The 1153433-nt window shown below is 40.0% G+C and overlaps 4 protein-coding genes, 4 long non-coding RNA genes, 1 other non-coding gene and 8 pseudogenes across 28 annotated transcripts, besides 35 other annotated features; 11 read left to right on the top strand and 6 right to left on the bottom strand.

The window, feature by feature from the left end:
- Positions 19797-20355: an enhancer, noted in NCBI's record as "NANOG hESC enhancer chrX:24428490-24429048 (GRCh37/hg19 assembly coordinates)". NCBI's record gives its function as "activates a minimal SCP1, AML or CMV promoter by ChIP-STARR-seq in naive H9 embryonic stem cells {active_cell/tissue: H9 hESC(naive)}" and the evidence as "EXISTENCE:reporter gene assay evidence [ECO:0000049][PMID:30033119]".
- On the bottom strand, positions 38928-39373 carry RPS26P58 (ribosomal protein S26 pseudogene 58; annotated as a pseudogene).
- Positions 74451-74770: a silencer, noted in NCBI's record as "silent region_20719". NCBI's record gives its function as "represses an Ori minimal core promoter by ATAC-STARR-seq in GM12878 lymphoblastoid cells {active_cell/tissue: GM12878}" and the evidence as "EXISTENCE:reporter gene assay evidence [ECO:0000049][PMID:35858748]".
- On the top strand, positions 74710-159890 carry PDK3 (pyruvate dehydrogenase kinase 3). 2 transcript variants are annotated; one of them, NM_001142386.3, is made up of 12 exons: positions 74710-74985; positions 104166-104307; positions 108253-108324; positions 112751-112935; positions 114633-114722; positions 128357-128434; positions 135622-135698; positions 136998-137099; positions 137500-137610; positions 141081-141194; positions 143353-143492; positions 148558-159890. In NM_001142386.3, exons 1-12 carry the CDS (start codon positions 74880-74882, stop codon positions 148586-148588), a joined length of 1248 nt encoding a protein of 415 aa, NP_001135858.1. In that variant the 5' UTR covers positions 74710-74879; the 3' UTR covers positions 148589-159890. The 2 variants fall into 2 exon arrangements, with proteins under 2 accessions (NP_001135858.1, NP_005382.1); NM_005391.5 differs by lacking the exon at positions 148558-159890 and having other exon boundaries at positions 143353-143846.
- Positions 100658-101621: an enhancer, noted in NCBI's record as "OCT4-NANOG-H3K27ac-H3K4me1 hESC enhancer chrX:24509351-24510314 (GRCh37/hg19 assembly coordinates)". NCBI's record gives its function as "activates a minimal SCP1, AML or CMV promoter by ChIP-STARR-seq in primed H9 embryonic stem cells {active_cell/tissue: H9 hESC(primed)}" and the evidence as "EXISTENCE:reporter gene assay evidence [ECO:0000049][PMID:30033119]".
- Positions 122765-122884: an enhancer, noted in NCBI's record as "active region_29505". NCBI's record gives its function as "activates an Ori minimal core promoter by ATAC-STARR-seq in GM12878 lymphoblastoid cells {active_cell/tissue: GM12878}" and the evidence as "EXISTENCE:reporter gene assay evidence [ECO:0000049][PMID:35858748]".
- SNRPEP9 (SNRPE pseudogene 9) lies at positions 122831-123106 on the top strand (annotated as a pseudogene).
- Positions 137368-137975: an enhancer, noted in NCBI's record as "H3K27ac hESC enhancer chrX:24546061-24546668 (GRCh37/hg19 assembly coordinates)". NCBI's record gives its function as "activates a minimal SCP1, AML or CMV promoter by ChIP-STARR-seq in naive H9 embryonic stem cells {active_cell/tissue: H9 hESC(naive)}" and the evidence as "EXISTENCE:reporter gene assay evidence [ECO:0000049][PMID:30033119]".
- Positions 137976-138582: an enhancer, noted in NCBI's record as "NANOG-H3K27ac hESC enhancer chrX:24546669-24547275 (GRCh37/hg19 assembly coordinates)". NCBI's record gives its function as "activates a minimal SCP1, AML or CMV promoter by ChIP-STARR-seq in naive and primed H9 embryonic stem cells {active_cell/tissue: H9 hESC(naive and primed)}" and the evidence as "EXISTENCE:reporter gene assay evidence [ECO:0000049][PMID:30033119]".
- Positions 167511-282311, bottom strand: PCYT1B (phosphate cytidylyltransferase 1B, choline). Of its 4 annotated transcripts, none has more exons than NM_001163265.2 (9): positions 256413-256771; positions 228409-228508; positions 217169-217285; positions 199447-199598; positions 196665-196743; positions 188740-188882; positions 184554-184742; positions 171867-171929; positions 167511-171541 (listed from the first exon to the last, which is right to left on the bottom strand). In NM_001163265.2, exons 1-9 carry the CDS (start codon positions 256527-256529, stop codon positions 171509-171511), a joined length of 993 nt encoding a protein of 330 aa, NP_001156737.1. In that variant the 5' UTR covers positions 256530-256771; the 3' UTR covers positions 167511-171508. The 4 variants fall into 4 exon arrangements, with proteins under 4 accessions (NP_001156737.1, XP_016885466.1, NP_001156736.1 ...); XM_017029977.2 differs by adding an exon at positions 249766-249885 and having other exon boundaries at positions 167511-171929; NM_001163264.2 differs by lacking the exon at positions 256413-256771 and adding an exon at positions 281994-282311 and having other exon boundaries at positions 167511-171929.
- Positions 170683-170842: a silencer, noted in NCBI's record as "silent region_20720". NCBI's record gives its function as "represses an Ori minimal core promoter by ATAC-STARR-seq in GM12878 lymphoblastoid cells {active_cell/tissue: GM12878}" and the evidence as "EXISTENCE:reporter gene assay evidence [ECO:0000049][PMID:35858748]".
- Positions 241681-242025, top strand: H2BP7 (H2B histone pseudogene 7; annotated as a pseudogene).
- Positions 256967-257016: an enhancer, noted in NCBI's record as "active region_29506". NCBI's record gives its function as "activates an Ori minimal core promoter by ATAC-STARR-seq in GM12878 lymphoblastoid cells {active_cell/tissue: GM12878}" and the evidence as "EXISTENCE:reporter gene assay evidence [ECO:0000049][PMID:35858748]".
- PCYT1B-AS1 (PCYT1B antisense RNA 1) lies at positions 259497-267661 on the top strand. The gene is made up of 2 exons (NR_046638.1): positions 259497-259573; positions 267464-267661. It is a non-coding gene; the product is annotated as a PCYT1B antisense RNA 1 (long non-coding RNA).
- LOC124905262 (uncharacterized) lies at positions 272241-277906 on the top strand. The gene is made up of 2 exons (XR_007068416.1): positions 272241-272309; positions 277562-277906. It is a non-coding gene; the product is annotated as an uncharacterized LOC124905262 (long non-coding RNA).
- LOC100288233 (ribosomal protein L23 pseudogene) lies at positions 291360-292058 on the top strand (annotated as a pseudogene).
- Positions 301311-301811: an enhancer, noted in NCBI's record as "H3K27ac hESC enhancer chrX:24710004-24710504 (GRCh37/hg19 assembly coordinates)". NCBI's record gives its function as "activates a minimal SCP1, AML or CMV promoter by ChIP-STARR-seq in naive H9 embryonic stem cells {active_cell/tissue: H9 hESC(naive)}" and the evidence as "EXISTENCE:reporter gene assay evidence [ECO:0000049][PMID:30033119]".
- Positions 303164-303323: a silencer, noted in NCBI's record as "silent region_20721". NCBI's record gives its function as "represses an Ori minimal core promoter by ATAC-STARR-seq in GM12878 lymphoblastoid cells {active_cell/tissue: GM12878}" and the evidence as "EXISTENCE:reporter gene assay evidence [ECO:0000049][PMID:35858748]".
- POLA1 (DNA polymerase alpha 1, catalytic subunit) lies at positions 303342-606410 on the top strand. 16 transcript variants are annotated; one of them, NM_001440806.1, is made up of 38 exons: positions 303342-303428; positions 308849-308973; positions 312675-312771; positions 313813-313893; positions 323978-324093; positions 324565-324627; positions 325786-325878; positions 326308-326395; positions 326714-326915; positions 327004-327182; positions 332579-332691; positions 333759-333875; positions 335405-335479; positions 336357-336495; positions 337206-337360; positions 341794-341878; positions 343179-343240; positions 344823-344912; positions 347049-347165; positions 348799-348974; positions 350799-350928; positions 351426-351545; positions 352654-352753; positions 354842-354966; positions 357735-357884; positions 358294-358416; positions 419322-419354; positions 420132-420224; positions 422082-422287; positions 424403-424535; positions 430876-431007; positions 435851-436025; positions 451076-451254; positions 452970-453101; positions 497430-497546; positions 539877-539973; positions 543505-543567; positions 605229-606410. In NM_001440806.1, exons 1-38 carry the CDS (start codon positions 303386-303388, stop codon positions 605372-605374), a joined length of 4470 nt encoding a protein of 1489 aa, NP_001427735.1. In that variant the 5' UTR covers positions 303342-303385; the 3' UTR covers positions 605375-606410. The 16 variants fall into 16 exon arrangements, 14 of the variants coding, with proteins under 14 accessions (NP_001427735.1, NP_001317289.1, NP_058633.2 ...); NM_001330360.2 differs by lacking the exon at positions 543505-543567; NM_016937.4 differs by lacking the exon at positions 543505-543567 and having other exon boundaries at positions 303342-303410.
- Positions 303514-303603: an enhancer, noted in NCBI's record as "active region_29507". NCBI's record gives its function as "activates an Ori minimal core promoter by ATAC-STARR-seq in GM12878 lymphoblastoid cells {active_cell/tissue: GM12878}" and the evidence as "EXISTENCE:reporter gene assay evidence [ECO:0000049][PMID:35858748]".
- SCARNA23 (small Cajal body-specific RNA 23) lies at positions 353865-353994 on the top strand. The gene has a single exon (NR_003007.1).
- Positions 374580-375080: an enhancer, noted in NCBI's record as "H3K27ac hESC enhancer chrX:24783273-24783773 (GRCh37/hg19 assembly coordinates)". NCBI's record gives its function as "activates a minimal SCP1, AML or CMV promoter by ChIP-STARR-seq in naive H9 embryonic stem cells {active_cell/tissue: H9 hESC(naive)}" and the evidence as "EXISTENCE:reporter gene assay evidence [ECO:0000049][PMID:30033119]".
- EEF1B2P3 (eukaryotic translation elongation factor 1 beta 2 pseudogene 3) lies at positions 397771-398534 on the bottom strand (annotated as a pseudogene).
- Positions 485642-487391: an enhancer, noted in NCBI's record as "VISTA enhancer hs118". NCBI's record gives its function as "enhancer in: midbrain (mesencephalon)[3/8]" and the evidence as "EXISTENCE:transgenic organism evidence [ECO:0001131][PMID:17130149]".
- Positions 506689-509579: an enhancer, noted in NCBI's record as "VISTA enhancer hs119". NCBI's record gives its function as "enhancer in: forebrain[5/6]" and the evidence as "EXISTENCE:transgenic organism evidence [ECO:0001131][PMID:17130149]".
- Positions 595549-599782, top strand: LOC124905263 (uncharacterized). The gene is made up of 2 exons (XR_007068417.1): positions 595549-596784; positions 597052-599782. It is a non-coding gene; the product is annotated as an uncharacterized LOC124905263 (long non-coding RNA).
- Positions 599186-600888: an enhancer, noted in NCBI's record as "VISTA enhancer hs121". NCBI's record gives its function as "enhancer in: forebrain[6/6]" and the evidence as "EXISTENCE:transgenic organism evidence [ECO:0001131][PMID:17130149]".
- Positions 608374-610063: an enhancer, noted in NCBI's record as "VISTA enhancer hs122". NCBI's record gives its function as "enhancer in: forebrain[6/6]" and the evidence as "EXISTENCE:transgenic organism evidence [ECO:0001131][PMID:17130149]".
- Positions 608479-608979: an enhancer, noted in NCBI's record as "OCT4-NANOG-H3K4me1 hESC enhancer chrX:25017172-25017672 (GRCh37/hg19 assembly coordinates)". NCBI's record gives its function as "activates a minimal SCP1, AML or CMV promoter by ChIP-STARR-seq in primed H9 embryonic stem cells {active_cell/tissue: H9 hESC(primed)}" and the evidence as "EXISTENCE:reporter gene assay evidence [ECO:0000049][PMID:30033119]".
- Positions 608980-609480: an enhancer, noted in NCBI's record as "OCT4-NANOG-H3K4me1 hESC enhancer chrX:25017673-25018173 (GRCh37/hg19 assembly coordinates)". NCBI's record gives its function as "activates a minimal SCP1, AML or CMV promoter by ChIP-STARR-seq in naive and primed H9 embryonic stem cells {active_cell/tissue: H9 hESC(naive and primed)}" and the evidence as "EXISTENCE:reporter gene assay evidence [ECO:0000049][PMID:30033119]".
- Positions 610178-611839: an enhancer, noted in NCBI's record as "VISTA enhancer hs145". NCBI's record gives its function as "enhancer in: midbrain (mesencephalon)[4/9] | forebrain[8/9] | eye[4/9]" and the evidence as "EXISTENCE:transgenic organism evidence [ECO:0001131][PMID:17130149]".
- Positions 612324-612858: an enhancer, noted in NCBI's record as "H3K4me1 hESC enhancer chrX:25021017-25021551 (GRCh37/hg19 assembly coordinates)". NCBI's record gives its function as "activates a minimal SCP1, AML or CMV promoter by ChIP-STARR-seq in naive H9 embryonic stem cells {active_cell/tissue: H9 hESC(naive)}" and the evidence as "EXISTENCE:reporter gene assay evidence [ECO:0000049][PMID:30033119]".
- ARX (aristaless related homeobox) lies at positions 613118-625389 on the bottom strand. The gene is made up of 5 exons (NM_139058.3): positions 624966-625389; positions 622346-623222; positions 619684-619729; positions 616535-616863; positions 613118-614334 (listed from the first exon to the last, which is right to left on the bottom strand). Exons 1-5 carry the CDS (start codon positions 625159-625161, stop codon positions 614094-614096), a joined length of 1689 nt encoding a protein of 562 aa, NP_620689.1. The 5' UTR covers positions 625162-625389; the 3' UTR covers positions 613118-614093.
- Positions 613487-614061: an enhancer, noted in NCBI's record as "H3K27ac-H3K4me1 hESC enhancer chrX:25022180-25022754 (GRCh37/hg19 assembly coordinates)". NCBI's record gives its function as "activates a minimal SCP1, AML or CMV promoter by ChIP-STARR-seq in naive and primed H9 embryonic stem cells {active_cell/tissue: H9 hESC(naive and primed)}" and the evidence as "EXISTENCE:reporter gene assay evidence [ECO:0000049][PMID:30033119]".
- Positions 614062-614635: an enhancer, noted in NCBI's record as "H3K27ac-H3K4me1 hESC enhancer chrX:25022755-25023328 (GRCh37/hg19 assembly coordinates)". NCBI's record gives its function as "activates a minimal SCP1, AML or CMV promoter by ChIP-STARR-seq in primed H9 embryonic stem cells {active_cell/tissue: H9 hESC(primed)}" and the evidence as "EXISTENCE:reporter gene assay evidence [ECO:0000049][PMID:30033119]".
- Positions 622954-622989: a repeat instability region, noted in NCBI's record as "repeat instability region; expansion of polyalanine repeat tract 2 can result in various intellectual disability disorders with variable clinical presentation". NCBI's record gives the evidence for it as "EXISTENCE:nucleotide sequencing assay evidence [ECO:0000219][PMID:12874418, PMID:11889467, PMID:11971879]".
- Positions 622954-623121: a biological region, named in NCBI's record as "aristaless related homeobox polyalanine expansion region".
- Positions 623074-623121: a repeat instability region, noted in NCBI's record as "repeat instability region; expansion of polyalanine repeat tract 1 can result in various intellectual disability disorders with variable clinical presentation". NCBI's record gives the evidence for it as "EXISTENCE:nucleotide sequencing assay evidence [ECO:0000219][PMID:17664401, PMID:11889467]".
- Positions 623078-623121: a tandem repeat.
- Positions 630016-630594: an enhancer, noted in NCBI's record as "H3K4me1 hESC enhancer chrX:25038709-25039287 (GRCh37/hg19 assembly coordinates)". NCBI's record gives its function as "activates a minimal SCP1, AML or CMV promoter by ChIP-STARR-seq in naive H9 embryonic stem cells {active_cell/tissue: H9 hESC(naive)}" and the evidence as "EXISTENCE:reporter gene assay evidence [ECO:0000049][PMID:30033119]".
- PAFAH1B2P1 (PAFAH1B2 pseudogene 1) lies at positions 638837-639400 on the top strand (annotated as a pseudogene).
- Positions 659355-659942: an enhancer, noted in NCBI's record as "OCT4-NANOG hESC enhancer chrX:25068048-25068635 (GRCh37/hg19 assembly coordinates)". NCBI's record gives its function as "activates a minimal SCP1, AML or CMV promoter by ChIP-STARR-seq in primed H9 embryonic stem cells {active_cell/tissue: H9 hESC(primed)}" and the evidence as "EXISTENCE:reporter gene assay evidence [ECO:0000049][PMID:30033119]".
- RN7SL91P (RNA, 7SL, cytoplasmic 91, pseudogene) lies at positions 670073-670363 on the bottom strand (annotated as a pseudogene).
- Positions 740038-740539: an enhancer, noted in NCBI's record as "NANOG hESC enhancer chrX:25148731-25149232 (GRCh37/hg19 assembly coordinates)". NCBI's record gives its function as "activates a minimal SCP1, AML or CMV promoter by ChIP-STARR-seq in naive H9 embryonic stem cells {active_cell/tissue: H9 hESC(naive)}" and the evidence as "EXISTENCE:reporter gene assay evidence [ECO:0000049][PMID:30033119]".
- Positions 803447-804653, bottom strand: METTL1P1 (METTL1 pseudogene 1; annotated as a pseudogene).
- Positions 924479-924979: an enhancer, noted in NCBI's record as "H3K4me1 hESC enhancer chrX:25333172-25333672 (GRCh37/hg19 assembly coordinates)". NCBI's record gives its function as "activates a minimal SCP1, AML or CMV promoter by ChIP-STARR-seq in primed H9 embryonic stem cells {active_cell/tissue: H9 hESC(primed)}" and the evidence as "EXISTENCE:reporter gene assay evidence [ECO:0000049][PMID:30033119]".
- Positions 924980-925480: an enhancer, noted in NCBI's record as "H3K4me1 hESC enhancer chrX:25333673-25334173 (GRCh37/hg19 assembly coordinates)". NCBI's record gives its function as "activates a minimal SCP1, AML or CMV promoter by ChIP-STARR-seq in primed H9 embryonic stem cells {active_cell/tissue: H9 hESC(primed)}" and the evidence as "EXISTENCE:reporter gene assay evidence [ECO:0000049][PMID:30033119]".
- Positions 927520-928021: an enhancer, noted in NCBI's record as "H3K4me1 hESC enhancer chrX:25336213-25336714 (GRCh37/hg19 assembly coordinates)". NCBI's record gives its function as "activates a minimal SCP1, AML or CMV promoter by ChIP-STARR-seq in naive H9 embryonic stem cells {active_cell/tissue: H9 hESC(naive)}" and the evidence as "EXISTENCE:reporter gene assay evidence [ECO:0000049][PMID:30033119]".
- Positions 928022-928521: an enhancer, noted in NCBI's record as "H3K4me1 hESC enhancer chrX:25336715-25337214 (GRCh37/hg19 assembly coordinates)". NCBI's record gives its function as "activates a minimal SCP1, AML or CMV promoter by ChIP-STARR-seq in naive H9 embryonic stem cells {active_cell/tissue: H9 hESC(naive)}" and the evidence as "EXISTENCE:reporter gene assay evidence [ECO:0000049][PMID:30033119]".
- Positions 975209-975744: an enhancer, noted in NCBI's record as "NANOG hESC enhancer chrX:25383902-25384437 (GRCh37/hg19 assembly coordinates)". NCBI's record gives its function as "activates a minimal SCP1, AML or CMV promoter by ChIP-STARR-seq in naive H9 embryonic stem cells {active_cell/tissue: H9 hESC(naive)}" and the evidence as "EXISTENCE:reporter gene assay evidence [ECO:0000049][PMID:30033119]".
- Positions 991531-993641: an enhancer, noted in NCBI's record as "VISTA enhancer hs123". NCBI's record gives its function as "enhancer in: forebrain[4/4]" and the evidence as "EXISTENCE:transgenic organism evidence [ECO:0001131][PMID:17130149]".
- On the top strand, positions 1079552-1087200 carry LOC107985652 (uncharacterized). The gene is made up of 3 exons (XR_001755982.2): positions 1079552-1079980; positions 1081379-1081460; positions 1087164-1087200. It is a non-coding gene; the product is annotated as an uncharacterized LOC107985652 (long non-coding RNA).
- The last annotated feature ends 66233 nt before the right edge of the window (positions 1087201-1153433 follow it).

Consider the following 1153433-nt stretch of genomic DNA (forward strand, 5'->3'; position numbering starts at 1 on the left):
AATGTCAAAGTTATGTCAAATGCCATAATATCAAAGTTATGCCAAACAGATAAATACAATGCATCTCCAAGAAGGGAGAAATCCACCTTGGCCCCAGACATCAGAACCAGACTGCCTGGATTGATTGCTGGCTCTGCCACTTACTGGTTGTGTGACCTTGGGCAAGTCACTTGCTATCTATATGCTCAGTTTCCTCATGATAAAATGAAATGATAAATGTGCCAATATTATAGGGTTGCCATGAGCATTAAATGACATATGTGAGAGTGCTTAGAACAGTGCCTGGAATACATAAGTGCTAATTAAATATTAGCTGTCATTGAAGGGGGAGAGGAAACGGTAGAGTAGGAAAAAGGGCATTAGCTTTCATAACCTACATCCATCCAGGCACCTTCTTTAAATATAACTTAAACTCCTTGTGATCAATTTGATACTGAGTAGAACTGTTATTTATGGTGTAATTAGCTACTCTCAAGTTCACTTATGTAGCAAAAGTCAGGAAAAAGTAAGGAAAATAGGTTCTTAGGTAAATGTCCCCAGAAGTAGACCTTCAGATGAGGATTCACAAGCAAGTGATTTATTAAGGACATGCTCCCAGGGGAGGCAGGGAGGGAATGGAGGACAGGACAGAGAAGGGGAGGGAGCTAAGCAAATAGATTATCTTTTTTTTAAAATTTTTATTATTATTATTATACTTTAAGTTTTAGGGTACATGTGCACAATGTGCAGGTTAGTTACATATGTATACATGTGCCATGCTGGTGTGCTGCACCCATTAACTCGTCATTTAGCATTAGGTTTTTTTTTTTTTTTAATTACAAATAGATGATCTTAAGTGAAGTCACTGCCCCAGCCCGATCCCACAGGGGAGCTCTTGGGGGTAAGTTACACCCCTTTAGTGTACCACAAATCCAAACAAGGCAGCTGGACTTTGAGATGCTCACACCTGCTGGTCATTGGCTAAATTCCACCCCAGGGAACCTAAACCTCCAGGCACCATGAGCAAAGCAGTGTCAAAAGTCCACGCGGGCAGGAAAAACATACAGAATTTCAGGGAAGGCCACTCAGAAACAGGAAAAGGGTGGCGCCATTTGAATGAAGCAGCTGCTATCGTCCACTGAATATTATGGGTTTTGCTGAACAAGGCTGGGCAAAGAACTTACTGGGGCAAATTGGTGCTGCTAATTGGTGACCACCCAAACTTCCAAACAGTGGATCTCAAACTTCAGGCTGTGTAAGATCCCCTGGAAGTCGTTTAAAATGTAGATTCCTGGGCTTCATCTCCAGAAATTGTAATTCAGTGGGTGGGACTCAGGAAACTTCATTTTCAACATGCTCCCTGGGTAATTTGGATGTGGGGATCCTTGGACCATGCCCTGAGAATCACTGCCTTAGGGGACTGGCAGGAAGGTGTTGAGGTTGAGTGGTCAGGCTGGCTCACAGGCAGGGTTCCCAGTAGTGCTTAATGTTATCAGCAGTGCGCTGGTGAACAGACATGGAAAAGTGTGGAAACCGCTTCATGACTACCTTCCTGGGGAGGCACAAAACAAGACGGCTTGTCCCAAGTAGGGTGCAGAAAAACAATTTCCCTGGAGTGGCCATTGTGTGAGCCCTGAGGGAAAGGGGAGCAAGGGATGTAATTTAAAGAACTACAATCAGGGAGTGTCTTCAGCTAATTCCCCTAGAAAGCCTGAGACTAGGATCTGAGTTCAAGTAGTTTACTTGGAAGAGATCCCAGGAAGCACCAGTATGGAAGTGAGAATTGGAGGGACAGGGCAGAGAAGGCAGGTAGTCAGTACAGGATATGTTACCAGGCTGGGCGCGGTGGCTCACGCCTGTAATCCCAGCACTTTGGGAGGCCGAGGCGGGTGGATCACGAGGTCAGGAGTTTGAGACCAGCCTGACCAACATGGTGAAACCCTGTCTCTACTAAAAAATACAAAATTTAGCCGGCCATGGTGGCGTGTGCCTGTAGTACCAGCTACTCAGAAGGCTGAGGCAGGAGAATTGCTTGAACCCCGGGAGGCGGAGGTTGCAGTGAGCCGAGATCGCACCACTGCACTCCAGCCTGGATGACAGAACGAGACTCCATCTCAAAAAAAAAAAAAAAAAAGAAAAAAAAAAAGGATATCTTACCGGTGTCAGCAGCAGACCACTGTTGGCAACTGGGGTTTGATCCTGCTGGGCACATCTGAGAGACCATGCAAACACATGCTTGAGTTGTCCCACTTGGGGTGAGAAGCTGGGGCATTTTGCCATTGCCGCTTCCTGAAACTTCTGGCATACCCTGGGTATTTGGTGAGCACCCCCCTGCAGCTGGAAAAAGCCCCAGGCAGAGTTGCAGATGCTTGCAATAGAAAGCTATCAGCATGTACAAGGCTGGTGAGTGCTGAGCGGATACTGGCAGGACTCCTATAGCGTCTGCCAGAGGGAGTGGAAATTGTTCATTTCACAAACAAGGACGATTTCTCACACGAAATTGCCTGCTGCCTACAGGGCTTATGTTAGGTGGATCTGCTTGTCTGCAGTGGTCCTCTGTCCCTTAGCTGCATGTTCTGATGCCTTCAGTCTGGCCAGATTTCTGGGAAAATCCCAGCCAAAGGATTGTAAGAGGTCCAGGTCCTCTAGTTCATGAGGTTCTGAAGATGTGTGCTGCTGGTGGCCCAGGAATTAGCTTCTACCCACCCTGGCCTTGCACATTTTCTGTTCACTGCATTGCTAGCTATTGGAGCCACATCTGATCTCCAAAAATCCATGCCTGCCACCATTGCACCAGGCCAAGCCCAAGAGGAGAACTGTAAGACAGTCAGCATTTGTAGAGTTCCTTCTTGAACTGTCCTTCCTATCCATTTCTTTCTAGTTTCATCACCAGCCTTGATCATTTGTCACTGTCCCTTTTGTTTAACTGTCATTACCTCACAGTGCTGATGAAGCCATGAGGAGAACTGATATACCAGTGCTAATGATCATCAATGAGGTGATGGTGGAGGTGACAGGAAACAGGAGAAAATGACAAGGACAATTTGACATAGCCAAGAAAGGGATCCCCAGGCATGTCCACAGAGTTTGGGAAAGAACACGTCAAAAAATTTACCAAAAAAATATGGTCATGAGCTCATGGCTGGAGAGTCCAAAAACCAGAGATGAGCAAGAGAAAATGATTGCTGAAGAATTGTTCATAATATATAACCACAGAGGAAGCTGGAGAGGAGAGGAATGGGGTGGATCTAAAGAAGCCGTCGAGGCTTCAGCTCTTCAATAGCTTTGATTTTGAAGGGATATGTATAGAAACAGAAACCAGACATCAGTAAAGAATCAACACAAATCATGTCAAAAGTTTATCAGATTGGAAATCAAAAGATAGAATGGCCCAGATTTTCAGAAAGTCTAATGTCAGCAATACAAAAATCATTTGTGCTACATTTAGACCAGAAATAAAATAAGGAGAAAATAGGTCTGCTTGGGGTGAGTGAAGTGATACAAGCAAAAGACCACGAGAAAGAACCGTACAATTCCTAGTTTGTTTCCCCCTTTTTCTTATTGTTTATTAAAGAGAATGCTCTTTAAACTGGAAATGGTGAAAGACTCTTGGTTAAAGAAGAGAGAGAGGCAGAAATAGAAAAGAGTGTGAGTGTTTTGAACAAGTTCAAATAAGGCAATCTGTAGGTGGAAGGGGCTGTCATTGGGGGTAGTGCATTCAGTTTTGTATGTCAAGTTTTCAAAGAATCACTGTCTCTTATAAAAAGGGGACAGGGTACCTGGGAAATGAGGTCTCTGAAAGTCATGGCAAGTGAAAGCTGTAAGTGCTAGGTAGGTATAGTCTGGCAAGGGGGAGACATGGAGGAAGGACATCAAGCTAACACAAAAGATGCAAAGGGATGACATTTGGAAAAGGTCTGGACCAGGCTGTGGTAGGGTAGAGAGTAGAACTAAGCCCAGTGGGTTGACATTCCATTGACAGTCCAACGCAGTATGAAACTTCTGAATGCTTAGAAGCAATTAGCATTAAACAACTGCCTCAAGGTAGTGGTGTCTCTACAACAGTAAAGTTTAACCTGAGAGTAACTGAATCTGTCAAGGCTGTTGTAGACAGAATTTTTGTAGAGGATATGAGGCTAGGATCTCAAGCATTCTTTCTTTCTTTTTTTTTGAGACAGAGTCTCACTCTGTCGCCCAGGCTGGAGTGCAGTGGCACGATCTTGGCTCACTGCAACCTCTGCCTCCCGGGTTCAAGTAATTCTGCCTCAGCTGCCCGAGTAGCTGGGATTACAGGTGCCTACCACCATGCCCGGCTAATTTTTGTATTTTTAGTAGAGATGGGGTTTCCCCATGGTCAGGGGGTTTCCCCCCTGACCATGTTGCCCAGGCTGGTCTCGAACTCCTGGCCTTAAGTGATCTGCCCACCTTGGCCTTCCAAAGTGCTGGGATTATGGGCATGAGCCACCACGCCTGGCCCCAAGCATTAGTTCTTAATCTTCTTTAGGCCACGGACTCTTTTGATAATCTGATAAAAATGATAGATTCTCTATGTATTAAAATGCCGGTATGTGCCAACACTACTCTTTATGTTCAATTTCAAGGAGTTCATTTTTCCTAAAGCAGGACTATGGTCCCCAGCTTAAGCCCACCTCTAAAGGGATTCTTCTATCTCTAAAATGCAGCGATTCTAAGTCCTTTCTATAGAAGTTGTATTTTCATGAATCTTTCCTCAGTGACCCTTTGTAAACCTTTTTTTTTTTTTTTTTTTTTTTGAGACAGAGTTTCACTCTTGTTGCCCAGGCAGGAGTGCAATGGCGCGATCTCGGCTCACCGCAACCTCTGCCTCCCAGGTTCAAGCAATTCTCCTGCCTCAGCCTCCCGAGTAGCTGGGATTACAGGCATGCGCCACCACGCCCGGCTAATTTTGTATTTTTAGTAGGGACGGGGGTTTCTCCATGTTGGTCAGGCTGGTCTCGAATTCCTGACTGCAGGTGATCTGCCCACCTCGGCCTCCCGAAATGCTGGGATTACAAGTGTGAGCCACTGTGCCCGGCCTGTAAACATTTTTATGGCTTGATACAAAAAAAGGGGGGTGCTGAGTGTGCTATTTTATGAAACTAGCTGAATGTTCAGGCCGACCAAACATTCTGTCTCCTGATGTATGACTTCCACATTATGGCAGCACTTAAAAATTTTAAACCATCTCTCAGCACCTGTGTGTTTGACACCCACCACACACTATCTAATGCCAAGTCGCAAAGGTTCAACTTTGTAAATCGAAGGACTGATTCAACTTTGTAAATCAAAGGACTGATTCACAGTTATTTGCCTCTTGTTTCCAGCTGTGGTCTGCATCAGGTCGAAGAAATGTTGTAATACACAGAAGCACCACAAGATGACACCCTTGGGAAAGTCTTGCTTTGCAGGTTGGTTTCCCAGCTCTGACGTCTATTCTAAACATAGCCTTACAAAATGCTTGTGGAAGAGGGAAGAGAATCTATTACTGGGGAGGAAAAACACCAATGACAAAACAACCCTGGCACTTTCCTGAGTTTTGGGATACAGAGTCAAGTCTTGATTACTTTCTTCTGCTTCTTAATTATCAGTTTTTGCAGGCAGACACATAGATTTATGTAACACATAAGCATATCTTTCATACACATCTATTTTCTGCCGATGCTGATGCTCTATGTGATTTAGAAGCTGTTCATAACTTGGGAGAAGAGCCTTTCTTCTTTTGTATTGTAAGCTTTCACATCCACTTTTTTTATTGCCTCTGTCCCCTACTTCACTGTCAGTAAGAATATTGGGTTTGCATGGAAACATCATAAAATGCCTTTATGGAAAGAGGAAAGTGTGGTTAGACCAGCTTTTTCTGCCATGAATATCAGGCCAACTGGAGAGAAGATCAAAGCGAAAGGTGAGGGCAGAGTGGGCTAGGATGGAAAGCGGGATTACTCACTGAAATTGACATGTCTGTTCAATCCTTTTGCTCCCTCCAAATTTTTCTTAAAAAAGCAATTAAAAAAACCCCATGTTCATGCTACATTAAGCCTCATGTTTCCATTTCTCATTTTACTGCTTGAGTGGCACTTGCTATCACTTGGTAAGCTTACTTAAGAGAGGGAACAATGTCGATTAGAATACAGTTGTCTGTGTTGAGTAAGAGCCCTCCGTTGGTTTGTGGTCTTTGGCAGGCAGCTAGTAAAAATAATAAGCTCTGAACAGATGCCATGTTTCTTTGGCGAATGGTTTTGGCCAGTCTTCTTTTCATTTTTGTACCTGCAAGTGGAAAATTACTGCTTTAATGAGCTATGTTACCCAGTGGTAAAAATGTTTGAAATTACCCAATGGAGGAAAGCAGTCTTTTGAAAGATTTGTGAGAAGAGGTAATACAAAACCCCAACAAATTCCACTGGGAAATTCTTTTCTTACATTTTATTTCAAGGATAGTTCTGCTAGAAACCTGTATTTCTGAGCAAAGAGCTGTGAAACTGAATTCCAAACTAGTTACAACTGTGGGGAACAAGGCACATAGTCATTTAGAGAGCATCTTTCCTGGCCTGGCTCTGTGCTGGGCATTACTGGCAATGCAGGGATTAAAACGACACTGTTTCTCTCCTCTGGGAGCTTCCAACCTAATGGGAAAGACAAACATACAGAGACCCCATGTTATGCCTGGAATTATAGTTGAGTGCCAAGAGCAAAATAAAATAAAAGTACAGCTCTGCTTGGCTGGGTCTGGCTGCAGCAACTCAAAATCTACTAATATGCAGACGTTCGCAAAGTCAAATTATCTTTTGTCCTTGAAATCTAAGTAGCTGGCTGGATGTGGGTTATTTTTTTTCCTTCTTTTTAATACTTTTCTGTTCTTTGTTGTATTTCTAAAATAAGCATGTTTAGTTTGTTGTTGTTTTTTTTTTTTTTTTGCCCTCTTCATAAAAGCAAGTTGAGTCTGAAAAGGAAAATGTACACTTTTTTTGGGTAATAGTCATAATAATGTTACAAAAGCAAACATTTCCTTAGTGGTTACTATGGTGCCAGGTACTGTTCTAAGTGCTTTTATATATCAACTCATTTTAGTCCTCACAACCACCCTATGAGAGAGGTGCTATTATTACACCCATTTTATAGAGGAACATATGGAGGAAAGGTAACTTGCCCAAGGTTACGCAAGGAGTTAAGTGGCTGAGCAGGCTGGCTCCAGAGTCCAAGCTGCCTAATTTACATTCGGAAGGAAGAGTTTTTTCGCCTAAATTAATTTCCCATGTAACTGATGCTTGTCATCTGTCTCGGGATTGGGCTGGGAGAGAAATGATTTTTGAGAGCAGGATTGGGCTGGCGGGGAGATGCTGGGATTGGAAAGTTAGACCCAAATATGGTTCAGGCACTCAGAGAAGCCTCCAAGTGTTGACCAAAGAGTTTCCAGCTGGTTGGCCTAGACTGGCCTAAAGGGCTTGGGGAAATAGAGTCCTTCTCTAGAAAAGCAGCTGACCCAGTAAGGGAGCATGGAGAAGTGGTTGTAGCAGTGGGAAGGCGGGCAGAGGATCCTGGAGAAAGAGATTGGGGGTTAGGGGTGAGGTTAGGGTTAGGAGTTAGGGTTAGGGTTGGGGATTAAGGTTAGGCATTGGAGTTACATGTTAGGGTTGGGTTTGGGGGGTTAGGGTTAGGTAGTAGGGATTGGAGTTATGTGATAGAATGTGGGGTTAGTGTTGTGGTGGAGTTTGGTGTTTGGGTTAGGGTTAAGGGTTTGAGCAACCATTAGGGCTAGGATTTAGGGTGATTTTTAGGAGTTTAGATTAGGGTTAGCATTAGGATTTCAAGTTTGGTCTAGGGCTAGAGGATAGGGATTAGGGTTAGGAGTTATGATTAGTGTTTGGGTCAGGGCAGGCAGTCAACATACAGCTCTTTTGAGAGGCTGAAAGTGCTGGTCACTTGGCTAGGGTTTGGCAAAAGATATTAGAATCTGGGAGAGTGATTTTCAAGAGTAAAGCAAGAGTCAAGCCTACAAGGAGCTCTGAGTTACAGCCCAAATGAGATTCCCTGAACAGAAAGACAACAGGACCAAAGAAGACTCCGTATAACAGGAGCTGGGCTTGGGTTTGGGGGAGGAGCTATGACCAGGCAGTGCCAGGGCGTAAAGGAAAAGTTCAGGAATCATAACTGGGACACAGCCACAGTCAGGTGACCTGCTACTATAGACATCTTGCAGGATGGGCCCTGGGAACTGAGGGCAGAGTTGAGCTGCAGGGTGAGGTCTAGTGTATGTTTATGTAATTTAATTTTTAATAATGACTGTGTTTAACAACTGGCTTGCAAAATTCCTGATGATTTAACAATCAGCTCTTGCAAGTTGGTGCAAGTCTGTTATAGCATACCGCTGGTCTGAACCCCATAGCCAATCCTTTCTATGACTACCACAGCTGTGTCTACATCATTGAGGCTTCTAGTTACACATGAATACCCAGGAGGGAATTGGTTTATCAGGTGTTACCCACTGAAAAGGGAAACTTTAGAAGCATCCCAGTCACAACATTTGAATTATGGGCTTTGTAGAAACAGCTGTCCTACTGTTTAGTTAAAAAAAAAAAAGCGAAAGAAATTCCCTTGGTATTGGTATGCATGTAGATGCATGGTCCTTTTGGCTGTGTGAGGATGATGCTGTGGAAGAAGTGTTGCATCTCATCATGGTGAAAGATGTGTGCTGAAACCCCCTTCAAGGTGCCTACACACACACACACACACACACACACACACACCATTAGATACTTATTGTCAGTTGCTGCTTATGCCTGTATTCCTTATGTATCAGTCAGCTACTGCCACAATTATGATGTATAATAAACTACCCCAAAACACATTCATTATGTTAAAACAACAATCATTTATTCTTGCTCATGCATCTGTGGATTGGCTTATCTAGGCTAGCCCTGACTGGGCTTGGTTCTAAGGAGCAGGCTGGGCCTAGGTATACTCTAAGTGCCTCTCATCCTCTTTGCACTAGTAGGATATGTAGGCCATGCTCTGCTCACAAAAATGGCACAGACATAAGTGAACAAGCCCAACTGCGAAGCACATTTTAAGCCTCTGCTAACATCCCACTGGCCAAAGGATGTCACATGGCCAAGCCCAGTATCATCAATGAGATGGGGAAGTACACTTTGCTTCTAGTGAGAGGAATTATAAAGCCACAAGACAGAGGGTATGATGTGGGGAAGGGCAAAGAATTGAGGACAACAATGCAATCTGCTATGCCACATGTTTACCAGACTGAATCACACAGGAATCAGCTTATGACCCTGAACTCGTGGTTTAAACTTCCGAACGAGTTCTGGACTATATAGGCAAAGAATGGAGAGAATTGCTACTCTAATGTATAGTACCACGGGAGACACAGCTTCTCTGATCTAGTATTTGGAGCAAACTTTTCCCAGCTCTTTTAGGCTGTACCATACCTGGGAATATGTTCCTCACTTCTCCATCATTGCTCAGCTATTCACTTGTCTGGCCATTTTTTTCTGCCCATTTTCTCTGCCATGCTTAGACACACACCTGTCATCCATCTTTCTCCATCCATTATGGCTGACACCACCTCCATCCCAAAGGATGAAGAGAAAAAGCTGGAACTTCTAGGTACTGCAGTGTCGTGGTATAGTGGGCACATACAGGTTAAGCAGGCAGCCTGATGCAGGTTTGAAATTCCTACTTTTCACTAACAAGCCATGTGAATTTGGGGAGGCTCTGACATTCAGTTCCCCCACTGACAAAGTGGAGATAATTGCACATATTTCTTTTTTTCTTTCTTTCTTTCTTTCTTTTTTTGAGATAGAGTCTCGCCCTGTCACCCAGGCTGGAGTGCAATGGCACGATCTTGGCTCACTGCAACTTCCGCCTCCCGGGTTCAAGCTATTCTCCTGTCTCAGCCTCCTGAGTAGCTGGGATTACAGGTGTGCACCTCCTCACCCAGCTAATTTTTGTATTTTTAGTGGAGACGGGGTTTCACCATGTTGGCTAGGCTGCTCTCGAACTCCTGACCTCGTGATCCACCCGCCTCGGCCTCCCAAAGTGCTGGGATTACAGGTGTGAGCCCCTGTGTCCGGCCCAATTGCATGTATTTCATAAGATGTTGTGTGGTTGAAATAATAAAGGTAATAAACGTTGTTCACAATTAGCATGATGCCTAGCACACAGAAGGGAACTGATACATGTTTTTGGTTGGAAGACAATATCACCAAATATAAGCCTATCTTGGATGGAATTTAGAATCTAGATTGTAACTTTAAAACCTAAAATAGACTGTAAGCTATTTTCTTGGGAAAATTCCCACCGTCTTCCAGGAAGGTATAAGTTATCAACCAGTGTTGAGATGACCTTCATAGAGAAGTAAGCTCAGCACTTAGGAAAAAGAAAAAAAAGATGACCTTGAACTGCCCTGTGGAAAACTCAGAACTGGTTCCTCTGCACCTGGAGGCCATCCAAGGGTTATTCTATTCCTAACCTGGTTCTCAGACTTTGCATCATTTCTCCTGCCCATAGCTGGTTTTGTGATTCTGCCCAAAACACACACACACACACACACACACACACACACACACACACACATATACACACCCCTCTTCTGCAGATGGCTACATCTCAAGGCCCAGGCAAGGAATTATGGGTGTGATGGCCTTAAAACTTAACGTGAATCCTCATTGACAAACCCAGAACAAACCCACCTTCCGCTGCCTTTAGGGGTAATTGTGTCTTATTAAAATATATTGACAGTTGATCTGAACCCAAGGGAATGTGCCTGTTCGAAATAACCTTTGTCTCTCTACCTCACAAACAATTCAACTCAATGAACACTTATAGGAAGTCATCAAAGACAGAATTAAAGATCCAAAGAGAAACATAGGGGTGAGAAAGATTGGAGTATTAAAAGAAGGTCATTGGGCTTTTCAGAGTTGAATCCACTGGCTGGTGGTAAAAAGCTGTAGTGAAGAATATTCTCCAAGTCCTTCCACCTTGACATTTCTAACTGAACCTACCTCCATCCCACTCATCCATTTAAAAAATATAGAAGGGTTGTAATTTGGTACCTGGTAAGTTTTTCTTCTTCTATTCCTCCTTCAGCAAATTTATGATATACAGAGTTTGAAGGTTGCTGGCAGGGGGATGGGAAAATTTGTATCAGAAGGCCAAGGGCCTTCTGGAAGGAAAGGCACTGTCAGCACCAAGCCTTCTCACTGAGATCCAGTGATGAAATCTGTTGATGTGGACCTGGACCACAGAGAACAAACACAGGGGTTAGGAAATGGCACCAAGGACCCTGCAATGCAGTTGCTATGGGGGCGGGGGAGATTGGAGCAGTGGACTGGCTGCAGATTTGAATCAGAACTGGTAATCCTAGGTCTGGAGTGTAGGGCACCCATGAACTTGTCCCAGTGCAGTCCTCCTGGGGACAGGCTTAGCCTGGTAAAGTGGCCATGTAGATGGGTCCAAAGAATCCCAGCCGCTGGATTTGTTATTTCTCACATCACATGGCTTCTTAGTCTACATCCCTTCTTTTTTTTCTTTCTCTTTCTTTTTTTTTTTTTGAGATGGAGTCTTGCTCTGTCACCCAGGCTGGAGTGCAGTGACGCCATCTTGGCTCACTGCAACCTCTGCCTCCCAGGTTCAGACGATTCTCGTGCCTCAGCCTCCCAAGTAGCTGGGATTACAGGCATCTGCCACCAAGCCTGGCTAATTTCTTGTATTTTTAATAGAGACGGGGTTTCACCATGTTGGCCAGGTTGGTCTCAAACTCCTGGCCTCAGGTGATCCACCTGCCTCGGCCTCCCAAAGTGCTGGGATTACAGGCATGAGCCACCACACCCGGCTACATCCCTTCTTTGGCAGCTATAGGTGGGGACAAGTGGTCCCATCAGCTGCAATGTTCCCCTGGCCTGGTGGTCTGCAGCCAGCTGGTGATGACTGTGGTGTTATCCAATGTCAAGAGGGTGCTATGAGTTCTGATTCTCACGAAGAGAAGTGGGAATTTTCAGGCTAGGATGCTAAAATTCCCAAGGGGCTCTCAGCACGTAAGAGGACATCGAGGGAGGGAATAAATGGATTTCTACTAGTCTGGGCAGGTAAGGGCCTAAGCATTGCATTCTGGACAATACTGGGGAGCAGCCTTCACTTGAACTGGAAATCAAGGTCTGACATCCCAGTTGCACAGTAATATGGGACAAGAAAAGAAATCAATTGAAAACGTTGATATGCTCTCAAATGCTAATGGAGTGCATGCTTATGGCAGAGGTCTCTGGATTTGACATGTACCTTCATGTTATATTTTTTGAAGTACAGAGATTTTTTGTTTTTTTTTTTCTTATTGTGGTAAGAAACACATAACACAAAACTTGCCGTCTTAACTTTTTTTAAATTCTTTTTTTAATTTTATGTTAAGTTCTGGGATACATGTGCACGATGTGCAGGTTTGTTACATAGATAAACGTATGCCAAGGTGATTTGCTGCCACCTATCAACCCATCACCTAGGTATTAAGCCCAGCATACATTAGCTATTTTACCTGATGCTCTCCCTCCCCCTGCCCCCTCCCCATAGGCCCCAGTGTGTGATGTTCCCCTTCCTGTGTCCATGTATTCTCATTATTCAGCTCCCACTTATAAGTGAGAACATGCGCTGTTTGGTTTTCTGTTCCTGCATTTGTTTGCTGAGGATAACGGTTTCCAGCTCCATCCATGTCCCTGACAAGGACATGATCTTGTTCCTTTTTATGGCTGCTTAGTATTCCATGGTGTATATGTACCACATTTTCTTTGTCCAGTCTATCATTGATGGGCATTTAGTTTGAGTCCATGTCTTTGCTATTGTGAATAGTGCTGCAATGAACATACATGTGCACGTATCTTTATAATAGAATGATTTATATTCCTTTGGCTATATACCCAGTAATGGAATTGCTGGGTCAGATGGTATTTCTGGTTCTAGGTCTTTGAGGAATTGCCACACTCTTCCACAATGGTTGAACTAATTTATATTCTCACCAACAGTGTAAAAGTGTTCCTATTTCTCCACAGCCTTGCCAGAATCTGTTGTTTCTTGACTTTTTAATAAGTGTCATTCTAACTGGCATGAGATACCGTCTTAATTTTTAAGTGTACAGTTTAGCAGTGTTGAGTATATTCACATTGTTGTGAAACAGATCTCTAGAACTTTCTAATCTTGCAAAACTGAAACTCCATACAAATTAGACAATTCTCCTCTCCCATTTCCTCCCAGTCCCTGGCAACCATCATTCTACTTTGTTTCTGTGAATTTGACTACTTGTAGCTACTCCACGTAAATAAAATCATACAGTATTTGTCTTTTTGTGATGGACTTATTTCACTATCTTCAAGGCTCATCTATGTTGTACCGTGTGACAGGATATCCTTCCTTTTTAAGGCAGAATAATATCCATTGTATGCAGATACTATATTCATCCATCGATGGACATTTAGGCTGTTTCCACCTCTTGGCTATTGTGAAAAGTGTTTCTTTGAACAAAGATGTGCAAACATCTCTTTGAGACCATGCTTTCTATTCTTCTGGGTATATACCTAGAAGTGGGATTGGTGGGTCATATGGTAGTTCTATTTTTAGGTTTTTGAGGAGCTGCCATACTGTTTGCCATAGTGGTCACACCATTTTGCAATCCTATCAACAGCGCACAAGGACTCCTATTTCTCCGTATTCTCACCAACACTTATTTTCTCTTTTTGTTTTTTAATAGTGGCCACTCTAATGGGTAAGAGGTGATATCTCATTGTGGTTTTGATTTGCATTTCTCTGATGATTCATGACATTGAGCATCTTTTCATATAGCTTGTTGGCCGTTTGTATATGATCTTTGGAGAAATGTCTATTCGAGTCTTTTGTGCACTTTTTAGTCAGGTTATTTGATTTTTTCTTGTTGTTGAGTTGTAGTTCTGTATGTGTTCTGGATATTAACCCTTATTAGATATATGATTTGAAAGTACTTTCTCTCATTTCATGGATTGATTTTTCATTCCTTTTATTATTTCCCTTGATGTGCAGAAGTTATGTTTGATGTAGTCCCATTTGCCTATTTTTCTTTTGTTGCCTGTGCTTTTAGTGTCATATCCAAGAAATCCTTGCCAAATTCAGTGTCATGGAGATTTCCCCCTGTTTTCTTGTAGGAATTTTCGTTTTTGGTGTTAAATTTGGGTCTTTAATCCATTTTTAGTTAATTTTTGTATGGTGTAACATAAATGTCCAACTTCATTCTTCTGTATGTGGATATTCAGTTTTTCCAACCCTATTTGTTAAGAGACTGCCCTCTCCTAATTGAGGGGTTTGGCACTCTTGCCAAAGATCATTTGACCATATATGCATGCATTTATTGCTGGGCTCTCTATTCTATTCTATTGGTCTATAGGTCTGTCTTTATGTTAGTACCACACTGTTTTGATTACTGTAGCTTTGTAATGTTCTGAAATTAGGAAGCGTGAGTCATCCATATTTGTTCTTTTTCAAAATTGTTTTGGCTATTCAGAGTTCCTTGAGCTTCCATATGAATTTTAGGGTTTTTTTTTCTATTTCTGCAAAAAAAATTACCATTGGGATTTTGATTTTGATAGGGATTGCATTGAATCTGTAGATCACCGTGGGTAGTATTGGCATCTTAACAATATTAAGTTTTCCAATACATGAACATGGGATGTCTTTCCATTTATTCGTGTCTTCTTTAATTTCTTTCATCAATGTTTTGTAGTTTTCAGTGTATAAGTCTTTCCTTGGTTGCGTTTATTCCCAAATATTTTATCGTTTTGGTGTTATTGTAAATAGAATTGTTTTTTAAATTTCCCTTTCAGATTGTTCATTGTTAGTATGAGAAACACAACCAATTTTTGTGAGTTGATTTTGTATCCTGCAAATTTGCTGAATTCATTATTTCTAATAGGTTTTTTGTGTAGAATCATTGGAGTTTTAGAGTACAGATTTTTTTTAAAGGCAATCTTTTTTTTTTGAGACAGAGTCTCGCTCTGTCACCAGGCTGGAGTGCAGTGGTGCGATCTTGGCTCGCTGCAACCTCTGCCTCTCAGGTTCAAGCGATTCTCCTGCCTCAGCCTCCCGAGTAGCTGGGACCACAGGCATGCGCCACCATGCCCACCTAATTTTTGTATTTTTAGTAGAGACGGGGTTTCACTGTGTTGGCCAGGATGGTCTCGATCTCCTGACCTCGTGATCCACCCGCCTTGGCCTCCCAAAGTGCTGGGATTACAGGTTTGAGCCACCGCGCCCAGCCTTTAAAGGCTATCTTAATGTAAGAATAAAATATTAATGTATGACTGGAATTAGGAGTCTCTAGACAGTTCTTGTGAAGGGAAGTTGAAACTTCACTAGAGAGAAAGCTTTTTCCAAATTCCAGTAACCCTGAAATTCATGGCACCATCTATTTTCCCCTTTCAGATAAAAAAAAAGAGTGGATTAATTGTATAACAGTTACCATTGTCCATTATATAATGGAGGGAAGTGGGCTGACTTTGTTAGTTAAGTCTGTTATACTCATGCATGTGACATTTTTGTTTTCAATGACATTTCTATTCCCTTACCCTTCTAGGGAGATTTCTGATAACCATAAATAGTTTTCACCATGCCAGTGCAGGATATAAAACACTGCCTCAGGGCTTCTGGAGATTTCTGATTACAGTAAGTGGATCATACATGGTGTTTCAGTGTCATAATTACAAGAGTAAGAGATGGTGGTACTAGTTAAAGGAAAGGGTACAACTTTGAGGATCCTCTTATAGGTCAGTGCCAGGCATTTGCTAATGAGGCTCTTAGACTGTGGAAGAAACATCCAAAATATCATTGCAAAGTAGGAATTTCTGTTTCAACAGATTCCTTGCCTATGAACATTCTTCAGCTTGGTGATTGCTGACATTAGTGGAGGTAAATGCCCATGTAGAAGAACCAAAAGCATTCTAATTTTCTACAATTTGAAAGAGGTACTTTTACTTTGGAAAAAAATTCTGAGATACTGATTCCCAATCATTTGGGAATTGTGGCAACATTACTGGGTTAATTTTATTTTATTTTTTGAGAAAGGATCTTGCTCTGTCACTCAGGCTGGAGTGCAGTGGCACAATCATCGCTCACTGCAGCCTCAAACTCCTGAGCTCAAGCAATCCTCCCACCTCAGCCTCCTCAGTAGCTGGAACTACAGGTGCACACCCCCATGACTGGCTACTTTTTCAAACTTTTTTTAGAGATGGGGTCTCACTATGTTGGCCAGGCTGGTCTGCAACTCCTGACTTCAAGTGATCCTCCTACCTCGATTCCTAAGTAGTTGGGATTACAGGCATGAGCCACCGCACCTGGCTTGGGTTAATCTTAAACATATGCTCTTCTGAATCCAGCTGAGTTCTTAGTTGCCAACATTAGAATCCACTTTCACTAGTTTAAGGAGTTTATTAAAAATACTAGGTAGCTTTCAGAGCCTCAGGGAGGGCCAGAGAGCCAGGCTTGGAAGCTACACAGCCAGACACAGCACAGTTAGAGAAATAGGCAAAGCTCCTAACTACTTCATGTTCAGGTCCAGAGGAACTTCCATGCTTCAGTACTTATGGCTCTAGATACACTACCCAGCTCTGAGTCCCTGGCACTCTGTGCCATTTATCAACTTTATTTATTTATTTATTTATTTTTTTGAGATGGAGTCTCACTCTGTCGCCCAGGCTGGAGTGTAGTGGAGCAATCTGGGCTCACTGCAATCTCCGTGTTCCGTCCGGGTTCAAGCAATTCTCCTGCCTCAGCCTCCCGAGTAGATGGGACTACAGGCATACGCCGTTGCGCCCAGCTGATTTTTGTATTTTTAGTAGAGATGGGTTTTCACCATGTTGGCCAGGCTGGTCTTAACCTCCTGACCTCAAGTGATCCACCCACCTGGGCCTCCCAAAGTCCTGGGATTACAGGCGTGAGCCACTGCACCCAGCTTACCATTTATCAACATTAAAAAAATAAATTTGTACTTGAAACTTTACAATAGTTTTTGATACATAATGAGCTAAGAAATGTCCTTACTAATTGAGTCCATTTGAATCAGGGCTTTCTGTTACTTGCAGCCAAAATTATCCTAACTGGCAGGCATTCTGGCTCCTATCAGTCGCCCTGGCAGGAGCCAGAGTTGAACCCCACCCTAAAACCTCCCTCATGGAAGTTTTGTAGGCAGAGAGGGGTGACAAGTAGCCCCCTGAAGGGACTGTGCCTGAAAGCTGATGAGATTCATCTTATAGGTTAGTGCCAGGCATCCCTAACTGATTTGAGTTTGGAGCTGGTTTTGACCACCCCCACACAGAGGCTGCCCTGATGGGCTACTCTCTGAGGGAAATAGACTCAAGACTGGAACCCAAACTGCCCAAGGAAAGAGCAAAGGATTACAAATCACCTTGAGCCGATCCAAAGGCAAATTAGGAGGATCCCTTCCAGAGAGGACACAGCTACACAGCCTGTTCATTTTCTCTCTATTTCTTCATGTAGTCACAGAAACAATCACTTACATAATTTAAAACATAAGTACCACGTTCATCTGTTCATCTTACTATGGAAACATGAAATCTAACACCACTTCCCACCTTGGAAAGAGAAAAAGAATTGGACTCCAAACTTCAGACTTCCAAATCAGATATCTGTGCCCTATAGTGTGTCCGTGGAAATCGACTTTGGGTTAAGAGTAGTCTGGTTATCCATCCGTGGTGTTTGCGGAGGTTTCACAAATGCATACACATCCCTTATCAAGGACTTGCTGGCCAGTCAAATAGTAGACCTTTGTGGGTGAGTCCCTGGTACCTGGCAACAAACTACTCCAATAAGTGATGACATTTTCTGCTGACATTTGACCAAACAGCCCTTATTTCCACTGGGATCAGAGATGACTGCCTTTCGTTTGCTTCCCCAAAGTACAGAGAATGAATTATATTTGAGTGGCGGTCATTGAGGTACACTGCCTAGATATCACTCCAAGAAAGGACTTCTCATTCAGCTGTAAAGAGCGCAGTTAGCTGTTAGCCCCTTCAGCCAGCAACTGGGTGTGGTGCGTGGTGCTGGTGGGGGCCACTAGGGCATGGATATTTCTGCCCAACACAAAACTCCTCTCATGGGTTGGCCAAGACTTTGCCAGAGCTACATGGTGCTCCAAAGCTTTCCGTGCCCAATTATGCTTTCCATGCTTTGCATGCACGTTCATTTTGCAAATGTCAGAGCTGCATCATGGTCTGAAGATTTTTCCTGCCCAGTCTGGCTTCTTTCCCTTTTATTTTTCACTCTCCCCGCTCCCCAAATCAATCTCTCACACTCCTAACTCTGACTCATCCTTGGCTTTCTCAAGATCCTCACTGACATAATTAATATTATCCATTTTCTGCTCATTTCCAGAAAAAAAATGAAATTGTTTTTTCCCTTTCCCTCACATCATGATAGAAAACTAATTTTTTTTTTTTTTTTTTTTTTTGAGATGAAGTTTTACTGTGTTGCCCAGGCTGGAGTGCAATGGTGCGATCTTGGCTCACTGCAACATCTGCCTCCCAGGTTCAAGCGATTCTCCTGCCTCAGCCTCCCGAGTAGCTGGGATTACAGGAGCCCGCCACCACGCTCGGCTGATTTTGTATTTTTAGTAGAGATTGGGTTTCACCATATTGGCCAGGATGGTCTCAAACTCCTGACCTGAAGAGATCTGCCCGCCTTGGCCTGCCAAAGTGCTGAGATTACAGGTGTGAGTCACCGCACCCGGCCAGAAAACTAATTTTTTTTTTATTCCTTAAAGCCTCACTATTCCTTTGTGTTACTTCTTTTCTCTGTATCTCAAGTTCTATAAAGTGGTGCCCAAATGCCCGCCTTGGGTTTTGTTATGAAGTATTATGTGATACTGCTTTGACAAGGTCGAACACCAAAAATGAGTTGTTGCTTAGGAAGCAGGTGTGTTCAGTCAGTTAAGATGGCCCAGCTGGGCCATTATCCACCCTTAGAGTCACAGAATTTTACAGAGAGATCTGAGCATCTTTCTTCGTGGTTTTTATTAGGTTAGTGCAAAAGTCACTGCGGTTTTTGCCATTATGGCACTTTCTTTGGGTCTCAGAGCCCATAATGAAAGCCACTGACCCTCTTCAGTCAAGCTTCAGTACAGTCAGCTTCAGAGCATCATCCATGGACCCTAGATGAGCACTCTGCATTTTGAAGAAGAGAAACAGAGACATAAAAAGATGAGATGACCTGGCCGGGCGTGGTGGCTCATGCCTGTAATCCCAGCACTTTGGGAGGCCAAGGCAGGCAGATCACCTGAGGTAGGGAGTTCAAGACCAGCCTGACCAGCATGGAGAAACCCTGTCTCTACTAAAAATACAAAATTAGCCGGGTGTTGTGGCACATGCCTATAATCCCAGCTACTCGGGAGGCTGAGGCAGGAGAATCGCTTTAACCCGGGAGGCAGAGGTTGCGGTTAGCCGAGATCACGCCATTGCACTCCAGCCTGGACAACAAGAGCGAAACTCCATCTCAAAAAAAAAAAAAAAACAAAAAACAAGAGATGACTTGTGCGAGGTCTTCCCTGTATAAAGGGGTGGGATGGGGAGGCAGTGAGTCTGCTCCAGTCTGTCCAGCAGGGTTAAATTTAAATGACCTTGCACAACTCTGGGACTTTGGGCACAACCTTTCTGGCTTCAGTAGCCTCACCTCTAAAATCTCTGAGGATTTGAGCTTGACCCTAATAATGTTAAACTACACTTTTCTGAGTGATAAGTGCTTCATGTGCATGATCTCACAACCACAGTATGAAGCAGATACTTTCATTAGTTTTATTTTATTGATGAGGAAACTGAGCCTAATGGAGTTCAGAAACTTGCCGAAGCAGGTAAAAATCAGAGCTTCCATTTGAGAGGAGCACTAGGTAATTCCAGGGCACTTGCTCTTAAACCCTGCCTCTCCATCTTTACAGAAAATTCCAGCTTTAATACTTTATCATTCTGTGATTCAACCTTGATACTTTAGTGGGAATTGAGTGCCTGTTTGTTCCTGTAAGACCTATAATTGCCCACTGAACTGCACTCTTTCTGGTGTTGGCCCAGTGTGGTGTAATGACACTTGTCTCCATTTAACAGGGAAGAGTGTGAAGATTAACGAGGTGATGATTGGTGTTTTAAATCTGTTTAACAAAAGCTTGGTCTTGTGGGCTTCCATATGGGAAAAGAACGATTTTTAATAGGAGTGAGAAACTGATGGGCACCCAATAGCAAGAAGCATTTTGTTTTTAGATGTCAGTCTCCTAAACCAAGAGCTATCATTTTGTTTAATGATTTCCAACCTGAATAAGTAGTATAACAAGTGAGCCTCAAAATCAGTCAACCAAAAGGCAAACATTTTTGTAACCAGGAGAGAGAGGAGCTTTACAGCCTTTAAGCAATATAATCGAAGAGCACTCCCTGCTATTTTACCAACTGCCAGCATAAAATATGTGGGTTTTAATCATTATATGCGACAGTTCAAACAGCCGGCCGATCAATCTAGTTTATTCCCAGGAAAAAAAAAATAAGCTTAGAACCATGTGGTGTGTTTATTTTATTTATATGTTTCCAAATCAACTGCAAGGAATTAAGAATTCAAACACCATAAACATCGCAGTCAAGTAACACCCTCTCCTAAAAATGATGTGCTGAGCCCACTGGAAGATACAAACAGGGCCCGTGGAAAAGAAGTCAAGTGCAGGGGTTTGGCCTCCAGCAGTTCTCATGCACAGAGGAGCCAACAACACAATCCTTGAGCTAGACCCTGGTCTATTAACACCAACCCCATTCCTCCCTGGAGCATCCATTGCTTAGACGTTTTGACACTCCCTATTCCCCCATCTCCATCGGGTCTCTCCTGCTTTCTCTTTCAGGGCACCTTGAACTTTCCCACAGAACATAAATAAAATGCACGCTACCCAGCTAGATTTTGGTGTTAGAAATCTGTGCTGCAGGAGTCTGCATGGCTTTTTGAAATGATCTGAGAAAGTTCCAAACATGTTCCCAGTGGCACTTCTTATCAACACTGCACTTTATGGCATCAGGAAAGCCTTTAGCATGACTGGGAAGTTTGTAAAGTTTGTCTTCCCAAGACCATAGGTATAGGATGTCATGGCAAAAAAAAGTGGGATTTTCAGTCAGACAGGTCTCAGCTCAAATCCTAGTCCCATTATTTATTATTTATTTACTGGCCATGTGGTTTTAGGCTATCGCAGTGGCCATGAAAGTGGGCCACTCAGACCCCCTGCTTTGGAAGCATAGTTGATGGCCCAGCTCTTGCCTCTCCAGACCCTGACCATCCAGATCATTGCATTTGAACCCAGGCCATGCTCCCCGGCCAATGACTAAGCACAGTCACTTGCACAGGCTATTTCTGGGAGATGTGGGATTCTTCCAACAGGCCACTTTGGCTCAAGACCTGGCTGAGACTTTCCTAGGGCTGGCTGCGACCCCAGACACTTCCTTCAGTTCTGCTTCCTTCCTTCTCTCCTCCACAGGGGTCAGACTGGCATCTGACATCAGATGGCATCACCATCTGAAAATCCCCCTTCTTCATTCCCCTGCTCTTTCTCCTTGAGCTTCACAGACATTTCTCCCACCAACATCTCTCACATATCTAATCCTGTCTTGGCCTCTGCTTCCCAGAGGACCTGATGAATTAACACAGCTACTCACCTAGCCTTTCTATGACTCAGTTTCCTAACCTGTTAAACAGAGAGACTATAACCTACCTTGTCTTGTGATTATGTGACCTAAATACAGATGGAGGAGGGTGGCAGCATCATTCCATATACTACCTGCTAGTTGAGATTATTTTGTTATTCTTTGGATCAAAAAGAAATACAACAGAAGCTATTATCTTTTCTTACCCTGCTCCAGTGAGACACCTTGACCCCCTCCTTGAGTTATGCACCCCCTACTTTGAAGGCCACTAGTTTGCTTGCATTCAGTCCCCATTTCTCCACTTATCCTTCAAGAGCCTCTCTGCCCTGCACCCACCTCCCTGTACCTGCCCAATCTCTCCAAGGCACTCTGCTGCAGTCAGCCCAGCCTCTTACCTCCCCTAGCCCCTTGTTCCTGGTCCTAATGTGTGCCCTCCTGCCTCCTGTCATCCACGTTTTGTTCGTGCTTCCTTCCCCAAGGGCCTTCTCCAAGCCTTTTCAGCCTAGAATGATCTCACTCTGCTCTAAATGCCTGGAACACATCTAACCCTCACCACGCTTAAGAAAACAAAAACAAAGAAACCTCACCACCTACTTATTTGTCTCTACAGCTGAGCTGTAGAAGCTGCCCACAGGCCAAAGCTACTTGAGTGCAGAGAAGACAGAGAGCTAATTGGAGTTGACATGGTTTTTATTAGGTGGCACCAGGTTCTACATCCCAAGACCAGCCCATGGGCTTGAGGAGCCTCCTGGACTCTTAGCACAGACACTGCTCTTTGACTCTCTCAGCATCTGTCTTCTCCTGGTGACTGGCTGGGGAGTGAAAACCTTAATTGGTCTATTGCACAGAGGCAGTAAGGAAGGAAGCCATGGGGAATCACTCTAACTTCTAGCTGAGAGGACAAAACTGTGCCACGCTTAGGGTGAGTTAGCCCACATTTTGCATGTATTGCAGTTTCTGTTCTGACTTCCCAGGCTGAGTCAACACATTCATAATAACACACTTTTTTTTAAAAGAAGTCCAATTAATTTTTAAAAATTAGACCTCCCAAAGTATGAAATTAACCCACTTTTTAACAGCTTTATTAAGATATACTTCACACATCACATAACTTACCTATTTAAAGTGTACAGTGGTTTTTACACTTGATCTTAGCCAAAAGGCCGAGAAGCAATGTACAGTGGTTTTTAGTATATTCACAGAGTTATCAGCCTAACCCTGTGATGGTCAGTTTGAGGTGTCAACATGGGCTACAGTCCCCAGTTATTCAACTAAACACTAATCCCAGTGCTTCTATAATGGTATTTTGTAGATGTGATTAAAGTCCATAATCAGTTGACTTTTAGTTAATGGAGATTATTTGGGTAATCTGGGAAGGCCTGACTCAATCAGGTGAAAGGTCTTAAAAGCAGAGCTGAGGTTTCCTAGAAGAACTTCTGCCTGCAGACTGCAGCTTCAGCTCTTGCTAGAGAATTCCTCCCTGCCCTTTCTGACAGCCTGCCCCATGAATTTCAAACTTGCCTCACCATCCTCCACAACTGTAGAAGACCACTCCTTGCAACAAATCTCTTTATATTTCCTATTGGTTATATTTCTCTGCTTGAACCCTGACCGATACAAACTCACTTTAAAAATACTGTAAAAACAAAGCTCCATTTTCTATAGAAGTCTGTTTTTCTTTCTTAGTATCTCTTGCAATCTTCTCTCCCTTTTCGCTATGTGTTCTTAGAGGCATTTGTACTTCCCTTCTTCTTCCAGAGACAAGTCCTGGATTCCATCTTGATTATAGATAGGTGCAATAAAAAAATTTCACCACCACCAGAACAATTTGTTGGGAGTTTATTTGTAATTTTTCCTATTGTAATTTTTACTAGAATGTAAATAACACAAGAGTTAGGATCTTAGTTTTTTCTGCTTACTGAGATATATCCAGGGCCCAGAACTATGCTTGACATATAATAGATATTTGCTACAGTTTGAATGTCTGTCCCCTCCCAAACTCATGTTAAAATTTAATTACCATTATGACAGTGTTAAAAAGTGGGGCCTTCAAGAGGTGATTAGGCCATGAGGGCTCTGCTCTCATTAGTGGATTAATGCCATTATCTTGAAAGTGGGTTTGTTATTGTGGGAGTGGGTTCCTCATAAAAGGATAAGTTCAACCCCCTTTTCTCTCCCTCTCACCTTCTGCCGTGGGATGACACAGCAAGAAGGCCATTGCAACATGCTATTTCCTTGATCTTGGACTTTCCAGCCTCCAGAACTGTGAGAAATACATTTCTTTTCATTATAAATTACCCAGTCTATGGTATTCTGTTATAGCAGCACAAAACAGATTAAGACAGAATATTGGTACCAGAGAAGTGAGGTGTTGCTATAACAAGTACCTGAAATTGTGAAAGCAGCTTTGAAACTAGGTAATGGGTAGAGGTTGAAAGAATCTGGAGGAGCCTGGTGTGGTGGCACGCATCTGTGGCCCCTGCTACTTGGGAGGTTGAGCGGGGAGGATCGCTTGAGCACAGGGGTTCAAGGCTACGATGCACAATAATCGCACCTGTGAATAGCCACTGCACTCCTGCCTAGGTAGCATAGTAAGACCCCACTAATAAATTTAAATAAATAGATAAATAAAAAGAATTTGGAGGAGCAGGCTAGAAAATGCCTGTATTGCTATGAATGGAATGTTAAGGGCAATTCTAATGAGGGCTTAGAAGAAGACAAGAGCTGTAGGGAAAGTCTGAAATTTCTTTTCTTTCTTTTCTTGGTTTTTTTAAAGCTTCAGAATTATGCTCCAAATATGAAATTTCTTAAGAGATTACTTAAATGGTTGTGATTAAAATGTTAGTGGAAATATGGATGTAAGGCCATTCTGATGAGGTCTCAGATGGTAAGAAGGAACAAGATATTGGAAACTAGAGTAAAGGTCATCCTTGTTATAAAGTGCCAAATAACTTGGAAAAATTGTGTCAACACCTAAGGGCCTTATGGAAGGCAGAATTTAAGAAGAATGAGCTAAGGTCTCTGGCAGAAGAAATTTCTAAGCAAAATATTGAAGGAACTGCACGTCTTCTTTTAACTGCATTTAGTACAATGAGAGAAGAGGGAAATAATTTAAAGATGGAATTTATAATTAAAAGGAAAGCAGAACATAAAGATTGGGAAGATTAGCAGCCTGGACATATAAAGAACAAAGAGTGTGCAAGAGTACAGCCAAGAAACCCTCTGATGAAGGGATTAGCATGGATCCAAGGAAGCTAGGTGCTATTCATCAAGACATAGGTGAAAACCTGAATCCATTTTGGAGATTTTTGGGGCGGCCCCTCCCAACACAGGCCCAGGGCTCTAAGAGGGCAGAGTGGTCCCTGCATTCCAGTGTAGTGCTACTTAGCCATCCCAGCTGTGGCTCAAGTGGCCCCAGGTTCAGCTCATGCTGCCACTCCAGAAGGAGCAAGCAATAAGCCTTAGTGGCATTCACATGGTGCTAATTCTGAGGTGCGCAGAGTTTGAGAACCATGGAGGCATGGCTGCCTCCATCTATATTTCAAAGGATGTATCAGACAGCCTGGGGGCCCAGCCAGAGACTTGTCATAGGGGCAGAGCCATGGCAGGGAACCCCCTCTAGGACAATGCCTAGTGGAGCTGCAGGGTCAGAGCCACCCCAGAGTTCTGACTAGACCTAGTGAAACCCCTGAGATCCCGGAACTGTGGAGCCACCAACATGCAACACCAACCATCCAGAAAGAACGGCAGGCATGAGACTCCAACCCATGAGAGCTGCTGCTTGGGAGGAGCCCAGCAAAGCCATACGGGCAAAGCTGCCTGAGGCCTTGGTGGCCCAACCCCAATCCCAGTGTGTCTAGAAGGCAGCAGATGGAGTCAAAGATTATTCTGGAGTCTTAAGATTTAATGGGCCAGGTGCAGTGGCTCATGCCTGTAATCCCAACATTTTGGGAGAGATTGAGGCGGGAGGATTGCTTGAGGCCAGGAGTTCCAGACCAGCCTGGGCAACATAGCAAGACTCCACCTATACAAAATAAAAAGATTAGCCAGGCGAGGTGGTACATGCCTGGTAGTCCTAGCTACTTGAGAGGCTAAGGTGGGAGGATTGCTTGAGCCTAAGAGGTCAAGCTGCAGTGAGCTATGATTGCACCACTGCCCTTCAGCCTAGGTGACAGAGCAAGACTGACTTTTTTTTTTTTTGAGACGGAGTTTCACTCTTGTCGCCAGGCTAGAGTGCAATGGCGTGATCTCGGCTCACTGCAACCTCCACCTCCTGGGTTCAAGCGATTCTCCTGCCTCAGCCTCCCGAGTAGCTGGGATTACAGGTGCCCGCCACCACGCCTGGCTAATTTTTGTATTTTTAGTAGAGATGGGGTTTCACCACGTTGGCCAAGCTGGTCTCAAACTCTTGACCTCAGGTGATCCGCCTGTCTCGGCCTCCCAAAGTGCTGGGATTACAGGAGTGAGCCACCGAAGACTGACTCTTAAAGAAATGATTTAATGTTGTTCATCCTGTTGGCTTTTGAACTTTTGGCCTGTTACCCCTTTCTTCTTGCCTATTTCTCTCTTTTGGAATGAGAATGTCTATCCTATGCCTGTATCACCATAGTACTTTGGAAGTAGATAACTTGTTTTGATTTCATAGGCTCAGAGCTGAAGGGAAATTTGCCTCAGGATGCATTGTGCCTTGAATCGGTTTGAATGTTTGTCTCCTCTCAAACTCATGTTGAACTTTACTTGCTATTGTAACAGTATTAAGAAGTGAGACTAAGAGGTGATTAGGCCATGACAGCTCCATCCTCATGAATGGATTAATGCTATTATCTGGGGAGTAGGTTTGTTATTTGAGGAGTGAGTTCCTCATAAAAGGACAAGTTTGGCTCCCTTTCCTCTCTTTTGCCCTCTTGTCTTCTGCTATGGGATGATGCAGCAAAAAGTCCCTCACCAGATGCCGGATCCTCAACCTTGGCCTTCCCAGACTCAAGACTGTGAGAAATAAATTTCTGTTTATTATAAATCACCCAGTCTATGGTATTTTACTATAGAAGCAAAAAATGGACTAAGACAATATTAAATATTTTTTGAATGAATGGATACCCACAGTAGCATTGTAAACTGAAAGGAGAGAGTCTCCTTTTACTTCCCCCATAAAAGCCTAACAGTGCTAGGAGCACAGAAGGTGCTTGTGGTAGATCATAGAAAACGGCCACAAATTCTTCCCTTGTCACAGGAGCTGGGGTCTACTTCTCCATCACTTAAATTTGAGCTTGGCTATGTGAATTGCTTTGGTCAATAGGACATGAGCAAATGTGATACCAGAAGAAGCTTGAAAAATGCTTGGGTATTGGAGCTTGGGCTTGGAACTTGAAGACCACCAAGTAAACAAGCCTGAGGTAGCCTAAACTGGAGGGTTAAAAGCTACATGGGGAAGAACCAAGGCATCCCATCCAACAACCATCTGCCAAACATCAGACAGGTGTGTGAGGCCATTCTAGATCATCCAACCACCTGCCAACTTGCAAGCTGAATAGAGACACATCAGCCAGCACAGACCAGAAGAACTGCCTAACCAACCCACTGAATCATTAGCAAAAGAAAATGTTTCTGGTTTCAAGCCACTCAATTGAGGTCATCTGTTGTAAAATGACAGCTAATTGATACAGTGCTCAATGAATTCCCAAGTTCAGATAAAGAAAAATATGTCATTTCAGTTCTCAATTGTTGATTTTGTGTGTCTGCTATATGCTAGACTCTGTGCTTGGCACCAAAAACATGGCAATTAAAAGATGTGGTTCCACAAGCCTCCTTAGACATGATACAAAAAGCATAAGCAACAAAGAAAAAAATATATAAATTGGATTTTATCAAAATTAAAAACTTTTGTGCTTCAAAGGACACCATCAAGAAAGTAAATGACAACTCACAGAATGGGAGAAAATATTTACAAATCGTATAAGGAACTTGTATCCAGAATATATAAAGAACTCTTATAACTCAATAATAAGATATAAATAACCCAATTAAAAAATGGGCAAAAGGTCTGAATAGACGTTTCTCCAAAGAAGATATACAAATGACCAATAAGCACGTGAAAAGCTGCTCAACATCCTTAGTTATCAGGAAGTACAAATCAAAACAGCAAGAGGGCTATAATATTGCTTGAGTTATAATATTGTATACTGGAAATATGCTGAGAGTAGATTTTAGGTACTTTTAACACACACTAACTATAACTATGAGAGATGATGGATATGTTAATTTACCTGACTGTAGAAATCATTTCACTATATATGTGTGTATCAAAACATCATGTTGTACACCTTAAATGTGGACAGTAAAAATGACACATGAATAAAAAAGAGAAAAAAGGAAAATTATTCTAAAAAATACCCATAATGGGATAACACTTTATACCTACTAGGATGACTATGATAAAAAAGACAGACAATAACAAGTATTGGTGAGGATGCAGAGTAATTGGAATCCTTACACACTGCTGAGGGGACTGTAAAATGGTGTGGCTGATTTGGAAAACAGTCTGGCGGTTCTTCAAAGGGTTAAACATAATTACTGTGTAACCTAGCAATTCCACTCCTAGGTATGAATCCAAGAGAAATGAAAACATATATCCACACAAATCTTTGCACATGAATGCTCATACTAGCATTATTTTTAATAACCCCAAAGTGGAAACAATCCAAATGTTTATCAACTAATGAATGGATAAGCAAAATGTGGTATATCCATACAATGGGATATTATTTGGCAATAAAAAGGAATGAAGTATTGAGACATGCTACAACATGGACGACCTCAAAAACATGCTAAGTGAAAGACACCACACACATAAAAACTGTACATTGTATGATTCCCTTTATATGAAATGTTCAGAATAGGCAACTGTAAAGAGACAAAAAGTAGATTACTGGTCACCAGGGGCTGGGACGGTAGGTGGGTATGGGGAGCAACTGCTAATGGGCACGGGGTTTCTCCTTGGAACGATGAGACTGTTCTAAAATTGGATTGTGGTGATAGTCGCACAACTGTGAATATACTAAAAATTGAATTTAAATGGGTGAACTGTATGGTATGTGAATTATATCTCAATAAAACTGGTTTTTATGAAGTTCAGCAACTTAGCCAAGGGCAAATGATTATTAGTAAATAGCTGGGGTAGGACTTGAATCCAGGTCCCATCTGCACACTTTCTGTCTGTTGGACTTTATATCTCAAATATGCCTAATACGTTTCTTTATTTCAAAAAATAGTGTACATAGAAAAATGCATAGTAATATGTAATACACATATAACGATATTCCATCTTTTTTTTTTTTAACCAACAGAGTCTTGCTCTATCACCTAGACTGGAGTGCAATGGTATGATCATAGCTCAATGCAGCCTTGAACTCATGGGCTCAAGCAATCCTCCTGCCTCAGCCTTCAGAGTAGTTGGGACTATAGGTGTGGGCCACCATGCCCAACTAATTTTTAATTTTTTTGTAAAGATGGGTCTTATTATGTTGCCCACTCCTGGGGCTTCAAGCAGTCCTCCCATCTTGGCCTTCCAAAGTACTGGGATTACAGGTGTGAGCCACCATGCCTAGTCTGGTTTTTTAACTTTAAAATAGATGGTGAGCCATTTTCCATGTCATGACCTAATCTTTTAAATGTAAATTTTTTAACTTTAATTTTAGGTTCAGGGAAACATGTGCAGGTTTGTTATATAGGTAAATTGCGTGTCATGGTGGTTTGGTGTACAGATTACTCATCACTCAGGTAATAAGCATAGTACCTGATAGGTAGTTTTTCGATCCCCACCCTCCTCTCACTCTCCACTCTCAAGTAGGCCTCAATGTCTGTTGTTCCCTTCTTTGTGTCCATATGGACTCAATGTTTAACTCTCACTTATGTGTGAACATGGGGTTTTTGGTTTTCTGTTCTTGTGTTAGTTTGCTTAGGATGGTGGCCTCCAGTTTCATCCATGTTGCTGCAAAGGACATGATCTTGTTCTTTTTTATGGCTACATCATATTCCATAGTGTATATGTACCACATTTTCTTTATCCAGTCTACCATTGATGGGCATTTAGGTTGATTCCATGTCTTTGCTGTTGTGAACAGTGCTGCGATGAACATATGTGTGCATGTGTCTTTATGGCAGAATTCTTTATATTCCTTTGGGTATATACCCAGTATTGAGATTGCTGGGTCAGATGGTAATTCTACTTTAAGTTCTTTGAGAAATTGCCAAACTGCTTTCCACCGTGGCTGAACTAATTTACATTCCAATCAGGAGTGTATAAGTATTCCCTTTTCTCTGCAACCTCACCAACATCTGTTATTTTTTGACTTTTTAATAATAGCCATTCTGACTGGTATGAGATGGTATCTCATTGTGGTTTTGATTTGCATTTCTCTAATGATTGGTGATGTTGAGCATTTTTTCCTATGCTTATTGGCTGCATGCATGTCTTCTTTTGAAAGTGTCTGTTCATGTCCCTTGCCTACTTTTTAATGAGGTTGTTTGTTTTTTTTTCTTATAAATTTGTTTAAGTTCCTTGTAGATGCTGGATATTAGACCTTTGTCAGATGCATAGTTTACAATATTTTCTCCCATTCTGTACGTTGTCTGTTTACTCTGTTGATAGTTTCTTTTGCTGTGCAGAAGCTCTTTAGTTTAATTAGGTCCCATGTGTCAATTTTTGTTTTTGGTGCAATTGCTTTTGGCATGTTTGTCATGAAACTTTTGCCAGGGCCTGTGTCCAGAACGGTATTTCTTAGGTTTTCTTTAAGTGTTTCTATAGTTTTAGGTTTTACATTTAAGTGTTTAATCCATCTTGAGTTGATTTTTGTATACGTTGAAAGGTAAGTGTATCAGTCCATTTTCAAACTGCTGATAAAGACATACCTGAGACTGGGCAATTTACAAAAGAAAGAGGTTTAATTGGACTTACAAGGAGAAGCAAGTCACGTCTTACATGGATGGCAGCAGGCAAAAAGAGAGAGCATGTGCAGGGAGACTTCCGTTTTTCAAAACCATCAGATCTTGTGAGACTTACTCACTATCACGAGAACAGCATGGGAAAGACCTGCCCCCGTGATTCAATTACCTCCCACTGGGTCCCTCCTACAACATGTGGGAATTCAAGATGAGATTTGGGTGGGGACACAGCCAAACCATATCAGTAGGGATCCAGTTTCAATCTTCTGCATATGGCTAGCCAGTTATTCTAGCACAATTTATTGAATAGGGAATTCTTTCCCCATTGCTTGTTTTTGTTGATTTTGTGGAAGATCAGATGGTTGTAGGTGTGCAGCATTATTTCTGCACTCTCTATTTTGTTCCATTGGTCTATGTGTCTGAACAGTACCATGCTTTGTTTACTGTAGCCTTGCAGTATAGCTTGAAGTCAGGTAATGGGATGCCTATAGCTTTGTTCTTTTTGCTTAGGATTGCCTTGACTGTTAGGGCTCTTTTTTGGTTTCATATGAATTTTTTTTTTTTTTGAGACGGAGTCTCGCTCTGTCGCCCAGGCTGGAGTGCAGTGGCACAATCTCGGCTTGCTACAAGCTACACCTTCCGGGTTAATGCCATTCTCCTGCCTCAGCCTCCTGAGTAGCTGGGACTACAGGTGCCCGCCACCATGCCTGGCTAATTTTTTGTATTTTTTAGTAGAGAGGGGGTTTCACCATGTTAGCCAGAATGGTCTCAATCTCCTGACATCGTGATCCACCCACCTTGCCCTCCCAAAGTGCTGGGATTACAGGCATGAGCCACCGCGCATGGCCTCATATGAATTTAAAAACATTTTTTTTTCAAATTCTGTGAAGAATGTCATTGGTAGTTTGACAGTAATAGCATTGAATCTGTAAATTACTTTGGCTGGTATGGTCATTTTAACAATATTGATTATTTCTATCCATGAGCATGGAATGTTTTCTTATTTGTTTGAGTCATCTCTGATCTCATTCAGCAGTGTTTTGTAGTTCTCCTTGTAGAGATCTTTTACCTCCCTAGTTAGCTGTACTCCTAGGTATTTTATTCTTTTTGTGGCTATTGTGAATGAGATTGCATTCTTGATTTGGCTCTCAGCTTGGATGCTGTTGGTACATAGAAATGCTACTGATTTTTGTACATTGATTTTGTATCCTGAAACTTTGCCGAAGTTGTTTATCAGATCAAGGAGCTTGTGGGGAGAGACTACGGGTTTTCTAGGTATAGAATCATGTCATCTTCAAACAGGGATAATTTGACTTCCTCTCTTCCTATTTAGATGCCTTTTATTTCTTTCTCTTGCCCGATTGCTCTGGCCAGGACTTCTAATACTATGTTGAATAGGAATGGTGAGAGAGGGCATCCTTGTCTTGTGCCAGTTTTCAAGGGGAATGTTTCCAGCTTTTGCCCATTTAGTATGATGTTGGCTATGGGTTTGTCATAGGTGGCTCTTACTATTTTGAGGTATGTTTATTGAGAGTTTTTAACATGAAGCAGTGTTGAATTTTATCTAAAGCCTTTTCTGCATCTATGAGATGATCATGTAGTTTTTGTTTTTAGTGCTGCTTACATGGTGAATCACATTTATACAGTGTAGAATTGTAATAGCTACATAGTATTCCATTGTATGGCAGAACCTTAATTTATTTAACCAAGTGCTTTTTATTTGGATGGTTTCTTTTTTTTTTTTTTTTTTGAGACGGAATCTGGCTCTGTCGCCCAGGCTGGAGTGCAGTGGCGCAATCTCAGCTCACTGCAAGCTCCGCCTCCCGGGTTCACGCCATTCTCCTGCCTCAGCCCCCCGAGTAGCTGGGACTACAGGCGCCTGCCACCACACCTGGCTATTTTTTTGTGTTTTTAGTAGAGATGGGGTTTCACCATGTTAGCCAGGATGGTCTTGATCTCCCGAACTCGTGATTCGCCCGCCTCGGCCTCCCAAAGTGCTGGGATTACAGGCGTGAGCCACTGCGCCCGGCTGGATGGTTTCTAACATGGGGCTATCAATCCCACTCCTATAAACAAGCTTGTGGGTAAATTTTTGACAGCATCTATGACCTTTTTTCAATGATCAATGTAGGGTTTATCTTCCTTTTTAACTTTTTACTAATGCAGAACATGTATAGATAAAAGTGCACATATCATAAGTGTACAGGTAGACACATTTTCACAAACTGAGCCCACCTGTGTAACCAGCACTCAGCTGAAGAAACAACATGACCAGAACTTCAGAAGAAGCCCCCTTTGTACACCCTGCCCACCGGGTCTTTTTTCTTTTTCAATTGAATATCATTGTATCAATTGCTATTGTTGGAATATCATTTCAACTGGTTATCAATTTAATACATCAAATTGGCAAACCCAACATACCACTTTGTAGCAGGGCCAGTAAGGACATCACAGAGTGCCACTGCATGTGCACTGGTGTCTATCTACTCTCTGTGCCTTGACCCTCCTACTTTCAGCTCTCTGGTATCTGGTAACCTTAACTCTCACCTGAGCGTCAACTCTACCTTTTGTGTAGCTTCAATAGCTGAGTGGGCAGCAGGCAGGTTGGGAAAGAGGCATGCTGGGAAGTTTCTTATCATTAATATAGCTTCCCTGGTCAGTCTGATTGGCCTGACCAGGCATGTGTTGCCCTTTCCCCAGCCCCACACACCTACCTGCCTAAGCAGTTGTGAGCAAGGGCCAGGTATTCTAAACTAATAGATTTCAAACTTGGCTATATGTTGGAATCGCTGGGGACCTTGAAATGTAATGATGCCTGGGGCCCACCCCCAGAGATTCTGATTTAATTGGACTGGAGTATGGCTTGGACATGGAGATTAAAAAAAAACAAAACACCCAAGTGATTCCAATCTGCAGCCAAGGCTGAGAACCACTGCTCTCAACTCTTTGGCATTTGTGGGTGTGCTGCTCTGTGTCAACATTAGCTGAGGATTAACTGCCACGTCTCATTGACTCCATAATATTTTTGTAACTTGCACCAACATTTTTTTTTGTTTCACTTTCTTTAGAGGGTTTGTGCAACACTGTTTTGACAACATCCCACTCTCTTCATAGATTGAACTGACAGTCTCTAAGATGGCTGTAGATATACTGGGTCCTTTAACCAGAACAGGAATTAAGATGTTTTAAAACAATAGTGAGTTACAAAAGTCACTCCTTAAGCATATTTGATGAGCTTTCTACCTCTACTACAGATGATGTGCTTTGATGAAATAGTGTGCTTGCTGAAAGAAATGATGGTTTCAGATGTGTAAATTGCACAAGAGAGGTTTACAAGGCCATCACGCCTGACCCATCTGAATTGTTTCCTGCAGAGGACACAAGCCTTTGGAAGGACACTTCATGGGCAGGGAGGACCTTCCTAAACAGGAGCCCAGACAGCATACTTGAAAGGTGATTAAAGAAAATTTCTTTTGTAAGTTACCTTCAAGAAGGAAAAGGAACTGCCTGGCTTATGAGGCCAAATAAATGGGCTAATCAGAAATCAGACACTTAAAGCACAAAAGGAAAAGAAAGGAGATTAAGCAAGGCAAGAAGAGATGAGTCTGGGGTAAATTGGCACTTCCGCAGTGTACGAGGAGTGTGGCTGACACCCAGTAGAGGGAATGACCAGCTAGGTCACCTGGTAAGGCTGTTGGTGAGTTTCAGTCGAGCCTCCAAGGTGCTGAGGCACATGAAACACGGGCAAGTGTCATCCGTGTTAGACAGACAGGGTAATAAACAACGAAGGCAAAGGCACAGATTTGGAAACACCTTCTGAGTCTCGCAAAGTTGTCAAACTATTTCCAATTTCACTCTACTAAGTGTTCACATGAGAATGCTGATGTGTGGGCTGGAGTTCCCAGCAACGTCATCTTTTCCTGAGGCATGCTCAGTGGATCCCGGCCAGGAGGTCTGCTCCACAGAGCTTGGAGCGGATGATACACTTCCCCACGTGATTGCAAAGCAGTGGTGGCTTCTGTCTTATATTTATACAACCAACAGGAATAACCTATTTTAGAGAAAACAGGCAAAGAAGGGAGCTGAGGGTAGTAATTTTGTAGCCTACTCTGTAATTTAGTCTGGTACTCTTTGCCGAAAGAGAAAATAGTTCCTCTGTTAACAGACAGTGGAGGATGAGAGAAGGAAGGATCAAACAATTTGGGCCCCGGTCCTAGAATTTCCAACGTGGTGGGAAGGGAGGGAAAATGTTGACTTCCCCCCTCCCATTTTAATATCATAGAAAACCAATGGTTATTCATGGAGATGACAGGCACACAGATTGAGATATAGATTAGATGGATGGAGAGAGAGAGAGAGTGAAGTGGAGAGGAGAGAGAGAGATAGAGAAAGAAAGAGAGAGAGATTGAGAGAGAGATGGTGGCAGGGTGAGCAGCGCAATAATAGGATGAGAGGAGACAAGACTATCCATCAAGAGCATAGACTCTGAAGCCAGACTGCTGCCTAGGATTGAGTTGCAGCCACCACTGACTAGCAGGTGACCTTGGGCAGGTTATGGAACCTCTCTATGTCCCAGTGTTCCCATCTATAAAATGAGTTAGTAAGAGTACATACTTTGTGGGGCCTGGCAAAGAGTAAGCTGGAAAAAGTTAGCTTTTATTTTATTCTTATTAGTATAACTTCCCAGGATATTACAAGAAAACAGATGAGAATTCTCTATCCCAGCCTGAGGTAGTCAGAGAGAATCACCCCTCAGGCCAGGGGAGGTGGTGGCCTGAAACGAGTCTTACCTGATGAATGGGAATTAGCAAGTGAGGAGGGAGATGACATTTACATTCTAGGCAGAGGAGAGGGGTTTGTGGGTGAGAAACAGAGTGCTTGTAAAGAAGTAAAGAAGGCTTTCAAGTGATTTGGCGGGAGAGAAAGGGAGAGAGAGAGAGATAATTTTTTGAATCCCAATTATTTCCATGTTTCAAAAATAAACACATATGGAAATCATGATGTTTTTTTCAGTCCACAGAAAATGAAATACAAGGAGATTCAAGAACATCTTGTCTCCCCAGGGATCTATAGACCACAGTTTGGAAATCACTGTTAGTGTGTGCTGTATCTTAGACCCAGGCCCTGCTTCCCTTCAACAGCACCATTTAGGAGAGTCACTGAAGGTTTTCAAACAGAGGAACCATGATGGAAATGACTCTTCCACATCTATTTCGATCTCTTTCCAGTGTGCCTTTATGTATAGTACAGAAATAGAAAAACTACATTTCCCAGACTCCCTTGCAGCTGTGTAATTTAAGTTACACCAATCAGATGTGGTCATGTTAGACAAATGTTAGAACTCATTTAAGTGGGGGAAAGAGGCATGGTAGGTGGTTTCTATTTTGCAGATACAGGTTGCAACAGGTCTGGGATGATTCTGAAGCCAAGGATTCCAGCAGTGGTTTCCTGATCCCCAGATTACACCTGAGGGCAGCCATCCTGGAGACATCTGCTGAGAGGGCAACTTCCTGATTTGCCCACACAACTCCTTCCCAAGGATGGTGGCTTGCCGGCAGCAAACCCAGTTAACACATGTCTGATGTCTGCAGTATTCTGGACCCAGATCCTGTTAACAGCACTATCCAGTTCAGGGGCCAGCCTCACTGTCTGCCTCATTTTCCACTGCCTGTGGCCCTCCATTAGAGTCCTGTAATCCCAGCTACTCAGGAGGCCGAGGCACTTGAGCCCGGAAGGCAGAGGTTTCAGTGAGCCGAGACCGTGCCACTGCACTTCAGCCTGGGTGACAGAGAGAGACTCCATCTCAGAGAAAAAAAAAAAGTGAACTGTAGCCCTGGACTTGAGGTGGGTGGCCTATGACAGGCCAGGGGTGGAAGGAGTTTCCTCTAGTCCTGGACAGAGTCCCCATGCGCAATGTGTGGGCTGTGCCCTGTACACAGGCACCTGGCAGAGGGAATGAGTGGGAGCTGAAATCCAGCCCATGTTCCCCTTGCCAAGCTGTGGGTCCCAGCACGGGGCTGCATGCTCCTGGAGGACGGGTTGCCTTTAAAAATCCACATTAAGGAGTCGTAGGTGCAGCCCTAGTTCCAGGTGATCAAACAGAGAGGAGAGGCCCCAGCGCTGCCCGTTCCAATGCCTTTTGATACCCAGAAGGGTGTGCTGTCCCCCACCCTCAAGCCACCAAAGGATGCAGATGTGTGCAGAGCTGTTGTCCCAGCCCTTTCACAGCTCTGCAGTTTGATCTTTTATTACAAAACCGCATGGAAGGGGCAAGGTGGCATTGGATTTGTTATTGCTTCCTCTGCTAAGTGTTTTAATGCCATGAACTGCATGTTACAAACTCTGCAATCATTCTTTGGACTTGGAAAATTGCTTAGGACAAAATAGTTCATCTCAAGAGAGGATGTGGGGAGAGGAGAGGAGGAGGAAAAGAGGAGGAGACAAAGTCCTCTTGGAACACAAACCACCAGTTTCCCTTCAAGAGTGACTAACTGCATTTGATCTTTGTTCCTTGCCCAGGGAACATGTTCAACAAGTATAAAACTAGATCATTTTTTGTTTATAGAAATGCTTTGAAGGCTCCAGGCCCTTCTGCTGTAATAGCAGCCTAGGCCATGTTTTCTACTGTCCTGAACCACATCCACTGAGAACAGATAACAGGTCAAACCAGAAGAAGCTGCTCGAGCACTGAGGCCTTCCTTCTGCTGTTAACCAGGCACAGCCTCCAGGAAGGGGGGCACAGAGAAGAAGCCTGTGTTGGCAACAGCCTGGGCACAGGCCTGTGCATATTGGGGCAAGAAAAATGAGCATGCATACAAGAGAGTATGGCAGATAGAAAGTTAGCTTTAAGGAATTTTGACCATAAATGTAAATCACCAAAACCACTTAAAGAAAAGTGTCAAAGCAAAGTAAAACACCATGCTGAAGTTTGTTTCTTCCATCTGTAGCAGATGCTTTGGTACCCCACTCATAATCCTCAGTATCTACCATTTTTATGCATATGGGCCCAACTTCTTTTTTTTTTGAGATGGAGTCTCACTCTGTCACCCAGTCTGGAGTGCAGTGGTGTGATCTTGGCTCACCGCAACCTCCACCTCCTGGGTTCAAGCAATTCTCCTGCCTCAGCCTCCCGAGTAGCTGGGATTACAGGCGCCTGACACCATGCCCAGCTAATTTTTGTGTTTTCAGTAGAGCTGGGGTTTCACCATGTTGGCCAGGCTGGTCTCAAACTCCTGACCTCAGGTGATCCCCCCGCCTTGGCCTCCCAAAGTGCTGGGATTACAGGCGTGAGCCACCGTGCCCAGCCATGGGTCCAACTTCTAACAGTCAGCAACTACTACTCTTTGCCCTAAGACTGTCTCTGAACACCAGAGCAACTCTCAAACAGTGCTCTTGCTTTTCAGGTGGGGTTCTACCTTGTCACCCAGAGTATCAGCAGGATTAAGTTCCAGTTGCCCACAATGGTAATTCACTTGATGACACACCATTAATGGCTTCTTCCTTCCCTTCTTTGTTTCACTTCCCCACTGCCGTACTGGTGTTTCCTGAAATTTCCTTCCAAGTAAACTACGGGTACTCCTTGACTTATGGAGGGGTTACATCCTGATAAACCTATTGCAAGTTGAAAATACTGTAAGTCGAAAGCACATTGAATACACCTAACCTCCCAAACATCATAACTTAGCCTAGTCTACCTTAAACATGCTCAGAACGCTTACATTAGCCCACAGTTGGGCAGAATCATCATGAAGCCTATTTTATAATAGTGTTGAATAATCCATGTAATTTATTGAATACTGTACAAAAAGTGAAAAACAGAATGGTTTTGCACCATCTTAAAGCTGAGAAATCCAGAGTTGAACCATCTTAAGTCAAGGACTTATGTAGATGATCTTGCACTGGAATCCTTATGTCAGCACCTATCTTTAGGAGAACGTGATAGAGTTTGGATGTGTGTCCCCACCCAAATCTTGTGTTGAAATGTAATCCCCAATGTTGGAGGTGGGGCCTGGTGGGAGGTGTTTGGGTCATGGTTGTAGATCCCTCATGGCTTGGTGCTGTCTTCACCAGAGTGAATGAGTTCTCACCAGATCTGGTCATTTAAAAGTGGGTGACACCTCCCCCCACCTTCCCCCCCACCTTGCCACCTTTCTCACCATGTGACATGCCTGCTACCCCTTTGCCTTCTGCCATGATTGTGAGCTTCCTGAGGCTGCACCAGAAGCCAAGCATATACCAGCACCATGCTTCCTATATGGCCTGCAGAACTGTGAGCCAATTAAACCTCTTTTTTTTTTTTTTTTAAGTACAATTTCCATTTTATTTTTCTCCAGAGAATAGCCTGTCTTCAGTCTTTAAGAACTCAGCTCCTTACATGGGCTTTGGTGGGGGACGTGGGGCAGCACCCGCAGGTCTAAATCGGGGTGGGGGTGTTCGGTCCTTGCGGGCTTCACGAGATCGATTCCTGACTACTTTGCTGTGAATTGCACAACTCACACAGTAATGTAGCTTCACATACAGCTTGGGAAGCACATAGGCATCGAAGACGCTCGCTTCAGAAATGTCCCTGATTGCTGCGGCCTCCACTATGTTTCGAATGACGAATTTCTTAATGGCCTTGTCCTTGGGCACGCATCGGGCACATTTAGTGCAGCGAATAGGCTGCACGTGGCCGCGGCCCTTTTTGGCACGACCATTGTTCCTTCTTTTCTTTGTCATCTTGGAGGCACAGACCGGAGAGAGCAAACCTCTTTTCTTTATAGCAGGTATTTCTTTATAGCAATGCAAGAACAGCCTAACACAGAACTCAAACTAAAACATCCTCCAACCTTCATCCATTTTATTAAAATTTGCCTTTTCCCTTATATGACAGGTATAATTTTCCTCTAAACTGTTCACTTTAAAAGTCGACACAAAGTTGGGGTAGCTCCTCCATCCAAACAATGAGTTTGATATAAGGCATATCTAAGTTTTAAAAAATCCTTGTGATTCTAAGGAACTTTTCCAATTCTTTGGTAGATTGGAATTTATTGTGTTAGATATTTGTCCTGTTATCTGAATGATAACTGGGTCTCAGCATTGTATTATCTGTTACGTTATATGAGTAGGGCCATATTTTAAATATTTTAGGGGAATTTAGAACTCAAACTAATTCTCTTGCGACCCCTTTTATAAAGCAAGCCTACATTTATGAATTCTTTTTTTTTCCTTCAAATGAACTATATCCACCTTGATATTTCATTGTTAAGTCTTAAATTTGAGTTGAGCACTGTGGCTTGTGTCTGTAACCCCAGCTATTCAGGAGGCTGGGGCAGGAGGATCGCTTGAGGCCAGAAGTTCAAGACCAGCCTAAGGAACATAGTGAGACCACATCTCTAAAAAAAAAATAGTAATAAAATCTAAGTGTAATTTTGTATCTGTGAACCAACCTCTTCATAGCCCTACTCCCCTCTCTTCCTAGCCTCTAATAACCATAGTTCTGCTCTCTATTTCTATGAACTCAACTTAAACATTTTTAAAATTGTTTTTCATGTTAGAGATGGGGTCTCGCTGTGTTGCCTGGGAGGGAGCGCAGTGTTTATTCACAAGCGTGATCATAGTGTACTGTAGCCTCAAACTCCGGGGTTCAGATGGTCTTCCTGCCTCAGTCTCCTGAGTAGCTGGGATTACAGGCAGGTACCACCACACCAGGCTCAGATTTTTAAGCTTCAGTATATGAGTGAGAACATGCAGTATTTATCTTTCTGTTTCTGACATTTCATTTAACCTAATTTCTTCCAGGCTCATCCATTGCTACAATGACAGGGTTTCATTCTTTTTTTACAGCTGAATAATATTCTATTATGTATATATGACAAATTTTCTTTAGGCATTCATTCACTGCTGAGCATTTAGGTTGTTCCCACACCTTGACTATTGTGAATAGTGCCGCAGTGAACCTGGGGGTGCAGATAGCTCTTTGATATACTTATTTCCTTTCCTTTGAATACTCTTAAAATGCTATTTCTCATTTGCCACTTAGCCTATTGCCAAGGACCTAATACAAAACCATCTGAAATACAATATTGATGGTATACAGCCTACAGGAAATCATTTTTGTTCCCAAACGTCAGGACTACCGTAATATTTCTTTTTCTGTCATTAATTTGTTGAGGAATGCTGGATAAATCACTCTGACTCTGCAGTCTTCAGTTTTTCCAGGGTATTGAACAATAAATTAATATTTGAAATTGTATAAAGCAAAGAAGGAATAGGACTATATCCATTTCTTAGAAGCAAAATGTTGGGGCTTATTTCAGTATAAAAGTAATATACACATAGAGAAAAGTAGAAAAATTCAGAAAAGCAAAAGAAAGAGCAGAAAAGCACCTATATTTCTATTGCATAAAAAACTTAGCATTACATTTTAGTTAATTTTCTTCCAATCTTCATGATGTGTACAGGTTTTGCGTTTTCATTATCATCATGACATAAAAAGGTTCTATGTTATTATCTCTTGTAGGATGTCATCATCTTAATAGAAGTATGAAATGCCAATGAGTAGATGTGCCATAGTTTACCTATTGAGTTTCCTATGTTCAGACACTTTCCCCTATTGGGTGCTATTATAAGTCATACTCAGCACAATTTAGTTTGTGTTATAGGATGTTTCCCCATTGTTATTTCCCAACAATTGTTAATCCTCATTCATGATGGACAGATCCCACACTCCATAGATAATGGGTTTCTATTACTGTCTTCCACACATATTGTAGTACTGGGTGCTTGCTCTGTGCCAGGCACCTTGCTAGGGCCAAAGATGAATAAGACGCAGCACCTATCTGTAAGGAGCTTGCAATCTGGAAAGGGAACACAGATCTGTAATCCACAAACAACAACAACCCAGTAAGAGAGCTCTACACAGGGTATTATGAAAGCACAGAGGAGCAAGTCTCTGACTCTAGCTAAGGAAGGGTTTTAGAAGCATAGGAGTAAGAATTTTCCAGACAGATGGCACAGATAAAAGAAATAAGAAAATAAATCAGGATAATGTGACAGCAGTGGGAGGAAGGTGACCACAGTAGACAGGGTGGCTAGGGAAGGCCCCTCTGGAGAGGTGACATTTGAACTAAGACCTGAATGACAAAAAGTTTCCAGCCATTTAAGGACCTAGTGCAAAAATGTTTATGGCAGAGGAACAGCAAGCACCAAGGAGACTTGAGTAATCTTGGCTCGTTCAAGAAAGACCATGGTGAGAATGACATAAGTGAAAGGGCCAGTAGTAGAGCTGACCTCAGGGAATGGGAGAAGAAGGTAAAGTGGGCCGAATGAAAGGATTGCAGGACAGGTTTGAGAGCTCAGCTGATGTTAAAGCACATCAATCAGGAATGGCACCAATTTATAATGTATAAGCTTCCCTGACTTTTTCAACTGCTTAGTAGTCGTAGGAATAGAGAAGCCAAATAGTTGGATTGATATATGGCTGGATATATCAAGTGTACCAAAGCAGAACAAGCGTAAACAAAAAGACAATGGGGCAAATAAGTGGAACATACTGGGGTGGAGAGTGTAGTGTTGTATACTCTAAGTTCTAGGCTGAATAAGAAAAGAGTAGAAGGTATTGCAGCACTATTCACAATAGCAAAGACTTGGGCCAAACCCAAATGCCCACCAATGATAGACTAGATAAAGAAAATGTGGCACATATACACCATGGAATACTATGCAGCCATAAAAAAGAATGAGCTCATGTCCTTTGCAGGGACATGGATGAAGCTGGAAGCCATCATTCTCAGCAAACTAACACAGGAACAGAAAACCAAACACTGCATATTCTCACTCATAAGTGGCAGTTAAACAATGAGAACATGTTGTTGCAGGATTGTTAAGGAATCAGAGAGACTGATGGGGTTCAGGAGGATATTTATTATTTAGGTGCACCAGCCCAGTCGGATTAACATCCAAAGGACTGAGCCCTGAACAAAGAGTTAAGTTACGTTTTAAGCATTTTGTGGGGCAGGGGGAGATCTGTGCAGGGGGAAGCATATTACAGAAGTGAGAAACAAAGACAGTTATTCAATTAATTGAGATATTCATTACATCATTTCTTACTTTTCAAGGAAAAACATGTTTTGCGACTTGAGTTTATCTGTCTAGTGACCTTGCAGCTGCACAGCTAGAGAAACAGGGTCTTCACAATGCCTAGGAAAGGAGGAGAGATAAGGCTCACTAGCCACAGAAAAACAGGCAGTTAATTTTTAAAGGACTCCAGCTCTTTCTCTTTCTCAGGGGGAATTGGGTTTTCTTACATATACTGAGTTTCTGCTTACACGTTCTTTAATTTATTTTAATTCCTGTTCCAACATGGACACAGAGAGGGGAGCTTCACACACCGGGGCCTGTCAGGGGGTTGGGGGCAAAGGGAGGGAGAGCATTAGGAGAAATACCTAATGCATGTGGGGCTTAAAACCTAGATGACGGGTTGATGGGTGCAGCAAACCACCATGGCACATGTATACCTATGTAACAAACCTGCACGTTCTGCGCATATATCCCGGAACTTAAAGTAAAAGAAAAAAGAAAAGAAAAGAGTAGAAGGTGAAAAGATTGGGAAGAGGTGGGTGTGACAAACAGGCAGAAAACTGAGGACTGTGGGATTGGAGGCCTTAGAGCAGATGTCATAGAAATAAGGTAGAGGGAAAGCTATAAGGACAAAGGGTCGGACCCTGAAAGTAGAATACTGGGGTTTAAAACAGCAGAGTTCCAACAGCTTTGGGTGATGTCAAGGTCCATGGCTAAGGTGAAATTGAGGTGATGGTTAAAGAGGAAATCAGAGGCTGGGCGCGGTGGCTCACGCCTGTAATCCCAACACTTTGGGAGGCCGAGGAGGGTGGATCTCCTGAGGTCAGGAGTTTAGGATCAGCTGGCCAACATGGTGAAACCCCGTCTCTACTAAAAATACAAAAATTAGCCGGGTGTGGTGGTGGGTGCCTGTAATCCCAGGTACTCGGGAGGCTGAGGCAGTAGAATCGCTTGAACCTGGGAGACAGAGGTTGCAATGAGCCGAGATAGCGCCACTGCACTTCAGCCTGGGCAATAGAGTGAGATTCTGTCTCAAAAAAAAAAGAAAGAAATCAGGGACGGGTGGTGGAAGATAGGGTGTTAAGACTTCATCAAATTAAAACCTTTTGTGCTTCAAAGGACAACATCAACAAAGCAAAAAGACAACTCACAGAATGAGAGAAAATATTTGCAAATTATTTATCTGATAAGGGATGTGTATCCAGAATATATAAACAACCCTTACAACTCAATAATAAAAAGATAAACAACCCAATTAAAAATGGGCAAAGAATCTGCATAGACATTTCTTAACAGGAGATGAACAAAGGGACAATACACGCATGAAAAGATGCTCAGCATGCTAGCCATCAAGGAAACGCAAATAAAAGCCACAGTGAGATACAACTTCACACCCACTAGAATGGCTATAATCAAAAGATAGATAAACAATTGTTGGTGAGGATGTGGGGAAATTGGAACCCTCCTTCCCCGGTGAGGGGAATGTAAAATGGCATAGCTGCTTTGGAAAATAGTTTGGCAGTTCCTCAAGATGTTAAACAGAGGTACTATATGACCCAGGAATTCACTCCTAGCAATATACTCAAGAAAAATGAAAGCATATGTTAACACAAAAAGTTGGACACAGATGTTCATAGAAACATTACTTAATAGTCAAAAGAAGCAACAACCCAAATGTCCATCAACTGGTGAATGAATAAGCAAAATACGGTATACCCATACACTGCTAGAACATGAATGTCTCTTGAAAACATCATGCTAAGTGAATTGAGAGTCACAAAAGTCTACATATTATATATGATTCTATTTCTATGAAATGTCCAGAATATGCAAATCTATAGAGTCAGAAATCAGATTAGTGGTTGTTGAAAGTAGATTAGGAATTGGGGGTAATGGGGAGTGGCCAGCATTTTCTTAATGAAATAGGATGCAATAGAATAGAGTAGAAAAAAAAATCTTGACATCTCAGCTTAGGTGCCATTTCCTCAGGAAGTCTTCCCTAACTAGGTCAAATTCCCCTGTTGGTACCTCTCCTTTGTAGCACTAAGCACAGTTGAAATTTTGAGTTTATTTGCATGACAGTTGGATGAATGTTAGGATCCCAGAATGTGAATATAAATCCATTGCACCTCCAGCACCTAGCATAGTGCTGGACACATAGCAAGTGATTTGTAAATATCTGTTGAAGGAAGCTGGTAAGTCAGGGGCCAAAGTTCTAGATAAAAAGAACAAAGTAACCTAGAGGGAAAGGAATAAAATGAGGGCTCTAAAAATAAAGGTCTCTAAGACAGTGTTTTTCAGACGGGGGGCCACAAAACATTAGTGAGTTGTGAAAGTGATTTACTAAATTGTGTTCTGCTTTTTTTTTTTTTTTGACAGAGTCTCGCTCTGTTGCCCAGGCTGGAGTGCAGTGGCACGATCTTGGCTCACTGCAATCTTTGTCTCCTGGGTTCAAACCATTCTCCTGCCTCACCCTCCCGAGTAGCTGGGATTACAGGTGTGTGGCCTGGCTAATTTTTATATTTTTGGTAGAGATGGAGTTTCACCATGTTGGCCAGGCTGGTCTCGAACTCCTGACCTCAAGTGATCCGCCCACTTCAGCCTCCCAAAGTGCTGAGATTACAGTCATGAGCCACGGCGCCCGGCATTTAAAAAAAAAAAAAAAAAAAAGAAAGGGTCTCTCTGTTGCCCAGGCTGGAGTGCAGTGGTGCGATCATAGCTCACTGCAGCCTTGAACTCCTCCTGGGCTCAAGGGATCCTCCTACCTCATCCTTATCCTACCTTATCCTCCTGAGTAGCCAAGACCACAGGCATGTGCCACCACACCTGGCTAATTTTTTTTTTTTTTTTTGTAGAGACGGGGTCTCTCTATGTTGCTCAGCCTGATTCTGAACTCTTGGCCTCAAGCGATCCTCCCACCTCTGCTTCCCAAAGCCCTGGGATTCCAGGGGTGAGCCACCACACCCAGCACTGGCTTGCCTTTTTAAAAGAAGTAGAATGGAATCGAGTAGAAAATATCAGTGTTTTGCACATAGCAAGAGAAAAATTTTCATGATTTTTGTTTAAATTATATACATATACATGTATATGTGTATTATGCCTTGATTTTACTGTGGGTTTCAATAAAAAAATTGAGACACTCCTGTACCATATCGAACATTTATGACTGTACTGTAATTCTTTTCTGAAGCATTGATCATTCTAATGGATTGAGAATGACAGACTGTGAATATAAGACTTTTGATAGTTTGTACCAGCATAGCATTTCTTTTTCTTTTTTTCTTTCTTTTCTTTTCTTTTTTTTTTTTTTTTTGGAGACACTCACCCAGGCTGTCACCCAGACTGGAGTGCAGTGGTGTGATCTTGGCTCACTGCAACCTCCGCCTCCCGGGTTCAAGCAATTCTTCTGCCTCAGCCCCCCGAGTAGCTGGGATTACAGGAATGCGCCACCACGCCCAGCTAATTTTTGTATTTTTAGTGGAGACAGGGTTTCGCCACGTTGTCCAGGCTGGTCTTGAACATTTGAGCTCTGGTGATCCGCCGACCTTGGCCTCCCAAAGTGCTGGGATTACAGGCGTGAGCCACCGCTCCTGGCCAGAATAGCATTTCTAAGAAGTCATTTAAGTACAAATGAAACATTAATTTAACTTCTTGGGCGTAAATTAAACATTAATTGAATTTCTTAAGTACAAATAAAGGTTAATTTCATTTCTTAAGAACAAATTAAACAATGCTTGCCGTCTCTATTAAAATACTTTTTAGCTTTTAAAATGTATCAACAATTATGATTATTTCTAATCATTTATGATTAAGAAGCCCGGGAAGCCAATGTTTAGTTGTGTGGCAAAATACATGCCTTTAATTTAATTTCTTTTACTGTGAGTTACTTCAAAACAGTTTAATTCTAAGATTTCTTCCAGTGTGTGCAGCACATCATATGTGTTTAACAATTCTTTTATTTGGCAAGTATGTGTGGTGGGAAACACAGGGGCTCTGGAGCCAGTAAGGTCTACAAGGAATCCTGACTCGATAGCCTAGCAGCTGTCTGACATTTGGCAAATTTGTATATTGAGGTCTTGGCTTACTTGTCTAGAAAGTGGAGAAAATAATATCAGGTGGAACCTTATGAAATTGCCATGTGTAGAGTCAAAAGTGGTCAAATATCAGCAATTTCATATGGTTGAACCTAATAATTACTTTATAGGTTGGTTGTGAGGGATCAAACAAGATAATATTTGTTTAACATCTGGCATAATGCTTATTAAATGTTACTGTCCCCTTTGACAAAGGTGAAAAATATTCGTGTCAATGTTTAATTTTCTCTTTTAAACTGGCAGCATATACATTGGTCCATTGCACATTACTTCCTTTATATCTTGCCTTGTTCCAGAAAGGATCTAAGGAGACTCTTTTGCGCATAATTGGTGCTAAGTAAATATCTGAATACTGGTGAGTTAATGCTATTTAGTTTTGGCTCCTTGTTTATTTATGAGCCATAATGTGCTAAACTTACTAGAATGTGATCAAACACTGGAGAGTCCAATTTGGACTCATCTTTTCCAAAAGAGTTTGTAACAATGTCTTCTTTTATGCTTCTAAAACAAATTATTCTTTCCTACAAGCCAGCCTATGCAGTGGTACCTGGTAAATATTTAACACTAGGCTTTCTGGAAGGGGGCTGAGTAGGAGGTGGAGTTGATTTGTACCGTTTGTCAATTTCTGGGGTATGAATACCTCTCATTACTGCTGATTTCAGGCTACCAACTTGACTTTGCCAAATGCAAAGTCGGGAGGGTATGTGTGCAATCAGCTCTTTTGGGCTAGTACCAGCCGGCTTCAGGACTCCTCTGGCCCCAAGATACATGAAACCCCCATCTGAGAACAGTGCTCTATAGACTGGAACTGAGAGCGTAGGTAGGGTAGTTGATTTGCATTTGTGTTGCTAATCAAGAAGTTTTAAGAACAATTATGGAACATTTTTGAAAAACACAGCTAAACAATACCTGGAAAATTAAGCAAAAACAATAATTACAGTGTTTATTGCTATCTTAGTTCTGTACGACATTTTCTTCTCCTTAAATTGCTTTTCTTGATGAGACAATCTGCAGGGCTTTGCTCTTCTTTTTTTTTCCTTTGGCGGCCTATTATTTTAATAACTAAAATACTAAGTAAGTATTTCCAGGAAAAAAAGTACTATGTAATTTTAGTTATTGACCCCATGTGCTTACTGACTCAGATATTGAGAAACTTCTTTTTGGTGGGACTGTAGACTCAAAGATGGATTTTTTTTTTAAATCCAAAGGAATGTGAATCAAAAATAGGGGAATTTCTGAGGATATGGATCGTTTTATAACTTATGTGTTTTGAGATTTTAAAAAATGATTCAAGGCCGGGTGCAGTGGTTCACAACTATAATCCCAGCACTTTGGGAGGCTGAGGTGGGAGGATCTCTTGAGCCCAGGGGTTCGAGACCAACCTGGGCAACATGGTGAAAGCCCGTCTCTATAAAACATACAAAAAATTAACCGGGCATGGCATGCCTGCAGTCCCAGCTACCTGGGAGGCTGATGTAGGAGGATCACCTGAACCCTGGAGGTTGAGGCTGCAGTGAGCCGTGATCTCACCACTGCACTCCAGCCTGGGTGACACAGTGAGATCCTGTCTCAAACAAACAAACAAAAAATCTGCAAATGATTTTTTTTTAAACTCTAAATCAGAGATTCTAAATGGGATGCAGTATTGTCTGGGGTGGAGGACATTTTAGAAATTGGTGGCATTTTTTTTTTTGGTTTTCACAATGATTGGGGGAGCCTATTGACATTTAAAGGGTGGGGGAGAGTGAGTCTAGTATTGGAAATAGTCCCATGTTCCAAATGACCTTCACATTTCCTGCTGAACCTTCATGTAGGTGAAAATAAGCACCTAATTTTCCAACAAGTTGAATACTATACCAGTTGAAGGATGCTTGCATTTAGTTTTGACTAGAACTTTCCAGTGTTCCATGGTTTCACCATGTTGGAAAGTCACAGCAACATGGGCAGAAGCGCTTTTGTGATTTGAGTTGCCACTAAAGCACACTTGTGTCAGTCCGCATCACGAGCTGTCACTCACAGATTAGTGTGAGCATCTGACTACTTTTTAATGTCTTCTAGTGTTGCCATGCCTGAGGGTTTACATTTTAAGGTGTATGTTATTTCATTATACATTACTTTGCTTTTACTTCTCCTTTCTACTAGGACGTTATGTTGGTCTTTTATAATTACGTGTAAGAGTATGTGGTATCACTTATGAATTTCATCTCAGGTTAGTACAGGGGGGCTACTATATATGGGCTTTAAAATGGATCATTAGGGCCGGGCGCAGCGGCTCACGCCTGTAATCCCAACACTTTGGGAGGCCCAGGCAGGTGGATCATCTGAGGTCAGGAATTTGAGACCAGCCTGGCCAAGGTGACGAAACCCCATCTCTACTAAAAGTACAAAAAAATTAGCCAGGCATGGTGGTGTGTGCCTGTAATCCCAGCTACTCAGGAGACTGAGGCAGGAGAATTGCTTGAACCCGGGAGGCAGAGGTTGCAGTGAGCCGAGATCACGCCACTACACTGCAGCCTGGGCGACTTGTCTCAAAAAAAAAAAAAAAAAAAAAAGGATCATTAGGTGTGAGACCACTGTTTCAAATAACTAATCCTTAAGTATAGTATGACATTACCTTTTCTGTTTCCAAGGCACCCAACATCTCTGCCCACCATCTGACATCAGAGCGGTGTTTTCATATTCCCTTGGCTTCAAGACTGTAAAAAGATTGTTCAACTCTGCCCTAGTCCCTACCATTTGTGGTCTAAAGTAACAATTTTATCTATTTTCGTGGTCATGATGCGTACAGCTTCATCATTTGTTCTTCAGAACATTTGGTGCCCTCTTGGAAAATCACATAATCAAAAAGTCCAGTGCATTGAATATTTAAGGCGGTTTTTAAATTAAGTGAACCTAAATTTCCTTAAGTTTAGAATTTTCCCCTGAGGAATTTGGAAGTAAGCATTAACAAACACATCGATTTAGTCTTATGCCGTACACATTGGCAATAAACACCCTGGTAAGAAAATAAGCAGTTAGTGTTATGTGCACAATAGCAAAAAATAAATATATACTTTGGGCTGGATTAAAATATGAACCTAGAGATCATGTTGTCAACGCAGTGAAAGAGAAAAAAATGCATCGCCAGTTAATAAACCTGTGATAAATATGCAGGGCTGAACTTTGGCTGGATTGCAAAGTAGCTTGTATTTGTTTTCAGCACTTCCATCTTCCTTCTTGGGTGCCCTGTTCTACCCCCAGGACTCCCCATAATCACAAGCCTAGGGCCTTCACTCAACACAGAATTAGCAAACATTTTAAAGCTACTTCTGTATGCCAGGCATCGTGATAGGCGCTATCGAATTCTTTCTGATCTGAAGGCGTCTTCCTGTCAGAAGGAAAGGGGTCTGATAAACTTTTTTCTCCCTCTGTAACTCTCGAATCTTTTGAAAGTATTTGGTTGGCGCAAAAGTAATTGCACCAACCAAATTACTTTCAAATACTTTTGCGCCAACCTAATAGATGGGGTATTTTAGAGACCAGGATAGCGGTTATCTTGGACAAGAGGGAGTTGCTGGAAAGGGCATGAGGGCTTCTGGGGTGCTGGTAATGTTGTGTTTCTTGTTTTTCTGTGGTATAAAAACACATGATATAAAATTTACCATCCTAACCATTTTTAAGTGGACAATTCAGTAGCGTTAAGTATATTCACAATGTTGTGAAGCAGATCTCCAGAATTTTTTATCTTCAAAAACTGAAACTTTACACCCATTAGACAACAACTCCCCTTTGCCCCCTCCTCCAACTCCTGGCAACCACCCTTCTAATTTCTGTCTCTATGAATTTGACTACTCTAGGTACCTCACATAAGTGGAATCACACACTATTTTCATCTGTTTGTGCCTGGCCTCTTTCACTTAGCCTAAACAAGTTTCCTCCATGTAGTAGCATGTGACAAGATTTCCTTTCTAATGTTGCATTTCTTTCTTTTTTTTTTTCTTGAGATGGAGTCTCGCTCTGTCGCCCAGGCTGGAGTGCAGTGGCGCGATCTTGGCTCACTGCAACCTCTGCCTCCCGGGGTTCAAGCAATTCTCCTGCCTCAGCCTCCTGAGTAGGTGAGATTACAGGTGTGCACCACCACGCCCAGCTAATTTTTGTAGTTTTAGTAGAGACGGGGTTTCACCATGTTGCCCAGGCTGATCTTGAACTCCTGACCTCAAGTGATCCATCCACCTCGGTCTCCCAAAGTGCTGAGATTACAGGCGTGAGCTACCATGCCTGGCCTCTAGTGTTGTATTTCTCGATCTGGGTGCTGGCTACCCAGGATGTCTACTTTGGGAAAATTCATCCAGCTGTGCATATTTTAATTGGACACATTTCTGTATGCATGTTATACTTTTAAAAGTGTTTACTTAAAGTAGATGGAGATAAAATTTTTAAATCACTTCTAGTAAGGTATTTGATATAGTTTGGATGTTGTCCCCTCCAAAGCTCATGTTGAAATATAATCCCTAGTATTGGAGGTGGGGCCTGGTGGGAGGTGATTGGATCATGGGGGCAGTTCCCTCACGGCTTGGTGCGGTAATCACAATAGTAAGTTCTTGAGAGATCTGGTCATTTAAAAGTGTATGACACCTCCCCCAACTCTCCCTCTTGCTCTAGCTCTCACCGTGGGACTTGCCTGCTCCGCTTTGCCTTCCTCCACGAGTAAAAGCTCCCTGAGGCCTCCCCAGAAGCCAAGCAGATGCTAGCACCATGCTTGTACACCTGCAGAACCGTGAGCTCTCTTTTCTTTATAGAATACCCAGTCTCAGGTATTTCTTTATAGCAACACCAGAACGGCCTAACGCAGTATTAGTAACTTACCATGTTAATGTTTTCCAGTGGCGTTTTGGAAGTACCAGTTAGAGAAGGCAGTGCTTAACATGCAGCATTTGCTGAGGGAAGAACTTCAAAAGACATGGTCTCAGACAGGCCCTCCTCAAATCTCACCCGAGCTGTGGCTCTGAGCCCCTCTCTACAGAAGTCTGGTGCTGCTCATCACAATCCCAAATCGCAAAAAAATTATACCCTCAAATAAAAGCAGAAGGTGAAGAAAAAACTGTCCTTAAAGAGGAGAACGAAATTGAGAAGAGAGCCTATTAAAATAAAATTTTAGGAGAAAGAACTGTATTAGTATGTTTTCACACTGCTACTAAAAACATGCCAGAGACTGGGAAATTTATAAAGAAAAATATGTTTAATGGACTCCCAGTTCCACATGGCTGGGGAGGCCTCACAATCATGGCAGAAGGTGAAAGGCATGTCTCACATGGCGGCAGGCAAGAGAGATAACTTGTGCAGGGAAACTCCCCCTTATAAAACCATCAGATCTTGGGAGACTTATTCACTATCATGAGAACAGCATGGGAAAGACCCGCCCCCAAGATTCAATTACCTTCCACTGGGTCCCTCCCACAACACGTGGGAATTGTGGGAGCTACAATTCAAGATGAGATTTGGGTGGGGACATGGTCAAACCATATCAAGAACAAAACAAAGTTAAAAGAAGGGAATCATGTGGGGTTGCCAGATCTAGCAAAAAACAAAAAGCAAAACCATCAATCAATCCAGGATACCTAGTGAAATTTGAATTTTACACAATCAACAAATAATTTTTTTAGTATAAGTATGTTCCATATAGTACATGAGGCATACTTGTAGTAAAAAATTTTGTTGTTTGTCTGAAATTCAAATTTCACTGGATGTCCTGCATTTCATCTGGTAACCCTAGATACAAGGGAAGGAAGAGGAGGATGAAATCATAGGCAATATCAAAAGTGTCCTTTCAATACAGAGAACCACCCCAAAGCAAGATTCTTTCAAAAGTACATAGCCTTGAATAACAGTCCCTGCCTTAAAGGAGGGAAAGAGCTTTCCATGAGGAATCAGTTGTATTTTGCAACTGACAAAAAAGTTAGGAGACTTTTCCTTGAATGTCTTGGTAGGGGCCCAGAGTTTAAACCAAATCCTGTCAGATTAACTGTTCCCTAGAGAGCTGGGTGGCAGAAGCTGCCTAGGATAATGGTGTGTGGGGTGTAGGAAGGAAGGACAAAGGACTTCCGAAAGGCCTTGGAATGACTTACCTTGTTGTCAGTTTTCATCCGAAGAAATCCTTGATGTGTATAAATAAGGGTTGCCATTAAAAGAACCACATCAGTACTGGTGGGGAAAACAAATTACTAAAAACTCCGCCCTTCCCATTCATCAAAGCAAAAGTGTCCAAGATTCACTGAAGGTGAACGAGGGCAGTTGCCCTGGCAGAGTCAGGCTTGCCATACAATTTCTGATTCCCTTTTGATGCCCTGCAGTTAATTCTGAGTCAGTAGAAGGCATACTTAGACCAGATCAATGAAAAGTCTGATGCTCGTGACTTAAAGCAATTTTAATTGCAAGTATATAATGAGGAGTAAATAATTAACAAGATGGTTCCAAATTGATGTTTTGCAAGGCCTAGTTTAATGGTTTATTTTAAAATCAGAAGCATAGTTGCATATAGTTAAAGGCAAATGTCCTTTGAACAGTTTGCTCCTAGAAACAGGTAAACTAGATATCCTATGATCTTTTTACACCTTTAATTGTTTAGCAAGCTTTTCTTTCAAAGAGGGTTTCAAGTAAACTTTGGCCTAGCTCAGGTTGAATTATAATGAAATCTTAAAACACTGAAGACTAAATTTATTATATGGAAGCTGTATCTATAACTGTTATCAGCCAGATATGTAGACTCGTGGTTGATATTTTTTTATGGCCTTATGAAACTGTCAACAGCCCTGACCTGTATGTCCCTGGGCGATTCACTCAACTGTCTAGGCTGCTGCTTCCTCATCTACAAAACAAAAAGATAGACCAGCTGATCGCTGAGTTCCCTCCACGCTCTGAAACATCATGACTAGATTACACTATAGGGATGTCCATCTCTTAGGGTCAGAGGACTCAGAGCAACCTACCCAGAGCTTTCCTTAGAAGTGATGTTTTCCTTTTAATACATAAAAGTATGAAGAATGTGGAAAAATGGGCCGGGCATGGTGGCTCATGCCTGTAATCTCAGCACTTTGGGAGGCTGAGGCGGTGGATCACCTGAGGTCAGGAGTTCAAGACCAGCCTGGCCAACGTGGTGAAACCCCGTCTCTACTAAAAATACAAAAATTAGCCAGATCTGGTAGTGCACACCTGTAGTCCCAGCTACTCGGGAGGCTAAGGAAGGAGAAAAATGTTTTCAATTCCTTCTTGCCTCCTTGGAAATCTTTCATGGGTCAAATAATCAGGACTTAGGAAAAAAATAGAATGCTCACAAAGCAATAATCCCTAGATGGGAGCAAGGGTTAAATAATTGAGAGTTGGTTACTGCAAGGAAAGTAGATGCCATGAGAGAAAAACACATTTGTCTTTGCTTCCACAAATATCTAGATCATGCCTGTTGGGAACAAGATTCGTTCCCAGTTAGTACATTTAGTGCTGCCAGAAGTAGCATTTTGTGTTTGATTTCTGTAACTATCAGAAAAGCATGAGATCACAGCTGTAACGCAAGATGAGGCCATTCCTAGGGCTTGGTGTTTCTACCCACCCCAACTCTGAGGTGGATGCGCAGTGGTCCATAGGTAGCATTTTGAGGATCAGGGTACCACAGTCTTAAGAGTATTGATGCCAACTAAATCAGGTATTTAAAACGCAAATTTTTGTATCATGAAACCCTTTTTGCCAAATTAGGTGGTGTGCATTTTCTGAACATTGTCCTATAAATTATAAACGCATCTAAAAATGTTCAACCACAGCTTCTTGCAAAAATTCTTCCACCTGAGACAACTTGTGACCATCCTCTCAGCCAGCTTCTTGAGAAAGTGACAGTTTGGATAGCGGACTTGGAGTTGGGAGAGTAGACAAGGAGGTCACTTCAGCTGCTTGGCTGAACCTCACTCCCTTCCTGTGGCTCTGCCTTCCTCATCAATGGGACAGGAATCTGGAAGAATATTCCAAGCATATTGAGGACTATGTGTATATGAACACTACGGAGTATATGTACACACTTGAAGGAAGACTAATGAAAACAAATTTACAAGAGAATCTAGGAGCAAGTTATAATAGTGATCAGTACTGTTATGTATATGAGTGTGTCTGATGTGTGATATTTTGTAGGTAAGTTCAGAACTTGTTCCCACAAACTTTGCAAATATCTTCTGGGGCATGGGAGGCTGGGGCACAGGAGGCTGAATAATGTCTCCTCCTCCTCCGTCTTTGTCTGTTTTCTGCTGCTATGGCAAAATATCTGAGACTGGGTAATTTATAAAGGACAGAAATTGATTTTTCACAGTTCTGGAGCTAAGAAGTTGAAGATCAAGGTGCCAGAATCTGGTGTCTTGTGAGGACCTCCTTGCTGTGCCCACACATAGTGAAAAGTACAAGGACAAAAAAAAAAAAAAAAAAAAAAAAGACTAAGCCTTTGTCCTCACACGGCAGAAGAGCAGAAGAGAGCAAACCCACTCCGGAAAGCCCTTTTTATAATGACATTAATCCATTCATGAGGACGGAGCCCTCATAATCTAAATACCTCCCAAAAGGCCACACCTCCCAATGCTGTAGCATTGTGGATTAAGTTTCCAACATATGGGTTTTGGGGGACACATTCACACCATAGCACCCTACCCCCCAAAGATGTCTACCTCCTGTCTACCTCCTATCCCTGGAAGCTGTGAATGTGTTACCTTAACATGACAAAAGGGATATTGCAAATATGATTAAATTAAAGATCTTGAGATACGGAGACTAACCTGGATTATCTGGATGGGTCCAATGTAATCACGAAGGTTCTTATAAGAGGGAGACAGGAGGGTAAGAGTGAGATAAGGAGAGTCAGAGAAGGAGATGAGACAATGGAAACAGAGGTTGGAGGGATACAGGGCCAGGAGCCAAGGAACACAGGCAACCTCAAAAAACCAGAAAGGCAAAGAAGTCAGTTCTCACCTAGAGCTTCCAGAAGGAATTCAGCCCTGCCTACTCCTTGATTTTAGGACTTCTGACCTTTAGAACTGTAAGATAATAAATTTGTGTTGCTTTAAGCCACTAAGTTTGTGGTAATTTGATACAGCAGCAATTGAAAACTAACATAGGAAGACTCCACAGGATGTTTTCAATTCAACAAGGGTGGCTTGGTGACAGCATTGGGAGTAATGACTGGGGGCACTGTTCAGAGAGCCAGCGATCAGCTGGACACTATGCTAGGAACTGAGACCTCAGTGGTGGACAAACTGGCATGGGCTCTGCCAATATGGAACTTACAGCTGTGAGAGGAACACTGGCAGCAAACCAAAACTTGCTATTAATCAACTTCAAGTGTGCAGTGTGTTATGGAGGAGTACCGCCTGCCTGGTGTGATGGGAGTGATTAAAAGGAGACTGAGTCCATTGGGAGGATCAGGAAAGGTTTTCCTGAGGACGTGGTGTTTAAGGCAGACTCTAAGGATGGGTAGGCGTTAGCTATTTCAGGTCAATGGGAGTGGAAAGAGCATTTTAGACAGAAGGAAGAGCATAGCCAAAAGCTGTAGGCAGGCAAAACACTGAATTTTAAAGAATTAAAATATATCCAGTATTGCCGAAGCAGACAAAATAAGAGCTAGAGTTGTACAAGAGGAGATGGAGAGATGCTAGGGTCTAGACCAGGCAGGGATAGGCCATTGAAGGAGAGTGGCCTGACTATATGTACATTTTTAAAGATCATGTAAGCTGCAGTGGATGAAAGAATAGGGTGGGAGGCAAGAGAAAATGTAGGGAGGCCAGTTATAAGAACATTGCCATAGCCTGATGAAAAGTAACCGTAGCCCTGGCCAGGATAGTGGTAGTTGGGATGGAAGAAAGCAGAGGATTCAAGAGATATAGAGGACACAGAATGCAAAGACTTGTTGCCTGAGGGGATGTAAGAGGTGATAGAGAGGGAGGTGTTAAGAGTGATTCCCAGGTTCTTATCTTAAGCAAACTGATCAATGAAGCCACCATTTTCTAAGGAAGAGAGCAATGCTGGAAGATAAGGATTTTGGCAAGAACAGAAGAGTACCATTTTGGACATGTATAGTTTGAGGAGATCACTAAGACACTCAAGAGGAAATGGCTAGTAGGCATTTGGATATGTAGGGGCAGGAGATTTAAATTTGGGAGTCAGGATTGAGATGGTAAGTGAAGCCACAGGGATAATGGAAATTGCCTAGAAGAGAGGGGCAAGTAAGAAAAGGGTAAGGACAGAGCTCTAAGAAACTCTAAGATAAAGCAGAGAAGCAGAAGTCACGAAGAGAGACCCAGCAGTGTCCAGAGAGCAGGAGGAAAACAAGGAGAGCATGGAGTCACTGAATTCAAAGAAAGAGAGTTTTCCAACAAGGAGGGAGTGACCACAAGATCAAGAAAAACAGGACTAAAAAGTATCCCTTGGTCATGAAGATCATTAATGACCTTAGCATGAATTTGGTATGGTGGGGGAGTAGGGAGCAGAACCAGGAATTGTCACCTCCTCGGAGTGTTTCTGGCAGGAAAAGCTGCATGGTGGTGAGAAATCCAATGCTGTTGGGGATGGGGCCGAAATATGATTGCACTTCGAATCACCGCTAGAAAAGTTCCCCTTCCCCCACCAATAGCACACACATGTACTTTGCCCTCCCAGAAAGACAAATGTAGGTGGTGGAAAGGACTCCAGACTCCTGGGTTTTAACCACATGTATTAGTCTTTAGGCTGCCACTCACCTACTGGGTAACTTATAAACAACAGAAGTTCACGTCTTCTAGTTCTAGAGGCTGGGAATTCCAAGGTCAAGGCACCAGCAGATTCAGTATCTGGTGAGGGCCTGCTTTCTCAAAGATGGTGCCTTCTCACTGAATCCTCACATGGTGGAAGGGGCAAGCTAGCTCTCTGGGGCCTCTTTTATAAGGGCATCGACCCCATTCATGATGACCTAATCACCTCCCAAAGGCCCCTCCTCCTAACACCTTCACCTTCGGGATTAGGGTTTTTGCATATAAATTTTGAGGGGCACAAGCATTCAGATCATAGCACCACACTTCCACGGATGCTTTGGCCAGAATCATTCTATCAGTTGTTCTTGTTAGCTCGAGTCCTTGCTTGCTGCCATCTCTCTCGGTTATTCTGCATCTTGAACCATGAACTCACTTTCTCCTTCACTTTCTTCCTTTCACTCTCCTAATGTTGGAGAGATTTTATGTCTCCAGGGAGTCTGAGTTAATCAAAATCTCATTGCAACTGCTTCTCATCCAATGAGTATGCAGCGGTTCTTCACTGGGAACATGGCCAGTCCTGTGAGAAGACAAAGGACAATAGGATCTTAGTTAGGCAGGTGAGGCATGAATAAGTATAAGGGAAGGTTACAGGTGAGTCTTCTACCTAGGAGAAGCCAGAAAGGCTATTGGAAAAGCCAACAGTTGCCCCAGATTGAAGGTTTAAATAAGCGGAAGAGAAAATGTATCTTTACTTTTTTATTGACTACTGAAATTCAGCTTATACCCAATTCAGATGGAGTTCCTTGACCGTGACTATGAGGTATATATGAGTCCAGCCTTCTCCACTCTATGAGACAACATAGCATAAGAATGAGATATTTCTTGAGTTATACTGCCAAATAAAACTTATCCAAGACCAAAGTGACTTTCTCACTGAAACCAGGGCAACAACAGGAATGCTGAGAAGAAAAAAAAAATGCAGTGAAAGAACGAAGCCATTTTGAGGGAAAGGAATACAAGAAAAAAAGGGTTATACAAGGAATTATACTAGGAAAAACAGAATACTGCTCTGACTCATGCAGTAAACTTGCTTTGTAAGCTGGTGAAAAAATAATTGATGTAATTAGAGAGGAATATCAGAGTTCTGAACTTGGTTTTGAATAATGCTTTGAACACAAACATAGCTTTTATGCGTAAATTTGGAGGTAGTTCTTTTCCCCCTCTCTTCATTATTTCCTTTGTCCTTCAGCTTTGGAAATTACTCCCTATAGTAAAATAAATGATTTCCTCTTATTTTCCTGTGAAAGTACTTGTCCTAACCCTTCTCTCAGGATCTATTGAATAAATTAGTACTTGAGGAACAATAGCTTTGGGTGACTACATTGGCATCAATAAATAATTTAGTATTGTAGTCAGAGCTCTTCTCATAGATTCATGGTCTCCTTTTTAGAGATCAGCTGAAGTCAAGCCCTCTCACTTTACATCTGAGGAACAGGGTGTTGAAAGATAAAGCAATTTTCCCAAACCCATAGAGCTAGTTAGTGGCAGATCTAGGCCTGGAACTTCAAGGTCAGGTGTCTGCCTACATTATGCTGCCATGCTCAAATGTATGGAAACAGCAGCAGCCCCCATAATTGAAAGCTGGTGGACCCCAGGAGGGTAATGTTTTCAGTCCTTACAACAAACCTATAAAGGAGGCTTCATTATTCTAATATCCCACTTTTCGGATGAGAAAACCAAAGCTCAGAGAGGTTAGATAACTCACCTAAGATCACACAGTCAGTAAATAGCAGAACTGCCTAATCTTGTGAGATGACCAAGTAGGGTGTACCAGTATCTAGGACTGACAGAAGACAGGTGATGCCCTGCCTAGTAGCGGGAGGAATGCCCAAAGGCCCACCCAACCAAAATGATCGACCCGATTTCTTTGCTATGGTGGTGAAAGATTGCACTTCAATTCACTGCTAGAAAAGACCAAAATATTGAGGGAATGGGACACTGAAGAGTTATGGAAAGGGAAACAGAAGAAAAGAGAACTCTTCAGGTACAGTAGGATGATACTGGTCAGATGGAGGCAGCGTGAAGGTAAGTGGTCTCTGGAGAAAGAAGTGCTAAAACAAAAGCAGACACTGCCCAGCTCAGAATTGTCTATAGAATGAGCCTGGATCTTTGAGACCCTAATTGGGCTTTGGTGTTTATGGAAGTGGATAGCATGCGTTTATAGAACATGATCAGTATACTCTGACTGTACTATTAGGGAAAGGGGTCCATAGTTCCATAAAATTGAATTAATAATAATCCTGGGCTCAGGATACATAGGTACATGCTTGGCCCTGTTTTTAAATGAATACATGCATACATAAATATGTGCAGCCATGATCCCAACACCCAGTCCAAGAGTTAGCGCATTTGATGAAGCTGTCTGACAATAACAAGTTTGGAGGAAGAGGATATGGATTAACAAAAGCTCTTATTTACCCGTGGAAGTGGGAGTTGGTTTAATCAGTTTGCATTCCCTTAATAGAGTTAGACAGTCTCATACCTTTTGATCTGAAACCATTCCACTTCTAGGTCTACAAACTTGTCCCCAAATAATGTTCACAGCAGCACTGTTTGCTGTTTATAGTAGCAAAAAATAGATAGATATATAGACAAGAAAGGAAGGAAGGAGGAAAGGAAAGAAGAAGGAAGAAAGAAAGGAAGGGAGGGAGGGAGGGAGGAAGGGAAAGGGGGAGGGGAGAGGAGGGGAAGAAGCAACCCAATGGAAAAAGAAACTAGAAACAACCTAAATGTCTCGATGGCTACAAATGTAACAGAAAATGAATCTTTGCAATCTAATACTTAGGGCAAAAGCTGGTTCCAGAAGTCTTCTTATAGCACAGTATTCTTCTTAGGAAATTTTAAACCACTGAAATGAAATCATATAAGCATACATACATATGTGTATGATAAAATTATTTTTTGTAAAAGCCAGAGAATGACCAAATTTAGGGCAGTGCCCTCAGCAGGCCAGAGGTGCTAGGGAATTGCTTTCCCTCCCCAGGAGCAACCCTCAGCCACTGACCAATGGGAATTGGTGTATGAATATCCCAGGTCCCTTGCCTCTCGGGTGAAATAAGTCTGAGATATGTGTCTATGCTGTCTCCATGAGATCCCAGTGGAATGAAGCTCAAGCTACCAATCATAACTTGCATGATTACATGCAAGCCTTGACTGGCTGGCTCCCCTACTCCCCTGGAGGTACTTTCTGGCATAATCTCTCAAATAAGCAACTTGCACATGGTCTGCTTTGGGGGAAAAAAACCAAACTAATCTTAGATCTCAGATCATAATGGTGATACTGTCAGCTTGACACACGGAACTTCATAAATATTAATGGAAGAGCCAGTTTAAAGCCTTTAACATAGATGCTCACCTAGGTTCTTTCACCGATAATTCAGTATTATATGTCATCCAGATGTTAGCTGGGGTCCCTCATGCCCTGAGGGACCGAGGTGAAAGTGTCCCATCCTGCCCTCGTTCATTCATCTGCCTTTCCCCCACCCTACCCTCAAATCAACAGTGTGTTCTCTTAGACACCTCTGCTACCTGGCTGTTTGTTTCACATAGCTCCTGGGCTCTTCTTAGAGCACCCTCCCCACTCTTTTTCCTCCAGTCTTTACTTCTCCCCTCTCCCTTCCAGGATCATGCCAGGCTCCAAATTCTTCTTTCCACAACTCCAATCCCAAACTTATATATCCAAATCCATCAAGATACTCTTTGAGAAAAAGAAATTATAGGACTAGGCTGGGCATGGTAGCTGATGCCTGTAATCCCAGCATTTTGGGAGGCCGAGGCAGGCAGGTTGCTTGAGCACAGGAGTTTGAGACCAGCCTGGGCAACATGTTGAAACCCCATGTCTACAAAAAATACAAAAATTAGCCAGACATGGTGGCACACATCTGTAGTCTCAGCTACTTGGGAGGCTGAGGTGGGTAGATGGCTTGAGCTCGGGAGTTTGAGGCTGCAGCGAGCCATGGTTGCACCACTGCACTCCAGCCTGGGCGAAACAGCGAGACCCTATCTCAAAAAAAAAAAAAAAAAATTACAGGACTAGCTAGCAAAGTTTTCTTCCTGCTACATCTAAAACTATAGACAAATACAGGAATCTTTCTTTCTTGAATGGGAAAAGTCTAGATCTTCAACAGTACCCACTCAAAAACTCTAAGTTATGGTTATATAAAAAGGCTACATCACTCATCACCAGTCATGTGTTTGTTAACTTGGCCTCAAGGACTAAGGAAGTGTAGTTTTATTTTTTCAGTGAAGCTTATCTGTGTGAAGCAATTTCATTTTTCGAGAACACATCTCCTCCCATTCTTTTTTGTCATCACTTCCTCTGCTTGTATAGATCTTCAAATCATGGCCGAGAAAAAAGCCTTGGTGTTTTAGTCCATTTAGTGTTGCTATTAAGGAATACCTGAGGCTGGGTGATTTATGAAGAAAACAGGTTTATTTGGCTCTGCAGGCTGTACAAGAAGCATGGTGCCAGCATCTGCTCCTGGTGAGAGCCTCAGGCTGCTTCCACTTATGTCAGAGGGGGAAGGGGAGCCAGGGTATGCAGAAATCACATGGCGAGAGAGGAAGCAATAGAGAGGGGAGGGAGATGCCAGAGTCTTTTTCACAACGAGCTCTGGCAGGAATTAATAAAGTGAGAACTCACCCACCCTCCCACACCCCCGAACCAGGGAGGACATTAATCTAATCATGAGGGATCCACCCTGATATGGTTTGGCTCTATGTCCCCACCCAAATCTTATCTTGTAGCTCCCATAATTCCCATGTGTTGTGGGAGGGACCTGGTGGGAGATAATTGAATCATGAGGGTGGGTCTTTCCTGTGCTGTTCTCGTGATGGTGAATAAGTCTCAAGAGATCTGATGGTTTTAAAAACGGGAGTTTCCCTGCACAGCTCTCTCTGCCTGCCACCAACCATGTAAGACGTGACTTGCTCCTCCTTGCCTTCTGCCATGATTGCGAGGCCACCCCAGCCATGTGGAACTGTAAGTCCATTAAACCCCTTTCTTTTGTAAATTTCCCAGTCTCAGGTATATCTTTATTAGCAGCATGAAAATGGACTAATACACACCCCTATAACCCAAACATGTCCCACCAGATCCCATCTCCAACACTGTGTATCAAATTTCAACATGAGATTTGGAGGGGACAAACATTCAAACTATAGCACTTGCCAACTGAATAACGCCCTGAACAAGAATCCAGTATTGAATTTATTGGCTCTACCACACTTCAGTGGCTGACCTTAGGCAGCTTACTTAACTTTTTAGGCCTCAGTTTTCTTCATCTGTAAATGATATGAGGATTAAAAGAGGTAACCGCACCTAACACAGCCCTGGCACAAAGAAGTCCAGAAGCTAATGCTAGTTACCTTCCCAAATAAATAGAAGTATAAAGGGCACTCTGCAATATACCTAGCACAGCACTGTCCAGTAGAAATCTAATATGAGCCACAAATGTGAGCCACTGAGGTAATTTTACATTTTCTAGAAGGCACACTTTTAAAAGGGTAAAAAGAAATCAATAAATAGATAAAATCAATTTTAACAATATGTTATATTTAATCAATATACCCAAAAGGTTATTGTATTAGTCCATTCTCACACTGCTGATAAAGACCCGAGACTGGGTAATTTATAAAGAAAAAGAAGTTTAATGGACTCACAGTTCCACATGGCTGGGGCAGCCTCACAATCATGGCAGAAGGTGAAAGGCACATCTTACATGGCAGCAGACAAAGAGAAAAATGAGTCAAGTGAAAGGGGAAATCCCTTATAATCAGATCTCATGAGACTTATTTATTACCACAAGAACAGTATGGGAGAAACCGCCTCCATGATTCAATTGTCTCCCATGGGGTCCCTCCCACAACATGTGGGAATTAAGGGAGCTACATTTTTTTTTTTTTTTTTTTTGAGACGGAGTCTCACTCTGTCACCCAGGCTGGAGTGCGATGCCGTGATCTCGGCTCACTGCAATCTCTGCCTCTTAGGTTCAAGCGATTCTCCTGCCTCAGCCTCCTGAGTAGCTGGGATTACAGGCACGCACCACTACACCTGGCTAATTTTTTTTTGTATTTTTAATAGAGACAGGGTTTCATGTTGGTCAGGCTTGTCTCGAATTCCTGACCTCGTAATTCACCCGCCTTGGCCTCCCAAAGTACTGGGATTATAGGCGTGAGCCACTGCGCCCGGCTGGGAGCTACAATTTAAGATAAGATTTGGATGGGGACACAGCCAAACCATATCAGTTATCATTTCAACATGTAATCATTATAAAAATTAGTAATGTAGCCAGACACAATGGCTCATGCCTGTAATCCCAGCTACTTGGGAGGCTGATGCTGGAGAATAGCTTGAGTCCAGGAATTTGAGGCAGGCCTGGGTAACATAGCAAGACCCTCATCTCTAAAAAATTATTGATGAGATAGTTTACATCCTTTTTCATACCAAGTCTGAAATCTGGTGTGAATTTTATACATATGACATGTCTCAATTTGGACCAGCCACATTTCAACGCCATGTAGCTAGTGGTACTCTGTTGGGCAGAGCAATTCTAGCTCTTCTCATGAGGATGAATCTCTACAGATTTGAAATCTGGCCTATTCTATTCTATGGCACACTTCAAATTGTGGGAAGCATTTGGCCCCAGTTCTGTTCCTTTAATATCACTAATACTATAGTCATTTTATGCATCAGATGATACAAGGTACAAATTATTCTTGAATAGGAATCCCTAAATTCCTTGTGAAGAATGGCTGTTTTTCTCTTTCTTTCTTTCTTTTTTTTTTTTGAGACGAAGTCTTGCTCTGTTGCCCAGGCTGGAGTGCTGTGGCATGATCTCGGCTCACTGCAACCTCCACCTCCTGGGTTCAAGCGATTCTCCTGGCTCAGCCTCCCGAGTACCTGGGATTACAGGCACGCAACACCGCCTGGCTAGTTTTTGTATTTTTAGTAGAAATGAGGTTTCACCATGTTGGCCAGGCTGGCCTAGCTTCAAGTGATCCTCTCGCCTCGACCTCCCAAAGTGCTGGGATTACAGGCATGAGCCACCGCGCCTGGCCTGTTTTTCTTTTTCTCAAAACTTTAATACCTCCAGAAAAATGAGATCAAGTGGAGGGGCCAAGGTGAAAACAGCTGGGGCTGACAATAAGACCCTGGTGGCCTAGGGAAGAGGTCCTCCTGGTAGCTACACAACCCTCCCTGATGGAAATCACAGCAATTTGGAGGCTGGTGGTGGTTGTGATGGTTGGGGGTGGGGGTAAGGGCTGTACTTTGGCAAACAGCTTGGATGAAAGAAGGCTTTACTAAATGCTGATGGAAGAAATGCCAAGTTTTCTAGATAATAGGTGGCACCTCAGATGTCAGAGTCCTCTGCAAATAATGGTTCATGCTCTGTTAATTATGGGACTAAGTAAATATTCATAGAAACAGATAAGATCATGTTTTGGATAAAAACAGAAGAGCAGTGGATTCTGACAAGTCTCTGTATAACTAACCTTCATCTTTTGGGTTGAAGGAGAACTGAATAAAGTCATTCATGTTACCTATCCTTGGTTCAGATTTTTAGAACACATTGCCACCCAGGGATTCTAAGGATTTTCTCAATGTCAAATCAAACCATGATATCACTCAAGGCATTCATTAGTGGTGGTTGTTTTGTTGGCATTTTGCTGTATTTCCTTCTGTACCTTTCGATAAAAAAGGTTTAGGTGATCTCTTCCTAGCTAAGCTCAGTTTATTTATGTATTTATTTATTTATTTAGAGACAGGGTCTCACTCTGTCACCCAGACTGGGGTGCAGTGGCGTGATCTTGTCTCACTGTAGCCTCGATCTCCTGAGCTCAATCCATCCTCCTACCTCAGCTTCCCAAGTAGCTGGGACTGTAGGTGTAAGTCGCCAGGCCTGGCTGATTTTTTTGTTTTTGTTTTTTGTAGGGATGGGGTTTTGTCACGTTGCCTAGGCTGGTCACGAACTCCTGGGCTCAAGTGATCCGCTCGCCTCCGCCTTCCAAAGTGCTGGGATTACAGGCATGAGCCACTGAGCCCTGCCTGAAGCTCAGATTTAATACATAATTTAGTATCTTCCTTTTTCCCTCTTATTATAATGTTTGTATTTTCCGTGTTCTCATATAGACTTCATACAAAGAACCTTTAAAGACAGTATAATGGTTCATTGTATGTGTGCCATGATTTATTTAACCATCCTCTGTTATTGTTTCCCTTCTGGGTATTATAGGATCTGATTTTGTTCATAACCCCTGGGCACAAGAAACATTATCTTTCTTTATTTTAAAAAATCAAATTAAATCTGGGTTTGCGTTCCCACGTGCAGAGCTGGCAAGATGCCCAACAGCAGCCATTACTGGGGGGCTTGTCCCCATGTGTATATACAGGATACCTGAAGTATGCTTGGCATGAAAGTTAGGATACTTTTTTAGTTTTTATTTTGAGATGGGGTCTTGCTCTGTCGCTTAGGCTGGAGTACAGTGGCGAGATCACAGCTCACTGCAGCCTCAACCTCTCCAGCTCAGATGATCCTCCCCACTCGGCCTCCTCAGTAGTAGGTGGGTGCCACCATGCCCAGCTAATTTTTGTATTTTTAGTAGAGATGGGGTTTTGCCATGTTGCCCAGGCTGGTCTCGAACTCCTGGGCTCAAGCAATCCACTTGCCTTGGCCTCCCAAAGTGTTGGGATTACAGGCGTGAGCCACTGCTCCCAGCCCTGTGACAGTTTTGACTCTAGTAATATCAATCTGCTTAAGGTGGCCTAAACCATAAAAATGTACTGGCCCATGTAACTGGAAGTTCAGAGAAGGTTTCAGGTTGGATTGATTTAGTGCCCTGACAACGTTATTGAGGACCCAGTTTCTTCCCATTTCTGCTCTGCTTTCTGCAAAGTCAGCTTCACTCTGGCCACAAAATGGTTGTCTACTGCACTCCAGGTACTACATGCTTCCTTGATTGCACCCAGAGATGGGAATGAGGTAGGAAGAGAGAAGAAGAAAAGTGAGAGGTTGAGAGAGATGCTTCTAGAAGCTTCCTGAGAATAGCAGCAAGTTTCTTTCACAGAAGCTCCCAGGAAATGTCTCCTCCTATATCATTGGCCTAAATTGGGTCAAGTATCTATCCTTGAACCAGGAGCCATGGCCAGCAATCAGAATTAAGCTCATTAGTTTGTAGATTGACCCATATATATCATGACTACAGCTGAGGTGGGCTATTTTCTTCCCAAGGCACAAATGAACTGCCTGGGGGAGTGAACAAAAGTGGGAGTAGTTACCAATAGAAGAAGGAATGGATTTTATAGAGGTAACCAAAATATCTCCTATATTTTCCAACTTCTGTTTTCAGTCGTAGAAACCAAAGCACCCCATTGCACATAAGCAGCTAATGATATCGTCAAGGCATAGCAGCCCAAAACCCGGAGCCAAAGACTCCACTGTCTTTTAGGCTGGGGAAGATAAGCGACTCCTTTCTTCTGCACCTCCAAGAGCAGCAAAATCAAAACATAGATTTAATTTCTCAATAAATTATCCTGTCACATCATCCCTGTACTTAAAATCTTTTCTGGCCAGGCGTGGTGGCTCATGCCTGTAATCCCAGCACTTTAGGAGGCCGAGGCGGATGGATCACCTGAGATCAGGAGTTCAAGACCAGCCTGGCCAACATGGTGAAACCCCATCTCTACTAAAAATACAAAAAAAAAAAGAAAAAGAAAAAAAGAAAAAAATTAGCCAGGCACAGTGGCATGCGCCTGTAATCCCAGCTATTTGGGAGGCTGAGGCAGGAGAATCGCTTGAACCTGGGAGGTGGAGGTTGCAGTGAACCGAGATCGCACCACTGCACTCCAGCCTGGGCGACAGAGCGAGACTCCATCTCAAACAAACAAACAAACAAACAAACAAAAAATTCTTTTCTGACCTCTTTTGGAGGAATATAAAGGCTGAAACCCCTTAATTAGAAACAAAAGGACCAGGATAAACAGGGCTTCAAGAGGATTTGTGCCATCTAAAAGAGTTTGCTGAAAAAAGCCTACCCCATAAGTACATACAGCTATTATACATCCATAAGAATTAAAAAATTCAAAAATCTAGAATCTAGACACGGGAGAAAAGAGCTACTCCTTCAAGTCATACACATATTTGATTAAAGATGTACATTTAGTAAAGCTTTATTAAGTAACCCTTGATCCACCAGTTCACTTATTTTCACCATCTCACTTCCCACTCTTAAAATCGAAAGGTGCCTGGCAAATCTTGGAATCAACCAAGACATCCTTCAGTAGGTGAATTAATAATAAACTGTGATAAAACCAACATGGTGAAATATTATTTAGCCCTAAAAAGAAATGAACTATCAAGCCATGAAAAGACACTGAGAAACTTTAAATGCATATGGTGACGTGAAAGAAGCCAGTCTGAAAAAGCCACATCCTGCAGGATTCCAACTATATGACATTCTGGAAAAGGCAAAATTAGAGACAGTGAAAAGATCAGTGGTTTCCAGGGGTCAGAAGAAAGGGAGGGTTGAATAGGCAGAACAGAGAGGAGTTTTAGGACAGCGAAACTATTCTGTTTGATACTATAGTGGTGGATACTTGTCATTATACATTTGTCCAAACCCACAAAATGTACAACAGTAAGAGTGAATCCTAATGTAAACTATGGACTTTGGATGATAATGATGTGTTAATATGGGTCCCTTGATTGTAATAAATGTACCAGTCTGGTAGGGGATGTTGATGGTGGAAGAGGATGTGTGTCTCAGGGGGATATGTGGGAATTCCCTGTGTTTTCCATTGAATTTTGCTGCGAACCTAAAAATTCTTTAAAAATAAAGTCTATTTTGTTTTAAAAAGGCAGGCTGGTATTATGAAAGAACATCGAATTGAGAGCCAGGAGACCTGGATTCAAACCCAGACTGCCATTTACAAGTTGTATAAACTTAAATTATTTTAACCTTTCTGTGTCTTAGCTCACTCACCTGTAAAATGAGGATAATATTCATCCATCATACTCACTGTGAAGAGACAACATAAGTGCTTTCACATAGCACACAATAGGTGCTCAAAAAAACATTAACTGAGAAGAGAGAAGGAGGAAGAAAATACAAGGAGAGCAGGATATTATACCCCTGTCAAATGGTGACAGAGGTATTTTGTAACAAGATCCACTAGTTAGGGAGATAGATCTTTTTTTCTCATCTATTCCACTCTACTTTGGATTTTGGCTGCATCATATTATGATTTAATAAAGTGTCCATTATTATTTAAATTACTCAGAAAACTACCTTTGCCTAGTTCTAGTGTTCTATAGCAGCTTTTAGAAGGAGTGCGATTTGGGATAGGTTTGGTTGTTATTTTTGTTGATTTTTATGTATTTAATACATGTTTGTTGTGAACCTGAACAGTGACTGTTAGTTATGCTGGGCACTGGGGATGCAGCAGTGAGTACACCAGACTTGGTCCCAGCCCTGCCAAGGCTTAAGTCTAGTGTAGAAGACAGGCATTGATCAAACTATAACAAAGCGTTTGGAGAGTTACAGTGGGAAGTAGAGCGAATCGAGAAAACATATGGCAAGGAGAAGGAATTGACTTTATGGTCAGGGAAGGCCTCCCTTTATGTTTAAGTGATGATTACACTGAGATCTGAGGCATTAGCTGGAAGGAATAGAGAGTTAGGTTAGAGTAGGTTAGGGGAGGACACTGATTTTCACACTGAGGTGCATCAGAATTACCCTCAGGTGGCCGGGCGCGGTGCCTCATGCCTGTAATCCTAGCATTTTGGGAGGTGGAGGTGGGCAGATTGCCCGAGCTCAGGAGTTCGAGACCAGCCTGGGCAACATGGCGAAACCCTGTGTCTACTAAAAATACAAAAAATTAGCTAGGCGTGGTGGTGCACACCTGTAATCCCAGCTACTCAGGAGGCTGAGGCACGAGAATTGCTTGAACCTGGGAGGCAGAGGTTGCAATGAGCTGAGATCATGCCACTGCACTCCAGCCTGGGTGACAGAGTGAGTCTGTCTCAAAAAAAAAAAAAAAAAGAATTACCTGGAGGGCTTGCATATTAGTTAACTATTGCTGTGTAACGAATTATCCAGAAACTTAGCAGCTGGAAACCACAAACACTTATTACAACAAACTGAGGATTTCTCGGGGTGAGGAGTCCGGGAGCTGCTTAGTTGAGTGGTTCTGACTCAGGGTCTCTCTCAAGGTTACAATGAGGTGTCTCTCAAGGTTACAATGAGGTGTCAATCAAGGTGTTGGCTAGAGCTTTGTCATCTCAAGGCTCCACAAGGGGAGTATCATAGGAGAGAGAGAGAGAGACAGAGACTGAGAGAGAGAGAGGTGGGGGGAGGGAGAGAGGTAGGGAGGCAGGGAGCATTAGTATAGTACATTTGCTATAATTCAGGAACCAATATTGATACATTATTATTAAACAAATTTGGGCCAAAGTCTATACTTTATTCAGAATTTCTTAGTTTTACCTAATATCCCTTTGTCCATTTGTTTTAGAATATTTTATTCCTTTTAGCTAGAATGATTGCCTATATTGACTTTATTTTTTAAATTCCTTTTTTTTTTTTTTGAGACAGAGTCTCACTCTGTCGCCCAGGCTGGAGTGCAATAGCGCGAACTTGGCTCATTGCAACCTCCGCCTCCAGGGTTCAAGCGATTCTTCTGCCTCAGCCTCCCAAGTACCTGGGATTACAGGCACCCACCATCACGCCTGGCTAATTTTTTTATTTTTAGTACAGACGGGGTTTCACCATGTTGGCCAGGCTGGTCTTGAACTCCTGACCTCAGGTGATCCGCCTGCCTCAGCGTCCCAAAGTGTTGGGATTACAGGCATGAGCCACCGCGCCCGGCCTATTTTTTAAATTTCTAGTTATATTTTTAAATGAGAAATAATAATTGTACATATTCATGAGGTTATACAGTGATCAGATCAGGGTAATTAGCATATTCATCATCTCAAACATTTACCATTTCCTTGTGTTGGGAACTTCAATATTCTCCTTCTAACTATTTGAAACTATATAATACATTGTTTTTAACTATAGTCACCCTACAGTGCTATAGAACACTAGAACTTATTCCTCTTGTATAGCTATAATTTTGTATCCTTTAACAAATCTCTCCCTATCCTAATATCCTTTAAAAATTTTTTAATTGACACATAATAATTGTACTTATTTATGGGGTATATAGTGACATTTTGATACATACAATGTAGAGTGGTCAAATCAGGATGATTAGCATATCCATCACCTCAAACATTTGTCATTACTAATATCCTTTTTTTCTGTTCCAGAATCCCAACCAGGATAGTACATTATATTTAGTTGTAATATCTCCTTAGGCTCTTCTTGGCTAAGTGACAGTTTCTCAGGCTTTCCTTGTTTTGAATGCCCTTGATAGTTTTGAGGAGTACTGGTCAGGCATTTTGTAGGACCCCAGTCTCTGAAGTGAGATCTCATCACTTCTGGCCACACTCTTCTTTGTTAGAAGCATGAGCTAAGTCTAACCCACATTCAAGTGGAAAGGAATTAAGCTCCATCTCTTGAGGAATATCAAAGAATTTGTGGCCATATCTTTAAGACCTTTATTGCTTGCTAAAACGCAGATCTGCTTCAGTAGGGCTGCAGTGGGGCCCAAGAGTTTGCATTTCTTTTCTTTTTCTTTTTCTTTTTTTAAGACGGAGTTTCGCTCTTGTTGCCCAGCCTGGAGTGCAATGGTGCAATCTCGGCTCACTGTAACCTCCACCTCCCAGGTTCAAGCAATTCTCCTGCCTCAGCCTCCCGAGTAGCTGGGATTACAGGCATGTGTCACTATGCCCTGCTAATTTTGTATTTTTAGTAGAGATGGGGTTTCTCCATTTTGGTCAGGCTGGTCTCCAACTCCCGACCTCAGGTGATCCACCCGCCTCAGCCTCCCAAAGTGCTGGGATTACAGGCAAGAGCTACCGCACCTGGCCTAATCTTTTTTTTTTTTGAGACAGAGTCTTGCTCTGTGGCCCAGGCTGGAGTGCAATGGCGCAATCTCAGCTCACTGCAACCCCCGCCTCCCAGGTTCAAGTGATTCTCCTGCCTCAGCCTCCCGAGTAGCTGGAATTACAGGTGTGCGCCACTACGCCCAGCTAATTTTTGTATTTTTAGTAGAGATGCGGTTTCACCATGTTAGCCAGGCTGGTCTCGATCTCCTGACCTCGTGATCCACCCACCTCAGACTCCCAAAGTGCTGGGATTACACGCGTGAGCCACCGCGCCCGGCCTCTTTTTTTTTTTTTTTTTTTTTTTTGAGACTGGGTCTCACTTTGTCACCCAGGCTGGTGTGCTGTGGTGCAATCTTGGCTCACTGCAGCCTCCACTTCCTGAGCTCAAGCTATCCGCCCATCTCAGCCCCCCAAGTAACTGGGACTATAGGAGCGCACCACCTTGCCCTGCTAATATTTTTGTATTTTTAGTAGAGACGGAGTTTTGCCATGTTGCCCAGGCTGGTCTCCAACTCCTGAGCTCAAGCAACCTGCCCGACTCTGCCTCCCAAAGTGCTAGGATTAGACGCCCCAGGAGTTTGCATTTCTAACAAGTTCTCAGGTGATGCTGCTGCCGCAGGTCCAGGGATTTCACTTTTGAAAGCCACTGGGAGTGGGGTCTGCACTAGACCTTGGTGTGTACAAGGAGTTGAAAAAAGTTCATCAAGATCTATTTATCAACACACTGGTGTCACTTCTGGCCTCTGCAAGTTATCATGAAAGTATTAGGTAAAAATATATGCATTGCTGTACACAGGAGGTACAGTACCTTGTATTTATATTACATGTGGTTTATTTCATTTGACTGTCACAAATGCCAGGGAGATAAATCAGGTATCTTAATCTGACATAAAAATAAGCGTGACGCAGACAGGCTAGGTGACCTTAGCCTTGTCTAAGCACATTTTACATTATATAGGGCTCTTTCATATTGTTCCCAACTTCTAGGACTTTGTCACCTTTTGGAAAAGCAGAAATAAAATTAGGCACATGAAAGTTTAAATAATCAAATCAACAGAATGGATTTTAAGTAGCATTTTGTGCAGTGGAAAAGGAAGAAGTGAAACAAGCGATTTGCAAGCTCAGAAAGATCAGCGCTTTGTTGCTTAGGCTGAGAAAATCTCCCTCTCCACAAACATCCAGCTTCTTCCTGCTCACTGACAACTGCCACCAATTATCGCTCCACTTCCAGGTAGCACCTGAAAGTCACTTTAGGAACCACAGGCCACTGGTCTTCTCTTTGTCTGCCCATGCACACCAACTGGATTACTTAGCTCTTCTGGTAAAGCTCCTGGTTAAATAAGTTGTTAGTATGTCTTTTTTAATGCTTTGATTTAATTTGAATGGAAAAGACATGGTAGTCTACATACTTCTACCAAGATGAAGATGACCAAGATGTTCTTGAAAATCCAAAAGTCTAGAAGACCACTGGATGTCTTTTTTTTTGAGATGGAGTCTTGCTCTGTCGCCCAGGCTGGAGTGCAGTGGCACGATCTCGGCTCACTGCAAGCTCCGCCTCCCAGGTTCATGCCATTCTCCTGCCCCAGCCTCCTGAGTAGCTGGGGCTACAGGGGCCCGCCACCACGCCCGGCTAATTTTTCGTACTTTTAGTAGAGCTGGGGTTTCACCACGTTAGCCAGGATGGTCTCGGTTTCCTGACCTCGTGATCCGCCCGCCTCGGCCTCCCAAAGTGCTGGGATTACAGGCGTGAGCCACCGCACCTGGCCGAGGTCTTTTACTGTGTATGTTACTTTTCTTTACATTCAGAGTAGAGATGCAACTATTTTATTAAGCAAAGAATTGGCTGCATAAACGTCCACTGAAGGCACAAAAGCTAAATAGCTACCCACCAATAATCTCATTCAGTGAGAAAACTAGTCCAATCAGAGACCCAAGGAGTGGCTTCCAGTCACATTTGTACCTTTCCTTAAAGAACATTCTTCCTGTCCTTTTAGTTACATATGTTTATGTTTACATATTGCCAAAAAAAAAAAAAAAGCCAAGGTTTGGTGGAAATGGCTAAAGTAAGCTGTACTTTATTCACTCATAATAGGAAATAACAATTTCATATACTGAGCCCTGAGTTCAAGTTCACTTTTTTTTTTTTTTGAGAGGGGGGTCTGGGTATGTTGCCTAGGCAGATCTTGAACTTTTGGGCTCACGTGATCCTCCCACCTCCGCCTGCAGGGTCGTTGGGACTATAGGTGCATGTCACCATGCCAGGCTCTCAAGTTCACTTGAGATAAAGAATACCCAACACTGTGTAAGCATAGACTCCTGTCCAAAAGTGGTGGTGAAGCGTGAAGGGGGCTGTCCTATGGTGGTGGTGTAGAGAAGGGGTATGAAAGAAAGTGCCAGTGACCTTACATTTGATCCTTTCCAATGGTAGTAGTGGGGTGGGGGGGTATGAAACAGAGTCAGTGACCTTGCAATTATCCTGTCCACTGGCATTGGGGAGGTAGGGGGTGTTATTGACCCTTGACCTCACAATGGATCCCGTCCAACGGTGGTGGTGGGGGGACATGAAATGCAATCAGTCACTTAATCTTGTGCGGGAAGGAGGGGAAAGGAACCACGAAAAAGAGAATCAGCGAACTAACAATCCAGTCCAAAGGTGTTCCAAAGGTGTTCTCTTGGGAGTCAGGCAGGGAGGTGGGGGTGGGGCTGGGCCACGAAACAGAGTCAGTCTAGTTAGGCTGTAAAATCTAAGTGTCAGGATGCAGCGAACGGCAAGTCCTCCTCCCGGAAAAGGCGCCTGCGGTTGAGAAGGGTCTTGAGCAGCGCGGAGGATCGGATTCCGGGCTCCTGGCCTCTTCCCGGTCCGCGGGCACCTCGGCTACCTTTCGGCAGCGGAGAACCCAGCCAGAGGCGGAGCTGAAAGCGGCTGCACTTGCTGGGCTGGGCTGAGTCCCATGAGCCAGGGAGGGGGGTCTCTGGCGCCGCGCCCGGACAAAACACAAACGTCACAGAGGCAGCGGCGGCCAATCAGTGGAGGGCGCGCGCGGCCGCGTGCCCCTCGCGCTCCTCGCCTCCCCTCGCGCGCCGCGTACGTGCAGCAACCGACTCCGCCCAGCGAGGCGGAGCCTAGGGAAGCCGCGGGCGGCCCGCCGCTGTCCTGGAGCTGCTGCTGCTGCTGCGGCGGCTGCACCGGCGGCGCCGAGGCCGAGATCGAGGCCGGGGTGCGCGCTTCGCAAACGTGCCCTATCCGTGCGGCTTGGCTGCGCCAGCCCTTGCGGCCACCCGGGCGTCTAGGCGGGTCTGTGCGCCGCCCGGGCGAGGATGCGGCTGTTCCGGTGGCTGCTGAAGCAGCCGGTGCCCAAGCAGATCGAGCGCTACTCGCGCTTTTCGCCGTCGCCGCTCTCCATCAAACAATTCCTGGACTTCGGTGAGTACGGGGCCAAGGGTCCCCATGGGCCCGGGGCCGCCGCCATTCGGGCTGCCACCCCGGATCTCCGCAGCTTCGGGGTAAAGTCTGTGGGAACCGCAGGCGGGGCTAGGGAATATCCGGGGGGCTCTCCTGGGGCTCGGATTTCGGGGCGCGGAGGGGCAGGGCCTGGCCCCCTCGCACCCAGCCTGGGACTTACCCGGAGACACAGAAACGGCGTCTCATTGCAGGACCCTCATCGCAGGCGAGACTCCCCAAACCTGCGGTCGTTAGCTTCAAATCTGCTTGACACAAACCTCACAGCCCTTAAAACTTCAGAACGAGATGTGGGTGGCTTTTTAATGTTTTTATTTTTAGAATTTTTTTTTTTTGGTTGGGTAAGAACTGTTTAGAAATACCTTGAGGTTGAATAAATTATGCAATGGCATTTTGTTCCTTTTCTGCTCTAAGGTGTTGCTGTGTGGCTGGAGTGGCAGGACTCGAACTGTTGTCTTCATCAGGTTATGTTAAATCAGTTAGAGGCCTGGCCTGCAGACGCCTTAGATGCTTGGGAAGAGCGGACGTCTGGGATCCTAGCATCAGAGCAGGGTCTAATACAACTCTGGCTTTAGTGCCAGCACCTTTCGTTTCTCTTCTCCATTGGTGTCCCACCCACATTCTCCCTGTCCGGTGGGCTGGTGGGCGGCTTTCACGGATTGAGGTGGGACCAAAGAAGATTCGGGTTCCCAGCCTGCCTCAGGCCTAGCTGAGATGGGAATAGATTCCACCACCTTCTGTTAACTGAATCATGTTTCCCCAGAAAACGAAGGAGCTGGTTGTGAAACACCTAAAAGTAAAACGCATGCATTGAGGTATCAGAATGGAACTCAGCATCCCTGGAGGAAAATCAAATCCAGCAGCAAAGATGTTCTAAGCTCTCCAGGGGAAATCGTAGGGTGTCTGTTCATTTAATGAATTTTATGTAAATGTCAAGGGTGTCAGTGATAGTGTCAGTTGGGCATAAAAACTAAAGTGCAGAGTAGGTAGAACATTTGAGGAAGACCTGATATGCAAAAAGTGATGTCCATACTTTTTTTTTTTTAAAAGCTAGGATAGGAAGAGAGGAATAGGTTAAAGTTGAGACCAAATTAAAATTTTAGAAGCCAATTTGCCAGAGAATGATGATGAAAGTCAAAGTTCAATGACACGTTGATTTCTGCATCTTCAAACTTCACTCCCAAAAGCTATTGGTAGTTTTACTTACTATCTCGAGAATTGTAGAGGTTTGAGGCAGTTTCTGACTTTAGAGTTTAGAAAATGTTGCTATTGCTATAAATATAGGCAAGTTTTCCATCTTTATGGTTTAGGGAAGATTCTGAAGGTATCAGCCTTTCATTAGTGTAAACTGAAACAGGATAATTCACAATAAAAGGAACAAAAGGAATCCAGAAACTCCCAGTTCTTTCCACCCTCAAAGTTTAAGTGATAGCTCCAATAGCCAGCCAAAATTTTGGTTAGTTGATTTCCATAGCAGCTAGTGTCTACCCGTGTTAATAGGTATTTTGGTAAGGATGTTATGTGAGTAGGAAAACCACAGTGGAGGATAGTGTTATCATGGAAAACCTGTGAGGCCAGTATCTGGAAACAAATGTTCTAATTCTGGCTCTGCCACTAGCTCAGAATGTGGCCTTGACTAAGTGACCAAACCTCACTTGGGGTTCATTTTCCTCATTAATAAAATGAGTAGATTGTATCAGGCGATCTTTAAAAGCACAGCTCACCACTATACGATTGTGATTTCAAAGGAAGAGGCATGAACTTTCTAAAAGAAAACTACCAAATCTTTTGATAGATATTTCCTATAAAAGTCTTCTGACCTATTTTGGGAGGGGTGGAGGGATTCACTAAGGTCATGAGAGAAGCATAATAATTTAAGGTTTTCCTTATAAGGAAGCGCACAGAAGTGCTAGATATAGTTGTAGTGGAATTTGCTAGAAGTGACAAGGCTAGTTTGTAACACCCAGAGATGAATCAGGTGCTAATCAGCCTATCTTTAATGACAGGACAACTAAAAGACGGGAGTTGTTGCAAAAAGGCCATCTCTACTTCTACTTTTCTCTTAGTTCTGTCTCTTGATAGCAGTTCTATTTTGGCAATTGATGTGGGAGTTGGAGAATTCAGAATGGGTGTGGGATATTTTTAAGGTGAGGAGAGAGGAGGAGTGAAGAGGCTTCATGCCCCTGTATGATTAGAGAAAACTGCAGGAGAGGGCCAACTCAGGCACTTAAAGCACCAGGTAGTGGGCAGTGGATAAGTGAATGAAGCCAACGAGTTGAGGACCGTGATAAATTCCTGGTATATAGCTAGCTCCAAAGGGGCAGCTGATTGGCACCAATTCAGTATATTTCAAGAGAACTTTGGCATAAACAAAATAGATGGATGGATCAAGTTGGCCCACAGGCTGCTAGTTTATGAACTTGATGCCTTTCTCCATGGGTACTTTACAAATGGGACGTACATTTTGACTAGAGTAACTAGACAGGGACCAGAGAAAGGAGATACACAGGATATACACAATTTGTTACAACCTTGATAAATAGGCTTTCTTATGTGGATGTACTGCACATCAGTAAATAAGGAGATTATTTGCTATGTTCAAAAGTGGAGGCTAAAACTTGTTGTTACTTCAGAAGCTGTGCTTTTATTTTAAAGCAGGGGTTCCTGAGCCTCAGCACTCTTGCCATTTCAGGCCAGGTAATTTTGGTAGGAGCTGTCTTGTGCACTGTGGGAAGTTGAGCTACATCCCTGGCCTCTACCCACTAGATGCCATGAGCACCTCCCACTCCAAGTCGTGACAACCAAACATGTCTCCAGTCATTGCCAAATGTCCCCTGGGGGAGCAAAATGTCCCCTGGACTTCTGTTGAATCACTGTTTGGAAGTGTTTACTTGAGTGGTTTTCAGGCCAGGGCCTCATACTCTGAATTTTTGTTGTAAATGGTCTGGGGGTGCTGGGGGTGGAGAGCAGAGCACTGGTATTTTTAGGAGATCCCCCTGTCATTCTAAAGCATATCCAGGGTTAAGCACCATTAATCAGATGATCTTCTGTCTGATCTGCTGGCCCCCTTTCATCTATGTGCAGTATTTTTCTCTATGCTTTTTAAAATAATGAAAGTTTCTTGAACTCCATCTTGACTTGAAATATAGCCTGCCACACAGTTAGCAAATATAGCAAGAATAACAAGTGTTCTAAATGGATTTTTAATTTATTATGGCAATAGTACATTCCAAAGGGTGGCATTTTTTAAAATGAGATTTTTCTTTTGGGCCTAAGATTACAGTCACATGGTTCCAAATTCAGAGGGTTCAAAAGGACACAGAAAAGCCTGCTTCCCACTTGTGCCCACTGGCCTCCCCTTTTTTCGCATAAATGGCAGTTTATAGCTTTGTCTGTTCCTTGTTTTTTGAGCTTAATACCTTAGAGACAGATTTTTGTATATCTGTACCTGCAGAACTTTGTTTTTCTTTTTTATGGCTTCTGAGAATTTGGTTATATGAATGTACCAGAATTTATTAGCAACTTTCCCTATTGATGGCTACAATTAATAGGTTGTTTCTAGACTTTGCTGTGGCAACCTGCCCTCCAGTGAATTATTATATGCATTGTCATTTCATGCATGTCCGCGTGTATCTGTAGGACAGATTCCTAAACGTGAGATTGCTACATCAGCAGGTATGTGCATTTGTAATTTTGGCGAACATTGTCAAATTGCTTTCCATAAAGGTTGTTTGTTTTCCCCCTCGCTAGAAGTTTCTGAGAGTACCTGTTTTCCTATGCCTTCACCACATTGTTGTCAAACTTTTGATAGGTAAAAAAAAAATGATATATCTAGATAGAATTTTTTTCTCCTTGAGTAAAGATGTCTTTATTTTAGTTTTTTATTGTGGAAATTAAAAAAAAAAACTTAGGTGGGTGCCTGTAATTCCAGTGCTTTGAGAGGCCAAGACAGAGGATGGCTTGAGACCAGGAGTTTGAGGCCAGCCCTGGGCAACATAGTGAGATCCTGTCTCTAAAAAAAATAATAATAATAAATAAATAAGATTAGCCAGGAGTGGTGGTATCGCACACCTGGGGTCTTAGCTACTCAGGAGGCTGAGACAGGAGGATGGCTTGAGCCCAGATTGAAGCTGCAGTGAGCTGTGTTTCTGCCACTGCACTCCAGCCTGGGGGATGTACATGTATAGGTAAATACATATATAAATTTTATTGTGTATAATTAAGGTATACAACATGATGTTATGGGATACATATAGTTAAAAGGTTACTACAGTGAAATTAACATATCTATCATCTCACATAGTTACCCTTTTTTATTTTTGTGGCAAGGTCAGCTAAAATCTACTCATTTAGCATGAATCCCATATACAGTACAATTTTATTATCTATTATATATTCTTCATGTTGTGCATTAGATCTCTAGACCTTAAACATTTACAGAAGTAGAGAGAATAGAATGATGAACTCCTGGGTTTGTTTTATTGATATCCATTTGCTATTTGTCTGTAGATGTTGTATGTGTGGTCTGTTAGATTTTCTGATCAAAGTCATGCTTGTTTCAAAAAGATAAATTTTTGTTTTCAAAAAGATAAATTTTTTTCTTTTCCTATGCTAAGACTAATTTATCTTTTGAATTATCTGGTTCTTAAAGATTTGGTAGAACTTCATATGAAAGTGTTTAAGCCTGTATGTTTTGGGGAGTTTTGCTCTCTGATAGCTTTCTCTATTCTGTGTTATTGATCTCTGTAGATTTTCTGTCTCTTCTAGAGTCCATTTTGATATATTTTTCTTGAAAATTATCCTACTTGGCTAGGCGCGGTGGCTCATGCCTGTAATCCCAGCACTTTGGGAGGCCAAGGCAGGTGGATCACATGGGGTTGGGAGTTTGAGACCAGCCTGGCCAACATGGTGAAACCTCGTCTCTACTAAAAATACAAACATTAGCTGGGCATAGTGGTGGGTGCCTGTAATCCCAGCTACTGGGGAGGCTGAGGTAGGAGAATTGCTTGAACCCAGGAGGCGGAGGTTGCAGTGAGCCAAGATCATGCCCTTGTACTCCAGCCTGGGTGACAAGAGTGAAACGGCATCTCAAAAAAAAAAAAAAAAAAAAAAAGAAGAAAAGAAAAAAAGAAAATTATCCTACTCATTGAGGTTTTTAAGTCAGTTTGGATAGCTGAGATAGTTGTCACTGAACAGTCTTAATTTTCCCTGTGACATTTGTCCCCCCCCTTCTTCTTGAGTAGGTTAGTTGATGATTTATTGGGTTGGATTTATTAGTTTTATGACTTTTGTTATCTAGTTTATTGTCTGATTTGACTTTAATAATTCCTTCTGGTCTCAGGTTTATTTTGTTCTTTTAAAAATTAGGTGCTTTCTGTTCTCACTCATAAGTGGGAGTTGAACAATGAGAACACATGGACACGGCAAGGGGAACATCACACACCAGGGCCTGTCGGGAGGTGGGGGGGCTAGGGGAGAGATAGCATTAGGAGAAATACCTAATGTAGATGACAAGTTGATGGGTGCAGCAAACCACCATGGCACGTGTATACCTATGTAACAAACCTGCACGTTCTGCACATGTACCCCAGAACTTAAAGTATAATAAAAAAAATTAAATGCTTTCTTCTTTGTCTTGTTTATTTCAATGTTTAAGGTTAGTTATTCCTCTGAGCACTGCTTTAGCAGCTGATGTGTGTATTTGGTCTTTTTTCTCTTAGCTCTTCTGTGTCTTCAGGTTTTTATTTTCCTATGAATGAAGAGTTGTTTGGAGGAGTTAAAAATTTCCAGTGAAGGTGCATTCTGCATTTTAATTTTATTTATGTCTAGTTTTGTTGCACTGTGATTACAGAATGTTGTCTGAATTATTCTCTAATTTATTGATGTTAACTTTGAAGCTCATTATATGGTTGTTTTCTGTGAATGTTCCTTGGGCAGCGAAAAGAAGGTTATACTCTCTTCTCAGGTTGCAGAGTGTGATATGTCAGCTCTGCAATATTATGTTATTTAGGTTTTGTGTAACTTTACTTTTTTTATCCACCTGATTTGTCATGGATCAAACACAAGAGAAGTTAAAGTCTCCTAATAATGATTCTCTTTCTCCGTATAGCTCCTATTGTTTTTGCTTTATGACTATCAGTGTTATGTTTGATGCTTATTAACTCACATCCTCATTGTGAGATATACCCATTAGCATTAGAGTGCTGCCCTTTTACTAGTTGAAGGCTTTTTGGCCTGGATTCGTCCTTATTTGACATTGAGATCTAGTTCCCTATTTTCTTGTTTACATTTCCTGGGATAGCATTGCCATCCTTTTATTTTCAGTTTTTCTGAATTACTTCGCTCTAAATATGTCTCTAAATGTAGTGTAAAGTTGGGTTTTGCTTTGTGAATCAGTCTTTTTCATGTGGTAAGTTTAACCTATTTATACTTACTGGTATGATAGATCTGTCATCTGTAATGATAAGCATTTGTAATTTTCTGTTGCTTTCTGTTTTTAATACCTCAGTTTTCCTATGTTATATATTTGCTTTGTTTTGCCATATTTATTTTAATAAATAACTAGGCTTGAATTTTTGGTTCTAGTGGTTATCTTTATAGTTATTACTTTATTTCTATAGACCTTTGTCCCATATGGGTCACCACTTGTCAGCCAGGAGACCTTTGAGCACTTGAAATGTGGCTAGTGTGGCCGAAAAACTGAATTGACTTAATTTAAATTTAAAATGGATACTTGATGCAGTTAATTTTTACATCTGTGTAGAATAACTTGGATATGGAATCCACTTTATCACCTGTAAATTTTAGGAAATCTCTTTATAGGTCAATTATTTCTGATAGAAATTTAGCCTCTGAATTGAGATGTGCTTTCAGTATAAAATACACACTGGATTTCAAAGACTTAATATAAAAATAGTAAAATATCAGTACATCTTATATTGATTGCATGTTGAAATGGTAATATTTTAGATATGTTGGGTTAAATGGAATATTATCAAAAACTTTATTTCTTTTTTATGTTAATGTGGCTACTAGGAAATTTTAAATTATATATATGGCTTACATATTTCTTTCTTTCTTTTTTTTTTTTTTTTTTTTTTTTTTGTGAGACGGAGTTTTTGCTCATGTTGCCCAGGCTGGAGTGCAATGGTGCGATCTGGGCTCACCGCAACCTCCGCCTCCCAGGTTCAAGTGATTCTCCTGCCTCAGCCTCCCAAGTAGCTGGGATTACAGGCATGCGCCTACATGCCCAGCTAATTTTGTATTTTTAGTAGAGATGGGGTTTCTCCATGTTGGTCAGGCTGGTCTTGAACTCTCGACCTCAGGTGATCTGCCCACCTCAGCCTCCCAAAGTGCTAGGATTACAGGCATGAGCCACAGCCCCTGGCCTGGCTCACATATTTATATTGGACAGTGTGGCTTCAGATAATATATGTTAATTCCTTATTGGGAGCAATGAAAACATCACATTTTAATGTTCAGAATAAACATTTATTGGCTGGGTGCAGTGGCTCACGCCTGTAATCCCAGCACTTTGGGAGGCCGAGGTGGGTGGATCACGAGGTCAAGAGATTGAGACCATCCTGGCCAACGTGGTGAAACCCCGTCTCTACTAAAAATACAAAAATTAGCCAGGCATGGTGGTGGGCGCCTATAGTCCCAGGTACTCGGGAGGCTGAGGCAGGAGAATTACTTGAACCTGGGAGGTGGAGGTTGCAGTGGGCCAAGATTGCGCCACTGCACTCCAGCCTGGCTAGAGTGAGACTCCGTCTCAAAAAACAAAACAAACAAACAAACAAAAACAAAAAAACCAACCACACATTTGTTGAATTTATTTATTTATTTATTTACTTATTTGAGACAGAGTCTCACTCTGTCACCTAGGCCAGAGTGCAACGGCTTGGTCTTGGCTCACTGCAACCTCTGCCTCCCGGGTTCAGGTGATTCTCCTGCCTCAGCCTCCCGAGTAGCTGGGATTACAGGTGTCTGCCACCACGCCTGGCTTATTTTTGTATTTTTAGTAGAGACGGGGTTTTGCCCTATTGCCCAGGCTGGTCTCGAACTCCTGACCTTAGGTGATCTACCCGCCTCTGCCTCCCAAAGTGCTGGGATTACAGGCATGAGTCACCGTGCCTGGCCTGAATTTATTTCCTGAAATATAACTTTCACATGTCTTGTTCCATATTTTTTTCTATAAACCTCTCTGGATTTTTGGATCAATGTATTGTTTTTGACTGGCAGTTAATGTTATGGTGGCTCCTTGTTATATTTGCACAAATTTGAGTTCTCTTTCCCTTAAGCAGTTGTGATAAATTAAAAATTCTCTTAATTATATAAGAAAAGGAGAACTTGGACTATTATGGCATAAAGATAGAACCTTCTGAATGTTGAATGAGTTGGTAGGAAATGATTCACATTTTCTTTTGGACTTGCTTTTCATCTTTCAGTCTCGCCCTGTCGGCTTCTGGTTCCCATATTAACCACTTTTCTCCCCTCCCTGCAGACTGACGTCCCATTTGTTTGATTTTCCAGTTACTTTTGCACAGCCACACTTGCATTAAAGAGATTTTGCTCCTGCCTCCTTTTCTTAGATTTTATCCTCAATTGTCTCTTTCCAAAGGGCAGGCGCTCACCTCTTTTTTGTAACCTCTTACAGCTTCCTCAGCTCAGCTTGCTCTGCACAGAGCAGGTGCTCCATAAATGGCAATTACTGATGGCATGCCTGACTCCATATCGAGGTTATTAAACATTATGCCACTTTCATTTAGTCAGTTATATAAGTTTATTTTATTTATTTATTTATTTATTTATTTATTTATTTATTTATTTATTTTGAGACGGAGTCTCACTCTGTCGCCCAGGCTAGAGTGCAGTGGCACCATCTCGGCTCACTGCAACCTCCGCCTCCCAGGTTCAAGCAGTTCTCGTGCCTCAGCCTCCCGAGTACCTGGGACTACAGGCATGCGCCACCACGCCCGGCTAATTTTTGTATTTTTAGCAGAGACGGGGTTTCACCGTCTTGGCCAGGCTGGTCTCGAACTCCTGACTTCAGGTGATCCACCCGCCTCTGCCTCCCAAAGTGTTGGGATTACAGACGTGAGCCACTGTGCCCAGCCAAGTTTAAACTTCCATAGTGTCCCCATGTGTAAATATAGCATCTCTCAAAACCACCAGAAAGCAGATTGCTGATAGCCCTGCCGTCTTTTCACAAAACTAAATATTTTGATTTCTGTCATAATCACACCGGCTCTGTGAACCTCAGAGCCTTTAGCTCTTAGAAGGTAGCGGCCAGTTTCCGCATTCTTACTATTCTTAAAGTTTAAGGGCCCAGCCATCTTCTTTTCCTTTAGAACATATTTTAAGATACTTTGGAGATACTTTGGTTCCAAATGACTCCCTTTCGCAAAGTCTTGGCTTTTTAAGTCATTTTGCTCCTTGAAGCCTGATCACCACTGGGGACAACAGTGATTGCGTTCTTGGAGAAAATGGAAAGGTTTTTAAAAAAATTATGTTAGGAAAAGGGAAAAACAATCTCATTCTGCTTCCGAGTGTGTTTATTTTGTACCTTTACATATGTAAATGACAGATTTTTTTTTTTTTTCCCTGTAAGCAGTAGTTTTTCTGCTACAAGGTGTCACCAAGAATTAGACCAACCTGTTTGGAGAAAGGGATCAACTATTCAGAATTAAAGGGGAAGAGAAAAATTTAGTTGAGGGTAAAGATATCTAACTTGGCTTATTGCATCTTGACCAGTTTTTAAATTTAAAGAAAGAATTGGTCCAGGCACTGTGGCTAATGCCTGTAATCCCAGCATTTTGAGAGGCTGAGGCAGGAGGATCGCTTGAGTCCAGGAGTTTGAGACCAGCTCGGGCAACACAGTGAGACCCCTGTCTCTACAAAAAAATAAAAAAATTATCCAGGCATAGTGGTGCACCCCTGTGGTCCCGGCTACATGGGAAGCTGAGATGGGAGGATCGCTTGAGCCTGGGAAGTTGAGGCTGCAGTGAGCTGGGATCGCGTCACTGCACTCCAGCCTGGACAATAGAGCAAGACCATGTCTCAAAAAAAGAAGGAGGGAGGGAAGTAGAAAGGGAAGGAAAGAAGGGAGGAAAGGTAGAAGACGGAAGGAGGAAAGGAAGGAAAGAAGGGAGGAAGTGAGGGCTTTTTGGGCCTTTAAGATCTGATAAGGCTGCATTTTAACATGGCGTGGTTTATCTGGCTCTGGGGCAGCTCTCAGGCACCAAAGTCATGGCTTTGGCCTCACTGTCTTTGTAGCACTTATGTTTTGTGTGCTTTTGAAAGTGGAGACAGCTGCAGTTACTGATCTATTGATGGTTGGGTGGTTTCCTCCCATTAAGCTTTTGGAAAATTGATCAGACTGTTGGCAAGGTTTGGGAAACCTTGGTTTTGTTACTGGATGGAATCTGAAAATATCACTGCTTTTTCTTTTCCTGTATATGTATAGGCATTCCATTATTTTACTTCCATGGTAATCTGATTTTAGAGTTGGGCAAATCCTTTTATTTTAGGAATACCCTGGTCTAAGAATGTCAACCTATAGCCTGAGGGCTGGCCACCTGTTTTTTTTTTTCTAATTAATAGACTGTTTTTTAAAAAGAGTACAGTTCGTCCTCCATATCTGTGGGTTCCACATCCATGGATTCAATCAACCTCAGATAGAAAATATTCAGAAAAAAAATTCCACAAATTTCCAAAAAGCAAAATTTGAATTTGCCTCACCTTGAACACTATGTTGAATCCATGTAAATGAAATGATGTGTAGGCCTTGTAACTAGTCTAGAGATAATTTAAAGTATATGGAAGGATGTGCATAGGTCATATGCAAATACTCTAGGCCATTTTATGTAAGAGACTCGAGTATCCATGGATTTTGATATCCAAGGGTGTCCAGGAACCAATCCCCCACAGATACTGAGAGGCAGTTTTAGGTTTACAGCAAAATTGAGCGGAAGTACAGAGTGCCCACAGAACCCCTCCCCACCCCCAAACACAGTCTCTGCCGCCATCAGTATCCTGCACCAGTGTGGGACATTTGTTATAATTGATGAACCAGCATTGACCCATCATTATCACCTAAAGTCCATAGTTTACATTAGGGCTCATTCTTTGTGTTGCACACTGCGGGTTTTGACAACTCCTGTTTTTGTAAATAAAGTTTTACTGGAACACAGCCATGCTCATTCATCACATATTGTTTGTGGCTTTTGTCCATCCACAACAGCAGAAATTGAGTATTGACAGAGACTATATGGCCCACAAAGCCAAAAATGTTTACTATCTGGTCCCGTACAGAAAGTTTCTTGTTCCCTGTTCTAAGACAAATCAGTTCCCTCTTTAAAGAACTGAGCAGTGATTGGTCTTAATTTCCATTTAAGTGGTAAAGCTCTGTTTCTCCTGTATGCTAGTAACAATAAACTTTGACTATCTGGAGTGTGACTTTTGGGGTAGTGAAGGCTTTTCCAGGTAATCGGGTGGTTTACCTATAGGATATCTGCCTCAGAGTGGAATTACCATATGAAAGCTGTTGACAGTTTATAGGTTTAATTTATCCAGGGCTGTCAGCAAAGTTTATCTGTATCAGTTTCTCCGTAGCCCTGCCAAAATGAGGTTTTATGATTTTAATCGCATCATAGGTAACATAGGAATGAAAAGTGCTTTTTCCTCTGCTTGGGTTTTTTGTCTGCTTTTTGTTCTGTGTAAAGTGCCATTGGCCATTTTGTAACCAGAATCTGAAGTTTTTATCATTTGCATAAATTCCTGTGTATATTTGGCATAGTAAGCTCTTGTGCTGTGTAAATATCGTTTCCTTTGGCAAAGTAATTATCAAAGTATAAAACTGAAGACATTTGGAAAGAATTGCTATATTACCTGTAATATGGGTAATTCATCTGTTTTTTTGTGATAGCCCTTCCTGCTTTTGCCCATATATTTACATGTGTTAACACTGTATGTTGGTTTCCTTTTTATCTAGTGCACAGTCTGAGTTTTCATATGCTCAGTGTTACCTATATCATTTACGGTGCTTTTATCATGGTCAGATTTGTCACCTATAGCAGAGTTTGTAAGTAGTTATTAAATCTCTCTGGAATCTATTGCCATTTTCTGATGAGCCTTTGTAGCTAACTCATTTTTACCCTGTTCTGCTGTCAAGTTGCCCAACAATTATTAAGACCTCAAGTTTTTCTCTTGAAACTTGGCTGTTTCTCTTTTATCTTGGCCGTTTCTCTTTGATCATATGCTAAGCTCTCAGAGTAGTTTGTATTTGTGGATTCTAGTCAACATGGCAACTTTTCTGATTTTAACTAAATATCACATTTTAACTTTGTAATTTATGTTGAAATTTGGTGAGGGCAGTTCCTTATTTATTACTTTACATTTTAAATAATTCTTGCTTTTCTTGTGTACTAATTCTTCTTGATAAATTAGTCATTGTGCACCTTGAATAGCATATCATCAAAAGTGTGCTAAGGGAACTGTGGATGGGTTACGTGGTGTTTTAGGGTTTACATCTTTGCCATGTACTTGGCATTGAAACTGGCATTGAGGCCGGGCATGGTGGCTCATGCCTGTAATCTCAGCACTTTGGGAGGACAAGGTGGGTGAATCACTTGAGGTCAGGAGTTCGAGACCAGCCTGGCCAACATGGTGAAACCCCATATCTACTAAAAAAAAATACAATACAATACAAAAAATCAGCTGGGAGTGGTGGCTCATATCTGTAGTCCCAGCTACTCAGGAGGCTGAGGCAGGAGAATCGTTTGAACCTGGGAGGTGGAGGTTGCAGTGAGCCGAGATCGTGCCACTGCACTCCAGCCTGGGTGATAGAATGAGACTCTGTCACAAACAAACAAACAAAGGAAAAACTAGCACTGAAGTATCTTCAGTTAGCCTATTTCGCTTTTATGGCAGGAAGGCTAGTTTACGCTATACTTGCCTTCGTGGGAGAGCTGGGTTTGATTGTGACCCATGGTGGATGTCCTTCATATCCCTCAAGGAGAACCCCATTCCTGGTCATTGCCTCATCTTAACTCTGAGATTAAACCTTTTGCCATAATGAATGGCAGAAAAATTGTAGTAAACTATTACATTTGCACAGGTCAGCATTTATATTCGCTCTAATTGAATACTTAGGGTTCTAACTCAGTGGTATGTTATTTCCCTAAGGGTCACCTAAACAGTTGTGATTTTATTTTCATTCTTGGACTTGATCTATGATTCTCCTTAACCATTTGAGTTGTACCAGTGTTGCTTTCTCTCTTACCAGGGCATGGAGGTCAGTATATAATAGTCTCACTGTTGGGAAGAAATTATCATCTCTCTAACATTTTCCCATACCATGAAGTTAAATATTTTGCCATGTGTTGCTGGCCAGAAAACAGTAGGGCCTTTTGAAATTTGTAACTTACATATATTTTCCCACAATTGTTACATTTTCATAGACCAGAGAACACTCAGGCTTCTATCTGAACCTTTTCTTGGATCTGTCCTAGTAGGGTATAATGTTTCCTTAAGCTTGCTAGCAGATATTTCTTAATACCAGCCTGTGGATTTTGTATAACTTTGGTTAATTTCTCCTCCTGATTCTGCTGTTAAATAGAAAGCAAAGTGGTTATTGCTGTATTACTGTTCCTGCATTGGTCATGTGATGTGCTCATGTGAGCACTTTATTTGTAATAGACTCTTCTGGGAGGAAGCTGCTTGTCTCAGGGAGTCTCCTGTTCTCTAGAAATTGCCCTTCATGGCCAGGGTACTGCTTCTTTTGTTAGAGCTCCTTACATATTCTCTACCGTGTTATCTCTGGCCTACATACTCCTATTCCTGTTTCTTTGACCTGAGCTTGACTTCAGTGAAGCTATTGGAGAAGGAAATTAAAATGGACTCTTGGCTGGGCACAGTGACTCACACCTATAATCCCAACACTTTGGGAGGCCGAGGCAGGCAGATCACCTGAGATCAGCAGTTTGAGACCAGTCTGGCAAACATGGTGAAACCCCATCTCTAATAAAATACAAAAAAAAATTAGCCAGGCGGTGGCACGTGCCTGTAATCCCAGCAACTTAGGAGGCTGAGGCAGGAGAATCGCTTGAACCAGGGAGGCAGAGGTTGCAGTGAACCGAGGTCGCGCCACTGCACTCCAGCTTGGGCGATGGAGTGAGACTCCGTCTCAAAAAAAACAAACAAAAAAAAAAGGACTTTATATGGCACCTGAAAAAGATTCAATAGATTCGACTAGCACTTACTGAGTACTTACCAACTAAAACAGGATATCATCTAATTCTCACAACAGCCATGCCCATTTTACCAATTAGGAAACTGAAGTTCTGAGCGGGTAAGAAGATGACTCACACGTATAATAGGTAGTAGAGCCACATGTCTGCCCGCCTGATCGTCTTACCACCTCTTTATAGCAGAGAAAGTAGGTGAGGGATTGGGCGCAGTGTGTGAGCAAAACAAACTGGAGGAAAGGACCATCGAGTGCATTGTCACCGCCTCCCAAGCATTACCACATCCTGAAGCACAGCCGTTTCCTTCTCGAGTTTGTTTAGTTTTTATCTTCCCCATTTAAGATCATCTGAAAGTGAAAGGGAAAAAAAGAGCTGACACTGAAAAGTCTCTTACAGAGTACAAAGATGTTTGTGATCAGTTTCCCAAGAGGCTGAAATAAAACTCAAAGGTGAAAATAAAGACAACAGTACATGGGTAAATAAAAAATTGGGGATGCTTAATAGCCATTGTCTGGGCTTGAGGAGTTCTTTGATTTGTTTACCCTCATTGAATTTTCTATGATTAGATGCTAGTCCATGGTTCTCAGTCCTGGCTGCTCATGAGAATTGTCTGGGGAGCGCCTGAAATGAGTGACACCTGCTCCCTACATAAACCAATTAAATCAATTGCTGCGGGTAGGAGTCTAGGTGCTGGTGCTTTTGGGTTACCCAGGCGATTGTGTAATAATATTCTTCCAGAGTTAAAACCACAGTGTTAGAGCTGGTGAAATTTTTGCCCAAGAGCTATGAACCACTTTAGGGGATAGAGTCTGTGAGTGAGATGCCAAAGGTTAACACCGAAGTCATTCTGGAGTCCATCAGCATTAGTTGAAAGTTCTGGATTTGGAATGAAATGGAAACTAAGAAGCATTGGGAAATTGCCAAGGCATATTCATTGCCTTTGAGGAGCTCATAGATAAATGAGAAGCTGGGACAAATACATAAATTTACGTATGCTAGTCAGAAGGATGAATCATATAATTTTGTGGTATCTTTTTGCTGCTGTCCCTACCTCGCCCTTAAAGGTTTTTGAAATAAGGGTGGTTTCTGGGAACAGGTAAGGTGTTAACCCAATTGTCCTTTATCCAAAATGTTGTTGGAGGCTTTCTGGATGGAGATCACAAAGAGAAGAACAAAATGTAAATGTGCATACTCTTTTTCTTTTTCTTTTTTTTTTTTTTGACAAAGTCTTGCTCTGTCGCCCAGGCTGGAGTGGAGTGGCGCGATCTTGGCTCACTGCAAGCTCCGCCTTCCGGGTTCACGCCATTCTCCTGCCTCAGCCTCCCCAGTAGCTGGGACTGCAGGCGCCCGCCACTGCACGCGGCTAATTTTTTGTATTTTTAGTAGAGACAGGGTTTCACCGTGGTCTCGATCTCCTGACCTCGTGATCTGCCCGCCTCGGCCTCCCAAAGTGCTGGGATTACAGGCGTGAGCCACCGCGCCTGGCCCCTTTTTCTTGACTTCCACCTTTTTTCCTTGGCTGTTTACTCCTAGCACTGCTCTCCAGAGTTTTCTTAGAATTTATATTAGTAGGCAAGGTTAGTGTATGATAAATAACTGTATAGAGAGACAAACAAAAATCTTATCCTCTTAGACTAATTCAGTGGGAACTTGAGCTTAGAGACTGATGTGGTTTGGCTCTGTGTCTCCACCCAAATCTCATGTTGAGTTATGATTTTCAGTGTTGGTGGTGGGGCCTGGTGGGAGGTGATTGGATCATGGGGGCAGATTTCCCCCTTGCTGTTCTCATGATAGCGAGTGAGTTCTCATGAGATCTGGTTGTTTAAAAGTGTGTAGCACTTCTCCCTTTGCTCTCTCTCTCTCCTGCCACCATGTGAAGATGTGCTTGCTTCCCCTTCGCCTCTGCCATGATTGTAAGTTTCCTGAGGCCTCCCTATCCATGTGGACTGTGAGTCAATTAAACCTCTTTCCTTCATAAGTTACTCAGTCTCAGGTAGTTCTTTCTAGCCACATGAGAACAAACTAATACAGAGATCATCTGTAATCTTCCCAATTTTACACATGAGAAAGTAGAAGCCCCAAGTAAGGAAGAGACTATGCCAGTCATCAGCTAGTTTTTGGTATAACATCTTGGCCACCTCTTCCAAAGGGAACCAGAAATTATTCTTTTTATGAGGCCAAGGGAACTTACATTTGTGTGCCACTCTCTGCTAAACACAATAGTGGTTAGCTGTAATTCTCACAGCGTCCACATTAAGTGTTTCCATTTCTTGGATGAAGAGTCTAAAGCTTAGATAGTTTAAGTCTCTTACCTAAGCAAAGTTAGGGGCAAAGCCATGGTTAAAATTCAGGTAGAGTGAGGTTTGTTTGTTTGTTTATTTTTTGGAGACAGAGTGTTCCTCTGTCGTCCAGGCTGGAGTGCGTGGTGTGATCTTGGCTCACTGCAACCTCCACCTCCAGGTTCAAGTGATTCTCCTGCCTTAGCCTCCCAAGTATCTGGGATAACAGGCACCCATCACCACGCCTGGCTAATTTTTTGTATTTTTAGTAGAAATGGGGTTTCACCATGTTGTCCAAGCTGGTCTCGAACTCCTGACCTCAAGTAATCTGCCCGCCTTGGCCTCTCAAAGTGCTGGGATTACAAGCAAGATTGAGCTTTTAAACCTACGCTCTTTTCAGTTTAACATAGTATACCATTGTCCCCAGTGCAATTCTTTATAGCAAATATAGTCTCTATTAGCAATGCTGAGGTTTTGTCTAAATTTATTCTGTTACACAATCAGGAAATGGTATAATCTAATGCTTATCTAGTTTTATTATTTCAGAACTATCAGATTGATACCTACTCCACTTACTTACAATGAAATAATTCTACTTCTGAAAACCACTACTTGTTAGTCTGCATTATCATCTCTGGGAATATGAGAAGCAGTATATACAGACTTGTACTCCAGTCTTAATTTCTGATGCCTACCAGCAGTGTGAGCCTGGGCAAATCACTTAATCCCACTACACTTCAGTGTCCTTATCTACAAAATAGAAATGCTAGTGGCTAATCATAGGATGGTTGCATTGATGAGATTGAGAACGTATGGCATAGTGCATAACACATGGTAGGTGCTTGGTAGATGTTGGTTATGAATTTACTATGAGAAGTTAGTGACACAGCATTTCCTTGATGAAGTCAGCTTTCTGCTAAGAATAAAAGCTGGGTAGGGAGCTCTTAACCTTGAATGTTAATTATCTTCAAGTTTATTGGCTGAAGGTCTCAGCTGTACAAAACTGATCATTTTCCAAGAAACATAGCACTTTCAGCTCTTTTGTGCTTTGAGAGTGACTTGCTTTGGATTCCCTTTGATCACTGTGATGGCTAACTAAATGATTTGCCTCAGTTAACCTCAAATATGAGTACAGTGTGACCATTAGCTATTCCTGCTTCCATGACAACAGGGCATCCTGTAACTCACCAATTTACCGTTAGGACTAGATTCTAAACTCCCTTCTGGAATTAGGTTGATATGGATGCATGGCGGCTTTGGCTGCATAGTGCTTGTTACTCACATGCTCTAGCTCGTCACAGCTTTATTTGTGACATCTGTTCTGAACACATCATGTCTCTTCCACTCTCTGGCCTGACACACCATATTGACTGTTACTGCCACTGTATTGTCTTCCTACCTGCCTTTTGGCTCTTCTCATGATTTTAAGGATTGAATACCCTTAAACAAATATATAGAATGAAGTTGGCCTGTAAGAGGGATTTACCGTTACCTGCAAATGTTATCTTGAACCTCTGAATTTTATTTGCTATGTTAAGTTTGTAACTAAACTTACTGGGTGTTTTAATTTTCAGTTGCGATCCGAGGTTTTTTTGTGTGTGTGTATGTGACACAGGCTCTCACTCTGTCACCTAGGCTGGAGTGCAGTGGCGCAATCTTGGCTCTCTGCAGCCTTGACCTCCTGGGCTCAAGCGATCCTTGCACCTCTCAGCCTCCGAGTACCTGGGACTACAGGTGCACACTGCCACATCCGGCTAATTTGTATATTTTTTGTAGAGACGGGGTTTCACCATATGGCCCAGGCTGGTCTCGAACTCCTGAGCTCAAGTGATCCTCCCGCCCCGGCCTACCACTGGGATTACAGGTGTGAGCCACCGCACCCAGCCAGGAAATTTTTTGTTGTTGTTGAGGCAAAGTCTCACTGTGTCGCCCAGGCTGGAGTGCAGTGGCACGATCTCGGCTCACTGCAACCTCCACCTCCCAGGTTCAAGCGATTTTCATGCCTCAGCCTCCCAAGTAGCTGGGACTACAGGCACGTGCCACCATAGCTGGCTAATTTGTTTGTATTTTTAGTAGAGATGGGGTTTCGCCATGTTGCCCAGGCTGATCTCGAACATCTGAGCTCAAGTGATCCTCCCACCTTGGCTTCCCACTGGGATTACAGGTGTGAGCCACCATGCCCAGCCAGGAAATATTTATTGAATACCTACAATGTACCAGGTATTGTACTAATGGACTCTTCAATCTTTTGAGGAATCATGATACAGGACATAGAACTCATAGAACTCAGTGACTGAGGCAGTGGCAGAGGGCATTGCCCAAGCACAGGGCACAACTTCTGGGCCCACAGAGAAATCCATTCACAGCTTGCTTTGGCTTTGTTATACAGAGCAGCAGTTTTCTCACTAGTCTGTGCAGATATATGTTTCAAAAGAGCAAACAAACAGGATTTCTAAAGAGAGGGGATCAAGGGACTACTACCTTAATTAAGAACTCTATCCCAATCACCTTCGTACCCCCTTTTCCTATCAGAAGAACAAAAATCATTACATGAAGGGTACCACGGGTGTCAGACCCCATTAGGAAGCTCTGCATATAGTAGCATATTTTGTATGAGATTTTTGTATTTTTTTAAAGAATAGAATAGTTCTAGTTATAGGAAGATTTTTATGAGTTACTTTGCCGTATTTGCTTTATTTTTCCCTCTCCATCCATCCCTATTCCTCTCTCTCTCTCTCTCTCTCACATACACATGCTTTATGCTTTTTTGCTGAACCATTTGAGAATAAATTGCAGACATCATGCCTCTTTACCCCTAGATACTTAAGTATGTATGTCCTCAGCTTAAGGGTATTCTCCTAATAACCATGATACAGTTATTACCCTTGGGGAATTTATCATTGATATAAAAATAAAATGGAACATCTAAATTTCCCTTAATGGGGCCAGGCGCTATGGCTCACACCTGTAATCCCAGCACTTTGAGAGGCTCAGGCTGGTGGATCACCTGAGGTCAGCAGTTCGAGACCAGCCTGGCCAACATGGTGAAACCCTGTGTCTACTAAAAATACAAAAATTAGCCAGGCGCGGTGGTGCACATCTGTAATCCCAGCTACTCGGGAGGCTGAAATAGGAGAATCTCTTGAACCTGGGAGGCGGAGGTTGCAGTGAGCTGGGATCGTGCCTCTGCACTCCAGCCTGGGCGACAGAGCAAGACTCCATCTCAAAAAAGTAAAACAAAAAAATAAATAAATAAATTTCTTGTAATGGCTGCCAGTTCCTATATTGGACAGTTCTCAGGTCTAGAACACTCTCAGAAGGCACTGTAGCAGAGGAGGGTGCTGAGCATAGTGCAGCAGAGCCCGGGGTGGGGGGATAGGGGACTCCTACCTCAGCAACGCAGCAGACCAGTAGCGGGCAGGAGTGGCAGGAAGGCTGGCTGGGTGCCAACAGGAGAATGAACTAAAAGTCTGCAGACAGAAGGGCCACCCTCTGTTCTGACCTCTAGAACATTAACAGCAGGCAGTTATCCCTATCGGCAAGGTAAAGGACAAAAGGGGGTTCTTCTCTAAAGACACTGATGGAACTATTTCAGGAGAATCAGGGAAGCTGGTGTGGTATTAGCGCCCACTGAAAAGCCCCAGTGTAATCAGGAATTCAGGGAGCTCTCTCCGCCAAGAGCCCCACAGGGCTCCCAGTCTTTAGCCTGCTTCCTTCCCAAACCTGACTGAACAACCAAAGATCACCACACGTCTGAGGGAAGCCTACAGCGAGAAAGAGACTAACAAAGACAGAAAAATGGACATTAACCCCCAAAAGAGACAAAATCTGACTGGCCATAAAAGAGTGCTTTAAAATATAATTTAGCAATAAATCATCTACAACCCCCCATTAACATCCCAGAGAAGATCGCATTTTCCAAAGATGGCCATGAGGATACTTTTCTACAGTGTGACCTTGGCACCCCTCTGTCAGGAGCAGGAGTCGAAATTTCCTTCTGGAGTCTGGGCAGGCCCTGGCTACTTAGCCTAATTGATTGTGGCAGACTAGGCCAGCTGTGTGACTTCTGAGCCTGGGTCATAAAAGGCCATGCGGCTGCTGTCTTTTCACTGAAGTGGTGGAAGGATCCAACTAGCCCGAAGCTGCCGTGATGTGAGGGAGCCCAGGAAGAGGCCACCCCAAGCTGCTCAGATGGGCAGTCCTAGTTGTGCAGTTGTCTGTCCCAAGCATCAGACTTAGGAGTGAAGGGGCCCTCGGATGTTTCCAGACCCAAGATCTAGTCACCCTGCAGCCTTCGGGTTTTCCCAGCTGAAGCCCAGATAAGCCATCCCTTCTGCGTGCTGTCTAAATTCCTGACTCACAGCATCTGTGAGTATCATAATATGGACTTTGGACTGAAAGAAGTCGTGTAATATCTAGATGTTTTGGGGCACTGAATTTGATAGGGAATAAAGTGTGCGTGAAATCCCCAGTATTTGGCTCTTTGTCTCTGAAGTTCTGACTCACTCTTTTTGTTTTTGTTTTTTTGAAATGGGGTGTCACTCTGTCACCTGGGCTGGAGTGCAGTGGCACAATCACAGCTCACTGCAGCCTCGACCTCCTGGCTCAAGCGATCCTCCTGCCTCAGTCTCCTAAGTAGCTGGAACTATAGTCACGCACCACCATGCCCAGATGATTTTTTATTTTTTTGTGGAGACTGGGTCTCCCTATGTTGCCTGGGCTGGTCTTGAACTCTTGGACTCAAGCAGTCCTCTTGCCTCAGCCTCCCAAAGTGCTGGGATTACAGGCATAATTGGCTCACTGTTATTAATAACCAAAACATGGTCTGGCCTAGAGTGGAGGCAGCCCCAAGTTTGGCAGATTCCAAATCTGCAGCCTATTTTGATCCTTCTTAAATTCAGAAATAAATGTTCTTGAACAAAGGAAAACTCTTAAGCTCTTAAGGCAGTGAGAAACTGCTCATGAAACAAAACAAACATTTTAAAAGTAGAAACTAAGTTTTTAAAAAAGTGATTCTTTGAAGGACATTCACAACCATTTGGTAGGTCTCCATTCACATGTCAGATTGTTTCTTCTGAAGGACTATTCAATTAATCATTGTTTAACCCTAGTAAATCAAAAAATTAATGACTTATTCTAAAATTCAGTGTTTTCAACAGATTGAAATCTTATAACTACAACTAGAGAAAAGAAGTTGAAGAGCTCACCTGCACACATGGACATAAACATGGGGACAACAGACACTGTAAACTACTAGACGGAGGGGGAAGTGGGCGCGGGTTGAAAAACTACCTATTGGGTACTGTGCACACTGCCTAGGTGCAACATACACATGGAACAAACCTGCGCATGTACCCCCTGTATCTGAAATAAAAGTTGAAAATTTTTTTTAAAAAGCTTAAAATAATATGTTCTCAGTTATATTTTACCAATTTAAACATGGCTAATGGGAAAAGTACATTGCCAACTCAGACATTTAGTTGGTGATATTAATCGAAAGCATTTAGTTGATGATATTAATAAAAATTATCAGAATGAGCTGGATCATTCTGTTGGGGTTTTTTGGTGCCTTGCGGGTAATTTTTCCATGTATTGCTCTTTATCTCATTATTGCCACTCCCAAACCACCCCCCAACCCCCACCAACTGCTAAAGCTGAACAATGGACAAAGAAAGCCTTCAAGTAATCCAGACAGAGGAGACTCTACATTTTAGGAGGCATGGTCTCTGTTGATTGAAGACAGTACAAAATATGTCCTCAGCCTCTGCTTTAATTAAAAGGTACTTACTATCAATCACTTGAACCTAGGAGGCGGAGGTGGCAGTGAGCCAAGATTGTGCCATTGCACTCCAGCCTGGGCAACAAGAGCAAAACTCCATCTCAAAAAAAAAAAAAAAAAAAAAAAAAAGACACTTATTATCAGGTGACTTGATTAATTGAAGAAATAATTATTTTTTCTGCCGCCTGTAAATTAGTCGAAAAGAGGATTAAAACGAAGCCAGGGTTATCAGCCACTATGTAAACCAGGTATAAAGAAATATGTCTGTGAGCTCCTGCTCTCAGGTGGCTAGCTAAACGCTCTTGGCTACCTCCTGGTCCCACCATAGGGAAGGCTCCCTGCATTACATTGAAAGTCATTTATATTTCTGTGTCTATTCACCCTAGGTCTTGGTGAATGTGAAGCTATATGGAACCTTTCTAGACAAAGCAAATCATACCTTTTGCAAATATAGTAATTGTCTCCAGCTTCCCAATAAAAGGACAAAGTATAAAAAACAAACAGAGGCCAGGCGCAGTGGCTCACGCCTGTAATCCTAGAACTTTGGGAAGCTGAGGCAGGCGGATCATCTGAGGTCAGGAGTTCGAGACCAACCTGGCCAACATGGTGAAACCCCGTCTCTACTAAAAATACAAAAATTAGCCGGGTGTGGTGGTGCATGCCTGTAATCCCAGCTACTCAGGAGGCTGAGGCAGGAGAATCGCTTGAACTCAGGAGGTGGAGGTTGCCGCCACTTGGTGAGCCAAGATTGCGCCACTGCACTCCAGCCTGGGCAACAGAGAGAGACTCTGTCTCAAAAACAAACAAACAAACCAGAAACAAAGGAGAATGAAAGGATCGTCAAACTTAGGAGAAAAACAGAAGAAATGCACATGAGTGTATTTGAGTCTAATGACCTGTTTGCATCCACTAAGTCAGAGTTTTCCAAGCCCCCTCACCTGCTCCCTTTGTCATCTTTGAACTGATACCAGGGAAAAACTTAATTGGTAAATTTGAATAAGATGAAGTATATTGAGAAATGCAGAATAAAAATAGAAAGTCAAAATTAAGGAATGTAGAGAAGCCAAGTAAGTAGGGAAAAAATGAAGTCAAATAATTGGAAAGCAGAACTGGAAAATACACAATATACCAGAAGACTTATCAAAACAGAACCCTCTGGCGAGGACATTCATTTAAAACCAAAATGTTTTTCTTGGTAAGTTTATTATTTAAAAAAAAATGGTTGTTAGAACCTTTTCATTTAAACTGAGTATCCGGCATTAATACATAGGAAAGATACTTTCAATGTACGTGAAGAAAGCACAGAAAGGTTATAAAAATCAGGCATTTCATACTTATTTTTAGGCTAACTAATTAACTAAAAAAGACTTATCCTCCTATTTAAGCTGATATATAATTAAGGTGTCTGAGTACAAAGAATTTGTCCCTAAACCTAATGTAGAATGTAAGAGACAAAACCTGAAATTTTCCAACTACTCTTTTTAAAAAATACGAACTTCTGGACTGAGTGTGGTGGCTCATGCCTGTCATCCCAGCACTTTGGGAGGCTGAGGCGGGCAGGTCACTTAAGGTCAGGAGTTGGAGACCAGCTAGTCCAACATGGTGAAACCTCATCTCTACTAAAAATACAAAAATTAGCTGGGCGTGGTGATGGGCACCTGTAATCCCAGCTACTCAGGAGGCTGAGGCAGGAGAATCGTTTGAACCCAGGAGGCGTAGGTTGCAGTGAGCCGAGATCACACCACTGCACTTCAGCCTGGGCAACAGAGTGGGACTCTGTCTCAAAAAAAAAAAAAAAAAAGAAAAAAAAAGAAATCAACAACAAACAAAGAAAAAAACAAACTTCTGAAAGCATTATCTATTATTTGAAAAAATCATTGAGAAGCTACCATAGGCGAGGCACTATAATATGTGCTATGGGGGATAGAGAGACAGATAAAAGTTTCTTTCCACATGAGTTTTATAACAGGCTGATAATCCAAGGAAGCTTGAAGAAAATGCTTCCTGAAATTTGGTTCTCTTAGACCATGCCTAGTAGTTGAGTTTTAACTATTGCAGAATCATCAGATGAGCCCAGGGAATGGGTTCTCAGGGCTGACCAAGCAGTAACTGACAGTTCGATTGTGTATCCCATGGCCTCAGACTATTCTGTTTGAGCATCATCAGCGTCATTAGTGATTGCTATTTAATTAGCCCCTCTTCTAAGTTTTAAGAATATGTGACTGTTAAATATTGTGGTTTATTAAGTTTTTATTTATAGAGATGGGGGTCTTGCCACATTGCCCAGGCTGGTCTCGAACTCCTGGCCTCACATGATCTTCCCATCTCAGCCTCCCAAGTAGCTAGGATTACGGGCGTGAGCCACTGCCTCTGGTTTAAATGTTAAGCACATGTTAACCCTCACCAAATCTCTGTGAAGTAGATACTGCTCTTTTTTTATAGGTGGTTACAATGAAGTTTAGAAGTGTAAAGAAACTTACCCCTGCTCATGAAGCTTGTGAATGCTCTAGTCAAGATTCAAACCCTGACCTTTGTCATCGAACTTCAGCACCTGACCTTTGTCATCAACGCCCCGCAGGACCATAAGCTTTTCTCTGAATCCTGAACTCAAAAAACTCTGAAAATTGAATTTCTTTTTCATATATTTGCTGCCACAACTCATTTTGTGGCAAAACCAGACCTGAACTGACTTGATTCCATAGTCCTTATCCTACTTACTGGAAATGTTCACGTATTTCACTGCAGCTATGTTGTGGCTCTCTAATACTCTGTATTGTACAATGTATGGTATAGACTCCTTTTTACCTTCCTAAAATTGAAAAACCTTTAAATTCTGAAACCATCTAGATCTGCAACTTCTAGAGAAGAGATGAGAAGCTGACTATGGCCACCTCACACCTGCCAGCCAGCTCTCACTGCTCACAACATGCTCGTATCCTGTGACTCCTAACAGGCTGCCAACTTGGAAATTTAAACATGTATACTTTCATTACCCTCAAAAACTCATAATTGTGAAAAAATTATTAGTTCATACTGATACTACCAGTTTCAGTTTAACACCAGAATTCTTCTACTTCTTCCCTATTCCAGAACTTCCTTTTTCCTCTTAAAGAAAAAAAAAAACTGGCTAGACATGGTTGGTGGCTCACACCTGTAATCCCAACAGTTTGGGAGGCCGAGGTGGGCGGATCACCTGAGGTCAGGAGTTCAAGACCAGCCTGGCCAACATGGTGAAACCCTATCTCTTTGTAAAAATACAAAAATTAGCCGGGCATGGTGGCGGATGCCTTTAATCCCAGCTACTCCAGAGGCTGAGGCAGGGAGAATTGCTTGAACTCGGGAGGTGGAGGTTGGGTGACAGAGCGAGACCCTGTCTCAAAAAAAAAAAAAAAGAAAAAAGAAAAAAAAATTATCTGATACTTGTTAAAGATGGTAGGGAAGGCTTTATTCAAGAGGGACCACTACAGTGGGAGTTTTGCAATAGTGGGGAGAGATCAGGTTGAACTCCTAATGCAACAAGGACAAGTGGAAATTTATAGCCAAGGAGCAGAGTGTGGGTCAATGGGTGGAAAGTTACTAAGAGGAAAAATCCAGGTTGGAGGGGATTCTTGTTGAAGGCAGGCCAGCATGATAAGATATCGAGGGTAGGGGGATCAGACACCAAGGGTAGGGGATTTTCACTAAAATGACTCAGCAGGATTTTTGCTGAGACTGGACTAAGCAGGTCAAGATAGAACCCAAAGTCGAGGCCTAGTCAGAAAGAGGACTCAGAGCCGGGCACGGTGGCTCATGCCTGTAATCCCAGCACTTTGGGAGGCTGAGACGGGAGGATCGCTTGAGCCCAGGAGTTCGAGACCAGCCTGGGCAACATGGCGAAACCCCCTCTTTACTAAAAATACAAAAATTAGCCAGCTGTCCCACCTACCTGGGAGGCTGAGGTGGCAGGATCACTTGAGCCCAGGAGGTTGAGGTGGTAGTAAACCGTGATTGTACCACTGCACTGCAGCCTGGGTGACAGAGTGAGACCCTGTCTCCAAAAGCAAACAAACCCAGAAGAACCGGTTTCAAGTTTGGTCAAAGGAGAGAGTCTTTGTCATCCCACAGTGAGAACATCAATGTTTCTTTTGTGATTTAAAGATAATTTCCTTTCTGTTTAGCCAGGATGCAAAGTATTTTTCCTGGCATGTGAAAAGCTAGACTTTTATTTTAACTTAGATAATAGGGAATTCATTTTATAATGAGATTCACTGTGATAAATATCAGCAATTTTATTGCATTTAAAATTAAAATTATATTCATCCAGAACCTTTTAGGAATAATATACAGATGCTCCTTGACTTACAGTGGGGTTACATCCTGATGAATCCATCATAAGTCGAAAATATTGTAACTCAAAAATGCACTTGGCCAGGCACAGTGGCTCATGCCTGTAATGCCAGCACTTTGGGAGGCCAAGGTGGGTGGATCACTTGAGGTCAGGAGTTCGAGACCAGCCTGGCCAACATGATGAAACCCTATCTCTACTGAAAACACAAAAATTAGCCAAGCATTGTGACGGGCGCCTGTAATCCCAGCTACTCGGGAGGCTGAGGCACGAGAGCCGCTTGAACCTGGGGGGTGGAGGTTGCAGTAAGCGGAGATCATGCCACTGCACTCCAGCCTGGGTGACAGTGAGATTCTGTCTCAAAACAAAAAAGCCCTTAATAATTAGATAAACCCATCATAAAGTGAGAAGATTAAACAATCAAAAAATCATAAGTTGAACTGTTTTAAGTTGGGGACTGTCTCTATATTATTTGAAGCAAAATGACCAGAGCTGGCTGGGCGCGGTGGCTCATGCCTGTAATCCCAGCACTTTGGGAGGCCGAGGCGGGTGGATCACGAGTCAGGAGATGGAGACCATCCTGGCTAACACAGTGAAACCCCGTCTCTACTAAAAATACGAAAAATTAGCCAGGCGTGGTGGTGGGTGCCTGTAGTCCCAGCTACTTGGGAGGCCGAGGCAGGAGAATCACTTGAACCCAGGAGGCGGAGGTTGCAGTGAGTCGAGATCATGCCATTGCACTCCAGCCTGGGCGACAGAGCAACACTCCGTCAAAAAAAAAAAAAAAATGACCAGAGTCATTTTAAATGTTAATTGCCTAAGGCCAAATGAATGTGTATAGAATAGATGTTGGAAGGTCATTGTGGGGGCATTACACCCCTTCTCCTCTTACTTGAAGTGGGTATTTGGGGATTGAGGTACTTATCACAGTGAAAGTATGAAGGAGAAAAGTGAATCATCATTTAGTTAAAAGATTTACCAAAGGCCTTCAATATACTCACTTAGGATGAGGGAAATGAGGGATGGATTATTTCAGACTTTCATCTTTTATTGTAACTTTTTTGAGAATGGAGAAGGGGGTCAGGGATGAGTGGGGAAGAAAGGTTCTGCAGATTACTTTCTAGATTAGGTTCTTTTTTTCAAGTTTTATTTGGTAGGGAGAGCAAATGAATAAACCAGAATATGACTGGAAGTGTTAGAAAATTGGATTCACTTCTGAATCTCTGACTTGCTGCCTTCATGACGTACAGAAGAATAAGGAGAGTTTGGAAGAGAAAATTGTTAAATGGCTCTGCTCGTCTCTCTCTGGGCCTGGCCATGATGTTGCCCATTTCTGTGCAGCCTCCAGGGAATATGGAGCAGCAAAGAGGCCTAGGCAGGGCGAGGGAGATGGGATGGACCCCTCAATACCACGGAGACCGGAAGGACCAGTGTTTGTCCAACACTTGCTCCGTGTCAGCCTCCATGCACAGTATCACATTTAGTCCTTACACAAACTAGTTTTATCCCCATTTTACAGATTAAGGCAGCTGAGACTCAGAAGTGAAGAAGCTTACCAAAGGTTTCACAACCTGCAAATGGAGGAGTTGGGGCTGGAGAACATTTCTGTCTCCAAAGCTCATGCCTTTTCTATCAGGCCCTCCACTCCCAGCCACCATGGAGTTTCCAGCAGGGCTGGGGGTTGCAGGCCAGGCTGATGCTAGAACTCTTCCTGCCACATGACAGCAGGGGAAAGAGCTCAGGTTTCCTCTTTTAAGTGGCCAGGTATGTTTCCTCTCATGGCGTCTTGTTTATGTAAATTTTATGCACAGCTAGCTCAGGGAAGCCTCCAGAAGGCACTGACCTCCTTCCTTATGGTCAACCCACATCTTACCCTCTCCGATGTGGCATGGTAGATCACTCTGCCTCTGAGTATACCCAGGAGATAGTTTCTCTGGCATGTTTCTCTGGCACATGCCAACCCTGTGTCTCAGTCAGAGCCCCTCCTCTGGAAGCACAGGGTCTCTGGGGTCTGTGGCTACTTCCCAGAGGGGCAGAGCTATGGTCCCTGAAGAAACACACTGGAGGAAAATCTTAGGAAACAGTTGGCACACACAGTAGGTAAATAATTGTGAAATGAATGGATCCGTTGCCTCCTGGAAAGCCCTATGAATGGGAGTGGATTTACACGTTCTGTTACCTTTGTACTTGGCAGTTTTCCCATGGTGTTTATTTGAAAACAAGTTCAGATTATATCCCAGGTCACTTTTGTATTGCCGCTGGTAACACTAGGAACGTTTTTGTGTTAAGAAAAAAAAACTGCTTTCAAAGTTGCCTCTTGTAATGAATGTTCTTTTTCTCTGCTAATTAACTTATTTTCTTGAACTTGCTATTTCAAAGGATAAAAATTCAACTAGAGACTGCAGGATTATTTAATTTTCTCTTTCCAACCAGTAGTAACCGTGCTACCGTGGGAGCACTTTATTTCTCCATCTGTTAGACTATAAAATCATGGAACATTTTTCATGTCTTAATAGGGAGAGATAATGCATGTGAGAAAACTTCATATATGTTTCTACGAAAGGAACTTCCTGTGCGGCTGGCTAACACAATGAGAGAAGTTAATCTTCTGCCGGATAATTTACTTAACCGCCCTTCAGTGGGATTGGTTCAGAGTTGGTAAGTAAACAATGTGGCTTAAAATGGATCTTCCCACAATGCTGTGAACATTTGGCAGCGAGACCATTCTCTGTAAAAGTGCACATACTGCCCGTCTAGGTAGGAATGAGTCATTTGGGATAGCTGGGTTTTCCATGCAATTAAAAGTTGTTTTGTTTTTTTTCTTTTAGAGCTGTTTGTTTTAAAGTTGTTTTAGTGAAAATGCTTGTTAAGTTATACTAGACACTTTCCTGAGTTTTTCTTGTGTGTGGTGGGATTGCAGTTCTTCTGACAGGATATTTGCTGCTTTTATCAAGTCTTAACCTTACTCCTTTCGTTTTCCTTGTAAAGACATTCCTTGAAGTCAGTACTTCTTGTAGAACAAATTAAGTCATTTAAAGGGGAACCTCAGATTGGAAAAATATCAGTTCCCTCCTTTGCTTCATTTGCTCCATGAAAAGTAGGAAAAATTTTGACAGAGTATAACATAAACTTAAATCAGTTATAGCTCTGATGCTTAAAGCATATGTCATTTAACTGAAGAAGTTGAATTTGTGACACAAAGTCCTGGGCCACCCGTGCTTTTGACTGAGTGGCTAGACATTGAGTTTCCATGCCCCTTTTCTCAGATTTGATAATTTGCTAGAACGGCTCACAGAACTCAGGAAGATACTTCACCTATGTTTATAGGTTTATTAGAAAGGGTACAATTCAGGAACAGCCACATGGGAGAGATGCATAGGGCAAGGTATGGGGGGACACATGGAGCTTCCATGCCCACTCTGGGCACACCACCCTCCCAGTACCCCCATATGTTCACCAACCTGGAGACTCTCTGATGGTCGTTCAAGGGTTTTGATAGAGCTCAATCTCCAGCCCTCTCCCCTCCCCAGAGGTTGAGGGTAGAGCTGAAAGTTGCAGTCCTCGAATCACTTGGCCTTTCTGGTGACCAGCCCCATCCTGAGGCTATCTAGAGGTCCCGTCCTAAGTCACCACATTAGCATAAACTCAGGTGTGGTCAAAGGCGGCTCCTTATGGATAGCAGAAGACAATCCTATCATTCAGGTAGTTCCAAGGGTTTTGGGAGCTCTGTCCAGGAAGCAGGGACAAAGACCAAATGTACTTAAATGTGTTATATTATTCCGGCAAAGTATAGGCTTGAACAAATTGCTATGTCAACTCTATTGTTTGGTTTTTGTCTTTTAACTGTTCCTTTTCCGTATCCATTCCAAACAAATGCATGCCATTTCTTCCTTCTTGTTTCTTAAACATTCTATTTTGAAATACTTTCCTACTTAACAGAAGGGTTGTAAAACTGGTAGAAAGAATTCCAGTATACCTTCACGTAGATTCACTAATTGTTAACATTGTTAACATTTGGCAACGTTCTACCATTGTCATTCAGATTCTCTCTCTCTGTCTCACTCTCTGCATACACACACACACACACACACACACGTGCGTGCACACATATATATAATCTATGTCTATATATGGTACACACACCCATATATGGTACACATACACGATGTCTACATCATGCCCCTTTGCCCTAAATACTTTAGCATGTATTTCATTGGAACAGGTCTCAGAAAACCACAATGTGATCATCAAATTTGGGAAATTTAACATTGATACAGTAATGTCTTCTAATATGTAGAACTTGTTCTCACTTTACTACTAATTGTCCTGATACTACCCCCATCTTTTTTTTTTTTTTTTTTTTTTTGCAGTTTCTCCTCCTGATTTAGGAATCCACTTCAGGATCATGCATTGTGTTTCACTGCCATTTTTTCCTTTTAAAAGCGAATCTTATGCATAATGGGCTGTGACCCCCACCACCATCCCCTTGGTCACAGTGTGTCCTCCTTGCTCTCTTGACTGTCAGGCTGGGAACCTCAAAATAATCTTTTTTTTTTTTTTTTTTTTTTTTTTTTGAGACAGAGTCTCTCTCTGTTGCCGAGGCTGGAGTGCAGTGGCGGGATCTCAGCTCACTGCAAGCTCCGCCTCCTGGGTTCATGCCATTCTCCTGTCTCAACCTCCCAAGTAGCTGGGACTACAGGCGCCCGCCACCATGCCCTGCTAATTTTTGTATTTTTAGTAAAGACGGGGTTTCACTGTGTTAGCCAGGTTGGTCTCGATCTCCTGACCTTGTGATCCGCCTGCCTCGGCCTCTCAAAGTGCTGGGATTACAGGTGTGAGCCACCGCACCTGGCCCAGAATAATCTTTGGCTCCCTGCTATTTATGACTTTCTCCAACTGTCCCCTTTGGAAAGGACGGGATGCCTACCTAGCTTGCTTGCATGTGGCAGGGCGGAGGGCATCACTGGGGCTGGCTGGCTTTGACCTCTTGGCGTTTTGACCCAATGATTTTAACAATATCTAATCCATAGCCTTATATGCCCAGAGACTTTTATTTATTTATTTTATTTATTTTTTTGAGATGGAGTCTTGCTCAGTCGCCCAGGCTGGAATGCAGTGGCACAACCTCGGCTCACTGCAACTTCTGCCTCCTGGGTTCAAGCGATTCTCCTGCCTCAGCCTCCCGAGTAGCTAGGACTACAGGCATGTGCCACCACGCCCAGCTAATTTTTTGTATTTTTAGTAGAGACGGGGTTTCGCCATGTTGGCCAGGCTGGTCTTGAACTCCTGGCCTCAAGTAATCCACTCGCCTCAGCCTCCCGAAGTGCTGGGATTACAGGCGTGAGCTAACACGCCCAGCCCCCAGAGACTTTTAAAAAGTATGTCCATCAATGAACATTCATTAGTATCAAATGCATTGTCCAAAGTTCACATGAAGCTGATGAATCAAGTGGCATTCTCATTGGAGTATTTATATGTGTAACAGTCATTTTTAGTTACTAGAGTGTCCTCATCCTCTATCCAAAGGTGTAGATAATAGGATTAGTGGCAATTAAAGCTTAGAAATAATTAGAATAAAGGGATAATTCTTTCAGGACATGTTAAAACCCCAAATAGAGATCACATATCTCTAATTGGAATATCTGAATCCCCACCAGATCCAACAGATCCTGGCTGGATATAGCTGCTGCACTAATGGGCCTCTCTGGATCTCATTTTTCTGTGTTCTCCAGATTTTAATGTTGGACAGACTGTTTCTTATACTGGCCCTGATTGAGATATGGAGCTATTCTTAATCCAGAAGCTGTTTCTGAGGGTTTAATTGGCCTTCTTTCTCCCCCATTAAGTACTGATGAAATTAATTTAACTCAGAAGGACCCTTCTTCACTTCTAGTTTCTAAGTTCTTGGCAGGCACTTCAGTGTCACACATGTGTTTCTTAAAATGTATAAGTACATTTTTGGTAATCAAACTGTAGACTTGGTATATAAGTTAGGATATGTCTGTTTGTAAGTAGAAAAAATGCAACCGAACCTGGCTCATGTCACTAGAAGGTCCAGCCGTAGGGTGAGCTTTTGGTGTTGGTTTGATTCAGAGATTCATGAAGCTATCGAGGCCCTGCTTTCGATGGTGCTGGCTTCATTTTCAGACTGGATTCCCCCCTGGTGGCAGAATAGCTGCAGCAGTTCCAGGCTTCCAATCCACACAGCACTGCACAAAAGCAGAGCAGGTTGATTTCTCTGCCAAAGTCCTCTAGCGAGTCTTTTCTGTCATTTTACTGGCCTGAATTGAGACAGTATGTCCATTCCTGAGCCATTCCCTGTGTTCAGGGGAATGCACACAGTGATAGGCTTAGACCTAAACTATTGGGCTAATGAATAATTAGTGACAAGAGAAATAGAATTGCCCAGAGAAAAATGGGACCACCCAGGATCTTTGGAGGCACTGGCTTCCCTGATGCACTTAAGCCACATGGGGGATGCGGATGGGATGGAGACCTGAGTGAAATTTTGGAGTGTTCTTAGGAAGAGGGAGAGGAGGGGTGGATGCTGGGCAGGCAACTAACATAGTAACTCTTCTTTTTCTTTTTTTTTTTTCCTTTTAGGTATATGCAGAGTTTTCTTGAACTTTTAGAATATGAAAATAAGAGCCCTGAGGATCCACAGGTCTTGGATAAGTAAGTATGGTACCACTTAGCTGAAAGTAAAAATATCTAGGTAAGAAAGATTTTGGTAAATGTAATTCAAGTCATTAAGACTCAAGGAGTATGAATGTGGACAAAAGCGTTCATTTTCTTAATGAGTAGTGACTCAACATTGAGTTTTTTTTTTTTAATTCGAGCTAAGAATGTAACACAATACAAAAGTAATAATGACACTTTCAGTTTTGCTTTTATGATCTAATACTTAATACCTTTACCCAAGGTGAACTGGGCAGTCACTATAAACACTGCAGTAAATGTTCCATCTAGTGGTAGTTTTAAGAATGCAGTGGCCTTTTTATATACATGAATTTATCTACTCAATCCTTTACAATTAAAAAAAAAATTTCAATAGGATATTACATTTGAGCTCAAAAACTGTAGTGGTTTTATTTTGGAGAGGCATAAAAGTATGTTTTTTTATATAGCAACCTGAATTCTATTGCTCCCTTTATGCACAGACTGGCAAATTATCATGCTGATGAGATTCATTTTTATTTATCCCAGGAACACTAACTCTAGCTGTGAGTATGTTTTCCCCTCCAAGAGAAATTAAATATCCCTTTCACATTAATTTCTTCCTGTTTCATGTATATGTAAGTGGATGCATATGGTAGGCCTGTTGTGCTGAGAAATTTCTAAGTATAAACTAGTCCACATAGTTATGAGACTGAACACCTGACTTAATAGATGTTCCATAAGAAGAACTAGGGAAACACCATGTTATACAAGCAACCTTAGGAGGTATTTAACCCAGTCCTCTCAATCCACAGATAAGGAAACTGAGTTCAGAGATGTGAAGTGACTTGCCCAAGATTGTGACCGTTCATAGCAAAGCTGGACCTATAAGCTATGTTTACGTCTGAGCCATGAGTAGCTAGTTCTAGTCTAGTTGTAAACTAAAATTCAAAGGAAAAACAAAAGCCCTCACCTATTTTATACTTTGTTGGGTGTTTGTCTGATGGATCTGTGAAGTGTGGAAGGCAGGGAAGCATTGGGTTAGAGCCCCAGATGTAGCGTTTTCCTTGATATAAGCCACTGCTGTCATTTAAGCGATTATTAAATGAATTCAATCCAGGAGCTTTGTTTTCTCAAAAGTCATTAGCTGGTAACCGTTTGGCAGAAATCCTAAAACCTAGGGCTGACCACTGTAGCTCCAAATTTTAGAACAAATTTGTAGAAGTATAGTTGGTCCTTTGTACTGGCAGTTTCCACATCCTTGGATTCAACCAGCCACAGATTGAAAAGATATTCAGGAAAAAAAAAAGCAATAAAAAATAACAATGCAACAATAAGAAATAATACAAAATTTTAAAATACAGTCTATCAACTGTTTACATAGCATTTACATTGTATCAGGTATTATAACTAGTCTAGAGATGATTTAAAGTATCCGAGAGGATGTGAGTAGGCTGTATGCACTATTTTAGATAAGGGACTTGAGCATCTGAGGATTTGGGTATCTGCGGGGATCCTGGAACCAGTCCCCTGCGGATACTGAGAGACGACTATACACGATGTTAAATTTCTGCTGTGTTTTTCCCGGAGTCCCGTCTCAGTTTCTGGAACAGGTTATCCGATGTGATTTATGGCCACGAGCCTGCTTTGCAAACTGTCAGTGCTGAATCCAGTGTGTGCTTGACGATAGCAATAATAGCTGAGCTCTCACTCCGTGAGTTTTGTAGCTTGCCTAGGTTCATGTGGTTAGTTATGATAGTTGGCATTTGAGAAGGCTGATGTTCTTGGTGAAGGAAGGAGTGAAAGGTGAGCGAGTATCATGGTAGCAGCCTTTTCTGTTTACCAAGAGGTTGTATGGGATCACCAGCAGGGAAATCATTTTAGTAAAGCAAAAGTAGCTTAGAGGACAAGCTTGTTGATCATTTATGATAGAGTTTAGAAGAGCCCGGAAGATTGGAGGAGAATTCTGAGCATTGAGCCATTGAGGTAAGTCTCCCCACTTCAGATAAGTTGAGGCACTTCTCTACTATAATGAATCGTTTCACTTTAGTAATATTTAACTTACAAATACATTGCAACGAGTATTACATAAAGGACAAATTGTCTATTATAAAATTTTTTGTGAATGACGATGGCCTAATTTCAGAGTTTTACATCTTTATTGTCATTGTACGTATGTATTTGTTACAGAAATATTTCGTCAAATATTTCATCAAATATTTCAGAAAAATAAGACTATTGAGATAAGTAAAAAGAAAGTCACCCCAAATTTCTACTACCAGGGGACAACCACTATTACTATTTTCCTTTCTTCCGTGCTTTTCCCTAGGCATGCATATATTTATATGCGTAAAATATTTTTACAAACATAACAAGTGTCAACATTATAGATCTACACCATTATTAATAGTTTCATAATATTCATGTTAATAGTCCATCTTCAGATAGTTCATGCAATTTGATCTTCTATCACTGGATTTTAGACTGGTTTGTAGTTTTCATGCTACTATAAACAATGCTTTAAAGAACAGCTTTTAAATACATCTGTTGGCCGGGCATGGTGGCCGACGCCTGTAATCCCAGCACTTTGGGAGGCCAAGGCGGGCGGATCACCTGAGGCCAGGAGTTCGAGACCAGCCTGGGCAACATGGTGAAACCCTGTCTCTACTAAAAATATGAAAATTAGCCAGGCGTGGTGGTGGGCACCTGTAATCCCAGGTACTTTGGGAGGCTGCAGGAGAATTGCCTAAACGCGGGAGGCAGAGGTTGCAGTGAGTCAAGATTGTGCCACTGCACTCTAGCCTGGGCAACAGAGCAAGACTCTGTCTCATAAATAAATAAACAAACAAACAAACAGCTGTTCACCTTTTCCAGTTATTTTCCTAGGATCAATTCCTCCAAGTGGAATTATTTTCTTTGGGCTTTTGCTGTATGTTGCTGATTGTCCTGAGAAGTGCCTCAGTTAAGCCCCAAACTCTAGCTGATGCTGATACGTGGAGAATAATAAGTATCACATTGTTTTGATTTGCTTTTCTTATTTGTAAGGGTGACGTTATTGGCATTTGTGCTTCTTCTTTGGTAAATTTTGCATTGATAGCAGATCCTTTGCCTAGTTTTCTGATGGGGTGCTAGTTTTTTCCTTTTTTTAAGTTTTTTGTTTTTTTTCTACTTCATTTATTAATGTGTGTCCCTATAGGATTGCTAAAATTCTACATAGTCATATCATTTGTTTCTTCACATTATTTGTTTCTACCTTTGATATTAAGCTTAGAACAGCCCTCCTTATCCCAAGATTATGTACTTATTCACCTGATTTTTCTGTTATCATTTCTGTGATTTCACCCTTTTACATTTTTAATCCAGTATTTGGTTTTAAGTCTTGAAATTAGGATGTGACTGAAATTGTTAGCCCGCTGTTCCAGTTAACTTGATTATTAGTTTGATTGTTTACCTACTGATTTGCAATGTCACTTTCTCAATATGCTCGATTTTTATATATACATACTCACTCATGGGCCTGGTCCTAAACTTTTTATTTAGTTCCATTGACTGACTTGTCTTATACCATTCTTAATGTATTTTCCCATATGCATATTTACAATAAGATGCCAGATACTTGAATAGTTTAATTTCCTGTGTTCTGTCTGCATTTCATCACTGTATTTTACTGCTGCGAGATATTTATTTCCAAATTTTACTCTTAAACTGTATGAGACACTTTAGGAGGCTGAGGTGGGCGGATCACGAGGTCAGGAGTTCAAGACCAGCCTGGCCAATATGGTGAAATCCTGTCTCTACTAAAAATACAAAAATTAGCCAGGCGTGGTGGCGTACACCTGTAGTCTCAGCTACTCGGGAGGCTGAGGCAGAAGAATTGCTTGAACCCGCGAGGTGGAGGTTGCAGTGAGCCGAGATCACACCACTGCACTCCAGCCTGGGTGACAGAGTGAGACTCCGTCAAAAGAACAAACAAACAAAACCCAAAAAACAGTGTGACATTATTTCTTTATTCATGGAAGCTATTGCTTTGAGATTGCTTTAATCAGTCCTTGGAGATTTTGTGGGGATTGTCCTCATGTTCTCAGAAGAAGTACTGATATGTTCTGCAATTCTTTATTCAACTTTTATAGAACCTGTGTTATATGCAATCACTTATCCAAAAAGTCTGGATTCCTAAAAGGGTATTTGAGCATTTTTTTTCTGTACTAGAACCTTTTACTTTTTGCACTTCTGAAAGAAGGGTTTCTGTAGAAAAAAAGTTTCAAGCAAAAACTTGGCTCATACTTTAGTTTCTTGTGGGTGGTTCCTTGTTCTATGTAGTAAGAATAATGTCTCTACTTATAAAAATACCAGCAGACAACTAGTCTGGGGACAGAGCTGGGAAGTCTGTGCATCAGCCCATGAGATATTAAGACTGACCACGTTTTGTTTCCCTCTCACACAGCTTTCTACAAGTTCTGATTAAAGTCAGAAATAGACACAATGATGTGGTTCCTACAATGGCACAAGGAGTGATTGAATACAAGGAGAAGTTTGGGTTTGATCCTTTCATTAGCACTAACATCCAATATTTTCTGGATCGGTTTTATACCAACCGCATCTCTTTCCGCATGCTTATTAATCAGCACAGTAAGTTGGAGTTTGTTGGTCCAGTTTTGAAAAGGTAACCATAGTGATTTCTCCCAAATGTTTTCCTGTTGTTAATTTACTGACCTGCATTTTTGGTTGTAGAAATTTCATTTCTAGTTCGGTTTTTCCTAAGTGAATCCTAGCCATTACAAAGCTATTAATTTGTATTCTTGGTTAAAAGAAATGTTTGAAAGGCTTTTATGAGGCTCACATTAGAGACAGGACCACTGCCTACCTTTTAAGTCTCTGCTGATACAGTCTTGATGGGGATGAGGGACCGCCTTTAATGGCAGCCGGCCTTCATCTCTGAATACTTTTATGTATCTCAGATTGTATTATTTTCTTTATCCAGGATATTATGTGTTTTCCTTTTTAGTTTTAAAAACATTGACACTGGAAATATTGAATTGGATGTTGGTGATAGGAGCCATCAGTTCTTTATTTCACAGTGATCAGTGAAGTCAGATTAAGCCAGACTGTCAGTCCATAATCCCGTATTGAGAGTTTTAGTCTGCTCTTGAGGGTACTAAGCAGATATGAAAAAAACAACTAAAATTCCCTCCACACAAAAAACTTTTTGGCTCATCTTCAGCACTGTCTCTTTGGCTGATTTTATAATCCTTGAGGAAAAGCATCCACATGTCTAGAGCATAATTCACCCTGTTTGCTGCATCACAAAGTGGACAAACCATCTTTATTTTAGTAATTTGATTTATTTGGATAACTGAATGTTATAGAACTATTAAATGTGGCCTTATATTAAATGTATATCTTCAAAATGGAAATGTATGACAATTTACAGGAATAAAAGAGCCTAAATACTGTTCAACTAAACTACTTAGATAACTCCAGTTGCTTTCTGATCTAAATACACATGTACACATATATACGTGCATGTTTTTAGATCATTAGTTAGGCCTACACATCTCTGTTTTTCTTCCCCTTAATCAGTTCGAACTTTATTAATTAGCCTAATGCCTGTATTTATCATTTTTCATAGTTTAAAATATCCCCTATTTTATTTAGGCATCCTTCTTTTGTTAGTCGCAATTTTTGCTTGATTTAAAAATAAGAACACCTATAAATATTTGGATGCAGATTGCTTTTTTCTTTGGGGCTTCTTTTGGCTTTTATTCAGAAACAAAATTTTGCAAATCTTGTATATTGTGAAATTATCTGAGTGTATTTTTAAAAATACTTGAACAAGTATTGTTTGTGTACACAACATTGAAACATAATCTCCATGGGGGAGGCATCTGAAATGCTGCCAGCGAAGACACTTTGCAAGCTTGTCCAAATGGTATAGACCACATGTTCTAAATATTTAATGAAAGTTGGAGTTTGTGTCTGGAGTAGTACTAAGAAGGTGGGTATACTTGACTAAGGATGAAAGTAAGTTTCTTCATCCATGTCACATTGGGAGAGGAAGAACGGATTGGGCACCTGGCACGTGTCACTGCTTTAGAACCTGCTGACTGCAACTGACAGACCTTAAACCACATCCTCCTCCTTCATTGACCAATAAGAGTTGTTCACCCATCAATTGTGTGTATTCCATTGCTCTAAGTTGCTGTGGATGCTAAAATGATTTTTACACATAAGATATCCTTTCTAAACATAAGCCCCTATATTTCCCTGTGTGACCATCCCAGCCTGCTGTGTTTTAATCCCCTCCCTTTCCTTTTGTGTTCGTCTAGCACTTCTGTTTGGGGGTGACACTAATCCTGTTCATCCTAAACACATAGGAAGTATCGATCCCACCTGTAACGTGGCGGATGTGGTGAAAGGTAAGGAGACCGTTGTAATGGTATCGATCGTAGTTCAAATTGGATTGTGGTTTATTGGAGGCAGCTTGGCTATAGGGTTATTTTGCAGTGCAGTCTGCTGATTCATCAGGTCACTCTGGGCCCAAGCCACTGGATCCAGATGAAATGTTCTTTCTAGGCAGTTCAGGTAGGCAGTTCTTTCTAGGCAGTTCAGCATAATTGGTAAGGCTCAAAATGTGAGTTTCTACTTTATTGATTAGAGTTTCATTTGTAGTTCTGTCTCAAACAGTAAACATTTAAGTAAGATTCTGATTGCCACTGTTATCTGAAAATTTCAGAGAATCCAAATTCTTATCATAAAATTAGGTTGAATTCACGTGTCTATAAAATTTAAACATATTTCTGTTGTTCACATCTGGCTTTAGAATTTATGTGGCATGTAAGCTTCATGGGTTCATTGGACTTTAAGCTAGACATTGTTCCAGTATCCTCCGGGAAGAACCAAGCCCTATATCCGTAAGTCCCTGGTACCCAGGCACTTTGAATTTGAACAGCAGTTTCCTCATTATTTATTCATTTAAGATCAATGCTATCTCCAAGAAACCTTCCTGGTTGTGAGCGATCCACCAGGTACCTCTTCAGTTTTCTTCATTGTTACGGTTACTTTGTGCAACCTCAGATCCCCAAATTGTCCCTTTCTGCAGATTGTATCTCCTGTGTTGGCCTTTATCTCCCTTCTTTAAACGCTCACCTCCCAAGTTTCATGGCTGCAATTCTCTCTGATCTTCATCAAGGATCTTCATTGCTCTTCAGCAGCCATAGCAAAGGAAAACCTCTGTAATTTGTTTACCCTGGGCATTCCTAAACCCAGGGAGGAGGACCAGACCTGTTGGTTTTAGCTTAGCCTAGGATTGTCTGGCTGCCCTGGCCTCTGTTGAGTCACAACAGATTTACTCACATTATTTCAGTTGTAAGGTGAATCAGCCCAGCCTCAGCTCTAGGAATCCTATTGGTTGCTCTCTCACAAGATAACTTTGTGGTTGATCAGAACCTCCAAAGGCCTCCGGGGGCAAGGAGGAAAGGGTCAGTCTTATCATAGCTTACATGTTCATTAGGCCTTAGCTCAGTGCCTTTTATGAAACAGAAAACTTGGTTCAGACAGTTGATTACCCCTTTGAGAAAAAGGCACAATTTAGAAAGCAAAAGTGCATTGTGATATATGGTATGTGTGCATTTTCTCTTGAACTGTAACCAATTTGAGGTCAGGGTTTGTGTCTTATATTTGTTTTATAACTTGCATAGAACCAACTGTAGTGCTTGTGTAGGTGATTAATAAATATTCCTTGGTTTGATACATTTTAAATCTTTTGAGAATATACTTTTAAAAACAGCTTTATTGAGATACAATCTCATATGATAAACTTCAACCATTTAAAATGCTCAATTCAGTGTTTTTTAGTGTATTCACAGAGTTGTGCAACCATCACCACAATCCAGTTGTAGAACATTTTGTTTTTTTCTTTCTTTTTTTTTTTTTTTTTTTTTTTTTTTGAGACAGAGTCTCGCTCTGTCGCCCAGGCTGGAGTGCAGTGGTACGATCTCAGCTCACCGCAAGCTCTGTCCTTCGAGTTCAAGTGATTCTCCTGCCTCAGCCTCCTGAGTAGCTGGGACTACAGGCGCATGCCACCACGCCCAGCTAATTTTTGTATTTTTAATAGAGACGGGGTTTCACCATGTTGGCCAGGATGGTCTCGAACTCCTGACCTTGTGATCCACCTGCCTTGGCCTCCCAAAGTGCTGGGATTACAGGCGTGAGCTACCACACCTGGCCTGTAGAACATTTTCATCACTCCAGAAAGAAACCCTGGACCTGTTAGCAGTCACTCCCTTCTACCCTTCTCTTTAGCCCTAGACAACCACTAATCTACTTTCTGACTCTGTATAGATTTTCCTATTATAGACATTTCATATAAACAAAACAATACAATATGTGGTCTTTGGTAACTGGCTTCTTTCACTCAGCATAACATTTTCAAGGGTCATTGATGTCATAGCATCTTTCAGTACTTTATTCCTTTTTATGGCTGAAAAATATTCCATTGTATGAATATAACACATTTTATTTTTCTCTTCATGTTAGTTGGGTGATCTCAGACTTGATTAAGTAACCTCTTTGGGGCTCAGATTCTTCATCTGTAAAATGATGCTCTTGGTAATTCACCTATATTGTAGAGTTAAATGAGTTCATATTTGTAGAACCCCTAAAGCAATGCTAGTACACAGTAAAGGCTGTAGACAGGTTTACTAGCAGCAGACAGTCCTTGGGTGTCAGACATGTCATTTGGCTTCCCATGTACGCCATTGATTATATAATAGGTTGGTGCCTTTATTTTGTTTCTGGCATAAATTATAAAATATTTTTTAAAGTCATTTCAGGCTTTTATAAGACAATTGGAAATTTGAACACTGGATATTTGACATTAAAAATATGTTAACTTTTTAGGTGTGATATTGGTATCTGGTCTTGTTTTTATAAAGGAGTGCTAGCTTTGAGAGAGGTATTTAAAAATATTTACACATGATATGAAATGATGTGAGATTTGCTTCAAAATTATACACAGGGAGGGGAGTGAAAAGGACTGGGCATTTGTTGAAAATTCTTGAGGCTGTTGATGGGCACATGGGCTCATTATACTATGCTCTGTACTTGGGTATGTGTTTGGAATTCTTCACGGTAAATGTATGAGTCTGTTCTCATGTTGCTATAAAGAACTACCTGAAACTGGGTAATTTATGAAGAAAAGAGGTTTGATTGACTCACAGTTCTGCAGGCTGTACAAGAGGCATGGCTTGGGAGTCCTCAGGAAACTTACAATCATGGCAGAAGGGTGAAGGGGAAGTAAGCACGTCTTCACTTGATGGCAGGAGAGAGACAGCGAAGGGGAATGTGCTACAGACTTTTAAACAACCAGATCTCGTGGGAACTCACTATCATGAGAACAGCAAGGGGAAAATCTGCCCCCATGATCCAATCACCTCCCACAAGGCCCCACCGCCAACACTCAGGATCACTATTCAACATGAGATTTGGGTGAGGGTGCAGAGCCAAACCGTATCAATGAAGTTTTAAAAACACTTGTTTTCATCATCTTATTGTTTCTGCACAAATAAAGTCTTTCACTAATTTTTAGGGAGCTTTTAACCAAGAACCAGTACAACTAGATAAGTAGCAGGGAGTTTTATGAAACTGTTACCACTTCTATAGAACAGAGCGATTAAGTGGTGCTAAAGTGAGTCAGAGGTGTCAGAGTGTGAGGAGGAATCGACTGTGATTTGACTCTTAATGTGAACAGAATCGATCGTTTTATGGCACTTACTGTCTGTGTTACTCTTCTCTCATATTTAGTACATATTACCTGGCCTTGTCATTATTTGTACTTTCTTTTTTTTTTGGAGATGGAGTCTCGCTCTGTCGTCCAGGCTGGAGTGCAATGGCGTGATCTCGGCTCACTGCAACCTCTGCCTCCTGGGTTCAAGCAATTCTCCTGCCTCAGCCTCCCAAATAGCTGGGATTACAGGCACCCACCATCATGCCCGGCTAATTTTTGTATTTTTGTAGAGATGAGGCCATTTGACCAGATGTTGGCCATGCTGGTCTTGAACTCCTGACCTCAGGTGATCCGCCCGCCTTGGCCTCCCAAAGTGCTGGGATTACAGGCATGAGCCACCATCCCCAGCCTATTTGTCTCTCTCTATCTAGGGTGTCAATTTCTAAAGGTCTGGAATTATTCTTATACGCTTTTGCATCACTCCTCTTAGGGTCAGAAGTTTTGTACCAAAAAGTAGCTGAAGGTTATATGAAGAATAGTTCAATACATAATTGAAAGAAAAAACCCTGGAAGTTTATGCCAATGTCTACCTCATAGCTTCCTCTTTGCTTTGTCCCTTTTAGACACAGTTTTGACCCTGAGCCACAGTCCCCTCCTTTTTCTTCCCTCTTCTTGTACTCACAGCTTTATCTTTAGTCTTTCTCCTGCGCTTATTAACTATATTATACCCATTATTGCACTGTGAACAAAGTTTACTGCTTCCCTTACTTAATCATTCCTGCCACTCACTTAGCATAATTAAAGCTTGGAGTTCCTGGTGAAGCCCTATACAATAACAGTCACTTCTTGTGCCCTTTTGTGACTCAAAATCCCTCTTCCCCCAACACACACATACACATACACATGCACACACACACGCATGGACATGTACACACATACAAATCCCACCTCCACACTCATGGGGTAAGCAGGAAGGACTGGCATGCTCCCCATTCCCCACGCCTCTCTCAAACCATGGTTTTTCATCTCTCAACAGCATCCTCCCTTAAGGAAAAAAACAGTGGAGGTGGTTTCAGATTCCGAAAGTGTATAACCCTCTAAAGCAGCAGCCACATAATCAACTTTCTGACATCCTTCATTCCCTTCATAAACGATGCATACCGATACCCACAGCACACTAAATACTCTTGGCTTATGTGTGTTTTCTGGAATGCTTTTGTACTTCTGCTTCCACCTGGTGAGGTGCATGCTTACTAAGGGTCACTTATTTGTACCCAAGCCCTTGGTGTAAGTTATACTGACTGTTGTGACTATATAATTTATTTAAATGTTATGTAAACTGAAGAAATATGCATACAAGAAAGAGACTTATTTCTGTTAAAACCAAGTTGAATGCTTTGGAAGGACTCTTAAAAATGTTATGAAATTACTGTGAGTAAGAAAACGATTAGATTACAGGGCAGCACGGAGTAAAAATCTTACCTGGAATTTATACCCAGGTTGCTTCACAAGTATCTTTAAGTTTATTATACTTTAAAGAAATAGGAATTGGAATTCATAGATGTAAGTGATATTGTTCATCCAAGAAAGACGAACTGGAACCCCAAACTGATCCACATTCAAAGGAAAGGCCTTATATGAATATACTGACAGATAAATAAATTGTATGTTCAAATGTGCATTTTAAGTTAATGTTTACGATAGTAATCACATTTTACGGTTTCCCACTTTACCCAACATTTTTGTTAATCATCCAACTCCTTTTCCCAGTTGGGATAGTTAAGAAGACTAATGCCATTTTCCCAAAATAATAAAAGTGCTCATCGAAGAAAGTTTAGAAAATATGGGAAAAGAGAGAAGAGAATAAAAATTACCTGTTTTCATAATTTAGTGAGAACGTTGTTTTATACATTTGAACTCATATCAGATTTATAGATAGGTGTGTAGCTGCAAATATTGTGTCTAATCTTTGTCTCCGTGAAATCCATAGTATTTTTGAATTTCTCTATCTCCAGCACTAATGCCCATCACACACACCCTTCCTGGCTGAATTTGATACCCCATGGTAGAAGCCTCTATCCTGCTGTCTGCGTCAGTATTTTGGAGTTCTTCCTGTGTCTAATCTGTGATACTCATTATCTGTATATTTAAATGGTCTTTCCAGCCAAGTGTGCATAACCTTTATTCTGCAGTGGGGGATTGGCCTTACATCAGTTACTTTTTCTACCCTGGCAAATGGGCTAGGCAACCTAGAAGGAAACCTGCAGGCCTCTCTTTTCCTTGTAGACCAAAGCAGATGTCTCCAGTCGACTGTCTGCTTCATTTCCTATGGACCCTCCTCTTAATTTTTTGAGCATCAAATGCTTATGCAGAAGCTCTTTCTACCTCCAAGTAAGACTGAGAGAGAATAAAGAAGGCACAGAGCGCCAAAGGTTGAAAGGCCTGAAATTTCTTCTGTGTCTTCTAGCTAAAAGGCACTGGAGTCTCCATCCCCAAATGCCCCAGGAGCAACCATCAGAAGGTCTCAAGAGGCCCAGGCCTCACCAGCTCTTCTTACCAATCCCTGCCAAGTGTTGCCAAGGAAGGGAAGAAATGGATGTCAGCCTCTTTTGACTCTTAGTGAAGTCTTACTGTTGCCTTCCTCTTTTTAGAGTAGTTGGTATTTTCACCCTGGCTTTGTACCTTCTTCCACTATCCTCTGAGATTTCTTAGTTAATCTTCTAACTCAGAATCTCTATAGCTAATCTTTTATTTCCTTCCTTTTGTTTTAAGCAGTTGGATGTTACGAGAGTAAGGGCTCCAGGTTTTAATGACAGCCCTACTAATGATTTTCTTAGCTGTGAGAATCCTACATGGTTTAAGCATAGTCAGATGTCCAGCCCAAATGACCCTGTGTGGGCGTCTGTGTGTGAGCCTCTTTGTGTGCACACATGTGTGTTTTATAGGTTTAATAAGTGTTGGCTAGGTGCAGTGACACACACCTGTAATCCCAACACTTTGGGAGGCCAAGGCGGGTGGATCACCTGAGGTCAGGAGTTCGAGACCAGCCTGGCCAACATGGTGAAACCCCATCTCTACTAAAAATACAAAAGTTAGACGGGCATGGTGGCAGGCACCTGTAATCCCAGCTACTCAGGAGGCTGAGGCAGGAGAATCGCTTGAACCCAGGAGACGGAGGTTGCAGTGAGCTGAGATTGCGCCATTACACTCCAGCCTGGGCAACAAGAGTGAAGCTCCATCTCAAAAAAAAAAAAAAAACCACACAAACAACAACAACAAAACAAGTGTTAAGCCCACTCCCATCCTTAGATCTCTTGAGACAGATTACAGAAAACTCCCATGTAGAAGAGTAGAGACAATATTTTTATTTTTGACTAGACAGTTGTATCAACATATAAAAGTGGGGTGCATCTTGTGTAGCATTAATTGAATGTGCAGAACACTGAAACATGCCTCCTTGCTGCTTATTTAGCACCTTAGTATCTACCTTTACACATCTACAAATTATAGACCCCAGGTAGTGAATGCTAGAATTAGTGTTGTAAAGCAGGTCCTATTATCCTTTGGGAGGTGCCTTCCACTGTGACCCTTTTCCCTCCTTTCTTTGTAAGAAGCTAGGAAATAAAATGGAAAATCCTGCTGTAAGATCATTTTGAAAGTATAAACTTAAATACTTGGTGTAAAAATCGATTCTCACAGCGATGCTAAGTTGCCTGTGTTGTTCTTACATGCTATTACTGCTTAATATAATAGCACACAAGTGGTATCCTCAGAGCGCGTGGCATTATTCTGGTTCAGAAATAATGTCTTGTGCTCTCACTTTGGGCTCTTCAGGTTACAAGTAACAGAGACCCACTCACGCTAGCTCAAGAAAGATTTATCAAAAGAACCTGGTAGGTCCCATGATAATCCAAGGACAGGAAGCACTTTATAGTTGGAGCTATAGAAATTGGAATTATCAGCCTGGCCAACATGGTGAAACCCCATCTCTGCTAAAAATGCAAAAATCAGCCAGGTGTGATGGCGTGTGCCTGTGATCCCAGCAACTCGGGAGGCTGAGACAGGAGAATCGCTTCAACATGGGAGGCAGAGGCTGCAGTGAGCTGAGATTGCACCACTGCACTCCAGCCTTGGTGACAGAGTGAGACTCCATCAGAAAAAAAAAAGAAATTGGAATTAGGAAACAGAAAACAAGGTTGTTTTCTGTGTGTCTTTGCAGCTGGAGTTGCCAAGTCATGGCCTTTCCGCCTTTCTCTGTGCCTGCTCCTTTACCTGTTTTTGTCTGTGTACTGGACGACTCAGTGGCAGCTTGTTGGGCACTCTAGTCCTTCACAGATCATGATAATTTTCAGTGTACCATTTTGGCTTCTGCCCTGCCTGATCACCCCAACTGTCTTGATCCTAAATTCTCAAAAGATGCATTTAATTAACTCAGCTTATCTTTTTTTGCCCACGATCTTGATTCTGAATTCCCAAAAGATGAATTTAATTAACTCAGCTTATCTTTTTTTTTCTTTCCCCCTACGATCACAAGTTTTAGGATTCTGATCAATCTGGAGATTGGATATTCTGCTCCCACTCCCACTTGCCCAGTCTGCTGTGGTTTGGAGCGTGAGGTGTGGGGGCCTACTCCTTTAAAAAATCTCCATTGGATCCCACTTGGGATGGGTTTGGGGTAGGAAGGATGATGATAGACATGCCTTATTAGAATTGCTTTGAGACTTGAAAGGGTTCCTAAAAGGCAGCATATCAATTCCAGAAGGTGGGGTGCGGGCCAGTGTTGTCTCTGTGGGTTCTACCATGGTGCACTGTGGCCAGGGCCAAAAAGTGCAGAAGGTGAATATAGCCCATCAACCTTACCTTCATCTTCAGATACTTGCAAAATAGATCTCGGATTCAGGTATGGCTCTATGAGCAAGTGAATATGCTGATAGAGGGCCGTGTCATTGGTTTTGACGAGTCTGTGAACCTCATATCAGATGATGCAGAAGCGATTCATTGTGAAACAAAGCCAAGAAAACCCCTGGGCCAGATCGTGCTAAAGGAGATCATATTCTGCCACAAAATGTCTCTAACCAGAAATGATCAAGGAAGTGAGACACTATTGAGAACTTGTTTTTTTAGGTGTCATTTGTTGGGAGTATAGTTCTAAAATGCCTGTTCAGATTGTTTCCATTATCTGTATATATTATTACCAGATGACAGTAAATGCTGTGGGATTGTTTTTATTAAAAAATAAAATAAAAACAATTAAAAACAGCCCATCAGCACTTTTCTAATGTTTTCTGGTCATTTACATTTACCTTTTTGTGACACTGGCTTCTTAAACTTCAGCTTTATGATTTTCTGTATTCTGTTAGACTCAAAGTTAGGGACCTTGGCACCTTCCTTTTAATTTTTTCAGCACTCACTCAAATTCATCCTAGTCCAGCCTCTCATATTTTTTGTCTCAAATGATTGCATGCATTCAAGATAGAGGCTAATATTTGATAGCAGAGTTCTGTGGTGAATTTTGAATAGGAAAATCTGATGAAACAACCTCCATTATCTGTTCAATTTTCCTGTGTGCTATTTCTTAAAACGGATTCATGGCTAGTTTGGTTCTGTTGGGCTGATTGCTGTGTGAACCTTCACCCTGTTCTCAGCCTTTTAAAATTTTAGTCTAATGCATTTACAGTTTAGATATTTTAACCTGGGGAAGTATGTATGAGCCACACCTGCAGTTTTGTTAATTACTTTATAATCAGTACCTTAAAACCCTTGAAAACAGATTCCTAAAAGAAGGCATGTCACTTATATTCAGTGGCAATAATAATTCTCTAATATTTTCTTCTAAAGATTGATGGTAAATATTGGCCCCAGTATGCACATAAAAGTAATTTGGCAGTTATCTTTTTTGAAATTTTGATTTCTAATTTAAAAAATAGAAAAGTTTGATTAGAAAGCTTATTATAAGTAGAATTTGCATTTTACTCTAAATGTAAATTACAAGCCATGAGTTGAATTTTGGTTTTGATGGCGATTTTTTAAAGCTTTTTCATTTTTATGTTAAATTATTTTACTTAAACAGAAATGTCCTGTTTGAGTATATAAGTGCTGTTACCCCAGAACCTCATAATCATTCATATCCTGGGAGAGATGAGTGGCAGAATTAGCGTGACTCAGACTTGATTTTCCAGGGAAGTGGCCTAGCTTCTCTTCCGAATTACCTGCTAAGTTTTAAGAATGTGGACTCTCAGGCCTCAACATAGAGCTACTGCCTCGGAATTTCCAGGGGTTCCTTTCATAATCTGTACTCTTTCTTTTAAATTTGGTAACGAATCCCACACACAGCTAGATTGGGGAATGAGTCTAGGCCTCTAGTTCCCAGTCTCACCAAAAGGAACACCTCCCGTCAGTGTAATTTACTGCATGTTGAGAACTTAATCATGGGTCAGAGGATCGTTCCATTTAACAAATGCTAAGTGTGTATTGTGTCCAAGGCATTGCAACATGCATTGTGTCCAAGGAATTTACAAAGATGCATAGTATATATGTAATACCATTAATGCCCTCAAAATACTTTTGGCTAGCTGGTGTATGTGAGTCTACATTGTGATGACTTGAGTTCTTCAAGGATCATCATGCAATTCTTAATTATAACGTTGATACACTGTAAGTTGTAGTGATGCTTTAAAAATTCTTATTCGCACGTGGTTTTAGGAGCTGTACTGGGTCTTTGTGTTTCGAGTTGGCTGCTTCTGTCTAGGCTTGGTCTTTCACATGTTAAATTTGTGTAGCACATTTTCTTAACAACGCTGTCATAATCATGCTACTGGGCAAGCGAATTCCATGAGGAATTAGCACATTTAGTGGGTTTAGGTTATTTTTGTTTTGTAGTGAATGGAAGAGCACTGTTTAAACATCTTTATTACATACCTGGAGGAGTTGTTTTGTGAAGATGTGTTGGCTTTGTGTATCGATAATGAATGATCGTTTTTAGGTTTCAGTGCTTGTGATCTTGGAAGTTTGTGTTCAGCTTTGTGCTTTCACGTCACTAGGTGGAGATGTAGCATTGTTTGGCGGCATAGGCTAAGCAAGAGGAGTGAGTCTTGATTTCTCTTCTTTTGACAAAAGTACTTTACAGATATTTGATAAGGTTTATTATAGCCTAGGAAAACACTTGTAAATTTAGTACAATTCAAAATTTTTAACTTTTTTTTCAGGATTGAAGTTCAATCCTACTTAAGTGTCTATTTTCATACTGATCAACTCTTTTAAACATTTTTTTTCTCCTCTTACTGCTGTTTCCTTTTTGCTGTCCCTCATTATTTCACCTTGTCTGAGTTATTTTAATGTCTCTATCTTTGGTTCTTTATAGAGATTTAATTCTAAAAGTTTAGTAAAGGAATCAGAATTCTTACTCTGAGGTCAAATAATAGATAATTAATTTGGTAGCAATATGAAGTCAATGAACTAAAATTTATAGTCTGAACATACCCTAATCTTATCTTTGTATTATTTTAGGTTAATAATGTCAATTTTTAACATTAACATTCTGTAGGGCTTACTTTTCCCCCTTTGCTTCCTTCCTTCTTTCTCTCACCTCTTGAATATTAAACAAGCACAGTATTTACTTTGCACGGTATTGATGTGGGGAATATAAAGGAAATAAGAGCCTGTCTTCAAAGAGCTGATAATCCTGTTGAGAACATTCCAAATGCGCCCACGAAGCAGCAGTTTTCTACTCCTAGGTATATACCCAAGATAAATGAAGGCATATGTTCACACAAACATTTGGACATAAAGGTTCATAGCAGCACTATTCATAATAGCCAAAAAGTGGAAACAACCCAGATGTCTACCAGCTGATGAACGGATAAAGAAAATATGGTATACTTGTACAATGGAATGTGATATAGCAATAAAAAGAAATGAGATCCTGATACATGCTGTGATGTAGATGATGCTTGAAAACATGCTGGTGAAAGAAGCCAGTCACAGAAGACCGCATATTATTCCGTTTATGTAAAAAGTCCAGAATAGCAAATCTATAGAGATAAAGTAGATCCATGGTTGCCTAGGGCTGGGTGGAGGGGAGTAACTGCTAATGGGTTCGGAACTTCTTTTTGTAGTGATGAATATGTAAACTTGATTATAGTGATTAATGCACAGCTCTGACTATATACTAAAAACCACTGAGTTGTATGTACTTTTTTTTTTTTTTTGAGATGGAGTCTTGCTCTTTTGCCCAGGCTGGAGTGCAGTGGTGTGATCTCAGCTCACTGCAACCTCTGCCTCCTGGGTCCAAGCGATTCTCCTGCCTCAACCTCCCAAGTAGCTGGGACTACAGGCACCCGCCACCATGCCTGGCTAATTTTTGTATTTTTAGTAGAGAAGGGGTGTCACCATGTTGGCTAGGCTGGTCTTGAACTCCTGACCTCAAGTGATCCCCCTGCCTCGGCCTCCCAAAGTGCTGGGATTACAGGTGTGAGCCACTGTGCCCAGCTGTGTGTACACTTTACTTTCAATGAGTGAATTGTATGGCATAAGAATTATCTCCAATAAAGATTTTTAAAAAGTAAATTACCAAAAGGTTTAAAATTTATCAAACTAAGGTTGTTTTTTGTTTGTTTGTTTTTGTTTTTGTTTTTTGAGATGGAGTCTCACTCTGTCCCCCAGGCTGGAGTGCAGTGGCACGATCTCGGCTCACTGCAACCTCCACCTCCTGGGTTCAAGCAATTCTCCTGCCTCAGCCTCCCAACTAGCTGGGATTACAGACGCTCACCACCATGCCTGGCTAATTTTTGTATTTTTAGTAGAGATGGAGTTTCACCATGTTGGCCTGGCTGGTCTTGAACTCCTGGCCTCAAGTGATCAGCCCACCTCGGCCTCCCAAAGTCCTGGGTTTACAGGCGTGAGCCACTGCACCCGGCTCAAGGACTGTTTGTTGACCATCTACACAGGCACTATACGAAGTTCTATGCAAGTTATGAAACAAGTGTTAAGACACAAACGCTGACTTCAGATTGTTTACAGTTCGAGAGAAAAGGCATATATGCAATGTCCAATGTCTTGTAATGCACCTTTGCTTTCTGAATCTGCTCCCCATCTTTGAATCTCCTGAATTCTGTCTTCCGGCTGTTTCTGTAATGGCTCTTATCTTCTTACCATATGTCTTTTATTTTATCCTTTAAAAAGCGGACTGTTGCTCCTCAGACTTTGATAAATATCAGCCCCAGCCTGTTACCTTTAACTAACTCAAAGGACCTTTTAAAGTGATAGTGGCATCTCCAGTAACTTAAATTGTGTGGCTCATGGAAATCTATTCATTCAGCAAATACTTACTGAGGTTTCACTTACAAATAACTCTGGCAAATCACAAGACTGTTGGCATTATTATTTTTAAGATCATGACAAATATTCTTTTGCTACAATTTAGTCAGGTTGCATGGTGCTTAGAACGTATAGTCTTGAGTTCCTAAATTTTCATGAAAAATATATTTTGGTAATAGTATAAGTTAAACAAGTACGTGTTTGGTATAGAGCTAGCTGAATTGCCAGTATTCTAGTATGTTGACATTGTTATGGTCATTAAAACTTTGAGAAAAGAAAGCCAGGCACGGTGGCTCATGCCTGTAATCCCAGCACTTTTGGGAGGCCAAAGAGGGTGGATCACCTGAGGTCAGGAGTTCGAGACCAGCCTGGCCAACATAATGAAACCTCATCTCTACTAAAAATACAAAAATTAGCTGGGCGTGGTGGCACACACCTGTAATCCCAGCTACTCGGGAGGCTGAGGCAGGAGAATCGCTTGAACCTGGGAGGCGGAGGTTGCAGTGAGCCGAGATGACACCACTGCACTCCAGCCTGGGTGACAGAGTGAGACTCTGTCTCAAAAAACAAACAAACGAACAAACAAACAGAAAATCCTTTAAGAAAAGAGAGATTGGCTGGGCATGGTGGCATATGCCTGTAAGGCCAGCTACTTGGAAGGCTGAGGCGGGAGGACTGCTTGAGCCCAGGAGTTCGAGGCTGCAATGAGCTATGATCACACCACTGTACTCTAGCCTAGGCGATAGAGTGAGACGCTGTCTTGGAAAAAATAGAAAAGAGAAATTTTGCATTAGTCATGGTAATTCTATTAAAGCCACAAAAGGGTATTTTGTAAAAGGTTGTAGTTGATTAATTCTACATCCATCCGTTTAGACAGTTTATCTTATGTACCTATAGATATATACATGCACATGTGCACACACACACACACACACACACACACACACACACACACACACGCTTGTGCCTATGTTATTAGTACAGCAGCTAAACTTTTTCCTTTTCTTGCAGATGCATATGAAACAGCCAAGATGCTGTGTGAACAGTATTACCTGGTAGCTCCAGAGCTGGAAGTTGAAGAATTCAATGGTAAAAGAAAACTAATTTTAACCTTACATTCAAAAAAGCTGACTAAGAAGCTGTTTATACCTAAGCCATATTTCAGTGAGCTCCAAAAATTATACTGATTTTTCATTTTCTTATATCTTTTTAAAACTTTCTACGCTTTTGGTCAACCAGATATATTATTGTAAGGAGTTTTTGTACAGGAATGTGTAATGTGTTAGACCCCAGAATTCTTGGAACAGAAATAATCAAGGTAGAGTATGTAGAAAGGTATAAATAGGCCCTTCTCAAAGTAACAAATGCAAGCAGTCGATCAACATATGGAAAAGTGTTTAACTTCACTAATCAAGGAAGTGCAAACAAAAACACAGACAAATGCCTTTTTTTTTTTTTTTTTTTTTGAGAAGGAGTCTCGTTCTGTTGCCCGGGTTGGAGTACAGTGGTGTGATCCCAGCTCACTGCAGCCTCTGCCTTCCAGGTTCAAGTGATTCTCCTGTCTCAGCCTCCTGAGTAGCTGGGATTACAGGTGCCCCCCACCATGCCCAGCTAATTTTTGTATTTTTAGTAGAGACGAGGTTTCACCATGTTGGCCAGGCTGGTTTCGAACTCATGACCTCAGGTGATCCACCCGCCTCAGCCTCCCAAAGTGCTGGGATTACAGGCGTGAGCCACCGTGCCCAGCCAAAAATGCCATTTTTGTCTTTCAAAATGACAGTGATTAAAACATTTTAATGCTTTGAATTTGTGCCCATAAAAATACTTTCTCACCAGCACATACATTTCTTGTATAAGCTAAAAGTGGTATTCCCTTTCTAAAAAATGCCAGCAATGTTCTTTCTATTTGGCCCAGTAAATAAGTTAATAATGGTCATATTCTTTGGTCCAGTAAATTAAACTTCAGAACACTTATTATAAGAAAATAGAGGCTGGACACAGTGGTTCACACCTGTAATCCCAATACTTTGGGAGGCCAAAGTGGGTGGATCTCTTGAGTCCAGGAGTTTAAGACCAACCCGAGTGACATGGCGAAACCCCATCTCTACAAAAAATACAAAAATTAGCCAGGCGTGGTGGCACTTGCTTGTATTCTCAGCTACTTGGGAGACTGAGGCAGGAGAATCACTTGAACCCGGGAGGCGGAGGTTGCAGTGAGCCGAGATAGTGCCACTGCACTCCACCCTGGGCAATAGTTTGAAACCCCATCTCAAAAAACAAACAAAAATCTATGAAAATAGAGATGCACAGATTTATGTACAAGATTGATGATCACAGTAGTTTTCTTATAAAGTTAGAAAACAACCCAAATTTTCCACAATAGAGCATTGTTTAACTGAATTGTGGTACACCCATTAGATAGAATACTATGCAGCCCTTTGAAATAATGCTTTAAACGAATAACGTATGGGAAAAATTGAGATTTTTAAAAAAATACAGGCTACAAAAGTTTATAGTAGTGGAGTTCATTGGAAAATATTTTGAAGGATTTATACTACCAAAATACAAATAGCAGCTCTCTGGGTAATGGGGTTACAGATGATTTTTACGTTCATCATATGATTACATATTTATTTGCACATTCCTTTTTTTATTTGCAAATTATGGAAGAGACATGCTTATCACAAAAATACAGATACAGAAATGTGACTGAAAAGGGAAATCCCCCACAACTTTCTCAGTCCCATATAGAGCTTTGGTTTTTGCATAAAGCATGTATAGCTTTAACCCTATTTATAACGTGGTTTTCACTTCACCTTGAAGACCTTTGCAAGTATTAATCTCATTTAGAGATTATCCATAGTGTAACTTACCATAATTTATTTAACTGTTTTCCTATGGGTATACATTTAGGATTTCCTGTTTTCCTATATTCCATATAATGAGCTATGAAAGAGTGTGAGAGGTGGGGAGGGTGGAAAAATTTGTGAACGTATGGAAGTATTTCTGCAGGTTGGATTCCTAGATGTGGAATGACTGAGCAGGGTGTGAGCATTTACAGTTAAAGATAAACCAGGCCAGGCATGGTGGCTCACACCTGTAATCCCAGCACTTTGGGAGGCTGAGGCAGGAGAATCTCTTGAGCCCAGGAGTTCGAGACCAGCCTGGGCAAGGTAGCAAAACCTTGTCTCTACACAAAATAGAAAAATTAGCTGGACATAGTGGCATGTGCCTGTAATCTCAGCTACTCAGGAGGCTGAAGTGGGAGGATCGCTTGAGCCCAGGAGGTAGAGGCTGCAGTGAGCCGAGATCACATGACTGCACTCCAGCCTGGGTGACAGAGCAAGACTCTGTCTCAAAAAAAAAAAAAAAAAAAAAGATAAACCAAATTCCCCCTCAGGAGTACACTAAAAATGTATTTCTCTTATAATGAGATAAAACTGTGAAAGGAGTTCAGGCTGCTGTTGAAGGACATGGCCCCTCCATTTGACTAGAAGGCATGGAGTCAAAGCTGCTTTCAAGGTCTCTTGGGTTCTCTGAGAAGAGTCATGTCCCCATTGAATAAATATACTACCAGGACCGAGTGGGCTTGTCTGGAGTGTTCCTGATGAGAACCATCTTAATATTCTTTCTCTCTCTTCCTATGGACTAGGCAGGAGCTGATCTCACATCTGCAGGTAGTAACAAATTGCTCTTTTGCGTGAGTGGCAGCCTCCCTCATTCTAAAGGCCAAAGCAGCAGGCCTGTTCTTGCTGATTCCCAAGTGCCAGCCATGTCAGCACATTCTGTCCCCGCTGAGGCTGTCATGCTGGGCAGCTCACCCACCAGGAGAGGAGCTTTCCGACTCTTTTTGGCATTGTCTCACGAATTACAGAAGCCCCCTTTCGATCATGTTTTGAAGCCCCTTGTCCTATCACTAAGATAAATGAATGCTGGTGTTTCTAGGTAGCTTCTAGCTTTATGTTGCTTTGGGTAGTGTAGTGATTATTTTTATGTATAAGTTCTTAATGCTAGAGCTCTCTTGTGAGCATGATTAAGGAATGTGCTTTCGCCTTAACAAGTTCTATGTTGGAGATGCAGGTTGGAGGTTGATCCTGAACACCTTAAGTGGATGCTTTTTTATTCTGGAAGGAGAACTGTCTGGAAATAAAATTCCTTATATCTAATGGTATTTCTTAAATGCTGTTTCAACTAATGGCATTTGGAGCAATGACTGTACAAAATAGAGACTTCATTATTTCTGAAGTCTTGAGCATGACAAACCTAGGCCATTTTTAAATTGACTTTTAAAAATGTACCCTTAGATGGAAAATTCATATTCTACTTATTTTATAAGTCAGCAAACATCTATTAAGCATCTGCTACTTAACAGCCAGCCTCGAGACCCAGAACTAGGAAAGAGTCATGGACAAAAGCATTTGACATGGTTTTAAAAGGAAGGAAAGAAATCTAAACTGTAATGTTCCCAAAGAAAAGTGCAGGTAATTGAGCAAGCCTTTAGATGGCTCCTAGAGAATGTTGTTTAAACTGAAAAAATAAAAATAAAAAAACCCACTATATAAAAGGTGTTTGCCTTTTCTTGAGATTTGGGGTGAAAAGGTTGAATTCATAAGGCTGTTTATATAACTAATCATGCCATTTGGTACAAGATAAACTGAGCACCCAGCTTGTTCCTCGAGCCCCATTAAAATGACAATAAAGGAGCCAGGCGCAATGGCTCACACCTGTAATCCCAGCACTTTGGGAGGCCGAGGTGGGCGGATCACTTGAGGTCAGGAGTTCGAGACCAGCCTGGCCAACATGGTGAAACCCTGTGTCTACTAAAAATACAAAAATTAGCTGGGCATGATGGCATGTTTCTTTAGTCCCAGCTACTAGGGAGGCTGAGGCAAGATAATTGCTTGAACCTGGGAGGCGGAGGTTGCAGTGAGCTGAAATTGCGCCACTGCACTCCAGCCTGGGCGACAGAGCAAGACTCCATCTCAAAAAAAAAAAAGAGGGGAAAAAAAGAAATAAAAATAAAATGACGATAAAGGAATCCAAAGAAAAGCAGCAAAGGAAAGCAGAGGAGCTCATTAGTGGACCAGTGCCTTAGTCCATTTAGGCTGCTATAACAAAAATACCAGAGACCAAGTGGCTTCAGCAACCATTTCTCATGGTTCTGGAGGCTGGGACATCCAAGATCATGGTTCCTGGAGATTTGGTGTCTAGTGAGGACCCACCTTCTGATTCATAGCTGGCTTCTCACTGTTTCCTTCCATGGGGGAAGGAGCGAGGGAGCTCTCTGGAGTTTCTTTAAACGGGCATTAATCCCATCCATAAGGGCTCTGCCCTCATAACCTAATCACCTCTCACAGGCCCCATCTCCTAATACCATCACATCAAGGGTTACATTTCAACATAGGAATTTGGGGGAGACACACACAAACATTCCGTCCATAAGAGGCATGAATCCCAACTTTTGAAAGAGGGTCACTAGATGGAAGTATGCTGATTGGTGGGACAGAGCAGAAGCAGCCACAGGGGAGGAGGCTGCAGCAGAGGTGGCAACTGGTTTGCCGAAGATTGTCCTGGAGGGACTCTGGGGGCAGGGCCAGGTGGTGCAATGGACTGGAATGGGAAGGGAAGGCAGAGGGTAGGGTTAACTGAAAGCTGGTCTAAGAAAGAGCATGGAGGGATGACGGGAGGCAGCTGTACTCTGGCCGGGTTCAGCCTGCCAACAGGCAACTAAGTATTTTGTTCGAGAACAACCTAGGAAGAATTAGGGCTTTTCATGTGAGTGTTGTTACCCTGCAGCAAAGCCCTGTTCGTTTAAGCATTTGGGGGCCTCTCTGCTCAGAGGCCCATTTACTACCTGCTCATCCTCAAGCCAAGTTGAAAAGTCTTGACCAGTCCAGAGAGCTCTAAGTCAGGCTTCCCACTTAATGGAGAGCCCCAGGGGGATATGAACGCCAGCTCCCTCATACAGTGAATCCGGTTCTTCATTCTCAAACAAGAATATTGCAACCAAGATGGATCAGACCTTCAGCAAAAGCCAGCAGCAAGAACCAAACCTAACTGGCATTAAACTTATCAGCTCTACTGTTACTGCCAGAAACCCCCCTTTTGAAATTCTGAGAGAAAATCATTTCAAACCTAGAATTCTCTATCTAGCCAAACCTTTAATCAAATAGATCAGAGGTGTAAAGATTGACAGATGTGTCTCCCATGCATCCCTTTCTGAGGTAGGTTACCTGACTGCCTTGATGTTATGTATAATATGCATCTAAGAAAGGGGAAAACATTCTAGAACTTCAATCAAAAACAACTTTAGGATGATGGCTATGCAGCATGTTTGCAAAGCAATTGATTCTAATTTGAAAAATCTTGAAGAATGGACTGGATACCATGCAGTAGGTATGGAAGCTGGAAGTAGGTATGGAAGCTGGAAGTAGGTATGGAAACTGGAAGTAGGTATGGAAGCTTCCAGTAAGCTGGAAGATCTTAGCGAAATGGCATGGACCAACTATGAAGCAACCCAAAAAGGGTAGCATGATGTTGACCAGTTGGAGGAGTATAAAGAAACTCCATTTCATGTTAAGGCTGGGAACATTCTCCTCCAAGGGACACATGAATCATTGTTATTGCATTAATAGGGAAGAAAATGTCTAGGTACACTGTTGTGGTTGTTCTACAGTGATCAATATTTACATAGTTATAATGTCACCAACACTTGATTTTCTACTTTCTTGAAAGAACCTATAGGCAATTTACAGCATCCCTAATTTGGGTTACAGAACAGAATGTAAATATTACCAACCCAAAGACTACAGCAGAAGTAGTAAAGAGTGGCTGCCTCTGGGTTCAGACTGAAGGATAAGATAGGAAAGGGGGAAGGACTTTTGTTTTTCTTCTTTTGTTAAATTTTTAAGCCGTTTACATATATTACTAAGTGATTTTAAAAACAACTGCTCAGGCCAGGCACGGTGGCTCACGCCTGCAATCCCAGCACTTTGGGAGGCCGAGGTGGGCAAACACCTGAGGTCGGGAGTTCGAGACCAGCCTGTCCAACATGGCAAAACCCCGTCTCTACTAAAAATACAAAAATTAGCCAGGAGTGGCGGCGCACACCTGTAATCCCAGACACTCAGGAGGCCGAGGCAGGAGAATCGCTTGAACCCGGGAGGTGGAGGTTGCAGTGAGCCGAGATGGCGCCACTGCACTCCAGCCTGGGCAACAGAGTGAGACTCTGTCTCAAAAAATAAATAAATAAAAATAAAAATAATTGCTCTTTGAAGAGTTCGGGATTTAGACTCAAAAGCTCTTTGTTCAGGTGTCTGGTTTCGGTGCCACTTCTGGGACCACGGGCAAGTCACACAGGCTTCCCAAAGCCTGTTTCCAGACCTCTAAACACCACCACCCCTCTAGGAGCCAGGAAGTGTTGTCAGGAGGAGTCAATTGAATAATGTATGTGAAAGCTCTGTGTAGACTGCTAAGAATCAAGCAAATGTGAACTCTAATTTGTATTACTGTTAATTACTTTATTAGAGGAAGTAGCTGGTTGAAATTACAGCATTCTACCTGAGAGAGTTCATGTAGTTTCAATCTCTTAAGTGATTTTGGGTCATGAGGAGGAGGAAGGACTGTATTTTTGAGCATCTGCTCTGTACCGCACACTGTTCTTATTGCTTCACCTGGGTTTTGGTGTTTCTCAGATTGTCTTCAGATGACCCATGGTGCAAGGGGAAAAGATCATAGGTCTCTAGGGGTTTATGTGCTAGCTGCTTGAGAAAAAGTTATGTGAACCTTACATTCTATGCTATAAGATGCCTTGTTTGTCATAATTTAACAAAACTGAACACTGCCATTTAGTCCAGTTCACCAGCCCTTTTTTTTCCTGTTGCTCCACATTCTCCCGTGGAATTCCCCCTGGGGTCAGTGGCAGAAGGTAGCCCCCAATTTGAAAAACACCAAGTGATATCTGACTGGCCTTCTGTAATACTCAGGATGTTATGGCATAGGTGATAATATTCCAATTCTGCTCAACAAAGTTTCAAAGAGATTGAGTGATTTATCCAAGGTCACATAGCTGGTAAGTGAAGGAACTGGGTGTCACCCCAGGTTTGTTTGATTCTAAAGCATATGCTTTTGCTCAGCCCTGCCTTTAGAGGTGGAAACTCAAATTAGCCTTTTATAGAGCTCTGTTTTACACACTTGGAAAATAGAATGCAAACATCATTCTTGAATTTCTCCTACTTTGGGTCCTTATTGATTGATGGTTTTGTCTCTGTTTTCAGCCAAAGCGCCAGACAAACCTATTCAGGTGGTTTATGTGCCCTCACATCTGTTTCATATGCTATTTGAGTTGTTCAAGGTAAGTGGAATTTTAAAAACGTGGAAAGAAGTCTTCATTTTAAATTACTTTGATTCAGGGCATAATGGATTCATTAGATTAGCATAAGAAAAAGGTTTTGCATAACCATTTTAAAAATTCTATTTCTGATATCCTGTGGGTTTTATAATTTGTACACTGTGAGATGAGAAATTGCTGTGTACACTATAGTTTTTGTGAATATTAGTACATATTGATTTTGAAGCTTAATTGCACTTTAGTGATTTTATGTAAAATCCATACTGTTTTTTCTTTAGTTATGAGATTAGAGATGCTTTTTAGTTTCCAAACCTGGCAAAGGCTTTACTGGTGATAGCCAGATCAAAATAAAAACATGTTTATACATATTTATGCTTCTGAAAATTAACCACACTGGTACATTAGTGGTTGTTCCAGTCCTGAGAGATCCTGCAACTCTTTTATAAAATATTTGAATCAATTCAGAAGATCCAAGAGAGGCAGAGGAGAAAGATGTAGATGAGCTGGACCAAAAGAACCACCCCTCCCCCCCACCAAATTCTTTAGAGTCTGCAACTTAAGCTGTTGCTTTTGTTAATCAGTAGCTAATGACATTTACAGTAGCAGTATTACAGGCACAAGGCATTTGAGCTAAAATTTCATTTCTTCCAATGCGTGAAACACTAAATTGAACACCTGAAAAATCAGTTATGCTGATTTGCTTCCAAAAATTAGAATGTTACTGATGTAACGCTTTAAGGTTGAAATGGGCATTCAATTGTGAACTTTCTCTTCAGCAGCTGTGGCTTTTTCAGAATTTCTTTTTAACCAATATTTCTTCTACTTTTTTCAGCCAAATGATTAATTTTTGTGGGAAGCATGCATCCTTTCAGTTTTTCTGCCTTCTTTAGAGAAAAGGTGCTCTATAAATGCAGACTGATAAATAGGATTTAAAGTGCACAAATCAGCCTCTGCATAGCCTCATTACATGCGATAAAAACATTCCTCTGGGTTGAGTTGAATAATTTAAATACCGTAAAGCGAAAAAAAAAAAAAAAGAGGAAGAAGAAGAAGGAAAGAAAAATAAATATTTAGCATGTTGGATGAGGCTAAAACTAGGTGAAAAACAAAGTGTCAGGAAATTTTTCCTTGATTTGAGCACGTTTAGCTAAGCTCTTTAGAGGGAAAAATGCCATAAAAATCCAACTAATATTTGCCCCAAAAAAGGGTTGTTGGGTATAAGTCATCTTGCGCTTCTTTCTCTTTAAAAATTGTGGTTTGTGATTCGGCAGTATGATTAATAAAAAGATCTTATTATTTTAGAACTCAATGAGAGCGACAGTTGAACTCTATGAAGACAGAAAAGAGGGCTACCCTGCTGTTAAAACCCTCGTTACTTTGGGTAAAGAAGACTTATCCATTAAGGTAACTGTTTTATGTGCATGTATACTTTAATTATCAGTTGTGATTTAATAGTATCTAGACATTGAAAAATCAGAGGGAAGGAAATTGACATTTATTGAGTGTCCTGTTTGTAAGTTCTATGCTAGATCCTTGGCTTAAGTTACCTTATTTAAACTTCATTAGAACCTTGTTATTCAGGGAGTTGAACAAGACCTCAACACCAAGCCTGTTGGATCCCACTGTACCATTCGGCCTCCTTTGTTTTACACTGTTCACAAAGGAACCGTATGTCACTGGGGGATTCAAAGTCCTTGTACATTGTGGAGTAATCTGCTATGTACTTTATTTAATGAACCCATTGCCTCCTACTAAGTATAGATCAACTTCTTTGTTTTGATTGTTAACATTTTGAACATTGCAGATCAGTGACCTAGGTGGTGGTGTCCCACTTCGAAAAATAGATCGTCTTTTTAACTACATGTATTCTACTGCTCCTAGACCCAGCCTGGAGCCTACCAGAGCTGCCCCTTTGGTAAGCATCTGAAAGTGCTGCTGAAGGAAAGATCATAAACACAGGAAGGGGCTCAGAGGGAGCTGCCTCTCTCCCCAGGTTGTCACATTAGTGTAGTTGATTTAGAAGGTTGCGTGTATTATGGTTTGGAGGAGGGAGAATTTTTTGCCTTGGCTACTTGCTTTGTGAATCCTTTGGACTTCAATTTCCTCTCTGATTTGTGTCTAAGAAACACTCCTAGCTGAGTGCCTCATTCCCATATACAGAGAAAAAGTACCTCATTGTGGTAAGACTGCTACTGTAGCACCATTTTCCACTTTGTGCTACCCTTGGAAGGGGTGGAAGTTGCCAGTGGGTGAGCAAAGGGACAGTACTGAATGCATAGCTGCCGCTTGGTCCTGCGCACTCTGGCGTGCGTACCACAGAGGCGCGAATCACCTAGTGCCTTGGAATCTCCACTGTCAAATTTGTTTATATAATTAAAATGTTAAATTATGAAAACATTAAATTTTTATGTTAAATAACATTAGCATGAAACATATAGGTGGTGTATGCATTTTCAGAGCCCTTTCTGTCTCACTCTGGAAATAACCTTCAGCCCTGTTAAGGCAGTGAGAAAAGCCACTGGTTACCATGGTAGCATTTAGATCCTGGTAGGGCCACACTTGCTTCCCCTGCTGAGTGTTTCTAATTGACAAACAACAATTGAACCCTTTGTCATTAAACACAGCAACATATCTATCAGTCTGCAAAATGGTTCAGGGTATAAATTAAGTTTCATTTTAAAGTCGTACCTGACTGATAAGCACATAAGATTATATTTTATTTGTATGAATAAAATCAAACACTTTGCATCATTTATTTGAGACAGAGTTTGTTAACTCAGCATGTTGGAAACAGGAAATCATTTATATAGGAGTCGAGAAAATTCATGAAAGATCACATTTGAGAGGCGTTGCCTTGACTAGGCTCTGGCATGCACTTAAATACACATCAAAAGGAAAAAAGGCACCACAAACAAATCTAGCACCTTCCCCAGTTGTTTAAAAGAAATATAGATTGTCTCTTCCAGGTCTTAAAATAGCATCTTGAGGATAGCTGTTATATCATAGGTTTTTTTTCTTATTGAAACTGAGGGCTTGTAAGAGACTTTTAACAGTTAACGCATGCGCACTCCCATTGTATAGATGAGGAAATGAGGAAATGACCTTGTCCAAAGTCATTGAACTAATTAACTGCAGAGCTGGTGCTGGCCATGTCTGTGTTCTTTCCAGTGTACTACGTGGCCGAAGAAATGCTTCTGCTAGTGGCTCTCCCAGTTAGGAAACTGGCCTGTAATCCTAGCACTTTGGGAGGCCAAGGCGGGTGGATCACTTAAGGTCAGGAGTTCGAGACCAGCCTGGCCAACATGGTGAAACCCTGTCTCTACTAAAAATACACGAAAATAGTCGGGAGCAGTGGCGCATGCTTGTAATCCCAGCTATTCAGGAGGCTGAGGCACAAGAATGGCTTGAACCTGGGAGGTGGAGATTGCAGTGAGCCTATATCATGCCACTGCACTCCAGCCTGGGCGACAGAGCGAGGCTCTGCCTCAAAAAAAAAAAAAAAAAGAAAAGAAAAAGAAACTGTCCTCAGCTTTAAAGTGGGCACATGGATATGTACTACTAGAAAACATAATTTCCTCATTGAGCAACTTACACTTTTACACCTTTTACACCTCTGTGCCTTTACATGTGCATTTCTGTTTGAGAATATCCACCCAGCGAACTCCTGCTGATCCTTTGACACTCTGGGAAACCTTTCCTGAACCTCAGCAAATCCGAGGTCCAGACCCCTCCTCTGCATTCTTTGGGAGTCTGGGCTTACACTCACATCTGCATTGGCCTCGGAGTTCTCGGCTCTTCTGTGTTGGACATGAGGGCAGGCTCTGGGCCTTGCTTGAACATAGAAGGCAGATTTGCTCACATCTCTTCCTAGAGTGAGCTAGTTTCTTTGCTGTGGTTACCTGAGTCACTACTATAAATATCTCATCTTCACTACTGGCCATATTCAGCAAGTCCCAAAGCCCTTAAATAATGGGGTACGTTCTTTTACCCCCTGCCCTTTCAGTTAAACCCTACCCTGAGGGAAGGTATCAAGGAGAGATGTTAGAAAATGGCAGAAATCTGTGTAACTTCATAAAATTGCTGCTCCTAGTAGCCATAGTACCAGCCTCAATTTATTTAGTTTTACTGTGTTAGGCACTGTGCCAAGATTTTATACTTGTTATATTATTTAATCCTTATAGCAGCTCTGAGGTCAGTTTTTTATCATATGTTCAGATGAAAACATGGTCTCAAAGAGGTTGAGTAAACTGCTCAGAGTCGCACAGAAAGTGGATTTCAACTGGGTCTGTCTGAGTCTAAGGCCCATGTGACTCTGTGCACATGGTCCCCTGCCCTCCTTCCTTAACCTTGTTCATAGATTTAACCAGAAGTGAGGAAGCTTGGTGTTACATCTCCTTCCCCACCCTGCCCCACTACCACCACAAATGGTATTACATTTAGTTTTGATTCTTACTGTTCTTGTCCATAGAACACCTGTTATTGACAGTCAGGATTCCTTGACATAGAGATATAGGAGGGTACTGAAAATTTTTTTAATCTCTAAAAATACCTGAACTACAATATACCAAAATATTCTCACATTCCCGGAACCTTAGTAGTTGCCTCTCAGAAAATTGTTTTCCTTTCCATGTTCTCGTCTTGTTACTGGTAGATTTGTACTCAGCACTGCGCTATTGATTTTCACTTGCAAAAGCAAGGAAATCTGATCATGGGACTTTGAAATGATGTGGTTTAGTTTTGTCATCAGGTCACATTCCACTTGATTTGGAATGTGCTTTTGTGTGTGTGTGTGTGTGTGTGTGTGTGTGTGTGGAGATGGAGTCTTGCTCTGTCGCCCAGGCTGGAGTGCAGTGGCGCCATCTCAGCTCACTGCAACCTCCACCTCCTGGGTTCAGGCGATTCTCCTGCCTCAGCCTCCTGAGTAGCTGGGACTACAGTCTCCCACCACCTCGCCCAGCTAATTTTTGTAGTAGAGATGGGGTTTCGCCATGTTGGCCAGGCTGATCATGAATTCCTGACCTCAAGTGATCCACCTGCCTCAGCCTCCCAAAGTGCTGGGATTACAGGCGTGAGCCACTGTGCCCGGCCTTGGAATGTGCTTTTAAAAAAATGATAAAATTTTGCTTTAAAATGCTAAAAAAGCATTAGTCAAAAATTAGAATATTTCTATTATTATCCAAACATATAAGACATGTTTTTGCAGGGTGAAAATAAAGGGGTTGTTTGCCATAGAAGAGGATATACATCATTGTAAAGGTTGAGTCAGTAATTTATTTGATTTAAATCTGAATCAAGAATTTATTTTAACCTTCTCTGAATGGTCATCATATAAAATGTGTTAGCATTTGTGCCTGTCTCACTGTATTAATTTTCTTTTCTCAATAGGCTGGATTTGGTTATGGTTTGCCAATTTCCCGTCTGTATGCTAGATATTTTCAAGGAGATCTGAAACTGTATTCCATGGAAGGAGTGGGTACTGATGCTGTCATTTATTTGAAGGTACTGCGTTTTATTTGTTAGTATGAGGCATCTTTGCTTTTTAAAGCTGTAAGTTCTAATCGCTGATTGAGAACAGCACTGTATCATCTCTTAGATTCATCTCAGATTTACTTCATTTTCCCATGAAAACCATGTTATGCCTCACGCTTGATTCTATGCTCAGATAAAGCAAAATATGAAACGTGGAGGTATAGAAATTAAAATACTGATTTTGGCCGGGCGTGGTGGCACATGCCTGTAATCTCAGGACTTTGGGAGGCTGAGGTGGGTGGATCACCTGAGGTCAGGAGTTCGAGACCAGCCTGGCCAACATGGTGAAACCCCATGTCTACTAAAAGTACAAAAAATTAGCTGATGTGGTGGTGCACGCCTGTAGTCCCAGCTACTCAGGAGGCTGAGGCAGGAGAGTCATTTGAACCCGGGAGGCAGAGGTTGCAGTGAGCCAAGATGGTGCCACTGCACTCCAGCCTGGGCGACAGAATGAGACTCCATCTCAAAAGAGAAAAAAAAAAATTAAAATACTGATTTTTAAAACCATAATTTTAAATTGTGACTTAAAAAACTACATGCCTATTGAAAGGTCTGATCTAAAAGAAGGCAGATTTTCATAAACTGAAGTATTTTGGTCTTTTGTTTTAAAAACTCACTGGCTTTCCCAAAGCTACAAGAATTCAGTAATCATAATATGGTTATGTAAAAGATTCATTTAATAACAAACTTCTCTGTAACACAGTTTTTCTTATTCATTGGTGATCATTGGGCTTTTATTTCTAAACTCTAGAATATTTGTAACATTTTTTTGAATAGGTAATATAGGCACATAATAAAAATTTAAAAGCTACAAAAGGAAAAATGAAGTCTCTCCTCCCACTGGCCCTAAACCGCCAGTTCTGTTCAGCGAAGATCACCACCGGTCTCAGCGTCTTATGGATCCTCCTAGAGTTGATTCTACATTTATAAATATGGGAAAAATAGAATTTTTCCCACATAAATGAAATTTCAGCACCTTCTTATTTTTTTTACTTTGCAATCTGTCTTAGAGATCTTTCCAGATCCATTTATGTAGAACTGGCTCATTCTTTTAAACAGTGGCATAACATGCCACTGTGGGTCAAGCATCCCTAACCCAAGAATCTGCAATCCAAAATGGTTGAAAATCTGGAACTTTTTGAGCGCCAACGTGATGCTTGCTCAAAGGTCAAGCTTAAAGGAAATGCTTATTGGAGCACCCCAGATTTCAGATTTTCAGATTAGGGATGCTTAACAGGTAAGCACAATGCAAATATTCCAAAATCGGAAAAAATCAGAACTACTTCTGGTCCCAAGCATTTCTTTCTTTCTTTTCTTTTTTTTTGTTTCTTTCTTTTTCTTTTTTTTTTTTTTTGAGATAGAGTCTCACTCTGTCACCCAGGCTGGAGTGCAGTACTGCCATCTCGGCTCACTGCAACCTCTGCCTCCTGGGTTCAAGCCATGCTCCTGCCTCAGCCTCCTGAGTAGCTGGGATTACAGGTGTGAGCCACCACACCCGGCTAATTTTTTGTATTTTTAGTAGAGACAGGGTTTCACCATGTTGGCCAGGCTGGTCTCGAACTCCTGACCTCAGGTGATCCACCTGCCTCAGCCTCCCAAAGTGCTGGGATTACAGGTGTGAGCCACTGTGCCCGGCCTGTTCCCAGGCATTTCAAAGGGATACTCAACCTATGTATGTGATACCAGAATTTAACCAGTTACTGGGAGTATTTATCTTAGATGCCCATGCATCTAAGTAATGCGATATTTAATATACTTGATGGTGTGTGTTTATAAACCTGGGATGCATGAGACTGTATCTCTTCCTGGGCCCTTTGTGAGACCAGTCACCAGGTATAGTCAAAACAGTTGAGCATCTCAAAGCAGTATGAGCTGAATTAAAATATGTTTTGTTCTGGTCATGTGTATTTCAGTTCTGATTTTGAATGAGCAAATGTTTTCATTCCTTTAAAAAAGCTTTAATGTTTTCCTGGCCAGTCTAAGTAAACTACTAAGGTGTAATTTTAATATCATTTTGAAAATATGTATTAAGGTTTCTGATGTTTTAAATAATAAAATTTGGGTTACTATTTCACTTGAGAAAAATGACACTGTCGACCTTTGGTGTATATTTTTGTTTCTCCAATAGGCTCTTTCAAGTGAGTCATTTGAGAGACTTCCAGTTTTTAATAAGTCCGCATGGCGCCATTACAAGACCACGCCTGAAGCCGATGATTGGAGCAATCCCAGCAGTGAACCCAGGGATGCTTCAAAATACAAAGCAAAACAGTAATATACCACCTTGATTTCCATTACAAAGTATCTGATTTGTCTGAATAAAGGTGTCCCACTCACTGTTCCAGGAATTCTTGCAGTGTAGAGGTATTCACAACAGCAAGCAGGGATTTGGCCTGCCATCAATTTTATTTAAAAAGCAATTAAGTTTGCAGTTTGTCCTCATAAACGTTGTAGGTTGAAACTGAAAAATAAGTTAAAATGATCAATCAAGATAAAAGGTGATCTATCCATCCAATGGAATATTATTTGGCCTTAAAAAGGAAGGACATTCTGATATGTGCTGCAACATGGGTGAATCTTGAAGTCATTATGCTAAGTGAAATAAACCAGACATAAAAGGACAAATACTATGATTCCACTTATGTGAAGTACCTAGAGTAGTCAAATGCAGAGACACAAAGTGGAAGGGAGGTTGCCAGGGGCTAGCGACGAAGATGGAATGGGGAGGCATTGTTTCATGGGTACAAAGTTTCAGGTGGAAAGATGAAAAACTTCTGGAGATGGATGGTGGTGATGCTTGCACAACAGCGTGAATGTACTCAATGCCACTGAACTGTACATGTAGCAATGGTTAAGATGGTAAGTTCTGGGCTGGGTGTGGTGGCTCACGCCTGTAATCCCAACACTTTGGGAGGCTGAGGCTGGATGATCTCTTGAAGCCAGGAGTTCAAGACCAGCCTAGGCAACATAGTGAGACCTCTGTCTCAGCAAAAAATTTAAAAAGGTAAAATTAGCCGTGTGTGGTGGTGTGGGTCTGTAGTCCTAGCTACTCAGGAAGCTGAGGCGGGAGGATCACTTGAGCCCAGGACTTCCAGGCTGTAGTGAGCTATGATTCGCACCACTGCACACCAGCCTGGGGGACAGAATAAGACCGTGTCTCAAATAAGAAAAAGGTGGTAAGTTCTATGTTATGTATAGCTTATCACAATAAAAAATGTTAACATTATAAAGGAAAAGTTATCAATCACAGAACAAGTTTCACTGTTTTATGGTAATAAGGAAAATAATCTGTAGTTTTCTTCTGACTATGTACCCTTAAGCTTCAACTCTACTAGCAACAGTGGGGTTCTGCTTCATTTAACTTAAAATAATCCTGTATTAACAAAAAAGCAGTATATGTGCATTATAAAAAATAAGAAAACATTGGCTGGGCGCAGTGGCTCACGCCAGTAACCCCAGCACTTTGAGAGGCCGAGGTGGGTGGATCACTTGAAGTCAGGAGTTGGAGACCAGCCAGGCCAATATGGTGAAACTCTGTCTCTACTAAAAATACAAAAATTAGCCGGGTGTGGTGGCACACGCCTGTAATTCCAGCTACTTGAGAGGCTGAAGCAGGAGAATTGCTTGAACCCAGGAGACAGAGGTTGCAGTGAGCCAAGATAGTACCACTGCACTCCAGCCTGGGCGATAGAGCTAGACTCCATCTCAAAAAAAAAAAAAAAAAAGAAGAAGAAGAAGAAGAAGAAAGAAAACATAAGTAAGCCAAAAAAGAAGGAGAAACCTCTGTGTTCCCAAAACCCAGAGATTGCCACTGCTATAGCTTCGTGTATATTCTTCCAGATATTTTGCCATTTGTGTATATATGTATTTTTTTTGCAAATGAGATTACACTATTCATACTATTTTACAACCTGCTTTTGTTTCATTTAACCATCCCATCTTTCCATGTCAATGATCATTCACTGCAACCTCTGCCTCCTGGCTTCAAGTGATTCTCATTCCTCAGCCACCTGAGTAGCTGGGATTACAGGCGTGGGCCACCATGCCTGGCTAATTTTTATATTTTTAGTAGAGACAGGGTTTTGCCATGTTGTCCATGCTGGTCAAAAAAAAAAAAAAGAAAGAAAAGAAGGAAGGAAAGGAAGGAAAAGAAGGAAGGAAAGGAAGGAAAAGAAGGAAAGGAAGAAAGGAAGGAAGGAAAGGGAGGGGGAAGGGGAAGGGAGGGGAGGGGAGGGAAGGGAAGGAAAGGAAAGGAAAGAGCTAATGGAGCATTTTTTGCTAGAATATCCATAAACACTGTTGCAGAATTACACTGAGACCCATGACATCTCATTGACCCACCATTAGTGATGTTATGATTGAGCATAGTTTAGGTGATGGCTGTCTGATCCCTCTGAGTTATAGTTATTTTTCCCTTTTTCACTAGAAAATAATCTGTGTGGTGTTATTTTGGCACTATGCAAATGTATACTTACCCATCAGCTGTTCACCTAATGGTTTTTACCCCAATTGATCATTTCGGCCTGTGTTAAAATTAACACAGTAATTTTATTTGGGTTTATAAAAGAATGTTTTTTTTTTAAATCATTCCTTTGTCAATTATTCTCCTATAAAGTAAAGCTCTTCCTCATCAAATAAGGCCATTTAGGTATTTTGAAGTACAGTTCCTCTGGTAACTGTTTAACTCCTTCCTTTTAAATTTAAAGGGACAATTAAATTCCCTTCAAGTTACCAATTTTCCAGGTAAGAAATATGTTAAAAGCCACCTTAAATGGTTAACAAATGAGTTTATGGCTTTGTCTTTTTTAGTGTTATAGTAGATTTTGTTACTTTGATATGTTTTAATTGGCACTTATTTTATTGAAGCATAACATATAGTAATAGTAAAGTGCACACATCTTAAGTTTACAGCTTTTTTTTTTACATCTATATTTCCTCTACCCACAAAGACTCCTTTCTAGTCAAACAGTTGTCCCTCCCTCCTCCACCATATAATTGCTTTTCTAACTCTATCACCATAGGTTCTCTTCTTGAATTTACAAGGAACACATAGTCTATACTCTTTTTGTGTCTGGCTTTATGTGAGATTCATCCATGTTATTGCATGTAACAGTCATTTTCCTTTTTGATGCTTGAATTGACATACCTTTGGCCAATGAGAGCTATTTCCAGCTGGATCCTTAGTGTTCTATTGCCAAAACTCATTAATCTTTGAAAGCTTTTCTTGCCCAAGATGATATCCTAGATTCATCTTATACCTTCTGTGCCTGTGTCCTAGAATCAACTGTTTCCCTCAAGGAGTCTTGTTTCTTTTCTTTTCTTTTTTTTTTTTTTTTTTGAGACAGAGTCTCACTCTGTCACCCAGGTTGGAGTGCAGTGGCGCAATCTCAGCTCACTGCAGCTCTACCTCCTGGGTTCAAGCGATTCTCATGTCTCAGCCTCCCAAGTAGCTGGGACTACAGGCATGAGCCACCACGCCTGGCTATTTTTTTTTTTTTTTTTTTTTTGTATTTTTAGTAGAGTTGGGGTTTCGCCATGTTGGCCAGGCTGGTCTCGAACTCCTGACCTCAGGTGATCTGCCTGCCTTGGCCTCCCAAAGTGCTGGGATTACAGGCATAAGCCACTGCACCCAGCCCTGTTTCTTTTTAATCAGTATTAGAGATGCTAATCTGATAATTGGGGATGCTTGTTATACCTTTTTTAGGCCCTTTTCCTTGACAGACAGAGCTATAAAATATAGCTATATTTAAAATATATTTTAAATCATAAGTTCATATTGATATTTTATTCTATTTTAACATTGTAATGTTTCTCCCCAATATATTTTAATTGTATATATTTCTTATTATCCTGAAAACCTTGATTTTTAACATCTTTAACACAATGCAACAGAAAGATATTTGTACACAAATACAGTTTATATAGCTTTGCAGTATTGTACCATTTAGTAGCGTTGGTCTTCTCTGACAAGTGTTATAAATGATATCCATATGGATGTTTATTTTTTTCTATGGAAGTGTCATGGTGGACTGCTACGCAATATTGCTGGACTGGCCACTCATCTCAAATGATGAAGTTTAGAGAAGTTTGGTTTGTGGAAACAAACATACTTACTCTCACCATTCCCAGCCAAGTTTAAGCTAAATCAGCTTGAAATACCTGGATCATATCAATTTCTGTTGATTCCATTTTCAGTCTGTATGTAAGTCAAATAGAATGTTGAGCATCGATGTGACCAGTTGATTCAAACTGCTCAAACTATTGCTCTGATATGTGGAGTAATTTGAGTAGTGCAGAAGCCATCTTTAGAAAAAGGTTTGGTTGTAAAAAGGTGGCTTTAATTGAATATTATTTTAAAGGCAATTTTTAAACTAAGGTTTAAACTAAGGTTTAAATTTTAAACTGAAGGTTGTATGCTGATTATTAGTCTTAACTTCTAATATATTATTAGGTGAACAAATTTAAGCAGAAAGCAGTTCTTAAAATTTTAAAATGCTTAGCCTGACAGTTAAAATTGTTAAACTATACAAATAATCGGTAGAGATTTGGGGAAAGACTTTAGTAAGTATGGTAAATTCACTAGGTATTTATACATGAGAGGTTCTAAGAAAATTTATTTTCAAAACAGTTTCTAAGTGAGAGTTTTATTGAGATTAATTCACACAACATAAAATTCACCCTTTACAAATATATAATTCTGGCCGGGCACAGTAGCTCACGCCTGTAATCCCAGCACTTTGGGAGGCCATGGCGGGTGGATCACTTGAGGTCAGAAGTTCAAGACCAGCCTGGACAACATGGCAAAACCCCGTCTCTATTAAAAATACAAAAATTAGCCGGGCGGTGGTGGCGGGTGCCTGTAATCCCAGCTACTTGGGAGGCTGAGGCACGAGACAAACCCAGGAGGCATAGGCAGCAGTGAGCCAAGATCACGCCACTGCACTCCAGCCTGGGCGACAGAGCGAGACTCCATCTCAATAATAAATAAATAAATAAAAGTATACAATTCCATATTTTTTAGTATATTCACAGAGTTGTGCAGCCCTTCCCACTAACTTTAGCATATTTTCATCACCCCAAAAAGAAACCTCATAGTTTTTAGCAGTCACTCTATATTTCTAACCAGAGTTTTCACTGACAGTAAAGAACCGTTTTAAAGTATATATAAGTAATTAAATGGTCATTCTATTTCTGTAGTAATTGTAGAAAATAATTCTGAGATATGGCAAGGGTTTTTGAATTATCACTATAATGAAATACTCTAAAAGTCCTGGTCAAAACAGAGGAGGTTGTACTCACAAACTCACTATGGATATTCTCATTATTTTCTTTGTAGAGACAAGATCAAGACTAATAGAACTTTCTAGAGGACTGAATGCTGTGGTCCTCTCTGTGAAGAAAGATTGCCTTCTGCAAGTCAAACAGAGAGAACTGCTTTCTCCCACCTGCTCTGAGCGTGGCATCACAGTTATTCCTAGTGCTTAAATGTGTATTTTCTCTCTACCACCTGGACTTTCCCAAAGAGTTTTTCCTGTAGCTACTCCAGATCTTCCACTAAAGTAGTAACTTTTTAATGACATCTTGCTGTGGTGTGATTGATGCCTGTCACCGAAGAGCACAGAGCCTCCTTACAGCTCTTGTGCCCTCGTACTCTCCATCTTGTTATCATAGCATCTGATGTCTTCAGTCCTTCCAGGATTCTGTGCGCCTTTCCCATTCCAGATACAGCAGATCGTACTGTTGCTCCTTGTGACCAAATACCATATTTGTCCCAAACCTCCACCTAGGGCCCTGGGACCCTGAAAGTGGAAGACATCAGGTGGCCATGCCCTGATGATTTAGTCCCAGAGCCCTCCGTCTCTCCCGTGCCTCCCTCCGCCACTCTATGATTTAGACTTTTGCCTTCTTCCATCTGATCGGATTCTCATTGTGAGATGTGGTGACTTTCATGTTAGATCTTCTTCATTGATGCCTTGGTTTTATTTTAAAATTCATTTGTATATGTCTGTTGATTAAAGCATTCGAAATGTTATCTTAGAATTTTTCACCCAACTGCTTGGTTTCAAAGATCTTAAGTGAAAAACTGCCTCCTGGTCAATACCAAATTTGTACAGAGTGTGAAGTGGAGTTTTTATGCTTCTGTCAAACTTCCATCCATCTAATACTGTACCTGTGTCATATTTTATTCCTTTGTAGTCTTCTAAGGAATTGGAAGTTTCTGTATGATGCGCTTTACTAGTTGTAAAATAGACTATCAGAGGGAAAAGGCCTCTCTAGTTTATTTTTGAAAAATGCTCCAGGTCTTAATAATTTTCATTTTCATTCATCTTAGTTTTAGAATTGTCACCTCAGTCTGATTTTCACAATCCTTTTTGCTAAAAGTTGGAAGTGGGAATTAGCAGACGATTTGGGATAAGGAAAGAGGAATGATGTTATATTTACCCTTAGGAATAGAAGTGACCGAAGAATCCGGATTGAAACCAGCATCCTATATACAGCTCCACAGGATGTGCTTCTCTTCATGGTAATTTTCCATATATATCATCTACTTTGATTTCTGCCCCGTTTTAATGTCCATATAAATGTTTCAGTCCAATTTGTAAGTGTTGAGTCCACTGATGTAGAAGTTCTGACTTGTAAACCATTCATCCTGCTTTAGTCATATGATAGTACCGATGCAATTAGCTCCTCTCCCACCACCGTGGGGGATTTCTCCCTGAGATGAGGTGTGCTTTGACCAGCTGCATGTGGCTTGATTGCATTCCTGTTTCTCTTAGTTCCACTGGATCTTGTTTTCTTTTATTTCGTTATATTACCTGAGCTCAGGGTAGTTCCGTTCATCTTTAGAAAGAGCTCATCTCTTCCATCCTTAGAAGGATCTCATCAGAGAACTCATATGTAATCAATCAGGTAAAAGAAATACTGATGTACTTCTGAGAGACTGGTGAGAGGTGGGTCATAGGAAGCCCATAGGTCTGAGGACCGAGTCAGTGTCTTGGGGATGGGGCTGTTCCATATGATTATTTTTGTGTGGCATAAAAGATGTAAAAAAAAAAAAAAATGGTCCTTTACATGCAAAGACCCTAGCTTCCTTTTTTTTTTTTTTTTTTTTTTTTTTTTTTTTTTTTTTGAGACACAGTTTCACTCTGTCCCCTAGGCTGGAGTGCAGTGGCACCATCTCGGCTCACTGCAACCTCCGCCTCCCAGGTTCAAGCAATTCTTGTGCCTCAGCCTCCCGAATAGCTGGGATTACAGGCATGCACCACCACGCCCAGCTAGTTTTTGTATTTTTTTGTAGAGACGGGGTTTCACCATGTTGGCCAGGCTGGTCTCGAACTCCTGACCTCAAGTGACCTACCCACCTCAGCCTCCCATAGTGCTGGGATTACAGGTTCGAGCCACTGCGCCCAGCCGACCCTAGCTTCCTTATAAACATGAGATAATATCTTCCTAGGCCTCAATTTCCAACGATACTCCTTTATGCTTTCAAGTGTGATACACTGTAGGAGAGAGGAGGCAGCAGTTTAGGGGGTGCTGCCTACTGCCTGACTCTGACAGCGTTTCTCTTGTTTGAGGAAGGCCCATCGATCACCACATCCTCACAAGCAGTACCATGTAAGGGGCCGAATATGGATAATATGGTGTAGAAAAATCTCATCACATTCTTCCCTTTACAAGTGTTTTTCAAAAGTAAAGATTGATTTCAGTGTCTTCATGACTTAATCGGTAGTTCTTTACTAGCACGCTTTTTGGCTTACTCACATCCATCTGACCCCAGTACAACCTTGCTTCTCCTGTCTTTGTTTTCTTCATTAAGAATTTATCTTTAACCCTAAAGCAACTGCAAGAAGAGTTTCAGGAACATCTGTGTTCTTCTGGCTTACTAGCCTCTTTACCCAAGTATTCATTTATCCTGTTTGTCAACTGTACATGATTCTTTTAATTTAGGCAGAGAATCTGGCTGTTTACTGGGTTTGCCTATAAGCAAATGGTCAGATTTCCCCCATATAGGTTGTAACACAAATAGACATGGACCCTTTTTCAGCTAAATTCTTTCCCATTCCTCTGTACTGCTCTTTCATTTACTCTATTTTATTTTAAGTGGGGACTGTGTCTATTTAAAATAGTGCCTGACACATAGTAGGTGCTTAATAAACAATGTTAATAAATAATATTAAAATAATGAATAATATTCATAAATAGTAGGTGAATCAAAGATAGAAAACTGTCAGACATTTTCCTTGGGTGGTAGGGCAACATCTTTCTAAGTTCTTAAACCATCCTTGTCTCTAAATTAAAAATATGGAAGTTCAAGTCAGGAGCTGTGAAAGTGCTGAATTTCCTTTTTATAGTGCTAAGAGATGACTTTAAAATGTAGAGAAATGCAAGGAAGTGGAGGGATAGATCCGCAGGAGCCATCTCTTCCTTTTTTTGTCTCTGAATATCTGATTTTGGCTCCTGAATACAGAATTCTTTCCATCCAAACAGTGTGACATAGTTTTACAGCCTTGTGTATAGATTCCAAAGACCTTTTGCATACAGCATGCCATTTGATCCTTACAATGCCATGAGCTGGACTACACAGGTATATCGGTTTTTTGTATGAATCCCAAAGCAATTAAGGAGTTTGCCAAGGTGGCATGGTAAGTCAATGGAAGGGCCAAAGCAAGCACTTGGGTGCTTGGAACAGTACGCCAGGTGATTTGTATTATCTCTTTTGAGGAATTTCTTCAGTATACTATTCCTCAAAGGGTAAGCTCTAAACCCCAAATTATCTGTAGAGCAAGTTAATTCCGTTCAGGAGAGGGTTTCTTTTGTGTGTTTCCATTTTGGCATAGTTAGAGGAGATAATCAGATGGATTTGGCAGCTTTTACCAAAAATGACAGGCAACTTAAAGTGGATAGCTGTAGGTAATTACTAGAGTTATTTAGACTTAATTCTGTGTCTGAATGAATTCAGTGCTTACTGCCAGCCCTTTCATACAAAGACTCCACATTTGAGAGCTGATGTTTTTATCTTTTTTGCAGACTGGATTACAGCTTCGGTTGGGTTTTCTTGCATATTTACAAATGTATTCCTGTTGCTGTTACTTACGAACAATAACTTGGCTGGCTATCGGATTCTTGGATCACAGCCTTTTTCCTTGAATTCTCTGGAGACAGGATGTTATTGCTACTTTATGGTTGTCCATATCTGGTGGTGCTGACAGGTCTGAGTCCTGATGGATTTTTCTTCCCCTTTTGTAGATGACCTGATTGTTTGCCCTGGATACTTGAATTCTTTGTTTATCCTTGAAATTTAGTAACTTCGTTGGAGTATATCTCAGGATTGACTGTTGTCTGTTGCCTTTTTCTGGAATGCAGTGAGCATTAGATATGGTCATTTCAAGCCTCACTGCGTTTTGTATCAGTTTAGTCTGTTCTCTTCTTGAAAACTTCATTTTTATATTGGCTCTCTGTCATCTGTCCTTCACAGTTATCTTTCCTTAGATGGCACTCATCTCATCTTTCTTCATTCATGCTGTATGATTTTTTTCTCAAGTCTTATCCTCCATTTCACTGACTGACTCAGTTTTCTGTACTGTTGATTCTAGGGCTTGTTCCTTGTAATGTGGCTTCCACTTCTGTTACAGTTTTATTTATTTTATTTTATTTTATTTTATTTTTTTCAAGATAGTGTCTCACTCTGTCACCCAGGCTGGAGTGCAGTGGTGTGATCTCTGCTCACTGCAACCTCCGCCTCCCGGGTTCAAGCAATTCTTCTGCCTCAGCCTCCTAAGTAGCTGGGACTACAGGCTTATGCCACCATGCCTGGCTAATTTTTGTATTTTAGTAGAGACAGGGTTTCACCATGTTGCCCAGGCTGGTCTCAAACTCCCGACCTCAAGTGATCCACCAGTCTCAGCCTCCCAAAGTTCTTGGATTATAGGTGTGAGCCACCGCGCCCAGCCTAGTTTCATTTTTTATCTCTTTCTTTCCTGAGCTCATTATGTTGTCCTCTTTGATTGCGTATTTCTTCCAGTGCTGAACAATTTTGTCTACAGTTTTAGTGGTTTATGAGCTCATTCTTTTTCTAGAGTGTATTTATCTATCCTTTGCATCTTTCATTCCTTTTCTTGTATTGTTTTGCTTTTATCTTGATGCACAAGTATCATGATGACCCCTTCTGCTTATTATTTATCTTTGCATGGTACCAGTTTTACCTGTCCAAGAAGAGTGTGGGTAAATCCTCCTTGACTCCTTCTCTTTTGAGCGAGACATGTTTGAAGGATAACCTTAGCACTTGAACCCTAAGGCTAGCTCTTGATGGGTTGTAGTGGTGGAGGGTGTTTTTGGTTTTCATTCTGTTTGGATTTGGGGGAATAAGGAGTGACACGAAGCCTCCTTGGAACATGTTGTCTGTGAGTGCCTTCCATAGACACTGTTGAATCCTCTGCCCTGGGGGTGGCCGGGTCCCATTGGGAGACAGATCCTCTTTGCATTTCCCCATTCCCACTAGTCGTCATCCTAGCAGGAACATGGTGGGTTTGTACTTCTGCCCTCCTGGATTCCATGTAGCCCACATTTGTGAGATCGGCTCCAGAGTTGGTTTCTCTCCTCTGGTCCTGCTTCTCGCCGCTCTTCCTCTTTTGGATACCGGAGGGGATGAACACACATGGTTCATCTGAGATCTCAACCGCCTGTCCTCGTTTTTCTGGAAACATGCACGCGCAGAGTGTGCCCAGCTTCTCCCGACTGTTGCCAGTCCTGTTTTGCCAAGTTAACAAATGATCAGTAGAGTCTTGGGAATCTTCTCATTAACTGCCCAGCAGTTGTGGCTGCTGGAGACTCGGAGAAATGCCTGGCAAATGCAAGAACTCTTCTTCGATTCATCCCCAACTTGGTTGTATCTGTCAGACATTGCCCTGGAGTCCGTGGTATGGAGTTGTAGCTTTTACTAGTTTCATTATAGACAGCTTGTTGTTCAACTTTTGGATGTGTGGGTCAGAGGGCAGGAGCACTTATATAAACATGCATTTATTCTGCCATCTTTTCAGCAGTCCAGATGCTTAAACATTGACTTTGAAGCTAATGTCCTTCATAATCTACATTTGAGCAAACAGAAGGAAGCAATATTGCCAGCAAGAAAGGACGATTAACTTAATCAATACGGGATTTTTGTTTACTGTTCTGTGTGGAAAGATAACTTTTAAGTCAAGTTCCTGTCTCATTGATTAGAGATATCAGTACCTTCTGGTTTGAAAATAGAGGACATATGACATTTTAATGAACTTAAGTTATCAGCCATTGACAATTATTAGTTAGCTGATTAAATATGATAGAATACTCCAAACTAGCACATCACCAGAGTTACCAAGAGACGCCTAAGCTCTTCTTTATGAACAGGTTGTTGGTGGAGCTGTGCCACTGAGGGGGTTAACATCTCTGACACCTTAACTGTGCCACAGGTTTTCTTACCTGTCTTTTCAATCAACCCATTTTAAAATTTAGTTCATCAAGAAAGAGAAAGGTGTTAAGTCTTCATCAGGATTCCTTTTGGTTTCTCATGAATACATATTCACATGGTTTGGAGACCTGGAGCCCACCACCAAAGCACACTGAGTTAATGTTTTGAAAGTGCATTTGTAGGTAGATCCTGGGGCTGGGGTTTTATTTGGCCTGTTTGTAGAATTGAAGCCTCTTTGCCTCAGTGGTCAGCACATCCCACCAGACATCCGGCAGCAAGCTTTCGTCACCTTCAGAGCTCTAGCATAATGATAAAGGAGCACTAGTGACAGCCTTGCTGTATGCACCAAGCTCCACCCTGGGCAGTGCCTTTCCCTAATGTCTGTCCTGGTGTGAAATGGAGACTTGAAGACCGGTACCCACATGTAAGAGAGGTTAACGAAGGGAGGGTGGCAGAGAGAGGAGTCATGTGAAGGAAAGCTACCTTTAGTCCTCCATCGCAATACTGTCCAGTGTCTCCAGCGTGCTAGAAACTGTGCTGAATGCTGGGCACATGGCAGGGGTCAAAGCAGACAGAAATCCCTGCCTCATGAACCCACTTTCTATTAGGGGAGACAGACTAGAAACACAAAAAGGACATTGAATAGTACGATTGAGAGATGAGTGCTATGGAGAAAAATCCAGCCAGAAAGGGAGATGCAGAAGATAGCACCAGATCTTCTCAATGTTGTTTTCATCATGGACAGGTGCGTTCCTTAGAAGATGAAGTGTTAGTGATTCCTGAGTTTTTCTCACCTTCACGTCGATTGATCTGAATTTGGAGAGTCTGTTTTCTGTGTCTGGCTCTGCACTCAACTTTGTAGGGGACCCTGTCGAGGTCCCCACACTGTGGCTTCAGGTAGACAGAGCAGATGGGAGCCCATTTCAGTTCATTGTCTTGCTGACCAATGGGGAACTGTGGTCAGGTGAGAGGAGGCAGCTTTTACAATCAGACTTCATTGAATAGTGTGGGCTGCTGTTTCCTTGTAACAAAACCCCATAATGATGGCAGTTTCCGGATGTGTCTTTTTAGGACTTCAGAACTTATTATTTGAATAGAAGTTTAAAGCATCTGGATGATGATGCTGTAGCTAAAACAGCTGCTTGTCAGAAGAGACCCTATTTAACACTTCTAAACTTGTTTCAGAGGTGGAGGAAAGGATAATCTGGGAAGGCCTCCCTCTCAAGTCCACAGGTTGGTATCAGCTGTGTTCATCCCCCAAAAGGAAAATAAAATGACAACAATATTTTGGTCACAGAATTCCTGAGAAACCTCTGTTTCTATCTTCATGTCTTTAAGATAGGGACATGAATTCCCCATGATCTGGGTGATAGGGTTAGGGTGGCCAGGACACTGTTACTTTGTGTGTGACACAGGTGGCTCCTCATGACAGTTCCTCCATGCCTTAGAACATGTTGTCTGTCTGGTCATCCCTGGGGGTAGAGCTGAGTGACCCAGCAGTGGGAGATTTAACAACTGGAGAAGAAGATGGGATGTGTTTAATTATCCCCAGAGGTAGGGCCAATTTGTCACCCTTTAAATAGACTTATTTGCATATAAACTAAAGCACCTTAGGGCATCATTACCGAAAGTGTCTAAGCAAATGTCTGATATAGTTACGTGCCTGCATTAAAAGAAAGCAGCCCCCTTATCTTGCCTTAATATCCTTACAGTGTTTTAATAAGTTCATAATGCATCCTGTATGTGCATTTTTTGGTATAAAACACCGAAAGGTGGAGAATTGACTTCAGTTCTCTCCATCCTTTCCCCTTAAGTGTTGGTGGCGCTGCAGGGGCAACGTGCCTCCCATTGGAAGTGGTGACTTCCTCTTTGATAGAGGTTTGCCTGTCTCTTGAAAATGAAAAGAAGCGGAGATTGATCTCTGGAGTCCCATGGTCCAGTTTGGACTATTGGGAATATTTTTTATGGGATGTTAAAAACAATATTAGAGACGTGAGATAGTAAATTTGTGGTAATACCGGATCCAGGAAGCTTACAGTGAAGAGTATGAACTTAACCTGAAAAGTATTTCTCTGTTCTATAAATCTCTCAGTGACATTTGGATTAATCAAGCATAATTAAATGTAGTTAGATTTTTGTCAGATTGTAGTTCAAAATAATATTCATCTATGGAGAGGGTAATATATTATGTAGAAATTTTATTAAGCACTTTAGTTAAGCAAACACTAAGGAGAACAAAATCAACCTCAGGAAGGTTAATTACTAAAAAAATCACAAAGTATAGTAGATTATGTAAATCATTTTAATTTTGAATACCATGGCTTGAGCTTTAATTTACATAGAGACGTATTTTGGATTTGTTTTTCACATTATATTTTCTAGTACAGGATTGCAATTGCATTCTTGAAAAGTTCTACTCATTTTAGGATTCCATTAAGTTTGCTTAACTTTTTTCATGTTATAATTTCCAAAAGCAAAGAATTACAATTGTATTCTAGCTAATTATTTTAATGTTTCACTAACTTTGTGTGTATTGTAAGACCATATTTTTATTTCTATACAAATGATGATTTTAAGAGAAGTATCAGGAGAGAGAATGTATATGAAAGCATCGCGTCCACGCCTGGCTTTGCAATAAGTGTTCATTTAAAAGAAAGACATTTACAAAGGTAAAACATAAGAGTTTAGACTATAGCGATAAATCTTTTTATTTTAGTAATTTCTTTAAAGGGAAAAGTAAAGAGATCAAAATGATTTTATATGTATTTTTTTTGTACTCAGAGAATTACATTTTCACTACCCCCGCCTGTCTCAGGGAATAGCCTTTGATAAGAATCCCATGGAGATCTCTGGAACTCTATTACAGTGTGTTCAGATTTGTTAGTTCATATGTAAATTTCAGAGCTAGAGCTTCAAAACTAGAGTATTGTAATCTCAGGAACATAAGATTATCCAAGAAGCCTGAACCTTGCTCTTTTCATGATAAATGACATCCAAATTTCCTTTGTCTAGGAGATAAGCATAGATCCCTTTTATCATGCTTCTCTGAGATTTTCACAGAACAACCCTGCAATTTGATTTTGTTTGATAATTTTGCTTTTTGGCTTTTCAGTGAGGACTCTATTTTCCATTGGAACTGACTCCTTTGGGGATAATAAGCTTTCACTTAAAAGAACATTCCATTAGATAGTTCTAACTTCAATGAACCTAAAAGTGGCTTCTTAATTTGAATAATCTGGATAACTTTTGCAAATGGGTCAAAACAGCACAAGTATCAACAATCACGTATGTACTGAGTAATATTTGCCCTCCAGTTAGCAAAGTCAAGAAATGTCTAACTCTGGCACACAGCACTGGTTTTAACTACTCTTTAGTTCATCTTTGCCTTCCAAATTGGTTGAAAATGGCAAGCTTAGAATGGAATGCATATTAATAACAGAACCACTTAATGTTTTAAAATATTCATACCTTGAGATTCTTTTTGAGAGAAAAAAGAAATCTTAACATCCAATTCTAGTTGTTTTGGCTTTTCACATATGCTAGACATGAAAAAGGCAGTTACAAAAGTGAAATCCGATTGGAAGTCAGTGGTGTCCGCCATTGAGCCGTGCTAAATGTCGTGTCACAAAAGGAGTTTGTGAAAACAGGATGAGTAGAAAATGTTATACTGTTGTTTCTATCGTGGCACCGCTTTCTTATAAATTCCATTTGCTTTTTGTCATCTGAACTGTTACAACCATGGGAAACCTCAGTCCATATTTTTAAAAGCACTATATACTTACAGGAAAAACCGACTTATGCCTTCATTGAAAAAATGTTGAAGTTAATATCCCAAATGTTTAATGAGCATGTTTTAGAATATTTACAGCTAAAGTCTGTCACTTTAGGGATTTGACAAAACTTGAGACTGCCTGCCACCGAAGAGGGACCAGGCAGAATCTTCTCAGCCTTGTAACCAGCGTTAAAAAAATATAAGGGGCTTGATGAGATCCTAGATCTGCTCCTTTTCTCCTAGGTGCCTGGGTAACTCCTGGGGAAAGCATCATATTAAGTCCTTTTCAAGCAAGGTGTGTGATTTTGACCAATGAATTGAGCTGATATGTGATTTTGACCAATGAATTGTGCATCTATTTAAAAATTACCAAGTGTATCTTGACTCTTGAGTGGACAGTCAAGGCAAAGTTTACTTAGGAAATGTAAAGTATGGAGTGTTTTAAAAAATTCAAATTGAGTTTATTCACTGTTGGAGGAATTGAATTCTATTGCCTCCCTCATTTCCATTATGTTCATTGTTACAATTGTGCTGCTCTGTTCTCATTGTGATGCTTAGTTCTCGTGTAGAACTGAGTGCTACATTGTGATTAGAAACTGGAGTTGTGCTTGAGTCAGTCCTGGAAAACAGGACCCATTTTTAAGAAGAACGGAACATACCACTTTGGCATTCTGGCTGACCCTAATTTCTGCAGAGTTCCTTGGTGTTAAAATCATTTGAGGTCATAGTTGCTGCTTATGGTTTATATACACACCATCTGCTGCTCTAAGTTCACATCCTCTCAAAAGCATGCAAGTGCTTGAAATTTAAATATTTCCCAGATCTAAAACAACTTGTGACTACCTAAGAAATGCTTGAACCAAATAAGAAACAGCACTGTGGAATAAAATATACCATTGTGAACATATCTGATGCTGCAATGAAATGTAAAGTTCCTTACTTTGCTGATTTTTCATCATAACTCCTTGACTCATAAAAGCGGTGTCTAAACTGGGAACAGCTGCTAATAGGGTAAAAGTATTATACATCAAATAAAAGTTCATTACAATATTTGTACTCATAAGTCAAAATCTGACCTGGTTCGCTTTGTGCCTCTGTCAGCCTACTTACAGTGATAAATGTACACACAAGTCCAGTGTTGCCAAGGAGCTTTGTTTATAGAAAGAAGCTTGGTCCCCTCAGTTCTATGCTGTTGTGTGGCCTGGTTGGTACATGCCGTCATGATGAAGGATGACTTTGGTTTGAGATAATTTGTCACTCCACATTCCATGGAGAAAAGTGTTTCATTTTGATGTTGGAAAAACATGACCAGAGAAGCATGTGACTCAGATAATGTTCCCCGGAAGTTGCAGAGCAATCTGTGGTGTCTGTCATAGCCCAACTAGTCCTGGAGCACATGGACAATTCTGTACCCCAATAATCAGAACAATAAAATGGTAGTTGTGATTCACTGTGCGTCACTGTGGTGTTTTGTGAGCCCTCGTCTATTTCTCATCACTCCCACCTATAAACTTCTCTCTCTTGGTTTCTGAAATTCAGTACATTAACGGCACCAAGCACCTTTGCAAATTGCTGGGAATAGACAAGGATGCTTGCTTAAAGTCTTATGATTGAGTGAAGGAAAATAGGTTATTTGGAGTCCCTAGCAGGGAACATGGAGCTCACCTTTTTTGGGGAGCATCCTATGGGTGAAATATAGTAGCTGTATAATAGTAAACTGTTAGAGTTGGTATTTTTCAAAATATGGTCCATGGATAGAAGAAAGAGGGCCATACACTGTACTGTCTAAGTCAGGACACTTTTGAGAATGAAAAAGAGCACTATTAACAATTGTTTCTGTAAACCGTGTAAGCAGGTGTACACTGGCACGGTCCTGGGCAAACTGAGATGGCCTGGCCATGGCCCACCCACACCAGAACGACCTGAAATGCTGGCTTATGCAGATTCCTGGGCCCTACCTCAGCTCTTCTACTGATTGATTCTCTAGGGGGCAGTGGGAGGCCCAGGAATCTATATTGACAAATGCTCCAGGGGAATTGTTTTAAAAACTAACATTGCAAACTGCTGCCACACGGCATCTTCAGAAGACAAACAACTTGAGTTTTTCAATGAAAGTGCTATTGGTTCCATGGTCTTTTATAATGAACTGGGCAGCACCGACACCAGAACCCAGTGCCTCCAAAGACATTTGGCTACAGTTAAGTGCTTTCTGAATAATTAACAGATGTAGTCCTCAAGCTCTTTAGCAGTGTGTAATTCTTTTACTAAACATTTCGTGGTGAAGAGGTGCCTTTTCATTTTTTAATTGGAGAGCCACATAACTGCTATCTTCCATGTTTAACGCTAAAAAACAAAAGTTCTCAAAAATTTGAGGCAAATGCCTTGGTTTTGAATGGTCCTTGGGGAGTGTTCATATCAGGAAATCACGTTTGTCTTTGTTCAGCTACCAATTATCTCTGTTAACTGTACCTTAGTTTCCTCATCTATAAAATTAGGGAGTTTCTGGGCAGAGTGGCTCATGCCTGTAATCCCAACATTTTGGGAGGTCAAGGCGAGAAGATCACTTGAGCCCAGGAGTTTGAGAACAGCCTGGGCAACATAGCGAAACCCCCATTTCTAGAAAAAAATACGAAAATTAGCCGGGTGTGGTGATGCACACCTGTAGGCCCAGCTACTCAGGAAGCTGAAGCGGGAGGATTGCTTGAGCCTGTGAGGTCGAGGCTACAGTGAGCCATGATCACGTCACTGCACTCCAGCCTGGGTGACAGAGTGAGACCCTGTCTCAAAAATGAATGAATGAATGAATGAATGAATGAACAAAATTAGGGAATTGGACTACGTGGATTCCAGACTCCAGGTTTGATGTTTTGTGGCACTCTTTAAAAACCTAAAATGGGAAGCAATTACTAACCTACTTTCATGTTGTTTTTATATATCTATGTATATGGAATATAAAAGCAGTGACTCTTGAAATTGACAGTGGTTTTACTCAGAATTTTAGTATTATCCATCTGCATTTTACCAAAGGTCAGCTGCTGTGTTAAGACATCATTGATGACTTGGGAATCGTGTTTTCGTAGCAGCCACTCCTGCCCTGGTTTGAAATCCATAAAGTATGTGCAGTTTAGGCTCACAAAGAGACTATTTAACTCAAGACTGCACAGTTCCATGTAGCTGCCACAGAGCATCACACTTGAGTGTACATTTTTACTTTTTTGTCATTGATTTCAAAATCCTTTCCAAATGACTTAATAATGCTTGCTTACAAGTGATTATCTGCTGATATTTTCAGATATTTGCTTCATAATAACGTACTTACACTTTGATCACATGAATAAATCATAAGGCATCGTGTAGAAGGGGTTGCGTCTGGGAAGGGTTTCTGTAGACCACCATCCACCACTAGGACTCTCTGCAGTGCTGGAAACGTGCTACATCTGTGCTGTCCAATATGGCCACCACTAGCCACCTCAACAGTTAAAATGTGGCTAGTGCAGCTGAGGAACTGAATTTTACATTTTATTTAATTTTCTGAATTTAAATAGCCACGTGTGGCTAGTGGCAACCATATTGGACAGCCATTTCATCTGTTGAATTATTTAAAATTAGCGTCGAGCACCCGTTTTCACCAGTCACCAGGCTGGGTGCTTTACAGCAATTGTGTCATTTTTAAACGTTGGTGTTAAAATGAATCCTTTGTCAATGAATCCTTTGTCCTCTGCCCACTGATGACACTTTCATCAACATAATCATCTCTCTCTCTCCTTGGTTAAAAAACATAAAATGATACTTAGACCATTTCCTAGTGTGGCCACATGGCAGACCAGTTCTCGTCTTTGCTACACAGGCCATTGACCATCTACCTCTTTGAATCCATTTACTTTCGGGCTTATTTTGTTCCCTGAACTGACGTATTACCATAGCCCAGAGGGTCTCAATCTGGCTCCACTTCAGATCCATTAGAGGGGTGCTGAGGAGTCTTTTTTTGAGTTCCCTGGGAGATTCCAACATGCAACAGGGTTGAAAACCACCGATAAAGTTCAAACTATAGACCAGTCATTGGGAAAAGCTAGAATGCTGGCTGCACCAAATCATGTCTCCCTGGCACAGAGCAGGCCTACGAGCTTTGCGACTTTCTTGATAATCTGCCTAACAGCAATTGGGAAATACTTAAAAAGGAGAAAAGGCTTGTCAGTTTGGATTTGGGCCAACTAAGCAGTTTTGCCGTTTCCTTCTCTGCAAGAAACTCCAAGTTAGGCTAATGCTACTCTTACATTCTCTGGCATTCTTGTCCAAACAGTATTTGCAAGTCCTCAAACAAAATAAACATGTTAATGATTTCAACAACAGTGATGGATGCAGAAGCTTCCAACAGTTCCTTAGTGACAGCTTAATATAATAGTGGAATTATTTCTAAAGTTAGAGATAATTATTGTCACCTTAGCACAATAATTGGAATGGAGCTTCCTATATGAAAACTGCTCTTCTCCTAGGGCTTCAACTGGTCATGAAATAACAGTTTATAAGGGCAAATAAATGCCCCATTATTCAGGTGAGGGAGGCCCGTCAGGCACTCTGCAATCAAAGAATGGAGGGGAGACTGAGAATGACCATCTCATCCATCAAGCAGCCCTGTCCAATTAGGATCATTTAAACTATTTCATGCAAGGCCCTCACAAAACAGAACCTTACTGCCATTCATGGGCCTAGCTAAGGGATATCATTGTCAGTCTCCTCTTTTCAGCATACTCAGAAAATAGTTTCAAATGAATAGAAAATCTTTTAAAAATCTGGTTTTCCTATTTTCCCTCACTCTCAGAGTTGGTAATCTTTGTACTCAGGGACAGTTAGAGCACATCACCCCCAAAGAGATGAGTAAAATCATGTAAAATTAGTAAGTAAAATAATTGTAAGATTCTATTGGTAGAATCAGAAGTTTCAGTGGCCAGAAACATGGAGTTTTCCTTAAGAGCTCAGTAAAGTCAAAGACAGGGCCAGTCAGGAGACTGAGAGGCAGACTAGTAAACTGAAATTGAGGGCAAAGGGGCAGGGATTGTGTCCCCTCTAGTCTTTGTGTCCGCAGCACCTAGTGGCCCACTCAAATGTTTGTTGAGTACTTCGGATGGAAATGTATGCCAGACCTTAAGTTAAAATGTGGATCAAAGGCCACGACTTTCAAAGGAAAATGAGTTACTCTAGAAAGGAGCATGGAGTAGCTTGAAAGTGTGTTGTGGCTGAAAGTGATTCCTAGCTTAAACTGGCTGTGATCAGCATCCAAAGAACCAGAAAACAAAAACAAAAAGAAAAACAAAAAAACAGAGGGCAAATAGGCAGGAAACAGATTGTGCCTGACAGCCAGAATCTGTACCCCTGGGTTTGTTTCAGTGGGAACATGTCCAATGGTCAAAGACTTTGGTTAGTTACCATTTTCACTTCTTGTTATAGCCAAGTATGGATTGGAGGATATGTACAAGGAAATGGGGGGTGGGGTCCTTTAACTTCCTTCCCTATTGGCCATGGCTCCATGTTCATGAGTTGAGGTTTCAACACTTCCTCTCCTCATGGACCAGGGAGCATGTTCCTTTGGGTCAGATATCCCCGTTATATCTATTCCATGCTTCGTGTGTGTGTGTGTGTGTGTGTGTGTGTGTGTGTGTGTGTGTGTGTGCGTGCATATGTTTTAGACAGAATCTCGCTCTGTCAGGCTGCAGTACAGTGGCACGATCTCGGCTCACTGCAACCTCCACCTCCCAGGTTCAAGCGACTCTCCTGCCTCAGCCTCCCGAGTAGCTGGGACTACAGGCACATGCCACCACACCTGACTAATTTTTGTATTTTTAGTAGAGATGGGGTTTCCCCATGTTGGCCAGGCTGGTCTCGAACTCCTAACCTGATCTACCCACCTCAGCCTCTCAAAGTGCTGGGATTACAGCCGTGAGCCACCATGCCCGGCCCATGCTTGTCTTGTGGACATCAAAACTCAAACATTTTAGCAAGGTCATCACTGGTAGCTGTTAAATAGAAATGGTAAAAAGAAGAAATTATCTCTATTTGTATGAGAGTTACTGCTCCTCAACTCTGTCAGGACTTGGGAAAAGATTCAAGGATTTGTGACCACTGTCCTCAGTCACCTTGGGTTAGAGAAAATAATGGTTCCCCAAAAATGTCCATATCCTAATCCTCAGAACCTAGGAATACGTTGTATTACATATGAAGAAGGAATTAAAGTTGCTGATGACCTGAAAATAGGGAAATGCTCCTGGGGTTATCTGGATAGGCCCAATGTGATTACAAGGGCTCTTATAAGAGGAGGAGGCAGAAGAAGAGTCAGTGTCAGAGTGATGTGACATGAGAAAGACTGGACTGGCTACTGCTGGCTTTGAAGATGTTAGGGGGCCATGAGCCAAGAAATGCAGGTAACCTCTAGAAGCTGGAAAGGGCAAGAAAATAGATTCTCCCCTAGAGCCTCCAGACAGGAACAGCTGCCACCTGCCAACACCTTAATTTTAGCCCAGTAAGACTCATTTTGGACTTCTGACCTTCAGGACTGTAATTTAATAAATTTGTGTTGTCTTAAGCCTCTGTGTTTGTTGTAATTTGTTAGAGCAGTAGGAAACGAATACACACCTCTTCCACTTCTTTCATCTATCATTAATCCCTGGGTACCAGATATAGAAACAAATAGAAAAAGAATCAGTGACTCAGTGGTGTTAAGGTGGGTCTGTGATCAGGCTGGTAAATGGCATTTTGTCAACATATTCCCAGTGGAACATGACTACCAAACAGATTAAAAAGACTGGTTATCTTCTCAAGCTATGTAATGGGTCATGTCCTGCTACGCACATGGCAGATGATGACAAGTTTTCTTTGGACTTGGACATTTTAGAGTGACAGGGATATTTGCAAGTATAGTCCGTTGAAAAGGTCCCTGTGGAAAGGGTAAAGTACTCCAACTCTTTCAAGTAGAGAATCATCAATTCTTTTTAAATCGAAGGTTACAGATCAAATATTTTACTTGTAGCTAATCCCTCCATCAGAACTCTTTATGAATAGAGTACAGGAAGCTTGTAGCTTAATTATTTCACCTCCACTCAAGAAAGATTATAAAGTTAAGGAGAATAGAAATTGTTTATAGGTGAAGCCGGGTGCGGTGGCTCACACCTGTAAATCCTAGCACTTTGGGAGGCCGAGACAGGCAGATCACTTGAGGTCAAAAGTTCGAGACTGGCCTGGCCAACATGATAAAACCCCATCTCTACTAAAGATACAAAAAAAAAAAAAAAAAAATTAGCCCAGGCATGGTGGCGTGTGCCTGTAATCCCAGCTACTCAGGAGGCTGAGGCAGGAGAATCGCTTGAACCTGGGAGGCGGAGGTTGCAGTGAGCCGAGATCCCACCACTGCACTCCAGCCTGGGTGACAGAGCGAGACTCTGTGTCAAAAAATAAAAAAAAATTGTTTCTAGGAACAGTACATGTCAACCCTGCTCTGACCATTTCTCCAAGTTTCTCACATTTTGGTCAACTGCAGCTGATATTTAGTCAATATGGTGCCTTTTCTAGAATACACATTATAGTCGTGTCAAAGACTAACATAAGGCTTCTATCAGCTACAGATATTTGGGCTCTTAATGAGATCTTCAGATTTTACTCTTGATTGGTTTCTACTTGATGGTTTCTTAAAGAAGTTGATCACCAAGTATACTTTGATGCTTATGAACTGTCACACTCTGTCTCAAAAGCATCTCTATGGGAGTCCTTTTAATCTAATAGTTCCTGCTGAATACCTGGAGAAGTTGCCTAAACATTCAACTCCAGTTACCAATGAAGACTCCAAGACAAGAGGACTGTGTGTGTGTGATATGTGTGGGAACACTTTTGATAGTGTACCTTTTCCCCCAGGAATTATGTTCATTAACAAAGGCTAATTCTCTTGGGGGCAAATATCAAGGTTCTTAAATATGGGTTTTAGTACACCTTGTAACTGATTGTTTTCCCCTTGAGAACATGTCTGAGGCATCATGGAAGTCAAGAAGAAACTTGTAACTGTTGCTTGAAATACAACCTGTCAAGAATGCATTTGATCTATGTGGTGAAACCAAATAGTATGGTGTACGAATAATAGGTATTCCATTTTAAAATTCATTCCCTTGCTGACTACCAGCCTGGCTTTATTTATTCTGGACCCGAGGCTAATGTCAGAACTGTGGTCATTTCAAAAAGCGCAACCTCTCCAGATGGAGTTAATGGAATTTCCTTAATTTGGCGAGTGGAGGGCACCAGCACAGTTCTCAGAATATTGACATCTGCCTTAGCTGTTGACATTTGGGATCCAGATTTAGTGCGTCCACCCCCATCTATCTGTGTCTAGCTGATCAAAGAAGCTTTTTTTCCCCAAAGATGGAAAAGTGGTTGAAATGGCCACTTCCCAAAGTTTAGGTACACTTGGGAAGCATTCCGTCAAGTGACAAGATAAGAAAAGTGGATGGAACTCTAGAGCCTTTTATCTTGATGCTAGAAGTGTGGAGGCTGAAGGCATGAAACCAGTCACCAATGCGGCTGTGGAGGCCCCAGGGGACTGGAAGACCACCTCTCCCGTGAGAGTTCAGTACTTTCTCATGGTCGTTCAGTGACAGCATCACAGCTGGTAGAAGCTTGGGGCAATGCAGCCTGCCTCATACATTCAGAGACCTTTACAGGCAAAGGAGACCTTAGAAATAATTTCCTTGAGGCCAAAGAAGTGAAAAGGTTAGGCCAAGGTCACAAAGTCAGTTAGTAGTGGAGCCTACAATGCAGGGTCCTGACTGGGTTCACCATGTGAGCTTCCCTCCACGTGGTGCTGTTCCTAACTAGCTTTCAAGTCAAATGTGGGGCCTTTGGCAACTCCAAGGCTTTGCCCTGCTCTGCACGGTGCACAGTCACATCCTTCTGAAGGGCTGGGGCCACAGCTGGGCAGAGCCAGCCGGTGGGCCAGGACAGCTGCTGCAATGCCTGTATTTTTCCCCATTGAGCTAGTTCATAAATAGGAACACACAGCAGCACACTTAAGAAACATGACAATGACACACGAAAGTGCAATTCTGCATCCCTTTATTTATAAACGAGTTGAGAATGGTGTGGTCCATTTGAGAGCAAGAATGGGATAGGAGCAGGGGGGCAGGGGGCGCGCAGAGTTGGGGGAGGCTGATTCCAGTAGTTCGCGTTATTCAGCACCAGAGTAAATGCTTGGGCATAAGGTCGTGCTTTAACCCAGACAGGTCTTGTCTTATATGTACAGCATAGTCTTAAGTATGTATGCTCTACTTATGGCTTTGTCCCTGGACACATCGCAGTGACACAACAGAGGAAAACTAGAAAGAAGTCTAGAGAGGAGAAGTTGCAAATGCCTCATGAGCTATTTCTTTTTTAAAAATCTGATGGCCAAGACTAGTGCTGAACGGATGCCTAAGAAACAGGCACATCTCTGCTAGAGACGGGCTCATCTGCTTCAGCTGAGCCAGTGACACCGTCTCGCATCTCTCCCTGGGGTATGACTAGATGCTAAAATAAGTACTGAAGACGGAGAGAAAATAAATCCGTGCTCTTCCTGTCCCTCCCTCAGGGGGTGAAATAACAGTATCTAGTAGCCTAAGAGCAAAACTGAAATCCCTAAGCTGTGTCTCTTCCACTCAGACCAGGTTAGAAGCCAGGCCAATGTCTCACGTCCTGCTCCTCTTGAGCCTGGCATTTCTTTGCCTTGGTAAGGTCCTGACACACAGGAGCATGCTTGCCAGAAGCAAGTCGTTCAGTGTGACTTATGGCACAGCAATCCCACCCTTGTTTCTTAGCTGGTGGAGGGGTGACCAGTTCATTTTAGGGTCCCCATAAGCAGCTAATATAGAAGTGCTGAAATGAAGCAACCAGAGAGGCAGGGACCCCATATCCTGCATGGGCATTTGCTAACCTTGGTTGTGCGTAAAAGGAACCCTTCCCTCTTCACCTGTCAGGGGGTGAGTTAACACTTGAAAGGGAGCGGAAAATCGGCTGGACGCCGTGGCTCGTGCTCATAATCCCAGCACTTTGGGAGGCCGAGGCGGGAGAATCACCTGAGGTCAGGAATTTGAGACCAGCCTGGCCAACATGGTGAAACCCCGTCTCTACTAAACATACAAAAATTAGCTGGGTGTCGTGGCAGGCACCTGTAATCCCAGCTACTTGGGAGGCTGAGGCAGAAGAACCCCTTGAACCTGGGAGGTGGAGGCTGCAGTGAGCCGAGATTGTGCCATTGCACTCCAGCCTGAGCAACAAGAGCAAAACTCCATCTCAAAAAAAAAAAAAAAGAAAGAAAGAAGAAAGAACAAAGAAGAATGAAAGAAAGAAGGAAGAAAGAGAAAGAAAAAGAAAGAAAGAAAAAGAGGAAAGAAAAAGAGAAAGAAGAAAGAAAAAGAAAGAGAGAGAGAGAGAAAGAAAGAGAAAGAAAGTAAAAGAAAGAAAGAAAGAAAAGCGGAAAATCACTACCCTCCTGCTCCCCTACAACTTCAGTCCCACTTTCTCCCATCTTCATAAGCTGCCCCCTTCTGCAGTCCTAAGTTGCTATCCTCCAGCCCTCATTCTGAAGCTTCCTTTCCTCACTAGGGCAAAAAGAATCTCTTTCCTTGCTTTGTGTTATTCCTGCTTACCCCTCCAAGCTTGGGGCATATTTCTCATTCCAGCCTTAACTCACTCTTGGCCATTACAGTTGACCTGCTGGCCCTAACAAAGTGCAACCCGGTCTCTGCCTGGGAGCAGGGAGGTGGTGTGGGGGTAGGGGCTGGGAGAGACTGAGAGATGGCCAAAAAGTATCAAAAGTTGGGTTGTAGAATCCTTCCCATTCCTTCTCAGTAGATTTGCAGCCTCAAGAGGGTGGAACGGGGGGACTCACTGCAGGTTAGGAGGGTGAGATTTAGAACCCATTTATGTGTGGTTTGGGCTCATCCCTGGAATAGGCATTAGTTATTTCCCATAATTGGCAGCAATGGTGACATTATCTGATGAGTCACGTAAGTGGCACCTGTCAGTATGGCGTGTAAGGCCTGCAAATGTATAGTCAGCCTGATACACTATTTGCTCCAGAGTATAAGATTCAGGTAAAAGTGAATCTATCTGCCCTGGGCCATGGAGCAGGGGCACAAAGGCCTTCCCAAGAGAGTCTCACCTGTAAAGTGAGGTCCTGAAATGGTTTTATGAGAGCAGATTTTCTTTATCCTCCTTTCCTCCCTCCAGGAACTTCTTTCCTCCTTTTCTCTTCCCTTGTTCCCGCCACCTTCCCTTGCCTGGCTGGCCTCATCCTTCACTGCTACAAGTGCCAACTAACTCAAATGGTAGGCAGACTTGCATGGCTTGACCTGAGTGCATGATGGAAGACAGAGACCAAATGGAAGAATGAGGCCCTTGTCCCTCTCTGAAGAGCAATATTCTGGGTGGCCCTTGACTGCAAAAAGAAGTTTTCTTCTTCACATGCCATGTTCCTGCCAGCCCTCTGTCCCATATGAGTGCTTCCCAGAGTCCTGGAGAAGGAAAGTGCCAAGAACAAAGAGGTTCCAAGCCAGCTCAGCCTCATAGTTTTGCTTCACAGCAGACAGCACTCATCTCCAAGTGGATAGGGAGGTAGTTCAACCCCAACAAGAAGGGGAAAGACATGCCGCCTTCCTTCACTGGTTGTCCCCTTGTCACCTAGAAGGCTGGTTCCCAAGGCCTCTGAAAAGGGGTATTTCTATCACAAGAGATTCTGGGCTCTGCCTACAAGTTGCTGGTTTGGGCCTCTATTCAGTCAGACCCCAGCTCTGTGTCTGAATTTACTGGCATACCCATACAATAACCCAAAGAGTTTGGTTCTATGCCTTAACTCTCCCTGCTCATTTCGCACAGGTGACTAAGGAGCAGGACCTTTGGACAACTCAGCAGGAACACTTAGAGTCTTCATCCTACTTGGCAAACCTAGGGCCAGAGATAATGGTGATACTACCTAGACCATTCAGATGCTGAGATCATAACTGAGCCCACAGTTCTCTGTAAAAAGTCTTGAGTTCTCCTTCACCCAAAAATGTTATAGGAGGCCACGAGAACAAAATACTAATTTCCTGGTTGGGATAAAACGTTTCCACAGGAATCTGGAATAAGCTTGACAAAGTGCCCAAGTCACAAGAGAACAGATGTTTCTTGAGACCAAGGATTTCAGAGGAGTATTATGGTGGAGCGCAGGAGTGGGGTCTATTATAAAATGCCACCACTATATACTCATATTGCACATGGGATACACCCGGGGATGACATATTGGAGCATATATAGAACAGATACGTGCAGGTAGCACCCCCTATTGGTATACTATGTTTGATACCTCAAACTGTTACTTGAGGTCTATGAAACTGTTAACTGGTCAGAAATGGGAAAAGCCATTCCATAATAGCATCCTTTAAGGAGAAGCTTCAGGAGACATTTCTTGTCCGCTAAACCTGGAGGCAAAGCAAAGCAGCTCCTCTTTTTTATATATTAGGAAGTTTTTCTTTGTTGCAGTTCCCACGGATTAAGGTAATTTCTGCAAAACAATGAAGTCAAACCAGTGATGAGAAAGTACAACCAGGAGCACATCAGGCCTTACGTGGAGTTCTTGACAAAACTGTCCTTTGAATAAAAAGTTAAGGTTCACACTAGATGACCTTTTATAACCAGCCTAAAGCAAGGCTTTGTCTATGAGCCACATTCATGGAACTGGAAGGAGCTGATGCGTTCCAACATCAGGTCTCAGTGGCTGGACTGAGGAGGTTGGAATCTGTCTTTTTCTCGACTATTTCAGAAGCACTTTGCCACCTCTATTGGAAACAATTTTATTCTGGCAGAGCTGGGGTGGTGGGAGGCAACGTGCAGGACCCTTATGGACGCAGAAGTAGCAGGTTGAGGGAACAGCCGCTGCCACAGGTGGTTTACTTGGTGGGGGTGGTGGAAGGACCAAAGCAGAAGTCACCCCATCAGTGCAAGTCTCTCTAGGGAACTCTGCATCCTTCCTTAGCAAGGTTAGAGTGACTCTAGACGCTAAGGTTTGTGTAGGTTGTCCAGCTAGAAGTCTCTGCACCTCGCCCAACTCTTCAGCTGTACGGAGAGTGAGAGAGAACTGGTCCCAAGACCTTCCCTTAGCAGAGTTCAGGGTCTCTCTGCTGAGCTGCAGCTCCTGTGACTATTACCCTTCAAACACCACCCAGGCAACCCTGTGACTCTCGCCCTCCTCCCCATCCTGCATGGTGCGGCTCTTGCCTCCCAGCAGCCTCTACTTTTCATCCTCATCCCCCTCGCTCATGCTGCTGATAGAGGCTGAGGCTGCTTTGGGTGAGGAAGGGGGTGAGGTTTTGAGTGGAAGCCATGAGAAGGTGGGCGATGGGGAGCGGGAAGGGGACCGGCTCCGGGTTGGGCTGCTCACAGGGCTCTGCTTCGGGGATAAGGCCTGCAGCATCCGGCTGCTCCTCTCCTGGAACATCTGCTTCTAAAGATAAATTGGAGAGAAGGCATCTGTTAACTTTGCAATCTGAGGCAGCAGCAAAACAAAAAGGTAAGGCAGGCAGGAGAGCCACTACCCCAAAACTCCTGAGCCCACAAACCTACACTCATACCACATCCCGTGTTGTCCAAGACTATGTATAGTAAGGAACCGAGTGATATTCAGGGGTAGTGACAGAAGATTACAGTCACCACTGGTTCTTTTTTTCTCTTTTTTTTTTTTTTTGAGACAGAGTCTCGCTCTGTCACCCAAGCTGGAGTGCAGTGGCATGATCTTGGCTCACTGCAACCTCAGCCTCCCAGGTTCAAGCAATTCTCCTGCCTCAGCCTCCCAAGTAGCTGGGATTACAGGTGCCCGCCACCATGCCCGGCTAATTTTGTATTTTTAGTAGAAACGGGGTTTCACCATGTTGGTCAGGCTGGTCTTGAACTCCTGACCTCAGGTGATCCACCCACCTCAGCCTCCTAAAGTGCTGGGATTACAGGCGTGAGCCACCATGCCCAGCTACCACTGGTTCTTAACACTCTTTCCTTCTTCCTTTTTTTTCTTCCATCTACAAAATTTAACTGAGTGTCTCTGACTAGCCAGGCAAGTAGTCATGACCTACGGACTGGAGGGGTGGCAGAAAACAAAACCCCTGACCTCATACCCTCACAGATATGAGGAGGAATCACACAATAAACAAAATATGGTATGTCAGATGGATCTGTGGTCTGTGAGAAAAAGAGGGCGAGAGGATAGCAAGTGGGGCTGGGAGCAGGGCAGCTGCGATTGCAAACAGGGTGCTCGGGGAAGGCCCCACTGAGAAAACGCTTCTTGAGTGAAGAACCTGGAAGAGATAAGGGGAGGGACCAGGTGAATGGAAATCAGAGGGCAGCGCACTCCAGACAGAGCACCCCAAGAAAGGAGCATGGAACGCACACCCAGGAAGCGCAGGCAGGGCACCGCGGCTGCCTTGAGGGCTGATAGATGGGGAGGAGCTGAGGGAGGCGGTTGGGAAGAGGTTGCCAGAGAAGGCACAGAGGGCTGTGCCATGGAGGGCCTTGGCAGCCATTGTGAGAACTCTGCCTTTCAGTCTGAGGGGACCCATGCAACAGGTCCCAGGAGAGGAGGAGGCCATCGTGGCAGTATGGAGCGAGCTGGTGGGGAAGGGAGAGGGGGAGGCACTGCGGGAGATCAGGCCAGAGACATATCAGGCGGCAGTTTCACGTACAGTCTCCTCTGAGAAGAGAAACCTCTGGAGAATTCTGAGCAAAGGATTAACAATCTGCTGCTTGTTTTCAAAAGACCATTCTGACTGCTGTGTTGGGAACAGATGGCAGTGAGGCGGGGGCAGGAACAGGGAGCCCACTTATGAGCCCGTTGCAATAAGAATCCAAGGCCAGGCGCGGTGGCTTATGCCTGCAATCCCAGCACTTTTGAAGGCCAAGTCGGGCAGATCATTTGAGGTCAGGAGATCGAGACCATCCTGGCCAACATGGTGAAACCCTTTCTCTACTAAAATACAAAAAATTAGCTGGGCAGGGTGGTGGGCACCTGTAATCCAAGCTTCTGGGGAGGCTGACGCAGGAGAACCACTTGAACCCAGAAGGTGGAGGTTGCAGTGAGCCGAGATGGCGCCACTGTACTCCAGCCTGGGCAACAGAGTGAGACTCCGTCTCAAGAGAAAAAAAAAAAAATCCAAGATGGTGATGGAGCCTGGCCCGGCCCGGGATGATGGCAGTGTGCTGAAAAATGGCAGGATTCCTAGTATATTTTCCCCCATATTTTTACTGAGGTATAATAAACTCACCCTTTTTAGTGTACAGTTCTGTTAAGTTTTTGTTTTGTTTTGTTTTTTTGTTTTTTTGTTTTTTGTTTTTTTTTGACAGAGTCTTGCTGGAGTGCAGTGGCGCGATCTCGGTTCACTGCAAGCTCCGCCTCCCGGGTTCACGCCATTCTCCTGCCTCAGCCTCCCCAGTAGCTGGGACTACAGGCGCCCGCCACCCGGCCTGGCTAATTTTTTGTATTTTTAGTAGAGACGGGGTTTCACCGTGTTAGCCAGGCTGGTCTCGATCTCCTGACCTCGTGATCCGCCCACTTTGGCCTCCCAAAGTGCTGGGATTACAGGTGTGAGCCACCGCGCCCGGCCAGTTCTGTGAGTTTTGACAATGCATACAGTTGAGTGACCACCACTGCAATCAAGGCATAGGAGGGTCCCATCAGCTCCCAAATTCCCTCATGACCCTTTGGAGTCTCCCCTCCCCCAGCCACTGGCAACAGATGTGTTTTCTGTCCCTACAGTTGTGCCTTTTCTAGAATGTCATCAAAATAGAATCCTACAGTATGTGGTCTGGCTATGTTTTCATGGTAGAGCCAACGGGACTCACTGACAGATGGGACATGGGGTGTGGGAGGAACGGGAATCAAGTGACTGCAGTCTCGGGTCCAAGAAATTGGAAAGCAGTGATGCCATTTCCCAGTTTGGGGAAGACTGTGGGGTGGGAGGAGGTTTCGGTGGTTAAGATCAGTTTACCAGTTTGGGACCTCATGTGATGGTTGCTGGGTGCTTTCAGAATTGAGCCCTTCCCTGAAGCTCCCCACTGGGCCCCCAGTGCTCCCAGCCTACTGTGCCTGCTGCCTGCTGCTCAGCCTCCCAGACGCTGCATCCCACCAACTCCTGAGCATCCTGCCTGTGCTGCCTGGGGTCTTTCAATTGCTCACATTTGAGCCTTAGCCCCCAGCCACTCAGTTCAATCCTTTGATACAAAACTGGCCCTGAAAGCCAATTCTCCTATTTACCATCTTAGGCTTTGCTTGTCCTTTGGGTTATTCATTTTACAAACCGTTACAGAGATCTTCTGGGGACCAGGTGCTACACAGGAGGAAGGGGGGGAAGAAGAGGGTAGAAGAGGTGGTCATGTCTCAGCTGGGTCTTTGATAATGCCCAGGAAGAGGTGGGTGGAGATGGGGAGTGGGTCCATGGGGGCTAGTAGAGGATGGCCTTTCTAAACAGAGCATGCTAAGTAAGGAGTACTAAGTCTAAGTTGCTTAGTGTGGCCAGAACCCCAAATGCCCATGGGGTGGCAATGGTCTGGACCTAGAGCACCACAAGGAGACTGGATTTCCTACTCAAGAAACCCAGAAAGATTTTAATCAAGGGCGGAGTCTGATCAGATCTGTGTTTTAGAAATACCTTTGGGTGTCAGCATAAAAGCAAAGAAAGAAACCATAAAGGAAAACATTGACATTTGACTACACAAAATTTTAAAACTTCTGTACCTCAAAAAAAAAAAAAACACCATGAAATAAGAAAAAAGGCAAAAAATAGTGGAATTTTTTGCAAAGTTTACCTACAAATGATAGATCTCGGTATATAGACAGAGCTTATAAATCAAAAAGAAGAAGGTGAAAAGCTTAGTAGAAAAATGAACATATGGCCTGTATAGACAAGTCACAAGAGAAATTTGTAAATGAGCTAGAAAAACTGTTCAGCATCACTAGTAGTCGAACAAATGCAAATGGCTGAAATAAGATACATTTTATATATCAGATTGCTAAAGTTTTAAAAATTTGTTACAGCTAGTGAGGGCTCAGGAAAAGGGCTACCTTCATGTTACTGCTGGTAAGAGGATAAAACAGCAATGCCTTTCTGATGGGGAATTTGGCAATAGATGCAAAAACTTCTATTTTCTGAGGAGATAATCAGAGATGTAAGTAAATCTTTATTGTGTATGATGGACATTCAATGCAATGTATAACACACAACACTGCAAATTCTCTAACTAGGTTAGAAAAACCTGTACAACTCCAAGATGATATAATAAGCAGATGAGGAGAATCAGGTTCTTAAATAATATTTCATCATGTGAGAAAACACTCATGAGCAACTGCAAAGCCAAAATGATTTTAGAACACTATGTTCTGCATGATCTCAAGTTTGTAGAAGGAATGTACATATACGGAGATGGGAAACAGATGGGAGTGATAACCCGAAATGCTAACAGAGAGACTGCTCTGGATGATGAGACTGCGAGTGATTTTCAGTCCCTTCTTTACTTTCTAATGGTTATATAATGAATATATATTACTTTTATCATAAAAAAGCATCACAGTAGGAAGAAAGAACTCATGTAACCCATGCAAGGAGATCAGGCGGAAGGGCAGGTGTTACAATAATGACATTGGTAAGGAACTATTAAGGCCACAGGCGCATCACCAATAGCACTGCCTGCCCCCAACACTCATTTTTCCTTTCTAAGCTCTAGCCCGTTACTTTGTAGAGTCCCAAGTTTCCTCTAGCAGATATAATAACAGATGATGGCTGATTGCTCAGGTCTTTTCCAGATTTAAAATTCCACACGTCTGCTAATATACCAATTATTTACCTTCCATTAAGGCATTGATAATTCTGCCAAAAGATATCAAGCCCCCCTCAAAGTCAAACAGAAAAAAAAGGTGCAGTACAACAGCACTCCCTTAGATTAAACCCATTTATGAGGCAAATTCAAATGCTATAAGGATTTGGTGGTCTATTATTAACAGCAACATTTAAAAACATTCTTGAACTTCTAGCAGGCACTTTAAAATATGTGTTTTTATTACTGTAATCTTTAAGTATATTTTCTGTGGCAGCCATTAGCCCTCCTGCTGTTAATGGATTGTCAGGATTTCCATTAGAAGTTCACTTTCTAAGAAATCTACGACTTGTCTACTATAGTTTGAATCAAGCTCATAGCTGAGAACATTCTGCCTGAGGGGATGAAAGAACTTGAATCTTTAATGATAAACAACGGTGTCGCACTTCATAAAATGCAATATCCATGCAAAATAACTCCCAGCCTCAATTTGCCAGCTCTCTGATCTGTTTCTGGTGCATTTTGAAGGGTGGTTCCCTTGCAAAGGAGCGGAATTCAATACAGTCAGGAGACAGTTTGTAATGAGCTTCCTGGGAAGAAAAGCACTTTAGAAATATAACAAATAAGGAAGAGTATGCATGGCATTTTCCAAGAGTAAAGGTATTTAAATTCAGTCTCTCACTGTATTAAGAGGTTTCCATTTATAATGTTTTCCCTCAAGAAAATAATCCCATTTATAGTCCTGTCCATACGAAAGTAGTTTTCTATTTCTCTCCTATGAAGTTTTCCCTTTTAAGAAGTACTTAACATCGGCCGGGTGCGGTGGCTCATGCCTGTTATTCCAGCACTTTAGGAGGCTGAGGCGGGCGGATCATGAGTTCAAGAGTTCGAGAGCAACCTGGCTAACATGGTGAAACCCTGTCTCTACTAAAAATACAAAAATTACCTGGGCATGGTGGCGGGTGTCTGTAATCCTAGCTACTCAGGAGGCTGAGGCAGGAGAATCACTTGAACCCAGGAGGCGGAGGTTGCAGTGAGGCGAGATCATGCCATTGCACTCCAGCCTGGGCAACAGAGCGAGACTCCATCTCAAAAAAACAAAAACAAACAAACAAAAACCAGAAGTACTTAACATCTAGTGGGGCAATAAATGTCTTGACAAATGCCTTTAAAGGTTTCAGTATTTCAGATCTATTCTGGTTTATCTGCCGAAAAGAAATGATAAAGTTCCTGGTACGATCTGGTTTGGTTTGGCCCTTGGGTAAGCAAGATGAAACTCAAGGAGAGAAAAGGGCCCATGCTTCAGTTCTGGCCAAATCAATAACAACTAACCCTTACACGGTGCCCGACACAGGTGCCAGGCACTGCTCTAAGGGCGTTGAAGTGTGAGCCAGTCTGGGTGCGATGGCTCATGCCTATAATCCCAACACTTTGGGAGGCTGAAGTGGGAGGACCGCTTGAGTCCAGGAGTTCGAGATCAGCCTGGGCAACATAGTGTGAGACCCCCATCTCTACAAACAATTTTGAAAAACTTAGCTGGGCATGGTGGTATGCACCTGTAGTCCCAGGTACTCAGGTTGAGTGGGGAGAGGGCCTAGGTGGGAAGATCGCTTGAGCCTGGGAGTTCAAGGTTGCAGTGACCCATGATTGTGCCACTACACTCTAGCCTGGGCAACAAAGGAAGACCCTGTCTCAAAAAATATAGATTTTAAAAATGAAGTATGAACCAATGTAATCCTCGCAACAGCCCTATGTGGCAGCTATGCTTACTTTCCCCATTTACTGATGCTATGACTAAGTCCCAGAGAGGCAAATGAACTTGCCTTAAGTCACCTACCCAGAGAGTGACCCCCTGCTCATGACCACCTCTCTTGTAATTAGCCAGTTGCATAATAAGAAACTTTTCATGTTTATTCACATTTTACTTGTACCTTTGTTTAAGGATAAAAATTTGGGGCCGGGCGCAGTGGCTCATGCCTATAACCCCAGCACTATGGGAGGCCGAGGTGGGTGGATCACTTGAGGTCAGGTCAGGAGTTTGAGACCAGCCTGGCCAACATGGTAAAATCCCATCTCTACTAAAAATACAAAAATTAGTCGGGCATGGTGGCATATGCCTGTAGTCCCAGCTACTCAGGAGGCTGAAGCAGAAGAATCACTTGAACCCAGGAGGCAAAGTTGCAGTGAGCCGAGATTGCACCATTGCACTCCAGCCTGGGTGACAGAGCAAGACTCTGTCTTAAAAACAACAACAACAACAATCTTTTTTTAAAAAAAGATAAAATTTTTTAAACTGTCAAAGTCTCAGGTGGGAAATCTAATGCAGATCCACAAACTATATTTTGTAGCTCTTTTCTCAAAATCAAAAATCTTAAAAATTAGCAGTGCCTAAAATTAGGACGATTATTTAAAAAAAAAAACAAAGAAACAGAAAATAACAAGTGTTGGTGAGGATGTGGAGAAATTAGATCCCTGTGCATTGCTCGTGGAAATGTAAAACTGTGCGGCCACTATGGAAAACAGTAAGGCGGCTCCTCAAAAAAATTAAACATAGAATTACCATGTTGTCCAGCAATTCTATTTCTCAGTATATACCCAAAAGAATTGAAAGCAGAACTCAAACACCAATGTTCACATCAACCCAAACATCCATCAATGGAACAATGGATAAAAAAGATGTGATGTACACATAAAGTGGAATATCATTCAGCCTTCAAAAGAAAGAAAATTCTGACACATGCTACAACATGGATGAACCCTGAAGACATCATGCTAAGTGAAATATGCCAGCCACAAAAGGACAAATGCTGTATGATTCCACTCATATGAGGTTCATAGAGTGGTCAAATTTATAGAGGCAGGAAGTAGAAGGCTGGCTGCCAGGGGCTGGGGGCAGAAGGGGATAGGGAGCTCTTGTTTAATGGTTACAGTTTCTGTTTGGGATGATGAAGAAGTTCTGGAGATGGATGGTGGTGATGGTTGCAGGACAATGTGAATGCAACCATTTAATCCCACTAAATTGTGCACTTAAAATGGTTAAAATGGGCCGGGCACAGTGGCTCATGCCTGTAATCCCAGCACTTCGGGAGGCTGAGGCAGGCAGATCACCTGAGGTCAGGAGTTCGAGACCAGCCTGGCCAACATGGCAAAACCCCACCTCTACTAAAAATATAAAAATTAGCTGGGCATGGTGGTGGCGCACGCCTGTAATTCCAGCTACTCGGGAGGCTGAGACAGGAGAATCGGTTGAACCTGGGAGGTGGAGGTTGCAGTGAGCTGAGATCACACCATCGCACTCCAGCCTGGGAGACAAGAGCAAGGCTCAGTCTCAGAAAAAAAAAAAAAAAAAAGGTTAAAATGGTACATTTTATGTTTATGAATATATGAATATATTTGTCACAAATTTGTTTTTTGAGGCGGAGTTTCACTCTTGTTCCCCAGGCTGGAGTGCAGTGGTGCAATCTCGAGTCATTGCAACCTCCGCCTCCCGGGTTCAAGTGATTCTCCTGCCTCAGCCTCCCGAGTAGCTGGGATTACAGCCGTGTACCACCATGCCTGGCTAATTTTTATATTTTTAGTAAAGATGGGGTTTCACCACGTTGGCCAGGCTGGTCTTGAACTCTTGACCTCAGGTGATTCACCTGCTTCGGCCTCCCAAAGTACTGGGATTACAGGCGTGAACTACTGTGCCTGGCCACCAGCTGACGTCTTAACTGCAACTTCATGAAAGACCGAGTCAGAACCATCCAGCTGGGCTGCTTCCTGGTTCCTGACCCTCAGAGACTGTGAGATAATAAATGTTTGTCGTTTTAAGCCACCAAGTTTTGAGGTAATTTGTTACCACCAAAAGCTAACTAATAGGCATGGATACCACACTTTCTGTTTGCTGAGAAAGCCTAGAGACAGCAGTACAGTGGAGGGCTGAGAGTGCCTATCATAAATCTAGATGGCCTGGTCTCAAGCACAATTCTGGCAACTGGCATTGTCAAAGGCCTTAGAGGGATGTTGGTAGACCTCAGTTTCTCTACAGTGACACACCCCGACCAAAGGAAAATGAAGCAAAATGACTGCATCATGTGGACATTCCTATGGTGAAGGATACAGACATGACCAGGAGAAAGAGGCTAGCCCCAGGCTCCATCCTACCGCCTACCAACTCCTGTGAGACCACGGGAAAGTTTCATCGTATAATTTTGTAGGCCTTTGTCTATATCTATATATTTATCTATAAAATGTACCTTCCTGTGTGATTAAAATGGGTGGCGGGAGGCCAAGGTGGGTGGATCACTTGAGGTCAGGAGTTTGAGACCAGCCTGGCCAACATGGTGAAACCCCGTCTCTACTAAAAATACAAAAATTAGCCGGGCGTGGTAGCACATGCCTGTAGTCCTAGCTACTCGGGAGGCTGAGGCAGGAGAATCACTTGAGCCCGGGAGGCAGAGATTGCAGTGAACCGAGATCGCGCCATTGCATTCCACCTGGGGTGACAGAGTGAGTGAGACTCCATCTCAAAAATAAATAAATAAATAAAAATAAATAAGTAAATAAAATGGGTAGAATAAATGTGCAAGGACATTGAAAAAAGAATTCAACCTGCCATACAACTTTTAGACAATATCATCATCATCACCTTCTTATTTACTATCATCATCATCATCATCATCATCATCACTACTTTCTACTCAGAGATAGCATGTAAGGGCTTCAATTTTATATTGGCATCCTTAATGTCAAATATGAGGTCACTTGGGGAGACTTAAAAGACTATGGCCAGGCACTGTAATCCCAGTGGCTCATGCCTGTAATCCCAGCACCTTGGTGGGCCAAGGCAAGAGGGTCTCTTGAGCCCAGGAGTTCGAGGTTACAGTGAGTCATGATCACACCACTTCACTCCAGTCTGGGCAACAGAGTAAGACTGTATCTCTACAAAAAATTTAAAAATTAGCTGGGCATGGTGGCACACACCTGTAGTCCCATCTATCTGGGAGGCTGAGGTGGGAGGATTGCTTGAGCCCAGAAATTTGAGGTTACAGTGAGTCATGATCATGCCACTGCACTCCAGCCTGGGCAACAGAGTGAGACCCTGCTTTAAAAAAGACTATACCACAAGGAGCAAATTCAAATATTCCCTGGGGCCAGATGGGCTGCATAAATGTGTGAGTCAGGTTAGGGGAGGGGAAAGGAGCAGCGGAGCAAGGTGTGACTATGGCAAACAAGAGCTCATGCCTTCCCTAAAATAAATTTTAAAACATTGTTAAGGGCAAAGCACACCACGTCTGTGTACTGAATTTGATCCACCAAACACCAAGTTGTAATAAAGTCCTGTACCTAGCACCATAAGCAATAAAAGGCTAAGGCTATCTATCTGCTTATCATCTATCTATCTGTCTACATACACACACGCGCGCGCACACACACACACACACACACACGTATATGGGGTGGGGGATTTAGGCTTTAGCACACAAATCCTTTGCAGATGCTGGAAGGTTCTGTGAATAGGTCTTCTTCATACATCCATTCATTCATACATTCATTTAACCCAGAAACATTTGTGGAATACCCACTATAAGTTACATACTATGCTGCATACCTATCTCATTGTACCAGAACTTGTATCTTAAATCCTTCTATTTTGTGCCTTTCCAAGTTTGGGTTGTTTGTAACAGTACTGTATTTGCCGGTAATACAGATCTTCTATTTTAAGAAATGAGTTCCAGTCCCAAATTCACAAATAAGGAATTATTATAATAATAGCATATTCATGAAAAGCAAATTACTTATCTTGGCGTTTAACATCCTTGTAACTATTCCTGTATTTTTAACGTCAACAGAAAAAAAGTAATGTCTTAGTCTGGCTGATATGGTAAATTAATGGTAATAACAGTTTTGACACTAATAGCAAGTTTTAAAAAGAAAAACCTCCAGTCTCTAAACTGGGTTTCATTTCTTAAAAATCACCTTGGCTTGCTGTCATCAGACTCCCAAGAACAATTCCAGCTACTATTTCACCTTCACTGGGAGCCTGAAATGACTAAGGTCTATAAAGTTTTCATCAAATTATATATATATATATATATACACACACACACATATACACACATACACACACATATATATACACATATATACAAACACACACATATATACACACATATACACACACATACACACATATATACATATACACACACATATATTCACACACAGAAATACACACACATAGATATACACACATATACACACACATATATACCCACACATATACACACACATACACACACACACACACACACACACACACACATATATATATATATTTTTGAGACAGAGTCTCTCTCTGTCACCCAGGCTGGAGTGTGGTGGCATGATCTGGGCTCACTGCAACCTCCGCCTCCTGGGCTCAAGCAATTCTCCTGCCTCAGCCTCCTGAGTAGCTGGGACTACAGATACGCGCCACCACACCTGGCTAATTTTTTTGTATTTTTAGTAGATACGGGGTTTCACCATGTTGGCCAGGCTAGCCTCAAACTCCTGACCTCAGGTAATCCATCCACTTCGGCCTCCCAAAGTGGGAAATTACATTTTTTCCCTGCCTTTACTCACTCCAAGTGGAGAAAACATCCACCCTCTTGAGTTACTATACCAACTCTTATCAGCAGAGACAGGTTTCTGAATCCCTGTAAACGAATGAACACCTACATGGTTTCATTAAAAACCACTAGTTGTTTCTTTAGAGCCTGGAAATTAGTTGTGAAAATGTGAACTATTAAAATACACACTAGATTAAATAGAAAATTTCATACCATATGTCATAGAGACGAGAGAACAGGGTCTGTACTTTGTCTGTTTTTATGTTCTTCTTTATGCATAGTGCCATGCATAGACAAAAACATTAAGAAATGTACCAGGAATTAACTTATCTGAGCTGAAATTTTTAACAGGCCTGGGGAAAATGAAAAGGAGCCCAGCCCTTGGCTCCTCCACTCTTGCCAGCTCTTTCTAGGAGTCTTTGAAGGCTCATGCAGTCCTTGTAAACCTTTCACCCCTCTCAGACTCAGCCGATAGGACATGGTTGGCCTATAACACCCACGTCTATAATCACTTAGAGGCTGCCAGGTGTTAAGCAAAGCATCTCTCCCAACTTCCCAAACATTGTTCTTTTTCTATTACTAATTGAGTGTTTCACTTTTAGATAATCCTATAATGAATGAGCTCAAACAAGCAGAGGTAGCAGTGACAACCCGTCAATAAAATAATTAAGTCAAAGTGGATTTTGGTAGAGACTTCTCATATTATAATAGGAAATCCAGGCTACTTAAAATCAGAGAAATCAAATGGAATTTTTTCTTTTTGTTGTAGGAGGAAATTTTGTTTTTAGTATCTCTTTCATACAACCCTCGTCAACCCTTTAGCGTCTCTAAAGTAAACTTTTCGAATCTCTTTTACAGACCCCTCATCAACTCTCCTGATAATACTGGTATTTACTTGGGAAGGGCATGCACAATAGAAATACCAATAAAGTACCAGTGGAGGTTTCCAGAATTTTCTTTTCCCTTTCCATAGTTATCATTCAAAGTTGTTCAGATTTTAGGCAAGGAGACCCTCTACATTTCCTCTCAGTTTTAAGATTCAGATCATGTCCTCAGTCCCCAAAGACTGTTGTGCCTTATCCCAACACTTGCGTGTCATGAAAAACCAGGGGAAAATCAGGGCACGATGGGCACAGATGCAGGGCAAACTCCTACTTCTTCTCTCTCTGTCTTGCAACCAGTAAAAGAGGAGGGCTCCTCACAAGAAAAACTGACTGACAGAGTACATTTCTTTGGATTCTCCTCCCCAAAACATAAATGCCAGTAGTTGATCCAAGATCCCATGATCCATGTCTTGTAACACAAGCTCCGTGCTGCCACTAGCCCACTTCATCTGTACTCCCAAAGTTTCATCATCCCCAACTGGGAGACTGAGATGAGCGACAGCATCAACTCCTGAAGTAAGAGACACTCAAGTGATCACCAGATGGCTTCCAAGCTCTGGATAAGAACTAGAAACTGAAACCAGACGTGGCTTTGTGTGCTACTGGGTGCCATATTGACGAGTAAAGCAGAAACTCAGTAAGGAAGTGACATGGACTTGAAGTCATTCAGGCTGATGCCTAAAGTAGAGGGCATGCAGTGGATCTGAGATAAGGGGCACCCTTGAGTGGCTCCATAAAAAGGAGGATAAACTGAAAACACTCATCATTGTGGGGTAAAGTGAAATCATTACATACCCATGCTCCATCAGGTCCAAACAGTTCTAGGAAGTTGCCAATGAATTCCCTTGACTTCTCTTCCCACTTTTGAATTAGATCATGGCTCTTTTCTTCCACTCTGTTCACAAATTCCTTTGATCTTTCCTCCACATTCTTGACTTTTTCCTTCATTTTGTCCACTTGGTTCTGGAAACGGTACCTCTTCTCCTGGTGAAAGTTTACAGGAAAAAAAAAAACAGATTTATCCAAGAGGACATGAGAGAGATCAATCATTCACATTAAAGTTCATATTTTATTCCAATTTGTATTTGTTCCTAACCTGAAGAGTCAAGATGTTGCCATTTCCCAAGGGCTAGGTTGATGGAAAGGCACATCTCTTGTAAGAAAAGTCATCTGCCATTAATCCATTTGGATATGTAAAGGGAACTACAAGTGGTTTTAATATCTTCTTTCTTTTAAATGTCTTTGAGTTGGATTCACTTATATAAGAGGAGAATAAAAAACACACAGTTGTCTTTTGTTGTGCATAGATATTGGGCAAATAACCCCATTCAATTCTGCTGGGACTTAGACAAAAGTATGAATTGTGCACACAATGACTATTCAGAAGCTGCCTGAGTTCGCTGTTTTACTGGGATATGGTTAAAACAATATTGCTTGAAATAAGTGGGCCATTAACTGGGCCTTAGAACCTATGTGTTATACTAAAATTTCCACTGTAATATTTTCCACTATGCTAATTTAACTGTATTGATTTCCTTGGTGGTGATGAAAGCTTTTGTGCTGATAGTTTCTCTAGACTCAGATTTTGTTCTTCTTATAGTCTTTCTGCAGCAATGTCTACTTATGTGCTTGGAAACCATCGTATGCTGGGCAAGTCACATATCACCTCTAAACCTCAGTCTTCTCATCTGTAAATTGGGGATAATAATCATCCCTACCTTAGGGTTGCTGTGACAATGCATGCAAAGTGCTTGGCACAAAGGCCAGCATTTAGTAAATGCTCAGTGTATGTTGGCTGTTTCATTAGTATTAAGTGGCAGAGGCATTTGTCTGTGTTACCTGATGAGAGCAGTATTAAAACCATGAAAATAACATGTGGCTCTTCCCCCATGAAATCATGATGTTTCTCCTAAAGGGGTAAGGCTTATCATTTTTCTTTACTATGTGGGACTAAAGTTCATTTTGTGTTTCAGAATTTTATTTTTTTGAAATGGAGTCTCGCTCTGTTGCCCAGGCTGGAGTGCAATGGCATGATCTCAGCTCACTGCAACCTCTGCCTCCCGGGTTCAAGCGATTCTCATGCCTCAGCCTCCTGAGTAGCTGGAATAACAGGCACACACCACCACATCCGGCTAATTTTTTGTATTTTTAGTAGGGACGGGGTTTCACCATGTTGGCCAGGCTGGTCTTGAACTCCTGACCTGAAGTGATCCACTCGCCTCGGCCTTCCAAAGTGCTGGGATTACATGCATGAGCCACTGTGCCTGGCCTGTGTTTCGGAAGTTTTTGAAACACCTGGAATATTGCAAAACTGGGTAAAGAGTCCTTGATTTCGACCTTCCAAACCTTCCTGCAGCCTCAGGCTGGGGCATGAGCTATGTGTGTTGCTACTGAGAGCTATATATATACATATATGTGCTATGGGAGGTCACTCTGTCTTCCGTTACTTACTAGGTGACCTTAGGTGAGTTGTTCAACCTCTCTGGGCCTCTGTTTCCTCATTTCTATGTTGGACATAGTCATCCTACCCACCCTTGTAGGCCCATCATGAGGATTAAATGAGATAATCCAAGTAAAACACTTAGATGAGCATATGATGAGTTCTTGGCAAATGTTAGCTGTTGCCTTTATATCATTCTTTTCCACAGTTCATTCTGCACTGGAAATAGTTACTATACATGGCTCTCAGGGCAGCACAGAATAGCTGAATGAGCACTGGGCTGGGAGTCATGAGACTGGGGAGTTGCTGCTGCCTCTACCTCTCCCTGACCTGAAGGACCTTGGCCAGGCTCCCTTTCTGGGCTCAGCGTTCCTCATCTCTAAATTGAGGGACTTGGACTGGGTGACTGACTGGCATCAGGTCCCTGTCACCTCTGAGGTTCCGTGATTTGTCTACACGCCCATGCAACACATTAGATTTCATCTCTGAACTGCAGCCAGGTTTGTCGTCACAGGAAGGCAGTGAGTGCATCCGAACTGCCTGCACGGTTCCTTGAGCTAAGTGGCTTATCTAAACGCCGTTTAAAGAGAGTGAGCAATAACTTTTGAAAATGGCTTGACATGTTTGGATGGTTGACCGAATTCAATTTGAAAGAACAGACAGTTTAATTTATTGAAATAACCAGGGCTTTATTCTCTATCAGATACTAAATAATCACTTTGACTGAATTATGTTCAGCCACTTGTTCCAGTGCCACTCAAACCTGACATTTTCCGACATTTCCTGACATTTTGTTGCCCGGCTTATATGAAGTTACAGAGCCTAGACTCTCAACACTCCCTGCCTTGTGAGGACAACTCATGATCAACGATTCACAATTAATGAGCCCCTCCTATTTTGAAGGTACCAATGATCAATTGTGTGAGCTATTGGATAATTATAGCTGCATGTAATTTTAAGTATCTAGCTTTGAAGATGAATCATCCTTTGAAAATACAGCGTCTATTTTGGGGGTTAGAATTCTGTATGTACGGAGGGTTCTTATTTTAATCAAAGATATCGGCACCTCACAGCCCAGGCAAATACAGTTGCTCAGAATCACTAACATCATCTCCAGCAACTGGGCTGCCCTCTTTGCTTTTTAACAGCTTGTTTTGCTTATTTTAAAGATTGTTTTTATTATTATTATTATATAAAAATGGCATCCTGAGGGAATCTAAGTCACTGTTAATGTTCTTTGTCTACTATAAAGACACATGCACATGTATGTTTGTTGCAGCACTATTCACAATAGCAAAGACTTGGAACCAACCCAAACGCCCATCAATGATAGACTGGATAAAGAAAATGTGGCACATATACACCATGGAATACTATGCATACATAAAAAAGGATGAGTTCATGTCCTTTGCAGGGACGTGGATGAAGCTGGAAACCATCATTCTCAGCAAACTAACACAGGAACAGAAAACCAAACACCGCGTGTTCTCACTCATAAGTGGGAGCTGAACAATGAGAACACATGGACATAGGGAGGGGAACATCACACACCAGGGCCTGTCAGGGGGTGGGGGGCTAGGGGAGGGATAGCATTAGGAGAAATACCTAATGTAGATGACGGGTTGATGGGTGCAGCAAACCACCATGGCACGTGTATACCTATGTAACAAACCTGCATGTTCTGCACATGTATGCCAGAACTGAAATATTGTTTTAACAGTTGCTCTATTATTAAACTAACAGCAGTCCTGTGGGAACAATATGGTAGAACTACAAAAGGAAGCCAAAGACTTTAGGCTTTATTTAAGCAGCTGTAATTTCTTTGGACAATGAAAAATGGCCATTAAGGTTTCTAATGAGCATCTGTAAGGCCTTAATCAAATGAAAATTTTAAAACGTTAGAATAAAAAAGTTTCTCTGGGTTTAGCTTTCATTGCCTCTTCCCTCCTCCCTTTCCTTTCAGCAGAAGATAACTCTTGCCTTTTACAAGGGGCAGATCTCCCAGAAACCCTTCAATCAAGTCTAAAAACTCTAAAGAGAGAGTTTGGGGTAAGAGGAGGGAAGCAAGGAAGCACCTTTATAAAATGTGAAGCTCACTACCTGTGTTCTTTGGTTAATTTATGTTACCCCTGTAGATACTGGTTTTGTCATCTGTAAAATGGGGATAATAATACATCATGGGTTATTGTGTGGGTTAAATGAGAAAATAAATACAAAGCGTTAAGGACACTGCACAGGCATGGTGGCAAATGCCTGTAATCCCAGCTACTCAGGAGGCTGAGGCAGGAGGATCGCTTGAGCCCAGGAGTTCAAGACCAGTCTGGACAACATAGTGAGACCCTGTCTCAAAAAAAAAAAAACAAGTTAAATCAAACTTAAAATATTATACACAGTGAGACCCCATCTCTACACAAAAAAAAAAAAAAGAGAGAGAGAGAGGGAGAACACTGCATAGCACTTAGTAAGTGCTCAATAAACAGCAGCACTGGTGGTGGTGGTGTGGCATGGTGGTCTTCAGAGGGTTTGAGGTGGCATGCTTACATTTATAAAGCTGACATTCAGTTCCTTGGCTGTATACCCTCTCTGGAGGTTACGTCGGGCATAAACATCATAGTCACGAACAATTCTGGTAATGATGTCCGATGTTGAGATGCCTTCTGTTCTCTGCGTTGGAACGAACATCCCTGTTCAAGTAGAAAAGAGCGGATAGAGGAAAAATTAAGATCACCTCAGTTGACCCATCTCCTTTAATGGTCCCCCTTTACAGGACAAAGTTGGAGCTCCTGGGTATGCCAATGAAGACTTTACGTCTGGCCCCAAGTGACTCTTCCACCCTCAGTTCCGTGGAATTCCTCTCTACCTTAAATGCTACATGTTCATCATCCCAGACCTGTTTCCAGGACATACCATGTACTTGCCTGGCCCCTGCTGTTTATCCATGCTGAGCCTTTCCTTTCTGCCCTGGATACCCCCTCCCTGCTCATATTAACTGCAAAGCTCTTCCTCATCCTGCAAAGTCCAGCTTCAAGGTTATGCCTCTGGGAAGTCTTTTCTGACGTCATCAGGTAGAATCCACAACATTCAGAACCTAACTTATCTTTCATTAACAAAAATATTGGGCCAGCCATGGTGGCTCATGCCTATAATCCCAGTACTTTCGAAGGCCGAGGCAGGCAGACCATTTGAGTCCAGGAGTTCGAGATCAGCCTGGGCAACATGGCAAAACCCTGTCTTTACAAAAAATACAAAAGTTAGCTGGGTGTGGTGGTGCACGCCTGTGGTCCCAGCTACTTCGGAGACTAAAGTGAGAGGATCACTTGAGTCCAAGATCAAGGCTGCTGTGAGCAGTGACTGCGCCACTGCACTCCAGCCTGACCTTGTCTCAAACAAACAAAAAAAATTAAATATTTGTCTCCATGTAGAAAATGAACATTTTGAAAGCACTGATAGTGCCTTAACTGTCTTTGCATCCCCAGCACCCACCTCAGCCCCTGTGTCTAGCACATGGAAGGTGCTCAATAAATGGAAATTGAGTGAGAAAGTAAATGAAGACTAACAACTGAGTCAATGAATTAGATCACAGCAACTCTGCTTCATCTCCAAGGAAGTCTGCTCACATTATACTAAAGGAAAAGAAGAAAAAGTGTACTATTTGTGTCGTCTCTGATCTAAAGGCATGCCTGTAGGGATGGTTAGATGATTTATCTTCCTAAGAACAGTCTACTGTACATGGTAGTTTCACCACTCAAAGGCCCTTTCATCTAGAATATGTGGGGCTGAGTAAAAAATAAACAAGCACAGAGGATGCCAAGTTCTAATAGAACTTCCTTAAAGTCTTCAAAGATAAATGTGGGTATATCAACAGATATAGAGCTATAAAGAGGTCACAAATATTAACAAAGGCAAGAATCAGGTTTATGCTTACACTTCTGTTGTGAACTGAAATGACATGTTGTTGGCAACTGAGATCTTTCTATCCCATATCATTACGGCAACTCAGTCAGAGGCATCAGGCATGGGACAGTATGGACAAAGCCTGGGGACAAGGGCACTGGGTTCTTGGTTTGTAGACGTGGGCAAGTCACTCAAACCCTCTGAAGGCGAGTTACTTAACTGTAGTCTCCTCAGCTGAGAAAAAGGTGATTGGACATGATGACCTGGGACTCATCTGTGCCATTTCTTTCTCTCTCACTTCCCACATCCAACCAAGTTCCCAATCTACTTCTTAAATGTTTCCCTAATTCACTCACTTTCATCCATCCTAAACCAATTCAACACCATCTTGGTCAAAGATCACAGCAAGAACCTCAAAACCAGTCTCCAGCAATGTCATTTTTGTCTGCCTCAACCCAGAGAGCAAGTTCTACAGAGCATTCTTACTAAATGCAAGTCAGAGGTCTGCTCAAAACCCTCCACTGGCTTTCTGCTCTTCTCTGGATTCAGAGTCAAATCCTTAACTTGGCTGTGCAGTAGCTTGCATGTCTCTTCCCTGTGCTTCTCTCCAATTTTATCTCAGACCCTCTCCCTTTCACTCCCTAAACCAAGGCCCCCCTGCTATACAACTGCAGGGGGGGACTGCTGTTGTATTCTGTGGAGCTGTGCAGTAGGCTGACCCTGCCTCAGCCCAGCCATGCTGGGTTTCTTCAGTGTCCTGAAAGGGTTGGTTCCCCTCCCCTCACTCTGCCACAGACACAATCTTTACCTGGTTAACTCCTGGGCATCCACTGGGCTTCAGCTTTAGTGTCACTTCCTCAAGCAAATATCTCAACCCTCAGACTAGGTCTTCTGGTGTGTTGTTCCTTCCCATGGACCACTCCCCTTCCCTCCAAATACAGCAAGATCTTTATAAAATAACTTGTTCAACAACTGTCTTGTTGACTATAAGCTACACTAGGGAAGGGATCATGCCTTTCTCGTCCTCTTCTACATTCTCAGCACTGGGTGACAAACAGGCACCATAGGAATATTTCTTGAATGAATGACTAGATGAATATTGATCTCTAAGTGCCCTTCCAAACCCAGTTCTCTCTGAATGTTTCCATCTTGCAGCCCCAATGAGGGTGTCTCTTTGGAGCTTTCTTTTGATGTCATTTGCACATTTATAGTATCAGTAGCAGAGTGGCACTGCTGATGTTAGAGACAAAACATCCAGTTTCTTATGTTCCATGGTCAGAGGACAGTTGGGGTTTGCCACTAGGCCAAACACTTCTTTTATCACTTTCTAGGAGGGAAGAATCTAACACGGAAAACCAAATGGAAGGCAGAAGATGTAACCATCTAAACACACGAACATAAATAGCACCCAAATTGACCCAGCTGTGCAGGAGGCTCTGGTGGGTGGGGGAACCCTCAGACGACATCCCCACCTTTGTGGGAACAGTGGGGAACATTCTGGTGAGAAATCCATCCCATCTTTCAGCAGGCAGATATTTTACCCACACCCCTCCTGCTGAAATAATAAGACGATTCTCTAGTGACTAATGGATTTTAGCAAGTCATGTAAGACATTGATGCCATGAGCTTACCCTTTCTTTGAAGCCAGAAGGTGAAGTCTCTGTGTTTGAGTAACTGAAAGTAGATTTGGCTTAGGGAGAGATTTGCTTTGGCTGGTTGGGAGGTAGGTCTCTGAAAGAAGCCAAGTCCTCTGTTGACATAATGAGATACCCGGCTTCCTTCAAATCCTAATTATTGCTCTGCTAAAAATATTCGGTAATGAGCATGATCAGAGAACCTTTTTTATCATGCTTTTCAGAATTGCGGCATTTGGTTATGGAGCTATTTTAAGAAGCAGCAAAGCACATGTTAATGAAGGAAACTTTCAACAGTAGTAGGCAATATTAGAATGGTGATGAGTAATGTGGACCTTACAGTCTATTTAATTTAAGCTCCATCTTTTCATCCAGCTTTGCTAGAGGATTTTGACACATAGTTCTGACAAGCAGAGCAGAGTGTTGTAAAGCTTAAGTCATGCCCTTGATATCTCTGGTTTCATTTAAAGAGACTTTTGACTTTCAAAATAAGCCATGATTTGAGTATGAAAGCCAAATATGGATGCTGAGGCCATTTCTGAGCATCTTTCTCCCATGATGAATTCTGGCCTTCTCTACCTGGGTCCCAAATAGATCATTACTGTGATTCTCCCTCCTGCTAAGGAATCAGCAGAGCAGATTTGATGGAGCACAAGGAAGGGTCCTTGCACATAGGAAAAGTTACATCGAGTCTTAGCCTGTGCTACTAGGGCAAGTAAAATGCTACCTGACTATTCAATTTGGAAAGGGCATTGTGGTGCATTAAAGATGGCCCAATTCCCTTCCCCTGGAATCTGGGCTGGCCTCAGTGACTTGCTTGTACCAAATGAACGTGGCAAAAGTAACTCTGTGTGACTTCCACGACTAAGTCAGAAGAAGCCTTGTGGCTTCTGTCAAGATTGCTTTCTCTCTAGATATTACCTTTCAGCTGCCATGCTGTGAGAAGCCCAAGCAACATGAAGAGGCCACCTGTATGCCCCAGTGGCAACTGCAACTGAGTGCCATGATCATAGCCAGCATCCAAGGCCAGCCACGTAAGTGTACCACCTGGGAGCCCCAGCCCAGTCGAGCCTTCAGATGACCACAGCCCCCACCAACATCTGATTACAACTGTTTGAGAGACCCCAAGCAAGAACTACCCAGCCAAGCCTCTGCTAAAATCCTGCCCCACAAAATCATGAGTGAAATCAAGAGGCTCTTTTAAGTCACTAACTTTAGGAGTCACTTTCTTATGCAACAATAGGGATGCTGGATTGCTAGAGTTAGAAAAATGTTGGACTTGTTCCTACACCTAAACAACTGGAACTTGACATTTTATTCCCCAAATCAGGAAAGCAACATATTCTTAGCTCACTGACAGCCACTCACCCAGAAAGAAAACTGCCACCAAATGCTTATTCCTATACACTATAAGGTAGCCAAGGAACTACTGCCCCCAGGAAACACTGATTCAAGAAACCCTGGGGATAACTCAGCTGGATGAGAATGCCTGGTCCAGATCTTTGCTACTGTAAGTGAGGCCTATGGACCTACAGCATCTAACAACCTGAGAGCTCACTAGAAATGGGAATCTCTGGCCCCACCAGACCTACTGAATCTGAATCTGAATTTTCACAAGATTCCACAGATGATCTGAGGCATATCTAAGTTTCATAAGCACTGGTCTATAACAAATCCTTATGGCAATTTTAGGAAAGGAGCAGCTGGCTCATAGTTCAGATCTTACAATGACTTTAAAGGGTATTTATCAGGCCAGGCATGGTGGCTCATAGCTATAATCCCAGCACTTTGGGAGGCCGAGGTGGGAGGATCACTTGAGCCCAGGAGTTTGAGACCAGTCTGGGCAACATAGGGAAACTCTACAAAAAAGTTTAAAATTAGCTGGGCATGGTGGTGTGTGCCTGTAGTCCCAGCTACTTGAGAGGCTGAGGTGGGAGGATCGCCTGAGCCCAGGAGGTCGAGGTTGCAGTGAGCTATGATCATACCACTGTACTCCAGCCTGGGTGAAAGAGTGAGAACTTGTCTCATAAATTAAGTAAGTAAAGTAAGTAAATAAATAAATATTAATCACGCCATGCTGTAACCCATCTTGATGTAACTGAGGCATCTGCCAGTTTCTTCTCCAGTTCCAGAGCAGACTTCCAAGTCCGAAGTGTATGAGGTTTCCTTCCTTGGAACTCCTCACAAACAAGATTGAGACTTGAGAATGTCAGGCCTCCCATTATCCAATGCTCTTGACTTCTCAGGAAGTCCTTCCTAAGAGGATGGTACAGTCCCCACCACCAGCCCTGCAGGGGATGGCATGGAGCTTCCCAGGCTGGCCCACAAGGAGTGTGAACCAACAAAAATGCCATCAGGGAGAATACATACATTTTATGTAACAATAATTTTTCAAAATAGTATCCAATGTTGTTTTCATTTCTAGGGATCATGTCTGTCCTGAGGCCCTGTTCCCATGGACACTGAGAACTCGATGACTTCAGGGGGAGGCAGATGAAGCTGAGAGTACAGGAGGCCGTGTTCAGCCTTCAACTTCTAAAACAGGCTCTTTTTAAGGCTCATTTAAAAAGAAGAGTTAAGAAAGGCAAGAATTCCACTAGGAAGAGCCAAGCTTTGAGGAGTATAAAAAGGGTATTATAAATCCCAGAAGTGTCTTTTGAACTATTAAGAACCAGAGGCTGAGTAGACTCAGGGTACAGAATGTTTGACTATAAGCCCTGGAGTGTATATTAACCCTGGGAAGGCATGAAATTAATTAAGGGGCAGTTTTCTGCTCTCCAGGAAGAAGAAAAGCACCTCTGGGAGTTGAGGGGAGGAGTGCAGAGAGGGATTGGGAAGCGGACAGCAGAAATGAGAGAACAGGAGTGCGGTCTGTCCCTTGCTCTGACTCAGGTTCAAATACCAGGGGCAGGGGCAGGAAAGAGACCCCTTTAGAAAGCTCAGTGCAGGGCCACTGGCACCTTGTTTATGGCCAGGAATTTTGGAAAGAAATAGTTTTACAGAGGCCAACATGGCGGGCAGGTCAGACAGGGCCTGACATGGCTTACTGACATTGCCTGGTTTCCCTTGCCCTCTAGTAGATTATGGAGGACAGTTTTTAAATTTCCTGGGGACTCTCTAGAGGAATATGGAAGGAAGCCAAGATTTAAGATCAGCATGACTGCTGGGCAGCACACCTATAGCACAGGGAAGGGAATCCTGCGGCAGATGCTGTGGCCAGGACAGGCCAAAGTGGGGAGGTGACAGTCTCAGGCCAAAGTGGGGAGATGACAGAGTCTCAGAGGCTGCCACAGGGGTCTGGTAAGTGGGGCTGATGGCTAAGCAGGTCTTGAGACCTCACAACTAAAGATCCCCATCCCATGCCAGGCCAGAGTGCTCCAGAAACTTAGATCACCTCAGGAGAAAAAGGCAAAAAGTTTACTCTACACAGTCTAAGTACAAACCTAGAAGAGTCTGAATGATTTCACATGTCAAGTGTATTTTTTTTTTCTGTCAGCTGTGGAAATGGGGTTTCCTAGTTAAGTTTAGTTATGGAAACCACTTATGGCCCCCCAGTTGCTCCTTCCCACACAAAAGACCTGATCACGACACTCCCCTGCCTCAGAACAGTATTTGGTTCCATGTAACTTCATATGGAAGCAAGCCTCAACCAGCTTGTCCTGCCAGTCTCCATCTCTGCCTCCCACCTCCACACACCCTACACTACATTAACATGTTTATTTTCTCCAGACACGCTGTGCTTCATACAGTCCCACCTTCGAACATGCTGCCCTGGCCTGCTGTATTGTATATACTCTGCCACAGGCTGGTTATATTTTGGGTAATTATTTATGTCTGTCTCTGCTCTCTCTCAAGGGTGAGGTCTATGTCTTATTCATTTTCTCTTATACAATTCCTGGCTTATAGATGCACTCAGGGGATTCATATATTAAACAATGACAGCCAAAACCATCCAAGATGGAACGGGCTGCCTCACAAGGCAGGGAGTTCTCCATCATGGGGAATGTAAAAGCATCAGTTCTGCCAGGAGCTGGCAATGATGCCAAGAAGGAGATAGGAGCCTGGGTCAGTGACCCTTAGGAGCCCATCCTACCTCAAGAATCTGAAGGTCCATGAGTACCAAGAAAAGGCTGTAGTGGCAGCAGGCTGAGTGGGAAATGGTGGGAGCAAGCTGAGTGGAGTCTCATTGGTCCCCAGGAGTGGGGAAGATGGCTCTGATGGCACATGTCAACAATGGCTCTAGTATAAGCAGGGAGCACTAGACTTCTTGAAATCCCTATGCATATGGTAACTCACTATAGTATCTGCACCTGCCAGATTATGGTTTAATGTATGTAGGAAGGTATGCATGGGTGTACCTACAGTGCCTATAGATGAGATGCATGGTAGATAGTAAAATAGCAGAAAATAAGCCAAGCCATTAAAACATTTACCCATTTTTTTTTGCCTCCACATATGGTACCTGATAATATTACTAACATGTGACAAGATGACACTAGAAATATGGCAGGACTAACTTTGGACAGAAGGAGTCCAGATTATTAACTAGCCAGTTATCTACCTGCTTCTGGAAGGAAATTTCTTGGGAGTATCCAATAATCTCATTGTGAAGACTTAATTATGAATGAGGAAAATGGCTGCCATTTAAGTAATGGGGTCCTGCACTTTTCGTCTGATGACCCCGGAAATTAAGCCTTAGACCTGAAGTTGAGCACTTTGGTGCTCAGGTTCATTCCTATATAAATACCTAAATGGTATCTGTGCCATAACTGAGCCTTAGCACATGCTAACAGTGGCTTGTAGAAGCCGCCTGGGGGACACCTAAAGTTGTAACTCCCTGTTTGTATACACTGCAGATGTCCCAGGGCAGACAGATGTCTCTTATTGCACCTGATTATTGTGATGTGGTTGACAGGTGAGCACAGGGGAATGCCTCACCTGCTTCCTTTATGTGCTTGTAAACATCATCAGAGCCAGCAGAGGAATACGGAATGTCATCATGAGCCACAAAGTCAATCTGTTGAAGAGAGAGAAGAGTGATGTCACCACTGGGATGGATGTGCATGTCTGCAGATTTGAAGGGGGGAATGGTGACTTCATAATGCCTTTTCAAAATAAGGCAGTTGTATGTTACATTTATAGTGGAGACCTGAATCCTTGGCTGAAATGTATTTCCAACTATTTTCATTTCTATGAGATAATGGGAACTAGAAGAATAAATGTTTTGGTTTCTCTCCTTTGCTGGTCCCTCTTTCTTGTCCTACCCCAGAGAGTAGGATTTCTTGGTCTTCTGTCCTTCTGCATCTAAAGTTTCTCCTTGAGAGAACTCATTAATTCTTTGAATTTTTATCATCCCTCCTATGATGAGGAACCCAAATCTTCATTTCCTGTCCCATTGATGGCAATGGGCACTCACACTTAGGTCACATTTTATACTGTGAAAAGGAATTTGTCTCTTTCCTCATTCGATCCTCATAACCACCTTGTGAGGTGGGCAGGCCACATGTTACTACTTCAGTTGGGACATAAGGTGCTGAAACTAGAAAATTTGTTAGATTTACCCAAGGCTTAAAGACTGGAGTGGGCCGCTGGGGCACCAGGCCATGTTTAGCGGGCTGCCAGGGCACCAGGCCAGGTGGGCTTAATTCCCACTGCATCCCTCTCTTTTACCACTTGCTGTCACTTTAAATCATCTTGTCCTGTCCTGTCCTGAATTTAATTCATCTTCCTGAAAACGAGTGACCCCTTCCAATGGCACTTTTATTTTATTTATTTTGGGTCTTGGGGAGACCCAAACCTTGGAATAAGCCTCTTTTCTCTACTTATTTCACTCACCCTAGGTTCTGCTGGGATGTGTGTGTGTGTGTGTGTTTGTGTGCACACATGCATATGTAGGTGTGTGCCCATCATTTTCTCTCCATTGCAACTACACCAAATCCAGGACCTGGTCACCCAGATTACTGACACCAACTTGTATCTGGCCTTCCTCACTGTAGGCCCCCTCCTCTCCAAGCCATCCTGCTGTCACATGGGGTATCCTCCTTAAACAGGTTTTTTTGTTTTTGTTTTTGTTTTTTTCTGGTCATCCTCATGCCTGCTCATCTTTATTCCTGTTTCCTGCAACATCAAGCAAACACTCCTTGCCTAGATTTTAAAGCCCTGTATAACAAGCCCTTTATAATGGGGTTTCACTCTACCTTGAGAGGTAATTTAGAGTAGCAGTAGTTAAATACTTGAGAGGTAGTTTAGAGATAGTTTAGAGTAGTATGATTCCCTGCCCCACTACTTGCTGGCTATATAACTCATAAGTTAGGGGAAAGATTCAATTAGGATTTCTCAAGCTCAGTACTAGTGACATTCGGGACTGGAGAATTCTTTGGTGTCGGGAGTTGTCCTGTGCATTGGCACATGCTTAGCTTTTACCCACTAGAAGCCGGTAGCACCCCTCTAGCTGAGACAACCCCAAATGTCTCAAGACATTGCCAAATGTTCCTCAGGGCAAACTCACCCCAGTTGAGAATCACTGGATTAAATGACATAATTATGTAAAAATGCTGAAAAACAATTAGTACGGAGTATATCCTCAATAAATGTTTATTATTATTATTATTATTAATTCTATTCTTAGTACTCAAACTTAGTTCCTTTTCCTCTCCAATGTATAATAACAACTTCTCAGGGTAGCTGTGAGATTGAATTCAATTCATATAATGACAAGGCCCTTAGCACAGTGCCGGGCACATGGTAAATACTCAATAAATTACAGCCATCATTATCATTATAAGTATCCCCCATAATGCCTAGCACATGTTGAATATACAATAGATGCTTAGTAAAAATGTGGTAGTGATTACTGGAAGTAAATCATATTGTAGTTTTTCCTTTTTCTTTTTATTCTCACTGGGAAATTGTCTCTTCAGCTATTACTCATGCACATTTATCAGTGTTCTCTATTCTCTTCTGCATCGTGGCTTTAAAAATAGAAAAGAAAATTCTTAGAACAGCTTAATCTTATTTTTTTTGTACTGCTTATAAAAGGAAAGAATAGCTCCTAATGTGGGGCTGGTAGGGAGATACAAAGCACATAATTTGATGCAGATCAAAAGAATCTCTCATGTTTCCAACTAATAAAAATCTTATGTCAGTAGGATTCTCAGGGTCACAAAATCATAGATATAAAGTTCTTTCTTTAAAGGCTGACCTGTGACTTTCTGGATAAGATGTGTGTTCATTTGTCCCATGAAAAAGAATGCCTGTGAATCGATAAGCATCAATAATGACGGTGGTGATGGTGGTGACAATGACATTTTTGGAGCTCTTGCTATGGGCCAGCCAGTGTTCTAACTGCTTAACTAAGATTACCTCTTAGATCTTCAAAACACGTCCACAAGGAAGATACCAACATCATCCCATTTTACAGTTGAGGTAAGCGAGTACAGTGTGGTTAGATATCTTGTTCAAGGTCCCACAACTAGGAAGAGATAGAGGCAGGATTTGGACCTGGGCGGTTTAGATCCAGGGCCCACACTCAAAGAAGTGAGAGGATACCAGTCCTCGGGCTTGGGCGGACGAAAGGTGCCACATCAAGCAGTTCCACATGACAGTTCCTGAAGTTACCTCTTTTAGAAATTGAGAGAGACTTTGGGCTTTCCGTAGTCTTGGCTGCAGAACCAGACTCCCTAATCTTGCTACTTAGAGAATGTGGGAGAATGAGAAGTACCTTGTGTTTTTCCAGAAACTCTGGCGTGAGTGTCCAGGGAGCATCTCTGATAACTTCGTCTACGTAGCGACAGTGTCTGAGAGCTTCGTATCTCTCGGCTTCATTCATCACGGTGAAACCTTTGAATTTGTGGGTGAGATCATCACTGCAAACTAAAACAGGCAAATGCATTAAATGCCATTACTCGGCCCAGGACCTGCTCACAGCCACCCTGGTTCAGACAAGGCTTCTTCAGCAGGACAAAAGAAGCACAGCCTCGCTAGGTGCTTGTCATAATTGTACTCAGTTTTTAAAGGGAACAAAGGATTTGGAGAGCAAAGTAAGCTAAAATCCACCGACAATTCAGAATTTCATTTTAATGCTAATTACATCTGCATTCTCCACTGTGGCTTCTATTAAAATTATTCTCTACACTACCTAATGTGACTTTCATATCTTTTTATTTTCCTATCCCACCCCTCAGTGAAAATTACCATTCAGAAATAAAATGACCAAATGAACAGACACAGGAGGGAGAGAAGGAGAGGAACCAAGAGGCCTGATTTACAGGAGGTTTGAATGGTTTGAACAATCAGTTCCAATTATTTTACTAGATTATTGTACTTTGTAACCCAAGTGTGAGACAGACAGACAGACACACACACAAATACATATACTTCTGTTCCCTGGATTGAGGGCCAGTCACTACACATCAGGTCACTCAATCAAGAGAAGAAAGTCATAAAATCAAAGGTTTGATCTAGTAGAGTTCATCCTTTCACATCTCTCTTTTTTTTTTTTTTTTTTTTTGAGACAGAGTCTCGCTCTATCGCCCAGGCTGGAGTGCAGTGGCTCCATCTCAGCTCACTGCAAGCTTCGCCTCCCGGGTTCACGCCATTCTCCTGCCTCAGCCTCCTGAGTAGCTGGGACTACAGGCTCCTGCCACCACCCAGGCTAATTTTTTTGTACTTTTAGTAGAGATGGGTTTTCACTGTGTTAACCAGTATGGTCTCGATCTCCTGACCTTGTGATCCACCCACCTCGGGCTCCCAAAGTGCTGGGATTATAGGCGTGAGCCACCACACCCGGCCTCCACATCTCTTATATTTTCTAGATCTCAGGTTCCTGAACCCTCAAATGGGGATATCTTCCACTATCAGCCTTAGAAAAGATGTTTCGAGAACTTAGAAAAAAAGTGCTTTTAAACAAACTGAACAATAAATACTATTCACTATCCTATCTTTTGGTTGGCCAAGGCAGCTTTCCTAAGATCTCCTATGTGTCAGGAAGAAATATCATTGTGGGTACAGTCCCTGTTTACCAAGATCCCAGTGAGAGCCTTGCGGTGGCCAGTCAGAACTACCCTGACTGCTCTTTGCAATGAAATTTTTTTTTCTTTAAAATATTATGTACTTACAATAAATTCACTAATTTTTTTTTGAGACAGAATCTTGTTCTGTCACCCAGGCTGGAGTTCAGTGGCGTGATCTTGGCTCACTGCAACCTCCACCTCCCAGGTTCAAGTGATTCTCCTGCCTCAGCCTCCCTAGCAGCTGGGATTACAGGTGCGTGCCATGACACCCAGCCAATTTTTGTATTTTAGTAGAGATGGGTTTTCACCATGTTGGCCAGGCTGGTCTCGAACTCCTGACTGCAAGTGATCCACCGGTCTCAGCCTCCCAAAGTGTTGGGATTACAGGCATGAGGCACTGTGCCCAGCCAACAAATTCACTAATGTTAAGTGTACAATATGTGTTTAATTTAAAAATTTTAATTGATGCATAATAATTAACATATTTATGGGGTAGAGGGTGATGTTTCCATGCATGTATACATTGTATAATAATCTAATCAGGATATTTAGCATATCCATCACCTCATACCTTTATCATTTCTTTGTGGTAAGAACATTCAAAATTCTGTCTTATAGCTATTTTGAAATATACAATATTGTTAACCATAGTCACCCTAATGTGCAATAGAACACCAGAACTTATTCCTCCTAACTGTAACTTGGTACTCGTTGATGAACTTCTCCCTGTCCCCCGTCATCTACCTTCCCCAGCCTCTGGTAACCACTGTTCTACTCTCTGTTTCCATGAGATCAGCTTCTTTAGATTCCATATATAAGTGGTATATAAACACAAAGAAATACTATTTAGCTATGAAAAAGAATGAAATCCTGTCATTTATGGCAACATGGATGGATCTGGAGGTTATTTTGTTAAGTGAAATAAGCCAGACACAGGAAGACAAATACTGCCTAATCTCACAAGATGTGTTTTAAGAACAAAAATATGATCATTTTCTTGGAACTGAATGATGACCCACACCCAGAATCAAATCTGGCCACAGAGTAAGCACAGCCAACAGTCACACTCAGCATCCTTGGAAAACCTTCTTTTGTAGTCCCTTCACATAATCCACACCCAAGCCATCAGGAAAACTGCAGGCTCTGCCTTCAAAGCACACCCGGAAGCCATGTTTTTCTCAGCACCTCCACTGCTCCCATCCCCACCCCTTCATCATCTCTCCCAGGGATGACTGCAGTAGCCTCTTAACTGATCTCCTGATTCCAGCCTTGCCCACTCCCAACAACCTATTCTCATTGGCCAGAATGAGCCTGTTGAAGCTTGTCAGTCTGTGTCATTCCCAAATTCAGAACCCTTCCTGTCTCATTCAGAGTAAAACCAAAGTCCTCCAGTGGCTGACAAGACCTACGCCTCTGCCCACTCCTTGCCTCCCTGACCAGTCTCCTAGTGTATCCCAGCTCCCCGGCCTTGCAGTTTCTTGAATGCTTCTTCTCAGGTCCGGGCCTTGCACTATTCTCCAAACCTGGAATAGTTGTGCTCCAAATACTCATAGAGCTCACCTTCTCCTCTCCCTCAAGTCTTTCCCCCTACCCTCTTCTTTTTTTGTTTGTGTTTTTTGGACAGAGTTTTGCTCTTGTTGCCCAGGCTGGAGTGCAATGGCACGATCTTGGCTCACTGCAACCTCTGCCTCCCGGGTTCAAGCGATTCTCCTGCCTCAGCCTCCCAAGTAGACCCACCCTCTTCTGAATTGTGATCCTCTGCTGCATTACTTCTCCCCATGACACTTGTCTCATGTAGCTGTCTTATTTAGTTTTATTGTTGGTGTTCCCCTATAAATTCCCCGAGGGCAGGGACTTTTGTTTCATTTTCTGATGTACCATACCTGGCCCCTAGTAGGCTTTTAACAATATTTGTTGAATGAATTAACAAAGCCTGATACATATAGATACTCAAGAAATATTTATTATTATTTACAATAATAGATTTATATTTATCTACAGGTTCCTTCTTTTTCTTTTCTTTCTTTCTTTCTTTGTTTCTTTCTTTCTTTCGTTTCTTTCTTTCTCTCTCTCTCTCTTTCCTTCTTTCCCTTTCTTTCTTTCTCTCTTTCTTTCTTTCCTTTCTTTCTTTCTTTTCTTTTCTTTTCTTTTCTTTTCTTTTCTTTTCTTTTCTTTTCTTTTCTTTTCTTTTCTTTTCTTTTCTTTCTTTCTTCCTTTCTTTTTTTGTTTTGGACACAGAGTCTCCCTCTGTTGCCCAGGCTGGAGTGCAATGGCGCGATCTCAGCTCACTGCAACCTTCACCTTCTGGGTTCAAGCAATTCTCCTGCCTCAGCCTCCCGAGTAGCTGGGATTACAGGCACCTGCCACCACACCTGGCTAATTTTTGTATTTTTAATAGAGATGGGGTTTCGCCATGTTGGCCAGGCTGGTCTCAAAGTCCTGACTTCAAGTGATCCACCTGCCTCAGCCTCCCAAAGTGCTGGGATTATAGGCGTGAGCCACCGCGCCTGGCCTACAGGAACGTTTCAACAACATACACGCAAAGGAGAGACTAATGAGCTTCTAGATGCATATAAATATATATATATATGCCTCTATATCTCCTATACATACTTCCTGAGATGTTTTCTATTATAAAAGTTTATATTACCAAAACAACATCAACCATATGTCTGGCCTGAAAACTGATGAGTATCAGAATCACCCAAGGAGCTTGTTAAACACATGTAAAGAAACCCAGCTCACTCCCTGAGATTTTTGATTCAGTGAGTCTGTAGTGGGGCCCAGATAGCTCTGTCTTTGACAAGCTTCAGAGATGATTCTGATGAAGACAACATTTGAAAACCCTGAAGCATATTATAAATAACTTGAGTCAAGAGCTCTGCCTGTCTTTAAATCACCCATTATGCCCAGAGGTGGGGGGGAAGGTGGGCAGGAGGGACAGGTAGTAGGGCCATAATAACTATGTGTTGATTTATTGACTATATTAGTTTTTGACCCCATAAACAGGAATTCTTTATGGGCCATGCAATATGATTTCAAAACCAATCTAAGACTTTTTGAATGTTCTTTTAGGACCTTATTAAAATACCACCCTGAGAATCATATTGAGCAGAAATGGATTTCAGATTCATCCATTTTCCATTTTCTATTTTAAACAGCACAAAACTAGGCCGTGCCACATCCTCCCCCTTTCTGAATCTGCACCTGAGCAATTTGGTATAACTTCTACATGACCGAGATAATGGCCTACTGATAGAGCACAAAGAAAACAAACATCCTGTTTATGCCAATACAGGGTCCTATTTTCCTATCCCAGGAGTGACCTCAAGAAGCAGCTGAACATGCTGACCAGTTATTGTCTAAACATTAATTACGCCCAAAGCAGCACTGTTGTTCTTGAGTCTTGGCAAATGCACTCTGACAACCAGATGGAGAGCTCTGGGCAGCGGTATTCCATGGATGAATTCATTGAGCTATCTGGGAACTCATGCTGCAACTAACCTATGCTGGCAGCTCACTGTGCTCCCACAGGAGAGAAAATACAACATAGGAATTGAGCTTGGGAGCCCAACAGACTCGGGTTCTAATCCCAGCTCTGCTATTACCGGAAAAGTTACTCAAACTCTCTGAGCCTCAGTTATCTGGTCTTTAAAACATGGTGAAGTTTTGAGAATTAAATTTGATCATCTTTATGAGCAGAGAGTAATGCTGAATAATGTTAGCCATTTACGAATAGTAGTAGGAAAATACGATCACTCATGGATCTATTCCTTCAGATTTTGTGTTCTGTCTTTTCCCTGCCCCCTACTCCAAGCAGGTATGAGGGCCCCGTGGTACAGACTCCTTTGTAGGTGCTGTGAGCTCAAGTTGCTAGTAGACAGCCTGCCTTCCTGGCTGCTGTTTTCCTGAAGCCAGAGCAACTTGAGGGGTATTCTGGAAAGAAGAAGACAATGAGAGAGGAGATCTCTCCAAATTGCAGGGAAAGGGCCAAATGTCTATGGATCCCACAAGCAGCAGATGCCAGTGGCAGGACCTCAAGAGAGATGAGAATGTGAGGCCCTAGGCATGGGAGTTCTACCTGGGAACAGACTGCAGGTGACTGAACTGTGATAGGTGCAATGAATCTGCTCCCTTCTAGTAATTATCTGGGCTCAGACAGTGAGGGCAGTGCAAAAATAGCCCTGGGTTGAAGACTGGAGGCCCCGCTCCTGTTTCTATAAACATTGTGGACACTTGTTTGACTCTGGGGAGGTAAAGAGAGCCCAGTAAAGTCTGAGACTAGGCCAGGCGCAGTGGCTCATGCCTGTAATCCCAGCACTTTGGGAGACCGAGGTGGGTGGATCATTTGAGGTCAGGAATTCGAGACCAGCCAGGCCAACATGGTGAAACCCCGTCTCTACTAAAAACATAAAAATTAGCCGGGCGTTAGTGGTGCACGCCTGTAATTCCAGCTACTCAGGAGGCTGAGGCAGGAGAATCGCTTGAGCCTGGGAGGCAGAGTTTGCAGTGAGCCGAGATCACACCACTGCACTTCAGTCTGGGCGAGAGAGTGAGACCCTGTCTCAAAGAAAAAAAAAAAAAAAAGACTGAGACTGAATTTCCTACCAGTCAGGCAAAAGGGACTCTTAAAGAATATTTAGTTCCAATTAAAATATAATAAAATAAACACAAGTTTGTGGAGTAATCTTTATGTCTTCTATAGTAGTAGTAGTATGTTTACTGTTGTTATTTTTATTGCCCTCCTGCGAAGCAGAGGTGGCTATTTGGTGACTCTTTAAAAATTTTTTTAGGGAAAAAAACACACTAGTATAAATTTTAATTCCTTGGCCTGTTTTTAAATGACACAAACTTGTAAATTAAAATGAAGGAAAAAAGAGCTTTACAAGTGGAGAGTCTCAATTCACTAAAATAATGCCAACAAGGTAAGCTTGCATAGAAGAATTTTCAAATTATTACTGGCTACATGCTTAAAAAATTAGAAGTGCAGGTATTGGGCCAGGTGCGGTGGCTCATGCCTGTAATCCCAGCACTTTGGGAGGCCGAGGTGGGCAGATCACTTGAGGTCAGGAGTTCGAGACCATCCTGGCCAACATGGTGAAACCCTGTCTCTACTTAAAATAGAAAAGTTAACCAGGTGTGGTGGTGCATGCTTGTAATCTCAGTTACTGGGGAGGCTTAGGTGGGAGGATTACTTGAACCCAGGAGGTGGAGCTTGCAGTGAACCAAGATCATGGTACTGTATTCCAGCCTGGGCAACAGAGTGAGACTCCATCTCAAAAAAAAAAAAAAAAAGTGCTGGTGTTATAATCATAGGGCAAAACCATGACGATTGTGGTGCCTTTTACTGCCTAAGGTTGAGAAATAGACTATAGTACCTCCAGTTATCACAGTTTCTGGTCCTTTAATAAATGATTTCTGACAAATACCAAGTATTTCTACCAAATACTTGTCCCCATACTTGCCCTGACCAAAGTGGTTTCATGAGTGAAGTCTTCGCTCCACCCAAGGGAACTCCTACAGCAAACCTACCTGCATATGGAAAGGGGACCCTAGTTAATATGGCAGGCCCATTTAACTCACTGTAAGCATTTTACATGTTGACCACACATACAGTAATCAAGATCCAGCCTTTCAACCAACAACACAGGACACCTATTCTTGAAGACCTCCCTAACTTTCCTCAGTATAGAATTGTCTGCCATTAAGTTGGTTGGTTTGTCATTCTCCAGAAAGACAGTCTAAGATAAAGGTCTCCTTAAACTACGATACATATACCCTCATGGACACACACAGACTTTTCTTTTTTCTTTTCTTTTTTTTTTTTTTGAGATGGAGTCTCGCTCTGTCACCCAGGCTGGAGTGCAGTGGCGTGATCTCGGCTCACTGCAACCTCCGCCTCCTGGGTTCAAGCAATTCTCCTGCCTCAGCCTCCCAAATAGCTGGGATTACAGGCGTGTGCCACCACGCTTGGCTAATTTTTGTATTTTTAGTAGAGACGGGGTTTCACCATGTTGGTCAGGCTGGTCCCGAACTCCTCACCTCATGATCCGCCCACTCGGCCTCCCAAAGTGCTGGGATTACAGGCATGAGCCACCGCACCCAGCCACATAGACTTTTCAAAAGGTATCCATGAACAGCTAGTTTTAAACGAATCAATGTCCAGATTCAACTTCCAGTGGTACACTTTCCTAATATTAACTAGGTCAAGAAAGTCTCTGGGTCCAAAGCCATGCTTACTCCACTTTACAAAAGAAAGGCACCACCCAAACCTTAATATGTTGCATTGGAAGGGGTGGAGGGCGATTTAGCCTTCAGGGCAAACCAAATGGAAATCTCAGTTAGTGACCATTCAAAGCACCATGAACCTATGAAAGCTTCCTGTCTTTCCCTGTCTTACACACATTTCTGTTACAGGTGAAGCCTAGTGTTAGAAACTCAATATGGTAGAGTGGAGAATAATGCAAATTTTTGCCCAACAACTTTGCCTCTTCTCCCAACTATTGTCAAAAAACACATGGATCTTTAGGGATAAGGCCCAAGAACTCAAAGCAAAAGGAGCATTGGAAAGAAATAGTGAATTCTAAAAAAATGGCTTTTTCATGTAGTCAAGGGTAAGCATTTTTTCAGCTATTCTTAACACTCATATTGAATCCTAAAAATGGCTTTTCTCTTGTAGATAAGAGTAAGCACTTTTTTCCAGCTATTTACTTGAAAATCACTTCAATAAACCAAAGCTATATAGGCTGGTACTGCTGCTTCTTAGAAATGTGACTAGAATATTTTCTAGAATTATCAAATTTTTCAAGATACATTGGAATAGACACATGGGTAAAACATTTACATAATTTTTTACAGGCTTCATACGCATTACTTAAAAAGGAAGTTAAAAACCTGTGTTATCAACTTATATCATAAAATATTTATTCTATTTACAGGTCATCCTAATTCATCTCATTGTCTATAATGTTTATTTTCTACCTCTTTATAACAAAAAATAAAATTATTATCTGCCTCCAGACCAATTACTTTTTAATAATATATGCCCCCTTTCTATCTTTAAATACATAGGAAAAGTTTAGTCATGGTATCTACTAAAGATAACTATTTCTGTTTTTCATATTTATTTGATTATTCCCAAAAGGCAAACACTAGAATTTGATATATATATACACACACACACACACACACACACACTCACACACACACGTGTGCCAATATTTAGAGAAGGAATAACATGCCTTTTAAAAATCATACTCTTCTTCGTATAAATATCACATAATTTTATGTATAAATTACATTGCATTACTACAAATTAAGTGCATTGATTTATTGTCTTGTCTTGTTTATAACTTATTATATTAGATCTACATCATTTTAATCTTGACTGATTCTATTTTACATAATCCATTCTATCATTTATTTTTGAGTGTTTTTTATAAAGCTTCTTGAAATACATTAATACATTTGAACTGAAAATACATTAATGCATTTGAATTGAAAAGACATTTTCTTGGTTTGTAGGTTTTTAGTAGGTTTGACAATGAGGACTGGTTTTGCCAATTTGGTTGGATGGTGTTTTCTGCAAAGTTAGTAATCTGAAACTGTAGCCCTGAGATTTTGTTTTTTAAAAAAGGTTGTAAGCAAATGATAAAAGCATTTTATCAAAAATTACTTGATTGGCAATGATGTAATTAAATTACTAATATTTCCATTTCCCAAATCCTTTCTGGCTATATCTAGTTGAATAAGTTGCTTTCAAGTAAAAGAATAAGGGATATAATTAAGAGTCATTTAATAACTCTTGATATAGCCTTTTGTTAGAAGTCCCAGAAAGAGAAAAAGCAAATGATTCTAATAGCTTGGCAACAAATCCTTTTGCAGGTCAGGTCATTTCTAATCCATTGCTTGCAACAAATTTGAAGGAGGATCTTAACAAATTGTCACTTGATAGACCATTAAAATTACTTTTGATGGCAATAATAATAATAAATTATGTTGTTATTTTTGGTAAATAACTCAGAAGTTCAAAGAATTGAGTGGCATCACTGTAACAAACTCCTTCCATTCTATCTACACATTTGCATGAACAACATATTTCAGCACTTATAACTATGACAAGGAAAAAATAGGGATAAAATTGATGTTAAACCCTGCCTCATTCTAGCAGTCAGTTATATTCATCCATAAGTACATCTCCAGGTACATACTATTCATCTCATTAAGAGATACATTGCTGTCCAAATTTATGTCTATGTTAACAATTATTTATCAAAGTGTATATAATGTGGTGCTTTGGTTAGTTATGCTCTAATTTATATACATATTTTTGTTTCAGAGAAGTATGATACAGTGATCACTAAAAGATTTGCAAACATTAAAACACATCACATTAGGAAAAATTATGGGAGAGAAGCAGAATGAAAATATAAGTTTGAGGGAAAAAATGAAACTTATAAATATTTAAAAGTTAAAAAATAGCTTGTTATATGTTTTGTAAATTGTTGATGATATATTTCAAAGCATTATAGTATTTAGATGCCAATAGATGCATTAAAGTGATGGGGTAACAATTTTGTTTTTTATTTATGTATTTATTTATTTATTTGTTGGAGATGGAGTCTCACTCTGTCACCCAGGCTGGAGTCCAGTGGCGCAATCTCAGCTCATGGCAACCTCCGCTTCCTGGGTTCAAGCGATTCTCCCACCTCAGCCTCCCTAGTAGCTGGGACTACAGGTGCACGCCTGGCTAGTATTTTTGTATTTTTAGTAGAGATGGGGTTTCATCATGTTGGCCAGGCTGGTCTGGTCTCGAACTCTTGACCTCAAGTGATCCACCCACCTCGGCCTCCCAAAGTGCTGGGATTACAGGCGGGAGCCATTGCGCCTGGCCCATAATTTTGTTTTAAAATGTCAATATTGGATTTCTGGTTTCCAGTCTGGTAGGTAAGGAGCTTAAAAGTGGCCACTCGGTCCTGACAACAAGTAAAAACTGAACAAACTGACAAATCTACAGGTCTTCTTAGATCCATCAGAGAACTGAGGTCACAGGGCAAACCACTACTCCCAAAATTGGAGAGAGAAACAGGCAGATAGAGAGAATATTAGCTTACTAGAGCAGAAACCCACAAGCAGAGCTACCTCCCCAGGAACCAGTGCTGGGATAGGAAAATTTAAACTGACAAATCGCTGGCACCTCAGTGTGGACAAGTCTAAGAGTTCAAGAAGCCAGGGGACAAATACTTTTGTGGGTTTTACCTCCAGGAGCTCAAGTAGGGCCTCAGAGTGACAGAGCAAAACCCTGTCTCTTAAAAAATACATAAAAATAAAAATAAAAGTTTATATGGAAAGGAAAAAGATCCAGAAAAACCAAATTGATATTGAAGGAGAAGAAAGTGTCAGAAAACTGACACTATCTGACTTCAAAACCTACTATAAAGCTACAGTAATCAAGACAGTGTGGTATTGGCAAAAAGAACAGACAAATACATCAATGGAACAGACAGAAAGCCCAGAAATAGACCCAGACAAATATACAGAGAGCCAGTCTTTGACAAAGGAGCAAAGGCAAGCAAACATAGACCTTTCAACAAATGGAACAAATGGACATTCACATGCAAAAAAAAAAAAAAATTAATCTAGACATAACCTTACATCCTTCACAAAAATCAAATGTAAATGCCAAACTATATGTAAATGTAAAATGCCAAACTATAAAACTCTACAGAAGAAAACCCAGATGGGTTTCTTCTGGGTATGGTGGTGACTTTTTAGATACAACACCAAAGGCATGAACCGTGACAGAAACAATTGATAAGGTGGACTTTATTAAAATTAAAAACTTCTGTTCTGCAAGAGACAATGTTAGGAGAATGAGGAAACAAGGCATAGACTGGGGGCCGGGCACGATGGCTCACGCCTGTAGTCCCAGCACTTTGGGAGGCCGAGGTTGGTGGATCACCTGAGGTCAGGAGTTCAAGAACAGCCTGGCCAACATGGTGAAACCCTGTCTGTACTAAAAATACAACAATTAGCCAGGTGTGATGGCACATGCCTGTAATCCCAGCTACTCGGGAGGCTGAGGCACAAGAATTGCTTGAACCCGGGAGGCAGAGGTTGCAGTAAGCCAAGATCGTGCCACTGCACTGCAGCCCGGGCAACAGAGCGAAACTCTTTCTCGAAAAAAAAAAAAAAAAAGACATGGACTGGGCGAAAAATATTTGAAAATGATACAACTGATAAAGGACCGCTACCCAAAATATACAAAGAACTCTAAAACTCAACAATAAGAAAAAAAACAGCTGGATTTTAAAAAATGGGCTACAGACCTTAACAGGTACCTCTCCAAAGAAGATCTACAGATGGCCAGGAAGCACATGAAAAATGTTCAATATCATATGTCACTAGGAAATTGAAAATTAAAACAACCTACTATACACCTATTAGAATGACAAAAGTCCAAAACATTGATACAACCAAATGCTGGCAAGGACATGACGCAATAGGATCTCTCATTTATTGCTGGTGGGAATGCAAAATGGTACAGCCACTTCGATCTGCAGTTGAATGCTCTACCTCTGAGCTATACCCACTCCTGGTACAGCCACTTTGGAAAACAGTTTGGCAGTTTCTTACAAAACTAGACATATTCCTACCATGCAGTCTAGCAATCACACTCCTTGGTATTTATCCAAATGAACTGAAAATGTATGTCCATACAAAAACCTCCACATGGATGCTTATAGCAACTTTATTCATATTTGCCAAAATGCGGAAGCCACTAAGATGTCCTTCGGCAGATGAATGGATAAACTGTGGTACATCCAGACAATGGAACATTATTCAGCGCCAAAAAGAAATGAGCTAGCAAGCCATGAAAAGACATTGAGGAGCATTAATTGAATATTATGAAGTAAAAGAAGCCAATCTGAAAAAGCTACATGCTGTATAATTCTAATTATATGATGTTCTAGAAAAAGTAAAACTACACTAAAAAGAACAGTGGTTGTCAGGGGTTACAGGGAGGAAGAGATGAATAGGTAGAGCATATAGGATTTTTAGGGCAGTAAAAATAGTATCTGTATGATACTATCATTGTGGATACCTGTCATTATACAATGTACATCTATGAGTTTGGACAATGTAAAATTTTATCCAAACCCATAGAAGGTATAACGTTAAGAGTGAACCCTAATGTAAACTATGGACTTGAGGTGATAATGATGTGTCAATGTAGGCTAATGGATTGTAACAAATGCATCAGGCTGGGGCAGGATATTCATAGTAGGGGAAGTTGTGCCTGTGCGAGAAAGGAGTATACAAGGATTCGCTGTACTTTCCAGTCAATTTTTCTGTGAACCTAAAACTTCTCTAAAAAATAAAGTTTATTAATTTTTAAAAAGGCTAATACTCACAATATTCCAGAATTTACATCTTTTATAACTACTTAAATTAAGAAGCAGATATCTAAATTTTATTTACTTATTTTATTTATTTATTTATTTATTTGAGATGGCGTCTCGCTCTGTCACTCAGGCTGGGGTGCAGTGGTACAATCTCAGCTCCCTGAAACCTCCACCTCCCAGGTTCAAGTGGCTCTAGTGCCTCAGCCTCCTGAGTAGCTGGGATTACAGGCACCTGCCACCATACCCAGCTAATTTTTGTATTTTTAGTAGAGATGGGGTTTCACCATGTTGGCCAGGCTGGTTTAGAACTCCTGACCTCATGTGATCTGCCTGCCTCGGCCTCAAAAAGTGCTGGGATTACAGGCGTGAGCCACTGCACCCGGCCTGATATATAAATTTTAGACATCTGCTTTAAACTGTATAAGAAGGTATACAGATTTTTCAAAATTCTTTTAGAGATTGTGGGGAACAAAATTTCAAGACTCCTAGTCTAAGACAGTGGTCCTCAACAAGGATTTCATCATTCTCTAGGAAGCATTTTGGAAATCTGTGGGCCATCTTTAATTGTCATAATGGTTGGAGGCAGCTACCAGCATTCAGTGGGCAGGGGCCAATGAAGCTAGTCATCTTGCAATGCATGTGGCAGCTCTGCATGAGAATTTTCCCACATCCCTGCAAGATTTTTGAAAGTCCCTGCATAATATTTAAAATTATTTGAGGTTGAGTGTGCTAGCTCATGCCTGTAATCCCAGCATTTTGGGACACCTAGGCCAGAGGATCACTTGAGCCCGAGTTTGAGACCAGTCTGGGCAACATAGTGAAATCCCATCTCTACAATAAACAAAAACAGAAAAATTAGCCAGGCATGGTGGCATGTGCCTATAGTCCCAGCTACTTGGGAGGCTAAGATGGGAGGATCACTTGAGCCCGGGAGTTTGAGGCTGCAGTGAGCTGTGATTGCTCCACTGCACTTCAGCCTGGGAGACAGAGCAAGACCCTATCTCCAAAAAAAAAAATGATTAAATAAAAAACTTAGAAAAATAAAATTATTTGAGTCTAGAATCTGCCTTTGTTTTGCATACAATCACAAAGTATTTCTGCAACAGTTATGATAGACACAGAATTTTAGAGGAAGGCAATTACTATGTACATCAAAGGAAGATTGCACTTTGTTTTGTTTACAATTTTACCAAGAGGCATTCACCATTTGGGAAATCACACCCAGACAGCAATGCCACTCTTGGGATTTGAGCTCTTATACCATGCCCCCATAGCAGTCTGCCTATACACAGGAGGTTAGAGATTCCATTTAACAGACTTGGGATCAAATATTAAATTAATGGAGACATATGAAATACAGGATGTCACTGAATTTTTTTTTTTTTTGAGACAGAATCTCACTCTGTGGTCCAGACTGGAGTGCAGTGGCATGATCTCGGCTCACTGCAACCTCCGCCTCCCAGGTTCAAGCAATCCTCCTGCCTCAGCCTCCCAAGTAGCTGGGACTACAGGCGTGCAGCACCATGCCAGGCTAATTTTTTGTTGTATTTTTAGTAGAGACAGGGTTTCACCACATTGGCCAGGCTGGTCTCGAACTCCTGACCTCAGATGATTCACCCAACTCAGCCTCCCAAAGTGCTGGGATTACAGGTGTGAGCCACTGCGCCCAGCCAGGATGTCACTGAATTTTATTAGCAGAGTGGTTAGAAGATATTTCATAGTATTACAATTCGATTATTTTAAATGAGATGATAAGAATAAGAAATCTACAGAGAAAAGAACACACTGAAATTATTTATTATTGTTTGTGTTGCCCATGGTTGGTGTTTTTCTTGTTTGTTTTAGAGATGAAGTCTCACTGTGTTGTGCAGGCTGGAATGCAATAGCTATGCAGAGGTACGATCATAGCTCACTATACCCTTGAACTCCTGGGTCCAGGTGATCCTCTTGCCTCAGTCTCCTGGGTAGCTGGCACTACAGGCATGCACCACCATGCCCAGCTTTCACTCTTACTCTGTCACTGTTCCCAGAAGTCTACATACTATTTCTTTATAGCTTGATGCTGTATTGTTTTATTTTCTTCCTGTACTCCAGTCCTTGTCACTTACCAAAGGATACAGTCTCATGGTCATCCAAGTAGTTCAATATGCCCTTGACTTCCACAACCCATGTAATAGCCATTAAGGGAATATCTGAAATTCTGTGTAAACCTACTATAGAGGACATCGTTCTTTGGATTACTCAATGCCCCTTACACAGTGACCCTCTGAAACAGTTATCTCAGAACTCAGGCAGGAAAAACTAGTTCTTCCTGATGGTACAATTCAGCTTCTAGAGTTTGAGAGTGATAGAATGACTGTGTGGCCCCCTTTGCTATAGCTGCTAAAAAGTCCAGGATTTCTTATTGAAATTTTTCTCCTTCTCTTCTGCTTTATTTCTTGGCTCCAAACTTCTGCCCATATTAATTTCCCTGAGTACTGAATCATCTGTGCTTTTATGGAAAGCCTCCTTAAGATACACAAATCAAAAAACTAACATGTCACCATGTCTTCTCTGCTTGCCTCACACTGTTGTCTTGACTGGTGAGAATCCTGCACAAGGAAGACTGGATGTTCTGGCTTTTGAGTGCTTTTATTTCATTCAGGTCTCTGCACAAATGTCACCTCCTCAGAGAGGTCTTCCCTGACCTTTATACCTAAAACATCCCTCCTTCCTCCGCCCAGTCACTCTTTTCTCTTTTCCTATATTTCTTCATAGTACCACTACTACATATTTACTTGTTTAGTGGGCAATGACTGCCTCTCCCTCAGACTGCAAGTTCTCTGAGGACATAGACAGTCTGTTTTGTTCATGGCTGCATCCCCAGTGTACAGAAAAATGCCTGGCACATAGTAAGAGTTCAATAAAGAGTTGTTAGATGAAGGGGCCGGGAGCGGTGGCTCACGCCTGTAATCCTAACACTTTGGGAGGCTGAGGTGGGTGGATCACCTGAGGCCAGGAGTTCGAGACCTGGCCAACATGGTGAAATGCTGTCTCTACTAAAAATACAAAAAAGTAGCCGGGCATGGTGGCATGTGCCTGTAATCCAGCACTTTGGGAGGCTGAGGCGGGTGGATCATGAGGTCAGGAGTTGAAGACCAGCCTGACCAACATGGTGAAACCCCGTCTCTACTAAAAATACAAAAATTAGCCCGGCATGGTGGCACGCGCCTATAATCCCAGCTACTTGGGAGGCTGAGGCAGGAGAATCACTTGAACCTGGGAGGCGGAGGTTGCAGTGAGCCGAGATCATGCCATTGTGCTCCAGCCTGGGTGACAGAGCAAGACTCCATCTCAAAAAAAAAAAAAAAAAAAAGAAAGTTGTCAGATGAAGAAATCAGTGAGTCAGTGAAACCATTGTTGCCTAATGACCTAGAGAGCTGCTGATATTAACTGACTGCCTCCTCCAATTTACAAGAACGTACTGAAAACTACACATTTCCTTTTATCTTACTTTGGATGTGATAACCCAGGGCCACAGCTAGTGTTCCTGTTAACTGTGACCCACACCTAACCACCTCCAAACTTAGGCCACCCAAATGACCAAAGCCCAAACACTGCAGAGGTCTCTCCAGGGCCCCAGTAGCCTAGGACCAGACTCCAGGTGGTAGTGCTCTCTCAAGGAATGGTTTTCAGGCTAAAGGGAAGTAAGCAAGGGTTGGGTTCTCTGCCTGTTTTGGGTTCCCTCTGCATGACTTGCCCAGTAACCATTGCCTTCCACCATTTCCTCCTTCTGGAAAGAACTCCATTCAATGGTCCTGTGGTCACCACCCTTGGCAAAACCTGCAGAAGAGTTCCTCTTAAATGTCCAACAAGTGGTTTTTGGCTGGGCACAGTGGCTCACGCCTGTAATGCCAGCACTTTGGGAGGCTGAGGTGGGTGGATCACCTGAGGTCAGGAGTTCAAGACCAGCCTGGACAACACGGCAAAACCCCATCTCTACTAAAAATACAAAAAAAATTAGCTGGGCGTGGTGGTACATGCCTGTAATCCCAGCTATGCAGGAGGCTGAGGCGGGAGAATCACTTGAACCCAGGAGGCAGAGGTTGCAGTGAGTCAAGATTGCACCACTGCACTCCAGTTGGGCGACAGAGTGAGATTCCGTCTCAAACAAACAAACAAACAAACAAAGTGGTTTTTAATTGCAGAAGGTAACAAAATTCTTTAAAAAACAGTTATGTAGTCTCTTACCAGTACTTTTTTCCCCCAGTAGAGGTGTAAGACTTGATGGTGCCTAGTTTATATGCCACAAAAACTGATTACTCTGAATGAATATGCTCCTTCCTGAAGCTGCACAAGTGAAATACAGGTCTTCCTAGTCAGGTACTATCCCTTTTAGCCAAAAAGAAATAGGCCTCCTGGAGGAGGAAAATTTCAGTCCACATCTAACGATCCTTCTCTTTCCATAGACTTAGCGAGTAAATTGGTCCCTTCGTTGTGAACCAAGATTACCTCGGTATATAAATCTCCATGTCTTTAACACACTGCTACAAATTCAACTAAGTGGGGCTGTTACAAGCCACTAGTGTTAGCACAACATTGTCTTAAGTGCTGCAGGTCACACAAAAGAAATAGACGATGACCTTGTTTGTTCTTCATCATCCTAACTCCCTTTAGTTCTTTGAGATTTGAAATCAGAATAATATTGCTTCTCTTATCCCTCTAGAAAATTTTAGGAACATAATTTGGATCAAGCCTTAAACACTAATAGAAAGGCATTAATGGAAAACATGAAGCATTTACCCTTGGTGGTACTATCAGTCCATCTCTCTCTGAGGATCAGGGTTATACAATCCCATGATGTAACTTCCCCTATGGTTTTTCAAACATCATTTTAAATTTCAGGCAGTGAACAAGCGAGCCAGTATGGGCTGAATTGGAAGCATTAACAATGTGAGATTTTTACTGATGGAACTCTGAAAGGGGCTCTTTTCAGAAAGCATACAATAAAAGAGTTTTCTAGACAAAAAGAAAATGCACTTCTTACCTCCTACCAACAAGTAGCTGTTGGGAAACAGTGTTTTTGCTTGCATAAGGGCTCTTGCATGACCTGAGTGGAAGAGGTCAAATATTCCATCGGCGTATACTCTGACAGGCCTGTCAGCTGTGGGAGAAAGAAAACACTGTTAACAGAACTGCAGAATGAGGAATCCCAGTTACCTTCTATCAGTCGTAAGAAACTTTCTGGATAAGACACAATCTCTACATACCATCAGTTTCATATCAGTGCACGAAATTGATTTTAAAGGGGTTCTTCTGAAGACATCAAAGCAGAGCAAAAACATAACAAACTTAAGATCAAACCAGGGAACACACTATTTTAGCCAACAGAAGAGACAAAAACAGAGCACTGAGGAGTTCTCTTGACCCAGAGTGGAGTCTAGGTGCCTGAGCCGGCAGAGTCAGCCCAGCTGGAACACGTAGGCAGGAGTAACTGAGGAGCTCAATGGAAAAGGCAAATGGCTTCATCCTTGGGTGTGGCAGTCCTGAATGAAGACCCCAAGTCCCTGTTCTCAAAGGCAACGATGTACTGGAATCTGTTCACATGGCTCACCTTACAACCTTTCTTCCCAACTCCAGGTCACGTTGGTAGCCTGAAGTCAGCCACGATAGAGTGCTTCCACGACAGAAGTTGGCAAATGCTACAAATCAGGGCTTATTTCCCGCTAGAGGACCAGCTGTTAAACCTTTACTAGCATACCACTGCAAGGCCACTCCCTAACCTCTTTGGTATAATAAGAGATTAGGGACATACGCCTCAAAGGGAGGAGAGTCAGGATGTAATGTTGCATGTAGAAGTGGTGCTCAGGGCTGAAGATGAACAACCAACACTATAGTCCTTCCTAGGGAGAAAGGTCAAAAGTGAAGAGGTCACACAGACAGTGGCATCTAGTGCTCTAAAAAGTGCTGTTCCAAGAGGAAGAGGGACACACTTCAGTACAGCACCTCCAGGAACCAGGAGACCAGGATAACACTATTGCTCAGCCAGGCCAAAGACCCATCCCCTTCAAGTCAGAGAGAGAAATTGGGTATAGACTTCCATCAATTTGGTAGACAAAGCAAGTCACAAAATTATTCTTTTTAACTGGTTGGAGGAAGGAAGTTGCAGCTCTGTTATATCCCCATCATGATACTCTGGAAGATGCCTCCTACATTTATATAGAAAATTCTATGTATTTTGCCAACCTTGACACCTTTCTAGACTCTCAACAAAGGAACTAGAATGTGAAAATCCAAGAAGATTCAAAAATGGATGACAGGAGAAAGAAGTAGTTTCTCATATCAAAGTGCTCTCATTCTAAGCACCCTTGTCACCTCATCTCCACGGCTACAAACAACATAGAGACATTTTATTCTTGCAGTGAGAAGGAAAGAGACATATGTGGCCACAATAGTGTTTTTTGTTTTGTTTTCTTTTTTTTTTTCTTTTTGAGACAGAGTCTTGCTCTGTCGCCCAGGCTGGAGTGCAGTGGCGCAATCTCGGCTCACTGCAACCTCCACCTCCCGGGTTCAAGCAATTCTCCTGCCTCAGCCTCCCAAGTAGCTGGGATTACAGGCACTCAGCACCACATCCAGCTAATTTTTGTATTTTTAGTAGAGACAGGGTTTCACCATGGTGGCCAGGCTGGTCTTAAACTCCTGACCTTGTGATCTGCCCACCTCAGCCTCTCAAAGTGCTGGGATTACAGGCGTGAGCTAATAATGTTCTTTAAAAGGAAATACAAAGACCATCAGTTAAATATGGTGAACTGAACATACACATTATCTCTACTTTCTCCCAGAAACACCACAACAATTACTAAGAGTTAAAAGTTACAGAGTTAAGAGTTAAAAGTTAAAGTTAAAAGTTAAGTTAAAAAGATATAATCCTCCCAAGGGCAGAGAAAACAAGAAAGGCAATGACAATGGATGAGAGATGTCAACAACATTATGGAAAGTTGACTGTCAAGTGTTGAGTGCCTACAGGGAATAAGAATCAGGGGTGAAGAAGGTGGAGAAAGGGACCGCTAGTTTTCTTTATAAGCTGGGAGTACTACTGACTTTTAAAAATAGTCGGGCGTGGTGGCTCAAGCCTGTAATCCATGCACTTTGGGAGGCTGAGGCAGGGGTGGATCACTTGAGGTCAGGAGCTCCAGACCAGCCTGGCCAACATGGTGAAACCCTGTTTCTACTAAAAATACAAAAATTAGCCAGATATGGTGGTAGGCGCCTGCAATACTAGCTACTCGGGAGGCTGAGGCAGTAGAATCACTTGAACTCAGGAGGCAGAGGCTGCAATGAGCTGATTGCGCCACTGCACTCCAGCCTGGGTGGCAGAGATAGACCGTGTCTCAAATTATATATATATATATATGCATGTATTACATTGATGTTATAAAAATAAATTTAAAAAAGAAATCAATGCCAACTTCTGTTAAATGATCTTTAAGACTTAGATTTAAAATTGTGATTATTTCTTGATGCAATGCAACCTCATTAATTTGGAACATAAAGAAATGTTACATTAATAGATTCAGATGATACAATGTTTCTAATAAATTAAATTTCTCTAATAAAAAAAGTTGAGAGACTTTATGTCAGATAGGGAATTGCAATTATTTCCAATTATACACAAATTTGAACAAACAGAATTGCCTTCATAGGATTATACTGTATTCTAAATAAGGCACAGTAAATAGAAAATGCTTTGAAATAACAAACTGTCTAATGAGGGAGCCTTGCTTTCAATGTTCTTATTCAATGTGAATTCAATTGAGGAAAATTTGTTTTAAGATATAAACCCCAGGGGAAAGCAGATGGCAGTTTTGTAAAACTTTTTGTTATTGATTCAGAGGTGATCAAGAGAAATGAATTCAGGAAGCAGGGAGGAAAGAAAAGTAAAGAAAGAAGACGTAATTACTGAGAAAAAGGCCATTTAGTAAATCTGAAGAGTATTTACAAAGTTGATTTTGCAATAAGCTCACTTTTAAAAATTGTGGTGTGTCAGCAATTTCCAGACTGTGGGAAATTCTCCAGGACTCCCCTCCCTGCCAAAAAAGGACCCTGATCTTTCATCTCTTCAACAAATAAACTTCAAGGCAAAAAAGAGAGAGAGAGAAAGAAAAAGAGAAATGAAAGGGGGATCTGCAGATTGAAAGAGATTTTAAAAACATATCAACCTACTGTAAAGTATGGACATTATTGGGTTCAAACAAGCTATATATAAATGATGACATAAGATAATTAGAAATTGGAACACTGAATATTTGGTGATATCAAGGAATTATTGTTTTTTCAGGTAAGATCATGATACAGTGGTTATGTTTAATAAAACCAGAGCTCTTATTTTTCAGACATATACACAGAATTCTAGGAAGTCTGGGATTTTGTTTCAAATCATTCAAGAGGACAGAGTAGACAGAGGTGTGCATGGTGCAAGACTGGCCATGGGTTAGTGGTTGTTAGGTATGAGTGACAGGCACAGGAAGGTTCATTATATTGTTCTACTTCTGTGTGTGTTTGAAATACTCTATAATAAAGCTTTAAAAAAAAACAGAGTATGGCTTTTTAGTTTGTATGTTGATCTGTTTTAATCTTTTGTTTGAGATTTTTCTGGATATGCTTTTAGGCATCTGGGGACTCTCCAGAGCATCTATGTGAGATTCCAGAGCATCTATGTGAGATACCACTGACCTGTGAAGCTGGAGGTTTGGCAATGACCAGGAGCCAATTGAAAACAAAAAAAGATGTCAGAGTACAACTATTGCATGGCTATCGTGGAGAGACGTTAAGGTGGCTCCTAATGATCTCTGCCTCCTGGTGCCCATGCCTTTGTGTAATTCCCACCCCTTGAAGTGCGTGTGGGACCTGTAACTTGCTTCTAATCAGTAGAATATGGGAAAGGTGGTAGACATTATTCCCATGATTATGTTACATTATAAGACTCCATCTTGGCCAGGCGTGGTGGCTCACACTTGTAATCCCAGGACTTTGGGAGGCCGAGGTGGGTGGATTACCTGAGGTCAGAAGTTTGAGACCAGCCTGGCCAACATGCTGAAACTCCGTATCTACTAAAAATACAAAAAATTAGCCTGGCGTGGTGGCGGACGCTTATAATCCCAGCTACTTGGGAGGCTGAGGCAGGAGAATCTCTTGAACCCGGGAGGCAGAGGTTGCAGTGAGCCGAGATCACACCACTGCATTCCAGCCTGGGCAACAAGAATGAAACTTTGTCAAAAAAAAACAAAAACAACAACCACAAAAAGAAACAAAAAGGGTCCATCTTGCTAGCAGACTTACTGTCTTTCTGCACTGGTGGCTTTGAAGAAGCAAGCTGCCATGTTGTGAAAGGGCCTATGGAGAGGGCCACATGGCAAGGACCTGCAGGTGGCCTCTAGGAGCTGAGGGTGGCCTCTGGCCGACAACTGGTAAGAAGCTCACCCCTTGATCTTACAGTCACAAGGAAATAAATTCTGCTAACAACCTGAGTGAGCTTGGAAGCAGATCTAACAACAGTTAACCTCCAGATGAGAACTGAGCCTGGGGTGACACCTTAAATGCAGCCTGTGAGACTCATGACGTTTGCTCTTCAAAAGACATTTTTACAAAAATGAAAAGGTGAGTCATAGACTGGGAGAAAATATTTGCAAAATATAGGACTTGTATCTAGAATATATAAAGAACTCTCAAACCTCAGTAAGATGAACAACCCACCACCCAGTTAAATAAAGCAAAAATATCGAACAGACATTTCACTAAAGAAAATAAATACAAGGATGGCAAATAAACACAAGAGAAGATCCTCAATAACATTAGTCATTAGGGAAATACAAACGAAAACCACAATGAGATAACACTTCATACACACTAGAATGGCTAAAAAATGTTTTTTAATTGGCCATACCAAGTGATGGTGAGAATGCAGAGCAACTGGAATGCTCATAAACTGCAGATAGGAATTTAAAGTGGTACAATCGCTTTGGAAAGCAGTTTGGCAGTTGTTTAAAAAGTTAAACACACACCTGCCATACAGCCAAACAGGAGGTAATCACCAACCACGTTACGTTTAAATTCACACTACTGTGGGGTATGTTAGGCGTTTTTTGGTATTTGCTTCAGATTCAAGCAACAATAAAATAGTGATTGATCATCTTTGATTATGGCTATTAACAAGGCTTGGATTGTGGCTATTTTAAGGCATTTAAACAGTACCTTAGAAATACACACAATTCACAAAACACATGTATTTCACTTAATCTTTGCATCAACCCTATGAGGGAGCCAGGTGAAAGTAGACTTATCATTTCATGGATGGGCAAATGGAGGCTCAGTGAAGTTAAGCATCTTACCCAATGTCATACAACCAATTTACGATGATGTTTGAGTGCAAATCAAACTCACCACTCTTTCTTCTACCTTGTTGGTACCTGCTAGAAAACTACATGCTGATATGAATTCTTGTCTTTAAAACAAAACAGAAACTATTATTAAACACCCAGTAATTATGGCAACTAGTACTGTTTTTTGTATAACTGATGTGCAAAAAAAGTGGCACAAGTTAAGCTTTTAAAATCTTATAGTTACATATTTATTTTATATAATTTATGTAGTTTTATATAAACTTTGTAGTTACCTTCTGCTTATCATTAGCCATTGCTACTAGCTAATGATACTATTTTCTGTAAATGATAGTGATTGATGTTTGCTTTTTAAAATACATTAAAGTTTTAGAACAGTGAGTATATGTAAAGAAAAATTATTAAGTAAATTACATCACAGATGATACATGAATAAGGCAGATTCATTAAGGCGGCTCTTGAAAAATGTAGTCAGGGAAATTCTACACACTGTGGAAACAGATAATACAAACTTCCTTTTTGAAAAGGAAAGTAGAAAATCAGAACCGAGATTCCCTTTAAGAAAAGTCAGTTTAGGGCCGGGTACAGTGGCTCATGCCTGTAATCCCAGCACTTTGGGAAGCTAAGGTGGATAGATGGCTCGAGCCCAGGAGTTTGAGACCAGCCTGGGCAGCATAGTGAAACCCCATCTCTACAAAAAATACAAAAAATAGCCAGGCATGGTGGCACATGCCTGTGGTCCAAGCTACTTGGGAGGCTGAATTGGGAGGATTGCTTGGGCCTGGGAGGTTAAGACTGCAGTGAGCTGTGATTGCAACACTGCACTCCAGCCTGGGTGACAGAGCAACAACCTGTCAAAAAAAAAAAAAAAAAAAAAAAAAAAAGAAAGAAAGAGAGAAAGAAAGAAAGAGAGAAAAGAAAGGCAGTTTTAATGAAAAGGAACCTATGAAACAATCTCCTGGACTTTTCCTTTATGTCAAGACAGGATTTATTCTCCATGCATCAGAATACATACAACACTGTGTATGTGCACAGCTCCACAGCTGGACTAGCTAAGACCAAAGGTGCCGATTCTGATTGCTTTTTTGATTTATTCTGTTCTTTCTCTTGAAGTTTCATCACCCTTGTGACCTCACAAACAAGGTCAAAAAGCTAAGAGCTATGGGCAGAGTTTGTCATTACCTCTTCTAGAATTTGTACCCCCAGCCCCTGTTTGGGCAGTTCTAAATTTGTAAAACACATTTTAGGCAATTATATTATGTCATAAAATATGGCTAGTGTAGGAGATGGTAAGAGAGTCCAGTTATAGCTATAATCTAGGCCAGGCACAGTGGCTCATGCCTGTAATCCCAATACTTAGGGAGGCTGAGATGGGCAGATCACTTGAGTCCAGGAGTTCAAGACCAGCCTGGCCAACATGGCGAAACCAGCTCCACTAAAAATACAAAAGAAAAACAAACAAAAAACTATAATCTTGAAGAGCATTATCAAATACCAAATTCTGCTATGTTTTGTCTTTTTTGAGGGCACGCTCAAGACAGTGCCACAAACAGGTAAATTGCTTACTACCCTTGAAACCAAACCCTTCTTGAAACTCTTGAAACCAAACCCTTCTTGACCAAACCCTTCTTGAAACTCTTGAACAAACCCTTCAAAAAAGTAACGTTTTTCTTGTTTTCTTAAATGGTAATCAAACAGCAAGATTCTTAAAAATTCTCCGAGCTTTTCTGCTAACAGTACAATGCTCCAACAATTATGATATTGGATAATCTCCCTACCACTCCTTCTAACCACTGCCGACAGTTGCTCTTATGCTGTGGTTCTCAAAGTGTGGTCCCAGGACTAGTAGCAGCAGCAGCATCACCTGGGAACACGCCACCACGCCTGGCTAATTTTTGCATTTTTAGTAGAGATAGGGTTTCACCATGTTGGCCAGGCTGGTCTTGAACTCCTGACCTCAAGTGATCCACTCGCCTCGGCCTCCCAAAGTGCTGGGATTACAGGCATGAGCCACCGCCCTCGGCCTGATATTTGAAGTTCTAAATAAAGAAATTTCTAACACAAGTACCCTGGCTAGGTACTCATCAACATCACGGATTTTCTTAGATAATTTCCCAGGGTCATCACCTCAGGTTAGTGGGCAGAATTTCTCTTCTAAAGATCAGGAGTTCATCTTTGTTCCATCTCACTCCCCCTCTAATGACCTGTATTATTTCAAAATACACCACCATCTTATTACTGCTTAAACTGCTTGGCAGCAGGCAATGTACAGGTGCCCAATTTCACCCAGTTAGCTTGATACCAGCTCAAAATGCCAGAACAAACTCTCTCTGCTTCTATTTCCAGAGGAAGAACTACTTCTCTTGTCCCACACTTTTTTTTTTTTTGAGGTGAAGTTTCATTCTTGTCGCCCAGGCTGGAGTGCAGCGGCTCGATCTCAGCTCACTGCAACCTCTGCCTCCCAGGTTCAAGAAATTCTCCTGCCTCAGCCTCCCAAGTAGCTGGGACTACAGACATGCACCACCACACCTGGCTAATTTTGTACTTTTAGTAGAAACAGGGTTTCATCATGTTGGCCAAGGTGGTCTCAAACTCCTGACTTCAGGTGACCCGCCTGCCTCCAAACTTTCATTCATTCACTCACAAAATATTTATTGACCGCAGCGTATGCAACAAGTATTTCTCTAGATGCTGATGAAACAGCAGTGAGCATGGCATAGTCCTGCCACTACAGAAGATCACAGCTACTGTCTGAGCATGTTTTCACTTAGCTCCATGGCCTGCTGTGGACCATGATTCATAAGGCAGATCGTTGCAGTAGGCAAAGCAGGGGTTTGAGGCAAAATGGACTTGGGGTCAAATTCCAGCTCTACCCAGTCAACTAGGACACTTGACAAGTTACTTTTCAGTTCTGCAAGTCTCCTTTGTCTCCTCTTTAGAAAGGATACAATAATAGTCATCTCACATGGTCTTTGCAAAGAGTACAGAGCATCACATCGAGCAGATATATACAGATATATAGTAAGTTCTACTTCCCTTTCCTTTCCCTAGAAAGGTAGAGGCCCTTTCAGTTTGGGCCTGATGCTCACCCTTTAACTTTAGGTCAAGTCTGTTTTCTTCATAACCACCTGGACTTTTTTTTTTTTTTTTTTTTTTTTAAAAAAACAGAGTCTTGCGCTGTCGCCTAGGCTGGAGTGCAGTGGTGCGATCTCGGCTCACTGCAACCTCTGCCTCCTGGGTTCAAGCGTTTCTCCTGCCTCAGCCTCCTGAGTAGCTGGGATTACAGGCATGCGCCACCACGCCTGGCTAATTTTTTGTATTTTTAGTAGAGACAAGGTTTCACCATGTTGGCCAGGCTGGTCTCTAACTCCTGACCTCAGGTGATCTGCCCGCCTCAGCCTCCCAAAGTGCTGGGATTACAGGCATGAGCCACCACGCCCGGTCAGCCACCTGGACTTTTATTTGGCATCCCTTGGATATATTGCTGGGTTGGTATTTCTGTGTGTGGTCTCCAGACCACTAACTTTAGAATCACCCTGACTATCTGTTTAAAATGCAGATGGCTTGCCTGGGCCCCATCCCAGATTTGGGAAGAAGGGAATGAAACAGGAAATCTGCTTGTTTAACAAGCATACCAGGTGATTCTTTGTACACTAAAGCCTGGGAACAACAGCTTTGGCTGCTCTGTGCTACCTCCCCAACCTTGTTTTGCCTTTTTCAAAAGCAGCTCACACGAAAGCTTCCTAACTCTGCCTACTCTGCTCCTCACTTCACTCTATTGAAGGCTATTCTTATAGGAAGCACAGTGTCATGGTTGAGAGGTCAAGCTCTAAGACCAATAGGTTTGAGACCAAATCCCAACTTTACCACTTACCAATGGTTCTCCCAGTGTGATCCCTGGAGCAGTAGCATCACCTGGAAACTTGTTAGAGATGTAACTTCTTGGGCCCCACCCCAGTTGGACTGAATCAGAAACTCTAGGAGTGGAACCCAGCCATCTGGGTTTTAAGAAGCCCTCTAGTAGATTCTAATGCAGGCTCCAGTGTGAACCACTGCCACTTAGTAGTGAATGACCTTGTGCAGATTCACAACTTCTCTAAACCTTCATTTCCTCATCTGTGAAATACTAAAACTACTAATCACATAGAGTTGTGATAGTGAAATGACATGATACATATAAAGATCTTAATACATAGTAAGTACTTAATAAGTATCCATTATTATTGTTAAGCAAACTGTTCTTCATTCCATGGATTCTCTTAAGTTTGGTTTGTTTGTTTTTTTTTTTGTTTGTTTTCTGCAATGGCAACTAGAAACCATAGAGTTATGCCATGTTATTTTATTTTATATTATTATTATTTTTTTTTTTTTGAGACAGAGACTCACTCTGTCACCCAGGCTGGAGTGCAATGGTGTGATCTCGGCTCACTGCAACCTCCACCTTCTGGATTCAAATGATTCTCTCACCTCAGCCTCCCGAGTAGCTGGGATTACAGGTGCCTGCCACCACGCCTGGCTAATTTTTGTATTTTTAGTAGAGACGGGATTTCACCATGTTGGCCAGGCTGGTCTGGAACTCCTGACCTCAAGTGATTTGCCTGCCTCAGCCTCCCAAAGTGCTGGGATTACAGGCATGAGCCACCGCGCCCGGCCGAGTTATGCCATGTTAAATGGCTTAAAGTTTACCTGTTCAACTAGTCTTATTTTTCACCCCATCCCAATCAACTAAAACAACACTCACTCCTACACAGCTGTCTATTTCTGTCTTCACTATTCCTCTTCCACCTGTCTGCAATACCTTTGCATCTTCTGCCCACACAGTCCAAATCTTAGTTCTCCTAAAATGTCTGTTCTGCTCCCTCCCGGAAGTCTTGCATGATCACTCAGGCCAAATGAATCTGCCATTCTCTAAGAATCAGTTATCATCTGTGTTGCAGGTTTTAACCCCTAAGCACCTGCACACATGCTACTAATGTTTTTTATTTCACATCTAGTTGTCTTGTCTCTTGAAAAACAGATGGTACCTTATAATTCTTTCCAAATCTCTTCCCTATCCATCCTCTGGCATAATGCTAAAGGGATGAATGAATGAACAAACTTCTATAGCACAACCCACTCTTTTTAAGGCACACTAGAAACTTTTTTTAAAAAATGCATACTTTTAAGAATGGCAATAATTATAGTAGCTTAGGTTTGTATATGCCTTCATGGTTTTAAAAATGCTTTGGTACTTTTGATGAATCTAGTTATCACAGAAACCTTGTGAGGTAGGTATTGTTATCCCTGTTTTAAGGAAACAGATTCAGATCTTTCTAGTGACTTGCCCAAGGCTGTAGAACTAACAAGTGACAAAGCTGGGGCTCAAACTCCCTGTATTCTGATGCATCTTTTTCTTGGCTCCTTTGGTTGGTCTGGTTTATCACTGCTAGTGTTTACCCTTCTTTACCCTTGCACTGCGTTATAATCTCTAAGTTCAACTCTCTGCTTGAAAGCAAGTGCTGCACAAATAATGATGGGCCTTTCTGATACTTTTTTTTTTTTGAGATGGAGTCTTGCTCTGTTGCCCAGGCTGGAGTGCAGTGGCGCAATCTCGGCTCACTGCAATCTCCACCTCCCGGGTTCAAGCAGTCCTCCCACCTCAGCCTCCCAAAGTAAGTAGCTGGTACTACAGGCGTGCACCACCACACCTGGCTAATTTTGTATTTTTAGTAGAGATGGGGTTTCACCATGTTGGCCAGGCTGGTCTCAAACTCCTGACCTCAAGGTGATCCACCCACCTCAGCCTCCCAAAGTGCTGGGATCACAGGCATGAGCCACCACGCCCGGCCCCTTTCTGATACTTTAAAATGTCAAGACAGGGCCCATTTAAGACAAAGAAGTACAGCCTCACCTGGTGTTCCTAAGCGGGCCTGAGCAATGGTCAGTTTTTCATGGGGTGCTTGACACTGGCAGTTGGTTTCATCAGCAAATGGGGCAGGTGCAGTCAGGGTCTAGAAGGGAGAAAAAGAAAGGGAATACAGTCTGACAAACTTTCCTTTGGCACTAACTTCCTCTGAAGTTTTATTCCTGTTGGCTACACAGGTATGATTAAGAAGTCAAATATATCCACTGAGTCTCAGAGAAATACTGTACTGTTAGACATAAAAATAGGGCATCATCACTGAAACCTTTTGGTTTGTTTTTTACTGATGCTTCAGAAATAACAAAAGCTCTTCAGTGTCTATAGTATGCCAGGTACTAGATGAGATACTCTGCTGTTATCTCTTTTAGGCTTCGCAGCACCCCGTGATGAATAGATACTTCTATCCTTCTAGAGCATAGGATAATACTATCCCTATTTCACAAAAAGGAAACTGAGGCTCATTAGAGTTAAGAAATACGCCAAGTCATGCCCTTGGAAAGTCACAATGCCCAGCTTCGAACATTTCACAACCGAGGGCAGTCTTCAAACATTTAGACTCACCCACACCCAGGAGACTTGGCTGGAAAGAGTGCCATACTCAGAAGCGTGGCACGCCATCTCCTATATTTCACACACACCAGCTTGGCCAATGACAAACTCTGATGTCTCTTTCAATGCAAAGGCCAAAGCTGTTATCTGTGCCTTGGGAAGGCTTAAAAGCACAGCAATTTGGGCAGGCTGCAGATGACTTCTCCTGTGGTAGCTTCAACAGCGACTAGCGGCTAGAGGCCCTGCCCCAGGCAGCTTGGGCTGGGGCTCTGGGGAACGCTGTGAGAAAGATGTAGTCACTTGGAAGCCTGCCCAGAAAGTGGCCCTGCATTTTTTAGTCAGCCTCTTAAAATGAAAACCTCACTCTCTCCAGACAAAGCAAGCGGTGTTTTTGTAAACAAGGCAAATGCAATCCAGAGTTGTCCATTTGTAGTCTTTGAACTGTGCCGTGATTGCAGTCACCACTACATCATCTTTGTGATTTTTAAAGCTAAAGTGGATCAGTCATGGTAAACATTATTCACTGTGCTGTATCAATTGTTTCTTAGAGATGGAGACAGGTTAAGATGTGTTCCTTAACCTGGGGACACTAGACTGAAGAATGATCCATACATTTGGACAGGGGCTATGACTCACTTCTGCCATTTATTTATCCATTCACTCACTCATTCAAATAAGTGGCAGGCACTATCTTGGAATCTGGGGATAGAAGTAGGGATAAGACCAATAATCCCTGCCCTTGGGGAGCCCCCATTCTCTGCACTGACGAGAACCGATCCCTCCCCTGTCCCCATCCCCTCTCCCCATTGCAGTCCCTTCCACCCTAGAAGCTCAATGTTGTCTGGAGGCCTCCCAGTTATCTGAGATTTTCTTAGCCCTCACCTTCTCCTCCAGGGCTCTGGAAGCAAACCAAGACTTGGGACAAGGATTCAGGAAACTTGGGTTCACTATTCGTTCTTTTTCAGATACATTATGGCGACCTCATAGGCTGTGGTAGACCACAGTGGCATTTGTAATGTAGCAAAGGGGTGCAGTGACAAGAACAAAAACTCTGTATCCACAAACCCCGGGTTCAGATCCCCTCTCCAGCACTTACTAGCCATGTACTTTAATTTGGCTCTTCTGGTTGAAAGGAACTGACACTCACTAACAGACACTCACTAACATTAGCTCAAAGGATGGAGGATTTCTTTTAAGACTACCCTGGAACTGAAACTGTGGAAAAGCAGGAAAGGGGCAGAATGTGGCCCCAGAGAAGGTGCTCTGCACCAACTTGGCTGCTCTCTGCACATGATCCTTTCTGTCCCACCCCCACTGACTCCATTTCCTTCCACTGCATTAAAGCCGCTGCTTGCTTTCCACTGCCCCACAGCTTCAGCTCTAATAGGCCGGCCCATCATGGCCTCCTCAGCCTCTCTTCACAACACTCATTTAACAACTTTCCATTGTGCCTTTCAGCCCTAGACTCCTACCAACTTATTGACTCTTTCCATGTTTCCCAATTCAAATTCCTAAGGGAGAATCTGATTGGCCAAGTTCATCTTTTCAAATCAGGCCTTAACCAGGATTGGCTGGCGTTCGGTCAGGCGCCCACCCTGGGGCCCAACAGATGTGGTGAGGAAAGTCATGAGTGACCCACCACTACCACTTCAGGAGGAGCTATACTTGAGGCAGGAAATATTTTTGACTTTGTGTGCTTAAAAGCAAGTTCCTTAACTTATTTGAACCTCAGTTTCATCTATAAAATGGGCTATTCATTTTGCAAGGCTGTTGTGAAAAGCAGAGATAATATGTGTAACATACCTGGTACTTAATAAACTGTAGCTATTATTACTGCTATTATTATTCACTATTATATATAATATGATATAATAATAGATAATATAGTTACCCACAGAAACAAGCAAATTGACTCATTTTTATTTATTTTTTATTTATTTATTTATTTTGAGATGGAGTCTCACTCTTTCTCCCAGGTTGGAGTGCAGTGGTGCGATCTCACCTCACTGCCACATCCGTCTCCTGGGTTCAAGTAATTCTCCTGCCTCAGCCTCCCAAGTAGCTGGGACTACAGGTATGAACCACCACACCTGGCTGCAAATTGACTTATGAATGGACTTTTAGCACACAACCCAAATGGATAAATGGATTGGCAAGTGGGATTAGCTTACATTAATGATTCATTACCTTTTAATATATGTGGGCAATGAACCTTTTTCACATGACCTAAAATAAATTACTATTTGGAGATCTTGTATGTGCTACTCACAAAGTTTATTAAAGAGGAGATAAGGTGTTGCCATTTTCCAAGAATGGTGTGTTCTTGATGGTGTGAAATCTGGTAATTAAAACAGAGATAGGGAACGTTGTAAAGCAACAATAGTTACTCAAAGGGGAAGAAAAGGTTTATATGCACCGTGCATTTTGTTCTTAATTATTATGGCCTAGAAGTAGGAAAGAAGGAGAAACAAAGAGATGGAAGGCAGAGAGAATTCCTAAATGTGCGAATGTGTTTGTGTTTGCATGTGTGCACAGGTGACTATCTTTAACAGCAGTTGATATGGAGAAGAGCTATTTCTTGTTATGTATAAAGCAATGTGCTCAGAATGGGGAGAATGAAAAAATAAATGAGCCACAGCCTTGCTGTCCAGAACATTGCTTTCTAAAGCACAGCAGGGTACTTCTTGAGTTGATCAAGCTCTGCATTCAGGAAGACTTTGGTTAAGGCCCAGCTACTACCAACCAGCCCGGTGACCTGAGACAATGTTTTTTCAGTCCAAACACACCAGATTACAATTAAAAAAAAACTCCTTCTCTGAGCCAGAACAAATCATTTGCTTTATAAAAAATTCTATGCTCCTTAGGTTCTGTCTCTTCCATATACTAGAGGCAGATCAACTTCAGGACAATGTGAGTAAGATAGAGGCTTCTGGGAGGGGCAGGAACTGAACTAACTTCACCATTTGCCAAAGCTGAGATGCTTCCAGGGATCCTCTGGTGTAGACCCTACATAAAACTAAGGCCTGATAACATAAGGTAATAGCTAAATCTTTGAGTACCTACTTAGTGCCATGTATCCATCGATATACTAAGCACTTTAAATGTATTTGCTCATTTAATTTGTACAACACCTCTGTGAGGTAGATATTATCTTCACTGAACCAGTCTTCAAGGTGACACCAAGTGACAGCAAGAAGCAACAGCAGTGGTAGATCCCTCAAACTCAGTTACCTTTTTGGCTCCCTGTGAGCTGAGGAAACCCTCAGGATTTTTAGACTATAGGGATGGAAAAACCTCGAAAAGGGGATACATGATTTCCTGATAGAGAAGGGGTAACTCAAACAATTAACTGAAGAAATAAAAGCATGTAACCATATTTTTGGCCAGACTTAATGAAGTAGGTCAAATGACTTGCTTGTAGTTATTTGCAAGCCTCAGGTTAGACTTTAAATCAGCCAGATCACATTTTGTAGTGTTTATTAGCACATGATACATGTTTAATATGATGCTAGGGGTTTGGAGGATAGAGAAATGGAGGAGAGAGATAAGAAAGGCAGGAACAGAATTGGCTTTGCAGCAGCAATCTTCTAAAGTGAAGAATGACCGTTTTAGAATGGGAGAAGGTATTCGTTTGAAAGGGCATGTTCATGTTCATGTTCAGTTTTCAATAACGTCAGATTTGGGGAAAACCACTACTCTTTTGAGCATGAAAATCATAGAAACTAAGCTTCTGAACTTGTGAAGATCACAGAAGACAGACTATGCCCTTCTAGAGAGCCATATTCCAAATTTGGGGTTTGGTTGGCACATGAGATTTACATATATATATATATATATATATATATATATATATAACTTTAAATTCTAGGGTACATGTGCACAACGTGTTTAGCAGAAGACAGCAAGGATCATAAAGGGTTAAGAAGCCCTGGCCCAGTGCCCTGGACCTCACATATGCAAGGGCCTTGCCAGACCACAGACTTGGAGCTAGGTTGCAATAAAACTTCTTTCTACCTAATTGAAGATTTCAAAATACTCAGTCATTACAAGGTGAATATGTTACCCATTTGTCACATAAGTTCTGGTTATATAAACTATGCCATAGAATCATACCAAAGCCACATTTCATCAGGCTTTTAAAGAAGACATTATATGTTGAGCATTTCATGTATAGAATCTCTTCAGTTGGACATTGTCAAATATTTACTTAAAACAAAAGCTATTAGGTACTGGACAATGGACAATGCAAATATTACTTAAGTGCAAAAAAATGGTTGCTAGAACCTGCACTTATGCAATGTACATCGCTGACTGACAACTGGACCAATCAGACAACAAGCTAATCAACCAATCAGAACTTAGCACAGTACTGCTGATGGTGATAGGCCAACTGCAGAGTTGCTTGTTTAAGCTAAGCTATACTTTTTTTTTTTTTTTTTTTTTTGAGACAGAGTCTCGCTCTGTCGCCCAGGCTGGAGTGCAGTGGCGCAATCTGCTCACTGCAAGCTCCACTTCCCGGGTTCATGCCATTCTCCTGCCTCAGCCTCCCAAGTAGCTGGGACTACAGGAGCCCGCCACCACACCCGGCTAATTTTTTGTATTTTTAGTAGAGACAGGGTTTCACTGTGTTAACCAGGATGGTCTTGATCTCCTGACCTCGTGATCCGCCCGCCTTGGCCTCCCAAAGTGCTGGGATTACAGGCATGAGCCACCGCGCCCGGCCAAGCTAAGCTATTCTTAACTCCAGTGGGGCAATCCCGTCAGACAGGCCTGAGTTCAAATCCTACCTCCATTATTTAATATCCCTTTCCTATTTTTACATTTGATTTTTAGCAAATTGCTGGTTCTTAACCTCTCAAGCCTTAGTATCCTTGTTTATGAAAGGAGGATAAGCTGTTGTGAGGATTAACTAAAAGAATGTGTGGGTAATAAATATCTTCCCTTTTGCCTCTCCAGAATCCACTCTCTTTCTACCCTTCTCTATGCTTTTCCTCTACTCTTTTCTGTATGGCTTCCCCAATGGACTGCACCAATGGGATCTCTGCCTCCTGCTTCCAGTTGGTTGGGAAGCGTGCAAAACAGTGGAGGTCAGGACAAGAGTGAGCTCAGGGTATTTGTCTCCCTGGCTTCCTCTCTGCTAGGAAGCAGTGTGTTGGTTCTGTCCTTTTACCAAAATTCACAGCTTCTGTGAGGGGGTCCTCTTTATAGAGCTGTCTGTGTGAGGTTCTGGTAACCACACTCACCCCTTGCCCCTACCAGCCTGGGGGATGGCAATCCCCCATTGTTTCTAGGCCAAGGATACTATACTATTCCTTGAGGTTTCCTTAAACCCTGCCCATACCTTTGTAAGTATTACCTTTATTAAACTCTCTTTCAATTTCACCTTTAGAGTGAGCCATCTGTGTCTTGACAGAGCCTTGGTTAATACCGTGTCTATAACAGTTTGTCAGGCTCAAACATTAGCTAGAAAATGCTGATGAGGTATGTTAGAAGCATAGAAATCAATTGAAAAGTGAATTACCCAGAGTAACTAAAGTTATAACCATCTCAAGAATGTCTCTGGTAGAAAAGAATTTTACAAAGACAGAACATTTTAATCAGGATATGCAAAAAAAGATAAGAACAGGACTTCAGAAAGAATCTACTTCTTCCAGGTAGGCCTTTTGCTGTGAAACTCATCAGCTTTAGAACCACAAATTCAGAATTACAAAAAGACATCACAAAATCTAATCCAGCAGCCTCATACTGTTAGGTTTATATTTACTTGTTTCTGAACATATTTTTAAAACCTTATTTATTGTGGAGTCAGAATATTTTGTCTTTTGAAGATAGAGAGGACAGAAAAAAATAGATAATATAGTTAACCATGGGCCCAACACACACGAATCACTGGATTCTTAGACTGTGTCACTGATTATGTAGACTCTTAAATCAGGCAGCTGGTGCAAAGTCATCACCAATAAATGTCACTGGAGAGAAGAAAAAAGAGGCCCAGTATGTGGTTCAGCACCAAGAAATATCCATTTTTTTCATTTAGTTATGTATGGAATGTACATGTTATAAGTAACAGGCACCATTGAAAACAGCAAGACAGATACGTATGTACTGACAGGGAATTATATCTAAGACATTTTGTTGAATGCAAAAAGCAAGTCACAAAGCAATATGTATAATATGTATGTATACATGCTATCTAGTATGATGTCATTTATAGTAAAAAGAGAGAGAAGGGGGAAGAGAGAGAAAAAGAAGAAAAGAGAGAGGTAATTGTGTAGAAATAGTTTAGGGACAGGCGCGGTGGCTCATGCCTGTAATCCCAGCACTTTGGGAGGCCAAGGCAGGTGGATCGCCTGAGGTCAGGAGTTCAAGACCAGCCTGGCCAACATGGTGAAACCCTATTTCTACTAAAAATACAAAAATTAGCCGGGTCTGATGGCACACACCTGTAATCCCAGCTACTTGGAAGGCTGAGGCAGGAGAATTGCTTGAACTTGGGAGGCGGAGGTTGCAGTGAGCTGAGATCACGCCACTGCACTCCAGCCTGGGTGACAAGAGTGAAACTCTGTCTCAAAAAAACAGAAAAAAGAAAAGAAAAAGAAATAGTTTAGAACTGTGCTAATATGGTAGCCATTAGTCACATGGGGCTATTTAAATTCAAATTATAATTAATTAAAATTAAATAAAATTAAAAGTAGTTTGTCATTCACATTAGCCACATTTCAGGTGCTCAATAACCCATGTGACTACTGGGTACTATACTGGGCAATGCAGATATAGAACATTTCTATCATCACAGAAAGTTCTACTGGACAGCACTGGACTTGAATGATACACATTGAATTGTTAATTGGGGTTACCTCTTGGGAAGGAGATAATATTTTGAGAGAAGAGATGAAGAGATTTCATTGTTTATTCCATATATGTCTGTCATTTTGTTTTATTTTTAAAATGAGAATGCATTCATGCAATGTTCATAATGCAAAAATAAATTTAAAGAAATATCTCCTCTCCTTTAAATTCAGAGATGCAGAAAATTTAATCAAGGCTCAGGTCTCCCAAATGTAGCAGGGATGGGGGAGGGAGGTCTATATTAAGAAAAGAGGAGTATTTTGAAAAATAAAAACTATTATCCAGAAATTAACTGTTAAATGATATGATTTGCAGGTATATGGAATATTTAAAACTCATTTGAGCTTTAAAAAATTTTTAAATTACTTTCATGGTATCTACCCGTAATTCATTTTTCTAACATCAGACAAACACTTTTTGAGTCCTTGCTGTGTGCCAGGCACTGTTCTAGCTTCTGAGGATACAACAGGGAACAAAACAAAACAAAAAATTTTGCCCTCATAACACTTAAAAATAATAAACAAGCAACAAAAAAGAACATAAAACATGTAGTATTTTAGTTAAAGGGTGATTAAGTGTTATAGAAAAAAATAAGGCAAGGAAAGGGAATAGGGAGTGTTGGGGGTATCACTGTAAATAGGATAGTCAGAGAAGTTGATGTATGTGTAAATATATAAAGGATCAAGTGAGCCATGTGGAGAAAGAGCATTCCTGGCAGAGAAAACAGTAAGGGCCAAGGCCATGAGGCATGAACATGCCTGGCTTCTTCCAGGAATAACTAGAAGGCCAGTATGCTTGGAGGAAGCGAGCAAAAAAGAAAAGATGTAGCCAGAGGTGAGACCAGAAGAAAGGAGATGAGAGGCACCCAGTCGTGTGAGCTTTTTAGGACACTGTAAAGACTGGCTTTCACTCTAGGGAGATGGGAGCCATCAGAGCGTTTCGTTTTGTTTCGTTTTTGAGAGGGAGTCTCACTCTGTTGCCCAGGGTGGAGTGCAGTGGCGCGATCTCGGCTCACTACAACCTCCGCCTCCTGGGTTCAAGAGATTCTCCTGCCTCAGCCTCCCAACTAGCTGGGACTACAGGCGTGTGCCACCACACCTGCCTAATTTTTGTATTTTAAGTAGAGACAGGGTTTCGCCATGCTGGTCTCGAACGCCTGACCTCAGGTGATCTACCTGCTTCAGCCTTCCAAAGTGCTGGGCATCAGAGCGTTTTGAACAAGGCATGATAATGATCTGACTTAGCTTTAACAAGACCATCTGGCTAATGTGTTGAGAATAAACTGTAAGAGGTCAAAGGTAGAAACAAGAAAACCACTGAGGTGTCTGGTGTAATAATCAGGCAAAAGAAGACAGAGGCAGGGGTCAGGGTGATCGCAGCGGAGGTGGTAAGAAGTGGTCAGATTCTGGATAGATTTTGGATCCATAAAACTTGAAACAGATTGGATGTAGGGTGTGAAAGAATGAGAGGAATCAGGATAATTCCAAAGCTACTGGCCTGAAGAACTGGAAGGATGGCATTGCCATTCCCTAGGAGGGGTAAAACACTGGAAGAGTAGGTCTAGGGGTGGGAGGGACAACAAGGATGGGGAAATTAACAATTCCATTCTCACAGATTTGGTTTGACACACCTATTAGATCTCCAAGTGGAGATGTCAGGTAGACAGTTGGATGTATAAGTCTGGTGTTTGGGAGAAAGGACTAAGCTAGAGATGCAGGTTTAGAAACTGAGAGAGTATGTGATATATAAAGCCATTAGACTAGATTCACTCATTCAGCTCAGGGCATGGATGCAGGTAGAAGAGAGGTCCAGGTCATCAGATGAGGAAACATTGTATATTTAAGCTCCGTCTCTCCCTGCTATTAGGGAAGCTCTAAGAAAGCAAGGACTTGGTCTGTCTACTCATTGCTATATCCCTATTCCCCAGGGCAGTACCTGGCATATAGAAGGTCCTTAAGAATATTTGCTGAATGGGGGAATTTAAAGTCACAGGAGTGAGAATGATAATTGATAAAGACAAATACAGACTTTAAACTCAATAATAAAATAAATATATTTGTCAATCTTTCATAGCTTTTTCTTATCATCATCATAATATATATTATAGAAAATTTGGGAAAGTTAAGAGAGGAAAATAAAAGTCACCAATAATTCTTTCTACTTCCCAGAGACAACTATAGTTAACTCCTTCTATATTTCATTTTAGGCTTTCTGGTATGACATATATACATATTAACAAGTTTGGAATCTTGCCGGATAGACAGTTTTTTTCACTCAATATATCATGATTATCTTATCATGTCACTTAAATAGTTTTCAACCTCACTAATTTTGATAGCTGTAAAACATTTCACTGAAAAAGAACCGTAATTTAAATACTTCTCCATCATTGAATATTAAATTATTTATACTTTACTAATATAAATAACATGCTAAACATAATTCTGAACCTCTGATTATTTCCTTATAACAGATGCCTAGAAACTGAATTACTTAGATCAGGGGTATGAACATTTTAAAGATAAATATTTGAAGAACATTTCAACATGTATTGGTAAATTGCCTCCTACAAAAGCTGTATCATTTATACTCACATTACAACGTATGAAAGCACCTATCTTGCTGCCATCTCACTGGCATTGAGTATTACCTTTGTCAATTTTATAGACCAAAAAATGGTAGCATGCTGTTTCAATTTGCATTATTTTGATTACAAAAAGATTGAACATTTTTCAAATGTTTATTGGCCATTTGTATTTTCTTCAGAGAATAATCTGTCCTTTGCCTATTTTTCTATTGTTGAGAATAAGTATCTTGAAGTTGGTTAAAACTAAAACAAGAGCACAGTTTAAAAATTATCTTAAATATCTTTTAAAAACACATTTTCCAGGCTGGGCTCAGTAGCTCACGCTTGTAATCCCAGCTCGTTGGGAGGCAGAGGCAGGCAGATCGCCTGAGTTCAGGAGTTCGAGAGCAGCCTGGGCAACATGGCGAAACCCTCTCTCTATGAAAAATTAGCTAGGCATGGTGGTGTACGCCTGTAGTCCCAGCTACTCTGGAGGCTGAGGTGGGAGGATTGCTTGGTCCCCGGAGGTCAAGCCTGCAGTAAGCTGTGATTGCATGCCACTGCACTCCAGCCTGGGTGAAAGAGTGAGACCCTGTCTCAAAAAAAAAAAAAAAAAAAAAAAAAAAAAAACAACACGTATTTTCCAACTTTATTTAGAGTTCCCACATAATAAGTTCATTTTTTAAACCAGTAAACCAGTGCCTGAATGCTCACATCTAGGTCAGCTTAGTACATACTGCCCTTTTGGTGATCAGAGATCAGAATTTTTATTATGCCCTGGAGATACAGGCTTCCTTAAAACACTGACCACTTATAAACCAAACTCCATCTCATGCGGCCACTTTCCAACCTCACAGCAGTGAGTGAATATCAAATAGCTAGAAGACTCATAGTACTATAAGTAAAGTCACATTTCATTGATTCTAAAATGTACATTTCTCCCCACATTTTAGCATCTCTGAGAGTAGGAGGGATCTTACAATAGATATTATCTTAAAATCAGTGTTGGCCATTTTTTCACATTGTAACACCATTGAAATGGAAGTGCAACTTACCATGAATAGCCTCTTAGACTCATTAAATGCATAGATGCTATTAACAATAGAAAACAATCTTTACCAAGATATAAAAATTCCACATTCTAAATAATTTTTTCTTAGATAATTGAATTTAAGTTTATAGTGAACATCAATAACAATGTTATATCATATTCATATTCCACCTCCTTCCCCAAAGAACTTGAGGTGATTTTAAAAATAAAATTTGAAAGTTTAAAATAATAGTTGCAAGATCTGGGGTGAGGAGGAGAAATATGTTTTTTGATGTTTTTTGTTTGTTTGTTTGTTTTGTTTTGAGACAGAGTCTCGCTCTGTCACCCAGGCTGGAGTGCAGTGGCGCGATCTCAGCTCACTGCAACCTCCACCCCCTGAGTTCACGCCATTCTCCTGCCTCAGCCTCCCGAGTAGCTGGGACCACAGGTGCCCACCACCACGCCCGGCTAATTTTTTGTATTTTTGCTAGAGATGGGGTTTCACCGTGTCACCCAGGATGGTCTCGATCTCCTGACCTCGTGATCCGCCCGCCTTGGCCTCCCAAAGTGCTGGGATTACAGGCGTGAGCCACCACGCCCAGTCAAAATATGTTTGTTTTCTAAAGGTCAGGGGTGAAATGAGCCCAAAGAAATGCATATCACAGTCCTCTATATTTCAAAAAGGTAAGACTACAAAAATGGCTTTAAGCTCCCAGTAGTCACAGCAAAGAGGAAAACAAAGTTAATGTTGTCCTTAAGCACAAAGCAAAATAGCTATTGAGGAAAAAGCACAGCATTTTCCTGATGCTGAGTTCTGAGAGAAATTCCTCCCGTGGTGCCACCTTAAAGGGTATGATGGGTAATACTGTAGTAACATCGGTACTGATACACTCAACAACAGCCCCCTAGTACAGAAAGTCCTGTTTTTGTTTGTTTGCTTGTTTGTTTTTGAGACGGAGTCTTGCATTGTTGCCCAGGCTGGAGTGCAGTGGCGCGATCTCAGCTCACTGCAAGCTCTGCCTCCTGGGTTCACGCCATTCTCCTGCCTCAGCCTCCTGAGTAGCTGGGATTACAGGTGCCCGCCACCATGCCCGGCTAATTTTTTGTACTTTTAGTAGAGACGGGGTTTCACCATGTTGGCCAGGATGGTCTTGATCTCCTGACCTCGTGATCCGCCTGCCTCGGCCTCCCAAAGTGCTGGGATTACACGCGTGAGCCACCGCGCCTAGCCAGAAAGTCCTGTTTTTTTATGTTTGTCTCCATAGTGCCTTCCATGTAAGGCAGAACCCCAGCACCAAAAAGCGGTTCAGAAAAGCATTTTCTTTAAGGGGCCAAACGAACGTGCACCCTGAAAATACAGTTTTTTTCTCCCTGATGGTTGGATCCAATGGTAAGATTTAGAATGCCTAAACCAATGTTTTCTAATGTGGGATGGGCAAGACAATCCATTAGACAGCAACACTTGTGTTTATACCTCAGATCCTTGAATAATGTCATTTTGTTCGATGACCTTTCATTATAACGTGGATGAGAAAAAAAAAATATTTTGGTTCCAGGTCAGGGCTACTGTCCGTGAAGCATTTTCGCATTCTCCTCATATCTGTGTGGGTTTTCTCTGGGTACTCTGGTTTCCTCCCACATCCCAAAGATGTACACAGCAGGTTAATTAGTGTCTTTAAATTGTCCCAATGTGGGCTGGGCGCAGTGGCTCACGCCTGTAATTCCAGCACTTTGGGAGGCCAAGGCGGGCGGATCACCTGAGGTCAGGAGTTTGAGGCCAGCCTGGCCAACATGGTGAAACCCTGTCTCTACTAAAATACAAAAATTAGCTGGGCACGGTGGCGCATGCCTGTAATCCCAGCTACTCGGGAGGGGGAGGTTGCAGTGAGCCGGGATTGCACCACTGCACTCCAGCCTGGGTGACAGAGCAAGACTGTCTCAAAAAAAAAAAAAATTGTCCCAGTGTTATGAATGTGTTGTGTGTGTGAGTGTGCCCTGCGATGGGATGGTGTCCTGTTCAGGTCTGGTTCCCACCAGGTGCCCTGAGGTGCCAGGATAGGTCCCAGTCACCCATTACCCTGAACTGGAATAAGCTGGCAAATAATTATCTTGTTTTTATTAGTCTTTCTTAAATGTATACATAGCTCACATGTATTTCAATGTTGAATGATACTAGCAGTGTTTTGGTCTTTATTTAGAAGTGTGGTGGTGTTGAAGTGGCTTCTTTCTCAGTATAGTTATTGATTTGTGGTGACATGCCTGAATCAGCCAAGTCTGTTCCTGCTCCAAAGAAGGGTGCCAAGAAGGTGGTGTGACCAAGAGCCAGAAGGATGGCAAGAATCACAAGCATAGCCACAAGGAAAGCTACTCTATCTACATTTACAAGGTATTGAAGCAGGTCCATCTCAACTCTGGCATCTCATCGAAGGCCATGGGCATCATGAACTCATTTGTCAATATCTTCAAGTGCATCATTCCTGATGCATTACAAGTACTCGACGATCACCTCCAGGGAGATCCATACAGCTTGTGCCTGCTGCCTAGGGAGATGGCCAATCACACTGTGTCTCACAACACCAAGGCCCTCACCAAGTACACCAGCTCCAAGTGAACAACTTCTACTTTCAAAAAGCAAAGGCTCTTTTCAGAGCCACTTAAGCCAGGTATAGAAAGACAAATACTGCATGTTCTCACTCATAAGTGGGAGCTAAACAAGTTGATCATATGGAGGTAGAGAGTGGAATGATAGATACCACTATCATTGAGATAGTGGCTGGGAAGTGTGTGTGGGTGAGCGGGGCTAGGGATGAAGAGAGGTTGGTTACTGGGTACAAACATACAGTTAGATAGAAGGAATAAATTCTAATGTTTGATAGCAGAGTAGGATGATTATAGTTAACAACAATGTATTATATATTTCAAAATAGCTTGAAAAGTGGCCGGGCACGGTGGCTCACGCCTGTAATCCCAACACTTTGGGAGGCCAAGGTGGGTGGATCACCTGAGGTCAGGAGTTCGAGACCAGCCTGACCAACATGGTGAAACCGGGTCTCTACTAAAAATACAAAAATGAGCTGGGTGTGGTGGCACGTGCCTGTAATCCCAGCTACTCAGGAGGCTGAGGCAAGAGAATCACTTGAACCTGGGAGGCGGAGTTTGCACTGAGCCAAGATCATACCACTGCACTCCAGCCTGGGCAACAGGGCAAGACTATGTCTCAAAAAAAAAAAAAAAAAAAAAAAAGCTAGAAAACAAGATTTGAAATGTTCTCAATACATAGAAATGATAAATACTCAAGGTGATGGACACCCTAAATACCCTGGCTTGATCATTACACATTCTATGCATGTAACAAAATTTCACATGTACCCCATTAAGTATATACAAATATAATGTAATCAGGCCAGGCACGGTGGCTCACACCTGTAATCCCAGCACTTTGGGAGGCCGAGGAGGGCAGGCCACTTGAGGTCAGGAGTTCTACACCAGCCTGGCCAACATGGTGAACACCGTCTCTACTAAAAAATACAAAAATTAGCCGGGCGTCGTTACATGCGCCTGTAATCCCAGCTACTCCGGAGGCTGAGGTGAGAGAATCACTTGAACCTAGGAGATGGAGGTTGCAGTGAGCCGAGATCACACCATTGCACTCCAGCCTGGGCAACAGAGCGAGACTCCGTCTCAGTATATATATCAATAAAAAATTTTAAAAAGAAGTTTGGTGATGTTGTTGTGGCCAGAAATACGCCATACGAACTTAACTCTTGTTTACATAAATTAGCCTATGTTAAAACTGGTTTCATTCCACATCATTTTGCTTAAAGTTACAGTTCCCAAGAACCTCTTGATAATGTTATGTGAGGACTTACTGTATTTATTTTTCATGTCAAAAAATAAGAAAAAAAGCTTTACAAAAACCAAGAAAAATATCTATTTTTGTTTGCTTGTTTTGAGACAGGATCTCACTCTGTCACCCAAGTTGAAGTGCGGTGGCACCATCACCACTCACTGCGCCCTCCAACTCCTAAGTACAAGCGATCCTCTTGCGTCAGCCTCCTAGGACTACAGGCACATACCACCATGCTCATCTAATTAAAAAAAAAAATTTTGTAGAGATAGTGTCTTACTATGTTGCCCAGGATGGTCTGGAACTCCTAGGCTCAAGTGATCTTTCCACCTCAGTGTCCCGAAGTGTTGGAATTACAGGCATGAGCCATGACGCCTGGCCTTCTAATTCTGATATATGGGTTTACACTGGTGCCCCATTTCTGTCCACATCAAATACATGAGGTATCCTAAAGGGAATGTGAAAGTTGGGTGGCCTGCATCGCCTGACATTTTTTCATTTGCTTTCAGCTTATTGCAATATACTGCAGTTCACCTGAGCCTAGATAAAGGTATTTGTGGATTATATTATCTAGTTTTAACTAAACCAATGCACATAAATCAGCAGGTGGCTTAAAACATTTCCTGCAGGCCGTGCGCGGTGGCTCACGCCTATAATCCCAGCACTTTGAGAGGCTGAGGCAGGCGGATCACGAGGTCAGGAGTTCAAGACCAGCCTGACCAACATGGTGAAACCCCGTCTCTACTAAAAATACAAAAATTAGCCAGGCATGATGGTGCATGCCTGTAGTCCCAGCTACTTGGGAGGCTGAGGCAAGAGAATCGCTTGTACCTGGGAGGCAGAGGTTGTACTGAGCCAAGATCACGCCACCGCACTCCAGGCTGGGGACAGAGTGAGACTCCATCTCAAAAACAAACAAACAACAACAACAACAACAAAAACATTTCCTGCAATGAAATAGGAAAGCAAAGATAATGCAAACACAAGTGAACAACAAGAAAATGGCAGAGCTGACCCTTCTACTCCCTGTAAAAGTTCTGCAGCCACCACATTATCAGGTACCAACCACGACAACCCAATCTGATCTGACAAGAAGATAGCTGAATTGAAAATTATCTCACAGAAGACCATTAGAAATATCTGCTACCAATAACATTAAATATCACCTTGAGATATTAGCTAATGATGGTATGAAGTTATTGTAATTAACATATTTTAAAATGAAGCATCCAGAACATGAAGATAAACCTCTATGATTTTTCCATGTTTAATGTTTCAATGTTGTGAGTCATGTGATACTCAATCCAGCATGTCACAAAATACTGTTACATGTAACGATAAATGTTTAGAAGCCTTTTTGAGTTTCCATAACTCAATAGAGAAAAAACAAAAGTCTCATACCATTGCAAAATCATCTATTCTTCATGCTACAGTAAAACTAGCTGCTCTAATGTGTAGAAAAAAAAACTGATGTCAAACTAAAATGCATTCCTTTGTCAGCAAATATATTTAGAAGACATATAGAAAACATTGTTGAAGATTGAAAGAAACAAGCATTAGAACAAATTATGCAGTGTGGGAGGTTTGCAATATACTTGGATAGAAGTACAGATATTTCTAACATGTCTCAGCTTGAGGTATTTGCTAGATTCTATTTCAATAATAAAACCTCTTTTTTTCTGAGTCACTAAAGGAAAGATGTTCCAAAGATGATATTTTCTGCAAAGTGGATGATTTCTTTAACAGAAACCATATTTTACAAGAAAACTGTAACTACCAGTAAGGTGATTGCTTTACCCTTGGACCTCTGATCTCCCACCTATTTGAGAAGTACTCTCTGTCTTCTTTTCCTGACTCTTTGTCTATTGGATCTCTAAATGTTGTCACTCAGGGTTCCATCCTGGAAGACTGTGGGGTAAAGTAGATTAATTTAACCAGATTTCCTGTAGCAATAGGCAGATAAAAGGAGGATTCTAAAAGCTTTAATTACAGCTCTTCTATTTTTCCCCTTCCCAAACCCTGATGCAAAGGCTCTGGGTCAGCTATTTTCTAGAATTCACCCTGTAGCAGGGTTATTCTGAGGTACTCTTGCTACCTAACCAATGCCATCCATTTCCTCAGCCCACAACCTGTCTGACTGTGAGGCCAGGCATAGTACACAATTGGGGGCCACGGATTTTAATTCACAGATTACCTGACTAGGGCTGGACTGGTCCTAGACATAAGGTGTTTCGTTCAAGTGCTCACTAGACTCTCTTTGGGGCTGGATATACTGGCCCCTGGAAGGGCTGAGCACTTTGAAGCTCTGTTAGCAGCCAAGAGCTATAATTGTAAGTAGGATGTGATGCCTTTCCTTAGAGTTTATTAGATCACCAGAATTATTTGGAAATGGGAAATACAATGTAGAGTGTTCCCTTTCTTCATTATTGTGAATAATAATATCTTTAAACTTTGCACTAAAGAATAATAGACTTATAGAGAAGTACACATATCAGCCAGGAACAGTGGCTCATGCCTCTAATCCCAGCACTTTGGGAGGCCGAGGCAGGTGGATCACCTGAGGTCAGGAGTTCAAGACCAGGCTGGCCAACATGGTGAAACCTGGTCTCTACTAAAAATACAAAAATTAGCTGGGTGTGGTGGCACATGCCTGTAATCCCAGCTACTCAAGAGGCTGAGGCAGAAGAACCGCTTGTAACTGGGAGGCGGAGGTTGCAGTGAGCCAAGATTGCACGATTGCACTCCAGCCTGGGTGAGAGTGAGACTCTGTCTCAAAGAAAAGAAAAGTACACATATCCTAAGTGCAGCTCAATGGACTTTCACAAGCTAAGTACACACAGCCACATATCACGTAACCTAACACTTCCAGCGTCCATCCCATGCTCCTACCACTACACCGATTTCTAACATCAAAGATGAGCTTTGCCTATTTTATTTTATATTTTATAGAAATGAAATCATGTGGCGCATATTAGTTTGTATCTGGCTTCTTTCATTCAATGTTACATTTGTGAGATTCATCCATATTCCTGCAGGTGGTTGTAGATTCTTCAATCTCACTGCTACCCAGCATTAAATTGTGTGAGTGTACTACAATTTTTTTAATCCATTCTGCTTCTGCTGGGCATTTGGGTAGTTTCCAGTTTGGGGTTATTATGAATAACACTGCTAAGAACATCCTAATACTAGTTTTTTTGGTGGCCATGTGTACAAATTTCTTAGGAATGCAACTGCTGGGTCAAAATATTTACATTGAATTTCTAGTTTTACTACAAAGAACACAGATATCTGATTTATTTCTACTCCTGTTCCCAAACACAGCAGATATGACTGGGAGGGCTAAATAAAGCATCTCTAAAAGTGCATCTAGGCACATCTTGCTTCCGAATCACCTGGGAGCTTGAGCAGGCAATTCTCTGCTCACTGAAGTTTGTGAACTATGTGTCATGGAAATAGGGGCTTTAGAAGTCAGACAAACCTAATTTCAACTCCCAGCTTAATCAGTTAATATTTGATCTTTGGGGCCGGGCACGGTGGCTCACGCCTGTAATCCTAGCACTTTGGGAGGCCGAGGCGGGAGGGTCACTTGAGGTCAGGACTTCAAGACCATCCTGGCCAACATGGTGAAACCCCATCTCTACTAAAAAAAAAAAAATATATATATATATATATATAAATTAGCTGAGCGTGGTGGCGTGCACCTGTAATCCCAGCTACTGGGGAGGCTGAGGCAGAAGAATCACTTGAACCTGGGAGGCGGAGGTTGCAGTGAGCTGAGATCATGCCACTGCACCCAGCCTGGGTGACAGAGCAAGACTTCATCTCAAAAATATACATATGTATCTTTTTGGATCTTTGGGAAATTACTTGATTATTTATTTCCTTACTTATAACATGAGGAATAGTAATGCTTATTTCATGGGTCTGCAGCCTGATTAAATGAGATAATACATATAGAGCATTCAACACAGTGCCCAATACAGTGTGCACTGTGAATGGTTGTTCAATTCCCCGACTTGCCCATGGAGAAAAAGGAGTGAGACCACTAGCCTTGCATCCCATATAGAACAATTACCTTATAACTAAACAATTTGGAGGTACAATAGAATTTATTATTATGTGACTGTGCCTACAGTCAATATTAGGCACACCAGAGATGAAACACAGAAGCCTGCATGTACCAGGAATGGGCTTTCAACATCATTTGGTTGGCAATAGGCTGTACACATCATTCATGATGTTTCTATTAACCTATTACCGTTGTTATTTTTCTTAAATGACAGTTTAAATAACCCTCAGCATCCTGATGTCAGGTTCAGCATGCATGAATTACCGAGTAGAAAACAAAAACACCAAGTCAAAGATTTTGGCGGGAGGGAGGAGATTATATGAAAATGAATTCTGCTCAATAGGCTAGCCCCGTGTGGCCCTGCACACTATTACACAGGCGCACACTACCAGGGCTCACTGCTTTATTTTCTAATCACTGTGTTTTCAAGTCTGCCTTCAAGATTGTTGAGTGCTAAACTGTCTCTTTATCCCCAAGCAAGGTCAGCTTCCCAGCCTCCCATACAACCCAGTTCATGCTGGGATAAAGAGGAAGGTAGGAATGTTAAAACAATAATGCTATGGTCTGAGGCCAGCAACGGGTAATCAGATCCTAGCAAGGTAGAGGCTGTTACCTGGGAGATTATTGGAAGAAAATAGGCCTAGCTTGCAATGACTTAGTTTGTTTCTACCTTCCTTGCTTTTTTTTCCTTTTCATTCTTCCCCCCAGTGATCTGATGGGATAATTATTTTCCTGCATTTATTTCCCTAACAGTCACTGAGAAGCTTTGTGTGGGGCACCAGCTAAAGATGTAAGAGTTTTGGGACTACAGCCTGACCCATTGCTGGACTTTAACCCCAAGTAGCAAGCTTAGATGGACAACATTGATTAAGAAAGGCCTCTATAGTTCAAGCCCATACTGCCATGCCTCAAAGAAGGCCCAATGTTTCAAACTTCTGTAGTATGAAATAGATAAATTAGGAGGCTACTGTTCACATTAAGAAGAGATTCAACACAGGTTTCCCGAAACAATGAATAGAACATTCCATATATGATTTGGAATACATTCAACCTGTCTGAGAAAGCATCTGAAGAATAAAACAGAAGACAGCAGAAGTGGTTTGTACAACATCAATGTAAAACTTCAAAGTGCTTGTGAACATTTGTTATTCATATTTAGCCAGTGTGTCTTACCATAAGATCATGCAACCTGTTTTTACCCCAAATGGATAAAACCAACAGGGGGTGAGGAATGGGGTAGCCCAGACTTTTGATAGGAGCATGAGCTCAAACAGAACATACTGCAGTAGACCAAGTTCCAAGGCAATGAAAGCTAGAATCACACTCTAAGGATCTATCCAATCCATTGTCGGGGACAGAATGGAATCCAGAGAGGAAAGTGATTTGCTTAAGTGCACACAATAATTCAATGGCAAAACTGACACTGGAACAAGACTATGGGCTCCAGCAAGTCCAGACCAAGCTTTAGCACATTTGTCTTGACAGCCCCCTGTCCTTTCACCGTGGGCTAGTTCAGCTCTCCCTGGCCAGATCTAGACTTGGCTTGATGGGCATTGGTGTGGAGTCCCAGAGGCCACAACGAAGCAGATCCATTTGCTCTCATCACTGCATCTCATCAGGAACCATCTCAGCCTTTCCACTTCTCCCTACCCACAGCCTGGAGGCCTCAGGAGAGGACATATCCTGGGGCTGGACTCAACTACCCAGGATATACCAGAATTATAGTTCCGTACTAGCCAGAAATAAGCCACCATGATTTTGCTTCCACCTTCACAGATGAAAAACAGGCTATCAGATAGAGAGGCCTTCAACTTTCAGTACCCTTCCTCTTATAACTTGTTCTTGCCCAAACCATCCTTGCCAGCTTCCTTGCCACTACAGTGGGAGAGGTGTCTTTTTTTCTCCCTGAAGCCAATCCTTCCACTTGTGCACTGGAGCCCAACCTGTCCAGCCTAAGAGACATTCCCTTCATCAGTTGTCCCCATCACCATCGCCCCTTCCCTCTCCCACTGGCTCTTTCCCATTTATATTTAGGCACAAGTTGCTATCATCTTAAAAGAATGAGCCAACCAAAAGATCTGACATCTTGGATGGATGAAAGGAATGAGAAATAAAAGGAAAAAAAGATGAAGGGAGGGAAGATGAAAGGAACGAAAGAAGGAAGGGGAAAAGCTAGTCTCTAGTAACCCTAAGCCCTGATTTGTCCACCTCTGGGTACTGTACATTCTATCTGCTTCCTCTCTCAGTCAAGCTTCCACTTCCCTACCACCTATAGGCTCCTCAATCTACTGCCATCCAGCCTCCGCTCCCACCACTTCACTGAAACATCACCACTGACCTCTTCTTTCTAAATCCAAAGGAAACTTTTCCTCCTTAACTCATTTGATCTCTCTACTGCATTTGATTCTATTGGACATTCCCTCCATGAAACTTACCCTGCCCTTGGTCCCTTGATCTCCCAGTTATTTGAGAAATACTTCTCTGTCTTCTTTTCATGATCCTTCTTCTATTGGCCCTTTAAGTAGTCTTTCTTAGGGTTCCAACCTGGGAAGATTCTGGGATAAAGTAGATTAGCTTAACCAGATTTCATGTAGAGACAGATGAATAGAAGGAGGAGTCTAATAGCTTTAATTACAGCTCCTCTATTTTCCCCCTCTAAGAACCTGATAGGATGGCTCAGGGTCAGTTACTTTCTAGAATTAGCCCTGTAGTGGGATTATCCTGAGGCACTCTTCCTAGGTAACCATCTCCATCCACTTCCTTCTCAGTCCAGAAACTATCTCAATTTCACTCTCATCCATTTCACTGCCTCAATTTCACTTCCATCTCCTCCATGCTATCTCCCAGATCTATATCTCCAGCTCAGAACTCTCTCCTGAGTTCCCCAACCAAACATGAACTAGACACCTCCAAGTGGAAGTCCCCATGGCACCTCAGACATAACTCTCACAAACTCTACTTCCCTGGCACACCCATCTCAGTGATGGCACTCACTAGTTGGAGCCAGAAAACAAACTGTGCCTTCCTTGATCTTTTTGTTTTTTTGAGATGGAGTCTCGCTCTGTCACTCAGGCTGGAGTGCAGAGGGATGATCTCGGCTCACTGCAACCTCCGTCTCCCGGGTTCAAGCGATTCTCCTGCCTCAGCCTCCCAAGTAGCTGGGATTACAGGAGCACACTACCATACCCGGCTAATTTTTGTATTTTTAGTAGAGATGGGTTTTCACCAGGTTGGCCAGGCTGGTCTTGAACTCCTGACCTCAAGTGGTCCACCTGCCTCACCTCCCAAAGTGCTGGGATCACAGGCATAAGCCACTGCGCCTGGCCCCTTGATCTTTCACTGAACCTGCCCCATGCTCAGACTTAGTTATCAAATCTTGGGGCATTTATCTCTTTAGTGTTTCCCATATCCATCTAGTTCTCTCCTTTCCCACTGTCCTTCTATAATTTCAAACTTATTAACTCTCATCTAGATTACTGCAACAGTCTCTTAACTGAAATAGAATAAGATAGGATAGCATAGAAAGTATAAGAGTGCAAAACATGAAGTAAGGAAAAGTGATGTTTGGTTTTAGTTATGACTACATATATGTATACGTGAACTGTGCAACATGAAAAGTATTTATCATTGTAGGTCCTCAGAACTGATCCTAACAGGGCTGGACAAGTGTCTAAGCTCCCTGTAAAGCCACATGTAGTCACTGAGCACTTGAAATTAGCTAGTCCGAATTGAGATGTATTGCAAGCACAATATACACATTGGATTTCAGACTTAGTATGAAGAAAATAATATAAGATCTCATTAATAATTTTTATATTGCATGCTGACATAATATTTTGGATACAAAATTAATTTCACCTTTTTTAACCTTTAAAACTGTGGCCACTTGAAAATTTTCAATTACACATGTGGCTCATGCTGTATTTCTACTGGGCAGAGCTGTTCTAGAGTTCTAGGCCAGTATGTGACCCACAATGGGGGCTTAAGATCCACTCAAAAATGGATTGATCCTTTCCATGTCCCAAAATATGTATTGGGGTGAGCAAGTAAAACCTTTTCTTCAAATGCAGGGACTTTTCTTAACTTGGGGATTGGGTTAACAGAGTCCTCCCTGCTGGGAAGTACTTCCCCTCAATGGATAAAAAATAGCTTTTAAGAAAGTCTAATATGTTAAAGTCAAACTTACAAAAAAGCTCTCTTAAGGGATTTCAGCATCCTGGCATGCTTCCACAAACCAAACTACTACCTTCTATTAAACGGAAATGCCCCTTTAGGGGCAAGGGGTTTGGATTCACTTCTTTTATTTCTCTCCACAGCACCTGGTGCATTGCTGTGTCTGGAAGTTGTTAACCACCTGGCTGACTGTGGATCCCATGGGTAAGGGGATGGTAGGGGTTGGTAAGGATTGGTAAGAGACTCAGTTTTCTCTCAGTTATCTTCCAAAACTCTGCATTGCTAAATACTTTAAATCTTCCTCACTGCCTGATTGAGGACATATACATGCACTCTTTTGATTTCTATATGCTAAATCATCAAAATAAAACACAGAAGCTACCTATTATATTTGATTTAGGTTTATTTCTTCCATAAGGGTTTAGCATTAGGCAAATTGGGTTGGAGGGGTAGTGAGAGAACAAACCTAAAAGAATGGAAGAAACTAATTGATTGATTCCATGCTAAATACACCTGACTAGTATCAATTTGCAAGACATGGATGTTGCATTTGGATAGAGACCAGCAGGAAGATACCTAATAATAACCTTAGGCAGAATTCCAGTTGACCACAGTAAATACCCAAGGAAGCTCACGTTTGTTTATTTTCGCCAATATTGCGCATTAAGAGTGTTTCACTTTTAAAATGTATGCTGTTCTGGGTGGCTAAGTAGATGGCAATATTAGCAAAGGAAGCCATTGATGTCTCTGGAAATCTGGTCATCTTTTTGAATACTAGCAGATGAGCATGCTACCTCCAAACTGACATAATGCACCTTCTGCAAGACAGCAGTCTCTTGGCACTGCTCCACTTTGAAGTAAAACCCGAAATGAACTCCTCCTGCTAATGTGGCATGTTGAACCAACCCTTTTTTATTTCCAAGGCCTTCTCAGTTGATCCATAGTATATCCATCTTCATGGAAGTGACTATTGCAGTCTAGAATTACAATTCCTTCTGACAACAGAATGCACCCCTAGAAGAACTTGTCCAAGGTCATTAACCAAATTCTCAAGCAGACAACTTTCAGGGTGGCTGGGCCTTGTTAGAAAGGGCTTCTGGGACACCTGCTGAGCCCAGAGGATCTTTCTAGGCATAATCTGAGGGCTGGGAAGATATGAGGACACAGTCCTTGCTCAGAGGAGTCCTTGTATCTCAGGAGTTAGATTTCCAAGAAGGGCTATTACATCATATCACCCAAGGCCACTCAGTTTCTCATCTTGACAGTCAAGCTGATGAGTCACCTTGCATCATGTTTAATCAGGAAAATAGTAAAGAACTGAAAACAAGTCAAGAATCAAGAGTAAACATTGTAACAATGTAAAGAGTTCTCAGAAGCATCTCAAATCAGAGCACCATGGTAAAATGGTAAGAGTAGTAAGATTATATTCCTAAAATATAGGCTCTATCATAAAACCTAGGTAATGCTTTTGTTATTTCTTTTCTAATTTCTTTATCAGAGTTACTGCATTCTATTTAATCGTCTCCTTTCTTATATTTTCCTCTAATGAAGAATAAGGCAGGTAGAGAAACTACAAGTTTTCCTGGCAGAAGAACTTCCCCTTGAAATATAATTCAATCATATCTGCAATATTATTATCAATTTGTTACTTACAGGGATCTAAAATATAGACTGCTTTAAAGTCTATTTATTCACTCACGTATGCCAGCTCCCCACTTCATTTCAGCAACTAGGAGAAGGAGCCTGCCCTCTGAAGGAGAATCCAAGTGTGGAGCTTCAATCCTAAACAGGCCCCCTGCAAATATTTCATACACTTTCCATAGTTAGTTAAGCAACTCAGTAGCCACACTCTGTTGATGGCTGTGGTGTCAGTGACCCACATACAATTTGGAGCTATATGCCTGGGTGCTGGGAGAAATGCAGAATTTATACAATTTGAAATATGAAGACACTAGCAAAGCTACAAGATCAACAGAAACTACTAAAAACCAGAGAAAGAAATGCTAATTTCATGTTTTCACTTGCTGCTCACTCTCTTCATCAACAAACTTTTTTATTAAGTAGTTAGCATGTGCCTTAGTTATTAAAGTAAGATCATTAGCAAAGGAAAGTTAGGCTATAAAGTATAAATCTAAATTTAGAATATAACCCTACAGTGATCAAAGTTAGCTAATAAGAGAGAAGGCAATTTGAAAATTTTAGTAGTGTTTTATAAATTGGTTGCAAGCCCCTGTTTAAACAGAGTCAAATTTCAGTAGCCCATGACAATGATGAACAACGTGGAAAATTTTGTATCATAAGTAAATCAAAGCAGGTGCTTCAACAGTTCAACTTATGTACATCTGTATCATACCTATGCATGTGCATGATACACACACACACACACACACACACACACACACACACACACGAAACCAGAACTGCCAAAAAGATGGGAAGGGAATGTATCTCACTTATGAGTATGTTATAGAAGAAAGATCTTCCACTTTTCCGGTGTAGAGCTCTGGGTTCAAATCCCAGCTCTGCCCCCTTCAAAGCAGTGTGACCCTTGGGCAAGTCACTTACCCTCTCTGAACCTCAGTTTCCTTATTTCTACAATGGGTGGGAGGTGAGGGTGTAGAGCACATTGCCAGCTTTGCGTGGTTCTTGTGAGTTACCACCTGGAATAAGCTGTCACGAGTGAAAGTGGAAAGTAACTTGGCCAGGTGCAGTGGGTCACACCTGTAATCCCAATACTTTGGAGGCCAAGGTGGGCGGATCACCTGAGGGCAGGAGTTCGAGACCAGCCTGGCCAACATGGCAAAACCCCGTCTCTACCAAAAATACAAAAAAATATTAGCCAGGCATGGTGCTGCCCACCTGTAATCCCAGCTACTCAGGAGGCTGAGGCAGGAGAATCGCTTGAACCTGGGAGGTGGAGGTTGTGGTGAGCCAAGATCAGGCCACTGCACTCTAGCCTGGAGGACATAGTGAGACTCCATCTTAAAAAAACAAGAAAGTAACTTGAACTTTCTTCTTTCCCTTAATTTTCTCTGCCCATCTCCCTCAGGCAGAAGCAATCAAGAAGCAGAATAGCTAAGAGGTAAAAATGGAAGGAAAAATAGTAGGCAAAAGAGACTGAAATGATGCACAAACTGGAGCTGGATGCCGCCTTTCTCTCCTCTGCCCTTTACCTCTGTCAGGAAGGTATGTGATGCAAATTTGAAGATTGTGGTTACTTTAAAAAATATATTTTTGGGTAAGCATGGGCACAAATATATATACATATGTGTGTATATATGTATATATGTGTGTATATACATATATATATATACACACATATATATATTGGTCCAGTGCTGTGGCACAAGCCTGTAATCCCAGCTACTTGGGAGGCTGAGGCAGGAGGATCACTTGAGTCCAGGAGTTCAAGTTTGAGGCCAGCCTGGAAAACAGAGTGAGTCTCTCTCTCTATTTATGTGTATATATGTATATGTGCATATGATAATCTTGTAATATGCTTTTAGTGGTCATTTTCCTTTATGCTAAACCATAAGTTGTTTAGTGACTCAAAGGAATCCCTTAGTAACAAACTTATTGGGATGGTTTGTATCTCATGAGAACATAGACACTGCACTGTGTATGTCATTCAGTAAGTGGCTAAAGTGCTAGGGCACAGTTACTATTAAACTGCCCTAAGAGAAAACATTTTTAAAAATAGAAGCATAGGGGAAAAAAGCCCACAGGGCTCTAATATAACTTCCTCTGTATTTGTGCTTTTTAGGAAGTTGTTCTAAGCCTCCTTTGAACCCTTATTAACTCTTATTAAGAAATAACAGTTTTATGATGGGTTGGCCTTCTCATCTGCGAGCCCTAATTTTGCAGGTTCACAGAAAATGCTACATCACAAAATCCTTTTTTAAAAAACTCTTCCCAGGGTCAAACTCCACAGCCAATCAAAATATTCCACCTTTTAACTTGAGGGAAATCGCTAAAGGAAAGGATAGCTTTAACTAGTGTGTCTTTTGGATTGGGGGACTCAAAGAGAGGTCTCCCCAAGTTCCACAAGACTTCGGACCACAGAAAACCCACCACCCATGCGTGTTTTTGATTCCTTGAGGACACATGCTGAGGTGGTTGGGAACGAAGTTTCACATCTACCTAAAAGATCATGACCAGGGATAGAGAGACGACCAAATTTGGGAGAGCAGTTACGGTGCAGTTACGGAGGCGGAAGGACGCTCTCAGTACCCCGTTTCCACACTTTCATTCTTAAAGGCATGCAACCCCTTTCTAAATAAATGTAGCTCCCCAGGTTTCCACTACCTGAAGAGAAACCCTCACAGCACACTCTGGAAATGTTTTACAATTCGTTTTAAATGCGTATTATTTCTAACTAAATCATTGAGGGACTCCTATGTATTTATTTATTTATTTATTTTGAACATTTTCAAACGGATGGGGAAGTTTTGCTTCCATGTTTCCATTTTTTTCCCCCCAAATTGGCATTAGGCACCAAAATCAGTTGAGGAACGAAGCATTCCTTAGCTAGAATTTAAAACTTAACAAGGGACTCTTCCCGAGCTTGGTAAAGAGAATACCATTTTAAAATTGCACTGTAGGATTTTTTTACCTTCAGACAAGAACACACCTAAAAGGAAAAAGGCCCTCCCCTCCTCCCGAAGCACAAAAACACAGCATATCCCAAGCAGCCCGTTTCCTACCCAGCCAATACAATAACGCTTTGTAAACTGAGAGCAGCGCCCGGTATAGAAGCTAAGTATAAACAGCTGAGAAGGATTAGGCGGTAGCGCTCTTCTCATTTACATGAAAATCCTCTAAGCATCGTTTTCCTCGCTGGCTGCGGGCGCATAAGGAACTCTTTTATGCCATAGCCACGCATACATTTCCATCCTTTGTCTTTACTTACCAGTCGAGGCTGTGGGCATGTGTGCTCTATTTCCTCCATGGTTTCTGAGGGAGGCTCATTGGAAAGGGATTTTGGGATACCTGTTTCTGACTCAGCATCAGTGGTAACTACTGGCATGGCCAGTGAATGCTCCCTCTAGCTCTACACCCTCAGAGAGTCTCCTCCCAGGCAGAGAATGTTTTCTTTGTCACGTATTTTTCTCCCCTCTACCCTCCACCCATCCCCCCGCTTCTTCTCCCCTTCTTTCTGTCTTCCCTAGGGGAAGTAAAGAGGTTACCCCCCGCCCCTCTCTCTCTCTCTCTCTCCCAGAAGCCAAGAGGCAAGGCCTCAGTTTATCACTATAACAACCAGACGACACTGAAGCGGCTGGTGCGGGATACAGTATCTCATTTGCATAGAGCGCGCTGGTTGGCTACTGTCATCATAGTACCACTCCGCCGGGAAGCGGCCGGGCCCCATTGGCTAGCCCTCCGTACCCACGGGCCCGAACTTGCTGCTTTTGTTTCTTCTGTTTAATTCAGTTGCAAAGGTCTCCGTCCTCTCTGGGCACGGGACCCGGGCTGCGCCACCCAGATAACATAAAACCGCTTCCTGAGGGGCCTAGGACGCCTTGAGAAACAACATAGCAGACCTCCACTAATAAAGGACCATGTCCCTGGGATGAGCTAGTGCATGATGTGCTGTAGTCAGGATATTTGCCAAATAGGAGTCACCCTGAAGACAAAGCCACTTTTGAGCCCAAATTCATTGTGCTAATTGCCAGTGGAGGGCCCCTCCGGGCATTCACTATGGGCACCTGAGTGTTCGACCCCTGGACTTCATGCAACGTGAACCCTGGCAGATCCCCTCGTGGCCTGGTGTAGCCCTGGAGCCCTCCCCTGGGGCTGCCCTAGGGGGAACTTTGAAGGAGGTAGATTGTCTTTAACAGCCTGCCTCCTACTCCTGGCTGCCCTTTCGCAGTTGCTTCCTCTGTCAGCCACTCTTCCCCTTCCCCAGCTATTCAAAGTTTCCTCAAGAAGTCTTGCTGTTGTGTGCCTTTCAATACACTGTTCCATGCACTGCTCTATTTTCTCTTGGTTCCTACTTTACCAGTCGTGGGTCCCATTTCCGAAGTACCCTGCTCTCAGCCAAATGCTCATGGCAATCAGAGATGGAATGTTAACGATCAGGTGCTTTAATGTCTACATTATCTAGGGACATTCACATTTTAAGAGGAGCATTCTGAAGACACACATCCAAAGAACTTACCAAGGTATTCATTGTGAATTGTCACTTTTAATATTAATAAAAAATCATGATGATCCCTGGCATTTATTAAGCACAAGCACGGTGCTAAGTACTTTACCTAGTTCTTGTTTAATCTTTGTGAGAACCCAAAGAGGTAGATCCTATTGTTATCCTCATTTTACAGGTATTCACATTCACAAAATTCTAAAATAATGCAGCTGGGATTTGAAGGAATTTTTTTTTTTTTTTTTTTTTTTTTTGCGAAGGGCGAGGTGGTGGGGGCGGGCGCGTAGGGACCAGGGATGCAGCAGGTGTAGTAAGAAAAGGATCTAGGCAGGAGTCCTCTTAGGACAAGTCCCTGGGCTTCTACATCTTTCATTTTTATCTACAGTAGTGGTTTTCATTCAAGTGTGGTCTGGGACCAGCAGCACCAACATCAGCATCACCAGGGAACTTGTTAGAAATGCGAATTATTGGCCCCCTGCCAGACCCCGGACCTGATTCAGTAAGTCTGGGGTGGGGTCAGAATTTGCTTTTCTAGAGAGTTTCTGGGTGTTGTTAATGCTGCAGGTCTGGGAACTATACTTTGAGAATCAGTAGCCCAAAGGATGGGATAAAAATACCGGGCTTGCCTCCATCACAGAAAGGAGATCAAATGAGATATCATGTCATTGCACTTTTTGAATTAGAACGTGCTATGCTAATATAAGGGGACATTATTTTTATTACTCCTCAATAAGCAAAGAGGGCTAGTCCTAAAAGAAGAAGAAAATGGATTCTGTAGCAGAGAATTACAGTTTGACAGTTTTAGATGCTGGCCCTTTAAGTCAGAATAACATCACTTAAGAGTATTATGACCTATACAGGACAGAACTCCAGTGTTGTGAGAATTCCAGTGATGCTTCCTACCCTATTTGCCCTCCTGGAAGCACAAAACACTTCCAGCAGCAGGTTTAACTCTACCAGCTCATCACCTGGAAGAGCCAAGCCCTGTGTTACATTTAGGAGCCCTTTTCCTACGTGTACTGGGTGACGTGCAAATGACATGGTTATTCTAATCTCAATATATGTATTTTTGCCTTAGAGCAGTGGTTCTCAAAGTGTACTTCTCCAAGAAGTGCAGCAGCAGCCCTGGTCACTTGTCAGAAATTCTGGATCCCCACCCCAGACCTACTGAATCAGAAATTCTGGCTTCCCACTCCAGACCTACTGAATCAAAACCTCCTGGTTTGGGAGGCATTCTGACCCACGCTAAAGTTTACAAACCACTACCTTAGAGTCACTGTTCACATTGGAAAGCACCTAAACCCCACTGTATTCTTGGCCACTGAGCCACCCCTTGGTTCCTAATTGGTCACCTAATTCTCTCTCCAGAATGAGAGGTTCACCTGTTCACCTGCTCATTTTAAAGAGTTCTGATGTCTAGCTGAGTCCTTGTGAACTCTTGTCCAAGAGCCTAGGCCATTCCTTTAGACTCCCAATATCTTCTGTCTCCCTTCCTCACCTTCTTCTCCTCCTAATCCTCCCCTGTCCCATTGAACCAAGATACTGCCTTTGCCTAGGATATCTTCATTGTATTACCCACATCAAATCCTTAGCTTTCAGTGCTACTTTGTGCTAAGTCCGTCACACCTGACACTTACTCATCCCAAGTCCTTGAACTTTGAAATTTAGACTTCTGTCTAACTGCCCTGAGGGTCAGCTCTATAACTAATTCCATTCCCACTAATTCTGCTCCAGCCTAGTCCTGGCTTCTTCCTGCTCCTCTCCCCACAGTCCTGTGATTGAATCTCAGCATGTCTTGCAGTCTTAATGGCAGAAATAGGCTCTTTCAGGCACCACTCTGAGAGGAGTCCTTAACAGATCCACCCACTTTGGAGACCAGTCCTGGCAGCTGCTACAACCTGACTCAGAAACTTCTTGATAATACTTGAGTGAGTTATTTTAACTTGGGGGCATTGTAATGCTATCAAGACAATTAGCTAAGAATGATCAGTTAATTCCACACTACAGAGCTAAATATTCCATAAGGGTTATGAAGGGGATGACTATGAAGGGATAGCAGGAGAGAGTTTATTGGGGTAATGGAATTATTATGTAGCTTTTTTTTTTTTTTTTTTTTTCAGACAGGATCTTACTCTGTTGCCAGGCTGGAATGCAGTGGTGCAATCTCAGCTCACTGCAACCTCTGTCTCCCAGGCTCAAGCGATCCTCCCACCTGAGCCTCCCAAGTATCTGGGACCACAGGTGTATGCCACCACTCCTGTCTAATCTTTCTATATTTTTGGTAGAGACAGGGTTTCACTGTGTTGCCCAGGCTGGTCTGGAACTTCTGGCCTCAAGTGATTCACCTTCCTCGGCCTCCCAAAGTGCTAGGATTATAGGCGTGAGCCACTGTGGCCGTCCAAGAATCATTATGTATCTTGATTATGGTAATGATTTCAAAAAATCCATGCATGTGTTAACTTCATTAGAAATTCCATAGAGGATATTTGTCAGTATATGCTAACAGCCTTTAGAATATTCATACCCTTTGACCTAGGGATTCCACTTGGTAATTTATCCCAAAAGAAATAGAGAAGCACACAAATAATTATGTACAAAGATGCTTAATGCAGAATTATTTATAAAAGGCAAAAAAGATACAACTTACAGCAATAGTAGGAATAGTTCAAATAAAAATAAGTCCATATAATATAGTATTGTACACTCACTAAGAGTCATGTTTTTGAAGAAATTCTAATGTTATGGGCACGTGTTAGCATTATAGTGTTAGAAAAGCAGGCTGCAAAATGTGATTCCAAAAACATGAGCCCAATTATGTCATATGTACATGCACAGAAAAAAGCATTGGAAGGAAATATATCAAGATGCTAAAAGTGAAATCTTTAAACTGTGGGGTTATGGAAGATTTTTGTTTTACTTTAAAACAAATTTTTCTGCCTTTAACAAATATTCAAGGCTGGGCGCGGTGGCTCACGCCTGTAATCCCAGCACTTTGGGAGGCTGAGGTGGGTGGATCATGAGGTCAAGAGATCGAGACCATCCTGGCCAAACAGTGAAACCCCGTCTATTTTAAAAATATAAAAATTAGCTGGGCGTGTTGGCAGGAATCTGTAGTCCCAGCTACTCTGGAGGCTGAGGCAGGAGAATCGCTTGAACCTCGGAGGCGGAGGTTGCAGTGAGCCGAGATCACGCCATTGCACTCCAGCCTGGGCAACAGAGCGAGATGCCATCTCAAAAAAAAAAAAAAAAAAATATATATATATATATATATATATATATATATATATATATATTCAAAAATGAGCATATATTATTCTTTTTTTTTTTGAGACAGGGTCTCACTCTGTTGCCCAGACTGGAGTGCAGTCACGTGATCACAGCAGCCTCGACCTCCCAGACTCAGGTGATCCTCCCACCTCAGCCTTCCAGGTAGCTGGGACTACAGGACACGCAACCACGCCTGGCTAATTTTTTGTAGAGATGGTGTTTCACCATGTTGCCCAGGCTGGTCTTGAACTCCTGAGCTCAAGCGATCTGCCTGCCTCGGCCTCCCAAATTGCTGAGATTACAAGCATGAGGCACCGCACCAACCCTATATTAGTCTTATAATTAGAAAAAAACAATGAACATTACTGTCCTCCCCAAAGTCATCAAGAGCTGGGTATTAGGGTTGGGGTGAGACAGGCATGGTTAGCTCATGAGCAAATAGAAAGATGCACAGACCTCAGTGAGAGGAAACAAAAAAGCTGAAACCGAGGAACAAAGCTGGAGCAAAGTCCTAAAGTCCTATCTCCAGTTAGCAGAGGCAGAGGAAACATGTTGGAGGTAGGCTGTTCAGAAAAGTCCCAGAGAATGTTTAGGAACAGGGCTTCTGAGTCCCATGACCTCTACAAGAAGAGCATGCCTTCTGTGAGAACTTGTCAGATCAGTGCTGTCCCTAACAAGGACTATCATGATTATTTCTACTGTTTATTGAGTACCTCTTATGTCTTTAGCACTATGGTATTAGGTTGGTGCAAAAGTAATTGCAGTTTTTACCATTAAAAGTAATGACAGGCCATGCGTGGTGGCTCACGCCTATAATCCCAATATTTTGGGAGGCCAAGGCGGGCGGATCACCTGAGGTCAGGAGTTCAAGACCAGCCTAGCCAACATAGCGAATCCCCGTCCCTACTAAAAATACAAAAATTAGCCAAGCGTGTTGGTGGGCGCCTGTAATCCCATCTACTAAGGAGGCTGAGGCAGGAGAATCGCTTGAACCCAGGAGGCGGAGGTTGCAGTGAGCAGAAATCACACCATTGCACTCCAGCCTGGGCGACAAGAGCGAAACTCCGTCTCAAAAAAAAAAAAAGTAATGACAAAAAACCGCAATTATTTTTGCACCAACCTAATGCTTATCATAGCCTACCTATAGCCCTGACAACACCCAATCAGATAGGTATAGTTGCCCCACTTTGAAGATGAGGAAGCCAAGCCATAGAGACCTTAACTTCAGCTTGGAACACACCTACAAATGACATCTACCTTCCTACAAGCAGTCCTCACATCAACGTCATCAAATTGTTGAAAACATTATTTTCGGCCAGGCACGGTGGCTCATGCCTGTAATCCCAGCACTTTGGGAGGCTGAGGCGGGCAGATCACTTGAGGTCAGGAGTTCAAGACCAGCCTGGCCAACATGATGAAACCCAGTCTCTATTAAAAACACAGAAAATTAGTTAGGCGTGGTGGCACATGCCTGTAATCCCAGCTACTCGGGAGGCTGAGGCAGTAGAATCGCTTGAACCCAGGAGGAGGAGGAGGTGTCAGTGAGCTGACATTGCACCACTGCACTCCAGCCTGAACGACAGAGGAGACTCCATCTTAAAACAAAACAAAACAGTATTTTCAAAGATCTGCAAAGAAGAACTACTAGGTTGGTGCAAAAGTAAATGCAGTTTTTGCCATTGAAAATAATGACAAAACCGCAATTACTTTTGCGCCAACCTAATAAAGTACTCTCTTTGGAGGAGATGCTGTCTGAACCCTGCCGAAATCCCCTCAGGACTTACCATAATGACTATGACGTTACCATAGTCAACACCTGACCCACTGTCAACTGCCAGCACCTGCATCTCTCTGCCTGAGGGCTTTATCTGGCCATTGGAAAGCCCTGCCCTCCCAACACCACCATTAAGTCAGAACTAAAGGGCCAGAAAATTAACAGCCCATATCCCCAAGAGCTCTCAACCAATGATTGATAGAAGTCAGTGTATAAATACCCTAGTTTCCTCAGCCCTCAAGTGAAATAACTCTGAACTGCATGTTCTACCCTAACTCCCAGAGTCCCCCAGTGGGATTAAGTTCCACTTGCCACAGGGCACCCTTTATCAGTTGCCTTCCTTTCCTTGTTTCACTTACCCATGCTCCTGTATTTCCTGGAATCGGATCATCTCCCAAATAAACTACTTGAACTTGAATCTTTCTTGCAGAGCCAGCTTATGGGGCATCTCAGAAGGTCTCAAGATACCATTAAGGTGCCCACCATAAAATTCTTTTTTTTTTTTTTGAGACAAAGCTTCACTCTGTCACCCAGGCTGGAGTGTAGTGGTGTGATCATCTTGGCTCACTGCAACTTCTGCCTCCTGGTTTCAAGCGATTCTCCTGCTTCAGCCTCCCAAGTAGCTGGGATTGCAGGCACACACCACCACACCCAGCCAATTTTTTTGTATTTTTAGTAGAGGCGGGTTTTCACCATGTTGGCCAGGCTGGTCTCAAACTCTTGACCTCAAATGATCTGCCCGCCTCAGCCTCCCAAAGTGCTGGGATTATAGGCATGAGCCACCATGCCCAGGCCTGACTCTACTATTCCTTCCACGTTTCTTTTCTTTCTTTCTTTCTTTTTTTTTTTTTTTTTTTTGAGATGGAGTCTCACTCTGTTGCCCAGGCTGGAGTGCAGTGTGGTGCAATCTCGGCTCACTGCAACCTCTGCCTCCCAGGTTCAAGCAATTCTCCTGCCTCAGCCTCCCAAGTAGCTGGGATTACAGGCATGCGCCACCACGCTCAGCTAATTTTTTTGTATTGTTAGGAGATACGGGGGGTTTCACCATATTGGCCAGGCTGGTCTCGAACTCCTGACCTTGTGATCCGCCTGCCTCGGCCTCCCAAAGTGCTGGGATTACAGGCGTGAGCCACCGCGCCTGGCCCACGTTTCCTTTTTTATTCATTTTCTTCTCACTGCCCCAGATTTACCAAACAAGAAATTTATGGCGGGGTGGCGTGACTCACACCTGTAATCCTAGCACTTTGGGAGGCCGAGGCAGGTGGATAGCTGGAGCCCAGGAGTTCGAGACCAGACTGGGTAACATGGCAAAACCTGGTCTCTACTAAAAATACAAAAACATGAGCCAGGCATGGTAGCATGTACCTGTAGTTCCAGCTGCTCTGGGGGCTGAGGCAGGATTGCTTGAACCTGGTAGGCAGAGGTTGCAGTGAGCCGAGATTGCGCCAGTGCACTCCAACCTAGATGACAGAGTAAGACCCTGTCTCAAAAAAAAAAAAAAAAAAAAAAAGAAATGTATCATGAAGAAGGAAGGGAGGAAGGGAGATGGAAAACACGGGGTAAAGATGACAGAAGAATTTCAGATTTCCCAGAAAGCATTATTACCTCCTATGGAATTTTGCTACTTTTATGTCTCTGTTTTGAGCCACTTTCCCAGTTGTCCACATGTGGCTTAAGGTCTGGGCCTAATAGTACAGGAAAATACTCTACCATACTAAGTAATGAAATCCATACATAAATCCTTTCCACCCATTCCAGGAAAATTATAGTAGTAAAAATATTTTTCAGTAGAAAGCGTTTCACCCCTCCCTTGGTGCTTTTACACATTGACTTATAATAACACTATGAGACTGACATGTTTTTATACTGAAAAATTTCAAATGAATGAACAAATTCAGAGCAGTTAAGTGATTTGACCATGGTCACATAGTAAGTGGTAGAAGTATCACTTGAATCCAGGTCTCTTGAATCAAAGTTCAACACTGTTTTCCACCAAACCACGCTGCCTCATTGTGTGATACACAGTAGTTAGATTTGCTTTATTAACAAGCCTGCTGAGCTAACTCATGCAGATCTCATCATCTAATATAACCCCTTAACCCCTTTTCTATTGAATTCATGTACATGAAGCACTCTTTACTTTTATTCATTCAGTTCATTTCATATTTGTGCAACCGTGGATTTGGACTCATTTTAAATCTTGAATTTACTAATGACAAGAAAAATAAACACAGTTGCGGCCAAGTGCAGTGGCTCACGCCTGTAGTCCCAACAATTTGGGAGGCCGAGGTGGGCGGATCACCTGAGGTCAGGAGTTCAAAGACAGCCTGGTCAACATGGTGAAATTCTGTCTCTACTAAAAATACAAAAATTAGCCAGGCGTGGTGGCGGACATCTGTAATCCCAGCTACTCAGGAGGCTGAGGCAGGAGAATCACTTGAACCTGGAAGGCGGAGGGTTGCAGTGAGCCAAGATTGTGCTATTGCACTCCAGCCTGGGTGACAGAGTGAGACCCTGTGTCAAAAACAAAACAAAACACAGTTGCATTTCCAGGGACACCAGTGGGTCAAGAGCTCGGCTGATTCAGGTCTATGACCTATAAAGGCCATTAGGGGGAGGCCAAGGCAGGTGGATCACCTGAGGCCAGGAGTTCCAGACAAGCCTGGCCAACATGGCAAAACCCCGTCTCTACTAAAAATACAAAAAAAAAAAAAAAAAATTAGCCGACTGGTGGCAGGCGCCTGTAATCCCAGCTACTCGGGGCGCTGAGGCAGGAGAATTGCTTGAACACGGGAGGCGGAGGCTGCAGTGAGCCAAGATCGCGTCATTGCACTCCAGCCTGGGCAACAAGAGCGAAACTCCATCTCAAAAAAAAAAAAAAAAAAAAAAAAGCCCATTAGGGGAAAAAAATAATGGTGAGACATGAAAATAGTCAGGGCTTCAAAATCTATTATTGCAGGGGGTCGCGGGGGGGGGTGGTAATCAAGAAGACAGAATGAAAGTGCTTTGTTTTATTATTAAAATTGATTTTCTTCTTTTTCTAACTTCTATAATAACCAAAAAAGAAATGACCTTCACTCATCAATGTGACCAAAATTTGAATGTAAGTGCAGTTTTAAGGAGCTAGGGAGAAACTGCGCAGACCCAACATGACAAACCTATTGCATACATGAAAATACAGCTAACAAAATGCCATTTTACATCTTACATTTAAAAGAAATATATATTTGCAATTGGTTGGGGAGATGAACAGTAAGGAGCTCCAATATTCTTTTTTTTCTTTTTTTCCTTTTTTTTTTTTTTTTTTTTTTTGAGACAGAGTCTTGCTCTGTTTCCCAGGCTGGAGTGCAGTGGCATGATCTCGGCTCACTGCAGCCTCTGCCTTCCGGTTCAAGCAGTTCTTCTGCCTCAGCCTCCCGAGTAGCTGGTATTACAGGCATGCGCCACCACACCCGGCTAATTTTTGTATTTTTAGTAGAGACGGGTCTCAAACTCCTGACCTCAAGTGATCCCCCAACCTCGGCCTCCCAAAACGCTGGGATTACAGGCGTGAGCCACTGCGCCAGGCCCAGCTCCAATATTCTTAGCACTCAAGGACACCAGTCATTGCACCTGTGTTTAAGAAGGTCTTAAAAGAGATATTTTTAAAATCAAAACAAGATGTATTATTTAAATGCTGATAAAATCAGTTGTATATATGATATATTTTGTTTTGCTCTAGCAAAACAAATATGACGGCAGGGTTTTTTGCATAAATTAAAGTTGCCCTTAGCTGGAATAAATCATTCTTATTGACATTAGCAGCTGTGTAGTCAGTAAAGAATGATTGTTGCTATTACTTGGTGGTATTTATAAACACTTTTATTTTCTAAGTGCTTTACAATCACTTATTGTCTAATTAATATCTAATCATCCGTTTACAAGTAATAATCACACATGTAGTGCAGTTTAATCAAAACTCCAAATACAGCCGCCATCATACTCAAGAGTGCCATGTAAATTTTGGTCCCTTCTTTATGGGGTTTGAGTCCAGACATGCAGCTGAAACAGATAATACATCAGAAAAAAAATGGATAAATATTCCTCACTTATATTTGAGCATAATTTGGATTCACAACTTTTGCATGCCAAATATATTATCTGAATGTCAGTGGATGAGTAAGACCATAGGTAATTTTCAACACTTAAGGGCTCATTTGCACACACATATAAAATTGTAATTTATTTAACCCACAAAATTGGATGATAGTTTATGATAAATGTACAAGGCCAGGCACTGACTTAACATTGAAACTCTTAGTCACAATCACTGTTTCAGTCATTTTAATGAAAAAGAGCAAATGTAGCAAAGGTGGCTCAGAGACCTTCAAGGTTAATAATCTAACCAGGTTCAAGTCTACACCAAGCTACGCCCAGTATGAACACCTGCCAGTCTTAATTAGCTAACATAAGTGGATGTACTGCTGTCTCCCTTCAGTCTCCCCAAGTGTTATTCTATAAGCAATTATAGGAACCAGAAAAGGATTTTTTTAAGCAGGTGAATGATGTGCATATTAATCCAGTTTTTCTCCTTCTAGGATGAATTTTCTTAAAGTAGAATTGCTGAGTCAGAGTATTTATGTTTTTAAAGCTTTTGATACATGTTTTTTTGACACTGTTATCAAATTATCCTCCAGCATGGGTGACCATATGTACACTTCTTTGCATACCCCTAAAGAGTGGTCTTTCTTGATTATTGGTGTACCATAACCAGATTTCCTCCTTGCTGTCCTACCAGGCAGTTTCCCAGTACTACAGCAAGTACTGCAGGGTCCTGAGGATTGTGCCGGGGGGCCTTCTGCATATGATACAAATGAGCTTGATTGACAAGTGAGTCATCAGGACCATCTGACGCCAGGAGGGATACATTCATTTGCAAGTAAACTATTATTACAATCATCGGACTTTATACTAATAGATTTTGAATGACATGGTCTCCAAAGTGATTCTTTGTCTTGCAAAATCTGCACTCAGAGTCTTTGAATGCTCAAAGAGAGACTCCGTTTAATCTTCTGTGCTTCTGTGTGTTTTCTACGGCTGCTGTAACAATGTACCAGAAATGTGATGGCTTAAAACAACACAAAGATATTATCTTAAAGTTCTGGACCAGGGTCAGAAGTCTGAAATGGGTCTCAGTGGGCTAAAATCAATGTACCTGCAGGACTGCATTTCTTCTGGAGGCTCTAGGGGAAATTGTTTCATTGCTTTTTTTTTTTTTTTTTTTTTTTAGCTTCTAGAAGCTGCATGCATTCCTTGACTCCTGGCCTGCTTTCTTCTATCTTCAAAGACAGCAATTGCATCACTCCAGCCTCTGCTTCACTGGTCACATATTCTCTAAGTCTCCTGCCTTCCTCTTTCACTTCAAAAGACTCTTGTAATTACATTGAGTTCCTTTGGATAATCCAGGATAATCTCTCCCATCTCAAGACCTTTAACTTAATCACATCTATAAAGTCTCTTTTGCCATATAAGGTAACATATTCACAGGTTCTGGAAATTACAATGTAGACATCTTTGGGAGGCCCTTATTCTTCCTATCACATCTTCCTTAGCATGAGCTGGGCCTGGTATCTCATCTCCAGATATTATGGAAATATGGCTAACAGTCATTCAATTGCAGACAATTGCTAACATTGTCTACAATTTTAAGACTTAGTAATTTATGACATCCTTCTCTGTATCAGAAACAGGCATTATGTCTAGTTTGCAGATAAGAACTGGGGCTCAGAGACATTAAATAATTTGCTCAAGGTCACAGAACTGGTCAGTGGCAGAACTGAGTTTCACATTTAGGACTGTGGGACCTCAAAGCCCCCACTCAATGCATGATGCCTTGGTACCTCAACATTTTTAATGCTCTGCTCATTCTGCTCTTTTTGGATAGCCTTCACGTTGAAAGCTTTTCATTTAGTTTGTTTGACATTTAATAATACAACCTAGCTAGATAAAAGCTTTTATTAAGGCCCTATAAATATCATATTTGACTCATTCAGTAAGTGCCAGTGCAGGATGTCATCACAAAACACACATTGAAGATAATGTCTCCATATCCTCTAATAAATCTTCCTAAAAGTGGCATCAAATGGGTTCTTCCTCTGCAATACAAACAGAAGTGGCCTCACCAGGTTTTCTTCTCTGTGGGCAATGTGTAAATCTGTGAATAACAGGTGGTGCTGGTGAGAAATGATCTTTCCAAAAGCCCACGAGTATACAAATATCCTATTCTTGACAAAGAGTGTCTAACACTTTAGGGGTGTCTTAGTCTGTTTTATGCTGCTATAACAGACTACCACAGAGTGGGTAATTTATAATGAACAGAAATGTATTTGGCTCATAGTTGTGGAAGCCGGGAAGACCAAAAGCATGGTGCCAGCATCTGGTGAGGGCCTTTGTGTTCCATCATCCCATGGCAGAAAGCAGAAGGGCAAGAGAAGGCAAGAGCAAGGAAGCAAGAGGGAGTTGAACTTGCTTTTATAACAAATCCACCCTTGTGGTAACTAAGCCTCTCCTGTGTTAATGACTTTAATCCACTCATGAGGTCAGAGCCCTCATGACCTAATCACCTATTATTAGACACTGTTGCATTGGGGATTAAGTTTCTAACACATAAACTTTGGGGGACACGTTCAAACCATAGCAGGAAGTCTAAGTTAATCTCTTAATAAAGACGCTTATCCACTTTGCTTTATTCTGGAAGGTTCTCAACCTTGGTTGTGCATTAGAATCACCTTAGGAGCTTTCAAAAACACTGAGGGCTGATTCCTGCTCCCTAAAGATTCTGATCTAATTGTCCTGGGGTTTAGCATCAGGGCTTTTAAAAGTTTAGAACAAAAAAAAAGTTCAGAACCACTGTGATGAAGGAGAGATGATGAGACACTTTATTCATACATGGATTTTGACCCCAAAACTATTTGGCTCTCAAATAGAAAAAAAGGATCTCTATTTTGTTTGTATCAAGAGTGAGAAACCCTATTTGTGTATGTGTCCCAGGAAGCTGGCTATGTAAAAACTTTCAATATCTCCAAAAGCAATCATTTTAAACACCTAGTCTACTAAAATGCCAGATGAGAGGCCATGTCAAATGACACTAAGGAGGCCAGGTATGGTGGCTCACGCCTGTAATCCCAGCACTTTGGGAGGCTGAGGCGGGCAGATCACCTGAGGTCAGGAGTTCGAAACCAGCCTGGCCAACATGGTGAAACCTTGTCTCTACTAAAAATACAAAAATTACCTGGATGCGGTGGCATGCGCCTGTAATCCCAGCTACTTGGGAGGCTGAGGCAAGAGAATCGCTTGAACCCAGGAGGTGGAGGTTGCAGTGAGCCAAGATCTCACCATTGCACTCCAGCCTGGGCAACAGGGGCAAAACTCTATCTCAAAAAAAAAAAAAAAAAAGAGGAAAAAAAAGACACTAAGGGTGCCTGAGAGTAGCTATATGCGGTCAATGATCTTTCACAGAAGCCCACCCTTGCTTTGAGAAGATATTCTCTTGAGTAAGCAAGTATGATATAAGCACATCTTCAAAGAAAAATAATCCTTTATTTCTACAAAATGGTCTGGATAACAACCTCATTCCACCATTCAATTGCAGGAACTCAACAGGAGCAAAACCATTAGCAGTGAACCATGGCAGTCTCTAGCACATATGGTACTACCATTGCTCAAAACATTTTTGGAATAAGTCTTTGGTCATCATTTGAAAGTGTGAAGATAACAATACTCATATGAATATATAAGTTATATTATCCTTTTTAAAAAAAGATAGAAATCATCAAAAAGACTTTGGAGACTCCTGACAGCCAAAGATGAAAAGTTTAAGCATCAATAAGGATAAGAACTGCAATTGATGGAAACGTATCTAATGTTTTTCAATGCATGAGTTCATAATACTATCAAAAGTAACCCCTAAGCCTCATTTGTCTGCATTGAAGGATGCTAGAGAAAAACACATTATTTTGAAAACTGGGAAATGATCAAGCCTTTATTTAACCTTTCCTATACAAACTGTCCCTCTAGGTCACCAAACAAGAGAAGTATCTTGTCTTAGAATGAGTAATGAAGAAGGTAAGATGGTAATGAATTATGTCCACTTTATAACCCCTAAGGAAAGATTGGGCTTAGGCACTTAGCATCAACTACTGCTAACATGACAGAAAGACAGGCAATACCAAACATTATGTACTCCTAATAGAAGTACATGTACTACCTATGAAATAGTCTGCCAAGTAAATAGAACCTGGCTTTGATCACACCTCTTGATCTGAGGCCAATTTACAGGAAATACAGAAGGGATAAAGGAGTATGTTAACACCACAGGGATGCAATCAGCAAAATCTAGATTGTGGAAAACTCTATAGAACAAACCTTGTTTCTTCAACCAAAAAATTGCAAGAAGCCTATGGATTAAATGAGATCTAAAAGACATATCAATCAATTGCAATATGTACACTGTATTATTTGAATCCTAATTCAAAACACTGTAAAAATGACAATGTTTATAAAACAGTTAGAAATTTGAACAATTTCTGGATGCTATGAAGGAATTATTGTTAATTTATTTAGGTATAATAATGATACTGTAGCTGCTTGAGGTCACTCACACCTGTAATATCAGCACTTAAGGAGGCCAGGACCAGAGAATCCCTTGAGCCCAGGAGTTTGAGAACAGCCTGGGCAACATGGTGAGACTTCATCTCCACTAAAAATAAAAAAGCAAAACTAGCTGGGTGTGGTGGTGTGCGCCTGTGGTCCCAGCTACTTGGTAGGCTGAAATGGGAGGATTGTTTGAGCCCAAGAGGTTGAGACTGCAGTAAGCTGTGATTGCGCCACCGCACTCCAGCCTGGGCAACAGAGTGAGACTGTCTCAAAAACAAACAAACAAACAAACAAACAGGTATTGTGTTTATGTTTTCAAAACTATTTTAGAAATATATACTGAAATATTTGCAGATGAAATATGTTGTTTGGATGTGGGGAGTGGATAGAATCAGTGGTTCTCAACTGGGTACAATTTTGCTGCAAGGTACATTTAGCAATGTCTGGAGACAGTTTTTGTTGTCACATCTTGGGGCTGGGGGTGCTGTAGACATCTAGTGGGTGAAGGCCATAAATGCTGCTAAACATCCTACAATGCACAGGACAATCGTCCACTGTAAGATAATGGCTCTGCCCCGGCACCCTGATGACCTTGAATGTGTCCATAGAGGCAAAGGCTTGACGTGCAGCTCATCTGAGTGTTGGAGAACGCCTTGTGATCCTCCTGGAACAAGCTCTCCTGGAACAGGGAGGCCTGTGAAGAGTTGTTCCAGGGCTATTTGCCACTCACCTCCTTATCTCCCCTGAGCAACTGTCATGAAGCAGTTTCTAATAGTCTCTTTGTTTGGGTTGGGATATGGGTCTTCCTGCCCTGCCCCTCCCAGTACAAAGTTACAGAACAGAAAAACACTTAGTTGCAATCTACAGTGGGCTCCTCAGCAATGGGAGTCGAGGTTATCCGGCCCCTTTTGTTGTAGAGTCCTTCTTTTTGGTATGTGGGACAAGCACAGTACGAAGCTGGCACCACAGGCTACTGTTTCCTTTGCTATGTAAGTAATAAACTGTCTTAATCTAAAAGTGATTAGTTATACTTTTACCAGTCAAGTCATTCAGACCTTGCCTTGTCTTGTGTGTGCTTGACACCCATGACAAACAATTTTCTAGCCCAAAATGTCTATTATGCTGAGGTTGAGAAGCTCTAGATGAAGCAAGATGGGTCATGAGTTGATTACTGTTGAAGTAGGTGGCAAGTACATGAACAGTACAAATGGTAATGTACTATTAATATCTTGTCTAATTTTGTGTATGGTTGAAGCTTTCCCTAATAAAAAAAATTACTTTAAGAAGGATAAAAACTGGTCACCTTGCTTTTTTAGATGTATGACATTTTAAGTACATATACTGAGGCAATATGCACAAATGCACAAACTTTGCTGTCAGATTTCTAGCTCCACCAGTAAGTTACAAACTCTGTGTTCTTGAGCGAGTACTTGACCTCTTTAAGCCTCAGTTTCTTCCACAATAAAATAAAACTACTTATGCCCCCTGGGGGTTTTGTGGGGATTAAATATAAGTCAAGTGTTTGGCTGAATGCCTTAAATAAATACCTTTATTAGACCATCTTCCTTTGTTCTTTTTGCCTGCTGCTTTTCAATACAGAAATGCAAAGAGCCCTTCTTGTTATCTGGACAAGTAATTTTGATCTAGTCGATTTCTTTCCAAATAATTCCCTGGAAAATGTAGATAGATGGCCCTGATCTGAAGCGTTTTATTCTAAGTGTTTAAAACAGCAAACTGGCCAGGCGCAATGGCTCATGCCTGTAATCCCAGCACTTTGGGAGGCCGAGGCTGGGGGGGATGACTTGAGGTCAGGAGTTTGAGACCAGCCTGGCCAACATGGTGACACCCCCATCTGTACTAAAAACACAAAAACTAGCCACTGCGTGGTGGCGGGCACTTGTGATCCCAGCTACTCAGGAGGCTGAGACAGGAGAATCACTTGAACTCGGGAGGTGGAGGTTGCAGTGAGCCAAGATCACTCCACTGCACTCCAGCCTGGGTGACAGAGCGAGATTCCGTCTCAAAAACAAAACAAAACAAAACAAAACAAAACACACAGCAAACCCTGGAGGGCTCCAGGGGATGGGGAATGAGAAGGAATGTATATGGTGAATTCAGTAGTTCTCAGCTACTGAATGGGGGTGATCTTGTCCCACAAGAGACATTTAACAATGTCTGGAGACATTTTTGGTTGTCATGACTTGGGGAAGGGGAGTACTACTGGTATCTAGTGGTTAGAGACCAGGGATGCTATTAAACATCCTATGTCCTATGCACAGGACAGCCCCTACAACAAAGAATTATCTGGCCCAAAATATCAGTCATACCAAGGTTGAGAAACCCTGGGCTAATGTAACCAAAATTTCTTGATGAACCTTTCCTGGGTAATTAACTTTGCCTTTCTTTGTTCTTCTTACCTAACGCATACAGGTTATTAAAGACATGCTCAGGAGAAATTCGAAATGTGATTACTCTAGCTCTGTGGCCCTAATTTGTTATTCATTTCTTTATGAGAAAAAAAATCCAAGTAGTGTTCTGATTTTATTGCCTTCAAGTTTCACTTACCAAACTCAAAGCATGCACTGATTACCTTCTTAATTAATAGATTGTGAAAGCGGGGCATCACTTTATTAACTCGTGGAAAGGACGTACCATCTCCTGACAGCTCTGTAGTCTTTGTTTCCAACTATTATGCCAATGGGGGAGGATTGAGATGAAGGGGATTCAGACACTGCTCCACAAACAGATTATATTTCTCTTGTTAAAATAGCCCATCTTTGGCCAGGTGCAGTGGCTCACGCCTGTAATCCCAGCACTTTGGGAGGTTGAGGCAGACAAATCACTTGAGGTCAGGAGTTTGAGACCAGCCTGGCCAAGATGGTGAAACTCCATCTCCGCTAAACATACAAAAATTACCTGGGCATGGTGGCGCACGCCTGTGGTCCCAGCTACTCGGGAACCTGAGGCAGGACAATCGCTTGAACCTGGGAGGCAGAGGTTGCAGAGAGCTGAGATAGCACCACTGCACTCCAGCCTGGGTGACAGAGCAAGACTGTCTCAAAAAAAAAATTAAAATTAAAAATTACTGTTGAATTAGGTAAGGGCAAGACAACTGTAAAAGCTAGGGGACAACATTGAAAAACACCTAGGATTCCATATTCAAAGTGTTTTGAAGATATCTTAAGTTTTCACTCAATTTAGAATAAACTAAAAATGGAAATAATAGGCAATGCATATGTGTCTGCCTAATGAAAAAATACAACACAGAGCTCTAATCAGTGGCCCAATCAAAGGTTTGGCAAATTAATAATATATTTATTTTAAATTTAAATAAAATGTTTAATGTATGCATTTATCACTTTTAAGTGAGTCCCCATTATACTCATTTTATTTTTCTTTTCTTTTCTTTTTTGAGACAGAGTCTCGCTCTGTCACTCAGGCTGGAGTGCAGTGGTGTGATCTCGGCTCACTGCAACCTCTGCCTCCTGGGTTCAGTTGATTCTCTTGCCTCAGCCCCCTGAGTAGCTGAGATTACAGGCGCGTGCCACCACGCCCAGCTAATTTTTGTATTTTTAGTAGAGACAGGGTTTCGCCATGTTGACCAGGCTGGTCTCGAACTCCTGACTGCAGGTGATCCACCTGCCTCGGCCTCCCAAACTGCTGGGATTACAGTCGTGAGCCACCGCGCCTGGCCCCATTTTATTTTTCAATTAACTGACCAACTGGTCCCCACTGTAGAGGGTAAGAAGACTTCTACTGTACTTCCTGGTGACTATAACTCTCTCCTACCTTGTATAATGGAGAAAGCCCTACAAAGCTTTTTTATTAATTCTCCATTTTTTTGTTTTGAATTCTTTGTGTGAGACTTAAGAAAGTCCTTCATTTGCCACCCTAAGGTAAGATGTAGTAACCACATGGAAAAAAATTTATGAGGCAGGTAGGTGCACAAGTCTTACCTATCTCTCTTCGAGGCTGCCCCAGCTCCTGCCTACCTCTGAGAAAGCTGAGGAGTTGTAGAAGGTTGAGTCTGCCATCTGTGGTATCTCTAGGTGGGTCTCGCCTGGCCTTCAGACATCAGAAACCTCTAACAACCCTAGGAGTCTGGCAGGGTTGAGGTAGAGAGCCTTGTAAACAGTGATCACAACATCTGTGTTGCTGGTGTTAATGATAATGTCAATCAATTTAGACGCTAGGGTCAAGTTGGAGTTGGTCCATCCAACATTGATCCATGTCTCACTCAAAATCTGGGTTGAAACCCACTCATTCTCCTGAACAGCCTAGAGATGACCTTAGATGGACAAACTCAGGAGTTTCTCTGGGCAAGGAGGATACAGAATAAACAGTGATTTAAATTCCTTTCACTCATTCTACAGACATTTACTAAGCATGTTGGAAGTCATGCATCCAAGATAAATGTGATCATCTCCACTCTCAAAGGATATATAGAACAAGAAGATATATGTAAAGATATATGTAGGACAAACTCTTAAAGATTGATTTTTTGGTAAATATAATGGTACTATTAAAAATTATCATGTTAGTCTTTGCTTCCAAAAGAAATTATCATTAAGTTATTCTATACTTTTATTTATGACTTACATCAATGGAGCTAAGAAAAACAGATTTGAAATAGGTATTATTTTTGTCTTTCTCCTGGGCCATATTTACCAATTTTTAAATTTTCTTTTCTCTTTCCGTGTATGTGTGTGAGTGTGTGTGTGTGTGTGTGTGTGTGTGTGTGAGAGCGAGAGAGAGAGAGAGAATTTGTAGTTCATGGAAAGACAAAGAAAACTTTAAAATGTTCTAATACCTGGGGCAGGACTGATATAAAAAATATATTTCACTTCTTGAGGCCTCATTGTGAGAATGGGGCAAAATTAATTTTATGCCAGTTGCACCATTTTCTTTACCCCATAGTATTTGAGAGCTGGCTCCAAGTCCTTGAGAATAAAGGGCAAAAATAAGATAAACTCATAAGACTTATTTTCTCTCACATTGTTCCCAGCACTGGGAAGACTGGGGAAGCCCCAGATTTCACAAGAGACACTCACAAGTCTAGCCTCTCACTCCACATCTGCTTGCATGGTAATTGGGCCATTTCAGGGAGCCAAAGAGGAGTTAGGGAAGGCATGGTCACCAAAACTTGCCTTAGAGGACCACAGTGGGTAGGAATCTAGGGTCTGCCAGGGAGAGGTTAGTGCACTCTAGAGAGCCAGATTCACGTCGCTTCTTGGCCTTTTGGCTAAGATCAAGCGGAGAGCCAGATTCAGAATTAGCCTTTGCTCCACCTGTCAATGTTCAGAGTGAGAACTATCAGCAGAGCAGCCTATGGCAGTGATTATACATCCACTAGGTGAGTTAAGAGGACTCTTGAATCAGCCTACCCCTTAGTTTCTGAAGGAGACAAAACTGTGTTGGGTTAGCTTGAAGGCTGTACACATACATACCTGTAATATTAGGGCTCAGGTAGAGGAATTGCAGGGAGATAGATAAGAGGAAAGAAGGCCTACTGATGTTTGGAACAAAAGATAAAAATAAGGCTGGATGCAGTGGCTTACACCTGTAATCCCGACACTTTGGGAGGCCGAGGCGGGCAGTTCACTTGAGGTCAGGAGTTTGAGACCAGCCTTGCCAACATGGTGAAATCCCGTCTCTACTAAAAGTACAAAAATTAGCTGGGCATGGTGGTGGGTGCCTGTAATCCCAGCTACTCAGGAGGCTGAGGCAGGAGAATCGCTTGAACCCGGGAGATGGAGGTTGCAGTGAGCTGAGATCGCACCACTGCACTCCAGCCTGAGCAACATAGTGAGACTCCATCTCAAAAAAAAAAAGGTAAAAATATAATATCTCCTTTCCCTTTAAGTGGCTTTTAAAAAATGTTCAGATATCTAAGCTTCATAAATTTGGAGAGTTTTAAGTTGTTCAATTCCTTCCAAATAAGGACTAAATATTTAATGTACATTTACATTGTTTCTATTAATTTTTCTTTCCTCACTATGGCTAAAAATTTTCCTTAAAGAAGACAAGGAAGGGACAAACCATATCCTTTGATGCTCACTGCTAAATTGAGGAATTGGGTTTTATTTTTGCTAAAAAGACATGGCATTAATGTTTGCTATATGTCATAGACCAGTCCCAGCAAGCTGTAAGAAACCACCTCTGCTAAGGATATTATGGAAATGCAAGTGCCATTCTTCTCTAATAACTCAACATTCTCTCTTCTCTCCTATTTATTACCTAGAACCAGCATGGGACCTGGAACATGTGCCCCACAGATCTGAGGACTGATGGAGCTAACTGATGACTGGTGTCTGGGAAGGCAGCATGTTTGCCACCCTGTTCTCACTTCTGAAGGAGCTGAAAGATTTAGTTTCCAAAGCCTCTGGCCAGATCACACTCCCCCTCCCCGCAAGTGAATGCCTGGGAATCATCTCTTTCTCACAGACAGGAAGCCCTTATCTCACCATGAAGACTTGGCAGCAAAGACTGGTAAAGAGGAAAGAACAAACTGGGAGTCAGTTTTCCTTTTGATAAATGTATTCGCTGTAGAAAATCGGAGTCCACTTCAATAAATGGTCTCTTGAAAGAACTGTCTCTGTCAGTCAATCAGCAGATATTTATTGAACCCTTATTTCATACCAGGCACTGTGCAGAGCCCACAGGAGTACCTTTTCCAGGGAATCACAGAATATAGTGGAAGAAGTGAGGGCTTTGGAATTAGATCTTGATCCAGTCAAAATTTCAGTGTGAAAGTGTTTTATGCTACCATTCTACTTTAATATCCAAAGGCAAGGAGGAAGGTTCCTTCCTCCTTGCCTTTGGATATAAACCAAGTAGTGTAAAATGATTTCACATAGAATTTCAAAATAGCAGAAGGGTTGGTAGAAATAACTAGGCTAACCACATTATTTCCTACAAGGGCACCTTAGGGGATCCCTGTTTTAATGAATAAATAAAAATGATGTGTAATTATCATATCAATTGCTTGCATCTAAGTGAGTGCTTCTGGAGTTATTTGATGGTGCTTAAAAATCTTTGGTCTCTGAAGTGCATTTAACCATCTTCTTAACTCTTATCTATATTATTAATTTGCAGATCAAAGTTAACTTTGTGCTATGCAAATGAGGGGACTTCAAATGAATGAGATTTTACTGTAAAATTTAAAATCCATATTACTTGTAACAGAACTGCAACATATTTTGAGGACATGCCTCAGCATATCTAAAAGAGATATTATGGTTTAAAGCAGAATTTTCTGCAATGATGGAATATTCTATATCTGCGTTGTCCAAATAGAATAGTCACGAGCCACATATAACTACTGAGCACTTAAAATGTGGCTAGTGTCAGTGGCTCATGCCTGTAATCCCAGCACTTTGGGAGGCCAAGGTGGGCAGATCACGTGAGGTCAGGAGTTCGAGACCAGCCTGACCAACATGGCGAAACCCCGTCTCTACTAAAAGTACAAAAATTAGCTGGGCATGGTGGTGGGTGCCTGTAATCCCAGCTACTCGGGAGGCTGAGGCAGGAGAATCATTTGAACCCAGGAGCCGAGATCGTGCCATTGCTCTCCAGCCTAGGTGACAGAGTGAGACTTCGTCTCAGAAAAAAAAAAAAAAAAAAAAAAAAAAGTGGCTAGTGTGACTGAGGAACTGAATTTTAAATTTTAATTAATTAATTTTAAGTAATTAAAATTCTAATTTAAACAGCTGTATGTGGTTAGCGGCTACCTTATTCAACAGTGTAGATTTAAAGAAAAAGTGAAATTGGATGCTGGGAACCCAAATTCCAGCTCTATCCTTGCTATCTTGGACAATTAACCTCTGTGAGCTTCAATTTTCTCACTTGAAAATGGGAATATAGGCTAGGGCTCAGTGGCGCATACCTGTAATCCCAGTGCGTTGGGAGGTTTAGGTGGAAGGATCGCTTGAGGCCAGGAGTTCAAGACCAGCCTGAGAAACACAGCAAAACCCCCATCTCTACAAAATATTTAAAAATTAGCCAGATGTGGTGGTGCATGCCTGCAGTCCTAGCTCCTTGGGGGGCTGAGGCAGGAGGATCACTTGAGCCTAATAGTTTGAGGTTACAGTCAGCTATGATTCCACCACTGCACTCGAGCCTGGGCAACAGAGTAAGACCTTGTCTCAAAAAAAAAGAAAGAAAGAAAGAAAGAAAGAAAGAAAGAAAGAAAGAAAGAAAGAAAGAAAGAAAGAAAGAAAGGAAGGAAGGAAGGAAGGAAGGAAGGAAGGAAGGAAGGAAATGGGAATATAAATAATATCTACATCACAGTATTTGAAGTAAGAGGAATTGAGGTAATGTCTGGGCATTCTCTTATTTCCAAATAAGTACCAACCAAGTACCAAAATTAAACATGTGGAAAATAAATACTCAACTCTCTTATTTAAAGGTAGTTTCCATTTCCTGAGAGCTATAAAAGATTATTAAGTTCATGATTATTTTCACCTTTCAGATTCAATATTTAGCAGCAATGCTTGTAACTATTGGCTGTTAAGTAACTCCACCAGCAGTAACCAGAAATGGTCGTGTGTCAGCTTGGGTGGGGGTATCAATCTATGGTACACAAAGGGCTGGTAGTCAGAAAGTTTAATTTACAGAAGTTGAGCCTGCCTGTGTGAGAAAAGTACACTGAGAACCGAAAAGCATGAGAAAAATGTTAATAAAATCATTCTTTATTATTGTTACCATTAATAATGTAATCCATTTTAATTGCTCAAGGAGGTTAAATAAGCCTATTCAATTTAATAGAGAAATCAAGGCACAAATTAGCAGCATAGGCAAATGGTCAGGAGCTTGAGTCCTTTTGTTGAATACAATTACATAAAATAAGCCATGGAAAGTACTTAGCCCGGGACATGTCACCCTATAATGTCAACTATTATAATAATGATAAGTGATACATTTGGGAGACCATGAAATTAGAGGCCTTTGTCTATTTTCAATTTGCAAAAGGTATCAGAATACGGAGTGATATTTGCACAGATTTAATTCTACATGACTGGAACATAGAAGAATCATCTCAACTTTCCATATCTGCACCAGTCCAGAACTGAATCTAGTTGTTTTTTTTGGCAACAGAGTCTCACTCTGTTACCCAGTCTGGAGTGCAGTGGCATGATCTTGGCTCACTGTAACCTCCACCTCCTGGGTTCAAGCAATTCTCCTGCCTCAGCCTCCCAAGTAGCTGGGATTACAGGTGCCCACCACCATGCCTGGCTAATTTTTTTGTATTTTTAGTCGCGAGGGGGTTTCACCATGTTGGCCAGTCTGGTTTAGAACTCCTTACCTCAAGTGATTCGCCTGCCTAGGTCTCCCAAAGTGCTGAGATTACAGGTGTGAGCCACTGTGGCTGGCCTACATCTAGTTATTTTGATACTACTTCAAATCTAATTTTGAAATGAGGCATGAATGAATGAATGAATGAATGAATCAATCAATCAATCAATCAATGCCTCCTGATTCCCCCATTAACTCAATACAATTGGCTAGTAAAACTCATGAGTCTTCAATATACAGTACAAATTTCTCCAAATTTAAGATAACATGGAGGTGACTGGGGAAGGGACCAACTGGGCGAAATGATCAATCAGTCATGTAGCTCAAGTGTCTGCTGGATATGAACCTAGACTACTTTCTGAGTAATATGGTGCTTAAACCAGCCACCCATATCCATTCCAAGGGGCATGAGAAGGTTTTGAAGGGATGCTGGTACAGGAAAGACCAGGGCCTGTGTCCATTCTCAGGGTAGTGGAGTGAAACCAGCTTCACCGTTAAGCAGAGAAATTCCCTCTGCCTCGTTGTTGGGAAGCTGCCTCTGGCCCTCAATCTCTTCTTCACATCATCTGGGGTCCTTCTTAACACTTTGTCCCACTGCCTAAACTTTCTCCATCTAGAACTCATTCAGTTTAACAAGGTTCCCCTTGAAATACATTCTCCGGGCACCCTCTGCCCAAGAGAAAAGACCATATACAGTGGTCTCACTTAAGTGACAGTTGCATAACATTGAATTCAGAAATGGATTGTCTTCACTTGAGGTCAGGATTTCGAGACCAGCCTGGCCAACATGGTGAAACCTTGTCTCTATTAAAAGCACAGAAATTAGCTGGGCATGGTGGTGCACGCCTGTAGTCCCAGCTACTTGGGAGGCTGAGGCAGGAGAATCGCTTGAACCCGGGAGGCAGAGGTTGCAGTGAGCCGAGATCGTGCCATTGCACTCCAGCCTGGGCAGCAAGAGCGTAACTCCATCTCAGAATAAAAGGAATGGGTATTCTAATCAGGATTTTGTGACGTTTCTACTAGGAGAATTTCTCATTTCATAGGATAAAGAACATTTTGTTAAAACATTTCTGCAATACCCTCAGGCTCCCATAGCATATTGATCTGACCTTTTTTTTAGTAAGCAAATTTGTTCTTGTCATCTAAGTCTATCCAGGGAGCTGACATACTCTGCAAGGGGATAAAGAAATATTAGTCACAATTTGTTTTTCTTTGTCTTTTTTTAAATCAACTTAAGACGGAGAAGATAATGTTTCCATTTTTAGTGTGACTATTAATTAGCACAGATTCATTACACTTGCAGATACATAGGACTTTACTTTTTGAACTGACTTTGATATTCAATAAGGCAAAAATCAATAAGAAAGTATTCACATTACCTTGCGCCACAATTGGGGAGCGCGATTGTCCTCTTCCATGATGCACTCCTGATGGCCTACCATGCCTGCTCCTGATCTTTTTATCTTCTCTAGAGGCCTCTACCCTTTGGAGTTCTTTTGAGTCACAGGATGAAATTTTTGTTGCTCACTTGACCAAAGGTCAAGCAGGCTCTCTGTGCCCAGCGCTCAAAGATAAGCTCGGAGGAGCTCGGAGTGTCCCAGTTGTTGAATAAGGAGAGATTTGAGTTGCTAGGCACTCTTGCTTTACTTACCACAAGCCTCCTCTTGTCCCCTCTGGGCTGTTGTTCATTGACAATTGCTGTGCTCTGAACTAGCGCTATGATGGCCTGTTGTGCGGGGACAGGCGGGTTGTGGTGAAAGCTGCAGTCGTGAAAAAGGCTATTGTTTAATCTACCCCGTCCCTCGCTGAAGCTATGGCAACAAATTCCGTTGGTGAATTAACTATGTCATTGTGCACTGGCTCAACTGATTATGCTCCTGGAATGACAAACATTTTCTCTCTTTTTTTCAAGACAAACAGTGACCGAGACCTTGAAGTGTTAATATACAACTCAGCACTTTCTTTAAATAGGAGAATAAAGATGGAAAAAATAAATCTCTCAAACATACTTTAATTGATTCTAATAAACATTTTATCCCTTCCAAGGAGCTATTCTCAGCACCATTGATAATGAATTTGTGCATCTTAACTATGTGGAGTCTTCGGAATTTGTGTTAAGGTAATTTTCTCTCAGATAACTCTGTGTTAAAAGAACTCTTTAAATATGCATGTGCTTCAGGCTTTCTAAGAACAACATTCTTTTTAAATCTGGCTGCACCAAAGGGCTATGGAAACCTTGGCTGCAGACTGTTACCTCAGTTTAGAGGGAAGGCAGCTGGTCCACCTAAACTCACCTTTGCCAAGTAAAGATATCCTTTGTCCCATCCTAGCAGGAAAACTCTTAGAATGCTTTCTCCTCTATTTTAAGCTCCAGGACAGTAAAACGTGCTCTGATTGGTTGAAGGATGCTTTTCAGACTCCCTCACCCCTCCCCACCATTCATTCATCCTATACCTTCTGCATCTGGGTACCCTGCCAACTGCTGGGGGAGCTCTGCCGGTGGCCACACTGTTTCCTAGTGTGGTAGTGTGTAGTGTTCTGACTTGCTAAGTTGGAATCACATTTCCCAGGATTCCCTTCCCTGAAGGCTTTGGGTTAGAGTTGACCAAAAGAAGAATTTGCATAAGATATGGGAGGTGGAAGTGAAGTAGGAGCGGTTATTTTGCAACGGTTGTTGTGGTTAGGTATGGTAACAAACAGAGGTAGACGTGAAATCGGATCCCGCTTGTCCTCACTCTCCCTCACTCTGTGTCCAGATCTTCTTTGTGAGTGCTGATCCTGTTGACCAACAGGAGCCCCAGGGCCACCACTGGACACTTGGCTGCAGGCCCATAGAGGTAGGAACAGCTTCCCATAGGTCTCCCCAACCGGCTTCCCCTTCCACTTGCACAGTTGGATGTGCTGGGCTTCTCAGACTGATGGTGGGTGGCTCCTCCCATCTTCCAATTTCCTCCTGGACCTTCAATCCCCCATCCCTCTCACAATGGGGCCAGGACTAATTCCTATGATAAATCGCTTCCTCCACAGCTCATCGTGGTTCTGCTTCTGTGACTGAATTCAGATTAATAACACTTACTGTTTCCAAACAACACAAGCACTGTTAGGAGAGCATCCTCAGCATGGAGAGAGGTTAGAGGGCCGCAGGGAGAAAACTCCATGGAAGTTGGATCGAAAAGTATCTGAGGACCCCAAGGAAATAGATGTTATATTTGTATCAGATCTCTCCCTACAGTTGCTGATAGCCCTCACCCTGCAAAGCCTTTCTTCAGATCCAAACAGTTAGCTCTTCTTTCTTCTTCCCTCTTGTGGCTTCCCCTCATCCTCATTCTGTTTGTTTGTTTGTTTGGAGATGAAGTTTCACTCTGTCACCCAGGCTGGAGTGCAATGTCATGATCTGGCTCACTGCAACCTCCACCTCCCAAGTTCAAGTGATTTTCCTGCCTCAGCCTCCTGAGTAGCTGGGATTACAGGCGTGCACCACAATGCCCAGCTAATTTTTGTATTTTTAGTAGAGATGGAGCTTCACCATGTTGGCCAGGCTGGTCTAGAACTACTGACCTCAGGTTATCCACCTGCCTCACCTCCCAAAGTGCTGGGATTACAGGCGTGAGCCACCGAGCCTGGCTGTCCTCATCCTCATCCTCATTCTTTTTTTTTTTTTTTTTTTTTTTTTTTTTTGAGGCAGAGTTTCGATCTCGTTGCCCAGGCTGGAGTGCAATGGTGCGATCTCGGCTCACCACAACCTCTGCCTCCCAGGTTCAAGTGATTCTCCTGCCTCAGCCTCCCTAGTAGCTGAGATTACAGGCATGCGCCACCACACCTGGCTAATTTTGTGTTTTTAGTAGAGACAGGGTTTCACCATGTTGGTCAGGATGGTCTCAAACTCCCAAACTCAGATGATCCACCCTCCTTGGCCTCCCAAAGTGCTGGGATTACAGGCATGAGCCACCGCTCCCAGCCCTCATCCTTATTCTTATCTTGCATAGATGATTCCCCAAAAGAGACTGGGATTGGCCATCAAAGGTAAGCCACACTGTAGAGGTAGGTTCCAAGTAGTGAATTAAAACAGAAAAAAAAAAACAAAAAAACCATACCCAAGTCCTGGGCACATTATTTCCTCCAGATTTATTCACTGGATCCATTAAAATGATGTCCCAACTTGATGGAGCACGAACAGGTCAACTCAAATAGAAAGTTTCTCTGAAACTAACTGAAGCCTGGTTCAGCTGTCAGGAAAAATCACCCACCTCTATTTGCACTTGTTTGCTCTTGTCAGTAATGGAAAAATCACTCTTGTGTCATTAAGGCCCAATGGTTTACAAGAGAGGCATATTTTGAAATTGCTTCTTGCTGTCATACCTTAGAATAACAGTGCATTTGATTATATTTCCAAGCTTCTTGTTTCACATCCCAAAGAAGAATCACTACCAATCTACTCCCTCAGTTAATTCCTGCTTAGAGCAGGTAATTCTTTGTCATGAGCACAAGAAAGGTGAGAGGGTAGGTTTTGATTAATTATGACTATAAAACAAAGATAATGAGGACAGAGTCACCAATACCACTACATAGGCTATTCTCATCACAGACCTAGTTGGGTCAGTAAATCAAGCCGTTTACCCTTGGATTATGGAGGTGTCTGTTATCCAAACACTTATTGGTGGCTTTCTAGGGTCTTCTCTACTTTTGAGAATCTCATGAACTAAAATGGTATCAGGGATTCGTATTGAAAGTTCTGTAGCACTGTGCAGTGACTATAGTTAAGAGAAGTTTACTGCATCTTTACAAATAGCTAGAAGAAAAACTTGCATGTTACCAACACAAAGAAATGATAAATGTTTAAGTGATGGATTTGCTAATTACCCAATTTAATTATTACACATTGCACACATGTATTAAAATATCCCACTGTACCACACAAATACGTACAATTATTATGTGTCAATTATAAATAATAATAATAAAAGATCATTTGCAGCAACATGGATGGAACTGGAGGTCGTTATCTTAAGTGAAACAAGCCAGGCAAAAAAAGACAAATGTTGTACATTCTCACCTATATGTGGGAGCTGAAAAGTTTGATCACACAGAAGTGGAGAGTGGAAAGACAGATAACAGAGACTGGAAAGGGTGAGTGGTGGGAGAGGGAGGATGAAGAGAAGTGGGTTAAAGGGCACAAACATAGGGTTAGATTGAAGGAGTAAATTCAATGTTTAATAACAGAGTGGGGTGACTATAGTCAACAGAAGTGTATTGTACTCAGGTGATGGACACACCAAATACCCTGACTTGACCAATATGCATTATATACATGTAACAAAATTTCACATGTACCCCATAAATTTCTACAAATAAAAAAATTAATAATTTTAAAAGGGAAAAAAGAAAAAAAATGTGTTTTACTCTCTTCTACCACAAGGGGTGCTCCAGAGCTCTGAGAATCGCCCAGCTCCGTATAGTTGGAAATGGGTTGGCAGCAGCAGGTCTCAGCTACCTTGTATGGCACTTTGTGTGAATTAAAAAAAAAAAAAAAGGTACTCCTCTGAGCTGAAGCAGCCCTACGTGGTGAGCCCTATGTAATCTCCCAGTCTGCAGGGAGCCTTTGCAGCCACTGATCCTCAGAGAAAACGGAGTTGTTGAGGAAGCAAACTGTGTTAGCCCCATCACAGGAGATACACACCTGAATTTGGAGGACAAGTATCTTCTCTGGCCAGGGGGTATTCTATGCCAGGAGGGATGGTCAACTAGGCCTCAGCTCCAGAGCTGGTGAACCGTCCTCCTTTTCCACTAATTCCCCAGCAGCATTTTGTTTGCCTTTCTAGTACCTCATCTGTCTGTAGGGGGTGCCCTGAATCATGGACTTGGGCCCCATTTTAAGGGTCCTGCTTTGGCTCTCCTCCTCTGAGGAGTCCATGGGCCAAGGAGACAGGGTGCACATATGGAGACCCCCATCCTCCTTCTAGAACACTCTGGAGTTCTCTGCCCAAATTCCTGAGCCTGCTTCCAGGGCCTGTTTGGCCTCTTCCTCATGGCCACCTTCTCAGGAGTAATCTCACTGCAGAGTTGCACATCTCTAGGCACAAGGGGTGGTCAAGCAAGGGATTGTAGCAGGAGGATGTGAGCAGAACCTGGATATCTAGGCTGGTTCCACCCTGTGGTGGGGAACAGAGAAGGGGCTCTGCTCCCCACCACCTTTCCTGCAAAGAACTCCAAGCCACTTGACCTCCTAGGTCATTAACAAGATATGTTTGTCAAGTTAGGAAGATGGGATGTGTGTGTGTGTGTGTGTGTGTGTATGTGTGTGTGTGTGTGTGTGTGTGTATACACACATATATGTACAGTCTGTTAGCAAGATTTCAAACTTTTAAATATTTAGACCTATGATACATGGGCCTCCATTTATACTCTTGCTCTGACCCCACAAATGTTAGAGGCAAACCCAGCTAGGGATATTTGAAATCACTCTGGAAATGAATGACTTAGCATTTTCTGGTGATTTTAATTATACAGATAATTACAGGTAGATTGTCATTAAAAATCTGATGATCTCTGAATATATGAACAATATGATTTTCTGCATCAAAGTAGCTGAGGGCTAGATTCTGGACTAAGGTGAAATAATCTGCTCTACCCCTAGAGTACTTCTTGGTACAGAGTAGTTGCTTTAAAAATTATTGTCGGCCAGGCGTGGTGGCTCACACCTGTAATCCTAGCACTTTGGGAGGTCAAAATGGGCAGATCACCTGAGCTCAGGAGTTCAAGACCAGCCTGGCCAACATGGTGAAACCACATCTCTACTAAAAATACAAAAATTAGCCAGGCGTGGTGGCATGCACCTATAATCCCAGCTACTCAGGAGGCTGAGGCAGGAGAATCACTTGAACCCAGGAGGCGGAGATTGCAGTGAGCCGAGATCATGCCACTGTACTCCAGCCTGGACAACAGAGCAAGACTCTGTCTCAAAAAAAAGAATAAAATAAAAATAAAAATTATCGTTATGTGAATAAATGAATCCTGGAAGCATTTTGTAACTGCTTCTCATCATTTGCCGTGTGTTTGCTGATTAACTGGGCTGCAGAAACTCCTCTTTGACTGATGACGTTATCCAAGGCTGCTCTGGGGATGTTAGCCCTGAGATGAAATAAAGGAACAGATGAGGAGATGGTAGGCTCCATGGGCCTGGAGGAAAGTGACTACTGATGACTCCCTACCTTTTTGCTTTTTTGGATTTCCTAAAATTAACTATCAACAGTTCTGAAGAAGGAATGCAAAGTATGGATTTTGCATTTCCAAAGTAGGGACTAGAATCATAGTCCATCCACGTGATGCCAAGACATACACAAGTTCAAAAGCAGAATGTAGGTATTTTTGCATATCGCTGTTTCTGTTGGATTTATCAAACATCTACTGTGTGTCAAGCCTGAAGCCAGGTGAAAAATGAAGACAATTACGACAGTATCCACCTTCATGGAATTATAAATCAGTATATGAGTTCTATATTAGTCTGTTCTCACACTGCTGATAAAAACATACCTGAGACTGGGTAATTTGTAAAGAAAAAGAGGTTTAATGGACTCACGTGGAACGTGACTGGGGAGGCCTCACAATCATAGTGGAAGGAGAAAGGCACGTCTTACATGGCAGCAGACAAGAGAATGAGAGCCAAGCGAAAAGGGAAACGCCTTATAAAACCATCAGATCTCATGAGACTTATTCACTACCATGAGAACTGTATGGGGGAAACAGCCCCCATGATTCAATTACCTCCCACCAGGTCCCTCTCACAACACCTGGGAATTATAGGAGCTAAAATTCAAGATGAGATTTGGGTGGGAACACAGCCAAACCATATCAAGTTCTGTTAAATTGAATATCTCCCTGACTTAAATGATCAATTTCATGCCCCAACTCCAAAGCATCACTCTCTTTTCCCCCTTACCCTGCTTTACTTTGTTTTAGAATACCAATTACAAAGGAATATTAATACATTATGTTTATTGGTTTATTGTCTGTCTCTCCCAACAGAATGTAAGGGCAGGGACTTTGCCTCACTGCTGATATCCCCAGTGCCTAGAACAGTGCTTGGCACATATTAAGTGCTCAATAAACATTTTGTGAATGAACAAATGATTTTGGCATTGAAATTGCCCTATTTTCTTCTTCTTCAACATGGCTTTGAGTGGATAGGAGAATAATGCAAAGAAAAACAATCTGATTTCACAACAAGAGATACTCCTGAAAGAACTATTGGCAGATAAATAATGCTAAAGATAGAGATAGGATCTGGAGAACAACTAGTGTCAAAGAAAAATATATGCGTTGAAAAATTGTAGGGAACAACAACGTTCGGAATTTATTAGTTTTCTTTTTAGACACACAGTAGTTTTATTTGCAGTAACTTGGTGAAACAACCCAGTTCCAAGCAAATAAATGTCTTTAAAGTTTGTTGATCCATTAGGCCATTAACAAAACTTCTCTGAGCTGTTGGAGTGATAAGCCAAGCGACTCAGACATTGTTTTCTTTCCCCTACCTCACAACAATTATTTTAATGGATCACTGGCACTTTGCAGACATTTTTCTTACTAATAGAAAAACTCACTTTCTGCTTGGTGTGAAACTGAGTTAGAAGAAAACTGAGCATAATATATTTTGTAGTTGCTTTTACATCTTTCTCGTGACTTTTTGCCATTTGCCAGCAACCCTTGCATGATGCAAGATATCTGTGCTTGACCTGAGAGCCTAACCCATTGTATCTTCCCACCTTCCCCTTTCCTCTTCTCCATTCTCCCATCTACCAAGGCAAAAGAGAGTCTTTACCTTCAAATGTGAATCCTGAAGAAATTGTTGTGTTGGAGGGGCCGCAAGTTAAGGATTTCTAAGAACTTCACCTCCAGATGTTCATGACTGTGGACAATGCAACTGCATCAATTTGTGATTAGAAGAGAAACACACTTAGACATCCAGTGCCATCTATAAGAAACAGGCCCCCACCAGACACTAAATCTGCTGACATCTTGATCTCAAACTTCCTGGCCTCCCAAACTGTGAGCAATAAATTTCTGTTATTTATAAATTACCCAGTCTAAGGTACTTTGTTATAGCAGCCGGGACTGAGACATCCCTCAAATTCATCTATAGATTCAGTGTAATCCCAGTCAAAATTCCCGCAAGAGTTTTGGTAGAAATTGACTAACTGATCATAAAAATTATATGAAAATGCAGACTTAAATTGGCCAAAATAATTTCGAAAAGAAGAACAGTGTTGGAGAACTCAGACTCCCTGATTTTAAGACTTCTATAAGGCTTCAGTAGTTTAAACAATGTGATATTGCCATGAGTATAGACAGATAGGTAAATGGAACAGAATAGAAAATCCAGAAAATAGATCCACGTGTGTGGTAGATTGATTTGCAATAAAATGCCAAGGTACTTCCATGATAAAAACAATCGCCTTTTTAAAAAGTGCACCATTTATAGCAGCATTATTCATAAAAACCAAGAAGTAGAAACAACCCAAGTACCCATTGATGGATGAATGGATAAACAAAATGTGGTATATACATACGATGGAATATTATTCGGCCTTAAAAAGGAAAAGAAATTCTGACACATGCTGTAACATAGATGAACCTTGAGAATATTATGCTAAGTGAAATAAGCCAACAACAAAAATACAAACAGTTTGACTCCACTTATATGAAGTACCTGGAGTAGTAAAATTTACAGAGACAGAAAGTAGAGAGATGATTGCCAGGGGCTAGAGAGAGTGGGGAATGGGGAGTTGTTGTTTAACTGGTATAGAGTTTTGTAAGATAAAAAGCGTTCTGGGCCGGGCGCTGTGGCTCACGCCCGTAATCCCAACACTTTGGGAGGCCGAGCCGGGTGGATCACGAGGTCAGGCGATCCAGACCATCCTGGTAACACGGTGAAACCCCGTCTCTACTAAAAAAACAAAAAAATTAGCCGGGCATGGTGGTGGGCGCCTGTAGTCCCAGCTACTCGGGAGGCTGAGGCAGGAGAACGGCGTGAACCCGGGAGGCGGAGCTTGCAGGGAGCCCAGATCTCGCCACTGCACTCCAGCCTGGGCGACAGTGTGAGACTCCGTCTCAAAAAAAAAAGCGTTCTGGAAATTGGTCACACAACACTGTGAATATACTTAATGCAATTGAATTGTATCCTTAACAATAGTTACAATGATAAATTTTATGCCATATGTATTTTACCACAATAAAAATTAAAAAATAAAAAAGATGCCAGAACAATTGGATATCTAGAAGCAAAAAAAAAAAAAAAAAAAAAAGAAAAAAAAAGAACTGTATCTCACATTATATAGAAAAATGGAAATGAATCATAGACCTCAATGTAAAAGCCATAAAAAATCTAGTATAAAACAGGAGAAAATCTTTGGGTTAGGCAGAGATTTCTTAGATAGGACACAAAAACATGAACCACAAAAAATGGGTACATTGAATTACATCAAAAATAAAAACTTTTACTCTTCAAAGACACAGTTAAGAAAATAAAAAGCGTAAGCCACAGACTGGGAGAAAATATTTGCAAAACACTTATTTTTACAGGATTTTTATTTCAGATGTATAAAAGTTCACAATTTAATAATTAAACAAGTTACTCAGTTTTTTAAAGGGGCAAAATATTTGAACAAAGACTTCATCAAAAAAGGTATACAGCTTTCTGCCTTTTTCCAGCTTTTAAGATATTGAAGGGAGGACGTGATGGGTCTTCCAGTATGAAATTCTGGATTTCCCTGGGTCTTCTGTTAGGAGTGGAATCAACTGTGCTGACAACACAGGAGCTGAAAAATCTGTGTATTTTCTCAGTGAAGGGAATCAAGGGATGGCTGAACAGACTCTCCGCTGCTGGTGTGGGTGATGTGGTGATGGCTACAGTTAAGAAAGGCAAACCACAGCTTAGAAAGAAGGTACACCCAGCAGTGATAATTTTTTTTGTGTGTGTCATGGAATTTCACTTTTGTTGCCCAGGCTGGAGTGCAATGGTGCGATCTCAGCTCACTTGCCACCTCCGCCTCCTGGGTTCAAGCGATTCTCCTGCTTCAGGCTCCTGAGTAGCTGAGATCACAGGTGCCCACCACCACGACCAGCTAACTTTTGTACTTTAGTAGAGACGGGGTTTCACCATATTGGTTAGGCTGGCCTTGAACTCCAGACCTCAGGCGATCCACCCACCTCAGCCTCCCAAAGTGCTGGGATTACAGGCGTGAGCCACTGCGCCTGGTCTAGCAGTGGTAATTTGACAATGAAAGTCTTACCAGATAAAAGATGAAATGCTTCTTTATTTTGAAGATAATGTGGAAGTTATAGGAAATAATAAAGGTAAGATAAAAATTTCTGCTATCACAGGACAGATTGTGAAGGAGGGTGCAGAATTGTGCCCCAGTATTAGATACAGCTCTGGTAGCATTGCATGACTCTCAAGTGTATTTGTCAAAAAAAAAAATTAAAAATTATTTGCTCCCTCCCCTCCAATAAAAGAAGAAGAAGAAGAAGATATACAAGAGATGGTCAAGAGATTTCTGGTTCCAGCTCACACATGTAAAGAGTTTGGAAGTTGTCACTACCATCCTTATATCAAGAAAAAGATGGACAAACTGAATGAAAATTAATGACTTTTCTTAGACTCATAAGATAACTGAGATAGCAGGGCAAACTGCCATCCCCAAATCTAGAGAGACAGGCATATACAGAGAATCACAGTCCAGATCTGCCTACCTGGAGCAGAAGCTGCTGGGGCCATAAACTGGTACGGACACTTAGATGGTAACTTTGATTAATAGCTGGAGGCTGAATGTGGATTAGCATGAGAGTAAGAGACTCCTAGAGGCTGGTATCATGGGAGGGACCGCACATTTTGGTGGGCTTAAGCCCACCAGATTCTCACTGTGAGGATCTGAGGAAGATCTTCGTATTAGTCTGTCCTCACGCTGCTGATAAAGACATAACTGAGACTGAGTAATTTATAAAAGAAGGCGGTTTAATTGACTCATAGTTTCACATGGCTGGGTAGGCCTCACAATCATGGCAGAAGGTGACAGAGGAGCAAAGTCACATCTTACGTGGTGGCAGGCAAGAGAGAATGAGAACCAAGCAAAAGGGGTTTCCCCTTATAAAACCATCAGATCTTGTGAGACTTATTCACTACCATGAGAACAGTATGGGGGAAATCACCCCCACGATTCAATTCTCTCCCACCAGGTCCCTCTCACAACACGTTGGAATGATGGGAGCTACAATTTAAGATGAGATTTGGTGGGGACACAGCCAAATGGTATCAATCTTCTAGGGGGACCTGCCAGGAAAAGAGGAAGAGTAGCCAATTGGGAAACATTTCCAGAATCTTCTCCATCACAAAAGTCCACTCTCCAGCCAGGCGTGGTGGCTCACACCTGTAATCCCAGCACTTTGGGAGGCTGAGGCAGGTGGATCACCTAAGGTCAGGAGTTTGAGAACAATCTGGCCAACATGGTGAAACCTCATCTCTACTAAGAATACAAAAAATTAGCCAGGCATAGTGGTGGGTGCCTGTAATTTCAGCTACACAGGAGACTGAGGGAGGAGAATCGCTTGAACCCAGGAGGCAGAGGTTGCAGTGAGCTGAGATGGTGCCACTGCACTCCAGCCTGGGCAATAAGGGTGAAACTCTGTCTCAAAAAAAAAAAAAAGTCTAGTCTTCCAGGGGGAAAGACCGTCAGACTGTCAGAGGGCAAGACTTCGTCAAAAGGAGATACTGAAACATTATTCTATTTGAGGGAAGGGAATTTCAGCCCTCTCCAGTCTTCCTGTCTCACCTAAGGAAAAATGAAAATAACCATAGTCAACAGGGTGCAACATCTTGAGAAAATGCATTGGAAGTGCTGCAGTCAGGGAAAGGAGCAGGAGGATACTATCAAAAGGTGTAATATATGCATAATTGGAATACCAGTAGAAGAAAGAGAAAATAGGGTAGAAAAAAATATTCGAAGTAATGATATGGCCATGAACTTTCCAAATAATATATCATTAAGATGATAGACACAAAACCACAGATCCAGGCAGCTCAGAGAACACCAAGCAGGATATATACCAAAACCAAACCAAAACAAAAAACAGGGATATCATATTCCAACTGTAGAAAATCAAGACAAAGTGAAAATCTTGAAGGAAGTTGGAGGATGAAGAAAAACTTTACTTATAGAAGAATGAGGATAAGAATTCTAGTAGACTTCTCATCAGAAACTAGGCGAGCAAGAGGACAGTGGAGTGAAATCTGTAAAGTGTTGAAAGAAAAAAACCTGCCAACCTAGAATTCCATATCCAGGGAAATTATCCTTCCAAAGAGAAAGAGGAAGATGTGTTTAAAAGCAATTTGTGGAATTTAAGAACTATAACAGATTCTTGTTTAATTGTTTAAAATAAAAGCAAGATGAGAATTGAAAATCTGAAAGCAATTCTTGGCAATGATCAGAAATATTCTTGACTTCACTTATTCTGATTTTGATGACATATAAAGCCCAGAGAACAAAGAATGTTGTGTGGAAAAATATGTAGACCGATCTTTGTTTTAATTCCCATTATTGTGGATATGTAATAAATCTTTTTATGTTTTTCAAGTTTAATTGTGTGTAATTTGTTGTTTTCATTTTTATCATCTTTTGTGGAATTTTGAAATATCAATACAAAAAACGTTATGCCATCTATGAAAGTTTTTCATTGTTTCTAATGCTATTTAGATCCTGTCCATCTATTTAATATCAAAAGACTGAATCCTGTTTAACGATTGCTAAATTTTTCAGTGTTTTAGATAATTACCATTTTTGAGTGATTAATCTCCTGTAGGAAATGAAATACTGTTTACAATACAGTCACTCTTTTCTTTTAAAATGCTGATTTGAAATAACTTCTCATTATATGTATGGTCTTAAAAAATAAAGCGGCCAAAGCACAAAAAAATAGTGAAAGAGGAATAAAGACTTTTCTCAGGCAAACAAAAACTGAGAGAATTCATTGCCAGCAGGCTTCCGCAAATGTTTAAAGAAGTTCTTTAGGTAGAAGGAAAATGATATAAATCAGAAATTAGGATCTACATAAAGAAAAGGAGCACGTCAGAGAAGAGATAAATGAAGGTAAAATAAAATCTTCTATTTTTCTTATTCTTAATTGACCTAAAAGATAACTGTTTAAAGCAAAATAGTAAAAATGTATTGGCTGATTATAGCATATGGCATATGGATAAGTGAAATGAATGACAGTAACGTCACAAGGGATGGGAGGGAGGAATTGGGAATAGTCAGTTAAAAGGTACCTGCACTATGGTGCTAATTTAGAAGTGGACTCAGATTATTTTTTAAATGTATATTGTAAACCACAGGGCAACTAAAAAGAGGCATATATAATATGCTAAGAGATGAGATAAAATGGAGTCATATAAACTGCTCCATTAAAACCAGAGAAGTGGAAAAAGAGAGGTAAAAAGAAATAGAACAGGGCTGGGCATGGTGTCTTATGCCTGTAATCCCAGCACTTTGGGAGGCCGGGGCTGGTGGATCACCTGAGGTCAGGAGTTCGAGACCAGCCTGGCCAACATGGTGAAACCCTGCCTCTACTAAAAATACAAAATTAGCCGGGCATGGTGAGACAAACTTGTAATCCCAGCTACTTGGGAGGCTGAGGCAGGGGAATCGCTTGAACCTGGGAGGCAAAGGTGGCAGTGAGCCAAGATCGCACCATTGCACTCCAGCCTGGGCAACAAGAGTGAAACTCCATGAAAAAGAAAGAAAAGAAATGAAAAGAAACAAAAGGAAGGAGAGAGAATAACCTCAGTGAAGCAAAAGCAGTTACAAATGACCAATAAGCACATGCCAGGGATAGTGGCTCATGCCTATAATCCCAGTCTTTTGGGAGGCTGAGGTGGGAGGATCACTTTAGGCCAGGAGTTCAAGACTAGCCTGGGCAACATAGCAAGACCTCGTCTCCATAAAAAATTTAAAAATTAGCCAGGCATAGTGGCACATTCCTGTAGTCCCAGCTACTTGGGAGGCTGTGGTCAAAGAATTGGTTGAATCCAGGAGTTTGAGGCTGCAGTGAGTTATGATTGTACTGCTACACTCCAGCTTGGGCAATAGAGTAACCAAGAGGCAGACTCTGTCTCTTAAAAAAATAAAATAAATAAATAAATAAATAAAGCAGGCGATTGTAAAACAAACTCTCAATGTGCTTGAACTACTAATAACTAATTGAGCAAACTTGTCTTAGTGGTAGGAATTATTCAATAAGTAGTTAGGGACTAAGGGAAATGAAATATAAGTTGTCTTTACTATTGAAGGAACGAGGAGGGCAATATGATGAAGCAACAATTGATGACTGCTTGAACTAAAATAACTTTCTGGCCAGGTGCAGTGGCTCATGCCTGTAATCCCAACAGTTTCAGTATTAAACTCCTTGAGGCCAGGAGTTTGAGACCAGCCTGGGCAACAAAAGTGAGGCCCCCATCTCTGTGAAAAATTTAAAAATTAGCCAGGCACGGTGGCACACACCTGTGGTTCTAGTCAATCAGGACGCTGAGGTGGGAGGATCACTTGAGCCCAGGAAGTCGAGGCTGTAGTGCGCTATGATTGCATCACTGCAGTCCAGTCTGGGTGATGGAGTGAGCGTTGTCTCCAAAACAACAAAAATTGATTCCCTAAATCCAAACCACAGAGATGCTGTCAGACTGTGATTTCTATTGATGATAGATGCTTAATGACAGGGGTGGGATCTTTTGTATTATTATTATTTTTATTATTTTTGAGATGGAGTCTTGCTCTGTCGCCCAGGCTGGAGTACAGTGGTGCGATCTCGGCTCACTGCAACCTCCACCTCCTGGGTTCAAGCAATTTTCCTGCCTCAGCCTCCCCAGTAGCTGGGGTGTGTGCCACCACGCTCAGCTAATTTTTGTATTTTTAGTAGAGACAGGGTTTCACCAGGTTGGCCAGGCTAGTCTCAAACTCCTGACTTCAGGTGATCCACCGGCCTCGGCTTCTCAAATTGCTGGGATTACAGATGTGAGCTGCCACGCACAGCCCAGAGATGTATTTTTGAAGGTCAATCCTCATAAGGAGGTCCCCTGAGTAGGGAAGGTGTGTCTGTGAGATTGGGGTCTGGGAGTGCCAAGTGCTGGCTGGTTCTAGGGAAAGCTTCTTTGGGTTACCCTCCTCGGTCCCAGGGTCCAAGGTCCTGTCTTCAGTGTTGTGGGTATTGACTGGATTTCCTTAGGACACCCAGAGATGGTCTCTTGAGTTTCAGGAGAGTTGCGTGTCTTCTCTTATTACCCAGAATCTTTGTGGGATGCTGAGAGCATATCCAGGCCCTCTCACTGCTGGCCTCTTTTCAGCTAGCAGACAATCCTCTCTCCACAGCTACATATAAACAACACTACCTCGTTGGGCTCAGAATCTTTGGATGGCCACAAAGCCGATCTTCATACCCACAGACAATCAGGCTCAAAGGCCAGATTCATGCTAACAAACGCACATGGATATTGAAACCAGAGTGCTACTTTACTGCTTTGCCATGAGAAATACACCTGGCAGATGTGCCAGAATATAATCCAGTTGGCTGGTTTTCCCCCAGTTTAGGGGAAAAAAAATCTAGTTTACCAGAAGCAAGATTGCTTGACGAGTAGAAAATCATTGCAAGGGAAGTTGTTTTTGCTCACTGTCTTATCCCTAGGGCCTTGAATAGTGCCAGAAAATAGTAGGCACTCAATAAACATTTGTTAAATGAATGATTTTCGTCAACGTTTTCATGTGTTTAACTGTTACTGCTATTGAGAGAAGATACTCATTTAGGTCAGGCGTGGTGGCTCACGCCTGTAATCCCAGCACTTTGGGAGGCTGAGGCGGGTGGATCATCTGAGGTCAGGAGTTCGAGACCAGCCTCGCCACCATGGTGAAACCCCATCTCTACTAAAAATACAAAAAAAATTAGCCAGGCATGGTGGTGCACGCCTGTAATCCCACCTACTTGGGAGGCTAAGACAGGAGAATTGCTTGAACCTGGGAGGCAGAGGCTGCAGTGAGCCGAAATCGCACCACTGCACTCCAGCCTGGGCAACAGAGCAAGACTCTGTCTCAAAAAAAAAAAAAAAAAAGATACAATACTCATTCATCAGAGACAGACAATGGAAAAAAAAAGTTCCTGCTTTGGAGTTAGACAAATAAGAGGCTTGATCTCCATCTGCTACTTACTTTTTGAGTTTCCATTTCTTCATAAATAAAGTATAATTTATAGAATTAGGTCTACTGAATACAATAGAAAAAATAAAAAACAGTGGCTTTAAATATGACAGATGTTTACTTTTCTCTCATGTAGAAGTCTGGGGGTAGACAGCTCAGGGATGGTATGGTGACTTAATGGATGTTAGGGACCCAGGCTCTTATTCTGTTCCACCATCTCACTGTGGGGACTTTCATTTCCACAGTTATCTCGTGATACAAGACGGCTGCTGGAGCTTAAACCATCACATCTGTGTTGCAGGAAGAAAGAGAAAAGAGAAAAAGCAGAAAGGCAAAAAAGAGTCCCCTTTCAGATCTACCAGAATACTTTTTTTTTTTTTTTTTAACTTTTAGGTTCAGGTACATGTGCAGATTTGTTATATGGGTAAGTAGCATGTCACGGGGGCTTGGTGTACAGATTATTTCATCATCCAGGTAATAAGCATAGTACTTCATAGGTAGTTTTTGATCCTCACCCTCTACCACACCCCACCCTCAGTTGGTGCCAGTAACTGTTGTTCCCTTCTTTGTGTCCATTTGTACTCAATGTTTACCTCCCACTTATAAGTGAGAACATGTGGTATTTGGTTTTCTGTTCCTATGTTAGTTCGCTTAGGATAATGGCTTCCAACTCCATCCATGTTGCTGCAGACGTGATCTCATTCTTTTTTTTTTTTTTTTTTTTGAGACAGAGTCGTGCTCTGTCGCCCAGGCTGGAGTGCAGTGGTGCGATCTCGGCTCACTGCAACCTCTGCCTCCTGGGTTGAAGTGACTCTCCTGGTTCAGCCTCCTGAGTAGCTAGGATTATAGGTGCCCGCCACCATGCCTGGCTAATTTTTGTATTTTTAGTAGAGATGGGGTTTTGCCATGTTGGCCAGGCTGATCTCGAACTCCTGACCTCAGGTGATCTGCCCACCCAGAGTGGCCTCCCAAAGTGTTTGGAATACAGGCGTGAGCCACTGCACCTGGTTTCTTTTTTATGGCTGTAAATTAGTTCCACCATTGTGGAAGACAGTGTGGTGATTCACATAAAAGTAGAAGTCTAAGAATCAAACCCTAAGTCTGACTCTACCTGAGTCTTTAATCCTTCCAATATAATATTAAAGAGGACAAATTATAAACAAAAAGAGTCTATAATTCTATCATCCTGGCAAAATATACTCCATTTTGCATATTGCTTTCAGGTAAATAACTGTTTGATATATCATTGCAAATAAGTGTGGGTATGTATCACTTTGCCCTCTGTGGTTTTCACTTTCTGAAATATCATAAACATTTTTCATATTTTGAGTCTTTCTAATCATTTTATCTTTTTGATGTCACAACATTAAACCTTTGTTATGATGTGGACTTTTAGGTCCCAACTTTTTGCTAATGGAAAACAGCAGCCATTAACGTCTTTGCATTTTTTGTTTCTATTATTTCTTATTAAACTTTTACCTGTGGAAATAAAGGGTTGAAAGATACAAGTATGTTTACGGTACTTGTCACATATTGCAATATTATTTTCCAAAAGATTGTGCCAACTTACACTGCCACCTGTAATAAATGAGTTGTGCCTCAACACTGTAAGCTTACCAGCAATGGATAACATTTATATATAGAGAAATGTACAGATAAAAAGGGGGAAAATGGTGGAACATAGTATCTCAGTCTCAGTTTGCTTTACTTTGTTTATAAGTTAAAAAAAAACCTTTAAACTTGCAAAACTGGTCCTGGACAGGAGAGAGGAAGTTTAAGACAAATTATGATTTTTTTGCATGATTAGATAACAGAGGTAGGTTTACAGTAAAGCTGCTGAAACTTAATCTCCAGGGCCTCTCATTTGCATATTGGCCACTTGCAAGGCTCTGGGAGATGTTCTAGCAATGGTTTTATGTTTTTGTAAACATTTGCAAAAGTAAGATATTTCATTTTATTTATTTGTTTATTTTAAGATAGTATTTGTCATATTTATTTGCTCCATTTATTCTAAAACAACCCTGGCTCCCTCCTTCATTCCCATCTAATCTACCCCAATCCTTTTTATTAATATTATTACTTAATTAATTGTTTATGTGAATGAGTTCTTTAGTGGTGATTTCTGAGATTTTGTTGCACCTATCACCTGAGCAGTGTACACTGTACCCAATGTGTAGTCTTTTATCCCTCACCTCCTTCTCACCTTTCCCAGAGTCCCCATTGTATCATTCTTATGATACAATGAGTCCATTGTATCATTCGTATGCCTTCGGATACTTGTAGCTTAGTTCCCACTTACGAGTAACACACAATGTTTGGCTTTCCATTCCTGAGTTACTTCACTTAGAATAATGGTCTCCAATTCCATCCAGGTTGCTGCGAATGTCTTTATTTCATTCCTTTTTACTGCTGAGTAGTATTCCATGGTGTGTGTGTGTGTGTGTGTGTGTGTGTGTGTGTGTGTGAGATATATACACACACACATATGTATATATACACATATCTCACTTTTTTTAACCTACTTGTTGATTAATGGGCATTTGGGCTGGTTCCATATATTTGCAATTATAAATTGTGCTGCTGTAAACATGCGCGTGCAAGTATCTATCATGTATAATGACTTCTTTTCCTCTGGGTAGATACCCAGGAGTGGGATTGCTGGATCAAATGGTAGATCTACAAAAGTAAGATATTTTAGCTGCAATCAGATATGACTACTTTCCACTTGGTGGTTTGCTGGTAAACCTTAAAAAAATAAAAAGCTCTGATTTGTACCACTTGCCAATTTCCAGGGTGTAAATATTCCCACCATGACTGATTTCAAGCTACCAACAGTTTAACATGGAGATTACAAAATACTGGAATATTTAACAATCAGCTCTTGAGAACCTCCAACTGTCCCTCTGATACACTTCGCTTCTTGCATAGTAGCAGTGAAATAGGCATAGGCATTTTGGGATTCCACTATGGGGAAATGGAGTTGATATTGCATTTAGTTTGGGCTTATTTCTTCTATTTATGTGGGTCGAAGGCACTTAACCCACATATATACTTAAGCCATATATACTTAAGTTATTGATAGACTTTTTTTTTTTTTTGAGACAGAGTCTCACTCTGTCACCCAGGCTGGAGTGCACTGGCACAATCTCGGCTCACTGCAACCTCTGCCTCCCGGGTTCAAGCTATTCTTCTGCCTCAGCCTCCCAAGTAGCTGGGACTACAGGCGCCTGTCACCACACCCGGCTAATTTTTGTATTTTTGGTAGAGATGGGGTTTCATCATATTGGTCAGGTTGGTCTTGAACTCCTGACCTCATGATCTGTCAGCTTCGGCCTGCCAAAGTGCTGGGATTACTGGCGTGAGCCACAGCGCCGGGCTGTTATTCATAGACTTCTTGGTGTAGGAATAGCTTCCAGGAATATTTCTACCCCAGTGTGATGACTTACCAGGAGTTTTGAACTGAAAGTGTAGGGCCAGAAGACATATCATGGTATGAAAGTGTCTGGCCTGGCATGGTGGCTCACACCTGTAATCCCAGCACTTTGGGAGGCTGAGATGAGTGGATCACCTGAGGTCAGGAGTTCAAGACCAGCCTGGACAACATGGTGAAACCCCATCTCTACTAAAAATACAAAAATTAGCCAGGTGTGGTGGCGGGCGCCTGTAATCCCAGCTACTCGGGAGGCTGAGGCAGTAGAGTCGCTTGAACCTGGGAGGTGGAGGTTGCAGTGAGCCGAGATGGTGCCACTGCATTCCAGCCTGGATGACAGAGCGAGACTCCATCTCAAAAAGAGAAAGTGTCCTACAGGTCTTTTCCCACAAAGTATGTGGGTCATTGTCTCAGTCTGTTCAGGCTGCTATAACAAAATACCACAAACTGGGTGGCTAATAAACAACAGGAATTTATTTTTCACAGTGCTGTAGGCTGGGAATTCCAAGATCAAGGTGCCGGCAGATTCAGTGTTTGGGGTAGGCCCACTTTTTGGTCCATAGATGGTGCCTTATTGCTCTGTTCTCACATGGAAGAAGGGGCAAGGCAGCTCTCTGGAGCCTCTTTTCCGAGGGCACTAATCCTATTCATGAGGGAGGGTTCCTGCTGATGACCTAATCACCTCCCAGAGGCCCTACCTCCTAACACCACCACACTGGTGATTAGGTTTCAACGCATACATTTTATGTGGAGAGAAACATTCAGACCACAGCAGTAGTGAAAGAGAAAAGAGGTTTGAAATGCCTAGAGTTATACCCGGGCATGTGGGAAGTAATCAGCTGTGAAATTGTTAAGGTAAGGATTTGGTTCTTATTAATGACTAGCCAACATGGTTCTCTCCTGGTTGGAAAAAGCTTGATAATAAAACTATAAAACTTCCATCAGTTTTTAAAAGGGAAGTGTAGGAATAAATCTGTCGTAGTACTTTAAATAGGAAGTTATGTCTAAGTGTAAATTACTACATGTTATGTATCACAACATATGGATCACATAACATGATATTAAATGATTATGAAGCTGAAAGACATTTTCTAAACAATCAGAAATTAAGAAACAAGTATTGATCAACCATGCTAGAAGACAGATTGAATTATCTTTATATCCTCTTTGGAGAAAATATTACAAAATTGTTGTCACATGAAGAAGGGATCAATAAGCATGTGGGCAATAATGTAGGAAAAAATACAAATGTGTGGCAGGCATTATTTAATAAAAATGTTATACCTTTTTGGAAAGAGATAACATGAGATGTACACATTACAGCCATTGTATCATACACAAAAATTGAATACCCTTTTTGTTTTTCATAACATTGAAATTTTGGAGTTCACGTCAGGTGTTTTGTAGATTGTCCTACATTTTGAATACATCTGATTGTTTCTTCATGGTTAGATTCAGGTTAGACATTTTTTGCAAGAAGACCATATAGGCGAAGTTTTTCCTTTTTCATACGCATTACATCAGGAGGCATATGAGATCAGATGGCCATTTATTGGTAATGCTACTTCTGGTTATTTGGTTAAGACGGAGCATATATCTTTAAGTTGTTAATCACACAGCCACTGTATCCAGACTGCTGAGAAGCAAACTATCAGGCAAAATTCAGGGCGCGCAGCAGGAGGCAGTCGCTTTCCCGGCTCTGGGGAAAACGATCCAACCACGCCCACTCTCCTGCCCGCCCGCGCCTCCTTTCCGGGAAAATGGGCTCTGAGAACCAGAGCGCCCTTTCTCCCACGCGCCCAAATCTTTTCCCATCAGCATGCGTGCGCTTGCGCAGTCTCCAGGCGGCTCCTTTCCAGCGCCCGACCGCTTCTTTCTCCTGCTCTCCTCCGGCTTCCCCTCAGCTCTAGCTTTTCCCTAAGGGGTCATCACAGGGCGCCAAACGCGCGTCCGCGGGAAGGCCGGGGGCGGAGCGCGGCGCGGCGCGGCACGTCAGTGGCCTTCCGGCCGGAAGTCCGCAGCCTCCCGAGCCGCTGATTGGCTTTCAGGCTGGCGCCTGTCTCGGCCCCCGCGCCAGTTTTGGGCTGGTTGGCGCGGAATCGGGAGATTCGGGACCATGGCACCTGTGCACGGCGACGACTGTGAGATAGGGGCGAGTGGTGAGGGACAATTCCGCGCGCGGGGCTCCGGGTTGGGACAGTGGCATGATTGCCGGTGGTGGGGGTTCTGAGGGAGGCGCACACCCGGGTTTGTTTGGGCGCAGACCTTGGTCGTCCCCGGCGGGGGCCCTTCTGGCGTCGGACCGGGCTTCCTTTAGGCGCGGTTTGCTCTTGGAGGACCAGAGCCTGGAGGGATTTTTGTTTGGGAGGCTGTCTCACCTCTGCCACTGAGAGTCTCCACAGTCGATTGCGTTTCTATTTCTTTTGGTGAGTTGCACCCACGTGCTGGGTATAACTTTATTGAGACTGGCCCCGTGGGGCCGAAAGTATTTCACTGCGATCTCCCTAAGTATCCACTTGAAGGCTTGAACAGAACAGATCTGTGTCCCTTTTTGTAGGAACTTCCAGGAAAATTTTATACATTGTAACTAAGCAGGAAAGAAAGCTCTAAGTGCTGTCATCGGGGAATAACGCGTTTTGTATTTTTAGGTAATGGGTTTCTACTTTATGCATTAACAATTTTTCTTTCAGATTCTTTGGAAAGTTCTTCAAGTGCTGCGTAGAAATCCTGTTCACAATCTAGTCATTCCTGGTGAAGTTTCAAAAAAATGGCATCAATTTAGGGCATTTCGGATCCCCTGTATATCACTCCGTTTGTCAGGGGTGTCTTTTATTTCCAAAAATAGAATACAAAAATGCAAATAGATTTGTCTGATTTTTTAAGTGTTCAACTAAAGCGTGACTTCAGTTAACTTCTAACTTAAAATCAGATGCTTCACTTTGTTAGCTCAAGCGTCACCTCTCCTGTCATTCAGATACATCACCATTAATGAGAACTCGCTTCCTAATCAGCTTCCTTTGCATTCACCTAGTTGTGAGTCACAGATTTCAATTTGTTCTAGCCGTTCGTTTTTTAAGACTATTTTGGAGAGTCGACCTGCCTGGATTACAGATAGGATGTTGGGTGTAAGTATGTGAACGAACAGTCTTTGCAGGCCTCTATCAGTGATTTGCCACTAAGCCCTTTCTTCATCCTAAAAACTACGTCATCTATGAACATCAGGAAATCACTTTGGAGGATACTGTGCAATCTTGAGACTCCTCTTAGGTCATGGTGTTCATTAAGTAGTTGCTGGGGACTTGTGACTGGAATTTTTCCTTTAGAGCAGACTGAAGGATTGTTACCTGAAAGACTGCTGTAAGCTAGTGTCTGTCTGCTTTTGGGGAGGATAGAGATACTCCAGATGGTAATTTTGAAACAAATATTTAAACCTTTGTAGCTGGATTTTTTTCATGCTTATTCTTTTTTTGCTAAGTTACCTACGTGAAGCATTGGAGACATACTCCAAAAAACAAAATGTAGGCTTTTTTTTTTCTTCAGTATTAGCAGGCAGGGCACCTTGATAATGGCAGTGAAAAGTTGAAAGGTCTGTAACTAGCTGTTACTATATATGAAAAAAGATCAGGGAATTTTTATTTATTTATTTATTTTTGAGACAAAGCTTCCCTCTTGTTGCCCAGACTGGAGTGCAGTGACGTGATCTCAGCTGGCTGCAACCTCTGCCTCCTGGGTTCAAGCAGTTCTGCCTCAGCCTCCCGAGTTGCTGGGATTACAGGTGCCCACCACCACACCGGCTAATTTTTTGTATTTTCAGTAGAGACAGGGTTTCACCATGTTGGCCAGGCTGGTCTTGAACTCCTGATGTCAGGTGATCCACCTGTCTCTTCCTCCCAAAGTGATGAGATTACAGGCATGAGCCACTGCGCCCGGCCAGGGAAAGTTTAATGATCAAAAAAGCAGGTACAGTGGTTCATTCATTGGTTCATTCAGCAAATATTTATTATATACCTACTAGGTATAAGCCTTCTGCCAGGCTCTGGCATTATGATGGTGGGTAGGCTGGACATGGTTTGTCTTCATGAAGTACAGATGGTAAACATCTAATCATATGCAGAAAACGGCTTTGCTTTGTTTTTGCCTTCTAAAGCTAGACCTTGGTACTCTTAGGTATGGTGTGTGTGGGGTATGTGGATGTGTGTTTGACTTCACACGCGGAAGCGTTACATGAGCCGCTCCTATATTGCTAAGTGCAAAGTAAGATAGGCATCTTCATGTAATCCTTAACAGATTTTGAAGCAGACATGATTATCCCCATTTCACAGATGTGGACCCTGAGGCTCTGCATCAGTCAGAGCCCCTATCTGTAAGCTGCAGGAACCAACTCTACCAGATTGGTTAGAATTTGTTAGAAGAATATTGTGTTCACAGAAACTCCAGGAGGACTAGTAAGCCAGTCTGGGAGCTGTTTAGCCAGGAACAGTGAGTGAAATTGTGCCACAAAAATGGGCCAGTGAGGAGGTCATTGCCAACCACGAGCAAGTACTTGATGCTATAGCTCATACCTTAGGACATTGCTGACATTGTTGCCGGTTTTGTAATCCTTCTGCAGCTGTTGCTACTTGTAGAATCTTTTAAAACCCATGCCCCCTTCCTTGTGACACTAGCTTCTGATTTAATGTCTGAGCAGGTGTTCCTAATCGGTAGCGCCTATTTTATATGCCCATGCTCTAGGCTGCAAGGGTGTCTGGGAAAGAGCATCAACCTTTTCAGCTTCTGTAATGGGGCATAGGCTCTGCGTCTCATCAAGACTTATAAGGGATGGGGGCCGGATTTCACAAACAGTTTCAGATGCTAGGCTGCTTTAAATAACAAGACACCTGTCTGCTGCTTAACTGGTTAACCGGTGTTCTCATGTCACCCAGTAAATGGCAGAGCTGGAATGTGCTGCTTCTCCCTAACCTGGTTCTCCTACTCACTCTACACTCCCTTGTCGAATTTACCTTGCACACTGAGTTCTCTCAGTTTCTGAATACACTATGCATTTTCATCCCTTTGTAATTTGGCTCATGCCTCTTCTTTTGCTTGTGCCACTTTTTACTTTGTTCTCTGTGAAATTTGACTCCTTTTTCTAGGCCTGTATTGGAAACCTCTCCTGTGAAGCCTTCCTTGATTTTCCAGGCAAAATTAACAGCTCTCTCCTCTGTACATTTCCTCAGTACTGAGTTCTTACCTTTTCTATGGCACCATGTTTATATTGTGATGGTAATTTCAGGTACTTTGCTTTACTTGACTGGGGGCCTCTTTTGGACAGGCAGCTCTGTCTTATTTGTGATTGTACCCTAAACCCTGTGTAGTGGAACATTGTTGCCTGTGTAGTGGGACGTTGCCTGTGTAGTGGAACATTGTTGCCTGTGTAGTGGAACATTGTTGCCTATGGAGTAAGTGCATTTGAAGACCTACAGATGTCAGGCATCAAGGGAGTCTTGAGGGGAATCGCTTTTCACTTTCAGGGGTCATGTTCAGTAATCTTCAAAGCCTTTTCATGTAGGCCTGTTCACGATTTTTGAAATCATTTGAGTGACATCCAAGTTTTTGTGGCTGTCATCATTAAGTACCTTTATTCCTTAATTTTTACTTAATGTCTTTCTGAAAATGGATTTAAAAGTCAAATGTGAAAGTCAAACAATAGAGTGTGATATTATAAAGAGAGATTCCATTTCTAGAAAGCTAGAAAAAAATAAGATCTCTAATTATGCCTTACCTTTAGGCTATAGTTTCCAGCAGTTTATTGCCAGCATTTGGTACATGTTCTTTAAATTGTATCTTCTATTTCAGTCAAACACTTAGTCAAGCAGCTTAATGTTGTTATGAACATTCTAGTGGGGTTGGAGTTTTAGGCTGCCTCTTATCCATACTTCTTTTCTTTGCCTGCTCCTTTTTATAAATTAATTAGCACCAAACACAGTAAAATACTAGATTTCACAGACATAGATGGCAATCATGCTGAGCCTAAACTCGTAGTTGACAGGCAGCACTGTTATGCTTGACTTAGTTTTTCATCAGTGGGTATGTGAAAGTCTTTAATTCTGTGGATGAATTTTTTTTTTTTTTTTTGAGATAGAGTCTCGCTCTGTCACCCAGGCTGGAGTGCAGTGGTGCAATCTCGGCTCACTGCAACCTCCATCTCCTGGGTTTAAGGGATTCTCCTGCCTCAGCCTCCTAAGCAGTTGGGATTACAGGTGCCTGCCATCACACCCAGCTAATTTTTGTATTTTTAGTAGAGTTGGGGTTTCACCATGTTGGTCAGGCTGGTCTCAAACTCCTGACCTCAGGTGATCCACCCACCTCAGCCTCCCAAAGTGCTGGGATTACAGGCGTGAGCCACTGCATCCGCTTGAATTTTTTTCAGTGTGTGTGTGGAACGGTCAGTTTATGATGATCGGAGCATGAATAATTCAAAAGTTGAATGAATAAACGCTGAAGTCCTCTGATATTTCAGTAATTTTTGACAAACCATTTAAGTCCCTGTAGTTGTTTTAGTAATGTCCTGTGTCATAACCAACTGAGGCCTTGAAATAAGTGATATACCAATAATCCCCTCAGAGCCATCTTTGTTAAATTTCTCCAGCCCTCAATCTGTTCCTTCTTTGAATTTCCGGGTGCTTTGGCTGAATCTCTTTTAAGGCATTTATTATCTCTAAATATTGTTTAGAGCCAGTTGCTACTTGTCTCCCATGTTAGATAGTAAGTTCTGTGAGTACAGAGACCATGTCTTTTTTATCTTTTTTTGTTGTTGTTGTTTTTTGTTTTTGTTTTTTGTTTTTTGAGATGGAGTTTCTCTCTTTTTGCCCAGGCTGGAGTGCAATGGTGCGATCTCAGCTCGCTGCAGCCTCCGCCTCCCGGGTTCAAGTGTTTCTCCTGCCTCAGCCTCCCAAGTAGCTGGGGTTACAGGCATGCACCATCATGCCTGGCTAATTTTGTATTTTTAGTAGAGATGGGGTTTCACCATGTTGGCCAGGCTGGTCTCGAACTCCTGACCTCGGGTGATCTGCCTGCCTCAGCCTCCCAAAGTGCTGGGATTACAGGTGTGAGCCACCACGCCCAGCCTGTCTTTGTGTCTCATAGTGCCTAGTACTTTGCAAAGAGTAGATGCTCCTTGAAGCCTTTTAGATATTGATTGACAGATTGCAAAATGAATAGTGCTTTTATAACCCACTGGATTACTTCTGGCTGGTCATTTCTAATGGAAAGGTGATAAATTAGCTAACAGCTGATCTCCCTTGTTTAGTGTCTCCGCAGGATATCAGTTGAATTGGGAATTTTCCTCTTTTTAGAGAAAAAAATAACAGTGACTTTAATTGTTTTAACAGGATCTTGGAGGAACTTTCTGGCGAGTCATGTATATTTGGATATGTATGTTTGGCCATGAGCTTTGTGAATTATTTACATTATAAACATTATCTACTTGTATATTACTAAAATTGTATGTTATTGTTGGCTAGAAACTTTTCCTTTGTGTTTGAGGGAAGATGGCTGACAATTTTGTAACATCTGTTGTAAATTTTTTTTCTTTTTTCAGCTCTGTCAGATTCAGGGAGTTTTGTATCTTCTCGAGCCCGGCGAGAAAAAAAATCAAAGAAGGGGCGCCAAGAAGCCCTAGAAAGACTGAAAAAGGCTAAAGCTGGTGAGAAGTATAAATATGAAGTAAGTAACCATTTTTCTTCTTTATTCTTCCTGTGCATCATCTAATTCATAGCCTGCAGGTAGTCTTATGTCACCTTTGCCCCAGATTAGAAATACTCATATATTTTAAACTTTTTGTAATGGGAATTTATTAGTATTGGACAAGCATGGGTATGAGGTAGATTTACAGATCATGGAGAATGTTCGACCCTTAAAGTTCCTATAAGGTATTTTAAAGATGATTTTAAAATTCCAAAATGAAAGTACATAGTCATATCTATATTTTTCCTTATTGAGCATGCTGTATCTATGGTAAGTCCCATGGGTTTGTTGGGGTCATTTAGAGATGCTTTTACTTACTCTTAAGGTATTGAGCAGTCTAAGTGCTACTTCTTGGAGAGAACTGTTCTTCCTAATCTCATTTGCAAGGGTAGTGGCAGTGGAGACTTGGACCTTAACTTCTGCCGTGTTCTGCTTGTAAGATTGAATGTGATGCTCTTTTGGTTTTCCTCTACCCACTGTTTATGGCCTGCAGGTCAAAAACAGAGTGGCCACCATCTGCATAAATATTGTCTAGCATCACCTTCAGGGCTTCCTGAGTATCTTAATTGCCTTATGGCCAGAAAGTGATTAACCAATACTAGAAAATAACAACCATAACTGATAGACTTTTTGAACTAACATATTATTCTAAGTGTGTTTACCAATGTGTTTATTCATTTAATCTTTTCAATAACCAAATGAAATTAGATACTATGATTAATAACATTTTGCAGGTGAGATATCCGAGGCACAGAAAGTTTAGTGAGGTTACAATGGCAGATTCTTTTTTGAACCCAGACAGTCTGGCTTCAGAATATTTCTGTTTAACCAGTTAACCAAATAAAAGAATATTTGCCATTTGTCACCATTTGTTCAAGTTAAGTGAGGCAACCAGATCATAAAAGGTTGCTAAAAGGATTTCAGTAAAACAGGAATAAAGCATTTTTTTTGTTTTTGAGATGGAGTCTCTCTCTGTTGCCCAGGCCGGAGTGCAATGGCACGATCTTGGTTCACTGCAGCTTCCACCTCCCAGGTTCAAGCGATTCTCCTGCTTCAGCTTCCCGAGTAGCTGGGATTACAGGCGCCCACCACCACGCCTGGCTAATTTTTGTATTTTTAGTAGAGACGGGCTTTCACCATGTTGGTCAGGCTGGTCTTGAACTCTTGACTTCAAATGGTCCACCCGCCTCGGCCTCCCAAAGTGCTGGGATTACAGGCGTGAACCACCACACTGAGCCCAGGACTAAAACATTTTTAATGTAGGTACTTGTATAAAGGAGTTCCATGGGGCATTTCAGATGTTGGCACAATGTGGCTGATTTCCCTTTAACACTGTGATGTTAATTGTATGGCTCTAAGAGTTCATGCTGAGCAGTAGTAATGTTGTTTTTAAAGATTGAGTCGAAATGACTTTTTACTCAAAATGATTTTTAAAAATAGTTTTCTGGTATCTCCTTGATAATATAGTGAATCACTTAAGTAAGAGACAAAGTCTGTCTTCAACCAACAAAAATAATAACGCCAGTTCCCCTCCCACCCCCAAAAAAGAAAGTTGGTCAGTATAGTAATATTAATTGGACTATTTTGCATCTCTTTTGTTAAAAGCTTAATTTGGTAAGGCAGGTTGTTTCTGTTACTAGATGGTTAAAGACCAAATCAGTATTTGCCAGTGATTCCTGTAGAGTAGGCTAAAAAGGAGGTGAAAACTCAAATCCCGTAATTATTATAAGCCTTATAGGTGTGGCAGAAATCCAGTCAGCTCTGGCCACTGGATTCCAAAAGCTCTGTCCAAGTTTTTTCCTAGGGTATTAACTCTTCAGATGGAGTTGTTTCTCCCGTACTCCATTTGAGAAAGGTAGAACTCTTTTTTTTTTTTTTTTTTGAGGTGGAGTTTTGCTCTTGTTGCTCAGGCTGGAGTGCGATGGCATGATCTTGGCTCACTGCAACCTCAGCTTCCCAGGTTCAAGCGATTGTCCTGCTTCAGCCTCCCAAGTAGCTGGGATTACAGGTGTCTGCCACCACGCCTGGCTAATTTTTATAATTTTAGTAGAGACGGGGTTTCACCATGTCGGTCAGGCTGGCCTGGAACTCCTGACTTCAGGTGATCCACCTGCCTTGGCCTCCCAAAGTGCTGGGATTACAGGCGTGAGCCACCACACCCGGCTGAGGTAGAACTCTTGAGAGAATGGGAGAATTTTTTTTTTTTTTAATCTCGCTCTCTCTCCCAGGCTGGAGTGCAGTGGTGTGTTCTTGGCTCACTGCAACCTCCACCTCCCAGGTTCAAGCGATTCTCCTGCTTCAGCCTCCTGAGTAGCTGGGATTACAGGCGCCCCCCACCATGCCCAGCTAATTTTTGTATTTTTAGTAGAGATGGGGTTTCACCACGTTGGCCAGGCTGGTCTTGAACTCCTCACCTCAAGTAATCTGCTCACCTTGGCCTCCCAAAGTGCTGGGATTACAGGCGTGAGCCACTGCACCTGGCCGAGAATCAGGTACTTTTTTTTTTTTTGAGATGGAGACTCGGTCTCTTACCCAGGCTGGAGTGCAGTGCATGATCTCGGCTCACTGCATCACTGCAACCTCCACCTCCCGGGTTCAAGTGATTCTCCTGCCTCAGCCTCCTGAGTAGCTGGGACTGCAGGCATATGCCACCACGCCTGGCTAATTTTTGTATTTTTAGTAGAGATGGGGTTTCACTATGTTGGCCAGGCTGGCCTCAAACTCCTGACCTCAGGTGATCCACCCACCTGGGCCTCCCAAAGTGCTGGGATTACAGGCGTGAGCCACTGTGCCCAGCATTTGTTAATTTTTAATAAGTATCTATGAGATTTTGCAAACCAGCCCACCAGAGTCTCATCTGGAAAGTCACTGGCCTTTCCCCATGGGCAGCTGCAGCAGTGGTGTGTATCTTTCATTTGTTGCTTTAGCTGTGCAGAGGTTGTCTGCTTTACTCATACCAGTAGCTCATAGTGTTCTGACCCTCTTGCAGTCAGGCAGCCAATATGATTGGAGGACCTGCCACTCTCTGGACTTGCCTTTCAAATAGCTCAGCGTTTAAGTCCTTGTGTGGTTTCAAGACCTGAGGATGGTGGAGTTTCAGTGGTAATACAAACAGGGTCACTCAAAAACTATTTCTGGTTTGCCTGTAGAATATGCAATATGTTTGTTTTGCTAATTTTTGGAAGGGGATGGATGAGGGAGATTTTCCTTCTGAATTGTATTTGGTTGATTGAACAGGCATGAAAATTATCGTCTATTTGCAGAGCGTACATCAGCTAGTGGAGAGGGAAGTGGCATGCCTTACAGGTTTGCTAAGTGTAGGAGAAACCAGTCTAGAAATTACAAGTGAATAATTCCCCAAAGCAGCTAATGAAGAATTGGCTATAATTCAGTTTGTTTTTTATGAAATAGATGAGTAATTGATGGTATGACAAGTGTATTATGCTAATGGAATCATTTAATATCTTATGTTAACACCCACCTAAAAGGAATACTAAGTTAATTGATGTCTATTTAAGGAAAACCCTGTAGTGGTGTTGAATGTCAGAACTCATGATTTGGTTGCAGCTACTCCTTCAGTCTGCCATTCCAGTTTCAATTTGACAATTTTTTCATCAGAATTATTTAACACTTTGACTCCTCTATTTGAAGCTTTTTTCCTGAAACTTGTATAATGGTAGGTCGAGGACTTCACAGGTGTTTATGAAGAAGTTGATGAAGAACAGTATTCGAAGCTGGTTCAGGCACGCCAGGATGATGACTGGATTGTGGATGATGGTAGGTGGGGCGGAGGTGGGGGCGGGGATGTTGCTTCCTAGGCACTGTGTTAGTTGCTTCTTGTAGATTCTCACTCATGTGGTGGAGTTGCTGCTTTGCCTGGGCAAATGTAAGGCACTGTTAGGATCTTACCTTTGGTTTGGATTTTCCTTTAATTATTTGAGGATGAGGAAGCAGAATAGCAGGACATTTATTTGGGGATATTTTGGAGAATCTAGGCACATACCTCAGGATGTAGTATAAATCCTCCAGGTAATGGCTGTGTAAGAATTGGGAGGAGCCCCTTGTCTGTGGGGCCAATGCACAGCGCTTGGAATTAAGGAATGCAGGTTCGGGATCCATCATTCCTACTTTCCAATTCTATGACCTTGGACAAGTCACTTAATCTCTCTGCGCCTTAGAGTCTTCATCTGTAATATGGGGATGAGAAAACTACCTTCTCCCAGAGTTGTGAGGTGTATATGAGGTTCTAGGTATGAAAATTAACTTGGTCAGTAGAAAGCACCATACAAAGGCTGGTCCTAATGTCCTGTGCCCCTTCTGAAAGCTCATTGGTTCTCACTTGTAGGGTCTGACTTCATGGCCATGTGAATGCTGACCACAGGGAGCATGTAGATTGTGCCTGTGACTATTTATGTTTCTACTTGTGTAGTTGGATTCAGCTATATTGCCAGTTTTCCCTTGTAGACTGGGATATCTCTCTGGGCTTGTGGTAATCTTGATTCTTTTACTTTTTATTCTTCTGGTAGAGTAAAACTGCTATAAAGCATCCTATTGTGGCAGACTTTGATCCTTTGGGCCAAATCGTTTCCTGAGGTCACCTGACTAGGTATAATATATATCATTTGGTTTTGACTCCACACCTGCTGTGTGGATGCTGTGCATTGTCTGACACCTGTGTGAACAGAATTCTGCTGCACTTAAAAATAGCACAGGCCAGGAAAACATCTGAGCAGGTATAAAAGGTTTTTTTGGTCATGGCTAAAATATTATTGGCCACTTTTAGAAATTTGATCCCAGTATTAAATTTTGTCCCTGCAGATGGTATTGGCTATGTGGAAGATGGCCGAGAGATTTTTGATGATGACCTTGAAGATGATGCCCTTGATGCTGATGAGAAAGGTACCTACCTTTTGTTTTCCAGGGTGTTGTTTTGAGATTTAAAGAATTCTCTAAAATTAGAGATGACTTGATACTCTGATAGTTTACCTTTGAGAGAAGGACCTAACTACCATTGTTTTTAGATACGGAATATGTTCTAAGATGAAGAGAAGTATGGTTTTGTGGAAAATTAAACATAAAAAGCAGAAACAACATCAGGAAATGAAGTTTCATGTCTCTGTTATTCAAGTAGTGTGGTCTTTACTTATTTTGAAGTTTTCAATCCCGTGGTCATTTAAAACTTGCTGATTTTGAGGGCTGCAACAGTAATTGATCTTTTTTAATTCCTACTGAAGTTATATACTTAGAATTTTAGCTCTTTGCTAATTGTATAGCACAATAACAAGGTTTAGAACTAGAGTAATCAGCTTGCTTTGTCTAATTGAAATTTAAAATAATATGGTGAATGTGTCAGATTGTCTTAGCTGTACAATCATTGGCAATTTTTTTTTGAGTAAACAATCCTGATTTAGTTCCTGTAAAATGGGAATGGAAAATTCTCTTCAGTATTTTTTTTTGTTTAGTTTGTTAATTAGTTTTCTACTACTGAGTGGTAGATTGGGGTCAGCAAACTATGGCCCTCTCACAACCAGTTTTTGACAAAAAGTTTTATTGAGATACAGTTCACATACCATACAATTCACATATTTAAAGTATACAATTCAGTGGCTTTTAATATAGTCACAGAGTTGTGCAGCCATCACCACAATCAATTTTAGAACATTTTTGTTACCCCAAATGGAAATCTTGCCTGTTTTTGTGTGGCTCTCGAGCTAAGAATAGTTTTTATGTTTTTAAGCGGTATTTTAAAAATAAAAAATGCAAAGAATATGTAACAAAAGAATATGTGACCAAAAGCCTAACATCTGTGCTGTCTTGCCCTTTACTGTCTGGATCCTCATTTGCAGAATAATATTTTGCACCATTAGTTTTCTCTCTCCTTCCAACCACATACACAGAGACTTTTTGCTCAGTGAACTTTTAGAACTTCAGCAGTGACCTCCTAAGAATAAGGATACCTGACTACTTAACCACAATAACATTATCATGATATTATCTAATATATTGTCTGTATTAAAAGTTTCCCAATTAGCCCAATAGTATCTTTTAAAGCTATTTTAAATGCAGACTCCATTTTTGTTTTCATGTCTCTTTAGTCTTTTTTAGTGTAGAACAGCAACACCTCCCCCCCTCCCCTGCCCCTGGCCTCTTTTTGTCTTTCATGACATTGATTTTTAAAGGGACCAGGCTGTTTGTTTTGTTGAATGTCCCACAATCTGAGTTTTGCCCAACTACTTTGTTGTGCTTAGATTTGGGTTAAATATTTTGGCAACAATAAATAAATAGTTATAAATAAATGCTTTGTCAAGACCTACAATATAAAGTCTGTCCTTCCCATATCAGGGGCATATGACGTCACTTGTACCATTATTGTTGATACTAAGTTTGATCTTTTGGTTAAGATGATATTTGTCAGATTTCTTCCTTGTAAAGCTACTTTCCTCCCTTTTGTAATTAATGCAAAATAGGGGGTGATAATTTGAGACCATGTGTATATCCCATTTCCCCATGAATTGTTACCCAGTGCTTTTAGCATCTATTGTTGATCCTTTCTCTTCTTTTAAAAATTAATGCTTCAGACTCATGTATTTCTAAAAGATTTACTGTTCTAATTCAGTAGCCATTATTATCATTTTTCCTTTTTATGTTCAAATTATCTCAGATTTGGCTGGTGAGAGCCCCTTTAAGCCACCTCCTATGTTCTTTTGACATGGCTCCATCAGTCTTTGAGGATTTCCTTGCTTTCTGGGCCAAGAGGATAAGATGTTCCAGGTTTAGCTTGCATTCTTCCTGCCCTGGACCTGGAACCAACCATTTCTCCCAAGAATCCTGGTTCCTTTTAGTGGGGAATGGTATCCAGATATGGGAGATGGATGTACTCATTGCTATTGGGGTGTAACGGCTTCTAGGCCCTTTCAGTGAACAGAACAAGGAAATTATATATGTCATGAGTTCATACAGATATATTTGATTGGTTGAAATCCAACATCACTGGGTTCTTTATCTTCCCAATTCTATATTTGTATCTGCCTTCACCCTCAATGAAAACCCTTGTCTTCTAAAATACACACAAAATAATGTCAGAATCACTAAATCAATATCTGTACTAACAACCTTTCTAAGTAAAATTTATGATTTCTCTACAGTTTTATTTGTTCTTGTTATATATCCTAAGGGTCTATAGTCAGAGTATTGTGTTCAGAAGCTATATAAAGTAATTTTTTGTGTGTTTTGTATTGATTTACTATGTAGGTTCATTTTTTGTTTGTATTCAAATTTCAGTTTTAAAACCTTTTAATTTTACTTCTGAATATTGTAAAACATATGATTTAAAAATGAAAATCAGTAACTTTTTTATTAGTTTCTGGTTTATTACAAAAAAATAAGCATATGTATTTTTTTCTGTGTGATGTTATTTATTTATTCATTGATTTATTAGTTAAATTAGAATATGTGAACCATCTTCCTGGTTCTGCCAACCTGTATAATGTGGAAATTTTCTACACTGGTACCATTTGGTAGCAATGTGGCCAATTGTGTATTTCTAGTTTGTGTGAGTCCATGAAGAAGAGAATGAGCTCATGTGCCACTTTCATCTCCCTGAACTGAGGAGGCCTATGTTAGAGTTACGGTTCTATTGTTAATTGGCGGTGTCATCTTGAACTAATCCCATTACCTATCTGGACTTGAGTTTTTGTCAGCTGTAAATTAGGAAGTTGGAATGGACAGTGAGCTTCTCAAAGAAAGGACTCATGTCCTGGTAATCTCAGTGCTAATCACAGTAGTGGACTCAAAGTAAATATGTAGTTTTGTTGAATAAAGGAGCCATCTCTGTGTTTCCATAGTCATCATATTATCTCTTCCGAGTAATAAGTTACTGAAGAGAATGATTTGATCTGGAAGAGAGCTAGTCTTAGAAATTTTTATTTCGTGCTTTGCCACCACCATTCACCCACAAGTCCCCACTGTTTTAGTGTCCATTACTAGGAGCCCAGTAAGGTCACAAGATCCTAGGAAGGAAAATGGACTTCTGCAATGTACTTTAAAGGCTTATAAGAAATTACTAAGTTTTGCTTAGAAGTAAAAAGTCAACTATGGTGTGGCTCTAATTCCTGGGATGTTGTTTTCAAACAGAGAAAAATGGCCGGGTGCGGTGGCTCACGCCTGTAATCCCAGCACTTTGGGAGGCCGAGGTGGGCAGATCACCTGAAGCCAGGAGTTCAAGACCAGCCTGGCCAATATGGTGAAACCCCATCTCTACTAAAAATAGAAAAATTAGTCGGGCGTGGTGGTGGGCATCTGTAAACCCAGCTACTTGGGAGGCTGAGAATCTCTTGATCTCTTAAACCCGGGAGGCAGAGGTTGCAGTGAGCCAAGATCGTGCCACTGCACTCCAGCCTGGGTGACAGGAATAAACAAAACAAAACCATAGAGAAAAATATCAACCAAGTCCCAGTGAAGAAAAATTAGCAGGAAAATGCAATAAAACAAAACAGAAACACTAAACTGTGGAAGAATTCCACCTCAAATATTTACTTGTATTCAAATTTTTATCCTTCTGTCTAAATCCTGCCAACCTACAGTGGTGAGATTAAAGCCCTCTCATGAAGCCTTCCTTGCTATTCAAACCTCTGTTGACCTCCTCTGTTCATACACTATCAAGACCTGAATTTTATATACTAAACATTTTGACTATTAATTACATTCTGTTTTCAGAGTGCTCCAGATGATACAGATCTCCTGTCTCACATTTTTCACAAATGTCCTACAATCCTTTTCACAATCTTAGGCTCATGAAAATACTTTTTTTTTTTTTTTTTTTAATTTATTTTTTTATTGATAATTCTTGGGTGTTTCTCACAGAGGGGGATTTGGCAGGGTCATGGGACAATAGTGGAGGGAAGGTCAGCAGATAAACAAGTGAACAAAGGTCTCTGGTTTTCCTAGGCAGAGGACCCTGCGGCCTTCCGCAGTGTTTGTGTCCCTGATTACTTGAGATTAGGGATTGGTGATGACTCTTAACGAGCATGCTGCCTTCAAGCATCTGTTTAACAAAGCACATCTTGCACCGCCCTTAATCCATTTAACCCTGAGTGGACACAGCACATGTTTCAGAGAGCACAGGGTTGGGGGTAAGGTCACAGATCAACAGGATCCCAAGGCAGAGGAATTTTTCTTAGTGCAGAACAAAATGAAAAGTCTCCCATGTCTTCTACTTTCTACACAGACACGGCAACCATCCGATTTCTCAATCTTTTCCCCACCTTTCCCGCCTTTCTATTCCACAAAGCTGCCATTGTCATCCTGGCCCGTTCTCAATGAGCTGTTGGGCACACCTCCCAGACGGGGTGGTGGCCGGGCAGAGGGGCTCCTCACTTCCCAGTAGGGGCGGCCGGGCAGAGGCGCCCCTCACCTCCCGGACGGGGCGGCTGGCCGGGCAGGGGGGCTGACCCCCCCCACCTCCCTCCCAGACGGGGCGGCTGGCCGGGCGGGGGGCTGACACCCCCACCTCCCTCCCGGACGGGGCGGCTGGCCGGGCAGAGGGGCTCCTCACTTCCCAGTAGGGGCGGCCGGGCAGAGGCGCCCCTCACCTCCCGGACGGGGCGGCTGGCCGGGCAGGGGGGCTGACCCCCCCACCTCCCTCCCGGACAGGGCGGCTGGCCGGGCGGGGGGCTGACCCCCCCACCTCCCTCCCGGACGGCACGGCTGGCCAGGCGGGGGGCTGACCCCCCCACCTCCCTCCCGGATGGGGCGGCTGGCTGGGCGGGGGGCTGACCCCCCCACCTCCCTCCCGGACAGCACGGCTGGCCAGGCGGGGGGCTGACCCCCCCACCTCCCTCCCGGACGGCACGGCTGGCCAGGCGGGGGGCTGACCCCCCCACCTCCCTCCCGGATGGGGCGGCTGGCCTGGCGGGGGCTGACCCCCCCCACCTCCCTCCCGGACGGGGTGGCTGCCGGGCGGAGACGCTCCTCACTTCCCAGATGGGGTGGCTGCTGGGCGGAGAGGCTCCTCACTTCTCAGACGGGGCAGCTGCCGGGCGGAGGGGCTCCTCACTTCTCAGACGGGGTGGTTGCCAGGCAGAGGGTCTCCTCACTTCTCAGACGGGGCGGCCGGGCAGAGACGCTCCTCACCTCCCAGACGGGGTCTCGGCCGGGCAGAGGCGCTCCTCACATCCCAGATGGGGCGGCGGGGCAGAGGCGCTCCCCACATCTCAGACGATGGGCGGCCGGGCAGAGACGCTCCTCACTTCCTAGATGTGATGGCGGCTGGGAAGAGGCGCTCCTCACTTCCTAGATGGGATGGCGGCCGGGCGGAGATGCTCCTCACTTTCCAGACTGGGCAGCCAGGCAGAGGGGCTCCTCACATCCCAGACGATGGGCGGCCAGGCAGAGACACTCCTCACTTCCCAGACGGGGTGGCGGCCGGGCAGAGGCTGCAATCTCGGCACTTTGGGAGGCCAAGGCAGGCGGCTGCTCCTTGCCCTCGGGCCCCGTGGGGCCCGTCCGCTCCTCCAGCCGCTGCCTCCCGGGCGGCGCTCGCCGGCGCCTTTTTTTTTTTTTTTACTGTGGTAAAATATGTATAACATAAAATTTACCACGAGTGACATTTAGTATATTCACAATGTTTGCAACCATCACCATCATCTTGTTCCAGAACATTTTCATCATCCAAAATGGAAGCCCTGTACCCATTAGCAGTCACTCCCCAATCTCTCTTCCCCCAGAGCCTGACAACCATCAGTCAGCTTTCTATCTTTATGGATTTGTGTATTCTGGACATTTTACATTTCATATAAATGAATCATGCAGTATTTTATCTTTTGTGTTTGGCTTTGACTTAGCAGAAGATTTTCAAGTATCATGTTTTCAAGTAGCATGTATCAGTACTTCATTCCTTTTTACTGCTGAATAATATTCTGTGTGGATGTACTACGTTTTGTTTATTCATTAGTTGATGGACATTTGGATTGTTTCTACCTTTTGGCTATTGTATGTAGTGCTACTATGAACATTTGTGTACAAGTTTTTGTTTGAATGCCTGCTTTCAATTTTTTAGGGTACTAACCTAGGAGTGAAATTGTGTATATGTTGTGGTTTTTTTTTTTTTTTTTTTTGAGACAGAGTCTCGCTCTGTCACCCAGGCTGGAGTACAGTGGTGCCATCTTGGCTCACTGCAACCTCTCCCTCCCGGGTTCAAGTGATTCTCCTGCCTCAGCCTCCCAAGTAGCTGGGATTACAGGCACGCGCCACCATACCCGGCTAATTTTTGTATTTTAGTAGAGACCGGGTTTCACCATGTTGGTCAGGCTGGTTTCGAACTCCTGACCTCGTGATCTGCCCACCTTGGTCTCCCAAAGTGCTGGGATTACAGGTGTGAGCCACCGCGCTGGCATGTATATGTATTTTTATTTCCTTTTCTTTCTTTTTTCTGAGACAGATTCTTGCTCTGTCGTCCAGGATGGAGTGCAGTGGTGCGATTTGGGCTCACTGCAACCTCCGCCTCCTGGGCTCAAGCTATCCTCCCACCTCAGTGTCCCGAGTAGCCAGGACTACAGGCACATCCTGCCACGCTCGGCTAATTTTTTGTGTTTTTAGTAGAGACAGAGTTTCGCCATGTTGCCCAGGCTGGTCTCAAACTCCTGGGCTCAAGCAGTCCGCCCGTTTTGCCCTGGGAAAGTGTTGGGATTACAGGCATGAGCCACGGTGCCCGGCCCCTTTTCTTTCTTAAACAAAAGATAATGTTATAGAGGTTTTGTACTTTGCTTTTTTCTTGTAGCAAGATGTCTTGAAAATTACCCCATATTAGAACATAGAGAGCTTGTTTTTAATTATTTATTTCTATGTAGCTGCATAGTATTCCATGATAGGGATTGCACAATGTTTATTCAAATGGTTTCCTTGGAAGGACATTTAGATTATTTTGAGTAATTTGCTATTATAATGCCACATCCAATAACTCTGTGCATATGGCGTTTTCCTCAGAGAAAATTCCCAGAAGTGGGATTGCTGGCTCAAAGAGTAGCTACGCATAAATTTTTTTTTTTTTGAGATGGAGTTTTGCTCGTTGCCTAAGCTGGAGTACAATGGCGCGATCTCGGCTCATTGCAACCTCTGCCTCCTGAGTTCAAGTGATTCTTCCGCCTCAGCCTCCTGAGTAGCTGGGATTACAGGTGCCTGCCACCACACCCAGCTAATTTTTGTATTTTTAGTAGAGACGGGGTTTCACCATGTTGGCCAGGCTGGTCTCGAGCTCCTGTCCTGAGATGATCCACCCGCCTTGGCCTCCCAAAGTGCTGGGATTACAGGCGTGAGCCACCACGCCCAGCCCACTACACATAAAATTTTATTAGCTATTGCCTATTCTTTATAGGAGCTGTCCCATTTTACACTCTCATGAACAATGTATGAATGTCTGTTTCTCTACAGCCTTACTAACAGTGTTTTCAAGCTTTTGAATTTTTGCCACTCTGATATGTGAGAAGTGGCATTTCAGTGTGGTTTTCATTTGCATTTTTTTTTGTTTGTTTGTTTTTGAGACTGAGTCTCACTTTGTCACCCAGGCAGGAGTGCAGTGGTGCGGTCTCAGGTCATTGCAACTTCCGCCTCCTGGTTTCAAGCGATTCTCCTGCCTCAGCCTCCCAAGTAGCTGGGACTACAGGTGTGTGCCACCATGCCCGGCTAATTATTGTATTTTTAGTAGAGATGGGGTTTCACTATGTTGGCCAGGCTGGTCTCGAACTCCTGACCTCGTATTCCGCCCGCCTCGTGGCCTCCCAAAGTGTTGGGATTACAGATGTGAGCCACCATGCCCAGCCTCATATGCATTTCTTTTACATATGAAATTGATCATCTTTTCATAAAACGTAACTATTTATATATGTTTGTGTTTACTGCCTGCTTTCCTTTTGGGCTTTTTATCTTTTAAGTTTTTAAAAGTTCTTTGTCAGGGAAATTGGTCCTTTATCTGTGATACATATTGCACAAATTTTTTCTTCATTTTTCTTTTAACTTGGTTTTCTTTTTTCTTGGTTTTTCTTTTTACACCAATTCTGGTGTAATTGAATTTATCATTTTTTTTCTTGCAAGTGGATTCTGAGTCATAGAAAGATTTTCACTGGACCCAAATTGCAAAGGAATTGCTTTTTAAAAGGTTTTTGTAAAGTTTCATTTTTAAAAATTTTGATTTGTGATCCATTTGGTGTTTATACTGGTTTACTTCTTTACAAATGGCTAGCCAACACTACTTAATAAAGTCCATCTTTTCCTTAGTGATATGGGATGCCACCTTCATTATATATTAAATTTCCATAAGTAATTGGGTCTTATTCTGGACTTTATGTTCTGTTTCATTTGGTCTATTTGTATGCCACTACCACATTCTTATTTTTTTTATTTTTTTATTTTGAGACAGAGTCTTGCTCTGTTGCCCAGGCTGGAGCGCTGGAGTGCAATGGCATGATCTCGGCTCACTGCAACCTCTGCCTCCTGGGTTCAAGCGATTCTCCTGCCCCAGCCTCCCGAGTAGCTGGGATTACAGGCATGCACCACCATGCCTGGCTAATTTTTGTATTTTTAGTAGAGACAGGGTTTCAGCATGTTGGTCAGGCTGGTCTCGAACTCCTGACCTCGTGATCTGCCTGCCTCGGCCTCCCAAAGTGCTGGGATTACAGGCGTGAGCCACCGCGCCTGGCCTACCACATTCTTTCAATTATTCATTGTTGGCTTTTTTTTGAGATCAGGACTATTCTGGGATGAATCAGAAAGCGAGAGTAAAATTGACGGTATTAGAAAAGTTTGTAGGTGATTTACACATAGCCGTAAGAGAAAACATATGGCAAAAGTTTTGTTTGTTTTTTTTCTTTTTCAAGACAGAGTCTTGCTCTGTTGCCAGGCTGGAGTGCAGTGGCGCGATCCCAGCTCACTGCAATCTCGCCTCCGGGGTTCAAGCGATTTCCCTGCCTCAGCCTCTCGAGTAGCTGGGATTACAGGCATGTGGCAACCACGCCTGGCTAATTTTTTGTATTTTAGTAGAGATGGGGTTTCACCATGTTGGCCAGGATGGTATCGATTTCCTGATCTCGTGATCCGCCCGCCTCGGTCTTTTAAAGTGTTGGGATTACAGGCGTGAGCCACCGCACCCGGCCAGCAAAAGTTGTTCTTTAATGAGCAGATGTCTCTGTGCTGTTTAGTGTTGATATGACATACTGTGTATCTGGTTGCTGTTTCTCATAAAATGGAAATTAGGATGCCACCATATCATAATTGGTAATCCCATTTCTTCACAGTTAAATTTTCCTATCAGATTCAGTATACAGCTAAAGAGATGATCTCATGAAGGCTACTAGGCTAATTTCTTGGTTCAAGATTAGCTTTATCTTTTTATTTCTGTGGGGAAAACAAACCCAAATTCTCACTTTTTTAAAAAGCTTTTTATTCACATTAACAATAGCAGTTAAGCAGTCACACTTATGCTGATATTTAACTGGTATTTCATTAGTTTCTATAAAAACATTTGGCCCATGTTTTCTTGAATTAAACTCATTTAAAATATTTTTTCCTACATACCTTGTATAGAATCTCATAGTTTTGTTTTGTTTTGTTTTTTGAGATGGAGTCTTGCTCTGTCGCCCAGGCTGGAGTGCAGTGGCGTGATCTTGGCTCACTGCAAGCTCCACCTTCTGGGTTCACACCATTCTCCTGCCTCAGCCTCTGGAGTAGCTGGGACTGCAGGCGCCCACCACCATGCCCGGCTAATTTTTTGTATTTTAGTAGGGACAGGGTTTCACTGTGTTAGCCAGGATGGTCTCGATCTCCTGATCTCGTGATCCTCCCGCCTTGGCCTCCCAAAGTGCTGGGAATACAGGCATGATGTATTTTTAATTCTTAACATTTTTCTTCCCAATAGAGATCAAGTGACTAGGCTTTTAGTTTTCCATTTTGATTTTTGCTGATGCATGTTTCTAAATAATTCATATTCCAATAGGAAAAGATGGTAAAGCACGCAATAAAGACAAGAGGAATGTAAAGAAGCTCGCAGTGACAAAACCGAACAACATTAAGTCAATGTTCATTGCTTGTGCTGGAAAGAAAACTGCAGATGTGAGTTTCATGGTTTCCTTATTTTTTGTATTTTCCTTTGTGAGGTGAATTTAATATTTGATTATACAGATAACAGGTGCTCTGTATATATTTGAGTAACATTTTTCCAATTTCACTCACTAAGTTGGATGTAGATTTCTAAGTGAATTAAGGCACCTCAGTGGTTGGAACTTGCGAAATGGAAAAGAGAATTGAACAGAAAAGCTGAATTGAGAGTGTGTTTAATTTTAGTGAGTAGCAGGAAGATCATGGATTAAGGGCGAAAGTAGAGGATGGGAGCTATAGATGTAGGAATGCTATATACACAGGTGGTTGTTAAAATCTGTGAATGTAGATGAGCACTCAGAGAGTGAGGAATGAAGAGGCAAGGACTAACTGGCTAGGTCCTTCCTTTCATATACATGTGTGTAGTTTTGGTGAGACATTTTAAGTGCAAGGCTTTCTCATGTTACCTTTCTTTATCATTTCCAGAAAGCTGTAGACTTGTCCAAGGATGGTCTGCTAGGTGACATTCTACAGGATCTTAACACTGAGGTAAATGAATCTCCAGGAGTTGTAAAATATGCAGAGGACATAGACTGAAGAAACACTCTAGTAATTATACAAAACAGACTATTGCCAGAATTTTTTCTTTTTTTTTGAAACAGTAGCTTGCACTGTTGCCCAGGCTGGTGTGCAGTGGTGCGATCTTGGCTCGTTGCAACCTCTGATTCCCAGGTTCCTCTTCCCTGATTCCTGCCTCAGCCTCCCGAGTAGCTAGGATTACAGGCACCTGCCACCACGCCCGGCTAATATTTTGTATTTTTACTAGAGACTAGGTTTCACTATGTTGGCCAGGCTGGTCTCGAACTCCTTACCTCGTGATCCGCCTGTCTTGGCCTCCCAAAGTGCTGGGATTACAGGCGTGAGCCACTGTGCCCGGCCTGTTGACAGAATTTTTTAAAATGTAAGAACGCCAACAAAAAACCCCCCACCAAAAAACAAAGAAACCCCCTTCAGATTGGTTTTATCCCACCATTTTAGGTGAGTATTTCCAGCTGTTAGAGCTGTGTGATTATGTAGATAGGGATGTGTGGGTGTGTGTTTGAAGTAGTAAGAATATACCCAGGAGTCAGTTCTGTGAGTGCTCACTGCTTGTGTTCAGTTGCTGTGGTGTATGTTCCCTAAATAGATTGAAGCCTGTCAATCTGCACAATCAGGTATAAGAGCCTTGTCTTGAATTCTGAGTGGGAATGAAGGAAGAGTGAGTGAACTATCCCTGATAGAACTCAAACAGGATTAGCTGCATTGTGAATTTGAGATTTGGCCATTTCCCATAAAGACTACGCTCTCATTTAGAAGTGTACTTCTTTTAAAGTGACCATTGATTAAAATGACTTAACAACAACACCATGTAGTTTTATCTTGACAATTTTTAAATGTAATATTCTCAAAGGGTCAGTGAAAGTATGTTAAATTTTAAGAAGAAAAAATTTGGGAGGGGGTAGATTTAATATCTATTTTAGTTTTCTTGTGATTTCTATAGTATTGTTGCTATAGTAACCACAGTACATGACATCGATGGGAGGGGGGAGGGGGAAAGGGAAAGAAAAGAAAGCTTTGCTTATTGGGCTTCAATGAGTGAAGAAGTATACTTTTTCTGTCTGTGGTAAACCAAGCATGGCAGTGAATATGTCTTACCTTTCCTTTTAGACACCTCAAATAACTCCACCACCTGTAATGATACTGAAGAAGAAAAGATCCATTGGAGCTTCACCGAATCCTTTCTCTGTGCACACCGCCACGGTAAAGTGTGTAGAGATACCTTCAATCTTGATTTATAGTATTGCTTTAAACTTATTTTGTTGCTTTTCTGTATGAGGGAAATACCTTTACATTTGTTTTTGATTTTTGTTTTAAATTAGGACTCCCATTCAATTTATAGTTTCATGTATTTCAAAAATAGCATGTGCCTGCCTTTTTCATAGTAAATTTGCAGTAACTAGTGTGTGTTTATTATAGGTATTACAACTGTGGTAAATGCAATAATTTTCCTCCCAGAAGCAAGTATTTTTTTGTAAACCTAGGTAACAGTAAAATAATTGAAGCTGTTACATTAATAATACATAAAATCTTTTTATAAAAGGGAACTGTCATTATCTTTGGTCAGGGTAGGACAGTTGCATATTTTTAGTATGTAGGTCTAACTGACTAAATATTTAAAAACGTTTACAGGCAGTTCCTTCAGGAAAAATTGCTTCCCCTGTCTCCAGAAAGGAGCCTCCATTAACTCCTGTTCCTCTTAAACGTGCTGAATTTGCTGGTAAGTGTGATGTCAGGCAGAATTGCAAGAGTGTTGAGTGGTTTCTGTCAAAAATGGAGGCCCTATGATGGAGGAGGTAGAGGAGATTTTGAAGGTGTTGTGATGGCAAGTTTAAATGTGAAGATTTGAATTCATAAAAATTTCAGTAAAAGTTAAAAACACCCAATTTGGAGATTAAAGAGAAATGCAAACATAGTATAGAAAAGGGACAGGCTGCTATTTTAGTGTTGGATAAGCCTTTGTGCGCCTTTGTGTGCCTTTGTGTGCCTTTGTGTCATCGCAATAACACATGACAAGAATGTGTGATGATGCCTACAGGCGATGATGTACAGGTCGAGAGTACAGAAGAAGAGCAGGAGTCAGGGGCAATGGAGTTTGAAGATGGTGACTTTGATGAGCCCATGGAAGTTGAAGAGGTGGACCTGGAGCCTATGGCTGCCAAGGCTTGGGACAAAGAGAGTGAGCCAGCAGAGGAAGTGAAACAAGAGGCGGATTCTGGGAAAGGGACCGTGTCCTACTTGTAAGAGCATTTTATGACTTTTCTGGCAAATAGGACCACAATTTTTCTGTTGGATTTTGAAAGGTTTTTGAAAATGTGATTTCTGCAGAGGAAGTTTTCTCCCGGATGTCTCTTGTTGGGACATTGATCAAGAAGGTGATAGCAGTTTCTCAGTGCAAGAAGTTCAAGTGGATTCCAGTCACCTCCCATTGGTAAAAGGGGCAGATGAGGAACAAGTATTCCACTTTTATTGGTTGGATGCTTATGAGGATCAGTACAACCAACCAGGTAATCATATATAAGGTAACTATATGCCTTTAACTCAGAGTAGGACTTTTCCCTTAAATATTTTATTTTTTGTTTCTTTTTGTGTGTTTTGTCTTTTTATTTAATCAGTTTATTTCTGTTTTTTTTTTCTTTATCCTTAAATACTTGAGTCACTGTAATTAGCTCAGGTCAGGCCCTGCCCTCACTTAACATGTATTGTAAGAGAGCGACACTCATTCATTGTAAAGTGAATGCGCCACCCTGATGGAGAAGAGCTATGGTGCGAATAATCCTTAAAGATGCTTATTCCAAAAATCAGTTACATATGGTTTTGGAATGTGTGTTTGTAGTTCACTATTGATGTGTCTGAAGTTACAGGAATGCACTTTAATTTAAAGGGAATCAGTCATTAATTTGTCTGTTTCTTCAGCAAATTTGAATGCCTATTGTGTGCTAGGCACTGAGATGGGATGAATAAGCTGGACAAATTCGTGCACTATAATGGAGCTTATGTTCTAGGAGGGTGGCAGTGGGTGGGGGCACATTAGCAGTAAATGAGATAAATTGATAAATGATGTAAAGAAAATTAGTTGGGCGATGGCCAGGGGAGGCCTGTCTGAGGAAATGACCACTGGGCTGAGATTTGAGGTATTTGCAGAGCTGGTGAAAGGGCATTTCAGCTTAACGAGCCAAGTACTAGCAAAGGCCTAGAGAGAGGAAGGAGGAGGCCTGTGTGGTTGTAGCATAGTAATCAAGTGACAAGATTGGTATAAAATGAAGCTGGAGATAAAGACAAAGGCCAGATAATGTAGGACTTTGAAAGCCTCGTTAAGGAGTTTGAATCTTCTAAGAGCAATGGGGTGGCATTGGAGGGTTTTAAGTACAGGGGGTGGTGGTCACGTAATTGGGTTTACATTTTAACAGGAACAGTGGTTTGTGTAGAGAATAAGCACTGTGGTGCATGTGTGCGTGTGCACACACACGTGGAGGGATGGGCTGGTGTAGGGTAATGGGGAAGTGTGGAAGCCCTGGAGATCAGTCAATCCAGGGCAGGGCTGCTAGTTACTTGGACCCTGGTGGCTGGAGAGGAGAGAAGTAAAGGCATTTGACATGTCTTTTGACACAAACTTGTTAATGGATTGGATGGGGGAGGTGACAGAAAGGAGGAATCAAGGATGATTTCTAGGTCATCTTAATGAGCTAATACTGTGAATTCTTGACTCACAAAAAGCCCGGAGGCTGTTCGGTATTCTTTTGTGCCTCTTTGAGCCCGTCTTCATTGTGGGACTGTGCATTGCAAGATCTGTCAGATTAATGTTAAATACAGTATGCACTCTTAAACAGAGTTGTCTTTATTTAGATCCTTTTTGGATCTGTGGTACATGCAAATAGTGTATTTTTCAAAGCGGTTTCCTGGAGGCTGTATCTAGTGAAAAGAGAGGGAGTACCTAGATGTCAGCAAAGCAAGCGTGTGAGTAAATTGAAGGCCACATTTACCTTAAAGATAACCAGGCATTGACTTTAATTGGAAAAATGTTAATGATCTCTGGCAGGGGTGGGGGCGGTCAGAAGCATTAATATGCTTCAGCTTATCAAATATATATAAACTCTTGAGCCACTTGAGTAGCACACTGCCATGTGTTAGTTTCTTAGGAAAAGATATAATCAATTTTAGAAATGATATCTTAATTTACTTTAGCTAGGACAAAATGATTTGATTATACCCCCTCACCTCTTTGACTATTTTGTTACTCTGCTGGAAGTCTGGCAAGTATGATTACATGAGGCTAAGCAGATGATTTCCCATCCATTGCTGAAACCCAGGGCTGCCCCATTGTACAACCTCAGGGAATACCATTTTCACGTGACTTTCCTGGAGCACAGCAGTGTGACTGGTGCTCCCTGGAGCTGGGCAGCACACTGGCCTGGCTATCCCAGTATTACTCCCCGTACTTTGCTGCATCTGCTCAATGCTGCATTTCATTCCCTATCTTGGTTAATGGTCCCATCAAAACCAGAAACCTGGGAGCCATCCTTGATTCCCTCCTTTTCCTCACTTTCCTTTCCAAGTCTGGTTAGTTTTCTCTGCCGAAAGTGGACAACTTACCTTCTCTTTTTCCTCATATCTACCACCCTGATCCCTTCTTGCCCACTGAAACAATTGCACCAGCCTCCTAATTGATCTCTTAGCTATCGTCTTCCACATCACTGCTAGAGGGACTGATCAGAAGGGCAATTCTGACCATGTCAGTCGTCATTAAAAAAAAAAAATCCTCAGTGGCTACTGCCTACAACATAAAGTCCAAACTGCTTAGCAAGGCTTCTGATGCCTGCTGTCTATGAATTTTGTTCCCTAGAAATAATTCTCTGTATGTACTTTTCTGCTCTTTATACCTGTGTTCCTTTACTCCTTGTTTTTTGTCTGATTGGAATGTGCTCATCTGACTCATTCTTTAAAATTCAGCCCAGATGTTATCTCCTGGGAGTGTACCTAAACCTCCAGACGGGTCTAGGAGCCCTTTCTCCTTGTGACTACATCATAGCCTTTCCCACTGTAGCGTTTGTCCTATTATTTTGAAATGAACTGAGTCTGTGTTTTTCTTTGCCACAAAGCCTGTAAGCTCCTGGAGGGCTGGGATCTTTTATTTCCAGCATCCAGCAGCAATGCCTTGCACATAGTACGTGTTTAATAAATAGTTGTTGAAATAAACTGCACAGTGACTGACAGTCCTGTAGATGCAGGTGAAAAATTTCAGAGACTAGTGTTGCATTTGCTACTATTCCTGAGTTTGCATCTTAATGCCTTGTAGCTTTGTGGGGTATGAGAATGCGTAACACAAAAGCAAATGGTTCCCCACTCCCCCACAACCCCACAAAGTAAATACATCCATAAGGCTTCATATTGCCAGCGTCAGTTGCCAAGGATTAGAACCTTAAGAAGCAACAACCTTCTTTCTTTCTTATTTGAAAATGAGTTGGTTATTTCTACATTTCGTTTACTGGCTGATACTCTTAGTAAACAGAGCATTGTTTTGCAGGGTAAGGATCTAGAGCTGCATTGTCCACTGTGGTAGCCACCAGCCACTTGTAGCTCTTTACATTTAAATTAATTAAAATGCAATACAAATTAAAATTTATTTTCTTGGTCACTAGCCACATTTCAGGTGTTCAATAGCAACTGTGGCTAGTAGCTACCATATTGGATGGCTCAGAAACAACAATTCCATCATCACAGAAATTTATTTCAACTAGTGCTGGTCTGTAGTGACAAGTGTTGGAAGATTGAAGCATTGAAGCACAGTTATATTTGCAAAGCAACCAGTTTATGATATATGATGGTGTTGAATTCCTGGTACTGACCATAGTCATGGATAGGCTTTTTCAACCAATATTGGAAAATATTTTGCAATTGAAAGAGATACTAATTTGTTATTGATCTGTCATCCAAATGCTAAGGCAGAATGAAATTTCTGGTGCTGGAGAAGGCCTCAGAGATCATCTAGTCTAGTTATGCACTTAAGAAACTGAGGCTCTGAAAGATATAATAGCTCTTTAGTGGTAGAAGCTTGGGCTTCTCACCCTCAGTCCACTCTGCTGTTCTGGTTCCGTGGTACTTCTCAAGTTGTGTTCTCTCCTATGGCACATCTTCTCTGTTATTGATGCCAACGGGTTAAATAAGATAGCTTAAAAAAACTCCTTTAATCTCAGAGTGTTGAACACTTTCATTGTGATAGCAGGTAATGATCACTGAGCTTTGGTGAAATCAATGCTGCTAATAAAAATGAAGTACTCCAAAAGACCCTGTTATTGTTTCTCACTTTCTAACAGATTCTAAGTAAGTCAGTTGTTGCTGAATGCTCCATAATTATGAAAAGAATCTTACTCTTTGCATATGGGAAGATATCCTGTCTTCATTATGACTTTTTCAAGGTTGAATAATCCTGACTGCACCTGGTTTCAGCTAGTAACTTTGGGGGGAATGTGATCTTTGTTTACCATGATCTTTGTTGTGTCAAATGAGGCATAAACAGTGTCAAATGTGTTGCATGAAGTGTGATATTAGTTTGACAGTAAAATGAGCTTATTTGAATCTTTGAATCCAATATTAGGGTCTTTATTTTTCTTTGCATAGCATTTTGTTTTTCCATCTTTAACTGTTGTGAGGATGACTTTTAATTTTCTGAGTTACTGTGATTTTTTTTCTTTCTTAATCTTCCCATAGTCCTTCCTTCCCTCTCCCTCCCCATCCACCCTCCGTTACCCCCTCAAGCTGAAAGTCTCACAACTCTTGTAAGAATTTTAATCATCTGCAGAAATGAAAATTCTTAGATCGTCTTATTTCTACCAGGATGTGTGAAAAAAGGAGTCACTGATGAGTAGTCTTTCAAACTGGGGTAATTGACCTTGTGAACAGTAGCCTTTGCATGTACCAGAATTTTCTTAGTGTCTCAGATAAGTGGCTGTGTTGAGTGGCTTTGTTGATTACTGCTGTCTAATTATTCATGGAGCCCAGGATTTTGCACAGTGACCATCTCCTGGGTTGACTAACAAATGTTTGCAGTCTGTTCTTCGTGGCCAATTTTCATAAACAATGATTTGATGTCTAAAAAGGTGTGGTTTTACTTTATGGTATTCATTACTTAAATTACTGAAATAGAATAGAAAGGAACATTATAAACACTTACCTAGTTAGATGTCCTAAGTAGCTGTGAGGTAGAAAAGGTGAAATAGAAGATAATAGTAGTCCCTATTGTGAGGTATTTATTATTATATGGAATAAGAAATAAGAAGTAAATTATGTTTTTTGTAAACACAGTTTTACATATAGAAAAACACTGATGCACTAGTTATCCTGATACATGAATATTGGTTTTTATAGGTAAATACAAGCGCTAAAAAATTAGAATTATATTCTCAGATCTGTAATCTCACAAGAGGCTTAATTATGAGATTTGTTGGAAAATACTTTCCTTATGTTTGTTTCTCTTTTTTTTTTCTTGAGACAGGGTTTTGCTGTGTTGACCAGGCTGGTCTCAAACTCCTGAGCTCAAGCGATCTGCCCACCTCGGCCTTCCGAAGTGCTGGGATCACAGGCATGAGCCACTGTGCTCGGCCTGTTTTGTTTCTCTTAATCTGTATAATCCTGGTTGTGGGGAAAGTGTTTATGCAAGTTAGAGAATCATTCTGTCCCCTGTCCTCCCAGTGGTCATACACTGTATCATTGTGTTAGTGTAGTATGGCATCAGTACTGAGTAAAGAACTGGTCTTGGGGAGTGGGAAATGGATATATTTGCTGTCAAAATGAGTTATCATGAAGGTATAAATGTGTGGACACATTCAGTGAGCCTCTATATTGTTCCTTTAATTAGGTGAAATTGAAATGTTTCTTTTCTCGTGATTTTCACTTATTCTTTCAGGTGTGGTATTTCTGTTTGGGAAAGTTTGGATTGAATCAGCCGAGACCCATGTGAGCTGTTGTGTCATGGTGAAAAATATCGAGCGAACGCTTTACTTCCTTCCCCGTGAAATGGTAAACATTAGTGATTAGCTTTTAGTTCTCAGTCGTTGTATCTGCCACACATTCTGTGTTTTGCAGCCAGCTCTCTCTCTTTCAATAGGGCTACAAATTCTCTACAATCCTGATGCTTCTTTCTTGCTGCTTGCCTGGTGACCACTGATTGTCAGCAATTCTATTAGAGGTTGGGAAAAGTAGAAAAAATAAAGTAGAACTCAGTTTTTCAACTAGTTAGAGTATAAAAGTTTCTGAGATTTAGTATATAATGCTTTCTTTCTCTCACTCCTCATTTCCATAATAATCAGGGTTGGAACTATAAGTCTCTAAAATGTGACATGGCATTTGGCCCAGTTTTCATGGTTTTGCTGCATAGGCAGCAGTGATATTCCCTCCATTGCCATTTATTAACAAGTTCAATTCTATTTGCTTCTTTTTTTTTCTTTATTGAGACGGAGCCTAGCCCTGTTGCCCAGGCTGGAGTGCAATGGCACAATCTCGGCTCACTGCAACCTCCGCCTTCTGGGTTCAAACAGTTTTCCTGCCTCAGCCTCCCGAGTAGCTGGGATTACAGGCGCCTGCCACCACACTGAGCTAATTTTTGTATTTTTAGTAGATACAGGGTTTCACCATGTTGATCAGGCTGGTCTCAAACTCCTGACCTTGTGATCTGCCCGCCTTGGCCTCCCAAAGTGCTGGGATTACAGGCATGAGCCACTGCGCTCAGTCTGCTTCTCCTTTTTTATTGGGACTTAACATCCCCATTTCCCTCTCAGCCCCTCCCTATATCAGTTGAACTGTGGAGTCTCTTGGTCAGGATTTACAACACTTATTCTTCCATTTTGTAGACTTGATCATCTTTATCGCTGATTTGTTTTTTATGATGCCATTGGGAGGAATTGGGCATTTGGTTTAGTACATTTTTTGGGTCTGTTTGTATCTTTGAACTTATCTGTAAGACTGCTATTAAATGTTTAAATGGGTGAGGATGAAAATTGATATAGACTTGGATTTTTGGTGGTTGAGAAGATCATTTATGTACAGATACTTTTTTTTCCCCTCTGTCCCCTTCTCTGGGATAACAGAAAATTGATCTAAATACGGGGAAAGAAACAGGAACTCCAATTTCAATGAAGGATGTTTATGAGGAATTTGATGAGAAAATAGCAACAAAATATAAAATTATGAAGTTCAAGTCTAAGGTTTGTATTTGGCGATGATTTTTTTCCAGCTCTGTTTGTTGTTTATTTTCTGATTTAGCAAATAGTTATTGCATATTTTCTTTGTGTAAAATGCCTTCTGTGCAGCTATAATTTATTGAATGGAAATTTCATAGGTATGAATGTAAAAACAGTATATTAGATTTGCAAAAATATTTTTTCTTTCTCTTTAAACTGCTTATAAAATAATGTTTATTAATTTGAATAGAAAGACAATCCATAGCAAATTAATTGCCTCTGGTGCTTGCAACATGTCTTGTGCTCTCATTCCCAAGTGCAGAAGAAACTGCTCTGATCTCGTTTATATTAGTTGTTGCCAAGATGTTTTGGTTAGAAAGTTAAGTAAGGTTTTATTTTTAAAAGTCAGGGACTATGATACAGTCTGATAGAATGAAAATCTCTGGTTCATGTGCTAGTTATGATACATTGTCTTGATTTTAGTGAGATATTGATGTCTTTGGCCATAATCGTGGGGGCTATAGCCTGCTCAAAATACTGGCTATTAATAATGATCGCAGGAAGGATTGAGTTGCTGAAGATAAGGCTAACAGTATTAACTATTTGAGTTTTGAATTGCCGCTGATGAGTCAAGTCTTTATAATTCTAGAAGCAATTGTGATATACTGGTGAAGAGCTTAGGTGCTGAGGCCGGACTGCTTGTGGTTTAAGTCCTAGCCCTATTACTTACTAGCATGTAACTTGGACAAGTGCTGAATGACTACTTTTTTTTTTTTTTTTTTTTTGAGATGGAGTCTTGCTCTGTTGTCCAGGTTGGAGTGCAGTGGTGCGATCTTGGCTCACTGCAACCTCCACCTCCTGGGTTTAAGCAATTCTCCTGCCTCAGCCTCCTGAGTAGCTGGGATTACAGGCACCCGCCACAATGCCCAGCTAATTTTTTTTGTATTTTTAGTAGAGCTGGAGTTTCACCATGTTGGCCAGGCTGGTCTTGAACTCCAGACCTCAAGTGATCCGCCCGCCTCGGCCTCCCAAAGTGCTGGGATAACAGGCGTGAGCCACCGTGCCCAGCCGAATGACTTCTTTATGCCTGTTTCTTCATCTGAGAAATAGGGCCCTATTTCAAGAGTTGCCGGAAGGGTTAAATCCATTAATTCATATTAGATGATGAGAGCAGTCCTTGCCAGATAGCCAACACTCAGTAAATATAAGCTATAATTATAATGCTAATTATTAATCTAGCAAGATGGAGTTGCTTAATATCAAATAGTAGCAAATCATTTAATGCATTAACATTGTAAAAAATTTTAAATTTTTATTGCCCCTCTTGCATGCAAATATTTCTGAGTTCTGTAGTGTCCAAGATGAGTCCTTTTAGCATTTTGACACTGGTTGTTTTAGTTCCAATTGAAAGAGGAAAGGGTACCTTTTTGGCTTCATTTACCTTTGTGTTCCATAAGGATTCTTGATGATTAAATACAAGAGCATGTATTGTAATACTGGTTAGTTTGTGAAGTTTTTGTCTTAAGGATTTTTTAAAATATCTACTTACCCAGCCAGTGGAAAAGAACTATGCTTTTGAGATACCTGATGTTCCAGAAAAATCTGAGTACTTGGAAGTTAAATACTCGGTAAGTCAAACAAAGAAAATTACTGGGTTTTGCTTGAGAATGACATTTTTCTGTTTTTGAACTTTCAACTGACTTTCAGTTACGAGTATTGGCAGGGCTTCTCAAGCCCACAGTTCATTGAGGTGGATTTATAGTAATGAATAATTGAAATGGATAAAATTAATTTAAGTATATAGACTACAGGTTACACTGCCTTTCTCTGCTTTTGAGTATGCATCTTTAAATAAATAAGTTGAAACAGCACGACTGTTTGTCAAGTGGAATGAATGCCACATGATGGAGTTGGACATCATTAGTCTGCTGAAGTGTCCCTTATGAGCAGTGGAAAGGTGAGAGAGGAGTGTCAGTAGCATTGCTATAGTGCTGCTCTTGCTCCTGTGACAGGCAAGGTCATTGCTATAGGATGTTAATTAACTGGACCTTAACCTCTTTTTACCTCTGTTCTAGTGTTTTGTTCCCACAACGTTGGAAAAGGAAAACTTTTAAGAACTATTTCTGACAGTGGTGATGAAAAGTATTTTCAATGAGTTCCACTCTGTTGCTTTCATTCTTCTAATGGAGTGGTACTTACTTGGCTATTCTTTATCAGTAAAGCATGTACAGCTCTGGACAGAAATTTTCTTTTGGGGGAGCTTCTTGGCCTATTTTTCTTCTAATGGGTGTCATCAAGATGCATTATTTTGTCATTGTGAATTGGTTTTGTTTCCTACTGTGAATTGTTTTGGATTTCATTTGTGGCAAATTACATTTCATATATATCAAAGGGGTTTTCTTCTGTGCTTCATAGAGAGGCTTTTGTTTATTTCAAATATAGACTTTGGAAAATGCAAAGTAATAGTTTTAAACAAAAAGATTCTTTTTTTTTTTCCTTTTTCAGGCTGAAATGCCACAGCTTCCTCAAGATTTGAAAGGAGAAACTTTTTCTCATGTATTTGGGACCAACACATCTAGCCTGGAACTGTTCTTGATGAACAGAAAGATCAAAGGACCTTGTTGGCTTGAAGTAAAAAGTCCACGTAAGGAAAAATACATGCTCAGAATGCTGAATAGATTGCTGATAGATGTGGTTTTTAAAAGGGAAGTTAGGAAATTGATCTATTTATTTTAATGTGTCTACTTCCTTTTCTGTTTGTTTCTTCAGTTTTCGTTGAGTGAGTATAGGGAGTACATTTGGAATCACCTTATCTCGGTAATGCCTGGCGGTTTAGTCTGAGGGAGGCCTTAGTTTGGGGTGCATCCCTCATTATGCTGTTATTCATATGTACTTCTGACCTGGCTGATGTGGCCCAGCTGTTGTGCATAGTGAACTGCTGACCTTTGAAGGAGAGGAGAATCACTATTCAATATGGATAGTGCATGTTTTTCCTGTTACCTGATGTTTTTCAGTAATTGCTTCTATGATAGTCTGCTTTGTCTTAAAAATGTTTCATGATTCCTCCAAGGCAGTGTTTCAGTTTTTTTAAAACCTATTTTGGGTCCTGGATGCTTTGGAGAATCTGATGAAAGCTATAGACCTCTTTCCCAGGAAAATGAACATATGTACACACACGTGAGGATTTGCATACAACCCAATAATGTGGCTTATTTTTAGTTAGATGTTACAATATGTCATTCTTATTAGAAGGCAGGGTTGAAGAATATGCCAGTTAATGACAGATGTCTTAATTATAGTAGTTTTTCTTTTTCAGTAAATAGCTATTGATCTGTTGTATCTATTCTCTTTCAGAGCTCTTGAATCAGCCAGTCAGTTGGTGTAAAGTTGAGGCAATGGCTTTGAAACCAGACCTGGTGAATGTAATTAAGGATGTCAGTCCACCACCGCTTGTCGTGATGGCTTTCAGCATGAAGACAATGCAGAATGCAAAGAACCATCAAAATGAGGTTTAAAAAATAGGACAGATTTTGTACCCATGCCTTAGATGTGTTACTTGCCTGAACTTGCACAGCTTTGCTTTAAGAGAAAGTTGTTCTTTTTGGAGGGGAAAGAATACTAATTCACTACTAAACTCTTATAGAGAATGAATTGAATTTGTCTAGTGTTGGAGTTTTTTCTTAAAGACTTAAATTGCTGAACTTATTTTTATTTTTGTCTATTAAATTTTTTACTTAGGAGAGCTTCAAATGGACACAGACAGAATAATAAAATGAACTCCCCATACCAATCACTCATATTCAGCAGTTAGCAAGATTTTGTTACACTTGTTTATTTCCCTCCTTTTTTTCTTCTTGAAGTATTTTAAAGCTAGTCTCAGACATTGTGTCATTTTCCCTGTGAACCTTGGTATGCTTCTCTCAAAATGTGGTATTTCTTATATAATACCATTAGCACACCTAATAACATTAACAGTGACTCCTTGGTATAATCTAAAATACCCAGTCCATACTTACATGACTCTGTCTCTCAAGATGCCTTTTAAAACTCAGTTTGTTTGAATCAGGATTCACACAAGATTCGCAGATGGTATTTAATCTATGTGCCTCTTGAATCTCTTTTAAACAGGAAGAACTCACTCCTACTCTCCAGTTTTTTTAATGACATTGAATAATTAAAGAATCATTGTTGGTTGTCTTGTAGAATATCCCGTTTTCTCTATTTATTTGCTTTGTTGTGGTGTCATTGGACTTTTCCTCTATACCAGGGGTTGGCAGGCAATCAATTGTCTGTGAGCCAAATCCAGCCTGCTACCTATTTGTGCAAGTCAAATTTCACTGGAAGACAGCATGTTTACAGCTGCTTTTGCACTATGACAGCAGAATTGAGTAGTAACGGTGACCATATTTAGGCCTGCAAAGCCTAAAATATTTACTGTCTGGCTCTTGAAAGAAAAAGTGTGCTGACCCTGCCTTATCCTTCATATTTCCGCATACTATAAGTGAGCTCTAAAGGATCAAATTAGATTCAGGTTCAACTTTTTTAGCCAAAATGCTTTATAGGTGATGCAGTGTACTTCATATTGCATCATATCAGAAGACACAATGTCTGGTTAAGCTGCTATTAGTTGACAAAGGCTGGGATCAGTGGAAAAAAATAACCTGCTATTAGTGAGTCTGTGTCTGATTAGCAGTTGAATGAATGATAACTATTGTAATTCTCCATCAGTTTTTCATCTAAGGTTTTTTAACTTTGACACTACAGGTATTTTGGGCCGGATAATGCTTTTGTGGGGTACTGTCCTGGGCATTGTAGGATGTTTAACAGCATCCCTGGTCTTTACTTTCTAGATGCCAGTAGCATCCGTCCCCTCTAGTTGTGACAACCAAAAAATGCCTACAAACACATCATCAGATGTCCCCGGGTCAGGGGATGTGTATGTGTGTATAAAATTACCCCCAGTTGAGAACCACTGAGCTAATGGCTTCATTTATTAGTCATTTTTGCCGGAATTAGTTAATTTCATTAGAAGTCGTAAAATGGTGATTTTTTAAAAATTCTGTCCATGGTTTTTAAATTTTTCTATAAAATTAAATTTTTTTCTTTAGCCAGTATTATTTGGTTATGCCATAATGGTTTACACAGGAAAGACAGGATAAATGCTTACTTCCTTCTCTTTAATTGCCAGTTGTCCTAGTAGGAAGTTGGGACCTATATTACATGCAGTCGTGACTGATGCTTTATTTATTTATTTATTTTTGTTGTTATGTTTTAACTTCCTAAGTCCTTTTGACATTGATAGGGATCTTTTTTAACAGCATTTTGTCAGTGTTTTCAGTATTTTCTGATTTTTTTTTTTAGTATGTGTTTTGATCTTTTTTTCTTTCTTTTTTTTGAGACAGAGTCTTACTCTGTTGCCCAGGCTAGAGTGCAGTGACATAGTCTCAGCTTACTGTGGCCTCTGCCTCCCAGGTTCCAGTGATTCTCCTGCCTCAGCCTCCCGAGTAACTGGGATTACAGGTGCGGGCCACTACACATGGTTAATTTTTAGCAGAGGCGGGGTTTCACCATGTTGCCCAGGCTGGTCTTGAACCCCTGACCTCAAGTGATCTGCCCACCCCAGCCTCCCAAAGTGCTGGAATTACAGGCGTGAGCCACTGCACCCGGCGTGATCTTTTAATAATAGTTAATACTGTAGATGGCCATAGTTCATAGTTAAGTGTTTGGGAGAAGTTTAATTAGTAGTTAAAATTTTAAGAAAGTATCCACCTCTAGTGTCCAGAATGAGGTTTCCACATTCCATTTTCTTTTCTTTTTTTTTCTTTTTTTGAGATGGAGTCTTGCTCTGTTGCCTAGGCTGGAGTGGAGTACAGTGATGCGATCTCCGCTCACTGCAACCTCTGTCTCCCGGGTTCAAGTGATTCTCCTGCCTCAGCCTCCTGAGTAACTGGAATTACAGGTGTGCGTCACCACATGCCCAGCTAATTTTTATATTTTTAGTAGAGACGGAGTTTCCCCATGTTGGCCAGGCTAGTCCCAAACTCCTGACCTTAAGTGATCCGCCCACCTTGGCCTCCCAAAGTGCTGGGATTACAGGCGTGAGCTACCATGCCCAACCCCATTTTCTAATAAAAGGAAATTGGGCGCTCTGGAGTAATGGCAGATTCAGGGAAGGAAATGTCCAGGATAAGTCTGGAACATCTTATTATACCAGAAAGCAACGACAGTATTAAAATCTACTGAAGATATGTCAAAAGGACTCAGGAATCAACTTGAAGAGTCTTCTACTGAACAAAGATGGGACAATGTGAGGGTAAGAATAAGTTGAACAGATTGCAACACATCAGATCCATGAGTTCATAATGATATTGTCTGCAATGACACCACATCGATCACTTCTGAAGGAAGCTGGGGAACCAACTCATTATTTTGAAAACTGATAAAGGGATTGAATGAAGGTTTTTGACTTTTCTGAACACATGCTATACCTCAGGCAACCAAATAATTGATGAGGGGAAGTTTCTCTTCATAGACGGTTTCCAGCTAATAAATGAAAGATAAATGGAATAGTACCACTTTGTAATTGCCGGTGAAATAATGGATCTAGGAAGTGATCACCAGTGGGTACTTATATCTCTAAGGTAGAGATGAGCAGACATTATGTGCCTGTGCCTTTGGATAGAAGTAATCAGCGCCTCTAAAGTATTCTTGCCCCAGAATTGAACCTGATTTTGATCAAGCTTTTAGACCTAACTATGAATTTATAGACAGTATGGAGACAGAAAAACAAGTTAAGTGACACTGTTGGGACACAAGTAGTAGAATCCATACTATGGGGCACTCTCTAGGACAAACAGCCTAGTTTCTTTAGCAAGTAAATTATAGGGGAATGACAGATGGGATAGGGTTGTACCTGTAGTTTTACATATCAGCCATTACAAAGTATGGTCCTTGTGTGGTAAATAAAATTGAGATAATTGGAAAATATGAAAATTTAAATTCTGCCTGGATAATTAATGATTTTAAGAAATTACTATTCATGTAATTGTATTAGGTGAGATAATTGTATTGTGATTATATTTTTCAAACTTCTTATCTTTCAGAGTGGTGGTGGTTGTCAGCTGGGTGAGATTTTGCCTCTAAGGGGACATTTAACAATGTCTGGAGACATTTTTGGTTGTCACAACTCAGGGGGTCTGGGAATGGTAATACTGGCAACTAGTAGGGAGATGCTGGGGATGCTGCTAACATCATACAGAGCACAGGACAGCCCCCACAACAAAGAATTATTTGGCCCAAGGTGTTAATAGCTCCATGATTGAGAAACCCAGTTTTAGAGATTGATGCTGAAATCTTCCCAGATAAAATGATGGGTTTGGGTTTTGCTTCAAAATAATCTAGAGAGAGGAAGGAAGTAGGTAGGGTTATAGATGAGTTGATAATTGAAACTGGATGATGGCTATACAGGAGTTAATTTTATTTTGTCTATTTTTAATGTGTTTACATATTTTTATAATAAAAAGTTTAAAGTATTTATTATTTTTCGAGACAGAGTCTCACTCTGTCACCCATGCTGGAGCGCAGTGGTGCGATCTCAGTTCACTACAACCTCTGCCTCTTGGGTTCAAGTGATTCTCCTGCCTCAGTCTCCCGAGTAGCTGGGATTACAGGTGCACGCCACCATGCCCAGCTAAGTACTGTATTTTTAGTAGAGACGGGGTTTTACCATGTTGGCCAGGCTCGTCTCGAACTCCTGACCTCAAGTGGTCCACCCGCCTCAGCCTCTCAGAGTGCTGGAATTACAGGCATGAGCCACCACGCCTGGCCAAACTTTTCATATGTGTTTAAATGTGTATCTTTAAATATTCTTGGTGATTTTGGTGAGAATGCAGAATGTATAGTAGCGGTCTGGTAAGTGGGTTTTTTCCTCCTTTCTTTGCAGATTATTGCTATGGCAGCTTTGGTCCATCACAGTTTTGCATTGGATAAAGCAGCCCCAAAGCCTCCCTTTCAGTCACACTTCTGTGGTATGTATTTTTTTTTAAGCTGGCTTACTAACAGCTTGATTTGAATTTCCTTATTTTTTCTCCAGCTATTGGATCAGTAACTTGTTTTTCAAAAATTGTTTTCAAGAATAGTGCATATTGTTAAAGAGGGTTTTGTTTTTTTTTGTTTTTTTTTTTTTTGCCATGGAAACTAAGTTTTATTGGGTTGGTTGCCTCCTATTCAGCTGGTTCATTTTTTTTTTTCTAGGAGAAGTCTGGAGTCTATTTGACATCTTTTTTTTGTTTCAATGGTTGCTCTACTGAGGTTGAGTAGTTTTTTCCTGGGTCAAAATTAGACTTTATTTTCTGATGTCATTCTAATAGCCTATCATAGAAGCTTGATCAAAGTTTTCTGTGTGATGAGGCAAGATGCCAAGGAATAAATATTTACCTATTTGGGAGGAGTTATAGTAATAAGAATTGGAGTTGGGTTGTGCTATGCATAAAATTCAATGGATGAAACAATTCCACCAAGTTCTGCATATGTGTTTTATGAGTCAGTCTCCAAGGAGGATTCTGATATATTCCATGTTGAGAGCTTGGCCAGTTACCTAAGCATTTTGCTGTTTTTTAAAAAAGGGAATAATACCATTGACCTATTATATTTCCTGGGATCTTTTTCAGCCCAGAAGCAGAGATTAACTTGGCGAGCCTCTCGTCTGGTTTTCTTGGGTGTTAGGAAAGTAGGACTAAAACATGCAGAGAAGGGAGTATGAGATATGATTGTTGTGAAGTTTTCCCCCTTAAGTGGGTGGAACACATGGAACAAAATGGTGATGAGAATAGCCTGGAAAATATGTAGAAGAGAGCAATCATGAGTTCATTTCAACACGCATTTATTCACTTCCTCTATGTACGTCACTATGTGAACAGCTGTTGTGTATGGTAAGGAACTTACAGTGTGTAATAGGGGAAGCTTTGGTCAATTTTACCTTTTCAGAAGGCTGAACTGAGTTTCTCCGCTGTATGTTGCTTGCGGCATTGGTGGTGGTGGGATTTCCTTTGAGGAAGACTGCTAAAATCTTCCATTCTGGCTTCAGTGGATAGATAGCAAATGTTTCATCAAAGCAGTTTTAACAACTGCAGGGACTTAGGGTTCTGTGCTTGACCATTCTTTTGAGGTCATCAACATGACCAGTGGAAGTATTTGATGACCCTCCTAATTCTTTAGGGTTGGGGGGAATATATTTAAGACAGTTTCGTTTGGAAACATGTACTATATGATTACCTGAAATTAGACTAAGATGGGTGTTGGAATCTTTATTTTTTTTCCTTTTTACAGTTGTGTCTAAACCAAAGGACTGTATTTTTCCATATGCTTTCAAAGAAGTCATTGAGAAAAAGGTAAAGTGCTCATTATATGAAGCACCTGTTTGTTTGGAGCGAGAAAGAAAAGGGGGGTGGTATGGACTAGTAGAAAAAAGGTGTTTTATATTTTATTAGATTCATTCCTGCCAGATTGGACTATGACATCGACCCATTAAAATGTATTAGACATACACCTAGAAGCATTATTTAACAATGTTTAAATGTTTTACTACCTGAAAATAATGGGATTCTGTACTGTATTGGTGGTTGGATAGGCTCAAACCCCCCTCCAATAGCTTAATTAGAAGCTTCTCTAAAATGCATGATCATATGATTCCTGTTTTGGGAAGGTGTTGGGTAGAGTCCCTCCCCAGCTTGAGGGAAGCTAAATGAAGTTGGGAATACTGTGGACGTTAAAGAGCCATGTATTGACAAAGTTGACATGGGGTTGGCCAAAATGGATCAGTGATCTCTAAATTCCAGCGTGCTCCATGAAGAAGTTTTCATGGGTCCTTAATAAAATGGGGAGGAGTGGGAAGTAGTATAATGTAGTGAATTTTTCACAAAGGTAAATGTATTCAATTAAAAGAATTTTCTTTTATGGATTGTATGTTGTTTCTTTTACGAAGTGATGATATTGATACGTTTTTAGGTTTGTTTTGTTTTTTAATGTCTTCATCTGACAAAAGTAAGCAACCTTGTCAGGTTCTACTTATTTTATTTAATTGGCTTGAGAAGTCCAGTAGTTGGGAGGTACTGTTAGATTAGGCTATTATTTGTGAAGTGCCGTGAATTACCTAACCAGGTAAAATGACCTAGGAAAATTCCATTAGAGTCAAACCGACTTTTTTTTTGAGACGGAGTCCCGCTTTGTTGCCCAGGCTGGAGTGCATTGGCGTGATATTGGCTCACTGCAGCCTCCACTCCCTAGTTCAAGGGATTCTCGTGCCTCAGCCTCCTGAGTATCTGGGATTACAGGCTCGTGGCACCACGCCCAGCTAATTTTTGTATTTTTAGTAGAGACAGGGTTTCACCATATTGACCAGGATGGTCTCAAGCTCCTGACCTCAAGTGATTCACCCGCCTCAGCCTCCCAAAGTGCTGGGATTACAGGTGTGAGCCACTGCGCCCAGCCACTTATAATTCTTAAATATGTTTGTTTTTAGTCTAGTTTCTTATTTATCAGTTCTCATCTTACCATTTGGGATTATTTTATACAATCCTTGGGATTTCTTTGCCCAGTAAATACATAAACAGTGAAGTCTACCAGGGATTATATAGGAAAGTAATGTTTTTGATAGGTACTCTGATTCATATGCTCTAAATGTGTCCAGATGCACAAGCATGTCCCTGTGGAGGGACATTTCTATATTTTATGTTGCTCAGCACTTAAAATATTTTGCTTTATTCACATGCTTATTACTAGAATGAGCTCCTCAGAGACTTTGAAATTATTACTATGAAACCTACAATCAGGAATTTCATTGCTACATTTAGTTTTGAAATGGATGGTTTCTTTTAACCCTAAGAAATCTTACCATAGTTGAACAAGAAGCCAAGATACAGTACTTGCGGACAGTAAAGAGTCGTCAGTGACTGGTGTGTTTTTATCTAACAGAATGTGAAGGTTGAGGTTGCTGCAACAGAAAGAACACTGCTAGGTTTTTTCCTTGCAAAAGTTCACAAAATTGATCCTGATATCATTGTGGTGAGTAGATGTTTGATCATGTTGTGGGGAAGCTCTTCATTTCTTAGTTCTTTTCAGTGTGACTTTATTGGTGCTTTTGAGCAGCAAATAATCTTTTCAGAGTAAAATGATCCTGTGGACTGGTGGGAATTGCTGCTAATAGGAGAAAAAAATAGCAAGCCCACTGCAAGATAGTTTTTTTTTTTCTCTAGTATAAAAGCAACCTATGACTTAGTGTTGAAGTTAAGGATTGTCTGGCTATTTATGCTTAGAGACCAGCACATAAATAAGTAAACATGTACAAATGGAGTTATCGCCAAAATATTGACTTAGTAGTTGTATAGTGGTCACAGGAGTTTATTAATTCCCTTGGTTTGGTGCAAATCACAAAACTAAGTATTTTAATTTTATGAGTTCAGTGGATCTCTATGACATATTCCTTTGAAAACTCAGGGCTCGGAATTGATTTTTCTCTTGACGATCCAGTATATCCCCACTAGATAGCTTGAGCTAATAATTCATTGAGCTATTTTTTGCCCCAATTCCTGAGAGTCATAAGGCAACATTTTGTTTTATATATCCTCTGGCCTTTCTAGTTTGTAGAATATGGAATTCCTTCATTTGTCTTTTTTCTAGGTTAATGGATCAATCATATTGTTTTTGTTTTTTCAGAGGAATGTAGGCTATAAATGCCTATATTTTGGATGTGATATGGGTAATTTGGGTACATTAAAGTCTTGCAAAAGTGTTTGCCGTATTCTTCCCTACATTCATTTTTACTCTTGGATACCTTATCTGGCAACTGTATAGCTAGCATCCTGAGTTCCTGTGGATAGGAAGCGATATCTCTGCACCCACTTCCCTTATGATATTTCAAGACCTATCTTTAAAGTTCCAAAAAGATTCTGTCCACAGTGTTGGACTGTGACATTCTGTCTCAGCACCAGGCCCTCAGTCAGCCTCCAATAACAACAGTTTCTTGGACCCCAAGGAGATGCCATGAAGCCTGGGAAACCTGGCCTGGCTTCAGGTGTTAGAGCCAAGTCTATGCGTGAGAAATCTAGATGTAAGATGGAATTCTGACATGAATATGGGTCCCTGATTCTAGGTATTATAATTTGTAAGTGAGACTTCCTCAAGGCCTTTGGGTCTTCTAATTTAATAAGCAAAACTGCTATAAATATCTAGTGGTAAAATACATATAAAATTAACTATGTTGACCATTTTATAGTATACAGTTCAGTGGTATTAACTACACTCATAATGTTATACAACCATCACCACGATCCATCTCTGTAACTCTTTTCATTTTGTAAAACTGAAACGCTGTACTCATTAACTTCCCATTCCCCGGCCCCTGGCAACCACCATTCTGCTTTTTGTTTCTATGATTTTGACTACTCTAAGTAGTGGTATATATTTTTAATTAAGTTTAATAACAAGTATATTTATTGATGTGAATTATTTTAAACTTCATCTAATTTTTGATAAACATAGGAAAGTGAATCATGTTCACGTGTTGGAAATTACGGAAATGAAAAATCTAGTTGCATTTTTGAGATAATTTCTACTCTATATAGTTTTGTTTCTTTGTTTTTAACAAGTTTCTTATTTGAACTATTTAGTGGTATTATATATTTATCTTGTTGCATATCAATTATGAGTCTAAATCAGTAGTGTTTGAACTCAATTTTTAAAAAGAAGCTAAATGCAGTTCCTGAGTTTTCGAAGAAGTCTTACATAAACTGTCATACAACACCAGGCAGGTTCTGTGTTTTTAAGGAAGCAAAATGGAATTATTTGAATTTAGCTTTTACCGATCATATGAAAAGTATGGGACATTAAATTTGCATTTTCCTCCGAGACCGTAAGGCATGAGCTGCAAATTAAAAGATATCATATGAGCCTTGCATCAATTAGGATGAAATAAAGTTTATTCCAGCAATCTGCTTAGCAGCCTTGTTAATGTCAAGGCTAATGAGTGCTGCTGATGAATAAATTCCTGAAGAAGAAAGGACCCCCAATCGGAGGTAAGTGCATGATGTCTTCAATTAGAGACTAGAAAAAGAAAGGGCAAAGAAATTCTGTGCGTATGAAGATAAATCCTCTAATTTGCATTTGTTATAACATTATCAGCTGCCTTCTTTTTCTGACTAGGGTCATAATATTTATGGGTTTGAACTGGAAGTACTACTGCAGAGAATTAATGTGTGCAAAGCTCCTCACTGGTCCAAGATAGGTCGACTGAAGCGATCCAACATGCCAAAGCTTGGGGTAATAATAATTTTCAAAATCTTATTTATCTATTTATTTTAATTTGGGATAGCTACCAAGGAACACACTATACTTTTTAAAACAGGAATTGGTTATCTTGTTATGGGAACTTCAGTACATTTTAACTTTGGCACTAAACATCTTTTCCTTTGAATTCAGCATTTTATTTGTAAAAGCCTCTGGTAGTTTTGGCCGGGCGCGGTGGCTCAAGCCTGTAATCCCAGCACTTTGGGAGGCCGAGGCGGGTGGATCATGAGGTCAGGAGATCGGGACCATCCTGGCTAACAAGGTGAAACCCCGTCTCTACTAAAAATACAAAAAATTAGCCGGGCGCGGTGGCGGGCGCCTGTAGTCCCAGCTACTGGGGAGGCTGAGGCAGGAGAATGGCGTGAACCCGGGAAGCGGAGCTTGCAGTGAGCCGAGATTGCGCCACTGCAGTCCGCAGTCCGGCCTGGGCGACAGAGCGAGACTCCGTCTCAAAAAAAAAAAAAAAAAAAAAAAAAAAGCCTCTGGTAGTTTTTAAAATCATTGGTTAGAATCTAGGGATAGTGAACAAAGACAGCCCATACATGTTACCTTCACTTTGTCATTCCTGAAGTGATAGCCCTTAGGGCAAGGTTGCATGGTTCAGAAATCGTTGAGTGCTATCATTTAGGAAGAAAATGGGAAGAATGAATGGAAGGGAGTTGATGTTGGTTGTATAAGAACGCAATATTGCTTGCTGATATCTTGTAATAAAAAAAAAAGGAAAAAAGAAGGCAATAAACTAAGTGCTTTCTGTGTTAGTTACCTCTCATGACAACTCCAGTTTTATTTTATAGACAGTCTCATAGGGGTAACGTAACTTGTTCTGGATCATGTAAGTAGTAAGGGGAAGAACTGAGATTTGAACCCAGGCCTGGGTGACTCTTAAAGCCAATGTGTACTTTTCATTCTGCCTGCTTGCTTCATGTATGGAGGTTTTGGCAGTTTTTGTATGAAGCACCTTCTTCCTAAACCTGATACTGCTCAGTGCTTGAAATCTTATTTTACTTAAAGCTTATAAATAAAATGGACATGTTGCCTCATCAGATAAGTTAGGAATCTGTACCTTTTTCGTAATGTTCTCTAGAGGATTCTGCCACTACAGATCAAAGTTGGGGCCACTGCTCTTGCTTCTTTTCTTATTCATATCTTTAAGGTGGTAGAGTTGTTATTAGCACTTCATCTGAACACTTGCTTAGCTTTTTACCCCCTTCAAGATTTTCTTTATGTGGCATCTTCTCAGTGAGGTATACCCCATTACCCTATTTAAGATGGCAGTCCCCCCGTATTCCTTGTACCCCTCACCCTGCTGTTTTCCCATTTTCCATCCACTTGTTACCTCCTAAAACTATATAATTTCTTGTTTATGATGTCTGTTTTTTATTATACATTTCAAATGAGGCCAGGAATCCTTTCTGTTTTGATCACTGCTGTATCCTGAGTGCCTAGAATAATGTCAGATACATAGTAAATGTTCAAAAATATTTGATTGATGTATGGAAGAATGAGAGTTTTATCATAATTTTGGGCCAGCTTCAAAATAGGTTAGAAAGAAATGTTCTCAGTGTCTGCTCTTTCATGAAGTTTGCTTTTTGTTCCCATCTTGTAGGGCCGGAGTGGATTTGGTGAAAGAAATGCTACCTGTGGTCGAATGATCTGTGATGTGGAAATTTCAGCAAAGGAATTGATTCGTTGTAAAAGCTACCATCTGTCTGAACTTGTTCAGCAGATTCTAAAAACTGAAAGGGTTGTAATCCCAATGGAAAATATACAAAATATGTACAGGTATGATCCTAGATTCTTCAGAATTCATCTGTCTTGAAATTAACAACAGCAGGACACTACTAGTACTATCCTTAGTCTGGAGGGACATGAGCCAGTGGTGTTGTAGAGGGGAAATTGTCTCTACTACTTTCATAATTTGAACTAGTTTACCTCTTGAATTATTGTAATTGATCAGTTTATCTCCGTCTCCCTCACCTGTGTTAACACTATCTTGATGTTTCCTAACAGTAGTTTGGATTTAGATTTCTACTCTTAATTCATTTATTCAGGAATTAGGGTAGATATTTTAGAAATATAAAAACTGAGCAATCATTAAGTTAGAGGTATTGCTTGCTTATTTCTTCCTCCTACTCCTCTGGCCATCTCTCATTCATTCCTGCTAGTTCTTCCTGAGTTCTTTCTTGGACTTCTCTTTTCTGACTTTGTTCTTTCTCTAGGTGATCTCATTGAGTCTTAGGAATTTAAATACCATGGGATGGCTATGCTTCCCACCTGTGTATCTTCAGGTTAGACCTCCCTAAATTCCACACTCAGTGTATCTGTTTTACCTATTTTACTTGATATCTAATGTGAACTCCCAGCTTGTTCAAAATTGAGCTCTGATCTTCTATCCTAGGTTCTTCCTATAGTCTTTCCTTACTAAATTAATAGGTGTATTTTTTCCATTATCACTGGAAACTTCCAGAGTCTTACTTAGCCCCACATGTCTGAGGCATCTTTAATTCCTCTCTCTGATATCCCACAGTAGATGCATCAGGGTATCCTATCAGTTCTATCTTCTAAATAGATCTAAGTCTGACCACTTCTTTTCAACTGCATTGGACCCATCCTATCCAAGCTGCTATCCTCTTTCCCCTGGATTACTGGGTTTATATGCCTATCCCCTTACTTTTGCCCTTACCCCCTTGTGGTCGATTCTCAATCCAGAATCAGAGTTATCCTGCTAAAATCAAGTCAGATGTGATACTCTGCTCAGAACCTTCCAGTGACTCTCTGTTTCATTCAGAGTAAAAACTAAAGTCCTTATTTTTACTTACAAGGTCCTTTACAATGTGTCTCTATGTCGTTAACTCTGTCCTTATCTCGTACTGCTCTTTCCATCATTCTCTCTGATCTAGCCATATTGGCCTCTTTCCTAGTCCTGGAACTGTCAGATTTGCACGCAGCTCAGGACTTTTGAATGTGCTATCCTGTCTGCCTGGAATGCTCTTTCCATAAGGCTTGCTCCCTCACCTCTTCAAGATCTTCATTCTCAGTAAAATCTTCCACTGTTTCCTAACAAAAATTTCAGTCTCTGCTTCTGATACTTAATATTCCCGTTGCTTAACTTTTAACATTATATAACATACTATATACTTAATTTCTTTGTTTTTTTTTATACTCTGTCTCCCCCGTGAGGACATAAGCTCCAGGAGGATAGGAAGTTTTGTTTGTTTTGGTCACAGCCAATGCCTGGCATATAGTAAGCATGCAATACATACTCACTGGATGGAATGAATGAAAGGATTTAGGTAGTTTTCAGGCTTGTAGTTATTATATTACTTCAGTTTTTCCTTATGGGATTTTGTGTGTGTGTGTGTGTGTGTGTGTGTGTGTGCGCGCGTGTGTGTGTGTGTGTGTTTTGGAGAAAAGCATTGGGATCAGTGGTATGAATGAATTCCTAGTTACATACTGACCTTATTTTAAATTGTTTCTGAAGCCAAGGTGCTGTTGCTCTGAATTTACTTACACCCAGAATTCCTTATAATATTTTGTGAAGTTCTGATTATAGGCATTGTTTCTTTTAATTACTTGATTCTGTTTCATTCTTACTTTTCTGTACAGTGAATCTTCTCAACTGTTATACCTGTTGGAACACACCTGGAAAGATGCCAAGTTCATTTTGCAGATCATGTGTGAGCTAAATGTTCTTCCATTAGCATTGCAGATCACTAACATCGCTGGGAACATTATGGTAAATTTAACTTAGAAAGGGGGAAAAAGCATTTCCTGTTGGATTCAGTGTTTGCTTGGGGTAGTTGTTATATGATAATGAGTCTAAATGCATGCTTATAAAATGAGTAACTTGGATTCTGAAAGCTGGATTTCTTTTGTAAAAGGAAGAACTGGTTGGGAGAAGGGGAGGAATGCCAGGTGCAGCGTGTTGAAATTTGGGTGAACATACGGATCATCTCTCTAACATCTGGATGTGTCTTTTTAGTGGAATGGTCCATTTGGGAGTAAATAAATAGCCAAGTTGTCAATATTTTAAGCTCTCTTTGTCTCCTTTAGCTATAATGCTTAAAGAAAACGTTAGGAATAATTTAGTACCTTTTTTTTTTTTAAAAAAAAAGCAGACCGTTATTAGGAATAGTTTTGAAGGAGGTGCTGTGACTAAACTTACTGACTCAAAGTTGCTTTTGTTAGTTGTGGTTTTGAGCTCAAATTTAAAAAATAAATTCCATTTAATAGTCCAGGACGCTGATGGGTGGACGATCCGAGCGTAACGAGTTCTTGTTGCTTCATGCATTTTACGAAAACAACTATATTGTGCCTGACAAGCAGATTTTCAGAAAGCCTCAGCAAAAACTGGTGGGTCCAAAACTGTGTAGTATTTTGTTTTCTCTTAACCCCCCCCCCCCTTTTAATACCTAGATAGCCTTTTTTTTCTGTGATAACATCTGCTTTCAAAATAGCTAATCCCTTGTGTACTAAAGAAACCGTGTCAAGTTTATTCCCTTGTTTTTGTGTGGTCATTTCCTTTTCCACTTTGTAAAAGGAAAATGCACTTTGTGCAGACAAAATTATTTGTGAAATGTGAAATTCTTTGAGGGAAGCATTAGACCTCTCTGATGGGTGACCATACATGGAATGTGTTCTGGCACCTCAGCCCTATCCAAAGATAAATGCCAGTTAAACTTTTTATTTTCTTAAACCTATGAGCCTTTATTTTTGTGTTGCATTTTTCTGTACTAGTATGACCAAGGTCACCCACAGTCAGGTTTCTGAAGTAGCCTCCATCACTTTGGAACTAAAACTTAGTTTAGCTACTGTTTTATTAGCACTGATATTAATTAATTCAGAAATGGGAATTGAATGTTAGAATTTGATTCAGGTTCTCATATTTGCTTGTTTTTTAATGTACATTATCAAAATTGGTATAGGGCATATTCATTTAGAGGACTTTAACTTCTGCTGAGGTATTGAATGTTGGCCAGTAATAAACTACTTAGGAATGGATTTTCAGTATATGGATGTACTTGTTTTATGGTGTCCATATTAATAATAGGGATAATGATAATACCTGCATGAAGTATTTTATGTTTTTACATCACGAATGTTAGAGTAGTGATTTTAAGAGGGCTGTTTTATAATCTCAAATTTTATATAACATGAAAAGTGGTATTTTTCAATATTCATTGATTTAAAAATATGAAATTCTGTAAATTCAAAAACACATAAAAATAGAATTTTCATATTTGTTAACTCAGGATATAGTATTTGTTTAAGAAATTACTATGCTTGGGATTCATTTGGATTCGTGAACATATTACAATAACTGTCTTTCCCAACAGATAGGACCACTAACTGAAATGTTTGTTAGAACTAAGTCCTGCAATTGGAAAAGAGAGAATCATCAAAATTTTAAATTAGTTAATTAGTTGCTGGCTGGTGAAGTTATCTTTCCATTTGATATTAGGGAGATGAAGATGAAGAAATTGATGGAGATACCAATAAATACAAGAAAGGACGTAAGAAAGCAGCTTATGCTGGAGGCTTGGTTTTGGACCCCAAAGTTGGTAAGGCTGGGCAGTGAATTGGTTTTCTCCCAGTATTAAGGAATTTCTTAATGTGGATCTAGGCTTGAGAAACTAGAAGACTGAATTATATCTTATAGATCAGCGAATAGGTCTCATGACTTTTATCTTTCGTTCACGTGAAAATCTTGGTTGCCAGTCACCTGACATAGACTTAATGTGAATTTTGTTATGCTGTGTTCCAATAAAATATTATTTATAGACATTGAAATTTAAATTTCATATAGTTTTCATATGTCATGAAATATTGTTTTTGATTTTTTTCCAGCCATTTAAAAATGTAAAAACCATACTTAAGCTCATGGGTGGTACAAAAATAAGTAGGTTGGATTTGGTCTGTAGCCGTAGTTTGTCTAATACATAGATAGCTGTCCAGTACATAGATAGCTGTTTGTCCTGACCAGTTCAGTTGACAGCAAAGTTGAAGGACGTGCAGACAATAACCACCAAATTTAACTTTAATAGGAGAATATCTTTTTCCCTATTGTCATGAATGGCAAAGATGTTTTGTGGTACACAGAGCTAGAAATAATTTTTTTTTCTTTTTTTCTTTTTTTTTTTTGGAGACAGAGTTTTACTCTGTTGCCCGGGCTGGAGTGCAGTGGTGCGATCTCTACTCACTGCAACCTTCACCTCTTGGGTTCAAGCGATTCTCCTGCCTTAGCCTCCTGAGTAGCTAGGACTACAGGTGTGTGCCAGCATACCCAGCTAATTTTTTTGTATATATAAAAAAACATTTCAACCCTTCCCAAGTGTACAGTTCAGCAGTAGTGTTAAGAATATTCACATTGCTGTGAAGGAATTAATGTGAATTTTATCTAATAAGTTAGTTCTGAGTAGGAAACATTTTTGACAAAAGTGATTTTGTTATTAGTTATAATGAAATGGAGCAGTAGTACTTGGTGTTATGTAGGTCTGGGTTTGAATTCAGTGTGATCTTGGGCTGCCTGTTTAACCTCTGTAAGCCTCAGTTTCTTCTGTAAAATAGAGTTAAGAGTAATATCTACCACACAGGGATTTAAGGATAAATTAGTATAGTGCTGGACACAGAATAAACTATCCTATATGTTTGCAATTATTATTGTCTTAATAGTGGACATTTATTTTTATTCAGTTTCTTCTCAAGGTGAAGATAACTCTTTGTAAATGTCCTACAGAAATATAGTAGCTTTCTGTTCTTCCTTTGCAAGTAAAAAGGGTGGGTCGTTCCACTACTGACATTTATATATATGTGTCTCTTGTTTGATTTTAGCTCAGTTTTTGTACAGGTAAATGTGCCGTCCATTTTATTTTTTGAAGCTGTTGTAAAAGAATAAATTACTCTACCAGGCGCGGTGGCTCACGCCTGTAATTTCAGCACTTTGGGAGGCTGAGGCAGGCAGATCACGAGGTCAGGAGATCGAGACCGTCCTGGCCAACATGGTGAAGCCCCATCTCTACTAAAATATAAAAAATTAGCCGAGCACGGTGTTGCGCGCCTGTAGTCCCAGCTATTCGGGAGGCTGAGGCAAGGGGACTCACTTGAACCCGGGAGGCAGAGGTTGCGGTGAGCTGAGATTGCGCCATGGCACTCCATCCTGGAGACAGAGTGAGACTCTGACTCAAAAAAAAAAATAAAAATAAAAATAAACCACTCACTTGGTTTTATTTGGGGTGGGGGGTGGGAGAGTAGGTAGGAGGATTCTTCAAAGAATTCTTGCTTTGAAGGAGAGTTGAACATTTTTTTTTTTTTAATGGATGTGACACGTCTCAGATAGCTGATTGGGAAGGTATTTGCTCATAATAATGGTGTGCTTTGGGGACAGCTGGGGAAAGGACTGGTTGTAGCTGGTTCTAAAGAGAGACAGGATCTTTTTCTCCCTCTTCTTTTGTGATCTGGCTTTTCACTAATCCGCATCATTTTATGAAATGGTAGTTGATTCTTTTTTTCCCTTTTTGTCTGTTTCACAGCTCTGGGTAGTGTATATGGATAGTATATAGTTTCTAATATACTTACAGTGCTTTTAATAATGATGTTTTGACAATTCTGCTTTTCTTTAGACTTTTTATGACGTGGCTTTTTAATTTCAGGTTTTTATGATAAGTTCATTTTGCTTCTGGACTTCAACAGTCTATATCCTTCCATCATTCAGGAATTTAACATTTGTTTTACAACAGTACAAAGAGTTGCTTCAGAGGCACAGAAAGTTACAGAGGTTTGTATTTAACCTGGGACTCTTGAAATTGAGTTTAAAAAAATTGCTTAAAGAAGGAAGATCTGTGTCTTTTTAAAATAGTTTTATTGTGGTATTATTCATATACCATATACTTCACCTGTTTGAAGTGTGTAGTTCAGTGGCTTTTAGTGTATTCCCAGAGTTTGCAACCATCATCACAATGAGTTTTAGGATATTTTCATTATTCCCCAAAGAAACCTTTTAGCTGTCACCTCCCTCAATCCCCATCCCTTCCACCTCTAGGCAACTACTAATCTTTTTGCTTTTATAGATTTGTGTATTCTGGACGTCTCATATAAATAGAATCATACATTATATGGCCTTTCGGTATCTGGCTTATTTCACTTATAATGTTTTCAAGGTTCATCCATTTTGTAGAATGTACTAGTACTTTATTCGTTTGTGTTGCTGAATAATATTCCATTTTATATGCGTGTGTGGTGTATGTGTAGGTGTATACACATACACCACATTTTGTTCTTTTTTGTAATTTTTTTTAATACATGGCAGAAGATGTCTGTTTGCCCTCTAGCTCCTGAATTTATATGTCAGTTCTCACCGCAAGCTTAGGACCTGTTTTTCAATCCCAATTTCATATTCCCAGAAGAGAGAATCTGATAGGTTTGCCTAGGTTGGTGAGCACTCCAGGTCCCCGTTACCTGTGACCACAAGAGTAGGTTCACAGGGCACGGATCTGGCTGCTAAGGGTGGACCTTTCTGTGGGACTAGTGGATACTTTTACAGAGAAGATACTGGGTAGACATCCCCAAAAGGTATGACTGCATTCAATTAATATTTGAGCTCTGTTCTGCTACTGTGCCAGCATGGTGATAATTAATATTATTTAGCCTCTGCCCACCACCATTTTGCTTATTGGAGCTTTCCAGCTTGGATTCTGGATATATAATAGAATCATTTTAGAGTTGGAAGGGACCTCAGAGGTCATCTAAGAAATACTATACATGTAGCAATTTATAGATCTGAATCATTTTCATACATGGTACCTCAGAACAGTTAGTGTCACACAGGTAGTAGTTGTAGAGCTAGGAGTGGATTGTAAACTTCCTGACTCCACATCTTTCAGTTTACTTTTTATCTGACTTTCATAGTTGCTGTAAATAAATTAGAATGTGTACCAGGATCTCTTTAATAGATTTACTATCATCATCTGTTATATTGGAAAACAGTAGGTCCCTATTACTATTGTAACAGTGTTCACTTGAAGATATTGATCTCTATAAAATCAGATGCTTTGTAAAGGCTAGGTTATCAAATGGCATTGACTTGATGTACTTTAAACCAAGAGGTTTATTTTTAATTCTGAACCTTTGAAAGGGCAAATGTGCCTGGCTTTTTTCTTTGTAGCTGTTAATAGAATTTACGGAGGCTAGGGAAAAATGGTCTAATGCTTCCCCTGCTTTTTCTTCCTGTAAATTTTAATATAAGAAGACTGCTGGTTGCTTTTCTGAAATGTTGCTATTCTTCTGCCGATTGCATAGCAATTTATAGGTAAAAGGTACTACATAAATGTTAAGGGATATGTATGTATTAGTTTTTAGAAATGTCATGGCCTATTTAAATGTGCTCCAAGCTCCTTTTTTTTTTTTCTTTTTTTTTTGGAGATGGAATTTCGCTCTTTTTGCCCAGGCTGGAGTGCAATGTTGTGATCTTGGCTCACTGCAACTTCTGCCTCCTGGGTTCAAGCAATTCTCCTGCCTCAGCCTCCCGAGTAGCTGGGATTACAGGCATGCGCCACCATGCCTAGCTAATTTTGTATTTTTAGTAGAGATGGGGTTTCTCCATGTTGGTCAGGCTGGTCTTGAACTCCCGACCTCAGGTGATCCACCCGCCTCGGCCTCCCAAAGTGCTGAGATTATAGGTGTGAGCCACCGCTCCTGGCTGCTCCGAACTCTTAAATTTGCTGATTTATTAGCTTTTAATTATTAGTCTACAGCATTTACAATAACTGCTATGATTCTCCATAGTTTTAAAATTCTATAGCATTTTGTTTGGTAGTAAAATGATTTAAAATAGTAGTTTAGCTGCTAGTTATTTTGTTTTTTTAATCCTGGAGGTCTGTCTTAGTGTTTGTATTTTAAAAACAATTTCCCCAAACATGTTGTTCTCCAGTTTTGTTGAAGAGAGATAGCATGTGTAAAAATGTATCCCTTTTTTTTTTTTTTTTTTTTAAGACAGAGTTTCGCTGTGTAGCCCAGGCTAGAGTGCAGTGGCGAGATCTCCGCTTACTGTAAGCTCCGCCTCCCGGGTTCACGCCATTCTCCTGCCTCAGCCTCCCAAGTAGCTGGGACTACAGGCGCCCGCCACCGCGCCTGGCTAATTTTTTATATTTTTGGTAGAGACGGGGTTTCACCATGTTAGCCAGGATGGTCTCAATCTCCTGACCTCGTGATCTGCCCACCTTGGCTTCCCAAAGTGCTGGGATTACAGGTGTGAGCCACCGTGCCCGGCCAAATGTATCCCTTTAAATGAAATCTAAATTTGTGTCTAACTACAGGGGTGGGAGATATTGGGAATGACAGCCTAATATAATTGGGAGAGAAGAGGGCAATCATGACCTGTTCTACAACCCTCTCAGCTCTTTCTTATACTACTCATGCATTATTGACCTTGTATAAGATAATAGCTTTTCAAGATGTGATCATGGGGGAAAGCTCCTATAAAATATTACTGTAGAAATTTATTTCGCAAAAGTTTGATTTGTGTGAAATTTGTTGTGTGTTTATCAGGATGGAGAACAAGAACAGATCCCTGAGTTGCCAGATCCAAGCTTAGAAATGGGCATTTTGCCCAGAGAGATCCGGAAACTGGTAGAACGGAGAAAACAAGTCAAACAGCTAATGAAACAGCAAGACTTAAATCCAGACCTTATTCTTCAGGTATATCTTTTCACTAAGAAACATTTGAGTGACAGTCTCAGCTTTTACAGTTTGATTATTTATGAGTAAACAGGATGCTGGGCAATTGCAGGTACTTATTTTAAGTTTGTGGATAGGTGACCATTTAAAAATACTAGAGTGCCTCAGAATGGAAGCCACCTTTGTTTACAAAGATTGTATCTGAGCAAGATACTTCTGGCTCCTGGGAGCTTTGGAGTCTGTGTTTACTTGCTGCTTCTAGGAGGTTAGGGAATCATGGATCCAGGAGAATGGGTTGAGTATATTAATTCTTTTTTATTCAGGGATATTGAGGGTTTCCCTTTTTATTGGAGATCTAGAAAGACATCTAATGTAATGCTTAACCATCTGTAAATGTTGTTGTTTGTCTTTTGTTCTGTGTGGCCTGCAGTATGACATTCGACAGAAGGCTTTGAAGCTCACAGCGAACAGTATGTATGGTTGCCTGGGATTTTCCTATAGCAGATTTTACGCCAAACCACTGGCTGCCTTGGTGACATACAAAGGAAGGGAGGTAAATGGCGTAATAACATTCACATCTCTAGATATGAGAGTATTTTTAACTATACATGTTATAGTGTGGGAGAGTCAAGTTTATTACCTAGTTGTACAGCATCAAATACAGTACCCCTCTCTTTGGATGACAGGTTTGAGACAAATAGGCATTTAAATAAGGTTTCATTAATTCGTGTGTGTGTGTATTTATTATTGAACATCTACTGCATGCCAGGCATTGTTCTAGGTTCTCAGGATAGAGTGTCAAGCAAGACCTAAACGATCCCTGTTATGAGGCTTACATTCTACCCAGAATGGGAGGGGTTTGGGGTTGGGGACGACATGGGTTGGGAATGTGGGGTGGTGAGAGGGTGGTTTGGGAAAACAGACTTTAAATAAGTAAATAAACATGTATAAGAAATAACAGAAAATATGATAGAAGTAAATGCTCTGTAGATAATTAAAACAGGATGGTGGGCTAGAGAATGTTTGGATGGCTGGTTTAGATTGGTCAGGGAAGGCTTCTTTGAGGAGGTGACATGAATGAGAATGACTTAAGAGAGTTTTTTTTTGCTGATGGATTAGCTTGGAGTGTGAGTGAAAGGTAGAAATCAGGAGGATAACTAGTAGAGCCTTTTACTAAGATGGAGGAAACTGGGAAAGAAGGATTAAGAATTCTGTCATGGATGTGTTGCCTTTGGCATGAGTAATAGAATTCCAGACATAATAAGGAGGCCATTGGATGTATAGATCCAGAATTCCAGGAATACATCAAGACAGGAGTTATGGATTGAGAGTTATTGGCTTTAATAAGATGGGCCAGATACCAAATAGAATTTAGGTACATCACTTTATGGACACTGTAAGCTTCAACTGTTTTAGTACTATGTGCATGGGTTTTTCTTAATTTGTAAAAGAATAGTTACGCTGAATATTAAATTCCATTTAACTCCCTGTCTGTGGGTTTAAGACTATTTAGCCTTAAAGGAGGTAGGTAGTGGTCATGGGAAAAATGCTTATATTGGGGGGTCTGTACTCTGAATGCTCTAGAGCAGTGGTTGGCAAATGATGGCCATCGGGGCAAATGCAGCCTGCCATCTATTTTTGTAAATAATGTTCTATTGGAACAGAGCTAAACTCATTTATTTATGTATCATCTGTGGCTGCTTTTGTATTACGAGAGCAGAGCTGAGTAGAAAAGATGGAGGCTCACATGGCCCGCAAAGCCTGATATATTTACTCTCTGGTCTTTTTTAGAAAAAAAGTTTGCTGACCTCTGCTTTAGAGTTTAGATCAACTCTGTCCAGTAGAACTTTATGATGATGAAAACGTTCTCCATCTGCACTATCCAGTGCTGTAGTCTCTAGCCACAAGTGGCCAGTGAGCACTTGGTATCTGGCTGGTGCCAACTAGCTGAGGAACTGGATTTTTAGATTGCTTTAATTATAATTAAAATGAATTTAAACTTAAATAGACAAATGTAGCTAGTGGCTACTGTGTTGGACAGTGCAGATCTAGCTGGTATATGAAATAAACGTCAGGATGTTCAGAATCACTCTTCTGTTGGCAGCCGTATCTCAAAGATTTGTCTTAGGGCACAGTGAGGAAGGGCAAAACATGTATTGAACGCCAGTGATGTGATAGAAGCTTTCCTATGCATTATTTCACTGAAATTACACAAGAATCCTTTGAAATAGATAATAACGTTTTCATTTTTTAGATGAGGAAGTTAAAACTCAAGGAGATAAAGTATAACAAGTGGTTATTTTGAATGTAAATCCTTTTAGTACAGTAGGGTTGTCTCTTCCATCTCAAGATGTCATTTATGACTCTGGTTCTGCTTTATATTCGACCTCTTATTACAGGAAGATCATGATTTTTGGTACCCATCTCAAGACACAGGTCTCTTTTTACATGAGAAAGATATAGGTGTTTTAGGGGCTAGTTGAAGTGAGGGAAGGGAAGGATGCTTTCAGTTTCTTAAGCTAAGTTTACTTTAAAATTATTTAAATTTTATTTCTTTACAAGTATCCAGTGGCTTCTGATGGAATACCATCTTATTTTTGTATTAGAAAATGCACTCACTATGCCCCAACTGGGTGATAATACATGGGTTGACTATTGAGATTGGATCAAGGTTACTCTTAAGTTTCTCACGAGAGGCAATAGTTGACAATTTACTCCCTTGGAGAGTGCCTCTTGCTGCTGGGAAATCCCTGTTGTTACATTTTCCACATTGGCTCAGAAATCCACAAGCTTAAAAGGGCACTGTTGATAATGATAAGCCCCAAATTTGTCCAATGATCTCCCCCACTCTCCTAATCCATTGGATTTTAAGGGCAATGGTTTTCTTTAGCTGGATTTTTAATAGCGAGTTTAAACACAATTTTAATTTTTCTGTTATATAAAATATAACAATAACAAATCTTTAATAAATGAACTATAAAAAACCCTGTTCTCTCCACTAAAAAACAAAGGATTTCAGACGAATCTAGAACTACTTGTTTGTGATTTAAATTCTTGGTATCTGCTTTCCTCTTTTCTCTTTACCCTTTGCTGTTTCCCTCAAATAAGGATAAATAAAACTCTGGAAAGTAGGCCTTTAAAGTAATATGAGGCTACTGAGAAATAATAATTACGCAGTTTCTCCCAGGAAATCTTATTCTAGAAGAAGATCCAAAGTCACTTACAAATATTATTTCCTAATATAAAAATGATTTTTAAAGTATTGGTGATAATTGTTAGCACTGGTGGATGGAAGTAGTCTATGTGATATCTTTCTTTGGGTTAGCGTCTCTTAATTATTAAAGAGGTAGGAGGAGTGAAGTGAAAATGAGAGCCAGTGTGCTGAGATTTTGGAATACCTTTGTAACTTATTAAACTAGTATTTTTTGTGACAAGATACGAGTGGGCAGAATAATATAGTAACCTGCAGATCTTACAAATTCTTTGCTTTTAAAGTCCTTGTGGGATAAATTAGATTAAGTTTCAAGTGGAAATTAATGAGAAGGAAACCTGGTAGCATGCCATTGCAAAAGATTATAAAATTTTGCATTTGGATGTGGATTAATACACAGCCTAGGGAGGCCTTGAAGCCCCCTTTTCCTTTTTATTTTTAAGTCTATTTTGTGTTTGCTCAGTTTTCCTGGAATCGTGCACGTTTGGCTCTAGCGACCTAATAATTTCTGTAATCAAATGTATTATGGCTGCTAGAATACTCAGAGTAATTACTAATTGTACTTTTTAAAACAGGTTTATAATAAAAGTGCTAGTAGTTGTGTCAAATGGGCATCAATATTGTCTTTTCACAGGTGTGATCTTTCACGCTTAAACTCTTCCATGATTTTGAATTGCTTTGTGGTAGAGGAATGAGCTAATGGGTAAGGAATTGTATGAGGGATCTCACAGTGTGTACGTTATTTAAAAGTAATGAAGTCAGTGTTTCAGAGTACTCTGTGGATCTATAGAAATACCATCTGTATTTGTGTTTGTTCTCAATGTGTGTGTAGAGAGGCATAAAAAAGAAATTGGGCAAGCCTATGGCACTGAGTGGACATATATTTTTAAACCATGAAGAAAAGGGGTATCAGTTGTCAAATGTCTGATGTGGTAATTGAAGTGATTGTTCACTAGATGGCGATAGACACCCTGAGATCATTAATCAATTAAGGATTTTATTCTGTGAACAATAGTGAAGGCAATTTAATGAGTTAAATCTGTCCACATTTTAGACTTTTATTAATTTTGGAACTATTAAAGAAAAGCTAAAACTGGCCCAAAGGATTGTAATACTCTAGTGTTTAAAATAATTATGATTTTTTAATCATTAGTTATATTGATAGGAACAGTAATTTATCATAGCAAGTTAATTCTTCTATCGAGTAGCTAAATTCTGATTTCTGGCCATGGAGACACGATACATGACTCCCTCAGTCACAGTATCAGAAGCTAATCTAAAGGGAATTGGAAATGATTTTGATATATGATTTTGCCTTTTTGAATTTGTTTTTTTATTGCGAAATTTTTTATTTTATTTTATTTTATTTATTTATTTTTGAGATGGAATCTCTCTCTGTTGCCCAGGCTGGAGTGCAGTGGTGCCATCTCGGCTCACTGCAAGCTCCGCCTCCCGGGTTCACGCCATTCTACTCTCCCTCAGCCTCCCGAGTAGCTGGGACTACACTACAGGCGCCCACCACCATGCCCAGCTAATTTTTTGTATTTTTAGTAGAGACGGGGTTTCACTGTGTTAGCCAGGATGGTCTCGATCTCCTGACCTCCGGATCCACCTGCCTCGGCCTCCCAAAGTGCTGGGATTACAGGCATGAGCCACCACGCCAGGCCTATTTTATTTTATTTTATTTTATTTTATTTTATTTTATTTTATTTTATTTTAAGAAACAGGGTCTCACTTTCTTGCCCAGGCTGGAGAGCAGTGGTGTGATCATAGTTCACTGCAGCATTGAATTCCTGGACTCAGACAATCTTCTCCCCTCAGCCTCCCTAGTAGCTAGGACTACAGGCATATGCCACCATCCTTGGCAAATTTATTTTTATTTTTTGTAGAGATGGAGTCTTGGTGTATTGCCCAGGCTGGTCTCCAACTCCTAGCCTCGAGGGATCCTCTCACCTTGGCCTCCCAAAGCTGTAGGATTATAGATAGGAGCCACTGTGCCTGGCTTTATTGGGGAATTTAAAACTGACTATGTACTTATAAGTATACTCATTGCATAACTTTAGTTTAACGGGAATATTTGTCTTGATGGAATAATTAGTACTTACTGACATTGGTATTATTTTATTTCTCTACTCTCTTATTTCTGTGTCCTTGAGAAAGCCATTTTTGGTCTGGATTTTTTATTGCATTTTAAAATGTATGCTCTGATGTTTAGGTATAGAGTCCATGCATTTTCATTTTCCTACCTGATAGGCTGAAATAAGCTTTGCCAGCCTGCTTGCCAGTTGGTCGTAGACTGCCTGGCTTTTAGTTGTGTTGGAGCTGGAATTTGTGCACATTAAAAGTGTATCCAAATCATTAATGCAAACATTACAATCTTGGCAAGCCTTTCTGGGATTTTCTTGGTGATGTGGTAGCACCTATCAGGATCCCTTGGGAAATGGCACTAGGACAGAGGGCTCTAGCCTTTGTTGATGTTGGTGATGAAAGAGAATGAGTGACTATGAAGAATTTTACAATTAAATATTAAGAGAAGTCTTTCATCTTTACCTGTAAATAACCAAAAATTTCACTTTTGCAATCTTTTTCTTTCTTTCTTTCTTTTTTTTTTTGTGGGGGGCAGGGGGGCAGAGTTTCACTCTTGTTGCCTAGGCTGGAGTGCAATGGCGTGATCTCGGCTCACCACAACCTCCACCTCCCGGGTTCAAGCGATTCTCCTGCCTCAGCCTCCCAAGTAGCTGGGATTACAGGCACGTGCCACCACACTCGGCTAATTTTGTATTTTTAATAGAGACGGGGTTTCTCCGTGGTCAGGCTGGTCTTGAACTCCTGACCTCAGGTGATCCGCCCACTTCGGCCTCCCAAAGTGCTGGGACTACAGGCATGAGCCACCGCACCCCGCTGTGATCTCTTAATAGCCTAGTTTTTCTTTAAAAAAGTAAAAGCAATAAAATATTATAGAGACAACTAAAGACCATTTCCTCCCCATCCTCTCTCATTTCTTTTTCTTTTTCGGAGGTAACTTGCCCAGAGTTGGTTTTGTCATTCTTGCCCATGGGTTGTTCTTTTTTGCTTCTGCAACGTGTATATACATGTGGTGTGTTAAAAGTTTTTACCATGTATGTGTCATGCTATACATATTCTTTTGCAGTTTGGAAAAGCAGGAGAAAAACTCTACTCTGTATGCCACATTTTAAGTATATTCATCTTGATACATTTTTAGATTTGATTCATTCATGTTAACTATTGTATAATATTTCGATGAATATAGCACAGTGTATTTTTTAATTCTGCCATCATCCATATCTTTAGGTTTCCAAGTTTTCATTTGTCTTAATTATTTGCTGTTACAAACAGTACTGAAGTAGACAATACCACCTTTGTGAGAGTTTCTCTGGTATATTTCTAGGAGTGGAATTTGTACAACATCCACAGCAGTATATGAGGCTTTATTGATAAGAGCAGCCATTTAATTTATCACAGCAAGCTCATTTTTAAAAATCAAGTAGCTAAATTCATATGTCTGGCTGGAGCCACAATACGTAACTCCCTCAGTCACAGTGTCAGAGGCTAATCTTAAGAGAATTGGAAAGGATTTTGATATACAATTTTGCTTCTTTGAATTTTTGTTTAGTTCTCTGTTGAGGCATTTTAAACTTACTATATATATACTTAGACTTGTTGCATAATCCTTGATATTCCACATCCTTGCAGCACTTATTATCTGAGTTTTTATTTTTTGGTCAGTCTCATGGGTATGAAAGGGTATCTCATTGTGATTTTAATTTACATTTTAAAATTATTAGTTAAGTTGGGCATCTTTTCATGTGTTTATTAACTCTTCCATTTTCTTGTCTGAATAGAACATAGATGTTCTATTTTGTTGGATTGTATGTCTCTTAGTATTCTTAGGTATTCAAAAGCCAATCCTTGTTTTGTCATTTGTGCTGCAGAGATCTCTTTCAGTCTGTGGCTTGTCCTTTTACTTTATTTGTAGTCTTTCATTATGCAGAAGTTTCTAATTTTAATGCCAGATATTTAATTTTTTCCTCCTTACACTATGTGGGTTTTTTTCCCACAAGAAAGCTTTCCCTCCTCTAGTGACGTAGACATTCTCCCCTGTTTTCTTCTAAAAGTTGCAAGGTTTGGATTTTCTTATTTAGGTCTTTAATCCTTCTAGAAATTATTTTTAGGAATGATACAAGTTAGGAATCTAATTGTACTTGTTTGCTTCCTTGTAGAGTTATTGAACGTTCCTGTATTGTTCCTGTATTCCAGGGGTTGGCAGACTTTGACCCATGGGCTAACTCAACTCAAAACTGCCTTTTTTTGTAAATTAAGTTTGATTGGGACACAGCCCTACCCATTTGTTTATGGCTGCATTTGTGCTACAACAGCAGAGTTGAGTAGTTGCCAGAGATACTGAGTGAACTCCAAAGCCTAAAATATGTCCTATCTGGCTCTTTACAGAAAAAGCTTGCAAACCCATGGTCTAAAAGATAGTCATGAAAGAGTAGCTCATATTTCCAACAGTAGCAGATATAGTCAGTGAAAATAGAGGAAATTACACTAAAGGTTGTAAGAAGGAAGGAAAACAATCTTTTGGACATGTAAAAAATACAAAGTTTGGGCCGGGCGCGGTGGCTCACACCTGTAATCCTAGCGCTTTGGGAGGCTGAGGCGGGTGGATCACCTGAGGTCAGGAGTTCAAGATCAGCCTGGCCAACATGGTGAAACCCCGTCTCTGCTAAAAATACAAAAAATTAGCCGGGCGTGGTGGCAGGTGCCTGTAATCCTAGCTACTCAGGAGGCTGAGGCAGGAGAACTGCTTGAACCCGGGAGGCAGAGGTTGCACTGAGCCGAGACCGCATCACTGCACACCAGTCTGGGCAACAGAGTGAGACTCCATCTCAAAAAAAAAAAAAATTGAAATTTTACTGATTCTTAGATTGTCATATGAGAACTTCCCTCAACCCAAGTAGAGTAAAGGGGAGGTCTGTGAATCCTCTGAAGTTGTATGTAATATTTTGTGTGTCTGTGCATATGTGTACTTTTTTGGAGGAGAGGATGCATAGCATTTAAGAGACTCAAAGGGGACCATGATGTGAAAAATGATAAAGAACGCTGGTTCTTATGTTTCATTTCTGGCCTCTTATGTAACTTGAGGGGAAACTTTAGCCTTAAAAATGTATACTTTTGTCACCTAAAACATGGCAGTGCGAAGAATTTTCTTGCCAAACCAGACCCATTTAAACTGTGTGGGTGGTAGGAGGGATGAGTTCTAATTCTGTCTCCAGAATTTTTATAGCCACCATTAAGACTACTTTTAACTTCAGCTGACCTACTAACATTTTGATTTTTTTTAATATGAGAATTTCTTTTAAGGCTAATATGAAGGTTTAATGTATTTTGGCAGACATATTTTATGTTAAAAAAAAGCAATATCCTTTGTTAGTGATCATGAATTACCTATCACTTTCAAAGTTGCTTACATTATAAAATTTGAAGCCAGATAATTTTTAAATTTCGTTTCTATTGTCATATTTCAGGGATGTTTGGATTCTAAATTCCCGGCAGTTCTTCAGAACTGATAACACATACTATTCAGCTTTATTAATTCACATTCTACTCATTTAGAATTTGTGGTAATTCAGATGGAATGAGTTGAAATTCTTCTTAGTACACATTAATAGTTATTTCAGAGCCTAGGTTCTTTTCATATACCATTAAAAATACAGGTTGAGTGTCCCTAATCTAAAAATCTGAAATGCTCCAAAATCTGAAACTTTTTTTTTTTTTTTTTTTTTGAGACAGAGTCTTGCTCTGTTGCCCAGGCTGGAGTGCAGTGGTGCGATCTCGGCTCACTGCAGGCTCCACCTCCTGGGTTCACGCCATTCTCCTGCCTCAGCCTCCCGAGTAGCTGGGACTACAGGCGCCCGCCACCATGCCCGGCTAATGTTTTGTATTGTTAGTAGAGACGGGGTTTCACTGTGTTAGCCGGGATGGTCTCGAGCTCCTGACCTTGTGATCTGCCTGCCTCAGCCTCCCAAAGTGCTGGGATTACAGGCATGAGCCACCGCGCCCAGCCCAAACTCTGAAACTTTAAGTGCCGCCATGATACTCAAAGGAAATGCTCATGGAGCATTTTGTATTTCAGATTTTTGAATTAGGGATGCTCATCCAGTATAATGTAAATATTCCAAAATTCCAAATTCAAACACTCTGGTTCCAAGCATTTCGGATACTCAGCCTGTACTGTAGAAACAACTATCTACATTTAAGTAAGTGGCATTTTATCTGCAGATCGTTTATATTGATGAACTTGTACTAAGGAACCATCTGTTTGCTTGTCCATTTGTCTACATTCTTTCAAAAATTGATGAAAGTAATGTTGGTACTTTCAAATAAAGGTGAAAAAAGGAAGCTGTAATTTGGAAACACCCCATGGAAGCCCAGTCCAGATTATAACTTAGACTTTCAGTAATTTGAGAGAAATGCGATGATAAAAATTCAAGTATATAGAATAATTTATGCTTATATATGCTTGCATTATAATAAACAATATATACTTATATGAAAAATATATGGTAAGCATATAATATATATGTTATATATAATCTATTATAACAGTGTTGCATTTATAGAGATTAAATAAGTGGGTTACACTTAGGCTTGATTTTAATTACTCTATATGCTTGAAAATACTGAGTATTTCTTTCAAAATGGCTAAGATGTTAGACTTGAGACAAATTCAGAATAACCTTATTCTTCTTTCTTAATAGTTGGAAACTAGCATATCTCTAAGATGCATGGATATTGGCCTCTGTGTGCCTTTTAGGTTTTTGGACATTGAAAGGTACAGGTTTAGGAGGACACAAGCCAGTTGATGTAAGAGACAGCTGGGAAGAGAAAGACTAGGTCAAATCTTGCCTGGGGTCTGTGAGTGTAAGAGAAGAAAGCTACATCAAGGAGGCCATTTAGCCATCTTTTGTTTATCCCCTTTGCATTTGCTGAAGTTTTTTGTTTTTTGTTTTTTTGTTTTTTTGTTTTTGAGACGGAGTCTCGCACTGTCTCGCTGGAGTGCAGCATCGTGATCTTGGCTCACTGCAAGCTCCGCCTCCCGGGTTCACACCATTCTTCTGCCTCAGCCTCCCGAGTAGCTGGGACTACAGGCACCCGCCACCGTGCCCGGCTAATTTTTTTGTATTTTTAGTAGAGATGAAGTTTCACTATGTTAGCCAGGATGGTCTCGATCTCCTTGGCCTCCCAAAGTGCTGGGATTACAGGCATGAGCCACTGTGCCTGGCCTGCATTTGCTGAAGTTTTTGAGTGGTCACCACATCTTAGTTTTACCTGTGCTTTAAGGAATCCAGGTGTGGGCACCCGCACCCCTCTCCTACACATACATTATACTACTAAGTGTCAAAGGTAATAAGATATGGTCCTGGGGTTGTGAGTTGGCCTTTCCAGTCTTGCTGAATCTTCAGTCAATACTAATCTTTAAAATTCCAGGGCTTCTTTCATCAAGGAAGATGGAATTTCCTTATTCTCAATCCAAATTTGTGCCTTTTTCCACCCATATATTGGATTTCTTATTACTAGATTTTTCACATGGGTCTGCATAAACTAGTATCAATACTTAAAAATTTTGTATTAACACAAAACAAAAGTCTGCAGCCTCAAATTATTTCTGTATTCTCCAACCTCTACTTCAGTTTGTCAGGGAGTGCATTTCAGATGTTTTTTTGTTCTACCTAGCCCCTAAGCCCTGTGCTCTACATAGTGGATGTTTGTTTGCCTTACCTCTGGGATCACACTCACTTGGTAGTTTCTGTAGTTATAGATGGGTAGATAGGGAAGTGGTATATTTTTTAAAGAAGGTCTTGATATTTAAGCCTATTTTGAATTTATAAGAATGGCCAGGATACTCAAACAAGAAAAAGGATAATTCGTACATTTGTAGTGGGAACCTAGGAACTTTTATCTGAAAAGATAGGGACAGAGTATTTTTGCCTTGTAATTTTGCCTTTTTAATTACTGAAACCATTGGGAATGTGGCTAAGGATGAGAAGATAAATGCTATTAAGACTGACCTTGTGTCAGCACCACTGATCTCTGCTGAGATAGATTAAGTTTCATTACTTTGACTAGAATCACATAAATTGAGTCCTGGAAATCTTTTTCTTCCCCACCCCTCACCAGAATGAGTGACTTTGTTAACCCAAATTCATTCCATTTTTCTCCATATGTGAAAATTTTAAATAAACCTATTTTGGTATCTATTTCTTTTTCACAAGCCATGTGTTATTTGACAGGTGTTTTGAAGCCCTTGCTTTGGCAGTGAACCAAGATGACAGAGCAGTAATGATTTGGAAAGTGCCATTCCCTCCTTGTTAAGCGATAAAAAGAAAAGTGTGAAGTTATTAACCACTATTCACCAGTGGCATAGAAATCGGTATAAGGTTTAATTGTCTGGTTCTACAGTTGGTCTAGGTAGGCAATTTCCTGGATAGTGCTTCTCTTAAGGAAAGGGAAGAATAATCATATAACTTCACTTTTTTCTCCCATATAATTTTTTTTTCTTCTTTTCACAAATTGCAGATAGATGGATTGGAGAGAAAGGATCACTAGAAAACCAAAATATTGACCTCACAGGCTTTCCCTTTCCTCATCTGCCCAGGTATACATTTATGGGTGACATGGCAGCACTCAGCAACATTGCAAATTTCCCACCCCCCAAATGAATCACATGCTCAAGTGTTTGAATCTGATGGTGTACAGGATGTTACCACACTGTCTCCTTATGTTAGCCATGCTGAGTCTATTTATTGCTAATTGGAAAAACCTACTTTTGGCAGCCTCGGCTGCCTGGTGGCTTTAGCATACCCGTCACAACAGTATGGTCAGACCCATTAAAGACACATCCCTGTCAAATTTAGAAAACAAAACAAGCTCATTGGGCTTGTTATGGCTCAGGACCAGCTGACTGAGGGAAGACTAATAGAATTAGTACCTTCTGTTTGTGTGTTATCATTGCAGTGGGCAGCATGAGCCTGTGTCAATTTGCCAGATCATAAATACTGTGTTAAATTACAATGAACTGAGATTGGTAAGTTGTGGGAGTTTTGGAAGGCGGGGAGAAGAATAGTTTTATGTATGTGTGAAGAAGCCGTTTGATTTTCAGCCAGGGATTCCTGAGCCCTGTGGTCATGGTTTTAGAGATCTTAGACTTACTTTGAAATTTAGTACCAGAGTCAGGTTGTGCAGCTGTCCTTGTTTCCTTTTTATTGTTAATTTTGTGGTTGAATTGGCTTGTATCCCTTTTAAACTTGAATGTATGAGTCTCAACATTAAAATTTTTTCTTTGAAAATTCTGTTTTAAAAAGCAATATGAAATAGAATGTAGCTGAAAAGTGAATTTTTACTCACATTTTTAAAAGAGCAACAAAGCATGAGTGATTTCCAGAAATGGTTTCTGTGTCATCTTTGGAATTCTTCTAATTACTAATTCTTCTTTATAGGCTTGGGTTTGATTTTGTATTACCTGTTTTTATTGGCTTTGTTGTTTTACATTTGACAAAAGATTTGCTGTTTTGAGGCTAGTGATGAGATTGATTTATTTATTTTTTTATTTATTTTGCCTTAGGACTAAGAGTTGAGCGGAGATGGGAGTGGAACAAAGATATTAGGTTTCTTTTATGATTTGGAGTGTCAGACATTTGGCTATATTTGTTTCATGGGTTTTTCATCGCTGCTGACTTAACCACAGACGACATTTTCAGCCCTGTGCAGGAGGGTGGTGTGCCTTCTGCAGGCAGGGAGGAGGAGGGTTGGGGTGTGGTGGCTTAGAGAAAGGAATCAGCTCATGGGCTATTAATAATGTAAATTGTTCTTGAGGCCACATGTAACATTTCTGAGCCCTGACCAACAGGGTAGGGTGCGTGTTCTATTTACATTGGACTGCATGGCACGATGTGATGGATAGCTGATAATCACAGGAAAAATCCGGGTATTTCTTCTTTAATGATGTCCTGATAGGGCAGAAAAAAATAATTTGTCTTCAGAAGATTGGCTTAGAGTGGCTGAATATATTTAATTCAATTACTGGTTCTTGCCTCATAGCCAGGAATTCTTCAAGTGATATTTGCTGAGTGTGTACATGGAGGGAAATGGAGACAAATGACATTGCTTGTGACCCACTGCCTTGAGAGGAAAGCCTTCGGTAATGATTCCAGTAAAACTAGAGCTAGAGCTTGGGAAGCTAAACTTGTGATTACTTACTAGTAAACAAGAGAAAGGACCTGTTGTAGGTGCAAAAATCTTACTGAAATGCCTGAGTATGCACTGGAGAAAGCCCTGGACTGCACACCAGGGGTGCTCACCCACTTGTTTACTTTTTGTGGCTTTGAGCAAGTCATCCATTCTGCCTTTGGTTTTTCACTTGTCAGAGGGGTGCTAGATGATGATAATTACTGCTCAGTGGGCTTCAGTTACAAAGCACCTTAACATAGAGTAGCTATCTACTGTTGTTTCTCAGAACAACCCAGGGGAAGCATTCGTGCAAGGCTCCGAGTACCTAGCAAGTGTCAGGCATGCCACGTGGTGCTGCTGTTAGGGAGACAGTGGTAAACTTAAGCATTCAAGGACCTTGTCTTCATGGAGTGTTCAGTCCATTAGGTGAGAGCTGTTAATCAAATGGTCAATGAATAATTATGTCATTCTGAAAGAAAATAAGTGCTAAGAAAAGGCACATGAATTTCTGAGTCTTGATAGCAAAGGCCCTTGACCTGGACTGAAAAGTCAAAATTTTCCTGATCCTTTGGTACTTGAGCTGAGATCTAGAAAGTGTGGGCTGGAGTTAACTAGGTAAAGAGTTGGAAGAATAAGCATTCTAGAGTGAGGGCTAGCATGTGTAGAGGTCCTGTGGTGGTTGGAAGCATTATGTGGCCAGGGCACTGAGAAGGCTGAGGTAGCTGAAGTATAGAAAGGAAGGGGAGAGTGATAGGAGGCAAGGCTGGAGGGGTAATCAAGGTCACACCATATGGGCTTTGCAGGCCACGTTGACCAAGAGGCAGATGTTAATAGTTTTTTGGGTTTTTTTTTTTGAGGCAGAGTCTCGCTCTGTCGCCCAGGCTGGAGTACAGTGGCATGATCTTGGCTCACTACAATCTCTGCCTCCCGGGTTCAAGTGACTTTCCTGCCTCAGCCTCCCAAGTAGCTGGGACTACAGGTGTGCGCCACCACTCTTGGCTAATTTTTGTATTTTTAGTAGAGTTGGGGTTTCACCATGTTGGCCAGGCTGGTCTAGAACTCCTAACCTCAAATGATCCACCCACCTCAGCCTCCCGAAGTGCTGGGATTACAGGCATGAGCCACCACGCCCGGCCAGATGTTAATAGGTTTTATATGTTGGGGGAGATTGGCTCACATTTCCATTTTGAGAAGATCACTTTGCCTCAGTGAGTTGGAGGGGCCAGAGTGGATGAGGGGAAACTGATTAGCAGGCTATTATTAGAATAGAATTCCAGGCAAGTGATGGTGGTAGCTTGACTAGTGTGATGGCAGTCAGTGGAGGGAGGAGGACCCAGATATGAGAGAGATTTAAGAGAAAAAGTATCAGTAAAACTGGGTGGTATATTGGATGTGGGGCTTAGGATGGGGAAGGTATCAAGGTCAACTCTTGGCTGACTTGTGTAGGAAGATGGAGTACCTTTCACTGAGATGAAGAGCACTGGAAGATGACCAGGTTTGGGGCAGGAGGAGGGAAAGATGAACAGTTTGATCGTAGACATGTTAATTTTGAGGTTGCAGAATATAAACTGGGGAGTCATTGGTTTATAGTCATTGTTAAATGAAGCCATGGACATGGATGAGATTACTTTGGGAGAGAGGAGAGAGTGGAAAGAGAAGTGGGTGTAGGACTCAGTCTTAAGGAACCCCAGCATTTAATGACTTGGTAGAGGAGGACAGGCTTTAAAAAGTAGACCGTGAAAGAGCAGCCAGAGAATGAGAAGAGGTGGGAAAACATGGTGTTGTGAAACCAGTGAAGAGCATTTCAGGGAAGTAGTAGGCAACTGTCAGGAAGAGACACTGATGATAGTTTTGAAAAATTTCCATTGAATTTTGGGATATGGAGGTGATCTTTTACTTTAGTTGGTGCTGTTTGAGTGCAGTAATGGTGGTCAGACTGATTTGCTATAGGAAGATAATGTAATTATCCATAGTTTATAGATCAAGAATCTGAGGCACAAGGAAGTTACTTGTAAAACAGCTCACCTAAGTGTCAGAACTGGAATCCAGGCTCCCTGTTCTGTATACCTGCTACCTACAGCTTACTGCTTTACTAGGTGAGTGTGTGGACTGAAGAGGCAAACACAGCTGTGTCCCTGTTTTGCTTCTCCCTGAGTTGGGATCTATTAACTAGTTACTTAACCTCATTGACCCTCTGCTTCCTCATTTTTAATAATGGTAAATGCCCGGTGAGGTTGTTGGGAAAATTAAATGAGATAATGTGTGTTAATGCCTTGAAATGCGTTTGATACATAATAAGTACTCAGTTAATGCTAGCTAAAAAATAAACAACCTTCTACCGTTCTGTCTGCCCTCTCCTCAGAGCCTCTTACCTCCAATTACATTTTTCTCTTGTTTAATGCTTAGCAGTCTTCTCTAAAAAGGCCAGTTTGTATGCTATTTGCCCAGTTATTTTTCAAGTTTGTGTTTTTACTTTGCCATTTCTCCTGCTTTTAGTGCCTTTGTCCACCTACACCACTAATTTCTGTGTAGTGTAATTTCTGTCAGTCTTCCTCAAAACTCACTTTTTATGACTGATTTAAAACTGATTTTCTTCACTCTGCAACTTAATGAGCTCAGCTTATGTTTACATTTGTTTCTTCTTAGGAGCTTGATATTCATGAGTTTGCGAAGTTTGTTCACTCAGTTTTACTAAATAGATTCAGGGGCCAGGCATGTTTTTTCATGTCCTTCAGCAACATGTAGTAGAATGCTTTAAAGTAGTGGGTACAAAATGGCAAACAGTATTTTTATGCTATTTAAGAAATAGCTCTTTCCTGTCACTTTCTTCTCATTACAGTCGTAAGGTGCAGTTATTACTAAGTCCTGCCAGTGTTACTTCCAAAATATTCGGATTAATCCATTTCTCTCCATTGACACTGCCACTGCTCTGATTAGTTTAGACCACCATCATCTCTGGCCAGGATCACTGCATCAGCCTCCCTGTGGTGTCTCCCTTCTACTCTTGTCCCCCCCAATCTATTCTCAACCCTATATTTTTAAGGTGTAATTGCATCATATCATTCTGCTTTGATTCCTCATTGACTTCCTATTTCAGTTTACCTTGGACTCCAAGGTCCTACGTGGATCACTTCACCTCTCCTTTTACCTCATTTTTGTGCCTCCTACCTGCTGCTCCCTCACCTGCACCCCTGCTTTAGTCCAGCCACATGGGCTACCCTGTTCTTTCAGTTCTTCACACACATGAATTCTGTCCCTCCATAGGGACCTTGTGCATCTGGTTTCCTCTGCCTGGAATGCTCCTTCCCAGGCTTGGTGCAGGGTTGTATTTTTCTCTCTTCAGGTCTCAGCTTATATGTCACCTTCTTGTGTGTGCGTGGTGTTTTTTTTGTTTTTTTTTTTGTTTTTTTTTTTGAGACAGAGTCTTGCTCTATTGCCCAGGCTGAAGTGCAGTGGTGCTCTTGGCTCACTGCAACCTCCACCTCCTGGGTTCAAGCATTTCTTGTGCCTCAGCCTCCTGAGTAGCTGGGATTACAGGCACGCACCACCACACCCAGCTAATTTTTGTATTTTTTGTAGAGACAGGGTTTCGCCGTGGTTGGCCGTGCTGGTCTTGAACTCCTGACCTCAGGTTATCTACCTGCCTTGGCCTCCCAAAGTGCTGGAATTACAGGCGTGAGCCACTGCGCCTGGCCTTATGCCACCTTCTTGATGAGACCTTTCCTGACTACTCTTTCTAAATAGATCCATCCAGCACACCGCCATCTCTCATTTTTAAATAAAAAATTTTTTCTCACTAATTTTATAGGGTGAAATATACCCATGTGCCAATTTTCCAGAATTAATACATGTTAAGATTTTGTCATAATTATTTCAGATTTTAAGTAAAAGAGAGCATTACAGATAGTTGAGGTTGGTAATGTGTGCCCTTCCCCAGTTTCCTCCTTTCCTCTCCAGAGGCAACTGTTATGAAGCTGATATGTATCTTTCCTTTTTCCATGTTTTTGTTACCTATGAATGTGCTCACTTAATTTATGTGGATGGTATCTTATCATTTTTCAGTTTGCAACTTTTTTCACTCAACATTATATTTTTGAGTGATATCCATGTTGATGTATACATATCTGATCACTTATTTGAACTGCTGTATAGTATTCCATCATACAAATATTCTACAGTGTATTTTTCCCTTTCTCAAGTGATGGTCATTTAGATTGTCGTCAGTGTTTTACTGTTATGAAAAGTAAGCATTCCTCTACTTGTCTATTTGTACACAGGTGCAAGAGTTTCTCTGTCATGATCTTTTCTAGCTCAACACCCTGTTTCATTCCCATTTTGGCACTCATCATTTTGTAATCACTGACTTATGTGTTTGCTTGTTTATATACATCTTCCTTATTCAGCTGTGAGCTCCATTGGGGTAGGCAGTGTGTTTAACTCACTCCTGCAAACACAGCCCCTAGCATAGACCTTGACACATAGTAGGTGCTTCGTTGGTATTTGTTGAATTAAGTCAGCTACCTGCTTTCCATCTGTTTTGTGTAGTTCATTCCTTTGGTTTTTGAGCTTTGGTTTTCAGATTTCTGAAGAAAGGTGAAGACTGATGAGGTGAGTTGCCAAATTCTATGGATAGTGATTATAGGTGATTAGGTAAACCTGGCATGGGAAGGAGCTGAGGAAAAAAAGCTATAAATAATTTGTTTTGGTTTAAACAAACCAAAATCTCAAAATTTGGAGATGATGGTTGGCAAGGAACTATGTGTACTAGTTTTGGTTATTGAAGGAGCTGGGTTTATCAGCTGTGGGCTCCTTCCACATCTGTATCATTGCCTTATTATTATAGGATTTTGGAGAGGGGTGGGAGGATTTTGTGTTTATTTTCTAAAATTATTCTATGTGAAAATTAGAAAATTAGAATTATGGTAGGTGTAGGAGATATGGATCGTAGATTAAAAAGCATGAGAAGAAATTGGGCTGTTGATCTTAAAGCAAGATTGTTTAAATCAATTAGTTTTTTAAAATTCTCCTTTTTATTAGAGTTCACTGAATCAGTGCATGTGTTCTGTGTTTTCTGTTTGCTTTTGAAGCTGTTCAGTGTTTTCCTTACCATCATAGACTTCAGATTTAACTACTTGATGTTCACCTACTGAATTCACATGTAGAGAGGAAAGACGAATTCACGGGAACAAACGGATTTCTTAAAATGGAGATTGCTGCTATAATCACACTTTGGACCTCTATTCTAGTACAGGACATCTCATTTTATCCACTAGTAGCCTGTGTAAGCCATTTGCTGATAAATTGAATCACTGTAATTATATTTGAAGTTAGCTATTGGAGGAAAAAATGTAGCTATAGTTAAATACTATGGTAATGCCTCCTAATTTATTCTTTTTCATTTTGGAGTATACTGTTTCTCCCCTCCTCCACTCAGTTTAGTGTGGCACATTTGACTGCCCGCCCCCCTTAGGTTGGGTATCAGTTATGAACTTCCAGAGAGAATTAGGATCTGGTCTCACTGTCTCCTTTGCATGTAAATAGTAAATAATTAGACATGCAGTTAAATTGGAGACAATAATAGCTGAGATATATTAAGCATATGATCCTGTTAGACACTGTTCTAAGCACTTTATATGAATAGTAAACATATAAGCACAGTCCAAAAAATTTTTTTCTAACTGTATAAAATGTAGGAGTCATGTTATTTTGAGGTTTATGAGAAATTGTAATCTTCAATTTCTAGTTAGTGGAGGTGGGCGTGGAGGAGAAAATGTTTGCATTTATTACATGTGTAGAAATGTACTGAACTGAGAAAATCTAAATGGTTACAGGCTAGTCATTTCTTAGTATCCTGCCTATTACTCATCCACTCCCTTGGTAAAAGCTTTACCCTGTTCCTATAAGTGGGAGCTGGGTGGAGGATGGGAAGCAATCCTCAATTGAGTTAGATCTGACTTTGCTTGATTGTGTGGCAAGTTAGTATGGGGTTTTATGTCATTATTTTATTTCCCTTTTATAGTTGAGAGAACTGAAGTACAGAAAGTATAAGTAACTTGCTCAAGATCACAGAGCTAGTGAATAAATGGAGCCATAATTCAAATCTAGGCAGTCCAAGCATTCTTAACTGCCACAGTACATTGCCTGTGTTTTTGAGTATTTGCCTGTGCAACAGGCATTAGGAGATGGGAGAAAATAGTGTTGTATCTTCACAGTACTTGGAGCCATTTTTGTTTGAAAGGATGTGTACTGTATTAGTGTGTGTCATCCTGGGTTGGTTAGCATTTGCTGCCACTTTATAGATTTTCTGAGAGCTTCAATTTTCCTTTTATATTTCCTCAGTCTTTTGACAGCAGTCATAATGGAATTTGAATGGTCATAGTTAATGTGGCCTTTGGAACAGAATTCTTAAGGAAGAGGATTGGGTGATGAAGCAAGGGTGGTAAGATGGGGAATGAGGAGGAATTCTTTCTGTCGTATGTATTTTGTGGAATAAAATAGTGATGCCATGCACCACAGCTCAAACTTGGCATGGTTCTGGAAGATGTCTTTGTGTAGCCTGTCTGTACCACTCACCATCTGTTATAATGGTGAAGGTCATAGGTTGTTTGCCTTAAGCAGAATAAACAAATAGATACAGAAAATGTATTCAGTAATCTTTGCTTGATGAGCAGAAGCTAGCAGTTGTTTAAAACAAGTGAAGGGGATAAAAACTCCCCTAACTTTTATTTACCAATCACATCGCAAAGCAAAAATAGCCTATTTTTAGGCTGAGGCTCCAATTATGTTAAGCCTTGAAGATAATGAAACAGTCTGACACAAAAGAGTGTGGTGACGCAAGTTTGTGTGGTGAAATTCCAAGACACTCACTGACTTTTTAGGATTCTGCACGGTGAATATTAAGCTCCTAAAGTGTTTGTTGCCCGGAAACAGCGCTTTATTCTTTTACATGCAGTGTAATGAAGTGAACCTGTGTTGTAATTTGTTTCTTGCAAGGAAAAGGGAGAATTAACACACATTATCTATCTTTGTGTCCTGTCTTTGGCCTCTTGTGTGTCCCTTTTATGTGCTGAAGCCACCAAGTCATGCTATTGCTAATACTGCATATTACCTTCTGTTTTAGCCACTCTAATTTTTCTTAATGCTTTACACAGTAGGGGTTTCCAGTTTTTCAACTAATTTTGTATTGTAGATTTCACCGAATTTGGAGGGTTTTTCTTTTCTGTCACTTTTTCCTCATTCTATGTAAGAATTACTCTTAGCTTTTGGACCCGTTCATAATCATGTCAGGTGATGTTTTTCCTTGGAACTAATTAGTTTCGGGGGTTTGAAATATGTGCTGGCACGGGGTTTCATTGGCTGGATTAATGGAAGTTGGCCATTTGTGCTCTCCCGGTCTCATGTTGCCCTTTCTATTTACAGGTTGGTAATGGGCTTCTGGGTTTTTATTCTGCTGCCTGTAGTCTTCTTGAAAATGAACCTGAGGTGCTGAATTCTCATGTGATGGGAAGTGTAATGCTTCCTTCCAGGGCAGCCTGTCTTCTTAATTCCTGAATCTTGCTATAGCCTAGGTCCCAAGGAATCAGATTCCTAGAGTCAGGAGGTTGGTCATCTTCCATTTGGTCTCAGAATTTTCCTTTCCAAAGAGTAGTCATAAGAACTAAATGTGGGAAGGCAGAAGGAAAGACCTATCAACATCAAGGTGCCAAAGTTACAAGCCTCTGGCATTGGTGGTTCATGGCAGGATTTGATGAAGTTGGGGAGGGAAGGGGACTTGAAGGGGATAAATGAACTCCTCATTAGATTCAGATTGAAGTGCACTGATGTGACCTGTGGAAGAGCTGAAAACATAAAATAGCACTCAGGTGATTGATAAAGACAGCCTGGTTGGATGAAGTGGAAGCTAGGAAATCTCTGGCTGGGTGCCTGCTATCCACGTACAGTACTTACTCTATTTCATTTAATCTCCTGCAGCCCTGCGGGTGGGGGCTCTTATTTCTTTTTACAAATGAGGAAAAAGTCTTGAAGGGATTAAGTAAATTGCCAAGGCCTCTTTATTTGTAAGTGGCTAAAATGAATATGGCTTCTCACATTTGTGCCACTCTTCTGAAATACAGGAAACACAGACATCAACAGTATTTATCTTTGTATGCTTACTAAGGAAAATACTGTGTGGTACAACCACTGAAAAGGCTATAATAGCTTTTTTGTTATTGCACTTTAACAGAGAGCTCTTTCTTAAAATTACAGATTTTTAGGACCAAATTCAGTTCAGTCGTCTGGCCTACTATGTGCCAGGTACAGTATTGAATCCTGGGGATATGAAGGTGAGACAGACCATGGTCCCTGGTCCCTGATTATAGTCTGAGTTGGGAGTAGAGGTGGAGGGAAAGGAAAGAAATTGCCCTGTGAACAAATTCCATGCCATATGACTAAGGTAAATTTAAAGAAAAAAGGAAAGGTAAACATTGCCTAGAGATTACAGAATGATGCCCATGCCCACAGAATATCTCTTACTGTGAGATCCATTGATTCTTTGGTCATTGCCAGGATTTGTCCAGAGAGGTACGGGATGTCGTCTTTACAGGGTGAAGCCCAAGAGGAACCATATTATGTTACAAACTTGGGGGCTTTTCTTTTCTAGCTAGAGGTCTAAACTCAGGAGGGTAACCAAGTTTTTTGTTTTGTTTTGTTTTTGGTACACAAAGAATCTTCTGTTTCTACATCCAGTAAACTTTTTGTTTTCTTAATTTTAAATTGTCCTCAGGCTGTACCTTTCCTTACCCCCATCTCTGACCAAGAAGGGTGGCAGGGAAGGGGGGTTCTAATTCCAACTCAGCTACTAATTTAGGAGGTGACCGATAACCTCTACAGTTCCATCTGTCATAGTGCCTTTCACATAACTGGTACTCAATAATAAGTGTTTGCCATGGGACAACAGAACTTGAAATCTTCTGTGATTAATTTGTATTGATTTTTGGGGGGCAGGAACTGGAAGGGGGTTAGTTTTTTTTAGGATGAAAAGTTGCTGCCTCACATTCCATAACAGTAACACAAATTATGGATAAATCATTAAGTATAAATCACAACTCAAGATAAGTGAAAAAAATTTTCAAATATTGAAGAGTTCTTTTATAAATTCCATCTCCTAGTGAGATGCATTACATCTCAGCCCAGAATGCTGAAGGTTCTTGTGATTCCTAGCACAGTGCCTCATCTTTGGTGTATGATCAGTGAAGAATAATACAATTATGAAATGACTACTAGTAATCTCTGAGGACTTCTGAGGATAACAGGTGTTCTGAAGTTTGCCAAACTTGGAGACCACCTTCCCTTCCTAGAACAGATTTCTAGGAAAAGTCTTCAGGTCTTTTTGATCACAATACGATAGGAATTGTAGGGAGGACATGAAGAAACAAAAGATCAGTCAGAATGTTTCACACACTCTCAATTCTCTAATAAACACAGTACTAAGCAGTACCTAGACATTGCTCTTTGCCTGAAGGTGGGATTCTTTAGTACCTCATACAGTAAAAGATGGTGAACCTTTCAGTGCTTTTTTTCAGGGCAAAAACAGCAGGGTCATCGAGTCATAACTCTTGTAATCTGGGATGCAAGTTATGTAACCATGTCAGGATTTTCTTGAGGGTTTCTGTCCAGAAGATGGAAGACAAGGAGTGTTGGTTGTTTTCTAAACAGTGAACTCTAGAAATTTGTAGATGAATGAACTATACAATACAATTCTAGAGAAAACTGCTAAGCAATTTTTCAGCACTTTATGGCAGTCACCAAGGATCATTATTGGCTCACCCAGAACAGGTACTGTTGGTATTTTTTTTCTTTTAGTCTTAATATTAGGCTTAAATTAGCACATGAAAGTGCTAGTTTTAAAAGTTAAAAGCAGTTGAATATCAACAGTTTCATGTGATTCATCCTAATGGTTTTTATTATTTTTTTCTGGTTATAAAATTAATACATGTTCATTGTAGCACACTTAGAAAAATAGAGGAAAATAAAATTACAGTCTAACAATCTATTTTATGCACTTCCATCTTTCCATGCATATACATATGCACACGTATAAATCTGTTCACCAGAATATTTTCAAAAAACTTACTGTGGATTATAGTTCATTTTTAGAGACTATCTGGCTGTTTAAATTGAACCTATCATAAACATTTCTCTGTAATTAGTAATTTATAAACTAAATTTTTATGATTTCAGGAGATAGATGTCACGTAATTTATTTATCAATACCCCTATTTTAGGACTTTTCGTATTGTTTTCAGTGTTTTACAATTATAAATAAATAGTGCTGCAATAAACATCTTCTACATGAATCCTGGTCCACATCTGATTATTTCCTTAAAATGAGTTATCAAAAGAGGTATTTTCAGGTTAAAAGATGTGAATTCTGAAAACATATTTCTAAATTTCTTACCATAAAGGATATACTAATTTCTTTTTTTTAATCTTTTATTGTTACTTTTTTATTTAACTTTAATTTTAAGTTCATGAGTACATGTGCAGGTTTGTTATACAGGTAAACTTGTGTCATGGGGGTTTGTTGTATACATTATTTTGTCATCCAGGGATTAAGCCTAATACTTATCAGTTATTTTTCCTGATCCTCTCCGTCCTCCAAGCCTCCACCCTCCGAGAGGCCCCAGTGTGTGTTGTTCCCCTCCGTCTGTTCATGTGTTCTCATCATTTAGCTACCACTTATAAGTGAGAACACACGGTATTTGGTTTTCTGTTACTCTGTTAGTTTGCTAGGGATAATGGCCTCCAGCTCCATCCATGTTCCTGCAATGGACATGATCTCATTCTTTTTTATGGCTGTAAATTAGTTCAACCGTTGTGGAAGAGAGTGTGGTGCTTCCTCAAAGACCTAAAAACAACTACTATTTGACCCAGCAGTCCCATTACTGGATATATACCAAAAGGAATATAAATTGTGATATTATAAAGACATGCATGTGTCTGTTCATTGCAGCACTATTCACAATAGCAAAGACATAGAATCAACCTAAATGCCCATCAGTGGTAGACTGGATAAAGAAAATGGGGGTACGTACATGATAGATATACTCATTTCTGCTTTTACTAGCAATGTGTGAAAGAACCTCCCTGATAAAACATCGCCACAGTTAGCTGTTACTTCTAAGACCAAGAGAAAAAACAGGATTGACCAATTTTGTTTTTCCACCTTTGATAAGTTTACTAAACAAAGATATATAATTTGGTTTTATCGAAGGACCTGACGAAGTTTTTCATGATATCTTTGTTGTCCAATCAAACAATGTGAACTGAATGCAGATAGAATCAGGGATCTCTTGTTTGCAGAACAACTATACTCTGGAAAGGTTTTATTAGTGGGTTATTGTCAACTGGGAGGGACACCTTGTGTGGTGAGGCTTAGTGACCCTGTCCTGAACAATGTTATTTACAGTGATTTTGATGAAAACAGAACATGAGCTTAACAGGTTTCCAGGTATGCCACAAAGTGAGAAGGATGGCTATAAGTTCTTCTGTACCATACTGTGGGCTCCCTGAGCAAGGGAGCTGGAGTGCTGAGAGCATTCCTTCTGGAGTCAAACTGCTACCTATTAGCTGTGTGGCTTTGGGCAGAGTTACCTAACCTTTCTGTGTCTTAGTTTCCTCATCTATAATAAAACAGGAATCAACAGAATATTTACCTCATGACGTTTGTTGGGAAGATTAAATAAGTTATTAAATGTGAAGCACTGAGAGTAGTTTCTGGTCCTTAGTAAGTGATCAATAAAGATGAGCTGCTATTGTTAATCTTTCTCTCAGATGGTAGATAACACTTCTTAAATGAATGCCTGAGTCAGTGTCATAAATGCTTTGTATGCTGGTGGGATGGGTCCATATTGCAAATGAAATGTGATGTGTAAGTTTTGCATTTATGTTTTATAATATTAGAACCGTCATGTAAAGATAGGGCTGAGAGTTATACTGTGTAGCTCCAGAAGGTAGAGATACGGTTTATTGATAGGAATTAGTGATAAGATACTTTCTACCAATTAGCTCTACTCAATAGTGGAGTTGCCCTTTCAGGTAGTGGAAGAATTCAGGTACAAGCTTCCAGACCATTACAAGTACATAATTGAAAAGAGAGGGCTTCTTTGGCTAGAGGTGAGACTAGATGACCTCTAAAGTCCCTTCCAACTCTAGGCTGATTCTGTGATTTTGAGTGGCATATGTAGGATTATCACATATCATGCAATAAGGCCCCACGAGTACATCTTTGGAAGGGTTGATGCTGCTAATCCTTGCCCACTCTGCCCTCTCTGCTTCAGTTTCTTTCACCTGTTGTGTGTCAGCCTGACAGTGGCCCATTCCTCAGCTTGATTCAGTTTTACAGCCCAGCTTAGTGTCCCAGGCTGCTCCCTCCTCAGCAGCAATGCCTAGAGGATGAGTATATGAACCAAGGGCACATTTTTCATAAGCATACAAGAAAATAGAAGATTGTTGCCTGCAAAGTGTATCTCAGAATTGTATTTTAAAAAAACAAGCAACAGTTTTGACCATGCCAGATGTACTCTTGTCGCTTTATTCGGGGCCAAGGGTGGACTTTACCTTTTTTGCTCAGCAGCTCTGGGCACTGGGTTTCTCTGCTTGTCTGGTTTCTTGCCTAAGTTCAGCATCAATATTCTAATCCCCTGGGAAGGAGCAGTTGAGCCCACACTGTTGTATATACTATGTGGGCTTGTATACCTTTGGCTGAGATTATTTTTCTGTCATGAACTCTGATTCCTTGCCTTATGCTATTTAAAGGTAGCTTCAAAATAAAGTTAGAAAGCTGAATTGGGAGCCCAACCAATTGCTTTTTCTTTTCAGGGTTCTTTGCTGAATAATTTCTGACACATCAATTGTGTAATTGTTTTGTGCTGCTCTCCCCATTTATAATATTTGGAGCATTGGCTTTTTGCCACACTTGTCAAGGGTTTATGGGAGTTAGTGACACGTAGTATACAAGGTTCTTTGAGATTCTTTCATGAAACTTGGTATTATCTTGAAAGCAAAAGGTTTAACTGTTCATTTGTTAGATGACTAGTGGGATTTTAAACAGATATAATCACACCATGTCTTTTTTTTAAATGTGATGTTACGTACATATGAACTTTTACTGCTCAAATTTTAAATTATGTGTTTTTTTTTCTTTTTTGTGTTTATAAAATCCATTATTAGCAAATACCTCAGGAAAACTTTAGAGTGAAAGTCCTGAAAAAATTTTCCACTCCATGTTTTTTAATGTTGTGGTTTGTCCTTAGTTTTGCCATCTGGTAATGAATGGTTGAAGTGATAAACTCCTGGCACCACCGCATTTTGCTGTTGATACTAGTGTGTGTCTATAGCTTGTGGTACAGAAGCACTAAGTGAGGTCCATGCTGTACAGTGAGAAGCCGAAAGAGTTGCTGCTCTGTGTGCCAGGTGGGTTAATATGTTTTAGAGAAAGCATCTGTGGAATTTTACAGTGGATGTTCTTTTGTAGCCGTATTAATTTTACTCCTTTTGAGTAGTATCATTTTACCAGCCAGAATCTAGAGCACGCACATGCATTATCAGAGTGATTTGAAACAGTGGTGTACACACGAGCACTGTGGGGATGGTTCTGATGCTTTCAAGGCCTAGAGTCTCACTGCATATATTCTGAGCCAGAGTGTTAATCCTACTGCCTTAAGAAGCCTTTGCTTCTCCTTTTAGTCTTTAGAGTTTATGAAACCAACAGCTTTGTAGTCTTCAATAGGAGGATTGTACATAGAGCTCTAAAGATTCTTGGAACATAGAAACCATAAAGAGGAACGTGTCTGTGTTTACTCTTGTGTTGTGTTATATGCACAGTGTAGAACTTTTTAAAATTGAAACAACAGAGGTAGATGATATTTTAAAAGATTACTAAACATTAGATTTTTAGACTCATCTCATTTAGGCTGAAAGGAACCTTCTAGTCCAGCCCCCTCATTTTACAGATGAAAAAATATAAGTCCATAAGGTCCCACTGAGCCTGAATCAGGGTTGATGTAAAACCTAGAGGTCTTCCTTCCCAAGCCAGATCTGGTTGGATCTCACCGCTCTTGTAACTGCTATAGAACACCACTGTAGCATTTAGAAAGTACTGAATCATTATGTAAGAAAATGACTCTCTCAGTAAAACAGTGTAGTTGTTGAGTCCATAGTCCAAGCAGGTTTTATCGTTTGTATTAAGTAACTTCAGCTGTTCCATAGTCTTCAGAAAGTCTGAGCTGACTATATTTATTTTATCCACCTTTTACCCAGTTAACAGAATGCTTACTCTCTTATTGCCACTTAAAAGTCATCTGGAAGACTCATGCTGATAATGTAATGCATGGTGAAGGAAGGGGGTAAAGTAGGAAAACATAATTATTGCATGCACGGTCTTTTTAAAGGCTCTTTTCTCCTCTTTTTCCCAGTTTAGTTGGGTAGATCTGATTTATATAGCATTTTCCCCCCTTTTCCTAAATTGGATAAGAGCTGGAAGACTATTCAGGAAAAGCTATAAGCTATAGCAAAGCGTGTGAAAAGACAGTAGTTTGTGCCTTTCTCAACCTTGTTATAGATCTGTGGATAGTTTGGAGTTTACAAAACTGTACTTAAATATTTTCTTTAATATAGGTTAGGGACAGATTTCTATTTGCTATTGATGACTGTCAAAACAACTTCCCTAGAATGATTGTCACAGAGCATGGGGCCTCATTTTCTGATGGAGAAACTGCTTTGGTTTATTCTCACTGTTTTTACATGATTATTTCTTATTTTCTCAAGTGCTTATGACATTTAAAAAATCTGTGGTTGAGAATTGTGGCAGCCAGTATTATGAGAAAGAGAAACTAGGTGCCTGTAAACTATTTAAATACAAACAAATGATAGCAAAACTTAACCAGGAAGAACATGAGTTTGAAATTGTTGATGAACGTGATCTAGGCCTAAGACAAGCTGAAACTGTATTTCTCATTCATTCTTTCTTAACCAGAATTGCTTTACCTTCAAACTCAAGCAAATCTTTTGTTTAATCCTTGAGAATTGATACTTCAGAGGATTTCTTTATTTCAGTTATTGATGGACATTATTCTTAGGATTCAGTACTGGGTCAAGATGTGTGTTTTTTCAGCAATGTTTGACTGAATCCCAAGCTTTCTCAAGGCATATTTAAAAACCAGTACTGGTAATAGGCAGACTTACATACAGTTTTATCAGTTTATCTCTGCTTTTTTGAGGGAGAGGGAGTTTCAGCTAAGTTGGGTTTGTGCTCGTGAAATACAATACAAAAAGATTTGACCAAATAACTTTCTAATCATCCTTGCTGTATGTATATTTTGGTAAAATCCTGCTCACAGGGAAAATGTCTTGTTAATTTTTGGTTACACTAAAGACATTCTGAGCAACTAACTTTGGTGTGTAGGGCTAAAATTACTTGAAATGCTGAGATTGTATTGTTTTGGGAAGAACTTAAGTAGCATTCTATTTGTGTTAAATGTTCTTGTTAAGGCAATGGAAAAGATATTAGTTGAATATATTTTTTCAAATTAACTTTTTTGTCTTTGTGTTTTTATTTTAAAAAGCTTATTGTATTGTCTTGTATTAAAAAAACACATAATGGAAAATTTACCATCTTAACCATTTTTAAGTGTGCAGGTGCACACAACACAGGTGCACTACGCAATTCACTGCCAGTTACAGTAGAGTAAGAAGTAGATATTTGCCTTTGGGGATCTTGGGAAGAAGACTGCTATCTATCTCTAATCCTCATGGAATCCTTAAGTGGTAGGTGCCAAGGGCTAAGGTGAGGGGGGAGAGGTGGAGGGAGTTGTTTAATGGGTACAGAGTTGAGCTCCTTTCTCTATAAAGCATTTAAGCTTTTTTGTTGCCATTAATTGCTTCTATGGGCTAAAGAAACTGAAAGTGTGGGCAGGTAATCACTTGGCTACTAATATAAAGAGGAAGTGAAACAAAGGACTGGCTTAATGGTTCAGGGTGGAAAGTATACACAGTTAAAAGTAATGTTATATGGTCTTGTAAATAGTTGTGCATATATCCGATGTCAATAAGAATTAGTAATACCAAGTTAAAAGAAAAGCATTATTTTAATATTTGTATACCTTTTGGAAATGAAAGATGGGATTATTTAAAGAGCAAAAAACTAAAGATGTTCTAGTTGGTAAGTGACTTTATTTGATGTGATTTGTTATTCGGATTTACCTGTGATTAGAGTGGTCATATATTCTTAATAGTTTCTTCCTTTTTGTGAGACAAGGTAAGAGCAGCTTGGCATCTAAGTTTTGGATAATGTGTTGCTACTTGATTTTTTTTTTCCCCAAGATGGAGTCTTGCTCTGGAGTGCAGTGGCACGATCTCGGCTCACTGCACCCTCCACCTCCCAGGTTCAAGCGATTCTTCTGCCTCAGCCTCCTGAGTAGCTGGGACTACAGGCGCCCGCCACCACACCTGGCTAATTTTTGTATTTTTAGTAGAGACGGGGTTTCACCATGTTGGCCAGGCTGGTCTTGAACTCCTCACCTCAAGTGATCTGCCCGCCTTGGTCTCCCAAAGTGATGGGATTACAGGCGTGAGCTGCTTGCTTTTGAGAGGCATCCTAAACATGTTGGATGGCCTACCCTTATTTTCTGAACTAAAATATGTTAAAATTAATTTGGTTTTGAGAACTTTTGAAAAATCATCTGACTTTAATCTAGCTAATATGAGTTTTTTTCCCTATGCTCTGGGCACTATCCTAAGTATTTTACATACATTACTTAATCCTCATAGAAACCCTGTGATATTATTTTTCCTTTTTTACAGAAGAGGAAAGCAGCTATAGAGAGGTTAAATTGCTCACTTAAGGTCATAGATGTAACGATGGAATTAGGATTTGAACCCAGGTGGTTGGCTGTGGGTTGACATTTATCATTTTAACTGCTTTGTGATGTTACTCCATACTGAGCATGTAAATGTTCTTGGCACTCAGCACATTGTAGGATTTAAACAAATAACATTTATATCTGTTGAGCTTCTTAGAATGACTGGAGATGAAGTAGTCTGCTATAAAAATAAGATAGGAAGCCATTGTACTGGACACTACTGATTTAGCTAATTGATTTCAATCCAGGAACTGATTAGACATTTCTTTCTTTCTTTCTTTCTTTTTTTTTTTGAGATGGAGTCTCACTCTTATCACCCAGGCTGGAGTGCAGTGGCGCCATCTCGGCTCACTGCAACCTCTGCCTCCCGGGTTCAAGCAATTCTCCTGCCTCAGCTTCCTGAGTATTTAGGATTACAGGTGCCCACCATCACACCCAGCTAATTTTTATATTTTTAGTAGAGACGGGGTTTCACCACCTTGGCCAGGCTGGTCTCGAGCTCCTGACCTTGTGATCCACCTGCCTCAGCCTCCTAAAGTGCTGGGATTACAGGCGTGGGCCACCGCGCCCGGCCTAGACATTGATTTCTAACCTTGAGGTCCATGTGTGAGTTCCAAGAGAAACTAAAGAATGACCTCAGACAATCATTTAGCAAATGATATTGTTTTGTTCATGTAGTATGGCTTTTGTCCTCTGCTTTTATACTTGTACAATAATAGAATTTAAGAACTGGTCCTGACTTGGTCTAGGTAGTCAAATTCAACCTCTGCATTTTACCATTTGAGGAAACAGGTAAAAGAACCTTCTTAAGGTCACTAAAAAAGGAAGTGCCAGAGCCAGGATTTAATGCATAATAGCTCACACTGACCTAGTTTTACCATGAGCCAGGCAGTGTTCTAGAGGCTTTATATATGTTAACTCATTAACTCCTCAGAACAAGCCTATGAAACAGATACTGCTATATACCCACGTTACAGCTGAGAAAACTGAGGTTATGTAACATACACAAAGTCACACAACTAGTAATGAGTAGAGCCAGGATGCAAATCCAGTCATTTTGGCTCCAGTTTGTCTCCAAACCCTCCTCATGGTTGTAACATATATAATTGCCATCTTTTTTTAAGAGCAAAAATGGTTGAATATCAGCCATTTCTTATAGTTCAATCTGACATAGCTTGAGCTCTTTCTATGGCATTTCAGTACCTTACCACAATGCGTATTTGTGGTTATTATTATATCCCACTTGATCTTGGTATATGATCCTTTTAATGTGCTGTTGAATTTGGTTTGTTAGTATTTTATTGAGGATTTTTATATCTATGTTCATCAGGAGTTCGGCCTGTAGTTTTCTTTTTCTTTTCATATCTTTGATTAGCTTTGGTATCAGGGTAATGCTGGCCTTGTAAAATGAGGTTGGAAGGGTTCCTTCCTCTTCACTTTTTTGGAAGAATTTGAAAAAGATTGCTGTTCTTTAAATGTCTGGTAGAATTCACCAGTGAAGCCAACGCATGTTGGTCCAGTATCCTGTTGAATAGAAGTGGTGAGATCAAAAATACTTATCTTGTTTCTGGTATTAGGGGGAAAGCATTTAGCCTTTCGGCATTAAGTATGTTGTCAGCTGAAGATTTTTCTTGTATGTCCTTTTTCAAATTGAGGAAATACCTTTTTGTTCTACTTTCTTGAGGGTTTTTTAAAACCAGTAATGAGTGTTGGATTTTTTCAAATGCCTTTTCTATGTCTATTGAAGTGATCATGAGATTTTTTTTGTTTTGTTCTGTTTTATTTTTTAGTTTGTTAATATGGTGATTTATAATGATTGCTTTTCAGGTGTTAAGTCAACCTTGCATTTCTGGGCTAAACCCCACTTGGTCATGTCTATGAATACTTTATTTTTGGATTTTTATTTACTAAAACGTTTAGAATTTTTACATGTATGTTTATGAGGAATATTGGTCTGAAATTTTCTTTTCTTGTAATATCTTTGTCAGTCTTGGTCAGACTAGGGTAATGCTGCCCTCACAATGTGTTGAGAAATATTCCTTCCTCTTCCATTTTCTGGGAGAGTTTGTGTAGAACTGGTATTATTTCATCTTTAAATGTTTGGAGTAATTCACCACAGAAACTATCTGGGCCTGGACTTTTATTTGTTTAAAAATTTTTAACTACAAATTCAATTTGTTTGACAGACAGTCAAGTTGTCTGTTTCTTCTTGAGTGAGCTTTAGTATAATAGTTTGTGTCTTTCAAGAAATTTGTCAGATTTATTGGCACGAAGTTTTTAAATAACATTCCCTTTTTATCCTTTTAATATCTAGAATTGGTAATGGTGTCATCTCTTATTGCTGATGTTGGTAATTTGTGTCTTTTCTTTTTTTCCAGCGATGGTAGTCACCCTGAACTCTGTCTTCTGGCTCTTCAAGCCAGAAGAAATGGGCATCTTGCCTGGTGCCTTTCCTTTTTACCAATTGTAGACATCCCTCCATTTTTGGCAAGTTTTTCGTTGTGCTCCAGTGCCTTCAGGTAGTGGCTTTTTACATTGTCCAGAGGTTATCAACGGTAAGAGGCTATTTTTGCCCAGTGCTGAAGATGGCATCTCTGGGTTTTGGTTTTGTAACATTCTAGCAAAGCCAGACATGCTTTGCTGCAGTGAAAGTGTGGAACTGGATAATTGAGCAGCACTGTTTATTCATTGTTGCCTTTATTGGATCTCATATGGAATAACCCCACTGGATATTAGAGTAAATTACAGAGTTAGGAAAAGGTGAAAAAGAGAAATGTCGGGTTAGCTCTTTTCAAAATATTTTCAGTGGGAGAAATTGTTGTCACTTTAAAAAGTGAGCTTTTTAAAAAACGAACATTTTGAGTACTGAATATGTTAAGCTTCTGAATGATTTTGAGTGCTTTTGCTTGTCATGGGGAAGTTTTTCAAGAGAAGATGACCTTTTAGGCCTAAAAACAAAGCATTTCTAATTGCTTAATGTGTATTGTATCAAGTAAATTATCATTAGGTCATATTAATGCTATGATACTTAAATATTTTATTTGTAGTGGAATCCATTTTCTGATCATTTTATACTGAGCATTTATGCCAATTTTAGTATATATTGTAATTCAAATTAAAAAATGCTAGAAGTCATCTTAGGTCTCTGGATCTCAGCCTGGTATTTACTGAGTAGCTGTCAGGAGCCATGCACTGTTCTAGGCACAGGAGGTTCAGTGGTGAATGAGGAGCTTATATTCTTAGAAGCTCAGAAATCTAACCCTGTTAGCACACTGTAGATGGTCAGACTCACATGTACTTGCCCTAATGCCAATTTGTTCATCTGAAATGAGAAGTACAGCTGTTAATTAGACTGGTGAGGTCGAACTGAGAGATTAGTGCATTTTCTCTTTATAGACAACCCACATGGGAAGCCAAATTACAATCACAAGGTTGCTTGGTGAGAATGGAATCAAAACAAAGGGACTTGGATAGATAATCCATGATTAGGACACACCTGCCACAGAGACTATTTGGGTTTTCCCTAAGTAGTGCTGAGCAGTAAAGCTTGCCAGTGTCTGGGTCTTCAGACTTATTTTTATGCTGACCATTTTCCTTTGTTCACACCATCTTTTTCAAACCAAGCTGCAATACAGTTCACTAAATGACAAGCACATTCCAGGCCTGCTTCCTAAGATTAAACTTAGATCACCTTTGGAAACATGTAGAGGCTTCCAAATTCTGAGCTTAGGTACACACCTGTAGAGAGTCTCTTGTTTGATTTCAACAGAGTGCTACCTTAGCCATTGTGCAAGTGCGTTTTTACCCTCAGAGGGTATCATTTTTTTCCCCCTTACATCCATGGTGTGGGGGAAGTGTTTGAGTCCCTTATAGTGGTCCCCATGTACTGCCAATAATACCGTTTTATTCTGTTCAAGTGGTAATGGAAGATTTGACTTCTGTTTTTTTATATGATTTACTGATGCCAAACCCTTATTAAATCAGTCCCCACTTCTACCATGTTTCCACAGGAGAGGCTAATCTGTCTTAATAAGGTAAAATGAATTTATTTGAAAATGTAGTAAATGTAATAAATAGCTAAACTTAAACCTAGAAAGTCCTGGAACCCAAGCATACATGTTTGATTTTTGTTGTTGTTGTTTAATGAGGGGATATACTGGAATTCTCTTTAAAAGATCCAGGGAACATGCCTTTAGGGATGAATCACATGCCTTGAGGTCTAATAGAGACCCAAACATTGGAATTGTGAGCCATTTTCACATACTAGATTCTTATATTGTTCCTTCAGTTATTGTCTGTACACCAGTGGCCCACAATCCAGGTTAAAGTACTACTCAGTTTGCTGTTAAAAAAAGTAAACGAAGTTAAGACCCAGTGATAGCCATGGTTGTCATATTTTCAGTACAAATAAAGTGGTATCACTGTCCATATATCCACCAAAACCTATGGTCAGCCAGCAAAGCCTTGGCAGGTACCTGTTTGCAGGTTCCTTGGAGGCAACAACCATAACAACAATAGCAATAGTGAAAGCACATAGTGATATATGTGTGTAGTGCTTTGTAGTTTTTTCACAGAGCCCTGTCACCTGAATTATCTAAATTTCACAAGTGCAATATATAATGTGTAGGTATGCTGGTAACCATTTCTGCTTTCTAGTCAACCATAACCTTACCTACACTCTTTTGTACTATAAATTTTTGGCCTGAGAAATAGGAAAATCTATTTTCCCCATTCAGACTGCCAAAATACCTTCTTTTATGGACAAATTTAATTATTTCGTGAAATTTTAGGCTATGCTTCTAAGGATTCTTAACACCAAGTTTAAAGTCTTTTCTTGATTTATTTTTTTTAAGCTAATAAAAATACCAGGCCATTCTCAACCATTTTTTAGTCTCCACACCATTCTTAAAATATATCCCAATTAATAACAGTTTTCCTTACATTACTTGTGCAGATATCAGTGTTCTGATTTTGCACCGTCCAGTATGGTAGCCACTAGCCACAGGTGGCTATTTAAATAAATTATTTAAAGTTAAATAAAAATTCAGTTTCTAAGTCACACTAGCCACATTTCAAGTGCTCAATAGCCATTATGTGGCTAGTGACTACAGTGAGTACAGATATAGAACATTTCCATCATTGCAGGAAGTACTATTGGAAAGCGTTGTTCTAGAAATCTAATTCCTGCTTAGTTTTGGGGGGGAAGATAGTCAAACAGTTCTACCATTTATCATTTTATCTGCAAGATTTATATTTCTTTTTTTTTTTTTTTTTTTTTGAGATGGAGTCTCACTGTGTCACCTAAGCTGGCACAGTCTCAGCTCACTGCAGCCTCCGCCTCCAGGGTTCAAGTGATTCTCCTGCCTCAGCTTCCTGAGTAGCTGGGATTACAGGTGCAAGCCACCATGCCCGGCTAATTTTTGTATTTTTAGTAGAAACGGGATTTCACCATGTTGGCCACTCTGGTCTCGAACTCCTAACCTCGTGATTCGCCCACCTTAGCCTCCCAAAGTGTTGGGATTACAGGCGTGAGCCACTGTGCCTGGCCAAGATTTATATTTCTAAATAGATCTACTGAGCCTGCCTAGATGATGTAAAATACTATTTTACATATACTTTTTAAAAATATACATAAAACTTGGAGGCTGAGGCGGGCCGATCACCTGAGGTCAGAAGTTCAAGACCAGCCTGGCCAACATGGTGAAACTTCGTCTCTACTAAAATACAAAAAATGAGCCAGGTGTGGTGGCGTGCACCTGTAGTCCCAGCCACTCAGGAGGCTGAGGCAGAAGAATCACTTGAATCCAGGAGGCAGAGGCTGCAGTGAGCCAAGATTGCACCACCACACTCTAGCCTGGGCAACAGAACAAAACTCTGTCTCAAAAAAATAAATAAAAATAAAACATTATATAAACCTTTTATTTTCTTAGCGCCTCCTAAGTTATAGGTCTCACAGGTAAGCAGCAATGGGAATTGAAGTAGACACTAATGTAATAATAAAAACGTCCCAGCTTCTTTACCCTTCAGTGGATATTTGCTGAAGTGCAACAGAAAAGATAGGTGCAGGTACACTGTTCTGCACTAAACAGAAAACACGTAGCCATCATATAAGGAGAAGCGACCGACTGACAGTAATCTTAAGATGATTCACATAATTAAGATTTCATGATGCAAAAATTCAGGTCAGTCATACTCTCAGATAAAATATTAGTTAGGGGATTTAGCTTGAAAAGGCACTTGGCAGTTGGAGAATCTCTCAAATGTATAGCTGATATTAAAAATGTGTTATCACTTGTTAGGTTCTTAAGTGTTACAAATTAATTCAGTACGATAATAAATTTGCTTTTTCTCTTTCTGCTTATATATTCACATTGTACAGAATGAAAGGAAAAATCCAGACTAACATCCAAAGACTGTATTTTTGCCATGAGTGATTCAGGGAACTTGAGGTTTTAAGGATGTAGTATCCTATAATATATTCAGTTTAACTGGGACAAAACATCCAGAGAAACCCCTTTGATCCTTGCCTGTGTAAGAATGGTCTCATGAGTGGCTGAATATAATGGAGAGGCATATTTATTGGGGGTGACCAGTACTATTCCATGGTGAAGGACAGAATTGGAGCTTTGTAGGACAGAGGTATATCTGGATACATACTAAATTCTAGATAGGTGAAGAAAATTGTGTGAATTTCGAAAAAGTGATTGCCTTTTACAAAAAACAAGAGCAAAGTACCACAAATACTGGCAGTTGTTACATTAGTGTGATTCTGTATGATTGAATGTATGTTTAATCCCTTTTTCACTTTTAAAAGTCATTACTTTCTTGCAAAGTTAAACAATGTTAAAGGGCAACTGTTTTTTTAAAAAATATATTTAATTGACAAAGATTATATATGAAAGGTGTACAATGTGATGATTTGATATGCATATACATTGTGCAATGATTACCACAACCAAATTAACACGTCCATCACTATGCATGCTGTACCATACATACCCAGAACTTGTTCATCTTATAACTGAAAGTTCATCCCCTTTGGCCAACGTCTTCTCATTTCTTCCACTCCCCAGACCCTGATAACCACTCTTCTACTCTCTGCTTCTTTGAGTTCAATGTTTTTAGATTCCACATATAAGTTACATCATACAGCATTTGTTTTTCTGTGGCTGGTTTATTTCACTTAGCATAATGTCCTCCAGGTTCATCCATGTTGTTGCAAATGGCAGGATTTCCTTTTTTATGGCCAAATAATATATTCCATTTTGTATGTGTGTATACATCCCACATTTTGTTCAACCGTTTATCCCTCAGCGGACACTTAGGTTGTTTCCATATCTTGGCCATTGTGAATAATGCTGCAGTGAACATGGGCGTACAGAAAAACCTCTTCAAGATAACTGATTTCATTTCCTTTGGATGTAATTTTTTGGGGAACCTCCATACTGTTTTCCATAATGGCTATCCCAGTTTACATTGCCACCAATAGTGTACAAGGGTTCTTTTTCTTCACATCCTTGTTAACATTTGTTGTATATAGCTAGCCTAACAGATGTGAGGTGATATGTCATTGTGGTTGTGATTTGCGTGTCGCTGATGATTAGTGATGTTGAGTACCTTTTCATATACCTATTGGCCGTTTCTGTGTCTTCTTTGGAAAAATATCTATTCAGGTCCTTTGCCCATTTATTTTTATTTTTTATTTTTATTTTATTTTATTTTTAGGGACAGGGTCTCATTCTGTTTCCTAGGCTGGAGTCCAGTGGCACAATCATAGCTCACTGCAGCCTCAAACTCCTGGACTCAAGTGATCCTCCCACTTCAGCTTCCCAAGTAGCTAGGACTGTGGGTGTGCATCATCATCATCAGGCTTGGCTAATTTTTTTTTTTTTTTTTTTTTTTTTTTGAGACGGCCTCACCTCTGGCCCAGGCTGGAGTATAGTGGCACAGTCAGGGCTCACTGCAGTCTCAACCTCCCAGGCTCAGGAGATCCTCCCACCTCAGCCACCCCAGTAGCTGGGACTACAGGCATAGGCGTGCACCACCATGCCCCTCTAATTTTTTTTAAAGATGGGGTTTTGCCATGTTGCTCAGGCTGGTCTTGAACTCCAGAGCTCAAGTGATCCACTCACCATAGCCGCCCTAATTTCTTTTTTAAAAGCAGGGTCTTGCTGTGTTGCCCAGGCTGGTCTTGAACTCCTGGCCTCAAGTGATCCTCCCACATTAGCCTCCTGAGTGGCTGGGATTACAGGCCATTTTTTAATCTGGTTGTTTGTTTTTGTGCTATTGAGTTGTGTGAGTTTCTTATATGTTTCAGATATTAACCCCTTATCAGATAATATGGTTTGCAAATATTTTCTCTCATTTTGTAGGTTGTCTTTTTGTTTTGTTAATTGCTTTCTTTTTAGTTTGTTGCAGTCTTACTTATTTATTTTTGCTGTTGTTGCCTGTGCTTTTGGTGTCATATCTAAAAAAATTATTGCCAAGACCAATGTCAGGGAGCTTTTTTTCCCTATATTTTCTTCTAGGAGTTTATGGTTTCCAGTCTTACATTTAAGTTTTAGATCCATTTTGAGTTAATTTTTGTATATAGTATGAGACAAGGATTTAATTTTATTCTTTCGTATGTGGATATCTAGTTTTCCCAGTACCATTTATTGAGGAGACTTTTCTTTCCCTGTTGTGAGTTCTTGACCCTCTTGTCAAAGATCGGTTGACCATGTATGCAAGGGTTTATTTCTGGGTTCTCTATTCTGTTCCATTGGTCTTTGTATCTGTTTTTATGCCAGTACCATATTGTTTTGATTACCATAGTTTTGTAATACAGTTTGAAATCAGGGAGTGTGATGCCTCCAGCTTTGTTCTTTCTTAAGATTACTTTGGCTATTTGGGGTCTTTTGTTGTGGTTCCATACAAGTTTTAGGATTGTTTTTTCTATTTCTGTGAAAAATGCCATTGGAATTTTGATAGGAATGACATTGAATCCATAGATTGCTTTGGGGATTATGGATACTTTAACAATATTAATTCTCATTGTAAAGATGATAATTCATTTTATGAGGCCAGCATTAACCTGATATTAAAGCCAGATAAGGATGCTACAAGAAAATAAAATTGTAGGCCAGTATCCCTGATGAACACAGATGCAAAAATCCCCAATAAAATACTACTAGCAAACTGAATTTAACAGGGCATTACAAGAATCATACATCATAATCAAATGGGATTTATCCCTGGTATATAAGAATGTTTCAACATATGCAAACTAGTAAATGTGATACACCACATTAACAGAATGAAAGATAAAAATCATATGATAATCTCAATAGATGCAGAAAAAGCATTTGACAAAATTCAATATCCTTTCATGATAAAAACCCCTCAACAAATTAGATATGGAAGGAAAGTACCTCAACACAATAAAGGCCATGTATGACAAGCCCACAGCTAACATCATACACAACAGTGAAAAGCAGAAAGCTTTTCATCTAAGATTGGGAACAAGATAAGGATGCCCACTTTTACTACTTCTTTTTTTTTTTTTTAATCTTTCAAGCTTTTATTTAAATGCCATGATCCAGGATGGATTTTAGATCTTGTTGAAAGCAGCCACATCCATGGACTGCACGTAGTCCTCAAAAGCAGTGATCTGCTCCTCCAGCATATCTGTTCCGACTTTATCATCTTCAACTACACACTGTATTTGAAGTTTCTTAATTCCGTATCCCACTGGAACTAGTTTAGATGAGCCCCAGACTAAGCCGTCTGCTTGAATGCTTCTGACGCGCTCCTCTAATTTCGCCATATCTGTCTCATCATCCCAAGGTTTCACATCTAGTAAGATGGAAGACTTGGCAACAAGTGCAGGTTTTTTGGCTTTCTTTGATTCATATTGTGCAAGACGTTCTTCCCTTAGCCTCTTTGCTTCTTCACTTTCCTCCTCATCATCAGATCCAAAGAGGTCAATGTCATCATCATCTTTACTATCTGTAGCTCCACTTCCTGTAGTGTCTTCCACATCGGCAGGACCATACTTGCCCAAAGCTTTCTTCACTCCTGGCAGGCTGGCCTTTTCCTTTTCGTAAGACTTGATGTGATTATACCAACGTAGGGCATGACACAAGTCGGCAGGCAGTGGGCTGGACACGGCTTCAAATACTGCCACATCTGCTTGTGATGGCACATACCCCTCGATGTAGCTCTTGTCCGCCAGGTAATCGTTGAGCACCTGGAGGCCGGCGGGGCTTTTCAGGTCTCTGAAACCCATGGTGTCGGCTGTATCCGAGAGCTGGGGAGCAGCAGAAAGAGCCCACTTTTACTACTTCTGTTCTACATAGTAGTGGAAGTCCTAGGCAGAGCAATTAGGCAAGAGAAAAAAGTAAAAGGCATGCAAATCAGAAAGGAAGAAGTTAAACTGTTTGCAGATGACATCATCTTATATATAGAAAACCCTAACCCTAAGGATTCCACCAAAGAACTGTTAGAACTAATAAGTGAATTCTGTAAATTCGGAGGATACAAAATCAACATACAAAAATCAGTTGTTTCTATGCACTAACAATAAACTATCCGAAAAAAGATATTAAGAGAAAAATCTCATTGGCAATAGCATAAAAAAGAATAAAATACTTAGGAGTAAATTAAGCCAAGGAGGTAGAAGGCCTATACATTATAAACTATAAAACATTGATGAAAGAAAGTGAAGACACAAATAACATGGAAAGGGCCTGTGTTCATGGATTTTTTTTTTTAAGGCCTTTCCGTTAGGTCGGGTGATATGTGTAATGTTCACAGAGAAAGCAAGTAGTCCCCTTTTTTCTATATGCATTTTAGATCTTCTTTGCTGAAGTAACAGCTTGTTATAAGCATGAGTATGGAAAAGAGATTTTTATTCGTATTTAAAGAACATCAGTAATAAAAACATTTCCCTAGCTATGACAAAGAACAGCCTTTGTTTAAGGGTTAGGTATGTCTAAAGAAGTGACTCTTGTTAAGAACTAAGGAATAAAATATAATTCATCTTATCTTGTGTAGGGAAAACTGTCCCAACTTGAAAGCCGCTGAGTGCCTAATTTACATTTAAAGCTGAAGTAATGAAGCCTTTATTTTTTTGCCAGAAACTCCCATTTCTCTCCCAAATACATTCTCTATCAGGAAAAAAAGCTCATTATTTTGCATGGTAATGTGTCTTTGCTGATGCAGAAAAGCAACATAATTCAGGATGAAGGGTTAATTTAAACTTTCTTATGTACTCTTTTGCAGATAATTAGAATTATTTCTCAGAATCTAAAGGTGGGTTTGCAGAGTACACCAAAAAGAATAGCTTTATCCTGGTGAATTGCAAAGGAAAGGTACAGTCCTTTACTCTTCAGGAGAAAGAGGTTCCTGAAAACTGTGGTTGGATGTAGAAATTAACTCTGAGAACTTTAGACGTCATAGAAACTATAGTTGCAGGAGGTTTAAAGTTTAGAGTGTGTCTATGGAAATTCTTAAGAACAAACAGTATTTACATTCATTTAAGTCTTCTCAATGTAATACAAATGACCCTTTATACTCTTTTATTTAGTAATAAGGGATCCATTTTCTTTTTCATTTACTATCCCTTAAGGGAAAATTGGCTTTGTTGCAGATAAGCATGCTTTGAGACATTTCCCCTCCTCCACTATGGCTAATTTTCTTTGACACTGTTCGTTGCCTTTCTGATTTTTAAATGGAGAAATTGTTGACGTCCATCTCCCTGGAGCTCCCCACTCACATCCTGCTCCCTCCTGCTGACTTAGATGTCGTCAGTTTGGCTTCATTCTAAAAATCTTTATTTCTGTTCCAACATTAGCTTTTACCTTCCTTTCCTATTCTCAACTGCAGCTTCATCTTTCTCTAATTATCCCCAACAGGATTGAATCATAGTTTTGTGCAATTTACATATACTGAAACTGAATGAAATTTTTGAAGTTGCCCCAAAAATACACAGAAGTAAAATTGAGAATATGCAAGTTCAGTTTAATAAGATTAGATATGAGAAATTAGTGTCATATCCTGCAAGTGTATATGAATATGTGCACTCATTTTACGTGTATATACAGCCCCCACTCATTTATTTATGTATATGTATATATATATATATATATATATATATATAAAACATTTAACCTAAGAAGAACTTGCAATTGTTAAGCTGCTCAAGAACTTTCAGAGGTTCTAACACAGTTGCACATTTCAGCAAAAGCAGGCAATATGCTTACTGTCAATCGGTGGCATAATCGTTTATTGAGCAGTGCTTTGGATTTGTGAACAAATGGACTTATTATACAGCCTTTTGGAGCCTAAATGGTTCCAAAGACAAAAATCTTCTCTGCTACTCCAGCATAAGGGTTTCAGATCATAAGTAGCAGTCAACTATAAATTCCGGAAGCCAGACCTGTGTCATCTATCCTCATTCCTTGAAACTTGGGGGTATCCTAGATGAGGTAGGAGATGTCACTGACCCTGCCCAACTGGTAGTCATCAGACTTTGGAGGAAGCACAAACAGGTTGGAACTTTTGTTCTGTGAGTACGCTAAACTGTTAAAGCCTTGATTGTTTTTGTTGTTGTTGTTTGTTTGGAGATGGAGTCTTGCCCTGTCGTCCAGGCTGGAGTGCAATGGCACGATCTTGGCTCACTGCAACCTCCACCTCCCGGTTCAAGCGATTCTCCTGCCTCAGCCTCCCGAGTAGCTGGGATTACAGGTGTAGGCCACCACACCCAGCTAATTTTTGTATTTTTAGTAGAGATGGAGTTTCATCATGTTGGCCAGGATGGTCTTGAACTCCTAACCTCATGATCCACCTGCCTCGGCCTCCCAAAGTGCTGGGATTACAGGCGTGAGCCACCACGCCCGGCCTATTGTATTGTTTTTTAAAATTTATCCCTGGAATTGGTTTGTGTTTTTATTTTTTAGGAATGATTATATACATTGACCTTGTGCCACATGCTTCAGATTTTATAAGAAGTAAGCTGGGATGTTCCAAGTTCCGTGTTGCATAGAGTTCTTATCCATGAAAAAATGTCCAAAAAGATGATTTAGCAAATTTAGGATTATTTCATCCTAATTTGGTATTCTCTATAGTGGGAGTTTTAGAGTGTTTCTTGTGATAATCATTATAGTTAAGATTTATTGAATGTTTACTCAAAAAAGTTGAATTTTTCTACTGGTTTTGGGACTACTTGGGTGAGATATGTGAAATAGATTCAAATATTGAAATATTGAGGTACTCTTATAACAGAAAATATCAAAGCTACTGCCATAGTTTATTAGAAATCAGGAGAAAGACTTTTTTTTATTGTTGGCCTGAATGAGCTGAAGTTCAGAGTAAGACTGTGGTCATTATTCATTACCTCTTTTTTTTCAAACACTAAAACTCTTGGGTTTCTGTGGACAAGGCTGCTTTTTAATGGCATGTTCTCCAAACAGCTGTTAAGCACCCCCCTCCCCAATACCACAGACCACATCTGTTCCCACTGTTGATTAGCTAGAGGGTGGAGAAAAGAGAGGCTGTAGCATGTGTAATTACCAGTAATTAATTCTTGTTGAGCCTCCTCATTTCCTTCTATTCTAACTACACCTACTCTTCTTCCTGCCTCTGTTGTAAATTCTGTTTCATGTTAGCTACTTGTGGAAAATAATCTTGATGGTTATACAGCTGTTTTCCTAAAATTTTATATTCACCTAACAGTGAGGCTTTTATTTTTCTTCTGGTGGCAGAATCATTTAATAAGGCATGCCAAATAAGAAAATACCAAAGTAACCAAGCATATCTCTTGGGGCTAGCTTTCCTGCTTATGTTCTTTTACTGTTGATACTATTTCCAACTGTCAAGAAATTATTTTTCAGATATATCCTCTGTTAAAGGAACTATTGCAAGGCATGATTTAGTGTGAGGAAAACAAACGTAAGACACGGTCCTGGTCCTCAGTGTTAATGTGCAGTGTATGGAAATATAACTATGTAAATTAACATATATTAATAATATAGTAATTTCCAAAATTGTCAAGATCATAAGGTGGAGGTAGTCTTCTACTATTTTTCATTCTCTTTGGGATAAAGTTGGGCTGACGGAAATTCAACTTTGAGCGTTATTAATATGTCATGGTCAAAGAGAGATATCAAAGGCTTGCTCTTTAAAGAAAATTCACAGCATATCTTCTTATTTACAAGTCTTAAAAGCCTAGATTTTCTGTAATCCCAGCACTTTGGGAGGCCGAGGTGGGTGGATCACCTGAGATCAGGAGTTCAAGACCAGCCTGGCCAATATGGTGAAACCCCATCTCTACGAAAAATACAAAAATTAGCCGGGTGTGGTGGCAGGTGCCTATAATCCCAGCTACTTGGGAGGCTGAGGCAGGAGAATGGCTTGAACCCAGGAGGTGGAGGTTGCATTGAGCCAAGATCGCGCCATTGCACTCCAGCCTGAATGAGAAGAGATAGACTCCCTCTCAAAAAAAAAAAAAAAAAAAAAAAAAAAAAGGCCTAGATTTTCAAAAGGTGTTGCTTTGTGTGAGTCTACTTTCAGGAGGATGAGGTTTCAAGAAGACATTTCAAAACTGCTTTTTTTGTTTGTTTGTTTTAAAATTTATTTGGTCTATCAGTCAAGATCCTGGCAGGAAAGAGATGACATTGGTATTAATAGGATTTGATAAAGAGATTGTTCACAAAAATGTGGGCAATTATAGTGAAATCACAGGAGAATTGTGTGAACTCTGGTGCTAGTCATAGGAGGGTTGTTATATGAAGAGAGTCTCTTTTTTTTGTTTTGTTTTTTTGAGACAGAATCTCGCTCTGTTGCCCAGGCTAGAGTGCAGTGGCACCATCTCTGCTCACTGCAACCTCTGCCTCCCAGGTTCAAGCAAATCTCCTGCCTCAGCCTCCCAAGTAGCTGGAATTACAGGTGCCTACCACCATGCCCGGCTAATTTTTGTATTTTTAGTAGAGATGGGGTTTCACCATGTTGGCCAGGCTGGTGTTGAACTCCTGACCTCAGGTGATCCGCCCGCGCCAGTCTCCCAAATTGCTGGGATTACAGGTGTGAGCCACCGTGCCCGTCCGAAGAGAGCCTCTTGATTGTGGGTGGATGGACCCCGCCATCCCCTCGGAAGAGACCTGTTGCCCTTCCTAATGCCCTTTTGTTTCTTTTTCTTTTTCTTTTGAGACTGAGTCTCTCTCTCTCTCTATTGCCCAGGCGGCTGGAGTGCAGTGGCATGATCTTGGCTCACTGCAACCTCCACCTCCCGGGTTCAAATGATTCTCCTGCCCCAGCCTCCCGAGTAGCTGGGACTATAGGTGTGTGCCACCACACCTGGCTAATTTTTGTATTTTTTTAGTAGAGATGGTGTTTCACCATGTTGGCCAGGTTGGTCTCAAATTCCTGACCTCAAGTGATTCGCCCACCTTGGCGTCCCAAAGTGCTGGGATTACAGGCGTGAACCATCACACCCGGCCTTCCCTGTTTAATTCTTCTTAGCATCTCCACTAAACACAAACCAAGAAAGGTGATTTTTCTCTTTGTTAGAACTTCTTAGGAAAACTTCACTATTCTCTTATTCCATCTGTTTTGGGGTTGAGGAGAGCTGTTATATAAGAAGTTATTGTTAGGGTTTCTTGTATTCCTGTTGTAATATTCTCAAGCTGACATATTTGTGATAGATCAACAAAGCAGTAGGTATTTTGTACCGCTACCTAAGCAATAAAAGCAAGTATGTAATGCTGTAGTACCAGAGTTGTGGTTTTTCCCCTGCACAATATATTAACTAAGCAGAAAATTTAAAAGAACAAAGACAATAAAAGTAATGTTTGTTAGTGGTAGTTTGAGATATTTCAGGAGAGATGAGATGTGAAGAAAAGCAATGGCCATATTTAGAAAGCTGCCTCAAACCCAAGAGTATCTATTGAAGTAAACTTGATGACAGACTTTTTTCCTCTTCATGAATCATTGTATTCCTATAAAAGCGAAAATTCCTCTTCATCTAAACAAATGGCTTCAACATCTGTTTTCTTAGTTTCTCAAAAGGGTGTCTTCGGCTTGCATTTTTTTTTTTAAAAGTGTTTATCTGTTTAAAATGAAATATCGTCAAAAGCAGTTTGTACATCAAAATCCAAGTTGGTCTTCAGCTTGTAAGAATTAGTTGAGAATTATCTGGTGGTGTTGATAGTGGTATAGGGGAAAAAAGAAATTACATTTTGTATTCTGCATAGGTAAGTTCTTCTTCCTAACCATATTCTTTAAATTTTTTTGACTTACATTTAATTTTACATGCTCTTAGCTTTGGAGGACCGATTGACTAGGAAACTTGATCGTTGAGAGCGCATTCCAACGTTTTAATGCTCTGGGTTCTGAAAGTATTTTAAAAATTAGCAGCTGGAGAATTATTCTGTTAGTCCCATTGACTAGGAACTGATCTGTAGTTGGTTTGATTCTTCTCTTGCTCCCATAATCAGTTTCCTTCTACCATGTCACTAAGAGAAACACACTTATAACTGGTTCGTAAATGACTTATGTGCTTTTCTGAAGCACTTTTTCAATTCCCAGTCTCCTGTGAATTTGTATACCCTCAATGGTGTTGGTTTTATCTTTTTTAATCTTTAATCTCTTCTTGGGTGACAGGCCACCATGCCCTTGAGCCCATCCTGCCATTTAAAAATAAAGAATGAGAAGCAGCTGAAATGCTGGCTCTTTTGCAGCTGACAGGAATCAGATCTATTGCTTAGATTCTTTATCTGGGTACAGACATGCCAGTGGTGTGTGACTTGTTCTAGCCATGCCATTTGCAGTCACAAGGTTTAAGAGGATGGGAGTAGAGGAAGTTGTCTCCAAGAGAAAGAAAGATTTTTTTTTTTTTTTTTTGGATGTAAAGGTCAAGGAGAAAGGCTGTAGATCAGCACATGGGTTCCCACTGCAGGTCACAGGACTCCTGGCTTCTTACCACCCAGTGGAATTTCTGGGCCATGATAGAGGTGTTTGTCTTTCCGAAAAGGTTGCATAGGCTCCTCCCACCCCCATCCACCCCACAGCTGTCTGTTGTGTCTGAACAGTGGCTTGCTCTGAGGTTAAAGGTCCATGAAAACTGTGAGACATTTGATGTTATAAAATCTAATTAGTGACAAAAGCAATTAATATAATCACTTATGACTTAGTTTCTCTGGAAGGGTATACTTATCTTTATTGAATAAGTATAAATGGTAACTGCTAGCAAATGGCACCAAACTTAACATAAAATAGAACTACCCCCACCTCTCTCCTCCTCTCCAGTGCAGAAGAGAGGCAGTGAAAAGGGTGGTTATGGTTATGTAGGTGTAGAGGGCTCTAGGAGGCTCTTGTGACTTGATTGGTGTTCAGTCTCCCTGTTGAGCCCATCAACATGGCCTCAAGGAGGGGAGCTATTGCAAAGGTTTTGCCTGCTGTTTGTTAAGCCACAGCTTGTAGTTTTGGTTGCACATGACAAAGCAAGGTGCTCTCCTTTTTTGACCTTGTTCAGAGGCTTAATACAATTATTTGTATTAAGCACTAGCCACCTGTTAGGATCATTCTCATTAAAGGTCACTGTGTGGTGCCTGACTGTCTGACTATGGCAGCCTGCATCAGATTTGCTAGTGGCCCCTGGTTTGTGTGACACCTGCCAATAGTAACAGAAAGAATGGAGATCTGATAGCTCAAAGGGAACAGAAGGTACTAGAGGAGGAATGAGGAATCAGGAGAACCATGGAGCACCTGCCACTCTAGCACCATTACCATGGTTTTTGGTGCTAACTTGCCTAGTCTCCCTTTTCTCTGGCTACCCCTTCAGTGAGCTGTGCCAGGCATTTCGAAGAGTTCTGTTATTGTCTGCATGCTGATATTGCTTTGGTTTATTGATATTAATATATTGCATCCCTGTTAAGCGTTGAATTTCTTGTACCTGAAATTCCTTACATCCCCTCTGCTGAATGTCTTAGCTTCTGTCTGCTTCTCTGTGATCTCCATTGAGGTGTTCCACAGGCATATCCTATTCAGTTCCAAAACTGCCCTTGCAGTTCTGGTTGCCAGCCTGTTTCCCTTCCCTGATTCCCGGTCTCAGTGAATGATGACACTGTTTACCCAGTTGTTAAGCCAGGAACATGGGTATCATTCTTGACTCCTATCTCTTCCTAATGCCTCAAATCCAGCCCAGTGCCAAGTCTTGTAGATTGCACTTGCTAAATGTCTGTGATTCTCTGTCTCCAGTGTCACTGCAATTATGCTGTTCAGGCCTCATTACATCTCCCTGGACACTGCCCCCCTCAAGTATTCTCCAGATGTTTTATAGCCAGAGAGAACTCTTTAAACTGCCAATCTGCTTATGCCACTCCCCAGTTTAAAGTCCTTAATGTGACTTACAAGGCCCTTCACATTTGGGCCTCTCTCCCACCCTCTCTCCATTTCCCCTGAACATTCTAGCCTCAACCATACATTTTATTTTCTTTGCCTTTGTAAAAAAAAAAAATTTGTTTTTTTAAAACTTAATTTTTTTTTTACTCACCATTCAGCATTTCCCTGTGTTCTTTGCATCTTCACAAACACTGTTCTTCCATCCTCCTTTTCCTGTTATTCCCTATACTCACCTTCCCCTTATACATTATCTGTTTTTATGGACTTTTCTCTAACTCCTGCCCCAGGAGCCCCTGTTATGTACATGTGTGTGTATGTAGTATGTGTGTATTTTCCAATTGCCTATTTGGTTCTCTGCTCTACTGGGGGTTATGCCCTATAAGAGGGAAGGGATCATGTCTGAATCATTCACAGTTGTGTTCCCTATGACCTACGTCTAGCACATGAGAAGAGTTTAGTAAATACTGTTGGTGTTTGAATGAATGAGTTCCTTCTTGAGGTTCTAAATGACAAGAGAATATAGTGCTTCCTATAATTCATATCAAATTCTTGAGCCTTGGCCAAATTAGAGAGTGGAAATGCACAGGCTGGGTGCAGTGACTTACACCTGTAATCCCAGCACTTTGGGGGGCTGAGGTGGGAGGATTGCTTGAGTCCAGGAGTTTGAGACCAGGGTAGGCAACATAGTGAGACCCTGTCTTTAAAAAAAAAAAAAAAATTAGCCAGGCTTGGTGGGGTGCGCCTATAGTCCCAGCTACTTGGGAGGGTGATGTGGGAGGATTGCTTTAGCCCAGGAGGTCAAGGCTGCAGTGACCCAAGATTGCCCCAGTGCACTCCATTCTGGGTGACACAGCGAGACCCTGTTTCCAAAAAAAAGCACAAAGTTCAAAAGTGAAGGAGATTGCTTTCTTTTAAAGCAGTGAGTAGCCAAACCTCATATATCCTTTATATTGCTTCTTCATATTCTGTATCTCCATCCTAAATTACTTTTCTCAACTTGATCTTTGTTTGATTTAAAATTTCTCTGGATTCTTCCCAGCAAAAGTATAGAGTATAATGGGACAGGAGAAAATGTGATTGATAAATGGGAATATGTCATTTGATTGATTCTTAAATATATAGTTGACCCTTAAGCAACATGAGTTTGAACTGTGTGAGTCCACCTATACATAAATGTTCTTCCACCTCTGCCACCCCAGAGTCAGCAAGACCAGCCCCTCCTCCTCCTCAGCCCTACTCAACATGAAGATGATGAGGATGAAGACCCTTATGATGATCTACTTCCACTTAATGAATAGTAAAGATATTTTATCTTCCTTATAATTTTCTTAGTAACATTTTTTTCTATAGTTTATTTTAAGAAACCATTTTTTTCTAGTTTATTGCCCACCTTCATATTGTAAGAAGAACAATTTTTCTCTAGTTTGTTGTTTATATGTATATAATACATATAAACATACGAAATAATGTGTTAACCGTTTATATTATTGGCAAGGTTTCTGGTCAACGGTAGACTATTAGTAGTTAAGTTCTAAGGGAGTCAAAAGTTATACATGGATTTTTGAATGCAAGGGGATTGGTGCCCCTAACCTCCGCATCGTTCAAGGGTCAACTGTATTTATTCTAGAGTCATGCCTGAACATGTGTCTACAACACATGTTTCTCTGGACAGTTGAACACGTTTACATTTCCCTAAAACTAGGCAGTCTTTCTCAGAAGATTTTTTTTAAGTGGGACCCCTCTGTATTTTAATCATAGCTAGCTCATAGAATCTGTTTGTTGAACTTACAGTAGAATGGAAGTGGGCAAGGGATGCCACTTTGTAAAAAAATAAAGAGTTGCTTTAAGAGGCCGTCTAGAAAGTGTGGTCATGATAGAACATAATTTAGTATTTAGCTCTGGTACTGAGCAAGGGAATTACCCTCTGAGGTATTGGGCCTAAAACATTCTCCCTCGTCTCACTTCATTTGAAGAAGAGAGTAATTATGGACACTGCAATGGCTATTTTGTCACACACTGATCCTAAGAAGGAGCTTTCTAGAGATCAGAATGCTTCTGTCAAAATGGTGACAGCACCACCTTGGTCACTGTCCAACTTCGGGTTCTCCAGACTACCAGCTGTGTGCTCTTCCAGGATTGAGCTTCAGACCAGGTGTTTAGTAATGACAAGGGACAGCTTGTTAAATCTGCCATTTGTGGGAGCTGGGAGCTCAAAGTTTTCTGGTCAGATTTTCCCATGACCTTAGTTATAAAGAAAACGTTACAGATTCTAGAAAATGCCAATGTCCTTTTTAGCGTATTACACTGATTGCAGTGCTTCAGAATTGCCCAACTTCATTATCTGAGCATAGCCAGCCTGACGCCTTCTTCTCAAATAGACAATTATGATCAATTAAGCACTTTTAGGCCTTATAGAATACTTAATTTTATTAGCCAATTATTTGTGCTTTGAAAGAGTTAATGGTAGCTACCCAAGCCATTATTAGAAATTAGAATGTCCCAAAATAGAAAGGCTATTTCCTTTGTGTGTGGCACTGCAGTGGAAAATGCCAAGCATAGTTTTTACTGAGTTAAAGGGTGAGGGAAGGCGGGGTGGGGGAGAAAGTTACATGTAAATCATTTAGCCATTAACCTAATGGGTGGGTTTATAAATCCTATTACTATAAGCCCTTTTCATTTCCACTGAGGCCTGGTGCATGCTTGATCCCACTAATGTAAAATTCATTCCGTCTAAGTGATTACTGAAGTAAGACACTTTGAGTCAATTTTAATCAGGTTGTGTGAAACTTGCTTGAGTGCTGATATTCACTAAAGCATGGACATAGTTTGGCCGTGTCTTAATTAGCCCCCCTGGATGAGTTATATGAGGAGTCAGTCAGGAAGCCAAATCTCTGAGCCTTTTCACATATACATGTTTCTGTGAGCAAAATAAACTGTAGGTAGGGGCTGAAAACACCCACCTCAAAAGCAAGGGGCAAGGACCTTTGGGTGAGTGTGTTTCTAGTCTTAATGAAAATTGTGAATGTTAAGAAATCTGAAAGTTCTATTCTTACGGTGAATTGGAGCATCCTCAATGGTACTTATATTTAAACAAATCAGAATTTCAAGTTTGATTAAATATGTGGATCTTCTTTCTAGAAAAATGCACGTAAGCACACATTCAAATCTTTGCTGACAGTTTCAGGGGATTTTCAGATTTCTTGACCTTAGGTTAATACCTACTGCTCCAGTTTTAATTTTAGTATCTTAGGTTTTTGTTTTTTTTTTAACTGGGGATGTAATATTTAGGATTGTATAGGCTCATATTGAGCTCTTGTGTCAGTGAGTAGATTTGGTTCAAGTGTGCTTTAAGGCCAGCTCTACAAGCTGTCCACTGTCCTGTGTCAGATATAACCCGAAGAATGGCAGCAATACTTGTAAATTCAAGTGAAACATATAGGACATGAACTTCTAAACTGGAGGTTGGAGTGGAAGAGGAATGGAGAATAAGAATGTTGTGAAAGGAAGGTTTCTTTAAAGGTGAAAACTGAGTTCTTAAAAGTCAGCATGTGAAGTGGGTTTTTAAGAATCCACAGGATGAATAAATAGTCATGCTGGGGACAAGAAATTATAAGACACGTTATAAGACAGGGAAGAAATTCACTTTTCCTTTCACACATTCAAAGGCATAGTTTGTAGTATTTTAAGTTTTGGGATCAAAATAATAGCCCTGTCAAACTGTAGGGCAATAATGGAGAGATACTCATAAATCGTATTAAATTTGTCTTTTTGGGAGGAGAAGCCTTTCAGAAATTGTTGTTTATTCAGTGTTTTATATTCTTCATACATGAGCTACCAGAAGGTCTAGGTTGTAAATTAAGGATTTAAAACAAAATCAGTTTATCTGGAAACTATAGTTGTATGGGAGAGGTACACTTATAGTCAAGTTTATAATTAATGGGCCTTTGTCATTGGAATAGAAATTCTTTTCTCTTGAGTGAATATTTGTTTATATAACATGCATTGTGTTTGAAGGTGGGATCAAAACTGATTCACTCTTCATTTCTTGCATGGAAAAAGCCAGCATTTAAATGTGTACTGTGTGTGGGCTTAATTGCTGCTTTTTGTAACCAACTTTAGGGTCCTGTTGTTGTGGAGATGCACTTACTGATCGATAATGGTTTGCTCTTCTTAAGCTGGACCACTAGGAGTTTTCCTCCTTTTACTAGAGCCTAAAAAATAAATATTTATTGAATTATTACTTTGTGCCAGGCATTTCGTTAGGTTTAATGCCCATGATATGATCTCTGCCTATAATTTGCTTATGGTCTCTTAATCTTACCTTTTGTAAGAGAGTGGTGTGTTGTGGTATGCACAGAGTACTTTGGGGGATACATAGGACTAGGATATTCATTAATATCATTCGGTTGGGGAGTCTCGAGAAGGCTTTTCTGACAGTATTAAGTTCCTTGTGAAATAAGTAGATGTTAGGTAATAATAACCCCTAACATTTATTGAGCTCTTATGTCCCAGAGACCATACAAAACAAAGTACATACATCGTTAAATTTAATGCTCACAGTAGCCCTATTAGGAAGCTTCAGTTGCTATCTCCATTTTACAGTTGAGGAATTGGAAGGTTAGAGAGGTTATATTGTTTGCCTGAGGTCATCGCACAGCTTATTAGCAGTGCTATTAGGCTTTGAACCCAGGTAGCCTATATTAGGGTTTTCCAGAGAAACAGAGCCACTAGGAGAGGTGGGTGGGTGTGTGTGTGTGTGTGTGTGTGTGTGTGTGTGTGTGTGTGTGTGTGACATTTATTGTGGAGGCTGTCAAGTCTGAAATCTGTAGGGCAGGCCGGCAGCCCAGGGAATAGTTGATGTTTCAGCTACAGTTCGAAAGCAGTCTGCAGCAGAATTCGTTCTCCCTTGAGAGACCTCAGTCTTTTCCTTTTAGGGCCATCAACTGATTTGATGGGGCCCGCTCACACTGTGGTGGATATACTGCTGTACTCAAAGTCAACTGATTTAAATGTTAATCTCATTTTAAAAAAATACCTTTACAGTGACATCTAGACTGGTGTTTGACCAAATATCTGGGTACCGTGACTTAGCCAAGTTGACACATAAAATTAACCATCACACAGCCTAACTTCTCAACTCACATTTTTAACCACTTGGGGAAAGAGCATGTAAAAACACAGAAGCAAGAAGAAAAGCATAGCCTGTTTAATGAACCTAAAATATTTTGAGAGGGCTGGTTTGAAGGTGCATGTAGGAAGTGTTAGAAGATGAGATAGGCCTCAACTAGATGAGTCTCAAGGACAGGCTCAGGGGTTTGAATTTTATTTCAAGAAGTACATTTTATTATAGAAAGAACACTGGCAAAGTGTGAAGATTGGCTTGGGAGGTAGTGATGCTAGAGACAAGTAGGCCAAGAGAGTGATGGGTGTCTGAAGGAAGGACATGGGAATGCAGAAAAGGTGCCACATTGGAAAGATGCAGTATAGTTAGTGTAGCATATGTGGGCTCATTGGATTAGAAAGGAAACCATTTGGGGCCAGGCGTGGTGGCTCATGCCTGTAATCCCAGCACTTTGGGAAGCCGAGGAAGGTGGCTCACCTGAGGTCGGGAGTTCCAGGCCAACCTGGCCAACATGGTGAAACCCCGTCTCTATTAAAAATACAAAAATTAGCTGGGCGTGGTGGCGCCTGCCTGTAATACCAGCTACTCGGGAGGCTGAGGCAGGAGAATTGCTTGAACCTGGAAGGTAGAGTTTGCAGTGAGCCGAGATCGTGCCACTGCACTCCCAGCCTGGGCGACAGAGCAAGACTCCATCTCAAAAAAAAATAACAATAATAAAATAAAAGATAGAAAGGAAACCAGTCCTTGGTTCTGGTTGAAGGTTTCTGGAGGGGCCAGTTATCATGTTTGGAGCTGGTTAAGGGTTTGGAGGAGATGGGTGGGATTTAGAATGAATGCTTATGGGACCAACAGTTGAATGTGTGCCTGGATAGAGAAAACGCTGTCATCAGTGTGTATCACTGATTCTCAACCGGTGCAGTTTTGCTCTTCCTAGGAAGTGCTTGACAATATCTGGACACAATTTTGGTTGTCACAGCTGGAGAGAAGGAGAGCACACGGCATATGTGTGTACTCATACTACTGATGAAATCTAGTGGGTAGGGGCTAGGGATGCTGCTAAACATCCTGCAATAGACACAGGATAGCTCCTTATAATAAATAATTATTCAGCCTAAAATGTTAATAGTACTGAAGTTGAGAAATCTTGATATATATGTAGATGTGTATATATACCCCCGAAGTGTGGAAAAGAGATCTCAACAGGTGTTGGATGTTATTATGTATTTTAAATGTACCCACTCACATTAAGTGCATAAAGATGTATCCAGACAACTTGTGAGAACTTACGTGTTTCTAGTTATTTTACAACCACATAGCCCTCAAAAGCAACCTAGAATATGGAAATATATCCTCACAACGCTAATTATCCTTGTTAGGTACACTAGTACTTCCTTTTCCTAATACTGAAGAAGTAAATGTGATTGAAATACAAACCAACCAAATATAATGAAGAGACATTTCTACATGTCAAAGTTGGATTCTAGATTTTTAGACCTGTGAGGAATCTCAACCTCTTCATTTTATAAATGAGGATATTGAGACCTAGAAAAGGAAACCAACTTGGTCCCAAATCACTTAGCTGGTAATTGGCAGATTAAACAAGTGCTCTGATTTCAGACCCTAGACTTAAAAAAAAAAAAAAAAAAAAAAAAAAAAAAAGCACGAATATTTGTATAACATTTTATCTTTGCAAAGCACTTTTTAAGCCTGTGGTTCTTTTTATTCTTACCTAGCTCAGGGAACAAGGTGGTAATATCACCCCAATATTAGAGAAAATAAAACTAAGGTTTAAAGGCAGTAAGTAGCCCAGTATCACAGAAGTGTTAAGTAGTGAAGACAGAAAGTACCATGCTTATTAAATCCATAGCCCATATTTCTTGAACATTTTTAGAGGAAGACACAAATCTAAGAATAACAGAGAATAGGAAAAAGACAATCTAATAGAATAAGGAGGAAATAAATGTTCATCAAGTGAGAGAACTGAGTAGCACTGAGTCCTGCTTGGCAGTTGCTGAAATTTGGAATGTGGAATGCTTAGGTAATGGTTGGATTATCAAATATCATAATATTTATATTAATATTTCACCTGCCTTTCTCTTTCCTAGCCTTCAAAACCATTTATATTTTACTACCCCTGTTATGCTAATGTATTGTTTAATTTCCAGTTTATTTCTAATTTTATATCATCGGTAATGGAAGAATCCTAAAGCCATTGAGATTTCAGTTGTCATTCTCTTTTTGCATTATTTGTTTAGAATTTCACCTTACTCAACATTTTCTTAACTTGTAGGATTTTCTTTGTGTTTAATATCTGCATCATACACCAAAGTGGGTTTCTTGTTAATAAGTAATACTATAGTAGACATGTTTTCGGAATAGGACCTTGAAACTTTTTTTTTAAGCTGTGGAAAGCTGGTGTTTTCTCTCTATTGTTTAGTATTAATAAATACTCTTTTAGTCTGTAATAGCATCTAAAAACATTTCATAACCTTTGGATGCATTGTGATACAACAGTATTCTATTTTAACAAGATACAAAGACTCAGGTGTTATCCTGAACTTATTAGGAGAACCTACAAATACACATCTTAGTAGTAGTTGGTCTTAGGTTGTTGCTGTTGTTAACCTTGGCACACACAAAAAACATCTTTCTGCTTAGTAAACCATATCGTGGGTATATTCATGAACACATTATTTTCTTTAGAAAACAATTTTTGATACACATCTAAATTTCCTTTCTAGTTCCCACTACCCTTTTCCAGCTTTCAGAAGCTCAGACTGGGGTTAAAATTCCTTTTCGTATTATTTTAATTATTGCTCTCCCCACCTCCACCCCTTTCCTGTTTCCCCCTCCTCTTTTCCCCTAACGGCACTGTTCTGCAAAGCCTGCAATGATTGATATGATGGCAGTGCTGTCATTCTTTTTAACCAAAAAAAAGTCATTTTTGTTCTAGTTATTTTAATAGAGTCCCATTAAAGATGTATTGCTGACTGAAATATCGGCGTGAAGGGCTCTCACTGAGCTGAGCCCAGGAATTAAGAAGTCAGGAAATCGGCTGCTGCATTGCAAGAGAGCCTTGTGTGACACCGAGTCTCCTGATTGGGGAGATCATTACTGCTATTATGACTCGACTTGCGTAGGAATTTTAAATTCCATCTGAATGTCAGTAATAACCCTCTTAGCAAATTATCCTGAATAAAATCACGAAGGCATTTTATATAATAGGTGTTGAATTACTGGATAGATTTGCTAATTAAATACTCTTTGTTCTGCTGCAGTTGACATTACAGGGTAAGATCTTGAACAATTATTCTCAACAGCTGTACTTTGTTAAGGGAAAAATTAACCACAAAGTTTATTTTTTTATACTTGAAGTTGGCAGATTTTTGAAATGTGCTTGAAAAAATTCCATCATCCAATTGGTAATGAGTAGATAAATATGCAGGTGTTGCTGTGAAATCAGATAACTGCAGACTGCCTTATTAATGAATTTAGCAAGCCTTTATAGCCCTGTTTTCTAGCCGTTAGCACTTACAAAATGATTTTCTGTCAGAATGGGCAGCTTTAATATTACACTTGTCACTTCAAAGTGAACTTATGAATGGTCATCTTGTAATCATTGTACCTTGTGTCTAGTAGACCTTTCTGGGTACTTGTGGCTATTTTTAAAATGTGTTTCTTCAATGGGGAAAATACCTGTAATGTATAAGTGTTTGATTGTTGACTTCTAGAACATTTATGTGGTATGAGGTTTTTTTTTTTTTTTTTTTTTTTTTTTTTTTTTTTTTTTTTTTTTTTTTTTTTTTTGAGAAGGTAGTGAGACATAATGAAAAGAAAGTGAAACATAAAGTCCAGCTTCTGGATCAAGCTTTTGGGCAAAATCTCAGAGCCTAATTTTCCTCATTTGTCAGTTGGGATTTATAATACTGTGTACCCCTTAGGATTATTCACTTAGCATTCTATAAATATTTATTAACAGCTCCCATGTACCAGGCCCTCTGGTAGATAGTAAGAATTTGGTAGCTCCCTGAGTAGATAACATCTGAGCCCTCCCCAGTGAGCAGTTTGAATTGAGGGCTGGACTTGAGGGCAGCTTTGGAGTGTTTCTGCTCATTAGCACTTGGATAAGCATTGGACTAGAGAGGTCACTGTGATACCCACCATCTAGAACTGCTTAGTGAAGAAACATGAGAGGTTAGGGGTCAGACTGGTTGTGGGTTGTCTTGTATAGAATGGGCTGAAGAGTTGACAAACTGTGGTGAGGACCTTGAACCTGAGATGGAACATTATCATCAGCTGCTAGTGAGGCCCACTGAAAAGATGGTGAGGTCCACAGAAATCGGTACAACCTCTATAGAGAGCTATTGGGTTATATTTATTTTAAAAATTTGAAACATAACAACCTTTGACCCAGCACACCCACTTGTAGTAATTTATCTTGTTACTGGCAGATTTGTAAATTACGTATGTATAGGGATTGTTTGTTGAAGTATGGTTGTAACAGTAAAGAGTAGAAACAACCTATATGTTCATTAATAGAACACTAGTTAAATAGATTATGTTCTATTTATACAGTGGGGTACTATGTAGTCATTAGAAAAGAATAAGGCAGCTCTTTATGTGTGAATTTGAAATAACCTCTAGGATAAGTGCTAGGTGAAAAAAGCAGTTGCGGCATACTCTATAGTTTACCATTTCTGCAAAAAAAGACATCCACCAAAAGATTTCTGCCACCAAAGAGAAAATTGTTTTGGTAGCAGTCCTCAGGTTATGCATGGCAATGGTTGTGAGTTGGTGGCAGGATGGAGTAGGGGTGGATGATGGATCTGAAAGGTGAAGGTTGCCAGTTCACATTGAAGGTACACTCAGGGATGACATAGTAGATTTGGTTCATGTTGTGAAACAAGAGTAGAAGAAATTGGTTATTGAATATGTGGAGTTGTAGTAAAAGGTTGACAAACTGCTCCTCAGGTATTTTATTGAGGTAACAGTTACGTTATGGTGTTGTCCATTGTGATGAAGAAAGCTAAGCCTAGCTAACTGTAAGAGGCAGAGGGTAAAGAGGACTCTTGATAAGTAATTCTGTCCTCACTGTGATTAATTTGCCTTGGGTTGGTCTCATTATTGCCCTTTCCCTAAAGGAATTGTCAAATATTCTCCCACAATGCATTTCCCTATAATTTAAATGTTAAAAAATGAAGATGAAGTTGGGGAGAGTGACTGTTTTTTATGTTAGCTGAATTTTAGTGTCTAGTGGAAAAGTAATTGGGATTACTACAGGACCTATCAGTCACCTGGCAAACAGTTTTTTGAGTTCCTATTACAGTGAAGTCTGCACTTAGGCACAAACATGTGGTCTGACCTCCAGGAGCTTGTAGTCTAGTTTGGGGTGGGTAGGTGGGAGCTAATAACGTAAAGCATCATTCAAGTACTAGTAAAATAATTCAAACACAGATGAGAGGAGAGAGACAGGTATGGGCTGGGCCAGTCAGCTCATGCAGGAAGGATTTGAGCCGAGGGTTGTAAAATTCAATGATAGGAAAAGGACTGGGGAAGGAATTCCGGGTAGGAGACACACTGCATGAGTGAAGGCATGAAAAGATGAGTCTGTACACAGTTAACTGTTGGAAGACTGGGAGATTTATTCTGTCCAGCAAGAGGATCTATGTAAAAGAATAACAGGCCATACAAGTGGAACAGTGGTTTAGGTGCAGTTGCAGAATTTGTTCTTGACCTTGTAGGCATCGGAGAGGCATTGAAAACATTCAGGAGATTGGTAATGATATTCAGGGTGAGTTGATGAGACCTAAAGCCAGTAGAGACGCGAGTTGGTTCATCCTCAGTGACAACCTCATTGCTATGGAGTCAGGCGCTTTCCACCTTGCAGCCGGCCCTGCTCAGCATGTTAGCTTGCACCCTAGGCATGGCCCTTCATGGCCACCGTGATGGTTGCCACTGCTCCAAGCAGCCCTCAGTCTAAAAAGGTAGTCCCCCACCGCCTGCCCCCTCAAATCAGGAAGGAAAACCTTTCAGAGAAGCATCCTACAGGAATTCTCCTTACGTTTAATTGGCCAGGATTCTGTTCACATGCTCACGCCTAAACTGATCATAGTTTCCAGAATGGAATTGCCATGATTATCTTAGGCCAATGGTCCTTAAGCCAGCTTGCAATGTAAGAAAATGTAAGAAAACTGTTGGGGCCAGATATTGTTTGTTTTTTTTTTTTTAAGATCCCCAGGTGATTCCACTGTACAGTCAGTATTAAAACCACTGGCTTAGCCTCATCAGAATTCACCACCATTCACCACCCCCCAGGTAGGAGAAAGGGCTTCCTTGTCTAAGAACATAATATTAATACAACGAACATCTGAACAAAACTGGGAGATAGTAATAAAGGGGAGAGGGCAATAAAAAATGGAAAGTAATGGGTAGATATAAAAGATACTCTAAAGACAGGATTTACAAAGCTCTGTAATAGGGAAGACGAGAAAGAAATGACACCATGAAGCTTGAGCTTAGTTGACAAGGAGGACTATTGAAGTAGGAGAAAGAAATATAAATGAAGTAAATCTTTATTTGGTCTATTGGAAAGGTGACCTCAGCTTTAGGCTGATGCTTTGAAAGATGGGTGATAGCAGAGAGGCAATAGCATGGAGTGACTAAGACCCCATACTCGAGTCAGAATGCTTGGGTTCATATCCTTGTTTTGTCATTCTAGGACACTAATTTCTCTTTGTCTTTTGGCATCTAACAAGAGAGGATATTAATAGTAGCTACCCCTTGGAGATCTAGGGGAATGAAATGAGAAAATGCACAAGGTGTTCCTTGCACAGCATCTAGCACATGTATTTTAAACGCCCCCCCCGACACACACACTTTCTCTCTGAGTCCTAATTATGTCATATTACTATTTTTTAAGAGGCTGTTTGTTAAATATGTGTTACTTCTGATCTGGCTCAAAATAATTTATATCAGTTTTTATTTCTATCCACGTTGTAACCTAAATATCTCTGATCTGTAGCTATATGGGCCTGGGGACAGACTTATCAACAGATATCCACGTTCGTCTTAATTCACTGAATGTTTCTTGAGCCCCACCTTTTTACTGGGTACTGGGGTAGCTCCAGGCAATATAGTGAAAATCCATCTACTCTCTTTCTTCAATGAATTTAGTCTAGAGAAGAATTTTAAATGTAGTGTGCTTTTTTTTGCTTTTTAAGATCCTGAATACCATGAATAAGAATTGCCAGATTTGAAATGCTTTGTTAAGCTTTTTTTAGGCATGCAGTTCTATTTAAGTATTAGTAATGAGAATAGTTTGCTTTTTTGCCATGTTATAGAGATATTTTATTGTGTGTGTGTTAAACATATATATGTATATATATGCATGCATATCTCTGGCTCAGAATCAGCATAGAGGCAAACTTAGATTATATTGATGTTACTGTTATTTTAAGGGCTGTTGTTAGAAAACCTTCAAGAGCTTTAGAAATACATGGAAATGGCAAATCATTGAAAGTTACCTATCTCTATGTGCTTCTATTTATGTCTTTATAATTGTGTAACTTATTAATCTTGACTTTTGTTTCATTTAGATTTTGATGCATACGAAAGAGATGGTACAAAAGGTAATGTTGAGCATTTTCATTGTGTAAAACTTAAATATCATAACTGGTAACGTTTTTGTATTCAAGGAAAATTGTAACCCAAACAGACTGGAAATTGCTTCTTAGGTTGCCTAGTTTAACATTTATAATCCTTCCTAATGGATTACAGCTTTTTTCTTTTACCAGTGCTGATATGATCTAGCCCCTGCTTGAAGCCTATATGTGAGTGTTTCAAACAAATTAGTAACAGTGCTAATTAGAGTTTATTTCCAGGCCTTTATACTGTATGTGCTCTAGTGTTGTTTGTTATGATTGATTTTTTTTGGCACTCTTCGTGTTCTACTAAATACTGTTTGCAACTGTATTAAGAATTTAATATGGATTTGTGCCCCTGAATTTATAGAATCCATTATGTTTCCGCTTCTTAAATTGCCATGACCACTAAGCATGTGGTACAGTGGATAAATATAGACCCCATTTCCTAGTCTTTTATTCTCTTTTTTCTCATTATTTAATTTGGTATTTTGTTTCAGTTGAAACTAGACACAATTCTCCTTCCACTCCACTCTCTATTTTAAGAAAATTTGAGAGATTTTCTTGATGTCAGGTTGCTTGCCTTTCTGGTTTATAGGGGCTTAATCTTTAATTGTATACCCTGACAATATAAATAATAATTAACATAAACTTTTGAAAAGTCTGTGGAGCCTGTAATTTCTGTAGTATGGAAAATCTTTAGTTTCATTGTATGTAATGGTCACTGTGTTTTTGTTAATTTTTATAATTTTTGCTTTTCATCAGATGAATCTTGAAGTTATTTATGGAGATACAGATTCAATTATGATAAACACCAATAGCACCAATCTGGAAGAAGTATTTAAGTTGGGAAACAAGGTGAGATAATTTTATGAAATTATCTGCTTTACCTATTTTTGTGAATTCTGTTTCTAACATGGAACACTATAAATTCATGTGTATATGAATGTGTGTGCTTCTGAAAATAATAAACTTGGTGTCTCTCAATTCTTCTATTTTTCTGTCTTTCTTTATTATTTTTTTCTGAGACAGGGTCTCACTCTGTCACCCAGGCTTGAGTGCAGTGGTGCGATCAGGGCTTGCTGAAGCGTTGACCTCCTGGGCTGAAGTGATCCTCCCGCCTCAGCCTCCCGAGTAGCTGGGACCACAGGCACTCGCCACCATGCCCAGCTAATTAAAAAACAATTTTTTTTGTAGAGATTTTTTTTGCCCAGGCTGGTTTTGAACTCCTGGGTTCAAGCGATCCTCCCACCTTAGCCTCCCAAAGTTCTGGGATTACAGGCATGAGCCACCATGCCCAATCCTCTTTTTTTTTTTTTTCGTCTTGTTTTGTTTTGTTTGTTTGTTTTGACACATAGTCTCGCTGTGTGGCCAGGCTGGAGTGCAGTGGCGTGATCTCGGCTCACTGCAACCTCCGACTCCCTGCAACCTCTGACTCCCTGCTTCAAGCAATTCTACTGCCTCATCCTCCTGAGTAGCTGGGATTACAGGCATGCACCATCACGCCCCCCTAATTTTTGTATTTTTGGTAGAGACGGGGTTTCACCATGTTGGCCAGGATGGTCTTGATCTTCTGACCTTGTGATCCACCTGCCTTGGACTCCCAAGTGCTGGGATTACAGGCATGAGCCACCGCGCCTGGCCCCCTCTTGTTTTTAATTCCTATTCCAGCTGTTTGTTTCGAGGGTGAAATTCAAAGGTTTTTTTTTTTTTTTTCTTTAAATGGTAGATACATTTTTCCTTTGAAAACAGTCTAAGTGTTATATGTTTAAGATGTGTTCACGTTAGTACTTACTACATTGTGATTCATATGTCTGGTAGGATTCAGGTGCATTTTATACATAAATACCTACATACATACATATACACTCACAACTGTGATTTTTACAGGAGTACTTAAAATATATTTGAAAAGTCAAGGGGACATTTAAAAATAATCATTTGTAGCCTCTTAATAGCAATTTGCAATCGCAATTCACAGTGTTTTAGAAACACTTGCTATGTTAAGATGTTGTCCCCATGAACTAAAACTAAGATGTCATCTTACAAACTAACAACTTCCTATCTTTCCCTCCTGGAATATGTGGAATTTGAATGGTAGTCTTCACTTGACAGCAAGCCTGGCACATTGTGCTCATACTGGGCCTTGAAAAGTTGAGTATTTTCCCTGGAGGTGATGTTCTGTGCCTTGACCCTGTCAGAAAGAGCAGAGGACTCTTTATTTGTTCAGCATGTAGTTGTTTGCTTATAGTCAAGGTGTTAAGGGAGGTCTTAAACATTATTTTAATAGTCAAAGTTTGACTTCTTTATTTCTGGTCACATATTTAGTTGTTGGACTGTCTATTCACTAACTAACTGAATAGTTTGAAGGCAAGTACTGTATGTATGCATTAAGTCTTTACATTCAACAAGGACTGTTTCATAATTTTCATATATTACCTGGGGCTGATCCAGCCAGTCCTGTCCTTTGGTTGCATGGGATGATCTATTATTGTCTCTCTCTCTCTCTTTTTTTTAATCTATTTTTGTCCCTGCAGTTTTCAATGTCTTTGCTTTATACCCAATGTAATATCATGTTACATACAAGCCAAGTAAAATTCCAATGTTGTATGACTTCAAATTCTGTTTAGATTAACTCTTGGGAATTTGTAACATGTTCATCTTCTCCCTATTAGATGTTTGAGAAGCTAATACTAATATTTGAAATTTTCACAGGTAAAAAGTGAAGTGAATAAGTTGTACAAACTGCTTGAAATAGACATTGATGGGGTTTTCAAGTCTCTGCTACTGCTGAAAAAAAAGAAGTACGCTGCTCTGGTTGTTGAGCCAACGTCGGATGGGAATTATGTCACCAAACAGGAGCTCAAAGGATTAGATATAGTTAGAAGAGATTGGTGTGATCTTGCTAAAGACACTGGAAAGTGAGTTCAGCTTTCAGTTTTGCTTTTCTTGTTTGTCTTTTAAAAATTCAGGTGTGAATGATGTAGAGAATGCTTATGAATCTGTCAAGCCCAAGAACACTTCTTTGTTATTTTTATTATTCTTATTAATAAGAATTATTAATCATTCTTATTTGGAATGGAATTTTATAGGTAGATTAAAACTTAGAAAAAGCCAAATTTGCTCAGTGAGAAATGCCTGCTCTAAGATACGTCTCATGAGTTTTTAACTCATAGTAAGGGTAAACCTTCACACTTCAGATCCTTATAGAGTTGGTTTCGTTGATGTTGGTTTGTTTTGCTCTATTGTTGCTATTAGAAAGTGCCTTGTTTTGTGCTCCTGAATCTTCCTAGAGCCTCTTGAGGGACATAATTGTTAAGATTTTCCCATTTTATGGCTTAAAATGTTCTGGGACTCAAAATGGGCCATGGAGTGAGACTTTGTTCCCACCCGTATGATTTGTATATAAAAGATTCTTACTAATACCAAGTTAAGGGCTCCTTCTCAAATCCTGTGTGTACCTCAGAATTAGTAAATATCATGATTGACCTCCTAGCTTTGCACCTGAGACTGAAGAATGTGATAATAAGGCCTGCTTCTTTAAGGGTCATATTAATGTATAAAGCACCCATTTCAAAATGAATTTTTAGGCCGGGTGCAGTGGCTCACGCCCATAATCCCAGCACTTTGGGAGGCCGAGGCGGGAAGATCACTTGAGGTCAGGAGTTGGAGACCAACCTGCCCAACTTGGGGAAACCCCGTCTCTACTAAAAATACAAGTATTAGCCAGGCGTGGTGGCACATGCCTGTAATCCCAGCTACTGGGGAGGCTGAGGCAGGAGAATCGCTTGAACCTTGAAGGTGGAGGTTGCAGTGAGCCGAGATTGCACCATTGCACTCCAGCCTGGGCAAAGAAGTGAGACGCCGTCAAAAAAAAAAAAAAAAAAAAAAGAATTTTTAGGTGCTTCATGTACCGTCTTAATTTGTGACCTTGACCAATTCTGAAAGTAGAAGAATTTTTTATTTAAAGCTAAAGTTCACATCAATTTTAATATTCTGAATGTTGGCATTTATAAACTTGTTTTCTAGTCTTCCTCTTGCTATCAAGTTGGGAGATTGAACAATTATTGCTTCTGCAAAACTATTCTTGATTAGGCAAAGTTGACCAGCTGAGTATAGGTCACTGTGAGCCTTTTACCAAATGTAAAAATGTTTGAAATGCTTCATTGCCCCCAAGTGTACCCAAAGAGGAAAGTACTTTGTATGGACTGTGGATTAGAGTGTTCTCTTCAGCTTTGTGTTTTCTAAGAAAAGACGCATCATAATAGAAGTAAATTTCTCTTGAGTTAGAAATGTATTAGTAATTAAAGCTATACAAATGTTTTTGTCGGGGTTCTTTTTCTGGCAAATTATAATGCAGCTGTCAAACTCTCGCTCTGCATTTTCTCAGAAATGGATAAAATATTGGCTTTCTTACTCCTTTCCTTTTTCTTTTTCCTTTGGGTCTGGTTGAATAACATGAAGTTTTTAAGGAATAGCGTAAGGGAGAACACTGAGCAACAAAATGAAGGTGAAGAAAGAAAAGTTTGAAATCTTTGTTTTTTAAAAAAATTTATGTAAAGGACTTCATATTTCTACTCATCTAGCGCATGGTTGTTGTCTCAGGTGGAGATGATATCTTGATATCAGAGATAATGTCTTGGTGCTTTGTGAGGAAAGTGAAATATTTGTCTTCTAAAATTTTATCTTATGAGGAGAATATAACTGCTTGTGAATTTTGTAATTGCATAAAAATATAATGGAACACATGCTTTTCTTCACATTTTATATAAAATATTAGCTGCCACATAAAAAATGATCTGTATGTTTAGGGTCAAACCCCACATTAGAAGGCTGGCAAACTTTCGGTAGAGTTGGTGTTAAAAAACAAATAGTAACCGCCTTTTCGACATTAACCCTCATATTAGCTCTTACTGTAGCTAATGTTAACCACATGTTAATCTAATGGCATTTCTCTTCCTTCTTCTCCTTTACTAGTAAAATATATTAAAAAATCAACTGCTGTCTTTGTTTTGTTTTTTTTTTTTTTTTTGCAGCTTTGTGATTGGCCAGATTCTTTCTGATCAAAGCCGGGACACTATAGTGGAAAACATTCAGAAGAGGCTGATAGAAATTGGAGAAAATGTGCTAAATGGCAGTGTCCCAGTGAGCCAGTTTGAAATTAACAAGGTAAATGTAGCATTTATTGCTGAGCCCAGCTGCTGTCATGTGTTTTTCACCTCCTTCAGATAGTTGAAGAACCACCTCATCCTTGCAATTGAAATAAATTCTAGCTGGTGATGAAAGCTGCTTAACAACTATCTCACAGATTGAGTATTAGCATACCTCTTCCAGCCACAGGTACTGCCATGTCTGCCACAGAGACCTTCTCTGTCTAGTCCTTACTTTAATTCTTGGAAGACTTGTTTCCAGAGGTCCTATGGAGTGATACAGTTTACATTCCAGAGGTCCTATGGAGTGATATCACTGTATCACTCCATAGGACTGGAGAACACTACTTTCTTCATAGTTCCCCTAAGTAATAGTTGTTTGGAGTGTAGGCCTGTAAGCTTATTGTGTGCATGTGTGCATTCATGTGTGTGTTTAACTTCACAGATGGTGATTCTTTTGGGGACAAAAGTTATTTAGGGACAGTCTTAGTTGTTGAAAATAGGGAATATTTTTTCTTACCTAATTTGAAAAACAGAATCTTGGTTTCCAAAGTATTGTGTAATAAACAAAATGTTAGGTTACAAATTTATTCCCATTTTAGTACCCTTATATATTCAGAAGCTAATTTTGCAAATACAATGCTACCCATTTTGTGGTAGATTTCGTTGTCAAAGTGCATACAAAAAAAATAAAAGAATCTAATGCTGACAGTAAATGGAAGTTTTAGAATGAAGACTCATTCATAGTACTCTGTGCTAATGTAATGCTTGTCATTTTTGCACATTTCTGTACTGTTGAAAACATTTTTATATTGCAGCAATTACAGTGTTATTTAGAAATATATTTTCATTTAACATAAACATTTTCCCACATTTTTATATTACCTTAAAAATCAAATTAATCAGTGTATTAAAAAGATGTATCTGTTTCACTGATACATCTTTATTTAAATTTGTTGATTATTTAATGTTTTCTATTATAAATAACTCTATTGAACATCTTTGTTTATTTATCTTTTTGCATTTGGATGAATTACTTTCTTATTTTAGGTTCCTTGAAGGAAAATATTTGAGTCAAAAGATGTGAATATCTGTATGGCTTTTGCCAAATTGCTTTGTAAAAGGATGATACCAATTGATAATAGCAAAATATGCCAGTTTCACCACAGTTTTGCATGTAGTGGTGATGATATTTAAATAAAACTTTGCTACCATAATGAATATGAAACTGTATTTCACAGTTGCATTGAATTTGCATTTCTTTGATTCCTAGAAGGGATGAATATTTTCTTACAGTTTATGTTTATTCTTAGGTAAGTTGTTTCCTGTACCTTGACTATGGCATCCTTAATGTCATGAAAGAAGACATTTGTTTATACATTAGAAGGGGACAATGTTTCTTGTCACTGGCTCTCCACTTTAAGTGATGAAGTGTACACATATTGGCATGGAATCACTGTGTCATCTAGAAAGTAGATTCCTTTTAGATTTTGTTTTCTTTCTCAAAAATTTATATGAGTAAGAGTTACGACTTAAGACTTCTTTTGGTCAGTTTTTGCATCAATTCTGCATATTGTATCCCTGATCCTGTCTACCTTCCTAGAAACTTGGGTTTCTATCACAAGGGCTTCCAGGGATGAGTTTGGGAGTGTCAGTCCTAGCATGACTGCATAATTGGCAAAATAACACTGAACACATCTCCTTTAGGGTAGTGGGCCCACACTGTAACCCCCTCATATGAATGATGACACAATATTACTAGTGTGCAAAAAGAAACTTAGAGTCATAGGTATACTGACAGTGTCTGCATTCTTTTAAGTTTTTATTATTGAAATTTCTAGACTTATGTAAAAGTAGAGAGCATGGTATCATGGATCCTCATGTATTCATTAGTCAGCTTCAATAATTATCAACTTATAGTGACATTCTATTATTAACAATAATAGTTAATACTTAGTGTCTAGTATGATAGGGGCTGTGAATAGATTTTTCTGTGGCAGAACTGAAACTGTGACTTACTGTCTTTATATTCTCCATATCACTTAGCATAGCTGTTGGCAAGTAGTAGTTGTTCAGTAAGCATTGAAAGAATTCATTTGCTTATTTAATCATCCATTCAGCAAACATGGAGTACCTCTTATGTACACAATGCTGATTCTGGGATATAAAGTTGAATAAGGAATACGTGGTCCATATTTTCAAGATGCTGGTGGTCTATTAAAAGTATTTACTGTCGGCCGGGCGCGGTGGCTTGTGCCTGTAATCCCAGCACTTTGGGAGGCTGAGGCGGGTGGATCACGAGGTCAGGAGTTCAAGACCAGCCTGACCAACATGGTGAAACCCTGTGTCTACTAAAAAATAAAAAATTAGCTGGGTGAGGTGGTAGGCGCCTGTAATCCCAGCTACTCAAGAGGCCGAGGCAGGAGAATCGCTTGAACCCAGGAAACGGAGATTGCAGTGAGCTGAGATGGCGCCACCGCACTCCAGCATGGGCGACAGAGCAAGATTCCATCTCAAAAAAAAAAAAAAAAAAAGAAAAGAAAAATGTATTTACTGTCCCATTATTCTTAACTTTCATTTAATAGAGAAGAATTTCTGCAGTGTTGATGCAAGTACAGTAAATTCTGATGAAAGGGCTATCTTTATTGTAGTTCTGTATCTATTTACAGTAAGCTATTCATTTGTTAAAGGTGATATATCCTGAACATCTTTAACATTTGTCTAAATGCTTGCACTATTTAAAACTTGTGAGCTATTCAGTTTCTACATTTTACTGCTTCGAAAGGAGAGTGGAATGGAAGAGTCTATGTATGTGACTGGTTGTGGATGGTCTCATGACAATATTTTTTTTTTTTTTTTTTTTTTTAGGTGATGCTGGTAGGGCTTGAAAATGACAGGTTAAATTAGGGTGGAGACATGCATGAAGTGATGGGATTTACCTTTAGAGATTTTAGCCCGTGTTGCCAAAAGCAACTGAAAAACAGCATGTGTGATTTTGCTGAACTACTGCAATCTTAGCTTAAATATATTTCACAAAGTAACACAAAATACTTTGCAGCTGATTTTTATAGCTCTGGCTAACTTGAGCCTAAACCACCAGGAAGCATTTTTTTTTTTTTAAATGAAGCCTTCTAAAACTAGCTTGTAAAGTCCCCAAATAGCCTACATCTAATAATTGGAAAGTATGTCAGCTGAAATTTAGAATTTCTTAACATTGCACTGAAGAATAATCCATTGAAGAAGATAATGGATTTCTTAAGTACTGTTATATCAGTTAAGATTTTTATATTGTATTGCTTGTCCAAGACAATCAAAACTTCACGTATTCCAAGTTTGAGGAGATTCAAATACTTGGGAGAGTTTCCTAGGCACTCTGCTACCCTGAGTATGGAATTTAGTAAGTTTACATAACTTGGGCATGTGCAGCCATGTTTGAGGACCTGCTTTATTCTTCTACATCAGTTCTCAGATTTCTTGGTCTTAGGACACCTTTATACTCTTAAAATAATTGAAGACCCCAAGAGCTCGTGTTGATGTGGTTTATCTCGATATTTAGTGTGTTAGAAATCTAAAAACATTTGTTAATTTATTTAAAAATAGCAACAAACTGATTATATAATTACAACAAATAGCATTTCTTTCTATGAAAAATAGCTATATATTTCAAAACAAAGAAAAATTTAGCCTGAGGAGTGGTATCATTTTACAATTTTGCACATCTCTTTAATGTCTAGCTCAGTAGACGACATCTGGGTTTTCATTTCTGCTTCTGCATACAATCTGTTGTGACATGTGGTTTGGGATGGAGTATAGGAAGAAATCCAGTTTAACCCAAACATGTAGTTAGAAAAAGGAGAAGTATTTTAGTATTTTTTTTCTGATAGTTGAATGTATTCTTCTTTGATCCTGCACCAGACGTCTACAGATGGTATTTTCTTCGTAATGTGGAATCTGAAGCCATATCAATGAACTTTTCCTGTTCTCTTATATTAAAATCTGTTGGTCTCTGTTGTACTTTGAAAGAATATTTTACCCATGCGTGGCATGAGTTGATCATTTGTTAAATGTTGGTTCCCTGAATTATACAGTATACTCCAAAATAGACACATTCATTGTACAATATCAAAAATTACGTTTTAAAATATTCGTACTTATATCAGAAAAGTTTTTAAGTATTGGGAAGCTTTCCGGCTCACAGAAGTAGAAAAGTTTTCTAAAATTCTAATTTGCACTTGAAAGCTTGAATTTTATCATTGACAATATATACTGTCAGATTTTTTTTTTTTTGCCTTGAAGTGGCAGGCTCACTTTTTTTTTGAGAAATTGTCTGCCAGATACCCAAGTCAGAATAACAGTAGTTTGCCCATTATTCTTTCAAGTAAAAATTATATTCTGTGAAAAAGGCAGCTAGTTTAGCTTGCAACTCAAACAGTTGCACAAATGCTTTCCCTTGAGCAATCTTTGTTTTTCAGATGTGCCTTGTGTGTACTTTGTTTTATCTCACAAAATAGTAGACTTGTACTCAAGGGTTGAGAGCTGTTTTTTTTTGTTTTGTTTTATTTTACTTTAAATCCTGGGATACATGTGCTGAACGTGCAGGTTTGTTACATAGGTACACATGTGCCATGGTGGTTTGCTGCACTTATCAACCCGTCATCTAGGTTTTAAGCCCTGCATGGATTAGATATTTGTCCTAATGCTCTCCCTCCCCTTCCTCCCTACTTCCCCGGCAGACCCCAGTGTGTGATGTTCCCCTCCCTGTGTCCATGTGTTCTCTTTGTTCAGCTCCCACTTATGAGTGAGAACATGCGGTGTTTGGTTTTCTGTTCCTGTGTTAGTTTGCTGAGGATGATGGTTTCCAGCTTCATCCATGTCCCTGCAAAGAACATGAACTCACTCTTTTTTATGGCTGCATAGTATTCCATGGTGTATATGTGCCACATTTTCTTTATCCAGTCAGTCATTGATGGGCATTTGGGTTGGTTCCAAGTCTTTGCTATTGAGAGCTTTAAAAATAATTCTTACTGTTTCATCAAGGACATTCTTAAGTGAAAGTGTTTTTTTTTAACTATGCATGGTGGTGAAGAATACAGTGACTGTTAGTACAGTTTGATAGTACCATCCTGATTCATGTTTATAAGGCATCAGCAGTTTTGCCCACTATTGCTTCTGTATCATCAGTACAGGTAGTATCGTTATGAAAATAGTTTTGATCTCTGGACCCCCTGAAAGGATATCAGGAACTCCCAGGGCTCTGCAGTCCACACTTTGAGAACGGGTGAGCTCATCCAGCAGTACCCTGGTCCCCATCCTTTCTCTTGTCTTTTGAAACCTACCCCTTCCAGGGCTGGGTATCCCCCTCCTTTTCTTTATGCATACTGAGTTCCAGTCTAATAGAATGCGTTTTTTTCTCACCTTTTGCCTTTTTGTTTGTTTCTCTGCCTGGAATATTCTTGCCCCCATTACCTTTTCTTAAAATCTTGCTTTTCCTTCTAGTGCCAGCTTAGTTTTTTCTTCCATGATTTCTTCTCTCAGGTGGAAATCATTCTTACCTTTCTAAGTTCTCTCCATAACACTTTGTTCACATCTCCTTTATGGCACATATAGCTTATTTTAGAGGTTTTTTTTTTTTTTGGAGGGGAGGTGGAGGGTAGAGAGTCTTCCACTAATAGCAGATGACTGTGTCTTATTCATCCTGTGGTACTTTATAATACTGGAACAAATTATTCTGAGAATTATTACAGATGGAGTGAAATAATTTATTCCGCAAATATTTGGCTGCTACTGTATATCAAGCATCGTTAGGAACACTGTGCATGCAGTTGTGAGCAAGGCTGACATTGTTCCTGTTCTCGTAGTACTTACTTTCTGTTACAAATTCATTCTACCTCTGTAGAGGTTGATTGACAGCATGAGTAAATCCAGTGATTTCTAGTGCCTTTGGGATTTATTAAGGCCAGAGGAGCCTTTGAGAAACAATCATTAAGTCAGAGTAGCCATTATTCATCAGTCCCAACTGATCAGTTAACTCAGTGAGATAATTGCACACATTAAGACTGCATATAACACTGAATTTATAGTCTTAACTTTTTATGTCTAAGTATCATGTGATATGGCCCATTAACTTATATTTCTTTTTTGTTGGGGTTGCATCTGGTTATGTTAGTTATTGAACAAAGGAGAGAGGAGTCTTGAAGATGGGATGTTTAAAGATTCTGTAGCAATATTTTCTACATACAGCTTCTGTCATTTTTTATGTTTATGTGGCTAGTATGATTCTAGCAAAGATGTTTTTAGTGTATATCTGTGTAAGAAGGGTTTTATTTTAAGGCTTAGAACTTTTTTGTTCCCTCTTTTAGGCATTGACAAAGGATCCCCAGGATTACCCTGATAAAAAAAGCCTACCTCATGTACATGTTGCCCTCTGGATAAATTCTCAAGGAGGCAGAAAGGTGAAAGCTGGAGATACTGTGTCATATGTCATCTGTCAGGTAAACTATTGACATTCGTAAGACTCTGACACCTCTTAAGAACTGAAAGTAAAATCCAAATTACCACAGTGTCTTATTTAGCATTCTCCCCAATAATTGATGTTGTAAAGTCTGGTTAGTTTCATAGCATTTAAAAAACATTAGAGGTGTGGCATATGTCATTAGGATTTTCATAAAACATTTATGACAGATTTGTAACAGTAGCTACTCTTTTAACCCTAAATTAACTTTAATGCAAATGTAAGTTTCGCCATATGTTCAGCAGTAGTCCTCATTTATCTCTTTCCTTTTGCAGCAGTTCCCATTATAAATATCAGTGGAATAATAAAAGAATAAATGCCATTTTTTCCCTAGCAAATGTCCAAATAATTATGTGAAAAAATATGAACTACATGATTATACGGAGAAGTTGAGAGATCCTATGAACATACCCTATGAGGAAACCACACAATTCAACCAGTTTTTTTTTTTTTCTTCCTTCAAGTGGAGAGGGCCCACCTCCTTACCCTTCCTTCTCCGTTTCACAAGGTACCTCTAGGCCTTCTGGAACACAGTTTTAAGCCACTACCAGTTCTTTTGATAATAGCATGCCTATAATGGGTGAGGAGAGAGAGTAAGAGAGAAGAGCAGTTTTTTGACTTTCGAAGCCCTTAACTATTTTAACAAAGGAGAGGTCTCATCCCTTCTATCTGTAAAGATAAGTCAGGGTCATAGCATTTATCCAAATTCTTTCAAATTACAATGGTATAGACTACTTACCATAAGGTATAATTTATCTGAATAAAACTTTTTTAAAGAAATTAAGTTTTATCCTAATTGTTATTGCATTGTGTTGTTACAGTAAAAAAATGTTTTACATAAACCTAAAAAGTAATTGCAATATGATTGATATTTGTCAAACCACAATCAATGTGTTTTTAAATCAGAGTCTTTTGAAAATTTAAAAGTAGTCTGCTGATACCTGCTATATGCTGTGGATGTACATAACAAATGATTTAAGTACGTGGACAGGAATCAGCACTTGACTCTGTCTCCCCCCTAGGGTTACCCTTGATTAAGAACTGTTACAGAAAGCCAATTCCTGCAGGAAAATATTTCCATAAATGTCTGACTCGCTCAAGCCCTTAATGTGCTTTGCATATTGCCTCTGACAAGTCTCATCTCAAAAAAACAATTTTCATATTATGCAAATAAAGATTTTGGTAAATAGGCTAGGTTTTTTTTTTTCACTTATGTCTTCACATACATGGAAAAGCTCTTAGATTGGTGATGAGAAGAACAGATGGCAGCATACAACTTTGAAAAATTATATAGGTTCAGTGAAATAGCATTAATAATGAAATCAAGCCACAATTGTGTTTTGGCCAAACCTGCAATGAAGATGTGTGGTAACTTATAAAATAGGATGATCATTGTATTTAAAAGTCTGTTTTGTGTCCCTTGATGTCTGAATGTTAGGTGTTAAGGTTCCTTTTTCTCAGGTCTTATTGATATGCATAGGCTCAAAATGCTGTTGCTAATGTAGTACAGTACATCCAATTTTATGTATTTTTAGCAATTTCCATCCACTGGTATGTGCCTTATTTGCTTTTTAAAAGTATGATTCATATTTCTTTTTATTAACTTATTCTCCTTAACATATCCCAAGAAAACCTATAGGACTTTAATTTGCCTTTGTACCCTACCCATGGGACATGCTCCCTTTCAACCTGTTTGCTAGCCAAATCTGCCTAAATTTTTTGCTTTTAAGCACTCAAATTATTCTGTTTCATAATGCAGCCATATTTTTAGAATATGCTTTTGAAAATGTATCATGACACTTTTTTTTTTTTTTTTGAGATGGAGTCTCGCTCTGTTGCCCAGGCTGGAGTGCCGTGGCACCATCTCAGCTCACTGCAACCTCCACCTCCTGGGTTCAAGCGATTCTCCTGCCTCAGCCTTCTGAGTAGCTGGGATTACAGGCACGCGCCACCATGCCCAGCTAATTTTTTTGTATTTTTAGTAGAAATGGGATTTCACCATGTTGACCAATCTGGTCTCAAACTCCTGACCTCACGTGATCCTCCTGCCTCAGTCTCCCAAAGTGCTGGGATTACAGGCGTGAGCCACTGCTCCTGGCCCATCATGACACATTTTTAAGAGGACTGTTTGCTGCCTTAAGCAAGGGTGTCCTCCAAGAATAGCCTATATCCTAAACAGGTTTTGTTTTGTTTTGTTTAAAATTTACGTTTAGGAAATAGTACCCTACTGATAACTTATTCAGATGGGTTCAGAGAGTAATGTTTTTGGTATGTAATTTATATTGTAGGTTGTTAGCGCATTAAACCTATGTGAATTATTTGCTCAGATCTTAAATCAACTTCCATTTGTTGGCTAGGTTTTAAATCCATAACTATTTAACTTTCATTAGACATAATTTCCATAAGGCATGCCTTTAACATAATTATTTTAAGGGGCCCACTTGTCTCCAGTTTAAAATATTTTCCCATTAGTTTCCTACTAACGATGACTACCTAGTTTTGTATGAATCGACTGCACCTGGTTGTCTCTCTGAAGTATGTACTTTGTGAAGTTCACAAATTACTACATGGGCACTTGAAGAAGACCAGCGTTGCTTCTTAATCTGTTCTTAAAGATGTATGCCACGTATTCTTGCACATACCATGGGGCCCTGCTCAGGTTTGAGAATGAAATCTTTGAAGGTTATTATTATTTTTTTTTAATTTTGAGACAGGGTCTCGCTCTGTCACTCAGGCAAGAGTGCAGTGGCATGACCACAGCTAACTGCAGCCTTTATCTCCCAGGCTCAAATGATCCTCCCACTTTAGCCTCCTGAGTAGCTGGGACCACAGATGCATGCCTCCATGCCTGGCTAACTTTTTTTTTTTTTTTTTTTTGGTCAAAAAAAAAAATGGGGGTCTCACTGTGTCACCCAAGCTGGTGTTGAACTCCTGGGCTCAAGTGATCCTTCTGGCTCAGCCTCTCCAAGTACTGGGATTACAGGCATGAGCCACTGTGTCCAGCCGAAGGATGTATCTTAGGTCATAGCCTAAATGTTTTTCCAATACGACATAGCAAAACCTGTCATCTAACCAAGTCTTTTGAATTTAGCCATGTTCGAGCTTAGATTTTTAAAATACCCTAAGAAATATGTTTGTGTCACTTTTTGTTAAAACTAGTCTTTTGTGTGAATATTTAGAATAAAAACGTTTTAAACTGAAAGCATGCTCAGAAAGTTTTCAACTGCTTTTTTGAAAACCATGCTTTACTATGAGAACTACTGAAATATTAGAAAGTAACTCTAATATTTTTAAAGGCAGGTGCCTTTAAAAAATATTTTACATGTATAAATTCTATTTTAATTCACCATTAAAAATTGTTAAACTCAACATTGCTGTAATCTTAAGGGTAGACCAATTTTTCATAATTCCGTAAATTGTTCAGATTTTATGTGTTTGGTAAAAGGCAGTCTAAATACAATTGAGTTGTGTGAAAAGACACTGCCGGAGGATTTTTTCACGTGGTTTTTATCATTGGTTGTCACCTTATTATCATCTTAACAATTCAAGCTTCTGAAAGAGCAAGAATTAAACTTGATTAATTATGCCTAATTCCTTTTACTATGTTGTAAACTCCTGACAAATAATAATAAGTCTTTTAATCTGAGTTTGCTTCCTTTTTAGGTATTTCATTTTGTCTTAGAACAGGTAGAACCTGGTTGATAAACAGGCCCAGGTTGTTTTCATCAGGAGCCTAGCCAGAAAAAGAGGCCCCTGCCTCTGGTCTCTGGTAAAGACAGTGGTGTGTGGAAGGTTGCCTCTGCTTTGGGCTGGGTGCTGAGCTGGAAAGGGACTGATTGTAGCAGGAATGAAAGAATAGGATTCACATTATAATCAGTTCTGCTGAGCAGCTGAGCACTGTGAATAGTTATAACTTACTAGTTTGAATATTAAATTCTGTTTCAGATGAGAGGAAGAGTGAGTGAGTTGTTGGATGTTGATCCAGTAGAGATAACTTTTTGGTTCAGAGATGATGGTGACATCATTCACAAGGCTGGATATGGGCCAATTATATATAATTTCACAGCTTTTATTTTTATAGAGTAAAAGAGAAAACCCTTGAAAAGAGGCTTTCTGACCCATCTTCCTTTTCTTGAGGAGGAACCAGGTAAATGATACCAAATGACATGCCCTTCATTCCAGTGGCCAGATATTTGGCTTTTAGAGCCCTGCCACTCTGCTAGGACACTACGTCATTTTTACTTCTTACTGTATCTTGCATATAAATTACTACTCTATAGATTTCATTTCCCCACTCTTTTCCACTTGTTCATTTGCTTCTCAGTGATACATGGCTCTCATAGAAAATATTACTCCCGGGATCTTTGAGTTACTTTGACTAGAATTCTTGCCTGAAGGGATGACATTAACATAATAAAAAAGACCATACACATGTTTTTAAATTATCACTCCTTAAAAAGCCTTTCTGGCTACACTAATTGTTACTAAGCCTTCTCAGTGTTTGGTGATATGGCAGGTGAAATTATTTAATCTGGTCATTGCTATCTTGTTGGTTTCAAGTTTTTGCAAAAAATAGAACACAACATATACTGGATTTATATTCTTGGACACTGGATGAGATCTCAAGATTGAGATGTTGTCCTTGATTTTCCTACTCAAAATGTTCAACAATAGGTCAAAAAGAGGTCTTGATGTTTAGAAGTAGATACATAAAATTTAAATTGTTGCCTCTCTGTTTGACCAAGCAAGTGTCTGTGATTGAGTTGCTCACAACTTTACCTGTGTCTTCTTTTTACGTGTCTTTTTATCATATCTTCTTTTAGGATGGATCAAACCTCACTGCAAGTCAGAGGGCCTATGCGCCTGAGCAGCTGCAGAAACAGGATAATCTAACCATTGACACCCAGTACTACCTGGCCCAGCAGATCCACCCAGTCGTGGCTCGGATCTGTGAACCAATAGACGGAATTGATGCTGTCCTCATTGCAACGTGGTTGGGTAAGTGTCCCAAGCTCACATAGAACCTCACATGGTAACAGGGGCACATGTAGTCTTCCTTGTCTCTTGAGATCTCTGCTTATGGGCATGGTATTGTGTCTGGCACTTCTTTGTTTATAGTTTAGAATGTATTTTTGTGGTTGTTTGGTACTGTCTCCACTCATAGACTATGAGCTCCACATACTTGCTACTGTAACCACATGCCTGCTTCATAGTTGATACTCACTGAATACTGAGGGAAGAGAGGGAAGGCAAAAGAAAGGGTAAAGTGAAGATTTCAGGTGCCGTTACAGTCACCGAGTTTACATTGTTATAGCTTTAATTAGTGTACCTCCATTTATAAGGAGATTGATGCTATCTTGATTATTGGTTCATCTTGTCTCTGTCGCTGAAGGTATTTTCATGTCAAATGAGAAAACATGGCTTTTTAACATGAAATTTTTAATTTTTAATATTCAATTCATTGTGAGAATCCTACTCTATAAGTTATTCTAAAAATGGACCCACTGTTATCCTCTAGGAATTGGCTGATTTCTAAGTTATCATCATCCGAGGAGGTACCAGCCAACCCTGAGACCTCAGTATTACTTTGGCTTTTTGCTATGTCACCAGATTGTCTCCGTTGCTGTGTCATTATTACTTTTGTTATCTTTTGCTTAGAAATGTATTTCATAACCAGCCCTGATTTCATTTTTAGATGACCAAGTACATAAAGAGTTACATTGCTTTTAAGGCCTTTCCTCTCTCTTCTGTGGTAAGCAAAGATGAGTGTTTTCAGAGTACTGCCTAATGTCCTGAGATGGCTCCTCACTATTTGTAAGTCAAGCCCAGGTGCCACTGGCATCTCACAAACTCTTAACTTTGGCAATTATAGACTTAACTTTCCAGCTCCCACCTATGTATCCAGCCTTATTTCTTATTCAGTCTACGCAGTGTCTCCCAAATATGGCACTGCCCATTCTGTCCCTGCTTCATGGAAGATTCTCCCCCTCTTTTTACTAAAACATCTAGCTTTAGCCATGGGCTTTGACAGCATAGGGACCCGGGTTTCAGTGCTGGTTCTGCTATTCACAAGCTTCTGAACCTTGGTCTACACCTTAGCTCCTTGAGTCATGGAATAGAGTTACTCTGAGGGAGAAATAAGATGATATGTGTGAGATGTTCAGCACAAGGTCTCGGGCAAAGGAAGGACTCCGTGAGTGGTAGCCACCTCCCACCCTTCTTTTAGGCGTCAGTAGAAATATGTTCATATTCCTTCAGTCTGTAAGATTTGTATATACTTAGTGCTCAACTACGTTTGTAGAATGAGACTGGCTTTTCCATCGGTGAATTATCAAGTCACATATTTTCTGTCCTGCACCTGTTCAGTATGTTTCTGAGCTCCTCCCTGCTACCCCCATCGTCACTACCCCGTCAATGTTTACTCTGGAAGTGGAAGCTCATTTTTAACATTTGCCTAAGCAAATATTAGGAAGATAAAATTCTACCACCAAAATTATCATATGTATTCTCCAAGATGAGTTGTATTTGATGATGTTTATAAATCCTCAGCTGGGAAGAGAGGACTGTAAAAGCAAGGTATTTTTTAGCTTCACTTTTTTCTCTGCTATACATTGAGCGTTTGCTCTGTTGGATACAGTGATAAGTACTTTGCATTTGTTATCTCATTCAGTCCTTGTGACAACCTCACAAAGGTATGTTGGATTAACTCCATTTTACAGAGGAAGAAGCCAAGGTTTAGAGAGGTAACTATCTTGGTCTTGGCACATAGGTAGTAAGTAGCCGGCTGTGATTCCAAAGGTTGTGATCTTAACTACTGTGCTAAACTTGATTGCCTGTTCTTAGCTCTAAAAGGCTATGAAAGATGTTTTCAACCAGGAGCAGGGTGGCATAGATGTATAAGCATGGGGGGCTTCATGTTTTTCTTGCTCCCTCTATTTCTCACTGTACTCCCCCCCGCTCTCCACTGAAAACCTCTGAGTAAAACCATTTTTTAAAGAGTAGATCTCCGAGTTTTTCCATTTGTGTCTTCAAAAACCTGGTGTAAAACTGTTGCCCTTTTCTTCTTTGGTTTTGAATTTTTTGGTGACCCAGCACTGAGAGGAGGTAGATGGAACAAGCCTTGTCTCATGAATGACATTTAAGATAAGGACTTGCGTAGCCTTGTATGTCAGCAAAAGAGCTGAGCAATAAAGGGTGATGGAGCCTGCTTGGGTGGATTGGCCTGATGCCTGCCTGGATGTGTCAAGGCCAGACATACTAAGAGGGACCAGACTGATTTTGTTAGTTCCAGAAGTCATAGTTAAGATGATTTTTGTTTATAAATTGAACAGTAGCAGATTTTGACTTGACAGATACTTTATTATAACTGCAGCTGCTGTATCATAGGCTGCCTTATGAATTCAGTTTTCACAAATTATTTTCAAAGCCAGTAGTAGACAAGTGGGTCCCATCTTCAGAAGTTTCATGTTTTATCTCATTATTGACCAATCTCAATCTACACAGAGAACCCTCCAGACTTGCACACGGTCCCACCCATATACCCATCACTCCTGCCTCACAACCTGAAAATTCTCTAGGTGCAGCCATGGCTGTGTGGACACTCTTCTGGGCAGTCCCTTCTTGGTGCCATGTAGCCAAGTCAAGCTGATGGGAGGGAATGTGTCCTCGGCCTTGAGGGATCTGCAACTGCTCCTCACTTTTGGCTACTTTTTCTCATTTTTTTTCTTCTGCCACTTGACAGTGGTTTTTATATCGCGGATGTGTGAAGTTGTCATCATTGTGTAGTCCTCCTCTCCTGCTTGTCCTCTTCTCTCATCCTACCCTGTGCCTGCACCAGCAGTATATACACAGCCATCTATATTAGTAACAAATCTTGTAGTCCTTTCCTTCTGCCCCCTTCCAGGAGTTTCAGCATTAATGAAGTGTAGGCCCACAAGTCCCCATCATCATGAAGATCTGTAGAAAACATTGAAGCTCACCAGGCAGATCTCTGCAGGCATTAGCCTCCTGCTCTATTCAGGAGCTGAATTTCTTATCTGCACCCTTTATTCCTCTACCCCAAATAAAAAATTAGGGTGGCTATTCAGTAGGGGCTTCGAGGCCCCTGTTATCAGTTCTACTGTAGCCTGTGTATTTAGGAGGAGGGAGGGAGATGGGGAAGTGGTGGCAAAGTAAGAGAAGTGTTAGGGGGTACGTGGTTTCTAAGAGGTGCAAGCTGTAGGCATAAAATTACTGTAATTTGTTTTTAAAATTCTAAATCTGTTTTCTTTATATAAAAAAACTGCAGCTAGTGAACTGACACCGTTAAATAAGTTGAAGTATACAAATGTATACATAAAATACAAGCCCTCCAACTGCCTAATCACAGACATAAAATAATTCTCTTGCTTTTAATGTAGTTTTTATCTTTGATTAATGAAATGTATTGTAGTATTGAAACTTTAGTGAAGTTTGATACTTTGTCCTTTTAGTTAGTACAAAGAAATCAGGAATAATGGCATAATTTCATTTAGGAAAATTATTAAGCTCATGATTTTTTATTTTTAAGACTCTTTTGTGGAGAGCAAGTATATTTTTCAACTACTTTTTTCTTTCTCTATTGCTTTTATACTACTTTCCTTGAAATGAAAGGCAAGCATCAAGTGTTGGTTTATCCTATGGCTTCACTTTGGAAATTCTCTATTTCTCCCCATCAAGATACCTCCTGAAGTCTGTCTGGTGGCATGTTGCATGGCCAGGTGTTCCGTATGGGGAGACCATTTTAGTGAAAGGGAGAGAGGATAGCCTATTAAATGAGTGAATGAATAAGGCTCTTGAATTGAAAGAGAATAATTTGTTCTAATAACTAATGGTCCTCATTATCCCACAGTAAAATATGTATCATTTTTCTGAAACCCATGCAAGATTATTGCTATTGGGCTTAAATAAAGCAAAATTTTACTCTTTTCCATCTGTGAATAGGAAAAAATATAGTATTACTCTTCTTATACAATAGCCCTATGGGAAACATGGCCACTAAAACTTGAAACTCTTAGCTTTTGTTCTCTAGACTATAGATTTTTCTCTCTCTCATTCTATTGAAAGCTCTCCCGTATTCTGTGGATGAAATATTCACAGTATGCTCAAACATCCAAATAGTCTTCCATACCTAGCTGACTAGGCCAGTGATGAGAATAGTCTAAAGTTCATTTTTGAATTTCATCTTTGAATAAATTTATGTTTTATGTATAACGGTACTTAGAATTATATGTAATATCTCTCCTCCAATGAGCAATGATTTGTACAGTAGTTATAAAGAACCTTTCTTCGGGGTCAGTGATAAAATTTCAGGCATTTGGCTATCTGGGCAGTTTTCTCATTGGTCCTGAGAAATTATTGAGGTTTGAAGAACATGAGAATTTAGAATTTAATCTCTGAAAATACTGCTTAAAAGAAGACAGAACACACTTAACCCAGTGTGTTCTGAGTTAAATTGGAAAGCAAAAATTTCCTTTTAAAAAAATGATGCATACCACTCATATCACAGAGGTTAGTTTTTGTCAGTAGACAGGGTTCAGTAATATCATCTAAGAAATAAGTGCGACAGTGGGTGAAACAGGGCCAAGCGATGTTTGGGGGTGCTTTTGACAGATCCAGGGAGATCCACCTACAAAAAAGAGAGTAAAGTACAGATGGGTAGGGGTAGAATGATGCCGCCAGTGAGTACTTCAGGTATTACTTTGTCAATAAAGAATTTTGCCTTTTTTCATTATTAAGCTCTTATAAAAATAAAACATGACCATTTCCAAACTGTAAATATTTTCTTTTTCTGTCTTTTTATTTTTTATTTTTTTTTGAGAAAGAGTCTTACTCTGTCACCCAGGCTGGAGTGCAGTGGCGCTATCTCGGCTCACTGCAACCTCTGCCTCTCAGGTTCAAGTGATTCTCCTGCCTCAGCCTCCTGAGTAGCTGGGTTTACAGGTGTGTGCCACCACACCTGGCTAATTTTTGTATTTTTAGTAGAGACGGGGTTTCACCATGTTGGCCAGGCTGGTCTCAAACTCCTGACCTCAGGTGATCCGCCTGCCTCGGCCTCCCAGAGTGCTGCGATTATAGGCGTGAGCCACTGCTCCTGGCCCCAAACTGTAAATATTTTCTATAACATAATTAATAGTAAAATTAAAAAATGTTATACCAAATGCATTGCAGAATGTTAAAGGAAATCTTATCAGCTGATAAGAGCATCTCTTACAAGATGGAGTGCCATTCCAAGCATATCATCCAGTGGCTCATGCTCCCAGTCTAGTCTACTTTTGTATTCAATATTAATTGAAGACCTGCTGTGCCTAGCACCATAATAGGCACTGTGAAGGATACAAAGTTGAGTCAGTTATGGACCCTTTATTCAAATTACAGCCCAGTCATTTCGTTGATTTCACTGTTGTGGGCAAGTCTAGTGGGCAACACAGTGTATGTCCCAAAAAAGGTGAAATAAAGGGTTATCAAATTTCAAAGGAAGCAGAAACCACTCCTAGCTGGGCCCACCACGGAAGAGTTTATAAAAGTAGAGGCATTTTGAGGCATTGCTGGAATGGGCTGTGGAGAGGCTAGTGTGAAGTTGGGAATGGTTGCCCACCCTACTGCTTACCAATTCTTCTAGCCTGATGAACTGCAGGGGTAACCTGTGTTATCTCAGCCACCCCCAAAGCACTTTAGGGAATTCAAAGAGAGCCTCTTTAAGGGTTTCAGTTGAACGGTCCTGCATCTCAGTCTCAACAAAGTGAGCACACAGTGGGTTGCTTCTGTGTCGCTAGCCCACAATAGAGGGCCAGTAGTGACACTGCTCATCTCACATAAGCAGTGAGACCTTTGAGAACTTTGAACCAAACCAGAGCATGTTTAGAATAATTGCTTTGGAACTTTTGTATGAGTTATGTAACAACTCTGGCTTTGTAACACTTAGAGGTTTTAAAGGAAAATTGCGGATTTCTCAAATTATTTAAATTAGATCAATTTTTTAAAAAGATAAAATTGTTTTAATTAAGTACACCAAAGTGACATTTATCAAGATCGTGTAGCTTATAGAAAAATGGATAAGACCTAAAAATGGGTAAGGATAAAAAAAGCTGAATACTATACAGCATTGTACACATACACGTACACTGTATTATATATGTGTATGAATAAAATAGAAAAGGGTTAAGGTGATGAATTATAGGTTCCCCCTTTGCTGACAAAATATTAATACTGTTATTTTATTATTAATAAGACAGTTTTTTCCAAAACCAGAAGTAAAACAATGGTTAAGCAATTACTAACTCACCTTCATTTATTTATTTATTTCAGATGGTTTTGGGGGAACGGTTAGTGTTTGGTTATTACATAAATAAGTTCTTTAGTGGTGATTTTTGAGATTTTGGTGCACCCAAAGCAGTGTACACTCTACCCACTGTGCAGTCTTTTATTTCTCACCCCCATCCCACCTTTCCCCCCAAGTCCTCAGAGTCCATTGTGTCATTCTTTTGCCTTTGTGTCATCATAGCTTAGCTCCCACTTATGAGTGAGAGCATACCATGTTTGGTTTTCCATTCCTAAGTTATTTCACTTAGAATAATGGTCTTCATTTTCATCCAGATTGCTGTGAATGTCATATTTTTTTTTATGGCTGAGCAGTATTCCATGGTGTATATATATGCCACAGTTTCTTTATCCACTCATTGTTGGGCATTTGGGCTGGTTCCATATTTTTGCAGTTGAGAATTGTGCTGCTATAAACATGCACGTGCAAGTATCTTTTTGGTATAATGACTTGTTTTTCTCTGGGTAGATACCCACTAGTGGGATTTCTGGATCAAATGGTAATTCTACTTCTAGTTCTTTAAGGAATCTCCACACTGTTTTCCATAATGGTTGTACTAGTTTACATTCCCACCAGCAATGTAAAAGTGTTCCCTTTTTACCACATCCATACCAACATCTATTTTTTTTTAATTTTTTGATTATGGCCATTCTTGCAGGACTAACTCACCTTTTAGAAGGTGGGTGGTTAGGGACCTTGAGCCTAGCTGTTTTTCCCCAGCATCTACCAACATAGCTGGAAGAGAAGTAGGCTGTGTTATAAGACAAGCAATCTTTGGACTATTATTTGTGTTATTTTATATTCCAAATATATTTCCAGCACAGAGTTACCATCTTTTCTCAGGTTTAAAAACAGGAAAGGAAGGCCAGGTACCGTGCGTGGCTCACGCCTGTAATCCCAACACTTTGGGAGGCAGGAGGATGGCTTGAGTCTAGGAGTTCAAGACCAGCCTGGGCAACATAGCAAGACCCCATCTCTACAAAAAATACCAAAATTAGCTGGGTATGGTGGTGCATGCCTGTAGTCCCAGCTACTCAGCTGACTGAGGTGGGAGGATCACTTAAGCCAGGGAGGTCGAGGCTGCAGTGAGCTAGGTCAAGGCTGCAGTGAGCTGTGATCGTTCCATTGCACTCCAGCCTGGGTGACAGAGCAAGACCCTGTCTCAGAAAGAAAAAAAAAAAAAAAAAAAGGAAGAAGACACTTGAAAAGCTTCCTGCCAAGAAATACACATCTCGTTAAGTTAAAATTTATATTTGTGTCTATTGTCAAGGGCATTAAAACCAGTTGATTGAAGTCATGAGAATGCTGCTCATCAGGCTTTTTATTCTGTCAAGATTTTGAGAATTATCTTCTCCAGGAAAATAAAAATCTTGGGTATTCATTTAAACCAAAGGCTCGGCTATTATTTCTTCTAAAATACTCAGAAATTTTCCATTTATATTATGAAGAGGTGTATTGTTGGTGTGAAAGACAGTTTTGGTTGTCTGACACTTATACAGTAAATTGTTTATCTTTAAATTGGATCTGTAGTATTTTAAAAACTTGTTGGGCTGGGCATGGTGGCTCACGCCTGTAATCCTAGCACTATGGGAGGCCAAGGCGGGTGGATTACTTGAGATCAGGAGTTCGAGACAAGCCTGGCCAACAGAACAGGGTGAAACCCCATTTCTACTAAAAATACAAAAGAATTAGCCAGGCGTGGTGGCGGGCACCTGTAATTCAGCTGCTCAGGAGGCTGAGGCAGGAGAATCTCTTGAACCTGGGAGGCGAGGTTGCAGTGAGCCGAGATTGCGCCAGTGTCCTCCAGCCTGGGCAACAGAGCGAGACTCCGCCTCAAAACAAAGCAAACAAACAAAAAAATACAACTTGTTATTATGGAAAAATGTATATTATATATATATATATGGTAGTAGAGAATATAAAATTTTTTCTAGTATCACACATATTAAATTATAGGGTAAGATTAAACCCTCATATACTCATCACCCACCTTCAGTATTCTGCACTGGTGGCCAATCTTATTATTCCTCTTTCCCACCTTCCCCTATTATTTTGAAGTATATCCTATATATTTATTTTGTGTGTTAATATTTCATTTTGCATTTCCTTTTTTTTTTTTTTAGAGACAAAGAGTCTCACTCTGTCACCCAGGCTGGAGTGCAGTGGTGCGATCTCGGATCACGACAACCTCTGCCTCCCAGGTTCAAGCGATTCTCCTGCCTTAGCCTCCTGAGTAGCTGGGATCGCAGGCATGCGCCACCACCCCCGGCTGATTTTGTTTTGTATTTTTAGTAGAGACGGGGTTTCACCGTGCTGGCCAGGCTGTTCTTGAACTCCTGACCTCAGGTGATTCTCCTGCCTTGACCTCCCAGAGTGCTGCGATTACAGGCGTGAGTCAGTGCGCCCGGCCCATTTTGCATTTCTAAAAGAAAAGATTCCCCTTTTCAGCATAACTACATTATTATCACATCACACCAAAAAACCTCACAATTCCTTCATTTCATCTAATTTCCAACAAGTGTTTATATTTCCGTGATTGCACTATGAATACACTTTTTTTAAAAAGCTCCTTGTTTGGATTGGAATCCAGTCAGGGTCAACTTGGTAGTTAATTTCTATTTTTTTTTTTCCTTTGTTGATCCTCCCAGTTTGTTAATTAAAGAAACTGGGCTTTTTGTCCTATAGAATTTTTCTCATTCTGGAGTTTACTGATCACATCCTGGTGGTATCTTTTAACATGTTCCTCTGTCTCCTATGTTTCCTATAAATAGTTAGATCTAAAGATGTGATTATATTTAGGCTCAATTTATTTTATTTTATATTTTCTAAAATATAAAATACACACTTCTTCCTAGGCAATGGGGTTTATGTCTATTTGAGTTTCAATGCATTTTGCAACAAATTCATAGATGTTTCATAAGAAATATTTAGAATGCAATTTTCTCACCTTTCCAAGTGTGAATTTTTCATAGTATAACATGCATACAGAAAAGTACACAAAACCTAACTAAACTGCTTGATAAATTTTCACAAGGTCATCATGCACTAGTGTAGTCATTACTGAGCTCAAGAAACAGTACATTACTACATTCCCAGAAGGCCCCTCATGTCTCCTAGAAATGATCCTCTACATACCTGGCATCTAATAACATAGATGAGGTGGATTTTTGGGGATATTACACAAATTGCGTCTTTGTTCTTTGTGTCTAGACTACTTTTACTGAATATTGTTTGTGAGATTCATCCATGTGGTTGTCCTTCCTTTCTGTAAATTCTGTATAATATTTCATTGTCTGAATATACCACACTGTATGGCTATCTACTGGAGGTACACCTATGAGTTGTTTCCACATTTGAGGTATTTTGAATAGTGCTGCTTTGAGAGTTGTTGTACAGGTCCTCTGTCAAACGTAAGCATGTATTTTTCTTGGGGATGTACTAAGGAGAATTGCTAGGCCATCAGGGACATGTATGTTTACTTTTAGTAGATTCTGCCAGTTTTCCAAAGCGGTTCTACTCGTTTACACTTCCTACTAGCAGTGTTTGGGTGCTCCACATTCTTACCAACACTTGGTAAGATAGTGTTTTCCATCTTCATTTTACATGGTGGCATAGAGTTGTGGTTTTAATTTGTATTTCTTTGATGACTAATGAAGTTGAACACCTTTTCACATGCTTCTTGGCCATTGGAGTATTTCCTTTCGTGAGGTGCCTGTTCAAGTCTTTGTCTGTTGTCCTGTTGGCTTTTCTTTTTCTTATTGATTTGCAGGCATTTCCTATGTGTTCTAATTACGAGTCTTTTGGAAGTATATATTACAGTTTGAGTATCCGTTATCTGAAATGCTTACGACCAGAAGTGTTTGGGATTTTTTCGGATTTTGTAATATTTGCATATAGATAATTAGCTATCTTAGAGATGAGACCCAAGCCTAAACATGAAGTTCATTTATGTTTTATATACATCTTATACACGTAGCCTGAAGGCAGTTTTATACAATATTTTAAAAAATTTTGTGCCTGAAACAAAGTTTTGACTGCAACTCATCACATGAGGTCAGGTGTGGAATTTTTCACTCGTGGTATCATGTTGGCACTCAAAACGTTTCAAATTTTGGAGGATTTCAGATTTTTGGATTAGGGATGTTCAACCTACACAAACATCTTTTCCTATTTGGCATGCTTTTTAAGAGTATAATTCACATAATTTACCATAAAATGCTAAAATCTTGAGTATTATACAATCAGTTATCTAGGCACAGACACAGAACATTTTCATCACTCCAGAATGTTCCCTCGTGCCTCTTCCCAGTCAGCACCTCTGTTATAGTAGCAATCGCTCATCTGAAATCTATCAGTATAAGTTAGTTTTGCCTATTCAAGATTTTCGTATAAATGGTTTCCTACAGTATATACTCTTTTTGTGTGCAACTTCTTTCACTTAGCATGGTATTTTTGAGATTCATCTGTCTTGTTGCATGTAGCAGTATTCACTCTTTCATTGCTGAGTAGTATTAGCTGAGTAGTATTATGGTAGATTATACCAGTTAATCCATTCACTTGTTGATGGACATCTAGAGTGTTTCCATTTTTGGCTATTATGAATAAAGCTGCTATGAGCATTCTGTGGATATAGCATTCACCATTTGAAAATTATTTTTTTCTTTAATCATACTAAATTTTCAGTTCGCATATTGTCCTCTAAGATGTCCAGATATATGAAAGCCTGGACTCATGCAAAAGATAAATGGTTTACTTCCTCTAAGAAATTTTTACAAAAAAATTTCACTCAATGGGATTCTGTTAATTAGCTTCCCTCATAGATTAAATGATCCATATTACAAACAACTGCTTGTAAATACCAGTTACTCCCTTTACTCATTTGGAATTTCATTTATGTGGATTTTCCCTCTTCCCCACTTGCATGAACATATGTAAGGGTTTTACTGTAGTTATTTGCTGTTGCACTAATAGAGACCTTGTCTTTTGAAGGAAGGAAAGTATTTGATTAAATGTATCAGCCTCTCTAATAACAATATGTCTCAAGTTATGAACAGTTTAAAAACTCCTTGGGAGTGGGGGCAGGTGAACATTCTAAAAACAGGCATAATTTACAATGGTTAGAAAGTGCAATGGTAGAAAAATAATTTTGTGCTAAATGTCACACTGGGGGTGTGTGTGATAAGGCTATGGTGACTTAAGTAAAGACAGTACTGCTAAACTCATACACCCTGATGCCTATGATGTTACTTTCTATAAATACTTCTTGAAACATGAGAGTTTTGATCCTGTTGCCAAAATAATGTGAGATCCTAGAAATTTTCTAATTATAAATGACAGTATTTTAATTTCATTCCACTGCCTCTTTTGTACCCTCAACCCCAGCACAAATGAGTCCATCACTACAAGCCACATAATTGAATTAAAGCATACATCATCTCAGCCTATTCTGGGGGGAAACCACGGCTGCTCTTCCTCCAGATAACTAGTTTTGCAAAGCCCAGGCAGGCTGCTTCTTCCTTCATTCTGTGCCTCACCAAAAGACTTAAGTCACCTGTCAAGAGCTAGCCTAAAAGAAATGGAAGTTACTTTTCTCAAATGGGGCATAAAGTTTGTTCCTTTAAGCCAGTTCAGAGAAAGCTTTCAGTAGAAGCAATAAGGAATTTGGGATTCAGTTTTGCATTTCTTGCTCAAAGACTAATGTACGCAGTGTAACATTAATTATACGGTGTAGATGCATGTAGGGCAAGTGCAGTAATAAAGATTTTGCTTTAATGTCATTTTTGACAGAAGTGTTTAATTTTGGAGTGACAACAATTAAAAATGGAATTATATGTAGCTGCTGTTTTGCACATTTTAAAATTCAGAATCTCTACCTGTAGGTGGCAGCACCAGATACTTGTTTCTTGTTTCACTCCAGACTTAATGAGTTTAGGGTATAAGCAGTAAAACTTTAAAGTCTACTGAAACTTCGAAATAAGCTGCTGTTACCAGTTTTGTGAGAATTTGGAAAAACTAATGTATGTGTTGACTAAGTTTGGGGCTTATTTAACCCTGGATTTTCACCTTTTCAAAAAAGATTCCAGCAGCAATGATCCTTACTTTTTTAACATGACATTGTATGTTTTCTTAAAATGATTTAATTTAGCCCTCTGTGGTTTGCCTGTTGAACTTATAACTGCTCTCCCAAGAAAATAACTTTTTAATGGCATTTTGGTATTTAAGTAACTTGTACAAGGATCATTATATACCTAATATTTTAAGCTCATTACAGTCTCTTCTCCCTTTATATTTTTACATTTTAGCATTGAACTATGACCAAGAGACTATTGAGATTGAAGCTCCTTCCCCTGGGGAAAAAAAAAATCACCTTGGGAATAAATCTGAAGTAATTAGCTGAGCCAGTTGACTTTGTTACTGCCATGGGAAGATTGAGTGATTTGTAGAAATGGATATTTAGGGTAGACATTTAGAGTAGACATTTCACAGGGCCTGGTATTTTTCGCAAGTTGCAGCCAGTCGTTTGGGTGTTTCTCCATGAGTAAGTAACAAGATGGCCCACACCCACTTTTAGCTTACTCTGCAGGCAGGCTGTCCCGGGTCAGTGCTTGCAGGTTCATGCACTCAGGTGCACCAAGTGAGCCATGGCTGGTGGGGAGGGGTAGAGAGTAGCTCCTCTTGGTTCCTTTTCGTAGCCTGGCCAATTTTGTATATGTGCAAACCAGCATTGTTTTGTTCCTTTATTTTTGGACTGTGAAAGAAACTTGCCTTTTAGAAAAATCTTGCTTATTTTCTTTTTCCTTATCTTTTGATTAGTGTTGGCCTGGGAAATTGATTAATAGTCATAGGGTCAGAGAAAAAGTGAAGCTGCTTTCTCATAATTGCAAATAAATCAAAACATTATGTGAATACTTGGATTCACAACTAGAGTTTGAATTAGCGACAGTTACCCCTCACTACAGAGATGAACTGGCCTCATTCAGCGGTGTGGTCTCTCTCAATTCCTCTGACCATCCTTAGCTTTAAATGTGAGAGTATATGTATTCCCACATAATTCTCTAATTTACTATTTCTCTTAGGGGTTAGGTAACTTGTAAAATAAGAATGTATAGTGTCTTGGTGACAAGTGGCCCATGTTAACATAATTTATGTCACTAATGAAGAACAGCTTTTCAAATTGTTCTGAATGTGTATTCTTTGTTTTTATCATATACTACCACTTTAGGAAATACTTTAATTCCTACAACGAGTAGCTATTAACTTCATATGCAGCATGAACATGTCTCATATAGTTTTCTAAATGCATAATCTTGAGCGAGTACAGTCTGGATTAAATGATGTTCATTCACTATTTTATTTTTTCATTGAAATGACATTTATTTAGTGCTTGCCACGCAGTAGGCAGCGTTGAACTCGGTTTGTTCTATATTATCCAATTTAAACTTCAAAAGTGTATGATCAGTGATGCTACCTCCGTTTCGCAGGTGAGAAAAGTGAGACTCTGTGTCTCAGTTGTCTTATTCTTTGTTTGGCCCCTTTCAACTGTGAAGAGTCAGCCTCCAGTATTTTATAATTACTAGATGTCGCTTGACAGCTGACCAAATAGGATTTAGGATTCTGTCACTGAATTCTGAATGCATCTGTTAGATTTATCTACCTATGTAGCTGTTGATAAATTTTAAACAATTTTTAGATATTTTTGGTATTTGTGAGCTTTTGGCTTAGTGACTGTTTTATATTACTTATTTACCTTTATACTAAAATAAGATAGTTTTCTCTTAGATTTCCAAAAGCTTTTCCTTAGATTTCCAAAAGATAGAAATATTGTCTCTTATAATCTTTTCTTGAAAGCATCCCTTAGCAATCCCTAAAATTCTAAGAAACAGTGTAGAATAATTATTTTTAAGTATAAATTCAAATAGTAAATTTTGGCACACATGTTTTGACCAAGGGTAAATTAAATTGGTTGGCCTAAAAATGTTTCTTTTCTTTAATTAGTTTGTGGAAACAAAATAGCATAAACATGCATTGATTGATTTCTTATGTTGTTTTGAATGAAATATGGAAGGTATATTTGGTTTCAGGATTCTCAGGGACATTTTGGCCTGTAGAATCTGTAGACCCATTGTTTTTGCACATATTTTAAATTTCTGAATTTCGAACATCAAGAAAACCATGTTGCATTTTGTCTCAGATGCTGCTACTGAATTTTAACCACTGAATTAGATTGCAACCTACATGCTGTTAACTACTGAGCCAAGATGAAATCGACTACTGCATTGAAATCAGGGTTAGCTGTGTCTGCACTTGAAGGAGTTGTAATGGCAGTGAACCTGTTTTCTTTAATGGGATTTTTATTCCCTGATTTTATTCTCAGTTTTAATTGTGACTTTGATTTTAAGAGAATTTCTTAGTACACATTTATTTGAGGTTTTCATTGTAACTTTAAGAGAATAATAAAAAACATCCTATCGAAGTAGGTGCTTCCAAACCCATATGTTCAGTGGCATATTTCTGTGTTGTGTTGTTGCAGTTACTTGTTTTATTTATAAAGTATCTCTTGTAAAAAGAGAAGTCATTTGTCCATGTGCTTTTGAGTTCAAATGGTTGTGTGTATGTGCATGAATTTAAAATAATTTTTTGTGGGAGTTTTCTTCTTTGGGGTATTTTTGGAATACTTTTCTGAATTTGTTTTTTTCTTTTACATTAATAGGACTTGACCCCACCCAATTTAGAGTTCATCATTATCATAAAGATGAAGAGAATGATGCTCTACTTGGTGGCCCAGCACAGCTCACTGATGAAGAGAAATACAGGGACTGTGAAAGATTCAAATGTCCATGCCCTACATGTGGAACTGAGAATATTTATGATAATGTCTTTGATGGTTCGGTTAGTTGTTTCTGTCTTTCATTTTGTGAGTGAACTTGTATAAAGGCCTTACCCCCTTCCCCCACTATGGGGTATATAAAAAGGGCGAAATAAACACACACATGTTGCTTTCATGTGTTTAAAGAATTTTAGCATCATGTGAAATCTACCTTCACAGCTTGCTTTTATTTCTGTTTGAAAACTCTTACTTGAATGTGCTTGAATATTGTTTTGGCTTCCTAGAGTGCTTGACCTTGGTTTTTAAGTGGAATCCCTTAAAAATTCTAAATTATCTTAAAGTATTTTTATTATAATTTCTTAATTAGTAACCTGTATTGTCCCACTGTCAACCCCCATCTATTAAGACTTAGACCAATATTTTTCCTTATCTTAAATCAAGTTACTGGGAACTAAGTGTTTTGGGAAAGTTTGTGTTTGTCTTTACACATCCCACTTACCTCCATTTTGCAAAGGTACTCTTATCTTTTCTGCTGTCTTTGCATATTAGACATTTAAAAAGTCACAGGGAGACATTCCTTTCAAGAAGTACTGCCAAAAAATGTATTATTGACCTTGGATCAGAGCTTGAAACTTGGCCAATTTACTTGATTTCCACTGCAGTGTTATGCATGTACTAGCCATTGGCAAAGGAATAGGCAGCAGAACTGTGTAAAACCTTGAAACTGAAAGAAAAGACGCCCTTTATCTAAATTAAAAGTAATTATTTTAAGTTAATTTGGACAAACAGCAGATGTTTTGCATTTTTTTGAATCAAAACAAAGCAGTCTTTGGAAGCAAGTGCAAGGAAGAGGCAGACACAGATCAGCAATACTTGCTAAATCCTTGAGTTTTGCTTCATTACAGCTGTAAATAAGATAGTTAATTGCATGGAGGCTTGACGACTTGCAGATGGGCTAACTGTGGAAGAGCCGATGTCAAGCTCTGAAATCTCTTCCACCTGGAATTGCTTAGCGTGGCGGGTAGGGTTATGTACCAGATTGGAGCAGGAAACCAAGATGTTTAAGTATCAGAAAGGAAAACAAATGCTTCAGAAATCCCAACAGTTTTGCTATATATTACATTTGCCTTGTCTTTGTTTAAAACAAAACACAACAAAACAAAATGTTTTCTCCAAATATTAATATTTATTTATTTCAAATTTTTACTTCTCCTGCCTCCCTCCCCCAATACACTTCATTTTTTGGAAAAATTGCCAAAATTTTAGATTTGCTAAGCAGACAGTAAGTGATACTGTTTTTGTGGTACTACACTTTTAACTTTTAGACTTTATTTTTAAAATTAACTTGACAAGATGAAAACAAACTAATGTGATAAAGGCTCTTGTTTTTCTTCAAGTTTGTAATGAATAAATACAAATTTAAAGTTTTTAATCAGTATCTCTGAGAAAGAGGTTTATTTCCAGTAACATGACTTCACTGGTATTTACAGAGGGAAAATTATTTTATCCATAGAGTCCCTCGTATAGTGAATGTAAAATAGTGATTTCAGGGTTTTCCCTTTGACTTTGCACTCCATTATGATGATGGCAAGGAATGGAAGGTATGTATGACTAAAGCGGTCTTTGGGAGGAAAATAATTGAGAAGATAGGGTTAACAACTCACCAATAAAACGAATTAAGAATATTCAACACTAGGACAGCATGTAAGTTTTTAAGCACAAAAACCCTTTTATAGCCTCACAGTAATTTTTTGTATACTTCTCCTGACTTATGTAGGGAACAGATATGGAGCCCAGCTTGTATCGTTGCAGTAACATCGATTGTAAGGCTTCACCTCTGACCTTTACAGTACAACTGAGCAACAAATTGATCATGGACATTAGACGTTTCATTAAAAAGTACTATGATGTAAGTATCCATAATGATATTCTTACATACACAACTTATTGAGGTTTGGTACTTGTTTATTGGTTTTCATGAAACTAAAATTTTGAAAAGACTTTTGGGAAAAATTCCTAGTGAAATACTATTAATACAAATATGATAAAGTATGTAATTTTGGCATATTAGCATGACAAATTATTTGATAATTTCTCTCAGGCATTACATCTCTTTCATTTACGAGCAGTATTTTAAATAATGAAATTTTTACTTCTTTTAGAAAAAGCCAGAATATAATTAAGAAATGTTTTAGTTTATTGTTACCTAAATAAGACTAATTAAATGATTGCTTAGATCTTTGGATAAAGGAAGAAAAAAATCACTATTGGCTATTGTCAGCAAGTAGAGCCATAAGATCGTGTGTAGTGATCTTAGTGGACTGCCCACACAAAACTAATACTTTGTGTTTATGTAGCACTCTAAACGACTCCATACCCTAGTTTTTTGAGGAAATCAAATATCTTTTAAATTTAAATGCAGTTTTTCTGGCATTCAAAAGAGAATATCTAATTTTTATAAATTTATAGTAAAAATGCCAGAACAGTGAGTGATTTGTCTTCATTGGAAAGAAGGCTTTTATTCAGAGTTTTTGTTTTTAACGCATTTCACATGAATTAGTTTTTTTCTCTTCAAAAATTAAAAATTTCACATTTCCCACGTGATTTTTCTTAGTGTTTCAGTATGTCATTTGTCATCTAAACAAATTTTCTGTTACTTGAAAGTTTACTGTAACTTCTTTTTAAAAGCTACATTGGCAACACATTTCAAAAAAAAAAAAAAGCTCATGTCTTAGTTAAGGCCTATGACTTTTCTAAAGATTGTTCTGTACTTTTTACTCGTATTAGTTAACATATAATAGCATTTTCTTCTTTAAAATAGAACTCATTATGTGAAAAGTAACTATCAGATCATTAAGATGAAGAGTAAAAACATAGAGTTCCAGTATTATGATTTTGGTGTTGAATATATTTATCAGAAAAGCAAGTCAGTTTGCCTAAAGATTATTAAAAAATAATAATTATGACTACATTTTGGGAAAATCTGAAACATTTTAGTGAATAATCCTGTGCTGCCCTTACTGAACAGTGGATGGGAATAAAAGTTGGCTGTGGGGTCACATTCCTCAGTAGGTGAGATGTGCAGCACATGAAAATTTAGGCCAAATCAAAACTATTCAGCTCCTCATTTACAGGCCTCATTGAACAGAGTATGATCCTTGCTTGACTCTTGGGAAGAATTCTGAGCTTTCTCTCTGTGTTTAGTCTATCAAGATCTTCACCATGGAAATGTTAATACTAGAAGAAACTTATCTATTTCCTTCTTTAAGAGGGAATAGTCTGTTTTGACTAAGTTGCAAATACTCTGAAAAATGATCTTCTGTATAGCTAGAAATATGCCCTGACTGAAAGACTGATTTCTAACCTAATTGTGTGTATGTTGTGGTGGTGGTTATATAAGTATTTTTCAAGCTAAATAACCTACTTTTAGGGATCCAGATATTTAACACAAGGTTTCTAGAGCATTTGCTTTAATTGTTTTTTTGCCAGCCATCTCACTAACATCAAGTAACAGGTTTTTGTAGTTAACTGCCCACTTGATTGACATTTCTAAGGGATTTCTGATCAAAATAGCCATATGTCACTCCTGGGGTTAAAAATTGATATGACTGTCTTGAAAATTAGGAACTTATTTCTCTACTTTCTGATCTGAATTATATGTGATTGGATGGCAGAGAACGAAATCCGTTATTCGTTCTTATGGCCTCATGCTAAACAAATATTTCAAATATTTTCCAGATCAGAGCTTTTGTACAAAAAGCCCCTGTACCTTTAGGTTCTACTTTATTGGTAGACCATCCTGTTTCCTCCTAGAGGTACATGGCATTGAGTTTCTTTTGTTATTGTGCCTTGAGTGATACTGATTACAGTTATTAGTTCAGTGTGATATATCATGGTGATGGTAATCCAATTGGAGACTAATCTAGCAAGTGTACTGAGGTAAGGATATTGATAGTAAGTATTGAGGTTAAGTGATTGTCTCTGAAGCTAATTACCAAAATGGTTTTCTCCTATTTAGCAACTTAAAAAATACTACCCACTGGACATAAAAGTTGTTTGTGAAATGAAGGCAAGAATCTCAATATTGTTTTGATTTTAGTCTTAGAAGCACTGCAGGAGAAGTCAACCTGCACTGAGAAAGGAAGGTATCTTCATGAGAAAGGGACTCCAGGAAGATGAATGGAATATGGTACTTGACCAAACACTATAACCTGCGAAGAAGCATAGTTCTAGATGACTAAGAAATTAGATTGTCAAGAAAAAAGGGACAAAAGTTTGGGGTAACAAAGTATACTTCTAAATCACTTTAATTTTGGAAAAGTACATCACATTCTGTTACCTTCTGTCATGAATTAACAGGACTGACTAAATATGATATAACAAATATTTGTTTAAGTTTATCTGAGAAGCAAACTGTATCACATCATAATATTTTAATAAATATTGGCTCCTTTATGGGAGAGGAGAGGCTTTTTGCTCCTCATCTGTAGCAATGATTGTATTCCCTGAATTCTAGTTTCCTATAACATTTAAACTTTGATATACATAGAAATACAGAAAGCACTGAGCCAGGATATTTTAAGTAATATATTAATTTCTTTAGGAAGAAGATAACTCTGTGCTTTGTCTTGAGATTTGATGAAGTGTTGAAAGACTTCGAGGTAGCACAGAAAGCCTTATTTCTAAGTTGATTTCATGCCCTGGTCCTTGTTGGTTCCTTTGTATAAAGTTAAAATTGAACTGGTATTTTTTGAAAATCATAAAAAGGCAGCTTAAAGACAATAACTCTAAGCTTTTAGGGTTGTTTTTGAAAGATTCCGTTTTACAGTGAAAAATTGATATGTGTTCCCCCTCCCCTTAAATTCTGCTCCAGAAGAGCAAATAGACATACACACACAAAAGGGAGAGAAACACTAGCTAATCTAAATTGGGAAATGAAGAGGGCTTTTTTTAAGCATGAAAATTTCATCATCTTGTCAGCTGGCAGAATGCCTGCTGTGTGGATTCACAAAGGCTAAGAATTACACTTTCATGAAATTTTCCTCACTAACTGCCCTGGTTAATTTGAAAGATAACCCACTGTTCTAATTCATTCCTCAATTGGGCGGTGCAGGTTTTATCTTTGATCTGACAAAGCATTTGTGTTAATCGTTTTGGCCCTCCACTAGACACTCTTGGGATTGTGCTTTTACAATAAATGTGTCTGTGATAGCTCTTTAGTCTATTATACTTACAATAGATCCATAGAACTGGTAATTAATTCTCCACTGCTTTGGAAATGGGAAGAATAGGTGTAGCTCTGTCAAGTGCTGCTGGGAAGTTTGTTTAGCTGGTTCATTTTTGAAGTGTTCCCCTCAGCCATCCAAGAAGCAGCCACAGAAGAGAGTCTGAGATTGAGAAGCTGGCCTATCCTGATGACTTGCTGATAAATGGGAAATGTGACCCCTCTTGGTACCTGGGAGGAGGATATTGGGTCATTTACATTCATCTCAAGTACTGTTCTTTTTAAAGTATATTAAACTCTCATTTTAATACTTAAAGAGCCATTTGCCTCTAACGGTGGAGCCTCTAGAAGATGCAATCGTAATAGTCAACTCAAATACGTTCCTAAATTTTCACTGATGGCTTATGCAGGTTTTAGAGTATTCTGATTGGGTAAAGTGTGTTCCCCACCAGCCTTCTAGTGTTTCTAGCCACTTGTACATTATATGAGTACTTTACTATGATTTTTAAACATTGCGATATTGCTGGCCCTAGATGGGGCTGGCCCTCCATCTCAAAGAACACATGAACAGCTTGTTGGTACCATGCATATGATAACCTCTGATAGTTGCTAGGGCCAGAAATTGGTGGTCTCACTCCATAGAAAGTTGTTGTAGGCTTTATAATCTCAGGATTTTCCTGAATTAAGCTTTTTGAGGACAGGGGCTGTGCTTTCTTTTCTGTTTTATGTGTGATCTCTGCCACAGCCCTTGCTCTCAGAAGTACGTGTATCTTGATGTTTAGTAGCCAAGGAACTGACAAGTAAAGGTTATATTTTGCTGTTTTTTCCTTAAATTTTTTTACATTGCTGTCAGATTGGCGGAAGACTTATTAGTGGCCTACAGGATTCTTGGGTTAACACAAAATTCTACAATATTTTAAGGTCATGAAAGCCATGACAAATAAAGCTCTTTGTTACTTTTCTATTTTTTACGGCACTGACAACTCTGCATTTCAGTATATGCCTGTCCCCAACTCAATAGCTTTAATTTGTTTTTTCCCCAAACCAAATACCAGGCAAAGAGGCATTAACCAGAAATATCATCATGATGCACAATAGCACCTAGCCTAAATGTACTTTCATTGTCCAGATAGAAGAATCTATCTCTATATAACGTGGCAAAGAAAGTGGATGCCTAGCTTTGTTACTCTCTTTCTGTTCTCTCCTTGTATTTTTCTCTTTTACTTCTTAGTATATTGTGTCATAAGCCACATTTTAAAATCTCTTTTGGACCCACATTTATGAGGAATTTAAAAAATAATGTGCAGTGTATGTCGCCTTATGATGCAAAAACTTCCTTATGCACACGTTTAAGCACTTAGGGAAGAAGAGAGCATTTGACCAATGATGCTGAGCCTTAGCATGGTAGCTGTGAGTTCTTTTGGACGAGGCCACACACCAGGAAGTAGAGTAGGATGTTTTGTAGTGTATGAAGATTCCATATTAAGCTTGTTTTTCATCTTTGCAAGTTAAACAAAAAAACTTTAAAATTTTAAAGTGGATATGCATTCCTTGAAGACAAAATTAATAACAACCCCCAAGCATAATGTTGTTAAGCCAGGGATTGAATTAGAGCTGCCTTTTATCAAAAGTGCAATGAGGGCAGGGTAAAATATTGGTTAAAATATTTGCTCCACAAAAATACCCATTTAGCATCACAAGTAAGCACAATTCATGGCTCCCAACAATACTTGAAAAAGGGTAATTTTGTTAGGAATGCACAAAACTAAATAAATAAATCTGATAAATTAGAGATGAAGCAGCCTCCCACTCTATCCCTCCTGCCCACACCCATGTAAATCACTAACAGGGCTTCTCATTTCCATTGTCTTTCACTTCTCAACAGAGCTATCTTGTGCAGGTGGACCTGTGAGTTTTAGAGCCATGCAGTGGCATTCAGTAACTCTACTGTAGTTTCATTGCAAATATGCAGTGTTCAATAACCCTCAAAATTTCTCATTTCTTACCTGTGGTGATGTGGTTTGATAGTTTTTAGGTTATAGGTTGCAATATGCAGTAGAATCACAGGTATATTAGTTCAAAAAGTTTAAGCACTTTTGGAATTATTGTTTATTTCCTTGCTTCTGCATTTATATTTAGAACATTTAAATAGAATAAATTTGGTTTCTTTTTTGTAGACTCTAACAGCATAATTATAAGTGGTACAAAGGCATACAAAGAAGCAATAGATATCCATCCCACCCATTCAACATCACAGGCAGCCCAATCCATGCTGCCCAGCAGCGCTTGAAGAAGGATAATTTTTTTAGGAATCCATAGAACTCATCCTAAATCTTGTTAAAACCAAATGAAAAGAACATATTGAAAATTAGTATTTATTTTCGCTTCATAGTATTTGATTGGGAAGCCAAACATAAATGAATGTCAGGGATACCAACTGCATTTTTAAAATGTGATATTCTTTATGTTTATTCCTTTTTTATTGTTAATTTTTAGAGATAGAGTCTTATTCTGTCACCCAGGGTGGTGTGCAGTGGTACGATCATGGCTCACTGCAGCCTTGAACTCCAGCAATCCTCCTGCCTCAGCCTCCCAAGTAGCCAGGACTACAGGCACATACTACCATGCCCAGCTAATTTTTTTTTTTTTTTTTTTTCGAGACGGAGTCTTGCTCTTCGCCCAGGCTGGAGTGCAGTGGTGCAATCTCAGCTCACTGCAAGCTCTGCCTCCTGGGTTCTCGCCATTCTCCTGCCTCAGCCTCCCGAGTAGCTGGGACTACAGGCACCTGCTACCAAGCCTGGCTAATTTTTTGTATTTTTAGTAGAGACGGGGTTTCACCGTGTTAGCCAGGATGGTCTCAATCTCCTGACCTCGTGATTCGCCTGCCTCGGCCTCCCAAAGTGCTGGGATTACAGACGTGAGCCACCACACCCGGCCAGCTAATTTTTTATTTTAAGTTTTGTATAGACAGGGTCTCACTATGTTGCCCAGGCTGGTCTTGAACCCCTGGCCTCCAGCAATCCTCCCTCCTTGGCCTCCCAAAGTGTTGAGATTACAGGCGTGAGCCACCATGCCTGGCCTTAAATGTGGTATTCTAACACCAGTGTCCATTCATGGAGGGTTGGTATGTTTTTATTCATGAATGGCTGATTTTTGTTGTTATTGTCGTTGTTGTCAAGCAAGCTCATTTTGAGTCAGGTATAACATTTTGCTGCTATGCCATGGCATGTTCTCACAGAAAAATTAAGAAACAAGGGACTGGTGGTGATTGGAATAGAATCTCATTGTAAGTAATTTATCCTTGTACAAATCTAAGTGAATAACAGATCAAATCCAATTCCCTAAAACATGCCAGCTATGTATTCTATACAAGCAGCTTATCATGGTATATAGTATTAATTGTTGTAAAGGAGTTCTAATAAGCAAATAAGTTCAGATGCAGCCATTTATGCCACTTGACTTTTATCCTTCGTAGAATAACTAACATTTACCTGTATTTTCTACATTTATCAGAAGACCCCTTTCTCTTTTATTTCATTTAATCATAATCTTATGACATGAACCCGGTTTGGGGAGGCTCAGATCTAGAGCATGATTTTGGGGGACTAACATGGAACCATCACCAAATTCTGAGGTGCTGAAACTGCAGAGAATATTGTTGCCTATTGAGGACTAACCCCCAGAGCCACTGACGAGATCTGAGCTTGGGCCGTAGTCTCTCCCTTACCCATATCATTTCCCACATATGGATATCCACCCTCCTAAGTTTTTTGTCGGGGATGGAGAACTATATGGGATAATGCACTTAAGGTGCTGAGAAAGTGCCTAGAGAGAGCTCGTTATTAATTATCACTGTTCCAATCTGAGACATAGTGAATGAACATGGCTCAGCTGTGTTCCTTTTGTGTGCTCAGAAACACCAGAGATTCAGACCTGGGCCAGGGCCGTGATGCCCAGGTCTTTTCAAGGTATCTCCAAGGTATTCATCTGGAAGCTTTTGTCTTATGCTCTCCCTCTCACATCCATTTAGAAGGATACCAAACTGTGCTGTGTTTCCTCTTGGCCCTCCCTTCAGTTTGCCAGTAAAGTAGTTTCCTTTTCAGTGTTGGTGAATAGAGTCTCAAAGTCAGCATTGGGAAATGGATACTAAGCTATAACTCCTTCAAGGCAATAGCACAGAATACTGCAGAATACTACAGCACAGAATATTACAATAGCACAGAATACTGCAGCACCCAGTATTGTGCCTAACGTGATAGGTGCTCGGTAAATTTTATTGAATGAGTTCACGATGTCCTGAGAGGTTGGTGCTATCAAGTGACTCTCCCAGGTCACACATAGTAGCATCAAGACTGTGACCATACTTGGAGACCCTAGTCCGGTATCCTGCCCATAATAACTTGGAAGACAGCCAGTTATGGATACCAAGTTGCTTAGCATCTTCTTTGCAGTCACTCTTAGAGCAGGATTGATCAAGAGCCTTCGCTATTCGCATTACAAGCTAGGCCAGGTCACAAGGCTGACTGGGGCATGAGTCCAGAAGGCTGATGATAGCCATCCAGCAATGGACTAGTACAGCCATTGAAAGGAAGCACGTGTTGAACCTGGGGTTTCAGCGACTTCTGTTATGGTTTGCCTCCTCTGACGGGAAAATTGAAAGCTTTCTGAAATGCTGAGGAAATGCCATAGGAGTTGTCAGATATCTGAAAACAAGTGGGTAAAAACAGAAAACTACTTGTGCCAAAACAGTAGAATTCCTTTCTTCAGTTTGATTTCTCTAACCTGGTGTATTTAGGAAAAACTCAACTTCAGGTCTAACTCCAGTCATCTAGAGCTACTGTCTTGTAGTAGAGTAAGAAATTGAACCAGAACAGATTTCATTTAACCTTTCAAAAGTGAGATTTTCACACAGTTGACCTTCTTGACTTCAAGGAACAAAACGGGACTATCAGTTCTCTGCTGCATGCGTCAACAAGAGATGGGAGGAGAGCGCCCCAGGCGATGGCTGTTTTTCATATTTGGTTTGCCCAGAGAATGTACATTTTGGTTCACATATGGAAATCAGCCCTTTGTAGATAGTTACAGATAGGAATTTCCAGATGATCCTGTCTACCTTAGTCTTGTCTTAATGGAATAACCATATTTCTGTTTAGGAGTGGGTTAATTCAGCTGCCTTTCCAAGGTACCATGGAAAAATTCTCTAAGCCTGGATTCCAAGAAATACTACTATTGATGAGAATTAGAGCACTGGTGTTTTTCAAATGGTGGGTGTTGGTTTGTTTTGAGCTTGGCATAAATCACGTGTTGACCTTAGCTTGCTTTTTTTTTTTTCTTTGAGACAGAGTTTCGCTCTTGTTGCCCAGGCTGGAGTGCAATGGCATGATCTCGGCTCACTGTAACTTCTGCCTCCCGGGTTCAAGCGATTCTCCTGTCTCAGCCTCCCAAGTAGCTAGGATTACAGGCGCGTGCCACCACCCTCAGCTAATTTTGTATTTTTAGTAGAGATAGGGTTTCTCCATGTTGGTCAGGCTGATCTCGAACTCCCGACCTCAGGTGATCCACCTGCCTTGAACTCCCAAAGTGCTGGGATTACAGGCGTGAGCCACCATGCCTGGCTGACCTCAGCTTGCTTTTGAAAACCAGTGTATAACTTTTTGTCTTGGTTCAAAACTCATCTGACTCTTGACACTTCTTCCAAGTTTTTGTTTTCGTTTTTACTGTGCTATAGTGTAACTCTCAGGGTGGGTAGTTTTGTGAGGTCCATCACCCAGCTTGTTTCCCGGAAGATCCTTGGCCTCATTCAGACCATTCAAGTGCTCATGGTTTCTTGGCTGTTTGAGGAGCTCTTGATGTTTCTGGGAACCTAGATGATTTGCCAGCCCAGCTCTCAGGAGCCCAGCCTAGCAGGGCTTCCGTCTCCATCCACCATCAAAGAATGTTCAAGAATCTTGGCATCAAGTGGCAAGAAAAAAAGAAAACTACCCAGGATTTACATCTATATGTATACTAACGATTTATAAATCATGTGGATAAAGTTATGGCTAATCTTTTGAGGATGATTTCTCTCAACTACAGCTTTCCCTCAAGAGCCACTTCTTCCAGAAATTGATCAGCAAAGAAAGATCAAAGGAAAGCCCAGATTCAAGAGAGACCTCTTTAAAATTTTCCAGCAAAATAGATTCTCTTACTGACGAATGTATGCAAGTGGTATAGCACAGTGGTTCTCAAACCTTTTGGTTTGTGGGACCTCTGTATACTCTTAAAGTACTGAGGAAAATGAAGAGTTTTAGTTTATGTGGATATTCTTTTTTTGTCACTACACCAAATCTGGTAATGATATGGTTTCTTAAAGGTTATTTACAATGTGGAATCTGAAATCATATCGGTAAACTTTTTGTGCTCTGGTATATTAAAATCCATTGCTCTGTCTTGCACTTTGAGCAGATCATTTACCCATGCATGATTTTGTAACATCATGCCTTGGTCACTTAGAAAATACTGGTTCACTGACATGAAGAATTTCCAATTCATTATATAGTTTTTTGAAATCGCATTTGTTCATATCATCACCAGTCTCATCAGAAAAGTCTAAATATTGGGAAGCTGTTGAGCTCATCGTGGTGGATACAAATGTTCCAGTGAAAACTAATTGAAAGCTAGAAATTTGTCGTTGGTTACAAATACTGTCAGTTGGTTTTTCTTGAGGTTACAGGATCAGTTGGTTAATTTTTGAGAAGATGTCTGCCAGATACCCAGGTCTGGATAACCATAGTTATCTATCCGTTATTCTTTCAAGTAAAGATGGTATTATTTGAACAGAGTGGTTAGTTCAGCTTGCAGCTCAGACAGTTACACAGGTGCTTTTCCTGGAAACAAATACTGTACTTCAACACATGATAATAAAAGGATATATATTTAAAGGTTGCAATTTAATAAAATTTTACTTTCATTGAGGACTTTCTTTAGTGAAACTGGCTTAATTTTCTATTTGTTAGATCCTGAGCATGTGATGATGAGAAATACAATGATGAATAGTACAGTTTGGGGCCACTATGTTGTTGTTGTTGTTTTGAGACGGAGTCTCACTCTGTCCCCCAGGCTGGAGTGCAGTGGCGCGATCTTGGCTCACTGCAACCTCTGCCTCCTGGGTTCAAGTGATTCTCCTGCCTCAGCCTCCTGAGTACCTGGGATTATAGGTGCCCACCACCACGCTCGGCTAATTTTTGTATTTTTAGTAGAGACAGGGTTTCACCATGTTGGCCAGGCTGGTCTTGAACTCCTGACCCAGGTGATTCACCCCCCTCGCCTCAACCTCCCAAAGTGCTGGGATTATAGGTGTGAGCCACCGCGCCCGGCCACGGGGGGCCACTACTTTGATTGATGCTAATGTGCCAGGAGTTTTACCCATCATTGACTTTGCACCATTAATGCAAATGTCAACACAGTGAAAAAACACCAATAATATCATCGTAATATTATAAAAAATGTTTTGACTTTATGGACTCCAGAACCTTCACCTTTGACTGTAGCAATTTATCCTAAAGAAATGTACCCCAGGCCGGGTGTGGTGGCTCACGCCTGTAAGCCTAGCACTTTGGGAGGCTGAGCAGGCGGATCACCTCACGTCAGGGGTTGAAGACCAGTGTGGCCAACATGGCGAAACCTGTCTCTACTAAAAATATAAAAATTAGCCTGGCGTCTTCGCACATGCCTGTAATCCTAGCTACTTGGGAGGCTGAGGCAGGAAAATCGCTTGGACCCAGGAGGCAGAGGTTGCAATGAGCTGAGATTGTGCCACTGCAGTCCATCCTGGGCGACAGAGTGGGACTCCATCTCAAAAAAAAAAAAAGCCCAAAATTTATGTGCAAGAATATACATTGATGAATTATTCTTTTTGGTAGTAAAAAAAATTGGATATATCTAAGAATAAATGTTTATTAAATACATTATGCTATATCAATGGAAAAGTATATGATCTGAGCAATTGTAGCAACATTTTGTGAGAATAAAGACACAGGAAAATGTGAGATAAATGTTAACGGGGGAGAAAAGGAGGAAACAGATTAGTATATAAGGAATGATTCAGTTATGTGATAAAGATACTATGTACATATAGACAAGTGTAAATAAATAATTGGAAAGATAAATACAAGAATGTTAATAGTGATCATCTTGAGTGGTAGGGATATGGGTGTTTTAATTTGTGTCTTTATATTTCTGTTAGTCTAAGTGTTGTACAATAAGCATGTGTTACTTTTGGGGGGAGGGGTGTTGTTTGCATTTTGCAAATTTATTTTTAAATTTATATTCAGTACAATTCACTCTGGTTTACAGTTCTGTGAGTGTTGACAAATGCATAGAATCATATATCTACTACCACAGTCAAGATACAGAACAGGGTCATACTTTCTGGCATGATCTTCCATCTGCGACCCACCATACTGAATATGCTGCCAATCCCAAAGATGCACAGAATGAAACTTTGTAAGGTGTGTGTTTCTTTGCTTGGCAAGGAGTGGGTAGGTACATGATCTGTGAATATAAAATGAAATTTGAAGGACAATTCCCCCAAAGGACATTGGAGGAAAATTCTAACATTTCCATTGGAGCTTCGTCACAAGAAAATTTCAGCTCTGAGGATTTGGGAAAGAAAACTAAATCATATCTTCAATTCATTTCGTCCTTCCAGTGGGTCATGAAGACAGAGAACTTCAACGCCATGATCAGTGGTTCCAACAGTCAAGTAGTCATCCCTACGTATACTAGGGGTGGGGGGCAGTGTTCCATGTATACCAAAACCCGTGCATACTGAAGTCCCACACTTGACCCCGCAGAATCCTCGGATAGGAAAAGCCAGCTCACCATATGTGTGGGTTTCATGTGGTTTGGTCTAAAACAATCCATGTATAAGTTGACCCACACAGTTCAAACTTGTGTTCTTCAAGGATCAGCTGTATATTTACTACTATCGCTTTCTAGAAATTAAACCTAGATATTAAGCCATGTAAAAAGATAACTTTCCTATATTCAAATATGCATCCATTTTAACCTACTCAAGTCTATAGCTGAGTTTGTTCTTTTACAAATTTGAGCATGTATATAGATTCATACATTCACCACCACAATCAAGATAGAAAACAGTTCCTACAAAAACCCTAAAAACTCCCAAAATAGTCCTATAAAACTCCCTCCTGCTATTCCTTTATAAGCACACCCTCCTTCCCACTCCTAACTCTGTCAACTATGATATGTTCTCATCAGTAGAAATTTGTCTTTTCGAGAATGTCATATAAATAGACTCATACAGCCTTTGAGACTATCTTCTTTCCCTTGGTTCATTCCTTTTATTGCTGAATGTATTCTATCATATGGATCTGTCAGTTTGTTTGATCCATTTACTCACTGAAGGATGTTTGGATTGTTTCCAGTCTGGGGAAATTATGAGTTCAGGTGCTATAAACATTCACGTACAGGTATTTTGTCAGTGCGTAAGTTTTCATTTCTCTAGGATAAATATCCAGGGGTAGGGTTGCTGGCTCATATGCTAAGTGTATGTTTCACCATTTAAGACATTGCCAAACTATTTTTCAGAATGGCAGTATTTTTTTCATTCCCGTCAGCAGCGTATGAGAGTTCCATTTACTGGGCGTGCTCACTGGCACTTGATATTGTTGGTATTTTTTATTTTAGACATTTTAATATGTATGGAATGGTAGCTCATCATGATACTAATTTACATTTCCCTAATGACTAATGATGTTGAACATCTTTTCATCTGCTTATTTGTCATCCTTATATCCACTTTGGTGAAGTGTCCCAAGTTTTCCCCCATTTAAAAAAAATTGGATTTTTTTTTTTTATTGCTAAGTTTTGAAAGTTCTTTATATATCCTAGATACAGATCCTTTGTTGGATATGTGATTTGCAAATATGTTGTCCCAGTCTGTAGCTTGTCTTTTCATTCTCTTGATAGTGTCTTTCACAGAGAAAAAGTTCTAATTTTTATCAAGTCCAGTATATCAATATTTTTCTTTTATTGATTGTGCTTTTGATCTCATGACTAAGAACTCAAATATTATCTATGTCTATGATCCATTTTGAATTAATTTTTATAAAGTTAGGGCAGAGTTCAATTTTTTTCTTTGGTCTGTGTGTGTCCAGTTGTTCCAACACCATTTGCTGAAAAGTCTGTCCTTCTTCCACTGAATTGCTTTTGCACCCGTGTTAAAAACCATTTGAGCATATTTGTGTGGGTCTATTTCTGGACTCTTTGATCTCTTCCATTGATCTCTCTGTTTATTCTTTTGCCAATACCACACACCTTGATTACTGTAGCTTTATAGTAAGTCTTGTATAGTGCAATTCTTCCATTTTATTTTTTTCAAAAATGTCTTAATTCTAGTTTGTTTGCCTTTCCATATAAATTTTAGAGTCAGCTTGTCCTTATTAACAAAATTTTTATTGGAATTGTGTTAAATCCGTATCAATTGGGGAACAATTGACATCTTTATTATGTCAAGTCTTCCAATATATGAACACTTTATGTCTCATTTATTTGGATCTTCTTTGTTTTCTTCCATTAACATTTTATAGTTTTCAGCTTATGGGTCCTGTACATGTTTTGTTAGATTTATATACCTAAGGAGTACCTTTTGGTTCTCAAAAGAGTACTGAGGATCCATGAAATGTTAAAAATATTCTACATAAATGCATTGTTAATATGTAGCCTTTAAATTTTATTTTGTAAACCTTTATTGATTAGTTCAAATATTCAGCCACATAATACTGCCAAGTTTTTAAAATACCAGCTTTTGTATTGTAATTTTACTTTTGTAAAATTCTTAGATTTACATAAATATCTGTATGTGTATATACGCCTAGAGAGATTTCTAAAAGGATTTTTAAGGGTTTGAAAACCCTTTAAAAATACATGTTAATGAATTCTAATGTACCACTGAATAGTTAACATGTAATTACCATGTGCTATATATGAGAATATGAAAGTAAAAGGTATATATACTTTCACGCCTGTATCAAGTTGATTGTGTACTTATAAATAAGAAGGGAGTTAAATTTCTAAAACACAAAAATGAGTTCTCATGTGACCCAAAATAATTTTTGGAAAGCAAAAATAACCATTGTATCTTCTTCGTATTTATACATTTTTAGTGGGAATTTACCATGCTTCTTAAGTCTTCAGATTTATTGCTGACTCTTGACAAATAGTGGATCATTAGCATTGCTCAACCTCGCCTCTTCTCTGTTGTGAATATGATTGTATAAACCTAGGTGAGGAGTAGTGTGCATAGAAATGTCATCTTTCCTGTATCTCTTCTAGGGGACCTGCCTAATGATTTCATGACATCATCTGATCCAGTATGCTGAGGAATTATGGTCTTTCCAAGCTTTTAAAGTAGTTTTGAGACCTTCAGTTCTGTCACTACCCTCTCGACCTTGACTGTGACTCACCATAGTCTCTTTTGGACTAGCTTCAGCTTTCCATCTATAGGAAGTGCCTAGTTTTTTGCACAGCCTAGCACTCCATGAGCAGGGCCTGAAAGTCAAAATGGAGCAATCCCTAGGCTGCATTTCTCAATATTCCTTGTAGGAATCAGATAACAGAAATGGGATTCTGCAACTTCTTCAGCATATAGGAACTTGAGTGAAAATACAGGACTGCCCATCTTTTGAAATGTTTTGGCCTTCTTCACAGTTCCTGTGGGAACTTTGAAAATTTTTCAAACTTGTTTTACTTAGCTACCTGTCTACACAAGCATGTCAGTACTGAAGTAGGCTGTCTGAACCCTCCTCCCTAAACACCATTTTCCCTGCTCTCACACACCAAAAGTATTTAAAGTGCCTTCAAAAAGTGATTTTAAAAGAGGATTCCATTATTGTTAATATACATTGTATTTTGCACAGTACCTTGCAGTTTTCAAAGCATTTTTTATACTGTACCTAGTTTGTCCCTCACAGTATTCCTGTGAGGTATTCAGAGCAATACCCTCCAGTATTTCCCAGCCCAGGATGACCAAAGCCCACAAGTTTCCACATTGGATATCGTGGTGTTGTATTATATTCCACTTACATTGCCTTTTCTTCCATTCTCACTGCTTTAATTCAATTCCTGGTCATCTCGTTCTTAGCTTGCTAATCGATCTCCCTTGTCTTTGTATCAGTCCATTCTCTATATCATTTCCAGGATTATTTTTCCAAAACAGGATTAATGTCATCTTCCAGGTTAAAAACCTCCTGTGGTTGTTCATTTCTTACCGATTAAAATTCAGATTTGGGAGCACTGCATTAGGCCCCAAGCCAGCCTTTCCACCTTCTCTACCCTCAGTATCCCTTGCAGACCATCTGCCTGCCGCACTGGAGAGCTTGGCATTCCTCAGGGATCCCTTATGCTTGACTATCTCCACACTTTCACTCCTGCCATTTCCTCTGCGTAGTACCATAGCCCACCACTTGTGACATCCCACTTTGTGAAATTCTTCTGCCTTCAGTGGTACAGTCTCTGGAAAGCCTTCTTCACTCAGCTGTCCAGGCAAAATGTCTTACTGTTTTCTGCATGCTCTCATAACCTTTTGTACACACCTCTGTGGCAGCACCTACTGCCAAGTTGATTGGCTCTTTTTCCCTCACAGGCCTTGAGCTCCTTGTGAACACAAGCTGTGCTGTGTTGTGTTGCGTTTAGCTTCATGTCACCTGAGCAAAGCATAGTGCCAGGGACATGGCTGACACAGGATTTGCTTATTTGAGCAAGGGAGTGATTTTTGGAACCTTCAGAAAAGCTGTGGGTGTAGTATTTATGTTTGATGGAATACCCAATTCTTACTTTTTATTGTTAATGACTTCACAGCCAGTGGATGGCATTTTCTAAAATGTCATCTTTAATCTCTTGCTGTCTAAACTTCAATCACCTTAGGAATCTCTAAGAAATTAAACTTAGTCTTGCATCATACACATACACATATTTTGCAGGTTTTCACCTTAAAATTATTTTCTGTGTTTCTAGCTTGTTCTTGAACCACAGGTGTGGTATTGATCTTTTCTTTTACTTAATAGCACCTTTCCTGCCCTCACGACCATGACCAGGAAACTGGCTTCTTAGCACCAAGGCTGATTTTCAAATTCTTGTTGGTTTAGGTTCTCTTAAAACTAGTCAGTCATATCTTTTTCCTATTAACACCATAATTAAATACCCAGAGTACAGTTTTGAGAAGCCCTTAGCACCATGTGTATATACATGTGTATTTGTCTGGTTTTACATGCTCTTTTCCTAGCCCTAGCATGCACAAGTGCACTCTTGCACAAGAATGACAGAGCCTAGTTGGCTTTTGCCTCCTTTTGGAGAGCTGTTATATTTATTGGTCATATGCCCAGTGGACTTCCTTCCTGTTCCATACTTGACTGGTAGTTATGGAGCACCTAATTGTCTGACAGAAGAAGATAGTTCAGCAGAGAAGGCTCATTATAGAATTGTATGGCCTTGATTTCAGGGAACCTGTCCCCTTTGTCTACCTTCAGAATGGCTATTTCCCATTTTTGGAAGATAACTTGAGTATGTGGTACAGAATTAAGTATTTTCAGATAATAGTAATGCAGTATTTCATTTCTGTTCTGGGGTTGCTAGTAGAAGCAACTCTGTAGGAATAAGCTAGAGCAAAGGAGTGAACATGAGTTTAGATGGCTTTTCTTTTTGTCAGACCATCACTAGCCATTGATAGAAGAGCTGTACTTTTGTGTTACTTTCCTTTTGTCTTTAACAGATAGAGTGAAATATAATTTGCAACACTTGGAACCTTGTAAAAGACAACCAACCAAACAGATAACAAACCAAAAAGAAATCACCTAAGTCACACACTGGATAAAGCTTTCTCTGAGCAGCCTCTGACTCCTTGGACAGCAGTCCCTCCCCTTTCAGAATCCTAACACCCTGTCCCCACCACCACTCTCTCAGTGTTCTGTTGAGGGCAAGAGTCAGACACCTAGCTTTTGTGTTTGGCTTTAAAATCAAAGTTGTTTTATCATGTTAAACTGCCAGGACCATGTCTTCTTGATGTAAAACCCCTGAAACATCTATTACAATGCCATAGACTCAGCAGATACTCAGTTGTTGTATTTTTTTATTTTTGTTTTGTTTTGTCTTTTTTTGAGACAGGGTTTCCACTCCCTTTGCCCAGACTGGAGTGCAATGGTGTGATCTCAGCTCACTGTAACTTCTGCCTCCCCAGCTCAAGCGATTCTCCCGCCTGAGCCCCCCAAGTAGCTGGGGCTACAGGCAGGTGCCACCATACCCAGCTAATTTTTGTATTTTTGTAGAGATGGGCTTTCGCCATGTTTCCCAAGCTGATCTTGAACTCCTGGGCTCTAGTGATCTGCCTGCCTCAGCTTCCCAAAGTGCTGGGATTACAGGTGTGAGCCACCACACCCAGCCAACACTCAGTTTTATGTGAAGTCACACTCTCTAGAAGGATCTGAATTCCATTTCTGTATTTATAAGCATGTAGATTATAGGAACAACTCATTTTCTAAACTAATGCTTTACCTGGTTCTCTGGTAATCTTTTTTGTGATTGGAGGCCATCATCACAGAAGTTAGATATCCATCACGATGTTTGTCTTATGAGAAGAAAAGATGGGCTATTTGGAAGAAACAAATTAGGTTTTGGTAATACTAAGAGAATCAGTTGTATATTTCAGAAATTTAGGGAACCTTTTTATTTGTTGAATTTATAAGTAAGACATGCATGATGTCTAACCGTTACCTAACCAGAGAATTTACTTCAAGCCAAATTTTGAACTGCATAAATGTTAACGTTTATGAAAACGGGTTCTAAGCAATTCTTTTTCAGTTGTGGTGCTAAATGTCTGTAGTAAAAAGTATATAAATATATACTTGCATCTTTATGTATATTTCTTTAAAAATTTGTTTTATGATCTAAGGTTTAAAAAATTTGATAATGCTGGCTATATGCACACTTTTTTTTAAGTCAGGAATCGTTCCTTTTCTTCTAAAGTAGACAATCAAAATAAGCAGTTTGAAGAGATTGATTTAAGACAGCAAAATTGTTGTATCTTCAGCTGTGTAAAAGAAATACTGCACCTTGGACCAGAAAATGTATATTAGTGATGGTTTGGTTAGTGACTGCAAAAGCAAAATAAATACCATAGTATAAAATACAGTTTCACCTGACAGCATGTTTGACTAGTACTAAACATCTGCATTTAGGGAGCAGTTAGTACTAAAATGTGTTCTGCTTCTTTGCATGAAAATACATTAATTTGAAATCTTACAGTGCCTTTCTCACTGATTAATATTAGGAAGAGGTCTGGTCAGGTCTTGTTGATAATTTGTTTTCTAGAAACGTGGGGAAAAAGCATTTTTCACAAACCTATCCAAAAAAAGTTGCCTTATTTCTCCTCCTTAAGCCTTTCAATGACTTTGCAGAATAAGGTTGCATCATTGTTTATTTTGGATGTGGAAGGTTGATCAGAACATTGCTTTTTACTGTAAAACGGCAGTGTAATGACTTAAATAATAAACTTACAGGCACAGGGAGATTTTCTTCCCTGTGTTAGTTAATCTTTAAACAATCTCTAGCATTAAGAAAAAAGATACTGTTGAAGACCCCAGATTGCAAAAGCAGTGCCACTTCTTTTGAGAGCTTTGGGGCAATCCTCTGATGTGTAATTGCTTTACATCAGTCACAAGAGAGAGACAAGAATGTGCTTTCCTTGAACTTAACAGTTTGGGCAATTTTCTATAATCCAGTAAATACAAATTGTAGCTTGATTATTCATCTACGTCTGTCAAGCAAATTTTAATGGATGAATGAATGAGTCAAATCTATGCATGGAAATATACAAATGTGCAAAATATGGGTCTAATTACCAGGCTGCTGAATTTACACAAGGTCAGGTAAACAAGGCACCAGTGTAATGATTATTAATTGTTAATAATGCCTTTGGGAAAACATTCACATTTTCCTTCTGAATACCTAACAGTTTGCCTTTCTAGTCATTTTAAACTCTGAAAATTTTAGCTGGTCTAAAAAAACAAAAACATTTTTGTCCTACTTTTATCCTTTCTCTATAATTGCTTACTAATTTTTTTAGAATAAAGGTAAAATGTAATACATTTTTGAGGACCCTGTTGAAAATCATAGTTTAATATGATGGTGAAAGAATTAAGGGGGGTAGCATACTCACAGAACAGAATGAAATAGCTGCTATCTTTTGTCTTCATTGAAGGGAAGAGTATGCCCCCCCCCATCTTCCACCCTCTTTTCAAACCTAATCGACATTCTACAACACAAAACCAAGGTGGTAATAAAGGAAAGGAAATCAAAGCAGGCTTTTTTCCCCTCTATTTACCATAGTAAGTCAACATTTGACTCTGTCTTGATATTCTATAAAATGAATGTTGGAAAAAGAATAATATCAATGAGTAGTTTCCCATCGAAATGCCCAAGGGCCGAAATAATTGAGGGAATACTTGCCAAGGTTTTTCTTAGTTCAGTAACTCTTGATCACTGTGCAGTTGTGTAGCTGTGCTATCATTAAGGGCTCTCCATGTCTGGAAGGACACCCCCCTCTCCCAGCTTTAATCCAAAAGTCATAAATTGTAGAACTAACATGTCGTCTACGGGTCACCCAGGCGAAAACACTGCATCTTGAGAAATCTATCTTTGTGCCACTGTGCTTTGAAAATCTTTTGAATATTTTGCATTAATGGTGCTCCCGCAGTCTCTTGCTGGGCTCTCTCCTCATCTTCACAAGCTCCATATTGAGAAGTTTTTCCTCATAGTTAATCTAAACATTCTTCTCTCTGTTCTAGGCCTCACTTCTTACTACATACCTATGTTCAGTGTTACATGAGTATACCCACCTTCCTTTATGGTTTTTTCCCAAGTATTTTTAAGTAGCACTCATATCTCCCTTTCATTTTCGTTTTTCTGGAACTATTTATTTATTTATTTATTTATTTATTTATTTATTTATTTGAGATGGAGTCTCGCTCTGTCACCCAAGCTGGAGTGAAGTGGCACAATCTCGGCTCACTGCAACCTCTACTTCCCGGGTTCAAGTGATTCTCCTGCCTCAGTCTCGCGAGCAGCTGGGATTACAGGCGCCTACCACCACGCCTGGCTAATTTTTGTGTTTTTAGTAGAGATGGGGTTTTGCCATGTTGGCCAGGCTGGTCTTGAGCTCCTGACCTCAGGTGATCCGCCCGCCTCGGCCTCCCAAAGTACTAGGATTACAGGCGTGAGCCACCGCACCTGGCTGGAACTCTTTATTTTTAATCGTGATTGCTCTTTGTGGGTTAGATTATAGTGTATGTAAGCCAAATGAATTTGAGCAAATTTTTTACCTTAACTCTGTAGTTAGCATCCTATCCTATTTTGTATACCACTCTAGAATATAACGTACACTTTATACATATTTGTGAGTGCTATAGTGGTTTAATTAAATTTATGTAGCATTATAGCCAAACTCTTTATTCTGGCATTTGAGACATTATAAATCCAACCTTCCCTTTCCACAGACTCTATCATCCAGCAACACTGTCAAATTATCATTCCTCTAGACAGACCTCCTTGTTTTCACACAACTGCTGGGATTGTCGTCACCCACTTGCCATTTTTATCTTTTTCAATTCTCCTTCACCTTTAAGACCTAAACCCATCTCACTTCTAGGAAGCCTTTCGTGGACATCACAGCTATGGAATGTTTTTTTTTTTTTCCTCTGAATCCCTAAAGAACTTTAAAAGTATAACTTTTCTCCCCCCATTTTCTTTAATATAGTCTCTTATAGTCGTTCTTTTATTTGGCAAATCATTTTGTTCCCTATAAGGTTGTAGACTTCTGGAGAACAGGGGAAAGAAGAAAGACTAATATTTTTTTAGCTGCCAAACACTTGCTAAATATTTTTTACGTATGTACGTTTTTAAATGGTATCATTTAATTCTTGCAGCAACCCTGTGAGGTGGGTGGTATTTTTTCCATTTTTACAGGTAAGGAAGCTGAATCTTGTAGTAAACACAACCAATGTTAGAATGGTAATAATACATTGTAGAGCTGAGATTTAAGTTTGGGCCTCTCTGATTTAAAGCCTATATGCTCTTTTCAGAAAGCCTCCTCCATAAAAGAGTGGCAATTTGCTTCCTAATCTGCCAATTTACTAGAAAGTTCAAAAAACAGAATAGGTGTTCAGTAAATGATTAAATTTATGACTGTGGAAATCTGAATTGCTTTGACTTCATTTCTTTTACCTATCAGCTAGTGGTAATATGAATCAGCAATAAAATAGCCAAAGCCTTAGTAAGGGCCCTTTGTATTCTCACCAAAGGCTAGTAGTACATGAAAGGTTGACAGTTGTACTCCAACATTAAGGCTGTTTACTTGAGACAAGTTTTTTTTACTTGTTTGTCTGTTTTTAAGCTTTTCTCTTGTTGATTCCAACATTCACTGATATTGCTAAATGTCTCTTTTCTCACTTAGTATTTGTATTTCATTTTAAGAGAGTAAATTTCATTATATAATAGTAGCATGAATAATTTATGCCTCTGTCAAGGAACTATTAAAACACAGAGATTTTTAAATATGCATATTCTAAACTTCATATAAAAACTACGGAATGGAGTTTTTATTTCCTCTCTGAGTGTTTATTCAGGAGTAAACCTGGGCACTTACTAAAAAGCTATGGTCTTACTGACTTCAATTTAGGATAGAATGCTGAGTTGTAATTATGTCTATAGATAAGGAGAAATTGGTGTTTTATCTTTAGTAGAAAATCAGCTGATGTACTTTTTGGGGGCTTTTTACATTTTTTATTTAAAACAGGAGTTTTTATGAGGTGTATTTATTCTCAAAGAATTAATGATTATAAGGATTAAGAAGGATGATTGCCAACCTAAGAATGAAAAGAACTTTGATTTGATGAGCACAAGCAATGTGACTGAGCTTTGGGGTGACAAAAATACGATGTTTTAGGTATCTGGGGTTTCTTCTTATCAACTTCCACGCATATTGATAAGTTCAGCCTATTTTGTAAACAGTTACTAATGCCATAATGCATTTTCCCATATTTTCCATCTGAATTTTTACTATTATTGATTGAAGATTCAATTGAGAAATGTGTTTAGAACCCTGCTTTCCGTGGTAATCACAGGAGTCAGTGGGAAGACAAGAAAATTGTATTGAAAGAAATTGTGTGCGTGTGTGTTTTGTGTTTCAGCATAGATTATCTCTGCCAAAATAATAGCTGTCATTTTGTTTTTGTTATATTAGTGGCCCGTAGCTTACCACTACTCCTTTTGCCTTAGTTTTGCTTCTGACCGCTGGCTATTCCCATCAGCAAGAAGACCTTTTTAATTGAATGTCCAAATTTGAATGATTCTTGTCCTAATATCATTATAATCTTGATCCATTTCAAATTAGAGATCCCTAAGGTTGACTTCTCACCTCAGTTCAACAATCCTTTAACATTCAGAGACTTTGAAACTTCACTTCTGTTTAGAATTTCATATCATGCCCATCATGGGGGGAAAAGATGGAAAATGTATATGCTGAGCCTATAGGACCTCCTGCAGTGCTTATTAATCCTTTGTGGATCATTTGAAATGTTTCTAGTTTATTTAAGCTTTGCTGCTTGTATCAGATTGTTCCTACGAAAAAAGAAAAAGTGATCATGCTTTGAATTTTTAAAAATGATCTCACTTTCAAGCAAAAGCACTTTTATGCTCCATTAAAGTTGAATTTGCCAAACTCTTATGTCGCATTAACACAAGCTTTACTGGATAGATAAATGTGTTGTTCAAAGACCAACTTGAACTTTACCAAACTGCTTATTAAGATTTTTATCTTTATTCTTCTTATTTCTTAAATTATTTTAAAATAAACTAGTAAAATAGACTAGATAGGCCTAAAAGTACTACTTTAATGACAAAGTAATTTCTTCATTTGAGGTAAAAAAAATTAGTATAGATCGTAAGCTAATTGTTTATGAAGGCAAAATTAACGAAAATATTTTGATCACTTTTATATTTTTATATTTGTTTTATATAGTATCAATATCACAATAAAACTTGATTTTTTTTTAATTTGCATAAGTGATTTATTGTTTTGACATTTATAATTTTTGTTCTAGTCTATCATGCATCTTTGAAAATTCAATATTTTCTTGAAATGTTTAGTAGGTCAGCCAATAAATTGACTTTTTTTTATCCTTCTCAATTTAGTGGGTTTTTTCAATATGTGTAGGACATCTTCTGTTTTCTATGAATGATAGTGTTATATTCTTTGTTTCTATTTATTTTGTGACGATTTTAGCTTGGAAATAATCTTGGAATGTGTATCTTTTTGACCTAGAGTTACTCGGAAAGTTCTAGTCTCATTTGTACTATGTTTTCTGGCTCCCTAATACAATTATAAGGACTTAGTCTTTTCATTTTTAGTCTCCTTAGCCTTGAGGATTTAATTTAATGTGTTTGTTCTTCAGAAAGAATGTAAGCTAGTTTTCTACTTGAAACGTCTTTTTGTATTTTTAAATACATGAAACCTTTACAGAGGATTTGTTTTATCAAAAAATAACTTACATGCTCTTTTTTAAAGCATTAATTTACATCAATATTTATAGTGAACTTGAAAAAATATTTTAATGGTAATGAAAATATAATTTAATATCAAGCTAAATCTTTTTCAGCCCTCTTAGATTCCCCATTTTTAGCTGTTGAGTCACTGGAGTTCCTAATAAAGAAAAATGCGTTTTTAGGAAATTACTTTTCTAAGGCAAACAATAAATTGTACACACAGAGGGAAAGGAAAGGAGAACTTTTCACCTGCCTCGTGTAGGGAAAAATCTAAACAATTACATGAAACACTTAGCAAGTTATTTTAATATTACAGCTTTTCCATTTCTGAGAATGATGATACCTTGTTAGTAAGAAACTTTATTAACACTGACTTCTAGTGTAAAAATCTGCCCTGGATTCATTTTTCACTAATTCACTCTATTATTTTCTCCTAGTGTTCCCATGACCTTTCAGAAATGTGTAGTTCGTATTTTGTGCTGTACGAAAGCTGCCCCTTAGGTTGCATTGAGTAATGCAAAGTTGAATTATGAACATAATGGCAGTTCTCTGTGGCATTTCCAGTTCATGCTTACTTTTAGTTTGCTAAATTCATAAGTGAAATGTTTTTTAATGTTGTCCACGTTAGGGGAAAGGTTAAATAATGCTGAGCTTTTCTTCGTGAGCAAACGGGAAGAGTCATTTTGGTTGTTTGGTAGAAGATTGTGTTCCCATATTTTCATTCTTTGGCCAGCATAGATGGTGCACTGGATTGTTTTGGAGCTTTCAGACAGGACTTACATACATCTAAAATATTTCATAAACTGCTCGGGTAGCCAGAGTATTCTTGTATCACTGTGCAATAGCACTAAAAATCATCCTGGGATAAGAAATGTGAAGCATAACATTACTTCCCAAAGTCATGTACTTTGAGAAGCCTTGAGAAGAGGCAAGAGAGTAACAGTATCTATGAATTCTCTGAAAACTCTTGTTTCCAGTAGGAAGCCTGGTTACCCACCAAAAAGTAGGTGATGAGAATTTTTTTTAACTTCAAGCATAATCTTTCTAAAAATGTAATTTTACTTGAGATTTGCCTCTCATTAACCAACAAACCATATATTTTGGTCACATATTTAATGAATGCGATCATCATTGAGTTGTTTGCTGTGAAGGGACATAGAGAAGATGCACTGTTTTCCATTTTTCCAAGTAATATGGGTCACATCATAACCTGTAAGTAATCCATCACTAGGCAGTGGCTCCACAGCATTCGGATAAAAATGTTTTAAACATTCCTGAAAGAAGAAAAGCCCACAAATACTGCCCTGTATATTGCTGGGAGAGAAGATATGAGTGCTTGTATGTGGGAATTATTCTTTTGTCTTTTTAAGGCAGGTCTCACTCTGTCACCCAGGCTGGAGTGCAGTGGTGTGAACACAGCTCACTGCAGCCTTGACCTCCTGGTCAAGCGAACCTCCCAACTCCGCCTCTCAAGTAGCTGGGACTACAGGCGTGTGCCACCATGCCCAGCTAATTTTTAAATTTTTTATAGAGACAGGGTCTCACCATGTTGCCCAGGCTGGTGTCAAAACTCTGAGCTCAAGCGATCCTCCCGCCTTGGCCTCCCAAAGTGCTGGGATTACAGGCATGAGCCACTCTGCCTGGCCAGGAATTACTCTTGATCACACAAGTCTTTTATGGCAGTTTGGGACACTGGTCTTACATGTTGCTCACAGTGTCATCCCATGAAAGAGGCAGGGTAGGTACACTTGCAGTATCCATGGGAACACACCCAAAGGCTGATAGGGTGAACGGCTTGCCCAAGGCACATGGCTCCTGAAGCAGTGAGGTGAGAAGAGATCTTTGAGTTGGCTCCTGCCCTTCCATTTTGCCACAGGGCTTCTTTATCTACCTCCTGCAAGGAGGGCACAGTGAAGGAAGGTTCGGATGGGTTTTTGGACTCTCACAGGCAGCCTAGCCTGAGGGAGGCTAGAGTGTTCAGCCATCTGAATTAATCTCGATATCAGAGAGTTTAGTTCCCTCAGTGTAAAATTAAAAGAATATTTCTTCATCTGCTGCAATGCATCAGACACTATCCTAGACTATAGAGGCTCAAAGTTGAATGATAGCATCTCAGAGCTCTTGGGGGCTGAGGTGGTGGCCTTCTGTCTCCCTTTCTTCTACCTCTTTCCTTCTTTCCTCCATCCACAAACTTTTTGTCCTCTTATATATTAGCACGTTTGGACCTCTTCCTGCACTTAAAGTCATGCCTACCTTCATGCGCTCCAGGTGTCCCAGGTAAAAAGAGCCATTCCCCAAGCGATGCTGTTGAAACTGTTTTAATATAGACCCAGCATGTTGCTTGCCCTTAGCATTCATTTTAATTATTTGAAGAAAGTGATTCATACAAATATGTACAAAGTACAGCCCTTTTGAAGGTTTTTCACTTTAACAGTGACTTTACATATTATTTTGATAGTGATGTTCCTGGTATGGGCAGCGAGGATGTAAGCTGGGCCAGAAGAAGGATGAATCCTCTCTGCTTAGGGAATCAGTTTGCTGGACATGTGAATAGCTATATCCCCACTCCAGATAACTGTACCCACATAGTGTTATGATCTTCAATGTTTTAGTGACATTGTAAATGTAGCAATAGAGTAGAGAGTCTTCATCATTTCATACTGGTATGTAAAATGCCCCAGGTATGTGACCACTTGAAGCACCCGGCTTTTGTATGCTCAGTAACCTTGTGTACAGTTGGTGACCAGTTAGCGCAATATCTTAGTCCTTCACTCATCCCCAAGGAATTCAAAAAATTCATCCTGTTACGAGTGGCTTTCTTTCCTTGACAATAGTTTGAAGTCCAGCATGTAAAAATGTAAATCTCTCTGCTGGCTTCTAATGTGCAAGGCCTTCTGAGAGTGTTCCCAGGGAAGAAGAGTTGATTAGGTAGAGACTTCTCTGTTCTTAGTAAATTAATGACCTACTCCAGGCCCATTTTCTTCTTTCCTGGAGGAACACTCAGTGACAGTGCTTATGCAGCCATGTCAAATTCTTTAGTTTTATTATATAAAACATCAAACGAGGAGCCAAAGAGAATCTTTTCCTAACAGCATCTCCTAAGCCCTAGAATGGAATCAGAAGTAAGGCAATGGACTAGCAAATGGACAGGCATTCCTAAAATCATCTTAGTGTCGATGGGAGGCATGTTAGGCTTGCCACAGATGAGTGAGACATGAAAGTAGATTCAGGGGCTTGTTAGAAGATTCAGAGCTAGGTCAAGAGAGCTCTGGAGATGAATCTAAAGAACTTTTCTTTGAACCTGTTTCAATAACACATGAAAACATCTCCTAAGATGGCAGATCTTTTCCTTACGGTTCTTGCAATTTAGAAATTGTAGGCCCTGGGAATGTGTATTAAAATCCGTAGCAACCAAAGTATTCAGAGGGGAATAAGGTATTTTGGGCTTTGAGAGGGGCAGCATAATGGGCAGATGTCAGGATTAACAACTAATGATTGATACATATATATATTTTAAGCCTTTTATCTGTCATTGTAGCACTCTGCCTCAACCTGGCTTCTATATGTTTCACAACTTGATAGAATATGCCATTTAGTCTCATGATTTATACTTATTAAACCTTATTTGTATAAATACATGCCCATTTATCACTGTCACACCAGTGAGGACCTGCTCAAACACAGATTGCTGGGTGCCACCCTTAGAGTGTCTGATTCTTGGTCTGGGGTAAAGACCAGAGAATGTGCATCTCTAACAAGTTCCCAAATGATGCTGATGTTGCTGATCTCAGGCCCACATTTTGAGAGCCACTGCTGTAGACATTCACCGACATATATTACTCAGCCGGGAGCACTTGAATGAAAACAGTAGTAACACTAAATCCTAACTTAATGGTGGAGTAATGAGATTTAGTTAAGAGGAAATACTTTCAGTGCTAGGAATGTGTATATTTTGCTAACCTCAGTTATGGATAAATCATGAAGGCTTATGGGGAACCTTATTTTTTTTTTTTTAAATTATGTTGTAGAATTAGAGAATTCTCACACTTGAACAGACCTTACAGTCATCTATCCTGATGCAACACCCATCTTTATGAAAGAAGGGACTGAGGCCCTTAAAATTCAGCTCTGCCCCATTTCAAGTTGTGGTTTTTAGAGGCAGAGCCAGGAGAAATGATTGAATACTATAGTTTAATTTAAATAAGACTTATGTTAGGGAAGGGATCTTTTAAGAGGACTAATTTCCCAAATATAAAAGGAGCTATTTTAATATTTAGTCAACCATTCAATGTCCTTTAGCTAAAGTTTCAGTCCCAAAGTTGATTTTAGGCACTGTGAGACAAAGGTCTCTACAGAATCTGTAATGATTTTAATAAAGTTACTTTTCTTCAGTTGCAGAGATTCCTGGGTGGCTTAGTTCTTAGGTCCATGGACTTAGATCCTTGGGAAATCTGCTAGAGGCAGCCCGGTGGAAATGTTGATAAATATCACATTTTGAAAATATTAACCGTTGTAATTAGACCAAAAAAAGGAATATATAAAAATTGGAAGAAGGGGGAAATTATTATTTACAGATCATTCTAACATGGAAAATCCAATGAAATCAACCAAGAAACTATCACAGACAAAAAATTTTAATAAGGTTACTAGTTATAAAATCAGTGCTAAAAATCAGTAGCTTTCAGCTGTATACACACAACCGATTAGAAAACATAATGAACTCTCATTTATAAATGAGATTATAAATCTCATTTATAATACAGGTTAAAAAGAGGAAATACCTAGGAATAAACTTAACAAGAAATGTGCTAGATATATTTGAACTCTGAATGGCTTAAAAGAAGACTTGGGTAAATGGCAAAGCATATATTCTTGGCTAGGACCACTCAACATTTTAGGATTGTCAGTTCCCCTAAGTTTATCCATAAATTTAAAGCTTCCTCAATTTTTAAAAGAAAATCGCAGGAAAATTCTAACAGAGAAAATGACCCACCAGTCCTACCGGTTTTTACAATTAGGATATTTAAAATATTTTGGTGCAAAAATATTTGGTGATTTCAGTGGAGCAACTATAGAAAGCCCATAAATAGACCCAAAGTTGCATTTTGTTTTTTAAAAGGGGGTAGTTCACGTCAGTAGGAATAATCATCTGGAAAAAAATACAGTTGATTTCTTCCTTGTTCCTTACACTGAAACAACTTTCAGAAGGATCAAAAACTTAAACTTAGAAAATGGAACTATAAAAGTAATGTTGTTAATAATTGTGGAATTGAGAAGACTTTTTAAATAATTGAGTTTATTTTTTAGAGCAGTTTTAGGTCACAGCACAATTTCAGAGTAAGGTACAGAGATTTCCCATATACTCCCTGCCCCACACACGTATAGTCTCTCTCATTATCAACATCCCCTGCCATAGTATGTTTGTTACAACTGATGAACCTATATTGATACATCATCACCCAGAGTCCATAGTTTATGTTGAGGTTCATTCTTGGTGCTGTGCATTTTATAAGTTTGGACAAATGTTTCTAACATACCTCCACCATCACAGTATCCTACAGAGTGCTTTCACTGCCCTAAAAATCCTCTGTGCTCCACTTATTTTGGAAGACTTTTAGGTAATATATAGCCTAGGAAAGGGTATAGGGAATGGAGCACTCTCATACACTGTTGGTGGGCATGAAAAATGGTACACCTTTTGGACAACAATTTGGCAACATCATCAAGATTGTAAATGAACATACCGTTCTACTTTGCAATTCTAATTTGGGTATCTCTCCTTACACATGTACAGTCCTTACAGATATTATCAAAGGTACTATACAAGGATATTGCTTGCAGCGTTATAATAGTAATAGTAAGAGACTGAAGACAACCTGTTGTTGATCAGGAGAGAATTCCTTAGATTATTACTATCATATAATAGAATTTTGTGCAACCGTTAACAAGAACACTGCAGATCTATATGTACTGACAGGACATAATTTCCTCCACTTTTCAGTGAAAAAAGCAGGATTTAGAACAGTGTATATGATAAACTTTCATTTGTATTTTTTAAAAAATTAGAGATATTCATAATATGATAATACATTTTAATTAACCTGTTTGGGTGTGGTGGCTCAAACCTGTAATCCCAGCACTCTGTGAGGCTGAGGCAGGAGGATTGCCTGGGCAATATAGTGAAACCCTGTCTGTATTAATAATATTTAAAATTTAAAAAATTTTAAATTAACCCAATATATCCAAAATGGCATTTTATTCTGTAATGAGTGTTAAAAATACCACTAAACTATTTTATAGTCTCCTTTTTTGAACTAAGTCTTTGAAATTTGCTGTATATTTTACACTTGCAGCCCATCTCAATTTGGTCTAGCCATATTTCAAGTGCTCAACAGCCACATACAGCGACTGGCTCATATATTAAGTAGCATAGATGTAGTATGTAAAAAGCACTGGACTAGAAGTTCAGTCTACATGCTGTGTGACAGTGTGCAAAAAACGTACTTTCTTCTGGGTCTCATTTTCCTCACATACAACACAAAAGATTAGACAAGAGCTCTAAAGTCTCTTCCAATTTTAAAATTTAGGGTTTAAATATATCATTTCTTATTACTTGTCAAAGTCAAGGGTGTAATTGTGGTTGCTTTCCATAGACACTGTTTTCACCAGCACTCCTAAAATTCTGTGATTCTAAGTAAAGCACATATTTTAAGAACTATATTTTATTGTCAGATTGAGGTTGTTTATTTGTTTAAAGGAAGAATGTTATTAAGCTATGTACATGATGTAAACCATTTAGTTCTTGTAATACAATTAAGTCAGATTTGAGGCTTTGATAATTCTAGTGCTGCATGGAAAACTTGGAAGAGCAAGAGTGAACCACCAAAATAATATCTAAAGAAAGAGTAAATGTAGAAAGAGAAAAAGAGTTGAGAGATAATTTTTTAAGTACAATTCTGTTTATGAAGTTCATTGTTCAGAAAATAATCACCGGTAGTTCTTTTTGAACAAGAGAGAGAATGAGAATAATAAGGTTCTCAACCTTAGCTGCACATTAGAATCACTTGGGGGAACTTCTTAACATCCCAAAGCTCATTTCGTATCCCAGGCTGATGTTCTCCAACTGAGGTCCCAAACCAGCAGCGGCAGTATCACCTGGGAACTTGTTAGAGATGCAAATTCTCAGGCCCCACCCAGGACCTACTGAATCAGACACTCTGGGGGTGGCGCTGTGTTGTAACGCTGCCCTGGTGATTCCAGTGTGCCACCAGAGTTAAGAATTCTGGAGCAAGAAGTATTTGGAACAGGGTTAACAGATGGGTTTTATATTGAGTGCCAGCTTCCATCCTATAGTGGTCTTGAGGACAGAGTTGGAAACGGAACTGCAATATACCTGCTAAGTGTTTGCCATTCCTGATTTAGTGATTTGGGTAATTTATTAACATTATAGAAGGTTGGATGTTGCAATCACTCGTAGATGAGCCTTTCTAAACAAATATATGTCAAGCATCTCAGCCAGTTGGCAAAGAAAAAAGGCGAAAAGGGAGGAAAAGCAGGAGAAAAGAAAAAAATCACATTGGAACAGAAGCCACAAAAGAAGGGGGGAGGAATATACAAGGTAAAATGTTATAAGTGAAGAAATTCCAGGTAGATTATAAAATATTTATATGTAAGGGTTTCTTGAGTTCAAGTGTGATGGGGATTTTAGGCCCATTTCAAGATCTATCATCAATTCTATCTGATCAAAAAGTACCAAAGGCTTGTTCAGCCCTTTAATTTGGCATTAAGGGTTATATTTCTTCTTAACATTCAGACTTTTGATAGGAATGCACTTAATACAGGTATGGTAAATTTGGAGTGAACTAAGCCAGAAAATAAAATATATTTTCAAAGTGTAAAGAAGTTATCACTGACTGAGAAGGAGTTAATGTGTCATATATCCTTTTGATTTCTACTCTTTGAGAGAAATCACAGTATCTATAATTTCGGAGGCATATTCGGAAGAATGTTAAATTGTGATTTCTCTATGCTGAATCTTAGAGATCTGTCAGGGAGTCTTCAGCCCTGACAAAATAAGAATGGACCCATTATAGTATCAGGTCCATTTGATTTTTCAAAAGTTAAGGGAAATATGCAGATCGTTTCAGAGACTTCTCTTTTTGCTCTTGCTTGTTATAAGACAGATGAAGGGAAGCAAACTGGGCTGTGTTTAGAATGCATCTGGAGCTGCTTCTCTCTCGAGATCTCGGCAGTATAACTTCTGCAAGCCCTTTCTGTGTGTATTTTTCTTTTCTCATCCTGAAATATTCCATCTTGCATGAGAAAGTCAGCTTTGATAATTTCCAAAAGCTAAGTATTATGACAGAATTTGTGCCTCTTAGAAAAAAACTGCTCCTTTACTATAAAATAGAACCTACCTTTTATACCTGAGTAAAAAATTCTGATAAAACTTTTCTAATCGTATTTATTATTGAAAAGATTATTTTTGAGGTGGTGTTTACTAAAATATGTTGATTTTTATATTAATTTCTGAATACTCAGTTTATATTTTTAGATTGTTTTGTGAATTGGGATCTCTGAGTATAAAGTGGTTTTCAGCACATTGGTGATATTGAACATCTTCCTCAAATAGCAAGCATATGCATTTCAACAGCTTTCGGGACAGTACTACAGTTAATAATTTCTTTACAAGACAAATGTATGCTTTTTTATTGTTAGCATTATTTTCTCATCTTATGTTCTGGCATTTAAATTATGAAACTTCATCTCGGCATGTAGACTTACCTTGTGTTGCCAAGAGGAAAGAAGTGGCTTTTCTGCAAAGCCAAATAGTTTTTACTTTATTGTCTGCTATGAAACAGCTGCTGATTCCAGGAAAATGCCGTCTCATCATTGGGCCTGGGGTGTCCAAAAGAGGCAGGAAAAAAAAATGACTGTAGCTCCCTGTCTGCCCTGGCACTCTCCTCCTTTCTCTCATTTTCATTGCCATGAAGAGCATGAGAACAATATTCTGCAATTAAGGATTCCATTAAGTTGAAGAAAAGAGCAAATGGGGGATGTTTGTTCTCTAAGCTGAAAAAATTTGTCTGGGGTCGGGGGGGGGGATAGTGGTAGTGGTATGGAGAGAGGTGGGTGGAGAGACGAAGTCAGGGCTGTTTGTTGAATATACTGTTAAGGACTGTTACCATCCTAATTAATCAAGTTAGAAATTACAGCTGTAGTCGGTTTCCCCCCAATTCTTGTTATCAATTTTCTTCTCTTTTGAGACAAAGCAAATATAAATTTTGTGTTCATTTGTCATTCGTTCTTTGACTTCAGCATCTCTGAAAATAACAATGTAGCACAAAAGCCCAGTATTTACCTAGTTGTAATGTGGGTTGCCATGGTGTTTTGCAAATTATTGCAATTATGTTCACCATGCGAGTCGCCCTTGGTAACTGGCGAAAAAACTGATAATCCTGTTTTGAACAAAAGGTCAAATTGCTGAATAGAAAGTCTTGATTAACTAAAAGATGTACAAAGTGGAATTATTTCCTACCATTCAGAAATAGTTCTTGATCGGGTTTGGGGGAGGGGGTGAGTAAGTACATCTGATTACTGAAGTACAAAGCATTGAAAGGATGTTGTCTTGAGCCTTTCATGTAGTCTTAATGGTGGCTTTTTTGTCAAATTTACCCATTTGCGGCATTGAAAGAGGCAGCTGCATTTAAGCTGGAGAGACGGTGCTTTTTCAAGAGTTCAGTGCATGGAAAGTTCTCAGCAGTATCTGCAGTTTACTAGTAGCCCCTGGTCTATTAAAACTGATGTGCCGCATTTGAGCCCATTGCTCTCAGTACTTGTGAACCCCTCTGGCTGATGATCTAATAAAGTGCTCTTACTGGACAATCTCTGATCAGCTACTTAAAAAGGAGGCTGGAGGAGGGGGCCTGAGGGAGAAGCCTCACAGGCAGTGAGTCTTGGAGCAGGCCAGAAGAGTAAAGACAAGTGGCTAAACTGAAAGGTTTGTCACCATGATGATTTGTGCTAAGGCGTTTGCCACAGGGTTTTGGTTTTTGTGCCCCAGATCTCCCAACTGTGATCATGCTTTTTTTCTGAAGAGAAATTTTAGTTTTAAGTTAGATAAGAGATTAGAAGTGTCTCTCTGAATGTTAAAATCTACCTTGCAATTGTTTCTTAAATTATGGCCATTCAGAAAATATATAATCCTACATTCATGTAAAACCAAAAGTTTCCCATGTTGCAGCCAAAGGTTAGATGGATTTCTTCTCTTCTGAATCTGGCAGAACATCTGCAGGGAGTGAATTTTGGAGGGAGGGAGTTTTTTTTTGTTTTTTTTTTTGTTTTTTTTTTAGTGACCACCTGAAAAATCAATTCTCAAAACTTTTGAGAGTGTGTGAAAGTGGCATGAAAGCAAAGCAAACCTTAACAAGTTTGTGGGTTTACATTCTACATCACCTAGCAACCTCCTGACTCAGCCAGATCTCTTGTCTACCCTTAGTTCTGTTTACAGACTATTCAAACGGCCCTTCGAAACCATGAAAGATATTCAGTTTCATTAGTACCATTCTCAAGGAGAAAATAATTAAAGTTAAATGAACAAACATTGCCTGGTGATAGTTTGAACTCCATTCTGATTTTAAGATGTCCTTTGAGGCAGTAGTAGCTATAGTTCAGTTTTAACATTTGTCGTTCACTACCCAAAGGCATATCACTTGAAACCATACCAATAAATACTAGTCTCTGAGCAAACAAACAATAAAAATTACTTTTAGCTAGACTTGAGCAAAGAAAAACTCTTCTGGTAAGAAGGTTTTAAGCATGCATGCCATTCCAATTGAATTTTGTTTTATTTGATTCTTACCCCAGGACATCTGAGTTGATCTGTGTGCACACTGAATAAAGGCAGGGGAGAGGGCGTGGGGAACAAGGCACCTTTCTTTAAAACTGATTTATTACCTACCTTCAGAGATCCACCATCATAAAGAAAGGTATTCAAATCATATTCCATAAAAGACTGGGTGCATTTTAGTGAATGGCTTAATTTAACAAATGATACTAATACTACTAATACATACCCTGTCACTTTCTCATTGAGAATTGCTTATGTGATTAAATGGACCTATTTTTGAAATTTTAGATTTAGTAAAAAAAAAAAAAAAAATTTTTTTTAAGAACAGACTATTTTTTTTCATGTGCCCTTTCTTTCCCCATAAGCACATTCCCTGAAAATTTATCTTGGCAGCAAGCATACACATGGTATAGCTCAGAATATTTTTCAGCTGTGTTAGTGATTTAATTATATTGCAAGCTCTTGGCAAAACTGTCTCCTCGTTAATAATTCTGATTATAAGAACAATATACACTTGTTGTAGAAAATTTTGAAAATACAGAAATAGAAGAAGAAACCACAGAGATTACTAGTGATAGCATTGTAGAGTATTTCCTTCCAGTCTTTTTTTTGTGCATATAGTGATGAAACCAAACCTTGAGTTCACTTTTGAAGTTTATTCATTATTGTGTGTACATAGCTAAGGTGGTGGTTTTTTTCAGAAGTGAAGACTTGACAGGCAGGAATGGCGTTGGAAGTAATGAACAATTTTTCTTAGAGGTTTCATCACTAAAACATTAATATAAGCACCAGAGTAACCATTTTACCATCTCATTCTATTTGATTCTTTCCTCCTTTCCCTTGTTGAAATGACTATGTGCCTTACCTGACACATCCATTTATTATCATTCATGTTAGAAAGTCAGACATTCATTACAGTTGGAATGTTACATCCCCAAGTCACTTGTAGCTTCATATAGGGGGAAAAAAGTATTTTCTGAAAAGATTTGTAATATAATAGAGATTAATGGAATGTGGAAAGGAAAATGCTTTCGGTTTCTCATATAAAATGAAAGCAGGGTGGCTAGAAAATCTTGTATTCTTGTTATTTGTATTTTGTTAGATCTCTAACATCCACAGTACATGACTGGGTTGCATGAGCTCTTTGTGTTTTGTTGACAGTTGACAGACAAAGCAAAATTATTCCTGAAGCAAGGTACTGTGTACTTAGTTGTGACCTATTATAGCCTAGGAATGTAGCTTGCTTTTGAGTTGGATGAATAGGGAGAGTATTTTACAGAATAGACTTGAATATACTAAGAGAGGTTTTTTAGTTGCCCATACAGAAAGATACATGTCCTCTATTGAACTTTTTTCCCCAAAATGTAATTTTCCATATAAAGTCTTTTAAGTATATTTTCCCTGGTTGCTTGCATGGAGACAGTTTTAACTGTTCTGGTATTGTCCTCTAGGGGTAAAATACAATTGCTGGTAATTGTTGGCCTTCTGTGCTCACAGTATAACGAGAGAAGATGGCTTGCATGGGGGCTCTTTAATGTACCTCAGGTACATCTTCTGATGCTCAAGCTCTGATTGCAAATTAAAATAGCAAGGCTCTGTATTGGATTTGATGTGAGGCAAAGCAGACCAAGTCGCTAATTTATCATGTAATATACAATCGCTGAGGCTGGAATTTGTCCACTTGTAGTGCTATTCTGTGTGTTTAAATGAGGACCACTGTTTGCATCCAACCTATCATAACAGTTTGGGAGTGCTCCATTATCCTTTCAGCAAACTGATGGCAGAGTCTGGTCCTTGTACAAATGATAAGATCAATAAGTTTCAAATAACTTGGATGAAATGACATATGACTGTTCATTTAAAGAGATGTCTTACTTAAAAAATCAATTTTAATAATATTTAAGATTCTTACATTGACCGATGAGGCACTTTCTACTTCTGTTTTGATAATTTTGTTCAAAATATTCTTGTATTAACTTCGGTGAATAGTTAGTTTATGTATTTATTTTTCCTGATTTACTCTTTCATCTCCTACCCTAGTACCTTTCTGGGACTTAATAATCACTCTTTGACATGCCAGCATGCTGCAGTGTAGAAGATTTAACTTTAAAAGCAAAATTATATTCCTGTTAAAACTTCCCCTGGAGATCTTAGGGAAATTTTCTCCCAGTTTTGGGTACAAATGTGGGTCAGAAAGCAATTTGTTTTTTGATATTTCTGGAAATTCCAAATCACAACATGTCATTCTTCAAAAGCAGCTGTGGGCCCATACTGTGCACTATCTATAAGGAGACCCATTTTTTGCCACTGGGGATAATTCTGTGGCAGAAAAATGTGCCTGCAAGGGAACCCCGGAACATTTATAAATGGTTTAGGGTGAAAAGAGAGTCTGATGTTCTCAGAGTACATCTAGTTTTGGTATAGGGGTGGTTAATGGCCATTATTGAAAACTAGTAATAATCTGATGAACTCAAAGCATGCATGCTGCCAGACCCCGTCCTGTGACCCTGTCACTGCATTCCTGGTGAGCCATTACAATTTAAACTAAATCGTACGTCACTGCAGAACCATGCTGTCTCTTGAAAATCCGTGAATCCGGAAATAAAGCAAAGACAGCCTCCTCTTCCCCTGCTGCCTGTTTTGCCGTCTATATCTTCACTATATTTTAGTTTGATCAGGAAAAAAATACGAAAATTTCACTTATGTTGACTACACAGTTGTAATATTTTGCATTCAAATTGAGAAGCAGCACCACCTAATCTTACTGTTTATCCATTATTTTAGTTCTGCGTTTTGTAATAACACCAGATGGACACTGACCAGGCTCTTTCCTGGTTAAAATGGTGCATTTTTAATAGTGCACTGTCAGCTATAGCTTAGCAATAATGTTCCCCAATACCAGAGACAGGATAATAACAATATTTTACATTTACTCAACATTTTTGTGAGTTTTCTTATTTGATCCCCTGAACAACACTAATAGAGTAAATATTACCTCCTGTTTTATAGATGAGGAAACTGAGGCTCAGAAAGAGGTTCAGTGAGTTGCACAAAATTATCTGTTAGTAAATGGGAGGAAAGAAACCCTACTCATGCAGTTTTTCATAACCTCAATTCTGTATTCTTCGTTGATTGTGAACCTTTGTGGTAGAGACTGGGGAGGACAGTACCAGCTCCAAAACAAATTGTTCCCCAGGGGACCGACCATCCATGTAGGTAGGCAAAACAAGATGGTAAAATAAGATGGTTAAGAGACAGTGCACCGCAGTGTGTGTTCAGCGTTAGGTGGAATAAGGAAGAAATCCCTGTGGATCGGGAAAATTTCACAAAAGACGAATGGAACTGATGATCAAGGAATCGACCTTTTAGGCAGAGGTTCTCCAGCCTGTATAATGATAAGGAGGTGAAAACAGGCAAAATATGGTGAGTACAGTGAGAAAACCAATCTGATTGGGCAGTAAGTTTGTGTAAGAGAATGATGAGAAAGGGCAGGGGAGTGGGATGAGGTTGTAAGGATTTGAAAGCCAGGCCAATGAATTTGTTCTTAATTGTTTGTGGAAGGTGTGTGATTGGGAGATGGGAGTGGAGAGCCCTTTGCATTGGATATAAGAGAGAACGGAGTCAGGGAAACCAGGGAGGAGGCTACTGAAATAGAACAGTCTGAGGTCTGGCTTTGATGAGGTTGGTGGTAATGGGACTATAAAGGAAAGACCAGTGGACAAACTTGGTGACTGATTGGAAATGAGAGGGGAAGGGCCCACTATGTATTTGACTCAAGTATGCAAACTACTATGCATTGTTATTTTCCTTATTGTTTTTTATAAACTTGCTCCTCTACATTTTTATTTGATTGCTTCTGTTCATTTATTCAGAAGACTTTTAAAAATATAACTCCAACTTTTATTTTAGATTTAGGGGGCACACGTGCAGGTTTGTTACATGGGTATATTGCATGACACTGAGGTTTGGGGTACAAATAATCCTGTCACCCAGGTAGTGAGCATAGTACCCAAGAGGTAGTTTTTCAGCCCTTGCTTCCCTCCCTGCTTTAGTAGTCCCAGAATCTGTTCCCACCTTTATGTTCATGTGTACCCAATGTTTAGCTCCCACTTATAAGTGAGAACATGTGGTATTTGGTTTTCTGTTCCTGCATTAATCTGCTTAGCATGATGGCCTCCAGCTGCATCCGTGTTGCTGCAAAGAACATGATCTCATTCTTTTTTATGGCTGCATACTATATATTCCATGGTGTGTGTGTGTGTGTGTGTGTGTGTGTGTGTGTGTGTGTGTGTATCACATTTTCTTTATCCAGTCCATTGTTGATGGGCACCTAGGTTGATTCCATGTCTATCATGAATAGTGCTGCAATGAACATATGAGTGCATGTGTCTTTTTTGTAGAACAGTTTATCTTCCTTTGGGTATATACTCAGTAATGCAGTTCCTGGGTTGAATGGTAGCTCTTTTTTAAGTTCTTTGAGAAGTCTCCAAACTGCTTACCACAGTGGCTGAACTGATTTACATTCCCACCAACAGTGTATAAGCGTTCCCATTTCTCTGCAGCCTTGCCAGCATCTGTTATTTTTTGTCTTTTTAATAATAGCCATTCTGACTAGTGTGAGATGGTATCCTATTGTGGTTTTGATTTGCATCTCTCTGATGATTAGTGATAAGCATTTTTTCGTATGCTTGTTGGCTGCTTATATGTCTTTTGAGAAGTATCTGTTCATGTCCTTTGCTCACTTTTTAATGGGGTTATTTGGTTTTCACATGTTAAGTTGTTTAAGTTCCTTATAGATTCTGGACATTAGACCTTTGTCAGATGCATAGTTTGCAAATATTTTCTCCCATTCTGTGAGTTGTCTGTTTACTCTGTTGATAGTTTCTTCAAAAGATATTTTTGAGGACCTCCTATGCTCTACAGTTTCAGATCTAGATGATTTCTGTGTGTATAGCCTTCTACAAATACAAATGTACACAAATGAATAACAGTTTGTGTTTAAGGTGCAACTACTAGGAACGCCTCAGTTACAAGTGGAAATTGATCCCTTTTTAACATGTGCAGAAGAAGCCATTTTAGTTGAGGCCTCAAAAATATAATTTAGTAATCAGAACCAATCAACATTTGACACAATTTCATACACAATGATTTTAAGGAATTAGTGATGCTGAGATTAAAGCAACAAGTCATAGAGCTTGGCATATTTTGGTAAAGGTTTGTTTTGCTATTGGACAGGCTGACTTCACCTCTTTTGAACTTTCTATTTATAAATGTGGCTAAGCCAGGCAACTAAAAATTTATTGACCTTATTGCTATTGGTTATGATAATTTGTGTGCGGCATTACGTAATAAAATTACGTATTTGGATAGCAGACATCCTTAAAGTGATTCTAGAGGTTTTTATTAAAATCCAAATCTTTTTATAGGTTGAGTAGTTCCAAGGAACTACACTTTTATTAAAAATGTTCTCTTCTGTTTACTTGTCAATGTAGCCTTGGGCTGTACAGGCTATATGTTATTTCTGAAAATGAGGAATGAAAGTAAGTTAAGTTTTGTCTTTGTGAGTGATCAATCAGAGTGAACTTATGCAATATTATTATTTTCATTTGCTTTGTTTTTGTCATTTTTAAGAAACAAAATTCAGTATGAGATCTTATAAGATTTGCATCATCATGGAATATTTTCAAATACCTGTTATATTTATTTATTTTTATTAAAAAAAATTTTTTTGAGACAGGATCTCACTCTGTCACCCTGGCTGGAGTGCTGTGACATAATTACAGCTCACTGCAGCCTTGACTTCCTGGGCTCCAGCCATCTTCCCATCTCAGCCTCCCGAGTAACTGTGACCGTAGGTGCGTGCCACCACTCCCAGCTAATTTTTGTATTTTTGGTAGAGACAGGGTTTTGCCATGTTGCCGACGCTGGTCTTGAACTCCTGAGCTCAGGCAATCCACCTGCCTCGGCCTCCCAAAGTGCTGGGATTACAGGCATAAGTCACCATGCCCAGCCTATATTTATTTTTTAACAGCACAAATGTTCCTTGAAGGTTAGATTTAGCTAGCCGGTTGGCATTTGTTGGGGGAACAAGGGGTTAAATAAAATGTACTTTACAAAATTGAATTGAAGCAAAGCATATATTTAATATGATTAGGGCCTATTTCCTACATAGAAGAGTTTTGTTTAAAATACACCATGACCAAAAGCTTAATTATCAAAATAAAACAAGAAGCATAAAGAGTTACAGGCTTCTAATATTTTTTTCAGCCCCAGTTCCCTTCACACAGTTATCAGCATGTTTAATTTCCATGCATAATAGCACTAGTTATTGTTGTCATTTGTAAAGGGAGATTAACAGATAGTAAGTACAAACAAACCCAAATAAGCACTGAATAGAGAGGTGACAAAGGAAAAAAGACCTCCTTAATGTTAATTATAACTGGTAGGAAGTCTAGACAAATTATATTATCTGTTTTCCATATGATTTGAAAGGACATTTAGTTAGTACCTCTGTCAGAGTTAGGTGCTTGCTTTAAAAACAGGTGAGATGATAACTTAGCATGTCCGTGGTTGGCAGCTCCCCCAGGGAGTTGTGAAGTCGTAGTAAATTGACAGAATCAAGTTTCAAAAACATCTGAAAAGAACTCTATAGTTTTTGAACATTATATTTTAAAAATTAAATAATTTTAATATCCAGGTTATATTTTGGAACTGAATAATTTCTTATCTCAAAACCTGATAGTTATTACCTGTCTGCTTATTTTTTTTAGTTTTGTTTAGAATTGGATGAATTACAACTATGGTTGGCAGTGTTAACTAACTACATATTCCAAAGCATGTAAAGCCTCAGATACCAAATTTAAAGTAACAAACCCAATGAATGATAAAGGAGTGGTCCAGTCCTGTATGGTTTGTTTCCTTTATTAATATACCTAAATGGGTACTTCAAGAAAACAACTAGTCTTACCTTTAGTGTTTATAGGCTACATTTAAAATGTAATACCTGTTCTTGCTGTCAGCTCCACTATTCCCCACTGTATCTCCCATGCCTAGAACAGACTAAACCGAAGTATCTTGTTTCTCTCTCTCTCCCTCCCTCCTTCTCTCTTTTTTTTTGAGATGGAGTCTTGTTGTGTCACCCAGGCAGGAGTGCAGTGGTGCAATCTTGGCTCACTGCAACCTCCGTCTCCCGGGTTCAAGCAGTCAGCCTCCCGAGTAGCTGGAACTACAGGCATGTGCCACCACACTCGGCTATTTTTTTGTATTTTTAGTAGAGACGGGGTTTCACCGTGTTAGCCAGGATGGTCTCCATCTCCTGACCTCGTGATCTGCCCGCCTCGGCCTCCCAAAGTGCTGGGATTACAGGCGTGAACCACTGCGCCCGGCCAGTATCTTGTTTCTTTAATTCTAAGGAGCTGATTGTGAGCTGCACTCTTGACTTAACAGCTTTTTTGAAGGAAACTAAAGTACATTATTAAGCTGTACATGTCCATTATAAATGCATCTGAGTTTCAGAAATAGTAAAACGTGAATATAAATGTCTCTCTAAATCAAGAAGATGTTGTAATACACCCTCAAAATTAAACAGCTGCCTGTGACTCCAAAACACTGATTGGTTCATGATCTTTTGCTGTGGTAGTAGTAGTTCATCTCAGACACTAATCTGTCCCTTCTCTGTATTGTTAGCATTTATAGTTGGTACCACGCAACTTGGTTCTTAAAGCCAAGCCATACTGAATTGCTTTTATAGTCTTTATGTGTGTGGACCTTGCTTTCCTGTTTAGATTGTAATTTCCTAAAACTGTACCTGGGGCCCTTTTGCCTATTCTTCACAATATTTAATGTAATTCTGGGCATATATTACAAGTTTCATTAAGGGCTCATTGAGACCCTCCCTGTACTTGAAAAGCTCATATTAAATTTTAAAATAGTTTAGCCTTGAATGAAGGTAGGAATAATGCTTACTGTGGGTGTATTGACTAGATGAATTTTACATTCTTTAAAGGTAGCATAATTTTTTTATTCATACAGATCTATAATACACTTTCCCTTTTTGTGATAGTCTTAAATGGAGCTAGAAGAACTGATTCTTGGTGCTTTCCCCTGAGTTTTGTTATAGCTACTTCCAGAAAAGCCTATTCCGAGGAATGAGGTCAAACGGCACAGCAGCAAGTGAGGGCATCCCTCAGCTTTGGATTAACACCACATGGAAACATTACTAAGTGGCAGACTAAAGTACCTGACATAATGAACCAACACTCATGTATATACTGCTCTTATCTAAGGGGAAAAGACCAACAAGTTGTTCAGTCTAGAAATAGGATATGTGGTTATGCGTGTTATTGATTCCTTTATTAATGATAACTCAGCATAGCTCTTTCTGGCCTGCATTCTTTGACATACATTGTTCTTTCTGTGTAAGTTGTCTTTTCTGCCTTCTCTACTTACCAAACTTCCACTCATTTTTCAAGACCGGTTCAGAAGTTGCCATGTCTCAAAATGCTCCAAGATCTACAGATAGTCAGGTCCCTACTGGGGGCTCCACAGGTGAGAACACCATAAGACAAGGGAGCAGCAGCATACCGTGTTCACCTTTATACCCCAGCACCTCACTCTAACATTTGCCTTATACTTACGCCTCTGTGGCAATGCATGTAGCACGAAAGCCCACAGACCTTGGTGCCTTAGTATGAACAGGTGAACTTTGACCCCATTTGTGATGTCTTACCTCCTTTGTTTAACAGATAACGTTTTATAACATAAGACTGATTTAAGGTCTTAGGTATATTCTTATCACATCACTATGAGAAAATTCAAACAAGATCAGCAAGGGAGAGTAACTGAAGAAGGAAGGTGAGAAGAGGGTTCTAAAAGACAGAGAAGTGAGCGATAGCTGTAGTATTTCAAACCTCTGGAAAATAGTGATCAGTTGAAGTTGTCCTTGAAAACATTGAAGCTAGTTTTATGTCTCTAGAAAGCACATATAAGAGAATCTATTTTTGTTTGCATGAAATAATTGATTATATTTATTAAGTGTTTCTTTTATGCCAAATATAATCCTAGACACTCTAAATGTGTTCCATCATTGCAACAACGGTATACGGTAAGTACTGTGGTATCCATTTTACAGAGAAGGAAACAGCACAGCAATTAAGTAACTAGCCAATAGTCACTCAGCTATTGGGAAGGTTATACATGTATGTGGTGCATTCTTTGGTAATGGTCTTTACTAATGAACTAAAACACATTGGTTTACATTCTGCCTGTAGTAGAAGTTTTTGTTGGGAAGTTTTGATGTATTGGAGTGAGGAAGGGTGTTTCTTTTAAGAAAAAAAAATAACATCTCATGTGATTTTCTTTTTTTTTTTTTTAACTTAATGGTTTTCCTAACTTCTAAGTTTGGGGCATAGATCTATCTAATTAACATGTCAGGAGAGAGAGATAACTAGAGTTATGTCAGAATTTCTGAGAAAAGATTAAATAAAATGAGTCTATCTTGATAACCAAAAAAAGGTTTATTACTTGTATTTGTCGATGGTGATAAGTCTGAAGTTTTCCCTTCTCTCCAGGGCTGGTTGATATGTGAAGAGCCAACCTGTCGCAATCGAACTCGTCACCTTCCCCTTCAATTCTCCCGAACTGGGCCTCTTTGCCCAGCCTGCATGAAAGCTACACTTCAACCAGAGGTAACAGTCTCATAATGCTAAAGAACCATGTAGAAGAGGGTAGAGGGCTGCTTGCTTTGAGAAGTAGATACTGAGTATTTGCCCTATGAAGATGCCCTACTACCATATGCATATACTAATCTTATTTTTAAAAAATACAGATTTCAGAAAGATACATGCTTTCTTTTTTTCACATGTCATGAGCAATACTATATTTATATTTAAAAGGGAAACTGACTAATTCTCATATGAGTTATAGATTTCTTTGGTTGCCACTACATAATTACAAAAGAAGACATGGCCATTCCATTCTAGAAACTGCTATCGTCTTTGGGCTTGATCAGAATCCCATTTGTAAGAGCCAGAAATCCTCCCAATTCTGTACCCTGAATGGTTTATTTTGTGGGGTTTTTGGTCCCCTCTGCTGGATTAATTGTTTATAAGTAGCTGCATAGATGAGTAGTTCTGAAGCCATTTTTCTTTGTTTTTTGTTTGCTTGTTTTTTTTTTTTTTTTTTTTTTTTTTTGACGGAGTCTTGCTCTGTTGCCAGGCTGGAGTGCAGTGGCACGATCTCAGCTCACTGCAACCTCAGCCTACCGAGTAGCTTGGGACTACAGGCGCGTGCCACTGCGCCCAGCTAATTTTTCTATTTTTAGTAGAGATGGAGTTTCACCATGTTGGCCAGGATGGTCTTGATCTCTTGACCTTGTGATCCGCCCACCTCGGTCTCCCAAAGTGCTGGGATTACAGGCATGAGTCACTGCACCCAGCCTGTTTTGTCTTTTTGAGATGGAGTCTAGCTCTGTCGCCCAGGCTGGAGTGCAGTGGCGGGATCTCGGCTCACTGCAATCTCCGCTTCCCATGTTCAAGCGATTTTCCTGCCTCAGCCTCCCGAGTAGCTGGGACTACAGGCGTATGCCACCACACCTGGCTAATTTTTGTATTTTTAGTAGAGACAGGGTTTTACCATGTTGGCCAGGCTCATCTCGGAGTCCTGGCCTCAGGTGATCTGCCTGCTTCAGCCTCCCAAAGTGCTGGGATTACAGACGTGAGCCACCGCACCCGGCCACTCAAGCCATTTTTCTACCTTAATATACACACCTGAGGTGTAAGACATACTATCATTAATGACTCCCAACTAGAAAGCATGGCATCTGGAAACACTTCTCTGGTAATTAAGATGCCTTCCCTCTGTTGACCCCTTTGAGCATCTTCGACCCAAACAGCATTTTCCAAACTGTAGTGAGAAGTTTGCAGGTTCTTTGAGCAAAGAGGGTTTTGTGATCAAGTATATCTAGCAGATGCTGGGCTAGCTAAAATTAAACAAGTTTATTGCAGATCTTTTCAGAACCTATAATATGATAATGTGCAATCTGTCTCACTAGGACAGGTCCATAATGTGCCTCACTTTCCAAATTCGTCTAGCCTGAAGATTTGTAAGGTTTTTAGTGAGAAGAAGGTGAGACTTGGGAACCTGTTGTTTATTTACTTACTTCTTAAATGCAGAGGCAGGCCTATAATCAAGTTTTGACTTCAAATTTTCCTGCTGAAAAGGGTTGATACACAGACTAGTTTTAGAAAAATATGTACACACAGTTTTAGAAATGGAGTCCTGCTATGTTGTCCAGGCTGGAATGCAATGGCTATTCACAGGCGCAATCATGGCTCACTACAGCCTTGAATTTGTAGGCTCAAGTAATCCTCCTGCTTCAGCCTCCTGAGTAGCTGGGACTACAGGCATGTGCCCAGCTGAAAATATTTTATTTTAAAATAATAATGACTTAATTTTAGGATAATATATCATTTCACAAAATTTGGCAACTAGTCAGGAACTGCAAATAGCTACCATCGTTGTGTATTCAGTTGTTCTTTTGCATATCCATATGTATTTTTTTACATGGTTGCCATCACAATGAAGATATATACTTGTATCACATTTATCTTTTGTCAAGCATTTTTTCTGTGTTGTACTTCATTTTCAGTACGATTTTTTTTTTTTTTTTTGAGACAGAGTCTTACTCTGTTGCCCAGGCTGGAATGCAATGGTGCGATCTTGGCTCACTGCAACCTCTGCCTCCCAGGTTCAAGCAATTCTCCTGCCTTCGCCTCCCGAGTAGCTGGGACTACAGGCGCGTGCCACCATGCCTGGCTAGTTTTTGTATTTTTAGTAGAGATAGGGTTTCACCATGTTGGCCAGACTGGTCTTGAACTCCTGACCTTGTGATCCACCTGTCTCGGCCTCCCAAAGTGCTGGGATTACAGGCATGAGCCACAACACCTGGCCTCCAGTACCAAAAATTTTAAACACAAATTTAACTATACCTTTCATTGGGCATTTTAGGCTATTTTCAATATCTCTACTTGAAATTTTGTGATGAATATTTTTCTGCTTAAATGATTTTTTCTTTATTTGACATTTAGGATAAATTCTTATCAACAATACATACATACATTGCATAAATACAATATGGTCATGATTTATATTGCCAAATTGCTTTCCTAATGGGCTTTCCCAACTTATACTGTATACCAGTACTTTATGAACATACCAGTTTTACCATAGCCTTTCTAACATTTGGACACTATCATTTATTTTTTAAAACTAATTTGATCAGCATAAAAAGTTCCTTGCCCTTTTTTTGGTATACCTTTGATGATTAGCAACTTTTTTTAAAATGTGGAATGTTAGAATTAGCTGTCATTGAATTATTTTTACGTCATTCTTGTCTCAAGACTTGCATCAGCAGGTGCAGAGAGAGAACAAAAGTGTATGTATTTAGTGTGACTCATCAATCCGGTTGTAGGCTTTAGGGGAATCACCTTGCTTCATGAACTGATGCTGCCTTTGAGACTTTTTAAATATCTAACTCATCAAGTTAAGTTCAATGAAAATCAAATTACTTCTTAGAAAATCAACCAGTTTTATGATTGCATTCTTGGTAAGAGAAGGTAAAAGGTTAGTCTATAATCTTAGATCGTTAAGCTATTAGACCGATACATTTCGAGGATGATGTTGATAGTGGTTTAGTATATCAGGTTATCTTTTAACATTTATTAATCTTTTTAGATTTCAAAGTGACTTGTTTTTTTCTTCATATCCTTGTCCTTCTCAAAACTGCAGCGTTTTAGACATGTGTTTCTCAAGGTTATCAGCTACTCTTCCCAAGGAGAAGCTTTCATAGATTAGCTCCTCTGGTTCCGGTGCTGCTCAGGACATGACCCTATGGAGTTACTCAGTTTCAGAGCAGGCTGGTTGGTGATACTTTCCTTAGCCATTCCTGACAGGGACCTTGACAGTGGGACTCAGAACACTCTTATGTACTCGATTTTGAGTTGCTAATAATGGGCGAGGAATTTCTTAATTCTATTTGTGAGGTTCCTGGGCTTTTCTAGTAGGAGGGAAAAATGCATTTTTCCAAAGATAGTTCTAGAGAAGTTCAAAAAACAGTTGTGCAATGGACAGAATTATTGTAATCATCAGAGGGTTTTCCAAAGTATCTATTCTGCAGGATTATACTCATCTGGTTCTCAAGTTCTCAGTTGCTCTGTCTCAATCATACCTTACTTTCATTTAATAATTATTTATTAAACAACTGCAACTACATCCTAGGCACTTTGCTAGGTGCTAGAAACATGTTAATGAACAGAACATTTCTTTATTTATAAAACTATTTTAACATTACACAGATTATATAAAATTCTATAAAGTTGATATCTGTGGGCAAAAATAGGCATTTATAAATGCCCATTTGGACAGAACACTAGACATTCCTAGTGCTAGACTAGTGGGAGCTTTAAATATGTTGTTCAAGTTTGATGGTAAAGCACTGGCCTCTTACTGTGCCAGTCTTATCTGCACATAATAAACCTATTCTCACTTAGTCCTGGGTTGCAGTTGACTTGAGTACTTTCCAGAATTGACTTGGAGTAGGAAAGCTGGCTCTTCTGCTGGCTCGCATTGCCAGAGTTAGAAGAAGAAAGCCGGGACAGTTTTTTTCTCAGGGTTTTACACGTGTATCTTCTCTCTTCTCAGATATTTCATTCATATATATATATATATCTCACAGTTAAGTTTTTTAGGCTCATGGAAATTCCCAGTATACAAGTTGCTGCTTAAGACATATATTCCCTGAGTATTTTTTGCTATATAAGAGGTGCATTTAAATACGAGAGTGAAAATTTTGATGCATGTTTAAGTTACTAAGTAAATAGAACCCTCTTTGACAGGATCATTCATGTGCCAAACCTCAGCGTCACACAATATACCCATGTAACAAACATGTACACGTACCCTCTGAATCTAAAATAAAAGTTGATGTTATTTTTAAAAATCGAACTCTATCATACTGGTGATAGAGATGAGACTTACCCAAGTTAGGCAATAAATATTTTAGTATCTCTTTGTTTTAAGAATGTGGTTTTGACTTTTTAATATGGTGAAATGTGTATGGATGTGTATGGAATCCCTCCACAGAGGATTCTGTATTAGTAATTCACCAAAAATAAAGCTTTCTGGTTTTGTTGTTGTTATTATTATTAATCTCTCATTATCGAACTGGGATTTCAAACCAAATTAAACTTTTTCTCATTAACGTATTCATTCTTGATGTAGAGCTGAGAAAATGTCTGTATGTGACTCTCACGATCATGGTAGAAATAATCTGTCGAAACTGTATAGTCCCTGGGGCAGGAGCAGTATAGTGGAGCCCTTTATTCAATTATTTAATCAACTAAATTTCTTGAAGGTCACTTATAAGGAAAGCAGTGAAATGACTTCTAGTCCTACTTTGAGAAACCCCCTAGTGTTTCTCACATTTTCCTCACTTGTAAAATTGCTAAAGTCTATTATAACAGAACACATAATGTGTACCATTGTAGGACTTCTGTCCTTAAAGGGAGAGGAGAAATAATGAACTTATAATCATTATATGTTACCATCTCAAAATGGCTATGGCTGAACAAATTGTTGATTTGATGAGTAGGTTAGGGACAGTGAGAATGTTGCCAAGCTACCTGGGGAAGTTTCTTTTTTCAGAAGAAAACATGAAAATAATTGTGGTCTCTTAAGGCAGTAAGCATGAGTCCGTGTAGGAAGAGAACCTTAGAACTATGACCTAAAGTCTTAAACCTAGTCATTGGTTATTCTCCAGTAGGGAATGGTGGTTTACCATGAAGGGTCTTTTGGAGCTCTCCTTTGTTATTTTGACATGCATATTTGATGCAAAGAGATTACTAAATTCTATTTACAGCTTCTCTTACTGCCACATGGGTGCTAGCAACCTTTTTCAATTTACTTTTTTTTAATTGGGGTATAATTGACATAACATAAAATTAAGTGTTTTAAAGTGAACCATGCAGTGGCATTTAGTACATTCACAATGCTGTGTGGCTACCACCAGTATCTAGTTCCAAAACATTTTCATCACCCCAAAGAAAATTCCATATCTATTAAGCAGTCCCTCCCCATTTCCCCCTCCTTCTAGCCCCTGTTGTCACTATGGATTGTACCTACTTTGAATATTTTCTGTAAATGAAATTATACGATATGTAACCTTTTGTGTCTGACATCTTTCACCTCGCATAACATTTTTGAAGTTCATCTGTGTTGTAGCATGTATTAGTACTTCATTCTTTTTTATGGCCAAATAATATTCCATTGAATAGATATGCCACAATGTGTTTATTCATCCATTGATGGACATTTGGATTGCTTTGTCAGTACACTTTTAAAGTTTATTTTTAATTAAGTAGACAGGTCTTACATTTGGCCTGAATTTTTTTTTTCTGTAGCTCACTCATTGGTCCTACCTCAGCTGAATGGTACCACACAAAGCTAGACTGATCCCTTTTTCTGTCTCTGCCTTCAGTAAGCACTTATTCAGCACCTATTCAATGCCCATGTTATGAGAGCCTCTTAGACATATAAAAGTAGCTGTCTTCCTGAGTGTTCCCTTCTAGACCCAATATTCCTGAGTCTTCGTTTCTCTAGAGCTCTGCTTTCAGAATAATGATCTTAGTAAAGACTTTGTGTCTTGATAAATTGAGGAGCCCAAAACTGCGTGCAGTATTTTAGGTGCTCTCACTAGCACTAGTATGGAGCAGAAGAAACCTGTCACTGCTACCTTTTCTAGGTAGTAAATTTCTGTTAAGTCTGTTCAGAGTTGTGTTAACTTTCTTGGCATCCATACTTGCAGTGTTTTTCGTTTTGAGCATTCTCTAAATTAAAATGCCTAGCAATTTTTTTTGTACATGCATCTGCTAAGCCATGTCTTATCATGGATTTTTTGGACCCAAATGGCTTATTTAGACCTAAGTGTAAGACTTCAGTAGGTAGTATATTAACAAAGTACTACAAACTAGGTGACTTAAAGTAATAGAAATGTATTACAGCTCTGGAGGCTAGATGTCTGAAATCCAAGTGTTGGCGGGGCCATTTTCCCTCTGAAATTTACGGGGAATCCTTCCTTGCCTTTTCTAGCATCTGCTAATCCTTGGCTTGTAGATACATCACTTCAATCTCCGCTTCTGTTGTCACATGGCAGTCTTCTTCCCTGTGTGTCTCTTTCTCTTTTTCTTATAAGGACACCAGTCTCATATTGGACTAAGGCCCAGCCTAATTCACTGTAACTTCGTCTTAATGTGATTTCCTGTACCAATACTCTATTTTCTTTCTTTTCTTTTCTTTTCTTTTTTTTTTTTTTGTGAGACAGAGTCTGACTGTATCACCTAGTCTAGAGTGTAGTGGCACAGTCACAGCTCACTGAAGCCTCGACCTCCTGGGCTTAAGTGATCCTCCCAAGTATCTGGGATTACAGGCATGTGCCACCATACCTGGCTAATTTTTATATTTTTTGTAGAAACTGGGCTTTGCCATGTTGCCCAGGCAGGTCTTGAAATCCTGGGCTCAAGCGATCTGCCTGCCTTGACCTCCCAAAATGCTGAGATTACAAGCATGAGCCACTGTGCCCAGCCCCGCCCCTATTTTCTAATAAGGCCACATTCATAGGAACTCGGGGTTAGGACTTGAACATATCTTTTTAGGAACACAATTCAACCCATTACAGGTAGGAATTGCACTGAGCTAAAAGTAATGGAGACCAAAACTAACAGTAGCTTCAAAAGAACAGACATTTAATTCTCTAAGAAACATTCATTCCTTATCATGTGAAAGAAATCCAGGTTTGGGCTATCCAGGATTGCTCTTGTGGCTCCACAGTGTCATCAGGGCATAGTCTCTTCCTGCTCTTTTCTGTCATTCTCAAAGTCATGATGTGTTCCCAGGAGACTGCACACGCTTCTGAAGCCATCAAAGGGTACAAGATGGAGAAAAGGCTGAAGGATCCAAAGGATGTGCTTCCCAGCCTTGTCAGTTCTTTATGCAGCCTTTCTAGAAGTTCCATTCAATACTCTTGCTTGCATTTCGTGGGCTAGAAATTAGTCATGTGGAAATAATTGCTCTTTTTGTTACTAAAGAAGGAAGAGTAGACTGGGTATTGGGGACCAACCAGCACTCTATGCAACAGAGACCTTCCAATGAACCCTGTCAAATCTCCCCTTGCTGGCCTCAGCCCATCACTGTTCCATTGTGGGATTTTTGAATCCTGATTCTGCCATGTACCCAGCCATTTGGCTTCTGCAGTTCTTGGAGAAGATAAAAGATCTCTCTTTTGTCTTCTCCAAAGTATTGGTTAAAATGTTGAAGTGCATTTATGCACAAAACGGTGGATAGATGCCTTCTTCTAGATGGACATTGCTCCATTTTAATCAGTATGCTTTGTGTAGGATTCTTCTAATTATCTTTGCTTCTAGTTTGTAATTTTCCACAAGGGGAAGAAGCCCTACTTCTAATGGGCCTGTAGTCTAATGGAAGACTTAGGGAAATACAAATTTTCCACACTCCATTGACCAAAGGGACAAAAAGGGCTGCAACAGCTTTGTAATCCCAGTGCTCCCTAATCAATAAGGTAGGAAAGATAATAGAGAGGTGAGGATGGTGATTATTAGATGAGAGCCTTGATCCTTAACTGGGGGCAGTTTTGCCCCCCAGGGAACATTTTTGGTTGTCATAACTGGGGGTTGTAGCTGGAGTGGGGAGGGAGGTGCCGCTGGCATCTCTTGAGTAGAGGCCAGGGATGCTGCTAAACATCTTGCAGTACACAGGATAGCTTCCAGAGCTAAAGAATGATGCAGCCCCCAAAGTCAATAATGTCAAGGTTGAGAAACTTTGGACTACAGTAACCTGTCCAACCCACAGCCCATGGGCTGCATGTGGCCCAGGACGGCTTTGAATGCAGCCCAACTCAAATTTGTAAACTTTCTTAAAACATGAGGTTTCTTTTTTGTTTTGGTTTTTGGTTTTTGGGTTTTTGTTTTGTTTTGTTTTGTTTTTTTGCGATTTTGCTGTTTTGTTTTGTTTTTAGCTCATCAGCTGTTGTTAGTGTATTTTATGTGTGGCCCAAGACAATTCTTCTTCTTCCAATATGGCTCAGGGAAGCTAAAAGATTGGACATCCCTGGACATTGAGGGTATCTAGCACAGATGCCTTAGAGTAGAATTTGAAGGCAGATTTTAAAAAGGACACCTTTTAGAGTGGAACAAATACATGTAGCAATGGCTGTGATTGGTTGGGTACAGAGAATGACATGTAGACTTTTCATGGCTGTTAAAGAGTATAGAAGGCAAGGCATCTAGAAGATGAAAACAGTTATAAAATAGTACCCCTTTACTACCATAGGCAGAAGCTTTCATTTTAATTAGCTATTGAAGGTATTTGCTAGATTCGTAAGACGAGAGACTGGGAAGCCTAATTTAAGTGCAAGGTGCTTAACATGCCCTTGATACGGTTCGAAGAGTTTGAAGAGTGCATTTGGGAGCTGTGTTGGAATTCCAGGGAGCACTTCACTTTGCTGATGGGCTGTCTGTCCTGTGTGAATCGAGTACAGAAACAGAAGATAGTATAAGAGCCATGATGCTATTGGATGAGAAGGGTCATGTGCTAGTAAAATGTGATTATATATGCTCTTTATTGGTGAGGTGTAAATATGGCCCTGGAAATCTAGAGACCTATGTAATCTTAGAGAAGTCATTTTACCTTTTGGGACCTCAAGTTCCTCATTTGTAAAATAGAAGGCTTACAGCATCAGAAAAGGCCCCTCAAAGGAGAGTGGACTTTGGGAGGAAAACAGGCATAGGGCACAGAAGTGGGGGGCTGTTCTGGACAGGAAGATGAACAAATGCCTTCCTCTTCTCTTCACTGCCCCCCCCCCCACCAACCCCCACCTCAGCAGAGGGAAGGGATGCATCTGCTATCCCCACTCATCACTGGACTCCCCAAGGGCCAGGTGTGCAGTTCGTTCACCTCAGGGAGATCCAGTGCCTGGAACTCAGTGCATACCCAAGTGATGTTTGTTGAATGAATGAATCTTAGTTAGAGCCCACGTCTACAAACGAAAAAAGAGCAAAAAGCTTGTTTCCATTTCCAGTTCTTGTTTCTGAAGAAAATGAAGGGCTTTTCTTTCTCCCCAGAGACCACATCTTCTTGGCCCCTCTACCTAGACCAATGCAGAGATGTTCCAGGGATGTTCAGTCTAGCCCCCTTTCAGTTCCTTACTCTTTCCCACCTATTCCTCTCCCTTCTTAGATCCTTCTTGTGTTTATGCACAGTATTTGTTTGGCAAGTGCCTTGGGAACTAGCAAAACCATGAGGACATTTTCCTGTCACCGATACCCTCTAATGTGTCCCTTTTGAGTTGGCAGCTTAAACTGCTTGCTGAATAAAACATTAACTTCTTCACCCCAACCTTGTCCTTACTCAATTCTGGCTTCACAGCTTTATTGACAGCAATGCTTATCAACCCACTTTTATGGTGGGCTGAAAGAGATTGACTATTATTGTGCCCAGATTAAATGGGGGAGTAATGCCACCCCTGTCTGATTGTGTTGTAATTGGTCAGAGTTATATACAGGTGCAATTTGTAATATTTTCAGTAAATTAAATTTTTTTCTCTTTGGCTTTTATTGATGTATGTTCAGATGCCCATTAGGGCTTCCTTTTTTCCAGTGGAAATTGCAGCATGTTAATTTTCACACAAATTACAGCAATAGCAGGTATCTCTATTTGATACATTATAACAGGAGCAATCAAGGATAATTGAGTGCCTTTCAGATGGAAACGGGTGCATTCACTTCAATTCAAAGCGAGTCCATTTATCGCCTAATCGGTCTTTAAACACTAAATTTCTGGAACAAAAATTCTTGTCATAATTTTGCTTAAGTGTATTTGGAAATCACAGTCCTTTGAGCAAGGATAATTGAAATCAAATCCCTTTCAATGGAGGTGACATTTCTACATTTTCCCAATTGAAATTAATTTCAAAAATTGAGCATGAATATCTTCAAATGGCAGGCAATTATAGCTTTCAATGGGAAGAAATTATGCGCACAAAAAAGTGGAGACATCAAATACCGCTTCAGCTAAATGTCTTTGTTTCCAACTGTGTTTGCCTTGTAAAGATTTACATATATTGACTTATTATGCAACCTTGAGATGCAGATCGCCTTCCTTTTTCATCTGAGCCCATTAAAATTAACTAAAATTGGAACGTTCTTGTTAAGCTTCATCAAAACTGTTTGGAATTTACTGCAGCTGCAGAAATGTGTTCATAATAGAACTTAACCCTTCAAAGACTTGAATTCTACCCCCATTTTTTTTAAATCTGGAATTCTAACTTCAGCGCATTTCATTGTTTCACTTTTAATGATTCAAAAGAGGAGTGGTGAAGAACTGATATGCTAATTGTCTTCTCTTTTTGTCATCTGGTACCCATGGGATCTCAGGTAAATCTCTGGAGCCTGTCCCCTTTGAAAACTGCCCTGAAGGACAATACTGAGTTCCCAGAGGGCACCAATATGCCAACCTTTAATATTTAAATGTAATCATATCAAGCCGATTTCCCACTCCTCACAATAGGAATTGCTCTTATTGTTGGACTGTGACAAACTCTGTGGGTTTCCTGCTGCGGACCTTTTCCTACTAAGAACCTTTTCTCCCAATTGTTTTATTGCCACATTAATGCTGCTATTAAGATCCGTGTGCTATAAATTAGATAAGCTTTATATATTTTTTTATTCATCGTGACTTTCTTCTGTTTTCCAAGGGTAAAAGTATATTGAGAACTGACTCTTGCAAGCACTTACTTTTCGAAAGTAGTTTAGAAGCAATCTAGCCATGTTTTACAGTTATAGCGGCAATTGTTTCAACAACCCCAAAAAAATTGCATTACTGAAATATATTTCATGGGTGCAATTGGCCAGGGACAGGGAGGGCAGCAGGCCATTTCTTTTATTAAGGTCTTGCGCAAATGTTATGAAGAGGGCAGTATCTCAAGAAACAATTTCACAGCTGGTTTGCTCCTAAGCCACTCAAGCCTAAAAATGCACCGAATTCCTGGTGGAAAAAAAAGAAATAGATGTCACTCCCAAACAAAGACAGGTGCTAAGCTGCGGGAGATGAGAGAAGGGGTGAAAACAGTATCCAGCTTTAATAGCAAAAGCAAATGCTAGCTAATGGCCCATTCTCAGGAACTCGTTAAGTCATCTCTAAGCAACCACAGGATAATACACTCGTTATTTCTGCTGGTATGTTTCCTAAAAGTGAGGCGTATTGCTTTGAGCCCAGAATCTTAGTGGATAGTGCGCCTCACCTCTGTATTAACCTGTTGGCACGAGACCTTTCCTGCCGTCTTATGCCTTCTTAATGGAATTTTTATTAGTCATTTGGGTGTTCTTTTTTACTTTATTTTCTTTGCTCTTAATTTTTAGCTTTTTAACTAAAAATGTTTTTAAGTTACCTAATGTTTTTTGTGTCCTATAAGAGAATTTCCCCCCTTGGTTCACCTGCTGATTGGTTTTTGTGTATGATAAATTATTCAGAGCTTATGCAAAGTGTTTAATGTATTTTCCAAGTTATTGTTTTAGTGGAAGATGGACATTTGTCTTTGGGTAGGAATATGTGGGTTTTTTACGTTCAAAGCAGGAGTTGTTTTCTGCTCAAATTTGATATTTGTTAGCCTTGATGTTTGAAGTACTCATCGGTGACCAATAAGCTGTTATACAGCCTTGAACACTGACTGAAGGGGGTCTGAAATACCATGGGGATTAAAAATAGCAAAACCACATGCTGAAATTAGAATTTATATTTAGACGATATATTGTCTTTCACTCACCCTGCAGAATTTTATTTTTAAGGCTGTACATTGTGTGGCTCTGTGTTTCTCATTTTAGAAACACAAGGAACTCACTGGAAAGCCAGACCTGGTTAATACAAACATAGTCTGAGTAAACATACAGGAGTTGCTATGCAGGATAAGGGCAGAACATTCTTCACCAACACCACATTGGTTCAGTATAATCACAAACACTGAAATTTTTCTTTGTGAAAGTGACACTGTGAAATGTGTAACAAAATTTTTCAAGGCATTTGGGGATGTATAGTTCAGCATTCAACAGGACCACCAAAGATGTAGGCAGATGCATTTCCGCCGCTTCAAGGAAGGGTGCCGAATGTGCGCAGGCCCTCTGTGCTATCCTTCATTGTTCCTGCATTTACCTTCCTACTTCTATGCAATGGAGTGCAAAGCTTGTTTATTGGCAGTCCTGAAGGCTTTGCAGAGGTACTGAATGGTGGAAACTGAGATTTCCAAATCCTCCTAGGTTTTAGGGCAGCACTCTTTAAATAGGATTTCTGAGTCCCAAATCTTTCTTATATCCTTGATAATTTTTATATTATTTCTTCCTTCAGACATAACCTTGATATGGGCTGTGTGTCCTTGGAATGCCAAGCAGAGATCATTTTATGCTTTGAGGTCATAGTTATAAATAATGTTACTTATCATATACTCCAAATTCATTCAGAATTTAGTGAGCACCTACTCTGGACCAACACTGATACAGCCAGTAGGTATACAGCAGGAATCTAAAATTAAGTCCCTGTCCTCATGGAACTTACATTCCAGTGTGGGGAGACAGATAATAAACAATAATTATATGACATGGCAGGTAGTGACAAAGTACTGTGGAGAAGAATTCAGCTGTGTGAGTAGGAAAGGGACTGGCACAAGTAGGGTTTGTTAATTTATGTAGGGTATCTAGGGAAGTTCTCCTTGAAACAGTAATAGTAAGCAAAGGCCAGAGGGATGTGAAACAGTGGGCCTTGCAGATATGAAGAGGAAGGGCATGTATAAGGGATCTGGAACAGCTAGTATAAAGGGCCTAAGATAGGAGGGTGCTTGGCATATTTAAAAAATAGGAAAAGGGCCAGTGTAGCAAGAGAAAAGGGAACGATGGGGAAAGCCGAAAGAGGTAAGGTGAGAGAATTTGGGCAGAGGGTGGAGACACTGTGAAGAGCCATGTAAGCCATTGTAAGGGCTTTAGTATATATGCTAGGGGAAATGGGGAGCTATTCAGGAATTCCATGTGGAAGAGTGCAGTATCTGACTAAGTTGACTGCTTTGACTGCTGTAATTTAGGCAAAATATGTTGATGGTAGCTTGGCCCAAGGAATAGAAGGGAATCTGTGAGAAGTGGTTAGATTCTTGATGCATTTTAAAGCTAAAACTGATAGGAGTTGCTACTCCAATCCTTCTTCCCCTGTGACGTTATATAGAAGGAAATGGAGGAGAGATTCCTTCTTACAGGCTACTGATTCTCAATTGAATTCTAATGTATTTAATTATTCACCTAAAACTAAGATCTTGCCTATGGACCCCATATAGCATAGCAGTATCCTTACTCTTAATAGACTTTAGGGGAAAAAAATGAGTTGTGTTTGACTTTCAGCTCACAGTCTAGCCAATGAGGCAAAATTACAGAACCAGAGAAACCCCTCTGCGCGTGCATGTGCGTGCACACACACACACACACACACGCACACCCCTGTACATGCATGTACAGATCCCTGAAAGTCATGAGAAGCACAGCTGGAATGAGCCATTGTCTCAGATGGGTGTGTGTTCATATGCAGGTGTGTTGAAGGGGTGGTGGGAAGTAATTAACAACTGCTGTACTAATTTTTAATGTAAACATGTACATAAGTAGTTAGAGGAGATGATAAGAGAAGATTGCATAGAAAAGGTGAGATGTAAACTAAGACTGGTAGGATCAGTAGGATATAAATAGGTGAAGTTGAGGAGGCAGAAAGACATTCTTGTCAGTCCCTTCTCTGTGCTTCTGCTTCGAAGGTAGAGGATTTGGTGCCTTCTACTCTTTCTCTACATAATCTATTTAGAAGATGCTCCAGTGTTATGAAAACAGCCTTAGGAGGCTGTATGACATCTACTTAGAAACAGTAGATTGAAGTTGGATCTTTAGAGCAAACTATTCTATCATGTGACTGTTAGACTCCAGTTTAGTGGTATCAGACTATGCCCTTCTTTTTGGATGGTTATAGATTAAAGGAAAATCTTCTAGGGCAAATCTTGAAATTAAGAAAGTATTAAGGGTGTGCTCCATACTCTGTTCCTTGTTTGTATCCTTATGCCTTGTCCTTCCACCAGTCTTCCCTCTCCTCTTCCTTTACACTCAGCTGTCCTGTAATGCAATGTGTGTGTTCCTAAAAATCACTAAGCTATGGAAAATCATATAATGACAACCACACAGTTTATGGAAAAACAGAAAGGTTAGGGCAACACACAAAAACTTCATCAGTGACACATAAAAAAGGATATAGGAACCTAAACAAAAACAATGACATAGTTTTACACATCTTCAGTAGCTAAGAAATATATAAATATTACAATAAATATGGTACTTTACCCCGAAAAAGACTTGAAGTTTGCTTGTGGAAGTGGACTCAGAAGGATTGCAGCTGTGAGTCATGATGACGTAGAGAATGGAAGGTTATCTGAAATTGGAAGGAAAGTTGCAACAAACACCAGATGTGGGTGAGTGTAGCACAGTGAACTGAGGTAGCTGGTTGATGTTTGAGGTATTTGCGTATGTGTGTTTTATGTATTCCTGTATTGCTTGGGTGCATTTCTTGCATTCACCTAATATTTCTTGCAGACAAAATCATGCACGAGCAAACACGAAATTCATGTTGTGTTCAAACTGTTCCGTGATATATCAATGGCACTGGAATAAATTCTCATATTCAAAACAAGCGCTGTAGCAGAACCAACTGTATCTCGTTTTGTCTTGATGATTAACCAGCACCTTAACTGTCTCCCTGCTTTATTGTTTTCTCTTCATTCTCATAATGTACAAAGACACTCGTATTTTTAGAAAGACTGATTGGAACATCTGTCAACCAGATAATTAAACTTATTGAATATTGTCTATCTCCAGCATCCTGGTCTGGGACGTGGGAAACAAAAAACGTTTTGAAACAATGGGTTCTGCCTTTATACTGCTTGAATATGGGGAACTAAGCGCAGACCTTTGAAGCAAAACAACAGTTCTTAAAATATGACAACATATAGAATTAATACATCAGTGCTGAAGAGATAGGGTAAAGTAGTTAGTAAAGAGATAGGATAAAGTAGTTAGTAAGGTAAAGCTTCTTAGAATATATAAATTTTGATCCAGATTGTAAACAAAGTTGTGAACATGGATTGGGGAAGTAGTCCCAGAAGATGAAAACCCTAGCATCAAATTCTACCAGCATTTTGGTTCCAGGTAAGATGGAGTAAGAATAGTTCTTATTGTCTCCAACCGAAAGCAACTGTAAAACCTGGACAGCATGGGTGGAGCAGTTACATGGAGACCGAAAAGTAAACAGTAGCAGGTAGGTTAAAGATGAAGACCAGATTTCTTTTTTTTTTTTCTTTTTTCTTTCTTTCTTTCTTTTTTTTTTTTAAGACCGGTTCTTACTCTGTCAACCAGGTGGAGTGCAGTGGTATGATCAAGGCACCCTGCAGCCTCAATCTCCTGGGCTCCAGTGTTCCTCTTGCCTCAGCCTCCCAAGTAGCTGGGACTGCAGGCACTTGGCACCATGACTGGCTAGTTTTTTTATTTTACTTTTAGTAAAGATGAGGTCTTGCTATGTTGCCTAGGCTGGTCTCAAACTCCTGAGCTCAAGCACACCCCGACCTCCCAAAGTGCTAGGATTACAGACGTAAGCCACCGTGCCTAGCGATGACCAGATTTCAAGTACCTTTAAACTAGCAGTAAGTTTGCCATTTTGTCCCCTGATATTCCCCTGCCTAAATGCAGCACAGCGTAAAACCAAGCGTGGGCACCAAGCTACAGACAGCAAGTTCCAGGAGAAGCAAGTAGTGGCAAAGGTAACACCCAGAGAGAATGTAGAAATCCCCATGGCTTTCTTTTGTTTTTTTTTTTTTTCTTCATGCCCTCATGCATCAGTCTTCAAGTAACCTTATGGTGGCAACAGAAGCTGCAGTGAGAGTCAGCAGGAGCCAGAACTCCAAGGAAGGGAAATCTCTTCCCTGAATCCTCTTTCTCTTTCTTCCTATCCATTGGTCCTAAATGGAGTACAGTCACAAAAATACATGACAAGTTAGATAACTAAAGACACAGCTTTCTGACTGGAGGACTGAAAACAGGAGTTACCTGCAGGGAACTAGAAGGTACCAGGAAGATGACAGAGAAAGCCTTAGGGAAACAGGCCCCATAAGGTTGTTTATGAGTCGGGTGCAGTGACTCATGCCTGTAATCCCAGCACTTTGGGAGGCCAAGGCAGGAGGATCACTCGAGGTCAGGAGTTCGAGACCAGCCTGGCCAACATGGCAAAACCCTGTCTCTACTAAAAAGACAAGCGTTAGCCGGCGTGGTGGCACACACCTGTAATCCCAGCTACTTAGGATGCTAAGGCAGGAGAATCGCTTGAAACCAGGAGGCAGAGGTTGCAGTGAGCCGAGATCGTGCCACTGCACTCCAGCCTGGGCAACAGAGCAAGACTCTGTCTCAAAAAAAAAAAAAAAAAAAAGTTGTTTATGAACTTCTGGGCCTGTGGAAAGAAAGGGTCTAATCCTAATCAACATACCAAAGACATGGAGAACTGAAATAAAAACCATCACCCAGAACCCAGGACTACCTAGTAGTGCACAGAGGAGACAGATCCAAAAAACTGCAAAAGTTTTGACAGCTGAACTGACATTGGCGACACAGAAAGTGGATTGGAGCTCACAGCCCAAATTTAATGAAGTCAATTGCCTGCTAAAATGAAAATACCAACAATTTTCATAGGATTGAAAGAAGACCCTGAGACTCATACTATTCAAAATATCCAGGATATAATTCTGTAAGATAGAACCAGGAAAATCCTATAAGAAGAACCAGGAAAATCACAGATTGCTGGGGTGGGGGGGTGGGGGTGGGGGAGGAGACGGAACACGAACAAAAAGATGCCAATGCTGAGATGATAATAATATTAGAATTATATGATAAAGACTTTAAGGCAGTTATTATCCAAATGTTCCAACAAGTAATGGTGAACCCCCCCCCCCTTTTTTTTTTTTTTTTTGAGACAGAGTTTCGCTCTTTCACCCAGGCTGGGGTGAAGTGGCGCAATCTCCACTTACTGCAACCTCCGGTCCCCGGGCTTAAGTGATTCTCCTGCCTCAGCCTCCTGAGTAGCTGGGATTATAGGCACTCACCACCACGCCCGGCTAATTTTTGTATTTTTAGTAGAGACGGGGTTTTGCCATGTTGACCAGGCTGGTCTCAAATTCCTGACCTCAGGTCATCCACCTGCCTCGGCCTCCCAAAGTGCTAGGATTACAGGCATGAGCCACTGTGCCTGGCCAACACTTTTTAAATGAATGGAAAAATAGAAAATCTCAACAAAGAAATGGAACATGTAAATTATCGGGGAAATGCAAATGAAAACCACAGTGAGACACCACCTTACTGCTGCAAGGATGGCCATAATTTAAAAGTCAGAAAATAAATAGATGTTGGCATGGATGTGGTGAAAAGGGAGCACTCTTACACTGCTGGTGGGAATGTAAACTAGTATAACCTCTGTGGAAAACAGTATGGAGATTCCTTAAAGAACTAAAAGTATAATACCATTTGAACCAGCAATCCCACTGCTGGGTATCTACCCAGAGGAAAAGAAGTCATTATATGGAAGACACATGCACATGCTTGTTTATAGCAGCATAATTTGCAATTGCAAAAATATGAAACCAACATAAATGCCCATGAGCTAACGAGTAGATAAAGAAAATGTGGTATATATACACCATGGAATACTACTCAGCCATCAAACGAAATGAAATAGTGGCCTTTGTAGCAACTTGGATGGGGCTGGAGGCCATTATTCTAAGTGAAGTAACTCAGGAATGGAAAATCAAGTATCGTATGTTCTCACTTATAAGTGGGTATGTTCCCACTTATAAGGGGGAGCTAAGCTATGAGGATGCAAAGGCATAAGAATGATATAATGAACTTTGGGGACTTGGGGGGAAGGATGGAGGGGGTGAGGAATAAAAGACTATACATTGGGTACAGTATACAATGCTTAGGTGGTGGGTGCATCAAAATCTCAGAAATCACCACTAAAGAACTTATCCATGTAACCAAAAACCACCTGTACCCCCAAAAACTATTGAAATAATTTTTTTTTAACTCACAGAGTGGTTGGAAACCCTCATAATGGTCTCCACCCTCCTGGGGGAAAAAAAAAAGAAATAGAAGATGTAAGGAAGAGTCAAATGGATATATCAGAAGCAAAAAATATAATTACCAAAGCAAAAAACTTAGTGGGCTCAATCATAGAATGGAGACGACAGGAGAAAGAGTAAATGAGCTTGAAGATAGATCAATAGAAATTATCCAGTGTAGACGAGGCATGGTGCCTCATACCTGTAAATCCCAACACTTTGGGAGGCCGAGCCGGACAGTTCACTTGAGGCCAGGAGTTCAAGACCAGCCTGGCCAACATGGTGAAACCCCATCTGTACTAGAAATTTTTTTAAAAATTAGCTGGGCGTGGCGGTACTTGCCTGTAACCCAGCTACTCAGGAGGCTGAGACACGAGAATCATTTAAACCCAGGAGTCGGCGGTTGCAGTGAGCCAAGATCATGCCATTGCATTCCAGCCTGCGCGACAGAGCAAGACTCTGTCTTAAAGAGAATAAAAGAAATTATCCAGTATACAGAAGACAGGAAAAGACTGGGAGGGGGAAAAAGGAGCCTTGGGGACCTGCGGAACAATAACAGAAAAATCTGACAGTCATGTCATTGGAATAACAAGGAAAGAAGGACCATAGGGCCAAAAAATTATTTGAAGAAATAATATTTGAAACGTCCTGAGTTGGGCAGAAGACATGAATTTACAGATTTAAAAAGCTCAGAACCCCAAACAGGATAAAATAAATTTATTCCCAGGTAAAGCATAATAAAATTATTTAAAACAAAAAATTCTGAAAGCCAGGGAAAAATGACATATATAAGAAAAAAAGATTTAACTGATGATATATTTCTCATCAGAAACCCTGGAGCCAGAGGAAGTGGAACATTTTGGAAGTGTTTAAACAATTATCAGTACAAATTTCTATGTCCAGCAAAAAATACTCTTCAGGAGTAAAAGTGAAAGAAAGACATTCTCAGATGAGTAGGATAATTCATTGCCAGCCGACCAGCTCTGAGAATTGCTAAAGGAAGTTATTCAGAGAGAGGGGAAATGAATGCTGGAGGAAACTTGGAACATCATGGATGATGGAAGAGCAACAAAAATGGGAAGTATAATAGACTATTTTTCTCCTCTTGAGTTTGCTGAAATATGTTTTGCAGGTGAAAACAAAAATCATAGCATTGTCTGATGAGGTTTTCAATGTACATAGACATAGAGACAACTACAGCATAAAGAGAGAAATGGGGTCTATATGTGTTTTTGCATTCCACTTGAAGTGGTAAAATTTTAATTCTAAGTGTGTACATTGACATTCTGAAGTATAGACTATATAAAGAGATGTCAAAATCCAATAATAGCTAAATTATAATAAAATTTGCAATGTTCAAATAACCAAGAAGAGGGCAGGAAATGGGAAAGAGGAAGGAATAATCAGAAAATAAATAATAAAATGGTAGCCCCAAAATGATTTTTTTTTAATGATGCAACTCTAAGCTGCCTTCAAGAAACTCACTTTATTTTTATTTTTTATTATTTTACTTTCGTGTAATTTCTTTTTTTATTATTATTTTAGGGTACACGTGTACAACGTGCAGGTTTGTTACATATGTATACATGTGCCATGCTGGTGTGCTGCACCCATTAACTCATCATTTTACATTAAGTATATCTCCTAATGGTATCCCTCCCCCCTCCCCCCACCCCACAACAGGCCCTGGTGTGTGATGTTCCCCTTCCTGTGTCCATGTGTCCTCATTGGTCAATTCCCACCTATGAGAACATGCGGTGTTTGGTTTTTTTGTCCTTGCGATAGTTTGCTGAGAATGATGGTTTCCAGCTTCATGCATGTCCCTACAAAGGACATGAACTCTTCATTTTTTATGGCTGCATAGTATTCCATGGTGTATATGTGCCACATTTGTTAATCCAGTCTATCATTGTTAGGCATTTGGGTTGGTTCCAAGTCTTTGCTATTGTGAATAGTGCCACAATAAACACACGTGTGCATGTGTCTTTATAGCAGCATGATTTATAATCCTTTAGGTATATACCCAGTAATGGGATGGCTGAGTCAAATAGTATTTCTAGTTCTAGATCCCTGAGGAATCGCCACACTGACTTCCACAATGGTTGAACTAGTTTACAGTCCCACCAACAGTATAAAAGTGTTCCTATTTCTCCACATCCTCTCCAGCACCTGTTGTTTCCTGACTTTTTAATGATCGCCATTCTAACTGGTGTGAGATGGTATCTCATTGTGGTTTTGATTTGCATTTCTGTGATGGCCAGTGATGATGAGCATTTTTTCATGTGTCTTTTGTCTGCATAAATGTCTTATTTTGAGAATTGTCTGTTCATATCCTCCGCCCACTTCTTAATGGGGTTGTTTGCTTATTTCTTGTAAATTTGTTTGAGTTCTTTGTAGATTCTGGATATTAGCCCTTTGTCAGATGAGTAGATTGCAAAAATTTTCTCCCATTCTGTAGGTGGCCTGTTTGCTCTGATGGTAGTTTCTTTTGCTGTGCAGAAGCTCTTGAGTTTAATTAGATCCCATTTGTCAATTTTGGCTTTTGTTGCCATTGTTTTTGGTGTTCTAGACATGAAGTCCTTTCCCATGCCTATGTCCTGAATGGTATTGCCTAGGTTTTCTTCTAGGGTTTTTATGGTTTTAGGTCTAACATTTAAGTCTTTAACCCATCTTGAATTCATTTTTGTATAATGTGTAAGGAAGGGATCCAGTTTCAGCTTTCTACATATGGCTAGCCAGTTTTCCCAGCACCATTTATTAAATAGGGAATCCTTTCCCCATTGCTTGTTTTTGTCAGGTTTGTCAAAGATCAGATAGTTGTAGATATGTGGCATTATTTCTGAGGGCTCTGTTCTGTTCCATTGGTCTATATCTCTGTTTTGGTATCAGTACCATGCTGTTTTGGTTACTGTAGCCTTGTAGTATAGTTTGAAGTCAGGTAGCGTGATGCCTCCAGCTTTGTTCTTTTGGCTTAGGATTGACTTGGCAGTGCAGGCTCTTTTTTGGTTCCATATGAACTTTAAAGTAGTTTTTTCCAATTCTGTGAAGAAAGTCATTGGTAGCTTGATGGGGATGGCATTGAATCTATAAATTACCTTGGGCAGTATGGCCATTTTCACGATATTGATTCTTCCTAGCCATGAGCATGGAATGTTCTTCCATTTGTTTGTATCCTCTTTTATTTCCTTGAGCAGTGGTTTGTAGTTCTCCTTGAAGAGGTCCTTCACATCCCTTGTAAGGTGGATTCCTAGGTATTTTATTCTCTTTGAAGCAAATGTGAATGGTAGTTCACTCATGATTTGGCTCTCTGTTTGTCTGTTATTGGTGTATAAGAATGCTTGTGATTTTTGCACATTGATTTTGTATCCTGAGACTTTGCTGAAGTTGCTTATCAGCTTAAGGAGATTTTGGGCTGAGACAATGGGGTTTTCTAGATATACAATCATGTCATCTGCAAACAGGGACAATTTGACTTCCTCTTTTCCTAATTGAATACCCTTTATTTATTTCCTTCTCCTGTCTAATTGCCCTGGCCAGAACTTCCAACACTATGTTGAATAGGAGTGGTGAGAGAGGGCATCCCTGTCTTGTGCCAGTTTTCAAAGGGAGTGCTTCCAGTTTTTGTCCATTCAGTATGATATTGGCTGTGGGTTTGTCATAGATAGCTCTTATTATTTTGAGATATGTCCCATCAATACCTAATTTATTGAGAGTTTTTAGCATGAAGCGTTGTTGAATTTTGTCAAAGGCCTTTTCTGCATCTACTGAGATAATCATGAAGAAACTCACTTTAAATAGAAGAATATTGGTCCATTAAAAGTAGAAAATGGCAAAAGACATACCATGCAAACACTAATCAAAAGGAAGTTAGAGTGGATATATTAGTAACAGAAAATTAGACTTCAGGTTAAAGAAAATGATTAGAGCTAAAGAGGAATACTACATAATGACAAAAGAGCTAAGTCACCAAGAATAACAAATAATTCTAATTGTATATGCACCTAACAACGGAGGTTCAGAATACCTGAAGCAAAAATTGGCAGAAAGGAAAGGAAAAATAGATAATCCACAATTATACTTCGCAAGCGTGACACTACTCTCTCAACATTTGATAGAAATGCTGGACATAAAATCAGGGATATAGAAGAACTGACAATCTGATTAATATTTATAAAACATGCTCTCCAACAATAACACCATCCACATTCTTTTCAAGTGTACATGGAACATTCAACAAGATAGACCATATTCTGGGTCATAAAACCTTAATGAATTTTAAAAAATTGAAATCACACAAATTATATTCTTGAACCATAATGGAATTAAATTTTAGAAATCAATAAAAGAGTGATAACAGGAAAATCTTCAAGTACTTGGAAATTAAACAGCACACTTCTCAATAAGTTATGGGTCAAAGAAGAGGTATTAAGGAAGATTGGAAAGTATTTTGAACTGGGTGAAAATGAAAATATCAGACAGTGAAAAACACAATATATACTGTGATGTGTACTGTAATACAAAGTAGGTCAATTACCGATGCTCATTTATTCATCATGAACACACAAAATCAGTAAAATACTCAAATAACAAGTTTTAAGGTATTGGTATATTCACCCAGTTGATAAAAATCAGCCAGTTAATTTGACAGATAAGTATTAAATAATCAGGCTGTTAGAATCAGGTGAGTAAAGGAGAAAGTAAAAACCTGAACAAAGTAGGATGATGCAGGTAAAGCAATGCTTAGAGGAAAATTGATAGTATTAAATGTTTATATGAGGAGAAAAGAAAGATCTCAAGTAAATACCCTGAGTTTGCACCTTAAAAAATAGAAAAAGAAGAGTAAAAGCCAAAGCAAGCAGAGGGGAGGAAATGGTAAAGATGAGACCAGAAAGCAATGAAATTGAACACAGGAAAATAGAGAAAATCAATGAAACTAAAATCTGTATTTGGAAAGATCAATAAAATTGATAAGCCTCTAGCAAGGCTGACAAAGATAAGAAGAGAGAAGATACAAATCAGCAATATCCAGAATTCTAGACCCCCATGGACTTCTTTTAAAAATAATAAGGGAATACTCCACATATTTGACAATTTAAACATAATGGATCAATTCCTTGAAAACCATAAACCCTAAAACTCATCCAAGATGGAACAGATAACCTCAGTAGTCCAATATTATGTCTATGAAAGAAATTGTATTTATAGTTAAGAAGAAAGCAAAAGAGAATAACATTGGAGGAATCAATACATAGCTTTAATACTTACTACAAAGCTACAGTAATCAAGACAGTGTGGAACTGGCAAAATAATAGACACGTAGACCAATGGAAGAGAATAGACTCACAAGTGTGGCCATTTTATTTTTAGCAAACATGCAAAAGCAATTTAATGGAGAAGGGGTAGTCCTTTCAACAAGTGATGATGGAAAAAGTGGATATCCATATGCAGAGAAAAATGAACCTTGACCTAAAGCTCATACCTTATACAAAAATTAACTCCAAATATATCGTAGGTGTAAATGTAAAACTATAAAACTTTAAAGAAGTAATGCATAAGAGAAAATCTTCATGACCTAGGGTTAGGCAAAGTGTTCTTAGACATGAAACTAAAATTGTGATCCATAAAAGAAAAATGTTGATCACCTGGACTTCATCAAAATTAAAAACCTTTGATCTGCAAAAGACACTGTTAAGGCAATGACTGCCACAGACTGGGAGAAAATGTTTTCAAATTACATATCTAACAAAGGTCCTGTATCCAGTATATATAAAGAACTCTCAAAACTCAACAGTAAAACAAGCAATCCAATTTAAAAAAAAACAAAAGACTTGAATAGATTCTTCACCATAGGAAATATAAGGATGACAAACATGTGAAAAGATGTTTAACATCACTAGCATCAGGGAGATGCAGATTAAAACCTTGACAAAGGCTGGGTACAGTGGCTCACACCTGTAACCCCAACACTTTAGGAGGTTGAGGCTGCAGTGAGCAGTGACTGTGCCACTGCACTCTAGCCTGGGTGACAGAGTAAGACCCTGCCTCAAAAATTAAAAAATAAATAAAAATAAAACTGTGAAAAAGATACGGCTCCACACCTATTAGAATGGCTAAAATACAAAATACTGACAATACCAAAAGCTGGCGCAGATGCAAAACAACAGGAGCCCTCATATGTTGCTGGTGGGAATGTAAAGTGGTATCACAACCCCAGAAAAGGTTGACACTTGCTTATAAAGAGTAATATACACTTAACATATGATCCAGCAGTCCTGTTCCTGTGTATTTACCCTAAAGAAGTACAAATTTATGTTCATACAAATACCTGAATTCATATATGAATGTTTATAGTAGCTGAATTCATAATAGCCTAAAACTGGAAACAACTGTAAAGAAACTGTAGTACTTTCCTACCATGGAATATTGCTCAGCAATATAAAGGAAGGTACTACTGATACACCCAACATCTTGGATGAATAGCAGAGGCATTATGCTGAGTGGATAAGCCAAGACTCAAGGGTACATTCTGTATGATTCCATTTCTTGAAAATAAACTATAATGATGTAGAGAACAGAAGAGTGGTTGTCATGGGTTAGAGAATGGTGTGAATACAAAGGGGCAGCATGAAGGGGTGTTTGAAGCATGGTGGGACTATTCTTCAGCCTGATTGTGGTGTGTTACGTGTGTTTAAAAAGTCGTGGTAAGGCCAGGTGTGGTGGCTCACACCTGTAATCCCAGCACTTTGGGAGGCCGAGGCGGGCAGATCACCTGAGGTCGGTAGTTCAAGACCAGCCTGGCCAACATGGTGAAACCCTGTCTCTACTAAAAAACATAAAAAATTAGCTGGGCATGGTGGTGGGCACCTGTAATCCCAGCTACTTGGGAAGCTAAGGCAGGAGAATCGCTTAAACCCGGGAGATGGAGGTTGCAGTGAGCTGAGATTGTGCCATTGCACTCCAGCCTGGGCAGCAAGAGCAAAACTCTGTCTCAAAAAAAAACAAAAAAAAAACAGTCATGGTAAGCCGGGCGTGGTGGCTCACACCTGTTATCCCAGCATCTTGGTAGGCCGAGGCAGGCGGATCACCCAAGATCGGGAGTTCGAGACCAACGTGGCCAACATAGCAAAACCCCATCTCTATTAAAAATACAGAAATTAGCCAGGCGTGGTGGCATGCGTGTGTAATCCGAGCTACTTGGGAAGCTGAGGCAGGAGAATCACTTGAACCCAGGAGGCGGAGGTTGCAGTGAGCCAAGATCGTACCATTGCCCTCCAGCCTGGGTGAAAAGAATGAAACTCCATCTCAAAAAATAATAATAATTTTTTAAAAAAAGTCATGGCATGACTTTTTAGCCAGGCACACTAGCATGTGCCTTTAATCTCAGCTCCTCGTGAGGCTGAGGCGGGAGGATCGCTTGAGACCAGCCTGGGCAACATAGTGAGACCCTGTCTCAAAAAAATTTTAAAAAAATCGTGGAACTGTACCCCACCAGTCAGTTTTACTATGCAATAATTTTTAAAGTAAGATTTTTTTTAATAGAATTTCTGTGGCCTGATAAGATATAATTCTGCTTTAAGAACTTCTGTGAATGTCCAACATTGAGATCATCACAAGGTAATTCCCAAAACTGCCACACTGAAGACAAGGCACACCTAAATAAATGTCACTGGGAGCCCCTGCTAAACTTTTTGGCCAGGAATCCATACCAAGGAACAAGTATCCAACTATGACAAAGGAACAAAACATTCATATTCTCTTTGCTAAAGCACATTTGTGAAAGTAAAACATCTCCCCCCACCCCCGCAAAAAAAAAAAAAGGAAAGTCATTCCTAAAAATTGATAGAATAGATTTGGACATCAGAGTGTCAGGCCACTCATGCAAGTTCTAGCCCTTCAAATAAGAATGTAAAGCCGTAATAACATGACAGCATTTTGAATAGGAAAATCTGGATTTGTGAAGCAGTGTGTGTTTTTGACAACAGTAGTTCCGCATTCTTTTATGCAACATAAACATCGATTTGTTTAAAGTTACCATTCTTTTATTTATCCAGCGGGAGCATAGATAGCATCATAGGGAAAAAGAGACTCTATCCTGATTTGTTTTCTCTTTATTTCACTACAGCCAGCATTCTGGAACCCCTTTCAAACATCCCTTCCTGTGGGTTAAGGGAGATTATTTAAAAACAAACAGACCACACAAAAAAACAGCACAGTTTCTAAATTTTTGTAATAATAATTGAAAATGTAAATTAGTTTCAATCAAGTTCCTTTTGTTCTCCTGGTTTAAAATTACTGGTTAAGGTTATTTTGCATTCACAAATGTTAAACAGTATATCTGAGCAAGGTGAAATAGATTACAGAGGAGTCATATTGGCGGGTGGGACCTCCTTACAGGCCTGCAGATGACTGAAGGCTCATACTGCCTCCAGTGGCTTCTGCTTAAGCCCCACCCACCTATTACAATTCTGAAGGGGAACAGTATTCCAATAAAGATATTTTCTTTCCTATTATTTTATTTTTTAATGGCTGTGATTGTATACCATTTCATATTAGGCTTAGCAAATTCACATACTCATCTTCACTTGATGATCTACCAATTTGCTCTTTTCATTTCTTCACAAAATTAACTGGCCTGTGTTGAAGAGCATAAATCTCTAGTTCCTAAATTCTTGATACACTTTGTGGAATTTTTTTACTAGCATTAAAAAGTGTTTGAAGCTGCATTCTGTGGATGAGGCCCCAGGCTCTATCCAAAGATATCCCTGGAGTATTTCTCTTTTTATTTGTTTTATATATGAAGTTGCTCTATAAAAGTTTATCTAAAAGAAAAGGGGTTCCATTACCAAGAAAATATTGTGAACGCCACTCACCTGGACAAATGAAATTCACAGATAATGAGAACTTGAGTTTTTAACCAGTCATCCCCATTTCCCATCCCTCTAAACTTTAAGTGTTGCTAACAGCAAAATTTGACTGATTTCATGCTTTATTTGTCAACATTGGAATAGTGTTTATTGAATACCTTCTATATGCCAGTACCATATTTCAGGGGGGTGCATTACTTTATCTTACTTTGCCTTTGGAAAAACTGCTGAGAAGTGAAGTGGCTAAGGCAGAAAAGGGGAAGAATGAGGACATGGATTATCTGTCTCAGAGTAATTGAGTGCCACGGTGTGTACTGACTAATGTGCCAGACCTTCAAATGAGATAAATGGGCGGTAAAAAGTGATTTCAGAGAAACAGACCTGCTAGAGCTCAGATTGAGGCACTTCTGTTATAGTCATAGAAGATTACAGAACAATTAGAGCCAAGAGGATTGCAGAAGAAACAAAACACTTTCATGTTAACACAGCCTGCCAAGGAATCAGATAAGATATTGGCATAACATAGGCTTGGGAATTGAAGAATTCCTATGTTGTTGATCCTTGAACCTTCTGTTCAAATCCCAGATAGAGGGCAATAGATAGGTAAGACAGAAAATTTACAGTGGAATGGCATCTAAATATGTTGAGGCTAGAATGAAGCCTATTACAAGAACCTGAGAACTTTTTTTTTCTTTTTTCTTTTTTTTTTTTTTGAGGCAGTCTCGCTGTGTCGCTCAGGCTAGAGTGCAGTGGCACGATCTTGGCTCACTGCAACCTCCGTCTCCAGGTTCAAGCAATTCTCCTGCCTCAGCTTCCTGAGTAGCTGGGATTACAGATTTGCACTACTACGCCTGGCTAATTTTTGTATTATTAGTAGACAGGGTTTCACCATGTTGGCCAGGCTGGTCTCGAACTCCTGACCGCAGGTGATCCACCCTCCTCAGCCTCCCAAAGTGCTGGGATTACAGGCGTGAGCCACCGCGCCCGGCCACTGAGAACAATTTTTAAAAGAGGACAGAGAACATCAATGGGATGTATTATCAAAGGACTTCCCATACTTTGAGACCTAGACTGGGGAGATGTATAGCGTGGGAAGGATTTTTGTTTTGTTTTTCTGATTTTTCCAAACAATTTTTTTGAGTTGCAAAAGCTTAAGATAAAAGTTACAGGAATTGAGTGTTTCCTTTCTTTAGGTGAAAGTAGTTGAGAGAGAACACATTTATGGCTATGCATTTTATTCCAAGGAAAATCCATTAGCCAATTTGTTTTTTGTATTTTTTAAATACTTCTTTGTAGAATAGTTTCGTTTTCTATCGCATGTAGAAAGCAGCCTAGGTAAGCTTTCAGTGGGAAAGACCAGATCTTGTATACAAGCAAATCTAGTTTCTAATTAAACAAGTTTCTAACACTTTAATGTCTAAAAAGAAAAGGCAGGCTGGGCATGGTGGCTCACGCCTATAATCCCAGCACTTTGGGAGGCTGAGGCGGGTGGATCACTTGCGAGACCAGCCTGGCCAACATGGTGAAACCCCGTCTCTACTAAAAATAGAAAAATTAGCTGGGCATGGTGATGCATGCCTGTAATCCCAGCTACTCGGGAAGCTGAGGCAGGAGAATTGCTTGAACCTGGGAGGTTGCAGTGAGCCGAGATTGCACCACTGCACTCCAGCCTGAGTGACAGAGTGAGACTCCATCTGAAAGAAAAAAAAAAAAAAGGCAAAAAGCAGCCAAGTCATCTTTTTGTTGGCTCTGTTTTTGCAGTGCCATTATTGTCCTGGCAAATTGGAAGAATTTAGACAAGGAATTAGTGAATTACACATGCATGTGTGTTAATACCCTTTCTTTTATTACTTTTTCTTTGGTTTTTGAAATTTAATTTGCTGACATTTGAAAATATACCTACAATTACTTGTTACTGAATAACTACTTATTCAAAATATCATGGAGGAAAATCACAAGACCTCTACCGTGATTCAGTAACTAAATTATGTTAATAGCTACCTGAAATTTCCTAAAGAAAGTCCAAACCAATGGACTCCACTAAATGATCTCTTAGAGAATTACTGCTTATCTCTCATTATGATGGCTGGTTAGGATAGAGAGTCTGTGTCCTCAGAGCCTAGCAGCCATGTTTAGGGGTGGGCTGTATGAATATATTTCATTGACTGAGCTGGCTAGAACAGGATAATGGCCAAATGTAGTCTGACCAGTAGAAATGAACATTGACAAGAATTAAGTCTTAATGAAATAGGAGGATATAGTTAATGTGAATTGAGGGCTTACCATGTGCCAGACAGTAGACTTTTGCCAAACACTTTATATGCATTGTCTTATTTAATCTTTACGACATTCTGATGGGTATTTTACAGCTGGGTAAACCAAGGCTTCGAGAGGTTAAGTGACTTGGTAGAACCAGAATTTGAAGCAGTCTGTCCGACTCTGGAAGCCACACAATTAACTACTATTTTATATCTATTATCATTATACCTGTTATCATTAATGTGAGACCAAATGATACCAAAAAGCAAAGTTTGAGGATGGTGAGCAAAGACCTCTCCAAAATCTACCTCTACACTTTCTGCTGAAGGATAGCTGATACACACCCCACCCATCACCACCAAAAAAAAAAAAAAAGCACACCATTTCTCGAATATTCCTAAGCATCATTTTTGAAAATTTCATTGTTATGTATATGAATCTATGCTGTTCTCTGAAACTATTAGTCACTAAAACTACATTCATAGATATAATTTGTTTCATAGTAGCTTATAAGGGATATAACCTCATTATAGACTGACAAACACTCTAGAACAAAGCAGAGACAGTAGAGATACATTAAAGGTTTGTTGTAGCCAAATTTAACCCCCCAAAAAAGATTTAAAGCAAACATATACCAGCTACTATGTTTCAGGCACTGTTCTAAGCATTTTTTCTATTTAAACTCATTTAATATGCATCATAATCCTATGAGGTACTGTTGTTATTCCTGCTTTACAGATGAGGAAACATGGTTAGATGCTGTCTTTATTTACTTCACATTACTATTAATATGAAAGAATACCTGAGTCTGGGTGATTTATTAAAAAAAGAGGTTTATTTGACTTGTGATTCTGATGTCTGGAGAACTTCAAGACAAGATTGGACATTTGTATCAGATGAGGGCCTCGGGCTGCTTCCTCTCATGGGGGAAGATGAAGGAGAGCTGGCTGTGTAGAGATCGCATGGTGAGAGAAGAAGTGAGAGACAGAGGAGGGGAGGTGTGAGGCTCTTTTTAACAACCAGCTCTAAAGGGAATTAATAGAGTAAGAACTCACTTAGCCACTCCTTCCCTTAGGGAGGGCAGTAATCTGTTCATGAGAGATCTACTGCCGTGATCAAAACACCTCCCATTAGGTCCTTCCTCCAACATTGGGGATCACATTTCAACATGAGATTTGGAGGAGACAAACATCCAAATTATAGCAGATATCTTGCCCAAGACCACCCATTTAATTAAGAAGTAGAGCCAGGATTTGAACCCAGTCTGGTTCCACAGTGTGTGCTCTTAACCACCACACTATACTTGTCTCATTTCGTATTTTTACATGTAGTAGTTTAAAATACCTTGGCTTTACTTAGCTCCTTTCTTCTAAAGAACGTATTCTTCTAGCCTCCTGATTCTCTCTATGCCAGATTAAGTTCTTGCAAGTGTCTCTTTATCTCGGGAAACTTCCCAAAGACAAATATTCATAGCTAATAAATAGTTATAATACTCACTGCCATTTACTTAGCACTAATTTTATGCCAGATACCGTACTGTTTCCTATACATTATCTCATTCAGTCTTCGTAACAGTGCCTTGAGGTCATGTTCCCCCCCACCACCACCATTTACAAATGAAAGGTTACCTGGCCTCTCTGAGCCTCAGTTTTTCCATTTGTAAAACTGAGAAAGCCTCTTGATGTTCTGTTAGGAATTTCTAAAGGCAAATGAACACGTATTCAAGTATATACATAGACTGTGGAACATAAATTTTACTTCTAGGAACTCAAATTTTGACATCTTTATATTTCAATTTTTATTTTAAGTTCTAGGATACATGTACAGGATGTGCAAGTTTGTTACATGGGTAAATGTGTGCCATGGTGGTTTGCTGCACCTATCAACCCATCACCTAGGTATTAAGCCCAACACGCACTAGCTATTTTCCTAATGCTCTCCCTCCCCAGTTTTTTTTTTTGTTTTTTTTTTTGTTTTTTTTTTTGTTTTGTTTTTCTGTTTTTTTTTTTTTTTTTTTGAGACAGAGTCTCACTCTGTCGCCCAGGCTGGAGTGCAGTGTCACGATCTCAGCTCACTACAGTCTCCACCTCCCAGATTCAACTGATTCTCCTGCCTCAGCCTCCCAAGTAGCTGGGACTACAGGTGTGTGCCACCACACCCGGCTAATTTTTGTATTTTTAGTAGAGACGGGGTTTTGCCATGTTGGCCAGGCTGGTCTCAAACTCCTGACCTCAGATGATCCTCCCGCCTTGGCCTCCCAAAGTGCTGGGATTACAGGCATGAGTCACCGAGCCTGGCCACCCCCTCACCCCCCACAAATTTTGACATATTTTTAATCAAAGGTGCAATTTCTAAAGGTGCTTCTCAGAATGAAGAGCAAAAATTATAAAATTAAGTTGACACATTAGACGTTGGGTCCCTAGCACAACAATGGTACACATTGGAAAGCTTGTCTATTTGGCTTGGTCAGTTTCTCATTGCAGCCTTTGCCTCTAGCCCGCAGGCCCATGACCTTTTTTGTGGCCCTGTGCTTCAGCCACTTGGACCTATAGTGAACTATAACCTGAATGTGACATCATTGTAGCCTGTGTGAGGGAGGTACCAGGTGCATATGAATGGACCGTCTCTGGCACACAAAGCAAGTATGTCAGATTGAAAACTGGCCACAAAAGAACTGATTAACACAGAATGACATAGTTGAAAATGCATCAATAAAAAGTGGCATAATAAAAGGATCAAGGGGCTTGGACACTGAAAACCTGGCATCAAGTATTGGCTCTGCCACTTACTAGCTGCATGACCTAAGGCAAGCCCAGTAACCTCTTTGAGTCTCAGCTTTCTTATATGTAAAATGAGGATAATCAGAATAGGTAGCTCACATGTTGAGGATCAAATGGGAGAAACCATAATGCAAAGGAGAGTGCTCTGAAAACTAGAAAGTGTCAAATTGACATTAATCTATCATGCTGAACTTCATTAAGCCCCTCCTTTGGCATACTGTGATTTAATCCATATATAGCGTGCATATATGGACTTTATTTTATCTTGCTCAATCCTAGACCAGCATTTCATGCCAAGAAGTGAGATGATGTTTGGAAATAAAAATATGCCGCCTTCTCGATTCTAGCTATGAATAATCATTCTAGTTTTGACTCTACCAGTTTTTCTAAGAGGTTTCAAACAAACCATAGCTACCCCATTTACTGACCAGATCTAGTATTATAAACAGATGACTTCACCTTGATGAACTTTGTAAAATAAGGGAAATAATCCCAGTTTCCCCTGACCTCACAGAGTTATTCTGAGGATTGAATGCTTTGAAAAATATCACATACTATGCAAGTGCAAGGGTTGTGAATTTTTTTTATTGTTTAGCAGAGTAATTCATTTAGTTATTGAACAGGCATATTGATAAAAATATTGTCAGGAATAAAAAAATGAATATGACCATCAAAGACCTCTCAGTGTAGCATCGGAACTAAAACACACAAATAATTCTATTAGAAAATGAAAAGTGATACATGCCATTAAAAATTATAGAAAGACAGTGGTTGACATGAAGAGAGGGGTATATAAATGGAAATATCCACATTTAACTGTGTCACAGTATTGGAGAAGATGTACCCACACCATACTGTAAGCTTCTGCAATCTTTCAGTATTTTTCTCTTGTCCCCTGATGTAGCCCTAGCAGCTAGAACAGTGCCTTCGCATGTAGTAGATTCTCAGTATGTTAGATAAATGAATAGTTGTCTTTCTGATGAATACAGGTGGCTCATGCTATGAGAGTAGGCTGACTTTAACTTACCCTACGTTTCCATATGAAGCAGAACTTCTTCAGAGGTGTCACCTAACCCAGAATGCACCTTAACATCCAGATCAAATTAAAAGGTTAAGTTTTCATCCTGATGTTACTCCAATGTATTTATAGTAGCCATGTATATTTATTTTAGTCATTGTTGATATTTGTTTATCACAGCACCAAGGGACCAGTTATTAAGATATTTGAAAGCTGACCAAACATTCCAGATGTCAGTTTTGCCTTTTGTGTGTGTGTGTGTGATGGGGGTGGAATGGGAAATAATAGAGAATTTTTATTTTAACAAGATAATGTGCCAGGGAAGAGGAACAAGTGGCTTTTTTTGGCCAATAAGAAGACAAAGTCATATTGCAGTTTTTCATCCAGCTTAGATCTGAAAAGAAATCCTAGAAATTACTGAATCGAAGAAAACCCCCCCTTTTTTTGAGACAGGATCTGTTTGTGTCACCCACATTGGAGTATAGTGGCGTGAACATAGCTCACTGCAGCCTCAAATTCCTGGACTCAAGGAGGTCCTCCTGCCTCAGCCTCCCAAGTAGCTGGGACTACAGACATGCGCTATCATACCCAACTAGTTTATTTTTTTTTTTTTGTAGAGATAGGGTCTTGCTATGTAACCCAGGCTGGTCCCAAACTCTTGGCCTCAAGTGACCTCTCCCCCGCCCACCTTGGCCTCCCAAAGCACTACAATTACAGGCTTGAGCCACTGTTCCTGGCCCCATTTTTTCCAAATAAGATTTCATGCAGAATTCCCATCTATGAAACAGATAAATATTTTTATCAATATAGATGTCTATTTTAACTTTGTTTTTTACAAGTCTGTCAGTGAGAGCACCAGTTAATACATTGGGGTCTTAAAGGTCTTAAAAGTTGGTATGTAGCACATGTGAGTGAACCTTTTAAATTTTTTGATGAATATATACTTTAATAAATGAAGAAGCCCCTGAGGCCCACAAATAGTACATATTTGAACAACACTAATCTAGCCCTATCCATTCATACCATAGATAGGGAGTTTGAAACTAATCTGTAGAACCTCATTCTACCACTACATTTTACTTTGTGATGTGGTACTATTAATAAATCTGAACTTGGCCCACTATCTCAGCACTTTGAGGTTTTAAGGGTGTCTCCAGCTTAAGCATCAATAAACATTTCTAGACCATCTTAAAGTTCCAGTGGAATCCAAGGGTATGACTTACAAACCTTGATTTTTATGTTATTGTTTCTTCTGGTTTGAAATTTATATTTAAATTTTCATTGAGGTATTGATACATGCTTACATGTAAGAGAGGGCAAATTCAATCTTTTTTTGACATTAGGTTAACCTAGAAATAATGACATTAAGGAAACCTTTTGTAGGGAGGACAGTAAACAGTCCTCAGTCCCAGTGAGGACCCCATGGCCAATATTTGGATATTTCAACATCTGCAGTATTGAAGCCAGCCGTGTCTCCTCAGATGGAAATTGCCATGTGCAGAATGACTTGATAGAAAATGGTGTACATTCTATATAATCTTCTAACAGCAGAATGCGACCAGTGGCACTTCCCCTAAAAAAAATAAATTACCCGAAATTTGCAGCACATTCATATTCAATTTCATCACAGCAGATGCTCATTAGTATGTTGTTATTAATTGGTATTCACTTTAGGTTTTGTTTAAAATGAAGATAATAATTAGGTTTTAATTACTGCATCATTCGTGGGGGTGGGGGTTGTCTGTGGGGAGAGGGAAAGAGTGAAATGCCTCTTAAAGCACTAAAATATTTCCTGATGCTTATTCAGCAACGTGTGTTGCCAAAGACTTTGAAAAATAACTTCATCTTTACAAAAAAAGGATTCTGAAATGAAGAAATTACTGTGTGTTTTTTAAGCCCATCGTTATCAAGAACTTGCTGTAAATTGTCTACTTGATGGACATACTGAATCAGATGATAATGTGCACCACCATTCTTTCTAATCAAATTACCAAAAAGACTTCTTGGAAAAGTAACCCTCACAAGCGGCTGATTAATGAAGTGGTGGCAATGTTTTGTATTAGAACTAATTGAAGTAATCCAAATAAGTTATTTCTGTAGCCTATGGAAATAATTTCCTTTGCAAAGAAGTACAGTGGAGTTGGCAAACCAGTATTTTTTTTTCACCCTCTGTTGTTCCACATTTGCAAAATAGCTAAGTTAACATAGATATTGCAAATAAAATAGATAGAAAACTAAGTAATTGAGTGGCAGGGAAAACAGGAAAGTTTATTTCAACCTTTTCATAATCAAGACGAATAATTTACCTAAAGCCTAAAGGTGTATGGAAATTGAGCGATACTGGAATTCGAAGGCATATCTTTAGTAAAATGCTGTAGAAATAGCAGTTTTTAATGCATTCATTTAAAAGAGACACTCATGTTCAAGAGTTTAGACATGTTCCTTAGACAAAACTTTCTGGAGAACCTGTGGCTGGCATGGCATTGTGTTTGGTGCACAAATCAAACCCTCCAGAAGCTTATCGTCTAATTGGGAAACGTATAGGATCTATCACATATCCACTGTGTACTTCGTAGCAGTCATGGTGCTCGGTGCTTTTTGTATGGTATCTTGTTATTTTAACAACATTCCTGAGACACGTTAGTCTTGTTTTACAGATGGAGAAATTGAGGTGTGAATATGTTAAGCAGTTTGTCAAAGGTCACCCAAGCCTTTAGTGGTAGAACTACATTTCAAGCCAGATTCAGTCTGACCCCAAAGCCTATGGTCTTTCTGCTATTCCAGTCTTCCATGGGGATATACACATAGGACACATTAGAAATCAATTCAAAGGACTAGTGTTGTATCATTAAGCAATATGCATGTGGTCCCCGCCCTCAGCAGCTCACATCCTAGGAGGCTCAAGGGGTGATAAAACCAGTGAGGACTACCTGGGGTGGGAGCTGTAGGTCAGAGGGTGTAGTGAGCCATGTGGTCACAGGATAGGCAACTATGTCTGTCAGGTGGAAAGTGAACAGACAGAATTATGGAGGCACAAACGGCTTCCCGAAGATGATGATGACTGTGGGGTCTGATGAGGTGGATAGGAACTGACTGGATCTTTAATCAAGACCAGAAGGATAGACCTGAAAGGGGTGGAATTGCTTGGGTAAGGGTGTGGAGGAAGGAAGGATACATTTCCTGACTGTAGCAGGGGATGGTGATAAGGGTGGCGTGGGTATATGGCCAGGCTGGCAGTTGAGGGGCATGTAGAAAACTTGTGAGAGTGGACCTGAAGGGTTGGAACTTTATCCTGTGTGTGGTGAGGGTGCTAGTAGGGATTTTTCAGCAAAGACTATCCTAAGCTGGATTTTCATTTCTAGACATGTACCTCATGATCTCTGTCAGTGCTAGTGAGGTTTAGAGTTCTGAATCTGCTATATGGTATGATACCTAGATTTAACTGTATCTTCACCATTTGCAAAGTAATGCAGTTTAATACACCTTCATTATATTTTACAGTTATAGCGAGTGCTGGATTATCTATGCTTCTACTAGAACGTGGTGTTTGGGGGTACGTTTTGGGTTTTTTGGCAGCTGATTTTCCTTCATGATTTGATATTTTTCAGGCTTCACCAAAATGAATTTTACATCAATGAGAATGTACCAGTTGATGATGCAAGGAGGCAGGCCTTGCATCTTCTGGGTTGTATGAGGGTGATAACTTGAGATTAAGATTTTGCTGTGGATAATCTCTAAGGTCATGAGCCCAACTCTTCATACCTCAAGGAATTTAATTCAGGGACAAGTTGTGTTATGAGATGACTTTAGCTAATTTCTGCTGTCCCTACAAATGAGAGAGAAAAGACTGGTTATGTTCCCATGCAAATATCTTAGAAATATAAAGTAAAAGACTGTCTTGTCAAACCAGTTCAAAAGAAAGTCAGATGAAATCGATACCTCAGAAAACAGTTTGGCAGTACCTACTAAAGCTGAACATTTGCATGCCCTATGACTCAGCATTTCCCCTCCTCCAAACTGTAATCAACAGAAAATGATACATATTAATATGTGCTTCAAAGACATGTACAGGAATATTCACAGTAGCATCATTCCGTTTGTTTGTTTGTTTGTTTGTTTGTTTTGAGATGGAGTCTTGCTCTGTTGCCCAGGCTGGAGTGCAGTGGCATGAGTGAGCTCAGCTCACTACAACGTCCACCTCCTGGGTTCAAGCGTTTCTGCTGCCTCCGGAGTAGCTGGGACTCACAACAATGAGAAGAAATGCGTGACTGCTACACAGGACAACATAGATGAATCTCACAAACACAATATTGAGAAAAAGAAGGCTGGGTGTGATGGCTGAGGAGTTCGAGACCAGCCTGAGCAATATAGCAAGACCTCATCTCTACTAAAAGTTTTTTTTTTTTTTTAGTTAGCTGGGTGTGGTGGCACGCGCCTGTGGTGCCAGCTACATGGGAGGCTTAGGTGGGAGGATTGCTTGAGCCCAGGAGTTCAAGGCTGCAATGAGCTATGATTGCGCCACTGCATTCCAGCATGGGCAACAGAGTGAGACCCTGTCTCACAATAAATAAAATAAAAATAGAAAGAAACCAAATAGAAAAGAACACAAACTGTACGACTGCATGCACATAAAGTTTAAAGGCAAATCTATTGTTAGCTTTAAGGGGAAGATGGGGAATAATTAGGGGAATAAGGGGGGCCTCTGGGATACTAAAAATGTTGTTTCTTGCTCTGCGTACTGATCACAGAGATGTGTTCATTTTGTGCATCAAGCCGTACACCTAGTATTTGTGTACTTCTTGTGTTTTTATTATAATTCAGTAAAAATTTAGGACCAAAAAAATGCAAGTCAGCTTTAACACTGCCCTGTATTTTATGTAACAGAAAATATATCCTATCCTAATCTTGAAATAACTTGCTTAAACAAGCAAGCATCTTCCTCAGAAATGATTCTCATGAAAACTTCTCAGCCTATTTTGGATAACATAAATTCCTTGATCTTGAGCCAGATTAGAAGGATCAGAGTCTATGGTTCTAAAAGTATCCCCGATACAGGTAGTGTGTAGCACAGCAGTTCTCATCTCAGACTGCCCACTAGAACTACCTGGCAGCCCTTTAAAATGCTCATATCCAGCACTCCACTCTATACTCTCATTTAGTTGTTCTGGGGCTGAGGTCTGATCATCAGTACTTTTTTTTTTTTTGAGATGGAGCCTCACTCTTTTGCCCAGGCTGGAGTGCCGTGGCGTGATCTCGGCTCACTGCAACCTCCACCTCCCAGGTTCAAGTGATTCTCCCACCTCAGCGTCCCAAGTAGCTGGGACTACAGCCATGCGCCACCACACCCAGCTAATTTTTGTATTTTTTTTTTTAGTAGAGACGGGGTTTCACCATATTGGCCAGGCTGGTCTCGAACTCCTGACCTCAAGTGATCTGCCCTCCTATGCCTCCCAAAGTGCTGGGATTACAGGTGTGAGCCACCACACCCAGCTATCAGTACTTTTTTTAAAGCTCTTGGGGTGACTGGTTTGCAGCCAGGTAAGGGACCACTGATATAGGACCTCATCAGAAATCTCAGGAGAGAGACTGGATAATATTGATAAATGGATTCAGGACTATGTTTTGGTCATAAAGTACTTTGACTTGGAGAAAGAATGAAGTTTGCGTTGTTTCTAATATAATCTGATTACAGGATTCAAAAAGAACACATAAAAAACGGTGGTATTAAAGCATTTTCCTTTTCCCTTCATTTCTTCAACAATATTTGCCAAGTCGTCCCCTGTGCCAGGTATCAAAACAGAGTTCTTTCCTTACCCCTGTGTGTATATGGACCTATGAGTGCACCCGTGGCCCACCCTTATTACTCTGGTAACACTCCAAGTAACTAACTTGAATGCAGAGCGTGATACATACAGTAGCTATTTCAGCTCAGTATTGTCCTTACCAAATCACAGTCGGCCACTTTGGTACATGATGTTCTAACTATAAAGGAAGACTGAAAGAAGCCTAGGCACTGTGTTGAGTGCAATTTTCAAGGAAAGAGCAAGAAATCGAACATTTTAAACCAATAAGTGAAAGCTGGAGAGAGAAAGAAATGTTAAAATATCATCTTATTTTCTTGAAGTATTTTCCATCCAATCTTGTACAGTCAAAATGAGCATTTAAGTGTGAGGAAAAAAACGCTGAAGATCTCAGATAAGACTAGAGAGTGTCAGGTTTCTTGATTAGAAGAATTTATCATCAAAGGCAAAAGAGAAAAGATGGTAAAGATTTTTTAAAAAACAAAAAATCTCCAAGGGATCACAAATTAGTGGTGCAAAATCAAGACAACAAAAGTAGGTGTTATTCTTGTTCATTTAAACTATAGTTTTCTCTGTTTCATGTGTGTTTTTTAAAACCACTTAATTGTATTTGACATTGAAAATGTAATAGGGCCTTTTGTTTTCAACCAGTTTACTAATTGCAAAATATGTCAGGAATCAAAAGGGCAGGAGGTGTTGGTATATTTTTTTAAAATATATAACTCCTTTTTAATTTTTTCCCCTATTTTCCTTATCCATTTAGGCAGTGACTTTCAATTAGCCTGCCTACTAATATCAGGTCACTAAACTCCGTGGCTGACGCTTTATTCCTTCATGTGGGTTGTCACTCGTTTGCTTCAGTTGGCTGGCAAAGGTTGTTGTATATCCATTACTAGCAACACAGCACTTTGCATTTCTGAATTGACAAGCAGCTATATTGACCCAGCGCTTATTATGGGTCAACAGCTGCGTTAACCAACGGAAGGACTGAGGGGCAATTAAAATGAATTGGCAAAAATATATCTTCCTAATTTACTCCAATTTGTTATTTATGCTAACATTGTATGGCTTCTATGGTGACACTAAACAGAATGGACCCAATAATGGCAATTAACATAAAAATATAATGGCTAATCAAATTGACAGCAACTGTTTCTCATCATCTCGACACACAATACATTATCAAAACAAACTATTATGAAGGAGGTAATTTCAGTGTTCTATTCAACCTGCAGCATGTGTGCAGTCAGGGAGATGTGTACCAGCAATTACTGCTGAATCTAAAAAACTAAACAAATAACTTAATCGCTGTCGTCCTCCTTTTTTTTCCCCCAGGAAGCAGTAATCAGGATTCGCTAAAAATAACTGGTGTATAATAGTATAATGATGATGCATATTGTAGAATAGCTAATAAGAAATAAAATAGGCTTCTAGGTGTATACTTTTTAAAGTAGGTTCAGGTAAAGAAAGAGAGACTTGTGGAAGGAATGCGCCCACAAAAAAGACAATAGCCCTGACCGATAAATTGCTCCATGTGGGTTTGTTCCTGCTACCGAATATTTATAGATACCATTTGTAATGGCCAAAGAAGTATAAAATACACTAAATTTAGTAACACATTTTATAAGGGAATGAGCAGAAAGGTGAAGTGTGAGCTCTAATAACTGAATTTTAGTTACTCCTGCACCAAATTGGGTTGGCTATAATTTTTCATCATTAAGACCCAGCTAGGATCCTTGGATCTAATACTTGGTTACTCAAAGAGATTCCCTTTGAAAATAGTGCTATTTCCATATCCAGTTGTAGATAGTGGTTTTCCTTAATTTCTTATTTACATGATAGTCTGTGTGTGCCACCTGGCCTTGCTGCATGGATTGTACAAATGACTTGGCTGTTGTGGTCATTCATAAATTCATTCATTCAACCAACTTGGCACACAGTGGGTGTTCAGTGTTGGTTAAATTACATGTCATTCCAAGGCAGCAAGGGAGAAACTGGTAACATGTTTGTCATTTGATCTTCTCATTTGAAAAGTTCTGAGGGCTTAGTTGTTTCACCTTGGTAGGACCCCTCAAAGAAAACACCAAAGCTTGAGCTCATTGTTCCCCAGCTCGCAAGTTTCCCAAGTGTCTAACCCCTTGGGAAGATGGAAAGAAAGTTTGTAGGTCAGTTGATTTAAAATAGATAGAAGTGCATTTGAATGTGACTCCCCAAATAATTCTCATATTGGTTATTGAATTGACTGCATGTATTTTTTTCCCACACAGAGTGAGACACAGTTGCTTAGAATACACAGTGACTCTAAATAACCTCAGGAATGTTTAGTATATGTTTGCTGAGTGAATAGTAGTTCAGACACGTCTCCTACACTTTGTTGAATTGGAACTTGGCAAGGTCATTAAACGAGTGTTTTGACATGGGTGGGATGAAAAGCCTTGGTTATTTCATTTCACATGGTACTTCTCAGAGATCATACGTTGCCCACTTAGGATTACCACAGAGCAAATAGTCAAGATGTTACTGTGAGTCTGTGAGCCAATCCTGGCACAGGCAATGGATTGTCACCACAAATCATAAAACGGGGCTCATGGTATAGCAATATGTATTAAACAGTTTTCAGAATTTGTTTAACTTCCTGCTAGCATGGACAGGGCCCAGTTAGGAAGCACATAGCACTTTTCCCAATTAACAGTGCAAATTGTCATGAGTGCATAGGAATTTGCAGTTTGACAAAATCAGGTTTTTGACAGCAGGGGTAATCAGTCTGCAGCTTCGCAAGTAGTAATCTATGATCGAAGTGGCAGGATTTATTCTGAATTATGAAAGGTGTATATGCTATATAAGAGGGACAAACCATTAGTATGATTCTGCCCTTCTTACCCACTTTCTTTAAAAAATGCTGCTTGATTTGGAAGTTGAAAGTAGGGGATACACTCTGCTGAGAGTGATCCCCATCGCTTCCCCCTCCCCAGTAGTAGTATTCATTTATTTTCTGTTATATTACAGTATTCTGACAAGTCCCTGTACACCCAGCTGTGCTTTTACCGGTACATTTTTGATGCGGAGTGTGCACTGGAGAAACTTACTACCGATCATGAGAAAGGTACGTTAAAATACTGTAATTACCTTTGAGTTTAAAGTGGAAATTTGCATTATAAAAGCCAGACCTACTGTGTCAGGCTGTTCATGCAGCATCACATTGCTGTCTCAGAAGCAGGCCGTGGGGGCCTATGTGAACACAGGGATCCCCTGCATGAGGGGCGGTGGCATAGGAATCCCCAGCTTTGGCCCCCACAGCCTGTTTCACATTGTCCTCTATTAAAGCAAGGCTTTGGGGGAGGAACAGTACAAAAAGGACTCTTTAAATGCTATATTTTGAAAATGCTATTTTCTACAGAGTTTAGTAACTGTAATAAAGTAAGCATAGGCAACGTGATCATTGGGCCTACAAAAACCAGATATTACTGCAAAAAAATAGACTTGGAGTGTGTCTCTGCTGTTCGCTAAAAGCCTGGGTTCGTTTTGAGAGAGGGATGAGGTGGAGTTCCTTTATTGACTCCATCCTAAGAGAGTATATAGGCGCCTCAGCCCGTATGATCAGCTGTTGCATGGAACCCTCAGCACTCGGCGTTTCCTTATACAAGACTTGCGGGCACTGTGGGACTTAATGGGTCTGGGAAAAGCTTTGTTACATAACTTAAAGTATTTGAAAATGTCATGACAACTGCATGTTTGTTTTTTTTTTCTCCTACCTGAAAATCACATTGACAACTTTTCTATTACCTGTGAAAAATAAAAAAGGCAGATTTATACATTTTTCTTATTAGTTACCTACAGAGTGTTTATGTTGTTTGTCAGCGAGTATCAATTCAACGTTTTGTTGGTCGGTACTAGGGCTGGAAACAACCGCAATGACATTAAAAACCTACAACTATTGCTAGATTTCCCCGCATAAGAATCCCCATGCTGCCCTTGATTTGTTCTCACTGTTTTTAATTCCAGTCATAATTGACTTGTTTTTCCATCCACAAGATAGGCTAGAAATTATTTTTTAAATGCCTTGACTTATTTGGTTTTGCTGTCCTTGGAGAGAGAGCATTTTACAACTGATGGAGAAGCTGGTTCAGATATTAGTATCTTATCTCTAGATGTTCAACAAGGACTTGAGCTATCTCCACAGCATATTTTCCATGAATTAGTAAAATTTATACAGAGAATAAATTTATTCTGCCTATTAATAACTAAGTTTTAGAACTTTTATTCATGGTCAATGTCTAGCCCATATATACTTGTAATATCATTTACAGCTGTTTTTCTTTTATCCCCAAGGACCTTTCCTAAAGACAGTTATGAGTTGAGAAAATTAAGTACTGATTATCTGAACGCATTATCTGTTTCTATCAGGTCTGTTACCTCTTTCTGAATATCAGTATATTAGAACCTGTTCCTCTATTACTTCTTTTTTTTTTTGAGACAGAGTCTTGCTCTGTTGCCCAGGCTGGAGTGCAGTGGCACGGTCTCAGCTCACTGCAGCCTCCGCCTTCTGGGTTGAAATGATTCTCCTGCCTCAGCCTCCCAAGTAGCTGGGATTATAGGCATGTGCCACCACACCTGGCCAATTTTTGTATTTCTAGTAGAGAGGGGGTTTCACCTTGTTGGCCAGGCTGGCCTCAAACCCCTGACCTCAGGTGATCTGCCTGCCTCAGCCTCCCAAAGTGCTGGGATTACAGGCGTGAGCCACTGTGCCTGGCCAGCCCATTATTTCTTTCTAAATCTATCCATCCTAGATTGTTTTCTATATGTTATTTGAGGGGAAAGATTCCTCTTCCCTATACGGCTCTAAAATTCTTATCTGAGAGGCAGAATCAGTCTTTTATGATCAGCAGTTTTCAAAAGGTCTGGCAACTCTTGGAGGCATGTAGAGGAGTGATCTGGAAAGTCACTGGAGATTTAGCCCATCCTCTTAGAGGACACTGAGAAGTGCACGTTATTACACCCACAGAAAATAAGAGGAAATAAGTAGCCGCTTGGAAGCCTCTTGCTTGGCTAAAAGGGAAAAGTATTGACAGGATCTGTACACTCAGAGTTTACTGTAGTCCCATTTCACAAGTTTAAGGATCAGTACACTTTTTTATTGTTTGTATCTAATAATATACTACCCAGCAATTCGGGGCAAAAATGGCATTGAGTTATCGATGGGTTCTTTTATATATCAGAGGGCTAAAGAAAATAAGACGAGAAGAGAAAAAAATATATGTGACTGAAGGAACTTCATGAAATGTTCCAAGAGCCCTTTTGTTTTATTTATTGAATTTTACCAATTGAAACTCTTTGAGTTTCCTGCTGTTTATTTATTATTCCTGAATTACAGTTTGGGAATGAGTGAATTAGCTGAAATTTACATGCTCCAGGCATTTTCAGATCATGCAGTAATGCTAAGTGGTATTAGGGTATTCATAAGTGGTGGGATATAAACCAAAACTTGGGGGCACACTTACCAAGAGCAGAGGTTTCCTAACACATGACATCTGATAAGCCCTCTCCTAAGAGTCACCTGGGGCATATTAAAAACCCAAATCCATAGATCCTATGTCCACAGATTCTAATTCAGAAGATGTTGGGGGTAGAGCTTAGGAAGCTATAATTTTTTGAAAATTCCCCCAGATAATTCTGCCGTGCAGCCAAGTTTGAGAACCCCTCTCCTGGGCACTCTAAAGACATAGTTGGATGGTTTCTAAATAAAAGACAATTGAATGCAAGGTCATAGTTCATAGGGAACAATGGGGGAACAAGAATATTCTTATAGTAGAGAGGAGAACAATTATAGGGGAAAACACCATAAGTTTAAAATAGTATAACAAATAAAATTGACTTCTCACTTTATAAGTTGGAGTGAATTCTCTTTTGATTTGCTATTCAAGGGAGACCTGCTATTAAAATGAGTTTAAAATCTAAGGGAACCGGAGGGCAAATATATTTATTCAATTTGGACCATGGCCAGAACACCAGTAGATGTTAACATCAAAAGTCCTGTGAAAAATGACAGTCGTTATACACAGTTATATTATTGAGAATGGAGTCTAAGTGTCTTCTGTCAACAAGTGCCCCGTAACTGGTGTGTGAAGTATTTACTGTAGACTCTCCTTTACTGTCAGTACCTAGCAACATTTCCTTCACTAAGATTGTTTTACCATTTCCATCATAAAGCCCATATTTTAAGGGTTGTAACTGGATGGTGGTTTTAATTTTTGTTTGAAACTTGGCAATTTGACTTAGAAAAACATGTACAAATTATTTGAAAGAGGTTTATTTTTATGGGGAAAAGTAGCTCTTGTCAAAGCTTTTTCTCTGCTTTGCTTTCAAACGAGAGTTTACAGACCATTAGTCCATAATGTGGATTAACCCCATTTGATATTTTTTCCTTCCTTTAAAATGGTAAAGGACTGTTATTCACGTTGGTGAAGTGTTTACTGCATATTTGCTGTAACTGCATTACATTTTTAAAATCTTATTTCTGTGGGACTTTGGCATTATTATTGTAACTGCTCCAGAATGTACACAGATGGCATAATGGATTCAAAGGCGGTTTTACAGGAACATAGGGGCAATCTATGAAGTAAAAATCCATTTCCAGGATGGCCGCATGAAATGGTCCCATTTGGCTGCCTCATCCCGTGGTGCCTTGGCCTGAGTAGGGGTAAGTGAACAGTTCAGGGGAAACCTGAATCAGTTCAAATCTAAATCTCCTTAAAAATGCAGGAAGAAAAAAGTCTCTTAGTTTTCTCAACTGAACCTTTGTTGTTGTTTATTCAGCAACAGTAAAAACAATTTGTTTATATATAGTTCCTATTAGGTGTTGAGTGACATTCCTCATGTCAGAGGAACAAAGGTGGATGGCCAACACTCCCTGCCCTGGAGGAGCTTAGAGTCTGTTGAGGAAAGACAGATTCAGCAACAACTAAGTGTGGTATGGCCTGAGTGTCACCACCAATAGGGTGAAATTATTTTGGAAGCAAAGAGAGGGAGCCACTAACTGCTTTTTCACTTCAGTGTTTGATCTTTCTTTAGTTCTAGAAAGAAACTTTTTTTTCTGTTTCTGTTCTCATTTAGTAGATGCTTCTCTCCTCATATTCTGTGTCAGCTATTAATAGTAAGATGGTGTATTCATTTGCTAGGACTGCTATAACAAAGTACCATGGATGGGGTGGCTTAACTATATTTCCTCACATTTCTGGAGGCTAGAAGTCTAAGAGCAAGGTGTCAGCAAGGTTGGTCTCTCCCCAACTTTTTTTTTGAGACGGAGTCTCGCTCTGTCACCCAGACTCGAATGCAGTGGTGCGATCTTGGCTCACTGCAACCTCTGCCTCCTGGGTTCAAGCAATTTTCCTGCCTCAGCCTCCTGAGTAGCTGGGATTACAGGTGCACGTCACCACGCCCAGCTAATTTTTGTATTTTTAGTAGAGATGGGGTTTCACCATGTTGGTCAGGTGGGTCTCAAACTCCTGATTTCATGATCCAGTCGCCTCGGCCTCCCAAAGTGCTGGGATTACAGGCATGAGCCACCACACCCGGCCAGGTCTCTCCTCAACTTCTAGGGAGCTATCTTCTCCCAGTGTCTTCCCTCTGTACCTAATCTCCTCTTCTTATACTGACACTGGTCATATTGGATTGGGTCCCACCCTAATGACCTCATTTTAACTTAATTCTTTAAAGGCCTTATACAGTCCATTCTAATACAGTCCACTCCAGATACAGTCTCATTCTAAGGTACAAAGGGTTAAGACTTCAACCTACCTTCAGTATGAATTTTGGGGGGGCACAATTCAGTCCATAACTGATGATCTACTTGAATTTCTTAATAAATTCCTTTGAACACTGCCGGAATTGGAACACTAGGATGTAGAATTCTGTTGAAGACAGAAATTGGAATTGCAGCATAGAGGCTAGCTAAAAGATGACAATTTACCCATAGGAGAAGTATCCGTTGGAAAGCCTGACTTCCCAGTGGGGGTCTCTTTAGGCCTAGATGGACTATTCTTCAGGTCACCCTGTTTCTCACAAAGTGCTATGGGCAGCCTTGAGTGCCCCAGCCTCCTGAGCTGCACCTGCAAAGATTGCAGTTTTCTTGCTCCTCTCAACCAGGTGAAATCCCACATTCACTTCCCCTCTTGAGCCTCATATGCTTTCTTTTCTTTTTTTTTCCTTAAACTTTTCAGTCTCTTGTCATCTCTTTTCTTCTGTCTTTTCTTTAGGCCTGGTGGTAACATCTGTAGGCCCTCTTGTTTCCTAACATGCCACCCAGAAGAACTAGGCTGCCCCTTTTAAGGTACTTCATAGTTTCCTATTGTCCTTTCACGTGTGTAACACGAGTTCTCACAGTACTCCTGTGAGGCAGCAGTGGATTGTGCTCATTATATTGATGAAGAAATTAAAGTTACTAAAGTTCCTTGACATTTGCAGATTTAACGCTTGTCGCTTGAACTCTTTGCAAGTGATACTGAAGGTAGGTAACATGTTAGTGTGTGTTATTTTGCTGATGCCAGATTTAAATTGAACTGAAAGAATATCCAGTCACTTAACTAATGAGCAAGCCAAGCCTACTGCTCCTCACCCACACTGCCACGGGGTCCTGTTCTGTGTTCCCCATCAGCTAAGTAGTTACACTCATGAAGTGCTAATAGTTATATTACTTTGTGGAAAATGGTCTCCAAAACAAAGACAACAGCTAGTACTGAAAAGGGTCTTAAAAGGTAGTATTTTTTAAGCCAGAAAATAAGAGTTTTATAGAAGAAATTATATGCTTTAGTGTATATGGGAATGTGGAGATTTTGGAAAGTCTCAAGATGGGTCCCATTTCAGTGTTAAGGATTTCCGCTATATTTCCTGAACTGTTAAAGTGAAAGCAGGAAAGTTTCATCATGAAAGTAGCAAAGAGCCCCTGTGGTCCTCTCTAAGCTAGTTGACATCCTTAGAATTTACTTGGTTAAATCCTTAACAAAATATTAAAAAGAAGACTGTGTCAGAGAGCACCTGTCTGGTCCTTTTCTTCTTATTGCCACTTTTTGAAGCCCACTGGTTGTGTTCTGTTTTTTGGTTTTTTTTTGAGACGGAGTCTCACTCTGTCGCCCAGGCTAGAGTGCAGTGGTGTGATCTTGGCTCACTACAAGCTCTGCCTCCTGGGTTCACGCCATTCTCCTGCCTCAGCCTCCCGAGTAGCTGGGACTACAGGCATCTGCCACCACGCCCGGCTAATTTTTTGTGTTTTTAGTAGAGATGGGGTTTCACCGCGTTAGTCAGGATGGTCTTGATCTCCTGACCTTGTGATCCACCCGCCTCGGCCTCCCAAAGTGCTGGGATTACAGGCGTGAGCCACCGTGCCCGGCCTGGTTGTGTTATTCCATCGAAAAACTGTTGCTGAATTTTGAGGGCAAGCTTTTTCTGTTTTTAATAAGTAATAACAGGTAAAGCACACACAAAACAGTTCGCATCTATTCATTCTTCTTAAAATTATATTTTTTATATTTGTGCAATTTTCTTTAGAAAAATAGATTTTAAGATGGGTAACTGTAAACTGCATTTTTAATTTCATTTTCTTACAAATAAAAAAATGATCTGAGGGTTTTTAAAAATTGTTTCTTTGATTAAGGGAATTTTTATGGTAGGAAGCTCTGACTTGACAGTTCAGAACATAGCTGTCTGTTTATTATAAAGAAGTGATTGTAGAAATACGTAAAGAATTTTGGTAAGAAAAAAGTGGTTTATATAATCTTGAGCCTCTGGGGGTTGTTATTGTTAGATATTACATAGGTTTAATCTTTAATGACATATATAATGATAAAATACAAAACTAGATAACTTATGATTCTAATTTGTGGTGTATATGCAAGGTAGAAAAATTAGTAAGGAACACTAGAATTTGTTATAGTTATCTCTAGGTGGATTATAGCTTTTCTTTTTCTTTATAATTTTATATATTTTCTACATTATGTACTCTGAGCATGTACTGCTCTCATAACATGAAAAAAATTATAAGCACTAAAATGTTATAGAGAATGTTACTCAACTTGAAGTAATTACCCAAATAATTTCACAATTGAGGGAAAAAATAACATAGAAATGAACCCAAACCAGCTTTTTTTCTCCGTGTATTTTTTTCCAAGTCAAACCTAAGGCCTTGTTACTCCAAGTGTGATCAGTAACCCAGCAGCATAGGCATCACGTGGAAGCTTGTTAGAAATGCACAATATCAGACCCACCCCTGACCTACTGCATCAGCATCTGCATTTTAACAAGATCCTCAGGTGATTCCTCCGCGTGTTAAAGTTTCAGAAGCACTGATCTAAGACACTCTCCCTTAATAACTAAAGCCTACTTCTATTTTATTCATTCATTGATTAGGGCCGTCCTTTTGGTAAAACTTTAAAACAACAACTATGCAGGCTACAGAAGGACTACCCAAGTTTTAAGGTAGAATTCATATCACAACCTGGCCTTTTGAAATATGTTTTTATTAAGCTAAAAATGCAGTGGTCTGACAAGGGCTAAGAGAGGGGAAAAAAGCCAAAAAGCATGAGTTCTTCCACTTTGTTTCTTCGTAACTAGAAGGAACAAGGGAGAAGTAAATTAGGATTTTCAAAATAGCTTTCAGCTTTTTAAGATTAGTGGCTTATAAAAGAAAGAACTAAGGCCGGGCACAGTGGCTCACGCCTGTAATCCCAGCACTTTGGGAGCACTTTGGCAGGTGGATCACCTGAGGCCAGGAGTTTGAGACCAGCCTGATCAACATGGTGAAACCTCCGTCTCTATTAAAAGTAAAAAAATTAGCCAGGCATGGTGGCACGTGCCTGTAATCCCAGCTACTTGGGAGGCTGAGGCAGGAGAATCGCTTGAACCCTGGAGGTGGAGGTTGCAGTGAGCCGAGATCGCACCATAGCACTCCAGCCTGGGCCACAGAGTGAGACTCCATCTCAATAAAAAAAGAACTGGAGTGTAGTTCTACACCCACTTCGTGTAAGGGCCACTCTCTATGTGCCCAGAGTAAAGTTTCACCCTATCACTACATTCTGGACCTCATTACAACATTGATTTAGTAGTATTTTATAAAGATTTCAAGGCATTCAACTAGATTCTTTTAATGGAAACAAGATTCTATTTCTTAAATTTTGCTACTGAAAAGTTTATTTTGAAATTTTCTTTTTCCTACTGTCACTGACTTTTCTGTGATGTTTTTATACTCACTACAAGAACGAGAAAGTTGGTATTGTCTGATGGCAGCATGCAGCCTGCTAACACTGGTTTATTTTTCTCTATGGATACTGCCTGTTTTGTTTTTGTTTTAACTTGAGATAACTTTACAATGTGACAGAAGAGAAACTACATTTTCCAAGAAATGGTCACTTTAGTTGCTTTCCCCATAAGTAGAAGTGTCTTGGCTCTGTACATTTTCTGCCATCTTCTTCAAGATAGCTAAGTTAGTATATGAAAGTTGCCATATTTTGGAGCAGCCAGCTTCCAGATTCTAATTATGTGTCTTTAAGCCCATTTCTGTAAATATGCACTCAACGTTTGCACTTTTATGTACAAAGAGACTTAGAGGCTTTCTATGATAACAGATGTGTTACTCGTTCTATAAAATCATTTCGCATTATGTCTTTTTAGTGGGCAAGTTCCTTTCCCCTTTTATAGTGACAGGTACAGCAACACAAGGGCTCTGCCATGTCTAGGTGATAATGTGGTTGATGGTCTGCATTTGCAAAGCATATTGTCATTTTTTAGTAGGAAAAATACTAAAGATTGATAAGTTTTTTTATGTACTTCTTAAAAATATGCTTCTATCACCAATGATGAAAAAAATGAAACAATTCGCAAGCAGTTAAGCCATAATGTGAGCTAATCACTTTATTTTGAAGAAAAGTATTTTTAAACAGTTGAGCTAGTGAATTTACTTTTAAAATGTATTGTGCTTACACAGTAGATGGTTTTATTTCCATGATGTTTTTTACTACATAATTATACATCTTAATTACGTAATTACTATCATAATTATTATGTAATTGCATGTACTTCCACTAATTACAAAATCAGGAAGTGTAATTATCTAGTAAAAACTTTATGAAATTTCATGCACTAAAAGTTAGTTAAAAGGCTATTCCAGTGGTCTAGTGGAAGGCTTTCCATGGTTAGTCTTCTTAGTCATAACTTTAGTTTAGAGCTGGAACTCATAGGCCAGGACAAGGATAAGTGCCAACAGACCAACACTAAACTGAGTATTGTGGTATGGGTAAGATAGACTTTGTCCCTTGTGATTTAAAAAGTCAGAGAGCATTTTAATTTTTTTGTGACTATGGAGTGTGGTAAGAATAATATCTAAATGTTTGAGGTAGGTACCACAAAAACTGTCAATGGAAAGGGCAGTTCTTTCTTAGGAAGGAATTGATTAATAGAATCAACAAGGCATTTAGGTTACACAACAGCAAGGTCTTCTATAATTCTGTAATGTGAATGGCTTATTTAATAGCTATCTCTGCCTTTAAAAGCAATAATGATATTCAGTTTTCTGTTTCTTCAGTTTGGAGAAGGTGTTTTTCCAGTTTGTGTTTATATTTACTAAGATATGAGCAAACGTATCAAGAGAGCATACTCCTTTCTACTACTTGATGTCAAAAGCAGCTTTTGAGACATAAACATAAGCGCACAAACATGTAACATCAGACCCTAAATAAAGACAAAAGGTTTAATTCAATAAAGCTATGATGCCTTTACCATTCAAAACGACATAAAAATTGCACAGTGAAACAATAGTCATGACAGCAAATTAGATATGACATCTAAATTACACTACAAAGAGAAATCCCAGAACCGTTTTTGGTCTGTAGGAGCCTATTTTAGCCCAGGTTTAGAACCCAATCTAGAGGCTCTGCTTTATTGTCTAAGTAGGGTAATGTTGTAGAAGACTAATTGGACGTTGGTTGAATTAATTGCACATCAATTAGGAGGAAAGGGCTTGTAATACTCATGGCAGAGAAGTGAGTAGATCCTTTAAGTATCATGATGGAATGTACTATGAGTTTCAGGAATTAATATTATCAGTATTTGGGTAATATCTGTATAATCTATTACAACATGACCTAAATCAAGCACTTGGGGTTAGATACAGGTATACTAATTTCCTCCCCAAAATTAGTGCTTCTCACTAGAAATGTATTGAAACAGCCACTTAAAATGTATGAGTTATTTCTTTTAAAAATGTAGCCTTAAACATTAAAAGGTTCAGCTCAGGAGATCAGATATTCGTTTTTTTCTTAAAACTTTCTAACGAAACACTCATTGTGGTATTACCAGTTATTGAATTTGTGACTTTTTTATACTAGCTGAAATTTCCAATAAGTGTGAATTTTTTTAAAAAGTCAGTGAACGGTGTGAAAATGCCAGTCCCATTTGCTTCAGGCAAATTATAGGATTTATATTTATCCAGAATTGTTTCATGGTCTCAGAGATGTTTGGGATTTAAACAGATTTAGTCTGACTCTGCTATTTTTCTCTAGTAGTTAGGGGTTATTTTAAAATTGCATATTTTTTTCCTCTTGGGAATCTTTTCTCATTTACTTAGCCCAGAATTTAATGTCTTAATCATTTCTTATTTGCCTTAACTCTATTGTGATAACATTTCTTCTCATGGTTTCAGAAGTGTTTATGCTCCCTCTATGAGACAGCACTGCCTCTCACGTTTCCTCTTAATCTTTTGTTTTTGTTTTGGTGGTTGGTATTTTTTATTTTTATTTTTTTTTACTAGTGCTTGTACCATGCCAGAATAGCCCTTAATGGTTAAAAGCAAAGTGTTCACTTAATCCTCATCTTTTCAATTATAATACAAATTTCATTTTGAAGCTGACATTTAAACTGACATTGTTGTGTTTTGTTTTGCTTTGCTTTCTTGCTTTGCATGTGAATTGGCATATGTCATTATCCTATAATTCTTGATAAATTTTTCATAATTATCTAAGGGAATCAACCGTAACTTTTGAAGTCTAATTATGTCCTTGTGATGTCTCCAGTAACCCTGTAGGCCCAGGCCAAGAACTGATGTTGATTTTCACATTATTAATCAGTGCCATTTATTATTTTATGCTGTACTATCTGGTTCATATAATGCTACCCTTCATATACAAAGAAAACCCATCATCAATTTGACTCATTCTTAAACTAGTTCTTCCTGTAGTTGTCATGAATTTATTTAGATCCATCTGCATTCTCTTACCTTGTGGCTAACAGGACAGTAACTAGACAGACTTAGTAGCCCATCATTGAGTTAAATCAACACTGATTACATTCTCCCTGTATAAAGGCCCTGGGAAACCCTTCTCTCCTTGGCCTGTGAGCCCTGCAAGCCCTAGCACCATCCCCTAGAGCTTAAGGCTTAAACTAGTTCGTAGAAAGATAGATTTGCTGGCTAATTTTAGACACTGATGTGCTTTTCTTGTTCTAAGAAATTATTGTAATTTCAAATAGGGTCAAAAAAGCAGGTCTGTGTGTAAGTCTGTTACTCTCTGTCCCCTCTTCGTGCCCTGAACCCTTGCCCAGTTTATTCAGCAAATATGTATTGGGTCTCTGTCCTATATGATATTGCTTCTAGAAGTACCAATACTTCTGACCAATTGCTTATTCATGCATTCACCTCTAAATACCTCCTTTTTATAGGACTCTACTTTTGTGGAGAACATTCACAGCCATTATCTTTTACATTTTCCAGACAATTCCATTGTATACGGATATGTAGTTGACACTTCTGAGATGAGAAACAACCCCAAAAGGATGAAATGACTCTCCCAAAGTAGCAAAGCTTAGAAGTGTTAAGAGCCCGGCTTTTCTTTCTGCCATATCTCAGCTGCCCTGTTCTTAATCTATTAGGGAAACTTCAGCCTGAAGACAAGTAACTCAAATACAAGGGAATGGTATGAATTGCTGAGGGATCTCAGCATATACCTCAGGGAAGGTTTCCTGGTGGAGATTTCCTGAGTTGGGCCTTAAAGAGTATGTGAGATTTTAATAGGCACAGATGCAGACATGTAGTTTGAGACGAAGTTTTGCCTTTCTCACTTTTCTTTAAGTGCCCTATTTATCTTGCTTTTATAAAGGGAGAACTTCCTTTGACAAATGCATCATGATTTGAAAGCATATCTGAATTGAAAATTTCGTCTAAAAGTGCTTATTAAGAAGCAAAGCTTTAAACTCAGGACTATAAGCTTGAAGGGCATTATTTTTTGAGATAGGGTCTCGCTCTGTCACCTAGGCTGGAGTTCAGTGGCACGATCTCTGCTCACTGCAGCCTCGACCTCCTGGGCTCAAGTGATCCTCCCATCCCAGTCCCCCGCCCCTAGTAGCTGAGACTGCAGGTGCGTGCCACCACGCCCAGCTAATTTTTGTATTTTTTTGTAGAGATGGGGTTTCACCATGTTGCCCAGGCTGGCCTCAAACTCCTGGACTCCAGCAATCCACCCGCCTTAGCCTCCCAAAGTGCTGGGATTACAGGCGTGAGCCACTGGGCCCGCTGTCCTTGAAGAGTATTCTCTCTTCACTCTCCACTCTCCACTCTCCACTGTAACCAGTGGTGGTGCTTTGAAAGAAATTGATCCATCCTACAGGATACATCTGTCAAAAGTGTATCAAAATGTTTTTCTATCTTAAATAATTTAACTCAGAATATAATAATGTAAGTATTTTGACATGAAAATTTACATACTGTGATATATCCACTTATCTTAAAACAGACGTCTTTAACTATAAAGAAAAGGAGTGTGGTAAGACAAAACAAAATAGAAATTGGAATTAAATGGGATGACTGACAGACCAAACTAGTTTTATTTAGACAATAAAAATTAAAGTCCTGTTAGCATTATGACGAAAAAAATGTAAAAATGTTTTACTTAAAGCATGGCTGATTTTTTGTTGTGTTTTGTTTTTTCACTAACACCATGGTGAAAGTTTAAACATGTAAGACCTGTTTATGAAGTAAATGTTTACTGCTGAACTAATTCTTCAAGTTTACTGGTATATTATATATTGCCTTACCAAAAAAAGTCGATGCTGAAAAGTCAGTAAAATCCACAGTAAAAGAAAGCGTCTGAACAGTAGTCTGTCTTGGGAAATTATTCAACAGAGTGCACTCTGGTCTCTGTTAGTGAAGGCTTTATCACTTTTAACAAATAAGCCGCAGTAAATTTATCAGTATGCTACAAAGAAATTTTCAAAATAATTAAGACTAAACTACACTTGTCAAAATAAATGAATGAAATACAATTTTGAATCATCTTTCTTCACTTATTGCTCATTTGCATAATTCAGTAACTTACACAGGAGTCTTTCAGTCATTGGTGTGAATTAGCAAGGTTCTGCTATTCCTTGTTGTACGGCAGGAATTACCCTACCATGTAATTAGCTATTCCAGACATGGACTAACGGGAAATACCAAAGGGCACAGCAAAATCTAAAGAGGCAAGGCAGGGAATCTAAAGACAAGAGACAATCAAAGACACCCAACAAACTCAAGCTGGTAGACCACAGGGAATTTTGAATGAAGCCTCTTAATTTATTTTGAGAATAAGAAATCAGTAGTATGAGAGAAATCTCAACAAGATTAGCTGACTAAGCCTACTTAAAAAAAATATCTCTATAGTGCATGGTGCGCCAGGTTAACCACTCCTGTTTGTTAGTCTGTATACAGCTCAACAAATAAGCGGCAAAGCTTTTCATGGGTATATAGTGGCTTTCCATTGAGGTTTTCACTCTTTGAAGGAGGTCATTTATACCAATGAGATCTGTAGATGCAAATTGCTTTCCCTATATGTGAGGGGTCATTCCTTTCACAGCCAGCTTGCTCATCTCTTTTATAAAGGTTTTGTTATTTTTGTACTGCTCCCAAAGGAATGATGAGAATTATGCCCCCCCACCCCCTGTCTAACTTAGCATCCAAATCTTTTCCCTCCAGCTCTGTGAAACTTTTGTGTGTTGATCTTTGGAAACAAAACAAGCTGTTGGCAGCAGCCTTTAACTCTGAATCAGGAAACTTTTTTCCTTCTTTCAACCTGAAATATCATCTCTTTAGATTTGCCTTTCTCGCCTAATTCTAAGGAAATATCTTTTTCATTGCAGCAGAGTGTCACTGTAACATGCTACAGGCATGTGGGAATTCCTGGAAGCAGTGTCCTCAAAATGCCATTTTTAGTTTGGCTCAAATGATGTAAGCTCTCACGAACTAGAGGAATAGAAATGAAGGGATCGATTTAAGGGTTAGCTATGAAAACCTAGCTTCTGATCTCATTACTGAAGTAAAGGGAAAGATAATATTTGTCTTTGCCTAGGCTCTAAGGAATCATACAAACATTCAACGGTTCTAGTTTGTTGTGTTCAGGAGTTTTAGGAAGGAGGAGCTTCAGGCATACCATGTGAATGCTCTGTAAAATGTTTGTTGTTTTGTTCCTTCCTTCTGCTAGCATTTGTTGAACACCAAGGGCATTGGCCTGGGTTTCTCAAAAGCAATATAGGGTAGTGATTAAAAACTCAGTCTCTGGAGTGAGAGTGCCAGGTGCAAATTTTGACTTTCCACCCCTTACTAGATAAGTAACCTTGAAGTACATCTATAAAACAGGAAAAAAATAGCACCTACCTCAAAGGGTTCTAAATTCAGCAGGATGACATGGAAATAGGCTAATATGTAAAACGTCTGGGACATTAAACAGGCAATACGTAAAATGCTTAGGACAGTGCCTGGCACATAGTAAGCATGCAGTAAATGTCAGTTGGTTTTATTACTTCTGAGAATACTTTGTCTAAACGACTATCTATTATAGTACTTAGTGTTACAACTGTATTTGAGTTGGTTTCTGCAGCCTGTCATTGACCATGTTTTGTTCAGATTTGTATCCTCAGCATCTAGCACAACACCAAACATGTAGCAAATGCTCGATTCATTTTTACCAAATGGTTACAGTATGAAAAAAGCATGGTCCCTGTTCTCAAGGAGCTTAAAATATATCTTGATAACTGTGTTTTAGTTTTCTTATCTATTGAAATAGCATCATGTCAGAAGTGTATTAAAAAGAAAACTTTAGTTCTCAGTCTTCCATACTTAATGGAAGAAGTTGAAACACGAATAATCTGCAAGCCAGATTTCTGATTGAGTAGGTCTGGGGTGGGACCCAGGCGGCAGTGTATTTAAAAATCTCCGCAGGTGATTCTGATGCACACCCACAGTGTTGGGAATCTCTGAGTTAGTGAAACTCTTCAAACTTTAATATTGCTTCTTGTCAAATATGCATTAAGTTTGACTTTGATATAGAAAGGGAGACTGGGTGGCATCTAGATAACAATTTAAACAGACAGTAGAAAGGAAAATGAAGTCAAACACAAGAATTATTTCCTAGATAAAGGAAGCATTTATGGTGCTGTATACGCTAATGTAGCATCAAAGATAAAGTGAAGAAAAATAGGCTAGGGAAAAGTAAGCAAGAAGGAACTGTTTTCTGGTAATGAGCAAACTGAAGATGAAATAAATGCATTTCAACAAAATTGGCTATAAAGCACATTATTTTCCCCCATTAACTTGCGTCATGAATGAAGGAATAGGGCTGCTGGGGAGGATGGGGGATCTTTCAAGGAGACTGGATAGGTAACTGGGGAGATATTAAGGTGGAGGCTAACCCAAACGTGGTACTTAGGAGCTTCTGTGGTTTGGATTTCTGAGACCATTCCCACCTCCTGTCCTCTTCTACTTACCTTGACACTCAGCTGACTGGATCCTGGGTAGAGCAGCCTTCCGCAACTTTATAATTTTGCACGTCCTCCAAGCGGTCTGGAACAGGATGGTAGTAGTAGAGGGTTTAGGAGGATATTCCTGTGTCCTGTGCTCATCTCTTGGGGTGCTCATCTCTTGGGGTGCTCATCTTACCTGGGGTGTCCAGGCAGGAGAAATAGCTTGACTGGCTATAGCTGGAGTTATAAAATAGTCTCAGATCACCCCTTTTTGCCTAGAAGGATTAGGACTGCACCTTGTTGGTACCCACAAATTAGACCCTTCTTCACCAGTCCCTGAGCAGGCCTTGACTCCACTATGGCCACATCCTTTGGCTGGTGTGGTTTCCCTGCCTGGGTTAGCCAACCTCAACCCAGTCTCTGTTCATATTCTATTCATACTTTAAGGCCTCCCAGCCATAAGTGATCTCTTTGTCCTCTAAACTCCTGTAGTTCTTAAGCACTGTCCCTCTTACATTATAATTATTTGAGGACAGGGATCATGCTTGATACATTATTTTATGTCTGATGGCAACTTGCTCATGATAGGAGCCTAATAAATGGTATGTTAAATTAATGTTTTCTGTAATAGAGCACTTTCTGACTCCATCCTCTTTTCTCTGCTATTTATTTCCTATTATGTCCTTCAACTGTGTCATAAAAAATTTTCTATCCATGTATGTATACATTCATCAAACATTTAGCCCATACCATCTCCTCATTCCACATGGACTTAATTTCCCACCTTAATCTGTCTACTTTCTGACAATTACTAATAGAGTTGGGCTGTGATATCATGTATCTCCAGAAGATTACATAAATTCCAGCCTAGAAATTTCTTTGTTTAAACCTTTAGGTTATATAAATCAAACTGATGCTCAGTCATATTAGTGGGATTAAGTTTGAAAGTCTAAAATCATACTTCAAATGAGGACTGTCTCAACCCAGGCACACTCCTTGCCCTCCAGAATTTATATACATTTGATAGCAGCTGGTTGTTTTCCCTGCAGATTCTTTTTTTTTTTTTTTTTTTTTTTTTTTTTTTTTTTTTTTGAGACAGAGTCTCACTCTGTTGCCCAGGCTAGAGTGCATTGGCGCAATCACGGCTCACTGCAGCCTTGACTCCCCAGGTTCAGGTGACCCTCCCACTTAAGCCTCCCAAGTAGCTGTGACTACAGGCATGTGCCACCATGCCTGGCTAATTTTTTGTATTTTTTTTTTAGAGACAAGGTTTTGCCATGTTGCTCAAGTTGGTCTGCAACTCCTGAACTGAAGAGATCCGCCTGCCTTGGCCTCCCAAAGTGTTGGGATTACAGGCAGGAGCCACCGCATCCAGCCACCTGCAGATTTTTCTAGTGATTCACAGTTTTAGCTCTCTGCTCCAGATGTGTTATTTGGTTGGCTAGCCTTTAATATATCTTGAAATGTCTGGAGGCCAACTCCAGAAAGCTCTCGTGAAGGTGGGAAGGTGAAGAACCGCTAAGAGACTTTCAGACTGGTTTTCTCTTATCACCCATGTGACTTTCAGTTGAGCAGCATGCAGGCACACGTATTAATGGCAATGTAGGTTTGTAAACAATACTACTAATAGGCTGGGGCTGGGGGAGAAAAATAGCCCACAAGAAATCTGGAGATACCTGTCTTGAGTGTAACCTGCAAGATATACTCTAACAGAGTAATCATTGCACGATATCATTGTGGGAGACTGAGCGAGTTAGAAAATCTATTCCTGGTTTGTCGCTGACTCACTTTGTGGCATGGGCAAACCATTATTACTCTTTGATTTAGTTGTTTTATTTGTTCGAAAAAGGGAAAATAACATGTGTTTAAAAAGCACTCTGAAATTCCTCTGAAAGGAGGTCTATAAGTGCAAAGTACTATTGTTGTTTTTATTATTATTATTAGTGTTCTAGTATGGTTTAGTTTTATGCCATGTAGGTCACAGATGTTTCAATTCTTCCGACTGATGAATTACAAAACACTTCCATCTCATTCTGTTTTATAGCGTTGATAACAGTTTAGCACATCTTTGTTTTAACCCCAGTTAAAGTATATGTCCAAAATAGACCTCATTAATAAAATACAATTACTAAATTAAATATATCTATGCTACTTTCTGTTTTTTTTTTTCCTCCTTAAAAAGGTGGTTACCAACAACTACTAAATAAGACCTTTAATTACTGCCAATCTTCTCTTGAAAGTAGCAGTGCTTATCTTGAGTAGTTTGAACTGTAAGTGGTATTCAGTACACAGTGGGGTTGTAATGCGATTATGAAGTGTAGCAAGTTAGTGATAAATAAGCGTGATAAACCATATATTTGTATTAGAAATAATATTTGAATTATCAACTGAATAAAAAGGCTGCAACTGCTGATTCCTTTGGGTGGGCATGTGATAAAAATAAAATACAGTTAAGTATACTTGGAATAAAAAATTGTGTATGCTTCAATATAATAGAAACCTTTTAAATTGAATGTGTTTTTGAGTTTATAGCATTTAAATTACTGGGAGAATTAAAAGATTTGCTTTGCTTTCTGACATTAAGCTTTTCAAATTAGAATTTTAAAAAACATTTCTAACTCATTCATCAGTAGAAGACTTTGGCTTTTATATAAGATACTATAGTTCTCCCCCATATTTTCAGTGATTTTCCAATGGAGTAGCAATAAAAAAACTTTAATTACAGTAAAACTTGCATATAAAATCATGCAAGAAGGAATAATATCATTTTCTTGCCTTTTTTTCCTTTTCAATATTTTAGTAATCATAGAAATAATTTCTTAATACTGGAGAATGGTAATTTATATAAAATAAGTAATACTGTGACTCTTATTTATATTTCACATGAAATGAGCAGTAAATTGTGTGCATTTATTTGTAAGTGTCCTAAGACATGGGACCACATGGGAAGAAGTATAGCTGCCATAGCGTCTTAGAAACCAGAGGTCGCATAGTAGCAGCCACAAACTGCGCATGACCTTTAAATGTGTTTAATTTGCCTGAAGAACACCTCAAATTTCTAAATGGTTGCTAATATTTTTTAGTGTGGGGAGTTCCTATAAAGAGCCAAATTTCTGGCATTTTTAAATAAAATCAATATGTGGCTACAGTAGGTCAACATTCCTGAATGGCCACAATTGACTGAAGCTGAGTAGCAGCTAAGCAGTTTGGACAGAATATGGGTTCTCCAGTTTGCCATAGCCTCACTGCAGCCCACTTCACTCATTTCTGTTATTCATGTGGTTACTATAAGCATTTGTTTGCTAAAAAATATCTTGAGGCATGTTTTTTTTTTCCTCTTTTTTTAACCAGCCCCCTCCCTTCCCAATAAAAAAAGAAAAAGAAGCCATGAAACTTGGGGGTTTAAACAGTAAAAAAAAAAAAAAAAAATCCAGCAGACATAAGTGTGTTTATTAAAGTAAATCATATAAAAATATAACTTACTAGCTAACCTGTTTATGGCACTGTATATTTTTCTTTTCTTTTTCTTTTTTTCTCTTTTTTTTTCTTTTTTTTTTTTAAGACAGAGTCTCGCTCTTTTGCCTAAGCTGGAGTGCAATGGTGCGATCTCGGCTCACTGCAACCTCCACCTCCCGGGTTCAAGCGATTCTCCTGCCTCAGCCTCCCTAGTAGCTGGGATTACAGGTACACGCCACCACACCCAGCTAATTTTGTATTTTTAGTTGAGACGGGGGATCACCATGTTGGCCAGGCTGGTCTCCAACTCCTGACCTTGTGATCCGCCCACCTCGGCCTCCCAAAGTGCTGGGATTACAGGTGTGAGCCACCACGCCCAGCTACTGTATACTTTTCAAAGCACTTTCACGTGTCCTTTGTCCTCTTATCCTCACAGCATCTCTGGGAGTAGGATAACAATTACATATTCATTTTACCAATGAGAAAAGCAAGTTTTGGTGGACACCATTAATTTATCCAGATTTGCAACTGCTACGTGTTGGAGCTGAGCTATAACTCATCTTCAGATTGTTCATCTAGAGTAACACTGTCCACCGGAACTCTTTGCAATGGTAGAAGTGTTCTGTATCTGTGCTGTCCAGTGCTGTAGCCTCTAGCCCCACATGTAGCTGTTGAACACTTGAATGTAGCTAGTGCGACTGAGGAACTGAATTTTCCATTTTACTTAGTTTTAATTAATTTAAATGGAAATAGTGACATGTGACTAGTGGCTACCTTATTGGGCAACACAGGACTCCAGAGTTCTTTTCCTCCTTCATTGCATGGTATCTTTATTTAACAGTCTTATTCTTTTCAATAAAGTTCATCAAAAGATTTCTGTTAGGTTTTCTGTAGTTACCCAAGTGGCAAACATCTGTTCCACCAGTAGTTCAACATATTAAAATATTGAATATTTTCTGTATCTGCTTAGATTGCCTTCCATAAAGATTTTGAATCATACACAGGTAGCATTCTTTGTAACAAAGTCAGGGGACCCAGTATTAAAGTTCTTAATGTATATTATCTCCCAAGATTCCTAGTTCAGATAAAGGGCATAATTAGAGGTGTGTTTAAGCATCAGAAACATGTAGATGACTAAGACCATCTCCTTCCCTGGTGTTTTTTATTTTCTAAGATACTAGCAGCTGTTACAGAGTCATGTAGGAAACTTAACATTCTCTGATAATTGATTGGCTGGTGTAAGTTGGAACAGAGTGACTTTTAGAAAGATGACCATTAGCTAAACTCTATCAGCGTTTATCATTAAATCCAAAATGACATTAACTTAAGACATGTTCCAATTTCAGAGATGTTATAACATAGGAGAGGAGATTTATCTTAAAATTGGTGAAATATGGTTTGTCAGTGGGCTTCATCTACATTTGGTCAGCTTATAACCAGGGACAGCATTGAGATGTAAATGTCAACTTCTGTTTTGCCCTGTGATTAATTAAACCCTTCATCTTCACCAAAACAGGTCCCCACCCCACCCCCGCCCCCATTGCTCTCTGCACTTTGGCTGTCCCCTTCCTCACTACCTTATCCTGATTACAATTAATTAACAGAAATCCTGGTGATTAGGAGTAGGCTTAAGCTCTTGCTCAGTAACAGTTTGATCACTATACAGATACTCACTTTCTTTAAACACCTCCCTACCCCCCCCCCCCCCCACCAAATGCAGACGAGGATATTTTATTATAAATAATACTGGAACAAGCTTAACCATCACCTTCTAGCACACAGGCAACTCTGCAGCACTCTTTTTTAGAATACCACATGCTGTAATTCAAATTATCACATTAGCTATCCAAACACACCATTTGTTTTTAAATACTGGTGTGTTTACCTGAATATTTCCCCTTTTCATCTTCCCGCCCCACTTCACCAGTACATTGTCACTGCAGTGACAGGTTTATTTATGTGCCTTAATATCCCCATTTCTTGTTATTTTAAAAATGTATTTCTGTGTCCCTATAAGGGTCTTCTTGAACATCTTAAAATATTAGTTATTATGTAAATTCATGTCTTTTCTTTTCCATTATGCCCTTTGAATCTTGCCTTTATTCAGACTTCAAAATATTTAAGCACTTCTAAACTCCTGTATTACATTTTTAATACCAATCTTTCTCTGGAAACTGAGAATGCCTTCTGAAACCTTAACAGCCATCAAAAGAAATGTGGGGATTTGAATCTATTAAAATAGAAGAGTTTCTTGTCCACAATGGAGTCTGACACCCTAACAGTTACCATTTTGGACACTGCTGTGTAAAGGTTCCAAATACAAGCCATTCAGAGTTTCCACTCGCATGCAAAACTCATGCACGAGTTAGGGGGTATCATTTATTAGGTGGTAACGAGGAGTCCTGAGTGCTTTGGTAAATGTGTTGGTTTGTACCATATAAAATTGCTGACATTAGACCATTTTTTTGTGTACAAAATGTGGCAACTTCACATGGGGTCCACCCTGATACTATAGGTGCAGACCAGTCCAGCTCATATAAATTGCCTTCTCTATTTTTGCTGTTTTCCCTTATTTTTCCTCAATTAGTAATTTTACTCCCATAACCTTCTCTTTGCTGCCATCCTTTTGTATTTCTCAGTTAATAGTATTTTCTCTAGTGCCCTTCCCTTCTTAACTAATTCCCCAAATCTGTTAGCTGCAGAATTAGTAGCACAAAGAAGGCTGGTTGCATAGTATGTACCTCCATGATGCAATCAGTACTTACCACTTCAAGTGTTTGACCTGTTTTGAGGTTTTCATTATCCTGAAAGGGTAGTGTCTCGAATACATTTACTGCCCAATAAATAAGCCAGCATAGTTCCTTACTGCTCAAATGAAAAAAGCAGAAGGGAAAAAAAAAGCTACTTTTTTGTTCAGTGCTGATAGAAGCCTTGCTATGTGATGTCTTTGTTATGACATGGCTCAGCTAAAGCATCTCTGGAGAATAAAATTAATAAGTACCCTTTGTTATATTTGCCTTTGTTTAACTGAATATAAATTAATAAATGCAGTTTTTTAGTAGTTTGTTGTCTTTGGATCTTTGTCTCAAGAAAGAAATGAGATATGTTGTATTTTATAATTAGAAGTGATAGAGACATCAGCCATCACTTAAAAGTTGGAAAAAAAATTCTAGAAATCATACCATTTTTATTTCTGTCCATTTGTATTTGTAATCTCCTAGTTTCCAGGGTGATGTGGTGATACAGTGAGTGCTGATTCATTCATATTTTTGTTATTTGGTTGCCATTTTTAAAGAGAATGTCAGTAGTTGGTAGTGATAGGTAAATAAGAATAAAATAAACATCAAATCCTTTACTGATGAACTGTTCTTTACATGTAGTCATGCTAATCTTCACAATAATCTGCTGAATGGATGCTCTTATCCCCATTTTACAGATATAAAACAGGTAAACTTATTTTCTAGGACAGTAAATTCTATCTAGTGCAGACACGCATTTGAAACTTAGGGCCAGCAGACTCCAAAGATGTTAGCCCCTCCCGCCCTTCCTCAGTGTCAGACATCCTAGCTATTGAAAAAGAAATCGTTAAACATCTGTGTTACTTTAGTGCCTCTTTATGGTGTCTATTATTGTTCTATGTTATAAGTTTGTTTTTAGCTTTTTGTTGTTGTTGTTTACCATGCATCAGGCATAAACAAGGTATCTGTTCTCATGGCACATTCTACAGAAGAGTAAAGAGCAAGATCATTTCAGATAGTAACAACCCCTACAGAGACAATAAAATGGGGTGGTTTGATAGAAGTGGATAGGAAGTTCTTTCTAAGAAGCTGGTGTTTAAGCTGAGACCTGAATGACAAGAGGGAGGAAATTCTGGAAGCAGAACGTTCTACACCAGGGGAACAACCAGAGGAAAAAGTCTGAAGCTGGAGCATCTTAGGACAGTTAGGAGGCAGGTGTGGCTGGAGGACAGGCAACGAAGGGAAAGTAACAGAAGATCAAGTTGGACAAATAGGCAGGGGCTAGATCTTGAAAGAAGGGCTTTGGTAAGGAGTGTGGTATTTCCACTGTGGGAGCTTTTGGAAGGTCCCCCTCCACCAAATGTGCACCTGCTGGAAGCACTCTGTGTATTTTCTCTAGAAATTATGTACGGAGGTCTAGAGGAAAATGCTAAAGCCTTAAAAATTACATATTAATTAGGGAGATTCTGAAGAGCATCACAACTTTCAAAGGTGACTGGGATAATGCAGTCTTATTCCCATATCAGCATGTTGTTTCTTGTGTGCTCTGCTAAGCAGCTGCTAGAGTCCTAAAGACCTCTAGTATGACAGTGAGTACATTTGTGAGTTGTGTTGCCCCAAATTATAGTAGGGATGGGGATAAAGAAATATGTTTGTATACAAATTCTTGCTAGATACTAATAACCAGTGCTGGAGAACCTTCCACATTAGTTCCAGGAAGTGCACTGTAAAGACCTGTTGGTTTTAGTTTTCTCTTGGTACATTTGAAATATGTCACTGGCTTTTAAAATTAAATATGCTTTTTATGCTTTTAAGTATTGTCTCTTTTGAACTTTTGAGTGTGAGGGTTGAATTTTTAGTGAGAAAAGAATTTTGTTTGGATTTGTTTTTAATTAGTATTTTTTAAAAAATATGTTAAGGGCTTCTGGTGGTGGTGGAAAATATTAATTCCTTTAAAAATCTGGCTGTGTTGCTAGATCCACATTTGCTTTTCTGTGTTTTTGTGAACAACTGATCAAATTAGATTCGTCACTCTTGGCTTACGGTGATTTGAAATTGAAATGGAATATATTAAAGCAGCCAACCACACTGATTACATTGCAAGCCTCATTTAATTTCATACATTCACACTTTACAGTGAAAGGCAGCTTTTTTAATGCATGATTGTGACTGTACCTTGAGCAACTCCAAAGGTCATCTGTAATGGGTGCATAATTTGTTAGTGTTAGATATCTGATTTATGGTAGGTGTTTCTCAGCCTGATTTGTACTAGTAGTAAATATGGTGAGCATCAAAGTAAAATCTGTAAGAAGTTTAGCCTGTCACATTTGGTGGTATTGTCTTATTCTTCACTGGTCAGTGGACCACAGTAAATCATGGACTAGCTGTCATCCTTAAATCGAGAAAGTGCCAGTACTGAGCCCCTGTAGCACAGGGGTTAAATGAGCTATTCTTTTTAAGAGGGCAGGCTGGCCCAGGTGAAGGTTATAACAGTATTACCAGCTCATCTAACAGTACTTGTTCACAGCTACTTGAGCCCTAGTCCCAAGAAGGCTATAAAAGGACTTTCAGTTTCATAGGAGCATGGACATTTGTGAGCTTGCTCTTTTTTCCTTGGTTTTCTGTAGCAGCGAAGTCTACCAACTTCATTTCCTTTGTGTCTTCTGTGTGACAGGCACTGTGGGGCAGCCCTCAGAGATCCAGAGCAGAATTTGCTTTTTGTTTGTTTTTTGTTTGTTTGTTTTTGGTTTTTTTCTCTTTGTTTTTGGTTTTTTTTTTTTTCTTCTCTTTTTTTTTGAGACAGTCTCACTCGTTTGCCTAGGCTGGAGTGCAGTGGCGCAAGCACTGCTCACTGCAGCTTCAATCTCCTGGGCTCTAGCAGTCTTCCTGCCTCAGCCTCCTGAGTAGCTGGGATCACAGGTGTGTACTGCCACCCGCCCACCCCCACCAGCTAATTCTTTTAAATTATTTTTTGTAGAGACTGGGTCTTGCCATGTTTCCCAGGCTGACCTCAAACTCCTGGGCTCAAGCAGTCCTCTCACCTTGGCCTCCTAATGTGTTGGGATTACAGGTGTGAGCCACCACACCAGCCCAGAGCAGGATTAAGACACAGTTTCTGCCCTCAAGAAGAAGACAGTTGGATATGGCCATTTGTTCCACTGTGTGGTTTTAAATGACATGAAATGGCTTTAACCCCTTCAGTGACTCAGGAACACAATTTGCATTAGGCAGTCCCCATTGTTCATAGCTTTATCACACATGGGGTGGGTTAGTACAGTGCTCACGGAGAATAAGACTGACATGGACTTGATGAGAACTTTCAGCTACTTTGAGAATCCAGCTGCAGAGTTGCCTTTGATTTTGGTTGTGACGGTGGAGACATGTTTACTTTGATCTTCTGTTGCAGTCTAGGGTTTGTTCAGAGATGTGTAGATTTGTTTTTGTTGGCTTTCATCAACCAGTTTGTTATATTGTAGTTTTCAATAACAAGAGACACCTAAAACCATTTTTTAAAGCTTTATTATTGAAATTCCTGAATGGGAAAAAAGTAAGACAGTTATTCTACCTAACTCCTCTCTTCTCTATCGGAGGAATTACTTTTAATAACTTTAAAATATATAGGCCAAGTCTGGTGGCTCATGCCTTTAATCCCAGCCCACCCTCCCTTCAGCTGACGCAGAAGAGTCATTTGAGGCCAGGAGTTATAGACCAGTCTGGGCAGCATAGTGAGACCCCACCTCTTAAAAAAAATTAGCTGAGCATGGTGGCACATGCCTATCTATAGTCTTTGCTACTTGGGAGGCTGAGAGGCAAGAGGATCACTTGAGCTCAGGAGTTGAAGATTGTAGTGAGTTATGATCGTGCCACTGTACTGTAGCCTGGGTGACAAAGCAAGACCCTGTCTTTAAAAAAATCAACAAATTATATATACACATGTATTTATATATATATTATATGTTTATATATATTTATATATATAAAACCCAAAATTCCCTAGGAAGGTAACTTCATTGTTAGAAACAAAATAGACTTTATAGATTAGTGTAGGGGAAAAACCGAAAGTTGAAGGACCATTTAAAAAGGGCAGCATTCCCAATCTGTTCTATGTAATTCTAGTGTCATTAGTATTCCCGGGGTAACAAAGACTCCCTGACCAAAGAAGTTTAGAAAATGCTACATTCTATATCCCCCGCCCCTTTGTTGTTTTCAATGTATATTAGCATATTTAAGGCTCAGAGGTGTCCTACAATAGAAATTTGTTTAATTTTGTTTTAAGCCAGCTCTCTCCATATTTATGTAGATGCAGGGCATAGTTTAGAAAACGCTAGAATAGAATTTTGGCAATCATTCATTCTCTTTTACCTTTGCTTAATAAATAGTTAATAAAAATTCAAGACTCTACTATCTCCTGAACTAACTTAAACAATATTTTTGAATACCTGTTACATACCTACAAAAGGCCAAAAAAAGTATGAAACTAAGAAAATAGGCAGTAAAAGAATGGAAGGAGGAGAGAAGCAAGTAGCAGCCATGAACTAAAATTAATAGTACTGATGAGTTTGTGGATAAAGAAGAGAGCTGATGATGAAAAGACCAGATTGGGATGGGGGTGGACAGACAGGACCTGCATATGAGTCATCACCTGTGGGTATTGCCAGCTCCCAGACCTCAGGACTTGTGGACACCAGCATGCCACACAGAAGGCTGTTGGCTGGAATGGTTCAAGATTTTAGTAGTGTGTTATGGCCACCTAGTGCAGGGTTCACAAACTCAAATGCCTTTAGGACCATGATGAATTATACATGCTGTTTTCATACAGAAAACATGAGCTCTGTTTTGCCAGATGTTCTCATTTTTCAAGGAGAGGAAGAAACACAGATGGTCCTGTGGAATTGTCTGATGTTTGAACACTGGCTGTAGTTTTTGTATTGCTTTGTTAACCAAAACTGGGGAATACTGGGTGAGGACATGGAAACTCTCTTGCATTTGCTGATGGGAGTAAGTTGGTAGAAGAAATGTGGCAGTATCTAGTAAAGTTGAAGCTGTGCAAACATAAGACCCAGCAATTCCATTTCTAGGTGTATGCCCTAGAGACAGACACCACCCCCAACCCCCATGTACCACGCTCAAGGTGATGTTTATGGATGAATATCCGCACTGTCTATAATAGTCTCCTAGGTAAGTAAGTGACAGATAGAGAAGTACATATAAAATGATTTATATAAATTTTAAAAACAACATTAAAATAGTATCTATGTGTTGTTTGTGCTTATACAAATATATAGTAAAAGTATAATATGCAGGTAGAAAAGAGATACAGCAAATTCAGAATTGTTGCCTGTAGGAAATGGGGGTAGACAAGCTATGTACACTAGGAAGCCATTGAAGATTTTAAGCAGAGAAGGGGCATGGCAGGATCTGATCTGTTCTTGAAGGTCACTCTGGCTGCTGCATCATAGGGGAACAAGAGGAGACGCGAGGAAAGTAGTTGGAAGATTTTAGTCATGGTAGTCCTGCGTCTTGGTGGGAGAGAGGTGGCTTGAATTCCAAATATAGTGGAGATTTTCTCAACCTTGGCACTGTTGACATTTTGAGCTAGGTGATTCTTTGTTGTGGAGGCTCTCCTGTCTCACCCCACGACTGAGAACCTCTAGCCTCAGCTGTATATTGGGAGGTTAAGAGTAAAAATTTCTAATCCATTTTTAAGAGGAAGAGATCAGATGGAGCTTGAGTTAGTGGGAAAAGAATGAGTGGAGGAGGCGAGACTTGAGGTGATCTTTGCGAGAATGGAACAGACACAGTCATTCCAGAGACACTAAGCATTGACTATTTTAAAACTTAACAAAAGCTTTTCTTTAATCTTATATTTCCCTGCTCCCACTTCTCCTTTGTAAGATTCTTGTAAGAGAGCTGTATATAGGCTCTTCACTTCTCTAGCATTTAGTTCACTCAACAGCTCTATTGCTCACAGCAGGGTCCTTAGTGACTTCCTAGTTACGAAACCCAATGGAATCTTTCCAATCCATCTACCATTGACCTCTCCACCCCATTTGTTTTCCATTTTTAAAATGATTTCCTCTTACATAATCAAAAGTGCAGATCACAATGTATGTTGAGATGTTAATCTATATGTTCATATAGTTTGAAAAATTGTACGTCCTTTGTATCATAGAATATTGGACAGCCATTACAATGTGTATTATTATCCATGTTCTGTAAAAGTGAATTGTATGTATTAAGAAAAGCAGGTTTCAGTTCCGTGTAGTTAATATACTCTCCCCTGTAGTAACACACACACACATATATTCATGAACATCAGTTTAGAAAAAGACTGGCAGGAAATGCACTGAGATGCCAGCAGTCATTTTCCTGACAGTGTGTTACTTTTATAATTGAGGCAGGGGGCAGCGTACTGAAAACATTGGTTTATCGAGTTTCCCCTCTGTTGTCTTCTGTCTGTGTGCATTCTCCATGGATGATCTCATCTGTACCCTACACACCAAGGACTCCAAGTCTAACTCGACTGATCGAGTCCTCTTTCAGACTGACTTTTGGACTCGCATACCTATTGATCTCCTAGATAGATCCACTGAGATGTCTGTCCCATGAACATCTGTCAAAATCAACATGTCCAGAAGTGAAGTCATTGTATTCCTTGTTCCCCACTAGCTGTTTCTTTTACCCTCCCTTTCCCAGTCACAGGCACTCCATACCTATCCTGTCATCCAAGCCAGAAACAATCCTATAGACTCTTCTCTCCCATTCCCTCCACATCCAGTCCATGTCCAAGATTTGTGGCCAGGCACGGTGGCTCACACCTGTAATCCCAGCAATTTGGGAGGCCACAGTGGGCGGATCACGAGGTCAGGAGTTCAAGACCAGCCTGGCTAACATGGTGAAACCCCGTCTCTGCTAAAAATACAAAAATTGGCTGGGCATGGTGGTACACGCCTGTAATCGCAGCTACTCAGGAGGCTGAGGCATGAGAATCACTTGAACCCAGGATGTGGAGGTTGCAGTGAGCCAAGAGCGCACCACTGCACCCCAGCCTGGGTGACAGAGCAAGACTCCATCTCAAAAAAAAAAAAAAAGGATCTGTAAGCTGGTTCTACCTCTAAGTACATCCTGCGGCTCTCTCCTTCTACCATTTTCACTTGCTGCCACCGTAGTTCAGGTGGTCCTCTCAACAGGATTCCTAGACAAGTCTTACTGGTTTTTCTACTTCTAGACCTGCTCTGTCTGTTGCAGTAGCCACTAGCCACGTGTGCCTATTGAACACTTGAAACGTGCCTAGTTTAAATTGAGATGCGTCATAAGTATCAGATATACCTCATTAATATTCATACACTGATTACATGCTGAAAGGATAATATTTTAGATGTACTGGATTAAATGAAACATTAAGATTTACCTGTTTTATTTTAGGGGTTTTAAAAATGTGGCTACTAGAACATTGAATGTTCTCAGAATGGCATATATGGCTTACATTATATTATTATATTTCTACTGGGCCGCACTGTGTCTAAGCAGTCATCCCCCCTTTGATTTATCCTCCACGCTGCTGTCAGAATTATCTTGCTGAAAAACAAAGTCCCTGAGCTAAAAATTCTTTGAAGTCTTTTGGGATAAAGTTTAAGATTAGCTTAACACACCATGCCTTCCCTAAAGGCATTCAGTTTCAAAAACTTTTGAAACACTGTGCTGTCCACAGTGTCCGGTTAGATTCAGCTGGTAGGTTGCCAGCTTCCAACTCCTGATCTAAGGACTGTCTGTCATCTCTGTGGCACCTCTACCCTCAAATATTTCAATAGTTGTTAGACAATTGATGCACTATAAATAGATTGAAGTAGAGTTGAGCATATGAGAAAGTACCCTGTATCAATTCTACATTCATGCTAAATAAAAAGTTTTATACAGACCCTTAAGGGACAGCTACATTCCTAATACTCTGTTGAAAGTTATCCACTGAGCTGCGCACCTCTTCCTAGTAGGCCATATGTGTTAGTGGGCACTCTGAGGAGATTGAAGTGGCTTCGAGGACCCAGCCCCCACTAAGAGCTGACGGCGAGTGAACCAACTGGGAAAAGAAACCTTCATGTGTTGACAGTATCAGAAAGATTCGATGGAAAGCTACTAAATTTGAAAAATCGATCCTTATAAGATAATCTTTCTTTTGGAGTGGGGGGATTACAAACAGGAGGATGTTAGATAAAATGGCAAAATGTTTAAAAAGCTCAACTCATAGGAGGATGTTGGATACAATGACCCTCCAGAAAAGGAGTTCTGAAATACTAAATAAACTTAAAACAGCTGTATCGTAACAATATTTTGACTCTCCAAAATATGTTTTATTTGTCCATAAGTATGTGTCTAGGATGGCTGACAAACTTAGAGAACCATATCTGAGGTATTTATCAGTGAGGACATTCACTAGGTTGTATCCTAACCAGCACAATTTGATACGTATGTAATGCCAGAATAGCCATGAACAAGGCAGAACTAAAGTTATTTTCAGATACTGAAATACTGTTTTTACTTTGGCTCTGCTGTTGAACCACAGAGTTAGAGGCTTAATTTTCTTTCTATCAATATATTGCTTTTATTTTTTCTGCACAGGACCTTAATGTTCTGCATGTTTAGTGAGGACACTTCTACTTCCAGTGTAATAGCATCATGCTTTTAGAGATGCACTTGTTAGACATTTGCAGCTAGCTGTTCCTTTCATGACCTTGTGACTGGGGCTTCCATAAAGATGCACTCCTGCACAACTCCTTTCTTGCCTCCCACTACAAAACTGTAAACTCGGGGATACTAGTCTGGTTTGCTCAGTCAGTTTCTGCTCTTTTTCACCATCTTGCTTGGATGGCGTCCCTTTGGTGTCTAGCGCTCTCCTGCTACCTTGCCTCCTTCTCAATCTCTAAAATAAAGGGAAACCTTCTGTTTGTACCATTCAAAAACTGAAAATATTTCTTTTTTGATGTGTTTATATTATTATTTCCAGGGTTATTTGTATTGTCAGATTTAACTTGCTCTGTTTTATGTGGAAATAGTGCCAAATATTAGCAAGTAGATGATGGGTTATATTTGGAGCAGGGTACTTTCCCGTTGTTCTTAAAATCACATATACACAAAGTTGTCCCTAAGGTCAACCCTAAAAGCACACCTGATTTATTTCCTCTTCGAGTGCCCAGGAGAAAAGACCTCCTTTCTACTTCCTCTTCTCCCAAAGTAAGCAAGACTCACTAAGATTCTTTGGCTGTCTCTGGAACCAAGAATGGGTTTCACCTGAGCTCAGCCATTCCTCCAACAGAGAGATTCTCCACTTCAAATGCCCAATAAAGCCTAACTTAGGAGCTTTTTTAAAAAAATCTGCCCAGACCAGTTAAAGCTCACTCTCTGAGATGGACCCAGGCATCAGTATAATTTCATCCCAGCATACAGCAGCAGTTGAATACCACTGCTCTAAAAAGTCTTAACCACCTTCATGCCTGAAGCTTGTTCCTAGCCTGAAAGTTTTTGAGAATATGGCCATTAAGTTCCACAGGGGAAAGAGCATTGTGATGTTAGTCATGACAAACTATAATGCTACCACCTGCTGACAGCTGCCATTTATTGATCAGTTCTGTGTCAGGCATTCTGCTATTTCTCTATGTAATCTTTATGTTTTTACTGCATCTTTATATATATATTATATTTACTTTTTATGCTTTACTATGTTTAATCTTAACTGTGAAATGGGTCTTATTACCATTTCACAAAGAGGAAAAGGAAATGTTAAAGAGGATAGGTGATGTGATCAAAATCACACAACTGGTAAACGAGGAGAAACAGTTGGTAATATTGATCACATGTTAGATCAAGAACAAAGAAGTGAAAAACTGTAAAAAAAAGTAGTTTGACTGTATACTAATTACAGTAAATTATACCAACAGTTTACCATTTGTGCCTAATTACAATATAGCACAATAATGATTATGATTATAAATACCATTAAACAGATATCGCATTAACTTGGGCAAATTTCTTTTGATTACAGAACAGCTTAAATCTTTATTATAAATAGGTGTGGAATGAATAGCTGATAATCATAACTAATATTTTATTGAGTGTTTACTATATGTTTTAGGCATCACAGTAAGGATAAGGACTTTGCGTACATTTTGTTTAACCTTTAAAAACTAAAACTCTGAGGTTGGTACTATAATTATTATTAGAAGAGAGGAAACTAAGGCTTGGAGAGGTTGAATAGCTTACTTGGTAAATGGCATATCCAGACCTTCCACTCAGGATTGCGGGACTCCAATGCTCTTCACTATTCCATCTCCTTATATAATATGCTGCAGATTCATAGGACTGTTCGTGTTTGCTCAGCCTTTGCACTTGTTACTAATGTGGGCTGGTTATCTATTCAAAACTTTCAACATGACTTGTGAGATGGATATAATTATTTTAAAAGTCTGCAAGAGTTTCCTTCTAAGCTATTAATAGTTTTAATTTTGAATATATATAATGGGTAACCCCATGAAATCTCACTACTATATAAGAATGGTCCCAATTTAGTTATTCTCCTCTCCCTTCAATGACATAAAATCAACATATCCTCTTAGATTAAATAATAGTAATAACAACTTTCAGGGTCATCTTAGTTCTTTGAACTGTGGGTTTTATTAAGGAATAGTAGAATCTGTGCATATTTAAAATAATCATTTTGTACTGAAAACTGACCCCAAAACATACACATAGAAAGGCCTGATTAATAACAAACATTATTATGAAGTGTTTTAGGTGGGAGGCATTCAGTTCTAAAGATTATATACAAAATAAACCTGAACCTAGATGACCTTCAGTAAAATATCAGCATATTAATATGCCAAGAAACTCAATGGCATGTCTGATTCCAATTCATCGTGATGAAGAAAGAGCCATCTTGCCCCAACTCTTGCTCAGAGCAGTCGCACAGGATTGTAAGTGATCGTCTTAAAAGACTCTTTGTCTCACCTTTGTCAAAATCCTCTTTCAGGGGTTACAGCCGGTAGAGAACCCATAGGTTTGGGGGTCAGAAAACCTGGGTTCCTGTTGTAGAGTTTCTATGAAGTCTCCAGAAGATTACTGTGCTGTGAGTTTTCCAGTCTTAAAATAGGGACAAAAACTCATTTTTCAGCATTTCTCAAAGAGATATTGCAGAATCAGTAATAACTTGGTAATGTTTTAGTAATGCCTGTCCTTTAAAGAGTAAGTATGTAGACTAAATAAGATACATGTACATAGTTGAAATCCAGTAAATGCCACTCATTTGATATATTATGGTAAGTCTACAATAATACAGAACTCTTATTTGTAATCATATAAGGCATCTATAGAATGTTTTAAAAAATTCCTTAAAAACAAAAGGCAACATATACTATGTCAGCAAAATCCCATTTTTAACCACTTAGAAATAAGTTATACCTAATTTTTCCCCCAAACTAATAACTCCCTGCCAGTCTGTTTTGGCAGCGTAGAAGTTGTTTTCAAATCACTAAAACCCTCATGACCTAAAAGTTGTGAAATTTGAAGGAGTTTGTGCTGCCGTTACTCTTAAGTTTTTCCCTAGGTGCTAATTGAGTCAAGTTTGTTCTGCATTATGATCTAATGCAGGCACAATCAAGGATCAGATGTCAGGGTGTCAGATAGCAGGAAGTGCTGATTGGTGGGAAGCTGGGGAATGCAAGCTCTACCCAAAGGCATTAAAATTCTTGAAAAATAGTTGAACACCATTAGCTATACAGACACACCTTCTAGCTAGATTCTACTGAAGATCCACCAATTCACAGACTTTCAGCTAATAAATGTCTTATGATAATTAATTCTACCCCCAGAAGGGAAATAGTCATATGCCACTTCATGCTTTTTAATAAGTTGATTGTATGTAAAGATTTGAGTTTACCAGGAAGTTTACAAAGTAAATTATAGTTATTAGAGTTCAAATAAAAATGTTTTTATGACAAACAACTAAAGAGTGAATTCTCTACATGAATTCTGATGTTCTTATATACATCCTAGAAATCTTGAATTGTATAAAATGTTATCCTGACATTTATGTCTTAATTTAGCTTACTGCCTTGCGCAGAGCACACAAGAAGTATTGAAATTAGGTAGCTGACACCAAATAAATACTTAAGGCTCTTTATAATACGTTATTAGGGAATCTGTAATTTCAAGTTATGGACCATATTAATAAATACTGCGTATTTTGAAAGGCACTTGACACCAGTCACATTCACCTAGAGTAATTCTGAGTAGTTCCTCACAGATTCCATGGGGAAAAACATATGGTTCAAGTCTCATAATTCCATAGGCAATTAATATATCAATAAAAGAGCATAACATTTGTAGCTGTCCTCAGCCAAGTACCTACTATGTGCCGGACACAGTACAGGCCCTTTTTATGCATTTTGTCTCAATTTACTCCTGATGCTAATTCTGGGAGGCATTATTGCTATTTCACCAATTGCAGATAGAGAGTCTCAGTGAGATTCCCATGAAGATGGTAAGAAACCTTTCTGCTGCTAAATCCTGTGCTGGTAAGCTATCTATACCATATATCTATAGTTTAAAAAATCAATAAGGACATCGGTGAATGGACTGCAGCAATTAAACGAACCTAGTTAACCTTGTAAATCCCCCTATATCAGATCACTATAGGGAAGGAAGGGCTCGATACCTTAAAATTCCCAGTAGAGGGTGTATGCCCCCATTGACCAATCTGACTGGATGTCAAACTTTGGTATCCGTTGTACACTGTGTGCAGAATCAGTATGTGCTAGAATTATGTATAACAAACTAAAAGCCTACCAGATGTTGGAAAACAGTAACATGCTGATACCAAGGTGGGCTTGGTAAGTGAAGGATCAGCATGTTTTCTTTTCTAAGTTAAACTTCTGAATTTTCTTCAAACTCTTCTGTCTCTACTCATGGTCCCTCAGCCCAAATCTGGCTTCTTCTGTGGTCTCCAGATAGAGTTAAACACTTCCTCACATAGCTCCTTGTATGTTTTCTCACATATGTTTCTTCTTATGCATCTCTCTTCCACTGTATGTGAGTTCCTTGGAGCCAGGGCTAATTGCTTTTTCATCCTTGTGTTGCTAAGCACTAAATCCAACAGTGTGTCTGATGGTGGCTGACAAATGAATGAATGGATAAAACCAGTAAAACTGCCTGACCTCAGCACCATTACTCCCTCCCATCTTTTAGTTCTTGGCTAGTTAGAAGGCCAGGTTCTGTGGCTGAGCTCGTAAAAGTTCAGCTGTATTGTAGAAATACACAGATATATAAATATTGTAGAAATATACAAAGCCTTTGCTTTCATGGTTTTGAGGAAAGGAAAAGGTGAGCAGTTAGCCAAACTCTTAGATTAAAAAGAGCAAGAAGAGTGATTCCAGGAAAGTTTTCTTTTTCACTTGTATGTTTTTGCAGCTTTTTTCATAGTTTTCAAAGTTGTGGAACCCTCTCCTGGTGTTAAGAACCTGCTTCGGTTCTTAAAATAAACAAAGGTATCAAAAAGTCCTCTTGCTCCAATATTTTCACCTCTGATTGGCAATTCAAATGTGGAAAGCTTCTGAAACTATCTTTAAGTAGCTTCGTAAGATGACAAAAGCCCTATATTTAGTAATGTCTAACTGAAGTTTGTTTTAATGATTTAGAAAATATCCTAGTATTCATTATTATAAAGTGTTTATTTTGCAGAGTTTTCATTTGAAAAACTAGCAACTCTGCCTTACCATAGAAATGCATCGTTCTTCAAGTTTTTGAAAACATTTTGGTTCTACATATTAGACTTTAACTCTTGAATGCTAGCCCTGCCTAGTAATAAAACATGTTTTTTTTCCAGTGCCACTTAATGGCAAGTCTCTTCAAGTTTCTCAACAGTCAACTGCTGTAAATGTACCTGAGGTACATTCTCATTTTCTAGAGGGGGAACAGGAAAAATTCCACTGCCACCATCCACCCCTGTCATCCAAAAGCAAGTTTATTAGTGAACTTCAAGTCAGCATTCTAACCCTACTATCTGGTCTCTCTTTTTTACTTTTTTATCCTTTTGGGTTTATCAAGTCCTTATTTTAAGATTAACATGAAGAATACTTAATGTTGTAAAGGCTACATGGATGGTTTTGACATCAGAGTGACAAAATATGTTTTAAAAGGATAACAATATCTGAGTGCATGTTTGTAAGAGCAGCTAGATAACATGGCAAACTCTGACAGCAATCATTTCTTCACTCCTGCCCCATTTTTCCTAAGCAAATACACTTAGGGTGCTCTTCAGTGGTAGTGTATATAAAGGATGGTCTCCAAAAAGAGATTGGCAGCTTTAATTTGTTTGATATGTGCAATCATGGTCCGTGTTAAATTCAAAATGCTTGTCCAATCAAGGATTCAATATAGAAAAGAGGCAGTAACAAGCATGCTGCACACTGTAATAAAGAAATCTGTTGATTGAAAACAGTTTGTATATTTTGGAAATGATAGGGAATGTAATTGGTAAGAAAGAAAAGGATAGGGCTTCATAAATAATGGGAAATAGAGCATATTTTTTACTGATAATACTAACTCAATTTAATAACATTTTGGTGTTGAATTTTTGTGTGCCAGAAAATAAGAAAGATGGGTTCTTTTTTGTTACTCTAAATGTCATGATTCATGGGTTGACCTTTTTTGTTTTTGTGTCCATCGAGAGCAGCTTTGACAGGTTGAATCAGGCAATAGTGGGTGATACGTTCCGGTTCTTTGAGAACTTTCACAGAACATTTTTCTTTTGTTCTCTCATCCAAGAAGACGAAACATATTTTTAACTGTTTTTTTTTTTTTTAGGTACAAGTACTACATGAATGCATTTCTGTGGTAAAAGATCTAAACAATAGAGAAATATACAGAGCAAAGTCTGTATACTTTTCGTACATAGATGTCTGGGTAGAGATTTGTATGCTGATTGTTTGAGGGGCTGTAGTATTAAGAAATTGAGGCTGGGCGCAGTGGCTCACGCTTGTAATCCCAGCACTTTGGGAGGCTGAGGTGGGCAGATGGCTTGAGCTCAGGAGTTCGAGACCAGCCTGGGTAACATGGCGAAACCCATTTTATACAAAATTTAGCCAGTTGCAGTCGTGCATGCCTGTAGTCCCAGCTACTTGTGGGACTGCAACAGGAGGATCGCTTGAACCTGGGAGGTTGAGGCCATAGTGAACCGAGACTGCACCACTGCACTCCAGCCTGGGGGACAAAGTGAGACCCTGTCTCAGAAAAGAAAAAGAAAAAAAGAAATTGGATTTTACTATTCATGTCATTCTCAAGCTTACTTAAGACCTCACAGATAGAAAAACATATATAAAGTCACTCTGGAGGGCTGCTATTAGTGGCTCTCCACTAGAAACATGTTGATGCGGACACCACTAGCTGTGCCTGGGGTGAGTTAGCTGGGACCCTTTTCACCAAGCACCACCCCAGGTCACAAGTGTCCCTTTGGAGCTGCTCAGCTCAGTTGGCCAGTATCCAGCTTTGTCCTCTCTGAAGAAAAACATCAACAATTTAAACTGCGAGCACTAAATACACTTAATGGTACCTTTACCTGTCCTTTTTTTCCTGTTATTTAGTTCCTTTCCCCATTAATTTAAAATTCTGCATCTAGACTTAGCACTAGTAATCTCATCTTGTACAAAAATCTAACTATTCAGAAAGTACCAACTAGAAATTTTCAGTGTACCATGGTGGCAGGTGTTCATGATGATGGAATACTCTCTAACTCATAAAAGAGATTGTGTACAATATAGTTTTGTTATTAATTTATGCTACTTTATTAACATTTTAAAAAGTGGTCAACAGTCCTTTATTACCTTCCCATTAACCATCATGTTGAGGTAACTATAATACCCAGTTCCCTGCATCTGTTCTAAACAAACTGGATTTTACTAGATAAAAAATGAAATTACTAATAAAAGGTTAAGTGATACATTTAGCATACATCATCAGATTAAGCATTTGCTATAAGAAGAATCCAGGCCGGGCGCAGTGGCTCACTCCTGTAATCCCAGCACTTTGGGAGGCCAAGGCGGGCGGATCACAAGGTCAGGAGATTGAGACCATCCTGGCTAACACGGTGAAACCCTGTCTCTACTAAAAATACAAAAAATTAGCTGGGCGTGCGTGGTGGCGGGTGCCTGTAGTCCCAGCTACTCGGGAGGCTGAGGCAGGAGACTGGTGTGAACCCGGGAGGCGGAGCTTGCAGTGAGCGGAGATTGGGCCACTGTACTCCAGCCTGGGCGACAGAGCGAGACTCCATCTCAAAAAAAAAAAAAAAAAAAAGAATCCATTGTATTGGTAAGCTGTTTTTGTGTGAGATTGCATTTCTTCCTCTCCAAGCGTCTAGCACAGCACTTTGGATTCCAAGTTCACCAAACTTTCCCCCTCTATTCAATTGCATTAAACATGTATTAAACATCTTCTCTATGTCATGCTTTCTAAGATGCAAAAAAGTTAGTATCCTTCTTCTCTAAGAATCCATAATCTAGCAGGATGCGGTGGCTCGCGCATGTAATCCCAGCACTTTGGGAGGCTAAGGTGGGCATATCACGAGGTCAGGAGTTCTAGACCAGCCTGGCCAACATAGTGAAACCCCATCTCTACTAAAAAATACAAAAATTAGCTGGGTGTGGTGGCACACGCCTGTAGTCCCAGCTACTTGGGAGGCTGAGGCAGGAGAATTGCTTGAACCTGGGAGGCGGAGGTTGCAGTGAGCCAAGATCGCGCCACTGCACTCCAGCCTGGGTAACAGAGCAAGACTCCGTCTCAAAAAAAAAAAAAGAATCTGTAATCTAATGGCAGAAAGGGGGCCTGCATAGAAGAGGTATTCTTCATTCTGTTGAGGTGGCAGAACCCTTTATCTCCCACTTATAACAGTGTGCCAGTGGTGAAAAAAGCAAGGTGAGAACAGTCTGAAGTCAGGGATAAGAAAGGAGGCATCCCCATGCACCCCAGGAAAGCACCCCTAATGATAGAATTTATCCCTGCAGGGAAAAGGTAAACCAAGATACCATGCAATTGTATACCTGGAACAGTACTCTTCTGAACTTGTTTGATTTCATACTCTTAACATTAATTTTTTTTTTTTGCTGAAATCTCTGATATTTATATATGTAATTGTAGATATATAGGTAATTTGAAAGAGCACTAATGTACTCTTCCTGTGCAAGATATCCTGTAGAACATACGCAAAATATGCATTTTTTTTTTCCTTCAACTTCTATTTTAAGTTCAGGGGTGTATGTACAGGATTTGCATATTTGTTACATAGGTAAATGTGTGCCATAGTGGTTTGCTACACAGATCATCCCATCACCTAGGTATTAAGCCCAGGGTCCATTAGCTATTCTCCCTGATGCTCTCCCTCCTCCCACCTCAGCCCCCTCTGACAGCCCCTCCCCCCACAATGTGTGTTGTTCTTCCCAATGTGGCCATGTGTTCTCATCATTCAGCTCCCACTTAAAAGTGAGAACATGCAGCGTTTGGTTTCCTTTTGCTTCGTTAGTTTGCTGAAGATCGTGGCTTGCAACTCCATCCATGTGCCTAGAAAGGACATGACCTCGTTCCTTTTTTATGGCTGCATAGTATTCCATGGTGTATATGTGCCACATTTTCTTTATTCAGTCTGTCATTGATGGATGTTTAAATTGATTCCACGTCTCTGCAGACATAAAGACAAATGGAACAGAATAGAGAACTCAGAAATCAGACTACACACCTACAACCATCTGATGTTTGACAAACCTGACAAAAGCAAGCAATGGGAAAAGGATTCCCTATTTAATAAATGGTGCTGGGAGAACTGGCTAGCCATCTGCAGAAAATTGAAACTGGACCTTCCTTATACCATATACAAAAATTAACTCAAGATAGATTAAAGACTTACATGTAAAACCCAAAACTATAAAAACCCTAGAAGAAAACCTAGGCAATACCATCCTGGACATAGGAACAGGCAAAAATTTCATAATGAAAACGCAAAAGCAATTGCAACAAAAGCAAATATCGACAAATGGAATATATATTTAAACTTAAGAGCTTCTGCACAGCAAAAGAAACTATCATCAGAGTGAACAGACAATCTACAGAATGGGAGATAGTTTTTGCAATCTATCCATCTGACAAAGGTCTAATATCCAGAGTCTACAAGGAATTTAAACACATTTACAAGGAAAAAAAAAAATTAAAAAGTGGGCAAAGGACATGAACAGACACTTCTCAAAATAATACATATATGTGCCAAAAGATACATTCTTAAGTGGATATGGTTGAAAAACAGTATTTTTTAAATATTGGTGTGTTTTTAATCCAGGGTGTTTTTTTTAAGTCCATTTCGAGATTTTTAATTTAGTTAAAACTAACTTGATCTTGTTAAAGCCACTTAACTATGCAAACAGAAACTTCACTATATCCCACTGGACTGAAAGTGAACCTGCCCAAGAGGGGCCCTCTATCAAATCCTTGCCCATGGAACAGGGTCAAAAACACAAGAAACGAGGATACCTTCTAATTTGAGCTTCACACGCAGCATCTGACACTCAAACCAAGCAAGGTGGGGCTAATGTCCACCCAACTAGCAAATATTAGTAAATCTCAGGATCTTTGTTTTAGATTTTAAATTTTTTTAAATAAAACACAGATGTATAAATTAGTCCAGAAGGTTTGTGACCCTCAGTAGCCATCCTGTGATTTCAATACATGTCTTCTTCCCTGGTCACAAGAGGCAAAGGGTCAAATGAGCACCACTTCAGAAGGGTGAGCACAGGACAGTGTCGATGGGTCTGTTCAATCTTGAACCCTCTTCCCAAAGCTGGGAGTGTATCTGTTTGCTTTAAATCCTGTGAAGCCGGGATGCCCCTTACACCTGACCTGCTTTCAGTGCAGACTGTCATGTACGTGGACCTCAGTGAATGAAACCTGGGTGTCCATATCTTACCTGCTGCTCATCAAAACTGCAAGAAAGAAAGCCTCTTTTGATGAGCAGTTGTACTACCCCTACCAGGGTATATTCAGATTGGTGGTTTTATCATTTCCAAGGAGATAAGACAGTGAGTGACATGTAGCTAGTGCAAAGCAACAAATCATAGCATGGGCAGGGCAGGTTTTAAGAGTTATTTGCCTCACACTGTCCCCTGGCACTTCTACCTGGCTGTTGAAGCCATCATGGCAGTGCTACCAACCTCCACTCAACCAGGCACCTGTGACTCTGTTTTCACCCCTGGAAATACACACACCCATACAGATAGGCATTTAAGCAACATGAGGACTGGCTGGCTGTTTTTATATTTACTAACCATGGAAGCACTATCATTATAAATTAATCAAAATTTTCATTTCCATAAACATATAATAGTGTGGCTTAGAGAGTGTAAAGGGTGAATTTATCTCCCTGGGCTAAGTATTACCTCACTACTCTAATATGTGGACCAAGATATTATTCAGGATTTTAAAGATGGAGGGGGGATTTCATGAAAAGGGAATGGATGTGGAAGATTTTATTTTATTTTATTTTATTTTATTTTATTTTATTTTATTTTATTTTATTTTAGACCGAGTTTCACTCTTATCACCCAGGCTGGAGTGCAATGGCACGTTCTTGGCTCACTGCAACCTCCGCCTCTCAGGTTCAAGCGATTCTCCTGCCTCAGCCTCCCAAGTAGCTGGGATTGCAGGTGCCTGCCACCACGCCCGGCTAAGTTTTTTGTATTTTCAGTAGAGACAGGGTTTCACCATGCTGGCCAAGCTGGTCTAGAACTCCTGACCTCAGGTGATCCACCCTCCTTGGCCTCCCAAAGTGCTGGGATTACAGGCGTGAGCCACCGGGCCTGGCCGGAGGATTTAATTTTTAAAGTTGCTAGAACCTGATAGTTTGTTTAAAATAAAATATTCAGAAGAACTTAGGGGAAATTATGAGTGGGTATTATTATGGTGGTGAATTTTCTGACATCTTCTTTATCCTGCTCTCTCACCTCTTTCTAAGCACCTGATCTGTTTGGACCACCACCATACCTAGAGTTTTAGATGTATCAGAAACCACCAACATTGGATAGAATATGCTCACCCTGCAGTTCCCAAACGTATATGCTGCACAAGTCTAGCAACCTGAACTGAGAAAGGACCTCTTTCTTGTTCTCTGTTCCAATTCCAAGTCCCGGGAAAAGGCTGTCGGCATCACCCTGTATAGAATAACTGCTTAGGGGCACACTGTTTGGATGAGGAAGGGGACCAAGAGTCTGGGAGAGGTTTTCCATAGACCTGGCTGTCACAGGTTTGCAGAATACCCTGCTTATCTAACAAGGTCTGGATAAATCCCTTGCTACTTGAGCTCTGACAAGATGAGAGAGTTTTTCAAATAACCTTTCCTGAGAAGCTAAGGAATCTGTAAAAGTCAGCAGGCTTATAGGATAAGTTCCACTTTTTTTCATCCACAATTAGCTTGCCTGTTGATAATTAACCAGCATGGTTGACAAGGCACCCAGTTCTTGACTTTTTTTCCTTCCATTAGCCAATTCTGGCTTAGATATTGGAGAAGGGACCCTAGACAAAGAAGCTTAGCCTTCTGGCTGAGGAAGATGTGGGTAAGGTATGTTGGCAGATCTGGTGGAGTCCGTGATCATGTTAAGAAACATCTTCTGGCTGGGTGCAGTGGCTCATGCCTATAATCACAGCACTTTGGGAGGCCAAGGCTTGCAGATTGCCTGAGTTCAGGAGTTCGAGACCAGCCATGGCCAACATGGTGAAACCCCGTCTCTACTAAAAATACAAAAAATTAGCTGGGTGTGGTGGCACTTGCCTGTAATCCTAGCTACTACTTGGGAGGCTGAGGCAGGAGAATCTTGAACTTGAACCCAGGAGGCGGGGTTTGCAGTGAGCTGAGATAGCGCCACTGCACTCCAGCCTGGGTGACAAGAGCAAAACTGTCTCAAAAAAAAAGAAAAGGCAAGAAAGAAAAAGAAAGAGAGAGAGAGAAAGAAAGGAAAAGAAAAAAGAAAGTCCTCCAATGTTTGTGCCTAGGCCTGAACCTCCTAGATTGTCTCCACTGGCTTCAGGCTGTGTCCACTCTAAAACATCTCTAGCCTTCAGGGTCCTATCTTGGCCTTTGTCATGGCATGTCTCCAGAGGGTTCTCCCTCTTCCCAGGGTTACCTGAGTATACAGCCTGCAGTAACCTGCTCTTTCTCTAGGTGCTTCCATTCACCTGAAATGTAGTTATTCTCCAAAGGCAGGCTCTCTTTGGTTATTCTGAACTGGGCTCTCCATAATCCCTCCCCTCCCACCATGGTCGGGAGTCTTCCTGGGAGCCACTGACTTTCTTTGGCGACCATCTACATTGTATTGGTTGCTGCGGACAACCAAAAGCAAACCTGTATGTACTGTTTTCCTAGTTGGGTACCCACCCCCACACAAGCTTCCCTTTCTTGGGGGATGTGTCTAGTTCTCAGCCCATTTTCAGAACAGAAATGTCGTGAATTTAGTATTTGACCAGTTTTTTTTTTCCCCCTAGGCCCAGATTCTCTTGAGTAGCTCATTGTTCATACTTGTTTTCTTTTTCCCATTAAATCACCTACCCAGGAGAGTATTTTGTTTTCTAAAAAATAGTCACTTATCAATTAAATGACAGGAAAAAAAAAATCCACCCCAGAGAGGAGACCTAGTATTTATTGGACACATGGGAAAAATGAGCCTTTCTAACAGAGGGATGGTCATCTTGTACAAGTACACTGAGGGCAGCTGTTCTCAACCAGGATGATTTTGCCTCCCCACCCGAGGGAACATTTGACAATGTCTGGAGACATTTCATTGTCACAAGTTGGGGAGAAGCAGGAGGGAGGCTGCTGCTGGCGTCTAGTGGGTAGAGGCCAAGGCTGCTACTAAACTTCTACAGTGGACACAAGATAGACCCACAAATAATGATTGGCACCAAATGTTAGTAGGTTAAGATAGCAAAGACTTGGAATCAACCCAAATGCCCATCAATAATAGACTGGATAAAGAAAATGTGACACATATACACCATGGAATACCATGCAGCCATAAAAAAAGAATGAGTTCATGTACTTTGCAGGGACATGGATGAAGCTGGAAACCATCATCCTCAGCAAACTAACACAGGAACAGAAAACCAAACACTGCATGTTCTCACTCATAAGTGGGAGTTGAACAGTGAGAACACATGGTCACAGGAATGGGAACATCACACACCGGGGCATGTTGGGGGGTGGGGGGCAAGGGGAGAGAGAGCATTAGGACAAGTATCTACTGCATGCAGGGCTTAAAACCTAGATGATGGGTTGATAGGTGCAGCAAACCACCATGGCACATGTGTACCTATGTAACAAACCTGCACGTTCTGCACATGTATCCCAGAACTTAAAAAAGAAAACAAAGAAACCCTAATATAGGGCTAGTGAGATGGCTGTGTGAGCGTGAGCTGGTGAGGAAGGGCTTGGGGCCACTGTGCCAGTGCTGACGGAATCCTCGATAGTATTTTGTCAAGTCGAAGGACAGTAATAATGATAAATGTAGCAATGGTTTTCTAGACACGAGGAAAATGGCCTTGGTCTTTGGGTGGCTACTTTGTTTGTTTGTTTGAGATGAAGTCTCGCTCTGTCACCCAGGCTGGAGTGCAGTGACATGATCTCGGCTCACTGCAACTTCTGCCTCCCAGGTTCAAGCAATTCTTCTGCCTCAGCCTCCCAAGTAGCTGGAACTACAGGTGTGCGCCACCACGCCTGGCTAATTTTTGTGTTTTTAGTAGAGATGGGTTTTCACCATATTGGCCAGGCTGGTCTTGAACTCCTGACCTCGTGATCCATCCGCCTTGGCCTCCCAAAGTGCTGGGATTACAGGCGTGGGCCACCGCACCCGGCCCTTGGGTGGCTACTTTCATAGAAAGGCAGCTATGCTATATTGATATGGAACAGAGGCTTATTTATTAAATAAATTCACTTTAGCAATAATAAACTCATTACATGTTAACATAGAAACCTTTTATGAAAATAGCTATATCTTTCAAAACAAAAAAAAAAAATGGTGAGAAGAGCAGCATTGTTTTAAATTTTGGCAAATCTCTTTATTCTCTGGCTTAATAGAAAGCCAGCCTGATTTCTCATCTGCTTCTGCATTCAATCTGTGGTAACATCACACATCATGTAGCCTCTGGAAACTCCACTGTAGACCCATGAGAGAATGAGAGTGGAAAAAGCCAGTAATGTCTTCGTATGATTTCGAAAAAAGTTTTGACCTTGAAGACCCCTAAAAGGGTCACTCCAGATGTCCCCTGGCCCACACATTGTAAACTGCTGCTCTAGAACTGTGAGATCTGTGAAGCAGAATGGGGAAAAAGTCACATGTTTAATTTCACTACTCTTTAACTAGAATTTAGCGCACCCTTCAAATATGGATGGAGGCCTCAGAATACAGTGGTATTAGCAGTATCTGACTTTGTTATCAGCAGTAGACGTCAAGGATGTTTTCTGATCACATTACAGTTGTTGCAGATATCTAAAATATCACTTAGCATTGCTTTGAAATTTTACTCACCACAGTGCTAGATCTTGTCTATAATGCCTTAATAAGAAAGTACATACACTACTATACCACAGGTGTGTTCTTTAATACCGACAAGTATATTTCAGTGTAATTGCTTTACTTTGCACTCCTATGTTGTTTTATTTGTTTTACCTATTTAAAAACATTCTGAGATAGGAGCTGTGGGCTTTAGTTGACTGCCAAAGGAGTCCTCGGTACAAAAAACCTTCAGAAGCCTTACTCTAGAAAGTTACACAGCCAGAAAGGCATGCCTTGGCCATTTTGGGAAAGCAGTACAGCCCCAAAGCAAGCTCAAATCGGAGTGTTTGAAGAAAGCAAGTTCCATTGCCACTGTTGTCGGCCTGTGTCCTGCCCACCTCTGTATGCACAGCCACAACTTCAAGTAATTACAATAAAGTGTTGATCATGAACACTCCCAGTTTTCAAAAAAGAGTTAACCACCCCTGTAATGTACATTTTGGATAAAAATTTCCTTTAAAAGTTCTCATTCTCATAATTCACAATAAATTCCAGTCTTCTCAGCAAATTCAGCTACCCTAAGAGTTCTAGAGCTAAGGTGCTCCTGTCACTTGATGAAAGTTAATAAAGCTTCCCAAATATTCCTGGACAGACACAGAAATGGACAATGATTGCTTCTAAGAAAGGACATGGGATGAGTGGGAGACTTCTTTGTTGGTTGGTTAATTTTAATTTCATTAGTTAAACATGCACATAATTTGAATTATCAGAAGTTCATATGTCTGGTTACAAAAAGCAGTCCCTTTCCTTCCCATTTCCCAGTCTTCAAACACAACCACTTGGGACTCCTTCCACTGCTGTTTTCAGTATTCACCTCCTTATCTCTAAATAATAGGCACAGAGTGCATCTCCCAGTAATCTCCTACAATGAGAAAAGAGGCCTTAACACCTCCAGCCATGGTCCTCAGGCAGTTAGAGCATGATTCCGGCAGACTGATTGATTGATACCAATAGCCACTATTGATACATACCAATTCTTCCTCTGCTTTTCTAAACCTGCTCTTAAATCAGTTCACACATAACTGGTATCTGAGCTGATGACCCTCGCGGCCTGATGCACAGCTGTTATCCTGGGAATCTTCCTTTACCATCATCTGGGTATTGCCTTCACATATCACTTATTTCAGAGTCCCTGTGCCCTACAGTCTGTATCTTTGTTTACTGTCCCTCTTTTGGGGAGAGGTAAAACATCTCTTCCAGTAGCTTCCTGAGAAAGAGTACTTGGCAGATGAAGCTTTTGAGACCTTTCTTGTCTTAAAATGTCCTTAATTCACCCTCATACTTAATTGATAGTTAGATACAGAATTCTAGGCTGGAACTCAGTGTTCCTCATAATTTTGAAAACATTGTTCTACTGTCATCTTTTTTAGTGTTGCTTTTGAAAAGTTGAAAGCTTTTCTGAGTCCTAATCCTTTATATATTTGACCTGTGTCCTTTTTTTTTCTCCTTCCTTGTTAGACACTTGGAGGATTTCCTTTGCACCCAGTGCATGGGCACATTCATGATGGTGTGTTTTGGTCTGGGGCAGTTTTCATTTATGGTGCTGGGTACTTGGTGGGCTCTTTCCATTTGGAAAGTCAAGCCCTCCAGTTCTGGGAAGTTTTCTTGAATTTCTTCTTTGATTTCCTTCCTACCATGTCCAATTATGTTTTAATTTCTAAGAACTAGAATTTTCTTGTTTTTGCAGTGTTCCTGTTCTCATGGATGTGATCTGTCAATAACTTGAGATCTCTTCTTGTGTGCTGGTCAGATTCCCCAGAATAGATCCAGTCTCCTCCCTGAAGAGGATTAGCTGGCTTCGGGCATCTGGAACTTGGGGTCTTGGCACAGCATGCCTTGGTGGGCTCAGAGACCCTCATCAAGAGAATAAGCCTTCTGCCAGAGTGGAGGTGGGGGTTTGGGGTCTCTGTCTTGAATATACTTTGAACCGGTCTTCACTCATACTTCCAGAGATAGCTTGGGGCACCAATTCATGAGCCTTTGGGAGTAAGTCATCTCTTGTTTTTCTGCTCGCTAGCTTTTGCTGCCAGCACCTCCACTACTATTTTCCTCTTTCTTGGAGTTTCTTTTGTCTTTTAAAAAGTCCCTTACTGTAATTTGAGTGAGGATTTGGGAGTTTACAGAGCAAAATATGTGTATTTAGTGTGCCATCTATAACCAGAAATCAGAGAGTTTTCAATGTAGGCTTTTTTGTGTGCATTTTGAATTTTGTCCACATTTTTGTACTAGGAATTCAATATTTGTAAATCAAGCTTCCATCTTTGTTCTTACAATTAAGAGGGAAATGTCCACTTCTGTGTGTACTATCCTTTGAACGTTCAAAGGCCTCACAATATTTGTATATTTGGTACAATGTACCAGATGTTTGCAGGGATCTTTTTTACATATTACCTCATATTCCACCCAGGTCAAATTTGATGAGAAAGAGTTCTTTTTTCTTTTTGGTTAGATTCTAGATGATACCCACAGTTCAAACTGTAAAAGAATAAGTTTGCCAATAGTAATAATTAATAGCATTTATTGAACACTAAGCACCAGACACTATTATAAGCATGTTCTGTGTTTTAACTTATTTAATTTTCACAACTACCCTATGAAGTAGGTACTGCTGTTGTCCCTAAATGATAGATGAGGAAATGGAGGTCCGGAGAGGTTTAAAAGCCTGCTCAAGGTAACATAGCAAGTTAATGGCAGAGTCAGGATTGCAACCCCAATAGTCTGGCTGTAGAGTACATTTTAAACATAACTACTGTGTGCACAAGGCTAATGATTTATGGATTGCATGAATAACTAAAGATGATGTCCCCAACTTTGTTAGAGATATCCCCAAACTTCCTTAATGGATCGGTTGTCATAACTTCACCAACTTACAGCTCTTTTTTTCCACATAAAACTTGCCAAAATGCCTTCAGACTGAAGGGAGAAAAAATTTAACTGTTTCCTTCAAATTAAATTTTATTAGCAGAGAACTAGTATTAAGATCATTGCATGAAGAAAATGTAAATTAGCCGCTTACTGTAAAATAGTATTAGAGAAGGCAAGTGATAAACATGTCTATTCCTCTTTTTCCCTTTATTAGTGGTTAATAATCAATAAATAGCAGCTTAATGATTAACATTATAAAAGATTACATAAGAGTTTTAGAAGAATTTAGATTTTCTTTACTAGGTAGTCATCTTCATTTTTATAAAACTGACATCAGTGTTAAGCCATTTTTACCACAGGTTAAAATTTGACTGACCTATTCTGTTGCTGACTGAGTCATACCAGGTCACTGAAACCTAAAATAAGTATGTTGTAAGCATCGCGTAACAATTATAACCTATTTAGATCCAAGATCCACTTAAGACATGTTGACTTCTTTTCTGCATCACTGAGATGGCCGACACATCCATCAATAATGTGCTGAAGTTCTCATTAGCTCTCTATACAGGGAAGGATGCCAGCAAAATGTACAGAAGTAAATTCACTGGAATCTCTGGTCAGAAATTATGACTGTTCTATATGTCAGCCCATGTGTTGCTAACAGATTTTTTTCTTTACAAAAATGTGTTTTGTGGTTTGATTTGACCCATGGTTCATCTGAATCCAGGCAATTACACTTATATTAAGGGTTCTACTGTCCACTTTCTCCTCATCTTGAGAAATGTCAAAAGGCACATATCCTGCATCTGAAGGAAACACAAGAAACAAAAATGGAAATGCCTGAAGAGTGCTTTCACCTGCATTAATCAAGGGACAGCTGCTGCCATTCCCAAGGCGCTGCCCTGCAGTTGGCTGAGCAGACCCACATGGGCCTGCTGAATTAAGTCTGAATTAAGAGTCAGACTGCGAGTGATGCTGCCTCTGTGTTTAGGTGAAAAGGCCACTTTAGCAAGTGTAATAAAATGTATAGACTCAGGTGAGACTCCAGGGGAAATTTTGCCCCTTGAGTTTGGGTTGGAGAAATGACCTCCAGATCTCTAATATCATTCACTGTGGAGGAGATGTGGACCATGTATTTTTTCCTTTTCTTCCCTTTATAAGATGGTAATTTCCCCTTAGGGATTTGGGTTTCTCTGTTGTATGCATTAATAGGGAGATGGGGGAGAGAGAGAGAGAGTCACAAATTAAAGTCATTTTATGGTAAGTGTCTATGCCTTTTCACCTCTATGCTTCACTTTGTAGAACTCGTCAGGAAAATCATTCAGGTGACGACTATGCATTTTGATGTTAACAGATCCGACTCTTACCGGGTAGACGACCAGTTAACAACATGAAATAAGGCAGTGATGGTTTTTGAAATGAAATAATGTTTGATGTAACCTCGAGTTTCTCTCTGAACTCTGACCACACTGTAGAAACCCCTAGGAGGAGGTGAGCAGCTCTGTCAGGCACAGAATTACACCCAGGGAAGAAAAATTAATTCCAATACTAAGGGAGAAGGCTGTGTTCTCTTGCATGATATTTAGCAGCAAGAGCAAGGAGAGGGATGTTTCCTTCTTTGTGTAATGTGCAGTAGTTACAATAAACACAAGATTTCCAAATCTCAGAGGACTCTTCTTGACAGTTGCTTGATAACAGCTTTTTTCATTCCATAGTTTTGACAGTTTGTGTGTGTTGCCATATCTAGTGTAAACTAAAACATCACTGTCATTCTGTTTTTCTTTTGTATGTGGCTTTTTTTTTTTCATCTTTAGGATAATGAAAAAGATGGGCTTTTCACTTGTAGACTAGAGTAAGGCAAGTTGTGTGTGGAGATTAGCATGTGTTTATAAGTTTTGAAAGATTCAAGTTGACAGCAGAACACTGCTTTAAATAATTTTTTTCTCCATATCGCTTCAGTAAAAGTACAAGTGGGATGTGTAAGTTTTCTCTTAATCTTTTGATAAATAGCAAACCTTAGGCATCTGTGTGGGTACCTATATTATTTATCGGTGGTTATTGAAAATGAATGACTACAATGAACATCTCTAGAGCTCCTGGCTGTGTAGCCTTTGATAAGTGGTGAGCATCCTGTATCTTACTGTTACCAGGGTCTTGCCCTGCCCCACGTAGGTGCTTTTCAGTCCCTCGCTATGCTTCCCTTCACTTGATGGATCCCCTATCCCACCCACCTCTGTCAGGTTTATAGCTATGCTACGTTATTGGTTTGTGTCCAAACCAACAGGATGATATTGTTGTTGTGGTTGATGATTTATCTGGAGTAACTCTAGAAACTACATTGCATCTGCACTGTTTGAGAGGCTGCAGGGCAGGTGATGGGCCAGAAGCCCAAGTCAGGATCAGAGCAGTCTTTACTCATCAGATGTGAACTCTCAGATTCCCCAAAGTCAGGAAGGGATCCCATACCTGAGAGACCTTCCCCCCTCCAGCCCCAATAACCTTTGATTTGTAGAAGTCTCAGTGAGGTTATTTTGCCATCAAACCAAATTTGCTGTAGCATAGCAAAGCTCCCAATGCCGTCATCTGGCATGTTACAGACAAATTCCAATTACTTTTCTACTTCGAGCTATTGTTAAACACTACAAGCTAGCTGACAGTAAAATTATAAATACAGGTGTTGTCACACTACACTATAATCAGAATTTTAATTTGAATTTTCATTTGTAAAGCCTTTTTTTCAGATGAAAATGGGAATAGAATTAGTTTTATTGACAGTAAAAAGACATTTTGAAAGCTTCCTAAATCATTACCTGTATTTAGCAGGAGGAAAAATTGTATATGTCCATGTAAAAAGAAGAGTTTTATTATCACATATTTACTCATTATATTTGGTGGTAAATAAAACGGGGAAGACATGTTTGACAAATGATTGACGGAACTCACTAGGTTTTTGCTTCATCAGAACAATAGACAGACATAAATATATATTTTGCTTTTGTTTTGTTCTGCTATTACTAATGCAGACCTGTAGACAAAATCTGTTTCTAGCAAATTAAGTGCAGCCTATTGGGAGTCTGCATGCAATGCTAAACTTTTTATTTGGCAATTTTCTCTTTTCACCCAGATTCATCATCTGTGGCGCTCTTTTTACCCCTTTTGCGTGGTGGTTGGAGTGGGTTCCCCCTTCTCAGGTCCCTTTTTTTTTTCCCTCAAGGCATTTAGTGTCGTGTCTGCCAGATTTCAGTGATGAGCAGCGAATTGCTTTTAAAGTGGGCATTATGCCAGTTCAGCAGCACAATGGAAAACCAATCTTCCACCATTCTACTTTTGATGCTGTTATTGTAGCATTTTAGATAACTGCTGCCACAAAAAAAAAGAAAGAAAAAAAGATGTGCTCAATTGCTACCAGTTAGTCAAGTTAAATCCAGAGTAGCATTAAAATTACTCTGAAAACTCTTTGTCAGAGGTCATGTGCCGTCTGTGGCTGCCACACATAGGATGGATGTTCTGTTCAGGTGGGGGTTTTTCCCTTTATTATTACTGTGACTGACCAGCTCTCTAAATAGCCCTTTACTACCTGTTTACTTATTGTCTTCACCTCCCTGTTGAAAAAATGTGTCAAGCAGAAATGTTGAAAAGTTTCTTTAAAGTGCTGGAAATAGCAGGAGAGTGAGTCGTTCAGGGTGCTAGAGTTTGTACAATGTGAAAGCAAAAAAAAAAGTCGGGGGAGAGCAAGAACATAATTCTCTGGTTTCTATAGCAAGATTACTGTTTTCTTCTTTTTATCTTCACTTTTCAACCACTGGGTTCACTGTTCTACTTTTTTTTTAATAGCACAAATGGAATTTATCTTCTCTCCATCTCAAGTCCCTCCCCTCCCTCCACTGGCTTTGCTTGTGAATGAAAGGGACTCCTACTATGACTAAGGACAGATGGCAGCTGTATACGTTGTATTTGATGTATTTTGGAGTGAGCCATATTTTAAAATTCAGGGCCAATAGATGGGCTATTTTGAGAGTGGCACTAGCGCCATCCTTTAAGCCTGCTCCATTTCCTCCAAATTTATTTACATTTTAAAAATTATATAAATAAGCTATAATCTGTGCTCAAAATAATTGAGTTGTGATCTTTTAACTGTATTGCATTAATAATAAAAGCAACTCAGACTTCTGGGCTGCCTTTCTTCTAAAGAGTATGTGTTCATTTATCTTTATGTTGTCTCTAATGGATTTTTCTCGTTTATGTTAATCATATCTCTAGTATTATCAGATTCTGATCCTAATGAAGGCAGGCACTTTTGTCTGTTTTGTCCATTCCTATGTCCCAGGGCTTAGAATAGTATCTGGCACGTAGTAGGCACTCAGTAAATATTTGCTGAATGAATTAATAATTCATGTTTCTATGGGTACATCGAATTGTAGTGTATTTACTTATTTGTATGTTTTCCTCTCCAGCTAGAATGCCAAACTGTGCTCCTGAAATACAGCAGGCGTGCTAAGGCATTTTGGAATCCTTTCTTCATCTCTACCCTATCCCAAATTGTACATGACACCCAGTCAGTACTTAATAAATATTTGTCAAATAAACAAGTAGAGAAGCCCAAACGCAATTTATTTGCCAGTGAAAGATATGGTCATTTGGTGGTAGAGATGAGGATAGGTTAATGGCCCATCAATCAGTATTGTTAAGAGTCTCCACGTTCTTAGCCTTATGTTAATTCAGAGTTCTTTCCCAGGTATCCTATTGGTTTTCTGGGCTTATTGCCAAGCATATTTTAGATCCATATTTTCCTTCAGTTTACAGTTTAAGAGCATTTTAATTTTTGCTAAAGCTTGCAAAAAAAGGCTCTGATAATGATGCAGTCAATATCAGTAACCATCCCATTTGCTAGTGCCATCTAGATGAATCCATTGTGTAGATCGTCCTGTCTTAATATGGGAGGGAGACTGCTGTGCATGGTGGGATGGCCTATAGCAGTTAGACCTCTCTAAGCACCATTTGCCTCTTCTGTGGAATTGTGGTTTAGTCATTCTGTCGTGTCCTCTACTACCTGCCTCCCCCAAAACTCCCTGCTTCCGTCTGCAAAATGAGGACCTAGAGGCTGCTTAACAAGGCCAGAGGCTTCAGAGAATTCAGTGACTTAATCAAGAACTGTACTGTGTAAGAGACACACTGCTTTCCCTTTAAATCATTGAGTGTAAGAGACACACCGCTTTCCCTTTTAATCATTGAGTCATAAATGTGACATAGCTTTAAATGGATAGCAACAATTTGCAAATCAATAAGACCCATTTTGTAATTAGCTTTGGACTAAGCATTAAAAAGTATACATTGAGGATTATGGTAGTTAAAATGCTGAGCAGTGTGGGGATTCTTCCTTGGTAGCTGAAACTGTGCATAATAAACATACAGAAATGAGGATGGCGAGTTTCAGTTTTACCACAAGGTTATGCATTTATTTGAGAAGAATCTGAGATGTGCAATACAACATTCCCTAATATGCTCATTTCATCTTCTCTGCTATCATTGAACCTTCATCTAAGAAGAGCCAAGGAACAAACTGAAATAAGGATTCAGATTTTTATTAGAGTAAATGTAAACACATGTAGAGGGGAACATTTTGCCTTACATGGCCTACCATCAACGTTTTACACCGGAAAAAAAAAGTGTGTGTTTATTCCAGCATCCTGCATCAATACTGGCAAAAATTCTAAAGACTTGCAGTTGCTTGGGCCAAAGATGGAAAATTTTATATAAGAATGCTGAGGAGACCTTTTGCACTTTTTTTTTTTTTTTTTTTTTTTGAGACGGAGTCTTGCTCTGTTGCCCAGGCTGGAGTGCAGTGGCGCGATCTCGGCTCACTGCAAGCTCCGCCTCCCGGGTTCACGCCATTCTCCTGCCTCAGCCTCCCGAGGAGCTGGGACTACAGGCGCCCGCCACTACGCCCGGCTAATGTTTTTGTATTTTTAGTAGAGACGGGGTTTCACTGTGTTAGCCAGGATGGTCTCGATCTCCTGACCTCATGATCCGCCCGCCTCGGCCTCCCAAAGTGCTGGGATTACAGGCCTGAGCCACCGCACCCGGCCTGCACTTTTTAAGATAAATCATGCAGGCTGGAGAGTAGGAGTTTTGTGTGTGTGTGTCCCTTTACAAAGAGAGTTTAGAGGAAAGAGCATGAATTAAATTTGTGGCGTTGTGAAAAGCCTCTTTGGTCCGGTTTCCTCATGGCTATGGTGTCTCTTCTGTTTAACTTATGGGACTGTTGTTAGGATGAAATAAGATATGTATTTTTTGAACCCTCTATACCAGGAGTTGGCACACTTTTTCTATGAAGAGTCAGATAGTAGTTTCAGCTTTGAGGACCAGTCTCCTTTGCAGCTATTCAACTTCTCCACAGTAGCCATAGATAACACAGAAACAAATGGGCATGGCTGTGTTCCAATAAAACTTTATTAACAAAAACAAGTGGAAGCCGAGATTTGGCCTTCAGGCCATAGTTGCTAACCCTTACTCCATAATAATGAAATCATGAAACATAAAATACCAAATATTCTAATAACCCCCCATTTGGAAGTCAGCCATTGGAGTCAGTACCTGGCCACTCTTGTACAGTGTAGGCCTAAAGGGAGTATCTCTTTCTAGAGAAAGCCACTTTCCATTGTTTTTAGTTCAGTCTTCTCAATTTTTCACTAAACCCTCTAGAGAGAATTTAAATTCAGTTGAATATCCTTGTACAGGTTGAATATCCTAAATCTGGAAATCTGAAGTGCTCCAAAATCCAAGACTTTTTGAGCACCAGCATGACGCTCAAAGGAAATGCTCATTGGAGCATTTCAGAGTTCAGATTTTCGGATGTTCAGCTGGTGAGTGTGGTGCAGATATTTCAAAATCCAAAACACTTCTGGTCCCAAGCATTTCAGATAAGGGATATTCAATCAGTATTTATCAGTGGCTTCACTTTGGCCACCCACTGTCACAAAAGCATCCAGTCTTTTCTCTAAGAAAGGGTTCCTTCCAGCCAGGCGTGGTGGCTCATGCCTGTAATCCCAGCACTTTGAGAGACTGAGGTGGGCAGATCACCTGAGGTCAGGAGTTCAAGACCAGCCTGACCAACATGGAGAAACCCCGTCTGTACTAAAAATACAAAAATTAGCTAGACGTGGTGGCACTTGCCTGTAATCCTAGCTACTCAGGAGGCTGAGGCAGGAGAATCGCTTGAACCCGGGAGGCAGAGGTTGCAGTGAGCCGAGATCGCGCCATTGCACTCCAGCCTGTGCAACAAGAGCGAAACTCCATCTCAAAAAAAAAGAAAGGGTTCCTTCTTTATGACAGTTTCCTCAGAGCCATGACATTAATCAGGGTGGAGAAGGGATGCCAGTATTAAAATAGCTAAGTAGGGTGGAGCACTGCCACCCATTACCTCCACTGGGCAATCCTTGAGTCTTTGGTTGGTAAGAAGAGTTGAAAAGAGGGACAGTGGCTATGTTAGTGATCAACCAGTTAAGATTTCAAGATATGTGAGTTCAAAGCTGCAATGAGCTATGACCACTGCACTCCAGCCTGGACAACAGAGCAAGAGTAAGACTTTGTCTCTTTAAATATATATATATATAGTCAGGTGACCGGTAGCTCACACCTGTAATCTCAGCACTGTGAGATGCCAGGAGTTTAAGACAAGCCTGGGCAACACAGCAAGACCCCATCTCCACATAAAAATGTAAAAATTAGCCAGGTATGGTAGTACATACCTATACTTCCAGCTATGTGGGAGTCTGAGGTGAGAGGATTATTGGAGCCCAGGAGTATGATCATGCCACTGCACTCCAGCCTGACAGAGTAAGACCCTGTCTCTTAACATATATATATATATATGTATGTATGTATGTTTATATATAGTCACTTTAAAAGTCTGCCTTTGACTTTATTATCACTCTGCTTTCTCAGATTTCTTAAGTCCTTAAATTTCTCCCCCACTCTTAGGTGCTCCACACTAAGTTACTGAGTTCCCCTGTATTTCCACCAGTTATCCAGAGCGTTGGCCCTCTCTGATAGGCAGCTTCTAAGATGGCACCCAGTGACTATTATTTGTGCAGTGGTCCTCTTCCCTTGGGTATGGCCTGGACCAAGTGACTCTCTTCTTAAAAAGGAATACAGCAAAAGCAATGAAATGTCACTACTGAGATTAGGGTACAAAAGATGTTGACTTCTGTCTTGAGCATTCTCACTCTCTCACTCACTCACTCTGAGGGAAACCAGCTGCCATATTGTGAGTTGGGGAAGCCCATGTGATGAGGAACTGGGGCCTCAGTTCAGCAACCTAAGAGGAATAGCAGTCCACATGAAGAGAACTTGGAAATGATCCTTGCCCCGTTGAGCACTCAGGAGACAGTGGGACTGACACCTTGATTGTAGCCTTGTGAGAAACCTTGAGCCAGAGATGCCCAGCTCAGCCATGCTTGGATTCCTGTCCCACAGAAACCGAGAAATGTATGTATTGTGTGTTATGTTTAGCCATCAAATCATGGGGTGATTTGTTACACAGCAATGGTCCACTAATAAACCCTTTAAAGTGCAATGCTTATTTAAGCTTCTGTTTCTCATAACCTGTTTGACAGTGCCTTGCATGTAGCAGGTTATCCACAGATACTTGTTTACTGATCCGCTTACACTAAATGTATAGTCATATGTTTCATTATTATTTTGCCAGAATACTGATTTGGCTTAATCAAAAATGTTCATCTTTTTCTCCACAAGGTATGTAACTCACCATCTTGAGGTATGGCATCTGTGGATCCATGATACCCAAGCAGGAAGGGAATGTTCCCTACCCGCAAACAAATACGGAACCCAAGAAAGGCTGAGTGCCCCTGGAATCGTTGTAACTTTATCCTTCCCCAGTGTGCAGAAGGGAAAGGGTGTTACGAGAATCTTGCCTTCATGTCAGGATTTAGGAAGGCACGACCTCTTTTCTACACTCTATCCAGAATGTGATGGTGACCTGGAATGGTAAGGGCCCCACCAAGAAGACCTGTTTATAGCACAGCTGTTACCTTCACCATCCAACTGTGGCCTCGCTTTAGTTCCAGCTGTTTATATTAGTCAAAACTGTCCCTAACACCACAGCATAGGCTGTGAGAACAAGAGGCTAGTGAGAAGGGAAGATATCCAGAGGATTAAGAAGCAACCAAGCCATGGCCTATGTTCTTTTGACTTTATCCCCAAAAGAACAACAGCTTAGCTGATGGTACAGCCTTTGGCCCAAGAAATGTAAAAGCCATTCCTTCAGGTGCCTATTTGCATATTTCTACACCCTGAGGGCTTTTTTCTTCTCCCACCTGTGGTAAATGACTGTGTACACTGGACTGTATTTACTGCCTATCTGTTGTCATCATTGTCATCAACTAACATTTGTTGACCATTAACATGGTCTCAGAAACTGCCTGGGCACTCTAATCCGTCAGCCTGTGCATTCATTAAAGTGAAGGAAAATAAGCAGAGGCTTGACATTCAGAAATAAGAGCCCAGAAATGAGTCCAGAATTTCCGATTCTAAAGCCAGTGCCAACTCCCAGGCCACACTCACTGCATTTAATGCATATGCATTTTCTTTTCCTCACATCTGCTCTTCCTTTGCAAGAATGTCCCAGCCTGTGTACACACCCATATCCTGTTACCTCTCCAGAGTAAACGATTTCCAGTTCCTGTGGATATTGCATGTCACCACATAGGATTAAACAGCCTGAATTTTTTTATGTGCCCATCTTTAGAAGCCTTATAAGTAGAGATTAAGATGTTTATCAAGATTAGAAATGCGGCTGGGCACAGTGGCTGACACCTCTAATCCAGCACTTTGGGAGGCCGAGGTGGCAGATCACTTAAGGTCAGGAGTTTGAGACCAGCCTGGTCAACATGGCAAGACCCTGTCTCTACTAAAAATACAAAAATTAGCCAGGCGTGGTGGCAGGCACCTGTAATCCTAGCTACTCGGGAGGATGAGGCAGGAGAATTGGTTGAACCCAGGAGGCGGAGGTTGCAGTGAGCCAAGATCCCACCACTGCACTCCAGCCTGGGTGACAAAGTGAGACTCCATCTCATAAATAAATAAATAGATTAGAAATGGTATGTGAGCAATAAAGATGTTGTGTATGCTTCTTGGATATTGTTGCTGACTCAAGACTTGAAAAGACTGGAGTCTTCAGGAAGAATGGTACTGGTGGAAAATGTTATTTCCATAATATGAAGTTGTGAGGTCATCAAAATCAGACATACCTAAAATTTTTATAGTCCTGGTTCTTAGTTGAGGGGGGCAGTATAAACTTATCAAAATCTTGGGAATGTTTAAGAAGCACAAACACATTTCTCACCTTCCTTTTCCCCACAAAAACCTGTGAGAACCAGGTTGGATGGTGAACACTGGTTGAATATGTTGACAAATAAACTTCCCAGGATTCGACTTGACTCTGTCCCAACCCCCTAACCCCCCTGAGCACCACTGACCTGGGACTGATCATCTCCTTGTCTGTCATGGAATATTAATTGGACATTAAGATTTTTAGATTTTTTTTTTTTTTGAGACAGGGTCTTACTCTGTTGCCCAGGCTGGAGTGCGGTGGCACAATCACAGCTCACTGCAGCCTCTACCTTCTGGGCCCATCTCCCACCTCAGCCTCCCATGTAGCTGGGACCACAGGCATGCGCCACCATTCCTAGCTAATGAAGATACTCAGAATGCTTCCATTTTCTCATGACTTCATGTGTATTAAAAAGTAGTGCTTACATCAAATTTCACTGTAGTCACTATCCCATTGGCTTTGATTAAATTACAAGCTTCTGTGTAGAATGCCGTGAAAGGTTTTTGCGAATTGCAGTAATAGCCATGGGGGGTGGGGGTGGGTGATGAACATGTTTTCTGCTGGGGTAGTAACTCAGAACTCTAGGCCTTTGGTACAGTTGATCCTTAATAAGACTTAGTTTCAGGTTGGAAACTGTTTGTTGAAGGTCAACATTTTGTTGCTGCTTTTTCTGCTCAAATGTAGTATAGAATCATGTGGAGGATAAAATTTTGCTAGTTGTTCAGCGTATCCAGAACAGAGTTCTGGCAGTTAAGGCGTACAATACTCTTGTATACCTCAATGATGGCGCTTTTTAAACATTAGGGTAGTTTTAAAAAATTGCAATAAAGTCATTGTAATTCATAGACCATGCTGTAATACAGAGATACGTGTAAAATACAATCTGTGTACCTGATTGCAGGTAACAGAGTTAAATGTACCAGCAATTTCAAACACAGTTTGATATTTCCTATAATAAAATATAATGTAAAAAATTAAATATCCAATATCAATGGATTCTAAATGGTTTTGATATTTCTTTTTGTCCTTTCCCATGAAGAGTAATTTATTTCCCTTTTTAAAGTGTGGGCAGAATGATTACTAGCGCACTGTAATGTAATTGTGTTGCATTGATAAAATAAAAATTGTCCTTTATCTGTGTCCTGATAATGTTCAATTTACAGGCTGGCTTCTCTGCCACCTCTTCAGTGCTTTGAGTATTCCAGTTCTCCTCCCTTCCTGCTCTGAGAGCGCACAGAACTGTTTGAAATCCACTGGTACAATTGTCAAATCAATTATTCATTCTCTGCAATTATGCTCGCACAAAGAACATTTTGCTGGTCTGAATGATGATTAAATTAACAGCTATTCCAGCTGCCTGATAACATCTAATAGAATATTCATAAGCCCAAAATGGAATGAATTATCTCCATTAACTTCATCATGCTCACTTAATTACATGCTTGTTATTGTATTTACACCTTGTTAGATACCGCTGAAGCTGATCCAGTGGCTGGCCGGGAATTGGAAGCGTCTGTCATGGGGCAGTTGGAGCGCGTTTTGTAGGAAATGCTATTTATTTTAAATGCTCCACCTGCTGGGAGCCGAGGTTAGTCAGCAGCACTGAGATGAATTGGGAAACGGGGTGTAAAAAGAAATAATGTGCTTCTGACAGGCTCCGTGGCTTTTAAGTTGCTCTCATTCAGCCACTTCACAAAAAATTATTTTATTCCATCTCTCAGTGATGATGACATGATTGCTTTTTGGTAATCATTTACCATTCTGATTTTATTTTTTGAAGTAAATTGTCTGAAGTAATAGGTTCTTGGAATTACAGCGTGCCTTGCTTTTTTCTTAGAACTTTATTTAAGCTTGTCTTCCAGCATTTAACCCGAGTCCCCTCTTTCGTTTGATCTTCTAACTTTATTTATACAACAGTGCTTAATGATCCTGCACAATGTGTTTCTTTTTTTTTTTTCCTTCTCTACAACCTCCCCCCCCACACCCACCCAAAAAAAAATTCTGTCCAGTATGGTTGACAGTACTTTTTATAACCTCAGCAAGGGGGCTGCATGGGCAATTTTCTTCCGACATGACAAATGCAAACACCCAAAACCCAACCCTGAGAGAATCACTTCATCCAGTTGAAAGGAAATTTTTTATCTCTTTCAAGGTGACTCTTTTGCCACTGAAACATGGTAAGGGGCACGACTCTTACCTTCTATTCTTGTCTATAGAAGTGGCATTCTTTACATTGCTTTATTCTGTCTCCTCCCTTCTCGCATCGGCCTCTGCTCTTCCCCAAACTTCCACTGAACAACCCTTCCTGGTAGTTGGGCCCCATGGCACCTCCATTTGCTTTGAGTGTGAAGGGTCACTGTTCACCACCACCAGGCTGCAGCAAGCCTGTGTTTATTGAACATGAACCAGACCAATGGTGGAGAGAATTATAATCACACTTCTAAATACTTGTCAGATCAGCCTACAGCCTAGTAGAGCACTTGAGCTAAACCATGGATATTTTATTCTTCTTGAAGGCTGTATTTTGGTATCAACATAAAAGAAGAAAAAAGAAAGAAAACTGAAGATAATTATTTCTAAGTAGGAATGGAACTGGATAGTGGACTAACAGACTCTTCAAGCCTTCAGAAATATTTTAGCATCTAAGATGTGATTTAATGGGTGAGAATGGTCCTCTAGGCATTGGCTAATTGATAGACACATTGATCACTGTGTGTGCCTGGCACTGTGCCTTGTGAATTTTTTTTTTCTAAATAAGAATTGACTCAAAGATTATTTCTTTTCATTTCTTACTTTGAGAAATGTTTATGTACTTGCCATTTGATTTGGGGCCCTAAATGTCTTTGAGTTTAAAATATGGATGTCACTTGAAATCTTTCAGGTACTGTGCATAGCCGGAAGCTCAGTTATATGGATCGATATTCAGGAAAAAGGCAGGCCAGAGGCTCCAGCAGCTCTCTGTAGGTCGGATGGCTCTACGTGTAGAGAGCGTAGAGGGGTGCAGTTTTCTTTCAAATTTTTCTAAAGCTTCCTGCATTCCACCCCTTACTGCAAAGCTCACGTTGCATTGAGGGAGGGAGGCTATGGATTGGAAAAGGTGGGAGAACTGAGAACTGTATGGTGGGAAGCCATGCAATTAAAAAACTGACTGAAATTATTACCTGATTTCATAATTGACAGAATATTTAATTCAGATATAGTAAATTGACACACCTCTACACAGAGACAATTATGACTGACTGTATAACACCTGACAGAATCAATTATAACTGACTGTTGTTTGATACCTTTGTACAGAAATAAATGAAACAGACATTCAGAACAGAGACGGCTGCTGCCTGTGTGCCTAAGCCTGCCTTAATTAAAAGAAAATAACCAGTAGGCGATGTTAAAATGTCTTTGCCTCGTGGTTTCTAGTTCAGTGTGTTTCTTTAAGTCCAAAAAGGGTTTTATAAAGAGTAAAGTTGAAAAGAGATTTTTGGTTTACTGACATGGAACTAAAATATGTGAAGTAGAGTTAGTTTCCTTAGATGGGAGAATACTCCATTATTTTAATAGAGCTAGCATTTTATTTGATCAGTTGACTTTTATATAAAATATTTAAGAAAGGTCAACCTACAGATGATGGTCTAGTTCATCCCATATAGAAAAGAATGTAACTTTCATTATTTTGAGGTTTTAGATTCTAATCAATAGAAATCAACTTTTAAATGAGCAGTTCATTTTGTAGTCTGATAAAATATTTTGTGAATAATTAGTATCTAGGCTACCCTTTTTTTCCATCGTTTTCATAGGGGTTAGGGACAGAATATTTTTGGTAATTAACATATAACCACAGGGAATCAGAGCATGTAGAAAGGATCAGAGTAAATAAGCTTTATATACACGTTCCTCGAATGTTATTCTCAAGAAAAGTTTAAAAAGGAGATTAGCTTTGCTGATGTATTAAGATGAGTGATTTCTGGGTGATACTTCAAGCCATTAGAGTATATTTCAGTGACGCACTTGTGTGTAGGAAGAGCATTTCCTCCCCGATCTCGACAAAGGTTGGCTTTGTGGTGCTGGTGGCGGAGACAGCAGTTACCAGGGCCAGTGGCATCTCTGTGGACAGGGATGGGATGGCTGCGGATCTTCTCTGGCTCTTGCCTAATGGCATGTTGGAATCTTTTAACAGTTGTTATTGGGCACCTGACCTGCAGCACCTGAGGTGATGGCGTCGTTACTGATAGGCTGACTCTCAAAATCAAAGCAGGAAAAGGAATCAGGGTTTTACTGGCCACATTAACTGGCCTCCACCAGTTAACACCTGTATTTTCCCTTGAGTTCTAAAGTGGTGGATATAGTATTGACAGAAACAGGGTAACAGTTTAATGTGAGGCCTAACGTGGGTGGCCCAGGTGCCTAAAGGGGGAAGAGAAAAACCAGGAAGGGGTGACTCCTTCCCCCCACCAGCCCCTGTCCCTGACGCAGCCTGTGACAGCTAGTCCAGTTCTGTTTCCTAGAAGACCTTCCATATGTTATTGATTAAATTCTCTTTGGGGAAGCAAGTGGGAGCTTTTATCTGCATCTCTAACTGGCGTGGAATGGTGCCTTGGCCGTATTGACTGGCTATGGGATATGCTGGCGGTCACAGTTGTCTTTTAGGAGGAAGAGCACCGAGTGACGCTGGTTGTCATTCTAACTCTGCTGTGTGGCAGCGTAAATAGTCCCCTTTCTAACCAACCTGGTGGGAAAAGTCAATATCCCATCAGCAGAGGAGGTAAACACATCAGGAGCTATGTCCTCTCTTTTCCTCCCCTGCTCCGTATTACCGCAGCTCTTTAAATGTGCTCTCCCCAGTCATCAGATGCATTTGTGTCATTCACATGCACGGGGTTGCTGGCCTGTGGCTCTGGCCTGCCGGGAGGCAGCCGACACTGGTTGGGGCCATTGTTGTTTATTCCCAGACTCAGATCATTAGAACTTTCAAATTGTCTTTCTGTTGCAGCCCCCCTCTCTTTTTCCACCCCTTTTGGGCATTTTAATTCTCTATAAAACCTGTGGTTGTTCTTTAAAGGACAACTTATGTAATTCAGAAAAGGTTGTGGAGAGCAAATGCGAATGTATAGCCAAGAAACAAAAATCTGGAGTCTGAGTTTTCGTTTTCCGGGTGTTTTGTAGACTTCCCGTGTTGCTGTTGTTGGAGGTTTGCTTTCTGTGAGTGGCGCGCTCTCCCCTCCGTGTTTCCTTCCTGACCGGTTCCTATCGGGAGGTGCTGGGCAGCCTTGCTGCTCCCAGGCCCTTTGGCACAGGCCAGCATCTTATGGGGGCGGAGGCCTCACCTCAGGATCAGCTGATGTCTGAGGCCTGCAAATTTCTATGTGGGAGTAGTGATGTAGTGGCAGGGGGAGTGGGCAGAAGTGAGCCTCTCCTCAGGTGCGGGCTGGGGGTTCTGGCTACCTGGGTTTGCGTGTCTACAACTCTGATTACCTGCTGTGTAACCTTGGGTAAGTGACTTAACCTCCCAGTTTCCTCAGCCATCAAATGGGGATTGGGGGTGGGGGGGGCGCGGGGAAAGCAGCCTCTCCAGACACCTTACCAGGTTCCTGAACACAGCGTCATCCCCCACGTGATCACTCTCTTCACCCAAAAGATCAGACCTGAGCATCACAGCCCCACTGCTCCTTTAAAAGAACAACATGTAGGGCCGGGCGCAGTGGCTCACGCCTGGAATCCCAGCACTTTGGGAGGCCAAGGCAGGAGAATCACTTGAACCCGGGAGGCGGAGGTTGCGGTGAGCCGAGATCGCGCCACTGCACTCCAGACTGGGCAACAAGAGCAAACCTCTGTCTCAAAAAAAAAAAAAGAAAGAAAAAAAACAACATGTAGAAGTAGCAGGCTCTGGGAAGGGAAAGGAGAGGGGTCTTTTCTCTGGCTGGTAGCATCCTGCTCAGAAGGGAAAGGCCAGGGATGAATGGGTTAAAGGAGCAGGAGTGCCGCATACCCTGAGTTCACACAGTGTGGACAAAGAAGAGCAAAGAAATCTTGGCCATGGACAGACAGGTGCCCTCGGGGCCGCTCACCTCTCGCCTCTTTCAGCAAAGGAAATTTTGTTTAGCAGAGGGACTTGGGCTGGAGGGACTAGAAAATGCTTACTAGGCCCAGCTGATCTGGGGAGTTGGGGCTGGAAGGCACCAGAGGCCATAGCTCCCTTTGAGACTAGGTGTTTCCTGCCACGTCCAGACTTCGCAAGCAGTTGCATGCATGTGCTCGCAGCGCCGGTGAAAGTGGCGTCTGCGAGTAGAGCTCACCTTGTCTGCTGCACATGAGGGTGCACCTGCAGTTCACATCAGTAGAGGGTGGCCCTGTCCCCCAGTGCACTGAGTCAGCTAGGTGCTGAGAGGCGGACAGACAGGGGAAAGGAAGAAAAGCTTTCACAGAGGAATGGTCGGCGGGGGCTGCATCTGACTGGCCCCAGGGGTAGACCAGAGATAAGATGGTGGAGATACAAATGGAATCAGCATCCCCTTCTCTGGTGGAATACTGAATGTTCTTTAAAGAAACTACCTGAGACTTCTAATCTCTCTCTCTCTCTTTTTAGATAAATTGAAGAAGCAATTTTTTACCCCCAAAGTTCTGCAGGACTACAGAAAACTCAAGAACACAGCAGAGCAATTCTTGTCCCGAAGTGGCTACTCCGAAGTGAATCTGAGCAAACTCTTCGCTGGTTGTGCCGTGAAATCCTAAGGGAATCCCAGGAGTAACCAAGGAGGGGGTAGTTGAAAAATCCCAGCTTCCTCTGTGCCTCCACTCTGGCCCTAAATGCTCCTCCAGCATCTGTTTCTCCCTTGGGACTGTGTCTCATGTTTGTGTGAATGTAGACCAGGAAAGGGGGCTGCAAAAATGTTGAGTCTAATGTTCGTAAGCATCATAGAAATTCCTGTCTTCATATTAAGATGTACTGCTTTAAAACACAACTCCAGAGCCCCTCCCCAAGCTCCCCTCCCCAAGCTCCTGAAGACCCGGTTTCTGAGGGAGGGAAATTGCTACTTGGATTGAGAGTAGCTGGAATGTAAGTGACCCCAGGCTTTGCCTCAGGGCCTTTAGCCTATGTCCCCCCCACATAAAGAGAGCTTCTCAGAGCCTGACTGAAGAGCTGACGTTTTGCTTTTTCATATGCCAATTAAACCCGGTCTAAATCCAAATGCTTCTCCAGCCATCCAGGAGTGGCTGTCCTTTTCAGTCTTGTCTTTTATATAGGTAGCTGAGGGGGAAGATTTAGAAGCCTTGCACTCACTAAATAGATTAAACAGAGCAGGCTTGTTTGTTGAATTGCTCCAAAGTCCAACAGACACACACTGAGCAGGTGTTTTACACTCACATTCCCTTTTTGCCCCTTAAATAGAAAGTGCAGGTAAAGGTTTATACAACAAGAAAGCACATTGAAAATAATTTGATACTCTAACAATCCATTAACATGTGTAGGGGTTACGGTGAGGATCACTGTGTTGTATTCAGAAAAACGGGGAGAGGGATGCTTAATTGGCCCTGGCGCTTGCTATTTTTTTCTCATTTCTTCACAATAGGACCGTCTTTGGCAGCAGCAAAATGTATTTCAGTATGGCAGTCTTTCCTCTCTTACATTATTGGTAAGATTATACTAACAAAATGTTTCCCCTTGTACAATTATGCTGTGTTTTTAAAAAACATTGACCTGTGTGTTTTTATAAAAGAAAAAGTATGTTGTGCCTTCTTCTTAAGAATAAAGTTTTCTAAAGGGAAAGCAGTTGTGGTGAATCCTTACCAGGTGCAAAGAGTTGACTAGAGAGGCAGCAAGGAGTAAAATGTGAGTAGAGCCAGTTGCTGTGGCACACACCTGTAGTCCTGGCTACTCGGGAGGTGGAGGCAGGAGGATGGCTTGAGCCCAGGAGTTCAAAGCAGACTGGGCAACATAGTGAGGCCCCCACCTCTAAATACATACACACGTACATACATATACATATACATATACATATACATATACATATACATACACACACACATATATATATATACACACACATATATATACACATATATATATATATGACTAGAGGCCATCCCCTTTTCAAACCTCAGCCCAGTTTCTTCATAGCCACCTCTATCAGAACCCAGCTCAGGAGTGCACAGCATGATATTTGGTCGAATGTTCTGAGAAGCATTCAGAATTTCTGTGACTTTAGGTCATTTAAGAGATGAAGTATGGTTTCTTACGTGCTTTGCTGACTTAGAGAGCCAAGCCAAGAGCCCAGCAGCATCTCTTTTTGAAGAGCAAGGCCTAGGGCTCCTGAGACAAAGGCGCCCCCTAAAAAAGGTCCCCCTAGTGAAGGAATACTGATGGGTTAAGCAGTGGAGATGAAGCTGCCTTTTATGTTGCTTTTTCTTTTTATTTCTCCTCCTCACCTCCCCTCTGGCTCCCATCCCTCTCCTTTCTCCTCCTGCTCTTAGACTGAGATTCTAAGTAGAAACACTGTGGGTTTCGAGCCCTGTCAGTTAATTAACTAACTTGCTACTGTGTAAGCTCTGCAGCCTGTCACAAACTGGAGCACCCAAGGTGCTTCAGGAACTAAGGGATTAATGTGTTTTTATTGCTCCCCTGGTCAACTCTTTCAGTAATTGCTATTCTCACATAAGGTTAGAGAGATGGTTTTCTAAAGTGTGCTTTCTGAAGGGGAGTCATGTTTTCCTTGATTTCTGGGATCTGGGATTATATTAAATATAAATAGTTACCCTGAACTTGGTCATCAGGAAACTCCAAGAGACTCAAGTAACTTCTCACTGGATTGTTTCTTGTCCCTGCCTCTAGATTATAAACACCCTGGGGGCAAGGACCATTTCTCTAGAATGTGAGGCATTTCTAAGTACTGTCCCCGAAAAAAGCTAATGCAGCAGTTGATGTTTTCTTATTGGGATCTGTTAGAACTCTAGGCACCTAAGGATTCCAGAATTTTGTGGAAAGTTGAAACTGCAACTTTAAGAATTCCAGTGAATCTCTGTTAGAAGTTGGGAGTATCACATACTTATTTTTCTCTGAGAGATGTTTCTACTCCTTGATTTGTGTGGTTGATAGTGCACCCAGCAGAACTGATGCGGAAACTTTGCCCATCTTATTTGTAAGGGGAGAGGTGACCTGCAGGTCTCCATGGACTCCGGCACGTGTCCTAAACTCAAATTCTAAAAGTGAATGGATGAAGCAAACCAGGTTCACACTAGAGTGAGTGGCAGGGACTGTGGCAAACAGGAGTGAGCAGGTCCTGTCCAAAGGGGCCAGCAGCTACTCAGTGATGCTGGGAGGGACAGGGCCCAGTATGGCCACATGATCGAGTTTTCAAGAGAAGCCAGGAATCCAAATATTCCACAAAGCTTACTGATTTCTAAACCTTGACAACTAATTTTTTAAAATGAAACTTTAAACTCTGTGTGGGCCAGAGTAAACCTCTGGGCCAAAGTTTATCTGGGCCAGTTGGGAAATTATACCCTAAAAGAACCCTGCTCTTCTCAGAGCCCCCTGCCTCTGGAAAGGGCACTTTTTCTGTTTAATTTAGGAACTAGGATTTTACCTGTAGCAGATACTTGTACACAAGCTTATCTTGGACACAATCTGCTAACCCTCCACTCTTCTACATATAAGGTGCATAGAGGGGGGCCAGAAGTGGAAAATCCCACAGAGTATGCTTGATAAGATTTTAATTTGTCCAGAAAACAGATGGAGTTAATCTTGTGACTGTTGCCCAGGATGTGGGGGTTAATCAAAGTTCCAAGACTGGAATTTGGGAGAAGTTGAAAGGGAATGAATTCACTGCCCCTCACCATCACCCCTTTCTCCAGCCCTTACTACCTCTTACCTCCAACACACACACCATGCTCCTCAATATACTTCTTCAAACATCATTTAAAATTAGTTTGGCGGAAGATGCAACAGTAAGGAAACTCCAAAAACAGATTTTCCTGTTTGTTTTAGGGTTTTAAGAAAAACACCAAGCCCCAGACCCTCTTGTCAGGATGCCCGACCCTTTAATTCGATGCTCCCATCCCAAATTTAAAGCTGCCATTCCCTGCTCCTCACTGTCTCTCTCCCGCCCCCTCTTTCTTCTCTCTCTCTGTCTCTCTCTCTCTTTCTCACCCCCTCTCACCTAAATATTTCTTAATTGAACAGTTTGTGGTGGAGCTTCCTTATAGCAGTTTAATAGATTAACTCATCTCAGCCAGCCTCAAATTTCAGATTAAAATTCCTTCATCCCGAAGGCAGCATTATCAGGTTGTTGGAGGCTGTTTTCAAACCTTGGTTTTGAATAGCAGCGGCTCTGCATTAATTTAACCACTAAGCTAATAAGTAGGTTTCGTTTTGTTATGCTAAGCTTTATTGCTTTTCTTTTGATCAGAATGGTGTTGTTGAGCAAAGCAGCAGACAAGGCATTCTTTGATGAGGGAATTAGCGCTCCATTCTTCCTCTATTATTCATAGCGCAGTGGAATATGTAAGTACCTGAGGGTGTCAAAGGAGCGCAGGTTCTATTGCAAAGTGCTCGCCTTGTTTCTCTCAATAGCTGACTATGAGATGATAAACCGCTTAATACACTGTGCTAATTGGATGAGAGCAAAAAGAGATGGGAATTAAGGCGAGGCAAAAGGAGAAAGTGCAACCAGCCTTCAATTCACTCTTTCACCACTTTAACAGCACCAAAGGAGGCACAAGCTTTCTATAAGCAGACTAGAGGTTTTGTGCAGAGATAAAATGAACGTGTTAGTGGATTCAAGTAATACACTAATTATTGCACAGTATAAATACCACTACTGGTTTTATAACAGGGAGGTAAACTTCTTTTGAGAGGGTTATAGGATTGCTTGGCAGTGGTGTAGAACCTAATAAGGGCCCAGAGTAATAACCCCCTGGATTAACAAAATTGCTGCTTGTAGAAGTATGATTCAGGCTTTTACGAAGATTTCCGGAGAATGAATAAAAATGACTGAATGACATTTCTTAATGTATAACCGGTAATCACTCCCATATCTTTAAAGGAAAAAAATGTATACTTCAAACTGGACCCTTAATAATGTCCAGGGAGGGATAACAAGACTTCTTCCTTTGAAAAATGCTTCCCCCCACCCCACGCCCCCGCCCGCTCTCCCCACCGTCAGGTAGTGGGTTTTCTTCTTCCTGTCCCCCAGCCAGGCTGTCACTCTCAGTGAAATATGCAGTTGTTCTGGGGACTTCTGTGTTCCAAAATATTATTTTAGGCCCCATTTAAGACCCCCTTCATTCAGACACACTCACTTTTGGGTATACACATAAACACATGCTCATGGACTTTTTTTTCTCCTAAAGCAAGTTGGGCTAACCTATTATAATTTGTTTTTCTCTCACATCAGCCCCTTTTGTCACTCTAGTAAGATCACATTTAAAAGGATACTAAAAAGAGAACTACAGGTGCTTTGGCTCTTGATACTACAAATCAAAAACAACGTTAGCCCCAGTTGGGTGGGGGGTGATTAGTACCTGAAAAAAAATGGGAAACTGTTCCGAGCCAATTTCAGCATGGACTTTAGTTTAAGTCTGAGTTTCAAGTCCCAAGGAGGCCCAAAGTTTCTCAACAGTCACTCTCCCTAATTATTCCACTTACCTCCCCACACACCTAAGATGCCCGCCCTGACTACTGTCCACAGTTCGGGCCATGGGTAGTTGGTGATGGAAGGACACCTCTGATAATATTATGCCAAATGCGCCCTTTTTGCCTTCCAGGACCTCCTCCAGATCTGGCTAACCTGTCTGAAAATGTAGCAAATTAACTTACTCCTTTCCCTCAACCCTCCCACAGAGGCCTGTCCCAGGCTTCAATTACCCCTCACCCCAAGATGCTGTGGGGGTGGCCCTGGGAAAGCAGGTGTTGGGCCATTCTGCCTTGGGTGTGATAGGACACAGCCATGCCCTGAACTGGGCCCTCGCAAACTCCCTGGGGCTCTGCATGTCCTCCATGGTGGAAGAGGTTTGCTTAAGGTTGGGGGGGGGGGGTCAGCCGCTCCCAGCATTGTGACCAAGTTCCCAGATATTGGGGCCAAATTGGGTTGCCATTCATTAATAATGCTCACAATAAGATTAAATCATTCTGGAAAATCTCATAAAATCCCCCTAAGTACGCTCCAGTGGCTCTTTCCAATCCCCATCATTCAGCACTTGGGGAGGTTTGGAAGGAGAAGAAAATTGGTTTCTTTGCTTTTAATGCTGCTTTGAAAAGATACTCAGAGTTTTTCATGCGTGACATGTCACATGTTTAATGTGGACTTGCTGGAAGTCAGGGGGTCTTTAGCGTGTGATATTTATGGGGAATATTAAGTGCAGAATGAGGTCCCTCCAGCTGGGGAAAGTTGAAAGAATAGGAGGCCCAGGACTGGGCTTGTTTGCAGCATCAGAATGACATAGGATTAAGAGTTTGTAAAACAAGGCGAGGGGTTCTCATTGGCCAGTAATAAATGTAATCCTTGGAGGTAATTTCACGCAATTTGCTTCTGTTCCATGGAAGGGTCAAATGAGAAAAAATGACTTAAAAAAGAGTTCATTAACAGGAAGAATGGTACTGTTTCTCGTATACCATCCAACTAGCAGCCTAGAGGGGGGAAAAGAAGCCCTACTAAACAAAAAGGCAAAATCGACGCAAAATTGATATCGACCACAACACACACACACACACACAGACACACACACACACACACACACCCAACTCCTTTCCCTCAGTCTTCTCCAGCAGTCCCGTCTCCTCCCCAAACTCTCCAGCGGCCCTGACCACCCCAGGAAAGCGGCTTTCACTCAGGGAGAGCCTGTGGATGTGGAGTCTGAGGGTTTTAGACTCTCAGACCTCCAGTAAGGCCCTAGAAAGTTCCCACCGGGCCTACTAAACCCGGGAACGGAGTGTGTGGTAGGAATGGTAGTTGGCGGCCGCTCCCCATACCCCAGGCCGGGGCCCTTCTTGCGAGTGCCGCCCCCGTGAGTCCAGGGCTAGCGTTGGGTGGCGGTGATCCACCCGACGACCCAAGTGCCAGAAGCGGCCACCAGCCGGCGAGCCGGTTCCGTGAGCTCTCCAACGTTTCGGGCGGGCGGGGTCTCCGGGCGTCTGGACCCGGGGTTGGAGAGGAGGGGATTGAAGTTGGGGGTGAAGGGGGGTGCAGGATAGGAGGCGAGCCCGGGACGTGCGGGCTCCAGCGCCGAAGCTGCCGGGCGGGCTGCCCACACCCAGGTGGGCACAGCGCCTGGCAGGCCGCTGACCTCTGCCCAACCCTGCACCCTCCCCTCGGCCGCGCACACTTGCGCCCTGGGCCGCGAGGGGACCCGGCCCCCCTCCTCCAGGGCGCGCGCGGAGCCCGACGGCCCCAGCCCAGAGAGGCACCCGCGCCCCCCGCGGCGACCGACTGGCCGGCGGCGGCGGCGGCGTGGCGGGGCTGCCGGCCCCAGCTCCGCAATCGCGGTAGTCACGCCGCGGCACCCCCGCACCCCTCCCGCCTGCCCCTCTCCCCAAAGGTCCGGCGCGCTAATTACAGCAAATTGAAACTAATTAAGCTTCTCTTCCCTTTCCCATCACCCTGGGAGCGTCGGCGAGACCCAGCCCCCGCGGGCGGGCTTCCACCAAGCGGTCACCCGGAGGGGCGCGGGCAGGGCCCGGGGGAGGGAGAAGCTGCGGTCCCCGCCGCGAGGAGGGAGGCGTGCGCCGAGGTGGTTAAGGATTGCAAATCTGTTTGGGTCTCCTCACGAAATCTGAGTTGTTTAGATTTTTTTAAATGTATACATTTACCAATGCCTGGATAAGTGATGTAATGACATTTGTCGAGTTAAGATCTGCCATTTGGATACCCCTCGCTGCCTTTCCATCACTACTGCTCCCGCATGTTTCTCTCTCTCTCCCTCCCTCTCTCTCTCTCTCACACACACACGCACACACAACACAATACACACACACACTCCCTCCTCCCTGCGAACATGCCGTGGAGCCCGCCCCCTCGGAAGGGAGCGCCTGGGCTTCTCGCTCTCGCCATTACCTGTCATCTCGGACTGCGCACTTCACTTCCTGGCTACGTGGCACTTTCCAACAGCTCCCTTCGCCTTCCGAGCCAAGACTCCCGCTTGCTTCAAATTTCTGACTCCACCGTCAACAACGCCCACCATCCACCCACCCATCCTGGAACCCACCCCACCTCCGTGGCCCGGGACCCCCAGCTCCCGCTGTGACACGACCCGGGAGAGCCCAGGTGCGCGTGGAAAGTACCGCGGCGGCGTCCTTAACCTTCGTAGGAAATCCGGTTCCCTTTGAGGATCGGATTCAAACCAGGGGCCTCTGCCAGGAAAACGCGTGTGCAGATAATCCCAGGAGATGCCTGGACGCTGGAGCCCACCCTTGACTCCCGGGGGGTGGGGGTGGGGGCTTCTACTGTCCCCTCAGCGCCTGTATGGAGCATTCACACTTCGTTTTGTTAAACATATAATTTTTTTATTTTGAGCGTGACACTTCTCCACTAGATAGCAAGGAAAAGTGGTAACAATTACACATTACACAAAAGTACTGTACCATTGCCTTTATCTTGAAGGTTTCGGAAGCCTCTACAGTTAATAAGTTAAATAAAGGGCTTGAGTACATAAATATTTGTCTAGGAACCCTACCGTATCTACAACACAGTAAGAATCTACGGGAGGACAAACTTTTACCATACCACGCTGAGTGCAATTGCGTTATAACATTTCAAATATACAAAGCTCTGTTCTTTTTTTTTTTTTTTTAATAACAATGGTATGTACAGAATCAATAATCACAGTTTGGTGACTTCAACAGTCCATATTCTAGCAGAGTATTATTTCCCTTTGGTTTGATATAAAAACCTTGGTTGGTGTATGATAAAGAAGAGAACAAGAACAAGACGCCCCTTTCCTTTAAGTGCACTGTTAGCTATCTTACAGGCTCGCATTTGCTTCCCGGGCCCTGGCTTCACGCTGGGGCCCTCGCTGGGGAGATCAACTTCGAGCGCCAAAATGCTATTTAAAAAAAAAAAAGAAAGAAAGAAAGAAAGAAAAGAAAGGCTAAGTGGGGTGTCAGGAGGAAGAGGTTGGGCTTTTTAAATTTTTTACTTCAATATCAGGCGTCTGGGGGAGAAAACCTCCCCGATATTTTCAGGAAAGTAAGAACAAGAGAGAGTGGATGTTGGAGTTGGAGCGAGGTTGGCAGTAGCAGGGGCAGGGGCAGGGGCGGGTGGACAGCCAGCCGAGGAGGTGCCACGTCCCGGAGCGCCGAGGGCTGCCATGCCCGCATCCAGACTGCTGTGAAGGCGGCTGCGCTCTCTCAGTGCCGTCTCGGGAGTGTGCTGGTCCTCTGTTTCCATTTGGTCTTGAGTGGTGCTGAGTGAGGTGACCTTTCGGGGCGCGCGCGGGGCGCGGGTGTGGAGGGCAGCCTTTAGCACACCTCCTTGCCCGTGCTGGTGCCCGGCAGGATGTTGAGCTGCGTGAGCTGCGCCGCGTGCTCCTTGGCCTTGAGCCTCAGCGCGGCTATGCTAGAGGCGCGTCTGTCTGCGGCCGCCGTGGCCGGGTCGGCCAGGGCGCCCGATGCCACTGCGCCCTCCACGGCGGGTGTGGGCTGTCTCAGGAGCGCGGCCGCGGTCGACGCGCTGGTCAGGGGGGCCATTGTGGAAAAGAGCCTGCAGGGAGAGCAAACAGCGCGGTCATGGCCTCGGGAGCTGTGCGCGGCGCCTCGGGCAGCGTCTCCCGCCGCTTGTCGCCGGGGCAGCTGAGGGGCGCGGTACCCACGGGACCCGGATGGGCCGCGGCGGGGAAGTGGGCAGAGGGCGCGGGCGGAAGCTGGACCCCGCAGAGAGGGCTTTCCTGGGGCAGGGAACCGACTGGGGGGAAAAGACCGAGTCCAGATATTCCCCGAGGGGCCGGGCCGGGCCGGGGTCCACAGGCCGGCGTGGAGACCTCAAGCCCCACGGCCCAGTGGCGTGGATTCGGTGGTTTCGCTTAAACGGACGGTTTATTCCAAGGCCAGGGGCTGCAATGACACTATCTCCCAGGAGAGAATGCGGAAGGAGAAAAGGAGAGGAGAGCAAAAGAAGGGAAGGTGGAGGGTGGGAGGGGGGAGGAAAAAAAAGACGGAGAAGGTGGGATTCCAGCTGCCCGGACGCACGCCGCAGGCTCTGAGATCTCCCTCCGGCTCCTTGGCCCGGGACTTTCTGCGCCCTGAAGAAACAGGCCTAGCTCGCCGGCCTCCCGGGCCACCCGCGCCGCCGCGGCCGCCCTTCCGCGCGGGACTCAGCTACCCGCGTCTGGCCAGCGCCTGCGGGTGAGAGTGAAGGGCGACCGCCTGTTGATTTCGGCTCCACGGGCGGGTGTCACCTGCCAGCAGCCCCACATCCTGGCGCGGCGACCCCAGCTGTCTTCCCCGCGCCCCTGTAGCCTCTGGCCTCAGGGAGCCCCCGACCCACGACCCTGGCGCGCGGCGCAAGGCGATGCCCAAGCCTGGGACCCACGCCAGCGCCACCGCCTCCAAGCGGCGACCGAATTACTCCACGTGACGCTTCCACCCCATGCACACAGCACCGGGACATTAGCTGTGGCCGGAGCCGCCCGGGGCCACCGGACACCACCCCCACGCCCACCGCCTTGGAGCGCCCGCGAGCTTTCCCGACCGCCTCCCTGAGGGGTCTGGCTCCAGGCCCGCGGGGCCAATTCCGGATTTCCAGGGTTAGAAATGAGCCCACCTGGGCTCACCGAGCGCCGCCTCCTTCTCCCAAGCCCACTGCTCACTCCTCGCACCACCCCAGCCCAGACCCTCTTCCAGCCTCTCCGAATCTCGCAACTCGGTCCTCCAGCCACGGTTCGCCTGGGTTTACAAGTCACTTGTCAGAGGGAAAAAGTGGAGGGAGGGGAGAGACAGAACTTTAAGATTTTTCTCAGAAAGAAATGATAAAGTGTGACCCGGAGGTGGCGTAACATGCCCTGGTTCCATTAGGTAAACTGAGTCACTAACTCTGCTTCAGTGCGCTCGCTGTTTATTTTATTGGTTTGTTATAAGAAACTAAATTTACTCCGAGTCTTAATTTTCTGTAAGATGATTTTTTGTTAAGCAGCTGCGCAGTTGGATGAATCTATTATTTCTTTGTTCTCCCAAAGAGTGATCATTGAAGCTGCATCCAGTTTTATTTTCACTGCGCTAACACAATACATCCCTCCTTTGTTTCTTTGTCTGTGTGATTATACAGACTTTTTATTTCCTCATTCGATGTTCATTAAAGAAAGGGAGTTATAAGATGAACTGTTTCTTTTATTTCGTTGTCTTGTACTGCCGTGTAGATCGGGGCTTGCACATATGGGGGTGTCGTTGGCAGCGGGTCACTTGAGTGACAAGGAAGATGGAGTCTGGGGCAGAAGAAAGAATTCTGTGCACCCAGAGGGCCTGGTGGCTCCAGGGCTCCCATGGGGATCAGGGCTGTGTTCCTCAGGCTGCCAGGTTGGGGGGCATAAGGAAGAACTTTTGCAAAACTTAAAAAGTCGTCCCTGCTCTGTACCCTACACCTGTACATATTTGCTCGCTTACCACCTATGGTGGGACTTGTTGCAGCCTGCAAATGGTACTTTTACAGCTTTCATTCTCGGTTGTCACGGTTGTCGTTACTGCCACTGCCTTCCCCTTTCCCATTAAGTTCCAAGTCAATACCTTCAAGACCCACATTTTTTTTTTTGAGGCTCAATTAGAGAGTATTTTCTTTGGCTACAGTCTCTGAGGTTGGGTCAAAGAAAAAGATGTGTGTAACCCTGTTTGACTCCTGCCTCCTCCCTGCCCCCAGCCTCTGTGTGTATGAGAGACAGACAGACAGACAGACTTCCGAGGCTGCGCGTTACCTGCCGAATGCCGGGCTGATGAAAGCTGGGTGTCGGAACACTGCCGCTCCGAGGAAAGTGCTCAGGCCCAGCGGCGCCCCGCTGGGCGGCAGGCTGGCCGAGCCCGGAGGCGGAGGTAGGCTCGGGAAGGCGGCGGCGGCGGCGGCGGCAGCGGCAGTCCAAGCGGAGTCGAGCGCCGGGTGGTGCGGAGGGAAGGGGCTGGCGTCCAGGTAGGGGCTGAGCGGGTGGGTGGCGGAGAGCGGCCCCGGGAAGGGCAGCCCAGGGGGGTGGGTCTGCGCGCCTGCCTTCTCCCGCTTGCGCCACTTGGCCCGACGGTTCTGGAACCAGACCTGCAAGGCAGAGAGAGCCCAGGGTCGGCGCGGCTCGGCCCGGCGGGCGCACCGGGCCCCTACCCGTCCCTTCCCTTGGCGCGCTGCGGGGCCCCCTTCCTTTCCACCGCGGCCCGCGCCCACCTGCCCCTCTTTGGCCTCAGGTTGTTTTCGGACGCGTCTGGGGCCAAATGAGCAGTGAATAGGAGCCGCAACTTCAAGTCAGCAGGAAACAGGACAAGCAAACCCTTTCTGCCGGCATTCCACCTGGGCCAGTTTTCCAAGTTTAAGGAAAGTGATTCAGTGTGTTTAGAGTTGGGGAAACCAAAGTTTAAACGTCTGTGCTGACGCTTGCTAGGATCTTTAGGCAGGTCACTTAAACCTCTCTGAACCTCAGTTTTCGAATCTGTAAAATGGGGATAATAAAACTTCACTCATAAGGCTGTTATGAGAACTGGGTAAAATAAGGCAAGTGAAAGCATGCATTCAATGGTGACTCTAGGGAATGGGCAGCCACCAAGAGATGAGGGACATGCTTGTTTTACTGCATATCAGCTATTTTCACCTATTTCAGATTTACGCAAGAGCTGGCAAAATTCTTGCTCTGTATGGAAGAGGAAAGTGGAAAGATAGTTCATTTATTCTTTCCAGAAACATTTATTGAACACCAAAGAGCACTATGCTGGGTTCTGGGGTTCAGAGAGGGATGAGAGGGAGGGAAGAAAGGCTCGAGTTAATTAGCAAGCATACATTTCAGGGGGTCAATCCTCTATGAAATGAAACAGGGATACACAACCTGCTCTTGGCAGGGGATCCCTGCAGGACCCAGTTCTATGCAGGAAGGCACTGACTACATGGATGAAGCAGGCAGCAATACCTGGGCGCATAGAAATCAGAGGGCATGATAGGTGTAGACTTTTCACATCTTCAGAGCTAACAAGTCTTTTATTTCCTTTTGGAGATGTGTTTTAAATCGGCTATTTAAATAAGATAGTTTTAGGCTTGGAGGGAGGTTTTCAGCCTGAGGTATTTTCCTAATTGCTAATAGAAAGCGGTTTTAATGGAGACCTTTACCTGAAACATGGCAGCTACCATCATCTAAAAATAAACCCCAGGAGCATGAAATTATTTTTATGTGACCTGCTCATCACACCCACAGCTGGGAAGATATGCTCCTTCTCCCCTGAAGGCATTAATATTTTTAGGGCTGGGTTTATAACTGCACACAAGTCTGAAAATTAAGAATGAACTCCAGGGCTATACAGAGTTATATTAAAATATAATGTAAATTATCCCAGAGGAATATATTTTAAAATGTGAAACACATCCATATTTTTCAAATCTACACACTGGGGCTTGTTGTTACCAGCACTAGCATCTAAGCTTGGTTTGACTTCTAGACAGCCCCCCAGGGCAAGAAAAATCAAGAATCCAAATCGGTCAATTACTTCCAAGTCGGCCAAAAGGGGGCCCATTCACACCATTCCACAGCCTTCAAAATAATCTATTTGTGAATTTCAGAAACACTTCAGTGTGGAAACCCAGAGGCTTGAAAAAGTAAGACTGTAGATGGGACCGGACTGGGTGGGCAGCTTTTGTGTAGCCAAATCTGTCTAGACAAGAATATCCGCCACTCCTTGATCGCAGTGAAAGAAGAAGGGGAACTGGGGGCAGTGGACTCAGAATGCCCTCAAAGAACGTGGAAACCTTTTTACAGACAGATCGTCTCTCCCGGCTCAACTGCAATTATCAAGATGTCCCCCTGCAATTCCTCATTATTGAATTAATACCTCTGAGGCCCCCCAAAGGTAAACGAAAGGACTCTAATAATTCATATTCACTTAATTACATCTTCTCCAGTGAATAGGGGGAGAGGAGAAAGGGAGGGGGCGCTCTCTTTCTTTTTAAAAGTTATTTAACTTTCCCACGACTTGTTCCCCTGAGCTGAAAATACGGAGTTGCTGTCACATCTCTGTTTGACAATGGAGAAATGTGTCAACAGAAAGGAGGGGACAGGCCTCATCATTAGCCCTCTAATGCAAGAAGCTGTTGTGTATTAAATGAGCCATATGGAATTTATTGTGCTTTATCAGCGCTTGATTTTGACTGTAAAGTGATTCACTCAGCTCCTAACTCGGGGACATCTGTTTTCTGTTGGCCATCGGGGCTGCTCAGTGTTGATCGTCTCTTTGGTTATGAGGCCTGGGTTCGGAAATGCACTCTGGTATGGGGCTGCAAACACCTTTAATAGCATTGCACTCACTCCCTATTAGATCAATGTGGGTTCATTGCTATAAAAAATGGGAAATCAAATAGCATTAGCCAGCTCCTTGTGCGGGGCGGAGGGGAAATCAAACAGCATTTTGCCTTCAAATGGCCCTGTTTGTTCTAGCACTAAGTGGGCTTTTATGAAGCCCGATTGGAGACTTAATCGCAGCCAAATACCTGCTTGGAACTGAGCGGATTTGTCTAACAACCAAATCCATGCTCCATCCCATTATTTCAATCAGGAGAAGTAGATCGGTGGATTGTTTCCTATAGGAGCTTTGGGGCTAGGGGGTCCCAAACTGCAGTCTCAGGGACTCTAAAGCCCTTGTTCTGATCCTGGACTCCTTCCTTGGGCTCCCAAACCCAGAAACCTCCCGCTTCCACCTCCCATGTCTTAAGTTTTAAATATCTTTGTGTGTGAGAGAGTGCTTGGGTCTACTTTTCTGATCCTGCTTCTCTTGGTTTTGTGAAGGGGATCTCACCCCCCGCACCCCCCCGCCACCAACCCATCTCTCTCTCTCCCACTGGCCCCCAGCCCTCCTCCCTCCCTCTTCCCTCTGTTGTGCAGCTCACCTGGACTCGGGCCTCGGTCAAGTCCAGCCTCATGGCCAGTTCCTCCCTATAAGAAAGCAACACACAGACAGGAGGTCACTGCAGGCCCCAGCAATGCCCTCTCAGCTATTTCCTCCTCTATGGCAGGCCTACTCCACCAGGGTCTCCCCTGGCTGCCTGCCCCCCACCCCCAAACATATGGGCATTACCATTCCATCACCCCCTGGAGTGCCAACTATTTGACTGAAAATGCAAAAACACGAAGCACATTACCAGATATAGGATATTATCTATTATATCATACTACATTCGTGTGTGACAACCAAGGGTGGCTTCAAGTCTACAAACCTGGGTACACAGGTTCTCTCTCACTGTCTTAAGCCAGAGTTAGACAACACACACACACATACACACACACACACTGCTTATACCCTGTTTTGTCCTAATATTAAGTGGGATAGGAACTCAGCACTTAACTAAGAAAATATTTTTCTGTCCTCTTGGTTTCCTTCTGCCTTCTTTTTAAAAATTTCTCTTCCCTCCTTCTTCCTTCTTCTCTTTCCAGCTCTATGCCTTTCCCTCCATCTCTCTCTCCCCCGCCTTCCTCCCTCCATCATCCCCTTGGGTCACACTCCCCATTACCCTCTGCAGGTATGTTAAGCTTGTTAAGAGTTCAGTGGGGTAATTTTTCGATTAAACAAAATTCTGCGCACCTCCTGACTCCAATGCCCACTACAAACCCTGCCCATCTCAGGGGAAGTCAATTTAACTGAAACCCTACCCCATCATTGCAGTTATTACTGCGACAATTAAGGCAAATAGGAAACCATTAAGATGCTGTAAAACGGCTTACAACCTGTTTACCGAAAATATGACCGCGCCGAGAATAATTGGCCCTCCGGCTCGCTAATATGAAAGAGCGGGGCCGCCGAAGCCTGGGACCTGGGGTTGCCCTGCCGGTAGGCCCCCAGTCCACACCTGAAACTTCAGCACCAGAGGTAAACCGTCTCCATAAGTGCCCTCCGTTGCCGTTGCCCCCAGCTACAGTGGGCATCAGCAAATCTAAAGCGGCACTCCAGGCTGGCTCAGGGCCGGAGCCAAGGGGCTCAAACCCCTGGGTTGGAAAGAGGTGGGGGTGGGGCGGGGAAGAGGAGCTGCCCCTCCTCGTGCACTTCGGTCCTCCCCCGCCCCTAAGCCCGCCAGAAGCTAAGAAAGGGCGGACGTGGATGCCAACTGACACCAGCTCAGTTTCTTCTTTGGAAATACACACGTACGATAAACGCAAAACGCTGGTCGGCCAATTCGCTATTTGACAGCACACATAGGTTTTCAAACTTATTTCCTTTTTTAAAGATAAGGAAAGGACTGGGTGACACAGGGGAAGACCAAGTGTAGCCCAAGGGATGACCAGGTTTAAGTGCCTTTGCCTGGCATTAAGTCTGCTCTTTTCTGTTTCTGGTTGGGAGAGAGTTAGGCAATTGCCAGGCCAACTACATTTTGGAGTAGCTCGGCCTCCCGAGCCCTAAGCAGCGATTTCTCCTCTGGTTCAAAGGGGCGGGCAGCATTCCCCTTCTAAAATGCACATTGAAAAGCTGCGCACGTCTCCTTCGAAGGAACTGCCCGCGCTTGACAAGCCCCGCGCTAGGCAGTCACCGATCCCTTTCTCCCCCTCACTGGGGGACGTTTGCCCTAAGACTGGCTCCTCGCCTGAGCTGAGAACTTGGCCTTGGGGTGGGAGAGAAGGATCCCTACCCGGGCCGGCGCCCCAGGTGGTGAATAAGCTGGGGCCGAGGGTCCAGTCATCACACAGGCACATGTTTCCCAGAAAAACAAGTGGGAGGTGGAGCGTGACCAGGTCGAACACCCGGCTTGGACACTGATCCAAAGAGAAAATTCCCCCAACTGCTTTGTCTACTCCCTGCCAGGCTTCCAGCAATCATTGTCCACCCGGTAAACCCGTTTACATTAAACGCACGGTGGGTTTAATATGTGTGTCGGGAGAGGACAGAGAGTAGAAGGGGAGATTCTGGCTGGGGCCCCTCAGGTGTTCAGACACCAAACACTGCCCAGTTCTGACTTCCTTTGGTTATTTCAGGAGTCCTGAAACGACAGAACTCGGATCTTTTTAAAGGCCTTCTCCGCTGGCACGGGCTCCAGCTTCACTGCGAACTGCGTAACTGATACCCACCAGGCCCCTGGGGCACCAGGCGGGGGTGGCGAGCGCACAGCACAGCGACCAAAAATAGCCCCTGCTTTGCTCTGTCTGCGGACAGCGCTTCCTGAGCCTCGCCGGGGACCTAGCCGGGACCGCAGCTCCGGAGGCCTTGTGTCTGTGCCCTCTGCTGTGCGCGCGTCTCCAAGGTGGCGCTTTCGGGCGCTCTTTGGAGAGGCTGTTTCTTTTCCTCTCTCTAACTAAAACTTGTAATTTGAAAACATTAAACTGCAACGACCTTGGGAAGAAGATAAACCATTCCAGCCTAAACTTAAAGCCCGAACCGGGGTGGGGGTCGGGGGAGTGGGTAGTTTGGGTGAGCAAGGGTGGGTGTGTTGGGAGGGCGCTCTTCCACAGAGTCCAGGAGCCAAGCGTCCGCCCCGAGGCCGGGGCCCCTGCCAGCCCGCTGTCCCTCCCTGGGGCCCGCGTGCGCTCTCTGCCGCTGCGACCGCGACCACCCTACGCGCATACCTGGTGAAGACGTCCGGGTAGTGCGTCTTCTGGAAGGCCCGCTCCAGTTCCTCCAGCTGGTAGCTGGTGAACGTGGTGCGGTAGCGCCTCTGTTTGCGTTTCAGCAGCCCCTCCTCCGAGTCGCTGCCCGCAGAGAGGCACACGCTGTCCTCGCCGTCCTTGCCCTCAGCGTCTTCCGGGTGCAGCAGCAGCTCCTCCTTGGGTGACAGCTCCCCGCCCTCTGTGGCCACTGCAGCGGCAGCTGCTGCGGCCACGGCGCCAGTGGCGGCCACAGGACAGCGCCGGGGCTCCTTGAGCAGCGCGCGGGCGTCGTCCTCCAGCAGCTCCTCCTCGTCGTCCTCCAGCAGTTCCTCTTCCTCGTCCTCATCTTCTTCGTCCTCCAGCAGCTCCTCCTCGTCGTCCTCGGTGCCGGTGCCACCACCCGCAGCCGGGGCGCTGCCCGGGCCGCCGGCCACGCCGAGGCGCTCCTCCGGGTGCGTGACGCCCCCCGGGCCGCCCAGCTCGTCCAGCGCGGGCGGCGGCGGCACGAAGGGCGCCCCGTTCTCGCGGTACGACTTGCTGCGGCTGATGCTCACCTGCGGCGCCTGGCTGATCTTGAGCGTGTCCCAGGCCGCGGCGGCCGCGGCCGCGGCTGCCGCGGCGGCCCCTGCGCCGTCCGGCCGTTCCCCGGGCCGCGCGGTTGGCGGTGGCGGCGGAGGGGCCTCCCCGCGTGGACCCGCCGTGGCCGTGGCGGCCGCTGCCGCCGCCGCCGCCGCCGCCGCCGCCGCCGCTGCCGCACCCTGAAGGAGGCGGCCCCCGCCCGGGCCGTACAGGCGCCGCAGCTTGGGCGGCAGGTGCAGCTCGGCCTCGAACGGGGCGCTGCTGCTCTTAGGGGAGCCTGCGGGCAAGGGAGAGCTATCAGCCAGCCGGCCGGCCGGGGAGTCCCAGCCAGGGCTGCTGCCGGGGCCCGCCCGCAGTTGCTCCCCCAGTGCCTAGGCCCAGGCGTGCGGGGACCGCGCACCACCAGACTTCGACGCCTTGGCCTCTTTCTCCACTTTTCTTGCTTTTTCTTTTTCTTTCTTTCTCTCCTTCTCCCTTTCTCTGGGTTCCTTCTTTTTTCCCCTTTCCTCTCCCTTCTTTCCGTTCCCTCTCTCACTCTCCCCCTTTTATTTCCTATCTTCCTTCCCTTATCTATTCCTCTTGCCCCTCTCTCCCTTCCTTTTCTCTCCTTACCTTTTTTCTTTTTCTTTCTCCCCCTCCCTTCTTTTCCTCACCTCTCTTTCTCCTTCTCTCCCCCTTTCTTTCTCTTTTTGCAGGCTTTCTCTCCCCTCTCTCCTTCTTTCTTCTTTATTCCTTTCTCTTTCCCCTTTCCTACTCTCTCATTTTTATTTCCCTTCCCACGTCGGGGCAGAGGAAAATCCGAAAACATTCTACAACTTTAAAAGAAAATCACCACTATCCTGAAAACTTTGCGCATGACCTCTGCCCGCTGCTCCACCATGAGGGCAAGGGTTGGCAAGAGGGGTGCAGCCCTGAAGGCGACCGCTGCGGGGCGGGGTGGGGGAAAGCGGCCCTGTGGCCCCAAGTGCAGGCCGCGCCCCAACAGCCCACAGCGGGAGAGGGTGGGGGGGCTTCTTGCACAAAAAGGCAAAGAAAAATCATCCTGGCAAAAATGTTCTGGGAAAGGTCTGGGGCAGAGAGGGAGTGGGAGTGCAGCAGGCGCAGGCCGCTCCTTCCTTTTGAGGAAGCGCCTGGCATAGGTGCCACTGCAGGCTAAAAAAAGAAAAGAAAAAAGTCAGTTTTATTTAAATGCCCCCTTCTCAACCGTCTGCTCCTGCCATCCAAATTGCGCTATGGCCGGACCGCTGGTTTTTGGATTTTAAAAGAAACCAACAGTTCTTTCCTTTCCCTGCGACACCTCTGCAGCAAGCTCGAGGCGAAACTTGAGGATAACAGGTTCGGGGTAAAAGGACATTTGTTCTGGAATTTTTAATTTCAGAAAAAAATAAAATATTTTAAACAGCTCGTCTATTTTAAAAAATAAAATAGCAGAGAAAAAATTAGCATCCAGAAGTCACACATTTCATACATTTTAAATACATTAAGGAGCATTTGGAGAATCCCAGGAAGATGTTTTCTGCAAAGCTTGGGTTTAAAAGGTCACAAGTAATCTGCAATTAAAAAAATAAAACCAAAACATTGCATATACAGAAATCTTCCAAAGAGGAAAGGCCAAGGCTCACTCAGCCTGGAGACCCCGATTCACCAGCTTTTGGGCTTCTTGTCTTCATCAAGTTGGTGCTACAAGGGTCCACCGGCCATCTACTGTTTCTGACCTGTCGCCGCTCTTCAGAGCACACCCAAGGCCACCAAAAGGGGCATTTAAACAACCTAACGATCAACACCGAAAAGCTAAAGGCTCCCTAAGCGAAAACGGGCCTTTTTCTGGAAGCAGGGAGGGAGGGAGGGAGAGACAGCCCTGGCTAGATGTTTAACGCTCTTTGAGGCAGCAGGCCTCAGAGTTATGCCCTCTCCTTCCTTCCTCTCCAAATTGACAATTCCAGGCCACTGGCCCCCGAACACCAAACATCCAAATCAGGGCCCAATGCCCTTAGTAAGTGCCTGACGGGAGCATCCTTACCTTGCACGGCCTTTTCCGGGTCGGCGCGGCTGGTCAGCGGAGCAGGCAAGCTCTGCGCGGCTCCCAGCAACCGCATTTTGCACGGGCTCCTCCGGCCCAGGATGCTGTCGATGCAGTAGGAGGAGAGCAAAGTTGGAGATTTACTTTTGCACTCGGGCCTCTCGGAGCAGCCCTCCTCCTGGTACTGATTGCTCATGGCTGGGGCTTTTTCCCAGGGCGCAGAGAGCGGATCGCCGGCTGCCTCTCCCGGAGGGTGGGATGGATGGGTGTGTGTTGGGGGTGGGGTTAGATAGCGGGTTATAACGGATATTATTGCGATCTTTGTGCCTTTCTGCCTCCCTTGGTTGCCGGCTGCCGGCTCCCGCCCTGCCCGCGGCCCGAGCTCGCCCTCTCCGCGCTCAGGACAAGCGGTAACAAGTGTAGTGAGCAGCGGGCGCTGAGCTCTGGAGTCTCTCTCCTCCACGTGCTGAGAGGCGCCCTCTGATTGGCTCTCGCCAGAGGCCGGGCTGCGTCGGCCTGTGGGCGCGGCGCAAAGCCCGGACTGGATTCCAGAGGGGCAGGCGGGGGTGGGGGCAGCGGGCACGCACCAGAGCCAATTTTCCTTTTCTTTCTTTCTTTTTTTAAGTTACCAATTTTCTAAGTCCGCTATCCTCTTCCTGCAGCTCCTCCTTTGACCCTTTAGTGTTGGCCGAAGTTCTAGCTTATTGGGATGCCAGGCCTGTGAATGCCATCTGGGTGGCGTGCGCCCCTTCCACCAACCCGAGGACCTCGCTCCCTGGAGGCGAGGCCTCGAGGCTCACGTTCAGACTCACTCGGCACTTTTCAAAGCCGATATTGGGCTCCCAGGACACCGCCTTGACCTCCCTGGCGCTCAATTGCCGTCCTCTCTAGGCCGGACGGGCGTCGGGGGGCCAGGGTGACCGCCCCAAGCAAACATCTGCCGTCTGGGAGTTCGCTTTTCTCTTGCGGCCCAAGGCATTGCGCTGTCTATCTTCACCCTGAGCCCGACTGTGTCTCTCTTGTTTGTAGCGTCCCCCAACCGCTCTCCTCTCCGTTTTAAACTCTGGAATGGGAAAAAGCCTCCTTACAGACAAAGCTCTGCCATAGGCGCGCGGCCTTCCCTAGAGCATTTACTGGGTGGGAAGGGACAGGCGAGTATCAGCAGCGAGGAGGGGCGACTGGGGACGAGTCTGGGGGCCTCCTCTTTCTCCCTGGACTCTCTTCCCTCTTTCCCCCACAAATTCGTATCTGTTAGGCCTTCACCCTGAGGCTGTTCACCTTCCAATCGCAGCTAGGGAGCAGAACCCTCAGGGATCCCTGACCTCTCCAGGGTGGAAGGAACCCAAATTCGGCTGCAGCCAAATCTAAGCGTCTAAAATTCTGAATTCTCATGACCTGGCTCCCTTGAGCAAAGGTGAGAGAGTGAACCTTAGAGAGAGCGCCTTTCTTCCCAAACAGTTTCCAGCGCCGAGAACTAAAACCCAACTCCAACTGATGTTGGGTCGAGCCTGGGCCAGCACGGACGCCTTCCCTGCCTGGGTGCAGGTTCCCAGGGATTTCCAGGGGCCCCAACGCTGGCAGAATTGGGGCGAAGGTGGTGGGTGAGAGAGGGGCCAGGGAGGGGGAATCCACGCCGGGTTTTCCTCTCTCAACTCCCTTCAATGTGTCAAAGAGAAAAGCATTTTACAAAGGATTATACTTGAATCACTTACAGTCAGTATTTAAAAATACAAGGATGCATAACTGGGATTTTTTTTTTTCAGCCATAAACATCTGCATAACTCTTGGATGCTGGTGGGTGGGTAGCAGACAGATCGGGCTGCCTCCGCAGGAAACTTCAAGACAAAACTGGGGGGAGGGGATGAAGGGTTGGGAACAGGCACATTAATAATGCGAATACTAATACTGATACTACTACTACTATTAAAGACAGGACAAAAAGAATTCCTCTGTCCCTCTCTCTCTCTCTCTCTGGCTTTTAGCTTAATTCTCATCCGTTTTTTTCTGCACTTGGATGATAGGGCGGGCTGTGGTGGGGAGCGGAGGAGAACCCGAGCCATCGCTGACATTTGATTTTCCTTTAAGCCCTCTCTGCGATTCAAAGTCACCTGGGATCTCTCCTTGCCTTTCCCGCATTCTTCCTTTTCCATCCCCACCAAGAGTTCGGTGTTTTTACACCGTCCGGTTCAGCTTTAAACTAACATTCTGCGCGCTGATTTCCTCCCACATTCCCTCCCCCGGCCCCGAAAGCCCATTCCAGGCGCGCGGGTCTCATCGCAGCCAAGAGGAGTAAAGACACTTCGGTTTCCTCCTAGCCTCCAGCCGCGGACCCTCGCGGGCGTCCCTGCGGCTTGGTGGTTGGGAGAGACGGAGGCACTTTTCCCTCCCCGGCGGGCCCCGCGTTGGAAATCCACAAGACCCGGCTGCCGGGTGGCTCAGTGACTTCAGAGTCGGCTCCGCACACGCAGGGAGTGGGCTGAAAATGAGTCCAAGAAAGATCGTGTTAAACAAAAACACAAATGCACAAATCATTTCTGAGAGCCCAACGGAGTTTCAGCTCTCTGGGTGGAAGACTTCTTTGCCTCCATCCCCCCTCCTCCCCCTTGTGCAGCTGTTCTTCTTTTAAAAGAAGTCGGACTTTCTGCTGGGGTGTATTCTAATTTTAATCATCCACTGTAAAAGGGGAGGTTAACAAAGAATTTCTGATTCTGACTTAATGATCCCTGGAATTAGATCTAATTCTATTAATGGAATATAAAGTGTTTTCGGGGGAGACCTGTGTGAAAACACTAGTTTTATTTGTTCTGTTATTTTATTTATTTTTGTTATTTTCTAATCAATCTTCCCAAGTGAGGATGCTATTGGGAAACACGTCCATTCACCTCGGGGAGAAGGGCCTGACCTAGCTCACTCTACACCCAGTGGCCCTGAGACCACCTTTGTCACAATCCAATACCCAACTTCAAAAATCTACAATTAACTTTTGCTATTTCTAAGAGATTAAATTTAAAAAATTACAGAAAACTTTTCTAAGGTGCTGGGTAGAGAGACATAAGACTGTGCTGTGGTCTCCACAATGCCTAATCAGGATATGGGATTATATATATATATATATATATATAAAATATGTTATTCTATATATCATTTTAGAAACAAAATTATGCGTCTAATATCTAGGAAGAGGGTAACTGATGTGTTGAGTGGGCAGACTTTTAAGAATTGGGCTATAGGATTACGTATGAAAGAACTTACAGTTTAGCCCAATTTAATTTTACTTTGCCAGGAAAACGACACTTCACTTTCTTTTTGCCTCACTTTTACTCACTAATCAAAAGTAATTGCATTTTAGTGATAATATCATTCTTGTTTGTACTTTGTTATTCACAAGTCCTGGCTCCTCTAATCTTTGGGGTCTGTAGCTGTTGGTTTGCTTTTCCTGGTCTGCTTGGAAAACAATGGTTTGCAGTTTATCTGCTTTTAAAATCAATCACTAAATAAAAATGACAATAATGGCTGGAAGTGAAGGTCACATGTGTTTAGAACTGTTGTTTATGGTGAAAAATGGGGCTTGTTCCTAGAACTGGAAATAATAATTTACCTAGAAGAGGAGAGTGGAAGGAGAAACCCCTTTCTTTTCTGAGAGCTAATTCTACATTATAGTTTTAAAATTACATTTGCAAGAAATGTGGAATAAGGGGGGGTGGCAGTTAGATGTCATTATCCAGAAAAAAAAAATGTTTGGAAGAGAGTTAACCTCACATACTTTTCATTTGAGATGTTTTAATTTATTGTGCAATATACACATAGATAAATCAAGCTGTGATGGGCTTCCAGTTGCACCGGACGGCTCAGGTCCCCTTAAATTACGATCAGCCTCTTCAAAACATATATTTAAACAATAGAAATAAACTTCATTGGAATCTAGCGACCAATTTGGAAGCCACTGGAAGAGAAGACAATAAGACCTGATTACACGCAAGGATTCTCTGTGATGTGATATCCCTTTTGCCAAGTCATTTTGCTGTTTTATTTATTTAATTTCTTTTTTTTTTTTAAACAAACTTTCATTCATTTATGGTCTTCCGCAACCTGCTAATTTAACACTGGAGCGCGTTATTGCAGTGTTAGGAGGAGAGAAAGAGAGAGAGAAAACAACAATACTGCAATGATCCAAATGATACAGTAGAATTATAGCAATTATAGTTCTACTTGTGGAAGAAAACCTTGCTGAGATCAGGCAAACAAACTGAAGCCTTGTGAGGATAACAAGCGTCGGGATTGACAGCCGGTGCTGGGAAGAGCCGGAGGGCACAAACAGAAATATTTGCTTCCCCCCACCCCCCCTTAACTCCAACCAGTCAAGGTTAACCTCCTCAAACGCTGCTTTCAGAGTCTTATCCACTTCAGGGTATGCATTTTATGCACAAATCGAGGTGTCTCCTCCTGGAAGTCTGGTAATAGGAGGAAGTGTAACATAATCCGCTTGCCTAGAACTTGCCCCTCGCCTTCTTGGCCTCCTGCGTGCTCTCCACTTCCTACCCTGCCTCAGTTCTCCCCACGGCTGTTGGGATCTCTCTGTGGACGGTGTTTATTTGTTGATGTATTTTCAAAGAAACAGCCCGTGGAAAGGTCCAAAGGGACTGATAGAACTTGGATTTCCTGGGAAGACTCTGTCGCGTTTGCTAATCCTTCCCTCTTCGCCGTGTCCTCCTCCTAAGCCGTGGGTTCCACAGTTAGGGCTTGGCTGGGAGAGGTTTGTTGGGAAGCAGCTTTTTTGGAAGCCTCCCGAGGACCACGGCCGAGCCCTCAAGGTATGGACGCGTGAGTGTGATGGCTATGTTAGGACAACTCCCCTTATTTGCAAACTTCCTCACTTTCTGTTGCCCGTCAGCAGCCGGGGGAGGGGGTGGGGGAGCAAGAACTAGAGAGGAAAGAGACCCCCTCACCGCCACCACCATCAGCCATCCGGGCGGCAGCCGAGGCTTTTTCAAGCTTTGCTCCAAGCATAAAGCTGGACGAGATGGTCGCAGCCTCCTGTCTGCTCTCAGAAGAGGGGGTGTGTGTCCCCTCCCACGGGCGAGAAGCAGGTGGTTGGGCTCTGAGCTCTCACGGAGTTCCTTGGCGGGAGTTCCCCATCTCCTGCCGCACCCATCCCTCCAGGTTTCCAGACCTGAGAGAGAGGGAAACTTTACTGTGCCCTGTAATCACCACCATCTGCTTTCTCCTCTCCTCCGCCGGACGGCGGGACCCCGCCTGCGGCCAGGGTCGAGGCGTCCCCGGTGCAGCGTTGACTCAGTAGCTGCTGCTCCGGGCGACCCTGGACGGGGTGGAGGGTGGGGACGGGTGGGCACAGATTGGAGCTAGAGTAAGATGCAGCGGGCTACCCAACGCGTGTGTCAATTCCCAGGCCGCGCGGACCGGAGCTGGGCTGTCGGCGTCCGCACCCCCAGCCTCCCCACCTCAGCCCCCTTTTCGGGCTCGGCTCAGCGCCACGGCCAGAGCGCGCCCCCTAGCGGGGGCTCCGAGTGGGCCGGGCTCTCCTGCCGCAACCTCTGGGGACTGAAGTTGGCAGAGCCCAGTGATCCGGCAGGAATGAATGGGGGAAAAAAACAAAAGCCTTGGAAACATTTCCAAGTGTTCAATAAAAGACCCATCTGTACCTTTCTTCTCCAGCGCGTTCGTGGTTAATGTCCCCCCATGCGCGCGAGAAGGGAGATAATTGCTGGGTGGATTCTTGTCGGCGAACCTCGGGAAACGCTGGACTGAGAAGTGAAATAATTGGGGGTGGGGCCAAGGCAAGCGTGCCGAGGATGCGACACCAGTCAGGAAGTCTGAATCTGCAGTCTCTGGGGTGTTCATGGAGGCCTGGCGGCCTGAGCCCTTAGATTCCTCAGTGCCTGGTGTTGGTGGTGGTGGTGGAGGATCGTCCGAAGGCAGCTACTCTGAGATTTCTCTGATTTGACATCGGCCTCTGTGGTACCTTCATATCACTCATGGTCCCCTCCTATCTTCTGATTTGAGAATACCCCACTCTGTGATTCTAAGTTCCCTGAGCTCAGATTTTGGGGCTCCCATCTTCTGAAGCTAGGAGTGTCCACTTTTTGACTAGATGATCCCCTACCTCCCGTCTCTGGGATTTCTCCATCTTCTGACTTGATGGACTTCTGGGCCACCACCCTGCTCCATCTCCCCCCAGGCATCCTCCTCTCCCACTCCTTTCACTTCTCCTGCAACATTTGCCTCTGGAAATCCTCAAATCCCAGCTTCCACTACTTCCACTACTCATACATTACCTACTCCCTCTTGGTCTGGCCAGAAATTGAGAAAAGAGAAATGCAGGGTTCTTGTCCAACCCTCTTTGACTTGTTCAACCTGGAAATAACTGAATTTTCTTGAAGCCCTTACAACCTCTGGTTTAAAAAAAAAAAGTTAAAGACGAAGCTTTTACAAATGTAAAAAATTCCCAGTTCAAATCGATCCATAACTTACTTCTTTTGCACCGAGTGTGTCAATCTGAACTCATCAATCAGAAAAACAGAAATCGTGCTTCTAAAGACCTGCAGGATTTTAAAGTTATACCAAGGCCACCAAAACACTTACTAGGTAGGGCCTAGAAAGGAAGAATCCAAAAATAGTAGCGACAACAGCTCCCAGAGTCCCTTATTTTGCGATGTGTCTTGCTAATTGGGAAGTTCAACACGAGGCTTTCCCTGCCCATACAAGGCTGGTATTTCAGAGCGGGAGGAGCAGATGGAAGGGGTCCTGTGGGAAGGGAGGTGTGGGTGTCCCTGTGTTTAATTAAGAGTTGTATTGTGTGGAAGGGAGGAGGAAAGATGCCGGGCTGCACAGCCCTCTGTTCCCTTCATCGCAAAATAACCTGCAAGTGAAAAAAAAAAAGAAAGAAAGAAAGAAAAAGAAAAAAAAAAAAAAGCCCGCTACTAAGACGGAGCCGGCTCTGGAATAGATACCATTAGAACCACAGTGTTTCTGGAATAAAGATATCTAATTTCCTGCCGCAAATCACTTCCCCGATCAGAAAACACAAATAGCTGAACAGAAGGGGGAAAAAATAGAGGACTCCTCCAAACCCGGGGCAGTGCTATCCTCCTCCCAACCACCCCCACTCTGCTCCCGACTTTCCAGCCCACCCGGGATCCCTTTTGAGGACACCCAGCATCTTTGAGGGAAGGGAGACGGCTCCCAGGCTGAGGTTGGGACAGCGACGGTGGCGGAGAACTGGGGCACTCACGGCCTAGGGGCCTCGTGGGGCCGCTGAGGCCGGGCCTGTTCGGCACCGACGGCGTCACCTCCTCTTCTAACCGGTCACCCCGGGCAGGGCCCTCCTCAGGGCACCGCTTGCCCGAGGCGGCCTCGGTTTCCCTGTCTGGAAGGAGGTGCAGGAGCCCGGGGGCAGGGGAGCTCCGGGCGCCCTGCTGGGGCCGCGCTACTTGGGGGCGTTGCGGCGGCGGCCCCGACGCCCCTTGTCAAATCGCCTCCAGGGTCTCGGGGACCCGGTGAACAAAGCCAAGACCCGACCCCCGGTGGCCCCAATGGCGCGGGTGAATGAGGACGCTGGACTTAGGGGCGCCCGCGAGAGGGCGCAGGCTGGGAGGGCCTGGGAGGAGAGGCGCCGGGCTCCGCGTGGGGCTCGTGACCGAGGGGCCCCCAGGACGCACAGACTCGATCGCGCCTCGAAAATGACCGTGGTGGTAGCAGGTGCAGGCGGAGAGTGGAGGCAGAAGGAGTGGGAGGAGGAGAGCAAATACATCTACTCAGATGCTAATGCACAGAAAGTGAGCCTTAGCTGTTTTTTCTTTGGAGATTAAATGAAATCTCAAACGGATTTGTTTTTGAGTAGGAAATTGTAGATTTCTCACAATCGCATGAAATTTTGTGTTGCACGCCTCTAATCAACATCACATTCTTTGCCCCCACTTTAGGCTTTGCAGGTCTTAGTACAGTTCTGGTACCCAGGAACATCTTTCCCGAACCAGAAAATTGCACTGTGGCTGTGGGAGTGTAGTAGGTACTTTTATTTGGGCAAATGGCACTTGATGTTTCATCCTCATGAGGTGGGCGCTGATTGATCTTTTCCCTTATTTAACCAGGCCTCATTCTTTTCCCTCAATTCTCCCATTACTGCTGTTGGGGCCATTTCATTGTTCATTACTCCTACGGTTTAAGGCTTGCAAGGGACTAAAAAGAAATTAAAAGCAACGTATTTTGCTTAGAGAATCCCAGAAAGGCTGGAAAGAAAGGCGATTGAAACCCACGGTTCAAGTGAAGTTTAGACATAGGAGTGATTTTTACATATTTCTTTTTCATGGATAATAGGGAGTTGGCGTTATCTGTCACTGTACGTTCTACCTAATAAATAGCTGCAAGACTATAATCTAACAGGTGTAAAATTTCCCTTTTCTGACAAATGAAGAGACCACCAACACTATCTTAAACAGTACAAATAGAAAATGCTGTTGTTGACAATCTTTCACACTATGGAGTCAATTCTAAGCTAGCTTGCTTTCTCTTTCTTTTCTCTTTCTTTCTTTCTTTCTCTCTTTCTTTCTTCTTCCTTCCTTCCTTTCTTCCTTCCTTCCTTCCTTGCTTGCTTCCTTCCTTCCTTCCTTCCTCATGCAGGCCTGGCTTTTGGGGTGTGTACCCCACACAGAGAGTTATAAACAAAGATAGGCTGATTTAATTTCTGCCCTCCCCCCCAACACAACCTGCAAAAATATCGAGGAGGGGCTTTTTACTCTCTGCCAACTGCAAAAGGGACTGATCATCAGAGAAAATGCCTGTCCTTTCTTTCACTCATTTCTCTTGATCTCCTCCAAAAATATGGCCTATTTAGTTATTAGGCATCACAGATTGGGAAAAGAAAAAGAAGCAGAGAGGGCTGTCCCAAGGCTCCATTCCCTAGGAGGTCCCACTTCCATCTGGCATATGTTGAGTCCTCCTGTTTTCCTCTCAAAGGGAGCCTTGTTTATGGAGGTTTTCTCTGCATTCATTTGTTCCCAGCCATCTCTTCAACAGCTGTCCCCCCACCTTCCCAGGATCCCATTGGTCAGGCTTCGCTCCCACTGCATGGAATGCAAAAATATCTCACCCAGAAATGTCTTGTCAAAGACAGAGAGGGAAACCGGCCCAGGCAATGCTGCCCTTGCATGTCATCATGGACCAATTCTTACCTGTTTCTCCTCACCCTCTTTCTCTCTTCTTCAGCTTCTGGGTTGAAGCATTTTGATGTTATTTATACGAAGGAAATGACATTAGAGTAACCTTTTTATTGCATTACACTAAAAGGAGATTGAACTATAACTTTGAAAATTGTGACATTCCAATGAGAGCTATATTAAATTGCTTAAAAACATTTCGAAGGCATCATTGGTATTGTCTGTAGTGGTAAGTGAAACAAAGGATTTCACAGCATGTCGGGTTTAATACAAACTATGCTCACATTTAAGTCTTTAAGCTATTAAATAGAAGAGAGGAGAAAGGGGATGGTGAAATAGTATCAGAGGGGGATGGAAGAGAGAGACAGAAGATGCCTAAGAGAAGACAATCCTGAGAATAAAAGGTGGCACAGACTGAGTGCTTACTCTTTGCCAGTACTTAAAATGTGTTTCCTGGCCAGGTGTGGTGGCTCAGGCCTGTAATCCCAGCACTTTGGGAGGCCAAGGTGGGCGGATCACTTGAGGTCAGGAGTTTGAGACCAGCCTGGTCAACATGGTGAAACCTTGTCTCTACTAAAAATACAAAAAAATGAGCCAGGCATTGTGGCACGCACCTGTAATCCCAGCTACTCAGGAGGCTGAGGTGGGAGAATTGCTTGAACCCAGGAGGCAGACGTTGCAGTGAGCTGAGATCGTGCCACTGCACTCCAGCTTGGGTGATACAGCAAGACTCTATCTCAAAAAAAAAAATGTTTCCTTCATATAAAGAACACCAAAATGCTAGACGGCTGCTCTAAGTGCTTTTCACACGGATCAACGAATCCTCCAGACAATCATATAGCGATGGTTCTATTAGAATCCCTCTTTTACAGATGAGAAAACCGAGGCACAGAGAGGGTGTCCAATTCAGCCTGGTTTTCCCAGGATTTGCCTGGGTTTCCAGGTGAAAGTCCTGTATCCTGGGAAATCCCTCAATCCCAGGCAAACTGCGATGGTTGCTCACCTGAGGCACAGGGAGAAGTAGTTTGCCCAAGGTCGGAGAGGTGGAGCCAGGATGGGAATGAGCTAGGCAGTCTGACTCTGGAATCTGCTGCTCTTATCCTCTGTAAATCTCACCCATTTTTACAGAATGAGTAACTTGGGGCATTAGAGAGAGATGAACTGACTTGTCCACAGTCACAGAGCTTGCTAGTAGTGGGTGGATGACTAAAATTTGGGACTAACAAATCACACCTCCTTTCTACTTTCAGCTACCTTCTGAAAGAGGTTTTGTAGAAAAGAAAGCAGCTTTAAAAAAATCTTAGAAGTAAGGAGCTAAATAAATAAACACATCCAAGAAAAAGACATCTACCATATTGAGAAACATCACGACCTGGCAGTATTAGAATATGTAGCAAAAGGAGGTCACCTATATTGTAAACACAATTTATAATGAAAGACAATTTCAAAATTGCAATAAGTACACAAAGAAAATAATTATATGGCACATGTGGCCATTAGGCAGGGAACATTTTAACTCCCTAAAGCATTTGGTGTATTGTTCTGATTCCATTATTGTTCACTAATGATGGTCATTGTTCCACCTCACGTCATCCTCAAAACTGGCAGCCCCCTGCAGTGGACATTGTTTCCAAACAGCTTCTCTAGGACCTTTCGGACAAACCTGCAAGAACTGATGATGTTCTGCGCATGGAGTTGGTAAGCAGGTTGTAGCTGGGCATTGGCCGGGAAAGAAGGCATTCTCACTTGGAACACAGCTCATTGTAAAAATGCAGTTTGACATCAATAAAAATAATCACTATTTGTTGTATTTCTTATAATTATAGGTCATCTCTTGGTGAGGCTCTGCAGTTCGTAAAGTGGCGATTTGGCCTCTGTCATGCTGATGCTGGAGGCAGCCAGGCCCCAGAGCCTCTCCTGGCGGGCATCCTGAATGCCAGAAGCTTAGGCACAACTTCAGGGAAGAAAACATTTTGGAAATGACGAGAAAACTGTGAGGGAGTTGCAACTGTAAACAGCAAATGTGCTAAAGACCAGAGACTTATGCAGAGCTAAAAGAGGGCAGGTGGAGCTGTTCTCAGTTTTTTACATGTGAAGAAAACATTGGGCTGACTCCATTCTGGTTCCGCAGAGCTAAAATGTGCCTTGATGACTGTTGTTGTTTTATTTAACACAAGCACCCGGGGCTGCGTGAGGATCAGGGCTTGATGAGCCAAAGGATTCTGAGAAAAAAGGTGAACAGCTGTGGTTCTTGTCAAACACAAACTCTTAATCGTTGCTTAATCATTCCCCCATATTAGACATTTGTGTTATTTTAATTGTTTGCTATCGCAAATAGCATTGTAATGAAAACCTTTGGGCACCTAACTTATTCTTTTGCATTATTTCCTTTACATAATTTCCTGAGAGTGGGATTACTGATTAAAGCGTATGAACATTTTAGTCTCTTGAAATATTGCCAAAATGTCTCCAACTGGTTGAACCAATTGACACTACCTTTACATGAATGTACCAATTTTGCTACAACCTTGCCAGCATTATGTATTACAGCTTCCCCCTGCCACCCCCGCCTCAAAATATGGTGATTTAAAAAACTCTATACTTGACTCTAGTTCTCCTAACTCTATGCTCGGTATCTTCCCCCTCACTCCAGCATCTCTATCTCTTGCCTGTCTGAATGGCTTGAACTAAGACGACAAGAATACATGAGAAGAAAGGTAATCCTGGCCGGGCACGGTGGCTCACACCTGTAAGGCGGGTGGATCACCTGAGGTCAGGAGTTCGAGACCAGCCTGGTTAACATGGTGAAACCCCATCTCTACTAAAAAAATACAAACAATTAGCCAGGTGTGGTGGCGGGCGCCTTGATTCCAGCTACTCGGGAGGCTGAGGCAGGAGAATCACTTGAACTTGGGAGGTGGAGTTTGCAGTGAGCCGAGATTGTGCCACTGCACTCCAGCCTGGGCAACAAGAGCAAAACTCCGTCTCAAAAAAAAAAAAAAAAAAAAAAAAGAAAGAAAGGTAATCCTAAAGCAGTGCACATCTGCCATGCTCGGCAAGGTTTGGAAGACATCTGTAACAGAATGTGCAGTATATGAGGCCCTGGGCTCTGGAATCAATGAGACAGGGCTTGGAGCCAATTCTTTCCACTTCTGGCTCTGTAGCCATGGGCAATCAAATTAACCTTCAGTTTCTTCACCTGAAAATTGAAGATGATAAAAGTACCTGCAGCACTGTGCTACACTATAGATGCTAAATAAAAGTCAGCTTATATTGTGTGACACATGAATACTGAAATGCACATTATTTTACATGCTTTTTTTTTTTTTTTTTTTGAGACAGAGTCTTGCTCTGTCACCCAGGCTGGAGTGCAGTGGTGTGATCTCAGCTCACTGCAACCTCCTCCTCCTGGGCTCAAGTGATTCTCCTACCTCAGCCTCTTGAGTAGCTGGGACTACAGGTGTGCCCCACCACACCCGGCTAATTTTTGTATTTTTAGTAGAGATGGGTTTCCACCATGTTGGCCAGTCTGGTCTTGAACTCCTGACCTCAAGTGATCCGCCCGGCTTGGCCTCCCAAAGTGCTGGGATTACAGGTGTGAGCCACAGCACCTGGCCTTATTGTACATATGTTTTTGAATGCTTGTATAATTATTTTTATGGAATATTGACTCAGGACTGGAATTGCTCCATTTAAAGGTATGTATGGTTTAAACTATAGATATTGACAAAATGTCCTTTAAAAAGACTATTTGACTTTGTACTTTGACAAACAACATTGATAGCTCTGGGTATTTTCAATCTTGTAAAATATTGTTAGTTTCATGAAGAACACCCAAGAGCTTATTATTATTATTATTATTATTTTAGACAGGGGATAACTCTGTCACCCAGGCTGGAGGGCAATGGTGCAATCATGGCTCACTGCAGCCTTGACCTCCTGGGCTCAGGTGATCTTCCCACCTCAGCGTCTGAAGTAGCTGGGACTACAGGCACATGCCACCACCCCCAGCTAATTCTTTGTATTTTTGTAGAGACGGGGTTTCGCCATGTTGCCCAGGCTGTTCTTAAACTCCTGAGCTCAAGCGATCTCCCCTCCTCCGCCTCCCAAAGTGTTGGGATTACAGGCATGAGCCACTGCACCTGGCAGAGCTTATTATTTTTATGTGCGTTTCTTTCATTATTAGTGAGGTCAAGTATTTTTTCATGTGACAATTGGCCAATTGTATTGCCTCTTCCATGACTCATCTGTTCTCAATTGCTTACTAATGTGCAAATTATTTTACCCACGGGTGCTATGTCTTAAAAGTTTGCTAGAGCTTTATAAAAAGCTGGCATGAGAATCACTGTGAGATTATCGTTAGTTTTACTCTGATTTCCTTTAGCTTCTAAGCATAATGGCCAGTGTTTATTTTCATGCGTTTTCATGAGTTTATTTCACAAGCTGAAAGACCACATTTCTTGGCCTCCCTTTCAGGAAGGAGTGGCCAATTTAACTAAATTCTGGAGAAGGACGCGTTTTGTGTGGTGTTTCCAGGAAGTCATCTTAAAAGAGAGGAGTTTTATAGACCAATGTCCCTCTCTTAGTCTTCTAGATGGTTTGTCTTGAAGGGATGTGAGACAAAGACTGCTAATTGCATCCAAATATCCATTCTTTTGGTGGTGGGTTAAAGAGACTGCAAATTTTGTGTCACTCCCGGCTGCTGCTGGTACTGGGGCCCGAGGAGGGATATGCCCGAGTGGGGCCGCCTGACCAAGGGAGCGACAAACATGACACCCGCCGACGCCTCAGCCGCTTGGGGCCTGCACGGACCCTCTGCTTCAGTGCAGAATGAACCAAGGAGACTCAAACCCAGCAGCTACTCCGCATGCGGCAGAAGACATTCAAGGAGATGACAGATGGATGTGTCAGCACAACAGATTTGTTTTGGACTGTAAAGACAAACAGCCTGATGTACCATTTGCGGGAGGCTCCGTGGTGCAGTTACTGCAGCCATATGAGATATGGCGAGAGCTTTTTTCCCCACTTCATGCACTGAATTTTGGAACTGGGGGAGATACAACAAGACATGTTTTGTGGAGACTAAAGAGCGGAGAACTGGGGAATACTAAGCCTAAGGTCATTGTTTTCTGGCTAGGAAGAAACAACCATGAAAATATGGCAGAAGAGGTAGCAGGTGGTATGGCGGCCATCGTACAACTTATCAACACAAGGCAGCCACAGGCCAAAATCATTGTATTTGATCTGTTACCTCAAGGTGAGAAACCCAACCCTTTGAGGCAAAAGAACGCCAAGGTGAACCCACTCGTCAAGATTTCGCTGCTGAAACTTAACCAACGTGCAGCTCCTGGATACTGACAGGGGTTTCGTGCACTCCGACCGTGCCATCTCCTGCCACGACATGTTTGATTTTCTGCATTTGACAGGAGGTGGCTACTCAAAGGTCTGCAAACCCTTGAATGAACTGATCATGCAGTTGTTGGAGGAAACACCTGAGGAGAAACAAACCACCATTGCCTGACTGGCTCCCATGAGTGTCAATAGCATCTCAGCTTCCTCAGATCAGTTATATCACCAGCACTCCAGAATCCTTCTCTTTCTTAAGGCACTTTGCATTGAAGAATGTTCCTGGATGTTCATATCTAGTGTTTGAAGGGGAGGAGGGGTTTAAACTGGTCCTGTACATAGAAAATTTGTTTGACAGAGGAGAAAAATTAGCCAAGGAAGATTGTTGTTTCAATTCATTTGAAACCAGAAGGGGACTTTTTAGTTGTATATGTAACATGTTCATTGAATTATTACTGCTTTCCTAGGACAACATCAAGCCTAAATACTGAACAACATGAAGATTCTTTTCTTGGCCTTTCTTGGATTACATTGTATATAATAATTCTTAGAATCATACCTACTTGGCTTTAAAACATTTTTTTTCCATTTTTTTAAGGTTCATAATTTAGTCTTTGGTTTTTATGTTGCTTAGATTCATATGCATATTGAATGTTTTCTTTTTCTTTCTTTTTTTTTTTTTAAGATGGAATCTTGCTCTGTCACCAGGCTGGAGTGCAGTGGCGCGATCTTGACTCACTGCAACCTCCGCCTCCCGGGTTCAAGCGATTCTTTGCCTCAGCCTCCCGAGTAGCTGGGACTACGGGCACCCACCACCACGCCTGGCTAATTTTTGTATTTTTAGCAGAGATGGGGTTTCAACATCTTGGTCAGGCTGCTCTCGAACTCCTGACCTCGTGATCCGCCCACCTCAGCCTCCCAAAGTGAGCTGCCGTGCCTGGCTGAATATTTTCTTAACATGCAGCATCAGGTTGAACATGCTTGTCATTCAAATATGGAAGATGCTATAGTTACAAGTGAATTTATTCTGCTTTCTTAATCTTTCCTGTCCTTAGCAGTGAGAAACAGGTTTTGCCCCAGTAGGGGGACTCTTTGGAGGGTATTATTTTTATGCTGCTGAATATCATGTCTATAATGGACCCGTGCATGCAGCCTTTCCTCCCGTTTCCCCATCATCCCCTCTTTTTTTTTTCTTTTTTTTGGTCCTTGTTGACATTACAAGCTTTTAACACATTTTCGACCTAGGAGCCCTGTTGCTGGAAGTATAGTCTCTAGCCAGCTACTCTTATGATAGTACTGCTATAAAATTCATTCTTGTGTGGTATTCTGTGCTATAGAGTCTGTGTATTGCTATTCATATTCGGAGTTCTGGTTTGTTTTGTTTTTCCCTTAAAACCTGTTACAGTTTTTTTTTTTTTTTTTTTTTGCTGGGTGGTTGGGGGGTAGGGAATCAGAACTCTGTTTCCCATTCCATATCACCTGACATTATTTCAAGTTTTATAATATCTTAGGTGTATATTCTATTTCATTTTATTTTATTTATTTATTTATTTTGAAATGGAGTCTTGCTCTGTCGCCCAGGCTGGGGTGCAGTGGCACGATTTCGGCTCACTGCAACCTCTGCCTCCCGGGTGCAAGCAATTCTCTTGCCTCAGCCTCCTGAGTAGCTGGGACTATAGGCGCCTGCCACCATGCCCAGCTAATTTTTGTACTTTTAGTACACACAGGGTTTCACCATGTTGGCCAGGCTGGTCTCAAACTCCTGACCTCAGGTGATCCACCTGCCTCGGCCTACCAAAGTGCTGGGATTACAGGCATGAGCCACCGCACCTGGCCTTTATATTTTATTTTTTTATTGGCTTAGTTTTTAATTTATTGTCCAAAAAATTTTGGGCCTTTTTCTATGGGGAAACAAGTGAAGCTGCTCTTCAGCATAGACTACCTTTATCCCATTATTTTACTAAAAAAGAACCAGGTTTGTTTCACTTCTAAGGTGTCTCATTAATGTACTTCATCTGAGAATTTGTTTTAAGAGCGCACTTTATAATCTTGATGTTTGCTTGAGCTGTAAGAACTGCCATTTCTAAAAAATAATGGGATAATAGATGGTTTATTCAGTATACCTAGTGAATATGTACAAACTGGATCTACAGATATTTTGAACTGGACCAGGTGGGTATTGAAGTAACCCATCAAAATATGCTCTGCAGTGATTCTGCTTAATGTTCTAATTCAGTAATGAATGTTTTATGTTCTACTGGAAAGGCAAATGGCAGTGCATTTGTGTGTTGGAGGAGGGGTTAGTGATTTGTGCTAAGACCCACTTCTGACTGTGAGGGATAGAACTTGGGCTCATTTTTTCTTTTCTTTTCTTTTTTCTTTTTTTTGAGACAGAGTCTCGCTCTGTCGCCCAGGCTGGAGTGCAGTGGTGTGATCTCGGCTCACTGCAAGCTCTGCATCCCTGGTTCACGCCATTCTCCTGCCTCAGCCTCCCAAGTAGCTGGGACTACAGGTGTCCACCACCATGCCTAGCTAATTTTTTGTATTTTTAGTGGAGACAGGGTTTCACCGTGTTAGCCAGGATGGTCTCAATCTCCTGACCTCGTGATCCACCCATCTCAGCCTCCCACAGTGCTGGGATTACAGGTGTCAGCCACCGCGCCTGGCCTAACTTGGGCTCATTTTTTCTTGTGAAGTCTCTTTCTATAATTTTTTTTTGTTTTATTCTTTTTTTAAAAAAATACTTTTTTTGAGCAACAGAGTGAGACTTCATCTCAAAAAAAATACTTTTTTGAATGTATCATGTCTTCATTAACAACAGAAAATCCACATGGTATTTACTAAACTTGTTTATGATATTAAAAATTTCCTTTTTATTTTTAGTAGCCCAGGTTATTGAGTTTTTCACTAGAGATTTTTTTTCTTAGCTGAGGTATAGTTGTATAGGAAGAAGAATTAAGTCAGATTTTTGTGTGTGGAAAGACAGTTTTCTTTTCTTTTCTTTTTTTTCTTTTTTTGAGACAAAGTTTCACTCTTGTCGCCCAGGCTGGAGTGCAATGGCACCATCTCAGCTCACTGCAACCTCTGCCTCCCTGGTTCAAGCAATTTTTGTGCCTCAGCCTCCCGAGTAGCTGGGATTACAGGTGCGTGCCACCAGCCTGGCTAATTTTTGTATTTTTAGTAGACACAGGGTTTTGCCATGTTGGTCAGGCTGATCTCAAACTCCTTACTTCAGGTGATCCACCCGCCTCGGCCTCCCAAAGTGCTAGGATTACAGGTGTGAGCCACCACGCCTGGCTGGAATGACAGTTTTCTATCCAGGTCTTTTTCTGTTTGTCAGAAGGTGGGAGTACGATCCAAACAAATCCATTAGGTTACTCCTGCAGCATGCACTTTTAGCTTCTCTCTTGAACTAGAATCCCATATCCCTGGCCTTCAGCTCCTTTGCTCATGTGTATAAACCTCAGATGTTACTACATTTTATATCTATCAGAGCTATTAAGCAATAGTATTTGAACCACTAGCCATTTAAATAAAATTCTGCCCCGTTACTCAGGTGCAGATATTGAGTTCACTTTCATTTTTTGCCAGACTTCTTTGCACTACTTTAAGCAAAAATAGTCAATCTATTTTTCTTTGATTGACATCCCAGTTTGCTTCAGTGACAGAACTTACTGCTTAGTCTTTGTACTTTAAAAGAAATCTATAAATTTAATGAACTGTCCAAGTGAAATGTCGTAGTTGTCATTGTGATTAAGGGGCCAACTTTCCAGGCAGCTAGCAGAGATACTATTCTCTTCCTCTCCCAGCACATTTTTATTCCTTCATCCACACATTCCTGCTACACTAGATGGCAGCCAATGATGGAACTATAAAGATGTCTGTGGTGGTATCTCAAATGTGGCAGCTTGAAGATAGACTGCCCAGGGTGACGTAGGGCAGGTTGTCTTCCAGTGCGTGTGTTCTAGATTGCCATAGACCATGCTGTGGCTACCACCCTGGGTCTACTTGGACTGTCAAGGGCATCTGCCTAAACCAGAATTTTTTGTCTGAAACCTTAGCCCAACAAAATAAATCTTGAGTAGCTCATGCCTGGCTCTTAGGAATTTTGTTTCTTTGTTTCTTTAAAAAAAAAAAAAAAAAAAAAAAAAGGCGGCCAGGCATGGTGGCTCACGCCTGTAATCCCAGCACTTTGGGTGGCCGAGGCGGGCAGATCATGAGGTCAGGAGTTTGAGACCAGCCTGGCCAACATGGTGAAACCCCATCACTACTAAAAATACAAAAATTAACTGGGCGTGGCGGTGGGCACCTGTAATCCCAGCTACTTGGGAGGCTGAGGCAGGAGAATCTCTTCAACCTAGGAGGCGGAGGTTGTAGTGAGCCGAGATAGCACCACTGCACTGCAGCCTGGGTGACAGAGCAAGACCACATCTTGGGGGGCGGGTGGGGGGTGGGGGGAGTCCAACTTACTTTATTTTTATTTTTATTTTTTTTAACCTAGTCACTGTTTACAGTTGTATGCTAAAGCCCAAAATATTGTCTGTGCTGTGGTGTATGAGCATTGCCAATTTTATATTTATTGCAGTGAAGAAGAAACTAAAAATATATGAAAATGAGGAGCTCATTTTCCAATGTCATTGGAAAATGTCCAAGCTCCTAAATCTGTGTGGGTGCATATGGCAGAAGTGAGTTGGGGGCCTCTTGAAAGGAGGCTTTTTGGAGAGGGGTCTCCCAGGCTTCTCCTTGGTGTTCCTGCTTGGGGATCACTGCTGCTAGCTGACTGGGCCTCCCCAGTGGAAGTTTGTGATTTTGCTTTGACAAAGTTTCATTGACTAGTAAAACTCATTCTGTTTTAGTGTATATTTCAATAGAAATGTAAACATTTTGCTCAAAAAAATATTTTGTGTCACTCCCCTCATAGAGAAGTGAAGTTTATTTCTCCTCCCCCTTGAATTTGGACTGGCCCTGTAACTGCTTTGACCGGTAGAGGGTGGTGAAGTGACACTTTGCCTAAGCTTTGAGAAGGCCTGGAAGATTCTGCTTTGTGGTTTTGGATGCTCAGTGGGAGAGAGGTCACATAGAGAGAATGTGTGGAGAGGAGAGGCCATGAGATCATAACAAGGAAGAGACAGGTCCAAGCATATCAGTTGACTGCCAACTGCGTGAGACCCCAAGTGAGGCCAGCGTAAGAACTGCCCAGCTGAGCCCACTCAACCCACAGATTTATGAAAGATAATAATATGGTTATTGCTGTATTATTTATTTTTGGTTGCTATCATTTTAAGCCACTAAGTTTTAGGGTGGTTTACTAGGCAGCAATAGATAACCAAAACACTCCCTATATCCTTTAGTACCCAAACCCTGATTTTTACCTGGGCATGTGCAGCTGAAAGACCACATTTTTGTGGCCTCCCTTTTGGGAAAGAGTGGCCAATTTAACTAATTCTGGAGAAGGACACGTTTTTTGTGGTGTTTCCAGGAAGTCATCTTAAAAGAGAGGAGTCAGGCCTTTGTCTGCATTCCTCAAATTTGCTGCCTGGAATAGATGTGATGGCTGGAGCCAGGAACCATGAAGACAAGAACCACATCCTAGGGATGGCAGAGTGGCTGGCTGGAAGGTACCTGGATCTCTGACAATCTTAGAGAGCTATCATACTCCAGCCCTGAACCTACTATTTCCACACATATTTTATAAGAAAGGGAAATATATCTCTTTTCTGATTGAAGCCATTGTTTTTTTGTTTTATTTTCTGTTCCTTGCAGCTGAACCTAATCCTCAGAGACATAGGACAAGACCAAATTCCATTATGAAGCATGTTGCCTTGCCTTTGCAAAAGGGGCTTATGTACAATAATTCATTTGTCTACTTTATGGGAACCCTGCATCTGGATAAAATGGTGAACAAAATCAGACATAGCCCCTAAGACATGATTAGCTTATAGTTAGTCAAATCATCACAGAACAAATGGAAAACTGTAACTGTCACAAGCCTTTGACAGACAAGCTCATGGTGTCAGCATAACCCATAATATGGCCTTTGCTGAATCAAGGAAGACAGGGTCAGGAAGTGATATTTGAGCTGATGTCTGAAAAGTAGGCTGGAGTTAACTCCATGATGAGGATAGGGAAGAGCGTTGCAGGTGGAGGTGACAGCACAGCGGTTCTGCAGTAGGAGAGAGCATGGCAAATACAATGGACAGAAAGATGATGTAGCTAGAGTTGGGAGAATGAGGTGAGTTTGGTATGCATGAGGCCAGAGAAGGTTGCAGATGGGAGAATGAGTAGGTTGTTTTCGTGAGTCTGGTCAATGTTTTAAAAGCATTGAAAAACCACTGAGGGTTCTAAGCTGTCGAATGGCAGTGGTCTAAAGGGGAGAAGATAGTAGTGCAGGAGATGGAGAGAAGTCAAAAGATTCAAGAGCTATTTCTCACTCATACTTTTGTGCTTGGGTTCCTGGTTTTGGTTTTTATTTGTTATTGAGAGGTTGAACTGAACTAACTTAATTTTTGGTGAAACCAGGCATATTTGTTAGATTGGACTGTATGCAAGTCAGTGACAACAGTGGTTTAAACAAGTTGGAAGCCTATTTCACTTTCATATAGATGTCGGAACTGATATGGTGGCTCTATTCCAAGAAGTCATAGAGATCCCAGGATCCTTCTGTCTTTTTGCTTTTTTGTCCCTAGGTTGTTGACTTCATCTGCATGACCCGACTTAGTGCATGTCAACGTTCCATCCCTGGAACAGGGGAGAGGAAAGGAGAGGTCACCTCCCTTCTCTTTTTGGGTATGGTTTAGCAGTTGCACACATTGCTCTTTATCATATCTCAATGAGCAGAACTTAGATACACTGTCACATCTAGATGCAAAAAAGTTTTAGAACTGTAGTATTTATTCTGTACAGCCTTGTGCCTGGCTAGAACTTTAGAGAGCGACTACTATAGATAATCAGATGGAAATATGCACCTGTGGGCAAAATCCAACCATGCCCACTTATTTGCATGGTCTATGGCTGCTTTTGCACTACAAGTGCCCTTGGTTCTCCAGCATGTGGACAGTGTAGGGGCCAAAAGGATCCCTGGTACCCTAGTGGGTGGGCTGGTTGGTAGCTGGACAGTTCCCCTAGGTCACCAACACAAGGGACTGACTGTGGGACTGATGGTGGCTGAAAGGATCCTGGAGAAACAGTATGAGGGAGAATGATTGTCGATAGAGCTGTAGATTCTACAGCAAGTGGGCAGGCTACTGCCTGAGTAACCTCACTCCTCCATGACCCCAGTTTGTTGTCAGGCTGGTGACTGAAAGGGATCTCTGAGCACAACTCCTTGGCAGGTTGGGGGCTGGTAGGACCATTGGAACCTTGGCATGCAAGCCGGCTACTGTCTGGAAGGTCCCCTCCCTGCCACCAGAGCACCAGTGCAAGAGACTGACAGTGGCTCTTCATTCCACAGAATGAAGGCAGGCTGATGGATGGAAGGACCTTCAGTTCTTCAGCACATGTGTAGGTAGGGGGCCTGAAGGACAAAGGGAACTGTGGCCTGTGGGTGGGCTAGGGACTGGAAGGACCCCATGGCACTAGGGCAAAGCCAGTTGGTGGCTGGAAAGGGCTCCCAGGCACCAGAACACTGGAAGGATGGTGGCTGAAAGGGCTCTAGACTCAACTGCTTGTGGGCAAGTTGATGACTAATGGCATCCTGTTCCCTGGCCTACAGGCAGGCTGGGGGATAAAATGATTCCTAGAACCTTAGTGAGTGGGCAAGTTGGTGACAAGGGCCACTGGGACATGGTCCCAAGGAAAGGATGGTGAAGAAGAGCCTAAAGGGGCTCTTGCTTCCACAACACTCAGGCCACAAGAAGCCAGAAGGGCCTTCAGTTTCCCAGGTGAACGCAGGCTGGAGCCTAGAAGGACTGACTGCTACATGGCACCTGGGCAGGCTGGTGGCTGAAAGGGCTCCAAGGACACTAGTTCATGTGCAGGCTGGTGACCCTAAGGGTCTCCAATACAGTTCTCTAGCTCACAAGCAACTGGGTAACCTGAAGGGCTTTCTTTACACTGGTACTCTAGAAGGACACTGGCCGAATGGGCCCTGGCTTACTACTGCACATGAGCATGCTGAGAGATTGAAGGACTGGCAGAACCCTGTTGTGTGGACAGGCAGGTGGCTGGAAGGAGCCAGGGGGCATCATCATGCAAGATGGTGGCTGAAAAAGTCCTCACTTTCCCAGCAGGCAAGCAGCCTGTGGCCAGAAGGCAACTCTGTTTTCCAGCATGCAAGAGCTGTAAGAAGACAAAAAGGGTCTCATCAATACAGTATGTGGGCAAGAGAACTTCTGGATGGTCCTCAGTTCCCTAACATGCATGGAAGCTGGAGGGCCAAAATAACCTGCAGAACTCTCGTTGAGAGTCAGGTTAGGGACCGGAAGTCCCTCCAGGATACCAGGGTGTGGGAAACAGTTGCCAAAAGGCATCTGTCTTACATAGTGCCTGGAGACCTGGGGGCGGGTCTTAGAGTTCCTCAGTCCACCACAGGTTGGGGCCCTGAAGGATCCACTGGTGTGTGGATTTCAGGATGGCTGGTGCTCAGAAGGGCCTCCAATCCTGTTATCCAGCTGCTGATTAGCTGGTAGTCGGAAGGGTCCTTGATACACCCGCATGAAGAATGGAAAGAAGGATGGTGGCTGAGAGGGCTCTCACTTCCCCAGTATACCTACAGCCCGAGACCAGAAAAGTCCTCAGATCCGTGGTGAGTGAGGCCCATATGGTGGCCCAAAGAGCTCTCATTTCCACAGTAAGTGGCTCACTGATGGTCATTTTACCCTCTGTTTCTCAGCAAGTAAAGCAAGGTGGGGAGGGGGTTAGTGTGGTGTTGAAATGACCCACGGAACCTTAGCAAGTGGCCAGATTTCTGACAGGAAGACCCCTTGGGGGCACCAGCGCGTAGGGCAGGATGGTAGCTGAAAGAGCTCCTGCTTCCTCAAAACGCGGTTGGTGTGAAGATAACAAAAGGCCCTTGGCTCTATAACATGTGAGGCCGGGATGGTGGCGGAAGTGGCTATCAGTTACATAGTTATCGGCTGTAGAATTGCTGGAATGGCCTCCATTCCCCACCATGCCGGAAGGTGGGGGCCGAAATGAGCCACGGAACCCTAGTGAACAGCCAGGTTGCTGACCGGCAGGGCCTCTGGAACACCAGTGTGAGAAAGATGGTTGCCAAATGGGCTTTTGTTTTCACAGCACTTGGGAGGCCTGAGACTGTAAGGGCTTTTAGTTCCCTGTCCGCTGCAGCCTGGGGACCTTAAGGATCCATGGATGTGTGGATTTTGGGCTGCCTGGTGGCTGGAATGGCCTCCAATTCAGTTTTCCAGTTGGAAAGCAGTGAGTAGCCGGAAGGGCTCTCAGTGCACCAGTATGGAGAGAAGGACGGTGGCTGAGCAGGATCTCACTTCTGCAGTACGTGGGCAAGTTGTAGCAGGAAGGAACCTCGGTTCCCCACCCCTGGGGAGCCCATTTGGTGGCCAAAAGGCACTTTCATTTCCAAAGCACATTGGCCGGCTGAAGACTGGTTGGCGCTTGGTTCCCCAGTCCCAGGCAGGTCGGGGGCTAAAATGACCCAGGGAACTCTAGTGGGTGGGCATTTTTCTGACCGGAACCCCCTTCCCCGCCCCACCAGTGTGAACCGGAGAGGGAGAAGTATGGTGGCCCAAAGGAGTCTCCTGCCCACGGTAAACCTGAGATCTGAAGCCCCCCGAGCCCTCAGCTCCCCACTACGCGAGGCCCATATGGTAGTCAACAAGGCTCTCATTTCCACAAGGCGTGTTCCAGTGATGGTTGGCACTCTCTTTCTCAGCATGCATGTAGGCCAGGGGTCCAAATCACCAAGGGAACATTAAACGGCGGCCAGGTTTCTGATGGGGAAGTCCCTTGGGACACCAGCACTTAGAAGAAGGGTGGCTGAGAAACCTCTCACTTCCACAGCACACAGGCAGGAAGGACCACAAGGGCCCTTGCCTCTCCACCGTGCAAAGGCTGTAAGGTGGTCCAGAGTGCTCTTATTTCCACAGCAAGTTGAAGACCGATGGCTGGTTGACTTTTTTTTTTTTTTTTTTTTTTTTTTGTGACGGAATCTTGCTCTGTTACCCAGGCTGGAATGCAATGGCACTCTCAGCTCACTGCAACCTCCGGCTTCCGGGTTCAAGGATTCTCCTGGCTCAGCCTCCTGAGTAGCTGGGATTACAGGCGTGAGCCACCGTGGGGGTACATGCCACCACCTCCAGCTAATTTTTGTATTTTTAGTAGAGACGGGGTTTCACCATGTTGGTCAGGCTGGTCTCGAACTTCTGACCTCGTGATCCACCCACCTCGGCCTCCCAAAGTGCTGGGATTACAGGCGTGAGCCACCGTGCCCGGCTGGCTGGTTGACTCTTTGTTCCTCAGTACCCATGGAAGCTGGGGGCCAAAATGACCAGGCAGAACCCTAGTGGGTGGGTTCATGGGACCTTCCATGAACCAGTGCAGGTGAAGCATAGTGGCCCAGTGGGTTCTCATGTCCACAGTGCACCTGTGGCCTGGGTCCAGAAGAGCCCTTGGCTTCCCACAACATGAGGCCTGTAAGGTGGCCAAAAGGGTTCTCATTCCCACGGCATTTGGGCAGGCCGATGTCTGGTTGGTCCTCTGTTCTTTGACATGTAGCAGTCTGGGGTCCTGTATTACTTCGTTTGGATTACTGTAAAGAAATACCAGAGACTGGATAATTTAGAAAGAAAAGTGATTTAATTGACTGACGGTTCTGCAGGCGGTACAGGAAGTGTGGTGCTGGCATCTGCTTCTGTAGGCCTCAGGAAGCCTACAATCATGGTGGAAAGTGAATGGGGAGCAGGCAAGAGCCAGAGCAAGAGAGTGGGGAGGTGCCACATACTTTTAAACAACCAGATCTCCCATGAACTCACTCATCACCAAGGGGATGGCGCTAAGCCATTCATGAGGAGTCAGCCCTCATGATCCAAACACCTCCCACCAGGCCCCACCTCCAAAACTGGCCATTACATTTCAACATGAGATTTGGAGGGGACAAACATCCAAACCATATCAGGGCTGAAATAACCTGGGGACCTCTAGTGGGCAGATAGGCTGGTGACCACGTTCTTCAGGGTGCTGGTAATTTGTCTTATTAATTCATAGGCTTTCAGAAGAAGAGAAGCCAAATGTGGACTTCAGCAGATGGGGAGAACAGCACATCCCCCAGAGATCATGGTCTTTTATCTGGATGCAGTGACCAGGTAACGCTTTGTTTTTTCTTTCTTTGGGGAGGTGGTTTGTGTCTAGGTTGAAGCGTGTAATGCATATTTGATGACCAGAAGAGAGGAATATGGCAAGATTGCAAATGTTTATCAATGTCCTTGTTCTCTTTTTTCCTGGGCCCTAGCTTCCCTTGCAGTTGAGTGTGGCCATGTGACTAAGTTCTGGCCAACAGAATTTGAGTGGATGTGATGTGAGCCATATCCAGGCCTGGCTCATGATAAACATACCAGATGCCATCCTCTCTCTGTGTCTCCATCCATAGTTAGGTGGAGAGGATTTCATGGACCTAGAGAAGGGCAGACCCACAAGATGGAAGGAACCTAGGCCCTTGAATGACTGTATGGGGTTCAACACATACTCCCCTTCTCCAACCTTACTGGACAAGTGACATAAATGAGCAATAGACTTTAATTTAGCTGAGATATGGAAAATTCAGGAGTAATCTCCTATAGTAGCTAGTATTGTTGCTCTTTATTATTATTATTATTATTATTCTTTTTTGAGATGGAGTTTCACTCTTGTTGCCCAGGCTGGAGTGCAATGGCGCCGTCTCTGGTCACTGCAACCTCCGCCTACTGGGTTCAAGCGATTCTCCTGCCTCAGCCTCCCAAGTAGCTGGGATTACAGGCACCAGCCACCACGCCTGGCTAATTTTTGTATTTTTAATAGAGACGGGGTTTTCACCATGTTGGCCAGGCTGCTCTTGAACTCCTGACCTCAGGTGATCTGCCCGCCTCGGCCTCCCAAAGTGCTGGGATTACAGGTGTGAGCCACAGTGCCCGGCCTTATTGTTGATCTTAACTAAACAACTTGGTGTCTTGAACCAGCTGAGTTCTCTGAAACCCATTTTAAGTCTTTTTTTTTTTTTTTTTTGAGACAGAGTTTCACTCTTGTTGCCCAGGCTGGAGGGCAGTGGCGTGATTTCAGCTCACCGCAAACTCCGCCTCCCGGGTTCAAGCGATTTTCCTGCCTCAGTCACTCGAGTAGCTGGGATTACAGGCATGCACCACCACGCCTGGCTAGTTTTGTATTTTTAGTAGAGACGGGGTTTCTCCATGTTGGTCGGGCTGGTCTTGAACTCCTGACCTCAGGTGATCCACCCACCGCGGCCTCCCAAAGTGCTGGGATTACAGGCATGAGCTACTGTGCCCAGCCCATTTTAAGTCTTTAAGGTCCTGGTGGTTGGACGTGAAGTTTGGATGGTCAATATCACACTGCTGATCCTTGGCCACTGGCTTTTGTTGGTGACTTCAGTTTTGGTGAGTCTCTCCTTTGAGCTGTACCTTTTGTGCACTCAACCCAAGATAAGATCTTGGACCTAGGCCGGCAATGGTCTCAGCAGAGAGCATGTCCAATAGGTATTTTAAAAGCCTCGAGGGTTTGTCAAAAGGAGTTTCCTTATTCTTGTTAAAGTCTCTCCCCCTGGCCAGGCACGGTGGCTCATGCCTGTAATCCCAGCACTTTGGGAGACCAAGGCGGGTGGATCACCTGAGGTCGGGAATTCGAGATCAGCCTGGCTAACATGGTGAAACCCCATCTCTACTAAATATACAAAATTAGCTGGGCGTGGTGGCACATGCCTGTAATCCCAGCTACTCGGGAGGCTGAGGCAGGAGAATTGCTTGAACTGAGGAGGCAGAGGTTGCAGTGAGCCAGGATTGCGCCACTGCACTCCAGCCTGGGTGACAGAGTGAGACTCCATCTCCAAAAAAAAAAAAAAAAAGGCTCTCCCCCACCTGCCTCATTTCTTCGTGCACTGTGGATCAAGGTACATAGGACAAAATTGGTCTTATGAGACAAAATACCCAAAAGTGATTTAAAAATGTTAAAATATCAACATGAAATAGCAACATAAAGTATCAATATGAAATATCAATGCAGTATATTAATATGAAGTTGATGTATTGTGGAGACATGAAACACATGACTACACAAATATTTAATTGGCAATACTTGGGATATGTATTATGAAGGAAAAGTACTTTGTGCTATGAAAATAAACAGCAGGGGGATCTGACTTGAGGAAGTGAAAGGTCTGAGGGATGAGTAGGCGTTATCTACAATGTTATTAAAATCAGTGGTTCTTAAATTTGAGTGTGCAACAGAATTATCTGGAGCACTTGTAAAACACAGATGGCTGGGCCCCACCCAAGAGTTTCTAATTCAGTAGGTCTGGGGTGATATTGATGCTGTTGTTCAGGGACCATACTTTGAGAACCAACTGATCTTTACTATATCTCCCAACAAACACACTTGAGCACAATGCTGAAGGTGGGTTATAGGCCAGCTGAAAAATTGCTCTACCTCACCTCTCAGGGGCAGCCAAGGGGCTGGGGCAGAACTCAAAAGTGGTAATCTCTAGCTGTGGGTGGTCTCATGCATTCTCCCAGCATGTGATACCAATATCATACTTATCTACTATAATAGCAAAAGTTTGAGAAGAGCTGAGCTGGTCAAATGGCGAGAGGCAGGTGATAACTGTTAGATAAAGAGAGGAGTTTGTATGAGGGCCTTGCAGCAGGAAAGAGTGCTGCATCTTCACAGAACTGAGAGAAAACCAGTGAAGCTGTAGAGGAGGAAGTCCAGGGAAGACGATGGAAGAATAATTTAGAGGGTCAGCTCATCTAGGGCTTGGAGGACCTCATTAAGGACTCACATAAAGGAGAAGCCATTGAAGGTTTTTTTTTTTTTTTGAGACGGAGTCTGGCTCTGTCGTCCAGGCTGGAGTGCGGTGGTGCAATCTCGGCTCACTGCAAGCTTCACCTACTGGCTCAAGTGATTCTCCTGCCTCAGCTTCCCGAGTAGCTGGGACTACAGGCACGTGCCACCACGCCTGGCTAATTTTTGTATTTTTAGTAGAGACGGGGTTTTACCATATTGGCCAGGCTGGTCTCAAACTCCTGACCTCGTGATCCACCTGCCTTGGCCTCCCAAAGTGCTGGGATTACAGGCGTGAGCCACCATGCATGGCCACCATTGAAGAATTTTAAGCAAGGGAATGGATTGGAAAGGTGCGGGTGTGCATGTGGGGATAGCAATTAGGAAGCTACTGCCTAGTCTAGCATGGAAATGATGGTGAGATGGTCTAAGGTGGATAAAGTGAAGATGGAAGCATTGGAAAGATGTTTCGGAGGTCAATCAATAGAACTTGGTGATTACTGGATATAGAGGTTGAAGGATAAGGAGGTATCTGATATAATTCTCAAATGTCTAGCTTGAAATGTTTTGTTTTCTGAGATAAGCCACACTGATGGTCACATTTGGGAGAAAGAGCAGTTTTGGAGATGCTGAATATGGAATGCTTTTGTTTTTAATCATCTAATTGGAGTTGTTGGTTAGGCAGCAGAATATATGGCCTTGGACCTCAGAGGACATTTAGGATTATGGGTAACCTCAGAGGACCTGTGGTTTGTGGTGGTTTGGACCTTAGAGGACATGTGGGTGTGTGGGGCTGGACTTTAGAAAATGTCCAAATGGACGTTGTTAGTGTGCAAAGAGATGGTCCCTGAATCCACGCTACGTATGTGGAACAGAGATTGCAAACTCCAGTGCCTAGAGCGGCCAGGCAGGTAACATGTGAGAATGCAGGCCAGATGCATACTTTGGGTCAATGGTTGGGACTGTCTACTCCAGCTGTATTGGAATTGCATGGATTTTCAACTGAATTGCATGGATTTTCAACTGAAAATGGAATTGCATGGATTTTCAACTGAAGCCAAGAATCTGGATTTTACCATGAAATGTCTTGGGTTTAGATATTGGTTCAATTTGAAAAATTAATGTGGGCCATGGCTGGGTGTGGTGGCTCATGCCTGTAATCCCAGCACTTTGGGAGGTAGAGGCGGGCAGATCATTTGAGGTCAGGAGTTGGAGACCAGCCTGGCCAACATGGTGAAACCCCATCTCTACTAAAAATACAAAAATTAGCCAGGCATGGTGGCACCCGCCTGTAGTCCCAGCTATTCAGGAGGCTGAGGCACGAGAATCACTTGAACCCGGGAGGTGGAAGTTGCAGTGAGCTGAGATTGCGCCACTGGACTCCAGCCTGGGCGACAGAGCAAGACTCTGTATCAAAAAAAAAAAAAGAAAAAAGTTGATGTGGGCCAAATAAAACACATATGTATTAAAGGGGGGGCTGTCAGTTGATAGCCTTTGCAAGGAAGAGTGTGTAGGACAAAATTGTGAGGAATTCAGTTGAATGAACAAATTTGAAGCTCTAGTATAGGGCCGGATGCAGTGGTTCATGCCTGTAATTCCAGCACTTTGGGAGGCTGAGGCAGGGTGGCTCTTTTGAGCCCAGAAATTGGAGACCAGCCTGGGCAAAATGGTGAAACTCTGTCTATACTTAAAATTCAAAAAATTAGCTGGGTGTGGTGGTGCACACCTGTAGTCCCAGCTACTTGAGAGGCTGAGGCGGGAGGATCACCTGAGCCTGGGAGGCTGAGGCTGCAGTGAGCTGTGATCAAACCACTGCACTCCAGCCTGGGTGACAGAAGTGAGACTCTGTCTCAAAAAAAAAAAAAAAAAAATAGAATAGTCTGGTACAAAAGGATGTGGGGTGGCCAGGCAGGTAGAATCAGGAGAGCATGGTGTCCTGAAAACCAAGGCAAGAGGACATTCAGTCTTCCTTGCTCTCTGGTGTCCCAGGTCCCAGTGATTCTAGGTTGGATGTAAAGAAAGTACTAGGTAGGTATCATTTTAGGAAATGCCCCTGGTGGAAAATGTTTCTGTTTTGATTCATTTCTCTTTAATATAGAAGACAGAGCTTCAAGGCTTAAAATACTTGCCTGAATCACATGTGAAGTCTTATAAACACTGTCTTGAGGGTGCAGTGGCTCATGCCTGTAATCCTAGCACTTTGGGAGGCTGAAGCAGATGGATCACCTGAGGTCAGGAGTTTGAGACCAGCCTGACCAGACCACCATGGTGAAACTCTGTCTCTACTAAAAATACACAAATTAGCCGGGCGTGGTGGTGGACACCTGTAATCCCAGCTACTTGGGAGGCTGAGGCAGGAGAATCGCTTGAACCCAGGGGGTGGAGGTTGCAGTGAGCTGAGATTGCACCACTGCACTCCAACCTGGGTGACAGAGTGAGACTCTGTCTCAAAAAACAAAACAAAACAGAAAAAACCCCACTGTCATGAGTCCCTTTCCTTCCTCTGTCCAAACCCCACCGACTTTATAATTTAACAAGTCTTAAATCAGGTTGTGGTTTGATTTGATCCGGAGAGATGAGAAATTCAACTCTTGTGAAAGGGTTACTGTCAGGCCACAAAAAGCTGTAGGATTTGTTTCAAAAGCATCCTTCTGCTAGGGAAGTAAACTTGAGTTAAAACTTAAAGTAATAAGGTGAATGATGTCTCAAAAATAGTCAGCGAGATCTCAGTTCTATTCTATAGGCCCCTTTTAAACTGTTTGTATTTTATTTTATTATTAATTGACACATAAAATTGTACATATTTATGGGGGTACTATTATATAGGCTTCTATTATGGCATAATAGAGTACTTCTAGAGTAAGAAATAAAGAAGGCTTACTGTCTGGTCAGGTAAATTGATGATCTTTGTCTTAGCTGTCAATGAGGATGCTAACATCTCTACTTACACTATTTGGGCCTGTTATATGGATAAAAAATGTAAATACCCAAAAGTGATTTAAAAATGTTAAAATGTCAACATGAAATATCAATATAAAGTATCAATATGAAATATCAATATAGTTTATCAATATGAAGTTGAACTAATGTTCTAGAACTTGAGAAGGACCTTCAACATAGACATCTGTAAATGATGTTATCTAATACTTGCTTACATGTGCTAATGACGAGAAACAGCTTTAATGGACTATATAATTTATTGTCCAAACCAGAACACTTTGGAGTGTGAAAAGGAGTGGAGTGTGTTTAATAGTTACTCCAGAACCACAGGCAAAACCCAGGACTGTCTTGGGTAAAATGGGAGACATGATCACCTAGGCATAGGTGAAATGTCAGTGGATATATACTTGCTTTGTCCGATGATGTGGTGACATAAGATCTGTGATGCAAAATGATTTTTTTCCTAAAAACTCATTCTCTTGGATATGCTATAACATCTCAGTTTCACAGACAGGAATCCTGGGCTAAGTGAGAGAGAGGAAAGTAATAAGCACAAAACTTAACCATTGCCAGTTCCCTTTATTGCTTCCAAAGGGCATTTAAGAATTCACCAGAAGGATTTATTGCTTTAGCATTCTTAACCTTAATGAAGTAATTTGAGTTTTCACTCTCAGAGAAGACTGTGGTGGGTGAAAAGAAGATTGGACAAGTCTTCACTGAAAGATATTAACTAGTGGAATTAGTAAGCAAAAGAGGGTAGATTCAGTAGCGTTCATATCCCAGGCAAACTAATGTACAATGCATTTATATTCTCATGCAAGTAGATGAGATTCAATAGTATGCACAGAATTTGAATGTTTCAAATGATTCATTTGGAGCCTGGGTACGGTTCTAGCTAGCCCCTTTAGGCGAGAATGATTTGGGGACTTGTAGGTGAGATTAACAGGACAGTAATTTACATACATTTTCTTTTTGTGTTTCTTATCTTCTAAAGCTTGAGGTAGGTTTCATACCTTTGCTAGAAGTCTTGCTGGAATGTGATTGAATGACGGTGGCAGCTGATGTACTATTAGAAGACAGAGCTATAGATGGACATTTCTCAGTAATCAGGTAAGTAGGCAAGCTGGCCTTTGTTCTCTGCATAATCTGAAGTGCTCTCTGATCTGCAGCATAGCACGTGAAAAGCAGCACATCTGAATTGACAAAGAGATCTTTATTTCTATTCCACAATGCACAGAGAAAAGGTAGAAAGAGAATTGGAGTGTGAATTTATTTATTCAGGAGCGTGAGCTATCAGTTTGAGCAAAGGAAATGCTAATAGAGGTTATGTTCCTTCTTCAAGACTGCGTTTCCTGTCTCATGTTGTTGTATTATGTTTGTGTGCTGGGTCCAGAAGCATAACCTCCCAGTCAGTGGGCCACAGTGGAACAGCAAAAGGAACAGCTGCCTGGGTGAGAGGATTAATCCATGCGCATTCCAGCTCTGCCCCTGGCCGAAAGGAATACGCCCTTAACCAGGCTGGGCCATACTTTCCCCTTTTTGCAAATCCACGTATAAAGAGAGATAATTGAGGACATAATAAAATGATCAACACGCCAAACCTTTGAGTTTGTAGAAAGTCGCCATCTAAATTTTTGTCTTTGGATGAACTGAATTAGTATAGTGTTTGTTTATTTTCTGGACCAAAATTCGGTGTTCCTGTATATGTAGGTGACCCTGCTGAAGTCAATGGCAACATCTTGGATACATTCAGATATTGACTTTGGGATTGGCAAAATAGTAGAGTCACTATCACCATCTCATGGCAATGTAGTCATTGCACGGTAAAAACAATGAATTCTTGTTTTATTGTGGTATTTTGAAATTCTAACTACCCTAATTTGGGGTCATGATAATATCTCTATTCAGAGCAGTAGCATTTGTTGTTATTTGATGTGTCTTGTGTGGTGATTCTTACACTGAATACTGGAGACGTATTTACTGCTACTTGTCCAGTTTGAAATTGATTTAAAGGCTGTAAGTTCATACTGGGAAAAACAAAATTCTTTGGAACTCCATTGCTCACTTTAAAGAACATAACTTTCGATTAGCCTTCCAGTCTTAGATTGGTTTAAAGATGTTTCACGTCAGATGTCTGTGGCCGTTTAGAGCAGCTCCCAGGTGAGGAATTTACAGTGGGGAAATCACACCTGGGGGTGAGGAGTGGACAAGGGCATCTCTGAGCCAGCATTCCTTGTATAGTGTCCAGGCATTTGAGAAATGGGCATTGAATGGTCGTTTGAATCATGTATTTTCTAGGCTCTGGAAAATGCAAGAAGGAAAGTTGGAGAATCCTGCTCAATACAGGATTATCAGCTAAAATCTATCTCCTTCCTAACCCAGCCCTTGGTAGTTCTTTGGAGCTCTGAGCAGAGAGCAGCAGTTCATGGGTACAATGGAAAGGTTTAAAGATCCTTCAGCAAAGATGTTGTAGAATGTTCAGAGTTAACCATGGTGTTGTTCAGTTCAGCTCCTGGGGCTTCCATTTCCTCCTGCCTTCTTTGGAAATCATTTCCTGGTGTTCTAATTCTGTATCTTGCCGAGTAGCAAAAATGTGGAGGAAAACCCCGGAAGTAACTTGTGGTTAAGTTTCAAGTTTTTTGGCTTTTATCCAAACACTCGTGAGCTTCATTTGTGTTCACATATAAGAAAAGCCAACCCGGATCTTCTAATAATGCTTTATTTAGTGCTTAAACTTTAATTGCAGGGTACAAATGATACCATTAGGAACCGATATCAGTACTAATGCCACCTATATTATTATTTACTCCTCTGAAAACTAAGCTTGTTGAAATATATTTATTAACACTGTACCCCAGCACTACACATTTAAAGCTTAATTCTGTGGCTGTTCATGAATTCTCAGCATACTACAGTGTTGAGGCTTCCTAGCTTGAGATAAGTTCATTATGAAATGGGAGTGATAAAGTGTGTTAGTGTTTAAGTTAGTGTGTTAGTGTTTAAGTTAGTGTTAGTGTTAGTGATAAAGTGTTTTTCCAGGTCACAAATACAAGCTGGTTTATGCAAAGGATGAAGCACCCTTTGTGTAATTCTAGTCCCTTTAGCTAACAAACAGTTAAATTCAGCATTTATGATGTATAAACTTTGCTCCTTAGCATTAAAATGTACCTTATTCACTCGGTAGATTTCTCTTTCAACCATGGCTATTGTTTGTCACTAACAGCTAGCTTTTGTGAAGTTAATAAATGTGCATAATAAGGACATAAAGGTATGGAGAAGTAATACTGTAATCCTTTTGTTTGGATAATCAGTCTAATGTATGCAAATTAAACCTTATTAGTACTAGGGTTTTGTGTCTGCTTATCAAAATGTGCCATTTTCATGAAAATTGGAAGTCCATTATATAAAGTTATTATTAACAGTCATTTAGGAATTATATACGGTATGCAAATTAAAGTTGATTACAACTAATTAAGGGCTTTCTTTGTTATTTGACCTTGTCTGCTTTTTATGTAAATATGTTTCTTTTGGTCTGGCATATTTTTAGACTCAGAAAAGTATATTAAGACAAGTTACATTATGTAGTTTTTAATATATCTTTGTGTTGCCATTGTCTGTGCCCCTCATTTTCCAGAGGCACATATGATATGTAAAGCCATGTATCTTATTTCACTATTTGGGGATGGTTCTCTAGGTAAGTGGGATTTCCGAAATAGAAAACAATCAAATTTCCAGGCCCCTTCAATGAGTTTAATGGAAAATGAGCACAAATCCAGTATAACATATAAACAGTCTTCATGCCAGAATACCCTTTTTTCCACTATTTATTGACTTCAGTGAGTCTTGGGTTACAGATTTCCAAACAGAGCTGAGTAATAGATGATCATTACTGGCTTACAGGGTGTCCCGCAAAACCTAATTGTTTGTTATCTGTGAAAGCATTCAGCTAAAGATAAGTGACTTTACCACAGAAAATGTAACAGTCTCAGTACCAATGGCCTTTAGGAAGAATTGTGCACTCCCTGTAAAAATGAGGAGTTTCTTAGTGAGCGAGGAGGAAACATTTGAAGTGTGACTTTTAAACACTTATTAAGTTATATCTTTCCTTCAGTACAGTTGCTCTAGTTGTTTTCTGTTAACAAAGAAGCTTGATACAGTGGCTGGAGCAAAGCATCCTGGGGCACTTGGTTTAATTGCACGATGGAAGAGATCTGTTAATCAATAGCTTTTCAAATGCCTTGAAGTATACTGGTAGGAAAAAGAATGTGAAGATAAACAGTCCAAGGAAAGAGGCCAGAATATTGCAAGAGTGGAGAAAAACAAATAGTTATCTAGGTATTTAAAAGGGGCAAGCAAGAAACTAGGAACCAAATCACCACTGAATTCATCCAAATTTTGAACATTTTCTTTTATTTTTTGACTTTGAACAACAACAGTTTAATCTTTGAAAAATGCCATTTGAATGCTTATAAAGGGATTGAAAGCAAAGTTTTAATTGAAGTATAATATACAAACAGAAAAGTACACATATCATAAATGTACGGCTTGTTAATTTTTCACAAACTCAAAACTCTGATGTAACTAGCACCCAGATCAAGGAGCAGTACATTAACAGCACTCCAGGAACTCTCTGCTTTTTCATAAACCAGGTTACAGTATATGTGCAGGTCTGTTTCTAGACTTTTTTGGGGAAAATTGACATCTACACAATCTCCAGTGCACTAATCTATGAACATGGTATATCTCAGATAAAGGGACTCTTTTTTTTTTTTTTTTTTTTGAGACAAGGTCTCACTCTATCACTCAGGCTGGAGTGTAGTGGCACAATCATAGCTCACTATAGCCTCAACCTCTGGGCCCAAGCAATCCTCCCGAGTTGCTGGGACCACAGGCATGTGACATCACATCTGGCTAATTTTTAAATTTTTTGTAGAGACAGGGGTCTCCCTGTGTTGCCCAGGCTGATCCTGAATTCCTGAGCTCAAGTGATCCTCCTGCTTCAGCCTCCCAAAGTGCTGGGATTACAGGCGTGTGCCACTGTGCCTGGCCTAAGGGACTTTTTATGATTCAGTAACCTCCCTAGAAAATACAGGAAAATCAAGAAGACAGAGGCTAAGTTCAGACATTTTTTGGGGAGTTTGAGGGTTTCTGCATCGATGTTCCACTTTATTATATCCTCTAGGAAGGATGTAGATGTATTCTCAGGCTTCATGGAGTGGTTCTAGCTTCCATGTGGAGCCTCCCATTTGCCAGCTACCTTTTATCATCTTTCCTACTGCAGGTGTTCAGTGTCTTCCTCTCTCCCAGGGCACCCTCCATCATTCCTTGCCACCTTTGCTCCAGTTTCTTAGCCGAGAGTTTTCAGTATTGTGAGGAGCATAGTGCTTTTGGTAATTTCCACTTTTGGTGCAGAACTCTTAGTGAACACTTTCTTCCCTGTTCCAAAAATAAGCAACTTTGTCTTTCTCAGGGTCAAAATATGCTCTGCTAAAATGTATAAGTCATTGTTTTGTGTTCATGTTTTTTTTTTGGCATCAAGTTTTTCTAGTAGTTCCAGACATTTTTGCCCCCTTGGCAAGGCATAGGACATTGGAATTCCCATCTCCATGGAAATGGAAAAACAAGCAAACAAACAAACAAAAAACAGTTCTCATTTGCACCATGGCTCAATAGGTAGAAATGGAAAAAGGATCTCATGATGCTGGCCCCACAGATAATACAGACTGTGTCTGCATTGTACCACAATAAAGAGGCTGCTGTGGTGCAGCTTTCTGCCTTCTAAGAAGATCCTCTGCTCTTACAGTTGTTGAGTGTGCCTGGAGAAGCTTCAGAAGGTTAGCAAGTACCTGTGTAAGCAAGAGAGAGAAGACTGAAAGATAACTCAGGAAATTCTTACAATGGTGCACAGAGAAGGAGGCAAACGCCAAGTCTCTAGTTTGTCTTCAGAACAATGTAGAGAGACATAAATACAAGGAGAGTAAGGGTGATGCCCCCTTCTGTCAGGTGACTGGATATGTAATCAGCACTTCCTTTCCCATGTCCTGACTACCTCTGAGCCTGGAAATGGGAGATAAGGATGCAAAACACTGCCACCTGGTCCTCAGCAAATGGGTAAAATGGGTTGGGCTGACTGCAGTTGAGCTGTAAGAGCCCTTAGGAACAGGGTTCTCCAAAGTCACCATTTTGCTTTAGAAGGTTTATTTTACATTTCTTAAAATAACACGGTAAAATTATAGGCAACACAAACAAGATTTGAGCTATGTTAGTCTTTTAATTCAGGCAGAATTTAATGTGTAATTAAGATTAATTATATCATAATGGAATTGTAGACACATGATTATTGCATCATATTCCTTGCAGACATGCATCTTGCTTTCACATCATTCTGGTTTCTCAGATTGAGAAGCATGCTGAGAGGCAGAGCCAATGGAATCCGGCTGCATTTGCAGGATGTGTTTGCTACAGGGTCGTTTTGGGAGTTAATTTTTGCCAATGTTCATTTCAGAATAATTGAAATATGCCCAACTGTGATGGCCTTTTAAAAATATCCTGCTTTTTTGTCTGTTTTGAGAGAAAGCCAACCTTAAAATATCTCCATTAGAAAAAAAATCTCCATTAGAAGCTGAAAGGATTTGTGTGTGTTGTTAAGTTTAGGAAATCACCTGAGTGTTTAGATTGTGTGTGAAGGTAAAAAGAATTTATTTCTCACTCATAAATTCAAAATACGGGAGGGAATCCCATCTGGAAATGTTCTAGAATAGGCCACTTCCTGAGTCAGAGGGGAAGATGGGGTAAATCTTTATAGATAGTTTTGACTCTCCTATTTAAAAGAGAAAAGGAAATCTAAAGAAGGAAATTCCATTATATACTATAGCATATTATTTAGGTATATGACAAATACGGCAACTTTGAGTCAATACTTAAATCTGTGTAATTAGACCCAGAGGGTTTTTTTAGCTTCATATTCTTGGCTGTTATTTCAACTGTAAAAGGGAATGATTCTCAAAAGTGAATAATATACAGATCTTTAATTACTTATACACTTTTTATTATGGAAATTTTCAACATACATATTCAGAACCTTTTAAAAGAGAAAACATTTATTGGAGCCCAGTGTTGACCTAAATTATTTTTATTATGTGCTAATATATGATCAGTTATAACTCCTTCTGCTTACAGCTTTTATACAAGTATAAAACCAAATCAAGCAGCATATAACCAGCAAATATATACCCTGTAACATTTAAATTAACAATATTAATTTAGAGCAAAAGATGATGTTGTTTTTCTGGAAATACTTTTTTTAAAAATTTTGAGACAGTGTCTCATTCTGTTGCCCAGGATGGAATGCAATGGGCAGTCATAGCACACTGCAGCCTTGAACTCCTGGGCTCAAGGATCTTCTTGCCTCAGCCTCCTGAGGGGCTAGGACTACAGGCATGTACTACCACACTTGTCTCATTTTTTATTTTATTTTATTTTATTTTTTGTAGTGATGGGGTCTCGCTATGTTGTCCATACTGGCCTCAAACTTCTGGGCTCAAGCAATCCTCTCACCTCAGTCTCCCAAAGTGCTGGGACTGCAGGCATGAGCCACCGTACCCACCCTGGAATTACTTTTTAAACCTACCTATATTATTTTATCACTAGGTCACCACAATCCAAGCCATTTTACTCTGGCTGAAATGATTATAAATCCGTCTGAAAATTAGAGCACTGAAATAGGATAGTAACCTTTCATTATAAGGCAGATTGTCCAGGTTATCCAGAACATCCATTAAGATGACCATCTAAATCAGGAATTAGCAAACTTTCTCTGTAAAGGACAGGACCTGATAGTAAATACTTTAAGCATCGAGGGGCATACAGTCTTTCACAACAACTCAACTCTGCCATTGTATTGTGAAATTGGCTATAGACAATATTTATGTGAATGGGCTTGGCTGTGTTCCAATAAAACTTTATTTACAAAAACAGGTGGTGGGCAGGATTTAGCCATAGTATGGCATTTGCCAACCCCTGATCTAAATGAAAATATAGGGTTAAAAAATCGGGGAAATCTTTGTAGGCCATTTGAAAACAGTACATACCCCAAATTTCTGGGAGATTCTGTATAGGTGGGGTATGTGTGAGTGTGTGTGCATTTTCAATTAGGTTTTCAAAAATTATACAAGTAAAGCATCCTCATTTTGACAAGTGAAACAATTTGGAGATACATTAAGAAGTGTTATTGGCTGGGCATGGTAGCTCACGCCTGTAATCTCAGCACTTTGGGAGGCCAAGGCAGGCGGATCACCTGAGGTCAGGAGTTTGAGACCAGCCTGACCAACATGGAGAAACCCCATCTCTACTAAAAATACAAAATTAGCCGGGCGTGGTGATGCATGCCTGTAATCCCAGCTACTCGGGAGGCTGAGGAAGGAGAATCACTTGAACCCGGGAAGCGGAGGTTGCAGTGAGCTGAGATCACGCCATTGCACTCCAGCCTGGGCAACAAGAGCAAAACTCCGTCTCAAAAAAAAAAAGTGTTATTAATCTTTCACTCCCTCCATTCTCACTATCCTCAGATAAAAATATTAATAGCTTAATTCACAATTAACACTTTTCTTTGTGGGTAGACATATCTATAAAAACATTTAGGTTGTTCCTCTGCTTCACTCCTTTGATGGGTTGTATTAGTCCATTTTCATGCTGCTAATAAAGAAATACCCGAGACTGGGTAATTTATAAAGAAAAGAGGTTTAATGGACTCACAGTGCCACATGGCTGGGGAGACCTCACAATCATGGCAGAACAGCAAAGGGTCGTCTTCCATAACAGTGGGCAAAGAGAGCATGTGCAGGGGAACTCACCTTTATAAAACCATCAGATCTCGTGAGACTTACTCATTATCACGAGAACAGCACCAAAAAACCTGCCCCCATGATTCAATTACCTCTCACTCGGTCCCTCCCACAATACATGGGGATTGTTACAATTCAAGGTGAGATTTGCATGGGGACACAGAGCCAAATCATCATGGTGTCTTCTATAAATGTTTCTCAGCATTAAAAAAAATTAGACAATATATCATGTATCAATCCAGGCCAATAGACATAGGTCTGTGTTTTTCCTTCAATTTCTAGTGTGAAAAATTGAAATAATAGTATATTGAATACCTATGTAACCTTGGTCTAGATTTATTTATTAGCATTTTACTATATTTGTGCTCATATTCTTCCTTCCATTCGTCAGGTTAAGCCATGCAAAACTGTAAATACTCAACTGTTTTTGATCTTAAAAATGGCATTTTGATACAGTGCAACCTAACATTTTTTCCTGAATCATTTGAGAAACAGTAAGTTGGACATTATAATGCTTCACCCATAAATAAACTGCATGCATTGCCTAAAACTTAAAGCCTTTTTTGTACATACCCATGAGGCCATTATCATATCTTAGAAAATCAATAATTCCCTTATAGCTTATATCCAGTTTATATTTAAATTTCCCTCATTGTATCTAAAATCTCTCTCTTTTTTTGAGACAGAGTCTTCTCTGTGGCCCAGGCTGGAGTGCAGTGGCACGATCTGAGTTCACTGCAACCTTCGCCTCCTGGGTTCAAGTGATTCTCGTACCTCAGCCTCTTGAGTAGCTGAGATTACAGGCATGTGCCACCATGCCTGGCTGATTTTTATATTTTCAGTAGAGATGGGGTTTCGCCATGTTGGCCAGGCTGGTCTCGAACTCCTGACCTCAAGTGATCCACCCACCTCGACCTCCCAAAGTGTTGGGATTACAGGTATGAGCCACCATGCCCGGCTAAAATTTTTTTACAGCTACTTTTTAAAGAATCAGAATCCAATAAAATATCACACGTTACAGTTCATTTTATGTCTCTTAAGTCTCTCTTAATTTAGAATAGTTCCCCACCTTTTTTGTTCCTTATTCTTGACCTTGGCAAGAGACCAGGTCAGTTGTCTTGCAGAATGCCCCACATTCTATATTTGTCTGATTATTTCCTCTGGGTGTTGTTTAGCTTGTTCTTCTATTCCCTGTGTTTCCTGGAAACTGAAAGTTAAGTCTAAAGGCCTGGTTAGATTTAGGTTTGGATATATTTAGCAAGAATAGTTTGTAAATGATTCTGTGTACTTCTATTGTATAATGTCAGGAGGTGTGTAATATCAGACTGTCCCACTGTAAGTGATTTGATAACTTGGTTAAGGTGGTGACCACCAAACCTCTTCTGTTCTAAAGGTATGTTTTTCTTTAACATTCTTTTAAGATAAGTGTAATGTTACATTGCATAGCCTGTTTGTATGAATAAATATGAATAAACAAGCTACAGTTTATTCAAGCATTTGTTTCTTTCTTTTCTTTTCTTTTTTTTTTTTTTTTTTTTGAGATGGAGTCTGGCTTTGTCACCCAGGCTGGAGTGCAGTGGTGCAATCTTGGCTCACTGGAACTTCTGCCTTCTGGATTCAAGCAATTCTCCTACCTCAGCCTCCCAAGTAGCTGGGATTACAGGCACGCACCACTACGCCCAGCTAATTTTTGTATTTTTTGAGTAGAGATGGGGTTTCACCATGTTGGCCAGGCTGATCTGAAACTCCTGACCTCAAGCGATCCACCTGTCTCAGCCTCCCAAAGTGCTGGGATTACAGGCATGAGCCACCACACCCGGCCTTCAAGCATTTGTATATTGGTAGACATTCAGTTTGTTTCCTTTTTTTTTTTTGCCACTGAATTGTTTCATGAGCAATCTTGAATTTAAGTGTTTTGAAATATTGGTGTGTGTATTTCTGTGGAATAGATTTCCCAATGTGGGTCAAGAAGCATGTAAATTTTTAATTTTGACATTTATTTATTCATTTGGCATTTAAAAATTGTATTTGGCGTTACAAAATTCCCAAAACATTGGTAACATTTCTATCAACAGTATGCGAGACTGCTTGTTTCCCCAAATCTTCAACATTATTGGGTATAATTACCTTTTAATCCCCACCCCCCAAGTCTGATGGGTAAAATCCCATATTTTATTTTGCATGTCTGTGAGTACTAATGAGGCTGTGCAGCCTATTATATAATTTTTTACTCTTTAATTTCCTTTTCTATTCTTACTCTTTGCCTGTTTCCCCCAATATTTCACCTTACTTATGATTCTTTTGCTTTATAAAAAAATAAAGATTTAAAAAATGTAGTCCCATATGTCTGTCTTTGCCTTTATGATTCCTGGTTCCTGGGTTGCCTGTCTGGTTTCAGAAAGTCTCCCTACACTAAGATAATATAAAATTATCCTAAATTTTATTTTATTATTATTATATTTTTCTTTTCTTTCTTCTTTTTTTTTTTTTTTGAGACGGAGTCTCACTCTGTTGCCCAGGCTGGAGTGCAATGGTGTGATCTCAGCTCACTGCAACCTCAGCCTCCCGGGTTCAAGTGATTCTCCTGCCTCAGCTTCCCAAGTAGCTGGGATTACAGGCACCTGCTACCACACCCGGCTAATTTTTGTATTTTTAGTAGAGACAGGGTTTCACCATGCTGGCCAGGCTGGTCTAAAACTCCTGACCTCAGGTGATCTGCCCGCCTTGGCCTCCCAAAGTGCTGGGGTTACAGGCGTGAGCCACCACGCCCGGCCTCTATTTTTCTTTATTATGTGATATGAGAAAGTCTAGTTTTGGTTCCTTTTGAATAGCTAGCAATGATATCAGCATCGTATGTTAAATAATTCATCCTTTTGGCAAAGATTTGAAATTCCACCTTTGTTGAAATGTGAATTTTAAAAATTCCATTTTTGCAGAATTTCTGCTCATGTAATGAGTTCTTAGATATGTTTCGATTTTTTTCTGAACTCTCCATTTTCTTCTACTGATTTATCTATTTCTATGCCATCCTGTTTTTATTTTAGTATTTTAAAAGTAATTTTTAATCTTGAGATAAGACTTCACTATTTTTCACTTTAAAAATATACAGGTAATCAACTTTCAGTGATTTATTCTTCCACATGAACTTTAAAATCATTTTCCTCCACTCCTAACTCAGTTACTTAGGATTCTGGTGGAGAGTATTAAAAGCATACACAAATGTATATAAAAATGTATGTATATGTACATGTATAATACATTTAGGAGAAATTCACATTTTAATAGTGAGATTTATATATGTATATGTATATATGTATAAATGTATATATGTTTATGTACATGCATGAATGTGTATTTTGTGTGTATGTAATACATTTATGAAGGATTAACATATTATTAGCCATATGACATTGAAATGATAGCAAAAGAGAGACTTGATCTTGGTGAATTTCCTCCCCAAAATACTTTCCCCTCACCAATGATGCCCAAAACTCAGAAAGATTGAGAGTTTTAGCCCAGAAGACAAAATTAATAGATTCGGGTGTCATTGGAGTGCAGTTTTCTTTTGAATTGTAAAAGATAAAGTGTTTTTCTGCCTGCTATGGGAATAAAAGTGTATCAGTGTATTTCTGTAATGTGTCAGTAATGTATTCCCAGGTGTGCTTGAAAACCTGTCTAGATACTATTAATGTCTTAGTAAATCCATTTCCATCTGTCACACTATAATGTATCCTCTCTGTGTCGCCCTCAACATACAAATATTCATTTTCTCTCTTCAAATTAGAGACTTTTAGTACGGGTCAAATACCATTACAGTGAACTCTGCAGGTGTGTCAAATACTTCCTGTATCATTTGGCGTACGATAGAAATTGCCTTCCCAGCTCTCACACCCTGTTGCTCCAGCTGAGGGGCTGGGGATGAAACAGCGTGGATTCACAACCCTCTTAGGCAGCCAGAATTTCTGTCATCAGCAGCAGGGTTTCTCTGCTAAACTTTTCCAATTCCAGCTGCTTGACCGTCAGGGCCACTGACCTTAAATAAAGCACTCAAGAGCCTTAGGTAGGGATTTAGCAGGGGAGGAGTAAGCTGGATTTGTTAGGAAGTGCTATGAATGTTCTATTTGAAAGAGACCTAGATCTCCAATATGGGGAGAAAACCAAGGACTCTGGGCCCACTGTACCTGGGTCTGAATCCCAGCTCTACCACTGCCTTGGCATGTGGTATGTCAGCACGGGCATGGGACTTAAACCACTCAGTGCCTGAGTTTCCTCATCTGCAAAGTGGAGATTAAAGTGGCACTAGAATCATAGGTCTATTGTGAGGATTGAATGAGCTGACATATGGAATGCATTTGAAACCGTGCCTGGCACTCAATAAGTACTTTATAAGTGTTTATTATATTTTTATTATTTGTTCCTTGAGGGAGAAATTGAACACAGAGGCTGAGATTATAAGGGAAAAAGCAGGGAGGAGACAGGGTGTGAAGGTCTCAGATAAGTGGACAGCTTTAGAATAGGCTTGTATTCCAGGAGAGAGATAGGGCACAAAGCAAGAAATTGAGATAGAAGTACTGTTGTATGAGTGACTACTTGGAAGGATTAGGGAAGAACTGAAATGTCGAGAGCTGTGTATTCCCAGTTATAACTGTAGTCACTCTGGGTCCTGGGCTGATAGCAGCATAACTAATTCCAGACCTCACCTGCTGAGGTTCCAGCCAAGATTGGCTGAGTTACTCAAAATGAAGGGCATCAGTGGGCTGACCTGGACAATGTATGACAGAATATAAATCAGTCTGCTCCTTTTCTTTCTCCTCTTCTTTCTTTTTTTATTATTTTTATTATTATTTTTAGAGACAGGGTCTCGCTGTGTTGCCCAGGCTGGAGTGCAGTGGCTATTCACAGGTACAGTCCCAATACTGATCAGCCTGGGAGTTTTGACCTGCTCCATTTCCAACCTGGGCTGGTTCATAGGCAACTTGGTGGTCCCCCACTCCTGGGAGGTCACTATATTGATGCTGAACTTAGTGCAAACACCTGATAGACACAGTGCATTACAACCCAGAACTCTTGGACTCAAATGATCCTCCTGCCTTAGCCTCCTGAGTAGCTGGCACTACAGGCACATGCCACCATGCCCAGCTCCTTTTCCTTTTTTTAATGGATAATTTCAAGCATATCTCAAAGTAGAACGACCAACATAATACATTTTCATGAATCCATCACTTATCTTCAACAGTTATCAACTCTTGCTTTATTCTTATCCTCATTCACTTTCCCATCCTGAATATTTTGAAACAAATCCCAGACATCACTACATCTGCATCTCTAAAAGAAGAGGACTTTTTAAAAATGATGGCTATATTTACAAATTAAAATTTACCATTTTAACCATTTTTAGGTGTACATTTCAGGGCATTAAGTACGGTCACATTGTTGTGCTACCATCACCACCATTAGTTTCCAGAAGTTTTTCATTATCCCCAACAACTGTGGACCTGTTAAGCGACACGCTTCAGTCCCACTCCCATCAGCCCTTGGCACCTACCATTCTACTTTCTGTCTCTATGGATTTGACTACTCTAGGTACCTTATAAATAGAATCATACAATATTTGTCATTTTTGCATTTGGCTTATTCCACTTAGCATAATTTTTTTTAGATGGATTTTTTTAGTATTACAGATATTTTTAATTTTTATTTTGTACATTTTGGTTTTGTTTTCTAAAATTATTACAGTGAATGCAAATTATTTTTCTTATGACAGGAAAACACTGTACAGCAAAAATGGTTGTGGGACCTGGGGAGTTCTATTTTGCTGGAGGTGTTTGAGCAGAGCGTGTAGTTGCTGTTGTTAACTCCCAAGATGTTGAAAAGGAGACTGTTATAGACAGAAAGGTGGCTATTACCTCTTTTAACCTCTATGGTGCTTCAGATTCTGAGAATCTATTGCACAAAATAGTAATTATAACTAATAATTATAACCACTATAACTATTAACATATAACCTGTAGTTATTAATAGTTATGATTAATAAAGTCATAGAATCTCAGATTTGTCAGGGAACTCAGAAGTCAACTTTCCCAGCCAATGTAAGACAGTATGAAAAATCCTTGGCCACACATGCCGATAGAGGATTGCCCAATTAACTCAAAAAAAAAAAAAAAAGGTATACAAGTGACTGAAATCAATGAATAAACTCAATATAATTAAAAAAAAAGAGAAAAAGAAAAAGTCCTTATGCGCTTTGAAAAAAAAGATGAGATTTCAAGTCAAGGAAAATAGATTGTACACCTAGTGACAAGACCTCTTTATCTTCATTTTGAAAGATCACAGAGTGGCTACAATACGAAAAGATTGTGTGTAGGCTATCATTTCATGCTTGAGAAACAAATAGATGGATTCTTGCTCTGTCACCCAGGCTGGAGAGTAGTGGTGCAATCTTGGCTCACTGCAACCTCTGCCTCCCCAGTTCAAATGATTCTCCTGTCTCAGCCTCCTGAGTAGCTGGGATTACAGGCGTGTGCCTACCACTTCTGGCTAATTTCTGTATTTTTAGTAGAGACAGGGTTTCACCATGTTGGCCAGGCTGGTCTAAAACTCCTGACCTCAGGTGATCTGCCAGCCTTGGCCTCCCAAAGTGCTGGGATTACAGGCGTGAGCTACCGTGCCCGGCCGCATAATGTTTTTAAGGTTCCTCCATGTTGTAGCATGTACCAGAATTTCACCCCTTTGTAAGGCTGAATAATAATATTCCATTGTATGTATGTACCACAGAATTCTTTTTAGAGCATAACCACAATACCATAATCATACCTACAAAACAGTAACTTCTTTTTCTTTTTCTTTTTTTTTTTTGAGATAGAGTCTCACTCTATCACCCAGGCTAGAGTGCAATGGCTCAATCTCAGCTCACTGCAACCTCCACCTTCTGGGTTCAAGTGATTCTTCTGCCTCAGTCTCCCGAGTAGCTGGGCTTACATGCTTGGCTAAGGTTTGTATTTTCAGTAGAGACAGGGTTTTGCTATGTTGCCCAGGCTGGTCTCGAACTCCTGACCTCAAGTGATCCACCCACCTTGGCCTACCAAAGTGCTGGGATTACAAGCATGAGCCACTGTGCCCGGCCAACAGTAATTTCTTAAAATAAGCTCATACCCAGTCAATATTTAAATTTCCCCATTTGTGGCCGGGCGTGGTGGCTCATGCCTGTAATCCCAGCACTTTGGGAGGCTGAGGTGGGCAGATCAGTTGAGGTCAGGAGTTCGAGACCAGCCTGGCTAACATGATGAAACCACGTCTCTACTAAAAATACAAAAATTAGCCGGGTGTGGTGGCGGGCGCCTATAATCCCAGCTACTCAGGAGGCTGAGGCAGGAGAATCGCTTGAACCTGGGAAGCAGAGGTTGCAGTGAGCAGAGATTGCACCACGGCACTCCAGCCTGGGTGACAGAGTAAGACTCTGTCTCAAAAAAAAAAAAAAAAAAAAAAATTTCCCCAATTGTGCCATAAACATAGTTTTTAACAGTCTGGTTGTTTGAAATAGGATTCAAATAAGACCTATTCGAATGTAAATTAGTCCAGCCACTCCAGAAAGCAGTCTGGAGATTTCTCACAGAACTTAAAACAGAGCTACTATTCAACCTAGCAGTCCCATTACTAGGTATATACACAAAGGAAAGTAAATCATTCTACCAAAAAGACACATGCACTTGTATGTTCATTGCTGCACGATTCACAATAGCTAAGACATGGAATCAACCCATGTGCCCATCAATGGTAGATTGGATAAAGAAAATGTGGTACATGTACACCATGGAATACTATGCAGCCATTTACAAAAATGAAATCATATCATTTGCAGCAACAAGGATGGAGCTGGAGGCCATTATCCTAAGTGAATTAACACAGGAACAGAAAGCCATATACCACATGTTCTCACTTATAAGTGGGAGCTAAACATTGAGCACACATGGACATAAACGTGGGAACAATAGACACTGCAGACTACTAGAGGGTGGCATGGGTTGAAAAACTATCTATTGGGTACTACACTCACTACTTGGGTGATGGGATCCATACCTCAAACCTCAGCATCACGCAGTATTCCCATGTAACAAATCTGCACATGCACACCCTGTATCTAAAATAAAAGTTGAAATTAAAAAAAAATGGCCCATTCATTGCAATTTGTCAATATCTCTTTTCTCTTTTAATCTACAAGTCCTTTAAGTTTTTCAAAATTTCCTATTTATTTGTCGAAGAATCTGGGTTGCTTGACCTGTAGAATTTTCCAGGGTCTAGATTTTGCCAGTTGGATCCCTACGTTGAGATTTAACATCTTATTTTGTTTCCTGTATTTTCCATAAATTGATAAATTGGTAGTTAAACACAGAGACTTGCTCAGATTCAGGTTTGATTCTTTGGCAAGAATATTTCATAAGGAGTGTTGTATACGGGAGACACATAGTATCCAGTGGTTTCTCTTTCTGTGATGTTAACAGCAATTAATGATCATTGTTTAGGTACATTAATTCATTAGAGGTTATTCTAATTCTGTCATTCCTTCTTTGATTGTTAGCTGGAATACTTCTATGAACAGAAACTTTCCCTTATTTATTATTTGGTTACTGTGAGGCAGCCTTTGTTAAAAGAAGGCAAGATAAATGCTTGTTTCTTTCCTTTTATTTACCAGTTTTTATACAAGTGAATTGCTTCCTTTGCATCCACAAAGGTGATTAACAAGAGTTTAATTTTGGAGTTTTTTTTAAGTGATTTTATGAACTCATGGATTTTTCAAATATTTGATGCATTTAAATTAATTTCCATTGTTATTATTATTGATATTCCAATTATCCCCTATTTGGTTAATGGACTCTTCAAGTTGGCGCCCTAGTTCTTTTGATACAGCACCAGGATTATTATAGTTTCTTTGCTTTCTGGCATAACAGGGTGATCCAGGCTCATCTTACACATTTTTCTTGTCCTTGCTATTTCTCCAAAAAGTCCTGGTTCCTTTTAGTGGGAATTAGTATTTAGTAATCACAATCTGGGTCATGGGGTGCTCATTACTATTAGGCTAGCTCTTCTTATTTAATAATACATTCTTCTTTCTAGTTATAAAGATAATACATATTCACTCTATAACATTTGGAAGATACCAAAAATAATAGAGACTATCACTGTTTATATTTTGGTGTACCACATATGCCCATATATGAGTGAGGTTTTCTCCTGAAATTATCCCTCAGAAAAGAAGGCATCACTTTATATGTGAGTTCTTATAAAACCTCTTTCATTATGGGATGACCTCTATTTGGGCAAGACATATTAGTTTGAAATGATCTTAACTCCTGAGAGTTTTGGATGTTTATAGAAGTCACCTTGGAGCTCCAGTGGCACAATCGGTTAGTGCGTGGTGCTTCTACAGAAGTCACCTGATAAAATTTGTAGAATGGAGGCAAAAAAATTTAGCACGGATTCAGTAATTAGGCCTGGGTATATGACCTCACATTGCCAAATACTGAATGATGTTATAAATGAACCCTTTAAAAATAATCTTTTTTTCTAGGGCAGAAAGCATTAAGTATACATGTACATGATGAATGAAAAATCCAATATTCTCATGTTATGGAGATGGACACTTTTAGTTGGGATAAAATTTCTAGTGACAGCATCATACACAGGTTCAAATAATTATGTATCTCAGACAGAATGGATTTGATGGAGATGCAGACTCTAGAGAACTGTGGGCTTCAAACTTATTTACTTGTCAAGCCACTGAGAGAATTTTGAAAAGCAATATACTTTCTCATACTTTAAATTGGTATTTAAAGTTTTAATCACAAGGTTAAGTGGTTACAGAGGATGCAATTCTAGCATATTGTAAATATTGACATTTCAGAATAAAACTGCTTCAAATGCTTGCCACTCTTGGGAAAAAAATAGAATAAAACTGCTATGTCAGTCTTTAAATTTGTTTAAGGAAATCTAAATTCTATAATGATTCAATAAACCCATCTTCCCCTAAAAAAGCTCACAAATTATTTTAAAAATTTATGTTGTTATAATTTTCTATGTAATAATAATTACATTTCATTTTCCTCACAGAATTTTATCCTAACACAGGGAAGTCTCTCTATCATATTTCTTGGCAACAAATTGTACGTGTGCATGTGTGTGTATTTGAAATGTGAAAAAATTTTCCCCGTGATCATAAGGCATGTTACCAAATTGATCCCAGATAGAGTTACACAGTGGATCAAATTATACAATTGATCAAATTACAAATATTTGACAAATTTTGGTAAATGTTTATCAAACTTAAAAAATTATATTGGAAAAGAATCTCTCAATGAGATAGATGAGACCTTTTCTCCTTAATTGATGTATTAAAAGTAAATATTATTCATTGCCAGAATGAGACTGCATTTGGCATCAGTTATATTACTAGTTTCCTTCCTTCCTTCCTTCCTTCCTTCCTTCCTTCCTTCCTTCCTTCCTTCCTCTCCCTCCCTCCCTCCCTCTCTCTCTCTCTCTTCTTTTTAAGAGACAGAGTCCTGCTCTGTCACCTAGGCTGCTCACTGCAGTGTTGATCGCTGAGGCTCAAGCAATCCTTCCACCCCAGCCTCCTGAGTAGCTGGGACTACAGGTGTGCACCAGCACGCCCAGCTAATTTCTTTTTTTGTGGAAGCGGGGTCTTGCTATGTTGCCTAGACTGGTCTTGAACTCCTGGCCTCAAGCCATCCTCCTGCCTTAGCCTTCCAAAGTGCCACCACACCCGGCCACTTATTTTCATTTTCTGTAAATGGAAGTTCTGAGAAAACTTGTTTATATAAACAGAAAGTTGGAAATGGAAAGAGTTTTGTTTATAGCTATGTCACTTAAGTCTTTGAATTTTCTCCCAGTTAGATGCCAAAAATCACATGATAATCTATCATCAGAAATTATTTTTAATCGTCTGTTAGCTGACAACTCAATTTGGTCTTCCTTCAATTTTGTTGAAAGCAAAGACTTAGAAACCACCTTAAGTGCAAAAAAATTTGTTATGTAGTCATTAAGGTCTTTCACCTTCTCGACACTGATGCCGGTACCGTATTTGGAATTAACCCTTTGTTTGGCACCCTGGAGGTTTTTACATGCTTGTACAACATCCTATGGTAAAGGTAGAAAGGGGAGACTATGAAAGGGGAGGCAGACATGAGAACCTGCTCCTCTATCATAAATGTACTTTCAGGAGGTCGGTTTTTGGAAAAGAGTCTATAAATTTGAGGATCTGGGGACAGATTCTTTTAAAACTGTCACCAATGTACCACTTGGAAAACCTTTACTGTACTCCCAAGTGTATGCATTAACCCAGCTGGAGATTCTAGAATCTCGCTGTGAAAAGACTCAGAACATGATTCTGGTGATCACAAGCATGTAAGGAATGAGGATAGCATTATTTTATGCAATGTGAATGGGGGAAAAGAGAAATATTTTGAAATTAACATTCAGTTTATATTATATGTGATATTAAATAAGTATGTATAATTAATAATTAAATACTATAAGTAGATATTTGGCTATTTCATCCACATCCATAAGGGTTTAGATTATTATATAAGCTTGACAAAATGATTTTTGAGGGCAAACTTCACATTGATCCATACTTGGGTTGTTTCCACCTTTTGGCTATTGTGAGTACTGCTGCTATGAACACGGGTATACAAATATCTCTTTGAGATCATGCTTTCAGTAGCCGATTTACTTTTGTATTTTGCTTTGGCTGTATAATGTAAAAAATTTTAACTCATACGGATAAATAGTTGCAAATGGTAACAATTTGTAATAGCTCACCATGGAGTGTTATAACTCATCTGAATGTAAACTCATCTATAACACACAAGGCAAATTATGAGACATTTTAGTTCCAAAGTCAATCATTAGCAATACCTAAAAGCTTTTCTGTTTTTTTTAAACCAGTATGTGTACAATTTGGAAAGGATTTCTAGCCAGCTAAAATTTGTATCTTCTGATACAATTTCTGATGCTTTAAAGGAATTTTTGACCTCTCATTGTTCTTTTTTTTTTGTAAGCTATTCTCTCAAATGTTAAAAACAATCAGAGACATTTTGGGTTTTTTTTTTTTTTGAGGACTTCATACTTTGTTTCAGTTTCATTTTTAGCATTTATTTGTAATTTCAAAACTTGATAACAGTGTAACAGTGTAACTCTCTCTCTTGCAACAGTGTAACTCTTGTAACAGTGTAACTCTCTCTATTGCCAAAATGATTGCTTCTAATAGTAAATATCTAGTCAACAAATATTTATGGGACAGCCCATATCAGGTCCACAATTCACAAATAATGAAGAAAACATACGTAATCCTTGGCTTCATGGAACTCACAGTTTACTAGGGTTGATGAATAGTAAATAAGTAAACAGACAACTAAATAATTTTAAACCATGGGTTTTTATAATAGAAAATAACAGTCTACTGTAAGAATAACAGGGATAAATGCTTTAGGTGAGATGGGCAGCGAAGGCCTCTCTGAAGAGGTGACATTTAAGATGAGCCCTCATGGCAAGAAGGAACCTGCAATAATATGGGAAAAGAGCATTCAAACAGTGGGAGTAGCACGGACAGTGATTCTACAGCCTGAAAGAACTTGACGTGTTTGAAAAACTGAAACAAGATCCATGTAGTGGAAGCATATTCAGTATATTCATTTCCTGTCACTGCTGCAAAAACTTACCACAAAGTTAATGGCTAAAAACAACACACATTTACAGTTCGCGGGGGGGTCAGAAGTCTGACCCGAACTTTATGGGGCCAAAGTTGAAGTGTCACCAGGGCTGTGGTCTTTCTGCAGGCTCTAAGGGAGAATGAGTCTCCTTGCCTTTTCCAGCTTCTAGAGGCCACCTGCATTCCTTGGCTCATGGCCCCTTCCTCTATCTTCAGAGTACATCATTCCGACATCTGCTTCAGTCCTCACATCACCTCTCACTCTGACTCTCCTGCCTCCCTCTAAGAACCCTTGTGATTGCGTTGGGCCCACCTGGATAATGCAGGATCATCTCCCCATCTCAAGATCCACAATCACATCTGCAAAGCCTCTCTTGCCATGTAAGGTGACATTTACAAGTTCCAGAGATTAGGACATGGAAATTTTGGGGGCTGTTTTTCTGCCTGCCACCTTCAGGGAGTAGAGAAATGAGAAACAAAGCTGTATAAATGAGTGTACTATGTTCTATTTCAGAGATGTTTTAGTTAGCAGAGTTCGTATTCATTAGAGTTTAATGTAGGCTGCGATAACAAAGAGACCCTACAATATTTTGGCTTAAACAACATAGGAGTTAACTTCTGTTTCATGTAATAATCCTGAGGAAGGCAGTCCAGGGCTGGGAGGATGGCTTTGCTTCATTAGGTCGTTCAGAGGTCCAGGCACATTCTGTCTTGTTGTATTGCCAGCCTCAACATGTGACTTGCTGGTCATGGTCTAGGATGGTTATGAGTTCACACTCTAGTAAGTTGGAAGATGGAAAGGGACAGCAGGATACCACACTCATTCCTTTTACAGGCATGACCCAGGAGAGGCACATAAGATTTCCGCTCACATCCCAATCCCTAGAACTTTGTCACGTGATCACACCTGACTTCAAGAGAGGCCAGGACATGTAATCTTTGGCTAGATGGTTTTTGTTCAAACTAAAACTCAAGTGTTTTCTTCTTCTTCTTCTTCTTCTTCTTCTTCTTCTTCTTCTTCTTCTTCTTCTTCTTCTTCTTCTTCTTCTCCTTCTCCTTCTCCTTCTCCTTCTCCTTCTCCTCCTCCTCCTCCTCCTCCTCCTCCTCCTCCTCCTCCTCCTCCTCCTCCTCCTCCTTCTCCTTCTTCTTCTTCTTCTTCTTCTTCTTCTTCCTCTTCTTCTTCTTCCTCTTCTTCTTTTTCCTCTTCTTCTTCTTGTTTTGAGACAGGGTCTCATTCTGTTTCCCAGGCTGGAGTGTAGTGGCTGGATCATGGCTCACTGCAGCCTCGAGCTCCCAGGCTCAAGTGATCTTCTCACCTCAGCCTCCCAAGTAGCTGGGACTACAGGCACATGCCACCATGACTGGCTAATTTTTTAATTTTTAAATTTTTCTGTAGAGATAAGGTCTTGCTATGTTGGCCAGACTGGTCTTGAAAAGTGTTTCATTATTAAAGGAAGAAGAAGAAAATGGAAATTTGTCTCTGCAACAAATTTCTTTATAAAAGCATATTGATTTCATGTTTTATTTTAAGAATTAGTATTAGCACCTTCCCTTGAGACAGCCATTGGCCTCCAGTATAAAATGGAAATTATGACACTTGCTGCCATATAATTATAAAAAGTTCTGACAAGTTTGCAATTTAAGGAATGCTCCTTAATAAAATTGACAGTTTGCCTGGCGTCATTCAACCTTATTTTGAAAAATGCTGACATCACACTAATGCTTAGAGCTTGTCTAAATAGAATAAGAACTAGTGTAGTTGAAAGCAGTGTGGAGCCAGCATTGATACAAGTTGCTATTTCTCCAATTTATTCAGTAAAATGCTTACCACTTTATTATTGACTTTTGGGTCATAAATTAAAACTTATCAACATACTTAAAGACTGTGTTCCTGTTGAATAAGTGGTAAGTGTTTATATACAAGAGCCTTCCTCATAGTCATCTGGAAGAACATATACATAAAAATAGGCAAAAAGGACAAATACACAAATCCATTCACTTATGCTGATGAATTGCAGACTTGACATAACATATGCTCTTGAACAGATTCATAAGATATGTAGACTCTTGGATCCTATTTCAGCTGTTTCAGATAATAGTACTACTGATATGTTTGCAGCAGTTTGCTTATCTATCATTCATTCAGAAAATATCAGTTGAGCACCTACTATTTATCAAGCACTATTCTAGGTGCTTGGGGTACATCAATGAATAAAAGAGACAAATATCTCTTCCCTTCATGGAATTTACATTTGTGTTGCAATACCCATAGATCACGGTTTACTAAGCACTTAAACATGCAACATTTTTATTGAAATGTGCTCTATATACAGAAAAGCACACAAATTATAATCGAAAAGATGGATGAATTTTCCTAAAATGAACAAACCAGCGTAACCAGAACCCCAGATGCCCTTTGTATTGCCTCGGTCACTACCCTCTGGGAGTGACCACTATCCCGATTTCTAACACCACAGATTAGCTTTGCCTGCTTTTCAACTTTATATAAATGGAATCATACAGTACATGCTCTTCTGTAGCTGGATTCTTTTTCTCAACATTTTGTTCGTGGGATTCGTCAGGTGGTTTTGCATAGTTGTAGTTAGTTTATTCTCTTTACTATACAGTATTCCGTTGTGTGAGTATGCTACACTCTTCTTACCCATTCTCCTGTTGATGGATATTTGGTTGTCTTACATTTTGGGGTATTATGAATAGTGTTAAACATTCTTGTACATGCCTTTCAGTGGATATTTGCATGCATTTCATTTGGGTATGAAACTAGGCATGGAATTGCAGCCTCATAGGGAATGCTTATGTTCTACTTTAATAGATATTGACAGTTTTCCAAAGTGTTTGAACCAATTTACTCTTCCTCCAGCAATGTAGAAAAAGTTTTAGTTGCCCACATCCTTGTCAGCACTTGGTATTGTCTGTCTTTCTGATTTTAGCTATTTTATAGATTTGTGGTAATATGGCATTATAGTTTTAATTTGCATTTCCTTGATGGCTAAGTGGGGCTCTTTCCCTGCATTTATTATACTCGTTTGGATATCCACTTTTTTGAAGTGTCTGATCAAGTCTTTTGCCCATTTTTCTATTGAATTGTCTACTTTTTTCTAATATGCTTTTCTATATGTGCATTTTGGCATCTTGCATTGAAAGATCCTATGTGTACTTATATAATCAGGTTTAAATTTTGTTTGCATAATTTTTCCAATAACATTAAGCTGTTTAATTTATGCTGAAAGAACTTAGAGCCTTATTTTTATGCTCACTGTGAGTTGTTTCAAAATGATGCTGTAACTTGGCAAGGACTGCAGAACTATTTTGAAAAATTTCACTGCTTCAACTATGCTGATGACTTGTGCACTGTTTTAACATGATAAAAGCTTAGTGCTATAACAAATTCAGCCACCATTTTATTCTGCCTTTAAATGACATCGTGAGAGCATTTTAGGTACATTATTTTCATTTTATGTACTGCCAGTTGCTAGAGAAAGATTCATTTGATTCCAATATGCTATTTTTTGTTGTTCATCTCCAACCCAATCAATCTTATCACTCCCATCACTGGGTTTTTGTTTAAAAATGTCCTCTTTTTAATCTGTAATCCATTTCTGGCTTTACAGGTAATAATTGCAAACCATCTGAAAAAATTGTAAATAATAATAGCCCACAGAAACTGCCTTGTACAAGGCACAGTTCTGTACTTTCTGTACTTTAACTCATTTAAACCATATGAGGTAGGTGCTATTATCAGCTTCATTTTACAGGTGATGAAATAGAGGCTTGGGAGAAGTAACTTGGCAAAGTTGCTGTTAATTGGGAAACTCAGAATTCAAACCCTCATGCCTAAGCTTTACTTCCCCCAGCCCCTTTATCTGGGTCTGTCAGCTTGACATGGCAGATTTCCCACTATCAGCATGATCATTGGCACACTTCACTCTTTCTTCTTACTTCCTCCACAGAGCACATTCAGCATATTTATACACTTCTGCCTCTTCCTTACATGGGTCAGAGCCTGGTCCTCTTTTTTTTTTTTTTCTTGTCTGACATTTGGATTTGGGGCAGAGAGAGAGAGGCCCTTTTTGGATCTTGAGCCTCAGCAATACTCTCTATCCTCGATTTGAGAGCTCTGTCTCAGTATTTTGGGCATAAACTCAGCTAATGACAAAGCTGTACTGTGACTTCCCATTTGCTGCTGTCCCTAATGTAAATCTCAATGGGATAGCAGAAATGTTTTGGTCCCTACAAATGATGCCGGGGGTTATTAAATATGATTTTCATTTAGAAAGTAGAGCCCCTGGGTGGCTCTTATGTTTGTTTTGGGAAACAAATTGGCCCTTCTCTAGTGTTCTGAATATTAAAATAGAATTGGGTGTGGAGTTCTGTCTTGGACCTCATCCAAATGATTCTAATTATCAAGGCATGCTGACGACCAGGTATAAAAGTAGTTTTGCCTACAAAATAGTCTTATGGTCTAGATCCCAAGTATAATATAGGAATAAAGCTTTGGTTGTTTATTTGTATCTTCTCGTAACTGTGACTTTTTAAAAAAATGGACACTTCTTTCTTCTGCTATGATCAAGTGCCTAAAATTATAAAATATCTATGTCTTCAAAGAGGGAGAGAGTAAAACGGAAACTCGGTAGAAAAAAAAATAACTTTTTCCCCTCTTTTATCTTTAACTTCCATAAGTTGGGGGAGGTATCTTAGTCAGGGTTCTCTAAAGGGACAGAACTAATAGGATAGATGTATATATGAAGTGGAGTTTATTAGGAGAATTGACTCACACGATCACAAGGTGAAGTCCCACAACAGGCCATCTGCTAGTTGAGGTGCCAGGAAGCCAGTCCGAGTCCCAAAACCTCAAAAGTAGGGAAGCTGACAGCACAGCCTTCAGCCTGTGGCCAAGGGCTTGAGAGCCCCTGGCAAATCACTGATGTAAGTCCAAGAGTCCCAAAGCTGAAGAACTTGGAGTCCGATGTTCAAGGGCAGGAAGCATCTAGCACAGGAGAAAGATGAAGGCCAGAAGACTCAGCCAGTCTAGTCCCTCCATGTTCCTCTGCCTGCTTTATTCTAGCCACACTGGCAGCCGAATAGATGGTGCCCACTCAGACTGAGGGTGGGTCTGACTCTCCCAGCCCACTGATTCAAATGTTAATCTCCTCTAGCAAGACCCTCACAGACACACCCAGGAATAATACTTTGCATCCTTCAATCTGCTCAAGTTGACACTCACTATTAACTATCATAGGAGGCTTTGGCTTTTTTTTTTTTTTTTTTTTTTTTCAGTGGTGGCATTAATGGCTCTGGAACACCACAAGTGTGAGTTTGTCTAAACTGTATTTAGTGGAAATTATTAAGTGGAGGCCTGAGAGTCAGGCTCACTGTCTGGAATTTGCTCTCTAACCTGCTGTGGTTTGCTAGCATTTTATCAGCTGATTAGTCCCTCAGGATTCACTCTGTGAGGCCACATTTTTTCTTAATTTTTTGAGACGGAGTCTCGCTCTGTCACCCAGGCTGGAGTGCAGTGGTGCGATCTCGGCTCACTGCAAGCTCCGCCTCCCGGGTTCACGCCATTCTTCTGCCTCAGTCTCCCGAGTAGCTGGGACTACAGGCGCCCGCCACCCCGCCCGGCTAATTTTTTGTATTTTTTAGTAGAGACGGGGTTTCACCGTGTTAGCCAGGATGGTCTCAATCTCCTGACCTAGTGATCCGCCCGCCTCGCCGTCCCAAAATGCTGGGATTATAGGCGTGAGCCACTGTGTCTGGCCAAAGCCACATTTTTTATCTGTCTGGCAGAGTCCACTGTGCTTGGGTAACAATTAGAGCCCAAAGCAAGTGGCATAAATTATGAGAACTGAAATCCTAACAATGAAAGACAAGGAGTTTATCAAGAACGTTTTGTTGCCTCTGGATCTTGGATCTTTTTCACTCCTTCTATGAGTCATTCCAGTTCTACTCACTGTTTAGCTTTCTTGAACGGTAGGAATGTGCTCAAGAGAATAGCAATAATTTATCCCCCACCCCTTAAGATACCTTTTTCTTTTCATCTACTGTGTTCTAATTTTGTCATCTTTGCTAATGGATCTTGGGTGGGGGAATACTTTATGACTTGTTTGGCAATCAATCCAGAAGTTTCCACCAAGTATAGTGAAAGAGAAAAATCAATTTCCTTAAGACACGTGGTACAAATTATTTGATGCCAGCCTGAGTAATTTTACAAAATGACCTCCCTTGCTTTACAGCTTGCTTTTTTTTTTCACAAGTATTTATTAATTTATCCAAAATGAGAAAATTTAAGAGAGTATTCATATGCTTGGCAGGCCTATTTTCAATATCGCACAATAAATTACTGTGACGTGAACATGCCTGGGTCTCACTTCAGATACTGGTGGACTTGCATGAACAGTAAACATCCAGATTTCCTAGCTCATGAGAGACTCCCAGCCTTCATAATGTCCCTTTCTCCCCCAAAGGATTTCTGTTAGTCATTAGAGGGAGGCTTGCAAGTGCTCATGAACCACTGTGCAGGGTCAGCCATCCTGTTTCTCTCACTCTCCAAGTCCTCCTAGTTGATGGCTTTTGTTCATCATGCTGCTTGACGGTGCCTCTGGTTGCCACTGCGTTGCCTCTGGTGCTTTTTGTGAGAACACCAAAAGGGCTGTTTTGATGCTCACAGAGGCACTCATCCTCGGAGCCATGGTAAGGCTTTACAGAGTACAGAGACCACCCGTTCCCCAGCTCTGGGTTGTGCCTTGTCACCAGAGAGACCTAAGAATTGCTTTTGTTACCCCCAAGTCATAACTCATAGGATCTTTAATGAAAATGGTCCTTTCAGTTTTGGCCTGCACTTCTCTTATTTGGAACTCAAGCTCTGTTGCTGAGGCCCATTGGATAACTAGTACCAAGATGTTCTCCATTTTCCCTTCACCTCTCATTCCTGCCTCTATCTGGGCTCAATCCCCTCTCACTTTATTAAAAAAGCATATTAACATGCACATAAATAAACTCTTTTGTTTCAGGGGCTGTGCTGGTGTCTCAAGACTCATGGTCTCAGACTGATCAGGGCGCATGCTCTGGTTAAGTAGCCTAGATCGGAGTTCTTCCAAGTCAGCACATCAAAACCTTCATACTTTGGTTTTTTTTTTTTTTTGAGATGGAGTCTCGCTCTGTCGCCCAGGCTGGAGTGCAGTGGCACGATCTCTGCTCACTGCAAGCTCTGCCTCCTGGGTTCACGCCATTCTCCTGCCTCAGCCTCCCGAATAGCTGGGACTACAGGTGCCCGCCACCACACCCAGCTAATTTTTTGTATTTTTAGTAGAAACGGGGTTTCACCGGGTTAGCCAGGATGGTCTCGATCTCCTGACCTCGTGATCCACCTGCCTCGGCCTCCCAAAGTGCTGAGATTACAGGCGTGAGCCACTGCGCCCGGCCAGAACCTTCATACTTTGAGAAGCTGGTGAGCACTGGGATGAGCCCCGATAATTTCTGTTATATCCCCTGTGAGCAGCCCACTTGGCTGCTCTGCCTGCCACTGCCATTCTCTTCCTGATTATCCTTGCTTTGTTTCCTCTCTCACTTTGTTTGGATGAAATGTAACTTTGGTGAAATGCATTAGTGTTCAATCTGTTCTGTTTTGCTTCAGTGAAAGTTAGTGTTTCACTTCACCCTGTCCTTTGATCAGTGCATTTTAGAAGGAAGCAGATCACATTGGTGATATTTTGAATGTGGCTATCACAATGTAGGTGATGCTGCCTTTTTCTTATTGCTCACAGTGCAGGGCAGGTGGGACTGCAGTGGTTCTCATATCTGGCTATACATTAGAATCACCTGGGGAGCTTGAGACACCTACTAATGCCCAGGTCTGACCCCTCCAGAGACTCATTTAATTGGTCTGGAGCCCAGTAAGGACCATGTGTCAGATGAAGTTTTGATGCTGAAGAGACAGAGCATCTGACCTTTGATCCCAGGGACCACCCAATCTGTCAGAAATCACCATATACATCTTTGGTTTAGCATTATCCCTTAATGTCTTTTACCAAAAAAATAAAATAAAATTCTGGGAACAACAAAATAGCTGGTCCAGAATGAAACTTCCAGCATCCAATTTAGCACACTGAAAACAGCCCATTTCATGAACACAAAAGTTTTTCAGATTTCATTCCCATTATCATACCTCTCCAGTTTTCTTTTCTTTTCTGTGGAGGAGAATATTCTCTGGTAACTCAGAAGAAAGGAATGAAGATGAGGTTGGGAACATCCATATCCAGGAGAATATGACGTTTTTCTGGGATTTGTGTAAGTTTAAATTAAGAACACACCTGCACAAATGTCAGAAATAGGCCCCCATCCAATGCTATTTAAATAGGTCATTATTACAGTTGAATGCTGTGATGGTTTCCACACAAGAAAGCAGTAGGGATCTGAATAGGGAAAGGTGAGGATGGTGTGAGCAAGGCTGCCTCCAGAATCCTGCGGGTTCTGAACATTTTCCTGGAGCACGAGATCAACATGCATGTAGAACGGGGATTGGAGAATTCAGCATTGCAGCAGCTCCGTGGGTCTTCTTGATAAGTACATGCACATGTTGACATGGCAATAGAAAGCATCACTGCACTAACTCAGATTGTGAGATAATTATGACTTATTCATAGCACTGCAGGCCGATTACAATAATGATTACATTTCTATTACAGTTTCCTCCCATCCTCCTTCCTGTCCCCAGGAAGCCTAAAGAATTTTACTCATTTATTTTCACCACGCGCCCATAGTTTAGTTGCATTCGCCTCTTTAAACCACAAAGACATGAACCGAAGGAAAAAGAAAGTTACTGAAGTTCCTGAAATAAGACAGAATTAAAACAGACCTAAACATCATTTGCATTTGTCTGCTTAGATTTTATTAAGTCATGAGAGAGCCATAAGTACTCAGTGTAGGTTCTTGTAAGCTGGTCTTAGTAGCTAGAGCAACAGAGAAAGGCTGGAAGAATGATGTGGGTCATAGAGGAAAGACCATGTGTTATTAGACTTCTCTTTGAAGGTACTGGAGTGGTGAGAAGAGGTAGCACTGGGGAGCATATTAATTCCTTCTCTTGGAAACTGCAAACAAATAGGGGAATATAGCTACTTTGCAGAGTGGCTCAGCAGTATTTACTAAAGCTGAACATATACCTGCCCTGTGATCTAGAAATTCCACTTCTGTGTCCACCCAAGAGAAATGAGTGCACATATCCACCAAAAGAAATGCATTACAATAATATTTATAGTGGTCTTATTCATAATAGTCCCACACTGGAAACAACCTAAATGGCCATGAATAGGAGAATGGATAAAAAATTTATAATAGATACATACAATGAAATACTACTCAGTCAAAACCAAAGAGCATAAACCAACAAACTAACCTCTTACAGACTATATGATTCATTGATACAAGTTCAAGAAGAGGCAAAACTAATATATGATGATAGAAGTCAGAATAGTGATTATCTTTAAGGGTGAGTATTGACTGAGAGAGGGGGCGTGAGAGAACCTTCTGGGTGCTAGAAGTAGCCTGTATCTTGGTTTGCTGGTGTCAACCCTGGTGTGTACATATGTCAAAATGTATTGAGCTGCACACTTGATATTAGAGTACATTCTATACTGTATGTATGGTGTACCTCAATTAAAACAAATAAAACAAAAACAAGAATTATAGATAGGGAGACGCATTGATGTCAGAGTGTCACAATAAAAAACAGTCAAGAATTATATAAAGTAAGAAAAAGTTGACTGGGCATGGTAGCTCACGCCTATAATCCCAGCACTTTGGGAGGCTGAGGTAGGTGGATCATTTGTGGTCAGGAGTTCGAGACCAGCCTGGCCAACATGGTGAAACCCTGTCTCCACTAAAAATACAAAAATTAGCTGGGTGTGGTGGCAGGTGCCCGTAATCCCAGCTACTTGGGAGGCTGAGACAGGAGAATCGCTTGAGCCTGGGAAGTGGAGGTTGCAGTGAGCTGAGATCGCACCATTGCACTCTAGTCCGGGCGACAGAGCAAGACTCCATCTCAAAAAAAAAAAAAAAGAAAAAAAGAAAAGAAAAAAAGAAAAATTAAAAGTTGATTATATTATTTATACTACAGTAATTTTATTTCAATTTCTAGGAATTGTTTTCATGTGTTAATAAATTACTAGCCCTCAAAATGGTCTTCTGGTAGGCAATTAGCAAAATATATCTATGCTCTTCCTTATCCCTCTACCAATAAGATAGTCATTTGCTTTTGTATTTATTATAAAGATATTTGTGGCAGACTGTTCTGGTTGACTACCTAGGAGCCATTCCCAACCTTTTATCCCTTGCAGATTTTTTACTATAGATGTTGGAAAAATCAGAGTCACTTTCTCAGCCTCTCTTTCATGTCTCGTACCTAGATCCCATCTCTTTTTTTTTTTTTTTTTTGTGGCAGGTTTTTTTTTTTGTTTTAAATTATACTTTAAGTTTTAGGGTCTCTTGATGGGAGGTAGTCAAAGAATTTTTAGATATGTTTTACAACTGCCACGGCATCTACAAGTGATACAAATTATTATGCATTTTCAGCTTTCAATCACTTAATTTTAACTAGGAGAAATGGGAAGTCAAGTACAACTTCCTTGGGTTCCATCATGCCCCTATTTTAATTTTGGCCTGTAGGTGGTCTTATGAGCCAATAAACACAGTTAGGCGAGAGCTGTTGGTAAGGCAAACCAACTGTGTCTGCCAGAGATTTCTCTTCTTTTGTTGGTCCAGGCAATAATGGGCCAAACAAAAAGCTCCTTACAAAAAGGGATAACTCATAATTAGTAGAACAACCCCCACCCGACATTTCTTTTCTTTTTTTTTTTTTTTTTTTGAGATGGAGTCTTGCACTGTCACCCAGGCTGGAGTGCAGTGGCACCATCTCCACTCACTGCAACCTCTGCCTCCCGGGTTCAAGCGATTCTCCTGCCTCAGCCTCCTGAGTAGCTGGGATTACAGGCGCCATCACGCCCGGCTAATTTTTTGTATTTTTAGTAGAGATGGAGTTTCACTATGTTGGCCAGGCTGGTCTTGAACTCCTCACCTCGTGATCCACCTGCCTTGGCCTCCCAAAGTGCTGGAATTACAGGCGTGAGCCGCAGTGCCTGGCCCACATTTCTTTATGGAGAATTAATGTACTCTTGCATTTGAATAGCCTTAGAATTTGCCTAATTTGAGGATGGATAAAGTATAAATAGCTTGGTTCTCTGGGATAATTGGATCATGCCTATTGGGCTATATATATATGTATATATATATATATACATATATATACATATACATATATATGTGTGTGTGTATATATATATATGTGTGTGTGTATATATATATATATATTTTGTGTGTGTGTGTGTGTTTGTGTGTGACAGAATCTCATTCTGTTGCCCAGGCTGGAGTGCAATGGTGTGATCTTGGCTCATTGCAACTTCCGCCTCCTGGGTTCAAGCGATTCCCCTGCCTCAGTCTCCTGAGTAGCTGGGATTAGAGGCACCCGCCACCACGCCTGTCTAATTTTTGTATTTTTGTAGAGATGGGTTTTCACCGTGTTGGCCAGGCTGGTCTCGAATTCCTGACCTTGTGATCTGCTCGCCTTGGCCTCCCAAAATGCTGGGATTACAGGCGTGAGCCACTGCACCCGGCCCCATTGGGCTATGAAAAAAGAAAGGTTCCCACATTCCTTCTCTTACTTTCTTGGAGGTAAAATAAGCCAGGGTAGGGTTCATAGCTCTTACCACTTTGTGTAAGAAGAAGGCATTGAACACAAAATCTGCTTATAAGCAGAATGAGAAGGAAGCATTCATTGGACCACCTAACAAGATAGAAGAATTTAGGGTGAGTAAAGGTTTTCCTGAAATTAGAAAGGAAAACTGAAGTTCATTACTTAAGTCTGGAAAGGTAACACATCCATAATTAGATGTTCATATTTCACTTGAAGTTGTACAGTACAGCATCTCTCCTTATACCTAGTAATTATATAGAATTTAAATATTTATGCCATTTACTTTTTTCAGATTTTTTGTGTTGTTCCAGCATTTATATACAGAAAAATTGAAAAATTGTCCTATGAACATCGACATAGCCATCACCTAGATTCTACAATGAACATTTCAGCATATTTATTTTATCACACATCTGTCCATCTATTGATCCTGCTACTCATTCATCAATTCAGCTTATTTTTTGCTACATTTTAAAGTAAGTTGCAAACATCAATACACTTTCCCTATGAACACTTCAGCCATCTATTTTTTATTTTTATAGAAATGTCAGTTTGGGAAGATTTAGGTGCTATTTCTTCTTCTTGCAATTATTTATGTATTTTATATTGAACCGTTACCATAGAAGTTATGATGATAATGAATATGTATTGAACACTTCCTAGATGCTGGGTACATAATTCTTTGCAATAATCTCCTGAAGTAGGTAGTATTATTATTCCCGTTTAATAGCTGACAAAGCCGAGGTATAATTAGCTATATACCTGCCCATGGTTGTATAGCTTTGACGTGACGGAGCTGGGAATTGAACCTTCACACTTTGACTTGAGAATCTGATTCCTGAACCACCAAGAAGAGTAACTAGGGTTGCAGATATCGTGCCCAGGAGGAAAGAGCCACTCTAGGATTTCCAAACCTGGTAAGAGATGGCAAAAACTGTATATGCCTTGGATAATACACACCACTGTTTCCATCCGTTTGTACACAAGAGGGAACTGTATGTGCAGGAAGGATTTTCTAAATAGTGAATTATTAAACTTTCTGCATTTTTTTTTCTTTTTTGGAAATTCTTTCGTTTTTGAGCACTATTGGTTAGTTCATAAGTACATTGTCTATTAAACCCCAGGGAAGAAAATGACCAGGCATTAGTTTTTTATTTGTTCCCTAGTTTTATTTTTTATAAAAGCCCTTTTTATTGAAGTATGTTATAATGCACAGATAAGTGCACTCATAACAACCTGAACACACCTTTGTGTGCCAGGAACAGAGCAAGTAATAGTTTCCCCTATGTTGATGCCCAACCATTTATATATAGGACTGCAGCAATTCAGGGTATCTACTCCTTTGCTTTTCTTACATTTTAAGTGGAGACTAAAGCAAACACTTTCCTTCTTTCTGAACATTAGTTACATAATCACTGGGTCTATTTATTAAATAGATAAACCCTCTATCAATCATATTTATGGACTAACATTTGGACTAACATTTCTTCAGATAAGAAATATACATTAGTCATAAACAGACATAAAAACTGAAACTCTCTAGATAGAATTAAACTCATATTTTTATTCTATTTCTGTGTTTTTTGAGATAGAGTCTTGCTCTGTTGCCCAGGCTGGAGTACAGTGGTGCAATTTCGGCTCACCACAACCTCCGCCTCCCAGGTTCAAGCGATTCTCGTGCCTCAGCCTCCTGAGTAGCTGGGACTACAGGTGCGGCCAACATGCCTGGCTAATTTTTATCTTTTTAGTAGAGACAGGGTTTCGCCATGTTGTCCAGGCTGGTCTTGAACTCCTGACCTCAGATGATCTGCCTGCCTCGGCCTCCCAGAATGCTGGGATTACAGACGTGAGGCACCATGCCTGGCCTATTTCTATTTTTTCTTTATCTTCATTTTTTTTTCTGTTTTTGACATTTTGTATATTATGTAAAACTGTTTTTGCCCTTTTACTTTCTATATTTCGAAGAACTTTAATAAATAAAAGATGTGAAAACCAAATTGCTGTTCAAATTCAATTGTTCCCAGTTATACCAGGAACTAAACAGAACCCAACAATTCATAGCTTCTTAAGGTGAAAGCAGCTCAACGTTATTGAATCTTCTGTAAAAGAAGTAGAGAAACAAAAATGGAGGAAAAAGGGGAAACTCAGAGACTGATAAATATGACAACAGGTTAATATAATGAAGAACATATGGAGTTATGAAGGCTCTGAGAAATCACCATCAAGACTTGGCATTCTCTGCTCCATTTCTCGTGTTATCAAATCATTTGTCTTATTGGGAGCTTTAGTCATTTCTTGCCTTTTATTCATTTCTTTGTCTTCCTTTGATCAGCTGGTAATATATAGCATCCTTACACTGTATACTTATTTCAGGACTGACTACAACAGCTATAAATTTCTCATGTACAGAGGGAGGTAAATAAAAGACTGGTAAGCTTTAGTGATGGGGATTGTAAACCACCCTAATCGAGTGTATCAAAAGACTTCTAGAAATAAAACTGTTGTTAACTTTCTTTTCTATATAGGTTTAAAGGAGAAAAATTTAAGCTAACAATTTTGAAATGACTGCCAGGGACACTTTCCCTGAAGTCACACAGGGGGATGAAATAGAATGCTATTTTCAAATGAACTGACATAGCACTGGGTATTTTGATAAGGGTACCTCTTTTTGTTGGTTGTATGTTAGGAGCAGAGATGGACAAGTGTCCTACCCCTTTATGAAGCCTTATGGTTTATAATTTACAGAATAATTTGTTGATGCATTGGATTTGGAAGATATATTAGCTTTAGCTGCAATAACAAATCAGGCTTTGGACTTGATTCAGGTCTGCTTCATGTATGTGGGGGCCATGCTAAAAAAACAGCAGTTATCTGAGACGTGCTTTTTGCATGGTGAATGACTGAAGCATAATAGTTGCTGGTAGAAGCTTGCCGTGCCTCTTAAAACTTCTGCTCATAACAGATACGCTGTCACTTCTATTTACATTCTATTGGTCAAAACAAGTCACAAGGGTAAGCCTAAAGTCAATTGGACTTTGAAAATTCTATTGCAAAGTCAAATGGCAAAGGCTGTGGATTTATACTCCTGTTACAGGGAGGGAATACAAAGTTGGGAGCAGTAATCCAAACTACCATAGAAGGCCTCCATTAGAAGAGGGTCTTGGGGTTAGTGGAGTGTAATTTTTATCTTTTCCCCACAGTTTAGATAATCTGAAGTGAGGTAAGGGGTTTTACAAGAGTTTTCATTTTTAGAGCATATTTAGGAACACTAAAATTTAGAATAGCTTGAACATAAGGTGGAATAGCTCAAAGTAATTCGTATAGTGAACTGTATAAGTTACCCACTCAACATGGACTTAGTAAGTTCTTACTACTGCTCACCACCATGCTCAATCTGTGTGAAGATGTTAAAAATCCAGGCAAGCGGAAAGGTGTAGAAGAGGGTGTGGTGTTTTCCTCTGCATCTTGTTAGATGACATTTGGGATTTCAGTCCTGAGGAGGAGTATGAGCACCCATCCTCCCACACTGCCAGTGCACTGTCATGAGCAATGCGTTTGGAGGGAACGTGTCTGCTGTTTAAGAGGATGACATAATGATGAGTCTGGGTGTGGCTCACTGAATCATCCTTCTGTGGGCAATACATGAGCCTACCTGTATCTCAAACTCACATGAGCTCTTCACCAGGCAGGAGGAAGAAAAGAGCTTAGCTGGTGTTTGTTATTTGGCCCCTTCCTTCTTGCTTGTGCCTAAATAAAGACACAACAGTCTGCTCTCCCCACTTTTCTTCAGGAAAAGGTCTAGCATTTGCCTTTTTCACTGAGATGAGTTTCCAACAAGAACTTGAGTTCTTCCAACATTATCAGCAAACACCTTCCAGTCAGTGTGGACAGGAGAAAGCAATGACTGCAGGTGGTCAGTGGCTTATTCTGCAATGAGGTTGAAAAGCAAGATCGAGTCACGGGCTCACACAAGACTCGGAAATCTGCCTCAAATTTATATTTTGAAAATATTCAGTTTGCCTAATGAATGTGTCTAAACAAAGGTTTTCCTGCCAGGTTTTCAGAAATGGAATAAATGATCTAATTTTTATTTGGATCAGAATCAGAATCTACTCCCTGTCTGTAGAAAAATGAGCCCAGAGGAAATCTGCAGCAGCCATGCATTAACCCTTCTATTTCCAAGCTACTGTGCATGAACAATCCCTGGGTTCATCCTGGATTTTCTGCTGGGCCAAGACACAGCACAGCTTGCCCTGTAACTGGTGCAAAGCAGGTTTAACTTCACTCTGAACAAACCCAGCTATGCTTTGTGTAAGGCCATTATGTGGATAAAGAAATGGGCTCTTTCTTGATGCAGTGAGTTTTAGAGGCAGGTGCAGATGAACAGCCAGCCATAATTACACATATTGAGGCATTTCCTGCCTCCATCTGTTAACACCCAGTTTGAACTGCGGTATTATATTTTCTAGTGTGGCCTTCATTTTAATTAGGGTTTTAGCCTTATTTGGAATCAGGGAATCCTTTATGACTAAGAAAAGAGATAGATAACCCCCTCACCAAATTCACATATATACATGGTTCAGACATTTAATTTCAGGATTTAACAGAACCCCTGAAGTTATGGCCCCAGATTAAGAGTCCCTACTTTAGGTCTTTCTATGTAATAACATTCATTTTAGGCTACTTGATTGATAGACAGACACAGGTTAGTGAAGGGGAAAGGTATAGACAGTTGGGCCCCAAAACTGATGCCATTATTTACTAGCCCCAGGGCCTCACTGAGCCCAAGTTTCTTCACTTGGAAAATGCGGCACATTGTAGCACCCTCTCAGGGTTGTTTTGAGAACAAAATGAGGCAATTTCCCTGGCTTTTGAGTGTTCAAGAAATGGCAGCAATTATTATATTGTTATTGATGTATTGACATTGTTATTACATTAGGAATCCAACAAATGGAAAGTATATCTGAACATCTCACAATAGAAATGTGAATCAAATGACACTTTTAAGGTTGCTGCCTTCAGTTGAGGCGGCCAGTGCACTAAAGTTTTTGCATAGCTCTTAGTGTCCTTCTCCATGACATACTGCCAGGCCCCCATCATCTCTAAACATTATGCTAGTTAAGCATTAAAAACAAAGTACCTGGCACATAGTGGATGCTCAATAAAAATTAATCACTGTCGTGTTGATTATTATTATTACTATTGCTGCTTCATAGGGCATTCTCCAGTGAAACCTTAGTTTCAGGGGAGAGAGGGTCTCAAGATGATTTTTTCAAGGAGGGAAGAATATCTCAAAGCCAATGTGACAAGGGGAACAAAAAAGTAGCTTTTTATGTCCCCTCCCCCTTTCTCTATATCCTATAAAAATTTCTTTGCCTTCCATTTATTTCACTCAGGATAGGTTAGAATGCAGAGGCTCAGCAGCTCTTCAGGGACAAATAACAAATTTTTAAATAATGATTGCTTGAACAGCCCTTGGCAAAAGTATCAGTCACACATTCTGCATTGTTGGGTGGAGCTGGCTGTAGGTTCTCCAAGAAGCCTGTGTGTTCAAGGTCTCTCTCCCTTTCCCTCTGGCCATGCTTGTCCTTTTACCCCGTTTTTCTTGAAGGTACAAATGACTAAAAACAGATAAACATGTGAGCACTCACCATGCTTATATTTTCATTGGAATAAAAGTCTAGGATTGTGTGTTTGTACACCTAGAACCTGGCAAAGGCTCCGTAAATATCAAATGAACAAAGCAAAGGAATTCAGATAGGCAGATTAGTTGCTGGTAGGAAAATTTATTTTTAGGGGGTGGAGGGGGCTTTTTGATATCCTTGAAGTCTTACTGTTTTCTCTTATCCTGAATCTTCTGGCTGTGGTGTTTGGGCATATTTTATTATTACTGTAATTTTTGAACTTGAGGTTCTGTTTGTCCTCCCTGTTCCAGGGTACCACCAGATTTACTAAAATGGTAAGGTTTTTTCCAAGGTGCCAGAATGTGACATGATCCAACTTAAGGCACTGTACTAGTTAGTTATTGCTATATAACAACTGCCGCTAAACATAGTGCCTTCAAACAATAGCCATGATTTGTTTTTTTTTTGTTTTTTTTTTTTTTTTTTTTTTTACTCATGTTTTTATAATCTGGGATGGGCTCAGTTGGGAGGTTCTTCTGATAGCTTTCCAGTGTTTACTCCTAAGGCTGCATTTAGCTGGTGAGTTGGCTGCGGACTGGTCTTCAATCTCTCTCTCCCTCCCTCTCCATGTAGTCTTGGATTCTCTTCCTCCTCACGTAGCCATAGCAGCTGGGCTTTAACATGGTGGCTAACAGCTCCCAAGAGAACACAAGTGGAAGCTGCCATGCCTTCTTAAGGCTTAGGCCTGGAACTGCATAGCATCATTTCCATTGCATCTCATTAGTTAAAGCAAGTCATAGGACCAGCAGAGATTTTTTTTAAGGTGAGAGTATTACACAAGGGTGTGAATACAACAAAGTGTGGTTCACTGGGGCCCACCCATGCATCAGGTACCTTAGACTCTTTTGCTGGGAGCAGAGATATTATAAGGAATGAAGAGAAACAGTTCTCAAAGGGCATAGAGTAGGGGCCAGGCTACATTTCTTTTCCTGCCTTGGCTATAATCTGTGAAAACCTTCAAATGGAGGAATGTGAGAAGCAAAGTATCCAGGGCATGGTCTTCCAACTTTGATATGTCAAAGTCCAGCATCAAATGGTACAAAACAGGTCTATGTTCCACTATTATACAACTTAAGTTCTAGTTAAACCCTAGTTGATATGGCTTTAGGATGAACTGGATACAGACTTTTCTGTTCTGACAAATAAAAAGTCACATTGTACCTTATGAAGTTTTTTTTTTAAAGATGAACATTTATTGTATAGTTTAAGGTGTACAACATGGTGTTGTGATATACATGTAGAGAGTGAAATGGTTACTACAGGTAATCAAATTAACATATTCAACACCTTCCATAGTTACCTCTTTTTATGGTAAGAGCATCTAAAATTTACTCTCTTAGCATATCTTCAACATACAATATTGTAAATTATAGTCTTTCTGGTGTACATTCAATTTCTAGACTATTTATCCTATATAACTGCAAGTTTGTGCCCTTTGACTTACTTCTCCCCATTTCCTCCCTCCCTGCCCCTGCTAGCTACAATTCTACTGTTTCTATGTATTTGACTTTTTTTTACATTCCATATATAAATGAAATCATGCAGTATTTTTCTATGTTTGACTTATTTCACTTAGCATGATGTCCTCCAGCTTCATCTGTGTTGTCACAAATGGCAGTATCTCCTTTTCTTTTGAGATGAGGTCTCAATCTGTCACCTAGGCTGGAGTGCAGTGGTTTGATCACGGCTCACTGCAGCCTCAACCTCCTGGGCTCAAGTGATCCTCCCACCTCAGCCTCCCAAGTAGCTGCAACTACAAGTGCACATCACCATGCCCAGCTAATTAAAAAAAAATTTTTTTTGTAGAGACAGGGTCTCACTATGTTGCCCAGGGTCTTGAATTCCTGGGCTCAAGCAGTCCTCCCACCTCAGCCTCCCAAAGTGTTGGGATTACAGGTGTGAGCCACTACACCTGATCTTCCTTTTTTTTTTTTAAGAGCTAAACAGTATGTACCACAATTTGTTTATCCATTCATTCTTTGATGGGCACAAGTTATTTCTATATGTGGCTGTTATGAATAATGCTATAATGAACATGGGAATGTAGATATCTCTCTGAGGTGCTGATTTCATTTCCTTTGGGTGTATACCCACTAGAGGGATTGTTGGGCCATATCCAACAAAATACTAATAGTAGTTCTATTTTTAATTTTTTGAGAAACCTTCATGCTGTTTTCTATAATGGCTATACTGATTTACATTCCCACCAACAGTGTACAAGGATTCCCTTTTCTCCACACCCTTGCCAACACTTGTTATCTCTTGTCTTTTTGATAATAGCTATCCTAACAGGTGGGAGGTGATATGTCATTGTGGTTTTGATTTGCATTTCCATGATGGTTAGTGATGTTGAGTACCTTTTCATATACCTGTTGGCATTTTTATGTCGTCTTTGGAAAAATATCTATTCCAGTCCTTTGCCTATTTTTAATCCAATTATCTTTTTTTTAGCTGTTAGGTTGTAAGAGTTCCTTATATATTTTGGATATTAACTCCTTATCAGCTGTATGGTTTGCAAATATTTTCTTATAGCCTGTAGGTTATTTTTTCATTTTCTTGATTGTTTCCTTTGCTGTGCAGAAGCTTTTTAGTTTGATACAGTCCCACTTGTTTATTTTTGCTTCTGTTGCCTGTGCTTTTGATGCCATATAAAAAAAATTAATTGTCAAGGTCAATATCAAGAAGTGATCCCCCTATGTTTTCTTCCAGGAGTTTTTTGGTTTCAAGTCTTATGTTTAGGTCTTTAATCCATTTTGAGTTGATTTTTGTGTATTGTATAAGATAAAGGTCTAATTTCATTCTTTTGCATATGGACTTCTAGTTTTCCCAGCACCATTTATTGAAGAGACAATCCTTTCCCCCATTTTTTCTTCTTGGTGGACTTCTTGAAAATTAGCTGACCATATATGCTTGAGTTTATTTCTGGGCTCTCTGTTTTAATCCATTGGTGTATGTTCCTGTTTTAATGCCAGTACCATGCTGTCTTGATTACTGTAGCTTTGTAATATAATTTGAAATCAGGAAGTGTGATACCTCCAACTTTATTTTTTCTTTCTCAAAATTGTTTTGGCTATTTGGAATTTTTTTGGTACCATAATAATTTTAAAATTATTTTTTCTATTTCTGTTAAAAATGCCATTGGAATTTTGATAAGATTGCATTGAATCTGTATATAGCATTGAGTAATGTGTGTTAGTGCATTTGCATTGCTATAAAAGAATACCTGATGCTGGGTAATTTATAAAGAAAAGAGGTTTATTTTGGCTGATGGCTTTGCAGGCAGTACAAGCATGTCACCAGCATTTACTCAATTTCTGGTGAAGAAGCTTACAGTGATGGTGGAAGGTGAAGGAGGAACAGGCATATCGCATATCACATGGTGAGAGAGGGAGTGGGAGAGAGAGAGAGAAAGAGATAAAGAAAGGAGAGAAAGTGAGAGAGAGAGAGAGAAAGAGAGAAAGGAGAGAAAGAGAGAGAGAGAGAAGGGAGGGAGGTGCCACGCTCTTTTAAAACAACCAGATCTTGCATGAACTCAGAGAACTCACTCATCGTGAGGAGGAAACCAAGCTATTCATGAAGGATCCACCCCCATGACCCAAACACCTCACACTAGGTCCCACCGCCAATATTGGAGATTATATTGCAGCATGAGATTTGGAGGGGACACACATTCAAATGATATCATACGGACAGTTTAACAATATTAATTTTTAAACTTTTTTTTAGTTCTTTCTCTTGCTAGCACAGGATATCTTTCTATTTATTTGTGTCTTCTTCAATTTATTCCATCAATGTTTTATAGTTTTCAGTATACAGATCTTTTACTTCCTTGGTTAAATTTATTCCTAAGTATTTTATTCTTGTTGATGCTGTTTTATTTATTTACTTAAATACACAACAGATAATTTTAATGAACATGACTTATAGATGGTTCTTGGTCTGAGAAGAGTTCTTTTTTAAAAAAATAACTTTTAGGTACAGGGGTACATGTGCAGGTTTGTTATATAGGTAAACTTGTGTCATGGAGGTTTGTTGTACAGATTATTTTGTCACCTGGGTACTACACCTAGTACCCAATAGTTATTTTTTCTGATCCTCTCTGTCCTCCTACCCTCCACCCTCAAGTAGGCGCCAGTGACTGTTGTTCTCTTCTATGTGTGCATGTGTTCTCATCATTTAGCTCTCATTTATTTTATTAAAAAAAAATTTTTTTTTTTGAGACAGAGTTTTGTTCTTGTTGCCCAGGCTGGAGTGCAGTGGCGCAATCTCGGCTCACCGCAACCTCCGCCTCCCGGGTTCAAGTGATTCTCCTGCCTCAGCCTTCCGAGTAGCTGGGATTACAGGCATGCGCCACCATGCCCGGCTAATTTTGTATTTTTAGTAGAGATGGGGTTTCTCCATGTTGGTCAGGCTGGTCTCAAACTCCCAACCTCAGGTGATCCACCTGCCTCGGCCTTCCAAAGTGCTGGGATTACAGGCGTGAGCCACTGTGCCCAGCCTATTTTATTATTTTTAACTTTTTTTCTAAATGGAAATAATATTTTTCTTTTCTTTTTTTTTTCTTTTTTTTTTGAGACAGGAGTTTCACTGGAATGCAGTGGTGCTATCTTGGCTCACTGCAGCCTCTGCCTCCCAGGTTCAAGCGGTTCTTGTAATCCCAAATAGCTGGGTTACAGGTGTGCACCACTACGCCAAGCTATTTTTTGTTTTTGTATTTTTAGTAGAGACAGGGTTTCGCCATGTTGGCCAGGCTGGTTTCCAACTCTTGGCCTCAAGTGATCCACCTGCCTTGGCCTCCCAAAGTGCTGGGATTAAGGTGTGAGTCACCGCGCCTGGCCTTAGCTCCTGTTTATGAGCGAGAACATGTGATATCTGATTTTCTGTTCCTTGGTGTGTTTGCAAAGGATAATGGCCTCCAGTTCTGTCCATGTTCCTGCAAAGGATGTGATCTTGTTCTTTCTTATGGCTGCATAGTATTCCATGGTGTGTATGTACCACATTTTCTTTATCCAATCTGTCAGTGATGGGCATTTAGGTTGATTCCATGTCTTTGCTATTGTGAATAGTGCTGCAATGAACATAATGTGTGCATATGTCTTTATGGTAGAATGATTTATATTCCTCTGGATATATACCCAGTAATGGGATTGCTGGGTTGAATGAGAGTTCTGCTTTTAGCTCTTTGGGGAAATTGCCATACTGCTTTTCACAATGGTTGAATTAATTACACTCCCACCAGCAGTGTATAAGTGTTCCCTTTTCTCCTCAACCTTGCCAGTATCTGTTGTTTTTTGACTTTTTAATAATAGCCATCTGACTGGTGTGAGATGGTATCTCATTGTGGTTTTGATTTGCATTTCTCAAATGCTCAGTCATATTGAGCTTTTTAAAATATGCTTGTTGGTCGCTTGTATGTCTTCTTTTGAGAAGTGTCTGTTCATGTCCTTTGCCTATGTTTTAATGGGGTTGTTTGTTTTCTCTTGTAAATTTGCTCAAGTTCCTTATAGAAGCTGGACATTGACCTTTGTCAGATGCATATTTTCTCCCATTCTGTAGGTTGTTTACTGTATTGATAATTTACTGTATTGATAGTTTACTATACTGATAGTATTGATAGTACTGTATTGATAGCTTCTTTTGCTGTGCAGAAGTTCTTTAGTTTAAATAAATCCCATTTGTCAAGTTTTGCTTTTGTTGCAAATTCATTTGGTGTCTTCATCATGAAATCTTTGCCAGTTCCTATGTCCAGTATGGTATTGAATAGGTGGTCTTCCAGGATTTTTATAGTTTTGGGTTTTACATTTAAGTCTTTAATTCATCTTGAGTTGATTTTTGTATATGGCTTAAGGAAGGGGTCCAGCTTCAATCTTCTGCATATGGCTAACACAGCACCATTTATTGAGTAGGGAGTCCTTTCCACATTGCTTGTTTTTGTCAGCTTTGCTAAAGATCAGATGGTTGTAAGTGTCTGGCCTTACTTCTGAGCTCTCTATTCTGGTCCATTGGTCCATGTGCCTGTTTTTGTACCAGTATCATGCTGTTTTGGTGACTGTACCCCTATAGTATAGTTTGAAGTCAGGTAATGTGATGCCTCCAGCTTTGTTCTTTTTGCTTAGGATTGTCTTGGCTATTTGAGCTTTTTTTGGTTCCATATGAATTTTAAAATAGTTTTTTTCTAGTTCTGTGAAGAATGTCATTGGTAGCTTGATGGGAATAGCATTGAATTTGTAAATTGCTTTGGGCAGTATGGCCATTTAAACAATATTGATCCTTTCTATCCACCAACATAAAATGTTTTTCCATTTGTTTGTGTCATCTCTGATTTCTTGGAGAAATCATTGTAATTCTCATTGTAGAGATCTTTCACCTCCCTAGTTAGCTGTATTCCTAGGTATTTTATTCTTTTTGTGACAATTGTGAATGGGACGCATTCCTGATTTGGCTCTTGGCTTGACTATTGTTGGCATATAGGAATGCTAGTGATTTTTGTATATTAATTTTGTGTCCTGAAACTTGGCTTAAGTTGTTTATCATCCGAAGGGGCTTTTGGGCTGACCCTGTGGGGTTTTCTAGATATAGAATCATATTGTCTGCAACCAGGGGTAGTTGGACTTCCTCTGTTCCTATTTGGATGCCCTTTCTTTCTTTCTCTTGCCTGATTGCTCTGGCCAGGATTTCCAATACTATGTTGAATAGGAATGGTGAGAGAGGGTATCCCTGTTTTTTTGCCTGTTTTCAAAGAGAAGGCATCAAGCTTTTACCCATTCAGTATGATGTTGGCTGTGGGTTTGTCATAGATGGCTTTTCTTATTTTGAGATATATTCCTTTAATACCTAGTTTATTGAGAGCTTTTAACATGAAGGGGTGTTGAATTTTATCAAAAGCTTTTTCTGCATCTATTGAGATAATCATGTGGTTTTCGTCTAGTTCTGTTTATGTGATGAATCACATGTATTGATTTGCATGTGTTGAACCAACCTTGCATCCTAGGGATAAAGCCTTCTTGATTGTGGTGGATTAGTTTTTTGATGTGCTGCAGGATTCAGTTTGCAAGTATTTTGTTGAGGATTTTTTACTAATGTTCTTTGAGGATATTGGCCTGAAGTTTTATTTTTGTGTGTGTCTCTGCCAGGTTTTGGTATCAGGATGATGCTGACCTCATAGAATGAGTTAGGGAGGAGTCCCTCCTCTACAATTTTTAGAAATAGTTTCAGTAGGAATTGTACCACCCCTTCTTTGTACATCTGGTAGAATTCGACTGTAAATCTGTCTGGTCCTGGCCTTTTTTTTTTTTTTTTTAATTGGTAGCCTATTTATTACTGATTTAATTTTAGAGCTTGTTATGGTCTGTTCAGGGAATGTTGATGCCATTTTAAATGGGATTGTTTTTAAATTTCTTTTTCAGATAGGTCTTTATTGGTATAGAGAAATGCAACTGATTTTTGTTTGTTGATTTTGTATCCTGCATCTTTACTGAATTCATTTATGAGTTCTAGCAGGTTTTTTTTTTTTTTTTTGGTGTGTGTGTGTGTGGAGTCTTTAGGGTTTTGTATATATAGGTTATGGCATCTGCAAACAAGGATACTTTTACTTCTTCACTTCTGATTTGGATGCCTTTTATTTCTTTTTCTTGTCTGATGGCTTTTCCTAGTACTTCCAATACTGTGTTGAATAAAAGTAGCAAGAATGGGCATCCTTGCTTTGTACCAGATCTTAGAGGAAAAATCTTCAGTTTTTCTTTTCCTTTTTTTTTCAGACAGGGTCTCATTTTGTTGCCCAGGTTGGAGTGCAGTGGCGCAATCATGGCTCACTGCAGCCTCGACCTCCCGGGGCTCAAGCAGTCCTCCCTACTTAGCCTCCCAGAGTGCTAAGGCATGAGCTATAGGCATGAGCCACCACGCTTGGCCCAGTTTTTCTCATTCATTATGATATTAGCTGTGGGCTTTTCATAAATGGCCTTTATTATGTTGAGGAAATTTCATTCTCTACCTATTATTTGAGAGTTTTTTATTGTGGGAGAATGTTGAACTTTATCAAATGCTTTTTCTGCATCTATCGAGCTGATCATGTGATTTTTTTTCTTTCATTCTCTTAATGTGGTACATCACATTGATTTGTGTATGTTAAGTCAACCTTGCATCCCATAAGTCTCATTTGGCAATGATGTATAATTTTTTTCATGTGTTGTTGAATTTGGTTTGCTAATGTTTTATTGAGGATTTTTGCATCTATATCCATCAGAGATATTTGCCTGTTGTTTTCTTTTCTTGTATTGTCTTTTTCTGACTTTGGGATTAGGGCGATACTGGCCTCATAAAATGAGTTTGAAAGTATTCCCTCTATTTCTGTTTTTTGGAAGAGTTTAAGAAGGATTGGTATTAATTTTTCTTTGAATGTTTGGTAGAATTTACCAGTGAGGCCATGTCATCATGGGCTTTTCTTTGTTGGGAGATTTTTTTTTTTTTCCGAGATGGAGTCTCACTCTGTCACCCAGGCTGGAGTGCAATGGCACAATCTCTGCTCACTGCAACCTCTGCCTCCTGGGTTCAAGCAATTCTCTTGCCTCAGCCTCCCGAGTAGCTGGGATTGCAGGTGCCCACCACCACACCTGGCTAATTTTTGTATTTTTAGTAGAGATGGGTTTCACCATGTTGGCCAGGCTGGTCTCGAACTCCTGACCTCTCGTGATCCACTCACCTCGGCCTCCCAAAGTGCTGGGATTACAGGCATGAGCTGCCGCGTCCAGCCGGGAGATTTTTTATGACTACTTCAGTCTCTGTTTGTAATTGATCTGTTCAGGCTTTCTATGTCTTCTTGATTCAATCTTGGTAGTCATGTATTTCTAAGACTTTATCAATTTCCTCTAGATTATCCAACTTGTTGGCATATAATTGCTCAAAATAGTCCCTTATGATCTTTTTTGTTCCTGAAGCATTCATTGTAACCTTTCCTCTTTCATTTATGATTTTATTTATTTGTGTCTTCTGTCTTTTTTCTTAGTTAGCCTAGCTAGGGGTTTGTTGACTTGTTTATTTTTTCAAAAAAACAACTCTTAGTTTTGTTAACTTTTTAAAATAGTTTTTCTATTATCTATTTAATTTGTTTTGGCTCTGATATTTATTACTTCCTTCCTTCTGCTACATTTGGATTTAGTTTATTTTTCTTTTCCTAGTTCCTTGAGGTATAAAGTTAGGTTATTTGAGATTTTTTAAATTTATGTATTTATTTATTTTAATTATTTATCTATATATTTTGAGACAGGGTCTTGCTCTGTCACCCAGGCTGGATTGCAGTGGCGCAATCACAGCTCACTACAGCCTTCAACTCCTAGGCTCAAGCAGTCGTCCCACCTCAGCCTCCAGAGTAACTGGGACTACAGGTGTGCACCACCACGTCTGGCTAATTTTTAAATTTTTTGGAGAGACGGGTTGTGACCATGTTGCCCAGGCTGGTTTCTTCTTTTTTAATGTAGGTGTCTATCACTGTAGCTTCCCTCTTATTACTGTTTTTGCTGTATCCCATAAGTTTTGGTATGTTATGTTTTTGTTTTCATTTGTGTTGAGATATTTTTAAAATTTTCTTTGGATTTCCTCTTTCACCCAGTGGTTGTTCAAGAGTAAGTTATTTAGTTTCCATGTATTTGTGAGTTTTTCCATTTTATTGCTGATACTGATTTCTAGTTTCATTCCATTGTGGTCAGAAAAAAATACTTGATATGATTTCAATTTTCATCAGTTTTTTAAGACTTGTTATGTAACTTAACACATGAAGTATCCTGGAGAATGTGTTGTGTATACTTGAAAAAATGTGTATTCTGCTGTTGGTTGAAAAGTTCTGTGTGTGTCTGTTAAGTCTATTTCGTCTGTAGTCTTGTTCAAGTTCACTGTTTCTTTACTGATTTTCTGTCTGAATTTTCTATCTATGATTATAAGTGGGGTATTGAAGTCCCCTACCATTATTGGGTTGCTGTCAATTACTCTTTTCAAATCTGTCAATATTTGCTTTATATACTTGGGTGCTGTGATTTTGAGTGTGTATATATTTAAAATTGTTATATCTTCCTATTGAACTGAATCTTTTATTATTATGTAATGCTCTTCTTTGTTTCTAAAGACAGTTTTTGACTTAGAGTCTACTTTGTCTGATATGTTTAGCCATTTCTGCTTTCTTTTGGCTACCATTTGCATGGAATTTCTCAATTGATCTTTTCCCTTTTAGCCTATATGTGTCCTTAAATGTAAACTGAGTTTCTTTTAGACAATAAATAGCTGGATTTTTTTTTAAAGTCCATTCAGCCAGCCACTCTGTATTTTTTTCTCTTGTGTTCAGTCCATTTACATTTAACATAATTACTGATATGAGAGGATTTACTATTGCCATGTTGTTAACTGTTTTCTGCTTATCTTGTGGTTCTTTTATCCCTCTTTTTCTCTCTTGCTGTCTTCTTTTGTGCAAGCTAGTTAGAAGCCTGACCCTCAGGCAGCAGCTGGAAAAATGTGCAAACAAACCTCTTCCAGGGAGAAACTGGGGGCTGAGCATTTTAGCCCTTTCTCTCTGGACTGATCATGGGGGCTACAGCCACTAGAAGTGCTTACATGCCTGTTCAAAATCATCTCTTTGTTCTCTGAGGTTGAGAGAAACTTGTGAGTGTCGAGTCCCTTCTGCTCCCAGAGCTAGGTGATTTAGGGGCCAGGCCCTTGGGTGGGAACTCCAAAAGTTGAGTCACTGATGTGTGCACAGACTTTTTCTAGGGTGAATCTGCATACCTAATTTATTGCTAGAGTGAACCAAGGGAGAAGGCGCAGAAGGCCATACTCCATTCAGGCTCTTGGAGGTCCGTTGTTTATCTGTCCTGTTGGCTCCCAGATATAGGCTGGCCAGAAGCCCAACCCTCAAGCAGCAGCTGGAAAAGTGTGCAGACAAACTCTTTCCAGGGAGAAAGTGGGAGTTGGGCATTTTCACCTTTGCTCTATAGACTGATCCTGAGGGCTATAGCTGTTGGAAGTGCTTGTACACCAATTCAAAACCACCTCTTTGTTCTCTGCAGTCCAGGGAAACTTGTGAATGCCAAGTCCCTTCTGCTCCCAGGGTTTGATTTAAAACCCAAACCCTCTGGGAAGAACCATAAAAGCTAGGGTCCTATGTGTGGTCCAAATCCTTCACTCCTCAGGGAGAAGCTGGGATTTGGAGATTCCTTCCCCAACTGTGAGGTATTGTACCTGTGGTGGGGTTTATGCTTGAGTGTGTCTCAGCTTTTTCTACCTGTTTTAATGTGGATATTTTCTCAGTTGCCCAGTATATAAGAATCTTTCAGTTTCTGGCTTTCTCTCAGAGGGAATTGGTCCACGTGTAGATGTTTATTTGGTGCATCCACGGGAGAAGGGAAAGTCAGGAGCATCCTATTCCACCACTTTGCTGATGTCTTTTTTTTTTTAAGTACATTTCACTATTATTGTTTACATTCAGTGTACTGAATCACCTAGCTGTGTCCATTGAAAGAGCCTAGAACCAATGACACTGCAGCAGCAATAAACACATCTCTCATCTATATGTCATTATTCAGTGAAAATAATCACAGTTCCTTGGAGATATAGTTAATCACAGAGCTGGAGCAAGAAAATATACGATTAGCCTGGAACATTTTGTGGTCTCAGAAAGTAATAATGTGCTCATAAAATGATAGGAGTATGCAAAAAGAACCCAAGATCCAACCTGAAGGTGCTCCAAATGGCCAAACCTCGGACACATTGAGCAACAAAATAAATAACAATAGCAATGGATTGTAATCCATAGAATACAATAGGTATCCAAGAATCCATAGTGATATTAGGTAATTTTTTTTTTTTTGAGATGGAGTTTTGCTCTTGTTGCCCAGGCTGGAGTGCAATGGTGCGATCTCAGCTCACTGCAACCTCTGCCTCCCAGGTTCAAGTGATTCTCCTGCTTCAGCCTCCTGAGTAGCTGGGACTATAGGCATGTGCCCACCACGCCCAGTTAATTTTGTATTTTTAGTAGAGACAGAGTTTCACCATGTTGGTCAGGCTGGTTTTGAACTCCTGAGCTCAGGTGATCCACCTGCCTCAGTCTCCCAAGGTGCTGGGATTACAGGCGTGAGCCACTGCACCTGGCTGATATTAGTTAATTAATGGGAGAAATGGGATGCCTCCTCCTTACAGTAAATTTCCAATGAATAAAAGGGGAAGGAATGAAGGAGATAGACAATCACCATTGGGCAAACATCAACATCACAGTAATAATTATTATAGGCGAGGATCACTGATGGTTACTAAAATCAGTGGATAGAGTAGAATGAGAAAGAGGATATTTGCTCAGTCTTAGAGTGTCTCCTCATAAGATATTTATTGATCACAAAGGAAAAAATGGTACCTTGAGAGTAGAGAAACCTGGCAGACACCACCTTAACCAAGTGATTAGAGATGATATTGCCAATAATAAGACATATTGACATCATTTACACCTAATATACATTGAGAAGAACAGATCACTTCTGTGGTCTTCTTGCCAAAAATGCCTAACCTCCTCAATCTGCTCATGAAAAACATCAGAGAAAACCAACTTGAGGGACACTTAACAAAATCCCTGACCAATATCTTTCAAAAGTGTCGAGGGTATGAAAGGCAAAGAAAGACTCTGAGACTGTCATAGAGTGGCAGAGACTAAGGAGGCATGACAACTAGATGCAACACGGTATCCTGGATCTGATCTTGAATCTGGAAAAGGACATTAATGGAAAACTGGTGAAATCCAAATAAAGTCTGTAATTTAGTTAATAGTATTGTATCAATGTATTTTTCTTAGCTTTGATAAACGAACTATGGTTATACAAGATATTAGCACTAGGGGAATCTGGGTGAAGGGTATATGGCAATGTTTTGTACTGTTTTTGCAACATTGCTGTAAGTCTAAAATTATTTCAAAATAAAACACTAAAAAGTATGGAATATATGGAGCATACATTATGTGCCTAGGTGTGGTGGGGCAACTGCTAATGTAGGGATCCATTTGGAGTTTACTTCAAATTTTCCAGGCAAGAAATGATGGTGGTTTACAACAGGGTGGTTGTAATTGGGGAATGAGGTATTAGATTCTGGTTATATATGGAATGTGTAACCAACAGGGTTTGGTTATAGTAGGAAGCAAAAGAGAATAGTTGAGGATATATGGGGACCTCTTAGAAGGTATTAATACTTCTTTGACCCTCTGTTTCCCAGAGTACTAGGCCTCTTAAACAATCTAGGAACAGGGTACCTTTAAGACAAGTGATAGGAATGAAGGTGTGGGAAATGAAGAACCAGCAGGCTGAGGACAGAGAGAATTGGCGTTGTTGGAATGGAGATGCCCAGAAGAGATGGTATTTGCTATCATCTCAATCCAATTTTCATCTGTGACTGACATTGATCTCTCTCTTGTAAAGACAAAGGGCACGATGCAGTAATAAGAGGAAACATGAATTGACAAAATAATGGCTAGTCAAACAGAGAAGGAACTTCTGATGAGCCTTGCCATCATTTGCCTGCAAAACCAAAAATATTTACTATCTGGCCCTTTACAGAAAAGTTTGCCAACTCCTAGCCTAAGCAGTCAGGAGATAAGACCACAGGTTAGTGTACGTCAATGTGTAATGTATGCTGTCTGACATGTTGTAGGGCAACAAAAACACTGAGATGTAAGATGGAAAACACTGACATTGAAAGACCACTTTAATCTATAGATCACCTTTATTAACAGCCTTTATCTGATGGACAAAAAAAACACTTGGCTCCACTGGCATCACTTTGAAGTGTCTGTCCTTATTTCTAGGATAATCTCTTTGTGATGGAATCGAGACATCCATCCCACTGTTGAACCTGTCACACTATATTTATTTTCTCCTTATGCCTATTTTTGGCCCCCTTCTTATTTCTTTTCTATAATTCCGCCCCCCCCCCCGGCTTAGTTCCGTCTTTGTCTTTCTCCCTTAGACACTCACCAGAGTTTGACAGCATGATTACTTAATACTCACCTGCCAAATTAACTGACTTATTTTACCAACTGGGTGGATATGCAATACCTTGACACTTGCTATTTGAGTATTTTACTGAATTTTTCATATGTCCATGATGAATAAATAGTGGTACAAGTATTCAAATATTGGTAATTGGCCTGTTTTGTATTAGAGTATGCATCACAGTATATATTGTCTCACTGTTTAACTTCAATTCAGTAAGGATTAATAAGTTAATATTAAAATTAGTAACCCTTCCATTCTTCTTTGCTTTCTAGACTCCCTTTCCATTTCTTCAGGTTGGGATGTTTACAATGAAAGGAGAAAGGGCAAAATGAGCAATGTGAATAACAGAATAGTCCAGTTATTTGAAAGGAGAACATACTTCCATAGTTCCCAAACATTTAGTTTTAAAATGACCTCCAAGTCTACTGTACCAACTAAATGTTATTGACAGCCATCTGGTAGTGCTGTTTGTTTGTTTGTTTCATTGGAGGGTTCAGTTATATTGCCCAATACAAAACACACTATCATCATTAAAACACATAAGCCTGTCCCCTCCCTCTCTCCTTCCCTCCTTCCCTCCCTTCTTTCTATGTTGATTATTTCATTACTTCCCTCCCTTTCATCACCACACCTCACTCTTTCCCTTCCCCCGACTGGCAATAATTCCAACGTGTCTAATATGTATATTCAAATTTGTATGTATCCTTGCAGAATATGTAAGATTATTTTGTGGGCATGTTTAAAAATTTACATTAATGGAAATGTAAATTCTGATTCATACCCAAAACATGGGTAGATAGAATATTTTCATTCAGAACCATGCCCTTAATATCTACCCATATTTTGGGTATCTATCTACTTTGTTGCTTTGAACTGCTGTATGATATGCTACAGAGTGCATCTCTCACATTTTACTTTTCCATTATCCCCCTGAGATAGACACTTGGGTTGCTCCAAGTTTCTCTATTTCAAGTTCCTTTACCACAGATAACACTCCTTATGAATGTCCCCTTTTGGGCTGTGTGTGACTTTTCTCTGGGATATAGTCCCAGAAGTGGGACTGTTGGATAGGGTAGTGAATACTCTGATCACATTCTGCCAGGTAGCTCTCCATAATAGCTGCAACAATGTTTGTGTGTTTGTGTGTGTGTGCATGTTCTCAGAGCCTAAGGTAAAATATTATGTGTCAGTCATTATCCTTGAAAATCCATGAAGCCAGATTGGGGACCATTGTTTGGGGTGAGGGAAATGATGGAATCACATTAGCTTTTCTGCAGGAATTCAGTCTGCATTATTAATAATAAAAAATGACTACCATGAAGTGACACTTAGTATGTACCAGGGACTATCCTGGGTGTTGTCCATTCTTTGTCTTATTTAATCTTCGCAATAATGCTATGAAGTAGATGTTGGTAATGTAACTTCTGTTTCAAGGATGTGAAAACCCACGTTCAGAGAGCTTTAGTGACTTGTTGAACTGGTAAATTTCAGACCTGGGATGGGACTCAGGTCTGTCTAACTCTAAAGCTTGTGCTCTTAGTCACAATGCTATGAAGCCTTCCCTCTCATTCCTCTATCTCAAAGACCTTTTTGAGATACCTGATACTTTCCCCCATTATATCTCTGTGTGCTATAGATTTTAGAACATCAGGTTAATGGAGTGGGGGCAGAGGAGGCAGAGAGAAGTTATAGAATGGACCACTGGTGCTTCGGCCATCAGTGTTCAATATATCATAAGAGAACATATTTGCATTCTGGTGTATAGCTCAGTTGCTTTAATTTTGCTGAATGTGAATCAGTCTCTCAAGTGATAAAATCGTGTATTTTGAAATATCAGAACTGAGGCCAAGATCCTGAAACTGACAATGAACAATAGAAGCTCTCTTAGAGAAATGCAAATCAAAACCACAATGAGATACCATCTCACACCAGTTAGAATGGCAATCATTAAAAAGTCAGGAAACAACAGGTGCTGGAGAGGATGTGGAGAAATAGGAACACTTTTATACTGTTGGTGGGACTGTAAACTAGTTCAACCATTGTGGAAGTCAGTGTGGCGATTCCTCAGGGATCTAGAACTAGAAATACCATTTGACCCAGCCATCCCATTACTGGGTATATACCCAAAGGATTATAAATCATGCTGCTATAAAGACACATGCACATGTATGTTTATTGCGGCACTATTCACAATAGCAAAGACTTGGAACCAAGCCAAATGTTCAACAACGATAGACTGGATTAAGAAAATGTGGCACATGTACACCATGGAATACTATGCAGCCATAAAAAATGATGAGTTCATGTCCTTTGTAGGGACATGGATGAAGCTGGAAACCATCGTTCTCAGCAAACTATCGCCAGGACAAAAAACCAAACACCGCATGTTCTCACCCATAGGTGGGAGTTGAACAATGAGAACACATGGACACAGGAAGGGGAACATCACACACCAGGGCCTGTTGTGGGGTGGGGGGAGGAGGGGAGGGATAGCATTAGGAGATATACCTAATGTTAAATGACGAGTTAATGGGTGCAGCGCACCAACATGGCACATGTATACATATGTAGCAAACCTGCACGTTGTGCACATGTACCCTAAAACTTAAAGTATAATAAAAATAAATAAATAAATAAAAATAAATAGATAAATTCAAAAAAAAAAGAAAAAAGAAGCTCTCTTAATTGACCTGCACTTAATTATGTTGCTAGGGGAACTGCTACTCTCCATTCACCTATGTACCACACTTGCCCATACTTACTGTTGCCCACAGAATACTGAATACTAAAGTTGCAGCTAGCAGACTACTCTCCACTGTATGTGAACACTTCTGTTCCTACTAATTGAACGCCATGCTTAACAGAGATAGTTGTGTTTGTTCCAAATCTGTTTGTGCCAGTTATAGTTAGTAGTGTAAATTCTATAATTTAAATACATGTTAAATGAATGGATGAAATGTGAGTATAATGTTTCTATGAAGATTGGATTGAATATATTCATGAAACTCAATAAATATGAATTAATAAAAACAGTTATTGACAAATTAGGTGTGGGGAGGCAACTGTAAATAATGGGAAAATCATTGAATTTCTAGACTGATTCTCCAGCCAGATTGCCTCATAAGTGTCCGTTCTCAATTCACTGAAGAAACTGAATCTGGAAGTCATATATGATCAAATTTGGGTGTGGCTTATTCAAGAAAGAGTATATACAACTCCAATTAGTAGACTCATCCTCAAAGAGCCTGACATTTCATCAAAATATTAGCAAATAAAGGTACATTTGTATTTTAAGTTAAATCCAATAGTTAATGTATGACTGTGTCATTTTTATAGCTTGCAGCTTTGCCTGATTTACCCTGGTATGCCAGTAGCGTGGCTCAGTCCAAGTCTGAAAGCCTCAGAACCAGGGAAGCTGTTGGTGTAATTCTTAATTTGAGGCCAAAGGCCTAAGAATCCCAGGGAAGGGGGACACTGGTATAAGTCCTGGAGTCCAAAGGCCAGAGAGCCTGGAGTTCTGATGCCCAAGAGCAGGAGAAGAATGTCCCAGTTCCAGGAGAGAGGAAATCACCTTTTCTCTCTGCTCTTTTTGTTCTATTTGGGTACCCCAGCCAATTGGATGGGGGCTGCCCACATCAAGGGTGTCTAAATAGAACAAAAAGGGCAGAGAGAAAAGATGATTGCCTCTCCCCCAGAGCTGGAACATTCTTCGCCTGTCCTTGGACATCAGAACTGCAGGCTCTCTGGCCTTTGGACTGCAGTACTTATACCACATCAAGGGCAGATCTTCTCTACTCAGTCCATGGATTCACATGTCAATATTCTCTGGAAACACCCTTGCAGACACACCCAGAAGTAATGCTTTACCAGTTCTCTAGATATCCCTTAATCCGGTCTAGTTGACCTAAAATTAACCATCACAGCAGCTAACCATATATTCATATTGCATTGGGCAAACTCTTCTCTTGAGGATCCACACTTGAAGAGGCCAGCCGTTATCCTCTCTTATCATATGTTACCTGCACCAATACCAGGGTAAGTATTCTCTGGTTAGTAAATATGTATATAAGGTCAACTAATTTTTATCAAAGTTTGAAGGAATCCAAATACCTGGGTGTGGTGTGGAGCCAGTGTCACACCAAATACCATCTGTTAGCAGTCGCTTTTTTTTTTGGGACAGAGTCTTGCTTTGTTGCCCAGGCTGGAGTGCAGTGGCACAATCTTGGCTCACTACAACCTCTACTTTCTGGGTTCAAGTGATTCTCCTGCCTCAGCCTCCCAAGTAGCTGGGATTAGAGGCGTGTGCCACTACGCCTGGCTAATTTTTGTATTTTTAGTAGAGACGGGGTTTCACCATGTTGGCCAGGCTGGTCTCAAACTCCTGACCTCAGGTGATCCGCCCACCTTGGCCTCCCAAACTGCTGGGATTATAGGTGTGAGCCACCACACCTGGCCAGCAGTCACTTTTTAATCTACCTTTGAATGTTTTTATTTTGCATTAAGGAGAACCTTTCACACTCTCACACATGGAAGGCCTGAGCTTTCAGGATCTCTTTGAAGGCCGCCTGCTGAGGTCTCAGAGGAACTTTTCATTAAAATTCTGATCTTAACCCCTTATAACACAGGGGCAATAGCATTAAATAGCTCCCTGTTGCTTCCTAATGACTCTCCCTTTGAGACTGTGGTTCTTAACAGTTTTGGAGGCCACATACCTCTTTGAAAATCAAGTGAAGACTTTGGACCCTCTTCCCTACAATGCACATACATTTTACATATACATTTCTGGGAGGGGTTTTAGATTTCTTAAAGCCTATCCATAGATCCAGATTGATTACTTCAGCTCTACTTGATGCTACCTGGGAAGGTAAGAGGTCTGGGTTGTTCTTGGTTTTGCCATTAACTGGTTAGGCCACTTTAGGCAAATCTGCTAATTTCTTTGGGCCTCACTTTCCTTATTGGGAATTTATAAGGGATTTATCATATTTTAATTTCAGCAAGCCAGTTCTACCATATAATTCTATTCTGACTCTGTAGTCTTTTTTTTTTATCAAAAGGAACTTGGCTTTAATCTCAGAAAAAGCCTGAAATCACTGTTTCTTACAGAACAACAACAAAAAAAATGGGAACAACTAAAAGTGGATGGTGTCTAGAGACATTATCTTGTCTTTTGTTAATACAAACATGTATTGAGGGCCTATTATGTGCCCAGCCCTATGCAAAGCACTGGTGTTTCACAGATAAATCTCTCCATCCTTGCTTCCTAGAGTGGAGGAGGTTTCACTGCACTTACACATACATTTTCTGTTTTAGGAAGTGCGAAAAGACTAAGTTATGTGAGTTTCCCTGGGCCTGAATGAAATCTGCTTAAATGGTTTCTATTCAGGCGTTTCCTGGCAGCTATGCTTCTAATTCAGCTCTCTCCTTCAGGGGAAAAGCTAATGTATGGAGAACCAGGCTTCTTTGCCATTCTGCAACTCGATGCTTGCCAGAGGGCAGCTTTTAATCCTTAAAGGGACCAAGGCTTTCTTCTCTGAAACCTTCGAAAACACCTCTCCACAGCACAGTTTGCAAGCAGTCAAGCTATAGTTTCCTCACACCCACATTGCTTTCCTTACTCCCAAGCCAGAAGAAAAAGTCTGCAGGGATGAATTGGTTTATAAGGATACAATAGAACATTGAGAAGTTCTCATTTTTATTTACTTATTTGATAATCTGCTACTTGTTTTATTTTTCCTCTTTTGTTCAGTCTTTGTCTTTCTCCCTTTGATACTCACCCGATTCTGACAGCATGATTACTTAATACTTACCTGCCAAATTAACTGACTTATTTTACCAACTGGGTGGATATACAATACCTTGACACTTGCTATTTGAGTATTTTACTGAATGTAAAAAAAAAAAAAAAGTCCCCAGTGATATCTTATCCAAAGGCAAAGCCCTAGGGCTCCTTTTATTAAAAAAAAAAAAAAGCCATTTGTTGCTTTTGTATTTATAAACCACATTTGGTTATAATACATGTTCTACTATAAGACAGAGCCAACTAGTATTCTCCTTCCAGTTACAAAGGGTGAAAGATACATGTATAAACATATATTCCAATTTAATTTTGTGAAAATTATTCTGCCATCCCACCAATAAGAATTTGGCTTTGTTTACAAAGATTTAGTCCCTGGATTGAGCCAATTAAGCTATTTTTTTGTTTGACTTTTTTTTCTGTTTACAGTCAGCAATGGATAAATAAAATATTTTCCAAATACTAGAAAACTACCTTCTTTTATGTGAGGTGGAATTAATGACATTTTTTCTTCTTTTATCTTTCTAGAAATTAATAAACTGCCCACCTCCAGCACACACATTTTTCCTAATAGATTAGTATGAAGGGATAAAAGATAGAAAAGGGTAAAATAAGAACTCACACATAAAAATTTTCCCATTTTCTCAAACAAATCCTCAACTAAACGTTGAGTCTTGAAATGATTACTCATATCTTAGGCCTACAGAGGAGTGGCATGTTATATTGTACACTATGATATAGTTAGATATTTTACTTAACATTTGTAGCTTTCTCTGAGAGGACAGGATTTTGGTTTCAGGTCCAGGAAAGATCAGGTTATGTGAATTTCTCTGGGACTGGATAAAATCTCTAAATGGTCTGCCTAAATTGGAGCCTTCCTTGCCGTGTATAATATTCTAGAAACAAGGAAAGTGAGAAAAAGAATACAATACAATAATATAATAAGCTGAAGGGAGTCTGGGAGTCAGGTCGTATGCCTTAAGGCACGTAGATGCTTTCTCTTTATTCCAGTGAAAAATAACTCTCAAGGTGAAATGAAGATAATGCTTGAATAACACTTGGTGATCCTGGGGCCATTTTGCTAAACTATATTGCCTCTGAATCTGATATAATCAGCATGGTTTAAAGCACAAGATATTTCACAAAGAAGTATAGTTTACTTTCCTTTTGATCTACATGATTCCCAGAATCTATAGGTTTTGCCCATACTAATTTTGGTTTCCTAGAAATAATTTCAGTCTCTACAACCTCTACTCTAGAAGTGATTCTCTAAGCGTGGTCCAGGAACCCTGGACCTTTCACAAGACCTTTTCAAGAGATAGACAAGATAAAAACTGTTTTCATAATAATATGTAGACATTATTTCCTTCTTAAAGTCCCATTTTTTCTTGAGTGTACAATAAAGGTTTCCAGAGGCTACATAATATCTCAACAGACTGAATGCAGAAGCAGATATTTGAAGCAGCTGTCTTCTATTAAACCACACATTAAAGAGATTTGCAAACATATAAAACAATGCCACTCTTCTCAGTATTTTTTTTGTTTGGAAAATATAGCTACTTTTCATTCAACATATTATTTATATTAACATGTAAATGATCTATTGTTATCTTTAGATGAATTAATAAATATTTTAAAAATTCTCAGTTTTCATTCCTAATATGATACATACAAATAGCTATACCCACATGAACAAAAGGTTTTGGGGGTTCTCAGTAATTTTTAAGAGTACAAAGGGTTCGGCCGGTTGCAGTGGCTCACGCCTGTAATCCCAGCACTTTGGGAGGCCGAGGCGGGCAGATCACATAAGGTCAGGAGTTTGAGACCAGCCTGGCCAACATGGTGAAACACTGTTTCTACTAAAAATACAAAAATTAGCCAGGCGTGGTGGCGGGCGCCTGTAATCCCAGCTACTAGGGAGGCTGAGGCAGGAGAATCGCTTGAACCCAGGAAGCGGAGGTTGCGGTGAGCCGAGATCTTACCATTACACTCCAGCCTGGGTCAAAGAGCGAAACTTCGTCAACTTCGTCTCAAAAAAAAAAAAAAAAGTACAAGCAGTTCTGAAACCAATAAGTTTGAGAACTACTGCTATATTAACATACATACATGGTCCAATAAAGTAAAAAATAAGAGAGAAACAGAATACTAAAAATTCAGAAAATAAATTAATATGGAGCCTGAGGATTTTTTTCATAAGATAGCAATAACATCTGTAAATTTCAATGCCGTTGCAACTGTATGCTTTACAACGATTCATTGGTGTGACATTACACATTTGCTGTCTATGAATCTGCCCAAATTTAGAAACTCAGGACTAATTGCTATTGCTCTTTGTAATTTGATCATTGTTAAATAGGTGAGTGTTTCTTCATTTGCCACCGAAATATAGTATTTAACCAGTGTTACATAGGTGAAATTAGTGGCATTTACCATTTGCTCTGTTTTGCCCATATTTTCTTGGTTCTGGAAGATAAACAGTATTTGGTGAATTGTGTAGTGCAGTTATCTATGATCATGTGAAATTCATATCTGCCGTTTGTTAATTAACTTAAAAAGGTGGTAGCTTCAAACAAAATAACTGTTAATAGTGTTGATGAAACTGTAAAAATTTGATGTGAGAGCTGAATCTCCATAATTCTTTATATTTCGTTTAATCTGACATACTTTTGTTCTTTCTGTTCTTCAGAGAGGACTGTATCCGGTTCTGGACAATTTAAATAGAAGCGTGGATTGTTCAGAGAGATATTTTATAGAAGAGAAGCTCAAATTAATTGAGACTGTTTAGCTTGGAAAAGAAAACTTAACAGAAATTTCCAAGTATAGAGAGCCTTGTTTTGCAGAGGATGGAAAACAGCTGTCCTAAAACTCAAGGACACTAGAATAAGAGGGCAGGGACTTAAAGTGTAATCAGAGGGATTTAGTTAAGATACACTGAACACTTTTCTATTCAGCAAAGGCTAGTAGACCCTGGAGTGGGTTCTCGAAGGCAGCTGTGGGCTTTCTTTCTCTGGAGTCTTAGGAATTTGACACTGTTTTCTTTTTCTTTTCTTTCTTTTTTTTTTTTTTCTGGAGATGGAGCCTCACTCTGTCACCCAGGCTGTAGTGCCATGGTTTGATCTCAGCTCACTGCAGCCTCTGCTTCCCGGGTCCAAGTGATTCTCCTGCCTCAGCCTCCTGAGTATCTGGGATTACAGGTGTGAGCCACCATGCCCAGCTAATTTTTGTAGTTTTAGTAGAGACGGGGTTTCACCATGTTGGCCAGGCTGGTCTCGAACTCCTGACCTGAGGTAATCCACCTGCCTCGGCCTCCCAAAGTGCTGGGATTACAGGTATGAGCCACTGCACCCGACCGACACTGTTTTCTTGTTGATCAGTTGGAGGCAGAAGTTTGGTGACACTTCTAACATATTAAGACTTTGGCATTTCGACATTTAAAAATTTTCATTGGAACATCTGAAGAGGGCAGAAAGGTCTTTGTAAAATTATATCGGAATATTACAATGAAGAGGGAGAAAAGAGAGAGGAGACCATCAATGCACAGAATTCAGCAACAGGGCTGGGTTTTACCTGACCACTTACTTCGTTTCGTCTCCTACAGTTCATATTCTACCCAGCACTCAGAACGATCCTTTTTATTCATTTTAAAAATACTACATCAAATATATATTTTATTGTAGTAAACTATAAATAACATAAAATTTACCACTTGACCATTTTTAAGTGTACGACTTGGTATTAAGTGCATTCACACTATTATGCATCCATCACCACCATCCATCTTGAGAACTTTTCTATCTTGTAAAACTGAAACTCTCTATCTATCAAACAGTAACTGCTGATTGCCCACTCCTGCCAGGCCCAGGTAACCAATATTCCACTTTCTGTCTCTATGAACTTGAATGATCTTTTAAAAGAGCATATCAGGGCACACGATTTCCCTGCCTCAATCCTTGCTATGGCTTTTCATTGCAGTTAGCATACATTCTCAGTAACTCGCTGTGGCCCTGCCTGCCTCTGTGACCTCATCTCAAACATTTTCTCCCATGTTCATTGCACCCCACTACTTTGCCTTTTTTGTCACACTAAGATTGTCATATTGGGTACTGTTTCTTTCCTTGAATAGCTTTCCCCTAGAGCTTTGCATGGCTTCCTCCTCATTATTTGGTTTCAGCTCTGGTATGACCTCTTTGTTTTGTTTGTTTTGTTTTTTTGAGACAGAGTCTTGCTCTGTCACCCAGGTTGGAGTGCAGTGGCACTATCTCTGCTCACTGCAAACTCTGCCTCCCAGGTTCAAACGATTCTTGTGCCTCAGCCTCCCGAGTATGTGGGATTACAGGTGTGTGCCACTACACCCAGCTAATTTTTATATTTTTAGTGGAGACGGGGTTTCGCCATGTTGGCTATGGTGGTCTCAAACTTCTGACCTCAAGTGATCTACCTGCTTTGGCCTCCCAAAGTGCTGGGATTACAGGTGTGAGCCACCATGCCCGGCCCACCTCTTTGTTTTTTGTTTTTGTTTTTAAGAGACAGGGTCTCACTCTGTTGTGCAGGCTGGAGTGCAGTGGCACGATCATAGCTCACTGTAACCTCAAGCTCCTGGGCTCAAACAAGCCTTTGGCCTCAGCCTCCCAAATAGCTGGAACTATAGGTGCCCACCACCATGCCCAGCTGTTTCTATTTTTTTAATATTTCGTAATGATGGGGTCTTGCTTTATTGCTCAGGCTGGTCTGGAACTCCTGGCTTGAAGTGATCCTCCCACCTTGGCCTCCCAAAGTGCTGGGATTACAAGTGTGAACTATCATGTCCCAGTATGACCTCTTTAGAGTGGCCTCTCCTTACCACTCAGTGTAAAGAAGCATCCTCTCACTCTTCTCTTTCTCATTATCTTATTTTATTTTCCTTATAGCATTTATAACCCCCTGGAGTTACTTTATCTTCCTTCAGGATATATCCAGAATCTGGCTGCTTCTCACCTCTCCACTCTTACCTCCCTGATCTAAGCCACCATCATCTGGCACTAGGATGGCCATGGCAGTCTCTGCACTTGCTCCACATTGTTCTACCCTCCCTGGCCTTTTCTCAACAATCAGGCAGAAGCATCCTTTTAAGACAGAAGTCAGATTACATGGGTTTCCATTCCTCTCAGAGTGAAAGATGAAATGTTTGTGTGTTAGTCCGTTCTTGAGTTGCTATAAAGAAATACCTGAGGCTAGGTAATTTATAAAGAAAAGAGATTTACTTGGCTCACAGTTCTGCAGGCTGTACAGGAAGCATAGCACTGCCATCTGCTTCTGGGGAGGCCTCAGAAAACTTACAATCATGGTAAAAGGAAAAGGGGGAGCAGGTGCATCACAGGGGGAATGAGGGAGCAAGAGAGTGGGGGTGCCGCAGTCTTTTTAGACAACCGGATCTCCTGTGAACTCAGAGCAAGAACTCATTCATCACCAAGGGGATGGCACTAAGCCATTCACAAGGGATCCGCCCCCATGATCCAAACACCTCCCACCAGGCCCCATCTCCAACACTGGGGATTACATTTTGACATGAGATTTGGAGGGGACAAAACATCCAAACCATATTATTCCGCCACTGGCCCCCCAAATCTCATGTCCTTCTCATATTGCAAAATACAATCATCCCCTGCGAATAGCCCCCCAAGCCTTAACTCATTCTAGCATCAATTCCAAAGTCTGAAGTCTCATCTGAAATTCATCTCCTTCCAACTATGAGCCTGTAAAGTTAAAACAAGTAATTTACTTCCAGGATACAATGGTGGTTCAGGTATTGGGTAAACATTACCATTCTAAAAGGGAGAAATTGATTTTTAATCCACAGTCCAGTTGTAGTCCTCCCCTGAAAATACCCTTTCTTTCTCTGCCAGATGGCTAGGCTGCAAATTTTCCAAACTTTATGCTCTGCTTCCCTTCTTTTAGAAAGGGGCTGCAGGCTCCCCACAAGTCTGAAACCCAGCAGCGCAGGCATTAAATCTTAAGGCTCCAAATAATCTCATTCGACTGCATATCCCTCATCCTGGTGCTTGCAGGGTGCAGCCCCCATGTCTGCTCTCACAGGTTGGAGTTGAGTGCTTGTGGCTTTTCTAGGCTCAGGGTGCAAGCTGCCCATGGCTCTACCATTCTGGAATCTGGAAGGTGGTGGCCCTGTTCCCACAGCTCCACTAGGCAGTGCCCTGGTGGGGACTCTGCGTGGGGGCTCCAACCCCACATTTCCCCACCACACCACCCTAGTAGAAGTTCTTTGTGAGGGCTCTGTCCCTGCCGCAGGCTTCTGCCTCGGCACCCAGGCTTTCCCATATATCCTCTGTAATGTGGGGAGCTGCTAAACTTCCCTCACACTTGAGTTGTGTGTACTTGCCAACTTAACACCATGTGGAAGCCACCAAGGCTTACGGCTTGCACCCTCTGGAGTAGCGGCCCAAGCTGTACCTGGGGCCCTTTGAACTGTGGTTGGAGCTGGGGCAGCCATTATATGGGGAGCAGTGTCCTAAGGCTGAGCAGGGCACAGGGCTGGGCCTGGTCCTTGAAACCATTCTTTTCTCCTAGGCCTCTGGGCCTATGATGGGGTAGGGGAGGCTGTCTCCAAGAGCTCTGAAATGCCTTTGAGGCCTCTTTCCCATTGTCTTGGATATTAGCATTTGGTCCCCTTTTAGTCATGCTAATCTCTCTAGCAAGTGGTTGCTCCACAGTCCAGTTGTATTCCTCCCCTGAAAATGCCTTTTCTTTCTCTGCCATGTGGCTAGGCTGCAAATTTTCCAAACTTTATGCCTTGCTTCCCTTTCAAATATAAGCCCAAACTTTAAGTCATTCCTTTGCTTCCATATCTGATCATAGGTTGTTAGAAGCACCCATGCAGCATTTTTTTTTTCTTTTTGAGACGAGGTCTCTGTTGCCTAGGCTGGAATACAGTGGCATGAACATGGCTCACTGCAGCCTCAACCTCCTGGGCTCAAGCCATCCTCCCATCTTAGCCACTATGTCTGGCTGAGTTTTAATTTTTTTCTAGAGACAGCGTTCTCCCTGGGTTGCCCAGGCTGGTCTTGAATTCCTGGGCTCAAGTGGTCCTTCCACCTTGGCCTCCCACAGTGTCGGGATTACAGGCATGAGCCACTGTCTCTATCCCCATGCAGCTTCTTAAATGCTTTGCTGCTTAGTAATTTCTTCCACCAGATACCTTAAGTCATCACTCTTAAGTTCAGACTTCCACAGATCCCTAGGATGGAGACACAATGCAGCTAAGCTGTTTGCTAAGGTGTTAACACAGGTGATCTTTGCCCCAGTTCCCAATAAGTTCCTCATTTCCATCTGAGACCTCATCAGCCTGGCCTTCACTGTCCATATTTCTACCAGCACTTTGGTCACAACCACTTAACAAGTCTCTAAGAAGTTCCAAACTTTTCCTCATCTTCTTGTCTTCTTCATAGCCCTCCAAACTCTTACAACTTCTGTCCATTACCCAGTTCCAATGCTGCTTCCGTATCTTCAGGTATCTTTATAGCAACACCCCTCTCCTCATTACAAATTTTCTGTCAGGCTGTTTTTGCATTGCTATAAAGAAATATATGAGGCTGGGTAATTTATAAAGAAAAGGGGTTTAATTGGCTCATGGTTCTGCAGGCTGTACAAAAAGCGTGGTGCTGACATCTACTCCTGGTGATGGCCTCAAGAAGCTTACAATCATGGTGGAAGGTGAACGGGGAGCAGGCCCATCACATGGCAAGAGTAGGAGAGAGAGAGACGGGGAAGGTGCCACACTCTTAAATAATCAGACCTCACATGAACTCAGGGCAAGAACTCACTCATCGCCAAGGGATGGTGCTAAGCCATTCATGAGGGATCAACCCACATGATCTAATACCTTCTGCTAGGCCCCACCTCCAACATCAGGAATCACATTTCAACATGAGATTTGGAGGGGACACACATCCAAGCTATATCAATTTGGAAATGACCTACAAGCCTCTCATGATCTGGCCCACTGTGACCTTTCTGACTGTATCTCCTGCTGCTGTGTGTCTCACCCATTTTACCCCCACAACATTGGTCTCTTTGATGTTCTTTGAGCACACCAGAATTAAAAACACCCATGTGCCAGGTAATGAGGACTATTTTACACATAGAAGAAGCATCAGATATGGTGTGTGGCTTGACATGCACTACTAGAATCCAAAGTAAAAAGGCCAGTGAGAAAACTAGGTTATTTCCTTTTCCCTGCCAGTGCAGGTGGATGGAATCAGCCTATTACCTTAATTGGACCTTGCTGGAAGATCAAGACACATCTTTAATGGCGGATGTTAAAAGCACATGCATAAGCCAGGAAGGAAACAGAGCCCTGTGGCTCTTGCCACACCCTGTGGTTTTGTCCTGGCTGATCCCTCTTTAACATTCTATAGCATTTATTTATTTATTTATTTATCAGATGGAGTCTCTCTCCGTCACCCAGGCTGGAGTGCAGTGGCGTGATCTCGGCTCACTGCAACCTCTGCTTCCCAGGTTCAAGCAATTCTCCTGTCTCAGCCTCCCGAGTAGCTGGGACTACAGGCGCCTGCCACCATGCCCAGCTAATTTTTGTATTTTTAGTAGAGATGGGGTTTCACCTTGTTGGTCAGGGTGGTCTTGAACTTCTGACCTCGGGTGATCTACCTGCCTCAGCCTCCCAATGTGCTGGGATTACAGGCATGAGCCACTGCGCCCGGCTGCATTTGTTTATTTATCCAACATATTTATTGTTTCTTGTCTGTCTCCAGAATATATGGTCTACATGGTAGGGATTTTCATCTATTTTATTCACTGCAGTATCCACAATGCTTAGAATAGTGCCTGCCATGTGGTAGATATTTGTTATGGGTTGAGTGTGTCTCCCAAAAAGATACGTTGAAGTCGTTAACCCTGGTAGTTGTGAATGTGACCTTATTTGGAAATAGGGGCTTTGTAGATGTAATTGAATTAAGATGAGGTTATTAGGGTGACTCCTAATCCAGCAAGATTGGTGTCCTTATAAAAGGAAAATGCCGTGTGATGACAGGTAGAGATTGGAGTGAAGTGGCTGTGAGCCAAGGATGCCAAGGATTGACAGCTACCACCAAAAGCCAGGAAGAGACAAGGAAGGATTCTACAGAGTCTCAGAGGGAGAATGCCCCTGCTGACACCTTGATGTCAGTCTTCTAGCCTCTAGAACTATGAGAAAATAAATTTCTGTTGTTTTAAGCCACCCATTTTCTGATACTTTGTTATGGCAGCTCTAGGAAACTCATAGAATACTTGAAAAGTATTTGTTGAATAAATGCATCTATTGTTTATATATTTATGGTCTGTCTTTTCCACAAGGATGAAAAATTCTTGAGGACAGAGTCTCTCTTATGCTTCATTGCATCCTTGGTCTCTAGAACAATTCCTGGGCCAAGGAGGTGTTCCACAATGTTTTAGAGAGGCAGGATAGAATGATGGGAAAGCATGGGACTCTGTGCCAGGCAACTTGGATTTAGGTTCCAGTTCTACCACCTTTGGGCAGGGCACCTGCACCACTGTCTCTTCATTCGTTAGCATACATAAAGGACTCAGAACAGTGCCTGAGTCATTAATCACTCAGTACCTGTCCTCTATTATTAGCTGGTTTATATGGCATGATGAGGCTAAGATTAGACATGGAAAACCTTCATCAGCTGGGGACTCAAGAGGCCCCAGCTCACTGTGGAACCTTAGGCAAGTGATTTTGCCTCTTTGGACCTCTGTCTCCTCTTCTTTACAGGAAGGTGTTGGATTGGCACTCCTAAGGTAATTTCCAGCTTTGGCCTTTTATGAGTCCATACAGTGTATGGCCTGTATAAACAGGCAATATTGGTGCCGCCTTCCAAGGGTAGATTGAAGATGTAGTACTAAATTGTAGTACTCATTGTAGGTCATGCCAGAGAATGAGACTTGGCAGGCTTTCAGTTGAGGAGAGGAGATACAGAGAAGGGGAAAACCTGGCTTTCTCTGATACCCCATCCTGTCAAGCAGCCCTCAAGTGCATCCTACTGTACTGGATGGAAATTCAAGTGAGAGATTCTGGGGAATCCTTTCAAGCTCACTGGGGACACTTTATGCTGAAAATTATATTCGTGTGATTCCTTTTTTCTTTTATTGATACGGACCCAACTTAACAAAAAGCATCATTATTTTGGAACAACTCACATTACTGCTTTTACTTGCCAGCATGCCTGGTCTATTATTATTATTACAGTTGCAAAACAGGTGCGGTAAATAGGTGCCAATGAGAGTGTGGATCACACACAAAAAAGTCTTGTCAACAGTAGAACAAAAGTAAAATGCAGCACCTGTTACTTCAGGCCAAGTACTTATATGTCAGGCTGAAATAGTAACTGGGCTGGTGAGTAATTGGTTGGTTACCACTCAACTCATTCAAATATCAAATCATTTTTTGTGTGTAGACACCATCTAGGCATCCCAGATTTTTTTTTTTTTTTTTTTGAGACAGAGTCTTGCTCTGTCGCCCAGGCTGGAGTGCAGTGGCATGATCTCGGCTCACTGCAGCCTCCGCCTCCTGCGTTGAAGCGATTCTCCTGCCTAAGTAGCTGTAGTCCCAAGTAGCTGGGACTACAGGTGCCCACCACCATGCCTGGCTAATTTTTGTATTTTTAGTAAAGGTGGGCATTTCACCATGTTGGCCAGGCTGGTCTCGACCTCCTGACCTTGAATGATTTACCCACCTCAGCCTTCCAAAGTGCTGGGATTACAGGCCTGAGCCACCACGTCTGGCCGGCATCCCAGATTTCAACTAATCTTCCTACTGGCACCACTGTTATCCTAGATTTTTTGCAGAGGGCTTATGAATGAATAATAAGTTCTCATGTCATCCAGGTTGGGGTGGTGGAGAGAAAAGTAACAATGAAGTCAAATTCCACTAGGTCACATTGTTTGTCTCAGAAATGGGCCATGCAATTGGAAATTAACAGTGACAAGGGGAGCAGAAAGACCATGGCTCTTGAATACCCTGCCCCTCACTTCTGGTGTGATCTTGGCCAAGTCACTTGCATTCACTCATCTGTAGATGGGTGGTGGAGTAACCTGTTGTACCCACTTTACAGGTTTGTTTCAGTCACAGATAAAACAATATACATGCAAGTGTGTTATAAAATGTAGGACACTATGCAAAAGTTAGTTATTATGGCTTATGATTACTGCATAAATATATACAGGAAGAAGTGTTTTGCAGTGGATTTTTGGTAGTAGTATAATAGAATAAAAACATTTAAAACCAGTAATGCATTTAATAATCTTGTGACATTATGACAATTAGTGGCTCCAGGGCAACTTCAGGTGCAATGGAGCATTAACAAAATTTGTGAAACTTTTTTTTTTCTCATTATACTCCAAGCTCTAGGGTACATGTGCACAGCGTGCAGGCCTGCCACATATGCACACATGCTCCATGTCAGTGTGCCACACCCACCAACCCGTCCTCCACATCAGGCACTTCTCCCAGTGCTATCCCTCCCCCCTCCCCCCACCCCATGACAGGCCCCAGTGTGTGATGTTCCCCACCCTGTGTCCAAATGTTCTCACCATTCAACTCCCACCTACGAGTGAGAACATGCGGTGGCTGGCTCTCCGTCCCTGCGATAGTTTGCTCAGAATGACAGCCTCCAGCCTCATCCATGTCCCTACAAAGGACATGAACCCATCCCTTTCCATGATTGCACAGTATTCCATGGTGTACATGCGCCACACCTTCCCAATCCAGTCTATCATTGATGGACACCTGGGCTGGCTCCAAGTCCCCGCCACTGTGAACAGTGCCGCAACAAACATACGTGTGCACGTGTCCTTATAGTAGGATGATTTACAATCATTTGGGCATATATACCCAGCAATGGGATCGCTGGGTCAAGTGGTATTTCCAGTTCCAGACCCCTGAGGAACCGCCACACTGTCCTCTACAATGGCCGAACCAGTTTACACTCCCACCAACAGTGTAAAAGTGTTCTTATTTCTCCACATCCTCTCCAGCACCTGTTGTCCCCCGACTTTCCAATGATCACCATTCTAACTGGCGTGAGATGGCATCTCACCGTGGGTCTGATTTGCATCTCTCTGATGGCCGGCGATGATGAGCATTCTTTCATGTGTCTGTTGGCTGCACAGATGTCTTCTCCCAAGAAGGGTCTGGTCATATCCCTTGCCCACTTTCCAGTGGGGTTGTTTGATTTTTTTCTTGCAAATTTGTTTAAGTTCTTTGTAGATTCTGGATATTAGCCCTTTGTCAGATGGGTAGATTGCAAAAATTTTCTCCCATTTGGTAGGTTGCCCGCCTGCTCCGATGGTAGCCTCCTCTGCTGTGCAGAAGCTCCTTAGTTTAATTATATCCCATTTGTCAATTTTGGCCCCATTGCCATCACTTCTGGTGCTCCAGTCATGAAGTCCTTGCCCATGCCCGTGTCCCGGATGGCACTGCCTAGGCCTTCCTCCAGGGTTTCCATGGTTCCAGGTCCAGCATTTAAGTCTTTAATCCATCCTGAATCAATTCTTGTATGAGGTGTAAGTAAGGGATCCAGCTTCAGCTCTCTACACATGGTCAGCCTGTCTTCCCAGCAACATTCATTAAACAGGGAATCCTTTCCCTATTTCTTGTTTGGGTCAGGTTTGTCAAAGACCAGATGGTTGCAGATGTGTGGTATCATTTCTGAGGGCTCCGTTCTGTTCTATTGGTCCACATCTCTGTTTTGGTACCAATACCATGCTGTTTTGGTTACTGTAGCCTTGTGGTATAGTTTGAAGTCAGATAGCGTGATACCTCCAGCTTTGTTCTTTTTGCTTAGGATTGTCTTGGCAATGCAGGCTCTTTTTTGGTTCCATATGAACTTTAAAGTAGTTTTTTCCAATTCTGTGAAGAAAGTCGTTGGTAGCTTGATGGGGATGGCATTGAATCTATAAATTACCTTGGGCAGTATGGCCATTTTCATGATATTGATTCTTCCTGTCCATGAGCATGGAATGTTCTTCCATTTGTTTGTGTCCTCTTTTATTTCGTTGAGCAATGGTTTGTAGTTCTCTTTGAAAAGGCCCTTCACATCCCTTGTAAGTTGGATTCCTAGGTATTTTATTCTCTTTGAAGCAATTGTGAATGGGAGTTCACTCATGATTTGGCTCTCTGTTATTGGTGTATAAGAATGCTTGTGATTTTTGCACATTGATTTTGTATCCTGAGACTTTGCTGAAGTTGCTTATCAGCTTAAGGAGATTTTGGGCTGAGATGATGGAGTTTTCTAAATATACAATCATGTCATCTGCAAACAGGGACAATTTGACGTCCTCTTTTCCTAACTGAATACCCTTTATTTCTTTCTCCTGCCTGATTGCCCTTGCCAGAAATTCCAACACTATGTTGAATAGGAGTGGTGAGAGAGGGCATCCCTGTCTTGCGCCAGTTTTCAAAGGGAATTCTTCCAGTTTTTGCCCATTCAGTATGGTATTGGCTGTGGGTTTGTCATAAATAGATCTTATTATTTTGAGATACATTCCATCAATACCTAGTTTATTGAGAGTTTTTAGCATGAAGGGTTGTTGAATTTTGTCAAAGGCCTTTTCTGCATCTATTGAGATAATCATGTGGTTTTTGTCTTTGGTTCTGTTTATATGCTGAATTACGTTTATTGATTTGCATATGTTGAACCAGCCTTGCATCCCAGGGATGAAGCCCACTTGATCATGGTGGATAAGGTTTTTGATGTGCTGCTGGATTTGGTTTGCCAGTATTTTATTGAGGATTTTTGCATCAATGTTCATCAGGGATATTGGTCTAAAATTCTCTTTTTTTGTTGTGTCTCTGCCCGGCTTTGATATCAGGATGATGCTGGCCTCATAAAAGAGTTAGGGAGGATTCCCTCTTTCTGTTGACTGGAATAGTTTCAGAAGGAATGATACCAGCTCCTCTTTGTACCTCTGGTAGAATTCGGCTGTGAATCCTTCTGGTCCTGGACTTTTTTTGGTTTGTAGGCTATTAATTATTGCCTCAATTTCAGAGCCTGTTATTGGTCTGTTCAGGGATTCAACTTCTTCCTGGTTTAGTCTTGGGAGGGTGTATGTGTCGAGGAATTTATCCATTATTTCTAGATTTTCTAGTTTATTTGCGTAGAGGTGTTTATAGTATTCTCTGATGGTAGTTTGTATTTCTGTGGGATCGGTGGTGATATCCCCTTTATCATTTTTTATTGCGTCTATTTGATTCTTCTCTCTTTTCTTCTTTATTAGTCTTGCTAGCGGTCTATCAATTTTGTTGGTCTTTTCAAAAAACCAGCTCCTGGATTCATTGATTTTTTGAAGGGTTTTTTGTGTCTCTGTCTCTTTCAGTTCTGCTCTGATCTTAGTTATTTCTTGCCTTCTGCTAGCTTTTGAATGTGTTTGCTCTTGCTTCTCTGGTTCTTTTAATTGTGATGTTAGGGTGTCAGTTTTAGATCTTTCCTGCTTTCTCTTGTGGGCATTTAATGCTATAAATTTCCCTCTACACACTGCTTTAAATGTGTCCCAGAGATTCTTGTATGTTGTGTCTTTGTTCTCATTGGTTTCAAAGAATATCTTTATTTCTGCCTTCATTTCGTTATTTACCCAGTAGTCATTCAGGAGCAGGTTGTTCAGTTTCCATGTAGTTGAGCGGCTTTGAGTGAGTTTCTTAATCCTGAGTTCTAATTTGATTGCACTGTGGTCTGAGAGACAGTTTGTTGTGATTTCTGTTCTTTTACATTTGCTGAGGAGTGCTTTACTTCCAACTATGTGGTCCATTTTGGAATAAGTGCGATGTGGTGCTGAGAAGAATGTCTATTCTGTTGATTTGGGATGGAGAGTTCTGTAGATGTCTATTAGGTCTGCTTGGTGCAGACGTGAGTTCAAGTCCTGGATATCCTTGTTAACTTTCTGTCTCGTTGATCTGTCTAATGTTGACAGTGGGGTGTTAAAGTCTCCCATTATTATTGTGTGGGAGTCTAAGTCTCTTTGTAGGTCTCTAAGGACTTGCTTTATGAATCTGGGTGCTCCTGTATTGGGTGCATATATATTTAGGATAGTTAGCTCTTGTTGAATTGATCCCTTTACCTTTATGTAATGGCCTTCTTTGTCTCTTTTGATCTTTGTTGGTTTAAAGTCTGTTTTATCAGAGACTAGGATTGCAACCCCTGCTTTTTTTTTTTTGTTTTCCATTTGCTTGGTAGATCTTCCTCCATCCCTTTATTTTGAGCCTATGTGTGTCTCTGCACATGAGATGGTTCTCCTGAATACAGCACACTGATGGGTCTTGACTCTTTATCCAATTTTCTAGTCTGTGTCTTTTAATTGGGGCATTTAGCCCATTTACATTTAGGGTTAATATTGTTGTGTGTGAATTTGATCCTGTCATTATGATGTTAGCTGGTTACTTTGCTTGTTAGTTGATGCAGTTTCTGCATAGCATTGATGGTCTTTACAATTTGGCATGTTTTTGCAGTGGCTGGTACCGGTTGTTCTTTTCATGTTTAGTGCTTCCTTCAGGAGCTCTTGTAAGGCAGGCCTGGTGGTGACAAAATCTCTCAGCATTTGCTTGTCTGTAAAGGATTTTATTTCTCCTTCACTTATGAAGCTTAGTTTGGCTGGATATGAAATTCTGGGTTGAAAATTCTTTTCTTTAAGAATGTTGAATATTGGCCCCCACTCTCTTCTGGCTTTTAGAGTTTCTGCTGAGAGGTCTGCTGTTAGTCCGATGGGCTTCCCTTTGTGTGTAACCTGACCTTTCTCTCTTGCTGCCCTTAACATTTTTTCCTTCATTTCAACCTTGGTGAATCTGACAATTATGTGTCTTGGGGTTGCTCTTCTCGAGGAGTATCCTTGTGACGTTCTCTGTATTTCCTGAATTTGAATGTTGTCCTGCCTTTCTAGGTTGGGGAGGTTCTCCTGGATGATATCCTGCAGAGTGTTTTCCAACTTGGTTCCATTCTCCCCGTCACTTTCAGGTACACCAATCAGATGTAGATTTGGTCTTTTCACATAGTCCCATATTTCTTGGAGGCTTTGTTTGTTTCTTTTTACTCTTTTTTCTCTAAACTTCTCTTCTCACTTCATATCATTCATTTGATCTTCAATCACTGATACCCTTTCTTCTACTTGATCAAATAGGTTACCGAAGCTTGTGCATGCGTCATGTAGTTCTCGTGCCATGGTTTTCAGCTCCATCAGGTCATTTAAGGTCTTCTCTATGCTGTTTATTCTAGTTAGCCATTTGTCTAATCTTTTTTCAAGGTTTTTAGCTTCCTTGCGATGGGTTCAAACATCCTCCTTTAGCTCGGAGAAGTTTGTTATTACCGATATTCTGAAGTCTACTTCTGTCAACTCGTCAAAGTCATTCTCCATCCAGCTTTGTTCCATTGCTGGTGAGGAGCTGCAATCCTTTGGAGGAGATGAGGCACTCTGGTTTTTAGAATTTTCAGCTTTTCTGCTCTGGTTTCTCCCCATCTTTGTGGTTTTACCTACCTTTGGTCTTTGATGATGGTGACCTACAGATGGGGTTTTGGTGTGGATGTCTTTTTTGTTAATGTTGATGCTATTCCTTTCTGTTTGTTAGTTTTCCTTCTAACAGGCAGGACCCTCAGCTGCAGGTCTGTTGGAGTTTGCTGGAGGTCCACTCCAGACCCTATTTGCCTGGGTATCACCAGCAGCAGCTGCAGAACAGCAAATATTGCAGAACAGCAAATGTTGCTGCCTGATCCTTCCTCTGGAAGCTTCGTCTCAGAGGGGCCCCCAACTGTATGAGGTGTCAGTCAACCCCTACTGGGAGGTGTCTCCCAGTTAGGCTACTCGGGGTTCAGGGACCCACATGAGGAGGCAGTCTGTCCGTTTTCAGACAGGCCTTCTTGAGCTGTGGTGGGCTCACCTAGTTCGAGCTTCCTGGTTGCTTTGTTTACCTAGTCAAGCCTCAGAAATAGCAGACGCCCCTCCCTCAGCCTCACTGCCACTTCGCAGTTTGATCTCGGACTGCTGTGCTAGCAGTGAGCAAGGCTCTGTGGGCATGGGACCCACCGAGCCATGTGCGGGATATAATCTCCTGGTGTGCCATTTGCTAAGACCATTGGAAAAGCACAGTATTAGGGTGGGAGTGTCCTGATTTTTCAGGTACTGTCTGTCACGGCTTCCCTTGGCTAGTATAGGAAAATCCCCTGACCCCTTAGACTTTCCGAGTGAGGCGTTGCCCTGCCCTGCTTTGGCTCACACTCCATGGGCTGCACCCACTGTCCAACCAGTCCCAGTGAGATGAACCTGGTACCTCAGTTGGAAATGCAGAAATCACCCATCTTCTGCATCGCTCATGCTGGGAACTGTAGACTGGAGCTCCTCCTATTCGGCCATCTTGGAACAGTCCTGTGAAACTTTTAATGGAGTAAAAATTGATAACTGTCACCAGTTCTTCCCTCCCTTCCTCACAGAGAATTCTACAACTGTACCCTTTGTCATGTTCCTTTGCAGTTTCTCCTACTAGAGTAGGTGGAGTACATTTCTCTACCTTCTTGATGTTGGTTTGGCCATGGACCTGCTTTGACCAATAAAATTTAGCAACTGTGATGATGCCTTGATCTCCTTTAAATGTCCATGATGATTTGGCTTGTCTTTTTGCCAGTAGAAGAGCATATCTCAAATAGTCACTGGTCCAAAGAGAATGAAGAGACATGTGGAGCAGACCTAGACTCCAGCTGCAGCCCAGTCAATCTGCAGCTGCAGAGATACCCTAGATAACCCTCAGAGCTGTGAGCAAAAAAATATGTCTCTATTATTGTAAGCCTCTGAGATTTTGGGTTGTTTGTTATGCAGCATGTAGTTGATGCTGACTATCAGCTGGAAGCTGAGCTGGGATTGTCATCTGAAGTGCCTACGCTTGGTCTCTTTTCTTTTTTGAGATGGAGTTTTGCTCTTGTTGCCCGGGCTGTGTGCAATGGTGTAATCTCGGCTCACTGCAACCTCCATCTCCCGGGTTCAAGCAATTCTCCTGCCTCAGCCTCCCAAGGAGCTGGGATGACAGGTGGGCACCACCACGCCCAAATAATTTTGTATTTTTAGTAGAGATGGGTTTTTACCATGTTCGTCAGGTTGGTTTCGAACCCCTGACCTCGTGATCCACCCACCTTGGCCTCTCAAAGTGCTGGGATTACAGGCATGAGCCACTGCACCCAGCCTACACATGGTCTTTTTATGTGGCTTTGACTTCTCACACCATGGTGGTTGGATTTCCACAGACAGTGTCCCAAGGGTGAGCATTCCAAGAGACAAGAAGCAGAAGCTACCAGACTTGTAATGCCTGGGTCAAGAAATTGGCACAATGTCACTTCTAATGTATTCTGCTGGTCAAAGCAGTCACAGACCATTCCAAGATTCCATGAGGAGGGGACATAGAAACTCCCCCACCATGAAAGATGTAGCAAAGAATTTCGGCCATCTTTTATGTACACATATGTGGGTAATTTTTTTTTCCTCGGAGGGCTTTCAGAAATAAGCATGATCTTGGTTGAGGTCTTAGAACTGGCAATTTCTTTGCTGGTTTTTAAATATCACTCATTTTTTCATGTCTGTCAAGTGAGAGCTTGGTGAACTGATAGTAAATTCTAACCTCTGTCAGATAAATTGATTACATGCTGGTTACTTCAAAATCTATGGCTATCTTTCGAGGCTTAAATAATAGAATGGTAATAACAATAACAATAGCTTCCTTTGCGCCTAGCTCAGTTCTAAATGCATTTTGTCTATGGATTCATATGATCCTCATAACAAAGCCATGAGGTAAGTTCTTTTTATCAACTCCATTTTCATATGAAAAAAACTGAGGCACAGAGAGGATAAATAACTTGCCAGGATCACATAGCACTGGGATTTGAACTGCAGCTGTCTAGTTGCACTACCTAAAGGGAAATCATCCAATTGACCTTTACATTCCTCCTTTCACATGGAGGAAAACCAGCAGGTGTGTGAATTTGCTGCTATTAAATACTATTATGTGCATACATTATTCAAATATGTTTGTATTAGAGCTTGGATCCAGAAGTGGACAAATGGAAAGATGTTCTTTCCTCTGTACATGCTCTTAAGAAAGGCGATTTCAGGAAAATACTTTCATATTTTTGTCCTCCTAACCCTACCCCTAGTCAACTTGAATTTGGGTCTAAAATCATAATGCATTTATTGATCTCTAACTTTTTTTTTTCAGATGGAGTTTTGCTCTTGTCACCCAGGCTGGACTGCAGTGGTGCGATCTCAGTTCACTACAACCTCTGCCTCCCGGGTTCAAGCAATTGCCCTGCCTCAGCCTCCCAAGTAGCTGGTACTATAGGTGTGTGCCACTACGCCCGGCTAATTTTTGCATTTTTAGCAGAGACGGGGTTTCACCATGTTGGCCAGGTTGGTCTCCATCTCCTGACCTCAGGTGATCTGCCCACCTTGGCCTCCCAAAGTGCTGGGATTACAGGCGTGAGCCACCGCGCCCGGCCTCAAACTTGTTTTTATCAATGTCATCTTTTGGTCAAATGTAGTTCATTGTAAAAGAGTAGGGTGTGTGTGTGTGTGTGTGTGTGTGTGTGTGTAAATCCTACTCCTGTTGTAAAAAAACAGGAAAGTTTCAATAGACAAATACAGTCCTTCTTCTGAAATCCCATCTTTGAATTGTTTCTTAGTTTCTTTAATTTATATGCTAGCACGATTTGTGGTAATTCGTATTTATTAGCCATTTGCATTGCAGTTTCCCAATCCCTTGCTGTTTGGAAATTTTAGGATTTCAGGATAGCTGGCCACCTTTGCTGAGGCCCTGAAACACTTTTTTGTAACTCACAAAGAAAACTGGTGTGTGGCCAGAATGGGCAGTGACAGGTGGAAGGCTCAAAGGTCACCCTTTGTACAGATTCCCACCACGAGTGTACACTCTCCACTTTTGTTATGTTAACCTCTTAATTACCCATAGACAGCCAAGGGTGGTGAAAGAAATTAGCTAAATTGACTTAGAAGGCTGCCGCACAGCCAGTTGAGATCCATGGATGGGCTGTGTATAATTTTCTGGTCAGGATGTAAACCTGAAATAGACTTCAGATGAGTTCAGAAATTCTGAAATAACCCAAAGGTTTGGGGGTCATTTGTCAGGGCACAGCTGTGAACAGCATTCATTAAACGAACAGGTTTCTGCAACCTTCCTTAAGTGACCGAAATGGACATTTGAATTCTTTTAGTCCTTGGGTAATGTGTTCTTGGTTTAAGAGTGGGATATACTACTAGGTATTTTTGTGTGTGTGAGCAAAAGATGAGTTTTATTACTTAGCAAAGGATTAGGCCTAGCTGACAGTCCAGTCTTGGTATTAAGACTATGTTCTGATCATTAACTTTTTTTATTCCCTTATATTTGATTCCATATTGAATTTACTCTTTGATAAAAGAGTCATAAATAAATGACCTTAATTAAGGCAGACCAATTGCATATACTACCCAATATAGACATTTTCAAATGACCAATTTTCTTAAACGCTGAAGAATTGCTATGTTGATGAGGACTGCATTCCATTACATATATTCTCTAAATTAAAAAAAAAAATCTAAGTCAGATTTGTCTTGATCTCACGGATGAGGAAACTGAGGTACAGAGAAATTCAGTAATTTGCCTACAGTCACAAAGCAAATAAAAGCCAGATTTTTTTTCCTTTGGATAGTGCTATCTGTTTTTCTGTCTAAATTACTCAATTTTGATTTCTCAGAGGACTTCAAACAGAACTGTCATTCAACCCAGCAATCCCATTACTGGGTATATACCCAAAGGACTATAAACTGTTCTACCAAAAAGACACATGCACTCATATGTTCACCATAGCACTATTCACAGTAGCAAAGACATAGAATCAACCCAGGTGCCCATCAGTGGTGGACTGGAAAAGAAAATGTGGTACATATATACCATGGAATGCTACACAGCCACAAAAAGAACAAAACCACGTCCCTTACAGCAACATGGGTACAGCTGGAGGCCATAATCCTAAGAGAATTAGTACAGAAACAGAAAACCAAATACCTCATGTCCTCACTTATAAGTGGGAGATAAGCATTGGGTACACACAGACATAAAGATGGCAACAACAACAAAGAAACACTGGGGACTACTAGAGGAAGGACAGAGGTGGGGGAAGGTCTGAAAAACTACCTTTTGGGTACTATGCTGACTACCTGGGTGACAGGATCATTTTTACCGCAAACCTCAGGGTCATGCAATATACCCATGTAACACACTGGCACATGTATCCCCTGGATCTAAAATAAAAATTGAACTATAAAAAATTACTCAATTTCCATTGTATTTCATTGGGAAAGGTCTGGGTCCAAAGTCTAAGATGGAGAGTAAGTTTTAGAAAATATTCGGTAAGAGTTCATTTAACGTGTTGTCTGGAATAACATTCCCTTACTACTTTTTGGGGTTGCTTATGTTGTGTCTAACTGTGCTAGTTGCCAGAGGATTAACTCTCTGTGCACCACAGATGTTACTTCTGTGAATGCAAGTGAGTACCAATGCTCGGCAGTATATTTATTTGATTTGTAGCTTCTTCATAGGATGTTATATCAAGTAGGAAGGCTACAAAGTAAATTTTGTTTAGTATATATTTAGTCATCCATCCAACAACTGTCCAATAGGTGAGGGTAGAGGTATAAGGATGGTTAAGACAAGATCTCAGCCCTTGACATGACCATAGATATGCAGATGGACCATTCCAATATGGTGTAATAAAAGCTATGACAGAGATGCTAAGCCCTATGAGGAGAGATGAGGGAGCAACCAACAAGTCTTTGGAGGATTCATGGAAGGCTTCAAAAGGTAAAGGCATTTGAGTGGTGTCTTTAAAGGTGAGGAATTTGTTGGGTGGAGAATGGGGGAAGGGCAGAGAGAATAGCAGGCAGAAACGCAAAGTATGTCAAATGGCATAGAATGTTTGGGGAACGATAAGTAGCTTTAGTGGTTGGAGCACAGAACGTGTATGCATGTGGGACTTGAGGGAGTTGAAACCAGACAGTGAGGGCCCTCATGCAATGAGGAGCCATAGAAAGATGGAGTAGTATGATCAGATTTGTATTTCAGGAAGTTAACTCCACATTCTTGTTAGTTTTGAAGGAGAGACTAGAGGAAGGGGCATGGTTACAAGCTGAGTACTGATGACAGCAGTAGCAGTGGTGTGAGTGAGGAGGTGACAGACTCTAGAGACCATTGGGAGATACTGTATTTGAAAATGAATTGTTTAATGTGGTTGACAGAAAATGTGGAGTGGACCTTGAGGTTCATGTTTCTGTTTTAGGCAAATGGGACTATCAGGTGAAACGAGTTATTCCAGAATAAGAAGGAGATTGGGAGAGGGATATGAAAATGTTAGTTTTTTTTTTTTTTAGATAGAGTCTCACTCTGTTGTCCAGGCTGGAGTGCAGTGGCATGATCTCAGCTCACTGCAACCTCTGCCTCCTGAGTTCAAGCAATTCTCCTGCCTCAGCCTCCTGAGTAGCTGGGACTACAGGTGTGCACCACCATGGCTGGCTAATTTTGTATTTTTAGTAGAGATGGGGTTTTGCCATGTTGGCCAGGCTGGTCTCGAACTCCTGACCTCAGGTGATCCACCTGCCTTGGCCTCTCAAAGTGCTGGGATTACAGGCGTCAGCCACCGCACTTGGCCAGAAAATGTTAGTTTTGATATGTTGGTTTTGAAAAGTCTGTGAAATGTAGAGGTGGAGTTGGCCAGTGGGATGTTAGAAATTTGGGTTTTGAGTTCAGCAGAAAATAGGGGTTAGAAATAGAGATCCAGGATTCATCTACATATAGAGGGCAGTTAAAGCTTTAGAAACAATGGGGTCATGTAGGAAGAATGAAGGTGACTGGGAAGGAGTGGACAGAGAGATCAGAGGGGAACGAAGAGAGTGTGCTGTGTGGAATGAAGGAGAAGAGAAGCTAAAAGGATGGAATGGTTGGCAATGCCAAGTGATTCAGGGAGACCAAGGAGACTAAAGATTGATAAGAAATTATAGGATTTTGTACTTAGGAGGCCACCAGTGACCTAGTCAGCAAAAAAGCAGGTTTCAAAACACTATGTAAAACATACACTCAGAAAAATATGTATTTTCTTTTTTAAAAAAATTATACTTTTTTATCATTATTTTTTAACAGAGATGGGGCCTTACTTTGTTGACCAGGCTGGTCTCGAACTCCTGGCCTCAAATGATCCTCCCATCTCAGCCTCCCAAAATGCTAGAATTACAGGTGTGAGCCACTGCACCTGGCCAGAAAAATATGTATTTTCTAATATCATCTTTGTAATGCAGTGCATTGAAAACCCTAGAGGGACAGATTCCTAACAATGCTTATCTCTTGGTGGTGAGATTGGGGTGATTTTTATTACTGTTTTTTGTTTTTGCTTATATGCATTTTCCAAATGTCTGACAACAGCCATGCATTACTTTTGTAATCATAAAATAACACAATAAAAATTCTTTAAAAAAGAAGTCACCAGTGACCTTGCTGAGAACGGTTTCAGTGGAGTGATGGGAAGCAGAAGTTGGATTCTGATGGATTGCAGAGATAATTGGAGCAGAGGAAATGGGAACAGGGAGCGTTGACTCCTTGTTGGTGGCAAAGGCGGAAAAGAGCACGAGACCAGCCTGGCCAACATGGTGAAACCCCATCTCTACCAAAAATATAAAAAATTAGCCAGGTGTGGTGGCATGCACCTGTAATCCCAGCTACTCGGGACGCTGAGGCAGGAGAATCACTTGAACCCGGGAGGCAGAGGTTGCAGTGAGCCGAGATTGAGCCATTGCACTCCAGCCTGGGTGACAAGGGTCAAGGGTGAGACTCCATCTCAAAAAAAAAAAAAAAAAAAAAGAGAGAGCAGTAGCCTGTTTTGGTGGAAGGATTGAGAAAAGAATTTATTCATAGTGGCAGTTCTCAATTCTTTACCTCTCTGGACCCTTTTTCTATTCATAAAACATTATCAAGGACCCCCAGAAACTTTTGTTTATGGGGATTATATTTATCAATATTTATTATATTACATATTAATACAAAATTTTAAAAATATTTGATTAAATAGCAATAATAACTCCATTACTTCTTATCAGAGCATACTTTAATGAAAAATAACTATTTTTCTAAACAAAAAAATCAGTGAGAAGAGCGACATTGTTTTGCATTTTTGCAAATTTCTTTAATGTCTGACTTAGTAAAAGACAGCTGTATTATATCTCCAACATTTGATCTGTCGCAATATGTTTTCTTTGTTGAAGTAAATAAGAAATATCTCGCCTCACTTACATGTGTGGTTGGTAAACGGAAGACCTTGCAGATCGCTAGAAAGGGACTCACGGACCCTTACCCTTGCAGGGATTCCTGGACTACCTTTTGAGAACCACTGATTTATAATATGGGAAGAAATTTGAACATGCTTATAACCTGAACAGAAGGAGGCAGAAAAGAGGTGGAGATTTAAAATTCAAGGGAAGGAGGCATAACTGTTGGAATATACCAATATAGGTAGAGGGTTTACCTTTTTTTTTTTTATCCTAGAAACAGAGTCTTGCTCTGTTGCCCAGACTGGAGTGCAGTGGCACGATCTCAGCTCACTGCAACCTCCGCCTCCTGGGTTCAAGCAATTCTCCTGCCTCAGCCTCCTGAGTAGCTGGGATTACAGGCGCCTGTCACCACGCCCAGGTAATTTTTGCATTTTTAGTAGAGACAGGGTTTCACCATGTTGGCCAGGCTGGTCTTGAACTCCTGACCTCAGATGATCGACCTGCCTTGGCCTCCCAAAGTGCTAGGATTACAGGCATGAGCCACTGCGCCCGGCCGAGGGTTCACCTTTTTGAGAGGAGATAGGTAGGCTAGAGTTATAAGGATGAGTATGGCTATAAATATATTTGGAGGAGTGGAGTTAGTTGATGGATTTCATCTCCATTAGCTTCAGTTTCCTCTGAAACAGCAGGAAAAAAAGCTTTCTGGGAGTAAGAGGCCATAGAATGGAATGGGGACCTTATGGAATGCCATGAATGTTGTTATTTCTATAGCCTGTCTGTATGCATAATACAAGATGAGATGCTGGCTGTGTGAAGATTTAAGTGTTTCTGTGAGTAGGAACCTGCATTTCTAGAGGAGTGCAGGGAATATCTTGAGCTGCATGACCCTTTGTTTCTCCTTCTCACTTATCAAATCGAATATCTTCTCTGTATTCAATTGTCTTCATTACTTAGAAACTCAAATTCACACTCATGGACCTTCTATCTTGAAAACAGTGTCTTAGCTTCATTAAACATCCAGGTTGTCAATATGGTAATTCTCAATTCCATTTTGTAAGCACATGTGTTCTCTTTTAAACTATGAAGTTTTTAACAGTGAGAAGCTGACTGATGCTCAGGGTAAGAGCTTCTGTCTGGATTGATGACACAATAAAAACTGTTCAGGATGACAAGGAAGGCATTCAGCAAACTGTGAGTCATTCTGTCTCTGACTCTCCACTAGATGTATGTGTATGTGATGGTGGAAATAAATCCAATACTGCAAATAATCAAAACCAATAATTAGTTTAGTGCACTAAGCTAATCTGTTCAAAAGATTAGATTATAAAATACCAAATCCAGCTAAATATTCTTTGCAAGAGATAAAACAAAAGTATAAGGACACAAAAGGATTTGGAGTAAAGGGATAAAATAAGTTATACCAGACAAATAATCAGAAGAAGGCTGGTGTGGCAATATAAATATCAGAAAGAAGATACCATAAAGGAAAAAAAATTCCAAAGAAATCATTACACAATGACAGAGGCAACATTTAATCAGGAATATATACTAATCCTGATCCTGTATATATCTAATAACAGGCTGTCAAAATTTGTAAAGAATAAGTCATTAGAATTTCAAGAAATATTAACACATTTCACAATTAGAAGAGAACATTATATCTTCTGAAGACTAACAAATAAGCAGACACAAAAGTAAACAGGTCATAATCAATTTAAACAACACAATTACAAGCTAGATCTAATGGATATATATATCAGAAATATGTATTTTATATATAACATATATTATATATTAGATATATAATATATAATTACATATATAACATGTATTTTATATATATATATAAAATTCTGTACACTTGGGGAAACATGGACACAAAAAAATTACTGCATGCTAGCCCACCAAGCAAGTCTTGACAAATACTAAGAACTGATGAACAAATGATTATATATTAGCTTATCAAAATGTAATTGAAACAAAAAGATAGTCAAAATAACCCATAATAGACATTTTTGTAGTATAATAGAGTTTTTCCAACTATTAACTAAACCTCAGACTTTATTTGGATTTCACTAGTTTTTCCATAAATATCCTTTTCCTGTTCCAGTCCAACCCAGGACAATTTTTGTGTTTAAATTCATGAGAGATATTGATCTGTAGTTTTCTTTTTTTTGTATTTTATTTGTCTACTTTTGGAATCAGGGTAATACTGGTCTCATAAAACGAGTTGGAAAGTAATTCCTCATTTTTTAGTTTTTGCACAAGCTAGTGTAGAACTGGGGTTAATTCTTTAAAAGTTTGGTAGAATTCTCCAGTGAAACCATCTGGGTATGGAAATTTCTTTTTTGGGAGCTTTTAAATTATGAATTCAATTTTTTTGATAGTTGTGAGACTATTTAGATTATCTATTTAATCTTAGTTGAGTTTTGGTGGTTTTGGTTTTTTAGGAAATGGTCCGTCTTTTCTAAATTTTTGAATTCATGAGCATAAAGTGGTCCATATTATTCTCTTATTATCTGTTTAATGGCTCCAGAATCTTTAGTGATATCCCGTTTCATTTGTGACATTAGTAAAATGTATCTTCTTCATTTTTATTTTTGTCAGTCTTGCTAAAGGTTTAGTAGTTTTACTGAATTTTTCGAAGAACTAGCTTTTTGTTTCATTGATTTTTTTTCTATTTTTTTGTTTTAAATTTGTTGATTTCTCTTTTTATCTTATCTGATCCTCTACTTGCTTTGGGTTTATTTTGTTCTTTTTTAGTTTCTTGAGATAAAAACTTAAGATTACTAATTTGAGACCTCTTCTCTTTTCTAATGTAAGCATTTGGTACTAGAAATTATCCTTTCAGAAATGCTTTAGCTGTATGTTACATATTATGTTATGTTTTATTTTCATTTTTTTCAGTTCTTTGTACAATTTATTTCCTTTTTGACTTCCTCTTTGATTTATGGATTATTTAGAAGTGTGTTTGTTAATTTCCACGTGTTCAGAGTTTTTCTTGTTTTTGTTATTGATTTCTAGTTTGATTCCATTATTGTCAGAGAGTGCATTCTGTGTCTTCTTTTAAATTTGTTGAGGTTTGTTTTAAGGCCCAAAATACAGTCTGTCTTGGTGAATGTTCCATGAGAACTTGAAAAAAATGTGTATTCTGCTGTTGCTGGGTGGAATGTTCTATACAAATTGAGCATCCTAAATCCAAAAATCTAACATCCAAAATGCTCCAAAAGCTGGAGCTTTTTGAGCACCAACATGATCAAAGGAAACGCTCATTGGAACATTTCAGATTTCAGATTTTTGGATTTGGAATGCTCAACTGGTGAGTATAATGCAAATACCTAGAATCTGAGAAAAACCTGAAATTGGTAATACTTCTGGTCCCAAGCTTTTTGGATAAGGGACATTCAACCTGTATATGTTGATTGTGTTGTTCAAATCTTCTGTATCTTTGATGATTTTCTATCTAGAAGTTCTATCAATTGCTGATAAGAGGGGGGTATTGAAATCTTCAACCACAATTGTGGATTTATCTGTTCACCCTTTCAGCCCTATTTTTTTAAACAACTTTTATTTTGGGTTCAGGGGTACATGTGAAGGTTTGTTATATAGGTAAACTCGTGTCATGGGGGTTTGTTGTACAGATTATTTCATCACCCAGGTATTAAGCCCAGTACCCAATAGTAATTTTTTCTGCTCTTCTCCCTCCTCCCACCCATCTTTTTTTCCATCTCGGAAAAAAAGGAAAATTGTGTAAATTTATAATTAAAGTAATTATTTATATGCTAGGATTTAAGTCTTACATTTTATTGCTGTTTGTTTTTTCTGTTTCTCATTCCTCTGTTTCTTTTTTCTTGCCTTCCTGTGGGTTATTTGAATATTTTCAAGGATTGCATCTTGTTTTATTTATAGAGTTTTTGTGTGTATCTTTTTGTATAGTTTTCTTAGTGGTGGCTCTGGATATACAGATGTGACATCACATTCTACTTGTATCAACAAGGGAATGTATGGAAAGCTTTGTTCCATTTAGATCCCTTTACTTTTCCCACTTTTAATTGTCATTCTCTTGAGTATTAAATCATATTATAATTTTTGTTTCAATCATCAAATATTATTTATAAAACTCATGAGAAGGATATCCTATTGTATCTTCCCCCCCCCCCGTTTTTTTTGAGACAGTCTCACTCTGTCGCCCAGGCTGGAGTGCAGTGGCACCATCTCGGTTCACTGCAACCTCTGCCTCCCGGGTTCAAGCAACTCTCCTGCCTCAGCCTCCCGAGTAGCTGGGATTACAGGCGCATGACACCATGCCCGGCTAATTTTTGTATTTTGAGTAGAGATGGGGTTTCACCATGTAGGCCAGGCTGGTCTCAAACTCCTGACCTCGTGATCTGCCCACCTCGGCCTCCCAAAGTGCTGGGATTACAGGAGTGAGCCACCGTGCCCTGCCGTCTTCCCATATTTTTGCTGTTTCCATGTGATATCGTTTGGCTTTGTGTCCCCACTCAAATTTCACCTTGAATTGTAATCTTTATGTGTCAAGGGTGGGACCAGGTGGAGGTAATTCAATCATGGGGGCGGTTTCCCCCATACTGTTCTCCTGATAGTCAGTGAGTTCTCATGAGATCTGATGGTTTTATAAGGGGCTCTTTCCCCTTCACTCATCACTTCTCCTTCCTGTCACCTTGTGAAGAAGGTGCCTTGCTTCCCTTTGCCTTCCACCATGATTGTAAGTTTCCTGAGGCCTCCCCAGCCATGCTGAACTGTGAGTCAATTAAACCTCTTTCTTTTATAAATTACCTACTCTCCGGCAGTTCTTTATAGCAGTGTGAAAACAGGCTAATACAGTAAATTGGTACCAGGAGTGGGGCTGTACCCTGCAAAGTCACAGGAGTGGAGCTGCCTAAGGCCATGGGAGCCTACTTCTTGCATCAGTGTGACCTGGGTGTGAGACACGGAGTCAAAGGATATCACTTCGGAGCTTTAAGATTTAACTGCCCCACTGCATTTCAGACTTGTATGGGGCCTGTAGCCCCTTTGTTTTAGCCAATTTCTCCCATTTGGAATGGGTGTATTTACCCAATGCCTGTACCCACATTGTATCTAGGAAGTAACTGACTTGCTTTTGATTTTACATGCTCATAGGCAAAAGGGACTTGCCTTGTCTCAGATGAGACTTTGGACTTGGACTTTTGAGTTAATGCTGGAATGAGTTAACACTTTGGGGGACTGTGTGAGTGAGTTTTCATGAGATCTGATGGTTTTATAAGGGACTCTTCCCCCTTCACTCGGCACTTCTCCTTCCTGCCACCTTGTGAAGAAGGTGCCTTGCTTCCTCTTTGCCTTCCACCATGATTGTAAGTTTCCTGAGGCCTCCCCAGCCATGCTGAGCTGTGAGTCAATTAAACTTCTTTTCTTTATAAATTACCCGGTCTTGGGCAGTTCTTTATAGCAGCATGAGAATGGACTAATACACCGTAGTTCTTTCTTCCTTTTGAGTGCTCTAAGTTTCCTTCTTTTATCATTTTCTTTCTCTTTGGAGAAGCTCCTTTAGCCATTCTTCAAGGGTAGGTCTGCTAGTGACAAATTCAGCTTTCCTTCATCTGAGAATGTTTTGATTTCCCCTTCACTCCTGAAGGATGGTTTCACCAGATATTTAATTCACCATTCACATTTCTTGTCTTCAAGCATTTGAAAAATGCTATGCCACTTCTTTTTGGCCTCCCTGGATTCAGATGAGAGATCTGCTGCCATGTGAATTGATTTTCCCCTATAGGTTGTTTCTCTTTGGCTGATTTAAAGATCATTTATTTTCTTTAGTATTTAGAAGTTTAATTATGATGTGTCTTAGCATAGATTTATTTTGGATTTATTTTATTTGAGGTTTGCTTAGTCTTGAATCTGTAGGTTTATGTATTTCTCCAAATTTAGGAAGTTTTCAGCCATAATTTCTTTGAATACTTTTTCAACCCGACGTTCTTCTTTTGGAGTTTTCTCTTTTTGGACTTCAGTGATAGCAATATTGGGTCTTCTGTTATAATCCCACAAGTCCCTGAGGCTCTGTTAAATCTTTTAGTCTATGTTCTCTCTGTTGTATACATTCAGTGACTTTCATTGTGAACTGATTCTTTTCTGTCTTCTCCATTCTGCTATTGAGCCCATTTATTAAGTTTTAAATTTTGATGACTGTATTTTTTGGTTCTATAATTTCCATTTGGTTCTGTAGTTTTAAATTTTGATGATTGTATTTTTTGGTTCTATAATTTCCATTTGGTTCTGTTTTGTAACTCCTGTTTCTTTGCTGAGATTTTCTACTTTTTTACTTGTTTCAAGAGAATTTGTAACAGCTTGTTGAAAGAGCTGTTATTAAGGCTGCTTTAAAATTCTTGTCAGATAAACTCCAACATCTGATTCATCTTGATGTTGGCATCTGTTGATTGTCTTCTTTCACTCAAATTGTGATTTTCCTAGTTCTTTGTATAATGAGTGATTTGAAATCATATCTTGGACATTTTGGTTTATGTTAGGAGACTCCTATTAAATCTTTTATTTTAGCAGGGAGTCTCCCTGTTTAGGTTTATCATGTAGATTCTTTAGGGTTGTAGGATTTTTTCTTTTCTACTTTTAGAAGCTCTTTATATATTAAAGATACATACATTGGGATATTGCATTTCAAAACTTAGACAAAATGAATAATTTTATTTAAAAATATAAATCAAAATTGAAATACCAAACATGAATAAACCCATGCTCATCAAGGAAATTTACTCATTAGCCAAAAATCTCCTCATAAAATTTTCCGCAATAGCCCACCCATCCCACCAAACAAAATACTGACACCAGGCCTGGATGTTTTTTTTTTGTTGCTGTTGTTTGCTTTTTTCTTTTTCTTTTTTTTTGAGAGGGAGTCTCGCTTTGTTGCCAGGCTGGAGTGCAGTGGCGCCATCTTGGCTCCCCCTCCGCCTTCTGGGTTCAAGCGATTCTCCTGCCTCAGCCTCCTGAGTAGCTGGGATTACAGGCATGTGCCACCATGCCCGGCTAATTTTTGTATTATTATTATTGTTATTTTTTTGAGATGGAGTCTCGCTCTGTTGCCCAGGCTGGAGTGCAGTAGCGCTATCTCGGCTCACTGCAAGCTCCACCTCCCAGGTTCACGCCATTCTCCTGCCTCAGCCTCCTGAGTAGCTGGGACTACAGGCGCCCGCCACCACGCCCGGCTAATTTTTTGTATTTTTAGTAGATACGGGGTTTCACCATGTTAGCCAGGATGGTCTCTATCTCCTGACCTCGTGATCTGTCTGCCTCAGCCTCCCAAAGTGCTGGGATTACAGGCATGAGCCACCGCACCCGGCCTAATTTTTGTATTTTTAGTAGAGACAGGGTTTCATCATGTTGGCCAGGATGGTCTCGGTCTCCTGACCTCGTCATCATCCTGCCTCAGCCTCCCAAAGTGCTGGGATTACAGTCGTGAGCCACCACGCCCAGCACAGGCCTGGATGTTTTTACAAATGAGGTCTATCAAGATTTAAAGTAACAGATAATACTTAGCTTATAAAAAATGTTCTAGAGAATAGAAATCGTAGGAAATATCTCCAGTTCATGTTATGTGGTTAGTAAGAAATGATGGGAAGGGGTCTCAGCATAAAATAAAGCACAGGCTGGGTGCAGTGGCTCATATCTGTAATCCCAGCACTTTGGGAGGCCAAGGTGGGAAGATCGCTTGAGTCCAGGAGTTTAAGACAAGCCTGAGCAACATAGCAAGACCCCATCTCCACAGAAATTTAAAAAATTAGCCAGGCATGGTGGTACATGCCTGTAGTCCCAGGTACCTGGGAGGCTGAGGTGGGAGGATCGCTTGAGCCCAGGAGTTTGAGACTGCAGTGAGCTATGACTATGCCTTTGCACTCCAGCCTGAGCTGCAGAATGAGACGCTTTCTTCAAAAATAAAATAAGATGAAATAAAGCTCAGGATTATATTTTGTCCTTGTTTCTCAGGTGATACATCAGTTTTGACCCCCCACATCTGCTTATAATATCAACTGAAATGCAGTGCTGGCAGTGAAATTCCAGACTTCTTCAGATGACTGAAGTCATACCTGTAGCCTTTTCTCTTTTGGACAACGGGGGAGGCCTCTGGTGCTTGGACTGACCAGTGAATAATTGTGTGGCAGCCTTCTAATCCTGAAGAAACACTAAAGTTTACACAAAGAAGTTCCATGGTTTCTTCATGTTGAAGGGCTGACAAGGGCTACATGACCAAGGGCTACAAATCTATATGTCTCCTTGCCAGCAGACTATTCACTTCTTTTTTTTTTTTCATTCTTGGATGCACCTATCTTTGGTTAACGCTACTATGCCACCATATTTGCTATTGTGCCATTCTGTGCTTTTGGCTAAAATAAATAAGACTTCTTTTGTATGAGACCTGATGGTTGGGATTGTTATATTTGATTTCAACAAATGTATATATTTTTTTCTTTGAGACACAGTCTCACTCTGTTGCCCAGGCTGGAGTGCAGTGGTGCAATCTTGGCTCACTGCATCCTCCACTTCCCAGGTTCAAGCAATTTCCCCTGCCTCAGCCTCCCGAATAGCTGGAATTACAGGCACCCACCACCATGCCTGGCTAAGTTTTGTATTTTTACTAGAGACAGGGTTTCGCCATGTTGGCCAGGCTGGTCTTGAAGTCCTGATCTCAGGTGATCTGCCCTCCTCGGCCTCCCAAAGTGTTGGGATTACAGGCGTGAGCCACTGCACCCGGCGTGAGCCACTGCACCCGGCCTAACAAATCTATTACTAGGAAATATATCCTATGTTAAAAGAATACAGGATATGTTCTAGAATCAAATGGAAATTTTAGAATGAAATAATCAAATAATCAGAATAAAAAACTCATCAGAATGGAGAGGACACAGGAGAAGATTAGTGAACTTGAAAACAGAACTATAGGAATTAATCTGAACAACAAAGAGAAAATAGACTGGAAACTGAGTGATTCAGAGATGTGTGGACTGTAACAAAAACGCTCAGAAAGAGAGAAGAAAGAGGGTGGGACTGAAAAAGTATTCAAAGAAGCAATGGCTGAAAAATCTCCCAATTTGGCAAAAGACATAAACCTACAGATTAAAGATCTTGTGAGAATTCCAAACTTGATAGATCTAAATAAATCCATACCAAGACACATCATAATCCAACTTCAGAAAAGTAAAGACCAAGAAAATATCTTGAAAACAGCCAGAGAGAAATGATGGGATTTCTCATCAGAAATCATGGAGGCTAGAAAGAAATGGCACATTTTTCAAGTACCAAAAAGAAAAGAATTGCCAGCCAATTCTATACTCAGTGAAATGATCCTTCAGAAATGAAAAGGAAATACAGATATTCTCAGACTAAAAAAAAAAAACTTAAATAATTTACCAGACCTACCCTTAAAAAAATGGCTAAAGGAAGTTCTTGAAACAGAAAGGGAATGAAAGAATGTTAAAATACCATGAAGGAAGAAAGAACAAAGGAACAAACCGAAATATGGGCACATACAATAGGCTTCTTTTCTCCTCTTGAGTTTTCTAAATTATATTTGACAGTTGGAGCAAAAGATATATAACAGTTTTTGGATATGGTTCTTAATATATGTACAGGAAATATTTAAGATAATTATATTATAAATGGGTATAGTAAAGGGTCTTAAAGGGAGGTAAGGTCTCTACATTTCACTTGAACTAGTAAAATGTCAATACCAATGGATGGATAAGTTATGAATGTATAACGTAATACCTAAAGCAACCACCACAAATTTACCTATGCAACAACTTTCATGGACCCCAAGGGCATTATGCTAAGTGAAAAGAGCCAATCTTAAAAGGTCACATACTAGCTGATTCTATTTATATAACATTCTCAAAATGACACACTGAAATTGATGAAGAGCAAATTAGTGGCTGGCAAGGGTTAGAGATGGTGGGGTGGGTAGATACGACTCTAAAGGGGTAGCATGATGGAGATCTTTGTGGTGATGGAACAGTTCTGTATCTTGATTGCAGTAGTGGTTACATGATTCTACACATGTGATAAAATGGCATAGAACTATACATACATGTTTGATGAATGTCTGTTTCCTGGTTTTAATATTATATAAGATGTAACTATTGGGACAAACTGAGTATAGGGGACATGGTATAGATCTTTCTACTATCTTTGCAGCTTCCTATAACTCTATGATTATTTCAAGATAAAAAATGTTAAAAAGAGAAAACTACATTTCTTTGGTGAAAATGTTTTTATTTTAATTTACATTTTATAACTACTTTTTCAAAATGGGATATTATTTTAGTTTTTTCCATTATTGTGAAATTTAACTGTCACGTAGAAATCTTGGATGACATTAGCAAATCAAAACAGGAATTTTCTTTCCTGAATATTACTTTACCATTTGAGTCACCATGGTTTTGAGATGGGAGCTATTGGTGTCGGTATTTATAGGGAAGGATAATGTGACTGCCCCATTCCCATTTTACTCAATCACAAGCAGGACTGCTCAGTAGGAATGCTAAAAGCATTCAAATCTCTCATTATGCCTCCCTTACCCAATGACCTAGTTTTATGAGTTGGTTGGCTGCTGTCAGAGGTACATTGGTGGCTGTGGAATGGAATTCTCCCTACACAAGGTTAAGTAGCCTATGTGATTCTCTTTGTAACCTTGACTAACTGAACTTAGATTAACTGCAAGTTTTCTCTTGTGACTGTCATGCGTTTCCCTAATTAATCACATTTTCCGGAAGCTCTATCTGTACAACTAACTAGACTAGATCTCTCTGCAGACATGGGAATAGAAATTACTCTGGGAATCTTGATTGTGTTACTGATTTGCATAGCGTTAATGATTTGTATGTTAATGCGATGGAGAGGCCGGGGACTGCATATGAGTAGAACCTGTTTCCTGTTTCCACTTCTGGAGCCATGCAGGGTCAACTTTACCCTTCTTTTTGAGTTTCTCTTCAGTTGCTTTTTGTTTGTGCTTTATATTTTATGGCTGGAATTTAATTTTAACTAAATTTATTTAGAATTTATTTGAAAAATTATTTTGAGCTCTCTGCTGCTGTAGCAGGTACTTTTACATACGCCATCTTATTACTCCAAACAGCAATCCTTAATTTTAACTAAAAATTTGGTATTTCAGTATTCCACTATGTTGGCATTATGTTTAAATGCCAAATTAAAAATTAAAAATTTGATGAGTACTGTCAAATGCATTCTATATGACACACACGACACTTAGATTTGTTTGATACAATAGAATTATTAAATATCCCCTAAGAGATTTAGTATCATTTCAGTGCATACAATGAAGGAAATTCAGGGACCATAGTCAAGAAGCTCATCTGTTGAAAAGAACTATACAAGATAGAGTAACCTGACATAGAATATTTTCATCCTACCATTTACTTACTTTTATTCCCGTACTGTTTATCTTTGAGGAAGTTTCTATTTCAAGTATTATTACAGATGTAGGAATAAAGGTGAGATGAATGATATTATATTCCAAGGTCTATGTAGTAGTTAAATGATAATGAAAACCACAGTTCATCATGGTAAAGCAAACACACTTGGAAATGTATTATTGTTATTATTATCATTATGACAGTGTTGAGAGGGGCTCAATTAATCAATCAAGGGTGTAGCCATCTGATAGAAAGATGGGTTTTGTAATAAGAGGTTTACTGTTGGGTGGCAGATGTGGCAGACAGCCCAGACAACAAGCTTGGAATGGTGAACTACACACATTCCACTGGCAACATTTATGGCACCGGAAGTGGTATCCATATGCACATATCTACTCAGAGGATCAGAAAAGGGGGAAAAAAAACTAAGAGCACATGTGTGAACATGATTATAAAGCAGTGGACTCCCAAATTATGAGCCAGCTTTCAAAATGCACCCATTGTATGAAATCCAGTTTTGTCTTCTTACAGGTAACATGTACTGCTTGTATCATAATACATGTAATTGTAATAGTATAACCATAGATGTGTTTTTATTCAGTAAATCAGCTCTTATGTAGTATGGTGGGTAGACTCCAAGATGTCCCTCAGTTGTCTCTGCTTCCTCATATCCATCCCCTTTTAAAATTCCCTCACCTTAAGTATGGGCTAGACTTATTGACTTGCTTATAATGAATAGAATATGGGATTATATTCTATCCCATAGAAGTGATGGGATGCCACTTCTGGTATTAGGTTATAAAAATACTATGGCTTCCATCTCAGGGTGCTCTCTCTTGGACTCTTCATTCTTTGTAGGGTGTATTAATCTGCTTGGGCTGCCAAAACAAAATACCATAGACTGAGTGGCTTAAACAACAATGTATTTTCTCATAGTTCTGGAGGCTAGAAATGCCAGATCAAGGTGCAGGCCAGTTTGGTTCCTGGTGAGAGCACTCTTCTTGGCTTGTGGGTGGCCGCCATCTCTCTGTGTGTTCGCATGATCTCATGATCTCTTTTTTGTTTGCACACTGGGAGACTTGGAGTTGGGGGTGGTGGGAGAGAGAGAGAGAAAGGAGAGGAGAGTGCTGGCACTTTGGTGTCTTTTTTTATAAGGACATTAATCCTATCAGATCAGGGTCCCACCCGTATGATGTCATTTAACTGTAATTACTTCCTTAGAGGCCCCATCTCCAAATAAAGCCACACTGGGAGTTAGAGCTTCAGTATATGAATTTTGAGGGAACATAAATGTGCAGTCCATAGCATGGGAGGCAGCCCTGTGGAGAGGCCCACGTTAGTGAGCTTGGAAGTGGATTTTCTACGGCCTGCCACCAGCCATATGAGTGATCTTTGAAGTGGATTCTCCGTCAGTTGGGTCTTGAGATACCTACAACCCTGGCCAACATTTTGATTGCAACCTCATGAAAGACTTAATCAATACCACCTAGCTAAGCTGCTCTTGAATTGATCCTGGTTGATCACAGAAACTAGGAAATAATAAATGTTGTTTTCAGCTGCTAAGCATGGTATAATTTGTTATGCAACAATAGATAACTAAAACATTTAATATTTGACTCCTCAATTCCTTTATCAGAAACTTTAGAAGTAGGATATATCACTAAGAGAGTCTGATTATCAGCAAGAAATGGAAGAATAGGGCATGTGAAAAGAGACTAACAACCGTCCCTTTATTTATCATCTTCTTTCCAGAAATGATTCGTATAATCTGTGAATATCCTGATGGATGTAATGATTTTACCTAGCTCAGGGAATTATGCATTTTATGGGAGCTACCTATAGGACTTTTGATTCTGCACATGCATTCTGAATAGAATATATGGAAATTCCTTGTTACTACGGGATTTCATGGATGCAACTGTCATTGAGTAAAATGTTTAGAACTATCTGCACATGGTCGACAGGGATGGAAGTTTGATAGACAGCAGGAGGTGGAAGTTGGCAAATGAATCATTTACAATTACGGTCCTGCCCAGCAACCCTCAAATTTCCTGAGTGCCCATGGTAAGGATCCATTTGCCTCCAGCCTCTTAAGGCTGTGGAGTACCCCCGGTCCATTGGCATGCTGGAGTAGTTACATTCGTAGCCAATTAGCAGGGTGGCACACACTCCGCCAAGAAGCCCCAGTCTCTATAGACCCGGTATAGAGAGTGAAATTAGCTGAGACAAATACCTGTTAATCCCCCGTTCTTGGCCGGCATGGAGCGCCTACTGTGCAGTGCTAATAGTTCTGGGAAATCCCAATTCCCAGTGTCAAGAGTTGAACAGACTAAGTCTGTTAAATGAAGAAATTTACAGCGCATTAGCTTTGATCAAGAAATGCTAGGTGCAAGTCTCTTAAACAAATGAAGGCTACTTGGGAATACAGGTCACTCTTTCTGGGAAGCTGTTTTTGAAGGACTTGATCTTCCTTCTTTCCCATGCCAGAGCCAGGGATAGAAAAGTGGCAGTTTGAGTGGCTGGACCTGGGGGAAGTAGAAAATAGTCTTATTTAGACAGGAGGGGACAGCTGAGTGACTCTACCGGAGTTTTGTCCAAGGGAGCTTGGATATGGTTTTCAAAAATGGGAAATTTGTGATAAAAATCGCAGGAGACCTTACAGCTTCCAGCGAAGGCTGGTTTATACTTATATGTGTAAGTTGCGCCCTCTGCTGGCTGGATCAAGCCATGTTCCCGTCCTCCCCCTTTCCTGGGAAAAACGTTTTGTATTTTCCCATCTAAATTATGTTTTCAGTTGCATTCTATCAGCCCGTTGCTGTCTATGCAAAGAATGAGGCAAGCAGAATTTAAATCGTGGCTTGTACCATTATGCCTGTCACTCAAAGCTCTGCATAGCGGTTCTCAGAGAAGGGCGAAGGATGGTTCTCAGAGAAGGGCGAAGGATTCGGGAGTTCTTGGGGACATACTATAAATTTTCAGATTCTGATTCCTTGGCTAAGTTTGCAGACATCCAGGTTCGTTTTTTTTTGTGTGGCATATCTTTTAATGTGACCATTGTTCCGCTGTGGAAGGCAGAAAAATCTTTCCTTAGTACCAGGAAATGCTTTTAATTCAGACAAGCTTTTATTTCTTGGTTGCGTCAAGTCTAAGGGAGTTTGGCGATTGCCCTCAAGCTTGGGATAAAGGCAATGGAAAGAGGATGAATAGAATCACAGCGAGACAGGAGGAGGGTGGGCTGATGAGACCAGTGAAGGGAAGAACTGATGATCTTACGCTCGAGTGTCAGTAGCCTTGTGTCTAGGAGGAAAGATGATTTACATTTTGACATGTCAGTGAAAGGAAACCCAAAAGAAGTGGTGCAACTAACAATTTGTTAAGAGCTTCTCAGGGGTAAAGCACTATTCAATTTTTTTTCCAAAAAAGGAAGAAAGAAGTATCCATTCCAGGGAAGGCAGGGGAGAAAATACAGCCCTGTCCCCTGAGATGAGGTAAGCCTGCCATGAGGAGTGGAGGTGGTAGATGGTGCTGTAGAATTTCATTTCTGGAAAGGCATATTCAAAATGTAGCCTAGGATGTTTGTGAAAATGAACCTATATCATCTTAATCCCTCTAGACATTGACAGGCATCATTTAACTCTCTCCCTCTACCCGCTGCACAGGGGTTGGCATTGTTTGGCGTGGTTGGCAGCACTAAACCCTATGACAAAAAACACAGGTGCTTTTATAAACTGGGATTAAGTCATATTTAGCAGAGACGTACAGCTGAGCTGTTTGGATAACCCTCTCCCTCCTCCAGTCGGCTTTAGTTGATGAAAGCATTCCCTAATACCTGCAGTCACTGTATGCTCATTTTGTTGATCCCAATTCATAAAAATAAAATCTACAGCAAAGAAGTTTCTATTGATGTCAGGCCCTGGAAAACTCTCTTTCAGGCTGAGACCACGCATACGGGATGTTAAGCCCTTACAACAATGGATTCCAGCTACTCATGTTTACCAAGAGCTAGGGATCAGGACCTATGCTGGTATTCTATAATAAAATATTATAGTGATTACACGGGGACAGTCCACGGGCATGTTTAATCTGTAACGTGTATGCAATATAATATTGCTGAAACCTTTTAGGTGGCTCTAAGCCCTGAGTAATAAAAAAAAAATCAAGCATTTTGCTTGCCATTGTGATTTTATAATATTGTATTTTGGCAGTTTTTCTTACACATGCTATATATTTGGGTTAATGATGATATGATAATCTGATCTTTATAATTTGAGTTTTCTTTTGTATACCAAAGTGTTTATGAATAATTCACCATGGTAATGGTTCGAAGCATGTGTTGCAGCGTCAAACAGGCTTGGATTTGATTTTAATAAATGTGTGATCCGAGATAAGTTATTTTGTTTTTGGACTTTAGTTTCTTTGGTTATAAAATGGGGATAATTATAGTACCTACTCATGGAGGATTTAGTTAAATTATGCATAAAAAGTTTAGTCTAGTTCTTGGCCTATGTAACTTCTAAAAATGTTAGCCGTGTAACTGGTACATCAAATAGATAAGACTTGGGATGAGATCAGAAAGCATAATTTTTTTTGGTTGCCCATTGTCCCTTTACATTTTGTTTTGTGGAGAAAGTTCTGTAGCCACTGGATAAAAATTTGGTTAAGCCCCAAGATTCCCTGGCTACTCATAGGACAAAGACAGTTCTGAGATGACTTTAATTTGCAAATCCAGACTCAATTCAGTTAAAATTGTTGGGTCCCAGATATTCCAAATGTGAATTAGAGTTAAATGTCTCTGTTTTCCTGCTTCTCTTTCCCTAGCTTGCTGTCCAAGTTTCCTGACCACTTTGGACTTGGCGCAGGGGAAGAGAGGAAGGGAAAGACGAGCAAAAGCGTTCCTATTTGCTGACCCTGTTTCAGGGTGGCTTTGTGATCTCTGGTCAAATGTTTAAAGATGATTGTCTCACAGCATCATTTTTGTGGGTTATGCAGGGACCCTCGACTGGGCCCCCTTTTGATTTGGGCATTGCCCCCATCCTCTCTCCATCTTTGCTCTGATGACACACCCCACAGCTTCTTCATTCTGGAGGCTCCATCCACAGTCAGCAGGCTGCCTTCATAGGCGGGGTTGACATCTGATCCCTGGGATTTATACACCTTTGAACTGTTACTGGAGGGCAGTGTAGTTACTTGCTAGATGCAGCCCTTTAATCTAATGTCTCCATTTACATTGCCTTTCTAAAGTGTGAGTCAACCAGCGGTTCACTGTATGCCATTTGCTGTTGAACACGTATTAAGCTTTCCAAGCCATGCCTTGGAGCCCATCTCACCTGACTTAAGGATAGAAGGGAGTGCCCCCATCCCATCTCATCCCCTTGGAAAACACAATGGTGAGACTCAGAATTCAGTCCTTTCCAAAAGGTAAAAATTTATTCTTCTTATGAATTATCTTAATTTCCAACACTCTCCTTTTATATCCTTGGCATGGATGAAATATGTAACTGGTACTTATTCTCCTACTATGAAATTTCCTCATGGTAGTCTATTTTACAAGTCATTTTGGTATCTGATGTCCAAGTGTCTCATTCAAAACTCCCAATGAAACATCCTCTTATAGCTGTTATCTATGTGAAAGATGTTTGATTTGCTTTATGCTTTTCTCTCATCTAGTTCCCATTGTGACCAAGTGGTAAAAACATGAGCTCTTTCTGAGAAACTTAATCATCTAAGTAGTTTTCCGAAGTGCTATTTTTTGGCCAGTTATTTTGATATTAGCCACAGAGAAAATGAGGCCTAAGGAAAATGTATTGATTTGCTATATTTTTAAGGTGGATTTCAAGGAGTTTTTATAACATTTGAATGTTTCAGAAATATGGAAGTATGCAAAATTGTCTGAAAGGTTGTTCATTGCAGTGTTGTTTGTAATGATGAAAAATGAAGACAATGTAAATGTCTAAATCTAGGTTAGGGTATTGGCTAAATTGAACAATGGAATACTAAGCTATTATTAAAGTGATATTGTAGAGGAATGTTTAATGACCTGGAAAGATGTTCATAACCCACTGTACATAAAAAAATGAAAAACAAAAAATAAAAAGGCATGTGCTGTATTTTCTTGTTTTGGTAAAAATATGCATATCTATACATAGAAAAAACACCACAGTGATATCCATGAAAATGTAAATGGTGCTGTTATATAAACTTTTCTTTATGTATATATTTTTAATATTTATTTTTAGTTTTAGTTTTTCTGGGTACATAGTAGGTACATATACTTATGGGGTACATAAGATGTTTTGATACAGGCATGCAATGTGAAATAAGCACATCATGAGGAATGGGGTATCCGCCCCTCAAGCATTTATCCATCGAGTTGCAAACAATCCAATTACACTCTTTAAGTTACTTAAAAACATACAGTTATTATTGACTGTAGTCACCCTGCTGTGCTATCAAATAGTAGGGTCTTATTCATTCTTACTATTTTTTTTGTACTCATTAACCATCCTCACCTACCCCCCAGGCCGCCACTGCCCTTCCTAGTCTCTGGCAAGCATCCTTCTACTCTATATGTCCATGACTTCAATTGTTTTGATTTTTAGATTCCACAAATAAGTGAGAACTTGCAATGTTTGTCTTTCTGTGCCTGGCTTATTTCATTTAACATAGTGCCCTCCAGTTCCGTCTATGTTGCTGCAAATGACTGGATCTCATTCTTTTTTATGGCTGAATAGTACTCCATTGTGTATATGTACCACATTTTCTTTATCTATTTTTTCACCTGTTGATGGACACTTAGTGCTGCAATAAACATGGGAGTGCAGATATCTCTTCAATGTACTGATTTCTTCTCTTTTGGGTATATACCCAGCAGTGGGATTGCTGGATCATATGGTAGCCCAATTTTTAGTTTTTTTGAGGAACTTCCAAACAGTTCTCTATAGTGGTTGTACTAATGTATATTGCTACCAACAGTGTACAAGGGTTCCCTTTTCTCCACATCCTTGCCAGCATTTGTTATTGCCTATCTTTTGGATATAAGTCATTTTATTTTATTTTAAGTTCTGGGATACGTGTGCAGGATGTGCAGGTTTGTTACCTAGGGAAACATGTGCCATGATGGTTTGCTGCACCTATCAAACCATCACGTAGGTATTCAGCTCGGCATGCATTAGCTATTTATCTTCATGCTCTCCCTCCCCTTGCTCCCCGCAACAGGCCCCAGAGTGTGTTGTTCCCCTCCTTATGTCCATGTGTTCTCATTGTTCAGCTCCCACTTATAAGTGATAACATGCAGTGTTTGGTTTTTCTTCCTGTGTTAGTTTGCTGTGGATAATGGCTTCCAGCTCCATCCATATCCCTGCAAAGGACATGATCTCGTTCCTTTTATGGGGATATAAGCCATTTTAACTGAGGTGAGATGATATCTCATTGTAGTTTTGATTTGCATTTCTCTAATGATCAATGATGTGGAGAACCTTTTCATATGCCTGTTTGCCATTTGTATGTCTTCTTTTAAGAAATGTCAATTCAAATCTTTTGCCTATATTTTGATTGAATTATTATGTTTTTTTCCTACAGGGTTGTTTGAGCTCCTTATATATTCCGGTTATTAATCCCTTGTCACGTGGGTAGTTTGCAAATATCTTCTCTCATTCCATGGGTTGTCTCTTCACTTTGTTGATTGTATCCTTTGCTGTGTAGAAGCTTTTTAATTTGATGTGATCCCATTTGTCTATTTTTGCTTTGGTTGCCTGTGCTTGTGGGTTATTGCTAAAATTTTTTTGCCCAGACCAATGTCCTGGAGATTTTCCCTCATGTTTTCTTGTAGGAGCTTCATAGTTTGAGGTCTTAGATTTAAGTCTTCAGTCCATTTTGATTTGATTTTTGTATATGACAAGAGAGAGTGATCTAGTTTAATTCTTTTGCATATGGATATCCAGTTTACCCAGCGCCATTTATTGAGGAGACTGTCCTTTCCCCAATGTATGTTCTTGGCACTTTTTTTTTTTTTGATGCAGTCTTGCTCCGTCACCCAGGCTGCAGTGCAATGGCATGATCTTGGCTCACTGCAACCTCTGCTTCCCAGGTTTGAGTGATTCTCCTGCCTCAGCCTCCTGAGTAGCTGGGATTACAGGCGGGCGCCACCATGCCTGGCTAATTTTCATATTTTTAGTAGAGATGGGGTTTCACCATGTTGATCAGGCTGGTTTCGAACTCCTGACCTCGTGATCTACCCACCTTGACCTCCCAAAGTGCTGGGATTACAGACGTGAGCCACCGCGCCCGGCCTGTTCTTGGCACTTTTGTCAAAAGTGAGTTCACTGTAGGTGTGTGCATTTGTTTCTGGGTTCTCTATTCTGTTCCATTGGTCTATGAGTCTGTTTTATGCCAGTACCATGCTGTTTTGGTTACTATAGCTTGTAGTATAATTCAAAGTTGGGCAATGTGATTCCTCCAGTTTTGTTCTTTTTTGCTTAGGATAGCTTTGGCTATTCTGGGTCTTTTGCAGTTCCATATACATTTTATGATTTTTTTTTTCTATTTCTATGAAGAATGCCATTGGTATTTTGATCGGGATTGTATTGAATCTGTATATTGTTTTGGGTAGTATGGACATTTTAACAATATTGATTCTTCCAATCCATGAACCTGGAGTATTTTTCTATTTTTCAGTGTCCTCTTCAATTTCTTTCATCAGTGTTTTATAGTTTACATTGTAGAGCTCTTTCACTTCTTTAAGTTAATTCCTAGGTAGTTAATTTTATATGTGGCTATTGTAGATGGGATTACTTTTTTAAAATTTCTTTTTCACATAGTTCACTGTTGGCATATAGAAATGTTACTGATTTTGTATGTTGATTTTGTATCCTGAAGCTTTACTGTAATAGTTTTGTTATAAAGTCTTTACGTTTTTCCAAATATAAGGTCATATCATCTGCAAAGAAGGATAACTTGACTTCCTCCTTTCCAATTTGGATGTCCTTAATATCTTCTTCTTGTCTGATTGCTCCAGCTAGGACTTCCAGTACTATGTTGAATAACAGTGGTGACAGTGGACATCCTTGTCGTGTTGTAGATATTACAGGAAAGGCTTTCAGCTTTCCCCCATTCAGTATGATACTAGCTGTCTTTGTGTATATTATGCTTCAATAAAAAGTTCAAAAAAATGCATGGATCTGATACTTTAGTAATGATATTATAGGTAATTTCTGTGTTTTCTTTTTTTTTTTTATTTTTGAGACAGAGTCTTGCTCTGTCGCCTAGGCTGGAGTGCAGTGGCAAGATCTAGGCTCACTGGAACCTCCGCCTCCTGGGTTCAAGCGATTCTCCTGCCTCAGCCTCCTGAGTAGCTGGGATTACAGGTGTGTGCCACCATGCCCCACTAATTTTTATGTTTTTAATAGAGATGGGGTTTCACCATGCTGGCCAGGCTGGTCTCGAACTCCTGACCGCATGATCTGCCTGCCTCGGCCTCCCAAAGTGCTGGGATTACAGGCGTGAGCCACCGTGCCCAGTATTTTTGTGTTTTCTTTATGCCTATTTCTGTTTTCTAAATTTCTTAAAATAAGCATATGGTTTTCTAATATTTAAAAGGTAAATCTTACTTAAAAATAATAGGTACCTCCATGATGTCCTGGTATGTGGTTCCCAGGCTGACTGGGCATGGTGAATCAAGAAATGTCATTGCAAAGGCTCTGGTCTTGCTGTGGGCCCCTCTGAGCCTATGGGTGGTCTTCAACCCTCAAGGCTCAGATTACTCACAACCACCATTTTAGAGTAGAATTTTCTACGTGGTAGCAACTGGTCCTGAATTATGGAGCTTGCTGTTAGGTTTCTAGAACTGAGTGGAAAACAGAAGCTGCCTGAGCTTGTGCAGTAGTTCATGAGTCGGTTTCTGAGCATTGATTTTCAGCCTAAGTGAAGCAGAGACTGACTGGAACCAACAATTCAGCCAATTCTCTTGTTATTTGCCCCAGTCTGGTTCTGTAGCTCATGGAAGCTTAAAAATAGCATAATTCTTTGCTGAATGTCCCCAATATCTAGAGGAGCTTGGAGGGAGAAGAGTAAGAGAGATTTGGTGGGAGAGGAAAGATGGTGTGGCCCAGGCCTTTGTGCATTTATTATACCATGCTGCCTTGTCCCTGCAGCTCTGCAAGTTCACTATTTACAGCCCCAGAAAGGTGGGGGGGGAGGGGCGCTTGAGGGTGGTGACAAAGGGGGACTTCAGGCAATGCTTAGGAGCTAGGGATTTATAGAATAGGAGCCCTTGAGAGATTTTAAGCTGGAGAGTTACACGGTCATATTTGCCTTTGAGGTGGTTATTCTGAGTTTAAGAGGAAAAGATGAAGGCATGCAAATCTGTTAGGAAGTTGTGGTAAACCCAGGCCTGGATTTGAGTGGTGAGAGTAGAGATGGAGAGCAAAAGTCAGAGTTAAGTAATACTTAGAAGATGCTCTTGACTAGACTTGGCGGTTGGGTGTGAGGCCTGAAAGAGGATGATACATATAGGAAGACTTTATGGTAAATTATGTGGAACAGGAAACACATTAACAGGGATTAATGTAAATCATAGTATGAGTTTCATTCTATCTTTTGAAAATATGGAGTGACTGCCACTTAGCAGGCATTGGGTAAATATTTATTGACTCCATGAATGAATTTTAGTCTAATAAAAGAGTGTAGCGAGGCTGTTCATATAGATGTGTTGCATGGCATAATTGTAACTAAGCTATAAAACCAAAAGGGTTATTTTTAAAAACCAGTCTCCCTTTCAGCACAGTGGGTTTTGTGTGCTGCCTTAGCTGGTCAATGTAGGAGGGCCCCTCAGAGTTGGGTAGTGATCCCAGTGGGTGGATGACATGGAAACACAGTAAAAAGAGCTTGTCCAAGTGACTACTTTCTTGGCTCACATTTAGTTTTGTCTCTGTGCAGTCACATTCTGCCAGCAGTATCACTGTGAAAATGTAACAGTCTCACTAAAAGTGGTTTTGTGTGTGTAGGCAGTAGAATAGAGAAGTAGAAGACCTTTCTAGTATGCCATTTCAACCATGTAAATGGACACTTGCCCACGAATCTGGAATTTAAGGGAGGTTCTTTACTCCTTTTTGCTGAGTTGCATGGTAATTTGGGTTTGCAAGATAGATGAATGAGTGATTTGGGTCAATATAACATAGCTCCAAGTGGGAATCTGAGGCCATTGTCACTGGGTACCTATGTTGGAGCTAGAATTATCTAGTTTGATTATATACATTTATCAGGCTAACCAGGTAACTATCGAATCAATGGGAATGATGACCTTTTCCATGTATACATAGCATATATGTGTTAGCCTGAAAGAATATGGCTACCTTGACCCCAGTGATGGTATATTAGCTTAGAGCAGCTGGAAAAGAGTAATGAGAGCAGTGGTTTGAGGACTATTGACTTTCTATAGGGAGCTACAAACACATGGGGTGTTCAGTTAAAACAATCTGGTTGCAGGGTCTGTTATTGAATATAATAGGAAACAAATAGGCAAGGTGGCTCATTTTTGAACAAAACAACTGGCCCATGATGATATTATTTTGATATATCTGGAATTATCATAATAGCAAAGTCCAACGATAAGTAGAAAAATGAATGGCAGTGAGAATCCAACAGAGACTGTTTCTCTAAGAATAGGAGTCAGAATATGCACCATTGTATTCACAGTATCATTAAAATATGAATAAACAGCAGTGATTTTTTATTATACAGTGAAAGAACCTCCTACAGGGCACTGAAAATTGAGTGGTGTGTGTTTAATAAATTAAAGCCAACAAGAAATGGCTATTTACCAGGATGCAGGAAGGACTCAGAGAATAATGTGGGTTTAGCCAGGGACATAAATGGAACTGATTTATTATTAGGTGAGATTTTAAAGGTTTAAAAATTTTTAATTTTATGGCAATAGTTGGAAATGGAAGAGAGGAAATGGTCAGAGAGGAGACTGTAGAGTTTAGCCGGTGATAAATTGTGAGTGGCCATATTTTAGAAAGTTAAGATGTTTGGGTTTTATCTCTAGGGACTCTATTCTGAAACTTTAAGCAGGGGACAGAAAAGATCAGTTAGTTTTAGCTGTATAGCAAACTATGCCAAAACTTAGTGGCTTAAGACAATAGCCATTTAAAAAATTACTGAGATGTTGAGAATTCAAGAAATATTTAGGAGACAAAATTAACGCACCTTGGTAATTAAGGGTGTGTGTGTGTGTGTGTGTGTGTGTGTGAATAGTGTGAGTACATTCCGAATGAAGAATGCCATTCATGTTTTTAGCATAAACTTCTGAATGGAATTAGATTCATAACAAGTCCTTCTGTGTGTATTCTTTATTGATACATTTATATATTTTTGTAGCTGAATCAGAGTGAATTAGGCTAGCCTAAAAGGTTTAATCTCTACAGCTAAATTCAAGAAAGAGAAGTAGAAGATATTACTAGGTAGAGAAGATGCAGATAACTTTCACCTATTAAGACCTATAATATAGGTATTATTTTATCCCCATTTTATAGAAGATGAAACTGACAAAAGGAGTGGTTAAAACACTTGCCCAAGGTCATGTAGCTGATGTGGTAAAACCAAGACTAGACCTGTGGCAGACTGCATTATTGTTAAAAAACACTCATGTTCTTGCTTACACCTTCAGGAAAGGAGTATATTTGCCCACACCAGTGATGTTGGGCATGGCTTTGTGACTTGCTTTGGTCTCGTGGTGGGTGGAATGTACTTCACTACACATCGTCTTTGAGCTTGGCCATGGACTTGCATTGGCCAATGAGATATTAGCAGAAATGATACAAGCAGAGATGTGAAATGTGGTTGGGCTTGTCCTTTTGTATTTCTGCCATTGTCATGAGAAGAACGTGTTCCAGTCAACCTACTGATCCAAAGAAGAGAGAAATGTTGAGTTGACCTAGACTCAAATAACAACTTGGAGCCAAGCCCAGCTCACTCACAAATGGGTAAGGAATAATTGATTGTGGTTTTAAGCCACTGAGTTTGTTGCAGTTTGTTACCTGGCAAGAGTTAACTGATAAAGAGCCTAAATGGTCTAAATCTAAGAACCTGTACTATTAATCACTACCAAGGCATCACAATCAGAATTATTCCTAAATCATCATTTCTGAAACAATGGGCTGGGCGTGGTGGCTTATGCCTGTAATCCCAGCACATTGGGAGGCCAAGGCTGGCGGATCACCTGAAGTCAGGAGTTCGAGACAAGCCTGGCCAACATGCCAAAAACCTGTCTCTACTACAAATACAAAAATTAGCTGAGCATGGTGGCACATGCCTGTAATCTCAGCTACTCGGGAGGCTGAGACAGGAGAATCACTTGAACCCGGGAGGTGGAGGTTGCAGTGAGCCGAGATCGCGTTGTTGCACTCCAGCTTGGGCGACAGAGCAAGACTCCATGTCAAACAAAAACAAAAACAAAAACAAAAACAAAAGCAATGATATCCAGAAATGCCAGTCATCTTAAATAATTAATTCTGTAACAGTATGTGATAGATACAATTATAAAAGTATTTTCCTTGGAATACACCTGTTTTCACACCCTTTTCTTTCATATCTTTTAAAAATTAAGAACACATGTAGTTAGTTTTGTTTAATGTCCAGTTTGCACAACTTAAATGTACATGTCTTAGCCTCCCACTTCCAGATGTAATCCACTTATGAGTTAGGGAACATGTCTGCCACTGTGAAACAATATCTGTGATGGATAAGTGAACACATTTTGAATGACACAAATGGTTCCCATCCACAGAAAAGCAATGACAGGGAGGGAAATGGAAAACTGGATATTTACAATAAAAATAACAACACGAAGAGGTTTGTTCTGCACCGATGGGCCAGAGATGTAAAATTTAGATAGAGATGTGGACAATAGCTACCTGAGCAATGACAGACTTTGTTTTTCACCTTTTGAGGTGTGTTGATCTTCTGCATTTAAAACAGGTCTGAGAAACTTGGAAAGCAGGTCAAGGTCTTGGTTTGAGCTTGCCTATGTTCGATCCTTGAAGCTTTAGGGCATAAAATAGCATGGGAGATTATATAGTTTAGAAACACAGAGTGATTGTTTAGCCTCCTCCTGTGGACTCTACATTTATTTCACATGGTTATAAATATATATATTCTGAGGGTTTGAGATTTTTTGGGTATATATGTTTTGCAAATGTGCAATCACTCAAAAAATTAGTGTTTCTTTATTGCGAGAATTTTCATGGACTTTAATGTACTAAGAAGCATTATTAAATCTTCCAGACAGTGGTGGAACATGCACCACTTCTTAGGCTATTTGTCCAGGAACACTGTTCGAAGAGCAACTCATAGGGCTAAAGTGATACAGAACATATGTTCAGGATTTTGCTCTAATATGTTTATCTACTGAAATCGCATTGCTTTAGGGACCCTAGTCTATTATATTCTCACAGCATCCAGTGAGGTAAGTAGGAAATAAACTTTATTGACCAAGTTCTTCTTGATGCAGAAAGGGAGGCTGCCTGTGTGACAGTAAGTAAGATGTGAGTTCTGGCATCTGACTGTATGGCATCACTTACTAATGGTATAAGCCTGGGTGTCTATACCTCATCTTTTTCATCTATAAATAGGAATAATAGTTAAAATACCTTATCTTATAAGTTTGTTGTGAGAATTTAGTGAGATACTAACTGGAAAACACTTAGCATAGTGCCTGACACATGGTAGGTTCTCAATAAATATCATCTTAAATGACAATTATTATATATTTGATAAGAGATTTATAGCCAGAATATATAATGAAACACTACAACTTAATAATAAAAAGACAAATAACCCAATTCCCCAGTGAAAAAAAGGGCAAAAGATCTGAATAGACATTTCTCAAAGAACATATCCCAATGGCCAATAAACACATAAAAGGATGCTCAACACCATTAGTCATCAGAGAAATGCAAATAAAAACCACAGTGGGATACCACTTCACCCGCACTAGGATGGCTACAATAAAAACGACAGAAAATCCCAAGTACTGGAGAGGATGAAGCGACATTAGAACCTTCACATATTGCTGGTAGGAATGTAAAAAATGACACAGCTGCTTTGAAAACAGTTTGGCAGCTCCTAAGAAGGTTAAACATAGACTTAAGAGTCAGCAATTCTACTCCTAGGCATATACCCAAGAGAAATAAAAACAAGCATTCACCCAAAAACTTGCACATGACTGGTCATAGCAGCATTATTAATAATTGCCAAAAAGTGAAAACAACCTAAATGTCCATCAACTGATGAATGGATAAAGAAAATGTGGTCTATCCATACAATGGAATTTTATTCAGCAATAAAAAGAAACTTGGTACTGATACCTGCTACAACATGAACCTTGAAAACGTTATCCTAAGTGAAAGAAGCTAGCTACAATAGTCCACATGTGGTATGATTTCATTTATGTTAAATATCCAGAATAGGAAAGGCTATAGAGACAGAAATACATTGTTGGTTGCCTAGGGCTGGGGGAAGGAGGAAAGATCTGGGAGGGACTAGGGAGTGACTGCTAATGGATACGGTGTTTTGTTTTGGGGAGGCAAAATGTTCTAATGTTAAATTGTGGTGATAGTTGCATAACCCTATGAATATACTAAAAAACATTGAATTATACACTTTTTTTTTTTTTTGAGACAGGGTCTCGCTGTCACCCAGGCTGGAGTACAGATGCATGATCATGGCTCACTGCAGCCTTGACCTCCCTGGCTTAAGCAATTCTCCCACCTCAGCCTCCCAAGTAGTTGGGATCACAGGCATGTACCACCACACCCAGCTGGTTTTTAAATTTTTGTTTTTTTGTTGGTAGAGATGGAGTCTCCCTATGTTGCCTAGGCTGGTCTCAAACTCCTGGGCTCAAGTGATCCTCCTGTCTTGGCCTCTTAAAGTATTGGGATTGCAGGCATGAGCCACTGTGGCTGGTTGAATTATACACTTTGAGTGAATTGTGTGGTATACGAATTATATTTCAATAAAGCTGTTAAAAAGTATAATTATTATTGCTGAGCAGAATGGCCAGCACTAGGTTTTGGGAATTCTTCCCAATTTATAGAAATGTCTGGTATCAGTTGGACTGTTCCCACAGCTGCTAATTGTGTTGTGAAACTAAAACATTTCCAGTGGGGTCTGAAAATTGAGTCACAATGGCTAGGAAATTGCTCCCCCTCTCTATGATTATAGTAGAGCTTTGTGCTGAGGCCTCTGTCTGATTACAGTCTTGATGCCTGGTTGCTAAAAGGGTGAGGCAAGATGTGAACGAAGCCAAAGTCATAGCCCACCAAGATGATCTTGACTGGGTATCTCTATTTCCCACTCCCTGGCCAGAGAATTCCTTCTCATGTGCAGACTGGCCTTTGGGGAATTTCTTTTGTAGAGTCCACAGCTGGGAAGTGATTCTCTCCTTTAGTTTGGTTATAAGGTCCTCTCGCCTTCATGTTTCTGGAAGTGAGCTCATTGTTTCTGTTTTGTAAGACAGAATGTAAAATCACTTCTTTTCAGCCAGCTAGCAGCATAGCTGGGCAAAGTATAGTTTTAAATTTCACATTCAAGAATAGATTGGGAACTTAATCTTTTTTGTGTTTCTCTCTCCCTTTCTCCCCCGCTCCCTTCCTCACCAAATACATTATTATATACAGAACTATTTGAGAGATTGTTGCAGACATCATGAAATTGTAACCCCTGAGTACATTATCCCAAGAACAAGGACAATGTCCTACATAACCACAATGTAACTATTACCCCGAGAAATCTAACATTCATAAAACACTATTATCTGATATACGGCGCATATTCAAATTTCCCCAGTTATCTTTCTATTTATTCATTTTTGTTTCAACAGCCTTTCTGGAACCTCCTAGTCTTAGTGCTGCCTTTGTGCTTATCATACAATATTATTATTTTCTATTTGCTTGCAGTCACTCTGCTGGCCTCAGTTTATAGCTTTGCTCACAGTTGAATCCTCAGCACAGACTAGGGTACTACCCACACCTCTGTTCACTGTGCTTCCTAGTGTGCTGCCCATAGTAGATGCTCAATAAATACTTGAGGAATTGGATTGAACTGAATATGCCAGTCAGGGTCCATGTTGCAGACACACTCCTTGGTACTTCTGAGTGTCTACTCTTAAAGCCAACTGTGAGTCATCAGTGACTACCATTTTCTCCTTTAGATTTCTTGGCATTGCTGTTGGTCTTTTGCACTTGGCGTCTCCCCACTACACTCATATTTTCTTTGGTGTAATTTTTGACAGCTCATGAAGTAGTGAGAGTTGAATGAGAATAAGTGTGATGATGTAAGCTGAAAACAATGAAATGCTAGTTTCATTCAGGGGAAGTTGGTACTTATAAGTTGGTGTGAGCTGTCTTGGCAAAACCACAAAGTCACCAGTGCTTTTGAGCAGTTCAGGTTGCAATTCTTGACCCTGTTTTCGTGTTCTCCTTTCACTGATGTAATGTTATGATGCCAGAATGGTTCCCGGATTAGTTCATACTGGAAGCAAAAGATCCAAAAACTTTAAACTTTAGTCTTGTGGGTGGCAAGCAGATTTGTCATGGGTAATTGGCGTGGTTGTCAACTCATCTATTTTGTCTTGTTAGGAAGTCTGCAGGACTGTGACATTTTAAGGGCTTGTCAAGTTTACTAGATCCATGAGCCATAGTTGTGTCGTTTAAATTATGTTTTAAGGACAAAGGTGGGGAGATATACCTAATGTAAATGATGAGTTAATGGGTGCAGCACACCAACATGGCACATGTATACATATGTAACAAACCTGCACGTTGTGCACATGTACCCTAAAACTTAAAATATAATAATAATAATAAAAAAAAGGACAAAGTTGATGAAGGAGTTCAAGACAAAGAGAAACTTTTCTCAGCACACATTTGGGAGTACATAGATATCTCATGGAACTTACTATGACAGGGCACTCAAGAATAAAATTACAGAAGGGAATGGATATAAGTCCAGAAGCTTTGAGGTACCTTAGTCCAGATCAGTAGAAACTACAATCCAGTGTTTTCAAGATACTGGCAACTACTTGGAATAGAGTGAGACCTATTTTATTTACTTCAATGTTTATACGTGGATACAAAGACTGTGCTGGACACAATTTATTTGTCTTTATCAAGTGGTTATGATGTGATAGATTTGATTCCTATTCATAAACGGAGAACTTGAAGTATATAGGACACTAAGTAGATACTAAAGTATGAGAACTGAAATGACCTTTCAGTGTACTGTGGACGCTTATCAGTACTTCCTTGACTTTTTTAAATCTTAAAGCAAGAAACGTAATGAATATAGGGTAAATGTTTCTGGTCTTTAGGCATCTGTAGCAGAGAAATCTCCACTGAGTTATGTTAAGTGTTGGTCATTTAAGTAAATCCTGATATTACTGAATGAGTGTGAGGTTCTGCTTTTTCATCTCAGTGACTTCTATAAAGCCATTGTCTGAATAAAATTCATTCTGAACAGCAAACTAGATTTCCATCAACAATTGGATCAACTTTTGGATTTTCTATTTGATTGCATTGGTTGTGCTATTTTTGTATCATAAGCAAACTTTTTAAATTGTAGAAGCCGTGTTGCATGTTTTAATACCTGGTTAGCTGGCACATCCTCCACCTATTGTTCTATTTTAGAGATTTCCTGGCTTGTTTGTTCTTCCAAATGAATTTTATATTCAATTTGTCAAGTTTCAGAAAAGATCCTGGTGATATTTTTAATGGAGTTGCATGAAACTTATAAATTAACTCAGAGAGAACTGACATCTTTATCATGTTAATGTTTCCTAACCTGACATGTCTTTCCATTAATTTTTTTCCATTATATATTTTAACTGATTTTTATTTGTATATATGAAGGCTATTGATTTTTATATTAATTTTATAACTTTCTACTTTATTAAATTGTCCCATTTGTTTATAGTAGTTTTTCCATTGGTTCTTTTGGATTTTCTAAATATATTATCATATCATCTGTAAATAAAAATAGTAATACCTCTTTTTTTCAACATTTTTATGCTTCTAATTGATTTCTCTTGTATTCTTGGATTGGTTATTAGATACAACACAATATGAAATAGTATTGGGAATAATGGGCATCTTTGTCTTATATCTGACTTTAGCAGGAAGGCCTCTAGTGTGTTTCCATTAAATTACATGCTGACTTTTGTACTGGGGTAAATGTATTTTTATAATATTGGAAAAGTATTAATCAATTCCTATTTTATCAAATTATTTTACATGGAAGACTATTGAATTTTGTCAAATGCCTTTAACATTGATGGAAATGAGTGTATGATTTTTTCTAATTAGTTTTATTAATATTTCAGAAAACTTCTCAAAATTTAAGCACCTTGGTACTCTTGGCAAAAGGCTCATCTGGTTGTGATGTATTTTTTTTAATGTACCATTTGATTCTACCTACTAATATTAATTTATAATTTTTGCATTGAGATTCATAGTGAGGTTTATCTCTATGTTTTTCTGATACAATATTTGTTAAACTTTAAAAATTTTTGGAATTTTCTTTCCTTTTCTGAAATAATTTAAGCAGCATTGGGATGATTTGATTTTTAAAGTTTTGGAAGAATTAAGCTGAGAAGCCATCGGGGCCTGGGGCTTTTTTGTGGGAGAGCTTTTTAACTACTTTCCCTATTTCTCTTATGGTAATTCTTATTTAGATAAGTTGTGCCTTTCTAGGAAATCATCAGATTCAAATATATTTGTAGAGATCTGCGCAAGATAGTCTATGAGTTTTAAAATTTTATTTTATTTGACGGTTATTTTCCCTTTGTTGTTTTAAATTCTTTATATTTGTACTTTCTTGTTCCTTTTCTAGCTTTTTGAATCGGTTGTTTATTTTGTTTTCACTTTAATGAATATAAGTGTTTAATGACATACATTTTGTCTTTGTAACAGTTTTAATCCATCTGAAAATTTCTTGTTTTCCAGTAGGCAAGTCGATTTACATTTATCGATCCTGTATTTGGCTTCAGTTCTCTCATTGTTTTACACACACACACACACGTTAGTATTTTTAGTATTTGTTCTATTCCATTGCTTTGGTTTTCTTCTCTGGGAACTCCTATTTTGACTCATGGTTTACATATGTTTAAATATGCTATTCTTTTTTTTTTTTTGAGATGGCGTCTCGCTATGTTGCCCAGGCTGGAGTGCAGTGGCGTGATCTCAGCTCACTGCAACCTCTGCCTCCCAGCTTCAAGCGGATCTCCTGCCTCAGCCTCCTGAGTAGCTAGGATTACGGCATGCATCACTATGCCCAGCTAATTTTTGTATTACAAGTAGAAATGGGGTTTCACCATGTTGGCCAGGCTGGCCTCGAACTCCTGCCCTCAAGTGATCCGCCTGCCTTGGCTTCCCAAGGTGCTGGGATTATAGGCATGAGCCACCGTGCCTGGCCTAATTCCTGAATCCTTTAAACAATCATTTTATACTTTTTAAAAAAATCTTTAAATTTTCCTCTTTTCTTTGACTTCTGTTTCTCTTGAGGCTTTATTGGCTCTATTCATTCATTCTGGGACTTACTATAGTTTTGTCATCATCTCTGAAATGATTTTATTTCTAATTTTTTCCTGATTCTGTCACCTCTCTTTCTAAATTTTCCTTTCCTCCAATCTCCTTATTTCTGAATTTTTCTAATTTTGATTTATGCTATCCTTTCATAGCTTCTATTATTTTCTGAAGCTTTTTTTTAACCTTGTGTTGAATTATCAGATTACAGTTTTAATCAGTTTTTCGGGCATGACTTTCTGGACTGCCTTCATTGTAGAAACATTATTTATTTCTTATTCTCATTTCTGTCACAATAACTCTGTAGAGAGTCAATGTTGAATTAGTTTTTCTGTAGCCTTATAAGGGAGAGAACCAGATATTTTTTCTGGCTTTACAGATTTATCATTTCTTCTTCTGATGCTTTTTCAAAGCTATAAAGGACATGACCTCACACTTGCTGGTGTCTGCTTCCACTGCTGCCCTCCTCCACTTTTATTTGAACTCATCAACGAAAGCATCCATATTGTCCCAGTCTTGCTCAATTTGAATTTTCCTGTCAGCATTTTATCCTCATTGTGGGGTTTTGTCTTGGGAAGGAGATTTGATTTGTTAGTTTTGAAATCTATAGGGCACACACTGCTCCAGTCCCATCATACCTTTTTGCATCAAGATTTCCTTGAGAAGGCACTCACCCACAAATTAAGTCAAGCAGAATCCCTTTCCCGTTTTGACAGACATTTCTAGTCTGGACTTTTAGGAGTACTTGCTGATTTGAACGTTCCCTGTTCTCAGAGACATCAGAAGCCCAGTAGCCTTCCTTCTTTTTTTTTTTTTTTTTTTTTTTCCTGAGGCGGGGTCACCATTACCACACCTGGCTAACTTTTGTATTTTTAGTAGAGACAGGGTTTTGCCATGTTGGCCAGGCTGGTCTCGAACCCCTGACCTCAGGTGATCTGCCCGCCTTGGCCTCCCAAAGTGCTGGGATTATAGGCATGAGCCACCCTGCCCAGCCAGTTGCCTTCCTTCTGCATCCTCCTACTCAGATGCTGAAGCCACATGGGTTATGCAGCTCTTGGAGTTGCAACATTCTCTTATTGGTTTTCCTGCCTTCAGTACTGTCACCCTCTAATATCTGCCAGAAAGTCTATCTAAAATGCAAATGGCTTTATTGTTTTACCTTGTCTATAAGACAGAGACGTGTTCTCCTGGCTCCTCTGCCTCATTTCTTGCCATTTTCTATGGAGCGCCACCGCTGCCTGGCTAAAATTCTTACTCATGTCATGTTGTTGCCTGCTTCCAGGGCTCCGCTCATGCTGTGGCTTCTGACTCGAATACCTTTCCCACGGCTTTGCCTAACTTATGCCTTTAGCTCAGTCATGGTTTTCTTTTTTCCAAGAGGAAACTCCCGGAACCACCCTCCAGTCAACCTGAGTTAGTTACTCCTCCTTTATGCTCCCATGATGCCCTGTACATCTAGCTTTCATTGCACTTATCACAGCATCATTAGCTATTTAAGGCCCCTCTTCTCCCCATCACTTAGCTTAGCTCATGACTTGCCTAAATCAGATTTTGTCTTACTCACATTTGTTTCCCTTGTAATTTCCGAAGAATGGTTCCTCATCAATGGTTGTAGAATAGATGAATGGATAAGCAAATAAATGAATTATTAGTTGGATATTTTAGCTGAAGTATGAGAGGTAGACACGTACATGAAAAGGATGGGTTTCCAACATATCCCTGGTCATGGTGGGTAGAGAAGTATCTATTCAGTCTACATGTGAGGTTGACCCTCCTCTGTGAAATGTTGCTTCTCTATAAGAGATTTTGGCAAAGTTCAAACTTTAATGCTGTTCAAGTTAACAGGCTCCCAGGAGTGAGATCACATGGCCCTCTTCTGGGTTTATAGGCAAGTGTGTGCATGTTGCAAGGTTGTCTGTTACTTGCCAGTACCAAGGTAAATATAACACATAGAATACAAATGCCCACAGGAAGCCCCCATGTATATGACTATGAGTGAGTATGTGCATGTCTGTGTGTATGTGTGTGTGTGTGTGATCACAAATGGCTGGTATCGGATGAAGCAATGGTCCAAAATTGGCAAAACTGAGCAGTTCGCAGACAAACATCCACCAATTGTTTGGATGACTGAATTTCTGTTTGTGGTAGTAACACAAGCATGATGCAGACAAGGAAGGAAGAGAGAGACAGGGAAGAACAGGCCCCCTGCTTAACCAGCTTTTCTTTCTAAAGAAATGAGAGTAGCTAACCCTGCTCTGGGAGATGAGAGACAGACTGTTGGTACATGGCCTAGTGATATAAATGCCAAAGAAGGTAGATCTTCTCTAAAGATCAGACTTCAAGCATAAATGAGCCTGTTGGAAGTTCAGGTCCTTTCTTCCTCACACTATGCATGGGATAGAGCCTCTGAAAGGTAATATCAAACAGGACAAGGAACATCTGAAAGAAGGTGCATAGACTTTGTTGGAACCAATAAGTGGGCAAATTAATATGCTAGCTACATTCACAACAAATGGAGCTATTATTGTTTTCCTTAGCAAATATTTAGGTAATTATTTGGGAAATACCTTAAGTGTGGAAGGAGAATTCTTGAAAGTGAAGACCCTACTTCTTTTATCTATTATCTACATATCTTTTATCTATACATATCTTTTATCTATTATCTACATCTATTACTTATCTACAAACATGTCTATAAATGTTAAGAAACAAGAGAGTACAGGACACTAGGGGAATGGCAGTTTGTAAGCTGAGACCAGGCTATACTTAGGAAATCATTTATATAGTTGTCCATCCATCCAACAAGTGATTTATGCATTTAGTGATTACACATTATAAGGATAAATGTTATAAATGTAACAAATGTGGTCAACTCTATGCAGATTAGGTCTTAGCTACAGCTTGAGCTAGGACCTAATCTGCATGGCTCTCTGCTCCTTTATCCTTTTAACTTTTTCAGCTGATGACTTTTCACCCTAGCCTGTGTGTTCAGCTTTTTAGGCTGTGGGACCAAGGGTAACTCTAGGCAGAGAGATTTTTGAGGAACGCTAGCTCAATAGCCATGACCAAGCCTCAGTCTTTCTAGCATAAGCTCTCCTGGATCGCTGCTTAATGGAGACCACTGGCCTCAAGTTGCCATATTATACTACTCCAGACTGTGTGAATAACAGCCCTTGGAATTCTGCATGCACAACCCATGCAGCCTAACATGGCAGCTTTGCATAGGAAGCAATTCTCTTCATTTCCCTTTGTCCTCCCAGGAAATCTACACTAAAGTATCCTTATTATAAGAGGATAAAAATACACAAGGATTTAGGCTGATTTCTGGTTTCTTATATCCCAGAGAATTCACAATTCTATGAGAGACTCTTTGTCTATTAGCTTCTAGAGAACAAACACTATATCTTGGATAACTTAGAATCTCACTGAAGATGTTGATAGAATTGACCTGGGATCACAACTGAATCATTTAACTTCTGTTCATGCTGTTGCAAACTGGAATTCAAATCTGTCTTTAGAACAGAAATTTCAATGCAAAGTTCTGCCTTCTGGGGCAAAACTTAAGTGCCTTAGTGGTGGTGGAGAATGTGAATTGAATTTCAGATTATGTACCAAGTGGTGGTGGAAATTGCCATTCTGATTTATTTGGATCCATAGCTTTGGCTCTGTCCACCATGAGTACCAGTGTAGACTCTGCTGGGGACAAAAACTTAAAGGAAAAAGATGTGTATGTGTCACTCTAGCTATCCAAGTTTTCAGTGGCAGTAAAGGGTCAGGTTTAATTTGAGCTGTGGTGGTTCTGAAAGTGTTTCAGCCAAGTGGTTAGATTGCATATTTGGCTAGGCCCTGTGTGCTATTTGCAACAGTAATACAAACATCACATAAAAGTCATTTAGTCCATGGAAGCTTCCCACAACTGAGCAGAGCTTAATTTTGATGCTCTGCTGGGGTTGTATGGGGTTGCCAGGCATTGGTATGTATTTTTCCAGTGACCCAGGCCTTTTAATATGTACTAAAGAGGGCACTGAATCTTCATATGCAAACCCACCTGTTTGTACTATCTTTCCATTTAGGTGTCGGTCTTTTGGAACTTAGGAACTTCATCTTCTTGCTTAGTTGTACTAGAGAAATATTACCTACATATGAGGTGCCCAAGAAATATTAGATACTAAAAAAAATTGTCCAGGCCAATTTGTATCTTAAAAACAGCATTTCACTTGTCTTACAGGGGTAAAATAAAAACGCTGAGCTGGTAAAATTGCTTGGACCTGATGTGTTGTATTTGATGCCCAGAGCAGTAGCAAATCTGCTGACAGGCTTGGACAGACCAAAAAAAAAAAAAAAAAAAAAAAAACAAAAAAAAAACAACAACAACCACGTTGAAACGTCTGTGTAATGCTGCTTCAGGGAAATGCTATTTTTAAAGAAATGAAACACATTATTTAGGGTTTGTGGATGTAATCCAGGCCTTTGAAGTCGGTAAGAAGATCTTAATTAGAAAGAAATGGGAAGATTGAATGCTTTTATGGAGAACCCAACATTAAGAGGTATGTTTATCATAGCTGCAGATGATATATATTGTGCACTGGCTGCAGCTCTTTGACAAAACCAAAGCCTTTAAAGTTACTGTAGTGCATCCGTCCCCAAGTTTGTTCGGCATCTAATGAGCAGGCATTAATCACGTAAAACTTGGAGGCAGTTCATAAAAGGACAATGAAGATGATTTAAAGCTTGGAAAATAAAGCCTTAAAGGAAAGGTTAAAACAATTCACATTATTAGCTTGGTAAAAAAGGATTTGAGGAGTGAGGATTTCCAGACAATGCAAGGTTATTGTTGGCAAGATGGCATGCTTAATGAGAAACTTTTCCCCAGGAATCCTAACATTTCTCTTTTATTGGTCTTATTATAAAAATATATTCATAGGAAAAGTTAGGAAGCACACATGAGGAAGGAGAAGGAGAATACGTACTAAAACTTTATCACCCAGAGGGGCTCACAAAGCTCACTTGAAGAGGATGAGCAGAATGTCTGGGGCGAGGGTTTTCTTAGAGGGAAACTGCAACATTATGTTTTTTGTTTTTTTGTTTGGTTTTGTTTGTTTGTTTGTTTGTTTTGCAGCATTTCTCATGGTTGGAATTAACTAATGGCTTGTATACTTATTTATCTAATATATCTTCCTGGCTAGACTGTAAGCTTCAGAAGGGTGGGAATTATGTTTGTCTTTTCACCATTGCGTTCTCAGAGCCTAACACAGTGCCTAGCATATAAAAGGTGCTTAATATTTTGTGCATACATGAAGAATACATATGCATATAATATTTATACAAAATGGAGCACCCTATATATGCTGTTTTGTAACTCCCCTAATTTTAACAAAATATTGTGACAATCTTTTCATGTTATTAATATTCTACACTATCACTTGAATGGCAGCAAGGTGTTCTGCTGTATGTATGGGATCTCAGGTATTTAACCATTTCTCTACTTGGGGACATATAAGTTGTTTCCAGTTTTTCCTGTTTCCAATAGTATAGCAATAATCACGATCGTAACTAAATCCTTCTTCACAGGAATTTTTTAAGAAGGAGACTACTACAAGAGATGGCAAGATGTCACTCACTGAAGGTCTTGCAAACATGACAGATACTGATTTAGCCAGTGTTGCTGCAGTCCTGTGTGGACTTGATGACCTCAGGATCAAATTGGGCTTGAAACCTTATATGTATATATATGGCTTTAAGCTACTTGCACCCTAAAGTTACTCATTGGAATGGTGAGTTTGTAAAAGTTATGGAGGAGGGAAGAAAATTCTTTTGAGATAGGAGAGAAAATAAAGTGTTTTAAGACAGGACTCACAATGTCAATCTGCTTTTGTCATTTATGATTTATCAGGATCAGTGTGACTGGCAAATTGAATCACGATACACAAGAAAAGTATCGACTATTTTCTCAGACTTAGCTGACTACACTCTTTTTTTTTTTGCACCGAAAGACTAAAGCCAAGTTCACATTTCTCTTAAAAATAAAAGCAGGAATTTTTAGAAGTGTTGCTCCTCATGAGGTGCTGACCTATTTAATTTTCAGGAAATGAGTGATTCACAATGCAAATGTCTGTGTATAGAATTCTGTTTTTCCAGTGACTTTCATGATCATTTTGGAGATGTGTTCTGAAAAAAATCTTATAAATGAATTAAATGTGGCTCTCAGAATTCATATACCAGATGCTATTTTCTTCAATCCATATACTTTTTATATGTCAGATTGTCCTATTTTATTTTTTTTTGCCATTGTGACCTTGGCTAGCTTTGCTGTGATTTGTTATGGCCTTACTCACGGAAGTTCTGAGGCTGAGCCCTTCCTATGTGAGGAGTATGACTGTACTTTTCAGTTTTTCTCTCATTGGTCTCTAGGTTTTTGGCTGCTGCTTTGGGATGTTGCTCATTGCTCTCCTTTTTTGTTCTGGGCCCTACAAGTCATTCTAGGTCGCTTTTCTCAACCTATAAATTAAATAAATTTCAAGTGTTCCTGTATGTGATATGACCCCCCTTGAGACTGGGAGTCCAGGTGGGGCATGGGAGATGCTCCCCCTTTCCTTCTGTATTGGCGCTCACTGATCTTGCTGCAAGAAATGATGACATTCCAAAAGTTAGAGTTTGGCAGAATGAGTTGAATAAGACCGAGTCAACTTAGACAGCTATCAAGGGCCAAGGCAAGCCACAGGGTTGAAGGACACTATCATCCTTCTCAAAGCGTTTGCACTTGTTTCCCCTGCCTGGAACACCCTTCGCTCAGTTATTTTCATGATTGTCATGAACTCTAAAGAACCTGAGATTTGACCCTGCTTTCAAGCTAACAAGTTAGCCTGCCACAGTGCCATGGATGCTGGCAGAAGATCTGTGACTCCTGGGTCAGAGATGAATGACTTTATTATTCACAGCAATAGTAGTATTCAGAGGATCAGAATCTTCTTTGGCTGTTTCCCTGAGTCCCTGTTCCCACAAGGAGATACGAAGAGGGCCAGGTGACACCAAAACTTGCAGTGGGTTGTCTTATAGGAGAGGAACCCCGAGATTAGGAAATGTGAGTCACCTAAAATGGGCAGTAAGCATGGCTGCCCTTTCCTCCAGAGGGGAGGTACTGTTTTTATTATACTGGACAGTAAGTTAATCTTCTGTTTACTTTGCAGAGAGACATCTCTACTTTCCATAGATGTTTGCTAGATAAACATCCTTGAAAAGCTATTCAGAACAAAGGCAGCCAGTGCTTCCACTCCTAAATTGCACAAAAATGCAAGAGACCTGTAGAGAATTGTATCCTAACAATGACTTTCTCTCTCTCTTCTTTTGGGTCTTTGTTCAAATGTCACCTTGTTAATGAAGCTTACTTTGAGCTTCTTATATCAAATAGCCACTTATGATCACTTATATAAAATAACTCCTAATCATCATTGGAATACTAAACTGTGTGTACTTAGTTTTTTGTTGTTCTTGTCTGTAAGCTGTAAGCTCTGTGATGGTAGAGACTTTCTCTGTTGTATTCACTGCTGTATCACGAGAGCCTAAGCACAATGCCTGGTACACAGTACACATCAAACATTCGATGAGTAAATGAACGAATCAGTGCAGCACCCCCAGTCAAGAAGATTATTAAAAAGGTCTATTTTTACTTTCCAAAAATAAAATTATATATATTAAGCATGCTTTGCCTCAGTCTGTAATCTGCCTGCCCCAGCTCTGGCTGGGGAGCACTGTTCTAAGCATCCAATTCTGTCTTGACTACTGGCTTTCTGGCCTTCCCCTGGGACTGGGCTGCTCCTCTGTGCATACTCCCTCCTGCGCTCTTGTCAAGCTCCAAATCCTGGCTTCTTCCCTTGCGATCTTTTATCTGTCATTTCCTTATGTCCCAACACAGACCGTGGCAACCGTTTTAAAAATCAGCCAGTGGTGCGCTGGTAAATTGGTTTCCTGAATAAGAGCTCTGATTTGTAGTGTTTGCTGATTTCCATGGTGTAAATTTCCATGGTGTAAAAAGCCTCTCACTGTGGCTGATTTCAAGATACCAATGGTTTAACAACTGGCTTGCAAAATTCGTGAGTATTGGCCCTCACAAGCTGGTGGGAGCCGGCTCCAGCATGCCATCATTGTAAGAAAGTAACATAGATGTAGTATCAGGGTTATTTCTTACTTGGCACAATAACATAAAGGTTTAAAGAAAAAACAAAGTCCATGGATCAAGAGAATCCCTTACTCTGAACTGGGTTTCTCATAACTTACTCCTTATTCTCATATCCTCTATTCCAGTGTTTCTCACACTGCAGCAGGCATCAGATACCCTGAAGGACTTTTAAAAATAGGTAACTGTCTCCTCCGACCCCAGAATTTCTGGGTAGGTCTAGATGGGTGGGGCCTGAGAATTTGCATCTCTAACAAGTTCCCAGGTGATGATGCTGTGGATTCTGGGACCACACTTTGAGAGCTACTACCCTCACCTGCAAAACACTTTGCTCAAAGTCTGTTTCCAAGTGCTATGTGGAAGAGGCAAATTTTGTAAATAAACAATATATCTGGACCAAAGAGGGAAAAAGCCACAAATCAAAGAAAAAAAATAAATTAAAAATGTAGTTATAAAAGAACTAATAGATGGGAGTGCTAAGTGACTAAAGCTGATTGCTATAGGTCTTAGAGAGAAAAGTGAGTTTCTGGGTGTGCATGAAGAAATCATCTTTCAGTTTATAAGTCTGCTATAGCTAATTTTATAGTATTGGATTTCTGAAAGATGAGGTCGAGCTGGAAATCGTTCTGATGAGGGCATGAATCTTGAGGCTTGCTGGGTATCCTCTCTTTAGATGAAACCGAGCACTAGATCACTTATTTAAAGGCCTGCATCTCAAGCAACCTTGAAAAAAATTATTTACCCATTACCATGTGGTACTCGTGCAAATAAGAGGGCTTGGGCAAAGAGAGAACACTTAACCTTGATTAGATGGGACATATTAGCTTCCTGAAATTTTCTCACCTGTTTAAGCAGCTCTCAATCACAAATCCTGACAGGATAGACACTCATTGTAGGAAGGATTAACAGGGCTCAGCTAAACCCAAGGGGTGTCACACTTATCCTAGATCTCCAAGGCCATGTATGGTTCTCTGTATTTCTCCAAGATCCACTTGCAAAGGCCCTGTATGGTGGCCTCTCCCTTTGCAATTCTCCAGGTGGACGATACTGTAAGACATACTATTCAGAGCCTGGCATCTTTGCAACCAGTTTAACACCAGGACTGGTTAATTTGTGGACGACAGGGCAATACAAGATAGGAACGTGATTTGACAGGGGATTCTCATGGAACAGGATGGCAGGAAATGTCAATTTTTCCGGAGTTCAACTGTTTTGTTGTTTGTTAGGGACCAAACCTGTCTTTGGCACTCAAGCACACTTTGACAAGCTTTATTTGAAAGAGGTAGGGAGGAAAGATAGTTCTTTATCAGACATCTCCTAGGCACAATAGCCTAGAGGAAGAAGAGAGGCCAAACCTCTGCTGGGGTTTCTGTTTCTATGCTCTACTTCGGAAAATCATATAGATTACTCTAGGGATTTCTCTGTGATATCTGCAATTCAATGAGGCCTCTTTCCTCCTGTTTGCTTAATGTAATCACCAGCCTTTATCTAGCCCAAAAAGTTGCTTTACTTTTTCTGGAGGAACTGAACACCAGGGGATTGGAGGATGTTGGGCCTCCCGGAGGAAGGCATTTAACTTTTATCTGAGGGATCTGTAGCCTCCATTATGATCTGGACATGTCTCTTTAGGTCAGAGGATGCTCTGGTGCAGGATAGTTTCAGTCACCTTTTAGATTGAACTGTTAGCAATGCGAATGGGTTGTACTTAACAATGCCTGCCCTGGTAGTTCTCAAAGTGTGGTCCTGGGATCACCGGTAGCAGCAGCAGCAGCAGCATCCTTGGGAACTTGTTAGAAGTACAAGTTTTTGAGCCCCACCCCAGATCTGCTGGATCAGAAACTCTGGGGCTGTGGTCCAGCAACACGCACTTGAACAAGTCCTCCAGGGGATCCTGATGCATGCCAAAGTTTTTTGAGAACCATAGGCCTTTGCAAACTTTATCTCCTAAAGGTTTTCTGTAGCAGCAGACAGCAGTAGCTTGAGGCATCTGGATGAGCTGTTTGTTGGCAGCCATCCTTTACACTCTTTTTGCAATTTAAATAATGCTCATTTCTTCTCTGGCATCTCTGCGTAATGATAAAGTGGCATTCTGGCTGTTGAAAAGGTAAGCGAAACTGTTTCTTGGTAAGTGTAGATATAAAGGCATGTACAAAAAGGGAGACAAGCTCTTTAGTATCCATCTTGTAGCTACTCTGATTGTGTGGCTGGAGCATTCACTCTGATTAACTCTCCCCTCCTCTCCAAATCAGAACATTTCATGTCTATTATTATACACCCTTTAAATTGGTTTGGAATCCCAGCCTGTGCTTTGCAGAATGTTTTGTGACTGCAACATGGTGGCAGGGCCTTGTTTCTGCTGTGTCCTTTGGATTTGGATTGTCCTATGAACAAACGACAAGGAGCATAAGCAGTTAGAGTCAAAGGCTCACCAAGCCCCATGTAAAGTTATTTTCTTAAAGGTCAGACCACTGTCCATTTTGTGAACGTTAATACACACTGGAGAAATGCTGGCCTTGGCTGCAGGCCAAGCCATCCCGGCATTTAGGATACATTTGAGGGTATTCATAACTTTTCTTTTTCTTATGAGAATCTAACAGGCCAGATATATACAGATGGTCCCCGACTTAAGATGGTTCCACTTACGGTTTCTCAACTTCATGATGGTGTGAGAATGAGATGCATTCAGTACACTCCTTGACTCATGATGGGGCTACATCTGGATAAACCTGTGGTTAAGTTGAAAATACTATTAAGTGAAAGATGCACTTTCTACTTGCAATGGGTTTATCAGGACACAACCCTCTCAAAAAATGAGGAACATTTGTAATTAATGATAATGTTAAAGTACAATTTTCGTGGTCTGGAAAGTGGGCCAGGCTACTAAAGAAAAGAAATACTTTTTGGAAGAGATGTACGTTGAGACGAGATTTACTTAACCACTATGCCATTGTGAGCAAGTTACTGAACCTGTTTAAGCCTTAGTTTCCTTATCTGAAAAGTGGGTATAATATAGGGATCTACATCTTAGGGTTGTTGTGAAAACCAAGTGAAATTCTGAATGTAAAGTACTTAGCAGAGTGTCAGCAATCATGAATGTGCTCAGTAATTGGGAGCCACTTAAAATTTATACATGTGGATGTGACTTTACACACACACATGCACACACATATACATTCGTAAACACTCACATGTATATGATCTTGCATGTATACATACATATATACATGCATATACATACATATAAAATGGACATATGAACAGACATATATATTAATATATGGCCAAATGACTGGCTATTCCATGTATTGGAATGATCAGGTCAAGGTATACCTCAAACCATTCCTTTCCCTCTCTGCACACACCTTTCCCTGTCATTGTCACATTTGCCTTAAGGCAATCATCCTCATTAAAACACTAATGTCCTTGGGATTGGTCTCTCTCTACCCATCTGAGCTTCACTGTGATGTGGGGTAGGGGAGTGGGATGGGACATTCAGAGCACCAGGCTCTGAGGGCACAGTGGCTGTAGGAAAGCATTTGAGAACAGGAGTGGGATATGGAAGCAGATTCCAGTTGGTGCTTGCCTCCCTCAAAGTGTGCTCAGGACTGTCACAGAGTGGAGGGGAGGCCACTTTGTCCTGGTGGTACATGTTGACTCTCAGCATGATTATTTCTCTGTCTCTTAGAATCTTGTCCTTCACATCTTTGGACATGGGTCTTCAGTTGTCCGAGCAGGGGAATGTACGTGGAGTTGGCAGAGACCTCTGATCTAGCCCCTGCTTGCCTCACCAGCCTTGGCCAGTTTCACGCTCCCCTTTGCTCTCTGTGCTCCTACATCATGCATCCTATTTCAAGATGGTACATTTTCTCTAAACTCAGAGCCCTTGCACATGCTGGTTTTTTTTCTGCTTGGAATACTCTTCTCACACTCCTGGCCTACCTATGTTTTACCCTTCAGGCATTAGCTCAAATATCACTTCCTTAAGGAGACTTCACTGGCCTCTTCCAGATTAGGCTTGTGTCTCTACCATGTGCCCTGTAGTACTTTGTCCTACATTTTGACCCTTATATCCCCAGAGCTTAACACAGTGCTTAGCACATAGTATGTGTTACTATTTGCTCTTGAATAAGGAAGTGTTATGTGGATAGCGAGAGTTGAGAGGAGGGAGAAAGAAACTAACAATGGATTCATTTATTCACCTCTTCTAATTCCTGGTTAAAATTTATTCCTGGACCCCTAGGATGGAAGCTGCTTACAGAAAGGAAACTGCTACAGTTAGAAAAAGAAATAAAAAGGTATCTTCACAGTTTATGTGAATTTCTTTACTTTCTTTCAAATTCTATGGCATGACAAGAGTCTCTTATCCTATCAGCCCCAGGGGCTTAAATTGTTAGCTTGTGACTCTGTGAAATGTATCTTCCCCATAAGCTCAGTTGCAAAATGGGTACTTTATAAATCTTAGAAATAAACACACACTTTACCTTTTCCATCTTAGTAGGTGGGAGCACCAAGAATTTCTGGGGATTTGAACATTTCTTTCACAATACTGTGCAGGAAGTGGTTTATCATTTTACTTTGCATTGATGTTCCTGGTAATAACATTCGCATACTTCAGATGGGTGTAATTGTTTAGCTGTCACCCCCAAACTTAGTCATACCATTGATCTGACATCAGAAAGTACTTATCCTATTGATCTAGTGTCAGATGGGTGGGATAATATTAATAATGGGCTTTGATTGACATCTTGAGTTGACAGATTATCAAGTCACATTTTCCCACAGCCAAACTGCTGACAGGCTTGGAACTTTTCCTTGCCTACACAGATCCCCTTGACCTTTAACTTATTGTTACATGTGCTAAATCCAGTACTCATTTAATGGCACTGGGAATGCTCCCAATTCAGCTTATTTCCAATGCACAGATGGAGAATCTAGAATGATCTAAACTTAGCTGAGAGCATCACACGTAACAGGTAAACAACAAATATTTGTTGAATGGATGAATAAGTGAATTCAGATGTATGGCTTGTGTACTGAGAAGGGTGGTCAGGGTTGGTCAGGTGACACTGATCATGGTATCTCAGGCATTCGGAGATAGATTGTCACAGCAGCTGGGACCAGCCCGCAACAGCCATGACAAATATTCCGGGTCAGCTGGGGCACTGACCAGAATAAGAAGGGTAGGCAGGCCCTTGTGTGGCTTGAAATCAGGGGTGTCTGGGAGGAATCCATAGCCCCTTAATTCTGTGGTTGAAGGGCTTGTTCCATGCTGTGTTCCTGGACCAGCAGCATCAGCATCTCCAGGGAGCCTGTGGGAAATGTAAATTTTCTGCCTTCACCCTAGTTCTACTGAATCAGAATCTGCATTTCTAACAAGATCACCGGGTGATTCTCATTAAAGTTTGAGACGCACTGGTTTAAGAGTTTCATCCCTCCTCAGATGCAAATGGTTTGAAGCAAAATCCTTCCTAGGACTGCAGGAGTTTAGATTCTAGGTCTTCTGTTCTTAACCTCCACATCCGACCTTTAGAAGGTAAGAGTTCTTAGCTGTAAGCAACAGAAACATTCTAATAAGTGATTTATTAGAAAGGCTATTGCATAGCTCTCAGAATGACTGAGAAGGATGCGGAACCAGGCTGAGAAACTGAAACAAGCCTGCTAGTTAGCTAGGACCTCAGCCCAAACAACACCATAGAACCGGTTTGGCAGGGACATTGCTGCCACTGTCACTGAGGCCACAGATGTCACCGCGAGGCAGTAGGATGTTGTATTCTGAAGACAGCTTGTGAAGGCCAGTTGCCTGCCTCTCTTCCCATTCTGCAGTCACTGATGTGTAGTCCATTTGGAAGCTTGAAATCAGCTGTGGTGGGAGTTTTTACAACCCAGAAATCAGCAAATGCTACAAATCAGGGCTTTGTTTTTGAGAGTTGGTTTATCAGCACACCATTGCACTGAGTCCATTGCTGGTACCACTGGCCCTGCTTGTCCTGGAAACCGGATGTTGCTGCTATAACTGATGTTAAGATTGGTATTTACCTGTCCCCCGCAACCTCTTTGTTTTTGGTATTGCTAGCCTGAGGAAACTGTCATGTGACCTGAGTCTAGATCAGTGTTTCCTATCTTTGGCTGCACAATGGAATTACCTGGAGAATTTAAAAAATTGCTAATGCTTGGCTTCCAATCCCAGAAATTCAGACTTAATTTGTTTGGTGAGGGATTACCGAAATGCGGTTCCTGGACCAGCAGCATAACTTGGGAACTTGTCAGAAATGTAAATTCTTGGGCCCCACTCCAGGCCCTGCTGCATCAGAAACTCTAGAGGTGAGGTCTAGCGATTTGTGTTGTAGTAAGTGCCCCAGCTGGTTCTGATGGAGCTAAAGTCCAGTCTGGGGGTGAGGTTTGGGCATCTGGACTTTAAAAAATTCACAGGTCATTGAAAAGTGCAGCCAGCATTGAAAACCAGACGGTTAATAGTTTATTAAGGGGCTCTATGTGTCTGCCCTCACTTACAGGGAATGTGGCTGGTTTAAGCCAGTGGGCAGAGGCATACCCATAGGATGGTAGGCTGGGATTCAACAGGATCTGAGATCTGCATTTGTGGTGAAGATCAGTACATTCCAGTTTGGATTCTCAGAAGTCAAACATGGGCCATCTAATGGAACTCTTGTAGGATTGTCAGTAGAGAACTGCTATTGGAAAGTGTTTCACCTAGTAGTTTCCGAACACTGCGACCCTCAGTTCAGAACCACCTGGGGTACATTGTTAGAATGTAGATTCTCAGGTCCCACCTCATACTGAATCAGATTCTGGGGGACGGGGTGGGTAGAGTCTGGACATCTATTAAACAAGTTCCCTTCACCACTCTTGGCAACACATTTTGAACGGCTGAATTAGTCTGGGTAGGAGGAGGGATTGACAATGATTTCGGTAAACCCAAGTGGGGCACTTTTGGTCAGGGGCTGATTCTGTGAACTGCTCATAAAGTCCTGACAAAAATAAAAGCTGACTAGGTTCTAACAAACTACTGAAAAGCAAGCAGAAAAGTTGGGAATTCTAGATGAACCTTCAACATGTCCCTGGGTTTGAAAACGGTGAAAAGCTATACAAATGGGGAATCTTTTGGATCTCTTTCCTAAGTGCATTTGACCTTGTGTTAAGATAAGAGGGGACAGAAATGTAAAGAAGCAACTTCATTTTTATTTCAAGTTTTATTGGGTTCAGTATAATGTGTCATTAATGTTTAAATTCTGGCAACTTTTGGATAATAGAAACTGGTTGCAAGACTCATTGGAGAAGGTTGTATTGGGTAGATCTTATCACTGTTTTAAGATTAGCAACAATACAGCTCTAATTTCGAAAGAATTGTGTGCTCTCTGAGAGTTTTGGGAGACAGGTATATTTATCCCCATTTCACAGCAAAGGAAGTCGAGAAATTGAGTAAATTGTTTGTACTTTTAAGTGGTGAACCTGGGATATGAACGTAGGGTTTGTTTGTTTCAAATAAATTTTAAGCTCGGAATTTCCTCTCTATGCGTTTTTGTGATTGAGGAAAAAAAATAACATTGGAATTTTTTTTGTAGCAAGTTGGTGAAAAACCACTATAGGAAGGAACAAAGGCAGAAGGTAGACAGTAAAGGCGAGCTAGGTGATCAGAAGGCCAAATGAGGTTATTTTGTTCTTAAGTAGTTTAAGCAGAGTCAATAAACCATCAGTGGCTGTGAAGGAGACAAGCTGACAGCTGAGGAAGTAATCCTGGATGTAGTTTTAATGCTAACTGGCTCCTGGTCCCTGGAGGTGTAAAGTCCAAGACAGTTTCAGGGTGAGTTAGATTGACTAAGGCCTGGGGAAGGAATCATGTCTAGATTAAGCAGTGATTGGTCACGCTTGAAAGGTATGAAAAAATGAAGAAATTTAAAAAGCGAGGCTTTAAAGTTTGAGAAGTTTTATTTGACATATTGCTTTCTCTGTGAGGGAAGTAAGACAAGTATGATTTTATTTTATAGAGAGGAAACCGAGGCTTAAGAAAGTTCTGGAATTTACCCAAGATCCTGGAGATGATAGAGTAGCAGAGCGGACTAGAATCTTCTGACTCTTTCTCTTATACCACAGTACCTAAATATATGTGGGGATTTGTAAATAATAAAATCTTATTATGAATTATGTATTTCTTTTATATTAATTGGTACTAATAATGGTTAATACTTAGGCTTAGTGATTTAAAGAACTGTTTATTGATGCCTGGGTCCTAGCTAAGAAATCCTGATTTAGCTGATCTGAGATGTGGCCTGGGACTTGGGACTTTTAAAAGGTGATCCTGATGCGCAATAAAGTAAGAACTACTGGACTGGAAAATTCTCCCTCTCTTGCTTTATTATCTTGCCCTTGCTCTCTTTTGGGAACATTTTTGGGAACATGAGGCCATAGACAAAGCACCCTCATTAATCTGTTAGCATAACAGCAGGCCAGGGAGTAGCCTGGCAAACACATGTAAATGGGAAACATAAATTCCACACTCAGTCAAGTTTGGAGGTTATCATCTTTCATTCATCCAGAGACCTTCCCGAGCCCGTCCTAGCTAAAGACCTAATGCTGGCTAATTCCTGCCATCCTCAAAGGGGCTTTTATTTGTTCCTTAGTGGATAAAATAAGAAATTGTTCTTGAATTTTTATAAATATGTTTGTGCTTCAGTCTCAGCACCTGCCAAACAGGGATAACAACAACCTCTTAATGCTAGTGGGAAAGTTAGATGGGATAAGTTTTTATATAGCACGTAGAACACTTCCTGGCACAAAAAGTAGCTCTTTTCTAAGTGCTGGGTATTACAGCTAGTCCCCTCGCTTTATGTTCCTCGTTAGACTTGAGGCTCAACTAAGGCATTCAGGAACCGAAACACCCAATCAAAACATAAGCTCTTACTCAGACGAGTGGTTAGTGCGCAAAATATAAAGAAATCCCAGGTGTAACATATATAACATAAATATATATTAACATATGTACTAATTGCTCTTCTCTCCTGGAGAGGTATCCAGATATTTGTTGAAATGACATTAGCTAGAGTTTAAGCTTACCCTCACATCCTCAATATGAATTCCACTTGTGGTCCAGATTTATAATAAAAAACATTGGTAGGTAAATTTTTTTTATTAATTTAGGTTAGAATCAGTCAGGTAATTGAGCTATATAGACATAAATTTAGAAGCGTAATGTTTGTGTTAACTTTAATCCTTTCCCTTCCAGGATTTTTGCTCCTTACTGGAATATCTGCTCACAGCTGTCAAGGGATGTTTAGTTTCATTCTACTTTAGGTACATTATTGTTAATTTTTTTTTAGGTGTTCTTTTTTTCTTGGTGAAAGTGGGCTGTTTTAAATGTGTGCTTTGAGTATTCAAATAAAACAGAATTTTCATCTCCTAAAAGTTAGGGTAAAGAGAAAGCAAGAAATATTTCTTTTTTGACTTGCATGCTTTTCTCCTGAAACTCCATGCAGTAAATAAAGAACATTGGAACAAAAAAAAAAAAAAAAAAAAAAAAAAAAGGCACCACTGCATCATGTCTTGTCACGTTCTGCTCACCCCTACACCTGATTTCAAATGTAAATTGCATGGCATTTAGCGCTAATGAAAATACTCTAGTGAAGGAAATTGTTAAGATTTTCTGGTGCTCCCCTAGGGGTAATATTAAAAACCCCGTTACTAACATCTCACTCTGAGAAGACAAAAATGTGCACTGAGAATACAAAAGCCCTGTTGGCATCTAAATGTGGGCCAATTAATTTGCTGTTATTGACGTGTGGATTTATGAGGAGATGTAAAAGTAGGACCCAGGAAAGCTATTGAGATCCTCGTACTGCGGGACTTCTTGACCCTGGATTTTCAATGCTTGCCTAATCATGGCATTCTGCTTTCTATTTATTTATACAGTTGCTTCAATGAACAAATTAATAATTATACAGCACATTGACAAACATGCCGGGTAATATTTGCCAGATTTTAAATTAATTTAATTCAAGGGCCACTTCATTTACAGGATTCATCTGCACATCAGGCATCAGCCTTACCTCGTTGCTATTCATGCTATACCAAGATTTTTCATCGTTTTCTCCCTTCTTTTCTTCTCTACAGACAAAGACAGCACAACTTGCCATGCCAAATAAATAGACACTAACAGGCAGGTGGAAGACAGATAGATGACAGACAAATAGGAATATAGATAAATGCACAGATGACATAAATTTAGAAGGAAGGATAATAGCTGTTACTATGATATGTGGAAGACAATTAGATTCCACTAAAATCTTGTATTTATTTTCTCTTTAGCTCCAATTTGCAATTTATCTTCTCTTGTTTTGCACCCACAAGCCTTCTTCACAATTTACAGACTGGAAATTCAAATGGATAGCTTATAGTTCCAGAAATGATCACTCTTCTTGGAAACAGAAAAAAAAAACATGTAAAAATGGAACTTCATGGGCTTAGGAAGCCAGGCAAAATTCTGGGTTGCTTTATATATCAGTGAGGTTTGAGTGAAAGTGAATGACAAGATTGGATTGCAGAGAAGGGGTCAGTTACTTTTAGGAAAATCGCAATTGAAACGTCGGACATAATTGTACTTGGGTTTGTAAGAAAGAAAAAGGGGTTTTAATTTACTTGTATATTATCATATACACAGTGATGGCTAAAGATGAAACTTTGGCCAGTTGGAAGGAATAACACCAAGAAAATTAATGAATTACTTTTCATGTGTATGTCTTTTTTTTTTTTTTTTTTTTTGAGATGGAGTCTCGCTCTGTCGCCCAGGCTGGAGTGCAGTGGCATGATCTTGGCTCACTGCAACCTCCGCTTCCCAGGTTCAAGCAATTCTCGTGCCTCAGCCTCCCAAGTAGCTGGGATTACAAGTGCACACCACCATGCCTGGCTAATTTTTGTATTTTTAGTGGAGACGGGATTTCACTACGTTGGCCAGGCTGGTCTTGAACTCCTGACCTTCAAGTGATCCACCTGCCTCGGCCTCCCAAAGTGCTCGGATTACAGGCATGAGCCACTGCGCCTGGCCATATATGTCTTCATTACATATGTTGTTACTGATTGAGCCAGGGTTTCTGCCATTTAAAGCCTGGACCTCAAATATGTTATCTTATGTTCATGGACAGTAATGAAATCTAATGGAGTGTTAAGTTAGCTCAAACAAGAGAACCGTAAACCAGACTCCAATGAGGAAGTTTGCAAATTATTTTTCATGCTGCTGGCATTGGGCATTAACTGGTCATAGTTGGCCCACAGGCTTTATAAATCAGTTGGCCATTCATTGTTAGGGGGAAACAAAATTTTTCCTACATATTCTTCACAAATTGTTACATATCCTGGGTATGGATCAATATCTATCACAAGAGTATGCTATGATTGGTAACCATTTTGAGTAAAACCATCACAGGATATGCTGTTTAATAATATATGCCACTGAAAATACAGACATAGATTAGTGTTGTGTGCATAATGTGTGTGTACCACAATATCAGGAGATATTTACTTTTTCTCGTGAATATGTTTATTCATTACAATTGATTTAGGTTATGTGTGTGGGCAGGGGATGGGGAATCCACAGGGTGATATTGATAATGATAAATCATTTCTCTTGCGGGAGAGAAGTATCAAAGCTAGCATTATATTGCAGAATCAGAGAACAATCTGCATATGTGCATAGTGCTTGTCTATCTGGAGTAAATTATTCTTAGAATACCGTATTTCCATTTTCTAAACAGAGGAGTATATTTAGGCACAATGCTATAAGGTGGGTCTTTTTTTTTTTTAATGGAGCAACCATTTAGAGAAAATCAGGCAAAGACTAGGCAGATAATTTTAGTGCAAGCAGGCTTTTGCTTCAGTACCCGAGATAATTGTCTCAATCTCCTTTTTACTCTGCAGGGTCACAGATGTCGAAAGGCATTCCCACATGCAAGTGGAAATTGTGCAATACATAGCTCAGAAATTATGTGTCTTTTACTAAAAAAGATCAGGTAGACCTATATGCCATAATAATTATAAAAATTATACTAGCATTTATTTGGTTATATTAATATGCTATTTGTATTAACTAGTTTTACTAATTACCTAATTACTGCCTGCTAGGGTAATTACTTATCTTGATTAAATGAATGTTGAAAGGTGAACTCATAGTTATAAATTTGGTAATCATTTTTCTATCTAGACTAATAATACTGAGGGCAGATGCTCAATCCATTTAATACTCTCATTGATTGTCGAGCCAGAAGGACATTATAAGGTGTAGTTCATAAAACTAGTGTAACTAAATAGAAGATTGAAGCAAATAGGTATACATTAGAAGCACTTAGTAGTGTTCCCTTGATAAAAACGAGCATTAAAATGGGTGACTTGAAAGTCACTTTTAAAAAGGTATAGTGGAAAAGTGAAGATTTTGGCACCAGATGGACTTGAGTTTGAATCTTAGCTTCATACAGCTTGAGGAAAGCAACCTGACCTCTTTAAGCCTCATGTTCCTATTCTGCATAGTGCAGATATCGTATTTAATGTCAACTTCTAGTATTGTTGTGAGGAGTGAATTAATGTGTGTAAAGTGTCTGGAACTGAAGAAGCCTCTTTTAAATCTACTGTGTTCTACTCTAAGATTTGGGTTTCATCATCTTGATATATTGTTTAACTTTTGATAATAAATCAAGTTTTGAAATAGAAGTTATTAGAATGACTGGTAATGTGAAGAAGACAGGATTCTCATTAGAAGTGTGCCTCAACTGCTTACCTCTGGTATCACCAACCCTAAAATGTCCTGGTTATAGAAGACAGGGATACACTTCCACATAAGCGTCACCTGTGTGAATATAAGCATCCTGAAAGTAGAAACTTAGTCCCTTTTAATTGTATATCTTCAGAACTTACACACCCAGTACAGTCTGCTTAAAGAATATTTGTTCATTGGATAAAGGAATTAACAGATGAATATCTGTCTAGATGTTTACGTAGTAAATGCATCATATCCTTTGTGTTCTCCATGGCTCTGAAGTTCATTTTGGGTTCACAGAGTTTGTCTGTGTTCCTAGGATAATAAGGCATTATCTCTGTGGGCATTATCTCTCTGACATTTTGCATGTCAGTGACTGCATGGATTGGTGTGGTTTATATTGAACGATTCTTAACAATGTAACGTTCAATAATGAAATACATCTTGTCTCCCTCCTGTCACCACAGGTATGCAATTTATTTTGCCTTCCGGTTCCCCACTGTTCCCAGTCTGCTGCTGCAGGCCGGCATGGCTGATCCTGAGACCAGGCCAGAAACAGGGACCCACTCATCCCAGAGGGGAGGTTGGGTGAATCTTTCTTAGTTGGTGCGGGGGCTCTCTCTTCCCACATTGAAGTGCTAGCTGTGGGGATTCAAAGGAGAGTAAGACAAAATCACTCCTTAAAAGAGTCCAGTGGACAAGACAACCAAATGAGTGATTGCAACAATGCAGTAAATGTTCATGAGAACTGTTCAAGCACAGAAGAGGACCTTGCCCAACACTTCCTGAGATAACCTATTAGGAGGCATGCAGGCAACCTTTGAATATCTTGTAAAGTGAAGAGCTTACTGGGTGGACAAGAGGGAAGGGCTAGTCCAACAAGTATCCTTGAGAGAGTCTGTACCATTTAGTACACTCCCTGCCAGCCCTCTCAAAGGCGTTGATCACAAGAAAAAGGTAGAGAGTGTGAGCATCAGTAACTGCAAGTAACACACGCATGGTGATGGTGCAAAGTTGAGTGTGAACACTACCACCAGTGGTCATGGTGCATTGACAATTGCAGATACCACCATTCACCCTGATGGATGGAAATTGGAATAAAACACAAATGCAGGGGCGGGGGGTGGTGATTACTTGGACAATTTGTTTTATGGATGAATTTTTTCTTTTATGAAGCAACTGTTTTATATAGCAAGATGTTCCTTAGTGCATTTGGTAGGAATAGGGTTACATGTGATATTTCAGTGACACACTGATATTCTACAGAGAGGTGTGCCTACACAGTTCCCTGAATTCTTGTTTCACAAAAGGTCAGAGAGGTCCCTCAGTCCATAGGTCAGAAATACTGCTGGCTATTAGTTTCTCACTTAACCTACTGAACTGTAGTCAGTCTTTGCTTCCAGCTCTTACACAGACAAATAAATAAACAGAATGGGATCTTGCATTTTATGCAACACAAGCAGAGGGTGAAAAATTATTTTATTCTTTTTTTTTCAAGAGCTTTTAGGTAAGATTCCAATCATTTCTAATACCATTTAAACGCCCTTTAAGGAACAGCCTTCTCTCCCCGTAATTGACAGCCAAGACAACACCATGGGGGAAAGGAGGTGGAGAGGGACTGAGGTGTAGATGTACTTGACTGAAAAGCCTTTAAATTATGTTGTCAAAAAATTACAGCAACACCATTTTAAATGCTTTTCCTCCTATAATGCCCTTTCCTCCAATCCCAATAGCTCTACTTTTGTTTGCTTTGTGTGATCCACCTACAAGATAAGGTTATGTTATGTTTTGGGGGTCGATTCTTACAATGTCAAACGGAGATCCCAACACTCCAGGCAGAGAATATTGGCTGCTAGTATAAGAGATAGTGTGTGGATTCCTGTTAACTATTTACCTGCTTTCAGGAACTCGCCTCTAACTGTACTGAGTTGTTATTGTGTGCTGAGAGTACCTTGAGCTTATAAAGTAGTCCTGATTTGAATTCTCCAGTAATGCTTTCCTTGGGGGTTCACTCTGAAAATCTGAGGAAGTTAAGAAACATAGGCAAACTAAGGCAGGAGGGGCTTCGAAACTCACTGCATTTAGAGACAATCTGACAGTAGCTGAGAAGTCAAGGCACTTCTTGGTCTAGAATGAGCATCCCCATAGGGAAATTTCAAACAGGCCATTTCCACACTCAGCAAGTGAGCAGAAATGTTGCCATCAGTAAGTAGAACCTTTAAATCAAAGCATTAGAAGCAGGAAGGACCTAAGAGGATCAGGATGCTGCCACCTGGTTTCTCACATCCTTAGAGACCCCAAGATGCAGATTCTCTTAGGGACTGATGAGTCCTGTAGACTTAGTGTCAACCTCAGAGGCTCTCTGGCTAAGGTTGCAGCATTTGTCCATCTGTTCATCCATGTACTCATGAAACTCTGAGTATCTACAATGTATCAGGCTTTGTGCTAGGTACTAAATGCTCTGTGTTTTAGAGCTCTGTGTTTTATAATCTAGACATTCAAGGGTATCACATACTTGTTTTTTGCCAGTAGAAATTCAGGACTTCCAGTCTTAGTCAATCCCTTAATGCCTCTTGTCATTCCTTTGACTTATTGGTGAACTCTTCTCCGAAAGTTATTTCAACTCTTCTTCACTCTCTTTGAGCCCACTCTTAATCTCTGAGCTTGCACATTTTTGGCAAACTATCATAAAATTAATCCTTCCCTCCTATATCCTTGAGAAAATCGAGGCCAAGAGGTTTGTGGCAGAGACTAGTTAGTTATTCACCAAAACATTTCTTGTTTCCTACTGGAAACACTTTTTCAACTTCATTTGCAGTCTGGTGTGGCCATATGACTGAATTCCAACTAGTGTAATGTGGGCACAAGTGATTTATTTCAATGCCAACCCTGGTTAATAAAAACCATTCTAAGCTCGATCCTCCATTCTTTCTCCCATCTTCCAATGGAATAGAGAGAACTCTTGAGAACTCAGAAAAGGGCAAAGCCATAAAATGGAAAAAGCCTGGGTGCCTGAGTCACTACTTGGAGGAGGGCCGACTATATGGACACCTGTACTGGATCTTGTGGAGGGGGAAATAAACGTTGTCTAGCCACTGAAATTTTGGGATTGTTTGTTGCAGCACATATCCTACTCTGACTAATTCAAGGTAATGACCTCACTCAACTTTCCCCCACATATCCTGCTAGTTCACTTTATTTTTCCTGTCTTTCCCTGCACTAGAATTCAAACTCCACAGGGGCAAAAATTTCTATTTGTTTTGTTCACTGGTATATCACAAGCACTTAAAATGGTGCCTGGCATATAGTGGGTGCCCAATAAGTATTTACTGAATGAGTGAATCTATTCAAGAAAGTGGCTTTTTCTCCATAAGTCTACTTCTGTCTTCTCTGGGTCTTCCCATTGTCAAATACTCTTTCACTGTGTCATGTTTCTTTTATTTCTCCCTTTCTATTGCCTATATTCCCTCAGCACTTGGTCTGTTCCATCCTAAAAACATTCTTCCTGTACCTCATATCTTTTTCTTAGCAGTTACTCTATATATCTATCCCTCCCACCATGTGTGCTAATTTTTAAAAAAGTCTACAATAGGCTGGGAGCAGTGGCTCACACCCGTAATCCCAGCACTTTGGGAGGCCAAGGTGGGCAGATCACCTGAGGTCAGGAGTTTGAGACCAGCTGGCCAACATGGTGAAACCCCGTCTCTACTAAAAATACAAAAATTAGCCAGGCGTAGTGGCACACTCCTGTAATCCCAGGTACCCGGGAGGCTGTGGCAGGAGAATGATTTGAACTGGGGAGGTGGAGGTTGCAGTGAGCCTAGATTGCACCACTGCACTCCAGTCTGGGCGCCAGAGTGAGAACCCATCTCAAAAAAGAAAAAAAAAAAGTCTGCAATAACTGTCTCTACCTCCCCATCTCCTAGCCATTTTGCAAGATACTGCGCCTCACTGCAGCTGTTCCTGAGGAGGCCAGACTAGGTCATTTACTTGTTTGCTCTCAAATCCATTCTTTGCTTTCTCCCTTTCAACTCTATTTTGCAGTGAACACTGCCATTGTCCGCTGGCTTCCAGGTAGGTTCAACTACGGGGTGCACTAGCAGAAGATCGGAGGGGAGGAGGAGAAGAGAAGCCAGGGTATTTCTCTCTTTCTCTCCTACTTTTGTTGTTATCTTTGGCCATGGCTGTGTCTTCTCTTTGGCTACAGCCCCTCACAAAGCCCTTTCTGTGGTATCAGTTACTGTAGGACAATCCCATAGCACTCTAACTTTAGCTGGGGTGACCCCAGATCTAGACTAGGGTAACATCCCTCCTCTCATTGTCCTGCAGCCGTAGGGATAATGATAGCTTCTTGCTGTTAATAATCTCTGGATTGGTTTATCATTCCCTATTTGGCTTTTCAGTTTTTCCATCACTGGTGTAACCACTTCGCTGTATTGCATTTTCTTTGTTTGAAATACCTGGTACTGTGGACTGGATTGTGTGCCCCCATCCCAGATTTATATGTTGAAGACCTAACCCCCAATGTGATGGTATTTAGAGATGGAGCCTTTGGGAGGTAATTAGGTTAGATGAGGTCATGAGGGTGGGGCCCTCATGAGTAGATTAGTGCCCTTATATGAAGAGACACTAGAGAGTTTTCTTCTCTCTCTCTTTTTTCCATGTGAGGACATGTTAAGAAGGTGGCCATCTGCAAGTCAGAAAGAGAAGCCCTCACTAGAACCTGATCGTGCTGTTACCCTGATCTCAGACTTCCAGCCTTTGGAACTGTGAGAAGATAAATTTCTGTTTTTGAAGCCACCCATTCTGTGGTATTTTGTTATGACTGCCTGAGGTGGCTTCTCTTTTCCTGATTAGACCTTGACTGATATAGTCATCAATAATTTTCAATTCTTACTTACTTTATTTTACTACATTTAACCTTGTTGAAAACTGTTTTTAACCTTAGTAAACTTTCCTTCTATGGCTTATATGTTGTCTCTCTCTCTTGGTTCTTCTCCTACCTGTCAGACCATTCTTTCTCAGTTTTTCTCTAGCTAATTTTCTTTCACCCTCTCTTAAATATTCTTTGGATTTTAACCTTCTCATTTTACATGTTCTCCTTGGGCTACCTCATCAGATTCAATGGTGTTAATCAAGTGATTTTCAAATCTGAGCTTCAGTTCAGATCTCTCTTCTGAGTTCTAGACCTATATATCCAACTATCTTCTAGATATCTCTGCCTGGATGTTGGATTCAACATATGAAAAATGCTCATTAATCTGTCCCCCAAACCTTCACTACCTGTGTTTCCTTTCCTTGTGAATGAAGTCTCACAAAAGCCAGGAATCTAAAAGTTATATGTGGCTCCTGATTCTCCTACCTGGCCCAACCATGTTTTAATGGGTCTTTACTTCTAAAAGTGTCACTCGAGCCTTTTCCTTGTTCTATATCCCCATCACTAATGATTTAGTTCAAATACACATCTTCTCTAGCATTTACTATGGCACAAAACTCTGTTTTGTTCTCTCTGCTTCTACTTTTGCCTTACCTCTCCATCCATGTTCCATATCGCCACCAGATTGATTTTTTCTTAAAAACAAATCTGATCATGTTATTTCTTTGTATAAAACAATTCAAAGGTTTCCCACTGCCTCATGAATAATCTCTGGATTATTCATCAATCTCATGTGTGGCAAACAAAGTTTTTCAGTGCTAGTATTTCTTGGTTACTGGAACTATAAATATCTCCCTCCACCTTCTTTAACAATGAGAGTGTGGAGGGGGCTCTGTGGCATGCATTTAGCTCTTCACATCTTGTGGATCTATTTTTGTCTAGATCCTTGGAGTTTTTTTTCAATCAGCCAAATGGTGGATGGGAAAAGAGGGATGAAGGTTGAATGTGAGAGGGTTTTTAATGGGCCAGGTTTGGAAGTGGTGCACATCACTTCAGCTTACATTCAGAACTTAGTCATGTGGCAACATCTAACAGCAATCTGCAAGGGAAGCTTAAAATTTGAACCTGGCCATGTTCCCCCAAAGAAGAGGAACACTGGTGGTTTCTGCCACAATGAGCAAAAGAGAAACAATCTTTGCCACTTCATCCTTTAAAAACTAGTTCGGGAGTCACTTCTCCCAACCTTTGTAGCTTGAACTTGGAACTCTTGTCTTTGTAGCCCCACTATATTTTCCTCAATTGTGGTACTTACCGTGCTCTGTCTCACTTATTTCTTTACATGAGTGGCAGTGGGGAACTTGGGTGTGCGACTTGAGGATAGGAACAATGTTTTACTCTTTATAGTATCCTTGGCACCTAACACAGTGCCTGGACCATAGTTGATGTTCAAAAAAATTGCTTGAATTAATTATTAAGTGAATTAATTATAATTTGTTTGAAAAATATTTTTGATTTGCTTCAATGGTAGATATCTTTCTTAATGAATACCTTTGGCTAATTTCCATCAAGTCTCTGTTAATTTAATTTTGTTCTCATATTAAGTCCTCCATTGGGGCTTCATAGTCCATCAAGATAATATGATTCACCCCACCTTAGATCACTCAATAATTAGGTTTTGGAGCTAAAGGGCAAATGCAAACACATTTTATCATTCAGGCAAGGAAACAGCCACTAATAAAGGCAGCTGTTGTCAATTGAGTAAGGAAGGCACTGGGTTCAAAGGAGGCATCAGCACAAGCACAGTTCTGAGTGGAGATCAACGCTGATGGATCAGGCCTTATCTGGTTCCTGGTTCACACAGCCTGCACAGTGGCCACCATGAGGCCAATGGGGATGGCAGCTGGAGGAAATAATCAGTGATTCTGCCTGGGCCACAAGTACTGTGTGTACTTTGTAAGAATGATTCATCTAGTGCTCTTCAAAGGACCTTCTCTTGTATTGTGAGCTAGGGGCACATAGCTTAATGTAGAGAATTAAATTGTTCTCTAATTGCTCAGTGTGCATAATCTTTTCCAGGCTGAAAGGTTGGAAGCATGTCTATAAAATGTCTTCATAAAACGTTTGCCTTTTTAAAACTTTGGTCGTTTAGCCTGATAGACACTTAGGGCACAAAGGGACTTTAGAAATAGTTTGGTCCAATGATCTTCAACTTCTGACACCCAGGATCCTGCAGAAGTGTGTTAAGGGGTTGGGATGGGAAGAGGGAAGGGAGGGGGATGGTGGTGGTAGGTAGGTCTGGCATGCCTGTTCAGATTTAGCCATAGCAGCTGCCTCTTGTTCACTTTGCTATATGAGGGTTTTGGAAACTCTTTTTGGAAAAAAAGCGCTTCATTGCTAAAAGTCTGTGAAAATCTACTGATTTTTATAATCCCAGGTTTTACACATAAGGAAAGTGAGGATGAATGAATTAAAGTCACATAGCTAGTTAGTGATGGAGTGTGGTGGAAGTCAGATTCTCTATTTCCTCTGACCAGTGACTTTTCATGGAGGTACAATGATTCTTTCTGTCTAACTGACATTTAGAAGTAAATGAATTTACTTTAGGATGACTGTACTACACATTCGTGCACAATATATTCTTCTTTATCACTTAATAAATCATTTATTTGTAAATCAATACACGTGTACTATACAGAATCTAAGAACTTAGACAATTTTAATAACCCATAAGCATGTTGATTCCATTTGCAGATTTAAATTTTGTATAAATAGCAGTCATTGCATACATATCTTAAGTGTACTTTGTTTATAATCACAGTTATGCTACCGATACTCCTCAGAAAAAAACAGATTCTTCTTGGTTTTAGCTGAAGTATTATCAACTCCAAATAACACTTTGAGGCCCTCCAAAGGTAAAGTACGAATCCTTTTGGCCATTTGTTTCCTAAGTCAGAGAGAGAGAGAGAGAGAGAGTGTGTGTGTGTGTGTGTGTGTTTTGAAGCAACAGTGTAACAATGTACCATTAGTAAAGCTGCTGTGTGAAATTATCCCTCAGGCCTATTCTAAGCTTATAGTTCAGTTGATTTTATTGTCCTCACCTAAGTATATGCAATTCACATATGGGAGAAAAACACTAAATCAGGATGGTTATTTTTACTATTTTGCTTAAGATTCATATTTAAATATAAATCAAAAGCTAACCTACACAGTTTGAGAGATACTTTTTACATTAGAAATGTTTTTTAAAATTTTAAACTGATACATAATTGTAAATATGGTATATGTACTGTTTCACATACAATGTACACAATATATTCTTATTTCAGATCATGGGCAAATAACACATGCTATTCTAGAAAAAAGAAAAATTATACCCAATGATGAGCAGAATTTAAGTCCTTAGCAGCCATGAGAAGCACATTTGATTTGCTTTTAAATGCCCCTTATAGATTGCATCGAACACCCTAAGCTACAAAACTTTAAGAAGGTGATGACTAGAACTTGACAAAGCCCCGCTGCTTCTCTGTCTCCCATTATGGAGAGTATGGCTCTGTTCAATAAATGCCCGTTTACTGCACCCAGAAATCGATTAAGAATAATAAGCAAGTTTGCAGATGCAGGGGACCAAAGGAGGGGGTGTCATTCTGCCTTTGTCCCTTCTGTTGTCAGAAAAGTGTTTCCTTCAACAATTAGCCACAAGGTGGCCGCAGCTCATCCCTTCACCTGCGCAGAAATGCTTCTGCTGCTCCCCACCCCTTTTTACATGAGGGGAATTTTAAGTACATTAAGCAGTGTTTTTGGAAGACAAGAATACATATGATTTCATCTTTAATCAGTGAATTTATGTTTTTTTATGAAATAGCTGAATGAAAAGCAACGAATAATATTTTCAGCTAAAAACGGATATAGCAAGACTTGTTTTTAAAAAAAAGCTCACAGGCAGTTTTACTGGCTGTTTTGTTTTTTTAATCTTGAAATGAGAAGAGGAGATGATGCTGATATCTTGAGAGATCATATACACTATGAAATGTGTGTTTTTTTCTTCTGGTAAGCGGACGCTCCACTATGGTGTTCCTCAAGTGGTTATTCTGAAACTCTGAATCTCTATAGACCTTTATTTCAGTCTGCTTAGGGTAATGGTAGAAATGTGGGCACTGGTATCCAATGGACATAGGTGTAAAATATGGCTCATAAAAACCAGCACTGAAGTGTTATTTAACCTTGTTGAGCTGCCTCAGTTTTGTGGTCTGTGAAATGGCATGAGAATTCTTCATTACAGCCTTGTTTTAGATATTAAATTGATAGTATATATGAAAGCTTGTAGCATACTGCTTGGCACCTCACAGCCATTTAATAACGGTGAGTTCCTCCTTCTTTTAAGTACGCAGCAGCAGTTTGAGGTTGAGGTCTGGTTTTCTTTTAACTAAAAGTATGCTATTTAAGGCCTATATTAAATAAATCACAGTGTATATGAAAATAAGACCCAAGAAAGCTAGACCTTCTGGGCTTTTCTTTCATGTCTGCTCAGGTATTAAGGCCCTATGTGTATAGCAATATATAGCAACTTAATTTCAGCTCCTTCCCATCAGATAAAATGAAATTATAGCTAAAGGTGCAAAAAAAAAAAAGTAACAATTGATGTGGAAAAAAACTGAATAATTTTTCTGGAGAAAGAGCCAACCAAGACTGGGTGTGAGGAATGTGGGTGGGGAAGGAGTATCTACCAGACAGCAGATGGCCGGGTATCATTGTCACCAACATTCATTGTTTGGGTGCTGACTGAAGAGTCAACACAAGAAAATGGCTTCTAAAAGTAGGACACATTTTTGTTGAAGGGAATAATGTTAGGTTGAGCCACATGAAATGGCCATTTTGAAGGCCAAAATCCATCAAATGTTGGCAATTTCAAATGATTCAGCCTAACATTTTGTCCATTAGGAAGACAAACATTGGAACAAGTGGCTACAGGGATGCTGTGGGGGCTTTTATTTGTGAATATATTTGATAAGAGTCTATAGAATTATTTGTCCTGGGTGATTTAGTTATTGAGTTTCCTGAAAGCAGGGGGTGGGTGAGATAATCTGTCAGGATCAATTTACCTGTCTCCTTGAAGAGAACAAGCTCTGTTCTTCTAGGATGCTAATGGAAACTGTGGGTAGAATCTGGGCCTTTATGGAAAAAGAATCCATTACTATTTTCCTTCTCTGCTGTTTGTTGAGAGGGCATTTCACTGGATCAGGGTTTCTCAATCCTGGTGCTAATGACATGGGGGCTGGATAACTCTTTGTTCGTGGGCTGTCATGTGCATTATAGGATGTTCAACAGCATCCTTGACCTTTACCCACTGGATGCCAGTAGCACTCTTTTACTGTATTGTAAAACCCAAAAATGTCTCCAAAAATTGCCGGATGTCCCCTGGGGTGCAAAATAGACCCCAGTTGAGAACCGCTGCTCTAGGTAGCAGTCCTGAACATGAGAATTTGTCTAATCAGTTTTGGAAAAAATGTAAGACCTGATACTCCACCTGCCCTATCTCCATTTCCTGCTCTGGCATCTGCCCCTTGGCTACTCTTGGGCGTTTTTATTGAGACAACATGCTTATAGATTCCAAAATACTTGGAGGTTCTCTCAGCCTCTTTAAGGAATGCTTGCTTAAGCTTTTTGGAAAACTTAAATTTCCAGTGATGAATCTGGTGACCATCATTGTTGTCATTGTCATCTATTAGATATAGCATTCTGAGGTTCTGGGACAAGGCATTATTGCTTGTTCCTACTTGTCATCTGTGTGGTGTGAACCTGCTCAATCAAGTCACTACTGTACCATTTAGTGGTGGAGCATCTCCTTTAGCTGAACTCATAAAGGCCCCATGCACATGCATATAACTGGGAGGGAATCTGCTTGTATGTTGCATATAAGTACACAGATCCTGTGGTGTTCTTGGACAATTTAAATGTTTAGTTTCTATCTTGGAAGTTTAAACTTTTCTGAGTGTTCCCTCTCACTCACTGGCCCAAGTGGACTTAGGTTATGCAGACAGTGAAATGACTCTATTGCTGAGCCCTGGGAGGGGGAGGGTCATGTGCTCCCAAGTAATTGAAAGCTTTTTTTTTTTTTTTTTTTTTTAAGCCTAGCAAGCAGTTTAGATGGACTACATTCCTCATTCCAGCTGAGGAGAGATCTCCCAAGGAGAAGGGAGTGCTAAGGCAGAGCAAGACCCCACAGCCTTCCAAAGATCCCCTATGGTCCGAAGTCCTTTGACCACCTCAGTCAGCTGCTTTGTTTTCTGTTGGGAGTGGAGGGACAAGGTGAGAGGAGCCAGGGGTAGTCATCAACACCAGCGGGTTCTGCCCTGGGCAGCTCCCCACCTTCTTTGAGAGTACTGTGTCTCAGCTCCAGCAGTCTCAACTGGGAAGACCCAGGGATCCTGCTCTTCTCTCTAGTCCCTGGAAGACAAGGTCCAGCTAAGGTAGAGTAAGCAGTCAGTGACCAGGCAGGCTGGTTTGGGGGGTCACTGCCTGGAGGACGGGATCTTGTATTCTTCGAAAGATGGCTGGGAAATTCTTCCCTCCATTACGTAGAACTTTCTTCCCCTCCTCAGTTGAGGTACCTAGATGTCCCACAATGGAGTCTTCACTCAGGTCCTCCACAGGCATACGCTCAAACAGCGGGTGCTCTTCAAAATGAGTGCACATCCAGTCGTGTAGCTCCAGCACATGGGTTATCGTATATACCAACCCCCCAACTCTCAGCACGTAGGCATATTTTGCTAGCAGAGTGGGACTGATGATTTGCCGCTTGTGCTTTATCTGCTTGAAATGTGGGTCGGGGAAGAGGAAGAACATCTTTGTCAGCTGGCCTTGTAGAAGTTAGGAAGGTGCTTCATGGCATTGCTACAGAGACAGGCAATGTTCTGGAAGCCACCTCCAGGAGCTGCGCGTAGGGCCCAAATCCGGTCTTGTACATAGTCTGAGACCTTCACCTGGATCTCCAGACCCAGAATCAGTGTGTCTGGGAACAGTGGTGATAGTTCCACTAACAGGCCACCATAGCCACAGCCTATGTCTGCAGACTCCGCTTGGGCCTGAGCTCTCTTTTCTTTCTTATCCTTTGGGTCATCGTGGCTCTGATTTTGAGTGAGTGGAGCGAAGAACTCTGGGTATAGCTCAGACCAGTCCATTTCCTCTGGCTTCACAGGATAGCGCAGCGTGTGGTCTGCCATGGGGTTGGATTGAGCACATTGCCGGTAGTAGCGCTTCTGGGGCTGCGGGGCCTCTGCTTCGGCCACGTTCCAAGTCTCAGCTGCCATGATCCCGGTCCCGGGTTTCTCTACCTGAAAGCCTCTTTTATTGTCCCTCTCAGCTGGAGATCCTCATTCGCCTTCCAGGTTCAGGAGAAGATGCCCTCAGAGTAGCTGAGGGACTGTGTAGCTTAGAGTTGAAGGGATATCTAGACGTCTTGGGACATCTGCCTGTGTATACTGGGTCCTCAGAGAGGTCCGTGGGTCAAGTAAGGTGGTGACCCTGTGGTGACTGCTGCTACCATGAATAGAAGAAAGTGCAGCTTCTCTTCCTGTTTCTTAGGGGCACCCCATATACTGAGGGCAGGGAGGGAAAGTGTTGCTTGTACAAAACCAGCACAGAAGGTGAGCAGGGACCGTGAAAAGTGTTATTTTTTCTGTGCTGCTGAATAAAAGCAATTTCCATGCCCTGTGCTAAAGCGTAGACGTGTTGACAGCTGAGAATATATGTGTGAATACTTTGGAGGCAGCAGAACACCATATCTGAAGAGTCAAACCTTCTTTTAGAGGTCATTTATGTAGCAATCTTGAATGTGGCCCTCTCACACTGCTTCACCTTTTACATTAAAGCTTCCCAGCCCTGGCTGCACATTTGAATCGCCTGGAGAGCTGGTAAATAATTTAGATGCCTGGTTCCTATCTCACAGTAGTTAAATCTGAATCTCTGGTGATGGACCAGCTTGGGTATTCGTAATTTTAAAGGTCCTCAGCTGATTTTGATGTGCAGCCAGGGTTAAGACCCTTGGGCTTTTCTTTCAAACCATCTCCACAGGATTTCTTTATTTTTCTTGGTCAGTGGTTCTTACACTTGAGCGTGTGTCAGAATCCCCTGGGTTTCTTCAGTTGCTGGGCCCCATCATCACAGTTTCTTATTTAGTAGGTCTGGGGTGAGGCCAGATAATTTACATCTCTAACAAGCTCCCAGGTGACACTGATGCTGCTGTTCCTGGGACCGCACTTTGAGAACCACTGCTCTATGGTTACATCAACTCTCGATGGCTTCTTGCATTAAGAATTTTTCTGACCTTGTCCTGGCTTTTGGTCACTACTACATTTTTCTCTAGTTTCTTGTTCTTTTGCAACGTTAATCCCTTTTAATTCTCATTCATTCATCCATTCAAATGGATTTCAGACAAATCCTGGGCATCTAATATATGCAACGGGCAGTCTTCCTTTTTTCATTTAAGCCTTTTCTTTTCAGCCATGGACACCATTGGCAATAGTTGCTTTGCTGCCTGCAATGCTATTCTTGGTTCTGTTTTTGCCCTTGGGGGTTGATTTTGATATTTGCATGCATTTCATGGGCAATTATAGTTACCTACAGAGGCTAGGATTTTCTTATTTCTTTGGAAGCATATTTGATTCTTTTATCTCTTTTCACTTAAGGGCTGTACATGTGGACTCTTTGCAAGAAAAAAGTGGACGTAGAATAATGATCTGTAGTAAACCAACAGTGCTGGGGCAGGGAAAACCTTTCTGAAATAGACATTGTCTCCATTTTTCTACATCCTTTGCTCTTAGACATGGAAAGGTAGATGGGGGATGGGTGAGAGTGGAAGCACATGTTCTGGTTTGTGATGCTCTTTTTCTTTGTTTATCTACTCACTGATTCTTACGGATTAGGGATCCATTTAGCAGAGGCTTTTATTTCATTGTTGATTCTTCATGGCTGTATTAGTTTTCTATTGCTGCATAACAAATTACCACAAACGTAGACGCTTGAAACAAAAGCCATTTATTATCTTACAGTTTCTGTAGGTCAGAAGTCTGTCACAGTTTAGCTGAGCTCTCTGCTCTGGGTCTTACAAGCCTGAAATCAAGGTGTTGGCTAGGTCGAGTTCTCATCTGGAGACTCCCTTAGGGAAGGATTCACTTCCAAGCTCACGTGGTTGTTGGCAGAATTCATTCCCTTGAGGCTGTAGAATTAATTGAAGCTTGCATTTTCAAAGTCAGCAATGGAGACAGAGTCTCTGCTGCTTCAAGTCTCTGACCTCTTAGACCCTCTTTTAAACACATTGCCTGATGAGGTTAGGCTTATTCAGTGTAATCTTTTTTGATTAATGAAGTCAACTGATTAGGCAATTTAATTACATCTGCAGAATCCCTCCATCTTTGCCATATGCTATTGGTTAGATGCAATTTACAAGTTCTGCCTATGCTGAGGGAGAAGGGATTATAATAGGGTGTAGGTCATTGGGAGTCATCTTAGAATTTGGCCTACCACAAAGGCTATAATGAAATGCTTGCCAATAGCTGTAGAATTCTATAGGTGCTCCATAACTATACCCTATTAGGCCATATCACTACACTCAGATAAATGCCTTATGGATAAACCTTCTTGAACACAGCAAGGAAGACAGTGTCTGTCCTCAGGAAGCAGTCCTAGAAGCAGTGGACAGTAATGAATTTGGAAAGAGCATTGTTTTTCCCTCTACAATAAAACTGACTCAATATATTCTTCTGTGCTGTATTCCATTTTTTATTTCCAGTATATTTTTTAAATAAACCAATTATAAGTTATATTCTTGTCACCAAAGACAAAAAAAGTGAACTAACCCTTACCCATTTACTCCAAAATAAATGGGGTCTTCAATTAGAAATAACAAAGCTAGCCCTTCTGAAACTCAACATAAATCACATTTCTTTGGGTGTGTGTAACTAGCAGGGTGAGCTATCATGTTAAAAACCAGTCCACAAATTCCAGTCAAGGGGAAGTACGAGAGCAACCTTACTTATACCAACTGGAGGAGCATCAGCAGCCCTAGGATTTTGCCATTCTCTAGCAGCTTGGGAATCTCTTGCCATGTAGTAGACCCAAGTGTGACTTGACCAATGTGAAATGCTGTTGGCACTGAGGAAAACATCTTTTTTGGTTTGTCCAAGAAAAGTTATCAGGAGGGCTAAGAGTTGAATGGTGATGGGGAAAACAGGGAGGTGAGGAGGAGTCGTGGTGGGCAGACAGGCAGGGTAGTGTGGAGGAGTAGGGGAGAGATGTGGTGATGTGGTTGGCAAAGGTGGGGTCAGTGAGCTCCATTCTCATTCCAGCTTTCCAGTGACCTACTTGAGATTTCCAGGCAGCCCACTTTTCAAGAGGCAGTTCTAAGGGGAGTAGCTTGAGCATCTTTTGTCCCAGAGAATCCAACCAGTAGGCCAGTCATTTCAAATTACCTCTGTCCTGGACTTAGAAGCATTTTGTTTTTACAGTGTAATTTTAAACTGCAGCCTGAAAGCCAAGGTCCTATTGCATCACGCAACTCAGTAATATGAGCTACATTTAGTAGTGTTTCTCACGAGTCTCTGGACAAGATGTTCTTCCAAATGCTATTGGAAAAAGTGGGAAGACCAGTAATGCAAGATGTTGTCCTAAAATACACATAAAATAGATTCTTACTCTTAGGTAAAAAGATAATTGCAATGAAATCCTATCAAAGGACACTGGAGTCTTGCGTATAGCTATGCTGTACTTTAAGAAAGCTTGATGAGCCTCCAATCTAATGATTATTTATTAATCTTACCAAAGAATCCTTTGTTGTTCAAAAGGATTCACTCAAGGGTTCCTTTAAATAGTGCCTTTAAATGTTTGTTTATAAACTATTAACTACTTGACAGAGAAGCAGGGAAACTTAAACTGTTGGGAGCCATCGCCAGTTGAAGATTAATCCAAAATGTAGATAAAGCCACTCTCTGATTATAATGTAAGTCAATGAGAAAATATAATCAAATTTATAAAAATTTAATCATGACAGAACTCTTCAGGAGCGTATCTTTTGCAAGAAAGGAGATACACCTGTGGAGTGTCTCTCTATTGGGCCTGCAAATCCTTCTTAAAGTCATCGTCCCACAAATCTCTACTCAGCCCACACAGTTCTCATGAGCCTTGCTCACATCTGCCAAGACTTCACTGCTTTGCATTTTGCTTCCCTCACAGTGTCTGGCAGGCCGCCTGGATCACAACAGGCTTTCTGGTAGGTATTTGCTGATTTGATGTGAGTTGTTCCTTCAACTCCAAGATATGGACATCACACATATGGCTTGTGGAGAGTTGTAGTAAGTCCTGCTATGATTTCCAAAGTCATTTCTGAAACATTGATGAGGATTTACACCTCTGGGCTGAGGGAACATAAACATCGACCTGAACTCAATAAATTCAAAGTTCTCCTCTCAAGGACAGTTCCCACAGAACTTCAACTCAACTGAAGTAGAAGGGAAGGCAGATTATTCTGTTTATTTATTACAGTTTTCACTTATTTATGTGTTTTTTTTTTACTGGAAAAAGAAAGAGAACAGGATAAAATGAATATAAAACTTAATGAATTATTATAAGGTCAACACCCTTTTAAATACCACCCAAGTCAAGAAGTCAAGAAATAGAATCTCATGTCACCTAAGAAGTCCCAAGGCCAACCAAGTGTCGCATTCCAACTTCAACCACGTCCCTTCTCCCTATGGGACTTTTGCAACAATCACTTTCTTCCATTTCTTTGTAATTTTATCACCCAACTGTGTACCTGTAAACCCTATAGTTTAGTTTTGCCTGGTTAAAAAAATGTCTTCTCTATATATTTTGATCCAAAGATTCCCCCTTCTTCCCTGCCTCTTTTCCTGGAAATTTATTTGTTGAAGAAACTGGGTCATTTGATGTGTGACATTTCCCATAGTCTGTATTTTGCTGATTGTATACATGCAGTTTAGTTTAACATGGTCCTCTGTTTTACCTGTGGAATGCTAGTTGTAACTAGAGGAGTGGTTTTCAACCAGGGGTGATTTGCAGGGGACATTTGGCAGTGTTTGGAGACATTTTTGATTTTTGAAAAGGAGTAGGTGGTGCCACTGGCGTCTAGTGGGTAGAGGACAGGGATAGTGTTAAACATCCTATGAGGCACAGGACAGCTCCCCCCACAGAAAAGCATTAGCCCCCTCTCAATGTCATTAGTGCTGAGGTTGAAAAATCCCCAATCTAGAGGTTTGTTCAGATTCAGATTCAGTATTTTTTTTGACAAGACTGAGGATGGTATGATTCATCAGCAAGCACATATGTCTGGATGTCTCTATTTTTGTGACGTTAGCAGCCTTTGATGCTCAATGCTTAGATTAGTGGCTGCAAAATAGTTATGTTCTAATTCTCTAATTTCTACTTCATTTGTTAGTTGGAATACTTCAATAAAGACCCTTCCCTTCATCTATATTTGGTTACTTAGTGACACAGTTCATATAAGAAAGGCAGGATAAATACTTCATTCTTCAGTGTCATGAGAAGAAGGACAGGCTTTGAAAGTAGGTGTGGGGGTCAAATTTTGATTCTTGTATTCACTAGATGTATGATATTGGACAAATTATTCAAGCTATTTGAACTTCACTTTCTGCATCAGTAAAGTAGGGATAATAATATCTGCCTTATAGGGTGTAAGTGAAGATAAAATGAGGTAAACATTTATTCCTTCATCAATTCAACAAGTATTTACTGTCTATTCTGTAATGGATGCTGTTCTGGGCTCTGGATAAATATCAATGAATAGTTCAAATGCTCTGTCCTCATGGAGTTTTCATTCTGGCTGAGGTAGAAAGACAAACAAATGCATATATAAAATAGATAGTATGTCTGATGGTGAAAATGCTCTGGTGAAAAGTAAAACAGTGTAGGGTAAAAGGGTATGCCAGAATTTTTTCAGAATTTGTTGAGAAGACAACATTTGAGCAAAGACCTTACAAGGGTAAAAAGAGGCAAAGAGTGGATATCTGTATAAAGAGCATTCCAGGGCCAGGACCGGTGGCTCACACCTGTAATCCCAGCACTTTGGGAGGCTGAGGTGGGTGGATCACGAGGTCAGGAGTTCGAACCAGCCTGTCCAATATGGTGAAACCCCGTCTCTACTAAAAAAAAAAAAAAAAAATAGCTGGGCCTGGTGGCGCATGCCTGTAGTCCCAGCTACTCGGCAGGCTGAGGATGAAGAATCACTTGAACCCGGGCGGTGGAGGTTGCAGTGAGCCGAGATCGTGCCACTGCACACCAGCCCAGGCGACAGAGCGAGACTCTGTCTCCCCGCCCCCTCAAAAAATAATAAATAAAAAAGCACTCCAGGAAGAGGGAATAGCACTTGCAAAGGCCTTGAAGGATGAATGCTGTATTCAAAGAACAAGGAAGCTAATGTGATTCAAGTGGAGCGAGTGGGGGAATAGTGAGAGCTGAAGTCAGAGAGGTATCTACAGGAAGTGTAGATATTGATGTAGACCTACAGTAAGGTCTTGGCTTCCAAAATAACTTTGGCTTTTCTTCTGAGTGAGACAGGAAGCCATTGGAGGGTCTCAAGCAGAAGAATGATGTGACTTGACTTACTCTTTAAAAAAGATCTCTCTGGCTGCTATGTTGAGAATAGACTGTAGTGGGACAAGAGCCCATCAAGGAGACCTGGCAAGAGATAATGGTAGCTTGGCCCATGAAGTGGTGAGAAGTGGTCAGACACAGAGTGGTCAGATTTAGAAGTAGAATCAAGAGGATTTGCTGATGGATTGGATATGAGGGGCTAGAGAGGAGAGGATTCAAGGATGATCCTAACCCCAAGTTTCCTTTCTTTTCGAAAGTGCAGTTGGATTGATGGAAGCCACTATTTACTGAGATAGGGAAGACTATGGGATAAGTGTTTTTTGGGGGGGAATATCAGGAGTTTAGTTTTGAGCATTGAAAGTTTCTAATGCATATTTGATATTTCAATGCAGTTACTGGATTGGCTGTTGAACGAATAGTCTGAAGTTCAAGAGGTCTGGTTTGGAGATCGTATTCAGAAATAATTAACATAAAGATAGCATTTGAAGCCATGAGACTAAATAAGATTATCAGAAGAGTGTGTTTAGATAGAGAATAGATGAGGTCCTGGAGCACTCCAATATTTAGAGATTAGAGAGGTAAGAAGATGCCAGCAAAGGATATTGAGAAATTGTGATTGGTGAGTTAGGAAAAAAAACCAGGAGTGTTTGGTATTCTGGAAGCCGATGAAGATAATTTTTCTTTTCAAAGAGGAGGACTCCCAACTGTGTTAAATGCTATCAATGGGTTGAGAGAGATGAGTTCTGAGAATCAATCATTGGATTTAGCAATAAAAGGGTCATTTGTGACCTGGACAAGGACACTTTTGCTGGTATATGTAGAGTGGGGACGAGGAGCAAAGCCTGATTAAGGCAGATTCAAGAAGGACAGGCAAGAAAAATGGAAAGTAAGAAATTTTTCAATGAATTTTGCTATAAAATGGAGCAGAAAAATGGGGCAGCACCTGGAGGGGTGTGGGTTCAAGATAAGATTTTAAGATTTTTATTTTACAGAATGTTTGAATGTAGGTGGGAATGATTTGAAAAATAGACGATGCCAGGATGGAGGGGGGGAGAATTGCTCCAGAGATGTTCTTGATTAAAGAAGAGAGGTGGGATTTGGTGTGCAAGTGGAGGACTTGGATTTTGATCAGAGCAATGACAGCTTATCTATGGCATTAAAAGAGAGAGTAGAGTATACAGAACTAGCTGCAGTTAGGTAGGTTGTGGGGGTAGTTAGAGTCTATGAGAATTCTCTTCTGATTTTTTCTATGCTTCCCATGAGGCAAGAAACAAGCTCATCAGTGGAGAATGAGTAAAGGAGGAAGAGATATTGAGAGAGGAGAAGAGAGGAGGAGAGAGAGAAGAGAGAGGAGAAGGTATGAGATAGATGTCTAGCAGGAGAGTGAGTGGAAGAAGGAAATACAGTGAGGCTGCCAGCCTTACTAAGGACCTGCTTGAGGTAATTATACATTTAGAGTGAGATAATTATACATTTAGAATGAGACTAGTCATTACGGTTGTGAATTTTTCTCTGACAGTGTTTAGGTTGCATGGATGCAGTTCTGGAGTCAGCAGAGATCTGGATTTAACAAAGTGTGTGATTTTGCTAGGCAATTATGATGAAGAGAAAAAGGTGCAATAGAGTTGACGATGGTGCAGGGAGTGATTTATAATGGCCTATGGAGTTTATGATGGGTAAGGAGTAAAGTGAGAACATGGTAGGAAGATGAGGAACAGTGAAAAGGTGGTGGGACCCAGGGGTTGGACATGTAAGTGGGGTAGATAAATTATTGGGAGATTGAGTACTTGAGGGAATAAGCCAGAAAGATAGGAAGTGGTATGTGGGGAGTAGAATGATTAAAATTAAGATAATGGAGGAGGGCTGTTATGAGTAATGACAAAAACCTTAGATATGGCCATGGGAGTGTGTGGTTAAGGTAAGGCAACAAATTTAGTGCTTGGCACATAGTAGGCTGTCAATATATGTTCAATTTCTTTCATATTCCTTTATTGCTATTGAATTAGAGCATCATAAATCTGGGTTACATCTCAGCAATGTATTCTCTCTCTTAAAATGAGCCAGACAATCCAATAACACCTTTGAAATCCCTGGTCCACACCTCTCATTTCAAATTGAGAGTTTGTATTTTACTTCTAAATTATGGTAGTTACCACAAATTCTTGGTACTGGTATTTCTTCTCCCACATGCATCACTGATATGGCTAATTGATATAAACATATTTTCTCTTGGATATGGCTTCAGAATCATTCTCAACACAGCATCCAGGTCTTTGCTACTAACCAGTAGGAGTTGGCATGTGTGATTAAACCTATTCATCATCCTTGAGCTACTGATAAGGAGACTTAGAAATTGTTTTAGTTTATTGATTTGGTGAAACTCAATTATTTCTAAATAAAGGTCTTGAGCCATATTTAATCTTCCAGCAGGAGAATAAATGCTTTCTTAGGTGAGAAAGGAAAATGACTTTCAATTTTGAGTAATGATTTTTTTAGGTATATGGTTTCTATAGTGCTGTGCTTTCTCTAGGACAGCCCATGGAAGAATGCTCTTTTTTTTCAGATTAGCTTAATAAAAAGAAAATGGTAGGAAATTAGTTTCTGCAGGATACTTTTATACCAGATCATTATTATTAGTTAGTTAGAGTTTGTCCTAAAGAGTAGCACTAATTTGAAATGCTAGGTTTTTAGTGTGTATTTTAAATCTTTAAATTATAACCATTCAGATAATTGTATTGGATTATTTTAGTTTTATCAGAGAAAGCAAAGTGACTAATGCTTTAAAAACTATTCATGTTTCAGAGTCACTTTGGATTGTAAGTGACAAAAAACATGAACTGTGTCTGAGTCACTTTGCTTTAACTATATTTTGGGGGTTGCTTGATTTATTTGATTGCCTTGAGCAGAACACATTTGTGTCCTAGCAATGGCTCACTCTTCCCCTGCCTTTATGGGGGTGGAGCACTTTGAGATGCAATGTGATTATTTTTGGTTTCATCAGTCAAAAGGAATAGAATGAGATAAAAAGCATTAACTTCTTTTTTCTAAACTTAAATTTCCAGCAATCTCAAAAGATGACTGCTTCTTAGCAAAGAACGTTGGTAGAGTTTATTTGATTGCAAAATGATCAGAATAGTTGTTTTGAACATTATTTCTTTGCTGAAGGTCCAATTAAATCTTACTTAATGAGTGGGGAATAGTGCTAAGTACTGTGGGGATTATAGAGAAGTATTATTTACAGTTCTTACATTCAATGTTTTACAGTCTAGTTGGGAAGACATGCTGTACTAACATGAAAATGCAACAAACATGCAAAACTGTAAATGTTTGATCTTAGATATGCATGACTGATGGTAAGAACTATAGGACTTCAAAAGATGGAACCATTGTGACTTGAGTAGGTAGAGGCCATATATGTAGCAAGGAAGACCTAGAGCCAGAGGGCCCTGGAATCAGTTCCCTACTCTTCATCCTAAAAGCTGTGAGAGCTTGTGCAAGCTACTGAAGCTCTCTGGGCCTTGCTGCTTCTCTTCTGTAAAATGGGACAATAGAAATACTTATCCCATAAAGCAATTGCAAGGATTAAATAAATTAATACAAATATTTCGCGATGTGCATTGACTCATTTACCAGTGCCTGACACATGAAAAGCAGTCAGTAAATCATTGTTAAGGAATACAATTTCTAGAGTTGTGTTTTGAAATATTAACTTCATTTAAAAAAATTGGTAAAATAACTTGCTATAATCCAATAATTTTAAGGAAACCATAGTTCACTGCCCTTTGTGCATTTTCCTCTTTCTTTTCTACTACATTTCTTAACCCTTCATCAATTTGCTTCTTTCTCTGGATTTGGTTTGTTTTTGTATATCTTTCTTTGATACTTCTCCTCCTATCTCCATCTAATATTTAATATTTTATAAGACACCAGCCAACATTCAATAGGCATCCATTCAATTGAGTTTTGGCATCTATGGCAATACTCAAGGTCAGTCAAAGTATTCCTGAAAGGGTGACTATGATCCATTGGCCAGTCTTCTGGCTGGCTTCTCCTAACACTGCCCTCTTCTCATTGACTACAGGCTTCCTTCCAGAGGTCTGGAGGCAGGATCAGCCAGCAGAGACAGCTCACTCTAGTGTTCTTTGAGAAATTTATGCTGATACTTATAGATTCAGGTTCATCAAGAAATACCACAAGGGTTTCAAAGATTTACTGTGTGAATACATTAATATGACATTGATAATGACAAGATATATTTAAGATGGGGAAGATCCTTCTGCCCATCCACCAGAGTGATACTGAATTAGGGATTCCTTTGCATATTTTTTCTTCCTATATATATAATTTTCCACACTGCTCTTTTCATTGGTATGATTCCTTATTATTAAAGATAACCTCTAAATATAGTTTAAATTTGTTGTATGATGCTCCACCATTGTAGTGTTCCACAATAATACTTTTTTCCTATTGTTCGTCATTTAAGTGGCTTTTTGAGATTTTCACTCTAAACAAGACTGTAATTACAGTTTTGTGAATATATCTTTGGCCACATATCAGATTTTTGCTTTAGGATAGATTCCTAGAAGTTGAATTACTGGGTTAAAGAGTGAGAACATTTTTAAAGCTTTTGATATGTATTACCCAATTACCTTCTGGAAAGTTGAAACAATTTGTAGTTCCTTACCAGCTCTGAGTATTATGCACCTCCCCGCTAATTTTGTCAACTGTTGCTAATTTGATAGGTTAAAATGGTATCTCATCGTTATCGTAAATTATAAAAATTATCTTTGGTTACTAATGAGACTGAACATTGAAAATTTTTCTAGTAAAATAAATCCTTGGAACCCTTACTATTAGGTTGGTGCAAAAGTAATTGCGGTTTTTGCCACTGAAAGTATTGGCAAAAACCGCAATTTACTTTTTGCACCAACCTAATAAATTGTTGTGTATCATCCTTTAAAAATAGCAATTTTAGTTTTAGTTTTTCCAGTTTTTTTGAGGTATAATTGACATAAAATAATGTCAATTTAAAGTATATGATGTGATGGCTTTAGAAGTATTTCACAAAAAAATTTTTTTGGTCCTTTAACTTATTTTAGAAACAAACAAAAATCAAATAAGCTTTGTATTTATCTTTTCTTCCACCTCCTGATGTTTATAATGCCTAAACATTGACATGTTTCTGTTGCTCCTACACTTAAACATTTAATCATATGCGAACCGATCATTTATGAAACTGACTTTAACAAAGGGTATAGGATGGAGAACCTTATTCTTACTATGAAGGAATAGATGGAGGCTGTTGCTAAGCCTTTTCCCTATCTAATATGTTCTAGTAATGGGTGAAGGACCTTAAAAAGTTGGTTATTTGAATCCTGAAGGGGTGATTCACCTCTTTTAGGCTCAGCCACGTTTTTCCAACCTTTGTATCCTCAGGCAGAAAACTGTGGTTTAAACATGGCATCCCAATGAGTCAGGAAATGACTTCACTTCTTACTGAACTGCTTTTCTCTCTAATGGGAAGCCCTGAAATAGATGTGCCTTGCATCCCTGCTGCAAGCCTTTGCTGTCATTTAGAGGAGCTATTGCTCTATCAGAATTCACACTGAAGCCTATTATTCCAGGGAGACAATTTTGTTTTAAAGAAGTGATTTGTTATTTTAGGACTTGGCAAACAAGCATATGAGGGGGAAAAAGTTCATTTGGAGAGATGGCAATAACTCTTGGAGAGGTGTGCTTCTACCTTACTTTGTTTTGTTTTACAAAAAGGGCCAGGATTTGGCACAAGCTAAAATTGTGTAAAACGAATTTATCAGGCTCAGCCAGCTTCTGCTCATTGCCCTTGAAAATAAACTGCCATGTCTTTTATACACCTACATGTGATACACCTTCTGTTGCTTAAGTGGGACACGGTTGGAAGAAATACCCAACAAAGCGGTACAAATGCCTTGTGATCATAATCAGGAATTGGTGGAAATTGACACGTGACAAAATAATTTGTATTAAGTTTTCCATAGCCATGCTATGCCTCCACCAGTGATTGCCTGTGCTGACTTATCATTTATTCAAAGTCTCATTGGAAGCAATTATAGACATTTTAGAATAGGCAGTCAAAATAACAAGTCATTCAGACCGGCAATTATGCATTATATGTAGTTGTCCTTTCTATTAGAAGATGACACTATTGATGCCACAACCTTCCCATGTAAAAAACAAATGTGGCTGAAAGACTGAAATGTGACTGTCAGATTCTTCCCCTTGGATCAGGCACGCTGCCTGTCATTTTGCTGTGAACTCAAGTGGCAGCCTGCAGGCGTCCTGGCTTTTCTTCTCCACCTCTTAGCCTCATGGTCAGGGCCTAATTAGGCATTATGAGCAGGCAAAGAACATTTTTGCAAAGTCCTTTCATGTGGGAAATGGTTTAGAGGCCTCAGTGAGGGTTATAGGCTCCTGGATGATTTTTGAGCTTTGACCCTCTGGGTGCAGTTGACTTGGCTGCATTTCCTTTAGAGTGACAAAACAGGGATGCTTTTTTGCCAAGCCTGGTGTCCTTCAGAACTTCAGATTGATCCATGTCTTAGCAGAGGCTGTGAAAACACGGGATTTATCTGTCAAATTTATATTTATGGAATGTGGCGGTCTAACTGTGCTTAATGTGTTTGGTTGATTTGCAAAATGGGCTGTCTCCTTAAAAAAGTCAAATTGTAAAAGGCTGTATCTTTCACTGAGAGGCTGAGTTAATAAGGAACAGCTGGGGCCGAGTGATGTCATGTGCCACCTGCATGAAAGGCCGCCCAGAGGCTCACACCAAAAGAGAGTGCTCCAGAGAAGTGGGTTTCAAACCTATTATTATTATTTTTTTTGTAATTTTTTTTTTTTTTTTGCAGAGGAACATTTTTCCCATTGAAATCATTTTCAAAACCCCAAAATATATCACAAAGATGCAAGCTGACTTGCTGTGTATAAAGCTACAATGAGGAGTCCAGGACTCATTCAGCTTTCCTATCATAAGCAACAGTCCTTGAAACTCTTTCTTGGAATTTTGGGGAGCAAGGATATACAACAAGAGTGTTTTCGGTAGTGGGATGTGTGTACCCCAGAGAGCTGACAAGATCATTCATTTGGGTGTTGGAAGAAAATGTTAGTAATTGTATTTATATTTATTTTTCTTTCATCTTAAAAATTCCTATTTTTATATGCATGATAATATAATAGTCCAGTGATATATTGGCACACATAATTTATAAATAAACGACATATACTGGGGGAGCATGCTTAATTTCTTTTCTTTTTTTTGTTCTATTTAGGTACATTTTAAATTTTAATAGTTGTTTCCAAACTTAATTTATTTTCTGATAAAAACTTACTAGCAATGGTATTTGGATACTAATGGCCTAGGAGTTGGGAAAGATGATTCATGGTGCAGCACTATTCACAGCAGCAAAGACATCGAATCAACCTAGGTGCCCATTAATGGTGGATTGGACCAAGAAAATGTGGTACATATACACCATGGAATACTATGCAGCCATAACAAAGAATGAAATCATGTCCTTTGCAGCAACATGGATGCAGCTGGAGGTCATTATCCTAAGAAAATTAATGCAGGAACAGAAAACTAAATACTGCAGGTTCTCACTTATGAGTGGGTACTAAATATTTGGTACTCATGGACATAAAGATGGAAACAATAGACACTATAGTTGAATAGTGGAAGGAGAGAAGAGAAAAGGGTTGAAAAACTGTTGGGTACTATGCTCAGTACCTGGGTGATGGGATCAATCATACCCCAAACCTCAGCATCATGCAATATACCTATATAACCTGCACATGTACCCCTTGAATCTAAAGGAAAAGTTGAAATTATAAAAAGAAAGATTCATGGGCACAGTGTAGATGATTCATGGATAGATTGGAAGAAAACTGGCTCAGTTATTCTTGGCAGAGTGAATAGCAAGAACGTACCACAAGGGGGTGGGGTGGAATTTAATATTTGGACCTTGTAGTGGGCTGAATGGTGGCCCCAAAGATATTAAGTCCTAATTTCTGAAACCCATTGGAAAAAGGGTCTTTGCAGATGTGTTTACATTAAGGAACTTAAGATGACAAAATCATGGATCATCTGGGTTGTCCCAAAATGCCATCCCAAGTGTCCTCATAGGAGAGAATTGGGAGAGATTTGACACACACACAGAGGAGAAGGTGATGTGAAGACAGAGGCAGAAATTGGAGTGATCCAGCCACAAGCCAAGGAATGCTGGCAGCCACCAGAACCTGGAAGAAGCAAGGAACAGACTCTCCCCTAAAACCCCTGGAGGGAGGGCAGTCCTGCTGACACCTTGATTTTAGTACGGCGATGCTAGTTGCAGACTTCTGGCCTCCAGAACTATCAGTGAATGAGCAGATTTCTGTTGCATAAAGCCACCAAGTTTGTGACGATATGTTATAGCAGGTACAGGAAACAAATAAGCCCCCATCTTGGTTTTATTTATTTATTTTATTTTTATTTATTTATTTATTTTGAGACAGAGTCTTGCTCTGTCACCCAGGCTCAAGCGCAGTGGTGTGATCTTGGCTCACTGCAACTTCTACCTCCCGGGTTCAAGCGATTCTCCTGCCTCAGCCTCCCAAGCAGCTGGGACTACAGGCGCATGCTACCATGCCTGGCTAGTTTTTGTATTTTTAGTAGAGACGGGGTTTCAGCATATTGGCCAGGCTGGTCTCAAACTCCTGACCTCGTGATCCACCCACCTCAGCCTCCCAAAGTGCTGGGATTACAGGCATGAGCCACTGTACCCGGCACCCCCCAACCCCCCCTTTTTTTTCTCAGTAGAAGATAAGCTAGATCAACAACCCCTAAAGTAGTTTGCAAATTCAGATGCCAAAGGGGCCGAGAAGGCACACACTATTGATCCATATTATAGACGAGGATGTTTCAAATGGGGACTTCAAGAGGCTGAGCTTTGGTTAAAGGCAATAAAATCAATAAAATTCAATTGCTTGTAATATTCTATGCTGACTAAACTAAATGTGTCCACCGACTGCTTTGGTTAATTTCTGCAACCTTTGAGTCTTAGTGGAAAAGATTTGGGGAAGCTTATTGCTAAGGTCAAATAAGTGGAATCTAGCCAATCTATTGGATGGGCCCCTTTAAGCTAAAGGCTAATATGAAGAGGCAGAGGTAGTTTGACACAAAGGTTTTAGGAGATTCTATGGGCCACATTTCACGGCCACAACTTGGAGTCAGGCAGTGTACCAGGGCCAGCCTGACTCTGATAGAAAAAATTTCAACAAAGTTTTTATCAACCCCAACTTTATATTTGTATATATATATATACATATATTTATATTTATATATGTATATATACACACACACACAATCCCAGCTTTTTATATATATATAATATATATATATAAAGTGAGCAGATTTCTGTTGCATAAAGCCACCTCTTTATATATATATCCACTCTCTCTCTATATATATATCCACTACATATATATATATATCCACTATATATATATATCCACTATATATATATATCCACTATATATATATATCCACTATATATATATATACATATATATCCACTATATATATATATACATATATATCCACTATATATATATATACATATATATCCACTATATATATATATATATATATATATATATATATATATACACACACACATATATAATTCCAAGTTTACAATACTGATAAACAAATCTCCAAATCTCTTCCATCACCATGGCTACCCCTATAATACAAAAGGTACTGGGCCTTGTCATGCCTGTGATATTCCAAATAGCTTATGGCCAGATTTTCTGGCACCTCAGGCCATAGGTAAAAGATTGTAAAACTGGAAATTTAATCTATCAGGGTCCATTTGCTTATTGTACCCAGGAAACTAGGACTAAGCAAAGATGAGTTCAGACTTTAGCTGAAATGTTCTAAAGCAAGAAATTAGCAATTGCAAGAACAATGGCAAAGGCTTCTTTGAGGAGATAAAGATTAAAGAGCAGTCATGGGGAGAGGTGCTGAACACAGTTTTCAGCCCACTTAGGTTCATATCACTTGTGTTTGGATTAATTTTATATTTAACATTAGGCCTCTGGGGCATCAGGTCCCTAAATTTAAATAGTTAATTTTTGCCAGCATGTAGGACCTTTTGTAGTTTTAAAAAAGTATTTTAGGGAAATTATGTACAATTTATACTTTTCTAGTTATATTTTTATATTTATACTTTAAAAAAGCAAACACCCATGTTAATTGCCACCTACACAAAGAAAGAAAACATTATCAGTACCCTAGAAACCTTCCAAATGTCCTTTCCGTCAATCATTTCATCCCTCTCCCTACCAGGTATAATCACTATCCCGCTTTTTTATAGGAATAACTTTCTTGATTTTCTTTATAATTTTATTATCTGTGTACATGTCCCTAAACCATATTTTACCTGTTTTTGAACTTTATTTTAATGAAATCATACTCCGTGTATTTTTTTCTGTTTTGCTTTCTCTGTTCAACATTGTGTTTCTAAGCTTCATTTTCCTGTGTGGTAACTCTAATTTGTGAATTGCTATTGCTGTGTAACATTCCATTGTATGACTATACCACAATTTATTTACCCATTCTATTGTTGGTGGACAGTTATTTCTAGTTTGGGGCAATTATGAACAATGAACATTCTTGTGTATATATCCTGATTAAAGAAGCATGCATTTCTTCATGTTACTATTAGTAGATGATGCTAAACTGTTTTCCAAAGTGGTTAAACCAATTTATACTTTCACCAGCAGTGTGTAAGAGTTCTTGTTACTCTACATCCTTGCAACACTTGGTATCATAGTGCTTAAAATTTTTTGTCAAACTGATGTGATATCTCACTATGGCTTTAATTTGCATTTTCTTGAATTACTGGTGACTTTAACCACATTTCATTGAAATCTAAAGTATGTGTATATATGTATATATAAAAATATGTTACACATGTATACATACACATGCATATACATACATTCTTTGGCCATTTCAGTTCCTCTTCTTTGAAGTGGTTGTTTAAACCCATTTAAAACATTTTTATTTTAATTTTAGATTCAGGAGGTACATGTATGCACGTGTTCGTTACATGAGTATATTGTATACTGGTGGGGATTGGGCTTCTAATGTGCCCATTACCCAAATAGTGAACATTGTGCCTAATAGATAATTTTTCAATCCTTGCCCCGCCTACCCACCCCGCTTTTGGAGTCCCCAGTATCTATTATTTCCATCTTTATGTCCATGTGTACCCATAGTTTAGCTCCTACTTATAAGTGAGAACATGCAGTATTTGATTTTCTGTTTCTAATTTAGTTCACTTAGGATAATGGCCTCCAAAAACATCCATGTTGCAGCAAAGGACTTGATTTCATTCTTTTTAATGAGAGCTCATTTTTTTCTATTGGTTTGTTTGCCTTTTCCTTATTGTTTTGTGGGAGTTCCTATTATGTGTGTTGTAAAAATATTGTCTTCTATTTTGTGGCTAGCCTTTTTACTGTTTTAATTATATCTCTGATGAACAGACCTTCTTATTTTTAATGTCGTCAAGTTTATTGATCTTTTGCTTTATAGTCAGTTTTTTTGGTCTTCTTGTTTCCAAAGTTATATGTTTATTGCAGAAACTTTAGAAATACAGAAAGAATGAATATCATATAATTCTACCACCCAAAGACAACCATGGTTAGCACGTCATTTGGTCATTTTTAAATGGCATATATATGTGACATGACATTTCCTTTATGAATGAAGGATTATAGTTGCACACACACAAATATTTAGTGATGCAGAGATGAACACATGTTCTCTATTGTTAGGGAGCTTGTGGCTTATTAAGTCAGAGACATGCAAGTTTATAAATATGTACAATAAAGTGTTATAGGTCTATTGATAGAAGAGTGCACAGGATACAGTAGAGGCCAAAGGAGGAGTGGTCATTTTTACCTGGGTGGGCCAGGAAATGCATCATCAAGGAGATGCCATGAGCTAAGCAGGCGGGAAGGAGAGAATGAGCTCATCCAAAGGCTCCAGAGGCAGCATAATATGTGGTGGTCAGAGAGCTGAAAATTGTTTAATGCAGCTAGAATGTGGGTTGGTGGCAGGGGGAAGGTGAAATACAATGAGAGAAAAGCCATGAAGCTGAGAGATAAACTATCTTACAGTTTGAGGCTGGCCTCTTTTCCTAAATTGTTGTCTCTGCCTTTCCCTAGCCATTTCTGTCTTCATAGTGTCATCCTGTAGCAGTACTGTCTGCCAGGGCAGATGGAACTCTTGGGGAAGTGCAAACAAAACCTAACACTTTGACAGTCTTTCTTCATTATGGGATAATGAGTTATTTTGTTTCCTTAACATTTGGCTGAAAAATCTTCTCCTGCTACACTTTAGACTTCCACCAGGAAGAAATTACAGGATTTAGTAAGAAAAATGGACCCAAATGAGCTGCTAGATGAAGAGGTGGAGTTGTGCCCCTGAGAGCCAGGATTGCATGGTGGTTAAGGGCACAGATTTTAGAGACAGACAGATCTGAATTTCAATCTTGGCTCTACCATTTCACATGGCAGTTTCACAGCCATGGACAAGTCACTTAACCCAAGTTTCAGCTTCCTCCTATTTTGGTAGGAAACGATAATATTTACCTATAGGGTTATTGTGAGGATTCTATGTAATAATTTATACAAATCATCTAGGAGGATGGGAAAAACTTTATACCTCGTAACTACTCTGCTACTATTGCCTGTCCAAAACAAAACCGAAAAAACAACCAAACAAACCCCCAAAACCTTAGAAGTTAATCTGTTCTGGGACATATTGCATATGATTGTTTTCTTTCTTAAGGAGCTAGATTGAAATGAAACATAGTTGTTTTCCCTCTGTTACAATTATTTAAAAATTAAATTTCTGTTTGTATCAATGCACATAGTTTAAAAAGCAAAAGATATTAAAATATTTATAATAAAAAAGCACTAGCTTACTTTACCCTTTCTCTCCTCACAGGCCTGATAGTCAGAGACAATCACTTTCAACAATTATAGCTGTTTCTGATATTCCTCCATATTTCTAAACGATATACTTACAGATATTTTTGATTCATTAATTTTATAAGTCTGTTGGCTTCCTGCTATATAGATGAGAATTTTGTTATATTATTCATACACATATACATGCTGTATACACTTCCCCTCCTTCATTTATCATATAGTTTTGTCACGGTTTGTCTATAACTTGAGTCAATGTTTACAATATTATGAGTATATAAGTATTATTTACCTCTGAGCCAAATTTTTATCTGTGATTACCTTTCTTTTTTTGTATAACTTGTTTATCTTGAGGTCAATAATTTACTCATTTTTATTACCTTATCTTTAAACATAATTTTTTTCTGCATGCTCCATCGGATCTGTTATATACCTATCAAAATTGTATTCCAAATGAAAAACTAAACTACTGAATTTTTTCTCCTGGGGATCTCATTCTTGGAGGCCTCCATCCTCTTCTAGTTGATGAAATTTTAGGCCACTGGCACAATTGTCCTCTTGAGTCTTCCTTTGCTATGTCCCTGTGTTGCAGCTTTTGTTTCATGGATCCCATGCCATTTTCTTAGTTTAATCCCTTTTTTGTTAGAACACATTCTTCCCCCTGTAACTTCCTAAGAAAGGATTCATGAGAGATAAATGTCTGAAAATATCTACAATTCTAACCACACAGTTAATTTTTAATTTGTCTGAATTCTACTTTAGAAGTCATTTTTCCTAATTGTGAAGGCATCGCTCCATTGTCTTCTAGATTCCCCTGTTAAGAATATTATGCTATTCTGGGCCAGGCGTGGTGGCTCACGCCTATAATCCCAGCACTTTGGGAGGCCAAGGCAGGCAGATCACAAGGTCAAGAGATCGAGACCATCCTGGCCAACGTGGTGAAACCCCGTCACTACTAAAAACACAAAAATAAGCCGGGCGTGGTGGTGTGTGCCTGTAGTCCCAGCTACTTGGGAAGCTGAGGCAGGAGAATTGTTTGAACCCGGGAGGCGGAGGTTGCAGTGAGCCAAGATTGCACCACTGCACTCCAGCCTGGTGACACAGCAAGACTCCGTCTCAAAAAAAAAAAAAGAAATATTATGCTATTCTAATTCTAATCCTGTTAGATCTTGTCTTTTTCCTGTTGTTCTGAATTTTTATATAATAACCCTTAGTATATGTCTTTTCAAAAATTGTTGTACTGAATTCTTGGAGGCCTCTTTTATTCTAGAGACTTATGTGTCCTTTCTGGGATGATTGCTTATATGAGTACTTTGATAATTTCTCCTCCTGTAATTTTGTTCTCTTTTTCTGAAATCACAGTTGATTGGATATTGGGTCTTCTGGATCAATCCTCTTAGGTTTCTCAGTCTTTTCTCTTCTATTTTCCATCTCTTTGTAAGTTCTACTTTCTGGGGAGATTTTCCTTACTTTATCATCTAAACCATTTGACTTTTAAAATTGTAGATATGCAATTTTAATTTCTCAGAGGTTTATTCTTTCTGGCTCTTCTTTTAAAATGCCATTCTCTTCCTTTTTTGTGGTTATATAGCTTCTCTTATCTCTCTGAGGATGTTAATTACATCTGTTTGAGATTTTCTTCTGTTCTTTGCATTGTCTTTATTTCCTCTGGATTCTATTTTTCCCTTTGACTGAATGGCTTTCTCTTTCTTCCTTCTTTCCTTTTCTTCCCTTCCCTCCATCTCTCCCTTCCTTCCTTCTCCTGTTTTCTTCCCTCCCTTCCCTTTTTCTTCCCTTCCTCCTTCTCCCCCCTTTCCCCTCCCAATCTTGGGAGCCAGGGGTTGATTTTGGATCTGAGTGTTTAACCTTTTGTGATCATAGCTTAATATGCTTAATTATGTGGAGACTGTACTGTATGTAAAGCTTCTCACTCTTGGCTGACCATGGGCCTTGATTTTAACGCCTCTCAATCAATATCCAAGTGTGGTATAAGCAAATGCCTTCTGGGCATAAGTGGCTTCGGTACTCTATTAGTACTCTTTTGTGTGTGTGTGTGTGTGTGTGTGTGTGTTTTTTTTTTTTTTGAGAGGGAGTTTTGCTCTGTTGCCCAGGCTAGAGTGCAGTGGCGCAATCTCGGCTCACTGCAACCTCCACCTCCCAGGTTCATGCGATTCTCCTACGTCAGCCTCCTGAGTAGCTGGAACTACAAGTGTGCACCACCACGCCTTGCTAATTTTTCTATTTTCAGTAGAGACAGGGTGTCCCCTTGTTGGCCAGGCTGGTCCTAAACTCCTGACCTCAAGTGATCTGCCCGCCTTGGCCTCCCAAAGTGCTGGGTTTACAGGTGTGAGCCACTGCGCCTAGCCTAGTAGTACTCTTATCTCTCTGGATCTTTCACCTAAAATTTAGTCTTCGAGTTTAGCTATTTTGATGCGTTTAAGGTGATTAAAACAATTTTATCCAGGGTTTTAATTTCTGTTTTCAAAGGATAGTTTTATCTGAATAACCTTATGCACCATTACTGAAAACATGAAGTCCTACTTTGATATTTATATTCCCTTTGAGTATGAAGTATTGGTGATTATACTAAGGAATATATATTTAATTTCTAAGACTTTATTATACATAATTCTTTAACCCTTGGTGAGTTCAGTTAACCCAAGTTCTTTTCAGTTCTCCTTTCCCCATATTCAAAGAAACTCTTACCTACTAGGCATGTAATCTCTCATTAAGAGGTATTAACACCCTCTCTGCCTGCTTCTAGGGTTTCACTATTTTCATCTTAATACAAATAATGTATATGATGGGTAATTTTAATGTGTCAATGTGACTGGGCTAAGGGATGCCTGGACAGCTGGTAAAACATGATTTCTGTGTGTGTCTGTGAGGGTGTTTCTGGAAGAGATTAGCATTTGAATCAGTAGACTAATTAAAGAAGATCCATCCTCAACAAGGTGGGTAGCATCATCCAGGCCACTGAGGGCTCAGATAAATGAAAAAGACAGAGAAAAGTCAAATTATCTCTCTCTGTGAGCTGGAACATCCTTATTTTCCTGCCTTTGGACAGTAGAGCTCCTGGTTCTCAGGCTTTCAGCCTCAGACTGGGAGTCCCCTGGTTCTCAGGTCTTCAGACTTGGATTGAATTACACCATGATATGGTTAGGATCTGTGTACTCACCCAAATCTCATGTTGAATTGTAATCCCCTGTGTTGGAGGTGGGCCTTGGTGGGAGGTGATTGGATCATGGGGGCAGATTTCCCCCTTGGTGTTGTTCTCATGATAGTGAGTGATATCTCCTGAGATCTGGTCATTTGAAAGTGTGTGGCACCTCTTCCTTCTGCTCTAGCCTTGTGAAGTGCTGGCTCTCCCTTTACCTTCTGACAAGATTGTAAGTTTCCAGAGGCCTCCCCCAAAGCCAAGTAAATGCCAGCATCATGCTTCCTGTGCAGCTTGTGGAACCATGAGTGAATTAAACCTTTTTTCTTTATAAACTACCCAGTCTCAGGTATTTCTTTATAGCAATGTGAGAATGGACCAATATACACCACTAGCTTTTCTGTGTCTTCAGCTTGCAGATGGCATATCATGGAACTTCTCAGCTTCCATAATTGCAGGGCCAATTCCCATAATAAGTCTTCTCTTATATATTTATACAGTTGACCCTCCATATCCAAAGATTCCACATTCATGGTTTCAACCAATTGTGGGTCAAAAATATTTGTGGAAAAACAATAAAAATAGCAATACAATAATAAAAAAATACAAATTTTAAAACAGTATAAAAACCATTTAGATAGCATTTACATTGTATTAGGTGTTATACTTAACCCAGAGATGGTTTAAAGTATACGGGAGGATGTGCTTAGATTATATGCAAATACCATGGCATCTGATATAAGGGACTTGAACATTTGTGGATTTTGGTATCTGTAGGGGGTGGAGGGGGTTTTGGAACTAATCCCTTGCAGATACTGAGGGATACCTGTATATATACTGTTGGTACTGTTTCTCTGGGTAACTGTAATACAATTTATCAGATTAACTTGGTGGTATTTCAGAAAGCAAAGACCCTGCTCTCAGTAAATGGTATATAAGCCGGGTAAGTTTCAGTAGGATTGGAAATGAGAAAGTAGTGGTCCTAGTAGTAGGCCCTTCTAGATGTTCTAGCAATAAGGACAGTTATTGGAAGAGATAGATGTGGAGAACAAAATGAGATGATAGGTTTGGGGAGGGAAACACAAAATGCACTTGGGAATGTAAACTAATACTCATTTAGTATTTGCTAGGTGCCACGCCAATGCTAGAGACTTTGCATAGGCTATTTCTTTTAATGAGGTACTAGAGGGAAAGAATACAAAAGTCACTTGTCTTAAGATACTTAATAATTTTATCTTGCTGGTGATAGCTCATACCTTAATGCTTGGCCCTAAAACCATTTCCAAAAGCTAAGGGTCAAGGGAAAGTCAAATGTAAAATTGCCGCATCTGACTTTTGGTGATAACAGTCATGTCTCCATTAATAAATGGAGCAAAGAAGAACTCAAGAAATGACCCCTATTAAAAACCTCTTTGGAGCCGCTAATAAATAGCAGAATGTATTCATTCGAATTTCATATTTTTTGGCTAATGCATAACCTCTGTGAAGCCTTGCAAAACTATTAAAGGGCCAAAAGTGAGCAGTGGGGATGCTTGGATCATCCTCGGATCGGATAATCAAGTTATTGTTAGTTTATGGAATTCATTTTCATGGTGGCAAAAGTGGGAGCTGTAGTTTATAGATCTTTTTCCTCTTGGAGCCTCTTATAGTAGTAAATACCACATCTACAAATGTAGCTTTGTGTAATCCCTGGTTCTGGCATTTAGGCAGGGTTTGCACCATAGAGTCCGAGGGGAAGAATTGACAAGTGCAGCATTAAATGTTAGTTAGTTCAGCCTTGTTCATAGCAATTGCTTTAGCTTTCAAAAGCTAAAACCTTTAGCTGTTACAGCACTGATTGGAGGTAAAGAGCTGGCTCTCAGGAGAATACTTGTTGAAAAGAACAGGACTGTGTGGCTTTGCCTCTTTAAAAATTCTACTGCTAAACCCTAGGTTGCCCTGCCTCCTTGCTATTTTTGTCCATTGGCAATTTCCCCTTGAAATGCTATCATCTAATTCTTCCCCAGGCTTTACTCAACCATGTGTTGAACTGCTAAATGCTGCTTCAGCTAATGTCACCATTCAACATAGAGCAATCTCTGTGCAGTCTCTAGAAACTGCAGGAAGAAAACCCTAATCCCCCTCCAACCTCTGAGGCAAATAGCCCTCACTGTGAAGACTACAAAGATTTTGCTCACAACAGTTTTAGGGTAAAGCCAGAAATCACACAGTAAACTTTCAGGAATTCATTGATGGTATATATTTTCTCTTGACAGAACTGGCTTCCCTTCAACTGGCTATAATAGCATCACTCCTTAGATTCGTGCCTGGATTTTTCATCTTACCAGACATAATGGTAAGGGCTTTATATACATCCTGTTTAACAGTACAACAACTTACGGAAGAAGCATTATTCCCCTCATTTTATGGGAGGAACCTGTGACTCAGAGACTTTTAGTGCTATTAGTGAGTTCCTAACCAAGTTCAGTCTGGCTTCAAAGCCTGTGCACTTCCAACTCTACCTTGTAGCTCTTGCTGTCCATCTGAAAGAATTTCTCATCCAGGAATATTGCAGGCTGAGAACAGTATTGAAATAATTGATTCTCTTGGGAGTTTCCGTATGGTGGACCTAGTTCTGCAGTTTATGGTTGGGGAATTGGCAAATGAGTGTGTATTTTTGTTACAGGGTTTCCCTGTTTCCTCGGAAAAGGACAAAAACTATGTCCATGTATATCAAGGGAAGAAATGAAGACATGACAAAAAAAATAGCTACAGCATGATTAAGAGGATTTTCAATTATTAGACTCTTGCTTGGAGATTTATTTGATTCTTTGAACAAATAATTATTAAATACTGTATTAAGTCAGGGTTCTTCAGAGGGACAGAACCAATAGCATATATAGAAAAGGGAGTTTATTAGGGAGAATTGGCTCACATGATTACAAGGTGAAGTCTGATGATAGGCTGTCTGCAAGCAGGGGAAAGAGAGAAGCTGGCAGCATGGCTCCGTCCAAGTCCGCAAGCCTCAAAACCAGGGAGACTGACAGTGCCGCCCTTAGTCTGAGGCTGAAGGCCCAAGAGCCCCTGGGAGGCTGCTGGTGCAAGTCCCAGAGTCCAAAGGCCAAAGAACTTGGAGTCTGATGTCCAAGGGCAGGAAGAGTGGAAGCCAAGTGTCAGGCATGGCATGGGAAGAGAGAGAGCGAGAGGACTCAGGAAACTGCTTATCCCTTCTTCTTGCTTTCTTCTAGCCATACTGGCAGCTGATTGAATGGTACCCTCCGACATTGAGAGTGGGTCTTCCTCACCCAGTCCACTGACTCAAGTGTCAATCTCCTCTGGCAGCACCCTTACAGACACACCCAGAACTACACTTCACCAGCTGTCTATGCATCCCTCAATCCAGTCAAGTTGACGCATAATATTAACCATCACAAATACCTATTGTACCAGGCATAGTTCTGGCACTGGGAAGTGGTGAGCAAAACAGCCAAAAAAAAAAAAAAAATTCCTGCCCTCCTGGCGCTTGTAATCCCAGCTACTCGGGAAGCTGAGGCAGGACCATGGTGCTTACATTCCAATAGGAATAGCAGGAAGACAGATTATACACAAAGTAAAACTATGTAGTGTATTAGATGGTGATAAATAGGCATGTAGCAGCATTTAGCTTTTGCTTCACTACTTGTTCCAAATTGGCTTTGTCATTGGCATTTTGAAATCCAAATAGCCACTTCAGTGTCATTTCTGGCACCCCTGATCTTATGTGAGACCACTGGTCATGTGATCATATAGGTTATCATTAAATAGAATGAACATAAATAACATCAATAAAATAAAAAGGCATACCATTTGGACTTGTTAATATATAGTGTTCCAGGTGACTTAGAGTATAAAAGCGTCTTATATTTGATATTGTGTTAGAGCCCTGAGGCTGCTGTAACAAAGTATCTCATACTGGTGGCTCAGACAACAGAAATCTGTTGTCTCACAGTTCTGGGGTCTAGAAGTTCAAAATCAAGGTATTTTTAGGGTTAGTTTCTCCTGAGAGCTGTGAGGAAATAATCTGTCCAATTTCTAGCTTCACTCCTAGCGTCCAGTAGCATCATGTGTTCCTTGGCTTGTAGATGTCATTTTCCCAGTGTCTTTACATCATCTTCCCTCTGTAGGTGTCTGTCCTTGTGTGCAAATTTTCCCTTTTTATGAGAATACCAATTGTATTGAATTAGGACTTACCCTAATGGCCTCAACTTAACATGATCATATGAAAAGACTGCATTTCCAAATATGCTCATATTCATAGGTCTTGGGGGTTAGGATCTTAATATATTTTTTAGGGGGTCTAATTCAACCTATAACAGATATATTGATATATTTAAATTATATCATCAGTTGAAGTTTAAATGTGTATTTGGTATTGTAAGACTAAGGTGCTATAATAATTACGGATGAATGTAAAAATGATTAATTTTTATACAAACCAATTAAGATCTTTTGAAGATTTAAATAGGGATATTCACAGATAATATGAATAGTAAGAGTGTGTCAGCCAGATAACTTTAGAAAGATCATTAAATACTTTTTGGACCAACAGAATTTCTCTCTTTTTAACTTTTATTTTAGGTTTGAGGGTATACGTGAAGGTTTGTCACATAGATAAACACATGTCATGGGGGTTTGTTGTACATATTATTTCATCTCCCAGGTATTAAGCTCAGTACCTGATAGTTATCTTTTCTGCTTCTCTTCCTCCTCCCATCCTCCCCCTCAAGTAGACCCCAGTGTCTCTTATTTCCTTCTTTGTGTTCATAAGTTCTTATCATTTAGCTCCCACTTATAAATGACAACATGCAGTATTTGGTTTTCTGTTCCTGTATTAGTTTGCTAAGGATAATACCCTCCAGCTCCATCCATATTCCTGCAAAAGACATGATCTCGTTCTTTTTAATGGCTGCATATTCCATTTTATGGCTGCATGTTCTTTTTAAGGCTGCATAGTATTCCACGGTGTATATGTATCACATTTTCTTTATCCAGTCTGTCATTGATGGGCATTTAGGTTTTTTCCATGTCTTTGCTATTGCGAATAGTGCTGCAGTGAACATTCGCATGCATGTGTCTTTATGGTAGAATGATTTATATTCCTTTGGGTATATACCCAGTAATGGGATTGCTAGGTTGAATGGTACTTCTGCTTTTCACTCTTTGAGGAATCGCCATTCTGCTTTCCACAATGGCTGAACTAATTTACACTCTTACCAACAATGTGTAAGTGTTCCCTTTTCTCTGCAACCTCTCCAGAATCTGTGATTTTTTGGCTTTTTAATAGTAGCCATTCTGACTGGAGTGAGATGGTATCTCCCTGTGGTTTTGATTTGCATTTCTTTAATGATCAGTGATGTTAAGCTTTTTCTATGTGCTTGTTGGTCACATATATGTCTTCTTTTGAGAAGCGTTTGTCCATGTCCTTTGCCCACTTTTTAATGGGGTTGTTTGTTTTTCCTTTGTAAATTTGTTTAAGTTCCTTATAGATGCTGGATATTAGACCTTGGTCAGATGCATAGTTTGCAGATATTTTCTCCTATTCTGTAGGTTGTCTGTTTACTCTATGGATAGTTTCTTTTGCTGTGCAGAAGCTCTTAAGTTTAATTAGATCCCATTGTCAATTTTTGCTTTTGTTGTGATTGCTTTTGGTATGTTTGTCATGAAAATCTTTGCCCATTCCTCTATCCAGGATGGTGTTGCCTGGATTGTCTTCCAGGATTTTTGCAGTTTTGGGTTTTACATTTAAGTTTTTAATCCATCTTGAGTTGATTTTTGTGTATGGTGTAAGGAAGGGGTCCAGCTTCAATCTTCTGCATATGGCTAGCCAGTTATCCCAGCACCATTTATTGAATAGGGAATCTTTTCCCCATTTTTTTGGTCAGCTTTGTTGAAGATCAGATGGTCATAGATGTGCAGCCTTATTTCTGGGCTTTCTATTCTGGACCAACAGGATTTCTAAATATGTAAATAAAAATACAAAGCAAATAATAGAGGTAATCTTTATTGAATTTTTAGGGATGCTAACATTTATAGCACCAAACAAAATAATCTTTAAGAATGGTATAGGTTATTCTGATCTTTTGGCTTCCTGAGGGACAGAATGCTTTTAAGGGGTAGGTCTTTATTCCATATATTCCAAAAAGAGTATATATATTTTTATAACTATGAAATTCCTATGCTCTTTGTGGCAGATTGAATCATTGGTTTTAATTCTTTAATCTCTTTGCTATGGCCTTATGGGAGACAGAATTATTATCTGCTTCTTGACTTTGGGCTTGGCTCTATGACTTGTTTAAGTGAATGGGATATGAAGGGGTCCAGAATATGCCACTGTACAATATGCCACTTTAGCATAAGGATTATTTGGAGCCAGAAGACAATTGAGAATCAACAAATACAGGAAAAATTATCTGTCCTCCCTTTAGCTGCCTAAAATCGGGGCAAAAATTTCCTTTGTGAAGGTGGCATAAATTTCCCTCCGTCTCCTGCACCAGGATGAGGAGAGTGACCCCTGTCACTGGAGAGCTGACACTGAAATGAGTCTGCACAAACAAACCTAACTAATTAACCCTTTTCTTCCACTAGGATCCCATAATTTATTCCCACAATTTATTGACCCGAGAAGTCCAAACCTTCTTTCTTTTGTCTAATCACTTCTCTATAATTTTTTTTGCCCTTTGTTATAATGGTATATAGGCTGCCAAGTCTAACCACTTATTTGGGTTATCACTTCTTTTCTGTGAAGTCTCTGTGCACCTAAAATTAAACATATTAATACAACTTGTAGTCCTCTTTTGTTCTTAATCTGTATATTGTCAGTTTAATTGGCAGGCTCCAGCCACTAAACATGAGAGGGTAAAATAAAAGTTATTTGCCCTCCTCTACAGATGTTAGTGGATGTGATGCAAGCAAAGATTTGAAATGTGCTTGTATAATTAACTTGGCTCCCTTGAACTCCTGCCTTTCACCATGAGAAGAATATGTTTTTGATAGCTCCTGTCCAAGAAGGAAGGAGGGACATGTGGAGCAGACGTGGACCTAACTCATAGCCTTGAGTCAAGCACATCTGAACTCAGTCTGTATTAGTAAAATACAGTTGCCCTATAGATGCATGAGCAAGAAATATGTGCTTATTGTTGAATGCCATTGAGATTTGTGCAGGTGTTTGTTATGTAGCATATTGTGACAGTGGCTAAGTGTTACGCTATTATTGCAGAGTACTTAAGCCTTTAGTTATTATATTTCTCACTGAAATAATCCAACAAGTTGAAGTCTTACCAGTTAGACCTACTATATGATTGAACTTCTCAATAAGTTGTTATTATCATTTGCAAGTCGCCATGGTGATCACGAGATAACTTTGGGGTAAAGGGAATGGTAACTTTATTTTTTGAAACAATACTATGATTTTTAAAAATTCTGGTTTTGTATACTTTTTCAAATGGTGTCTCTTTAATATGGGTTTCACTTTTTCAGAGAGTGATCATCATCAGCTGTACATGAGAAGCTACTTTTTCAAAAGATTGCTCGAATATACTTGGGAGTTGTTCACAGTATGGTAGATCCACTGCTTTTTAGTCTTCAGTAGCTTTTTGTTCTTCAAGAGCTCATCTTGATTACTTAAGAGTTGTGGTTCTATCCTTTTTCTTTGCAAGAAACTGTTTCTGAGTAGACTATAAAATAAGAGAAAAATGTGTCTTATTTCCTGTGATCCTTTAGTGTGAATTTGAACAACAAATTCTAATCTTGGTAAAAGAAGAAAAATATCTTGTTAATCTATGTCAAATTCACAAGGAGTTACATTATGAAATGTTCAGTCTTCCAAGTGAGAGAAGAGCTGTATCTGTTCCTGGCAGGGCATTGATAAATGGTTCAAATATGTGGCATTTTTAGTTTTCAAACTCATTCTGTATAGATGATAATTTTCTAATGTATTATGTAGAAATGATGAATCATACTGTTACAGCAACACTTCTGGAATAATATTCTAAGAAATTTAAACTTATTCAAGTGGTATTATATTTACTATATCAATTTTTGAAAAAAAGACCTATAAAGAACTAATAGCACAATTTACTTAATATGTGTAGGCTTTAAAATTAAAATGAAGGACAGGAGGGCAGAGCAAGATAGCGGAATAGAAGCCTGCAGGAACAGTTCATACCCCTGCAGGAACACCAAGTTTTAACAGCCATCTACATATAGAAAAGCACCACCACAAGGACCAAAAATCAGGTGAGCAATCACAGTAGCTCATTTTAACTTCCTGTCATTGAAAGAGGCATTGAGGAGGGTCAGGGAGACAGTCTTGAGTCACCGGTGTACCCCCAACCCCTCACCTGCAGCAACTGTGTGGCACCGAGAGAGAGGAGTCTGTGCACTTGAAGGAGAGACCACTGTGACTGGGGGACATCACATTGTACCCAGTGCTGCCCTGTCATAGCGGAGAACAAAGCAATGCTGCTCAGCCAGTGTCCACACATGGAAAGAACATTTGGATTAGGCCTAGCCAGAGGGGAATTGCCCATTCCATCGTTTGGACTTGAGTTTCTCAGCAAGCCTCGCCACTGCAGACCAAAGTGCCCTGGGGTCCTGGGTAAACTTGAAAGGCAGTCTGTAACACAAGGCCTGAAATTCCTAGGCAACTCTTAATGCTGGGCTGGGCTCAGAGCCAGAGGACTAGGGTGGCACGTGACCTAGAAAGGCTAAAGGAGTCCTTGTATCATCCCTCCCCCACCCCCAGCAGTGTGCGGCTCACAGCAAAAAGTGTCTCCTTCCTTCTGTTTAAGGGGAGGAGAGTGAAGAGTAAAGAGGTCTTTGTTTTGCATCTTGGATACCATCTCAGCCACAGTAGAATAGGGCACTGGACAGTCATGAGGCCCCCATCCCGGGCCCCAGCTCTCATACTACATATCTAGATAAACCCTGCTAGGAAACCTATTGCCATGAAGAGAAGGACCTGGTCCTGGCAGGATTCCTCACCTGTGACTAAAGAGCTCTTGGGACATGAATAACCAGCAGTGATACCCAGGTAGTACACCATGGGCCTTGGGGTCTGAGATGTGCTGACTACAGGTGTGACCCCGTACATTCCCAGGTATGGTGACTATGGTGAAAGACTCCTTCTGTTTGAGAGAAGCAGAGGGAGAAAAGTAGAGGACTTTGTCTTGCACTTTAGGTACCATACAAAAATCAGTAGCATTTCTATATGTCAACAGTAAAAAATCTGAAAAATAAAAGAAATTAAAAAGTAGGCATTAACTAAAGTAGTGAGAGTTCTCGACAACATTGATAAAAGAAATTGAAGAGGACATCCCTGCCCAAAAAAAGGAAAAAATATTGCATGTTCATGGGCTGGAAGAATCAATATTGTTAAAATGTCCATACTACCCAAAGTCATATACAGATTCAATATAATTCCTATCAAAGTACCAGTGACATTCTTCACAGAAATAGACAAAACAACCCTAAAATTTATGTGGACTACAAAAGACCCAGAATAGCCAAAGCCATCCTAAGCAAAAAGAATGAAACTTGAGGAATCACGTTACCTGACTTCAAATTATACTACGGAGCTATAGTAACCCAAAAAGCATGGCACTGGCATAAAACAGACACATAAATAAATGGAACAGAATAGAGACCCAGAAACAAATCCACACACCTACAGTGAACTTATTTTTGACAAAGGTGCCAAGAACATACACTGGAGAAAGACAGTCTCTTCAATAAATGGTGCTGGGAAAACTGGATATCCATATGCAAAAGAATGGAACTAGACCCCTATCTCTCACCATATAAAAAAAATCAAATCAAAGTGAATTAAAGACTTAAATCTAAGACCCCAAAATATGAAACTCCTACAAGGAAACATTGAGGAAAACCTCCAGGACATTGGTCTGGGCAAAAATTTCTTGAGCAATAACTTACAAGCACAAGCAACCAAAGCAAAAATGGACAATGGGATCACATCAAATTAAAAAGCTTCTGCACAGCAAAGGATACAATCAACAAAGTGAAGAGACAACCCACAGAATGGGAGAAAATATTTGCAAACTACCCATCTGCCAAGGGATTAATAACCAGAATATATAAAGACCTTAAGCGACTCTACAAGAAAAAAACCATTGGATATCTATCCATATTGATATATATGGATATTTTAAATACTATTCCATTATTTGTATGTACTCAAATGCATTTAACTAGTTCATATTGATGGAGCATTTAGGATGTGTGTGTGTGTGTATGTGTTTTCTGTTACAAAAATGCCACATAAAGCACACATTTCAGAAATCTTCAGTTACTTAAGTAAATGTAGGACAAACTCTTCAAAGTGGAATTGTGGGATCAAAGGTACATAGCTTTAAAATCTTGATACATGCTGCCGAATTGTCCTTCTAAATGTTTCTAACTATTTATACTCCCACAGACAGTGTATGAGAGTGTCTCTGTTTCCTGCCAACCTCAGCAACAATTAATATTAACAGGCTTATAAATCTTTGGCAACCCAATAGGTGAAAAATCATTTCTAATTATTATTTTAATTTGCTTCATTTAGTGCCAGTCGTATGTACTTCTTTTCTGTGACCAAATTCTTCATTCTTAGCTTTTGCCCATTTTACTTTAAGGTCGTCTTGTTGGTTTATAATGGCTCTTTATATTAGGGATGTTATGCTTTTGTCATAAATGACACAGATGCAGGCCTTTTTTATTTGTATGTAAATAAAAAAGCTTTTCATCTTAAAAAAAAAAGAAAAAAACCCTAATAATCCGATCTAAAAATGGGGAAAAGATTTAGACATTTCTCAAAAGAAGACATGCAAATGGCAAACAGACATATGAAAAAGTGCTCATCATTGATCATCAAAGAAATGCAAATTGAAACTACAATGAGATATCATCCCACCCCAGTTACAATGCCTTATATCCAAAAGACAGACAATAACAAATGCTGGAGAGGAGGTGGAGAAAAGGGGAATCCTGGTTCGCTGTTGGTGGGAATGTAAATTGGTACAATCACTATGGAGAACAGTTTGGAGGTTCCTCAAAAAGCTAAAAATAGAGCTACCATATGATCCAGCAACCCCACTGCTGGGTATATACCCAAAAGAAGGGAAATCAGTATATCGAAGCGATATCTGCACTCCCATGTTTGTTGCAGCACTATTCACAATAGCCGAGATTTGGAAACAACCATCAGCAAATTAATGATTGAAGAAAATGTGGTACATATATGCAGTGGATCAGTATTCAGCCATAAAAAACAATGAGATCCTGTTATTTGCAAAAACATGGATGGAATTGAAGGTCATTATGTTAAGTGAAATAAGTCATGCACAGAAAGACAAACATCACATGTTCTCCCTTATTTGTGGGATCTAAAAATCAAAACAATTGAACACATGGAGATAGAAAGTAGAAGAACGGTTACCAGAGGCTGGAAAGGGTAGTGAGGGTTGGGGGGAAGGTAGGGATGGTGAAAGGGTACAAAAAATATTTAGAAAGAATGAATACTGCCTAGTATTTGATAGCCCAGCACAGCAAATATAGTCAAAATAATGTAATTGTATATTTAAAAATAACTACAAGAATATAATTGGATTGTTTGTAACACAAAGGGTAAATGCTTGAGGGAAATTGATACCCTATTTTCCATAATGTGATTATTACACATTGAATGCCTGTATCGAAATATCTCATGTACCCCATATATACCTACTATATACCCACAAAATTAAAAAATTTAAAAAAATGAAGAACAAACCTCTTTGATCAGTATTTTGTGTTGAATTGTGTCCCTCAAAAAGATATGTTGAAGTCCTAATTTCCAGTAGCTCAGAATGTGACTTCATTTGGAAATAGGGTCATGCTGATGTAATTAGTTAAGATGAGGTCATGCTGGAGTAGAGTGAGTCCTTAGTCCAGTATAATCAGCATACTTATAAGAAGACAATGTAAAGACATAGAGGAAGAGTGCCATGTGATAATAGAGGCAGACACTGGAGTTTTGCTGCTCCAAGTCAAGGAATGCCAAGGACTACTGATGACATCAGAAGCTCAGAGAAAGACATGGAATAGATTCTCCCTTAGAGCATTTGAGAGAGCATAGTCTTGCTGACACCCTGATTTTGGACTTCTTGCCTCCAGAACTGTGAGACAATAAATATCTGTTGTTTTAAGTCACCCAGTTTGTGGTAATTTGTTATGGCAGCCCTAGGAAGCTCATACCATCAGTATTTAATATTTAAGGGTATAAGCACAAAGATAAAGAAATTAAATAATACCTAGAATTATAAAACAGCAGCATCACAAAAAATCATGTTTAGATAATATTTCAAAATAGCCTTTCTCTTTACACAGATAATACATAGCTATTATTGGTGGAATTGAAGATAAGCAAAGCAAAAAGAAGGAAGAAAGGAAAGAAATAAGAAGGAAAGAAAGAGGAATAAAAGAAGAAACTAGAGATTACCACATTTTCTGAACCCAGGGATAATCACTGTTAAATTTTGTGGAATAGCCTGCTAGCATTTCTATGCAAAATGGATAATTTTTTCCCCAAATAGAATTATACTATACACATTGGCTTTGTAACAAGTTCTTATTTTTAACACTTCATCTTAAACACGCCATTATTTTTAACTCAGAAAAATCAATTATTTATGCTTCTAATTGAGATTCATTAAGTACTTTACAAAATGCTTCCATAGCCATTATCTTATTTGATAATGAAGGGACATGAATGAAGACAGCTAGAGAAGAGTAGCATGTAGCTTGTTTGCCCTCAGTTGGGGAATAAAGTTTTAGGGGATAAATATTTGTTCACCACTTGGGTTAAACTGAAGACTAGGGGAAATAATTTAATTTTTATTTACTATTATCTACTCCTTCCTTTGTCCTAAAGCTTGAGAATTAGCTGGTGGGGAGCCCAACATGATAGAAACATAGAAGATTGTGGAGTAAAAAGAATCCTGGCTGGGCATGGTGGCTCACGTCTGTAATCCCAGCACTTTGGGAGGCCAAGGCAGGCAGATCACAAGGTCAGGAGATCGAGACCATCCTGGCCAACATGGTGAAACCCCATCTGTACTAAAAATACAAAAATTAGCTGGGTGTGGTGGCGCATGACTGTGATCCCAGCTACTTGGGAGGCTGAGGCAGGAGAATCGCTGGAACCAGGGAGTTGGAGGTTGCAGTGAGCTGAGATCGTGCCATTGCACTACAGCCTGGCGACAGAGCGAGACTCCATCTCAAAAGACAAAACAAAACAAAAAGAATCCTCATGCTCATTTATTGCTCATTTATTACTTACTTTACATTCCTATTACGTGGCCATGAAAAACTGTGTAGAATGATGTAGATCGTCAACAAAAAATTGTGTAGAATGTTGTAGATCCTCAACAAAATACTAGCAAATCAAATTCAACAGCACATTGAGAGAGTCATGTACCATATTGCAGTGGGATTTATCCCTGAGTTGCAAGGATGGTTCAATTTACACAAATTAATAAATGTGACACACCACATTAATAGAACAATTTACACAAATTAATAAATGTGACACCACATTCATAGAATATTAAAATCATATGAACACTCAATAGATTTCTTTTATTTCCTTTTTTTTTTTTTTGAGACAAAGTCTCACTCTGTCACCTGGAGTGCAGTGGCATGATCTCGGCTCACTGCAACCTCTGCCTCCTGGGTTCAAATGATTCTCGTGCCTCAGCCTCCCGAATAGCTAGGATTACAGGCACCCGCCACCATGCCCAGCTAATTTTTGTATTTTTAGTAGAGACAGGGTTTCACCATGTTGGTCAGGCTGGTCTCAAACTCCTGACCTCAGGTGATCCACCCACCTCGGCCTCCTAAAGTGCTGGGATTACAGGCGTGAGCCACCACACCTGGACAAAATTCCACATCCTTTCATAATAAAAACTCTCAACATATTAGATATAGAAGGAATGTACCTGGACATAATTAAAGTGATATATGAGAAGGCCACAGCTAACATCACATTCAAGGTAAACCCCTAAAATTTCTATGAAACCACTAAAGTCCCTGAATAGTCAAAGCAGTTTTGAGAAAGAACAAATGTGGAGGCACTACGCTTCCTGATTTCTAACTATATTATAAAGCCATAGTAATCAAAACAGTATGGTCCTAGCAGAAAAACAGACCAATGGAAGAAAATAGACATCCTGGAAATAAACCCACATATATTCGATTGACTAATCTTTGACAAGAGTGCCAAGAACATACAATGGAATAAGGTTAGTTTTTCAATAAATGGTGTTGGGACAACTGGATATCCACATGCAGAATAAAATTAGACTCTTATACCATATGCAAAAAGCAACTCAAGATGGATTAAAGTCTTAGTTATAAGACATGAAACTGTAAAATTACTAGAAGAAAACACAGAAGAAGAGCTCCATGACATTGATCTGGGCAATTATTTTTTGGATGTGATCCCATAAGCACAGGCAACAAAATAAAAAATAGACAAATGGGATTACATAAAATTAAACAGCTTCTGCACAGCCAAGGAAACCATACACAGAGTGAAGAGATAACCCACAGAGTGGGAGAAAATATTTGTAAACTATATATCTGATAAGGGGTTAATATATAAAATATGTAAGGAATTCACATGACTCAATAGCAAGAAAACAACCCAATTAAAAAATGGGTAAAGGATCTGAATAGACATTTTTCAAAAGAAGACATCCAAATGACCAAGAGGTATATGAAAAAATGCTCAACATCACTAATCATCAAGGAAATGCAAATTAAATCACAGTGACATATCACCTCATACCTGTTAGAATGGCTAGTACCAAAAAGCCAAAACAAGTGTTGGTGAAGATGTGGAGAAAAGGGAACCCTTGTACACTGTTGGTGGGGATGTGAATTGGTACAGTCATTATGGAAAACAGTATGGAGATTCCTCAAAAAATTAAAAATAGAGATACCAGATACCGTGTGATCCAGTATTCCTACTTCTGGGTATATCTCTGAAGGAAACAAAATTAGTATCTCAAAGAGATATCTGAATTTGCATGTTCATTGCAGTATTGTACAGAACAGCCAAGATATAGAAAAAACTTAAGTGCCTGTCAGTGGATGAATGGATAAAGAAATTGTGATACACACACACAAAAGGAACTTCAAAAAGTTCATGAAAAATGCATATTATGAAAAGACTATGCATTGATTTCATTTTTTTTGCACCCAAATAAACTCATAATGACTTGTTATAACATATCTGAACAGAATCTGGTTTGAGGCACTAAGAAGGATAAGACATCAGTTTGAAAAGTACCCCTATCAGAGTAACATGAATTCTGCTAAAGTTGAAGAAAGAACAAACATCAAATTTATGGTAAAGCTTGGGTGGAAGAATGATGAAAATCACTGATGCTTTACCAAAAATTTACGAGGACAATGCCCCAAAGAATTCAGCAGTTTACGAATGGATAACTCACTTTAAGAATGAGACAATGTTGAAGCCTACCGCAGCTGACTATCCACGTTAATTTGTGAGGAAAAAGTTAATCTTGTTCATGCACTTATTGAAGAGGACTGATGATTAAGAACAGAAACAGGCTGGGCGCGGTGGCTCACGCCTGTAATCCCAGCACTTTGGGAGGACGAGGCGGGCAGATCATGAGGTCAGGAGATCGAGACCATCCTGGCTAACACGGTGAAAAACCCCGTCTCTACTAAAAATACAAAAAAAAAAAAAAAAATTAGCCGGGGGTGGTAGTGGGTGCCTGTAGTCCCAGCTACTCGGGAGGCTGAGGCAGGAGAATGGCGTGAACCTGGGAGGCGGAGCTTGCAGTAAGCCGAGATCGCGCCACTGCACTCTAGCCTGGGTGACAGAGTGAGACTCTGTCTCAAAAAAAAAAAAAAAAAAGAACAGAAACAGGCCAGGCGTGTTGGCTCACGCCTGTAATCCTAGCACTTTGGGAGGCTGAGGTGGGCAGATCACGAGGTCAGGAGTTTGAGACCAGTCTGGCCAACACAGTGGAACCCCGTCTCTACTAAAAATACAAAAAATTAGCCAAGTGTGGTGGTGTGCACCTGTAATCCCAACTGCTTGGTAGGCTGAGGCAGGAGAATCACGTGAACCCGGGAGGCAGAGGTTGTAGTGAGCCGAGATTGCACCATTGCACTCCAGCCCGGGTGACAGTGTGAGACTCTGTCTCCAAAAAGAAAAAAAAAAAAAGAGCAGAAACAATAGCTAACAGTACAGACATCTCAATTGGTTCGGCTTACACAATTCTGACTGAAAAATTAACGTTGAGTAAATGGCACTCATTTGATGGGTGCCAAAACCATTGCACCCAGATTGACTGGCTACAAAGAAGAAAAAAGCTTTCAATGGAAATTTTAACTATGTGGGATCAAGATACTGAAGCATTTCTTGGAAGAATTATAACAGTAGATGAAACATGGCTTTACCAAAATGACCCTGAAGACAAAGCGCAATCAAAACAATGGCTACTGAAAGGGGGAAGTGGTCCAGTCAAAGCAAAAGGAGACCCGTCAAGAGCAAAGGTCATGGCAATAGTTTTTTTGGGAATGCTCAATGCATTTCCCATGTTGACTTTCTGAAGGGCCAAAGAATGATAACATCTGCTTATTATGAGGGTGTTTTGAGAAAGTTAGCCATAGCATGAGCAGACAAATGCCCAGGAAAACTTCATCAGAGTGTTTTCCACCATGACAACGCTCCTGCTCATTCCCCTCATCAAACAAGGGCCAATTTTATGCGAGTTTTTTTTTTTTTTTTGACAGAGTTTCACTCTTGTTGGAGCTGGAGTGCAATGGCGTGATCTTGGCTCACTGCAACCTCCACCTCCTGGGTTCAAGTGATTCTCCTGCCTCAGCCTCCCGAGTAGCTGGGATTACAGGCATACACCACCACACCCTGCTAATTTTGTATTTTTAGTAGAGATGGTGTTTCTCTATGTTGGTCAGGCTGGTCTTGAACTCCTGACCTCAGGTGATCCGCCCGCCTCGGCCTCCCAAAGTGCTGGGATTACAGGCGTCAGCCACCACGCCCGGTCTTGTGCGAGTTTTGATGGGAAATCATTAGGCATCCATCTTACAGTCATGATTTGGCTGACTTTCCTTCTGACTTCTTTTTGTTTCCTAATCTTAAAAAAATCTGTAAAGGGCCACCATTTTTTCTTCAGTTAATAATGTAAATAAGACTGCATTGACCCGGTTAAATCCCCAGGATAATCAGTTTCTTAGGGATGGACTAAATGACTGGTGTCAACACTTACAAAAGTGTCTTGAACTTGATGGAGCTTATGTTGAGAAATAAAGTTTATATTTTTAGTTATTATCTTTAAATTCCATTTTCCATGAACTTTTTGAAGTCCCCTTATATACACATATACACACATGTTTATAATGTAATATTCAGCCACATAAAAAGAAGGAAATCCTGTCATTTGTGCCAGCACAGAATGGTTGAACCTGGAGGGCATTGTCCTAAGTGAAATAAGCCAGGCAGAGGAAGACAGATACTGTATGGTAACAGTTATATGTGAACTCTAAAAAATATGAGTTGAACTGATAGAAACAGAAAGCAGAGTGGTGGTTGCCAGGGTCTGGGGTGGGGGAAATAGAGCTATGTTGGCCAAAGAATACACAATTTCAGTTATAAGATGAGTAACTTCTGGGTATCTAAAGTATAGATATTAATTGTATTAGTAGTTAATAGTACTGTATTGTATACTTGAAATTTTGTGAGAGGGTAGAATGTAAGCATTCTCACAAAAAAGGCAAATATATGAGGTGATGGATATATTTATTAACTTGATCACGGTACTCACGTCAAATCATCATGTTGTATTCTTTAAATGTATACAATTTTATTTGCAATTATACCTCAATAGAGTTGAAAACAAGCAAACAAACAAAGGAAAAACCAAAAGATTTGCACCTCAGTCCCACCACCTGCTTACCATGTGACCTTGTGCAAGTCACTTCTCCGTTCTGGGCCTTGATTCTTGATCTGTAGAATAAAGATGATGGTACTTTAAAAAGTCATTGTATAGATTAAGATTCAATGATATGGGAAAACATTCATTGTATATTAAACAAAAATCAGATTATAAGAATGTATCTACCATAGGACCCCAATTTTAGAAAGCAAAATATATGTATATATGTACATGGAGAAAAAGATTGGAAAAATCTACCTGAAAATGTCAACAGTGCTTATATTTGGGTTTTCGAATTGCAGTTACTTTTTAAAAAGCTATATAAAATAAGGACTTAGGGGATAGTTGCTGAATTCTAAAGAGGTGAAGTTGTTTCAGGAATGGACCAAAAACACCAGTATTCTATATTTGCACAACACTTTGGCTAACAGATTAAATATACAGTTGGTGGGTTTGGGAGCAGCAGTCTAACTTAAGTCATCTGAGTAGAGTGATCTTTCTTCTATGCCATGCAATAATGAAGAGTAAACGTCAAACTGTAGTGGGCAAAAATGACAGGTAATGTGAAAGAAAGAAATGGGGTCTAAATAAAAAAAATATTGTTTATATTCATCCGTTCAACCAATATTTATACCCCCACTATGTGCCTAGTATTGTGCTGGATGCTGGAGTGGTTATGAAGGAAATAAAATACATACTTAGTAGTTTACAGGCCAAGTAAGGAAGCAAAGCATGGGCATGTGAGTAAATTAGTCCCCTAGCTGTCTGGCTTATATCTCACAACACTCATCTATCTTATGAGGACTTATTTGATGTGTGTCTTCCCATGAAGACTGTAACTTCCCTGAGAATGAGATATATGTGTATCTCATTTTTCTTAGTATCTTCTGAGCCTGCCTCTCTGATGTTGGCAGGCAATAAATAGTTGAATGAACAGGCAACAATGTGAGAGTTTAGGAAGGAGAACAATGCAGGCTGAAGTGGATAGAGAAGGCCTAAAGGAGAGATGGAACTTGGACCAGGTCTGAAACATGGCTGATGTGATTAGGAAGGAGGGATTTTGAAGATTGGAATGGAAGGAATAGAAGGAAACGACTTGCTAGACTCAGATGGAAAAATGAAGAGTCCAAATGAGTGACCTTTGAGTTCTGGGTAATGAGAAGGGAAAACATGGTTATAAAAGATTAGCCAAAGGAAAGGGAAAGCAGGATTTAATAGAAAAAAATATTAGTGTGCCTGAAGAAAATATATTATGGATTTTCTTAGAAAGGAAAAAAATGAAGAAATAGTCAACATTGTGACTGATTTCTTTAGGAAAGCTTATTGTATGAGTCATATTATTTGAAGAGTAAAATTATAAAGGCATTTATAGTCAGTGCTTTTTAAAGTTCCAGAATATTTGAAGTATCAGATGTTCATTGTTTTTTTTAGCTGTCAATAATAAAGAGTAAATCAACTACATAATTAATAATGATGTTTTCTCATTCTCAGCAAACTGTCGCAAGGACGAAAAACCAAACACCGCACGTTCTCACTCATAGGTGGGAATTGAACAATGAGAACACTTGGACACAGGAAGGGGAACATCACACACCGGGGCCTGTTGTGGGGTGGGGGGAGGGGGGAGGGATAACATTAGGAGATATACCTAATGTTAAATGACAAGTTAATGGGTGCAGCACACCAACATGGCACATGTATACATATGTAACAAACCTGCACATTGTGCACATGTACCCTAGAACTTAAAGTGTAATAAAAAATATATATATATAAAATTAATAATGATGTTTTCTAATGGCTAGGCATTGTTGTGAGTGATTCAATAAGTGATTTTTATCCCCTCAATAATTCTATTGTTATTCTCATTTTACATTTGAGGAAACTGAGGCACAAAAAGTTTTGAATAACTTGCCTGTGGTTACACAACTGGTAAGGAGCAGACCTAGGATTTGAATTTGGCCAATATGGCTTCAGAACCTGCAAGTCTAACCTCTGAATTAGGCCTCTATTTATATTGTGCCTAAATGATGAATGGGTAGTAGCAGAAACTGTAATCACTAATTTTAATTTAAAATATATTTAAATCAGGTATGTGAATTTGAAAAGGCAAGAAGGACAGCCAGGAGAGTTGAAGAGTGGATAAATATATTAAGACAGGATGGTATACAAAATGATGGTGGAGGTTTTTATGTGAAATAACTTGTGTTCATCCTTGCATATTGCTTAGGGCAGCACTGTCTAATAGAAATATAATGCAAAGCACATATGTAATTTAAATTTTGTAGTACCCACATTAAAAAAGAAACAGGTGAAATAACTTGATAATATATCTTATTTAACCAAATGCATCAAAAATGTTTTCATTGTAACATGTAATCAATACACAAATTATTTTTTTCAAACTTTTATTAATTTATTCAAACCAGCAAACAATTAACTATTGAATACATATTACGTGCCAGGCATGTTCTCTGCACAGTCAATAAAATAGTTAGAAAAACAGAAAAAAACTCAATGCATTCAAAAAGCTTACATGGTAAATTTAAAAATAACCACATTTAATATGTTAAATATGTTGAATGTTATTTGGTGGAGGTTGCAGAGAAAAATAAAGCATAATAGATGATAAAGATGAGGTGTTATAATTTTAGGTCGAGTGAATAAGGAAATATTTGTTGGAGAGGTAATATTTGAATAAACACTTGAAAGAAGTGAGCAAACAAGTCATAGAGATACCAGGTAGAAAAGCCTTACAGGAAGAATGAGATGAAATATATATGTGTTCAGATGGAAGTGTGCCTGGCAATATTCAAGGAATATTAAGAAGTCCATTGTGGCTGGAAGGGGGTGAGCCTGGAAGAGATGGTAGGAGTAAACTTTTTGTAAATCATTGAATACGCAAATTACTAATGAGTTATTTTATATTCTTCATTCTAAATCTTCAAAATCTGGTGTGTATTTTATGCTTAAAGTACATCTCGATTCAGACTGGCCACATTTCATGTGCTTGATAGCCACATGTAGTTGGTGACCGTAGCTGCTGGCTGTCATATTGGACAGCATGAGCTCAACAGACTAAATGTCATAGAAGTGACCTTATTTTTTATGTTTCCATGCATTTTTAGAGTTTCTTTGCCTTTTTTTGCATGTACATCATACACTGTCATTTAGTTTGGCTAAAAGATTTGATGGGCCTATTCCAATGCCTTATGAAGCCTGTTGTGTTAACAGCAGAGTCCAGGAATTCTGGGCTTCCTGCTGGTTTTGAAATTGTATAAATTTTGATTTTTCTATACAGTGAATCTGATCTTTTTTTTTTATGGATCACTCTTTTAGAGTGTAGGCAGATGAATTGCTGAGTACTCTTTATTTTGTTTCAGAGCCTCTGCTTTCTTTCTTGCAAAAGGAGCCCATTTGGGCTAATGAGCTGAATTCACTAGTTGTTTTCTTTTCTTCTACAAAACACCTTAAAATCTAATTCTACTCTCAGAAGAATTTCAGCAATATCCACTTCTCTCTTGATAGGTTCTCTATATAATTAACCTTTTTTCACTAAGCCTGAGGGATTCTTATTTGTGGAGCAATTATTTTCTCCAAAGCTGTTACACTTCTGTGGTGTCTATTTGCCAGAAGTTAGACTGAAGTGCACTTAGTGACTTAAAACTGAAATGAGAGCAATGGCATGCAGTAGTGATAGAAATGGATTATTGAAATAAAGTGGAAATCCATGAGCATTGTATTTATGTCCTATAATTCTATTAGCCACTAACTCAACGTGAAATGCAGATTTATTGTAAATACATTTAAAATATGTATTAGATATTATATACATGTATTTATATTCATGAAGATAGACATAAAGAAGTATACATAAAGATAACCTAATAATTATATTTCTTCATTTGAACTTTAGGAAGTTTTTGGTAATTGGAAGCATTTGAGGTGGTCAACCGGGTTAAACAACTTAATGAGAAGCTAAGCAAATGTTGAAAGAATGTTATTTGTAAAATTAATAAGACTTTTCTTTTCCTTTTTTTTTTTTTTTGAGACAGAGTCTCGCTCTGTCACCCAGGCTGGAGTGCAGTGGCACGATCTCGGCTCACTGCAAGCTCCGCCTCCTGGGTTCACGCTATTCTCCTGCCTCAGCCTCCTGAGCAGCGGGGACTACAGGTGCCCGCCACCACTCCCGGCTAATTTTTTGTATTTTTAGTGGAGATGGGGTTTCACCATGTTAGCCAGGATGGTCTTGATCTCCTGACCTCGTGATCCACCCGCCTCGGCCTCCCAAAGTGCTGGGATTACAGGCGTGAGCCACGGCGCCCGGCCCAAGACTTTTCTTACTAATAGTTTATTTTGTTGCAATGAGTGGTATTGACGTGAGAAGAAATAGTAGCAATATCTTGGTGAGACAAGATGCAGGTTTTGCTTTGTCTATTAGCTACTATAATAACTAGATTGTTATCCCAAGGGAGTTAAAAATGCATGGTTCTCATAGGAAGTGACCATGGGTAGCCAGAAACAGTTTTTGGGATATCCTAACCCTCCCTCACTGAATTTACACAGAGTTTTGGGGTTAATCTTGCTACCCACTGGATGTCACTGTTGCTGCACCAAAAATGTCAAGTATTTGAGCATTTTTTCAGTCCCCCAAAAGGCACACAAGGAAGCTTCAATTAGGAATATCAGTGACAATGCTGTGAGATGGAATAGAGAAGACCAATAGCTAGGTTTCTGGGTTGATAATTAAAATGTTGGTCTGTATCATTCTTGATTTTCGCAATGACAGTCAATGAAATACTTTCATGTTGAGACTAGAGACTTGTGGAGTGACCCAGAGCTGTCTTTGATATCACGTTGGTGTTTTCATCATTTTGAAGTGGGGCAGATGTTTTTACATCTGTTGCTTCTTGTCCCAATGAGGGTTGAAAGGAGTCTTGCTTGATTGAGTCCCCTTAGATGAGGAATATGGAAATTGTATTTTTTAACCTTGGTGTGACTTGACTGCTAAATAACAAGTAGAATAAAATATCTTTCTTTTGATGGTTTGTGAAAGTTTTCTGCTTCAGTGGTATGGAATTCATCTATATTAGAGCTGTCAAATCTTCTCAAGAATTAAGAATACAATTTTTGTTATTTCTCATTTGTTTACCTCTGGTCAGTTGAAATGCTATTACTTATTGGTATATAATAGACATGCGAAAGCATTGGATTCACAAAAGAGTTATGATCCTTGAAGTTTATTTATAGTTTTGAAAGAATTCGAAACATAGGAGAAGATTTGGACTTAAAATATTAGAACTGGAAATTAATATGCTTACCTTTATGTCATAAGATGATCTTGCCTGTCTAGTGTTGACATTATTTAGCTTTCTAACATGTGCCATATTTAAATGATTCAGGGAGAAAATATTATGTTTTCTGCTAAACTCTGTGAGAACAAGTTCATTTTTTCTTATACTTTCCAACATCTCCAGTGCTCAGCATGGTGTTGATGGTACAGTAGGTATTCAGTAATGTTGGTTGGACTGGATTTGACAGTATCCTAAGTGAGGGGCTGTTAAGATGAACTAGTAAGATGTCTCTTGTAGCTTTAGGGAGTTTATGATCTAGATGAGGAGAAGGCATACTGACAACAAACAGTAGAAAAACTCTTTAATGGCAATACCGGTCATAAGATCACTTTGATGTCTACTTCATTATAGAACTTACCTGTATGTCGGGCGGGGGGCGGTCACAGAATGTTATAATTTAAAGAGAAACAATATTTTGAGAGGTAACCCTGGATAAAAGTATCATATTCATCTGTTTTAAAATACGTAAAATATTTTAAAATATTTTCTTTATGTAGGATTTAAAGTTTTAGAACTTGTTTTTCTCTCCTCTTTTGAAACATGTAGGCTTTTAAATTTATTATCTTTGCATGACTATTTGAAATTCCAAGTGGAGAGATGACTCACTTAAGATCTCGCTACTCAGAGGAAAGTCTGCAGACAGCAGCATGGGCATTACTTGAGGCTTGCTAGAAGTGCAGAATTTCAGTCCCCATCTCAGACCTACTGAATCAGAATCTGCATTGTAACAACATCTCTAGGTGGTTCAAATGCTTATTAATATTTGAGAGGCACTGATTTAGGGTATCTGTTATGTTAGCAATAGGTTAAGGAAATGTGGAGGCCTTTGTCTACAAGGAAACAGAGGTTTATTGTCAGAATAGTAAATCCTTACTATGCTGTTTACTAGAGAATGATTAATGAAGGGAAATAGTAGAAATATTGTGAGTGAAATTCTTATGAAGCAGTTTGGAAAAGGCTCACGGGCACATTGAGGGAACCATTCTGAATTGGCCAATAAATAAAAAAAGTGAACAAGTCCAGACTGAGGCTTGCCCCTCTCCAGCTGCTTAATTTCCATAGGGACGCTGCTCCATTGATTCTCTAAGATCAAATGAGCCTTGGTGATTTTTCCTTCTCTCTCCCCACCCCCCAACCCTTGGGGCAAGAATAGCTAGAGTTTTGCTTCATTGCCAGAAACTTCTCTGGGAAAAGAGGTTGCTCACTTTGTATAATAATACTTTACAACTTAACCCACCTCCTCCCACAGATTACTTCCATAATGAGAAGAAGACCAAGGACCTGTGGATTCTGCAGAACCTTTGCTTGACAAGATGCCTGTGGATGGTGATGCACAGATGGGCTGGGATGAGCTTAATTCATTATTGCACACACACTACAGCTTTGTTTATTATTAATGACACGGCAGACATTTTCCTTAGCTCTGGAACTGAATAAAGCAATAACCCCACCATAAGGGAGACAGGAATTGGAAGATAATAAATATTTATCACCAAATCTCTCACTTTCCTAGCAACCACAAATGGAGGAGGAAATGAACTCCTAATTTTTTTGAGAGCCAGTGCCAGGAAAACAAAAGCTTAAAAAAATTTCATTAATCAAGCAGATTGATTGCTGTGGTTCTAGAAATCTCAATACAGTTTTTTAATAGAAGGAGATGCAACGATTGAGCACAGTTGAGACATTCTTTGAGATCTGCATTATTGGACAGATGCCACTTGCAAAAATGAGTATCATCTATCAGGATTATTAAGTAATACAGTCTGGTGGGTCTTTTCACAGGGCAGTATTATTTTGCTTGTTTTCCTGGACTAAATACACAGTACAGCAACAAAGCCATAAAACTGCATTGTCTCACACAGGAAGTTGAGTTCATTTCAGGGAACTTACTAACGTACTAGACTTGTGTTTTAAAGATTATGTGTAAATAGAGATGTGTTTTGTACATAATATATGACTTTTTCTGGTACAGGACAGTGATGTTGAAGGAGTCCAAGGTCTTCTAACTCTGTCAGAAGAAAGACTCAGCTTCTCCAGGGCCGGGAGCGAATTTCCTCAATTTGTGCATTTCATTGCCATCATATAATGCTAAAGAGGAAAAGACACAACTAATATGGGTTTCTAGTCCTATCACTGTAACTGATAATCAGTGTGACTTTGAGCAAGTTGTTCTGCTCCTCTGAGCCTCAGTTTCCTCATTTGATAAATGATGGGATTGAAAATGGGGATCCCATCTTATATAAGAAGTGTGACTTTACAACTCTATTGCTAGCATTGGTTTTCTTATCTGAACCCTTATTTTTGGACATCCATATAACTCTGGCATCAAAACTGTCACAAATTTATTTGTAATTTTACTCCTTTCTATCATCTTCTTTATTTAGCTGAGCTATATTTTATCTTTATGTTACTTGAGATTCATGGTAAACCATGAAATAACCATTATTTGACATCTGTCTCAATGGATACATAATAGCTTTAATGAGAGCAAGCAGCATGACTGCTCTTGGCATCCCGCTGAGTTTCTGTGTCCATATTTGTTTGGTGGTGTTTGTACATGGTTCTTCCTTTGGGGCTAGGTTCTCAATGAGGAAATCCAGAGGAAAGAGTTCTATAGCTTCCTCCACAAAGGAGGGAAGACAAAAGACAACAGAGATAGAGATGAGACAGAAACAGAATCCATCAGTTTTAACTATCTTTTATTCAGCATTTGTGGTCTAATGTCTTTCTTAGGTATTATGTGGGAGTGTCTATTAAAGGAAATGTTTGTTCCACTGCAGTAAAGACCGAGATATGTTGTACACATTTTATGTATCAGATTAGTAATTCTCAGTACACTGGATTAAATAATCATTGGGCCAGATTTCATGGGGTGACTGAACTACTCTCAGCACAGTAGATAAGGTAGTTCCCATTTTCTTAACTTTGTTCCTGACCGTTATGATGCTATTTAATGCCTTGGAGATGAAATTTACTAAACGGTACACTAGTAGACTGAACAAGTCAATACACCTCTCAAAATGTCTACCTTACACCCAGGGAGCAACTAATTCCCCATATTATCACATCCAACATATTACAGAAATGTCAGTATGGCCATCACTATTAACATTTCACTCTTCCAGATTCTCTTCAACTTTGTTATACTATTAAGATATGACTTCCTCAACCAAAAAAGGAACTTGTCTTTAGAAATAAGGTGTATCTTTCCCTATGGATTGATGTGAATGGAGCTAGATTCCTAATTTTTTTAAATGTGCATATTTAAATACCTAAACAATTCTTGAATTTAGCACCATGAAAGAGTACTAATCATATCAGTGATGATCACTGGATCAAAATACATATCATTAATAGTGCATTTTCACTGGTGGTAATTTTAAATGAATTTATTTTTCAGCATCAGTTCAAATACCTGTGCAATTCTGGGCCAGTATTCTGTGCAGCTCTTGCATTTTCAAGATTCATTTTCTAATCAGTGAAATCATTTACCTCTCTTAGATGCTAGGCCAGGAGTAATGGAGCTGAGAGAGTCGTTAGCTATGACAAGGCTTCCTTTTCTCTCATCTTTCTGGGAAAGTCAGGAAAAAGAACACCTTAGCAGCATCTTTCTTCTCCCAAAGAGGAAACAGACACTAATCAGCATTCAATTCCACCCCCAAATTCAACAATTCAGTTTTCCACAGTGTCATAGTGCTGTCTGTCACATGGGCTCCTAATCATGAAATCTTAAAAGAATGGCAAGTACCTTTGGTGTTTTCCAGGTGTGATCTGATGCACTGGCCAGGACCATCAGAAAGGAGAAATCATAATGATGGGCAAAGTGGTGGCATCTCTCTTTAAAATTCCCACCACACAGTGTGACTTAGAGCTGTACAGAATGCCAGGCAGTATGCTCTGCTTTTACAATGATAAAATCAATATGTTGGGAAAAATTTGCATTTTCATCAAGGAAAGGAACATGGCAGATTTAAGCTTCTAGCAAGTTGTCTTAAACAACAGTGCTAGTAGAAATGATTTAAGGAATTGAAAAATCATTGATCCTCTAAAGTGCCTTGGGAGGGAAATATTAGGAAACCAGATGAGATGATAATCTGTATTAATTTGTAGCTATCTAGTATTTTTGGTGGTGCAATATGGAAGCCAATTTTTATGCACCTTTCTTTTAAGTCATTTGTGCATTGGTGAAATATATAAATTGGGAAGGGCAGGACCATGAAATTGACAGTGTCTGCATAACTGTATCTGAGGTAAATTCAATCTTGTCTTGTCACGTCTTTCCTATTCCAAATGTCTTTCACCAATCTTTAGTGGTAACCAAGGAAACAGTAAATGGGACCTATATCTCTAGAGATTTGCTTATTAAAATTTGTACTTCTGTTAGGATTTCTCTCTTCATAACTTCTTCTTTTTTTTTGAGATGGAGTCTCGCTCTGTTGCCCAGGCTGGAGTGCAATGGTGTGATCTCGGCTCACTGCAACCTCCATCTCCTGAGTTCAAGCGATTCTCCTGCCTCAGCCTCCCGAGTAGCTGGGATTATAGGCACCCACCATCATACCCAACTAATTTTTGTATTTTTGTAGAGATGGGGTTTCACCATGTTGGTCACGCTGGTCTTGAACTCCTGACCTTAGGTGATCCACCTGCCTTGGCCTTCCAAAGTGCTGGGATGATAGGCGTGAGCCACCATGCCCAGCCTCTCTCTTCATCACTTCTTATGGTTAGATTAAAAGTCTACTTTTCATTTTCACCTTTTGGAAAGACGTTGAGAGGATTTAAACATTGTCTTATAATTGTTTTTATCTCACCAAAGTACTCTTTCCATAGGTTGATCCCTATCTGATACTTTGGAAAGTTTAAGCAACAGCTTATTATTGATTCTAAATATTCTTTATGACTTCACTTCTAAATTTTCCTACTCTTATTTACTTTGCAGAGTCTTTAGGCAGTTGCCTTTTATACCTAGAATATTTTGTTGTAATCACTGGGAGGGAGACACTGTAGAAGGCTTGTTCTATCTTGGTCAGCACTGGAAGTCCTGATTTGTGTTTTGAAAACTCAAATCTATTGAGCAAGATAAGAGGGGATGCAGAGAGGCTTATGTGTAGATCATTGTAGTAGTCTAGTTAACAGGTGGATAACTTGGATTAAGAACGTGGCGTGGAAATGAAGAGAAAAGTATGGGTTCAAGAGACATGTTGGAGGCAAAATTAATTGGACTCTGATAAACTGGAAGCAGGGAATGAAGGAGAAATATAAAAGATGATTTGTATAATTCTGATTTGAGAAAATGGATGGATAGTGGTATCATTTGTTGAGATAGGAAGTGCTTGAAAAGGACTATTTTTAAATGTGTGTTTGCGTGTGGAAGGAAGGGCATGGAAGGTTATGAGTTCAGTGTTGGACATGCAGAGTTTGAAGTACATTTGCGACAACTAAGTAGGCAGATGGCTATATAAACAGCTTTGGAACCTGCATGAGAGCTTTTGGCTGGATATATAAATTTATGAATTATATACATAAGGGTAGCAAAGTCATGGTTATGATTTTACATAGGGTGTAATGATTTTATGTTGGGAAGAGAAGGGGGCCCAAAACCAAGTCTTGACGAACTCAGGCATTTAATGGCTTCGTGAAGGATACACTATGAAAAGGATACTTAGAAGGACTGAACAGAAGTGTAGGAGGAAAACCAGGAAAAGGGAATATGTCATGGAAGTCAAGGAAAAAGACTGTTAAAAAATTTGATTGGATCACAGTGTCACATGTCCCTGAGACAACAAAGAAGATGAAGACTAAAAAATGTCCTCTTTATGTTTGGGTTCAGTAACAAGGATGTCATTGGTGAGTTTAGTGTGAAGCACACAGTGGAGTGCAGATGTGGTAACTAGATTAGAATGAACGGGAAAATGACCAGGAGGTGGGCAAATGGAGGTCACAAATATAGATAACTCTTGGGAGAAGTTTTTCTATGAAGCAGATGATGGAGATAGGCCACTATTTACTTGGAGGATATGGGATAGAAGGAGGGTTTTATTAAATGGGAATGTTTAAAACTCATGAGAATTGTCTATGGGGGAGGTGGATACATAAGGAATAATGAAAAAGTGAGATTCCAGGGAGGCCTAGGGGAAAATAAGATCCAAAGCATCAAGGAATTAGCTTTACATGGGAGGCAGACCTTAACCCTCATGTAAAAGGTTGGGTTGGGGAAAGTACTTGGGATGGACACAGATATACATAGGTTTCTATGCATGGTAGCAGAAAGTTGAGGGCACTCTTGTCTGGAATTTCTATTTTGTCTGTAAGATATTAGGTGTGGTCACATTCTGAGAGGTAGATGGGGTGGGTAATGGGTGTTGGATTAGAAGACCCTCTGAAATTTGAGGAAATAACTTGCTATAGAGAGTGGGAGAATGAGCTATTAAAAGAAGTATATTAACCCATGGCACATTTCAACTTCATGCTTCAGCTATGTTGAACTTCTTTTAATTACTGCAACCTACCATGTGCTCCTTCACTGAGCTTTTGCCTGTGTCATTACCTCTGCCTGGACCATTCTTCTTGCCCCATTCATCTTATGATTCCCACTCATTCTTCAGGTCTCAATTTAGATGCCACATCCTTTAAAAAGCCTGACTTCTATAGTGAACTAGAAGAGGTTAAGTGCCCTAGGTATGTGCTTCCGTGGCCACTGTTACCTTCTTTACCATATCCATGTTGTTGTGGTTACTTGTCTCACTGACCGTCTCCCAATTAAAAGGTAAGCTCTGTGAGGTCAGGGACTGCTTGGTTAGAATGATGATAACATGGTTAGCCCTAACCTATAGCACAGGGCCTGCCACATAATAGGTGCTTAAGATATACAGTTGCTGAATGGATGCAGTGAACTCACTGTGACAAGGGAACTGGTCACATGGCTAGAAGGAGGGCGGGACTCTTAATAGTGGTATGTCTGGATGAAAGGTGTAATTTGTAAGAAGTGCTATTCCATTAACTCAGACACTGGCCACTTTGCAGCTGAGGCATGAAGGAAAACATGAGAGAGGTGTAAGACTGTGATTTTTCTCTCCTGGTGGTTGGTGCTGGAGGGAGTGCTGACCCATGCATTCCCCAGCTGTTCTAATAACCCGATAGTGCTGAAAGGGGGACACTGGTGGAAAATAACACCACCCTTCTGAATGAGGCTCTAATTTGCATAGGACCAAATGTGGTCGTGAGTCTTGGTGGCTGATTTCAACTCTGTTATTTAATATTGCTCATTATTTCAGCAACCTGAGAATAACAGCTGGACTGTGTGGGATGAAAGCAACTTTTCAATGCAGGCAAACAGATCACGGCAGTTCTCTTGGAGAAATATTGCTGGTTAATTTGCAAAAATAAATCCCCTTTTTTGTCCTCGTTCTTAAAAAATGCCAAGTTGCAAGATGTGCACACGCATGTGTGCATAAGATGAGGCAAGGACGAATTTAAACTAGAGGAAATGCTTTACAGCTAGGCTGCCTCCTTCTCCCTCAAAGGCTGATAAACTACAAATGCCATTTAGGCACTGGATTTATGGTTACTTTTCGTGTATGCCCTGAAAATTCACTTACCTTCAGGGGATACTAGTTCATGGGGAAAATAAGTTAGTACTGAGAAGTTCAATTACTCTCCTAAAATATCAATAGCTTAGCAGTAAGAAAGCAAAACAACAGGTGCCTTTTTATATTAGATATGTTCTCAAGACATCTGTAAAGGCTTGCTACAAACAGCAAGAAAGTAATAGCTATAAATGTTACTCAGTGGGAAGGTTTGGGATGGAGGTCCTTCTTCCCAGTCTCCAGTTCGAATCTGTGACTGGTGTTCCATCACTTCGCAGCATGGGTTTCTCTGCCAATGTACTCCTTTCCTTTTGTTTAATTATGACTATTATTTTTCACAATGGTTGGGCCATTTTCAAGGTCTTTGATATAGGACTTCTGTTTTCTCTTGTTTCTGGAGTAACTTGTCTTCCTTTGGAAGACCCAGCTTTGTGCTTCCCGAAGAGCACCTTCTAAGCTGGGGATTTTAGTGTTTCCTGATCTGCTTTAGCCCTCCTCAGCAGCACAGTAATGTAATCAGCTGAAGAATCTCCCAGGAGGGCTGCATTGTTAGGGTTTCTCTTTCAGTGTAAGCTATTTAATAAATGTACTTTAGGAGTATGGGGTTGATTATTGAAATACTTTCTTTGAAGGTATCTGTCTTCTCCATGTGATAGCTCCTAAGAGAGTTTAGACTGTGGTGAGAACTTATGTCTTGTGGTCACTTGCTTCATGGGAGGGCAAAGTATCTGAAAAAGAGCTTGTCTTTGGAGAAGCCCTGACTTTGGCTTTGAGAATACATGGGTAATTGGGTCATTATCCAAGGCTAAAAGAAATAGATTCATAAGAAAGGACGCTAAGTGTTTCCATTAATTCATTTTATATTTGAAAATAGAAAGCAAGGAAAGCTGTGGCAAGTCATCCATGTATCTGATATGCAGTGACACAAAACTCTTATCTTTGAAAGAAATTCTTGACCCCAAAGGGCAGTTGTACATAACATGTCCTGATTTATAACCTGTACATAAAGAAAAGGTGGTATGTCATAGTGGTTGAGAAGGGGATTTTGGAGTTAGAGGGTAGCGGGTCTAGCTGTTTGGCCTTGGGTTAACCATTTGGTTCTCTTAAACCTGTGTTTTCTCCTCTTTAAAATGGAGAAAATAGTAGTATGCAACTCATAGGGTTGTTTTAAGTATCAAATGAGATCAGGGAATTAAATTAAAGATCATACATACTGCCTGACAATAAGTGCTCAATAATTGTTCATATAATTTAGCAGAACGTTTTTTTCAGGTTCATAGTCACTTTATTTCATAACTCAGGGAGCTACCTGGCACGTGCATGTGCTACATTTTATGTAGAGCAGAGCTTGATTTTCTTTCTCATTTCTTTGCATCTAGTGACATTACTGCATAAGCTTCTTAAAACTATTGTGAATCTTCATGAGGTTATCTGACCTTTCTTTTTTTACACCAAATGTGTGGATTTATCTTTCAGATTTTCATGGAGAAGAGTCACTGGATTGGCCTGGAGTACACTGGTTACCAGGCCAGGTTTCTAGGGGGTGGCTCTGGACCCTAAGAATAAACTGCTTCTTTTCCACAGAAGTGACCATGTCTGGGATGGAAAGTAAGTATATTTTTCTTCAATAGGTCAATGAAAATAAAGATAGTGTACATCATTTTTTTCATTAAATTAAGAATAATGATGAGAGAACTATAAAGATTTTTAAGAACTTGCTTTTTATGAAAAAAAATAGTTGTTCTTTTTCTTCTTTCCAGCTTTTATTTTAGGTTCAAGAGATATACGTACAGGTATGTTCCATGGGGAAATTGTGTGTTGCGGGGTTTGGTGTACAGATAATTGTCACCCAGGTAATCAGCATAATACCCGATAGGTTGTTCTTCAATCCTCACCCTCCTCCAACTCCCCACCCTCATGTAGGCCCCGGTGTCTGTTGTTCCCTTCTTGTGTTCATATCTACTCAATGTTTAGCTCCCACTTATGAATGAGAACATGTGGCATTTGGTTTTCTGTTCCTGTGTTAATTCACTTATGATAATGGCCTTCAGTTCCATCCATGTTGCTGCAAAAGACATGATCTCATTCTTTTATATGGCTGCATAGCATTTAATGATGTATATGTACCACATTTTCTTTATCCATTCAGTCCACCATTGATGGGTATGTAGGTTGATTCCATGTCTTTGCTATTGTGAATAGTGCTTCAGTGAACATACACGTGCATGTGTCTTTATGGTAGAACAATTTATATTCCTTTGGGCATATACACAGTAATGGGATTGCTGGGTCGAATGGTAGTTCTGAGTTCTTTGAGAAATCCCCAGACTGCTTTCCACAGTGGCTGAACTAATTTACACTCCCACCAGCAGTGTATGAGCCTTCCCTTTTCTCTACAGTCTTGCCAGAATCTGTTATTTTTTGACTTTTTAATAATAGCCATTCTTACTGGAGTGAGATGGTATCTCATTGTGGTTTTGATTTTCATTTCTCTAATGATTAGTGATGTTAAGCATTTTTCATTGCTTATCAGCCACATGTATGTCTTCTTTTGAAAAGTGTCTGTTTATGTCCTTTGCCAATTTTTTTTTTCTGTTTGATATGGTTTGGCTCTGTGTCCCCACCCAAATCTCATCTTGTAACTCCCATAATTCCCATGCGTTGTGGAAGGGACCTGGTGGGAGATGACTGAATCCTGGGGGTGGGTCTTTCCTGTGCTGTTCTCGTGATAGTGAATGGGTCTCATGAGATCTGATGGTTTTAAAAATGGGAGTTTCCCTGCACAAGCTCTCTCTTTGTCTGTTGCCATTCACGTAAGATGTGACTTGCTCCTCCTTGCCTTCTGTCATGATTGTGAGGCCTCCCCAACCATGTGGAACTGTAAGTCCAATAAACCTCTTTCTTTTGTAAATTGCCCAGTGTTGGGTATGTCTTTATCAGCAGCATGAAAACAGGCAAATACACTGTTTTTTCAACTTTTATTTTAGATTCAGAAATATATGTGCAGGTTTGTCACCTGGCTACATTGCCTGATGTTCAGGTTTGGGGTATGCATCCCGTCACCAAGGTAATGAGCATAGACCCCAATAGGTAGGGTTTTTAACCCTGGCCCCACTTGCTCCCTTCCCAGTGTCTATTGTTGCCATCTTTATGTTCCTTGTATTTCTATGGTGTCAGTGGTAATGTCCCCTTTGTCATTTCTGATTGTGTTTATTTGGATCTTCTCTCTTTTTTTTCTTTATTGGTCTAGCTAGCAGCCTATCGATCTTATTTATTCTTTCATAAAATGAACTTCTGGTTTTGTTGATCTTTTGTATGGTTTCTCTCATCTCCATTTCGTTTAGTTCTGCTCTGATTTTGGTTATTTCTTTTGCTAGCTTTGGGGTTGCTTTGCTCTTGTTTTCCTAGTTCCTCTAGGTGTGATGTTAGGTTAAATTTAACAGAAGTTTTTTTGCTATTTTTCGAACCATCTTCCATGCAAAGTACATGGAGTTATATAAAAAGCTCTTTGTTCTGCTGCACGCTTTGCTAGTTTAGGTAAGCAAGGCTGGGATTAGAGATGGGGAGAACTGAATTTCTCTGCCCACCCCTTCTCTCTTACTATCTTCCTACTTTGTTTTATTGATTTTCATAGCACTTCTCACTGCCTATTGAGAGTTGAATGGTGCCTTCTCCAAAAGATATGTTGAAATATGTGTCAGTTTGCTCAAGTTGCCATAACAAGTATCACAGACTGGGCAATTTAAACAACAGAAATTATTTTTTTCATAGTTCTGAAGACTAGGAAGGCCAAAATCAAGGTGTTCGTTGCAAGGTTGGTTGCTTCTGAACTTTTCTCCATGGCTTGTAGATGGCCATCTTCTCCGTGTGTCTATCTGTGCCCTAATCTCCTCTTCTTATAATGACATCAGTCATATTTCATTAGGGCCCACCCCAATGGCCTCTTTTAACCTTAATTACCTCCTTAAAGACTGTCTTCAAATACAGTGATATTCCGAGGTACTGAAGGTCAGAATTTCAACATATGAATTTGCCCTATAATGAAGTCCTGACCTCTGGTACCTGTGAATGTGATCTTACTTGAAAATAGGGTCTTTGCAGATGTCATCAAATTAAGATGAGGTCATAGTGGATTCGGGTGGGCCCTAAATCCAATGACTGGTGTCCTTAAAAGGAGAGAGTGGTGCAGAGGAGACATACAGGGAAGAAGGCCATGTGAAGATAAAGGCAGAGATTGTAGTTATGCTGCCATAAGCCAAAGAATGCCAAGAAAATTGTAGGACACCACCAGATGATAGAAGAAGCAAGGAAGGATTCTTCCTTAGAGCCTTCAGAGGGAACACGGCCCTGCTGACATCTTGATTTTGGACTTTCAGCTTCCAGAACTGTGCAAGAAAAAATTTCTGTTGTTTTAAGCCACACAGTTTGTGGTAATTTGTTACAGCAGCCCTGGGTAACTAATACACTAATTGACATTATATATTTGATAATTATTTTCTGTGTCCTCCACTAGAATGTAAACTACATGAGGGCAGGCATTTGCCTGTGTTGGTCACTCTTGTATTGCCAGCATAGTGGATATTTACGGAATGAATGAACAAATGAATGAGGGCAATCTTGGGAGTGGGGAGGAGCAGAGTTGGCAGAAGAAAAAAGGGGAGTAGATGACCATGAGTATAAAATATACTAATCTACCGAGTGAACTTCTGGCAGGAGGAGGTGAAGGGGTTGAGTCCCCTGTCCCTGTCCAGTTTGATGTGGCAAGAAATAGAGACAAAATATGGAAATTAGGGCTAGAGGAACCCTGGAAACATAAACCCCTAGTAAGCAGAAATCGAGTGGATTGCATTGGACTTTCACGGCTGATGGAAGTAGCAGAGTCTAAGCAGCCAATCATACCCCGATCCCTAAGGAGCAATAGGCCCAGCTGACATTTGGTTTACATTTAAGGTATTTAATCTCCTAGATTTATCCTGCATGTCTCCTACATTTTTCCATGATATTTATCTCTTTATACATTTCCTATGAGTGTGGGGAAATTTTCTCAAACTCCTAATTCTCTAGTGTAGTTTTCTGCAGTAGCACACCTGGCTCCAGTATATTTTTTCATCTGAAAGCAATCTTTCCTGACCTCAGGTGTTTCTGTTTTTGCAGATGAAATGTCATTTCACATTTTATTATAAATCAAAATGGTGGGTTTTTATATTGTTCTTTTTTTTTTTTTTTTTGACGGAGTCTTGCTCTGTTCCCCAGGCTGGAGTGCAGTGGCACGATCTCGGCTCACTGCAAGCTCTGCCTTCCGGGTTCACGCCATTCTCCTGCCTCAGCCTCCTGAGTAGCTGGGACTACAGGCGCCCGCCAACATGCCTGGCTAATTTTTTGTATTTTTAGTAGAGACGGGGTTTCACTGTGTTAAGCCAGGATGGCCTCGATCTCCTGACCTCGTGATCCACCCGTCTCGGCCTCCCAAAGTGCTGGAATTACAGGCGTGAGCCACTGTGCCCGGCCTGTTCTTTATTTTTTAAAAGAAGTTTCTTAAAACTTTTTTGTTCTGAATCCTCAGAAGGTCTCCATATTTTCAACTATTGAATCACTCTTTCTCTCTCTCTTGTCCCTCTCTTTCTCCCTCTCCCTCTTCTGCTTCCTCTTCTTATCCCTTTCCCTTTCCGCCCCTGCCTTTATTTCCACTCAGTAAGTTTCCTGTATTTGTTCTTCCTGATGTCTATGCTTAACCGTTACTGGGATTGACATGCCAGAGATTTCATGAGAAAAGTTATATTTTCTGTTGTTTTACTTTGATAAATAAGGGTTTCATTTGATTGGAAGAAATAGAAAGAGTGTTTTATAAGGGAGACAGACATGGGGCAGGTAAGTGAACTGCTGGGCCAAGTATTTTCTCTTCCATGTTTGTTGTAGCAAATGGTGAGTCTTGTCCCACTTCTTCCAAGGTCTCAATTGTCCTTATAAACAGCCTGCTAGGGCAATGCCTTTGCCTTCCATAGCCCCTTTGTCTTAGCAAGCTGAGTCTGGTAGTGATGTCCACTGGTCTCACTCTGCCCCATATGTAAGTGCTTGCACACTTACAGAAATGTTTGAGTTTTCTCTTTCCCATGCGGCCTATATCTTACCTGTTCCTATCTAGAGCTGCTCTGTCCTTGGGAGCCTTGGTGGAATCCCATCCATTATTCCCCATGTGTTGGTAAATCCTTTCCTTAACCCAGTCCCATGTATACAACATGACACCCTTCCATGTTTCGCAGAATTGATGTAGATTTTCCCATAATTTCTATATCTTTGATTATTATAATGGAAATTAGGGAGAGAAAGAAGTGAATAACCTGGGATCAAGATTTTGTCTTGAAACAGAACTGAGAGAATGATATGACAACTGGCAGTTTTACAGAGGAGGTAGGTCTTAAAGGGTGGAAGAGGGCACACATGAGCTGGGATTGGAAAGTTCTAGGTTTTAATTCCAGCTTGACCTCTCTCTGGCTATATGATCTTGGCTATATGACCTATCAGTGTCAAAGTCTCTTTTTTATATCTTTGAGATCTTTAGGAATGGAAATCATTTGTATGGGTAGAAAGGAGGAGGGAAGGCATTAGATGTTGAAAATAAGAACAAAGGCACAGACATTGGAATGAGGGTGATCTGTAGGGCTAAGAAGCTGAGGTATTACCGATATTATTTGCCTATCCTACAGCCATTCCTTTTTCTTCTTGGTTGGAAGGGCCCAGTTTTTTTCATGTGTCTATCCTCTTTCGCACAGCTGTGAGGGTCCCTCTCCACCATGGCTCAGGATCAGGTTCAGGCTTACACATGTGATATGGTAGTCAGGGAGTCAGGAGGGGACATTGAGGGGGCTGAGGGGGCTTCTGGGAAGGTCTTCTCATTATTGGAAAGAAAACAAGAGACAGAAGTACCTTATTCTGTTGCTCTGGACATTGTTGCATGTGATGCCTTGAGCAGAGGGAGAATGATCCTGAGAACAAGCTCCTTGCTGAGAATGGACTTACCATCCTGGGATGTTAGAGAGGAGAGGAAGAAAGCAGGGTGCCCAGTGACATACAGACACTGAATTAATCAATACTGTAACTTCTGTCTCTTCAGGCTTCTTTGATTAATAAAGCCAGTAGAATTGTATGGCTTTTCTTTTTTATATTTTGCAACCCAAAGCATACAAAATGATGTATCAGAGACCAGTGTGTATTTGGCTGTACTGGGAAATAAATGTGGTTAAGTCAGAAGGAGGAATGTCATTAGGAGTCTTGAAAACCAGATAGAAGACTTGAGATTTGGTGTGGTACATCACAGGGAGCTGCAGAAGAGTCTTCAACAAACTGATCTTGATGAATATCACATTTTAGATAAGATTCATATAAGAATGATATGGTGGCCAAAATAAAGGATGGAAAAGTCTGGATTTAAGAAGACCAACCAGAAAATTTGGTTGGTCTGGGGACTAGACCAGTCTTGTATTAGAGGATGATATGGTTTGACTCTGTATCCCCACCCAAATCTCATCTTGAATTGTAATCCCCATGTGTTGAGGGAGGGAGGTGATTGGATCATGGGGGTGGTTTCCCCCATGTTGTTCTCATGATAGCGAGTGAGTTCTCACAAGATCTGAGGGTTTTATGAGCATCTGGCATTTCCTCTGCTTGCACTTCTCCCTCCTGCCACCACGTGAAGAAGGTCCTTTCTTCCCCTTTACCTTCCACCATGATTTCTGTGGTCTCCCCAGCCATGTGGAACTGTGAGTCAATTAAACCTCTTTTCTTTATAAATTACCCAGTCTCAGGTATTTCTTTATAGCAGTGTGAGAACAGACTAATACAGGGGAAATCACTCTCTACTTTTGATTTAATTTTTACTTCTTTTCTCTGTCCTTCTATAAGGCCTGGTGGAGAAGAACTTCCTATTAGTGAGACAGGATGTATGTCATTTGGGCAAAGTCCTTAGCATGAAAGATGTTATCAAGGAGAAGGCTGATATTTTATCTAGAAGACAGACCAATGCCCAGGATGTGAGAGATGGAGGATCAAAGAAGAAGTCTTTCTGAGATGTAAATGGCACTATCCCTGTCTGAACTATTGTACCAGTTTTGTTCACTGGACTTGTTGAGATGGTAAAACCAAACGGGAAGGAGAAATTATTACTCCCTAATAGCAGTTGCCGGCATCCAGTGGCTTCATAACTGCATCTTAGTTTGAGAAGCCTCTCAGGTAGGAAAATGTATTGTGCCATAGCCTTTGGATACCCCTATGTATACTTACCTGTGTGATATTCCTTTATGAAGAAAGCATATTTCTATTTAATTCTTAGTTTAATATGAAAACCTGTAAAATAGGGACATATAGTCAGGTCCCAGTTAAGCTAATCTGATATTTGAACATTTGGATTTAAGATAACACAGTGTTTCCATTATTAAAAAAATCTTCTCCAACAGTTCACTTTAGTAACTTTTCTGGCCTTCATTAAAATATAATTAAAAAATAATGCATTATTACATTTTCAGTTGACTTTACTAGCAACATGTCTATTTTGAAAAGTAAACTCCAACTGCAAAGTAAGTTATTTTCGTGCTTGGTAAGGACACATTCTTCTAAATAATGATTACAATGGAGAAATTAGGAGATTCACATGGCTTTTACCCAGCAGGGAATGTATCTTGAGACTCAATAAATTTAAGCTAATCTGATTTTTTTTTAAAAAGCACAATTTCTTCTCTATACATAATTGTATTTGGCAGCAAGTCCCAGCTGACAAACAGTGGATTAAAAATTAATGGGATTATTTGTCTAATGCTTCACAAACTCTGGGGGGAGGCAGCTCAAGGATACCATCAAGGAATACGATTTTTCCTCTCCTCTTGCTATACCATCATAACAAATGGCTGTTTCACTTTGAGTATAATATAATATCTAGACAAGAAGAAGAAGGAATGGGAGAGGAACATCAGTTGACTTTTACTTGTATTTCATTGGACAGAACAGAGTCACTTGGCCACCCCTAGATGTGAGGCAGTCTGAGAAAGTGAGTTTTCTGCTGTCCTGCCTTTATAGTAAAAGGACACAAGTAACAAAAGGTTGGAATGGGTATTGAGCTGGACAATCAAAAGTATATGCTTCAAAGATGTTAGTTGCTTTGAGAGAAGAAGGAATACCATATAAGGACAACTCAGATTTCAGATGGCAGATTGTTTGGCTAGGTTTAGACACAGTGAACATAAATCACACTTACATGGTGTATCAGTCTAGGGTTGTTCAATAAAACAGTCATCCTAAATAATTTAGGAACAAAGGGGTTTAGTATAGGAATAAGCTTAGTTAGATGTTGAGAAATTGAGAGCAAAGGTCAGGACAACTGCAGACTCCAGTAGGTCAAAAAAGCAGACCTTGGAGACCTGAACCTGAAGCACCAAAGTGAGTTATTTTCAAAAGCTTTTCTGGTAACTGGCATGATTCTCAAGTCTCTGAGAACTTCTGACCTGTATGTCCAGCACAATGGCAGGCACATAGCTGGGACTCAAAAACAGCTTGTTGCTTCTTTGTTAAATAGATATTGAATTCATAAGAATACCTTGGCTCTCGAAGCCTACACACCAGTGCTGAAATCTACATATCAGTGTCCAGACACACCCAATATCTGAATGACAGCTCAGTCTAGGAAACACGCCACTCCGGGTATTTCAGATAGAAGGAAATGGATACAGGGAATTGGTTACACAGATGGTGGAAGAGCTGAAAAGCCAAACAGGGCTGTGAGGCAACACAAAAATTAGCAACCTTAGGAAGCCTCTACCACCCTGTGGCTGAAGGGCATGAGAACCTGTAGTATTACCAGAGAGCATAAGCTGAGATCATTTGGCAGAAGCTAAGAGGGAAGGGGTTTTCTAGTGGAGCTGGAGCCGTGAAGACATAGTTGCTACCCTGTAGCAAAGAGAGAATGGGGAAGAAGTACCCTGGCTTCTTCCTCTCTCCTACTCTCCAGTCTTCTGTCTGTGCTTCCACTTGGCAGAACTGAGACAGAATCCAGTTGACTGCAGAAGTCAGTCTGTAGGGGTCAGCCTCTGTGATACAGAGCAGAGTACAACAACTACAAGAAATAGATCTGAGGGTGAATAGGAAATGATAAGTACAGGCTGTGTGTGTGTGTGTGTGTGTGTGTGCGCGCGCGCGCGTGCGCACGCGCGGTGCTTGAAGATGGAGAAGGATCTCAATGGGGTCTACATGAACTGGCTTCTTTCCTGGTGCTTCAACATCCCCTTATGTTCTGCATAATCCTGGAGACCTAAGCTTTGTGCCATATACTAGTGCCATATACTGGCAGTTTGATGGCTTAGATGTCTGGCCCTGCTAAGTCTATGCTATTTTCATTCTCCCCTTGTGGCTGGTTCTAACAGGCAGACTCTGATATGATTAATGCTTGGCAAAATTGCAGTTGTGCTGAGCTTTTTGATCCAGTTTGAGTTCGTTATGAATTAGATGAAAGGTGGGATAATTTGCAGAGATGAGGAAGGAGATTTAAGATTTAGAGATCATGACTATGTCAGTTCCCCTTGAAAATTTCCAAGTTTGATTTAAAAGTTTTAATATTGGTTAGATAATAGGTCCCTAGTTTAAGAGTTATTTGATTTATTGAAGAATTTATGTTAAACGTTACAATACTTCCCTAAGTTTACTTAGGAATTTAGAGGATCGAACACTGTACCTGGTAAAGTTGGTATCTGTGGCCCTGCAAAAAACTTTATACTGTTTTTCATCGTATATTTTAACATCTGTAACTGGCAAAGTGATTTTATTGATCGTCTTCATGCTGAATTATCTAAAAGGTGGCAATGCATGATTTACCTAGTGAGCATTCTTAATGTTCAAATTGTCTTTGGGACATGTATGAAATGTGAAATTGGAATGCTGGACCTTGTTGGTAAGTTAATTCATTTACAACATGTTGCAAACCTGCACACTCAAATGCAGCTTGAAATATTTATCTGTACATTTGACAAATTCATAAAAATGGCCTGTAGTGGGTAATGTCCGTGCTTTATCCAGATCCAAAAACATTTTTTAAATATTTAACTTCCAGCCACCAGCACCTATGGCCCATTCTCTGAGGATTGCCCCTACTTTTTCCTTCACATGCAGAGAGAGGGAACTGCCTGCAGATTCATGTTCCCCTGACGTGGTTCTTACCTGATGGGAGCTAGAGTGTGAAAGCTCCAGCTCCCTTGTCTGTGAAGTCAGGACAACTCTGAGGATTAACTAAAACTACAGAGTTCCCCAGCAAGATCAGACTGAAGCCACATTCCGTGGAACTCTGCTGGAAATCACCCCCTTGCTTGGCTTTGGAATTCTGATTGCTGTGTGACAAATTATTACAAAATTTAGTGTCTTAAAACAACTAAACGTTATTATCCCATGCAGTTTCTGAAGGCCAGGAATCTGGAAGTGGCTTAGCTGGATGATTCTAGTTTAGGGTCTCTCAAGAAGTTGTAATTGAGCTGTCAGCTGGGGCTGTAGTCATCTGAAGCTGGAGAATCTGCTTCTAAGCTCATTCACAAGGTTGTTGGCTGGAGATCTCAATCAATTCCATGCCATGTGGGCCTTTACACAGGGCTAGCTGTCTTCAAGATATGGCCCCTGGATTCTCCCAGAGCTAGTGGGGGTGGGGGAAAAGAGAGAGAGAGAGAGAGGGAGGGAGAGAGAGAGACAGACAGACAGACAAGGGGAGGGGAGAGGAGAGAGAGAGAGTAAAAGCAAGTCTTTTATAGCCTAATCTTGAAAGTCACATACCATCATCTTTGCAGTGTTCTATTGGTCACACAGAAATCAACCCTGATACATTGTGGGAGGAGACTATACAAGGGTGTGAACAACAGGAGGTGGGAACCATTAGGGGCCATCCTGAGGATTAACTCTCACAGTTTCTCTTCCTTCTGTGTTCCCTGCTTCCCCCTCTCCTTTACTCATTTCCCATGGCAGGGCTTCCTTAATAAATTACTTATATGAGAATTCTTGTCTTAGGATCTACTTCTGCAGAGCCTGACCTAAATAATTGCTATTTCTTTGTCTAAAATAGGGGTCAGAAAACTATAGTCAGTGGGCCAAATCCAGCTTGCAAACTAAGAAGGTTTTTAAAATATTTTTTAATGATAGAAAAGAATCCAAAGAAGAAATTTTTTTCATAATATGTGAAAATTATATGAAATTCTAATATCAGTGTCTATTTTATTGGAACACATTTTTAAACGTATTGTCTGTGGTTGCTTTCACACTACAATAGCAGAGTTGAGTAGTTGCGATAGAGACTGCAGGGGCTACAAGGACTAAAATATTTACTCTCTGGCCCTTTATAGAAAAAACAGTTTGCTGATCCCTGGTGCAAAGTAAACCAGCATTGTGTGGTTTATGTTCTGATGATTTTCCAGGCTTTGGCACTGCTGGCTTCCTTGGCCTTCAGTCCAAAGTCTTTTCAGTTCACTCGTGTCACTCTTAACGCTTTCCAGTGTTTTTTTTTTTTTTTTGTCAATCAAGGTAGAAACAAAAATGAATTATTTTGAATTTGCCAGCACCACTCCTCTGCGTGGAAAGAGAGGGGCTGTAACTTTCAGCAGTGGGAGTCTGGTAGAAGAAACAGAGTTCCTGCTTGGTCCTCTGAGTTGTGCCAATTGTCAAAACCCTAAACAACTACTGTGGCTTGATTCTCAGAATAGGGCATGTTTTTATTGTCGTAAGTAGGAATTTCTTTATTTTATAATTTATTTTTAAAAAACTTTGAAGTTCAGGGGTACTTGTGCAGATTTATTACATAGGTACACTTGTGTCATTGGAGTTGTTGTACAGATTACTTCGTCACCCTGGTATTAAGCCTAGTACCCATTAGTTATCTTTCCTGATCCTTTTTCTCCTTTAAACCTGCACCCTCTGGTTGGCTGCGGTGTCTGATGTTCCCCTCTATGTGTCCATATGTTCTCATCATTTAGCTCTCACTTATGTAAGTAGGAATTTACAATAATTTGGAGAGCAGCCCTTCCAATATCTTTGATGCTTTATTAACACCCAAACCATTTCATGTCCTGATATTTACTTACAGAAGCAGATAGAATTTGATTATAGTTGATCTCAGTGATGAGATGAAATATCACAACAAAGGTTTTCTTTGTATAACACGATTATATAAAGGGGATAAGTTAGTCATCCCCAACATACTTTATAATTTAAATAAAAACATTTATTACCATTCCTTCTGTTATTATCTTCACACAGTCCTCTGAGGCAGGTGAGGTAGATTCAATTCCTAATTTACAGATGAGGAAATGGATAAAATGATAGATTAAAAGTTGGCTAATTACATAGTGGTGAAGCTGGAGCAAGAATCCAGGCCTCTTGACTTCCAATCCAATGTTCTTTCCACTAAACCACTTGACTATTTACTGTGTGCAGGGCATTGTATGAAGCACAGTGGGAACTTAGTGTGAAATAATACTTACAATAGTACTTACATCTAAATGCCACTTTAAACTTCCCCCTCCCACAAACATTTATTTTCTCTGTTGAAATTAGTATATATTAGATTACTCTTATTCATGCTGTCTTGTTTAGTAGCTGTCAAGTGAATTTCTATACACATGAGTTTTACATTATAATCGATGTAACACAATTGGTATCTAGAGGAAAAGCCTTTTATCTATTAACCCCTCCTTTATTGGTTCCTTGTTCCCTGAGAAATAGAGCTAAAGCAAGAAACTCTTTGTAATTTTAGTCTTTGACTAATAACTCCATATGCAGAGGATGTTTTAGACATTTTTTGAGTTAAAATGGGGAAACAACTTCTTGATTTGGCAGGTCATATGGGTTTTGAAAGGATGAGAAACAGCAGTTTGGGTGATACTGGAAAAAGTGTGTTTCACATGAGAGCTTCAGGGTAAAAGCTGGCCTCATTTACCTAACTGGCAAATATGGAAGACATTTTAAAGACTCTGTAATTTATCTTACCATTTTGGAAACATGTGAAGTCTTCTTTTCTGATTATAAAGTTATTAAATGCTCACTATAAAAAATATGGAAACTGTAGAAAGTTAATAAAAATTTGTCGATGACCAACCCAAGGGTATTTACTATACATTAACATTTTAGTGTATTTCCTTCTAGGTAAATTTTCCTTTGATACTATAAAATACATACCCTGTAATTGTAAGAAAAGACTAGGATATGCTGCTGTAATATACAGCCCTCAATCTCAGTGAGTTTAAGCAACAAAGATTTGTTCCTCATTCATGCTTCAAGTCTGTCATAGATGCATTGAGCACCCTGCTTCGTAGTGCCATTTTCTCACTCCTTGGGCTGATAAGAAGCCATTACCTGGAAGCTGCTGTGGCAGAGGGGAAAAAAGCTCTGGAGGCTCTTACCTCAGAAATTGCATGTTCTGGTCTGAGGTGACCAATACCACTTTCACTCAACGACTTAGTGTCTGGAACTACTCATGTGGGCCAGGAAGTGCCATTGTACCATGTGGTCAGAAAATGAGAGAAATAGAAAAATTTGGCAAACAGCAGTAATGACCCCTGCACACACCCATCAAGCTGACCTCTGTTTTTACTTTCTATCAAAATATAAAAAGACTTCTCATTCCACTAAAATACTTCACAAATGGCATTGAATCAAGTGGATATACCACAATACGTGTAAATACCTCCCATTGTTGGACATTTAGATTGTTTCAGATAGCTCAATATTATGAATATGTTATTTAAAAATATTTTCCAATTGATTATAAAGAAAGATTTTTCATTTTTTTTTGCCTATTCTCCTTTAGTGCAGGGAAAGACAAAGATGAACTTTTTACATTTTACAAACAAAAAGGCAATTCATTTCATTTAGTTGTGCAAGAGATGAGATTCAGGAAGGTGCACATCAAAATGCTAGAGCAAGAATCCCTCACCTTGATTATTGAAAAATCAATTAGCTCTTATAATCACTTGGGTGAGTCTTTCAGGTTTTTTTGGCCCAGATTCTAGCATGGAAGGCCAACTTGGAGATTGGGAAGAAAGGCTGTAATTCCTTTCTTCCTTTTACAAGTAGTTCAGTTGTTGTGAAACCAGAAAGTACTACTTCACTGAAGACAGCTTCACATCATGTGTCAATATTCTTTGCTTATGAATCATCATATTATTTCTTGTTAGGGTTATGAATTTTGTGAGGTGATTAGAGGGATTTTTTTTCCAGTATCACAGGAATATTTTTGACTGACAGCCCTGAAAAGAGAATAAAGCTAGTCTTTTTAATGTGCCTTTAATCCTACTCAGATATTCTATTGATGCATTTTGAATGTCTTTTATTTTCACAGTGAGTGATTTCAAAGAGAGATTATGGACTTTTCCAGCGTAAATGGTGAATCCTTTCCTTTGTAGTGGCTTCATTTTTTTTAAACCGCTAATTGTCTTTTATGGTCTTCTATAAATATTCAAGTGTTAAACTTTTAATTTTTGAACTTTTCATTTTTTGTATTTTATTTATCTAAGTAAAATCTTAGATTTTACACACACATATACACACACACACATCTTTAGTATAGTCTTTGCATAGTTTGGTGGCCAATGTCTCTCTAAATATTAAGCTCTTTGAGAGCTGTGTTTTTAAAAATATGACTGTATCCCTCATATGATATTAACAAGAGATTTTCTCCCTCCAACTCCCGCCCTTCCATGAACGTTCATAAAGAGTAAAAGTCTGTTTTTCCTGTTTGCAAGTACATATATCATTGAAGATCAGTTCACCAATAGCATTGCAAGGATTCTACTTCAATGCACAAATAATGTGGTGGCAAAGTTTGAAGAACTTGGGGCAATAATTATGGATAATTGCACTCGAGGGAAGAACTCAATATGTCCTTAGGCCTTTGAGGTATAGATGGAAGGTCTCCAATAGTTTCTATTATACTAAGCCATAAGGCTTAGTGTCAGCATGACTTACAAATGCCATTTTCTTTGGCTAACATTTCCTCCTCTTCTTGCCTAGTGGTCCTTACTCATATAGTTCCCATCACTGGGAAAGAAATGTCAAAAGACAAATGTTTGAATTCACATACTAATTTAGTGAAGCTAGATGAAGACTCAGATGAATGTTTGTTTGATGTTAGTCTTTTAGGGTTGCCAAGCCATCTGCCTCATTCAGCAATGGTCTCATTATTTTTCAAGCTTATTCTGCATTTTGTTGATAGAATTATTTAATAGATTTTCAGGAGCTGTTTGCCAGTCTTGCTCCCTCTTTCAAAAAGCACCCAACACAACAAGAAATGATGTATGGTGGTCTTCCTGCATTCTGATACTGTCAGTAGGAATGGGATGGAGTCATTTGGGAAGTTGTGATATCCTTTTAAATGGAGACGTCTATCAAGGAAGAGAGTTGATAGTTCAGTATGGGACAGCTTTCTAAAGGTCACCCTGTTTAACATGCGTGAGTTGTAATAGCTGGTGAGTCCAATTCTACAGAGTAAGGTGTTAACATTTTATTGATACATTAGCTTTTTCAGCCCTGAGTCCTCTCACAGCTTAAGAGTTAATATCTTACCCCCATATGAGCATTTAACTCCATTCTGGTTGCTAGAATCAGAATAATTATATTCTTATTGACATTTACTTATATCGTATTCTAAAGAAGTATTTAAGATAGATTACATGAAGTAAAACTGGATAATTACAAGAAAAAGATAAGATCCCCAAAGTTAGAGGGATTAATTAAAATACATTAACTTGAAATAATGTAATTAGTGGCATAAATTTGGAGCTTAGAGACAAACATTTGATAAACTCATTTCCAGAAATGAAATTTTAACATAATTTGTTGGAATAGATTTAATGACCTCATTAAAACCTTATTCATAAAGTAGAAATGGGGGGCCAGGCGTGGTGGCTCACGCCTGTAATCCCAGCACTTTGGGAGGCCAAGGTGAGCAGATCATGAGGTCAGGAGATTGAGACCATCCTGGCCAACATGGTGAAACCCCGTCTCTACTAAAAAATACAAAAAGATTAGCCAGGTGTGGTGGCACGCACCTGTAGTCCCAGCTACTTGGGAGGCTGAGGCAGGAGAATCTCTTGAACCCAGGAGGTGGAGGTTGCAGTGAGCCGAGATCGAGTGATATTTTCGTTTTACAATTTTCACCTGAAAATTCAGCTATCGCTGGAGAGTATTAAGTTTCTCCATCATCTGCATCTTATGGGGTGTTAGGGAGAAGGAAATTATTTTGGATTGAGGAACTCTCTGGGGAAAGGATAGCCACTGATGGGTGTCCTGCAGATTGGGACCTTGGAGAGCCATAGATCATTATGAGGGAAGGATGGGGAGGAGAGGCAAAGAGTGGCTGAAAGTACAAGGAAAGGCAATTCAGAAAGGTGGAAAGACTTGCACGAAAAGTCTATTTTTCCCTTTTGCCTCAGGCCTCACAGATAGGTCAGAGTATCAGTCATTCATGATATTGAGAATCTGCTCAGTGCAGCCCTTTGAATATTGCCAGAGGCCCTCTACCTTCATACGGTGAGGCAAATGAGCCAGTTGGTTAGTCACCCTATATGGAACTGCTCAGAAGTCAGTGTAGCTCAAACCCAGCCACTGATTGACCGTGTTTCCTGGGAGTAGATTCTGGCAGTCTTTAAATTGAAGAAGGACCCTAACTTGTAAAGGTGTTAGCAATTCACATGTTACTTAGCCCCCTTCTTTCAATTTGGAAACTCCAGATGACCTCCTTAATGCGTTGTTAGACTTAAAACAGCATCAGTCTAACAACTCAATGCCTCATGGATGAAGAGCATTAGAGTTTTGACAGAGAGTGAATAGCCTCATTACTACTTATATCCTCTCAAGAAGCACCCTAAACATGACTACCACTTAGAGTTCAGTAGGGGAGCTTCAAGGCTTATGTTTTGTTGGGTGGCAACACCAGTGCCATGCTGAATATAGTTTGTGGATTTAGGAGCACAACAAGAGGTTACATTTCTTAAGGCTGTGCTTGGCTCACCTCGCTTTATAGCTCTCTTTCTCATGTTGCAGAGTTGTTTTTCATTCCCATTGCAGCTGAAACATACACAGAGATAAAATAGTTTTCTGAGTGTAAGAAAAGAATAAAGAGTATCACTTGGGGGATTGTGAAAAAATATCAAAGTAAAGCAGGTCTCATAATTCATAAGTCCTAAGCAGTGCTCTAAGGACTGAAAACAGACCATGTTTATCTATAAGTGACCTAGTTTGCTGTGTAGTTTGTGTTTTAGTTCTGGAACTTTCTCTGTGTGTGTTTGTGTGTATGTACACACACCCCCTTAAAGAGTTATGAAGTGAGGACAGGCATACATTGAATGCAGAGTAAAAAATAAATTAAAAAATTGAAGGAGGATTCCAGAGTATTTCTGCTTCATGTATATATTCTATTCATATCTATATTCATAATTCTACATTTTGAGATAGATCCATAATTCTGTATTTCGAGATGATAGAGTGAGGAAGGAAGCCCTTCCAGATGGCTGCACAGTTTTCTAGAGTAAATCTCTAGGATTTTTAACTCTTTAATTATAAGAATTTATTCATATACTTACTCCTTTCAAGCACGTTGGTTAAAGTTTTGGTAGGCAACTGGAATTCTTCTAAAGGAGTTCTGCTTGACTAAGGATATTTACCATCCACCACTGGGTAGCGTTTGATTTAGGATGAAAGACAGACTTTAGCCCAATGGTTGAAGGCAATTGCATTAGTGAGGAAATAGGAATTACTCTATGTGAAAGTGTGGTTCCTAGGGAACATGGAGGGGGGCTTGAACATTTGACTATCAGGTACATTTATAGACTATTTAAACATCAAGGATTTTAGAAGTTCTGAAACTACATGGCTTTAATGAAGAATGAGGTCCTTGTTGTTCTTAGTTCGTCCTTTCCATTCCATTCCTTCTAGAATCCATTCTCTGTTCCTCTCTTCCCTGAGTTGCACTCTGGAGGCTGACCACTAAGGCCTGCATTGCTTATGCTCCCTTTCCAGCTGGCCTTCTGTCGGGTTTAGCCAATGAGAGGCACCGATAAAAAATTAGGGAGGGGAGGAGAGAAATGGTAGACTATTTCTTCTCTACTGTTTTCCTGTTTGGGGCTGTGATTTTGGCTTTTGGTCAGTCTTTCATGACCACAGCTTCTTATATCACTGGGTCCCTGTAGAACCATCACTTCCTCCTCTTGCATTTTCCGGACTGAGGGTGGTAATAGCTTCCAATTATTACAAATGTCTGGATGTTTCAACACCCCTTATTGATTCCCTTCCCCCGTCTGTGCTTCTGGAAGTCTCTTGAGCCACCTGACTTGAGTTTTTTCCTGCTGAGACCTTGACAGGTATAAATGTGAAGTAATTTGTATTGAATCATATTGTGAATTGGTGTCAGATTTGTTAAGACTCCACTGAGTACCCTGGATTTTTTTAGTCTAGTACTCTATCTACATGGCATCCCTGCCTGTTTGTTCTAACCCTTTCAGGGAGCTTTTGGAAGAAAGGCATTGAGATTTGAGCAGCCACGAATTCTTTTTTCTTTTCTTTTTTGAAGTGGAGTTTCAGTCTTGTTGCCTAGGCTGAAGTGCAATGGCGCGATCTCGGCTTACGGCAACCTCCGCCTCCCAAGTTCAAGTGATTCTGCTGCCTCAGCCTCCCGAGTAGCTGGGATTACAGGCATGCACCACCATGCCCGGCTAATTTTGTATTTTTAGTAGAGATGGGGTTTCTCCATGTTGGTCAGGCTGGTCTTGAACTCCTGACCTCAGGTGATCTGCCCACCTTGGCCTCCCAAAGTGCTGGGATTACAGGCGTGAGCCACCGAGCCTGGCCGTGAATTCTTTTTTTTTTTTTTTTTTTTGAGACAGAGTCTCTCTCTGCTGTCGCCCAGGCTGGAGTGCAGTGGCACGATCTCGGCTCACTGCAAGCTCCGCCTCCCAGGTTCACGCCATTCTCCTGCCTCAGCCTCCTGAGTAGCTGGGACTACAGGCACCCGCCACCATGCCCGGCTAATTTTTTGTATTTTTAGTAGAGATGGGGTTTCACCGTGTTAGCCAGGATGGTCTCGATCTCCTGACCTCGTGATCCACCTGCCTCGGCCTCCCAAAGTGCTGGGATTACAGGCGCGAGCCACTGCACCTGGCCGTGAATTCATTTTTTTTTTTTTTTAAATCCACACTGGCCTTGGCTAGTGTCTCTGTCCATGGTAATAGAGGCTTACAAGGAGGGATATGACCTGGAGAGTCCTGTCCACTCCAGCTCCAAATTGCATTGCAACTGTAATGTGGATTTAACAGGGGAGAATGCCGCATAAGCAAGGAAGTTAAAACAGTAGGGAAATGTATTGGGATGAGAGATAAAGTAGTTTATCACTGTAGAGGAGTTACTTGAGTTCTTTTTCCTACTTCATTTTTTAAAATGAAAGTACAATTTACATACAGTAAAATTCGCTCTTCTGGTGGAAAACTGTCAGTTTTGACAAACACATAGAGTCATACAACCTCTACCACAATCAAGATAAAAAATAGTTCCATCACTACAAATGACTCCCCTGCCCACTGCCCATTTGTAGTCAGCTTCTCCTCCCCACCGGCAACTGCTGTCAACCACTGATCTGTTTTCTGTCTTTATAATTTTTCCTTATCTAGAATGTCATATAAATGGAATCATACAGTTTGTAACATTTAAGTCTGGCTTCTTTCACTTAGTGAAATATGAGATTTATCCATGTCTTTGCATGTGTTAGTAGTTTGTTCCTTTTTGTTACTGACCAATATTTCTTTCCATTTATATAAAACAGTTTGTTTGCCAATTTCCCATTCCCCAGGGGAGGGAAATTTCCATTGTTTCCAGTTTTTGGATATTATGAATAAAGCTTCTATAAGCAGTCATACAAGGGGTTTTTATGTGAACATAAATTTTTTATTTCATCCAGGAGTGGGACTTCTGGGTCTTATGGTAAGGTTATACTTATAAGAAACTGCCAAACTGTTTTCCAAAATGTTGGTACCATTTTACACCCCCACAATTGCATGGCTTTCATTTATAAAGAGAAGCAGACATTAGAACCATACAAATAAATATTTTCCTAAAATACATTTAAAACATAAATGATTTGAGAAAGCAAGCTTCATGTTTTCTTTATTTCACAAGGTTTGGCAAGTACTGAAATGAGTTTTCCAAACTTCTTAGCCTTATTTGGTTTCGCTCTTTGAAAAAACAACTAAAAAGAGGCGTTTTCAGCCAGCATGACATAAGACAATGAGATGAGATGGATGAAAGGATGAAAACCAGCTGAGGTGCCTTTTGAGCATGAATACCTATTTTCCATTTTTAGCAAAAGTGAACTAACGATTAGGAATAACAAAAACCTTTGGGTTCTCCTTATTACTGTGGGAGATAGGAAAGGCACCAAATATGGGCAATGATGATGGTGGGATGAAGATTCTTCCCCCTTGCCGTTTGTCTATGGGCGTTGTTAGAAAGTTTCCAGGTGCTTGAAATGCAGCTGGTGCCCAATTTGTCTGTCTGTTTCTTACTTTGGAGCAGCCTATTGATTTTGCTATTGTGGAGCTCGAAGACCAGAGAAATGGATAGTGCATGTTAAAAACAAACCACAACAATCTCCCCTTCCTGCGACCTGCCGCTGCTCATAGGGGGCAACTGCCTAGTAGATGTGAATAATTGATTTTTCAGCTGGCGCCCCAGCGTCAGTCATTTTCATCAGTCAGCAGGCGAGGACATTCTGCAGCTTCTGACTGTCCCTGACTTGGAGCATGTGACATCTTTGCTTAAGAAGGCCTGCAATGTGGTGACTGTTAATTGCCTGCACTTATGAAGTGAGTTTTCCTGGGCTCTCATCCTCTCTCCCCAAACCCGTTTGATAGTATATATTACTGGGCTGATTTTTTTCCCCCTTGAATTGCATTGGCTCATGAGCTCTGGGGGGGCTGTGATATGTCATCTCTATCATTATTTTCAGCTCTGAGATGACTGGTGATTAGAAAGCTGACCAGGCAGGAGATATGGTGTTGGAGGCCACGAGGCAATGACCCCTGGGTAGTTCTGACTATCAAACTGCCCTTACTGTGTAATAGTAAATGTTCTCCCTGTGTTTCTAGCAAAATCAATCACATAGGTGTTCACTGAGATGGGAAACAAAAAAGTCATCTTGCTTGTAGGTTTTTCTAAAGAGAATTATTATAGGGCTTGGGAAGAGTTTCAGTTCCCTAAACTTATTAGAAATAAGGTGATTGGCATTTTTTATGATTATAGAAGTCATACATGAAGAGGAATGCAGAAACTAAAGTATAACATTATAAAGGTATAAAAAACCCCCATGACCCATAGAGAATATACAATCTATGTATATACAGATTTTAAAGAATGAGATTATACTCTTTATACAGTTTTGTAACCCTTCTGCTTTCCTTAATAGTATCTCACGACCCCTTTTGCATGTCAGTAAATATAAATATGCATCATTGTTTTTAAAAGGTAACTAGTATTCAATTAATGGATGAACTATAGCATTTAGTCAATCTTCCATTTTCTCATATTTTTATAAATATTGTGAACAGTTCTATGATAAATTTCTTTAACCTACATTTCATGTGCTTGCGTGATTATTTCTATGGGAAAGTTACTAGAAGTAAAATTGCTGGATCAAACTTTATGCATATTTGAATGGTTGAATGGTGTATATATATATATGTGTGTGTGTGTGTGTGTGTGTGTGTATGAAGAATATATATATATATCTTCAAATAATCCTCCAGGAATCTTTTACCAATTTATCTTACCACCAACAAGGAGATAATATCCACGGGCATTATCATTTTTTTGTCTTTTAAAAATTGGCCAGAAGACAAATGGTATCTTGTTAGAGTTCTTACAATTCCTAGTGAGGGTGAATGTTTTTCCTATTTTATAGGTTATTTACATTTCCCTTTTGTGAATTGTCTGTTCATAGGCCTTGTCCATAGAAAATGGTGTATTTTTCTGTTTGTTTTTCATTTGCATGAATTCTGAACATTTCAGTGATCCTAAGCTTTCATCATATGTATTTTGCTTGTGTTTCCCCACTTTTCTGTAGAGCTCAGTGATTTAGAATTTAGACCCTGGAGCCAAGACTGCTTGGGTTCAAATATTGTGGTTCCGTCACTTACCAGATGAGTTTGTTATCTAATATAACTGTTTTGTGCCTTAGTTTGCTCACCTAATAGTATCTACCTCATAGGGCTATTGTAAGGATCAAATGAATTAAAATATGCAAAGTACTTAGAATGGCGCTTGGTGCTTAGTAAACACTATAAGTAATTGTTATTTTTATTGTTTGTTTAATGTGATATATTTATGTCATACAGAATCTTAAATTTGCATATGTTCAAATCTATTAATCTTTTCATCTGTGGTTTCTGCCTGCGGGTCATGCTTAGGAAGATCTTAACCTAAAGATTATTTTTGAAAAGCTTCACCTATATTTCCTATCGGTACGTTTTTAAACATTCAAATCTTAAATCCATCTAGATGGAAAAGACTCTAGCATTTCTTCCTTTTGTGGCATTGCGTATCAGTGATATTATTTATAATCACCTTGGAAATGACTGATAGTGATAACTATTCAGTATAATTCCTAATGCAGCATCTTGTTTAGGAAGGTTATTAATGCATTTGATAATCACAATAAGGCAAATACCACAGTATCTCTCCTGCAGAAAGATTTGAGTTTGGTGCAGCTGAAAGATTATATGTGCAATTCTAGGGGATTTTCATTTCAGCTCTGTAATTTTTCATTAGGTGTAAATGGTAGAAAAGTGGATATTTGAGCCTGGATCAGAATTGTTTGTGGTAGGTTCAAAAGCACAGCTACAGTGTTTTGCAGTTCACCTCATCAAAAAATGGAGTATATTGTCCCATCCTTTGAGTCTGGGTTGGCCATGTAGCCTCCTTTGACCAGTGGAATGTTATGTGGGAGTTCCAGAGCCTTCATCCTCTTTGACCACTGCCCTGGGACCACCATTCCATAAAGACGTCTTAGATGAAGGGCCACATGGAGGGAAAGAGAAGTTCAGCTATGCCATCTGTCCCAGCTGAACTCAGTCACCAGCTGACCTGCTGCTTAAGTATAGCTGCGTGAATAAGTCCTAGATAGATCAGCAAAAAACAAACAACAACAACAACAACAACAAAAAACCCAAAAAACATCACCCAGTCTACCTGCAGAATTGTGTCTAATAATATATTGTTGATGGTTTAAGCCACTGAGTTTTGAGGTAATTGGTTTACAGCAATAAACTGAATGTGCAATTCTAGAGGATTTGCATTTCATATGTACATATTTTCATCAAGTGTGTGTGACAGAAAAGAAATCTAAGGCTTTTAAAAAGTTCCTGTTATCTCTAATTGCCAATAAAAATGCATCTATTCTCCCAACTTTCAAAATTGCGTTTACCTTAGATTTTCTTTTTGGCTGTATTTTGGAGGAAGATCACAAGGATGCTATTTTGGAAGTGAGCCCATGTTTATGGAGAGCTCCTTGGATTAACTGTGAACTTGTCACACAAACTACCTGCTTGTTGTGATCTTCATGTGTTGAGCTCTTACTAAGTGTCAGACGGTGTTCTGATTCAAAATTCTGAACCCATCATTCCTGAGGTTCTGAAATTGTCCTACAACTTGGAGTTAGAATCAAGAAGCCTTCACAATCCAGTGAAACATTTTGTGGAGTTGGTATAGATTGTGTAAAACATAGGAAACCAACATACCTTTCTAAGTCTCAGTTTCCACCACTGTAGAGCAAGGTGCATGAATCATATGAATTCTAAATTCCTTTCCTATTTAAAGTATCCATGAGCCTCCTTCCCATTACATTTCTCCAAGAATTTTGAAAATGTTGTATAATGCTACATGAACCTTGTAACTTAAAAAACGCCTCATTTGTTATCGCTATTATCTATTGCTTTCAATGTTTAAATCCTGCTTTAGTCATATTTTTTCTATGCTTTTGGTCAAATGAACTCAAACAGTGATATGTATTCACTGGTAAATTCATCATTTTACCAATAAGGCCTGTAGAAGGCTGGGTGTGGTGGCTCACGCCTGTAATCCCAGCACTTTGGGGGGCCAAGGAGGGTGGATCACGAGGTCAGGAGATCGAGAACATCCTGGCTAACATGGTGAAACCCTGTGTCTACTAAAAATACAAAAAAAAAAAAAAATTAGCCGGGCGTGGTGGCGGGCGCCTGTAGTCCCAGCTACTCGGGAAGCTGAGGCAGGAGAATGGCTTGAACCCAGGAGGTGGAGGTTGCAGTGAGCCGTGGTTGTGCAACTGCACTCCAGCCTGGGCGACAGAGCTAGAGTCTGTCTCAAAAAAGCAAAAACAACAACAACAACAAGCAAAAAACAAAAAACCTGTACAATATGTACTTTACTCTTTAACATGATTAAACTAGAGGAGATCCTGGATTGAGCAGGGTGTAGAACAATCAACCACAAAATCTTAGTGGCTTTCAACCAATGCTATGGACTTCTTCTGTGGATCATTTGGGTGACTCTTCTGGTATGGACCAGCATGGCCAGGACTGTATGGTCTAGTATGGCCTCATTCAGCATGTCTGGTGGTTGGCTTGATGTCATCTGGGGTAACAGGGATGACTTAGGCATATGTCGTCATCCAGCAGGCTAGCCTAGGCTTGATCACATGTGGTGTTTTCAGGGTTCCCAAGAGCAGCAAAAAGAGCAAAATCCAATGTACAAATACTTTTCAAGCTTTGGCTTACATTACATTTGCTAATATCCCATTGGCCAAAGCAAGTCACATGGCCAAACTCAGATTTCAATGGGTAGAGGAATAGGTTCCAGTTCTTGATGGGAGGAGTTACAAAGTCATATTGGAAAGGAGTATGGATACACAAATGTAAATAATATGTGGCCATTTTTGCCGTGGTATCTGAGATTATTTCCTTGGCCCTTGACCAGTGCTATATCATCTCTTACCAAGCTGTATGTGTACCTTAATTTCCCAAATAGAATACTCTTGGAAAGCCATTTTCTTCCCTTATGTAAGATTCATAATAACCTCTTTGTTACTTCAAACATATTATAAGTTAATGTTAGAAAAATTACAAAGTGAAGACAAGCAGGAAGAAGAGAGTAAAAACAATGTTTAATCTATAACCCAGAGATAACTATTATCTTTTTACTTGTGTAAGGAGCTAACATTATCAAGATTAAGAAATATGTTCTTATTATATATCCCGATATTGTGGTTACATAAAATACTACATATGTAATAAAATGTACTCACAAACCTTATGGATCTATTACTTTAAAGCACTTTTGGCTATTTTTCTCTAGAACTTGGCCAGAGTGAGTCTTTTAGTGTGTTAGTTGGGGTGCAGGTTAAACAGAAGATAACCCCAAAATACAGTGGCTTAAGTAAGACATATAAGATAGATAGATAAGGTCCTTATTTCTGCTCAGATAAAAGTCTAAAGGTAGATAAGTTGTTTACGTTGGGCAAATGTTTCTATTCCACCAGGCCATTCAGTGACCCAGGCTAGTGGGTCAACTTTGCCATCTTCAGTATGCGGTTTCCAGATCTTGGTCCAAGGTGACAGTTGTAGTTGTGGATCTAGATCCTGGAAATATATTCATCTCTGAGATGATGATTTGAAAGTTGCATGTGAGACTTTCACATCCCGTCAGCCCAAAGTTAGTCAAACAGCTACACCTAGCTGTAAGGGTAGTCATGTATCAGATGAAATTTGGGGAGGCTATTACCAAAAGAAAGAAAGAAAGAAAAATCAGATACTGGGCATCAATTTGCTATTTCTGTTATGGTAACTAAATTATATATATCTGGATGACTTTTCCTCCTTATGCATGTAGCCCTATGTCGGTGAATAGCTTGTGCTTTGTCCTGCCTTGTGTCCATTCCTCTGATTGAGGTAATAGCGCTTTAATTTTCCTTTGGAAAATTCTTAAGCCATGAAATTTTGGGTGGTGACCAGTGGGACTCACACCTGGGTGGTTTTTTGTTTGTTTGTTTTGGCAATATTCAGAATGTGAAGTTTTCTTTTTCTTCTACTGGGTCAGTTGAGTTGTTAGGATGAAAGACAGGAAAGAACCTACTGAGAAAAATAGAGCTGAAGAATGCAGAGATAGAGAAGGAATCCTAAAGATGGTGTTTGAGCTCCTGGTTCAAACCACTCCTGAAGCTAGACTCTCCCTTGCCTTTTAATTACATAATTAGAAAAAAATCTCATTTATTTTTGTTTTAGCTACCTTGCATTAGATTTTTGTCAATTGCAACTAAAAGATGGCTGATGAATCCACTCCTTATAATCTTTATTACACTTAATTTCCCTTAGGTTTCATTGCTTTTCCAGATAGGAGTATTTGAATTCAAATTCTGTCATCTAAGGTCAAGACTGCTTCCCAGTGTGGTTTCACTGATGAATTATTTTCTAGTTTTTTCCCATCTGCATGTCATCGGTGGAATGATATTGCAGGTTCTGGTACTGGGCCTTAATTTCTCTCCTCCTCCCAGCCCTTCCATTCCATTTCTCTTTAAACTTTCCTCTACCTAATACGTAAATATAGAAAGGAAGATAGGAGTTGGGTAGTGGGGAGGGGAGAGTCATGGTGGCAGGGGAAGAAGTGACATATAAATTAAAGAAAAAACTATTTTGAGTCATTAACTTACCTTTGTTCCAACTCTCAGTTCCAGTGATTGAATGGAAGAATTGGTCCAAAGAATCAGGGCAAATTGAAAATTGTTGGTGATGCTGCTGGTATTGTGAGGGGCATGAATAGGATGTTTAGAGGGAGGCCCGTGGCATCCAGCAGAGACCAAGTGATTTGAGTGTCATTAAATTCATTATGTGGCTTTTTCTGTTGCTTTTACTTTTATTCCATTAACAATTTGAGGGTTAAGGCCAGCCATTTCCCTACACCTAGACTTCTTTTTGTAATGTACCTACCAGCACCATGGCATGCTGCAATGCTGTTGATTCATTACTGAGATATCAAAACAAATCACTGCAAAATGTGCTGTGCCTTCCATTCTGGTAACTGATGTTGAAGGCTTTGGTTCAAGGCTATTTTTAGAAATACAAAACCTTATAACTAATTAAGGGAATCCCAGGTTAGATCATTTCTTTTACTTTCTTCTAAAGCTTATGGGAATTTAATCTCTAATAAATGCTAATATAAAATTAATGTTCTCTTGGATGGGAAGGTCAATTAGATACCTGGTATTGACTTCAGTCTTCTAATAGGAAATCTCATAAATTAATCTAAAATTGTGATTGTTTCATAAAAAGTTGTGGGGAGGATAGTGGTGAAGTTCACAGATCATAAAATGACCCTGTTCATGTTTTACACTACATGTCCGTTATGAACTGTGACCACTTCTGGCCACGTGACCTACTACTGGCTGCCTCCAGCAATACCTTTCAGTAGGGTAGTGGGTAAGAAGGGTGGGCAGAATGGGGTAGCACAGATAATGAACATCTCCTTTAGACTGGCTAACGCACTTGGACTCTATTATTTGATGTGCACCAATAGAGTTCCCTGTGGCAATATTTCCAATAGACTTGAAACTTCTTTTTTTTTTTTTTTGAGATGGAGTCTCGCTCTGTCATCCAGGCTGGAGTGCAATGGTGTGATCTCGGCTCACTGCAACTTCCGCCTCCTGGGTTCAAGTTATTCTCTTGCCTCAGCCTCCCGAGTAGCTGAGATTACAGGTGCCTGCCACCACACCCAGCTAATTTTTTTGTGTTTTTAGTAGAGACAGGGTTTCACCAGGTTGGCCAGGCTGGTCTCGAATTCCTGACCTCAGGTTATCCACCTGCCTTGGCTTCCCAAAGTGCTGTGATTACAGGCGTGAACCACTGCGCCTGGCTGAAACTTCATCTTTATGAATTATTTTGACCAGTATGGGTGAATTTCAGCACTATATGAACATATTATAGTCTTATTTTGAAAAGACTTTGCTCGCCATCCACATAACAGATCTTTTAGCTGACTTTTTGTTGTTTTCCCTTGTTATTGTGTCTCCGCAGGAACCATATCGGAGAAAATCAGCAGATCAGCAGAATGCTGCTGGTGTGCTGGAGCTTTTGTTTGTGCCTGTGTGCCAGTGTAAACATGAGCAGCATTTCATTCACCAGCCCAGTGCTCATTATTTGAAGCCATTTCCCCAGCATGGTATTCCACAATACTAAGGAAAGTTGAGTCCACTATTACCTGAATGAAACTGAGAATAAAAGAACCCATTCTTAGTGGAGAGAAAATTTGTCCATGCTCACACCAAAGGAAATCACCACAAATAGGCCAGACTTTTTTTTTTATTGTGTTAAACCCAAGCAGACCTATTCATTGACATATAATATGTATTCAGTCTCTGAACTTTTTTTCTGCACTTATCTTGATTAATTTTTGTGGATTTCCTTTTAATTTTTTTTATTTCTATGAGGATTTTTTGAGTTCAAAAATTTCATTAGCATTTTGCAAGCCCTTAAATGAGGCACGAGCATTCCTTTTTCATTTTATTTGCAAATCTTATTCCGAGTGGTCCTAAAGAAATACAACAGGAGGGAAACGATTAATGTGACGGAAAAACACAACTCTCTCCTCCCATTTGGAGATGATATTCTTTTTCTAAAATGTCCATTTGTTTTTGGTTGGAAAATGAGTTTTGTAGGTCAACCTACATGTGATTGGTTTATTGTTTCCTCTCAGCCAATTAGAATCACAGCAGGTAAAAAATCCCTTTAGTTATCCAATCAAAACCTTCAATGTTTCATACTATTGTAACCCTTTTAAAAGAGAATAATGATGTGGATTAAATCTGCTTATGGTTGGGGCCTGAGTGCTCAGAGCAAAGTTAGATCTGTGTTAGCACTAATAATAGTCCCAAGAGAAGTTAACTACATCCTTTTCAGGAAAATAATAGCTATTATCATTGTAATTATGATGTTCTCTTTCAGGGATTACTTCTGAGATTGACATTCTTACCATGTATGCAGTTCAAAAACTTTTATTGTGAATATATTATGCTCCAGCACTGTAATGGGCTATATAAATATTTATAAAACTTCCTTTTCTCCTAACAGTCTTGCAAGGTAGATATTGTTGTCTACATTTTACAGAAGAAAAAACTCGAAAATTGAAGAGATTAAGTAACTCAGCATCACAAGCTGGTAAGTGACAAAACCAGAATTTGGGCCCCTGTGTATAAAATGTTAAAGCTCATGATTTTTTCAGCACCAAATTACCTCAGTAACCATATGCAAAATATGCATTATTCCCAAGGAGAAGCTCTTTGTTTTGGCAGTGGTTCTAATATCCATTTTAGTGGCACTTTAGTGGAAAACATTCTGTGGGAGTCAGAGAACGTAAGAGAAACATAAGCTGCTCCGCTATTGGTATTCTGCTGAGATTCTCTGTTGATTTCACTCCCATTTTAGAATATTGCATTTAATTACCTGTCAAACATATATCTTAACTTTCTGGAGGCAGGAGGGTCAGCCTAATTAGTGTTGTTATTTTTCCGTTTAGTTTTCTGAATATACCTAATGCATTTTAAATCTGTCCTCAACAATAACAATTCAAATAGAGAGCTTCTTAAGAATAAATCTTTAAACCCTGAGAATCTTGAAGTAAATTAATTTAATTTTCTAACCAAATTGGAGAATCATTAAGAACTTCCAAAGTTGGGTGTTAAACTCTGTTTATTTATCTTTCAGGGCAAACAAATATAATTTTCAAAACTTTTACACCATTTTCTGTGCTTCCTTAGTGGAGTCTGGGGATATATTTTTTTTTCCTAGAAATTGAATAAGTCCATGATCCTTGTAACTTTCTTTTTCAACATTGAAATTGATATTCTATAAGCCTCTTCCTACTTATTCTGTCCTTACCTGCCTACATCATGCTCTCAAAAAAGGGGAGATTCTTGCTTACATTTTTGAGAGTCATTAGTGAAAGAGAGAGAGACTCTCAGCTTAGTTGGCTAGAATGAAACAATGATGAGGCCAAGGCAATACAATTATGTCAGGAACCATTTAACATTTTTGGCTCAGTTAGCAGAAATTGTTTCCAACATTCAGACTTCTAATGAACATAACTTTTACCATAGTATCTAGAGTCCACGAAGGAAAAAGATCATATTAGATAATAGCTGTCTGTACTTGGCACAGTATGTAGTTTATAAGATACTAGCTTGTCTACAACTTATTTGATGACTTTGTTATTTCACATATTTTTTAAACGTGGTTTTTAAATTCATCTCTAGAAAATTATGTACTTCTTATCTGTTGAATATGTCAAACACCCTCTTCAAATACTCCCAAACCAAATGTTGGTTACTTCAGTGAATTTTTTGAATAAATAATTGAAATTGGTCCAGACACGTGGTCCTATTTACTATCCTATTAATTATTGCCCTAGAATCTAATGTGTTTACTGGAATATGAATATAATCTCCTAAGGATTAGACATCATGTTGGACTTTCTAATGCAAAAGTTTTGCTGATGGTTTAGCTCCTTATCTATGGTTGGGATAAGTTCAGTTTCACTCTTGAAGTTTATAGCATCAACATAATATTGAATAGTACTTTACAGGTTTCCAAAGTTTCTGTCTTATCTGACTCAAAACAAACTTGTGAGGTAGATGAGTTAGATATTTTTGAATCTCTTTTACACACAAGGAAACAAATGATGTGGGGAGAGACTCATCTTCTGACAGCTAATACAGTGGTTTTTCACTTGTCAATCCAGTTTGATAATTCCTTCTTATAAGTTATGTTCACAGTTGTCATATGGGGGGATATTGTTTTCATATTTAAAGATGTAATAAAATAAACTTTTTTCATTGTGTTTTATTATAGCCGTTCATCTGATGTCGGGTTCATAGAGGAATGAGGATTTTTTTTTTTACCTGAACACTTAAAAGATCAATATTTACAAGAACATTGTAGATATTATTTTCCAGGTTCAAAGTTCTTGTGAAGTTCTTTTGGTAGACATCGGTCTCTTAAGTATTTGATGTATAAATTACTTATTGCTCTATAAGCTACTGTAATAGCAGCAAGCAGTCTAAGAAGGACTTGGGATTTTATCTGTGATGTAGGCTTGATGAAACTAGTTTAATGTAATGTCTTAAAATCTGTTCAGATAGTAAAAATTGGTCCAGAAGAGCCACTCAGAAGTCATAATGAGTCATTAGTAAAAATGTTCAGTAGATGGGAAGCTGCTTACATAAGCTAATTTGCACTGACCAAAAAGGAACACAGTCAGTCCTCTGTACCTGTGGGTTCTGCATTTGTGGATTCAACCGTCCATGGAGAGAAAATATTAAAAAAAAAAATGGATTGGCTGGGCGTGGTGGCTTATGCCTTTAATCCTAGCACTTTGGGAGGCCAAGGTGGGTGGATCATGAGATCAGAGGATCGAGACCATGCTGGCCAACATGGTGAAACCCCGCCTCTACTAAAATACACACAAAAAATTAGCCAGGTGTGGTGGCATGTGCCTGTAGTCCCATCTACTTGGGAGGCTGAGGCAGGGGAATTGCTTGAACCCAGGAGGCGGAGGTTGCAGTGAGCTGAGATCACGCCACTGCACTCCAGCCTGGCAACAGAGTGAGACTCTGTCTCAAAAAAAAAAAAAAAAAAAAAAAAAAGATTAGCTGCACCTGTACTGAAGATGTACAGAATTTTTTTGGTCATTATTCCCTAAACAATGCAGTATATCAAGTATTTATATAGCATGTTCATTGTACTCTGTATTATAAGTAATCTAGAGATGATTTAACATACACGGGAAGATGGAGATAGGTTATGTGCAAATACTATACCATTTTATTATGTATAAGGGACTTGAGAATCCTTGGATTTTGATATCCACAGTGGGTCCTGGAACCAATCCCCTGTGGATACTGCTGGACAACTGTGTATGGCCAAAGGCGTTAATTGTTTTAATCAGTAATTTCAGCACCTACTATGCGCATAACACTGGGGTAGATATAAAGAAGCATGACTTTGTAACAAAAAGGAGTGCACGATCTAGTCATATATACTGCTATGCCCTGAATATATCCCCCAAAGTTCGTGTGTTCAAAACTTAATCCCCAATGCAACAGTGTTCAGATGTGGGACCTTTTTTTTTTTTGGGACGGAGTTTTGCTCTTGTTGCCCAGGTTGGAGTGCAATGGCATGATCTCTGCTAACTCTAACCTCCATCTCCCGGGTTGAAGCGATTCTCCTGCCTCAGCCTCCCAAGTAGCTGGGATTACAGGCCCCGCCACCACGCCCGGCTAAGTTTTTGTGTTTTTAGTAGAGACTGGGTTTCACCATGTTGGTCAGGCAGGTCTCGAACTCCTGACCTCAAGTGATCCATCCACCTTGGCCTCCCAAAGTGCTGGGATTACAGGCATGAGCCACCACGCCCAGCCTTTTTGTTTGTTTGTTTTTTTGAGACGGAGTCTCGCACTGTTGCCTGTGCTGGAGTGCACTTGCACCATCTTGGCTCACTGCAACCTCTGCCTCTCAGGTTCAAGCAATTCTCCTGCCTCAGCCTCCCGAGTAGCTGGGATTACAGGCACCTGCCACTATAGCTGGCTACTTTTTTTGTATTTTTACTAGAGACAGGGTTTCACTGTGTTGTCCAGGGTGGTCTCGAACTCCTGATCTCGTGATCTGCCTGTCTCGGCCTCCCAAAGTGTGGGATTACAGGCATGAGCCATCACACCTGGCCCAGATGTGGGACTTTTAAGAGGTGATTAGATCATGAGGGCCCAGCCCTCATGAATGGATTAATGCCATTATTGTGGGAGTAGGTTCCTGATAAAAGGATAGGTGTGGCCCCATTCCCCCTCAACATGCTCTCTTGCCCTTCTGCCTTCCACCATGGGATGATAGCAGATGCAGCCCTCTCAACTTTGGACTTCCCAGCCTCTAGAACTGTAAGAAATAAATCTCTACTCTTTATGAATTACCCAGTCTGCAGTATTCTGTTATAGCAGCACAAAATGGACTAAGACATGCAAGTCATTAAAAAGTAACGTATTAGCTCTCAACTGATGTATATCCCTTACTGACAAATGACTGACTGGCTTGTGAAAAACTGCTCCAGTTAGTGGCAAGGAGGCTTGGGGATTCTCTTTTCTAGAAATGTACATTTTTTAAATTGTGGTAAAATATGCACAACAAAATTTACCATTTTAACTCTTTTTAAATGTACAACTCATTGGCATTAAATACATTTACAATATTGTGCAACCATCACCACTATGCATTTCTAGAACTTTTTATCCTCTGAAATAGAAACTTTGTACCCATTAAATAGTAGCTCTCCATCCTCCCCTACCCACAGCTCCTAGTAATCTCTATGAATTTGCCTGTTTTAGGTGCCTCCTGTAAGTAGAACCATGCAAAAGTTGTCCTTTTGTGTCTGGCTTATTTCATTTAGCACAATGGTTTCAAGGTTCATTCATGTTTTCAGAATTTCATCTCTTTTTCAGGCTGAATAACATTCCATTGTATGTATACAACGCATTTCATTTATTCGTCTGTCGATAAGAAATGTATATTTTGTGACATCTCTTTTCTTCTGCCCCCCTTTCTTGACTGGTGTTTGTCTGAAACCACCCCATCACTGTTTCTTATTAATATTATAGATTCAATCCTGGGCAAGAATGAAGTAGAGAGATATTTATCCAGATTTAACAAGTAAAAATACAGGATGCAGAATTAAATTCGATTTTCAAATACACAATAAATACTTTTTTAATATAAGAATGTTCCATGAACTATTTGGGATGTACTTTTATTTTTTAAAAAATGAGCTATTTATCTGAAAAAAATAAAATTTAACGGGGTGTCCTGTAATTTTATCTGGCAACTCTAGGTTGGAGGTTAAGTTCTTGAAGCATTCACCTCAGACAACTAGCTCTGGCACCTAACCCTATGCTTTGCCCTGATGACTGACCGGTGTGAGGATAGTTCCCCATTCTCTATCTGTAGCGTCCAAGGCTGAATCACAATCAATTTTTAAACTGAAGAGATATAGGCATGGTGGGAACAGAGAGCTCAATTTCCCCATACCAGAGAAGGTATGTTCCTGGCACCTCACCTTGTTACTTAATGCACTTTCTTATAGAAGTATGATGTTTAAGGCACTGTCTACCCATTACCCAGTTCCAAAGTGACTTCCACATTTTTAGGTATTTGTAAAAGAAGCACTCCACTTCTTGGTACCAAAATCTGTATTAGTTTGCTAGGACTGCAGTAACAAATGCCACAGACTGGGTGACCTAAACAATAGAAATTTATTGTCTCTCAGTCCTGAAGGCTAGAAGTCCAAGATCAAGGTGTCAGCATGGTTGATTTCTTCTGAGGTCTTTCTCCTTAGCTTGTAGATGGCTGTCTTCTCCCTGTGTCCTCTCATGGTCTTTGTCTGTGTCCTAATCTCCTCTTCTTATAAGGAGATCAGTGATATTGGATTAGTGCCGGCCCTAATGATTTCATTTAACTTTAACCTTTTAGAACCTCTATCTCCAAATACAGTCATATTCTGTGGTACTGGTGGTTAGGACTTCAGCATATTAATTTCGGAGTATATAATTCAGCCCATAGCAGTTACCTCCAAATAACATTTGTATTTTGAGACATTCATTTTAAATTATGAAATAAAAAATGTTTTTCTTTCAAAACAGAACTCAATGTATAAGCAAACAGGTGGGTCAACTGTTAGTAACTTGGCAAAGGGTATAGATACAGAGAGGTAAAATTTAGGACCAATAATGCAATGTGCTACTTACTGAACTAGTGGAGTTCATAGAGACTATCTACAGGCTCTTAGCGTTGAAATCTCCTTTCCTAAGTGAAAGAACTGAGACCAGCTCCAATGTAGAGGATGTAGTCTTAATATTGTCTTGTGGTTGATGTTGTTGAAGAGTCTGTGGGCCCATGTCACAAACATTCAGGTATCTGGACCCACTCAGTCCTAACACAGGCTCACCCAAGGAGATCTCTCTTTATAGATACTCCCTTTCATACCTGTAGTTGGCTGTCTCCTCTTCATAACCTCTAACCCTTTGTTTTTTTTTTTTCCCTCTATAAGACCCTATCACACATATTAACAGCTGGTAAATGGCTGGAATGAAGGGTACATTTGCGGGATTGAAGCTGGGTAAGTGGTTTGGGACCAACTTGTGGGGAAGGCAAGAAAGTTGGGACTTGCCTTCCACCACACCATGGGAGCCCTTGAAATATGGTTTCTTTTGGGAACTTCAGACATTTTGGAGAATTAAGTTTTTAAAAAGTATTTAATGGTCTTCTGTAAGCTAATATTTTTTATTTAAATTTACATTTAATTTTCTGTATATTCCCATGGTTTGAAATTCAGAACAATACAGAAAAGTATACATTCAGAAGTTGTCTTAGTCTGTTTTGTGCTGCTGTAACAGAATACCACCGACTGGGTAATTTATAAAGAGCAAAGATTTGGCTGGGTGCGGTGGCTCACGCCTGTAATCCCAGCACTTTGGGAGGCTGAGGTGGGTGGATCACGAGGTCAGGAGATCGAGACCATCCTGGCTAACACAGTGAAACCCCGTCTTTACTAAAAATACAAAAAATTAGCCGGGCATGGTGGTGGGCGCCTGTAGTCCCAGCTACACGGGAGGCTGAGGCAGGAGAATGGCATGAACCCGGGAGGCGGAGCTTGCAGTGAGCCGAGATCGCGCCACTGCACTCCAGCCTGGGTGACAGAGCAAGACTCCGTCTCAAAAAAAAAAAAAAAAAAAAAAAAAGAAAATTATTTCTTACAGTTCTGGAGGCTTGGAAGTCCAAGACTGAGGGACCACATCTGGTGGGGGCCTTCTTGCTGCATCATAACATGGAAGAAGGCATCACATGGCCAGAGAGACAAAGAGACAGAGAGAGACAGACAGAGAGAGAGAGAGAGAGAGAGAGAGAGAGAGAGAGACAGACAGACAGACAGAGAGAGAGAGAGAAAGCGCGTGAGAGAGTGAGCACATGCAAGACATTGAACTCACAGCCCCAAGCCCTTTATAATTGGCATGAATCCATTTATGAGGAAGCTGGGGCCCTCATGACCTAAGGACCTCCCTTTTGGCCCCACCTCCCAACACTGTTGCATCGGGGATTAAGTTTCCAACACATGAACTATGGGAGCATACATTCAAACCATAACAGGAGTCATGTTCCCATTCCTGCCCTTGTTCTCCCTGATCCTCGCCCTTGCCTCCTATGAGTTTCTTATTTATTCTTCCAGTATTTATGTAGATACAGATACAAATATATTTTCTTCTGTCCTCTCTCTTATACAGAGGCTAATATACTATATGCATTCTTCTGTATCCTTCTTCATTAACATTATTTTTGGAAATTTTTCTGAATAATTACGTGGAGAACTTCCAGATTGCATAATCATTTATTGTGTGAATGTGTATCATAGTTTATTTAGTCAGCAACCTCTTGATGCATACTTGGATTGTTTCCAATCTTTTGATATTGTAAGCAGTGCTATGAAATGATCTTGTATATGTGTTATTTATTCCATGTGCAGGTATACCTATAAAATGATTTTTTGGAAGTGGGTTTGCTAAATTAGAGGGCAAATTTATTTGTAATTTTGATATTGCTAAATTGTTCTTCCTGGGAGTTTTAAAATTTTGTACTTTAACCAGCCGTGTATGAATTACTTGCAAAGCCTCACTAACAGACGGTGTGTTTTGTCATATTTTGGGACCTTATGAGTGAGATTGAGCTTATGATCACGTTTAAGGGTCATATGTTTCATCTATAGCTAGACATGTTTTTGTCCATTTTTTTCCATTGAGATGCTAATCTTTTCCATCTCAATTTCTGGATATTTTTTAAAAACATAAAGTGGAGATTAGTACTTAGTGGTATGTTTCAAGTAAATTCTCTAGCATTATTTGTCTTTTGACTTTGCTTATGTGTTTTTTTTTCTGTGAAAAAATTGTTAGTTTTCATTTTGTTGACTTTTACCTTTTCTTTTAGGCTTTAGGATTTTAAAAGGTAAGTTAGAAAGGCCTTCACAATGCCACGGTTATAAAGCAATTCACTTACATGTTCTAGCACATTAGTGGTTTTAAGATTTATGATTAAATATTTGATACATTTGGAACTTATCTCCATGTAGTGTAAAATGTAGATCCAGCAGTTTTTTTCAGGTATCTACTAAGATATCTTGTAGTGCCAGTCTTCTTCTTTTTAAGAGTTTTCTGGTTATTCTTCAATTTTCCCTGTAGAACTTTAGAACCAGCTTGTCTACTTCAGAATATCTATTAGTATTTTATGAGAATTATATTAAATTTATAGATTAATTAGGATAATTGATGTATCTATAATGCTGAGAGTTACTTTCCAAGAACATGGTATATCTATTTTTCAGGTCTACTTTTGTGTCTTTTGAGATTATTTCAAGGTCTTTCTCATATAGATTTTGTACATTTCTTGTTAAGTTTATTTCCATATATTTAATCCTCTTTGCTGCTCTTATATACAGGATTATCTCTTCCATTATGTTGGCTTATGGCTGTTGTTTGGATGTAGGATGACTGCTGGTTTCTGCGTATTAACTTTATACTCCACTTCATTTCTATTTATTTTCCAGTGGATTCTCTTAGGTTATTTAGGTGTACAATCATATCAGTTGTAAATAGGGATGATTTTGTTTTCTCACATTTCTTTCTACTATCTAATTTTGTTAAAAATCTCAAGCAAACTCAATTAAATAATTTTAATCTCTTCAAATATGAGCATGCCTGGAATTAAATTATGATTGAAAAGCTTCCAATTTGATATTTTTTTGTATGAGTGCCATAGTGAGGCTCTGAATGACAGAGATTTTAAGTGTTATGCTGCTATGCCTTTAGACTCAGATGTTGGGCTTGAAAGTCTGCTGATGGTATTTGGGAACTTTGGGCTGGTGGGAGGATAGAGGGGATCCTCAAGGCAGGATGGATGTCAAATGCACTGACCTGATGCAGAGATGACTTTGGAACTATGCCTGGGCTGTCAAGGTACAGGCAGAGAGTTACAGTGCTGTTGGGATCACATTTCACTCTGACTGATTCCTGATGTCTGCATTTCTCTGTTGAGTATAACTCCCCTCTCTTTTTCCTTCTTCTTTTTGCCGCTCTGCTTTTCTTCTTCCTTATTTTGTAGTTAGCAAAGTTTAAGGAAGTTTTCTAACATTTAGATTGGATTTAAATCTTTGCCATCTTGAAGAACATTTAAAGCAGAGCCTATGGTGAACCAAGAAGGGAAACCCAGAAGATAGTGGGGGAAGTGATTTAAAAACTACAAATCTGAGCACTTGTCTTCAGTAGAGGTACTATGGCACCCAGAATTTGACCAGTGAAGAAGGAATTTTTAAGTTGGACCTCTGTCAGGAAGTTACTCTTCCTTTGAGAAAGCTGGAACCACAACACACCACTCCTGCAGTTGGCTGCCAGGAAGAATGCTGAAAACATGGAGGTTAGAGGTCCCGGGGGAAGCCAGTACAGGTGAAGTGGTAGGGATTAATTCATTAGTAACAGACATTTCTGCAGAGACAGTGAAGGTGTGCCATTGGTAAAGATTCACTGCTTCAAGTGATTTTTGTGTGACTCCAGACAGATTGAGAGAATCTGCAGTTATTATTGCAGGTCCACATGGAATACAGTCTCATCCCAGTGAGGACTGGTCTGGGACCGGAAGTATGTCAGCCATACAGAAGGAGATCCACAGAATCTGGACAACAAGGGAAGAGAAAGATGAACAGGGTGAAAGTAGAGACCTTTTTTCTCATCTACACTTCCTAACGGCTTCGGAAGACTAGAAGTGAAAATAAGAAGCATAACAAATTCCATTTGTAGTTTGTTAAATCACTTTGCTTGATCAACTGATTGTTGATCAACTGTTTCATTCCATAGCGTGGATCCAGTCTTTGTTGTTACTGTTTTCAACAAAGTGCTGCTTTATTAAGTCCTCCAGAAACGGTTAGAAATAGACATTTAGAGTGGGAGAAACTAATAGGCTATATAAGGTGAGATTCCTGGGCCTTAAATGGAGGAAAATAGGCAGTAAAGAAAACCCCCTTTACAGAATGTTGTTTTCATAAAGCTGTTTCTATTTGAAGATTTCAGTGCCATGTAGGCCTTCAAAGGTGTTAGCCAGAGAACAAGGGCCTGAGGGATGAAATTGTGAGATCACAGGGAATTGTGCAACCTCTGTTTACTTACTTGTTATGATCCTGTGCTTTTTCATTTGTAAAGCAGAAATATTTGCCTACTAGGAGTTTTATAAAAGAATACATATATGATGTAAGTAAAGGATTTAGCCTCATACTTGAAGCATACTAGGTGCTCTATATGTGGTAATTAGTATTATTATATCTGCATTTATAATAAACACTTGGCCTGGCCTGACCCCTTACTCAACTTCCATTTTCTTTTCTTTTCTTTTCTTTTTCCCTTCTCCTTCCCCTTCCCCTTCCCCTTCCCTTCCCTCTTTTGTCAGAGTGTCACTCTGTCACCCAGGCTGGAGTGCAATGGCATGATTTCTGCTCACCGTAACCTCTGCTTTCCAAGTTCAAGTGATTCTCCTGCCTCAGCCTCCTGAGTAGCTGGGTTACAAGTGCCTGCCACCATGCTGGGTTAATTTTTGTGTTTTTAGTAGAGACAGGGTTTCGCCATGTTGGCCAGGCTGATCTTGAACTCTTGACCTCATGAGATCCACCTGCCTCGGCCTCCCAAAGTGTTGGGAGAACAGGCGTGAGCCAATGTGCCTGGCCCCATTTTATTTTTCTTAACTGTTTAAACTAAGACATGGAACAAAGTTAATTAAAACCTTGGATTTCTAAGATTCCTAGAGAATTTCAGAACAGAATTGCAATATCAAGCCTCTGGTTTGAATTGAATAACTTCAGCTGTATTGCATCCGTTTGACCTGCTCCTGTTTGGGTGTTTAACATTGTAGGATATCCTTTCTGTCTAGGCTCAAATTGAAAGAAGAAAGAATATCTGCTTTTTGTTTTTCTTGTATCTGTGAAACCTGTAGATTATAGTTCTGCCTTTGAGGAGAATTTTAGAGTATGGCAATTTTGGTAACATAGGAGTCCCTTTTGAAGCTCACATTATGATAAAAACCAACCCATCCTCTAAATGTTCTCTTTTTCTATGTGTTATGTTTTGCTGATTTCCTGTCTCTTTTCCCCTTTAGGCTGTATATAGATGATAATTCTTCACCAAACTAGTAAGAATATCCTCTCCTCCACAGAGCTAATATTTGAGACTTTTAACCCTAAGTCATGGTTATCTAATCTATAATAATTTTTTCTCACTTATTTTATGTATCCTTCTGTTTTCTTGGTTTGTTCCCTGGTTTTGTTATGAGAAATCTATGATTCTTAGTATTTTTATTGTCACAATAACTTAGAAGTCATAAAGAACACTGTCTTCGGGGTGATTAATTTAGTGGGAGATTCTTCATATTGCTTTAATCAGTACTGGGCAGGAAGAAGCAAAAACTTCCCTAATGTTTCTACTTGTACCACATAAATTAAATTGGAAATACTTAGACAACCATGTATATGCATTCTCTTATCTTACTGGCTTTTAGTATAATTTATAACATGGAACATCTGTTCTCTTTGCCTGAGTAAATCAAATTTACCCTCTTTTATCTTCAAGTTTATCAATAGAAGGTGGATGAAAAGTAACAAGCAATTAAGATACTTCAAGCTCCTTGCCTCAAGGCTAATCAGACACATAATCTATACTTTTGTAATAATACCTTGTAATTTGGTGGCTACAAACCTTTTATTATATGCCTTTAGTCATTTGTAATATGACTATATTGGAGTTTCATTTATCAAAAAGGTTAGAAGAGCTAATTTACTTTAAGGTAACTCTTAACCCAAAAAGAACTTTCACTACTTTTAAATGTTTTAATTATCTGCTCACACAGTCTAGAAAAGTTTTAAAATTAATTTTAGACCACCTTGATGACAATAGAACCAACGATGACAAATATCTTAATAAATCGTGATTTTGATGGAAGTAATGCAATTTAAAAATAACGATAGCTAACATTTAGTTCCTACTGTGTTTGAGATGCTTTTCTAAATGCTTTATGTATTTTAACACTTAATTGTATCCTTATAACAATACATTTATGTCCCCAATTTTCACAGGAAAAGAAATGGAGGCTCAGATTAAATGACTGGTCAAAGTCTCAGTGGCATTAATTGTTGGGGCTGGAATATGAATTCATAACCAGCTTCCTATTCCACCCTCTCTCAAGTACCCAAATCAATGTGGGCAAAATGTAGCAGATTAAAATGATTTTGACACTGAAACAAAAATGTTGCTGTCCTTAAAGGTATCTGTCTGCATGGCCTCCTCATAAATTTAGCCCAAAGAAGGACTTCTATAAAGTTGCCATTAAACATTGTCGTCTGTGGAGACTAAGGTCCAAATGATTTCAGATAAGTGGATCTGAATGAAGTAAAAACCTTCACTAGACAAAGAGCGGTGTGATGGCAGGAGTCGTGTTTATGTTCTCCACCAATCTATTCCCAGGGCCTAGCATTGGACTTGGCATATAGTAAGTGCTCATAAAAATACTCATAGAATTGGATTGAAAACCAATTTGATCTATGTGAACCTTGGTTTGTATTTTTAAAATATCACTTTCTTTTGTAAAATTAATACTTGCTCACTATAAAGAATTTAAACAGTAAAGAAAGGAAAAGAAACGGCCCCAAATCCCACTACTGTACCTGAAACAATTGATATTGACATTAGTAACCATCATTTCAAATATTATTTTGTACACCTATATAGAAAGATAATCTACTTTAAAAATAGGATTATATGACACAAACTATTTTATTAGATACAATTTTAATTTCACCTGAATCTAAGAAAATTAAAATACATTGAAGTAAACCTAAAAGAATTGTTTCAATTTAACTTAATGTTTGAATTTAATCACAAGAGTTATTATTTTCTAAATTATCCCATGATCCCTTTTAACATAAGAGAATATGAAAAATTAAGGTTTTTATTTGTGTGTAGTTAGATCTACCTTAGTTTTATATATACACATGCTTTAGTTTTATATAGTATTAATTGAAATTCCTTATATGAAATATGAAGACATTAGCATTTTTCTATTTTTTTTTTAATTTTTTGAGATGAAGTCTCACTCTGTTGCCAGGCCGGAGTGCAGTGGTGTAATCTCGGCTCACTGCAACCTCCACCTCCCAGGTTCAAGCGATTCTCCTGCCTCAGCCTCCCGAGTAGCTGGGATTACAGGCACCTGGTAGCACGCCCAGCTAATTTTTGTATTTTTAGTACAGGTGGGGTTTCACCATGTTGGCCAGGTTGGTCTCGAACTCCTGGCCTCAGGTGATCCGCCCACCTCGGCCTCCCAAAGTGCTGGGATTATAGGTGTGAGCCATCGCGCCCAGCTGACATTATCATTTTTATTCTTCCACTTCCTCACCTCCTTTTTATCTTATTATATTATTATTTTTGAATTGTTATGGTTTATACTGTATTTGTTTCCTATTTTGATAATTCACACAGTTATAAAAAATTATATATATTTAAATGGGAGGACTTATTTTTTTTTTTTGAGATGGAGTCTCACTCTGTTGCCTAGCCTGGAGTGCAGTGGCATGATCTCAGCTCACTGCAACCTCCACCTCCTGGGTTCAAATGATTCTCCTGCCTCAGCCTGCCAAGTAGCTGGGACTACAGGTGCATGCCACCACGCCCAGCTAAGTTTTGTATTTTTAGTGGAGATGGGGTTTCACCATGTTGGCCAGGCTGGTCTCAAACTCCTGACCTCAGGTGATCCACCCACCTTGGCCTCCCAAAGTGCTGGGATTACAGGTGTGAGCCACCGTGCCTGGCCTTAAATGGGAGGACTTTTACTACTAATTCTTTTATTATGTGTTCTTCATTTTGATACATCTCAATTGGATAGATTGAAAACTCATATCTTGTTTTCCAAGAAAGGTTCATGTGTATTGTATTCCCTGAGTTTTTCATGGTTTAGAATGTTTGCCTGTTGCCTTTTTATTTGAATGTCATCATGACTGGGTATAATATTCTTGGATATATTTTCCTTTAGAATGTCGTAGACACATTTCTACTGTCTTGTCTTTGAATATTATTGTGAGAAGACTGATCACAGCCTGATCCTCCCCACCTACCCTATCATCCTTTGTACCAATTTGCTTCCATCCACCCCCCTCATATGCCTGAAAAATTCTTTCCTTATTTTTAAAGTTGAATAACTTCACCAGAATATGATGAGTGCTCTGGAACCATTTTTCCTGGTCTGTGTGCTTTTTTGTTTTGCATATTTATGTTTTTCTTCAGGAAAATTTCCTATTACATTTTTAGATGCTTTTCTGATCTCTTTGATGAGTTCTCTGCTTTAGGGGCATCAAATGTCTTTCTTTTGGATTGTTTTTGTCTTTCCTTCATTACCGTTAGCTTTCTCTGATAGCTTTGAGTTTTTAATTTGCAATCATTTGATTATCACAAGTTTATTTTTCATTGCCTCTTATGTGAATCTTGGCCCTATCAATTCTATGCCTTCTTCCCTCCATTCTATTTATTAGTTCTCTATTGGCATGGTTTGATCCTCAATTAGTTTCTTATATCTGCAGTCTCCCTTTTCATCTCCTTTTATCATTTTGCTTTTGAGCTTCTGTTCTTTTTTGTTAACGAGAATTCATTTTTGCTTAGTTTTTTTTAAAAAATGGGTAATATAGTTACATAGTTCAAAAATCAAAGAAAAGCTCTATGTGAAAATACTCACTGTCTTCTTCCATCCATCCAGTTTACCTCCCCCATACATAACCAGTGTTATTCATGAGTTCTGTGCCCTTTTGGAGTTTATGTACATTCAAGCAAAAATAAAAATACAGTCTTTTAAAAAGAGCTTTTGTTACATGGAGCTCATATTATTTGCTTATATCGTTTAATTATTTGTGGTGATAATTTTTTTCTCTTCTTTAGATAACATTTTTGCTTGGACTGATTTCTTTGTCTTTTCTGTTCTTTCCTTTTCTCTGCCTTTTTTGCTGTAATGTTCTTGCATATTTTCCTTGCTATTTTTTACTTTTCTCATACTTTACTTGGACAGCTCCATCTATGGCTTTTGATTGTTCTCATCTAGTGTACATAATTTCCTTATCACTTTCCACTTTATTGAGATCAATGTTATTTGTACTAAAAATCACAGAAAATTGGGCATTTAGTACTTAACCTCTTTTTATAATTTGGGGACATGGCAAGGGATGGGAGACTCAGTTAAGGGAGTATTTTAGTTAAAATCCCTGGGCTTCTGATACTTTATTAAGTGCCCTGAACCAGGTTTCTTCCCCTAGATAAGAAGTATATCCCATTCACATGGTGAGAACATGGGGCGAGGGTGGGGAGGGCAATACCATAGGCTTTGGATCTGTTCTCCAATTCAACTTGCAGCTCTGGAGCCCTATCACTTCATCCAAAAGTTCACCTCTTTCTAAAAAGCTTCTTTCATTTCACTTATTTCTCTGTAGCAGCCATTTCCATCATGCCCCTGTTAAAAGTGGGAAAAGATGCCAGCTCAGTTAGATACTCTCCAAATTTGTGGATCTGAATGAGAATTTCCATGATCTTTATGACTCACAATCTAGCTTTTGAGAGGTGAGGAAAAATTAAGTGGAAAGCCTTGCCACATTATGTTAGTTATATTTTGGAATTCCATTTCTTTTCTGCGCTATCAGTTTATGGTGTTGGAATGTAATATTTTCTTTAATTTGATTTCAACTTATTTTTTTTGCTAATTTTTTTTCCCTTTTTTTGTGATGTATTAGAGAAATGATTTCACAGAAATCTTTTTTTTAAATAAAAAAAGGTATTTGGCTTTTTCTTTTTTCTTTTAAAGGAAAAACCTTAGGCAAGTTAAATTTAACAGAGTTTAATTGAGCAAAGAATGATTCATGAATCAGGCAGCCCTCAGAACCGGAACAAGTCCTATGAACTCTGGCCTGCAACATGGGAAGGCAGCATTTATGGACAGACGATGGAAATAAAATAGACAGCTTAATTGGTTGCACCTCATTGTTTTTTTTTTTTTTTGCTTTTTTTGAATCAGTTGGATGCCCGCAACTGATAGAAGCTCAGCTGCTGTAATCAACGGAGACTCAGCTATTTGTTACCAGAATATACCTGTACACTACTCTTAAGTTAGTCTTCCAGTTAGTTTCTGTACTAAGTTAGGTGGCAGTTTTTTATTTTTTATTTTTAAATGTAAAGACTTGAGTACAGAGGCATACTGAGGCCAAATTCAGTTTGGTTTAACAGGCTTATATGGTTCTTTCTATTCCCTACCTGTCACCAAATTTCAACATTATATGGGAACAGTTATTACAACATATGCAAAGAATTCCTTTGTGAGATCGGGAAATATGGGATGGGGTGGGGAGTAATATTTTGTTTAAAGCTAGCCTGCTAATTTTTATTGAATTTTGTTTTTGGGAGGCTAAGATGACATTTTGAAATTTCCTTCAGTCTGAAGGTTGTCCTGGAATACTGAAGTCCTTCAAATCATTTTATATATCAATAGAGCCATATTACTGAACGTGGTATTTGTGGCTCATGCCTCCAAACAGCTGGAGCCTAAGAGAAAGTAGAACATCTGATAAAGCTCCTGCTTGGAGGATTGAGACAAGGTCTTTAAAAAGAGACCACACAGTATCATATACTTTAAAAGAGCCTTGTCTAACTGAGCTGTGGATAGAGGACTGACTGAATTCACAGCTTTAATTGTCCTCCAGTCACAGCCACAGTTACCATATACCCATCATTTACAAAGGAGCAGGCTGCTGCTGCTGTGGCTGCTGTGCCAAGGTGGTTGATAGAAGACGGTTAAAAAACCCAATAGCCAGGGGAATGGGAATTGGAAGCATCTGAGAAAGGAAGTGGAGAAATAACCGGACTGCTCCTGGAGTCCCGCCAAGCCCTCTGTACACTGCTGCTACATGCCAAGTTCTACCAACTGTGAAATTATATATTTCTACATCGTAGCATCACTTTTCCCCCAAAAGGGCACCCCATCTATTTAGGGTGTTTCTACACAACTATACTAGGATCTATTTATTGTTTCTTTTATAATTAAACTCTTCAGGCCATCTTAATTCCCTGGGGAAGAGGAAGTGGTCAGCAGTGAATACCATTACCCCTAGTTTTACCTATAGAAACCTTGTCAGCTCTGCATTTTGGATAACTCCATGAAGCTTAAAACAATAAATGTATGTTTAAAACACTCCACAAACAAATCCAACTAAATTGGGAACTGAATTCCTTGATTCAGAAACAAGTAGTATTTTTTTTGGCAGTATTTAAACATTTTTGGTTTCTTGTTCCAGGTGCAGTTTATTTTTATTTTTTTGAGACAGGGTCTTTCTCTGTCACCCATTTGGTGTGCAGTGGCATGATCAGGGCTCACTGCAGCCTTAACCTCCTGGGCTCAAGCAATCCTCCCACCTCAGCCTCCCAAGTAGCTGGGACTCCGGATGTGTGCCACCGCGTCTGGCTAATTTTGTAGGGTTTTTTTTTTTTTTTTTGAGATGGAGTTTCTCCATGTTACCCAGGCTGGTCTTGAACTTCTGGGCTCAAGCAGTCTGCCTGCCTTAGCCTCCCAAAGTGCTAGGCCCAGGTGCAATTTTAAAGGAGCAATAGATTGGAATTTCCTCTTTCTTTTTTTTTTTTTTTAAATTTTGAATTTTGCTGACGGAAGTTCAAATGTTATTCAGTGTGTGAGGTTCTTCACATCAAAACAAATATCTTTTCCCTGTCTGATGAATTCGAAAGTTCCTGTCACGTTTCTATCCACAGGTTAAGTGTATCTTAGCAGACTTGGCTACTGTTCCACTGTGATTGAGTTATGAAGCATGTACAGCTAGCAAGGTTTCTGTAGGTAAAACTAGGGAGTAACAGTATCTACTACTGACCACTCCCTCTTCCCCAGGGAATTAAGGTGGCCTGAAGCGTTTAATTATAAAAGAAACAACAAATAGATCCTAGGAGTTATGCAGAAACATCCTAAAGAGATGTGGTGTTGCCTTTCAATTGAGGCTAGACATTAGTCCATGTAATGAAAACCTGGATCCTTGTGGGTAGGGTAGAGAGTGAGGAGGGCTAGTCCATCATGCAGCATAGAAAACGGGGGGGATAATGACCATGTGTCTCTAGCATATCCTGAGGAGAAGTTGCCCTGGTTTAGTTACTAAGAAGCAGGCATATTCCATCCCTACAGTGTTTATTCATCACACAAAATGAATCATCCAAATTGGGGCATCATTATAGAAAGTGAAAGGGGAGTGCTGTTAATAATTAATTCAGGGTATCAGTACAAATAGGACTGTTCTGGGCAAATCCTAACCCACTTCCCCTAACTCTGATGCTGTATTTACTAAACAAACTTTTAACTACAATTGGTCTTCCTAAAGAGTTTTGTCAACAGAGAGAATGTAATGATAATTTATTCATTCAACATGTATTTATTGAGTAAAACACAGAGTTTTGCTTTCATGGGGCTTACAGTCTAGTAGAGAGATAGTCAATTAAGCTCTTACTATACACCATGATCAGTGTTGTGCTAAGGGAAGTATGAGGTAGCCTAGGTGGGTCACTACTAGGACTTGGAAGTTAGGAAGGTTTTCTGAGCTAAGACCTGAAGTAAAGTGTGATTGAAACATACTGGGCAAAGGAGGTATGGAAGAGAGTTTTTCCAGCCCAGGGTATATACAGGCCAGAAGCTAGAGAAAGCATTTATTCTAGCTCAGCGGTCCCCAACCTTTTTGGCACCAGGGATCGGTTTCATGGAAGACAGTTTTTCCACGGAGAGGGGTGGGGATGGTTTTGGGATGATTCAAGCGCATTACATTTATTGTGTACTTTATTTCTATTATTATTACATTGTAACATATAATGAAATAATTATACAACTCACCATGATGTAAAATCAGTGGGAGCCATGAGCTTGTTTTCCTGCAACTAGATGGTGCCATCTGGGAACAGATCAATAGGCATTAGATTCTCATAAGGAGCATGCAGCTTAGATCCCTCACATGTGCAGTTCATGACAGGGTTCATGCTCCTATGAGAATCTAATGCTGCTGCTGATCTGACAGGAGGCGGAGCTCAGCCAGTAATGTGAGCAATGGGGAGTGGCTGTAAATACAGATGAAGTTTCACTGATTCGCCTGCTGCTCACCAACTGGTGTGAGGCAGGGGTGGGCATGGGGTGGAGGGAGGAGTTGGGGGGCCCTGTTCTAGCTAATGAAAGATGTGTGTTAGGCTGAAACTTTGAGTGAAGAAGAGGAATAAGAGTTGTAATGGCAGAGATGGGAGAGGGCAGCTCTCAGAGCGCACAATCCATTCTGGACTCATCCACTTGACTTCATTGCCAGTCTGGACACACACCCGCTATGAGTTTCCAGGCCAGATTCAGGATTGAGCTGGAAGAAGGGAGAAGCTTCAAATTGAATGGGAATTGGATGTTTTGATTTAGATTAGATTGGACTTTATGAAAGTAATGTGCTTAATCAAATAGTAATGATTTAAACAGCAGTATCACACTTAAGACAAAAACACATGTCCCTATCTCTATCCCATTCTGCCTTTTGATTTCTACTTTTTGGAGGCACTCATGTTTAACTCAACATTTTTATCTGTTGCTTCTGCTATTTACTTCAAAATTCCTGTTACATCCTGATTTTTCAACTTTAAGCATTCTCTATTAACTTTGTTTCATGGTAAATGAGGATTTAGATACCTTTCATTACCACCTTGCCTCTTCTCTTCCCAATATACACATGTACGCCTATCCATCTTCCCAATATAATTATATTGTGATTTATTTTTATTAAATCAGTATTTCATGTTTATATTAGTATGCCTAGTAAACAGGAAGATTTGCAGCTGAGCAAATAATATTTCCGTGTACTACTTTTTACTCTTCCTGGTTTTAATTAGTTTTCTATGTACTTTTCACTAATTCTGCTTCCAAATTTTGTACATAATAATCAATATAGTCAATGAGGAAAAATCTATTAGTTGTATTTTTTTTTCTGTTGCACTGTCCTTTCTGAAATCCCATCTTCCTGACTCAGGCTGGATGGATTGGCTTGTCAGGCCCACTGCATAGTCTACATCTCAGGACTGCCCTTTGCAGTCATTCTGGGGATGCCTTTTGCCTCTATCCTGTGTTAAGCTCCCTAATCATGTTTCTTTCCTGATTTAGATTGGACTTTTTCTGCCCCTCCAAAAAGCTGAAATATCATCTAGGAGATTGACCCAACAAAGCAAATCTGAAAATAATGGTGGGTGAAAATCACTTTCTCTCTGGGGAAGAGGAAGTGGCTTTCATTCTATTAAGTCTAGTTTATTCAATAAACCAGTTAAATAATTGAAGGAATATCATGATCAGATTGTGTTTTAGCAACATTCATTTTCAACATCATGTGTTTATTGATATAATGGGGGAACAAGACGGGCATGGGGCCTACCCTCTTAAATCTAAACTCTATGATGTATACAGTCAAGATAGCAATTAGAATATAGTGTGAAAGGCGAGTACAAGGATAAGGTGCTATGGCCACGTGTGAGGGGGCACTTAACTCAGAAGTAGAATGAAGGATGGACTGAGGGAGCAAACAAAGGGTCACATATTGCATGATTCCAAGTATATGAAATATCCTGTATAGGTAATTTCATAGAGACAGAAAGATTAGTTGGTTGTCGGGATCTGGGGATAATGAGGAGTAACTGCTTAATGAGCACAGGGTTTCTTTAGAAGTGATGAAAATGTTCTGGAACTAGATAATTGTGATACTTGCAGAGCATTGTGAGTGTACTAAAAGCCACTGAATTGTATACTTTAAAATGGATAATTTTATGTCATGTAAATTTTACCTCAATAGAAAAAATAAAATAGAAGAGTGAGCAGTTAGAAGACTACTACCATGATAGTCCTGATGTGAGATACATTTTAAAAGTATTTATTTTAAAAGTATTATATTTATGTAGTTTTTGAATAGGCATGCACATGGCACAAGCTTCAAAAAGAACAAAAGGTTTAAAGTAAAATGTAAGTGTCCTTCCCTTCCTATCTGCCAGTCATCTAGTTCTCTTCCCTTGGAGGAAAACATAGTTATCAGATTCTTATGTATTTTGAGTCTATGCATAATGTTTATGTATTTGTGTGTTTATATATAAATATAAATATATCTCTTGTGTATATATTCATATATGTGTGTATTCAAATATATATTATTTTAAAATCAACTTGTAGTTTATGGGGTTTAGGATATGCCACCTCATAATATGGCACCCTGGCATTTGAGAAAACAGCAGAAGCAGGAAGGTCACTCTCACCTTTCCCCCACCTTTCTACCCTGAAGCAGGTCATCAAATCTAGGAAGGTCACTCTCTGACCATCTCCTACCTTTCTGCGCTGAAGCAGTTCATTTGAGAGGTGCTTTTCCTATACCTGGAGAAAAGTAACATCCTTATCTCTGGGAAAAGTAACACAGAGGCACAAAGAAGAATCTGAACAAACAGGCCTTGCTAAGTTCTCTCCAGTTTATTGCCATTAGATCATAGCCTTTTGTCCTCCAATCATACTTCTCCAAAACTTTCCACTCTTCAAACCTAAGCATAAAAATACACAAGCTTACCTGTTTCTTTGGGTCTTCATTTCCTTATGAAGGCTCCCATATGACAAACATCTTAAATAAATTTGTATGTTTTTCTCTTTTTAATTTGTCTTTTGTTATAGGTGCCTCAGCCATAAACCTAACAATGGGCGAAGAAAGGAAATCATTCTTTCCCTGTGTAGCATACTACAAACATATTCTGCATCTTGCTATCTTCACTTATATCTTGGAGGTCATTTCATATCATTACATAGAATGTTGCCTAGTTCTTCTTAATAGCTTCCTAGAATTCCATTATTGGACTATAATTTATTAATCTGTTCCTTATTAATGGATATTTAGATATTTAGACTTTCAGTTTTTTGCTGTTACCAACAATGCTATAGTGAATATTCTATATGTGTATATGTTATTTTGCACAAATGTGAGCATGTGATAAGGCCCTGAACCACAGCAGTGGCAAACGGAAGGAAGAGGAGGCGATGAGAGAACACGAGGGAGACACAAGCATGCAAGGAGACAGAATTTATCAAACGTGGCAACTGATTGCATATCATAGATGGAGAGGGAGAAGTTTGTATTGCTGTGCATTTTCAGTCCCTAGCAGAGGGCAGGCACGTAACAAATATTTTCAAAATGCAACCACAAGAATAGCTTAAAAGTTTTCTAGTATAAATTATGGGTTGTGGTAAATGAACCATTTTCATACCCACACTTGTTTTGATTTCCATGACCTCTCTCCCTTGGCATTCCTGGAGGGCTTTGGCTTGATAGTTTACTGACAAGCGGTCAATGACTTTTACTGAACAATGCATTGTATGACTCTTGGTTCTTTGTGTTGTAGATTATGGGCAGTGCAGCAGTTAATAAATAATTGCAAATCTGATTGTGGCATGCCAGTGTTCTTGAATAGAGTGAGTGTTTTATGAATCAGAACAAACATTATATTTAGGCTTCCATTTAATCTTGAGGTTAATGATATTTAACAGAATTGAAAATTATACTACATAGTGCCTTTAATCAGTGTTAAGAAAAAGATTTGCTGCTTTCTCCATCTCTTCATACCATGGAATATTTGGTATCTTATCTCTCTTCAGGAACTTAAAATTATTTCTTCTTAGAATTTCCTTAAAATATCTTTTATTCCCTAATTGAACTATGATTTAAAGGCATGGTAAGATTATAATTAAACTAGTTTTGACACCTACACAATACATACTCAGAATTTCAGTATATTCTTAATTTATGATGTGATTATTCAACATTAGTGACTGATATAATCAAATTACCATACTAACTATGACATTTGTGTTTAGGAAAATTTGCAACTGCAAACTTAAAAATTGTAGAGAGCCTTATTTCATGTTTATATGTGATTCTTTACACTCCCATAATCAGAAACAAAGCTGATAGTGGTTAGTGTAAACTTGCCTATATGCACCTAAATGTCCACTGTCTGTCTCTCTATTTTTCTATATTCTATCATCCAGTTGCTTTTGTTAGCAAAGTGTACAATTTCTACTTGTGTGGTTTTTATTAACCTCTCTTAGGCCTTTTGAAATTATTTGATTTAGACGTGGTGAGCCAGATTTAATTTTATGAAAAATTGTCTTCTAGCAACCCAGCAACTCTTTGGCTGCTATGTAAGTAGAAATGTAAATGTTAGAGTTTTTATAGGTAAACCTTATGGTTAAGGAGATTTCCTGTTATAAGAACAAGACAGCATGGTACTGGTACCAAAACAGAGATATAGATCAATGGAACAGAACAGAGCCCTCAGAAATAATGCCACATATCTACAACTATCTGATCTTTGACAAACCTGACAAAAACAAGAAATGGGGAAAGGATTCCCTATTTAATAAATGGTGCTGGGAAAACTGGCCAGCCATATGTAGAAAGCTGAAACTGGATCCCTTACTTACACCTTATACAAAAATTAATTCAAGATGGATTAAAGACTTAAACGTTAGACCTAAAACCATAAAAACCCTAGAAGAAAACCTAGGCAATACCATTCAGGACATAGGCATGGGCAAGGACTTCATGTCTAAAACACCAAAAGCAATGGCAACAAAAGCCAAAGTTGACAAATGGGATCTAATTAAACTCAATAGCTTCTGCACAGCAAAAGAAACTACCATCAGAGTGAACAGGCAACCTACAGAATGGGAGAAAATTTTTGCAATCTACTCATCTGACAAAGGGCTAATATCCAGAATCTACAATGAACTCAAACAAATTTACAAGAAGAAAACAAACAACCCCATCAAAAAGTGGGCAAAGGATATGAACAGACACTTCTCAAAAGAAGATATTTATGCAGCCAAAAGACACATGAAAAAATCCTCATCATCACTGGCCATCAGATAAATGCAAATCAAAACTACAATGAGATACCATCTCACACCAGTTAGAATGGCGATCATTAAAAAGTCAGGAAACAACAGGTGCTGGAGAGGATGTGGAGAAATAGGAACACTTTTACACTGTTGGTGGGACTGTAAACTAGTTGGACCATTGTGGAAGTCAGTGTGGCAATTCCTCAGGGATCTAGAACTAGAAATACCATTTGACCCAGCCATCCCATTACTGGGTATATACCCAAAGGATTATAAAACATGCTGCTATAAAGACACATGCACACGTATGTTTATTGCGTCACTATTCACAATAGCAAAGACTTGGAACCAACCCAAATGTCCAACAATGATAGACTGGATTAAGAAAATGTGGCACATATATATCATGGAATACTATGCAGCCATAAAAAATGATGAGTTCATGTCCTTTGTAGGGACATGGATGAAGCTGGAAACCATCATTCTCAGCAAACTATCGCCAGGACAAAAAAACCAAACACCGCATCTTCTCACTCATAGGTGGGAATTGAACAATGAAAACACATGGACACAGGAAGGGGAACATCACACACCGGGGCCTGTTGTGGGGTGAGGGGAGGGGGGAGGGATAGCATTAGGAGATATACCTGATGTTAAATGATGAGTTAATGGGTGCAGCACACCAACATGGCACATGTATACATATGTAACAAACCTGCACGTTGTGCACATGTACCCTAAAACTTAAAGTATAAAAAAAAAGAAATCTGAAGTAAAACTTTGAATAAAGAAATAAAATTGTCTTACCTCCTGCCATACTGATTAGCAAATTATGCATTTGAGTTGCCCAGAAACCTTTATTAATAGCTTGAGGTCATCAAAACAGTTCCTCAAGAAGCATTACTAAAAATCCCCCATAAACTGACTCAGGCTCCTTCACCTTTCCTTTCTCCTTTCCTTTAATAGACATTGTTAAGGCATTCTCACAGAGTGTATAAATTTATAGTCCTACAAGCGGCTTACAAGAAGCTGTTTCTTTACTGTCCCACCAACACAGTGTGCTATTTCAGTTGCTTTTTGTGAACCTTCCTTAGCTTGATTGTATCTTTTTTGAAGTTTAGAGACCAGATCTTTATCATTATCCTAGTCATAGACCAATTGCTATGGAGCCAGCTTTAATGTAGGTAATGAGGTTGGAGAAGGAAGATAAGAAAGCTTTTAAATATATTTTATATAATAGATACAAATATATTTTATTAGAAAATATTTCAAGCATGCAAAAATTTTAAAGAGTATTAGAACAAACATTCTTGTACAACACCACCCACCGTGTTGTACTTTATCCTTTTTGCAACATTTCTTTTACATCCTGTTTTAGAAGTGGAGTACTACATACAGATTTGAAGCTGCTTGTATACTCTCCCTAATATCATTTGTCTCTCTCTTTCCCCAGGAATATCCTTTTCAAGCGTATTTTTACTTCTACAATAAACATTATTGTTTTGCATGTTTTGGTGACACTGTGTGAGTTCTTCTTTGACATTTTTCCTCAACATCATGTGTTTGAGATTTCTCCATGTTGATATATGTTATTTATTTTATTGTCTTATAATTCTATATAAATGTCATAATTAATTTATTGTCTCATGGATGTACATTTGAGTTGCCAGCTTTATACTAATGCACACGGTACTGCAATGAATGTCCCCTAATAATGTGTCTCTGTCTCTCTTTTAACGTGAATAAGGAGGTATGTAATTCCAAGAGCTACTGCATCCATCTAGGAGGAGGAAATTACTGAGTCATAGGGAAACCAGTTCTGAGAAGGTAGTGTGGTGTAGGGTAACAGTTTATTGTTCTTGGAACAAAAAGTTTCTTACTATTTCTGGGTGTGAATTATGCAGGTAGGAAGACCATATCATGAATTTGGAGAGGTAGATGGGATGAAGGGCCCAATATGTTGGAAGCTTTGAATGATCTTAAGTGGGGAGTTATTTGATCAATTTTTCATTTTAAAGACATTGTTCTGGTGGGTTATGTGGAGGATGAACTAAAATTGGAATAAGGAGTGTTTCAATTAGTACCCTTTGCATTATAAGTAATAGAAAATCAAACTCAAGTTGAATTAAATAAGAAGGGAATTTATTGACACACAGGAGTGGAACGCCTAGAGGTAGAAAGGTAGGTTTGACCAAGCAGCTCAATGATGTCACCAAAAACACATTTTCCACCTCAGCTTTGTATTTCATGCGTTATCTCTACCATTTCCTGGTTGCCAGATGACTGCCAACAGCTCCTGGGACTGTAAACTTCATTGACCATGTCCAAAGTGGGAGGAAAGAGGGAGAGAGGGAGAGTGGGAGAAAGAGAGGGAGAGATAGAGAGAGAGAGAGAAAGAAAGAAAAACATATAGAGCACCTCTCATGCTCTCAACCTGATTTCTGATTGTACATGTTCACTACTGAACCAGTGTCCCAAGGGGGATGGAATTATTTGAATGGTTTATTTCATCAAGGACCTCCATTGAGGCTAGGGGATGGTGTTTATTTAACTCAAGAAGGCTGCTACATCAATGAGGGAGACATGGTTCCCTTTAGGACAGCCTCCCCACAGGCTGTTAGGAAGATGTAATAGATAAATTTAGGCTGGTTAGAAACTCAACAGATATCCTCCGTGACAGAGAAGTGAGCAAGCCTGGAGTGAGAGACATATATAAAGAGGTGATGAAACAGCAAAGTGATAAGGAACTTTGTTCATGGAAGTAGGGAGAGGTAGAAGGAAATGAACTTGAGAAATATGTAGGAAGCAGAACTTAGTGATTCATGATTATGGGGAGATAAGGGTAATGTATTAGTCAGGCTAGGCCAAACAGCCATAACAAAGAGATCTCAAAATCGAATAGCTCAAACCTTCAAAGTTTATTCCTCTCTTAGGTTTGGTGTGTGTTTTAGAGTGCTGCTGATGGCGGTGGTGGATAGATCTGATTCATCTTTTAGGGATCCCAGGTGATCTCACCTAGACCACCTTCAACATATAGCTTCCACGATTGCTTTGATTATTGCCATTCTCATCCTTAGGAAGGGGAAAGTGTGAGAACCTTGTCATAAGACAACTCCTAAACCACAAGTGAGACTGGGATGTATGGTATATATCACATAGATTTTGGTGGACAGCTGGCAGTCTTTGCTATAGGTAGACTGGTGGATGTTGACTCCCATGTTTCTAGTTTGAGCAATTGATGATTGATGGTTCAGCAAATGTGTTAGAGAATACAGAAGGAGGATTTGAAGTGAGAGGAGAAGGGGAGATAAAGAGTTCAGATTGGGATATCTTGAGTTTGATGTGTGTGCAAGGCATACAGGTGGAAATATATAATTGGCAGATGGCTATAAAAGCCTGGTCTTCATGAAGGGAGGTCAGAAATAGATATAGAGATTCGAGAGTCATTCATTATTAAGTGGTTGATTCTTGGGGTAATTTTTGCTTAAAAGTATTACCTGGCATTCACCTTGAAGCCCATCTTCCTCTTTTCTGCTGCCCACTCCTTCAATCATGTGACATTTTTAGGCAGTTTATCCCCAACCAGTTTGACAGCTCAGTACTTGGAAAAGCAAAATTTATTCTTCAAATATGGAGATGTCTTCCTCTCACAGATTGTTTATAAAAATGTCAAAATAATATCAGTGCTACATGATGGCTAGGGGATCCCATTGTTAGCATGACTCCAACTAGATAAGTGCTTTATAATCACTGCCTTTGATTGCCTGTCTTTAATTCAGCTCTCTATGCTTGACAAAACAATTAAGATTTTAAACAAATTATCTATGAGTTGTCCCTTATTCAAATGCTTTTTTATCCTAGTTGTGTATGATTTTTCCTTAGAGAAACCTTGTTCCTATTCTTCTAATAAGTTGTGAGTGATAGCATTTCCTATAATCCTGAATTTGTAAGTGAGTCTAAGAATTTTCCATGTAGGGGATGGGACTCACAGTTCTCAGGGTTTTCTCTACTATACCCATTATGGAAGGGATTGTGTTCCTAGAAAGCTCCCTCAGAGAGAGGAAAGATTGTTGCAATTTTTTGGCCTTGGCAAATATTTGTTTTGGAGTTAAAGAACTACGATGTGGCCGGGTGTGGTGGTTCATACCTGTAATCACAGCACTGTGGGAGGCCCAGGTGGGTGGATCACCTGAGGTCAGGAGTTCAAGACCAGCCTGGCCAACATGGTGAAACCCCGTCTCTACTAAAAGTACAAAAATTAGCTGTGCGTGGTGGTGGGCATCTGTAATCCCAGCTACTTGGGAGGCTGAGGCAGGAGAATCGCTTGACCCTGGGAGGCAGGGGTTGCAGTGAGTGTGAGCCGAGATTGTGCCATTGCACTCCAGCCTGGGAGACAAGAGCGAAACTCTGTCTCAAAAAAAAAAAAACAAAAAAAAAACTACAATGTGTTTTCCAGACATTTTCATCTATTCTATTCCATGGGTTCTTATTGTTACAAGGGGTCTAAGAAGTCATCCCTGTGGTCCTATTAGAACAAGTCAGGGAACCCTGTAGATTTGGCTTGGACACTTTCAGTACTGAACAGCTTAATACTTTTTAGGAAGATTGTTTCCTTGATGAACAGCTTTAAAGTGATTTTTTAGGTTGAGTTCATATCTGCCTACTTCTAATTCTACTCATTAGCTCTAGAACAGCAGATGTCAGCCCTTTTGTATAACGGTCTTTTAGCCTTAGAGAGGTCACTGTCTGACACATATATGGGATTATAGATAATATATGTAACTGGCTATATTATAACTACACCTTTGGATCATTTAAGTAAACACCGAAATGCAAATGAGGGAGTGAACAACTGGTAACATTGACCCCTTTCTGGTTTATATAAATCACTTGCAAATGTCCAAACTTCAATAATTAAAAATAACAAATTATTTGCTACTCATCGCCAGAGTAAAACACAAGAGTTCATCCAATATTTAAATATAGCTCAGATAGTCCACCCTTAGTCTTCTCACCTTGGGCTATTTATGCCCTTTTATGCCATCCCATTGTTATTGTTATTTTTTGTTTTTATTTTATCTGTTGAGAGTAAGATTTTTATTTATTTATTTATTCTCTTTCCAACTTTTATTTTAGATTTGGGGGTATACATGCAGGTTTGTTACATGGGTAAATTGTGTGTCACGGGGGTTTCGTGTACAGATTCTTTTGTTACCCAGGTAATAAACATAGTACCTGATGGGTAGTTTTTCCATCCTCACCTTCCTCCTGCCCTCCACTCTCAAATAGGCCCCAGTGTCTATTGTGCCCTCTTTGTGTCCATGTGTACTCAATGTTTAGCTCCTATTTATAAATGAGAACATGCAGTATTTAGTTTTCTGTTCCTGCATCAATTTGCTTAGGATAATGGCCTCTCGCACCATCCATGTTGCTGTAAAGGACATGATTTCTTTTTTTATGGCTGTGTAGCATTTCATGGTGTATATGTACTACATTTTCTTTATCCAATCCACTGTTGATTGGCAGCTAGGTTGTTTCCATGTCTTTGCTATTGCAAATAGTGCTGTGATGAACATGCATGTGCATGTGTCTTTATGAGAGCATGATTTATATTCCTTTGGGTATATATCCAATAATGGAATTACTGGGTTGAATGGTAATTATGTTTTCAGTTATTTGAGAAAGCTCTAAACTGTTTTCCACAGTGGCTGAACTAATTTACATTCACGCCAGCAGTGTATAAGTAGTCCCTTTTCTCTACAACCTCGTCAGCATCTGTTATTTTGCGACTTTTAATAATAAGCATTCTTATTGGTATGAGATGGTATCTTATTGTGGTTTTGATTTGCATTTCTCTAAGGATTAGTGATGTTGGGCATTTTTTCATATGCTTGTTGGCCATGTGTATGTCTTCTTTTCAGGAGTGTCTCTTCATGTGCTTTGCCCATTTTTAATGTTTTTTTAATGCTACATAAAATGCTTTATTCACTTCACTTTAAAAGATTTTTTAAAGCCTCCGGTATTTGTTTATTTTTAAACTTTTAGGTTCACAGGTAAATGTGCAGGTTTGTTACATAGGTAAATTGTGTGTCGTGGGGGTTTGGTGTACAGATTATTTCATCACCCAGGTAATAAGTATAGTACCTGATAGGTAGTTTTTTGATCCTCACCCTCCTCCCACTCTCCACCCTCGAGTAGCTCCCAGTGTCTGTTGGTCCCTTCTTTGTGTGCATGTGTGCTCAATGTTTATCTCCACTTTTAAGTGAGAACATGTGGTATTTAGTTTTCCGTTCCAGTGTTAGTTCGCTTAGGATAATGGCCTCCAGCTCTATCTGTGTAGCAACACAGACGTGATCTTGCAAAGGATATGATCTTGTTGTTTTTTATGGCTGTGTAGTATTCCATGGTGTATATATGCCACATTTTCTTTATCCAGTCTGCCACTGATGGGCATTTAGATTGATTTCATGTCTTTGCTATTGCGAATAGTGCTTTGGTGAACATACATGTGCCTGTGTCTTTATGGTACAATGTTTTATATTCCTTTGGGTATATACCCAATACTCAGATTGCTAGGTCAAATAGTACTTCTGTCTTAAGTTCTTTGAGAAATTGCCATGCTGCTTTCCACAATGGCTGAACTAATTTACATTCCTAACAGCAGTGAATAAGTGTTCCCTTTTCTCTGCAACCTTGCCAGCATCTGTTATTTTTTGAGTTTTTGATGATAGTCATTTTGACTGGTATGAGATGGTATCTCATTGTGGTTTTGATTTTCATTTCTCTAATGATTGGTGATGTTGAGCATTTTTTCATATGCTTGTTGGCCATGTGTATGTCTTCTTTTGAAAATTATCTGTTCATGTCCTTTGCCCACTAGTTAATGGGATTGTTCGTTTTTTGTTAGTTGATTTAAGATCCTTATAGATTCTGGATATTAGATCTTTGTCAGATGAATAGTTTGCAAATATTTTCTCCCATTCTTTAGATTGTCTCTTTACTCTGTTGATAGTTCCTTTTGCTGTGCAGAAGCTCTTTAGTCTAATTAGGTGCCACTTGTACATTTTTGTTTTTGTTGCAATTGCTTTTGGTGTCTTTGTCAAGAAATCTTTACCAGGGCCTATGTCCAGGATGGTATTTCTTAGGTTTTCTTCTGGAGTTTTTATAGTTTCAGGTTTTACATTTAAGTCTTTAATCCATCTTGAGTTAATTTTTGTATATGGTGAAAGGTAGGGGCCCAGTTTCAATCTTCTGCATATGGCTAGTCAGTTATCCCAGCACCATTTAATGAATAGGGAGTCTTTTCCTATTGCTTGTTATTGCTGGCTTTGTTGAAGATTAGATGACAGTAGGTGTACAGCTTTATGTTTAGGTTCTCTCACCTGTTCCATTGGTCTATGTGTCTGTTTTTGTACCAGTACCATGCTGTTTTAGTTACTGTAACCTTGAAGCACAGTTTGAATTTGGGTAGTATGATGCTTCTGGCTTAGTTCTTTTTACTTAGGATAGCTTTGGCTATTTGGACTCTTTTTGGTTTCCATATGAATTTTAGAATAGTTATAATTCTGTGAGAAATGTCATTGGTAATTTGATAGGAATAGCATCCAATCTATACATTGCTTTGGGTAGTATGGCCATTTTAACAATACTAATTCTATCTGAGCATGGAATGTTTTCCCACTTGTTTGTGTCATCTCTGATTTCTTTCAGCAGTGTTTTATAATTCTCATTGTAGAGCTCTTTCACTTCCCTGGTATTTTATTCTTTTTGTGGCTATTGTGAATGGGTTTGCATTCTTGATTTGGCTGTCAGCTTGGACCTTACTGGTATATAGAAATGCTATTGATTTTTGTACATTGATCTTGTTTTTTGAGACTTTGCTGAAGTTGTTTATCAGATTGAGGAGCCTTTGGGCAGAGACTATGGGGTTTTCTAGGTATACAATCATCATATTGTCAGTGAAGAGAGATAGTTTGACTTCTTTTTTTTTTTTTTTTAAATTTAGATGCCTTTTATTTCTTTCTCTTGCCTGACTACTCTGGCCAGGATTTGCAGTACTATGTTAAATAGGAGTGGTGAGAGTGGGCATCCTTGTCTTGTTCTGGTTCTTAAGGGGAATGCTTCTAGTTATTACCCATTCAGTATAATGTTCGCTGTGGGTTTGTCATAAATGGCTCTTATTATTTTGACGTATGTTCCTTCAATGCCTAGTTTGTTGAGGGTTTTTAACATAAAGCGATGTTGAATTTTATCAAAAGCCTTTTCTGCATCTATTGAGATGATCATGTGTTTTTTGTTTTTAGTTTTATTTATGTGATGAATCACATTTATTGATTTGTGTGTGTTGAACCAACCTTACATCCCAGGAATAAAGTCTGCTTGATTGTGGTGGATTAGCTTTTCTATGTGCTGCTGGATTCAGTTTGCTAGTATGTTGTTGAGAAATTTTGCATCTATGTTCATGAGGGATATTGGCCTGAAGTTTTCTTTTTTTGTTGTGCCTCTTCCAGGTTTTGGTACATCATGAGAATGATGCTGGTCTCATAGAATGAGTTAGATAGGAATCCCTCTTCCTCAATTTTTTTGGAATCCTTTCAGTAGGATTGGTATGAGTTATTTCTATGTCTTGTAGAATTCGGGTGTGACTCTCTCTGGTCCCGTGCTTTTCCTGGTTGGTAGTGTTTTTTATTATTACTGATTCAATTTTGGAACTCATTTTTGGTCTGTTCAGGATTTCAGTTTCTTCCTAGTTCAATCTTGGAAGGTTGTATGTTTCCAGGAATTTAACCATTTCTACTAGGTTTTCTAGTTTGTGTGCATGTAATAGTCTCTGAGGCCTTTCTAAAAAAATTTCTGTGGGGTCAGTGGTAATATTCCCTTTGTCATTTCTGACTGTGTTTATTTGGATCTTCTTTTTTTCTTTATTAGTCAAGCTAGCAGCCAATCAACCTTATTTATTATTTCAAATAACCAATTTTTGGATTTATTGATCTTTTGTATGGTTTTTCTCATCTCCATTTCATTCAGTTCATCTCTGATTTTGGTTATCTTATTTATTTTGCTGGCTTTGATGTTGGTTTGCTCTTGTTTTTCTTTTCTTTTTTTATTATTATTATACTTTAAGTTTTAAGGTACATGTGCACAATGTGCAGGTTTGTTACATATGTATACATGTGCCATGATGGTGTGCTGCACCCATTAACTCATCATTTAGCATTAGGTATATTTCCTAATGCTCTCCCTCCCCCCTCCCCCCAACCCACAACAGTCCCTGGTGTGTGATGTTCCCCTTCCTGTGTCCATGTGTTCTCATTGTTCAACTCCCACCTACGAGTGAGAACATGCGGTGTTTGGTTTTTTGTCCTGGCGATAGTTTGCTGAGAATGATGGTTTCCAGCTTCATCCATGTCCCTACAAAGGACATGAACTCATCATTTTTTATGGCTGCATAATATTCCATGGTGTATATGTGCCACATTTTCTTAATCCAGTCTACAATTGTTGGACATTTGGGTTGGTTCCAAGTCTTTGCTATTGTGAATAGTGATGCAATAAACATACGTGTGCATGTGTCTTTATAGCAGCATGTTTTATAATCCTTTGGGTATATACCCAGTAATGGGATGGCTGGGTCAAATGGTATTTCTAGTTCTAGATCCCTGGGGAATTGCCACACTGACTTCCACAATGGTCCAACTAGTTTACAGTCCCACCAACAGTGTAAAAGTGTTCCTATTTCTCCACATCCTCTCCAGCACCTGTTGTTTCCTGACTTTTTAATGATCACCATTCTAACTGGTGTGAGATGGTATCTCATTGTGGTTTTGATTTGCATTTCTCTGATGGCCAGTGATGATGAGGATTTTTTCATGTGTTTTTTGGCTGCATAAGTGTCTTCTTTTGAGAAGTGTCTGTTCATATCCTTTGCCCACTTTTTGATGGGGTTGTTTGTTTTCTTCTTGTAAATTTGTTTGAGTTCATTGTAGATTCTGGATATTAGCCCTTTGTCAGATGAGTAGATTGCAAAAATTTTCTCCCATTCTGTAGGTTGCCTGTTCACTGTGACAGTGGTTTCTTTTCTGTGCAGAAGCTCTTTAGTTTAACTAGATCCCATTTGTCAACTTTGGCTTTTGTTGCCATTGCTTTTGGTGTTTTAGACATGAAGTCCTTGCCCATGCCTATGTCCTGAATGGTATTGCCTAGGTTTTCTTCTAGGGTTTTTATGGTTTTAGGTCTAACGTTTAAGTCTTTAATCCATCTTGAATTAATTTTTGTATAAGGTGTAAGTAAGGGATCCAGTTTCAGCTTTCTACATATGGCTAGCCAGTTTTCCCAGCACCATTTATTAAATAGGGAATCCTTTCCCCATTTCTTGTTTTTGTCAGGTTTGTCAAAGATCAGATAGTTGTAGATATGCGGTGTTATTTCTGAGGGCTCTGTTCTGTTCCATTGGTCTATATCTCTGTTTTGGTACCAGTACCATGCTGTTTTGGTTACTGTAGCCTTGTAGTGTAGTTTGAAGTCAGGTAGCGTGATGCCTCCAGCTTTGTTCTTTTGGCTTAGGATTGACTTGGCGATGTGGGCTCTTTTTTGGTTCCATATGAACTTTAAAGTAGTTTTTTCCAATTCTGTGAAGAAAGTCATTGGTAGCTTGATGGGGATGGCATTGAATCTATAAATCACCTTGGGCAGTATGGCCATTTTCACGATATTGATTCTTCCTAGCCATGAGCATGGAATGTTCTTCCATTTGTTTGTATCCTCTTTTATTTCATTGAGCAGTGGTTTGTAGTTCTCCTTGAAGAGGTCCTTCACATCCCTTGTAAGTTGGATTCCTAAGTATTTTATTCTCTTTGAAGCAATTGTGAATGGGAGCTCACTCATGATTTGGCTCTCTGTTTGTCTGTTATTGGTGTATAAGAATGCTTGTGATTTTTGCACATTGATTTTGTATCCTGAGACTTTGCTGAAGTTGCTTATCAGCTTAAGGAGATTTTGGGCTGAGACAATGGGGTTTTCTAGATATACAATCATGTCGTCTGCAAACAGGGACAATTTGACTTCCTCTTTTCCTAATTGAATACCCTTTATTTCTTTCTCCTGCCTCATTGCCCTGGCCAGAACTTCCAACACTATGTTGAATAAGAGTGGTGAGAGAGGGCATCCCTGTCTTGTGCCAGTTTTCAAAGGGAATGCTTCCAGTTTTTGTCCATTCAGTATGATATTGGCTGTGGGTTTGTCATAGATAGCTCTTATTATTTTGAGATACGTCCCATCAATACCTAATTTATTGACAGTTTTTAGCATGAAGCGTTGTTGAATTTTGTCAAAGGCCTTTTCTGCATCTATTGAGATAATCATGTGGTTTTTGTCTTTGGTTCTGTTTATATGCTGGATTACATTTATTGATTTGCATATATTGAACCAGCCTTGCATCCCAGGGATGAAGCCCACTTGATCATGGTGGATAAGCTTTTTGATGTGCTGCTGGATTTGGTTTGCCAGTATTTTATTGAGGATTTTTGCATCAATGTTCATCAAGGCTATTGGTCTAAAATTCTCTTTTTTTGTTGTGTCTCTGCCTGGCTTTGGTATCAGGATGATGCTGGCCTCATAAAATGAGTTAGGGAGGATTCGCTCTTTTTCTATTGATTGGAATAGTTTCAGAAAGAATGGTACCAGTTCCTCCTTGTACCTCTGGTAGAATTCGGCTGTGATTCCATCTGGTCCTGGACTCTTTTTGGTTGGTAAGCTATTGATTATTGCCACAATTTCAGATCCTGTTATTGGTCCATTCAGAGATTCAACTTCTTCCTGGTTTAGTCTTGGGAGAGTGTATTTGTTGAGGAATTTATCCATTTCTTCTAGATTTTCTAGTTTATTTGCGTAGAGGTGTTTGTAGTATTCTCTGATGGTAGTTTGTATTTCTGTGGGATCAGTGGTGATATCCCCTTTATCATTTTTTATTGCGTCTATTTGATTCTTCTCTCTTTTTTTCTTTACTAGTCTTGCTAGCGGTCTATCAATTTTGTTGATCCTTTCAAAAAACCAGCTCCTGGATTCATTAATTTTTTGAAGGGTTTTTTGTGTCTCTATTTCCTTCAGTTCTGCTCTGATTTTAGTTATTTCTTGCCTTCTGCTAGCTTTTGAATGTCTTTGCTCTTGCTTTTCTAGTTCTTTTAATTGTGATGTTAGGGTGTCAATTCTGGATCTTTCCTGCTTTCTCTTGTGGGCATTTAGTGCTGTAAATTTCCCTCTACACACTGCTTTGAATGTGTCCGAGAGATTCTTGTATGTTGTGTCTTTGTTCTCGTTGGCTTCAAAGAACATCTTTATTTCTGCCTTCATTTCATTATGTACCCAGTAGTCATTCAGGAGCAGGTTGTTCAGTTTCCATGTAGTTGAGCGGTTTTGAGTGAGTTTCTTAATCCTGAGTTCTAGTTTGATTGCACTGTGGTCTGAGAGACAGTTTGTTATAATTTCTGTTCTTTTACATTTGCTGAGGAGGGCTTTACTTCCAACTATGTGGCTGCTCGGGGGTCAGGGGTCAGGGACCCACTTGAGGAGGCAGTCTGCCCGTTCTCAGATCTCCAGCTGCGTGCTGGGAGAACCACTGCTCTCTTCAAAGCTGTCAGACAGGGACATTTAAGTCTGCAGAGGTTACTGCTGTCTTTTTGTTTGTCTGTGCCCTGCCCCCAGAGGTGGAGCCTACGGAGGCAGGCAGGCCTCCTTGAGCTGTGGTGGGCTCCACCCAGTTGGAGCTTCCTGGCTGCTTTGTTTACCTAAGCAAGCCTGGGCAATGGTGGGCGCCCCTTCCCCAGCCTTGCTGCTGCCTTGCAGTTCGATCTCAGACTGCTGTACTAGCAATCAGTGAAACTGCGAGGGCATAGGATCCTCCGAGCCAGGTGCGGGATATAATCTCTTGGTGCACCGTTTCCTAAACCCATTGGAAAAGCGCAGTATTCAGGTGGGAGTGACCTGATTTTCCAGGTGCCGTCTGTCACCCCTTTCCTTGACCAGGAAAGGGAACTCCCTGACCCCTTGTGCTTCCCGAGTGAGGCAATGCCTCGCCCTGCTTCGGCTCGCACACGGTGTGCTGCACCCACTGTCCTGTGCCCACTGTCTGGCACTCCCTAGTGAGATGAACCCGGTACCTCAGATGGAAATGCAGAAATCACCTGTCTTCTGTGTTGCTCACGCTGGGAGCTGTAGACCAGAGCTGTTCCTATTCGGCCATCTTGGATCTCCTTCCTAGTTCTTTTAATTGTGATGTTAGGGTGTCAATTTTAGATCTTTCCTGCTTTCTCTTGTGGGCATTTAGTGCTATAAATTTCCCTCTACAGATTGCTTTGAATGTGTCCCAGAGATTGTTGTATGTTGTGTCTTTGTTCTCGTTAGTTTCAAAGAACATGTTTATTTCTGCCTTCATTTCATTATGTACCCAGTAGTCATTCAGGAGCAGGTTGTTCAGTTTCCATGTAGTTGAGCGGTTTTGAGTGAGTTTCTTAATCCTGAGTTCTAGTTTGATTGCACTGTGGTCTGAGAGACAGTTTATTATAATTTCTGTTCTTTTACATTTGCTGAGGAGGGCTTTTCTTCCAACTATGTGGTCAATTTTGGAATAGGTGTGGTGTGGTGCTGAAAAGAATGTCTATTCTGTTGATTTCGGGTGGAGAGTTCTGTATATGTCTATTAGGTCTGTTTGGTGCAGAGCTGAGTTCAATTCCTGTATATCCTTGTTAACTTTCTGCCTCATTGATCTGTCTAATGTTGACAGTGGGGTGTTAAAGTCTCCCATTATTATTGTGTGGGAGTCTGAGTCTCTTTGTAGGTCACTCAGGACTTGCTTTATGAATCTGGGTGCTCCTGTATTGGGTGCATATATATTTAGGACAGTTAGTTCTTGTTGAATTGATCCCTTTACCATGATGTAATGGCCTTCTTTGTCTCTTTTGATCTTTGTTGGTTTAAAGTCTGTTTTATCAGAGACTAGGATTGCAACCCCTGCCTTTTTTTGTTCTCCATTTGCTTGGTAGATCTTCCTCCGTCCCTTTATTTTGAGCCTATGTGTGTCTCTGCACATGAGATAGGTTTCCTGAATACAGCACACTGGTGGGTCTTGACTCTTTATCCAATTTGCCAGCCTGTGCCTTTTAATTGGAGCATTTAGCCCATTTACATTTAAGGTTAGTATTGTTATGTGTGAATTTGATCCTGTCATTATGATGTTAGCTGGTTATTTTGCTCGTTAGTTGATGCAGTTTCTTTCTTGCCTTGATGGTCTTTACATTTTGGCATGTTTTTGCAGTGGCTGGTACTGGTTGTTCCTTTCCATGTTCAGTGCTTCCTTCAGGAGCTCTTTTAGGGCAGGTCTGGTGGTATCAAAATCTCTCAGCATTTGCTTGTTTGTGAAGTATTTTATTTCTCCTTCACTTATGAAGCTTAGTTTGGCTGGATATGAAATTCTGGGTTGAAAATTCTTTTCTTTAAGAATGTTGAATACTGGCCCCCACTGTCTTCTGGCTTGTAGAGTTTCTGCCGAGAGATCAGCAGTTAGTCTGATGGGCTTCCCTTTGTGGGTAACCTGACCTTTCTCTCTGGCTGCCCTTAACATTTTTTCCTTCATTTCAACTTTGGTGAATCTGACAATTATGTGTCTTGGAGTTTCTCTTCTCGAGGAGTATCTTTGTGGTGTTCTCTGTATTTCCTGAATTTGAATGTTGGCCTGCCTTGCTAGATTGGGGAAGTTCTCCTGGATAATATCCTGCAGAGTGTTTTCCAACTTGGTTCCATTCTCCCCGTCACTTTCAGGTACACCAATCAGATGTAGATTTGGTCTTTTCACATAGTCCCATATTTCTTGGAGGCTTTTTTCATTTCTTTTTATTCTTTTTTCTCTAAACTTCTCTTCACGCTTCATTTCATTCATTTCGTCTTCCATCACTGACACCCTTTCTTCCAGTTGATCGTATCGGTTACTGAGGTTTGTGCATTCGTCACGTAGTTCTCGTGCCATGGTTTTCAGCTCCATCAGGTCCTTTAAGGACTTCTCTGCATTGGTTATTCTAGTTATCCATTCATCTAATTTTTTTTCAAAGTTTTTAACTTCTTTGCCATTGGTTCGAACTTCCTCCTTTAGCTCGGAGTAGTTTGATCTTCTGAAGCCTTCCTCTCTCAACTCGTCAAAGTCATTCTCCATCCAGCTTTGTTCCGTTGCTGGTGAGGAGCTGCATTCCTTAGGAGGAGGAGAGGCGCTCTGATTTTTAGAGTTTCTGGTTTTTCTGCTCTGTTTTTTCCCCATCTTTGTGGTTTTATCTACCTTTGGTCTTTGATGATGGTGATGTACAGATGGGTTTTTGGTGTGGATGTCCTTTCTGTTTGTTAGTTTTCCTTCTAACAGTCAGGACCCTCAGTGGCAGGTCTGTTGATGTTTACTGGAGGTCCACTCCAGACCCTGTTTGCCTGGGTATCAGCAGCAGTGGCTGCGGAACAGCGGATATTGGTGAACCGCAAATGCTGTTGTCTGATCGTTCCTCTGGAAGGTTTGTCTCAGAGGAGTACCCAGCCGTGTGAGGTGTCAGTCTGCCCCTACTGGCGGGTGTCTCCCAGTTAGGCTACTCGGGGGTCAGGGACCCACTTGAGGAGGCAGTCTGTCCGTTCTCAGATCTCCAACTGCGTGCTGGGAGAACCACTACTGTCTTCAAAGCTGTCAGACAGGGACATTTAAGTCTGCAGAGGTTATTGCTGTCTTTTGTTTGTCTGTGCCCTGCCCCCAGAGGTGGAGCCTACAGAGGCAGGCAGGCCTCCTTGAGCTGTGGTGGGCTCCACCTAGTTCGAGCTTCCTGGCCGTCTTGTTTACCTACTCAAGCCTGAGCAATGGTGGGCGCCCCTCCCCCAGCCTCTCTGCCGCCTTGCAGTTTCATCTGAGACTGCTGTTCTAGCAATGATCGAGGCTCCATGGGTGTAGGACCCTCCAAGTCACGTGCAGGATATAATCTCCTGGTGTGCCATTTGATAAGCCCGTTGGAAAAGTGCGGTATTAGGGTGGGAGTGACCTGATTTTCCAGGTGCCGTCTGTCACCCATTTCTTTGAGTAGGAACGGGAATTCCCTGACCCCTTGTGCTTCCTGGGTGAGGCAATGCCTCGCCCTGCTTCAGCTCACGCTTGGTGTGCTGCACCCACTGTCCTGCACCCACTGTCCGGCACTCCCCAGTGAGATGAACCCAGTACCTCAGTTGGAAATGCAGAAGTCACCTGTCTTCTGCGTCGCTCACGCTGGGAGCTGCAGACTGGAGCTGTTCCTAGTCGGCCATCTTGGCTCCACCCCCAGTTTGCTCTTGTTTTTCTAGTTCCTCTAGGTGTCATGTTAGGTTGTTAATTGAGAACTTTCTAACTTTTTGATGTGGGCCTTTAGCACTACAAACTTTCCTCTTAACATTGCTGTAGCTGTGTCCCATAGATTCTTAAATGTTTTATCTTTGTTTTCATTAGTTTCAAATAATTTGATTTCTGCCTTAATTTTATTGTTTACCCAAATGTCATTCAGAAGCAGGTTGTTTAATTTTCATGTAATTATATGGTTTTGAGAGATCTTGGTATTGATTTCTATTTTCATTGTGCTGTGGTCTGTGACTGTGGTTGATATGCTTTTGTTGTTTTTGAATTTGTTGAGAATTGATTTATGGTCGAACATATGGTTGATTTTAGAATTTGTGCCATGTGCACATGAGAAGAATGTATATTCTGTTGTTTTTGGGTGGAATGTTCTATAGATATCTGTTAGGTCCATTTGATCAAGTGTTGAGTTTAGGCCCTGAATAGTTTTCTACTCCAATAATCTGTCTAATACTGTCAGTGGGGTGTTGCAGTCCTCTGTTATTATTGTGTGGTTATCTAAGTCTCTTCGTGGATCTCTAAGAACTTGGTTTATCAATCTGATGTTCCAGTGTTGTATCCAGCTTTTATAAACTATAATTTCTGGACCCTCACTGTTCTGTTTGCCCTACTCTGTACAAATGGTTATTTGTTAATGTTCTCCTTAAATTGTCACATGTCAAAATTGGACGTGACATTCCAAATATGGTCTGTACACTGCATGGCTCATTGCTTGGTGGGAATGGTATATTCTGTTTTTGGTTGCATTTGAATAATATCTTTTTTAAAAAAATTATATTTTAAGTTCTGGGATACATGTGCAGAATGTGCAGGTTTGTTACATAGGTATACATGTGCCATAGTGGTTTGCTGCACCCATCAACCCGTCACCTACATTAGATATTTCTCCTAATGCTATCCCTCCGCTGTCCCCCCACTCCCTGACAGGGCCCTGTGTGTGATGTTCCCCTCCCTGTGTCCATGTGTTCTCATATTCTAAAGCACTCGAAGATTAAGGAATAAGATGTTGGAAATTAGAATATTTTCTCCCAGGTTTTAAGTACAAGGTGCAAATAATTCAAGGTGTGTGTGTATGTGTATTCTGACCCAAAAGTTTGCTATTAGTGAGGACCTGTTATAAATCTTTGCAATCTGTGTATTTACTAACTAGTGCCAAAGGCTTTGAATTATCAAGTCCATAATAAGGAATAATTGAATTCATGATTATTGCTCTGTTTCTCTTCTATTTTCAAAAAATAAATTTGTTAGTTTCAATTAGATCCTATATATTAATTATGGGTATCAGTAATTCAGTATTTCCAAATTTAAACGGTTGAATATATTATTTGAGATAGTGCCCCAGTTGTGAAATGTCTTCTTATCTTTCCATACTTCTCTGTGGATTGAAAGTCACTTCAAATGCTACTGCCAGTTTACCCTGCTGTTTACCTGGAAGTGATTTCTTCCTTATTTGAATTCTTTTAGTTCTTTCTTGACAGCTATCCTACCCATCATTATATTATGGATATTTGTGTATGGGTTTAATCTCCTGTAAGAGAATACAGATTCTTAAGAGAATCTAATATGTTTTATTCATTCTTAAATGCCTCAGATAGCCTACCCAGTGCCTTGAATCTAATTTGTGCTCATTAGTCACTGAATATAAATGCAAGAAGGCTAAATATTTAAAAATGCCTTCATAGTAGTGGATTTAGTAAGTAAGCACATGTAATATGAACCAAAAATATATTTGATAATGAAGTACTAAAGCACCCAGTTAATGAATTAACTAATTATAATTCTCTGGTGTGGACTGATTTGTTGGGATTGTTTATATTTATGTATTAGATACAATACATGTTTTGTGATAGAAGAAAAGCAGAATTATATAGAAAGAATATTACCAGCATCATCCAGTATATTGTCTACAGGTTTCAGTCCCTTCAGACTTGCTGATGCTTATTTGGATGTTCTAAATAGTGGATTTAAAAATTAACTTTTGCAAACCGATTCATTCCTGGGGAATAGGAACAAATATTCTGTAGAGTTGCTCTTATTTTATATATTAATATCATCTCCTCATCTTGAAGAAGCTAGTATAATTGTTGGGCAAGAGGAAATACCCTTCTTGATCTTACTGATCTTAGTGATTTACTGTGTGGTAAGCCACTTTGCATTATCTCATTTAATCTTTACAAATTTTTAAAACAATCAGTGAGGTAGACTTTATAATTATCCTTATTTTGTGAATGAGAAAACAGAGGCAGAGAGGTTAAGTAAATAGTTCGTAGTAAGCAATGCAACCAATCCTGGATCCAGTACCCAAGGATTTTTTTCTTTGCATTTTTTTTTTTTAGGTTCAAGGGGTACACCTGCAGGTTTGTTACATGAGTAAATTGCATGCCATGGGGGTTTGGTGTACAGATTGTTTTGTTACCCAGGTAACCAGCATAATACCCAATAGGTAGTTTTCCAATCCGCACCCGCTACCCTCAGATAGGCCCTTGTGTCTTCTGTTTCCTTCTTTGTGTCCATGTGTACTCATTGTTTAGCTCCCCCTTATAAGTGAGAACATGTGATATTTGGTTTTCTGTTCTTGTGTTAATTTGCCTAGAATTATGGACTCCCACTCCATCCATGTTGCTGCAGAGGACATGATCTCATGCTTTTTTATGACTGCATAATATTCCATGGTGTATATGTACCACATTTTCCTTATCCAGTCTGCCATTGATGGGCATTTAGGTTAATTCCATGTTTTTGCTATTGTGAATAGTGCTGTGCTGAACATGCACATGCATGTGTCTTTATGGTAGAATGATTTATATTCCTTTGCAGAACCCAAATTCTTGAACACAATGTTCTCCTTTGTGTTCTTTATTATCAAACAAATCTATAAATGTTATTCAAGCTCTTAATATATGCAAAGTGATTTTTAGGCATTGTCAAAATAAAACTATATAAAGCAAGAGATATAGGATAAGATATCTATTCTTTTTTTTAATGTAGAGATGGGATCTTATTGTGTTGTGCAGGCTGGTCTCAAACTCCTGGCATCAAATGATTCTCCCACCTTGGCTTCCCAAAGTGTTGGGATTACAGGCATGAGCCACCATGACCAGCCAAGATATCTGTTCTTCTAGAACTTAAAATTTTTCTGTAAAGGCTACATGTCTATCTAATGGAATATCGTACTAATATTATGCACATTAAGTGCCAACTGAATGACACTGGTATAGTGTTCTAAAGGAATTTATAGGAAAGCTTTGGGGCAGTCCAGTAAGACTTTTATGGAGAAGATGAAACTTTAGATGATTTTTTTTTTTACTTTTCATTATCTCATTTATTAAAAATTGAAAATGGAACATGAACATAATTAATTATATTTAAGGAAATGCATTGAACAAGGACTGAAAGGTGATATGCCAAACTATTTAATATCTACTTCTGGGAAGGGGTGCAGATAGGAGGGAGAAGAAAAACATTTATGTTAAATATCCTACTGTCGCATTTAAATCAGTTTCAGTATTTTTTGTGTTTTGATGCTCTGCACAGCCTATACATCTCTGTTAATTAGCCTTTTTAGCTTGCAAGGAATAGAACTATGTTCAGGCTACCTCATTTAATGAGGGTTTATTACAAAGATACATGAAGAAGTAAGAAAGAACGAAAGTAAGGGTTTGTCCATAAATCTAACAATCTAGTACAAGCTCTAGATGTCTACAGCTTCAGGATTCAGCTACCCTCTTTTTTTCCCTCCCTGTCCCCACTCCTTCCCTCCCTCCCTCCATCCCTCCCTCCATCCCTTCCTCCCTCCCTTCCTCTTTCTCCTTTTTCTCTCAAAATTTTCACATCAATAATTTAAATACATTACAAATATAGTTCTTCTAAATGATTGAGATTATTCTTAAATGGAAACTAGAACTTATATCAGCAGAGAGATGGAGGAGGGCATTTCAGACTGGCCCTGAGGCAAAGGAAGAACGTACCATGAGCCATAATCAAGCTGGGAGAAGATCAAGACATGGCCAGGGGATCTTACTGCACATTGTCAAAATGATTTTTTCAGGCTTTCATCTTAAAAACCAGAAATCCATTTATGAGTGTAAATTATGTTCATCAGAACATTTGCACAATAATCAGTTTTTACAACTGGAGATAAGAAAAGCAATTTTTTAAATATAAACATTTTATTAAGGGAAAGCACATTCATTTAGGTTTTCAAAAATGAAGAAATACTACAAATTGGCAAGGAGGGAAATTTATCATTATCACCTGCGCTATCTATTGTTGTTTTATAGTGACTGTATACATTTTTAAACAGTTTTCAGTATGAAGGATGAGAAAAAATTTAAATCCTCTTTCCAAAAGGCATATAAAAAATACACCTCATCTACCTTGAATAAATGTAATCCAATTCTATGAACACGGATAAAATATCATTGAAGGTTTACACTAGGTTGGATAACTGAAAGGACTCATAAGACTCTACTCATGTAAGGATTTAAGAAAGATAAAGATATGGCACAGCAGGATAAAGAAAATGCAGATGCTCGTAGAGAAAGCTGAGCCTTCCAGGTGCAGTTCTCAGAGCCCTTATTCACACAGGATGTACTTCACCTTCTGATTTTAACCCACTAAGATCTATTAGCTAAGATATGAGGTACCTTGGTCTCAGGGGAGCTAAGGCACAAATTTACTGAGGGATATACCCTGCTGGTTATATAGCTAAAACCAGACTGTGTAACCATTTTAAAAAGTATAAAGAAATGTGTGGGGTGATAACTTGGGAGAGTGGTTACTTTCGGGAAGATGAAAATGTATTAGATGGGCAGTACAGGTTTTGTATTGTATGTATAAGGTTTCTGCTGGTCTGGTGGCTAGTCCATGGCTGGTATATAATTCTCACTTCTGTTTTGTATGTCTGAAATATTTTATAATAAAAAGTTTGGGTGTAAAACATTTCCTCATGTCATATAAAAATAAGCTTACAAAACACACTTTTACATTGTCATTTGCAGGAGCCTAAGTCACCTCATTGTAACTGTGAAAAAAACGCTCATTTTATAACTGTAGTTATAAAACTCATGTGATTCAATACATTTATCTCAAGAAGTCAACAAATACACCCTTCTGAAGGGTTTTTAGGGCCAGAATATTGATTAATCAAACAGTTGTGAAAAAGTAAAAATGAAATTATGTGGCAAGTGCCACTACAATTATTTCAAAATTATTTATTTTAAAAAGTTGACAATTAAAAATTATATATATTTATCATGTACAACATGATGTTTTGAAATATGTATACATTGTAGAATGGCTACATGGAGCTAATGAACATATGCATTACTTTACATACTTAGCATTTTTTGTGGTGAGAACACAAAATCTATTCTTATAGCACTTTTCAAGAATATAAGATATTGTTATTAACTATAGTCACCACGATGTACAATAGATCTCTTGAACTTATTTCTCCCTGTCTAACTGAAATTTTGTATCCTTTGACCGATATATCCACAACCCCCCAACCCCTATCCCCTAGTAACCATCATTTTACTTTCTGCCTTTATGAGTTCAACTTTTTTAGATTCCACGTATGCAAGATCATACATTATTTGTCTTTCTGGGACTGGCTTACATCACTTAACATAATGTCTTCTAGGTTAATCTATGTTGTTGCAAATGACAGATTTCCTTATTTGAAAAGGCTGAATAGTATTCCGTTGTGTGTATACATACCACATTTTCTTTATCCATTCATTCATTGATGGACACAGGTTGATTATATATCTTGGCTAGTGTGAATAATGCTTCAATGAACATGGGAGTGCATATATCTCTTTGAGATGCTAATTTCATTTCCTTTGGATATATACCCAGTAGTGGGATTGCTGGATCATATGGTAGTTTTATTTTTAATTTTTGGAAGAACCTCCGTATTTTTTTCTATAATGTCTATACTAATTTACATTCCCACCAACAGTGTTCAAGGGTTCCCTTTTCTGCATATCTTTGTCAACACCTATCATTTGTCTTTTTGATAATCTCTATTCTTTTTTTCTTTTAGAGTTGGGATCTTGCTCTATCATCCAGGCTGGAGTTCAGTGGCTTGATCGTGGCTCATTGCAGCCTTAAACTCGTGGGCTCAAGCAATTCTTTTGCCTCAGCCTCCTGAGTTGTTGGGATTACAGGGTATGATTCACTGTACCTGGTTTGTAATCCCTATTCTATTAGGTATGAGGTTTTAATTTGCAGTTCCCTGATGATTAGTGATGTTGAACATTTTTCATTTACCTGCTGGCCATCTGTAAGTCTTCTTTTGAGAAATGTCTATTCAGGTTCTTTATCTATTTTGTAATTGGGTTATTTGTTTTCTTGCTATTGTGAGTTCCTTGTATATTTTGGATGATAATCTTTTATCAAATATATGGTTTGCAAATATTTTCTCCCATTCTGTATGTTGTCTCTTTACTCTGTTGATTGTTTCCCTTGCTGCACAGAAGCTTTTTAGTTTGATATAATCCCATTTGTCTATTTTTTGTTTTGTTACCTGTGCTTTTGGGGTCATATCCAAAAAATTATTGTCCAGAGTAAAGTCATGGAGCTTTCCCCCTATGTTTCCTTCTAGTAGTTTTATAGTTTCAGGTTTTATGTTTAAGTCTTTAATCTGTTTTGAGTTGATTTTTGTATACATTGTGAGGTAAGTTCATTCTTCTGCCTGTGGATATTCAGTTATCCTAACAACATTTATTGAAGAGACTGTCCGTTCCCCTTGTGTTTTCTTGGAACCTTTGTAAAAAATCACTTGACCATAAATATGCCTCAGTACAATCTTAATTACAAATGTTTACTCTCATAAGCACTATCATTATTAATATATTATTCCTGTATGACTCAGACATAAGGGTTTTCAAAGAGGCCTAAAGATTAGAAAAACAAGTGCAGTACTCAATCTTTTCTTCCTTCAAAAAAAAAATGCTAGAGGTCAGATATATCTTCTGTCATTGGTTCTCAACTGAGGGTGATTTTATCCCCCAAGTGACGTTAGGCAATATCTGAAGATGTTTTTGGTTGTCACACTGGGGAAGTGCTGGTAGTATCTAGTGAGTAGAGGCCAGAGATGCTGCTAACCGTCCTAAAATGCACAGGACAACCACCCATGACAAAGTATTTTTTTTTCTTCAACTTTTGTTTTAAGTTCTGGGGTACATGTGCAGGATGTGCAGGTTTGTTACATAGGTAAACATGTGCCATGGTGGTTTGCTGCACAGATCATCCCATCACCTAGGTATTAAGCCAGGCATCCATCAGCTATTCTTCCTGATGCTCTCTCTCTCTCCTTTTTATGGCTGCATAGTATTCCATGGTGTGTATGTACTACATTTTCTTTATCCAGTCTATCATCAATGGGCATTTTAGTTGATTCCCTGTTTTTGCTATTGTGAATAGTGCTGCAAAGAACCTACACGTGCATGTATCTTTATAATAGAATGATTTATATTCCTTTGGGATATATAAATCCCACTAATGGGATTGCTGCATCAAATGGTATTTCTGCTTCTAGATCTTTGAGGAATTGCCACACTGTCTTCCACAATGGTTGAACTAATGTACACTCCCACCAACAGTGGAAGAGCATTCCTTTTTCTCTGCAACCTCGCCAGTATCTGTTGTTTCTTGATTTTTAAATAATCGCCATTCTGACTGGTGTGAGATTGTATCTCATTGTGGTTTTGATTTTCATTTCTCTAATGATTAGTGATGTTGAGCTTTTTTTTCATATATTTGTTGGCTGCATGAATGTCTTCTTTTGAGAAATGTCTGTTCATGTCTTTTGCTTATTTTTAATGGGGTTATTTTTTCTTCTAAATTTGTTTAAGTTCCTTGTAGACTCTGAATATTAGACCTTTGTCAGATGGATAGATTGCAAAAATTTTCTCCCTTTTTGTAGGTTATCTGTTCACTCTGATGATAGTTTCTTTTGCTGTGCAGAAGCTCTTTAGTTTAATTAGATCCAATTTGTCAATTTTTGCTTTTGTTGCAATCATGACGAAGTATTGATCATGATCCAGCCCCAAATGTCAATAGTGGCAAGGTTGAAAAGCTCTGATCTAAGCTAAAAAAATTTAAAGTCATTTTAATAATTTACTGATAGGCAAAGTAATGCCTGTTCATCATAAAAAATCTGGAAAATACAAACAGCACAAAGAAGAAATAAGTCATTCATAGTTCCAATCCTCAGAAATAACCACTATTTAACGTTTTATTGCAATGACTCTCAAACCTGGCTGTCCCTAGAGAGCTATGAAAAAACTTAGGGTTCCATCCCCAGATATCTGATTCCAGTCTTTTCTCCATATTGACTTTTATGTAACCTACTTTAATCCCTTAACAATATTATGAGCATTTTCCTATGCCAGGGGTTGGTAAACTACACCTGTTTCCGTGGAGCTTGTGAGATGAGAATGGGTTTTACATTTTAAGTGGTTGAAAAAAAAATCTAAAGAAGAAGAAGACTTTATGACACATGAAAATGATTTGAATTTCACATTCTGGTGTCCTAAAATAAACTTTTGTTGAAATATAGCCACATCCTTTCATTGACATCTTGCCTGTGGCTGCTTTTATGCTACCGTGGCAGGGTTGAGTAGCTGTGACAAATACTGTAGGGCCTGTAAAGTCTGAAATATGTATTCTGTAGCCATTTACAGAAAAATTTTGCCAACCTCTGTTCTATGCCATTAGATACTTCCATTGTTCTTTCCTTGATATATAGCATTCTATCTCTTCTTGTTGATTATTTAAGCTATTTTCAAATTTAGGCTACTATAAATGATTATTAGAAAAAATCCCAATTGAGCAACCCATGCATAATGTACGTGATTATTTCTGTAAAAAATATTTCTAGAGGAAATAACTTTTTAAAGGCATTTGTTCATATAGTCAAATTAGTGTCTTGAAAGTTTATGCCAATTTCCACTCCAAATCAGAAGTATGTAGGAATGCCTCTTTCCCACCTGTTTATAATCAATGGGTGCTTTGCATTTTTGTCTCTGCCAACCTGACAAGTTGTTTTAACTTGTATCTATTTGTTTACTAATGAAGTTGAACACTATTACCATGTGCTTATTGGCTACCTTTTTTGTTTTTTAAATTACCTCTTTTTAATTTTCATTTGCCTATTCTCTATTATGGCTTTTATCATTTTCCTGCTGCTCTGCGAGAATTTTTTTCTTTTAAAATTAAGGATAAAAATTTTTCTAACATTTAAGTTGCTAATGTTTCTTCAGATTTACATTTTTCATATTAATGTTTTTAATATATGCAAGTTTTAAAATGTTATACCTTAAAAAATATTTCCTGCCTTTGGCATCTTTCTTATTTTATTTGTTGTATATTCATTGTGGGTGGATATAAACTGATTAAATGTGATGAAAGGTGAAAGGGCATTGTAGACCAGGAGACTGGCATGTGGCTGGAAATGCATAGGTGCTACTTGGAAAGGGGAGGAAATAAGGTTGACGGAAGCAAAAGGAAAAGATTAAGGAGAGCAGTGGTTCTCCCAGCACGCAGTTGGAGATCTGAGAACGGACAGACTGCCTCCTCAAGTGGGTCCCTGACCCCTGACCCCCGAGCAGCCTAACTGGGAGGCACCCCCCAGTAGGGGCAGACTAACACCTCACACGGCCGGGTACTCCTCTGAGACAAAACTTCCAGAGGAGCGATCAGACAGCAGCATTTGCGGTTCACGAAAATCCGCGGTTCTGCAGACACCGCTGCTGATACCCAGGCAAACAGAGTCTGGAGTGGACCTCTAGCAAACTGCAACAGACCTGCAGCTGAGGGTCCTGTCTGTTAAAAGGAAAACTAACAAACAGAAAGGACATCCGCACCAAAAACCCATCTGTACATCACCATCATCAAAGACCAGAAGTAGATAAAACCACAAAGATGGGGAAAAAACAGAGCAGAAAAACCAGAAACTCTAAAAATCAGAGCGCCTCTCCTCCTCCAAAGGAACGCAGTTACTCACCAGCAATGGAACAAAGCTGGATGGAGAATGACTTTGACGAGTTGAGAGAAGAAGGCTTCAGACGATCAAACTACTCCGAGCTACAGGAGGAAATTCAAACCAAAGGCAAAGAAGTTGAAAACTTTGAAAAAAATTTAGGTGAATGTATAACTAGAATAACCAATACAGAGAAGTGCTTAAAGGAGCTGATGGAGCTGAAAGCCCAGGCTCGAGAACTACGTGAAGAATGCAGAAGACTTAGGAGACGATGTGATCAACTGGAAGAAAGGGTATCAGTGATGGAAGATGAAATGAATGAAATGAAGCGAGAAGGGAAGTTTAGAGAAAAAAGAATAAAAAGAAACGAACAAAGCCTCCAAGAAATATGGGACTATGTGAAAAGACCTAATCTGCATCTGATTGGTGTACCTGAAAGTGACGGGGAGAATGGAACCAAGTTGGAAAACACTCTGCAGGATATTATCCAGGAGAACTTCCCCAATCTAGCAAGGCAGGCCAACATTCAAATTCAGGAAATACAGAGAACGCCACAAAGATACTCCTCGAGAAGAGAAACTCCAAGACACAACTTTGGTCAGATTCACCAAAGTTGAAATGAAGGAAAAAATGTTAAGGGCAGCCAGAGAGAAAGGTCAGGTTACCCACAAAGGGAAGCCCATCAGACTAACAGCAGACATCTCAGCAGAAACTCTACAAGCCAGAAGAGAGTGGCCAATATTCAACATTCTTAAAGAAAAGAATTTTCAACCCAGAATTTCATATCCAGCCAAACTAAGCTTCGTAAGTGAAGGAGAAATAAAATCCTTTACAGACAAGCAAATGCTGAGAGATTTTGTCACCACCAGGCCTGCCCTAAAAGAGCTCCTGAAGGAAGCACTAAACATGGAAAGCAACAACCAGTACCAGCCACTGCAAAAACATGCCAAAATGTAAAGACCATCGAGACTAGGAAGAAACTGCATCAACTAACGAGCAAAATAACCAGCTAACATCATAATGACAGGATCAAATTCACACATAACAATATTAACTTTAAATGTAAATGGACTAAATGCTCCAATTAAAAGACACAGACTGGCAAATTGGATAAAGAGTCAAGACCCATCAGTGTGCTGTATTCAGGAAACCCATCTCATGTGCACAGACACACATAGGCTCAAAATAAAAGGATAGAGGAAGATCTACCAAGCAAATGGAGAACAAAAAAAGGCAGGGGTTGCAATCCTAGTCTCTGATAAAACAGACTTTAAACCAACAAAGATCAAAAGAGACAAAGAAGGCCATTACATCATGGTAAAGGGATCAATTCAACAAGAAGAGCTAACTATCCTAAATATATATGCACCCAATACAGGAGCACCCAGATTCATAAAGCAAGTCCTGAGTGACCTACAAAGAGACTTCGACTCCCACACAATAATAATGGGAGACTTTAACACCCCACTGTCAACATTAGGCAGATCAACGAGACAGAAAGTCAACAAGGATACCCAGGAATTGAACACAGCTCTGCACCAAACAGACCTAATAGACATCCACAGAACTCTCCACCCCAAATCAGCAGAATAGACATTTTTTTCAGCACCACACCACACCTATTCCAAAATTGACCATATACTTGGAAGTAAAGCCCTCCTCAGCAAATGTAAAAGAACAGAAATTATAACAAACTGTCTCTCAGACCACAGTGCAATCAAACTAGAACTCAGGATTAAGAAACTCACTCAAAACCGCTCAACTACATGGAAACTGAACAACCTGCTCCTGAATGACTACTGGGTACATAATGAAATGAAGGCGGAAATAAAGATGTTCTTTGAAGCCAACGAGAACAAAGACACAACATACAAGAATCTCTGGGACACATTCAAAGCAGTGTATAGAGAGAAATTTATAGCACTAAATGCCCACAAGAGAAAGCAGGAAAGATCCAGAATTGACACCCTAACATCACAATTAAAAGAACTAGAAAAGCAAGAGCAAAGACATTCAAAAGCTAGCAGAAGGCAAGAAATAACTAAAATCAGAGCAGAACTGAAGGAAATAGAGACACAAAAAATGCTTCAAAAAATTAATGAATCCAGGAGCTGGTTTTTTGAAAGGATCAACAAAATTGATAGACCGCTAGCAAGACTAGTAAAGAAAAAAAAGAGAGAAGAATCAAATAGACGCAATAAAAAATGATAAAGGGGATATCACCACTGATCCCACAGAAATACAAACTACCATCGGAGGATACTACAAACACCTCTATGCAAATAAACTAGAAAATCTAGAAGAAGTGGATAAATTCCTCAACACATACACTCTCCCAAGACTAAACCAGGAAGAAGTTGAATCTCTGAATGGACCAATAACAGGATCTGAAATTGTGGCAATAATCAATAGCTTACCAACCAAAAAGAGTCCAGGACCAGATGGATTCACAGCTGAATTCTACCAGAGGTACAAGGAGGAACTGGTACTATTCTTTCTGAAACTATTCCAATCAGTAGAAAAAGAGGGAATCCTCCCTAACTCATTTTATGAGGCCAGCATCATCCTGATACCAAAGCCGGGCAGAGACACAACCAAAAAAGAGAATTTTAAACCAATATCCTTGATGAACATTGATGCAAAAATCCTCAATAAAATACTGGCAAACTGAATCCAGCAGCACATCAAAAAGCTTATCCACCATGATCAAGTGGGCTTCATTCCTGGGATGCAAGGCTGGTTCAATATATGCAAATCAATAAATGTAATCCAGCATATAAACAGAACCAAAGACAAAAACCACATGATTATCTCAATAGATGCAGAAAAGGCCTTTGACAAAATTCAACAACGCTTCATGCTAAAAACTGTCAATAAATTAGGTATTGATGGGACGTATCTCAAAATAATAAGAGCTATCTATGACAAACCCACAGCCAATATCATACTGAATGGGCAAAACCTGGAAGCATTCCCTTTGAAAACTGGCACAAGACAGGGATGCCCTCTCTCACCACTCCTATTCAACATAGTGTTGGAAGTTCTGGCCAGGGCAAGTAGGCAGGAGAAGGAAATAAAGCGTATTCAATTAGGAAAAGAGGAAGTCAAATTGTCCCTGTTTGCAGACGACATGATTGTATATCTAGAAAACCCCATTGTCTCAGCCCAAAATCTCCTTAAGCTGATAAGCAACTTCAGCAAAGTCTCAGGATACAAAATCAATGTACAAAAATCACAAGCATTCTTATACACCAATAACAGACAAACAGAGAGCCAAATCATGAGTGAGCTCCCATTCACAATTGCTTCAAAGAGAATAAAATACTTAGGAATCCAGCTTAGGAGGGACGTGAAGGACCTCTTCAAGGAGAACTACAAACCACTGCTCAATGAAATAAAAGAGGATACAAACAAATGGAAGAACATTCCATGCTCATGGCTAGGAAGAATCAATATCGTGAAAATGGCCATACTGCCCAAGGTAATTTATAGATTCAATGCCATCCCCATCAAGCTACCAATGACTTTCTTCACAGAATTGGAAAAAACTACTTTAAAGTTAATATGGAACCAAAAAAGAGCCCGCATCGCCAAGTCAATCCTAAGCCAAAAGAACAAAGCTGGAGGCATCATGCTACCTGACTTCAAACTATACTACAAGGCTACAGTAACCAAAACAGCATGGTACTGGTACCAAAACAGAGATATAAATCAATGGAACAGAACAGAGCCCTCAGAAATAACGCCACGTATCTACAACTTTCTGATCTTTGACAAACCTGACAAAAACAAGCAATGGGGAAAGGATTCCCTATTTAATAAATGGTGCTGGGAAAACTGGCTAGCCATATGTAGAAAGCTGAAACTGGATCCCTTCCTTACACCTTATACAAAAATTAATTCAAGATGGATTAAAGACTTAAATGTTAGACCTAAAACCATAAAAACCCTAGAAGAAAACCTAGACATTACCATTCAGGACATAGGCATGGGCAAGGACTTCATGTCTAAAACACCAAAAGCAATGGCAACAAAAGCCAAAATTGACAAATGGGATCTAATTAAACTAATGAGCTTCTGCACAGCAAAAGAAACTACCATCAGAGTGAAAAGGCAACCTACAAAATGGGAGAAAATTTTTGCAACCTACTCATCTGACAAAGGGCTAATATCCAGAATCTACAATGAACTCAAACAAATTTACAAGGAAAAAACAAACAACCCCAACAAAAAGTGGGCGAAGGATATGAACAGAGGCTTCTTGAAAAAAGACATTTATGCAGCCAAAAGACACATGAAAAAATGCTCATTATCACTGGTCATCAGAGAAATGCAAATCAAAACCACAGTGAGATACCATCTCACACCCGTTAGAATGGCGATCATTCAAAAGTCAGGAAACAACAGGTGCTGGAGAGGATGTGGAGAAATAGGAACACTTTTACACTGTTGGTGGGACTGTAAACTAGTTGGACCATTGTGGAAGTCAGTGTGGCAATTCCTCAGGGATCTAGAACTAGAAATACCATTTGACCCAGCCATCCCATTACTGGGTATATACCCAAAGGACTATAAATCATGCTGCTATAAAGACACATGCACAGGTATGTTTATTGTGGCACTATTCACAATAGCAAAAACTTGGAACCAACCCAAATGTCGAACAATGATAGACTGGATTAAGAAAATGTGGCACATATATATCATGGAATACTATGCAGCCATAAAAAATGATGAGTTCATGTCCTTTGTAGGGACATGGATGAAATTGGAAATCATCATTCTCAGTAAACTATCGCAAGGACAAAAAGCAAACACTGCATATTCTCACTCATAGATGGGAATTGAACAATGAGAACACATGGACACAGGAAGGGGAACATCACACTCTGGGGACTGTTGTGGGGTGGGGGGAGGGGGGAGGGATAGCATTAGGAGATATACCTAATGCTAAATGACGAGTTAATGGGTGCAGCACACCAGCATGGCACATGTATACATATGTAACTAACCTGCACATTGTGCACATGTACCCTAAAACTTAAAGTATAAAAAAAAAAGATTAAGGAGGGAGATTATGAGGGATACAGGAGCCAAATTACAGCCATCTTTGTATCCTTTGACAAGGAGCTTCAACTTTATCATCTAATTTCAAAATGTGGTTCTTGTACTATGTGCAAAAGAATTAACTGTGGGTGGTGGTGGTGTGAATGTTGAAATGCTGATTTCTATGCTCTAACCCAGATCTGCTAGTGGAAGTTTAGGTGATGAGGTCTCAGGATCATAAGCTTCACAAAGACAGTTATCCAAACATATAAACAAGTCATTCAAGTGCCAGCTGTGCTCTACTCATAAGGAAGAAGAATTCAGAGTAGTAGTTCTCAATTTTGTTTGCATATTGGAAGTGGAATCAGTTGGGGGAGATTTACAAACACTGATACTTACATCTTATCTCAGTGACTTAGCTTTATTGGGTTTGGAATATCACCTGGAAATTGGGATTTTTAAAAAATCTGATATTCAGCAATGTTGAGAATTACTGCTATAGACTAGTACTGGTTCTGTAAGTGTGGGTTCCAGACCAGCAGCATTAGCATCAACTGGGAATTACTAGAAATGCAATTTCTGATACCACAGGGCTGCTGAATCAGAAACTGGGAGTGGACCCATCAGTCTATGTTTAACAAGGCCTCCAGGTGGTTCTGATAGATGCCAAAATTTGAGAACCACTGCTTTAGAGTGATTGAAGAAGTCACTTCGTGGTCCCTCCATGTTTTAGAACCCATCTGTTATTGATCATTTGGCTAGTTTTGCCCCATGAGTTGGAGGGAACTTTGGAACTGGGCAAAACTAACACCACTCGCTGAGCTCCTCTTTGGTTTTGCCTGCTGACGCCTGCCTGTATCTGATCACTGATGGGGTGCCATCTTGTAGATGGTGTAGTTACATCTTATTAAGTCATTTAAGGATTTTAGCCTTAAAATTGTGGGTTTGACTTTTACTGGGAGGTTCGTAATTTTTTTTCTTTGTTCTTAAAAAAAAAAGGGATACATGAGCAGAATGTGCAGGTTTGTTATGTAGGTCTACGTGTGCCATGGTGGTTTGCTGCACCTATTGACCCATCCTCTAAGTTCCCTCCCCTTACCCCCTCAACCCGCAAAAGGCCCCAGTGTGTGTTGTTCCCCTCTCTGTCCATGTGTTCTCAATGTTCAACTCCCACTTATGAGTGAGAACATGCAGTGTTTAGTTTTCTGTTCCTGTGTTAGTTTGCTGAGAATTATGGCTTCCACCTTCATCCAAGTCCTTACAAAGACATGATCTCTTTCCTTTTTGTGGCTGCATAGTATTCCATGGTGTATATGTACCACATTTTCTTTATCCAGTCTATCATTGATGGGCATTTGGGTTGGTTCCATGTCTTTGCTATTGTAAATAGTGCTGCAATAAACATATGTGTGCAAGTGTCTTTATAGTAGAATGATTTATATTCCTTTGGGTATATACTCAGTAATGGGATTGCTGGGTTAAATGGTATTTCTTGTTCTAGAGCCTTGAGGAATCACCATACTGTCTTCCACAATGGTTGAAGTAACTTACATTCCCACCAACGTGTAAAAATCTTCCTATTTCTCCACAGCCTCGCCAGCATCTATTGTTTCCTGACTTTCTAATAATTGCCATTCTGACTGGCATGAGATGGTATCTCATTGTGGTTTTGATTTGCATTTCTCTGATGATCAGTGACGTTGAGCTTTTTTTCATATGTTTGTTGGCCGTATAAATGTCTTCTTTTGAGAAGTGTCTGTTCATATCCTTTGCCTACTTTTTGATAGGATTGTCTTTTTCTTGTAAATATGTTTAAGTTCCTTGTAAATTCTGGATGTTAGACCTTCGTCAGATGGGTGGTAGATTGTAAAATTTTGGTTGGTAGGCTATTAATTACTGCCTCAATTTCAGAGCTTGTTATTGGTATATTCAGGGATTCAACTTCTTCCTGGTTTAGTCTTGGTAGGGTGTATGCGTCCAGGAATTTATCCATTTCTTCTAGATTTTCTAGTTTATTTGCATAGAGGTGTTTATAGTACTCTCTGGTAGTTTGTATTTCTGTGGGGTCAGTGGTGATATCCCCTTTATCATTTTTTTATTGTGTCTATTTGATTCTTCCCTCTCTTCTTCTTCATTAGTCTAGCTGGCAGTCTGTCTATTTTATTAACTTTTTCAAAAAAAACACAGATCCTGGATTTGTTGATTTTTTTTGGAGAGTTTTTCATATCTTTATCTCCTTCAATTCTTCTCTGATCTTAGTTATTTCTTGTCTTCTGCTAGCTTTTGGATTAGTTTGCTCTTGTCTCTCTAGCTCTTTTAATTGTGATGTTAGGGTGTCGATTTGAGATCTTTCTAGCTTTCTGATGTGGGGATTTAGTGCTATAAATTTCCCTCGTAACACTGCTTTAGCTGTGTCCTAGATATTTTGCTGCGTTATCTCTTTGTTCTCATTGATTTCAAAGAACTTCTTGATTTATGCCTTAATTTCCTTATTTACCCAAGAGTCATTCAGGAGCAGGTTGTTCAATTTCCATGAAATTGTGTGGTTTTGAGTGAGTTTCTTAATCCTGAGTTCTAATTTGATTGCAACATGGTCTGAGAGACTGTTATGATTTTATTTCTTTTGAATTTGCTAAGGAGTGTTTTACTTCCAATTATGTGGTCAATTTTAGAATAAGTGCCATGTGGCGCTGAGAAGAATGTATATTCTGTTGATTTGGGGTGGAGAGTTCAGTAGACGTCTAGTAGATCCATTTGATCTAGAGCTGAGTTCAAGTCCTGAATATCCGTGTTAATTTTCTGTGTCGTTGGTCTGTCTAATACTGACAGTGGGGTGTTAAAGTCTCCCACTGTTATTGTGTGGGAGTCTAAGTCTCTTTATAGGTCTCTAAGAACTTGTTTTATGAATCTGGGTGCTCCTGTATTGGGCGCATATATATTCAGAAAAGTTAGCGCTTCTTGTTGAATCATTCCCTTTACCATTATGTAATGCCCTTCTTTGTCTTTTTTGATCTTTGTTGGTTTTAAAGTCTGTTTTGTCATAGACTAGGATTGCAACCTCTGCTTTTTTTTTTTTTTTTTTTTGCTTTCCATTTGCTTGGTAAATTTTCCTCCATCCCTTTATTTTGAGCCTGTGTGTGTCTTTGCGTGTAAGATGGGTCTCCTGAGTATAGCACACTGATGGGTCTTGACTCCTTTTCCAGTTTGCCAGCCTGTGTCTTTTAATTGTGGCATTTAGCCCATTTACATTAAGGTTAATATTGTGTGTGAATTTGATCCTGTCATCATGATGCTGTCTGGTTATTTTGCAAACCGGTTGATGCCATTTCTTTGTAGAGTCATTGGTCTTTATATTTTGGTGTGTTTTTGCAGTGGCTGGTACCAGTTTTTCCTTTCTATATTTAGTGCTTCTATCAGGAGCTCTTGCAGAGCAGGCCTGGTGGTTACGAAATCCCTCAGCATTTGCTTGTCTGGAAAGGATTTTATTTCTCCTTCGTTTATGAAGCTTAGTTTGACTGGATATGAAATTCTGGGTTGAAAATTCTTTTCTTTAACAATGTTGAATATTGGCCCCCAATCTCTTCTGGCTTGTAGAGTTTCTCCTGAGATGTCTGTTGTTAGTCTGATGGGCTTCCCTTTGTAGGTGACCTGGCCTTTCTCTCTGGCTGCCCTTAACAGTTTTTCCTTCATTTTGACCTTGGAGAATCTGATGAGTATGTGTCTTGGGGTTGATCTTCTTGTGGAGTATCTAATGGGTGCTGCCCTTCCTCACCTACAGAGCTTAGCATGTTAGGCAGTTGCGAGTCCCAGTGCCAGTGGCTGCCCCTCCCACAAGGAGCTCAAAGGGCTTAGACAGCAGGCAGCCGCAGCCACATCCGGTGCTGGTTGTCCCTTCACCCCACCCCTGGGAGTTGGGTAGGCTTAAGCAGATTCCAGCTAAGAGGCTATAAGCATCTGCATGTTCCAGAGTTGGGACGCTAGGCCCTGGTGGTGTGGGTTTGTGAGTGGAATCTTCCGATCCGTGAGTTGCACAGTTCCGTGGAAAAAGTACAGTTTCCCTGGCTAGGTAGCGCACTCACTCACCGCCTCCCTTGGCTGGGGAGAGGGGGTTCCCCTTCCCTGTGTGGCTCTCAGGTGGACTGCCGCACCACACTGCTCTTCCTTCTCTCCATGGGTTACACCAGCCTTCAAGTCAATTTTGATGAGAGAACCTGGATACTTGGTTGCCCATAAAGGATTCACACGCTTATTATGGTTTTTTCTGATGGGAGCCTCTGAATGTCGCTGCTTCTAGTCGGCCATTTTGGCCCTGCCCCCCAATCCGCCACCCCGTTCATAAATTTTGTAGAGTGATACAAAATTAATTTTAAGGAAGAAAATTTTCAGTGGCACTGGAAGAATTGCTGGGAACAGGGAGACCCTCTCTCCATTCCTTCTCCACAGGACCATTCCTCTCAGCCTATGAATGTGTCCCAAAATATTCTCTTCAAGCCTTTCTCATCTTTATCTTTTCTTTCCCAGCCAATCTGCTTCTAAACATAGTCTACACTCACCTACTGGGTGCAGAGATAGACCTAGAGGCTCATTGGAGAAATTGGATTGGGCAGAGCTGCCACTGTTTCTGTCAAGGGCTTTGGTAAAACAAAGCCACATTAAAGGGTTTGTCAGGTGGCAGTTAGTGGTAAATTGTCAACAGGATAGCAAAAAATCCAGAATAGGCAGATAAACATTCACAAGAGTAGTCTGAAGTATAATCTGTAAATAAGCCAAGGAACAGAGAAGGGGGCGATCCACAACAATTTCCTGGCATGGGTACTCTTTTCAACGTTTTTCAGATTGCCTGCTGGAGGTGTTCACTTTTCTTAATGGATTGGTGCACTGCCTTGATTTTCGAAAATCTAGCTTGTACCAACATACTACTGAAATTAAGGTATAACTTCTAACTGTCAAATCCAAAGGACATTTTTCAGTCTTGTGTTACTTCGAACTGTCGAATTATATTTGCCACTCTTGACCACTCATTTTTTATGGAAATATTGCTCTTGTCTTGGGTGACACCTCCTTTTTCGTAGCTCACCTTTTTCCTACATTTCTCAAGATTCCATCCCCTGTAGTTGTAGCCTGTGGGGGGTGGAATTTGGACAGGCCAAATTTTATTCAGGATCCCTGATAACATTGAAAATACACCTTTCACCCCGTCTCTACTAAAAATACAAAAATTAGCTGGGCGTGGTGGCATGCGCCTATAATCCCAGCTACTCGGGAGGCTGAGGCAGGAGAATCGTTTGAGCCCAGGAGGCAGAGGTTGCAGTGAGCTGAGATTGCACCATGGCACCCCAGCCTGGCGACAGAGTGAGATTCCATCTCAAAAATAAATGAATAAATAAAAAATAAATTAAACAAATACACCTTTCAAAACTGAATTCAGTAGTCTCCAGGTTGTTATTTGTCTCCTATTATGTATACAGCACTGTAAGGAAATACACAACTTTTACTCTGCTATATTTTACTCTTTCACTATAGCATAAATAATACACATATGTGTCCTCTGCCTCTTTCATAGTAAGCTTAACTCCTACTTATCTTTCAAAGCCTTATATGACTTTTGTCACTTTTCATAGATTTTGGAGTTGTAGGGGACCTTAGAAATAATCTACATTTAGTTCACCTTCATGTCTTTTCCAGAAAGTCATATAGGAGTTATTTCTGCATTTATTCCGATAAGTGATTTTCCAGACTTGCTTAAACCTAATTCTTTCCAAGGCAGCCTGCCCAATATTTAGGCAATTATAAATGTTATGTTCGATTCACTGTAACTTCCATGAAACCTTGTTCTGACCACTAAAGAAATATACAATAAATTGATTATTTTCTTTAGGTGACAACTTTTCTAGGATTTGAAGATAGCTGTTATATTCTTTAAAATTACATTTTCTCAAGTTAAACATCTCATTTTCCTTAAATTTCCTAACAGGTCAGAGTTTCTAGACTTCCGACTGTCTTTAATACTTTCCAGAGGGCCAATGTCCTGCATAAACTGGCTATAATACTTTAGTCATTGTCTGACCATACAAGAGTACACTATGACATTTCTCTTCCTTGATTTAAGATTCTATTAGCTTTATGAATAGTCAAACCACCCTATTGGCCTCTGTGCCAGTTATCAATTTATTGCCTCTCTATTCTAAATCCACCTTTCGTTGTCTGCTTTTGAAAAAAAATAGATTTTGTTTTATAGATCAGTTTTAGGTTTACAGAAAAATTTAGGAAAAAGTACAGAGAGTTCTTATATATGTCCTCTCCCTTCCATAGATAGTTTTCTCATTATTACCATCATGCATTTGTGTGGTACCTTGGTGCTATGGTTTGGATATGTTTATTTGTCCCTACCAAATCTCATATTGAAATTTAATCCTCAGTGTGGCGGTATGGGGAAGTGGGACGTAGTGGGAGGTGTTTGGGTCATGGGGGTGGATACCTTATGAACAGATTAATGCCCTCCTTCGGGGGTGAGTGAATTCTCACTCTATTAGTTCCCTCAAGAGCTATTTTTTTAAAATTAAAATTTCCCCCTTTGCCCTTCATAAAGAAAGAGAACTGTTGTTAAAAAAGTCTCACTCTATCACCCAGGCTGGAGTGCAGTGGCACGATCATGGCTCACTGCAGCCTCAACCTCCAGTGCTCAAGCAATCCTCCAACCTCAGCCTCGTAAGTAGCTGGAAATACAGGTGCATGCCACCATGCCCAGCTGATTTTTAAGGTTTTTTATTTTTATTTTTATTCTTTTGGAGAGACAGGGTCTCCCTATGTTTCCCAGGCTAGTCTTGAACTCCAAGGCTCAAGCAATCCTACTGCCTCAGCCTCTCAAAGTGCTGGGATTACAGGTGTGAGCCCACCCAGTTCTATGGGTTTTGACAAATGCATATCATGTCATGTGTCCACCATTGCAATATCATACAAAATAGTTTTACTGCCCTAAAAATTCCCTGTGTTCCACTTACTTATCCCTCTTCTTCTTCCTTTTCCTGCTTGTACCCTGGACAACCACTGATCTTTTTCCTGTCTCTATGACTTTGCCTTTTTCAGAAAGGCACATAGTTAGAATCATACAGTGCTGGGAATAAGCCCCCAAATCTGGCCATAAACTGGCCCCAAAACTGGCCATAAACAAAATCTTTGCAGCACTGTGACATGTTCGTGATGGCCATGATGCCCACACTGAAGGTTGTGGGTTTACTGGAATGAGGGCAAGGAACAGCTGGCCCACCCAGGGCAGAAAACCACTTAAAGGCAGTCCTGAGCCACAAACAATAGCATCAGCAATCTGTGCCTTAAGCACATGTTCCTGCTGCAGATAACTAGCCAGAGTCCATCCCTTTGTTTCAGCCCACCCCTTTGTTTCCCGTAAGGAATACTTTTAGTTAATCTATAATCTATAGAAACAATGCTTATCACTGGCTTGCTGTCAATAAATATGTGGGTAAATCTCTGTTCGGGGCACTCAGCTCTGAAGGCTTTGAGTCCCCTGTTTCCCACTCCACAGGCTATATTTGTGTGTGTGTCTTTAATTCCTCTAGCACTGCTGGGTTAGGGTCTCCACAACTGAGCTGGTCTCAGCAATACAGTATGTAACCTTTTCAGACTGGCATCTTTTACTTAGTGATATGCATTAAAGTTCCTGAATATCTTTTTGTGGCTTGATGGCCCATTTCTTTTTATCACTGGAGAATATTTCATTGTATGGATGTACCACAGTTCATCTATCCCATCACCTATTAGAGGACATCTTACCACTTTTTTCTTTCATGGATCATGCTTTTGGCATTGTATCTAAAAACTCACTGCCAAACCCAAAGCTACATAGATTTTCTCCTATATTATCTTCTAGGAGTTAACAGTTTTGCATTTTACATGTAGGGTCACGATTCATTTTGAGTTAATTTTCGTGAAAGGTGTAAAGTTAGGGTACAGATTCATTTTCTTGGCTGTGGATGTTCAATTGTTCCAGCACTATTTGTTGGAAAGCAATTCTTTCTCCGCTGAATTGCATTTTCTCCTTTGTCAAAGATCAGTCTATTCTGACTTATTAATCTCTTTGTTCTTTCACTAACATCACACAATATTACTCTAGATTTATAGTAAGTCTTGAGATCACATAATGTCAGTCCTTTGTTTTTTTCTTTTTCTTCAATATTGTGCTGGCTCTACTTGGTCTTTTGCCTCTTCATATGAACGTTTAAATCAGTTTGCCAATAGCCACGAAGTAATTTTCTGGGATTTTAACTGGGATTTTGTTGACTCTATAGATCAGGGGTGTCCAATCTTTTAGCTTTCCTGGGCCACAATGGAAGAAGAATTGTCTTGGGCCACACATAAAATACACTAACACTAACGATAGCTGATGAGCTAAAAAGAATTGCAAACAAATCTCATGTTTTAAGAAAGTTTACTAATTTGTGTTCAGCCGCATTCAAAGCTGAGTTGCCTGTGGCCTGTGGGCCACGGGTTGGACAAGCTTGCCGTAGGTCAAGTTGGGAACATCTTGACAATTTTGAGTCTTGCTATCCATAAATGTGGAGTATGTCTCCATTTATTTAACTCTTCTTTTATATCTTTCATCAGTTTTGTAGTTTTCCTTATATAAATTTTATAGGTATTTTGTTAGATTTATGCCTAAGTATATCATTTTTGGTTTTAATGTAAATGGTGTTATATTTTAAATTTCAAATTCCAATTGTTCATTGTGGTGTATAGGAAGGCAATTGGCTTTTGTATATTAACCTTGTATCCTGAACCTTGCCAAAATCACTTACTAGTTCCAGGAGTTATTTTGTTGTTTCCTTGAGGGTTTTCTACATAGATAATTGTGTTGTCTGAGAGCAAAGCAAGTTTTATTTCTTTTGTCCCAATATGTTTACCTCTTCTTATTGCATTAACTAGGACTTCCAGTGTAATGTTGAATAGCAGTGGTGAGAAGGTATGCTGTTTTTTTGATATTGAAGTTGGAGCCTGTAAACATTTATTTTGCTAGTTGGCAGAATGGCACAAGTTGGCACAAGTTAAGCCTTGTCAGTAGAGGGCACTGCAGGGATACTGCAAGATGTAACAGAGGAAGGGGCTTCTCTTGCTGGTTTTGGGGTGCTTTACTTCTTGCTATGATGGCATTGCTGCTAGTGATATATGAAAGACTCCATGGTACTCATCATGCAGGGAGTTTCTCCAGCACACTCGTGGGTGGGATTTGCTCACCATCCTGAACCACTGACTGTGAACCAGCTCTGCCTAAGGCATCCTAGTGATCTCTGCCATCCAGTGGGCTACATTCAAACTTTCTCCAGTGGGAGCAAAATCTCAGTTTTGGATAATCTCCCTCAGCCCTAGAGAGAATAGCTTCTCCAGCTTCTCCCTACATCATTTGCTATTCCTGTATCCTTTTTTTTTTTTTTTTTTCTTCCCTGAGATGGAGTCTTACTCTGTCACCCAGGCTGGAGTGCAGTGGTGTGATCTTGGCTGACTGCAACCTCTGCCTCCCAGGTTCAAGCAATTTTCCTGCCTCAGCCTCCCGAGTGGCTGGGATTACAGGCACCCGCCACTGCACCCGGCTAATTTTTGTATTTTTGGTAGAGACGAGATTTCACCATGTTGGCCAGGATGGTCACAAACTATTCCTGTATTCTTTAGAGTTCTCTTTTACCCCTTTGGTACTTAACCATCTTTTACTAGTTAACAATTTTTTATATTATATTTTCCCCGTTCAAATTACTGGTTTGATTTCTGTCTCCTGACTGGAATGATACAACTTCTTTCGAGTTTCTAGCTAATTTAAACCCTCAGTATGTTTTTGTTCCTCAACTGAATTGCTTTGATTGGATTTGAGGGGAGGAAGAATAGAGTGTAGGAAAGGGAGGCCTAGTCATGCTGGCAGGCATATTGGTTTTTGGCTCTGTGAGGGGCTCAGGTGTCTTGGCTGGCTAGGTTGGTGTGATGTGGGCAGGACTAACTGGCATGTGGAGCAAATGGGATCTGGCATTCTTAAGAACCCTTCCCTCAGGATCCTATATTAGAGATGTGGCTGAGACAGGAGGTTTGAGAGGTGGTGAGCTAGAAGTAATCAACGAGGAAGAGCCTTTTTAATTACTGGCTCAAAGAAAATGGAACTGATTAGTGAGTCCAAATGGGGTTAGGGCCCCTGGTTAAATCCTGAGAAGCATCCGGGGAAGCTATGGTGTTCCATCTGCTCTGGCCTTTAAGCTGCTGGTTGCCTTGTTGATGGCCAGGAAAAGAGAAGCTTCACAGCCCTGAGGGATTTTATCCTTCTGATAAGCAGACAAACTATAGATACTTATATGATATTGTTTAAACATTATAATAAGACACAATATATTAGGAAATGGTTTGTATAAACTGTACATATCAATTGTTAATATAAATGACTTGCATTATGAGTTTGTTTTCCTTGGTGTGTACGCTTGCTCATCCCTGGGGATGTGGATGAGCAAAGTGTTATGTTCCACAGCTTTGCTCCTGCTGGCAATGGCACAGGTGCAGAACTGTGGGCAGGATGAATCAAACAACGATTACATCACTGCCGCCTGTGCTCAGCTCGGATTGCCGTCAGTGGAGGAAATAGAATTCATTAGTTTTCTTTCAGGGCACATGTAAACATGTGGGTTTCAAAGAGTGTATAATGGCAGCAAGGAGAAATGGATAAGCTTAGCTTTTCCTTTCCCTGAGCAGCTTTGGCAAAACATGAACTGATAAGCATTTGGAAGCACTATCTTTGTTAGTAGATATTTGAGAAGAAGGTATCACTATGGCATAATGCTCTGTTGATAACTAATCACAATTTTAATTCTCTCCTAGGAAGATTGATAAAATAATATTGATTTGTTAAAGAATCCATAATGCTATAAATGCTCACAGAAAACATGACCAAATACTCCAACAACAATTTTAAAGAAGTCAGATAATAATAAAATGCACAAAATCACTTTCCTGACACATATGATTAGTTAGCTAGTGTGGTGAGCTCAAAGCCTCTGTTTTTCATATTTATTTTCCTTTTGGTATTGGCTGTGATAATGCCATTTGACACATGTGGGGCTCTGGAGTGATGATAGAGCACTTCATTTGGAGAAAAATACAGGCTCTTTAAAAAATATTAATTCCTCCAGGGTTCCTGAGATGAAGGGGGTGCAGGAGCAAGCTTAAGCCCAGTTCTAGCTTCTTATATGCCAAACTAGACTGATCCTGGAGATTCCGGTTGGAATTCTGTGATGAGACTCGAGAATCTGTGTTTTTAACAAGCACCCAAGTTGCAAACTTGATTCTGCTAGTTTGGACAACATCACTTATGTGTATATTCAAAAGCAAAGTTTATTTTTAATGTACTCAGATTTCCTTCTTGTCCAGCTTGATTTAGGTTGACATGATTCACCTACATGAATGTGAATATATACACATAGGCTTGGGAATACAGGTCTCAGCATTTGGGAGAAAACATTTAAAAAAAAAGCTCCCTGTATTGAATTGAGCAGCTGAAAGGCAAACACCTGGCCTTTTATCTCCAATTATGCTGCTTGGGCTGGTAGAGTGTTTGGGATAAAACGTATTTACACCAAAAACAATCCTTCTTGCTTCTTCCTGGTCTATACCTCTTTTCCTTCTTTAAAACATAATATTTATTGATTTTTTTTCTAATTACAAAAATAATTCATGGTCAATGCCACAAATCCCAAGAACAAAGAAAAAAAAACCAAAAGTCTATAATTTCACCACTTGGAAATAATCTTACTATATGTTTTCTGAAGATGCGGTGATATATGATTCTCGGGGTTTATAATTACAATACATCATGACCACTTAGTAAGAAAAAGGAATTGTAAGTTGAAACAAGAATGTTAAAGGTGGCCAGGCATGGTGGCTCATGCCTGTAATCCCAGCACTTTGGGAGGCCGAGGTGGGAGGATTGCCTGAGGTCAGGAGTTCGAGACCAGCCTGGCCAACATGGTGAAACCCTGTCTCTACTAAAAATACAAAAATTAGCTGGGTATGGTGGCAGGAATCGAACAGTATTGCCAGACCTTCTGACTGTTCAAAGGAAGCCAGAAAGCTGGATTTTAAAATTTGATTTCTTAAATAGTTCAAATTTCAAATACTTATGAGTCAATATTCTGAAGAACAAACATAAGCAAAGTTAGCCTACAGACTACCATTTTGCAACTTTCACACATGCCCAGAACTAAAGAGAGAGAAAGATTAGATATGGATATAGATATGATACAGATGTAGGCATTAAAAAGATATATATAGAGAGATACATCTCTATATATCTCACGTGTAGACACATAGTAGACAATTTATATGTGGGAGAATTTTCAAACCAAGGCAAGAATAAAAAACCAGGACAGTTTTCATCGTCTGGCCTGTGTTCCTTTGATCATTTGGGCAGGGGCTGAGCTGAAGTGTCACTTGGTACTGATTATAAAAAGAGAAGCTCATTAGGCAAATTTATGATATCATCAAGACTATAGGTGAATTCTTCTTAAAATTACTTGATGCAAGAAACTTCTGAGTATACACTAATACACAAGGCAATTATGTATTAACCAATATAAAAACTTCATTAAGACATATATTAAATTGTTGTTTTTGTTCTATGTCCAGAATACCTCAGTATTCTGAATTGTTGCTATTTCCAAAATATAGCAACAATTCATGACCAGGTGCAGTGGCTCATGCCTGTAATCCCAGCACTTTGGGAGGCCAAAGTGGGTGGATCACCTGAGGTCAGGAGTTTGAGACCAGCTTGGCCAATGTGGTGAAACCCCATCTCTACTAAAAATATAAAAATTGGCTGGGCACGGTGGCTCATGCCTGTAATCCCAGCACTTTGGGAGGCTGAGGCGGGTGGATCACTAGGTCGGGAGTTTGAGATCAGCCCGGCCAACATGGTGAAACCCCGTCTCTACTAAAAATACAACAACAACAACAAAATTAGCTGAGTGTGGTGGTATACACCTGTAGTCCCGGCTACTCGGGAGGCTGAGGCAGGAGAATCGCTTGTACCCAGGGCGCAGAGGTTGCAGTGATTCGAGATGGTGCCACTGCACTCCAGCCTGAGTGATGGAGCGAGATTCCGTCTCAAAAAAACAAAAAACAAAACAAAACAAAAATCATTAGCCAGGCGTGAGGGTGCACACCTGTAATCCCAGCTACTCAGGAGGCTGAGGCAGGAGAATCAGTTGAACTCAGGAGGCGGAGGTTGCAGTGAGCCAAGATAGCGCCACTACACTGCAACCTGGGCAACAGAGTGAAACTCTGTCTCAAAAAAAAAAAAAAAAAAAAAGAAGAAAAAGAAAAAAATAGAAAAAAATAACAATTCAAACTTCTTGCTAATTTACATAGATATCCTTAGGAATTATTTCAAAATAGAGACTACTGGCTAAATATGGTTTTACTACTTTCAATCTATACTTACTATGCTTGAAATACAAAATTGTTTAAGGTGACTTTGTTTTTGCTTCTGAAGATTAGAAAACTGTAATTAAGTTTAATAAGAGATATCAGTATATCCATTCACTAGCTCTCTGATATGTAAGATATGACTATTCTTTTTCACATGACTCATAAAGTAGCTTCTAGGAAATTCCAGAAAATGACTTTCAAAAATGTTTGAGCAATGATAACATCATTAATGTAATGATGTGCCTTCCATGTAATACATGCCTTCTCACAAGGTAAAATCTTTTTTTTTTTTTTTTTTTTTTTTGAGACGGAGTCTTGCGCTGTCGCCCAGGCTGGAGTGCAGTGGAGTGATCTCGGCTCACTGCAAGCTCCGCCTCCTGGGTTCACGCCATTCTCCTGCCTCAGCCTCCCAAGTAGCTGGGACTACAGGCAACATTTAAAAATATTTATTTATAGTTACATTTCATGCAGCAAAATCTAATAGAAGTGAAATGGAATAATTCCACTTTGTATTATCTTTGCTATGTGGGTATACAAATCTATGTAAAATTGAACAACAAACCAACCCTCACAAAGGTAAGGGTTCTTACTATTTCCTCATGAATGAAATTTTTATGACTAGGTCATTGGATAATCAACTATTGGCCTGAATAAGCCACCTAGCATATTATGTAGCGGTATGTACTAAAGCTGAAATAATACATTCCTAAGTTTTAAAATACTTGCTTCTCGTGCCTTACAAATGCAGAAATAGTACTGGAGTGACCTGTGTTTCCTGAATCTAATTCCTGTACTATAGCTTTATAAATATTCTCTGGTGCTTACAAATACAGCAGGAGAAGGAACTGCCTAAACAGAAACACTGAGCTGGGCAGTAGGATTCGCCAGGATGATCCAAGTATTTACATGTAGCTATCATCATGAAAAATGTCAGAACTCCTCTGAGTCACCCACCGTCTGGAATAATGAGTGCTAGTGCCTTCTAATTCAGACACAGTTGTAAGAACACCAACAGGTGTCCTTTTATTTTGTATCTATTGTTGCCTAATGGGGATAAAAATGATTATTGAGCATCTGCCAACCTGATAATATACTACAATTATCCTAACCATGTAACACCTATCAGCCCTTTAACAGGGGTGTAAGTGGAATACATCCAGGTAAAAGTAGCTTAAATCTCCCAGTAGTTTTAGGATATATTTCATTATTTTGAGTTCCTTCTTAGAAATAACAAAAAGGGAAAAGTGTATTTTTCCTCTTTAGGCCAAACTTGGACATATTAAAATACATATTTGTTTGATTTGAAAAAAATTATTATTCTAAACCATTACCATCTTGTCATGTTGGTCCTGAAGATTAAAAATGGCTCAAAGTTTAAATGTTCCTTTGCCTAAGGTATTTCTAGTACAGTTTTATTCTCTGCTATTATATTTCTAAAAGTACTTACTATTGTAGATCTATTTTTCCCATTTTTATGGTAAAATACACATAAAATTTACCATCTGAACCATTTTTAAGTGTACAGTGGTATTGGTATTAAATAGTTATAATATTGTGCAACCATCACCACTATTCACCACCTTAACACTTTTCATGTTCTAAGACTGAAACTCTATACCCATTAAACAATCACTCCCCATTTCTCCCTCCCCCTGCCCCTTGGCACCATTCTACTGTCTGTCATAATTTTGTCTACTCTAAGTACTTCATTAAGAGAATCACACGGTATTTTTGTTTTTGTGAATAGCTTATTTCATTTAGCATAATATCCTCTAGGTTCATCCATGTGGTAGCATTATGTCAGAAATTCAGTCCTTTTAAGGCTGAATAATATTCCATTGTAGGTATTTTGCTTACCAATTCATCCAACAATGGGCAGATGGATTGCTTCCATGTTTTAGTCATTGCGAATAATGCTGCTATAAACATGGATGCACGAAATCTCTTTGAGACCCTGCCTTCAATTTGTTTTGGTACATACACAAAAGTAGAACTGAGAGATCATATGATAATACTATTTTTAGTGTTTTGGGGAGCTGCCACCATGTGTAAAAGTGGTTGTACCATTTTACATTCTTAGAAACAACGCTCAAGGGTTCTAATTTCTCCACATCCTCACCAACACTTGTTATTTTCTGCTTTTTTTTAAATAGTAGCCATCCTAATGGGTGTGAGGCAATATCTCATTGAGTTTTGATTTGCATTTGCCTAATTGGTATTGTTGAACATCTTTTCATGTGCTTAATGGCCATTTGTATAGCTTCTTTGAAGAAATATCTTTTCAAGTCCTTTGCCTATTTTTGAATTGAGTTATTTGGGGTTTTTTGGTTGAGTTTTAGCAGTTCTCTGTATATTTTTGGATATTACTCCCTTATCAGATACATGATTTGAAAATATTTTCTCCTGTTCTGTGGGTTGCCTTTTTATGCTGTTGATATTATTTTTTGATGTACAAAATGTTTTCATTTCATGAAGCCCAATTTATCTATTTCTTCTGTTGTTGCTTGTGCCTTTTGTATCATATCCAGAAAATGACTGCCAAATCCAATATCATAGAGCTTTTGCTCTATATTTTCTTCTAAGAGTTTTATGGTCCAGTTTCATGAAGGGAGGAGCACCCAGATTTCATGCCACCACACAAGCCCACACCACATTCTTCTCTGTGTTCTGACATTGAGGGGTCCTCCCCTGCTAGAGATTAGACCACAAGTCTCATCTCTATACCCCTGGGCAGTGGGCTCATGTCCTGGGGAACCAGGACAAGGCCAGTGGATTTCTCCTCTGGCCCCTCAGGCTCAAGCACTGGATATGGTAGGGAGGAGAGAACTGCTCCCAGGTCACCAACAAAATACTTAGGCAGGGCAATAGAATGTATGCTGTGGAGATTCCCTGCAGAAACAGCCAGGCAGGTGATCTTGGGAAGAACTGGCAGGTATGAGACATATGGTTCAGATGCACCTTAGTCCTGCAGCAATGGTGGTGGAGCCTGTCTATGGGGCATATGAGTGTGCCTGGGCCCTGATCACTTCTCAGCGTAGCAGACAGCAGTGTCTGCAGCTGCTTAGGGCAGGATAGAGAGCCTTAGGGGGTGGGAGCCCAGCGTCATGCTTTGCTGCAACTGTCCAGTACACTAAAACTTTTTGGGGTCCACGTGACTTCAAGCAGTGCCTCCGTGTGGTCTCCAGGTATCTCCCTCTGCCAATGCAAAGGTCTGTGGTAGTCATGGAACTCTCCTGTAGCTAGGAACTCAGGTTCATGATGGGAATGTGGTGCTGTGGTGTTCCTTCACTTACCTTTCCTTGGGTCCAGGTCTAGGTCTGGTGGCTGGTCCTGGCACCCAGCAGCAACTCTGAGCGGGCAGCCTCTCTTTAACCATGGTCTCTTCCATTGCCTCTTTGTTGAATTTCAGTGCTTTCTCACAAAAGGTCTGTTTGACGTGTGAAGATTTGTTGATATTTTGGTTCCTCTGCATGGAAGAGGCACAACCTAGCTATATCTAGCCAGCTATCTTGAATTCTAGGTAAGTGTAGAATGTAGCTTCAGAAAATTCATTCATTGGCCTTTAATATTAATTATGATAGAGTATCTCTATTTTATGAAATTAACCCAAAAGTCTGTAAATTGTAAATAATATTGAGAATGACCAACAGTTAACTAGAATTAAACTGTTAGTATATAATTTATAGGCTTATCCTCTCATTATTAATTAACTTAACATGGTCGTCTTCTTTGCCCCATAGTTTATAAAGGTAGACAATATAAAAGTCTTTCTTAATGTTACATGTCCACATATTATGCTATGTGAAATAAGCCTGTCACAAAAAGAAAAATGTATGATTCCACTTATATGAAGTATATAAAGTCGTCAAATTCATAAAAACAGAGTAGAATGGTGGCTACCAGGGGCTGGAAATGGGGGAAACAAGGAATTATTGTTTAATAAATATAGATTTCTGAATTGAAAGATGAAAAAATTCCAGAAATCTCTTTCATAAAAATGTGAATATTTTTAACACTACTGTACTATACACTTAAAAATGCTTAAGGTGGTTAAAACATAGTTACAAGCTCATCACATCAAGAAAATAATTGTATCACACTAGTCTTTTAGGAAGATAATTAGTCTATCTAATGATATTCCAATAAGCAAAATTATCAGAGTAATGTTACCAAAAAATACTGTTTTAAATGACAGTGAAGTATAATTTTAAAGGAATAGGATGCCAATACTGTATTAGTCTGTTCCTGCATTGCTATAAAGAACTACCTGAGACTGGGTAATTCATGAAGAAAAGAGGTTTAATTGACTCACAGTTCTGCAGGCTGTACAGGAAGCATGGCTGGGGAGGCCTCGGGAAACTTACAATTATGGCGGAGGGTGAAGGGGAAGCAGGCACATCTTCCTATGGGAGATCGGGATGGGGGAGTGTTACACATTTTCTTCTTCTTTTTTTCTGAGATGGAGTCTCCCTCACTCTGTCACCCAGGCTGGAGTGCAGTGGCACAATCTCGGCTCACTGCAACATCCACCTCCTGGGTTCAAGCAATTCTCCCTCCTCAGCCTCCCGAGTAGCTGGGATTACAGGCATCCACTGTCATGCCCGGCTAATCTTTTTATTTTTGTAATGAGAACTCTCTATCATGAGACAACATTAGAGGAACAGTGCTAAACCATTAGAAATCACCGCCATGATTAAATCATCTCCCACCAGGCCCCTTCTCCAACACTGGGGATTACAATTCAACATGAGATTTGCTGGGGGGACACAGAGCCAAACCATATCAAATACTTTCTATTATTTTCACACTCCCAAAGACAACTGGTAATATGAAGTCACTTTCTCAAAGACTGTGTATTATAGTTCAACCAATTACATTTCCCACTTGAAAATACATGTTAAAGGCACAGTGATAAATAAGGCAGGGAAATTATTTCCAGCCAATGTTTACAGGGGCTGCAAACAAGCATCTAGGAATAGAGCAATACTGCCTGAATTACCTGCTTTATCTTTGCACTAAGTGATAGCCAGAAAGCCTATAAGAACTAGTGCCTAATTCATAAGTAAATAATTCAATTGATGTGAAAGCTCTTTGAAGGTATATAAAAAATTAGTATTATTAAAAGGCTGCTATAAAATGCTAATCCCATTGTAGGAAAAACTTACTACTATTATTCATTTTTGACAAATTAATGCATTTCTGGGAAACTGTAATAGCTTTTGTATTGGTCTTAGATCCCTATTTTCTACTCCTCTGTCTTCCTACTAGGTCCCACTCTGATCAGGGTAAGAAAAGGTGTAAAAGGTTTTAGAATATTGGAAGGAGATTTTCTATGAGAAGTATAGTAATTCTGATGTGAGATGAAGCTTCTCTATGACAAGAATGGCAATACAGTGAGGTAATTGTAACCATCTAAACTAGAATTCATTTACATTACATGGCTTATAAAAACTATAAAGATCAAAAAGAAGAAAATAGAAAGCCACAAAAGTCCCATGCTGTCATTGCTAGAAGACAATGTACTTTGAAAATAGATCCAGAATGATCAATTCCAAAATATACTGAAGTAAAATTAATACACATTTTTTAAAATAAAGAAAATTTAGCATTTCCTCTAGGCAAAAATAAACTTACAATGATTTCTTATTCAAAACCAAACCAAACCAAACTAAAATGACTTGGTAACACATTCTGTTGTTATGGTTGTAGGGAAAGAGACCCTCTCATTTTCCCAAGGCTAAGATCCTATCGGTTTTTTCCATGTCAACTCTGATGTCACCTCCTCAGAGTGGCTTTCCTTGACTACCCAATCCAAAGAATCTTAAGATGTGTTGTTAATTTCTTTACTTATTATTTCTTGCCCCTATCCCAGACAGTAAGCTCATTGGAGACAGGGGCCTTATCAGTCTTGTTAGATGCTGCATTCCCATAATAAATGCTTAACAACTCTACGATGAATGATGGATATCTAAAGGTTAAAAAAAAAAAACCTCTTTAGAGAAAAAAATAGGTATCTAAGATATGACAACTTTAGAAGAAAAAATATTTATAAATTCTAAACATACAGATTCTTTTGAAATTCTAAGGGCAGTTTGATATACATCAGCATTTCTTAAGATATGAAAATGTAGCAGGAGTGAACTTCTAGTTTGTATAGGTTACCGTTAACATTTTTTTTTTTTTGAGACAGAGTCTTATTCTATCCCCCAGGGCTGGAGTGCAGTGGTGCGATCTCTGCTCACTGCAACCTCCGCCTCCCGGGTTCAAGCGATTCTCCTGCCTCAGCCTCCCAAGCAGCTGGGATTACAGGTGTGCACTCCCATGTCCAGCTAATTTTTGTATTTTTAGTAGAGATGGGGTTTCACCATGTTGGTCAGGCTGGTCTCAAACTCCTGACCTCAGGTGATCTGCCCACCTCGGCCTCCCAAAGTCCTCGGATTACAGGCATGAGCCACTGCACCTGGCCATGAATTGTTGCTATTTTTAAAAAACAGCAACAATTCAGAATACTGAGGTATTCTGGACATAGAACAAAAACAATAATCTAATATATGTCTTAATGAAGTTTTTATATTGGCTAATACATAATTGCCTTGTGTATTAGTATATACACAGAAGTTTCTTGAATCAAGTAATTTTAATAAGTTAAGAATACACCTTGGCTGGGCGCGGTGGCTCACGCCTGTAATCCCAGCACTTTGGGAGGCCGAGGCGGGCGGATCACTTGAAGTCAGGAGTTTGAGACCAGCCTGACCAACATGGAGAAACCCTGTCTCTGCTAAAAATACAAAATTAGCCGGGTGTGGTGGTGGGCGCCTGTAATCCCAGCTACTCGGGAGACTGGGGCAGGAGAGAATCACTCAAACCTCAGAGGCGGAAGTTGCGGTGAGCCAAGATCATGCCATTGCACTTCAGCCTGGGCAACAAGAGTGAAACTCCGTCTCAAAAAACAAACAAACAAACAAAAAAAAAACAAAAAAAAACACCTATAGTCTTGATGATACCATAAATTTGCCTAATGAGCTTCTCTTTTTATAATCAGTACCAAGTGACACTTCAGCTCAGCCCCTGTCCAAATGATCAAAGGAACACAGGATAGATGATGCAAATTGTCCTGGTTTTTTATTCTTGTCTTGGTTTGAAAATTCTCCCATATATAAATTGTCTACTATGTGTCTACACGTGAGATATATAGAGATGTATCTCTCTATATATATCTTTTTAATGCCTACATCTGTGTCTATTCATATCTATATCCATATCTAATCTTTCTCTCTCTTTAGTTCTGGGCATGTGTGAAAGTTGCAAAATGGTAGTCTGTAGGCTAACTTTGCTTATGTTTGTTCTTCAGACTATTGACTCACACAGTATTTGAAATTTGAACTATTTAAAAAATCAAATTTTAAAATCCAGCTTTCTGGCTTCCCTTGAACAGTCAGAAGGTCTGGCAGTACTGTTCGATTCCATGTCCAACAAATCAGGTAGAACTGCAGGAAGGCTACTCCTGTGATATGGGCCTTGTGCCCTGACATTCACCATAGTCTCCATCACTTCCTAATGCTTCCTGACATACAGGCCTGGGATCAGTTGTCATTTATCATCTAGTATCGGGCCTGAGTTTGAAATCCTTGATGTAAGTCCTTCTAAGGATTTTGGTTTTAACATTAAGGTCAATGAGGATGGTTTTAAGCAGGGGAGTGACATGGTATGAGGTCATGGAAATTTGACTGGCTTGCAGGGGATAGTATTCTGCTCCTGTAAAGATAATGTGCTCATTGGCACACAGTTACTTCTTCCAAGCTAGAAGTAGTGGTTATTTGCTGTCTGGCAGGTCTGTGATTCTCCCCCTTCACTTTTTGGCCAGAAAAGAGTACCACTGTTTCTAATTTCCCTCAATCAGACTATTTTGTGTATTTGTCTACTGAGTGTGATTTTTCTGTCACCTGGAGCTGCATCACATTGTGGAAAACTGGGCTATTGGACTCATGTGGCTGTGTAAACACCAGAGGTTGGTGCACAGAGCCCCTCAGATTGCCAAAAATATGAATTAGTTGATGATACTGTTCCCAACGTCTTCCTCACTATTCTCCCGCATGGCCTAGCTTTTTAGATCCAGCTATTAAACAGTGAGGTGACAAAAATAAAATTAATATGACAGAATGACAGCCTCACTTTTGGTAGAACTAGATGATGCAAATGCCCTTAATTAGATTCAATTCCATATGCCTAGAGAGTAAACTCTTCTTCTAAAAGATAGAATACTAATGTCTTGCATTGATGAAGGGCCTTTCATCTGGGAGTTTTCTCGCAGGGTTTACAGACCAGTATGGCACAGTAAAAGCAAAGCAAAGACAACATCAACCACAAATGGAATGCAACAACTGCTTAATGGTCTATGACAAGACAGTAGACCAGGAGCTATAAGAAGCTGTTAAAAACATTGTTAATATTTCTCTAGAATAGAAAGTGTTATTTGATACAAAAAATCAAATTTTAACAAAAATAAATTCCTGGAGCCTAAGAGCTAGCTGTTTTAAACTCTGAGGACAGAACGAGTAGTCTTCCAATGTGTCAGGATATTTTTATACTTGATCTTTGAAGGTGATTAGAGAGTTTATCTCAATGTCTTTAAAGAATGGCTAGGGGGAAGGGGAACACTAAGATATATCTAATCCCTCAACATGCCAATCCTTACAATGATACTGTGAGGTATATATTATTAGGGATATTATAGAGATGAGAAAATTGAAGTTCAGAGAAGATGAGGAATTTACCCAAGATAACTCAGTTACTGGTGAAACTAGAATTCAAATTAGGTCTGTCTGTTTGATTTCAAGCACATATTTTTTTCCTACTCTGCCATATTACTATTCACAGAAGCTTTTGACACTTCTTGTGTCCAAAAATAGACAGTGTGTTTTCTATGTAACAGGTCTTTTGTCTGCCCCATAAAAAAATTAGATTTAATTTCGTGGAAACATATGGAAGAGCTGGTCCTGTCACATCTCCATCTGCTTCCTAAACTAACACTGACTTGTGTCCCCCCAAATGCTGCACATATGGTTTCTGCCTTCTCCTTACTGCAGGGTAAGTTCCTTGCCTTACCAAGGGCACTTTTCCTAAGCTATTCAAGTGTTTGTTAATGTGGCTTGTTGACTTGGAGTGTGACTTACAGTTCCAACATTGCTCTTATCATTCTTGCAGAGGTGCTAGGGTTCTAATGCAAACTGTTCCTTGCCTCCCTATCCCAGGGCTATAGAGATTCTTGGCTGCTGTCTACTGGTTATCTTCCATAAGGAGTATTAAGTTGGTTAGTAACCTTTTCTTGCCACCCCACCCTCTCCCAGAATGTATATTCTAAAGTAATTTACTTTTACCTTTATAAGGCAACCAACAAGCTTATTCTGCTTTTCTTACCATCTCCCCTTCTTCCTTCAAAATGGATAGCTTTATTATCGCTACATCACCAAAGCATATAATGATTACATGCTATCCTGTCACCTTTATTCCCATGTAAAGGAGAAAATGTTTAAAAATCCAATATCTTTGCATATTAAATTAAATGTTTTCCTCTTCTGTTACTCATGTTTAAGTGAAGTAAATGTACCTGTACTTTTGCAAGGAGCTGCCTGACGGTTCAACCAGAATAGTTGCCCAGACTTCAAAGCTCTTGGGGCTCCCCCTTCTATGGTTACTTTGAAATATTTAAAGAACATGGTAGAACTAAACAATGTAGCTTGGTGCAGCTGTTTCTTCATTTATTCTGAAAATTTCCTTTATTGGCTTCCCCTGCTTCCACCCCCTTGAATCTGGATGGACTATCTCTTTCTTTTTCTTTTTTTCCCCTTTTTATAAACCCTAGAGTTCCTACCTTGGGGTATGTACTCAGTGCAGAGTTCTTTACTTTCTCAGAGAGCCTCTGGGACCAGGCTGTCCAGCAACTGAAATCTCCCTGCAGCCCTCCTGCACTCACCTCAGGTTGGGGGCTGAGAAGCCACCTCCTGTTTCAACTGTTTTTCTGGGAGTGGCTCAGTGAGCTTTCCATTCCCATCAAGGACTCCTCCTCTTCATGGTGATGACTTGTTGGTAATTTCTGAGTTCCTTAGCTCTTAGGACCATCAAAAATCTCTATCTTCCCTCCTTTTTCACAGAGCTCCCACATTCTCCTTACATCCGTCTTGTATTCTGGATTTGAGGGATTCGTTTGTCACTTTGTTTGTCAATGATATTGTCTTTGAATTAATTTTTATTTGTTTTCATATACTACCCTAGTTCCTTTTTCTACTTTTGGGAGGAGCTTAGGGAGATTAAAAATCTACTGTCTTTCCCACACCTTGCTAAAGGATGCTAACTTATTTATTTGTCTCCCTCCTTCTGCCCTCACCCCCGCAGTCTATTTTTGACCCTGAATGAGCCTGCTAAAACTAAGTTAGACCGTCTTTGCTGAAAACTCTTCAATGACTTTCAGCCGGAATCAGATAAAAGCCTGGATTCTTGTAGGCTCAATAGGGTCTCCATGAGCTGGTCCTTTATTACCTCTCTTACCTCCTCTCCTACTACTCTTTCCCTTGCTCACTCTGCCTCTTCATTCTTTTACCAAAAATCTGGCATATTTCAAACTTGGGGATTTTGTATTTGCTGTTACCTCCATCTTGAATGATCTTCCCTAAGACAGCCAATTGGTCCACTTCCTCAGTTGCTTCTGGCCTTTTTTCAAATGTTACCTTCTCTTTGAAGCCTTCTGTCCCCATCTTATCTGAAATGGCACACTCCATGCCATTTGCTAGGCCCTTCTCTGTTGACTATTTCCTCCTTAGTACCTACCACTTTCTAACCTACTATACCTTTTACTTATTATTTTGTTCATGACCTGTCTCCACACTACACAAAGATTAATGTCTATTTGATTTATTGCTGTATTTCCAGCCTTAAGAAAAATTTTTGACCCATAGTAGGTACGTAATAAACATCAGTCGATGAATTAATAAGGGCAGGAAAGTAGGGAAATTGTGGTATAAAACTTAAGAATGAGGAGTAGTTATACCTGGCTAGGCACAGGAGATGGGGATAAGACAAGAACTGACTTTGAACTAGTTCTTGAAGAATGAGCAGGATAAACAGACTTGTCTGCTGCTGTGATTTCACAGAGGTCTGCATTTATTTCAGACAGGTGTGTGACATGTTGAAGAGGGTGATAAGGCACATGAAGTTGTTAAAGTGATGCCTGGTTTGAGTGTTAATGATTTGGAAGGTGATGGGTCCATGTGTGTTGAAGGGAGATGTTAAGTTTGGATTGGGTTTTGAACTTTTAGGGGTTCTTGAAGGGAGATGTTAAGTTTGGATTGGGTTTTGAACTTTTAGGGGTTCTTGGCTGCTAGAAACATAAACCAGATCAGGTCATCATAAGAAAAAAGGAAATTTGCTGCAAGGTTTGGGGCTCACAAATTTGATGGGAGGTTTGTAGAATCAAGAGCTGGCCAACAGACACTACCGCAAAAGTTATGCAACAGGAACAATCTGTTATCAGCTCCCCATGGACTGAGTATTAATCCTCAATGTTTTTCAATATATTCATCCATCTTCCTGCCAGTGGAGATTTGGGTTGTTTTCAGATTTTTGCCATTACAAACAGTGCTGTTATGTATTTATGTTTTCTGTTATAGATGTATAAGCCTTTCTATGGGGTAAAATTGCCAGTTCATAAGATATGTTCATATTCAACTCTATAAGATGATGCCAAACTTTTTCCGTTTTATGCCAGACTATATAAATGTTACTTTGTTCCACATCCTTACCCACACTTCTGTTTTTTTTAAGTATACCTTAAAATTTGCATATGGTAAAATGTACTCTTATAACTATTACAGTGGTATGGGTTTTTAAAAATGCATACAGCCTTGTATCTACTACCACAATCAGGATACAGAACAGTTTAATCACCCCTGAATATTTCCTCTGCTGCCCTTTGTAGTCAATTTCTCCTTCATCCCCAGGTTCTGACAATCATGGATCTATCCCTATCTCTATCCCTATCATTTTGCCTTTTCCAGAGTGTTATGTAAATGGAATCCTGGGCCTGGTTTCTTTTATTCCACAAAGTGCATTTGAGATTCATTCATTTGTTGCATGTATTAGTAGTTCATTCTTTTTTTTTTAAATTGTTGAGTACTATTCCATTGTATAGATGTACCACAGTTTGTTTACCCATTCCCTAGGTGAAGATCATTTGGGTTGTTTCCATTTTGGCAATTATGAATAAAGCTGCTATTAATATTTGTGTACAGATTTTTGTGTAAACACATTTTCATTTCTCTTGCATAAATATCTAAAAGTGGAATTGCTGAGTCATATGGTAACTATGTTTAACTTTATAAGAAACTGCCATTCTGCTTTCCAGAACAGATGTATGACACTTATACACACAGTAATGAGAGCTCTAGTTGCTCTGTATCCTTGACTGCATTGGGTATTGTCATTTTAAAAAGTCATTCTAACAGGCATATGGTGGCATATCATTGTTTTAATTTGCATTTCCCTAATGACAAATGATGTTCAACATCTTTAAAACAATTTTAAAAAAAATTTCCATAGGTTCTTTGGGAACAGGTGTTGTTTGGTTATGTGAGTAAGTTCTTTAGTGGTGATTTGTGAGATTTTGGTGCACCCATCGCCTGAGCAATATACACTGCACCCTATTTGTAGTCTTTTATCCCTCACCCCTTCCCGTCCTTTCCCCCTGAGTCCCCAAAATCCATTGTGTCATTCTTATGCCTTTGCATTCTCACAGCTTAGTTCCCACTTATGAATGAGAACATATGATGTATGGTTTTCCATTTCTGAGTTATTTCACTTAGAATAGTAGTCTCCAATTTCATCCAGGTCACTGCAAATGCTGTTAATTCATTCCTTTTTATGGCTGAGTAGTATTCGAACATATATATATATATATATTTATATATATATCACAGTTTCTTTATCCACTCATTGATTGATGGGCATTTGGGTTGGTTCCATGTTTTTGCAGTTGCAAATTGTGCTGCTATAGACATGCATGTGCAAGTATCTTTTTCGTATAATGACTTCTTTTCCTCTGGTTAAATACCCAGTAGTGGGATTGCTGGATCAAATGCTAGTTCGGCTTTTAGTTCTTTAAGGAATCTTCACACTGTTTTCCATAGTGGTTGTACTAGTTTACATTCCCACCAGTAATGTAGAAATATTCCTTGTTCACCGCATCCATGCCAACATCTACAATTTTTGGACTTTCTGATTGTGGCCATGCTTGCAGGGGTAAGGTGGCATCACATTGTGGTTTTGATTTGCATTTCCCTGATCATTAGTGATTTTGAGCATTTTTTCATGTTTGTCAGCCATTGGTATATCTTCTTTTGAGAATTGTCTGTTCAGGTCCTTAGCCCACTTCTTGATGGGATTGTTTGTTTTTTTCTCACTAATTTGTTTGAGTTTGTTGTAGATTCTGGGCATTAGTCCTTTGTCAGATGTATAGATTGTGAAGAGTTTTTCCCACTCTGTGGGTTGTCTGTTTACTCTGCTGACTGTTCCTTTTGCTGTGCATAAGTTCTTTAGTTTAGTTAAGTCCCAGCAATTTATCTTTGTTTTTATTGCATTTGCTTTTGGGTTCTTGGTCAATAAATCCTTGCCTAAGCCAATATCTAGAAGGGTTATTCCAATGTTATCTTCTAGAATTTCTATAGTTTCAGGTCTTTATTTAAGTCCTTGATCTATCTTGAGTCGATTTTTGTGTAAGGTGAGAAATGAAGATCCAGTTTCATTCTCCTACATGTGGCTAGCCAAGTATCCCAGCACCATTTGTTGAAAAGGATGTCCTGGCCGGGTGTGGTGACTCATGCCTGTAATCCCAGCACTTTGGGAGGCTGAGGTGGGCGGATCATGAGGTCAGGAGTTCGAGACCAGCCTGGCCAACATCGTGAAACCCCATCTTTACTGAAAATACAAAAAATTAGCTGGGCATGGTGGCAGGCGCCTGTAATCCCAGTTACTTGGGAGGCTGAGGCAGGAGAATTGCTTGAATCTGGGAGGCAGAGGTAGTTGCAGTGAGCCGCAGCTGCACCACTGCACTCCAGCCTGGGTGACAGAGCAAGTCTCTGTCTCAAAAAAAAAAAAGAAAGAAAGAAAAGGTTGTCCTTTCCCCACTTGATGTTTTTGCTTGCTTTGTCAAAGATCAGTTGGCTATCAGTATTTGGGTTTATTTCTGGGTTCTCTATTCTTTTCCATTGGTCTATGTGCCTATTTTTTGTACCAGTCCCATGCTGTTTTGGTGACTATGGCCTTATAGTATAGTTTGAAATCAGGTAATGTGATGCCTCCAGATTTGGTCTTTTTTGCTTAGTCTTGCTTTGGCTATGTGGGCTCTTTTTTGATTCCATATGAATTTTAGATTTTTTTTTAATTCTGAGAAGAATGATGATGGTAGTTTGATGGGAATTGCATTGAATATGTAGATAGCTTTTGGCAGTATGGTCATTTTCACAATATTGATTCTACCCATCCATGGGATGGTGATGGGTTCTATCAATGGATAGAATCAATGGCATGGGATGTGTTTCCATTTGTTTGTGTTGTCTATGATTTCTTTCAGCAGTGTTTTGTAGTTTTCCTTGTAGAGGTCTTTCACCTCCTTGTTTAGGTATATTCCTAAGTATTTTATTTTTTATTTTTTGCAGCTATTGTAAAAGGGGTTGAGTTCTTGATTTGATTTTCTGCTTGGTTGCTGTTGGTGTATAGAAGAGCTACTGATTTGTGTACATTAATCTTGTATCCAGAAACTTTGCTGAATTCTTTTATCAGTTCTAGGAGCTTTCTGGAGGAATCTTTGGGGTTTTCTAGGTAAACAATCTTACCATCAGTAAACGGTGACAGTTTGACTTCCTCTTTACTGATTTGGATGCCCTTTATTTCTTTCTCTTGTCTGATTGCTCTGGCTAGGACTTCCAGTACTGTGTTGAATAGGAGTGGTGAGAGTGGGCATCCTTGTCTTTTTCCAGTTCTCAGAGGGAATGCTTTCAACTTTTTCCCATCCAGTATTATGTTGGCTGTGGGTTTGTCATAGATGGCTTTTATTATATTGAGGTATGTCCCATGCATGCCGGTTGTGCTGAGGTTTTTAATCATAGAGAGATGCTGGATTTTGTCGAACGCTTTTTTGGCATCTGTTGAGATGATCATGTGATTTTTGTTTTTAATTCTGTTTATGTGGTGTATCACATTTATTGACTTGCATATGTTAAACCATCCCTGCCTCCCTGGTATGAAACCCACTTGATCATGGTGAATTATCTTTCTGATATGTTGTTGGATTCAGTTAGCTAGTATTTTGTTAAGGATCTTAGCATCTATGTTCATCAGGGATATTGATCTATAGTTTTCTTTTTTGGTTATATCCTTTCTTGGTTTTGGTATTAGGGTGATGCTGGCTTCATAGAATGAATTATGGAGGGTTCCCTCTTTCTCTATCTTGTGGAATAGTGTCAATAGGATTGGTACCAATTCTTCTTTGAATGTCTGGTAGAATTCTGCTGTGAATCTGTCTGGTCCTGGACTTTTTTTTGTTGGTAATTTTGTAATTACCATCTCAATCTCATGGCATGTTATTGGTCTGTTCAGGGTATCTAATTCTTCCTGATTTAAGCTAGGAGGATTGTATCTTTCCAGTTATTTATCCATCTCTTCTAGGTTTTCTAGTTCATGTGCATAAAGGTGTTCATAGTGGCCTTGAGTGGTCTTTTGTATTTCTATGGTGTCAGTTGTAATATCTCCCATTTCATTTCTTATTGAGCTTATTTGGATTTTCTGTCTTCTTTTGTTGGTTAATCTTGATAATGGTCTATCAATTTTATTATCTTTTCAAAGAACTAGCTTTTTGTTTCATTTACCTTTTGTATTTCTTTTTTTTTGTTTCAGTTTCATTTAGTTCTGCTCTGATGTTGGTTATTTCTTTTCTTCACTGGGTTTGAGTTTGGTTTGTTCTTGTTTCTCTAGTTCCTTGAGGTATGACCTTAGATTGTCTGTGCTCTTTCAGACTTTTCAATGTAGGCATTTAGGACAATGAATTTTCCTCTTACCACCACCTTTGCTGTGTCCCAGCGGTTTTGATAGGTTGTGTCACTGTTGTTCAGCTCGAAGAATTTTTAAACTTCCATCTTGATTTCATTTTTGACCCAGTGCTCATTCAGGAGCAGGTTATTTAATTTCCATGTATTTGCATGATTTTGAAAGTCCCTTTTGGAGTTGATTTCCAGTTTTATTCCACTGTGGTCTGAGTAAGTGCTTAATATAATTTCAATTTTTAAATATTTATTGAGGCTTGTTTTGTGGCATATCATATGGTCTATCTTAGAGAAAGTTCCATGCACTCTTGAATAGGATGTATGTTCTGTGGTTGTTGGATGGAATGTTCTGTATATATCTGTTAAGTCCATTTGTTCCAGGGTATAGTTTAAATTCATTGTTTCTTTGTTGACTTTCTGTCTTGATGACCTGTCTAGTGCTGTTGGTGGAGTATTGAAGTCCCCCACTATTGTCGTGTTGCTGTCTATCTCATTTCTTAGGTCTATTAGTAATTGTTTTATAAATTTGGCAGCTCCAGTGTTAGGTACATATATGTTTAGGATTGTGATATTTTCCTGTTGGACAAGGCCTTTTATCATTGTGTAATGTTCCTCTTTGTCTTTTTAAACTGCTGTTGCTTTAAAGTTTGTTTTGTCTGATGTAAGAATAGCTACTGCTGCTCGCTTTTGGTGTCCATTTGCCTGAAATGTCTTTTTCCACCCCTTTACCTTAAGTTTGTGTGAGTCCTTATGTGTTAGGTGAGTCTCTTGAAGGCAGCAGATAGTTGGTTGGTGAATTCTTATCCATTCTTCAATTCTGTATCTTTTAAGTGGAGCATTTAGGCCATTTATATTCAATGTTAGTATTGAGATGTGAGGTACCATTCCATTCATTGTGCTGTTTGTTGCCTGTGTATCTTGGTTTTTTGTTTTTGTCTTTTAAATTGTATTTTTGTTTTATAGGTCCTGTGAGACTGATGCTTTAAAGAGGTTCTATTTTGATGTGTTTCCAGGATTCGTTTCAAGATTTAGAGCTCCTTTTAGCAGTTCTTGTAGTTGTGGGTTGGTAGTGGCAAATTCTGTCAGCATTTGTCTAAAAAAGACTGTATCTTTCCTTCTTATATGAAGCTTAGTTTCACTGGATACAAAATTCTTGGCTGATAATGGTTTTGTTTGAAGAGGCTGAAGATAGGGCCCCAATCCTTTCTAGCTTGTAGGGTTTCTGCCGAGAAATCTGTTGTTAATCTGATAGGTTTTCCTCTATGTGTTACCTGGTGCTTTTGTCTAACAGCTCTTGAGATTCTTTCCTTTGTCTTAACTTTAGATAACCTGATGACAATGTGCCTAGGCCATGATCTTTTTGTGATGAATTTCCCAGGTGTTCTTTTTGCTTCTCGTATGTGGATGTCTAGGTCTCTATCAAGGCCAGGGAAATTTTCCTCGATTATTCCCACAAATATGCTTTCCAAACTTTCAGATTTCTCTTCTTCCTCAGGAACATCAATTAGGTTTGGTCATTTAACATAATCCTGGACTTCTTGGAGGCTTTGTTCATATTTTCTTATTCTTTTTTCTTTGACTTTGTTGGACTGGGTTAATTCAAATATCTTGTCTTTGAGCTCTGAATTTCTTTCTTCTACTTGTTCAATTCTATTGCTGAGATTTTCCAGAGCATTTTGCATTTATGTAAGTGTGTCCATTGTTTCCTGAAATGTTGATTGATTTTTATTTCTCCTTCTTGTAGTCTCTGTGCATTGAAGGGTTAGGCATTTATTGTAGTCTTCACTGCTTGGGCTTACTTGTAACCATCCTTCTTGGCAAGGCTCCCCAGATATTCAAAAGGACTTGGGTGTTGTGATCTAAGCTGTATCTGCTTTAGTGGGCACCCCAAACCCAGTAATGCTTTGGTTTTTGCAGTGTCATAGAGGTACCACCTTGATGGTCTTGGACAAGATGTGGGAGAATTATCTGGATTACTAGGCAGACTCTTCTTCTTTTCCCTTAGTTGCTCTTAAACATAGAATCTCTCTGTCCTGAGCCAACTAAAGCTGGGGGTAGAGTGACATAAGCACCCCTGTGGCCACCACCGCTATGACTGCATTGGGCTAGACAAGCAAGCACATTGCAGGGTCTTACCGAAGGCCTGCTGTAACCACTGCCTGGCTACTGCCTATGTTTGCTCAAGGCCCTGGGGCACTACAATCAGCATGTGGCAAAGCCAGCCAGGCCTTTGTCATTCCCTTCAGGGGAGTGAGGTTCCCTAAGCCCCAGGTGGGTCCAGAAGTCGGCGATTGGAGTCAGCGACTAGAGCCAAAAACCTTAGAAGTCTAAGTGGGGTTCTATTGTATTGTGGCTGAGCTGGCAATCAAACCACAGGACACAGTTCTTCCTACTCTTTCTTTTGCATTCCAAAGGCAGAGCAGCCTCACCCTGAAGCTACCACCATCCCCAGCCCATGAAGGGTACTGCCAGATTACTGCTGATGTTCCCTTAAGACCCAAGGTCTCTTAAGTCAGCTTTTCATGAATGTTGCCTGGCCTGAGTCACTCTTCAGGGCAGTGGGCTCCCCTCTGGCCCAGGGCAGGTCCAGAAATATTGTCCAAGAGACAAGTCCTGGGATCGGGGACCCCAAGAGCTTGCTTGTTGCTCTACTCCTCTGTGGCAGTGCTGGTACCTAAGGCATAAGACAAAGCCCCCTGTACTTTTTCCTCTGCTTTTCTCAAGCAGAAGGCCCTGTAGCCACCACAGCTGGTTATGTGCTGAGTATCACCCGAAGCCAGCAAGTCTCAGAGGTTCACCCTAGGCCCTCGATGTGGTACCTGGGTATCACTGCTGGTTATTCAGGGTCCAAGGGCCCTTCAGTTAGCAGGTGACGAATGCTGACAGAAGTTGGTTCTTTCCTTCAAGTCAGCGGGTTCCCTTCTGGCCCAAGGTGTGTCTAGAAATGTCTGAAGTCAGGGCCTGGAACCGGGGCCTCATGACTCTGATCAGTGTCCTATACTACTGTGGCTGGCCTGGTATCCTAGATGTAAGACACAGTCCTCCCCAGTCTTCCCTCACTTCTGCTCAAGCAGAAGGAAGGGGTCTGTTTTGGAGTCTAGATCTGTGGAGCCTGGGTTTAGGGGAAAGGTGATGCCAGAACTCTCTTGGCTGCCCCAGCTGGTGTCTAAATATGTTGCACCTGCACCGCCCACCCTCCGCCCTGCCCCCCGACCTCCACCTCAGTTCACTGTCTTGGGCCTAGTTCAGCACTACGGCTCACCTAAGAGTTGCAGTCTTTATGTCCTAGACTGCCTTTCAAGATTACTTGCAGACATGGAGGGCTGTAGTCTTTGGTAGCAAGGTTTGCAGGCACCGAGTTTGGACTGTTGGGATTGGCAATTTCCCTCTGGCTAGGGCTGGATTAAATGCACCTTCTGTGGTTGAGCACCAACTGAGTTTGATTCGGTTTTCCTTTCTGCTCTAACAGGACATCACTGAGCTCACTGCCTCACAATTGCTGTGTTTCTCCCTCCCCCAGCGCCCAGACGTGCTCTGGGTACCATGCTGCTGCTGCCAGAGGTCGGGGAGGGGTGGCATCCACAATTAAGGAATGTTTTTGTATCTCTTCAGTGCCTCTTTCAGCGATATGAGGTTAAAACCTGGTACTATAAGTGCTCACTTGATTTTTGGTTCTTATAAAGCTGGGTTTTTTTTTGTTTTTGTTTTTTCTGTGTAGATTGTTGTTATCTTGGCAACCCTGCGGGGAGGATCATCGGTGGAGCTTTCTATACCACCATGTTGCTCCCTCTGCTCCCCTGATTTTTGTATATTGATTTTGTATCATGCAACTTTACTGAATTTATTTATCAGATCTAAGAGTTTTTTGGTGGAATCTTTAGGTTTTTCTTAATATAAGATCATATCATCTGCAAAAAGTGACAATTTGACTTCTTCTTTTCTAATTTGGGTGCCTTTTATTTGTTTCTCTTGCCTGATTGCTCTGGCTAGGACTTCTAGTAGTATATTTAATAGAAGTGTTGAAAGTGGACATCTGCCTGTAATCCCAGCACTTTGGGAGGCTGAGGTGGGCGGATTGCTTGAGGTCAAGAGTTCGAGACTAGCCTGGCCAACACAGTAAAACCCAGTCTGTACTAAAAATACAAAAATTAGCTGGATGTGGTGGTGCACACCTGTAATCCCAGCTTCTCCGGAGGCTGATGCAGGAGAATCACTTGAACCCAGGAGGTGGAGGTTGTAGTGAACCGAGATTGCGCCACTGCACTCCAGTCTGGGTGTTAGAGTGAGACTCTTTGCCTTTTTCTAGATCTCAGAGGATAGGCTTTCAGCTTTCTTCTAAATTGTATCTCTGTAATATCAGTTGTAATGTGTCTGTTTTTGTTGCTGATTTTATTTATCTAGGTCTTCTGTCTTTGGTTAGCCTAGCTAGGACTTTATTGATTTTGTTTATATTTTCAAAAAATCAACTTTTTGTTCCTTTGATCTTTGGTGGGTTTTTTTTTTTTTTTGAGATGGAGTCTTGCTCTGTTGCCCAGGCTGGAGTGCAGTGGTGCAATCTCAACTCACTGAAACCTTCGCCTCCAGGGTTCAAGTGATTCTCCTGCCTCAGCCTCCCAAGTAGCTGGGACTGCAGGTGCATGCCACCACGCCTGGCTAATTTTTTGTATTTTTAGTAGAGACGGATTTCACCATGTTAGCCAGGATGGTCTCAGTCTCCTGACCTCGTGATCCCCCCGTCTCATCCTCCCAAAGTGCTAAGATTACAGGCGTGAGCCACCACGCCTGGCCTTGTGTTGTTTTTTAGTCTCTGTTTTATTTAGTTCTGCTCTGATCTTTATTATTTCTTTTCTTCTCCTGATTTTGTTTGTTTTTTTCTTGCTTTTCTAGTTTCTTGAGGTGCATCTTAGATTGTGCATTTGAAATCTTTCTACTTTTTTGATGTGGGCATTTGTTGCTATAAACTTTCCTTTGAGCATCGCTTTTGCATTTTCACCCATAGGTTTTGGTATGTTGTGTTTTGATTTTCATTTGTTTTGAGAAATTTTTTTATTTCCTCCTTAGTTTTTTTCCTGACCCAATAGTCATTCTGCACATCTGGTACAACAGTCGCCTCTTCTAATTTTTTGAATTTGCTTTTATAAGGGAGTACTTTTTCCTGAAGCTGTGTCTATGTTGTTGGTTGGGCAGGGCACTTTAGCTTTGATTCTGGGTTCATGCAGTAGTGTAGTCTTCATATGATTTCTTCAGCTGTAAACAGACTTAGCAGTGTTTGTAATTTCCTCAGGGGATTAGGGTGTGGTTGTTAGTAGAGGCTGTGATAAACTTTTGCTGGGGATAGGGATGTCAGGTGGATAGGATGTCCTTTGGCCCTAGTTGTGGTGGTGGCAGGCCAACCATGCTTGTCCTTGAGCCTCAGGGCACCATATACTGGCACCAGTGTTAATAGGCCTAGGTGGGCTGATTCTTGAGCCTCCAGGCAGCTTGCTTGGGTGCTGGGAATGGCAGAGGTGGGCTAGGTGGGTTGGTGGGTCCTTAGGCCCCTGGTCAGTGGGCGTGGTTTAAGCAATGGCAGTAGCAGTAGTGGGACCCTATGACTCCCAAGTGATCTTTGCTCATGTGGTAGTGGCTATGACAGGCTAGATGGGCCAGTCCCCATGTCCACAAGTGGTGTGTGCAGGTGGGTGCCAGCTGTGCTGGTAGCAGCAGGTTTGGTGGGCCTATCCTTAGGCTTCTGGGCTATGTGCTCAGGTGCTGACAGTGATTGGAAGGGGCGGGCAATCCTCAGACCCTAGATAACATGCTTGAGCATGGGGAGATGGGTGGAGCAAGGCCGGGGAGTCCTGTCCTCAGGTCCCCCAGTGGTGTGTGGGGGCATTGGCTATGGTAGGCAGGAGCAGAGTGAGCCCAAGGCCCCTGGCAGAATGCTCAAGTGGGGGAAGCAGTGGTTGCACTGTGGCCCTGCTGTTGGGGAGGGTGAGGTTGCTTTTAGTGGCGGCAGTCATAAACACATGGCTAGGGAGTGCATGCTTCAGCCCTGGGTGGTGTGTATAAGCAAGGTAGCCTTTCTTCAGTGCACTTTTAAATGTGTGACAGCCCTGCTACTAGGGGTGGCAGGGTTACTGCTAATGGCTCATGCTTTGGCCCTGGCAACAGCAGCCAGCAGTGATACCTGCATGTGGGCAATGCCAGTAGGACTCCAGGGATGTGGGGACGCAGGGACTATTGGGCCCCAGAGCAGGATGCAGTCTGCTGGGGGCTTGTTTCTCAAAATGGTGCCTTGCTGCAGCTGCTTAAGACTTGGGGTATGTGTGGAACCTGGCATGAGCTCCCCCTTTGGAGTAATGCAGTTGCACAGTGTCCAGGCAGCTGCCTATACTAACCTCATGGCCTGCATGTGTTGAGGGTTTTCATGTGGCTAAGATTGCAGGAGTCCAAGGTGGGAATGTGGACCACAGTGGTGGGGACGTCACTCACTTACCCTTTCCCCAGATTGTGGAGCCTCTCCAGGCTCACAGCTGATCCCAGCCTCCAGGTTGCCTTGCTTCCCTCTCCTTCCTTGCTTTAGGCGTTTCTTTGTTACTTCCCTGTTGAATTCTAGTATTTTCTCTTAGGTGATCTATTTGAAGTGTGATTATCTACTGCTATTTTAGTTCTTCTTTGTGGAGGAAAGGAGTATCAGATGTCTCTAGTCAGCCATCTTGAAGTCCCTCTGAGATAAGTAAGTTTAAGACTTAGGAGATCCAGGGCTTTAAGGCCAGGGGTAAAATGGTTAAATAGTATGAAGATGAAGAACCCACAGATGTGAGCAGAGAGCAAAGTGGGTAGATTACAAAGCAAATATTGAACCATTGAGGATGCTGGGTTATTGTTTCTGCCACATGTGGAAATGAACCACAGATATCCAGTCTGCATACTCTACTTAACCCATGCTTGTCTCCTTCCTCAAATGTTCCCTTTTTGTTTATACATATGTTTTCACAGAATCAGAAACACTCAACACAACAACCCTAGGAAGGATTAATACTTCTATTCCCCATATTTGGCAGTATTCTATAGAGTGGAAATTGAAATCTCTCCCAAGACTGACTCTAGGCAGCATATTGAAAATTGAATATTGGTATACATATCATAGAACACCAGACATTTGCTGTACCAGAAAAGCTTGACATTATTGTTCTCCCAGCGTTACTGCCTTAGGTTGTCCTGTCTCTTGTTTTTTTAAGAGCTGGATGTCTGTACAGAGAATGTTATTTATCATAATTCTGTGATAAGTATTATCATCAGACATAAAAACACCTAAATGAATCAACTGGAAGTTGCTAAAGATGTACATTTTGTAAAACTTTGAGATACATATTTTTTCATTTTATGCTTTATCATCCTGAAGTAACATGTCAGAATCCATCAGTAAACTGATTCTGCACTGTATTAATGTTTTGTTTTATAAAGTGAAGTTTATCTTGTGTGATTCTGTTTGGCAATCATTTTTATTAAGGAGGGGTGTCACCTTTCATGTATGTTTGTCTATATTTTGTCCAGATCTGTGCCAGGTAGCGTGAAGGGATACAATACATTGTTCTTGGAGGATTACAATCTAGTTGGGGAGAAACAATAGATGCTGGAGGCAGCTAGATTTAGTACCATAGATTTTAAACATTAATTATACACTGTCATATCATTTTTAATCATTTTGTGGGTGTTGGAGGCAGTGTATGAACTGGACAAACACTGAAGTATCTGTGGAAATTTTCTTGTGGAACTTTGATGTAAATAACTTGGGACAAGGGAGAAGTTCTTAGGATGGAAGAACGAAAGGAAAACACATAAAGAAAAATATGTGTGTTTACGGAGGAAACAAGTGAGAAAGTAATGGCAGAAGGGGTAGAAGACAAAGGATTTGAGAGCCCGGATGTCATAAAGAGTCTCAATGCAAGTTCAGTGGGAAGGAGGGTGAGGTGAGGAGAGAGAAAGTTGAATTTAAAGGAAGTATTTTGTTGTTCAGGATAAAATCCTGAGAGAAACAATGATTTGTGTTGAGGAAGTCCAAGCTCACATTTACAAGCTCACATTACAAGCCCAAATGTTACAAGCTCGTATTTCCTTCATGGCTAGCTCACAGGTTTACCTCCTTTAAAATATCTTCAGATCAAGGTCTGGATGTTCCCTTTTTCTGAATGGTGTTTATGTTTGAGTGTACATTGACTTAGCATCCAGTGATTTAAAGTATGTTTATTTCGGCTGGGCACGGTGGCTCATGCCTGTAATCCCGGCACTTTGGGAGGCTGAGGCAGGTGGATCACCTGATGTCAGGAGTTCGACACCAGCCTGGCCAACATGGCGAAACCCCGTCTCTATGAAAGATACAAAATTAGCCAGGTGTGATGGCACATGCCTATAATCCCAGCTACTTGGGAGGCTGAGGCAGGAGAATCACTTGAACCTGGGAGGCGGAGGTTGCAATGAGCTGAGATCGCACCGTTGTACTCCAGCAGGGCAACAAGAGTGAAACTCTGTCTCAAAAAAAAAAAAAGTTTATTTCATCTCCCCAAATAGATTTAACGATTATATATTCTATTTTAAATACAATAGACTACTATTGAAATTTGATGCAGAAAACTGATTTAGAAGCCATCTAGTCTAGTATCTTCCTCTGTAGTGGCTACTGATCTCTACCCAGAATGCTGTCTCTTCCACAGGTTGGGTGTCCTTTGATTTTAAAAGCCTTGACCTGTGATTTTCTTTAGAGGAAAGGCCTTGGGCGGCTAGTCACTTTGTCCAGACACAGACAGCTGGAAGTGCCTGGGAGTTTAGTGTTACCATCTCCATCCCCGTCCTCATACCAACCAATGACTGACAGGTGTGAGTATGAAAGCACAACTCCTCTGACTCAAGGTGGGACAGTGTTGAGGCTAGACTTTATGTGTGTGATCCAGAGCACTTTGATCAGGCTCAGGCTGGGACTTCAGCTGAAATTACACCCTTGTTTGGCTTTCTCTCTCTGTGTATTCCCTCCCCATCACCCACACTCTCTCTGATTTTTCCTTACTTAATAAACCAGTTGCATATGAATCCTCATCTTAAGATTCATTGAGATTACTGACCTACAACATCCTCATTTTACTATGGGGAAACTGAGGCCTACTGTGGTTCACGCATTTGTCTAGTCATGCAGAGCCTACTTTTTGATCCAAATCTCTTGATTTCCATTTCTATGCTCTTTTAACTTCTCCTTAGTAGTTCTACATATTCAATAGACATAGAATAATTGTCTATTGAGTTGGTGAATAAATGATGAATGCACAGGCATTTTACTGTATGCTTAAAGGAGGCATGAATTTAAGATGTAATTCTTACTCTCCAGAAACTTAAAAACAAGAGAATGGATACGACTAATATTTATTAAATCGAATAATAAGGCAAGATGCTATTAGATCTAGAAGAACAAGGGACGGACAGAGAATGCATGGTTAGAGAAGGCAGAGAGAGAGGGGAAGAGAGAGAGAGAGAGAGTCAGAGAGAGTCAGCTTCAAAAACAGTATAGCATCTGCATTGCGGCTGAGAATGGTTAAGTTTAAACAAAATTTGTTTCAAAGTTGTTGGCATTTTAAAACCTGGTATAGTTTTGTGTCCTAATGTTTTCACCCCACTTTGGGTACATTTCCATATTATCATGAATTGGGCTTTAAAATCACTCTTTAATAGAGACCCAGAATTTAATGGCATATAGATAGGTTGAATATATTTAATGATGCTCTTATTTTTGAATACTTAGATTTCTCTAAATTTCTGATAATGGAATGACACTGCACTGAAGATCTTTGTAGATAAATATTAGCCTACATTCTGAGATTATATGTGGAGAGTAAATTACTAGATATGTAACTACTGGGTTAGAGGGTAGAAAGTTTTTTGAGCATTTCTGAGACATATTGCCAAATTGCTTTCCAGAAAAGATTTCCAATGCTAGTATTTCACTTCTCAATGGCACATGGCTGTAGCTTCTCCAGAAGTTCTGGTCTTTTGTTTATTTATTAATTCATTAAATATTTATTAAGCTCTGACTACATGGGAAACCACATACTAAGTTGTTCTATATTATTATGTTCTACCTGATAATGTAGAATCTTTATTGAGTTTTCCTCTTCTACTTTACCTTTTTTCTTCCACTTACAATATTCATAGCCCAGAATTAAGCATAAAGTAGGTGCTCAATATGTGCTTGTTCATTGATTGAAATGTGAACAATAGTCAAATTTTGCTATTTCTGTGCCTTGTCAGACCACGAACACATTGGTTTCCTTTTTCTATTATTTTCTGAGATCTAGCCAGGAATTATTTCATTATTTGTTGACCTATTATCATTGTTCATTCTGTTCTTGTTCAAGGTTGCACTGTCTTCTCTTATCCCTCTGAGGATATTAATGACAATTTTGAGGATTTTTTCTTTTTCACCCTTCACACTTTCTGTTTCTCCCAGCAACGTTTTTCCTGTTTGTTTTGATTTCTATCTTTAATATTAAGACTTAACCACTTAGTTTTTCTTGTCTAATTACATTCAAGGATGGGCATACATAATAATAACAGTTAACAACTATATGAAGCTTACTCTATGCCAAGCTCTGTTCTAAGAGGTTTACATTTAATTCTCACAATAACTCCATAAAACAGGTTCTCTTATTATTTCCATTTTGTAGATTAAGTAGGAAAGGTTAATAACTTGCCAAAGGCTTCATGTCTAATAAATAGCAGAGCTAGCATTGTACCTGAGAGGGTTCGGATCCATAGTCTGTGCATATTGCTACCGTGCCATAGCGTTTGCTTACAAACTTTATGCAGAGTGGTTGCAGGTCAGGCTGGTACTTGATGTCTTTTTATCTTGGTTTGATTAGACTCTCCTGTGCAGATCCTGCCTAGCAGCCAGGGTTCTGGAATCTAAAGGGGAAAGAAGGCTTAGTGTCTTAACATTCAGAGCATGAATTTTCCCTTAATCCACCCCCACATTTTCACTACAACGCTTGCCTTTGGTTGGCCTTCGGTTGCCTGTTCAGAGGCCTTCAGGTACACTCTCACCAAAGAACATGTCTCTGATCTTTTGAAGAGGTGGAAAGGGGTCAGTGGACTGAATGTACTGAGTAGAGGAGGATATCTGGGAATGTAACTCCTTTTTTATTTTAAAGTAGCTTTATTGAGATATACCGGTTTCAAAAGTAAAACTCAACAGTTTCTAGTATATTCAAAGAATTGTGCAAACAACACCACAATCAATTTTGGAACCTTTTGTTCCCCCCAAACAAAATCCTGTACCCATTAACAGATACTCCCCATGTTTGTGGGAATTGGGGTAATTCTTTGCTTTCTAATACTTTTCTGTTTTGCTTGTTTTTTTTAGAAAAATGATAAGCACAGGTCGTTTTTGTAAAAATTATAAAATCGTTATGTAAAAAGCCCAATGTCTTAAAAGTTAAAAGAGTAGGATGTCTCAAAGAGAGCTTGAATAATAACATCAAATAGAATAGAGAAGTTGAAAGGGACAAAGACTGAAAGAGATCATTTTTCCTCCAACTGTAGGCACTGCATTCTTATTTTCATTTGGCAACTTTAATTTTGAACTCAGAGGGTGATGTGGTTTGGCTGTGTCCCCACCTAAATCTTACCTGGAATTGTAATCCCCATAATCCCCACGTGTCAAGGGTGGGACCAGGTGGAGGTAATTGAGTCACGAGGTGTGTTTTCCCCCATGCTGTTCTCGTGATAATGAGTGAGTCTCACGAGATCTGTTGGTTTTATAAACATCTGGCATTTCCTCTGCTTGCACTCATTCTCTCTCCTGCCACCCTGTGAAGAGGTGCCTTCCATCATAAGTTTCCTGAGGCCTCCCCAGCCCTGTGGAACTGTGAGTCAATTAAACTTCTTTTCTTTATAAATTACCCAGTCTCAGGTGTTTCTTCATAGCAGCATGAGAACGGACTAATACAGTAAATTGGTACCCAGAATGGGGTGCTGCCATAAAGATACCTGAAAATGTGGAAGCGACTTTGGAACTGGGTAACAGGCAGAGGTTGGAACAGTTTGGAGGGCTCAGAAGAAGATGGGAAAATGTGGGGAAGTTTGGAACTTCCCGGAGACTTGTTGAATGCCTTTGACCAAAATGCTGATAGTGATAAGGACAATGAAGTCCAGGCTGAGGTTGTCTCAAATGGAGATGAGGAACTTGTTGGGAACTGAAGTAGAGGTCACTCTTGCTATGTTTTAGCAAAGAGATTGGTGACATTTTGGCCCTGCCCTAGAGACCTATAGAATTTTGACCTTGAGAGAGATAATTTAGGGTATCTGGCAGAAGAAATTTCTAAGTGGCAAAGTGTTCAAGAGGAAGCAGAGCATAAAAGTTTGGAAAATTTGCAGCCTGACAATGTGATAGAAAAGAAAAACCAATTTTCTGGGGAGGAATTCAAGCCAGCTGTAGGAATTTGCATAAGTAATGAGGAGCTGAATGTTAATCACCAAGACAGTGGGGAAAATGTCTCCAGGGTATGTCAGGGACCTTCAAGGCAGCCCCTACCATCATAAGCCCAGAGGCCTAGGAGAAAAAAATGGTTTCGTGGGCCAGGCCCTGGCCCCCATACCCCCTGCTGTGTGCCTCCTAGGGACTTGGTGGTCTGCGTCCCAGCCATTCCAGCTGTGGCTTAAAGGGGCTAAGATATAGCTTGGGCCATGACTTCAGAGGGTGCAAGCCCCAAGCCTTGGCAGCTTCCTCATGGTGTTGAGTCTGTGGGTACACAGAAGTCAAGAATTGTGGTTTGGGAACCTCTGCCTAGATTTCAGAGGATGTATGGAAACTCCTGGATGTCCAGGCAGAAGTTTGCTGCAGGGGCAAAGCTTCATGGAGATCCTCTGCTAGGGCAATGCAGGAGGGAAATGTGGGATTAGAGCCCCACACAGAGTCCCCACTGCCTAGTGGAGCTGTGAGAAGAGGGCCACCATCCTCCAGACCCCAGAATGGTAGATCCACTGACAGCTTGCATCATGCGCCTGGAAAAGCCACAGGCATTCAATGCCAGCCTGTGAAGGCAACTGGGAGGGGGGCTGCACCTTGCAAAGCCACAGGGGCAGAGCTGCCCAAGATTGTGGGAGCCCACCTCTTGCATCAGCATAACCTGGATGTGAGACATGGAGTCAAAGGAGACCATTTTGGAACCTTAAGGTTTAATGACTGCCCTGTTGGATTTCAGACTTGCATGGGGCCTGTAGCCCTTTGTTTAGGCCAATTTCTCCCATTTGGAAAGGGTGTATTTACCCAATGCCTGTACCTCCATCATATCTAGGAAGTAACTAACTTGCTTTTGATTTTACAGCCTCATAGGCAGAAGGGACTTGCTTTGTCTCACATGAGACTTTGGACTTGGACTTTTGAGTTAATGGTGGAATGAGTTAAGACTTTGGGGACTGTTGGGAAAGCATGATTGTGTTTTGAAATGTGAGGACATGAAATTTGGGAGGCGCTAGGGGTGGAATGATATGGTTTGGCTGTGTCCCCGCTCAAATCGCATCTTGAACTGTAGTTCTCATAATCCCCATGTGTTGTGGGAGGGACCTGGTAGGAGGTAATTGAATCATGGGGGCAGTTACCTCCATGCTGTTCTCATGATAGTGAGTGAGTTCTCATGAGATCTGATGGTTTTATAAGGGACTTTCCCCACCTTTGCTCTGCACTTCTCCTTGCTGCCATCATGTGAAGAAGGACGTGGTAGCTTCCCCTTCCAAAACAATTGTAAGTTTCCTGAGACCCACCTAGCCCTGTGGAACTGTGAGCCAATTAAACCTTTCTCCTTTATAAATTACCAGTCTTGGGTATTTCTTCATAGCAGCATGAAAACAGACTAATACAGAGGGCAACAAATTTATAACATACACCATGTCATGCTTAAAAAATAAATAATTAGATACATATTGATATCTCTAGAGATGCATGTGCAATCTCTCTGAGGTTAATGAGAACTGTATTTTAAAAACTAAAGCTATAATTTGGCCTAATTTCTCAGGGTAACATAAAAATCACAGAGAAAAATTTCTCACCTAAAACTCTTGGTATTGTCAATATGACAAATGGCAGTATGAACATGCATGTCTTGAACACACTATGTCAATAGATAAATGTTACTTGGGAGGAGAAATCTATTACTACCCATTCAGGAAGCTTTCTGTGTCCCAAGGGCAGGGTACACTGGAGTTTAATAGGAGAAGGAAATAAATGAGTACAGAGACATTTTGTTAAGTATTTATTTCACCCTTTAAATTGGGCTAGTGTGTAGGATCACAACTCCCTAGTTCTGAGTCTTAGGCTTAAGAAGGAAAATAATCTCATCAGCTCCCAGTGGAAAGTCAAAGGTAGAAATTCCTTGCCATGTACACAGCCTGAAATCCAAATCCTTATATTGTTCACCCTGAATAAGAGCAAACCAACTTCTCTCCTCTTTACTTCCTTCCATTTTTCTTTTTGTTTCTTTTCATGTGGGCTTCATCACCATCTTTTCCTACAATTATAATTCCAATTCCTACACATCAGTTGAATAAGTTGTCATCTATGACAGTGCAGAAAGGGAGATGCAAGAATACCAGAATCAACTTCACTTGGGATCTTTAAGAAACGCATATTGTCAGGCTTCACTCCATACCTACTGAATCAAATCTCTGAGGTGGGGCTCAGGAATACGCATGTTTATTAGTTCTCCAGGTGAGAACCAGCAGTCTACAAGACATTTGGAGTCTCTGGTGAAAATCTTTTCCTGAATAACATTGGGAGAAAATTCCCCCGTGAGTCTCTTGCATTTTTGCACATCTTGTGAGCAGAGGCACTGATTGGCCTTTGTTCTGGATTATTTTCTAACTTATGTATATGCCAAACGGTCTTGGAAGATAGAGATTGAAAGCCTCTTGAGAGGAAGGCATGTATGCTTACTGTCCAGTATAATAACTTTACCCAACAGGGCAAAGGGCAGGCATGCTAACTGCCTGCTATAGAAGATTCAGGTTCCCTAAGCTTTTGGTTTCTTAGCTGTGATGCACACCCACTGAAAATGCAGTATCCATTGGGGCCCCACTTGGTCACCATATGGGACATGTGGGGTAAGGGAGAATTGACACAAACATGGTACTCGTGCTGCTGGCTGTCCTGAGAGTAACAGTCATTTGTCTCTGATCCAGGAGTCTCCTGTTCTCTGCCAGCATCTATGAAACTATGGCAGGCTAGTTTGTCAGCTTGTAAGTAAGGTAAGATTTCAGACTCTTCACAGTTCTTCATAAATAGTTCTTCACTGACCTGAGTGGTACAAGGCATTTTCTTTTGTTTTAGAAACCTATTGCTTTAGGTTAGGATATTGAATCTCCAGAAGTTCTCTATTGAAATGTACCAGCTGGGAAGTATGGCCTTAGCCATCTGTCTTAATTAATTTTATCAGATGAACTAGCAGGTCTTGAGAAAATGAAACACGATTTGAAAGAGTTGAGAAGCTTACATGTCTTGAACAGATGTGTGAAGGAGATGGTTAGCCTCAAAGAGATGGCCTAGAGTGGGAAAGGCCCAGAAGATACAGTTTTGTGCTCCGAAATTTTGCCTGGAGCCTGCTCTGCCAGTATCCATCTCAGCTGGACATACAATGCACACTGATTTCCTATAATTCCCTTCCTCATTCACAGTGAATCAAGGGCATCTGCTGGCAACACTGTGGATTCTGTTGTTTGCAAACAGTAAGTAAATATCATCCATTGTCTGAGCTTTTTGGAATGGAAGTTGTTATAACATAGGCAGAAGAAGGTTTACCATGCAGTGAGAGAAGTAGAAGAAAAACGAGCTAATAAAACTGAGCAAAGAACAATAGGGGAATTTCTGCCATTGCCAATTTGTGCTGAAGCAAAGTTGGACCAAATCCATTCTTGGGAATTCCCTCAGTTTGTTTGACAAATCCACATATTAAGTGATACACAGGTGATACACAAATATTTATTTTAAAGCATAAATCAGATACTTAAGTTTAGAAGTACAATCCCAATGACACAGAATGGAGCTTCCAGTTCATTGCACATTTTAATTAACTGAAGACTCACAATTAAATATAAATACTAAAATTTTTGCATCCTAAATTGGGATATATGGTTTGACAAACACATGCCTACTTATATAATTATTGAAAATGTAAAATTGAGATAGTCCTGGGAAAGCCAGAATGGTAACTATACAGTTAAATTATACACACTTTAACAATGTTAACAGCATTAGACAAAATATTTTTAGCATTAAAATACAGAACACAATTTATCTGTTGATTCAAAGACCTCAGGGTCATAAGAACACCAATTAAAATTTTTTGGAATCTTAAGCTCTTTTAGTTTATATCAATTCGGGATAAATGGTTCTTCATACTTTCTGTCTGAATGATTCTCTGAGAAATGATAAAGATTTTCATTGGAAACCTTTCTACCACCTTTAAGGGGTTAGTCGCACATTCTTAATTTCTGATTAGGAGTCTGTATCACATGGATTTCCAAGGTAACCTGTATAATAATTATAGTGATAATAATAATAGTAAAAATAATACAGGATTGATTGTCAGTGAGAATAGAGATGGAACTATCCTGTCTACATATTCTCTCTCCATTTTGTCCACCTGCTGTCCTGCTCTACAGTAGTTACACTCACCAAATTTGGGCTTTTTGGGGAAGTTATCAAGTAGCAAAATTCCTGACTTATAATTACCCTGGTGACAGTAAACATGGAAAACTTCAACAGAATCCTTCTGACTGAATTCATTAGGTCCACACAGGACTCTATGGGAAGCATAATAGCCCAGGAAAAAAGCTTCAGATATGTGTAAAGTTTAAAATCAGCACCTTGTATTACGTTTAAAGTTCCTGAGTTTCTAAGATTGGTATTCTAAACTTCAGAGGACTGTGGTATTTCAGAATAATGCTTAAATGTTTATGTATTTATATACACATCAATAAATTTATTCATTTGCCTAGTCAACAAATATGTATTAGATTCCTACTATGTGCAACACTTGATCAACATTAGAGACAAAAGGATTAACGAGACAAAAATTCTTGCTTCTTAGTAGCTCAAAAATTTGACAGGAAAACAATGATATAAACAAATTATTACTATACACAATGGTAAATGCTACAATAATAATATAGACAAAGTTCTGTGAAACTAAAGAGAGGATGATTAATTCAGCCTAGATGTAGGATTCACAGAGGAAGTGACATCTGATGTCTGAAAAGGGAGCAATGTTCAGGATTCTCCTAGGAAGTGTAAATTACTCCTTTTTGTAGCAGCAGGAGTAAAAGTAGCAAGAATATCAAGAGTAGCTGTTAGTTACAGGGCATTTACTAACTGCTAGGCAAAACACTAAACAATTGATGTGGATTATCTTCTTATATCCACGAACCAAAATACTAGATCTTGTTATTACCATTTTTCAGAGGAACAGACCAAAACTTTAGGAAGTGAAATAATCTGCCCAAGATTACACAGATAGGAAACAGGAAATTTTTGATGAATGAGTGAATGAAATCATATACATTAATAAATCTGGAATTGAATTATCTAACCATCAAATTATAATATCCTAAGAGAGATTATGTGAGTGGTATAACATTGTCTAAACAACTGTCATGCCATAAGCAATTTCAACTTTCCTTTGGAAGGAATCAGGAGCTCTTCATCCTGGTCTTCCTTCAGGAAAGTTAGCATTTAGCATTATAAAGCATTCATTTCTACCAATTACACCAGCTTCTCCTCACAAGGCCCTAATCTCTTGACTGGGATGGAGACACCTTCACTTAGCTACATTGCTCAAATAAAAATAGGCTTTGTTCTCTTGCACCTGAATATCACTTTTCTACTTTTGAGAATAGGGTCTTGAATGTAAATAACCCCTCTTGTTTGCACGTAGGCTAGTTCCATAAACATTATAAAATGGCCACTTCCTATTTCCTTACTTTGTAAATTTCATTCCTGGCAGTATTACATTTTTACAACTCATATTTCATTAAATGTTTGGTTATATCCCATGTACCTCATTCAGTAGACATATGTTGAACTCTTAGATTCAGTCACATCTATTATAATTCTCTTTTATTCTTTAAAATAACTTTCTGGGATGTGTATCTTGTTTACTGAGTGGGATACCTGGGCTTGGACAGTTTGGCATATGGTTCAAGGTCACATTTATCTAAGGTCATAGAGTCAGCAGAGCAAATATAAGAATTCAACTACTTTGACACCATGTCTCTTGTTTGTTCCACAAGACCAGAGGGTTTCCTTATAAATGGAATGAAACTATCCCTCCTGTGGCATGGTCAACATAAAACTGGAAACATTAAACAATTCAAGATAGTCAATATCTTATTGTATCAAAAGGATTGGCCTAGCAAAGAAGTATTATAGGGGTGAAGTGAATGTGGGCTATAGTAATCTAGGACTGAGTTTGACTAGGGGAGTGGAATAAGAGCAAAAGGGAGGCTTGCTTGACTGGAGGAAAAGCATCAGGAAATATGTTGAGTTGTGGCTAAGCATGTGATCTGGGGACAAATAAGAAATCTTCCTAATGTAAATCATTGGAATTATCTCATAGATAAGTTTTTCAATGCTTTTAGCATTGCCTTGAATACTTTCTGGACTAAGATGGCATGCAAATAACCAAACAAAGCCTACAATGGGAATCTGAAGACATTTTAAGAATTGTGTGAATGTGCAGAAAACCAGGATGTTGCTACTTGATTGACAGTTGACTATGTACATATAAAAACACAGAGTTATGGACTTAATGCAGGTTAAGCAAGGTGTATTTGATGGCATGTATACATCATACAAATATGATCTTACCTTGTTTTTAATTCCATCTTGGTGAATACAAGCATATTAAATATTCCACTTGCAATCGTTTTTCTCAGCAGTTCATCCATTGACATGCACACACACGCATGTGAGCAGATGTTTTCTAGTACCTTTGGCAGAAGAATTTAGTGCCTTGTACACATCACACCTGCCATGTCATGCTTATTGATTGAGCAATTCAGCTCGCTGAAAGGTACTGGGTTAGATATTAATTTTAAAATGAAAGCCTTCACATCTGCTAATGCCTGCCAGTCTCTGGAGTGAATGTGCCATTGAAGCCAACGGAAGTGGGCAGAAGCAGCCTTCATGGGTAGGACTGACAAGTTATTTTGAGTCTACTGAATTACCTTTATTGTTGCCCCATACTTATAGGCAGACCTCTCCTTCCGTTAAACTCCTTCACTCACAGTACTTCTGAAAATAGCTCTGGTGGTTTGGAACTGGTCTTCCTGGATTTTCACGCAAATGGAATATTTGTGGTAGTTGAGTGATAAATGGTGAGATAATGGTGTTTTACAGGCAGTGAAATGACAAGGTCAGTTTTAATTAAGCTGAGATCAACCTCAGTCTGTATTGCACACTTCTGATTAGGTTATTTCAAATTAACATAAGTTTTTGGAGACTTCGCTGAAGTCAGTGGTGTTAAACACCAGCTGTGCTGGCAGAGAAGCGTGGGATATGAGAAGGAGATAGCATTCACATTGAAATTAGCACTTGGCACAATATAATTCTCTGATTGCAAACTATGTGGAGTTGCCTGTGCTAATTGGTTGATTTTATTTGAAGCAGATGTTGTTAGCTTTCCCAATAATGATCTGGAGAGAAATTCTTTTGAAAGACATGCCATGTTAGGATCTCTGCAGTATAATAAGCTAATTACAACTTTAAGTACTTGCAGTAATTAGCACAATGTGTATAAAGTGTTCCTGATCTTTTCACCCTGCCGCATTATTGTCAGGGCAGCTTGAAAAACAAAAAGGAATGCTAGATGGATTGAGTCTCCCTGGTCTAGCCTCTTCGTTTCCCAGACTTCTGCACTAAAGAGATAATGAACTCGACTTAAATCCTTCTCTTTCAAGCATGCCAAAAAAGGTTTAGGAACCAACCCCCACCATACAACGCCCAAAAAATGGAGAGTGAAATTTGCCAAACTAAATGTTGCTTCAAACACATATGCCTTTAAGAGGCAGTGAAGTCTTCAAACATTAGCAAACCGAGACCGTTAACATATTTATTTCATGTTCACTTATTTTATTGTTTACCAATTTGGTCCATGGATCAAACCCGTATTTTATTTGGGAACATTATACCATCACACCTCCAAGTTAAACCTCTAACTTTCCTGTATAGATACCTTCAAATGTTTCTGTAAGCCTAAAATCCAGTCTCTCCATACTTTTAAACACCAAGTTGTTACAGACACATATTTTGCTTATGTTAATAATGAGAGTGAAGACATAGGAGTAGATGTGGCTCCCCACATCTTCGTATGTGAGAAAAATGGAGAAAAAAATGAATGGGGAAGAAAATAATTGATAGAGACAAATTCTTAATAACATAGTAAGCAAAGTCCACAAATGGTAAGTAAGTGCTATTGTAGAAGTGAACCTTGACTGTTGAGGCTGGTGACTACAATTCTAGTACCTCTAAAAAGAGGCTAAGTTGATTAGTAGAAAATAATTTAAAGTAAAATGTCACAATTTCAATAACTCTTTGTGACTTTTTAAAGGTAGTTTGAAATTTGGATTTTTAAGACCTAATATTTGAGATAGATGTTTGAGAGTCATTCATAACAAAGTCTACTGGAACAGGTGAATGTATCGAGCTTTTATATTTTCTCATGACTTCTTTGGTTTCAAGATACTTCTGGGAGAGGCAGAGACCGGACAAATTCTCTTTTTAAAGTACCTTAGAAGATGTGGGCTGGCTCATGTCCTTTGGCTCTAATTTCCAAAAGTAGGCAGCATGATCTCATATTCTTAACTGGTTGCAGAAACGTGGTAGAAAATTCTATTATCTGCGTCTCTTGTGCTGTTGTGTCTTTGGTTGTTCTGGAATGGAAAGCTGGGATTTCTGTGGTTGCTGGATTTATATCTATTTGTAGAATTTCTCAAGGTAAAAACAAGACTTCTGATAACTTCAATTGGTTATATCTTAAAGCGAGGAGTGAAAAATATCACACTTATTTTAGAAAAGCAAAGATAGGGCTGATAGAGATTCACCCTCTCAAATTATTAAAGGAAAGGAAGGTTATAGGTTTGAGGGGGATCCCAATACTTGAAACATTCTTTGTATATAAACACTTTATGGTTATGAAAATTTATTGATACAAGTAATGACAAGAAGAAAATACTTTGTGTTTTCCTACATCTATAGAGCTTCAAATGCTCAGTGGAACCCAATAAGAAGAGTAATTATGTTCAAGCAAAACATTCAAAGATAGAGTTTAGACCTGGTGCTGGCATTTTATACCTGAGAAAGTGTCTGCCATGTGTTAGGCATGTGATAAATGGTGAATGGATGAATGTGTTTTAGTTAAAAGTTAACGAATTCTCTGTCACTTCCATGAGGTTTGGTGTATTTCCACACCTCTGGAAGTATCATAAATGGAAACTACTCAAAGTGCCATATATCATTATTTGTCTAAACAGTCTCAAGAGGCTTATGGGTGCTTTAGTATGAAAGGTTAAAGGTACACACTGGATGTTTGTAGTTTTGACATCTAGCATCCTTATTCATATAATTTAAAAGTTTTATTTGGATACAGAAAGGATCCATCCACCTAGTAATGGAGCATCTGTTAGAGTAACATACACTCATTTGAGAGTAAACCAATAGATTTACATTGTTTTGTCAATAAGAATCCTTTGATGTTTTTGTCTACTTAAACTCAAAGTTTCTATAACTTATTCTTAGTATAATACCTTGGTCATAGAAATATAAACTAGATTCCTAATGGTATTTTTTTGCTCTCACTATAAATAATCTGCACTTTCCTAATTTTGAGAAAACTAGAAGTTGTCAAGCTATTGCTTGATGCTTGAGATATAATACTATATATAATGAGTATTATATTAGATATTATGTTAGATATAAAAGTATATGTAACATATATATACACCACATGATGTATTATGGTATAAATTATCTATCATATAAGTTTTTAATATTCATCTATGTATCTATGTACATATCTGTCATCTTTCAAGAGAGGTCAATGTTGAAAAGGCTATAACCAAATGATTACTTTTATAATTTTATTATGTTCTGATAACAGTTATTTGGAAAGAGTTAATAGCTAATCTATGATTTTTTTTTCTCTATACTTTTTCTTGAAAAGAAAATAGTCTGACATACAGAAAGACAAACTGACTTATTAAACCTTTTAGCTTTCTAGGGCTGAAAAATTTTCCTAAAGAGAAGGTCCCCAGCTTTCTGGGGAACCAGCAGATTGAGAGATGACCTTTTATAATGCATCTGCCCACTGCCAGTCCTCTATGTTCCAACATGGCACTCTTCTGTCCTGTCAGGGTCTAATGAAGCATGCAATCCCATGTGACTTATTCCTGAGATGCCAGCAGAAATAATCATTTCTTTTACTTCCAAATGTGCAAAGTGGGGATAAGAGACCCTTCTTTGATTGTTGGAAAAAATTAAAAACTATAGATTTTTACATCAAAGAACTGAGGTTTGATCTTTAGAGCATACAGCAATTACATTTGAAAATCTCCTTTCTATAAGATTAAAAAATTCCATCTCATGCCTTCTTTTTTGTATGTCATAGATTTCTGGAATAGGGGTAAATAATATCATTTTGAAGAACAGATCTTTTCCTCCATTTTCCAATACATGTTTATTTTACCATAAAAAGCTTGAAAAACAAACTCCCTGAGGTACCAGAAGCAGGAGCAAGTGGGGTGGTTTGGCTGCAGACCAGAGCAGCACAATGGGTTTCTGCTTCCTTTCTGTTCATCGCTTTCCCCTTCCCTCCAAAGCACACACAAAGCTCTGCATGACTTTCTGGTTTCAGGCTTCAGTTTGGCAATTTTTTCCACTGTGTGTTGGGAAGAAATTGAAATGCAAAATTATATCCCCTGAAACAATCATATTGTTTTGGGAGCATAGGAAGAAGGAGAGATATAGGGATGAGGTTTTTTTCTTAAGAAGGGGGGTGGGGGGCTGCTATGAGCCACAATACCCATTGTTTGCTGCTCTATGAACCTTTCAGATTTTTTTATAACTCTTATTTAATTTTGCAAAAAAGTATCTTAACCACTGAGAAAATTGTGCAGAGGAAGAAAATTTCTTCCTGATGAGGGATTATGCTCAGCAGAGACGCAATAGTGTACTGTGTCGCTTGCTTCTATTTGCTATTTTCTCTCCACTGGGCACACCTCATTTCACATATACAACCAGTAAGTCATTGGGTTAAGAGTTTAGCAGACCCAGAAGTGGAGAAGGGGTGATTTCGGCTCTAGTCATAGCAGGTAATGGAGCTGGAAAAGAAGGCTTCAGTATTGCTTCAAGAAAGTTGAAAATGACTGATGTGATGACTAGCAGTAATATCTAAAACAAAAGTATAGCTCTGCACTACAGTAAGAATGAGTGACCTTCTTGGCTTGGAAGAAGAGTCAAGAGGGTGGAGGAACATTTAGGAGGAACAAATAGACCTATAATGTTGGTATTTAAATGCAATTTACTCACTTCAGCAGATAAAATCTTAATATGTATGTCATCTGTGGCCAGAGCCTAAGAATTATAAGCATTTATTTGTTTTAAATAATTTGAAAAAGAGCAGTTTTATTAAACACTACAGCCATCTAAGTAAAAATTTAAAATAAATTATTTCTTTATCTCTCATAAAGTATTCTCTGCCTACAGGTTTATTTTTTTTTTTTAATAGGGTTTATGTTTTAAAGCAGTTTTAGGTTCACAGCAAAATTGAGTGGAAGGCATAGAGATTTCCCATTGACCCCTTGTCCCCACATGCACAGACTCTCCCACTGTCAATGCTCCCAACTGGAGTGGTACATTTGTTACAGCTGATGAACCTACATTAACGCATCATTATCACCCAAAGCTCACAGTTTACACTGGGGTTCACTCTTGGGTTATACGTTTTATGGGTTTAGACAAATGCATGACATGTATCCACCATTATAGTATCACACCCAATATTTTCACTGCCCTAAACATCCTCTGTGCAGCAATGGTTGCCTCAACATCAACTTTGCTTCTTCAAATGCTGGAGCCAAGGGAACTGTGGTCCTTAAGTCTGGATATGCTCCCACCCAAGTGCCTGCCCCCATGTTATAGGCTCGCAATGTAGATATCAAATGAGCTAGGTATGATATAGAAATCCCTATGGACCCACATTTTTCTGTGATTCTGTCTAGTGTCAGGCCTTCTATGAGACGAAATATGCTTATTATTTGGATGTATCGATGTTTTGCTTTGTTTTCCTGGAAACTTCAGTGAAACCATGTCATCTCCAGTATGATAAGAATTAATGTTTTAGGACTATCAGTTTAGAGCAGGCATTCTTATTAGAGATTCAAAGATGAAAATTTCTAATAATTGTTGATAATTTGTTAATATAATGTGCATAATTATGGGAATAGGGTCCATAACTTTTCCTCAACATTTATGCATTAATAAGCATAGTATTTCATTCTGATAATAAATCTGAGACAAAGGTAAATTTTCAGTACTATTTTATACCTGACTTCACTGAGGTTCATAAAAATTTAGTCACAAGTCACAGGTATTTAAGCCAGTATTTTTCTCTAGGTGGTCAAGCTTAGTACTTTCATTGGTTTTAAAACAAGTTGTTTGTAATATATGCAGGTACTCCTCCCCCACTACCAGGAAGTGGAGCTTAATCCCTTTCCCCCAATGTGGGCTAGACTTAATGACTTGCTTCCAAAGCACAAATCAGAGAAAGAGAAATATAGTAACTTGACGGTGGAGAAACCTGGCTAATACTACATTAATCAAGTGATGAAAGTTAATATCACCAGTGATGTCAGGGGGATATCATGTATCCTCTAATGTGATGTGATGAGAAGGGCACTTCACCTCTATGATACTCTTCCCTCGAACCCCTCACCTTAGTCTAATTGTGAGAGAAACATCATACAGGTCTAGACTGAGAGACTTTCTACAGGATGCCAGGTCAGTGTTCTTCAAGACTTCAAGGTTATAAAAAATAAGGGAAGTCTAATAGACTGTCACAGACCGGAAAAGACTGGGGAGACAGGACAACTATTTGGCAAAAACTGCAGTTCTTTTTGCACCAACCTAATAAATTCAATGTGATATCCTGGATTGGATCCTGGAATATAAAGAGGACATAATGGAAAGAGTAGTGAAATCTAAAGCCTAGAGTTTAGTTAATAGCAATGTACTAACGTTGGTTTCTTAGTTTTGACAAATATATCATGGAGGTGTAAGATGTTAGTACAGGAGTAAATTGAGTGAAGGAATATAAGAGAACTCACTTTATTATCTGCATTATCTAAAATCATTCCAAAATAAAAAGTTAATTTTAAAAAGTTGGTTGAATCTAAAAAGATGCCCAAAGTCTCAACTCACATTGTGTTGCTGGGTTAACCGAAATAAATAACACCTTCTCTGGAAATCTGTCCTTGTGACCTTACATACTAAGCCACTGACAGAATTAATGGTACTCTCCTGTGGGTTATGAAATGAATTATTGCCTAGTGGATATGAGTTTGGACTCCTCGTTCCAGACTGCCAGGGTTTGAAGCCGGTCTCTACCAATTACCAGTTAGGTGACTTTCAGCACATTACTTGATCTTTCCATGCTCCAGTTCCCTCATCTGTAAAATATTAACCTACCTCATAGGGCTGTTGTGAGCAAGTAGTTTAAAGTCATACATGCAAAGTCCTTAGGATAGTGTCTGATACATCGAAAGAACTCAAAAAGTGATAGTGGTGGTGATGATGGTGATGTCTCCAAATCATTATTTATGTAACACTTACATAAATATCTCATTGCTTATCCCAACTTCTGTTTTAGATGATGAGATCTTTGAGGATAAAACAACGTTTTATTTATCTTTGTATCCCCATGCCTGATAAATAGTAAGTACTCAATAATTGTTGATTGAATGTATGCTTGGTTTCCTGAATCCTAACTTGTCTTATCTGGGATATGGGTATAAATATGCCTACTGCCAAATTACAGGCTTAGCTAGGAGACAGTGATAAATTAGTGATAAATTAATCAGCGTTGCCTGCTCTAAGTTCAGTTAGGGATGCAAACACATGTTTCTGACGTCTCTCTATTCTCCTCACTGCTGCTGAAACTCACCAGCATATATACTCCAATATATATTTGAATTTATCTGAAAATGATAAAACTCTACATTAAATATAGCTGAAGACAAGTACTTGGATTCTAAGAAGGTAGGGGTTATAGCAAGACAGGACAATGTAAGAGAATGTGGGATACTCCACTTATGTGGAACATTCAACATATCTATCTTCCCTGCAGGCATGAGAGGAGATTAGCTAAATTAAAAAAATACAAACCAAAGTCTGTAAAATGTTCTTGGGCATTCTAGAAGGACAGAGTTTCCATTTTAGATTTATTATGGTGTTATTTTATTATTGAGAGGGAACATAAATAATTTAAAACGTTTACTAACACGTGCAAGGACTTAATTTTTAAAGACAATGTGTTGAAAGTTGGGCACGATGGCATGTTCCTGTAGTTCCAGCTATTTGGGAGGCTGAAATGGGAGGATCACTTGAGCACAGAAGTTTGAATCCAGCCTGGACAACATAGTGAGACCTCTTGTCTAAAAAATAAAATAAAATAAAATAAAGATAATGTGTTGAGAAATGAGTTTTAGTGGTATTGATGGTAATGAATGGAACTGAGCTTCATTCTGAAATGAATATGACATTGTTACTATAAAATGTGCTGGAAATGAATTTATTTGGGGCTCTTGTTCTCATTTGACAATGCCAAGTTGCACCCTTTGAGTTGCCTCTTGCCCAGTATCCATAGGAAAGATTTCAAAATCACTATATATTCATCAAATTAACAAATCTTTTTCCAAATTACTCTCTCAGTAACTAGAAGGTTATTCACATTGTGAATAGCAATAGCAAGGGTGTTCAAAATGACTGAAGCTACCTGGCCAGAGGACCTTGCCATATGTTTGATAACTTAACCTTCCCCTTCCCCTTCTTTTTCCAGGACAAGCCAAAAGCGCAGCTTACATCTTGGCCACACATTTGTAAGTCCAAATTCTACCCACATAATTTAGGCACCTGAATTATAGCATTCTATCTTTATAGTCTTTGAATAAAAGGAGTGTTAAAGTAACTCTTGTAAGCACTGTTGCCATTCCATCCAAGGCTGTGAATTACCACATGGTCTGGAAGAGAGGGTGGAACCATTATCCTAATTTGGGGGACCAAGCTACCTGGCAGTAGTTGATATAGCTAATTCTTGAACCCTGCTTTTCAGATTGAATTGCCCAGTGTTGTAATTGACTAGATTTGGCTCATGGAATTCCAGATGCTCTTCTGGTAATTATAGTGCAAGACTGAATTTTCTGTTCTCATTTGTCCTTTTAAAATACTTTATTCCTCGTTGGTCTCTTTCACCCAGTGTTTAGGGGTTATAACTTTTATGAGTAAAATTTAGTTTTAAGTGGAAGAAAAGTTAGCTCCTGCTACCATGGTACTAGTTAATCATAAGTTCATAAAAAAGCTAACATACTGGGTCAGAGAGCCAGCATTAAAATTTGATGTGCATGGGGAAAATAAATTAAAAAGGTCTGGTAAAAAGCTTGCACTCTGAAGCTTTTTATCTGCCATCTGTCATCTGAGGCATAAACCTGTGCCCTCATGTGTACCCAACTGCAATGTATCTCTTCTATGGAAAGCCAGATAATTACAAGTTCCATAGTCCCTTGGCAGATTGAATAAAGGGTTACTTTAATTTCTTTTCATAGGCTCTAGATGTATATTGTGTTCTGTAAAGATACTGTACACAGTTCTGTCATATGGCTGACTATAAGCATTGTATAAATTAGTATCTCTGTTTAGCAAGTAGTAACCTGAGATCAGCTCAAGAGCACATAACGTGTAGTTATCTTTAGGATGTGAGGATGACTTTGATTTTGTTTATCATCATCTTGGTTAAGAAGTATCGTGTACAAATCAAGTAGTAGACATTCATCAGATGCTTCTAGCCCAACATAAGGGACATATATTCATCTATTCAACCATTCAGTGAGAAGACCAATAACTCATTATCATTATTTATGTGCAAAAGAGAAATATGTTTTAGAGCAGTGATAAATGTAGGGACAAGTAGAGAAAATACTTTCTTTAGTTAAGGGACATTTTATATCACAGCTCTAATTAATCAGGGAATAGATTTGGAACAGATTTAGGTTTCAAAAGGGAAGAGGAAGAATTTGTCATTTAGTAGAGAAAAAGAGAATTTGTAGAGAATTTCTCTTTTTCTCTACTCTCCTCTGGCTGCATTTAATATTTTTTCTTTATTGTTTCTTTTTGACAATTGGATTAGGCTATGGCTTTGTATGGTTTTCTTTTTGTTTATCTTCCTTTCAATTTGTATATATATGTGTGTGTGTGTGTGTGTGTGTGTGTGTGTGTATCAGAAATAGGAAGGAAGGAGTTGTTTAGCAAGTTTCTGTAGGGGAGGCTTGGAAGATGAGGGCCAGGTAATTTCACAAGAACTTTGAGGTTTAACATAAAAGTAAAACAATACATTTTTTAGGTATGACAGAGAACACTATATTAGCTGCCTTTGGGCTTTTTACATGTAATTCAAGATCAGTTTTAAAAAATAAAAAAGTTATAATAATTTTATTTAAATAAACAGTTTTAAATAATATGGAGAGAACGAAATATACTCAGATGAAATGCAGAAGAGTAAAGAGGAGTTTGCAAAGCACTCTATGGATGGTCAACAAATTATAATTTATTGTGGTAATAGGAAGAGAAAAATTAAAATAATTTAAGGGCTGGCAAATGCAAGGAGTGACAAAGACTAATGTAATTTTATTGTTTTTCTTTGAGAAGAAAAGGATGTGGGATGACAGGGTTGCTGGCTTCAAGTTTGGAGATCAGTCAGGTGAGCAGAGGTGAGCATTAGTGATGGGTAATTTTTTTTAGTTTTGCTGAAGAAAGAAAAGGATGGAAATTCTTACTCTGTAGAATAAGTACCTTAAAAAGTTTTGTTTTAAAAAATTGGAACCCAAATACACCTATTTTACATGTTCATTTTTGATGAATTTTGACAAATGTGTACTCCCATATATTTACTACCACAATCAAGCTATAGAACATTTCAATGACCCAAAAATGTTTCCTTGTGCTTTTTTCCTAGTCAGATCTCCTCTCTGCTTCTGTCCACAGGTAACCCCTTACCCACTTTCTGTCACTATAGATTGGACTTACCGTTTTAGAGTTTCACATAAATGCAACCATATAGTATGTACTCTTTTTTGTCTGGATTCTTTTGCTCAGCATAAAGTTTTTGAGATTTATCCATGTCATTGCATGTATTAGTGGTTTATTCCTTATTACGGCAAAGTAGTATTCCATTGCATAGATATACCACAATTTATCCATTCACCTGTTGATGAGCATTTGGGTTCTATAGTAGTATAATTAAATATAAATTATTTCATGGGCCTGTTCCTCTGGACTGTGAACTTCTCTAGTGGTATAGCTTTTTAGAAAATTTTCCCTTAAGTGAGACAGTTATGCTTTAAGGAGCTGGAATAGGAGAAATGCCCCTTTCTCCAGCTGTGATAAAGCTCTGGAAAGGTCTTTTCCTCTGGAGATTAGGATTTTGGTTATTGAGAAAATTCTAAGCCTATTTCACAGTGATTACTCTTCCCTCACTTTTGCCAGAACCATGAATGGACCTATTTTGGATCTTCACCGTGAGAACCTGGTGGGATTCCCGGAGTTCAAGGCCATGAGAGTGTGCATTCCCCTTAAGACTTGACCCCAAGGAATTTTTTGCTCTTACTGCAGTCCACACTCAGCCTCCAGCAATTAGTCAAACTACCGTTAAGCATTAAGTGTTCCTACTAGTTTATGGCTCCACCATCTTTTCCCTCAGATAAGTACATCTTGGCTGTGTCTCTCTGGATGGTGCCTGTCTCTTCAGATTTCAAGGTGGTAGTTTCCTCTGTGATCTCAGTTATCTAACAGGTCCAAGAAGAGCCTTGATTTTCAGTTGGCCTGGGTTTTTCCTTGTTGTAAGGGCGAGGGTGACAACTTCTAAGCTCTTGATAAGTTGGAGCTAAAACCAGAATTCTCCCTCACCTTTATTTTTGAAAGATATTTTCACTGGGTATACAATTCTAGGTTGACAGCTTTTTTTCTTTCAAGATGTATTTTCATTGTCTTTAGCTTGGATGCTTTCTAACAAGAGATCTGAAGTGTTCTTTTTTTTTAGTTCCTTTGTACATAATTCTCTTTTTCTCTACTCTCCTCTGGCTGCATTTAATATTTTTTCTTTATTGTTTCTTTTTGACAATTTGATTAGGCTATGTCTTTGTATGGTTTTCTTTTTGTTTATCTTCCTTTCAATTTGTTGATATTCTTGGTTCTGTGGGTTTACAGTTTGCATGATTTTGGACATTTTTGACTATTATCTCTTTGAATAATTTTTATATTCCTCCCTCTATCTCCTTTCTTTCTGGAACTCCAATTAATGGATGCTATCCTGTTAGGCCACTTAATATAGTACAATAGGTCACGGAGTTTCTGTTCATTTTTTTCAGACTTTTCTTCTGCTTGTCTCAGGTTGGATAGTTTTAATTGCTGTCTTCAAGTTTACTAATCTGTTCTGCAGTATATAATCTACTGTGAATCCCATTCAGTGAGTTTCTTATTCCATGTATTGTGTTTTTCATTTCTAAACATTTCACTTGGCTTTTAGGTATATTTTTCATTTTCTCCTCATGTTTGTATTTTTCCTTAAAAATTTGAGCATACTGAGCATATTTTTCATTGCTATTTTTTTATGTATTTGTTTGCTAATTCAATCATCGCTGTGATTTCTTGATCTCTATTAACTGATTACTTTTTTCTGCTTATCTGTCAAAATTTCATGCTTCTTCACATGCATGATAATCTTTTTATTGGATGATGTACAGTGTGAAGTTTACATTGTTGAGTGTTGATTTTAGTTGTATTCCTTTAAAGATTGTTGGGCTTTGTTCCATAGGCAGTTAATGTACTTGTGGATCAGTTTGATCCTTTTAAAGCTTGTTTTAAAGCTTCTTAAGGGCAGATCTAGATGCGGCTTTAGCCTTGTTATTAAGAAATGATCATGCTGACATCTTTACTGAATGATCCTTGTGTTCTCTGAAGTCTGTTGATTTTGGCTGGTGGGAGCACTAATGATTTCTAGCCACATGTGAGTTCTAGGATTTTTTGTCTCGCCACTCTCTGATATGACCAGAAGGAATAAATTCAGTGGAAAGTAGGGAGAATTGAGGAGGGGAAGAGAGAGATAGAAAAAGAGGGAAGAGGGAGAGAGAGAGAGAGAGAGAGAGAGAGAACTAAATAGAACAGTAACTAGGGTATGAGGGTAATTTGCATTTGCCTAACTTGAGAACTCTTTTTCCACTTTTGGCTCTGAGAGGGCTCCAATAAATATGGGTATGATCCTTACTTCCTTACTGCTTACTTTTTCTTAATTGTGAGTGGATTAACCTGGGAGCTACCCCAATGATGGGGATGAATCTGTATCTACCTTTTGTCCCCTGAAGCTTACCCTAATATAGCCAGTAAACCAGGAAATTAGACATAGTTGTTTCAATTTAATGAATCCTGGACAGACTATCCTTAGATTCTTGACCACCTTCTCTATGTGGAGAGATTTGAGAATATTGCTGACCAGAAAAAGCACTACATTGGGTAGAGGTCTCCAAATATTGAGGTTCTAGAACTGATTCTTCTGTTCTTTGTTGGACTGGAAACTCATTTGATCCTTCTAGTTCTCATTGAGTTATATGATCTGCAGTCCCTTTCCTCTCAGATAGTATATGATTCTAATATGGAGCAGGTCATATTCCTGGTATCTTCAATGACACCAAATTGGAAAGCAATAAGAAAATATTCTGGGCAGTGTGAATCAGGTAGAAGACCATAATTCCCTCTTGTTGTAAGCTGCCAGTGAGCTCAGATATAAATTGGCCTCTCTGTGCTATAAACTGTAGCATAGTCTCCCATGGGTGGCATATCTGTATCCTGGATTGCTCACTGGGGTTTATCTATCAACTGTAATTTGTGTTTTACCTGGTCTCATTACTGTGTCTTTTGTCTTCCTCAATTTTGTTTTTTTTCTTTAACATACTTTTGTCTTTAACATACAGCATACTTTGCTGTATGCATTCCTGTATGTTACTTCAAAATCTTTATAGAATATGATACTGGTGGCAAGAGATTTAAAAACCTTTATCTAAGGAAACAAATAAGGAAAAGAGATAAAATAATATCAAATTAAAAATATATCACTTATTCAGATACTTATGTATTTAAATATGTATTTTAAACAAGTTTCTTTATGTGTTTTTCTCTGAAGACAGCAAATGAAAATCCTAAACTAGAAGGTGAATGGAAGGCTGATAAAGAAAGGAAAAAATGACAGCTAACAAGAGGTGACCATTTATTTTCCATGTCAAAGGGAGAAGACAGATTCCAAAAGAGATAGAAAATTACCTTGTGTTTTATAGCACATTATATAAGTTGATATTCAGAATGAAGGCAGCTCATTACCAAGACTAGGTTAAATAATTTTCCCTGATGTTTTACTTGAGAAGGCAGGGCAAAGTACCTTTTTGTTTGGGATTGAAATTGCCAAAAGGTTTTAATGACTTTTACTGTGGTGTGAGTTCATGTCTTACCAAAAATATGAGAAATATATTCTCTTGATTTGCATGGCAGATGCATTTCTAATGCCATTGGTAGGCTATGGTAACAGAAATACCTTTAATGTTCTATTCTCTTTTAGGGTTCTACAAAAAGCGCATTCTAATGTCACAGGTCCTGGAGGAAGGATTTTTCATTGCAGTCCATCTGATGGTTGAGGTGTGATCTTTTCATCTGTTCTTCTGGTGTGACATGCGTATTGGTGTACATGGGTTTTCTGCCATTCAGCATGGTTCAAGTACTTGCTTTTATTTATTCTTTCTTCTTGAATTTGACAGACTTTTATCAGGATAAGACTAAATTACCTTCGTCTATGTTGTCTTCTACTCTCCCCACCTTTTACAGCTCTGTGCCATAATGTGTCTGATTAGATACTCTCATCACTGCTGACAGGTTATCATCATCAACATAGCTAGAGATTTCATGAGAAGCTAGATCTCTGGGTTACTTACTTCCCAAAGTGACACCTCTATTCTGAGGGCTTACCTGAGATGAGAGAGCCCTTTTGTTTTTACAAAGTCCTTTTTCTGTTCACTGTTCAAAGACATTGGCTCTAACAGTTCAGTATAAATCCTGCCAAAGGAAGTGCATAGGGCTATAGAAGCACTGGGAGAGGGGGTAGGAAAAGGCAATAAAAAACAATAATATTATAGGGAAAGAAAGAAAAAGAAAAAAATTCTACCCACAAGAAAATAATTACAAAAATTAGAAGTGCCAGCATCTCCAGATGAGAAGGGACTAGTTCAATAATTTTGACACCATGAAAAATCTGGATATAATGACACCACCAAAAGATCACATTAGCTTTCCAGCAATGGCCCTTAAGCAAAATGGAAACTCAGAAATGACAGATACAGAACTAAGAGCATAGATTGCAAGGAAGCTCAGTGAGATCCAAGACAAGGTTAAAAATCAACACAAAGAAACTGCTAAATCAATCCAGGAAATGAAGGAAGAGATAAATTTCTTTAAAAGAAATCAATCAGAGCTTCTGGAATTTAAAAACTCACTTAAGGAATTTCAAAATTCAGTTGAAAGCTTTATCAGTGGACTAGACAAAGCAGAAGAAAGAATCTCAGAACTTGAAGACAAGTCTTTCAAACTAGCCCAGTCAGACAGAAGTAAAGAAAGATATTTTTTACAAAATGATCAAAGTTGTTGAGAGATGTGGGAATATGTAAAGTGACCAAACATGCAAATTATTGGCACTCCAGAGAGAGGAGAAAAAGTAAACAACCTAGAAAACATATGTGAGGGAATAATTAAAGAAAATTTCCATAATTTTGCTAGAGTGGTAGGCTACATACAAAAAATCTAGAGAACACCTGCAAGATACAATACAAAATGAACATCACCAAAGCATAGCATCACCAGACTGTCTAAGGTCAATGCTAAAGAAAAAAAATCTTAAAGGCAGCTAGAGAAAAAGGTCAGATCACTTATAAAGGAAATCCCATCAAGCTAATAGTGGACTTCTCAGCAGAAACCTTACAAGCTAGGAGAGATTAGGGGCCTATTTTCAGCACTGTTAAAGAAAAGAATTTTTTTTTTTTTGAGACGGAGTTTTGCTCTTGTTGCCCAGGCTGGAGTGCAATGGTGTGATCTTGGCTCACTGCAACCTCTGCCTCCTGGATTCAAGTGATTCTCCTGCCATAGCCTCCCGAGTAGCTAGGATTACAGGCACGTGCCACCACGCCCAGCTAATTTTTGTATTTTTAGAAAGAGACAGGCTTTTACTATGTTGGCCAGGCTGGTCTTGAACTCCTGACCTTAGGTGATCCACCCACCTCGGCCTCCCAAAGTGCTGGGATTACAGGCGTGAGCCACTGTGCCCAGACAAAAAGAAATTGTAACCAAGAATTTCATATCCCATCAAACTAAGCTTCATAAGTAAAGGAAAAATAAAATCTTTCCAGACAAGCAAGCACTAAGGGAATTCATTACCATTAGACCAGCTTTACAAGAGCACCTTAAGGGAGTTCTAAACATGGAAACAAAAGAATATAACCTGCTACTGCAATAACACACTTAAGTGCATAGTAATTAAGACAAAGGTCTAATATCCACAGTCTAAAGGGAACTTAAACAAATCAACAAGTGAAAAACAAATAACCCCATTAAAATGGGTAAAGGACATGAACAGACCCTTCTTAAAAGAAGACATACAGGTGGCCAACAAACATGAAAAAATAATCCACATCATTAATTATCAGATAGATAGAAATACAACTCACAACAAAATACCATCTCACACCAGTCATAATGGCTATTGTTAAAAAGTTAAGCAGTTTGAAGATTTATCTAAGATATTGAAACAGAGGTACCATTTGACCCAGCAATCTCATTCCTGAGTGTATATCCAAAAAATAAAACATTTTACTAAAAAGTCATGCACTCATATGTTAATTGCAGTACTATTCACAATAGCAAAAACATGGAATCCATTAGGTGCCCATAGATAGTCGATTGGATAAAGAAAATATGGTACATATTCACCATGGAATACTATACAGTCACAAAAAGAATGAAATAATGCCCTTTGCAGCAACATGGATGCAGCTTGAGGCCATTATCCTAAGCAAATTAATGTAGGAATAGAAACCCAAATACCACATGTTCTCACTTATAATCAGGAGCTAAACATTGGATACTTTATGAACATAAAGATGGCAACAATGGAGACTGAGGACTACTAGAAGGCAGAGGGAGGAAGGGGGGTGAGTGTTTAAAAACTAACTGTTGGGTGCTATACTCACTACTTGGGTGATAAGATCACTAGTATCCCAAATCTCAGCAGCATGCAATATACCCATGTAACATACCTGCACATGTACCCCCCTGAATCTAAAATAAAACTTGAAGGCTGGGTGCAGTGGCTCATGCCTGTAATCCCAGCACTTTGGGAGGCTGAGGTGGGAGGATTGCTTGAGCCCAGGAGGTTGAGGCTGTAGTGAGCCATGATCATGTCACTGCCCTCCAGCCTAGGCGACAGAGTGAGACATTGTCTCAAAAAATAAAGTAAAATAAAATGAAATAAAATAAAAATTGAAATTAACACCCCTGAAAGAAACAAAAACCACCACGACAACAAAAGAAAGACATTATCTCTAACTCTTTACACATTAGGATGCCCTATTCCTTATCCGAGCCATAAGATCTTGTCAGTCTTACTCAAGAGAAGGAGGGATACTCTCAGGATGGAAACATCATCCTGCCTAAATCTTTATAAATGTTAAACTCTTAACTCTTAAACTCTTCTTGCATTGTTATAATCTGATTGCCTCATCTCTGGGCCCTTGGCTGAGATAAAACCTGATAACAGTTAGAGTTTTTTTGATTTAACTTAATGAGTGTTTGGATTCTGAGATCTGTTTTAGATTTATTCTTCTTTGTCTCAAACTCAAGTTCTTCAGTGATTTTTCCACTTTACATTTATTAGCCAAGTCAATTAAAATTTTTCTATATAAGTTACTATAGGATTTTTTTCATTACCAAGGACATTTTAAACAGCATTTATCATGGAATTATTGTGATAGTTTTATGTTCTGGTTAAGAGATTTGGAGGAATATTATAATCTTTTTAAAAAAATGTTAAGTGTTCTGACATTGTTTTGGTTGGAATACCTTTCTGGATAGATAATTGAGAAATAAGGAGAAAAGAATGCGCTCAGTTGGCATTTGGAGAAGAAATTATTTCCTTTTCCTTTCTCCATGGGCAAGGAGCATGAGATAAAAATAATCAGAATAAGGTCCTTAGGTATCGAGAATTTATTAGAATCAGAGCACTTACTAATTCAGAGCAAATGAGATCTATAGATTGTTAATTGCAGCTTGGTGTCTTTTATAAGAATGCCTCATGTAGCGAGCACATTGTCCCTTCACTAAATGAGTAGTGATTATCAGGGAGATTACTGTGATTTATAAGCTCATTTTCTTCATTTTACTTTACATGTGCCAGACACTGACTCATACAATAGAAAAACAAAACAAGCCTGATTTTAGAAATTAAATGCTTTATTGATTTTTTTACTGTTGCTCACAACAGAAAGTTATATGGAATTTTTGAGTATATGGTATATAAGTTAAAAAATACATGGTGGTGGTGGGGAAACAACTTTATTGCAAGCTTTAGATTATAAACTAATTTTGGTATACTACATTTCTGCCAGAATCGTAAGAGTGCCACCCAAATGGAGAAGAAATAATATTAATTATTGTTGTGGAAGGAGAAATTATTTTCTTGGGAAAAGATTCTACTTTATTCTGGAATGTGCCGTTCTAGGTAAGTGTGACTTCTATAGTAAGTAGCATGAAGGATTTTCTTTTTAATCTTTATGGAGAAAAAGAGGCAGTGTGATGAATAATTAGAGAGTCTGATCTGCAAGCAACATGCTACTCCTTATTTTTTAGTAAATGGTTTTTTGTAGCTTCAGATATCAGAGGAATTGATTGGATTCTTAAGTTGTTTATACATGCAAGGTTAAGTGGAGAATTTGATACAATTTTTCTGATTGTTGAGAGGCAGTAAAACAGGGTAAAAGAGCTTGATCTCTGCAGCTAGACTCCCTAAATTCTGATCAGAGATCTGCCAGTGTGATCTTGGGCAATTTACTTAGCCTTTCTGTGCTTGAATTCTTCAACTATAAAATAGGGATGTTGATTAAAATTAAATGAGTGAATATACGTAAATTGAACAGTGTCAAACACATAATAAGCACTAAATAAATGCTAACTATTGCTATCATTCAGACTAAATAAGTATGGGTACAGATCTAAGGGCTGATTTGCACTGAACAACTGAAAGAAATGACTTAGAATTTCAACATTTAACAAACATTTTGAAGCAGTCCATTAATGTATATGTAATGTTTTAGTGTGAGAAATGTGGCATAGTGAAAAAGGAATCCACCATTTTTGAAGAAACGTTATAGACTTTGAAGTCAGATGAACAAATTCATATTCCAGCTCTGTTCCTTGCTGGTGTGTGAACCTAGGGACATTATTTCACCTTATAGAGTCTCAGTTTCCACATCTGTTAAATGCTACCTTGCAATGTTGTGAGGATTTGTGTTAATATTAATAGATATAGAGTTCTTAGCATAATGCTGGTACATAATAGGAACCAAGCAGTAATTTAGTAGTTCTCTTCCACCAGCTTGATAGCTAGAATCCTATTTCTTCCAAGTCTGTCTTTCTGTGTCAAAGTAAGGGAAGAGAACAGGGGGAAAGACAATCCACTGTTTTTTAAAATAGATTTTTTTCTGGAGCAGTTTTAGGTTCACAGCAAAATTGAGTGGAAGGTACAGAGATTTTCCATATATTCCCTGTCCCCACTCATGCGTAGACTTTCCCATTATCAACATCCCCCACCAGAGTAGTACATTTGTTACAACCGATGAACCTACATTGACATATCTCAGTCACCCAAGGCCCATAGTTTACATTAGGCTTCACTCTTGGTGTTATGAATTTCATAGGTTTGGTCAAATATATAAAGACATGTATCTACCATTATAGTATCATACAAAGTAGTTTCACTGTCCTAAAAGTCCTTTGTGCTCCGCAGATTTTTTACTTTTTCATTTTCTTGTTTTGATGTATGAACACTTGTGATATACTAGTGTGAGATGGCATCCTGTGGGTAGACCAAGTCATCTCAGGAAGATTTTAGAGATGGTTCTTAGTAGAGTCAACCAGGGTGTTAGTGGCAGGCACTGGGGTACAAATGCAGGATTACCTGACATGGAGCTGTTGGGCCAAGATGGAGCCTGGTATCCTGAGGGTACACTGAGAGAGAGAAAAATACATCAGTCATGTGTCTCACCAGGAGCAAGAGTCCCATGGAGGTCAGTATTAGGCAAAGTCAGAGATTTGAGTGGGCAAAAGATGTTGCTGACTTATATCAGCAGGAATGGGGCTCAGGATGGCATGTAGATTTGGAAGGGCAAGGCAGATTACCAGTTTTTGAGGTTCTAATATACTGCTCAGATTATAAAAGAAAAATCCACAAGAGGATATGTGTGGTGGGAATTAACATTTATTCAGCATCTACTATGTGCCGTATATAGTGCTATATTTTGTATATGGTAGGTGTTATTATTTTGCATTTTAAAGATAATAAGATTGGGATTTGGAGAAACTAAGAAACTTGCCCAAAGTCATAGAGCTAGCAAATGGTGAAGCTGAGATCCAAACCAGACTGTCTTGTTGTTTAGAGATCTAGCTGCTAAATCAAGGATACTGGTAGAAACTTGATCTCATGAAAATGGAAGAAACCCACATGTTATACTTAGGCACACTGTTCAAGCCCAAGGTGTAGGGAAACTTGATCCTGAGTCATGGTGATGTGCTATAGCACCTTACATTTCCACAGACTGAGGTCAGGAGAGGGCAAGTCATCTCAGCAAGAGAGGAGGAAGGCTGCAGGGAAGCAACCTCACAATTCATTGCCATGGCATCCCCCGCCACTGCGGTACTTTAAATGGTCCCCTGGAGTCTGCAAAGTGCAAAGCATTAATGTACCGCTCTAAGTGCTTTTGCTGTCTAATTTGTTATCATGGAGTGACCAAGTAATATGCGTATTTATGGTGAGCAACAGGGATTCTTAAGTTAGGGGTATAGAGGTATATTGGCAGTGTTTTATGAACTTATGAGAAAGAGAAACTTATTCTCTTCTCTAAATTTTCTTAAAATAAATGATGGTCAGAACCTCCTGTTTCTAAGGGAACTAGGAAAACAAAGGCAAATATTATCACCACATTGGAAATAGGGTAAAAACAGAGATATCTTTATCACTAAGTTGTGCCGAAAGTTTAATATTCAACCACTTTTTTAAAAAAAGACCACAGAACAGAAACTGTATCTTGAATACTAAGTTACTATATGAAGGTTGGATTTTTGAGGATGGTAAAGTCAGGAATTGATTTCATCAAACTGATTACTCTAAGAAGCTGCCTCAAAGGCAAATCATTTTACATCACAATCAATTATTTGATTTCTAGCATTTAAAAAATTTGCATCAGAGGATATCAGAAAAAATGGGGAACAGTTTAGAAACAATTATATATTCTCTTTTATCATGCAGTAAGCGACCTGTTTGGTTAAAAAAATTCCTTTTAGGCACTCTGGGAAGGCTTGCTTGGACATAGAAATATTCTTAGGTCAGGCTAGTATCTTATTAGACTGTCAAAATTTGTGGATGGGAATATAGATAAATCGAAATTTTGAATATCCCAAGGACATATTTACCCTTTTTCTAGATTGTGAAAATGACACATTTTGGAATGGAAGATTTGCTCATTTGTCACCCCCTCTAACTTGTTTCCAAAATCCCACAACATTTGAAAATATGTAAGTGTCTCATTGGGTTGGATCAGCCATACAAACCCAGCCCCCTATAAAACCTTAGAATATATTATTAAATGCCTGGGATCACACCATCTTAAAACAAACAAAAACAAACATAAAATTGTTTTTTTTTTGTTTTTTGTTTTTTTATTTTTATTTTTTTATTATACTTTAAGTTCTAGGGTACATGTGCACAATGTGCAGGTTTGTTACATATGTATATGTGTGCCATGTTGGTGTGCTGCACCAACTGCCTGAGTCTACAGAGGCAGGCAGGCCTCTTTGAGCTGTGATGGGCTCCACCCTGTTCAAGCTTCCCAGCTGCTTTGTTTACCTACTCAAGCCTCAGCAATGGTGGACGCCCTTCCCCCAGCCTCGCTGCCGCCTTGCAGTTCAATCTCAGACTGCTGTACTAGCAATGAGCCAGGCTCCGTGGGCGTGGGACCCTAAGAGCCATGCGTGGGACCCTAAGAGCCATGCGCGGGATATAATCTCCTGGTGTGCCGTTTGCTAAGACTGTTGGAAAAGCGCATTATTAGGGTGGGAGTGTCCCAATTTTCCAGGTACCATCTGTCACGGCTTCCCTTGGCTAGGAAAGGGAATTCCCCAACCCCTTGCGCTCCCTGGGTGAGGAGATGCCCCGCCTCGCTTCGGCGCACACTCCATGGGCCACACCCACTGTCCGACAAAGCCCCAGTGAGATGAACCTGGTACCTCAGTTGGAAATGCAGAAATCACCCGTCTTCTGCGTCGCTCACACTGGGATCTGTAGAATGGAGCTGTTCCAATTTGGCCATCTTGAAACCTTTCTAAAATTGTTTTTATCTTTAAAGTTTTCTTCCTTCTTTTTAGGTTCTGTTCACATGCATACATTATCTTTACATTTTAATTGGTTAATTTTAATTACTCAATTACAAAAATACATTCTCTTTGCAAAAATTCCAACACAGAAGTATAAAAAGCAAAAGTTACCTTTCAATTACCCATCTCTCTTGAAATCCCAGAATCTTTATTAGGTCATCATTAACCATTATTAGGGTCTTAGTATGCATCAATTCATCTTTTTCAATGTAATTTATTATACGCATGTATGCACACAAATACATATATATTTTTAAACTGTATCACTTGTGAAGCAAATTTTCTTCACATAACAATGTTTTTGACATATCTTTCCACTGAAATCCACCTCACTTAAAAATTACTGCATAGTGTTTCAAAATGCAGATGGAATATAACATAGCCATTTCTTTATTGATGGACATTTAGATTGCTTTTCATTTTCTACTTTTATGAATAATGTTGAAATGTGTATTCTTGCACATACACATTCATCCAAATAGGCAAGCATTTTACTATATTAGGTAGACAGTGGTGATATTACTGGGATGAAAGATATCTTCAGTTTGGTTGAATTTACTTTTGTTATTTTACGTTTTTGTGGGTACATAGTAGGTATATATATTTATGGGTTACATAAGATGTTTTGATACAGGCATGCAATGTGAAATAACCACATCATGCAGAATGGGGTATTCATCGCCTTGGGCATTTATTGTTATAATTATTTCATCTTTTTTTTAAAGCATCTTGGGGTGACGCTATTTTCAAAATTTTTGGTTTTCTAATAAGTGCTTTTAAGGCAATGGCTTTTTCTCTGGGTATCACATGGCCTGCAGCAGAATGATTGATATCTGGTACTGATTATCAGTCATTTCTAGAGGATTTTAAGATATGGTTAAAAAATACTCCATAGCACAAGAAAGGTATTTTTAAAGTTAAACTTTTTTTTTTTTTTTTTGAGTTTGCGTTTCGCTTTTGTTGCCCAGGCTGGAGTGCAATGGTGTGATCTCAGGTCACCACAACCTCTGCCTCCCGGGTTCAAGTGGTTCTCCTGCCTCAGCCTCCTGAGTAGCTGGGATTACAGGCATGCACCACCACGCCTGGCTAATTTTGTATTTTTAGTAGAGATGGGGTTTCTCCATGTTGGTCAGGCTGGTCTCAAACTCCTGGCCTCAGGTGATCTGCATGACTCGGCCTCCCAAAGTGCTGGGATAATAGGTGTGAGCCACTGTGCCCAACCCCTAAGGTTGAACTTTTAATGAATCAGCATATAGTAAAATTGACATTTTTTGTTACATATCTATAAATGTGCTAAAATTCATAGAAAGATATTTTTTAACATTTAGGAATTTTAAGTTTCTATTTTTGCCACTGTTTTCAGAAAATTTGGCCCCCAATTTAAAATAATGTTTTGAAAACTTTCATATAGTTTACTATACAGTAATTTGCAACTGTTTTAATGGATATTTTAAAAAATATATTTTCTGCCTGTTGGCCATCAACAATATTCTAATATAGCTAGTATATGCAGCTTCCACTGGTATTCAATTCGTCACTCTTCTGAGGGTGTACTGAATTTCTGAGAAAAGTGATTAGAGTGTTCCACTGAGATTCATGACTTATAATTTATCAGTTTTGTTTTTGTTTGCTTTAAAGCAGTTCTTAAATATTTTGAAGCCATGTTGTCAGATGAATAAAAATTTGTGACGTATGTATATTCTTGTTGGATTGTACTATTCATCAATATGAAAATCAATATAAAATATTTTTGTCCATTTCTATGTCTCACCCTGAATTCTATTCCGTTTTTCATGTAACTAATATTGGCTAGGGTATTGTTTTCCATGTTTTTATTTTAAAGTACTGTTTTTCATTTGAAAATGTCTTTTGCAAACAACACATATCTGGAATTTATTTTATTTTTGTTTTTGCCCTACCTGAGAGTCTTTGTCTTCCAACATGGCTATTGAATCACTTTTACATTTATTGTTATTATTGATATCTTAGATGCATTCTTGCTATCTGATTTTATGTTTTCTCTTAGCCATGGTTTCTCTTTTTTTCGTTTCTACCATTTTGTTATACTCACTGACTTTTATTTGCTTCAGTTTCTATCTCTAATAGTTTGATAATCGCATATGCTATTTGTTCTCTTTATTTTGTATTTTTCAAAAACAATTTTAAATTAAAAAAATTTTGTGAGGACATAGTATGTGTATAATTTACGGGGTACATGAGATGTTTGGATTTTTTTTTTTTTCTGACGGAGTCTCGCTCTGTTGCCCAGGCTGGAGTGCAGTGGTGCGATCTCGGCTCACTGCAAGCTCTGCCTCCTGGGTTCATGCCATTCTCCTGCCTCAGCCTCCTGAGTAGCTGAGACTGCAGGCGTCTATCACCACGCCTGGCTAATTTTTTGTATTTTTAGTAGAGACAGGGTTTTACCGTGTTAGCCAGGATGGTCTTGATCTCCTGACGTTGTGATCTGCCCACCTCGGCCTCTCAAAGCGCTGGGATTACAGGCATGAGCCACCGCGCCCGGCGAGATGTTTTGACATAGACATACAATGTGCTCTTTTCTTAGCTACCTTTAAAATTTATCACACATTTAAATTTATTTTTCTACCACTCCTTGAGTCAATTAGTATCATTAACCCCTTACTACAATATTTTCATAGCTATAATAAAGTCAGAGAAATATTTTCATGACATTTAAAAATTAATATTACATATGTGTATTTATTAAGCAGCTTTCATAATCATTATTTTAATAGTTGTTTAATACTCTATTGAATTGTTATAATAAAATTATATCTCTATTTATTGATTTCTATTCCCCTATTGTGGCTATTTCTGATTATTTAAATGATTGATTTTGATACCCAATGCAGTAAAAATTAATCTTTTTGTGCCTATAGATTTTCTATTCCAGCATATAATTTTATGACAAATTCTTTGGATTGAGTTATTGGGACAGTGCAACCTTCTTATGAATATTAAAAGTTTTACCTCCATTGGATAATATTCTTTTCAGCACATAGTAGAAAGGGATTATACAGACAGTATTTTGAGTTAAGTAAGTAATAAAGGAGAGTAGAATAGATAAGTGACAGGTATAAAGAAGAAAAGGCCTCCGAGTGAGATCTGGGGAGATAAACAGTGGAAAGTTCAGTTAGAATGTATCCAGAAGCATCAGGGGAATTAAGTAGAAACAGAAGTGCATAGAAAAGGTTAAAAGGTAAGTAATGTCTTTTCTCCATTTACTTGTGGAGGGCAGATAATAACAGTCACAGGGGAGTAAAAACTGCTGAATGCAGAAAAGGATTGCCACGATTGTCATCCCAGGTAGTAACGGAGTGTCTGGAGCTTGTATAAACTCAAAGATGGGTTGACTTCCCCATTATATAAGTTACAAGAGGATATTTATTTATTTATTTAAATTTTTATTATTTATTTGTTTATTTAAATTATACTTTTAAGTTCTAGGGTACATGTGCACAACATGCAGGTTTGTTACATAAGTATACATGTGCCATGTTGGTGTGCTGCACCCATCAACTCATCATTTACATTAGGTATTTCTCCTAATGCTATTCCTCCCCAGCCCCCCAACCCCCGACAGGCCACGGTGTGTGATGTTCCCCACCCCATGTCCAAGTGTTCTCATTGTTCAATTCCCACCTGTGATAGAGAACATGTGGTGTTTGGTTTTCTGTCCTTGTGATAGCTTGCTCAGAATGATGGTTTCCAGCTTCATCCATGTCCCTGCAAAAGACATGAATTCATCCTTTTTTATGGCTGCATAGTATTCCAAGGTGTATATGTGCCACATTTTCTTAGTCCAGTCTGTCACTGATGGACATTTGGGTTGGTTCCAAGTCTTTGCTATTGTGAATAGTGCCACAATAAACATATGTATGCAAGTGTCTTTAGAGTAGCATGATTTATAATACTTTGGGTATACCCAGTAATGGGATTGCTCCGTTGGCTGCATAAATGTCTTCTTTTGAGAAGTGTCTGTTCATATCCTTTGCCCACTTTTTGATGTGGTTGTTTGATTTTTTTCTTGTAAATTTGTTTAAGTTCTTTGTAGATTCTGGAAATTAGCCCTTTGTCAGATGGGTAGATTGCAAAAATTTTCTCCCATTCTGTAGGCTGCCTCTTCACTCTGATGGTAGTTTCTTTTGTCGTGTAGAAGCTTGTTAGTTTAATTAGATCCCATTTGTCTATTCTGGCTTTTGTTGCCATTGCTTTTGGTGTTTTAGTCATGAGGTACTTGCCCATGCCTATGTCCTGAATGGTATTGCCTAGGTTTTCTTCTAGGGTTTTAATGGTTTTAGGTCTAACATTTAAGTCTTTAATCCATCTTGAATTAATTTTTGTGTAAGGTGTAAGGAAGGCATCCAGTTTGAGCTTTCTACATATGGCTAGCCAGTTTTCCCAGCACCATTTATTAAATAGGGAATCCTTTCCCCATTTCTTGTTTTTTTGTCAGGTTTGTCAAAGATCAGATGGTTGTAGCTATGTGGTGGTGTTATTTCTGAGGCCTCTGTTCTGTTCCATTGGTCTATATATCTGCTTTAGTACCAGTACCATGCTGTTTTGGATACTGTAGTCTTGTAGAATAGTTTGAAGTCAGGTAGCATGATGCCTCCAGCTTTGTTCTTTTTGCTTAGGATTGTCTTGGCAATGCGGGCTCTTTTTTGGTTCCATGTGAACTTTAAAGTAGTTTTTTCCAATTCTGTGAAGAAAGTCATTGGTAGCTTGATGGGGATGGCATTGAATCTGTCAATTACCTTGGGCAGTATGGCCATTTTCATGATATTGATTCTTCCTATCCATGAGCATGGAATGTTCTTCCATTTGTTTGTGTCCTCTTTTATTTCACTGAGCAGTGGTTTGTAGTTCTCCTTGAAGAGGTCCTTCACATCCCTTGTAAGTTGGATTCCTAGGTATTTTATTCTCTTTGAAGCAATTGTGAATGGGAGTTCACTCATGATTTGGCTCTCTGTTTTTCTGTTATTGGTGTATAGGAATGCTTGTGATTTTTGCAGGTTGATTTTGTATCCTGAGACTTTGCTGAAGTTGCTTATCAACTTATGGAGATTTTGGGCTGAGATGATGGGGTTTTCTAAATATACAGTCATGTCATCTGCAAACAGAGACAATTTGACTTCCTCTTTTCTTAATTGAATACCCTTTATTTCTTTCTTTTGCCTGATTGCCCTGGCCAGAACTTCCAACACTCTGTTGAATAGGAGTGGTGAGAGAGGTCATCCTTGCCTTGTGTTGGTTTTCAAAGGGAATGCTTCCAGTTTTTGCCCATTCAGTATGATATTGGCTATAGGTTTGTCATAAATAGCTCTTATTATTTTGAGATACGTTCCATCAATACCTAGTTTATTGAGAATTTTTAGCATGAAGGGCTGTTGAATTTTGTTGAAGGCCTTTTCTGCATCTATTGAGATAATCATGTGGTTTTTGTCATTGGTTCTGTTTATGTGACAGATTATGTTTATTGATTTGCGTATGTTGAACAAGCTTTGCATTCCAGGGATGAAACCCACTTGATCATGGTGGATAAGCTTTTTGATGTGCTGCTGTATTCGGTTTGCCAGTATTTTATTAAGGATTTTTCAACCAATGTTTATCAGGCATATTGGTCTAAAATTCTCTTTTTGTGTTGTGTCTCTGCCAGGTTTTGGTATCAGGATGATGCTGGCCTCATAAAATGAGTTAGGGAGGATTCCCTCTTTTTCTATTGATTGGAATAGTTTCAGAAGGAATGGTACCAGCTCCTCCTTGTGCCTCTGGTAGAATTTGGCTGTGAGTCCATCTGGTCCTGGACTTTTTTTGGTTAGTAGGCTATTAATTATTGCCTCAATTTCAGAGCCTGTTATTGGTCTATTCGGAGATTCAACTTCTTCCTGGTTTAGTCTTGGGAGGGTGTATGTGTCGAGGAATTTATCCATTTCTTCTAGATTTTCTAGTTTATTTGCATAGAGGTGTTTATAGTATTCTCTGATGGTAGTTTGTATTTCCGTGGGATCAGTGGTGATATTCCCTTTATCATGTTTTATTGCGTCTATTTGATTCTTCTCTCTTTTCTTCTTTGTTAGTCTTCCTAGTGGTCTATCAATTTTGTTGATCTTTTCAAAAAACCAGCTCCTGGATTCATTGATTTTTTTCAAGGGTTTTTTGTGTCTCTATCTCTTTCAGTTCTGCTCTGATCTTAGTTATTTCTTGCCTTCTGCTAGCTTTTGAATGTGTTTGCTCTTGCTTCTCTAATTCTTTTCATTGTGATGTTAGGGTGTCAATTTTAGATCTTTCCTGCTTTCTCCTGTGAACATTTAGTGCTATAAATTTCCCTCTACACACTGCTTTGAATGTGTCCCAGAGATTCAGGTACGTTGTGTCTTTGTTCTCATTGGTTTCAAAGAACATCTTTATTTCTGCCTTCATTTCGTTATGTACCCAGTAGTCATTCAGGAGCAGGTTGTTCAGTTTCCATGTAGCTGAGCAGTTTTGAATGAGTTTCTTAATCCTGAGTTCTAATTTGATTGCACTGTGGTCTGAGAGACAGTTTGTTGTGATTTCTCTTCTTTTATATTTGCTGAGGAGTGCTTTACTTCCAGTTATGTGGTCAATTTTAGAATAAGTACGACATGGTGCTGAGAAGAATGTCTATTCTGTTGATCTGTGGTGGAGAGTTCTGTAGATGTCTATTAGGTCTGCTTGGTGCAGAGGTGAGTTCAATTCCTGGGTATCCTTGTTAACTTTCTGTCTCATTGATCTGTCTAATATCGACAGTGGGATGTTAAAGTCTCCCATTATTATTGTGTGGGAGTCTAAGTCTCTTTGTAGGTCTCTAAGGACTTGCTTTATGAATCTGGGTGCTCCTATATTGGGTGCATATATATTTAGGATAGTTAGCTCTTCTTGTTGAATTGATCCCTTTACTATTATGTAATGGCCTTCTTTGTCTCTTTTGATCTTTGTTGGTTTAAAGTCTGTTTTATCAGAGACTAGGATTGCCACCCCTGCTTTTTTTTTGCTTTCCATTTGCTTGGTACATCTTCCTCCATCCCTTTATTTTGAGCCTATGTGTGTCTCTGCACGTGAGATGGGTTTCCTGAATACAGCACACTGATGGGTCTTGACTCTTTATCCAATTTGCCAGTCTGTGTTTTATAATTGGGGCATTTAGCCCATTTACATTTAAGGTTAATATTGTTATGTGTGAATTTGATCCTGTCATTATGATGTTAGCTGGTTATTTTGCCCATTAATTGATGCAGTTTCTTCCTAGTATCAATGGTCTTTACAATTTGGCATGTTTTTGCAGTGGCTGGTACTGGTTGTTCCTTTTTATGTTTAGTGCTTCCTTCAGGAGCTCTTGTAGGGCAGGCCTGGTGGTGACAAAATCTCTCAGCATTTGCTTGTCTGTAAAGGATTTTATTTTTCCTTCACTTATGAAACTTATTTTGGCTGGATATGAAATTCTGGGTTGAAAATTCTTTTCTTTAAGAATGTTGAATATTGGTCCCCACTCTCTTCTGGCTTGTAGAGTTTCTGCTGAGAGATCCACTGTTAGTCTGATGGGCTTCCCTTTGTGTGTAACCTGACCTTTCTCTCTGGCTGCCCTTAACATTTTTTCCTTCATTTCACCCTTGCTGAATCTGACAATTATGTGACTTTGGGTTGCTCTTCTCGAGGAGTATCTTTGTGGTGTTCTCTTTATTTCCTGAAGTTGAACATTGGCCTGCCTTGCTAGGTTGGGGAAGTTCTCCTGGATAATATCCTGAAGAGTGTTTTCCAATTTGATTCCATTCTGCCTGTCACTTTCAGGTACACCAATCAGACGTAGATTTGGTCTTTTCACATAGTCCCATATTTCTTGGAGGCTTTGTTCATTTGTTTTTACTCTTTTTTTCTCTAAACTTGTCTTCTTGCTTTATTTCATTAATTTGATCTTCAGTCACTGATACCCTTTCTTTCACTTGATTGAATTGGCTATTGAAGCTTGTGCATGCGTCACGAAGTTCTCATGCCATGGTTTTCGGCTCCATCAGATCATTTAAGGTCTTCTCTACACTGTTTAGTTAGCCATTCGTCTAACCTTTTTTCAAGGTTTTTAGCTTCCTCGCAGTGGGTTAGAATATGCTCCGTTAGCTCGGAGAAGTTTGTTATTACCGACCTTCTGAAGAAGCCTACTTCTGTCAACTCGTCAAAGTCATTCTCTGTGTAGTTTTGTTCCCTTGCTGGCAAAGAGCTACGATTTTTTTGGAGAAGAGGCCCTCTGGTTTTTAGAATTTTCAGCTTTTCTGCTCTCATTTCTCCCCATCTTTGTGGTTGTATCTACCTTTGGTATTTGATGTTGGTGACCTACAGATGGGATTTTGGTGTAGATGTCCTTTTTGTTGATGTTGATGCTATTCCTTTCTGTTTGTTAGTTTTCCTTCTAAGAGTCAGGTCCCTCAGCTGCAGGTCTGTTGGAGTTTGCTGGAGGTCCACTCCAGACCCTGTTTGCCTGGAGGCTACAGAACAGCAAATATTGCAGAATCTGCAGCAGAGACTGCAAAACAGCAAATATTGCAGAACAGCAAATATTGCTGTCTGATCCTTCCTCTGGAAGCTTTGTCCCAGAGTGGCACCCATCTGTTTGAGGTTTCTGTCAGCCCCTACTGGGAGGTGTCTCCCAGTTAGGCTACACGGGGGTCAAGGACCCACTTGAGGAGGCAGTCTGTCCATTCTCAGAGCTTAAACGCCATGCTGGGAGAACCACTGCTCTCTTCAGAACTGTCAGACAGGGACGTTTAAGTCTGCAGAAGTTGTCTGCTGCCTTTTGTTTAGCTATGCCCTGTCCACAGAGGTGGAGTCTATAAAGTCAGTAGGCCTTGCTGAGCTGTGGTGGGTTCCACCCATTTCGAGCTTACTGGCAACTTCATTTACCTACTCAAGCCTCAGCAATGGCGGACACCCCTCCCCCAGCCAGGCTACCGCCTTTCAGTTCGATCTCAGACTGCTGCACTAGCAGTGAGCAAGGCTCCGTGGGCGTGGGACCTCCTGAGCCAGGCATGGGAGAGAATCTCCTTATCTGCCTGTTGCTAAGACCTTGGGTAAAGTGCAGTATTTGGGCGGAAGTGTCCCATTTTTCCAGGTACAGTCTGTCATGGCTTCCCTTGGCTAGGAAAGGGAAATCCTCCGACCCCTTTCACTTCCCAGGTGGGGTGATGCCCCGTCCTGCTTTGGCTAACCCTCTGTGAGCTGCACCCTCTGTCCAACTTGTCCCAATGAGACGAACGAGGTACCTCAGTTGGAAATGCAGAAATCACCTGTCTTCTGCATCAATCATGCTGGGAACTGCAGACCGGAGCTGTTCATATTCGGCCATCTTGGAATGGAATCCTACAAGAGGATATTTAAACTGACCATATGTATAAGATTATGGGCTAAGTTAATAACAGTTCAGAAGGCTGCTGAATAAAGGCTGCATGCTTGCTTACTTTAAATGCTTACTATATATCCATTACATAAAATTGTATAATTTTTAAAAGTTCAATTATTTATATATATATATCTTCAAATATAAAAATATGTAAATTTAATGATTTAAATGATGATTTACATTTAAAGTGATGATTTAAATATGAAAATCTTTAAATAACTGAACTTTTGTATATAACAACTTTCAGGAATGAACCTGAATGCTATGGCTTGAACTGTGCTCCCAAAAAGGGGTATGTTGAAGCCTTAATGTCCAGCATCTCAAAATGTGACCTTATTTGGAAATGAGATCATCACAGATGTAATTAATTAAGATGGAGTTACACCAGAATAGGTTGGGTCCTTCATGCAATATGAGTGATGTCCTTATAAAAAGAGAAGATACATAGGCACAGACACACAAGTAGGGAATGCTATGTGACAGTGGAGGCAGAGACTGAAGTGCTGCAGCTGAAAGTCAAGAATTGTCGACAGCAACCATGAGAAGCGAGGAATAAGCAAGGAAGGATTATTTCCAGAGTCTCAGAGAGACCATGGCCTTGTCAATACCTGGATTTCAGACTTAGAACCCCAGAACTGTGAAATAGTAAATTTCTGATGTTTTAAGCCACTTAATTTGTGGTATCTTGTTATAGTAGTCCTGGGAAACTAATACAGAACCTATTAATTTTGCTAGAGGGCTATAACTGAAGAATCATAGCTAGATGGGGCAACCTATCCTAAGTGAAGCAGGAAATAGTCTTCAGTGTGGAAGTGCTAATGTGACTACCAACCCAAGATTGTGAAAAGTCCTGAAAAGTCAAGCTGGAGAAAAACTTCTCCACCTTTGTAGTAGTAAGTTACTGTTTGCCAACTTACTTATCTAGCTTACAAATAAAGATAGTAAGGAAAATTGGATCAAATACAGTAGCATATCCTTTATGTGCAGCATATTCTTTATGTGCAGCATATTCTAGGAACCCTAGAACACAAAGATTTTACACTTATTATGCTGAACCATATAAAATTGCTATTTTGTGATTTTTTTTGGTAAAAATTTGGTTAAATATTGGCAATTCCATATGGTTCAACCAAATAAGTTACACTGGAATTTAGAAGGTGACAATATAGATTTCCAACAATTATCAGGAGCATACAATAAACTTCAAATGATAATTACTGTATTTGAAAGGATGGGGGAAGATTCAGGAAGATCCTGGAAAGTGATGGGTGTTTGATGGGGAGGGGAGACAGAGAGGGAACAATTTCACTGGAGATGGAAGTTCATCCATAGGGAGGGAAAAGTCTGGAAAAGTATTTTGGAGATATATTAAAGATCTTCAATGCCCACTTAAGGGATTTCAACTTATTGTTATAAAATAGGGGAGTGAATTGTCAAAGATTGTCCAGAGGGGAAGATTTGAAGTAGTGAAAGTGATGATTTAGGAAAGTTAATTTGACATGCATTTATTATATTTAGCAAATATTTATTGTGGCCACAATTTTGCATACAGACAGGTTGGAGAGCTACAACACTGAAGACCTGGAAACCAATGAAGAGGTTATTGCTACAGTGTAACTATAGTGTTACATGTGCTTGAACTGGAGTCGTAGGTATGGTTTGGCAAAGATCAGAGAGAGCTTGGTGATATGTTTAAGTGTATGGGAAGAAGGTGGTCAAAGTTGACTCCAGAGTTTTGCATTTAAGTGAATTTAAGAATGGCATTAATAACAAAAATGCAGAAGGCAAGAAAAGAAGCTTGTTCAGGGATTGAGACGATAATTTTTTATTATGATACATTTGGGGTGATAGGAAGACCTCTTAGTAGAACTGTCCAACATAGGGCAAAGAATAAGGATAATTCAGGGACCCCTAGATGAAGGTGATATGGTCAAGGTCATGAAAGTCAACCAGATCTCCAAGGGATAAATCATATCAGGGAAAATCAGAAGACTATATCTTGTAGGATGACCATGATTAAATTTAAACTATGCATATTGTTTCTGATTTTACAGATTTTAATAATAATCTCTCTCTGATATTTTATTTCCAGGCTCAAAGATCATACTGGTTTCTATCTTAGATCAAATAGTATCTCTACTTCACCTATTTCTTTTAATATTTTTTAATTTTTGTGGATACATAGTAGGTGTATATAAATATATCCCATATGGGGTATATGAGATATTTTGACACTCTTTTAGTTGTTTAAATGTGCAATTAAATTATTATTGACTGCAGTCACCCTCTTGTCCTATTGATTATATTTTTTGTACCTATTAAACATCCCCCCAACCCCACTATACTTCCCAAATTCTGGTAACCATCTCAATGAGTTCAATTGTTTTTGATTTTTAGATCCCACAAATAAGTGAGAATGTGTGATGTTGGTCTTTCTGTGCCTGGTTGATTTCATTCAAAAAAATAATATTCATTTCCATCCATGTTATTGTAAATGACAGGATCTCATATTTTTTTTGGCTGAATAGCACTCCATTGTGTATATGTACCACATTTTCTTTATACACTCACCTGCTGATGGACACTTAGGTTGCTTCCAAACCTTGGCTATTGTGAATAGTGCTGCAACAAACATGAGAGTCCAGGTATCTCTTTAATATACTGACTTCCTTTCTTTTGGGTATATACCCAGCAGTGGGATTGCTGGATCATATGGTAGCTCAATTTTTAGCTTTTTGAGGGACCTCCAAATTGTTCTCCATAGTGGTTGTACTAATGTACATTCCCACCAACAGTGTACCAGGATTCCCTTTTCTCTACATTCTCGTCAGCATTTATTATTGCCTGTCTTTTGGATGTAAGCCATTTTAACTGGGGTAAGATGATATTTCATTGTGATTTGCATTTCTCTGATGATCAGTGATATCAAGCACCTTTTCATATGCCTGTTTGCCATCTATGTCTTCTTTTTGAGAAATGTCTAGTCAAATCTTTTGCCTATGTTTTGATCCAGTTATTAGGATTTTTCCTATAGAATTGTTTGAGCTCCTTATATATTCTGGCTATTAATCTCTTGACAGATGGGGAGATTAAAAATATTTCCTCCCCATTCTGTGGATTGTCTCTTCACTTTGCTGATTGTATCCTTTGCTGTGCAGAAGCTTTTTAACTTGACGTGGTCCCATGTGTCCATTTTTGCTTTGGTTTCCTGTTTGTAGGGTATTACTCAAGAAATCTTTTCCCAGACCAATGTCCTGGAGAATTTCCCCAAATGTTTTCTTGTAGTAGTTTCATAGTTTGCATTCTTAGATTTAAGTTTTTAATCCATTTTGATTTGCCTTTTGTATATGGCGAGAGATAGGGGTCTAGTTTCATTCTTCTGCATATGAATATCCAGTTTCTCCAGCAACATTTATTGAAGAGACTGTCTTTTCCCCAGTGTATGTTCTTGGCACCTTTGTCAAAAATGAGTTCACTATAGGTCTGTGAATTTATTTCAGAGTTCTCTATTCTGTTCTGTTGGTCTGTGTGTCTGTTATTATGGAAGTACCATTCTGTTTTGGTTACTATAGCTCTGTAGTATAATTTGGAGTCAGATATTGTAATTCCTCCAGTTTTGTTCTTCTTCTTAGGATAGCTTTGGCTATTTTGGGTCTTTTCTGGTTTTATATAAATTTTAGGATTGTTTTTCTATTTCTGTCAAGAATATCATTGGTATTTTGACAGTGATTGCATTGAATCTGTAGATTGCTTTGGGTAGTATGGACATTTTAAAATTATTAATTTTTCCAATCTATAAATATGGAATATCCTTCCATTAGTTGGTGTCCTCTTCAATTTCTTTCATCAGTGTTTTACGGTTTTCACTATAGAGATCTTTTACTTCTTTGGTTAAGCTAATTCCTAGGTATTTAATTTTATTTGTGGCTACTGTAAAGGGGATTACTTTTTTATTTCTTTTTCAGATTGTTCACTGTTGGTATATGGAAATGATACTGATTTTTGTATGTTGATTTTGTATCCTGCAACTTTACTGAATTTGTTTATCAGTTCTAATAGTTTTGTTATGGAGTCTTAAGAGTTCTCCAAATATGAGATCATATCATCTGCAAACAAGGATAATTTGACTTCTTCCTTTCTAATTTGGATGCCCTTTATATCTTTCTCTTGTATGATTGCTTTAGCTGTACTAGACTTCCAGTACTATGTTGAATAAAAGTGGTGACAGTGGACATTCTTGTCGTGTTCCAGATCTTAGAGGAAATGCTTTCAGTTTTTCCTCATTCAGCATGGTATTAGCTGTGGGTCTGTCATATATGGCTTTGATTACGTTGAGGTATGTTCCCTCTAGATCCAGTTTTTCAAGAGTTTTTATTGTGAAAGGATGTTGAACTTGGTCAAATGCTTTTTCAACACCAGTTGAAATAATCATATGAATTTTGTCCTTCATTTTGTTGATATCATGTATCACATTGACTGATTTGCATATGTGGAGCCATCCTTGCATCCCAGGGATAAATCCCACTTGGTCACGATGAATGATCTTTCTAATGTATTGTTGAATTCAATTTGCTAGTATTTTGTTGAGGATTTTTGCATCAGTATTCATCAGAGATATTGGCCTGTAGTTTTCATTGTTTGCTGCATCTTTGGTTTTGCAATCAGGGTAATTTTGGCCTGTTAGAATGAGTTTGGAAAGTATTTCTTTCTCCTCTATTATTTGGAATAATTTGACTAGTGTTGGTATTAGTTCTTTAAATATTTGGTAGAATTCACCAGTGAAACCACTGGGTCCTGGTCTTTTCCTTACTGGGAGACTTTTTTTATTATGGTGTCAGTCTCATTACTTGTTATTTGTCTGCTCAGGCTTTGGATTTCTTTATGGTTCAATAATGGCAGGTTGTATGTGTCTAAGAATTGTCCATTTCTTCTAGGTTTCCAAATAAACTTCTGGGTTTATTGGCATATAGTTGCTCATAGTAGCCACTAATGATCCTTTGAATTTCTGCAGTATTAATTCTGCAGTTGTAATGTTTCCTTTTTCATTTCTGATTTTATTTATTTGGGTTATCTCTCTGTTTTTCTTAGTCTAGCTAAAGTTTTGTCAATTTTGTTTAACTTTTCAAAAAATAACTTTTTGTTTCATTGATTTTTATATATTTTTTTCATTTCAAATTCATTTTTTTCAGCTCTGATCTTTATTATTTCTTCTGCTAATTTTGGGCTTGGTTTACTCTTGCTTTTCTAGTTTTTCAAGATGCATCATTAGGTTGTTTATTTGGAGTTTTTTTTATGTAGGCACTTATGACTATAAATTTCCCTCTTAGTACTGCTTTTGCTGTATCTCATAGGTTTTGGTATGTTGTGTTTCTAATATTATTTGTTTCAAGAAATTTTTGAATTTCCTTCTTAATTTCTTCATTGATCCACTGGTTTTTCAGGAGCATATTTTTAATTTCCATGTGTTTGTATGGTTTCTAGAATTTCTCTTATTATTGATTTCTAGTTTTATTCCATTGTGGTCAGAAAAGATGCTTGATATAATTTTATTTTTTGGGATATTTTAAGATTTGTTTTGTGTCTGATATGGTTTGGATCTCTGTCCCCAGCAAAATTGCATATCAAATTTTAATTCCTGAAGTTGGAGGTGGGGCCAGGTAGGAGGTAATTGGTTCATGGGGTTGAGTTTTTCATAAATGGTTTAGCACCATACTCTTGGTGCTGTTCTCATGATAGTGAATGATTTCTCATGAGATCTGGTTGTTTAAAAGTATGTAGCACCTTTCCCCTCACTCTGTCTCTTGTTCCTGCTCCTGCCATGTAAGATGCGCCTGCTTTCGGTTCTGCTTTCACCATGATTGTAACCTTTCTGAGGTCTTCCCAGAGGCCTAGTACATGCCAACATCATGCTTCCTATACAGCCTGAAGAACCATGAACCAATTAAACCTCTTTTCTTTATAAATGCCCAGTCTCAGGTATTTCTTTATAGCAATGTGAGAATGAACTAATACAGTGACTTAACGTATGGTCTATCCTTGAGTATGATCCATGTACTGAGGAGAAGAATTTATATTCTTTAGCCATTGGATGAAATATTCTGTAAATATATATTAGGTCCATTTGTTCTATTTTTTTCCGTAAATTATTGGGGTACAGGTGGTATTTGGTTACATGAGTAAGTCCTTTAGTGGTGATCTGTGAGATTTTGGTGCACCCATCACCCGAGCAGTATACACTACAGCATATTTGTAGTCTTTTATCCCTTGTCCCTCCCACTCTTCTGCCCAAGTCCCCAAAATCCATTGTATCATTCTTATGTCTTTGCATCCTCATAGCTTAGATCCCACATATCAGTGAGAACATACGATGTTTGGTTTTCCATTCCTGAGCTACTTCACTTAGAATAATAATCTCCCATCTCATCCAGGTCACTGGAAATGCTGTTAATCCATTCCTTTCTATGGCTGCATAGTATTTCATCATATGTGTATATACCACAGTTTCTTAATCTACTCATTGATTGATGGGCATTTGGGTTGGTTCCATGATTTTGCAGTTGTGAATTGTGCTGCTATAAACATGTGTGTGCAAGTATCTTTTTCAAATAATGACTTATTTTCCTCTGGTTAGATCTCCAGTAGTGGGATTGCTGGATCAAATGGTAGTTCTAGTTTTAATTATTTAAGGAATCTCCACACTGTTTTCCATAGTGGCTATACTAGTTTGCATTCCCACCAGCAGTGTAGAAGTGTTCCCTGTTCACTGCATCCACGCCAACATCTACTGTTTTTTGATTTTTTGATTATGGCCATTCTTGCAGAAGTAAGAATGCAGTATTGCATTGCAGTTTTGATTTTCATTTCCCTCATCATTAGCAATGTTGAGCATTTTTTCGTAAGTTTGTTGGCCATTTGTATATCTTCTTTTGAGAATTGTCTATTCATGCCCTTAGCCCACTTTTTTATGGGATTGTTTGTTTTTTCTTACTGATTTGTTTGAGTTTGTTGTAGATTCTGGATATTAGTCCTTTGCCACATGTATAGATTGTGATGATTTTCTCCCACTCTGTGGGTTGTCTGTTTACTCTGCTGACTATTCGTTTTGCCGTGCAAAAGCTCTTTAGTTTAATTAGGTCCCAGCTATTTATCTTTGTTTTTATTGCATTTGCTTTTGGGTTCTTGGTCATGAAATCCTTGCCTAAGCCAATGTCTAGAAGGGTTATTCCAATGTTATCTTCTAGAATTTTTATAGTTTCAGGTCTTAGGTTTAAGTCCTTAATCCATCTTGAGTTAATTTTTGTATAAGGTGAGAGATGAGGATCCAGTTTCATTCTCGTACATGTGGCTAGCCAATAATCCCAGCACCATTTGTTGAAAAGCATGTCCTTTCCTGACTTTATGTTTTTGTTTGCTTTGTGGAAGATCAGTTGGCTGTAAGTATTTGAGTTTATTTCAGGGTTCTCTATTGTGTTCCATTGGTCTACATGCCTAATTTTATACCAGTACCATGCTGTTTTGGTGACTATGGCCTTATAGTACAGTTTGAAATCAGGTAATGTGATGCCTCCTTATTTGTTCTTTTTGTTTGGTTTTGCTTTGGCTATGCAGGCTCTTTTTTGGTTCCATATGAATTTTAGAATTTTTTTCTAATTCTGTGAAGAATGATGGTGATATTTTGATGGGAATTGCATTGAATTTGTAGATTGCTTTTGGCAGTATGGTCATTGTCACAATATTGATTCTACCTATCCATGAGCATGGGATGTGTTTCCATGTCTTTGTGTCATCTATGATTTCTTTCAGCAGTGTTTTGTAGTTTTCCTTGCAGAGGTCTTTCGACTCCTTGTTTAGGTATATTCCTAAGTACATATATTATTTGCAGCTATTGTAAAAGGGGTTGAGTTCTTGATTTGATTCTCCACTTGGTCGCTGTTGGTGTATAGAAGAGCTTCTGATTTGTGTACATTAATCTTTTATCTGGAAACTTTGCTGAATTCTTTTATCAGTTCTGGAGCTTTCTGGAAGAGTCCTTAGGGTTTTCAAGGTAAACGATCATATCATCAGCAAACAGTAACAGTTTGACTTCCTCTTTGCTGATTTGGAAGCCCTTTATTTCTTTCTCTTGTCTGATTGCTCTGGCTAGGACTTCCAGTACTATGTTGAAGAGGACTGGTGAGAGTGGGCATCCTTGTCTTGTTCCCATTCTCAAAGGGAATGCTTTCAACTTTTCCCCATTCAGTATTATTCTGGCTGTGGGTTTGTCATAGATGGCTTTTATTACATTAAGGTATGTCCCTTGTATGCTGATTTTGCTGAGTTTTAATCATAAAGGGGTGCTGGATTTTGTTGAATGTTTTTTCGGCATCTATTGAGATGATCATGTGATTTTTGTTTTTAATTCTGTTTATGTGGTGTATCACATTTATTGACTTGCATATGTTAAGCCATCCCTGCATCACTGGTATGAAATCCGCTTGATGATGCTGGAGTATCTTTTTGATATGTTGTTGGATTTGGTTAGCTAGCATTTTGTTAAGGATTTTAGCATCTATGTTCATGAAGGATATTGGTCTGTAATTTTCTTTCTTGGTTATGTCCTTTCCTGGTTTTGGTATTAGGGTGATGCTGGCTTCATAGAATGAATTAGGGAGGGTTTCTTCTTTCTCCGTCTCGTGGAATAGTGTCAAAAGGATTGGTACCAATTCTTCTTTGAATGTCTGGTGAACTCTGCTGTGAATCCATCTGGTCCTGGGCTTTTTTTGTTGGTAATTTAAAAATTACTATTTCAATCTCGCTTATTGTTATTGTTCTGTTCAGGGTATCTAATTTGTCCTGATTTAAGCTAGGAAGGTTGTATTTTTCCAGGAATTTATCCATTTCTTCTAGGTTTCCTAGTTTATGTGTGTAAAGGTGTTCATAGTAGCCTTGAATGTTCTTTTGTATTTCAGTGGTTTCAGTTGTAATATCTCCTGTTTTATTTCTTAGTGAGGTTATTTCGATTTTATCTCTTCTTCGTTAATCTTGCTAATGGTCTGTCAATTTTATTTATCTTTTCAAAGAACCAGCTTGTTTCATTTATCTTTTGTATTTTTTGTTTGTTTGTTTCAATTTCATTTAGTTCTGCTCTGATCTTGGTTATTTCCTTTCTTCTGCTGGGTTTGGGTTTGGTTTGTTCTTGTTTCTCTAGTTCCTTGAGGTGTGACCTTAGAATGTCAGTTTCTGCTCTTTCAGTCTTTTTGATGTAGGCGTTTAGTGCTATGAACTTTCCTCTTAACACCACCTTTGCTGTGTCCCAGAGGTTTTGATAGGTTGTGTCATTATTGTCATTCAGTTCAAAGAATTTTTAAATTTCCATCTTGATTTCGTTTTTGACCCAATGCTCATTCAGGAGCAGGTTATTTAATTTCCATGTTTGTGCATGGTTTTGAAGTTTCCTTTTGGAGTTGATGTCTAGTTTTATTCCAGTGTGGTCTGGGAGAGTGCTTGGCATAATTTCGGTTTTCTTAAATTTATTGAGGCTCATTTTAGGGCCTATCATATGGTCTATCTTGGAGAAAATTCCATGTGCTGTTAAATAGAATGTGTATTCTGTGGTTGTTGGATGAAATGTTCTGTATATATCTGTTAAGTCCATTTGTTCCAAGGTATAGTTTGAATCCATTGTTTCTTTTTTGACTTTCTGTCTTGATGATCTGTGTAGTGCTGTCAGTGGAGTAATGAAGTCCCCCACTGTTATTGTGTTGCTGTCTATCTCATTTCTTAGGTCTATTGATAATTGTTTTATAAATTTGGGAGCTCCAGTGTTAGGTGCCTATTGTTTAGGATTGTGATATTTTCCTGTTGGACAAGGCCTTTTATCATTATATAATGTCCCTCTTTGTCTCTTTTAACTGCTGTTGCTTTGAAGTTTGTTTTGTCTGATACAAGAATAGCTTCCTCTGCTGGCTTTCGGTGTTCATTTGCGTGAAATGCCTTTTTCTACCCCTTTACTTTAAGTTTATGCAAGTCTTTATGTGTTAGGTGAATCACCTGAAGGCAGCAGATAGTTGATTGGTGAGTTCTTATCCATTCTATGGTTCTATATCTTTTAACTGGAGCATTTAGGCCATTTACATTCAATGTTAATATTGAAATGTGAGGTACCCTTGCATTCATCATGTTCTTTGTTGCCTGTATACCTTGTTTTTTGTTTTTAATTTGTATTTTTGTTTTATAGGTCCTGTGTGATTTATGCTTTAAAGAAGTTCTGCTTTGTTGTGTTTCCAGGATTTGTTTCAAGATTTAGAGCTCCTTTGAACAGTACTTGTAGTGGTGGCTTGGTAATGGCACATTCTGTCAGCATTTGTTTGTCTGAAAATGACTGTTTCTTTCCTTCATATATGATGCTTAGTTTTGCTGGATAGAAAATTCTTGGCCGATAATTGTTTTGTTTGGGGAGGCTTAGGGTAGGGCTCCAATCCCTTCTAGCTTGTAGGGTTTCTGCTGAGAAATCTGCTGTTAATCTGATAGGTTTTCCATTATAGGTTACCTGGTACTTCTGTCTCACAGCTCTTAAGATTCTTTTCTTCGTCTTAACTTTGTATAACCTGATGACAATGTGCCTAGGTGAAGATCTTTTTGCAATGAATTTCCTGGATGTTATTTGTGCTTCTTATATTTGGATGTCTAGGTCTCTAGCGAGGCCAGGGAAGTGTTCCTCGATTATTCCCCCAAATATGTTTTCCAAGCTTTTAGAATTCTCTTCTTCCTCAGAAACACTGATTATTCTTAGGCTTGGTCACTTAACATAATCCCAGACTTCTTGAGGTTTTGCACATATTTTCTTATTATTTTTTCTTATCTTTGTTAGATTGGGTTAATTCAAAGACCTTGTCTTCAAGCTCTGAATTTATTTCTTCTGCTCATTCAGTCTGATTGCTGAGACTTCCCAGAGCTTTTCACATTTCTAAAAGTGTGTACAAAATTTCCTGAATTTTTGATTGTCTTTTATTTATGCTGTCTATTTCCTTGAATATTTCCTCCTTCACTTCTTGTATCAGTTTTTGGATTTCCTTGCATTGGACTTTGCCTTTCTCTGGTCCTTCCCTGATTAGCTTACTAACTAACCTCCTGAATTCTTTTTCAGGTAAATCAGGGATTTCTTCTTGGTTTGGATCCATCGCTGGTGAACTAGTGTGATTTTTTGGGGGTGTTGCAGAGCCTTGTTTTGTCATATTACCAGAGTTGGTTTTCTGGTTCCTTCTCATTTGGGTAGGCTCTGTCAGAGGGAAGGTCTAGGGCTGAAGGCTGTTGTTCAGATTCTGTTGTCCCACAGGGTGGTCCCTTGATGTAGTACCCTCCCTTGATGTAGTGCTCTTCCTTGATATAGTACTCTTCCTTGATGTAGTACTCTTCCTTGATGTAGTACTCTTCCTTGATGTAGTATACTCATCTATGTATGTGGCTTCCTGTGAGCTGAACTGCAGTGATTCTTGTCTCTCTTCTGGGACTAGCCACCCAGCGAGTCTACCTGGCTCTGGGCTGGTACTGGGGGTTGTCTGCACAGAGTTCTGTGATGTGAACTGTCTATGGGTCTCTCAGCCTTGAATACCAGCCCCTGTTCTGGTGGAGGTTGAGGGGGTGGTGCATTGGACTCCATGGGGGTTCTTAGCTTTGGTGGTTTAATGCTCTATTTTTGTGCTTGTTGGCCTCCTTCCTGGAAGTGACGCTTTCCAGAGAGCATAAGCTGTGGTAGTATGGAGAGGCACCGGTGGTGGGCAGGGCCCTAGAACTCCCAAGATTCTATGCCCTTTGTCTTCCGCTACTGTGGTGGGTAGAGAAGGACCATCAGGTGGGGGCAGGGCTAGGTGTGTCTGAGCTCAGACTCTCCTTGGGTGGGTCTTGCTGCGGCTGCTGGGGGGGATGGGCGTGAGAGTCCCAAGTCACTGGAGTTGTGTACCTAGGAGGATTGTGGCTGCCTCTGCTGAGTCATGCAGGTTGTCAGGGAAGTGGGGGAAAGCTGGCAGTCACAGGCCTCACCCAGCTCCCGTGCAAACCCAAAGGCTGGTCTCACTCCCACCATGCCCCCTGCAATAGCCCCAAGTCCATTTCCAGGTGGAGGGTGAGATGGGCTTGAAAATCTGCCCCAGGCTACTTGCCTCCCAGCTGCGAAAGGAAAGGGCTTGGTTCTACCCCTGCCTGCGGAGTCTGCACACTGGATTTGCACCCTTCCCTGAGTTCTGGCCAGGAGGCTTCTCACCCTGTTCAAATTGTTACAAAGTTCAGCTAGAGATTTCCTTCTGTCTGTGGAGTTTTGCCCCCTGCTCCTCTGGCCACCCCCTGGATGGGTCCCTGTGGTGCCAGGCAGGAATGGCCTGCTAGGGGACCCAGTGAGCTGCTGCTTCCTCTACCTCTATAGTTTGTTCGGCTCTCCAAATTGACTCAGCTCCAGTTAAAGTCAGAAACTTCTCCTGCAAACAGGCCTTCAGTGTCTCCAGTTGGGGTGTGTGTTTGGGAGAGGAGGGTCTCAATTTCCCATTTCCACAGTTGGGGCACTCACAGTATTTGGGGTGTCTCTTGGGTCATGCAGGAGCAGTCTGCTTCCTTCAGAGGGTCTGTGGGTCCTCTTGGGATTGCTGGTTTGTTCTTACCATCAATGTGGAGCTAAAATTCACAATGGGAGCCCCTGCATGCTGCTCTGTCTATAGCTGCAATCTAGTCCTGCCTCCCGTCCACCATGATGATCCATTTGTTTTATAGTGCAGATTAAATCTAAGGTTTCTTTGTTGATTTTCTGTCTGGAAGATCTGTCCAATGCTGAAAAGGTGTTGAAGGCTGCAGCTATTATTGTATTGAAATCTTTCTCCCTCTTTAGCTATATTAATATTTGCTTTATATATCTAGGTCCATCAGTGTTGGAAGAATATATATTTAAAATTGTTATATCCTCTTGCTGAATTGACCCCTTTATCATTATATAGTATCCTTCATTGTCTCTTCTTATAGTTGTCTTCTTGAAATCTGTTTTGTCTGATATAAGTATAGTTACTCCTGCTCTTCTTTGGTTTCCGTTGTTATGAAATATCTTTTCCTATCCCTTTGTCTTCAGTCTATATGTATCTTTATAGGTGAAGTATGTTTCTTGTAGGCAATAGATCAATGGGTATTGTTATTTATCCATTCAGCCAGTCTGTGTCTTGATTGGAGAGTTTAGTCTATTTACATTCAATGTTATTATTGATAAGTAGGGACTTACTCCTGCCATTCTGTTATCTGTTTCCTGACTGTTTTGTGGTCTTCTCTTTCTTCTTTCTTTCCTTCCTGTCTTCTTTTTTGGTGAAGGTGTTTTTCTTTGGTGATATGATTTAGTTTCTTGATTTTTTTTTGGTATCTGTTGTATGTTTTTTGGTTTCAGGTTACCATGAGACTTGCAAGTACTACCTTATAACCCATTATTTTAACCTGATAACAACTTACCTGTGTTTGCATAAACAAACAAGCAACAAGAAAACTAATAAAAACTCTGTCTCAACTCCATCCCCTTGCTTTTTAACATTTTGTTGTTTCTATTTATATCTTACTGTACTGTCTATGTCTTGAAAAGTTGTTGTGGTTATTATTTTTTTATTCGTTCATCTTTTAGTCTTCCTACTTAGGAAAAGAGTAGTTTATAAACCACGATTACAGGGAGTTCTCTGGATTACCAGGCAGAGACTCATGTTCTCTTCCCCTACTTTCTCCCAAACAAATGGAATCTCTCTCCGTTCTGAGCCACCTAGAGCTGGGGATGGAGTGACACACGCCCCCCTGTGGCCACCACCACTATGACTGTGCTGGGCCAGACCTGAAGCCAGCACAGTACTGGGTCTCACCCAAGGCCTGCTGTAACCACTCCCTGGCCACTGCCTATGCTCAAGGATCTGGGGCTCTACACTCAGCCAGTGGCGAAGCCAGCCAGGCCTGTGTCCTTCCTTCAGGGCAGTAAATTACCCAGGCCCCAGGCGGGTCCAAAGGTGCTGTCTGGGAGTCAGCGATTAGAGTAAAAAACCTTAGAAGTCTACCTAGTGTTCTGTTGTACTGTAGCTGAGCTGGCACTGAAACCACAAGATGTGTTCTTTCCCACTCTTCTCTCTCTTTTCCAAAGGCAAAGGATCCTCACTCGTAGCCACTGCCACCACAGGCCATGGGGAGTACTGCCAGACTACGGCTGATGTTCCTTTAATCCCCAAGCGCTCTTAAATCAGAGGGTGGTGGGGTGGTTTCAGCAATTCAAGACTGGTGAATGCTGCCTGGCCTGGGACTCACCCTTTGGGCAGTGGATGCCCCTCTGGCCCAGGGCCGGTCCAGAAATGCCATCCAAGAGTCAAATTCTAGAATTGGTGACCTCAAGAGCCCACTTGGTGCTCTACATCTCAGTCTCAGTGCTGCTACCTGAGGTGTAAGACAAAATTCCCTTTACTTTTCCCTCTGCTTTTCCCAGGCAGAAGTTTTGCCCCTTTGCCACCATAGCTAATAATGCGCTGAGCCTCACCTGGAGTCAGCAATTTGCAGAGGCTCACCAAGGCCCTCAATGTGGTACCTGGCTATTACTGCTGGGTATTCAGGGCCCAAGGGTTCTTCAGTTAGCAGGTGATGAATGCTACCAGGACTATGTGTTTCCCTTCAAGGAATGTTGTTTTATTTTTTCTGGCCCAGGTCGTGTCTAGAAATTTCATCTGGGAGTTAAAGCCTGGAACAGGGTCCTCACAAGTCTGGCCAGTGCCATATCCTGCTATGGTTAAGCTGATATCCAAGATGTAACACAAAGTCCCCCTCCCTCTTCCCTCTCTTCTCCTCAAGTGGAAGGAAGACATCTCTTTTGGAGCTGTGAGTTGTGCAGCCTGGGATTAGGGGAAGGGTGATGCCAGCATTCCCTTAGCCACTCCAGCTGGTGTCTCAGTAGGTCATACGCTCCTCAGTCCAGTGGCTGTGGGCATTACATCATTAGGATTCCCCTAGGTGTTGCAGTCCTTGTGGCCTAGACTGTCACATTTATTTAGAGCCCCATAGACAATGAAGAGTACTACCAAGCTGATTCTGCATTTAATGTATCATAATGACAATCTTGATGCATTGTTTTATGAATTATAGCCAAAAGAGCTTATACAGTATTAGACAAAAAAAATTCCCTACTTGTTTGTGAAGATAGTTAATCACCAGAGTTAGGAGCAGGGCAAGCTATTTTCTTTTCTAATCTAAATATGATTTTGTGATCAAGTTATAGAATTAGAATAGCTAGAACTCAAGATAGGGTATCTATCAGCTATTTTTAAAAAATTAGTGGAAGAATGTTAAATTTATATGCTTTTTTCATTATCACATGTAAGGAATAGCAGCAAATTGGTATTATTTAAATAACTTGCTTTGGGTATTTTCCTTATTGTAAATCCATATTTTGGACTTAAATTTATTTTTGGCATTTGTAATGAAATTTGTGGTTAGAAGTATAGCATTGTCAATTTTTTTCTCTGAATTAAACATATACTATTAAAAAAGTAAATCATAAATAGGACCAAACCCTTGATACATGAAACAACATGGATGCATTTCAAACACATTATGCTAAGTGAAAGAGGCCAGGCTCAAAGGCTGCATACTGTGTGATTCCATTTATAGGACATTCTGGAAGAATCAAAACTATAGAGACAGAAAACAAATGAGTAGTTCTAGGGGCTGGGGCCAAAGGGAATTGGGGAATTTTTTAGGATGATTGAATGGTTCCATATCTTGAGTTTGGTGGGGTAGTCACATGACTATATACATTTGTCAAAACTCACAGACTGTACACTGAAAAGGATCATTTGTACTGTAATAAATTATCCCTTCAAACAAACAAACAAAAGTAAATTATGGCTGGTGAATCGGAATTATGTTGGTGAATCATCATCTTAATTATGCCTCATTTTGACTTAAGACAATGTCATTTGTCATTTTCTGTATTTCTTTATGCTGACAACCCTTATCTGGGAACGAGGAGGTTCACATTTAGGCTATAGGCACATCAACAACTAGCTGAATGAAGTTGGGTAAGGATTTACGAAGGCTTTGGCCAAGGTAATTTATAAGGTCTCTTTCTGCTCTAAATAATCTTATACCCTGTGATGGTAAGTGTCTATATGGGCCCTTTATGGGAAATGAACAGAGAGAAAAGAAAGAATAAAAGAAAAGCCAAGTGAAGCAAAAGGACAAAATGGAGAGAGAGATAGAGCTGTCTTTCTGGGACCCCTTTGCCATCCCACCCATTTATTCAGGCTATGATCAACTAATGTTGGGTAAGTTCTGGACACTTGAAAACCATCATGATTTTTATATTTCTAGCATATTGTCTTCTGTTCTGTTGTTTCAAGAAAGCAATTGTATTCATATCTGTGAGGGTAGGCCTTGAAGAATCTTCAAGGACGGTCATTCAGGAATTTATCTTGAACCATCTGTTGAAATTAAGTTTTCGCATTCAAACTTCCCTCTGCCATTCACTTGGGAGTAGAACAATTGATGTTAGAATGAATAAGGAAGAACATCTTTTCTCTCTCCATTCTTTTATTTTAACTGTACCTAATGTGAGTTCTCCTGGGATGCCAAGGAAAATACTTAGGATGCACTAGACAATAGTGTTTAATTCATCAATATGGACCCTAAAGTGCTTACCAGTTTTGGCAGCTAAAAAAAAATATTCCTTGGGTGGTAGCAGAGACAGGTAAGGTTTTCCAGCACAACTATAGTCATGAAGGAGGTCAAAAATCTGTGAATTATTAGTATGATGGGATGGCAGTAAACATGAAATGAACAGGGGACAATTAGTGTAGCAGGTCTTAGGTTAATTCCACTTCATTCACTGAACTGTGTAACTCCGGGAATTGAAATGTCATATTGGTTTACCGTGGACCCAACATATAGAGCTTGATAGGTGCAATATGTGTGTGTGGTGAACCCTCTGTTTAGTGGCCGAGTCCTGTAAGTACTAAGGTCTAGGAAGATGTTCAGGCTTCTCTCAAATGGTAGCTAACCAAACTTCTCTTTATATACCCTGTATAGGAGGTGAGCCCTTCATTTCAGTCCCTCTCCTCACCTGTAATACCCTTGAAATTCATAAATAAATAACACCATATCACCCAATTCTCCTCAATAAACTGTGTACATTGCAATAAGTAAAAAATAACAAGTCCAAGTTGAGGAAGAACACTGGACAGGAGGCTAGGTCCACTTAGTAAGTAGTCACTCTTGCATACCAGCCTCCTGGTCTTCAGTTCAAATTTGTGCTTCAGGGCAACTGAAAAGTATTACATGTTACAGATATTTGGTGTCTTTTTAAGAAAGAATTGAAACTGTTGATACAAAATATGAGAATGTCAATGGTTTACTGGAGTGTGTATATCTTGAGTGCCTAAAAGGGAAGAAAGGACATTTATTTCCATACTTATATAATCACTGCAGATGCTAGGGTGTCATTTGACTCAAACAGAAATGAAAGATTTCTTACCTTCTGTTTAGGCAGTTTATTTTTTCTACTTTGTTGTATATGTCCTGGAGACCTGTATATGTCTATATCCTTTATTCTCCTTGAGTGCCAGTGTGTCTGATTCACTAGCCCACTTATTATGATCCATAAGTTGGTTCTGAATGGATAACTTCTGTCAACTCAATTCCAGAAGTCTACTGAAGTGAAGAATTGGTACCAACATTTGGATTACACAGGCAAAAAACAATCCAGGCAAGAAATAATTTTATTTTCTTTCTAAGCCAAACTGTCAGGTAGCATCATATTTATAAAACATTCCCTCACATCAGATATAAAGTTTCAAGTAGGAGTAAAAAGAAGATATATTTCCTTTAAATTTCTTGTAAATAGCAATGATGGAGAATAGAAAGGCATTATTGCAGCTCCAATATTCCATCTGTTGTGAAAATGGAGCCCAGAGAAGGAAACACATTTATGTCAATCATCAGGAAGCGAGTTTTGAGGCTGAATTATCCAGATAATTGCCCTAATTTTTCATCCTGGCCTGTGATTGTTTCCTTTTCTACTGCCTTACACAGTTTTGCCTTTTTTCTTTGCCATCATTTTGCACTTTCTGACATCCTCTGTGTCAGCTGGCCATGTTATTGACTTCTATTTTTGTTGAGGTCACTTCTGTAGGAGCATCTCTTCAGCTTCTGATTGCCCTTAGTGGTGAGGAATTTGAATAAAAATGTATGACAGATGCTATTGACATGGGGGAAGGGTTTGCTGGTAGAGAGGTGAATCATAATGTGAAAGCTGTATAACCCAATCCCCCAAACACCCACTCCAATTTTGGCTCTTTGACAATGCTGTCTCTTTGAGAAAGAAGAACACTTTGATCTGAATTCTTATTAGGTTCAGAGCCATCAAATTAGAATCTAATAAGCTCATTTGGAAGGGTTTTGAATTAGCTTAAAACAGACCCACGCTGAGCTCATAGAGGAGACCCTCCTACTCTTTCCAGGCAACCTGTAGTTCGTAGACTTAATTTTCAAACTCTCTTCTTTGTCTCTTTTCTCATCTAATACTTGTTCTCTTTTCTCCTTTCGAATGGACTACTCCTAGCTGTATCTTACATGTCCAGGGCTACCTGTAACAGACCTTTTTTGTAAGATTCCTTAAGAAAATTGTAAATTTAGAGAGGAAAAAATGCACCTTTCTTTAATATGAGAAACAACTTCTGGAATCTTCCAGTTTGACATCCTCTAATAGTACTAGTTACCTTCCAATGAGGAATATTTTGGCATACATAAAAATGCTCCCCCAAATACTAAGATATATCATTACCTTGCCTGTAGATATAAACAAATGTGAAATTGTTTAGGGAAATGAGAGTCTGGGAGCCTTAGATGGGTAGGAGGGGAACAGATATTGTTGTAGTTAGCTTGTTGGACCTCTGAGGTTATGAAGGAAATAAAAGAGGGAGAGGGAAGGAGAGTGGCTGTTAAGAAAAGATAATTTATTTATCAAGGTTTGTTGGGGCTTCCTCTAGTTGGCCCAATCACTATGCTTTTATGTTTATCATTTTGTACCTGTGCAAATATACTTGTAGGGTGAATTCCTAGGAGTGGAGCTGCAGGGTCAGGGTGTATGTGCATTCTTTGTTTTAATTTTGATAGTTATTGCTAAATTGCTAGCAATGAAGTTTGTATCAATTTACACTTCCATGAGAAATGTAACCATAGAATTTAGAGACTTAAAAAAATTCATTTTCTTTTGACATCCCATGTTATGGACAAGAATTATGACGTCAGTCAAATTCTCATTTCTTGGCAAGTAACGTTTTTGTTACTTCTCAGGAAGCTTTTATTGTTGTTGTTCAGAGATTTTACCAGTCCTCATCTTTTTTATGTCCTTTGATTATTACCATTGATACTTGCTGGATTTTACAACCTGAAGAGTCATCTTTCCTGAGCTCAGTAAACATTTTCTCTTTTATTTCTTTAAATATTTCCTCAAGTCCATTTTCTCTGTTCTCTCCCTCTGAAGCCTCGGTAAATATGATACTGGAACCACTGAATCTAATCTGCATGCTTTTTAGTTTTTGTCTCCTACTCTTATCCTTCTACACTGTACTCTGGGAGACTCCCTTGATTTAATTTACTGCTTTTAATGATAACCTCAGCCCATCCATTGGGTTTTATAAAAATGGCCATGGTATTTTACATTTTTAAGAACTCTGTTGCTTCTTTTTCAGAGAAGCCTGTTGTTTATAAATGAATAAACCTTGCCAAAAATGTATTTGAAAATTTCTTCTGTTTTCTGTACTATCTGACACTGTTCCTTATGAAGTTAATTTTTCTGTTTTTTGGGTTTGGTAGTCTTTCATTCTGTTGATTTTCCTCAGATATTTGAAGGTTCTTGGTTGTCTGTCTAAATTTATAGTTGCTGGGCTAGATTGATCACAATTAGCTAGTTGAAGCATAGTTCCTACATCCAAGGAGATAATTTCTATTTTGGGGGGGGCAATGGATATATATTTTGATGATAGAGATCCTGAATCCAACACTTACATGGGGGAGGCAGAAGTTATATGGCTAGGTGTCCTTGCATTTAGAGTGTGTGGGCACCTAGTTTTTTGGGTGTGGGACATTCCCTTCTTCCCTTATGATGGCCTTACATGACCTGAGGCACTGTCCTACTTTACCCAGCCCAAAGGACACTCTGAGGGTACTTGGCAGAACTCCCAAATTTGTTGCATAGAGTTGTTCTGAATGCCATAATCCATACAGCAAATGCCACAGCCATGATTCTGTCATTAGAGGATCAGTCCGGCTCTTTTCTATTCCTTCAATCAAATCACCTGACTGTCCACTCACCCTCTGTTGCTTTTCTCAGCTCCAGTGGCTTCTGATATTGGGATTATTTGAGGCTTTTGGTTATTTTGACACTTTTTTCCCCTTTGTCTTGAGAGCTTTACAAATTCCTCAACAGTATTGTGTTTTTCTGTCAATTTGAGTTGTTTCATGTCTTTAAGGATGTTCTCAGAGTTCTGGTCTTCTGATGATACCCTTCTCAGCTTCTAGCACTAATATAGAGTTATTTGCATTGTTGCATTTTCTTCCTGAATTTTTAATAGGGTTTGAGGACAGAGGGGTGTGTGGGTGTGTGTTCTCTATTACTATTGAAATAATTGAGGTTTTTAAGGTTTGTAGCTATTTTAAGACAAATCTAATATTTTTAAAGCCAGTCTGTCTCTCTTTGCAAATTTCTGAGGTAATTAAAATTCTTCTTTAGATTACCCCTGAACATAAATTGAAATCAGTAATTGTGAAATTGATAATTATACAGAAGAGTGGCAGTGTCAGAATTTTGCCAAGATCTTTTCCTTTCACTTTTCATAATCTAATTATCATCACTTAGATTTTCATTTCACAGTTGAAATGCTAAAATTGGGGGAATAATGTCTGCTATAGTTTCAAGGCATAATTTATGGGAAAAACCAACTTACTTGCTATTCATTACTTTTAATTTCTGTGAGAACTTGTTATTTATCACCTACAACAACTTACATTGGATGAAACAAAATCATGGACCCTCTGATTCATATTGTCTTGTGGTAATATATTGATCCAAGATTGTTAAAAAGCCTTATACATTTTGAGGAATTGCCCCACTTTTTTGTAAAGCAGGCAAAATCTTTTAAATCTATGAGAGATGCTAAAATTATGATTGATTCTTATGCTTTTAAAATCTCCAATCTTTTTTCTCATTTTGAACTGGAAAAACATATTGACGTTTTTCAGTGGAGATGTAGGAACATTCATATTTATTTAGCTGGAGAGGGAAGATTATGAATTTGAAATTTCAAAGCCATTTCTTAGTCAAAGGGGAATGGAATTTTAGAGCCAAAAGGTATCTCCTAATAGCTTTGTGGTAATGTGTGAAGAGCAGAGACTGAAGTCAGAAACCCTAAGGTCAGGTTCCCACTTTCCACTTTCTAGCTGTGTGACCCAACTCAAATTACATAAATTCTTAAACTGCATTTCTTCATCTGTGAAAGGAAGATAATCCCTGCGCTGTTAATTTTATTGCTTTATTGTAAGGATCAAATGAGACAGTATACAAAAAATGTATTGGGAATTGTGGGCTGCTGTTCAAATGTACACAGATGATTTTTCCAAGAAGTGAGAAACTCCTGTTTATTAGGGTATTTGCCTAATTTCATCAGTTAATTAGTAGTAGAGCTAGATCTCCTAAATCAGTCTGATAATCTTTCCATTGGAGAGTAACTTTCAAAAATTGCATAGTTGGATATGCAGAGAACTTACTGGAACTCTGAAGTTATGCCACTCTTCATAAAGACAAACTTCTGGATCTTAGTAATGTCTTTTCCTGGATGAGAGGGAACAATTGGTTTATTTTGACTTACCATGTTTTGTCTGTAGTGCTTGGATAAATACCTAGAGCTGGTTCTGTTTTTACTAGTTGTTCTATGATAAAAATCTCCCTGATTTATAGTTAGAGTGGTATTTCCCTTCGTTAAATCTGCCTCTTATCATAATTTTACAATGTGCTGCTTCCATGGACTTTTATTAATTTGGAGCCAAGTATTCCATAAATGGCTTTTATTTTTGTTTCTTATTTAATAAACTGTATAGAATTTCCCACCCACATTTTTCTTTGCAAAACGACTGAAGTTCTTGATTGTTTAGTTTCCTTTTATAGCTGCTTCTACAAAGTATGGTTCTACAAACAGCTGAAGGATGACTTTCTGCTTTAGTCTAAGGTCGTCTGGAACAAAGTGGTCCAAATTCTCTTCTAGAATTCTCAAGATAATTAAAAGGAAGCTGAGTGCTTCATGTTTAATATAATCATTTAGGTTTATTAAGCAAAAGGTCCAGGATTGGAAATTGAATGTTCAGGTTGAAGATACAATTAATTGAAACTTACAATGTTGCTCGCTTAAGCAGATATGGAAAAACAGGCAATAAGTCATTTCAAATAGGGAAAAGTGAAGATTCATGTTCAGCTAGAGAGAAGAAAGGGACAAGAATATATGAAAACGTTACAGCCACTTCATGTAACATTTAGAAGGTATTAGAAAGTATAGAAGGTGTTGAGAATACTTCAGACTTTGTGGAAAGAACAACCAATTTCTTTTCTGAAACATATACTTTCCCGTGGGTCTATTTTCCTTATTAAGGAGAACACTGGGCATGCAATCAATTTAGATAGCTACTTACTATCAGGAAGAAAAACTGAATTTTAAAACTAAATTGAAAATTTTAGAATAGTTTTAGATTTATAGGGAAGTTGAAACCATGGCATGGAGATATCCCACATCTACTTTCTCCTATTGTTAATATCTTAGTATGTGCGTATTAGTATGGCACATTTTTCACAACTAATGAACCAGTGTTCATATATTAATATTATCTGAAGCCCATACTTTATTCAGATTTAGTTACATTTTTGTTTTTGTTTTAAATCGAATGTCCTTTATCTGTTCCAGGTTTCTATCCAGGATACCACATTATATTTAGTCATTATGTCTCTAGCCTGTGACAGTGATTGCATTTAGCAGGCTCATTTGACTGGTAAACTTAGAGGTGTGTTTTGTAGCTAACATCTTTGAAGGCAAATTGTGTGGCCATATTTCCCCACATAGAATTCTCCTTTAGGGCAGTTTTCTTTTTGTCCGTAGGAGATGGCCAGAATTGTAGGCTCTGAAAACTCAGTCTCCCACTTATCTGACATATTCCAGGTCCTACCTGTACTTGAGTCAAGTTAGAAGAGTGGCTCTCACACTTGAGTGAGCATCCAAATCACCTGAAGGGCTTAAAACACTGATTTCAGGGCTCCACCCCCAGTTTCTGACTCAGTAGGCCTAGGGTGACACTTGAGAATTTACATTTTTAACAAATTCTCATGTAATGCTGATGCTGGGGACCCCACTTTGAGAACCACTGGGTTAAACCATAGAGAGTCAGAACACCTGAGCCACATTATTTCAATCCTCTGCTGAGCTTTTCTGTGAAGCAACTGATGTAGGTTCTGTTCTTTGAGAAAGAGAGCGATATAAATGTTGCCTTGGACTCTAGACAGCTGATAGTCTTACTTGACTTTTGACCTTTTTCATTGCTATTTCTTTATTCTGTGTCACTATGCCCCCTGCCCAAATTTATTCACTTTATTTTTGAATATGTACTGTACATAGGTGGCATAGAATTCTTTTTGGAAATTAATAATATCAGCTGGCATATGTTAAGCACGTATTCCTTTAATTTTTTCACCTACTCTAAGAGTTACATCTACTGTTCTTCCCATTTTAGAGAAGAGGAAATGGAGAAACGGGTTAATTATTTTCCTAAAGAGAATGCAACTATGACATGGTAGACTAGGGGCTGAAACCTATGTTTCTTACTCCCAGCTGGTGCCTCTCATTTCCGAACTTATGAAGAAGAGGCCATGTGGTGTAGTAGAAGTAACCCAGGTGGCCATTTGCTGGATATATCACTGGAACATGGTACTTAACTTTTTCCAGACTCATCTTCCTTATTCCCCAAATGGTGGATATTAATACTTTCCTTATAGAGTTGTAAGTATTGAAGAAAACAATGGATATAAAGTACTTAGTGAAATGCCATGTTCATGGTGAGTACTCAATAAGTATCTTTCTAAACCGTTTGCTGACATAAAATTCTTTGTTTTTTATCATTGTGTAATAAATAGTGCCTGAGTTAATAAGAACATTCTATTTGTAAAGGAATAAATTAGGAGTGAAGAAAATATTGCTAACTTTACTCATATTGGTACTGAAGTTAACGTCTATACTTAAAATTCTCTTTTGTTGAGTTCTTTATTATTATATATAGTTGTTTTTTTTTTTTTTGTGACAGAGTCTTGCTCTGTCACCCAGGCTGGAGTATGGTGGCATGATCTCAGCTCACTGCAACCTCCGCCTCCTGGGTTCAAGTGATGATTCTCCTGCCCCAGCCTCTTCCAGTGGTGGTGCGTGCGTCACCACGCCCAGCTAATTTTTGTATTTTTAGTAGAGACGGGGTTTCACCATGTTGGTCAGGCTGGTCTTGAACTCCTGACCTTGTGATCCGCCCACCTCGGCCTCCCAAAGTGCTGGGATTACAGGTGTGAGCCACCATGCCCGGCTATTATATGTAGTTTTTTTTTTTTTTTAAGTAATGTTTAAAAGGCTAATGTGGCAATTTAGAAACAATATACAACTTATATATAGGATTATCATTTTATCTTTGGATAAAATCATTTCAGTCCCTGAGGAACATAAATGGAGTTTGTGTTCCTAAGAAGTGTGGGTCAGAGAACTGGGTATAGTATACCAGACTATGAAGTCTTTGATCTGCTACCAATTTTTGAAGTTGTGCAATCAAACTTCCAATTATCTGCCTTGCAGTTTTGTGTAAAATTTTGCCTGTGGAATTCTTTGTCTCTACTTTTACCTTTTTTTTAAACCCACATACTGAATAACAAAGTATATTAAATTTTATTACCTAATAAGTATGTTCCTGTTTATTATCTCATCCAAGCTGCAAAATAGTCCCTCTATTTTCTCCTATTGATTTGTGTTTTTCCCCTCCTTTTTTCCCCTCCTTTTTCCAGTAATTACTTTGCTTATGTTCTATCTCGACTTTCCTTTATGTTTCTAAAATAAGGTGAGTTTTGAGATGTAGGGATTTTGTTCTCACTTGTCCTTGACATCAGCCTGAGCATATGATCTGATTTTAGAAGAAATCAAGCAGAGGCTAGAACGGCAAGTACAGTAAGTGATGTCCTAATGGGAATCTGGTCTGTCCAGCATGGGATAAATTTCCCTTTAACATAATGTTTCAGAGGCTAATATCTAAGGAATTGGACCTTACTACAATAATTCAAGTGAGAAAAGAATGCAGTCCAAGGTAAAATATCATTTTTAAAAGGTCTGTATTCCCAGATTGTCTACATGTCTGCTCTGTTCTGTCAGTATAAGCAATCCAGAATCAACTAATGATGTTCAGTGTTCTTGTGCCTGTTTGTAAATTGGACAATTGCATTCATCATTCCTTATCATTCCTTCTTGATTGGGAGAACTGGCTCGTTTCATTGCTAAAAATTCCCAGAGATTAAAATGCTGTCTCTTTTTTGCTTAGGCTCTTATCTGAAAACATTTTCTTGAAGTTTTGATAGTTGCACAAAAACCAGCAGTATAGTAGAAAGAACATAAGCTTTGGAGGGAGATAACTAGCTTTGAATCCCTGAGCAAGTTACATGCATTCTTTGTGTCCACTTCCACATACATAAAACGTATACAATGATAGTACCTATTTGGTGAGGCTGTGGTAAGGGTTAAATGAACAATGAACAATATGCGTGGGGAGCCTGTGGTGGTGTTAGGGACATATGAGGAGCTCAAAAATGTTAATTTCAATTCCTTGATAGTAATGTGTATTGAGTGCCATTGGTTCTACATGAAAATGCCTCAAAGAAGAATGCCTTGCAGAATTTTCAACCTGAAGCAAATGAGAGAAGGCAAATAAGTGCTCTTAGAAGAGTCAAAACATCTCACCCCTTACCACCATTCAGAAGTGACAAATTTTGTTAAATGATAAACTGATAGGTACATTTCCCTTCATAGAAATTATACTATCTAGGGGATTTCTAATAGCCTGAAGTCCAGTTGACATTCTCCGACTAATATTTAAAATAAATAATAGACAACAAAATTAATAGCTGGCATTTTAAGTGCTGCAGCTTGTCACCAAATACCATAGCTCCCTAAACCATTAGCTGCCACCTCATGTAATTGGTAGAACAGTACTGTTCTATACCCAATATTGCTGAAATGTTCTATAATACCCGCAGACAATTCTGTGGCCTATTTTTGGTGCTCCATTTAACTTTTTGCCAAATCTGAATTACTGGGGTTTCAACTATTCAAATGCTACCTCATGCTAGCTTTCAGATTGATCCTAATTGCATTAATTGATAGTATTTTCCCCATTCCAAAATTTTGGGGAGTAATTTAGTCTTGGTAAGATTTCTGAAGCCACTGAGGTGCTACCACCTGAAGACTTAGTTCACTACAATGACATAAAGAATGCATGATAAACCTTGAGTTTGAAAAGAGGTTTATTTATGCACCATATCCTTTGTGAGAACAATTTTTTGAAGCTGTTGGCAAATAATATTCCTATGGATAAGATGCAAGAAAACAGTAAAACGGCTTTGTTTTCCTAGATATCCTATAGAATCCACTCACCTCTCTAATTTCTCCAATGTTTCCACTCACCACTCACTAGATTAACAAATCTGGAGGGCTCTTATACGTTAAATAGTCTATCAGGCATTGTGTGTGTCTATGGGAACGGATATATAATAGGAAAGGTAGTGTTCTTGCTCTTATATGACTTTGCATTTTAATTTGGGATACAGCTTATATCCTCCAAATAACAGTACAATAACAAAGAGTGCTAGCAAAGTGAATATGTAATTATTCTTATAAGTGGTCAGTAGGTATGTAAGCTGATAAATCCTGTTTGTAGGCCAATTTGGCAAAACTTATATGTCAAAAATCTTTAAAAATGACATGACTTTTGACCTAGCAATTTCATTGCTAAGAATTAGTTCTATGGATATATATACACATATATGCAAAGCTTTATGTGAAAGAATGCTCTTTGCAAAATTATTTACAATACAAACATAGAAATAACCTGAATATTTCTCAATGGAGGACTGGTTAAACAAATCATGGTCCAGCCAGGGGATGGAATACCATACACCTGTTAAAAATAACAAGATGGTGCTATATGTACTGACATGAAAGATGTCTGAAATAAGTTTTTAAGGGAAAAGAACAAGTTAAAGAAAAGATATATATTATTGTTACATATGTACACATACATATATGATACACATACACATATGTGTATATATGTATATTAATATACACACGTATATTTATGGGAGGATAAGCTCTAAATTTTCAGTGCCATATTTTAGCAATATTATCTCAATAAAGTAGGAATAGAGGGGAGGAGGGGGTGGGACTTTTAATCCTTATTTAGACCCCTTACTGTTAAATTGTTGATATAACTATATTACTTTTATGATTCTAAAAAATCAAAACAAGTGAATATATTCATTTTTCAGCTTTATTGAAGTACAATTGACAAAGTGAATATATTCTAAGAGTGGAAAGTAATGAAATGATGAGAAGCATATGTCATTGACAGAGAAATACCATTTTTATTAATGATGACAAGAGCTGAAATGTCCAGAGTGCTTGCTACACCAAACACTGAACGCTTGACATACATCATCTCATTTAGTTTCTCATATCTGCTATGTACTAATTTGGCAATAAGGAACCAAGGAATTGCAAGCTAAATAAGTGGCAGAACCTGAGCCCTGGTTAAAGTCTATTCTGTTAAATATGCTTTCATTTCTACAGCATTCTCTATGGTCCCAACTGTTTAGACAACTGAGGCTCCTGGACCATGATAACTATAATCATGCAATGGGGCTGGGAAAGTAGAAGGAAGGGGTATTCTACCTTCAGTATTGTTTTGGAGCAGAAAGGAAGGTTTAATTCTATAGTGTTTTCCATTTGAAACTGTCAATTTTTAAATAAGGGGTTTTCATGCCAGAACATTGATATTTTCAGCAATTTGTAGTGATTTCTCAGCATTCATAGGATTGATCGCTTTGCTACATATAGATCCTCATGATAGACCAAGAAGGAAGAAGGCAGCTTGGGTAGTTTGGATAACACTGAGGTGGAGAGTGAGCTACAAACTAATCATGAATAGGTGTGTATTCACCCCTATCTAAGCACCATAGCATGACCGTTCGAGTTTCCCATAGATAGACAAGTTAAAGTGGGAAGGCAGTTCTTTTGCTGTATTCTCGATGTTACATTGTGACTGTATTCTTGGATATTACATTGCAAAGATAGCATCCTCGGCTTCCAAGCACTTTTCATTGCAGAGTGCCCTCTGCTGAAGAAGCAGGGAGGTTCACGAAGAATTTTGCAAGTGAATAGCACTGTACATCTCTCCTTGTTTCTATGTTCTGTTATTTCCATCTGTATTAAAGAGCACTTAAACTCATTACCTTTTAATAGCACAAACCTTTATCTGGCATTAAAGTATGCCACACATGATACTTGCCCCAAACACAAAACAAAACAAACAAAACCGAACATAACAACTATGAAATCGCCTTGCCTCTTGTATACATTTATACTGATGCTTGTCAAGAATTACAAGCCCATTGAAATCCCTACTTTCTACAGTGATCTGCAAGGTGAACAGATGCTTGTAGTTTCTTTCTTACATGCTTTTCTGAATTATTTGCAAACCCTTGATTGTCCTTGTTTCTCATTCTGGCTCCGAAACCTACTTTACAAGCATTTATAAATAAACCTACTTTACACGTTTGCAAAATCCTTTAAAGAGGGAATGGTATGTTGTGGTTTAGTTTCTTCTGTTTCCAGTTTCTTGTACAAAACTACTGCAAATTTTTCCTTTAGTCTTTTGCGTAACCTTTGTGAATTCTGAATGTAGATGGTGACTCTAACTTTTCTTGAAACCAAGACATATTTTAATCAAAATTTATCAAAATGCTTATAAGCTTTATTATTATTAGAAAGTAAACAGAAATAGGGACACTTTCTTTAGCTCTTGAAACTAGCTTAATGAGATAAAATGGAAACATCCAAACTAGATTTTTATTAACATGATTGCATTTCTTTTGGTGAACAACTTTTATAAAACTGGTTAATGCTACATAGCAAAACAAAAACGCAAACAAAACACACACACATATAATATTTTAATTGATTTAAGAATAAAGAACTGTAAGACCATGAATTATACATTTACATATATTTTTTACTTTATATTTTCATTAGTATAGCATCTCATAAAATTAAAACACTGTCAAACACTATCTCTTTAAATCTCACAGCATGCTGTATATTCCAAGTAAAAATTGGAACCGCTTATCTCTTTTGGCCTGTTTGATGATAGAGAATTTTAATTTTAGAATGTCCTGGAGCATTTGGGAAGTGGGATTGCATAGCTATATGTATAATTATTCTTTGAGTTTCTTTTTCTGGGATGTTGGTTAATTTCATTAACTACTCAATATCTGTTACTTTGCCAGTAAATTAAAGACTAAAAAGGGAGTGAAATATCATTATGGCTATTTTGCTTCTTTGTATGGCCCCTTTTGAGTTTATTGAACATTTATAGCTATTAAAATATGGGCAAAATGCTTTATGTTAATTTTTTTGCTTCCTTTCATTTTTGTTTTTTGTTTTTAGTTACATTTGTATCTTAATGCTAATGTTGGAAATATGCTGCTTGGTATGATTTTGAAACAATTTATTTACTTTTGAAAACATTTTTGTGTTTTCTCTCCTCACTTCATGAATATATTTCCTCTAGTTTACAAATTTACCAAAAGACTATTGTTTGGGGGGAAATGTCAAAATACCTTCAAATATCTTCCATTATACTGTTTGTTGCTTAGTTGTATTTTTGTCTTCATTTCTGTTTTATTAAGAGGTTTTCTTTTACTTTTAAGAATTTGAAATCTGTCAAAACAGCGCATTAAATGATTCTGAATCATCATGATCCAATGTTTTATTTCCTTCTCCCAGAGATGGGCAGCCTAAAATGCATGATTGTTGTGTAATTTTGACGTATTTATAACCTTCTTTGTACATCCTGATCACGAGCAATCTCAAGCTTCTCGGCTGAATCTAGGGTTTGGGAGTGAAGAATTTGGTTAGTAAGGATGGGCAAGAGTTTTCTGGAAAGTTTAGTACTTCTGATGTATGTTTCAAAGCATGGCATTTGATTTTCCTATATACTTTTAGCTATGTGTATTTCGAATGTTACATTCTTCTTTCCCTACTGGGCACATTGAAAGTCTCCTTTTTCCCTGTTGGTTTACAATTTTACTGACAGAAAAAGGGCAAAAGAAAAGTCTGTTTATACAACCTAATTGATTTTTAGTTCAAGTTGAAAACTTATTTTAAAGATATGTAAATCATAACCAAGTTACTCCACCTGAGGCTCTATGCATTGTGCCACTCTGGTTTTGGAAAAATATTTTGAAGTATCATTTGGATTTTGGCAAATATTACTGGGTCAGAAACTGGGCCACCCAACTCTTTACCCTTCTCTGGTAGAGGAGTGTTATCCTAAATGAGCTTTCATTACTGACATCCCATTGTGGCTAACTCCTTTCCCCTGAATTGTACTTATGCAGCAGATAGTGTTGAATATATGCATATATGTTTGTGATCAATGTCAAGTTTGCTGAATTAGTATGGTAAAGAAGTGTGTAATGGAAACATAGCTGTAAAGTGTTAGAGTTGGGTGTTAGATTAATTCATTGACATCTATCTTTATTTTGTTAATCCACTTCAGTGGATACAACACAAGTATTGTAAGTTCATTTTCAAAACTGTGCGTGCGTGTGTGTGTGTGTGTGTGTGTGTGAGAATGTGTGTGTTCTACCACACTTAATTACAACAACATCTAGAACACCTTTCCCTGTCTCCAGGTAAAACAAATCAAAATAAAAAAACAGCCTTTTTTTCATATTTCTATTGGCATTCCTAATCTTTTCTCAGTACTGATTTTATCCACAGTTTTCTATAGATAGTGAGAGGGTAAGTCATTAGGTTGCAAAGATTACAGAGATTTTACTCTAGAACCCTAAAACAGAAATGCATTGACAATTTTTATATTGCTGTTTTTCTCATTTGAGCTCTCAGTATTTAATTACATAATGTTAATACTATAAGTGGAAAGTTTCTGTAAATAGTATTAGCTCTTCGGGAGAGAAAATTTCTGAAGAAATTTAGTGAATACATGAGATAATGGTCTTCAGAACACATTCTTATTGGATGTATAGTATCCAAAATTTATGAGAAATTCCACTTAATAGCAAAAAAACCAAACTCCATCTAAAAATGGACAAAGGACCTGAACAGATATTTTCCCAAAGACGACGTACAAATGGCCAACAGGTATATTAAAAGATGCTTAATATCACTAATCATCAGGGAAATGCCAATTAAAATCACAATGAGATATCACCTCATACCTGTTAGGGGAGCTTTTATCAAAAAGTCAAGAGACAACAAGTGTTAGCAAGGATGTAGAGAGAAACGAACCCTTGTTGGTGGGAAAGTACAACCATTGTGCAACCATTATGGGAAACTATGGAGGTTCCTCAAAAAACTAAAAATAGAACTACCATATGATCTAGCAATCCCACTTCTGGGTACATATCCAAAACAAATGTAGTCAGTATGTCGAATAGATATCTGCATTCTCATATTTATTGCAGCACTATTCACAGTAGCCAAGATGTGGAATCTACCTAAGTGTCCACTGACAGATATTGGATAAAGAAAATGTGATATATATGTACATACAATGGAATACTATTCAGCTTTAAAATAGAAGGAAATCCTACCATTTGCAACAGCACACATGAACCTTGAGGACATTATGTTAAGTGAAATAAGCCAGACACAGAAAGACAAATACTGCATGATCTCACTTATATGTGGTATCTAAAAAAAAAGTCAAACTCATATTCAGCAGAGTAGTATCATGGTTCTCAGAGGCTGTGGGGTGGGGGAAAAGGGGAGCTATTGGTCAAATGATACAAACCTTCAGCTGTAAGATGAATAAGTACTGGAGACCTAATGAACACTATGGTGACTATAGTTAATGTAATGTATACTTGAAATATGCTAAGAGAATAGATCTTAAGTGTCCTCACTACACACAAACAAAAATGGTAACTGTGTGAGGTGATGGATATGCCAATTAACTTGATTGTGGTAATCATTTCACAATGTATACATATATTAAAACATCACATTGTATGCCGTAAATATAGGCAACTTTTGTTTGTTCATCATACCTCAATAAAAGTGAAAAAAACCCTCACATCCTTATATGGAATAAGCTGATCAATACTATATCATTAGCAAAAGCGGTGAGAGTTATATGTTATTTTCCAAAGGTAAGGAGCCATTTTTTAAATATAGGACAAAATAATTATTTCTAAAAGAGTTTACATATTCACCATAATTAATGATGAAATTAGGTTTTATTGATTTTGGAAAAGGAGAAGAGTGAGTGGGCATTTACTCATTTAGATGTTATAATATTTTTTAATGTTACAATAATAAGGTAGAATAGGAAATAGCATTTTAAAAAATAAGAAATCTGTTTATCATTTATCTAAGAGCTTATTATTCATCATAAAGTTTAAGAACTCTAAATACTGCAAGAAATAAAACTATTCTTTTTATAACAGTCAATAAAGCTATTTAATTACTTTTGTGAGAATCCTTGGTTATATATTTGATTAATTTTTGCATTTTGTGTTGATGTTTGATTAATTATTTTCTAACTGTTATAATCTTGCACATTTAATTATTTGTTTTATTCTAAAGGTGACACACTTAGGTGATTTTGGGCATGTGTATGTATATATGTGTGTGTGTGCCGGGAGATTTCTATTAGAAATACTACCAAAAACAAAGTCCTCTTTTGTCTTGGCTTTTAATATCCACAAATATCAAACCAACACTTTGGGAAAAATATTATATGTGATTTCTACCTGAGTCAAAACCATAGCTGCTGGGGTTCAAGTCCATTGCCACTTAATGTGCCCTCAGTCCTCTCTGTTTGCCATACTTTAACATCCTAGGACCACCTGTTTTTATCATATTAATGTCATTTAGCTTGCGTGGATGGCTAGATTTAGTTTTTAAGATCCTGGTTGACAGTGTTTCTATTTGACCCAGACAGCTCTCTTGTTTTCTCCTTTGCAAGTCTGACCCAGCAATACTTGCTTCTTGACCCACATGAATGTTGTTAAGAGTACTTTGTGTCTGGAAAGAAACTTGAATTCTTAGAATAAAGGGATGCCATCTAAATACCAAATTTTACATTATCGATTGCTTGCTAGATTGTACTGTGTGTGTATCCTGTCCAACGTAATTTTCTCACTAAAAACTTTGCCATCTTGCCTGCTGAGACTTCCTTTTCACTACTTTGTGTTGGCTTCTCTCCTCTCTCTGCCCATGCTGTGATAAAATCACTATGGTTAGAGCTAAAGCCAAACCTTTTAAAAACCTAATTAAGTCTTTTTTTTCTATCTGTGATAAAATATCACTGACCAGAAATCTAAAGAGCATCAGGGGAAGAAAACCATAAATAATGCCCTAAAATATAAGGACACACATCAGTAAAGAGAAAAACAACTCATTGAATCATGCCACCATGCTGGGGCACTTTCATGAGGCTTAGGTATAAAGTGGTACTTTTATAGCCACTGGTCAGGATTGTAATTGGAATAGCTGTTACTGCTAGTATTGCTGTTATTGCTGGTATCTCAAAAATGTGAATCACTTTTTATCTCTTAACCATAAACAGATACCATAGCAAAAATGGATTTATTCATAAATTCCACAGATCGAGAAAGACCTCAAGCCGAAAGCAGGTCAGCTTTAGCTTCATAGACTATAAGTCCTGGGCATTTCAGAAAAAATAGCTTTTCTAGAAGTTTAGATAATTTTGGTGAATTATGAAGTCCTTGAAACATTGTTGGGTCTATAATTTTTCAGGAGACTGAAAAATCACCCAGAGAATGACTAAGAAATCTTTTCCTGCATTGCCATATAGTTGTTAAAGTTCAAGTGGTAAACAAATAAAGGATGGAAATGTCATTCTGGTTTCTAAATATACTGTAATTTCTTTGAGATTCCTCTTATCAGGAAACTTCCGCCCTTAGGATTCTTTGACATCTAATTTGTTGAACTGTTTATAAAACACAGAAATGTGAAGATGCATGAGATATTGTTTACAAAATATTCATGGCCCAAACTAGAAAAAAAAAATCCACATTGAACGCCTAACTGTTGAATGTAGTATGACTGTGATATCTTCTTAGGGGGAGTTCTTGATGTTTCTATTCCTTGGAAAAATTTGACATGAGACTACTATTGTCTTTGTATGGTAGATTCGATTATTGTTCAGGGAATAATCATCCTTTTCCTGTTCATCTCCATGGGAAGATTGTCTACTATGCTATCCTATAGATGCCGGTCTTGGCCATATTACTTGCTTTGGCCAGTGGCATGCTAGTGAATGTGATGTGAGCAGAGGCCTGAAATATGCTAGTGTAGTTGGGCTTATTCTCTTGTGTCTGTTCCTCTGCCATGAAATATACTCTTTGGTCTAGATAGCTCTCTGTCCCAAGGGCTATGCTCATGCAAAACAGACTTGAACCCAAACTGCAGCTGATATGGTTTGGCTGTGTCCCCACCCAAACCTCATCTTGAATTGTACTTCCTATAATCCCCACATGTCAGGGGAGGGATCTGGTGAGAGGTAATTGAATCATGGGGGCAGTTACCTCCATGCTGTTCTTGTGATAATGAGTTCTCATGAGATCTGACGGTTTTATAAGGGGCTTTTCCCCCACTTTGCTCTGCACTTCTCCTTGCTGCCATTACGTGAAGAAGGATGTGTTTGCTTCCCCTTCCTCCATGATTGTAAGTTTCCTCAGGCCTCCCCAGCCCTGCAGAACTGTGAGTCAATTAAACGTCTTTCCTTGATAAATTACGCAGTCTAGGATATGTCTTTATTAGTCGTGTGAGAATGGACTAATACAATAAATTGGTACCAGTTAGTGGGGCACTGCTGTAAAGATACCCCAAAATGTGGAAGTGACTTTGGAACTGGGCAACAGGCAGAGGTTGGAAGGGTTTGGAGGGCTCAGAAGAAGACAGAAAGATATGGGACAGTTTGGAACTTCCTAGAGACTTGTTGAATGGCTTTGACCAAAATGCTGATAGTGATATGGACAATGAAGTCCAGACGGAGGTGGTCTTGGATGGAGATGAGGAACTTGTTGGGAACTGGAATAAAGGTCACTCTTGCTATGCAAAGAGACTGGTGGCATTTTGCCCCTGCTCTAGAGATCTGTGGAACTTTGAACTAGAGAGAGATGATTTAGTATGACTTTGCTAGCACTCTTTGTTATTGTACTGTTATTTGGAGGATATAAGCTGTATCCCAAATTAAAATGCAAAGTCATATAAGAGCAAGAACACTACCTTTCCTATTATATATCCGTTCCCATAGACACACACAATGCCTGATAGACTATTTAACCTATGGGAGCCCTCCAGATTTGTTAATCTAGTGAGTGGTGAGTGGAAACATTGGAGAAATTAGAGAGATGAGTGGATTCTATAGGATATCTAGGAAAACAAAGCCATTTTACTGTTTTCTTGCATCTTATCCGTAGGAATATTATTTGCCAATACTAGCAGGATGTGGAGACATAGGAACGCTTTTATACTGTTGGTGAGAGTGTAAATTAGTTCAACCATTGTGGAAGACAGTGTGGCAATTCCTCAAGGATCTAGAACCAGAAATACCATTTGACCCAGCAATCCCATTACTGGGTATATACCCAGAGGATTATAAATCATTCTGTTATAAAGACACATGCACATGCATGTTTATTGCAGCACTGTTCACAATAGCAAAGACTTGGAACCAACCCAAATGCATCAATGATAGGCTGGATAAAGAAAATGTGGTACATATACACCATGGAATACTATGCAGCCATAAAAAAGGATGAGTTCATGTCTTTTGCGGGGACATGGATGAAGCTGGAAACCATCATTCTCAGCAAACTAACACAAGAACAAAAAAAGCAAACACCACGTGTTCTCACTTATAAGTGGAGTTGAACAATGAGAACACATGGACACAGGGAGGGGAACATCACACACTGGGGCCTGTCAGGGGGTTTGGGGTTAGGGGAGGGATAGCATTAGGAGAAATACCTAATGTAGATGATGGGTTGATGGGTGCAGCAAACCACCATGGCGCATGTATACCTATGTAACAAACCTGCATGTTCTGCCCATGTATCCCAGAACTTAAAGTATAGTAAAAAAAAGACAAAGAAAAAAATAAAAAAAGGAAAAGGTTCTAGAATCAGTGAGTGAATCAATGAATGAAAGAATGAATAGAACATAGTGCATTCCCTCCAGGAGCTTACAACGTAGTTGTAGAGACAAACATGTAAACATGTCAGAGCAATGTGATATGTACAGTAATAGAGAAATGAATAAGGTGCCATAGGAGCACAAGGAAGTTATGGTTAATTCAGTCTTTCCAAAGGAGCTGATGGGTAAACTGAGTCTGAGAGGAGTTAGCTTAACAGACTAGGGAGTAGGAAAAAGAACTTCCAGATAGGTAGAGAGGAGTGGTCAAAGGCACAGAGTTGTATGACTTGCAGAATTGCCTATTTTGGAAATAATTATTTTTGGTGGTACGGCTGAAGTATAGGATGTATATGGTCCAGCATAACAAAGTAAGGAGAACGTAGGCAGTTGGAATCCATGCCATGGGTCCTTTGCGTTTAATGCCCCTTTCTGATCCTCCTATGACTATGCCCTCTTCGTGAGGTGAGAAGTCCATAGAGCTAATAGGATATGCCCACCTAGAGTTTGAACTTCTTTTTCTAAACCATGCTCCAGGTACTTGTGACTTAAGAATTTTCCTCTCAGATAACCTCAGCCCACTTTCAGGACCTGCACAGTTTTCTTCCCAAGATCTGTCTTACTGGGGGAAGGCTATGACACTGTTGTTTGTATCCTTAGATGTGAGAGACGGCCAAGAGGTATCTGCTTGGGGAATGTAGATGGAGCTTAGAAATACAAGTTGGGGTGTCCATAGGTTTGTTAGGGAGGCTCTTCATACTGCTAGAGGGAAGAGGAGGATCTGGGCAGAAGAAAAATGTGTGGGATAGGTGCCAGGTAAAGGCCTCCATTTGTATTCTTGCTCTGGGCTCTGCAAATGTTAGCAGTGGGCTTTCATGAGAACCTTACTTTTAATTGTGAATCAGGAGAAAAGTTTATCTCCTGAAAGGGAATAAGAATGGTGTAGAGGTTTCAAGGAGAGCAGTAAATGTTCAGAAAAGCTTCTGTAAAAATGAAAGCAGGACACTTACAAATGGTTAAAATGATAAATAGTACATGTATATTTGAACACAATAATTTTAAAAAATGAAAGCAAGAACAAATTAGAGATTTATAAGAAGTTTGCTGAGAGCCAGTTGGAGACCACCTGCAGCTGGAGACCATGACTCTGTCATGAAACCTATCTGTGCAGTTGTCCTTTTTCTCTTTCTCTCAGCAGGCAGGATATAAGAGGAGAGAAGGTGGCTGCCAGTACCTATTAGATGCTGAGCGATGTCAGAGTCAATGCCATGGATGGATAGCAGATTAAGTTGGAAGTGCTTCCAAGAAAGTGATTCAAATTATTCTTCATGGAGTTTAAGTTTGATAGGGAATATGTGGACCTGAAAGAATGTGATGACCTGGTGACCTGGGGAAAAAAAGGAAGAATGAAAGATATATTGTTGGTAAAGTTAAACAGGAAGTATAGTGGAAGAATAGATGTTGTTTCAGCCAGTGGGAACTTGGAGTTTGGTGTATTTCAAGTAGAAAATTTCCTGGAGAAATGAAGGTTCAGGATATGGTCTCAGGTGATAGTAGCTAAAGTAGAATGGGGTTGAAAAAATGTGGATCTTTGTGGATACAAACTGCATGATACATCCTCAAGGATGTTGAAGTTACCGAAGATGAGATCAGGGCTCAGAGCTGAAAGAAGGATATCAGCTCTCATTGAATATGAGGGAGCTACTCAAGGCCTAGACATGAATGCAAGGAGGAGATGCAGAGGAAGTGAAGCCTGATGACATAATCTTGAAAGCAGAAACATTCTTACAGGAGGATGATCAGAGCAATGGTTTTGAACAGCAATCGGAAGTGAGGATAATCTACTGGTTGTACAAATATTAGTCTAATATGACTCTTGTCCTCAAATAGCTTTCAGGAAAATAGGGAGGCAGATGCATAACATATTGTGATGAGGGAATTCATGATAGAATTATACATTGAATGTTATAATGGTATAAAGGAAAAATATTCCTTCAATATAGTGCCTTAAAGGGCTACCTGAAAGAAATATGTTACAGGAATATGGCAAAATGACCTACTTCCACTTAAGAATGCTTCAAGATAAATGATGATATCTTGGGAGAACCAGATTTTAGCTGATGAAAAAATAGTAATGAAAATTAGAAACTAATTTTGTAAGAGGGTGAGAAAAAATTTTAAAGTTTTTGAATCAGAGCAATGGTGTGCTGGTAAATGTTTAAAAAAAGGGATCTTAATTTTCAAAATGCCCCAATTTGGAGTGTCTGTTGATTTCTGTGATATAAATACTCCCATTATGGCTGATTTCAAGCCACCAACATAACATTACTGAATGTGGAATTGGGAGAAGGTGTGCACAACTGGCTCTAGCAAGGCCATAGGAGCTAGCTCCAGCACACCATTTAATCAAAGCTCCAGAAATAAAAGTTTTGGAAGAAGATTTTCAGTCGAAGAAAGAGTTGGTTGGGGGTAGGGAGGTGGTAGCGGGGAGGTGGTTGAAACTACAGAAGCTTAGGTGACTCAAAGGGTTTCCTTTTGGGGGCAGCCATCACAGGTATCAGGGATTAAGAGGCTTGGTTGGAGCAAGTGTCCTTGAGGAACCATGAAGGTTCAGCCTAAAACCTGAGTTTTCAGGACTGCTGATAGAATAGTGGTAAAATTTCATTTTGGGGTCTCTCAAGAAGGTTTTGCCTAGGGTAGGGAGGATATTACTTTTCAGTAGCATCAACAACATGGAGATTGCCAAGGAAATAAACCTGGGTTTATTGAGCATAAGCAGGCAATCTTGTATTGTTGTGCACAAACGCTGCAGCCTATGGGTACTGTTGAGGGCTGAAATTGAACCCAGAGCCTCAGCCTTGATCCAGTGGAGCAGTGTTTATCCACCAGAACACCTTTTTCTAATTCACAAAAAGGCATCAAATATGGGAGTTGCAACCCTGAGTACACTCTTCTCCCTAGGAATATTTGCATTTTTGAGAAGACATATGGAGAGAATGATGACAAGAAATGATTTAATATTGATAGAAATTCAGGCATTGAGGCAGGTTGGTAAATAAGATGTTTCTTAGAGTGTCTTATCATAGCCTGTTAAATAACATAGAATATTTATTCAGATGGTTGCCCTCCTGACTGTCTTCTTTTGGCTCAGTAAAGGTAACCAACTCCAAACACAAATTAAGTCTTCTTTTTTGTTTACTTACACATCTGACTAATTATTAATTTTTCCAAATGTAGAAAAGAATGTATCACAAAGGTTTTCCCTAAATTCTTGTAAGGTAGAAATCCAACAATCTGAGTGATGCAATCAGTATGTCTGAGATCCATTCATTGCAATATGGATCTTGCGGAATTCTGTTTGTTAACATTTTAGAATTGGATGGTTTTCGCTTGTAGTAACTCTGCTGACATCTCTTTGATCTTTGCTGAGAGAGTTTAATCAATGTTGCCTTGCTACACGCTTGACCCTTAGGATGTGCCAAATTAAATTTGATGTTTCCTTGGCTGGATTATTGAGTGTTGTTCTTCCATTTTCTTTGAGATGTTTTGTTTCTGTAGCAATAAAGTGAAACTTGGTTATCACCCTTGTGGCATCTGCACTCCAGGACTTTTAAAGCCTGTAATGATAATTATTTTTTTAAAAGTATAGTTTAATCTTTGAATCAAAGATTTACTTTGTTCACTAAATCTGGTTTTAGGTTAAGTTCCAGGTAAGCCCTCCATCTCCTCACCAAACACACAGAAGTGCTTGGCTTTTCCAAACAACAGGTCTATTCAATGAGGAAAACTTGGAATGCATGCACTCTAGGTGAATTAAAGGGTAAGCTAGTCTTTTAAGGTGGAAAAGTTAAGGTGTTGGTTTACTTTATGTTGGAATTTGAAGACAATAATTTTTTTTTTTTTTTTGAGACAGGGTCTTACTTTGTCACTGAGGCTGAAGTGCAGTGGCATGATCATAGCTCACTGCAACCTCGAACTTCTAGGCTCAAACAATCCTCCCACCTCAGCCTCCCAAGTAGCAGGGTCTGTAGGTATGTGCTACCACGCTTGGCTAATTCTTTTGTGTTTTTGTAGAGACAGGGTCCTGCTGTATTGCTTGGCAGATCTCAAACTCCTGGCCTAAAGAGATCCTCCCACCTCAGCCTCTCAAAGCACTAGGATTATAGGCATAAGCCACCATGCCTGGCCTGAAGACAATAAATTGCCTTGTTAAAATAATGTTAATAGATTGGATTTGAAGAGCCAGGAAACACATTTTCAGCTCATGCAAGTAGAAGAAATATTAGTATTAAATATTTAATATCTAAAATTGGACATTATGAAGTAATACCAGCATAAACCAGAGGCTTAAAAGGTGAATTTGGCAGGATTTACTTATAAATGTGATTATATAAATACAGTCAGCATTTACAATGAAAAAATCCATTATGATGGAAATGTCCAAAGTAGGTAGCCACTGTTAAATATTTACATAGTACTGCCAATGGTGGTTGTAGTTTAAAAAGTAGTGTGAATAGCATGAAATTATAAAAACAATTAACTCAAAATAGTTGCAGATATAAATCATTGTAATACCTTTAATTAACAGTGCCAAGACTGTGATGGTAGGTTTCCTGATGGTGGGTTTTGGAGGATGGTACATTACAAAGAGGGTTGGAAGGCATAGTGAAAATGTTTGTCCCTGAAACTCAGTCACTTGTGTATTGTTGGTTGAAGAATGTGTCTCTCCTACCAGGGATAGTAGTTACATTTTTGATCAATTAGAAGGCTTCTTGGGAATTACATATAGAAAAAGAAGGAAACACCTGCAAACCAGCAAATTCGCCAAATCAACCCTTGTGATATGGAATGTCTTCTATGGCAGCCAAATTGCTCTCAAATCCAGCTGGCTGCTTTAAGGACAAAGTCACATTAGTTATGTGAACTAGAATTTATATGATTTTGTGCTATATAAACTTTGTGTATAAATGAAAGACTTGTTCAACTACTCATACACTTGCAAATGCTCATTTCTCTAGGCTTGCAGGGTTGCAAATATAATATGGATTATCTTTTCTTCAAAGTCTGATTTTCTAACGAGCCACTTTTTATGTATCTCTTACTTGATGGCACTAGGCTTATTTAAGAAACAGAAATATCTAAACTCAGGGAAAGCACCTTTCTTCATGTTAATTCTAAACCTAATCCCCACCCAAACAAAAACCTGGTCAGTGCTAAGAAGCTCTGAGAAATAAGAATGTTGTTTAGTCTTCCTTAAAGGAATTGGAAAACCAAGCTGTACTTGTACCTAGATTGCATAGGTAGCTATCACTTGTTGTATAGCTTGTGAATTTAAAGAAAAAAAGTGAATGAAGCTTTTTACTACACAGATACTCTTCCAGGACTTTCTTAATTCTTGAATTCCACTATTGTTTAGACAGAGTTATGTGACCCCAAGAAACATTGGCTGGGGCTAAAATATGGATTTTTATGTGTATAATAAAACTGTATTGTGTAGATTGATGGATGTTTTTCATTTCTAAGAAAGGCAATTTCCTGTTGGATGGGAAAAGGGGCCTTCAGTGGGCACTAAATAATTGAATGGAATAAAATTCCATCAGCTAACTGTTGATCACTGTTTAATCTATTGACAGGAGGATATTTTCAACTCAATCTTCTTTTCCTGCCTAACGGAAAATGGGTAAATATACTAACTCCTAGGAAAATATGGCAAAGTAGGCATTTTTATTTCTATTTTAGTATTTCTAGATATATGCAGTATAGTCTTTTTTTTCTTCTCCTAACCACATCTGTCCTAACAGCATTACATTTTAAAGTATAATGTCCCCTTTCAATCACTGTGACTGCTAACTTTATCATCTGTGAAAGCTTCCCCAGAGGTTGATCTCTTCAGAAGCAGAGATTTTTCTTAACTGGTCTATCAAGATTTTTTTCTTGATCATGGGATTTGTCTAAAAACAGAGGTTTTTGCATGTGTTTTTTTCTTTATACACTTCCTAAGCAGTGTGGATTTTGCCTCACCACATTTCTTCTTTACCCTTGGGTATTCTTAGAGGTCAGCCAGTAAAAGTAGAGTCCCCAGGAGGGTTCCAATGCCTCAGAGTCAGGGTAAGCCACTTTTGCTATTTACATTATAAAATGATGTGATTAAATCCAGTTCTAGAGAAAAATGCTTCCCTGATTGTGTTGCAATTCTGCCATTACTTTGCAGAAAAAGAGCACAGCTGGGGTGAGCTTTGATGCCTTAAGGCCCTGATTTTTTGATAGATTAGAAGAAATCTGTGTAGCAGGATTTGTTGATAAATTTACTTTTCTCCATTTATAAGTAGTACAATGGACAGGTATTTTTATCAAGTAGAGCAGCACTGAAAAAAACACTCAACTGGCATGTTGTAGAGTGAGTGGGATAATCATAAGCCAAGGCAAGTGTATTGATGTTACCATGGTACCCATTTGGAAATACTTAATGCTTGCAGTGTTCACTGTGGACAATGGATAAGTAAGGTTTAAGAGCTATCACTTCCATCCCTGCAGGCTTGGGAGCACTCTCAACAGCTACAATACAGCAATAAAATGAAATTTTAAAATATCCCTCATACATTATGTATGTAACCTTTGTATTTCAGTGTATAACCTTGAGGTTGGTTACTTCTTAGACATAATCCATCCTCATTATTTTCTGACTTGCCATTCAACTTCATGGTTCTCTTCACCTTCTTGCCCTTCCTCAATAAGTTAGAAACTCTTTTAAGCACAGCAACCAGGTTCTTTCCTGTCCCTCTCTACCATGTAGCACAATGCTTTGCACCCGCTAGACATTTGCTAAAGATTTTTAAAAGCATATAAAGTGAGGATGTTTTTACATTATTAGGAAATTATACAGGGGATAAACTTTTATACTTAGTGATACCTACATTTGATGAATGATTGAAACTGTCACATTTGTTCATTAAGTATAGACATTTGTTGTCTTCACACTCCTGTCCTTTTGCTCTTCTCTTTCTCTATTCTTTCTCCTGGAGTGCTCATTACCTTGAATAACTTTCATCAATCATTTCCATGTTGATGACGCTGTAACTTAGAGTTTAAAGCTTGCCCTCTGTTTTAATTTCTACTTTCATTTCTTGCTACCACCTCAAATTCAATCATGTCCAGAGTTATCACCAGAATAAGCTTTCTTCTCCTAAATTTTGTATTGGCCAGTAATTTTACCATTTATCAGTTTGTGAATGCTTTATTTTGTTCCTCATGACTGCCTCTCTGACTTAATGTTACTATATTTTGTGCCCTTATTATCTCTTGGATTAATTTCTTTTCTTGCTGTCAATCAGTCTAGAAATTACTCCAAACCATGCTTACTTTGCAGCATCCTAATTAGTCTTTCTGATTCTATTCACTTTCCTCTTTAGGAGTTGGAAAACGTTTCTTTTGCAATGGACTAAATAGTAAATACGTTAAACTCTGCAGGCCATATGGTTTCCGTTGCAATTACTCAACTCTTCCATAGACAGTATTTGTATGTATATGTACACATATAATACGTGTATGCCTGCGCATATGCATAATAATTAAATGAGTGGGTTTTGGAGTGATGGAGACCTTGGAACAAATCTTGGCTCTAACACTAGAGTTTTGAGATCTTGGCCAAGTTTCTTAGCTCCTACAAACCCCAGTTTACTTGTCTGTAAAACAGGCATACTTTTCATCTCACAGGGTTTTTTGCAAGGTCCAAATAAAACGATAGGGAAAAATCTCTCAGCATACTAAATAAATGTGTTCAATAAATATTAGCTATTTCATCAAATAAACCAACTACATTTATTGAAGGTCTATTGTGAGGCAGAATTAATCTAATTATAAGGCATACAAAAATGCCTACATGTTCCCTGCATTTGAGAGTTCTATAGTTTATGAGGAGAGGTCAACCTTAGGTGGGTTAATTACAGGGTAATAGGGATAAATATTATAATAGAGACATATAAAAAGTATTACTAGCAGGTAGGGAACCCTTGAAAGAGAAGGCAGAATTTGAGCTGGATCATGAGGGAAGAGTAGAAGAGGTTCACTGGAAAGGGAAAGTGGGGGAGAATTTTTCGGGTAAAGGCAAGCAAAAACAAAGGTATTATTTTAGTCCCGGTATGCTTGGGGCTATCTATGGGAAGTCTAGTCTGATAGAGATAAGGCTGAACAAAAAGGCTAGCCAGGTTGTGACGGGCCTCCCAAAGGGATTCATTTGCATGTGGAGTTGTGGCATGCCTTATCACTGTCATTTAAAAACATATATCAAGTAATTTATCAATATTTTATGCAGATTGCAGTTAACTCTGATATAGTCATGGGCAGGCAATAACATACCTCTGTACTTTTTAGTTTACTTGTGAACTCTTTATTTTTTAGTGTTTACCAGAAGGTCAAGTAGGCAGAAACCAAACATTGAAGTTAAGGGAAATACACTGTGATGGTTAATATTGAGTGTCAACTTGATTGGATTGAAGGATGCAAAGTATTGACCCTGGGTGTGTCTGTGAGGGTGTTGCCAAAGGAGGTTAACATTTGAGTCAGTGGGCTGGGGAAGGCAGACCCACCCTTAATCTGGTGGGCACAATCTAATCAGCTGCCAGCGAATATAAAGCAGGCAGAAAAACGTGAAAGGGCGAGACTGACCTAGCCTCTGAGCCGACATCTTTCTCCCATGCTGGATGCTTCTTGCCCTCAAACATTGGACTCCAAGTTCTTCAGTTTTGAGACTCGGACTGGCTCTCCTTGCTCCTCAAGCTTGCAGACAACCTCTTGTGGGAGCTTGTGATCATGTAAGTTAATACTTAATAAACTCCCCTTTATACATCCTATTACTTCTGTCCCTTTAGGGAACCCTGACTAATACATACAGAGAAACTGTTTGTGGGGAAAAAACACAAATTGGTCATTTGGAACTATAGTGACCAAGTACACAATTCAGGAGAGAGAAATTCATAGGAATAAAAATGGCATAATAGAATATGGGTTTTATCTATATAAGATTATGTCATCTGTGAACAGAGATAATTTTACTTCTTCCTTCCTGAATTGAATGCCTTTTATTTTTATACTTGCCTAATTGTTCGGGCTAGGACTTCTTATACCATTTAGAACAGGAGTGGCAGAAGCAGGCATTTCTGTCTTGTTCCTGATCTTAAAGGAAAATCTTACAGTCTTTCACCACTGAGTATGATGTTAGTTGTGGACTTTTTATCTATGACTTTTATTATTTTGGGGTAATTTCCTTCTATTCCTCATTTTTGTGTGTCTCTATTATGAATGGGTATTGAATCTTGTCAAATGCTTTTTCAGCGTCATTTGAAATGATCATGTGGTTTTTTTCCTTCATTCTGTGAATGTGGTGTGTCACATTGATTGACTTCAGATGTTGAAATATCCTTGCATTCCAGATATAAATATCATGGTATATAATACTTTTAATGTGTTGTTGTTGAATTCAGCTTGCTTGCATTTTTTTGGGGATTTTTGCCCCAATTTTCATCAGACAAATTCGTCTCTAGTTGTCTTGTAGTGTTTTGTCTGGCTTTGGTATCAGGTTAATGCAGGCCTCATAAAATGATTTTTGAAGTATTCACTCTTCTTAAATTGTTTGGAAGAGTTTGAGAAAGACCGACGTTAATTTGTATTAGTCCGTTTTCAGACTGCTATAAAGAACTGCCTGAGACTAAGTATTTTGTAAAGGAAAGAGGTTTAATTGACTCACAGCTCCACATGGCTGGGGAGGCCTCAGGAAACTTACAGTCATGGCAGGAGGTGAAGGGAAAGCAAGCACCTTCTTCAAGGTAGCAGGAGAGAGAAGAAAGCAGGGGAAACCGCCACTTATAAAACCATCAGATCTCATGAGAACTCACTATCATGAGAACATCACAGGGGAAACCACCTCCATGATTCAATCACTTCCTACCAGGTCCCTCCCGTGACATGTGGGGATTATGAGGATTATAAGTCAAGATGAGATTTGGGTGGGGACACAGAGCCAAATCATATCATAATTCTTCTTTAAATGTTTGGTGAAATTTTCCAGCAAAGACATCTGGTTCTACAAAAACTAACAGATGCTGGCAAGGATATGGAGAAAGGGAACCCTTGTACACTGTTGGTGGGAATGTAAATTAGTACAGTCAGCATGGAAAACAGTATAGACATGTCTCAAAAAACTAAAAATAGAGCTACCATATGATCCAGCAATCCCACTTTTGGGTATCTACCCAAAGGGGGAAAAATCAGTATATCAAAGGAATACCTGTACTTGTGTTTATTACAGCACTATTCACAATAGCAAACATACAGAATTAACCTAAGTGCCCATCAAGGGATGAATGGATAAAGAAAATGAGGCATATATGCACAATAGAATACCATTTAGCCACACAAAAAAGAATGAAATATGTCATTTGCAACAACATGGATGGAACCAGAGGTCATTATGTTGAGAGTAGAATGATAGATGCCAGTGGCTGGGAAGGGTGGGTACATGGTAGGGGACAAAGGAGAAGTTGGTTAATGGGTATAAACATACAGTTAGCTAGAAGGAATAAGTTCTAATGTTTGACAGCAGAGTCAAGTAACCATAGTTAAAAACAATGCATTGTATATTTCAAAATATCTAGAAGAGAGGACTTGAAATGTTCCCAAAACATAGACATGATAAATACTGGAAGTGATGGACACCCCAAATACCTTCACTTGATAATTATACATTCTATGGATGTGACAAAGTATCACATGTATACCATAAATATATACAAATATGTATCAATCAAAAAAGACATTTGGTCCTGAACTTTTCTTTGTTTGGAGGTTTTTGATTACTGATTCAATCGTCTTACTAGTTATTAGTCTGTTTTGCATTTCTTTATGATTCAGTCTTGGTAGGTTGTGTGTTTGTAGAGATTTATCCATTTCTTCTAGGTTATTCAATTTGTTGGCCTACTATTGTTTATAGTATTGTCTTATCCTTTTTATTTCTGTGGCACGACTTGTAATACCTTCTCTTTTGTCTTAGTCTGTTGGTTCTGATACAACAAAATACCTTTGAGTGGGTCATTTGTAAACAATAGAAATTTATTTCTCACAGTTCTAGAGGCTGGGAAGTCCAAGATCAAGGCACCAACAGGTTCACTGTCTGATGAGGGCCAGGTTTCTGTTTCCAAGATGTCTGCTTCCTTCAGAGTAGATCACATCCATGAGGGCTCTGCCCTCTTTACTTAATTACTTCCTAAAGGCCCCACCTCTTAATACTATGACATTGGCAATTAAGTTTCAACATGTGAATTTGGGGAGACACATTCAGACCATAGTATCTTTTATTTCTGATTTTGCTTATTGGAGTCTTCTCTTTATTTCTTAATCTAGCTAAGAGTTTATCAATTTTGTTTATTTTTCAAAAAAGCAGCTCCTAGTTTTGTTGATTTTTTTCTATTTCTTTTCTATTCTCCATTTCATTTATCTCTGCTATAATCTTTATTATTTTCTTCATTCTGCTATCTTTGGGTTTAGTTTGTTGTTCTTTATCTAGTTCCCTGAGGCATAAAGTTACGTTGTTTATTTGAGATCTTTCTACATTTTATATTTTTAACTATTATTTTAGGTTTGAGGGTACATGTGCAGGTTTGTTATATAGGTAAACTTGTGCCATGGGGATTTGTTGTACAGATTATTTCACTACCCAGGTACTAAGCCTAGTACCCAACAGTTATTTTTTTCTGATTCTCTGTCTCCTTCCACCCTCTAACCTCAGGCAGTCCCCAGTGTCTGTTGTTCCTTTCTTTGCATTCATGAGTTCTCTTCATCTAGCTCCTATTTATCAGTGATAACATGTGGTATTTGATTTTCTCTTCCTGTGTTAGTTTGCTAAGGATAATGGCCTCCAGCTCCATCCATGTTCCTACAAAATACATGATCACCTTCTTTTTTATGGCAGCATAGTATTCCTTAGTGTATATGTACCACATTTTCTTTATCCAAAGTATCATTGATAGACATTTAGGTCGATTCCACATCTTTGCTATTGTGGATAGTGCTGCAGTGAACATTCACGTGTATGTGTCTTTATGATAGAATGATTTATATTTCTCTGAGTATATACCCAGTAATGAGATTGCTGGGTTGAATGGTAGTTCTGTTTTTAGCTTTTGGAGGAATCTCTATACTGCTTTCCATAATGGTTGAACTAATTTACACTCCCACCAACAGTGTATAAGTGTTCCTTTTTCTTCACAACCTCACCAGCATCTGTTATTTTTTTGACTTTTTAATGGTAGCCACTCTGACTGGTGTGAGATAATATCTCATTGTGGTTTTGATTTACATTTCTCTAATGATCAGTGATAATGAGTTTTTTTCATATGCTTTTTGGCCACATGTATGTCTTCTTTTGAAAACTGTCCATGTCTTTTGCCCACTTTTTAATGGGGTTGGTTTTTTTCTTGTAGATTTTTCTTCTGAATTTTTGTGTAATATTTTTTTCTTGTAAATTAGCTCTTTGTACATGCTGGATATTAGACCTTTGTCAGATGCATAGTTTGCAAATATTTTCTCCCATTCTGTAGGTTGTCTGTTTACTCTATTGATAGTTTCTCTTGCTGTGCAGAAGCTCTTGTTTAATTAGATCCTATATGCCACTTTGGTTATTATTTGCATGGGACATCTTTTTCCATCCCTTCACTTTCAGCCTGTGTGTGTCATTAAATCTAAAATGAATTTCTTGCAGACAGTGTATAGTTAGACACTGTTTTGTTAAAAAAAAATCTGTTAGGCTAATCTATGTCTTTTGATTGAGAACTTTAGTCCATATTAAAATAATACTTTCAAAAGTATTCATTTATGAATTTACCTTTACTGGAGAACGCTATATTTTTGTACGCTTTGAGGTACTACCCAGAATCCTTTCATTTTAACTTGAAGAATAGTCTTTAGCATTTCTTTTAGGGCGTGTCTAGTGGTAATAGACTCCCTCAGCTTATGTTTGTCTGAGAATGTCTTAAGATCTCTCTCATTTTTGAAGGACAGTTTTGCCAGATATAAAATTTTCACTTTTCTTTCAGCATTTTACCTATATAATCCCATTGCCTTATGGCCTGTAAGGTTTCTGCTTAGAAATCCACTGATAATATTATTGAGGATCCCTTTTATGTGATGAGTTGCTTTTCTCTTGCTGCTCTCCAGATTCTCCTTTAACAGTTTTATTATAATGTTTCTCTGTGTGGGTGTCTTTGGATTTATGCTACTTGGAATTCATTGAATTTTCGGATTTGTAGACCTGTGTTTGTTATAGTTGACGTTTGCATTTCCCAAAGTTTATACGTTGATGTACAAACCCCCAGTGGAATGGTATTTAGCGGAGCCCTCAATGTGGGATTAGTGACAACAGTGAGCTTGCACCCTCTTTTCATATGCACACAACAAAGAGGTCATGTGAGCATACAGCAACATGGTGGCTGCCTGCAAACCAGGAGAAGACGTCTCAGAATGAAATCTATACTGGTTCCTTGATCCTGGACCTTCCAGCCTCCAGAACTGTGAAAAAACAAATTTACATTTTTTAAGCCACCCAGTCTATGGTATTTTGTTATGACAATCTGAGCAGACTAAGACCATGTCTTTCCTTAAATTTGGAAAGTTTCTAGCCATTATTTCTTTAAGTAATGCCCTTTCCTTTTCTCTCTCTCTTCTCCTTCTGAGACTCCCATTATGTGTATTTGGCCCACTTGATGGTGTCCCATGAATCTTTTAGGGTCTTTACTTTTCTTCATTATTTTTGCTCCTCAGACTCAATAATTTCAAGGACCTGTCTTCAGGTTCACTGATGCTTTCTTCTGCCTGTTTGAGCTTTAGAATTTCAGCTTTAGAATTTCTGTTTTGTTCTTTTAGAAATAATTTCTCTTTGTTGATATTCTTATTTTGTTTATATATCATTTTCCTGGTTTTCTTTGGTTCTTATAGGTGTTTGAGCATATTTAAGGCAATTATTTTAAAGTATTTGTCTAATAAACATAATTCCTGTATTTCTTCAGAGATAGTTTCTGGAGATTTATTTTGTTCCTTTGAGTGGGTCATGTTGTTCTGTTTCTTCTTGTACCTTTTGATCTGCTGTTGAAAATTGGGCATTTGCAAAAATAGTCACTTCTCCCAGTCTTTGAGACTTGCCTCAAAGACCACCACTAATTAGTGGGCCCTTGAGCCTTAGGGATTAGTCCAGCGTGAAGGCTTAATTCTCAGGTCTCTTCTGGGCATGCATCCTGCCTGTTTGTGTGCCCTTTTTTTTTATTCCCCTGTATACATTGCTGTTTTAAAATTTCTTAATTTCCCATAGATTCTTACCCCAGTTTTTTTCAGGGTATTACATATTCCGCTGTATTCCTCTGCCCACAATATCTTGCACCTGGCGTCTGAAGGTCTGCAATCCTCCTGCCGTTTTCCCATACTATGGCACCCACCATTGCCTTCCCTGGCTTCTGCTAGCTTGAGATCCAAACTATTCTACTATTCCCTGTCCGAGCTCTGAGTCAGGCAAACAGAAACCAGACGCTTGAACAGCCTATGGACAGGATAGAACATTGCAAATATCTTCTCTTTTTTTTCTGGCTCAAGGAAGGGAACCAGGCATTGGGCCACTTCCTCCTGAATTCACTGTTCTGGGGAGAATGTGGGCAAAGGTCAAAAAAAGCCAAAAATTTCCTACCATTTTGAATGAAGCTTTTTGTTGATTAGGTGTTTGCTTCATTGCTATAGATGTTTGACTAGGGGTCTATAAAGTTATTTTAGTCAATCTATAGTTTTTTTTAATGTTTCCATGGAAGAATGAGGACTTGGAGCTTTCTAGTCTGCCATCTTGCTGATGTCACTCTCAGAATAGGAGTTTTAAAGCAGAGCAAAACCAATATGAATAAAGAAATGGAATTTCATTTGGAAAGTTTACCCTAGTCTCAAAGACTTAATTATATTCTTTTATGAGATATAGTGGTAATGATTGGATATCTTTGCCTGACATGGAAGCTAGGCCCAGAGATCTATTTGAGTATATCTGAGAGCCAGGCAGGATAGGTCTGAAAGAAACAATTTGCAAGAGGAAATGAGATGACATTTGGGATATAATTTATTCAGGGCTCTAGATTATAAAAGCCATATGGTACTAGAAATGGTATGTATTCAGTAGGAAGTCATTCAACCATGGTGACAGAGGAAGAGGCCAGATAACTTCACATGGCTTTGTCACCACTGGGAGCCTTAGCAGTCTCCACTGAAGGGGGAAGGTTGAAGAGATCAAAGAAATAGTGTCAAGTGCAAACTGATAGGAGTTGCTCATGATTACATGTGAGAAACCTCTTGGGGACTGCTAGAAGTACGTGGTAGAGTGGAATGTGTGGGGGATACTTTTTATCAGGCTAGAAATCTTAGAGGGATGGTAAAATCCAGAACAATTTGGTTTTCTAATGTTAATGGGATTCTCCAGGCTGATGAGGTCTGAGGATGTATGTGTAACTGAAAAATTAATTTTAAAATAAAGATCCAATGAAAAGGTTTTGCTTCAAACCATTTCAATAGCATGGTGTAGGTATAAGCCAAAAGTTAACATATACTATGTGTACCACACTGGATCATTTAGAGCTTCCTTTAATAGCGTGGAGCTTCTGTGAGGCCTGTGCTTCAATTTGGTCTGCCATTAGCCAATCTTGGACAGCAGTAATACCTAGCAGGAGCAGTACCAATGCTGTTTTTGTACTTCTTCAAAATGCATCTGTAGCTAGCATTTCTTTTTTTAATAAAACATTATTTCATTTTTACATTTTAATTGACAAATAAAATTATATATACATTTAGACTGTACAACATGATGTTTTGATATAAGTATACATTGTGGAATGGCTAAATCAAGCCATTTAACATATGTATTATTTCTTTTTTTTCTGAGATGGAGTCTCGCTCTGTCACCCAGGCTGGAGTGCAGTGGCACGATCTCCGCTTACCGCAACCTCTGCCTCCCAGGTTCAAGCGATTCTCCTGCCTCAGCCTCCCATAGCTGGAATTACAGGCGTGCGCCACCACGCCGAGCTAATTTTTGTATTTTTAGTAGAGACAGGGTTTTGCCATGTTGGCCAGGCTGGTCTTGAACTCCTGACCTCAGGTGATCTGCCTGCCTCGGCCTCCCAAGTGCTGGGATTACAGGCGTGAGGGACCGTGCCTGGCCTATTTCACATACTTATTTTTTGTGGTGAAAACACTTAAAATCTACTCTCAGTGATTTTCAAGTATACAGTAATCATTATTAATTATAATCACCATGATGTACAATAGATCTCTTGAACTTACTCTCATCTAACTGAAATTTTGTATCCTTTGATCAACATCTCCCCAGTCTTCACCCCCCAACCCCCGCCAAGCCTCTGGTAACCACCATTCTACTCTTTACTTTTATGAGTACAACTTTTTAAGATTTCGTATATGTGTGCTCTCATGTGGACAGGATAGAACATTGCAAATATCTTCTCTTTTTTTCTGGCACAAGGAAGGGAACCAGGAATTGGGCCACTTCCTCCTGAATTCACTGTTCTGGGGAGAATGTGGGCAAAAGCCAAAAAAAAGAGCCAAAAATTTCCTACCATTTTGAATGAAGCTTTTTGTTTATTTGGTGTTTGCTTGGTTGCTATAGATGTTTGACTAGTTTCCAGGCCTCTATAAAGTTATTTTAGTTGATCTATTTAGACAGTCTAAATAACTATAAAGTTGTTTTAGTCAATATATAAGATATTTTTCATATATAAGTATATGAGATCATGCAATATTTGTCTTTCTGTGTCTGGCTTATTTCATTTAGCATAATGTCCTCCAGGTTTATTCATATTGTCACAAATGACATTGTCCTTCTTTTTAAAGGCTGAATAGTATTTCATTGTGTATATATACCACATTTTCTTTATCCATTCATCCCTTGATGAACACTTAGGTTGATTTTGTATCTTGGCTATTTTTTTTTTCTTTGAGACAGAGTCTGGCTCTATCACCTAGGCTGGAGTGCAGTGGTGCAATCTCAGCTCACTGCAACCTCTGCCTCCCAGGTTCAAGCGATTCTGCTGCGTCAGCCTCCTGAGTATCTGGGATTACAGGCACCTGCCACCACGCCCAGCTAATTTTTTGTACTTGTAGTAAAGACGGGGTTTCACCATGTTGGCCAGGCTGGTCTCAAACTCCCGACCTCAGGTAATTCACCCACCTTGGCCTCCCAAAGTGCTGGGATTACAGGCGTGAGTCACCATGCCCGGCCTTGGCTATTGTTAATATTGCCACAGTGAACACAGTAGTCCAGATATCTCTTTGGCATACTATTTCCATTTCCTTTGGATATATACCCAGTAGTAGGATTGTTGGATTATACAGTAGCTCTACTTTTAATTTTTTGAGGAACCTCTATACTGTTTTCCTTAATGGCTGTACTAATTTACAGTCTGATCAACAGTATACAAGGGCTTTCTTTTCTTCATATCCTCACCAACACTTGTTATCTCTCATGTTTTTGGATAATATCCACTCTAACAGGTGTGTGGTAACATCTCATTGTGGTTTTGATTTCCATTTCTCTGATGATTAGTAATGTCGAATATCTTTTCATATATTTGTTGGCCATTTGTATGTCTTCTTTTGAGAAATGTCTATTCAGGTTCTTTGCCTGTTTTTTAATTGGGTCGTTCATTTTTATTGCTATTGAGTTGTTTGAATTCCTTATATATTTTGGATATTAATCCTTTATCAGATATATGGTTTGTAAATATTTTCTCCCATTCCACAGGTTGTCTATTCACTCTGTTGATTCACTCTGCAGAAATTTTTTAGTTTTATGTAATCACATTTGTCTATTTTTGCTTTTGTTGCCTGTACTTTCGGAGTGATATCCATTTTTTTTTTTTTTTTTTGCCCTGACCAATGTCACAGAGGCTTTCTCTTATGTTTTCTTCTAGTAGTTTTACAGTTTCACGTCTCCAGTTTAACTGTCTAATTCATTTTGAGTTGATTTTTGAATATGGTGTGAGATGAGAGTCTCATTTTATTCTTTAGCATGTAAATATCATTTCTTTTCCAGCATCATTTATTGAGGAGACTACCCTTTCCTCATTGTGTTTTTTTGGTAATTTTGTCAAAAATCAATTGACTACAAATACATGGACTTATTTCTGGGCTCTCTATTCTTGTAGCTAGCATTTCATTTGCAGTGAGTGGAGACTGCTGGATCCTCTGAGAAGATCCTCATGGAGATTATTGATCTCAGTTCAGTGCTGCCAGGGAATTCAAGTGGGGGCTCATCTGAAATGGCTAAAGCCAATCATTTGTAGATGATCAAAATGTAAGCTAATTATATTCTGAAAGATGGCTCAGAAAAATGGAAAGTAGTGGCTTTGTAGGAAGTGGATGCTATTAATTTTTAATGACACACTTACAGTTTATAAAATCCATTTTTCTAATATAGGCAGATTTATTAAATTTAATTTCTGCCATGTGATAGAATGTTGACAATTTTGCCAAGGAATTCTCTATAGATAAACTTAAAAAGAGGAAGAAAAAATATTTATTTCTTCCATAATACCCACTTAGGCTTTTTAATATAGAGAAGATCACTGAGTCCTGGAGAAATGCATTATCTAATATTTATTCCATTAAAAACAATTTTTTCTTCATTTTATTTTTTAAACTATAAAGAAATGTTTTTATAGTTTTAAAAATAAAACTGCATTCATAATTCGTCCTTTGCTCCCCTCACTACCCTAGTTTCTTTTTCTGATCTTTTCTTTTTCATATAATGAGATCACCACTCACTTAAATATTAAGATGCCCAGGAGTGGTTTTTATCTATTCTCTTTACTTCATTTGTCCCTATATCAAAGTTGTCACCAAGTCCTGTCATTTTTGTCCCCTCAAATTTTCTTGACTCTGTTCTCTCCTCTCCAGCATTATAGAGGCTATCACAATTTCAAACCCTCATGATCTCTCATGTGAGCTCATTTCTTCTTAATTGAGCTTTTAGAATCTACTCTTTCTCCCCCAATACCAAATTCCTTCCTCTGCCATTAGCATCATCTTTCTCAAATGTAATTCTGTCTTATCAGTCTCCTGTGTAAAGGCCTATGTTTGCTTTCCATTCAGTGCTTTCAGAATAAAGTTTAAGATCTTGCCCTGTGTGACAGACTAAAGATGGATACATATACTTTGATACTTTTCCCACTGAGAAATGGGGTCTATGTTCACTCTTATTAAATATGGAATGGGCTCTGTGACTGTTTTAACAAAATTATGACTGAAGTAATCCTGTTCTATTTTCTGGTCCCGGAAGTCAAGAGACTGGCTGTTTATACTTTCTGTTTCTTGGACCAATTACTCTGGGGACACTCCCTCTTATAACCCAGCTACCATGATATGAGAAGACTCCCTCTTATAACCCAGCTACCATGATATGAGAAGACTCCCTCTTATAACCCAGCTACCGTGATATGAGAAGACTCCCTCTTATAACCCAGCTACCATGATATGAGAAGTCCAAGCCATGTGGAGGGGCTATGTGTGTGTGCTTCAGTTGACAGCTCCAGCTGTGCTCGCAACATCAATTGCCAGCCATGTGACTGAGCAATTTTGAACCTCCAGCAGAATTGACTGAGCTTTCAGATGAACTGCAGCCCCAGCCAACATTTCATTGCAACATCATAGACCTCAAAATAGAACCATAGAGCTGAGCCCGGTCAACCCAAAGAAACAGAACAGGTAATAATGAACTGTGGTGCCTCCAAAAAAATAATAATGAACTGTTGTTTTAAGCCACTGAGTTTTGAAGTGGCTTGTTATGCAGCAATAGATAACTGAAAGAACCTGGCTTAAAATGTGCTTTGTGATCCTTTTTTGACTTGCTCTTTTAAACTTACATCCCACAATTACCCCTACAAGCACACTACATTTCAGCCAATCTAAATACTTGGGGAGTTCTTTTGTGACTTGATATGTTTTCATGTACTGTGCTTTTTCCTGGAATACACTTCTACTCCTTGTCTACCTGGAAAATTCTTATTCCCTTCATTACTCAGCTTCCGTCATCTCTTCTGTGAGGGCATTTTTGTCTTCCTTTGGGTGGAATTAGGTTCTCCTTCTACTGAGCTCCAATTGTAGCCTGGATCAAAGATCTTATTACACTCTATCATAATCTTTTCATGGTTTTTATTTCTACTTCTCCTTGAGGGTAGTGATCATGTCTTACTTAACTCTGTGTTCTTATGCACTTAGCAGAGCTCTGGCATAGAGTGGACAGTACATCTGTTTCTATGTCTCTGTATGCTTGTGTGTGTACCTGTTTGTGAAGGGGCAAGGTATATTTATGGGTCTGAGGCAGAAAAAATATAAGACTAATATATTAGACTGTCTTAGGCTTTTCCTTTCTTCTTTTTCAGGTAAAATATGATTCAATGATTTGGTGTGTGATGGCAGAAACTCCTCAGAGTAATTCTAACTAGGAGGCCCTCAAATTAAATTTCAGGCAAGATAAGTAAATTTGATAAATTTTAAAGAATTATTTTGGACTAGGGATATCAAAATTCAGCCCCCCCCACATATATATATATATATATATATGTATATATATATATGTGTGTGTGTATATATATACATATATATACATACATACATATATATACATATATATACATATATACATATATATACATATATATACATATATATACATATATATATACACACACACACACACATATATATGTTACATATGCTATCAAATCAACTCAATGGTCTATTGGTCTAAGGATTACTTAGGATTAAAGATCACCTCTAATATATTAGGTATGCTTACATTGGTAACATACATATCCCAGTTAGGATAGACAATGTTGAATTAATGACAAAAAAATTCCTCTGCATCTCAGTGGCTATTTTTACTCACATAAGGTCTGCTGCAGTTCTAGAGAGTCTCCAGGAAAGCCTCCTTCCAGTAGGGAGTGACTTAGGAATCCAAGCAGGTGCCATCTTGTGATTCCATCTTTACAACATGGCCTTTTTATTTGCTGAAGACAGGCAGAAGAGAAGGATAATGTAAGACTTTCTCACTGCCTTAGTATGAAATTGAAACATGTCTCTTCCATTTCTTTCCACTCACAGTCCATTTGCCAGAATTAATCATATGGTCCTGCCTAACTGCAAGAAGGGCAGGTACACAGGAAGAAGAAAGGAACCAGATTTGGTGAGTACTAGCAATCTTCCCTCTTTTTTTTTTTTTAACCTCTGTAGCTTATTCTGAGGCTTACATTGTAATTAGTTTTTGATCTGGTAGTTTTGTAAGAACTTTAACCATATGCAAAGAAATCTGATTGCAATTCTAGATAGACTAAATCACTTCTATGATTCCCCAACACAAATTCTATGGTAGGGAGGAAATTCATTTAGAGAAATGGAAGTGATAAATGAAATTTCTATACTGTGGAAGAGATGACTGATCAGTAAGATCAGCTTACAATGGATGATATATGTATGTACCTTGTTCCCTGCACAGCCCTCATGAGTTATTTTCTATGGTTGATTTTGTGATACGTGACCTTGCTTTATGGTAGAGTATGGCTTTCTCATCAAGATTTGGCTTTGATATCAAACAATTGTACATGTTAAATGTGTCTTATTTGTTCCCCTATTCTCACTTTCAAGTATGCAGTATGGCCTTTTTTCCCCTTCTAGTGTCTCTCTTATGTGTTATGTAACTTGTGAAATCTGAGTATAAGACAAATATTCAGTTTAGTCTTTAACCATCTCAGTAGCTTGGGCTTGCTTCAGGTTTCCTGAATGCCATATTTGCATCTTTCATCTAGTAATTACAGGAAAGAGGGTCAAGGAAAGGAAGCAGTAAGTGTAGAAACATCTGGGCCCTATTGTGTAGCTACAATCAGTGCCATCATTAGTCTTTAAGATCCTCACCCCTATTTACTAATAAACAGTGAGTTCATCCAGAGTATCACAGCAATCAAAGTTAAGTGGTGAGGTTAATTGGAATCCAGCAGCCTCCTGTATCCCCAGTCTGTAGCTATTTCTTGTGTTAAGCACAAAAAAATGCTCAATGATCCTGGTTTTGTTTTGACTAAGAAGGGGGAGATTGAAGGAAGTAATTGAGAAGAAGAAGATAGATTTGGATTCTGTAATTCCTTTTTTTCAGGTTTGGGATTTCAGCGCAGAGCTTGAGGGGAAGAAGGATCAGGAATTCTCTGGTGTTGCTCTTTCCTCTTTGTGACCCTATGAGGTTAGAGGCACAATATTCAGCAGCCTCCTACCCAGCTGGTAGAGGACGGGGGCGGAGAAAGAAGGGGCAACATGAAAAACTGGGGAGTCTGATAGACTTCCCAGTTTTTTCTCCATCCATGCATATGTGATTTAACTTTTGGATTTCACTGGCTTGAATCATTTTTTTATGTGGCTGGTGTGCTTCTCATTCAAGGTTTCTGTGAGGGCATCCTCCACACAAGGAAAGAGTAAAACTCATGGTCTCTGACCGTCAGCTCACCTCTTCTCATCATTGGCTGTGTCTAACAGGAAGAGGGGCCACACACAGGCATGTGGACATTCCATCTAGACTCTCTTCACACCTTATGAAACAGCTGTCTCTTGGGTTTAGGGACATACATGCTCTAGCATGGCCGACCTTAGGGAGGCCAGATGCAGGGAGGTGAGCTATTGCAGGCTTTGGGAACTCCAGGTCTTCAGTATCCCAGGAGATGGAAGGTATTGAGTTCCAAATGGACAGGTACCCTTGGGCCTTCAGAGTCATCATCCAGCACAGAGGGTCATACTCAGAGGGCCGGAACTGGTCTCTCTGAAGTAGGACCCAGGGCAGGGGCTCTAGTTGTGTAGGTCTCAGAGCAGTACTAATGACCATATTATGCTTTGCGACATCACAGCTGGAAACAGCAGGTATTAATTAAACTAGTCAAAAACAAAGGTGGTAGAAAAAATAGTTAAACTTGTTTCTTTTGATTTTAAATGAACTAAACCCCAAAGGTAATATGGAAATTACTTGCTTATTAGGCCAGTCCATTACTTCAAGTAATGAAAATTTGATATTCTGAAACTTCAAACTGCAAAGATTGACCTATATTTTCTCACAATTTGGAGAAACTCCAGAATAATAGCTTTTACCCTATTTTACCCATGGGATTATAAATGAATCACCTAGAAGTAGAGTGGGATTAGGTAAATGGGAGTAGGTATCAATACTGTCCTCTAAGTAACTCTTCAAGAGTGACATGTTGTAGCCCTGTAATTATTTCCCTGTTATTAAGACAAAAGCTGAGTCAAGAGCAAAGGAATGTAAATGTCTGTCTGAAGACCTTTTTCTTTAGCTTTCTGTGGGAGAGACCCTAAGTTGAAAGCATTACAGAGACTTCTCACTTAATGACTATAATTAATATTACATGTGCTATGACCCATTAGGGATGCAGAGAATGACCTGAGTTGAAGTTGCTGGCCATTCTGATATACCGATTAAATATGAAAACAGTACAATATGTTAATGATATAATGCCCTTTACTTCTCTTACACTGCTAATAAAACTATTGCCATCTCCTTCATTCCTTCCTAGGTCATCTAGCCATTCATTTTTAATATGATGAAATAACATTTTTTCTTTATGCTTATTGGATAGACTTTTTTCTCCTATTGCATTCTGATAATTACTTCTTTAGAATTGTGCATAAAATTATAGAATAATAGAGTTGGGAGGAACTTTGGATCTTATCTTGTTCAACTCCTTAACTAATGAAAGTTTCATCAGAGACGGGTACTTCCCTTCTCTCCTTGCATACTGTCAATGATGGACACTCCTGGCTACAAAAGGTAGATGACTCGGGAGGAAAATGAGAATATTTTTTTCTGGATTTTGTCTGAGAATTTAGAGCAATGGGAGTGATTTGTACCCACACAGTCTAAAGTGAAGGGTACATCTATACAGGACTTGCTAAGGGGTGGTCAAGCCATTCTTTCAACTATCAGTTCCCATTACCCTCCTCTAGGAGACCAGAGGGTGCAGGGTAGAATAAGGGAGAGGGGATAACCGCACAGACAGAGGACTTCAGAGGTCTTAAGAGGGTTCCTTTCAAGTCTTTAGCTGACTACTGATCAATGCATGCTTGTGAAAGAACTAACGGAGACTGTGGAAGAAGTCACTTGAAGGGATTACAGAGAAAAATCTCCCGTGCTCACTCAAGGCTAGGAATAGTTACTGTTCCTATCAGCCAGAGATAAATGCTCCTTATGCGCTGTCAAAAATCTCATAATTCATGAGACATTGGGTAGAGTATTAAGAAGTGGAGGAAAATAGCCCTAGATTAAATGATCTGGTCTCAATGAAGAAAGCTTAAAAGCAACTCTGATATTGAAGACAGGAACAAAGAAACTAGAAAAAGAAAAGCAAATGAAACAAAAAATAAGTAGAAGAAAAAATAAATAAGGATCAGAGTGGAAACTAATGACATAGAAAACAAACAAGTAGAGAAAATCAATGAAACCAAAAGCTAGTTTTTGAGAAGATAAATAAAATTGATGAACCTCTAGCCAGAATAATCAGGAATAAAAGAGAGTAAACATAAATTACTAGTATCAGGAGTGGGAGATGACATTACTACAGGTTCTGTAGGTATCAAAAGATTAATAAAGGAATGCTATGAAAAACTTTATTCCAATAAATTCAACAACTGAAATTCTACAGATTTTAAAAGGCTCTACTCTTCCCACATTCAATCCCTATTTCTTAAATATTCTGATGCCTAAATGTCTCTAAAATTTGTTTACTTTTCCCCATCCACAGCATTATATTCTGGCTTAGGCCACCATTTTATCTCATAGTATGAAACTCTTAGCTGAGTCCATGGACTCTCCCTGTCCCTCCTATTAAGAAAAATTAATAATTAAAAAATTATATCACCCCTTCCATTCCTGCTCAAATGGTTTTTTATTACCCTAAGGAGAAGTTCAGGCTTACTAATCTGATTAAACTCGTCCAGCCCTTTTTCTTATCACTCTCCTTCCCCATTCTGTTCTCCAGCAACAAGCTATGCTTTCTGTTGCATCTGAGCACATGCATTTTCCCCTGTCTATAATTCGTTTCTCCTTTATATTAATTTGGCTAGCTTCTACCCTCTTTCAGGTCTCAGCTTAAAAGTACATTCTTTCAGGAAGTTTTCCTTGGCCACTCATATCTGAGATAAATGCTCCTTATGTGCTGTCAAAGCATTGTAAGTGTCTCCCTCCAATGCTTATTACACTATATAATCATTGTCTATTTACGTCTCTGTAACCCTCAATGGTCTGAAAACTCAACAGGATGAGGAAATGCTTATTTTGTTCCTTGTATTGACTCTTCAATATGGCAGAGGCACATAATAGTCTGTTTATAAATAATTGTTAGAGTGATTATTTAAATTTTACTCTATTCAAACCTCAAATCCAATGGCACTCTAATTCTTAACACAGGTTATTTTAGGCAGTGTACAAACAGTAGGCTCTTGATTCTGACTTCTGATTACTGATACTGAAAACATGATTTTCTCCTTCTTAAATTTTCTTTATTTTGTAAGTATTAATATTATCAATCTATTATCCAAAAGTGAATGATGCAGTAATTTAATTGTAGACTTTTGTTACTATTCGTAAACCATCAGATGGAAGTAGAGATTTCAATTGGATTATAGTATTTTACTCCATCTAAGAGTGTATAATTGAGAACTACATTATACTTTATAAAATTGCTTTTGCTTTTAGTAATCTTCCAAAGTTCTTTTCCTTTGGCTTTGTTCTTTTGACCAAAGCTCCTTCTAGAATCAGACACTAAATAACTCCTATTACGGGGGAGAGCCCTTTGCCATCACTTATAGACTAATTCTTGTTTCAGTTCTCTTCCATTTTAAAAATCTTTGGTGATTTTTAAATGAAGAACAGCCTGTCTCTGCTAACCAGAACCTCCTTGGCAATTCCTTTTTTATTTTATACTTTTCTTTTCCTTTCTCCTCATGACTTTTTTTTTTTTTTTTTTTTACTAATTACATAGGTCATTTTGTTTACTGCTAAAAATTTCAAATATGCATTAAGTTAGAAGAGGAAAATAACATCCAGAGATGAAGCTCTGTTAACATGGGGTGTATTTTTCATACCAATATGCTGTCTATTGTTTGACCCTCTCCTTTGCCATGGTTATTTCAAATATTTTCTCCTTATTTTGTTTTAACCTTTGCCCTTAAATTTTGGTTCAAATATTTTAAATATAGAGAGCTTTCTGTTTTGTGCAATAAAATCTATTCCATTTATTTCACTCTTTTTATGCTTAGAAATTACTTCGTCACATAGAGTGCACATATTTACCTATTTTAGTCCTATTTTTTAAGGTTTTAGTTTTTATAGTTAACTCTGTAGCTTACATGTAATTTAATTTTATGAGTTTATTAATTTCCCAGTAGTCAATATTCTTTAAATTATAGTCAGTTGTGTCCATCTTTTCCATTGATTTGCAGTGTTTCTCTAAAGAAATAGTAAAGTCTTTTATAGATTAGTACCTGTTGATAAGTTATTCTATATGTTTATATGATTATTTATATTGTACCAGTATAATACTGTTAGTTATTGTAGAATGTCAAAGATTTCATATAGGCAATTCTCCTATAACTTTTCTTTTTTCCTTATTAGCTGTTTTAACTTGTTTTATGTTTGATAAACTTTGGACTAATTTTATCAAGATTCAAATGATCATATTGGGATTTTGATATTGCTTTATTACTATATATTGCTTTGGAAATAATGGACATATACATGAAATATGTATTATTGTACATATTATAATATTTATATTTATTCAATCTTCCTAAAAATATGCTATATCTCACAGAACTTTTCTGTTACTCATTTATCTTATAGATCCCATGTGTTTTGGATGAAGTTACTTCTAGGTAAGTTAAGTCTTTTTTATTGTTGTTACAGTAAAAGTTAGCTTTATTTCTTTATTTTTTTCATTTACTATTCGAATTAACTGTAGCTGGTGGATTGAAAAAATATTTAAAACATATTTGGTTTATTTCAATATGTGTGTGTGTATGTATATATATATATATATATGTATGTGTATTTTACAAAACAAGTGATATAAGCAGTAGATTTTATTCAGAGGAAGAAGTCATTGCAGGCTCCCATAGTTGACTAAAGGTATAAGAAAGATAAAGTATTTAAAAATGGACAGAAAAGATAGGGCTATTTGTGAAAATTCAGGGCAAACAAATGTAGAGATGAGCAAGGTTTATTCAGGCTCAGTGAACAAAGCACCTAACTTTGTTAATTCTTGGAGATAGTTAAGGTTAGAAAGTGCTAAGATTGTGGCAAACCTTGGATGCTAGATAAGGGTGATAATTCAAACATCATTATAGTCACAGAAGAAGAGACGATCATGTCAGCAAAACCTATGTTCTTGAGGAGAAAGTAGCATGCCCAAAGTGTCACTTTTGAAAGTAATCCTTAGGTGATGATATGGTTTGGGTTTTTGTCCCCTCCAAATTTCATGTTGAAATTTGACCCCCAATGTTGCAGGTGGGGCCTAGTAGAAGTGTCTGGGTCATAGGGGCAGGTCCCTCATGAATGGTTTAGTGTCCTCCCTCTGTGGTAATGAGTGAGTTTTCACTTTATTAGTTCATGTGAGAGCTAGTTGTTCAGAGTTTGGCACCCTTCCTCCTCTTGCTCTCCCTCTTACTATGTGACACACTGGCTCCCCTTCCCCTTCTGCCACAATTAAAAGATTCCCGAGGTCCTCACAAGAAGCGGATGCTGGTGCCATGCTTCTTGTATGGCCTGCAGAACCATGAGCCAGATAAACTTCTTTTCTTTATAAATTACCCAGCTTCAGTTATTCCTTTATAGCAACACAAAACAAACTGAGATAGGTGATGTTTAGGTTTGGTGTATTAGTCTGTTCGAGCTATCATTACAAAATGCCAGAGACTGCTTGACTTAAACAACAGAAATTTATTTTCTCATGGTTCTGGAGGCTAGAAGTCTTGTGATCCAGGTGTCTGAAGATCTGGTTCCTAGTGAGGGCTCTCTTTCTGGCTTGTAGATGGCTGCTTTCTTACTATGTGTTCAAATGACCTCTTGTTTGTGCTTGTGGAGAGAGAACAAGCACTCTGCTCTCTCTACCTCTTATAAGGACACCAGCCCTATAGGATTAGGTCACCATCTTCATGCCCTCATTTAACCTTAATTACTTCTCACAGGTCCTTCCTCCAAATGTAGTCACATTATTTTGGGGGTTAAGGCTTCAACGTTTGATTTTGGGGGAGACTCAAACATTTGGTCCACAACTTTTGATTTGTGAAAGGGAGAGCCTGGAAAGATACTGGCTAGATTGGCAGCAATGAGGAGATGGGGAATTAAGGGAAATTTTGAAGGAGGATATGGGAAAAAAGATCATCAAAGTTAACTGTTGAATCCTTATTTGGGGAAGCCAGGAGAAGGAATTCAATTTTTAGGCTTTGTTTTGAGTACATTACTGTGAATATGCTTATAAATTTGTCTCACTTGGAACTCATGTTCCCTGGAGGGACTGTGAAGATAACATTATAAAAACTACCCACTGGGTAGATTTAGCTTATAACCTGCTTGGATGTTTTTTGTTCATTATATCATACCAACTGTTTGCACTTACATTGTCCGTGCCAGAGTATAAAGTTTAGAGAATGGTCCTATGTCCTGTTTAAAGTCATTTTTATAACTTTCAGGAGAGTATCTTCTACTTGTATATACTTTACAAGTTGAAGATGATGAATAACCTTTTGGCATCAGTAACTTAGAACTGTTTTGAAAAAAATGAAGGACGTTTATAAAAGAATAGGAGGCTATGAGTTTGGGTTGGTTGGGCTTTACTGAACCTGGGAAAGATAATATTGATGTTGTAAACATTGTTTCAAATATTATAGGAGCCTTAGAATAGAATCAAGGGGACATTTTTTGATGAGGGTAAGAGGATTTTCATGAAAATGAGAGATTATTCATTCTAAAGTTCTCTATAATCCAAGGGCTAGAAAACTTTGTAAAGGTACACATAGTAAATAGTTTAGGCTTTGCTAGTCATGGAGTCTCTTCTGCACTCCTCAACTCTGCCATTGTAGTGCAAAAATAGCCATGGACAATATGTAAATTAATGAGTATGGCTGTGTTTCAGTAAAATGTTATTTACAAAAACAGGCTTTGGATTGGCTTTGGCTCATGGACCATAATTTCCTGACCTGTGGTCTAACCCATTATGCAGAGTATTTTATAAATTCAGTCACTATTGGGATCACATGTTGAGGTAGATGAATGGCATATGTGGTTACTATGCTTTAAAGATTAAAGTTCTGCAATTGTTAAAGTTCTGAGAAAATTTAGCCAATTTATTTTTCAATAACCTAAGAACTTTCTTCTACTATATTATTAGGTGCTCGGTACCTTGAAGGTACAGATTGGGGTGATATATGAACTTGAAAAATTATCCAAATATCATTTTGGTCACCTTTCTTTTTCGTGTTTATTTTTTTAAAAATTATTTTTCAAGTTGACAAATAAAGATTTACTGCATTTATGATGTACAACATGATGTTTTGATATATGTTTACATTGCAGAAATCACACTTCTTTTTTTTTTTTTTTTTTTTTTTTTTTTTTGACGGAGTCTCGGTCTGTCACCAGGCTGGAATGCAGTGATGCGATCTTGGCTCACTGCAACCTCCGCCTCCTGGGTTCAAGTGATTCTTCTGCCTCAGCCTCCCAAGTAACTGGGACTACAGGCATGCGCCACCACGCCCAGCTAATTTTTGTATTTTTAGTAGAGATGGGGGTTTCACCATGTTAGCCAGGATGGTCTCGATCTCTTGACCTCATCATCCACCTGCCTCAGCCTCCCAAAGTGCTGGGATTACAGGCATGAGCCACTGCGCCTGGCCTAATCACACTTCTTTCTGACATCATTGACATCAGTAGCTAATCAGTGACCAAGTGGACTGACTTAAATTTAACTTATATTTTACTCATCTCAAATGCTTGTGTCTTTAAGATAACCTTCTGATATATCCTAATTAGAAAGAATGCCTCCCTTCTTGGCATTATATTTTACCTCATAACTATTTATGATGTTAAAGGAGCATTATGACATAGAGGTTATGAACATGGGTTTTGGTTTTATGATGTTCTGCAAGTTACTTAAACCTCTATGGATTTCACTTTCATCAACTATCAAATGGTGATAATAATAGCTTCCATCTCATAAGATTTTTTTTGTGATAATGACATGAGTTAATACACATAAGTAAAGCATTTAGAACAGTGATGACACATAGTAGCTGCTTAATAAAGTATCATCATTAGAGTTTTCCTATTACACTGTAAGTAAGTTCTTTGAGGGCAAGGAGTATATTTTGCTTTTTGATTATAAAGCAATTTTCATGGAGGATACTAATATTCAACATATGGTAGTTAATGTTATTACTGTTATCATCATTTGGTGCAAATAATCATTAACTTTTTGTTAAATTGAATAGCCTGCATTCCCCTGTTAATTCTTAGCAGATGTTAGCTTGTAGTAAAGTTCACAGTGTAAAGAGAAACAAGGTAAATAAAGGAACATTTAAAGGAATCTTACAAATTAGCTCAATTGCCTGTGAGCATTTTCCAAGAATAATTTATGAATCTATGAGGAAGGAAGAGTATCCACCTGAGCCATCTCAAGGTCTTTGTGGCTTAATATATTTGTTGGCATTGCTGCTTTTCATTTTTCTCAGTCTAATGGGCAGAGTAATAGCTATATTTGGGCTAACTTGAGTCAAAATATATGAGAACAGAAATTTATTAAATAGTCTCAATATCTACCAATACCTTTTTTCCTATCATACGATGCTGGTATCCCTGCTACTGGACCATCTTGATTACTATCTCTGATACTTATTAACTTTAATTCTGAGCTGATTTCCTACCCCATGGTAATTTCTTAATGAAATCACTGAGGTTCTTTACTTTTTCTTTTTCTCTCTCTTACTTTCAGATTCAGTTTTTCCCCCCAATTTGTGTTCAGTTTCACTCTATATTTGCATTAGTGCCTCAAACTTCACACAATATAGACATCTTTGTGAAGGCTTAAAGATTATTCACAGCTTTTTATTTATTCTCAAGTATCAGTATTTTTTTCCTTGTCCCTGGACTATTTCTTTATTAGAAAAACTTCCTCAGGCTATTCCTGAAAAATTTTAACTGCCTGAGCAATTGGGAGACTCCAGAGCTTCTAAAAAGCTGGTTGGTCAAGAATCCCAGGAATTCTATAATAGACAACCTTAGTACTGATTTTTCTTAAAATGTGCACATATTCCCTTGGGTTTATTATTCACTGGTTTTATAAAAATAAATCTTCCTACTTTGAGTGCCAAACTTAGAAATGAGCTTTGAATAAACAGTAATGTTCTGAGGCTCAGTTTATTTTCTTGTCAAGATCTTTAATAGCTCTTCTTTGTGTGTGCGTGTGTGTGAGTGCAGTTGACTATTATGATAAAATCCATCTAATTAGCTATCAATATTTGACAGAGTACTTTTTTAGCAGTGCCATTCATTCAACTCAACAGAGCAGTCATTTCAATCAAGGAAACCACACCAGCCATTCAAATGAGAGAATACTGCTGGAGCTGAGTTTCATCTTACTGGGCTCAATAAAGAAAATATAACTTCAGGGTTTCTATTAGCCAATATATCTCATTAATATTGTGACTGAGACTGTCAATATCCATTTGCAAAGCCATCAGTGTTTAGAACTTATCCTGAAGTGATAAGACAAAAGAGAAAACGGGCTTCATATTTGTAATTTTTTATGTAGCAACACGTAGATCTTTTATCAGATCAAATGCATATCACACACAGCCTCATAAATGCCATTGGCCTTTTTTTGTTATCTTATTTTTCATATAGGCAACTATGGTTCTGTTATTTAATTTATAGGAAACTCTGAGAAGGTTACTTCTCTGAGTCTTACTCTCATTATTCGCAAAGTAGGAATAATGACAGCAGAAGTGCCAATCAGTTTTGTTGCATAACAAGCACCGTATATCCAAGGTTTTTAAGAATGCACATTTATTTTGGCTTATATGTAAGCAGGTCAGCCGGGGTGAATCTAGGCTGGGCTCAGCTGGGCTTGTCTTCAGGCTCCAGGTTGTGTCTGCTCCAAATATCCCTCATTCTTCTGGGACCAGTTTTCTGGGACATAGTCTTTCGTGGCAGTGGCAAAAGCCCAGCTGTGCAAACACATTTCAAGTCTTTGCTTTCACCATGTCTGCTAATATCCCATTGATCAAAGCAAGTCACAAAGTTCAAAATCAGTGGGGCGAGGAAATGTTCCTCTACGACATGGGGTGGGGTAGGAAGTGAGTACTTTCTGAACAGTAATCTAATCTACCATACCTAACCTCTCATGATAATTAGGAAGATTCTACGAAATTAGGTATGTGAGAGCTCCTTGTCAGTTTTAAGGTCCTGTGTGACTATGATATTTATAAGTGCTCTGTCATTATAAAATTCTAGCAAGACTCCTTTTGATTTTGACCTACTACCCATTCCATAACCTTCAACTAAGAAAAGCCATATACAATGCTTGTTAGCAGCTGTTGACTTTGAGTACCGAGGTGTCATTGCACATTATTATAGTGGGAGGCTAAAAATCAGGAGTATCTATTACAGTCTAGGATGTTTAAACTGCTTCTTGGCTTACCATAAGACTTTAAATTCAAGGAGAAAGCAAGCTAAGGAAAGAGGATTACCTTTGAACAGTCTTCATGATAAAATAGTAGTAATTAGTTTGAGCAAAATCCTATATATATATAGCACTTTGCAGGAAAACCAAATGGCAGACAGATAAAACAAATTACTTTACTCAGGGTAATTAGCAAGTGATTATAAGGTTCTGCCTATGTTCTCTCAAGAATACAAAGATCATGCCCTGCTTTTCGAAGAACTTTATTCTGCTCAATACCTAATCCACCTAAAGTCACTACAAAATCTGACAGCAACCTCGCCACAAACATTGAACCACACCGAATACCTGGGAGACCACAACAATGCTAATTTAATGATGAGAGGGAGGAGGGAAGAGGAAACACGATGTTTTTCTTTTCTTTTATTATTTATTTATTTTGCCACCTTTGTTGGCCCCCAATTTGGATTTTTCTTCATGTAGGTATCACACGGTTCCTAAGAATTAAGAACCATATGTTTATGTACCAATGTCTAGGACTGTGAACTAAAATATTATTGTGTCTTTAAGTCCAGAGCATTTCATTTGAGAAAAATAACATCATTGAGAGAGAGAATTGTCCTCTGGATAGAGGTCATAGAAAATTCAAATTAATTTCTCATCAAAGATGACTCAGGAAAAGAGATAGTTCACATAATATTTTGACTGAAGGACACTGAAACCTTTCAGGATAATGTTGCTGCCAAATGACAAAAATAAGGCCTCTCCCATAAGTGGGGCAATATAACACAGCAATACAGAGTTCTATTTAGACATAGAAGCTATATGACCTACCCGCATTAAATACGGTGAACCCATATTTAATGTTTTGAAGTTTCTTTTTTTTATTATACTCCAAGTTCTGGGATACATGTGCAGAACATGCAGGCTTGTTACATAGGTATACACATGCCATAGTGGTTTGCTACACCCATCAACCCGTCATCTACATTAGCTGTTTCTCCTAATGTCATCCCTTGCCTTGCCCCCCACCCCGCAACAGGCCCCAGTGTGTGATGTTCCCCTCCCAGTGTCCATGTGTTCTCATTGTTCAACTCCCACTTATGAGTGAGAACGTGCGGTGTTTGGTTTTCTGTTCCTGTGTTAGTTTGCTGAGATTGATGGTTTCTAGCTTCATATATGTCCCTGCAAAGGACATGAACTCGTTCTTTTTTATGGCTGCATAGTATTCCGTGGTGTATATGTGCCACATTTTCTTTATCCAGTGTGACATTGATGGGCATTTGGGTTAATTCCGTGTTTTTGCTATTGTGAATAGTGCTGTGCTGAACATGCACATGCATGTGTCTTTATAGTAGAATGATGTATAAACCTTGGGTATATACCCAGTAATGGGATTGCTGGGTCAAATGGTATTTCTAGTTCTAGATCCTTGAGGAATCACCACACTGTCTTCCACAATGGTTGAACTAATTTACACTCTCACCAACAGTGTAAAAGCATTCCTATTTCTCCACATCCTCTCCAGCATCTGTTGTTTCCTGACTTTTTAATTTGAAGTTTTTGTTATAGAGATTTTATATAACCTTTCATTAAGTATTTATTCCTAAGTATTGTTTGTTCATAGAATTTCTCTTTCAATTTCATTTTCCAATAGTACATTACTACTATATATAAATACAATCGATTTTTGTACTCTGCCTTTGTATCCTATGACCTTACTAAATTTACTTATTTGATCTAGTTTTTTTGTAGATTCCTTTTGATATTCTAATACAGTCATGAAATTTAGGAATAAAGGCAGTTTTTATTTTTATTTCCAATCTTTATGCTTTTTATTTCTTTTTCTTGTATTCTTGCACTATTTAGTATTATTTTGTTTTATTTTATTTTGGTAGGAACTGTTAAATGAGACCTATCCTCTTAAAAACATTTTTGGATATATAATAAATTATTGTTGACTACAGATAGAATGTTGTCCAGCAGATTTCTAGAGTTTATTGCTCTTCCTGGACTGTAAGTTTATGTCCATTGATTAGTAACACTCAGTTTCTCCCTCCCTGAAGCCCATGGTAATCACAATTCCAACTCTTTGAATCTATAATTTGACTGTTTTAGATATCTCGTATAAATAGAATCATGCAGTATTTACGTCTGGCTTGTTTCACTTAGAATAATGTCCTCAAGGTGCATCCATGTTGTCCCATATTGCAAAATTATTTTCTTTATAAGGCTGAATAGTATCCCATTATGTATATAGTATCCAATTATATATATAGACCACATTTTCTTTATCCATCCATAGATGAACATTTAAGGTTTCTTTTTCACGTCTTGGCTGTTGTGAATAGTGATGCACTTAACATAGGAGTGCTGTTATGTTTTCAAAATTCTGATTTTAATCGTTTTTGATAAATTCCAAGAACTGGAATTGCCGGATCATATGGTAATTCTATTTTTAACTTTTCGAAGATGAAGACCTTCCACACTGTTTTCTACAGTGGCTGTACCATTTTACATTTCAACCAACAGTGTGCAAGGATTTCAATTTCTCCACATCCTTGTCAACATTTATCTTTTTGTTTTTGATAATAGCCATCCTGACACGCGTCCCATCACAAAGGAAGCAGTAAAATTGTTCCTGTTTGTAGACATTATAATCTCATGTATAGAAAACCATAAAGATTCCATTAAAAAGCTCTTAGAACTAATAACTGAATTCAGTAATGTTGCAAGATGCAAACTCAACATACAAAAATCGGTTGCATTTCTGTACATTAACAATGAACCAATGAACAATGAAGAAGAAATTAGAAAAATAATGCAGTTTACAACAGCAACAAAAAGAATAGAATACCCAGGAACAAACTTAACTATGGTGGTGAAAGACTTGTATATTAAAAACTATTAAACATTGATGAAATAAATTAAACAAGATACAAACAAATAGAAAGACATTCTGTGTTCATGGGTTAGAAGACTTAAAATTGTTAAAATGTATGGACTACCCAAAGAAATCTACAGATTCAGTGTGATCTCTATCAAAATCCCATTGGCTTTTTTTTTGCATAAATAGAACAAACAGTTCTAAAATTCATATGGTACCACAAATAACCAAATAAATCCTGAGTAACAAGAACTAAGCTTCAACAATCACAGTTCTTGATTTCAAAATATAGTACAAAGCTACTGTATTCAAAACAGTATGTGACTAACATAAAGACAGACATATAGACCAATGGAATAGAATGGAGAGCCCAGAAATAAATCCACATGTATACAGTCAACTAATCTTTGACAGGGTACCAAGACTACATAGTAGGGAAAGATAGCCTTTTCAACAAATGATGTTAAGAAAATTGGATGTCCACATACAAAAGAACAAAATTGGACTCTTATCTTACTCCATACACAAAATTAACTCAAAATGAATTAAAGACTTAAATGTAAGACCTGAAAACATAAAACTCCTAGAAGAAAACGAAGGAGAATCCTTTATGACATTAGTCTTGGCAATGATTTCATGGCTATGACACCAAAAGCACGGGCAACAGAAGCAAAAATAAACAAATGGGATTATGTCAAACTAAAAAGCTTCTGCAGTCAACCCGTATCTACTAAGAATACAAAAATTAGCCAGGCGTGGTGGCACGCACCTGCAATCCCAGCTACTAGGGAGGCTGAGGCAGGAAAAATCTCTTGAATCTGGGAGGCAGAGGTTGTAATGAGCTGAGATTGCACTGGCGAGACTCCATCCAAAAAAAAAAAAGCTTCTGCACAGCAAAGGAAACAATCAACTGAGTGAAAAGATAACCTACAGAATGGGAGAAAATATTTGCAAACCATATATCTGATAAAGGGCTAATCTTCAAAATATATAGGGAACTGCTACAACTCAATAGTACAAAAATGAATAACCAATTAAAAAATGGGGTAAGGGTTTGAATAGACATTTTTTCAAAAAAGACATAGAAATGGTCAACAGGTATATGGGAAATGCTCAATGTTACTAATGCAAATGAAATGCAAATGAAAACCAGAATCCAACAAATTTGATAAATATTTCTGTTATATTTTAAATGAATATAATGTTATTATATTGCACTTTTCCCCATGAAAACACTAGATATTATTCCACTGTTTCTTGGCAGTAGAAGGAGATAGCAGTCTGGTTTCTCCCATTTGTAGATGATTTGCTTTATCCACTGAATGCCTATAGGGTTCTTTTATTTCCTTAATTTAGTTATTACATCAGATTGTATCTTTGTGTTGAGTATCGTCTATCGTGTTTTTCAGAATACATTTTGTCACTGATTTGTAGATTTGGGTCTTTGTTTATTTCAGAATGATTTCCTGTTATTCTGTTTATTCTGCTCTCTTTCTGGTGCCGTTATCATCATCATCATCTTGACGTTGGATTTTCTTTGCCTGCCTTTATTCTGATTGCTCATCACGCATTTGCCTTTATCTTCTGGACTTTGTGTTGTTTTCTCATACTTCTTTTTCATATTGTTGACTCTTTCTCAGCAGAATGTATTTTACTTGCCATTATTTTTATTTTCAAGTTGCTTTACAATTCTTTTCCTCAGTTTTTCCAGATCACTTTTCATCTCTTGCTGTTTTATGTAGTATTTGAGCTATTTCTTCTAAGAGTCTATATTCCTTTACTTTTTTTGAGATTATAAAACGCTTGTCTGAGCTTTTCTTTAGTTTCTTGAGGATAATGCATCTGAAGTACATTTTTCATTCTGTTTGCTTACTATGTTAATTTACCCCCTTTTTTTTTAATAGTGTCTGTGTATGCAGGCCAAGTTGAACTTTTTCCGCTTCTTATCTGTGGGTGGGGTAAGACTGCCAGATTTAGCAAATAAAAACATAGGGTGTCCAGTTCAGACTGAATTTTAAATACATGTGGATACATTTTTAATGTTACAAGTATGTTCCATGCAGTATTTGGGACATTCTGATACTAAAATTCCATTTTAGTATAATTCTAAAGGGTACTTTTTCACTATATGTGCTTGTGTCACTTTCCTTGAGAGCACAGAAAGCTTATCAACCAGAGATCAACATGAACCGAATTGGAGCCTCTGAGCTAATAGGTCTTTGATTATTTAGTGTTTATTCATCTTTGTTGATAAGACTGCTGCAGAACCAATTGGTGTTTTCTCTTTCCTCCAGGTCTCACTTCTTTCAATTTGTAGTTTGGGTTAGAAATAGTATAGTAAAGTTGTGCAATCCCTTCATCAACCCACCTCCCATGACATTCATTTTATGACTTGGAACTGTTTGGACCTGCAGTTCCCACATAGCCCACCCATGCCTGTGATCTTCATTGGTCCAAATATATGAGTTTCAATCCAGCCTCTCAAGATTCTGTAAGGGAATCAAGGGCAGTGGAAGTGACTTTTGGCTTTCGCATCCTTCCTCGTTTAAGTCCAAACTTCAAGGAATTTTGGCATATATTGTTTACAAACTGTGAGTTGGGGTTTTTGCTATTTCCTGAATTTATATAGATTGGATTTTTAAAAACATATTCTGTTTTGGAGTTTTCAGAGAGAGGTGTAGAATAAACATACTTTTATTACAAAATATATCATAAATTTTTTGGATGGGTTCTGAAGGTGGATTTTGGTATCTCCAATAATAATAATAAATATTTATTGAGTATTTCATGTGAAAGTCACTAAATTAAGTAAATTTACGTGGGTTTATGCAAAACCATCCTATTACTGTGCTCATCAATTTACAGATAAGGAAGCAAAAGCTTGGAGAGTTTAGCTGACTTCTCCAAGGTTGTGCAGCTCTTAAATGACACAGACACAGGATTTGCATCTAGTTCTGGAATCCACTTATAACTACTACGTGACCCTACCTCTAATATCAGAGCAGTTACTGAAGAGAAAAACTTTTCAGTTTCCCAAATCACCAATGTTCTGGCATTTAGATGGTTAAAAAGTGATAGAGTGTCACAAGAATGGAGAAAAAGGCACTATAATTGGATAACCTGGTGGTTAAGTGGTTGGTGGAAACATGGTCTAAATGGGGCAATAGAAGGCCAAGAGAACCACTGTTTTGACTTCCTTATAGTGTGTCCTGTTACTCAGTTAAAGGCAAAGGTCATCTGAGATCTCTAAAAATCTCTTTTCATACACTTTCTGTGTTCAGTTTGATCAAAATAATTATCCACAAGCTGTGGAATGCCAGAAGCTCCATTTTCCAGTGGGGATCCAGCTGAAGAATCCTGGAGAGACCAGAAGTTCATGCTGAAAATTAAATATTTATGTAGCAACCTGGTGGAATTGACTCAAATATTGTATTAGCTATGTCTTATTACTCTGAAATAGAAATGAATACTAGAGATCTGTGCAAAGACCCAGGGCATGCTAGAATAAAGACAAGTTAGGAAAAAATCAGATCATCTGTGACCTACTTTGTCTGTACTTCACTGGGGAAAGGTCAAAAACTCTGTCCTGTGCCAGTGTTGCACTCATCCTTTCCGCAAACCCTTTCAAAAGAGATTAGGTTCCTATTACTTTATTACTGCAGTAAAATGTATGGCCAGAATTCTGTAATGAAAGAGCTGCTGCTACAGAAGCTGTAATAGAAGAAGCCGTAACTTAAGTGTCAGCTTGAAAAATTGCCATAAAAGCAATCTTTTATAGAGAAAATATCTTCTAGTTTCTTGTGCAGCATATGCACCATCAGATATGAAATGTCATGGACACTGACTTCTTTCAAGAATGGAAGGTTTTCACTCTTGTCTGTCTATCCTTGTTCTTTCTCTTTTGCGTCTCTCCTATGTCTCCTTCTCATTCATTTCAGAGTAGATTCTCATGTCCCTAAAAACTGGTATGATAGGAGAGGCACATCCATTTCTTGATTATTTCTTTTTACAGATCGTAAACTGTGTTTTCGTAATTATATGCAGCGCAGATGCAGGGACTGGATTTACTTTGGAGAAACAAGGTTACAGTCAGGGTCACCCTTCCTGAATTTTTATAGCAGACCAGGGGAATTTTTGTGATGTGATTTACTGACGTCTTCCAACGGACACTGTCTTTGCAGGCTAGAGAAACTTGACTCACAAGTTTTTATATGCCTGTATTGTCATCAAAAGCCTCTGTGAAATAAATGACAGAAGGGATTTGCACAAACATGGGACACATTGTTTTAGTTGCTATAAAAGGAACTGTGAGGCAATACACAAAAGCCAATATTGTATTTTAATATAATTTCTAATAATAATATTTGTACTGATGCAAATTGGGGGAAACCCACAGATTCTAGCCATCTGAATTTTTTAATATACTACTAAATCATCATATGGCATAAACACCAACATTATGCTTTTATGTTGCTAAGAATTTATGAGGGAGATATTTTTACCTTGCCAGCCCCACCATCTCCATTCTCCTTAGTAATATCTCTCTTTGGAATTACCTTTTATTTAGCTTCCCTACTGCTTTAATGGATATTGCTTAACTTGGTCCCTACAGCAACTTTAGCATATGGGAAGGGCAGGTATGGCTATTTCCATTTAACTAATGAGGCAATGGAATCTCAGAGAATTTAAATTATCTAGAAAGTAAAAGTTAGTAACCAGAGGCTCAGAGCTTCTGGATTATACACCAGAACATAGGGTAGGTTGGCAGCAAGAATCTCAGCACCAAGGGATGCTCTCACTATGATGCTCAACATGAATGGGTAGCAGATGGGTCTTTAGCTCATGCCACTACTTCCCTCCTTGGGGCGTGGTGTAACAGGGGCTTGCATATTGTATAAAAGACATAAACCTTCCATTCAAACTGTAGAGATGTCTTGTGTGATGAGAATTGATAAAGCATTTGATCTGAGGCTTAGAAAAATAAACTCGTGTAAACCCCAGGACAAATTATTTTGCATCTCAATATGTTCTTTTGGGTACTATGATAACTGATGACTGAACTCACTCTGAGATGTCATTGCTTCAGGGGCAGGTGCTCTCATCTGCTTCACTGGAGCATCTTGATTCTTGTGGGTGGAATTCACTCATATGTTGCTTGGCCCAGCTAGGATGGTTTGGGCCAGTATTTTAACCATGGATTTACCTCTCCACTGGAGGTTTTGTAAACCAGATAAAGCAGATGAACTGCCAAATTAACTATCTTCCCACGTTATATTCTTTCTTCTGCTTTTGTGCTTTTGCCAAAGTTACTCTCCCACAGGGGATTCTTTATCCCTTCTTTTTTGCTGTCCGAATCTCCTGCTTCATCACTCCATTTGAAGTTCCATCTTTTCTTGGAAATCTTCTCAGTCCAACTTTTGTTCTCAAATAGTCCTTCACTTGCCTTAATCTCAGTAACATTTGTGGAGACTTTATAATTTAATATTGGATTTTGTCATTCTCTTGTGTTATATTTGATTGTATCATATTCCTTTAATGTATTAGGCTTCATTGTATCTACCAAATGGGGAACTCTTCCAAGACAGCCATTTGAACGTTGAAGGTCTCATGAGGAATCAGATGGAAACTGAAGTTGGGTAATTTTAGAAGAGTTTAATAAATGACTATTTACAAAGGTGTGGAGAGTATAGAAGGAACTCATTCACACAGTGTCCTGGTTAACAGCAGTGTTAGCTCCTCTAGGCTGAAAAGGGTGGGTAAATGGAGTAGGTTTTGAGACCCAGAGGCTCTGTGACCCAGCCAGCCTGTAGTGACCTCATAGGAAATAAATGCAGCCAGTCCTTCATATCTGTGGATTCTGTATCCGCAAATTCAACTAACTACAGATTGAAAATATTCGGGAAAAAACAATAAAAATAACATGGCACATGTATACATATGTAACAAACCTGCACATTGTGCACATGTACCCTAAAATTTAAAGTATAATAATAATAAAATAAAAAATACACATACCAAAAAAAACCAATATAACAATAAAAAATAATACAAATAAAAACAATATAGTGTAACAATTTGTATAACATTGACTTTGTATTAGGTATTATAAGTAATCTAGAAATTAAAGTATACAAGAGGATGTGCATAGATTATATGCAAATACTATGCCATTCTATATAAGGGATTTGAGCATCTGCAGATTTTGGTATCAGAGAGGTGTCCTGGAACCAGTCCCCTGAGAATACCAAGGGACAACTGTACTTCTTTCACTCTCCTCTCATCATTTCACCTCTTGCTGGAGCTCTTTATTGGCCAAACACTGCCAGAAGCTGGAGGACAAGTGAATCCTTTGATATGGTTCATGCGCATCACCTTTCCAGGGCACAGAGCAGAACACAGAATGGTGAAGAGTGAATCTGGAGGAGCAATAACCTGTGATAACAAGTGATAACTAACGCAAACATCCTACCATTCTTATACTTGTTTTGTATTTCTCAAGCTTCTAGCACATTGTAAAGCTGACTGACAATTAGTAGAACCAAAATGGCAGAACCATAAACACCAAACGTTGCACATAGCTGCTACAGTCACTCTCCAAAGAAAATCTTCATGGATTTTTCCACATACATTTCCCTGAATGTTACTTTAATTATTCATCAAAATATTTGGTTGCAGGTAACCAAATATAGAATCATCATTAGAAATATCATCATTAAAAATGCAAAGAATAAAACTTTTGAGTGTTTAGCAGTGACTTGATAAGTGGGTGGCGTGTGGCAAGATATGACTAGGATGATTCACTATTTCATCTAAAATCAGTTTTATAGCTTCTTGCATTTCAATTATTCCTTTGGAAAGGAGTCTTTTGGTTTGGAAATTTTGCTTATCTCCAGAAAAATGTTTTATTTTTATTTTCATATTTCCTGTCATTTAAATTTCAATTAAGGCTACTAAACCCCTACAAAAAGACTTCCTCCTAGCACTCTAGCTCTCTGCCTACTTGTGACAAAATGTATTAGGGCAGATCTCAGGCATCTGAGGTAGCAATACTCAAAAGAACATTTTCAGTTAAGGCTCAAATGGAACTGATCTGAATTAAAGCTCATTGAAATATACAATGGTAAAGAAAAGTATTTCAGCTGGTAAAAACTTTAGGATTGCAAGATGCTACAATACTGTGAATGAATGTCAAAAGACATCTTAACAAATGCTGTTGAACATCAAAGTCACTTGGAGTGTCAACTGCTTTGGGAGAATATAAAGAAAATCTGATTAATTTCAACCTGGGGTTAAGTTAAAAAAGCTCTGGCAGAGATAATAAAGGAAGAACAGAAGTTGCATAGTCATTCTTTGACGCAAGACGCTAAAGTTTATTTAAAAATCCCAAGGTTGCCGATGCTAAAGATGGTATTAAATTCAAGGTTGAGTACTGCACTGTAAATTATATTTATTTGTTCATGAACATGTAAATGTTATCCTTGCGATTGTTCATTTTAATTTAATATGAGAACTTGATATTTTATGGCAAGGACGTGTTAAACATGAAAGAATTATACTAAGATAGTGGAAGGATAACTGATATAAATGATAAGTGACAAGGTATACTGGTTTAAGTATTTATTGATTTCACTTCAACAAATAATGATTACTTTGATATTACGTCCACTTATTTGATACATGCATGAGGTAAAAGCGGGGCAGTTTTTCTTAATAGCTTGCTTGGTTTTCTCATGGGCTGCCATTTCTTCTTTTATCAAGCAAATTATGTCCTCTATCAACTCCTTATAACTCGGTTTCAAGTCTCTTTCTGCTAAGCATTTAGGGGCGTCATAGTAACCAGACATGTAAATGAGATTTGTTTCCTAATTCCAAATGTCTGCTTCATCTCTGAGAAAGACAGTGCTCACCTCTCAACTTTCACACTGTTCAAAATAAATTCCTACAATAAACATTTATTAAGTGTTTACTGTGTACCAGTTTATGAGCACTGAGGATAGAGAGGTGAGCATTACAGAGAAGGCTGCTGCTCCCACATAGCATACATTTGAATGTCAGGAAACAGTCAATAAACAAATAGATGAATAAGTTATTTTCAGTGTAATAAAAGAAAATGTGTAATGATATTTAAGTATAATGAAGAAAACAGTAGGATTACATGATAAAGAGTAACCGTGTGTATGTGTGTGTGTGTGTGTGTGTGTGTGTGTGTATGGGTGGGTGTAAGCTACTTTAACTTGAGTGGTCTTGGAGGGCCTTTCTGAAGGGGTACATTTAAGTTGAAAATGGAATGACAAGTAAGAGGCAGATAAGAGGAAAGAATGGTCTAGCCAAATTGAAAAGCAAGTGCAAAGGCCCTGAAATGGAAACATGCTTGATATGTTCATGGTAATCAAGGAATGGTTGAATGCCTTTACAGAAAAGCCTAAAGTGATATTTTATTTGAAATTTGAAGAATTATATTGGTCTAAACTTGTGTTAGTAAATGATTCCAGGGTATTTGGAAATTTAAAGTTTACCAATAAGAATTCTAATCTGACAATGACTTTTGAATCGATTGTTACTTAAATATATTTCAAACTATTAGAGATAAAAGTTAATTTTCACAAATTAGGTCATTTCATTCTTTTTTAGTAAGAAATTGATCAACTTATGTTTATTGAACACCCACTACTTGCTGTGTGTATTGTGTGCAAGCTCTATGAGGAAAATACAAAGTAGCATAAGATGACTTTTACCCTCAAGATGAGCAGAGCTCAGTTGCTGGGAAAAGGTATAATCTCATTGAAAATAACTAATGATACAACGTCATACCAAAATGCAAATGAATTATGAGGTCATAAAGAGGAAGGAAAACTTATTTGTGGATTACAGTGCCCAGAGTGGATTCTTGGAGGAAATGGGATTTGAAGTGGCAGGAATAAGAATTAAGTGGCTAGAGACTGGTAGAGTTTGTGTTAATGAACAGGAATGTTGGGGATCAGTGACATAGTCAAATGCTTTAAATACTGCTTATTGCCTCTATTTCTTCTTCATATCATGAAGTTGAATAAAGTTTTAAAAATCAATTTTGCATTTGGCATAATCAAAATATGTATCTAAGCATTAGAAAATGGTGAGTGGCTTCTTACTTACAGGAGTGATATCTTTTTATGATATTTATAAGGCTTCCTAACCTACTAGATAGCAGCTCACCATATGAAGAAAACTCTAGTCCTCAAAGTGTTAATTTTTTTATTTTGGTGATGCTTAACTATTGCAAACAAATGAAACAATGTAACTTCATTTACTATTGACAAACAGAAGGGACATGATGTAATTATTGATATTTACCAATTGTTGATAGTGATATGTACCAATTGTTGATATTTACCCCAATTCTTCCACAGTGAAGGGTATGACTTGGGGTTGCTGGTCTCCATGCATCACAGCCACACTTTATAGTGTTTTCTAGGTAATGTTCCTTGAAGGTGAATCAAGGTTGTTGATGTATCCAGAGTTGCTAGATGCCTCTCAATGGAACCTGCTTGAAACTGAAAAAGGCTGCAAGCAAATAAAGAAATGCAGCTCAGTGGGCAGTTAAATCAAAGGTGTAAATGACACTTCTCATATCCTTGACTTTCGCTGGTCATTGAGCAAGGTCCATGTTGTTTGTTGAGGGCCAGTTCAGTAACATTTTCTTCCTTTTATCATCTGATTGGTGTTTCTCTCTACTGGGGCCATAGCTGCTGCAGACTGTCTGAGATGTTACATTGTGTGTGTGCATGTGTGTGCATGCATGTGTATGCTTGTGCATGTATTTAATTTCTTGAGGTCTTAGAGTGGTTCTCAAAACTGGATAATAATTACAATTACTTGGGGTCTTTTATAAAATACAGATGCTTGGGATTTACCATAAACCATTTAGATAAGGATCACTGTGCTGGGACCCAGGCACCAGTATATTTTTTAAAAGCTCCCAGTGCTTCTAAAGTTTAGTGAATTTTGAGATCCACTGACCTCTCACAGCCAGCAGTGAGAGGACGAATGCTTTAGTTTGTAAGCATGCATTTCTGTTGGATGTTTTAAATGAAAGTCATTAACCAAAAAGCATTGCCAGAGTTCAGGGTCATTTAGTTTAAAATGAAACAAAATGCATTTCTGGGACAGAACAGTAAGGACATGAAGAGAACCAGGGTGGTGTACACAGGTGTAGGTACTATCTCTGATACAGCACAGATACTGACCCAAAGAAAGCTAGTACCCAGGTCACAGCTGCAGAGACACATTTAAGAAGGACTTCACAATGCCATTACACCAGGTATAAGGTGGCATTGGCATTCAACTCCCTGTCAAGAGGATGATCAAGAGGATGATCCTCATCTGGATAACAGGGCTAATAGGGTTGTGCCAACCTACTCCATACATGAGTGCTGAGAGGATCCAATGATGCAACATAGTCTTTATTTCTTTGTGGAGTAAAGTCAGAATAAAGAAAGAAATAATCCACATGTGAAAATCTGTTCTATCTGCCAAGTGCCATGTGATAGCAAGGACTCATCTTCTTTCTCAGTGCAGTGCAGTCACTATGTAGGTTGAGCTCTTTTTCAGAGTACTATAAGTAGTAAAGCAGTCACAGAAAATACAAAATTTAAACTCAGATATTAGATTTAACTGTGGCTGCACTTCTAACTTGCTGAGTGACCTTGGGCAGTGATATGGTCTGGCTGTGTCCCCACCCAAATCTCATCTTGAATTGTAGTTCCTATAATCCGTGTCATGGGAGGGACCTGGTGGGAGGTAATTGAATCATGGGGGCAGGTTTTTCCCATGCTGTTCTCGTGATAGTGAATAAGTCTCATGAGATCTGATGGTTTTATAAAGGGCAGTTCCTCTGCACATGCTCTCTGGCCTGCTGCCATGTAAGATGTGACTTTGCTCCTCCTTCACCTTCTGCCATGATTGTGAGACTTCTCCAGCCATGTGGAGCTGTGAGTCCATTAAACTTCTTTACAAATTACCCGGTCTTGGATGTGTCTTTATTAGCAGCATGAGAACTGACTAATACAGGCAGGTTCCTTGGCTTGTCTGAATCTGTTTCTCTAAAATGTGGACAATTATAAAGTGTGACAATTACAGATATTTTGGTTATAAATTCATTCTATGAATATTTATTGAGTAACTACTATGGGTGAGGTCCTGTTCTAGATGCTAGGGATAAAGCTAAGAACAAAACAAAGTCTCCAGGTCTCATGGTTCTTACAGGAGTGTAGGGGAACAAAGACAGTAAACAAATCAAGAAGCAAAGGCATAGTATGCTAGGTGGTCAATAGGGCTTTGGAGAAAAAGCAAGCAGGGTAAATAGGTAGTAATTCTTGGGGGAATGTGGAGGTGTTTTGTATCAGAAAAGCCTCGCCGATTAGGTGATATTTGAGAAGAGTTGTGAAGGAGTTGGGCAACTGAGCCAGGTGGATATCTGTGGCAAATTCATTGCAAGCAGAAGACATAGCAAGTGCAAAGGCCTTGAGTGTGGAATGATAGATAAACACAAGGAGGCCAATATGGCTGGAGTGCAGTGAGAAAGAAGGAGACTGACAGATGAGGTTACAGTTACTGAAGAGACTAAGTAATGGAGACAGCTGTTTCCAAGCTTTAATGTGAGTGTGAATCCTCTGGGGATGTTGCTGAAGTGGGGATTCAGACTTAGTAGGTCTGGAGTTCTGCATTTCTAATTCCTCCCAGGTGTACAGACCATACTCTGAGTAGCAGTGGTGCAGGGCCATGTAATCAATTGTAAATAAAGATGTTAGCATTTGCTCTGAGTAAGAAGGGAAACGCTGGGAAGGTTTTGAGCAGACTGGCCTTTTGAAGTGATCCCTCTGGCTCTTCAGATAATGAGGTATGGTCAAAAGCCCTGGCTGGCTTTGCAGACAGAATGTCTGGGTTTCAGTCCTAGTGCCACCACTTACTGTGTGTCTTTGGCAAGTTGCTTAAACCCTTTTTTCTCCCACATTTTGTTGTGAAAAATGTTAAGCCTAGAGAAAATGTAAAATAAAGTGTAATAAGCACCCTTATATCCTTTACCTAGATTGACCGATTGTTACTATTTTGCTGTATCTACTTTAGCTCATACTGTACATACTCTAAGGACATATTATTATTCTTATTTAAGAGGAGTACAGTTTTGACATAATGACTCTTTATCTCTAAAAATTTCATTATATAGTTTCTAAAAATTAGAGTAATAGCTTCTATACAATTATAAATACACAACAGTTGATATTAATATCATCATCTAATACATAATCCTTATTTAAATGTAAACAATCTTCCCCCCAGATGTCCTTTATAACAATGTTCCTTTTCTGATGTGGGACCCAATCTAGGATACTATAGTACTTTAATTTTCATGTCGCTTTAGTCTCTTGAACTAGAACAGTTCTTCAGCCTTTTTCTTGTCTTTCATCTTTCATGCCATTGTTTATTTTATTTTATTACGATTATTTTGAGACAGAGTTTTGCTCTGTCACCTAGGCTGGAGTGCAGTAGCATGATCATAGCTCATTGCAGCCTCCAGCTCCTAGGCTCCAGTGATACTCCCACCTCAGCCTCCCAAGTAGCTGGGACTACAGGTGCTTGCCACCACCCCTAGCTAATGTTTTTATTTATTTATTTTTTTAGAGATGAGGTCTCACCATGTTGTCGAAGATGGTTCTAAACTCCTGGCCTCAAGCAATCCTCTTGTCTTGGCCTCCCAAAGTGCTGGGATTATAGGCATGAGCCACTGTACCTGGCTCCATTGTTATTTTTGAGAAGTCCAGGACAGTTGTTTTGTAGAATGTCATTCAATTTGGGTTGAAATTATTTAATAATTTTATTCAGGTTATGCATTTTTGGCAAAAATACTTCCTAAATGCTACTGTGTCTTGCTCAGTGCATCGTATTTGGAGGCACTTGATATCAGTTTGCTTCATTTTTAGTGATGTTGACATGGGTCACTTGCCTACGTTGTTATCCACCAGATTTCTCCGCTGTATAGGCAGCTATTTTCCTTTGTAATTAACAAGCCATTCATGGAGAAATGCTATCTAAATATCCTTTTCTCCCAATAAGCATTTACCCAATCATTTTTTTACCTATTAATAATTCTCATCTCAATAAATTATTTATACGGTGGTTGCAAGGTGATTTTTTTTAGCTCTATCATTATTCGTGTTTATTACTTGGAATTCTGCTATAAAGAAGAAGTTCCCCTTTACCCCTTTTATCTGTCTGTCTGCCTATCATCTCTATTTATCTATCTGACTATCTATCTACTTACCTACCTACCTCCTTACCTACCTATTGAACTGAACTATCTATAACTTGGCTAAGTATTAACTCTTAGATTACTTTTTAAAAATTCAGTTGCTGTTGTAAACAATTACTGTTATTATTTTGATGCTCAATTTGTCCCAATTTTTCCAGTGAGTGCCTATTTAATCTGGTTTCTGTGTTCTTATGAGTTTCTGTGTGCTTCCCTATTTTCTTGCCTCACAAAATATTCCAGGTTCACCTGTATTTTACCTTCCCCAGCTTTGGACCAATGATTTCTCCCAGGAGCCTTGGTTCCTTTTTGTGGAGATTTATACTTGTTTAAGAACTAAGTTTTTTATCTGTAAAATGGGATGGCACATAATACAATACCCGCAGATCTTTTTTTTTTGAGAGTTAAATGGGAAAATCAATGTAAAAGACTTTGCACGATACCTGGCACATAGTATATGATCCTAAATTGATTTTATTCCAACTATTTCCAAGGCAGTATAAATAATGAAAAGATGGCTAGATATTTCAGGGCAAAAAATAGATGAAATGGATGAAAAAAATAAATGGAATTTTAAAGATGTAAGTAACAGTGTCCTATGAGGGAAAGCCAAAGGTTAACACATTTTCATAATAGGTCTAGAAATATCTACTTTGCCTCTTGATGCACAGATGAGAAACAGTTTGCCATCACATGTAGCATTTTAGCATAAACAGTTACCAATCTTATGCTTAAGTCCTTATGCAAATAACATAGAAAACAAGTCATACTCTCAAGGAAATGAATTCTTAGATTTGATGATGTGGGAAGAGATTTTACATAAAACTTTCAATCCTAAAGCATTTTATTTAAAATTATTTGCAAAAATTTATTTAAGAAGAGAACTTCATATGGAGAGAGATTTGTCCCATTTAGACCCAGATATAGAACCAAGTAGCATGAGAATATATTAGTAGAGTCTTACGGTGAAGAGGAATTTACATTGCTTCAACATTTGTAATTTTTCCGACCATGAACAATCATCCTTTGCTTGAAGGGTTGGTCTTCTTGTGTGTTAACCTTTTTTTAAAAATTACTTTTAAGTTTTCTTTAATATACAAGTTCCTTGTAGATACATGAGAAAATACAAATAAGCAAAAAGAAAAAGAATGGTCATCATTCCACCACCAAAAGGTAACCAGAATTAACATTTTAGCCAATATGTTACATTTCTGTATACTATGCATTTATATGTGTATGTATTATTTGCATATAACAAGTATGTTCTGTTGCTGCAATATGGCATGCAACTAACTGCCTTTAAAAGATAATATATCAAAAACATTTTCACTTCAGTTAATATTCTGTAATTTTATTTTCATTGGTACAAAATAGTAAGTTATATGTTGGTATAAAAACTTACTTAACCAACATCCTGTTGCAAGCATTGTTTCTAACACTTCCCTATTGAACACAATACCCCTTTGTAGTTTAATTAATTACAACTCCCTTTTGTCTCTTCCACTAGATAGCTGCTTGAAGACATGGGACATGTCTTGCTTATCTGAGTTTCCCTAGCACCCAGTAGTATTCCTGGATCCATTTGGCACTAAATAAATATTTCTTAAAGGCATGCGTAGTCTATAAATATCTCAAGCTCACTCCTGTCTTTGGGATTTTGTATTTGTGGTGGGATGCTTGGTAAGACATAATCTAAAAATAATTTTAGCAAAAGAAACTAGGAACTGCTTCGCTAAGGTGAATAAGAATATAGCCTAGGACTTTTTAATGATCGCCATTCTAACTGGTGTGAGATGGTATCGCATTGTAGTTTTGATTTGCATTTCTCTGATGGCCAGTGATGATGAGCATTTTTTCATGTGTCTGTTGGCTGCATAAATGTCTTCTTTTGAGAAGTGTCTGTTCATATGCTTCACACACTTTTTGATGGGGTTGTTTTTTCTTGTAAACTTGTTTGAGTTCTTTGTAGATTCTGGATATTAGCCCTTTGTCAGATGAGTAGATTGCAAAAATTTTCTCCCATTCTGTACGTTGCCTGTTCACTCTGATGATAGTTTCTTTTGCTGTACAGAAGCCCTTTAGTTTAATTAGATCCCGTTTGTCAATTTTGGCTTTTGTTGCTATTGCTTTTGGTGTTTTAGACATGAAGTCCTTGCCCATGCCTATGTCCTGAATGGTAATGCCTAGGTTTTCTTCTAGGGCTTTTATGGTTTTAGGTCTAACATTTAAGTCTTTAATCCATCTTGAATTAATTTTTGTATAAGGTGTAAGGAAGGGATCCAGTTTCAGCTTTCTACATATGGCTAGCCAGTTTTCCCAGCACCCTTTATTAAATAGGGAATCCTTTCCCCATTTCTTGTTTTTGTGAGGTTTGTCAAAGATCAGGTGCTGGAGAGGAAGTGGAGAAGTAGGAACACTTTTACACTGTTGGTGGGACTGTGAACTAGTTCAACCATTGTGGAAGACAGTGTGGCTATTCCTCAGGGATCTAGAACTAGAAATACCATTTGACCCAGCCATCCCATTACTGGGTATATACCCAAAGGATTATAAAACATGCTGCTATAAAGACACATGCACACGTATGTTTATTGCGGCACTATTCACAATAGCAAAGACTTGGAACCAACCCAAATGTCCAACAATGATAGACTGGATTAAGAAAATGTGGCACATATACACCATGGAATACTATGCAGTCATAAAAAATGATGAGTTCATGCCCTTTGTAGGGACATGGATGAAGCTGGAAACCATCATTGTCAGCAAACTATCACAAGGACAAAAAACCAAACACCGCATGTTCTCATTTATAGGTGGGAATTGAACAATGAGAACGCTTGGACACAGGAAGGGGAACATCATACACTGGGGCTTGTCGTGGGGTGGGGGTATGGGGGAGGGATAGCATTAGGAGATATACCTAATGTAAATGACGAGTTAATGGGTGCAGCACACCAACGCGGCACATGTATACATATGTAACAAACCTGCACGTTGTGCACATGTACCCTAGAACTTAAAGTATAATAAAAAAAATTTTAAAAAATATAAATTAAAACACACCAGGAGGCAAAAAAAAAAAAAAAAGAATATAGCCTAGGAATAAAATTCTCTGAATCTTTCTTGAACCTCTAAGTAATATTTTAGGTATGGAAGTGGAAAGGAGATAGACGCCCATAATTTTTTATGACCTGATAAATGTTGCCTGTCGGGATACTCTTTGGTATGTATAGTTGTTCCCTGGGAGAAGGGAAATATTTGCATAACAGCAAGGAGCTCCATGGGAATAAAGGCAGTGACACACTGTTCATTGTTTTGGTGAGACTGAAAGTTACTAGCCTCTCTCTGATTGTTCAGAATAGATGCTCTCACCACAAGAAAAGTGAGAGTGTTGCTTTTCCACTAGGGTCTAGAAATTGTTGAGGGAGGCCTGGTTCTCACGCAGCTTGGAGTGGAGGCTTTGAGGCCCTGTGAACCCAGCTGCTTTGGCCCAAAAATTTCACTTTGAGGATAAAACGTAAACACGTAAATAGACATTTTTGAAAAGGCGATAACCTTGAGAGTTTGAGTGGTGGTACTCTGAGTCCTGTACAAGCCTCAAAACTAATCTGGCTATTATTATAGTACTGAAGAAAGAGAGCAATCTGTGGGATGAGTTTTCATAGTGATGGCATGCAGTAATGATGGGGGCAAAGAAGCAAACCGGGACTTCCTACTAGGCTGAGAAAATTCTTGGTCTCTTCTAGCCTGTTTTGAACTGAGTTAGTGACTACAATTCTCGTACAAACTAGGAGGGAGGGGGTATGCTGGTTTTTAACAAGAGATACCAGAACTCCTGCTAATATGGTCTAGTAGGATGATGAGTAATTGGAGAAATAAAAGAAACGTGAAACATTTATGTTCTAAGCTCACAAGACATGTTGTATTAGAAACAAGCGCCTTCTTGTTGTTTTACCCTTCACCTATTCAAGCTGTAACCTATCTCCAAGTGCATCAATCAGTTATTGTTGTGTAATAAGACTCAGTGACAAAGTTTTTTTTTTCATGTGTCTGTGAGGTGCCTAATCTAGGCTGTGCTCCACTAGATAGCTCTACCTTAAACTATGAGTCCAACTGAGTTTTGCTCCTTGTAGAAAGTTGGGCTTAGGCCTGCTCCATGTGTTCATTCTGGGATCCAGGCTGAGGAAGCAGCAGCTATCTAGGGGAGGCTCTTCTCAAAGGGATAGCAGAAGTGCAAAAGGGCATGCCCACCATGGGAGCACATTTCAAGCCTTTGTTTGCTAACATTCCATTGATCAAAGCAAGGCACAAGGCCATTCTCAAAGTTAAAAGCCACGGCAATATAGTCAGTCTCTAATGGAGGAACTGCAAAGTCGCCTGTCAAAGCCTATGGATATAGGATAGGGTGAAGAATGGAGCCCATAAGTCAATCTACCACTCCAAAGATCAGATTAACCTCCTCTCGGAGCTTTTCTTTGTCTATTTCCATTCTCATTGAAGTTACTCTCTTTAGAATTTATCTAGGAGGAACTTTATCTTAGGATTTAGTTGAATTTGGTCATGTATTATTTATGTTCCTTAATGTTTTCTCATCAGCCAAATTATAAGCAATTTATTTAATGATGGAGATCATATCTTACGTTTTTGTGTGTTTTCTGCATGTCTTACCATAGTGATGAGCATGTATATATTAGATACCAATAAAAACCTAAGTAATATATGTATGGAAGTCACATAAAAACACTTCCTGGAGAAAAGTAAATATTATAATTGCTAAGATCTTAAGAGTCTCATAAAAGGTAGGTTATAAGCATGCAACACCTTCTTAAAGAATTTGGCACAAAATAGACTGCCTAGACTTTCTCCCAATAAATACAAATCTGAAAGCAGACAGAGCTGTATGTTTCTGGGCCACCTACTGCACTAATATTAACTATTTCTAGTGTGATGGCAGGCTGTCTCCTCTATAATCAAAGGAGAATGTACAGATTGACAATTCTTCTGACTATTCAGATGTCTATTAAAAATAAAACTGATGGGAAGTAACAAGCATTTTGCATGTGCTGGTTATTTTGACCTGATGGATTTGCAAATTTCTTATGAGCATAGAAAATAAAAACTGCAGCTTATTTTCAAGCACAAAACTTGGGTATAGCAAATGAAGTCACATTTTTTATTTGTTCATTTATTTGTTTATGCTGTTAGAAAACCACTTTGCAGCGAGTGTGAGGGAGAATACTTATTAGGCTAATAACAGCAGAATTATAAAAATGAGGCATTTAGACAAATCTGCCTCTCGAAAATAATGTGGAGTTACAGAAGGTTAAGAATCTGTAAGTATCAATGGATGCTAAGAGCTAAAAATAGATAAGCAGCATGGAGAAAAGAAGTGAAAAGAAAAATAAAATATCAAGAAACCACTAGTAGTGTTTAGGATGGTTATTTTGTCTTTGTTCTCTGTTGAAAATTCCTAAAACTTCATTGACAGACCTTTAGAAATTCTTCCAGATAGATTATTATTATGCACATTGCCTAAACTCCCGTGGGTGTCTTTCTTTCCCACTTTAAACAGGCACACATGTATGTATACACACACACACACAAACATACACACATGCCTTTGACTTATATAATGAAGCACATCTTCAAATTATGAGTGTAACTAATTTGGTAAACAATACTACCATGAGCAGTTAAAAGATGAGGAGAGTTGTAACCATTAATGCTGATTCTATAATGCTGAAGTATAATGTTTCCCATATCCACATGGACATTTTGTAACTATTATTATTGAAACATCCTTATATAATTTGGGAGATAATGCATCGTGCTTTCTTTGCCAGAAATACAGATGTTTTGATGAGAGTCTTCTGCCTAATTTCCTTTCAAAACTGAGTGGAGTATCAGGAAACATGTTTGCTCTTTATGAAGGCATCTATTCAAAGTGAAATAGGAAGATCCTGGCACAAAACTAGACCGTTTTATTTGTCTATAGTCGTCTCCATATTTTATCCATCCTATCTCCAAAATCCCAAAGGAATCCTGGCATTCATGTTCTGTGTTCTAGGAAAATAGGTGAGAATTACAAAAAGGCTGTGCTTTGTTTTTTTTCTAGTACTCTAATATTCATAATATTGTTGGGCCCACCCTGTAACTCACGGCCCACTCTGAAAGTTGATAAGAAATAGTAACACATGGTATTTTTACATTACTTTACCCTTTCCTTCCATTTACCAATTGTAATTCTGGAGTTCTTTTTATATCCTTCCCATATCCAAAATTAAACAACTCCAGTTTCTGACTTCTCATCTTTGGGAACCTGGATAAAGAGTGGGTACTATGCTCGCTACCTGAGTGATGGGCTCAATCATACCCCAAACCTCAGCATCATGCCTTTGTAACAAACCTGCACGTGTACCCGCTGATTCTAAAATAAAAGTTGATAAAAGGGGGTAAAAAAAGGACTGGGTTCTGTATAGTGCACTGTATTAGTCTGCTAGAGCTTCCATAACAAAACCACAGAGTCTGAGTGGCTTAAACAACAGAAACTTATTTTCTCACAATTTTGGAGGCTAGAAGTATGAAGTCAAGGGGTGACAGGGTTGATTTCTTCTGAGGCCTCTCATCTCGGCTTGTAGATGGCCACCTTCTCCCTGTGACTTCACATGGACACAGACACCAGTCACAAAGAAACCAGTCACATTGGCTTAGGACCCACTCATACGACCTCATTTTACTTTAATTATATCCTTAAAGGCCCTATCTCCAGATTCAGTCATATTCTGAGGTACTGGGAGTTAGGACTTCAACATATGAATTTTAGGGGAACAAAATTCAGCCCATAACACACAGTTTTCACCAACATCGTACAAAAATCTCTAGGCCACTTTACTGTAGAGAAAAATCCCTGTTTCAAGTCTTATTTTTCTAAATCGTATTGATGTAAATTGATGTAAATATGTATGGTTCAACATATGGTTGGCAAGTCAGAAGTGACTCAGGGATTTAAAAAAATGTTTTGGATATTCCAACACATTCAGTAGGTAATCCAGTCCTATCAGGCAGACTGCCTGGATTTCAAATCTATACCCACACTGAATAGAGGCCAGATATATTCTTTTTGTGCCCTCTACTCTCCACTCCATCCCAACTAAGTGAGTTGGAATTATTTGAGGGGGAAAAAGATTATGAACAAAAGAATCATGGAGAAACACCAGATTCTCTTCTCTTAAACTCTTCCAACTTTCATCTAAAGTGTCATTTAAAAAAATTTCCAAAGATCTATTATCATAGTGGGAATGGCATAATATAATCCATTGATCATATAATGTCTGTCCTAGGTACATTACTACAAATATCTGATATGTCACATCGTTCCTTCTTTCCTTTCTTCCTTCCTTCTTTCCTTCCTTCCCGCCCCTCTGTGTCTGTCCCTGTCTCCTCTCTCCTTAGACCCTCTAATTCCCTAATTCACACATACAAGGATGCAGGGTGAACCTTAAGTAAACTGATTGCTAATGCAATTCATTTACCAATCATCTCTCCGTGATCACATCTGATGAGGACAATGAAGTTAATAAGGACACATAAATGAAGAAAATCTAGGAAGGATAGCTATAAGGAAACAAGCACAGGATTGAGAAGAATGGGGGAAGGGGACAGGCTGTGATCACAGTCAGGGGCACACTGGAACACAGAAGCAAGGGGATGAATGAAGGCTTCTCCTTGTGACCTTAGTACATTGGGATGTAGCTGATCACATTACCCAGTTGGATTTTCTAACAAAATCTCAGTTGATGCAAGGATGTTATTCTGAAGGTAAGATGTATATATGAATGATTATATGGCTTTGGCATGTTATTTCCTTGCTGTAGAGAAGAATCTATTATTTATTTATGGAAGTAGCACTAGCCTCACACAGTTTCCACAGGTATGAGGCATAATTTACAAACAAAATATAAGCATCTACCAATGTAGAAAGCATCAAGGTTGTAATGAGGGAGATGATTTTTTTTTTTAGCAGAATAAAAAGTGCTAGCATGCTGTCACTGGGGATAGCTATGTAGTTGTTTGCAGGTCATGTTTCTTGGTAAACTGGTCCAGCGCTATTAAGAAGGAATTATAGAAAACACATTTGTTTTTCTGCTTCATGGCCAGAAGTAATTTTAATAGATTCCTGAGTTTTGTCACAAGGCAAGCTAGGGACATATGGAAATCATTTTTAGTTGTTAACGATTTTGTTGCTGATGGGAATTGTAAAGAGGATTTATTTTAATCATTTTGGGACTTATTAAAGGGACTGCTAATAGCTGGGGCCTGGGAGGATTAATTACTTCAAGTGTGTTCACTAACAGGCCCATGTGAAAGTGGGATTTTAGCTGTCAGGAGACAACATACCTATTCCAACTAAACAAATGGCACAGGTGTTAGAGGAGCCTCAGCTCCCAGCCAAGGTCAGAAAGCAAAGCCTGGTAATAGATCAATAAATCCTCTAAAGCATCTCATTTTTTCAAAATTCTTCCCAGAAAAGTAAAACACACTGGGTTTGGCTTGGAAAGTTACTAACTCCATGGTCCTGAGCAAGTTACTTCACTTTTCTCTGCCTCAATGACTTTATCTGTAAGAAGGAGATAACAATAGCAACTACCTACCTACAATAGCACTTTGAAGGTTGTATTAGTCCATTTTCATACTGCTATGAAGAAATACCTGAGACTGGGTAATTTTTAAAGAAAAAGAGGTTTAATGGACTCACATTCCACATGGCTGGGGAGGCCTCACAATCACAGTGGAAGGTGAAGGAGGAGCAAAAGCATGTCTTACATGGTGGCAGGCAAGAGAGCATGTTCAGGGGAACTGCCCTTTATAAAACCATCAGATGCTCTGAGACTTATTCACTATTACAAGAACAGCATGGGAAAAACCCACCCCCATGATTCAGTGACCTCCCACTGGGTCCCTCCCACAACACATGGGGATATGGGAGCTACATTTCAAGATGAGATTTGGGTGGGGACACAGCCAAAACATATCATTCCACCCCGGCCTCTCCCAAATCTCATGTCCTCACATTTCAAAACCAATCATGCCTTCCTAACAATCCCCCAAAGTCTTAACTCATTTCAACATTAGCTCAAAAGTCCACACAGTCCAAAGTCTCATCTGAGACAAGGCAAGTCCCTTCTGCCCATGAGCCTGTAAAGTCAAAAGCAAGCTAGTTACTTCCCAAATACAATAGGTGTACAGGCACTGGGTAAATACACCCTTTCCAAATAGGATAAATTGGCCAAAACAAAGGGGCTACAGGCCCCATGTAAATCCAAAATCCAGTGGGGCAGTCAAATTTTAATGCTCCAGAATGATCTTTGACTCCATGTCTCACATTCAGGTCACACTGATATAAGAGGTGGGTTCTCATGGTCTTGGGCAACTTTGCCCCTGTGGTTTTGCAGGGTACGGCCTCCCTCCTGGCTGCTTTCATGGGCAGGCATTGAGGGTCTGTGGCTTTTCAAGGTGCATGGTGCAAACTGTTGGTGGATCTATCATTTTGGGGTCTGGAGGATGGTGGCCTTCTTCTCACAGCTCCACTAGGCAGTGTCCCAGTGGGGACTCTGTGTGGGGTCTCCCACCCCACATTTCCCCCCCACACTGCCCTAGCAGAGTTTCTCCATTAGGGCTCCTGTAGCGTACCTCTGCTTGGACATCCAGGCATTTCCATATATCCTCTGAAACTTAGGCGGAGATTCCCAAACCTCAGTTCTTGAATTCTGCACACCTGCAGGCCCAACACCATGTGTAAGCTGCCAAGACTTGTGGCTTGTGCTGTCTGAAGTAATGGCCTGAGCTGTATGTTGTCCCCTTTTAGCCATGACTGAGACACAGGGCACCAAGTCCCGAGACAGCAAAAGCAGCCAGGACCTGGGCCCGGTCCATGAAGCCATTTTTAGCTCCTACAGCCCCTGGCTTGTGTTGGGAGGGCCTGCTGTGAAGACTTTTGACAGTCCCTGGAGATATTTTCCTCATTGTCTTTGAGACTAACATTTGGTTCCTCATTACTTATTCAAATTTCTGCTGCCAGCTTGAATTTCTCCCCCAGAAAATGGGTTTTTCTTTTCTATCACATCATCAGGCTACAAATTTTCTAAACTTTTATGCTCTGCTTCCCTTTTAAACATAAGTTCTAATTCCAAACCATATCTTTGTGAATGAATAAAAATGAATGCTTTTAAGAGCACCCAAATCACCTCTTGAATGCTTTGCTGCTTAGAAATTTCTTCTGCCAGATACCCTGAATCATCTCTCTCAAGTTCAAAGTTCTACGGTTCTCTAGAGCAGGGTCAAAATGCCATGAGTCTCCTTGCTAAAGCATAGAAAGAATCACCTTTGCTCCAGTTCCCAATAAATTCCTCATCTCCATCTGAGACCACCCCAGCCTGGACTTCGTCGTCCATTATCATTATCAGCATTTTGCTCAAAACCATTCAACAAGCCTCTAGGAAGCTCCAAACTTTCCCACATCTTCCTGCCTTCATCGGAGCCCTCCAAACTGTTCCAACCTCTGCCTGTTTACCCAGTTCCAAAGTCCCTTCCATATTTTCAGGTATCTTAATAGCAGTGCCCCACTCTACTAGTACCAATTTACTGTATTAGTCCATTTTTATACTGCTATGAAGAAATACCCGAGACTGTGTAATTTATAAAGAAAAAGAGGTTTAATGGACTCACAATTCCACATGGCTGGGGAGGCCTCACAATCATGGTGGAAAGCGAAGGAGGAGCAAAGACATGTCTTACATGGTGGCAGGCAAGAGAATGTGTGCAGGGGAACTGCCCTTTTTTAAACCATCAGATGCTGTGAGACTTATTCACTATCATGAGAACAGCATGGAAAAACCTGACCCCATGATTCAATTGCCTCTTACCGGGTCCCTCCCATGACACATGGGGATTACGGGAGCTACAATTCAAGATGAGATTGGGGTGGATACACAGCCAAACCATATCAAAGGTCAAATAAGATGATACACATAAGTCTTATAGCACCAAACCTGACACAGAATGAGTGCTCAGCAAATTATCACTATTCTGAGTAATATTGTTATTGTTATGCTTAAAATCTGTGTCTATTTCATTATACATGTTAGAAAGAGAAACACAAAATTAGAGTATTGAGGAGAGAGTAGGCCTAGGTCTAAAATTTTTATGGTGTTCATTGCAAAATAATGGAATTACAATTTGGAAAATAGAATTTACAACATTTTCTGCATGGGAAAATTCCTAATGTTCTGATGCTCACCAGTTCCTTTAACTTTTTAGACATCAACTCAGGATTTTTTTCAGTTGTGCTTTTGTTTTATTTTGCTTGTACCTTTGCTACTCAAAAATATTGTTCCTATCTAAATAAGCGTTTGTGGTTATTTTCTTTGGCTATTTTTAAAATGTAACGTTTATATGATCAGATTTAGCCCTTTTTCAAAAAAAGCTTTTATCCAGTCTAACCATTTCCTAAAATTAAATATCTGTAACCTTTCCATTGAATAAGCAGGTTCATGGGATATAATTATAAAGCAACTTTATTTTTGTCTTCCAATATTTAGCTCTTTAAATTTATTCTGTGGGGCTGGTTCTTTTTTTGGCTTTTGATCAAAGTTAAGGACAGTCCCATGATTCTGATGGTTACTTTTTGGATATGAAACAATCTTTAGTTAGTAATTACTTTGTCCTGTCAAAGTGCTAAGTTTCATTTGAAGGTAAAGCTTCTCTCTTCTTCTAGTCTGCTTGCTGCAGGCTGTTTGCTAGTGGGTGGGTGGAGGTTCTGGTTAACTTGCTCTTTCTTTCTCCTCTTGCACATTAACCTTTTTTCCACAAAGCCATTTCAGATCACTCTAGGTTTAGAGCTACAGGAGGCAGAAGGGTATAAGACAAGAGCATTCTTGCTTGCATGTCATTGTGTGATAATCTAGTATCAATGTTCTGTAGATCTGGAAGGTATTTAAAGGTGAGTTTTTTGGGTATACCTTTATGAGTTCACCAGAGACCCGTGTGGTGCTTTGCCTTTCTTCATCTCAATGCTGAGGAGCTCTCACTTTCAGTTCCTTTGATAGGGACAAGTGTATCTCTGATTGCCCTTGGCTGGTTACTAACTCCTTCCACTTCTAGCTGCTGCTTTTTTTTTTGATGGAGCCTCACTCTGTCGCCCTGGCTGGAGTGCAGTGGTGCAATCTCAGCTCACTGCAACCTCTGCCTCCTGGGTTGAAGTGATTCTCCTGCCCCAGCCTCTTGAGTAGCTGGCGTTACAGGCATGCACCACCACGCCCAGCTAATTTTTGTATTTTTAGTAGAGGTGGGGTTTCACCATGTTGGTCAGGCTGGTCTTGAAGTCCTGACCTCATGATCCGCCCACCTCAGCCTCCCAAAGTGCTGGGATTATAAGCGTGAGCCACCATGCCCCGCCTCTAGCTTCTATTTGACCCTTTAGCAAACTCTCTTGGACAAGACATGAGATTAAGATACGCTAATTCTCTTGTGTGTAGATGGCATGTTTCTCGCAAATTGTTGTGGGAATACACATGATCCCCAAAGAAGCAATATTTCTTTCACTTATGTTTTAAACCAGCGCAGTAGACAGATTCAGGGTCCTGTACATTACTTAGGAATGAGTCTGACCTTACCAGCGTGTTTCTCAGCCTACATGAGAAATACAGGAAACTTCTCAGATGGTCTCCTTATACTTCTTTCTCTCGGTTTAGCAAAGTGGTTACAGCAAATCAATTTCTTTTTCTGAATTCCTCTGCTAATGTACAAGTACTGTCAATCCTTTTATATCCTTAGTTTGGGTGTGGGATTAAGAGTGCAATAACAGGGTTTTTTTTTAGCTCTAAAAAGTAACATTCCATTCTAGAAAATGCAATTATTATGTGGGTGTATCACAAGCCAGGACGCCTTATTCTAATTTTTTTATAACTATGTAGTATGTCCTATTTTTAATTTTATATTATCTTATATAGAGACATACAAATTGAAAAGTGTATATATATATATAATGTACATAACTTATATACATGTGTATGTATGTATAATTGTGGTAAGAAAACATAAAATTTACCCTCTTAATCATTTTAAAGTATATAGTTCAGTAATATTAAGTATATTCACATTGTTGTGAAACATGGACTACATATTAAATGTCTCATTGTATATTGAATAAATCTGGCTTTTTCTGTGATGAAACTTTATAAAAGCATTTTGGTTAGAATATTGTCATGAGAAACTTATTCATGCTGCTTTATAGAAGGGAAACTGGTATTAGGATAGACATGGCCAATAAGGAGATAGAATCTCCTAAAAATTCCAGTTCAGTAGCTATAACAGTGTCAAGCCTCATGGAAATTATTTTTGGAAGGAGAAGCAGGAACAGTAATAGCTCTCCAAACCTCAGCTCCATAAGTCTCCATTGCATAGATTCCCTATTAATAATACTTAGGTATTCCTAGTCGGCCTGCTTTCTTATGAACTGATACTATCTGCTTATTGTTTTCCTCTCCTTCATCTATCATTTTTTAGTACATCGTAATTTTGGTTTTCTCAGTTTCTGGTTCATAATAATTTCTATTTACTGCCTTATGACCCTGACAAACTGTTCATTAACTCCAGCTCATTGTCACACAGTGAAATTCCTCATTCACTTGTTATTGGTATTTCCTAATTGAAATTTTCAAGAGAGGAAATTAGATTTTCTTTGCTTATCTTTTCATACTATGTGGGCACTGCCAGCCAAAGCACTGGCTACCCTTGGGTGAAAATGTGGCCATACATGATTGCCACTTGAGCAGAGGCTTGGGGGACATGCTTCCTGAGAAGGAGACCTGGGTATGGCAGGCAACATGCTTAATTTCATGTACTTAATAAAAATATTTTTTTGCAGCTGGGCATGGTGGCTCATGCCTGTAATCCCAGCACTTTGGGAGGCCAAGGTGGGCAGATCACTTGAGGTCAGGAGTTCGAGATCAGTGTGGCCAACGTGGTGAAACCCCGTCTCTACTAAAAATACATAAATTAGCCAGGCGTGCTGGTGCACACCTGTAATCCCAGCTACTCAGGAGGTTGAGGCAGGAGAATCGCTGGAATCTGGGGGGTGGAGGTTGCAGTGAGCCGAGATCACCCCACTGCACTCCAGCCTGGGTGACAGAGTGAGACTCCGTCTAAAAAAAAAATGTGCATGCTTACAAAAGAATAAGTCCGTCTCTCTATATTCATTTTCGCAGTTTTCAGCAGAGAACAGGAACTCTTATAGGAGAAGGAGGCTAATAAACGCCCTCCAAGAACAAAGAATTGAAAAAGGACTTCTGAGTTCCTCATGGTAATGGGGGTGGGCGGGCCATTTTCCTGATTTGGGTTCCCCCAGTAGCGGACCCTGAGACAAAGATGCTACTGCAAATAGTTTATTTGGGAGATGATAACAGGAGACACTGGTAAGGGAGGTGAAAAAATGAGACAAGGGAGGAAGGCAGCCAATAAAGAGTGCATTATTAGGGAGTTACCATGGTGGCTGTTTGCCGGTTAATTCTGGGAAATGTAGAATGCATCTTAGAGTTATCCCACATGGGGACCTAGGAAACTGGATATTTACCCACCAACTTCCCATCTGTCATCAGCTGAGGGCTGCTTTTGGGAGTTATTATTTCTCTGGTACTACTGGCTTGCCCTGTGCACAGCTTATAGCTCCATGCCCAGGAAAAACTCTCAATCCAGGAGTCACAGGAGTTTGTAGTCAGCAGCCTTTAAAGTACACGAGGGAGAGCAAAAAAGCTGTGGACAGGGCATTGACAGCACTTACCCCAACACCCCTCCCACTCTCTTCTTTATTGAATGAAGCCTGATTTTATTCAGGCATTCAACCCTTTGGGTAGGTGACCCTACCTAGAGCTTAAGAGTAAATCTTGATTAATCTTAGCTAGTCATGGAGATTCCTTTCTATTGGGCATAGGTATTCACAGTGCAGTCTGGCATGAGATGTGAGATGAGATCTGCTGGAGGGTCTCTGGGAAAGGCGTCTTCATTCTTAGAAAGAGACTCACAGGAAAAGGCAGCATCTTATTTTGTACCAGATGTTCCATATATTCATGTGTCACTTGGAAATGTGAGACTCATCTTGGTGCCACAAGCCTTGAATTAACCGGCCCTAAAGATACCCTACCATAGGATTTCTCCTTTTGAGAGATGACAACTTTCCTGACTATCTAAATCATTTTGAGTAAAATTTATTCTTACCTGCAGCCCAAGGCATCCTAGTTGGTACAAGGATAAAGTGTAAGTGCACAATGAGAAGAAAGCTCATTTCTTGATGTTTTCAAAAAGATTGACTAAGAGATTACAGGATGATGTCAATATATTGTAACAATTTCAACTCCATTTGTATAACACTTATATCCCTCTGGGTTTTGTTGATGATTGATCTTTAATTCTAGAATAGCATTTTTTTCAATATCCACCTTCGATTGCATGTCTATTCAATATTCCATGTGATTAAATATGAACTATGCATAAAACACTTGTTCTACATACTGAAGTGTAAATAGTTGTCTTGAAGGAAAGCACATATGCAACTGGTTGGGCTACCAGCCGAACTAACCACTTTTTCCCCTGAAGATTATTTTTAATGGAAAGACTGACAGTACAAATGTTGGCTACTCAGTCTTGGGTATTTGGCAGATAATTTCTCAAAAATGAATAAAGTGAACCTGTTACTTGAAGAAAAATGATTGACAGTATTTGTTGCCAAGGATAAAATGTAAGCTTTTAAGTAAAATTTTAATTTATGGAAAACTTTTGTCTGCAAAGGCAACAGCTTTCTGTACTTACAGACTCGTTTGATGAGATTAGTGGTGGTATTAACAAATGTGTTTTTTTGATATTGTATAATAAAATGTGTCAGCATTTGGAACCTCTACATAACTCAGTGAAGCAATATTTTTCAAATGAGTGATGCATGATGTTATAAAATCATGCATAGGTAGAACTATTCAAAGTGTAAGATAGAATTTTAATGTAACAGAATAAAAATAACTTTATTAGTATGGTTTAAGGTTCCACATTACAACTAATTTTTAAGAAACTACCATTTGTTGAGTTTTGATATAATGTCAAAAAAGAATATCCACAATTTTCTGAAAATATTCTTAAAATATTATTTCTGCTCTAACTACATATCTGGGTAAAGCTGAATTTTATTCATATACATCAACTAAAATAGTGTATCACAACACATTGAATGCAAAAGCAGATATAGGAATCCAGCTGTCTTCTAATAAGGCGGGCGTTAAAGAGACTTAAAAAATATAAAGTATTGCCACTCTTCTCACTTAATTTTTTGTTTTTATAAAATAGATTTTTCATAAAAAGTATGTAATTTATGTTAATATACAATAAGTTTATTTTAAATAATAATTTTTTAACTTTCTAATACAACAAATACTGGTAAATATAACCCACATAAACAAAGCTTTTTGGGTGTCCTCAATAATTTTTAAGAATTTCCAGGAGTCCTGTGACAAAAAAAATTTAAGAACTATTTTTAAAGGGCATAGAAGAAAAGGCTCAGAGTTGTGAATGGGTGGGAGATAGCATCAGAAAAGAGAGGTGCAGAGTCCTACAGTAATGAAGGTTTAGCGAATTAAGGATAAACCGAGACCTCGGTTGGTGACTGACAAACACAGAAGTGAAGAGTACAATTGAATTTGAGTTAATGATCTTGAAATAAAGAACAGTGGAGAGGTTAAGAGGTTACGTAGGAGGAGGCCTGTGGGAAATGTCTTGAAGTGTGAGAATTCTGGGTTCTCTCTCGACCCCTGTAGATGGAGGAATGGAGGTCAGTAAAAGAGAAGAATAGATCTGGGGGTGATTTATTGATATATCCTACATTGTCATAGTTCTTTACGGTTTTTTTTTTTTTTTTTTGAGACAGGGTCTCGCTCTGTCGCCCAGGCTAGAGTGCAGTGGCGTGATCTTGGCTCACTGTAGCCTCCACCTCTTGGGTTCAAGCGATTCTCCTGCCTCAGCCCCCCAAGTAGCTGGGATTACAGGGGTATGCCACCACGCCTGGCTAATTTTTGCATTTTTAGTAGAGATGAGGTTTCACTATGTTGGCCAGGCTGGTGTCGAACTCCTGACCTTAGGTGATCCACCTGCCTCGGCCTCCCAAAGTGCTGGTATTACATGTGTGAGCCACTGCGCCCAGCCCGTAGTTCTTTCTGTTTATCAAATATACAATAAACAAACAAAACAAAACACAACTTTAAAAGGACTTTTTTTTTTTTTTTTCAGAAATGAGCATATTTAATGTTTTTAAGTTTGGAGGATGCAGAGTTAATGAAGTTTTTTTCTCTTTCAGGAGGTACATGAGCTTTATTAGGAAACCAGGGAACATATTGGCATGTCTGAATGAATGAATCTCAGATTGTTGGGGAGAACCCTGTCTAATGGGCCAAATATTAGCAAATGTTCTAGACATATTTCAGCTGTATAGACTTCACATAAAAAGTGACTGATGGAGGGCCGTCAGAATGAAGAACGGCATTTACTGTATCTGAAGCTCCTGACTTCTGGATTCAAATTCTACAATGTCCAGCTTGAGCCTTGATATTGTACCACTTTTATTGTAAAGTACATCATCCTTTCTCCTTAGGTGACAAGCTTTGCCAGTTTGACATTTATACTTCAAAATATAGGCTACTCCTTGGAAGAAATCTTGTTAATTATTTGCCAGTAGAAAAAGAAGCATGGCTTAAAGTAAATACATACTGCCAAGCTGCCAATAATTATTTAATACCACTATGTATAGGAAATGATTCATGTCAAATTGCTCTAAATGAATTAGAATGAATTTCTGTCTTTACAGAAACTAGACTTGCAATTACTAATACAATAAAATAATATTTGAGACAGGGAGATGGGGAAAACCATTAGTAAAACCAAAACCAAAGATATATTTGAATCAATCTTGAGGAATAGTATTTATTCTAAAACCAGTTGGAAAATGAGGGAAAGATATCTCACTGGGAAGGAAGGGAGGGAGGTTGCCAGATGATCTAATATTTTATGAATCCCTTCTGTTTCTCAGACTCTCTGTAACTTATTTCATTTTATCCCTCAACACCTTCCAAAGTAATTTTTGTGTCACATTTTAGAGATGAAGACACCCATACCCCCCGCAACCCCCAAATTTTGGCAAATTGCCCAAGATCAAAGATCTCAAAGGTTTTCAACTGAGATTAAAACCCAAATATTGTTATCTTTGAAGACCATTCTTTATGATTTCTTGGAAACTCCCAACTCAGATCCTACAGAGATCTGTAGGGGAATATAAGAAGAAAGCCCATTGCTACAACTATTGTTTGTATTTTATATCACCTAGTTTATAAACAAAAATTCTTAGTCTCCATTTTTATTGTTCTATGAAACAGTTGAGAAGTAAGGAAGTATTCCTTAGAAAAATTAACACAGTTTCAAGGATTTTAGAGATAGACACTATAAATCAGCAATATAACTGCTACTTACTCATATTTAAGCCATCCGTTGAGCCAAAGATTTTACCCAGATATGGTAGTGGGTCAGAAGACTTCATTTTTGTTGCCTAAAAATAGATAAAATAATACGAAGTCTCTATGTTTCGTATTTCTGTTAAGCAAGGAGACACACCACCACTCTCAAAACAGTCATGCACAGCATACCTAGCTCAAATACATATATATGTATGGTTTCAAATAAAATATTCCTCTTCAAGGGGTTTGAGCTCTGTGGAAGAAGGCACATAAACTTAACTTTTCATAGTTAAATAGTTGCTGTGATTAATATTCTTTAAGGTATCATTCTGAGGGTAGATAAAAATTCTTAACCCCTTACCTAATTTGCTCCCATTATTTTGGCAGCTGTCTCCTCTTTGTTCTTAAAATTACCCAATCATCCAGGCATGGTGGCTCATGCCTGTAATCTCAGCTACTCAGGAGGCTGAGATGGGAGAAGTGCTTGAGGCCAGGAGTTTGAGACCAGCCTGAGCAACAAAGTGAGACCCTGTCTCTACAAAAAATTACCCAATCTACTTTGAACTTATTTACTATCCTGTTCAATTTTGTCCTTGGAAAGTCCCCACAGTGCCATTAATCAAGTTTTATAATTAGAAACTAAATACTGGACATTAATTATCATAAGTCAGATAACTTCTTTAAGTTTTAGCTTCCTATTCTGAAAACTGGGAATAAAAATACTGTCTCCCACAGTTGTCAGAAATAAATGAGACAATATTTGTAAAGCCATAAGCCCAATGCCTGACTCAATAAATGCTAGCTATTATTATTATTGTTATTAATACTGAATCAAATTATAAAACAAGCCTGCCAATTTCAAACTATCTAAAGTTTTATTTTGCCAATGTGTTTATTTTTCTAAAGAAAAATTTTACTATACTTCCAAAAATATTTGAAGAGCTTACCATTAAAGCCGTATTAAAAATAAGGTTTCAAAAATAAGAACAAAAATCAAAAGTCTTGTAAAGTAAACTGCCTCGGAAACATAAGCAATTAAGGCCACTGGTGACTCTCTCCATGGGTATTTGAATCCCTTTTCCATCAGAAGAATACTGGAAGAGAGTTAGCTGTTCCTAGAGCTGGTTCTGAGCTTCTAGGCAATAGAGACAGGAAGTTGGAAATAGGAACTTACACTGTTTTTTCCATGACTGATCAGAGGAAATGCCTGTTCAATGACGAGAGAGCAAAAAGGTTCTGTCTTTAAATTTCAAAAGGAAGTTATTGATTTGAAACTTCATAATAGAGACATTGACCAATACTATATGCATTATTTACAGAATATGAAGTATTCTGCATTTACACCCATTGTTTTACCTAGCAACTGGGAAGCACCGAATGTAAGATTGAGCTCTTTGATGAGAGCCCTCACAACAAGTTTGTGCTGTTGAGAGAAAATCTATATTTAGCAACCGTTATCAGATCTGTAGGTGGGAAATTTTATTTGAAAAACTGGCAAGTCTGGTATATATAAAATGTTTCCCCCATTCCAGTGAAGAATCAGAGTACTAGAAGAACGAAAATAAACTTCCTCAACAAAACAAAAAATTTTGAATTTTTAGAAGTTTATAAGAACCTGGAGAATATACTGGAGAAAAATTAAGAGCATGGGATATCAGTTTCCCAAAAGCTTAATTCCTAATAACAAGTATTCATGTGTGTGTGTGTGTGTGTGTGTGTGTGTGTGTGTGTGTGTATGTGTGAATGAAAATAAAATAGGAACTTATTTAACAAGAGACTTCAATATTTACATATTTTTCAAAAGTAATGAATAGTACATGATTTCTTATATTTAAAAGCCTGAAGTTATAAATATTGAAATTTGTAGATAGAAGTGGCAAAATGTCTAGGAAGGAACATTGGCTAGGACTGACCATAACCTTGCTGAGGAATACTTTTTGGGTAAATGCACAGAAGATGCGGACAGGCACCAGGATGTCAACTGATTAAGGTCACATAAGAAATAACTGTCAGAGCACTGGAATACTCACTATCTGTATAAGTACATTCTCACCTGTGGTCAATTCAGTACATATCTAAAAGTTTGCTTCACTAAATAAGAAACAAAGCTAATGTCATGAAAAGTCCCTAAGTTAAAATAGATGAACAATGATGTAAATCATCCTATTATAAAGATACATGCAAGCATATGTTCATTGCAGCACTATTCACAATAGCGAAGACATGGAATCAACCCAAATGCCCATCAATGATAGACTAGATAAACAAAATGTTGTACATACACAGCATGGAATACTATGCAGCCATGAAAAGGAATGAGATCATGTCTTTTGCAGGGACCTGGGTGGAGCTGGAAGCCATTATCCTCAGCAAACTAACACAGGAACAGAAAACCAAACACCTCATGTTCTCACTCATAAATGGGAGCTGAGCAATGAGAACACATGGACACAGGGAGGGGAACAACACACAGGGGCCTGTTGGTAGGGGAGGGAGGGCATCAGGAAAAATAGCTAATATATGCTGGGCTTAATACCTAGGTGATGGGTTCAAAGGTGCAGCAAACCACTATGGCACACGTTTACTTAGGTAACCTGCACATCCTGCGCGTGTATCCTGGAACTTAAGATAAACAGATGAACAAATCTTCCTATTTCAGGAGTTGCTTCACTACTGGGACAGAGGTATTTGAAATCTCTTGTCAAAAACTTTCTTTGATAGAGCTGTGTACCCATTGTTGAAATTTCATATCTATTCATCACTTTTATTTATGCTTCACTGTGATGTTCTGTAAATACTAACTTTCTCTTTGCATCTCTTGGTACACGTCTATGTTGCAGTTTTGGCACACTGACATATTCCTTATTTGCCTGGAACAGTGGTTTTCAATGCTGGCTGCACATTAAAATCACCTGGGGAGCTTTTAAGTATATCAATTTCATCAGTTAAGTCAAAGGCCCTGGGATTGGGGCTCAGGCATTGGCAGGTTGCAAAAACTCTCCAGGTGATTCTAATGTGTAGCCAGGGTAAGAACCACTGGGCTAGAGCCTTGGAGAAGGTTGTTTATTTAACCTTTTAAATCTGTTTTCTTTTTCCTTAGGGTTGACTGTGTTACAACAGGTTATACCTCTATGTAGTACCTTTACATGTTTATTTTCAGAAGGCTGTCTATTTCTGTATTTCCAATTTCTTGGGGATATCTCTGTAGCTTCAAAGAACAATCAATAATAAACGAATGCTATACTTTAAAATGATTTAGTTATACCAAGTTAGGGCTTTTCATTGGTCTTCCTCAATATTTGAATATGCAGTGTTTTTCAACCTTGACTGCACTTTGTAAACACTTAGGGATTTTTAAAAAAATATTGTTGCCCTGGTGGGGTCTTATCCCCACAAATTCTGATGAAACTGATCTGGGTTTCAGCCTGGATATTGGGATGCAAAACAAAGCTCCTCAGGTGATACTATTAATAGACTCTTAGCAGATAACTCTTGTAAATATTTTTAAGATAGGTAAAATGCATGGTAGGTAAATGATATGCTAATCCCTGGTCAAACTAAGGCAGCCAGTCAACCTTGGTTCCATGTGGGAATTGCTTGGGATCAGGGAGCTTTAAAAAATACTGATGCCTATGCCCTAGCAATTATGATGTAATAAGCTTTGGGTGTAAGCTGAATTTTGGGACTCTCCAAATCTTCCCTGGTGATTTCTGATATGCAGCAAAGTTTGAGAACCATAGTTTAGCCTGGTCTACTGTATTTAGCCTGGTCTACTATGATGGTTAATATTAAATGTCAACTTGAATGGATTGAAGGATGCAAAGTATTGTTTCTGAGTATATCTGCGTGTTTCTGGGTGTTGCCAGCAGAGATTAATATTTGAGTCAGTGGACTGGGAGAGGAAGACACGTCCCCGCCAGGAAGACCCACCCACAATGTGAGTGGTACCATCCAATCGGCTGCCAGCACAGCTAGAAAAAGCAGGCAGAAGAAGGTGGAAGAGCTAACTTGCTGAGTCTTCCGGCATTCGTCTTTCTTCCCTGCTGGATGCTTCCTACCCGCGAACATCAGACTCCAAGTTCTTCGGCCTTTGGACTCTCTTTTTTTGTTTTTTAAGAGACGGAGTCTAGCTCTGTCGCCCAAGCTGGAGTGCAGTGGCGTAATCTCGGCTCACTGCACCTTCCGCCTCCTGGGTTAAAGCGATTCTCCTGCCTCAGCCTCCCTAGTAGCTGGGACTACAGGCGCGCGCCGTCACGCCCGGCTAATTTTTTGTATTTTAGTAGAGACGGGGTTTCACCGTGTTGTCCAGCCTGGTCTCAAACTCCTGAGCTCAGGCAATCCACCTGCCTCGGCCTCCTAAAATGCTAGGATAACAGGCGTGCGCCTCCGCGCCCGGCCTGCCTTTGGACTCTTGAACTTAGACCAGTTGTTTGCTGGGGCTCTTGGGCCTTTGGCCACAGACTGAAGGCTGCACTGTTGGCTTCCCTACTTTTGAGGTTTTGGGACTTGGACTGAACCAGTACTGGCTTCGTTGCTCCTCAACTTGCAGATGGACTCTCATGGGACTTCATCTTGTGATCGTGTGAGTCAGTTCTCCTTAATAAACTCTCTTTCATATATACATATATCCTATTAGTTTTGTCCCTCTAGGGAACCCTAATACATCTACCAAACACGTATCTGTTTAGTCCATTTCAATAGTTTAAATCATACTAAGGATATTTTAAAGGGCACTTGTATGTGAATTTTATTGAATACAGGCTTAAATGACTTAGTAAATTGACAGTATATTCCTGCTTCTTTTTGTTCATATGTGTTTCAGAAGAAAAGATACAAACAGAAAATTGAATATGGTACACAGTCTACAGTTCATTAATTTTGATTTACTTATTGTTCAAACCTCTGTTAGTGAATTTTTTCTTTCTTTGATCTGATCTCTTTTGTCTTGTGTTGAATGGGAATTTCTAGAGGGCAACCCAATCCCTTTAACATGCTTTGTTGCCCGTTGAACACATCCCCATACGTCTTTCCGGAATTCAGTTGGATTATCAATTATTTTTCCAGAGTTCAATTGGACTTACATAAGTAGCTGCCTATTAAATCCCCACTAAGGCTGACTCTCAGAACCCAGCGGACACTCAGAGGGTACAGGTGAACCCAGGTTTGACATTTGGCCTCATTTCCGCCTCTCTCTTTGAGAAGAGTGAAGCACCTGTATAGCATTATTGAACAGACCTTCCAGAAACCGTTTGTCTTACTTGAAAAAGGGTCTCTTTCAAAAGGAAAACTCATACGTTTAACTAGTGACAATAAAGTAGAGGAGAGGATATTGATTTTTTTTTTTTTGGAAACCAAGCACACAGTTTTTATTACAGTTCAACAAAATTGCCAATATCCTTCTTAAAGCATTTTAATAAAATTGACATCCTTGGCAGAGAAACAGAGCAAGTCTTTCATTTTCAGACAGTTGCCACTGGGGGTCACCATTACAATTGCTAAGCTTTGCCTGCAGTTCCAGAGCCACGGCAGCAACTCGCCTAAAATGACGGAGAAGATGAGGGAAGGACTAATGTCTTTCAAGCAGCTTTTTTTCCTTAGTGTCGCATGGAGGCATTGTTCAAAGATAAGTATTTGTGTTTTGTGGGTAGGATACTCACCTGTGGTAAGAAGGGGTTCAATAAATTGTCTGTCCAATAGATAAAACAATTCTTCATAGTTATAGCTTATTTCTGAGGTTTGTGCCAGCCCTCAGAGAGGGTGATCAATATGCACTTTTCTGCTCTTCTGAATTTTTCAGAAATTAAACTAGGATTTGTCTGCAGCATGTTTTTTTAAATCACTCAACCTTGTTTTCTTTATTTTATGAGTATATCAACCCTTACTGTCTTATTAGTCAATACATTGTTTCTGCCTAGAAAATCCCTTTAGCTGTTTGCTTCTTACATATTAAATCACTGTCATTGCCATTACATAAGGGAAATCAAATGAATAACCAAACCAAAGCCAGCTTCCCCTAGAGTGTGAGTCATCATAGGACAAACAGGACTTTTGGACCATGTGAGGATATGTATGTATAAATTGTGCAATACAGGCACTCAGGAGAAGCAATCCGGGCAGGAGAGGGGGCCATGACAGCAGATGGCACTCCTGACTGTGTCTTAAACAGGGTATCTTAACTATTGGGTGGACTCCACTTATGTTTAACTTCTCCCAAGTAAAGCATCCCTTTCCGTAAAATTCTCTTGACCTTCATTGTTCACTCAGTACATTTAATCAACATTTCCCAAATATTCCCATGGTAAAAACTATGGCTAAAACAATACATAACACGGAATTACTGCCCTCAAGGATCACTTCCTGAGGTGTGACTTGTGCACACGGGGCCTTCTGCTCAGAAGTCCCCCTCTCCCATCATTGTCTTAAAATTCTTAATAATTTTGAAACAAGGGGCCTTGCATTTTCATTTTGTTTTGAACCTTGAAAATTATTTAGCTGGTTCTGACTGCCCCAAAGGGGCTAATACTATACAGGGGAGAGGAAAAAAATAAAGTGTACTTGGTAATGTAATGCCAAGATTTCAGATGTGATCTATTAGCTGTATGAACAAAAGAGACCATAGAAAGAGTATTATCCTATTTGCAGGGAAGTGGAGCGAATTTAGGAAAGGTTTCTTCATAATTCCCATATTACTAAGTACTTACGTGCAAGGTATTCAAATATGAATTGACCATGAACCCTGCCCATCTCAAGTTAACTCAGTATATGAAAAACTTATATAGGGCAGAATGAGCTTGATCAGATTAGGTAGGACATGTGACTAGGATCGAGTGTTTGTGTGAATAACATATTTTTCCTACTTTTATGCTTTTTTTTTTTCTTTTTTTTCAAATCTATCCCATGCAGGTCTGCTAGACCAATCTTTCTAACACATTCCTTTGAAAACTCCCTTATTCAAAAATGCTCATAGGATCCTCGTTGCTTCAAGATAAATTCTAGACCCCTTAGCATGGCATTCAAGATATCCTGCAGTATTGCTCCAGCGTTCATTTTTAACCTAATGCTTTATTATTCTATGTGATTCCTTTGACTTTGATCAAAATAGGCCATCTGAAATCCTAATGTTTCAGTTATCTGTTGTTGTGTAAGAGATTACTCCCAAATTTAGCAGCTTTAAACAATAAACATTTATTATCTCAGTTTCTGTGGGTTAGGAATCTGGGAGCAGCTTAGCTGAGTGGTTCTATACTTGGCAAAAGTAAAAGAAGCCAGAGAAAGAAGCTGGCAATACAAAGGGAAGCAGAAACAGTGAATCTCAGACATAAATGGGGTAGTATATCTAGAGAAAGGAGTGAAGATGCTACCAAATTCTCAGACATCTTGGTTGAATTGAACCATTTTACTTGGTAAAAAATTCCGCCCTCCTGAAATGCTGGCTGAAGGCAAGGGGATTTTGGAATGGGCCATGGAGAAATGAGAGTTATGGAGTTATTTTTCTCACTTATTGAATTATTTGGATTTTAGTTGTTGTTGCTGGCTTAATGCTGTTCTGGCTTTTATTCACTTTTGTATATGAGGTATGTTCTTCATGGTTAAATATATCATTTAGCTCAGGGATGTAGAGTGATGAAAACCAGCACCTGGATAGGTAGTGACAGCATTCAGGGAGAAATGGACATTCCCTGGGAATCATGGACTCTGAAACCAACAAACAACTTTTCCATTGGTTCCCAAAGCACCTCTCTTATATGACTGGCTGTCATTTTTTTGTTTGTTTGTTTCTCTTTTGAGACGGAGTCTCGCTCTGCCGCCAGGCTGGAGTGCAGTGGCGTGATCTCGGCTCACTGCAATCTCCACCTCCCTGGTTCAAGCGATTCTCCTGCCTCAGCCTCCCGAGTAGCTGGGACTACAGGGGCCCGCCACCACGCCTGGCTCATTTTTTTTTTTTTTTTGTATTTTTAGTAGACACGGGGTTTCACCATGTTAGCCAGGATGGTCTCCATCTCCTGACCTCATGATCCGCCCGCCTTGCAAAGTGCTGGGATTACAGGCGTGAGCCACCGTGCCCGGCCACGCCCAGCTATTTTTTTTGTATTTTTTTAGTAGAGACGGGTTTCACCATGTTGGCCAGGATGGTCTCGATCTCCTGACCTCGTGATCTGCCTGCCTCGGCCCCAAAGTGCTGGGATTACAGGCATGAGCCACTGCGCCCGGCTGAGTGGCTGTCATCTTATATGGGAAAACAGATTACATTTGCAGTTATTCAGAGGATAGTTGGAATATATTGGTTATGGCTCATATTTGAAGTTATATGCTTAGGAAGAAGCTTGTTGTGTTCCTGGCAGCAAGCAAAGGTTGAAATGTACTGCGTATATACTTCTGCCATTGTAAAATATTTGACCAGATCCAGAAACCAGAGGCATGTCGTTTGGAGACTTTCTTCATGTTGACAGGATCCATTTGTTAACCACCCATTAATTCAACCTTTGAACTCACTTAGTATGCTAGTAAGTCCTAATTGTTCCATCCGAGCCATAAGGGTATTATGACACTGGTCAAACAAACCCAGAAGTGAAGTAAGAAGAAAAGAACAAAGGAGAGAAGGAGAGCAATGCTGCCCTTTTACATAAAGGTGCCTTTGGGATTATGGGCTCTCTCTGTCCTTGATCTTGGATGTCTGTCTCTATTTATATTTAATGGTTGTTCTGGGACCTGGGACAAGCTTGTCACCATGGGGCTGGAAGTGAAGGTACATTTTCTAAGGAGGAGATGGCTTTCAAATAATGGCCTAAAACTATTGCAGTGTTCTGTGACAAATCTCCTGTGGCCCTGCCCTAGTTAGAACTCTGGAAATGAAGTTACTTTGGTGTGGATTAGAATAAAGGAAATGAAAGGTTGGAAGAAATCTGAAAGGGCATCTTGTGTAACCTGTGCCTGAATTCCCTTTAAAAAGCAGCCTCTGTCATGCAGATAAGCCCACACTTATACAAGCTTGTCAGTGACAGAAAAGTTTTTACTGCATAGAAATCCTGGCATATGTTGTACTGAACTCTATTTTCCCATAGCTGCTTCTCATTGTTTTTTGGCAGTTATAATGAGAAAATGGAATCTCTCACAAAACAGTTTTTAAATTTTTTTATACATCATGATTTCTAAACACAAGTAAGCCAATACAGCTGTGCTTTCTTGATGATACAGTGAAAAGATTCAAAGTTTTTAACTTTAAAACCTAACCTTGTGTATTACTCCGTTCTCATTCTGCTAATAAAGACATACCTGAGACTGGGTAATTTATAAAGGACAGAGGTTTAATTTACTCACAGTTCAGCATGGTTGGGGAGGCATCAAGAAATTTTCAAGGCAGAAGGGGAAGCAAACACGTCCTCCTTCACATGGTGGCAGCAGCAAGGGGAAGTGCCAAGCAAAAGGGAGAAAACCTCTTATTAAACCATCAGATCTCTTGAGAACTCACTCGCTATCACAAGAACAGCATGATGGTAAGCTCCCCCATGATTCAATTACCTCCCACCAGGTCCCTCCCACGACATGTGGGGATTATGGGAACTAAAGTTCAAGAGGAGATTTGGGTGGAGACACAGACAAATCATATAACCTTGCATAGGATGGGATGCTACTGCATGTAACTTACATCTGTCTGTTTCTGTCCTGACCCCATACAATCTAGTTTCAACACAGCATCTAGAGTTAATTTTAAAGAAATTAAAATCTACCAACATAGTAAAAATCCCATCTCTACTAAATATACAAAAAAAATTAGCCAGGTGTGGTGGTGGGCACCTGTAATCCCAGCTACTTGTTAGGCTGAGGCAGGGGAATCGTTTGAACCCGGGAGGTGGAGGTTGCAGTGAGCTGAGATCATGCCACTGCACTCCAGGCTGGGCAGCAGAGTGAGACTCCATCTCAAAAAAAAAAAAAAAAAAAAAATGAGGTCACATCATTCCTCTGCTAAAAAACTGTTAATGTCTGCATTTCACACAGGGTGTAATACAAAGTCCTTACAATGGCCCAGGAATCCCTACGTGATTGTCCTCAATTACCTATCTGGTGGTCTCTCCTAACTGCTGGCCCTGCTCCGTCCATACTGACTTTCTTGCTGTCCCTGGAACATGCCTTTACATCAGAGTCTTGACTCCAACAATCTTCTCCTAGAAGGATTGGCTTGCTCTCTCACTTCCTTCAGATTTTTGCTCATACTTCACTCTTTCAGTGAGGCCCATTCTTTCTATCTTATTTTGAACTGCACCACTCTCTCCCTGTACTTCAGGTTTCTTTGCCATTCCCCCGTCCCCTGTAAGCCAATCTCTTTTAATGCTTTACTATTTAATTTACTTATCCATTATGTCTGTTGTTTATTGTCTCCCCCCAAGAATGTAAGCTCATGAGGGCGGGAATCTTTGCCTGTTTTGTTCACTAATGCATGCCAAGTACCTAGAATTGTGCCTGGCAGGTATAGTACGTGCTCAATAAGCATTCAATAAATTAGAATTTGGGAATTCTCCCAACCCCTTCTTAATGGATATTGAGCTTTCCATTCTGTATGTTTAGGAACTGATCTTTGCTTCTTTTTTGAAAATCTTGTGTATTTTCAGTGGCTATTTTGACTTTTCTTCCGATTTCTTAAGAAATAATAGTGAGGTGAGGGGTATTGTATGTTCATATCTACAAATGATTTATCGTAGCAAGCATTATGTTCCAAAGTCCCAGCTATACCATGGACTTTGAAAATGCCAGACTCCACAGGTGTTTGAATTCTGGTCTAACTGCTTACTAACTCTGACAATAGGCAAGTCAGTCATTTTATTTGAGCTTGAACTTCTTCATTTACTGTAAGAGAAATTAAAATATACCTCATAGGGTATATATATATAACGAATATACAGTTAGATGATGTATGTACATCTCTTAACATGTTTCCCAGGCCAGTGTTTTAAAAATTAATGTGTGCATGAAATCGTCTGAGACTGTTGCTAAAATGAAGATTCTGATACAGTAGATCTGCGGTAGGGCCTGAGATTCTCTGTTTCCAAATGATGCTGATGCTACTGATTCATGGATCACACTCAGAGTAGCAAGACCCTAGAATGAAGAAGATGCCCAATAAATGTTTGTTTCCTTTATCGTCTTTTTTCCCCTATCTCGCCTATACTACCTCCAGTTATTTAGTGCCTGGAGACACAAGCTCATTTAAAGTGGCTCTCACTTCTTTACTTGGGTTTCAATTCCCTCTTAATGAGGTTTGTTCTACCCTTTCCAAGTTGATGATCATTTTCATTGATGGAAAAGGTGGAAGTAACATAAGAATTAAGAAGTTTTCCTTTTCATTCTCATTTGAAGTCTAGCCTAAAGAATTTTGTTTTCCTTATTTTTCTCATGCCTCAGTCATGGCAGACTTGGTTTTCTGGTTCTGATTTTTACAAGTCCATTCTATTCCTGGCAATTCTCAATGGTTGCATGCCTCCCTTTCAGTTTTGTGTATGAACTTTTAAGATCTGACTGAATCAGGGAAGACCCTTTGCCAAGTTAAACAAAATATCTCCTTATAAACTCAGGTATCAGAAAGGAAAAGTTCAAGACAAATCACTAATGGGCATAGAATTCTGATGTTATTAATCACAAAGTTTATCCCTCTTCTTATACACAAACACTCCCCCAGACACACACATACATATCCTCCCTCTTACCAAGGAAAGAAGGAGAAAAGTGTTCTAGTAAAAAGAAAAGTGAAAGGGATCGTAGTCACTATGAGATATCCTAGAAAGTTTTCTTTTGTTGTGTAGTTTATACAAAACCAGAGATATTGTCCACGTCCCCTTTGCATGTGAAGACACTTTGAGCTGCATTAGCGTATCTGTTAGGGTGTGGTGTTGAAGAGCTGGAATTCATATCACTATTATAATAAATTCAATTCAATTTCACAAACAGAACTCCTGGTCTGTGCCAATCACTGTGTAGCTAGCATTACAAAGATGTACATGAATTGGGGGCCTCACTATCAATTAGGGGAGATATATACATGAAATAAATAAGCACAGTGTAGTATAATGAGTGCACAAGTTATGAAGATAGCAGATGGAAAGCAGGTAGGGTGTAGGCTTAAGTGGGGAGAGGGAGGTGGTCAGGGAAGTATTTACAAAGGAGGCCTCATTTTTTATTTATAAAGAATGAGGGTAAGGCCTTGTTTCCATTAAATGGCATTATAGCTAAGAAGACCAGGCAAATTAGAATTTTGCCTTCACTCATAATTGGGTAATTCTCTCCTCTGTAAAGTTTCTAAGGAAACTATGCTCATGAGAGCATATCATGAAGATTATCAAAGGATTACCTTTTTATTCCTTGAATAAGTGTTTGCTTCTCCAAAGCTGGCCTCCATAAGTGGCACAAGAGTGTGTGTCTCCCATTTCTCCCTTAATCCTCAGATCCCATCCCTAAATGGATGGGATCTCTTGATTGCTTGAATGTGCCTGTGGGAAGAGAAAGAGCCTCAGCTTCCTCAAACAGGTGCAATGGTAGGGGAATTAATGAAGAGAACAGGATAGCCTGTATTATTTCCTGCAGGACAGTGCCAGAGTAAGAAGGGAGAGAGGAAGAAGCCTGGGATCAGATCTTACTTAGCCCTTTGGATGAGGGAAGTAGAAAAGAAGATTACATTTAGATAAGTGACCTCTTACTCTGTAGTAGATCATTTGCAAAGTCCCTCCCTGTATACTATAACTTTGCCTCTCATCGCACCAAGACGTAGAGTTTATTTCTCCATCCTTTGAATCTGGGCAGGCCTTGTGACTTGCTTTGGCTGATACAATGTGGCAGAAGTGTTTTATATAAGCTTTGGAGCCAAGGCCTTGAGAGACTTTGCAGCTTCTGCTCCCCCCTTTTTAGAACCTTGAGATGGCTGTATGAAGGAGTCAGGCTAGCCTCCTTGCAGATGACAGGCCACATGGAGGAGAGGGAGGCCCAGCTGACAGTCAGCATGAGCTGTCAGACATGTGAGTGAGGCTGTTGTGTAACATCCAGTCCCCACTGAGCAGCAAGGCCAGCAGGAGAAATGCCCAGCTGAGTCCAGACTACATTACTGACCCAGATAATTATGAGTGACATTTAAGCCACTATGTTTTGGGGCGGTTTGTTTTGCAGCCATAGATAACTGATGCAAATACCTAACAATAGTGGGCAAATTCATGGGCTGGAATCTAAGCAATCAGATTTGAAGCTTTTTAAAATTTTTTTATTTTTTTTATTTTTTGCAAAGGCTCTAGGACAAGAATTGAAAGAAGAGGATAAGAAGGGGATAAATGATCCTCTGTATGGTTACCAGGAGGCTTGTCATCTGAGCAACTTTCTAAGAGTACTTTCAGTTACATAGGTCCTTTGAAATTCTGCTTTGGCAGCTTGGAGACTTTGATTGTAGGAAACAGTTCAAAGCCTTTAACGGCCCTCTCTCCACCTTGGACTTGGCAATATTAAAGGCCAAAGAACTCTGCAAAGTGTTGCTTGAAGGGCTCTTTTTTACTTGCTTATTCTGTTTAAATCCCAGTTTTCTGCCGTTTTGACCTCTTTCATGAATTTGATGTTTCGAGTGTTCCTTGATTTTCCACTTGCTATTTCAGCAAAATAAACACCCTTTCTTACTTGCCTCTCACTTCCACCTGGGCCTTAGACCTGATCACACTTAGTTCCACAGTGGATCACCTCCCCACTCAATCCTGGGTTCCAGGACAAACCACAACCTGGGATGCCACTTCCTCCCACCAGGTAAAGGCGATCAGACACGGAAAATACTTTGTACTCACAACCATGACTTACAATTACCTTTTTTCCCTCAGGAGTCTCCTGCATTGCTATTAAAATTACATGATTATTTTATATTGCTGGGATACCATAAAACCTTGGTTATGTTCTACTTGATATAGAAAGAAGGTATAAAATTAGTAAATAAAACTTCCTAAATATTGCTTATTTTGAGGCAAAGTATGTTAAAATATGGGGCAAGTCTCATTCCTATTTCAGAGTCTTTGAATTTATTTTATTATTTTCCAGCTTTTCACATGTTTTTTGCACTTCACTCATATATTTATTCAAATGTCACTTCCACAAACAACACTACCTTGATCACCTAACTGTCCTGTCACTCTCTGGTCTGTTAAGCAGATTAATTTTTTCATAGATTTTCTCACTTTCTGATCTTTTACTATATTTTCATTTGTCTATCACAAGGGTGGGATCTTTGTCTTATTCTCTGCTATACCTAGGACCTATAAATGTGCACAGAGCCTAATAGTTGCTTGATAAATTTTTTATAAATAACAAATCTTCATGCTAGCATTATCTATGATTTTGCTAAAAATTCCTTCTGATTCAAGTAATAGGTAATACTATTGAGCAGCATATGTTGGTGCAAAAGTAATTGTGGTTTTGGCGCTGAAATCTGCCGTTTGATACTGGAATACATTCTTAAATGTGGTTATGTTATGCATCATTTTAATGTGCGTTTATCGCTTTTTTTTTTTTTGCTAATGACTTATTTGCTGTTTATACTTATTTTAGACTATGGAAATGATGTTAGACAAAAAGCAAATTTGAGCGATTTTCTTATTTAAGTTCAAACTGGATTGTAAAGCAGTAGAGACAACTCGCCACATCAACACATTTAGCCCAGGAACTGCTAACGAATATATAGTGCAGTGGTGGTTCAAGGAGTTTTGCAAAGGAGACGAGAGCCTTGAAGGTGAGGAATGTGGTGGCCGGCCACTGGAAGTTGGAAGTTGACAATGACCAATTGAGAGCAATCATCAAAGCTGATCCTTTTACACAAGAAGTTGCCGAAGAACTCAACGTTGACCATTCTACGGTCATTTGGCATTTGAAGCAAAATGGAAAGGTGAAAAAGCTCGATAAGTGGGTGCCTCATGAGCTGAGCAAAAATTAAAAAAAGATTTTGAAGTGCCATCTCTTATTCTGCGCAACAACAATGAACCATTTCTGATCAGATTGTGATGTGCGACAAAATCTGGATTTTATACGACAACTGGTGATGAGCAGCTCAGTGGCTGGACCAAGAGGAAGTTACAGAGCACTTCCCAAAGCCAAACTTGCACCAAAAAAAAAGGGTCATGGTCACTATTTGGTTTGCTGCTGAACTGATCCACGACAGCTTTCTGAATCCCAGTGAAACCATTACATCTGAGAAGTATGTTTAGCAAATCAATGAGATACACCAAAAATTGTAATGCCTGCAGCCAGCATTGGTCAACAGAAAGGGCCTGATTCTTCTTTACAACAACACCTGACTGTATGTCATATAACCAATACTTCAAAAGTTGAATGAATTGGGCTACAAAGTTTTGCCTCATCTGCCATATTCACCTGACCTCCGCCAACTGACTACCACTTCTTCAAGCATCTCAACAACTTTTTGCAGGCAAAATGCTTCCACAACCAGCAGGATGCAGAAAATGCTTTCCAAGAGTTTGTTGAATCCTGAAGCATGGATTTTTATGCTACGGGAATGAACAAACTTATTTCTCATTGGCAAAAATGTGTTGATTGTAATGGCTCCTATTTTGATTAATAAAGATGTGTTTGAGCCTAGTTATAATGATTAAAATTCATGGTCCAAAACTGCAATTACTTTTGTACCAACTTAATAACAAAGGAAAGAGCTCTATGGCATACCATTAGAGACAACCCTCTCCACTGAATGAGAACAAATAATCAACAAGAATAGGCATTCATTACTTAAATATCTGTGCATTTTTCCTAACAAGAGTATCATGCAGCCATGGTGGAGCACTTTGCCTACAAGAGCACCACAGTAGGATGACCAACTTGTCTTGGTTTGCTTGAGACTTTTCTGGTTTTAAAACAGAAGGTCCTGTGTCTGAGAACCCCCTTGGTTTTGAACAAACCAAGACAATTGGTCACTCTAACATGGGATATTTTCCTGAATCCTAGATAAACTGTCCATGTCAAACCTATGAGTTGTTATTTTGGTTTCCTATCAAAAACAATGAGATTTGCTTGGAATGCTTTGTTAATGATGTCATGTTGATAGCTGGTGAGGTTGACAACTCATCTTTAATCACTTCTAGAATTTTTTCATGGATGAATATCAAGCTAGCTAGCTTTTCCTTTCTAATAGTCATGTTTCTCATTTTTGAATATTGGGATATTTGAATTTCAAGTACTCGGACATTTTCCTTTCTCTCAGAATTTTTGAAACACAGTGGTGTCAAGTTTTTGCACCTGATTTGTCCTTAAGATTTCTGTAAGGCAATATATGCCAGGAGGCGTTTGTTGTCGAAGAAGCACAAAGATGCTAGGAAGGTCTGAAGATTCATCTCTTGAGATAGTGGGTTTGTTCCTTAGCAGGATGCCAGTTGACGGTAAGGCCAGGGAAGCACATGCTATTAGCTAGGCTCTCAATTTGAATCCCTGATCAGTTGGCTATGACTCAGTCTGTGTCAATAATATTTTGAGATTTTTCTTGTTTTATATCTCATAATACATTATATGTTTTTCATTCATAGGCTAGTTTATGTTGGCTTAAAGAGATACATTATAGAATCTCTAAGAGGATGGATTGTGTGCTTTGCTTTAATATGGGTATAGCACTTAGAATGGTAAATGGTTACTACATGTTATTCTTTCTGTGTTTCATCATGTACATATGGCCTCATAATGTCTCCACTGCTCCTTACATATTGGTGCCTCTATGTCTTGTGTCTGTGTCTTGTACATTTATCATCTCTTGAGATAATTTCTTTCTTACCCATGGTTTCAACTACTTCCCATAAGCCTATAAGCCTATGCCTTCCAAATCTAATTCATACCTCTAGCCTTTACTTTTTTCCTGAGCTTCTTATATAGCCATCTGTCTCCACTAAGAATTGCACCCAACAAATCTCCAGTCCACCTGTGCCCTGCCTCGTTCCTGCCATATTTCTTATCTAATATTAGGAATATAATACAGATACCTGGCCACAGTTCCAGGTCACAAGAATGCAGGTACCAGGGATAGCCTAAAATGAGTCCTATGCTAGACCGTGGCAAGCCATTTGGGGGTCAAGGACAAAACAGAAACCTGAAAAAGCTGTCATTTGACTATCAAACACAAAGAGGCAGGGAGGAATTTTGGAAGGATGAAGAAGAAAATAGGCATAAACCAGAAATATGGAGATTTAGGCAAGTCAAAGGACAAATAAGGGATTTCACTGATGTTTAGTTTCAGCTATAGCATTCACCTCTTGTGTAGTGTATAGCTCCTGTTACTTGGTATATAGCTCCTGTTACTCAAAAGACAAAATATTACTATGCTAGGAAAAATGGTGCATATACCAACCTGACTTCTATATTATATATAATTCCCCATTTTACCAATTACATATGAACTAATTCATGCTACAGACACACATGTAGAACAGTAGGTAATTTATCTATTATCTTACTAATCTTTATCCCGCCCAATGAGGTACCATTCCTGTTTTTCTGATAAGAAAACTGAGGACAAAAGTTACATATCTTGTCTAAAGCTGCATAATTAATGTATTCATCAAGATAGGATGGCTATTACGTGGGAATGATTACCCCTGAAATCTAAGTTGTTTAACACAGTAAAGATTTATTGTGCTTATAGTGTTTATTCTCACTCATGTTACATATCAGATGTTGGTTGGTGGGGGGCTCTGCTCCGTATAGTTAAGAGACTCAAGGCGATGAAGGCTCTGCCACCTTGTATCAAAATAATCTGGAACAGGTTTCCATGGAAGCAAAGGTGGAAGTGGTAGGTGAGAAACACCATTCTTAACTGCTTGTCCGTTGGCCAAAACTAGTCATGTGACACTAGTCTAACTGGAAGAGAGGCTGGAAATGTGGGATTGCAAATAGAATATTTTGGGAGCACTGTCTTAGCAAACCAATAAGTGTGGCAGAGATGTAAACTCAGGTTTGTTTATTTCCAAATTCAATACTATTTCCACATCTAACCCTCTGTCACAGGATTTTTGAAGATCAAGATTAGGTGCCAAGGAGTCTAGAGAGTCTAATCAGGACCAAGTTGAATAGATCAAATGTGACCAGTCATGCCTAGAACAAGCACAGCACCATGGAATAGGAGGCAAGCCATGAGAGGAAAGAAGTGTGATGGTTTTGAGGCAGAGAAAATGTAATCAATAGAGATGTCAAAGTATAAAGGCCAGAGCAAACAAGGATTTGGAGACATTAAGCAGCAATCGATACAGAGCAAACAAAGATGGATCATGGAGTGGGAAGATGAAAGGCAGTTTAAGAACCAGCCAGGGACATATCCCACTTATACTGACAGCAGGTCTTGGAATCCTCTCAATGTGCCAATTGTCAAAATCCATGATAGGCAGAAAGTGTCCTAAAAGGATCAAGACTATTGTTTAAAAATCCATCAGTGATTCCCAATTCCTTCACCGGCAGAACCAGATCCATCTCTTTGCTGCATGCCAGACTTGTTACTGTCATAAACTGTTTGCACATCTTCAATTATGCCATGGTTTTTCAGACCTCCATGCCCTTTACCAGTTGGATCCCTTTCCTAGCATGCATTTTTGCCTCTTCTTCTTCCAGCTAAAATCTTCTCACTGTTGTTGAAGTAATAGGTACCAGAGAAAGTAGTCTGAACAAACAAAACATGGCTTCTGTTTCCATAGCAACCTGGACCTATTTCTATCACCTGGGCATTTATCACATAATCTTTTAACTAGTGGTTTTCTTGTGGGTGTGAGCTTTGTTTCCCATCACATAGCAGAGTCTGGCCCATAGAAGATGCTCTGTATTCACTGAATGGGCAGAGCTGCAGATTTGTGTGTTTACGTGCCATTTCATGGCATGGAGTTCCAGATCAGCTCCATGGGTTACTTTGAGAATGAGTGTAAACACTAAAATCAACCTGCAAAGATCAAAAGTGCCTCATGTTATTGTCTGACATAAGGCAAAGCTATGTAAGTATCAGAATTTTTTGTTTTCTCCAGAAAATAAAAGCATTTTGGTTAAATATTTACAGTTTCTTTCAATTATTTTTCATTTATCAGTGAGACTTGACATGTTTTCTTTTTTATTTAAAAGTGCAATAGTAGAAGATAGTTTATCAAGTACGGTCCACTCGGGAGAAAACGCAAGTGTTTTAACTGACACAAATTAATAAAAATAATTGTTAATCAGTTATTAGAGAACCTAAAAGACAATGTGAGGGCATGGAGGTATAAGCAGTGGTAGTAACATCAGGAAACTATTGCCTACCATAGTTCCCAGGACTATGTGAACAAAGAAAAGAGGTTGAAATGATGAAAAATAGACCTTGGAGGAGTCTCGAAGAACTGGGACTCAGACCTGTGAAGATGGGGTGCCAGCCATTTGGTACTGGTGTCTGAGGGGGTGCAATGAGGCTGGTTCTGGATACATGAAAAAAAACTACAAACTAGAACTAAGTGCCCCGGGTGGGGTAAAGAATCATTGTTGGGATGACTCCGAACAAAAACTGGAGAAAGCAAGTCCTTTTTACTCCTCTAACTTATTGTCTCCCTCGAACGCTCTCTAGTAGTAGGGAATAAAAGGGAGTCACTCACTGGCAGAGCTGAAAGGGGATTCGCAGAGTCCCAGCTTGAGCCTCGCGGATCAGTACACACCAGCAGTTTGAAGCTGAGAGATAATGAAGTCTTAATAACCAGTGTGTAAAATAAAGAGAAAGCCTACCAACCACCATCAAACATCTTTTTAATTTTTGCTTCTTAGCTTCCATATGTGAATTCATCTTTACATAGTTTTAGCATTATTCTGTATTTGATATTAAATCATTATTTTTTATGTTTCTACATTATATTAATAATCATCGTGTAAATGGTTGCATAATGGTACATTGTTTCTGTGGAACCTAATTTATTAAACTGTTCTCCTAAAGTTGGGCATTTATATAGTTTCTAATTTATAGCTACTATGGATAAAACTTATAATTAACATTTGTGTACATACCTTTCTCCTATTTAATATTCCTGAGTGGAATTATTATTTTAAAAGGTATTGACATCTTTGTGTTGCTTTATTGTTCTTCAAAAGTAATTTATGCCACCATCAGCAATGAGTATACTGATTTAACCAGTAAATACTGATTTTTAAGCATCCATATGAAATCATGGAAAAACAAAGGCATATATTTTGAAGGCAATGGCAAAATTAGTTGTAGGACAGAGGGCATTTAAAACTTAAGTTTTTAAACATGCACTTTGCTCTTTAAACAGGAAATATGGCCACAATGTAAGGGTGACAGATTTCTTAGCTTGGTCTTCTATAGGTTAAATGTTTCCAGTGAATTAATTACTTAAGGCAGTGGTTCTTAAAGCATGATTCCTGGACAAGCAATGTTGGCATAACTTGGGAACTTGTTAGAAAAACAAATTTTTGGCCTCTGTCTGGGATCTACTGAATCAAAAAATCTGAAGGTGGAGCTCAGAAATCTGTGTTTTAAAAAGCCCTCCAGGTGACTCTAATACATACTAAAATTAAGGAACCACCAACATAATATGTATTCTGTAGAGACAGCTTGTTACTTTAACTCCAGTTTGCACTTTGAACATATTTAAAGAACTTTTTCACTTTGTATTGAGAAGTTAAAAAAAAAAAGTACAAATCTTAACATAGGGATATCTTAACATTAAAACAGTTTTTTCCTGTAGCTTGAACTTTACAAGTGTCAGTGAAGTATTTTAAAAAGTGAAAATACAGAGGTCACAATGTTGATTCAGCTTTTACCCTGTGTTTGCAGGCAGACTCTCAATTTCATTCTTGTAGTTATTTGCAGTGGTTCCCATGGCATTGAGGCAAAGAAATTAAACTGTACTTAGAAAAGAAATGTGAGGTTTGTAAATAGTGTCCCAAACACATTAAAATTTTAAAGTAATTACATCTTGATTTGCATGGAACTTTAAATTTTTCCAGCTTTCCATATTCATTGTGGTGAGACTTCTGATTGCGAGAAACAAAAATCTAACTCAAACTAGTGAAGCAAAAAAGAATTTTTTTGGATCATGTACCCAAAAGCATGGGAAGCTGGAAGTCAAGCTGGGATTCAGGGATGATTGGAACTAGTCATGTGACACCAGTCTAACTGGAAGGGAGGCTAGAAATGTGGAGTTGCAAATAGAATATTTGGAATCAAGGACTCTATTTCCTGTCTCTGCTTTTGTACTGGCTTCTTCCACATACCCGGGAACATGGCTGCCCAAATCTCCTTGGCTCAAATGATGATGATGATGATGATATAGCAATGGGTCTTAATGAATATTTAACATGTTCTAAGTACTATGGTGAGTGCTTTACATGTAACTTAGATTATGTATTACTTATGAGACACACTTTAAGAAGATTGAGACTTAAGGAGTTTGATAATTTAATCGAAGTCACAAAATTAGAAAGTAGCTAGACCAGGACTCAAACTCAGGAAGTCTGACTTCAGAGTCCATGTTCGAGATCACTGGGCAATACTGGGTTAGTCAAGTATGGCCAAAAGGGCTGTTCATAAAGAGATGGGGACTTCTACTTGAACCACATAATTAGTGTAGAGAAAAGAATAGCTTCCAGGAGAGATAGAGTGTTATTTTCAGTAGAGAATGCAATATCAGACAACCAAATTCAGCCTGGGCAATTAATACTGACTGTGAGGCATGATTACTACCCACATTTCACAGCTTTAGAAAGCTTGAGTAATTTCTCTTAGTTAATTCAGCAATTCAGTAGTGGAGTTGTAACTAGAATTAGGTCTTTTGGCTCAGAGATCAGTGCTCTTTTCATTATAAAATTCTATACCTCCCTATCTATTACATTCTATTTACTGAATTAACTTGTTCTTCCGGGTACCCACTGAGAGTTCTCATTCCTGCTGCAACTGTATGAGCTATTCAGCCTTGGCTGGATAGAATCTATGTTAACTCTTCTCCTTTTCCCCTTCAACCCACCCAGCTCTCCTTCACTTCCAGGCAAACTAAGGGGCAGCATCTTCTAGGCCCCTGTTATGGTTGCTGAATACCTCCATCAGAGGAAATACCTTATTTACTTCTGCTTGTTTATTGGCATGCATGTCTCCCTACCAGAATATAAGTCCAGGAAGGGCAGAATAGAATTTTCACTACCTGTATAACCCAGACAAGTGTGATTTGAATTACATATTAAGATTGTAATATATACTTGAATGGATAGTTTGGAACTCTTCATTTCACAAATATTTATTGAACAACTTTCCTGAAAGATTATGAGAAGATAATGACCTCAAGGGATTCACTGTCTTATAAGAGAGATAAGCCATAGGTCATAAATAATAATATGAAGTAGGAATTAAGACCTAGGGTAAAGCCAGTCTTTCCTAGAATGAAAACCTTCTCCACACTCAATGTCAGCAAATGCAACCCAAGAAGGCCTGCCCCTCTGACACAGATTTTTATTACAGTGAATCAGATAGAATGGAAGTTTCATTCAGTCTCCAATGCCACTACTTAAATTGACCTCCAATCACCAGGTGGTTTTCTATTGCTAATATTAGTTGATTTATCTTTTTAAGTGGACATTTGTATATTTGTACTGGCCTAACAAATCCACTTTAGGAAAATAATATTTACCTTGCTGGGTTAATAGTACCTTTTGGGTTGTGGTAAAAATTAAATGAAATATTCCTATAACACATTTTATATAGTGAGTATATTAGTCTGTTCTCATGCTGCTAATAAAGACATACCTGAGACTGGGTAATTTGTAAAGGAAAAAAGTTTAATTGACTCACAGGTCCACATGGCTGACGAGGCCTCACAATCATGGCGGAAGGTGAAGGAAGAGCAAAGGTACATCTTACATGGCGGCAGGCAAAGAGAGAGCATGTGTAGGAGAACCCCCCTTTATAAAATCATCAGATCTCGTGAGACTTATTCACTACCACCAGAACAGCATGGGAAAGACTGCCCCTGTGATTGAATTACCTCCAACCAGGACCTTCCCACAATACTTGGGAATTATGGGAGTTACAATTCAAGATGAGATTTGGGTGGGGACACAGCCAAACCATATCATTGCACCCCTGGTTCCTCCCAAATCTCATGTCCTCACATTTCAAAACAAATCATGCCTTCTCAACAGTCCCGCAAAGTCTTAACTCATTTCAGCATTAACTCAAAAGTCCACAGTTCAAAGTCTTATTTGAGATAAGGCAAGGCCCTTCTGTCTATGAGCCTGTAAAATCAAAAGAAAGTTAGTTACTTCCTAGCCACAATGGGCTATAGGCATTGGGCCAATAAACCCACTCCAAATGGGAGAAATTGGCCAAAACAAAGGGACCATAGGCCCCATGCAAGTCTGAAACCCCATAGGGCAGTCATTAAACCTTAAAGTTCCAAAATGATCTCCTTTGAGTCCATGTCGCACATCCAGATCATGCTGATGCAAGAGGTGGGCTCCCACGGCCTTGTGAAGCTCTGTCCCTGTGGTTTTGCAGGGTACAGCCCCCCTTCTGGCTGCTTTCACAGGCTGGCATTGAGTGTCTGTGGCTTTTCCAGGTGTACAGTGCAAGCTGTCATTGGATTTACCATTCTGAGATCTAGACGATGGTGGTCATCTTCTTACAGCTCCACTAGGCAGTGCTCCAGTAGGGACTCTGGGGTTGGGGGGCTCCAACTCCACATTTCCCTTCTGTACTGCTTTAGCAGAGGTTCTCCATGAGGGTCCCACCCTTGCAACAAATTTCTGCCTGGACATCTAGGCATTTCCATACATCCTCTGAAATCTAGGCAGAGGTTCCTACACCTCAATTCTTGACTTCTGTGCACCCACAGGCTCAATACCATGTGGAAGCTGCCAAGGCTTGGGGCTTACGCCCTCTGGAACCATGGCCTGAGCTGTACCTTGGCTCCTTTTAGCCATGGCTGGCGTGGCTGTGACGAAGGGCACTAAGTCCCTAGGCTGCACACAGCATGGGGGCCCTGTACCCAGCTCAAGAAACTATTTTTCCTCACTAGGCCTTCAGGCCTGTGATGGGAGGGGTTGTCTTGAAGGTCCCTGACATGCCCTGGAGACATTTTCCCCATTGTCTTGGGGATTAACATTGGACTCCTTGTTATTTATGGAGATTTATGCAGTCAGCTTCAATTTCTCCTCCGAAATTAGGGCTTTCTTTTCTATCACATTGTCAGGCTTAACATTTTCCTAGCTTTTATGCTCTACTTCCTCTTGAACACTTTGCTGCTTAGAAATTTCTTCCACCAGATACTCTAAATCATCTCTCTCAAATTCAAAGTTCCACAGACCTCTAGGGCACCAGTCTCTTTGCAAAAGCATAGCAAGAGTGACCTTACTCCAGTTCTCAACAAGCTCCTTATCTCCATCTGAGCCCACCTCAGCCTAGAACTTACTGTCCATATCACTATTGGTATTTTGGTCAAAGCCATTCAACAGGTCTTTAGGAAGTTCCAAACTTCCCCACATTTTCCTGTCTTCTTCTGAGCCTTCCAAATCGTTCCAGCCTCTGGCTTTGCCCACTTCCAAAGTCACTTCCACATTTTTGGGTATCCTTACAGTAATGTCCCACTACCCAGTACCAATTTACTGTATTAGTCTGTTCTCATGCTGCTAATAAAGACATACCTGAGATTGGGTAATTTATAAAAGAAATAGGTTTAATTGACTCACAGTTCCACATGGCTGGGGAGTCCTCACAATCATGACAGAAGATGAATGAGGAACAAAGTCACGTCTTACATGATGGCAGACAAAGAGCATGTACAGGGGAACTCCCCTTTATAAAACCATCAGATCTCATGAGACTTCATAGAACAGCATGAGACAGATTGCCCCCATGATTCAATTAACTCCCACTGGGTCCCTTCCATGACATGTAGGAATTATGAGAGCTACAATTCAAGATGAGATTTGGGTGGGAACACTGCCTAACCATATCAGTGAGCATTCACAATTGTTTTTCTTGGCAGTAGGGTTGTTAAAATAAGCTTTGAGAATTATACATTCAAACAAAGAGTATCAATAAAAACTTATATTTGACAAATTGAAGCATTGTTCTATTTTAAAGAAACTCTTTGCTAGGCTTCAAGCATGCACATATGATCCTGTTCTCAGTCCCCACTGGTTTTTACATCTTCATTTCAGACTTGTTTGAAACCAGACTTCCTTGCAGCAGTAATGTGAAATCTTAAAGCATCAACTCAAGCAGTATTTCACAATTTACCTTGTAAATCAACCAGAGAACTGAATCCAGAATATTGCCTTACTTGGAATACTTTTCTTCCTTTTCCCTATATATTTAACTCTTAATTTATTCTGGACACACAACTGAGGGACATGGCTCTCCCTTGCTAGGCAAGCAAATATATTCAGTTTTTTTTTCTTCTATTTAACACCTGTCCTCTGACTTCCTTTAACTTTGGAAGAGGTACAGATTCATCTGTATTGGAGCCTGAAAGAAATGAACATATCATAGAAAGCCATCACAGGGTATAAAACTCTTACAGCCTAATAAAATTCTCAAAAGAAGGATGATATTAAATTCTTATGGACTGTAAAGTCATAGTATTTGCACCTAAAAGGCTAGAACAGCCTTCAAAAATTTTGGAAATGAGAAGAAAGGTATTATTCGTAGGTGGGAAAACTGCCAATAATTTCATTTTTAAAGGTACATCCTTCTATATGCTGTTAAGTTTTT

Source organism: Homo sapiens, chromosome X, assembly GCF_000001405.40.
Source record: "Homo sapiens chromosome X, GRCh38.p14 Primary Assembly".
NCBI classification, from domain to species: domain Eukaryota; kingdom Metazoa; phylum Chordata; class Mammalia; order Primates; family Hominidae; genus Homo; species Homo sapiens.

What these genes read in the sequence shown, in the direction of transcription:
- ARX (NM_139058.3), bottom strand. Translation starts at nt 625,161, where the DNA reads ATGAGCAATCAGTACCAGGAGGAGGGCTGCTCCGAGAGGCCCGAGTGC. An exon ending in CCCGGAAAAGGCCGTGCAAG is followed by an intron (nt 623,223 to 624,965) that starts GTAAGGATGCTC and finishes CCTTGCCCGCAG; the next exon opens with GCTCCCCTAAGAGCAGCAGC. An exon ending in TACCCGGACGTCTTCACCAG is followed by an intron (nt 619,730 to 622,345) that starts GTATGCGCGTAG and finishes GCTTTCTTATAG; the next exon opens with GGAGGAACTGGCCATGAGGC.
- POLA1 (NM_001440806.1), top strand. Translation starts at nt 303,386, where the DNA reads ATGGCACCTGTGCACGGCGACGACTGTGAGATAGGGGCGAGTG. An exon ending in TCTCTGTGCACACCGCCACG is followed by an intron (nt 325,879 to 326,307) that starts GTAAAGTGTGTA and finishes AAACGTTTACAG; the next exon opens with GCAGTTCCTTCAGGAAAAAT. An exon ending in CTTGCTAAAGACACTGGAAA is followed by an intron (nt 422,288 to 424,402) that starts GTGAGTTCAGCT and finishes TTTTTTTTGCAG; the next exon opens with CTTTGTGATTGGCCAGATTC.
- PDK3 (NM_001142386.3), top strand. Translation starts at nt 74,880, where the DNA reads ATGCGGCTGTTCCGGTGGCTGCTGAAGCAGCCGGTGCCCAAGCAGATC. An exon ending in AAGAAGACTTATCCATTAAG is followed by an intron (nt 137,100 to 137,499) that starts GTAACTGTTTTA and finishes TGAACATTGCAG; the next exon opens with ATCAGTGACCTAGGTGGTGG. An exon ending in CTACCAGAGCTGCCCCTTTG is followed by an intron (nt 137,611 to 141,080) that starts GTAAGCATCTGA and finishes TTTTCTCAATAG; the next exon opens with GCTGGATTTGGTTATGGTTT.
- PCYT1B (NM_004845.5), bottom strand. Translation starts at nt 256,529, where the DNA reads ATGCCAGTAGTTACCACTGATGCTGAGTCAGAAACAGGTATCCCAAAA. An exon ending in CAAGCACATAAAGGAAGCAG is followed by an intron (nt 188,883 to 196,664) that starts GTGAGGCATTCC and finishes CTACTTGAACAG; the next exon opens with GGATGTTCGTTCCAACGCAG. An exon ending in TTGGACCTGATGGAGCATGG is followed by an intron (nt 171,930 to 184,553) that starts GTATGTAATGAT and finishes ATTTATCTTTAG; the next exon opens with AAGCAGATGTTCCAGGAGAG.